Source organism: Fusarium solani (genome assembly GCF_023522795.1).
Source record: "Fusarium solani strain SB1 chromosome Unknown bctg00000000, whole genome shotgun sequence".
Classification (NCBI taxonomy): domain Eukaryota; kingdom Fungi; phylum Ascomycota; class Sordariomycetes; order Hypocreales; family Nectriaceae; genus Fusarium; species Fusarium solani.
Genome location: NW_027072157.1, coordinates 1,463,926 through 2,534,129, shown reverse-complemented (window position 1 = coordinate 2,534,129; position 1,070,204 = coordinate 1,463,926). Strand labels below are relative to the sequence as shown.

The following is a 1,070,204-nucleotide window of genomic DNA, read 5'->3' as shown; positions in this document are numbered from 1 at the left end:
CGCCGCTGCCACTGTTGCTACTGTCGCAGGGGCCACAACGGGGGCCACCCGCACTGCCGCTACCGGCATCGCTGTCTCTGTCGCCATCGCTGTCCAGAGGGCCAGGCCGGGCCAATCATATGTCGCACCTAGCCACACGTCGCCCTGGAGCCAGGCCCAGCCTGACCCAGCAGAATACCCCGCCCCCTCCATCCACCACCTCTTCCTCTTCTTCGACTCTTGAAACTTCTTCTCGTCGAACTGCCCAGCTCGCTCGACATTTTACTTCTTCTCCATCAAGCGTTTCCGCACCAAAGCAGTACAAGATGGCCTCTCCCTACACCGTCCGCAAGGTTGCGGCTCCCAACACCTTCGAGCACCGCGTCTACATCGAGCAGGATGGCCAGCCCATCTCTCCCTTCCACGATATCCCCCTCTACGCCAACCAGGAGCAGACCATCCTGAACATGGTTGTTGAGATTCCTCGATGGACCAATGCCAAGCTCGAGGTATGTTCCGTCAATTGCTTCTCTACGCCCTCTTGTTGCGCTGTTCGAGCTACCTTGGTAGCTGTCGTGTGCCTGCAAAAAATTACCCCTCCCCCTCGCTTGGGCATCACCGTCTCTCCAAACCGACCCCATGCTGACAATCTGCCCACCAGATCTCCAAGGAGGAGCTCCTCAACCCCATCAAGCAGGACATCAAGAAGGGCAAGCTTCGATACGTCCGAAACTGCTTCCCCCACAAGGGTTACCTCTGGAACTACGGTGCCTTCCCCCAGGTAAGATATGCCAAGTCTGATACGACTCCAATCCAGACCGCTCACACCCATGAATAGACCTGGGAGGACCCCAACTCCATCCACCCCGAGACCAAGGCCAAGGGTGACAACGATCCTCTCGATGTCTGCGAGATCGGCGAGCTCGTCGGCTACACTGGCCAGGTCAAGCAGGTCAAGGTCCTCGGTGTCATGGCCCTTCTCGACGAGGAGGAGACTGACTGGAAGGTCATTGTCATTGACATCAACGACCCTCTTGCTGCCAAGCTGAACGACGTCGAGGACGTCGAGCGACACCTGCCCGGTCTCCTCCGTGCCACCAACGAGTGGTTCCGTATCTACAAGATCCCCGATGGCAAGCCCGAGAACCAGTTTGCCTTCACTGGCGAGTGCAAGAACAAGAGGTGAGCCGGTTCTTGATGTATCTGTCGGCGTCAGTTTCTAACAAATTCCAGCTACGCTCTTGATGTTGTCCGCGAGTGTGCTGAGGCCTGGGACCGCCTCATCACTGGCAAGACTGCCCCCGGTGGCGTCTCTACGTGAGTACCCTCAATATGTTGCTGCCATACTTATACTGACCACCATCCAGCACCAACGTCACTGTCCAGCAGTCTCCTTCCCGCGTTTCTCCTGACCAGCTGCCTCCTCTGCCCCCCAACGAGGAGCTTCCCGCCGAGAAGATTGACAGCTCCATTGACAAGTGGTTCTTCATCAGCGGTGCCTCCGCTTAAGCGCAAAAAGGCGTTCTCATGTAAAAAATACAAATCTATCCGACGCATAAGATTTGAAAAAGTGAAGCATGACAGAAGAATACAAAAAAATATGATCAATTGCCGTTATACTATACAAGACTTGTGATGTCGTGGTCCCATTGGCTCCGTAACATGGACAGGAGTCCTCGCTTCCTCAAAACGCCGTTGATGCATAATTGGTGGTACATTGTAGTTGATATTTAATCGGTCAAATCGGCCGTCTTCTGCAGCTGACGAGAGTGACGGTCTACCTCCTCGACCAATCCCTTGATGTTGATCTTTTGACAGTTGAAGTCGAGCTCCTTGCCATCCTCTGTGCTGGATTAGCCATTGATCGCCCCTGAGCAATCTATATGAATGACGCACTGAACTTGACACGCAGAGAGCTGGGCTCTTTCGAATCTCGGGGCAGGATAGTCGTGGTGATGGTTGTGCCGTTCGCTCGGGCAGTCGGAGGCATAAACGTCAGGAACAGGCGGGCGGGCTTTGCGCAAGCCGAGAACGGGTTGAACTTGGCCGTGACCTCGGTCATGAATTTGGTAATCATCTCGACGACGTGGGGACGCGGCGCGCGTGCAATTGGCAGGACTTGGGGGGATCGAACGTCACTTAAAGAGGTTACTCAACTGGCTGCTTCGTGATGCTGAAATTTCGGTGTTGAGAATGTGGCCCCGGTAGACGCATATCGCCTTGGTGGGGCCGACTCGACAACTGCAACGTCATGATTCTGGGGGGACCACGTTTCGATATGAGACTGAATTAACAACTTTTGCCCACCAAGGACGTTTACTCTTCTTCACCAGCGAATCTGTTTCTTCAAAAGCTCAGCATGTCATTCGAGGGCCTGCAGGAGCGCCTAACGGCTCTGCAGGAGACCACCACCCAGCTCAAGGAGCTCATCGACCGGCTTGCGACCCTCAAGTTCCAGCCTGGCTCCGTGCCCCTGGCCACCGACGAGGAGAACAGCGTCAGCGGGGAGCTCAGCACCGAGATCACGGGTACTCTGCGGGACGGAGAGGAGGAGTATGAGATCCTACATGAAGAGGTGGAGTTTGTTCGCGCGGCCGAGCATGATAGGGCGAGGTTGAGGGAAGGGGTGGAAAAGATTGGAAAGGAGCTTGCGAGGTATGGCTCATGATGGGTGAGAGTCTTGGATATCGCTGACTGACAATCTACAGCTGCCGTCTATCCTTCCGAAAGGCACGACTGTCCGCAAAGCAGAGCCTCTTGCAGGCGCAAAGGCTTGAGCGCGAGCTCATGGTTACTTCATTCTCGCAACCCACTTCAGAAGCCGGCTCCCTACACCCAGACGACGAAAAGCCCTCGGCCGCCATCCGCCCTGCGCGCCAACACCATGCGGTCCAACAGCATCAGTCTTCCAGTCTCTCAGGGGGAGGACCGGGAGGCGGTCGGGGCGAGCGCCAACGTGACCAACGCCCTGCGGCGCACGCACGACATTATCCAGGCGGAGCTGGCGCGCAGCGAGTTTGCGCATCAGACACTTACCGAGTCTTCGGCCGCGCTGAAGGAGCTCAACGAGTCGTACAGCTCGCTGGATACGATGCTGGCCAACTCACGGAGTCTGCTAGGGACGCTGGTGCAGTCACAAAAGTCCGACACCTGGTACCTGCAGACGGCCGTTTACATGCTCCTCACGACGTTTTGCTGGCTTTTCTTCCGGAGGATATTATACGGGCCGCTGTGGTGGCTCGTGTGGCTGCCCCTCCGAGTATTGTTCGGGGTGGGAACCACGGCTGGTGGCGCGGTGATGCGCGCGGGCTCCGGCGCCGTCAAGGTGGAAGAGGTCGGGGACGTAAGTCAGGGGGTCCCCGTGGAGGGTCTGCCCGCGGAGGACCTACCTACTATCCAAGTGGGCACCGAGAAGGAGGCGGAGGTGCTGGAGGAGGTGGACAAGATCCTGAATGTTATCGAGGAAGCGAATGAGCAGGACAATATCACAGAAGAGGGAGACGCTGACAGTGCCCGGAATACCAAGAAGAGAATGTGGGAAGAGCCCGAGGTTGTAGACCAAGAACGGCCTAGAGACGAGCTCTAGGTTTAATAATACTCGCCTTTTCCCAATACAATTAAAGACCTTTTGAATGGTTTACTATTCATTCACTCATACCCGGGAGCCCGCAACAGCATCATGACTCTTTGGCTACTGCAGAGAACGACTCAAGTCGCATCAAGTCTAGCATTCTTATCAGCGAAGCTATTCTAGTATAATATTTCGTATTTGAGCAGTATCTCTGGTCAGTTGCCCAACTCATGCCGTGAGATGACACGATGACGATCCTTCTGGAGCTGTTGCCTGCTGGCCCCGTTCACGGGGCGTCTGAGGCTGGGGGAATCCTTCTGCGTGGAACCTTGGATTGAATACGAAAACAACTGTAGCGTGATTATGGCTGAATGCCTTGGCATGAAAGAGTGATGCTAAGCCGCACATCAAGGATAGGACTCCACTGTGTATACTGGTTCATTGCTCTTTAAAGGAGATGTCCTAGGTGACGTTTTGTGTATAAAACATTTTTTTCTATTCAACGCCCCCTGACCTCTACTGGAGTGATATACCATCGACATCCAAATTTCTATAAAGATCGAAAACTCCACCTCATGGCCCTTTACTCTTTTTGAACCACTCTGGACGAAACGACTCAAAGCGTACCCCCGTCGCCATCATGTGCTTTTGCCTTCCCGCCGGACCAGACGAGAAATCGTCCACTGGCCCCAAGAAGCCCGTCAAGCCTATAACCTTGGAGCTCCCCTTCAACCTGAATCATCGTCTATTTGGTAGTTCAAAGCGCCCTCGAGTCTTTGTGGGCACGCAGAGTGGCGGGGTTGGCGAGATTGCTGGAGGTGTAACTGGAGGTGCGACGGGAGCAGCATCACAGCCATGATGAGAATCGAGGTTCAACCAGAACCTGCGTTTGAGACAAAGCGAGAGACCGACCCTCGTTGAAAGGGGCGTATATGGTTGCATTTAGCGGTTGAAACGCCGTGTGATTCAAAATCAGGTTCGCTGAGGAGCGATCTGGGGGACATCGCTGATCCATGGAAGACCGAGCTTCTTCATCTCAACTGCCAGCTGGAAAAGGTAGTCGAGACTTGGTCAATGTTAGTCATCCGATCTATTCAATAGACGACCCAGAACGGGAATTGTGAACTCACCTCTCACACTGGGTCTTGGCCTTGTGCACATTGTCACCCCATACATAGACACCGTGACGTCGGACGAGGACTGCATATGTATCGGGGTACCTGTCCATGGCCTCCTCGAGGTACTCGGTCAAGTCTTCCTCATGAGGAGTGTTCTCAATCACGGGAATACGGAGGGTATCATGATAACCCAGGTTACCAGTCTTGGTCATTCCACGTCCAAAGCCCTTGATTTGCTCGATGTTGTTGATCTCAAAGACACGGTCCTTTCCAGGACCCTGGGCTTCGAGCAACAGAGTGACAAGTACAGCCCACTGAGAGTGAGTATGGATGCAGCAGCCAGCACCCCGGCGGGTAAAGGCCGCGAGGAACAGAGGAGTGCACTGAGAGGGCTTGTAGCAGGGGGGTGAGCGCAGGTACGTGCGCTGCTTCAACTTGTTATGGTTGGGGTCCTGCTCAGAGATGGCCATGACATAGATGTCGGTGTTCTTCATGAGCTCCTTCTGGACGCCTGAAGGGGCAATGTAGACTAGGTCACTAAGACATTACTGTGAGCATCATTCACAAATGAGGCAATTCCTGTTAGGAATTGAGCTTCAACAAGGCTCGAGGAAGCCATGTCGATAACCCAGCTGAAACAGAGCGTCTTTCCTCACTCGAGAAGAGCAACCAACACATGATTCGCAAGTAGTCCGAGTCAATTGCAGCTGAGCAAACTCTTGCTCGGGACGAGATTAAGGCGGGGTCGCGGGGTAATTTAGATTGTCGGGCTGAAAACATACTCATCTCGAATAGAGCATCCTCCTCCGGTTCCCGTGACCCAGCCGAGGGTCCAGAACTTGGCGCACAGCGAAGGAATCAAGTTGGCCGGGTGGTTGGGGTCCTCAGAAGTGATGAGGGCATCACCAGTCGGACGCTGCTGCTCCGCCGCCTCGTCGTAGAACTCGGGCATTGCGTCTTGAAACGCCGGAACCCAGGCGTGCCGGAGAGGCCTAAGATTGGCCGGGTCTGGAGGATGGTCCGGGGCGTTGCTCCGATCTCAATCGGAGCGGCTGAGGCGGAATACGGAGCCCTGACGGTAGCGGTAGCGGCAGGACGATGGCTTGCGATGCACGGGAGGGAGAATGAGATGATGCCGAGCGGAGAGTAATGCGATGGCAGCAGATGTTGGCGCCGAAATGATGAGAAATGGGCAGTTTGTTCAATCTTAATCGGACGCCGCACCTGCTTTGGGCCTGGGTAAAAGGCCTGCTACTGGCTGAAGAGACCCAGGTTTCCGGGCAGGTGCTGCTGAGTGCTCCGTGCCATTGCCCGTCACCGTCCTTTCGACATGGTGGGTCTCAAGAATAGAATTTTTAACCAATCCGAAGTGGGAAAAACGTACCCTGCCAGAAGTGAGGTCATGGCTGCCCAGGCTAGAGCAACCTTAACAATCAGAAACGACGGCTCGACAACGTTGGACGCTCCCTGGCTGCCACTGGGCAACGTTGGGAGAACCAGAAGCAACCTCAGAAGCCCAAGGATACGCTCCTCGAAGGCTACCCAAGATGCATCTAACAAGGAGCAGAGTTTTCGCATCCAGGTTCATGTGTCGCCGCCCTACGTAATCTACATGGGATCTGCCTTGCTTGGCCTTGATATTTGATGTTGTATTGCGTTGGAGTGGCAAGGAACCAGAGCGACGGTGAGCTATGAATAGGAACGGGACACAAGCGAAATGGTAGGTGGGTTTTACGGAAACGGGGGAGCCGAGGAGCGGTCGAAGGGCGGAAGGAGATTGAACGGATGCCTCAGGTACCAATGACATTGGATTGGACGGATGGATAGACACTGTCTGTCACGCATTGATAGCTGCCGACGGGGATGGCGTTGGAAATCATCTCGGTGCATGAACCCAGGTCCCCAAGGCTCATCTCATCTGAGTGACTCGATCAGGGCGGGCCAGCCAACTGCCATTGACAGGGAGGTTTTCGCTTGCGTGATGACTGGTCATCAACGGGGAAGCAATCCTCAATAGGTAGGCGAAAGGCTGACTGCCTTGGAAGAGGCCTGGGCGTCTCGGACCCTGGACTGGAACCTCTCTTGATAACGGTGGACATTAACCCGTCCACAGCACGGCAAACCAGTGTCACGCCTCCGTCCCTGGATCGGCTGGATCGCTTTCAGCTCGCAGCGCCAGCCCAGGGTATCACAGAGGCCCTGCTCGGCCCCTAATGAGAAGGATATGGGGGGACGGGGGACGCCGGGGAATTTGCTAGCGGGCCTGGGTCTAGGCTCGTATTCATGCGAGGCGACAACAAGAAGACAGGCCAATGGTCAGCTAACCAGACGGCGCTACAGGTCACAGCACAGAGAGCCATCACTCACCCACACAGCTTCCGACACGCGCCGGCAGACGCGCCACCAGCGGCGAGCTGTCGCGGAAAAAGCTTGTGCTGTGCAGGAAACGCATCCATTCATTGTTTGCTATCGAGACGAGGCAGACCACTTGAAGCAGCCAAGAGAGTTTGTTGGGTGGTGACGGCGCGTGGTTGACGACGACGCTTGACTGCATCCTTTGGTCATGGCCGAGCGCCTGCATATGCCAGCAGAATAAATGTCTTGGGGGACTCTGGAACTCTTCTTCTGTCCGGGAATGGCGCAGAACCCCCGAATTCTGTCTCGATGATGGCGCTGAGCAAATGAAAGCATTGCGCCTCTGGAGTGTGTGTGCTGCTGTTTACGTTGGATCTTGAGCATCGCCCGACCAATTTGGATGTCTCAGAGAGATTCCAGCTTCACTCCACCGTCGCCCCCCAGGCCTATTACCGCCTAGCTCGCTGCCACCCCCTGAGACAGGCTCGAGTCCAATCGACGTTGAGAGATCCGACGCTAGCACCGGCAACTAGACGCCGAGCCCAGAAACATCACAACGGGCGAGCGTCATATCAGCGCTGGAAACTTGGGGTTCAGTGGTGGAAGACAGCCCGAGTCCAGACAAAGGGAGCAGGTCTGGCCGCCTGGGCATCCATCCGGATGGCGGCCATCTCGCCCGGGCAACGCAACACGAGCCAGAAAGGAGGCGAAGCTGGGTCATGATGGATGGATGGAGGAGTGGAGGATCATCCATGAGTGGGTCCTCTCCCAACGTCTTCCATATCATACGGCTGGCTTTTGCTCGATCATCGATCAATGGCACAAGACATGTCGAGACAAAAGAGAAAATCAACGCGAGGCAAAGAAAGAAAAAACTGCACACGATCTGCATGGAGCCGGAATTGCAGGGACGAGACGCTCAAGTGGCCGTTTCCCCCGGTCAGGCCATGGCAGCCCGCAGACCAGGGCCGCCAGGGACGGCAAATTAGTGCTGGTCTGCTGGATCATGGCTTGCAAATTTAAAATTGAGGTCGGCGGGCTTCCCCAGACACACCTTGACACATCCCAACACGGTTGATCGGCAGACCATGTCGACAGGACAGAGTTGTACTGTACTGTATGTACTCGGGCTCGATGACCTGGTGGCTACTGTGCCACGATGCACTGCGGACGTGTTGCCAGTGGTTGAATCACGAGAGTGCGTGCCTCCATCCTGGGCAAGGTGGGCAAAAGTTGATATGATACAGACAGGCAGACTGACAACAACAACAAACCATCATGCACGAACACCAAACAGCAGCCCTCCCAGACAGCTCCGCCCCGACGCGGCAAGCGGCTTAATCAGGCCGAATCATGCTGGGCCCCTAGCAATCCACAATCCTGAACCGAGACGACCCAATGGCTGCAATCCTGGCGCCCCCCATGCGAGAACATGGGTTCCATCCCCGATGGACTAGGCCAGCCTTGGCGCGACTGCTTGCCCCTGCTTGCTGCGGCTTTGACCCTGAGCTGTTGTTGACTTTGGCGACATTGATGGTGACTTGTGACTTTTGGGGGGGCTTTCCCCTGGCTCCGAGCATTTCTGGTGGCCTGGGGCCGCGGCCCCTTTGCCGTGGTCTGCCCTTCATAAGGACCTCGCAGACCCCGTCGCGTGCCATTGAGTTTCCCTTCCTCCTCACCTTTGCTGTCAACTCAATCGTCGTTCGTTAGACAACTCGACTCTTCTTCACAACTCTCGCTTGAGACCTATCTCTTGTTTACACTACTAATTCTAATTTCCAAACCCCAACCAATCCATCAAGATGCGTTTCGCCTCCGTCTTCGTCGCCGGCACCCTTGCCGCCATGGCCTCTGCCCAGAGTGCCACTGTTTCGGTCTCCCCCGCCCAGCAGTCCCAGCTGGACTGCCTTGACGCCTGTGATGCCGGTGATGTTAAGTGCCAGTCTTACTGCATCACTGTACGTTTATAGTTTTACATGCTGCCTACAAGCCACTAACACCATTTAGGTCCCATCTCCCAACGAGCAGCAGGTCAACGCCACCAACGAGTGCGTCGCCGGCTGCCCCAAGGGCAAGGGCTCCGAGGCCGACACCCAGAAGTACGCTGCCTGTCTCCAGGATTGTGTTGCCGAGAACTACTGGAAGACTGTTGACGGTACTCCCCGCGAGACCGCCGCCTCTGGCAGCTCCGATGATGAAAACAAGGACTCTAGCAGCAAGGCTGGCTCCAAGGCTACTGCCACTGGCACCGAAGCTGACTCCACTGCCGCCGCCTCTGCTTCTGCCTCCGACTCCGAGTCTGATGCTTCCGAGACCGCTTCCGAGTCTGGTGCCTCTGGCACTGCTTCCGGCACTGCTGCTTCCTCCACCGAGACTGGCAACGCTGCTCCCGCCCTCGTCGGTGGCGTCTCCCTCCTGGGTCTCTTCGCTGCCGTCCTTGCTCTGTAAATTGGACAGCCCTTTGGTGTCTGGTTGATTGGAAGGATGTAATGGGTTTGCTAGAGCGGTAATGATGGTTGGAGTTTGATATCACATGAACATGTTGGCAGCATGAGAGGAGGACCTCCCGGTGGTCGTTTTTTCATGGACAAATTTGGGACACGTTTTGCGTTCACATACAAGCTCAAGACATGGGCATGAATACAATACCACTTTTTGGCGCTCTGCGTCACCTGAGATCATTGATCCCTCCTCGCGAAGTGCATGAAACAGTGAAGTTGTGACTTGTGTGTGGACCCGGTTACATGATTGGTCCACGACTACCGATTGGGACAATGAGGCGTTCACTTCGTGTGTAAGCGAAATGAAGACCTCGCAGAGTGATTGCAGCTGACTTTGCCAGGGAAAGGCTGCGAGGCTGGCCTTGTAATATCGGCCAGAATCCTCATGTAACTTTGGCAATCGAGATGTGTCTCATTTTACTCGCTGCAAGCTCTCAAGCTGCTGTCTGTTGACGTCTCTCCATGTTCATCTTCAATGACACTCGGCCTGCAGATGTACCGGTACCCTTGACGCCACGAAGCCCCTCTTCCAGTTCTCGTCCAGTTCTCGATTCCATTAGGACCGACTAACTCAAAGCAAGTCATCATGATTGCTCCCGCGGATAACTAACGGTTTTCCTTATCACTGATGTCACTGGCGGCATGATGAAGTGCTCGATTCCCAGATAGGCAGTTTAGCCGCTCATGAAACTATTTGCTTTGAATGCGGGAGCGAGTTGAACAAGTCCAACAGCACCAGCGAATCATGCTCGGCGGCAGTGGTTCCATAAAGAAAAGGGTCCTGCCTGTCCTGCATTTCACTAGTTGGCAAGCTTCCGGGATTGTTCCTTTGGACGGCAATAGAATTCCAGAAAGGGCATCTCCCATTGTTCACTGCAGCCTCGGAATTGACGTGCGCGGTGAATAGGCCGGCCTTTTTCAAAACAGTATGATATTACCAATAAAGGACCCGGCCATCTTTCTCGAGCCTTCTACGGGAAATTCACAACCAAACTAAGCTTCCGCGCCGAGGCATCCATTGCCTGAGGTGGAAGTTCCCCGCCCCCAAGAATCGCCGGCAAGGTACCTGCCCTGCCCACGTTCGGCACCCGCACCACGCCGCACCTTCCTGCTTAGCGGGCCACTGTACCCCCCGCCCTGCGCCTGGCCGTGTGTGTGATCCCTGAAATTTAGGGCGGCTCTGAGTGAGCTTCTACGTGTCCTCAAGCTCCATCTCCAACGCCAAACAGCTCTCCACCATTTCTTTGTAAAGACGCCACCTCTTCGTCACCTCCCTCCCGGCTTCTTTTCCTCCAACCTCTTGGAAACTTTTCTCTCCTCGAGCGCTGGGAATCCCCTCATCGAGCGTGGTCTCTGTTGCGATTGTGTCCTATCCTCTCGTCCAATTCCTCTTTTACACGCGCCGCGCGACTGGTGACGTCTGGAACTACCCGTCCTCCACGGAGCTACCTTGTCACCGCTTTCATCATGAAGATTAACGCTGTTGCGGCCCTCTCGGCTGCTCTCCTCGCTGGCAACGTCCACGCTGAGGAGACCAAGCCCGACGAGGCTTCCGCTGCTGTGCCCAAGGTGCCGACTTTCACTGTAGGTCCTCACCAACGCGCTTCCCGAGCTTTTGACAACCATCAGAGCTCTCATAAGCATGTGCTGCGATCAATTGGAAGCTGACACTCTGTCCCGTAGCCCACCACCATCAAGGCCGACTTCCTTGAGCAGTTCACCGACGACTGGGACCAGCGATGGAAGCCCTCTCACGCGAAGAAGGACACGGCCGGCTCCGACAAGGAGGGTGAGGAATGGGCCTACGTCGGCGAGTGGTCCGTCGAGGAGCCCGTCGTCTACAAGGGAATGGAGGGCGATAAGGGTCTCGTTGTCAAGAACCCCGCTGCTCACCATGCCATCTCGGCCAAGTTCCCCAAGAAGATTGACAACAAGGGCAAGACCCTCGTTGTCCAGTACGAGGTCAAGCTCCAGAGTAAGATTCACCCGTGAATCCCAGCCTTGGATGGTCGCGGCGTGCTAACATGTCCTTTAGACGGCCTCGAGTGCGGTGGTGCCTACATGAAGCTCCTCCGAGACAACAAGGCTCTTCACCAGGAGGAGTTCGCCAACACCACTCCTTACGTGATCATGTTTGGTCCTGATAAGTGCGGCCACACCAACAAGGTCCACTTCATCTTCAACCACAAGAACCCCAAGACTGGCGAGTACGAGGAGAAGCACCTCAGCTCTCCTCCCACCGCCAAGATCGTAAAGACGACCGAGCTCTACACTCTGATCGTCCACCCCAACAACACCTACGTCATCAAGCAGAACAACGAGGAGGTCAAGACTGGCAGCCTTCTTGAGGACTTCCTCCCCGCCGTCAACCCTCCCGCCGAGATTGACGACCCCAAGGACACTAAGCCCGATGACTGGGTTGACCAGGCCCGCATCCCCGACCCCGAGGCCAAGAAGCCTGAGGACTGGGACGAGGAGGCTCCTTACGAGATTGTTGACGAGGATGCCACCAAGCCTGATGACTGGCTTGAGGAGGAGGCCATCACCATCCCCGACCCTGAGGCTGAGAAGCCCGAGGACTGGGATGATGAGGAGGATGGTGACTGGATCGCCCCCACCGTTCCCAACCCCAAGTGTGGTGATGTCTCTGGCTGCGGTCCCTGGACCAAGCCCCTGAAGCGCAACCCCGACTACAAGGGCAAGTGGACTGCGCCCTACGTCGAGAACCCTGCCTACAAGGGAACCTGGGCTCCCCGCAAGATCAAGAACCCCGACTACTATGAGGACAAGACCCCTGCCAACTTTGAGCCTATGGGAGCTGTAAGTTTTCTTGGGTAACTACGATGTCGCAGCAACTAACTGGTGATAGATTGGCTTCGAGATCTGGACCATGCAGAACGACATTCTCTTCGACAACATCTACATTGGCCACTCTGTTGAGGACGCCAACAAGCTCGCCGAGGAGACCTTCGGCCTCAAGCACCCCGTCGAGAAGGCTCTGTTCGAGGCTGAGAAGCCCAAGCAGGACAAGGACCCCAAGTCTCCTAACGACCTCAAGTTCCTTGATGACCCCGTCTTCTACGTCAAGGAGAAGCTCGACCTCTTCCTTGCCATCGCTGCCAATGACCCCATCCAGGCTGTCAAGTTTGTTCCCGAGGTCGCCGGTGGCATCGCCGCCATCTTCGTTGTCTCTGTTGCCTTCCTCGCCGCTCTGGTGAACCTTGGCACCTCGTCTCCCGCTGTTCAGAAGACTGCTGAGAAGGCGAAGGACAAGGCTAAGGAGGTCAAGGACAAGGCCGCTGAGGCTACGACCACTGGCGCTGAGAAGGCCAAGGGTGAGGCTAGCAAGCGTACCACTCGCAGCCAGTCGTAAGGGACAGTTGATAGATCTTGGCGGACAGGTGTTGATTTGCGAAGTCAATGACATCTAAAAACAAGCAAAAGAAATGTGCTACAGAAAAGAGATGATAGGAATGCGTAAGAGGGAGTGTCAGTTTTGATCAGTTACCTGATTTCACATGCATCAAGGGAGCAACAGCAGTATCAATTTGTTGATACCTTGTTGAAGCTACTTCACTTATACCTGACCCACCGCTTGTCATTACTGATAAGCTTGGGCCATGACGAAAGGAATTTGAAAGCACGGCGCAGGCATTTGATTTTATCGTTTTGAATGGTGTTTAGCCAGGTTCTGTCTGCCTTGGTTGATAGTTTGAGGTAGTCGAGTCAGTCTCAGCTTATTGACCCAGATAGGCAAGAATTTGAGAACAACCTTGTCTATACGTATAGTGGCTCATCGGCGCCTTCTAGGGCCATGTGATGTCTTTGCCGCGATAACGTTTTCTTTTTTAACTCGCGATACTGTAGTTCTTGACAGGCGGTTGCCCTTCGTGGAGACGAAGCGAACAGCTTGATGAGGCAGGTTGTTGGAGATAGTTGGATTACCCGATTAGGCAGGCAAAGGGAGACGGGAGGAGTTGAGGCTGTCCGCACTAGTTCGGTGTTCTCACAACCGGCTCCAGAAAGTCCCAACCTCGGCCATTGAGAGGACAAGAGACGGAGGACGAAGGCCGGGTGAGGCAAGAACGGGGATCCATCGGCATAGACGGCAACTGGCGGCATCGGCACAGAGATCGGGGCGCAGGACGGCAACCTTGATATTACCCCACACTCTGCAGCCGTTGTTTTGGAGCTGGAGGGGGAAGGAAGCCCTGGAGAGAGCTTATCACACATGGTAGGTACGCCCCCCACATTGACGGCGTCGCCTCCGCACCGGCACAGCTACCGGTGCACACCTATCCAGTATAAAAGGTGTCGAGAACCCATGACCTGTGCATTCTTTCGATCCATCTGAGCTGCAGGTTGATTCCTCGTGGATTGAAGAGTCCAATTGCTATTCCTCTTCTCCCCCTTGCCCCTCCATCTCTTGCTCCCTCACTTACACACAACCTACCTCCCTCCCTGTCGCCATCATGCGTCGCCTCATCTCCCGCGGCATGACCGCCTCCAGCCGCTCTTCTCCGGCTGCCTCGTCTCGATCCTCCCTCCTCGCCTCCTCCAGAATGACCTCCAACGGTCCCTCGTCGGTCGCTGCCCGGCGGATACACGCCACGGCCAAGCAGCTCCAGCCCGCCACTGCCGCCCTGGCCTCGACCGCCACGAGCTATCCCACCACACACGAGAAGCTCGATGCCGTCGACACCCCATACTTCATTAACAATGAATTCGTCTCCTCCAAGACTGACAAGTTCATTGAGCTGCACGACCCGGCCACCAACAACCTCGTCACCCGCGTCCCCCAGATGACCGACGAGGAGATGAAGGCGGCCGTCGCCAGCGCCGAGAAGGCCTTTGAGTCTTGGAAGAACACCACCGTCATCTCGCGCCAGCAGATCATGTTCCGCTTCGTCCAGCTCATCCGCGAGAACTGGGACCGCCTCGCCGCCAGCATCACCCTCGAGCAGGGCAAGACCTTTGCCGATGCCAAGGGTGATGTCCTCCGCGGTCTCCAGGTCGCTGAGGCTGCCATCGCCGCCCCCGAGCTGCTCAAGGGCGAGGTCCTCGAGGTGTCCAAGGACATGGAGACTCGAACCTACCGTGAGCCTCTGGGTGTTACGGCTGCTATCTGCCCCTTCAGTGAGTACATAGTTCCTACACTGCCACTGGCCTCTTGCTAACATGTATAGACTTCCCTGCCATGATTCCTCTTTGGTGTATCCCCATTGCCACCATCACTGGCAACACACTTATTCTTAAGCCCTCTGAGCGCGACCCTGGTGCCGCCATGATCCTTGCCGAGCTTGTCCAGAAGGCTGGCTTCCCCGAGGGTGTCGTCAACATCATCCACGGCGCCCACCGCACCGTTGACTTTATCCTCGATGAGCCCGCCATCAAGGCTGTCAGCTTCGTTGGTGGCAACAAGGCCGGAGAGTACATCTTCAGCCGCGGTTCCGCCAACGGCAAGCGTGTCCAGGCCAACCTGGGTGCCAAGAACCACGCCGCTGTCCTTCCTGATGCCAACAAGAACCACTTCATCAACAGCGTTGTTGGCGCCGCTTTTGGTGCTGCCGGCCAGCGCTGCATGGCTCTGAGCACCCTCGTCATGGTTGGTGAGACCAAGGAGTGGCTCAGTGAGGTCGCCGAGCGAGCTAGGGAGCTCAACGTCAACGGTGGCTTCGAGCAGGGTGCCGACCTCGGTCCCGTCATCTCTCCTCAGAGCAAGGAGCGCATTGAGAGCCTCATTGCCTCTGCCGAGAAGGAGGGTGCCACTATCCTCCTCGACGGCCGTGGCTTCAAGCCCAGCAAGTACCCCAACGGAAACTGGGTCGGCCCTACCATCATCTCCAACGTCACCCCTGACATGACCTGCTACAAGGAGGAGATCTTTGGTCCCGTCCTCGTGTGCCTCAACGTCGACACCATCGACGATGCTATTGATCTGATCAACAAGAACGAGTACGGCAACGGCACTGCCATCTTCACCCGATCTGGCGCTACTGGCGAGACCTTCCGCAAGCGCATCGAGGCTGGCCAGGTGGGTATCAACGTGCCTATCCCTGTCCCTCTGCCCATGTTCTCCTTCACCGGTAACAAGAAGAGTATTGCTGGTGGCGGTGCCAACACCTTCTACGGCCGACCTGGTATCAACTTCTACACTCAGCTCAAGACGGTGACTGCTCTGTGGCAGAGTGCTGATGCTGTGGCTAAGAAGGCCGATGTGGCCATGCCTACTCACCAATAAAAGGGGAGCATGATGGAATTGAATGATATTGAAATTAAGCGATGGGTTCAAAAGCAGGAGAAGGAGAATGAATGAATGAATGAGTGGCGGAAGTAAGGACTATAATTACTAGTCACAAACGGGGGCGCAAAGCAGGCCTCATTTTGGTTTCAAGTTGAGCCATTGAGAATATCAAAACGACTGCCAGTTTCTCGGCACATTCACATATCAGTCCTCACATTACTCGTGCACTCATCCAACATTGTATCTTGTCGTATCCTTCTCGCCTGAAGCAAGCATGGGTTCCTGCATCTCCGCACACTTGTTGCATGCACGGTTGCAACGCGGGAAGCTTAACCAGGATGGAATGCAACGCAAGCAACCAAACAAGAAGCGCACAGATGAAGCACAGGCTTCCCCCCATGCTCTTAGCCTTTGCCTGATCAAGAGTCCGTGGCGTGGGCAAGTCGACTAGCGTTTGGTCAAGTGCCGATAAACCCCCAAACTTCAAACAGAACAAAGACGAGGTTGACGGCGTTTAACGCCTCATTCACAGGGGTCATGACATCCATGGCTGGGATGATTCTTCCCATTGATGTGAATACGGGAAGTGGCATTGGATGGAATTCACTTTGGATCCAAAGGGCTTTTATAGCTTCTAGACTTCCTCGCTCTTGCTCTTGCTCGCTCTTCCCTCTTTCTCTTGCGTCGCCAGCCAAGTCACGAGATACAGGACCAACTACCGTATTCAGGGGAAGAGCATGAAGCACAGAATCCTCCACCTTCGCCCCATCAAAGCGTGGCTCAAGCGAAAAAGCAAGGCCTTCTCTCGACCATGTCGCAGATATCAACAACGCAAGTCGGGACGCAAGAGCCGTGATTCCATCCGCATCGCGGCCAGCGAGCCCATTATCGACGACAAAGCCTGGCACTCGCCAAAGTCTCGCCATGATAGCTTCGATGGCTCGTCTTCTTCTTTCACGCAGACTCTTGTCCCGTCCAACGACTCTCGTCCTGTCTCTTCATCAGAGAATACCAGCTGCCTGGATGGCACTCGAGGACCCCCTCCACCCATGCAAGATACTCAGCCAGATCGATCTTCTACTCTCTCCTTTCCTAGGTTTCCTAGGAAGTATAAGCAACTACGTAGCTCACCACACCTCTCTCTTCCCGAGAGCAGCAACCAAAGCCGGAACCCTCGCGGGTCCTCTCTCGCAAGCGACAACCAACCGAATCACCCTCAAGATCTCTCCCCCGTCGCGACCAACGGTCAGCCAGGGAATTCCCATGCCCCATCTTGCAGATCACAAGCTGGGGTAGATGGACTTGTTAATCTTCCGTATTCACTTTTCCTCCAAATATTCTGCCTTGTCCCTCCACACGAAATTGTCCGGTCTCGACGGGTCTCAAAGACACTACGAAACACCCTCACAAGCCAAGCCCTCTGCATGAGCTTGATTCTTGACTTCTTTCCCCGGGCACGAGAAGCAAGGATTCTTCAGGGTTTGGCCACGGGAGAGAATCGTTCAGAGATAGGGGACAATGACCTCGACACCACGGATTGGGCCACCGTCTTCGCACGGTTGGCGCGTCGTTACTGGCATCTCAGCAAGGGGAAGCCGTGGAGACGAAGCGAGATCGTTATAAGAAAGGATCTCCAGGTTTCTCACGGTGTGAAGCCTTGGAACAGATTCATGCATGGGCGCAATCTGACCGCCGACTTCCATCACTGGGATCCTTTCTGGACTTATGCCCCCAACCAGGGCTTGATCATCTACCCTGCTCCGAGTTCGAAAAGCCTGGATGTGTTGGATTTCCGGGCTAGGGATATTGAAACGGGTGATGAATGTGTAGTGCCCTTTCAACTCTCTGGTGGATCTCTCATTCAGGTCCATGTCAGTCATAGCGTTCTGCTGTTCGCCTTTGTGGTGAAGTCAGATTCAGGATGTCGCTTCTTCATCGAGGCGTTTGATATCATCATGAAACAACCAGCACTGCCACAGCTAAGCAGCAAGGCTAACAACAACCTTCGAGACGAACGGCTTTCCCAGCAGACCTTCTCATCAAGAGGCCCATCTCAGTTGTTCAGCATGGACAGGCCCTTAGGCCATGAGGGCCGTTTCTTTTGCACCCATAACAGCACACACTTTGCCCTGTACAAATGGATTCCGACTACGGATCTAGCTTTCACTACTGTTGATCCTTTAGAGGAGTTGATCGTCTGGGACATTGGTTCCCCAGGGCCAGGCCCGCGTCCAGAACATAGTGAGCCGCGACGCATATTGACACACCCAACAAGCACCCTCCAGCACTTGGGGCTGTCGCAGAATTTTGCCCCCCGTCTACGGAGCCTGGAACTCGACAATATCACCCAGGATAACCACACTGGCTCGGCCTGTGGCCATGTCTACCTTGTCGAAGACGACCATGACTTACTTGCAGGCCCCCATGCAGGCCCATCCTCGGGAGTTGGGCACTGTGTTCAGTCAACCGGTATCCCTTTATCGGATATTGGCCCGACGTGGAAAGAAATGTGTCTGGGCAAGGCTCCTCCTGTCAGAGGCGACTTACCTTTCTTTGACGCTCACTACTTCCATCAGTCTCAAAATACGACGCCAGGTCTGGCGAGGTGGCAGAGGATACAGAGAGGGCATACTCCGTTTCATTATTCATGCTCAAGTAGGCCCCAGTGTTGGCGCCATGAAAGCTTCCCCTACGTCACCGTGTCCCAAGCTCACGACACGGCCGCGGGCGTACGTTTCAAGGCCCTCCAGTTCTTTCGCCGCCAAGACATCACTGTCTCTTTTCCGCCCGGCATCTATCCTCATCACACAGATAAGTGGGAGGGGAATCTACTCAGGGAGCACCCATTGGGGAATGAGCAGTTATCATTCTTCTTGGGCAGGTTTGACAGCTTAACGGCCAAGGGCCGCATTTATGGTGATGAGCGATGGCTGGTGGGTGAGGACACAGACGGCCATATTAACGTACTGTGGTTTTAGAGCAGGAGTGGAGGTGTCATGTGGCACATACGACAGGGCATGTAGGCATTGAGAGAACACGTCCAAATGACAACAGGTCCAGGTGGCAACACCACGGGTCATGGGTAACATGGATGACAGTCAAGACAACGACTCAGTCGACAAGGACAAGTTAGATGGGCATCACAAATAAAATGAATTGCATAGGAGCAGCTACTAGCTATCTCACATGTCGTTGGTTCAGTAGCATCATCCCCCTTTTTTAGACAGCAGACAGATAATACCGTCCTTGCCTTGACCCCCCTCCTCTTCTATCTTCCATACAGATGGTCCCTCTTTAAATGTGCCCCCTTCTCTTCCCCCTTCTCTTCCCCCTTCTCTTTCTAGGTTTTAGGAGTGGCGATTAGCCAATCCCCCCTTTTTTCCTTCGCCGAGGCCAGCCCAAGCTCAGTAGGCAGGGCGAGGAATTTCGGTATCAAAGACGAAAACAACAAAATGAAAACTCCGTGCTCCCGGATATACAAACAAGATGATGTCGCCATCGAGGGGATTCTCTTCCCTCGAGTTGGAGGGGGGTCAACTATCGCTGGTCCTTGAATCGGGGGTGAGGTAGGTGCAAATGGTCGCGTGGGCTCCAGCTGCTCATGTCTATAAACTCATTATCGCCCTCTGGGCTTACTGCGTTGGGAGTTGCATAAATCCGTCATAGTACTCGTCAAGCCATCGAGCAGCTTCGACACCAGAGTCGTCCACGCCCGAGTCCCATCTGCCAAGAGAGCCAACGTAGCCATCAGGGCGCACGTTGACAATGGCCACCTCGCCAGGTCCAAGGCTGCCGAGCCACTTGTTGGTGCACAGCGAGCCACGGGTGTCCTGGTCCGGAATGTCGTCGAGATAGAAGGTCCATCGGCTGTCCTGCAGGAGAGGGGGAGGTCCGAGATCTCGATTTCTGTCTTGGGCATGGTTGCTGGGTTATGGTTAGCACGGTGGGTAGTCAAACTGAAAATGAGGGTGACTCACTGATGAGAGCAAATGTGAAGAGGTGGCTGACGACGGTGTATCGCTCTGGCCGGTAGTAGATATCCTCGGGGGCAGAGTTCCGCGGTTGGTTGGCATAAGACGCACTAGCCGCGGCAGATAGCCTGCTGATGAAAGAGTCGGTGCCAGCAATGGCTCGGCAGAAGGTCTCGAGGAAAGGACCCGACTGCTGGACATCCCACATCAGGAGGTAGATGCGGAACTGACCCAACATGGGAATGTCAAGCTGGATATCGACAGGATTGGAATCGATGTAACGAGTCACCTTAGCAGGGGGCAAAAGGCAACCAGGCTTGACATCTCCCATGACAAACTGGTTGTTGCCCACTCCAGGTCGGTTGATGGCATTTTCACCGTACTCGGCACCGATACCAGAGATGAATCGGACGTTGGTCCTGAAGTTCTCGGCAAGGGCAATGGCGTCTCCACCGGCGATCTGGTTAGCGTGCTCATAGTCAAAGTTGACCAGATCCAATGCGATCTTGCGACGCTCTTCCTCATAACTCTCAAGCAGGACCGGCTTGGCCAGGCCGCGAACCGCCAAGTTCAGCTTCCAAGACAGGTTCCATGAGTCGTGCATTGAGGTGTTCATACCCTGCGCCGACTTGGGGGAGTGCGTGTGACTGGCATCACCAGCAAGGAATGCCCTGAGGTGGCCGTCGCTGAACCGGCTGGCGACTCGCTGACCGACCTGGTAGCGACCAAACCATTCAATGTACTTCCACTCCAACTGGAAGGGCGCCATGATCTGCTTGGCACGCTTCATGATGAATTCCTGGCCCAGGTCGCGACGATCAAATTTGGCGCCTGCCTTGAGCTCGATGTAAAATCGAGTCATGTTCCTCTCTCGGGGAACAATGAGAATTGATCCATGCTCCTGCGAGTAGACGAGGGTCTTGGACCAGATATCGGGGAAATCCGTAATCAACTCTCCATCCAGGACACCCCAGATGGCGGCCTGGGACATACCAACAGCCTTGACATCCGGGATGCTCTTGCGAACCTTGGAGTGCGCGCCGTCGCCTATGACAAGTCAGTTTTCATGCCATCGTGGCAAGACGCATCATCACTCACAGCCGACCAGGAATTGGGTCAGGACAGATCGCTTATCCTGGGTGACGTTGGTGCGACAATTGACCTGAAGGGGTCCCGATGCGTTGTCGGAGACATTGTACGACTCGAAAGCCATGTTTCGGCGAACCTCCTTGCCACGCTTCTTCATGTCTTCGAGGAAGAGACCTTCAACCATGCCCTGGTGAACAAGAAGAATGTAGGGGTCGAGGACATCGATAATAGGCGGGTAGTGAACTTCACGGCCGAGTCGGTGAAGGGGCTCGTCCGCTGTACTGCGCCAGAAAGAAATGTCAAAGACACGGACACCACGTTGTAGCAAGGTGTCCGATAATCGCATCTGTCGGAAGGTCTCGATCGTCTTTGGTTGCAAGCCATCGGCTCTGTTTACACAAGTCAATTGGGAATTTTCTGGGGTGGTTACCCAGCAAAGCCGGGTCAAGAATGGAGCATTACCTTCCCACAGGTGTCTGGTCTGCTCGATCATCGACAACCTCAACGTTGATGCCAAATCTGGTCAGGTTGGCGGCCAGCATCAGGCCGGCGGGACCTGCGCCGACAATGCATACTTGGCATTCTAGAGGGGGCTCAGGCAGGCTTCGAAGAAGGGCGAGAGGGTCCTGGGTCGGGGGAGGCGAGCCTTCCTGGCGCGCGCGGCTGAATGGGTCGTCCATTGGTGTCATTGGTGTATCAGGCTGAATAACGCCGGGAACCATTATATGGTGGAAGATGTCAGGAAGATGACAAGATCATGGACGACCTCTGTCAGATCTGGCGGTGGACAGAGTGCCGTCCCGAAGCGGTTGCGACAGGCACAGGCGGCGGGCGAACGGGTGGGCGAAAGGGTAGAGGATACTGCAGGAAGTAGGCTGGCGAGAAGTTTGTGGGAGGTCGCGGTGAGGGGGTCTGCGAGGCGATGCCCGGTGAGGTGATATCCTCCGAGATGGTCCGTCCACGCGGTCGACAAGTGCCGTATCACTCTTCGGGGACTTGTCCAAGCTCCCCGCTGTCGTTTGAGGGATCCTCGCAACCAGGGTTCGATGCGGATTTGGGAGGGGTCGATATCAGAATCAAAGAATCGACAATGTCGGAAGGAGACTTGTTGGATTCGGTGGGAGGGGAGCGCAGGACTAATTGGATATATGATAGAATAGATCGACGAGTTGGAGAGTGGAGGATGGATGGGGCTGTCGAGCGTCGCGGGGCAAGGTGACGATTGGACGAGCTGTAACTGGCTGACAAGCTACGGGCTGATGGGCACGCAGGCGCAAAGAGGACCACGACAAACGACGGCGAGACAACGGCGAGACAACGGCGACGGCGAGACAACGGCGACGGCGACGACGGGGCCGAGGGCGAGGACGACGGAGCACGGAGGGGGACACCGAGGTGAGGAAGAAGAGAAGAAGAAGAGAGGGGAGAGAGGACTAAGTATGAAGCTATTCCGACCCCAAAAGGCAGATATAGGTCAGGTAGGGAAGACCAACCGACGAACGGGCGCGCAGGCAGACAGGGCAGGTGCCGGAGAGTCGGGGATGGTGGGAAGTAGCGACCGGGGGCTACGAGACGAGGGAGGGGGGTGTACGGTTCTGTCGTAGGTATAGGTAGGCTGTACCGTTGCTGTACCCGGGCACTTGCTTGTTCGGGGCAAGAAGGAAGGGGGATCAGTGAAAAGGACGAACAGGGTCAGGCAGGAAGGACCAGCCAAGGACCAAAGATCAAGGGCAAAGGGCAAAGGGCAGGTGAAAGTCGGGTCACAATTGCCTTCAGAAAAAAAAATGGCATGACACGATTGTCGCCAGCGCCCAGCAGGCGGAGGCGGGTCGGGGGCATGCGCCGCAAGACCTGATGAGGAGACAGAAATGGGCTGATTTCGCGGGAGATTTTGCTGGCGCGCTCCCACACGGTCCACTCAGCCGACACGGTTGACACGGTCCACTGGGTCTGGGTAGCTTCCAGGGCCCTTCCTGGGACCCTGCCCGCGCAGTAGCGGCCTTGACTTTGACTCTTTTTTCTCTTGGCTTGGGTCCCCTCAAGAGTCCTCGAAAGTCCACGAGGGGTCCACACCCGCCTGTGCAGCACCGGCTCCGCCAGATGATGGGCCGATCTGATTGGTCGCCGAATGACAAATGTTCCTTGCGGCTGGGTCGACCCCAGAGGGCAGCCCGCTAAGATGAAGCAAAGAATGGAGTTTGTTGTTGGAGAAGCAGCAGCAGCAAGACAAGAAAAAAGAAAGATGCCCGCATTTTTTGATTCAAGAGATGCCTCAAGCGCCCCGTCTCCATCGAGTGCGGAAATAAGCATCTGTAGCCAAGATCAATTGACAAGTCCAGAAGCCGCCGGGGAGATGCTGACAGCTTCTACGAATGGACCTATGATACAGACAGCATGAGGGGAAAGAAGCAACATGATCCAAAGATCCGCCTAGAACACTCGCCCACACTATGCGCCCAGACCAGACCAATCCTCCTCATTCATCACCACATGCAAACAGTACGTACTGTCACCACCACCATCTTCACAACCCAAGACAAAAAAGACGTTGAACCCGTGCCGAGCTTGCGCCGTTGCTGGGCGAATCCACTCATGCACCTGCTAGTTCCGATGAAAACGTGCGTGCGTGTGTGTGTGACTGACTGCTCCGGTACTGGGGGCCAGCTACTTTCTGGGCTGTAGGTTGTATTTCGTGCAACGTCCTGTCCGCATATGCTAACCTGTTCTGCCCTTTTGGTATATGGTGCAGTGAGCTGGACAAGGCCAGCACCTGAGCGATGGAGGGTCAGGGTCTGAAGTGGCCTCATGTAGAGTTCCTCCGCCTGCCCTCTCTCGCGCTCACAACTCTTTCAAGTCGATAGTCGTCATGGCCAGGACAGGCTATGTACGGTACGTACGTACGTGGACTGGACTGGTTGCGAGGCAGTCATCAGATGGAGCCATCCATGGCCCAGTATGGGTGAGGCGGACCCAGCCCATCTCCCACACCGGTTTCCCCGGTCGTTCCCACGACGTTTCGCCAGATAGATGACGGGTTTGGCCAGCACACAGATGGCTCGGCAGACGGACGTGCTCCAGCTGAGATGGCAGGCGTGGGGATTCGGGGACTCGGAACAAATCTGCAACGGAGCCAACATCATATGCTCTCGTGTCCGCACTAACTCGACTCGTAGGGCTCTCGGTCCATGATCCAGATGGGATCTGGCAGTAGTTCATTCAAGCTGACACGGCCAGGTCTTGGCTTCCGCCGTAGTTCATGTTTATTGCCATGCTGATAGTCGGGGATTTCTCGCAGCGTCAACCATGGATGCTGTTGTATCCAATCTGCGGCTCATGGCTTATTACGGGACACCAACAGCAACACCGCCTTGCCAGATGATAACGCTCAGGTTCTGCTTCCTTCTTCAGTCATCTCCCGTCATCCAGCCGTTGGACCCCAGTCCTAGTCCCGCAGATGCGGTCTATGTAACTAACTACTTACTGCCCTGGGAGCAGTCCCAACTGTCAAATTGACAATGGTAATATGGGTCCCTCGCCACGACATGCAGCGAACGATGATCATCTCATGATGGTCCGGCAGGCTGGATCCCCTGCGAGACCCTGAACCCGTCCGCAGTCGATTATGTTCCGTTACCGCTACCGCTGCCGCTGCCGCCGCCGTTTATGGCAATGTGCTTTGCTGTCTCGAGCTGACGCCGCAGTAAGCGAGCACATCTTGCGCCTGGTTGCTGGACTCTCTCTCGTCTATGGTATATACACACACGCCTGTTGGTCCGTCAATTGATCGAATCACCAAGCACAACCCATGCCTGACCATCACTCGAGCCTGGCAACATTTCATATGCACCGGCACCTTGTCGGACTCGGGGATTCGCTCGCCCAGACGCAATGCCAACGGCCAACAGCCATCACCAACACCACCAAACGCATCCCCAACCACATCTAGAGCCTGCTATGCATGTGGATGTACCCAGGTACCAACCGTCGGTCCCGGAGACGATACGATGCACGGGCCTGCCTCTCGTGCCGTTTCATATTGGATCCTGAGCCTCACCCCGGAGACAAGCAGAAACGGACTCGGACTTTGACGCCCAAGCTCCTGCGCACGCCCTCTCTCTTACATGGGAGGTTCGTAAGGCGAAGCAAGCTCCGTGTCCTCTTGTCGGACCTTTTTTACACCGAAGATAGAGCCAGTGCCTGGCCTGGTCCCTTGCCATTCCTTTGCAGCCCCGCCTCGAATACCCGTTGTCCAATTCGAAATCCCTTGACTCGGGTCGATTGTGGCAGCACCATCATCAGATCCTTGCGATTATCTCTATCACCGGCTAAAAGAATTTTTCATAAAGAATTTTACTTTCTTTTCTTTTGGTTGCTGGGATCACAATCGATATCTGAGCGTCGTACGGTCTGTTAGTCATGAAAGTTATGCAACCCACATCCGCTATGGACTTGTTGGACACGATGAACTCTCAACTCCCCGCTCTTTGGCTTCTCCCTTGCCTCGTCCCTCTTACTATGGAGCTTGTTTGGCTAGACAGATGCCCGGCATGCCGAGGCTTTCTTGCTTCAGCCCGCCACGTTTGGCCAGCTAACCTTCTCCTAGCAGCGTCTGCATCATTCATCATGCCCCGACAACGGCCTAGACGCCAGGGACCAGCACTGCGCTCTCGGTCGTATCATTTATGCCCCTCTTAAGATGATGATCGTCCTCATAAGCGGCGTCCACATCCTCAATCACCTGTCTACCCCTAAAGTTGTTCATATACGACTGCGCCTTGGCTCTCAGTGGAATGGCATACCAATCCGGCAGCATACGAAGAGCGGCCAGAATCATGCCGAATCCCGGGATAACAACGTAGCCGCTGCGTCCTGTGAGGACCTGCTTGACTACGGCGTCAGCCACAGTCCCAGGCTCGAGCTGCGGCATGAGAAAGTCCGTCTTTTGGTCATAGCCAGTAAAGAGAGCGGTCTTGGTGTGGCCCGGGTGGACTATCACCGTCCGGACCTTGGGGGCGTTGTATCTCGTAGTCAGCTCGGCCGTCAAGCCTTCATGGAGAGCCAATGAGGCGGCCTTGGAAGCTCCATAATCAACCATGTTGGGAATCGTCAGCCAGGCGGCGTACGATGCCACAGTGACAATCATGCCATGGTTGTTGGCGACCATATCGGGGACAAACGTTCTGGCCGTCCAAAACGGTGCAAGCGAGTTGACGTCGAAAGTGAAGCGGACGTCGCCCGGCTCAGCTTCCAATACCGTCTTGCCCCGGGCCACGCCGGCGTTGTTGATGACGACAGTCGGGTGTCCGACCTGAGCCCTGACCTTTTCGGCCACGGCTTCCACGTTTTCGGGCGAGCGAAGGTCGCATTGAAAGTGGTGCACGTTGGCCGCTGCTCGCGTTAAAGTTAGCATCATTCACTTCACTCTTTGCTCTGCACCTCCGGACCGGGGTCCGAAGGATGGAGATGGAGGCGGGAGAACGGACAGACGGCGAAGGACATGGGCTGGACATCCAGCACCACGACCGTTATGCCCCGCTCATCGAGCAGCTTGACCATATGGCCTCCGATGCCTCCGGCACCGCCAGTTACCAGCACAATCTCTCGAGTCCAATCATACTTGTCGTTGACCCAATTATTTCGAGCCTTTTCCGACGCCCAATCGCTGGCCCAGCGGACGAGGGCGACGCAGAAGAGCGTCCCGAGATGTCGGGAGGCGGGATGGAGTTTGGCGAGGTCTTGGCCCGACTTTGTGAAGCGAGCGAGCAGCACAAGTGGGAACAAGAGGGCCGGGTTTAGCACGGTACGACGGAAGAGGCGGAGGACGACATCGGCACAGAAGCCCTCGCGTGGAATCAGACCTTGATGCATCGGCATGACGGCGGTGATGCTCGGTGGGGCCGGATGGACGTGTAAGTGATGGACGGTATCGCCGGCTCGCGAGGTAGAGAGCCGAGTTCTCAAGGAAATTAGAGTGCGAAGCCACGGAATCAACGGACGGGTGATGGTCTCATTTTTAACAAACATGACAGCTCTCACATCTCGAGCTCGCAGCTCCTACTTTCACTTCATTGGAGCCTCGGCACGCTATCCCATGATAGCGTCCGTGAGAGTTTACTACAAATTGGGCAAGCTGTTTGCGAGGGGGTGGAGAATCAAAGCTGCGTTGGGAAAGCCATTCGCCAACTTTTCAGCATAGTGCTCTAGCCGAGACACGGCCAGCGAATGTTTGCCTGTCGAGGGCCAAGAGGGCAGATCCGCGATGTTGCAGTGAGTGCATCACTTACACGGACCGAGACGGACAGCCTCGGTGAGGCATGGTCGACCCCGCAATGGACCGCCGTTGGAGGATGGGAGCGGGTTGTGAGAGGCTGGTTGGTTTGGCGAAGTGGTGACCTGCATTGGCTAGCCGAGTTCTGTTGGTTGGCGGCGTAGATGGGATAGGCTATTTCAACAGCTATCATTGAGGTTGGAATGTCTTGGGCAGCGGTGGACGGGCTTGATCAAGTAGGAGCTCCGTCTTAAGGGCGGCCAGATATTTAACGACGGTCAATATTTACAGGATTGTGACCATTATGCCCACCAACCCCCCAGCATATGCCATCAACCCCAGATTGGCGATCGACGCCCCAGAGTCCTTGTCCCCCGCCTCAACCTCTGTCGCATCTCCTGGGGCAAACAGCACGCCGACCTCGTTGGCCGTCTCTGCGTCAACATCTTCATATGGAAGCAGCTCATTGGACAAGTCGTCGCAAGAGGGGCGATCGTCATCCTCTTGGATCGAATTGGTGACGGAAATAGGGACGTCGAAAATGGTATAGTAGTCGTCGCCGTTGAGTCTAAAATTTTGCCGGATGGAGATCTATATAAGTCAGCATCATGTAAGTTGGGGCAGAACACCATTCAAATACATTATAAATGCCCCGGTCGCTCTCGTCATCCTCTGGCTTGCCGTCGCCCACCAAACAATCGGGCCAGACCCAGTTGACGTGTTTCACGGTGCTGTCGGGTTCCTGCGCCATGATTTCGCCGAGGCTCGCGTTGTTGGCGCTAGCCGTGCCATTCGAGATGGTAAAGTTGCGTCCCGTGGTGTAACTGTAGAGAAACATCTCTATGCTGAAAATCTGGCTGGGGGCATCTTCTTCGTATGGTGGCAGCGGCAACTTGCCGTTAGCCGTCACATCGATGGAGACATGTAGCGTGTCTTGAGGGTATTAGCAGAGCATTGGTGTTGAGCGCATGGCAACCTACCACCTCCCAAAGGAGTGTCTGGTTGAGGGGCATTTAGCACAACGAAGCCAGGGGTGAAGATTTGGCCGTTGGAAATGGTAAAGTTGCCCGCCAGCGACTGTCCAGCCAGGAACAGCAGCGGCACGAGCAGTCGTGATACTGTCATGATGGCAGATGTGCACAGAGAAAGTGTGAAACCGGGGAGAGAGTCACTTAAGGAATCATGATGGAATTAATTGCCTATATCTACAACTTGAAACCGGAAATGACGTCCGTCAAATCTCTCCAGACAGGTGTGTCCATACCCTGGACAGACGTTTTTGGAGGGGTCCATTCTGGGCAAAAGAGAGAAGCGAGATGACACGGATATTCAGCCGGTTAATCATGAGTGTATTCTTTCAATGCCTCAAGATGCTCTATCAGTGTCAGAAAGAAGTCTAGAAGCAAATATAGAGTCGGTGTAGAATATTCCGCGGCATGTCTCATCTTGCGCCTGTCAAAAAGCAAGTCCATTCTCTCAGATCCATGTCTGTCTCATCTGAAGTCTGAAAGTCGAGCCCTGGGCAGGGATCAGGTGGCGGCCCGACAACATTTTGTGAATTAACTCGAACGGAGGCAGGGACTAGCTTGCATAAGAGAGACTTTGACAAGCACACATCGGATGCAATAATTCCGGGGCCCAATCTCTGCAGACGCGAAGCAACCCTTGAAACCACGTTCTAGAGATGGTTCATGTCATGTCAAACCATGCGAGTTTGACAGGTCAGGTTACTTTGGTCGCATATATGTGTCCTCGATATAGCTGAGTTGAACATCCAATCCATATGGCAACACTCTTGAAGGATCCATAACGTTAAGGAAAAGAAAAAAACATGGCGATCCAGATCCCACAAACTCGCATCGATCGGTTGTGGCGGTAGAAGGACTCCACTCACCCACACAGCGGAAAGAAATCAAGTGGAGATGGGCATTTTCCTTGCCCTTCCATTTTCTCTCTTGGCGGGACAGGAACAGGAAGAGAGAGCCACTTTCGTCGTTACCGACGGCGCCCTCCGACGGCCGAGTGAGGCGCCCGCTTCCTTGTGTTCTAGCCCCAGGGCCCCGAAGCGTGGCTTTTGGCTCGCCGCAGGACAGACGTTGGAAATCAGGCTGCGTGCATCTTGTGGAGCTTTTTCTAGACAAACACCATTGAATCCTATGAATCTCGACTCGGGAAATTGTCTCTTACTGGTCCTTGTTACGTTGTTCAAGTGGCAAGCGCTGCGAGTTCGCCTATCGGGGCTTTTGATAACCTCCATCTCCATATTGGATTGGCTTATCAAATCAACCCCGCCAACCAATCCACCAACACAACTCTGCTTGCTCATCACATCACATCAACCACGCCATTCATCAAGGGTTCCCTACAAGCTACCAATTGCGCCTTCTTTACTGCTTAGCTAGCCGGCACCATGCTGACTCCGCGGCTACCCAGCCTTATCTCCCGGCATGGCCCTTCCATGTGGCGCTGCTCCGGCCCCGGGGCTCGGCCGGTCCATGCCCAGCGCCGCCTCATGAGCGCGGCCGCGTCACTGGCTGGCGTACGAGAGCTGCTCAAGGTCACGGATGAAGTTGCCGACGCTGTTGCCAGTAACAAGCCTGTTGTGGCTCTCGAGTCAACCATCTACACCCACGGGGCGTTGGGCAATGACCTGGCCCGTGAGCACTCGGAGCTCGTCCGCAGCCATGGAGGTATCCCGGCTATTATTGCCATTGTTGATGGAGTGCCCAAAGTCGGTGCCTCTCCAGAGGAGATTGTTCAGATGATTGAGAGTGGAAGTGCTGTCAAGGCATCCAGAAGAGATATCGCCTACCTCACGGGAATGGTAAGAGGGAGTCTGTTTTTGTGAATGATGATAGTTCGGCTATAATCGCCGATTATCAGAGGATTTCTTTGCTTTCATACACCCAGCAATTATCGCACATGACTAACCCGGGTTATCTAGGGACTCACGGGACGTAAGATTCATGGAGGAACTACCATCGCCGGAACTATGCTGCTAGCAAGGCTCGCTGGTATCCGAGTCTTTGGCACTGGTGGCCTGGGTGGTGTCCATCGTGGTGGACAGGACTCGATGGACATCTCTGCTGATCTCACCGAGCTGGGCCGAACCCGGGTTGCCGTCATTAGCAGTGGCTGCAAGGGTTTCCTCGACATCCCGAGGACTCTCGAGTTCCTTGAGACTCAGGGTGCATATGTGTCGACCTTTGCCGACGGTAGGTCTGGCAATATTGACTTTCCTGCATTCTGGGCTCGGGACAGCGGTGTCAAGAGCCCTTCTGTCGTCTACACCGAGAAGGAGGCCGCTGCCATCATCCTGGCCCAGGAGAAGCTCGGCATCGAGTCGGGTCTGCTCTTTGCGAACCCGATCCCTGAGAAGTTCGGTATCCCGGCCCCCAAGATGCAGGACTACATCGAGCAGGCTGTCAGGGAGGCCAACGAGAAGGGCTTCACTGGAAGCGCCAACACGCCGTACATCCTGGGCAGGCTGAAGCAGCTCACGGGGGAGAAGGCGGTCATCGCCAACAAGGAACTAGTGACATCCAACATCACCCGAGCCACCAATGTCGCAGTCGAGCTGTCGAAGCTCATGTCTCCCGGGTCCGAGCCCGTGAAGACTCTGTAAGTTGCGGCGATGATTGCATGGTCTGGGGATAACGTAACTCTAATTGTAGCAGTAGCAATCCATCACCCGCTGCTCTACCTGCTGCTCCCTCTCAGCCCCAGGAACCTGATGTCGCTGCGGATAGCAAGGCCGATATCCTTGTCGCCGGGTCCGTAGCCATTGACCTGAGCTGTGACTACTCCTCCCCCAAGTCAGGCGATGCCTCGCCTGTCCTCCATACCTCGAATCCATCCACCATCAGCCAGTCCATCGGAGGAGTCGGCCACAACGTCGCGCTTGCTGCACACTCCGTGAGCAAGCATGCCCGAGTTAGACTCTGCAGCATGATCGGCGACGATGTGTAAGTAAAAGTCGGAAAGACGACCCTCGCATAAATGCTGATGCAAAATCCAGCGCTGGAAAGACTGTCCTAAACGGACTCAAGGCCTCGGGTCTGGATACTACTTACATCCGACAGCTTGGGCACGAGTATCACGGTTCCAACAGGACAGCCCAATACGTCGCCGTAAACGACGCCAACAAGAACCTGGTCATGGCCATGGCCGACATGGGCATTTTCACACACCACTCGTTTCCAGAGTATTGGAAATCCGCCGTCCGAGGCACCAAGCCCAAGTGGTTGGTGGTCGATGGCAACTGGAGCGAAAAGGACATCCGGGCTTGGCTAAAGGCAGGCCAAGATCAAGGCTGCAAGGTAGCCTTCGAGCCCGTGTCGACAGCAAAGTCGATGAACCTCTTCTGCCGCCAGAAGGGTCACCCGAAGCTTCGAGTCTTCCCAAAGCCCACCGTTGATATTGCTTCACCAAACAGCTACGAGTTGGAGGCCATGTATACTGCGGCTCGTGACAATGGCTACTTTGACTCTCCAGAATGGTTCGACGTTATCGATGCGTTCGGAATGAGGGGAGCTCGGGATCGCTTCGTCAGAGCTACCTCGGCAGAGTTGACAGATGCAGGAGTCCCCGTTCAGTCTGTTCAACTCCTCCCCTACATCCCAACTATCGTGACAAAACTTGGACCTCAGGGCGTTCTTCTGACCACTATTCTTGGCCGTGACGACCCTCGACTGAAGGACCCCGACTCTGAAGAGTACATTCTTGCTCGAGCGACAAGTGATCATCCAAGCGTTGGCGGTCTATACATGAGGCAGTTTTCAGCCGCTGAGAGGGTCAAGAAGATCGTGTCCGTCAACGGAGTCGGCGACACATTCTTCGGCGTTTTGATATCTGGTTTGGCGCAGGGTGGCAAGGTTGAGAATCTGATTGACGTGGCCCAGGCGGGCTCTGTTCTCACACTCAAGTCTCCAGAGTCTGTGAGTCCCGACTTGCACCGGCTGGAGAAGGTTTTGGCGCAGGCGGCAGCGCTATGATTGGGACGTTTGAAGTGGAATTGAAAAGGGAATGGGAAATATATAAGAATACCCTAGGCATCAGCACAACTATATCAAGTTCATTGACGTTCATGAAGTTCATGGATTCGCACATTTCCAGGGTTAGGGTTGTTGTCAGCCTCTCCGCATCACTTACACGTGATTGGTCAACTTTCACCTCTCACACTAGTAAGACGAGCCTATCACGGCCCGTCGCTCATGCAAGGCTGTGAGGACCCTCTAAAAAAATTCCACGCCCATCGACATTTCGCCCAAGCCAGAACCTCCAGACTTCTCACCCGTCGCGAGACTCAGCAGCAACAATGGCGCCGCCACAAGACGAAGACATGCAGGACCTCACGTCCTCTGAGAGCGAGGATCATTTCGACTCGGAAGATGAGGTTCCGAAGCAAAAACCGACCGTCGCCCTCTACGACAAGGACTCGGACGAGGAGGAGCTGGAGCGATTGGTCCTAGGCAACAAGGCGAGCTTCCGGGCGCAATTGTTCAAGGATGACTGGCTTTTCGACTCCAGCAAGGAGGCAGAGGGAAAGGAGCTTGAACTCGTCGGGCAGGACACTGCTGGGCTGGAGGATGTCGACGATGCGGATCTTTTCATGCTTGACACAGGCTCTGGGCCAGCTGCAGGCGCTGAAGTCACCAAGTCTACGAAGCCTGTAGATGGCAATGCCCCCGCCTGGGAAGACAGCGACGACGAACGATTGGTCATCTCTCTCGCCGGAGCCACGCGCCTACGAAAGTTGCGATTAACGGAGGCCGAAGACCTCGTCAGCGGAACCGAGTACAGCAGAAGATTGCGACAGCAGTACCTCCGACTGAACCCAGCGCCGGCATGGGCCCGCGAAGCAGATGGACGACCTAGCAAGAGGAGACGACGGTCCTCTGCCGCTTCCGACTCTTCAGATGCCGATAGCGATTCCGACTCTGAGATTTCCGCTCAGCCCCTCGAGAAGTTTCTCCGCGACGTCAACCGCCTGGCTGGAGCTGGATCGACAAAGAAGCGACGACTACGACCCGAAGTTATCGACATCCAGAGGACGAGAGAGATTCCAGACCAGCACAAGGCCCCTGTTACCTGCCTCTCCTTCCACCCCGAGTACCCAGTTCTCCTGTCGTCAAGCACAGCATCTGTTCTGTACCTTCACCACATCGCACCCTCTGCGCATCCCACGCCTAATCCCCAGTTGATGTCGGTACAAGTCAAGCAGGTTGACGTGCGAAGGGCCGAGTTCATGTATCCCAAGGGCGACAGGGTGTTTTTCGCTGGACGACGGAAATACTTCCACCACTGGGACCTGCAGTCGGGCACGGTGCAAAAGACGACGCAGATTCTCGGCCACCGACTGGAGCACAAGACCATGGAACGATTCAAGCTCAGCCCTTGCGGTAGATATATGGCGATTGTGGCTTCTACCAAGAAGGGCGGCGGTATCATCAACGTCATCAGCACGACATCAATGCAGTGGATTGCCGCTGCCAGACTCTCAAGTGTCAACGGCATTGCTGATTTTGCTTGGTGGAGCACTGGAGACGGAATGACCATCCTGGGCAAGGACGGGCAGGTTGGCGAGTACAGCATGGAATCCCGTTCTTTCGTGGGTGTCTGGAACGACGAGGGCTGTGTTGGCGGTATCGTCTTGGCTCTCGGTGGCCACCAAGGCCCAACTAGTCTGGGCGAGGATCGCTGGGTTGCCATCGGTTCCAACAGCGGTATCACAAACATCTACGACCGAGCCGAACTCATTGTGCCCAACGCAGAGGAGCTTACCATCAAGGAGCGACCGACACCCGCCCGAGTCTTTGAGCAGCTCGTCACCCCCATCACACACATCGCCTTCTCCCCCGACGGCCAGCTCATGGCTTTCGGAAGCCAGCACAAGAAGGATGCGCTGCGACTTGTGCATCTGCCGAGCTGCACAGTCTACCGTAACTGGCCCACGGAACAGACACCCCTTGGTAGAATCTCAGCGGTTGCTTTTGGGCGACAGAGTGATTTGCTGGCGGTTGGAAACGACACGGGTAAAATTCGATTGTGGGAGATTAGGAGTTAGGTACATAATGAGCATGAGAACGGCGTATGACTATTGGCAGCTTCTTTTTTTCATGTGATTTTGTCCATCTCCAGGAACTTCATCTCCCTCAACAAACAGGAATCGTATCCTATTTAATCATCCAAACATGTGCTTCAGCAATGCTCTAAGCGGGTCGCCCTTGGGGAGTTTGTTCTGTGGGTAAAAGGAATCGGTCTCCGCCGTGTATTTGACCAAGGCACGTTTGTCCTCGAAGAACTTGACGTCGTCGGGCTTGTTCTTGCTCTTTAGAAACTGTCCGATATTGACGTTCACATTCTTGATCTCCTGGCACAAGTCAAGATCGGTTCCCTTCTGTCTGGTCTGAGGTTGGCATACCTTGCGACACTTTGTCTTGCTGCCAAGTTCGCCAGAGAGTCCGAGGTCAACGCAGAGACACTGTAAATCCTTCACGCTCTCCTTTTGAACATCACCGTTCTGCTGGCTGATGAGGTCGGCCTTGTCCTTAGGGTCAGAGGGCGCCGTGGCAGTAACGGTCAGGCCGGCGGGCCCTTTGGCACCCTCGCTCGTTGCGTCCATTTTAGCCAAACGGAGCATGGCCGTCGCGAATCTTCTGAGTTGATACATTTTCCAGATGCTTAGCTGGGTATAGATGCGTCTTCAGAAGGGGATGAGTCCTGGGATCTAAGTTGAGGAAACGAAGTTGGGAGAAGGGTGAGCAAGAAGGAACCAAGAAAGAGCCAACAACGGAGTCACTCTGGGCACGGCGTAGTGAATGAGCAGACCGGCGATGAGGCTTGAATTGTTTGCTTTCGTAGGCACGAATGTTGCTATCTAGTGAGCATGCAACTCGCCATAGAGCGCCTGGCGGCATGCCCCCCCAGATGCAAGATGCCGCTTGCATTGGCAATTAGGCAGGCACCCTTAAATCGTGGGACTTGTTTTGGCTGAGATTCTTCAATATGGACTAGCAACATCAAGGCGGATCAGGCTGGCCATACACAGCTATTGCTTGTTATGTCACCGCCCGTCTCAACCCTCAGGTTGTTGCACAGCAGCGTACAACAATCATGAGTACCCTGAATGGCTGGAAGACTCGTAACAGAGAAAGACGAGTGTTGAGTTATCCCTGGAAGTACCATGTCGTTGTAAGGAGGAATGGGATACCGTTTTAAGGGTGGCTCCTCCATATGGCTCACTTTGGTATGGCAATCTTTGTTCAGAATCAATCAGTTTGCATTTACCATGTTATTAGGATGGGAGTGATTCTGAGATATACCGTGAATGTATGCCTTCGCGAAACAATTGTTTGTCAAAGCCTCAGCTCCATGTATTTTGTTCTCATCAAAGGGGGATGACTAGGGGCGTTATGGCTGATAGACTCGTCAGAGTCACACGAATACCCAAACACACGACACCATTCACCTATGCCGCATTCGGCCAGAGAATAGGGCTCCAGGGGCGTTGTTGGAGTGGTGGGTTAGATACAGCAACCTCAACTCCAGAGTTCTGAGCCGCTGGCTGTCATGATTCGCAATATCGGGACCACTCTCAACAGTTGATCGGCTTCCGTAGCTCAGTTGGTTAGAGCGTCGTACTAATACTTCAGTTTACACTGTAATATCGGTGATGCGAAGGTCTCAGGTTCAAGCCCTGGCGGGAGCAATCCCATTGGCCGTCGACTGTTATTTTTTGCTCTTTGATGCTCTTTGCATCTCTCTTTTTACTCTCAATACCAGATATCGCGAGTTTTCCGTGGTGTTTCTATTTCGGGAGTGGGTTACCCAAATAGGCAAGTTTTGGTTTCGAGGCCCGGGAAGGAGGCCATGGCCGCGACTTCCTGGCCCTGACTATTCCAGCTCCTAGCTCGCCTGCCGGGAGCTTAGCCCAACGTCAAGGACCCAAGGACTCCCTGTTGTTTGTCGCTAACTAGTGTACTTTGGGGGTCTTAGGCGCCCTTCGCTTGCGCTCCGCAATTGATTCGCATTTGCTCATGCAAGTCAGTCATGTTGTTTGATGCCTTATTAATTACCTGCAGTGACGTGGATCTTCAGAACGTGGCACCAAGCAAGCCGAGTTTCGACGCCGGTTGGAATCCGGGGTCATGAGTGGGCTTCTCTGCTGCATGGGGCCTCAATCCGAAAACTCCTCTTTGGACTTCCTTCGTCTTGGACTTGGCCACGACAGCTTGGGTGTGGTTGTTGTTGTTGTCGTTGTTGCCTCAATGCCACGTTGACGACGGATGGAGGTGCAGCGTTTTGAGGAGAGCATGATAGTTCACGGGACCTATCATGCCGATACAATTCCGTGTGGCCGCTACCGAATCCCGATTCATGATCATTTTCGGGCTGTGCCGGTCAGATGGTTCCCGGCAAAGCCGCTTGCAGTCTATAGAGTTACGGGGTGGTGATTCTACATGGGTTGCAATTCTATGTTGCTTGGATTTACAGTCACGGACTTATCCTGCCGTGGGTGGATAGAGTTAACCTATATGGCAGGTAGGCAGTGCCCATTAATCAGGGTTTTTCCAAAGGACGTCCCTAGGTTGGTTCCGAAAAGTCAGACAACTATACCGGGAATGAACGGACATAGTTATGTCGGCGTAGCGGGTGATTGAGCACGGCCGGCGGGTGCCGGCCATCATCGGGACAAGTCCTGGCCGTGACCGCTAACGAAGCATGTCTGCTCCAGACGGATGAAAGCCGGGGAAGACTTTGATGGGGTTGCCGGTCCCGGTGCATCGGAGACAACTTGTGCACGGGTTCATGTACAGTATGTGAGGGAATGGAGACAGCCGTTGAAGCGGGGGACAACTGAACAAGTAGAGAATGCGAGGCAGTATCCGAGTAAGGAAGAGTGGTGCGATCTCATGAGACAGAAGAGGAAGATGCGGGATGATGGGTGCCGTATTGGTGTAGGGTATGTAGATGGATGATAAGCTGGCATGTGCAGCCGGAGAGAATCGGGTGGATGGAAACATGGGTTGGTAAACAGGCACTGACCTCGGATGTATGATGCTCATCGAGTCGAAGAGTTTCTCGTTGTGGTATGTGTCGGTTCTGGCGATTGTCGAGGCACGGGAGTTGGATGTCGGATCAACGGGGCAGGGATGGAAGACCAGGGTTGAGTTGAGCTGGATTGGCCGGGCTATGGTTAAAGAGGACCTCAGAAACAAGACAAAGACTCGAGGAATCACATTTGACAGAAGAGGAAGAGTCTCAGCCCTGCAATGCGGTGCAACGCAATGTGTGTAAAATGGCACCCCGTACCAAAAGAATGGAGAAGCCTGGCAAGCCCGCGCAAGCATGATCCGACTTTGGGAAGTTGGATGAGCAACAGACCTGGACCAATGGCTGGGACAATTCGCAGTGGGCAGATGGTGACGTCTGGATCCTGGACTCAAGGATCCCATCGCTAACCGGGTGCCAACCCACGCAGGCTCATGCGAGAGCTTTCAGAATTTAAAGGTTTTTCTTTTGTACCAGAGCAGCGGCCAACCGCCAAATTGCGCCTTGCAGCGTGGGCAAGTCAATGCATTACAGGGAGCGCGGGATGTGCCCGCGGGGCGTGGGTGACGGGTTGGCCAGACCTTCTGTCTCGAACTCGTTGTACAATTGAGGCACGGCTTGGCTGAGATTATGTTGTTTTCCAATCTCGTCCACTCGCTGCTGCTTCTGCAAGACTGTAGTATCGAGAGGAATGGGGTGGTGCAGCCTGTAGGGGTCTAAGGCTCAAAGGCTCGAGTTTGGTTGGCCAGCTCTGATCGGGCTACTCATTGGCGAGCCAAAATGAGCGAACAAGAATCAAGACAATAAAAACCAAAAAAGATCAGACATGATGCCACCGGGATGCAGCCAACCAATCCATCGGACTCAGGAAAAGAAACTTCCAAGAGGCTGGCTGACCTCGAACTCACCATGGATCCAGGTCGGTCAGATGCTCGGGATCCATCATCAATCACCGCCAGGTATCACAATCCCACTCCCGTGATCGTCAAGACCTGGTATGCGAGTAACCTGTGGCGTGGATTGTGACCGGGAGCAGGGATCAATCCCCCGATCGCCCTCTTTTACTCGTCCCAGATGCCGAGACCTGAGAGCAAGACGAGATGAAGAGAGGGGTTCGTCTGTATTAGCGAGAACGGGAACATAGGACATCAACAGGAGAAAAGACCCTGAAGGGTCCTGCTTCAGCTGTTTCCATGGAGACTTCCACTCAGCTGAGGAAGCTAGAAAACCAAAGATGGAGAAGAATACAGTTGGATTCTGGATTCTGATCTGAGGCGAGCAGGAAGCTCGAGCCTGAGACTGAACCTGGAGTTGGGAATCCTAGGAGTTAAGTTTTCAAGACAAGTTGAACCCGCCCATATCGGACGATGAGCCAGGGCGTTGAAGGAAGGGGAAGGAGGCAGGTGGCGCCCGAGCTTGTGCCTGCCTCCACCAGGCAGAGCAGACACGGGCAGGTACAGGCACGGACTTGGACCAACGTTGGACTTTCCATTTTGCTTTTTGGGGGATGCCATGCCGCCTGGAGATGGGTGACCAACCCCCAATATCCGCTGAACCCACAGAGGGTTACGGGCGCTGGCCGAGCATGTGTGATGGCCAAGGACTGACGGCAGGTGCGCACGGCCTGATTTCAGTCATCCATGGAACTGAAGATATCTACCTATCCACCAAAGATACTCGCCTCAGGCAGCATCTCAGGTACGGCTGGCGTAGCCAGGAACCGGCCGAAGCTGAGAGATTGACGACAATGCACGAAAAAGGCCGACATCAGACCACACCCTCCCCCGTCACGAACTCGACGGGCTTCAACCCGGCCGGAAGGCATGGGTCACGCCCTCACGGTCAGCGCGGCGTGGCATGATGCACAACCCTGCCTACGAAGAACCCACGGAGGCTTTGAAGGAGTCCACAGGGACCACCCCCCTCCCCCTCCACGCCGGCGCGTCCCGGCACAGCAAAAGGTTGGATCATGACAAGATTGACAGTCCACTTTGGCCCAGAGGCACACGGGCAAGATGCTCGGGTCCTGCCAATCTGACCCGGGGGGAAATCGATCCATCCAGTCATTGGCAGCGGCATCAATTGGTGCATGAGCACTGCTTTACCGGGCACGGCCAAGCCAAGGCAATGAGCCACCAGCGGCTCCAGCAGTGCTTAGGCGAGAAGCAAGCAATGAGCCATGAATGGGGCGCGCACGCAAGCAAGCACGCAGGTCAGAAGCATGCGATGCGATAAACCTCTTTAAAAGTGACCCGCCGCACTTCATGCGCCCCTCCCCTCAGGTTCCAGTCTCTTCCCTCTTGCTCGCCAGTGAGAACTCGCTCTTTTCCATTTCGAGATCCTTCAAGCTCCAGCGGTTCACTCTAGCTCGCTCACTTGCAGGCCGACCGCCTTCAGGACCAGCCACGACCTTTTCTTGCCCTTCAACGTCCATCGCATTAGATCGGGGGAAACTACTGCGCGCCCAGCACATCACCCACCAACTGCACTGCGCTGCGCTGCACAATCTTGGGAAAGCCTCTCCGGCCATTGATCCATTAATAACCTCCCGTTATCTGGAACCGAGCTTGACCGACCGAGCCCTTTTTTTCCCTGCTGTCGAGATTTTTGCGACTCCGCCCAGGTCTCAGTCGATCACTCAACTAGTCGCAACTGGCATCCCCGCCTCCGCCTCCGCTTGTTCATTGCTTTTCCTGCCTCTTTTTTACTCTTCCAGCCTCGCGATTTGAATCTTTTTTCTCATTCTCTTCTCTTAAACTCGCCCTCTGTCGCCAATTGAACTCTTCCACCTTCGGCCTCGTTCTCCAGAACCTCCAATCGTGTCTGCGCCGTCCTCGATGAACCCTTCGTGTCATTGAGGACCGAAACCTCAACCTTCACTTTTACACCCGCGCACCTTTCCAATCGATCACGGAGAAAAAGTTAGGAAACGAGTCTGCCCGTGAAATCGACCCAAGATGCCGCTCCGACGGCCGAGTACCTCGGGAGACGGTCACTCCGTCGCATCTTCGTCGCCTTCATTTTCTTTAGCGGGTACCAAGCGCCGCTTCCCGCTCCTAGGCCGGAAAAAGACCCGAAATTCGGACCTCCCCCGGCCGTCGTCTGTCGTATTGCCTTCAACTTCATCTTCTCAGAAGCTCGCCAACGTCAAGCCCGGCCTCCGAGTACACGTCCAGGTCAAGTTTGAGAGCCCAATCGGCACCGAGCACGTACGCGACTATGAGGCCTCACCTCAGCTGAAGGCCTCGGATCGCATCTGCCAAGCGCTGCTCTCGCGCCTTCAGCATTGCTCTGCAGAGCTTATCACACGCCACGATTCTACCGCTCTCGATCCACTCCGCAAGCCCCATCGTGATGTCAAGCCACTGCGCTATCGCATCACATACCGCGTGGAACGCGATGGCCTCATTCTTGTAGAAAAGTCGCTACGCTCTTTTCAGGAGTACGAGCTGACCCATGACGACGCTCGCGAAGTTGTCAATGCTACCGACCGCATTGTTGGCTTGTTTTTGGTGCGCCACGACCCCGGCTTCCGGTGGTCTGACGCTGCCGATCCCGAGCCGGCCAACGCCGAGTCCGAAACTGTCCGGCCGTGCACCGGCCGGCCGCAATCCACCGCCTGCATTCCCCGATCCCGGTTCGCCAACGACACTCAATCTTTCGAACTCGTCTCGGGCTATGCAATTGAGCTCTTTTTGCGCAGTCGCTGTGCCACCCGCTACCCAGAGAACCGGAATGCCTCTATCAAGATTGATAGTCGCCAGCCTTCCCCCCTGACCCTCCTTCTCGGAGAGGAGCTGATGACTCGTGTCTCCAACCTCGTAATTGACCCTGTCGACTCTTGTAAGCGCAAATTCGATAAGCGCCACAAGACTTGCAATGGGTTCGAGGGTAGCGGTGGCTGCACCCACATTGAGGATGGAGCCGTCGATATCATGGTCAAGGTTCGCAACAACCTTGGCCCTGATTACACATACTTTTCCCATCGCATCCAAACAAGCAAGGTCTTGTTCAATGATCCTCAGGGTCGTGACTTTGACGAGTTCGCCAACCAGGTCAAGGCCAAGCTGGAGAAGGCTCGCGATATGACTGACAAGTCTATGCGTTCTCTGGATGACCTCACCCTCACTATCCGTGAACTCCGTGGAAAGAATTGGTCCGTTCACGAACCTCTTGTTGTTCGGCTTGATCACTCCGTCACTTATTGCCGTCAAACCATTGAGGCTGTCATGGAACGCCTTCAGACTGGCATCAGCAACGTGCTGGAGCACCATGAGGATGCGCTCGCCACCATGACCGTTCACAAGCGAGGCCACCTCATCTACGATGGCTTCCTTGACGGTGCTGGTGGGGATGATAGCATTCCTCTGGAGAAGTTTGCCTCTCCTGACTTGGAGAGAAAGGCCCTCGAGGCTCACCTGAAGGAGCGCATCCGTTCCGATATCACGATGCTGTGCAAGGACACTTGTGCCATTGACTGTCCCGACACGCTACCAAACCTGCGTCTCAAGTCAAGAGGTGCTGCTGCCTCCTCCATCGGAGCGGCATCGTCGATTGTACCCCCTCCATCAATTGGAGCCACATCGTCAGTTGCGCCCACCCCCTCGCTGACCGCTTCTGCCTCACTCCCCCGACCCGAGTCTGAGGTTTCCATGTCGGGATCTCTGGGTAGCTCCCGTTCCGAGCATACGCTGTCAAAGAAGATTGGCCAGACGAACTTGAGAGATAGCCCCCAGGCTCCTCCCTCGCCTGCAGCTCCTTCGCCTGACCTGCGCCGAGTACCATCTGGTCTCGAGATGGCCAAGAAGAACGGTTACATGGCCGACTTCATCGCAGACGACGAGAACCAGTCCGAACCCCCGTCTACTCCGAGCTTGGTGGATACTGATAGCATCAGCCCCCGAGACAGTATCGTTGTAACCCCCAAGTCCTCGCGTGCTTTGGCCCAGGACCAGTCCAACGAGGGACTTCGAATCATCGACGACGGACGTAGGATCATCTACCAAGAGCAGTCCGACATGGACGCCATTGCTAGCGGAGTGGTCCAATTCCATCGTCCTATCAACGACGACGACGAGCCCATCCAGCTCACAAAAGAGCCTCCGATCGAGACCCCGGAAAGAAGAGCGGCTCGCCGATCTCTTGATACTCGCATGCCCGACCTCTCTGGCGGCTTGGACTCTCCTTTGGCTGAGCCCAAGAAGGATGACGCCCCTGTCTCCCCAGCCGCCCAGAAGGAAGAAGAGCCTGAGAAGCCTGCACCTGTGCCTGAGACCCAAGAGGCCAAAGCGGCCGAAGAGAAGCTTCCAACTGAGGGTGTCTTGGAACACTCGTGCACGCCGGCCTCGCCTGTGGTCGAAGAGCTCAAGCCTGAGGAACCTGCTCCCAAGCAGACGGAAACACCTGTTGAGGCACCTAAGGCAGCTGAGCCTGATGCCAAGATCGAGGCCGCTCCTGAGAAGGAGTCTGTTAACTTGGTGGTACCTCAGGTTGCCGAACCTGCCGAACCTACCGAAGCTCCTGCTTTGGCTGCCCAAAAGAATGAGACACCTCATACTTCGCAAGATGAGCAGTGGGAGATGGTCGATGCTCGCGATGCTCCGTCAGACCCTCAGGCCATTGTGCCTCACACAAGATCTGAGACGAGCTTCGGGACTACCCCTCCAGCCAGCCTTCGTGGAGACGCTGAGACAGCTGAGGCCACTGCGCCCGCTGTCCCTGTCGTAGCCGCTGAGAAGACCGAGGCGGATGAGAAGGAGACACAACTGGCCAACGAGTCTGAAGTGCAAACTCCAAAGGCCACCCCGGTCGCTCTTGAGGTTACGGAAAGCGACGACGCCTCGAAGAAGCCTCAGGAAGAGACTGTTCTCAACGACTTCCCCAAGCCTCCTTCTACTCACTCTCAGGTTGAAAAGCCTCAATCTAAGGAGCCGACCGAGCCAGTTGCAGAGACTTCCACTGTTGATGCACCCAAGCAGGAGCCTTCGGAGGAGCCCGCTCAGGAGAAGGTCGTCGAGTCCAAGGAAACTGTAGTTCCTGAGGAATCCAAGGAACTGTCTCACAAGGCTGAAGAGGCCTTGCCTGAGACGGTCCGAGGATCCAGCGACTCCGGCATCTCTATGGAGGAGCAGGCCAAGGAGACAGCCAAGGAGGACAAGGTTCAAACGCCTGCCGTTGCCGAAAGCGCCGAGGCGGAACCTTCGCCTTCGGTGCAGGAACCCCTTGCTGTGCCTGCTGCCGAGCAAGTCTCTGAGAAGCCATCTGAGACTGATGCTCCCAAGCTCGAAATCACTGAGTCTCCTGAAGTCGCCCAGGAAGTGAATGCGGTTGCAAGTGAGCAGCCCAAGCCTGTGGACGACGATGAAGCTTCGTCTATCCCTGCCACACCTACTGAGATGCTTGCAACTCCCCTCGAGACAGTTCTCGAGGAAATCCCTGACTCAGCCGTCACTGATGGGTCAGAGTCCCCCAACCTGGAGCCCTCGTCTGCTCTCCACGACGGACGTGCTGAGCTGCCACGCATCGCCTCGGCTCCTCTCAACGCGCTCCCCACACCTGACTACTTCAGAACGCCACCTGTGTCCGAGAAGGACCAAGGACCAGCCCCTCCTTCGATTGATAACTCCAATCTTCCCCTGGTACTTGCTCGTCCTCGTCCCCGTACCAACACTCTCCCTTCGCGCCGTTACTCAACCGCGTTGACCCTCGATATCGAGGCCGAACCTTTCCACCGCGACGGTGATGAATCCCCCACTGGCGAGCCTCCCAAGAGCGCCAGCGGTGTGTGGCACAAGGATTCGAGCCACCGCCGCCAGCCCTCAGCTGGCTCAGTTGGCTTTGTCGGGCTACAGGATCAGCGACGCCTACACAGCGTCGGCCTCCGTAGCGCCCTGATGCCCTACCGCTGGCAAGGAATGCAGCAGCGTGGACAGGGTGTCTGGGAGGGACGACCCAGCACCTCGCACAGCCAGGTTTAGATTCGATCTCTTGGATGATGCGTGGATATTGATTTCAGCCATTCGTTAGACTTTATTTCAAGACATGAATGAGATGAGGAAAAGAAGGATAGGATAGGACGGGACAGGACAGGACAGGACAGGATTGGACTGGATAGGATAGGATAGGATATATGGACACATAGAGAGTAAAGGGAGCAAGTTGCCGGCTTGGGCACCAAGGTGACAGCCTGGCGATGGCGTTTGGGCCGACTATTGATTTTACGCACGTATTCGTAGCACTTAGAGTCGAAGCATGACATTTTGCAGAGGATACCATATCAGGCAAATTATAACGACGGATGCACATTTAACACGAGTCTCTCGCATTGATCTATATGATTGAGCTCAACTAATGGCCTCGAGTATCTACCAAGGAATGGTGCCCTTATCATCCGTAAACGTGCCTGTCTTGCCATCCGCTCCAAGAGTCGCAGCTTGGCAAATGCTGACGGCTCCAAGGCTGGGGTCGTCGGCTCCCTGGAATCCATTCAAAGTGGTTCCGCAGTGGTGCCCTGGGCAGACAATGTTGATCTTCCACTGCGAATTGTCCTCATATCTGATAGCGTAGTGAAGGGCCAGCATGTTCAAGGCCGACTTGCTGTACGTGTAGACGCCATAGTCAGGCTTGTGAAGGTCAGACGCCGGGTCGGCCTTTCGGGCCAGGCTGCCAAGGGCGGAGGTGACAAAGACGACGCGGCGCGTCTTGCTCGAGCGCTCGAGGAGCGGGAGCAGGGCGTCTGTGACGAGACCGGTACCAATGACGTTGGTGTCAAAGACGGTCTGCATGCGACTGCGGGGAGAAACGTTCAAGCTGAGGCCCGAGATGGCGCTGTTGTTGATGAGAACATCAAGACGGCCGTAGGTGTCTTGGATGGATTTGGCTGCAGCAGCGATGCTCTCGTCTGAGGTGATGTCGAGGACGAGGGGGAGACACTGAGGCCTTGGGCCTGGAAGGAGGAGGCGGCCTCTTGCACGGCGTCTGGGCGGCGGCCGGAGAGAATGACGTGGTAGTCTGGATGCTCAGCCGTGAGCTTCTTGACAACCTCGAGACCGATGCCTTGGTTGGCGCCGGTGACGAGGACGATGGTAGTTTCGGGGGTGAGGGTGTTGGAAGACATGGTTGTGTGTTGATTGAGGTTCTGTGCTGGTGTGATCTGATATGTTCAATTCATCGAGGAATAAAGCCCTTCTTTATACCATCGAGAATAGCGGATATCTGATTTGAGTAACTCATTCTGAAGACATGTCGTCGCCTTTGAGATGCTATCTCCGATGTTGGCTGCTCATGAATCCTAAGTCCGTGATTGGACTAGGGCATCAAGGCCACTCTGAGATTGATTACCCTTTTGGGAAACCACTCAGACCAAGTCTTGATGACAAAATCCTCTGAATATTGAGTCATGGTGATCAAAAGTGAATACTTGGAGTCTCGAGGAACCAATTGCGTGACTTGGATGGAGCCCGCGCGCCCCGAGGTGTTGGGGCTGATGATGAAACTGCAGTTCAGCCTATATATCAGTTGGGCCAGCCCTGTATGGCTTATGTGAGCAGAACTGCTGTGTCCAGCTTCATTCACTGAGCAGTCGAATAGATAAAGGCCCCAGAAAGTAATGAGTCTGGGCTCACACAAGCTCGGCGTCACCTGCTTCGACCAAGTGCTTGGCGCTGGACCATCTGAGGATGAGAATGTCACCATTCTCTGCAGGAAGAGTAACGTCGGCATCGGTGCCTTCACCGTGGACATCCCCATCCTTGAGCATGCGGATGAAGACGGCAGTGTCCAGGTCAGGCGAGTCAATCATGCTAATGTTGCCGGCTGTGTCGTTGAGGTTTTGCAGTTGCTGCGGGAACGATGCCAGGAAGGACGAGAGATAGTGGTTGTGCAGCAGAGCCTGGTGCCTTGTTGCGTAGGCCACCTCGGTTGGAGAGAGCCTCTCCCTGAGTTCCTGGCTTGAGAGGTAGTGGAGGGTGTGCTTGTCGATCTTGAAGGAGACAGTCAACTGCGTGTTCTGGCCGATGAGCCTGTGTAACTGACCTTTGCTATGCGGGCTCGCAGATAGCTCCTGACGAGGAACTTGTGCCTCTCCAACTCTGTCTGAATGACGATGAGGGCAAAGTTTGTCTTGGGGTCCATGTCACCCGTCATGTCCTCGACCTTTTCGATCTGAGACTTGATGCGGGCATTGACGCGCTCAAACAGGCCGTCAGTGGGCCATCTGAAGAAAACCAGTCAGTACGAGTACTCGAGAATAGTGATCATTCATTTCTACTCACTCGAGCAGCTCTGGCGCTGAGCGCTCAGCGACCCAGAGACGCGTCAAGGCCTGCAGGTCGCGCGTCTCACTTGGGACACCGTGGGAGACGGGGTCAACCTGGCGGAGAATGTCGTCGATATCCATCACGTGATGGCTACTGGTGAAGCAATAAAAGAGGTCCAAAGTGTGTGAGCTAGCGCAAGCTGCAGTATTTCGCTGTAAAGCGGTTTTGAAGTACAGGTGGTGGTGGGGTTGGTTGGTGATGTTTGAGAAGCACAGTTTCTGTGGGAGCGGGGCGAAAGTCCCCGCCGTCGCTCACCTTGACTCTGCCTCCGTCTCATCAACGAACAACAACATGTCATGGATGTCAAGGGAGGTTCTTATCAAATATTCAGCGCCAGTATTTAGAGGAATGAATGCATGGTTTTATTTCATGTACTACAAGGCTGCACCATTGACACAAAGTCATTGGCGTAGCTCAATCCTCACCCTTCTTGTAGTCTTCTCAGACCATGCACTCTCTATCCTTCAACTTACAAGTACCTACATCTGGCGGGACTGGTAATAATTATATCACCCTACCACGCAGGTATTCAAGACTGTGGAAGTTCTATATATCCGTCTCTGTCGTCTATCGCCTCGTTTTCTCTCTCGCCGTCCTTCATCCCGCTCTTGCTCTTGCTCTTGGACACTGCCGTCAGGACGAGCAATGCCATGAAGCATCTATTCTTTTGTTCATACATTTCCGCCTAGGTATACAGGACCCTATGATTTTGGTTGGCAGTAACTAACCTAGTCACCATGAATAAATCATTGGACCTTCTTGAGAGGCTTGTGAGCCTCCTTTTGAGCAGCCTGGTAACCATTGACTCGCGCATAAACCCACTTGAGGCATGAGGACGAGACGGTAACCAACCCAGCAGAAAAGGTGAACAACAGCACACGCTGCTCCGTAGATAGAAGCTCAAACAGAGGGTATGGGTACCTATGCCAGGTCAGTATCATCATATCTCATTATTGGACCGCACAAGGGCTTACCATCCGTTGTGGCTGAAGCAGAGCTCGACCCAGTACCAGTAAGCAAATGCGATAACCGTGCTGATTGCCATAATGGTGTAGGCCGGGATGGTCCACGGCGGGCTCAGAAGAATCAGATCAAGTGTCAAAAAGACAGCTGGCGCAAGGTGGAAGCCCATATCCGGTAACATGTCCAGAACAAAGCCGTCGGCGATGAGGAGATTGGGGTCGATGAACCTGATGCCCCAGTAGAGAATAGAAATGACAACCTCTAGAGGCGTAGCAAGGACGGCCACGGCATTCTTGGCCTGGAAAAGCGCATGGCTCAGAGTGAGGTCGGCCAAGACTCCAAGGGCAAAGGCAATGAGGGAGGCAGTGAGACCGATGATGGTGAGAAACTGGAAATGCCAGCCATATGATACGGAAAGAGGGGTCTCCCACACGGTCAGGAAGTGGAAGTTGTAGCTAAACGAGGCCAAACCAAGAACGTGAAGAAGAAGTGAGACGGAACGGGAGGGCGATGTGAGTCGCTGAAGAGGGTGTGCTGCCATTGTGTTTAGATGGAGGGGGATGGCTGTTTTTAGTCCAAGTCTAGGGGCGAGCGCCGAAATAACAAACTTGATTGAAGAAATTAGATAAAAGGTGTCCTTCTCTATTTACAGACGACATGAGATCAGGATCCAAGTGGTTTGACCCGTCCCCGGAGTCTCGGACCTGGCGTGAACCCGTTCATGACCTCAATGTGGACCTCGGCCTGCAAGGAAGCAAGCCTGAGTAAGCTCGCGTTGGTGGGTTACAGTGTGAAGTTGGAGCACCAGCCACAATTCAAGGTCGCGCCACATGAGGCTGACTTTTTTGCCTGGACGACGATCCTGCGACGATCCAGTCGCGACACTCAAGTACAACGACAACAGGCAACAAGACTTGATACTCGTGTCGACTTTCGATACCATTTTGAATCAAAGCTTGGACCTTGAAGGCGACACTCAAAATGGCAGCGGATGACGACGACAATCGCTCTCAGAAGCGCAGTCACTCCGAGTTTCGCGACGATGCATCAGGTACGTCCATCCGTCGCGTTCCCGTCACCAAGCTAACCGGCTCTCAGACAGCTCCTCCGACGATGACATGGGCCCTCAGCTGCCTTCGGAAGCCCCAAAGAAGAAGCGACGAGTCCTCCCCCACGAAAAGCTCTACGTCGCCGCCCTGCCCAAGTCTACGCGATACTCCAAGTCCCTGATGCACAAGGAGCAGATCCTCTTTGCGACATGGACGCCCCTGACCGAATTCCTCATCACATCCTCTGTGGACGGCGTCGTCAAGTTTTGGAAGAAGATCGCCCAGGGTATCGAGTTCGTCAAGGAGTTCAAGGCGCACAATGGCGAGATCGTGTCGGTTTCCGTGAGCAAGGATGGACGGAGCTTTGCGACTGCTGGCGCCGACGAGACGGTCAAGATCTTTGATGTGATCACATTTGACCTCCTGTCCATGATTTCACTCAACTATACACCGAACTGCGTCTGCTGGGTTCACTCCAAGGGCGCCTCCTTGCCGTTGCTAGCCGTTTCCGAACAAGCGAAGCCCCTGATACACATCTACGACGGAAGAGGAGAAAAGGAGGAGGCCATTCACACCATTAAGGGTCTGCATAGGAAGCCAGTCCATCTCATGACGTTTAATGAGCAATACGACTGCGTCGTTTCCGCCGACGAAGGTGGAATGCTGGAGTACTGGCGGCCGAGTGGTAATTATGAAAAGCCTGAAGGGGTCTTTGAGTACAAGAGCTCGACCAACCTGTTTGATTTCAAAAAGGCCAAGTCGGTACCTTCATGCCTCTCCATATCTCCCAACGGCAAATATCTCGCAACATTTTCCTTGCCGGACCGAAAAATTCGCATCTTCGACTTTGCGACGGCCAAACTGCATCGAGAGTACGACGAATCTCTTCAAGCCATCGAGGAGATGCACCGAGCGGGCACGGGAGCAAACAAGCTGGATAACGTCGAGTTTGGCCGAAGAACTGCCCATGAGAGGGACATTGAGTCGCAAACGCTCAAGTACAAGTCCAATGTCATCTTTGACGAGTCGGGCAACTTTATCATCTATGGTTCGATGCTGGGGATCAAGGTTCTCAACACATATACCAACCAAGTGGTCAAGGTGTACGGCAAGGACGAAAACTTCCGTGCCGTTAACCTAGCCATCTACCAAGGTCAACCTCAGAAGAAGGGGGTTACAACTGTGGAGATGGGTGCTTCCAGCAACCCGCTGCTCCAGGAGTCTGAGACCCGAGATCCAATCCTGGTGGCAACGGGTGTTGGCAAGGTCCGATTCTACATGTTCAACAACGAAGAAGATGTTTCCAAGTCAACGCGAGACGTTCAGAACGAGCGACCCACGATGCTGGGCCAGAAGAAGGACTCACAGGTGAAAAAGGCCGAGACGGGCACAGGAGCTGTGATCCATACCACGTACGGAGACATTCACATCCGGCTGTTCCCCGACGCAGCACCAAAGACGGTCGAAAACTTTGTCACACATTGCAAGAGCGGCTACTACAACAGCACCATCTTCCACCGCGTCATCCGCAAGTTCATGATCCAGGGCGGAGACCCGTTGGGCGACGGAACGGGAGGCGAGAGTATCTGGGGACGCGAGTTTGAGGACGAGTTTAGCAGCCTGAAGCACGACAAGCCGTACACGGTGAGCATGGCCAATGCAGGACCCAACACCAACGCCAGTCAGTTTTTCATCACGACAGAAAAGACGGTAAGCCCTCCTCTGCTGCTCTCAGTCTAACAAGAGAACGTATGACTAACTTGTAACGTAGCCCTGGCTGGACGGCAAGCACACCATCTTTGGGCGCGCGACACAAGGATTTGATGTTATCCACAAGATTGAGAATGTGCGGACGCACAAGGAGAAGCCGGAGGAGGATATCAAGGTTCTCAACATTGACATTATATAGAACAATGACACAAGGCGCTGATTAGCGGATGAGGGCGTGTCTGCTCAAGTGTAATATGCGTGGTCCTGAACGTGCACAGCTGGGCAGTTTCTCCAAGCAGTTTCTCCAACTTAGCCTTAGTGCTCCCTTGCACCTGCTCTAGTGGTACATTTTACCATAGTGCCTTCCTCTTCTTCAATAGGTTCCTGCCAGAAGAGCTGCGTCACATGTCAAACAGCGTCTTTCCCGTTTCCCTTTCACATTGACGCATGCCTTGGCTTATATACTGCATACCGGAACCACCAGACATCGAACTCTCACTACAGTGGTTGATCACAACCACACATCTTCCGTAGTATAGTGGTCAGTATGCAAGCTTGTCACGCTTGAGACCCGGGTTCAATTCCCGGCGGGAGAGAGTCCAGCCACCTGTGATACACAGGAACTTTCTTTTTGCCTTTTACCTTCCGAGACAGGACGTTGTGGTGGTGTGTTTCCTCAACTTGCCTGCCCAGAGCATGAGGCGACAACACCAGCAAATACCAGCCCAAATGACGTAACCGGCCAATGAGGACAATACAGGCAGGGGCGTGTTCCAGGGGTTTGTTCTCAGGGCGTAGGAGTGGGGGCATGGAAAGTCAAAATCGCGGCTGCAAGGGACATGTCGAGCCCTTTGGAAGACGAGAGATTGACATGCTTGACATGGACGACATGGCTGGAGGACGTGGCATTGACAATGGAAGCGGCGCATGGAAAGAAGGAAGCAAGCAGGTTCAGCTTTGGCGAAACAATAGAATCGGAGTTCCCTAGCGCAACAAGCGCTGGAAAGGTGGCGGTTAACTAACTTAGTTTTTTTTTTTTGTACTGTACCGTAAGGTTGTCTGCCCTTTTTTCAACTCCCGCGAAGAAGGATGGATGGAGGAGTGACTCAAGCCAATTACTTCAGAGGGTGTAGAGGCAGGGGAGAGAGAGAAAAAAAACCGTCGCAACAATGAGGGTACCTGATCTGCCACCAGGCCCACGCGTGCAATCGATGTACTCCCCTTGGATCGACTGCTAGAACCGGCGCGGGAATGGCGGGGGCAACAGGCGGCTCCTCCAATCATGCGGGGCAGTTTGGCAACCATGGAGTGACTTCTTTCGAGTTTTTGGAGCAAGCAGTGAGTGTGACACACCGACGCCGGCGCAAAGGGACGGGGTCACCTCAGGGTACGGAAATATAATTGTATACTTTTTTTCCTCTCTCGTTGGTGTACTTTTTCTTCTTTTCCGTCTTCATATCCTATCTCTCTCTATCTTCTCCTCTTGTCTAATTGGACTTGATCTCTACCATTGACTTGTGTCTCCCGTCTTCTACCCCGCCATCACAGTCACCATGTCTGTACGTCTACTCTCCCAAGCTCCCTGCTCCCTTTGTTCCTTTGGCGGGGTGACTCACGAGTAGCGCAGCAGTTCTTCATCCAGAACAAGAATGTCGGCAACCAAGCCGAGTCCGAGGATTGGAGAAGTGAGTAATACCTCCTGGCAATCTATATTCGCCTCGGCGACCTCTAGGTCTGCCGGCGCGCTTCATCTCGATCAGTGCTGACCAGCTCTTAGTCCGCGGCTACAACCCTCTGACTCCCCCGATCTGCTCCAGCACGAGATCCCCCAGACCGCCGAGTCCAAGAAGACAGTGCTCGAGGGCCGCAACGAGACCGTCGCCGTCGTCAATGGCACCGACGAGAAGCAGCGCCTGCTCGTCGTCATCGGCCCATGCTCCATCCACGACCCCGAGGCCGCCCTCGCCTACTGCGACCTCCTCCTCAAGGAGAAGGAGAAGCACAAGGATGAGCTCCTCATCGTCATGCGATCCTACCTCGAGAAGCCCCGCACCACCGTCGGCTGGAAGGGTCTGATCAACGACCCCGACATTGACGGCAGCTTCAAGATCAACAAGGGCCTGCGAGTCTCGAGACAGCTCTTTGTCGACCTCACCTCCAAGGGCATGCCCATTGCCAGCGAGATGCTGGATACCATCTCTCCTCAGTTCCTCGCCGATCTGCTGTCAGTGGGTGCCATTGGCGCCCGTACCACCGAGAGCCAGCTTCACCGTGAGCTTGCCAGTGGTCTCAGTTTCCCCGTCGGCTTCAAGAACGGCACTGATGGCTCGTTGAATGTGGCCATTGACGCCATTGGCGCTGCCGAGCACCCCCATCACTTCCTTTCCGTCACCAAGCCCGGTGTCGTCGCCATTGTCGGCACTGAGGGCAACCATGACTGCTTCGTTATCCTCCGAGGTGGTTCCAAGGGCACAAACTACGACGCCGAGAGCATCGCCGCTGCCAAGGAGGCGCTGGCCAAGAAGGGTGTGCGACAGCGACTTATGGTCGACTGCAGCCACGGCAACTCTCTCAAGAACCACAAGAACCAGCCCAAGGTGGCCGCCGATATCGCCAGCCAGATCTCCAAGGGTGAGGACGCTATCATGGGTGTCATGATTGAGAGCAACGTCAACGAGGGTAAGTTACCAACTAGTCGCACCGTTCGAATGCAAACTAACAGAGTTAGGCAACCAAAAAGTTCCTGCCGAGGGCAAGTCTGGTCTCAAGTACGGCGTGAGCATCACGGATGCTTGCATCAACTGGGAGGACACGGTCACAACGCTAGAGACTCTGGCACAGGCTGTCAAGGACCGCCGCAAGCTCGCCGGCGTCAACGGCGCCTAAGCTGTAGGAGTTTGGAGAGTAGGGTGCGCCGAACTTGGCGACGAGGAAGATGGTCATGGTCGTCACTGGATGTTTCAACAATGAGTCCTGGGCCTGGGATTGGGACTGCATCTTGTCGCAATAGGTCGCGCATTTCGTTTCGAGGCTTGGAGTTTATAAGGGTGTTGATTTTCGGGATAGATAAAAGCATCAAACATGGTATGATGACTGAGGGCGCATTCAACAAAAGAAGGCGCCTACGCTGCGCCCCGTGTTTGACCGAGCAAGAGAGAATGGAAGCAATCAAAAGCATTGAATGATATGAAACGAGGCTGTTGATGGTGATGGTGTCTGTGTCTGCCTCGCTAGTTCCCGTTACTGGGGCGCGCGAGCGACATCGCATACTGTTTGTGCTCAGTCACGCACACTGTACGACCAATGCTCATGTTTGTGAGGTTACACGCCACACCAAGCTCCACTATCCACACTGTGCTATCTGAGCTTCCAACTGGCGTTTTTTGAGCAAGCCCAATCCAACTGATAAATCCGTCATCTCGACCCTTCACCCACTCAAGCCCAAAATCGCTCATCGCGATCGCCCAATCCTAATCACCATCTCGCGATCCCTCTCGAAGTCCATCATTACTCTCACTCCTCCATCTTCGATCATCGCTCCTGAAGCCATCAACGGGTTCATCGACAAAAGGAGACGCGGTTCCTGTGTCTGGCGCGATTATGGCACGCGACTATTCACCCGCCGAGTCTCCCCTGTCCTCCATGGACGAGTCGGAGCCTTACGAGGAGGACGGCCATGAGCTGTACGAGACGAATTTGCGACCCTCCAAGCGCCAACGGGTCGATGCTGGCTCTACAACATCCTCTGCCGTCGTCCCCGACGCCGAGCCCGAGACTGTACCTGAGCCCGATCCCCTTGAGGGCATGTCTGACGTTTCATCCGACACATCGGGCGATATTCCCAGCTCTCCGATCAATGCGCGTCTCGATGAGGAGGACTTCCAGGACCAAGTGACCGTTTGCGACTGGGACGGTTGCCCGGCTGGTGACCAGGGCAACATGGACAAGCTGGTCGAGCACATCCACAACTCGCACATTGAGAACCGGCAAAAGAAGTATACATGCGAATGGAGAAGCTGCAACAGGAAGGGTCTCCCCCATGCCAGCGGCTATGCCCTCAAGGCACACATGCGCAGCCACACAAGAGAGAAGCCCTTCTACTGCTACTTGCCAGGTACGGCGCACCTTGACTGGCGATACGCGATAGCTTATACTGATGATTTCTTAGAGTGCGATAGGTCTTTCACTCGGTCAGATGCATTGGCAAAGCATATGAGGACAGTCCACGAGACCGAGGCTCTTCGTCCCTCTGATCCCGTCCCCAAGTCGATGCAGTCGGGGCCCCAGGGCAAGGGAGGCAAGCTCAAGATCATCATCAAGACCAACCAGCAATCGCAAGGCGCACACGACGACATGGACGATGCCGCCAACGGCGACGACCACACCTCGGAGTACTTTACGCCCCTGACCGAGGACATATTCGCTGCCGAGGAGCTCGCCTACCCAGTCGACAAGCTGTACCGAAAGTGCTACTGGGAGGCCAAGTGGGCTGAAGAGGTGGGTGAGTCGCTGAAGAAGGAGTGCAAGGAGTGGGAGGATGTCTACTATAAGGAGTGGCTCGAGAAGGAGGTGCTCCTCGCGCAGGTGATTAAGAGTGAGGTGAACTGGCATGAGCGGCGACAGGCTATCCTCACTGGAGCTGCCGATGTACACATCCCCGGCACTGTGGAGAGCGTCGAGGGAGAGCGGGCAAACGGCGCACAAGGAGAAGTTGTGGCATCCACCAACGGGACAAAGGCGGCAGGTGTTGCTGCATGATTGGGGCTTTTAATGGCGTTTTTGTTCTTTCTCTTTTTCCACTCGGGGCATCGCAACTGGGAGCCAGCCACGTCTCCGATACGGTCGGTGACCTTGTATTATTATATCTAAACGGATGTGGAGTTGATGGAGTTGGCTACGTGACTCTTGGGGAGAGCTCCAGCAGCAGCATAGGTCGTCAGATGTTCGGGACCGTACAATGAAATCATGATTCAGCTTATACAAATAGGATGTGTTGTTACAGGGCCTTCTTCTTGGCTCGATACGACTGCGAGTTCTTGAAGGGGAACCCGCTCGTGCTCTGGTCAAACTTGTGGTAGCGGCTGATCATGGCCTTGTCGCTGGCAAACATGATGCAGTACAGCGCAAAGGTGGCAAAGATGGCGCTGCCAACGCAGCCTAGTAGGTATCCCGTCTCGCGAGTCCAGGCAAACCAGCCGTAGCAGTAGAAGGCGGCCGAGGCGTGGTGTAGCATGGATATGAGGACGGCGGCTGAGGCGTAGGGCGAGGGGGTCGTTCCGTCGGAGGATGCCTCTGAAGATAGTGGTTAGTGAGGTCGTCGAGGGACTTGGTGGGAGGGTTGGGGTACCATCTGAGGAGGCATCGAGAGGGAGGGCGCCAGAGAGGACGACGACAATGAGGCCCAGGGCGAGGAGGGCGAAGCCGAGGGAGCGGGCAAAGTACGTCTCGAGGGCTGCACACATTAGCACCCATTCCTCACACAGCTTGAGAGTATCTCACGAGTTGGTTCGCCGCCCCCAGAGCGAAGGATGGAGCCGACAAAGGACGGCCACACGATGAGCGGGAACGCCTGGGTGCTCAGCCAGGCGAGGTTCCCGAAGCTGTATGTCGCGATGGCCTATGGTGCGTGTCAGCAAGTTGAATGAATGACGCTTATGGGTAGGGATCGTACACTCATTGTGACGAATTGATGTCTTTGATAGATCAAATATCAAATAAGAATCTGCGAAAAGACCTAGTTGGTGGTTTAGAAGCTATAGCTGAAGCTGAAGCTCAAGATGGTTCCATCATGGGAAGCTGTCCTTTGACATGGGGGAGATCCTCCCCCATCGACGTCACCACGGCGCATTCAGCGACCGACCCGCTTACGAACGGCCCATTTCCCGATCCGTCCGTTGTCACATTTTCCGCCCTTTGCCACGCACGGGACGAGGCCGATCTCGCATCTCTAGTCCCGCAGGCACAGGCGACAAAAAAACCATTGCAAATCCTCACATTTTCATTGCCCACTCTTCTCAAGAACGGAGCCTTCCAGTCCCAAGGTAGTACGCTCTGCAGCCTGCCTGCCTGTATCGGGATTTCCGAGGAGTTACTAAAACAGCCCTTGGTCTAGGCCAGACGCCGCCCGTCTATCGTCCTGCACTTCTTATCTTGCCCTGCCCGTTGACTCACGGAGTTGTTTCTTTCTCTTGTCCGTCACAATCTTTCCAATCATAACGTCTTGATTTGCACTGGAAGATTTGCAGAGGTTTATTTATTTGTCAGCCGCCTTTGCGCCGAGGGTCCGTCCCCAGTAAAAAAAACTAAGGTCAACAACTCCCCGGCTTCCACTTGGGCGCATCCGCCACTCAACTCTATACCAAACAACTTCCTGATACTCCTGTGTTGTCGTCGCCGCCGTCCTCCCTCCCTCTCTATATCGCGATTCAACACCAGGCGCCATGAGTGCCATTCTCTCCGCCGACGACCTCAACGACTTCATCTCCCCCGGTGTCGCGTGCATCAAACCCATCGAGACCCTCCCCGCCGCCCCGCCCCCGCAATCGCAGTCCCTCGAGACTGAGGTCATCCTCGACGGCCAGCAACCCGCCGCCAATCCCAACGCACCCGCCCAGATCTCTCTCACAGATTGCCTTGCATGCTCTGGCTGCGTAACATCCGCCGAGGCTGTGCTCGTGAGTCTTCAGAGCCATGCCGAGGTCCTCACCACACTTGATGCGGCACCGGCCTTGAGGGTCGTCACCGACGATAGTGGCCGGTTCAGGGTCGAGGGCTTGGAGAATGAGAACGCGAAGCTCTTTGTGGCTAGTGTGAGCCCTCAGACAAGGGCCAACCTTGCCGCAGCCTGCGGCGGGAGCGTCTCAGAGAAGGATGTCGGACACATGCTGAGCAATCTGCTGCGTGGGCCAGACGGTATTGCCAACGGCGGGCAATGGAAGAACGGCTTCACATGGGTGGTCGACACCAATGTCGCGAGAGAGGCTACCCTTGTGCTCGGTGCCGAAGAAGTCCTCGACCCGGCGCGGGCTGGTATGGCCACGCCTGCGAAGCCCATCCTGGCATCCTCATGCCCCGGCTGGGTTTGCTATGCCGAGAAAACACACCCCCATGTCCTCCCACATCTCTCAAAAGTCAAGTCACCGCAGGCTTTGATGGGCACCATTCTCAAGACAACCCTAAGCCGAACACTCGATATCGCCCCCAGCCGCATCTGGCACCTGGCTGTTATGCCATGCTTTGATAAGAAACTTGAAGCCAGTCGAGAAGAGTTGACGGAGGAGGTCTGGGCAGGAGGCGAATCTCGTGGTCGAGGAGTCCGGGATGTTGACTGCGTCATCACGAGCAAGGAGATTCTCATGCTTGCAGAGTCAAGGGGACTCAATTTCTTCGATGTACCCAAGACGGCACCGCCCAGTCCGACTCTGACGCCGTTCCCCGATCCCAAAATCCACGACTTCCTCTTCCCGCGTCGACGGTCGAGAAACCCACCGCACGAGGCCGGTACTTCGGGGGGCTTGTTGCACCACATCCTTCAAAGCCGAGCAGCGCAGACGCCAGGCGCAGAGATTGTTCACACCCGCGGTCGCAATGTGGACGTTGCCGAGTACTCTGTGGTTGTGAATGGCGAGCCAGTCTTCCGTGCCGCCAGATATTATGGCTTCAGAAATATTCAGAACCTTGTTAGGCGCCTGAAGCCAGCCAGGCCGTCCCGAATGCCTGGCGGAAAGCCCTTTGGGAGCGCTCGCAAGCCGGCAGGAAAGGCGGCATCTCTCGAGCACAGTTATGTCGAGGTCATGGCATGCCCTGGAGGCTGTACCAACGGTGGCGGTCAGATCAAGGTTGACGACCCCGTCGTTATGGAACGAAGGAATTATTCCGGAAAGCCAGGTCCGCAGGAGCAAAAGGACTGGCTAGCCGAAGTTGACGAGGCCTACTTCTCGGGAGAAGAGGCCGGCCTCGAGGTTGGCGAGGAAACATTCGAGCATGTCGTTGGCGGCATCTCCCACTCATACATAAATGATACCCTGGCGCATTGGGCGGAGATCACAGGCATAGGACTTGATAGACTGGCATTCACGAGCTATCGTGAGGTGATTAGCGATGTTGGTAAAGACACAGCCACAGATACCGAGAGGGTGGTACAGCTGGCGGGAAAGATTGGAGGCGGATGGTAAAGCTAGTCGATAGAAATAATCAACTGCCCTAGCCTCCTCTTCGAGCGAAGCCAAACCCTCCCCGTCCACTTCCGTCTGGTCCTCTTGGCGTTCGGATGGGAGCCTGCTGCTGCGGCTGCTCATCCTGGGGTGTCTGGTTCCTCCTAGGCGACGGCTGGTCGGGCTGTCGCCTTTGGTTGTTGGGTTCGGGTTTCGGGGTGTAGTTTGGATCGTACAGCTCGCGGCCGGAACCTGACATGTTCTGCCTCCTCGGGGCGTCAAACGAGCGGCTGTCGTACTGGCGATTCTCATACTGGCGGTTCTCGCTATTCCTATATCCACCTCTTCCCCTGCCCCGACCACGGCCACTGAAGTGCCCATCCGACCGCGGTGGGGTAACTGTGCCCGGAGATGAGGCTCCTGACGACGGGTTCGACTCGCCAAAGATCTTGGCTCGGGCCTCCTCGTACCGCCGCTGCTTCTCCTCTCGGTCTCGCTTTTGCTTGGCACGAATCTCTTCTGGGCTCATGGGCACCTCCTTCTTGGCCTCCTCGTTGTCGTCGTCGACCGTCAGCTGGGACATGCCAGTCACGGGATCCCGCTTGGCGATGACGGGCTTCCGGCTGAGCACCTTGACCTGGGGCTTGAAGGGGGTTGTGAGGGGGACGCCTGAGTTGGAGTTGGCCTCTACGTAGTGAAAGGTTTGGGGGGTGTCCCTGTCGCAAAGAGCGTCAGCAAAGAACCGGGCTAGCTTGTCAATCGCAACGCTGAGGGGACGTACGCAGACTCCCACAGCTTCCGATTTTGCTCAGCGTGCTGAGCAAGGCGCTCGGCCTTGGTGAGAGGAGCCTGGGGCGCCGATTGCTCAGGCTCGTTCACGGCCTTGTCGGCCTGGGCCTCCCAGTCGTCTTCCCAAGCATCGGGAACAGGCGCCTTGTTCTTGGACATGGTCAATTCAGGAGGGCTTTCCAAATGGTGACTGCGGTGATCTAGATATGTCAAGGCCTTCGTCTCCGTTTGTGTCTTGAAATCTGGTCCGGGATCGCAGGGTTGAGCATGGGGTGAAGCAAGAGCGTTTGGGTGGTTGTTGTTGGGAAGAAAATAGGCTGAATGGAGGCCCAAAAGCTGGGAGGAAACTCACGACGTATGGGGGACCTACGTTTTTTTCTTGCCTGTGCAGGAGAGCAGTGCAGCGCTTCAAGGAAGGAGGCCCGCTCAGGATTACGCCAACCTGGGGAAACGCGAGGGACCTGGGCGCAACCCGCCGAACGGCGACATGACCGCCTGCCGCGCTTGTATCTCCGAAGTCGCTTCTGTCAAGCCCAGATCTTTAGCTGGGCAGTTCAGGTCAGTTTGGGCTGGTCCTAGGTGGGCAGGTATGGAAGTTGCGGGGTGGCTGCTGGTTGGTGGGGCAGGCGAAGGGAAGCTCAGCCTTTGAGATGAGACGCAAGCATCAGCTGAATCACCACCTCTCCTCTCTTTCTGTTGATACGTCGTCTTCTGCCGCAAGTCTCAAACCATCGCTATTATTTCCAGTTGTGCCTCACATAATCTGTTGCTCTTCTTATTTCCCATTATTCCCCCTACCATATCCATCGCAAGAGTTCCGTTGTTATTTCAACATGGCTGGTGGTCCACGTCTCTCGCCCATGATCCAACGTGAAATGGCTGATCGAGCTGCCAATACCAGTGCCAGAAGAGTAGCCGAGGAGTATGAGGCAGCTAGACTAAGACTTACAGACCAGACCTTCAATATGCGTAAGTGCTGGAGATGTTGGGTTCTCATCATCAGTCGCTCGGGCTGACAACACTATAGTGAGCTACCCAGACCCGCTCGCCCCTCGGAAGCAGTCAACCACGTATCCCCCGGGGGTAACACCTGAGATGGAAAAGAAGTGGCTTCAGGTCATCGAGCAGTCCAAGAAATGAGTTGTAACTCTCAACATAACTTTCAGTCTGACGAGGAACGGTCAGTATCAGGGCTAGAGGGGTTCAGTAATGGGAACGTGGTTCTACACGGAGACTATGGGCATTGATGGGACCCAAAGAATTTTATAAGATCAGTGCCATGGTGGCCCGGGGATAAACTCTACTGGCGGTTGTTAGGATAGCTGGCATTGTGGATTGCTGCCTCAACTTGGAGTGACCTACACGTCGACTTGGAGGTGAAGTCGTCACAAAGATTCCAACCCCTGCATCGCCTAGTCTAGCTAGATATGCAGGTTGTGAATTCCAGTCGCATATGTCAAAGGCTCGTATTCATATATGTACCAATATGGAATTGCAAGAAACCCCCGTATCCAATCCCCAGTCAAGAGGGACATACACAGTAACCTCGAAGAAGCTCTATCAACTCGGTCGATATCGTGTAAAATTCAAGTCTTTTGCTGGAAGAATTTGTCACACTTCTACTCGGATTTCAGCCTTCTTACCCCAAGTTCTGTGGTCATGGTAACTCTTAATCAACAACACTATGAGCCACAAAGCAATACAAGCATTCTTGTTGTGGGAAACCCGGAAAATATACTGGTTCATCGAGTCTCCTTGATATTCTTGAATATTAAGAATACGCTCTCAAGAGGCAAATCATCTACCTGGTCGTGTCCTCCTGGAATCAAGGGATAACTCCATCACGCGCATACTACTGCAAACTGGAGTTGGTTCCTGCGTGGATGCAAGGCATATGAAAACTGGCACTGCCGACCATAGCCCCCTTCCGTGAACGATGGTGTCAGCTTAGCTGTAAGCTGATGTCGGTATGGCCGTAGTATCGATCAACGAGACCCGAGGTTACCACTCAGGCGCTGTGATCTTCCAGGCATGCTCCTCGCCCATCCATCCGAGATGCAAGATATCCGAGCAGGGGGGATAAGAAGAAATGACTTGCGGGCGGCATCACACCTGGCCGGGTACAGGTCTGTATTCGAAGGTGTCTGGTCCGGGGTGTCACAGCTGGGGTGCAGCCCAATGAATCCGTAGCAAGTTGACAGACATGCGGAGGTGCTGCAGAGGCAGGGAGTCGATCAGGTCGCGGGGTGACCATCCCATCGGGACCGAGCTCTTGATGGGATTTGCGAATGGACGATGGCCATTTGGCTGTGTTGCCCGAGGGGTGGCTTGGTCCGTCCACTCCTGTCGTGATTGTCAGTGATTCCAGTACAACATATGATCTCAAGGCAACCGAGACAAGGTCAATGGAGATGAACGGATTACAAGGTGTATATAGTCATTAGCAGTGTGTAAATATCATTGTTTCAAGGCTGCCTGCATAACTAGGCGTTCTAATACCAGCTAGTCTCGATGCAGCGTTTCCCGCAGTTTGCCATCCAGTCATGTTGAGGGGGTCAAAACACACAGGACAGATTCAACCACGGTTTACTAATTAATGAATGTATGTATGTGTTTTTGCAGTAATACGTATGTAGCATTCTCGAATGACATTAGCGAAATGTTGAGACCGGGGATAGTGGCAAGACCCATGTTGCAGTCGACCCTGTCGGCCAAAGGGATGGAAACGGTAACCGACTCGTGTCGATCTCGGCTAGCCATGACACATTTTGGCAGACACAGATATCGGGCTTGACGTTCCAAAAAGGATCACACACATCAGCCTAGTAGCCCGGGGGCCTGGGGACGCAACCGGGTATTTGGAATTGGAGCACAACATGTGAGGGTGAGAGTGTGTCCCCGTGTGTGTGCGATGGTGACAGCGGCGGAACTGGTTCCCCAAGTGATGGCCAATGGTTCAAGGTCGAGCTCTCATGCTGGGCAGGGAGGGTCATGTTTGTGGCGATTGCTGGGATTCCCCAGCTTCCATGTGAGCAATCAAGCAACGTCCAGCATACCAAGAGAGGGCTGGACCTCTCTCAAACATGACGGGTCGCGGGAGTCGCCCCGAGCCGAAGGAGCGTGGCTCGATAGAGTGGCCCGCGTGATCATGAAGATGGATGAGGAGAAGCAATGAGTGAATGGCCTAGGAGACGCACATGTCGTCTTATTTTATTGTCGTGCCGTGGGCCAGAGAGAGAGGTGCAGATATCGGTCTGGTCTTGGCACCGACGGACGTGTCTCGGGCTTCATGACTGGCAAAGACGTCATCCGTCAGGTCGACTGAACCCCTCCAGGGCCTGTATTGCTGGGAAGCAATACTCCATAGGAACTCCAGGAACGTTCACCGTCGTCTCATCTTGAGTGGAATCGAGCTAGCTGCTGGACAAGTACGCACCAATCCAGCACGTACATTCTGCCAAGAGTGAGGTGCGGCGCCGGAAGCGTTTGTAGCTGATGATGGTGAGGGCTCAAGTGAGGGGAGCATGCAATCAGAAGCTTGGAGATCTCTTGTTGAACCCCGCCGAATCAAGTAAAAATGGAAAACAAGCCCCACCAAGATTGCACCAAACGACCACCTACCAGACCGGCCAAGATCGCCTCCCGCCAGCTTGAGCCTGAAGCCTGAGCTGCGCGGCGGGCGGGCAATACGCACTGTGGCCGGTCTCTTGTAGTAATCCGCAGCGTGTGCCTATCACGACCGACGGGACCTGATCCCAGACCAGCTGGAGCTGCTTCGACTCGCATCTTCCAGAATGAACCTGGACACCGCTGTTCTGTTCTGTTCCATCCCGTCAGCAAAGGTCAGCACTGAAACTCAGCTCAAGCCCATCCTTCCCGTATGCCGTGCAGACCTCCCGCTCGATGGCAGAGGATCCGATAGATACATCATATACCTGCCACCAGCCCTTTAAAGCACTCTCGCCCACGCTAACATTGCGAGTCTCATGGCGCCATCATTTCATCGAGAGGCGGGGTTGGGAGCGGGCCTGGTCCTGTTTGTTGTTGGTGCTGAGGCTTGCGCGGATGGCGCCGAGCCAGCTTCGACGCCATCTTGTAAACTGCAATGCAGAAACAGCCTGAAAATACCAAAGTCGAGAAGCCATAAGGCAGATGCAAGCAGAACAAGGCTGTAAGCCTGAAAACGCCTAGAACAGAAGGTGATGTAAGCAGCCCAGACTATCCTGACCTCAAAAAAAAGCTTGGATGAAAAGTGAGGTACCCAAGTGAGGAAGCAGGTGAGGACAAACCTCTAATAAGCTTCCCATCAGCATCAGGCAAACATCAACAATGCACAAACTCCACCTCTGATAAGCTCGCTGTTTGAATCCTAGCCCCGACTGTCCTGTCCTGAGCTGTCGAGGTACAGTATCAGGAAGCAGGAGCCTCGGTCGGGATAACGTTAGGTCTGTTGCAGCGGCATCCATATCCATTCTTCATTGGGTTCTGCTGGGAATCCATCCATCCATCAATCAATCGCAGCTCCGTTGCATCGCACTGTACGGGCGCCTCTAAACTCCCCCAGCCCACACCCTTACTCACTTCGCCCCAAAGACGTCTAATTATCATATCCATCACTTCTCTCTGCCTGCCCGCGCCATCCTAATCTTTCCTCTCTCAACATTAAACCATCGCATTCCCTGCTCACCACGAGGGCCCTCGTCTCTCATCACGCCCTCGTCCTGCTCTCAACCCACGCAGCTATTCCGGGGCCAGCGACGCCCAACCCCGACGACATTCGGCGACTCACCTTGCTCACACTACCTACCTCGCCCCTCTCCTCCTCCTCCGCCGCCGCCGCAACAAGTCGGCCCTGTTTCTAAGCCGCGGCAGCTTCCCCCATCCCAGCTATTTGCCGCCATGTCAGGCACTGAGAGCGCAGCTTCAAACCAAGGAGGCTTTGACCTCCTACGAAGGGCCACCCAGGCCATGATGTCAAGGTTCGTGCTTGCTTTCATTCTCCATGTCCAATTACAGTTTTGCACCCTTCCCTTCCGCCCTCTCTCCAAATCTCTTGCCCATTTTCTGCATATCCGTTGGGATCTCGTTGCGGTCCCAAGCTGGGGTCCTACTCCCGACATCGAATATCCCGGCTTGATCCCAGGGCAGTTAGCAAGCCCCTCACCAGGCCCAGGCGTCTTGGAGCTCGATGGTGGCAACGATGACGGGCCCTTCAGCACTCGAGCCCAGCGGCTTCAGCAGCGCCTCCTCGAGTCAGCCTCCTGTTCCGGCTAGTTCCAGTGGCCCCCTGGTCCTCGACACCGCCTGCCATGGAACCCACCATGGAAACCCTCCCGGAGCTCTCGCTCAAGCCCTGCGCTCGATCAAGCATCAATCCCACGCCATGACAGCGCCCTGAACATCTGCAAGTTGCTGAGCTCAGCCCGCACCGCTGCAGGCACTCTAGAAGGTCCAGGCACTGGAGGTCGCCGGCCGTAGGGCGTTGGCGGACTTGCGGCTAGGGCATGGGGTGCTACGGATCGTCCGCCAGTGGACCACCAGAGCTCTCAAATTCCTGACGGGGCCCGTCGGCAGCACCCTTGGGCAGCACAGCAAGTCTCTATCCCTGGATAAGAGAGCAGGAGTTGGCGGTTTCGATGCAAGGTCGCAGACTCCAATCAAGGCCTTGTCAAACCCTCAACTTTGCCATCGCAGTGGAACCAAGCAGTCACCGTCGTCTCGGAGCCGTTGGGTTCCAAAACCTGACTTGGCTCCGGCTCCAAAGAATGGCCCCGGCGGCATTCCCACATGCAAGAGACAGCTCCTCTGCTTCTGGCTCTGTCGCAAGGTCTGACTCGCCTCCTCCGTGATTGGGTCCAGTCGGCCGGCCTTGGAGTCAGTCAGTCCCTGCGTTTCCATCCCATCGCCTCCGACCCCGCCATCAGCTCTTGCTCCCACGTCCGCTCCGTGCCTCCCACGCAAGATACATACATACATACAAGCAACCAAGTCCTGCTCCCCTCGGTCAGACAAGCCTCTGGACATGCCCACCCCCGGCTGCATATCGAGCTTTCTTTTCCGGAGCGAGGTGAAAAATTGATCTCGTCATCCCCCTTTCCCTCGACTCCCGTCGACATCCATCGAGGTCCCAAGCCTCCACTTGTCCCCTCGCTCGCGCTTCGTCTTACACGGCCGCTCTCGGCAAGGCCTCGCATTTTTATTACTGCTGGTCCTGGCGCGCTGCCCGCATCCACACCAGAGCGAACACACCACTGGCCCTCTTGACCTTGAAAGGCCTTTTTCGATCCCGTGTTTTTCTCGTCATAGTCGCATCGTCAGAGCCCACCACTGCCGCTATTGCTCGTCGCCGCCGCCTGTTCCCTCACGACCTTTTGCCCTGTTTCCCCTCTAGTCGACGCGCTTGGCAGCCGTCATGAACTAGTGTTCCCACTTTGCCCTTCCCCGCGCTGCTGCATCGGCGCAAAAGCATTTATTCACTCACTGGAAATCTCTTACAAAATGCATGGGGTTAACCAAACCACCAGGTCCGCGGCCGCTGACGAGGATGGCGCCGATCACATCGGTTTCGATACTCCTCGATCTGGTGTAGCTACTCCTCAACCCGATCTACAGGACAAACGCTTGCCCGGCATCATGAGCTACTTCGGCCAGGTTCGTCAACGCCCTTCTAGTACAACCAGTCACAGTCTGTCTTCGTCCAAGCCCAATCGTTCTTCCCAGAGCGCTGTCACTCTAGACCGAAGGCAAAGCCAGCCCACTCCACCAACCGACCTGCAGTTGCAGGCGCACACCGAAAGCTCTTCTCGCGAGTGTGCCTCTTTGGCTTCAGATCGTTTGCTTCTTCACCATGAGCCTCTCGGTCTCGAGCCAAGAAGCAAGGAGCGGGATGAGCCCAAACTTTCCAACCCCTACCCATCCCCACCCACTTCTCAGCCCTCATCTTCTGGGGGCTCTATTTCCCAGGATATGATTTTTGCAGCCCCAGATTCAGGGGCCGACGGCAAAGCCGCTGCCGCTGCAAAGTCTTTAACACAGTCGCAAACCAAGAAATCTGCAGCATCCCTCTTCATCACTACCCATTACCAACCCTCCAATGACCCATTGCCCCCCAAGCTCGACTCCAACCACGCAGCACCTCTCAAGGACTCTGATCCTCCCTCACATCCTGAAGCACGTTCCACCCCGAGTGCTCGCCCTGCAGCCCCCGGCAAGTGGTACTCTCTTGATGGACTCAAGGAGCTAACTCGTATGACGTTCAAGAGCGGCCCCTCAACTCCTACTCGAGCAATGTCGGCTGCTCGACCGTCCGGTTCCGATAGCAGGGCCCTCTCCTCCGGGAGGACCAGCCACGATGGCGCTGAAGTCAGCGGCACTCAGACTCCCAGGAGCTCAGGCGGTACACAGGCGCCGGCTGCCAAGGGAAAGCTGACTATCAAGATCAACGAGGCTCGGGGACTTAGAAAGAGCCGAGATCCTTACGTCGTGGTCGTTTTTCAGCGCAGTGAACTCATCTCAAGCGGCCCCAGGCACACTGAAGAAGATGACAACCTCAGTGTCGCCACACCCGGCATGGGTGGAATTCCCATCCAGCGACAGGGCAGCGATTCTGGCCGCGCAATGGCTATCCCCATGAGAAGCCGCCAGAGCAGCAACACCAGCATCAGTGACTACAACACTTTCCGGAATCGGTCGGCCCGGCTTTCCTTCACGAACCCCAAATGGGACGCTGAAGCAGAATTGTAAGTTGCTAACCAAGTCAGGTACTAGAGTCATGATACTGACCAGCCATAGCGATGTCGTGACCTCCGAAATGCTGGTTGACATTTCCGTATATGACCATGCCGCCTCGGGTGAGGAGTTTCTCGGCCATGTCGATTTCCAGGCCAGCAGAGACCCCGATGCAGTTGTCCAAGGATGGTTCCAGCTCCAAGGTCATGCCGATACAATGGCAGAGAATGCACCCACTGGCGAGATCTACGTCCAGGCCGTCTATCACAGAGCCGAGAAGAAGCACTTTGGCCCAACCGACTTTGATATTCTCAAGTTGATTGGCAAGGGCACTTTCGGCCAGGTTTATCAAGTGCGAAAGAAGGATACGCAACGCATCTACGCCATGAAGGTTCTCCAGAAGAAGGTTATCGTGCAGAAGAAGGAAGTCGCCCACACCGTCGGAGAGCGTAACATTCTCGTTCGAACAGCCATGTCTGACTCACCATTCATCGTCGGTCTCAAGTTCTCTTTCCAGACGCCCTCAGAACTTTACCTTGTTACCGACTACATGTCTGGAGGAGAATTGTTCTGGCATCTCCAAAAGGAGGGACGATTCGACGAGAAGCGCGCTAAATTCTACATTGCCGAGTTGATCTTGGCCATTCAACACCTCCACAACAATGACATTGTGTATCGGGACCTGAAGCCCGAGAACATCCTCCTGGACGCCAACGGACACATTGCTCTGTGCGATTTCGGTCTGTCCAAGGCCAACCTTACCAAGAATGACACGACCAACACGTTCTGCGGCACAACCGAGTACCTTGCGCCAGAAGTTCTCCTCGACGAGTCTGGCTATACCAAGATGGTGGACTTCTGGTCGCTTGGTGTCTTGGTGTTTGAGATGTGCTGCGGCTGGAGTCCTTTCTACGCCGAAGACACGCAGCAGATGTATAAGAATATTGCTTTCGGCAAGGTGCGGTTCCCCCGAGACACCCTCTCGCAAGAGGGCCGGAACTTTGTCAAGGGACTATTGAACCGTAACCCCAAGCACCGACTGGGCGCTACTGACGACGCAGAGGAGTTGAAGAGGCACTCCTTCTTTGGTGACATTGACTGGACGCTGCTTTCTAAGAAACTCATCACTCCTCCGTTCAAGCCCAAGTTGAAGTCTGAGACCGACGTGTCGTACTTTGACCCCGAGTTCACGACTGCGCTGGATCAGAACGGATCTCTCAACGAGCGTGCGGCGGCACTGGCCAGGGGCTACGCGGCTTCGACTCCCCTCTCTCCCTCGGTGCAAGCCAACTTCCAGGGCTTCACTTTTGTGGACGAAAGCGCGCTGGACGATCACATGCGAGACCGAGCTCGAATGGACGACGAAGATATGGATGACGCTCACGGGCACCACGATAACGACGACTGGGACAACCTGGACGACATCGACCTCAGAAAGGCGAACCGGATGAGCGGCATTGTGAAGACTTCTGCTCACGATGAGCACATGGTGGGAGGCTCACACTTTGACGTATAACCGGGGCAGGTATTTGCATTTTACACCCAGATCAGCTTCACGGCGTTTCGACGATGATTAGGGGGGATTCTATCCGTGTCATAAGAAGAAACAAAAAGTAATATTTCGCAAGCCAAAAAACCCAACCCAACCCAAACCAGACCCGCTGCCATTCTGTTTGCATGTGGGCCATGGATGATTAATTGTGGAATTATTTGCATCGAGGTCGGATGGTATTGCATTGCATTGGTCATCGATCGTGCTGAACAGGATTCATGGCGTTTTATGGTTGTGCAAACAAACAAAACAAAGGGGGGTGAGAAAGAGGTTTCCCCCTCGAGTGTGTGCCTCAACTGGAAGGGCCATAAGCAGTAATGAATGAGAATGCCAAAGAAAATGACGGGTTGCCGGGAACCCTAGAAGGGATCTAGTGCACCCATTTGAGTTTTACTGAGCTCTGTTTGTGCCTGAAATAGTCTAGTGATGATGTAGTCATGGTGGTTTGTGTGAGTGTGTGACGGATGACGTTGCTTGCCACCAGGCGATGGTTGACGCGAGTTGTGGATTATCAAGACACTTGATAGTACATGCTGTAAGAGCTTCGTCTCTTTAGGAATGCCGCCAAGTCAAGATGTCAGAAATCAATGTCGATATCAGAAAGCACTGGTGACGTAGATGACTAGATCAACAGCTCTGCAGTGTTATCTATGACATGTCTGAGCGGATGACGTTGAGCCAATGTTGGGCCCAAGGGCAGACGCCATCATCAATTCTCCAAGGTTAGCCAAAGGATCACTCTCACTAGGATTCGGGCATTTTGATGGTATCAGTTGCTTGTGCTTCATTTGGCATTCGCATTTCGCAATGAGTTCCTACAGGCAACCAAGAGGTTGGATTTTAGGAAAAAGTACACAGGATTATAATCCCCATTCCACTGCTTCTCGCAGCCCAACTCTCCTCCAAGGCTGAGTTGTTGTCAACCTCTCCCTCTTTTTCTATCCCCATCTAGCGGCGCCTCGGGCGGCGGGAAGTGGCCCGAGGTGCCAAGTCCGGGTCAGCTAGGTATCCTCGCGAGGAAAGGCGCTTAGTGGTGAGCCTCATCCTCCTCCTCAGCCTCGAGCCAGTCGGCGACCTCGGGGGTGCCAGAGGCGGTCTGGGCAGTGGTGTCCTGGCCCTCAATCTCGACGGCCATGCTCTCGTACTCCTTCAGGCTGCCAGCAAGGTCGGTCTCCTCAGGGAGGAGGGGGTCTTGGGGGCGTTGAAGGTTTGGACCTGGCCCTCAGAGTCGGCCTCCTTGACGGCGGGGATCTTGTAGGCCTTGAGCTCCTTGAGGTAGAGCTCCTGGACGAAGTCGGCTGTTGGAGAGGGGTGTCAAGTCAGCAATTGAGCAACCATCGGACGAATTCAAGCGTTTCTGGGGCGCATTGGGCGCTGGGACTGCGAATGGAGATGGTGGACATTATCCCGACTATGATCGTGGAGGCTTTGGCGACGTCGGAGCTCGGGTGGAGCGCAGCTTCGGCTATAGGACAGATCCGACCGACGACGATGAATCGACACAGGGCGAGAAGGAGTCGGAAATCGCAACGGCGGGGGATCAAGGCATCGACAGGGACGGCATCTTACCTCTCCGAGAGACGGTGGGAGCAATGAAGCCCCTCATCTGGACGGCATTGGGTCGGGCGACTCGAGAAACGGCCGCAACGGCGGAGCGAGCGCGCTATAAAAGAAGTTCTCGTCAGCGCTCCTCGCTCTCGGGCAGACTTGGTGTAGAGAATTCGAGGGATCAATCGCTTACCGAAACCCGGGACAGTTGGCTGAGCATTTTGGATGGCTGGTCGTGGCTCAATTGGGTACTCCGGGGAGATGGGGGAATTGAGGGTTTTGGGGAAAAATCGTGAGAGTGCAGGCAAGGCAGGCGCTCGTCCCCCCGGCTAGAGCGGTTCGGCCTTGCTATCGCGGGCTTGGTGCCTCAGGCCACACGCACGGTTGCCCGGAGCTTTACGGGTGGTTGACGTCACGTGATGTTAGAGGGGAACGATTGGCCAGATCTGGACCCAGATTGGCGATCTTGCTGCACAGCTTTCGGCTGCTGGGAATAAGCTTGCTTGATCCAACATCGACGACTTATACTGAGCTTCTTTTTGCCTATATGTGTTTTATTCTCTTACAATGCTTCTCTAATGCATCCCACAATGCTCACATCACGGCTTCAGAATTCTTCCCCATCAACTACTGCATCAATTGTGGCGAGTGCCCCCCACATAACCCTCATGACTTCATCGTCCGATACCCTCTCACGCCATGAGCCATGATGATTCGACATGGATCTATGAGAGGATCCCATTCCATGGTCCTATGTTCATATGGGAAAGCCAAGCTATCGATCAAGAGTCTTTTGATCTACCAAAAAGAAATACACAAAAAGAGAATGATGCAGGAGCCGATCTGTTCTATCCGCCATTTTCGGCTCATATTCCCGGCCTTCCCGTGGTATCACATCTTTGAGCTCCCAAATTCATTCAACGCCCAACCATTCATGGCATTCACCCTCCAAGCTTATCGCTGCTCCTCCTGGGACATTTGCGGAGAGATTGACTTAACGCGAGCCGTCCTCCTCATGCCGCCAACAAAGATGCTACCAGTGTATAGCAGGGCCGCGATGCCAGCAATGACCGAGTAGGCAATGATATATCCCTTGGAGGAGCTTGCAAGCTGCAAGCCCAGGCCTCCGTTGATGATACCGAGGATCATGAGGATTCGGCCGAACCAGATATGGACGTGGCTGATGATTCCTCGCTTGCCATGGCTTCTAAAGTATCGGTGATGGGCAAATCCAAGAATGGGCTGGAGACCCATCAGCGCAACAACGATTGTGCCCATCTTGGTGTGTGTTTGCTTCCACCACTATACGTCGCACGTTAGCATGGGGTCAGGATGCGAGTGCATTCAAAAGGTTGACTTACATAGCCCCCGTCGCGGGCATAGACGTAACCAAGACCGAAGCCGGCCCACATACCCAGGAAGGCGATGGATTGCCAGCCGGCGTGGACCAACCAGTTTCCAATGATGGGCATCAGAACAGCTCCCAGGGGGTATGCAGCAAGGAAGACGATGGACATGATGATGCCGTGAGCCCTCAGCACGGTCTTGCTCGGGCCAGAGGACTCAGATACAACACCAGAGTTAGAATCGGAGCCGGAGCCGGAGCCGGAGCCAGAGCCAGAGCCAGAGCCAGTCTTGGAGTCGGAATCGGAATTCGAGTCGGAATCGTCACTGCTAGAAGTGAAAGGGTTGCTATCAGAGCTCACGGATGCCTGAGCAAAGTTGACAGAGAAGCTGCTATGCTCGTCGTGCTCGCTGATCCTCTCCGAGACACTGGTCGAGTCTAGGGAGTCGCCATTCTTCCAGGCCGCGATCCACGAGTTGGATCCCTTAAAGTCGAGGCTATCGCAGTCGCCGCACCGAATGTTGGCAATCAGCTTGCCGCCAGAGACGCCAGAGCCAGCGAGGAGTTCAACTCCTGTCCGCCTTGTGTATTGGGGCATGGCATGGCCGGTGCCAGTCCGTGTGCTGAGAGTCACGTTGCCGTCGCCGTTCTGGTAGACGAGGAACATCTCGGCGCCTGACATGCCGGAACCGATACCGAGGCCGGCCCATTGGACGCTGCTGGGAGCTTCCATCTGGAAGTAGATGTTGCCAGAGCCCGAACTGGCGGACGCCTCTGGGACGCCCCAGCGGAAACAGACGTCTCCATCGTTGGGGCAGAAGGCTGAGGTGACGGCTGATGTGCCACGGACGTCTAGAAAAAGGCCGTGTTAGTCGGGGGATACATGATGGCATTGAGAGCTACTCACACAAGGCCGCCGTGGAAGCTAATAGTGTGCCAACTGTCGACTTCATGCTGGATCGAGATCTCTGGTGGATTCTGATTGTGAGAAATAGTCAAGATGGAATAACCCACAAGGAGGGCACGTCGATGGTCATATATGTGTATGCGCACAGATGGGGGGCGCCTCTTGTAACACGGTCAGGCCCATCTCGAAACGGTGATGGGTTGCGTGCGCTACGTGGTAGCCGCGGACTGCAAGCCACGCCCGGCACCAGAGACATACCGTCCACTGCCTTACGAATCCCATGCGCGTTAGAGGCTCGGCAGATGAGCTCTAATTGGGGTAGTTCCGTCATCAAATGGAAGGGGGACGATCAAAGAGAAGCGCCAAGCAGGGGGCGTGCATTGGCAAGACACGGTCTAATGGTCAAAGACGATGGGCACGGCACAGCACAGCATGAGCTCGACTGTGATGCTGTCGTCAGCTTCGGCTCCGCCCTTTGATGCCCAGCCCAGACCGTCTCTCCTCTGGGACCAGCGCGCAAATAGGGTTTCATAACACTACCACGCTATCATGGGCTCAAACCGTTGCTGCGGATTCGGCAACTCGGCGAGGGTGTTGGAGATGAGATGGTCAAGCCGTTTGGCCAGGTCTATGCGATTGGCTCGAATAAGCCACTTTGAAGGGAAAACTGTGTGTTGAAGCCGCCGTTATTGGCCCCTCGTTGGAAAAGGTGCTGACACTATGAGGAATACCACAGCAGTCGGCCAGCGAGGTCCGGTTACTACGTACAGTCTGCTTCGTGGTTCTGGGTGCGTGAGGAAGGGCGGCCGACCCCTACCGCGATAGCGTCGGTAGATCGAGCTTAAATCAACACAGCCCACCCGGGAATGGGACCCATTGGTATCGAGGCCAGGGAATGCCAGACCCGAAGATGCCTCTGCTGGAAAATCATGTCCCGATAGAGACAGCCTTCTTGCTGCTGCTTGTTCCCCCGGCGGAGGGTTTCATGCTCCCGGCGGGCCATCCCACATGTTCTATCCCACGTGGTGGCCGAGACCTCAATCTACGAAGGTTTGCGGCCGAGATGATGAACTTGGCGAAGCTTTCCCTTGCACTGTCTGCTTCGGGCGCACAAGCCAGTCCTTCGTATCGCCTTATGAGCTGGGGCATCAGGGCATGTCACTGGCCCGTTGGACGTCAAAGTCGCATGGGGAAGAGGCCTCCACAAAGTGAAGACGGCACGTCCAATTGCAGAGCCTGAATTTGCAAAATAGACCAGCGCCAAGGTCTAGAACTCGAGACGAGTACGTCAGCCAGGGCTTCCCTTCTTCCCCAGACCAGACAAGGGTTACGACAAGAAGGGGTAAAACAACAAAACTCTATGGAAATTAGCGATACGCAAGGTCCATTCAACGAGCTCTGTGCACAAGAGAGGATCCCGGTCTTGGCGTATTCATGCTTAATTCCTCCCTATGATTTGACTCTTGATGATTCATTCATGACTGAGCAGTCGATCACCACGTCGCCAAGACTGAAATCTTGAAGCTGCGGCATGCAGGTATCGACGCCTCGCGCTTGGGGGATTGCGTGGCCCTCCTTCTCGGCGCCCGGGGGGAAACTCTAGTTGCAGATATCTCAGACAAGCATTGGAATCTGCAGAAGAAAAAAGAGGGCATCATGATAGTGTCAGGATCCTGTTTTCATCCAATCCTTTCTTTCCGATTCGGTATAGATAGGGAGATTGAGGAAAGTTAACCTTTTGTTGGACGCGAATACGTGCCATGCGGGCTATCAAACATCAACACACAACACTCAGACCCATGACATCTACACAAGAGAATCAATGGACCTCGGTCGGCAATTGTCCAGTAACTGACCGGCTCCGTAAAGTCCGCAGCAGATGCCGGCGCTAGCAATCACTGAGCCTCTCGGCTAGATTGGTTGCACTATACGACAGCATAGAGACAGACAGACAGACAGCTGTCTCATCCCTGTGCCGGATGTCGTGACCCGATTATGTGAGAGTCTGTTTGCCCAACTCTTCACCCTTCCCCTGTCATGTCCATCATGATGCTGCATCGCTTCGCTCAAGCCGCATTTCTCTCACCATCTGCCAGCTCAGCCTCTGCTTACGTTGTACTCGCACAGCTGGATCCTCTCTCTCGCATTACCAATCTGGCAAGGACCAGTCGTCTCACTCACTGCTGGCACATGCATCATCGTCACTCGCTGCGAAATGTGATGCTACACGGAGACGCGACATTCCGTGCAACATTCAAAGAGTCTATTGTACTGTAATATCTCTAGCCGGCTCCAGGCCGTTCATTGTCAGACAGCCATCTCTAGCTGTGCGTGGATCTAAGAGCTCAAGAAAGAAAAAAGACGAAAGGCAAAAAAAGACACGCCGCTCGCAAATACGCCAAACTGCTCCATTGGCCCAACCTTATACTCCTCGTCCCCTATGTTCTACTGCTCGATTCTCGCTAACCACAACTCTCAGGTCTGAGCAAAGGCTGCGAACGCATCGTTGTTCAGCAAGCTCGACGATGCCACAAAGCTGAACCCGCCAAAGAGGTCATCCTTAGGGGCGCTCCGGGGCCAGGCATCCTTGTTGGTCATTGTCGGGCTGATGGATAGCTCCGTGAACTCGGGGGCGAAGTTCTCGGCCAGCTCGGGGTCCGTGATCATGGGTTGGATCGGCGGCTCAAGCTCCCGGGCCGCTAGCTTCTTCCAGTCGAGCTTGCGGAAGAATCGATGCTTCTTCATGGTCTGAAGGTCCTTGGGCATCACCGCGCCGAGTCGCTTCTTGGGGTCCTTGCGAAGAAGGCGGGTGAGAAGGTCCTTGGCATCTGGGCTCAAGAAGTATGGAAGCACTAGCTTCTGCTTGACGATGTTGTCCTGGATCTTAGCATGGTTCTGTCCACGGAACGGCGGGTTTCCAGTCATCAGGTCGTATCCGAGCGCGCCAAACGACCACCAGTCGACCGCCTTGCCGTACTTCTTGCCCAACACAACCTCAGGGGCCATGTACTCGACCGTCCCGAGCATCGAGTTGCAGCTCTCGTTCTGGTCGACAGCCACCTTGGACAACCCAAAGTCGGTGAGGAGCAGGTGACCATCCGCATCCAGGAGGCAGTTCTCCGGCTTGAGATCACGGTAGACGACGCCCAGGTCATTGTGGAGGTGCGAAATGGCCAGGAGCATCTCTGCCATGTAAAACGACGCCACATCCTCCGAAAACATCTTCTCCGTGTTCAGGTGGGTAAAGAGTTCGCCGCCCTGTCCATACTCCAGAATCAAATACAGTTGTTCCTGATCCTGGAAGGCATAGAACAACTTGACGACAAAAGGGTGCCTGTTGACCGACTCAAGAATCTGTCGCTCGGTCTTGGTCTGCTCAACCAGCTTCTTGTGAACCACCAGTGAGGCCTTCTTGAACTGCTTCTGCGCGTAGAGCCGTCCAGTCGCGCGCTGCTTGACGAGGAGGACGGTGCCGTAGGTACCCTTCCCAAGGCACCGAAGCTGCTCAAAATCCTCCGACGTCATCTTGCGGTTGGGGTTGAGACCACCCTCAAGGGTTTCAAAGTATCCACTACGTCCGCGGACACTCTCGCTAACAAAGTCGTTTTCGAGGTTGACTTCGTAACTAACGGAGCCCTCCGAGCCCTCGCTACCGGCCTCGCTACGGACATCCTCTCGGCTCTGGGTGCGGCTGATGATTTGCTTTCGAAATTCCAGGCCTTGCTGACTTCCGGCGCGGCTCATGGAGTGGCAGGGAGAGCCGCCGTCAAGGCTCAGAGGCTCCATCTGCAGGCGCAACTTGGCGATGCCTGACATGGCAGGGGAGGATGTGGCGCGAATGGTAGGGCTGCAGTTGGCGCTGACGACATCGTTGATGAGGGTTCGTCCGCCATGGTTCTTGCGCCTTGGAGTCTCGTTGTGTCCATGGTCGGAGTCCTCGTCGCCAGAGGCGACAGGTGTAGCCTGGAAGCCGCGGACGGTGGTGACCGCGGTGGGCGCCTGGCTTATCATGATGGGAAAGATGCGAAGTGGTAAAAGGTCTCGAGGGTTCGGAACGACACGGTTGTCCTCTGACCACCACTACACACGAGCACTCGTCCTCTGTCAGTCAGGGACAAGTGCGAAGGGTTGCGAATTTCAGGCGAATCCGCGTCGACGCTCCGGATCTGCGCGGGGCTGGGATTCGAAGTGACGCTCGATCTCGTAGAAGCTCGACGATACACGCATCTGGTAGCGGAAGAAGGAAGTACGGAAGACGGCGGGCTTTGCTATATGCATTTGGCAGTGGTCGAGGGCTGGAGGAAGTGGAAACAAGGTATCTTGTTCACCAAAATGGTGTAAAGAGGAAGAGGAAGGGAGTCTGGCGAGACAAAGGACGGGCCGAGAATTAAAATGGAAAAATTGGAAAAAAGTTGGTGGCCCTGGACTGCCCGATCCATTCAGGCGGCACACCCGCTGCGGCATCCGACGCTACAGGGCACCTGGCCGGCTTTTTTCAGGCGGGCTTGGACTGGCTGCAGGCCCGTGGACGCCCAAAATGTGTCCTGCAGCATTTGGAGCCACCAATACCAACCCGGTCCGCTACACCACGCCACGACAAGAGTCCAGGCCACGGGCTGGCGGCCCCTGTCGCGCTGCCCATTTGGAACGCGGGGAGGAATTAAAGGGCCCAGGCTAACAAGCGGCTGCCAGTAACCATGTCGTACCTCGTACGTAAAAATAGCCCCTGAAGCCAGGGGGAGAGAGGCGCCGAAGGTGGCTGCTGGAATCTAGAAACCCAATATTAAAACAAACCTACGTGTCATGGACCAACAGGAGCGACATCAAGATTAACCTTCATCATATGATGCCCCTTTTCTGGCTTCTCGTGGCTGACTGCCTAGCACCGCCTTTTTGTCCGTCCCTCAGGCAAACAAGCTCTGCCTCTGCACACGCCGCCTCCCTCTCGCCCCTCTCGCCCCGTAAATACCTCTCGCCAACGAAGAAGGCTCCATCCACTGCTGACCGCACGCATTAAGCGAGCCCCGACAATCTGGAGACCTGACATCACCAATAACCTGACAGGCTTGGAGCATGCGGCGATCAAGCGGGCAGCAACGGTCGGGTTCCGATTTACAGGGGGTCTCTTTGCGCTAGAGTCTCCAAGGAGCGCTAAACCCCAAACAACCTGCCTCTTTGAACTTTGAACACGCGCTGTCGTCGGCCGCCGGCGAAACAAAGCGCCGTCCAGACGTGAAGCTCTGGAAATTTCACGTCCGCCAATGTCGCGTAGGCAGCTCCAGCCAGCAACCCGTCATCGACAAGAAAATTACAGGCGTCACCAACGTCGCAACTGAGTGATTCAGCCTCCAGACTCATCTAATCTGATTCATTCGTTTACACATTCACTGAGAGATCCTATTCGTCAGTTCTTCATCTTCCGGCAAGATGATGCATCCATCGCGGCAGGCGTATGTGGAGGACGCCGAACCGAACCAAGGCATCGCCTTAGAGGATCTCCCCGATGATCACGACTACGACCTTCACATGGGAGGGACCGGTGTCGCACCCGAAAAGGCTTCTGCCATTCTCAACCAGTTCAATCGAAAGCGACTCGCCGCCACGATCGCTGTACCAACCGACGATGGACGAGTTCGCGCGAAGCTCAGAGAGATGGGGGAACCCATGACTCTCTTTGGAGAAGGACCTGTCGACCGCCGAGACCGATTGCGCGAGCTTCTCACGATCCAGGCCGAGATGGATGGCTTGGAGAGTGGTGACATCACCATGGAGGACGCCGCAGACGAAGCGCAAGAGGAACAGGAGGAAGAATTCTACTCAAGAGGTGGCCCGGAGCTTCTCAAGGCCCGAATCAAGCTGGCCGAGTACTCCCTGCCCCGAGCAAAGAAGAGGGTGCAGTTCCAAAAAGCCGAGGCGACTATACCCCTACGAACCCATGTCAAGTTTCGAAAACAGATCAAGGAAAGGTTGCAAGCTTTTGAGCTTCAGGGCAGTCAGACAGTTGGAGAACGACACGTCAGTATGACCAGGATATCACCAAATGGAGAGATGGTTGCTGTGGGCAACTGGGGTGGGCAGGTCAAGTTGGTTGAGATACCAACCTTGACAGAAAAGATGACCTTCCGTGGTCATACCAACAAAATCAGCGGCCTATCTTGGTTCCCGGGCGCCACTCTTCCAGAAAACAACATTTCTCCCGATACAGTCAACCTGGCATCAGGCGGTGCTGAGGGCCTCGTTCATCTCTGGTCACTGAACCAGGACACGCCCCTGTCAACTCTTCAGGGTCATTCGCAGCGAGTTTGTCGCATCGAGTTCCATCCTTCTGGCCGTTATCTAGCTTCCGCATCTGAGGATACTTCGTGGAGGCTTTGGGACGTGGAGACAACGGCCGAGGTTCTCCTCCAGGAGGGTCACTCGAGAGGTGTTTATGCTGTCAGTTTCAACACGGATGGATCGTTACTGGCAAGCGCCGGTCTGGACAGCATTGGAAGAATCTGGGATCTGCGAACCGGGCGCACAATCATGATTCTAGATGGTCACCTCGATGGCCACATCAAACCCATTCACGCTCTTGACTGGAGCTCCGACGGACACCGGGTCTTGTCGGGATCCGCTGATGGCTGGATCAAGTGCTGGGATGTCCGAAAGGTGCAGCGGACTGGTGGAATTGGTGCGCACACCAGCGCTGTGTCTGATATGCGCTGGTACAAGGGCCTTGATGATCCGTTGGACGGAATACCCCCTGGTGTTGATGACAAGGGTGCCCAGCTCCCCAAAAAGTCAAGTACATTCTTTGTTTCGAGTGGTTTCGACAAAAATGTCAAGATCTTCTCGGCTGATGACTGGACACTGGTGCAGACGCTCAGTGGGCATACGGGACCGGTTGCCAGTGTAGATTACAGCAGAGACGGCAAATGGATTGTTAGCGGAGGACATGACCGCACGGTCAAGCTCTGGGGCCGCAACGACGGTGAGGGCATCTAATGAGGTGGGTGGATAGATCTGGGTAAAACGGACTGCGCTTTTGATACCCCAAAATTTTACTGCTTCTTTCGGTAGCAAACAACTGAGCTGGGCTGCCTGATGATTGTTTTCTCGGGTGGTTGCATTGACGAGATTTATGCTTCCAAAAAGGGAACTTTTCATCCGAAGCAAACAGAAGAATTATCCAGATTGATTCACTTTATCGTTCCCTCAATAGGTGGAGTTGCATTGAATCTTCCCTTTTGGTAGTGCCACACCCCCCACCGGATCATGTGACGCCACCCTGTGCGATTTAGGTAGTTTGCTTTAGTTTGCCGTGCCCCTGCCGCCAACCTCGTTGCCAAAGTCAGGTTTCTTTGACTTCTATACCTCGACACTTTTTTCTGTTGATCACCATCTTCGCCTCTACTCTCAGAACAGTCGGGACTTCTCTACGAACCAACATCGTCGCTCTTTCCCGAGCATCGCGAATCCAAGCTCTCTGCTACAGCCATGGCGAGCATCGATCGCTACCGACCTCCCAGGGAAGGCTATCAGCCTCCGAGCCTGCCCGCAAACCCTCGACCGGAACGCGATTCCAGATCACGATCTCCCCGACGACGCGATGCGGTCCCCCCGGCAGTTCCTACTCCTCCCCAGCACTCGACACGAACATCTCCCCCGAGACCCCAGCGGCGCCGGAGCCAGGCGTCGCCGGCGCAGTCTGGCGCACAAACACCAAGAGCCGGCCCCAACCAATGGTCTTTCACCTCCAACGAGGTGCGAAGCACGCCCAGCATCATCGAAGGCCTCGCGCCGGCCGAGGAGAGGATGCGCAGAGCCAAGGGAGTCAACTTTATCTACCAAGCTGGAGTCATGCTTGACCTGCCTCAGATAACACTCTGGGTGGCCGGCGTCTTCTTCCATCGGTTCTACATGCGCTGCCAGATGCTCCCAGAGAAGGGCGGCATACATCACTACGTAAGTCATTTCAACCCTCAGCCCCTCCCGGTGTCACAGACACCATGGCAATGTGCCCCTCGATCTTTCATGCAGCTCACCGTAACACGTCACTGACACTTCTCCACCAGAACATCGCTGCCACAGCTCTCTTCTTGGCAAACAAGGTCGAGGAGAACTGTCGGAAAACAAAGGACATCATCATCGCGGTTGCCAAGGTCGCGCAGAAGAACGCCAAGCTCATCATCGACGAGCAGAGCAAGGAGTACTGGCGATGGCGAGACAGCATCCTGACGTACGAGGAGGTCATGCTGGAACAGCTGACATTCGACCTGATGATCGACAACCCTTACCAGCACCTGTTCAAGCTTCTGGGCAAGCTCGAGATCGTACACAACAAGCATCTGCGACAGGCCGCCTGGGCGTTCTGCAACGATGCCTGTTTGACGGCTATCCCACTCTTGATCGAGGCGCGAGACGTCGCCATCAGCGCAATCTTCTTCGCCAGCGTGCACACGAACCAGCAGATCGACGATATTGACGGCGAACCCTGGTGGAAGCACTTGAAGGGCGATGAGGATCGGTGCTCCAAGGCTATTGAGGTGATGCGTGAGTTTTACACGGAGAATCCGCTTAGAAAGCAGAACCCGTCGCTGCCATCCCCAGCCTTTCACCTTGAGAACACCCGACGACGAGGCGATACCCTCCTGAGCCAGCCCGACACACTGTCGTCGACAACAGGTACCCCGATGGAGGGCGACCGGGCGAGTCGAAGCCCTGGCGCCGCTTCCAGAGTCAACGGCGTCAGCAAGGATGGCCGAGAAGGAGGATCACAGTCCAAGTCGGACGAGAACGACTATGCACGATCACCCCTAAAACGGAGAGAGCCCGACGACGGCGAACCCAAGAACGAAAGGGCAGAGAAGCGAGCCAGGCACTCTGAGGATGAAGAGGGCGAGTTGGTCGAGGAGTGAGACGGCGAGGCACTGGCTTTGTATTAGTATGAGACCAAGAGGCGTTCCGGTCTTTTCCAGTTAGTTGCAAATCTGTGTCTATTTGAGGGGGGTAATCGGTATTTTGCAAGGCATCGTCTGAAGGGTATGGACAGTACGGCACAAGGGAGGGCGCTCCCAGGGTTTGGCGTTTGGATGCAGTTGGTAGACGCACCAGCGACGCAGGTATTTTCTGATGATCATTCAAGGCACCATAGATGAAATTGCTAAAAGACGGTTCTGAGAGCCGCGAATATAAACGTTTTACGATCTATGTTGGTATTCCCGCTCTTTCAGCGTATGAACATGGGACACATGTTTGCCGAGTGAGCATCGTGCCTTTTTGACCTCCACTCTTGCATGTTCAACACGGTCGGTGAAGCTATCGTGCCCATACTACCCACCCCGACTTGTGGTGTTTCAACAACACCTGCGTTCATGACCCGAGACATAGGTACCTCAATCATGCAGAATTCGTTGATTGTCTCGGCAACTCGTTCCTGAATATTCGTAATCCAGAACGGGAAATCATCATACTTTCTACCGGCATGAACGCAACCTTGATGCATGTATTACGCTCCCTCCTCTGTACCCATTCGCATGTTTGCAAATCAGAGCCTCAAAATGGCGGTGATTCCAATGCCAATCTCCCACCAGCCCTTTCTAGTTACCCAAACCCACTTGACAGCGGGTCGCTGCTACCTTCCAGCCTCACCGCAATCTCAAAAAGCAGAGCCTCAGGCCGCACCGCCAAAATTCTGCCAATCAGCCCTCCTCACCGCCCAGCAGGCAACGACTATATAATCTCGCCCTCCCTCTCACAATTTTATCTTCTTTTTCTTTTCTCCTTAGCTCTCTTTGCCTTTTGGCTTAGATCAAGTGTAGTATCTGTTCTTTTCAGTTTAATCTCTGAAAGGTCTCTAAGGAGACCAATCGTGATTATTCCTATTTTTGGCAGCAGGGCGGCTTCCTCTGTGCTTGCACATGATCCCGCCCACAGTGTCCCTGGTATTACACTGCCTCCAGGTGACGCGAATTTCACACTCGTTGAGCTCAGTTTTCATTGCTTTCTCAGGCTTGCCTGGGTGGTGAAGAAGACTCGTAAACGTGGAGAAGTCCACTGCTTGTTGAATTATTGATCCTGCGTTCGATGTCTGCTATACCTTGGAGTGAGTTGCGAAAGTGCCGCGGTTGTGTCGTAGGATTTGGCAGCACCGCTATTCCATTTTTCTCTTCGAACTCTCCAGCCAGTGTCATTTCGACATGGATTTCATCAACATCCATCTTGTGCCAGTGAAGACACGACTTTCCAGTGAACGGCCGCCATCGACGTGACGGCCATCTCTAGGGTAGCCCACACATCATTGACTTCTCGCGGATGATGTCTTTCACCAAGTATTGCTCTACTATCCAGTCGCATCACCATCTCTCGTACTATTTCTTCTCGTGTGCTTTTCACTCGTGTTATCGACTCTTCCCTGTGTGCAGGTCGCTCGCTTCCTGGCAAGCATGTAGGGTGGCATGTCTGCTCCTGCTCTGCATTCTCACTCCGCTCGTTGAAGCTTGATGTGGAAGCAGTGATTTGTACCTTCCCCTAGCAAAACCAGCTAGTCACGGGTAACAGTCGTGAATCATGCAAGCTTGCACCCAAATACTGCGCCAATTTGTCTCCAAACCCTACAAATAAACACTCGTTCCCTCTCGTGTGCCTTTGCCATCATTCAGGAAGCTTTGTCCTCCGGTGTCGTGCAAATGGTGCCTAAAGTGGGTTAGCGCCGACCTCTCAGAAGCTCCTCCAAAAAGTCCATCTCGGCAGCCCTCTGTGAATGTCGAAACAGCTTCACCCGACACTCAACCACGATCACCACCGCCTCCTGCCGCCAATTTCACACGAGCGCATACATTTGATTTAGACGTCCGCCTGAAACCGAACATACTCCCACATAGGCCCTCTGAAGGCATACCCCGCCCCGTCGACACCATGGCTACTCTCGGCGGATACCTAAACAGTAAATCACCACCACAGAGCTCTGAGGACCCGATAACAGCTGACACGCACTATAGAGAAGGTCCTGATCGTCACAGCCGACTCGAGAATCCTCGTCGGAACCCTAGCAGCCTGCGACAACACAACAAACTTGGTGCGTGCCTTACCCCTCCTCTACTGCAGCCTCCGCTTACCGATCCCTCCCAGGTCTTGAACAATGCGATAGAGCGCATTATCCGAACACCCGACGACCCGGAACCCTCAGCCCAAGTACCCCTGGGCCTATACCTCGTGCGTGGCGACAATGTCTGCTCCATCGGCCTGGTGGACGAGGCGCTCGACGATAGCATCAACTGGACAGAAGTCAAGGGCTCAGCGATCGGAGGCATAAAACACATTTAGAGCATCAGTCAACACAGAAGAGGGGACATCTACACTGCATTATTATTCCCACGTGTTTCTTTTCTAGGGTACGGCATCCATGGCGGGAAGACTGGAGTCACCTGTCTCGTGAAATTGGCAGGATCTGGCGTTCGAGTACAAGGAGTTTAGACAATTCATTCTGGCCTTGAAGACGGCCACTTCGATTCATATACTTGGATTCATCGACTATACAGAGCCGGCACAGGACCAGCGAGTGCCGGGCCATCCTAGCCAAAGATCCTCTGCATCAGCACCTCCTTGAAGATATAGTGGCCAGGAGAGTCAATCACACGGTTGACGCGGTTGCCCCTGCGCACGCTCAACCAAAACATGTCGTCACCTGGAACCTGGTCGAGGGTCTGAATATGAGGGTCTTCGTCTGGGTTCGCCGAGAGGGCGACAGCAGCCTCGGCCGGCTTCACCCTGAGCCTGCGGTCAACGACATGCATGCCGCGCGTCCACTGACCGCTGGTCTCGACACGGATATCCTCTAGCTTCTCAGGCGTCTTCCACCTGGGGTCATCCCGGGTCAACATGTACCAGACAGTCAAGGGATCGTGCAAAGAAAGACCAGGCTCATTGCCATCTCCCTCCATGTCTTCGATCTTTTGGAATGCACCAGTGACAAAATGGGACACCCACTGGGCAAGGGGGCTTCCAGCATCGATGTGGGCCTTGGCGTTTTCGATGAAATAGTTCTTGTGAATGAGATGAGGAGTTGTGATGTCAAGTGGGCAGAGTGTCAGTTTGAGCTGCCGAGAGAGCTTGGCCGGGTAAGGAGGCAGTGTCGAGAGCTCCTGGGGCACCGCCGGCATCGTGAAGCGTGGGTTGAACGACGTCAAGGCGTATACCCGGGCGGCTGCCACAGCATCCGCGTAGCAGTTAAACTCGGCGACAGGAGTTACATTACCTTCGCACTCCACGGCTCCACCCATGACCACAAGCTCCTTCACGCGGAGGAATGTCTCAGGGTCCTCTGCAGCTGCCATGGCCACATTGGTCAGAGGTCCAACAGCCAAGATCGAGATGGTGTCAACGGGGTTCTCCTTAAGCAGACGAAGGATCTCCTTGTGGGCTGGAGCCTTGGAAGGGGTGAAGAAGGGAGAGTAGTCTTGAGCACCCGCTGCACCCTCCTTGAAGAGCTCCCTCCAAGTCTCCGCAGGAGAGAGGTCAGGATGAGCCTCATGGACGTTATGCAAGCCATCGGCGCCGTCTAAGCCAACCCTGTTAGTGCGATCGAACAGAGCCAGCAAGGATCAGTTGGAGCTCACGGAAGTAGTCTGCCATAAGCTCCTCGTCGCAGAGAGCATGTTCCGGACCGACAGCGACAATAGGTTTGCTCGCCTTCATGGCTTCGTAGCCTTCAGCCCTGCCAGAGGACTTTCTCCACTCGAGTTCCTTTCCAAGAACATGGAAGAGAGACACAACGTTTCGGAGGCAGCTACCATAGTATTAGTCGGGCACTGTGGAAATCAAGTCAAGCTGTGGGATCACCTTTGGAGAGGAACATTGCCGTATGTGACGGATACCATGAGAACCTCAAGCTCTTCGGGACTGGCACTTAGAGCCAGAAGCAGAGCCAGGATGTCATCGACACCTTGAGCTTGTTAGAGGATAATGGAAAGAGAGAAGTTGGCTCCATACCCGGGTCTGTATCGATAATGATCTTTTGCTTAGGAGCCATTCTGATAGTTGTGAGACTGAGTGATTTCTAGAATTCGGCAAAAAGTTCAGTGTTGTAGGTAATAACGGTCCTCAGAGTGAGGCGAGAGACGGTGAAAGTAAGGCGGAGAGATATGCGCAAATTCCAAAAGGGAAGGAGCGGTGGGATCGAATAAGAATATCCAAAAGAGCCAAGCCAACTAAACCAAAAAGATAAGGAAAGCTACTTGAAGCTAATGGTTGATAGAGATGAAGCAACTTGATTCACTTGTTTTGCTCGCGGCTTTACATGGAGCTTGCTTGGGGTTTCCCCTCCTTGTCAGTTTTGGGCAGGTGGGGTGACAACTGCTGAGATAAGCCTGGAGGGTCCAGTTCTCAGTTCGTGAGACATGTCGATCTCCGGCTGTAGAGCTAGTTTTGTCTGCTACGTGATGTGAGGTTGGGAGCGACGTTCTGAGGAAGCTCTACACGAGCACCTGTCATCCCGTCAGCAGCCCGAGAGGTCATACAGTTCCAAGGCGTCACGGAGCTTGTGAGACCTGTGCAACTTGGGTGGTCTTGGCTCTAGGAGTGAGCTCACCAGGGCATCCAATCGGGTGCCGCAGAAGCTTGCGTATTGTTCGCTGAGTAACACAAACTCGACCACCTCATGCGGACGTGACCATCACATTGTCATTTGGGTTTACTGGAGGACTCGCTGCATCTCCCGCTAGAGCAGGTGCTGTAGCGCCATAGCCAGGGTGCCGGAAATGCCCCAAAATTCCATTCTCCGGGGGTCTTCCTCCTGGCCGGCCTCCCCTGAGCGCCCCTGGCTTCGTGTTGTCGTCAATAAGTCCACCTGTCCATTTGCTCCAGTTGCTCAAAAAGCAGTCGAGATCTCAACGGCAGGAGGCGGAATTACTTCGTCCTCCTCTCATCATCATAACCTTCTCCTCACCAAACCCTACCCTCTTATTTCCATCCACCAACACTCATTTGCCCCACGACTCAGCTTCATCTGAACATCAACTATCGAAAGCCTCGCAGTGAAATTGCCTGCGCCTGTCCTCAATCAAACCGACACGTGTACCACTTCACCCATCTTTGGCTGTCGAGGTACCTCTCCCTCCGACCGTCCCCACTCGATATTCCCAACTGTGAGGGCCCCTAAGAAGCCCCCGCCGCTGCGCTACCTTCAGAGCGAACTGCCCGTCACATCCCCTGCAGCTCGGGGCCATTTCAGTCAATCCCGCGACCCTTCCTCGCCTCAGGTTGCGCAGAAACGACTGGCTGGCTGACTTCAAGCCACCTGGTGTCTTCTTCTCGTTTTGCGCCAAGCTCTTGACTTGTTCTCTCGACCGACTTCCGACCACTCTCCCCCTTTCTCCTTCTTCTTCATCGTCGACTCTTTTCTCTTCCTTTTCATCCGTCATCTCCCACGCCGTCGACGCTTACCCTGCGTGGGCATCCGATTTGCCGTTGAAGACAATCTGGCCTCATGATTGCGACAGCTTAGCGGTCCCTCTACCTCTAAGTGCAACTCCAATTCGCGCCTGCGCATAGGCTCTCGTCCTTGCTCCCCAATCTTGAACCATCAACCTCTGCATCAGTCTTTGGTTTTTCTTCTCGGTCGTTGACCAATTCGCTCGTCACTCTTACGCTCCTGCGTCCCGCCCTTCCCGCTCATCCCCTGAACCCCAAGCTCGAACTCGAACTCGATCCCTCCCTCGTCCGAAGCTCGAGTCAAACCCGAATCGCCAAGAATCACATTTCTACCCATCACCAATTTACAATGTCTGACGATATGAGTATGCTCTACACAATTGCCGGCTATATTGCCATCTTTGGCGTCGGCTATGTGGCCTACCACTACTCCTCGCAGAAGCACCAGGCCAAGGCTGCTCCTGTGAGACCGGCCAAGACCCAGCAGGCTGAGCCTCGCAAGGAGGATAGGAAGAAGAAGCAGCGCATGGAAACCTTTGCTTCGGAGGCTCAGGAAGCCTCTAAGAAGGCATCCAAGGCCAAGGAAGAGGCTAAAGCACCCGACACAAGTGCCTGGCTGAGCAATTCCAACGACAAGGATGAAGCCGATAACCGCGAATTCGCCAGACAACTTGCCAAGGCCAAGGAGGGCACCAAGTTTGCGGCCAAGGCGGACTCTGGCAAGCAGCGAGAGAAGTCTGTCAAGCAGTCCCGCGCCAACAAGATGGCTGGTGCGACCGAGGACAAGGAATCGGCGCCTTCTTCTACCACCGGTGCCGACGCCGATGACGACCAGTCTCCCGTCACCTCGCCCGAGGTTGGCCCCGCCGTTGCTGTTGCCGGCGACGTCTCCGACATGCTGGAGGCCGCCCCGGCCCGCCCCAGCATCCTGCGTCTGACCGATACCGAGGAGAAGAAGAAGAACAAGAAGGCTCCCAAGGCCGCCGCCCCTGTTGAGACCAAGAAGCAGCGTCAGAACCGCAAGAAGGCCGAGGCCGCCAAGGCTGCTCGTGAGGAGGCCGAGAAGGAGCGCAAGGTCCTCGAGGAGAAGCAGCGCCGTACTGCTCGCGTTGCTGAGGGCCGTGCTGCTAAGGATGGTTCTCAGTTCATGGCTGCTCAGGCTGCCAAGTCTGTCTGGAAGGAGGGTGCCCCCAAGGCCCCCGAAGCTCCCAAGACGAACGGTTTCCACCAGCCTCTCGACACCTATGAGCAAGCCCCTGCCAACGCCGTCAACGCCCCCAAGCCTGCTGGTGGCAACTGGACCGAGTCCCTCCCCTCGGAGGAGGAGCAGATTGAGATGCTCAAGGACAATGACGACGAGTGGAGCACTGTCAAGACCAAGTCGAAGAAGGCTTCCAAGAAGGCGCCCTCGGTTGAATCCAGCGACGAGCCCTCTGCTCGTCCCGCCGCTCAGCCCCAGCAGCCCATTGGCAACAAGGCTTCCAAGCCCACCCAGTCCTTTGGATCGTTCTCGGCTCTGACCAACAAGAACGACATTGCCGATGAGGAGGAAGAGGAGGAGGAGGAGTGGGATGTTTGAGGTTAACAGACACCCTCTCTCTAACGGCATCCTCGCCCAATTCTGTACACAACGTGTCTCGGAACACGTTTATTTCTCTTTCCTTTTCACTGTTTTCTAGTTGGCAACTTTCCTTTCTTCAGTTTTTTTCCCCTTCCTGCGAAAAATTGGATCCTCAGACGATGTCCCAGACAGACATTGTCAGGACCATGGTCGGGTGCGGTAGCACAAGCGTTTGTGGTTGGGAGTTCAGGTTTCATGGTCGAGATTTATTCTATCGAAGCGAGACACCACGTCGAAGATAACGAATCCGATGGAATACATCACGGACACAGTTCACATCTACGGTCTAAAAGCGAGAGGCACATGCCAGCCGTGGGATCGAGGGAAGCCTACGGTCGAGATATAGGCTGAAAGGGGGACACGAGGAAGCTGGGTCATGCATGTATGTATTGGTAGCTCATAAGCACGCGACAATGATCGCCAAGAGGAAGAGCACAAAATGAGTGATAATTAGCTGCGAATCAAGTATTGAAATGATGTCCTGTGTTGCTGTCTGAGTGATGTGCAGAATGAGGGGATAGGCTGGGCTTGGTTAGGACTCGAAAGACCAACTGCCTACCTCGGCCATGGAATTTGAACGTCCTGCTTGGAGCTGGCGGTCAAGGCAAGGATAAGGTTTGTGTACACGTCTTGGAGGCAGGGCACGGGCAAGGGCAAGGGCTCGCAAGGGGTGTATTACTGTAATTATGTATGTAGCAATGGCTGGAGGAGGCCAAGCTCGGATAGAGGCAGCTGTGGCGTGAGGAATGCAGAAGCCACGGCGTTTCTGGAGGGGGTTTTGAGGCTTACACGAACTGAGGAGGCGGTTAATAGGCAAGTGCAGGGCGGGTTAGGGAAGTTGCGGTATGATGAGATGGATGACGGGAGAGTCATGGATTCATCATGGGTGCCCAGGGAGGTCAATTGGGGGTGGCATGCAACAACCCCAGAAGCGAGGAAACGATTGGATCTTGGCGAAGGCCGATATCGATTTGCCAGTTGTCTTGTCTCGTCAAAAGTTGCTGTGGTTTGATATCTGCGGAGAGTTCATGGGTGAGATCCATAGCTCGGACTCCATCATGACGCCCCGGCTTGACCGTCTGGCTCACATGCATGAGACTACATACAGTCAAGAGTGGCGGGAGGGAAAAAAGAGCTCAGATGCAGACTAACTTTCATGATGAACGAGAAGCGGCGCCGCTGCTGGAGCCTCTCGAAAAAGAGGAGGCCCTTGCATGGTGGTGGTGGAGCGAATAGGATGAGGTGATGCGGGCTCATGTATGCATGCCATGCTCTGGCGATGCGACGGAGACGAGGAGGGTTGGGGAGACACGCACCGCACACGTCGGCTGGGCAGCTTGGCCGCGCCAAGCCGGATGATGAGGGAACGAGTTGGACCGAGAGAGGGAGTGGATTGGTGTGTTTCCGGAGCTGGTATCCAATAGGCGTATAGCAGACACGGCACCGAAGGCCGAGCCGGGGATTACGGGATGCGGGACGCCGGTGGGCGGGATGGGTAACTATGGATCGCGGGTGACGAAAGACAAGAGGCAAACCGGAATGAACGGTACTGCAAAAAAGTATGAGATCGGCAGAGCCGGGGAGGGGGGCACCATGATTACGGAGACAAAGATCTGATCTTGAAAGATTTTAGATCGAAGCGGGAAAGGCAAAGAAAAAAGACAATTGGGATGCGCGGTGAAGAGCCAAAGACGTCACCAGGCGGATGGAGGCTGGAAGAGGCGGCGGCAGAGTTTGGTGCCTCGTGTTGGACAGCCGGCTAACAAACATTAAACTTACCGCCGTATCGACAGCACATGGCGAGGAGGGTTTACGAGAGGTTGTAAGGGTACGAATCCATGGTCGGTTTTTCGCTTGCTTCATGCGTACGATAGATTTCAATGCAACGTTGAGGTTGGGTGCGCAATGACAATTTTTTTGTTGTGTTGCATCTTTTGAAAGCTGAGACTTGGATGAGACGGCCATTGATGGACAATGACGGCAACTATCGAGTTGATGGTCTGATTCGGGCCTGTAAGCCATTAGTCTGGTCCTAGGAGGGAAGGTCTAGGTATCTAAATATGGAATATCAAACATAAAGGATTGTAGACACAAATAATTGTCTATTGCAAGCCTAACAATATCGTCAACTGTTTGACTTATTCCAACGTGCTCCCTCCAAATGACGCGTGTTTCCTGACCCTCATGCGGGTTTGCAAGAGTCTCAGAAGGTCTAGGCCACCCGCGGCACCCGACCCCACCCAGCGACCAAGGCGACGGCGGGGGGGTTACAGTAGCTGGACGCTAGGTACCTGGGTTATTGGTGGACTGGCACCCTTGTTGGAAGGTCCCTGGCGTCCATGCTTCCCCCTCCCCTCCCCTCCCCCGTCAAGAGGATGGAAGGAGGATCCATGGGGTCATGGATATGCAGACGAGAGTTGATGATACGCCTCGCCATTGCCTTTTTGGTGGGAATCCTCTTTGTCGGGGCTTGCGTGTCTTGAGCCGGTTGAGTTTGGCATACCACCGTGACATTGCAGATAAATGAATTGACTGCGTCGACTTCTTGTCATTCCACATTGTCTACCGACTATTGCAACTTGGTTTCCCAGGTACGGTCGGGCCCTCGCCCTGAATGCATCGTGGACAAGCCCGCAGATAGGTCGGGGCCTGTCGAAGCCAACCTCTCGAGTGCTACAGTAGCGCGCTGCAACTCCAACCGCACAGCTAGGTTTGCTTGCAGAAGTAGCAGCAGCAGCTCGCTTTACTCGCCCAGCCTGCGCTATTTGTCTTGACTGACGGGTTGTCTGCCTCTGTGATTCGCGTCGCCGCAGCAGCGCATCGCATCGCAGAAGCGGCACCATTTCATCACCGCCACCTCCTCCGCTCCATTCGGCAACGGAGCTACGTATATAACGACGGGTCAGACCCTTGTCCGCATCCTGACACCGACGACACACGACGACCGACGGCCATCAAATCTCCCATGGTTGCCCATCAATTGCGGCCGACCGCGCAGCACAAATCAATCGACTCTCAGCCTAGCCAGACCATCAGCTCTACCCTGACCGTTCGGTGCTCAGTGCCACCAAAAAGCCCCCTCCTCCGTCCCGTTTTTCCCACCTCTCACTCGGCTAGTGCCTGCCGCACCTGGCTGTGAAACGTCGCCGCCCCTTTATTACCGCCCAGGAACGGTACGAGACACGTTCATCAGTTATTGCACTACCCATCTGCTGCTGGGTCTCTCCAATCTCCCCACACGAGGAAGACGGGCCTACGCAGTGATACTGCATTCCGAACCGAGGACGAAAGGGGTATACCAAGACCCAAGGTAGAAGGGAAAACGGCAGCTTTTCTATTCAATCCTTACGGACTGGACTGAACCCTCCTCCTTCTTACTCCTCTTTCGGTTTCAGCCCATCCTTCGTTTATCCCCATTGCGGACCGTTCTGGCCACTGCTGGCGTTGGCCCAAACTCCCACTTTGAACTTGCAGAGGCGCCACGCCTCGTCCACCGAAACAAGACCATTTCATTTACACTCATCAATCCCCGGTTTCCGCCTCTTTTACCTACTCCTCCGGGTTCCCTCAGTCTGCCTGCCTGCCTGCCTACGTTAGGTGGTTTCCACAGTTGCGCACACCCCAGCCCGCACCACGACAATCAATCTGCGCTCTGCTGGTCTGGGCCCCTTTCTCGTTCCATATCTCTCTCTCATGTTTGTGTGCCTTGTGGTGTAAAGACGACGCAGCCATCCTTTTTTATTGCGCCTTTTCTTTTTCCCATCTACTTCGTGTCGTTTCAATTATTACGAGACCCAAGTCAAACAACTCATTTATGCCGGGTTCCCCCGATAAAGGCGACGACCGACGACCACCATGTCTCTCCCCGTCGCAATCCAATCCGCCGTCTTCTACATCCTCGCCTGCACACCATGCGCCCAGGTACGGCATCGACAAAAAGCACGCGAGCAGGCCAAGAAGGAGCGCCAGGAAAAGGCGAGACAAGAGCTCGAGGGCGAGCAACCGACAGCCTACCAGCATCCTCAACCGTTCAACACCAACCCTTACTGGCAGGAGGAGATTAGTATGGGACCCAGCTTACCCAAGAAGTCGGCCAGCAAGAACTCGAGCCAGCGCGGTCTCACCAGCTCTGGAGGCGACACCAGTGTTGTCAGTATATCCGAACAGACGAATCCCGTATTAAGTCGGACAAATGTGGGCGCCAGCACATCAGTCATCGCAGAGGATGAGGAGCTGTCAGACGACTGGAACCGAAGGCGAGGTTACCAACGCGAGGACGAGGAGCTATGGGGACAATGGTCAGGCCAAAAGTTGATGGATGCCATTTCCAAGGCGCGCGACTCTGCTGGAAGGTTGATCGAGTCCACCCTCGGTCTCGAGAAGGAGGTGACAGAGCAGCAACGCCACGACTTTTACTTCCCCAAGAACCCTCCCATCAACGAGTACCACCCACCCGTCGTCAGCAGCAAGATCCCCTCGCGTAACGCCCACCAATGGATGCTGCAGCCACCACCCCCGGCCAAGATCATGGAGGGCAAGGTTCCCGTGAGCCGCGCAGGTAGCTCAGGAAGCAAGTCAAGCGGCAGGACTCTGATCGGCGAAGATGTTCAGCTCGGTCGCCTGGTTCAGGAGAAGCTTGTTATGGAGAAGCTTAAGAGGGAGAACACCAACCCCACCGAAACCGAACTCATCGAATCCCTCTTCCTCACTCGAACGAACCGATCCCTCAGCATCCACCGCACACGAAGCCTCTCGTTCGACGCATCCGACGACTCGCTGGATAACGGATTCGCAAAGAGGCGGTCACGACTACGACCCGTCATCGCTCCACCTGGACTCGATTCTTCGGACGATTCAGACTCTGACGCCCCGATTCCCTTTTCGCAAAGCGCCATGAGCTTGAGCACACGCCGCGCGCCTTCGTCCGCTGGCCACGCCGCCCAACGGCCAAAGCTTGAGACCATCATGAGCACAAGGTCGGCAAACAACAGTCGACTAGCCTCGAAGCGATCCAAGCGACAGAGGTCGACTCGATCAAAGAGGCTCTCGGGAGCCGCGTCCCCCGTCGGCGACGACAGCGACTAGAGTTGACTAGTAGTCTGCAACTGAATCAACCCTCCAAGCCACGGTTCCAAAGCCATGGCAACCCCCCACACGACTTTCTTCAACACCGTCTCTCCCTGCTGGGCAATGATCCCTGGCATTCCCTCACCCTCAGACACAATGTCTCACATTATTCCGTCTCCTTTCTTCCTCACCCCCTCTGATTTTCTCTGCACGTTTTTCCTTTTGGATTAGGCCTCTGTTGATATTGTTTCTTTCCTCTTTTTTGTCTATAAGCATTTTCTATGGGAATGGTCTGGAGTGGGAATAGGTCGCATAGCAAACAGGCGTTGGTATGGGCCATGCTTCTTTTTTGATTCTTCTTGCAAAAAAAGGGAGGCGATACATGGTTTTAATCGCCAACGGCGCAATCATCAATCAACTTGACCCCTCGCGTCTGATAGTACCGAGGGCATTCCTCAGCACCCTTTTTTATAGCTGAGATGTTGAAAAAAATAACAAAATTGGATTCAAACCTCAAGGTGTCCTGTCTTCGCTGTGACCGTGATGCATGCAAACCCCTGATTACGATGTCATTATCGTTTTGATAATGTCGGCTTCCTTTTTTGGGTATTAACCGCCATGATGCTCCTCGTCTCCTGAACGCCGTTCACGTAGTGTTTTTCGTCGTTTTCCAAGTCCTAGTCCCGTCCTTCACAGGTGCATGCCTCCCTCGTCATCATCCGTCTCTAGGTTCCTCATTCTTTCCTCCAGTGCTCTTTGTAGCTGCTCGTCGCTCAGGCTGCCACCCTCAGGCCGGCCCGCCTCACGGTCCATATGAATCTCGCCGTTCCGAATCGTGCCTGTTTGAAAAGTGCCGTCGCTCCACGCCTCGTGACGGCTCTCAGCTGGTGCTGAGGTTGCGGCAGCGGTCTCGCTGGGCTGTGTATCTCCGTTGACCTCGACGCTGGCTTTTTCGCCGTCGCCCTCCCCTCGTGAAGCTACCTCGTCACGGCTCTGGAACTCTGTCCAGCTAATACCGCGGTCCTCGACCTCTGCGCGGATGAGGGCGATGCGCTCTGCCATACGGTCGATGACCACCTCGTTCTCCTTGATAGCGTCTATGCAGTCCTGGTCGGGCTCTTGGGCGGCGGCAGGGGTCGACGAGTCGGAGAGCGCAGTGGCGGTGCCTTCAGCAAAGGGCTTGAGCTGGTCGTTGGAGTATTCCAGGTGTGCGATCGAGTTGCGTATCTCGAGGACCTTGAGGTGGAGCATCCCGACTGAGAGGTCCTTGAGGGCGGCGGCGAAGCGCTCGGGAGCGATGGGGCGTGTATCGGCGGAGGTTGACATGATGGCGACTGTTATGCCTCGAGAGGAATCGACAAGCTTAGATGTCAGGTGGAAGCTAGATATTGGAAGCTCCAAGTTAAAGATCCAAAGAGAACCGCGGGGCAGCTTAATCATGGTGGGGGTTTGCCAGGCTTCCGTGTGTCGGTACGTACCCCTCCGTCCCGGGCGATCCCTGCCGGTCCGTCCGTCGAATTGTTCGTCCAAAATCCTCGGCCTCATGGATCCCAAAATTAATTCATGCACTAAAACCCCCCCATCATACCATCATTGCTCCTCCCCCGCGTCTGGCTCTTCTGGCCTCCCTCTTTCCTGAGCCACCGGCTCCCGTGAGCGCATTCTGCGCATCAATCTCTTCACAATGAGCCTCTTTGCCTGCTCCAATTCCTCCCGAGTCCTGCTGAGGTCCGCCCTCCGCGGCGTGGCCTCCAAGGCTTCGTCTTCAGCACCGCAGCCGTTTGCGCCCACAAGATGGATATCTGGATGTGCGTCCCGGAGTCGACAGGGCCTGTGTCTTTCTTCTTCGGATGCTAGGAGTCACAATGCGGCTTTTGTGACACAATATCCCTCCTACGAGACCCGACGAACGCTCTTCTCCGACAGGACGATCCGGAAATATGAGGACCTACCAAAGGACTACAGAGACCAGGTCGGCCTGCCGTTTAGGAACATAGATCTCAAAGATGGAGAGGTGCTCGGGGTCTTTGGAAAGGGCATCAATGCCAAGAGGGCCAACCATCTCCTTCGCATCCTCCATGGCCGCCGAGTCGCCGGCACCCTCGACGACCCGGCCTTTGCTATCCACACGGCATCGTTTACCAAGGACCAAATCGAAAAGGCGCTGAAATATCTGCGAAAGTCGGTTCCCGTGGATGAAGTGATCAATGCAGGTCTGCGGGCCGAGGACGAGCTTGCGCAGTTGGAACAAGAGATGGAGGCTGCAGAGAACGAGAAGCTTGCAAAGGAAGCCGCCAAGAAGGAAGAGGCCAAGGCTCCTGCTTCGTCTTATACGCCTGACCCCGTCTACGGCCACAGCAAGTTTGACGAGATACGAGCGCGAAACGTCGCCAAGCGCAAGGCACAGGAGGCTGCCGAGGAGGAGGAGCGGAAGGCGGCCGAAGCTAGGGGAGAAGTGGCTTCTGGTCCTCTCGCTAAAGTCGGCGAGAAGAAGGAGCACCAGATCACGAACCCCCGCATCGCCGAGTACCACCGAAAGGCCCAATCCGACCTGGAGGCGCCCCCGGAGCTCAAGGCCTGGGAGCGCATCCTGCCCTCTGCCACCGTTGTTGCTCTCGTCATTGGTTTCCTTGCTGCCGTCGCCACAGTCTATGAGGAGCCCGACGCCAGATACCGCGTGTTCCCTGACATCTCGACAGCTCATGCGACACTGGGTGCCATAATTGCGATCAACGTGCTTGTCTGGGCCGGCTGGAAGTTCCCCCTCTCTGGTCCATGTTCAACAAATACATGATCTTTGTTGTGGCAACCGTCAAGCCCGTGACTATGTTCACATCGCCCTTCTCCCACCAGAAGCTCAGCCATCTGTTCATCAACATGGCCCCTCTTTGGCTCATCGGCAGCCTCGTTCATGACGAAGTCGGCCGTGCCAATTTCCTGGCCCTCTACCTGGGCTGCGGTGCCGTTGGCTTCCTTGGTAGCTTGGTGACATATACGCTCCGCGGCTGGTTGAGCATCACGTCACTGGGCGCCTCGGGTGCCACTCTGGGCCTGTGCTCAGCATACTTCTGGGAGCACCGCGATGACGGTTTCAGATTCTTTGGTCTTCCAGAAAACGGTGTGCACGGAATCGTGTTCCTGGCTCTCCTATTCGTGCCTCAACTTGCGGCCTTTGGTAAGACGGCCAAGTTCAAGGTTGACATTGCGTCGCATATCGTTGGCATGTTTGCGGGTATTTTGGGCATCGAATACCTCAACCGCTCTGGGGAGAAGCGCGAGCGCAAGGTGATTGACATGTCTTCTGGACAAGGTCAGACTGCAACCCCGTCGCAGTAAAAAGGGGAATGTTTCTCGGATGGCCGAGTGGACGGGGTGAAAGTAGACGGAGAGGTGTTTGAACCAATGTATTATACAGACCTTTTGGTATACCCTAGAATTACGTGTACGACTGGAATAACGCACTACTCTGACGAAGATACTTCACAGAAGATAATGATCTGGTAACATCTTGTAACTTTCCCTGGGCTGTCACTTTACATGGCGCGAAGTTGGCGCGTAGTACGCGCGCCTATCGCGCTAGATCTCGCGTGGGGCCTGCAAGAGATTCACGGTGGGGACTGTGGGGCCGAGGGAAGTTTAGACCCCGGACGATGATGCCAGAGTGTGGCGCGTCTCTCTGGCAACCAAGACATGACCGGATCACCATGGTCGACGCTTGCCGAGAATTGCGGGCTGGAGACGGTGTTTGTAGGCATGGGTTATTGTTGACAGGATGGTTTCATGCTGTCAAGGAGTCGGTGTGGGCCATTAGTGTATGGGCCTGCCTTGTTGGTTTGCTGGGTCGGTTGTTTATGCACTTCATCAAGTCTGTTTGCTTCTCGTGGGTAGTGGCAGTCTCTTTGTCGTAGCTTGACCTGATATCAGTGAGCTGGAGTAGATATACACTCGAGGAGTTAATGAGGTTTCCTTCGACTCTTGCATAGACTCAAAGGTTGCGTCGGGTTACTCTGGTTACTGAGGGGTGTAGAGTTTCAACGGTGGGCCAACTGTGGTAACGGATGCGCAGTACAACTTTTCCAGGCAATCCGTTTTTCGGCAAGCGCCCATGCGTGAATGTGCCTCTCGTTTAGATTAACGGGGAAAAGCACAATTTCCGAAATGAGGTTGAGGAGATCAAGCAAGTGATTTGCCTAGAAACTAATGCAGCTTGCTCTGGTGATCAGGCACGTGATGTTGGACAACTCCTTGTTCTGGAGCCAACAGAACTTGAAGAAGGTGGTACAAGCACCTGCAATGTGAGATGAAGAGACCGGCTAGATGCATCCATATTAAACGATGAAAGGCTTTACATACGCATAATAGTAACTAAAGAACAAGGGAATTTCCTCGACTGAACTGACTGGTTGTGGTGTGAAGGCTTGGGTGACGTGTCAAAGGATAATGACTGGCTTTGTGGGATGGAAAATGGGGATGATGGGAAGACGAGACGAGCCAATTAGGGGTGCTTGTGTCAGACAGAAGTACCAGCCACGCTGCATGCAGCAGATGTGAATCATGGCCATGCCAGTCTCTCGGTAGGGAGGGACGGGATGGGCGTTTGCTAGACTCGGCGGTGTCCTCATGTTGCATGAGTGAATGTGTGGAATTTGGACGAATTTACGCCGGCCAGGCTAACTAGGCGAGCACTGCGGGATTAATTGCTGATACACAAAGATGGCGCAAAGTGGTAATAGACAGTTTTTGTCATCTGGTTCTTTCATCCGTAACTCGATGCGGGTCGTGTGCCTGCATCATGTCCCAGGCTTGTCAACCTCGATGTATCTGAATACTTGGCGGCTCAGCGCAAATCTGCCTAACTACAGTCAGCACAACTGTGGCATTGACGAGCATCAGCTCACGCACCGCCGAATCTCACTGTTGGCTGGCTGGCCCTCTTTCCTGACCACAACAAGGCCACACGACGTAAACATCAACAAACCAACCAGAACCGGTCTCCAGCCACATTCACCATTCATACCCCCGGACCAAAGAGCCGGCCCACCTAAACCCGCCGGTTCCTTTTCCCAGGGGCGGCCCAACTTTAACATCCCCACCACCACCAGAAACCTGAAAGTCTTTGCCGCGATCCTGCGCAGGCTCTGGCTCCTTGGGCGCTGTGGCTGGTGGGTAGCGAAAACGCTAATCAACACACTCCATCTTTTGCTCGCTCCCAGGGCCCCGGGCTGTTTTCCCTACCGTACCTTGCTTGTTGCTGGTTCCCATTCGACTGGTCAAGGCCCTGCAGACGCTGCTACAAGCTACTCCCCCGAACCCGCTCTGCCGATCTGGAGCCGCCTCCGTTTAACTCGGTTCTCAGTCATTACCTTTACTTTCCCCCGAGATTTGCCTCTTCTCTTTCCCTCTCTCTCTTCTCTTCCAACTTTTGAAACAACACTCGCTCCTATTGTTCCCTTTGCTACGCAGGGATTCTGCACAACAACCCGTTGAACCCATTTTCTTTATTCCCCCGGTTCCCGCTCTAAAGACTCGACTGTTCAGCTCAGTTCAACCAGCACAAAGGCACACATACCCACGACCCTCCTGCGACTTTTCCTTTTTGCGCCATGAGGTAGAGTTGGAGCAAGCACGCACCTCCCTCGCGCCTTCTCCTTTAAACCTCGGCCTCGCCCACGCTCCTCGTTTTCTCACTTCTACACAATTCTCACAAGGAGCATCTCGGCTCGCCATGAGCACCTCAAGCCCGTTAACAGCCCTTTCCGACTCGGAGCAGTCGACCCTCTCGTCGCCGCTCTCAAACCTCTCAAAAACGCCATCCCTGCCTTCCTCGCCCGATATGCCCGTCGACCCGGCCAAGCGCTATCCCTCACCGACGTCCACCACAGTCTCAGGCATTCAGTCTCCCGTCAAGCTAGGCGAGCCCATCTTCGACCACGAGATCGTCAACAAAGCTCTCGATGACTCGGCCGACGGCCCTCCGCCTGCCAAGAAGCGCCGAATTTCGCCCCGAAAGAGCGCACCACCGAGTACCTGGATCTGATGAAGCCCGACGAGGAGTTTACGCCTGAGGACAGTCGCCAAATGGAGAGGCTAGTGACTGCGCTGCGCAAGAAGAAGAAGATTGTTGTCATTGCTGGCGCTGGTATTTCTGTTTCTGCTGGGATTCCCGACTTCCGTTCCGCCACGGGATTGTTCGCTACCGCCAAAAGCCAGCATAAACTCGCAGGATCTGGCAAGCACCTTTTCGATGCGTCAGTCTACAAGCACGATGCGACCACGCGGTCTTTTCACAAGATGGTCCGGGAAATGGCCCAGATGACGCAGAGCGCGAAGCCCACCCCTTTCACCACCTACTAGCGTCATTGGCCCAGGAAGGCCGTCTACTGCGCCTTTATTCCCAAAACATTGACTGTATCGACACGTCGATGAAACCTCTGGCAACAAATATTCCTCTCAACCCCAAAGGTCCATGGCCGGCTACGATCCAGCTGCACGGCAGCCTCGAAAAGATGGTCTGCACCAAGTGTGGCCAACTCCAACCCTTCGATGGCAGTGTTTTCGATGGTGCAGAGGCCCCACTTTGCGGCGCCTGTGTGGTTGATGACCAGGTTCGAACTGCTCATGCTGGAAAGCGAAGCCACGGTATCGGCAGACTACGACCACGATTTGTGCTCTACAATGAGTTTAACCCGGATGAGGAGGCTATCGGAAACGTGTCTAGCGCCGACCTCAAGGCACGACCTGATGCTGTCTTGGTCGTTGGTACAACATTGAAGATTCCCGGAACCCGCAGACTTGTCAAGGAAATGTGCCAGGTCGCCCGAGGTCGTCGAGATGGCATCACTGCTTGGATTAACCTGGACAGTGAACCGAAGGGCGTTGATTTGAAGAACTGCTGGGACATCGTGGTACGGTCTAAGTGCGACAACGTTGCTCGGCTAGCCGCCCTTCCCCCTGGGATTGTCCTGTTGGAGATGACTATGAGGTCTCTCAGGAAGAGCATCGCGAGAGCCAGGAGCGCCGCAGCAAGACAACATTCGCAGTCAACATTCCTGTGAATCGCGATATTGAGACAGAGCTTTCGGGAAAGCCGAAGCAGTTCGAGCAGGTGCAAGGAATTCCGACACCCAACGCAAGCCCCAAGATCTCAGCGGCCAAGAAGCCTGCAAAGACGAAGCAGAGCAAAATTTCATTCACCGGCAAAGCATCAACGAACGACAAGCCGAACAAGGTCACCAAGTCTCGCGGTCGCAAGCCGGGCAGGCGACCCCTCCCAGCCGATCCACCCAAGAAATCAGCCATGCAAAGCTTCAAGGCGGTCAAAAATGTCGCAGCTCAGGCAAAGACGACAAAAACTGGACCGAACGGGCCGTCGAAACGGGATGTCCCGGTCAAGGAAATGCCTGATGCCACCACCCTCCCCCCTCTGCGCCCCGCGCGCAGGGTATCTCAGGAAAACTTTCTCTACAAGCACGAGTCGAGCGAGAGGGCGGACGATTCTAGCTCTGGTCCTCCTTCGTCTCCCACCATGGCGCCATCGAGACGGGCACCCGATACCATCTCTCCCAAGTCAGTTCCTGCGAGTCTGCGCAGACTTATTGATTAATTTTTCACCCCTTGTTTTTATGGAAAACAAAAAGGAACGGAGCAATGTCTTTTTTTTTGTTCCTTGAACAATAGAATAGGGCCCTACATATGGCTCACGTCATGTAACGTGGATTCTTTGGCATTGGTGGCGTATGGGGGGATCGGTCGGTTCGGTTGGTTGCAGATTATGAAGCACGCACGCTGCCACGGCTTGGAGCGAGCGGCTCGGGAGGCGGCGCATCTTATGTATTACTAGGAGATACATCATTCATCACGCGGCTGGTTATTTGTTTTGTTTTGTTTTGTTACGATCAAGGCCATGGAAAACCACGCCCGGTTCGGCCTGGGGGGAATAGAGGCGTTGGGGATCTGTCTATGCCATGAGCAAGACTCGGCAGACAGGGGTCATCATTTTAAGCCAAATACATAATAACTGTATCATACAATTCATAACATGAATGAACCTCAATGAGCAATCGAAACGATGGATCCATGCCAAGTGAGACTCGCTGAAAGTATTTGTTCGCAACTAACGACTAGAAATCGTATTCCTGGGTATCATCATCATCATGTGTCGTAGGTAGGTATCCTTCAGCGCCATGCCCTCCTTCGCAGCCAAAGATGTCATCCTCGTCTCGCGACAATCCAGTTCGTTCCAGATCCACCTGCTGCCTTCCAACCACCTAATGCAAACATCATGGGTATCCCAATCACTGGATGTACACCTCGAGGGCGTCCATGTCCTCAATATCGGCCTCCTCCATCGTGACGTGCTCCTCGAGGCGGTCGCCGTCCCACCACAGGCCGACCTGCTTGCTCGGATCGACCTTGCGCTGGGCACGGAAGCAGGTGATGAGCGTCTCGACCGTCGTCTCGGGTCGTATCGTTAGGCCGAGGTCCTCGAGGTCCCGCGACTTGAGTATCACCTTGAGTTTGATGTCGTCGGTCGGCTCCTCCTCTTGGTCCTCGTCCTCCTCAGAGATGTCGCCAGCTTCGCGCCTCCGTCGGAGCTCCTCGTTGCGCTCCATCTCCTGGAAGAGTTCGGGCGTCCATGCCTCCACGTGCACGAGGGAACGGTTGTCCTCGAAACCTTCTGACCCCTGACCCTCTGCGATGACGCGCCCGTCGCCCTGGGGCCTAATGCCTAGGCTGAGGAGGGTCGATGTGTTGTAAATCTTCTTCTTGCGCCACGTCAAAATCACGTCGTCAACGGGGATGGACACGCCCGACTTGTTCTGGTAGCTTGACCAAGTCTCACGGCTGAGGCGGAAAGGCTTGTCAAAGAGGTACTTTAGCTTGAGCGGCCTGGTGCCCGGGACCTGGCTCGTTATGAGAATGTCGACAAATTCCTTCTTTGGCTTGCCGTCCAGGCCCGTCTGGAGCAGTGCTTGATCCCTGTCGCGCCGCTCCTTGGCCTTGCGGACGTACTCTGCAAATTCGTCGTCCTCAGGGGGTGGCGACGGCTCCTTTGGAGATGCCTTTGAAGAGGTGCGGTCCACGAGTTCCACGATGCTGGCACTGCGACGGGACGCCGGTACGGAGGTGGGCTTGAGAGAGACATCATCCGAATCAGAGTCGGAATCTATCGAGATGACATTGGTAGGCGCCGGCGCGGGTTGAACCATCTTTGGCGCTCGACTCGGGGTGCTCGGTTTCCTCTGAAAGGGAGTTGGCGATGCGTCCCGGAATGGTTCGTCGTCGTCTTCGTCGAGTTCCAGGGCTGGTATGGGTTTCTTGGAGGAAGAGCTGGAGCTGAGCCTTGATCGCTTCGAGGGTGGAGGGGTTACAAGTTCACTGCGAGGTTGTCAGTTGAAGCGCGCGATATTGCAGATAGCATTTCTAACCTTGCGCGATCACTTGTCTCCTGAGTAGCAGGCGGGTGTTCAGAAATCTGGCTGCTCCTTGGTCGAGCAGGCGAAGACTGAGAACCAGCAGCAACTTCGGGACTAATGTCATCACTGACAACGGGCTCGTCCTGATTCACAACCTCCTCCGACCCCTCCCGGGGGCGCTTCTCCCGCGCAGCCTCCCTAGTGCGACGCTCGACGTCCATCTGGTGTTTCTGATGCCTCTTGAGGCGCCTCTCGCGGTCCGCGGCGACGATGGGCGCCATCTCCTTTGAGCGCCGGAATAGGGACAGCCCATCGTCGTCGCTCTCCTTGACCTCCTCCTCCTTCTCGTCAGGCTGCGTAGGCGTGGGCTTGGGCGCGGCGAGGCGGCGCAGCGCGGTGGGCTTGAAGGGGAGCTTCTTCTTGACTATTGGCGGCGACGCCGCGCCTTTGTCCTCCATGATGGCCGACGGGAGTTGAGTGTTGGGTCAGTCTAGTGGTTGATTGGTAGTAGGTAGCAGTAGCAAAAACAGGCCCTGGGCTCTCTTCTTATAGTGCATCAGGTACGTTGGTCGGGTTATTGTCTGTTTCTTTGTGTGATGGCACAAACACGGATAGTAGCACTTTACGCGCCTTGGAGTGGCGTAGGTCCCCGTCGACGGGCGGGATTGTTTGTGAGGTTGGCCAGGAGCCCAAAGAAAATAGCGAGCGGGGGACCCGCTGAAATACCCCTCCAGGCGCCTTCGCCCTCTGTAACGGGGCGTTAGGGGACCTCACGGCGGGAGAGGGTGCGCCACAGTGCGAGAAGGCGGCGCACTCTCAACAACCTTAACAGCACGACGAGGCATCAATTCTTTGGTGTGGTTCCTCCAAAACCAAACTCCACCAAGACTATCAACCACAACATCCATCATCTCCAACCGACACTCGACACCATGGAGAACGGCAACATCTCGCAGGGCGAGGGCAAGGACCCTTCCAGCTTCCTGGGTGACATCATCGGCAACCCCGTCACTGTCAAGCTCAACTCGGGCGTCGTCTACAAGGGTGAGTGTCTGGTGCATCGCATCGACGTCCACACATGTCTAGGGCATAGCTGACGAGCAGAATAGGCGAGCTCCAGTCGGTGGATGGATACATGAACATTGCTTTGGAAAAGACCACCGAGTTTGTCAACGGACAGAAGCGCAGAGAGTACGGTGACGCTTTTGTTAGAGGAAACAACGGTGAGTATTCATTCTCTAGCCCTCATTTAGGCCACCAAGCTGACGAGACCTGCAGTTATGTACATTTCGGCAGACTCATGAACGCTTAATTCATAATGAAAACCTGATTGATCCTCATCCAAAAGCGATGTGCCTGTTCCCATTCAAGAACGCACAGCTCCCTCCAGACGTGTGGTCCATGCAAAGAACGTGCACCCATGGACCTCAATCTCACCCTTCTCATTGAAAGTCCCATCGCCTTCCTTAACGATCTTGTCAAACTTCTCTCTGAAAACTCGCCTCTCCTCCCCTTCACGGATCGCATTCCAGCTAAGCGTGTTCACCCGGTCCCAAAGAGCCTCCGGAGTCAGCCACACCGACCACTTGATCTTTTGAGTTTCAATAGGCGTTGTGAAGAATGGCGACTCTGCTTGAGCCTGGCGCTCAAACACCTTCTTCCAGAGCAAGTGCCGGAAGCGCGGCTCCTTGTCAGCCTTTTCGTTGAAGTTGAGCTCGCTCAGCTCGTGCTCCCACTGAGTGGACGGGGGCCAGCTCTCCGGGCGGTTGTCTTGAAGATGCTGTCAGTTCGGAGGAACTCCCGCCGGGGAGCAAGAGATATCTTACAGTCTTCGGCATTCCAGATCAGACCGAGCTTGGTGCCGGGCTTGAGGACCCGGTGAATATCTTCGAGAGCTTCTTCCTTTGCGAACCTGGGGCATGTTTAGAGCATCCACATGGGTGTCTGTTGCTGCTATCTTACCAGTGAAATGCCTATGATGATATTAGTTCGACTCTGGCTAACCCTCAAGGCATAGCTAGGAAACCCCCAACGATATATAGGTAGCTTACCTGAGCCACGATACACCCGTCCGCCCACGCATCCTCCACATCCTTCATCTCGGCTGCCGTCCCGCCTCGGACGTCCACATTGGGGAGCTTCTTTGCCGCCAGGTTGTCCCGCATAGAGTCGAGAGGCTCTACAGCCACAATCTCGTACCCCTCGGGCCTCGCAGCCAGCAGCTCGGTGAACTTGCCGGTACCGGCCGCGAGGTCAAGGACCTTGCTACCAGATTTACCCTTGAGCCCCAGGTGCCCAAGGAGACTACTGACAGACTCTGGAGGGTAAGAGGGCCGGTGCGTGTCATAAGACTGCGCATCGTTGAAGCCCTTGGTAGCAACATCATTAACAACCTGGGAAGCCATTTTGTGGAGATTTCTGTCTACAAATCACGCAATTTCAGTTTTAGTTTCTATTGGTCACTCTTCTGTTTGTCTGTAAAGGACTCAGTACGTTAGAGAAGAGTGAAGAAGGAAAGAAGAAGAGGAACGACGTTGAACGGGGTCGTCGTCGCCTTTTATACCCTGAGCAGGTCGTTCGCTTCCCCGCGATGCGGACCCCTCGCCAAGGGGCGGCCTGAATGGTGCAATGGCACTTAGATCTGGTCTCCGACTGTGTCATCAGATCCGGAGCCTGAAACGGCCCGACGGATTTGCAGCGGACGACGATCCTTTGAGGGCAAGAGATCTCAAGGCTTGAGCCATTCTCAGTTCTACAATATCAAGTGAGGAGACGCATCAAGAAGAACCAAGCATAGATTTGCTAACTTGTTGATGATCTGGAAAGCAGCCGCTTCTCTGACCTCAGCGCCTTTTGCAATTTTGTCCGGCCTGGGCTTGCTCTGTTAGGGGCAGGCTGATGTTCGACCTGCTGGTGAAGCCTGTCGGTCTGGTAACATGTAACATCTGGTGCGCGCTCTGCTATGTCCGGCCTGAATCCCGTCGGGAGGGCTACTCTTCCCCGCGTCGCTCTAGTCACACCATGCCGAAAGCTCGCCTGCTCCGTGACGCTGAGTGCCAATTCAGACATTGAGTGATCCAGCTCTGAGCCGACAGCAGATACTTGACTTAAGGACCAAGTCGTTGGCGTCTGTGCGGGAGTGCCAAAAGGATCTCGGAGACTCGTCGATGTCGAAGTGTCGCTCCTTCGCCAGTTTCTTTGGCGCCCTGAGCAAAGATTCTGATAGGGTGGCGTAGATATGGACTGAACTTGCTCAGCCTGGCCCAGCTGTGTATGGTGGTTGAAGGGCTCGAGGGGTGAAATAGTGTCGTCTTGTTGGGGTAGATGAGTCGGGATACTCTGAGACTCGATACTCGGATTGGAACATGTTTTACCAAGTTCAATCATCCTGCCCTTCCCCTTTGACATCTCCACTCGATGGCCGACGAGCGTGGCCCCTGGGGCCTTATGGCTGGACTCGGGGGTATCAGGGCGCGAGATCCAGATACCTTCCACCTGCACACCGTTCTGAATAGCACGAATGCCAAAGGGGATCTCGGGAGGTCGCAGATTCTCGATGCCGCAGTGTGACATGAGAGAAACCCGAGCACGCTTCTCCTCGTCGATGATTTCCAGGCGGCGCATAGCGCGGTTCGTCCACCAAAGCTTGATGAGGCCGAGGGCAAAGACAAGGACGATACAGCAGCCGAGGACCTGGAGTGGAAGTTGACGGTTAGCGACAGTTCTTGGAGTGGTTTGCCAACAAAGGGGCGGCATGGTACTTGCAAAGGTCATTTCTTGCCAAAGCTCCCAGTCGACAAAGAAGACACTCATGATGATGCAGTAAGAGAAGGACCGTTGAGAAAGAGCGTGAAAGAAAGAAAGATCGAATATTGTTTTCAAGACATCGAGTGGTGGTGGTTCCAAAATGGTGACAATCAGGTTCAAAAAAGCGACAGCGAAGGACATCCGGGTGCCTGACAGAAGGACAAGGGAGGCCTAAGGTAACGAAGAGATGAGCTCCTGGGGTAGATGGAGCGTCGTTTAGGGATGAGCACGTGGTATCTCGATCGCCTTGAGCATGGAAGAGAAGGAACTACGGGAGAGACGAGGCAGGTATGCCGAAGTTGGCAGGACGGGCCTCTCGTTCTTCCCCCGCGCAGTGTCACTGCAAAGCTACGGGCAATGGATCATGGCGGACGGACATGTTCGTGGACTGGCCGAACCGGTTTGTGGCTGATCAAACAGAAACGTATGCGGTCGACGATGAATATAAACAGAGGAACCTCGCTTGGCTGTTGGCGGCACATGCTGAATACGAGACGAAGGCGCAAACCTGCATACGGGGAGGGATCTGATATTAAATCCAATGGCACCGTTGGATCGGGTTGAGGACCAGGACAGGGAGTGCGGGAACTAGCAAGTTTGCTTGTTTAGTTGGAAACAGGAGGTTTCCGAGACAGGGAGTATATATGCGTTTGGATATTGGGTTTATTGATTGGTCTTGCATAGTCGTGTTGCTGTTGACTGCCTTGACCACCTACTCAGGCAATATTGATAGATGCATGGATGTATACTACATGTGCTAAACAGACTATTTCCAAGACTTGATTAAATAAAGATAGCGATTAGGATGAAAGTAGGTGGTATTATACTAGATAGAGAACCACCATAGTTCGCTTCGCCCTGAACACGGGCCAATGCCCATCCATTGAAACATGTTTCGGGTGTTGGCATATGTACAGAGAGACAGTCGCAAAGTCACAACAGCACGAAGCGAAAAGCAATCAAGTCCATGCCGTGCACCTGATGAGTCCCGTCAGTGGCCGGAAACTCACATCGGCCGACGTTGCTGCTCTGAGCAAACAAGCCCCGATGCAAGAACGGATCGGGGGCCGCGGGTCGGACCCTGTGAGGCGAGTCGATGGACGGATGGAGGTTGGGATCGATCCACCGGCTCGGATAGACCGGACTTTTCTTCTTTCGACGGAACATTTCTTCTTTTTTCAAGGTGATTAGACCACCCCATGTTGATCTAGCCCATCTTTCTCTCCAAGTCGTCATCGACAAGTATGCCAAGGATATTCGGACCCAGCGTTGATGATGGCCCAATACGGCACAGATGCGGCGCCGGATTAATTGAGGGGTGACGAAAGAATGGAGGGCACAGTCGGGGCATCGGTGTCGATCAGATGCCGTCGAGGGACGGCCGCCCCGAGGCTTGACCAGACAGAGACTGCATAGACTTTCCAAGCTTGGCAGGTTTGGGGGTAAATCAAGTCCCTGAACCTGGGACCTGGCCCTAGGTCGATCTGCTGCGCTGGCGATGGATCCGTGGACGCTGATGCTCGGCTGACATGCGTTTTCTGGGCCATGGCTGTGCAAATGCTTGTCGAAGCTTTTTTACTCTGTTTGTGCTTGGTGCTGCCGCTCTTGTTGCCGCCGTCTCCTGATTTGTTGGCGTATTTCCTCCCTACATGCGCAATCGGTCCATTCTGCCTCTTGACTCGATACAGCCAGGCTATTCTGCATCGTTTCACACCCTCAGCAGAGACAAGTGCCACATCTGATTCCTCTCGTCTCGGTTTCTTCTTGTCCGTGCTCCCGTCCCCGTCCCCGGTCCCAGGGCAGGTCAAACTCGAATCAATTAAACGTGCCCCGACCCTCCCGTGCTCCTTGTCTTTACTCTTGTTCCTGTTCCTGTTCCTGCCCCCGTTCATCTTCCGTCTCGTTCGTCGTCTCCTTCCCACTTGGACTCGGCGTATTCTTATTCTTGTCCCGCCTCCGACTCCCTTTATTTTAAGCTTTTATCCTCCTCCAAACTCAACCTTTTGTAAACAACAAAAGCAAGCAAAAAAAACATCTCTTTCCAGCAGAGATCATCTATCCATCCATCCATCAACCATGCCTATCCGTAACCCCTTCGCCCGCCGCCCCGGCAGCATCGTCGTCCAGGATGAGAACCAGCGCCCTGATACCGCCCCCGGCTTTGAAAAGGTCGACACTGTCGGTTCCAAGGCTACCTCGGTCCTCAGCATCCGGAATACCAAGAACCACGACACCGGCGAGTACAAGATGAGTGGTATGTCTTGACTGCCCGCCGCCCGATCATTCATCATGCCCCTCACCGCAGAGAGGGGGACTGAGACAGGCGGCGCAATCCGGCTTTCAGTCACAAGACCAAGTTGGCTAATTCAAGTCTCGCGCAACAGTTGTCAATGACAGTGGCGTCTATCTTCCTGTAAGCCGCCGATATTTCACTCACTTTTTCTCACCAGCTAAGCTGACCGCGCATAGCCATCCCCGACCGAGGAGAAAGGACAGTGGCCGCGCAAGTACCTCTCAACCCGCAACTCGACAGACACCCGCAGCAGCTTCGGCGATATTGAGCACTTCTCCATCTCCCGAGAGTCTTTCGATTCCTACCGCAGATCATTTGTGCGTGCTCTCCTCTCGTCCCTTCCCTGTTCCTTGTCTCGGGCACGGTCGCCCCCAATTGACCCTCGGTCCATTGCGCGACCGTTGCCGCTTGGCATTCACCCCAACCCCAACGTACGACTGAACTGAACTGAACTGACCCGATGGACATTAGGACATTTCCGCGCGATCACCAGTGCCCAACCCAGACTTCCCCCCTCGCCAGAGTCTCGATTCTGCCCGCCTTCCTCGTCTCCCCAGATCGGCAGTCGAGCGATCTTTCCATCAACCGCCCACCGCCGAGGAGCGCTTCGAAGATGTTGGTCTAGACGACCACAAGCAGTCTCAGGCCCAGCCTCAAAAGCGCAGCTTCTTTTCCAAATTCTCCGAGTCCCGCGAAAAGGACGCCTCGACCCAACCCACCGTTTCCCGCTTCCTCATGCACGGCCGCAAGAGAGCTCAGAGCGGCCAGGGCTCAGAGCTCGGCTCCATGGACAACACAAACGCGCCGCCCAAGGTGACGGTCTCGTCCGAAGGCCAGGAGATGAAATGAGAAGAGAACCACGACCAAAGTTTCGCCCTTGTATGAATGTATTAGAGATACCTGGAGTTTTCGTTTTCTTTACCCCGGCGTTCACGGTAACCGGGTCAGGATCAGGGTCAGGCTAGAAACGCATTCGTTACGGATCCATTGGGTACAACTCGGTTAGAGACCCGAGGACTCTCGCTCTGTTTGACTGGAAGGGGCTATTTGCGACTGATGCGGCATTATGAACTGCCCAAGATGAATGGTATGTGGTAAGGGCTATGTCCCAAAGAGAAGGAGGAAAATATGAGCCACTTAATGGTAATGACAAGATTTATGCTCTGCAAAGCATCTGCGGTTATGCGTTTCTGTGATTTCTAGAGTGTTGTCAGAGTCATTGACTTGCAGCTGAACCATATCCGGTATCAGCAGACCTGGACTAAAGTCTATTGGTTTCGCCAACAAGACTAAACACCAAGCACGAGTGCAGCTGACAGCCTCATTCTCGTACCTGACAGCATCTCGCATCAATCTCGTTACAAAACAAGAGCAGATCCGATTCAAACCGCGGCTGCTAACCGCGGCCGATGACGGAGAGATAGAGAGCCCATTACCCACCCTCCAGCAGATGTCAAATTCGCCCACTGCTAATGGCGTGCTGTAATCGTTGGATAAGAGCCCCGCTCATGCTCCTCGGAGGGCGCGCGGTGAGCCAATGTCGAATTTGCGAGTCATCGTCACGAATTGTCGGGGGGACAAAAGGCTTCCTTTTCCTCTTCTCTTCTTAAACCTTTAAAAGCAGCCTCTTTCCCCCGTCTATTGAACTCATTTGAGGCGGCGTATCTTGTCAAGTCAAGTACAGCTTCTTCTTCTTTTACACCACAAAGGTTGCCCCTCACCTCCACACCCACTCACTCGCGTCGGCCAACAATCGGCTGCATCGGCTGCTTGTTCACTTGAACTTTGCAGAAGAAGAGAGACAAGTGTCTCAAAAACAAAAGAAAGAAGAAAGGAATAAGGAGGAAAGAAAGGCAAAGATGGCTCCTGAAAAGACTGCCAACGGCACAAACTCCGTCCCCGCTCCGGACGGCACCGCCGACGCCCGGGCCCGGCTCGAGAGCTCCGTCGCCGGACTGTCGCTCTCCTCCCGCGCCGTCCATGCCGACGACGGAATTCAGGCTCACCGGGCTGTCGCACCGGCGATGCATGTCAGCACAACCTTCCGTTACAGTGATGACCCGGAGCAGCTCAAGTCCTGGGATAACATCGACGTGAGTGCTCTCACCTTGACGATCCTTGATCTTGTTGGTGTCCTTGGTCGACAAGTCCACTCAAGACCAAAGGTCAAAACCTTGTCGTTGAGACAACAATCATAGAGTCCAACAGCCAATGCTGACTCACGCAGCCCAATGCTCCCCTAGACTCTCACGTCTACTCCCGGGCCACCGGCCCCAACACAACCCGTCTCGAGGCCGTCCTCACCTCGCTGCTCGGTGCTCCCACCATTACTTACTCTTCGGGCCTCTCGGCCTTTCACGCCATGCTCGTGCACCTCAACCCGAAGCGCATCGCTATCGGCGACGGCTACCACGGTTGCCATGGTGTCATTCGCATCCTCAACCGCCTCACAGGTCTTCAGCAGCTGCCTCTTGACTGCCCCGTTGAGGACCTCCAGCCCGGCGACGTCATCCATGTTGAGACACCTCTCAACCCGACCGGCGAGGCTCGCAACCTGGCTGCCTATGCTGAAAAGGCCAAGAAGGCTGGTGCCTATCTCACTGTCGATGCGACCTTTGCGCCGCCGCCCCTGCAGGACCCCTTCAAGTATGATGTTGATGTAGTGATGCACAGCGGCACAAAGTACTTTGGCGGTCACTCAGATCTGCTGTGCGGTACCCTGTCCGTCAACCCTAAGCACAAGGACTGGACCAGGGCCCTCATCGAGGATCGTCTTATTCTCGGTTCTGTCATGGGTAGCCTGGAGGGTTGGTTGGGTATTCGCTCTCTGCGTACTCTCGAGTTGCGAGTCCTCCGCCAGAGCGAGACGGCAACCGCACTGGTGGCTTGGCTCGCTGAGCAGAAGAAGGACGCTTCATCCGCAGTGGGCACCCTCGTGGAACGCATCCAGCACGCGAGTCTTCAGCCTGAGGCGGCCGTTGAAGGCAGCTGGCTGCGGGAGCAGATGCCCAACGGCTACGGCCCCGTCTTCTCCCTGTACTTGAGCGATGGTGAGGTTGCCAAGCGTCTCCCCAACAAGCTGCGGCTATTCCATCACGCTACCAGCCTGGGTGGCGTCGAGAGTCTGATCGAGTGGCGAGCCATGACAGATCCCAACGTTGACAAGCGACTGTTGCGGGTTAGCATCGGTGTCGAGGGTCTGGAGGACCTGAAGCAGGATCTTCTCCAAGGCCTGGAAGCCCTGAGGAAGGAAAGGGGAGGCCAGTAGAGGAAGCAAAGTATGGATGGGCCAGGTTACTAGAGCGGTTCAGAGACGTTAGAAACGAAATGAGATATCAGCCCAGACACGGATGGAGAAAGAATTGATCTTTGAATAACAAAAGGAAAAAAGAAAAAAGACCAATGACAAAGATCCCCCTCTAATCTATGATGGAAGCCGACAGAACGAGTGGCCGGAGAATGAAGCGAATGTAGAAAAAGGGTCAGGAATTCTCGAGAACTGAGAACTCGCGACAAGAGGAGAAGAAGAGAGAAAGAAAAAGACCCAAGAAATCTATACCAACAAAAAGCCAGGCCAGAAAAAAACACTCAAGACACTGGTCTTCCAAGCGAGTGTGAAGCAGCTTTTCCCCAAGAATAAACGCCGAAACCCATGGTTATCCGTAAACCCCCAAGTCCATCACGGCCCCAAAGTGAAAAGTGGGAAGCGAGAGAAGAGAAGAAGAAGAAGAAGAGAAGAGAGAAGAGAGAAGAAGAAGAAGAAGAAGAAGAAGAAGAAGAAGAAGAAGAAGAGAAAGAAGAGGAATCGTAAATCTTGACAGAAGAAATGCGCCATACCCGTGTATCTGGTTTTTTTTGGTTCTTGGTGCTTTGATGTGAAGTGAAGTAACGTTAGGAGTGAATCGTTAAGTGGGTGTGTGACGATCACTCGGGAGGAGGGAGCCAGAGGCCATGCCAGCTGCTCAGAGGCTTGTACTTGACTTTCCGTCTGTGGTTCGTGTTAGTGCTGATCTGTAATATCCCGTGCTGGGAACATACCGAGAGCTGTCTGTGCTTGCAAATGCCCCTATCCCGCGCAGGTCTTGGTCTTCAGACTGGTGGTAGTCAGTCTGACGGTAGTCGACGGTGCGGTAATCCATGGTCCGGGGTGCCGGGTCTCGGGATGAGGAGGGAGCGCCGTTGTCATAGGGTCGGTAAGGTACCGAGTTTCTTGAAGGGGGAGCCAGGTAGTCGTTTGTCGTAGCGTGCATCTGATAGTAATCTCCAGTTCGGGATGTAAAGGTTGCAGAGTCGCTGATGGCAGGAGAAGTTGTGGGAGTCGTAAAGTCCGAAGCGGCGTCCATGGCCACGGTGGGTTCCTGAGGGTGCTGCTGAAACTGCTGCTGCCCGAGCCACTGGTTGACCATGTTTTGCCGTCTATCGTACGCATTCGGGCTTATCCTTCTCCTTGACGAGGTCTGGTCTGGTGGTGATGATACTACAGAGGCCCGCTGGAAGCTCGAGTCCCAGCTGCCCCGGACTGCCTCATCGCTCCACTGCCGGGAGCTCTCCGAAGAGCGGTGGTAGTTGTTGTAGTCTTGTCGGCGATCCATGACTGCCGTCAAGGAATGGGTTATCTGATTGGGCGATGTAGGCGAGAGTTCACTGGTTAAGTGCTGATGATTGCTCTGATGATCTGGGAGTTGCTGGTAGTGAGTTGTCGCAGATGATATACGAAACAATGTGTAGTTGTAAACACACGATGACACGAATGATGATGCATCTTCAACACCACGTCTGGGATCGTCATATTTATCAAGTCCATGGCTGCAAGCAAGTTTCTCTGTCCCTGGCATGTTTAGTGACGGTATCCATTCGCACCCGCTCCCTGTCCAAGCTCGCGCCCCATCAGCGCCTGTGGCTGAAGCTACTATTCCCTGCGGGGATTCCGGGAGGCCTTTGACGCGGCCAATCAGAGGCCTGGGCCTGGCAAGAAAGTGTGGCCGTGCTATGCTCTGCGATGTAGCGACTGGGATCGACCCCGGCACCATGCCGAGGCGCCTGTCAGCTGCGTTTCCAGAATAGGCATAGAAGAATGATTTTTTTGGTTGCGAGAAGCGACAGGGCAAGGGTCTGGTGAAGGGTCATTCCCCGCAGGCCGCCCATCAGAACCTACCGAGACGTCTGAGACGACAAGAGATGGTCCGCAGCATATGCGTTTGAACCGCTTGTATCATAGGGCAGACCAATAGGAGATTAATTATCGCCCGCCATCGTCTTAATCGAGCATCGCTTAAGCAAATGCTTGGCTTCTATTCCACTATTCCATGCCAAGCCTAGTCTGAGGGAGCCCATCGATTCACCATGTAGATCACCCTCATGATGCGGATGGGATGAAAATTTTTGACTAGACGCCGGCTTTCTCGGAGGCCAAGTTCCTCACGAGAACTAGACTTGAGTAAATCGGGCATGTTGCGAAAGTAGAGGCTTTGGAATCAGATCGTGCTACTAAGCATGACGGTATCTTATCCATCCGATATAAGACACTCTCTGTCTCACCATAAGCTGAGCGTGATGGGTGCCCATAAAGTTTCAGAGGCAAAACATCTTTTGACTCTATGAACTATGTCCTGGGCAAACAATCACGCGCTGTGACATCCCACGACCTGCCATCCATTCATACTGTCTCCAGATCTTGATGCCCGTATGCAAGAGGGAACTCCACACCGCGCAAAATGAGTCCCAAACAAGCGCCCCTGACGGGAACCAACATTAGCCCAGCCATCCCGAGCACCAAACACCAGCCACGGCGCGGCAGATCGAAGCCAATTCACCAGACACCACGATCGCCTAACGTCCCAATAATCTGCCTTGCAAGGTGTGGCTTAAGCGCGGATGCCCCACCTGCCGATCGCACTGGGAGCCGAGCTAGCCGGGGTCGGTTTGTGCCATTTTTGGGCCGTCGCGCCTCAATTACTCGCCAATCTGGTAGGGGTGGCAGGTGGGTTCCGTGGCGCCTCCCTGTGCCACAGGGCAATGCGCGTCTCAGCCCAGTGCACGGGCCTGATTCGGAGCCCTCCTGAACGTGGAAACATTGTTTCCCTGGTCACGTTTAATTGAAAGTATTATCAGACAAACACTCAAATAGCAATTAAATCAACAGTCGTTTTTCTCTGATAATAGGCTTCTACTAAGGGATATTCTACTAAGATAATAAAGAAGGAGTAAGTATACTAGAATTATTTTCAGGGAGCTTCTTTAGGTGCCCGGTGTGTTAAAAAATACAGAAACATCACAGCGGACAATGCAGCCAAAACAGTCCCATGTATTTTTGGTCCCACAGGGAAGCCACTTTTTCGCGCTTGACAGCACAGACCCAGGGGAGGCCCCCGCCACCTCTTCTCGTCTGACTGGTCAGGACAGACGCCGTGCATAAGCGCAAGCAGGTACAAGCGACGTGCATGCGGCTCCACTTACCTGACACATCCGCAGCCAACATGGCGCATCCCTTTTCACTCAACCTCTTTTGATCTCCCCTCCACTACACCACGCTCGAGGCTCAACTTGCATCTCCAACAACAGCCTCCCTCCCTCTCCTCCCATACCGACGCCTCAGGGAGGAGCATGCGCGGGCTACACATTCTCGTGTGTGGGTCCTCCGGCTGCCGCAACTCTTGCTAGATGCCCCAATGGTCCGACTCTCCCTCTTCCGCCTGCCCACCAAGCTCCGGCGAAGGGTCAGGCGCAACCGCATGGCGACTCTCATCGCCCTCGTCGTCCTCGTAGGCCTCCTGGTCTTTCCCTTCTACTCGGCATACTGCATCTACAAGCCTCCGCGCTTCCTCATCGGCTGGCTGCGCAGGAAATATCCCGACGTTCTATTCGAGGAGACGACCGACCAAAAGATCATTGCCCTATCCATCGACGATGCGCCCTCCGCACACACGGACGAGATTATGCAGGTTCTGCAGGAGAATGATGCACACGCCACTTTCTTTGTCATAGGGTCCCAGGTCGAGGGTCGCAAGGATAAACTGGTCAAGCTGGTCAAGAATGGCCACGAGCTGGGCAACCATGCCATGCACGATGAGCCCTCGAGGTCACTCAGCAATGAGCAGCTACTGAAGGAGGTTCACATGGTCAAGGAGATGCTGACAGAGGCGTACGCGGCCAATGGAAAGATCCTCGACAACAACTACTTCCGTCCAGGCTCGGGCCTATTCAACTGGCGAATGCGCGATGTGCTGGGAAACCAGGGCTTCCGCATAACACTGGGGAGTGTTTATCCACACGACCCCCAGATTCCTTACCCAGACACCAACGCCAAACACATCTTGAGCATGGCTCATCCAGGTGCTATTATCATCTGCCACGATCGAAGGTCGTGGACATTGCCCATGCTGCGTATCGTTCTTCCCGAGCTTAAGCGGCAGGGGTACAAGATTGTCACCATCACAGAGCTCGTGAAATCTGTGTCGTCACAGGACCTGAGACAGTGAGATGTTGTCTGCTGAGAGGCGTATCTGACCTTGAATAAAGCATAATGATGTGGAGATTTGGTATATAGAAGGCTGTACAGAAGATTGCGGCGATATGCATGGAACACCCGGAGTTGTTAATGGAGGAGGCAGCATTTCATGGATTCTGTTTGTATTTGGACAATGGGATTGTGGCGTACTCAAAGAATAATCTCTAATGACCCATCTTGTTGGACAAGTTTAGCAATCTTGTATCTGGGGGATGTCAGCCTAGAGTTTGTTAGCACATCTATATCAAGATTGGATGAGGAACAACACAAACGTAAACTCCAATGTGCCCGTGACAGTTGCACGGCACCCATCAATATACCTCCTAACTAGACCTGCCAAGTCTTCATCAGGTCCTGCAATCTGAAGTAGTCTTTCTGCTGCCTCATCAAACTCCTTCACTGCCGTCCTCATCCTTTGCTCCAGTTGTGACACGATCTCATCCAGGCTTACCCCCGGCTCAACGAGCGCCGAAACAGCATTAATGACACAGTCAGTTCGCAGTTCCTTCTTGAGAGATAGCATATCGTTCAAGAGGCTGAGGAGGATGCACGCCTGTAGCCACATTCGGCCGATCTCGGGCGCCGAGGCCAGAGCTGCCGGCAACGGCTCATCTGTGGCATACGGGACGAGACTGCAGAGCATTGTGCCACCAACGGTAGCCAACCGCAGGTCCATATAGGAATTGAAATCGGGGATTCGACGTTCCAAGCGAAGCTTTTGCTCAGCTGCACACGCGGTGACGAAGGCCCGGATCTCGTAGTGTAAGCGGCGACGTTGGTCGACCGGTGCTGTCTCGCAGAAGCGTGACCCAAACTCTTGAAACACGCGGTTGATGGGATCGTCCTCATACGCTGGCTCTTCAACATGCGTATTCGTCCCATCAATTGCCAAAGCCCTCCGAATCATATCAAGCGTCTGATATCTCCATCGTTCAGCCCGAGCAAAGTCGGCAGCCAGATTCCCCTCGTTGGCATCCACGGCGTCGTCCCAGCAAACCAGCCAAGCCGTGTACAGCGCCAGGGCCTCGAGCTGTGTCTTGCGAGCCTGAGGGTACCAGAAAGCTGTCAGACGGGCGATGCCGTCCCGCTTCCGGCTGGCGACGAGCGGGTACGTCACTGCCATGTGGTCAATGGCGTTGTCGACAATGGGCGCAATGGGCGCGTGGTGGCGGTTGAGATGGGCACGCGGCCATGAGCGGAAGACGGCTTTGAGGTCTGGTATTCTGAGGGTCTGGCCGCGGAGGGCGGCCACTATGGCTGCTTGGCTGAGGCGGCTTGCCTTCATTGTGAGAACTGCAAGCTGGCTTGTCGAGGTGGTTTGGAGGAGGGAAATGGGTCGTATTCCAGCCCTACATGTAAGATGTCCAAGATCACGAATCACACCAAGAACGATGAGGAATTGCAAGTCAGGTTGAGTTCAATATTCTACGCCCTCGAGTTACAATCATCTCTATCCAAGAGAGCGGTTTATCCCGTAAACTCTGATCAGGCTCTTGACAACAATTGCGCCTCGTTCTCGAAGGAGACGAGAACACCATCCATCATTCCCCAACAGCACCGCCCGGGTTGTCGGGACCCATTCCTCTGTTCAAGCCCCTAGTCTCAAATAAACTCGTTTCAAATTTTCCATGGTAAAAAAAAAAGTCTAAACGGAAAAGGAGGCGTCTTCTTTTTCGAAGAATCCAAACGCCGTGGCTGACAAAAAAAATCCACAGGTTTGAATTCCAGTCCATGATCCTTTTTTTTTTCTCGACAACGGGGTGACGACGACGACGACGACTAGTTGAAACCGCTTAATAGCACCAGCCTCATATTGGTTTAATTTGAGTGCCGGTTTCTAGTAAACGAGACGTGTTTCCGATCCTGCAGTGTTCCTTGCGGGATGACAAGGGGGGTTAAGGGAGGGCGGACGAAGGATCTATTTGCAGATGCACCGCATAACATCTCCTGAGTGATAGGCCGTTTCAAGGTGTTTCATGGCACAAATGCATGCAGGTTGGCACAGTAATCAATGAATGGATGGATGGGCAATCCTGCACAATTCGGGAATCGGCAATGAGAGAAAGTAAAGTCAAGTGAAATGAAATGCTGCCGTGTATGGCGTGAGAGAGAGCGGTACTGTATCCACATCATAAGATACACAATCATAAACAAGTCGGTCGATCAAAAAATCGATCAAAAAAGAAAAAAGGTATTCCCATTCCCATTCCCGTTTCAACGCCCATCGCCGACTCCAGCCAGGGAATAGTGCCTAGCCAAGCGTCGGTCACAATCAATGGTATTCCATCCATCGTTCCCAATCCTTCCCTTCCCTTCCTTTCCTTTCCTCCAAAAGCCAACACATCAAAGGCAGACCAGACATAAAAAAAAGGAAATTTTTCAAGGGAGAGAGTAAATGTCGCTGTATACAGCGCCCGAGTTATGTACCTTGCTCATCCATTCACCGTCGTCCTGCCCAGGACTTTTTGTTGTTGCGCCCCGCACCCTCTTCGTGGTCGTAAGATGTCTATCAAATATGTACAGCCGAATAGAGAAACCGGCATGCCGGTGGTGAATCATGGGTTGTCTAGATCCATAGGGGTGTTGTTGGCTTGGCGTGTGACACCTCTGGGAAGAAGCTGGACAGGAGACTTTGGACATCGCCCAGGTAGTCTTCGGCGGTAAATTTGCGGAGGCCATTGGACTTGATGTATTTCAAATCCTCCTCGTCGTCCTTGCTGTTTGATGTCTTGGCGCTGTACTCCTCGGCGAGCTCAGTCACCTGCGCTAGCTCTTGACCGAACGGGTGTGAGTCCTTGAGAGGAGTTCGCTGCTGGAAGGAGGGCGGAGGAGCAGGGGCGGCCACTGGGGCGGGTGCGGGCTTTGCTGCAGGCTTCTGGGTCTGGCCGGCAGAGGCGTAAGAGGCTGATGAGGCTCGGGTCGAGGTGGAGGATGATCGTGAGAAGGTGAAGCTGGCCTTTGTCGAAACGGAGTGCTCAGAATCCTTGGACATGCGCGAGACGGATCGTTGACGGGCAATGGCCTCGTATGAGTTCTGCTTGGTGTGAGAGGGCGATCGCTTGGGGATGGCGGGAGCTTCAGCGATCTTGGGCAGCGTCACGATGGGCTTGTTGTCTGAGACCATGAAGTAGGTTGACAGGTGGTTCGGCTCGGGGCCAGGGCAATCCTCCACGGGTGAGACATCAGGGCTTGTCGGCGGTGTCGATTCGGCAGTCGAGGGCGCCTCGGAGTTGGAGTCTTCAGATCGGAGAGAAGACTTGCTGCGGAGGGCTTGCGGGATGTCGGGGGCGTTGTAGGAGAGCATGTTGGTGGTGTGAATGAGCTGGATGGGACCAGAGATCTTGTGGCGCAGAATCGGGAGGTGGTGTCGGTCGCGGGCCGAGTTGCTGCGCTGGGGTGACTTGGTCATGTCGGCAAGATCATGATGCCCGCTGAGCTTGTTCTTGCGGGTGGTGAAGGCGCGAGAGAGCGACATTTTGAAAAATTTCGACTATTATTCCTCGAGTTGTTTTGTCTGTTGCGAAATTTGGCGGTTTGGCGGGCTATATGCAACTTAGAAGTGCTGGTGGTGAGGCGAGTTGCATCCAATGATGAATTAATTTTGAGGTGTCTTGTGATGGAGGGATGCTTGAGCGTCGTTGCACTGACTCAAGACAGCAGAGACAAGCTACAATTTTTGCAGTAATCTTTGCCAGCAGGTGCCAGTTGAGTGAGGTTTGCGAAAGAGTCGTGCGAGGGTTATTTGGTTTGGTTTGTTGGATATGTAGTGAGACAAGGAGTCCAGTCCTTGAGCGTAAGAGTTCCAACTTCTAGAGCAGGATTGCGACGTCTAGTTGCGGGTTTCCGAAAAGGGAGAGTGGTTTAGCTTTTACACTGTCTTTGCAGTGATAGCAGCTGGTTTGCACTGGTTGTAAATGAACGTTCAACGTCGAAACGGTGTGTATCGGTCGGTATCCGGGAGGTTCGATCGATCCTGCGACGGGGATATACCGAGCACTGAAAAAAGGTGGGCGAAGCAGTCGTCCAATGGGAGTGATAATGAGAGAATGATATAAATCAAGCGCACTGAGAGGCGGACACGACCGGAGAGAGTGGCGATCGTGAATCGGCGGACGCTTTCAAAAGAATCGAAGATACAAACGAGGCCTTTCGACGCAGCAAGGAGAGGCGATGCGTTTGGAGGATGGAAGGGAGAGAGGAAAAGAGAGGATCGAGGATCGAGTGTGGACGCGGGGACGGGGGGACGAAACAAAAGATATGGATCCTTTGCACCATTTCCTTTTTCAGTGTCGACGGAGGTGACTGCTCAGTGCTCAGTCGACTCAAGGCTTGACTCTCTCTCCCAACTTGCAACGGCCAGGCCGCCCCTTGGAGGCTTTTATCCAGGGGCCCCTGTCCCTGTCCCCTGCCCGCATGCGAGCCCTCGTTGGCCGAAGGGCTTCCCACCCATGCCGGCGCCCCTGGCTAAGGCTCCGAGAAAGCAACACATCCTGGCTGCGCGCCAACGTGGGTTTTCCAAGGCGAGTGGAACAGATGCAGGCCCCTGTCCAATGGCATGTTATCTCTCGTACCCTCCCTGGTCTTCGCTCCACTGAAGTGGCTTTCCGCCGGCTCCTCTTTCTCCTCCTCCTAGGGCGAGAGGGAGAAAAGCCCGCGGCCGGCGCCAACAGAAAACCAGCTGATGTCTCTTCCCAGCTGTGAATGGCAAGATTGGTGGCCCGACTGGATTATTCAGTGCAGGGACGGTATCTCTTTGTTTCTTTGTGCCACCCTCGGCAATGCGTCAGCTGTAAATCGTTGCAAAACAATGCATGTGTGTGTGTGTGTGTGTGTGTATCTAGAATCTATTGCCGTGGTAGACGCGCTTCAACTTACACACTCAAAGACGGAAGCACAAAGGACATGCACTGCACCATGCGGCCCATCGTGGTCCCACCGCGTCTTTTTCGTCCTTCTTTCCAATTTTCTTCTTTTTGCCTCCCTCGTTGGGCTTTGCTTTGTCCCCCTCTCGCCATTTTGGGTCCGGTCCGTCCTCCCTAGGTTGGCTTTGTGCTGGGTTGTGCTGTGCAGATGCGGCCTTTTGTTCAACCCTCCCCTCCATCAACAACAGTCACGTTTTTTCGATGTTGGGGACGCGACTCCCCCACCAGGAACCCTACTCTCCCATTCACCGTTCAATACAACCCTCCAGCATCACGCACCAACTCTTGCACACAATCCATCCCACCACTCACTGACTTGCACCGACCCGCGCGCTACGCCAACCCAACCAGTCGCCAACGTTGGAGCGGGCCTGAAGAAGGAACAAGAGTCCATCTACCGAGTCACATCCGTTGGCCCAAAATCACCAGGGATGGATGCAACCTGCAAGCACTCAACTGCAGTCGACGCCCAACTCTCTTTGACAGCTTGGCTCACCGGACGCAAGATGCACTGTACTGTAGGTTGACGCGGACGGGCGGTGATGAGTTGTCCTTGCTCTAGCCCAGCTGGCCAGCGCACAACCCTATGATACGCACCCGCAAACGTTCTGTCTTTCCATGGGCTGCGTCCTGATTTCTGCTTCCAGCGACCCACTAGCTGGCTTCTGGCCTGATCAAGCCCGCAACTCAATTACTGGCTAGAGATTTGAGCATGCCATCCCATCGTCTCCGGATGGGATGAACCGTCTGGGCTGTGTGCGCGGGCGCGTCTCCCGCCACGAAGCCACGCCGCGCCCCGATCATCTAGGATACCCCGTTCATTAAGGAACCTGGGTCCATTAGAACTCGCACCCAAGAACCAAGCAAGACGAACCGTGACATGGCCTCGTCAGGGAGAGATTGAGGCGTCCCTCAGGGCCGTCACGGCACAGGGCCTCTCCAGGCCGTGGTTGGCCCCTTCTCCAGCTGCTCGTCCACGTTCTCTCCACACTCGCTCAAGGCCCAGGTTCGCCGCCATCGGGGTCATGGCTGATCCCGCTCGAGAAACAGCCGTCCCTCGCTCATTGGATCCTTGTCTCGACGCCTCGAGCGCCCTTACCGTCCCTCCTGTTTCAGGCCCCTGGACACGTCCCCTTGTGCCTGCGCAAGCGGGCCCGGCTAGGCGACAGCTGGAGACCTGGGAAGCGATCCGGACGTGACGAGATGCAAGAACACGACTAAAGAGCCTGATAGACCAGTTCATCATCACTCATCACTCATTAGACCTTGACGCCAACGCCTGCGCACTACTCGATGAACAACACAAGGTCACATTACAGTTCCTCTCAAACCCCTGCTGAGCGCCCGTCTCCTTTGGGCAGGGATGCCTTAATATGAGAGGAGACATCAGCCGGAGGAGGCCCCTGCTCATCCAGCTCATGGTATTTTTGGGTTGGACGATCCTCCGCCGTCGATTAACGAACGTCAAGAAGGGTCACAGCTTCAACCGCCAAATTCAGTGAGTGTCCTGGAACCCATCATGCACCACCGTCATCCCAGCACGGCCATGCCATGCAGGTACCAGACCTTGGTACAAGCTCTCTCACTCTCATGATCTTGTGATGCAGCGCACAAGGACTCATTTGCAAGGCAAATTAAACCACCTACTTTTGATAGTACAAGTGTCTGTGAGCGTACGATGCGTTGCGCCAAGTGCCACCGGCCTATTTTGTGCGCCTTTGACGCAATCGGGCCCGATCTTTAATGAGCCGACCCATCACAAGAGCATCATGATCAATTGCTCAATCACGGCACGGAACATTCAGTTTGGCACGGCTTCTCAGTCTTGTGTGCATAGGTTCACTTGATTCAGCCTTGTCCTGCAGGGGCAAATCCTATGCTATGCGCTTCGCCCCGTTGACCCAAAACGGGCTGTGATGTTTGAGGATGTTGCTTTTCCGTTCCCGTTCCTAATCTATCGTCCACGTTGTATTCGTCCAGTCCTCCCGCTGTGAAACAGTCCTTGTACGCCGGTGTGTTTCCTCCAAGCTCGTTGTTTATGGGAACCCCCAATTGAGCAAGACATGGCTTCGATATGGGCCAGAGACATTGCCCACTAGGGTCGCCATAGGGGTCGAGTGAGACATGATTCCAATCCAGATCGGGGATATCGGTTTCTTCTCTTCCTGATTCACCTCTTCGGCATGGCCGGATTCTCGATTAATCCTCATCCATCGAATCATCATCCTCCTTCTCATCTCCCTCATCGTCGCTCGAGCTGTCATTGTCCTTGTTCACACCAACCAGGCGGTCCTCAGACTTGCCGCTCTGCTCCGGTACCCGCTGGGCAAAGGCCTTGCGCACCGACGCGTTGGTGCTGGTATCCCACACGTGCATTGTGCCCTTGCTGCCGGCGACGGCGAGACGGAACGCAACCTCCGGATCGGGAGCGAACGTGGTGGAAAAGACCTTTCCGACGTCGAGGTTGCGCGAGACCACGACCGACGGCCCAGTCGGCTGGATGTTCCACAGCTTGACTGTCTTGTCGGTCGAGCCGGTGGCCATGTACCCGGGGACCACGGGGTTGATGTCGAACGACGACACCGACTCGTCGTGGGCCTGCAGCGTCCAGACCGCCTTGGTGTGCGTCGGGTCGGACGGCGCATTTCGGATGTCGTGGTAGTGGATGACACCGTTCTCAGTCGAGACGAAGAAGAAGTTGGGGTCGTGGGGATCCCACCGCACGTTCTCGACGTCGCTCTCGACTCCCCATCGGGGTGCCTTTGCGTCCGGCGCGCGCATGTCGGCCGCCACCACGGTACGATCGTAGCTACCGCTCAGCAAAACGGTCGCCTCGGTCGCGTGCCACGCCAGGGAGCACACCTTGTCAGTGTGGTAGGTGTACGACTTGGCGCACTTTGTCGTGTTGAGATCCCACAGCTTAACCGTCTTGTCAGCCGAGGCAGAGGCCAACAGGTTGCGGTGCTGTCGGTTGGCCGCCAGCGAGAGGACCGCATCGACGTGGAACTGGTCATTGGCCTTCTTGGACTTCTTCTTCTTCTTCTTGAGCTTCTTCTCCTCCTCGGGGTTGCCCCCCTGGCCGAGGATGGCGTTGGGGTACATGCAATCGATGGTGTCGAGGTCCCAGATCTCGATATCCGGGTCCATGGTACCGACCGCCACAAAGTTGCCCGTCGCATCCTTCTCCGCGTCGGGCTTGTTGACGGGCATGTCAAACCACTCGACGCACAGTGGAATGGCGGGGAGCATGATGTCGTGGTGCACGTAGAGGTTGTCGGCGGCATCCTCGTAGACATAGACCTCGAGGTGAGCCATCTCATCTTCCACCTTGGCCGACACAATCAGGTTGTCCGTCGCCAGGACCTGGAGGTCTTCCCGGTCCTCTTCCTCGTCCAGCTTGTCGGCGTCGATTGTGATGTAGGGATCCTCCTTATTCGACTCGTAGTAGGCAAGCGACTTGATGTTGCCAAACATGCTCATGCCCTCGCCTTGGCCGGGCTTATCTTCGTCGTCGTCGTCGTCGTCATAGTGTTCCAGGTCATACTCCTTCAAGTCATCGTCGTTAATGTCAATCCTAGACGTATCTGTTAGTCTGCCGTAACATCAGCCGTCTCTCGAGCTACATACTTTGTCTTCTCGGCCGGCTTATCGTCATCGTCCTTCATGTCTGCATCCTCCTCCTTCTCCTTGGCACCATCTTTGGCAGCACTCTCCTGCGCCTCCTCCAGGTCCTCTTGGGCGTCGTCGAGCTGGAGCTTTGCGAGCTCCGCTATCCGCTCAAACTCGGCCTCGTCGAGTGTGTACTTCTTGGGGAAGGGCGCAGCAAAGCCCCTAGGGACCCATTGCGAGGCTGTGATCATGGACGACATCTTGACTGTCGGGGTATCTCTGATGGTCTTGATGAAGCCCAGTTGCGGTGCAAAGGTGGGCGCTCCAGATAAATTTCCTCCAAAAATTTCTTGGTGGGGTTTATCGATAAGGATTTTGCAAATCCGCTTGGGCTCCTCCATAGAGGTCAAATATCTACTTACCAAGGAGCCCGGCAGTTGCTGAAATTCATTAACTGCTGCCTGGATGGGCTCGCGAGCTCAGCTTATTTGTTACTTACTTTAATTTAAGATCACTCGGTAATGTCAACGATCTTCAACTTCTGAGCATACGACTTAAGATGTGTCTTTTCACTGTCGTCCGGATCTCAGTGCCAAAGTGCTGTATGAGATTTCGCCGCTCAGTGGGAAACAACATTAATCAAATATCTTAATCATCTCATGAAAGTACCATAATCGCCTATATTGCCCAAGCACGACTATCTATACTGGCCATCCCCCATCCAAGTTGGATATCCCGACTCTGGCGTGCAAGTACAGGGTATTTAGATCGCATTTCCTAGTTGTAGTCATTTCGACCAACCAAGCAACTGATCATTATAAACTGTACGCTCGCTTGACTAAAGTCGTAAGAACAGACATTTAATTGTACATAAAGATATGGAATACTGATATTCATGGAGGAAGGAAACTCAATTCATCCGCTCTCTGAGTTGTCACAGTGCACGTGACCTCTGTCTTATCTTATCACCACCCAGGCAGCTTGATTGTTTTCTGGTTACGAGATTCGTCTTCTAGACTGTCCGGTCAACAACGCAAACTTCACCACCGCTAAAATGGCCGACGATCGAGAATACGACGGATACAATCCCAATCCAAAGAGGCGCCGGCTGGATTCCGCGCGCCCAAACCCGCATCAAAGGTTTCAAAATGGATCGTCGCGCGGCTCAACCCCTCGAGCGCAGTCGCGGTACGCGCCTACACCTCCTCGGGAGCCTGAAGGACCAGCGCCAACCGAAGAAGACTCGTTAGTACTGGATCGCGACTGGTACGGAGGTGATGAATTTGGAGGCCACACGTTTGGAGATGATACCCATAACCCCTTTGGCTCTTATGAATCAACATGGGAGACACAACGACAGGAATCAGTACAGCACGAAAAGATGTCGAGCCGGTTCGACGCCCGACGGGAACAGAGACAGCGGGAAAATGATGCGTGGGAGACGAATCGAATGCTCCAGTCAGGTGTTGCGCAACGACGAGACGTGGCAGCCGATTTCGACGACGACGAGACAACCCGAGTCCATTTGCTGGTGCATGATCTGCGACCGCCATTCTTGGACGGCAGGACGATTTTCACCAAGCAGCTTGAACCAATCCCTGCGGTAAAGGACCCCCAGAGTCACATGGCTGTATTCAGTCGAAAGGGCAGCAAGGTAGTCAAGGAAGCACGGCAGCAACGAGAGCGACAGCGACAGGCCAAGGAAGCTACAAGCATGACCGGCACGACACTAGGAAACATCATGGGGGCAAAGGACGAGGATGGCGACTCTGCGTTACCAGTACCGGCTGAGGATGATGTCGACCACAGTGAGCGCAAGGGCAACAAGTTCAGCGAGCACATGAAGAAATCAGACGGCGCAAGTAACTTCAGCCAGAGCAAGACATTACGGGAGCAGCGGGAATACCTTCCTGCCTTTGCAGTTCGCGAGGATCTCCTTCGCGTCATTAGGGAGAATCAGGTGGTCATCTGCGTGGGTGAAACGGGTTCGGGCAAGACGACACAGTTGACCCAGTTTCTCCACGAGGACGGATACGGAAGCACTGGCATGATCGGATGCACACAACCACGTCGAGTTGCGGCAATGAGTGTGGCGAAACGAGTGGCTGAAGAGATGGAGGTGAAGCTCGGAAGCACCGTCGGTTACGCGATTCGTTTCGAAGACTGCACCAGCAAGGAGACGGTCATCAAGTACATGACAGACGGTGTCCTTCTTCGAGAGTCCCTCAATGAGCCCGACCTGGACAGGTACTCGTGTGTCATCATGGACGAGGCGCACGAGCGTGCGCTGAACACGGATATCCTGATGGGTCTGTTTAAGAAGATTCTCCAACGGCGTCGCGATTTGAAGCTCATTGTCACCTCTGCCACAATGAACTCGAAGCGTTTCTCGGACTTTTTCGGGGTGCCCCCGAGTTTATCATCCCCGGTCGAACGTTCCCCGTCGATGTAATGTTTCATCGGTCTCCGGTGGAGGATTACGTCGACCAAGCTGTCCACCAGGTACTATCGATTCACGTCTCCATGGGCCCTGGTGACATCTTAGTTTTTATGACGGGTCAGGAAGATATTGAAATTACCTGCGAGCTGATTCAGAAACGACTGGATGCGCTCAATGATCCGCCTAAGCTCAGCATCCTGCCCATTTACAGTCAGATGCCAGCAGATCTCCAGGCCAAGATTTTCGACAAGGCTGCACCCGGTGTGCGCAAGTGTATCGTTGCCACCAACATTGCTGAGACAAGTCTGACGGTTGATGGTATCAAGTACGTGGTGGATGCTGGATACTCCAAGATGAAAGTCTACAACCCTAAGATTGGCATGGATACCCTCCAGATCACACCAATCTCGCAGGCGAATGCCTCGCAGCGTTCGGGTCGTGCTGGTCGAACTGGGCCTGGAAAGGCGTTCCGACTATTCACGGAGAAGGAGTTCAAGGAAGACCTCTACTTGCAAACGATTCCTGAAATCCAGCGCACCAACCTTGCCAACACAGTCCTGATGCTCAAGTCACTAGGTGTCAAAGACCTCTTGGACTTTGACTTTATGGATCCTCCCCCCAGGATACTATCACGACCTCGATGTTTGATCTCTGGGCCCTCGGGGCCTTGGACAACCTTGGCGAGCTCACAGAACTAGGGAGGAAGATGAGCGCTTTCCCTATGGATCCATCTCTGTCCAAGCTGCTTATTACGGCAGAAGAGTATGGCTGCAGTGAGGAGATGATCACGATCGTGTCCATGCTCTCAGTCCCCAACGTCTTCTACCGACCCAAGGAGAGACAGGATGAGGCTGATGCTGCCCGTGAAAAGTTTTGGGTGCACGAGTCTGATCATTTGACGTACCTCCAAGTGTACACGAATTGGAAGGCCAATGGTTATTCAGATGGCTGGTGTGTCAAGCACTTTTTGCACCCCAAGTCGTTGAGGCGAGCCAAGGAGATTCGCGAACAGCTCTTGGATATCATTCGAATGCAGAAGATGGAACTGACGAGCTGCGGGATGGACTGGGATATTGTCCGGAAGTGCATCTGCTCCGGATACTATCATCAGGCCGCCAAGTACAAGGGTTCGGGGGAGTATATCAACCTACGGACGAACCTTGGAGTACAGCTACATCCTACCAGTGCCCTCTACGCCGGACACCCGCCCGATTACGTCGTGTATCACGAGTTGATCCTCACCTCCAAGGTTTATGTGTCAACGGTTACGGCGGTGGACCCGCACTGGCTGGCTGATCTGGGCGGCGTCTTTTACTCGGTCAAAGAGAAGGGATACTCGGTGAGGGAGAAGCGAATCACCGAGGTCGAGTTCAACCGGAAGATGGAGATTGAGGCCAAGATGGCTGATGATAAGCGCAAAGAGGAGGACCGGAAGCACGCAGAGGAGGAGCGGTCTCAGAAGAAGAAGAAGAAGATTGGCTCAGACGGGAAGAAGTTTGTGACGCAAGGAGCTGTGAAGAAACCCGTCATCAAGAGGCGGGGGAGAGGGTTCTAGCGATGGGTATCATACAGCATTATAATATAATTGAAAATGAGCCAGCGTTCTGGATTAGGCAAACTTGGTGTGCCTTGGTATTGGTTTGTTTCTCCTAAGTAATGCACTGGTTGTTTCCAGTGCTCATTTCTCGTAGGATGGTGTTGTTTCCGCTTTTAGGTATTGCGTCTTGTTTCCTCAGCGTGTAACGTCAAAACTGTCTTCTCCCTCCACAATTTCCCGGTCTTCTTTTACAACCTTGGTCACTCTGGCGTGTCTGGGCCCATAATCCACATCCTTGAGGAACTTGGTCAGGATATCCTCGGCAGCCTGAGCCTCGCCCTCGACCTGTTCGGGGAGTTAGTGCTACCGCAAATAATCGAACGCAGTGTCTAGAATCACCGTGTTATCCCGCGTGTTTCGGCACCACCCTGTGACCCCATACTCTCGAGCCTTCTTCCGCGTAAAGTATCTGCTCTTGGTTAGATATGTCCGCTCTCGGAACATCTCAGCGGAACAGAGCTTCGTACCGGAAGCCGACACCTGGTGACGTCAGTTGAGAGCTCTGGAATGACCCGGGACAAACATGCCTTGGACAGTTCCGTGAACGACAAAGTATACCTTGAGGCATGTCAGTGATGGGCCTGTACAGCTGAGAATGAGATTGCATACCCGCTTCGTCATGGTTGCGGTTTGATGGATAAGGCAAGTCGTCACGTTTGATAGGAGCTGCAAGTGTAGAGAGATGTAGGGATGGAGGGGGCAGGTGTGTTACACAGCGCAACTACGTGCATTAAAACGATCCTGCATAAATGATAGCTACACTTTGTAAGAGATCTAGACCTAGACTTGCTGTGCCTTTTAATGTCATCCAACCTCGCTCAACCCAAGGCAAGTTTGTCTTAGACACTGGAGCGGGTAATTTGCGGGTCCCTCGATAAGATAAGGTTTTGGCTAGTTGATGTCACCAGCCGAATGCCACCCAGAGCAGATCAATCCATCCCCAGCTCCTTTGAACCACGAACAAACAAACCATTCACACACACCCTCGCAAGCAAGCCGGTAGCCGTCCATGGACACTGCACCGACTGCAGAAGCGGCGCCGGAGCCGATACGGTTCCGCGCCGGCAAGAAACGAAAGGCTTACCGCCAGCGCACCGAGGACCAAGATCAAGACTCTGCAGACACTCCAAAGTCTCCCGCCAGCGCGATCGCTACGGCACCCGAGGACACGGCAACGCAGAAATATACAGATGAAGATGACGGAGATGCCTCTGTCGCCGCGGCGCTTCGGCTGCGAAACGCGCGGAGAGGACGACTTGGCGGCGTCGCCTTTCGCAACTCTAACCGACCTGACGACGAGATCAACGACGAGCGCGCTCTCGTGCCCCGAGAATCAGACGAGGCCTCACACGACGCCGTGCTAAACAGCGTCGCGAATCGATTCACCCACCAGACCGGAATGCTGGCCGACCTCAACGACAAGCACATGTACGTCTGACCCCTCGGGCACCGCGCCTCCCACCACGCACAACTAATCATTCAAGGATGGAGTACATAGAATCCCGGCTGTCTAATCGCGCGAGTGGGAACACATCCCAGAGCAAATCATCCTCCGCACCTAGATCCGACGCCGCGCCGCATGCAACATCCGTGCCACCAAAGGAGAACAGCGGCCGCGAGGTCATGCAGGGCCACCTGATGGAGATTGACCTCGGCGACGACGTGCGGGACCGCAACGTGGCCAGGACGGAGCGCATGACGCAGGGCGGCGCCGCGCAAGAAGAGGTTCCGCAGGGGCGCCGCGCAAAGAAACCCAGGCTTGGGAGGGACGGCAAGCCGTGGCGCCCGCGAAACCGTCGTGGCAGCGACGCCATAAAGCGAGACCAGCTCGTCGAAGAAGTCCTCCGTGAAACTCGGTGTACGTTGATATTCCCTGAACTCATACATGAAAGATGGTCTAACAATCCACCAGTGGACGTGTACGAAATGCCCGATCAGGCCAACAAGGCCTCCGAAGTTGAACAGGACGGTGCGGCCGATGACCGACTGGCCGAAGAGTTCCGCCAACAGTTCCTTGAGGACGTGGCTCAGAGACAATTGCGGAAGAAGAAGCCCACCAACCAACCTGCACGACCTGGGTCCGAGGATGTCCTCAAGGGGCCCAAGCTGGGTGGCAGTCGCAATGTTCGGGCACAAATGAGGGATCTATTACTCAAGAAGGAGAAGGAAGGCAAGAAGTAAAGTCAATGGGGCGTTCTCATCCTTGCTCTACAGGTGTTTTCGGTTTGTCATATGGGTACACGCATTGGGTTGGCTTGGCTTGGGTATCACGTACACATTATCATGCATCAATAGAATATATACGACTGTTCACAACTTGATTCGACACAGGGCCTTTAATGATTCGAGTTCCCTTGTTCGTATTGACTACCTAGTCTGTAATGATCGATGTTATATCCTTCTGTCGACCCAGAAACCTAACCAATGGGTGAATCATGGAGATATTTCCAATATCCATCCATGTTCCCCAAGTTGAAACCAAAAACTCCTTTACCCAACCCATTGTAGCAAAAAAAAGAAATATCCCGAGAGGGCAGAAGCAGCGCCCTATATAAAAAGGAATGGAAAGTCATTTGGCACAGGCGGTGCCAGGGGAGACCATGATTCGCCGTCTTGATCATGTGCAGGTCCATCTGCTCCCGTCATATGCCCTAACGCCGCATCAATGTGAAAGAAGCCTCATGAATCCCCTAAATGGTAACTTAATGAAGAGCAAGAAGAAGAAGAAGAAAAAGAAAAAGAAATAGTGATTCTCAAGGAATCACTCATCTAATGTCGAGCTGGAAAGGCTTGAACCGTCCGCCGATTGTAGCGCAGCGGGGACACTTCCTTCGTGCTCCATGCTCGGCCATGAGCACCTCAACGCAAGTCGGGCAGAGGCCGCAGATACACTCAGTGCATGCATATGAGTCCTTGAGCAGGGAGAAGCCCTGACAAGCGGCACAATAAATCTGAATGTTCTGGGCCGAGTATGTCGGTGAAGAATCGGGAAGCCCCCGGGACCCAATGTGAAAGTTTTCGCCGCTCTCACCACTCTCAACAGATGGGAATGGCTCTACAGCATCTTGGCCATAAGATGGAGGTGTGAGAGCCTGTTGGAGAGGTGAGGCTTGGTAGTTGCCAGGTTGGAATTGCGTTTGGTGGGAAAATGGCGGCAAAGATGCCCTGTGCATTGAGACCGGAGACTGTGGGACCTGTTGAGTGGTTAGTAACGCTATCAGGCAGGGTAAATTGGGGTCTGGACATACAGGAGTTCGATCTTCATCAATATCTCCAGCAGCAGAAGCAGCCTGATCAGCTGCGTCGATGAGATCTTCCCATCTTTTCCCGAAATCTGTAGAGGGTTCGACAGAAATGGCTTTTCTATCATTCCCTGGTCTGTATCGCTCTTCATTCTGGATTCTCCGCAGCCAATCAGTTGCGGAGCCTCTCGAATTCTTCTTTTTATGGTGAGCCTCCCTTCCTCGCTTTGTTACTGACTGTTTGCGGGGACGGCTAGGACCAAGGGGGCGTTGGAGGGGTGGAAGGGTTGATGATCTCCCGGGAGGTGAGTTTGCGAGGATAGATGGAAGAAAGTCGCGCTGTCTGTTGGACTTGGCAGAGGAATAAGGGTCGCTGGTGATATCGTGATTCGAGAGGTTGAGAGGCGGCAATTCAATTGACGTTCGCGGCCTTCGCCGAGCATCCATATCTGAATAATATTCCTGTTCATCATTAGCCCTGGTCGCCGATGCCTCTGTTATCGATAGGCGGCGGGGTAGCTCAACTTACACTATCGAAATCCATGTCCCGCTCACTCTTGACGCCATGCAGCTCAGCCAGGGCGGCTGCTGCACTGGCAGTGCCAAGCATAGGACCAGACGGAGGTCCAGCACCGCTGAGGTCCTCCACACGGCGGGGAGTTCCTGGGTTGCTAGACTCGTCGCGGTGATAATTGTGTCGCTCGTGAAAGCCTTGAAGGTGGTCAACGGGCGGGGGCAAGCCGGGCTGAGAGTGGGACAAACCCTGAGCTGTTGGAGCTGAGGTCTGATCGGGATGGCGACGCTCCGACGGTGGGGTATTGATCATTAGTAGGAAGCTCTCTTCGGTCGCCGGAAGCTTGGAAATGTAGTGTTCGGGGTGTGCTCGACGGATATGTTCCTGCATTGAACGATATCTCTTTTCCTATATTTGGGTATTCAAGGTCAGATGAGGGACGTTCCCGAGAAACATGAGACGCTCTCCAGCTCAGTACACTGGCGAGGTAGGGTGGTGAGACATGACGAAAAGGTCGGGCGGGTGCAGGTTCGGGAGACCAAGCCCAGACGCAGGGACAGAGAAAAGGAAAGCCAGACGTGGGAAACTTACCCCGATACACCTCTTGCGACAGCTGGAGCCATCTTGATTTCGAAGGGGGCAGACCACTTCATTGTTAGAGTCTGTAATTGAGAAAGAGGACGTTAAGGAAGATCGAGGCGGCATCTTGACCCCACCATGCGCAATGGCTTGCTGGCGGGGGTTGTGTAGCGATAAGATGCTGACGATGAAGCTGTATTTGTAGATGCGATAATTTCAATTGACGGTAATGAAGCTGTAAAAGCTAGGGACATTTCAAGGCGCAGCTCGTTAAAAGCGAGATGAGCTGCCCTTGAGCATGAGCAAGCTTGCTACAGGAACCGTTTCGGAATCGGTCCAATTATGCGGCGGTAGTGGCGTATGCGATTGCGAGGGTCGAGCGAAGTTGCGATTGATACGTCGTTGAAGCTAAGCAATGGAATCGATTCGAGTTAAAATGCTGTAAAACGTTGTTGAAGCGTCGAGAATCGACGAGGACAGCAAAAAGTTCGAGAGAAGACGGGTGATCCGTCGAGAGGAGGGTGGGTGAATAGCAAGGAAGAGGGTACGGAGGGGAAGGAGGAGAGGTAAGGTAGGTAAAGTATGGAGTGGGAAAGGAAAGAGGATCGGAGGATGGAGCTTTAGAAGGTAGAAAAAAAAGACGGAAGGTGGGAGGCAAAAGATGCTTTTGGGTAAAGCGTGTGAGAACAGGTGAGTAATAAGAGCGAACAAGAAGGCAAGAGCAAAGGAAGGAGTGAGTGCAAGAGGCAGACAAAGGGTGTGTGTCGGCGAGTGTGTGGTGTGTGGTGCCGAGCTGAGCTCTACTCTCTTACACAAGCAAGAGCAAGAGCTTTTCGGTGCTCCAGACGTTTCACTCGCTCGTCCACACTCACACACCAGACACAAAGATCACTCACGGACCAGATGACCGAGCTTGGAGTGAGAAACACACAGACGGACCCCGACCGAGGGAAAGGGAAAAAATTACATCCAGCAAGAGAGAAAAAAAATCTTGCGGGAGGGCGTGTGGGCAACGGATCCAGGCCGGTACCGAAGTGTGCTTCCGCACAACAACAATAACTACAGGCGATAAAACCTCGACGACCTCGACAAGGGCACCACAACCACAGCCTGAGCCTGAGCGAGCTCTCCCATGCCTTCTTCAACTACCAGACCTCCGCCTCCACCACTGGCGATCTCAGCTGCCTCGAACGACTTATCGCCCGGGACCAATGGCGTCAGGACGTAGCTCCGGGGGTGCGGGTACGGGAGCTGTCTAGCAGTCTTCTAGGCCCATGCGAGAAGCAAAAAACCTCTGCCACTCTTTCCCTGCCCTCTGTCTGGCTGCAGGCTGGGCGCCAGAATGGGACGGAGTTTGACGGACTGGGACTTGACTGGGGCAGGCAAGCTTTCAATCTTGCAATCCTCGAGGCCTTTGAGAAGTTGCTGCAGCAGGGTCCGGAAGAGCCTGCTTCGTCCAGTAGCAGAGCGCAACACCAAAGCAGGTATCAGCAAGCATCAGCAGCTCGAGAAGGGCATGGCCCAAGCGCCTGCGCGGGCAAATCAATTGGCTCCCATTGCAATGACTCGGGAGGGGTGGTGGCAGCAGTGGAGAGGGGGGTGGCTGGCGGTGGAGCTTCCTGTCTGGACGGATGGAGGTTGAGAAGCAGAGCAGACGTCCCTTGGCTGTTTATGTCCAGACGTTGCTGCCCTGTAAAAGGTGCTGCAGGCCCCGAGAAGCTCCCCCAAGAGCCAGGAAGCAGGGGAGCAAGCTCCATTCGAGGTGGAGCTGGTCCCTTGTTCAGGTTTGTTCAAGGTCCCCTTCTCTTGGTCCATTGCCAGAGCTTGCTTGCAAGAGATGCGATCGGTGGAGGCAGAGCTAACCACCACAGCACAGTACCAAGGCAAAAGTCTCGAGCCAGTCAATCAGCAGCTGAACTGGGTCGCAGATCACGTCCCCCTGCGATACCAATGCCAGAATCGATACCTACACCCGGCCGGCCGGCCTCGTCGACACCATCGGCTTGCGACAGGTACCTAGCATGTCGCAAGAAAAGGCCCGGCGCCTCCAAGGTTGGCCATGTCTGGAGAACGGCCAGGGTCGGCGGGGCCGAAACCCAAGGTCAACTGCCACTCACAGATCCTGTCCCTAAGCCAACTCCGGACGTGGTTATCACATGTACACGACGAGTACCTCTGCATGACTCTCGCCACGAACTGGTCCACGGGACCATAGCTACACAATGCTGTTGGAAGCTGGAGCTCAAGCCCTGGGCGACTAGACTTGAGCTGGAATCTCAGAGGCCGATGTGGCGTTTGGAATGCGACGGTTCACAGCTGTGGACATGGAGAGATTCGACGTGAGAGTCGTTGCCCCCCACAAGTAGAAGAATATTGAATCATGTCCTGCTTTAAGGGGTATGCATCTCCTTTTTTTCTTTCGAGAAAGGGGATGATGGAATTTTCTTTTTCGATTTGGTGGTGGAGGGTAGCTGGCGAGAGGGGGCAAGCTTCGAGAAGCTCTATTCATTGGAGAAGAGCTGATGCGCAGCAGAGCGATTTGGGGCACGAGTCTTGCCCACAGCCCATCCTGGAGCCCTTGTCACCACAGTCTCGGGTCTTGTGAGACGGTGACATCACCGGCCAGGGGAGCGGGCAGCTCCTCGCCCTACGAGTACGGAACCGGCATTGCTGAAGGTGCAGGACGGGCGTGCGCAGAGTCAGACAAGTGAAGGGTCCTCCCCTCGCTTCCATTATTATTCGACTCGGGCAAAGCTGCAAAGCGCTACACCCTTCTCATCGGGTCGTTCGCCTCCTAGGAAGGCGGTGAGCTGATGTCCGAAACGTCCAAAATCATGTGGCGATAGAGTGGACAAGAATTTACTCCTGTCCATCACGTCAAATCTGTCGCTTGACTCGAGCGAGGCAGCCAGCCAGCTGCAGGTCCGGTTGAAAGCGCACGAACGAGCTTGAGGGACGCCGGTGACAAGGCATGGCATGCTGCTAGGGGAGTCGCCTGGGACAAAGGGACCGGGAATGGCAGCGAGCGTCGCAAGACTCGAAGGATGAAGCGCACACATCCAACCCAAGACCGCGGAACCGAGGTCGCGCCCACGATAAGTCCGGCTTTATTTTCGAGGCCCTCAGGGCGGTGACCCCGCGCCGCAACCACCGGCCACTGCGAATCTCACCCCAGCGGCAATCGTCGACGGTACCTCAGATGCTCAAATCCATGACGGACATGTTCACTATCGCGCCCTCGCTCTCGACTTCGGAGGTACCTTCCGGGCCTGGAACCGTAAGCCTGGCACAGTCAGCGAGCAACTGCTGAAGCTCGCCGACAGCTCAGGGCTGATGTGCTTCCTGGCAGAGTCACAAACCGGGTACGGAAGCTCCCAGCTGCCAGAGAAGGGGTGGGAATATCCAGTGGGAGAGGTGGGAGTGCGTGTGGGGGCTAATTGGGGTGGAGATGGATGAAGGGCACTGGGCGAGCAACAAATAACGACTGGCGGCAACGTCTTTTTTTTTCTTTTCTCCAGGGTAGCCAGCTTTTTGGCTATCCTGAGCTTCCCTTTCAGATGGATGAGCAACGTCTTGAGTCTCGAAACTATACATATCAGGTCTGCCAATCTTCAGAATTGGACTCAGATACCTGTCGAGAGCTTCCCCGCGTGGCCCACGCCGCTTCCCAGGAAACAACCGGGTTAGCCCTTCGACTTGGACTGCGTTGGCGAAGAGAGGGAATAAAAAGGCTCGTTGTCGGGTCGCAATCCATAGGCGGGCGGAGCTTGGGGCAACTTGGGTTCGATCCCATGACCACCAAAAAAACAAAAACCTTGGACGGACATCCATGCTCGAAAGAGGGCAGAGTCAATAGGCTGCTTCCTGTTCGCGCCTTCGAGACCCAAATCTCCACCTCTTGCTTGGCTCTACTGGATGGTTACCATGCTATTGCCGCGATAGCCACGTTGTGTCCGTGGTTCCAGAACCCTTGAAGGCATGGGTGTGCCCATTGAACAATTTCCAGTTAGTCAACTTTGAGCTCAACTGGCCGTCTTGTAAGACAATGGAGCACGGAACACCGGTCGTCCATGACTGAAAAGCCATGGGTTTGGCGAGACGAGGTTTCTCACTTTCCTTGTTCCCTCACCGAGGATTATCAATCTTACCAGCATAAGGTTGAAAACGACATTCTCTTCCCTCAATCATCAAGTCTGGACATCATCATGTTCCTTATCGATCTGAGCAGCTACGAGACTCGGCCGAATTCAATAACCCACCACCAATCACTCGAGCGTCGAAATCGTGGAAATAATCATCCGCTACCCTTACCACTTGAGCATGTTATCAGAAAAGAAGCGGATGCCACCATCATTTTATGCGACCGACCGACACATAGCCCAGCACCAAGCTCGCGTCGGTCGCTCATCACTCCACCGATAAGCACTGCAGAAACGTGAGTGGGCATACAACAGCGTCCGCTGTCAAACCGACATGTTGGAACGGAGGAATGTGACTTTGCGGATTTGTGCCACTCGTCTCATCGGCCATCTCCTTCTGCTACCTTTTCTACACAGACTAACTGGTGTGTTCCATGACCTGGACCACACCAGACGATCCAATGCAACTATCAGATGATGGTCGAGCCTGGTCTCTGTCGGGTTGTCTTGGAAGTCTAGACCTCCAACGACGAGCCAGGCCAATCGGCGCTGATCTCCAAGCAGACGATCCAAATGGCTTCTCTGAGAGGTCCATTTTGCGACCCCGAAACCACACGCAACGACAACGATTTTGCCGTATCCTAGTTAATATCGGCATGTTCGCATGTTTTGGAAAACCAATGACCTTGCAGGTGATTTGAAAGCTTCCGATCGACACAGAGCCACCAACACAAGCTTCTTGGAAGCTTCCAAGATGCAGATCACCAACCCCAGCAGATTGTCGGCTGGAGCATCTCGTCATGAAAACTCGGTCAATATATCTGCTTAGTGGCGTTTCTCCCCACAATCGACGTCAAACTGTTGAACCGTGCGGTCCAGGGGTCATTGCTATTCTTCTTGCGCTCGCCTGGGATGTCTGATTGGAGACTAGGAATCGGACCCCCTAAGCCCTTTGGTATAGGGCTGATAGATGATTGCGCCGAGAGGCGTATGAGTTGATCGGACAGTAGACTCATTGTCGCCTGCCACGGCAATGGTCACCTGGTGGAATGCCTCACTGTGCTACATTTATTGCCAGCAGGGTTATCACACTCGTTGCGCCGACTTCGCACGATTAAATCAAGGACCAAGGCACTCGTGCAACTCAACCATGTAGACTTGGGTGGAAACGGAGTATATGTAACTCCTTAGTCCCATGTGGCCAGGGCAAGCTACCCACAAGGAGGTCTCACAAAGCTGCTCTGAATAACCCGGCACCCGTTGCTCGTCCTGAACCCGACTTCGCGTCTGGCATCCAGTTGTTAAGGAACTTTATGAACCCATATGACGGTATAACCAACTTGGGACTGGGTCAGGTTGCTCAACAAAAATTCATATGTGATGCATCAAAGGCAAGTCCCGGTCTCTAAGTCAGGATCCGCAGCCTCGACCTAGGGTATCATCCATCTGTCCATTCCATCTTGTCACTCCATGTACCCAGCCGTCCCCGTTATACACCCCGCCATATCATGCATGCTGGCTTCCTCCCTTGGGGCCGTATCACAGTCACATGTGAGACTTGATCCATGTAACACTCCAGTCCTAGGAGTTCGTTTTCAATGTCCAAAATCTCCAAAACCACACCACCATTTTAGTCATTTACTTGAGTTGCTTGAGGATTTCTGTCAGGAAGTCCTCAAAACTTAGTGTGATGTATCCGTCGCGGTCGTCGTCGTACTTCTTAAACACATCCGTCATGCGCTTCAGAGAGATGCAGCTCTGGACAAAGAGATCAAAGCTCATGACACCCTCGTTGCGCTTGTCGTATGTGTTGAAAAGCAGTTCCACGAACTGGGGACTGAGTCGATATCGAAATGCGACGAGGGCGTTGTTGAATTCGGACAGGGAGATATTGCCGCTGTGATCGGCGTCGAAACGATCGAACAGGGTTCGCCATGAGGCCAAGAAGGACCATAGACCGCAGAACTCCTCAAAACCAATAGTGCCACTCCGGTCCGAGTCGAACATTCGGATCATCATGCGAACGGTGTGGGGGTCGAAGGCGGTCCAGTCACCGTTGACTAGCGCGGCGGAGAGCTCCCTTTCAGAGAGATGACCAGTCCCTGGATAAGGGTCAGCAGGTTGCTGGTAAAGCTGCCCCCTTGCAGGAAGGGCATCAACAGACGATACTCACCATCCTTGTCTACGGCGCGGAATAGGGGCAAAAGTGAAGGGTCGGAACCAGAGCCATCAAGGGCGGGTGAAGGGGGAGGTCGCGAATTGAGGGTAGGACGGCTGTGAGGCTGAGGCGGTCTCGCGCCAGGGTTTGGAGGCGGCGACATGTGACCGTAGCCATGCTGCTGGCCTATCGAATGAGATCGAGAGTCTCGGTGAACTGGCAAGGGCTTATCATATCGAGGCTGCTGCTGGTGATACTGCTGTGGAGGGGGTTGTTGCGGGGCAGGAGTCCTCGACTGGCCGGGTTTCTGCAAATACAAGGTCAATATGATGTGCTTTCTCCCTCGATGGCTGACCCATCAGCATGGGAGAGCAGGCGAAACGTACGGGGTCTGGCTCGGCAAATCTGTACGAGGCGCGTGGTTAGCACTGGTATCGTGACGTTGACTTGGGCGCATCGCAGAACCACCGTTGGTTGGCGCGGGGGAATGAGGGGCAACTCACCTGGGGAGAGCATCCTCATCGAAGGGACGGTTGTAAGCCATAGTGATTTGTGTGATCCAAGAGTCTCGTTGTCCTGGAGAAGAGTTGGATCGGTAGGAGGACCTTTTAAGGGAGGAGGAGAGCAAGTAGGACGTCGAGTATGACGGGGGTTTTTGAGGTCGGGCTGAGGTGGTGGTGCGCGGCTGAAGAGTGCCGCTGGGCTGGGCTTGGACTGGACTGAGCGTCACAAATGGCTGCGTGCCTTTTTTGCGCTTGGTTCTCGGTAAGGCCCAGGGGGGAGTATGAGCGCGGGGCAGTGTTGTCTTGTCGGTGGAGCGTCGAAGTGAGCAAGTGTGGCTGAGCGTGGGAATTTATGGGCGACGACGAGAGAGCGAGAGCGAGGGTCGGAGAAGCGGCTCCCACAGTAGGAGTTTTATCTGACGGACCAGGTTTGGCGATCACACGCGAGTAGCGGATGGTTCAAGCGTGACGGAAGCCTGGTGACGTCGGTTTCTGAGAGGTGGAAGATGTGTGTGTGTGTATGGTTGTAGGTGAATGGGACAAGTGGTGTTTGTATTAGAAAAGGATTTTTTCTTTTTTTCAAGAGATCAAAGGGAAGGCACGCGGACAACTTGGCCAATTTGCAAGGGAAGCAAGGACCTGCTGCGTAGAGCCTGACATGCCCTTGCACCTTCCCCTGCTCAAGCTGATGGTTCTGGAGACAGGATTACGTCGTCGGGCTCGCATCCAATTCAGGCTGAGGAACGAGGAAGCCTGACTGCGCTGCGAGGACCTCTCATGGCTGGGCTTGGCTTGTCTTGGCTTGGCCCCTAGGCAGGCCGATATCCGTCCTTACGGTACGTAGTCCCCTGAAGCGCCCCGTGGAACGCCCTGTAGGGATGGATGGAGGCGCCAGACGCTGGATGGACGATTCCATGGAGCGCTTCCATCTGCAAGTCAGCGTCTGCCCATCTCCAGGTGCAGTAACTAATCTGTCAGTGACGCCGGGCGCCCATGAGCCACTGCAGAGGATGGCCTCAGCCACCCGGAGCACAGCATCCATCTAATCTCGGTGGAGGCGCGGAGCGGGCAGCGGCCATCTATCGTGGTCCAGGTCCACCGTCTTTACACATGGACTGGATCCATCCGTGCATGGGATGGGAATGGATGGATTTCAATCTCTTGCCGGCCCGCCTTCTGGATCATCTGCGGCTGCGGCTTCCCGCGTATAGGGCCCTTGACATCCATTGGATGCTTGCCTCTTACTGGCCCATCCGTAGGTCACCTCATCGCATTGGATCGATGGGACAAGGCATTCCCGTTCCCATCCATCCCTCTAATCCATTCATCTAATCCATCCATGCTTGCCCCTGTCCTGAGAGTCACAACTACCGAGCAACCTATTATCACGGGCTGTTATAGCACTTACTCACTTACACCTTGCCTTAGACTACCTAGAGCGGCTTAAGGGACCCGTCTAGCCCACTGTTCCATTCCGTCTTGCACAACCGACCAAGTACGCACCTCTCAAGTCTCGGCAATGTGCTCAACACCATTATTAATACACCTTGATTCCAGTCCTCGACCTCAACCTCAGCCATGACCGTCCAGAACGCCCAAGACACTTCCGAGTTCTGGTTATACGGATACGGGTGCGCCTCAGCTCTCTATGATGTGGCTACACAGCCGTCGCATCCAAATATTGATTCCCAATACTGACGCAGCCCTCTCCGTGATTTATAGGAGCCTCATCTGGAAGCCTCCGCCACACTTCGGTAACTAACTCACCCGATGTCTCAACCCTTGTCACCAGTTCGCTGACGCCCGCCTTCTAAGATCGGAGAATCCCTGGATGGGTCAACGGCTATGTCCGACGTTTCTGGCAGGTCTGAATACCCTCAATTGGCTGACCACCTCGAGTTCGTCCAGCTGACTCCCTCACAGGCCAGGCATGACTCCAACACTTGACGGATAAGACAACGGTTCTTACTAACAGTATCCTTCAGTCAGGATCACCGAGGCACACCCGAGGCTCCCGGCCGTGTTGTCACTCTTATCGAGAGGTCTTACTGGGAACAGTTAAAGGATAGAGACGGTCACGCATCTGCACCGGAGCGCGTCTGGGGTGTCGCCTACCGAATCATTCCCGAAAAGGTCGCCGAGGTCAAGGAATATCTTGACATCCGCGAGATCAATGGTTACTCTATCCACTACGCCCCCTTCCACCCCGCCGACGGCTCTCCACCGATTAACACCCTCGTCTACATCGGCACTCCGGAGAACGACCAGTTCGTCGGCCCTCAGGATCCCCAGGAGCTTGCCGAGCACATTGCCCGCAGCCAAGGTCCCAGCGGCCCCAACATTGACTATCTCCTGAACCTCGAGGAAGCCCTCAACGAATTGGCTCCGGACAGCGGTGATGTTCACATCCACGACCTCGCTCGCCGTGTCAGGGAGCTCCAGAGCAGCGGCAAAATCGCACACCTGAACCCTACGCCGACCACCCATCAGCAAAAGCACAGCACTGAAGAGGCGGAAGAGATTGAAGATCCAAGCCCCTGAGAGAAAGGCATGTCGCTTGAATAGACTGTATCCTGGTATAGCATAGACAAACAGACACGTATAGAAGGTCCTACCTGGCTGGTCAATACAGGGTTAGACACAACAACAAGGCATTCCACAACCTCAATTACACCATGGAGTGAATGCCTTGTCCACACTCGCAGTACGAGAATGTAGTGCTCGGTGAGACCTATGATTCAGAATCAACTTCCACTGATAGCCAAGGTCATGCTCATATAACCAGTTCAGCTATGCAAAAGTTTGACAAGAGGGACTTCACGAGACAAAAGGGAAAGAATCCAAATAGCACTAGGTTGCATTTGCCCGCCCAACAAGGCAATCTCCATTGTCTTCCCGCACAAAGTCATTAATAAAACGGCCGTGTCAAGATGGCAACCCCAAATGCCATGCCTTTTACCATGTCTCAACCCAAGTGCCCGGGTATAATTCTGCGTCCAGCGTGCTCACCGATGCCTAATCATCCAGTCATACAAAGGATTCGCAAAGCCCAGGTGCCGAAACTCGTCGAAATCATTGACCCTCGCCATGTCTCTCCTACCCCCTGAACGGCCTCCGTGGCCCAGTCCTGATGCGCCTCTAGCTACAGTCGACTAATAGCCTCGTCCGCCCTGGGGAGGTTGCTGGGGCTGAGGAGGGAGCTGCTGCTGAGATGGGTCGGGGTATCCAAACTGCGGCGCCACGAATCCTGTAAAGAAATTAGCCTTGGGCAGCCTGGAGCCGTCATCACTGAAGCATACCTTGGGGAGGCGTGCCGTAAGCCTGCTGCTGCTGCGGCGGAGGGTAACCACGGCCATACGGCATCGGAGCGTACATGTTCGGGGGTGGGACTTGGTAGCCGGGTCCAGGGGGAGCCATGCCGTACGGCATAGGCCCTCCGAAGCCTCGTCCAAAGCCGCCGCCGCCGCCTCTACCGAATCCGCCTCGGGGGCCGTTGTCGGATGCCTTGTCAACTCGAATCGTTCGTCCGTCAAACCTAGTACATGTTAGACCTCACTGCTAACAGGCGATCGACCACAGCGAATCTGCCATCGGAAAGAGGAAATAGAGTGACTCGTACTCGACGTTGTTCATGGTGGCGATGGCTTTCTGGGCGTCTCCCTCCTGGGTGTATCGCACAAATCCAAAGCCGCGGCTGCGGCCGGTATCGCGGTCCTTGACCACAACCTTTCCGTGTCCATTGTTAGAAGCCGCTTCGTACTCTAGCGAGCACTCGCACCAGAGCCACAAGAGAATGCAGAACCAGGAGTGCCTTGCCAGCGGGAGAAGAAAGGAACGGAGTCACATACAGCTTCCTCGACGGGGCCAAACTCCTCGAACTTCTGACGAAGAGTAGCCTCCTCAGTGTGCCATGCTAGGCCACTTATCTTGGGTCAGCACAATGCGATAACCGCTCACATGGTGATTTGACAAACCCGATGAAAAGCTTCGACATGATGGATATCGTGGGGTCTTGAGTCTGTCCAAGTGTTAGTTGTGGTTCAAAGAACGGCAACGGTTCGGTTCTCAGGCATTCGGCGGTTCATCAGCAAGGCGTCGCAAGACCGTGAGGCTGAGAATCAGAGTTGCGCATCTTCGTCTTTATCAAAGAGAGGTAGATAGCTAGACAGACTCTGCCGTCACGGCCATGGAAAAGGACATGTTGCTGGCAAACCACGCGTGGCCTCGACTGGAAGCGCGCGCTTACATTCGCAGGCGGCGCAATCGCAATCACAGTCGCAGACAGGGCAGAAGGATAGGAAGCTGCGGAGAGCGAGAGGACATACCTATATTGCCTCAAGCAGGTATGAATACTGACAGCTCTGTCAAAGGCGCACTCGATCTTGCACCGGAGCAGCTGGACTCGTGCGCTAATTATCGAGATAGCTGACAGGTAAACGTGGACGGATTTGAAGTTCAGGGAGAAAGATGAGAGTGGAGCTCCAAAGACGGGAAGATGGTGCGGACGCAGTAGCTTAGACGACAGGACAGACAAAAGGACGAGAGGGGTCTTTGAGGGCGCGGGCGGAGCGTGACCGTGGAGGTTATGTATGCACCCTGCAGCGAGGCAAGGTTAGGCACGTTGTATCTGTAGTCCGGATCGGTACCGGCGTTGAATGACGATGCCGGCCAGGGGTATCTTGTCGTCTGCCTGTCTCTAGACTCAACTCTGGGCTGGGCTTGGATTAGTTGGTCTTGGTCTTAGCAGGCGAGCCCAATGTCAAGCAGCACATGCAGATGGATGGCGCTCACTCGCTCGCTCGCTTCATTTCCGCCATCCTTTATAGCTCAGGTCCAGTCTCCTCCTCCCGTCGATCTTCCGGTGGGCTCATCCGTGGAGGCAGTGCTGGGTGAACCGTCACCGCGACAGGCCGGGGTGCCATGGGCATGGGCCATGGATGGACGTTTCGTCGTCTGCGTCTGGCACTGGCAGGGACCCAGGGCCCTTCTTCCAAACAAGCTTTAGGCGGAAGAAGCAAGCACGCACGGCAAGCACAGGGGGAACGCAATGCCCACCAACCTCACCGTGGCGAGGGGGGCAGACACTGGCGTCCAAGGGCATGAGAGGACGCTCATGCGGGTCTGTGATGACGACGGCCCCCCTCCACATCCTGGCAGCAGCCTCTCCACGCAAAAGCCAAGCACCGCGGCTAGCTCAAATAGCTCTGTGCCCCTAGGCCAAGCATAACTGCCCGATGATCTTGCCCCTTCTCATCATTCTACGCCAATTCCATTCGTTGCTCGCATAGCCCCCTCAACCCACATGCCCCAGCATCCCGGTCCTTGCTCCTTGCGCTTTTGGTAGGTAGCTTATATCGGGACAAGACACCGGCCTGCGCCATGGACAATGTGAATGAGAGACATTGGAAACCTGCCACATGCAGCCAATTGGCCGCAATCCATCCAAGAATTGATACCCAAGACCTGCTTGTTGCAACGACGAATCTCCCCCTCATGCTGCCCTATGCCGCAAAGATGCCACGCACCCCGTGCCTGACCTTGAGCGTGCCGCCCTGTTCGTATGCTGGTGCTCCTTTCACCATCTTGTTTCGAGCCCCGCTTCGCCAGAGACCTATCTCAAACACGTGCTACCCCTCTTCCACCTGGTGGTGGAGGGCATTGATTCAGGGGCGGCGGCACCGTCCAACAAGCCGAGACGGGGAATAAATAGAACGACACGTCTGCGAACCATCGTTGCCATCGATTGTTCCGTTTTGTAGATCGTTCGAGAAGCCGGGAAGGCCGCAGCAGGAGGGAGGGGAGATCGAGGCAAGGGTATGCTGCAAGTATGGGCCATGCTTGAATAAACCAGCAGTATCCGGACTCTGGAATTGTATTGCGTCCCGACATCTTTCGACGACGTGGAAACCATCAGCTTGGCGGTAAACCGAATGCAAGCCACCCCCGAGCCCCGATGACTCCGACTCGTAACCATCGCATGAAACACGCGTGTGCCAAGGGGTAGTCTCGCGCTCCTTCGTATTGTGCTTTCTGGAGACGGGATGGAAAGATGGGGCCTCACAACCCACCGCAGTCCCCGCGATTCCGCATTGCCCACCGCTCCGGTTTGGTGTCTTGTCGCGGAAATCTGCAAAGAACCAAGTTCAGGACGAATTAGAGACTCGTAAGCGAAATCCGTGTCAACGGTTGTGCTGGCAGATGCAGCGCGTTGAAACGCCAGATTAAGCGTTGATGCGATGCTACCTTGGCAGCGCCTTAGCCGGTTGATCTGGCCCCCTACTCGACGCCAAGACAAATACCCGTGTCGGTCCATCTCCATCTCAGGGACCATTCATCGCTTGGCCCAACGGAGATTGAAACTTTACGCATTGTCGGCTGATTCGAGTTGAAACCGATGGCATGGGTATTCTTCCATGCCAGGTATTCATGCCGAGTATACGAAACGCATGCCTGGGAGAATTGCAGGTGAAACATGACTTGCGACAGGGCATTCAATCGCAACCATGCGGAACCTGCTGTCGGTGAGGATCCTGAAAAGCGAAGGACTCGTAAAGAGACGCAACATGCCCGCAATTTCCAACTTGCGACAAAGGTGCCAGCCACCTGGGTAGAAAGAAAGGAAGGCGAAAAACTTGTTTCTTGATGTTTGAGGCGATTGATGATGCTTCGATGCAATTCAATCGAAACTTTAGCCGTCAGTCAGGTACAGTCAGTGGGGACAGGAGAGCGTCTAAAGGGAAGGTGCACCTCCCTGTCACGTCCTTCTGTATTTTCTCAGGACAGCCTTCCATTGGCAGATAGGCATCCAAGTAATGAGGAAAGAGGTGCTCTCGAATTCAAGACCGATAAACGGTCTTTCCTGCCTTTTTGCCTACCTACCTAGGAGCAGTCCTGCCCAGGTTTCTCTTTTCTATCCCTAGCGATGCAAGCGGTAGCAAGAGCAACCTTGCACCATGACAGCTGCTCAGGTCGCTCAAGATTTGTGATGAGCAACTCTCACGATGCACTCCTGATCCTTTTTTCTGGGTATTCCCCAAAGGCCTTTGATTTATGTATCCTCGATCCCCTCCTTTTTTGACTGAGACGACCTGAATGAGTTATCATCGAGACCGCGGCCATCCAAGTGCATGGCATGAAGACCAACACAGCACCGCCAGGGGCTTTGCGCAAAATGTCCCAGAGGCCGGCTCCGATGAATTTGGTCCTGTTCGTTCTTGGCTGAATCAAACATCGCCCCAAGATGCGGCCGTCAATCACCAAGATAGTTTCAACCAAGATCTCGATCGCAGTCGCTCGTTAGGTTGGCGTCCTTATAATCTTCCCATTGCACCCATCCCTTTGCATAATCGCCAACAAAGAGAACGGCGCTTTGATCGAGACCAGCCGATTGCCAGAAGTCCCGAAAGATTTGACAATGACATCTATTCAACAGGGGATACGAAGAATCCGTGGCGATGGGGTCTGATAAGGAAAACAGAAAGAGACATCGGTCACCAGAGCGTCAACAATCCCCCAACTTCACTTCCGGTGACTTTGCTTTTGAAAGACGGCCTAGGCACAAAACCCGACCTGATCGTTATGATTCGAGGAAACGAGATGACGGAAGAGCGCGAGCAGCTAAAGGCGAAGCGAAAGGGGCGAGAAAACAGACTCGGGCAAAGAAATCTCGACTTCGTTCGAGCCGAGACGTCATGGACAACTTTACATCAAGTTTTCTCGGAACCTCTAGGATCACTGTATGCCATATCTATTAACAGGGAACGCAAACTGGGAACGACGCTAACGTGCCATATCTTAGTTGGATCCTGAGCTTCGAGCCGGTATGTCCTCGAATGTTCGAAGTTCTGCCGATGCTGGAAGAGAACGTGTGTAGCTCTGCCCGTGTTGGATCTCCTTTACTTACTATGATGCAGTTGGAGACCTCAGGTTCAACGAAATGCGTTTCTTGGAGAAGCCAGAAGAGCCGGCAAAGGGACATAGTGCCAGGAATAGTAAAGAGATCCGACAAGAAGGGAATAGGAACGGCTTCGAGAGGCATCTCGTGCATCCCTCGAGCTCCCGCCAATCAACCCCAGCTCTGAGCACCATAACTTCAAGGAGCGTGGGAAGTAGGAGACTAGCAACTCAACCGCAAGAGGCAAGGCCCACATCACAGAACAGCTCGTGGGAATCTGGATATCGCGGCATCAGTTCCGAGAGTTGCCATGGCTCCATGCCAGGCAAAAGCTCATCTCTACCTCAACGGGGCCGCTCAGGATCGGCAAACCAGGCAGTGTCTGTCCGGGGCTCTAAAACACCTGAACGTGTGCCCGAAGAGCTCATTAATACAGGAGTTTTTAGCGGCACAGAATTTCTGTCTCGACTTGGGCATAGCCGAAAACAGCCATCCACTGTCCCTAACCCCAATGACCACACGTCAGATCCTGCCGAGATCTCAAAATCGTATCCACACAGGCGCGCATCATACGAAGACAGAGGAGTGATGGTTAGCCCTGGGATTGAGAGATCAGAAAGACCAAACCAACCGCCCCCAGTGACAGCGGATCACAGTCACCAAAGTACAGCAGCTGGGACATCACTGTCAACAAATCCTTTGACTTCGGAACAGCAATCAAAGGATCCTTCGATGCTTAGCGGAGACCCCGATCGAGTTGGAGCTGACAACCTAAATACATCCGAGACATCCCACTGTCTTGACTCAGGGGATCAGGCAACAGATGGCAAAGGACATCAGGCCCCTACTTGTCCAGTTCCTACACAAGCTGACAAAGTTTCAAACTTTGAAAAACGCCCCGAGTCCATTTCTGAAACATTAGAAGGAGGTCATCACTATATCCGCAGCGCCAACCGAGGCCTTGACCTTGGCATTGGCCCGGATTCAAGTCTCTGGAAAGACCATCCTTCCGTTCAACCCTTGCCACAGCGACTTTCGACACCTCAGTCTTGGGAACATGCCACGGGGCATCCAAGGCACTATGGCTGGCAGAGGTACCAAGACACACCAGCACCTCTATCAGATTTTGGCACCCGGTACCCAGAATCTCTCCATCATAGGGTTTCCACCCTCACGCCTATCCCAACACCGCATCTAGCCAGGCCGGGGCCCCTGACCTATGAACAAGACGAATTCCTCCCCAATGAGAAAGGCCCCGGAGTGTTCCGACAATATAATGAAGAAGAAACCATGATGGAGTTCATCGAAAGAATCGAAAATGAGGTAATGGAGAGATGGGATGGACCACAAGATCCCTATGGGGTCGCTATGGGTGGTGATAATTTCGAGGCCAGTGAGATAACAAGGCCAGTTTCGAGGAATTCGCAACCCCCTCTCCGGCAAAGGGAGCCCAGTGGTCAAGGACGTCAGGGCTCGTTTGTGCACTGGGATAATCCTCTTAATGCACCAAGGCGTTTCTTGGGAAGGACTGCCACGGACGAAGACTGCGCAGAAGCAGAAGCCGAAATGCTTTCATTTTGGAGGCCAAACCGGTTCTAGGGCTAGAATCATGAACTCGACACTTTGAGAGGCGATACATGTATAGAGGTGGCTAACTGACTCTCCTTATTCAGGCTCCTGGTCCTTCCATTTCGTCCGCAAGCCCTCGACATCGATACCGCATCGCTCTGCCTTGGCGATGACGGCGTTGGCTTTCCCCACAACAGGAACATCGATCATCTTACCATCAAGCGTCCATGCACCTCTTCCGGAGGTAGAGGCCTTTGCATCAGCAATTGACACCCTAACAGCCCACTCGACTTCCTGCTGGTCAGGAGCAAACATGCGCTGAGCCACTTCGACCTGAGTGGGATGAATGCATTGCTTGCCGTTGAAGCCCATGGCCTTGCCTCCAGCGCATTCCTCCTCGAGTGTTCCTGAGACCTTGTTCTCCCTTGTAGGATGTGCAGACAAGATCAATGGCGCTTGGGAGCTCAGCAGCGCGGGCAGCAGTGACAATGGCGGACCTGGCGTATAGGAATTCGGTCAAAGAGGGTGTTCGGGTTATGGACAAATCAAGGGCAAAGTCCTCAGCGGCAAAGATGAAGCCGCTCAAGTAAGGGGACGCTTTGCAGATTTCGGAGAGATTCATGACGGAGCGTGCCGACTCAATGAGGGCGAGGATCTTGATGGGATTCTCTGCATCGGGTGCGTGACGCTCCGGGGCAACGTGTCGGAGAACGTCGGTTACAAAGGTCAAATCAGCAGCCGAGTTGACCTTGGGAACCACGACAGCATCAACATGGCGGAGAGGGGCGAGGGCAGTCAGGTCGGACAGTGCGAATGGAGTGGACACAGCATTTATTCGGATGGCAAGCTCTGAAATTCCGGAGGGCCGGGCGTCGAGGCCTGAGATGTGGTCCCTCAGCTGGTTCCGGGCAGTGTCTTTGAGGGAGGGGGTAACGGAGTCTTCCAAGTCATATGTGACGTTATCTGAGTGCATGCCTAGGGACTTTGTGAGCATCTTTTGAGATGAGCCTGGAACTAGAGAGGATAGTCAGTGACAGTTTCAAAGAATTGAAGGGTTCAAAAGTAAAGTACCATATAGCAATGAGCGGCGGATGATGGAAGCAGATCGCGCGGCCATGGTGACGGTCTTTTTGGGGCCTCTGATTAGGATGTGATTTGGAAGGTCGTTTCCCAGTGATGGGCTACAAAGCCTGGATAGATTATATGCGTCGGCGTTGGGCTGTTTATAACAACTACTACTCAGCGTCAAACACCAAGACGCCGAAGAGGAGAAGGTTGAATGCCGACTCGGATACGGCTTATACGCCGAAGCTGGACCCGCACGAGCTCATGACGTCCGCCCGCCGGCAGTTCATCAAGGGCCGAGGGTACCTGGGTGCTTCCCGTTGTGGAATTATGCCGTGTTCGACCGCCTTCCGCAACGGGCCGTGTCAGACAGGGGTTCCCGACCATCATCCCTTTACTAAGGACCAACCGTTGCGCGGCTCAAGGCCACAGCTTACGGGGGATGAACAGGTAGCTTCAACTCAACCACTTTAATCGCTACCCACGACACACACGCATCGAGAGACGAACGAGCCCGAATCGCCTCGCGCATACGAAGCGCTCTCTTCTCCCGTCGCCGAATTTCGCACAGAACAATCGTTGAAACATGGATGCCACGCAACCGCAGCCCGCGGCGGGCTCTCTCAGCTGGCGCCTCAGCGCGCATCCCATCACGCTCCTGACGTTTCTCGCTTTCCGGATAGGTGAGTGTTTCTCTGGCGACAGCTTTCAAAGGCGCAATCGCTAACCATGCTCAAACGCAGCGAGCATCCTGGTCTACTTTCTAGGTGGTCTCTTGTTGACAGATAGCATGTGCGTCTACACCAAGTCCCTACAAACCTGCAAAGACACTGACACCTCTCAGGATCATGATCTTCATCATCACCATCCTCCTCCTCGCCGCCGACTTCTACTACATCAAGAACATTGCGGGCCGCCGCCTCGTCGGTCTCCGGTGGTGGAACGAGGTCGACCCCCAGACGGGAGACTCGCAGTGGGTGTTTGAGAGCAGCGAGCCCGGCACAAAGGTGGTCAACGCCACCGACAGCCGCTTCTTCTGGCTCGCCCTGTACCTGCAGCCCATGCTCTGGGTCATCATGGCCATCCTGGCGCTTGTGTCGCTGTCCTTTATGTGGCTGCCGCTCGTCAGTACGTTTGATCCTCCCTATCGAAGCTCCGGATAGCTTCACCTTGTCCCAGAATTATCCTGCTAACTCTCCCTCTAGTCATCGCTCTTGTCCTTACCATCATGAACACCCTCGCCTTCTCCCGCTGCGACAAGTTCAGCAACGCCTCCAACCTCGCCGGCAGCGCCTTTGGCACCAGCAACCTGGCAGGCAGCATCGCGAGCAACATGGTTAGCAACTGGTTCTCGCGCAGCTGATCAGATATCAGCACACGCTGGGAGCCCCCAAGGCAACCTTCTTCTATTTTTAACCTTTCAATGGGGGTGCTCAGAAGAAGACGGGAGATGTGTTTTGTTGTCCAGGAGCAGGGTCATTGGGCCATCCAATTTGTAGAGTAAGGGAATGAGGTGTCATCAATATCGGGTTGCGGTTTTACGGGCAAGATTTCTATGGTTTCGGCGCCTAGGGATAGGCAAAATATGTACGACTATACAATCAATTATTCATTACTTCCATATTCTGTATGAGAAAGCCTATAGACGTTTTGAAAGGAACAAGTCTGAATGCCACTATTTGATAGGTAGGCTAGACGAAATTAGTGAATCCAAAGTGTGTAATATTACCCTCATAACTCGAGTCCATACTTCTTAACGCTACATCAATATACATCCAAACGAGCTGATAGATTTTTTTACCCTTCATCATCTCGCAGAACATCCATGGTATTTCTCCAAACACATAACCAGCTAGCCATGCAGGGGCACCTCGGCCAAGCGGGCGAGGTACGTGTGGCAACGCTACGACGACGACGACGACGAACGAATCAAGCAGGGTACACGAATGGCCGACCCGACAAGCGATAGTGAAGGGAATGATAAAAGTGACGATCCAGAACTCCAAGCCCAATGACGCGCAGAAACATGATGCCCCTCGACTTCTCTGGTCGACAGGCAACAAACGGCCTTGCCCAGGCGAAGCAAAGCGAAGCGGCACTACCGTCTTGCAGCACGCTCGATCTCGTCGTCCAGCTCTCGTTCCTCTTCCTCCAGCCTGCGAATCTCCTCGGCCGTCATGCCATCCTCAACCAGGTGAGCCACATTGGATGACATGCCCTGGGGCGTAGGGGCGTTGCGGGAACCCGTGGATGTGCGAGGGAGGTTGTTCGGTGTAGGAGTTCCGCGGGCCGTCTGCTCCTCGTGATCGTGGCTGATGTTCTGGAGTGCGACGGGCTGAACTTGGTTCTCATCCGAGTAGGGGGAGTTGGGTGAATCGGTAGCACGGCCGTGAGTCTCCTTGTCCACAGTGTACGCTTGCTGAGAGGTGTAGTCCTCGCCGAGCTGCTTGCTGCGACGACGTCGGCGAAGGAGGAAGAAGGCCAATGCACCAATGATCAAGAGACCACCAATGACAGCACCCACAGCAATACCTGCCTTTGCACCAGTGGATAGTCCACCTCCACCTCCACCAGAGCTCGAGGCAGAATCTGTCGCTGAAGCAGAGGAGGTAGCTGTCGCCGCGGTTGTCGTCTCGAGGGATACCTCGCTACTAGCCGAGGCTACTATTTTCTCCTGCAACGTTGTGTCGGTTTGGGATTTGTTACTGACACTGAAGTAGAGCGAACGAGTGTTGCCAGTAAACTTTTTGTCTTCGGACTCCCAGTCAACCAGAATCTCCATGGTCTTGTCAAAGTACCCCTTCAGGATGGCTTCATCGAGCAAGAGTGTAAGTTGATCGTCGGTGACTTGAAGAAATATAAATTAGCAAATAAAAACACACATGATAGCATAGTCAAAGCAACACACCTTTCTGAAACCCCTTGGTTAATTCAGGGTTGTCATCCCCCGACTTGTAAGCGGCATTGGCAATTTTATTGCCACCTGAGCCGGTTGTTTGCCAGTAAATGTTCTTCAGAACGATGTCGTTGGTGCTGTACTTGATGGCGGCGGTGCCTTCACTCATGTAATAGACGGGAACGTAGTTATTGCCCCTGGGGAATTCGACGTATGTTGTCGACTGGCCACCGCCACTGCCCCCTAAGCCGCCGTCTTGATCCTGTCCTGAATTGGTCCCCGGCATGCCCTCCTTGTCTGTCTTGGTAGTCTCTGTTGCAGCAGCTGCTGTGCCAGTGGTCGCAGTTCCGCTTTCTTGGCCGGGCGCTCCCCCCAAGTTATCACCTGAATCACCACCACTGGGCTCTTCAGCCAATTCTTTGGCGTCATCCTTGATACGGGTCTCTGTCACTGCCTCCATCTTGAGTCTGTTGTCGATCAAGTCGAGCGAATGTCGAGTTTCGAAACGGCTATCCTTCTAATGTGAAAACTCTTTCACACAGTTTGACGGCTCGGCCTTGTCGCCCAAAGAATCGTACGCTCCGCTCGCTTAAAAGCCCAACACGCCTCGGCCAGGGATGAGGCTCAACTCCAGGATTCGTCGTCGTGATCGTGAACTCGTTCTCGTGGTGGTTTATTGGTGTTACTGCAGGTCCAGAGGATGGGACTGTTAGTCCCAGGGGACAGCGAAATGGAAGATCACCACGGATGGGAGAATTGGTGTTTGTCGGTGATCGATGTAAGACGAAAAAGGCGAAGGAGAGGAAACAAAGACAAGAAAGAGTGAGAGTGAGAGCGAGCGAGGGCCTTACGGGCTGGGATGGGATGGACTGTGCTTGGTTGTGCTTGACTGGGCTGACTGGGGTGCCGGGGCCAATGTGACCTTGCTGCGGCAAGCCAGGCTGGCTGGGCTGGCTGGGCTGGCTGGGCTACTGGGCTGGGCTTGCACCACACTCCATCCCTCCTTCCCCCGAAGCAACCATCCAGATAGAGGTCAAGCGTGAGGTGGCCCAGCCCAGGCAAGCCCAGGCGTCTTCAGCCCGGCAAGTAAGACCCTGTACGAGGCACCACCGCGGAATGTACAACCAGGTACCTCGGGGCAAGGGTACAGTACCACCAACAGGCCGTCAAGCCGATTACAGCAATCACGGCGACTCACCAGCAACGGACACCAGACAATGGTGGGTTCCTAGTTGCATGTCGCTCATCAACGGGAGCAAAGCAACGGGCAGCTACAGCATGGCATGTATCCGCCGTCTGTCTAATGCATCAACTCTGAAACGCAGATGGGTTTGCAACATGTCGTGTCAATGCTACGCGGTCAAGATATCTGGCCAACGCAATGCCCGATTCACAACGAGGCTTTGGGTCATCTCTCACCGTCTCATCAAGATGCGGAAAAAACACAGCCCATCCCTCAGCTGAGATGCAAAATAAGCCCAGCAAGAAGGCTTGGGGGGTTGCGCGGACCCTGGAGGGAGGACCAGAGCCCTTGGATTCTTGAACCACAAGTACCGGAGTGTATCGGTAAGCACTAGGCGCTGAATGAGCCTGTTCTCGGATGACTGACGAGGAATGGGAATGAAAAGGATCCATGGATTTTTGTTGGATCTGACATGGAAGTGGAGAAAAACCTGTGAGAGTGAGCGGGAATTATCAAATGTGCAAACATGTAACACCTGCAGCCATGCGCATCTTTTTTTCTGACGAGCGTTTTATCTAGACAGTGTGTGCAGATGAACGTTTTGAAAGAAGCCATCCATTGGATCTGTCAATAAAAACAACCATCAAACTGATCAACCATCTGAACCTTTAATACGCCCAAGTTACTTAAAGGTACCTCCCCCAATATTACGGCAAGACAACCCTTAGCTGGAGAGGGAAAGAGTGGGGAGGGGCGGTGCAAGCCCCGGTCGGCGACTGCCTTCCACAAAAAGGGATTCTGCCCTATGAAACGCCCGCGCTGGAGCACCCCACCCGTACCCCAGCCCAATTGGATCCCCGGTGCGGCTGACAGGAAAGGCTTGAAAGTAATCCCAGGGGGGGTCCACCTCGAGTACAGTACGGGCGTCCGCTAGATTGCTCAATGGTCGGCGCGTCGTCTTACACTTATTGGCGCTAAGCCCCGTCAGCTCTTCCGCTGATGCTGATGAGAGAACTGGTTTGGTTCGGTTCTGTCGGTCGGGGTATTTAATGAATTGATTCCAATACGGCATCAAGTATCGACGACTGATCCAGTCTCGTGGCCTTTCGATCTCCTCCTTGCCTGTTGTTGCCGTGGTGGTGCGGTAAATGAACATCCATACCTAGAATATCCCATCTCCGCTGATCAGGCTTGACGCCTCAGACATGATGGTCGCAGGATCAGAGAGGGATGGGATGGATCCAACAGCATGCGTCTGCGGTTTTTGTTTTTCGCCGCCCCCGAGTTGTCCGTGTGTACTGTAGATCCATCATCCGTCGTCTAACGACAATAGACGGAGGGAGGCTAGGAGGACAGTGCCAGTCCTCGTCTCCCGCTGTCAGCGTCGTCTTCGAGAAGAAAATGGAGCCACCATCAGAGAGGCCAACCCATTCAAGTGTGAAACTGCTGGTAATATCCCATCCCTATCGCCTTGGCTAGCGAATCGCCTACCATCCTTGCTTCCATCCCTCCCCCTCAACCAATCCAACAAGCCGTGGCATGTGCAAAGCCTCACTCGGGCAACAGAGTTTTCCTCCTCTTCCCTCTCGGCTATGCTGTTGCACTTTTGTACACTCAGCCGCTCTTTTGGAAACACCTCTTTTTCTTGCGTTACCTTGCACTGTCGGCTCCTCGCTTCAACGCCCTCTTTCGCCACCGACCGTTGTCGTACGACGGCCCCTCCGCAGTGTAGATCTAGCCCCTCCCCTCGAGCCTCGTTGTTCCCTTGCCAATGCCATGGATCAAGGCCCGTAGGACACGTGTATTGTGCTACTTGTCGTGTAACGAACTGGTGAACAAAGGAGGATCAAACGTGCCCAGTGACATCCATGCCTACCTATGCTTAATATAGATCCGCCAGACCCGACCACAAAACAAAGACTGCCATCCACATCACACAATCTTCCCCATGATTGGTCAACGTCTTCCCCGTCGAACCTTTTATATGTGATGGTGGGTATGATATATCTTCTCTGTCTTGTACTGCTTGCTGCTTTGTTCATCTGCTCGTTGCTCATACCACATAGATATGAGACTAATGCCAGGCCCGTTTTGCTCCAAGGATCGCGACAGCATCCAAAAATAAGCTACGCCTCCGAACAAACTTGAAAAGGCTGGCCGGGAATCTAACATCCATCCCCTTCCTCACCCATCAACCAAGAAACGCCTTCGGATAGGTGCAGATTGCCTCATCCCGTCATCCTGATTGTCACCCGCTCATGTCGCCCATAAAAGAACTCCAGTCTGGCAGGTTTACGCAAATGTCATCGAAATCTCCTTCTCCTTGCCAAAGTCGTCATCATCCGGGTCATTCCAGGGGTCTCGTATGGTCATGGTTGGCAGCGTGTGAGAAGACTTGATCTCTGGCCGGTTCGGTGTCTCCTCCTTTGGTGGGACTGTTGTCGATCGTGGAGGATCGTCAAACGACGTATCAAACGTCATCTGGACCTCGTCCTCATCCCGGGCCGAGCCGTATGCATTGCCATGTCCCGAGCCAAATCCTCCACCATATGCTGCGCCATAGTCTGGCGGCGATGCTTGTCTGGTGTAACTCGGCGTGTAACTACGCGAGTGCTCCTGTGATACCCCAGCTTCGCGCGAGTCCCGAGTTGCAGTCAGGTCGTCTCGAGAACTGTTGGCAGCCGCCGGGGACGATGGAATCGATGCCATATCCAACTTCATAGGAGGCAGCGTTGACTTGATCTCCCTCACTTGGATCTCCTCTGAGTTGCCCCCACGTGCATCTTTGGCAATCTCTGCCCTGATTGCATCAATATCAAACAGCACGCCCTGGTTGGCGTCCCCATCCTTAGTGCTAGCCTCGCCCTTAGCCTCGCCCCTGCCTTTCGTGTCGTCGTAAATCTCCCAGTCTTGCTTGTCCGCGTTCTTTCGTCGCCCAAAGAAGCTGAACCGCCCGCTCTTCTTCGACTTTCCCTCCTTTTCTAGCTCTCTTCGCGCCTCTTCGATCTCGTTGATAAGCTCCCTCTGTCGCTCGGCGTGATTGTCCGGATCCGGGTCCTCAATTTCGACAAACTCCTCGCTCTCGACAGACCATCCGCACCTCATAAGCAGGGTTGGCATCTGTTGTCGATAGTCCATATGGCCCACCACGAGATCCGTCACATCCATGTTCTCAATCCAGGGCATGTCCTCGATCGGAGCCAGACCTGCAATTCGACGGATGCCTCCGCTCGTCAGTCGGAACAAGTATCCCAGGATCCAGTCGTTGCGGTTGAAGGCGTTGACAAACCGCCCAGAAACCACCGTCTTGGCTCGGATATACTCGTCCTTATTCACAACGATAGGCGAGCCAAACATGTAGACGTTTTGGACTATACCAACCGCGCCCTTCTTAGATAGTTCCTGCAGGCAAGAAAAGACAACTCGAGCTCCGATGGAGAATCCGACGAGCGTGATTGGGCGAGTTCCCAGGTTACGCTCGAGCAAGGAATCTGCCAGAATCTTACCAGCAGAGGTGGCTCGATCTAGAGAAACTGCCCATGGGTTATCGATGAGATATGAAAGTTTGGTAAGGATTATCGGAAGCTGGAGTGCCGACATGAGAGCGGCCAGAATGGTGGCACCTAGAATTTGTTGGATACTCTGAGTGAGAGCCTATTGCGCGTTAGACAAGCTTGTCCATTTACAGTAGGTTATAGAACTTACCTCGGTAGCCAGGATATTAATGGTATCTCCCATACTTCGAAGCATCTCGGGTTCGAACAGGACTGAATAAAGGTCTCCCATGACAGGGTCCACTGTACTGAAAGGCAACCGGACGTCATCCACCTTGCCCGTCAGCCACCCTGAAACGGTCACGATAAGGTTGACACGTTTGTTGTTGTGAAGCGGCCGGTACTCAAACGTCCTAACTGCACCAGTTCTTCGGCCGGCCGCCCTGCCACCGATGATACTTCCTGTCGTCGCTGCACCCGATGTGATGATGGCTGCACCACCAACACCGCCCAGGAAACCACTCGTGCCCGTCACTCCGATGGCCGTCAGACCAGTAGCTAAACCAGCACCGATGACGGGTGCCAGCAGTCCAGCCGAGAGGCCAATTACCAAACCACCACCCACGGTAGCCAGACCCATCATAACGTAACGTCGAGTCAATGCCCTCTTTCTGCGGGCCTCTGTATGCTCGTCCTCGTTCCAATTCTCCTTTTCGGCGGCTTGCTGCATTTCCAATGCTTCTGTGACCTTCTTCTCGAACCGACAGATGTCAAGCCACGAGATATCAAGGCTCTGACCGACCCGCTCCAGCAGAACCCTTGAGCGTGCGTCGTAGACCGAATCCGCGATTAGAATCAGAAACAGATCGCAGAGGACGGTCCAACGGAGGTCAATATCGATTTTAGCAGTTGTTGGAAGCTGCGAGGGAGTCTTGACATCGGGAAGTTCCTCGACGTCAGGGGCCTCATAAGGTGGAGGGGCTTCTGTCGGCGTCTCGTCTCCCGAGAACAGCGACGGCGTGCCAGGCGTCGAGGTGCCTCCTGAGGCGCTGTCGGCCATGGGATTCGCCACTCTCGCGTTGGTGTTGAGTGCCGGCGATAGGTCCTGGGGCATGACTCCATGATCAGCGAGCTGCTCGATCATGACCTGCTCGGCCTCGTTGATTTCCATATGAGCGTAGAGTCGGAGCATCATCTTTTGTCCCCACATCATCATGGCTTCAGATGCGAGGCTCACTTCTTTTTTCGTCTTCCTGGTTGTCTCTAGGGTTTCTGCCTCCTTCACCATCTTGACAATCTCCAGACGTACCAAGCCGACGTATGCGACTCTCTGTCCCTCCGTGAGAAGATCCTTGGTTGCTTGCATTTGGGAGATGGCATCACGCCCCTCATCGTCGTCAACCATGCTCGTTCCATTGGTCGGCCTGAAGAGATACTGTGTATTGTCGTCCATGCTCGTTGCCGACTCGGCATCGTCATCTACGAGGACACGGGTATAGCCCTTGCCGGCACCTCCAAGTCCTGCGTAGCCATATTTCTCATCCTCCTCGGGGTCGTATTCTTTGGCAATCAACTTGTTGTCGTCATTATACATATCATATCTGGCATATGACGGCATTTCCTGCCATCCATCATCCTCGTTCTCCTTTTCCTCGACCTTTGTAGAAATGTGCTGGTGGGAAAACTCGGATACGCCTTCTCGGTGGCTAGCATTGCTGGTCCCGCGGCCCCGAGCGGCTGTGGGAGATGGAGGATTCGATTTCGACTCGGTGGCATGAGATGGCTGATCTTTGTCGACCGGTACTTCAACATTCGCAGGCTTTTTCGAGGGTTCGGTCGCCTCAGGCTGTGGTTCGGCGGGCTCCTTCAATTTGGAGTCGCTGGTGGATGCCGTGTTTGGCTCAGGGGATTTTGTTTGTACCACAGGCTTGGACTCGACCGGCGCAGGCGGTTCCTGTGGAGAAGACGGTTTCGAGGCTGGTTCTTCGATAGGTGTAGGCTGTTGAGAGCGGGCATCCTTGAAGTCGTCATCGTCATTATCGACTGGCTTCGTGGCCTCGGGAACGGCGGTGGTCGGAGTCTTGACTGCTTTCTCCTCAGGAGCCTTCGGTTGTTCACCGCCTACAGCATTTGTGGCCGGGCTTCCCTTCTCTTCTGTGGTCGGCTCGACAGGTGCATCGTTCTTGGGAGTGGGATAACGCCTAATGGGGAGGCCAAAGTCATCCACTTCGACGGCCGGTGTAGTCATGATGTCTCGACGGTCGGCGGGTCCTAGCACTATTCGGGGTGACGTGTGGCGTCTGTGGTTCGAATGGGACTCTCTTTGGGGCAGAGACAGATCGTTGAGAAGCCGACACAGGATCTGAGAAGGATCGGATATCGGGAGAATCGAAAGGGCCGCGGTCTGTCACCATTCGACCCAGAGGACTTGCTGTAGTCTGAAGACGGACCCTGGCCCTCGCGGTAGCTGCGAGACAGAGGACTCTCGTCAGGGTTGGGGGCCGATTGGCGAGTAAAGTAGGATGATGTAGGTGGTGAATCGACCAGATAGACCACCCCCCGATGTCAGGGATTGAGCAGACTTGCTGTAAGAAAGAAGGGCGAACTTATGAACCCTCGTCCCTCTCTCAGAAACCTCCTATATTGGCGGGACTCCAAGAAGGATGACTTGACATTAGGTGGGGTGGGCCCATCGGATGGCTGAGTCGACGGCGGGTGGTCCTGGCGGATGGTAGCGGCTGGCGGGACTTCCAGTGGCTGCTTAGTGGACGTTTCGTGAGTTTGCAGTGGGGGGCGAGCATGTGTCTAGGATGGATCCATGGATGGCATGATGGGTCTCCCGTCACTTCAGTTCACGACTCCATGCCATCACTTGCAAGCCCCGGCCAATTTCGCACTCACATGCCTCACGCGACCCTTGATGTCTTTTTCATTAAATGCCCTAGGTAATGAGTCTTTGCCGAGAGCCGTCTTAGTATCTTGGTCGTTTTGTGTGGGCACTAAGCTCTAGCTGTTGGCGTATGAGATAATCTCGACTTCCATTTTAGGATTACACGCTCGTGACAAAATCTAGATCCTTTTGATTACGCCCCTTGGCCTTGTCTTCGCCTGTGCTATATTCCTCGGGTATCTGTACCATCGAATACTCCTCCTAGTAGGCCAATATGAACACGTTCTTCGCTTGTGATGCGCCCCTCCATCAACATTCCTGTCTTGGAATCCTGCCACGACCGATCCTTCACTCCATGCCTCAACTCTCCGCTTCCCCTGTGGCCTCGACAGGCTCAGCCTTGGCCTCTCCTTGGTCGGCCGTTGAAGCGGCAGCTTTGTTCTTCCGCCGTCTCTTTCTCTTGGCAGGGGCTTCTTGTGTGTCCTCCTTCTTCTCGGATCCTGCTGGTTTTCGCGACTGTCCCTCTTGCTTCTTCTTGGACTTCTGGACTGACAATGGGTTCGGTCCCTTGGTGCCGTAACTCTTCTTCTTTTTCTTCTTTTGCTCCTCTGCTGAAAGAGCCTCTCCATCGCCGGCCTGAACCTTGTCCTTTTCATCGTCTGAATCCCCGTCTTCTCGCTTTCGCTTGCCCAGAGCATTCTTGAGCTCGGCCCGGAACTTGCTCCTCTCTTCACGGGCTCGGACCTGGACACTCTCGTCGGCCATTGGCTCCAGAATCATGACGCTTCGCTTGATGTAGATCAGAGGGACACCTCTGATACCCCGTAGCATTCTTCGCACATCCTGATCCTGGCTGGCAACCACATAGCGGTGCTTGTTCTGGTTCGTGTTCTTGGGGTCGACAACGGATCGAAGGCATTCCTGCGTGCTCAACGGTTCGGGGTACTCGTCGGGATGGTGACCACATCGTCTTCGCTCCAGAGTTTTGGCTAGATCAATGGCTGCGCTCACACCGGGTTCGTTCTTCTTGGCATAGAGTTTTCGAATCTCGCACTGCGTAATCACTGGGTTTGTTAGTACTCGTTCGGGACTCGCTTTGCTGGCAGACGTACTGGGCTTAACCTTTCCGTGGACCGTTCTCGACAATGCTGGCTCAAGGTCCATCTTGAAGCGAGAAGAGTCTTGCACCATCTCGGCATCGACTGAATTTGGTAAGCTTCATCTTCTTAGGCGCAAGTCGCGACAACTCACCGAGGACCTGGTACGGCTCGCGGAAACCAAAAGTCATGGAGAATTGCTCCATGAGCTTCCGGTACTGCTTCGACCTTTTGCCTCTCATTTTGGATACGCGATTGGCGGAATAGGGCACAAGGTAGGTGACTGAGGTTCAACAAGCTGGATGCGACGGCGTTGAAGACGAGCAACAGAAAATAAATTTCTTATCAGTTCGGCCGGCCAATCTGCGGCACGTGCGATAAGAGGCGGGTCCATCCATGGTTGCTCCTCTCCTGCATGCCCCGCTATCCCACTAACACCCACGGTTCGCCATGATCATGTCAAGCTGCAGCTCTCTTCTGGTTTGCATACCTCTGCTATATCTTGATCTTAGTATACTTCTTTCTATGTAATTTAAATCCGACTGAAGCATCATTCATTATAAGTACTATCCGATCCCGTATTGCGCCCGTTCAATTATCTGTATACCCTGTAGTTGGAGCATCATTCCACATGACATGACACTCTCCCAAGTCTACTGCAAGTCCCTGTAGAGCGTCTCAGTTGTCCAGCAAAGAGACTATTGACGTCAAATCTCGTTTTTTACGCAGAGGGCTGCGACAACGCTGATATCGTCGAGTTTTCCTACTCATGTTAGTCGGGCTGTCTTCGACAAAGCAAACTGCGCCAGTACTCACCACCCTCACTCGCCAAGCCTTCCTCGATCGCATGCTCCATGAATGGACTTTCGGCGAAAGGATCCACGGCAATCTCCTTTGCAGCAGCCATAAGATCTTGCGCCGCTATCCTCATCCCTCCATTGCGACCACCAGTGCGATCACCCTGGTGGGCCTCTGCGTGCTCTCCAGACTCCCATTCCCTCACACTCTTGAGTATCCTTGTTACAATCTCATGCTCCCAAAGATTGTCGATTACCCCGTCGCTCATCGCAAGCACAATGTCGCCAACTTCTAGGTCGACCTTGTCCATAACCGCATTGCCGGTGGGCGTGTCGGGGCTGTTGGTCCCCAGCTGCCGCGGGCAGTCGAACCAGTGCCACTGCTCCACCGTCTTGTAAATCACCCTCTCGGCACTTGGCCGGAGGACCATGACTTTGCAGTCGCCGACATTAGTTACGTAGAGAACAGGCGATGTTTGCGCCTCGTCGTCTGGGCAGGTTTTGAAGTGCAACTGCGCGCCACAGGCCGTTGTTGTACCTAAGCAGTCGTGCGACGTTGTCGCCTCGAGGGTCTGTTCGTACGCGGTCTGTAGACTGGCAACGGGGTCAGGTTCTTGGGGAGGCTCCGATGAGAGACAGCGGATGCGCTGCTCCTCGATAGCGGCCGACCAGAAATGAAGAATCAGTCTTGACCAGAGTCTGCACCGAGGTCAGTAAAAGTTATGATAACCTCGGAAGTTGTCCGGCAATGTACCCAGCATGCCCCCTCGGACGGGTCGCCCAGGCTCCCACACCGTCGTTGGCACAGATGAAATAATCGTCGGCGTAGACAGCATCGTCGCCGTTTGTCTTGCCTCTGATGAGCTCTCCGTTGACGAAGGCGCGACGGTCGCGGCTCTGGTGATGCGTACTCAGAGGATCTGTGAAGGACGTAGACGGAGGGGAGAGAAATGGCGGGGGGAACGGGCGGGGCGTTCGTTTGGCGAACAGGCCGATGCCAGTTTCGAATCGAAAGGGCAAGACGGGAGGGTTATGTGAAAGCGGTGTCGCTGCGGAAGCGAACCACCTCTCGCGACATGGTCGCCATGTCGTCGTGTGTGCCAGGCGTCGCACCGTGAGCGATGGTAGGAAGGTTGTCGGGAGGGCCGCCAGAGTTGAAGACGGTGGACTGGGCATTCCAGCTGTGAAAGCCAGGCGCAGCCCCGTGGAGTTGCTGGCCGCAACCTGTGATGGGATTGCTGCTTTGCTCTCTGCAAGAGAGATGACCACAGATAGGTAGCGATCCGAGGAGTGGTCTGGGCGACCGACTTGCGAGATACCAGGCAAGGTAGCTGAGATCACAGACAAGGACACGTGATAAGCCCGATACCGCACCGCACCAGAAAAAGGGCGTCATCCAGAAGAGAGACAACTTTTGAGTCAGGGCGACCAATGGCTCAGAAACACTAGCAACATGCTGCCCTCTCCCGCTAGAAACCGAGCCCCTTGTTGACCCCAACCGAGAAAGGGACGGCTAAGCCGAGGGGCTCATGGTAAAAATTTCCCCTATATCGCTCCCTGAGGGGGGACGGGCTCCTCTGTGGCCTGCGGTCGACCTGCTGCTTTTGTAAGAAGCTGTCCTCGAAAAGTTGAGCTTCGGGGATCGTCCGTGAGGGTGCAGCGCCCAATCAGAGCGGCACATGACGTCGCCTCTCGCCCAACCTAGAGCTACCCCATATTCTCAACAGCTGAGAAACAGTTGAGGGAGATGATTATCTGGGGAAGCTGGACAACCGGTAGAGCCAAGAAGCCTCTATGATGTCAATGATGGATGTATTTTGCAGCCATGGTGGAGAGGGTCTCATGTAGCAATGTGCCACTGTTCTGATCTTGCGTGACCCAAAGTGACAGTCCTGCAGCGGTCAAAGACAAAAACCACAACGAACAAGCCGTATCAAATGGAAGTACCCTGGAGTCTGGATTTGGAGGCACCACGTGTTGTCGCCAACCGCAGAAGGTGAGTATCTACACGTCATGAAACGCCAACTTTGAAGATCACAAATAAGGTGTGTCTGTGTGGAAGAGTGCCGCACCTTGTTTGAACCAGATCCGGAGGATCGAGCATTGGATCCAATGCCAAGAATGGAGGATGCTCGACCACAAGGCGCCCTAATGATATTGGCGTCCTCCACTCCCTTGAGCAAGCCATCAACATCGACGATGAAATGAAGACCGCCAGATGACGCATTTTATTGGGACTTCTATCATCACGTCTTATCTTAGTCCTTGATAGTTCCCATGGGAGGGTCCCATAACTGCGCACTACAGCCCATAGTTCCATGCGCTTCAACGGTAGGCAGGAAAATATTGGGGGCACATGCAGACGGATAAATTCTTCTACCACAAATTAACAATGCTGCTGAGAGAGTTTTCGTACTGAGCATGATACTGAAGCGAAAACTTTAAGAATTGGGGTGTTAGTTTTGTTGCATCGTATTATTGACGAATATTCGTATAAGTCCAGGCGAGCACACATATTTTTCTGCCATACTACATAGTAATGCCCTGGTTCAAATGAACGAGAACTATCGCTGAACTTGGCCCCTGGGAGCAACTACAAGACATGACGTAAGGGGTTGGGATAAATGGTGATATTCAACTGGAGCCAGGAGGCCCATTTCCCAATTTGGTGCCATCTTGAAATTCTCTCTACCTTGCACCAGTAGCGCCGGGTGACCCGATCATGCCGACCTCCGTGCAGACGTGATCCCAGCAAGCATGAGCGCCTGTCTGTATCATATACGTAGCACGTACAGTATGGTTGAACCAGAGGGTGAGTGAGTTGTCGGCTCTCAAATGCCTGACGATCAAACAAGGTGGAACCTGGCTGATGACACGGGGGGGTTGCCGGCTTGTACCGTAGCACGCAGAGACTTTGAAAGTGTTGCCGATTACAATCAAGACTGACGAGTTCCCCATTGTTTGACGCGCAAGCTCTTGGCCTTTGATGTTAACCGCCCAGTGAGCGTATACGCCAGGGCTGTCGTGATTGGAACTCTGGGCGGATCGTTGGCGGCTGAGTGAGCATGCATGGTTAAGGGGAAGCCGATGTTGCCGGGTGGGTTGGCGATTAATCTTGCCCTGACATGTTTGTGTGGGAAGTAGAGCACCAAGATGTGGTGATCTTGGATGCATTTCTACGCCGCATGATGCATGACACGCCCGTCAGACTCAGGGTGAACAACAACGCGGAGTACACCAAGGGTTCCCTCCGGTCATGCCGCATGTACTGGCTGGACTGCGTATCCTGCCTTTGCCAAGTGGTGAGAGTACGCACAGCCTCCACAATTTGGAATCCGGGACAGAGTTACTTTCCTCTGACTTTGAATCGTCGTCTTGACCTTCTCCAGGTTTGTTTCTGTGTGAGAGGACCCCTGGTTTGTTTCCATGGAAGCCCTTGCGCAGGCTAGGATGTGGGATTGGCGGCCGCTCGTGGTCCAGACCACCCCAGTAGAAGTGACGACGTGGAACGTGAAAATCTATCTGTTGAAGAGCTTGGAGATAGTGCCTATGCTTGCACAGTTGGGTATCCAGTCGATAGGTGAGGAGAAAGCCGCCAAGCACACCTCATTTCAAAGTCTAGTATTCGTGGAATTGCCAAGGTAGATCCAATATCCTGACGCAAGACGAGAAACGCATTCTGACAAAAAGGCTGCTCGACGGTGTGCCAAGCTTTACATGACCCGTAACTAGAGCGGATATAGAAGCACTATTAGAGCCCGCTTTTTCGCCTTGCAGGACCCCTTGTCGCGCTGAGTGGACGTTCTAGCGGCATTCAGGCGCCTCGAGACGCACTTACAGACAGCGGGATGGTGGAGCAGCGTCACCGAGAGACATGATGTTGAGGCTTGGCAGAGGACACCACTGAGCAATACGAGAGCCGGCTTCCACCCCGGCTCGGCGCGGTTTCGACCAGCGCGGCAGTGAGCCAGCGAGCCCAGTGAAGCGGACTCGACGGTAGCAGCGCGAAACATGCGACACAACTGATGACGAACCGGAGTGGCTGGCTCTAGATCGCTGAAGCTCGAGCGTGGGGACGGCGGTAGTAGCATTGAACGACCGACAGCCCCGACGATTGGGAACTGGCGCCAGTGACGGCGAATCCATGCCATCGTGGGAGGGACTCCACCTCATGACCGGGGGGGCCTCTTGGGACCCCAGCCACTGCTGGCCAGCATTCTCGTTTTCCCGTTCTGGGCGATGATGAAGACGACGGCCTCAGTGGAGCGGCGGCAACGACTGCAGCGGCAGGGTAACCAACCTACAGCCGGCAACTCTGTGAGACAGACAAGAGCGAGAGCGAAAGGCTTTTGCCATTCACCATCTTCTGCTGTGCCGTGCCATGGCTTGGCTTCTGGTGTATCGCGTGCTTGGCCAGGGAAAAGCCGTCTCGAAAAGCGTCATGAAACCTGGAATAGCTGGCGCCAAGATGCGCAGACGCGCGCCGTCTTCTCATGTTGCACCACGCACGTCTGGATCTTGTTTGGATCATGGATAACTGGGGCCAGTGCTGGGATGGTTGGGTGGCATCTCTCTAACAATCGAATCGCATACAGGAAAACAGCCCGCTTATACATGAGATTTCTCTGTCGTCCACCCAGTCGCCTCTATCGTTCGGAGAGGGAAGGCACACACCCGATCTCGTACCTGCTCTGCGTTTCCGTGACTATTTTCGTTTCATGAGAGGCGTATTTGACACGACGACCAAAAAAGTATTTAGAGAAACAATGATCCTCCCTGGTGATTCTCCCACACATGTAACATCTCCTCCCTCTTCCGGCCTCGTTCTGTTGTTTCCTTTGTGAACCTCTTAGTTGTTGTCTGCTTCTGGCCCGGCCCCTGCTTTCACCATCCTTTGTCGCATCCAGCCAGTCTGTCACTCGACTCACCGACATTACTATTGCCCACTCGGTCAAAAGAGGGTCATTCTTAGTGAGGGCGTTCGGTTCTGGACGTGCACTTAGACTTCTCGCCCAGCCCGCGGCCGCTCGTCGGTGACGTATGCTATATTAGTCGACCAACATTTTGGCCCGTCACCACTCAAAGGCAGACCATCCCATCGACGGACGGAGCAAGCAAGCAAGAAAGACGCACGCAGCTGGACTGGACCCTCCTCCCGCTCGCTCCGCGCGTCTCGTGCTCCAGCTCGCAAGATTTAAAAGAGGGACCCCCGCGCCGGCCGAGCATCGCGACATAGAAAACCTTGGTTTGGGACAACCCTCCTTCTTTCACCTTCCAAGAAAAACCTCTGGCTCTGGGTCTTGCCAGCCTCCTCCAACAGATTTAAGCTACGGGAGCCCGCAGCTCCGGAGGACGCACGCACGCACGCACCGACGCACCGCGACGACGTATTCCCACCCCCACTACCACCGACCCGACGACGATCCTCCAAGCCCGACGCCGGCCACCTCGTCCCGCGTATTCAGTGATTATATTAACCGGCTGCAGCAGAGCCAAGCCCTGTGTCGCCTGTCTTGCCGTGTATCGCAGTCGCTCTCGCCTGTCCATTGCGTCCCGACTGCCAGATTGCGACCTGGATGTCCTGTTACCCTTGGCACGGCTAAGAACTGACATGCCAGTCGTCCGACGCATCCGCCAGAGCACCACCTTTTGATGGATACAGACCGGCGCCGAGCCCCAAAGGGAGTCTAGAGTCTCAACGTACAATAACGTTAACCGTCCACCCACGTCCCAAGAACGCAAGGGCTGCTTGGCCTCTCTTTACTTTTTTTGTCTGTCGGTTTCGGTTTCGCCCTGACTTGGCCGATCTTCGAGGATAAGCAATAATTAACTATCAAAGACACTTGTCCATCCGTGTACGACAACACACATCGTCATCATCGTGGCTGGCGCAACCCCTTCATCTCTCGGCGTTCCCCTTGCTCTGGGCATCCCTTGCGCGCAGCCGGGTCAATTGGCTGTCTCTCCCTTCCCGCCGAGCGAGCGAGGATTAACTGCCTCGATTTTCATTTCCTGTCTCACAGATCTGCCCCGGTTGAACCGGCCGCTTCGTCAACATGGGTCGAAATCGAGGTGCGTATTCGTGCATTCGTAAAAGAATCCCATTCCAGCTCAGGCCCTGTCCGCCCGCCAGGGCTGCCTCTTCGCATGCGCCATCAGCAGATGGTGGACGTGCGCACCGAGACCAGAGAGCGTCCACCCGGTGGCACTAGCGGTCCCTGCCCGGCGCCCACTGGACGGGCAGTTGACGCTCCCCGCCGCCGCCTGCGACACCCGCCGCAGGGGGAAGTCGGGTCTTCTGGGCGTGCGTCGTTCTCGCTACGGCGGGGGAACACACAAGTCCCACGGGCTGGGCCAAGTTCCACTGGCGCCGGCCCAAAATTTCCTGGGCTAGCATATTCAGGGTACTACTGGCAGCCCGTTCAGCAGGGTCCCTGAGCCCAAGGGACACCCGACCCGGCCGGACTCCATTCTCCCTCCCTCTGGTCTCGCCCCCCGGGAAGCCATATTATCTCACCTCATCCCGTCCTGGTGCTAACCTGTTGGTTGAATATCTAGTCCTTTCTTTTATGTCCCAGTTCTCTGCGGGCACAAAGACACCACCTCCTTCGTCCTCTCCCCCTCCGGCTCGCCGTACGGACACCGCAAGACCACATCTGTCAACGAGCCCTTTCCCGATCACAGAGTCAGTAACGACATCTCTCGACCAACTACACCGCCGTCACGACCAGATTATGGCACGCCTGTGAGCGGTTCACCCATTGATACGCCCCCTCGTCGACGCAGTTCATCACGACCCCCGTCTATGGTCCTGGCACACCAACCGCCCATCATGGATATCACAGAGGACACGATTCCGGAGCTTCAGCCCATCTTTTCCTTCCTCAACAGCCACTCCAACAAGCTGTACCAGGAAGGATATTTCCTCAAGCTCGACGACCAGAATACACGTATGCTTGATCTTGCACACCCTCTTGTCCCCTCCCCCACAGAGCCCCTACCGCCAAGCCCCCTCCACTTGAGGCTGCCCATTCACACGTGCATTTCAGGCTAACTAGTTGGCAGAGGGCCGCCCGAACCCTGATAGAACCTGGACCGAATGCTTTGCCCAGCTCGTGGGAACCGTCCTGTCACTATGGGACGCCGCTGAGCTCGATGCCGCCGGGGAGGATGGCGAGGTCCTGCCCAAGTTTATCAACTTGACAGATGCGTCTATTAAGATGGTAATTGGCCTCGTCCCTTGACGCATGTGGATTGTCACTTGCGGAAGACTAACACGACTGCAACAGATCGAATCTTTGCCCACGAGATCTAGCGATGAACAGCCCCTACAGAACATTCTGAGCATCTCAACAGCCGGAAGGAACCGCTATCTTCTTCACTTCAACTCGCGCCATTCACTGCTACAATGGACTGCTGGAATCCGGCTCGCCATGTTTGAGCATTCCACAATGCAAGAGGCCTATACTGGTGCTCTCATTGCTGGCAAGGGCAAAACACTTAACAATATTGGTGTCATCATGGAGAGGTCGCGGTTCAAGACCGAAGAATGGGTTAGGGTCCGTTTTGGTGCCGGTGTTCCTTGGAGAAGATGCTGGTGTGTCATCACACCGCCCGACGAGAAGGAGTACGCAAAGCTCCAGAAGGAGATGAAGAAGAGGTCGCCATATGACCGTTCTCCAGTCCCAACTCTGAAGGGAGATATCAAGTTTTACGACCAACGCAAGGACGGCAAGAAGCAAAAGAAGGCTCAGCCGATTGCGACAATCACGGACGCTTACTCGGCATATGCCATCTATCCTCAAGCCAAGTCACTGATCGAGGCTTCGACGCTGCTCAAGATTGAGGGCAACATCGCTATCCACACCGACCCACCTTCGTCTACCGAAGGCTTCGTCTTCATCATGCCCGAGACTCACCCAGCCGTCACTGGCTTCGAGATGTTGCTGCGGTTCCTCTTCCCCACCTGGGATACCTTTGGTCTGTACGGTCGTCCGGGAAGCTCGTTGCCAGCGTTCTCGACTCCCGATCTCTGATGTTTGCTATGCCCAAGAGCTCACGTTACGGTTATCTCGAAAACCTCGACGTCTCCAACCTGATTCTCGAAGATGGTAGCTCTAACTGGGGCGAGAGAGAGTGGAGAAAGAAGCTGAAGGAAGCGACGGGGACAAGGATGAATGCCATGGACGATGCCCCGGCTACTCGATCCCGAAGTAACAGTCGGAAGAGCGTCAGGCTGAGCTTTGGAGACGGTGCGAAACAGAGAATCGGGTTCCAAGACCAGCAAGGTCCTACCAGGTCCTCGCGCTCATTCTCACTGACTGAGCGCACGCGAACGGATTCTGCACCTGCCGACCCATCACGGGTGGCCTTTGGCCAAGGTGGTCACGGCCGCAACTCCTCTGACCCCAACCATCTGGCCGGTCCTCCTCCTCCTCGTCATGATTTCAATGGCAACAGCCCATATTCTGGTTCGCCCCAGCGTGGCCCAACCCCTGTGGGCGGCCAATATCAAAACCAGGCGCCTGCTGAGCTCGGCAATGGTTATGAAAACAACCGGGGTGCTTCAGGCTCTCCACCTTTGAGAGATTTGGATGGCATGCGAAAGATGCATACTCCGGAGCCCGTTTCGCGACCCCCGGCTTTCAACCATGGGCCCCAGGCCCGGCCCGTCAGCAAAGCATACCACTCTCCTGAGCTTCGACGGGCTAACAGCAGGCTTTCTAGCTCCACGCTTGCCCAGCTTGCTACGGCTGGAGGCCTGGGCGGACCAAATGATTCGAATCCTTCTCCACGAGAAGGCGAGGTGGACGCTGCGAGATCTGGACCATCGGTACCTCAATCACACGCCAACTCCGTAGGGATATCTGCTAACGACAACCGCTCGCGTGAAGCTTTAAGTCCGCCAAACCAGGATCCCTCCTCCAACAACCTCCCACCACCGCTCAATCTCCAAAAACAGCGATCTCGATCCCCGCTAGCCCAGTCCCCCTACGGACCTCCAAGCCCTTATGCGCGTGGGCCGAACTCCCGACCTGGAACCTCGGACGGTAAGCGGTCTCCCATGCCCCCAGGTATGGGCCCTCCACGCTCCCCTCATCCGCAAAACCCCAACCGTCGACCTGACATGGGACCCGATGGACGGCGACCTTCAGACCCTCGCCGCCCTGGACCTGGACCTGATGGACGGCGACCCTCCGACCCTCGTCGTCCCGGACCTGACGGACGGAGGCCTTCTGACCCCCGAGGTCCCGGACCCGACGGCCGGAGACCCTCAGATCCCCGGGCCCGTGGTAACGGACCCCCACCGCCAGGCCATGGCCCACCACCTCCTGGTCCTTACGGCAATTTTCGGCCAGGCCCCGGCCGATCTCCTGGGCCCCCTGGACCTCCTGGACCCCCGGGACCCCCTGGGCCACATGGACCTCCCATGCAGATGGCCCATCGAAAGCCTGTGCCCGAGAGAGCGCCGACTTTCGAAGCGCCAACCTTTGAAGAACCCAAGGCGTCAACCATGTCGACTAGCAGCGTCGTGACAGCCAACGAAATTATCGACCACTATGTATCTGACCAAGGCCGCCGACCTGTGGGCACCCCAACCTCTGACAGAAGGCCGCCCCCACCTCAACGACAGGGCAGCAACAGGAGCGGCCAGAGCAGCCATTACGACGACAGCTCTTCTGTGAACAGCATCGACTACGCCAGCACCCACAAGTCTACTGAAACCAAGAAGTCTGTGGAGCGACCTCGCGCTGGAGTTCTCAAGACAGTCGGTGGCAGTGACGAGCCTGAAATGCCACGAGATGCCGGCTATGACATCCCAGAGATCAACTTTGGGCCGACCATTAACTACGGCGCCACGCAACAGCACAACAGAACACCAAGTGCTCTGACTCCTGGATCAGACCCGGCTCAAAGGCCTTATTCCCCTGCGGACCAACGGCCAACACCGCCAGCGCACAAGTCATCTGGATCCTATGGATCCCAGGGATCTCATGGACGCAAGGATTCCGAAGACATGAAGCGAACGATGGCATGGCAGCCAGGTGCATCGGCCGCACCGTCCACCTCCCAAGGCCTCAGTGCTGAGCAGTTTGTACAACAGAGAGCGGCCCATGCTCGCAGCGCCTCTAGCAACACGCTTAGTGGAGGTCGACCTACTACGCCCGGCGGATCAATGAAGCGCACCAGTTCTTACGACATGCTTCAGGGCCTCCAAGGTGGCCCAGGTCGGCATTCACGAAGTAGTTCAGCTGAATTGCTCTCCCGTCCCGGGTCACGCGGTGCGAACTCGGCTCTCAATTTTGTCAGCTCGGGAGATGCACCCAGTCATCTCAGCGCTCGCGAACAGGAGCAGGTTGCTCGTCTGACGGGGGCACCATTGATCAGTGTGCCTGGGCATCAACGGCAGGGATCCCAAGGTTCCGCCATGCTGGGACACCAGCGACAAGCCTCCTCTGGCTCAGGCTTGGTCGCTGCCATCGAAGCCAGAGAACGGGAGAAGCAGCAGATGAAGCAGGGGATGAGCAGCCAGGCGGTACAGCATGCGATCAACCAGCGACAGCAACAACAGGCTGCCATGGCATACCAACAACAGGTAACTCAGCAGCACCAGCAACAGCTGGCTCAACAACAGATGGCGCAACAGCAGATGGCCCAGCAACAAATGATGCAGCAGCAAATGGCTCAACAGCAAGCAGCATACCAGCAACAAGCCTATCAGCAGCAGCAGCAGCAGATGGGCGGCGCCTACAGCACCATGGGTCGAGGAGGCGGAGGGGGGGCGGTCAGTATGGCGCTGGGGGAATGCCGTATGGCGGACCCCAGCAGGCGGGAGGTTACGGACAACCAGCCAGTTTCTCACGGCCGCTCCGGACACCGCAGCAGGTTGACCCCCGGTTCGTGCCGCCACAGGGTCAGTACGGCCCGGCGCCCGGATCTCAACAGGCACCGCGCAATGTCCACCCACAGTACCAGGGGCAGGCATTTTAAGTTATGAATGGTGGAGCGAAATTGACAAGATGGGATCTCTAGCTAGATACAGTATGCGAATGTTTATGGAGAATAACATGAGCATGGGAAGACTATATGGAGCAGGCACTGATACATGCATACACGGGCGTTTGGAGGATGTAAGAGTAGAGCGAATGATTTGACGACAATGGTCGAGAAGCAGCCTTGCATATCATGGTGGGCATGGGAAGCATCTGCATTTATTTAGGAAAAGCAATAAACAAGATAGATGCATGTTGAATCTGGCATATCTTATTTCGAATACTGGCGTTGTCTGTCTGTGTTGGTAAAGTCGAGCGAAAGCATCAAGATGGACTGGCTGAGTTCAAGTAAGATGTGTTTCCCAGGCCGGGCAATTGAGTTCTCAACGTTAGTTACGGCGTTGAGCGAGTGGTTGTTAGAGGCTGGCTTGTCACGGATGAAGCCATCGACCAAAGTCCCTGGTGGCCTCTCGATCGGTGGAGATTGTGGGGCCTGGGCGAACCTGAGACTCCCTGGCAGGCGACGGTGTCCAGTGACTTTTTCTATCCAGGCCGACTCTGAAGGCGAGTCTCGAGGCTAGGCATTGTCAATGGCGGCTGACCGTCGACGTAGGCTGGGGCTTCTCCCGTAGGCTGTGGCGATGCGCGTGACTTGGACGCGCCCTAGGTTTCTTTTCGCGGATTCGCGTGAATTCGGGAGAAGCAAAGAGAAGAGAACGTGACGTGACCCTGTTGACAAAGGCTGGTTTCTGTGTAATCAGATGAGCTTGGTTGCTGAGGCATCCATCAAGCAGGGGTCTTTCGTTGGTGATCACGGCACCTCGATTCACTTCCCCGCCGCTGAGGAATTGCTTTGTAGGCGGTTCATGGCGCCAAAAGTCGCTAAAGAGGCGGCCCCCAGGAGACATCAGAGGGTGCCTAATTGACCTGTGAAGGGCCTGAAGCGCTGGCCAGGTGAAATGGGATCCATGGATCGATAGGTTCCCTCCATGCCTGGGTTGTTAGTTCTCTCACCCTCATTCACTGAGAGATCGGCCCTAGCCAACCAGGGCCAGCAAAGGAAGTCCCGTTGTTAGACTGTCGTGACGTCCCTCGTCCCTTCCTTCGGTGCTTGTGGTTTCTTTTTCCATCCCGCTCCCCTCTCTTGGCTCTCGATTCCTCCAGACATCTCTGCCTCTTTTTTGTTTTCTTTCTTACTTACTCTTCTTCCTCGCACAAGACAACTCCGACGCGACCGAACAGGGATAAACCGCAGCTTCCCCCAACTTGTCCCACGTACAGAAAGCGATCGATCCTGCCTGCGCCCAAAACATCCCGCCTTGAACGTTTGCGCCTGCGGCCGCCGCGCAACTCTCTTCCACGATCTCACCCGTTGCACCGTCGCAGCCTTCGATAACTTCCAAAACGGCAATCTGGCATTGCTTCGCGGCGTAGGCTGCTCGGGTCGCTCCCAATGGACGGCGACGAGCCCACGCAAGGTATGTTCCCCCTCCGGCTCGATCCAACTCTTGTCCAGGCTGACCTAGGCTCCCAACAGCAACCCAGAATGTCCTCGACCCGCGCCGAGTCGGGAAGCAGAATTCGGGCTTCTCAGACGAAGACATCTCCGACATAATATGCGTACTCTACCCCCATTCCGACTCGGCCCGCCTCGAGCTGCAGCGTCTGGTCCAGGAGGACTCTCCTCACATCATCGGTAAGGACGAGGCGGACGGTGTCGAACCGGACTACGACTTTGAGGACCAGGCCGGCCGCTTTCTCGCCAACCCGACGAATACCGGCAGCCATGCCATCATCCTGCGTCTCTCAGCCCGGCTCAACAACCCTGCGGCCGGCTTCGTCTTTGGTCGCAACCCAGGGCGCTGCGATATTGTCTTCAAGCACGACCCGCTCAAGAGAGTCAGCAACATTCATTTTCGCATCTATGTGAACGAGTATGGCTCGGTCATGATCGAGGATCAATCTACCAACGGTACTTGGGCCGATGGCAACCTGCTGACCGCCCATGCCAACGCGAACGCCAGAGGAAACACTAATCCTCCCCTGACAAAATGGGTCTTGACCTCTGGCTCCATCATCAAAGTCTACCTTCACCAAGAGGCTAGGGACCTTACCTTCCGTGTCCGCATTCCGCGCCGTGACAATGAGTACGATCAGGCTTATACCGACAAAGTCGAAGCTTTCTTCGTGCGCCATCAGTTGAAGCACCAGACCGAAACCATCACTCCCGGGCCCGGCGGGCACGTTGACCTCTTCAAGGATCCCGTCCAGGCTCGATTTAAGAGAGAAGGGACTGGCGAGATCACGCAAGCCAACTCGCGATCACCACGCAACAGGAGAGAGACTCAACGGGAGTGGACGGGCTCTGGAAAGTACAATCGAACCGGATCAATCGGAAAGGGAGCGTTTGCTGTGGTTCACAAGGTGACTTCCAAATACGACGGTCTGCCCTATGCGGCCAAGGAGCTTGAGAAGCGCCGCTTCATCAAGAACGGCGTGTTGGACCAAAAGGTTGAGAATGAGATGAAGATTATGCAGCGGGTACAACATGTGAGTTCTCAAGGCTGCTCTCATACCCTACTGAAACTGACCGCGAGTTTGTAGCCCAACATCGTTCGCTATATAGAGCACTTTGAGTGGGATGACCGGTTGCTCATCATCATCATGGAATACGTTCCAGGGGGCGATCTGGGCAAACTCATCTCGGACCAGGGAGCTTTGACCGAAGGTGTTGTTCGGATCATGTCAGCACAACTATTGAGCGCTTTGGGATACTTGCATGCCAACAACATCACTCATCGAGATGTCAAGCCCGACAACATTCTCATCAACTCGCTGAACCCTATCGATCTCAAACTTACCGACTTTGGTCTGTCAAAAATGGTGGACAGCGAGCAGACCTTCTTGCGAACGTTCTGCGGAACGCTGCTGTATTGTGCGCCAGAGGTGTACACCGAGTACGAGGAGTATGACGACGACGGAGTGCGTAGTCGAGGTAAGAGGATGCGGCGCGCACCCCGCCAGAGATACAGCCACGCGGTTGACATTTGGTCGCTGGGCGGCGTGCTATTCTATACTTTGACAGGCTCGCCTCCTTATCCCGTCAAGAGCGGGATCAGCTATTCCGAGCTGTTACACAAGATCATGACGACCCGACTGAACATTACGCCTCTGCAGCGAAACGACGTTTCAGAAAACGCCATCGAGTTTCTTTGCAGGATGCTTCAGAGACGGCCCGAGCACCGTGCAACGGTCAAGGAGCTGGAGAACCATCCGTGGTCCACTGGCATAGAGTCGGTAATCAGCGCGTCACAATCGTTTGATGAGATCTCAGAGGATGAGGATATGCTTGGAAACTTTTCTCAGCTTCAGCAGCGTCACTTCGAGGAAGACAGAATCAGCGACTCTATGGGCGAGGAATCAGAAAAGGAGAACTTCAGCGGGCGACCAGAGACACAACAACCGAGACTATTTGGTGAAGTAGGCATCTCTGCGATTGGTAGCTCAGGAGTTATCCCGGAAGACTTGCTCAACCTGCAAGCGAGCAACCTCAGCGGAGGGCAAACCGAAATCCTAGGCAAGGATGTGGACGAAGCCTATCAGTCAGACGATTCTGCCACGCCAAGGAGGAGGAACCGCCGAACTCATCGTCAGACCAACATTTCTATCGCCCAGAACCAGTCGGATGATCAGCTGCAGAGTCTGGTGGAAGACGTAGCTTCTCAGAGCTTGGGTGGCAATGACTCCGTCGTGCAGAACCTTGCACCCTCGAACTACTCTCTGCAGTCGGCAGAATTTAACACCAGCAAACGCAAGCCCCCTTCACAGGACACGAGCGATGAGTTCGACAGCACACCCGTGGGAAAGCCCACCATGAAGAGACTCAAGTCAGAGAACAATATCGAGAACCTGGCAAATGAGAATTTGGAGGAGTACAAACTGCTGGCTCAGGTGCCGCAGATCGAAAGACTGGGCTCAGGACGACAACTCGACGGCCCCTACAACAAGCAGGGCTTCTGGGAGCAAGACAAGGTGACTTGGCATTTCAACTACCCGGAAATGACTCACCTTCAATACAACGCCTTTCAGAAGGCTGCTGTTGAGAGGAGCGAGGAGTTTGCGCCAGGAAAGACTCCTCTCTGGGGTCTGGCTATGAAATACTTTCCTCCTGTTCCACGGACAGGAGGACGAGCTACACTAGGCCGGTCAAACTCGCGGATGCCTCTGACTTTTGAGAATCAGGGCACGACCGATGACCCGATGGAGTTTCCACCGACTGCGGCTCCCGTTGACAACTCTCAGATCCCCGACACCCTTCCTGTGCACAACCCAATCATTGTGCCAGTTCCGGAAGAGGAGCCCAACAGACAAGCCGTCGGGATGTTCGAGTCCCACCCTCAGTCATGTCTCCCCATCTCCTTTCCTGTCACTGACACGTTGGTGTCATTCGGGCGTGGACCGGCGAATACTGAGGTGTTTGAGGACAAGTTGGACGCACGAGTACCCAAGTACGCACTGAAACTGCTACTTTGGAGGGACGGAGATGGCTTTGACCCTGCAAAGGACCCTGCCAAGGTACCCCCTCCGTGGCTTCGAAATGGAGGAGACCCGAACTCGTACTGCTTCTACATCTCGACGAAGGCCTCGGTTGGAATTCACATCAATGGCTACTTGCTTGCTTCGTCTGATGCTAAGAACCACAGCGGACCAGCACACCACTGGGCTCGAGTCTACAACGGGGACTCGATAGCAATTTGGGGCTCAGACGGCAACGGCAAGCAAACCACGCTCGTCTTTCGGTGCTTCTGGGGTGCTTCTGCCCAAGAACGTGGAGAAGATAAGTCGCCCAGGCTGGCCTCTGCAGCCCTTGCCCAGAAGCTGGACGCTGCTTGCCAGAAGGCAGAGAAGCGCATCAAGGACGTGGCTGAGAGAAAGAAGAGGGGCGAGCAGATTAAGGCGGATTGGGAGGAACGTCTAATTCACGTGGAACGGGAGCGTGAACGCAGTCGAGCATTCCAGGCGAAGCGACTGGAGGCGATTGAATATCTTACCACGGTCTCAAGACAGACGCCGCTTTCGCGAATGGCTTCACCAGCAAGCGCGCCCCCGACGAGCTACGTATTCGGGGCGCCAATGTCTCGCCTATCTCCAGACAAGGAGAACACCATGCCCGTGCCATGAAGAATGGAGGAACTACGAAATTGACCCCAGGAGCTACTTCGTCGTCGGGCTCTTGGCACATTACAAAAAAGCAAGCGCGTCATTCGGGAACATAGGAGGAGCAACGGGCTGTGTTTGTGGGATTAGCATTATGGAAGGGTAATCGGGCACGGCCTCGGTAGGCGAAGACAAGAATCATGATTGCTGTTATACTTGAGTGGTATTTGGAATCGCCTTTGGGCTCATGGGCTCATCTCTAACGGATGACGGACGGCAACTCGGCATGGATGGGCCAGGGACTTGCTTTGTGGGGGTGTACATGGGTTAAGACAGAAGAACAACATAAATAGAAAATGAAATATGATGCAAATGGGTTTGTGTCTGTTGTGTGATGGTGAACAAGCGGTTGTTATCACGGCACTTGAGGTGTTCTCATGAGATAAGGGTATTTGTAACGAGTCACGAGTGACACCTAGTAGATGATTTGACAGAATATTTATCTCATCAGGCTCTCTTGACTACTGGAAGAGCTAGTCTAGGTGATAGACGATGAAAACTAATCATACAGCAATGGCCGCTCACGGCATTAATAGTAATAGTACAGTGTCATGACCTCATTCATTCCCTAGGTTCATCATGTCCGTCCAGAGATCAACTCTCACCCTTCCAACATATATCATTCATAAGTCCCTTCCAAAAAAGTCAAGTATTCGTCATCACGTCTCTTGTCGAGACGGGTGCCTCTGTAGCAGGGCTTCAGGGCGTGTGTGTAGGTTGTAACATCGCTGAGAATGGAACCTGGTTGAGTGCCACCAGGCCTTAGGCAGAATCGCTGTCCGAGGCAGGGTGAAGCACGAGCCTGCCGTCGGTGGCAATGTTCTCGTCGGTGTCTTCGTCCGAGGTGCTAAAGTCTCTGTCGGAGCCATCCTCATCGTCGTCCGTCTCGATGGAGGAGGCGTCGGAGAGGGTGTGGTACTCTGTTGAGTTGTCTGTTAGCAACGGAAAGATGATACAAGTGTGTATCTCGGTGAACTTACCAAGAAGATCATTCGCGCAATCAGAGGAGATCTCGCAGAAGGAACCTGCCTCCTCAACAATGGGGACGGGGTTGAACCCGTTGTTCCAGTAGAACTCGTCCGGCTTGCCAGGGGAACTGGGAGGGTTGCTCTGCTTGGCTGACTTCTCAGAGCAGCCGTCAGGGGCGCTGTAAAAGGAGAATCCAGGGAACCGGCGCTTGCGGGGCGTATAGTAAGGGTTGCTTCCGGCATCGTCTGCAGCCGGAGTGTAGAAGTCTCCATCAGCAAAGGCAGTGTTGACGTTCGTGTAAGACTGAGGCCCTGGGCAGGGTGTCCCATACCCGTCGGCAGACTTGTAAGCGCTGAATTCTTCCTGGTAGTCTCCAGCAGTCTCATTGAAGTCGTGGCCAGAGTGGTGGCGGCCAAAGGGACTAGCCCGACTTCCATGGGTAGTCGACGCCTTGTTCTTGGACTTGTTGAAGAAGGAACCGAAGCCGCCGCCCGAGGGGAGGAAGGATGGCAATGAAGTAGTAGACTCCAAGTACTCCTCATAGTGATTGTGAGTGTCCTTGGACTCGTCGGTAGTGTAGTTAAAGGGGCTTCGGAACCGACTCTCGTCTGCAAACTTGGTCTCGTCGGGAGATCTGGGGTTAGAATAGAAACCACGGTCTTCGGATCGATTAAAGTCTCTGCTGAATGCGCCCTGAGAGTATCCTTTAGAAGGAGTCGTCGTTCTGAAGCTTTCAGGGGTTCGGAAACCGGACCCTGGACTCCTCATCGAAGACCGACCACGATGAGGGTGAAGGTAGTCACGGGTATCCTTGTACTTTTCGCGGGAGTTGTCTAAACCAGACTTCTGGCGAGAGATAAGAGGCGAGCTGGGAGGTTGAGAATATCTCTTGTTGTTCAGAGAGGTGTCAGCTTCAGCCTCAGAAGCCTCGGTGTCTGTTGGTAGAGTCGTTCGAATGTCGACAGAGTCCTTGAATCGAACAGTTTTGCTGCCAGACGACTTAGACGAGGTCGGGATAGAGTCACCGGATCTATCGGACTCGATGGACGCCTCTCGGGGTCGAGCATGCTCGAAAGGCTGTTCCTTTGCCCGTCCGGGGCGCTCCAAGGGAGATCTCTCTTTGGACAAACGATGCGAGGGTCTACCGCGCTCACGCGCATGTGCTTCTTCGAATGGAGTGGGAGTTTGTCCTCGAGAATGATGTCCTGGCGCGAGATCTTCGATGTAAGGTGCTCGATATTTGGTAGGCTTCTCGGGTCGGGGAATAGACTCGGCATCTATCTGTCCAGAAGAGCGACGCTGAGCTCTGCGGCTAGCAGATCCAGTGACACGAGTAGAATAATCCGGGGACAGCGGGGAGACATCTCGATGGTTCGGACGAGCGTCGTTAGGACTAAGGGGCCTAGAGCGTCTGTCACGAGGTTCTCTGTACCGAGCTTCCTGATGTTGAGAAGAAGCCTCTCTCTTGGGAGCTGGAGATTCGTGAATCTGGTCCCCGTCGCGGTGTTTCTTGTCCGTTGTGCCGTAGCGTCGAGGAGAGGGGGCTCTTCTATGCGGAACTGCAGACTTGAGAAACTGCTCTCTAACACGAGACGGCCCACGGGTGCTCGCACACTGAGGGACCATGGAGTCGACTTCGTCATCAGGATCGGATTCGAGAGGTGTCCACTGCGTCCTTTTATCTGGAGAGCCCTTCAATAATATTGTTAGTGAGGAGTTCCAAAGTTGTCGTGTAGAAACTCACAGTGCCAAGGACAGACATCTCGACAAGGCCAATGTCGCCTTGGACCTCCATCCGGCAGTTGCCGCAATAGTTTCGCAGGATGGGCTCGCCTGGGAGGATGGGATGCTCCCTGTGAAACTCTCTAGATCGCGCAGAGCCGCAGCAGAAGCAAAAATGATAGTCCTCGGCCACCCCTCGCTTGACCATCATGTCCTGGCATTTCGCACAGACACTGAGCTTTCGTACTCCAACCGGAGGGTAGGGATACTTCTTATGGAACCTTTCAGAGCGAGAGACGCCGCAATAATGGCAGAAGTGAAATTTGTCACCGCGCTCCGGGCTCTGCTCTTCCTGGCTCTGTAGTTCTTGCTGAATGGATCTCTGGGTGATTCGAGTTTCACCGAGAGCGTTTTCGGAGGGAAACTGTGGTGAGTTGAGCCTAATTAGAGGAGAGCCGGGAGTGGTAGATGTCGACGGGAGTCTGGCATGCATCGTGGCTTTGCCCGATATGGCCTTGTTCAGTGTCGAGTTGAGCTTGTCTTGGAGAGAACGAAGGTCTTGACGTAAAAAATGATTGGCCGGCTGCTTTGAGAGATCCGTCATCTTTCCGTCGATGCGCTTCTGAATGCGTTGCAGTTCTTTGGCGTAGGGCCCCGAGTCTCCAGCCCAGTCAGAAATGGTGCTTCCATGGCTTCGCTCCTTGGGCTTCTCGATTGGTGACTTGGGACGAGGAGGCGCGGTGGTAGGTTGCGCAATGTCGCTGGTGAGGTACTGGGCCGTCTGGACTGGCACCTGAACAGTCGATGATTGACTTGGTACAAAAGCAACTGGGTTTTGATAGTACACTTGTTGCTGCGGCCGAACGGGCACAGCACCAAAAGGTTGATTAAGATTAGACGCAGAAAAAGCCGAAGCCGAAGCGCGAATAGTACAGTGGTTTCTCGACTCATGAAGGGGTGTGAGAGGCGGGAATGTTGCTGAGGGTCGTACACAAGAAGTAACGACATGCTTGGGCATGGCGTGGACAGATGGCCGGCGAGAGGTCGAGAGAGAGGCCGAGGACCTCTTGGAGTTGGAGAGGGAAGAGGGGGACCTTCGATGGTGGCGATGGTAGTGTCGTCTTTTGGAAAGACTCTTCTTCTCCTTCTTGTTCTTCTCCTTGTCTCTCTTCCTCAGCGAAGGACGTCTCTCGGCGTGGACCTCTTCCTCGTCGTCAGAGGGAGCAGAGCTCTCAGACTGTGAATCCAATTCATCTTCTTCATCGTCTCCAGAGTCGTATTCAATCCTGATGCGACCATTCTTGCCACCAGCTCGTCCGCCAGGCGTAAATGGGAGGCCAAAGGCCGCCGCCAGGAGGTCAACATTCGGACCACGCCGGCCGCGAGCCTTGCTGAAAAGCCCCATAGTTTGGTAATCCAGAAGGAGCACAAGAAGGCGAAACAAGTCGTGGTCTCTGTCTATTCGGTGAAGAAACCAGTCTAGGGGCGGATCGGTTTGAGGTCAAATGAGTGACTGTGGTGGGTGGTAGATGATAGGGGCGAGATGGAGGAATGAGGTTGGAGATGTGAGGTTCAGATTGAAGGTCTTAACGCGCAAGAACCAAGGGAGACGTGTTTAGGACTCTTGGATCTCGTTTACCTGGCTCGAGGGCCCGTTCGCGCGTCGACGTGTCTGAACGGCTGTCGCCAGCTGGCGGAACTGGCAGCTGTCAGTATGCACTGCCACCCACCAACCACTGGTGGTCTTCGGTTTTTCGGAAATCCAAAGACATACCTTGGATGATAGAATGGTTTTGATGATTTTGTCAGTCTCCTTGCTGTACTCGCTGCTCAAGTCTGGAAATAGGGGTCAGTGTCGATCCTCACAGCCGTTTCACTCAACCCAGCCAACTCACCGAATGCTCCCGTAAAGGCGCAGAGACTGACACAATGACTCGTGTGCGATTTTCTTAATGTATCGATCACTTCAAATGCCTTCTGGTCGAATCTTTTGCCGTGACTCGGGAGATCAAAGCTTCGTGACCGCGGAGTCTCAGAGGTGAAAGCTTTGTTGGCCGACTCAAGGCGAAGAAGTGTGACGATGATGAAGATGGTTGCGAGTGTAAAGATGAAGATGAACAGATTGAGTTCAAAGAGATGAAGAGGAGTAAAGATGGCCTCGTAGGCTGTATCGGTTGCGCCTTCTTTCATTTTCCTATCTTGTGCTCTTGCCCGATCCCTTTCACCCTCCGTTTACATCGTATTGTCTTGACAATTCATCACAGCAAACGGCCGCTTTGCCTTTAAGAAACAACGTCCTATTTCATCATACTCTGTCTGCTCCGCCTCTCGCGTTTGAAGACAATGAACTGTAACATCGCAGCAAACGGACGCTTCGGAGCTGGATGCGGTAGGCTGCCATATCGGGAGCCGACTACATCACACCAACACAAAGAAATCCGGCCTCTTCCGCGTCAGCTTCAGTCAAAATAATACAGTGATATACATTTCGAATGCGCTTTTGTCTACATGCATCCCATATGGGCATCCTTTATCCTTTCCCTATGTAATCCCGCGCAAACCTACTCAACTCCATCTAGTCAACCCGGAGAACACGGGCGCCCCTCTTCTTCTGCGACTTCTTCTTCTTCTGGCCACGGTCAAACGCCGCAGCAGCCACGTGGTCACGGCCCACGTTGTCAAGGTCCTTGACCTTGTAGATGCGGATGATCCAGTTCTCGCTGGTGAAGGCCTCCTCCATCGTGTTGAGGACGGGGCCCTGGTCAGGCAACCGGACACCACGCACGCGATCAGCAACCTGGCCAGCGGGGAACAGGTTGGCATAGTTGTAGTACGACATCTTGTACCTAGAATAGCTGTCAATACCAGTCTTCCCCCAAAGCAAGAGCAATACTCACATCAAGCTGTTCTTCATTGTCTCGGTGGCATCGGCATCCACCTTGTACTCGCCACGGGGCGTGAAGAAGTTGCGCTCCTTGACCTCATCAGGCCAGATACCCTCGGCAATACGGACCATCCAGAGGAACTTGTTGATATCATCTCCCGAGTATCCAAGGAGACCACCAAACACAATGAGTACGTAGTCGACCTCGTGCTGGCGCATGATGGGGTAGCTGACCTCCTCACGGGAGCTCATGGCCTTGCCCACCGTCGCGATGTGCGTGTTGTTCCACGTGTTGTTGTCAACCAGAGTAGGGCGGTCCGCCATGCCACCAATCTGGTAGCCGTAGTCCCACCACGACATGATCTTGGCGTCCTCCTTGGTGTTCTGGCGAAGCCACTGGTACGCCTCTCGGTAATCATCAATGATGTGCTGGCTACCATCAGGCATTCGGCTGGCCAAAACGACCGAAGGCGACGAGTAGGCGTTGGAGGTGACCCAGGTGCAGTGAGTCACAAACATGAGCAGGTAGACGGTCATGGCAGCAGTCACAACAATCTTGGAGAGAGTCGTGTAAATGCCAACCTTGGGCTTCTGCGTCGCTCGCAGACCACCCTTGGCAGTCTTAGAGGCGTCACCGGCCTTGGCAACATCCTCGGGGCTGGGGGTCTTGATCTGAAGATAGGTGTCGAGAACCTGAGAGACCGCAATGGCAGCAGCAACACAGACGACGGGAGTCAGCGTCAACATGAGACGGACCATGACACCGGCAAAGTAGCTGGCGAAGAGAGAGTAGACGACAACAAAGACATGCTCATCCCGGAGGTTCTGGAAGCACATGTAAACACCCGCGGGGAAGAGCCAAATGAGGAAGTTGAGATCAAAGAAGAAAGATGGCCAGGCGGTAGGCTGGTGCTCCGAGACGGAGGCAATGATGGGAATGTGAATCTTGGCGTAGCTGGTATCCCACAGAGAGTAGAATCGACCGTTCCAGGGGGCAATGTATCCAAGAGAGGTCAGGCCGACAACGCCGGCGACGCCAACGCCGAATACCGCGAACAAGATAGTGTAAACGAAAGTCTGGAACTGCTTGCCAGAAATGGCAGATCGAACGTACTGGATGAAGCCGATCAACTGAACAAAACCAAAGATGCCTAGAGAAGGATGAGCATTGGAACAGCTGGTGCTCTTGGATGGATCATACCTAGCGCAGGCATATGCTCGCTGGTCTTGACAGGCAAGAAACCCACAAAAGGAATTTGCATGCTAGCCAACGTGCCGAGCGCGTACCACGTTGTGTAGCTGACGTATAGGCGGGTGCTATAACGGCCCATGGCAATCAGAGTGAGGGCGTGCACCGGCAGCAGACATGTGATGAAGGCGTATCCACCCCATGAGGCGACCATGTAGCCGTAGGACAGCGCGCAGAGCGCGCCCCAGAGCATCGAACCCAGCTTGAGAGCCTTGATCCAGAGGAAGAAGGTGAAGACGAGGAGGAAGATGGCAATGGCCTCGTTATCGTAGCTGCCAGCAACAGATCGCGAGATGTAACCGGGGGCGATTCCCATAAAGATGGCAGCAAGAAGACCAGCCGATGGCGAGGTGGTCATCTCGTTGGTGAGAAGATATGACGCGTAGGCAGTCAGGCCCGAGAAGGCAGGGGCGAGAAGAACGCAAATGTTTCGAATGTCGACAGGGACAGTGAGGTAGCGGAGGGCGTGGTAGATGACGCCGCTCGTCACCATGAGACCAGGATAGAGGGTGCCTCCGGTAACCCGCCCGAGAGGATACCATGTCCGGTCGTCGAACCAGTCCCAAAACTTGTAGAATCCATTGGCGACCAAGTATTTCGTCGCTCGGAAGTTGAACCACGGGTCGACTATCATGGGGTTAGCTCGACGGCCTCGACGCCTCGTTAGTATTTGGGGATGGACTAACACTCGTGGATAATGCTTTCAAAACCTGCGCGCAACGAGTTAGCAGCCGATTCTTCATCGAGAGCCTGCACTGGGGAGCTTCTCCCACAGCGCAGAGCGTGTATCATGGGCAGGGGAAAGACGTACGAATCACAGAGAAAAGACGGCTGGAAATGGCAGCGCCGGCAATGAGAAGAAGGATAACGACCCTGAGCAGGGTCCTCGTGTCTTTGCCGGTCACCGCGGAAAGCACATCTTGGTTGTTGGCCGCCATGATGAGCTGCGATTGTCGACGATGGTTGCCCCTTGGAGTTGATGCAACTTGTCGAAGACAGACGAGACGGGGCCGAGATGTTGAAACTCCACTGGGGAAGCAAGAAGGACAGCTTGGAGCTTATGCCAGCTGTGGCCACACACACCACAGGGGAGGAAGGTGGATGGGGCCGTTTGAGGTACGTACCTCTCTTTCCTTTTATGAGGCAGCGCGCGTCCCCCCGTGGCCCCGTCCCCTCCCCTCCACTGCACAGCCGGGGCGCCCGCCGGAGCCGTAGTTTCGCCGGCTCTTCCCCAGGAGCTCAGTTATCCAATGACGACCAGGTCATTCTACGTCAACCTGATGAATCGGCCGAGAGGGGAGTGATGGCATAGCTGCTTGCTTTTCAATTAGTTTGGGGGAGTCCATTGAAGGAGATTTCACCCATTGAAGGTCGAAATGGCAATCGCTGACTGTCTTGGCACCTGCAGCTCATCATGTGCCTGAAATATTGCTCAATTGCTTTCTCTGCCCTTTCCATCATCTCAATGGCAAAGACCAGCTCCAATGCCAGCTTGTCCTCCCTTCACTTCCAGACGATCCAGGTACAGCAAGTTGTAAACCAAGCCATTGACGTTTTGTCGTCTAAAGTTGTTATATTGTACACCCGTACACTTGTGTAGCAGGGACCTAAGGAAACATCTATGCAGGACCGCCACGTATATCCTCAAATCATACACCGAGTCTTGAGTCGAGGCTCGAGGCTCGGATTATGCCTCCGGTGGATTTGTTTCCCTACGGTTGGCCGACCTTTTCGCCCGTGACTTTCCATCTGTTCTTCCGCCTCATCCACTCTTACGCTTTTCCCTTCGCCACGACCCCATCTTAAGGGTTCTCCTTGGCAACCTTCAGCAGCAGCTTCTCGAGGTCGAACTTGGGATCCGCAGGGTCGGTAATCACTGTCCAGAGTTAGCCCGGGGCATCCTCAACGGTCGGGATGCACGAGGTGCAAAATGCCGCCCTCCAATTGCTTCCTAGGGGGGCAGATTGGGCAACGATGCCGGAGCTGACATACCAGAGTCAGCAGCTGATGTAGGGTTCTTCTGCTTCGCAAACTCCGCCTTGGCCTGCTGGATCAACTTCTCCTTCTTCTCGTACTCGTGCTGGGCGTGCTCGGCTCTTTGGGCGGCGGTAATAGCCCGCTGGTGGGTGAAGCCGTAGAAGACGCCCAGGCCGAGGGCGGACCACCGCAAAACCTGGAAATAACTCAATTAGCCTCGTCGTCAAGGCACAGAGCGATTGTGCCGCCCAGATGGTCGCGTTTCCGGCGTTGTCGAGTGCTTGGGGTCGGGACACGGTCGAGCGGGCGGCCGAATCGGCGTGGATAAGGAAGGATAACACGCACGTTCACTCCGGTCGAAGCCATTGGGGAATCGGGTCGCAAAAACTGCGCGATCGAGTGGGAAAGCGAGAGGATCGGTACAGACGATAGTCGTGGGTCGACAATGGCTTGTCAATGGACCCTGTCGGGGGTGGCTCGAGGGAATTAGGTGCGTCGGCTTGAGGTGAAGAATTGAAAAGACGTCGGGAAAAGTCGCAGTTTTTCCAGGTTTCGCTGTAAAACCAAAAAAGCAGCCGCTGGCGGCTGGGAGCTCGGGCGAACGACGGGAGCTGGAGCCAGTGGCAGTGAGCCGGCCGATGGGATCACGTGCCAGGCTGAATCTCAATCTTCCAGGTACGTACCGTTCCATTGGCACTCCCACTGCACTGAGCACTGTCCCTGACTTGTCCCCTGTGCAGGGGCTCCCGGGGTGCAAGTTTGCTGGACGGGCTGTCGCATCCAATTGGACCCCCATTCAGCAGCTACTCAAAGTACTTACCAACTTTGTCCATACACTGCATCATTACTCCAAACAACGCGATCTCAACCACAAAGACGCGCCACGGTACACCGGGATCAACTTGTCATTTTCTCTCGTGTTACTATTAAACCACGTCCGCCCTCGACTTGCGCCTCTGCGCCTCCCATCACCTGCGAATCCCGCCATCCATAGCTTCCCAGAGATCGACCTGTCCCGCGATGGGACCGTGGAACCTCCACCATGCAGCAACGTCGAGATGAAATTCTAGCAAAGAAAGCAAAGCTCGCAGAGCTTAAGCGGCAGAGAGAGCTTCGGGCCAGCCAGGCGACTGCCAGTCGCTCGAGCATAGGCACCCCTAGCGACGTTGGTCCCCTGATCCTCCACCGCCTTGGAATTGGAACCCCTCGTTGACATGTTGTCTCTTCACCGCAGTTGATATCCCCGACTCCCGGAAGAGCAGATAACCGCCGCGAGATTGAATCGCTCATCAACAGCTTGGTGGGCGACAGCAGACCTGGCTCCACCGTCACAGGAGGCGCTGCCTCTCCGGCCCCTCGTGGCAGCCGTCCGAACAGCGTGTTGAGTGCTGGCGAACTCAGCAACGAGACTTCCGAAGTCGCCTCTCCCGGTCATATCCAGCCTCTTGTCCTACCCCCGAACCTCACCACTGTTCCCCTCACCACCGTCTTCGAGTGCCCACCGTCTCCCGTAAAAGAGGTCTTCTCATACAGCAAAGGTGTTCAGACGACCGAGGAATGGACGACCCCAAACAGAACCAGAGCTCAGTCTCTCATTTCAGAAGCCGATGATATACCCGTAGCAACTTCGACGCCCAGCAAGAGGCTGAGCAGGAGAGAACGGGATCGAGAGGAGGAGCTCCGACAGAAGATCAGGGAAGAGGTGGAGGAAGAACTAAGGGCGACAAAGGAGTTCTTGACAGATGGCGTGGTGCCTCCGAGCACGTCGATGAACTATCCTTCAAGGAACCTCACTGCCGAAGAACTCGACGCTGTGGCGCAGTCAGACGAGTTCGTCGACTTCCTGGAAAAGTCTACCAAAGTGATTGAGAGGGCCCTTGATCAAGAGACGTACGATATCCTCACAGACTATGCGCTGCAAGGCCAAGATGTCGAGGACGAAGACGAAGAGACTGGCAACACTGGCGGCCGCGGAAAGCATAGAGTGAAGGAGGTGGCTCAATTCTTTGATGATCGATGGTCCAAGAAGCGCATGATCAGTGGAATCGACTTCTCGCCCAAATTTAGCGAGCTCGTTCTCGCATCTTACACCAAGAACCCAACGGCGCCCCACGAACCTGATGGCTTGGTTCAGGTCTGGAACCTTCACATGCAGGATCGCCCAGAATACGTCTTTACAGCGCAGTCGGATATCCTGACAGCAAAGTTCTCGCCTTACCACAACAACCTCATCATCGGTGGCTCATACAGTGGCCAAGTGTTGCTCTGGGATACAAGAGCAAAGGCGGCACCAGTTCAAAAGACTCCCCTGACTGGATACGGACACGCTCACCCCATCTACTCAGTCGATATCGTTGGTACTCAAAACGCCAACAACATCATTTCTTGCTCAACTGATGGTGTTGTGTGTGGCTGGACCATGGACGTGTTCGCCCAGCCTCAGGAGTTGCTTGAGCTGAAGAACCCCAGCCAGGCCAAGGTGGCTGTCGAAGATGTGAGCCCGACGTGTCTTTCTTTCCCGGATACAGATCCTACATTCTTCCTCGTCGGCAGTGAGGAGGGCACCATCTTCCCCTGCCATCGATACGACCGAGCTGGTGCCAAGGCCGGCGTGGACAAGAAGATCAGCTACAAGGGACACACTGCACCTGTCATGTCGGTCGACTTCCATCCTGCCAGAGGTCCAGTGGATCTGGGTGACTTGGTCATCTCTTCATCACTGGATTGGAGCGTGAAGCTCTGGAAGGTTCGGGCACCTGCAGCAACCTCCACCATTGGCTCTGGGGATGGTACTATCTCGCCCCTGATCGACTTTGTGCGCGAGGATGTCGTCTACGACGCCAAGTGGTCACCTGTCAAGCCCAACATTTTTGCCTTGGTAGACGGTGCCGGCTGGCTCGAGCTCTGGGATATCGCTGTCGAAACCGAGGAACCTGTGTCGCGGATATCACCCAGTGCTCGAAAGGACGGTAGAACCATGCTTTCAAAGAGTCTGAACAAGGTAGCATGGGAGCCCAATGATGGAAAGCGCCTTGCCACTGGTGGTATCGACGGATCCCTCACAGTGTTTGAGGTGGCCAGCGGTCTGGGAGGCAAAGAGGGCTTGAAGAATGAGGACTGGGCAAACGTAAAGAAGCTTGTGAATAGACTTGAAGCCGTAGGGTCGAATGGTGCGTTGATGGATTAAGGACGTGTGTTGGAGTATTGGCAGCATAGTGGGCGCATTTCTTGTGTTCAGGTAGTTGACCAGAGAAGATGATTGTATACCCCGTGAGATTTTATATCCTGTGAGAATTATTGAGCTTGTCTAATCATGCATTCCGAAGCTGATCAGGTCCCGATCACTCAGGTATAGACACCACTCTCCAAGCTTTATTGGACGAAGTCAGCTATTTAACATTCTTGGGGCCTTTATCTAGTAGTCTAGAGGATAGAATTATATCAACTCATACCATGATATTTATTCTTGTATTCGTCTGTTGACAGGCAAACCCCCTGTCATCCTCAGTCGAGATTGGACGTCACGTGCACAAGATCCACCTGAGTGTTTACCAACTTTTCGCTTGAGCCTCAACAACTTTCCTCTCTCTACCTCCTACCTACCCCAAAAACTATCGGAGATGAGACAGGCGCCAGCCGCTCAGCGCCGCTCAGCTGCTGGAGGTTCATCGCCTTCCCGTGTCTAACTGCGTGACCAGACACGTTGAATGGCGATGGCTAGCTGCACTGGTAAGTTGTTTTCCTCTTCTCGCGACACGTTGAACATTTTATGATGGCATTCATTTTTATGAATTCTGCAATTCTGAATGCCAATTTGGCATCCTGTGGACAAACTCTAGCTGAAAATATTCAATCTCTTGCAATTGTTGTCTGGTATATCCTAGATGGCATGCTAATTCATCAACAGATTCCCTTTCCAACTACTCTTAGGTCTCCATGGGCACACCCGCAGGGTAACGGGCACCAGCAGCCTCAAAGTTGTCCACCAGTGGTCGGATAGCCTGCATCTCTTCCTCGGTGAGCTGGAAGTATTGAGTGTTCTCCTTGACTCGGGCGGCTGCGCTGGCTCCTGGGATGGGGATGATGGTAGGAAGGTGGTGACGCTTGCTGAGACCCCTCGCCCAGGCAATTGCCAGCTGGGCTGGGGTGCAGCCCTTCTTCTCGGCGAGAGCCTCGACCTCTTTGACGAGCTTGAGGTTGTGCTGGAAGGCCTCGGGCTGGAAGCGCGGCATGATGGAGACAATGCCCAATTCCTTGAACTCGGAAGCGTCCTTGAACCGACCAGAAAGCATCTATTATAGTAATTAGAACTAGACCTGTTTGCTTGAACCTGGGTCTACTTACACCACGGCCAATAGGCGCATAGGCCAGAACTGGGATGTCGTGCTCGGCACAAGCCTCGGCAACTCCGTTCCTGAGGATATCAATGGAGAACATGCTCAGCTCAACCTCGACGGCAACGATCTTGGTTATCTTGGCAGCTTCGTGGATGGTCTGCGCACTGCACTCGGAGAGGGAGATGCCACCGATCTTACCCGTGTCGATGTACTCCTTCTGGATAACGCTAAAGGTCTCCTCGAGGGGGACGTTTGGGTCTCTCCTCGAGCAGGCAAAGGCGTCAACCTTCTTAGTTCCACCGAGCTGGCTGATGATGTTGTCAAGAGATCGTCGGACGCCCTCGGGTGTACCGTTGGGCTTGTGGTTGTCGAGATCGTGACCGCCCTTGATGACGAGGAAGACCTTGTCGGCATCCTCGGGATACTTGGTGAAGTAGTGCTTGAGCAGAGTCATGGAGTTGTACTCGGGTGTGCCGTAGAACTCGGCGCCGTTCCAGACGTTGCAGCCGTTTTCGAGGGCAGTGCGCATGGCCTCGATGGCCTGGTCCAGAGGGGGAGGAGTAGGACGCCAGGTGAGGCCTGTAGGTTGTCAGTTGAGATGCCATGTGAGTTGAGTACAGTGAGGTCATACCCATGAGGCCATAGCCAAGGGCACCGACTTCCTTTCCAAGAATCTGAGGCATGTTGGACTTGGTATGAATGAGGTGGCTATTGTTTGAAGGTCTTGGAAGTACAAGATGTAGAGGAGATGGTGGAAGTCAGTTTTGAACTGATGCTGCTGCTAAATGATTCTATTCTTCACGATCTAACCATCCATTTTATATTCACTTCGTTAAACCTTCCATCGGTCTTGGGTGTAACTCCATGTGTATCATTGTCGGGTTTACAGCCTCGCCTGGTTAGATAAACCCGTCAAGCTCCACGCCGCGTGCCGGGATCCGCCGGCAAGTTCCGCCTCATGCAAGGAGCATGGAGATAGGAGCAAGGCCAGGTTCTATAAACCCGTAATGGAAATAGTTGATCCCATCTATCAGGGTTGGTTGTCAAAATGTCATCCACTTGTAGAAGTAGGTTGTAATGACGTCCATATGAAGCATGCTAATCAGATTCACCAAAAACCATCACCCTACCCTTACTATTTGAACAAGAAGTAAATAAATCTAATTAACATAAAAAAGTCCGATCATTATTTTCAATTTAGTAAGCTCGTAAATCATTCAATCATTTCCGACCATGGCTGGAATGATATGTGTTGCCGTCCATTTCATACACAAAGTGAGACTGTCCTTGCATCTCCGGGGGCATCGGCTTGCACCCGGCCATCTCTTGTGGTGGGCTCCAGGCTGGATAGCTCGGTGTGGATTCAACCGAATGCACCTTGGTTTCAGCAGATTCATTGCTTGATTTGGCATTTCTTCTTCGACGGATGAGAAAGAAGATTCCCAGGCCAATCACACCCAGTCCGACTACGACGCCGGCGACTGCTCCACCGATGACGGCTCCGGAGGGGGAGGGAGAGGAAGTTGCTTCCTCTGGCTCCTCAGTCGCCTGTGTCTTCTCTTCTTTTGATGGTGTTGCACTAACAGATGGCTGAACCACTCCGCTGGCGTCTTCACCGCACTTCTTGGCAGTGTCCTCGTCAAAGACTCGCACCAGCTTGCTGCTCTTTGACGGGTTGGCCTGCCAAAGCGTAAAGGTTCCTGCGTCGTGGTTCACCATGAGATATGCCGCAGTGAGAAAGTAGCGGCCCAGAGTCGCGGGCTGGTCGGCAACACCATTCATCAAGAGCTCTTTGACGTTGGATTTGGTAACCCGAGCTCCACTGCGATCGATGTCGACAAAGGGCACGATGTATTGGTCGTTTGGCACCCGAATCTGCAGGCCAGAATTAAGGTGGAAGGTGATGTCACCATCGAATCTAAACAAAGTGTTAGCTAACACCCGGTAGTCAAGATTAAGGAACCTACACTTTATCGGCGTCAAAGAGACGAGCTGACCAGTGGAGTCCGTATGAGGTCTCTGTGTGGTTGAACCCGGTGACTTGCTCAAACCTGCCAACATACGCGCCTGGTGCCTCGAGAAGGAGTTGTCTCTGGGGGACGATACAGCACGGCAGCGCAGTGTTGGAAGGGAAGATGCTCTCGTCAGAGCCATCGCGAAAGTTGACCCGAATGTCCGAGACGGTGACCTTCATCCCGGTCCAGCAGCCAGGGGTGCCTGTGTAGTCGTCGTAGACGAGGGGTGCCGTGTAGTTCCTCCCAATCACCTTCTCCTCGTCGTATCCGCCGAGCACAAGGGAACCATCGATGGGTTCCTTTACCCACATCCTGCCCCAGAAGATCGACCACACTCGCGAACTGATCTTTCCGGCAGCCCGGAGAGCGTTGAGGTAGGTCGAGTTGGAACCCAGGCCGAGGGGGTGGAGCAGCGTGTAACCGGCATCCCATTTGAGGCGCGGGATCCCAATGGGAAAGCCCTCCAAGGCAGGTGCTCCCTCGAGCGTGATGTTGTCGGTGCCAGCAAGACTAGTCGACACGAGCCTCTTGATTCCCGCTTCTGAGCCTTGAAAGGTCGCCTCGTCGGTGGCGCCGCCTGCATCCCCTATGTCGCTGGCTTTATTGAAGGACTCGGACTTTTCCTCGTTGAACAGCCCGCCTCTTCGAATCTGGCAGATTCGATCGTTCCAGATGACCGTCTTGTCGCAATAGGACTGGTCATCGTATATATAAGTATTGTTCAACTCACTGTGTAGATCATTATGTTAGCAAGTCTAAAACACGCCTAAGGTTTGGTAAGCCCACATACGCCCAAGGTAAGAGCACAACATTCTGCGTGGGAGATCCAAGTTTTGTCGGGATTCCCTTCATGAAAGACTTCGCAACGTTGGGAAGAACTTGGACATCGCGGATAGGAAGAGACAGGGGCTCCGTATCACAAGATGAAGCGCAACTGGCCGGAACGACCAGCAACAACAACAAATACAGAAACCGACGCATTTCGATTTCTTGCGGGTTTGTAAGGCAAGACAAGAAAGAATCAAACTTACAAAAAAGACGGCCGGGCACCTGAGACGACAAAGGAGCAGGACTTGCCCAACTCAGCGGTGGATCACGGGTGAAGGAAGCGTAGGATCAACAAGGACACAACCAACAGCATAAAGATGTTATGCCATTTCCAAGCTTTTTACGCGCCCGGATCATTGTCCGAAGAGGCAATTTCCAAGCTGTCGGTAACGAGCAATAATTTTGGTACAAGCTTATGTTTCAACAGGGATATATATGCATGCCGCAACCAACAACGCTTAGTGATTCGCCATATCGTGGGCTTTGGGTTACAACAAGCTGAATTCGGGGGCTGTGCACACTGACTCGGCGGCAATTCGCAGGCGCCTCCCTCTCACGTGGATCACCCAGCAGCCGCGACCCCCGTTATCGAGGGCCTTTTTTTAGGCCACCTAGATTCGCGCGCTCCATGCCTACTCCCCCTACTCCATGCTAAAGCGAGACAACATATTCCTAGGGGTCTCTTGTTTCCTGTCGACGAGTTGTCGACTTTCCCTCTTTTCTTGAATCCTTCCACTGCGATCGATCGCATTGGCCACAGCATGATCTCGCTCTCTTCACAACCGTCCTTACCACGCAAGGCGCTGGTCGCCGCTGTTGTCGGGGCGCTGCTGTTCTGGCATATTCTATCTTCATCAGCGTCTTTGTCTACGCCTAGGACGAGCGGCTTGGAGTTTGTGCCTAGCTCATTTAACTGGTCTACTCTGCCGCAATTTCATCCTCCTTCATCAATCAAGCCCTTGCCGACCGAGGCGCCTCACAAATTGCCCCAGGTCCAGGCCAACCAGGGCAAGTTCCAACTCACTTCAACAACAAAGAGCCGCCAAAAAGCCGTCCGTGATGAGTTTCTGCGCAGTTACAGGTCATACAAGCAGTATGCATGGATGAAGGATGAGCTGGCGCCCATCTCCGCCGTGGGAAAGGACACCTTCGGAGGCTGGGCGGCAACCTTGGTTGACTCTCTGGACACCCTTTGGATTATGGACCTTAAGGAGGAATTCAGTGAGGCTGCTCAAGCGGCTGCCACGCTCAACTGGGGCGAAACTCACGATGGCGCCGTCAACTTGTTTGAGACGACGATCCGTCACCTTGGAGGTCTTCTTAGCGCCTACGAACTAAGCGGCGAGGAGGTTCTACTCAAGAAGGCCGTCGAACTCGGCGAGATGCTCTACGTTGCCTTTGACACCCCCAATCGTCTGCCGGGCTTCTGGCTCAACTTTGAAGACGCCCGGACTGGAAAGCAGGTTGCCGGCGTCCACGACCCGTCTGCGTCCCCTAGCTCTCTAGTGATGGAATTCACAAAGCTCTCGCAGCTCACCGGTGATCCCAAGTTTTACGATGCCACAGATCGCGTGACGCAGTTCCTGGTGAGAATCCAGAACGACACGCGCTTACCGGGAATGTGGCCTCTCTGCCTCAACTTTCAGAATGAGCAAGCAAATGATAACACCTTCTCCCTCGGAGCACTAGCCGACTCCCTATATGAGTATCTACCGAAGATGCACGCGCTACTAGGCGGCTTAGATACGAATTACGAGTCTATGTATCGTATAGCCTCTGATACCGTCATCAAGCACCTGCTCTACCGACCTATGCTACCAGAGAAGGACGATATTCTATTCTCTGGTGACGTTCACGTCAACGACGACAAGGCCGAGTTGGTCACCGAGAGTCAGCATCTCACTTGCTTTGCTGGAGGCATGTTTGCATTGGCCGGAAAGCTCCTAAACATCGAGGAGCATGTTAATATTGGAGAGAGACTTGCCCGAGGCTGCGGGTGGGCATACAAGGCATTCCCCACGGGCATGATGCCAGAGATTTTCAATCTCGTGTCCTGCCCGACCCTCGAGCCGTGCGAATATGAAAAGGAACGATGGGTCCCTGAGAAGGAATCTCTCTCCCCAGGCTTTCGGAATGCCCGGGACCCGCGATACATCCTCCGGCCCGAAGCCATCGAGAGCATCTTCATCATGTATCGGATCACGGCCGATCCCCAGTGGCAGGACATGGCGTGGGATATGTTCCAAGCCATCGTCCGCTACACCACCACTCAGCATGCCAATGCGGCCATCGAGGACGTCACTAATACAGAGACTGCCCAAACCGACTCAATGGAGGTAAGTAGAACTCCTTGTTAGTGATTGATTACAATATACTAATACATGGACGCAGAGTTTCTGGCTATCCGAGACCCTCAAGTATTTTTACCTCATCTTCTCACCCCCAGACTTGGTGAACCTAGATGAGTATGTGTTGAATACAGAAGCCCACCCCTTCCGCCGACCATAGTGCGAGAATTGGCAGTTAGAATTACTATGCATAAATAATTAGCGATTGCATCTTGGATACAGGAGGACACGAGACCCGTCTATGACAACGTTAGGCCAGAACATACACACGATAATATCCCACATGCGCATCTTTATCTCAATTGCGACGTCACAGCTACAACCTTATGCTATCATGGACTTAGATCTCAATTAGCATTCCTTCCGCTGCTCCCACTTTCTGTCCACCCTTGATCTCCCTAACCACCGACACACTGGCATCCACCGCTGGTCGATTCATCATCTTCTGCCCCTGTTGTCCACCATCGTTGACCTGACGCTGAGGTACCGCCTTCTGCTTCCTCTTCTTGACCGACTTGCGCGTTTCTGCGGCACGAATCACATCTGGCGGCATTGGCATGACACCCCGTGCTTGGAGCCACCAGTCCGGGAACGTCTCAAGTCCAACCTCTGCGAGACCCTCGGGCGTCGTGGGCATGGCGTGTTTGAATCGGCATGAGAGGCCCCATCTGCACGCGCCGTAGCGGCACCAGTGTCGGCACGGGGATGTCAGAACTAGAGTCGGCGACGTAGTCGTTGTGTGCTCTAGCTCCTGGCTGTTGTTGAGGGGGTTGTGCCGGCTCGAGGCGAGGCCCTGCGCGGGTTTGAGCTTCTTGGGAGCTGGTGGGGCCAATGTAGGCTTCGCCTTGCCCTCAAGCTCGCCGGTTTCCGAAGGCGGCGGAAAAGAGCTAGGTTCCGTCTTGGAAGGACAAGTGGTGGAACCATCGTCGTCGGAGCACAGTTGCTCCTTTTCGTTGTCATCTGAGATAGAGGCAAACTTAAGCTGGTAAGTCCCAGCCTCAGCGTGAAAGGGCCCCAGGTTGATCATGTCCTCCGTCTGCTCTTGGGGCAGATACCGGGGGACTCCGATGACTTCCAGCCATTCGGGGAGCATGTCGGCGGGGATGAGAGGAACAGCTGTTCCGGGACGGACGAGGACCTGGCCGTTGGGCGTGATCTGCTCCAGGCCAGGCCTGATCAGAAAAAAGAGAGGCCTGGGAGTCATAGTTTGGAGAGCCTTTGATGCGGAATGAGTGAATTTGTTTAGCAGACGACAACTCGCAATACTCCTGGGAAGTCTCTGTCTTTATATAACAATACCATAGGAGGACTGTTCTTGGATTGTCAATCTTGTGTGTCTTGTTTCACAGGTACTCACAGTTTGCAATAGACAAACACAAAGTCAGTACACATGCAGTTTCGCGTAGGGTTTGTCCAACTATCGAACCTCCACGCGGATCTTGACATCCAACCCGTCCACGCAGTAGCCCAGCTGTCTGGGCCCGTCCTTGAGTTCCACCTCTCTCTTGACCCATCGCCCTGCCTTGCCTGAGCTATCCTCCGCGGCGTGTGTGTCTATCCCCTTTCGTTCCCTCTCTTCTTCGGCTTCCTCCTCGTCGCTGCTGTCTCCCTCTTGGTCATCGAAGCCGGCCACGGGATCCCACTCGCCAGTCTCCCAGACGAGTCCCATCTTGAGGGGGGACATGTCAAAGAGTTTTCCAGCAACTCCTTTCACAGCGTAGATGTCGTATGATTTGGGAATCTGTGTGACCTTCTCTTCGCCTTTGCCCAAGTGGAAACCAACTGTAACTAACCTAGCTTCAAGAAATGCAGGGTTGACCTCTAACCGGCGGTTGATGGTTGGCTCGCCATACATCTCGCAAAGTTGAGCATAACGAGGATGATGGGCTAAAACTTCCGCCTCTGCATTCTCTGGCACGGCCGCGAGCTGTTTTCCAATCCGAGAGAGGTAAAACATCTCAGCGTTGGTCCGATCAGCAGGCGTAACCTGGCTAAAGTTGAGAGACTTGAGTGAGGCAAGACGGGCCACGGCGAACATGTGAGACTCTTCTGCGGATGAAGCCTTGGCATCGATATCGGCTGCGTCGTAGAATGGGTTGTGTCCAATCCGCAAACCTGTTAGACCTGGAAAGTGCTTGGGTAGCTGGTCCACAAACGTCCATGACTGGATGTTGTTGTAGGAAACGTCGAGATACTGAACAGAGTCGGAGAACATGGGACCTTCAGAGCCTTCTGGTGCGACGGCTGAGATGTTGTTCCCTTTGAGGTGGATGTTGCGGAGGGCCTTGAGAGCTGTGAGAGTGCTGATGTCGGCAAGTGTCGTAAACTCGTTGATTTCAAGGTTGATTGAAGTCAGAGTAGACGCAAGAGTTCCAAAGTTGACAAGAGGAAGGCTAGGAAGGTGGTTTGAACCAGCATCAAGTGCAGCCAGGATGGGACATTTGACGGCGATGTGGCAGACCTCTTCCCAACTCAGCATTGTCTCCTCAAGCGACAACTCCTTGACGCCATCAATCACACCCGTGGTTTGATTGTCCAGAACATCCTGGAAACGGTTTCCACTGGGATCGTGTTAGTGCGTTGTTTGCTGTTTGCGACAGAGCGGGAAAGGGACACACTTGATGCTCAGATGCTGAAGGTTTGGCAGCTCACGACAGATGTCGAGCACAGGGTCAAGCCGCTCAAACAAGTTGCGGCTAAGGTCAAGCTGGGTGATCTTGGGGCACGTCTTGGCTATGGCGCCCTCCTCCTCATCCTTAGCCCTTGGGGTAGCAACCTGCAGGTCCTCAAGGATGACGACGGTGAGCTCGGCCACATTGGCCTGCTTCCTCCGGATCTTCTCGAAGCCGACCTCCTCTGCACGCTTCCCGAAGAAGATGATCTCCTCGGCTGCCCTCCGGCCGTCGGGAAGGGTATACTCGGAGGCGTACTTGTGGTTGACGGCAGCCAGAAAGTGCCGCGGCGGGTCAGCAGGGCGCGAAGGCCGAACAAAGGATGCAGCGGTGGGGGACTTTGATTTGCCTGTGGCCGGGTCGTCAGTCAGCCAGAAGACAATCTAGACCGGTATCTCGTGTTACATGTAAAGTAGCGGACGCCCTTGTGGCATCCGTCGTGTTTGCCCCGGGCCGAGTCGTCCCATTCCACTCCGAGCCAGGTACCCGTGGTGCCCGCGACCTCACCGACGAACCTCACGGTGCAGAGGGCTCCATCGTAGGAGACGCGCTGCCCAATTCGGTGGGAGGATGACATGATAATGGTTATTTAGGGAGATTGATATTGGCTGTTATTGAGTGCGCGACCTGATGATGGTCATGGTTGATGGCGGCCGATCGTTGTTGCGTTGTTGAGAGGAGAGTCCGACTCAGGCAGCAGAATTTGAAGCATTATCCATGCTGTGCCAGAGAGATTTTGGGTGGCCTACAACAACAAATTGCAGCAACAGATTACAACAACACAAAAGGCAGAAATTATCGACAAATACAACTAATGTAAGTTTCCGATTGAAGCAATTTCACGGTTGCACACTTTTTTAAGAAAATGTTTGATTAAAAGAGGTATCTTTGTCGCTGGCAAACACAAAGCAAAAGCAGAGGCCCGCCTCGCTAGACAAAATCAAGACAAGCCAAGACTGTCCAAGACAATAGCGAACGGTAACACTAACACACGCTCACGATAATAATGCATCAATCACAACCGGCTCTTCTTCTCCTTCTCCTTGGCGACAACTCTAACCAGCGCCCTTCCGTTTGTCAGGCACACCTTGCCCCCTGCCACCTGAACGGTGAACCGTACCTCTTCGTACTCGCCCGTCTTCTGCCCCGTCCGCCACACGCTCGTGATGAGCTTGTCCCCGGGAATCACCGGGCTGGCAAACCTCGCCTGGAACTCCCTGAGGTTGGCCGGGTTGCTGCCGCCCAGCTCCTTCAGAATCTCGTGGCAGGCCATGTTCCACGAGTAGAGGCCGTGCATGATGGAGCCCCCAAAGCCCATGCCCGCCCCCGGCTCGGGCGTGGCGTGGAGCGGGTTGTAGTCGCCGTTGAGGCGGTACAGCAGGCCCGACTGCTTGGTTGACTGGTGCTCTAGCACCAAATCGGGCTTCTCGTCTACCGGCGGAGGGAAGCTAACCGTCGGCGGGCCCTTGGGTCCCCCCCAGTTCCCCTGCGCGACATAGAACGAGCTGGTTGTCACCCGTGAGTAGACTTCGCCGTTGCCCGCGTCCACCAAGTCCGACTGCGTCTCGACTACGCTGCCGGGGTGGCCCTTGTCGTAGACCCCAATCACCTTTGTGCGGAACTCGAATCTTTTGCCCTCGGACGACACGGGAAGCCGCTTCAGGAACTCCATCTTGCGTTGTCCGTCGACTACACGGCTTGGGTCAAAGTCTGGCACTCCGGGGATCTTGACGGCTTTCTGGGCTGCGTAAAAGTCCACCACGTCCTGTGTGTCGCCCTTGAAGACTAGAGTTGAGTAAACCATCAGTAATCTAAGTGCATACATCTGAAACCGAGGGTATTATTAGAACTCACGGAGAGCTACGGGGTATGTCGGGAAGACGGTAAAGCTGGGGTGAAGTTCCTGTAGGGCTGCTCAGCAACCTGTCCATGTCGCCTTGAGATTGGAATTGTCAACTCACATAGAGGAACTGAAGCTCATCATCGGTACAGCCAACTGTGTTGGCAAAGAGCAAGACATCTCGTCTCAACCACGAGACTCTCTGAGGAGGATATTGATAACCAACGCCTGGTCCAGACATGATGTATGTATGTATGTTAACTGAAGAGAAGCAACAAGAGGAATGTGTCTGAGCATCTCCCTCCTTTCTCAACGGCCGGAAGGGCCTCGCCTTTTGTCCTACCCCGTCCCAGCGCCCCAAAGGGCTGAACTCGTAAAAAAGCAGCCCATCTCTTGGCAGCGATTCCGGCCTGTGTAATTACACTGGTACGATGGATGCCTCATGGCTTGGTCGCTCGGAGCCGAGGCTCACGGAGCTGTGGAGCACAGCATGACCTTCATTATCAATGGGCGTCAGCCAAGAAAGAGCTCTTTTACGAGCTGCCCTATCCCTTAGGCGACAGCTGCAGCCGCCAGATGCACAGCCAAAAGTCCCTCGCCAACCTCAAAGACAGAGTGTCAAGATGGGATGTGTGCCCAGAACCGGAGACGGAGACGGAGACGGAGGAGAGACAACAACTGATTATCTAGATAATCGCTAACTAAAATAAAAGTGCAACCGAGCGCAACCCACCCTTGCTGCCACCTGCTCTCTTCTGACACATCTCCACCCACCTACCTTATTCTTGCCAGCTCCCCAACGTTAGCTTATCAAAACTCGCCACTAACATCAACACTAGCCAAGCGCCCAGCAACAGAAGCAGCATCGCTCAACCATGTCTTCCTCATCAGCTGAGTGCCAGCACCGCTGTGCCCAGCTCATTTCTTTTGGCATGCTTCTCCAGGACCTCTCTACCCGCACCAACCTTCTCCAGCAGGACCGCCCCTCGTCGGCAGGCCGCCCACAAGCTACCTCGGCTCAACAACCCAAACCTGATGCTTCGTTAGACCAGCCTGGGCAACTCCCCGATAGGACCCTTTGACTCAGCTCAGCCAAACTAGTCAGGGGTCCTCCCGCTTAAAACAGGGGCGAGTGTTCCGGTGTCCGGTGAGCCCTATCCCACTTCATGTCCGACCTCACTCTACAAGTCACAAGACTGACAGGGTGTACTCAAAGAGATCAATTGATGGCTAGCTACATATACGGCATCAGTGCTAGCTGCTGTCGTTTCAAAAACTGTACAAAAGAGTGTAGATCGTCAAATGTTGATGCTCAGCAATGGATAGTTGCGGCATTCTGGTATCGGTTCGCTCAAAATCAATTGGCTCCGCCAACTCTTCCCTTGGCTCTGTCACATTCCTCCAGAAATCGATAGATCCCTTCAAGACCCTCGTAGTCTTCCGAAGGTCCCGCCATGGAGCTAGCCGGAGGTGACATGGTCTCGTATCCCTCGGTCTCAGTCAACCAGGGGTTGTCAGCCATCTCATCCATAAAGGCTTCTCGAACAAAGTCATCGTCGTCCAGGGAAGACACTTGTTCAAAGTCGTAACCCTCCACAGATCGGACCGACATAGTCGGTGACATTGCTGACTTGGTGATGTCGGGAGCAAAGGGAAACTTGAGGGCCATCGGGACGCCAACTTCAGTGTCAAAGTTGGGGTCCTGACCAACAACTCCACGCTGAACCCCAATGTCATCGCATAGTCGCTCAATGGTTTCAGCGTCGACCCCAGGGAATCGGACTCGCAAAGTGTTGTGCTTCTCTAAAAGAACCGGAAGGTCACCTAAAATTGCAAGTCTGCGGAGATCCGCAAATATCGCGGTGAGGTCCTGCAATGCTCGGCCAAAATCAGCAGACAGAACATCGAGGAAACCCTCAGTGTTGAGGGAAGCGCCGGCGATGGCGGCCTCGGCCTTGAAACCGGAGGTCTCAGACGCAAAAGGGATGGCGGCAGCGAGAGGGCTGAGAGCCGTGACGGTGGGGCTGAGCTGGAAGTCGACAAAGGCGCCGGGAGCGGTGTGAGCGATGGAGGAGAACTTTCGCATCGCTTCATCCTCCACGGGTGACACGGCGCGGTACTGACGGTCACCGCGGGATCCGAGGCCGTCGTATCGGAGCTTCTGCCCAGAGAGGAAGAAGGCCCTCATAGCCTGCGAGACATTCTGCACAACCTGGGCCGGAGCGGCCGGGGTATGCGAGAAGTACCGAGCTCCGCCTCCGAGACTGTACCCGCCGGCGGTCCGGGGCATAGCACCTCCGGTCAAGTTCGGACGGAGCGTGCTGGCGAAAGGGGCTCGGCCGGAGAACTGTCCAACACGGCGAGAGGTGTTGGAGACCGGGAGCTGTGATCGGTCGAACCGGGCGGCCTTGGGCTCGGAGCTAACAAATCTCCTAACCACACGGTTGATATTCTGAGCAGCGGAGCTCGAGAACCATCGGGTATGGCGCTTCTGCTGCCGGAGGACAGCGACGGGGTGAATTGGCTGGCGGGCGACTCTGGCGGTCTTGAGTGTAAGATGGTGGAACTCGGACTGTAGCGGCCGCGTCATAAGAACGAGTTTGGTCCGAACCACGTTTGTGGTCTTGGCCACGGCGACTCGGAGGAGCCGCCGGGCCATGGGACCCAACAGCGCCTCTAAGGACGCCATCTTGAGGTTTTGTATCGTTTCCGATCCAACTTGGGGTTGGAGAGTGAGATGTAGAGGGGGGAGGCGAGGCATCCAGCTCGGGAGTTGGGGGGCCCTTTATGCGGCGATAAGATTCGCCACAATCCAGATAACGGAGGATCTCGGCAGCACCGCCACACAGCTGCCGTGGCAGAGATTGCGGGGCACTCTAGACCTAGAGTAGCCTAGCGTACCCGCTCGGTCAGCACCCATATCTTCGCGCTCCAAGAAATTTTTTGATTCTTCTTCTTCTTTAAAACTTCATCCTTCAAGGTCTGGTTTGCGCTCGCGACACGAGTGTGTCGTCGACCCTGCGTGACCATGATCTTCAATTGCCTCTAGGTAAGACCTCTCTCCTCTCCCCCGCGACCTGGACCTTTCTATGATGATTACTTTATACGAACAATCCAAATCATACCAAAACCATGGTGATTAGCAATCTCTAGAATTACACTGAGAAAGCTTTGGATCCCAGCAATGAGGACACCTTGTCAGGAGCTTTTACTGACAGGCTGCAGTTTGTTCAGTTTTTCTTCGGCTCTTTCCCTCGCGTTGCGCGTCCGTCTGACGCGCTCGTTTCTTCTATGATCAAAAGGTTGGTTCTCTTCTACACTTTTGGTCCCTCCCCTCTCCGTGTGATGAACAAAACGACACCAGGGATTCCTCATTCTTAATATACTATGTGGATACTGTTGTATTAGTTTCAGCCTTGTCTGACTGGAGATCACTACGCATCATTGCATTGCTGCCTGTCTGTGTTGACGCAATTGCTAACTCGCGTTGTCAATAGGTAATGCAATCTGTCTCTTCTCTCCCGAGCCTCGCCACTATATGATGAAGATTTGAACGAACGGGCGGACATAACGAGTACTGCTGCCTCCCGCCCTAGAAAAACAAGGACGTACAAATCCTTGTGGCGGGTGTGTGGTGGGACCTCTTGTTGACACTTCGTCACCTGATCGTGGCTCTTTTGGAATTGGATTCTTGTCTCAATGTCTGGCTGAGGAACCCGGCGGCTGACTGTTGAGGATCCAGGTACCTAGAAAAAGAATTCTCTTCTTCTGCTCCATCTCTTTGTATGATGAGTTGTTTTAAAGTATTCACACTGTTTGACTCGCAACCTTCGGGCTTGTCGGGATATGAACACAATATCAACATCTGATTCCATTGGTACGCATCTGCCTCTTCCCATCTTGGAGGCCTGTCACTAACTTGCGTAGATTTTTTACACTTGCACCAAACCATGAACATATGAAGCGACGCTTTACTGACAAGCTCGTCGTAGGTAACTTGCGATGTTGTTGTACTTGTGCTCCGTCCATCACATTATGGTAAGACACCTCTCTTCGTCCTTCCCCTCCCCCTACCTTATGATGACTTCTTACTATCTATTGTTCTATCCCTGAGTTCATCATGATGAACAATCAATTCACCTTGGAGAACTGATCTGGTTTCCATCTCTCCGCTTTCATCTTACAATCAGCATGGGACATGGCTGACCAACATTGACAGGTACATGATATATGATTCATGAAGAGTAGATGAATAAAACAGGAATACCCAATTCATACCTTTTAGTGATTCATTTTGGCATTCGTGTCGGCGTGACGTGCTATGTATCCAAGTCTAAATAACCTGCCTCCCAAGTGTAATACCCATCACAAACACCACAACACCCATCGTGGTTGTCTGCGTTGCCCTGTTCAACCACTGGCGGGTGGTCTGGTCATCACCACTAGTGCTTGACTTGCAGCTTCGCGTTCATGCCCACGATGCATCGGATGAGATCCCAGTCATCGTTGGCGCCCACCCAGTCTGTCACAACAATACCAGTGCTGGCAGAACCAATCTTGAGCTTCTTGGGACCCATGCCATCCTCACCGTGGCGTATGCACAGATACTCAATCACGGATGGGTTGACCTTTTGAGCAATGCGCTCCGGCCAGCACGTGGCATTGAAAAAGTTGCTCGCGCTCAGGAAGTTGACAAAGAACGGCGGGATGGCGGCGCCCTCCTTGTGGCCAGTCATTCCGCTGATGAAAAAGTTTTGCTCAGCGGCACGTTCGAGCTGGCGGCGCGTGTAGTCAATCTTCTTTTCGATGTTGTCGCTCTCGGTGATCTCGTAAAAGTCTTGGACGCGGATGAAACCACCGCCACACTTGCCGTCCTCGCAGTTATCAGGCCAAGCAGCCGCATCGATGCCCCAACCTCGGCCGTCCCAGCACGACTTCTTCATTTCGTTGTCTAGGTTAAATCGGCGGACGATAACGATCCGTCCACGTGCGCGGCCGAGAGTGGGAAGCTTGGGCTCGGTCCACCAACGGTTCTGCTTCTTATCGACATAGCTGGCCTTGAGGTACTTTCCGAGCTGTTCGTCGGTTGCCTTTCCAGTGCCCTCCCGCTTGATGCTCATCAGGATAGTCTCACTGGGGTTCTCGTCAAGAAACTTGTAGATGTCCTCAAGCATGTCCTTGAAGTGCTTCGTTCCAGTCAGGGAGATGGGGAACACGCTATGAACGAGAGCAAGTTCATCATTGTCGGGATTCGCGGAGACACGGATGTCAAGGAAACGAACGCCATTGCGCAGCTGCTCTGGAACGCCAACGGCCTGACATCGAACCGAGGGGAGGGCGGTGTGGCAGGTAGGCGAGTTGTGAGTGCCTGGAATGGAGAGCAGCGGGAGCGGCCATTCATCGTGAAGCTCCTTCATCCAACTGTTGAGACGGGCGGAGGAAAAGATGGCAAGAAAGGCTCCATTCGAAGTGTAGACAACTGTCAGGTCGTGCTTACCGCCATCGAGCTTCTTCATCACAGAAGACTTCTTGGACGGACTCGGAATGTCGACCTCGTACTTGTGGTCCTCATATTTGAAGGTAAGGCGAACGACCTCTTTGTGCTTATCGGCGGATCGAATGTTGGTGTCTTTGGTCTTGAAGGGTTCGATCTTCACAGACGCCTTTTCCTTGTGGATCGCATCGCCTTTGGCATGGGTTTGGCGGGAGCTGAAGTCGGTGGCATTGATGAAGCCAGTGACTTTGCTGGTCACGTTTGAGAGGATGTTTCCCGTCGAGACACGTTCGCCCTCGAAGCGTTCCACCTCGACAAGCTCAATTGGGTTGATGGTGAGATTTCGAATGTTAAGATTCGCCATATTTGCTATTGTCGCAGGATAAATCGTAGTTGAGACGGAGGGCGCGAAGACTCAAGGGGGCTAACGACGGCCAGGCCGAGAAGAAGTTGAGGAGATCGACAATCGGCAAAGAAGTTGATCTCCCAATGTTGAGGTGAGCTCAGGAGTAAGGGCAGGCTGGGAGGAGGGGCAGGGGCAGAAAGCGGCTCCTGGCGCAGGGACGAGGGTCAAAACCATGGATGAGGTGGGGAGCTGCCCAAGCAGAGATCAGCGCGCGGGGTCAATTGGACATTCGAAGCTCAGGGCGGGGACAGCGTGGCAGGGCAAAGCGGCCAAGACGTGGCGAGAGGTGCAGAAGCAGCTGAAAAACGACCCGAGAGGGCTGAGGCTTCTGCTCTCCCCCACCAGTCCGTCCGTAGCAATTGTACTGTATGGCATCCATGTCCGTGGATGTCGGCGCTAGGGTGACCAAAGAACCCTGCATCCAGCCAGCAGTATCCCACGGTTCCAGCACGCGCCCTCGACCGAAAGGGAGCCTCGAGGTGCTCCTTCCTAAGTGTACCAAGAGGTAGACGGCCACCTGGCAGATTTGGGTTCTTCAACGGTGTCAATGACGTGCTCAGGTCGAGCAGGTGGAGGATGAGAGGGGGATTGCCAGATCCATGATCAATGCAGGTACCGTAAAAGCTCCAATAAAACCCGAGTATTCAAGGGCAAGTCCCGTTGAGTAAGTTCCTGTCATGTATTGAAGGTTCTCGAAAGTGGCATCCCACCAACATGGAACCAGCCCCGATGGACTGGACTGGCTTGGGCTGGCTGATCCCGATCCTCTGAACTGGGATCGCGATGGAGGAACCGAGGGACAGGACGGCCGTGCGCTTCTGGGGGAGACCCGGGAGCTACCATTCCATTGGTAGGAGACGGGCGCAGAATAAGGGGTGTGGTGATGTTTGACTGTGCGAGGAGGAAGGAAACGCAGACGCCATAGCGTAGTAGGCGCGATGACGGCGGGTATGGCGTTGAGGAGCACCCAGTTATTGACCGAGATACGACTGAGGGCGCTAAGCGAAAAGGCTAATTCTTTGAGATATGGCACGAATAGAATAGGGAGAATCTGGAAAAGGCCAATATTAGCAACGGTTCCAAAAGAAGTGCAAGGGGGGACAGTACTGGAAAGACATGGTGAGTGGTCCAAGGTTGGAGATCGTAGTATGGAGAATGGCGACACTCGAATTTGCAACCTTGAAATTTGCGACGTTTTGTAGATGTAGAAGAGAAGAAAAAAGTTGTTTCATTCGTCAATTCATCATAGTTTGATTCCTGCCTCGTCTGTAAACGACTCGTTTCCTGTCCGATGGATGCCCCTTCCTCCCTTCCTTGTGCCACATGCCAGCCTCCAAGCTGCACTTGCCTAAACTCCAAAAGTCACCAGTTCTGGGTCATCCCGGCTCCCATCTTCATCCCCAACCCCAAATGCCAACCATCACAAGGCCCAATTTTCTTGTATCTTGCTCGCTCCAACTTTGGTATCAAAGCCCAAAGACTCAATCCAAAACGCTCTCGGAATTGACCACGCTCCGTAACAGATCCAGAAACGATTTTTTTTGCCTGAAGAGAATAAGGAAATAATGAAAAACACGTTGCATCATCCCTCCCCAATTAATCGCCAGAGGAGTGGCGGATAGGATGGGCGAGTGGGATGAAGAGTGTGAGTGTCGTCTTCGACACCCAGAGAAAGGAATTCCAAGCTCTAAAGGTAGTGAAACTACCATATCCAAGACACAGTACCTTTGCTCACTCGCTGGCTCGGCGTCGCTTTGCAGCTGATGCCTCCTCCTCATCTTCTTCTCGGGGTCGTCGGAGTGGTGCTTCAGCTCGGCGTCGAAGAAGCTCGCCGACGACCTCACGGCTACCGACAACATTGCCAGTGCCTTCAACGACAATACCAGCATCAACCTCGATCTTGAGAGGCCGAGGGCAACCTGACTCGTCGATCATGGGGATTCCGCATCTCCCAGAGCTACCCTCGTTCAAAGCCTGAACAACAGCTCTAGAGATGGCATTGGCTTGCTCCGCAGGTGTTGCCGTCAGGCACACAATGTTGTTGCTGCGTGATATGTTGACTGCAGTGTTGATTCGCAGGCAGATGGGTGAGCTATCTTCGGAAACCTCATCTTGATCATCGGCCACAGCACCAGGGTGAAGGGTAGCATAAGGGGCTTGCTGCTGCTGGGACTGGATGTTGTGGATCATGCTGGCAAGCCCTTGTCGTGCCTGGATAGCACGGGCTGTAAGAGCAGTGAGGTCGGGTACTCTTCGAGGAGTGTATGCGGGAGGAGGGGAGTTGTCCTTGGGAACGGTGGTCTGAGAGTCCTGGGGCTGAGTGGTGTTGTTTGGGGCATCCATGATGTTGGAAAAGGTGTTGATGTGAAAGGGGGAGATGGAGATGGGGTTGGAGTTTGTGACTTTAATATCTGGGGTGAGACAGAGATATATGTGAATCACTGTCAAGAGATGGTGTCAAGGGTGGAGGGGTGAGTGTGTTCCTGAATCAGATGTGACAGGATTGTGACGACAGCGAGGTCATATATAGAAGTTTTTCAACGATGTGATCGCCGTTGATTCCAACGGGTAACAAGGAGTGGACCTGGACACAATAGGAAAGGATAGATGGGGTAGTAATGGTCGAGAGCTTTGCGCCACCCACAGTGGGCTTGTCTCTGGCGCGTAAGGTACGTGGTGGTGGAGGAAAGGAGGCGATTCTAGATGTAGCTAGAGAACAAGAAAGGTTCAAGTTTAGGGCGGGAAGGATATCTACATATAGACCCGGAGGTGAAGAAGCAGGAAAAGAGAAAAGGGGAAGCTATCCCCACGTCGAGCGTGGGTAGTCAATACAAGACAATACTACCCACCCAGGTGCGGAGATGGGTAGTCAATACCTGATTCACTTATTGATTGTGCATCCGTGGAGCCGCCATGGGCATTCTCTTTTTTTCACAATCAGCAACAAACAGGGATCTGAAAAAGAAAAACAGTAGTCTACCCGTCCGGGTGTGTGTATGTGTGTGGGCGTGGGTGCGTTTGTCTTGCTGCCGCCATGACATGCATGGACCTTGCAAGCCATCATTTCCCGGCTGGGCTGGCCGGGGAGTGGTGGATGGGATACCGCGACCACAATGGGCAAAGAAGAATGACCGTAGATGGACAAGTCAATGAGGCGAATGAATCGATTTAGACACACCTTGGTCTCGACAGGTTGCTCAATCAGGCTCGGCACGCCCGCTGTGCTGGGGCGTGACTGAGTCGTCAACACACTATGGATGGATGGTTGCCCACGCCATGGCATGGACTTCTGGGTCGGCCGAGTTTAACGGGTCGGCGCTTGCTGCGGCAAGGACGGACTTTAGACTTGCTCTTGTGAGCATCTCTCGCTGCTCTACCATGTATCCTGCTCGCCTCAGGGTACAAGCACTCCCCCTCCACCACGCGGCTTGAAACCAACGCGAGGGCCACCCATTGAATACCATCTCCGTGGAATGGGATGAGCTCTAGTACCGGATAGGGCAAGGTTAGTCGCAGGCGAAAAGCACCACAAGTAGCATTGTGATTTTCTGTGGATCAGCTATTCATGCCACGGCGTTTGCAGGGCAGCCGGGCAGCCGGGCAGGCAGCCGGCTCATTGAATTCGTCTTTTGGGCGTTCCGTCTTTGTTGGGTGCCTGAGTGCTACCTATTCAAACTGCCGGCCGCAGTCTCCACTGCAATGTTCCTTCAATGAGGCGAAACAGCGAGGGTTCTGGCTGGAGACATTGGATCAAAGCATACAACGTCCCGTGCATTAGTGTCGTCATCTCTCGCGTGCATCGTCGGGACGCCGTCATATAGCCTTTGATAAACGGATGGGAGGTAGGCAAGGGGTTCGGAGAATCAACAAGAGCCAAATCACGCACGCCAAGGCAGACGAGGACTCGTCCAAAGCAGAAAGGATCTATCAGAAAAGGGAAAGAAAAGAGGGTGATCATCACTTTCCACGCTGTGATCAGCATTGTCACCAATCTGAGACAGGAGTGACTCATTCCCGGCAGGAATAACGTGTGCCTTTGCCTTGGCTGGGGTGGAGGGATGCCTCAAGTCTATTGTCTAAACGGACCGGCGAGACGTCGGCGGGTGTGGGTTGCGGACACGGAAGGAGGAGCAGGGCGTGGTTGGCAGGTGGGAAGGTGGGGCGCGGCTTGACGGGGCTTGACGGGGCTTGCAGCTTCCTATTGTCCCCACGGCGCGCTTGCTATTGTTGTCCGACAGCCCCTGCCAGCCCGCAGTCCCGACCGGCCGGGCTGAATAGGCGCACGGGCACCTGCCGTCTATTGAGCTTCAGATTAGGTTTAGCGCCCGCGCCCCGGACCCGCTTTCACGGGGCGCTCGAGTGAGCCTGCCGCAACCATCTCACCTCTTGCTCTTGGAAACCTCGACTCTCACTCTCCATCTCCATCTCCCTCCCTCACACTCCTCCCACTTCCCGAGCCAAGGAAGAAAAGGACTTCCACCAACACAGTGTCACGGCTCCATCTTCAGGCCGCAGCTGAAGGACAGCGCACACCTATTTTCCCTCTGTCCTCTCCGTGCGGGGGCGTCGGCCAACTACATGACTTCACGACAAACACATGAACGAGAGCGACGCCATCTGCCTCCTTGGTCACCCGCGTCACCCGTTGGCGCAACAGCTCACGCTTCGTCACACCCTCTGCGGCCTCTCCCCCTTCCCTCTCCAGCCAAGCCACTCGTCACGTATGCCACGGCGGACAACTTCGCCTGTTGTTGACACACGAATGAATATCACTCCACCAAGGAAGGGCCCAAGATGCAAGTGCACATGGCGCCCTCGCCCAGCCCTTGGGTGGTGTGCGGCTTCACCTCTGGCATCCGTCCCCTCCTACAGATCCAAGCCAAGCGACCTCCCGGCCGCACCGACTGCCAAACCATCTCCTCGGTTCTGTTGTTTGTCCAAGCTAGGACCGTCCTTGGTCCCCATTTCGCCCCCTTTTTCGCCTTTTTCACCTCCTCTGCCTACATTGCCCAGTTTTCGGATACCAGCGCAGTGACTACGCTATAATGGCGTGCCGGGATGATCCTCTGCTCATCCGGTCTGTTGGGTTTGGGTGGACAAAGCCAGGTGGTGGCCAGTGCTACCGTGAATTACTCCGAACCTCGCTCACGGTCGTGATAGTGTACTGTTCAGAAGAGAGAACAGACCAACAGTGTCTGACAACTCAGAAGTTGAGTAGCTTGGCCAGCTAAGCATCGTCATTTTTCACTTCATCTCCATCCGACGGGCATCGGATGGGGTAATAACACGGGTATTTCGCATTCAGCCCACACACAAAAGTTTAGAAACCTGGGGCCTTGTCCTACATCCTTACATAGGCTTTCGTCAGCAAGTGCCGATGCCTGTTTGGAGATTGGCTGTCCATCTGCGGCTGGCCTTGATGGCTTGACTCTTGTTTCAAGCAGAGGGTACCCACCTCCATGATGAGACTTCCTTGGTATCGCTGCTACGTCTTGTCCTATTCATCTCACACCAGGTTCACTATCTATGTGTTTCATCCTACCCTGTTGGGTAGCTTTGGTACACGCCCCCCCTCTTCACAAGTTGTTGGGAGAAATGCACAATGGAGATTTCTGACGAGAAGATGGATCACACGGGAACAGCCTTGAGAAGAACAACAATCAGCTGGACGCAGCGGCTGGCGTCATGAGCTGAATCAACTTTCAGAAGAGGGAGCAGCCAGAGTGAACTCCCCAAATCAGACGACCAAGGGGCTTCTCGCCCGGGAATGTGCGCTGATAATTATCCCATGGTTCCTATTCGCTTAGCTATCCTCTCACAGTTTTAAGTTGTGGCTGTTCTCCATCATCCCAAACTACTACGTAGTAGGTTAGGGATAGCCTACTGACAGCATCGATCCTGCCCACCGGCTCAGGTGGCAGACCATGTCGAAGCCTGCTCCCAGGTATACCAATAGTCCAAAGCGGTCCGCAAGCGCCAACCGCACCCTCGGTTACCAGGTCAAGAGTGCTCCTTCTGGTTCTCGCTATGAACCCCTGGCTTGCTCTCCGGCATGAGCTGATACCCATGGATTTCGTGGGTTATTTGGTTCTGACACATAGTTCTCTTAAGGTATGATGCTATGCTGACCTTTACGACCTTTGACAAGTTCACGCTGTCGGTTCAACTTGTGAAATTCCGGATCATGCCTCTACCTCCCTTGTCTATGCACCTCGTGCCAGCCCTACCACCTATGGCCTTTGAGAGCTACCAAGGAAACAGCTCTATGCCAAGGCGCCGGCGTTGTCTTGGGTGCAACCAGGATGGACGACTGGGAAAGGCTCTCCGATTCTCCGGCTGAGTGGGCTGCAGAAGGGACTCTGCGGGTGTGGCACTCACCGACCTCGCACCCAACCTACACAACGCCTTAACGTTTGTTCATCCTCGTGGTATACGGGGCCGCAACTGTACGGACGACAACTTCCCGTCCCCCGAAAACGCGGCCACGGGCTCTATTACCGGCACTTGATCCTACGCTCGCAACCCTCCATGGATGCAACTCGATCATCCTAGGACAAGAACTAGTCCCTCTTTAGGAAGGGAGGAAGCATCGTTCTTTGTGCCGCGTGGATGCCAATGTGTATTGATGCCTGAATACATAGATCGGTCACGGAGAAATGCGTAATATGACGGAAGGAAAGATTTGCTTCCCATTAGCGCAAGCAGCTAAGAAGGTGGTTATTGAGAGCAATTTTTGACTCAGAGAACTCACAAACTGCCTTGCCAGCTTGTTTTCTTGACTCGAACACAGGAAGTACGCCCATGATATGATACCAGCCTTTGTCTCACTAGATCATCAACGGCAGGACGAAACGCAGGGTCATGAGACAGAACTTGAGAGATAGGCTATTACGACGTTGAACATGACATCGAACACCATGCGGCAGACCAGACTCCTGCATGAGATAAGTTCCGAAACTGGCGCCCTCACCTCCATCCACCAAGTGCTGGAACAGCTCGCTTAACGAACCTTTGGCACAAGTGGTCCAGAACGAACGGCAGTGACATGGCAGATCATTACTGGATCCTATCCGAGTAGGCTTCTCTCTATGGGCGAGCGTTTATTCGCTTGCGCAAAGACGCGGCTGGGCCTCATCGACAGCCTCACATGATTCACCTCCTCAAGCAGACTTCCCTAGTCTCGGCCAGATTCTCTTGGCCTTTTTTGTCGCTCCAACGCATGGCTATCTTCTCTCAAACTCGATAACCGTTCGATTCTTCCCGCTCGCTCGCTCGCTGCTCAAGATGAAAACGGACAGACAATAACCGTCAAACGTGATCAAGATGGGGTCGAAGAGTCCAGACCCGGCGGCATGCCATCCGGAATAGGATGTGACGAACTGGACAATTCCTCACAGTAAAAACCGCTTGAAGGCTCCAGGAAGACAATGGCTGTATCTCTCATCTTCATCTTGATTCGCCTGTTTGGATCCAGGGGCAATTCCACTTTCCCCATAGCCCGCCATGAGGCTACTTTATGCTCAGAGTTTCTCGTCTCCCCGTTTCTGGTGTCCTGTATGCCGCCTCCCTGAGCCACGCCGAACCACGGCCCGTCTGTGGCTAGTAACTCCGAGGAATTCTGGCGTTGAGCATCAAGCTTGACTGGAGCTCAAGGGTCCCGCTCCCTTGCTTGAGTGAGACATGCTGGTCATCAGGGGGTAAACTTGTGCGGCAGAGAGTCAATATAGACGGACCCTGTGCCGGGAGTAATGTGATGGAATACCGAAGGGTCACGGGCGACTTTCAAAGGTGACATGCCGGCCTCCGGGCTCCGCTCTGCCGAACTGGCCTCGCGCTTCGCGTTTCATCTCGAATGTTAATATTTGACAAGAGACAAAGATCTCTTTCTTCTACTTGGCGTTATCCAACCATCCATCTATGGCCTGTCCTTGTATTGTCCTATCTAGCTTGGACCAGGATTGGCCATCACAAGCGAGTCCTTGTTAGTTGTTACACAACGCAGGGAGCTATGGAGATGAATATGACATCACATTTGAACCATTGCCAAAGTCAAAAAAGCAGAACTGTTGCTGCCTATCCGGATGCTTCCGTCCTGACAAAGGGTCCAGAGGCCTTCTAGAACTCAACCTTGAGAGGTATTTGTAACGCCAACTGCCGAGTCCGGCCATCTTGAAGTTGCCGTAGAGGGGGTCGAATAACGGTGTGCCGACTATGTGATAACGGTTTGAATTGCCGGTCATGTATGTGTGAGAAGTGAGACGTCCCCGAACGGGTTCCCGTGAGGTTCCCGTGTGTAAGATTGCCGGCGGCATCAACACAGCCGGGTATCAGTCAGACAGATAGCAGCAAGGTTCATCATGTCCGTTTGTGGCCATGAGCCTCATGACAATGATTATCGCTCCGTTGTCGGCCGTCGTTGACATCACATGTTCGATTTGCTTCACATGGAACTTCACAAGGATCAAGACAATCAAGAATGACCGTGAACTTGGTTTCTTTCATTTCATGGTTCTGGCTGCCATCTACTACCGCAGCCACAGGACGCATCTAATTGTCGCCCTATCTTTTCATGCCTAACCCAAGATCGAGAATGTCAATCCATCCACCGCCATATCTCAGCTCTCGCCCGCTTACTGCAAAAGCTCGGCTAGAGATCCAGGAAAGAAAAGATGTTGAAGTTCTTTTGTTTCCCCGTCAAGCGCCACGTTCATAAGTATGTGTCGTGTCTCTTTTTGTCATCCCCTTGTCGTCAGGGTATCGTCGTAATGCAAGTCTTTGACTTTTTGCTTCGCCTCACAAATGCAGGTTTGCCCTAAAATGTCTTTGTTGAAAGACGCCCACTCCATGCCTGGTATATCGCGAAAGAAATTTCCCGCAGCCGTGGAACCAAAATAATGGTTTTTTTGGAAAAACAGAACAAAACAGAAGCCGGAAACCGCCCGCCCTCCCTTCCGGTGGGAGATACAAAGGTTTCGTTGAGAACCGTACGCCGCCTTGAGTTGCCAAATCAAATGGACTGATTAAACATCTAGGATGAATATATGCAGAGAGCTGTTGAATACTCTCTTTCCTTCACGAAACTTCGCGAGGTAGATGGCTTAGAACTTGAGCTCCTTGGGCTGCTCCCAGCTGAAGCTCTGGTTGGTACCGAAGTGACCGTTCTTGGCCGTCTGGAGGTAGATGGGCTGGTCCAGGTTGAGCTCCCGGACGATGACACCAGGTCGGAGGTCGAAGTTGTCCCGGATGATCTGGACAAGCTCCTCAGAGGTCTTCTCGGAGGTGCCGTAGGAGTCGACGTAGATGGAGAGGGGCTCAGCGACACCAATGGCGTAAGAGAGCTGGACAAGGGCACGTCGGCAGAGGCCAGCGTTGACCAGAGACTTGGCGATCCATCGGCCAACGTAGGCGGCAGATCGGTCGACCTTGGAGAAGTCCTTGCCGGAGAAGGCACCACCACCGTGGGCACCCCAGCCACCGTAGGTGTCGACAATGATCTTGCGGCCGGTCAGACCAGCATCACCCTGGGGACCACCAATAATGAAGAGGCCAGAGGGTTGAATCTGAAAAAGACTTGTTAATATCAAATGGCTCACTGACTAGGGGTGATCAAGAACTCACGTGGTAGATGGTGTTGTCATCAAGGTACTTGGCGGGGATGACCTGCTTGATGATCTTCTCCTTGATCTCCTTTCGGAGAGCCTCGGTGGTGATATCGGGAGAGTGCTGGGCAGAGACGACGACGGTGTGGACGCGCTGGGGAACGACAGCGCCGTTGTCGTGGCGGTACTCGATGGTGACCTGGGTCTTGGTGTCGGGTCGGAGCCAGGGGAGGGAGCCGTCGCGGCGGGCAGCGGACATGGCAGCGTTGAGCTTGTGGGCGAAGAGGAGGGTCAGGGGGAAGAGCTCAGGGGTCTCGTCGGTGGCATAGCCGAACATGATACCCTGGTCACCGGCACCGAGCTTCTCAAGGGCCTCATCGTAGTGAAGACCCTGGGCGATATCGGGGGACTGCTGCTCAATGGCGACGAGCAGGTTGCAGGTCTTGTAGTCGAAGCCCTTCTCGGAGTCATCGTAGCCGATGTCCTTGATGGCCTCACGGACGACCTTCTGGTAGTCGAGCTTGGCCTTGGTGGTGATCTCGCCAAAGACCATGATCATGCCGGTCTTGGTGGCAGTCTCGCAAGCAACCTTGGAGAGGGGGTCCTCCCGCAGGCAGGCATCGAGAATGGCGTCCGAAACCTGATCAGCGATCTTGTCGGGGTGGCCCTCGCCGACAGACTCGGACTGGATGAATGTTAGCAGCGGGGTCGAGGAGGGGAACAATTGATGCATGAAGCCTCGGTTTAAGACCGTGGTGGGAATGCCGATGAAGGCCGGGCTCGGGGTCGCAATCTCGGGGGTGGGCGAGACGAGGAGGGACCTACTGTGAAGAGGAAAGATCCCTCGTTGTAGTGCTTCCAGCTGGAAAGCTCGGCGTGGACGCCGTTGGTGCCGTTGGTAGCAGACATTATGTGAGATGAAAGGGAGAGGAGGATGAGAGGTGACGGAAAAGCTGTGCCGCGCGGGGAAGTCTAACTGTGATGACCGGGAGAACGGAGTCACTGGAGACAGATTGTTAGATATACATCGATAATGAAGCAATTGGGACGAAGACGTACCACGGAGAGTAGACGCTGGAGAGCCGAGGGAGGATTGAAGAAGTGGAAGAGGATGTAGAAGGAAGAGAAGAAAAAAGAATCGAGCGGGAGGTGAAGGAAAGAAAAGGCGGGAGGGAGGGGGATGTGCGAATACGTCGAGCAAGTGGGGGGTGGGAATTTGGATCGAGTCGGGCACTTTTGGACTCAGGCAGCTTATGTCACTTTGCACGGGAATCAAGGGGCAGTGAGACCTTGACGTCGTGCGAATGAGTCGAATCAATTGACGAGCTACTATGTACATATCTGGCCCCTACCTACGCAGAGCAATGCCTAATGCTACATGCGAGGGGCTGGTTCAATGGATTGGCTTGGCTTGGCTTTCTTGTTGGAGCAGGGGACGAGAGGCGGGGATGTCGAAAGAAAAAAAAAAGTTGTTGACCGGCCGTCGGTCGCGGCAGTTTGTTGATCTACAGGGCCAGATATTAAGAGAGTACATGCGTCCACTATGGAGAGCTAGCGTGGAGACCATGTACACATGCTATCGGCAGCGGTAGCCGTCATGGAGGGGTAGCAGAACAAACTTGGAGGGGGAGGTTCTTGATTGTCTCGGACGCCGAAATTTGCAGCAGAATTGCGCCATCGACTTGCCGCCCGCCGTTCCTTGAACCCAGCCCAACGAGAGGGCACGGAACGCCTTCTATCCCCGCTAAAGTACGCTGGGTTCCTGGGACTGATAGAACCTCAATGACTGGCTGCCCCCGGGGGCACATGGGCTGCCGTGCCGAACCAGTCGGCCTCGATTCCTCCTCCATGACCACCCTGGCCAGTACCCTGACCGCCTTCCATACACGTGCGCCGACGTCCGAAGAGCGCAATCGGGCGGAGAAGCACGAGGGAGGTTAATCAAGATGAGCCATGGACATGGACATGGACGGGGACGTGGAGCCATCATGATGGCCGTTTAGCCTGGGCATGATGGGGCGGGGCAGACACTGAAAGTCAGCGAGGGACCGGAGAGTAAAAAAAAAATTGCCCGCCATAATGCCCGGGACAGGGTGCGAAAAAAAAAATCTATCCCAGCTCTTTTTTTCACACAACCCCACCTTGCCCGACGACGTCAAAGTTTGACCACCTTCACTCCCGTCGTCGTCACCGTCAACTGGCATTACTGTATTCTGTGTAGCACTCGCTGACGCCCAACCGAGCCGGGAACTGCCTGTAGCCACTACCTAGACCTTGCGCCTCTGCACGTCCTTGACACAGTCCCCGGTCTCGCTTTCATCCAAGGACTGGACCCTTATCAGGCGGGGCAGCTTAGATAGCTCGGGGTACCCAACGGGGAAGCTAGAGGTGATCGCAGAAGCTCCCCTGTCGACTTGACAAAAACACCAACCCCCCATCATCAACAATCCCCGACTTCATTCAATATGAGCAAGTTCGGCGCCATGGTCATGGGCCCCGCGGGCGCGGGAAAGGTACGTTGGGCGCGAAACGAAACCCTTTCTTCTCCCTGTTGTCATCATCATCATCAGCCTTGACTCACTCGAGTCTTGCATCATCATGCCCGATATGCGGTCTTCAATTGCGTGCTTGCCATTCCCCCAACGTCCCCTGGCTAACCGGCTGTCGCCTGCAGTCCACCTTTTGCGCCGCCCTCATCACTCATCTCCAGCTCAACCGCCGGTCCGCCTTTTATGTCAACCTCGACCCTGCTGCCGAGACGTTTGAGCATCAGCCCGACCTTGACATCAAGGAGCTCATATCCCTCAAGGATGCCATGGAGGAGGTCGGCCTGGGGCCCAATGGCGGCCTCATCTACTGCTTCGAGTTCCTCATGGAGAATCTCGACTGGCTGACCGAGGCTCTCGACTCTCTAACTGAGGAATATCTAATCATCTTCGACATGCCAGGCCAGATCGAGCTCTACACACATGTCCCCATCTTACCTGCATTGGTCAAGTTTCTGTCGCAGCCTGGCGCCCTCGATATCCGCATGGCCGCCGTCTACCTCCTCGAGGCTACCTTTGTCGTTGACCGCGCCAAGTTCTTCTCCGGTACGCTCAGCGCCATGAGTGCTATGCTGATGCTTGAGGTGCCTCACATCAACCTTCTATCCAAGATGGACCTCGTCAAGGGTCAGGTCAAGAAGAAGGATCTAAAGCGCTTCCTCACTCCTGACGTGGCCCTCCTTGATGACGACCCCATCGAGCGTACGCGTCGCATCACAGAGGGACCCGAAGGCGAGGACGATACCTCAAGGCCGCCAGATGAGAAGGATCAAGTCATGAAGGGCGCCAGCTTCCGCCGTCTAAACCGTGCCGTGGCCGGTTTGATCGAGAGCTTCAGCATGATCAACTATCTCAAGCTGGACGTGACCAACGAGGACAGTGTAGCAGCTATTCTGAGTTTTATTGACGACTGTATTCAGTTCCACGAGGCCCAGGATCCCAAGGAACCGAACGACGAGGAGTTTGAGGATCAGGATTAACAGACAGATAGTGACTACGAGGAAAAAAGGGCACATTCAGGGACATGGGATATCAAAGTTTGCATGGGATCTTGATAGTATTGCATAGCGCTGGCGTTATTTGCGTCGTTTAGTACGAGACCGAACTGAATAAAGGCATGGTCGTCCATGGTCTCAACTCTCGCCGAGACAATCCGGCTTTCCGTCTCTTTCTGCCAAAATATAGGTAATTATGTAGGTAGTCTCCTTCGTGTGCATATCTTTCGTGCGTCGTTCCGAGTTTTCCTATCGTGCGTCCTTCTCAGGGTATCCAAATAGTTGTTGCTGTTCTCGGCAGGACGCAATCATCGCTGGTGGTTTGGTTTGGTTGTTGCTGTGGCCCGGTCATAAAAAATCATTCCTTGTCGCATCATCATCTCGACCTCGCTCCCGATTTCGTTCCGCCCGAACCCGCCATGCCCTGCTGGGCCTCGTACTTGTTGTACTCCTCCAGCCAGACGTCCTTGATAACCGCCAGGTATCCCGCCACCTTTCCTCCCGCGATGGCCATGTCCTTGGCGCTCTCAAAGACGCCACGCTCCCACACCCAGGCGGCGATGGCGAAGAGGATGGCCCAGGTCGCGATTCGCATGGCCAGCCGCGTCCACCACATGAGCAGGCGACGGACCCAGTTGAGGATGATGAGAAAGGTGGCGAGGACGAGAAGGGAGGCGATGACGCCGACAAGACCCTGGTTCTCGGCCATGGCCGTCATGAGGCGGTCGAAGAGTGGCTCGATGATGGGGGCCGCTGTATCGAGGAGGTTCTGCGCCTGAACGAGGACGTTGCGCAGGAGGATCTGGATGGGCGCTCGCGGGTGGAGGACGTGTTTGTTGATCGAGTCGACAAGATCCGGCGGCAGGAGCGCCGAGAGGAGACTGGTTGCCAGCGTCGGCGATTCCATGGCTGCGACGACGACAACGCCTTTTCGCGATGTCTTCTTGTTTTGGTCTTTTATGCAGCCGGAGTAGACCAGCGCCGTTGTAGATGGGCGGGACAAAGCTAGTATCCCTGGGGTTTTGGAGAAGGTTTGGTAGGATTTGATGCGTGGCTTTTTATTAGCGGTGTAGCGGTGCAGGGTAACTTCCGCCTTCTTGGCCAGGTGAATGGTGAAAGGCAGCGCACCATCACGTCAACGGGATCGGAGAAAATAATGGTGACATTGAATGCTAAAGTAAATAGGCAGTTCTTTCTATATAAGCTATCTGCTCGTGTGAATGTATATACCCGATCGTGATGGACGGGAAGATGCATTCGCTCTTTACCGCTTGACATGTGACAAACCGACCCTGGCTAACACAGAATTCATCGACCAACCTGTAGCCGCTCACCCAGTGAAGGGAAGCGAGACTAGGGTTGCTTGTGTGGTAGGTATAATTACACATTCAATTCGATATAAGGCACGAGCATGTAGTTTGGTATACTATTAAGTTTATATACTCCTTGGCACGCCTTTGGACATGGTCACTCTCTGGTACAAAAAGAAACAAGATGCCCAGATCAAACAAAGAAAAAGAAAAGGTGCCAAAATCAGCAAAAAAAGAATTTGTAGGAGATGAGGGACAAGGGATTTGAACCCTTAACCTTCAGGAAATTCCAGTGTACTGGAATCTGACTAATGAGGGAATTAGAATGTTGAATTTTGAGTTGATGACTTGTAATGACTTACCGCGCTACCGTTGCGCCAGCCCCCCGTTAGTGAACGTATCGGTCCTTAATAACATACAAGAGCCATCCTAGGAGCGACGCATTTCTCTCCGCTTGAGAAGACATGGTCGATCCTTGACAATAGATAGACTACAAGACAGCAGCTCTGTTATCGTTAACCCGTTTCGGATTTAATAACTAGGTAGTAGGCGGCCTGTTGTGTGCGTCGTGCGAACAACTGCTATTGTTTAAGTCGGTGACTGATGAAAGGTACCTCATGCTCGAGATCTCTGTGTTTGCGCAACACCATTAACGTTGCTGGGGCTTGGCTGCTCTTTGTCCCAACCCAAACCCGCCCTCTAGCAGCTAGAATAACCGGTGCTGATGAGAACTTACCAACAATACATCAATTGACTCGACAAACAGTGGATTCCCCCCTCTGGCGGATAATTAATTGTCACCGTCACCACACACAAACAACGACAAAGCACAACTGCATGCAACAACTCAAGTAAAGATGATTCGCTAGACTGAAGGGTATCGAACGCGAACCTGATCTAATCCAAGACAGCTCTCAACTCCGTTTGCTCCAAACTAGAGCACCATATGTAGGTTGTCCGCCATGCAAAGCGCCGACCCAGACCTACACCAAAGCCACCCCCCCATCTAACCTTGTCCATCCCAAGTTTGAGGCCGTATCCCTACATCAACAATCCTCTAGCCCTTCTAGTATGCGCCGTGCTGCATCAATCCTCCTCCGGTACATTCGAGCCTCTGAGCTGGCCCTTGATGCTTCCGTCAATCCTAGGACGCATTTGCCGAGGCTGGCCACGAGCCTTTCTACCAGGATCCCATCTTCCTTTGCCAGCCCCTGTACTGCAGAAGACCTTCCGCTGCTCTGCCCACTGCCCGTGCCCCCCAAATTAGTTGCTCCGTTCATAAGCGTCTCCGAGATTTGCTTCAGTTCTGGATCCGGAGACCCGCCAGGGGTACTGTCCGTCGGCGTCAAGACCCCGGTAGTAGCCTTGGACTTGTTGACAAGAGGGAAGCTCCTATTGGTCCCTGTCGACTCGAACGATGAAACAGACGGTCGATGATTAGACGAAGCGACTACACTATTAGTCGGTCGGTGAACCACCGTGTTGCGTCGACCATGAGGTTGATGGAAGTCAACAGAGTTATTCCTGGAGCTGTGGGTGCTATTGTGCGGAAACTGGAAGCCCCCGAACGTGGTACGCTTGGAAGTAGGAGGTCCATCCGAGTCTTCAGGCGTTTCCAGAATAGTCTCAGTCGTATCGTCAATTGTCGAAGTGCGGCTTGCGCGTCCCTCGGTTGCCGTCGCAAAGGTATCGAATGAAGATATCGTGTCGATGCTTGTCCTTCGGTCAAGGTCAGGCAAAGGACCCCGTGTGGTCTCCACCGAATCTTCTGAGCTCACGCTGCCCCAGCTCCCTCGTCGTCCTAGTCGCTGCTGGCTGATGGTCCCCATTGCTGAGTGAAGAAAGAAGTGCTCATAATCGAATGCATCCTCGCGATCCTCGTGCGAGACAGGGTGCTGCAAGGTATCGTGGTATAGGGATTCGCCGCTCTCGCTCTCATAGTCCACAAACTCGCCCTCTTCGTCCTCTTGTTCGCCTTGAGGATAGTTTTGTAGATCGCCTTCCACATCCTCGTCCACATTGTCCGGCACGTTATCCGGCGCACTATCCGGCACATTGTCCTGCGGACTGTATTGCAGATCGGGCTGTACTTCCTCATCCTCTTCTGCTCGTACTTCCTCCAGGTTGCCTTCCCAGTCCTCGCCCTTATTATCGACCTCATCAACGCCATTCGACTTTGGCTCGTCCTTGAAGACACGTTCAGGATCTGGTACAGGCGTCGTTCTTTCCTCAACTTGCGCTTCCTCAAGATTAGCTTCGGGAGTGTCCTCATATTTGACACTTGGCGCCTTTTCTTCCGGTTTGTTGACTTCTTCTACCTCCTGATTAGGCGTGTCCTTGGCATCCGCGTCGTTGTTAGCCGGATCAGTGTTCCAAGGAGCCTGCCAGGGCACTGTCTCAGGTCCAGCACCCTTGACCCTCCGAGGCTCAAGGAATCCTTGGTCCCACCTCGCGTGAGTAAATGGGCTGGGTGTCCGGAGGCTCTGTAGACTGCGGCGTTTTAGACTATCGGCTCGTGCTTGTTCTTTCAGACTCGAGATTTTGCCTCTCAGATCCTTCATCTGATCTTTCAAGTCGCGAACTTGCGCAACTGACGCTGATCGGGTTATATCCTTGTCAACAAATGAGCCGAACGTTGGGCTTTGCATGTTGAAACTTTGAACGCTTTCCCGATGCCTGTTGCCATTGAAACCATCTTCATCCTCGCTCGGGGCTTCCAGTGTCGTATCCAGAGCATATAGAGGAGTTTTGTACGTTGAACCGCCATATCCCCCCAGTGCATCAGCGCTTCTGGACGAAGTCAAAGGTTGGCGGTAGCCTCCTGCAGCTCCCAAGGCACTAGCAGATCGCTGAGGGTATCCAGAGCCGCCAAAGTCGTCTTGTAAACTGATGTCACTTTGCATTCTCGAGTGACCCATTCCTAAAGGATCGGTGGAGTCTTGGAGGGATGTCGCAGGTCGGACGATCGGCGGAGATGGCGTTGAGCCGTCAGACATGGGAGAGTAGTAAAGCGAGCTTCTCGCTCTCGATAGGTTTCCTTCCATTGTCTATAATATCATTAGCACAGCCTCCTAATCTCCAAGGCGCAGACCCTACTGTTAATCTTTGCTTCGCGTTGGCTAGGATCTGCTCTGCTCTATCACTAAGAGAGCTGGTGGAATACCGCTCCTCGCCGACCGCCTGTGTACGGGGAACACGAGCGGTCCTGGGCTCCGGCGCAGGGGTTCCCTCGACATATGAGGAAGCCATGCTCTCCTCATCGTCGCCCTGGAAATTAATATCGTCAACACTGACGGAATCGTCAAAGTCGGCAAAGGGGGCACCGTGGCCTTGAGATGTGACTGTGGAGTTGGATTCGAGCGATGACCTTCTTTCGCGCGACAAGATTTGCGACCTCGTCTTGATGCGCGACACGCCCATTGTGGACGAAGGTGGCATAGTCATGGTAGGGTCATCGTCGGACAGGTGTGATGAAGGGCGGCGCTGTCCCCTTCCAACAACGCTCTCAACCTCGGTCACCTCGCCGATATCCGACAGCATAGTTCCATTTCCGTAGATGATAGGTGTTGAGGGGGTCATGTTCATGGGCCCGGCGACAAAGGGGTTTTGCGATGGAGGGAGGTGATAGCGCATGTCGTTTGTTCGGCCATTGTTCCACATCAAAATGGGAGACTGGGAGCGATCATCGAGGGACTCATCGCAATCGTAATCGGGCAAGATCATATCGGGGTTCGTCAGAGTAGGCGATCCAGGCACCGGCCCGTAATTCAGGGACGAGCCAGAGCCTGATTTTCCATGGCGGACATCGCGACCGTGAGCTTGCATGGCCTGCGTTGCCATTGTGGTTCGACGTTATATCTCGAATAAGGGGCTGGACCAGATAACTCCTTTGTTGAATGTTTTGATCGGTGAGAGTTTTATCTCTGTAGGCGCGTCGATCAAGCCGTCGGGAGGGATTCAGGACACGGTGCCAAGTCAGAACTGGACAGCCGGCCTCAAGTCGGCGACGCACGCAGGTTGACTTGCAGAAGGCTTTGTTCTCTTTTTGCTTGTCGGCAGCTGGGCGCTTCCGTGATTCGATAGTATTGGAGGTGTTGTCTTGGGTGACGTCCGGTTAGTCGATAGATGGCACCGTGGCGCAAAAGCTAGAAGCGGCGGCGGGTGGAAGTCAGGATGTCGATCTGACAAAGAAAAGAAGCATGAGGTGATGGGGAGCGAGCGACAGGTGAGTAGAGACGAAAGAAAGAAGCAGCGCGGAGCAAGAGACTGGATCGAAGAAGGCGTTCTAGTAACGAAGGATGCAGTCAGCGAGAGGCCAATTTGGCATGTCTAAGAACAGGCTTGAAAAGCCAAGGGGAGGAAGATGGATGTCGAAGTAGCAAAAAACTGGAGATGTGATGGTGATGTACGGTACGGTACGTCCGTGAGGGTAGGTAGGTACGTACCAATTGGCAACTCCCGGCATGGAGCTTTCAGCTCGGACGGGCAAGCGATTATGCAGCTTCAATCCAATGGATGGATCCCTTCTTCCCCCGCGCGCGCGTGTGTGTCTGCGTCAAAGACAAGGCCTAAGGACCTCTCAGATGGATGGCTTGCTTTCGCAAGAGGTAGGCGAGAGAAGCGCTGGCTTTAGCCGAGACTCGAGAAAAAGCTTCGATGGCGCTGGTCAGGGGTGGTGCAACGGGAACGGGAACTGATGAGGAAAAGCTGGCTGTGGAATGGATGGAATGAAGCCTCAGATTGCGGCGGCGTCAAGCCCCCTCCAGGGACTAACGGATGGAACGTTGGGGGACTTCTAATTAGGGGACCTTCAGCGTGGAATTGAAATGGATCGCAGGTCCCGTAGCCCATGTGAAACGGGAAACACGGGGGAGCCCGCTTTGTTTCGCTGCTTCTTTCGAGACCAGACGGATGGATGGACACCTGGCTCTTGTTAGCGCGTCCCTTTGGCCTTGATTGGTGGCTTTTGTTATGTGGAATTGAAACAGAAGTAATATTAATGAGGTCGCAGTGGGAAATCAAGCACGAGTTTTCGCGTCGGAAGCCTTATGAGGACTCGCGATGGGTGCTACTCTGAGATCTGCTCCGTGCGACACACATTGCACCTAATCTATCATCACAAGAAAAAGGGATGGCCGCCCTAGATGCGAACCGAGTCCGATAATAGAACCATTATCCGTCGTCACCAAAGAGGTAGGTACAGTAGCCGCTGGCCCTTTTTCCAATTGGGTATGCTCCGGTACCATGGATGGCTGGTAGCATATGGAGATGTTGCACCAGTTAATTTCCATTCCATCATGGACAAGGATCATGGGCCAAGCACCAAGGACGCAAGGACGCGTGGGAGAAAGGGGTTCCCCATCGTTCCCGACGGTTCACCGCTCTCCTGGGACGACACTGGACGAAAATGGACCACCGAGGTTCGAGGCATGTGTCTGTCTACCCTTTTTGATGGTTGTTGATGGTTCTCATGGACTTGAGATGGTTGTGGTGAAGATGTACCGTTCAGTAGCCGACTCGGGCTCTTAGCGTCACGACAGACCCAGTGCGACAGGGTGAATATTTCGCTCCCAACACCAAGTGATGAGATGCGCAGGGCGAAATGTGCCAACGTGGCACGCTCTCACCTTTTCAATCTCATCACCATTGTCCAATCCCCCGTATTCCAGATGCAGCCTCAACTGCAACTCTGCGGGGCCAATGACTGCCGAACTGGGTCATGATGGTGGGCGGCGAATATTGGAGGAGTCCAGATGAGACAACTCGTCGTGTTTGACGAACCGCTGAGAGTCAATGGGAGTCGGCTTGGCTTTTCGAAGCTGCAACTGTCATTTATCAGTTTGAAATGTAATACAAACACAGGTATTATCGGGATAAGCTATCTCGATAACGCTTCGAGCATGGGACCTGTCAGCGATCATGAGATCTCATAGATGGATTGTCATGGCGAATTGCTCATGAGTCGAGTAATTAAAACCCAACTGCGATTTTGCCATGTCTCACTGGTATTTTCAGAATTTCTTCATGGCTAATCGCAAGATTCCCTCCATGAGCTCGGTTGTCTCACTGGCTGTACATGATACTGAGGCAGGGCGTCATCACAGCGGCCGCATCTCAACCCATTGATTGTGTTGAACAAAGTCTCATGTCGTACCATTCTCCCAACTTTTCTGATTTATCCCATATCTAGTGTGACTCCCGAATAAATAAAAGCATTTTCCTTTGTTTTTGTTATCTCAAAGTTTCAAGTCCCAAAACATTCTACTTTTCCATGGTCTAACCCAAAGCAATCGCAGGTATCATCTCTCAAAGCTCCTCCAATCGTGAATTTCAAGCATCCAGAGACGATATCTAGTCGTCAGCAAAGGCCTCGGCTCGGGCCTCGATGTTCTTCTTGTCCGACTCATCCTTGGAGGGTCGGTTGGCGATGAGGCGCTAGCCGGTCAGCATCCATATGGTTATGGGGGATCACCATGTCTTACCACCAGGTTTCTCAACAGAATAGCAATAGTGACCTTTCCAACGGAGGGCACATAGATCGAGGCCTTCTCCTTGATGGCGGGGCCGTCAAAGTTCCTATACGAGGAAAAGTTGATGCAAACAGCACCATCACGAATGAGCTCGGTAGGGACCTTGAAAGACTCGACGGGGACACCGCCGATAACGACGTCGCTCAGAGGAAGGCAGTCCTTCAATCCCCAGCCCTCCTTGTCCTCGACCTGGTGGCGGGGCTTCTTGATACCCTGTCCTCGGGTGAAGAGTTGAACGCCAGTGACATCCACAGAGTAAACGGTAGCACCGTCGTTGGCGAGAAGAGCGGCAAGGGGACGGCCGTTGACCTCTGATCGGTTGATGACGGTGATGGTCTTTCCGAAAAGTCGGTTGCCCGAGGCCAGGATGGGGTTGTAGATCTGCAGGTACTCGAGGATCTTGACAACGGCAAGAGGAGTGCAGGGGAGAATCGACTTCTTGCGGTTCTCGGGGGCATCTAGGAATCGAATGTTGTGGTACATGTTGTGAATGTGCTTGTGTCGAAGACCCTCAACGTCCTTGCCGAGCTCGACAGTCTCCTGGACGTACTTGTCGTGGGTAGGGTTCTGGGGGAAGATGGGGTAGTAGACGATCATGCCGTCGATGCTCTCGTCATCGTTGGCCTTCATGATCTCCTCCTCGAGGAGCTCCTTGTCAACCGTTCGGAGGTCGAACTTGAAGCCGCTATGCTATACATCAGCGCCAAGCCCAGGGGCATCACCCGACAGACAGGCGACAGTCCGCAGGAAAATCTCACTTCTCTTCACACGTCTTCTTGGACCACTCGGCGTACTTGACGGCGGCGGGATCACCATTGGCGAGGAACGCAGCAAGCGTAGGCTCGCCGGGGTTGGAACCTTGAACCTTGGCCAGCGTCTCCTTGACCTCGGTGAGGAGTCCCTTGGCGATGGTGTCGGCGGTGATGACCTTACAGGTCTTGGGAACTTCAGGGGCAGCCATTGCGACTAAGTGAGTCTCAGAAATGGTATTATATCTAGAGGTAAGTGTCAGTTTGAATCTTGAGGACAAGACGCCTCTCACTCACGATGCGTCACACTGAAGAACCCCACTGTTCTCGTTGAGAGCTGGTTGTTACGCTTCTGACGAGGAGCCTACGTCAGTGCGACGCACGTGATGAGGGGAAAGAGACCAAGAGATCAGCAAAGAGTCTCATACCTTGGGGACACGGCTTGGATCAGTTACTCCAAAGATGGAAAATTGAAGAAGAGAGAAACAATAATTCTCGGACCCCACCAAGAGAGAGTCCGATCATGGAGGGGCATTTCGAGGAATTATCGCAGAAAAAATTCAGACCCCTCCTTCCCTCCACTCAGAGCCCGAGTTGCCCCTCTTACCGTCTCCGGTTTAGCGCCGAGAGGCATCGCCGCAAGTGAAGCTTTCTAGGTGCTTCAAGTTTCCATGATCATTTCAACCATGCATCATGTCTTTGCTTCTTGAAGGAGAATCTCGACTGAGGAAGACTGGAAAGACACTGCACTCGCCAAGCTATCTAGGGCGAGCAACATGGATTCGCCGCGAGTCAAGCGAAATTTTGGACTATTCGAGCCTCATTCCTTTGAAGATTACGAGGCCTAAGCAACGCGCCAAGCGTCCTGCGACAAACACAGGGCCAGCTTCATCGACGCTCCATTGCTTCCAGAACCGACAGGAATTCCCAAGGGACCAGAAAGGGAATTTGGGTTTTTGGCGCTCAACCGTGAACCAGTTTCAAGTTTGAAGGTGGCAGCCTATCGCAGCATTTTGCCGAGTCGTCGTATGCTTTTTGGTGGATGTTTGGGTTTGGCTAGTCGCCAGACAAAAGTCTTGTCAGGTCTTGAGCATTCCACGCAGCCAGGGAAACTGAATTGACTAGATTGAAGAAGCGAGTGCTTCTCTTGATGGCTTGCTAACTGGGAGGTTCAGCCTTTTTCTCTCACAGTTCCAAGACGCGCTAGGCACGTGGTTTGGCGCAACAGGGACCTCTGCGCCCGTCCAGGGGCAGCGATTGCCGGCCAACGAACTCTCCTTAACCATTGAGCTTTCCGCCAAAGGTCAGATTCAACGATCCGATTACCGGGGATCGATGATAACTCTCCCGCCTGTCCGGGATCCAACTCTGTTTGACACAACGACACCACCTTTCGACGGCCGCAACGAGATAGGACTATTGGCTAGCGCCTTGTCGCCCTTTATCGCCTCCTACCTATATATTGCCCCTACCCCGCCACAGTTTACTCCGCGGAGATTCACAAACCATCTTTTTAACACCACCACGGCCTTATCTCTCAACTGTTGGACACTAGCCATACATCGGCCAGACACCGTCGCAGCGCCCCCAGGATCGCGCCAGCCTGGTTCTTATCACCGTCTTTCGTTGCCCGTTACCGCGTTACGTCAGGACCCTGGACCAATGGTAGCATGATTATTTGTCTCTGCACGATCTGCTTATCATAGATGGGGAGCTTGAGCCGCACCTAGTGGTGTCGGTCAGGCCAGTACCGTCGGCATATGGCCGCCTCATAGCCTGCTTGTGGTGCAGGCCTTATCTTTGCCATGCCCACGCAGGAACGAATCCTTGGAATTGCACCTCTTGAGACGCGGGACCTGGAAGTTGCATAATCATCATTTGCAGGGAAGCTTCATATGTGGATTGACCCTATTCTGAGGAGTGATCCCCTATCGTTACTGGACCAGGGTTTCAAAAGACAGCTCGCTCGCTGTATAAGGGTAACCAGATAGTCTGTTGAAAAACTAGACTACACAAGCTTCAGCAACCGATAGGCGTCACTCCTAACCAGCTGTACACGGGTTCTAGGTGGCCGCTGCAGAGGCTAGTCCCTTGTCCGGCTCAGGGGACAGTTGTTGTAGCCCCGGAGGCTCTGTCACTCCCACCAAGACGGCCCGCTCTAACCCCCGTCGTCACTCCCGTCGTTATCGGATCAGCACGGAACCGTGGGCAGGAATCTGGTTCAAGCATCTCCGGGCTCCGGAGCATCACGTCTGTTCTCACCTGTGCCCTCGGTGAAACTTCACAAACACAGATAGAGGCGCATTATCGACTTGAAACTTGCAGGACATTCATAGGAGATCCGGAGATGCAATTTCCTAGATTGCCCTACATTTTGGTTCTTGAAGAGGACTGAATTGTTCTTGTATATATGTGCTGGGTATCATCCTTCTTAAACAAGATCAACAGGCTCGACACCAGCAAACAACAACACAGTCGCCATAGACTCTCGATCCTCCCTCTACTATTCGATCGCTTCCACAAGAGTCAACGAGATATCTTGAGGTCTCTTTGAGTTCAACGACAAGCCCGTTCATCATGGGTTTTCAAATCGCCCATATGTGGAAGGCCCCTGAGGTCAACCCCATCAGCCGGAAAGCTCGAAGTGTGCCAGTACTCAACCCCGTCAACATCTATGGCCGTGTTTTCTTCTTCTCCTGGATGGGTTTCATGCTCGCTTTCTGGGCATGGTGAGTTATTTGAACGGGACTTGCTTGACTGTGGTGTATTGACTTGACTCTAGGTACACGTTCCCTCCCCTCTTGACTGTCACTATCAAGAAGGACCTCCACCTTACGCCTGCTCAAATCGCCAACTCCAACATCGTCTCGCTATCGGCTACGTTCTTCCTCCGATTCATTACGGGACCACTATGCGATCAGTTTGGACCACGACGAGTTTTTGCTTACTTGATCCTTCTCGGTTGCTTCCCTATCGGCCTTGCACCCCTTGTCAAGAACGCAACTGGCCTCTACATCTCTCGATTCTTTATCGGTATTCTGGGCGCAACCTTTGTGCCTTGCCAGGTTTGGTGCACCGGTTTCTTCGACAAGAACGTTGTCGGCACCGCGAATGCTTTGGCTGGTGGATGGGGAAATGCTGGTGGTGGAATGTAAGCCAACCCTATACCTTCACAAGACAACGATGGCAGAACATGAAATACTAACTGGGAATCTAGCACCTATTTCATCATGCCTGCCGTCTTCGACTCTTTGGTTGCTCACCAAGGCCTGACCCCCTCCAAGGCTTGGAGAGTGACGTTCATTGTTCCTCTGATCTGCTTGATTGTCTGCGGTGTGGGCATGCTCCTGCTGTGCCCCGACAGTCCCATGGGAGACTGGGACGACCAGGCCCAGCAGATCCGCAAGAACATGGAAGCACATGGTGTTTCTACTTCTGGCGATGTTACACCAGTGGGTACACCGGATCGCTCAGGATCGGACGAGGAGAACAGCCCTGGCTGCGAAAAGGACGTCAAGGTTGGTGACCACGAGCATTCGATTACACGCAACGAGGCCATGGAGATTGCGCAGGGCGAGATTGTGGTCAAGCCCAGCCTCAAGGAGGCGCTTCCCGTTCTTTACTCTCCCCAGACCTTCTTTCACGTTGCTACCTACGCTTGCTCCTTCGGCGGCGAGCTTGCCATCAATGCTGTGCTGAGCGCGTACCTGAAGAAGAACTTCCCGCACCTGGATCAGACCAAGGCGAGCAACTACGCTGCCATCTTTGGATTCCTCAACTTTGTCAACCGACCCCTCGGTGGTGTGATTGCCGATATCCTGTACAACAAGTTTGGACGTAACCTTTGGCTCAAGAAGGGATGGATCACGGTTTGCGGTCTGTTGACCGGCGCTCTGCTCATCCTCATCGGCCGAGTGAACCCGGCCGAGTCCAACGGCGGCACCGTGGGCACCTTTGTCGGCCTCATCGTGCTCATGTCGGTCTTCCACGAGGCGGGCAACGGAGCCAACTTTGCGCTTGTGCCGCACGTCCACCCCTTCGCCAACGGTATCCTGTCCGGACTCACGGGCGGCGGCGGCAACCTCGGCGGCGTCATCTTTGCCATCATCTTCCGCTTCATGAACCAGGGCAAGGACTTTGCGATGGGCTTCTGGGTCATTGGCATCATTCACATTGCGCTCAACCTTGCGGTGTGCTGGATCCCTCCCCTGCCCAAGGGACAGGTTGGCGGTCACTGATATGGAGTTGTGGGTATAGACACAGTACCTGTTAGGGTCTCTAGGGTGTTTAATGGACGAGGTGCCACGAGATGCGCCAAGATAGAAAAATGGGCAGATGGAGCTGGAGTATGGGTTATGGTTATGGCTAGGATATCCTGTCGCATCCGACGACAAAGTTAGTGTTTTACTGTCGAAAGCTATTCAACATGGAACTTTCCATCTCGCTGCCCACCCCTTGTCATTTCAATATAATTACTCCCTCGATCCTAGGGACACACGTGCAGAAGCAACTACTGACCGACGATCTCACTCGACTTCAAGGTTTCCTTGACAGCTCGTCATTCATTGACGTGACAGCCGCCGATCGAGTCTTGTTGTCGGTCGCCGAGACAATGACGTGCAGAATGAGACAAGATGAGGTGCCCCTGCCGATCAAGCACGCGCCCAAGGGGGGGCGTGCACAAAGCGCGGCGAATTTTCCAGGTTTTGTTTGTCTCTTTTCATTTCAAGGGCAGAAGAACGCTGTGAAACCCGACGACGAATCTGAGACTTTTTGCGTACGCAATCGTATGTGTCTTTGTTCTCGACATTTCACCGCAGGATTAGACAATTTGATCACCACCCTTGAGCTTGTTCAACCACCCATTACATCAAGCCAAGGGCATAGGGAGCCCGGTTTCTTTAGTGCTTGCCCGCTGAACAAGGGATAAACGCTCCAAAGCAAAAAAAGTGGTGACAGGTGAAGATCCTTGCCGATTCTTGGTGTGAAACTCGTACAACGTAGAGTCCTCATCAAAATATCCAAACTCTAACCAACGACTGAGGTATACACTAGGCACAGCTATATCCCTTGCTAATTTCACAACCGAGGCAAGTTATTAATCACAGCATAAAGTTTGAAGCTTATTCAACTGTCCATCTCTCGGTACGAGGTGCTGCGACTCTGGATCATCATTCAGTTGGCGGGAAATCCTGGGAAACGGGAGCATTCCAGTGCGCGGCGGGACGGCCGCAAGCCCACGCTGCGGCGCCACTCCCGGGCACGATGAAACGGGCATCGCAAATGCTGGGGCATTCCATTCCAGTGTGGGGTCTCATCTTGAGTCGTGGCGCTGGGTGTTGGCGTTGCTCGATTGCGGCTTCGGAAAGGATTCTTTGACAGATGACTGGTACGGTTGCGTGACAAGGGAATGCTGGGTAGAGGCTGGATGGGAGCAGGATCTTAGACTGGTTATTGTCAGCCTGACAATAGATGAGATTAGATGTCAGCTAGAAGTTGCTTTCGATAGATCAAGTCTAACAAATTCACAAAGACAACATCATGACCAATTGTTTCGAAGAAATCCTTCGGCAAATCTTTCAGCCATGTAACAAGAAACAACCTGTAGATAATGGGCATATTAAGTTTAAGAACATCAGTGACATTTCATTATGGCATTACCACTAAGTAAACACACAAAGCTGGGTCATATGTCTATTAGACGTAGCAGCAAGGAAACACGCGGCAGCTACATCAGAAAGGGCTTGATCAAGACAAATAACCCAAGTGGGTTTTAAAAAGTTTTTTCCTCAAATACATTAACAATCCAGAATACCTTCCAAGCTCGGGAATTACCAAATCAACGTATGTGCGCAAAAAAGGCCGGATACCCAGACTGCTCCATACCAGAAGTAACAAGAAACCCTCTAAATGCAGTCATGCCGTCATGACACCACGTAGAAACCAAAATATGATGCTGGTACGCGGTTTTGCTTCGCTTACAGAGCGAAAGCGGCCATGACGAGACCGGCGACAACGGCGACGGGAGCGCCGAAGCGGGCAGCACCGGAGACGGGAACGGGGGTGGGGGTGCCAGCAGCAGGGGGAGCAGCAGGCTGGGAGGGGTAGACGGGAGGAACGGGGTTGCTCTGAGCAGGGGGGTTGGAAGGGTGGGTGTAGACGGGAGGAGCAGCAGGGCCAGTGGCAGTGGCAGTACCGTTGCAGGGGACAGAGGCGGTCTTGACGATGGGGACGAAGGTGGTGGCAGGCTCGGTGGTGTTGCAAGGGACGGTCAGGGTCTTCTCAACGGCGACGACGGTGGTGTGGGCACCGGGAGCGCTGTAGACCTGGGAGACGGAGACAGTCTTGGAGCCGTAGTGGGCGGTGAGGGTAGCGGTGCCATCATCGCCGTAGACGGGGGCCTCGTAGGTGGGCTCGGCGGCCTTGGTGGGCTTCTCGGAAGCGGGCTTGTCGGAGCCGGCAATCTTGAAGGGGTTGGAGTACTGGAAGACAGCAGGGTTGCTCTCCAGCTTGATGACGAGACCGTAGACGTTCTTGTCACCGAGGGAAGCATCGACAGCCCAGTTGTAAGCCTCAGCGTCGTTGGAGACACCAGCTGGTTGGTTGTCAGTTATTTGCTTTCTGATTGGCGCGCGCGTTGCTACTCACTGGCAATGTCCTTGATGGGGACCTGGGTGTTCTGGGAGTCACCACCGATCAGGGAGATGGTGACGAGCTGGCCGGCGTACTTGGCGGGAGCGTCCCAGGTGATCTGGAAGCTCTGGCCGGCGGCAACGGACTGCCAAGCCTCGGGCTTGAAGATGGGGTCGAAGTCGGCGGTCTGGGCGAAAGCCTTGGCAGCGAAAGCCAGGAAGGCGGCAGCGGAGATGGTGAACTGCATTTTGGCGGTTGTTGATTTAGAAATTACTGTATATAAAAACAGGGAAAGACTGGGGTGGGAAGGGAGTTGGAGGGAGCACAAGGCAACCGAGAGTGTTGGTGAAAAGAATGTGGTAGGCTAAAAGCCGAAAAGAGTGACTGGTTGGTATGTGCTGGATGGTTGGGAGGGAGAAAGAAGAGAAGGAAAATCGAGAATGAAGCCGGGGGTTTTTAGAGATAAATGCCGGAGGAGGCTCGAGGGGGTGAGCGGTCGTGAGGGCGTGGGGCCTGAGGCACGAGGCACGAGGCGTGTGGTACGTACCCCCGAGACAATTTCCAGGTTGGGCGAACCCTTGACGGACCATTGACGCCAAGGACGACGCTAAAGCAGGTACCAGGACGCCGCAGATGCTGCCCTGTCCTGCCCCTGGTCTTGTTCCCTGTGCCTGTGCCTGGCTGTGTGTGTGTGTGCCTGCGTCGGCGCTTGCAGCTCCTGCGACCTTCTCACCAGGGCTTGGTACGTACCCGACCGCTTCTCTTCCTCCTCCACACACAGCCTGCGGGACGGTTGGTCGGTGAAGGCGCGTGTTCAACGGCTAACGAAGCTAGCCCAGGGGGCAGCAAAAGTCGGCGCAGGGCATTGAATCTCGCATCCAGGGCAGGCAGCAGCTAATTGGCAGCAGTGTTAGTTCATGTCCTCATCCCCCTGAGCGCTGCTCCCCATGCCCTTGCGCCAGTTAGAGTCACCAACCGGCAAGTCGCTTTCGCTCTCGATTCTCGCGCCAACGAACCTCGTCGACAGCCATCCATCCAATCTGCCGGGCAATTCGGGCCAGACCGATCACAGTTAGGTCCCCCCTCGTCGGCTAGGGGGAGCACACGCAGAGTTTTGGAGGAGCAGGAACCTGGGAACCTCAGTCTCGCAGCGGGCCCAGACTGAGATCGGGCCACGAGCCCGAATGCTCTCTGGTTCTATTATGGGACCCCCCCTGCAAGCCCTTCTTCGAATACCGTCTAGCAGCAGAGGGCAATTTAACTTGGGTGGGCGAGGGTCTGGCGATTGGCCGCACGCGGGGGGCGCAGAGTCGGCGACCCCCGCTTGGCATCCCATCCCATCCAGTCTCCGTCAAACTGATTGCACCGAATCCATGTCCCATGGATGGCGCGCCTGTCGAGACCTTCTTCTCTCAGGATTCAGGCTCTTTAGGGGAGAAGGTAGGCCGTTTACCCGCTGGAGACGCTATCGAGATGCTGCCGTCTAGACCTTGGGTCTGGGCCTCGGCCTCACAGCGCAGTGTTTAATGTTGCATGGTTTAATATGCTTATGCGATATGCCGCTCGTAAAATGCGAGCCCGGGGCATAGAAACAAAAGTCGCAGATTGATTGAACCGAAGGGAAGAGAGTCATCCGTTCATTGACGGACGCTTCCATGGAAGATCCCGACAGGTCATGAAACGCTCGAGCCAAAAGTCCAGGGCGATGCAACTCCCCAGGCCAATCGCCTGCCAGCAGCTTACATACAAACCCGGCTCGACCTCTTCCCTGCTCACTTGCCGTATGTGGGAGTCGCCGAGAGAATCAGCGGGCAGCAAGGCAAGCTCACAAAGTCTGTTGCTTCGACCAACGTTGTATAGATTCGTGTTGTACTACGTCAACTCGATTGACAGCACAACGCACCGGGTGCCCGCCCTCCTGGAGCAAACAAACAGGCCCCGTCACACACAGGCGGCTGCAGACAAATTTGACAGCCAGTTCGAGGCCTTCACCTTCTTTCTCCAGAAACGCCTCTAATAGGGCCTCGCCCAGCCGCTGTGGCTCGTAGGGCTGCTTACTGTCCTTCTTAGCACCGACCCCAGCCGGCTGGGCAGCCGGCCGCCCAGAGTCGCCGCTTCGCTTGGACTTGGACGGGGTGCCATTTCGAATAGGCGAGGCGGCGCCGTGACGGCTACAAGGCCGGTATTCTCTCGCAGCGGGGGCAATCTTGCAATAGTAAAGGGGTAATGCCCGAGAGGAGCAAAACGCAAATCGGAAAGTTTGGAGTGCGATCATGGGGTACTATGGCACCATCTGGACACTGCGACTCTGTAGAGTTGTATGGGGTTGGCTGCTCAGCCTGACTTGACAAGAGGGTGTATTCAAGGTCAGAGGGCACACGACCAACATTCTTGTTGGCTTAGAATGTTTGGACTTCTGACCAACAGGCCCATAGTCACTCTATCTGAAATCGCTGACAAGCTGCACCGCCTTGCAGAACATAACCGACATTCGAGTTTCACACTGTCAAGACGCGGCCAACAGGCAATTCGCATGGAACACAGCAAGCATCCATATCGAAGCCAGTAATCCCCTCATGGCCAGTGCTCCTTCGCCCCCCAAGCAGGGCATGGATCAGATGGAGCACCTCATCTGCGGCGCTCTCCCATCCCCTGACGAGGACCCTAGATCCTTCCGCTTACCTGTGGCAAGCCGACAAAGACGCCTTCAGCCTTTCCTTTCTTTACCGCCCTTCCTCCACCAATGACACCGGCAGCATCGTCCGCATCTAATCTGCGAAATCTGCTGCTGCAATTAGGACATCTCTGACGCGACCTGCCTTGCCTTGCTTGCCCTGCCTGGTTGAATGCGGCACAATGACGCGCCCCCCCATGTGTTCGTCGATCAGGGCAAAAGCCACCCGAGCCAGTGGGCGGCCATTATTCGCCAGCATTGTCTCGGTCGCTTTACAAGGAAGGGCGAATAGGAGGGCCAAGACCCTGTATGCTGTCATCTCGGGGCATGAAAGTGCAATTCCTCAAACCTGTCCTGTGATGCTTCTCCGCAAGTAGGCCGGGAGGTTAATTCAGGAAATTCGCCAATTAAACGTTAATGCCCGAGCCGGTCGCCATCCAACGGTCCTCTCTGCCACAAACGGCTCGTCCCCTAAACAGCCACAGCTGAGCCGTAGCGCTGGGTAGGTGTAGACTACACCAGCCCGGCGGCGTCTGGAACGCGCCTATTGTGACTTGCTAGTCGCGAGTAGGCTTCAGCTCCGAGTACGCCACTGTTATGCTTGATGGCGATAGTTGGAATTGCCTAGTAGTCTGGAAGCCTCCTGAGTGGCCCGTCCTCGAAACATCCTGAGCGAATGGTGAGGGATTTTGGCCAAGAGCTGTCAGACGGCGATGAAGTCGATTTGCGCCATCTAGCCAAGGCCCGTTCTCGGTATGTGGTAAAGGCCGGAATGGACCAGACGAACGGTCGGAACGTCGACCAGGATCTCTCCTTCACTCGGAGACAGAGCACGACTCAAGCCCAGTTCCGAAGAGTGTCTCACCTCGACCTCGTCCACGGGCCGACCACGAAAAAGGATGAGTGAGAGCAGACAAGGGATGTCTCGACTGACAACAGACGACTTCAGTCAAAACAGGGAGAATGGGTTTGGTTCTAAGAAAAGAACACACAAGCACAAGGAGCAGAAACAAAAGCAAAACATGGTACGGTCTCGACGATTTGGCCACTGGTTTCAACCGGCAGAGAGGAAAAAGGGCAACCATTGCCCACATGCAGAAACAGCCCACAACTGAGAAACACAGCACAACAAGGGAACGCCACTGTCTGTCCTCTTTCTTTCCTCAGAGCCACATGGCGCGCGGCACGCGATCAATAGCCTGGATTGTATTGACTGTGCAACTCGGGGGCATTCGGTATCCCCCTATTGACCATTGGCCTTCAGAGTTGAATTTTTCACGGGGTAAACTTCCCGGTCGCGCCGTTGCTGCAAAAATAGATAGTTTGATTGCCTAACCTTCCCCCATCACAGACAGACCTGATCTGAGGCCCGGCAGCTGTGAAAGGGGGGGCGGCTGACCGGGAGAAGAACCAGTAGACGACGCACGGAATGCCGCAAACCGAGCGCCATGGCTGAACTACCGACCGCCTGCATGGTGCGAGCTGCCCATCTGAGAGACAGGGCGGCAATTGTGGTAATTAAGGAAGCTTCTTTCTACGATGGAAGCACAGTCATTGTACCAGGCTAGGGGCACGCAGGAGGAGCTGAAAGTAATCAATCTTTTGTCCAACTCCATTATAGGAGTCGCAAGAAAAACTAGGACTGTCGGTCGGTCGTTTGATGACTCGTCTCTCAGCTGTTCTGGCCGCAGCCAATGGTTTCGCTAGTCAACTCCCGTGTCACAGCGGAGATGAGTAGCCTGGCGCCAGGCTCAAAGAACGAATCTCTGCATGAAAATTGCAAGGCCAATGAATTTGGCCGTTCCGCTTCCCCAACCTCTGGTAGTTTCCGGATCTTCAGGAGTGGCTTGCGCGGGCACCGACCAATCACGTTCTTCTCTTAGAGGTCGCAGATTCAGCTCCTCAGCCTCGTGCCCCACATTGGTTCTTTGACTCCGGCTATCAGCCTCGTCCAGACGACCTCCCACCCTCTGGGGCCTGGAACTACCTAAATTCAACGAGGCTGGACTGCCATTCGCGATGGCTTCCGACGACGAGCGTTCAGGCGATTCGCCCCGCGGCAAACGTCGCAAGACCCATGGCGATTCATCTCCACCTTACGCGCCTCGACGCGACGGCGAGGACGTCGATGCGAGCCGTTCGCCTTCTGCCCACCAGGGGATACGAAAGCTCTCGATCCGTGAGCATCGCCGAAATAGCAGGACTATGAGTCCAAGTCCCGGTGATGACGGCGCCGATCGAAAATACTATGATGAGCAGAGCCGTCGCACCTCGAGATCAAGATCACGGTCAAGATCGCGGTCCAGGTCGACCACTCGTTCCGACTCCCGCATGCGCTCGCGCCTTTCCTCGCCCTCAGTCTCCCGATCACGATCACCCCGCTCCTCACGCTCACGCTCTCGATCTCAATCATCTTCCACACGCTCCCGAACGGACTCGCTCTCACCTCGAGCTCCGCAACCGACTCCTCCTCCCGAACCCTTCAAGCCCAACTACCGCGCCCGCCTCGTCCTCCACGGCCACACCAAGCCCATCTCGCAGGTCCGGATATCCCCCAACGGGCGCTTCATCGCTTCTGCGTCTGCAGACGCCACCGTCAAGATCTGGGATGCCGCGACGGGCGCGCACATGGATACACTGTTTGGTCACATGGCTGGTGTGAGCTGTCTCGCATGGACTCCTGATAGCAACACCATTGCGAGCGGCTCAGACGACAAGGCTATTCGTCTTTGGGATCGTGTCACAGGTCGTCCGAAGACTACTGCCCGAAAGACGGAAGCTGGCCAGGAGATGGCGCCTCTGAAGGGTCATCATAATTATATCCATTGTCTGGCTTTCTCGCCAAAGGGCAACATTCTTGCCAGCGGGTCCTACGATGAGGCTGTTTTTCTATGGGATGTGAGAGCAGGTAGGCTCATGCGTAGTTTGCCTGCGCATAGTGATCCCGTTAGTGGTATTGACTTTTGTTGCGACGGAACGCTGGTCGTGAGTTGCTCAACAGACGGTTTGATGTAAGAACACCCTCTCGTGTGATGAGTTTCACTTGCTAATATGTGTGTATAGTCGTGTTTGGGATACATCAACAGGCCAATGCCTCCGTACACTTGTTCACGAAGACAACCCAGCCGTAACCAACGTCTGTTTCTCCCCCAATGGCCGCTTCGTCCTGGCTTTTAACCTCGACAACTGCATTCGCCTGTGGGACTATGTTGCCGGTAGCGTCAAGAAGACGTACCAAGGCCACCTTAATGAAAAGTTTGCTGTCGGTGGCTGTTTTGGTGTCTTGGACGGTGCCCCTTTTATCGCCTCGGCCAGTGAGGATGGGAGCATCGTGCTCTGGGACGTGGTATCCAAGAATGTTCTGCAGAGAGTTGAGGGCCACGCGGGCGTGTGCTTTTGGGTGGATGTTCATGAAGAGACGATGGTCAGCGGGGGCCAGGACAACACAGTCAGGGTGTATCGACACATCAGAGATTCTCCTGTGACCAATGGGACAACAGTCAAAGAGGACCAAAGCTCAAGGGACGAGCTGCCGATGAAGCAAGAAGATGTCGACATGGCCGAGGCTTAGACCATCACACCCCGTATGGATAGCGAAGGCGTTTAATGAATCTATCATGCGATGGACCAAGATGTCCAAACATTTTCTGTGCCTGTCCTAGATTGATCTTTACATCTTACACGTGTTTCCTTCGCACTGCTGGCTCCTCACGAATGTGAGATCCTAGACCTGAGGCTCGAGCCTTGCAATAAAGCCTCATCTCTGCTGCCATGAGACACTTGTCTCCACCGTTTTCAGGCACAATCCAAAAAATCCAGCACGCCATTCGTTGTTCCCCGAAAGCAAGATAACCATGAGTCCCCTCCCCTGAATACCAGAATCCTCAATCTGCCCTGCCGCGCACCAGTCCAGTTCATTCGCCTCAATACACCAAGGTTGGAGAGGCTCAGTCAAAGTCAACCTCGACGTTTTGCGCGCCAACTCGTACTCCATCGTGGTAGACTGCGAAGTCGACAGTCCCATCTTCGCATGCCATCTCGACGGTATATTTCAGCTCGTGGTAGACTTCTCCGATGGGATTGGTATACTTTGGGAGCGACTCGAGATGGACATGTCTGTTCCATTTGATCTGGCACATCCGTTCAACGGTGTGGTCGTTTCTCGAGGGAGCTGGATAGGACGCGGAGCAGTATATGTCCTCCGTAACATAGCCCACGGATTCCGAGAAGAGGTGGTAAAAAGAATGCCGGACTGGACGCCTGCTGGTAATGTCATCACCCTGTGAAACATGTCAGTGAGAAGTCCGGTCGTGCCTTGTTTTATCGGTCACCTCTTTCAAGAACCACGTCATTTGGTTCCTGGCCTTGTACTTGCGTTCCTTATCGCACCAGTACTTGTCGGTCTGTAGGTGCTTGAGGTCATCGAAGGGTGAGTTGTGGCTGATGCCGTAACTCATGCGGGCAATCCTTGCCTCGACCTTTACACTACTGTCTGCAGAAAAGTTCTGCTTGGAAAGCTCGTGAACGACAGCGCCACGGCAGATGGCGGTCCATCTAAGGTTGTTAGCCAAGTCATTCCTTGGTTTGGATAGTACCACTCACGGTTTGCTGCCCTGAGCCTGCAGGACTGACGATTCAAACTCGGCCTGCAGCCGGTCAAAAAGATATCGGCAACGACCGAAACCGCCGACGAGAACGATGTGCTATACGGGTTAGTCCAGACTTCTTGGGGAATGCGTGAAGAACTGACTTTTGGGTGCTGAGAGTACTTTCTTTCGATGGCATCATACTGGCGGCGCACCAACGACACAATCTTGTCGACAATGGGAGAAAAGACGGACAGGATCTCGTCCCTAGGAGATTCTGTTAGCCTTTTTGATATGTAGAGAGTGTGAACATACGAGGTGAGCTCAAATGCACGACGGCGTTTGAGCTTCCGGGGAGTGTCATTGCAGGCGTCTGGCAGTTCGACCAGCCAACTTCTTTGCTGGTTCGCAAACTGCGGCTTGATGCCGTGCTCCCACCCGTCATTGAGGAATCTCTTTTCCGCTGCTTTGCTGACCTGATCCCAAGCTCCTCTGGGGACCTTGGACTTGATGAGGTTGAGGAAGTTTTCGTCGAGAAAGACCCCTCCGCACAGGGCTCCTGTTCGTAGTTAGCAAGCCAACTCTATCGTGAGATTTTGGTCGCTTGCCATCTCCCTCGACACACTCCTTGACGATGAATGGCTCTGTCGATTGGATCTTGTAGCTGATGAGGTCCTTATTCATCTTAGTTAGGGTGACCTAAAGCCATGCTTGGTGTTGGTGGGTGTAAACTTACGACTGTTCCGCCTCCAGCATCGCAGACAATGATGGTATCATCTGACTAGTCATGGATGTCAGTGCGGCTTACCCCAAGTGAGATATAGATGGAATACCTTGATGGTCGATCTCTTTGAAAGGTCCTGGATCGTAGCCAAAGCCGCTGCTTCAGGCTCCGAAACGAAACGAAGCGTGGTAGCGCCGCATGATCGGGCATCAAGGATGCCAGAGAGGCCTGCAGCTTGCTTCATGTGCCTCTGGGCGTAGGGGGGCCAGATGGCTGGCAAAGTGATGACGGCATGGAACTTGGACTTGTTCAGCAGCTCGGCGCCGATGCTGCGCTTGATGGACTCGATGCCATGGTTCCAGAGCTTCCGGAGAAAGCAAGTAATGATCTCGACAGGCTGCTTGCCTGTCGCTTCCTGCAGTCGACGAGCGTTGGCGAGCGGCTCAGATGTCGCGATATCGGCTGGAATATCACATCTTTTGAGCAGGAGGAGCTTGAACCACTTCAAGGCGTCGTTGTCGGCAGGGATGGAGTATCCCCAGGTGGCATCATTATTGCTGTTGTACCACAGCTGAGTTGGCGCCTTCTCTTTGTCTGAGCAGTGGTTTAGCTCGGCCTCCCAGCTTGTCACGATCGCAATGTTATTTGGTTCTCGTGAGTATGCCCAGGCGACACCCGAGTATCTGAGCAAACAAGTGTCAGCACACCCCTGCTGATGTGTTGTGAGTAAACCTACGTCGTCCCGAAATCGATGCCAATGATGATGGCATCCTCTGTTGGTTGATCCGCTGCCATCTTTGGTCGTAGCCAAGATCAGTCGATGTGGTTGGTTGGTAGGTCGGTAGGTAGGTTGGTTGGTAAGTTGGTAAGTTGGTAAGTAGTTGTCCAACTTTCCAATGTTGGAGGAAAAGAGATGGAGAGTGAACTGGGAGAAGCGGGAGCAAGGGTTTTTACCTGATACATGGAGAGGGTGAATACAAAGTTGGAAGTGGTGAGTGCCCTTAAGGACATGCATGCACCCGTCGGTCAGTGAATCACTGCCACCTGCCTGCTCAACGGATCGAGTCACTTGGGTATGCAAGTAGCCTTAGAATTCCTTTCATGTTTTCCACCTTCTCCACTGACTTTCTCTCCTTCTCTAACCTCTCTCCTGCACTCACACTCCACACACTCAACACCATCTCAGCCGTGTGCCGTCACCCGTCATCCCCTGTCCGAACACCAAAGAAGGTCTTTAGATCTTTCAGGCTTTCACCAGCAAAGCATCTTACATCTTCTTTGACTCAGCAGCCCTGAAAGATAATTTGCCCTAGGGACGCGCGTTCATCGGATCTGCGCGAGTTCATGCATCGCCTTTGACGCTGTTGGCCATGAGCTCCAAACCGCAGTGCCACGACACGGGTGGCTCCTATCCACCCGAGCCTACATCTGGTCCTTTTGATGTTATAAAGGAACAACTCGAAAACATAAAGGACAGCGACACCACCAGTACTGCAGCCTCCCCATCTCATCACGCTCAGCTGGACCTGGCAACCGGCAGCAACAACCACGAGCACGAACCTCAAGATCAAGAGTGGTCTGACGACTGGACCGTGGAAAACATTTTGCACACTCAGCAAGAGAGGCACCAAGAAATCCTACAGGAAATCCGTGCCGCAAACGCAGAGGACAGGATTGTTTTGAACGAGGCGATGGGGCAAAACATATCTACGAATCTCGGCGAGGGGTTCCAGCACATCATGGAGTTCCTCACAAACTGGGCGAAACAGTTCACTCAGCATCATCTCGTGAACAAAGTTGCCACGCTTGAGGAGCAGCTGAACCTGGCAAACCAAACAAACCAGCAACTTGGCGAGGAGTTCAAGGAGATGCGTAGCAAATACAGAGTCACTCGCACCAAACTCGACAAGGCTCTCTGCGAGAGAGACGAGCAAAGACGTCTCGCGGATGGAGGAGCCCTTGCAGACTCTACCAAATCAACAGACGATGCTGTTGTGGATAAGTGGAAGATTCTCAGTTACAACATTCGCACATTGGCCCATTCTTTGGCAAAGAGTCCTCCATCTCAGCGTCTTGATCAGATCGCTGTCGCTCGGCTGACTTGGATCTCACAGTCATACCGAAAAGAGATTCAAGACCGAGACTATCGAGAGTCCCTTCTCGAAGGCTATCTGTGGGTAATGGTCAATGACAAAGTATTTGACGCTGGTACTCGTCTCTGGGGTGGCCCTGGAATGGCCGACCTCAAGACTATCCAGAACAATATCATCAGCAAGTGACACCCATCTTGGACTTTCTTAAAATATGAGCTAATCTTGGCAGATCTCCTCAGCCCAGAAGACGCTCAGAAGCACCGTCAGATTTGCCAACAAGCTGCGAGATGGCTTGCTCAAGGATCAGGCATTCTCAATCAGCTCTGGGGCTGTGAGTCAGGAGGCGCGAGAGCCCTTGCCAACATCGAAACCAAACGCCTGATGCCATTCCTCTCGGCCCAAAACTCCAACTCTGATAGGGCACAGAAGGTCAGCGATGAAATCAGGGTCATTGTCGAGTGTGCCGTCGAGCTGGACCAGATATTCATGTGTTCCAAGGCACTCTTCCAGATTCATTGGAAAGACCATGGTCAGGACCATTCAAAGCGTCAGCGATATAACTCAAGCATCATGGAGGCAGTTGGCTACGAAACCGAGCTGTCCTCGGAGAGCATTGTCAAAATGGTTATTTCGCCCTTCCTCTACAAGGCTGGAAACGCAGACGGCCAGAACTACGAATCCTCGATGCTGCTCATCAAGGCTGATGTGGTCTGCGATTAGTTAGACCTTACGGAAACGAATGGCGGAGAGGAAGTTGAGGACAAGTTGCTAAACCATGGGATGGATTCTGAGATTGGGAGACATTGATGTTTTCAGAGCCCGGATAAATGGGTTTACGATATGTGCTGGCTCTGGGCCAACGATTGATCATCTCTGCTAGTGGGATCAGATAGCGAGAACAGACAGGCAGCATCAACTCAGGTCGTGTATGTATATGTATTGCTCTCCCATGTTCTACTGTGATATCCTCATAAGGGAGGCCTTCAGAAAATATGACAACCTGAGTGCTTGCCCCGGCTAGAAGAGGCGTTTAAGAGTATCCCACGATAACATAAAAAGACTAGTAGAGAGAAACCATCACGAGAAGCTGAAGCCAAAGTTTCAACAGATCAATTGCTTTTCATTTGAACAATAACTAAAAAGAAATTACATATTAAACCGTCCCATCAGGGGACACGGAATCCGCATGGATATATGTATGCTCTTCTCCAGTCGCAATAGCAACTACTTTCGTACAAAGCCACACACCTATATCACTCTTCCCCTTTCCCTTCTCGAATTAGGTATTAAAGTGAAGACCTCCCTCCCTTAAAACTCCGACTCCCATGAAGCTGTTACAAAGGAAAAAGAAACGTGTCTTGTCATCAAGTAGGGGGGGTTTTAGTAATTCAGGCCGAGACCGAGCTTGAGGGATGCCCCTATCCCGCTCGACTGGTTGTCGGTCTTGGTGTCGTCTTGGTACTTGGAAGGGGAGCCGCAGGTGAGATCGAACCAGACGTCTTCGACTGTCGAGTCGATCTCGCGGATGTCTTTGTAGACGGGTAGGCCGTAGACGGCACAGCGGGGAGCGCCGCTGCCGTTGTGGTAGAAGCGGTAGGCCTCGCAGCCGCGGGTGGATGGTAGGTCAAGCTGAAGGATTTGTTAGCACTTGGTACGGAATCCAGAGAGATAGAGACTTACCTTGCAGAACTGGTAGCAGCCTTCGAGGGTAACGGGCATGCCGTAGCTGTCTTCGCTAAACTCGGCGAGGAAGTTCATTCCCGTAGCCTTACCATTGACGCCACAATAGGCAGTGTTGCTCTTGGGAGCACCGTTCTCAGCATCATCCTCGCAGATGGTTTCTGTGGGGGCGCTCGATGTGGTGGCGGTGGTGTTGAGGTAGGACGACGAGATGGGGACCATTGAGGTGTCGATGATGCATGGCTCGGTGGCCGAGGACTCGATTGAAGTCGTGGCTGTCAAGAAAGGCGTCACGGGGAGTGTTGTTAGCTCAATCGAAGTAGATGCTGAGTCAAAGGTAGTCGAGACAGAGGCAGAGCTACCCTGCGAGGTCGAAGCTTCAGGAGTGAAGGTCGGGTCGACAGCAGACGACGAATCGCTTGAAGAGACGGGGAGCACAGGAGGAATTGTCGAGTTGCTAGGAGGGGAAGGAAGTGGATAAGCATCAGAAGACTCGCTTGGGAAGACCGGCTTGGTGTAAATCGGGGGCGAGTAAACAGGCGTATTAACAGGCTTCGTGGTGACAGGCTTTGAGTAGACGGGAGTCTCAATCGGCTTGGTGTAGACCGGAGGGGTCATTGAAGAGTTTCCAGAAGCGACAGGATCAGAGTAAGCAGGTCTGGTGTTGACGGGTGTGTAAACGGGACCCTCGTTGGTAGACGAGCTGCTGGAAAGAACAGACCCGGGGTAAGCTGGCTTGGTGTTGACTGGGGGAGTGTAGATGGGATCTTCGCTGGTGGAAGAGTTTCCAGGAATGATGGGCTCCGAGTAAGCTGGCTTAGTGTAGGCGGGAGGTGTATACACTGACGGATCAACAGGAGTGGTAAACACAGGAGAGACTGTGGAAGAGTTGCCAGGGACCACGGGATTCGAGTAGACGGGCTTGGTGTTGGCGGGTGGTGTGTAAACAGGAGCCTCGCCGGTAGAGGAGTTACCAGAAGTCACAGGATGAGGGTACACCGGCTTGGTATAAACGGGAGGTGTGTAAACAGTCGGGTCAGCAGACTTGGTAGAGACCGTCGAAGAGTTGCCAGGAACCGGAGTCTCGGGGTACACCGGCTTAGTGTAGACAGGAGGCGTGTACACGGAGGGATCGGCAGACTTTGTGTAGATGGGAGGAGTAGCCGACGAGTTGCCAGGGATCACAGGTTTGGTGTAAGCTGGCTTGGTGTAGACCGGTGGGGTATAGACAGTGGGCACGATGCTTGAGTTGCCAGACGGGTCGGGATAAGAAGGCTTAGTATAAACCGGGGGCAGGATGGTAGAGTTGCCAGAACCAGAAGGGCGTGGGTAGACGGGCTTTGTATACACAGGCTTGGTGTAAGCCGGAGTCTCGATCGAAGAGTTGCTGTGTCCAGGCTCAGGGTACACGGGCTTGACATAGGCTGGCTTGGTGTAAACGGGAGCATCAGACTTGTAGCCGCTGGGAGTGTTGTAGATGGCAGACTGGTAACCACTCGCGGAGATGTGTTTGTCAACGGGCGTAGTGTACATAGGAGCAGCGATGGTCGAGTTCATGTAAGGGAAATCATCCGAGCAAGACTCAGTCTCATCAGGGTCTTCGGCATCCTTTGTCTTGGGTGGGAGATAGGTCGCGTTGATGGGATGGTAAGGAGAGCCAGTGTTATACTCGCCGCCGCGGTTGGTGGTCTCAGCAATCGGGTACGCAGCATTGGTCTCCTTGTCGTATGATAGCGTAGAGACATACTTGCCGCCAGGCAGGTAAACAGTGCCGTTGCGGGTGACAGTCTGGGTGCAGTCACGGCAGATGGTGTAAGACATGTTTGACGAGGCAGTGACGGTGACAGTCAGGTCGAGAGTCGTAGTTGAGACGTAGACACCGCCGGTAGGGCACTCAATATCCGACTTGAGAGTCTTGGAGTTGACGGTCGAAGTGGATGTGTTCTTGGGAGCAGCATATTGGGAGTCGGTCTTGGTGTATGTGTCAGGAGAGGCGTACTTGGCGCCAGGAGTTTGGACGTCGGGCTGGCTGTAGGCGTTTGCATAGTAGGGAGCCTGAGAATCAGATCGAGCAGCCATTCTTGCTGTAGAGCCCTGCGATCCTTGATCATCTCGTCGAAGCTGTATCATTGTCAGAACATGTCAATCCTTAAATCTGCAAAGCCCATACCTTGTGGAACCAAGTACCCCGTGGAGCGGCCTCGACAGCCGTAGCCAAAAGGCCAGCGGCGCCGATGAATGTGGGCAGAAGCATGCTGCAGACTGTGTATCAAGATGAAAATAGGAAAAGAGCAGCCAGTGAGAGGGTGAGGCTGTTGTGAGAGTGTAAGAGAAGATGCTGAGTCTGGTGGTGAGAGTTGCATCTTTGGGACGCATCCCACGGCCTTTAAGTACGACTTCATCTTGTCGAGGGCTGCTGCCCAAGGAGTCAATTACCAATCAAAAGGGACGAATATTGAAGACTTCAAAGGGTGGTATATTGAAGAGGGAGCGTCGGGAGCCCTTACAAGGGGTCGTCGTGGGGCTGTTGATCCGTTCAAGGGAGTTGACACCGCAATCGCACACACAATGGACACAAAGGGAGACAAAAGCAATGTTTGCCCAGATCCGACGAGGAGACCAGAGACATTTTCGGGTTTTTATTGAACACCAGGTCCCTATCGATTGAACGCGACTGACACTATAATTCGTCAATCGAGACACAGACGACGCGACGGGACGGGACACGAGAGTTGAAGCCTTGTGGGTGTGGGTTTGTTCTATTGCTGATAGATTCAATCGCCCTTTGGTTTCATCCCGCCCACCTCGCGCAAATGACAATCAAGATATGATAGGGACAGTGTGAGTGTGTGTGAGTGTGTAATTCGCCCTAGAATACAGGTTCGCACAGCTCAACCAAGTCAATTGGCCTGACCTGTGGCTGTGTGATAGGTGATCCTCCTGTCGGGATGGATAATGCAGATGTGCTGGAATGGGTATCAAGAGGGTCACGCAATCGCCGTCGTGCCCTTTGTAAAAGTAAAAAAACGAGAAACCATATGCTGATGCCGGAAAAAAAAAAAAAACAAGCAACCGTCAAACAACCAATCCGCCGTCCGTGATGCAATCGTGTCTGCCAAGGTCCTGGTCCTGTCCTGTACTGTAAAGCAACGTCTGTCTCGTCCTTCCTTGCTGGCCTCGGTCCCGCCATCCATGTGCGAGATGCCGCGGCGATCCCAAGCCAAAGTCCCCCATGCTTCAACTTCAAGTCTCGTTCTCGACCAATCAATCTTCCCAAATCGTCTCCAGATCGAGATCCCCTCTCCGCTCCGCTCCGCATACACTCCAACGCTTCCGTTTATCTCTGGACCCAAATCCCATTGTGCGTCCCCGGGGCTGCCCATCTTTCCCCTTTGAGTCCGACGAGTCGTTACCCTCGGCGGCATCCGCGGCAGCCTTGAGCTGCGCAATTCGCTCGGCTTCCAACGCAGCTTCTTCGGCATCAGGCGTGTCAGGAATAGTCTCCAGGCTAGAAATGCTGGGGCTTCGTGACCTGGTTGAAGTTGGGGTTGAAGGGACTGATGAGTAAGTGGTTCCGTAGCTCCCCGAGAGAGCATCGTAGCTCCGGTACGACGAAGTAGATGAGATTGATGAGGATGGAGTTGGAGGAAAGGTTGCCAGGGAGCCGGTGCTGGATGATGCAATGGTTCTCAGAGGGGACGATGGCCGACGCAGTCGAGCAGGAGTGCTTGATGAGAAGCCCAGAATGGGGGAGCTGCTTCGCCTCTCCCCGTGTCTCCGCTCGGGCTCCAGCACAGATGTTCGAACGGGAGAAATTGGCGGAAAGGCCTCATCGGCAGGCTTCCGCGGGATTCGGACGCGGCTCGGAGATCCTGAGGGACTGGTTTGGCGGCGCTGGGGCGAATAGAGAATATGGCCCGAGCCGTTGACTCCGGGCATGGATTGAGTACGAGACATTGGGGGCGCCAGGCTGGTGGTGGAGCGGGATCGAGAATGAGCACCAGAGAGGGGAGAGGTAGTGCGTGGGCGGTATGGGATGAAGGCGGTGGTGGACCACGAGGGTGAAGCTGGCGATGTTGGACTAGGGTCGGTGCTGCGTCTCAGGTTTGGCGGCTTTCGAGGCAGGTCAATGTTGAGGGTCGAGACGGAGTTTGGATTAGGAATCCGCAGAGCGGGAGCGGTTGGGGGAACCACAGGAGACGAGGAGACAAGAGCAGGTCGGAACTCCTCCATCCGCTCCGTCTCAGGAACAGGCTCCATGTCGAGATTGGTAATCGGTGGATGGAGGCACGGATGGAACTTGGGGCCAACCGCTGTCGTCAGGGCGTCAACGGTGGCATGTGTCGGTCGAAGCTTGATCGGTGTGTGGGCGACAGGCGATGGCCAGGCGCTTCGAGGATTTCGGCAGGGGAAGCGATGATCGGATGTGGTTCTGGGAAGCTATGCCGACGGCAAGAGTCGGTTGCTTGGAGCTATCTCTAGGCGGTGCAGCTCTCGCAGATCCGAGCCAAGAACAAGCCGCCTCAAAAGCACAAGCTCGCGGGATTGATGAAAGTCGCTGCAGAGGCGGGGTTGGCCAAGGTTGGAAGGTTCAGAATCGGGCTGGAAATGGCGGTTCTCGATGTGCGGAGAGGTGGAAGAGAGCTGTAGAGGGCGGACGATGAAGGAACCCGTGAGGAGCGGCGAACAAGGTCCAAGGACGAAGAGTCGAGAGAGTCGGCGAGAAAAGAGGTGGTGGTGGCGGAAGAAGGGATGGGAGGAAGGTGGTAGAAAGAGGAGAAAGGGAGCAAGATAAGCGGCGTTTAGGTCGTGAGGCGTTAAAAGAAAGGTGATGGGAGATTTCAAGAGGACGACGGGAGCTGAGCTGAGGGAGGACGCTGTGAGTGTGTGAGTGACAAGCACGAGTGACACTGGGCGCGTGTGACGGTCAAGGGTGGAAGGTACCTTGGGTGGAGTGGAGGGGGGCCACCCACCGATGGAGCAGACCTGGGGGAACGTGCGACAAGCCCGCTAGGGGCCCTTTAGCGGCGGCGGAGGTTGACGGCCAGTGGGTAACTCCTCTGTCAGGGCGGTGTCCCTCCTGTACCTGTGGATATGTAGCATGGCTGCTAGAGGCGGCGGCGGCAAAAACGCGACAGACCCGGCTCTAAAACAAAACAACAAAACCGCCGGCGCCACTCGCAAGCTACATACCATTCCAGACGGGCAGGCTGCGTCCTTCCATCGTTGGAACGGGAGAACAAGACGAGAACATGTCTGGTGCCAACGGTGAATTCTCTGTTTGTTGGTGCTCAGATTAACATGCGGGGGCCTCGATCGTCGTCCAGGCATTGACGCATTCCGTTCCCCCTCATCAACAACAAAACAATAACCCTCTCGAGATCCACGGCAACGTGCTACGTCGTCTTGCGCCCTTGATTCAGTGCCCATCTCTCTAGCCAGGCAACTAGTAAACATGGCGATGTGCATGCAACAGCCTAGGGGAGATCTTCAGGAGCTACATGTCCAATAGTGGCCCCGGACCACAGGTTCCGTCCCATCGTCAACGCCGCCCTTCCAGAACATGTCCGTCCCTACAATTCCCAATCCCCGGGTCAACTCCGTGTGTCGGTGCCGGCCGCTGTAGGCCATTCGCCTCTGTGGCCAGTGTCTTTCTTGCTCCGAGATTCATAGTCCAGACTCATCCTCCCTTTCTTCTTCTCGCTCCCAATTCTCCGGGATCCCCTGGGCTCACCATTGCCGAATGCCCGGGTCTCTAGGGCCCTCGTGGACCCCTTCACGGGGGAGACCGAAGAGCTCGAGCCTTGTCTGGGCTTTTGCGTTTTTTGCGAGTGAGGCGCCAAGAGGAGCAACAAATCTGTGAAAAGGCCGCAAATGGCTCAGCCCGCGGCGGCCTTTGACTGACTCTTATGCAGCAGCAAAAGGGGAGCATGAACCGAGCATGCATCCATGCATGCATAGATAGTACCTGAGTAAGCCATCCTTCGTCATGCACGACCAATTCCTTTCATCCACCCATCACATGCTGCACCTGCGTTGCGTTGCGCTTAGCCCGCCATTGAATGAATCGCAAAGCCAGTGGCCACCAATCTGCTCCCTCTCACCGTCCGAGTCAGTCAAGTGTCGCTCGCCGCTCAGTGGCCCGTCAGTTTAAACGCTTGACGCCCTCTCCTCTGACTGGTCCAGTCGGTCACTCTTCGCGCGCAGGGATGCGCCCAGGCTTCAAGACAAGCCTGTGAACGGAGAAACGGGGATGGGCCCAGCTCATTGGGCAGCGCCCATCTCGACGGCACAGGGGGGCAAGGGTCGAGTCTCCATCATGACGTCTCGCTCTGGTTACAGGTTTCCAGGTTGCCCAGCATGAGCATCTCGTATTATTCCTTTTTGCTGTTTTGTTGTTATTGCCGCCTGGCATGAGCTGCACAAGATTGAACCAGCAACCATATCCTCCAACTCGATTGGATCTCTCTCAGCGAGCAAAACAACCAAACTATCCCTTCGCAGCTGAACCCCGGATTTTCTAAACCTCGGTCTTTTGCCAAGGACCCTGCACTACTGCACGACAGGACGGCCAGTTCCATTTTTAGATGCCGCCAGCAAAGAGGCTCTGGCCGCATCCCGCGTCCCCCTCGAATTTACCCTCTAACATTATCAAGGACCAAAAACGAGGTCATTTGATACCTATAAGCTGTCATGGCGCCGAGTTCCCTCTTATCTGCAAACCTAGACGTTTAACATAAATCATCGGCCGATTAAACCCTCACCGTTCAAACACCGCCAAAAAGTGACACGAGATTTCGTCCCTTTCTCTTACGAGCCATCTACGCGTGATGTCCTTGGCAATGCCGCCTGCAGAACCATATCCTGACGATTAATTCCATCAACCAGCTTCCTTCTTGACTCTCGATCCCACTCACAATCGCCTTCTCCGGGGAATTTCAGGGGTCTCGCTTAATGCCGACTCACGCATCACGGCGCATCCCTCCAGACACGTCACTGTCTATGTCATGATCTAGTCGAATTAAGCTCATCCAATAACTGACCAGCAATTCTCAAGGCAACCCTTGTTTTGGTGGCCGGAAATAGGCCATCCTAGATCACACGGCTTCACATCTCACACACTGTTAGCCCATGGCTTGACCTAGCCAAGATAGATCTTGCGCAGCTACATATACTCTAAAGTCTATGCGCCTTCCATCACACAAGACAGATTCTATCTGCCTCACCATGAAATAGCCACCCTCTTCTCGAAACCCAACTCTCCGAATTCGCTCCGCGTACTCAATCTAACTCGCATTTAATTCCCGCGCCCAGCAGTGTCCGTCACGCCCTTCTCTCCAGTAGTCCCCGGAAGAGGTGCATCCCCCAGAACCTCGTCCAATTTGCCATGGTCCTTGGCTTCTTGTACGGCTTCCACTTGCGCAACAAGACGTGACTCTCCCTTCTTTGTCTTCCATGCTGGGGGTGCTCCCTTCTTGAACAGCTCTTCCACTTCTTCGATTGTCTTTCCGCATGTCTCGGGGTATCTGTTTCGCCAATTGGTGAGCTGGTCGAATTGCTGAATAGGCATAAAGCCACGGTCTAGCACTCACGTAAAGTAGGCCTGGACAGCCGATCCGATACACAAAACACCAAAGATGATGAAGATTTTGTACTGGATGTTCTTGAATCCCGGGGGAGTGAACCTGAGTAGTCATAAGCGGGATTTCGTGTACACAGTTGTCACTCGTTCCACTTACATTCCAAGAGCAAAGTTGAAGAGCCAGTTGGCCTCGGCTGCCATGGCCATACCCGTCGCTCGAGTGCCTGTAGACCAAACTTCGGCTGCGTAAATCCACGCCACAGGAGCCAGGGTGAGTGCGTAGACAATGATCAAGAGATAGCTAAATGCGATGACGGTATAGGCCGGGGAGCCAGTGACTCTCATCACCACATTGGCGTTGCCTTCAACACCTCCGGGAACGGGCACTGAGTAGGCACCGAGCATCGCAGCAACGATGAAGTGACACACCGCCATGCCGATCGAGCCCCAAACCAGAAGTGTGCGTCGTCCAGTCTTGTCGATGAATGGGAACATGATCGATGTGAACAGGATAAAGAGAGCATACTGGACACCCGAGGCGATGAGGTTGATGTTGTCCTGAAGATTGGCCATCTGGAAGACGTACGTCATGTAATCTGGAGTTCCAGGTTAGCTTATGAACAATAGGTTTTCTTTCAAAGTGCTGGTGATAGGAGCTGATCGGGGCGAGCCGGCGCGGATAGTGCAGGTGGGGCCGGACTCCACTCCACCACACGGAGGTCGAAGCGGGGCCAAATCAGGCCGGGTCCGATCACGATGTGGTATCCAGACCATGAAACATGAAAAACACCACAACTCCTTCAAATCTTGATCGTTTTCACTGATTTAGAGATTAGCATGATAAAAACTCACAGACTATCACGTTGGCTCCACTCATCTGTTGCCAGGCTTGAACAGAAAGTCCAGCCATTGTTCTCTTCCACATTCCGTTCTTAAAGAACTTGCGCCAACCTCCGCCGGCTTCACGCTCAGCAGCCAAGGTCTCGGAGATTTCCCGCCATTCGGCAATGACTAGGGCATCATTTCTGTCTCCTCTGGCTTGAATGTCTGCTAGAGTCTGGATGGCGTCCTCCTCGCGGCCAACCTTGGCCAGCCAACGGGGAGAACGAGGGAGGAAGGGAAGGCCGATCATGAGGACAACACAGGGAATAAACTGGGTCCCCCATGCAGTTCTGAAAGAAGCAGTTCCTGGGATGAAACCGCAGCCGTAGCCAATGAAGTACCTGGGGGTATGAAGTCAGTTGTTGTCCTCACTGAAGGGGGCTGAACTTACATGATCAGAATTCCCCACTCAATAGCCAGCTGCTGGATGATGATGATACGTCCACGACGTTCCTATAATTCGTGAGTACATGAAGTCCAAGTTCAAACCTGACAGACATACTCTCTTGGCAATTTCGGCCAGGTACACAGGGACCTGAGAAGAAGTGATACCAACGCAGACACCGTTAAGGAAGCGACCAGCCACAAGCATACCAAATCCGTTGACGGCGACCTGGAGTGCTGTCCCCACGAGCCACCAGAGACAGGCAAACATAATACTAGAGGTTTCCTGTTAGAAATGGGTCAGAGGTTATGCATGAGGTGACGTTATACCTGTCACGACGACCCCATTTGTCAGAGATAGGGCCGGCAATCAAACTGCCAAACACAGATCCAGCGGCAAGAGCAGATCCAATTGCTCCTTGTCTGACACCGCTAGGGTTGTCAAAGTACTCGATGTACTGGGGTCGAATGACGAGTGCAGCAATGGACGAGATATCGAAACCGAAGAGCATGCCACCGACTGTGGCCACGAGGGCCACAAAGTAAGTATTGGCTGTAAACAGAGACATCAGTGAGCGCCCAATGACATAAATCGCTGTGGTAGAACTTACTAATCTTTGGAAGTTTCGCCATTGTCAACCAGTTCACTATACACAAGATTGACCGCCTTGGCGAGGTTGAATGAAGGCATCGGTTCGAGAGAAGAGCAGCGTCGGAGGCGCTCCGGATTTATGCTTCAAGCCGTGGTCCCTGTCTGGGGACTACAGTACAGCATTTCATCAAGATGCCCATGGTTCCCCAGGTCATCAGGTCGTGTTGACCCGCTCATGATGGGCCATAGAGGCTCGGCACTAGTGATTCGTCTTGATACGCTCTGGGCCCGCCGAGACTCAATATGTTTGGAGCCCGATCAAGATCGATCAGCCTTGGTGAGGAGTTCGCTGAGCTAGCGTTCCGAGGCAGATGGAGGGATCAGCTGTCAGCACCGGCTTTTCATAGGCGCGCAAGAAGAGGCCCCCTTGGCTTTTTCTTGTCATAGAAGTACTGATCTCATAGTCAGCATGTTTGAAGATCAGGAATTTGTGCCGAGCTTGAGGCGTGTGATAGCTCCTCCTGGGAGACGTGGATAACTGACTGGTGTTAGTCGTCACAACGCTGATCATGTTGAGGCTCTTGGCGTCAAGAAGCAAGATGTTGGCTCTTGGAAACATTCGGGCCGACTTGGGCACAAGCGATTGGTGCGGATTTGGTAACGGATGGGCAAAGGTGACAGGGTAGATGTGAAGCTCACATAACGGCATCATGCGGGGGAGACTCAATGTATGGAGGATCGGTGCACCAGCCCTAGGAGGGAAATCGTGGACTGACAGCGAAGCTCCTGAGTGGACGGCCAAGAGGCCAGGGTCGCAATCTTTTTCGAGGGTGGGTAGGTTAACAAGAATAAGCTTGCTCACGGGTGAGAGGACCGAGGGTCTAGAAGTTGTTTTCAAGTCATGAGAAGGGTGTGAAGGTCATGATCTCGGCGGGCCGTGCTTCTGTCTATGCTTTCCATCCCTAGTGTGGTAGCTTATTTTCTGGATCTCGTATGAGCATCCCCCGCGATTGCTAATCTATCGTAGATCATTTGCCAGGTTCTTAATTACCAGAACCTCGAAGCGGCCGAGCAGAAGAACATGTCCTCCCTACATCAAGGACTAGGTTGCCAGTCCCGGTGCCATCATTCTCACCCCCTAGGTTGCGTGGTATCAACTGTCGCCCATCTGAATCATTCGGCAGCCTGCATGTCTTGGCCCAACAGGGCTCAAAAGTGCTCTCTTTGCCCTACACGGCAGAAGCCCTCTTGGCCTTTGTCTTGTCGTACGAGCTGCGTGGGGCTCTTGGGGTTATGCCTATTGCCTGGGAGGGCAATAGTAATAGATGAGGCGCATAAAGAGGATGTGATCATGTGTCGAATTAGTTATGACTCAAGACTACTGTTATGAGTGTTTGTAGGAGAATTCTAGGTCAAGATCTGCTCGGCCAATTTGTATTCTACCTGATATTTTCCCGAGAAACACCTATGTTATAGTAATGGGATATAACTTTAACGTTGTAGAGCTCGGATAGTAGGCGAAATCGATGCCCTACTCAGGTAGCGCTATCTACGAATACCGGCAGACTGTAAATCTCCAAGATAGGCGGCCAACAGCTCGCTCGGTTATCACCCAGTTGGCACAGGAACTAAGTTAGAGGGCGAACCTGTCTTGTGGTGGTCGATTACCCTACGCTGTGGTTCCAAGACAAGGCCCCATACACATCCTAGTCATCACTCACTCTCCCTTGAATAAGACACTGAGACAACAGAAGGATTCGCTGATACGGCGAACGAACGGTCAAAAAGAGAAGTGGGAATGGAGTTCTGGTCATTCCGGTCATGTGAGTTATCTGGTTATTATCATCACAACAGCTGAGCATAAACAACATCTGTATTCGAGTCATAAATAAGCATATCTGATTTCAGCTCCGACATACAGGCGAACAGCTCAAGCACTCAGGTGCACACTCCCTGCTTTTGCCGCCAGCCTTGAGCTGCATGGAAGCATCCCAGATGGCTCGAGCCTGTTGGCCATCTACTGGCTTCATCGCCTATTGGAGGCTTTCAAAATCTCCCGTGCCGAGGGAGGGGGGTCAGGCACATGGCATCCTTCTCTCCTCCAACAATGCAGCGGATGTAACCCAACCAACGTCCATCGCCATGCGATCTGCCCAGCCATGGACGCAGGTGCAGACGCACGCGCAAAACACCATCGCATGAAAATTCGGGTGCTGCGGTGAACCTTATACCAACATCGCCCTCGCTATTAGTTTCGTTTTAGCTCATTTATGTCCTGCTGAGGGCTTCAGGCGGAGGAAGTTGATCAGGTCCAAAAGACATAGGCAAAAGCTGCACGCATTGAATGAGTTCATGTTCAAAAGGCAAGGAAAGGACCACACAACTGACCTGACCAAGCTTCACGACGATAAAGTCCTCATTCTTGTCAAACATGATGATTGGCGTCTCCAATGTGCAAAACTCTCGAATACTACATCGCCCAGACAACTCACCTTGTCAGCAAACCTGCCTCACTTTTTACTGGCCCCGCCTCGCCTCTCACACCCCCGACGATGGGACTCACAACTGCCTGCACATGCCGCAGGGGCTCGCCGGAGGCGCAATGTCGGTGGCGACGGCGATGGCCCGGAACCCGCGATGGCCGCCCGTCACGGCGGTGCCCAGGGCGACGCGCTCGGCACACGTCCCCACGGGGTATGACGCATTCTCCACGTTTGCGCCGTCGATGAACTGGCCCTCGCTCGAGAGCACCGTGGCCCCGACCCGGAACCGGCTGTACGGGCAGTAAGCCGTCGCCTTGGCTGCCGTCGCGCGCTGGCAGAGCTCCGAGAACTCGTTCGGCGTGATGCCGTGTTGCTCACAGATCTCGGCGATCCTGGCGGCGTCGCCTTTGGAAATAGTCTCTGGAGTCTCCATTGCAATTGACTTTTCTACGCTGTTGTTGAAAGGGAGTGATCGAAGGGAGAAGGGAGGGGTAGTTATGTGTTACCTTGCTGAGATGAGATAGGCCGGGCCACGTACCTATACAAGGAAGGTGCCGTGTCCCGCGGTGCGGGCCGCCCTTTATCAATGACATCCATCATCTCCGCATCGGGCGCCTCCGTGGCTGCGGGGCTGAAGCGCCGAGACGACGGACCCTCGGCCGCTTACCTCCTATCACCCCTCGGCAGTTGGTTACTGCACATGATCATGAACAAAGTCAGCATCTTTCAGTCCTGCAAAATCCATATGCATTATTAGATGGTATCTCGTATCCTGTGGCCTCCTTGTTTATTGCTATCATGACCATCATGCACCCACGCTTTTCCTCCCCAGTAGCCAATCTCATTACAAATGCCTATGTACAAAAACTCCAAACTCGTCGCTCGCTCATGTAGATCTGCCCAGCTACCTATAAGAGACTGGTGCTCGAGCAAACGATAGAATATGTCCTCGTTCCATTTACCTTTCCTTCCCTTTGTTTCACCTCCTCTTCCTCAACATGGCTCAATCTTATCTCAACTCGTCCCCCTGTCATGTCAGAAGGCGCTGTTGGACTTGAACCCCTAATAAAATCCGTCAACACCGCCCAGTCTGCTTGACGTTGAGCTGACTGTTGGTGTTGACTGGGCTGAGCCGCTTGTGTCGCTCGGCGTGGCCGGTTCCACCACCTGGCTTCGAATCGATGTTATCCATTCATGCTGCAAGAGTTCAACCGCCGACGATCGGTTTCGAGGATCCCGCGCAAAGCATCTCTTCAAGAAGTCGATTCCTTGCGGGCTGAGCTGGTCAGGGGGCGGGAGCTGAGGTGGGTTGCCTTGGGCAATGTTGTACATGATAGCCCATTCGTTGTCGAGCTGTGCCCACGGCCTTCTGCCAGTCGCCATCTCTAGGATAACGCAGCCAAGGGACCAGATATCGACTGCCCCAGGCTTACCGGGATTTTCGCCCTTGATCACCTCTGGTGACATGTACATGGGTGTACCAGTCATAGACCTGTTTGGCATCGATGCTTGCCGGTCCGCAAGCGTGCGGCCTTGACGAGCAATCACCTTGGCTGCGCCAAAATCCACATACTTGATGATACCATTGTGGTCGAGGAGGATATCTTTTCAACGGTTAGCCTTCTCCGCTCTGGTGACAAGTCAAGATGCAAAACTTACTTTCAGGCTTGATGTCTCGATGGGCAATGCCGCTCTCGTGCAGATAGACAAGACCCTCGAGCAACTGAAGAGCATACACCATAATAACCTGCTCGTCTTCGATTCGACCATGTTCCAAGAGGTTGGCCAAAGATCCCCCTGAGCAAAACTCCATAAAGATGTACACCCTATCTCGGTGGACTTCAATGCCGTAGTAAGACACCACGTTCGGGTGGTCCAGGACCTCGAGCACGCCCATCTCTTCCCTGATCGCCTCGGCGATTGTCGGGATGAGCTTGGGATCCTGCAGTCGAATCTCCTTGACCGCCATCAAGTGGCCTGTGTCGAGGTTCATCGCGGCGTAGACGTTGCCAAACGTTCCGCCTCCCACAAACTGACCTTGCTGCCAGCGCATAGTGACGTTGGTTGCAGACGACGAGAGATATGCCAGCGATCGGTCGACTTCGTTGTTACCTTCCAGTACTCGTCCGACTCCCTGTCTCTCAGCCACCTTCTCCCGTCGGTACTCGTCCACTCTCTCCAACTCTTCCATGCGCTGCTCTGTGATGCAGCGGGAAGCCTCCTCGTCGTTCAACATCCTATTCTTGTCAAGCTTCCTAAATTGCCCCACCAGCGCTTCGATTCGCTCCTTTTCGGCTTGGGCCGCAAGGTTCGATCTGGCGCCCATGATGTCGAAGTGCGAGATAAGCAACGACATGCACCCTGCAACCTTGGAACGAAGCTTGGCGTACTCATCCTCCCCAAGTGCCAAGATGTGACGTCCTCGCGTCATGCCCATTGCGAATTCGAGCGCAAGGACAGCCCAGCGAAACGTCTTTCGATCCGACGCGATGCAGTCATCGCAGATGAAGCTCACCCAGTCCAGTGCGAGCTTGGTCAGCTTGAGATTGTTCATCTGCCGTCTGTTGCTGTCCATGTAGAGCAACGATCGTTGACCAAATTCTGTAGCAAACACAAAACATGTCTGAATCAATTCCTGGCAGTCTTTGCCTCGGGCTTGCTTCCTGATGATCTCAACACTGTCCATGAAAGTGTTTGAAAGCTTGTATGCCACCCTCCTCAGCTCGGTCAGCCGTGTGTTGACTTTGTGAATGTTGGACCTCGACTCTTGCACAAGGTCAACATGCATATCCACTGCATCGAGGAACGCCCTTCGAGCATTGTGCAGTGTTTGGGGGCTAGAAGCACAAAGCCGAATGTGACCTCGCTTCAAGTCGATGTTCTGATCTCGCAATGGCACAGGGATTGTTTCGCCGAACCAGTTGAGCGGATCTTCAGGTCGAAGAATGAGTAGGTATTGCTCCCCGAGCTCGTCAGGGAACTGATCCTGGGAAGTTATGGCCATCATAACCTGAACGTCCTCGAGCCTCTCCCGTAGGTGAGGGGATGCAATGACATATGTGTTGTCCTGCTCAAAAACTCCAGTGTCCACCTGGAAGTGTGCAGAGGCAACCAGTTGATCGTAAAATTTCTGCATTGTCTCTGGGGTAAACGAGATGCTGTAATCCGACGCATGCTCGTAGTTGTCACTCAACATTCGGCTGAATCGTTGAAGCATTCGTTGACGAACTCGAACCGAATCAAGGCAAGCCTTGTAACGCTTGCTCATCTCTGTTGCGCTCTCCTTGGGCTTCGCCTGCAACTCCTTCTCGAAAGTCTGACTCAGTCTGTTCAAAGCCTTGAAAGTCAACGAACTGAACTGCTCCGCCACTTCGATGTGACCACGCTGCAGATGGCTGCCGATTTCGTTGGCAAAGTCCCATTCTTGGAATAGTAGTTCCGCTTCCTTAAACGTGTTTTTGTTGCCGCTCAGTTTCCAGTTCAGCATCTTGAAATAATACTTCAGTGCTTCCAGTACAACTTGGTCGAAAGACTCGTCGATGCAAGGGGGCAAGTCCCATCCTGGCTCTGGGTTCGCGATGGAGGTGCATTCCAGCTTGATTCGAATGGCGAACTTGAGCAGAAGTTGGAACTGAGATATCATCTGGTTTTGCATCAAGGGGTTTTGCTGGGCAGATTCCTTAACTCTCCGAGCATAGGCTAAACGTGTTCGAGTAATCTCTTCGATAAGGCGGGAAGGGAAGCTGATAAGTGTGAGGAGTTCCTCGAGATACGGTGGAAGATGCCGCTTGCGGAAAGGGGCGGAATTCCTGATGAGCGTGCCCTTGGCTTTGTTGATAACAGTTGATATAGGCACGAGCATACCCTTCTCGTCATCGTCATTGTAGAGAGATTGAAGTCCGTCCTCCTTCATGAGCCTGTCCAGGAATGAAGTCTCGTCGTTGCTGATGCCGTTGACAGCGGGAGACCTTTGCTTGGTCCGTGTAAAGTCCAAATCATCGTTGCCCACCCATTTCTTCAGAATAGAGAGCTCGGTGTTGATCATTTCGTTTGTGTTGTACCACGAGATGATTGCTTCGTGCGCTTCCTTGAAAGCCGGGGAATCTGCCGCCTTGTGTTCTGCTGCGAGCGCAGACCAGGAAGGATACAGGTTCTCGCACTTCTCAATCTTCTTCACCATGTCCTTGACTTGCTCATATGGTGGTTTTCCAACCTCACTCTCTCCTTTGACTTCAAAGTTGATAATCTCTTCCAGCGTGCGGTCCAAGGTAGTTCGAGCTTCCTCAAGCATACGTCTCTGGACAGGGACATGTCTTCCGCAGACCTTGGAACGAATGCCTAGCCATAGCTCGGTTTTGTGAGCGGATTTGCCGGCCTGCTGGTCGGCTGAGCCAATCAACCGTTTCTTCTCTTGCCGTACGACGTCTCCTGTCAAGACAGCCTCCAGCATACCATGCCACTCGAGCCTCTCGCGGTTTTCTGGGTCTTTTAGGTCTTCGTCTGTGGGTTGGAGGTTGTCATTCCCATAAAACATGATGGTTTCTTGATCAAAACGATCATCGTATGGGCCCTCTGATGACGGAGTCTCCCCTTCCGAATCCGAATCGTTCCCGTTCATGCTCGAATACGATGTAAAGTATCCACCGCTGTAGTCTTGCCGGAGTTTCTGGACATATGCTCGCTCCTGGGCGCGAAATCTGCTCTCGGTCTTTAGCGGGCGTGTCTTGGATGACGATCGGATGGACTCGGTGAAGGATGGGGTTGCTTGTGGATGGCCTGGTTTTCTCGACGTTGCCGGATTATATGTGCTCGAGGGCGTCCTCGCAGGACCCAGCGGCCGCTGTGGCCAACTGCCGTTGGCATATCCGGCGCCATCATCACCGGTGCTGCCTCGCTGTGACTTGGGGTTTCCGTTGATGACGGTCCCAGCATGCAGTGAGGTCAACGACCCGGTGTGGCCCGATGATTCTGTGTACCGGGACAGTGTGCTCAGCTCGTCTTGACGCTCTGTCCCATGGGGGTCGCCATTGGATTCATTCGCACCGTCATGTCGGTGGCTGTTGATCTTGTCGCAGTGCTCGTCTTCGGTGCCCGAGAACCGTACCCCTCGCGGTGATAACTCGGTCATCCTAGTGCCTTTGTCTGGGCCAGCACCCAGGTGGAGGTGGAAACCGAGAGCCCCTCAACGCGGAGTGTGGACTCGATGGCAGAAGAGGAAAAGGAGTCGTGGATGGCGATAAGGGCCAGCATGTGGAAAAGTGCGCTTCTTCTCGAGATGCCGGGCGGACGGTTTATGATGGATCGAGGATGGCCATGGGGTGTTGAAGCTCGGGGGAGCTTCCTTTGCGTTGCAGGCAAATCGAGATGAATCGCATGGAGGAGTGGCGACGGAGTGGGCTCCATCAGGCTCGCTCAGCAGAGAAGCGCGCGCAACCAAGGCAAATTTACGCCTCATTCGCGCTTGTGATTGGCCTCTCCGCGTGGCTCGTGCGGCTAAGACCGGGTTTAGCTGTGGCTGGTGGTACCACCTCATGAGAGTGTTGCACGAGCTCCTTGTGGCTGCTTGCTCCTTTCCATGCTATCATGGATGGATGGCATTGGATTGAGTCTTGAAAACGTGGGAAACCGTCAATGTGCATCAATACGGTTGTGTGTCAAGCGGGCCTTGTTCGACGGGTAAACATTCACCTGCCAAGGGTAAAATGGGCCAGTACAGTAATGCGACCGATAATACCACGTGCCGCATTCCTTTTCTTCAGACTCCCAATTTGACTATCACTAAACATTGTGAAATGTTTTGGGTACCTATCCATTCGATGACATGTGAAGGCGCCCATTCCTTGGGTCCGGTTGGACGGATTGATTACCCTTCCATACAACCTGGTTGATGTCCCTGTCCTTCTGGTGGGTGCATGTCACATTGATGTTGTGGCACCTCGCTTGACACATGGCAATGGCAATCATCGATGTTGGCTCAACCGGACTCTTAGGCCGGGAATATCGATTATTACTGCACCTGATAACAAGTCTAGATAAAGCTACCTAAGCCCTGGGCTCCCCATGAGCCACTTGTCACTATCGGTCAGTTACCTCGAGTTACCCTAAACATGTGGGTAGTCCCAGTCGAAATAGTGACATGTATCATATTGACCATGCTATGACACACCAATAAGTACTGAGATAACAAATAATAATGGGAGAATTCACAGAGTATGCCCCGAGGGTTTCATCCGCGTGGGTGTTCACCACCAGTCTGTAGTTACATGACTGCAATGTGGTTATACCAGCCATGAGTTAAACTGCAGGGGACTCAAAGGAGATGGTTGCCTCCACAGCAAGATGCAGCTCACCGAATGAGAGTAAATATGTGAATAGCTATAACGGTTGGATAATTCCTGCTACCGTGGTACTCCCGAGAAATAGTTCTGACAGTCTAGCTCTGGACATCGTGCTGAGACTTACAAAGCAAACTGGTTTAGAGCTGGAGGGCTATGGTGGCCTTCTTCAACCACGTACATTTCGTAGCACCCTAAACACCATCTCCAAGAGTGCTTGGTGACGGACTGGCCCTCAGCAGGGATGGCCCACGCTCCGGTGCGACTTCCAACAGCTGCTGGATCCAGTCGGGAACCTTGGGAACTCGTAGCGGACGCAGTCAAATGAGGGGATCCGATAATTGCCCTGTTCCTGAATAGGACGGGTTATCTAGAATAAACGAGGATGTGTGTTGATGTAACTGACGGGGCATCCACGGGTTCTTCTCCCCGAGGGAGGTAGGTACTGTGCTCCATCTGTAGGTATAACTGGATGTTGAAGGTCCTTACTTGCACCTTCAACCAGCTTCCCCACTCAAGACCACACCAAACTCCTGCCTGCAGAAAACCTCCCATTACACTCTTGGCTAATACGTCACTTGAGGACACAGACTCCACTGCAAGCTCACCAAGCGTTGCTGGTCAACCGGTATAATAGAGACAACAAACCGAAAGTCGGTCTAATTCGTACCGGGGGTAATCCGAGGTTCATTCACACATCCAGAACTTTTGCACCCAACATCCATGTGATCAGGTAGACTGCAGCGACGACAACCACCAACCTGGTTGCTGGCACGAAGCGAACGTGTGACGAGTCATCCTGCAGTCTTGCAGATATTATCCAATGTCGGTCTGCAAAGTGTAGCAATAGCAGAATCGCAACTTGCCGATATAGCCTCGTGCGACTTACTAACGAAGAGCAAACAATACCGATTGGGATGGCGCCTCAAGCCTGCATGAACAGAATTGCACGAGGGGCGACCAAAAAGTCCGAGCGAAACACGATGGACTCGCATATTAACGCGCAGGCAACTGGCCTCGAGTCAGTTGCAGAGCACATGGGCACTTCTGTCCGTCCCTCCAGGAGCCTCCAAGCCGGCAGGCCGAAGCACCCGGCACGCTGCGCTGCGTTGCGCTGCGCGGGATAAGACCACCTGGGTGGTTCGGTCAGAAGCCCTCCAGACACCGACCGTCGTGTAGCAGATGAAGCGCGAAACTCAGGGAACTGTAATTTGTACACTAATGGCTTAGATGAAACTCTGGACAGCGCTTTGACCTGATGCCGCTGGCCCGATCCGGTAAGGAGAGGGAAGACAAACAAAGGATTTTGGAGACAGTCGGTGGCTCGGATCCCTTCTCCTTGGGGCACCTGTTTCTGGGCAGATACGACCAGGTCGACTGCTGGCCCCTTCTCACCCAAGTCCGTGAGCCCTCGAGTATCGATTTGTCTGCAAGTGACGGTGTTTAGAGTTGAACGTTTGATCTTTTCCACGTGGCGACTGCATTTTTGGCATCGAATAGTGGCTGGTGAGGGCCACGCTAGGTGGGTATGGGGACGGCTTCTGCCTCTGATCGACATGGCACGGCTGTGGCTGGCGACATGGGCGCATTCCATCAGTCCAGGATATCCTCTACTCGCGTGATTCAATCTCCCCGATCCCTTCTCTGAGCCCGGTGGGGAGCCTGGCATGATATGAGCATCGGTTGGAAGTTTGTTCCCCTTCGTTTCTGCTAGACCACCTCAAGCGCCCGGCCATGGACAAGTCGTCGAGGTACTTCCAGGGTTTGTAGCCATGCCGTGGAGGCTTACGGCCGTGGCGGCTCCGTTGCGAACACCACGCGGCCTGGAAAGCCAATTCGCGCTTGGGTAGCACCAGCACCAGCAAAAGCCGAGCTGTGTCCACACTGACACGCTTCCAGCAAGGGTTGAATGGAATTGGAAGCTTCTGTCGACCTCAACGGAGCTTCGCTTCGATCATGGTTGCTCCTAAACTAGTACGCGACGCCGTCGGACATGTCCTGCCTTGATGAGGGCCAATAGTTCAGCGTTAGATTGACTGAGGCGTTGTTTGGCCCAGATGCACCAAAACCTCACGTCATGATCTCGAATCCACAGTCAGCATCTCTTTGGTTATCTCGAGCTGAACAAAGGAAGATTGCGATCCATTTTTACCAACAAGTCCCGGGATGAATCTGCTTCTCGATGAGCAAAGCCTCAGCGATATCGAACAAGGGAGTGCCCTGCAGATGTTGGCATTCAGCTTTGATCACTAATATGCATTGTTTGCCATCACGCCTGAGCTGAAGATCTTCATGGCCCTTGGCGCACCTTGAGGCGCTCCAGGAGGGTATCCTGATTCATGAGGCTACTCGGTCGTTGGTTCCAATAGACCTCTTGGCATGCGGTCAATCTCATCGAGATGATATGAAATCGGCGCAAAGGGACCGTATCCTGGTCATCGCGGATACTCGCGAGGTCCTGGTGGATAACCATGTTGCTGCCATGGCCAATGCTCGTGTATTAGTTGGTCATTGCACCTCAATCAACATGTCTGAGGGAATAGAAACCGCTTTGTGACCGGACTAGCAGGTCAAAGCTGTCAAGGCTAACCGGCTCCATGGCAAGCGTCGTTCTCGTTGCCTTCCATGGCCTGATTAGCCGAGTAAAACGTGGTTGGTGCATTTGGTGAACCAGTACTCCGTACTGCATGCTGCTCCGCTTGATCAAAGGTCAATCAATGTTTGCATCAACCCACACTAGAATTCTGCTGGTGTGCATGGAAGTCATCGAGGTTTTTCTTTTTGCAGCTCTCTAGCGATGCAGGTAAAACGGTACCCGTAGTGTGCCGTGGCGATGGAACCTTGCACCCTGTCGTGTGCGGGGCATCTTGCTAGGCCGTTCCTGAGCTTTGAGCCCGGAATATCAAGCTTGACGAGGGAACCTGGGTGCGAGGCTGCGCAGTCTCGAATCCAGGACAGGGTGTGCTGAGGTGAATGAGGCCGTGGAGCCCTCTTGCGTTGGTGACAGAGGAGGAGAGGATGGTTCTGCCTGGACTGGGGCATCCGAACAGGCCCATGAGTGCAGTTGGCTGGTGGGTTGATGAGGAGACGAAAGCTTTGGTGATGCCGAAAGCAAGAAACCAGACCATGCCAAAAAGATGCCGCCGGGCGTGGGGTCGGGAGGCCAAACCCTGGCTAGGGCTGACCAGTCTGATGTACGAGACGCAGAAGGAGAACCATGTACTGTAGGTACCCGAAGGTTCGCCTCGCTGGCTGTCACAGCTTGGTGGAGAGCCAGAGGTTCACCCCGGATTTGGGCTGGATTTGACATGTCAAGCAACCGAATGCCTCTTGATGTTTGGCCAGCCTCTGCTAGGCGATCACACCGAGGGTTTCGAGCCAGTGGAGCCAATGGGCAGTGTCACCGTCTGGTAGTCCGCGAGCGTGCGTGGCAACCAGGGATGCTGGCGGCCCAGGGCATGGGCGGTTTGTTGATCGGCGTGCTTGGGCCGTAACTTGATACCAACACCAACAGCCGACCAAGATAGATCACGGGGCGGGAGTTGGTGGGCAGCAGGGACAAGGTGAGGACCAAGATGCAGCACAACGAGACGAGACCTGAAGATTGAAGATTAGAGGAAAATGAGAGACCAGATGTTTGCCCCCGAAGGAAGCTACCAAGGTACCCGAATGGATATTCTGTGCTGCATCCTAGCGTGCAGAACTGCAGCAGCACTCACCCAGGCCAGGGCTGATTTGCAAGGGCGGTACGATGCAGGAAAGCCAAAGCGACGGATGGATGAAAGCGGAGGTGGAGATGGGATGCTGCATGGAGGTGGAGGCGGGAGTGAAAAAGTGGAAAGCAAGGCACCACCTTTGCTTCCAATGTCCTTCCTCAAAACTTCGCCGTTGACAGGGACAAGGAGCGAGAAGCAAGGACCAAGGCACAGAAAAAGGGAGGCTATGGATGAGTGGACAGTGAACACTCGCTCATGCCAGCTCTAGCTCCTGCTCCTGCTTCGGCTTCCTAATAAGACGCACTGATCTCAGCGAGCAACTGGAAGGGCCCCTCCGACTGGCTTGACTCCATCTAATGGAGGAAGGAGAAGGCACCGTGCCACGGCATCCGCAGCTTCAAATTTGAGAGCCGCCAAGACAGTCCACCACCATCTCCACCGCCAACGCCCACCCAACAGATGCAAGGTCTCGATGGGCGGACTGCCTGCTGGCTGCGTACGCTTCAGTAGGTAGTTCCGTCATCAGCAACTTTTGCCAACCTGCGACGCTAGCGACCCCTGCAACCTCTTGTCTGAAAAGGTTGCTGAGGCCCTTCCCTTGGTCTGGGTTCTGGGTGCTGGGTGCTTGGGGCATCATCGTGCCCTGCACACATGGATGGGTGGCAGAATGTGGTGAGCTCGGTTGCACTCACGGATCTCCTAGTCAGGTATGCCAGGCCATTGAGTGCTCAGTGTGCGTGGTATCCCCTTGCCCAGAGGTCGGCATCCGAAGCCGGTGCTATGCTGTGCAGTGCTGTGTGCAGTGCTGTGCTGGCACTGCAAGCTCTCGCGGGCCTGAGATAGGTCCTCTGCAAGCAATTTGCATGTGTCCGGCATTTGGGACTTCAGTACTACTGTACCTATCGAGATCCCAAGGTAAGGATTCGCTCGCCACGACGACCATTGGCTGTTGAAGAATTTGAGACTCCCCCTTTCCCACCCCCTGGTTTACAAGTTGAATACCTAGGATAACGCCCATGAATCCATTCCAATCGAGCGTCAAGATGCCGGCGCGTCGGCAGGGAAGTCATCCGTGGCTCCCGACCCGCCCGCCTACACAAGACGGGCCAAGTTCCGGCCGCCAGAAATTCGTTCACGAAAGCGCAAACGTTGAACATCCAAGGATCCATCGCCAGGGCCACTCCGCCGTGGCGCTGACCCCAATAGTACTGGCGGCCGATGGAAGACTGGGAGAAGGAGGGCAGATACAGTATCATGGCCGGCCCTCAGGGTGCGGGAAGGAATCCCACCCCACAGAGTTTGTGCAACTCCCACTGTTGACGCCATTGAGACGCCATCCCAGCGGGCGGCGGTTCGGGCACCGGAGGTACGCGGCATTCTTTTTTTCCCTCTTGACGGCCGCCGTTTGTTGACGTCGAGGGGCATTGAGGCGGAAGTCGGAATGCCCTCTTGGATTAATCCGGCTTGCCGGGCTTGTACAAACCCCTGGAGGAGCAGAAACATAGGCAGAGCAACCCTTCTGTCCGTGGACGTTGCGGATGGATGGCTGATCGAAACAGCAGCGTACAGGGATGCAACAGAGAATGGAAGTCGAGACTGGAGCTGATGGTGCGTGCCCTGGCGTCTACTGAATCGCTCGCAGCGTCTGCTCGACTCGCCCTGCACAACCCATCGAGGCCGGCGTCCAACAGCCAGAGCTCAGCGACTGCACCGCACAGGACCGCGCTGCACAGCGCTGCACGACACTGCGCTTCTGCTGCTCCATCCATGGCTGCACTGCACCTCACTGATTGAAGGGTACGTCGGCTCCCGGTACCACCGCTGCGAGCTGGCCCGTGAGTGCTACCTACTGCAACCCCGTGGTTCGAGATTTGGAGCCCTTGAGCAGGCCTAAATTTCCCCCCACCAGCTCCAAAGTGACGAACCCGCTCCACTCGCCGTCACAGACCCGGACCTGGCTGGAACTCGACACGACATGGCACACGGACAGATCAGACCCTGGGCCGGGCAGAATGTCTGGTCTGTCCTGTCCTTTCCTGTCTGTACTAGCTGCTTTCCTCTGGCATCCCCGTCCGTCTCTCTCTGAAGCAAAGGCGTCATTGCTCCCCGACCCAGACACGGGACATGGCACGGTCTCATCGGCGCCGTGTCTTAAGGGACCCTCTGTCCCCGTCCCGATCCCCCATCCACAACCATCGCCAGTCCTCACAGGCTTTACATCCATTGGATCCAATCTAATCCAACCCATCCCACCCCCTTCCTCGATCCCTTTGCGCCTGTCCAGTCCTTCCTTTATTTAAGATTTCCCTGATAAAGCAAGCCAACCCGACCTCTGACCTACGTCAAAGCTTGGAGCCCACCATCTCAGTCTCAACTCTGCTGCAGTCCGAGGCCTGTTATAAACGCCACCACCTCATCTTTACCCATTGTCCCATTTGATACCGATTCTCAACGACATCAATTCGTTGCAACACCTAGGAGACAGCACAACCTTGGGAAGCACTTGGTGGCTGTTGTCGGCGTTTTAAAATACTCGTCTCGCGCAATACCGCGACCAATTCCTCCGGGTTCTTCCTACAGGCGTAAAGCTAAATCTCCGTCCTCCGGTATGACTGCACTTCCCCTTTAGAAAGCCATACACTTTTTTCTGGCAATTCCGTTCTAATTTTGCCTCGCAGTAAAGTGTTTTCTCTGTCACCATGTGCGACTTCACCAAGAACTACTACATTTACACGTCCTGCACGGATCCTGGCACCCATTTCTGCAAGACGTCGACCGATGGCAGTCGAAAGCATGCTTGCCCAAAAGGCCCCCATGAGCGCTACATTGTGCTACCTGAGAGCTGCCCGTTGTGTTGCGGCTGAAGCAGGCTGGCTGGCTTCTTCCATCTACTTCACAAAGATTGAACCCGCCCGTCGAGAAGACCGTGCTATCGACTCTGGTCGATAGGCTCAAGGACACGAATGTGCTTCTTTGAGCTCTAAGGCACTCGGACCGGGATTTCAACATGAAAATGCTGTCATTGTCAGCTTGAGCGGCGGGCCCCTTGACGGCAGGCAAGAGAATGTGCTGAGGAACTGCCCTCTCAATAATGGCTGGGTATCGTGCTCCCCAGACAAGGCCTCCCATGATCGAATACCAGTGGCAACCCGGATGCCGCCAACAAAGCTAAGCAGCAATAACTTAATAATGGACGAGGTGTTCGAAAGGGAGAGCCATGACAAGGCAGACCTAGATTGGGTATTGCCTCTGGGAGTTGGCTTTGAAAGTTTAGACTTGTGCTTTTGCCTGGAAGGCCCGTATTCAGCAGGATCTGGAAATTGTATACTATTCTGGCGTATTGGGTTATTTGGGAAAGAAAGGGATATATGGGATATCATTGTACTTGTTCTGAACGACCTAGGTCGGGGGGCTTCTTCAAATGGCCAACGCCATGGAATAACAGGGCAGGCGCGACTCTATGGTGTTAAAAAATATTGGAAAATGATATGAGTTTAAAGTGTCATGTAGGCTACTGTGGATGGCCAATTGTCATTTTTGGAGTGCAGAAGGGGTTTGCAACCACTTCGATTGTGTCGAGTGAACTAGTGTGAACAGATATGTCAGCATGCTGGGGACGTCTGGCTGGCAGATGTGATGAGGTTGGTAGAGACTGGTATGTCAGTCAGCTATGGCGCTTCCCACGGGCATCATATCATGGCAACACTTTTTGATATTGAGGAACAGGGCTGTTCCTGGCCCGTGGTCTCTTTTGGCTGCATCTGGGATAACATGAGCGTCCATCATGAGACGGGATGGAACTGTACTGTTGGTTAGCCCCAGAGCCCCTCCCACCCTTTCCAGTTTCTGACAGCTCGCTAGACAAGCCTCCCCCACCCCTTTGCCGCAGAGGCACGTTGACGACCGAGACAAGAGGTAAGAAGTGGGAAAGATCAGAGGACGGACATGACCGGGCATAAGTTTCAGACTGCGGGGAGCGAGGGGCGGGAAGGGGGAGAAATAAGCGCGACGGACGTCTTGGCGAACTGGGTATCATGATCCGAGGGTGCCGCGCGGGAGGCTGAGGATGTGCCCTCGGATAAGGCGACCTAGACCCTGCTGGGATAGATGCAGATAGGGATAAGGGGGAAAAGAGACCCAAAAAGGCGACAGGAAGCAAGGCAGGGCTTTTTCACTCTGCATTGCAGGAGAGGCAATCCTGGAAAGCCAGATCTTGCCAGATATATCCCTGCAGCCACCGTCTCAGGAGAGCCAATGTTTCGGGGTCGCTTAGACTTCAGATGAAGTCGTCCCGTGCCGTCACTTTCTTGGCCCGTTTTCCCTCGTTTTTTTTTCTGACCTGACGGTGCCCCCTCACTCCCACCCCCTGTGGCACCCGTTTCTTTGGCTGGGAACTGGGCGCGGAATCAAGGCTTGCGCGCCGTGTTAGTGCCACGCCCGTGCAGATGGGGGGAGCTGGAGCCACGTACCGGGCTATCTACCTTATCCTCGCATACGCAACGTTATATCTGTAGGTATGTGACGGGTAAGACAGGGCGGGCAGGCGTTGAATTGACTCGTCAGTTTGTATTATTGGCAACCTGCGAGTAAATTGCTGCGAGACCACAGGGCGACCCAAGCTGAAAAATGCCGGCGGGGGGTGAAGCTACGTGCCGAGCCGCAAAGGACAACGACTCTACTTAGACGAAACACGCCGTCCGTTGTCTGTGGGTTGAGTACCTGAAAACATTGTGCAGTCTGCCAAATTGGAACGTGCTCAGAGTAATCTCGTTGGTCAATTCAGAGGCCGCACGTCATTTATTTCTGGAACACGGCCCAAAAAGTCACTCGGGACGAAGACGCCAGCCTGCCTGTGGTGGGGACGGATGGGCTTTTTTGTCTTTAAAGCTGAGACGAGACCTAGGTATTACGAGGGCCCGCAGTCCAGGAACGAGGCTCAACGTCCACTCGTTTAATAGAAGCTTTGCAGGATCTTGCATAAGGAGGAATACACCCCCTTTTTTGCCATTGCTTGATTCAGAGTGCGGTGGATAAGCTCAGCATATCAGATTGTGCAATATTCAAGATTCGGCATCTCTGCAGCCCTGCCCTCGTAGATGCAACGGGTATCGTATCTAGTAATCAGATCTACATAGATTGTCTGAGCTTTATGAGATGCGCTCTGAACCTCGTGTCAATGGTGAAAATAACCTTGTCCTTGACATGTGAGGAGCGCATGGGATGTGCGTGGTCCAGCAGCGGCCCGAGCCTCGGGAGAGAGGATGGCGCGACTCGGCCGAGACGCGTGTGAGAAGCGGGGCCGACCCCAGATTCTCTGCTTGTTTTTTCGAGACCCACCCCGAGCCGAGGCACGCACGCGGCTCCGTTTACGTAGCCGGGGTTGGGACGAACTCCATCTCAACTCAGCTGAACTTCCTCCGCATTCATTCATACTTCATATATCGCGTTCCTTTTTGGCATCTTTTCGCGTGTCTCGTCTTGTTGTTTCTCCCCCCTTTAATCAATCACATATATAGTCTGTTATTGTGAGACCTAACCAGCCACAATGTCTGTTCCCGAGTCAACCTACCTCAGCCCGGTCTGGAGAGATGGGATCTTTGGTGAGTTCCCGCCCCGTGGTGCTCATGTGAAACCGTCCAAGTTTCTTATGCTGACTGTCTCATAGATGGTCGCGTTGTCTTTGTGACTGGCGGGGCCGGCAGCATCTGCAGCATGCAGACGCGAGCGTTGGTCCGGCTGGGCGCGAATGCATGCATCATAGGGCGAAACGTCGAGAAGACCGAGGCGGCAGCCAGAGACATTGAGACTGTGAGGCCAGGGGCAAAGGTGATTGGAATTGGAGGCTGCGATGTTCGAAAGGTGAGATTGGCCCAACATCTGGGTTGGCTTGAGTACTGACGGTCCTACCTTAGGTCGAGAGTCTGCAAGCTGCTGCAGAGCGATGCGTAAAGGAACTTGGGGGCATTGATTTGGTCATGTAAGGCTTCGTCTTTGAATCAAGATCTTTGCTGCTAACAGAGACAGTGCTGGAGCGGCGGGCAACTTTATTGCGCCGATAGAAGGCATGAGCTCCAACGCGTTCAAGTCGGTCATGGATATTGATGTCTTGGGCACTTTCAACACGATCAAGGCCACGATGCCTCACCTACTGCGCAGCTCAAACCCTCGAATTATTTACGTTTCAGCGACATTCCACTACACAGGAATGCCGCTCCAGGCGCATGTCTCAGCAGCCAAAGCATCCATCGACTCGCTCATGGCATCGGTGGCCCTGGAATACGGACCACGAGGAGTGACGAGCAACGTGATTGCGCCGGGAGGTATCGAAGGCACCGAAGGCCTGGCGCGACTGGGCAGCGAGGAGGTACCCGAGCGCAAACAGTACCTCAAGGGAATTCCTTCTGGCCGACTTGGAACGGTGCGGGATATTGCTGACGCGACCGTGTTCCTCTTCAGCGAAGCCGGGAGCTACGTTAACGGACAAGTTCTGGCGGTGGACGGCGCAGCGTGGAGGCGTCAGGGCGCCATCAGCGTTGGAATCGACGTGAACATGGAGTATCCAGACTACCTGCTCAAGGGCGAGTTTTCACAGAAGTTGAGGGATCCGCGAAAGAATGGCAAGGCGAAGCTGTGAGGTTGGATTGATGATATATACAGGACGCGCAATTGATGTGCAAGGTGATTTTGATATGGGAAGATGGAAGATGGAAGATGGATAGAGAGAAGTCATGTTTTGATAGAAGAGCAGAGGCTGTTTGGCTTATCAGCAAGACTAGGATGAGGTAGACGGAGATGCGGAGATGTTTGTATCGCACGATAGATAAGATCTGGTATGCACTCTACTCGATTCTGACATCTCCGGTGATGCATGAGCTGATGCCGTTTTTGGGAGGATCACCACCGGCTATTCGGCACCAAACCCTCAAGGATGGGGGAAGATGGTGAGCCCCATTTTTGAAAGAAGCAGCAGATATTTTTTCATACAGCATCCGGACTCAAGTTGACTCACATGTTTTACTAGCTATTGATGAGGTGAATGGGGCGGAGGAGCAGCCGGGCCTTGCACCGATAAAGTATCCCGAGGAATCCGGCCTGCAAGACGGCATCGATGATCAAATGCAACCGCGAGCCGGCCGATGTCCAATCACCTCCGAGCCGATGTCCGTTGGGATGCCAAGAAGATCAGTGCCGGGGCCGAACAGGCTGCGCAAGCCACTCATTGAGGGGAGAGCTTGTGAGCTTGCGAGCTTGATTAAGGCCATGATACAGAGAAGAGAGAGGCAATAACTTTGATCGTCAGCCGTTAGCTTTCTCTGCAGAAACTCTGCAGCCTCTACATCCAACCAATCAGTCCAATTGAACAAAAGAACCAGGCATTATTGAGCAATGGGGAAAAACGATGGAGTCTGAGCTCCTTCAGCGGGGTCTGACTCCATCCGCATCCCACCCAAAAAGACCACAAGCTTTCCCCTTCCCGTGGAATTGGATCATCGTGACTCTACTGCTACTCGCCCGATTAGGAAGCTGGCCCTGCCAAGGGCATGCTCGACCATCCATTCGCGAGTTGCCCCCCCATCCTTGAAGCAGCAAACACGGCAAGTTCAAGCCGAGGGCGGGGGGGCAAGATCTTCCCACTATCCCTCCATCACAAATAAGGCTAAAGATAATGTTATCTTTGATCTCGCGCCATTACTTTTCTCGATCTGTTTTCTCTCTTTCTTTCTCTTCTTTTCTTGTTTGTCTATTCTTGTTGGCGAGTGCGGCTCCAGTCTCTTCTTGCTGGCATTGTCTGGTCTGCCGTCCCTCTTCTCTGATACCCCCGTGTGTGTATAGCTTCAATCGACATCCACATCAACTACAGCTCGCAATGCTTACAAACATTCTCCCCCTCCTCCTCTCCATCCCCTCCCTCGCCGTGGCTGAGGATGTTCTGGGTATCTATGTCTTCCACCGTCATGGCGACCGCACTGCCAAGGCCTGGAAGCCCGTCAATCTAACTGCCCTCGGCGCTGATGAGGTCCACTCCTCGGGCGAGTGGTACCGTGACACTTATGTCGACAACGATGCTTCGCGCAAGATCAAAGGTCTCAGCGCTGATACTGCCGTCCTCTCCCAGCTCGACGTGACCGCCCCTGTGGACGCCGTGTTGCAGAACTCGGCTCTTGTCTTCCTCCAGGGCCTTTACCCTCCCCTCAAGCAGACCGAGACTCTCGCTAACGGCACCAAGGTTGAGGCTCCCCTCAGCGGATACCAGTCTATCCCCGTCAACTCTGTTGCCAACGCTGCCAGTGCCAAGGGCTCTGAGAACAGCGCATGGCTCCAGGGAAACAGCGGTTGCACCAACGCCGAGGTCAGCTCAAATGCCTACTTGTCCTCCACCGAGTATAAGGCATCGTATCAAGGCTCTCTTGATTTCTATAAAGACCTCCTTCCCATAATTAACGGCACTTACGGGGAGGCTAATGCTACCTTCAAGAACGCCTACTCAAGTATGTCAAGCAGCTCTTGGTGAAAGTACATGAATGCTGATACGTCCAGTCTTTGACCTCATCAATGTTGCTCGCATTCACAACTCCAGCATCCCATCTGACAACCTTCTCAACAAACCTACTCTTGACAGGCTCTACAATCTCGCTTCTGTTCACGAGTGGAACCTTGCCTACAACAAAACTGATGCCTCTCGTGCTGTGGCCGGAGCTGTCCTCGCCGGCCAGATCCTCGAGTCTCTGGAGCCCCTGGCCAACGGTCAACCAGGACACCCCAAGTTCAACATTCAGTTCGGCGCCTACGGTACCTTTATGGCCTTCTTCGGATCTGCGGGTCTTGACAAGGCATCCTCGGACTTTCTGGGTATCTGCGACTACGCCTCCTCCATGGCTATCGAGCTCGTTACCAACGCCACCAAGCCCACCGTCGACGACGTCAAGGTGCGCTTCTACTTTGCCAACGGTACTGCGGCCGAGAACACCCCCAGGCTGTTCCCTCTCTTCGGTCAGAAGGAAGAGACACTGTCTTGGAAGGACTTCAAGACCGGCATGTCCAAGTTTGCCATCGAAGACGACGCGGAATGGTGCAAGCTGTGCGGAAACTCCGACGGCACCTGCTCCGGCAACGGTACCTCTACTTCTAGCTCTGATTCTGATTCTGATTCTGGCTCTGGCAACGGTATTTCAAAGGCTGTTGCTGGTGTTATTGGCGCTCTGGTCACCTTGGCCGTCATCCTGGGTATTGAGCTGCTTGTTATGCTGCTTGGTGGTCTGCGCCTGGTCAAAAAGTCGACTCTTGCTGCTGCTCGCTCGGCCAATGGCGGTGTCAAGGCATGAGGAGTTGGATGATAAAGCTTCAAGGTTGGGCGCTTAGAATGAACATTGATAGGCTTGCATCGATAGGCTTGCATTGACTGTTTGATTGAGATATCGTAACTGACGAGCAAAAAAAAAAAAAAAAAGTGACAAAGACAACTTGAGTCGGTGAACCATGCTTTCTCCAACGCTCATGATGAAAACTGAAATCTTCAAGCCCAGTCAAGAACCCCCAAACCTCACGAGAGGTACTAAACATTACTATGAAATGACATCCAGGCCACGCGGCCATAATTAGTTTGTCCATCTAGCATCTAACCCCTTTTCTAATAATGTGGAACAAGCAGCAGGGTTGTGTCGTGCATTCTCTTCACCGAAGACCGGTCAGAGCAAGAAGATCGTGGCGATAGTAAAAGGCTCGAACGCGTTTCCCGTAAACGTCTGTAAAAACATCAGCACTGCTCCAACTGTTGTCGTTACTATTCAACTCACACATGGGAACGCTTAGAAGGCAGACTCCAACTTGAATAGAGGCGATGGATATCATTGTACGTTCGATACCGCCGTCGTTGATCCAGTTGTAGGCGAAAAACGTCAAGACGAAGCTGAAAAAGTTCTTGAAGATGATCATGATGGTAAACCCTTCAATCGTAAGATCGCCTGGCAGAGTTAGTAAGATGGACCCAGCAATGGCAACCATGAACCTACGATAAGCATCGACAATGTATAGAGAGCTTGCCACGGCACCAATCACCATGCCGGCAACCTCGAAGCCAAAGAAGACCAAGGGCACATGGTAGGTGTACCGGCCCTCCAGCACTTTGCCAGCTGTTAGGCCAAACCCATACAGTCCAATACCACCGATAATCATCATGGGGATCACCAGCAGAATGCGAAACTCGGGCTCGTAAACGCCCTTGTTGAGCTTGGTCAGATATTTGACACTCGAGTCAGCAAGCAGGCCCGCCAAGATGAAGCCAGCGAGGGCACCGATGAATGCACCCGTGTAGGTATATCCGGCCATGACCTCACCCCAGTAGTAGGGAGGCCCAATGAAGATCGCTGCCACGATGACTCCAATGAAGACGGTCCAGCCAATCATGGTTCCCTGAATCAGGCAACCCCAGATGAAGGCGGGATGGGTCAGCAGAGGAAACGGCCGTAACAACAGAACCCAATATCGGTCATTTGTTTTTCGGCCGTCGAATAGCGAGATTGACTGAATAAACGTCTTCTTCGGAGTGTTGATATCGCCGATGGGTTGAAGGGCGTTTGACCTGGGAAAGGCGACAAATCCCGTACGGCCCACCTCGCTCCTAGGTCGCTCTTCGATAGGCGACGAGTCAGGTTGTGGCTCAGACGCCGATGCCTCGTGTTTGTGTTCGCTGATTTCCGATGGCCCAGTCTCAGGCTCGACAACCGTGTCGGTATTCAAGTTCGCTGCTCGACGATACGCTGTCTCGGGGCAGAACAAGAACACGGCGGGTAAGGTAGCCGCGAGGAAGATGGCAACAAAGTAGAATGTCCAATCCCAGCCCAATGCCTCTGTGATCTTTCCAACAACGATAGGAGTGAAGAAGGCACCGCCAAAGACGGCTAGGTTGGTAAAGGCCATGCGAACACCTCGTTGGTGGACAAAGTATAGATCACCAACAGCCGCATTGAGCAGACTCTCAAAAGGAGCGCATCCGACACCCTGGATAATTCTGGCACCGATGAAGCTGCCATAATTGGTACCGACAGAACCGGCCCAGGCGCTCGAAGCGATGAGGATGCATATTCCGACGAGGAAGAGGTGGCGTTTCCCCCAGATACGACCGGACGGAACGAAGAAGATGGCACCCGCGCCGCAACCCAGCAGAAAGTATCCAGTCAGCAGGGCGACCTTGGTGAAGTCCTTTGAGAAATCAAGCGCAATCGTGATGGTATTGGCGGCGAGGATGGGACCAAGGGCGGTAGCAAGAATGCCGGCGAAGCAGAGCAGGAAGGTGATGAGGTCGCGTCGCCATAGTGGCCAGTTTAGCGGATCGTTCGGATCATCGGATGGTTGAGGAATCTGGGGTTTGCGTCAGTGCTATGACCACCTGTAGACCGGCGAGAATACATGACGCGTACTAGAATGATGGGTTCCTTCCCACTCCTATCGAACTTGAGGTTTTCAAGATGTTCGTTGGCGGCTTGGGGCTGAGAAGGGTCGTCGAAGTACCGGGTCGTACCTTTGCGGTGTCAGCGTGTCATGATCGATCGATATGTTGGGGGCAGAGCCTGGCGAGTGGCCAAGCACCGCGCACATCATGGGGAATCGGGATGATCATCAAAACATACCAGGAACATGCTCGACACCCGGAGCCTCAAGGATCCCCAATGCCATCTTAGCAAGGACGTGAGCTTCGATCGAGCTCGATGAAGTGAGTGGAGCACAGCAAAGGCACCCACCCGACAGCTAGGGCATGGCACGCTGCGTGCCAAGAGCAAGCTGCGACCACACAAGACAAAGAGTTTGTCTTCCTCGCCGTGTTCTCCGGCGGCACAAGGTGATGATACAGACAGGCAGGGCTGGTTCACCTCTTCCAGAAACGGGCGTCGGTGCTTGGGAATGGGATCCGTGCAAAGAATGGGTGGAGATGGAAGACCCTCCTTTTCCGTTCTGTGAATTTGACTTGCCCAAGAGGGTTAAGCCGGAGTGGAACAACTGCTAAAGCCGGGTGCCGGTAGTGGGGGAGGTCCTATTTACCCACATCCACACATTCAACCATCCAATCAAGGCCGAATAGTCGATCACAGACAACCTTCTTTCACGATTCATGTTTCCCATGGCGTTGGGCTAATGATGGTGTTCTGCCCAGTTGGATAAGATCATATTGATGCTTCAGTCAACCCTGTATAACATCATCTTTGGCCTGGAGCGTACGTCATATCGTCTCATGCATTCGTCGTTACTACTTCCGAATCTGGAGTTATCTGCCCTCGGCCCAATCAGGTCCTTACCTCAGCATCACACCTCTTTTAGCAGCAGCAGATCAGGAAAACTGGCAGCTGCTCCCTGGACCAATGCAAGGTGTTACAAGTAAACTTACACGGACGGGGACGGGCTGGCAGTGGCACCAACACCAAGGGGAAGGTGCCTCGGTAACGCAAGGTACATACCTACCTCGCGTGGGTAGGTAGGGCGCGGAAGGAAGGTGTTACTGCCGTGGGTGGTATGGATGTATGGCACTTGCATGAAAAGGCGTTGAGGCGTGTTCTGGGCCTCGTCCCCTAAGACAGAGCCCGAGGGGGAGGGTCCATTGGTGGATGGTGTTCGCCGCAGAAATTGAGGGCCTGAGACACCGTTTCTCCCTCTCACCAGTCGCAAGCGTTACTTGTCAAGTTGTCGAGTCACTTTGAATGACGAGAAGCGTCGTTTCGGCATGATGACGACTCTATGATGACCTTTGTTACTTCTTTTGCTCTGCTCTCAGTTCATTCTCGTCCCTCACTGGACCCAGCAGAACCTTAGCGACTCCATCGACCCTCTTTGGTGCCGGCCGTCAAACCCTTGCCCGCCGTTGCTCGACTCTTGTCAGGGAGCCCTCGGGTGCGCCTTTAGATCCCCCATCTTGCGACATTAGTTTTAGACCTAGCGGGACCCTGGTCCTGGGGGCCCTTCATCCCCCTCGCTGGAGTCGCCGATTCCTGGTCGCATCGCGTTGCTTGTTCGGAGACTTCTTCAGCCACGGCCGACGTCTCAGCCATGGAAACGGCTCTGGGGAATTCTAGTGGTCCACAGCTAGCGGTTGCCAACCAGCAACAACCCGGAAAAGCTGAGTGTCTCGTTGCCTCCGTTCGTGCGTCATGCGCACACTTTCCAGGGACCAGCCGGCTGAACTTCCCCCCAGGAACATTAGAGTGCCGAGCCCACAAACATGTTCAGCGGACGTTGCTAGCGCTGTGCTACCTTGATGCTTGAATATGACCTATCACCAACTGCTCCAGGTTGCTATCATGTTCCGTTACTCCTTGCAAGCAACCAGCGGTCACCCTTCGAAAACTCCGAAATCGAGCAGGGGCATGGATGGGCTGTCCCATCAGCCAACGTTGCGCCCTTTTGGCATTGATACCTAAGCATACGTTACTGCTACCGATACTACCTGCTGTAGGAACAAGGACGGACGACTGCGACGCTACCGCCGACGTGCAACACCCAAGTGGCGCTCCTCCTAGCCTAACCTTCGGAAGATGTGGGGGTTAAAAACGTCCGGAAACAACTCCTCCCACGAGGCCAAGGACGGGATCCAGCAATTGGGTGCCAGCGTCCAGCCAGGCTTCCCCCTGCTCAAACCATCTTGAAAGCGCCCGTACGGCAAGGCTATTGGATACTGGACCAGAAAATCCTACCAAGGATCGTGATCTACACAAACACCTTGTTCAGCTGAGATGAGTGTGAAAGATGACAATCCACACCCTCACGGCACACAATGGTTGGCGGACCTCCCGGACGTTGGCCCTGTGCCCCCGGTTCCCTGCATATTGCGGCTCTGGCTTTTTAGTCAACCTCCAACCTTTCTTCTTCTATTCTTTCAGCCGAGAATGACATGCCGATCGTGGCTAAATCAGGCCCTGGCTGAACTCAGCCTTATTTGCAACGGACAAACGCTCTGAGGATTCGCTGCGCTACACACAAGATTGTCTGGTGCACATGGCTTGGCCCGCGGACCACCACAGCGGGGGTGACCCGAGCTTATGATATGCAGCTACAGTTCCCGGTCCTATGAGAAGTGATATCATGGTATCCCGGTCCATTTTCGAGCAGTCAGTCGAGGTGGTGAATAAGCCACTCAACCGAATTTTAAGCTGAAGGAGACCGCCACAGGATCGGGTTTGGGGAATGCCCATAGGCGGTCAGATGCTAATTAGCAATGGTTGTTTGGCGAAATGCCATTGTTCTGTGGGACTGTGCTCGACTGTGCCACAGCGCCATGCACGCAAGGTTCTGCCACAACTACTGACGGTTGCATCGACATTCGTCACTTGCTGACTTGCATCGTGTGGGTGTCGAGCTCAAATTAGACAATTGTCGTGGGTAGGGAACGCAGCGGTCGACTCGATTGAGACGCAGAAATGACGCTGCCATGGGTCCCCTCCGGGCGCCACGACGGCAGTTCCAGCAATGACCGGGTCGGGTCAGGTCAGGCACAGGCACAGGCACATGATTGATGAAGAAAAAGTTGCTTGTTGCTTCCCAGGGCCGGCGCGCGCTAACGATGTGGGCATGGAGAAGGCCGATCGCGAGGCGCTACCGCCGCCACGACACACTTGCAGCGAGAGAGGCACCGGCACAAGCAAGGGTTGAAGAGAGAAGAAAAAAAGGAAAAAAAAAAGAAAAAAAAAAAGGAGGGCAATCAAGCAAGGCCGAAGCGGGCGTGGTGACCGTCTCCCCCACACGATGGATGCCTCCCAGCAGAACGGTTTGTGTCCTCACAGGCTCCGGCCGGTCGGTGCGGATGGTGGACGGGGTTGGACGATCACGCAGAGAGCGGGCACCCGGCAGTGGCAACGACGGCGTTGACGCCAGAGGGAGTGTGCATCAGATGATGAAGCGCGAGTTGTTAAACGTTCTCTGTCGCGTGTTTGGTCGATTTAGACGTTTGGTGTGTATGCGCGCGTATCGATCGGGGTGTGGGTGGGCTCTGGATCTGGCAAGCTGTCATGAGAGGAACCGAACCCCCAAGGTCGGAGGGGAGAGGGAGCTCGATCCCGGCCCGTGGTGAGATCCGGCGATGACGTCCAGCGGGCACGGATGCTACCTCAGGGACGCCAGTGACGATGCCTTCCCCGGGGGCGGCCCAAGCTTGACGGTGCGTCTACGGCTGAGGTCACGGCACGGTGCTGGGCAGTGCAGCGCATCAACACCACCCTCGAAAGTGGAAGCGGAAGCGCAGCGCAACAGAGCAGAACAGGCAATGAGAGCTGTGCGGCGGTGGTGCGGTGCGGTGCGGCGCGGCGCCGAGGTGCACCGTGTATCAGTCAAGCGCCGCCGGGGCTTGATGCGTTGCGTGCGTTGTGTTGCCCTGCGTGGGCTCACTCTCACCACGGAGCTCGGCCAGGACGGTTTGATTTTCCTGTATACCCTCCACTTCCCTGGGCTCCCACCACCTGGTGGCTGCTCGGACGGGGTCCTTTGGCAGCTCTGACGGATTGCCAACCGCTTCTAGCTGGGGGAGCTCAGGAGCTTCGACTTCTGTCGAGTCTTGTATTTGTTCCCCTCGTCTCTCGTCGGAGGCGGACTTGGCTCCGGTCGAATTCAGTTCACATCCTGCCAGTCCCCATTTGCGAATCTTTTCCGCGCCCTCGCTCGTCTCCGCGTGCTGAAAAACTCTCTCCCCAAAGATGTCTCGCCATATCCCAACACCAAGGCCTCTCTAGCCGCCCCGTGGTTGTTACTCGTCCATCGTTCCCCTGCCCTGCGAGCCAAAGCAACGCCCGGCCGCCTTTGCATCCCATCCCGCGAACGTCTGCAAGCCGTTTTTCTTCGTCGAGAAGCGCTTGCTTTGCTTCACTTCACGTACCCCATTTAACGCCCCCCCTAGTCTGGTCCTGTCCTGTCGTCTCCTTCTCCTGCTGGCCGCCCGCCTCAGCTCCCTTGTGCGTGCATTCTTGTTGTCCTGCCCCTCCTATTTTATTCTCACCCTCGCCTGGCCTGTCCGCTTGCGAAGCGTCGCACATCGCCGCTCCCTGGACGGGGCCACCTGAGCTCAACGCTCAACCACCTTTTCTTTCGCCTCGGGGCGCCCTGCCCAATGGAGCCTACCGATTACATCTGGGAATTACAGTCATCTTAGAGAGCTTTTTAGAGCTGCTGTTTTCCCAATTCCTCTCTCGTCGCACTCACATGTGAGCATACGGTCAGAAAGCTGCCCCTTCCATCCCACTATGGACGCTGGGCCACCATCATCCAGCAACGTCTCACCCGGGCCTGGGCCGCAAACCAGTCGGAAAGAACGCGGCGCCATTGCAGCTCAGGTACGTTGAAGATTTGCCCATCTCTGAGCATCTGGTTCATCCATTCATTCTACCCGTCTCTTGATGGATGTCTTTGTTCTGTTCCCTGTTGAAGATCCTGGCTACCGGTCCCCTCATCCATGGGGCCATCGCAGGGCAGGACAGGATCCCCCCAGTGTTGTCCCCTTCTGCTCTCCATGGATGCCAACAACTCCCATCTGCCCCTGCACCGCCTGTCTTTGCTCCATCCGCTAGAGATGTACATCTCCATCAAGCCGATCCGAGCTGTAGCTGATGTGCCTCCAGGCCTGTGAGACGTGCCGCAACCGAAAGCAGAGATGTGATGAACAGAGGCCAAAATGTGGTACGTGTCAGAGATTCAAGCTTGACTGCCGATACCGAGAACCTCAACCCACAAAGTATGTCTCATGAAAAAGAGCCTGGCAAAGCGGCATGGGAGCTGAGCATGGCCATTCCACGGTGATGCCGTTGTTTTCTCGGCCGCCGTCCACCACTGGCTGCTCAAGTGTGCTAAACTCTGCATGTAGGAAGGACAAGACCTTGGTTGAGATCCTAGACCGCCTCAAAACTGTCGAGTCCAAGATAGACAACTTGGGTCTCAGAGAAACCACGACTCCTCCCCTCTTTAGCACTTCGCAGCCGGCAACCGCCTATCCCGCGAGCACGCCGCTTCTGGTGGACCCCGAAACCCAAGATCCTCTTCCGGGGGCATCTCTCCCCTCAACGAGCCCGACGCCTTCCCACCAAGGGGGAGGTTATCGCTATGACTCTTCAGTGTCCAGGATGCTGGAGTGGCCTGTCATGCGCCAGATGTTCGAGAGCCTCGGCCAAAAGCCCCCATCGCCGCTGGGCGAGCACGATATTCCCGCGCTCCCAAGGGGGCTCCGTGACTCAAGCATCGCTCTCCCCTCAGAGGGCCTTCAACCAGTGGGCCTTCCAGGCAACGCCAGCCTTCAGGTGCCTCTGCAGCTCACGGGCTCTCCGTCAGCTCTCAACCTCAGCCCTCCCAGTGTCGACTGGGAGACGATGCAACGTCTCAGCAAGGGCTACTTTGATGTCATCAACTTTCTCCACCCCATCATGGACCGGCAATGGTTCAACTCCAACACACTCACATCCATCCTCAACAATGGGTTTCAGGAAGGAGCCATCTCGTCGCTTGTACTACTCGTCCTTGCCCTCGGAGAGGTGGCGCTCACGACTTCTGAAGTTCCGATATCTGCGTACAAACAACGTCCATCGGGGATCAAGGGGGGACTATTGATCGGCCGCCTGGCCTCGGATACTTTAACGAAGCAAGAAAACGAATGGGATTCGCACTTAGCGAGGTCAGCCTGGAGAATATTCAGATGTTTGCACTGGCGGCTCTGTACCACCAGAGCTGCGGACAGGCCCTGGTAAGTGCTGAGCTGATACTCGACCGGACTGGATAATGTTATGCTAACTTGTTCTACAGGAGTGTTGGAGGATGACAGTGTACGCATCCTTGGCTTGCCAGGCTTTGATAACAAGGTATGAACCCCCATTCAAAAGCAGGTCGGTGCACACTAGGACATACTAACAGACACATAGCAAACCCAACGAGCTTCATGGCCCTCGAGCAGATTTGATTAAGCGGATATTTTGGCATTGCTCCATCATGGAAACGTATGAAGACTAGTTGCGTTCGGACGTTCTCTGCTGATGGCCCATACAGGTGTTTTCATATGGAGTTTGGGCTGCCCCTGACTGGACTGGAGAAGCTGGACGATGGCATCGGCCTCCCAGACTTTAGCGGGCCTATCACCGACGACGACTATATTGGCAACCAGGCAACTCACTTTCAGGAACACTTTGCATCGCAGATTGTCTTGCGGAGGCTTTCTGCGAGTTTCCACTCGACTCTCAGCAAGGGTTAGTGACCAGGAGGTCTAGCTGTGGCTAGTATCTCTTTCAGGATACGCCTCAACCCCGTGATAGTGGCCAGCGATGCTAACACGTCTCAGCATTTGGTATGAGCTCGGCTCTTCCTCTGCCTGGTTTTGGGTCTTTTACAGGGTCGTCTAGTAGCGGTAGCCCAGCCCTGATGAAGCAACTCGACGCACAACTTGACCAATGGCGGGGTATGCTCCCAGGCCACCTTCGATGGCAAGACAGCTTGAATCAGTCGATGGGTTTCTCGGACCCCTCGCACGATGCCTTCGGCGCTGTCTACACCGGTCAACCTCTGCAGAGCACGTACATGTTTACCCCTGACCTCGACGCACCCCCTGCGAGCTACCCATACGCCGCCGATATCCAGGTGGCACTCCTCCGAACCCGATATTACTACAACAAGTATCTCATCTACCGACCATGCGTGTTCAAAGCTCTTCACTACCCAGAGAGCTTGACGCGCGAAGACGCCGAAGGTGCGGCAGAGTGTCTCAAGGCGTCGCTCAAGTGGCCGATTGCCCTGTCACCGCCGTGCACCAACAAGAGGCTGGTGCCAACCGCCTTCTTCTGGTCACAGAACCTGTTTGGCATTCTCATCCTTCTGCATCTATCGCAGCAGCACCCGATGCTGCTACGAATTCGGTCGTCGCTTTGCGGGCAACGCTTCGACGTGGAAGCTACCGAGAGTGTGAACGCATATCTAGATTGGCTACGCGACATGAAGAAGATAGACTCGACGGCGAACTGGTGCTGGAATATCATTCGCTTGATCTACCGACTGGACGACTGAGGAGGAGGATATGATCTAGAGGCTGCAACAGTGGAGGCAGCGACGGGTTGAAGACTAATGGATTTCTGCGCTTGACATGGCGGGTTTCGGCGAAGCGTGGCATGATTTTTTTCAGCCTTGGAGACCAAGCGTCATCTTTGGGTGCTCAAAAGTTTGTTTGAGACAGTTGAAAGATTATAGAGGCGTTTGGGCGAAGCCATGTTGATCATGTCAAGGGGGGACAGGCTCTGAAAGAATCTAGTATTGATACCCAACCTCCACACGCCCACTCACCTACTGCCTTTGATTTTCGCGCCATGGGTAGGAAGGCATCCTTGACACGCGCTCTCTCTTCATTTCCCTCGTCTCAACATTGTCTTAGCTGCTGCCGATCAAACCGGTCACGTTGGCTCAGGGTCGAGTCTGGATGGCAATATGAGCGGACAAGGCTGGTTCCAAGAGGCTGGCTGATGCGAGCCAATACACTCCCTGGGACCGATTTATGGGCAGCGAACCGATCACGATAAGATTTGGGGTCGATGAAGATCGCTGATTGTAGCAAGCTCATTGGCCGACGCGGCCCAGGCAAGACACGCAAAGACACGAGACGACGATGAGGGGGGCAGGCGACCAGGAGGTGAGAGGTTAAGAGTACGTGTCTGGGTTATCAATGACTGGACCAACAATTGAATGGGTGATGCTTGGGATACGAGCCCCTATCCCTGAACCGTACGTTAGGGAGGAACAGTCATTCGCCAGAGGGTTGAGAATGTCGGGCTCGGGCACGGAAGGGAACGGAATGGGGAATGGGTTGACAGGCGACACACACAGTCCAAGCATGGGTCGATGTACACTATATAATGCACTGTGACTGGGATTGTACAGTAAATGAAGGTAGTCTTGTCAAAATCTGGCACAATTTCGTTTTTTAAATGTTCAAGTAAAAATCACTGGCCTCAAAGTCATCCGTAGACCTACCCGTCCCGAGACACCTTTGTCGGCCGGCTCCCCGAGGAGCCACGCCCGGGTCCGTTAGCGGCAGCGGGCGGCGTCCAGCTTTCAAGCCGGGAGCTTGCTTGCTAGCTCTCCAGGTTAACTTAGTTGGTGGAATAACAATACGGGCGTAGGGCTAAGCAGCCACTACGTAACAGCACTTGCATTCGAAACATTACTACGTACGTCCCGTTCCCACGTCATTTAAAGCCCCCGTTTTGTTTCCTCGCATTTCCCTCGTGGCGCCCGAAAACGGCGAAACCGACGGCACGGGCCGGGGGGCCAGGTGGGGGATCCAATCCTCTCTCGGCCGTTTGAGCGTGGGATTTTATTGTCCGGCGGCGGAGGCGGAGGCGGAGGCGGCGCCTCCGGTACCTAGTTGACATGAGGCGCATCAGTGGGGTTTAAAAAAATTCCCATTCATCATTCGGCTCGGCCGATAGGATTTTTTTTTGGGTGAAACATGGTGTCAGAAACTGACCATTTTGGGGTGCTAATAACTAAAAGCTCCGGGCAGTAATTTGGACCTCGGACCCGGGTTTCTCTTGCAGGAACCCATCATCTCGGCTTCACCGCGAAAAAGCAACAGAGACCACCACCCCGTCACACAATGGATCCCATCTGCATGTATCAAGCTATCGGGCACACAGTTGAAGCTCTCACAGAGATATCATGCCCTTACAACGCCACCGCTGCTTCGCGTGGAGCGGTCGGGCCGCGGCTTGTGTGCGGCGTAGTATCATTTGTGCAGCAGCACCAATGGACAACTCGAAACTACCATGCACGAGAAATTGAGTGATAAAGACTTGATTATCAATCATTCAACACCGACGCATTTTCTTCTGCATCAATATTTACCCAAACGGGCTCAATCAGCGTCATCATTAATTAAATCAAACGGCTGGCATTCACGAAGTAAGTAGTTGCTTGGCGCTACGTACTGAGGGGACCTCTAACAAGGATCGTGATATTTTCTAACTCGTCTATCTGATCCCTCCCCGTGTCTCTAAACACGGACCATCATATCTTTCATGACGAGACAAGCTTAATCAAGCTCATGCCTCGACGAGTTGTCAATTTCCTTTTCGTACCCGCCAAACCAAATCAAATCAACCAGTTCGCACATCCCATAAAACCATTCCATGCACAATCAACAAACAATTCGCATACCCTCGTGTCCCACTTCCACCCTACACCCTCTCACAAACCTCCATCCCAGTCCATCCATTCATTACCAAAACTGGTACTCTTGCTTCCCGTCTCTGGTACTGCCAATCGTGCCATAGGCCTGGCCTCCAGTCGTCCGGAAACCCTGTGAGGCGCTGTTTGACTCGCCGATATGGTCCATTTTTGTCACCATTCTCAACGCGGGCTCGCAGAGAGCCGACAAAACACCATCCTCCATGAGCTTTTCGACCGTCCAACGCGTTCTTTCCCCAAACACCAGGCCCAAGTTTTCCTCAAAGAGTTCCTCTGCCCGTGTAGACGAAATGTGAGCCTCGAACCACTGTGTAGGTGATCCCTTTCCAGGTGGCGTCGTGGGAACTGTTTGACCTCGGAATTTGGTCTTGTGCTTGTTTGACGCGTTTGGAAACTTCTTGACTATACGGGTCATTGTGATTGTCAAGCAGCTGCGGCCCTTGGGCCCATTTCGATACTTTGCGAGGTGCCGAATGTTGATTCTCTCAATTTGCCATCCAAGCCTAGCATCCTGGTCGGCCTCGATCTCGATCTCGCCTGTGTCCTTTGTCCTTTATAAGAGTTAGTCTAATGGTCAGATTTTCTGAACAAGGCTCACACGACTCACGAGATACTCATTGAGTGAACCAATGACCTTGCAAAGAGCTTGAAGGCTTCAGGTACCGCCTCCATGTCCATCCGGCTAATCGCAAACTTGACGTCCCAGGCCCGTCTGGCGCAGTGAACATACAGATGAGACAGCTCCTGAGTTGCGGGGAGGCATTCATACTCAAAGGTATCGGCGTCCACCTTGACCACAAGGGAAGTCGCCCCGTCGTGAGATTTGCACACGATTTCATAGTAGACCTGTATTTCGCTGAGCATCCATGAAGTCTTACCAGCAGTCAGCTGCGAAAGCAGATCAGCTTCCGCTCCATTGGTCGTGAGAATCGTGTAGAAGCCAACGGTGCCCTGACTCTCATGTTCGTTGCTGTTGAGTCTTTCCAACACTGATTCCGACGGCCAAGCAGGGCCTTGCCCAATGTTGACCAAGGATGGCGGCTGATTCTTGAAGCACACCCTGCCAAACTTTGCTTCTAGGCGAATCAGACCAGGCGTGATTTGTAGAATCCTTACCAGTTCCTGAAGTTTTCCTTCTGTCTTTGCAACCACTTCGATGCCTTCCATGAAATCTGGAGTCACCGGGTCCATCCCTGGGACAGCTCGCGTGGCACTGGCCTGTAGGCCGGTATCTCTCGAAACTGTCGCCAGCCCCAGGCCCATTCCTCTAGATGGACCATCATTTTGGGATGGAGGCTCATTTTTCACTAAGGGCTGAGATCCCATGGCGTTGACAAGAGTGTGATTCTCCTTCTCTGACCCTGCTGGCTTGGAAATCGATGGGACAGTCGGAACTCGAACGTTTGGACCAAAAGGAGCCTCCTTGTTTTGCCCTTCCGCAGTTTTCTTCTTCGAAGCAATACTGGCCCAGGTAGGACGGGAGGCCGCTTTTTGCCTCATGGTCTGGAAGAATTCTTTGGTAGCGTCTCCCTGCTTTCCAAATACCACGCCGGAACTGTGACCCGCCGCCGACTTTTTTTCCTTCCCGGACTGAGAGTTTTGCTTGTACCTGTCCATGGAATCCATTAAGGCAGGTGTGTGGACATGACAGTCGAGATAGTCCATCAAACTCTCTCCTGGCGGCAGTGTTTTCTGTTTCTCACATGCGTTGCTGCCACCTTGATTCGGGCCAGTCTCCACCGCGAGGGTAAAGGGGTCAACAGGAGCAAACATCCCATGGAATTCCTTGGCAGGTGACTCCGAATCCAATAGATTTGGGATAGAATCGTCCCCGGGCCTCAGCTTTGGTGTCCGAGCACCAACGGGCTGACGAGAGGGAACCGGTTCTTCAAGATTGAGCAGTTCCAAGTGTTGTGTCTCGATGTTTTTGGGAGTTTGTTCGAGACCAGCTTGAAGATCTTCTGATCCCAGGTCAAGAAGAGCACCACCAGCGAGCGTCATGACCGAGGCAGTCGTATCAGGGGTAGTATCATGCTGAACTTCATTTCCCTCTGAAAGGCCGGGGATCAGTTCCAGACTCCCTTTAGCGTAATTAAGCTCGATGCCGTCGATCCAATTTGCCACTGAAGTTTCGGTTGGAAGTGGTGACCTTGAGCCCTGCCAGGAATCGCCACGTAATTCTGAGAAGAGGATTCCCTCCAACCCAGTCTCTTTCTGTACTTTGTTCTTGCCGGCCGCGGAACCGAGTATCTTGGGCTCGTCTCCTTCGTTCTCGATGTTAATGAGTCGCTTGGAGATTCTGTTTGTTTCTTTGGTTGTCTTGGCAGTATGCAGAGAGAGTTGTGTGGTTTTCTTGAGCACCTGCTGCTGTCGACGGGTCTGATGGATACTCCGAATCTCTGTTGAAGCTGAAGCATTGGGGCGTTTGTTCGTGTACTCATAGTGAGCAAATGGACTGAATCCGAGCTTTGGGTCTTTGGCTAATTTGTGCTCCAAGGGGTACACAGTCGGGTCGAGACTCAAGCGGCCCCTGGCATCTGCTGTTACAACTCTCAAAGATGCGGCTCCTTCAATCAGCTTGCGCTCTTGATCAGCTCCGAAAGTGATGGTGGGGTCCATGTATGTCAAGTTCGAAAGGCCGGTATGCGTTAGACACCGGTATGAAACTCGAAATGGGCGTGCTGCTTCTGCGAGGATCAGATGCGATTCCTTGGTGAAGGGGGCATCCTGAGGTTGTTAGAAATCCTGTCCGAGATAGGAAGAAGCCGAGAATTACCATGAAGCTCAGGAGCGTGTCAAGCTTCCGTATCACTGTTTCCAGGGACTGTGCATCGCTTTCGGTTCCAATATAGGCCAGAGTCTCGGTGCAGTTGTATGTCACCTGAAGATTCCCAGGCTCTTCAAGCTTCCGCAAACTGGCCTTGGAGTCCAAGGCCGGCCATAAGATGTCGAACTTGGCAGTCAAATCTGAGATGGTAGCCCCTTCAACACCTTCGAGGCCTCTCCATATTGTTTTGTGGGGGAGTTCTTGGATGTGTTGAGGGAATCGGAAGGTGTCGTATTTTCCCACGCTGGCCTCCAATCCCTCAGAGTACACTGGCCATGAAACAATGTGAGGCTTGTCTGTCAGGACCTCGACGTCTGGCTGAACCTTGGATCCCCCAATGTCAAGCTCATCCTCTTGATCAGCGTCTTGGTCAATGGCACCGGCTTCTTCTTCGAGTAGCTGTTCCAAACGAGACTGCATCCATCGGAGTATCTCGGCTTGGTATTCGACATAGGCGATGACCTTGAACCACGGTACTTGGGGGTCATAGAGAATCTCGAGAACTTTCTGCACAGCAATGTATTAGAGCCAAAACGTCTACTCTTCACGCTCAACTTACCGAGGGGCCCAGAGAATCTTGCAGATCTGTCATGACCAAGGAGACTCCTTCAGGTAACAACGGAGGGTTGCATGAGACGTAAAATTCGATAAAGCTTGCCATGGTTACTGTTGCATCCTTGATTGGAATGCCGATCCTAGGTGGGTTTCTCAAGCAGTAGTGTTAGTACGTTCGCAACTGTTGAGAATTGAGAACCGCGTAGATCAACACACCTTAGTAAACAGGAAAGATACGGGAGACAGTCGTTTGCCACATATGAAATCAAATGTTACAAGAAATCTAAAAGCCAGTGGTAAATAGCATGTCCTTCCTCCTTGTCGCAGCGCTACCTGGGATGCGGCGTGGTCAATGAGTTCGAGAAGGTATCCGACCGAGCGACCCGCGGCCGCTTTCGCGTTAAGGCAGCACGAGGATCCTGGTCTCGCGAATAGTGTAAAACCGGCAAGGATAATTGACTGTGTGATGTTCAAGGTTGTGGTATCGCGGCCGCTTGTTCGCGAGTTAAGGCCTGAAGGTCTTGTCGATAAGATCGAGGCGGGGGGGGGTCGCGAGGCCGGCAGAGCCACCGGTACGGGGGTAAGAAGGCAATCAGAAGAAAAGAACTAATCTCGGAGGAGGGTCGAGAAAACTAGAGAACGTGCCGTAAGACTTAATACGCCGCGATGTAAAGAACTCGGTGGAAAGCAGTCCTTTTTGCTGATGGGCTTGGGTTCGTGATGGGAGGTGTTTAGGAGAAAGCAGAGATTTCTCACAACGACAAGATCAGAAATGAAAGAAGGAGGGGTACCTGACTAGGCGGTTAGAAAGAAGGAAGGTGCATTAAATTCTTCTCCTATGCACCTTCCCGTGGGCAGTTGTTGGCAAGTGACAAACACTGGTAGACCGTGCGGCATCGGCCCTTACAACTGTGACTTGAGGAGCTATGGCAGTGAATCACGAACCGATAAAGAAATAAAGATAAGGTAGGCATCTCATAGAAGCTAGCATAACAGGGAAATCTCATCTCTTCTAAGTATTATTATTACTATGGTTTTGATAAAGTTCCTATGGACTGGGTGTGTTGGGTCATTGGGAGTTGATGAGCTGGTCTTAACTTGTGAACGGGCTCGCGAGCATTCTTGCAAACAAAGAAGGACAACCACCTTTGACATGCATGGATCCAAAAGCAATGCGTGCCCAAATAATTTATTCATTGGCTGCTTGGGTATCCGTCGTCTTCCCAAGGACAAGAAAAGCTGGCCCAACCCCTTGCCTTTGCCTTGGGTTGTCCCTCTCATCAGCCGCCTCTAAGAAAATCCCCAGGTTCCATTCTTTTTCTATTTTTCCCGAGTCCGTTTCCCTCAAAGTAGGGCAATATCCGAATTCAACGAGCCACCTGAGCTGAGCAGAGTGGCACCAAACTTCCAGTGCCAGAGAGGCACGCCCAACGCCAGTAGCGCCTATCCCTGCCGACCCCAAGGCCCCAAGGGCAAGTCGTGGTGAGACTGGGGAGAAAAACAAAGCCATATCCAGTAGGTAAATGTCCAGCCCATCTATCTGAAGTGAAGAAAGAAACAAACAGCAACAACAAGGTATACAATGAGTGGTATCAAGGCAGCAGTGGTCGTGACAGTGTTCGTAGACGTGAAATCGAGGAGCTGTTGATGAAACATCAAGAGGAGAGAGGGTAACTGGAGTAAGCAGCAGGACGAGATGGGTGCTGACAGAGTCTCGGGGTGGTCGGGTTCAGTTGGAGGTCAAGTGAGACCTCTCTTTGTTCGACCTGATCCGAGTATTGAGTGAAACGAGAGGCTGGTGGCCCCTCACGACATGCGCGGGGCTGAATTCATTGCGCGCCTTTGACGTTCTCCTTGACGTTCAACGCCCACTTTAGCTTGGCGAGTGCCTCTCTGGACTGCTCTAATAGGCGCTCTTGCTCATCCTCTCGCTTCCTTGCGTTGGTCTTGATGTCCTTGAGCGCGTCCTCTTGAGCCTTCTTGTACTCTTCAAACTTGCGGGCGATTTCTTCCTTTTCATGTCGAAGCTGCTTGATGTTGCTGTCTTGTTGGTCGCAGAGGTCCTTCAGTGTCTGTATCTTGTCGTCGTCTTTCCGTCGCTCTTCGTTTAGTTGATCGATCTCGGTCTTCATTTTGGAAACGGCCCGCTTCACCTCGTCGCCTTGATCCCGCCAGTGTGAAGAGATGGCATTGTATCGGCCTTCCATCAGCTGCGCATAATTTGTTGCCTCTTCGACCTGGACTGTCGTCTCCTTCCTTGTCTTCTCCATTTCGTCCTTCCAGTTCCTTTCCCGCTCTAGGGCGCTGACCGTCTTTTTCTTTTCGAGGTCGACGGTGGCTGTTAGCGATTCGACCTGGCGTTCCTTGCGGGCTAGCAGAGTCTTTGTGACGTTGGCTTCGAGGAGCCGGCTCTCATAGTCGCTGACGATGCGCTCCATCTTGTCCTCAACCAACTTTGCGGCCTGCTTGGCCTCGTCGGCTTTCAGGCGCTCGATCTGGATATCTCGCTTGAGGGATTCATTGTCGCTGACGAGCTTGTTGATAACACGCCCAGTCTTGCCCAAACCCGCCTTGCCAATCGTCGAGTCCCATTGACCGTCCGCGTGTTCGGGTCCGTCTGACATTGTGGAATGATCTGGTTCTGGGGTAGGTTCTACCACTCGAGGCGCGCCTGTGCTCCAGCGAGAGGGTGTCGTTGATGTGTTGTTTGGATCGGCCTTGGCCTTGATGGGTGTCTGGGCGTGGTGGTTCGGCTCGGGGTTGTTGGACATGGCGCTGGCGGTGCTGTTGACGCTACTCGAAAAGGCGCTGTGCTTGCTGTCGGGGCTTGACTCGGAGCCCTCGAAGCTGGGTACGCTCCGGATAGTGCTCGACCTGGCGACTGCCGGCTTGTAGGTCGCAGGGCTCCGGCCTTTCATGCTGTTGATGGAGCCGGTGGAGGCAGGCGTCAAGGTCTTTTCCTTCTCGGCGGGAGCATGTAGTTCGGTGAATCTGGCGGCGAGAGAGGCGGCGGCTGGAGAGAGTGGGTGAGATTAGCGCAAGTTTTTTTTTCGACGGCCGACATTCATGCGGAGGAGTGGAAAGAGTTTTTGCGGGAGTTAAGTGAGTGAGTGAGGCTGAGGGCTGAGGGTGAGAAGACATTGGACGGGCAGGACGGGACGGAGGGAATGCAGATGCGCCCCGTCAAGATGTGGGGAGCTGTTTCAAAGATGGGGCAGCATCAAGAGATGCAGCTGAATATTCGTAGATAGGTAGACTCTATCTGAGCATCCTCTGTGCGCTATGCGTACATACGTACCGTTGACAGCGTCCTTGTGAATGGAAAATTCCTTTTTGTGCAGGCGATTCCGCATTGCACCGGGACAAGAGGCGGAAGGGGGGTGCCTGTTGTTGATGTTGATGTTTGTTGTTGTTGGGTAAAGTTGCGAAAAAGGGAGGAGGAGGATTGGACGAGAAAGCAAGCAAGCTTCTCCCCGGCGTCAGCGTCGACCAGTGCAGCACAATAGATTAATCGGCAAGTAAACACACGCACAGCCTTCGCCTCTTTTTTTTCTTTGTTTTTTTTTTTCTCAAGGGAGGGAGGGATGGCTGGGCTTATGCCTGGGCTGTTAGTTCGGGCCTCTGGCTGGGTTACGCTGACTGGCGTTGGCGTTCAATCTTGGGTTGGCTCCCGCTCGCTGAGGTGGCTCTCCCGCTGGTCCCCCGTTCTGCCGTCACCGCCGCCCGCCGTTGGAAGGACGCCGCGTTGAATGGATCGACGGGTAAGTGGAGGATGGTCCGTATCCAATCCCGCAATAAAACTGGTCTGGTTTGACGGACACTCGCTCCGGGGGGCCCGCTCACGGCTCTTTTTGACTACTGTTTAATGGGAGGTCCGGGTCGTAGAGATTGATCGGCCAGGTTTTGTCAGTGGACGGAAATCGAGAGATGAAGCAGAAGAAGCAAATATGCGTATGCCGTTCTAACTGCGACCAGGGATGGAAGATGAAAGAAGAGAATGTAAGATTTGAGCATGAGCATGAGCATGAGCAGCACGAATAGAATAGCTAATCAATCCCGCCCTGGGGCCGATGGACGTCACGGACCTTCAGGTTGAAACTCTAGACGCTGATGCCACAGCAACATGAGATTCCGGGGCATGACGGGATTTCCCAAAACACGCAACCCATGTTTACGACCTGAATGGAACCCTTGGGAAAAGCGCCCGTGAAGGCCCAGGATGCTCCGGTGAGCCTGCAGGGGGGTCCCGGCCTGGAGGGCATGGCCCGGCTCGGCCGCCAAGGCCTTGTATCACAGTCAAGCAAGAAGAATCTCATCTCTCATGCGCTTTCAGATAGGAATTCCAGGAATGCCCAGTTGAGGCTGAACCGTCACCAAGAGATAGGCTTGAATTCGCCAGGGAAGCGGCACGACGATAATGGACCCTTCTGTCGAGGCTTCAACCCGCCACTCATCATGACCTTCATTCCTGTTCTCGTCAACGTCCCAACGCCTGATCCCTAAATTGCATTTCTTGGAGCCTAGGCTGCTAATACGCATCACATTACGACGAGCTGTCAGCCTTGCTGAACTCCATTCTGAACGCCAAGGCTTTATTCAGACGTCTCGTATGCATTATCTCTTTGTTATCTCTGCTCGCTTCATCCCCAGCGAGGCCTTGAGAACCATTCATTCAGCCATCTGCTTCTGAGAATAGAAACGTCACGCCAATTATGACAACTAGGCTTCATAGCCCGTCAATTCTTCCACCGTTATTTGCTCAAACTCATCTCATCCATGTCGTGATACACATCAATATCCCTGATCTGTGCTCGCATCCATTCACATCCATCACGTATCCGTGCTCGGCTTGCATCGAAAGATGCTCGCCCCTGGTTCAATTCTTTTTGCAGCCACTTGATACAATAATCATACAGCCCGACAGTGAGGTATCTGGCTGTTCCCTGTCCATCATCTCTAGACCCAGCCTATGTTATGTGTGTGCAGCATCGCAACATTGCCCCTTAAAACGCCTCCCAATGAATGCCCTTGTTTTCGGGCCAGTTTTCGACGGCCCGCCCTCTTTGTTTATAGTTGATGTGTATCCATCCGTATGGGCGTTCCGAAAGCGAGCCGTGTGTCACCACCAGCCGCTCATCATGACCACCCAACTCCGTCGTCTGTAGCCTTTACATTTTAATACAATCCGAAAGCATCATTCGCGGCTGCCTTGCACTTTCGTCGCCAAATTTCCCCATCTTACGCCATGGCTGTTTCAGGCCAGAGGGCTTCAAGCTGCGATGGCTGGTGCTGTCGCCTGCCCAGCATTATCGCCAGCAGCCTCCCGTCCTGCCTCCATGAAAGCAGGCCGATACTTGGACAGATACTTGCCCGCCATAGGCCTCGCCTCCTCGACTAGAAACAAGTCAGCACATATCACTAAATGGGAGACAAATTCAACTTACACTCGGTCCAAATATCTTGCACCGTATCCAGAGCAATCTCCTTGACAGGTGGCCGCATCATGACCAAGTAGAGCAGGCTTGTTAGGGCCAACTGCACAATGCTGGGATCGCGACACATGTGCTTCACCCGAGATAGAATATTCCGGTTCAGCTCCGGAATCTCGCTCAGGAATCGCGTGAGCACCTTGTCCTGGGCGTTCAGATATGGCAAGAACCCATCAATCAGCCGCAGGCAGCACTTTTCGTAGTGCAGCAGTCGATCACCACCTGTCTTCTGCTGTAGCTTGTCGTTGTACCACTCTTCACACAGCCACGAAACTGCCACGTCGATGTGTTTTCGGAAGTCCTCCATCACGTAGGCATAGAGCACATCGCGGATGTTACTGCTGAGGGATTGCGGTGCTGATGGGTCACCCTCGTCCTTCACAGATACTCCCTCGAGGCCAGCCACTGACCGTGTTGCCAGTCGTGCCAGTATCGTCATCCACGAGTCTCGGTTTCCAGAGCTGGCAGCTAGCCTACTGAAGCCAGCCTTGCTCTTCTTTGAGGGGTCCTCTAAAGATTTCATCATCTCAATCACCCGCGTCACAGTCCCGTTACCCGCTGTTAGAGCCGTTTCCGGTGTCAATGCCTGGGGTTGGTGAAGGTGGAACGACTTCAAAGCAAGGCTGTCCTCTAGACCTGATGACGCATCGTGAACAGGAGCGCTATCTAGCTTGTTGAGGATCTGTTCTGTATCCTCAGCCTGGTAAAAGTCGGGCTCGTAGTCGTCGTCATCCTCATCCACACCCAGCGGGGCGGTATTGGGGTTCAGTTCAGGAGCTGGAGCACTGGCAAGGGCGTCTAGACGTCCACGGATACCATCAACCGCCTTGGCCAACACTTGCTGATCGATACTCGCAAGCGTCGTGACTGCGATCTTGGCCACCATTGGTGCAGGGACCTGGAAGATGTCAAAGTTCCTTAGAGCGTCATTATCGATCAATGTGAACACATCTGCCAGGCTGTGCGTGCCAGGACCCAGCGGGGGCACTTGGATTTGGGCGGGAGTCAGCCGTTGTCGTTTAGCATCATATCCGTCATGGTGCTGTGCTGCGAGAGGCCGTTTCCTTCCCGAGTCGTCGGATATCTCAGCCATGGTGCGCATCATACGCTCTACGTGCTGCTGAATCCTGGGCGTCATGGGGTTGTGAGGATCTCGCTTCATCAGGTGGATCAAGAGCAGTCGACTTGTCTTCTCCATCGATTTCATCATGACGCGAGTTTTGGGTGTGAGGGGTGAGTTTGCGAGCTTGAGGGGGTTGAAGTTGAGAAGAGCATTGACAACTCGATTCGAGGTTGCCGGGCGCGTTCTCACGAGAATAGACAAACAATTGAGCGTCGCATCTACGACCAATGCATCACTACCGATCGCAAGGAGTCAGCTGCCGAGACCGGAGTCTGTGTTACCATCACTCTCACCTGCTCTCTTGAAGCACTATAAGCATTCGGTCCAGGAGCCCTGATGCTTCTGCCTCCAAATTCCGGGGGTCGAGGGACTGGTGGCCCGGGGGGACTTTGTCCAAGGAGACGTCGAGAGTGCCACCATACTGGTATTATGCGTTAGCGATATCCTGTGCGAACCAGTCTCTAGAAGTCATACTCTGAGCTCAGCACCAGAAGCGACACTCTGCGCCAAAACCACACGTTGCGCAAACTTGATGCAGCAGATCCTCACGGAAGGGGCTGCATTGTCCCATATCCGTAAAATCTTCTGCTTGATTGCCACCATTCTCTGCCACGTAATCGTATCGTAGCTGTTATTTATGCTGCATCGCAAACATTAGTCTCAACCTGTGCAAGGTTAGGGAGTGCGGACGTACATCCACCTCAACGCTAGCGGATAGATGCTGGCGGCGCACTGGATCACGCTCCGGATGACTTGGGGGTCTTCTCGATCATTCTCGATCATCGATTCTAGTGTCGCCAATACGTAGGGCTGCATCGTCTCCTTCTCTCCGTTCGGCAGGGCTGGCGTCGCAAAGGCCTCGGCGAGGAATTCGGCGCCCCATCGTCGAAGTTCGATCGCCGCGTTCGGTCCAATGATGGGGAGGATTCCTCTGACGATGCTTGGATAGTATTTGACGTCTCCTAGGACGAGCTTTCGGGCATCGTTGAGCTGCCGGATCTGGTCCGACACTGACAGATTCGCTGCCATGGTTGTTTACTGAATGTCTTCGATCGGCAAGGATGGTAGCAGGGAGAGAACCAAAGGTCTAGCTATGACTGGACGAAGAGGATACCATGAGTTGGAGAGGAGCGGGCGATGGCAGCAGCGGCGGTAGCTGTGAGGATGGCAATGCGGCTCTTGGAGGGTGGTCGCGCGACTAGGCTGCTGAGCTTGCCAGTTGTGTACTTTTTGGCATCCTCCGCATCAAAGGCCCAGCATCAGCAAAGACGGAAACAGAGGTCCAGTATCGAATATCCGGTGTCGCAAGGCTTTTGATTCGAGGCGCATCAGCTTCCCGGGCGTGCGCTGCGCGTCGTCGTCTTTGTGACAAAGGGCGAACAATTTATGTAGAAGCTGGGCTCCAAGTTTTGGCGACGACGCGGGAAGTAAAGAAGACGGGACGTGGAACAGACCCTTGCAACGCACGCTTTAGCTCCACCAGAGGAAAGGTACCTCAGACGTCACGACAGGCGTGCCTCCAGCCGAGGTTCAGCCGCAAAGATCTTCCACTGAAGTGACTCTGGCGCATCGACACCCATTTGAAGTGCCGACTGATAATCCAGCAATTGTCAAATTGTCCGGCTTCTACTTTCTCTGCTCTTGATTTATTGTCGTGCTAATATTTGCCATCTCCAAAATGCCTCCCAGGTTCGTTCATCTAGGTTCTACATTATTGTGCATAGTGGACTGATCAGGACCTCCGAACCAGCCCGCAATCGACATACTACGATCGCCGCCTGCGACAAGGCCCTGCCCTCGTTCGAGCCCGACGACCTTATCTTTTCAAGAACGCCGTCACCGGTCTTGGCCTCTTGACCGTTGTCGGAACCATCTGTACGACGAGCCGCCTCCATGTTACCGCCACGCGCTTACACTGCCTAGATTACTATACCCTCAACGCCGTTGGCCAGGACAACTTCGAAGATGTCAAGGTCCCTGATGAGCCTCGGAAACCCGCCTCTTCCAAGTAAACTCTACATATGATAGGCCGCACGCCTGGGGAATCATCTCTTAGATCAAGGTTGCAAATCAAAGCATTGGAGAAGTTAAAAGGAGGAAGAACACCAAAGCAGCTATGCCATTCATGCTACCTGCCACACAGAACGCCTGTTATAACCCCATAACCTTCCTGTACAACACGTTGGCGAACTCTTCTGCGCAACATGTATGAATAAACGACCACCATTGTACAATAGTTCTTGAAGCCCGCGAGTCCTCGCCCGCTGCAACCAAGATTCTGCCCCTCTCCAACCGTCATCAAAAGAACCGCGCTGTCCACCGTAGACACACCCAATGCTCTAACCATGTTCGAGTCCAGACAGAAAAAGGAAAATCGAATACATCCGAGCTTCGGCCGATTGTTTTCCATGGGTATCACAAAACGAGTACAAAAGCAATATACTCCATCCTTTCCTAACAAGTCCTATAATAGGGATGAGCTGAAATGCACCAGTCTGCGCAATCAATTGCTCAAGCTGCGGCTGCTTTCGACCCTCGGCTTACACTCGAGAGGCTGCCAACCCGTTTCATTGGGTTATGAGCTGAGTTGATCATTGTCCGTGTCAACTCAGGGATTCTGACAACCGGTTTGGCAACGAAGGTGAGTGTTGCTTAGGATGGGTGGCGTTCAGGTTGGACTTGATATCCGCTGCGGCCGGAATCTGGCCCTGCGGTACTGCGCGACTGGCCGCATTCTCCACTTGTCCCTCAACCGCTGCCACTGGTGTTGGATACATCTTGTGGGCTAGGTGGTTTGGGTTGGCCCAAGGCGTCTCCCGGAGGAATTGCTCACCCGCTGGGCCAAGGCGATCGAATGGCGGCGTATAGTACTCTTCGCGTCGCTGTGGTGGTGGCTTTTGCCGGGCTCGTTTGGCTCGCTTACACAAGTCAGCTCAGCGGTCTCGGAGAGTTGACCTGACTTTGTCAACATACCTCAATGGCAGCCAGGTCATCATCAAGTTCCGAGGGAGACGCTCCCGCCATTTCTGGCCCTGCAGGGAATCCTTCATACTTGGCTATGCTGGCCAGAGTCGAAACCTCGGTGTTGTAGGCGATGGCATTCCGTACTCGCTGGGCAGGATCCTTAGGGAAGAGCAGGCCGCAATCTTGCAGGCTATGTGCACTTCGCCTTGCTGTTTGAATATCGTACCACTCCTGGTTGAGAGCTTCTAGCGTCTTTTCTCGCTTCTCTCGTACCGCCTGATAGTATTGACCCCAAACTTGAGCTCGCTGAGCAACTGCGCGCCTCTCATGTGCCTTGACGCGATATTCGAGCTCATTATTGATCTCTCGAAGCTTCTGCTCCAACCGGTCATCCAGACACTGCTTCATGTTAAGGTACTCGGGATGTGTTGGGACGCTGGCGATCAGGGACTGCTCCTCTTCCTCGAGTCGTTGAAGCCGGTCCTTGTACAGTCTGGATGGCGTCAGCGCAATCTACCAAAGGTGATAAACCGAGGCCTACCTGTCTCTGAATACCCCAAACATCTCCTCGATATGTGTCCAATCTTTAAACGCGGCGTGTTTTCGCTCCACTATCGTTGGGTGAGTATGGTCAACCGAGTTGGGAGTGTTGGCCGGGCGATCCTTACTCTCTTCATCGTGCGCAGTAGCTGCATCAACCTCTTCGTCCGCATCAGCCTCCAGCTCCTCTCCATGTTGCTCTACGTCAGTCCCCCGAGCACTATCGCGGGCCCCGTCATGGCTGCCATTGTCTGTGTCATGATCGGCTTCCGCAGCGGCTGCCGCTTTGCGTTTTGATCCGCGCGTGCCCTTCTTTGTCGCGCGAGTTGTACGCTCTACCGCTCCATCCTCGCGAGCTATGGACTTCTTTCGTGGAGAGACGTCTACCTCTTCAGCAGGAGTTTGTGTGCCGCTGCTCTCGTTGGCTGGAGTTGGTTCATCTTCGTGCATGACTGTATCCTCGGCTTGCTGGGGAGTCTCTGTATCAGCCACTGGGACCGAGCTGGTCCGCTTCCTAAGTGGCTGCTCAGTTTCTGACTGATCGGCGGCTGGTGAGCGCTTTCGCTTGCGGTCTTGGGAGTCATTCTTATGGTCATCTTCCAACGCCGCGTCGTGCTTTGTCGCAGGTTTCGATGGGGATTCTATTCCGATTGTTGGAGAGCCTATAGAGGCATCGTCCCCCATGGTGGATTCGTCGTCGTGATGGTCGTCTAGGTTGGCGGTTCTTCGGAGCTTGCTCGGGGTGTGTTCAAAGACTTGGCCCTCATTGAATTGGTCTACAACGACGTCCCTCTGTCGCTGGTGCCTCGGGGTGTCGTAGAGCCGCTCAGTCTCTGCCTCAGTATCGTTGCCGTCCGAGGTGTGGGCATCGGAGAGGACGCTGTCAGAATCGGAGGTGGCATGAGGCTTCTTCTTGGGGGTCGGCCTAGTGCTATCTTCGTCGTCATTGTCAAGATGCATGTGTTCAATGTCCTCGTCGTTGTCGTCCTTGGTGTCAACCTCGCTGAGGGGACTGGAGATGTTGCTGTCCTCATGATCAACAACCCCAACTGCAGGTGAGGAGAGGGGCGGGGGCGCGGTAGCGGTCGCCGCCATGGTTGTTGAAAGACGCGATGACGTGTCTATGGCCTTGCTCAATGGAGAGAGTAGGTAGGCTTGCAGTATCGGGTGCAGAAGAGTGGTGGTGGTGATCGGCAGGTAGGTCGGAGCAGCGCGACCGTGGAGACGAGTGATGAGGAACGGCAGCTGGGTGATTGGGGATCGGGTGTCGTGAAGGGTGGACTTGAAGAGGCAAAGCCGAGCTAAAGCGAAGCTGATTGAAACAGCCTTTGTCCTGCTGCGGCATGGAAGACGCGAGAGGTGCTGACAAGGCCAAGGGCTTCCGGTGACGGACAGTTGAGTTGAGAGGAGGGGACAGAGAGAGGACGGAGATGGACGGTGGACGGTGCCGGTTTGCGCTGGGGGGCCAGGGCCTGCGCCAGTCGCCAGAGGAAAACCGAGAGCGGGCTGAGAATGACGGGGCAAAAGCGGTCTTCCACGGCAGAAACTGGCCTCGGGGGGTGTGCCATGATGGAGCACCCGGTTCAGGCCAATGACGCATTGTTCCGGCCAGCAAGGCTTCCGGCGCACTCCAAATCCACGCCCACCCAGAGGTTCATGTGGACCCTCTGGAGCTGGACTTTTTCTGTGCCTTTTTCCAGTCGCGATCCAGAGGCTGGCACTTTTTTTTGCAGCAGGTTAGCGAGTTGGCCGATTCTGTCAGAGAACAAGTCTCCGAAACCATGGCTAAAGGGTGAGTTCTTCTGCCATTGCTCTTCTCGTGTATACAATGGAAAATCCTGACTGAAGCAGCACAAAGGGCTTGACGGCCTCTTCCAAGGCTGTGGACCCCACACTCGACGCTCTGTTTGCGGCCAGCGTAAGTTTTGCGACATTGTTGTCTTCTCTGCCCTCCTGGCTAATCAATTATAGGCCGGTCCTACCAAGGCTCCCGCCAAGTCCAGATACTCGGCATTGTTGGAACAGAAGCCCCGAGAAGCACCCCAACCAAAGGTGGTCTTGGAGGAGGAGAACGGTGAAGAAGACGAGGACGACGACGAAGTGCTCTCGGAAATCAGTGAGGAGCTGAGCTATGGGGAGGATGATGAGGATGAGAACGAGGATGAGCAAGACTCCGAGGCTTCAGAGCAGGAGGACAGCGAAGGGGATGAGGACGACGCAGAGAGTGCAGACGAGCCCATGACAGATGCGCCAGCCGAACTCGACGCCATCATCGATGCCGCCGAAGGCAAAGAAAAGAAGGACCGGAAACGAAAGCGCAAGAATGATAATGACGATCTCGAGGGCAACTACTTGAGCAAGGTTGCTGCAGAAGAGGAGGCTGAGCGTGCGGGCAAGCGACAGAAGAACGATGCCTCAAAAGAAGCCGGTGAGAAGGGTGAGGCTGAGGACGACGACGCCAGCGGCGATGAGAGCGATATCCCAGTCCACGAGACGCTTGCCAAGGAAGACAAGTCCTCGGATCTGGAAAAGGCAGCTCGGACAGTCTTCCTTGCCAACGTTTCCACCGAAGCTATATCCTCCAAGACGGCCAAGAAGACGCTCATGGCCCATCTCTCTTCCATCTTGGAAAAGGATGCATCTCCACCACAGACCATTGAGTCCATTCGCTTCCGCTCTGTCGCATTCGCAGGCGGCTCTCTGCCAAAGCGCGCGGCCTACATCACCAAGTCGCTGATGGACGCCACAACCAAGTCGGCTAATGCCTATGTCGTGTACTCGACTATCGCGGCTGCCCGGGAGGCCGTCGCAAAGCTCAATGGCACCCAGGTGCTTGACCGACACCTGAGGGTGGACAGTGTTGCTCACCCCAGTCCCACAGACCACCGCCGATGCGTGTTTGTTGGCAACTTGGGATTCGTTGATGACGAGACTATCCTGGCCACCAACGCCGATGGAGATACTACACAGAAGAAGCGAAACAAGGCTCCGTCCGATGTTGAGGAGGGCCTATGGCGCACCTTTAGCACTCAGGGCAAGGTCGAGAATGTCCGAGTTGTCCGAGACTCCAAGACTCGCGTGGGCAAGGGCATCGCCTATGTGCAGTTTTATGTAAGTCTCCGCAAAGTTTGCCACTCACACGGATGAAACAAGGGCTAACAGGATTTGTAGGACGCCAATGATGTCGAGGCCGCCCTGCTCCTTGATGACAAGAAGTTCCCGCCCATGCTCCCCCGCAAGCTGCGTGTTACTCGAGCCAAGGATCCTCGCAAGACGGCCCTCGCTCAGGAGCGAGCCAAGGCCAAGGCTGTGGCCACCAACGGTGCACCCAAGAGCATGAAGTACAAGCCCAAGGCGACACCTGAGGAGCAGTCCATGGCTGGCCGCACAAGCAAGCTCCTCGGCCGCTCCGCCGCCATCCAGCAGCGTCACGGAAAGCGTCCCTCAAAGGGCTCTTCCGAAGAGGTTCCGAACCCCCTTAACGAGATCAAGACTCCAGAGCAGGTCATCTTTGAAGGCCGACGTGCCACATCCAGGGACGCTCTGCCCAAGGACCTCAAGTTTGGCAAGAAGGGCAAGAACAAGAGCAAGCCCAAGGCCAAGGGAGGCAAGCCGCAAAATCGAAGCGCCAGGAGAGCTGCCGAATGGAAGAAGAAGAGCTGATGCTGGTTCTCGACAGCGGATGACGCATGGATGGGGTAGTTGGTGAGAAGCGGCCGTGTGGGCTTTGAGTGCGAAAAGCGGATGTTTGAGAAGGGCCCCGCGCCCGCACGGGGATCGGAAAAGTTGTGCTGTGAATTTTGGCCACAGCCGTAAAGGTTGCTTAGATGAGATAGAAGTACATATTCCTCAAGCTCACGAGTTCAGTTCGGATATTGAGCAAGTTTGCTTTTTTAATGCTACGATTCTGGGCATCTTTTTTTATTGCATTGTAACCCAAATGCTTGCTGACATGCTTTCCTCAACTGAAATGTTGTATATCACTAACAGCACTTTCGTACATGGCTGAGCAAACAGCATCCGAGCAACTTTGTGGCTGATAGTATAATACCGCAAACCAACCGTATTAACTCTGCACAACCACATGTCACACCAATCAAGTCAAGAGATACTCCAATTTACTCTCATTAAAGAAGAAACAGATATCATCAATTTTACTTGCCTGCTTTATCAGAAATAAGTGCCAACTTGCGTCAAGGGATAACCTCGTCTATTAGGACCTGGCTCCAAGAGAAAAAGACCACGTGCTAGCGGGATACCCTGAGCCAAACTTTAGCGTCTGGTGGTAAACACATCCTTCCTCCTCCATGTGCCACCCAACAACAAATATCGGGAATCTTAATCAACATAATCCACAGCTCTCTTCTCTGTACATTGCATCGCCATAGGCGCGAGCCCTGGCAAGACCATCGCTTCAACACGCCTCGAAAGAAGTCGAAAGAGGTTATACAAGTCAGTCTCAAGATGTGACTGTTTAGTACTCGACCTCCTCCTCGGGCTCGAATGAGTCGGCAGCAACCTCCTCGTAATCCTTCTCCAGAGCAGCGAGATCCTCACGGGCCTCGGTGAACTCGCCTTCCTCCATACCCTCGCCGACGTACCAGTGGACGAAGGCACGCTTGCTGTGCATGAGGTCGAACTTGTAGTCAAGACGCGACCAGGCCTCGGCGATGGCAGTGGTGTTGGAAAGCATGGAAACGGATCGCTTGACGGAAGCAAGACCACCATCCTCGGGAGCGGCGGGAACAGCCATGGGCTTCTGGTAGTTGATGCCGAGCTTGAAACCAGTAGGGCACCACTCGACAAGGTTGAATGAGGCCTTAGCCTTGAGGGCAGCAATGGCAGCGTTGCAGTCGCGGGGAACGACATCGCCACGGTACAGGAGAGCGACGGCCATGTACTTGCCGTTTCGGGGGTCGCAAACCACCATCTGGTTGTTGGGCTCGAAGCCTGGGAAACGTCAGCACAATTGGAGTCTATGACCGAGTTGCGATCATCACTTACACTGGAAGGTAAGGTCGTGGACCTTGAAGCTCTCGTGCTCGCTCTTGGCAGAGGAAATGACAGGAGCGTAGCTGATGAGGGGGTAGTGAATTCGAGGGTAAGGAACCAGGTTGGTCTGGAACTCGTTGAGATCGACGTTGAGAGCACCGTCGAATCGGAGAGACGAGGTGATGGAGCTGACAACCTGGGCGATCAGGCGGTTCAGGTGCTCGTACGAAGGACGGGGGATATCGAGGTTGCGACGGCAGATGTCGTAGACGGCCTCATTGTCCACGAGGAACGTGCAGTCAGAGTTCTCAATGGTGCTGTGAGTCGACAGAACGGCGTTGTAGGGCTCAACAACGGCGGTCGAGGTTCGGGGAGCAGGGTAGACGGCGAACTCGAGCTTAGACTTCTTGCCGTACTCGGTAGAGAGGCGCTCGAGGAGGAGAGCACCGAAACCGGAGCCGGTACCACCGCCGAAGGAGTGGAAGATAAGGAAACCCTGGAGAGAGTGGCAGTTGTCTGGGTCGTTCGATTTAGCAGGGGTTCCAAGGGGTGAGGCGCGCAGCCTCAGGGTTTGCGAAACTCACCAGCCACACGGCGAATGCGGTCCATGACATTGTCGACCATCTCCTTGCCAATGGTGTAGTGGCCACGAGCATAGTTGTTGGCAGCATCTTCCTTGCCGCTGATCAACAGCTCGGGGTGGAAGAGCTGGCGATAACCACCAGTTCGGATCTCGTCAATGGGAGAGGGGTCGAGATCGACAAAGATGGAGCGAGGAACATGCTTGCCGCTGCTCGTCTCAGTGAAGAAGGTCTCGAAGGAGCCCCCCTCACCAACATCGCCAGCATTGGGGTCGGGACGACCATCGGGGCCGAGGCCGTGCTCGAGGAGGTAGCTATTCAAGATATCGGTCAGCTTCGGGGCCGGGGGTCGGGGGTCGGACGATGGCAACGGTAGCGGTGATGGTGGACGTACAGCTCCCAAGCAGAGTTACCGAGCTGGGTACCAGCCTGGCCCAGGTGGAGGTGAAGAATCTAGATCACGGAGCATCAGCATCAGCATCGCGAGCTTCGTTTTTGGTAGTGGTCTCGGTGGACGATAGGGGTCCCAGCCAGAGGACACCAAGTGGAACAGCCGACGCCATGCCGGGAGCGGGAAGCTGCTGCTGGCAGCTGAGCTCGCTGGCTGGGAGCGGTCTCACGGCGACAACATATGGATGCAATGCAACTTACCTCGCCCTTCATTGTGTATGAACGAAGCTAAGGGAGCTACGACCAGAGGTGGAGTTGGGGGAATGGGAGAGAGATATACGCGCGCAGCGCTTGAGGAAGAGAAGGGGAAGGGGGAGACGGGGGCGTGGTGATGATTTTCCGGCGGGTGTTTGGGGATGGAGGTTCTGTAGGTGTAGGTGAGTGGGTGCCCGCAGGAGGTGGGCATTGGCGGGGTCGACAACAAACAAACCATGGGCCGCGCGCGCCAAAAAAGCAGCTCCAGCGTCTCAGGTTATCCCACGGGGTACCTCTGGCGCCAGCCAATTCCCGCGCAGCCACCAGGTACCCCCGTGGTGCCTCACCGCCAATTGAAAGCGCAGCATGGGGACCCCTGGCGGGCGAGGGAACTGCAACTTTGCCTTGCCAGGGGCGGCTCGTGTGGTGTGCGAGCAGAGGTGCTAACATGCTACCAACGGCCTCTCTGCCCCGGCAAATGTTGCTGATGCGAATGGCTGATGGTGGCTCGAGCTGCTCCATAGGTATCCGTACCTAGCTACTGCACAGATCGGTAAGCTGTGCTGAGTTGCCCCGTGCTCCTGGAGGCGACAGAATGACCCTTGATCCACCGTGTCGTGGCACCTGTCAAAGATGCTCCAGGGCAACCTTTAACGGGCAACATGACGTGATGTTCCCATCTAGGTGTCTTTAAAGGCTGACAAGATTCAATTGACTTTATTGGGTTTCAAAACGGTTGCCTATTCCTAGGTAAGCTTGAGAATAGCATTCATCAAGTTGTCAGAAGCTTAAACCTTGACTACACTAACAGCTCCGGTAGCGGACACTACGGAGTATATACGAGGCTAATCTCAACGATAAGGACAAAGGATTGCTTCAGAGACAAGCCTCATATGTTGACTCTCCCACGCCAAGCATCCCAATTCATGCAAAAGGCCATCCATGGATCCGTTTAGATGCTGCCTAGATACGCGAACCTTGAGATCAGAGATGCCTCAAGATTCATGCACCTGACGACCCCAAGGCTTCCATCCAGGAACCGTCCCTATGCGTCTGGGTCGCGCGCGATTGTCCAGTCAAATCCGCAGCTGCTCTGTTGCCTTGCTGCAACCTCTACATGACTGCAAACCAATCGCGACCTAGCAGTGGGTGTGTTCTCGGGCAAGGAGCTGGAGGCAGCCACATTCTGGAAGGAATGTTGGATGAGGCCGTCTTCAATGGATCGACATTGGCAGTCTCTATGTGGTTGGGTCTCGTAATGACTCTTGACACCCAGGGCTTCATCGGTGATCAAGTCTGGGATCCTCGATGAATCCATGAGTATTTCAAGGTTATTGATACACTAGAAATACAGTGAGCACCGTATGACGGTTCGTGCTTTCTCATCCAGATGTCATCATCCTGCCCAATACCGCAGATATTAAATTGAGAGAAAGTCAAAAAGATGAGAATTAATTGTTTTTAACCTATGCCTTTTCCCGTGTAGCCTAGCCGCTCAATCCCTCCAGCATTTGTAGGTAATTACTCAAAACAAATGGTCCTCAGCAACACGCTGGGACCGTGCAAAGTGGTATCATATGGAGGTATAGTAGGCCGTTTCCCGTCTAATTCATGATCCCTCACCCTCCTCCTCTTCTTCAGTTTTAGGCACCAGCCGTTCACTGCTGTCGGTTCTGATCCTGGTTCTGGTTCTGGTTCTGGTCCTGGTTCGACTCGCTTTGCTCTAGCTCTTCAATGCGGCGCTGGATCGCCGCCTTTTGGACTTGCAATGCTCTGAGCTCCTCATCCCTCGTCGTCAAATCATCGCTCAGGCGACTGTCATTGTCCGTCACGCTGGTCGAATCTGTCGCAGCCTCGTATGCAGGGGGTGGCTCTCCGTGGCGGTTCCTGTCTCTCCTGTGGTGTCCGTTGGCCGCAGCATAAAAATCGTCTCCCAATCCGCCAGTGCCATGTCTGGCACGCATAACGTCGAGCTCGTGTGCCCGCTTCTTCTCTGATCGAACCCGGTCTCTGCGGACGAGGAAGTAGGCGATCGCTCCGATAACAAATAGCACAAACACCGCGACACCAACTCCAATACCAATTCGTGCAGCCAGAGACAAGGTCTTAGCTGGCCGGTGAGGGCCAATGTCATCCTCGTCTTTAAGTCCCAATGCATCTTTGTCTCCGTCTTTGAAAAGGGCCCGAATTGTGTAGACAGCAATTGTTGCGCTGTATAGCGTGGTTGTTGAATCAGACAGAACATCGTATGAACGTGCAGTGTGGTTGTATGTGATGGGAACCGCCACCACCGTGGGCACTAATCGCTTGCACAAGTTGCCGTCCAAGGAATATGCCCTACATTGATCAGCGCGATTCATCCTACATCTACTGGAGGACTTACGATGAACAACAAACAGCTGTGGTGGTTGCATCGTCATGGGCCTCATCGGTATCTACGCGTAGCTCTGCCGTCGTCCACCCGTGAGGACATGTAGCTGGGCTGAAAACACCAGTGCGACCATCCGTGAACATGCCGTCAGGGTAACAGGATAGTGACTTGGCCCCAGGGATAGGTTCCAGGTCGAGCCACGCAACAGGACCTGTGGCGCCAGGCTCTGGCACTCTCTCTGCATCATAGGTCCATGTACAGCTGATTGGCACGGTCCAGGGAGTAGTCATTGGAGGAAATGTCTGGTAATCGTCGAGGTCATCGTCGGTTGGCGAGGGTGCCAGCACTGGAGATGTCGGGGTCGGTGTCTGGTTGGAAAGAGATACGGTTGACGAGGGAGCAGCTGATGACGAAGACGGGTCACTCGAATCGGTGCCGGAGAGAGTCAACGACTCTGCATCCTCGAGGGACGACATGATATCAAGCGGCCACGATGGATCCCCAAGCTTGTAAGAATCTGGGCCGCCAGGCCGATTCAACTACAAGCTGCACAGGCCGTGCTTTGCTTGCAGTTTACTCGGCGGTTCGGCAACAATCGCCAATCTCGTCCATCCGGGGCCTGCGGTCGATTGCTATGCTGGATGCCGCAGCGCGTGGAGCTGGCTCGTGGTGTTGGGAAGGCGACGGGCAGCGCAGAGTCGCGGCGGAGGGGCTCACGAGGCTTCACGTCAGGGCGAATGCGCAGGCGATGACAAGGTCGAGGACGGCGTCTCTGGCGAGTTGGAAGGCCATCCGGGCGGAGGATGGCAGAATATGAAGTAGGCGGATGGAATGGGGATGGACGAGGAGACAAGGAAGCAGAGCAGGGACAAGAAGGACAAGACACGACAAGAGAAGCTAAGGAACGAAAAGAGCCGGACAAGAAGAGAACTGGTCCATGCCAGCAGCGAGACGACAGGTAGCGTTGGTGTTCCCCCTTCTGAGGCCTTTGAAGTCTTGGCGAAATCTTATCACGGGTGGATGCCGAGAAACGCCAAGCCCAGCATTGCACCGATACATTGTCCACGTTGACCGCTGCGAGTCTGGGCATTTGCCGCTTGCCTGTCGTCTTGGTCGCAGCTCCGTCGGAGCATGGAGGTTTTGCTCCCACATCACGGATCCCGGCTGCGCTGCGGTACAGGTAGCTACGGCTCTGTAGTGGCGAGGGCGGCCGTCTACTCACCATCGTCAATGCACCATATATATGGACAGAGATGGTCGACGCGATGCGATGCGCTGCGCTGCGAGAAAACGCCGAGCTCTGCTCATTTTGGGGCGCCCATGACCAATCTGCCCAGGCGGGCGCTGGCCAATGCTCGTAGCGGCCGGCCAGCAAAAGCCGAGCCTTTTGGCCCCAGTGCCATGGTCTTGGCTGATGAGTCGCGGGTTTCTGGGCGACTCGGGGCCTTTGACGAGGGGGAAATGAAGCCGGCTTCGCTGTGCCGAATATGCGGTCTTGGAAGTCTTGGGAGTCTTGGAAATCATGCCCACTGAGAGCCACAGCAGAGCGACCTCGCATGCGACGACGGCATTGCAGCGAAACCGGGGACTCGGCGACGACCCATCACTTTGTCTTTCGTCATCCTGGTGATTCAAAATGGGTTCATCACCCCATCTCCGGGGAACAGGCAGTTGTAGGATCTCAAGAAGCGCAACTCGGCACAGGCAGAGAGGTCAGCGCCGAGCAAACCACAACACGGGCGAGGTTGCACCGCCCAGTGTAGGACGAGGACACAAAAGAGAGGCGAGAGTGGACGGTAGCAAGAAGATGACAGGAGGGGATGCGAGCCGGTTGTCTTGGCTGGGCTTGCTCGCTTCTTTATTCCAACCAACAGAGAAAGAGAAGGAAAAGACAAAAGAAGCGGGCAAGGGGAACAAAGTTGCTCGGTAGCCCGGTTGGCTGATGTCTTGCGGTGGATGGGCAAACTGTCTGAGTTGACGGCAGGCCGATAAGGTTATGGTGGTACCAGGGTACTTGGCGCGAATAGGGTCATTCAGGTCAAAATGCGGTGCTGGTCTTGGTACGCATCCCACCCGCAAACTTGCGCCGTGTATCCGGACCCATACAGCATTGGCAAAGCAAATTCACAACTCTTGCCCCTCTCCCTTTGCTTCTTTCTAAGGTTGAAACGTGGATGGGCTCATGGATCATAGAGGTCAAGTCTTGGACGTCTTGGGTCGCGGGCATGCAACGTAAGGTCGCGCCGTTCCGGCACCGAAAACCGGACAGGGATGTATCGGAGCTCGGGCCACCTGCATTCCCCACACATATGATGCAAGCCTTCAGCGAAACCGGAACCTCGGCGTACCCTTTTTCCGGCTTCCATTCTCAAGAATTCGCTTCCCCGGTTTTTGAAATCACACAGGTCATCTCAAGGTCACATGACATGAGGGGTGAAGGGCACGAAAACCCTACTGCCAGAATTTTGGCTCCAATTCGTACCCTGCTGCCCCCAAGCGACTCAACAACCGCCTTCAAAGTCGACTCCATCCCGGCCCATCCATATTCGCTCTTCGGTAGATCAGCGAATTCAATCAACACAACACCGCGATCATGGCTGACGAATACGTACGTGTGCCCTCGATTCCTCTCCCTCTCGTCAACCGCCGCGCCGCCGCCGTCGCGCTCACCCGCCACCGCTCGCCGACAATGCAAAACGGATATGGAATTTGACTGACTTGTGCCTGGTTGATAGAACGCTGAGGAGGCCGCCGAGCTCAAGAAGAAGAGAGCCTTCCGAAAGTTCTCCTACCGAGGAATCGACCTTGACCAGTATGTTGATACCACGACCCTGCGCTCCCCCGCTCGACCATGGAAATGACTGCATCTTTGGATAAAGGGCAAGGGACCTGCACAGAACGACTCATGCTGATATCTGCTCCCTCCCAACAGGCTCCTCGACCTCTCCTCCGACCAGCTCCGCGATGTTGTCCACGCTCGCGCCCGCCGCAGGATCAACCGTGGCCTGAAGCGCCGCCCCATGGGCCTCATCAAGAAGCTCCGAAAGGCCAAGCAGGAGGCCAAGCCCAACGAGAAGCCCGACCTCGTCAAGACCCACCTCCGAGACATGATTGTCGTCCCCGAGATGATTGGTAGCGTTATTGGTATCTACTCCGGCAAGGAGTTCAACCAGGTCGAGATCAAGCCTGAGATGGTTGGTCACTACCTGGCTGAGTTCTCCATCTCATAGTACGTTTCCCGATCACTTGTGCAAAATCGCAAACGCTGACCCTCCCCCAGCAAGCCTGTCAAGCACGGTAGGCCCGGTATTGGTGCCACGCACTCTTCTCGTTTCATTCCCCTCAAGTAAGAAGGTTGCGGTGCGGTCTTGGGTGGTTTCTGCATTCACGGACATTTATGGGCGAAAAGGACTGGTTCTGGTAGATGGGCAACGCATCTATCAAAGTTGCTGATGACAATGGGTACCACGAAAGTACAATAAAGGAGCATTGTCCGCTTGATGACTACCCTTGACTATCGCTGATGTTTCATAATCTGGTGACGCTTGTCTCATTCTGTCTTTCCGTGGTTTTCCTTGGTCGTCTGCCAAACTTGCTGCCCATCTCGTGAACATTCAAATTCGAACTCAGGTTACATCACACATCACCTCAGATACCCCAACCCCCAACGTCTCCGAGACGGACGGGACCACCAAATCCATCGTCAGGGCCGAACCATCTACCTACCCTCCGAAGTCTCTGTCCGAAGCGCTGGCCCCTCGTCTGGGGTTGTTGTTGGCATTGTGAGGCATTCTGTTGCTGGTCTTCATGAGGCTGTTGCTGGTCTGCTTGAGGTTGTTGCTGGTGTTCCTCAGCAGGTTGTTGCTGGTCTTCTGGGGGTTGCTGCTGGTCGTGTGCAGGTTGTTGGTGGTGGTCAGCTGGGGGTTGCTGCTGGTCTTGTACGAGATGTTGCTGACTCTCTTGGGGTTGCTGTTGTGGGGGATTTCGCTGTTGGGGATTCACATGTGTGTCTCGCCGTTGATTCTCAGATCTCTTGTGTGTCCACTTTGTGCCACACACAAGACAGGGAGGGTGCCTTTTCTTGTAGTTGATGAGGATCTGCTCGCCCGCACTGACAGGCCTGAGGAGCCTGACGGACATGTAGTTCGGGTCATCAGATTCGACCCAAGCCTTTGCATTGGCGCATCTACCACAGGCATGGTTGATGTGTGATGCGATTTTGCAGATGTGGACTCTACTCCCGCCCGTGTCTGCGAAGGCATATGTCTTGACAAAGCCCTCCAGTTGCTGGCGCTGGCTCTCTGACAAGCCTGCCCGAGTGCTCAGCCCGCGCAGGCCGGCAAATGCATCTTGGAGCTCATCACGAGTTGGTCCGTCCAACGTGGTCCATGCAAGGGCAGTTCTTTGATTACGTCGCCAATACCAACGAGGTTTTTCGCAGGAAAATAGCGGGGTCTCATGGATAATCCGACGGCCTGCAGCCATGTTGAGATGTGCACAAACGCCGCGCCGTGGGTCAGGGTTGTCGATGGCGTTGCGGACCTCGACGGCATCCAAGTTCTCTTGCGGGGGTTCTTCCACGGCGGTGGCTGTGGATTTGGAAGTGGCACCTGAGTCTGTTGTCAGCTCTGTGAACATGCCAAGGTATCATATGCAATGCTTCCACATGTATAGCTAAACTGTCTTGCTCCGAGGGGTGCAAGAAAGCAGGTAGGCACACATTCAAACAGGGCAAGTCTCTGGATCGATAACGTACCTGAACCGAGAGTGTTTTCTGGAGCTAGGGGTACCGGCTGTATGCTTGGGGGACTCCCTGATCCATGTCGTGAAGAAGTTCCTGCATCACTATGAGCTGAAAGTCCAATAATTGACCTACAGTGCTATCCCAGTTCCAGGATGAAGAGTGTACAACATACCATGAGCATCCCTTGGCGAGGAAGAACGTGCAAGATGGAACGCATCCGTTAGATCACGGCTTGGAGGGTTGTTCATGTCTCCCGCAGGGTCACTAGACTCCAAAGGACGGAACAATCCGTGCTCTGCCGTTTGAGAAGCCTCCGGTTGCGACTGTGGAGAGGAAGCTGGATCTCTGTGAGCAAGACGTCGAGCACAAAGGGTTCGCATGTGGGCAGCATACCAGGAACGCTGGCTCTATCATGAGATCCATCACCGAGGTCGGTCAACGAGGTAAGCCTATCAACGTCAGCGTCGTAGAGAGAACCCGAAACCAGGGGGTCATACTGTGTTCTCTTTTCAGCTGCCATGATTGATTCTGTGGGACTTGAGTGGACAGTAAATGCTCGGTGGGCGGTTGAGTGAGTAGTGATTCTCTTAATGAATAACTAGTGATGTGGACGATGAACGACTGATGGAATCCAAGATGTTGAGTGTTGAAGAGGAGAAAGGGAGAAGATTTCGCTCTGGGAAGAAGAGGCCATGACTATAGCCAGGTGCATGTCGTAGCTGCCATCCCTTAGATCCAAGTTAGCTGGCTCAGGAGCCAACGTGATCTCAAGCGGACGGAAGGCATCATCGTACGGGAGTAGGTTCGACCGCAGTCATCAGTATTGGAATCATCGAGGACACTTGCCGTCTGAAATGGAGGAAGGAGCAACAACGTCGACACACGACAAATAAGTAGTTGCGAAGTGAGCAGTTGTTCCTGACTGAATGAGAACTGAATTCATGTGTGCCGGTCCACGTTCTAATGTACATCCCCTCATTCCTGCTTCTGGGCGGCCAGCTTCTTCGCTTTCCGCTCCTCCTCCTCGAGGTGCTTTTGTCGGAAGTGCTCGACAACGTAGTCCATGTTGGCAAGATGGCCAGCCTGGTTGTTTCGGGGAGAGTAGGACTGAATGGCCCTGCCTCTTTTGTTAGCAATTGTTGAATGTGACTTCTCTCCTCCCTGTTGCTCGTCGTCGAAGAGTAGGGGCAGGAGGGGATGACGAACTCGGGGTATGTGACATCGACGAATCGGTGCTTGTTTCCGCCGTTCTCAAAGAGGTTTCGGTCGAAGCCAGCCTGTTCCATGGCCTTGGTGTGTAGAGCGTTGATCTCCTCCCAGTCCTTGGCGCGCGACTGGTACTTGTCGATGAGGCTGAGGAAGACAGACTTGTCACCTTCCTTGGGGACGAACTGGTAGATGAGAACGGTGCCGAAGAAGGCGCCGACGGTGAGGAGAGATCCGGTCTAGAAGTGCAGGTCAGGTCAGCATGTGAGATTGCCATTGGCCCCATCCGGGAAGCGCGCGGGAACTGTGGACGACGTGATGGCGGCGTTGCGGGTGTTTTGACGTACGCTGAACGACTCGTTGACCTCGGCGGGCTTGTGGTGGCCGTGGGCCTCGGAAGCGTAGGTCCGCGCTGTCCGCTGCAGCTGTCGGGCCACGCAGGCTGCCCTCTGTCGTGCGGCGAACATGTTGGGCGGGATGGAAGGCGTTCAATTGAGCGATTGATCGTGTGTTCCTCGTGGGAAGAAGCCGCATCCAAATCCACCGGATGAGGTTGTCGCCGGTCCGCGGGTTCATCCCGGTTACGTAAGACAGCTGCACAGCCGTTGGCCAATCATGTCTCGGAAGTTGGTAATTTAGCTGTTTAGCACCAAGATGGGTCAAGAATCAACAACGTCGAGGTAAACAGACATCAAGGAAGTTGCACTATTTTCTATCGCGGTAATTACATGGAATGAACGGGCTTCAGTAGAGGTGATTCCTCTTTCACACATAGAAGCCTATGGTTTGCAGCTCAGTACCTGATGAACCTGGCCCTACCAGTCCACACAATGCTCTTACAAGCTCTTCAGTGAGCGCTAGCTTCAACGTCTTGTTCCATCAACACCCAGGGAAATCAAAACTGTATTTCTATCGATACTGACTATCTCCGAGAAAGTTGCGACTCATCAATTCAAGCTAGCTCGTTGCTTCACTTCATACGTCACAATCCGCCGACGACGATGGCTGACTTGAGCAGCCCACTCCTTTCCGTCCTACCCGAGTTGGGCCTGTCCAAAAACCAGGTTATAACTGAAGTTTCTCCTCTTGATTAGTCCACAATACGGGCGCCTTTATCTCCTCAAATTTCGGATCGTCTCGATGGGTCGTGACGTATTCATCAAGCCAATCTCCTTGGCTTCAGCCAAGTGGCTGAGGTGAGCCAGGTGGTGTAAAAACACCGAGGTGGATTCATATTTGGGCGTGGATGAGATAATTCTTTTTCTCGATGAGATATTATGGCCTTTTATATGGATTTAAAAGGCCATGGGCCGGCAGAATGGCCATAGACCGTCGGGTCCAAGGACACATCTCAAGCATCATGGCAAAAACGGTATTCATCACTGGTGCGAATTCTGGTGTTGGTTTGGCTGCAGCCAAGCTGTTTCTCTCGAAAGGCTGGAACGTTGCAGCTACAGCCCGAGATACGTCTTCCCCAGCCCTCCAAGCGTTGGACGAGGGATCGGGATCTCTCCTTGTCCAGTACCTTGATTTGTCCAAGGCCCAGACCTTTGGGCCAGCCATCGCGGGAGCTACCGGAAAGTTTGGCCAGATCGACGTCCTTGTCAACAATGCAGGATACGGCCAATACGGCGTCTTGGAGCAACTGGACATTGATGCCATCCGGGACAACTTTGAAGTCAACGTTTTCGGTATGGTGCTGTTACAATCCGCATCATGGCGGAGGGCTGCATGCTGACGAGTGAATAGGGACCATGGGCCTCATCAAGGAATTCATCCCTCACATGCGCGCGACAAGTCAGGTAGACTCACCTTCCCGTATCATCTATGTTGGGTCAGGCGGAGGGCATTTTGGGCTGCCACTCATCGGACCCTATGGAGCCAGCAAAGCAGCCATGAACATTTTCATGGAGTCGCTGGTGTACGAGATGGAGGGTGTGAACCCCCCTATCTGGGTGAAGCTGGTCTGTCCACATGGCGGCATCAGCGAGACCAACTTTGGGCAGACGTCGATGCAGATGGCAGGATTGGACAAGATGACGCCAGAGATCAAGGAGAGATACGGCGCCTTTGTCGAGAGGACGCTCCAGCGGTTCGGCGCCATGCGGGGCCAGAGCATGGCGGCGTCGGAGGCTGCCATGACGATTTGGACGGCGGCTACGGAGGATTCGACAAAGCTGAGATACTTTGTTGGGCCTCGCGACGGGGGAAGAACCTCGAGCGCAGGATGCAGGGTGGTGAGGCTGGGGAGGACGCTGACGAGGTGGACAAGAGATACATGGATGGGATGAGAGGCACGTTTCTGTGAAACGTGATCGAGATGGTGCCCTCTGGAACGGAGAGTATATTCAGCCGACCACAATTGGTATCATTGCCGATCCTGTTTGAGGGCGCGCATATTGTATGTACATTTTCAGCGCCCAGCCGGCGTCCCCTGTCTCACATCATCCCGTTTGTTTGACGGTCAGCAAGGGACAGACATGTATGATTCAGCTCGGTGATGAGATGGATAGGCAGACAGTTGCCAGCGTTTGGCCAGAGATAAGCCGCCCCGATGATCGAGCCGTGGCGTGAGAAGTGGTACAGAGAGACTTGATTGTGATGAAGCCGTTGCCAAACAAAGCGGGAAGCCGTCAAAGCTCCGGGCAAGCCCAATTGACCCTGACCCAGTCGGAGGTGTTCCCCGCGATTAGAGCTCGGGTGATAGAGGAACAGAGGGGCTTGGAGAGACGGGCCGGGACGCGTGTCGTCATGAGCGTGTCTACATTCGATCCAACACCATCCATAACTACTGTACTGTACCTGGGCGCCGGACATACCGTGCCCTGGGGCTGGCTTATCTCGTCGCTGTGCCTCCCCTCAAAGCAGCGGCAGCCAGCGCCTCATCGGGCCTAATGGCAATGGCATGCCCCAGTGAGAGTCCTTGCAGGAGGTCCATAGCCTCAAGGTAAATTCCGTCCAGTGCTAGAGCGAGGTACTTTTTAACCCTTTTCGCGGCTGGCGTAATGCGGGGAAGGTTCCAATGGTCACAAATGCATCATCTTGGCATCCCACACATTCTCTCTTTCGCACGCCTTTGAACAACAACAAACACCTCGACCGATCAAATCACATTCTCCGTGACAGGACAGCCTTAGGTTAGCCACTCCCGCCGCGCCTACTGTACAGTGCCGTATGGTACATGCCTACAGTAGCAGTGAGGCCAGCAAATTCGCTGGCCCTCTCACACCCACTTATTCCCATGCCTACCGGCCGCTTGTCCGTGTTGGTGATTCTCTGCCTCATCTTGGCTCCTTGTGCTCTTCTTCCCCCTGGCTCCAAGCCCAGGTGAAACGGTCAGATGATGGCTTTGTGTGGTGACACACGCTCCCTCCCAAGGCGTCTCGACTCCCCTTTTTTTTACCCTTTGAAAAGGTAATTTACCTGGGTTGACACTGTACTGTTGGTAGTCTCTTTCAGACTGCTCTGCGTCATGTAGCAGTCACTTGTACGTGCGTTTCTTTGCCCCCAAACAGTCCTGAACCTTGACTTGTCTGCGGGACATTAAAAGGAACGGCAAAGCCCCCTTGGCTTGAGGAAGTCGCCTCTTTATTTGCGCCTTGGTCAGATAAGGCTGTTGTTCTTCTTTCTATCCATCCATACATGCCTGGCAAACGCATATAAGCCTCTCACATCGACAACGATTGCCACTGCGCCCCAGGATGCTTACGTTGTCACTGCAGCGAGGCCTCTTTCTATCTGTGCTACAAAACAACTAAACAATCAGGAGTTCAACACTTTTTGAAGCCCAGCTTCTACTACTATTTACCTATCCCTCACTGCCTACCTACCTAGCCTCTTCTCCCCCATCTCTACCTTCTCCACTACCATCCCTCCTCTCCACGACACCACACCTAGGCACCAGACTACACATCTACTACCTTCAACATGTGTCATACCGTAATCGCTCAGCGGATGTGCAAGGTCTGCCACCGTAGCCTCGGCGAGACGGTCATCGACTTCACCCGCTGCGCTCGTAAATGCTCGAGCCCCTTCTACTGCCTCACACCCGAACCTCAGATGGAGCTATGTAACGTCTGTACCGCGACAGCGACCCTTTCTACACCGGTACTCGCACAGCAGGCCATCGAGGACACGTCCACAGCCGCAGCCGTCGCCGCTGCTGCTGCTGCTGCCTCGGCCGGCACGAGTCTCTACGAGAGTCCCTTCGCCAAGGCGGCGACGTATCCTGGCCCAGCAGTCACTCGTCATACTGCTGCCCATTGAGTTTTGGACGCGCCAAGATGCAATGGGTCGGGTCTGCGTGTAAGAGAGGCAAAGGGAAATTGAAATGACGAAACGAACGAGCATGTAAATTGGACATACCAAGGGAAATTCAACCTGGAAAGGGAAAGGGAACAAAGGCGCAAGAGGACAATGACAATATGGGAATCAATGGATGCTTTGCTTTACCTGTAGTGTCACCCAAAGACACTTGATGACACGAGGTCCCGGCGAGGACCGCTCTACTGGTACAAAGACCACTGGAATTGGTCGTGATAGGTACCCAGAGCCAAGAGATGATGGTCTCAAGGGGGACACGGTCGTTGCAAGTACAGTACATAGTTGGCAAATTGAATTGCGATGAGAAAAGAAGAAAAGAAAATGCAAAGATCAACCTGATTCCTTGTAATTGATGGAAGAACTAATGCCATTAAGCGGGCGGTCAAGCTGGTTGACCCGCCGTAAATCCAGCAGCCAACACTTTTTTTCGGCGAGACGTTCTCCTCTGGCGTGTGCTCCAGCTGCTAGTAACGCTACGGACGCACGCATCATGTGCATTTGCTTCACCTTGTTTTCGCTCAGGGCACCCAGCTCAGCTCTACACGGCCATGTGTGTTCCAGACAATCAACGCTGAACAACAACCAACGCGACTCAAAACGTGCGCGAGCAACCTCCCGGGCACTCATACGCGGCCCGACTGTCGTACAGCCTTCGTCCTCATGACTCGGAGAGGGCTGCTGTAGTTACTTGTCTACAGTGGCGGGGAGGACCAGAGCCGCCTGCGGAGAGACAACCTCAGCTCGGTCAAGGATTCATGGATGGACGGGATGCAGTACCAAAGCGGATTCCGCCGCGAATCTCGGAGAGGGAAAAGGCGGGAAATAAACATTTCGGTCAATGACAAGAGCAAAAGCCTGTGGCCACTACGGTACGGACACAATCGCCCATGACATGAGCACTTGCCCGTCCATGGTTCACGGACCAGGAACTGGTATAACTACCTGCCCAAGCCGACCTCGTGTGGATTTTTGAATCCTACATCTTCACTCTCTTATCCTCTGGGAATACCTTCATTAACGACCTCTCCTGTGGCTCTTAAATCCCTGGTTGGGAACCCTATGGTCACGCGAGTCATGATGGCTTCAACACGATTGGCCAAGCCCTCGGTCGAGGCTGCTCAATCTTCATGCCTCAACCAGTGCTCTTCAGCAGAACTTGTGTATCCTGGAATTCCCTCTCACTCCCTCGATATGACCTCGCTCTACGGAGTCGTTCAGCAGGGGAACAAGATCGATGCCGTGGCCCTAGGGGATGTCTGGGCGTTCCACATTCAGGGCATCGACGAAGTTGTGGGCTACATGAAGGACGACGTCCAACGAGACATGATATGGGATGAGAACTTTACCATGAACCAAGACACACGGACTATCCTTCTCAACCCGAAGATTCAGGCGGTAGAGAGCATTGCGACTGCATGTTGCAGAGTCTTCTCGAACCTATGTCTCCTGAACCGCGGGCGGTTCAACAACTGCATTGACCGTTGGCTCGCTAAGGATGTGCCACGGCGAGAATTCCAACCTCTACATGTTGCCGATAGCACACGGCAAGATCTCGCCATTCCCCTACCTATCCGAGGGCTGTTCGGGGTTGTCACGGTGGGAGTCCACCTCAACGTCTACACCGTCAAGCAGGTGGACGGCAGGGAGAGCATCGACCGCATTTGGGTCTCGCATCGGGCCAAGGGTGTTAATGTTAGCTACTCGGGTATGCTGGATCAGGTTGTCGCAGGCGGCATGGATCCAACTGATCGAGTATCGGGAGTCTTGTCCCCGTGCGTCACCCTGAAACGAGAGGCACGGGAAGAGGCGGGCTTGTATATCGACCTCAACACCAGAGAGGTCTTTGTGGGTCAAGAGGATGGCACTACGAGGCTGGTTGGCTCGGTTGAACAGGCTCCTGCCATCACCTTCTATGACTGCAAGGACCATAATGCAGGTCTCATGAACGAAGGTCATCTGGAGCCTGGAGTTCGCTTCGTGTACGATCTCAGAGTCGACACAAGCTTTCAGCCGCACGCCGAGGAGCGTGGTATTGAAAGGTTTGAGGCTCTTTCGGTGGACGAGGTCAAGCAGAGCCTCCATTCTCTAAAATGGAAACCTAACTGTGGGCTGGTCATGGTTGACTTTATGGTCCGCAAGGGGCTTGTCTCGGAGGCAGACGACGCCAGACTGGGAGACATCATGACAGGACTACGACGGCCACTCCCATTCAAGTTCGCACAAGATGAATTTCGGGTTTTAGACGGTTGGTAGGGGTTATCAAAATGGCGTTTTGGGTGGCCTCTTTGGATATAACGGTTTGGGGGATACAGAAAATGCTTAGAGCAAAAGTCTCGGTTGTATTCATGGCCACGCATTTTGGCTAGGCCCGGTAAGAGGTAAAGATAATGATAAGGTGCCTTCTCTTGATACATTCCTACACAACGTTGCTTGCCTCCTCTGCGATTCTTCCCAGGTCAGCCATGCCATGAACCTCAAGCTCCTTGCCATGGACCTTGATTGGGGCCGAAGGCAGAAGCGTGAAGCAGACACGAGCCACCTCAGTGCCCGAGTTCTTCCAGGCATGGTTGGTCCCCCTCTGAATGATGATATCGCCTCTCCGGAAGGTTCTGGTGGCGCCGTTGTCGAGGACACAGTCAACCTCACCCTCAATGACAACGCCATAGTCGATGCTAGCGGTTCGGTGCATGACGGCCGGGAAGCCGAGCCAGAAGTCGACGACTCGGAGGGTGGATCCGGACTCCGGGGCGAGATCCTTCTCATAAGGGTGCTCCCAATAAGCCTTGAGGTCGTTTCCGCTGTTGAGGTCATGGGAGTTGTCCGGGTGGATGTACGATGAGTGGATAGAGAAGCCGCCGCTGCGCTGCTCCTCGACCTCGAGGGGAACGGATTCGTCCCAGATAGCGTTTCCCTCGGCATCGTGGGTGGTGATGTATCGCTTGACGGGAGGGAGGGGCTTAGGCTGAGAAGACATTGTGAAGCGGTTGTTGTTGGTTCTGAACTTGGGCGTAGTGTGTTCTGTGTGAGATGCTTGGTTTTTGTAACTTGTTGGTTTATTGCGGCTCTTGTGGGTTTATTTCTGGTTCTTACATCTCTGTATTCGTAGAAGAACACTTGCTCTTTATAGTTGTCCAGAATCCCATCTCGAGGAACTACATTCTACCAATGTGAAGTCATGGTGACATGAACAGCCAACCAATAGGACGTCAAATTGGGCGGTGGATGTCAATGGACGGACCAATTGCGCTCTTTCGTTTCCTCCATTTGTTACATTAGTCAACATCAAATCCTCCGCCCAAGGTCCATCATCTGAAGCCATCGCGAGCATTACACATCACCAAGTTCCGTGGAGTTTGCACGGGACTTTGGTGGTGTTTCGAGATTGGGTAAGCATGTGCATCACTAAGCGAGAAGGGGGCAGGGGTATCCACAGACTGATCCCGCGTCTGTTTCCGGATTCGGATGAGGTGCCTGCCCGTTCCGGGGTTCCATCGTGTTTCAGCAGGTACGTACCGTACCGGGGCCCCTCGCTAAACGTCCCATTTTACCTTCACGCCAAGGGAGGGGGGAAAATTGGCAAGGCTGAAACTGCGATGTGCCAAGGAAATGAGGAATTGTGTAGGGCCATCAAGGGTTTCGTTTGTCAGGCTCGGCAAGCCCGTGGAGACCTTGATGACTTGTTGTTCCTCGTGATAAAAGAGGCATGGGGTGCTGGTCAAACTGTCAGCCTGTCCTGTCACCGCAAGTTGATCAAGCAAGATAACCCGGCAGAGTGAGTCCCTGGACTGGCTGGCCTAGTCTGCCTTGTTGCTAAGTGGGCGCATGAGACTATCGACGAGGCTTTCCGGTAACGTCCAACCAGGCCGGTCAAGACCCTAGATAAGTGTGAACAGTCGAGATGGCAAATAGGATACGTATTTGGTCGCCTCGAGGTGACAAGGAGTTCCAACAGATGCCGGAAAATGCTTCAAGATGTGATTATCGTAAAGTGGGAGGAAGTGCTGAGCTTGTTCATAGGGCTTGTCTGTCGCTTCAACGATTTACCAGGTTCATAACTCCACCAACGTACGACCAGCATTGTACCTTATTCAGCCGCTGGAATACAACAAGCCCAATGCTGACGACTGCCAATACAGGTAAAACCACAACGTTTGAGAATCACCGAGAAATTAATACCGACATGTCCGTGAATAACGTCAAGCCCACGGATCACCATCAGTTGTAGGGTAGATGCACTTTATCCAGCCCCACATAAAATGGGCAAGTGAATGTGGAATTCAGATGCACCTTCCCCCGGTTCAATGTCCATGGATAAGATCCATGCATCGGCTCTCCACAGCCCCCATTCCAAGTCCACATCACTTGAATCCTTCATCGCCCACTCAAGTCCTTCGCCTGCATCAATTTCATGCGGTCAACCAGCCAACCCGTGGATGGCTGCCGTGGACAAGCTGCCGACGCCCGCCCACCATCAAATTTCCCCTCGCCCCTGCCCTGCCAGTTCCGCCTCTCCAAGCTACACTGGGGCGGGAAAGTCCGCCCTACGGTTTCATCAGGGCCCAAATCGACTCAGACGCCATCGGGTCAACTGTGCCCCGAGCCGCCAGGCAGTGTCAGCTTTTAGCGGCGGACCGGCTCAAGGAGCTTTGCGATTTTGGGCTCCTTGCCCATGCCTTTGGGATATGAGCAATCAGCCAGCAATCCCTCGCCCGTGAATGCATGGTTTTGCTGTCTCGGACGGCGGGCCACTGTCGTCCACACGTTGTCTCGGCAGCGCTCGTGTTGTCCACCTAGAGTCTTCAGCGGTGAAGATGCTGACCAAAGTACAACGGTGAGGCTGCTTGGGCCGCACATAGCAGTTTAGCAGCGAAAACCAACACTGGGAGGAGCAACAAGGTCGGCTACCCGCACCACGAATCCATGCCCTGGAGCTGTGCTACTTGACCGATAAAATCCGTGCTGCCTCGATTAGGTACGATCAGCAAAATCACTGCAGCCGGGCGACAACAAATGAACAGGGGACGCCTGTTAGTCTGTGAGTCGACATCAAGTGCAAGGAGAACGGGAGGCTGCGCTGCCTCGCTGCGAGGATATGGATCAGAGCAAACGGCGCGCTATGCAAACCCTCGTAAACGGGAACCAATGTCGGTCCTGGGCTGAGAAACAATCTGCTGCCGCTGGTAGACCGAGCATGATGGTGGAGAGACGGAATATGAGGGGTGGGCGGCCGACAAAGTAAGCAGCGACCAATCGCTCACCCGCATCAGAGACGGCCTCCTCAAGCAATATTAGCTATTATTGACATTGATTTGATTGTAGGGGAAGCGCATGGACAATGTTTTGACTCCAAACGCACGGGAACAGTTGCATCACAGGGTCGAAAATTTGCACACGGATACACTCTCGTCACTGACCAGAGCAGCGACGTGAAATGCTTGACTGACACGATACGACACGACACAGTACCGGAAAAGTGAGCAACATGGAGGGCATCCAAAAATGGCACCCTTCAAATCGATCGTTGGCGGCCCCCTTGAGCTCGTTCCAGAACGCAGCCTCATGCGCCTCCTCAAGAGAACAAGCCCAAGCAACGGGCAGCGGCAAAGACCTGGCCTGGGCCATACTCGAGGATGGCGCAGCCCTCCAGGAACAGCAGGCATATCTTTACGTACTGCCCACCTGCCGATGTCCGCTACTCCGCTGCATCACTTGGCATGTCCAACATGATCGAGGTCTTGGTCGCCGAGGGGTACCTCGCTGGGCTGAGCCCTGGAGGGTGTCGGTGCTCGTCAAATGAGAGATACAGTCAGCAAGCCCCATCGCCGAACAGCGGAGTTGTCAACAGCTCCACCGGATGCTGCTCTCTCCGTTGACGATACTTCGTTTGCAAGAGACCATGGAGGCTCAGATGAGATGGCTAAGGTACACAATGTCAACGGCAAGCATCGCCATGACCGTATTGCATCGGCAGAAGGTACTTTCCCCGCCATGAGTCTATCTCCATTGTCTAATAGTGGAACAGCAACGTTGAGATTCGCAGAACCATGTGAGCTGGTTGAGCTGTTTTTTTTCTGGGTCGACTCTCGCAGAGGCCCGGGAGACGGTGGTCTATTCTCAGTCCAGAGCTCCAATGAGGACGGCTGGCTTTTCAGCTCTAGACGCTAAGGCTGCTGGCGCCAATAAATGTCACCCAGCAGCGCCACTCTGCTAGGATTAGAGCAGGGCTAGCAGGGGCTGAGGCGCCCAATTCGAACACCCACGAGTCCCCTGTGGCCATTGAACCTTCCGCTAGGCTGGTCCGGGGTCCCTGTATCACTCTGGCACCACATGTACTGGGCTGGGCTGCACTCAAGGCGCCGCGCCGCCTACGGAGGGCTGCTCATGTACGAAGGGCCCGGCAACCTTCCTAGGCAGAGTCAGAGAGAGACAAGCCAAAGAGAGAGAAACAAAACCCCCGTTGATCCCTGCTCTGCCGCACCTCTGGTTTCTGGAATCTGCACATCTCGCTCACCTGCTTGTCGTGACCCTCTGCCAAAGCGTCCCGCTTGAATCAGTGTCGGACAGCTTCAACATATCGCGGAGGAAGGGACTCACTCACACCAAGGATCGGCGGACCCCTATTCACTGCTGTCAGCCCGACGACAATAATTGCAATTGCTGAGTGAGAGGAACTCGGAAGAGAGGGAGGAAAGCTTCACCCAACACATCGCCAACTCGAAACCCAAACCGGAGCTTGGAGAAGCTATACAGGTTCAGCGCAATGTATCGCTCCGCTGCCCTTTTGGCTCTGGGAGCCCTTGGCTCACCTGCCACCGCCGCCTGGCTCAAGCCGGCTGCCGATTCCACGCTCGATGCTCCAGTACAGACGGGCCACCTGGGCCCAGATGCTGGCGAGGACCACCAGATGGCCATTGGATGGTCGCCTGTCCCTACCAACGCGCCCAGACTCGCTGGTGCCATGGATATGCGCTTCGCTCTGGGCAAGCGAGCTGAGTTGTCCCAGACCTGCGGTTGGGGTTCACTAGGAAGTGAGTTGACACCATTCAAAACCAACTGAGTTCTATTCGAAGGCGACTAGACCAGCGTCTATGTATGGAGCGCTGGCGAGATATCCAAGCGCTTCACCTCGAATGAGATACACCAGAGCGTCTAACCCAGTCACCTAGACCAAGTTATTAACATATCATTTTCGCAGACTCCTTCACCTGCGTTTCTAGTGACGCTTCTTGCGCTTCTGATGCCGGATACGTTGGCTGCTGTGAGACTGGACGATCTTGCAACGCGATCAAGACAAAGTGTATCGACTATGAGGCTTCTTCGGCTGGTGATTGCGACATCCTCGACGACTTCCAGACCATGTGCTGGTACGTTTGATTCATATGCTTGGCAATTCGGCCAAGGTACTACCACTTTGTATGGCTCTTTGCTAACTAACACGAACAGTGGCTCCTCTGCATTCCCCGCCTGCTATACCCTGACTGGAACGAGCAAGGGCGAGTCGTTTACAGTCCTAGCCTGCTCTGTCACCTCGGGCACTGGAAGCCTGTTCTTCTCGGACCCCTTGGCTACCACCAACAGCGATAATGAGTCTACCGCGACCGACGACGAATCGAGCACCACCGACGACGCGAGCGATTCTACTGCGTCTGGTACCGCTACTGGAACTGACACCTCGGACGTTACTGTCACGGTCGACCCATCTCCCTCGCAGACCACGGACGGAGGCGACAGCGGTGGCGGCACCAATGTCGGTGCTATTGCTGGTGGCACTGTCGGTGGTGTTGCCGCTCTTGGTCTTGTTGGTCTCGCTGGCTTCCTTCTGTTCCGTCGCCGCAACAAGAAGACGACTCCCGGAACGACTCCTCCCTCCAACGGCACCCCTCCCGTGGCTCCCGCTATGGCCCAGACTCAGAACCCCCAGAACCCTCAAAGCCCCGGCCCCAGCTTTGTCCCTTCATCGCCGTCCAACGCTGCCTACCCATCAGGTGTGCCCTCCAACTTCCAGCCCGGCTACCAACAGCCCTACGACCCCAATGCGGCTGCCGCCTACGGCCAGCAGGCTTACTCTCCTCCCCCTCAAAACTATGGTGGCTACGCCCAATCGCAGCAGGGCTTCCAGAACCAGTATCCCCAGCAGCAAGGTTATGGCCAGCAGGGCCAGTACCCCGCTCAGTACGGTGCCGGTGGTTACCAGCCTGCCCAGTCCACTTCGCCTCCTCCTGGTGGCATCACACCCAGCCCCGGTCCCAAGGAGGGCGAGCCTGGTTTCGCTGGACACAACACACATTCCCCTGCGCCCCAGCAGCATGAGGCTCAGGAGCTGCCTGCCGTCAATCCCATCGGTAACGAGAACAACCGCGCTGAGCTTGGTTAGGAGCCTCGCCACTGGTATCATGGGAGCGAAGAGGGTTTCTTTTTACGTCAAGAGGTGGAATTTCAAAGGTGACTGATAAGAGTTGGTTGCCTTTCTGGGAAGACGAGGGAATGGAACATGAAGGCAAGACAAGCTGAATGGATTGCATGGTTATTAATTGCATGAATTTGTATTATACCTCGTTTCTAGCGCGGTCGTATCTGGGGTTGTTTAGTTCATGAGGACCCAATATTATAATGCCCAATATCCCAGTCAATATCCCATCCAATATCCCGGATCGTCAATCTATCTCGCAACCAACCAACAACCAACAACTATAACCAACAATCATAGACTTGTCATTTTTCATCCCATGTCGTTTTCATCCAATCTCTCTTTGCCTCAGAGCCTCATGCGGGTCTATGCTTCGCCACTATCCAACTGCTCCCCAACAGCCTGCTTCCACCACTGCTCCCAGTCGAGAACCTTGCGGCCGAGCCTCGCTTCCTCGGCGGCAAACACCATAGCATGGCTTCGTAGAACCTCGTCGAGAGTGCAGCCGATAAACTCGTCCTGAGCCCGAGGTGCCCCCCAACCGTGGTTCTTGACGCGATCGCATGCCATGACAAATTGGCGCGTGAGGCCCAAGTCACCGCCGCCATGGCCGTGGTCCTCGATGCCCGGGCGGTATGTGTGCGTCTTGCCCGTGTTGAAGTCCTCGACGACGATCTTGGCTGAGTCGGCGTAGATCTCGCCGTGCTCCCCGTAGATGTTGGAGTAGCGCTGGCAGATCTTTTTGGTCTGGGCGACCATGTGGAAGGTTGCCATCTTGGCTGGCTTGTTGGACTCTGGCCATGTGATGGTGACGACCTGGTCGTCGCAGACATCGTTGTCAGACTCAAAGACGCATCGGCCGAACCAGTTGCGGGACTTGACCTCTGACTCAGGGGTCGACTTGTCGTAGTCGTCCTTGAGGGCTTGGGTCAGGACCTCCTCCTTGGCTATCTGGGAGGGGTAGTCCTCGATGTCGTGGACGACGACGCTGATAGGCCATCTCGTGTTGCCCGCTCCTAGGCCGTTGAGCTTGGGGCCGAGGTAGATGTTCTTGGCTGAGAACTTGCAGCCCTCGTCTCCCAGGGGGCACTTTGTGCAGTTGGTGGCATCTCCCGCGGCCTTGGGCTTGCGGCTCTTCTTGAAGAATTGGAGGCTGCCAGATGAAGAGACGGTTTCAGGGAGGTGAGGTTCTCCTTGTCCTGCCTTCTCAGGGGAGCAAAGCAGCCATAGTAGAAGGTCGATGTCATGACAACTCTTGGTTAGCAGCGAGGGCGCCGTAGTCTTCTCGCTGCGCCAGTTGCCCCTGACATACGAGTGTGTAAAGTGCCACCAGCCCACGGGCTCGGTGTGGACGACGCTCAAGACGTCGCCAATAACGCGCTCCTCGAGGAGCAGTCTGCGCAGCATCATGTTGTGCGGGCTATATCGCAAGACGTGACCGATAGAGAAGACCTTGGAAGCCCGAGAGGGACGAAGAGCCTTGTACATGTCAAGGCAGTCCTGAAGAGAACAGGCAAGGGGCTTCTCGCACATGATGTGCAGCCCAAGGGGTGCCAAGCCGACAACGACTTCGCGATGCATCTCGTCCAAGACACAGACAAAGGCCCCGTCCACACCCTCAGGGACGTTCTCCTCACCTGCAGCAGCCCTCCTCCGCCGGTCCTGCTCATACCCGAGAAAGTCTCGCCAGTCCAGGAACGACTGGCCCTCCCCGGGGTCACCGTCACCCCAGATGTGGCGGCGGCCGAGGGTTTCTCGCTTGAACTTGAGGGGCTCTGCGACAGCGGCGACGACACCGTTGGTGACGCTGTCGATGGCCTCTGCGTAGTTGCGGCCTCGCGAGCCGGCGCCGATGATAAGGAAGCGAGGAGGGGTATCCGACATGTCGGGCTTTGGGGGAGGTATGACACGGAATGAAGACTGCTCTGGGACGGTCTCTTGCTTTTCGGATGTTGTAAGCTTGGAGATCATTTTCTTTATTGAAGCCATTGTAAATGAGAATGTAGATTCGTAGATGGTTTGTGAGTCGAGTATGCCGTTTAATATAAGTTGAGGTTGTTGAGTTTAAACGTCTGCCTTGTGAGTGAGAATGGACTTATGCAAGCCTCTGACACCTGACTTTTTGATAGTTGTATCTAGGCAACAGTCGCAGGCAGACAAAATACGTTCGATAGTGATAATTGGGACATGCAATCTGCAATGGCTTGCTTCATAAACGGTCGTATCTCTCGAGTTGAGCTGTCAACAACATCCGGCAGTTGGTGAGATGGCATCAAACAAGCCAATGAGGGGTCGCGAATTAGAATACGCAACGTTCCAGCGCGTTGGTTTGACGCTGGATCACGGGGGTTGGAAGCGGATGCAGTCGCTGTTAGTGGGCTCTGCTATGCTCCACTGCTGCAAGCTCATCCACTACTAGCGACTGAAGCCTTGGAGGTTACATGCAACCGTCCACATCCAGAAGAAGAGAAGAGAAAACCTCGAATTATGGCCACGGTAGAAGGTCAGGCTGATAACCAGCCCAAGAGCGCCAGCGATGATCCCCTCGTCTGGATCGACTGTGAGGTACGTTTCGAGTTCAACGTTGCACTCGGTGGCTGCAGATGAACTGCCGCCAGTGGTGAATTTCATGCTCACATGCCTCACTTAGATGACGGGTCTCGACCAGGACAATGATGAGATCCTCGAGATCTACTGCATAATCACCACGGGCAACCTCGAGATCCTTGACGAGGAGGGCTTCCACGCAGTCGTCCACTGGCCGCAGTCCCGCCTGGACCAGATGGATGACTGGTGCACAAAGACCCACGCCGACTCTGGCCTCACCGCCGCGGTCCTGGCCTCGACCACGACGCCGGAGGAGGCGGCCTCGGCGCTGCACGAGTACGTGACGAGGTTCATCCCGGAGCGCCGCCGGGGCCTGCTGGCGGGCAACAGCGTGCACTGTGACCGGGCGTTCCTCCGCCGGGAGCCCTACGGCCGTGTGATGAAGCACCTGCACCACCGGATCCTCGACGTGAGCTCCATCAAGGAGGCGGCGAGGCGGTGGTGCGCAAAGAGGATCGTCAACAAGGTGCCCAACAAGAAGGGCCGGCACAAGGCCAGGGACGACATCCTGGAGAGCATCGAGGAGGCGAGATACTACCGGGAGGTCATTTTCCGACCGACGTTTGGTGCGGCCCCGGCTGGTAAGAACAAGGGGGCCAAGGCTGCGCATTCCTAGGCGAGATAGGTGGGTATATTATTGAGTATCCGTTCTTTTCATGTTCTGGAGCTGGTGCGGTGAGCATGGGAGCTGTCGTGCCAAGCTCATGAGCTAGCCGAGGAGCTCAATGAGGGACATGACATGACACAAGGTGTAGGTCATGAATTGGCTGCAGCTAGCTTGATGCCATTGATCTATAGTTTCCGTACATGGACTGCTCAATATAATTTACTCACAAAAGTCTTGGAACAAGGAGGACAAGTGGACAAGCTATGGCTCCCATCATGAGAGCTCTTCGCGCTAGGAGCCCCTCAACGAACTCCGTCTACTTCACTGTACCGCACTGTACACTACACACAATCAATGCGAACAGCACAGTACCAATTGTGCCGCCCCTCCATTAGCGCAAGTGATATCATCCCCTCCAAACCCCACCACCACCAACAAACAGCTTTCCCCAAGATTGGAAGCTCCTCTCCTCCCTCCCCGCCGCTTCTTGCCCAAAGAAAGGTTGTCCGTCGTCGGGTGGGTTCTGTCTCAGTCTCACCACCTTTTCCTCTCTTCATTCCTCTTTCTCAACAATCAACAAACCTTCCCTTTCTTTCTTCCTGTACCCTCGTATCCTACAGCCATGAGCGTCCAGACCGTCGAGTTCACACCCTTTCAGGACCAGAAGCCCGGAACGTACGTTGTCCCTCTCTATCTTCTCAACCCCGCCACCCACACCCATTGAGCGAGCTCCGACCTTCTCCATCCCACACCGTTTACTCCCGAGAGCTGCTCGAGGCTTGTTGTTTATCCTCGAGATTTGCCCTCGCTTGCTCGGTTCATTAGAATCTGTACTGACCTGCAATCCTCGCAGCTCTGGGCTTCGCAAGAAGGTCGTCGTCTTCCAGAAGCCGCACTACAGCGAGTCCTTCATCACCAGCATCCTGCTGTCCATCCCCGAGGGAGTTGAGGGTATGCTATGCCGGGACCCGAGAAACGTCCTCCACCGCGGACGACACGAGCCATGATCTGATCCATGTGATAGGTTCTTTCCTCGTCATTGGTGGCGATGGCCGATACTGGAACCCCGAGGTTATCCAACTGATTGCCAAGATTGGTGCCGCCTACGGCGTCAAGAAGCTCGTCATCGGCCAGAACGGCATTCTCTCCACTCCTGCTGCCAGTCATGTCATTCGCCTTCGCAAGGCTACCGGAGGTATCCTCCTGACTGCTAGCCACAACCCTGGTGGTAGGTTTCAATGCCAGATTCTCCCTCTCTCTACATCTCCCTCTAACAATTACAAGGTCCCGAGAACGATTTCGGTATCAAGTACAACCTCTCCAATGGCGGTCCTGCCCCCGAGTCCGTCACCAACAAGATCTACGAGGCCTCCAAGACCTTGACATCCTACAAGATCGCTTCGATCCCCGACATCGACATTTCTACCGTCGGTACCCAGACTTATGGCGACCTCGAGGTCGAGATCATCGACAGCACGGCCGACTATGTTGCTATGCTCAAGGACATCTTCGACTTTGACCTGATCAAGAAGTTCTTCTCTACCCATCCCGACTTCAAGATCCTCTTCGATGGCCTCCACGGTGTCACTGGCCCCTACGGCAAGGCTATCTTTGAGCAGGAACTCGGCCTGTCCGACTCGACCCAGAACTGTGTGCCCAGCCCCGACTTTGGTGGTGGCCACCCCGACCCTAACCTCACCTATGCCCACTCCCTCGTCGAGGTTGTTGACAAGAACAACATCCCCTTCGGTGCCGCTTCCGACGGTGATGGCGACCGAAACATGATCTACGGCGCCAACGCCTTTGTTTCTCCTGGCGACTCTCTGGCCATCATCGCCCACTATGCTCACCTTATCCCCTACTTCAAGAAGAACGGCGTCAACGGCCTTGCTCGTTCCATGCCTACCAGCGGTGCCGTTGATCTCGTTGCCAAGGCCCAGGGCCTCAACAGCTACGAGGTGCCTACCGGCTGGAAGTTCTTCTGCGCTCTCTTTGATGCCAAGAAGCTTTCTATCTGCGGTGAGGAGAGTTTTGGAACTGGTAGTGACCACATCCGCGAGAAGGATGGTCTGTGGGCTGTCATTGCTTGGCTCAACATCATTGCCGGTGTCGGTGTCGAGAACCCCGATGTCACTCCCTCGATCAAGGAGATCCAGAAGGAGTTCTGGACCAAGTATGGACGTACCTTCTTCACCCGTTACGACTATGAGAATGTCGACTCGGATGGCGCCAACAAGGTTGTTGGTGAGCTGAGCAAGCTCGTTGCTGACCCCAACTTTGTCGGCAGCACGATTGAGGGTGAGTGAGATCCTGATGCTAACTTTCTGACTGTTCCCCATAACTAATACCCCCAGGCCGCACCGTCACCAAGGCTGGCAACTTCTCCTACACGGACCTCGATGGCTCCGTGGCCTCCAACCAGGGCCTGTATGCCGGTTTCTCCTCTGGTAGCCGAATTGTTGTCCGACTTTCAGGCACTGGCTCCTCGGGAGCCACAATCCGTCTGTACATCGAGCAGCACACTAGCGACCCCTCGAAATACGAACTGGATGCTCAGGACTTCCTGAAGGAGGAGGTCAAGTTCGCCACGGAGCTGCTCAAGTTCAAGGAGCATGTTGGCCGTGACGAGCCCGATGTCAAGACCTAAACGAGAAGCGCGAGAGCTGGTTATCTAGCTGCTGGACGAAAGAGATGGAAGCAAAGTAAAAGATAATTCTGAGATTCTGAAATTGTTATTCGCACGCATGCATATATATGACAAATTGAGCGTTCTTGAGACAAACCAACTGGGATGAAAACAGAGGGTGTGCTGAGAACCAAGGAATACGGCAGCTCAAACTGACAGACATCACGACATGAAGGGGGAAAAAAGAAGAAACAATTCTCAATATCGAAAAACACGAGACGTGCCCTTCCAACTGACCAAGGAGAAAAGTGAAGCCCTGCTGGCTATCGTACAATCTTATCCCGTGACTCTTGATCGACAAAAGTGAAGTAGGTCGTTGCTCGTAAAAACCGTCAAACCGTTGCTGAAATAAATACTCGTTGGGCGCCGTCGCTAAAAAGATGAATCGAAATCAAACGCTGTAGATGAGAGAGAATAGAAGAAATAAAGAGGAATGAAGAAGAAAAGTAGAAGAAGAGAAAGAAGACAAAAATACAAGAGGTAGATGGTTGGTGTGTCAATCTTGGACGTAGCAAGAGGCGAATTATCCTCTTAGGTCTTGGTTGGTGATTCTGTTGCTGTTGTTGTGCTCATGTCGGTCGACGGGGCAAATAGTTCCTTGAATCGTTTCGTTGCTAAGACAAAGTGTGAGATATTGTTTGACTGCTAAACGGGTCAAACCTACCCTCTTCGCTGACGAAGCAAATCTCAAAGGCACCAGCAGCGCCTCGTCGCTGATTTTGTTGCCGATACTCCTGGCAAAAGACGTAGAGCTGGACGTCGGCGAGCCGTACCTTTGTCTTGCTGACCCGCTTGATCCATTTCGGCGAAGCAGACTGGTGAGTGACTGCGAGGGTTAGCCATCCAATAGATTTAGCAGATGAAGCCGGGGTTGGACATACTGAATGCCGTCCACACGGGACATTGGCGGAGTTCGCCGTCCCAGACAGCAGCGTGGAGACGGAGGCCCTTTGTCATTGTATCCTCGTAGACGATGAGGGAGTGCATAAAACCGTCATCGACAATTCGACTGTAATGGTTAGTTTTTTTAATAGGAAAAAACTATGCTTTGGAGCTTACGCTTGAAACAACTTGCGCTCACCCCGTAGGATGAGGTCCTCTGTGGCAACTTGAACAGTAAGACTGTTGCGCGTCTTGAATGACACAAAACAGCAGTACATGAGGACAAGCTCTATGTCAAGTTAGCTGCTGAGACAACTCAAGCCCCATTATGAAAAGGGAGACATACCTTCCCAGGTCATGCAGCATAAGTTTGCCCACAGCTTGGCGCAACCCTCATTCGGGCTCCACCGCCAGAACTGTAAGCTGCTTCCATCACGTTCAACGCACAGTTCATGTGCGCCGCGGAGTGAGAACCAGGGGCTTCCCATGTGGTAGATCCGTAGGAGAAAGTAGGGGCACCTATCTCGGGTGCTTTGATAGACGATCAAGGTTATTTGTCGTTCATTAAACGGGCTGTTCGTGTAAGTGGATTGTCGCGTATAAGCGGAGGTCTGATCTTACCGCATAAATAGAACCCTTGCATCGCTAGGCATCCTGATTTGATTCCAGGGAAGATGTGGACCGTATGACTTGGACCTGGATATAGTTAGTTGGAGCAGATCACGTTATGAGTTACATGGAGAACTCACGAATGCTGGTGCTTGAGTGCAGTTCGGGAAGGCAAAGGTAGAGAAAAGATTTGCTCGGCCCAGTGTACGCTCTACGACCTCGTTAGAGATGTGCCTATTATCAAGGCGGTCAACGTAAACTGACCGAAGTGAGGTTCGAGTCGTCTAGTATGACATCGGGACGAATCGAGGGGTTTAGGCGGATAGGAGGGGGGCTTCTCATGATTAGCATCATGTCTATGTTGGGAACGTCTACACTTACGGATGCCTCTGGCCTCTCGCAGTTGCATGATCTGCAACCGAACACTTTCCATGGAGTTGAAGTCAAAGTTTGGTGACCTTACGGGTGTCAGTGAATGGGATTCACAAGCGTTGGGCGACGTTAGAGCCAACCTGGTTAGCAGCTCACGCAACAATGTCAAGAAATGGTTGTAGAGGATGAAGCGTTGGGGTAGTGAGAGACCTCCCGCTTCTTGGGTCATGGAATGGTACATCTTTCGCCAACGGTTCTCCTTGGTGAGAGTCCTGTCCTCATAGTGTGTAGTGATGTCTCGCAGGGATCGTGACAGACAGGGAAGGATGATTTCCAGATAATCGAGCACGACAGGGACGCGGGAGAAATGGGTCTGGGAGTACTCGGCGAGTTCACGGAGCAGTTGGGCCGAGATCCTGATCTCCTCGGTAGTGACAACCAGATGGGCGTGAGGGGCTTCGGGGAGAGAATTGCGAAGCCCTACGAGATGAAATGCAACCTTGTCTGCCCGTTGTGCCTCGAGCAGACAGCCTTGAAGTAGATGCAGCCCAAGCTGGCCGCTTGGGACCATTTCCATGTTGGTAGGAGAGAGGGAAAGCGAGTCCATGGTCGATTAGGGATTATTTCATCCTATGAGGATGAGTTGAGTATTAGAGTGAATGGTGTATATGGCGGTTTTCCTGTTTCCTCCCAGTGCTGCCCTTGTGGCCTCCTGATACTGATGAGGAATAATCGATCGAGGTACCAAATGCGGTGAGGAGGAGGTGCTCGCCGGCGGGGAAGTTGTCGTGGGGGTCGGGGAGCGAAGTAACTCTGAGTAGATGGAGGGTGCTGAGAGATGGATGAATATCGATGGTTTGTTGGATATCCTATTTCTAGATAGGAACCAAGGATTAAGTCAAGGGTAGAGAAAAGAAGACGTGTAAATAATAATAGGGCAGGATAGGATAGGAGATGAGGGGACGGCCGATGCAGGTCGTCAACAAACGTGTGATGCGAGCCGGGCAATCTGTTCAACACCATCCAGAGGGTGCACCCGCACCAGTCTACCCATACCCATGGCCTTCCCTGACGTGGTCGGTGCACGGTTCTTATCGTGCTCCATGAGTGAGCCCATCAGGTCGATGCACGTAATGTCGGGAGGCTCTTTGGGGATTCGTCTTGTCCTCCAACTAAACAAGGGTCTTGACCACCTGATGATCAGATCCCGCATTTCCCGAGGACGAGCTCTGCGGGACATCAACTTTGAGGTTCCATCAACACCAGCAGCACGCAAACACATTGGGGGGCAATTGCGCAGTGTGTATGGCCGAACTGAGCTGGGGGAATTGGCGCGCCTCGTCGAGTCAACTTCTCAGGCGTTGCCACGATAGCAAGCGTCTCTCGACATGACGCCAGACCAATGCATGAGGAGCTCGGGGCCGGCGACTGGGCTAGATCGGGGAGTGGGTGGGCACTGGCGCTGGGGAGACAATGGAAATGGGTGAAGGATGACCATTCTTCGAGGCCACCGTCCACTCAGGGTCGAGGTGCGACGTGTTGCGACGGCGGCGACTCTGGTGGTGCATCCGCGGCAGGTGGACTTTGTGTGGAGAAATCTGATGATGATGGAGATCGCAAAGGCCCTCGACGACCTCAAAGCGCCTTCAAAGCGCTTGGGAACAGCGTCTGTGCTGGGGTGCAGGTCCTCGCCTCGTGCGCTTCTCAACGCCCAAACTCCACTCCATCCTGGGTGGTCGTCGGCTCAACGGCGCCCTCGTGCTCAAGCTCGAGCCTTGCTCAAGGGGCCATCCTGGCCATGAGGCTCGGCCGGCCACGACATGATGCCACTCTCGCCGCGCTCTGCCGTGGGGTTGCACATCCATGACAGCCGAGTCATGACAGCCTTCATGTCATGTGTGAGGTATAAGAGGCCGAGGGGGGCAGCTCACTTGTCTCTTCTCACTCCTTGTCCCTTGGCCGGGTCGCAACCCTCTGCGCCCTGCGACTGGTTGCTTCACTCGATACGACAACGTGGTTCCTCTGGATGATGCTGACGAGAAGCATAGTTGTATTGGGTTTCGGAACGTGATGGAGGTGATGAGATCTCGGCCCAGCCAAGCGTGTTTCGAAACCTCGCTTCGTCGACAGTGGGGGGACAGAAGTGTCGCTTTGTATATGCGAAAACCCTCGACTATCGGTACCTGAAGAGTCAACAAGTTGAACATTGTTCCAAGGCACTGAAATACGATAAAATTATGGCAAAATATGGTATAAGCAAAAGAACATATAGATTACATATGTCTATCAAATTATATCTCCCAATTGGCAATTATTGTTGCAAATCGGTATAAATGTTGGATAGTCTGAGTATCGTAGGTAAGCGACTAAGCTGGATACCGAGGGATACCCTGACCTCCGCGTTGTCAGTAGCAGCGCCTTCCTCATCTGCTCATCTCAACACCACCAGCAAGCCACCACTAGCCACACATCAGCCACATATCACTGGCCTCAATTGACCCGTCACTTGAGTCTCACCATCAGCGCCAGCCTCACATTCATCACCAGGTCAACAACACACATCGCATCTACATACATCATGCATAGTCTCACTTCCATCTCATACAGTGCCTAATGGGTTCGCAAATCGCGTTGGCTGTCATGTATTTTGCACATCAAATATTTCGTGTTGCTGAAGCTCCCATGCTTTGTACAAGCATCTTATTCCTCATTGATGACCCGAGCTCATCATCAGATGCTCATGATCATGGGCGTTCGAGTGGGAGCATGCAGCTCGACCAGCCGCCCTCTAGACCTTAATAACGCGTCGAACGACCATATCCCTTTGAGTTTCCGGTAACAAAAAGAAAAAGCAAAGCACCCATCCTGTGCCATCATACAACACCGCCGAGACCAAAATACAAGGAAAGAGAAGGACATCAAGTGCGAGCATATCCGATGCGACTCTGAATGCGGTGACTATTCCCAGTCACATTGCGTTCATCAGCGCTTGGTGCCTCTCAGTGTGGTGCCTCTGCCTAGGAGGACTCCTCCTCTTCCTGGTCGGCCTGCACAATAATTAGCCACGAAGTCATCCAAGTCTGCGGTCACACGTACGTTGTAAGCTTGCTTCTCATCTTCGTATCGCTTCTTGTCGGCAGCAGCCTTGGCCTCATAGGGGGCACGCTGCTTCTCGTTCAGGGCCTTCCATCGCTCACCGAGGAGCTTGCCGACCTGGCCGAAAGAGATGCCAGGGTTCTCCTCACGAACGTTCTCACGCTGCTCGTTGGCGAAGAACATGTAGGCAGAGAGACCACGCTTGGGGGCATTGGGGTCTGGACAAATTAGTTATTGTCCCTTAAGAGTCTTGATCGTAGGCGACACTATTGGGTTATGCGCCGACACAGAGAGTGTATACGGCAGCTGCCAATGACGGCACCGGATCAGACAGATCGGGGTTGAATCAGGACTTACCCTTCTTGCCTCGCTTCTTCTCAACCTTTCCACGCTTGCCAGCAGCAGCCTTAGGCATCTTGGATATGTTCTATGATGAAGTGTGAGTCAAACTTGCTCAAGACTTGGAATGCGCGAAGGTGAAGTGATGGATGAAGTGCGCTGGGGAGAGAGCCGAAAGAACCAACGCGGTTGACGCGATGCAAACGACGAGGGGTAGCTCGAGCTAAGCTCGGGCAATAGGTGGTTTGAGGAGATGGTGGATGAGGCGCAAATGCAATTGCGTTCCTCGTCGCGTGAAAATCCGTGTTTGGTGCAAAGAAAAAGCTGAATCCAGGGAAGGCGCGTACCTTGGAAATGAATTTGGGAACGAGAAAGTGGTGGTGATGTCGTGAACTGTGATGCGCTTCGGTCAGCTATGGTTGCTTAGACGGGCGCGCAAAAGGCGAAGGTGAAGATGATGCAACGCGAGCGACGAAGCAGCGCGCAACTCCCAAGATGATCAGGTTTTTCAACAAAGATAAAAACGAGATCAGAGAGTTGACGCGACGCAATTCGCACGAGCAGATGCGGCAAAGAATAAGAGAATGGGTATGTGGTGCTAGTTCTGGTGATGCGCGTCGCAGAGAAAGGTACTCACCACAAAGACGTGTCGAGCGTGGACGAGTAGGTATAGAGAGACGCGGGTATGAGGGAGGATTTTGGGTGAAAGATTGTATGGGAGAGGAGAGAGGGAGGGAAAATGTATGGGGAGGCCAAGGCAGCCTTTTTACTATGGGGAGCTGATTGTGCGTGGGGAGGGAACGCGGCCTGCCCAGCTACCACACTTGGACGGACTGTTATGCTGGGCACTGGCAACAACTGGGTGCGGTGCTTGCTTCTTAGACGAGACCCCCCTTCCTTCCCTTCCCTTCGGACCCTTCCTGCCCTTTGACGAAAAAATGGGTGCGCGCGCGCACTCTGGGCTGCGGTGCCTCGAGCTTGCTTGCCTGGTGCTGGCCTGGTGCTGGTGCTAGTAGGAGGTACTGTCGCAGCAGAGCAGCCTGTACCAAGTACCTGCCGCACCTGCCTGCCCTCTTCCCCCCTTGGCCCTTCCTTGGTGCTGGGGGAGAGCGACCAGGACTCAAACCGAGCCCGGACATCCAAGCTCCTCAGAAGCACCTGCCTTTGGCCACTCACCAGCCCGCAAGCCTGTGGTCCTGCTGCTATTATTGCGTGGTACTGTACAGGTACAAGCCGCACGCAGCCCGCCGCGCCGAGGTACAGTACAAGGGCCTTGTACCGCGACACCTGCTGCGCAATCCGCACCGTATACCTGGACCCAAGACCTTTTTTTGGGGGGGCCGACGGGACTTCGACTGGGACTCGCAAGCCCCTCTGCCTTTGACCATGAGTGATCACCCTTGTTGTTGACCACACTCTGTGCCTCTCCCCTCCACTCTCCTTCTCCGACTCTCTCTGCTCACGCTGTCTCCGTCTCCCTGCCCGGCCGCCGCTCAGTCTCGTCCTTGCCCAGTCAACGAGCTCAGTCCAGCGGGTTCTCTGGGTGATACCGTACCCGTGCCCTGCCGCCGCCCTCATCCGTTGTCTCCCTCCACCACTTCCCAGTCCCTCCACCTCCACCTCCCTGAGGCCGCTATCCTTCATCAATCAATCTCGGGCTTCCAGTCGCGCTCGACATGGACGCTACTGACACCCTCCTCCCTGTCTGCGCGCCATTTGTTTCTTTGCTCTCGTTACTTGTGCCACACCATTGCCTGCTGCGTACAACATTGCCATTACGGACCGTGACTGTAGACTACATTACCTTACCTCCATACCTGGCTGGACTAGGAGTGAGCTCCTGCGCCAGCGGCAGAGGAACTTTAACCCGCGTGCTCAACCCGCAGCGGACTGGCGTACCAGGCGCTGACGTTCCCCGACTCCATCCAACGCCATCTCGGGCTGTCTGTCTGTCACCTTGCCCAAGCGCGTCTTCCTCGTGTCTCGCCCATCGGTCCTTGTCTTGGGTAGACTTGATACTGGCTGGCTCCTTGTTAGTCGTTTGGCTCCAGCCCAGCCGCCTCTGCTCTGGGACTCGACTCAAAACGTCGACGCTCCTTCTTTTGCTAAGAAAACACCCGTCAGCAGGGCAGATTGTCGCCCACAAAAAGTGGCTCTCTGAAAAGTGATACCTTGCCGTACTCGGAGGGAGGCTGGCTCATGATTGAGAGACGGTGGTGGATGCTCATTGTGTTGCTAATTCAAAGTTTGGCGCTGCGACGGCGGAGCACCCTCACCTCACCACCACGAATATCACTGTTGCACCCTGGCATCGGAGCATGCTAAGACTGGGGAAAGTATCCGATCTTGTTCACGACAAAGAATCCGTGCCGGGCAACCGGGCGACCAAATGCGACCACCCGCTTTCGGGTTCGTCTCTGTTCCCAGCTCTGCCGTTTGGTAGACGGGCAGGCAGATGAACGTTGTCTCTGGAAACCCCAGCGCTATCCTGTGCCCAAGACAATCTCGGGCTATGTTTTACCTCACTCTCCAACTCTCACACCCCCGCGCTGCGCTGCGCTGCGCTGCGATACGCCGAGGCTACTGCCTCAAGCATACCGTATGTGCACACTTGGCGATGACACTACCTAGAGACATTTGTATCACTTGCACAACCTCCGATGGCCAGCAGAGATGATATTGATACAATGGGCGTAACAAGCTGGCCCTTGCCTGCTCTGGACGACATCATCTCGCCTCTTGTTACGGCTTTCGGCGCCCATGGTTCTTCTGACTATGCTCTCACGCCAGCCGATTTTGCCTACGCACGATCAACTCTGGGTCGCCTCCGTGACTGTCTCCCATCAGTTCTAGACCATTGGGATTTTTCCCCCGGCGCCTTATGGATTATGCTTCCTGTTGATAACTGGAGCAACGATGGACCAGGCGGGGTACTTTGATCATGCATGACGGAGAAGTACCGTCATACGAATTTTCAATGTACAGGTACAAGCCGGCGCGTACCCTCCTCACATGGATTGGATGCTCGCCTCCTCACAGCGATCCCCTTCATACCGGCCTCAACGCAACGACACCTCCCTGTGCCGCCTTGCCTTGAAGGGGAGAAGGCAGAGTCCAACCATCATCACAATAGGCGCTCTAACCTACAGCACGTTTTCATGGTTCCCCGAAGCGAGCTTGAGAGGCACCATTTGGTTTGAGACCATACCCCAGCCAACCGCTGAAAGCCTGGCCCTCGTTTCCCATGCCACTCTTCCAGAGTCAGTGTGCAAGGACACAATACGGTCCTAGCTTCCGGCGCGGAAGGCTGGTATTGTGTGCCATCGAGTGTATCACCGCAGTTCGGGGTCGTCGACTGGCATTCCTTCTTCAAGCGAGTTCTGCGGAGAACAAGAACGAAGATCATACGCAGGAGGTGCATCATCGGTCATTGCCCCTCGATGCCATGCACATCAGTGCTCTCAGAAAAACACGGCCAAGACAGGCGACAAGAAATGGCAGATGACGAGGGATACCTCATAACACATACATTGTCTGCGGGCGCAGCGGGTACCACGAGTCGTGCGAAAAGGCCTTGGTGGGCTACCGCGCGCCGGGCGTGGTGGAGGTAATGGGCGTGGTAGGAGGAACTCCTAGCCTCCAAGGCAAGGTGCAGCCGGAGCAAAGAGACAAGCAAGCAAATTGGCCGGCGAGGGCGGGTTTGCCGGGCTTGTCTGGGCTGTGCGCGCCATTTGGTCGCGCCGGGCCAAAACAAGGTGCAGAGGCACGCCGTAAGTGGCCCACGAGAGAGGTACCAGCAGAGACTTCCAGCGGGTACGCGACACACCTGTCTTTAGGTGGTCATGTAGTCCTCCTGGCATCTGATACTGTGCTGTACCTGGGCGCCGAGCAGGCTCTGGGCTCGCGCCAGAGCCCAGAAGGGGAGCTGAGCGTCCCCCCGCCCACGCAAACACTCTGCGTTCCTCTCCACTCGCTCTTCTTCCTGCCAGGGCTTGTCTTTCTGCCCCTTTCTATTTCCTGCCACCTGCTTTCTGTCGTGCTCCTTACTTGCTGCTGACCTGAGGGAAATGGCAAAACGCGCAAGGTTCAGCGCGCCTCGATGGCTGCCCAACCCGGGGCTAGTGACGACTCTTGCGGCTTGCCGATCTGGTCTGGTCTGGTCAGGTCTGGTCATTCATTGTTTCCCAGGGAGATTGGGAGAATGATTTCCGCAGCGGATTTTCCGGATCAGAACGCCTCCCCCCAATCACCCCATGATTGATTTTTCCCAACTTCTCGTGCTTCCTTGTCGTTTCTGCTCTGTCATTCTCGTCGACGTCTGAGCTTCTAGTTCCGTGCGTGCCTCGAAATCGCCAAGTCATATCACGTGCATCCACGCGATGGTCATAGCTCCCTACATCTGCTAAGCCCTATCGGGAGTTCCTGGTGGATGGAGACGAGGGAAATCATCTGCTGGGACTGGCGAATTCTTGGGAAATCGAGCAAGGGAAGATGACCAGAAGAGATGGGTCCATGATTCGAAGCCTGACACCTGCATTTGCATGACGAGCTGTTCCAGGCACTGCCGTCGACGCGCATCGCTAGTCGCAAACTCACGGCTCAAGTCGCGTCGTCAGAGTTTTCTTTGAGCACTCGAGAAGCCCCAGCAGATCTTGAGTCTCCATCTCGGGGGTACGTATCTCACTCGAGAGCCGGGTTCTCACCGGGATGCAGACCGGTGCGGAGGCCATTCCCAGTTGTGGATGGAGTAGTCACGATGAACATTCTCGAAAACTGGTTGTCATGTGTGGTATCATTCTTCCATCTCCGGATCAAGAACAACGTCGAGTAGCTCATCATCGCGCGCCCAGTCGATCCCGCTGCCGGCAATTATCCCGCTTGCCACGCCCTTCATTACTCTCCATCTCTGCTTGCTCACCTTGAGCTCTGCCTCGAGTTTCGCTTGCTCTTGCATCATCTTGGTGTTATTCGGCGGAATCCTCTTCTTTTGCTTGGCCTCCTCTGCCAGCTCAAATAGCTCTGCCGTTGATGCCACGTTTTTCCGAGAGGCAAGCAAAGTATCGCTCTGCGTGGAGGTCAATTCGTCCCAAACTCTGCCAGTCTTAGCCGCCTCCTGGGCAACCGCAATGGATGCCTCGTCTCTGCGTTCCACATATGGGAGAAGCTCACTGGTGAATGTCAGCCATGCGTGATTATGCGGGAAAACAGGGGATCAAACCGTTCAACAGGTGCAGCTTCTGTCCCGCCATGAACGGCTTTGAGGATTGGGTTGGCCATGACAACGGCGTCAATCACCTCGTTCCTCAGGACATACTTTGCCCTCGACTCGAGGAGCTCCAACTGCGCCTTGCGTGTTTCTTCTGGTGTGAATGATGATGGTTCATCTGCGGGTATGTGAGCTTATGAGACAGAGTTTTTGCTCGCAGAAACAAACCTGGCTGGTGAGAGCGCTGCGCGTTGATGATTGCAATTTCTAACCGAAGCTCCTGTATTCTGTCGTAGAGAGCAAGAACCTTTTCCTCATCTTCTGATATGGGCAAATGAGACGCTTCATCCTGAACGTTGGCCATGGGCTGATCGATCGAGTCCGCCATGAAAAAGGAAATATCACTGTTCTTCTCTTTGTGTCGATAACCTCAACCAGACAACCGCGTCGTGAAAGCAATGCGCGATAGTGGATGAGAGGTGTGCCAATGTGGCTGTGCAATGCGGCTGAAGACTGTGGCGTATACTACCAATAAGCGCAGGCAGCCGTCACAAGGCACCGGTCACGCTAACATGCACTCCCAAGGACAATCACGGGTGGCTTGGATGTCGGTCTAACTTTCGTCACGCGAATACACACACTTTATGAGAAAGTCAGGCATCCCTAAACACCGGCCTTATCGTGCTAAGCTCCGGTGATTCTGTTCATATATTCCCTGACCCACGTTCTCGCCCTCGCCGGTCGCGCATCGCGGCATCGCTTTCCATGGGAGATGTCTCGGGATGGCTCTCCAGGTGTTGATAGCCCATACGGGCCAGCGGCTGGAGGTCGATATCGCACAGTTCTCCGTGTATGACTCGCCATGTCAGATCCTGTTTCCGATTGCTTGCTAACTTGGCCGCAGCCTCGATGATCTCAAGGCCTGGGTCTCCAGGAACACCTCGATCCCACCTCAGCATATCGTCGCCTTGACCCCTCACGGGCGCACCGTCAAGTTTGCCAACCTGCATGCGGAGGTGTGTAACACGTCCAAAGACAAATCGTCTCTAACTCGCCCAAAGAAAGAAGTCTTCATCTACGACATCCGAATAAGCGCGTCGGGAGCCGCAAACCTGATCGTCCCAATCTCCGCCCCGAAGCCTTACGCTATCACGAGTGCGCCGAACTCGATCGACGACGTACAAGCGATATCATCATGGCAAACCCTGTACCAGGATCGCCGCAACTGGGCGATGCGCCTGGCGGAAGACTGCGGACACATGAATGCGGCTACACACGCACGATACGACGAAATCGACGTCATCATCAAGTGCCTGGATGCCGCGGTAACCAACCTTGAAATCAGCATCAAGCAGATTGAGCCGAAATACACTGACCTGAAGAAATGGGTCACACCCACCTTGGAAGAGCATGGAAACCTGGTGTCGAGATGGGAGCGATGTCTCGAGCTGGCGAAGAATACCCCGATTTCGCCCTTGATGGTCAAATTCATGACTCGACGAGAGGTTAAGAAATCTAGGCCGACCCTGGAAGACCTGATCGAGCTGGATACTGCCAAAAAGGCAGGGAAGCTAGCACCAACCGCTCATCGGAGGTTCAGTGATAAGGCCAAAGAACTCGACAATGCGGCTTCGCGCATGTACCAGGGCTTGGAAGCATTGATTGGCGACTTTGAGAAGTTGATGAGCCGCTCTGCTTTAACTCACAGCGCCGACTCAGCGCAACTCCTCGAGGACATCGAGGCGGTGGTGAAACAGATGGACTCTGACTATCGCACGGCTCTATCATACAGCAATTCGCAACGCGACCTCGCCCAGGCGTCCAAGACAGCCTCTATCCACACTGAGCATATGGTGCCAACATTGAAAATGCGAGCTCAGGAGATGGACGACATGCTTCACTATGCCACCGATGCGCGCAACTCCATCGCCTCCGAGTCAGCCAAGTTTATGCGATACGTCACGGAGATTACATCTCTCCACAGCAATGTCAAGACCCAGATCAACGTGCTCAACCAGTCCGAGGACGACATGACAACATTTGATTACTTGCGTCTGATCCATCAGCTCCCTTTTATGTACGCTGCCTTTGTGGCAGAAGCTGTTCGACGCCGAGAATGGGTCGACAAGGTCAAGACTGATTCTTCGACCCTGGCGAACGAGATGGCGCTTTTTCAAGACGAAGAGTCGAAGCGGCGGCGCAAATGGCAGAAGATGATTGGCAGTATGTATGGGCCAGACCTGGACACGAATGTCATGGGTCTCGAAGTCAACTTGCTGGGAGAAGACATTCCCTGGCCTTCAGTGACAAAGGAGGATCTGTCAGATTTCATTCAGATCCTGCAAGAGCAAGATATTGACCAGGCTGTTCTAGGCGACGTGGTGAAGCTTGTGCAAGATCTTGATCATCCGACAAAGCAGCAGTCCAAGAGACTCAAGGCCTTTAAGAATGGGAGTGTGCATGAGGCGGCTCTTGGAAGGAGCGGGTTGATGATTCGAGGAGATGATGATCTCCTCCGGTCGCTCCAGGACGACAAGGGCAAACTCGAGAACAAGCTCAAGACAGCTGAGAGTCGGGTTCGGCGGTTGGAAGACCTACTACATCGGCAGAGCCAGGCAACCCGTCCGGGAAATCTCTTCCATCCTTCAGGTCCTCCTCAACAACGCGAAAGGGGCAACTCCGGTTCTTCGGTCAGATCAAGTCGGTTCGATGACCGCAGACGATCTTCAGATGGCTTGGATCCATTACTACGCCGTGTCACTCAGTTGGAGAATGAACTACGGGAAGAGAAGCAGCGTTCGACTCGTCTACAACAAGAGCTCGCGGCCCAAGCAACCCAGCATGAGGATGTGAAGAGCCACAATGAAGACTTGAAACGCCGACATGAGGACCTGAACGGCCAGATTCAAGAGGTTAACACCACCAAGAAGGATCTACTCGAAAACATGGAGGCATTCAAGCGCGAGTTTCTGGAAGAAAGGAAGTCTCTGGAGAGCGAGATCAAGGCTCTCAAAGCCCGCCTGGAGGACACTGAGGACGATCTCGAGCATTTCGATGAGTCTAGGCAGCACGAAAAGGCTGGCTATGTTGTCAGAGTGGAAGAGCTTGAGGCCGAGATTGAGCAAATCAACAAGCAACGCCAGGACGATGCTCTCAAGGCTCAGGGCCAAGTCGAATTTCTCAGGAAAGAGACGAGGATCCAGAGGGAGCAGCAGGAGACGTTGGAGCGACAGGTGCAGTCAGCTCAGGAGGAAGCTCGCAATGCCTCAAGAATGTTGGCGACTGCCGAGGAGACCTCGGAAAATCAGTGGCAGGCCTTGACAAAGCTCTATGCGGAGCTTTCTCCCGATGTCGCCATCCCTGACAACTTGGTGGATCTTTCAGACTCTCTCCTTGCTGTAGCGACAGAGATCATTGCCAAGCTGCGCAACTCTGATGCCGACATTGATCTGCTCAAGACTGATGTGGAGCACCTCACAGCAACCGCCAAGGAACTGCGGGAACAGATTTCTGAAAAGGATTCAAGGCTTTCTGAAGACGAAATCACAATTGTCCACCTTCGGGAGAGCCTCTCCAAGGAAGAGGCAAAGGTCTCTGCTCTGGAAAAGGAGCTGGCAGATGGCAGAGAGCAGCTGACTGAGCTGCGTGCTAAACTCAGTGACGGTGAAACTGGCTCGGAAGCCTTGCAAAAGAGGGTCGAGGAAGAGGAGAAGAAGGTGATGACACTGACGGAAGAGGTAGCATCGAAGCAGTCCCAGGTCGGCAGTCTGGAGGAAGAGCTTCACCTGTTCCAGGAGAAGGTTGAAGCCCTCCAGGGCAAGCTGACTACTCTGAACACCCAATATGAGCAACGAGATGAGAAGACAAAGGATCTAACACAGCGACTGTACTCGCAAAACGACCGCATGTGTCGTCTTCTCGAGCGTGTGGGCTTCGCCATTACGCGGAAGGATGGGGAGGTGACGGTTACCAAGATTCCGCGAGCCGAGAGGAACGCCCAGAACCCTAACGACTCATCCGACCCTGGCTCATCTCTACGCCGATCAGGAACGCTGAGCCGTGCCATAGCCGACAGCACGGATCTTGAGCTCCTCTACTGGCTCAGCAACTCGGACATGCAAGCCGAGGGCGAGAAGTACGAGGCATTCATGAACAAGCTTGGTAATTTCGACATGGACCTATTCTCGGAAACCATTTACCGCAGAATTAAAGAAGTGGAACACATGGCACGGAAATGGCAACGAGAGGCACGGGCTTACCGGGAAAAGGCTCACCACTTGCAAAAGGACTCGCACGAAAAGATTGCGTTCAAGCACTTCAAGGAGGGTGATCTCGCCTTGTTCCTACCGACGCGTAACCAGCAGGCAGGAGCATGGGCGGCCTTTAATGTCGGGTTCCCTCACTATTTCCTCCGAGAGCAGGATGCTCATCGACTCCGTCACCGGGAGTGGCTTGTTGCCCGAATCTCGCGGATCCAGGAGCGTGTGGTGGACCTCTCCAAGAGTCTACAACCGAGCAACGAGACGGACTCGATCAACGACGAGGAGAATGACAACCCTTTCCAGCTGTCAGATGGTCTACGGTGGTATCTAATCGATGCCTTCGAGGACAAACCAGGGGCTCCTTCGACCCCGGGCATGGGCAAGTCAACAGTGGCAGCCAACACGGTGGAAGCGACGGCAAACATACATACCCACGCCACGGGCGCCAGGGGTAAGAGCCGTGACAGCGTCGCCAGTATCGAGGGTATCAACAAGACTCTATCCAAGAGTCTCGAGAGCAGACGCAGCAGCACCGGGTCCAGAAAGGCTCTACCGTTCCAGCTTGGAGGTACGACTTTGTTAAAGAACAGCGCCCTGGCCAGTGAAACAAACTCACTCCGAGCTCACCCAACAGACACCCCTTCCGGCGCGAGTCCCACACAAGGAGGGCTTCTCACGGCGACCAATGCCAGCACTGCACACCGGGCAGCAGCAGACGGCCAAGACGCGCAGAGGAACGAACAAGCGGATAACCTTGCCAAGTCGCCCCCGAGCGAGTCATCAGCAAAAGGCGGCGGCGCCCGACCGGACGAGGTACGAAACGTCGACTCCCTTCTAGGACCCTAGGTTGCTGATGGCCACTTGGCAGCCTCGGATTGCGGTGCAGCGGGAGGACTCGATTGAGAGCCAGACGAAGAAGTCGGTTGTATGGGATTCACTGTGGAGTGTGGACTACAACTATGAGGGTGGTGGACGAAAGTAGTCCAGATGTGCGATTGTTTGAGTAGGATTTCACTTGTCACGGTCTGAGCCAAAACTCCTGGGAAGCCTTCATCATGGTGTTATGGAAGGGTGTTTCTACTGGATGCATCAGCGGCACTTTTCCTTTGTCCTATGATATACAGGCGGGACGGTAGATAAGGGCAATGTTTTGTTTGATTTTGACAGCTATCTATGGACGCACCGGTGTGAGAACTGTCTGGGTAATCTCGGATCAACTCTCAATGGTGTCTGGCAACAGTCAATACACAGCATTTGGGCAATCGTGTCAAGTCTGGGAGTTGGGCACAACCAGGCGCAGCTCGCCGCCTGGGCGAAGGCATTCCTTGAGAAAGTGGATGTAGTTGGTGAGTTCGGTGTCAGGATTGTGTTCATTCCCTGGGAATACCAGAAACTCATCATCCTCTTGTTGCGCAACATACTCCTTACTGCCGACCGAGTCGAAGTCGATCAGGTGGGGGACACCGATGAGAACAAGAGCCCTGAGACGAAGGTGCTTACCCATCTTGAAGAACAGGGCCTCGAGTGGTTGGTGCCTGTCTTCAGGGATGCCACGGATGTCTAGACAGAGGCTCTCAAGGTTGCTGAGAAGCGACCATTCGAGGTCAAACAAGGCATATCGATCGCGGCAGTACCTTTCCACAGCAACATGATCGATATCCCCCAACTGTTGAAGGGGGATCAGGGAAGAAAAAGTGCGGCGCGCTATCGAAGACAATAGCTTGTCACCTTTGCGAATCATGAGATGGCGCATGTGCTGGCACTCGAGGAGGGGGTCGTCTGACTTCAGCCGTCTTGTCCACGCCTGAGCGTTGGGGCCGTTCTCTCCGCCAAACAAGTCAACAGAAAAGGGAACATTGTCAAGCAACCTGGTGCTTAGAAGGGGGGTCTCCTCAACGACCTCGGTGAAGTCAACAATCGTGAGCGCCTCGATGGCTGCATCAAGGGACTCGATGTCGTCGCCTTTTGGTGCCTCCGACACACGCTTCTTGATCCCGTCAAGAAGCACCGCTGCCTTATCCAACAGGCGGTCCATATACTCCTCGCCCTTGAAACGATCATAGACGTGGACGCGGTTTGCGAAGTGGTGGTTGATGAGTTCCTCCCTGTCGGCGATGGGGCAGTCAAAGATGCAACTCTTCTCGAGGGGGGCAACGTCGAGCTTTCCACGAAGATAGTTATCCGTTCTCCCGTCCGGTCCTGGGGTGGGCTTCTGGAGTTCCCCTCGAGTGTAGACAATGGTGGAGAAGTATTCGCTGTGCTTTCGGCAGGTCATCTCGTCCTCAATAACTTCGCGTATCCAGCACTTGTCCTTTTGTGTGTCACGCTTCGCAAGGGTGTGAGAGATTGCCGCCCGGTCGACTGGTTCAGTATTGTTGCTTAGTTTGTTGGCCATGTTGGTAGCTGTACTGATCTGTGTGTAGTATGTAGAGTGTTGTTGGTATTGGGGTGGATTGTTGTTCTCGAGGCTGACCACAAAAGCTCGAGTTGGAAGAAGTTTATGCTATACTTATACTAAGTTAAATGCTTGGTCATTTTGCTCTTCATTGTTCTTGCTTTGACGTTTATAGACAAAGGCATGGTGGTGTTCACAACCAGACTTGGAGGGCGTGGGTATAGGGGACTTTTTGCGTCTTTGTCTTTGTTCTAATTCGGGTTACATAATTCAATGAGAACAACAACAAGACCCTCCAAAGTTAGCAGTGATATCTCTTTCAGGTCAATGAGTTTCTGGGCCATCATGGCTTTGAATCAATAACATGGCGTTGTTGGTAGAGTTGCACAGGAATAGACCGCTGACGTCAGCTTCCGGTAAACGTTCCTGACGTCGGTATTGTCGCTTATCGCAACCCTTGTCATGACGCTCGATAAGGCTGAGTCCCTCTCCCAGCGGGCGGCGGCGCCTTTGGACCGCCTCTCTTTATACAAACTCCAACCGCACCCGACGCCCGGAGTGCGAGTCTTCAATGGGGAATCAGCCATGTAGGCTGCCATCTCGTCAATGGCAATGATCTCTCAAACGTCACAGGCGCAGGTGCAAGCGCAGCCTGACGCACCAGACTCGATGCGCGTTCTGCCCACCGAGCTGCTCTACCACATCATCGAGTCCGTCCTACCCTCGAATCCTCGCGCCTTGATACCGCCGTCGCACATCTCGACAAAGACACTCCTCGCCTTGACCCGGGTCTCGCGCGATACGTACCGATTGGCTACTCGGCTTCTGCGAGAGCGATGCCTCTATATTGACACGGACCGCCGCCTGGCCGACCTCTTGCTCTGCGTCCCTCGCTTTGTCCCGAGCCTACCGCCCGTCTTGTCCCTGCGGAATATCACATCTCTCTATCTGGCCCCGTTCGGTGACTCCCTCGATAATCAGCCCACGGCGATCTGGGTGCGGGAGCTCTTTTGCGAGGTCTGCGAGACGCTGAGGAGGCTGGTGGTTCTCATGCCATTCCAGAGCCTAGATCCCCTCGACGACCACCTCAGCATCCGGAGAACCCTCCGCGAGGGGTTTGAGCGGCTGCACAGGCTGCAGGAATTTGTCTGCCTCGGCGACTATCCGGCGTTGAGTGTCCCCGACAGCCCCACGGACGTATGGAGGCTATGGCCCGACCTCGAGCGCCTCACGCTGTTCGGGGCGCCGGTGGACAGCCACTGGCTGTGGTGGGACATTGCGACGCTCCCCAAGCTGCATCATGTCATCCTCGCGCGGTCCCTCAATGTCGAGGCCACCAACATCAAGGACGAGTACTTTCATAAGCTGCCCCGGGACGATGCCAAACTCGACCGGGACATCAAGATCGTGCTGCTGGACGCCGCGTTTGTGTGGAGGGGGGTCAAGACGGATCGCTGGAAGGAGATTGACCCCAAGAAACGCATGGCGGTCGAGCTATATGATGTTCCCACCTCTTTCTACGGTGACGAGATGCCTCGAGAGCTGGTGACGACGTGGGTGAAGCGAGGAGCATTAGATGGAAGCTTGTGGGATTGGCAAGGGACCGTTGTGGAGGAGTCTTGACAAGCAAGTCACGATATAGACACACTCGAGATATAATACTGGGTAGAATCGAGGACAGTCTAGACCTCGAAGGCATTTGCGAATGATTATTCACACCGACGTAAAGCTAGGCTTCCCTGTACAACTTGTATATGGGTCATCCAGCATCGAATGGAGATCTCGTGAATATCTGTAATCTGTGGATGTGTCTGCTGAGTTGTTGGAAACTCGGTGCCTGGTTCCCCACGCTCGGCGAGTTGTGGATCTCGAGACGACCGCCAAGTTCTGGTGATCCGGCAAAACGGCAAAAACAACAGCAGACCAACAGTAATGCAGGCAAATGGAAATGCGCATCTTCGGACTATTATTCCTAGTACGCGGATCAGAGCCCCTCCCCCTCACTCGAGGGCCCCGCGATATCGTAGTCCATCCGCGGGTTTAACGGGAAACGGTGAAGGTCCAGGGTAGCAGATATCCGCGCCTCGCTGGTACGTGTTACGTTTTGGTGGTCAGCAGCAAACAACATTTCCCCCACCGAAGCTTCCGAGGCCTGTTCCCGGGGGAAGGAGAGGGGGCGGGGGATCCACCGAAGCCCCAAAAGGACGCTAGAAATCCTCCACCGGAGCCCCGTGCCCGGGCTGCTCCCCCCTTGCGACCTGCCTGAATAGGGCGACCCTTCAGCGGGTTCGGCCCATTCTTTCGCAGCGGGCTCCGGCTTCGCTTTTTCCAGAAAACCCGCCATCGCCATCGGATTGGAAACCACCTTGCTGCTCCCCCAAAAATACATACGCCCTTTTGCTGCGATTCGACGTTTATCGTCAAACTCCCCCTCCACGCCGCCATTCGGAACTTTTTTCTTTTCTTTTTTTGGCCTTGAGATTTGGATTATCGTTTTGGTTACATCTCTCCACAGCATTCCTCCCATCCCGACTCCTCCTCTCTGGCATCTTCGACCTTGCCATGTCCTCGTTGGCCGTCCCAGACAGCAGCTAGCAGCAGAACACAAAAAAAGGCTCTGAAACTCTATCCGTAACCCAACCCTCCCTCGCATAAAGGAAAAAAAACAGCACCGGGCATGCCCGCGCGCCACAGCCTGCTGTAAAACCGTTTGACCTGTCAGACTTGAGCTTGATTCCCACTTGTTGCTGCTGCTGCTGCTGCTGCTCGACCCTCGAACCCCCCGAGATCCCGATCCTTCCGAGCACCGTTTGAACGGTTCCCGCTCCGCTCCCCGTTGACCATGCCCGACAAGTCGGCGTCGGTCGTCACCTACGCCGCCGGAGCCTCTCTCGCCGCCGCCGCCCTCATCTACGTCTTTGCGCCCAACTTTTCCATCGACCACGATCCCGCGAGCTCAAAGAAGAAGTCCATTGTCGGTCTGCGGAACCAGGCTAATGACTGCTTCATCAACTCGGTCCTCCAGGCCCTCGCCGGCCTCGGGGAGCTGCGCGTCTACCTGATCCGCGAGACGCACCGTCGCCGTATTGAGGATCCCGCCGTCTATGCCAGTCTCGTCCAGCCCGAGGGCAAGCAGATGGCCCAATGGAAGCTACAGGGTCTACAGGAGGGCCTCGTCACCCAGGGATTGAAGGAGATGCTGGATGCGCTTAACGAGCGCCCCATCTATAGGAAGTCCATTTCCCCTTTCCAGTTCGTCAAGGTCCTGGAGGCTGCTTTTAAGCAGAGGATTAGCCGCCAGCAGCAGGACGCGCAGGAGTTCCTGCAGATTGTCGCTGAGCGGCTCAAGGATGAGTATCACTGCGGCCAGCGCGCAAGACTCCACGCTCGAAGAGGTCTCATAGCCAGGCCCAGCACCGTGAGCCTCGACCAGACGTCGAGCAGCCAGGTCAACGGGAATGATAGCGATGGTTCGTCACAGGAGCAGTCGGCCAACAACGACAACGGCGATTCTGCCATTGAACCGTCCACAGAAGCCGAGATTCCCCAGATCAACGGCCAATTACCAATTGAAATAGAAGAGGGCTTCCCCATGGAGGGAAAATACGAGTCCCATCTAGAGTGCCAGACCTGTCGATACAAGACCAAGCCACGAGAGGAAACCTTCTGTACCATCACACTGGCTGTGCCACAGGTCTCGAGCACAACCCTCAACGGGTGCTTTGACGGAATCTTCAAGACCGAGTTTATTGACGACTTCAAGTGCGAGATGTGCCGCCTGCTGCAGACAAGGAACAATCTAAAAGACGAGATTGCCAAGTCGACATCTGACAGCTTCAAGGCGCAGGCCCAGGAAAGCCTCGATAAGCTGCAGTACGCCATTGACACCGACCCCGAGAACCCCCCAGAGGATGTGGAGCTTGGGGATATGCGGTATGCGCCCAAGCGGAGAATCGCAAAGACGACTCGCATGTCAATCTTTCCCAAGATCCTGGCCATTCACCTCTCGCGGTCCATCTATGACGCTGGGCAAATGACGCAGAAGAACTCTGCCAAGGTCTCTTTCCCAGAGCAACTGCCCCTGGGTGGCTTGATGGACCAGAGGAAGTACAAGCTTCTAGGTCTTGTAACCCATCGCGGTGGACATAACAGTGGTCACTACGAAGCCTTCAGGCGGCAAAATCTCCCTGCCCCCTACTCCAACCCAAACACTTTCCAGCCTTCCGAGGTCTACAGCAAGACCCCGACGCCTATTTCTACTCCCGTGATTGGGGCTCGTCCGACACACAGCCCGGCAATCTCGACCCCTGATCTCCTATCGGCATCGTCGGGCGACAGCTCGTCGACGCCGTCCCTGGAGTCAATGGCTGCCCCTCCGAGGAGCGTCCCCTCGGATCTGCGCACCTCGATTAGCCTCCCAGCAATAGGCAAGAAGGACTCTGAGACAGTCAGTCTTCGCTCTGTCGCCGCATCTACCAAGTCGGCGCTCTCCAAGCTCACGTCTCCGAAGCAGACACACGACAGCCCGTCACCTCCAAAGCCAGTGGTTTCGCCGCCTAAACGATCGAGGAGGCGCAAGACGACGGACAAGTGGTGGCGGGTCAACGACGAAAAGGTGCGCGAGGCAAAGACCAGCGAGGTGCTGGGCATGCAGCGGGAGGTGTATCTGCTATTCTACGAGCTCGAGAAGGATTCCTAGTGGGCTTCGGCTCGGAGGCGTCTGATCTCGGGCCGTTGATCATGTGCCACGAAGTGATGGATGTGTATTTGTTACTGTTGATGTTTGCTCTACTCAAAGGGGGCGTGGCCGAGACTTTTTGGTGAAAAGTCGGCCCGTGTTTCATCTTCATGCTTGTTTATTATTTTTCTCTGCATGGGTTGGCGTTGCAAAATGCCGGTGTTTCGATGTGGTTTAGATTCCATTGTTTCTTGATGAAGGATATCAACACTTTTTTTTTTTTGGTGGGAAGACGGGATTGAAGTTGAGCGGGTTTTGTAGATGGTGACGGTCTTTCAGAAGAAGATAGAACGGTACCAGGCGTACCTGCATATGAAAATCAATACAGCGCATCTCTTAGAAATAGTACTTCTATATCTTGTCTCGGGAACTAGAGCATGGGAGCACAGTCCATCGTCGGAGTTATTCTCTTTGCTGGTGTTTACGAGGCTCTGTTTCGGCTGTTCCTCACATCAATACGTAGGTTGTTCAAGCTCAGCCCCAACCCAAACAAGGACATTGTGGGATACCGATATTGGATGCTACCTCACAGCCAAGGGTGGCCTTCTAGAAGACACACCATGTCAGCCCGTTGCAGACTGCAGAACCATTGGCATGTTTCCGAGGGCAGGGTGCTTATAGCCTGCAGATTGTCAACAGCACCTGCCGAGACTCTTGCTCGAGTGATGACCACAGGGAACACAATCAATACCCTTGTCATCATGGCGCATGATGCATGTCATGAACGGCTGTCTCAATACAGCCTTTGTCCAGTTACGGTCGTGGTGTGTACATATTAGGCCAGATAGAGTTTCTTGGCGGTTACGAGAAGAATGGAAAAATTGGCTAAATTCTATTTTGACGAGGGTTCGGTGATCACCTGTGTTGGCTTTGAAACAATATCCTTGTCTGTTTATGTTGGCACTCCTTTTCGCCTTGGATGGACGGGCCGACTATGTTGTGTGATCATGCTAGGTATTTGGTCATATTCTAGAGCAGTCAGTTTGCCTAAATAATAAGAACGGTTGATAGATAGAAACCGGTAGACACCATCACCGATGAAAATAAGGATCTATATAGGGTATACAGAAGTCAATTGAAACATTTCACGATCCAAATCTGCCCTGGAGGGATTCACAAGATTGCGCACCACCCTAGCAGCCAATCATGTCCCCCCTATCCCTTGCACCCGCGGCTGCTGAGTCATCAAAAGGAGTCGAGGCCAACGTCAAGCATGACGACCCAGCCTTAGTCGTTGCTGTCCCAAGCCTGATTTTGTTGCATCTAGCCTCATCGATAATCATCATTTCGCTCCTTTCTTTTCATCTGGATTCTGGAGTCCTCGGATTGAAGCTGGTTGTGTTTTTTCCTTACTCTTCATACTGAAATTGTAGACGCAAAAAACCTACAGCTACGACTTGCCCATTTCAGTGGTCCAGAGTGGGCAAGGGATCAGCACACACGTCTGCATTGACGTTTTCTCACTTGGATCAAGGCATTGACAAAGAAGAAACGTTTCCTTTGCGGTTATGAGAGCTTCATGAGAATAGTAGCCTCATGAGAATGGTGCGGCGCAAAATTGGCATCCCAGCAAGTCACATCGGCTCCCCCTGAGCCTCATCTCATCTCTATACGCCTTCGCTCACATCACCACATTCTAAACTCACCTATTTCCCAAAATGGCTATACTTTCTCGCCGCCTCCGTCGTCGTCTCAAGACTCCCTTCATCCTAACCATCCTCTCCCTCTTCATCATCTACTCCATCCTCCCACATGACTCAGCCATCCGCCTAGCCCTCGTCTTCAACATATCACGCTTCTTCAACCTTTTACGCGGCGCCACGGCAGACCGTGACGCATGGCTCCGAGCACCGGCGCGGTATAGCGTGGATCTGAGCACCGAGGTCGGCTACCTCATCAAGACCGGCTATGGTACCCGCCACCGCGTGCCCGACCAGCTCGCTGCGTTTGCCTCAACCGGCGGCTATCTGGGAAAGGAGGGTCAGAGTTTTCTCGTCGTTGGCGATTGGACCACGGTGAACCAGACGGATGCGGCGCTGATGGGCGTCACTGTGCATGATGCCATCAAGAGAGTCATGGAGACCAAGATCCGAGGCAAGGTTGAGGATTACCCGAGGTTGGTCAAGTACAGGAGCCTCCAGGAAAAGCTCGAGTCAGGAGATGAGGATGAGGCTCTGAGAATTGGCCAGAGCTTCGGCTGGGAGTTGGATGCACTCAAGGTATGTCCGTCCCTTCCGATAGTTGGTTGGCGTTGGCCAAATATGGATACCAAAACTAACCTCATGCAGTTCATCATGGGCATGGAGATGATCTACAAGGAGCTACCCGGCAAGAAGTGGTACATCATCCTGGATGATGATACCTTCTAGTCCGCCCTTCGCTGGAGCTCCTGCTGGGTCATGTCGACTACCGCAAGCCTCAGTACATTGGCAACGCCGTTGGGGACTTCAAGGCTCGCTTTGGGCACGGAGGATCTGGCATTCTCATCTCCGGAGAGGCCATGAGGCGCCTCTTTGAGCACCCGGGCATCGTCCAGGAAGCATACGCCGAGTCCATGACTGAGACGTGGGGTGACCGGCTCGTAGCCACAACGCTCCAGAAGCTGGGGATCTATATCGAGGAGAGCTACAACCATCACTTTAACGGCGAACCGCCGTCAATCACGCGCATCTGGGGCGACCGTTTTTGTTCGCCCCTGGTCTCCTTCCACGGCCTGCGCAAACCCGGCGAGATGCGCCACGTGGGGCAGACGCTCGCCGAGAGGGATCAGCCAGTGCTATGGCGCGACGTATGGGAACTGTTCGGGGGCTCTCCCATGTCGACGCTCGAGGGACGACCGACCGAATTGACGGCCGACCATGTGGGCAAGCCTGACGAGCACACGCGTTCGTGGGGGGATGTGAGGAGTGCAAACGCCTGTCAGACGCGGTGCCAGCAGAGCGGTCGGCGGTGCTTGGCATGGACATACGAGATGGAGAGCGAGAGGTGTCACACGAGCCCTTGGGTTCTGCTGGGGGCGGATGGCGCTACGGCAAAGGCATCGGGGGTGAACTGGCCTGAGGTGAAGCCACTGCTCAGAGCCTGCTCATGATGGGGACGGTGAGCTTCTGTGCAGCTGAGAAAGGGAGGATCCGAGAATTCAGTTCGGCTAGGGGCTCCATCCAGCCCAGCCCAGCTGTCGAATTCGAGTCCGGGACAGAGGGTATGGTTTGGGATGGGCTCCGGTGCATTGTTTTGCAAGGATAGGCGGCTTCGCCTGGCGGTATGGCACGCATGGAGTTCGTCAGACGGTGTATCATATCATGTATCATAGGTTGCCATAGGTTGTCATAGCTTGCCCCTTTAGCGTCGACAGCAAAGCAAAAGCACGGCGTCCCATTGGAACAGCATGCACGGCCGGGCTAGCGACTCAAGAGCCGACCGATTTGGATAACCGGCGTGGAGAGGGACACTGGAACGTGGATCCCCCATCGTACGGAGGGGGAGGCTACGGCGGTAAAGCCTGACCGACGTTCCAGGAATTCGGGAGCTAATCGCAGGCGAGTCACCAAGGCGAGATGGTGAGATGCGCGAAGGGGACGTGGTTGGCCAGACAGTCTACAGCCCCTTGTTGACGGCTTTCGCTCGCTTGCTTCCCGCCGCGTCTGTCAACCGGGATGTTTGCTGATGGTTGTGTGCCAGGATCCATCCATCCGTCCATCCAGCAGCGAGCGAGCGAGTGTGAGGAAGCCATAGTTGGATTGGCGCCGGGTCGGCTGAGTGTGGAGAGGGTCTTCCTTTTGTTTCCATCAGATGGAGGTGTTGAGCTGAGAACTGAATCAGTCGCAGCAGCTGAAGAGGAGCTGCGAGAGTCAGTCAAACTCAGACATGGCTGAAGGCAAACAACGGTCGGCTGTGTCACTCTGACTGAGGCAGTCCAGGACCCGTTTTGGGCCCTTTTTCATCCTGTTTAGGCATCTGCCTCCTGGAGATGGGACATGGCATGGCGAGGTTACACAAGAAAGATGATAAGTACCAGGGGGTGTGTGAGAAATTGGAAGAGAGGGAAGAACCTAGGGAAGGGGAAAAAAAGGTTCCCAAAGGTCGGTCGGTCCAGGGGGGAGATGAGATGAGATTGGGGGGGGAGTGTGGGCAGCGAGGAAATTTGACGGTGGCTTGGCGGGTACCGTTGTACCTTCCATGTACTGTGCTGTGCTTGCTTCCATGGGAAAGGCCCGGTAAAGCACACCTTCTGTAGAGATGGAGATATGGAAATGTGCTGCCCTGTGCTGCCCTGTACAGTAATTATGACGCTAGAATGATGAGCCGAGGATCGGGGATTTTCTGTGACGATCGGTACTGTAGGTTATGGCTGGATGGCTGGTGCTTGCTCGCCCCGTCCGTCAACCTCGCGTGTGCCCAACTGAGATGGATTCCCGTGAGATTGGATCAAATGTGGGTTTGTGAAGGTTTGGGTAGGTTCGCTGTCACCAGCTGGACGGGCTCGGGTAATTGAGTAGGTACATTAGCGTCTTGGGACCTCCCTGGGAGCTAAGGGTTTTAGGGACTCGTTCACTCGTGGGGTCCAGTGGCTTGCGGGGGATGGATGGGACCTGGAAGCAATGGATCCAATGGAGGGAAACAGGGCCCTGGCCTGACAGTTTCCATTTGTCTGGTCGTTGGACAGTAGAGGAACGAGCCCGATGGGCCCGATGCCAGCACGCCCCTTGGAGTTCCCACGTCCACGTCCGCCCATGATTTGATTTGATTTGATTTGCGTATCGTACCCATAGGGAGAAAAGAGGAAACAGAACCTTACCTTTCTTTACTCCATAGGTAGGTACCTGTCATCTGGCCTACCATTACCCGAACCTGGTCGTCTTGTCTTGCGAAGTACATACCCCTAAGGTCAGTCCAAGCGGCCTTTCTGAGTCGTTCCCAGCTCACTCCTGAACCACCACCACCACGACGCACATACGACTTGTCACCGCCAAAGGCACGAATAGACGGACTTGTCGGGAAAAAAGGGGGGTGTGTGTCCTCGATTGTTGGGTGGACGAGCATCGCTGCCCCTTGCTCCCTACGAACCATGAGTGGCACACAATCAAGCACGGGCGTGCGCCCTGCTATCAAAGCTCTTTCTTCTTTCACTCTCTGGTTACTGGGTTTGCCCAGGCTTGTGCTTGTCCAGATGGAGTTTTGATGTTTTACCATGATGCATGCTCTGGGATTTCCTGTCAGACACCCATCTTTCCCTTCCATTTCCTTCCCGGTGCGACAAGAGATTGCAGAAAAAAAAAACGGTCCCTGTTGGACGGGGGACAAAGTGCGATTCCGTCCCGGAGGATGCTGATGCAAGTGGTTAATCCCGTCCATGGATCTGTCCCGGATCCATATCCTATCCAATGCCCACCCCCCAGTCGCACTTGTGCTGAGCCGCGTGCCCTCTTCACAAAAGTCATGGAAGCCAAGGAGTGCTACCTATGCTCGCCAGCTCCATGCCAAGAAAGGTCAATCCATGCTATATCCGCTGTCATGCCTTATGGACAGGGTCACTTGTTGTTTCGCAGAGGGAGCTTGGGTACGGTAGGTACCTGCCTACCGTATCTACCCAGCTCAGGACCAGCTGCCAAAATAATGAGCTACCGTTAGACTTGCCCAAGGGGGTAAAGCCTGGCTGAGGGAGGTTGCTTCCAAGGGACCAGCCTGCAGTTGGATGGAACCGTAGATTCTCATGCCCTGATACAACCAAGACTAAGACCTCCACTGCCACTGCCAGGATGGAAGCTCTGGAAAGCTTGAACGCCTTTACTGCTCGGATTAAAAAAACCCGACCGTTCAATCAGCTTGTTCATGCTGGTCGTTTGTGGTAGGAGCATGAGCAGGATGCGCCGCTAATGCAGCTGCCTTCCAGCAAAAGCCTCTCTGTAGCTCGAGCTGGAGCTTCTATTCTTCCGCGCGGCTGATTGCCCAAAGAGATGGGAGGGAGAAATAAAAAAAATTAATTAAAAAAAACTTATTTTTTTTGTCCCCCAACCTCTTTTGAGCCTCTCGGCCCCGTCTCTCGCAAAACATTAATCCGACTTGTTTCCCATCTTCAAACCTCCTTCTCCCCCCGAGAGCAAGCGAGCGAGCGCAGCGCCCAGGTTGTATTCGGCCTCTTGTCCTGCCTGTCCCCACGATTGGAGACTAATTTTGGCCCCCCGTTCGTCTCCATTTGCCCGTTCCCCCTACCTCTCGCTTTTTTTCTTTCTGCCTAGGCTGGATTCTTCTCACAGGGAGAAAGAAGCTCGCGCGCTTGTTCGTCGAGTATCGATCGTTCCGCATGGCACATCGGCCTACCAAGCCCGGCTGTCCCCACTAGAAACTTACAATTTGCGGCCAACACCACCACCACGGTCACCACTCCCACCACCACTACCACTACCACGCGGCAGCCGGGCAGGGGGTAGAGTGACCTCGATGTTCGACGACGACAGCAAGTCGATCCAATCCATCCCCCATCCCCGTTTGTTCCCGATCTCCTGGAGCCATCCTCTGTCTCCCGTCTCCGATCCCGCTCCCCATTCGTCTGTCGCGGCAGCGCCTTGTCACCTGTTGTTGGCCTTGGCCCAGTCCACCATCACGGCTTTTGCCTCTTGCCTCTGCCGCAGGCGCATCGCAAGCCGTATCGTATCGCGCTCAACACGGTAGCTTGCTTGTACGGGGCCCGCTGCTCTCGGCCCTGGTTCCGGAGACGAGACCCTCTTACACGCCTCTTGTCCCCCTGCTGGTTCCACGCCCTGGGCTGCTATTCACCTTCCCTGCCCAGCACCAGGTCCTCCTCCGTGGCCTAGGGTCGCCTCCCCCAGTCGCCTCTCGTTATTCCTGACTCTTGCCTCGTGGCTCCATAAAAATTTCTAATTAAAAACAACATGGCTCAAGAAGTCCAAGGGCAGAGTCACGGCGACTCTCCCAGCAATCCTCTAGTTTCTGCTCCGACGTCGACATCTCCCTCTCTAGCTCCCATCGCCGCGTCTGCTGCTCCCCCAACCTACGCCGCCAGTTCAGCAACCGCAGCTCAAACTGCTGCAGCCGATACGACCCTCCCGTCCATCGCTGTCGCCATTGCTGGCACCTCTTCCTCAACACCATCGGATAACCCGACCGCCTCGACCGCCTCCGCAGCTCTTCCCTCCGCACCCGTGCCCGCCGCCGACCCCGACTTCCCCGCTGCCTCGTCCGCGCCGGCCTCGGCTGCTGCTGTCTCTGCTGCCCCGTCCGCGGTCCCTCAGCAGAACGGCGACAGCAGGGCCTCCGAGGGTGCATCGACGCCCTCGTCCAATCCGGAAATGTCCAACCAGCACCCAGGAGCTCCCCATGGCCAGCCTGTGAGCTATCCGGGTCCCTCGACGCCGTACGCCACGACGGTTGGCGCGACTACCGCCCAGTATGCTTCTTATCCTGCTGTGACGAGTCAACAACCGGTCGATGCCTATCGACCGAACCCCATGCCCGTTGGGAGCAACATCATGTCACTACCGAGCATGCGTACGATCGATCCGGTCCCCCAACAACCGGGGCCATCCGTGACGAATCCCCAGGGCATGCAGATGAGCATGCCGATGGCGCCTGTGTCGGGAGGTTTGCCATTCTATGGCCACCACGGAATGCCGATGGCTGCGGGCTACGGGATCCCCTCGGACCCCATGTCTCGATACGCGCTCCCGCACGATCCACGACTGTTGGGACATAGGGGGCCAAAAAAGGTGTGTTAGAAGCTCGAAGCTTGACCTTTCAAGAGGTCTTGTGTGAAAATACGGTGAGGAGAGTGAGCTGACGCGGGATTCATCCGTGGTAGGAAATTAAGCGTCGGACCAAGACAGGGTGTTTAACCTGCCGAAAGCGCAGGATCAAGGTAAGCTGTGATTTCATCGTTGTTGAATTCCTCTTGCGGCTCAAGGCTTTGCCCTACGTGACGAGACGAGACGCGGTTTCTTGGGAGGTTGGGCTGGGAGGGGGAAAAGGGAGCAAGATACACATCCAGCGAGCCACGGCTGGTCACAAGCTGACCGAGATGGTTGCATTGTACTGGCGGTTCCTTGCAGATTTGCTCGTTTGCCATGGAGCTACAGCAGAAGCGAGCAAGACTCAAACTCACGTAGCGTCCGTGGTCAATGTTTCTTCCTCCCAGTAGAGCCTCCCTCTGTCCGAGACAATGCGCGCCCCAAGCTCGCCCAGGTTACAAGTTTACCTCGCAAGTAAGCCACTGACGGAGAAACCGTTTGGAGGCCGTTTGCTGAGCTTTGCTGAGCTTGCCATTGGCCGTTTTGTCGTGTCGCGCCTTGTGCGGCGTCTCGCATGCTGCGGCACTGCCAGCCAGCTGCTTGCCCACCTCGCCCTACCTATTTCTCTCTCTGGTGGAGATGTCCACCCCGCCCAACACCAATCTCTAACATATTCTGTGCCAGTGCGACGAGACTCATCCTACCTGCAACAACTGCAAAAAGTCAAAACGCGAGTGTCTCGGCTACGATCCGATCTTTCGACAGCAACCGGGCGGTCAGTCGTCGTCAAATATTCAGCCTGCGCCCTCAAGCCAACGCACTCCACCTGCGATACCGAGCTCCGTGCCCTCGACGATCCCCTCGTCAATCGCGACCAACCCGGGTCTGCCTGCACGAGCGACCAACTCCTACGGTAGTCAGCCGTCTATGCTCCCGAGCTCCTACGCTACTGCACACGCGACCACTGCCAGCCCCAACCCGTCCATCACCTCGCTCAGCTACGAGTCCAGCCTCTCCACCGTCGCGTCTCCTCCCATCAAGTCCGAGTCCGGATACGAATACTCATCCGCAATCGATCCGGCACTGCAAAGCCTAGCTTCATCATCGGCCCAGGACGGCTCAAGACCAGTTGACCAAAAGCCTCTGGACAACAACCTGCATCTCAGAGGTGGCGCCCCCTACTTTTGATTTTCCCCTCGTTCGTCGTTTGCTGCGCTGCTGTGAGAACATCCGCTTACGCATGTTTTCGACAGCCAAGAAAATGAAGATCGATGAGATTATCGACCTCCTGGGCGCAGCCCCACCTACCCAACAGACGGCTCAAACTGAGGAAGTCCTCAATGAGGTGACCAAGGTGTATCATGAGATGTACGCACCCGGGCTGAGCTCCTTCTTTGAGACCGGGTGGTACTACTTTGCGGAGAGTGGAAAGATGTCGTTTCCTCGGGACCCACGCTTGATGGATTTGATGGCGTCCTTTCTCAACATCCTGGAGGCCGTGAGGGCCAACGACCATGCCCAGATGGCGTATTCTGGTATTCTCGAAACACGCATTGTGTGGGAGCTTGCCCGGACCTCGTACCAGTCCCCTGACCAGGCACCTCCTATGGGTGCCATGGCACTACCTCGAGATGGTGACGCGAACGAGGCTAAGAACCGCGTCAAGGTTGTGGAAGCACTCTTGTGTGGTGACTATTTGCTGGCCAACCCCCTTTGCCCGCCTTTGCAGGATGTCGACCCTCACCGGACCCGTCAGTTTGATTTCTGGTACAATCTTGCAGAATTTGTTCGCATACGCGAGAACCCAACACTACAGCCGGCCGTCAAAGCGAGGGACGATGTTCTGACCCGGATGCGTTATCTTCTTGATGGTCGTGAGAATCGAGATGTTCTCTACTCGATTGCTGTTGTCCGAGAACTGTCGCCTCACTTCGACCCTAGTTATGGCAACACAATTCCCGCGCACCTGGACGAGAGCGACCCCAAGAACAGGCTCGCAGTGGCCTCCAAGTTTATTCTGGACGAGTCCAAGTCACAGGAGGCACAACCAACGTGGTGCGGCGGTTCAGCGATATTGCCTACAGATCGTTTGTCAACCCGGGCGTCAACGTTACTCGGAGGACTTAGGCAGCAGCCGAGGCCGCTTGAGCGGTTATACCATGGATACCATTGCCCGAGCTTGATTGTGGACGAGAACCGGTTTCGATATATCACCTTCAGGTTAATTTTCTTATGTTTTAAACAGAGTTGGAGTCGACTCGCCTGTCACTCTTTTCACCCACCTTTCCTATCAAAAGCACCACCTTGTTACTCTGGAGCGGCTATCTCGCTTGTATTCGTTGCATCGTTTGGGAGGCATGGCGAGGGGTTCACATAAAAGTTTCTTTGTCTGACTACTTTTTTTGTTTTGTTTGCTTTGGGCGTTTGTTCCCTACGGGGATGTGGGAGGCACTTTGTCTTTTCTTTATTCCCCCAAAGTTTGGACGGCCTACAGAGTTATTGGCCGAGGCGTTTGCAGATAGTAATGGCCTGGACTGGCTGAGTTGTACAACTAATGCTCCTGCGACATGGCAGAGAGGGAGAAGGAGGCGGCGGTTTTCTTTTTTTTTTTCTCCTTTTTTTTTTTTGTCTTGGGCAGAGAAAAGGCACTGGTAGAGACTGAACATGGAGCGATTTCTGCAAGGAAAGGGATACCACACAGCTTGGAGGAATTCTAGAAGCCACGCAGTGGCAGCCATACCCATGTACGATATGACGGCCGTTTGAGCGTGCAAGGCGAGACAAGGCAGAGCAAAGCAAAGCAAGGCGAGGTGGAGGTGTAAGAGATGCGAAGGAATAGACAAGCGGCCTAGGCCATGTTTCCGGGAGAGCGTTGTCGGTGCAAGACTGCCTGCCTAGTTCGCCTTGCCAGCAATGGTTGGTTGATTAGCTTTGCTTGAGACAGCTCTATTGTCGTGTCGTGCGTAGCCTTGCAACTCTCCGAATGAGCCAAGGATCTGGGATGTTGACACCACCAAGTAGCCAACGGGACAAGGTCAGCCCCACGATCAGTCAGCTTGTCCTGCGAGGAATACGAGCACCTACCTGAAAACCACTAGCTCCGGAGGAGAATAAGATCCTTTGTAAATCAGCAGATGTGACTGTGCGTTATCGGTGAATCATGTCCACCCCTGGCATAGTATATGAGATTCCTTCCGCCTAGAACTGTGGTTGGAAACTCACAACTGACAACCACCATCACTGGTCTCTCCAGGGATAAACTACGTGTCTGTTCAACCAACCTTGACCCGAGTTCCATATTACTTGTCCTAGGTATCCCCGTCCAAGATGGCGGGTCCTACAATACTATCCTCGCCCTCACCACCTAGTGAGGAGGCCGGCACTATCCTCTTGGAGACGGAACGGCTCATCATCCGTCGATACCTCCTCTCCGATGCCTCAGCCATGGCCGAGACAGGCAACGACACCTTGGTTACGGCCAATCTCCGAGCGGGGTTCCCATCGCCATATAAACTATCGGACGCTGAGACCTTTCTCTCCACGGCGTGTAAGCCCGACGGCACGACCTACCCCCATCACAACGGCATCTTTGTAAAGCCCCTCACGGCAGACAATCCATCCCCAGAGCCGCGCTTCATCGGCGCCGTGGGCATCATTGCCAAGGGCGACGTCTACTTTCGGACGTGGGAGCTGGGCTACTGGTTGGGTTCTGCGTCGTGGGGCAAGGGGTACGCGACTGAGGCGATCGGGGCGTTTGTAAGGTGGTGCTTTGATACGTGGCCTGGGCTGAACAGAATCGAGGGGGAGGCATTCGGGCGCAACGAGGCGAGCCAGAGGGTCATGAAGAAGTGCGGGTTTGTTGAGGAGGGGACGAGGAGGGGAGCAGCGGAGAAACTTGGTGTGCTGATGGATGTGGTCAACTTTGGGTTATTAAGGAGTGACCTTGAGGGGGTGAAGGAGTTGGTGAGAGATTCATGATGGGATTGGGGAAGAAGGAAGGAGGTGACTAGGACTAGAGGCACATGGAATTGGTAGGCTTGGTTCGTATGTTGGGTAGTCGTGAGGTTATACATGGAGTATATGTCAAGAAGGCTTGACATAATTGTTGATTCACCTCTTGGGCTATACTCATACTGAATGTGTCGTACATTTTAGTCGACTGACTATCTCATTGTTACTGAAACACGGTTGGTTACTGATTAAAGTCAAACTCGTAATCAACTGCACTATACCTGATCAGACAAGTGCTTGATTGTATTACCCATAGACTATTGGACTTGGTGTTGAGTTGTGGCGATTTCCTAACTGCTCAGTACTGTACCTAGGTAAAGTTATGTGGATGACGCCGTACATGGAGGATGCACTGGGCAGCAAGTCTGCCTCACATTGCAGAAATAGAACAGGCCAGGGAACATTAATATTGCTTCAATTGTATTTGAATGATGTACTATAGATCAATAATAATTTTATTTAATTTTTCCCGAGCTTTGTAGACACATTGCCTTGTCTATCAACTCTCGGCCGAGATGGATTGGACAATTGGTGACGGCGGACGCTCGGGTAATTGTATAAAAACGAACGAGTAATGGTCGGACGTTGATTGGGCAAGCCCCCGCATCAACAATAGTCCGGCCCACCACCAAGAGCAAAGCTCCCAGGTTTCAACAGAGATCCCCGGACCGCGGGAGATGACGGGCACAACCACCAAGGCGAATTCCCCTCCATCAACCAGCCATTGACCTCGAGCCAGAGGTCCTCCTGGGAGACTCTCTTAATCTCGCCTCACTCACGGCCGACCCTCCCTCTCCGCTCCTCTCACAATGGCCTCCCTCAGACTCGCCAGCCGAGGCGCCCAGAGCCTGTGTCGAATGCGGCCCGCTGCCCTCGCCGCTCGCCCCTTCTCGACGACCTCCCTGCGAAAGTACGCCGCTGCCGAGCCCGTCGGCACCAGACTCGTCCCCGTCGATGAGGACTTTGCCAATCCTAGCGATCCCTACGGCCTGTCCCGCCAGCTGCCCGGTGCCACCAGAAAGTCGCGCGAGAACTCGGTCGAGGACCGCAAGGTCCGACACTACACTGTGAACTTTGGTCCTCAGCATCCCGCCGCCCACGGCGTGTTGCGTCTGATTCTCGAGCTCAATGGCGAGGAGATTGTCCGCGCCGACCCCCACGTCGGTCTGCTGCACCGAGGTACCGAGAAGTTGATCGAGTACAAGACATATCTCCAGGCTCTGCCTTACTTTGACCGACTCGACTACGTCTCCATGATGACCAACGAGCAGTGCTTCGCCCTCGCCGTCGAGAAGCTGCTCAACATCGAGATTCCCGAGCGAGCCAAGTTCATCCGAACCCTCTTTGGCGAGCTCACTCGTGTCCTTAACCACCTGATGTCCGTCCTCTCTCACGCCATGGATGTTGGTGCTTTGACGCCTTTCCTGTGGGGTTTCGAGGAGCGTGAGAAGCTCATGGTAGGTCAATGGCGGGCAATTGGTTGAGAATGACAGAAATTGACCATTATCAAGGAATTCTACGAGCGTGTCTCGGGTGCCCGTCTCCACGCCGCCTACGTCCGACCTGGTGGTGTTCACCAGGATATTCCTGTTGGTCTTCTCGACGACATCTACCAGTGGGCCACCCAGTTCGGCGACCGTATCGACGAGACCGAGGAGATGTTGACCGACAACCGTATCTGGATTGAGCGATTGAGGGGTGTCGGTGTCGTTCCCGCCTCCGAGGCGCTGAACCTCTCCTTCACCGGTGTCATGCTCCGAGGTTCCGGCGTGCCGTGGGATATCCGAAAGAGCCAGCCCTACGACGCCTACGACCAGGTCGAGTTCGACGTCCCCGTCGGAACCAACGGAGACTGCTACGACCGATACCTCTGCCGAATGGAGGAGTTCCGACAGTCCCTCCGCATCATCCACCAGTGCCTGAACAAGATGCCCGCCGGCCCCATCCGTGTCGAGGACTACAAGGTCTCGCCTCCTCCCCGATCCGCCATGAAGGAGAACATGGAGGCCCTTATCCACCACTTCCTTCTCTACACCAAGGGTTACGCCGTTCCTCCCGGTGAGACCTACTCCGCTATTGAGGCTCCCAAGGGCGAGATGGGTGTCTACGTCGTCAGCGACGGCAGCGAGCGGCCATACCGATGCCACATCCGAGCCCCCGGTTTCGCTCACCTGGGTGGTTTCGATCACGTTTCCAAGGGTCACTTGCTGGCTGATGCTGTGGCGGTTATTGGTACTATGGATCTGGTGTTTGGTAAGTCACCCTGGCCTTTTGCCGGTAGAATATGCACATGCTAACAACCATCATAGGTGAGGTCGATCGGTAAAGTCGAGTGGAAAAGAAAGAAGATTAGAATGGGTTCCTTTTGTTTGTAATCATAGCTGATAGGGAGACCACGGTAAATACTCCCGCAAATGTCGTGCGCTCGAGCGAGAAGCTATGTAGGTAGAGGTGATGTTGTGCTGTGAGGTATCAATGAAACATGTCAGTTCCAACATTTTTTTTGGCTTTTGACCTGCCCTAGAGTGATTATGTACAAGTCTAATGTTACAGATCAAGAGTACATGCGTTAAGGGGAGTACAGAGGAGTTCTACAGCAGCTTGATGCCGGTGCCTGAAGCCTGCTGCATGAAGAAATTCTTCAGGGGTCCAAAGGAATTGACAGCTCTGAGACCAACGGAGCGCAGCGGAACCAGAGGACCGCTCTCCACAGAGTAGAGCCTGTGAAGCTTGTCGCAAACGCCGAGGATGACGTGGTTGGCAGCATAGCGCTCACTGTTGTACGACTCAAGAGACAGTTGCGTGCCCAAATCCTGACCGTGAGACACAGCGTACTCGATGGTCTTGGCCAGGCTCTGAACATCACCCTGACCCTGGTTCAGGCCCTGGCCAGCGAGGGGGTGGATGGTGTGCGCCGCATCGCCAACGAGGGCAACACGTTCGCCGGTATAAGTGTCGGCATGGCGCAACTTGAGGGGGAAAGATGCGACGGTGCCCTCCTGAACGCCAATGACGGCTTGAGGGATCGACTCGGCATCAATGGTCGTGTGCTCCATGCGCCATGAGAGCTCCTCCGCCTGGCCATCTGCTTGGGTGTGCATGAAGCCAATGTCGACAGGGCTCAGGCGGAAAGCGGCATTGACCATGGCGATAAAGTCCTTAGGGGAGAGGCCCTTGAGAAGGGCAGCCTTCTCTGGCGTGGTAGACCAGACAAGCGAAGCATGGTTGCCAGGAAGGGGCAGCATCGCAACGGGACCTGTGGGCAAGAAACGCTGGTAGGCAATCTTGCTGAACTCGCCGCCCCATCCGTCACCCTCCAACTCAAGAGTTGCCACAACGCCGTGTCTACCATAGTCCCAGCCGCGGCTGTTAATACCAGCAAAAGTACGCACAGGGCTGTTGGCTCCGTCTGCGCCGATGAGAAGACGTGCCGCTAGGGAATGACCACCTGAAAGCTGGACGATCGGCCACTCGCTCAGATCGACCTCTTCAGTCTCCTTGCCCAGATCAATATTCTCCACCTTGGTCTTGTCGAAAATGTCCACCCCGCCAAGCTCATGGAGCCTCTTGAGAAGTCCAGACGTCAGGTTGAGATTCTCGGCCATGTAAGCGATCGTCTTGTCGGCGGCGGAACCCGGAGGCCAGTCGAATTCGATGCGGGCGCCCGTCACTCCATCCCACACCTGCATTTCCTGATAATCCTGGATACGCTCGCGCTTCATGTGCTGCCATGCGCCTATCGTGTCGAGATATCGGGCCGAGGAGGGGGTGAGGGAGCTGCATCGGTTGGAGAATTGGGTGGGAGGGAGCGAGAACGACGAGACCTTGGAGAGATCCTGGGCTTCAACGAGGGCGACTCGCAGGCCGGCGGTGACGGGATTGGCCCCTGTTTGAGTGTTAACAAGATTCTGAATACCAATATAGAAACGTACGAAGAGCTGTGAGGAGACTCAGGCCCGCTGGGCCGCCTCCAACACAGACGACATCGTAAATGTTGTCTTGAGCGGCAGTGGACGCCCGGCGGATCTGGGACTGGTATTGGCGGACACAGCTCCGACAGACAAAGCTGGACTGTCCCAAAACAGACCTTCTGGCTAGCATGATGTGTGAAAAGTCAATTGAGCCCTCAATGCCAGAAGAACGCCGTCGTGAAAGGCAAATCACGACTCACGATGTGGGATGAGACATCGCTTGAAGCTCCCCAGCGAATGTCGTCCCTCAATCGTTCGATAGCTCGCGGGACAAATGCGGCGCATCGTGGCTAGGTGTGGCGGTGCAACCACCGCACGGGTCAAGTGGCAAGGAACGTGCAAGTTCCAGGCTCCAGTTGCCACAGACAACGGCGCTATCAACTTCATCATTGCGTCAAGGGTCTTTGTATCAACAATCTGTCCAGACGAGAGGGAAAAGTCCATCACCCCACCTCGAGCAGGAATTTCTCACGCCGCCTGGGCATCTTTTGCAAGACGCTACTCGCGACTGCGCTGCGACCATTGCGGTTTCAGGTGCTAACCCAGGCGCAAAGTGCAGCTATCTTTGTTGTTGATCCTGCTGCGTGACCTCACCTACACAACGTGGACGGTCTATGATCTGCGGCCATCCCACACTCTTCCATCCTTTGCAACTTGTCCTACCATATCCCAAGCTCCAACAGAGCAGACATCATGGCGGACGTTGAGGATTACCTCGAGGAGGGCTTTGACGCCCACAAAGTCACCATCCCGCGACTACGATCTATTCTCGTCACCCACAACATCGAGTACCCCGCAACAGCAAAGAAGGCACAGCTGGTTGAGCTAGTCGAGGAGCATGTCTTGTCTCAGGCTCCCAAGCTCCGAGCCCAGCGGGCAAGAGCCAAGCGATCTAGCATGGGTATCGTCAATGCCGGTAGCGCCGAAGACACGGGTACCTGGGACGACTATGATCTTGCTCCCCCATCAGTCTCGAAACGGCGATCCAAGTCTCCTCGAAAGGTGTCAAGAGGAATCAAGACTGAGGATGATGTCCCCGCAACCCCCGCCTCTAGGCTTAGGAGCCCGACGAAGCGGAGCACACGATCCGTGAGCCGGGCACTCTCCCATGTCGATGACCACGATGACTATGAGGCTCCTCGCTCGACCCGTCAGACTCGACGAACCGTTACACCTAAGATCAAGGCGGAGCCCGAGGAGGAGGAGACTATCATGCCAGATCCCGATGAGAGCGTCTTCACATACGATAACCCATTCCAGAGTGGGAGCTCACCCGCTCAAAAGACTCCAACCAACCGACGACGCACAACCGGCGGCGGAGACACTATCCGAAGCGTCAAGTCGACTTCGAGGCGACGAACAGATGGTTATTCCGATAATTATGAAGAGCCGCTTGAAGCCCCGACTCCCAAGTATCGCGAGCCAACTCCCAAGTATCGTGAGCCGACTCCTGATCTACTTGAGCCTGGCGAGGAGTTCACTCCCGATGAGCAACTCGAGCTAGAGGAGGCAGCAAGCAGAGGGGAGACTACGATTGAGCCGCGCAAACCTGCTGGTCAGGTCGCTCGAAAGGGTGGCCTTGGCGCGCCCCTGCTGGTCCTCTTCATGGCCCTCTTGGGCGCGTATCTTGCCTGGTATCGACAGGAGAAGATGGCCGTCGGCTACTGTGGGATCGGAGCACCAGCGAAGTCGTTGGTTCCACCAGAGATTCCTGTTCCTGACGCTCTCCTCCCGTACATCGAGCCTCAGTGTGAGCCTTGCCCTCAGCACGCCTACTGCTTCAAGGACTTTTCTGTTCAATGCGAGCATGACTTTATTCTCAAGCCGCACCCCCTGTCCTTCGGTGGCCTAGTTCCTCTCCCACCTACCTGCGAACCTGATGGCGAAAAGGCGCGACGAGTCAAGGCCGTGGCGGACAAGGCCATTGAAGAGCTCAGAGAACGCCGGGCCAAGTACGAGTGCGGAGAGCTTGTTACTGAGGATGGCAAAAAGGAGGAGTCTCCTGCCATCCCCGAGCAGGAACTTAAGAAGACTGTCAGCCGAAAGCGCTCCAAGAGACTCAACGAGGATGAGTTTGATGAGCTCTGGGCTGCTGCCATTGGGGAGGTTACCGCAAGGGAAGAAATCGAGATTGTTGAGACAGCACCGTAAGTTCCATCTCTTTATCCACACGCGTCGACAACCGGCTCCGCGACAACGACGACATTGCCTCAAACCGTTTCTGACCAAAACACTAACCAGATCCACCATTGACCCTACAGACCGCCCGGTTCCCCCGATCTTCCAGAACGACGGCTATCGTCCACGTCTCTCGCTCGCCTTCCGCTCACCTGCGCGCTCAAACGATCGCTCAGACTCAGCCTGGCAAGATATCGACTCACAATTGGACTTTTAGTGACGTCAATCTTGACTGTCTTGTACATACGAGCCCGATATCGCAAGCATGTCGCTACCTCGGCTCAAGTTCCTGCTCTGGTTGACTTGGTTCTGGGAAGACTGGCCAACCAGAAGGAATTGGGTGAGGAAGATATCGATGACCCTTGGTTGTTTCTGCCTAACCTGAGAGATGATATCCTACGCTCCGTGCACTCGCTCTCGGAGCGTGAGCGCATCTGGCAGAGAGTGCGAGCTGTGGTTGAGCAAAACAGCAATGTTCGAACCAGTCAAAGAGAAGGTCGCAGCGGCGAAGTCGGCCGTGCTTGGGAGTGGATTGGCCCTGTCGCAGGCGATGGAGCTAGAAGACGACGAAGTGGGCGTGTGTCACTCGGCCCTGGAGTGGATGAGTCTCCAGCAGCAAAGGCGACTCCGGAACCCAAGAAGTGGGAAGATCCGAGGCCGATCTACTAATAGCTGTTCTCACAGCAGATTCTTCTGACCTGTTTTCACAACAGACAGTCCTTTACCATATTTCTTTTTTATCTATTGGTCTTGATGCGCCGGGCGGATGGGTGGGTGGTTACCTATGCTTTGGATCTTGAATCCGCGGAGCAGATGGCCGGCGTTGAGGATTGCTGGTTTTCTCGAGTGTATAATTACCCATGTACAGACGCACAATAATTTCTTCTTGAACATTCTTGTAAGGTCATTTGGATCTGTGATGCTTGACCTGGTGAAGCTTGGGACGCGCCATGTCGGTTTGTCCACTCAGCGAGCATAACAACCAATTACTAGATGGCATTGCCCGAGATTGACAATTGCTTAGCAATACCAATTGAGTCACTGTCAAACAGAGGAGACGACATCGAGTGTTGATATTTGTTTTGATTTTTCGCTCAACTCGGAAGATAGGATAGGCGATATCGGAGATCCCGACCTTTCCCGAAGAGCAAATTATAGCTCCGACAAACCCAATTGAAACGCAATTGACCCTATCTTGACGTATCTCACAGGCAACAGCTTTCCAGCACTGAAGGAACTAGGGTCTTGATTGATTCGGCTAATGCACAGGTGTTGTTTTATGACACAAAAGGGGTACAAAGGGAAACCGTGGAATCTAGGGATCGAGACTCTAGCGGCGGTTGGTCATCTATTGCTTGGCGGCGACGATCTCTGTAAACTGCGTCAGCATAGTCAATTGGATATCCAGGGCAGATCCACGCACTCTCAACGTCGGCAACGCTCTGCTGGAGGATCTGCTGGAGGACCTTGGGGTTCTCGAGCTCCTTCTGGACCTTGGCGATGACAGACTGAGCGAGCTCCTTCTGTTGTCGCTGCTTGACCTGGCCCTCGTATCGGACCCAGGAGTCAAGGACGCTCTTAGCCTCGGCGGCCAGGGCGGTCTTCTGCTCGAGCTCGAAAGCCTCAGCCTCGAGCTTGGCGGTTTCCTAACACGCAGTACCATCAGTATATATCACCTCGGGGTCCGACGGCCATCTCGGAATTACCTTGGAAACCTCGAACAGGTTCTTGGTGATCTCGACGACGCTGCCCATCTGCTTGACGTCCTCAATGCGGCCCTTGACGGCCTCGGTGTGGTCGGCACGGGCGCTGTTGAGGATGTTCTTGATCTTGTTGTTCTGCGACTCGGCCCACTCCTTGTAGGCAGGGCCACCGTACTTGATCAGACCACCCCAGACGGAGAGCAGGCAGATGGCGATGATGGTCTCCTCGTTCATGACGTAGTACTCGCTGGAGATGCCGTAGATGGAGAGACCGGCGGCGGAGCTCAGGATGGCGGTCTTGCTGAGCAGGCTGTTTCCGGGGAGGGAATCGATGAGACTCTGGGCCTTCTTCTTGGGCTCCTCGGCGGGGACATTGCTGTTGAATCGCACGGCGGCGGCGGAGATGGCAGGGGCGGCTCGGCGGGCGAGGACGGGTCGGAGGAGGGGAGCGCCTGTTTGGGGTCAGAAAGAGTCGTCGCGAAGGCCAATTGGGGCGGGAATTGGGCCGGGATCGAGTATCGAGGGCTCTCAGAACGTACCGACGGCGCTTCGGGCCAAGCGTGACGCCATTGTGAGATGGTTACGTGATGGGGGTATCGTGGGCTTGTCGTTGATCGGGGAGCTGGAAGTGAGGTTGAGGTTTTATCGCGCTAGCTCGGCAACAATCAGATGCACGTGACCTTGAAAATCGGAGGGGATCTGGCACGGCCGGGATTTTGCCGTGGGAGGGTCTTGGCGCCGGGGTCAGCTGTGATTGGGCGAAATTTCAACAGTCAAGTAAAGATTTCTGGACGTTGAACTTTATGATCTTGAATGAATCGAAGTTTGAGACTTGCAACAGAACCAGCGATATTTGGGTCTTTTTTTATTTCTTTCCTTTCTAATCTTATTTTATAGGAGATCCGTCTAAGGTGACGCGATCAAAATGCCCAAGGCCGCTACAGAAGAGCGCTCCAAGCGCAAGCGGTCCTCAACTCAAGAGAAGCCCACCAAGAGACGGAGGTCATCAAGCGCCAGCGATGAGTCCGAGGATCCCAACGCCAAGATCCTGCTCATGGAGCAAGGCATCCTAGAGTCGCGGAAGAACTACAACGACATCACCGTCCTTCTCAGCACCGCCAATGACTTCAAAAAGGGCGAGCCTGAGAGCATGCTGGCGACCGTCGCGCTCTGCCGCATCTTTGTGCGGCTGCTCACCCAGGGTGCTCTCATCTCCAAGAAGAGCCTGTCCGAGAAGGACTTGGTCGTCGTCGGCTGGCTCAAGGAGCAATTCGGCGAGTTTAAGAAGACTCTGCTCGGAATGCTTCGGGATGAGGAGCTGGCCCCGACCGCCCTGACTCTTTGCATGAGGACGCTCAAGGCTGAGGGGCAGTTCATGTATGACAAGGAGGAGTACATTTTCCCTCGGGCATTCCATCGCGACATTATGGAATCACTCCTTATGAGTGAGAATGAGGACGCAAGCAAGATCTATATCGAGGAGTTTGCTGAGCAGTATGACGACATCCGCTACTTTACATTCAGCTCAGTCAAGTACGTGATCTTTACAGCCTCTGGTCAACAGTCTCGACTAACCTTTTATCTAGGTACATTGTGGAGAAGCATTCAGACGATAATGCTTCACCAGAACTCTTTGATCGATGCTTTGCGCTCTTGTCTGCTCTAGATGGCGTCCCAGAGTCCGCTGATGAGCTGGAGGATTACTACGTCCCACGGCCAAAGAAGAAGGCTCATCCTCTTCGAAATGTCACCCAGCACAAGAAGCAAGGCCAAGAGGCATGGCTTGCCATTATGACCCTCGCTGAGGAAAAGGAGCAGCGCAAGCGGATACTCGACATCATCTCGACCGTGATTGCTCCCTGGTTCACAAAGCCCGAGCTGCTCGCCGACTTCCTGACCAACTCTTACGACGTCGGCGGTTCCATGTCCCTCTTGGCCCTTTCAGGTGTCTTTTACTTGATCTCGGAGCGGAATCTGGACTACCCCTCCTTCTACACAAAACTCTACTCCCTTCTGGATCGCGATATTCTTCACTCCAAGCACAGATCACGATTCTTCCGCCTATTGGACACCTTCCTCGCCTCAACCCATCTTCCGGCGGCGCTCGTCGCCAGCTTTATCAAGCGCCTCGCCCGCCTTTCGTTGAATGCGCCCCCCAGCGCCATCGTCTTTGTGACCCCCTGGATCTACAACCTGCTTAAGCGTCACCCGACATGCACATTCATGATTCACCGAGAGGAGAGGGACCCCGAGGTCAAGAAGCACATGAGCGAACATGGCGCTGAGGACCCATTCCTGCCGGAGGAGACGGACCCAATGGAGACGCAGGCGATTGACAGCTGTCTCTGGGAGCTTGTGCAGCTCCAGTCTCATTACCACCCGAACGTTGCCACCATTACCAAGGTCATCTCTGAGCAGTTCACCAAGGTTTCTTACAACATTGAGGATTTCCTCGACCACTCATATGCTACTGTAAGTTGTTGCTACGTGTGAGATTGATGACAAGGCTCTAACTATTGGATAGCTCCTCGAGGCCGAGATAACCAAGAACGTCAGGAAGGCGCCTGTGGTCGAGTTTCATATTCCCAAGAAAGTCTTCCTGCCACATGAGGCCGGTGACGCTGAGCCCGACAGCCTGCTTGTCAAGTTGTGGGACTTTGAGGGGTCGCCCCAGACCACTGAGGTTGCGTGAAGACAGTTAAACGGACTGTAAGGATGGCAAAAGCTAGTTTGTTGCGTATACCCAAGTTAGACTCGCGTGTAATTCTTAGAGATGTGAGGAACATGGCGCAAATGGCAATGTTTTTGGGCATTCCACGAAAAGTTGTCACTCTAGAATGATATGCAATGGATACTTTGTTAGTCTCAGTATGGACACATGTTTCAATGCAGCTGAGCTGCGGCGCTGAAACAAGCCTTGACGTCAAAATGCTGTATTTCCTTGCACAGCATGTGGTATTAGTCGTTGCTGGGGTTGCTGAGTGCTTCTTGACAAGCCTCACGCGACGGCGCAAGTTCTCAAAGCAGGGATACTCTTGCTATCTTAAGTACCTTATCATAGATAAGAGGCAGTGGCGACAAAAAGAAACCATGCTGAGTTGTCGTCTCGGTGGCAACAGAAACACCAAGAGCAAATACTCACCAATCGCGAAACAAGGCAAAAATTGAATCATCAACAGCAGCAAAAAGAAGCAAAAAACTTATCGACGTGGGCCTGATTCGAACAGACGCCTCCGAAGAGAATAGATTTCTAGTCTATCGCATTAGACCACTCTGCCACCACGCCTTTGCTTGTGATAGGTCGTGTGGTGTTGCGGTATATTGCGCTGGCTTGACGGCGCGTGCCGGACATGATACCGAGCTAGTGGTGACAACCGATAGTTGGTGGGGCCGGTGATGTTGTCCACCATGATCATGACAACTCGCTTGCTCCTCTTTGATGTTGCGGTAAAGATGAAAAGAGGAGATTCGGCTAACATGTTGTTTAGCGAGAAACGTCCTCAGCTGGACACATGTCACCGGGAACCCAGCGAGTGAACGTGGTGAGTCTAAGACCAACAGTTGTCATGTGGTAACGCCTTGAAGCCCCAAGTTGGCGAGAGCCGGATATGGCCGATTGACTGGTGAGTGTGGAGCAGACATGTACATCCAGGCTGCAAGGCATGACCGGCATTGCTGTCTTTGAGTCGCATACCAGAAGGCAGGAAAGAAGAGACAAGGAGCTAGGTTCAACACCAGAAACGTTGTCGATCTACAACCATGATGATATTCACTTCTGACATTGACCTCCTTTTTACCTTTCTCTGCAACCCCAACTCTCATCGCCCCCCGCTGCGGGGATTGACCCGACGGTAACTTTGGTGGCCGGTTAGTGGGAACCCAGCTAAAAGTGCCCTGGGCCAATTATTGCTCCAGGCGAGCGCCCCCCTGTAGCTGGCCGATGCAGGCGCCAAACTGTAGGCAGGTAGCCCCGGGTAGCTGACATCATCACTGATCCATGGATTTGCGGCTTGGTGGCACGGCGCAGTCATTCCTACGACTTTTCCACAATCTTCAACGCTTCCTTTTCTTCTCCTTTTCACATAATTCCATAGTGTCCCTGTCTTCAGGAGCACGATATGGCTTCGAACAATCGCTTTAGCAACTTGGCCAACCCAAGCAATACTCAATCGCCTGGCACTCCCACCCAACGGCCGGCTGCCTCTGGCTCCGCCTCCGCCTCCAACTCTACCCCCGATCGACCCAAGCCCAGGAAGAGGAAGGGACACCGAGGTGGCAAGAAGAAGCGCGCTCGCAGAAAGAGTTTTGCTGCGTTTGACGACGATGATGGACGCGACGAGGCTGAGGAGGCTGCCGGGGAGGGTTTCTTCAACCTCCCCAAGGCCAATTTGAGCGGCGCGAGCATTGATAGCGAAGCATTGCTAGATCATCGGTGAGCTTGGCTTGCATGAACAATTGGTTCTATAACATCCCACTAATATGCAACTCAGTGGCCACCACCCTATGCGTCCCAGACGATCATCGACGGTCCCGGCCCCGGTCTCGCCCTTCACAGGTCCAAGTAGCAACCGTCTCCGCTCGATCCCAGCCGTTTCCGCCGAAGAGGAGCATCCAGAACATTCACAGTGGGATGAGTCCGCGCCCTTGCTTGGCGAATCGAGGCTACGACGTTCACAAACCGGTCTATCTGGCTACGGCGCAAGTGATGCGGTATCAAGTCACAGCCGAAGTCGACGACCCTCCAACAAGTCCTCCATGACACGGCTTGGAACTTCATCTGGCGCAAAGGACCGTTACGATATCAACCATCCTCCATCTATGCCGGGCTCTCCCACATTTGGCACCGCCGATCGCATAGAACTCAGTCTAGGGGATGTCATGATACGGGATGAACTCGGCAGCGTCCGTGACGACTCCCCACATCGCTTGATAGGCGAGATTGACGGCCTTTCTGATGTCGGGAGTGTTCTAAGGGATAATCGACCTGAGCTTGGTCGAAGAATGGTAGCCGAAGCTGAGCAGGATGTTTGCTTCCCAGGTCCTGGTATGTCCGAAATAGGAGATGACGAGCCTCAGTCACGAGGTCAGGAGCAGCGCCAGTATCGAACACGCCGTCGTCGCGGTCAGTGGCCCGACTTGTCCATCCTGGAAGAATGGAGTCATATGGAGAAGGAGGACCGGACCGAGGAACGTCGCGTCAAGAAGATCACGGAGCCGCAGCTCATTAATGGACGACTCCGCCCGTTGCGCAAAGGCTGGTTCCAGTCAGATGAGGAAACGCCCTATCGGTTCACTTATTTCAACGAGGAGTTCCAGAGCACGATTCACAGCCAGACAATATCCGAGCTTGTCCAGCCTGGTGGGGGTTTTCGAGAACTCTTCATTCCAGATCCTAGAATTCTCTCTGACGATGAGTCTGATGAGGAGGATTTGGACCCTATCGCTATTCCCACCAAGGCTCGCAATCAGGGCTCGGGGACAGATAGCGAGTCCAAGGCTAATACGCGCCAGCCCTCATTGTCAGCCACCCGCGATACTCTCGAGACCCGGCCTGAAGGAACGACATCACCCTCGAAAGATCCTTTGGCACATGTGGCCTCGAGAAGCGAGTCAGGGCGCGCAACTCCGTCGGGCCGCAAGTCAGCAGAAGAAAGCTTGTTGCACATCTCACAGGACACTACGGCGGGTTCAAAAGACAAGATCATAAGATATGGCGAGCGACCAGTCTGGTGGCTTGATGTTCTCTGTCCCACAGAACCTGAGATGAAGGTCATATCCAAAGCCTTTGGCATCCATCCACTTACTGCAGAAGACATTATGCTGCAGGAGGCTCGCGAAAAGGTTGAGCTCTTCCGGCACTACTACTTTGTCAACTATCGAACGTTTGATCAAGACAACAACAGCGAAAACTTCCTGGAGCCTGTCGATATGTATGTGGTTGTCTTCCGAGAAGGTGTCCTAAGCTTCCACTTCTCCAAGACGCCGCATCCTGCCAACGTTCGTCGACGAATTCGCCAGTTGCGCGACTACTTGATACTATCTTCGGACTGGATCTCGTATGCCATTATCGACGACATCACGGATGTCTTTCAGCCCTTGATACAGAATATCGAGGATGAGGTGGACGAGATTGACGATGCCATCCTCAAGCTACATTCATCCGCCGATAAGCGGTTGAAGGAAGACAACTCGAAGCCAGACGACGCCGTCACAACGTCTGATCCTAATAGTGACATGCTCCGACGTGTAGGTGACTGCAGAAAGAGGGTCATGAGTCTATACCGCTTGCTGGGCAACAAGGCGGACGTTATCAAAGGATTCGCCAAGCGCTGCAATGAGCGGTGGGAGGTTGCGCCTCGGTCCGAGATTGGCCTCTATCTTGGTGATATCCAAGATCACATCATCACCATGACTGCCAATCTTGGCCATTATGAAAAGTGAGTTGTCTACGCATACACGGCCAAAAACGAAGTTGTACTAACACACACAGAATACTCGCTCGATCTCATGGCAACTATCTCGCCCAGATAAACATCCGCATGAACGAGCGCCAGGAACAAACAGCCGACGTGCTCGGAAAACTCACCGTCCTGGGCACAATCGTGCTCCCCATGAACATCATCACCGGTCTGTGGGGCATGAACGTTTGGGTGCCCGGTCAAGAGTATGAAGGCGACCTCACCTGGTTCGTCTGGATCACGGCTGGTCTCCTTTTCTTTGGATTCGCATGCTACATGATAGCCAAGAGGGTATACAACATTGTATAAGGGGCGCTCCAGCATCTAGGAGAGCCGAAGCGAAGGATACACACAAGAGTGCTACTTTCAAGAGTTGGGCACACACGATATAGCGGTTGGCACACAGTACACAGTCTTGCCGCGCTCCCTCTTTTTTTTTTTTTTTTTTTTTTTTTCTATCTGCCTATTGGCATTCTCAACCTGTAGGCCTGGAGTTTATCACGGTACAGCACTTGTTCGTCTGGAAATGGCTGGTTGGTTTAGGGGGCATTGGGGGCTTTGGGGGCGCATCCAGACAGTACATCTGGCGCTGGGTAGTTCGGGTTCCCAATACTTTTCGGTGTGCGGTTTACATGGGAGAGCATACATAAAATTGACATGTCTTTTAGGGCGCGAGCCGTAGCGAAACCCGAGTATCTTGGCTATTGTGATTACCTTCTTGATTGTAGTGTTGAAGATACGCAAAGGAAACCCATCTCTAATATACCCTAGAAGTACTTCACACCAAGTCCAAAAATCGGAAATGAACCGCATCACAGTATCAACGAGCCTTGGCATCGATTAACTGTTTCATGCATGGCTGAATAGATTACGTGGAATAGAAGTTGTCATTCTTGGTCACTACCTAGGTATGTGGCCTTCTTTACCCTACATCACCCCTGAAGCACAGCTGGGATCGCATCTAAACTCGACCATTCGTAGGTATTTCAAATGACACCGGCAATAGAATAATGTTTCATTTTCTTTTCGGTAAATCTCAGTCGCGGGTATCTGTTCAATCCCTATCCCATAACTATTGCGTTCTTGTCGCCTCTCTTACACCATCATGACGACGGCCTTCACAATGGCAACTGGCCTTCAATATACCGCCATGTTACCCTTTTCTCCTTGGCATGACGGAGCTGTGACTACCAGAAGGAACGCCCAGACAAGTGCAACGTCACATCATCTGGCTGCCAGCCCTCACCCTACGACCAGAAACTAGTTAGGGACCATGTTTCCGCCTGGACTATGTAAATCAATGGCCCATATCTGCGCCTGAACGCCTAATACATCCAAATACCCTCCAAGCACATGGTGAGAGACGCCTCTGGCGAGTCTCCAGACTGGCGAAGCACCTTGCGCGAATGTATCTATACATGGAATCATCTCCGCTGGCCAGCAAATGTAGCCCGGAGAGCCAAAATCTGTTGCCTCTCGGCCTCAGGAAGCATGTCGATCTGAGATTGAGGAAGCTCCATGACAGCTCGCATCAGAGCATCAGGATCTTGGGCAGCCGGCGCGGGCGCAGCAGCAGGAGCGCCGTAGGGCTGAGCAGGCGCCTGATATGGCATACTGGCGACTGGAGGAGTGTTACTCGCTCCGGGGTAGCCAGGCATTGGGGCGGGAGGATAGGCAGCAGCCGGTGGAGGTGCTCCGGGCTCGACGACCGACTGAATAGCTTCGGGGGAGACGAGACCCATGAGAAGAAGAGCCTGAAACACTGCATACGCCAACTGTGGTGCTTGCTGGAGAAGCTCGGCAGCTCGCTGAGGTTCGTTGGTCGCGAGGGTCTTCATCTGGGAAAGAATGTCGAGTAGTTGGGGAGGCGGGAGGGTTTCAAGAGTGCGCGAGATAGCATCGGTGCAGGTAACGCCGTGCGGAAGCTCCTTTCCGGCGGGCAGAGGAGGGAGAGTGCTTGGCTGAGAGCTGTAACTGGGGCCGGCGCCATTAGAGCCGTGTGGGTTATAGCCTGAGCCGCCCTGGTGTCGAAGGTTAGAGTATGAACCTGAATAGAACTCGCGTGCGTAGTACCTGGTCCTTGTCTTCATCGGTGCTCTTCTGCTCGTTAGAGAAGTCAACGCGAAGCTTCCTGCCCATGATCTCGTAGTCGTTCAGATTGCGCACAGCTGAGGAGGCCGAGTCTATCAAAGTCGGTTAGAAATGAATGTATGTCGGCGATCGAGGAATCGTACCGGTATCCGGGTAGTCTGCAAAGCCAAAGCCCTTTGGTCGTCCAGTCTCGGAATCGTAGACGAGGCGAAAGCGCTCGACCTTGCCGGCGCTGCTGAAGATTTCGGTGATTTGCTCCTCGGTGAGTCCTGAGGCCTAGTCAGATACAGTATGCCATAAACATAGCTGGCAGCTCCTACCATATGGGATGTTGCCCACAAACACAACGCGAGAGGGTGGCCTCGTCGACATGTTGACTAGATGGCCGGGGAGGCAACAAAGAAGATTATCTCGTATACGAAAAGAGAGATCGCGTGTTTGTCGAGGATGTGTAAGTGTGGCGCAGAGTATGGAAACGAACGAGGAAACTATCTAAACCGGAATAGTTGGTTTAGATGGCGGTTGCAGAGAGATATGGTGATGGTGTAGGAAAGTTGGAAGAGAGTGATGGGTGGAATTTCTCAGCCTTGCGATCTGATTTAGTGGACCTACAGCGGCAGGCTGAACCACAGCTTCCCTCCCTTCCCGTCTGCAGTGCCTGACGCATGCGAAGCTCCAATAGAAACCGGAGATTTTCCGACCCAGTGCCTCAAAGCTCGGGATCAAACCCTTTTAGGATTAGCTCAATTGAAGATACCACGGAAGGGGGACCCTGTTCTGAGGCAGGCAGGCCCCAAGCTAGGCGCGGAAGGACCAAGAGATAGGTACCGTACTAGGTAGTCAGCCGCAGTTGGAAAAAGGTGGCCTTTAAGAAATGTAAGAATAGGAACAACCAAACTCTTTATTCTCGCATTGCTTCGATTCTTCCTCTTTTTGCTGCTCGAGTGTGAGGTGCCGGTCCGCAGCCACTCTCGACGAATGCTGTCTCTCATTCACTGCATTTGATCCTTTTCTTGCCCATCTTCTTGTGGTTGCTCCTGAAGCCTGCTCTCCTTTTCAGCTGCTCTTTAGCGACCCGCGCTGCTGTCGCATTCATACCTACCAACTTATACCCGTCTCGAACCTCGTCGCATCCAGCAAACGACACGCTTCTCCAAAAATGCCTCCCAAGTCGAGGTTCACAAGGCTCGATGCCTTCACCAAGACAGTCGACGAGGCGCGAATTCGAACCACAAGTGGTGGTATTGTCACTATCGTGTCTCTGATCGTCGTCATCTTCCTGGCCTGGGGTGAATGGTCAGAGTATCGCCGGGTCGAGATACACCCTGAGTTGATTGTGGATAGAGGAAGAGGTATGGGATAACGTCTAGGTCCCCGGGGATAGAACCGCGATTGCTTCCCCGTTGCGACTTTAGAACCGCGAGTTGCTGACGTGGATGTGATTTACAGGAGAGCGAATGGAGATCCACCTCAACATCACATTCCCCAAGATGCCCTGCGAGCTCCTGACCCTCGATGTCATGGATGTCTCTGGCGAGCAGCAGCACGGCGTCATGCACGGTGTCAACAAAGTCCGTCTTCAACCCCAGTCCAAGGGCGGCGCCGATATCGACTCCAAGTCCCTCTCCCTCCACGATGATGCTGCCGCCCACCTCGATCCCTCCTACTGCGGTGGCTGCTACGGTGCTCAGCCCCCTGCGAATGCCCGAAAGGCCGGCTGCTGTCAGACTTGTGACGAAGTTCGTGAAGCCTACGCCCAGGCGTCGTGGGCCTTTGGCCGTGGAGAGGGCGTCGAGCAGTGTGAGCGCGAGCACTATGCTGAGAAGCTGGATGCTCAGCGTGAGGAAGGCTGCCGCATTGAGGGTGGCCTGCGCGTGAACAAGGTTATTGGCAACTTCCACTTTGCTCCTGGACGAAGCTTCAGCAGCGGCAACATGCACGTTCACGATCTGAAGAACTACTGGGACGCCCCCAAGGGCAAGGCGCACGACTTCACCCACATCATCCACTCCCTCCGCTTTGGTCCTCAGCTCCCCGACGAAGTCGCTCGCAAGGTCGGCAGCAAGGGAACGCCCTGGACCAACCACCACCAGAACCCTCTTGACGGTACCCGCCAGGATATCAAGGATCCCAACTTCAACTTCATGTACTTTGTAAAGATTGTCCCTACATCGTACCTCCCTCTGGGCTGGGACAGCAAGGGTCTCAAGATCGCCGGCCTTCTGCAGGACGACACGAGCCTCGGAGCCTACGGTTACTCCGAGGATGGCAGTGTCGAGACTCACCAGTACTCTGTCACTAGCCACAAGAGGAGTTTGGCTGGCGGCAACGACGCCGCTGAAGGCCACGCTGAGCGCCAGCATACCAGCGGTGGTATCCCTGGCGTCTTCTTCTCCTATGTAAGTGCCCTATGGCGGTTGTCTTTGACAAGTGAATCGAAACTAACGATGGCTGTAGGATATTTCCCCCATGAAGGTCGTCAACCGCGAGGAGAAGGGCAAGACCTTTAGCGGTTTCCTTGCTGGGCTCTGCGCCATTGTTGGTGGAACTCTGACCGTCGCCGCGGCGGTTGATCGTGGACTGTTCGAGGGTGCCGCGCGTCTCAAGAAGATGCGATCCAAGGACATGTAAGCAGAGAGTATATAGATGCGATGTGGGGACGAGTGAGTATGAGCAAGGTATGACCAGCTATGGTTAGGGACCTGTGTAGCTATTGTAAAAGTCCAATGCTCCGTATGCATTGGTGGGTTAGGCGTTCTGGAATAGTTGGGAATTTTTAAGGAGCATTATCAAATCATGAGAGGAGACGCCATGGACTTGATGGCACATGCATCTTGTTCGGGAACCTTGGTCATGGAACGCCAACTGGGGAGAGAGAAGGGTGAATTATAAGACGGGCTTTCACATGTCTCACGAGGGCGGCTATGTAAAACAGCGTCCGATTGAAGACAGTTTCAAATACGGCGGCGGGTGGGAATTGAGATCTGCAAATCACCGACATCGTACCTGGGAGATTCTGACATCCTCTCTGGGCCAATTGCGCGTACTCGTCCGTATAACCCCTGAAGCAGGGGATCGATCGTTGAAGACGCTGTACATCCTTGAGGTTGGTTGGCGAACCTTGGCTTGTGCCTGGCCTTGTGCGAGCACGGAGATTAGTGACGAGATTGTGAGATTATTGTGCACAAAGTCCTCGTGCCCAGGGACCAATCGAGGACTGAGTCGAGCGGTGCTGTCAGCAGGGGACCATGTCCCTGGATCATGGGCAGTCGAGAAACACCGGCGGGATAAGGACCGGGGTCGGAAGCTGGACAGTGTGACGGGAGGTGTTTCATTGGTAGGTGCCGCTGGAGAAGGCATAACAAAGTGAAGAGGCTCAAAATGAGACTTGAATGCGTCTTGACCACTTGATTCTCTTATAGAGACAATGGCTGTATGATAGATGGATGGGCTGTGTAAGAGGACTCAGGAGAAGTCCAGACAGAGTGTCTGATTGGTCCATCTCGGGTGATCGTTCATTTACGATTGACAGGTGAGGGACGGAACAATGGCTGCTAGCGATCTCTGCGCTCCCTTGCAAAGTATTGTACTACACACTGTCAGGTGGAGGAAGAACTTCAGATGCTGTACAGTACCCTTGGTGGAACGGGTAGATGCAAGATTCGGCCATGACAGTGGTGAAACCGTAGCCACATGTACGGAGTACCTAGCAACCGTTTTGAGGTGTGATCCAATTGTTCCGTCCGCTGTCGGCAACAAAGGGCCGCCTGCGTCATTCCCTGTGCCCTTGCGTCAGGCTCTGTAATACGTGGGCCGTCGTGGCATCCAAGGCCGCACTCCATCTGGCACCAGTGACACGGCGTGGCTTGACCCTTGAGGTAAAAAGAATTATGATTTGCGCCATTCGCTGCGGCTGAAGCAGCAGTTGCAGCGCTCCACGTCAAGGCTCCGATAAAGACGGAAAAGAAAGACGTTTACGCGTGCAATTTGCCTTTGTGGCCCGGGTCGCCGTCTTGGTGGACTAGCGCTGGTCATCAGTTGCTATAAAAAAACTCGTGAGTGAGAGAGAACTGGGGTCGGGCGTGAACTAGTCGTAATCAAGAGGCAGAGGCGGAGGCGGAGGCGCATACAGTACGGAGTATGCTGAGAGGCGAGGCCTGTTGACGAGACCTATGTTTGTGGCTGTTTTCAACTCGGCTGGCATGCAGAACTGGGTCTTGGATGGACCGTCAAAGACAACAAATGAGCCTGGCCAGGCGAGACTGTTGCTACATACGTGCGTGCGTACGTAGCACACAAGGCTAAACGAGATCGGAAGAGTCCAGACGGCCAAGCAATCATTGTCTAGACCTTTGTGCCAGGGGCCGAGAACAGACAGGCAGATAGGAAAGGGTAGGGTAATCCTGGAGAGCTGAAAGGGGGCGATGAAGAGAGGCGAGGTTCAGATACCCGACCCGAGGTGAACCATTGACAACGAGAGCCAGCGCTAAAAGATGTTGTCTGGCAGATGTAGACCGCTCTCGAGGCTGAGTCTGACCGGCAACGGTTTATCAATGGCCAGGTAGTGCATCCATCACCAGGCATATGCCTTCTGACAGTCAGATAATAGGCTTCTCATAGCAAAGATAACAATGGAAGGCCTAGAGCATGTACCCCAGACTGGGAAGTGGCTGCAATAAGACAAGTACTTTACACTGGAGCCATGGAGTCTGTGGAGCCTCAAGCCGGCCGACCCTGGTCTGGTCTCATTGTTTTGCCGTCGTCTTGGGTTGGGGTCTGACAAGTGAGAGAGACACACGCTGGAGGCCTTTGACAAGTCCCCTTTGCTTTTGGACGAGAACAAGGGAGCAAGACAGTTATTGTTGGAGATGGGGGAAGAAGCAGGGGATCAAGTGGTAGAATAAAGAAAACAATGACGGCCGTAGGGTGGTAGAATGTGCAAGACGCATGCAAGGCACCGAAATGAGGCGTCGAGGCCGTTTTTTGCTTGTGCGACCGCGGCTGCTGGTCCTTGAAAAACAGCGAAATTGGATGCAACTGCGAGCAAGAGGTTGCCTTCCCGAGTTGGTAGCCTTGACGGGAGAGCAATAAAATCTCCCTGGGTACGGCTGACTTGAATCCATATTACACTCGAGATCCCCTTTACTGTAGACGGACATGCCTCCGTCTTCAGTTGGACTCGGTCCCCGCCCGTCAATGTAAAGTCGAACCCTGGTGATGGTCCTGGGAGCGGGTGGGACTATTCGAGTCCAAGAGAACGCCTCCTTTCGGTCATGGGGGGTGGTCTAGAGGGCCAGCTTATTAGACTTGCCACGAGGGTCGGCGTTGTGCAGAGCGGGGAGAGAAACATGCAGCGTAATTGTGCAGGTCAAGGGCCTCGTATTTTGGACATGGATTGTCGGTGCATCCCTGCGCCGCCACGCCCTCTGAGAGAATTGGATCTTGTGCAGCCCAGTACTGTGTAGCATGTACAGAACACCTCATCAGCACAGACCCGGTGGAGAGAAGGCATCCACATCAACAACATTGAGAACCTGAGGCGAAGTTGGCGAGATCAAGAGGTCAGTCAGCACTTGGATCCATGGCATGACATGGAGGAGGCAAAGCCCCTTTGATAGTCACTCTCCGGCTGGGCTGGCTGGATGCAGAATACAGCGTAATGCAAGGCCGGCCTAATCAAAATGCCTTGTCCTCTTGGAGTGTTGCACAGCACAACGCCAGAGACCTCCCTCTCCCCATCCGGTATCCCTCCACCCTGGGTCCATCCAAAAGGGACCCGACGGGATCCATCCATGATCCATCACCTCCTCTCCACTCTTTCCACATCGCATCCATCCATCAATCTTCTGCACTGTAACCAAGGTCTAATAAAGCCACCCAGGGCAAGGTAAATTAGTTCCCTGTTCGCGCTTGGGGGCTATTGCTTGGGGGGAAGGACGAGAGAGACACTACCTTAGCTAGGGCCGCAAGTCTATGCTCTCTACAGATACCTCAGACCTTAATCCTACTTCCCGTCTACAAACACCATCCATCCTCCCTACTCTACTACGACTCCCCTGTTCTCGCCGCTTCCTCTTTTCTTTTGAGTCGTCATTCGCATACTTGGCCGCTCGTTCTCTCGGTGTTTTTACCCTCCCCCTCGTTCTAATACTCGTTCGCGCTTCGTCTCATCTTGGCCCCATCAACGAAGGAAGGGCGTCGCCCCGTCACCCCACGAAGACCCGAGACCCGTCAACAACACCGCCGCCGCCGCCGCCGCATAGCATACATACATAGCATAGCACGGCTCCGCGTTGCGCCGTTCACATCTCCGACAATCTCGAACCCCGTCTTCCGCCTGCGTCGCCGATTTCCTCTTGGTCGTAGTGGCCGTCGCTCGTTTCAACTCCGTTCCATCGAGCTTCTCGTGGCACTAATCGCATAGCGCGGCCCGCGCAAAGATCCCTCTTCCGCCGCCGATCACTGCTTGGCTGTCTTTCGCCGTCACCCTCGTCTCGCCGTTCCTGACGTCTGTTCGCCATCATCCATTCTTTGTCGACCCCCAATGTCTGCCGCAGCTTTGTAACGCCTTGTTAATACCGGTGCCCCCCTGCTCATTGACAATCGCTCGGCCTGTTCTCCCGACCATCTCGGATCCTGGTCCTTTCTCGCTGCAACCGAGCGTCAAAGCAACGAAATAATACAGCCAACTCTCCTGCTACACTCTCTGGTTGCTTTCATTTTTGGCGGAACTCTCGAGAGGGACAACCTCAGTTACGCTTCCGCATAGCGCATTCGATTTTCCATAATAGTAATATCTGCATGGGCACCAGACTCTACCGCTAGAGTTGTACTTCAGAGCGACCAACCATGTCGACACGACCGTCCATTTTGGACTTGCGATCCGACTCGCAGCATTCGAATATTTCCACCGTCTCCAAGCCTCTCCGTTCACCTCGCCTTCATGTCGCCGGCGAAATCCCCCCGAGTTGTCCCCGTTGGACGCCTTTGCTATGCAGAGCCGGTTGCTCGCAAGGCAATTACAAGAGAGCGCCAAAGAGGGAAACAGGGTGAGCCGACTTCCTCCCCTCACCGTCGAGAGCCCTTTGATTGTTCAGGGGCGGTCTGAATACTTTCGCTCCATGTCCCAAGATTCGGGGTCTGAGGCTGGTGATCGCCCTGGTTCTAGTTTTGGCCCGAGGACGGACGTAGAGCTGGAGGACGCGTTTAGCGATGATGCCGACCGACCAGTCTCGATGCATCCACGAATGAGCCGCATACCCCCTACTCCAGATGAGGATATACCAGCAGTGCCTGCTCGTGATCCAGCTCGGTCTCGGCCTCTGCTAAACCAGATTGACGAGACAGACCCCTTTTTTGGTGCTAGGAGAGAACGCTCGCCTTCACCGTTGCGCAGTGAAACTCAATCGCAGTCTGATAAGCGAACCGAATCATCACCTTCTCGAAAGGAAGACGCTGCCTCACTATCTTCTCACCGACGACCGAGCGGGTCAATCAGTGGTTCTATCAATGGATCTGTCAGCGGCTCCCCTCACAAGCCGAAGCAGCCTTCGTTCGATGAACTTGGACTCGCGCCTCCTCAAACCATGTTCACGAGGAGATCATCCAGCACTGTTTCTACCCCTTACTACCTACCGATGAAGAGTCAACCGGTAATATGGCTAGCTCATTCCATTCGTTACCTCCACGAAAGCTCTCTTCTGGGAGCGCCGCCTTTAACGGCGGAGTGACTTCCCCGGGCATTGGCTCTTTTCAAAGATCGCCTTCAGTGAGCTCGGAAACGTCTGCTCTCCCCCGACCGTCCTTCAACTTCTCAAGACCTCTCAGCAGGTCTGGTACGCCTGGTATGGAGTCACCTCTGAGACAAGCCTCTTCCGATAGTCAACCCTCATTCATCTTGGCTGATGACACGGCCCATACACCAGTGAGCATGCATAGCGAAGCCTTTCTGGAGCAACAGACCGACGACAAGGGCGCACCATCGTACATTTACTCCAAGTTTTCACTACCCAGAGGCAAGACTATTCAGCGAGTCGAGCCCTCTGAACATCAAACACAAGCCTCTTACCGATGGGAGCAACCCATGGTTCCTCCTAGCAATGTGCAGCGAATCCATGCTGACGCTCCTCCTTCGCCTCCCACCCGCCCATCCAGCTCTTCAGCCAAGATTGTCCCAGAGGATTCCTTGACACCCAGCAGCCCGATGCCAAGACCATCGACAGATCTGAGAAAGGTCTACTCAGAAACAGCGGTGCCCCCAATGCCGCAGGCACCTTCTAGTCCCGAGAGACCTTCAATCGACGACTCCCGATCTTCAGAAGATGCACCCAGGGGTCGAGGCAGGACTCCTGTCTCCACCACAACCAGCGACACCGCTAGCACGATCCGACCACCGCCTACGGCTCGGTCTGCAGCTCCCACCGCTTCAGAAATGTCGGCAGAGGAGCATCTCGCAAAGGGCATAGAATGCCATGAGAACGGGTCCCTGAAGGAGTCGACATATCACCTTCGATACGCAGCCCGACTGAATGATCCTACCGCCATGCTCTTGTATGCGCTTGCCTGTCGTCACGGATGGGGCATGCGGGCGAACCAGAAGGAGGGTGTTGAATGGCTCAGGAAGGCGGCCGAATATGCCAGTGTCGAGATTGCGGATGACGAGGATCAGGTTAAGGAGGGCAAGCATGTCGATGTCATTGAGAGGAGAACTCGAAAGGCGCAATTCGCTCTCAGCATTTACGAACTTGGTGTTAGTCATATGAACGGATGGGGCATAGAGCAGGATAAGTCTCTGGCGCTGAGGTGCTTTGAGATCGCCGGCAGTGAGTTGATATGCCTCAACTGTTGATGAGTTGTTACTAACTGAGAACTAGACTGGGGCGATGTCGATGCACTGGCTGAGGCTGGCTTCTGCTATGCACAGGGCATAGGTTGTAAGAAGAACCTCAAGAAGAGTGCCAAGTTCTATCGTATGGCTGAAGCCAAGGGTATGAGCATGGTTGGAAACAGCTGGTATGTATTTGCTGAGACATACGTCTTATTGTGACCCGTTACTAACTGCCATGCTACAGGATTCACAAAGCCAAGTACGATGATGACGACGACCCAAGCGCACCCAAAAAGGACAAGAAGAAGGCTCGGAGTAAATCTCGAACCCGAACCATGTTTGGACGGAAGTGAGCTCACGAGCCGCTTTATTTGACACGCCTACCACGATAATGATGAGATCTTCGACATACCCATTTCATCGGAGTTTGAGTTGCGCATCGCATTTGGGATTCATGGGTTTTCTGGGAGGAGTATTCTTGTGCTCTATGCACCGACTTAGGCGCAACACTTGACTGATCATACGACATACCACGAGCGCGACGTTGCTCATGGAGAGCAATGATGTGGTTTGGACAAAGGGAGTTATCTTCGCTTCTGTACCGGGCTTGGATTTTGGGATGGGGGGTTTTTAGCGATGATTTAATCCCCAACACGGGCTACGGCTTTCGTGGCCTGGCAGAGGCGATTGCATGGCACCGATTTGCGCATAGCAGATCGGTCGGCTGTTATTATTCTATTCTATTCTTGTAACCTTCTTTGCACATAGAGATAGTGGACATATCTATGGGGTGTAGCTGGAAGCATGCATGGAGCTTGGATGCTTCTTTCGAGAATCATAATGCTAGCCAAACAAACAAGCTGAAGCTGTTCACCTCTAGACGAACATCAATGGTCACCTCTTGGAGATCGAATGAAGACAAGTTCAGTGCTCCAGTTTATAGTGTACCCGGATTGTGTTGTTACATGCCACGCTCTAACCATCTAACTGCCCAAGCATAATCCAGGCGCTTAGGTGTCGACATCCATCTTCGAGTCGTCAAGAGGCACCTCTTCCACGCTAACGTACCGCCCAATCTCGTTCTTAGTAATGACCTTCTCGTTCAGCACAGCTGTCGTACCCTTGGGGAAGGCGTAACTCTGTAGCTTGGGCTCCTTCTCGTTGGGCTTGATGTAGTTTCTCTTCAATGTCGTCTTCTCCTTGGTGATGATGGCCACATCCACGTTGGAACCAGAGCCCAGATCGTTCCAGACACCCGCCAGGATGGCGTCGCTGGCCAGCTTCACCGCCTCCTCCTCGCTGAGGTCGGGCTTCCACTGGGTCTCGAAGACGCTCATGGCGGCCAAGCTACCACTGCCCATGGTGACGTAGGGGAGCTTGTCGGTGCTGCCGTGGGCGTGAACGGTGAAGAGGTGGGTGCCGGTGGGATCGACACCGGCGACGACGAGGTAGGCGCCGATATAGCCCTGGTAGCGGAAGAGGTGCTGCTTCAGGAGGGTCATGCAGGTGACGACGCGGGGCTTGCGGCCGGTGGAGAGGGAGTGCAGCTCGAGCTGGGAGGAGATGAGGGCGGTGGTGAACTCGGTGTCGGCGGCTGTACCAGCACCAGCGCACCAGATCTGAGGGGAGATGTAGTGAAGCTTCTCACAGTTCTTGTCGGCGACGATGGGGCCGGATGTGGCTCGGGTATCGGCTGCGATCTATCGATGGAGGCCATGTCAGTGGGTGATGCTTGTGATGGGGAGCTCTTATCGTCATGACGATAGTCCCGTCCAGAGAATTAAAGCATGCGCCATAAGAGGGACGCAGAAGTACTCACCACCACACCGCCATCGAATATGCATCCAACAATGGTTGTTCCAGTACTGGTGGCCTTTGGCAGAGGAACTCCTCGGGCGTGGAGGGCCGCATTGCGGTTGTAGTTGGAGAAGTCGAAGCCGGGCATCGTGGGTGACGTTGGTTTCCCCGATTCAATATCTCAATTTATGCGTAATTCCAGGCGTTATCGACGGGCACGGTATCGCAGGTTGGGACAGTCGTTCGGGGGTATCTTTGTGGTTGGGACGTGGTTCACAGCGACGAGTTGAGGTTAACAAGGCAGAGCTGATGACGAGGCTAAAAGCTGCCTTCCAGAGGCAGAGGCACGTCGTTGAGCTACCCCAGGGACACGCTCTGATTGGGCTGTGGCGCGCAGGTAGAGGCTGGTAGTTGGCGGTGGCTCGAGCTTCGGCACGTGATGATAAAGCTCCAAAAAGTCACTGCAGACGAGGCGAACTCTTTGAAGCAAGCAGTTGCGAATCTCGTCGTGGAACAATATCTTCGTCCCAATTCACACTCACTTTCTTCTTCTTTGGACATCATCGACAACGCGCCCCAGATTCTGGCTAACCATCCGTCTCGATCCATTGCTTGCTGGGCTCCTGGCGCTTCAGCTGGCCAATCACGATTATTTGCTGGCGTTCGTACTGAGCACGTCCCCTGGCCTACCACCGCCTGCCTAAGCCTTGCGCGAAAGCAAAGCAAAAGCTCCCCCGGTCTTCCCAGCCCACTCCCATGCGAAGGGCAAATTTATTGAACTCTGGGTCCTCTTCTCCAAGTCAAGGCCGGCCACTCTGCTATAGTCATGGCTTTCGGCTTCGGTAACTCTGGAAACTCGATGCTTGGGGGCGCCGGCGGAGCAGGAGGGCTTACTTCAGGTCCTGATTTGGAGACTATCCAGACAGAGGTGAGTTTGCGCTTGTGTTGATGGCATCTTGACGCTGGATTTGTTTTGCTCGCCCATTGAGGTCATGCTAACCACTTGCGCCAAACACAGGATCTAGGCTTTCTTACCATCGCCGGCGACGCCAAAGTTCGTCTGACCTCTGCGTGGTCATCTCTTCCATCTTCAACCGCGTCGCTTCTGAGTGTTGCTTCGCGAAAGGGTCTTGTCGCTGCTGCCGGTCCCGACCAGGTCATCATCGCCACCACCGAATCCGTCCGAAAAGCATTCGAATCAGAAAAGAATGGCGACTCTGACATTCGCGCATTCGAGCCTCAGCTCAAGATTGCGATGCCCATGCGGGTGTCGCAACTCGCCTTTACCGCAGACGAGAACTACCTGATTCTCTCAGCTGAATCTGGTGGTGGATTGGCCGTTTACGAAGTCCAGAGCCTCCTCTCGGGCTCGACAAACTCTGCCTTTGAGCTGTCGACGAATGGCGAGACGCTGCGAGCTATGATCCCGAACCCGACACCCGAGAAGGCTGAGCTGTGTGCCATTGTAACCAACGGCGGCAACTTGCACATGGCGAATCTGAAGGAGCGTCAGATCAGCAACCCTCTTAAGAACCAGGTCAGCTGTATCAGCTGGAGCTCCAAGGGCAAGCAGCTGTGCGCGGGATTGGGTGATGGCACAATAGCTCAGATGACACCGGAAGGTGAAGCTAAGGGGGAGATCCCCAAGCCCCCTAACATGGGCGACTTTCACGGTGAGCGATTTCAAGATATTTAACAAGACCTCAGTAAGGCTAACACCCTGATAGTATCATCTCTTACTTGGCTGGAAAACAACCTCTTCCTGTCTATTCACACATCGAACAACGAGTCTCCACCAACATCCATTTACCACATCATCACGCGCCAACCGCCATCATCTTTCAACTTCCAAAAGCTAACGGATCCCGTTGAGCCCTTTGGTTCAGAAAAGACTCCCCACCACACTATTCTCCGACTCCGGGATTTCCCACCAGCTCTCCAGGACCTTCTCATCGTCTCTTCTACGGCTGCCACTGAGATGGGTGTGTTGAGTCGATCCAAGACCGCTCTGGCTACCGATAAACCGGCCGACTCCATCACTGGTGTTTTCACTACGACTGAGTTCTTGGATGACACCAAGAGACCGACTCTCCCTATGACCGACTCCATGGATGACTCGACACCTGTGGGCGTTGCGCTGGACTTGTCTGGCACGGAAAAGGTCTACAAGCCCATCCCTTCGGATGTCGAGCTGGAGGAATCACCAGGACCCCTTCCTGGATTCTGGGTTCTGACCCATGAGGGTATTCTATGCGCGTGGTGGGTAGTCTACAACGACTCCATCAGGCAAGGCACATCCTATCCTCACCTAACTGCCGTAGAGGGCTCTGCTGCCCCTGCACCAGCTCAGGCGGCTCCAGCGGCAGCAGCATCTTCTGCATCTCCGTTTGGTAACGCCTCCGCCTTCGGCTCATCAGCTGCCGCTCCTGCGTTTGGCTCGTCCTCTCAACTCGGACAGAAGCCTTCGCTTTGGGGTTCAGGAGGCTCCAGCGCCGCAGCCCCCAGTACGGGTGGTGCTGTGTTTGGATCGAGCGGCTTCAGCAACGCAGCACCCTCTTCCGCGCCAGCTTTCGGCAAGCCCAGCGCTATTGGCTTTGGACAGTCGTCACAACTGGGCGCGAAGAGCTCCCCTTGGGCGGCTGCATCAAGTGGAACGGGATCGACTCCTGCTTTTGGACAGTCTGGATTCTCGAGTTTTGCGAATAACAACAACAACACCAGCCCCTTTGGCAAGGCAGCCTCATCTAACCAATCAGGCGCCTCTGGGGGATTTGCTGGTTTCGCCAGCCAAAGCGGCTTCGCTTCCGTTTCTAACAACAACACCAGCAGCAGTGTATTTGGCAGTGGAGACAAGCCGGCAGCAAGCCCTTTTGCCTCTACCTCTAAAACCGAGACAGCTTTCCCATCCAAGCCAGATCAACCTTCCAGCAATCCATTCGGCTCCACTCCTTTCAAGCTACAGAGTTCATTCAAGCCAGATGGATCTGCCAAGGACGATGTTAAACCAAGTGGACAATCCTCCATGTTTGGAAGTGGGTTTGGCTCCGCTCTTAACGACGCTGCTAGCAAACCCACCATTACTACATCCGCGGCGAAGGATGATGATATGGATACTGCTGCTGAGACGCCTCAAGAGACTCCTGCTAAACCCAAAAGCTCGTTATTCCCTACGCCCCAGAGCCCCGAATCTACCACCCCGACAACTACCCCAGCACCATCCAAGTTTGGGTTTCCTACCTCGCCTGCCCCCCAAAGCTCTGTCTTTGGACAGCCCTCCAAGTTTGGTTCGTCGACTCTGTTCAGTACCAAGTCAGAAACCCCAAAGCCCGGTGGCTTGTTTGGATCCTCATCCGCTACGCCTAAGCCTGGAGGTCTATTTGGATCACAGCAAAACACGCCCAAGGCAAGCATATTTGGAACTCCACAAACGGCGGCCAAGACGACTGGATATACAGGAATTTTCGGACAAAAGTCAGTCCCTGATGCGGACACACCAAAGGTCAAAGTGGAACAAGACGCTCCCCTGCCTCCTGATACCACGAGCAGGACTGCCTTTCCTCTCGGCGATTCGTCTTCTTCATCAGCTACTTCTGCTGCTCCTTCTAATCCATTCGCAGTGGCGACAGCTCCTGCTAAACCCGAAGCAGCTCCTTTACCGCCAGACTTCCTGTCGACGAAGAAGACGAGCAAGCCTGCAGACTCAACAGACGCCCCACTGCCGCCCGACTTTGTCAATGTGTCCAAGCCCTCAGAAAAGTCGACGGCTGCACTAAGTGCCCCCTTGCCACCAGACTTTACCAAGCCAGCAAAGAAGCCCGCCGCGGAACCAAACGATGCTCCGTTGCCTCCCGATTTTGTTGCTCCCAAGGCCCCCTCAAAGGAGCCTTCCTTTGTGCCCTCGGTTCCCGAGTCAACTGAGGATGAGAGTGATCTGGAGGATGAGGATGAGGATGACGACGATGGCTCGGAAGGTAGTGGTATCGACGTTGCCAAAGATCTGAGCCCAAGCGTCAGTGGCCTAACCCCCACGCCTGGCTTCACCCCTCAAAGCTCGTTTGGTGGTCTGGGCGGACCTGCTCTTGGTAGCAGCAGGGCCAACCAAGAATCATCCCGGCCCCTGTTTGGCGAAATCAGCCGCAATGCTCCCTTGTTCCCACGCCCAACTGCGACCAGCCCCAGGTCCCCTAGCCCGGTTCGGAGTGCTATACCAAACCGAGTGATGAGGTCGGAAGCTATGAGGTCAGTGAGCGCTCCCGGAATGGCATCGCAAATCCTTGGACCCAGACAGTCTCAGATGGGGGCTTCTATCACGAGTAGGGATACCAGCGCGCCAGAGGATCCGTTCATGGTCCAGCACCGGAAGTTGAAGGCGAAACAAGAGGCAGCGGAAACCCAGCCACTTGTAGATGAGGAGGATGACGAAGTGCAGAAGATTCTCGCATCCGAGGTTGAGGGCAGCTTGACGCTAGATGAATTCGTTGCTCACTCCAACGTTGCACCTCCCGCCAAGGAGAGTATCCCAAGCCAAGTCGAGGCAGTCTATCGAGATATCAACTCGATGATTGACACGCTCGGCCTCAACGCGCGCACTGTCAAGTCATTCATCAAGGGTCACACTGAGGAATGCAAGCAAGGTGGACGAACCAAGGATGACCTCGAGGATCCCGATGATTGGGTTCTTTGCGAGATTGATGAGCTTGGGGAAGTTCTGGACAACGAGCTGTACCCGGATCTTGAGGATGGTCGTGTTCGTGACTTGGAAGCTAAGCTCGACGCATGCCACGAACTGACAAGAGATATGCACCGCCTACGGGCTAAGCAGGAAGATCTCAAGAAGATCCTCATGATCAGGACGGACCCTGACCAGGCCGAAGTGACACGGTCTATGCCACTGAGTGCGGAGCAAGCAACACAGCAGAATGAACTCAGACGGGAGTTTGCCAAGTTCTCGAAGCTTGTTGCCGAGGCGGAAGAATCGCTGACGCTGCTCAAGACACGAATTGCATCAGTCTCGAGCGCTTCAGGCAAGGGCAAGACGAGCGTGCCAACGGTGGACGCCGTGATCCGTACCATTACCAAGATGACGGCCATGGTTGAGAAGCGAAGTGGAGACATTGACGTCCTAGAGAACCAGCTGCGCAAGGTCCATCTGGGCGGTTCGAGCCGAGAGGGATCCCCAATGACACCTCAGGCAAGGAAGAGCATTATGTTCTCTCCCGATTCGACGCCTGCGCGAACTCTTCGGCACAGCTTCGCGGGCAGCGTTTCCTTGGGTGCGTCGGTGCGGGCCACTCCCCCTCGCAAGAAGCTCAGTGGTTTCAGCCGCGAAGAGAAGGGCGATCTGATGGAGAAGAGGGCGCGCAGACAGGCAGTTCTCCAGAAGCTGAAGGGGAGCGTCGAGAAGAGAGGCGTCAATGTATGGAACATGGAGGATATTGAATAATGGCAAGAAGACTGGGACATGGGTAGAGAGAAGTTGAGGATGAATAGCACATGAAACAAACGAAATAACCAAGCAACTGTAGTTTAGAGCTTAGATAGTGTATCAATTGGTCGGGAGAAGCACTCAGCTAATGTATTCTTTGGATTCTGAACTTTTCCTGGGTTAATCAAGTTGTTGGAGATGAGAAAATGAGAGTGGTTTGAGGTTATCAAAATGATGTGAAGTTTTTATTAATTCCTTCTTTCCTATTGCTTGGCCCAAAAAACACCTGACTCCATGGGTATTCATCCCCAGACATTAATTAAGATACATGATGCGTATGAAGCCGAATTGTCGACTCAAGAGGTAGTGGCAGTGGTAGAGGGAGCAGATCGAGGGACGGCAGGCTTGGACTCGACAGCCGGGGTCTCGGTGGGCATGGTGCGAGGGATAGCAGCCGTAGGCGTAGAAGGAACCCGGCAGTGGTCCTTGTTCTTGTGCTCGGGGTGAGTTCGAGGAGTGTAGCTGAGTTTTGTTAGTATTGCGAGTGTTTTGATTGGAGCTGAGGCGGGGGTGAATTACTTGACGAAGGAGAGCATCTTGAAGGTTGTAGAGGGTTGGTTGTGGTTTTGGTTTTGGTCGTGTAGTTGATTGAGGCTTTGAGAGTCTTGATTGTCAAGGCTGATTGATTGCTTTGATGGTGATGATGGATTAAACAAACAGATCGACACCAAGAGGGAACTGGACAGGCATTATATAGTTTTAGAATCTGGCAGAAATCTCCAAGGCCGGACCGGTTACGTTCTGGTGACTCCAAGGGAGCCTCTACGTGTGACCGGCATCATCTAGGTAGTACTCTGCTGGGACAGGGATGGGCTACTGGAAAGCTGGGCACGGGACTGACGTCGTCCGGGTTGCCCGGACAGGGAAGCGATGGGGGAATCTCTGCTCTGCAGCGGGGGATCAGAGTGCGCGTGACGCCTTCTGCTGCGCAGTTGCTCGTCCGTGAGATCCTTGCCCGAGAGGGAGAGCGAGTCGCAGCCCAGGGGTCTAGGTCGCGGAGAATGCTGGGGGTGTGGGCATGTGCTGATCTGAACCTGGGCTACGAGGCCGGCCCGGTGAGCGGCGAGCTGGACAACGGAGGAACCGCACCGCAATTGTGGCCGTGTAAGCGAGAGGCTCTGCTTCTTGCTTTCCCAGGGATCTCTATGGTTTTCCTTGTTTAGAGGCGAGGCCGAAGTCGCAGGTCTTGATGAGAGCAAACACAACACCTGCCAAGTATGAATCATGACACTTATCATGGTTTGCATTGATAATTCAATTCTGCGATTGATTGATTGCACTTTTTCCATCCCACACACTCCACATGATTTGACATCTGCCCCTCGACTCACGCTCGTCTTGTAAATCGGCCCATTCTTTTTTTTTGCTTTCAAAACTCCGGTCGTCCTCTGGTGGGGCTCTCCTGCGCCGGTCCGCTTTCACATTTCAATGGAACAGCCACCGAAGCTTAGGCCAGGTCACCGGTCGGCGGTCTCGGGGTGGGGCCATCTCTGCGCCGTGCTGCAGTGGGTCCTTTTTTTCCTGCTCCTGCCTTTCTAAAGTTTTATGTGGGGAACTTGTTCACCTTGGTTTCCAGCTGCTCACCTTGATTTTTTTCACCGCTCACCGAGGAGGGGCACCCTTCAAAAAATTGTTTGGTTCTGGTTCTCTACCAGCCATCGCCCTTCACTCCAACCTGTCTGTACCTATATCCAACCCGCGCGAGCGCATAGTGATTTCAAGATGCATCCCACACAGCAGGCTGCGTGGAGGAGGGCTCCCGATGCGGAGGAAACTGCGCGCCGCCAGGTAACGTCAATTGATACCTCTTAAAGTTGTTGTCGTTCTAACTTTTCCATGCGCCAGACCGTCGGCATCAACAAGGAGACGGTGACCAACATCTCTTCGACCGACTACCCCGGACACCACCCCGGCGAAGACGCCGCCTTCGCCATTGAGCGGTTCCGCGAGGGCTTCTCTGTGGGCTTCCACCAGAACGACCAGTTCCTGTCGTCCTTCTCCCTCGTCGGCATCGACGCCTCGCTCGCCAACGCCTTCCGCCGCATCCTCCTCGCCGAGATCCCCACGCTCGCCGTCGAGAACGTCTACATCGAGAACAACACGTCCGTCATCCAGGATGAGGTCCTCGCCCACCGACTCGGCCTCGTCCCCTTCAAGGGCGGCCGGGAGGGCCTCCGCGACTTCCTCAAGTGGTATAAGAAGCCCGAGCCCGGAGAGGACCCCTTCTCGGGCTGCTTCGACTACAACACGGTCCGCCTCGAGCTCAACGTGACGTGCACCGTGAACCCTGACGCCTCACCCACCGAGAACGACCCCCTCAAGGCCTACAACAACGCCCACGTCTACGCCCGCGACATCGTCTTCGTCCCCACGGGGAGGCAGGCCGAGTACTTTAGCGGGGAGGACGCCATCGCCCCGACGAACCCGGACATCCTCATCGCCAAGCTGCGCCCGCGCCAGACCATCAACCTCGCCATGCACATGCACAAGGGCATCGGCGCCGACCACGCCAAGTTCTCCCCCGTCGCGACCGCCTCGTACCGCCTCCTGCCCACCATCACCATCACCAAGCCCATCCTGGGTGCCGACGCCGACAAGTTTGCCAAGTGCTTCCCCCAGGGTGTCATTGGTCTTGAGCGCGTCACCGCTGAGGAGGCTGCGCAGGCTGGTAGCGGCTACGAGGGCCACGAGGGCGAGACCAAGGCCGTGGTGGTGGATGCTATGAAGGACACTGTCAGCCGCGAGGTGCTGCGGCATGAGGAGTTTGAGGGCAAGGTCAAGCTGGGCCGGAGGAGGGATCACTTCATCTTCTCCATCGAGAGCACGGGGCAGTGGGACAGCGACGAGCTCTTCCTCGAGTCTGTCAAGCACCTCAAGCTCAAGTGCAAGAAGCTTGAGCAGCAGGTTGTCAACATGGTGCGGTAGTCAACAGGGCAAGTATGCATGGTTCTTGGGGAGTCTTGATTGTTTAGGTTGTTCTCTATTGCGGCTGTATCATAATCGTCTTGTCTTGTTGCTGTTTTCATCTTTTTCTTGCGGTCTCTACGGTTAGATAAAAAGGAATGATACCATGACCACCTTCTTCATCTTCGCCAGTCATTTCTTCTCCATTTCATCATGACAATCGATGCTCACTCCTTCTATTCTTGGTTGTGTCTGCGTCGTCATAGTCTTTTCTGCATCATCATGTCCAACGCCCGAAAATGCCCAAAAAAAATCCCCAACGCCGTGTCTATCTCCTGACCCCCCGATCAGGAACTCGTCTTGAACTTGAGGAAGAAGTTGAACTCGAGGGGGAATGCGGGATCGGTTACTACAATCTCCTGCCCTTCCTCAAGACCAAGCTCATTGAGTGACTTGCTCAAGTTGGGACGGGTCTGCTCTTCTAGGCCAGGAGGGAACTGCATGTACAGGGTCTTGCTCTCGGCGCGGATGGATGGCTTCTTGAGCTGGGCCTCGGGTCGTACAGCGAACGAGTCGATAAGGTCTTGCAGAGTAGTCTTGGGGTCGACTTCGAGAGGGCGGGCTTGGCGTCCGCAGACGGGGCAGTCATCCTTCTTCTCGTGCTTGAACGTGTAGGTGTAGATGCTGTCGTTTCCCGAGTACATCATATAGTTGGACTCGAATCCCAGACATGGGGCCGAGCCAGTGGCAATCTTGAAGGCCTCGTTACAGCAGGCGGCAGCAATGATGGCATTGGTGGATGCAATGGCCGGGATAATGTTCTTGATGGTACCTTGCGTTAGAGAATACGTCACGCCCGAGATGCCAAACTCTTGGGCGCGGATCAGGGCCTTCTGGAACAACCAGGTGACGTGCTCCGGATCATCCTTGTCGAGCTTGGGGAACGGCTTCTCCTGCTCCCAAGCAATGACATGGGCCCACTCGATGCAGTGCTCGGGCTGTCGCGGGATCGAGGCGATGGTGCAGAGCGGGACAGCTGCACGTGGGGCGTGCATGTCCAGCTGGCACTCGATGCACGAGGTTATGGATGGTATGATGACTCTGGCCTGGCCCTTGAAGCCCTCGGTGCCGCCGTCGATGAGTGGCTTTATCGCATCGGGGTCCTTACCCTCCTCCGCGATGGACACCAGCATGGCGTTGATCCACCGACGCGCCTCGATGCTGTCCAGGCCGCAGATGATGAGCTGGAACTGGTTGTAGAACTCCTCGTCAAAGTCCTGGATGCGGTTGTTGTGCGCCGTGATGGACACGCCCTTGACCCTCTTCTGCACGAACTCGGCGGCCACCTCGGCCTTGTACTTGCCGACATCGGACTTGCGGAAGAGGAACTGTCGGTTCAGGTTGGAGATGTCGATGGTATCTGGAGAGCGCCGTGAGCTGATGGTCATGTCAGTAGCGGTGGAGGGGGTGGCGGACGGACCCATGTCTATTACGTGAATGTTTTTGAATCGCGACATGGCGAGGTTCTTGAGGATTTCACATCCTAGGCCACCAGCGCCGCTGTTGTAGTCAGTACGAGTACGGATCAAAGCTCGGGGGGTTATAGACAGACATGACGCTGGCTGGGTTAGCACGATAGCTCCAGATAGCTCGGGCGGGACGACTTACAGAACCTTGAACTTGTCAAACTGCTCGAGAAACTCGGGACCGGTAGCATCGGGGTCGGTATAGGGGCCTGGATTTCGACGGATGTGGTTGAGATACTTCCTTTGGTTGCGGTCAGCAGGTGATGGATCGTCGACTAGGTAGCTAGCTCCCTTACCATCGTCTCTCTTCAATGTCGGCCACTGAAGCAGGAGCCGCCGCCGCAGCAGGTTCTAGAGTATCGACGCTCATGGCCCAAGGATTCCAATCGGGCTTTCTAAAGATTGAGGGGCAAATGAGGTGTAGGAGGTGTAAGATGGGGGAGATGGTCGAGGTGCACAAGGCAGAACAGATCTGGGGGATCCGTGCGTTCGCGGGGAGCGTCATGATTGCTCCAGGTGGCGCGGTGAGCTTCGGTGAGCGTCGGTGAATGTGGGGTTGAATGTCTCGGGTTGACGGTCTTTACCAGGCAGGAGCGAGAAGGAATGACGGCCATATATAGGAAAAGAGAGAAAAGAGAGGGAAAACATGTTTGTTTATTGTTTTGATTGAATTCTCAACGGATCTATAACTGTATTCCTAAATCTACTGATATGAATAAGTTTTGAGAATTAAACCTGGTACCACAGCCCAGCTCCACGAGGTACCTGCAGTGGAAGCTTCTGTTGTGGCGGCCCGTGGCTGCAGAAGGCTCACACCCCACCAGAGCCTACTGAGGCACCAGCCAGCTTAGTATCACAGTTACCAGCTCCAGCTTGTAAACTTGACTTTGTCAACTTCAGCACTCTATTTGCATTTTAATATTTATCTCCTCACGCAGCATGAGCCATTTCTAAGAACTCATTGAAAGACCTCGGGCATTTGTCGCGTATAATCGATATATGGTTTGCCAACCATCACCATGGACGACCTACTCACCCCCGTCAGCACCACCTATCTCAAACCTCGAAACGAGCCTCAACAGCTCCTCACAGAAGTGAAGCCGATCATTGAGCATAAAAAGGTCACTTCCATCTCGACTCCGGATGAAGCTTTGGACGCTCTCAAGAGCCAGCCAGATTACGACACTCTCGTCGCAGTCCTAAAATTCCTAAATGGCGACAAGCCCGCATCTCACGGCTTCTCATTCCAAACTCCAAACCCGAAGAGCGCCGCCATCGTGCACCTTCTAGTTTCCGAGATTGTACCAAACTACTACACGCTGCTTGTCGAGGGAGCTTCCGAGCACGATGGGTCGTCAGAGGAACCTCATGTTGAGCTCCTGCTACGCTGCCTCCGCAGCTCAACAGGTCTCAACGCGACCATGACTCAGATCAGAGCTCTCATTCAAGAATCACGGCTGGGCGGGAAAGTGGAGAAGCGCAGTGATATTTCTCTCAACCTCGGCATTCTCCTGGATATGCTAGCCTCTCTCCTCCATGGCTTCGAATCGATCCGCGACATATGGGCCTCGTCAGTTAAGCAGCTTACCAATGCGGGTCTTCAGAGAGTTCAGTCGCAGAAACTTGGCTCTCTACTCACAAACGGCCAGATCGTGTCCGTCTCTGCTGAGGCCCTCGAGATTGTCGGGCGCGATCGAGTGCGTAACGAGAGTCAGTGGATAGCCGATGGACTGGAGTATAGCAGATGGATGGGAAACAGCATTGTTTCATGGGTCAAGTCCTCACCCGGGGCCGAAGAGATAACATTCTGCTCTGATCTCTTCCAGAAGTCATTATCCCTTCATCACTCAGGTCAGTTTGTATAGGATGCCTATGTTGATCCCTTTTGCTCATCATGTCCTAGAAACCCTCATCAAGATTGCCATCGATGGACTTCTCCTATCGAAAGGTGTCGCCCCCAGTTCTTTCGTCAACTTGGCCTTCAGCCAGCCACGATCATCCAAGAAAATACTCCATCTTGTTCTCCAGCATATTTCCCAGAAGCATCTGGGCCACCTGGACCTTGGCGATACATCATCCGACGAAAAAGTCTCTGCGGCTGCAAACATAATCAAGCAACTAACCCTAGATGATGAGACGAGAAAGAATATCCTGATAGACTGGTGCGCCTCATCATCGGGTGCTGGGCTTGGCGACGGCATCGGTATCCGCCGTGCTGTAATAGCTGCCCTTTCACAGGACCGAGATGCTATTACTACTGTCTTGGAGAAGTCTCTCGCTCAGTTCGGAGATGAGTTGTACATAAAACATGCGGCAATACTACAGCAGGATGGTAAGATACATCTGTCCAAACCAGTAGAATCTGAAGCACTCACAATTTCCAGTTCACACTCAAATCTTGCTCCTCGCTGCTGGCTACGTGCACAGGCTTTCGCCCATCAAGCTGACTCTGCTCATGCGGGCAGGCTCATACATGACCACTATCTCCAACAGAATCGGCTCAAGCCAAGCCAGGGCGCAGTTCCTCGGTCTAGTTGTTGGAGAATCCCTCTCGGCCCTTATCGACGACAACAAGAAACGACTGGATTTCAAGATGGAAGAGACGGAAACCGAAGAGGCGCAGCAGCTCAAGAGCCTCACAAAGGTCTCTGACGTTATAGGACCCATTGAGCCCATCCTATCAGATCCTACAACAGAAACGTTAACCCAGCCTCGGAAGTCTACCACAAAACCCAAACCTCCCCAGAAGAAACAAAAGCAAAAGAAGAAGCCTCTTATCGCCGAGGTCAAGCCAAAGGCTATCATAGAGGAGGTCGGTTCTTCTGATGAAGAAGATGACGATCTCGCTCCCTATTCCAAAGACTCCGACCCCGAGGATTCCGATGACGATGCTACGCTGGTTGAGCGCAACAGACCGAAGCCTCCCGTCTACATTCGAGACCTCATCACCTTCTTCCGCGACTCAGAATCGTACGACAAGCAGAAGCTCGCCCTGCAAACCGCCCCGGTTCTCATCCGCCGCAAGGCGAACTATGGCACCGAGGTCAGCTACCATGCCGACGAGTTGGCTGGGCTGCTTGTGGGCATACAGGACAAGTTTGAGATGGACGACTTCCAAGATCTGCGACTTCAGGGCATGATTGCATTGGTGGTCTCCCAACCCAAGACCATGGCACCTTGGTTCGCACGCACGTTTTTTGAGGGTGACTACTCCCTTTCTCAGCGAACCTCGATCCTCATTACCATCGGTCTATCGGCGCGTGAACTGGCCGGCTTTGAAGTATCGCAGTACCAGTCAGCTGCTGCCTTCCCATCCAAGCGGCTACCTGAGAAGATGGAACAGCTATACCTCGAGCCCGCCAGTAACAGCAACAACAACGCCCTCCCTGCCTCCCAGCTCAAGGCACTCCCGCCCAATGCCCTTGACAGCATCTCCCAATCCCTAACATCCTCCTTCCTCGCCCCTCTGGCCGCAGAAGCTGCTGACGCCAGCACGGGGCCCGATATCCTAAAGCTGCAGAGCTTCACAGCACGTTACAAGTCCAAGACCAAGTCCAAGGCTCGTGTGCGCGCCATCCCCAACACCACGGCTGCTCTCCTCGCGTCGTCCTTCTTCTCGCCGCTCACGGCTCATTTCCAGGTCGCCCTTCGTTCCGCAAAGCCCATCATCCTCAACCCCGCCCTCCTGGCACTGTATCTGCAGACCCTCGGTATCATCGTCCATGCCGCGGGTCCTTCCACACTTTCGCTTCCTCAGCTGACGGCGGAGTTGTGGGATCTACTTCTCGGCGTAAGGGTACATGTCTTGGGCGATCTCGGTGCTATGAAGGGATGGCTCGTGGCCATGGCTTCACTCTTAGAGGTCAACGGCGGTGACATGCGTCGACTCTGTGAAGCGCAGGGCAGGGAGGTGATGGAGACGAGGGAGTGGGTAGCCATGGTATTCGAGAGAACGAGAGGAGAGGACGGCGGGGAGGAGAATGAGGTCAAGATGTTGGCTGCAGGCGTGTTGATCAAGTTGGGCGAGGCCATTGAGAAGTACCAGGCTTTGTTGATGGGAGACATGATTGGGTTTCAATAGGTAGCCCAAACAAAGAAGCCAGAGGTGGGATGAAGACTATTATTGAGGCATTCTATTCGTGATTAAGATTCATGATCATACGTCATGTCATGCAAGACGGCATCCGTCCCGGATCCAAGGCCCAAAGATGTTTCCAGACTCATCCCGAGTGTGACCAAATTACATCATCTCTCCTACCTATCCTGACTTGATAATGCAAACTGTAGTAGATCAAGGCGTGTCGCCGATAGACTCGACCCTGGTTGTGCTCGCTCGACGAATGGGCAGGCCTGACAGGTATGTATTCGCTTGGTTGAGATGGTCGCTGAGGCTCATGGCCATACGACGAAGTTCCTCCTTGACCTGCTCAGACGACGCCTGACCCTCCATCACCTGGGGCGAAGGCGCAGTGGGAGCAGGTGGAAGGAATGGCCTTTGCTGGAACGAGCGGGTGTAATCGTCTTGAAACGATGGTGGCGGCTCCTGTAGAGGCGACGGTTGGCGGGGGATCTCAGCAATTGTTGTTGGCTGGGGGGTGAATGACTCGGGGTCCGTATCCGCGAATTCACTCAAAGAGTATGGCCTCTCGCTGCCGTTTGTTTGCGGGGGTTGGGATGGTCCTGGTGGCGGTGGCTGCTGGGCTTGGAATAGCGGTTGTGGTTGCTGGAATGACGGTTGGGGATCGTGCCGTTGGGTGTCGTTGAGGGAGAGATCCGCGATGGCATTGGCGTACTCCGAGTCGTCTGATACATAGATGGAGGGTTCCCGGATAGTATTGGGCATCACGTAAAGAGAGGCGTGCTTCTCCAACTCGAACGGGTTCGCTCCGCCCATTTCTGAGCCAGCTATCGAGCCTACGTCCGAGTGTGATGTAGACGGTCGGGGATAATCATTGATAGGGTCTGCCAGACTCATATCGAGATCGATGAGACTCCCTGACGACGCTCGGTTGTTTATTGGTGAAGGAACTGCCAGATCATTAAACTGAGAGGACGGTTGGATTGGCTCAGTGGGTGGGTGAATGAGACGGCTGGTGCTCGGCCCCTGGTCATCATTGAAGGGGAACCTAAACATCTCCGGATTCGCAGAGGCAGGCGGAGCCATTGATGGGAATTTCCAATCTTGAGTCCGCCGATTGTTGTTCAGTTCCGGATCACTAAGTGGCGGCTTGTTGTAAGACACATCGCCAAAGTCATAGTCTGTCGATGCTCTAGGATCCCCCGCCCGGATGGTGTTCATATCAACAAACTCGGAGAGGTTGCTCCCGTCCAAAGACGCGTCAAGATCAATCAGAGATTCCCTCACGCCCTGGGACTGGGACGAGTCATCTCGCAGGGGCAAGTCCGAAGCCGGGGGAGGAGGAGGGGGATAGTCCAGGGAGGGAGGAGGAAAACGACCATAGTACGCTCGGGAGTTGTCCTCATAGTTCGAAATGGTATTCGGATCAAAGAGTTTCTCCAGGGGCGCCTTAACCGAAGGGAGATGTGGCGGAGGACGTCGGCGCGACTTTGGCTTCTGGGTGCGTGACGCATCGTCGTAGCCATCTTGCCTGAGGTCGATATTAGACCCATAGACATCGTAGACCGCTTGGTCATTATCCATCTTAAGGACTTGTTGATCGAATGCAGCGGTCGTACTAAAATTCCACTCATCGTTTTCGTATCCTGTCGGCGCGAAATCCGAGGGCCCTTGGGCTCCTCCTGCAGAGAAGAGAGATTTGCGGTTTCCGCCCTTAGCTTCCCACAACTTGTAACCCTTAACCAGCTGTGCTAGAGTGGATGTCGGGAACATCTCCTGCGTGTTATGTATGTATCGATGATGTTGAACCTCCTCGATTGTTGGGCGCTTCTTGGGATCGTCCTCCAAGCAATACGCCACAAGGTCCTTCAGGCCCGGTGAATATCGATCACCTTCGAGGCGAGGGATATGTTGCTTCAGATAGGAGCCCAGCCTGTTGAAATCCATGCCAGCCGCCACATTAGGCGGCAAGCCCGAGGCAATCTCGTAAACCATGGCACCAAAGGCCCAGATATCTACTTCAGTGCCGTACGAGGCAGCAGGATCAAAGAGCTCGGGGGCCATCCAATGCGGCGTGCCGATGACGGTTGAACGCTTGTCAAACTTGGTCTCGATAACACCGGCAACACCGAAATCGCAGAGCTGAACGTCTCCAACCTCGGTGACGAGAATGTTTGCGCACTTGATATCTCGGTGGATGATGCCCTCCTTGTGTACCCAGTGGACTGCCTCAGCCACCTCGCGCAGGATGGGTATTATCCATTTCTCCTGGAGACCACCGGGTGAGGTTGGCTTCATGAGAGTGGCTACACTGCCTCCAGCGCAGTACTCTGTGATCATCCACATGGACTGGCCTACTGGCAGGGCCTCGATGACATGATTGATGTTCTTTGCGCCCGTGTCGCTCAACAACTTCAGGGCGCTGATCTCCTTGAGCAAGTCGCTGTATGTGTCGGCAAGCTTGGGGTTGGGAATGGCAGTATCACTCTCTTCAATGTCGATAATCTTGACAGCGACCAGTTGGTTTGTCGTTAGAGAAGTGGCCTTGTAGACGCGGCCGAAGCTGCCCTTGCCGATGAGCTCCGATAGGCGGTACTGAGGGGGGTCCTTTCCGGTCTTTGAGCACTGCTCGGTGACGAGCTTTTGCATCTTCTTGGCATCCTCGATGGCCTTTTGCTTGGTGACGGAGAAGTCCGGGCCTCTAACCTGGAGCGACGCCATGTTGATGGGATCTTGGTGCCCGTCTGGGGCTGGGCTGCCTGAGCCGGGGAGAAGACGGACTTGGACTTGGGGCGTTTGGCGGGACTAGAGAGCTTGGGGAAGGACCGTTTGGTTCACGTCATGGTATCCTTAGCCTGATCACGTGTCGCTAAACCGGGCGGCCGTGATCCTTGACCGGAAAACGAGAAGCGAAGATGGGGGTGGTGTTGAAACTGAGGTCGTTGGACATGTTGGAAAGGGGCCACTCGACGCTTGTCGTTCAATGTCTGACACGGTATGCACGAGCCTCATGTCACAGCAGCCGCCATCCTGGTAGCCAATGGGCGGGGGATGTGGCGGTGCAGGACGAGTCAAGGTGGCTAGTGAGTGTGCCAGCACAATAGAAGACAACAAAGACGACGGGACGGGAATTGCCTTCAAAACAACCCCTGGCTCAGATTTTACGTCTTAGTTCCCCTCCATTATCAGTCTGACCTGAATCAAAATCAACCAACTTTTTAAGTTCTTTCGTGCTTTTACCCAATCCATCCACGCCACAGTTGAAACCAACACGCAAGCTAATCCTTCAAGTGCATGAGCCAGCGCAACCAACTATCGAAAGTGCCCTTCTTCGCAGCGCTAGTGCAACCAGCAAAAGTGCAATGAAAAGCAGCGGACTAAAGAAACTTCGCGTCACTTGGAGGCAGTGTGATACCAAGGACACTCTGGGGCGGGCTTGGGCTACGCAAGCGCAACCAAGAGCTTAACCCCAAGGAAGCAAAAAATTAAAGTCAACTTGTTTGGAAGGGCGTTGAAACCCATGCCAGGGGTTAACCTGTGCAAGAACAGATACTACACTTGATCTAAGCCGAATGGCAAAGGAAGCTGAGGAGGAAAGAAGAGAGTGTCAGAGTCGAGGACCATGACGGCTCTTTATACTCGGACACATCGTCTATGAAGCCTTGGATCTGAGGATTGAAGTACAGAACCTGACGATCCCACGTCAATGTCAATCACTCTCGTCGAATCGCTTCAGAATCCTTCCAGGCCGCAGGCAGCTGCCTAGTCAGGGCTGAGACGGGTGATCATCGCTGCCTGGAGTTTCTATTAGAAGACCTGTGGGTGGGGATCGACAAGCGTACAGCACCCAATAAAGACCGGACATTTGAAGACCACGCCGGCCCGGGATCTCGTTCGCCGACGGGTCCCAGGGGTTGGGGATTCGGCCGATAAAGAGGACCCAATAGTCCAGTGCGCGATGGCGCCCGCCGTCAGCTAAACAACTAGAATCGGTCACTTCGCCAAAGAACGATGCCGAGGCTTGCAGATACAGAAGCTGTCCGTGCGCGACCGAGGCAACGCGCCACGGAATGACACTGAAAGAAGTCTGTTTGATCGCGACGTTTATCGAACCTCGAGCTCATCGCTGGACTGACAAACGACATTCTGCAAATGTCTCGGGCTACTGGTCCCCCTTGTTGTCAAGGTGCGCCTTTATTTCCACGGGCTGCGAAACAAGTCGGCGGTCATGGCCACCAACTACGCCCGGGTATAGCCTCTGTTCAGCGCCAAAGCACACCTGCAGCCGCCTTCCCCAGAAGGACAAGGCTTGAAACAGCAGAGAAAGGGGCTTCACTTTGGAGAGCTTCCAATGGCTGGCGGTTTTTTGGTCCCAGCTGAATGGACTTGGCCAACACCAAGCAAACGCCAACCGTTGGTGCCAGCTCGGAATGAGCGAGCCTGCTCTTGGTGGTTACTAATCGAGGCGCGAGGCTTTATCCGTCGATCACTTCTCGGCGGTTTGACTGGTTTCTGCTGGTATGGCCCATCTGACCCATTCCAAGGTGCTGGGTAGTGCGGCCTGAAGACGATATCAGAGTTGGAAGCAATACCGAGACCATCGAAACCACTACGAGCATGACAAATATCGACTCGAATCGTTGAAACACACATCGGCGGTAGGTCCCGACATTGTTCGGGCTGGCGTCATGCATTCATCTCCCTCATCACAAGCAAAAAGCCCTCTACTAAACAAGCTCCTAACGGAAAGCCTCTCCATCTCAGCCATCAACTCCCAAGATCGCGGTCACCTTGGCTAGTCCCGTCAAAGCCCGGCCCCTAGCCTCGACTCCCCGCGACGCCGATCTCATTCCCCACGTCCGTGCCCCCTTTTTCCCTTTGAGATTCACGAGTCAGTACCTGCATCTGCATCGATCCCCCTGGCTGGGAGTGTGCGAGAGAGACTGCTGGACGGTGCGTGGGTGCGTCCTTGATGGTGTCCGTGATAGGCTCGAGTCACACCTCGCCTCGTCATCGGATACTCGGCTTACATCTGGCGCGAACTGTTGGATCGAAGGGCCTCTGAAATGCTACTACCTTACTGTAGCTAGTCCTGCCCGGGAGGTGGGAGGGCGATGAGGGCTGGATCCCACGTTCAGGGTCGTTCAAGTATTACAGTACGTAGTAGATGAGGATCCTCAAAAAGAAGCTTGTTCCGTGTCGAGGCTTGAACCCCCTGGCCTTTTTCGTCTGTATCTATCTTCAGTATCCATCATTCAGTTTCCCATCTCCTTCTTGATGACTGCCGGACTCCATGCAGCCCGAAGCCCAGCAGCATCACCACCATCATCATGGCAACCATAGGTGAAGAGTACTTGAAGGCGCACTCGGAAAGCGAGTCCATCGCGCCTCTGCCTGCCAGCCTCCGCAACGGTCTCATCGCCATCTCCGTCTTTGCTCTGCTCTCCTTCCTCCTCGCCTCAACTCTCTTTCTATACTTGACCTACAAGCTCCTGGCATGGCACATCCAGAAAAAGACTCGCGCCGACAACATCGCGAGAAACATCCCCGACCCTGAGCCCGTGGCCGACTTTACTTATCAGGAGGGGCCGTTTGGGCCTCAGGGGCAGTCTTCGAGGGAAGTACACGGCCAGAGCGCCGAGCGCATCAAGGCTGCCGGAAACAACCCTCCCAACCAGTTCCTCATCCTCGTCTTCAACCTCATCATCGCCGATATGCACCAGGGCGCTGCCTTTCTTCTGAGCGTTACCTGGATCCAGAGAGGCGGCATCTTTATTCACACTCCTACATGCTTTGTTCAAGGTCTCTTTGATTCCAACGGGGACTTGTCATCCAGTTTATTCATTACAGCCATTGCCGTCCACACATATCTCTCTGTCGTCAAAGACTATCGACCACCCCAAAGGATCTTGTATGCAGTCATTGTAGCCATATGGATATTTGTCTACTCGCTAGCCATAATCCCTTTGCTGGCCACAAACAATGGCAGGAATGTCGGAGGTTATTATGTTCGCGCAGGCCCATGGGTAAGTCTCCTATCAAGGAGGTCACTCATCGATTACTACTATACTAATACGATTCAAGTGCTGGATTAACGACGCCTACGAGAATCTTCGACTACTCACTCATTACCTTTTTATTTTCCTTTCTCTCGTCACAACCAGTGTTCTCTACATCGCCATATACATATCGCTTAGACGACAGGCAAAGGAGACCGCAGAAAAAGACGGCTCGAATAACACTCGAGTCAAGTTCAACCACAACCCGGCCTTCCTCGTGTACCCTCTGATCTACGTCATGTGTACTCTTCCTCTCGCCCTTGGCCGTATCGCCACCATGGCTGGCGCCCACGTTCCTATGGGATACTACTGCTTCGCCGGAACCCTCATCGCCAGCAACGGATCCTTTGATTGCCTGCTGTTCGGCACGACCCGACATGCCATTGTTTTCGGTTCCAAAGACGATGTCGATATTGAGGACACGGGCCTCGAGACCTTTGCCTTTATGCGTACCCCTGCCCACCGGTACGGCAACACTATCTGGATCCAAGGCGGAGAGTCCCATTCCGACGGCATGGGCGGAGTTGGAGGATGGTGGCAACGACTGGGGAGCAGGTCTGACAAGGTATCAGGAGCCTTGCGCACCCGGACCCTCAGCCAGGAGTCTCTGAGGAGTGCAGCACGCAATGAGATGGCCATCCAGATGGACGTGGTCACGTCCGTGGCGGTGGAGATTGAGGTGGACAAGGATAGAGATCCGAGATTCCCTGACCCGTCGATGAGCCAGACTCCATCGCTGAGCAGCGGAGAGAAGCATGTCATGAGGAGTTTCTAGGGCAGGCCTTTGTGACTCGCTCAGACCCCATTCATTATTTGATTGAGGGTACCGAGACATGCTGTATATAGACCGAGAACACCTATCCATACATACCTAGATACCCAACATTCTGTATTCTTGGATCATACCATAGCCAAGATCTAGTCTTTTAATCTAAGCATTTCTATCAAGACATCTCTATAAAACAAGTCCTGTGAAGCCTTCTACCACACCACACACTCGTCTGGATAAGCTTACTTGGTGTCACGAAGATCCCTTTAGCCTCTCGACCATCTTGCCATGCACCCCTTTCCACCCATCCTCGCACGAACCTTTGACCACACCCACAAGCAATCTAGAACATGCAATGACGACATCCTCGACGATCTCGCACCTCCCATCTTGTGCCTCCTCGATCTGCCACACCGTCTCCAGTACCATGCCCATCGGACCTCTCATACGGATGAAGACCCCCCTCTCAAGGTTAAAGAACTCTGCAGCGCTGACAACGTCGGAGTCCCAGAGGCCCGCCGGTAGGGCATGCACCCTGTCTGTGATTGAGTAGCACTTGGGCGAGGCGACGACGGGCTGGCCCCCGGGAGGAGGTGCAGGCGCCGGATCCTGGGGCGTCTGCAGAGCCTCGTACTTGATCATGTGAGGGTCGCACTTGATGAAGAACTCGTGGTCGTGCAGCATCTCGACACCCTTGGACGCTGGGATGCCGGCGGGGATGGCTGAGACGTGCCGGATCTGGGCCGTGGTCCGGAACATGTTTTCCTCGAGAAGAAATAAAGAGGCGTCACGGACGTGGCGAAAAGCTCATGTGGCTGCAGCTGTTGGAGGGAGGGCTGGTTATGGTTTTGCGCGGGCGTTTTAATGTGTTGATTGCGGGATGATACTGTAACTGTACCGCTGAGCCAGTGACAGGTTTGGAGTTGGAGGGTAGAGGCTGAAGATGGCGGCGGAGGTGGCGCCCTGGGTTTAAGAGCGAGACATCATAGCGTAGCGCATGGTAGAGTAGCATTTGCCCGGGTTAGAGGCATGGGGATTCCAGTTTCATGGGAGGAGAGATGCAACCCTCATCTCCTCATGTTGCGCCTCGGTGGTGATTAGCTACAGTAGCTGCGGCTGCGGTTACAGCCCGGACGGCTATTGTCTCGTCTTGTCTGAGCGTCCATGCGTTGATGCTTGTCAAGTCGTGACGGCACGGGTCGAACCGCAGTGATTGTTGTGAGGATATCGTGATTTCGCATTCAATATTCGTAAAATAATATTGCCCGTCATATTCTGAAGTAGATACTCCAATGGCTCGTATGAAGGGCATGTGCTCTTCTTTTCCCTTATCATAATGCCCAAGTCTGTTCAGACTTAAAAGTGGTCATTGCTTCGCCAAGGGATTCAACGACGAGCCATGGCTAAAGTATACAACAAATCAAGCAACAAGGCTTGAAAAGACGAGTAAAGTAAAACTAACAATTTTCTTCCATCGAAATCAATGGAAAATGGCGCAATTCCATTCAATTTGCCAAGAATTGTATACACGTTGAAATAATTGCAGTGCAAATGGTTGCCTACGATCGTCAGGGCCGTCATGGCGATCCCTAAGACACCCACGTAGACGTCATGTGACTTCGCGATTCCCACTTTGCCTCCCAGCGCGGTCTCGCGTGTAGCGTTAACCCCCATCCCACTTTGACTGATTCTCGTGCTCCTCGCAAGTCGTCGTGTTTGCCTCTTGGGCGTTGATCCCCATCTCAATCCTTCCCGATTAGGCTGTTCTTAGATTTTTCATGCAGTAATTCAACGCCCCTGGTTTCCGCCGCCTCAAATCACCCTTCACAATGGTTACGTCAACCAAATCCAATCGATCCCGCACACCGAGGAAGCCCGCTTCCAACTTCTCCAAAAAGCCCGTCAAGGCCAACCAGAGCATCCTCAGCTTCTTTAAAAAGGAAGGGAAGCAAGAAACTTCGCTTTTCTTAGGTGCCGCACCGCAAACTGTCGATGATGAAGACATTTACACTGCCGACGACACGGCTCGATACAACGAGGATGAATCGCCCAGCAAGAGAAGGAAGCTAAGCGAAGAACCCGAAAATGGGACAAAGAAGGAGACCGTTATAAAAACTGAGACGGTGGTCACGGTGGATCAACCCTCGTCGCCTCCCAAGGCAGAGAATGGCTCACGGCCAAAGCAACCCAAGCCAAAGATCAAGACCCCTTTCGTGATGGACTCGGATAGCGAGGATGAAGGCGAGGACGAACCCGAAACAAAAACTTCCGACAAGGAAACTGGAAAGACTGGCCAATGTACAAAGCTACCCCCAAATCACGAGGTCCAAATGGACGGTTTTGCTAAGGACGACAACAAGGACGCAGAAAGCAGGACCCCCACGTTGAAACAGGACGACTCGACATACGAACAATTCGACCACCTCCAGGACGTCGCCGATGAAGACTTACTCGAATTAGACGACCTCGAAGGCGAAGAGACACGTGAGATGCGGTTCATGAGGGAGCAAGCCAGGCTCGAGGCTGAAGAAGCCGGGGGCATTGAGCATGAAGACTTTGCAGACGACACCCTCGATGATGGTTCCATGATAGAGAGTTGCCCCATTTGCAACGGGAGTCTGGCCGGCATCTCGACGGATGAAGCAACTCGACATGTCAACTCTTGCCTCGACGGAAACCCAATCCCCCTATCAAACAAGGAGAACCAAGCCCCGAAAAAGCCACCCGAGCCCTCCAAGACGGAGTCGACTGGAGTCGTCAAAAGGTTTGAGCGGGCCGCTATTCCTAGACCTGGTCAAGCCAATCCTTTCAAGATGAATCCCTCAGGCTCCGCACCTAAATCAGCATTTGCAAAGCTCATGTCAAACAATGCTGAGGATTCGGCATGGGCAGAAGCTGCTGCTGCTGAACACTCTTCTCGAGGGAAGCAGGCTTATGAAAGAACGTGTCCCTTTTACAAGATCATGCCAGGCTTCTCCATCTGCGTTGATGCCTTTCGTTATGGCGCTGTCGAGGGTTGCAAGGCGTACTTTTTGAGCCACTTTCACAGCGACCACTACATTGGCCTAACAGCTAAATGGAGACATGGGCCCATATATTGTAGCAAGGTTACCGGTAGTCTGGTCAAGCAACAACTTCGAACGGCAGAGAAGTGGGTTGTCGAGCTCGAGTTTGAGAAGCCTTACGACATTCCTGGAACTGATGGGGCATCAGTCACCATGATACCTGCAAACCACTGCCCAGGGAGCTCCCTGTTCCTCTTTCAGAAGAATATGAAGCATGGAATAGGTAGTCGAGTTCAGCGCATCTTGCATTGTGGAGACTTTCGGGCTTGTCCTGCTCAAGTCCAGCATCCACTCCTCAAACCAGAGATCGTCGACTCCATCTCAGGAAAGGTCAAGCAGCAAAAGATTGACATCTGCTACTTGGACACAACATATCTCAACCCCCGTTACTCGTTCCCGCCCCAAAACGACGTCATCAAAGCCTGTGCCGACCTGTGCGGATCAATGTCGCCTGACCCTGATTGCAAAGATGATGTATGGGACAAAGCCAGTGCCCAGGGAACTCAGGGCGTCAGCAAGTTCTTCAAAGGCCCAAATTCCAGCGAGACTGGGAAAGATGGTGCCAAGAAAGGACCTCGGAAACGGTTGTTGGTAATATGCGGTACCTACTCGATCGGCAAGGAACGCATCTGCATCTCCATCGCCAAGGCATTAAAGTCCAAGATCTTTGCATCACCCGGAAAGATCAAGATATGCAAGCAACTTGGTGACCCAGAGCTGACAGCTCTCCTTACTTCGGACCCCCTCGAGGCACAGGTTCATATGCAGATGCTCATGGAGCTACGCGCCGAGACTCTCCAGGAGTATCTCAACAGCTACAAACCTCACTTCAGTCGCATCGTGGGTTTCCGTCCCAGTGGCTGGAACTTCAGGCCCGCTGGCAAGGCTATCGGGGCGAATACTTCACCTGGAAGCATCCAGACAGAGCAGATCCTTCACGGCAAGGGTTGGCGAACCCGTTTTGGATACAAAGACTTTGTGCCGCAGAGGGGTAGCACCAAGGAAGCCATGTGCTTTGGCGTACCATACTCAGAACACAGCAGTTTCCGGGAGCTGGCTATGTTTGTCATGAGTTTGAGGATTGAAAGGGTGGTCCCAACCGTCAACGTGGGCAGTGAGCAGTCTAGGAAAAGAATGAAGGCTTGGATAGACCGTTGGATGGCAGAGAGGAGAAGGGGAGGCATTGTAGTGCCACTCATTGAGGGCGAAGATAATGGGAAGATATCAGAAAAGGATTTGTGGGATGGTAAATCGGGCAAGGGAGGGGGGGCCTATTGGTAGTGAAATGGTTGTAGGATAGAATCGTGTATAGTAGCCTGTAAAGTAAAGCCTCGTTTGGCCATGTAATGTCTCGTCATGACAGCATCACAAGCACGGAATGGGAAAAGAAGAGCATTTCATTATCCATATCAGGAGCCAACGCCACATGAATCCCCCTTTTGCCACTCCAAGTATCCATGCATATCTCCCTTCTCGAGAATCTATTCCATGACACGTCGCTTTGCTTTCATAATACCCTGCTTACTTGGCCTTTGCCTGCTGAGCCGCAGCTTCTGTAACGTATCTAGTCAGTCTTCGTTCCTCTCCAGTAAAAAATTCAGGGCTACTTACCCCTTCGGGTGGCATCCTCCAGCAGCTGCGTGTCCACCGACGCAGCGGGGAGGTGGACATATCTCACCACGGAACCACGGATGAAGACGTTCTTAACAGAGCTCTAATACAAGGTCAGCAATGTAAAAATTGGTAACAGTAAAGGGGGCGCACCATGTGGGGGTACTTGAGCTCCTCGACAACCTGGATGTCGTCGAGCTTGATGTTGAGGTACTGGTCCACGCTCTTGAGGATGCCCTTGAGCTGGATGTCGTTCTTGAGCTCGACCGTGACCTCGTGGTCGATGAGGGTCTTGAAGAAGCTGGAATCTTTGTGTCAGAACGTGAACTGTTGTGGGGGGTTACGTTGGGAAGGGGGTGAGTGAGTACCTGAAGAAGAGCATCTCGTCGGCGGTAGAGGGTGAGTGAGAGAATGAGCCGGGGTTTCTGAGCCTTGCAGCGCCTTAGTCTCAAGCTTAAATGGAGTATTTGTCCGTGCGCAAGAGGTATAGTGCCTTCTTGATTGATTCACGGACTTTAACGGCGTAAAAGAATGGTTCAGCTGAGGACGTGGGCGATTTAGTTGGTTGGTGGTGCAGGATCTCCATCATGAACGCCTAGGCACACTGTTATGGTCACGTGACTGTATCAAACTCTCAACCACCTCCCATCAGGGCATGTCACTTAGATTGGGCTACAATTCAGATTCGACAGGTAAAAGTGACTTGGTGTTATAAATACAATTCCTATGCTTGGATCTCCTATTGTTAATTCTATCAGGCATTCAGTCTACTTCATATTCACTCTGTAGTTACACAGTCCTTGAACAGGACGAACCATACAACTCCCATCCGCCTTGATACACCTCCCCCGGATGTGGACAAAACATCTCAGGAACACGTCAAATGGCGTTTTCTTTATGCAGCAGCGAGTACCTTGTTTCCCATATGCACGCCCTCGCTTTCCAATACAGCTGAGCCACACAGTAAAAAGCGCTCCCGTGCCCAGTTCATGCGCTACGTTATGTAGTTAAATCAATCGAGATCCATGCCCCTTCCCAACGCCATGCAAAGCCCAGTAAATGGTGGTTTTCACTTTCCTCCTTTCGTGATTTCGTGACATTAATCATGGCGGATTTAGGCCACGTAGCGGTACAGTGATGGCATGCCGTCCTCGTCGGGTCGCTCCAGGTACTCTCTCGCGATGAGATCCTCGATGCGCTTCTTGATGAGGGACACTTCGGGCCGGAACCGGCCAGAGAGCTGAGTGAGAACTTCGCTGACGAGCTGTGAGTGGCTGAGTTCCTTGCGGGACCTGTAGCTGGTTAGTATGTCTATACGCGTGTGGTTCACCATCCCAAATACGTACTTCATGATTCTCACAACCGCCGCGTCAACAATGTGAGCTCTCGTCTGGTTGTTCTTTTCCTCAGTCTTCTTTCTCTCACCCGTGTCCTCAACCTTGGATACTGCGTTGATGATGGGCGCCTTGATTCTGATCGTCTTGCTCTGGAAGGAGGCGTTAAAGGAGAATTTATCAGTGGGCTTCACCGACTTGGACAGGGGCTCCTTGGCCAGGACGCGTGATTTGGGCGCCACAGCGATGGCCGTTAGAGTTCGCATAAGATCCGGAGTCGAGATGTTGGTCTTGGCTTGAATCTCCTCAAAGCTGAGGGACTCGCCCTCGGCCAGGTCGTTGAAGAGTAGTAGAACAACCATGCCAAATGTTGGCACATTGATCTCATATCTTCGCTCTCGAGACAACGGGCCAGACTTGCCAGGGATCGCTGGGAATGTACACTTGACATCGGCACTTCCAGTTGTGCCAATCCAGGTGAGCTTGCGTCCATTGCGGTTGGTAAGGTAGAATTGCTCGAAGCTCGCCTGTAGTCGTTGCACCTCGGGTGGGTATTCGCACGTCACCCGAGAACCCTCGCCAATCTGTGCGGTTCGACCCATAACTTCAGGAGGCCAATAGTTTGTCGTGAGCACGTTAATGTTGAGATCTATGACCTTGGCACCGTCACCAACATTGCGGATGTGGTCTCGGTAGCCGCTGCTAAGATCAGAGGAAGTGGCCAGGTCTCTGAACATGCCCTCAAACTTGCTAGTGAACTGCTGGCCCATTTCTTGCTTCATCCGAGAAATGATTTGTTTTTCCACGTCATGGCTCTCCGACTTTGCGTGGAGAAGTCGTCGTGCCAGGTGTCTCTGGTAATACGTCTGGAACAGGTCCCTATCCTGCAGGTACCGAATCAGAACAATTGCCTTTTCAAGGACGACATCGACCTCAGCCTCCGTCTTGCCCTTGATGCCTCTCTTCAGGTTATCATCGATAAACAACGAGACGTATTCAGAGCACCGAGCAAACATGTTGATAAAGTCGGAGAAGCTCTTGGTCAGGGCGCTCTGGATGATCAAGTCGTTCTGGAAGCACTGCGTCCAGAGAGCATCAAACTTGTCCTTCAGACGCAACACATCATCCACCCACTTGACAGCAGCAGCTGTCTGCTGTGCAGCAGGGTTCAAAGTCTTTGCCTTGTCTCCTTCGCCACCATCCTCGCCTTCACCATGGCCAGTCGAGAAATCGGTGCTCTTGAGGTTTTTCTCAATCTCCAAACCAAGCTCAACCACACGGTGCTGCAAGATTTCTTTAAGTGCCGTTTTCTTGGGGTCGACTCGCGAGATAAGACGGTAAAGGATGGAGAGTTCGTCAATCTTGTCGTTGTCGATCATCCACCTCAACCCGCTCCCTTCCAGCGCGAGGAACTCGGACATGTGGGCGACAATGAGCTCCTGGTCGATGGTTTCCGTAACCTTTGGTAACGTCTCCAACTCAATCGTAGTTCCGCACCGGTCAATTTCCTCGTTTAGTCGCTGCTGCGTGTGTCGAAGCCAGGTGCCGGCATCTGACTCACGCAAAAGCTTCTTGCCTTCCGCGGCATAATACGCTTTGCTGTTGGCGAGGAATCGAGGCTCGAATACGGTGAGGTATAGCTTGTCGTTCTCGCTCTCCTCTTCAGTCTCGTAGAGACAACTAAGCATACGACTGCAGCTTCGAACGAGGTTTCTGTCGATAATATCTCCCTCACGCTCCATATCGATCTGGTCAAGGATGACGGATATCAGGATATCAATGACGGTATCCTTGGTGTTGGAGTTCAGGCAAGAACGTAGGATGTGGTCTCGGAAGAGGGCGATGGTAGTGGCGAAGATGGGTACTCGCTGAGCCTCGAGATGTGAATAGCCTCGATCGAGGTACATGAGAATATCGGCCGTCATGTTCATCGACATGTTGTGATCCTCCCACGTGTCCCGCAGTCCCTTGAGGAACTTTTCTCCCGTTTGACGTCTCTCGTTGACCGACGTCGCCGATGTTCGCTCGACGCCGATGTTGATCAGGCTCGTGGTAACGAGGTCTCGGATCTTGGGGATAACATGATCGGCAAACCACTGCTCTTCGAAAGCCTTGACCCGATCATACAAGGCCTCACCTTTCTTCTTAAGAACAATTTTGTAGGCTGCGCGATAGAGTTCTTCGAAGGACAGTCGACTGCAGTTCTTCTGGTGGATGTCGCGGAGGGCCTCCTTGAGCATGTTCCAGCAAGCCTCAAAGTCGCCTCCTTCGTCGCGTTCGTTCGGCTGTGACGGTGAGGTCAGCATACTTCACCCAAGCACATAACCTCCCCTTGCATAGTTCGAATTCTTGACATGTCCGTGGAAGGGCGCTTTCCAGACTTACACGCACGATGCGACGAGGGGGCCGAATCCGTCCAGCTCGTGCGCCAGATCCGCCTCTTCCGGATATCATGTTGCCGTGCCCAAGATCTCTCGAGATGTCGTCGTCAAGTAACAAATTAATGCAGGCAGAGCGCGTTCGCGTGGCTCGGGTTGGCTTGAACTCAGAGGATAGTGGGGTAACGGTAGAGGGGAGTCGGTCTCGAGGCGGGGATAGAAGGGCCGCTGCGCTACAGGCAAAGAAGCAAGAGAGAGTCAGTTAATGCAACGGAACGAAGGATTCTGACCCCGAGTATCCAGCGGATGGTCCAGGGGGAGAAGAGGAAACTCGGGGCACAGGCATCAGGCGAGCTTCGTGAAGGATGACATGCTCAGGATTGACGAGACGAGGCTGCAATCCAATTTATGGGTGGCCATTCGGTCTCCAGCTGGTCCACGAACTGGGTTACTGAGCGCCCCGAACTTCTTATCGATAAGGTCGCCCAATTAACTTTGGTCCGGGGCAGCATGTGGGCGCTTGCCCGAAGCTCAACCGGTCACGTGGGGGGCTCTCAAGCAAGCAAGCATCGACCTTCCCTTCCAGCACAGGAACGTCACGTGCACCTCCAGCTCCCGAACCTGGATTTTTCCGACCGACTTTCTCGAGGCCGTGTTGCAGCCTCAGCCTCACGCCGAATCACGACGCGCGCGAGACCCAACCTCAACCGACCGACTTTTGAGCATTCACTACTCATCATCTCTTAGCGGCTGAAGCGCATTTTAGACTCATAAGCCGCCAAGATGAAGCTCGTTCGGTAAGCTCAAACCCCCCTTCCATATCATGCGCCGCGCCGCAGTTGGGAGATTATGCTGAGCTTTCTCTTTCAAGCACGAGCTCCTGGGCTAACATGTCACGACCAGATTCCTAATGAAATGCGCCAACGAGACGGTGACAATTGAGTTGAAGAATGGTACGGGAGCAGCATACCCCTCATTCACAAACTCTCGAGCTTAACACTGACCTTGGTACAGGCACCATCGTCCACGGCACCATCTCCTCCGTCTCCCCCCAGATGAACACGGCTCTCCGCAACGTCAAGATGACGATCAAGGGCCAGGACCCCGTCTCCCTCGACACCATGAACATCCGAGGCTCCACCATCCGATACTTTATCCTCCCCGACTCGTTACCCCTCGACACCCTCCTCATCGACGATGCGCCCAAGCCCAAGAACAAGGCCCGCAAGGAGGCCGAGCGGGGCGGTGGCCGAGGGCGCGGCAGGGGTGGCGGCAGAGGACGTGGTCGCGGCCGCGGACGGGGAGGACGACCTTAGAATGGCTACACGGATGGGACCAACGGCCACACGAATGGGACCAATGCTCACACGAATGGGTATACAGACGGAGAGATGAATGGGAGAAGGTCGAGTAGGGCTTGAAGAGATCGGGACCGCGGACGGGGCGCGACAACGTGAGGGGTTTTATCAAACGGTATCGCGACGATATCAACTATTCACCAATGGATTGGCGTTCGGGATGCTTGGCCCTAAAAACTGTATGAATCATCGGCGGGTGGGTATCGCTTGTTTGGTATGGAAAGATATCTGAATACATGCTCTTGCACGCCTCCAACCCAGCATCTCCTTCGCTATACCTGTTCCCCCGCTGGGTTCGCATAGTCTCGCCATATTCGCACGATCTGCAGTTTCTCCCAGCCAGCCTGCTTGCCGCTGGTCCCCACGGTAAGAGTCCGCCACTCGGGTCCGAATCCTTGGATGCGCTGCTTGACCTCCTCAGGCTTGTTCTGGGCACAAAGGAGGATGTAGGCACATCCACGATGGGAGAGAACTTGCGGTAGCCCTTCGATAAGTCTGTCGGTCGTTTCCATGCCGTCTAACCCACCAGCGTACGACAAAGCCAAGAGGTATGAGTCGTCGTCGAAGGAGGGTTTTGCGCTCACAGCCAGATCATCCGCGGCAAACGACTCGGGCCGAGCAGGCATCTCAGGCGTGGGCACATACGGCGGGTTAAAGATGAGAACGTCGACAGAGCCCTCACGCCAGGGAGTGACGAGGTCGCCCATGCACGAGCCCAGGTACAAGCCGTGGGTGTCGGCATTGTCAGACTCGGCCTTGCCAACGGTGCCAACGGTGGCGCGGCACGCAAAGGCATTCATGTCGACGCCCGCCGTGAGGATGTTGCGTGTGCCAAAGAGGGTCTGCGCGTGGGCGTTGACAAAGGCGAGGACGACTCCTGAGCCAGTGCCGACCTCCACCACAAGGGGGGCAGCATCCGGAAAGGCTTGGTTGAGAAATGCAGTCTCTGTTGCGGATGAAAGCGTATCTAGGAGGAGGTAGGAGTCTTCCGCGGGCTCGTAGACCCGCTCGTACGGGACGTGAGAAGTGTCTGGGGTTGGCAACATGGTTTATATGATTGGGGGGTTATGAAATGTAGTTGAGCTTTGAAGCTTCACAAGCTGCACGATGAGAAAAACCATTACGCCGTAAAGTGGGCGCGGCACGTGATGCAGCTGGAGTTCCAGTATCAGAGCTGTCAATGTCAACCGAGAGTAAACCAAACAAGGGAAGAGCAATGAATTGTTGAATTTCAGATGCCTTGGTGGTATGCGATGTCGAAACACGAGGTCGTATCGAGAACATGTATAGGACCTTTTCAGGGCTTCGATCACAATCCAGCTTTGGACACTCTTAACTCAGGTCCTGCTTCAACAAGTCATCTTGACCCTCCATCATCACCCATCCGTTCATCATGACTCGATGAGAATCCTCAAAGAACCACACACTTCATTTCGCAACCCCAATCGTCTCTCCCAGGTCCAACCCCCCACTTGATCCCCCATCCCATACCCTCAACCATCCGGACCAGGTTCCGGTCATACTCGCCGTGGAGATCGCAACGAGGGCAAGGTCGGCTCTTCGTGCGATAGTATTTGGGAGGTTGCTTGGCTGTGCCGTCGCAAAAGGTCGGGCAGTTGTTGAGACCCATGAGTGGCTCGCACGGCTCCGTGACGACGACCCAGATGTGCTTGCAGTCTTTGTGCTCGAAGCAGGTTAGGGTGCACATGTTGATGACTGTTTGAGGTTGGGCGAACTTGAAGGTGGGAGATACCGCACGAGATGTCGGTTGATAAAGAAAGTTGTATTGTTAAGAAAACTTTATTGGGATCAAGGCCTGTGAATCAGTATCCAAGCCCTCGCATACAAACGCCGAGCCAGTGCCTCTCCAAATGCATTCTGATGAGAATCACACCCTAAAAAAACTCCTCGCAATGCTTATGAAACCCGATCCATCAAGCCCCTAAATGAAGATGCTGCCGTGTTATCGCCTCTAAGTGTACCGCTCTCGTCTAGCTCAGCATCGTTACTATCGTCTTCAATTGCTTCCTCGCTGGATGGGACGAGCCGCGAGAGCATGGTTTCCATTCTGCGCATGGCCCTTTCCATGTTTGCGAGCCTCTCCGCCGTTCCCTCTAGGACGTCGGCGTCGGAGAATGACCCTCGAAGCTTCTGTGGGATGCCCGGGAACATGGAATCACGTCGCGACGGACGTCGAACAGTAGGGTCGTTCGGACGGTTATGGTCGAGCTCAGCCGTCGCATTCCGTGTAAACTGTCTTCGAATAAGATGATGCGTCAAGTCGTCGTCGACGGCGATGTCATCGTGCACCGTATCCGGCGGCGGAACCTGGAACACGGCACGCAAATCTCGGTGGACGGTCAACCGCCACTTCTTCCAGAACCGACTCTTGGTCGGCGGTGGAACCTTGACCTCGGTAGGGTCCTCAACAACCCGAGAAGGCCAGAGCAAGCGACGCTCAGCAACGGCTATGAGAATAAGTACCGGGAAGTTGAGGGTTTTGACAGCCGCGACGTGGATCTTGTGGAACCATCGGGGGTTGACGATGAACTTGAGCGGGATGAACAGAAACACTGCGAGGATGTTGAAGGGGGGCTGGTACGCAAAGACGGCGTCGGCCTTGACGCCCTCGAGTGTGAGGACTGCTCGTCGAAAGTTGATCTCTTGCAAGGCATTGGACGAGATGTTGCTGAAGGTGTTAGACAGCATGGACACCAGGATCGTAAGGAACAGTGTGTTGCCCAAGAAAGCAAAGGCCACCATGACACTAGGCCCTAATAGCCAGTGAAACTCGGTCTGGATATATGTTAGACATCTCTATATAGAGTAAACTCGATGGGAAGCGGAATGGGATATACTAACCGATCGCTGAATACCTGTACCGTCAAGCCCAAACCAGATGTAGATCATCCATTTCGAAATGGTCCTGAATATTGTGAGCCCAAGACTTGTCAAGGTATCTGAGCGAGACATACACTATGGGGTGAGCTCCCTCGCCGAGCCAGAGAAGCGACAGCAAGAAGCCGAGGAAACACCAAGCTGACAGTGCTGTCAGAAAGAAGAAATCGGCCACCATCGACCTAAGGGATAAGAAGACCAAGTTGTCGCTGAGTAGGTTGAACGCCAACCGCGGACCAGCACAGGGGCTGCGAGCGCGAGCACGTCGTATGCTTGCTCAATCATGTTTATGTCATCAACACGCCATCCGTAGATGCGCAGGACGAGGTATATCCAATAGATAAGGACAAAAGCGACATCGAGGAATGACCAGAGGTTCTGGGTATACACGTTCCTAAGATACGGTCAGCAAACTCGTGAAAAACCAAGTGGTGATGGGCGTGAACTCACCATCCGTGTGCCAGGATAGTAGCAAACTGATCCAGACCCCATCCAAAAGCAAAGATAGCAAAGGCAACCTCGACGCCATTGTGTAAGCCCTGGCTCCTTAGAATCATGACGCTAAAATAGAGAGCGAGTAACACTGCGAATTGCAGGGACTCGAGGATATTCCGTGTGCGAGGGACAATGAGCCGGTACTGGTTGAGAAGAGGCGACTCGCGAGGTTCGTATATGGATATAGGCTTCAGCTTGTAGTGATCGGGGATAATGTCCCAGAAAGTCGAAGGAGTATAGACGATACGGCCCTCATAGATGGCATTTACAACCTTTTGACAAGTGGCAGAGCTCAAGAAATGCTTGCTCTCAGTCACAATGGCGATCTCAAGGGACGGCAGGGTTTTGTGGTGAACCCAGGTGGTGATGCGCTCCGCCTCGGCGCGGATCTCATCAGGGGCGTTCTGGAAGGGCTCGAAGCCGGCGACGAGGATGTGGGCCAGCAGGAGGAGGCCTTCGTGGCCGCCGTGAGCCTCGCCGAAGCGACGGAGAATGCGTGTCGCGATGAGCTCGCACAGGGTGGCGCGCGTAAAATTGACATTGTGTCTGTTGTTGAGATGAGACTGCTCATCGAGGAACTGAGCACGGTTGACCAGCAGACAGTAGACTATGATAGGTCAGTAAGAGTTGTGAGAATGAGGTTGAGTCTATCTCACTGATAGAAATGTCATTCAGGCCATAGAACTTGTCCACCAGCGGCCTCACAACAGTGACGTTGATCCTCAAGTCCTGCAGCTGCTCCAGGCTCAGATAGTCCTCAACCACACTGATAATGTCGCGGCGGATGCGGTGGATGTTTGTGTACACGGGCAAGTGGCTGTGAGGATCCGTCATGCAGCTGTAGACGGCCTCGGCGTTCTCGACGCCGCCCGTGCTGAGGCGGGTGCCCAGCAGAGGACGCCTCTCGTCCGCTCTCGGGTCGAATCCGGGGTCCGGCAGCGTGATGCGCCGGCGGATGTTGCCAGCCATTGACGCGCCGGCCTAAAGTGGTCAATCAAGTGAGGCGTTGGAGATGGTGAAATCCAGCCGATGATCGCGTCGTCGGGTTGTTGAAGAGATAAGTTTTCAAAAGTCCGAAGGGCCAAGCGAGCGATTAACCTGGCTACCAAGATAAGAAGGCTCAGGCAGTATCTAAGGGTATTTAAGCCTTGGCAAGAAGAGTTAAATCAAGATCAAGATTCAATGCACGCCCAAAGCCTTGAAGAAGAAAAACTATGCAGGAAATGAAATTGAATCCCTTTGGCAACGTGCAACGTCATAAACGCCCAGTGTTTTGGATCTTGAATCTCGCTGATGTCGCACTAGAACTGCGCCACTGATTGGACGAGTTCGCTGGGCCTGGGCGAAAAACGTGGCGAACCTGGATCGGCTCGGGCCAAGTTTCTTATGCATCTTTTGACAGGATCTGATAGAGGCAAATCAGATCAGGCATTAGATAAGGGACCCTGAAGGGAGAATGTGAGGCTTCATTTGTTGGGTTGCAGTCCATCGTTCATTGGAGACTTGGCGTCCACGTGCATGAAATGTGCACAGAACCATGGATAGACACTAACAAGACGACAACCTACAATCACCATCTCTTTCATGCGCATAGATCTAGTTGTGATCTTTATCGACTCTCTAAAACACATGCATACCCTGTCAAAGCACCACCCCGTATTACACATCCCTTCCCTCACAGCTTTGCCTCCTTGCCAGCCCCAGCCTCCTTGGCCAACTCCCAAGCGACCTTTGCCAGCGGTCCCCTGGTCATCGAGTACTGCTTGGCCTTTTCGCTGCTCGCCTGCCTCGCCGCGTACCTCGCCGCGATCCCCTGGCACACGCCCGCCAGCTTCCAGATGCTAAAGGCCATGCCCCATGGCACCTCGGCTCGGGGATCGTACCCGCTCTCCGCCGTGTACCACTCCAGGATCTGCTCCGGCTGCGGCAGGCCCGGCGTTCGTCCAGGGAGGAACTTGGACACGTCGTAGGGTGTGGTTCCCGGGTATTTGGAAGTGTAGAAGTTGGTCAAGAAGTTGCACACGTCGGATAGAGGATGGCCGATCGTGGACATCTCCCAGCTATACCAGACAGTCAGTCAGATGTCACCAAACAACAAGGTAAAAACATACTCTAGAATGCCAATGACTCTCGGCTCCGTCTTGTGAAACACCAGGTTGTCAATCTTGTAGTCGCCATGCACAAGAGTCGCCCGGTCCTTGGGCTGCAGTCGCTCATTCTTAAAGAAGCGCACCGTCTCGTCAAAGTTGGGAAGCCTTCCAACAGCCTCCTTCGTCTCCACGTCCACGGCCTTCTCCTGGCTCCCGCAGATGGTGACCCACGTGTTGATCTGTCGAGGGTAGAACCCCGATGCCCTGCCAAACTTCTCCAGGCCAACCTTTTGATAATCGACAGCGTGGAAGCGCGCGAGCGTCACCACAGCGTCGCGCCACATGGCCTCGCGCTCAGCGGGCTCGACACCCGGCATGGTAAAGTCCTCAAAGATGCGCCCGTCGAGAAACTGCATGATGTAGAACGGGGTGCCGATGACCGAGTCGTCCTCACACAGGCAGTACGTCTTAGGCACTGGAAGGTCAGTGTGCTCAAGTGCGTGCATGATGCGGTATTCACGCTCAACCTTGTGCGCCGTCTTGGAGAGGAGCTTTCCAGGAGGCTTCTTTCGCATCACGAAGCGCTGACCATCGGCGGCCGTGATCTGGTACGTGGGGTTGGATTGGCCAAAGCCGAACTGATTGACGTCACATGGTCAGCATCGCAGCCATTCCCATAGTCGAAAGACGGTCGTGAACTCACCTGCTTCAGATCAATCGGCGTCTTGATAGCTGGCACATTATCCGAGATGTACCTCTCGAGCGCCGCCTCGTCGACGGGTTGCCGTACCCTGCCAGCCATGACCAAGAGTGTTGATTCCTCGTCTCAGTAATGTGGGCTGCTCAGTGATCAAGGGAGCTTCCAGGTCTTGCGAGACACAGATTGTATGTGACAGGAGAAGATTATAAAAGTCTTGACAGCTAAACAAACCCCAAGTCAGTTTGACCGGGGTCGCCAGGTCGCCTTTACATGCTTATGTTGCAGCTGAGGTCCCCGTTCTAGGACATGCCGAGGTCCAAATCTGGGGTCGGTCAGGTTACATACAGTTCATCGCCGCGGGCCATGCCTTGCCCCTCTTCCCCAATCTCTCCACATTGTGTCACATCTCCTCGGCATCTTGCCATGGAGACTAATAAGGGGCCGCATTTTGATCCCGAGCCAATGAACAATCGATTCATCTGGCTGAGATCGGCTGCGCTTATCAAAGACATTCATGGGTGTTGTAGCTAGACAGTGGTAGGTGGACAGGCCAGACACAAACGTCGGTCACCTTAGCCTTCCCATATGTTTGAGGGACAGTCATTCACTTGAGCCGAATACCTAGGTAGATGAGAATCTTGAACACCTGTGAGAATCTGCCAAGTGTTATACCTGTTTTCTTCCAATGTTAATAGAGCCACTTACACATTCACAACAGAGAACAACGAGCCAAGTTAAACAACAAAGTGTAAATCATGTACGCGCTTAGATTTTCAGACACTGTCTCCCTCTGCTACTGGTGATCCGGCATTGAATCATACTCGGCGGCAACTCTAAACTTATACATCCATGGGGCCACAAGGAGCACCAAGTCCATAAACCAGTCCTCATTTCTTCTCTCTTCCCGAAGTATTTAACATGTGACAAAATATTCTTCTTTTTTCTTTTTTCTTTTTTCTCCTTTTTCGCATATTCGGGTTTGTTGTTCTCCTCTCCATCCCGCCCTCGCTTGTCAACTTGTATTGGAATGCCTGCCCACATACATGGGCAATATGCATCAGCAGCCAAGTGACTGACTTCGTTGGTGCCAGACCCACGTTGCACGAGCTGCGAACCATCTTCAAAGAGTTCGACAAAAATAAGAATGAGAGAACCGAAAAAGACAAAGGAGAAAGGCCCGAACGAAATAACAAAGAGGGGGTATCCATCATGTTGAATCGTCCATGCATTCTGTCCATCCGATATTCCTGAGGCCACACCCATCCGAGTACAGGCGTGACATGCTGTTGCCAGTCCAGTGCTGTATTACAATGAAACAAAAAAATCAAGAAAGAGAGCTGCCGGGTCCTGGCATGGCCCCGACAGCTCTGTAAGAGCCGTAAACGAAGGTGTCAAAACTTGAGAAAAAAGACACAGACCCAATATTAACCGAAGACACCCCCGTCCGGTCGACAATAAACCCCCTCGCCCGTCGCCGACCCCCTAGATAGACTCGAGTGGGGAGTTGAAAAGAAGGAACAATCGTGCTGCTGTCGTGACGTCGTAAACCGCTTATAGGTCAACAAAGGAGACTTGGGTGATTTATACATATAGTATACGATCAACCCTCGTCTTCATCTTCGTCGTCCCTTGGGCTCGCTGTGTCCGTCTTAGCTCTCTTGTTCGTCGACGAAGAGTCGGCTGCAGACTTGCGCTTGGTTCCTGCGGATCCAGACGCCTTATCTCCGGCCGCGGAATCATCAGCTTTGCCGTCTCCCTTGCCAGCGTCGCGCTCCATAGCGGCGACTTCTTCTGCTGTGAGAAAGCGACCACCAGGGCCACGCGGACGGCGCATTGCGTGGTTATGTCGCGATTCGTGAAGGTAGGGTTTTCGGCCTTTCGAGGTCAGTCGAAGCTGTTCCTCAAGCTTTTGTCGGGCAACACGCCGCTTGAGAATTCGATGAAACTGCTTGGCATTGACATATAGTGGCGATTCCTCAACGCCGCCTCCAGCCGGCATCTCCGGGGATTGCGGATGTTGCATCTGTGCGGCCGGCATTTGAGGTGGGGCAACGCCCGGTCGCGCGCCGGCGTGGCTCATCATGGTCGACGCGTTGGGAACCCCAGGGCTGGTGACCTGGCTCATTCGGCGGGCGGGAATCTGTGTCATGTTGTTCATGCGAGGGGACTGGCGATTGTCCTTCTTAGCGGTGGCGCCGCCCATACGAGGGGAGCTTTGAGGCATGTTGGGATCTGAGGGCATATAACCATAATTGGAGCCAGACGCGGCAGCGGTCGCAGCCATTGCGGCCGCCTGGATACCGGGCATGCCATAAACTTGCTGCATGCCCTGCTGTGGCACGCCGTATTGTGGTTGATACATGTTGTGTCCTTGAGGCTGGGCCTGGTGCTGCTGCTGGGGGATAATGGGCGACGTCTGCACCGTGTGCTGATTGATGTTGTTTGTGGGCGAAGTGATGTTAGCAGCACCAGAGTTCGCGTAGCCTGAGGTTGTGTTTTGTCCTTGCTGTTGATATTGGCCGTAGTCCATTATCCACTAGCAATCCAGTTTGATTGGCAGGTGTCGAGGATAGGCGTCCTCGTCGCGTTTCAATTCGTTGATGGCGTGTTGGGGTTTAGAGCTGGATTCGACCAAAGATGTAAGACGCGTAACAATTCTGACGTCCAAAATCCGTTCGACAGAGAAGCAAATGACGAATAGTTGCGATGCAATGGGAAACCGAGTTGGAGAGTTGTGGGTTTAAGGTCCAGCTGTTTGGCTTGGGTAGAGTTGGGCTGTCGAGTCAGGAGCCCTCTCTTCAAGATGCTCTAGTCGCGACAGATCTGGGAGAAGGCGTACCCAAGTGATTGGGCATACGTGTGCGAGGTGGCAAGCTGAAATGGGGCAGAAGCGGTCTCTCAGACGGTCAACCACAGCATATGCGAGCTGATGTCGTGGCTGGATACTGCCTGTAGTGGCTGATGCGGCGGTTCACACAGCCACGTGAGAAGTAAGCGATGCCGTTTAGGCAAGAGAACAATATGGCAGCCGAGAAGACGGCAAGGAGCGACGAGAGACAGCACTGGCTGGTCAGTTGCTTTGTCTGGAGAAAACTGTCCAACCATAGGCGTTAGCTACGCTGTATATATGCTAGGCTAGGATGAAGGGGTGGGACGGTGGAAAGAAAAACGGGGGCGGGCAACGGGAGCGGGAAGGGGTGCAAAATGCGCGTCTGGAAAGCCACTCTTGATGCGTTGGCAGCCCAGAGTCCCATGCATGACGGAATATGCAACAGGCGGGCCCACCAGCCCACCCCGGCGTGCTAGGCTGGCCAGGCCTCGAGTTGGAAGCAAGGGCTTTGACTCGAGGCCTCAAAGCAGAGGGAAGCCTGTTACGCCGAGCAGACTGGTGACGGCCATGTCAAGAGACACTGGTACTCTCGACTCCAGCTTCTACCGCTTTTCGTCACGTCCCTGGCCAACCCCATGTCTGATCGTCAGTGACGATGCCGAGACGGATGAGGTTGAATCGGTCCGCTATGGCCATGGGAAGCGACCTGCCTGCCCTTGGGCTGCACTCATCCAGATAAGCGCCGTTGGACTCGCATCGAGGCAAGGCAAGGCGGCGCCCAAGCTGGTTGGTGGCGGAGACTCGATTCCCTTCCGGGACTCTGGATAGCTGCGGCCCTGCGCCTTGCAACAGGGTGCCAGAGCGGGGTATTGGCTGGCCAGAGGAACGGGACGCAAACAAAGGGACGGGTGTGCATATCAAGGCTGAACGACAAGGATATGGGTGAAAGCGAGAACCAGGGGACAATATCTCTTTCAACAACATCATTGACTCTGTGTCACGAAGCGGACACCCGAGTAGGCTGTTTCGTGGGGAAGAGGGGATGATGCTTATGTGGTGGAGTGGAAACCAGAGTGGCATGTCTGGTCGGTGACGTTTGAATCAGGCAGGTCGGCGGCGGGCGAAACGAAAGAGGGCGTGCTCGAATTCCACGCGACCGCCCTTCTGCCAGAACACTGGGGGTAAAAGAACCAAAATGGAAAAACTTGTACGTACAGCAATGGCGTGTAGGAGTGCCTCGCTTGAATTTCAAGCCGTGACAGAGGTGCGGCAGCTGTGATCGCGTTGTCAGCATGAAACGCGGTAGATTATCGGCGACGTCGAGTCTGTGTAAGTGACACCAGAACCATGCAGTGCAGCGCAGTGCAATGGCCAAGGTTGGAGTAAGCCGTGGGCAAGCGGCAGAAATGCGCGCCAGTGAAAATGCCAAAAAGAAAAGACGCGTTTTGGAGACGAGGCAGAGACAATGATGGGTGTGCTGACACGGTTGACTGCCTGCCCCAACTGCGAACGACGCGCTGTCGCGTATGCGCCCAGATGAAGAGGGATGGCCTCAAAGGGAAGTGCTCTGGAAGAGGAGCTTGGGGAATATAGTGAAAAGCAAGCAGAAGCGGCTCTACGTACCTTTTGTGATGCAGGAAACCGACAGATGCACACGAGGCGCGGATGCACGGTTGATGAGCGGGAAACGTATGAAGCTTCGGCGCGCTCAGAGCTTACTCGCACGACCTTGATTCACACAAGGCCAGTTGAGACGAGAGTTGAATCTGGGGTAAATCGGGATCCGCAGGCAGAAGTCGTCAGGTGACGGACAAAGCGGCCAATGGAGAGGATCAAGACGATGCTGGCGACGATGATAGGCCTTGTGGTTGAGATGTTGAAAAGGCGAAGCGAGGTGAGAAAAGCGAGCTGATTTGCTGGTGGTGCGTGGTGGATTTGATTTGGGGTGGGTGGGCTGTCTCGGGCGAGTGACGAGGGCCGGTCGTTTTGTCGCGCGGCAGCGTGAGCCTTGCCAGTAAAGTAATTAATTATCTGACGGGCCACCAGATGACGGACGGCAAGGGCCAGGCTAAAGATGGTCCGAACCGGAAGCGACCGTGACGGCTGAGGAATCGCTTTGTCAGAAAAGGCCAGGGTGCGAGAGATCCCGATGCTAGCTCGCTAAGTAAAGAGACCCGACGCGTCTGGTCAGACTTTCAAAACAATTGTCCGCTGACAGCCGCGTGTATGAGACGAGTGCCCCACGAAGTCGCAACGCTGGCCTTGACTCGGTCGAGTCAAAGAGTAGAGCCGGGTGTGGAGAGGTAAGACAGGATAAGAGGGGGTTGGGAGTTGATTCAGATATGTGAGAGTTTGTGTGGAATGCGTGAATGGGCGAGTGGTGCAGACCAAGAGGGGAGGGTAACGCGGCAACGCGGCAGTTGTTGCGCAGCAGGCCTTTTTGGCTTAGCAGACGTAAGAGACCCAGGACGTTTAAGCGGAGAGCTGAAAAACACCCTTGGAGCTGAAAAGAAACAACCTGAAACGTAGGTAGGTTGGCTGTTGGGTAGGAGTTGGGCGATGGAATTCGCGGCTGAAGAACAGCACGAGTATCGACACCAAGCTATTGATTGAGGTGAGGTGAGGATATCTGTTGTCGATAAGGCGCATGTTAGTCCTATTGGTGAACAAGCTTTTAGAAACTGTAGTATAACTACAGTTTCTGGGCGTCGTGCATTACCGTTTGGGGCGGTTCGGCGCGCGATGAGCGAATGGTAGAAGCTCAAGGCGGGCGGAGGCAGAAGCTTGTCTCTCGGACGGGCCAACTGGAAAGCAAGGGCAGAGCGTTTATCGGTCGCGGTTCACGGGAGCGTTTGCGCGCGCGCGTGGGATCCAATCAAGGCGAGATTGGATGCGATTTGTGAATGGCTGGCCAGTAGACACAATTAAGTGTTTCGAGGCCTGGGACGAATCTGATTGCTTGCTGAGTGGATGAGAAGGAGAGCAGGAAGATTGATTGGCCGTGAAGGAGGAAAGGCCGCGAGAAAGGACGAGGGAAATGCGACGAGATGATTTGAGGGGCGGGCTCCAGACTCTTTGTAGACTTGTGACTGGCGGAAGCAACCTTGGGTGGGGCTCGCATAGGTGGCTGGGGTGTGAGGCCGAAATCTGATTCGAGGGGCATAGCGTGACGCAAGGGCTGAACCTTTGAGTCCTGAGGCAGCAGTCCAGGGGGGTGTGAGGGGAGATTTTTTTGGGCTGGTCTTGGCTCGGCCTCGGGCTCCGGCTGACGGTTTCCCGCACCGTACCGCACCACGGGCAGAGAGCTTTTCACCTTGACCTGTGAATTGCGGCTTTTTGTTGGCCAGCTGCTCGACATCAGTCAATATCAGGTAGTTTTTGGCTCATCTGCAAGCTTCAAGTCATGATAGTCTCGGGCACCGACTTGTCTTCCATTCTATCTCTCTTCCTCCCGGCAGCACTACCCTCGATGGCCCTGGCCCGTGAGCCGTGAGCCGTGATCCGGTGCCCCAAGTATCAGATCTTGGATACATCCCTTTATCTGACGCGCTCCATGTCCTGCCTTCCGTCTCCCTCACGACTGACCCCGCTCTTCGTTCAACTCTTTTTTCCCCTCTGCAATTCTCACCTTGGAATGCAGGACGGGGGGGTGATTACGAAACGCTCAGCAAAAATGGGCCGCTCGCAGGAGCCAAAAAATGATTTTGGGCTTGTCTCGTATTGTCTTGTTTTTTGCCTCGTCCTTTTTAGCTTGCTCAGCCACTCTTGTTTTTCCTCGGTTTCTCAGGCTGGTCCCTGACCGCTTCTCCCAACTTGTTGTCTCCTTGATGCCTCTGCTCCAGCAACAGGCTGCCTGCGTGGGTGTTGCAAAACCGGTGACGACAGAACTTGCAACCAAGCTCGAGCTGCCTTCACCCCCTCCTTCTTGTCGGCCGATCACCGCCCACGATGGATGGTGTGTGGATGAGCTGGCAATCCGGCTCGGGGACTAAAATTAGCCCCAAGACTTTTTTTAACCTTCCGGCGGACGACGGGGGACACAAGGCCGTGTCGCTGAAGCTGCTGGGAAGCTTGGAGTGAGCTTGTTGGAGCTGAAGCTGAAGCTCCAAAGTACCGAAGCTAGAATGAGGTCAGAGGCAGCCTGTCCTGCTCTGGACCACGACAAGCGGTGACTGGGCTGGGCTGGGCTTTGTTGACTCACGGGGCTGGCCGTTACAGTGAGCGTCCTGCCGATGATGGATGTCGACGTGCTGCCGTTCGATGTGACTTGTCTCACATTTTGAGTGTTGGTTCACAGCGCCAACATGGCTCCAGCCTCAGCATCCCCTATCGATACGCTATCGATTTCCACCCCATCAAGGCTGGCTGGGCGGGACTTTGACGACAGATCCTGGACCTGGACTCATTCAGGGTGTTGCTGCTTGCTTGCTTGCTACTGCTGGTGTTGCTGCTGCTCCTGATGCTGGCCTCAGCAGGCTCTCCCAAATCCATTACTTTGCTCCGTCCCGTGTTGCTGTGACTGGGTTGGGCTCCAGCGCCGGAACCGCTCGTGGCGTCGGGTTTCTCTGATCTGGGCTAGCATGGAGTTAGGCGTGAAATCACACACACCCAAGGACCAACTCGGCTCCACGTGACGACGCGAAATTCGCCTCTTTTCGGTCACTTGCACGGCAGCGAAACAGACCAAGCAAGCAGGCTGGGCTGGCGCTGGCAGAGCAAGGTAGCAGCCGCACAGTAGCAGCCACCCAGGGATCGAGAGTATCGATCACCAAGAGACGAATTAGAAATGTCGGTGTGCCGAACCTGAATCCGGCGATCTGGACACCTCCGTCACTGGTCACATCTCATCAGAGACAAATGCAATGCCAGCCTCGTGTGCTTGATTTTGTTTTGGCTTTTTGCCATGGCCTGTGGCTCATTCACGCAGTCAGGCAGGCAGTCACGGTACTGCACAGTACTGTAATGGCAGCTCCACACAACTCGCTCGGATCTGCGAGTGCTGGTTCCGAGTCCGTGTCTGCTGGTTGCTGGTGCCAGCTAACTGCATTGATGCCAGCTTTTTTACAAACCAGACGCCCGAGGAGGGGAGTTGAGTGCCGTGCTGGGACTTGAAGCTGTCGAGGGCAGCAGATATCATGCAGAGGCACCCGACGCTCGCTTCCAATCCCATGGATGGATCCAATGCCACTGCCGTTCGAGCCCTGTCATCAACAACCTATGTACCGACCGTGTCGAGGGGATGGGATGGGGCCTTGGATGCCGGCCGCAGCAGTTCGTACGTGAGCGCTATGAGTCGGTGAGTGGCCGTGGATCCTGGCCCTGTGGATCAAGGTGGCACGGTCGTAGCACCTCGTTGGGATGGATGTGCGGGACGACCTGCCGAAGGGTCCGTGGGCCTCTGATTCTGCCTCTCTGAGGGCCAATTTTCAACGCGTGGACGCGGCGCGTACATTACCTGCTCACTAATGGGTTTTCCGGTCAAGACGGACAATGGCATACGTTGACGCGTCTGTATCAAGGCATACAAGCTCGACTGCACAAGTCAGGTCAGACTGGAGACCAGCCAGCGAGGACGATGGGGGGGTGCTACGTTGGTGCGTTGTCGGTTGTGCCTCTTCTCACGCATCGCATGTAAAGCTGCTGCTTGCTGCTGCTGCTTGCTTCTACCTCCTTCTCCTGCTGTACAGTCATATCTGCTGCCGTTATAGCTCCCCGCCATGTTTCGCACGTCTCGGGTGGTGGGGCTCTACCGCGTGGTGGTGTGTATGCCTGTGTCTTTGGCGTCCTTGGGCCATCGAACATTGCATTCATGGAGGGGGGATGGTCTACGGTCTACGTAGGGAGGTGTTGATGTGGTTGGCCCCATGGGTGTGGATGGGCTTCAGTGTGAATGAGATGAGGATGGGGTTGGGCTGCCAGCTTCTGAAAGGCGGGAGCATCAACGGCATGGCCGCTCAAACACGCCGAGGCTTCAAGGATCGATTGGACAAACAACGCACCCATCTCAATAATCTTCCGATTGGCCATGCCCAAGAGGCTCACACAACTTCTTTCTCTGCTCTCCAAAGCCATGACGCATTCATCTCTGCCGTCCCCTTGCCACATGTGATAGATTACGGTGATGACGGAACACATGCGCCATGCGTTGATGGCATCCCAATCATCCCACATCACAACGCGATGCACGTAGGCGCCCTGTATGATCTACGGGGACGGACAAGTCTAGGCCTGAGGGGGCCCAACGTCGGTCGGTCTGGCCTGGCCACCTCTATTGTATGGGTTGTGCTTGGGCTTGACACGTTGTCGTCTCAACAGATGTATCAGAGTTGCCAGGCAAGGTAATGGATGGATGGATCGCATCAAAGCCCGATGAATTGCATCGAGGGTCAGGTCTGCACCCCTAGAATCGGCCTGTCCGCCTCACCTTGGCTGTGCTGTATGTTGGCGTCGCTGGCTGCAAGCCCTGGATGTGCCATCAGGCAAGCAAAGGTCCGTCTGGCTTGACAGAGATTGCGGGCGTCTTTGCATGGCAGCGGAGGAAAACCTACGAAGCCGTATTCGCGTGCCTCCTCTGTTCCAAAAGTTGTTGACTTTTGTCTCCCACTCATCAGCCCACCTGCGCTGCCAGCCTGGCACCACTTCGAACTGCTTGCTCCCAACATGCACGCGACATTCTCCCTTTCTGACATTGACATCTGCTGCCCAGTAACTTGAGCAGCCTCACCTTTTGCCCGGACGGACGGTCGGTCTCGGGGCTCGTATTGCTCCGTCATCCCTTTCAGCTCCTCGACACGGACGCCCGTCACGGACCTGTTTCCATCATCCTCCTCGTCACTATCACCGCAACACGACTCGTACCCCTAGAGATATCACCTACTATCACACAAGTCACAGCTCGAATTCTAGAGCCCTTCTCCCGTCATACTCGGCGCCCTCGGGACTAGGCCCGGGTCGCACGCGGCCGTCACCATGCCGCTCCGATTCGCCTTGACGAGGGAAGAAACTGCCCAATGCTTTTCCTTGCTGCGCGCTTAACCCGTCCACTCAGGCAGGATATCACGTCCCAGACGCGTCCCAAAACCGCAATTAGCTTTCCCCTGTTCGTGACGAGCCCGCTCCCCTTGCGACGGCCTCTCATTTGTCGCCACAGCTTTGGCTCGAAAACGACCAAGAGAGCTCTCACCCATCCGAGCTTTCGCGGGGCCGCACGCGGCGATCGTCATCTCGGGCCAGGGCGGCTCTAGAGCCTCGGGAGTTCCTTGCTTCTGTCTGTTAGAGCCGAGGCGCGACGCGGTATTTCCGCGTGATATTGATGACGGGCTTTTCTCAATGCTGTGACTGTAATATCACTCTGCCTTGAGACTTCAATTGAGCCCCTGTGACATGTCACCAGCTCGCAATACTATTGTGATTAATCACCGTAATGTCTCGCCACTTGTGAAATACAACTGAAGAGGAGGTTGGTGAGTTGTTTGTTGAGAGGTAATTTCCTGTCTTGGCGTGGATGTAACTCCACGGCTATCGTAAGACTTGAGTGTTTTTCATCCCAAACTCGGTTGGCTTCACTGAAAAACGTCTCGAATGATCGACCAATGGCTTCAGTTAGTGGCGAATTGGCTACTGTATAAACTGTATAAACCAATGACAGAGTTGTGCACTCCGGTTTGGGCGAGGAGGCTGAATATGGTTGAAACTCATTTCGGCTGAGATGCAGGGTAGACAACAACATCACGAACACTGGTCTTCATACTCTTGTCCAAAGTAGCTAGCTAGGGTAATTTTGTTGCTTTTGGCATGCGAGTACGTAGAGTTAAAGAATCTCCTCTGCGCAGATTCGGTCTAGTGTCTAGTGGCATGCTATGTGACTTCAAAGGGTGTGTGTTCACTTACATCGGTGCTCAGGAATCAGTTGTTGTTAATTCAACCATCACATCAAAACATCCTCACCGCAAATGCGATACAGCCACCAATGAGACAAAACACAATAACCAAGAAGCATATTATCACTGGGTGTTGTCGCCAAGTGACGTTCACTGAGCAAACTCAATCCCAACTTAGGTGTTGTGTACTCAAAGCTTGACCAGAGCTGGTGCTTTATTGTCTAGCAAGAGTCAACGTGGGCCAATGGATTCAAACACAGCACGCATAATAAGCTCGAGGTGCTATCATAGACCCGTCCGGACCATATACTTTCCGCCACTCTCATCCACAGCATACACTTAGAGTGCCCTTCACTGGTACTGGTGGACCTGGCTGAACAATACAACGCACCCCAAAATGGACCAAATTGGAAGGTATTCCCGGCATCAAATGTCACAACCAAGGCAACCAACCAAGGTAACTGACCGAGAAATCTGGTCTCATCGGGTCCATGAGCTGTGCTCTGTAGTGAAGATGTCATTGCAGTGACTGAAGCTCGGATTCATGTGGTAGACTGGCGAATGGGAGGAGTGGAAGCAAGGTCAAAGAAGTATCCTGCATCAATTTCCAATTCACTGGACGGATTCTATCTGCAGTTATACATATGCCATGCAGACGGCACTGGAGTTGGAGGTTCGCACTGGCACCATGTCCCGTACTTAACCCAGCACCTGCTCGGCCATGGACACTGGATGGTAACGATGTTAGCCGCGGAGCCGGAACGGAGCCGATATCACCGAATGATGACTTACCACTGCTTCCAGTGTTGTCAGGCTCGACATGCGCCTCCTTGACCTTGCCGTCCTCAACCTTGAGAGCATAGCGTTTACCTCGCATACCACCGAAAATGGCGTACGCATCAAAACCGAGATCTAGAGCCTTGGTAAACTCTCCAGTAGGGTCACCGAGGAACCGAATCTGTGGAATGAGTTAACTCAAAAAAACACATGCCCGTAGTAAGATTCATTTACTCACTCCGGTCTGCTTGGCGGGATCCAGCTGCTCGCTCCAGGCCTTCATACTGCGGAATGAAATCAGCATCGGGCACGCAACGAGGCCGAAATATAATTTGAGCCAGGAAACTCACACGAAGGGGTCGTTGACAGACACGACAAAGACCTGGCCGGCCTCCTTGAGCTTGGGGTGGTTCATGTACGAGGGTACATGCTTGCTGGAGCAGGTGCCGGAGAAGGCGGCGGGGACGCCGACGATGTAGCCGTTGCCCGACTTGAACTCCTCGGCGAGGTTGACCTTGTTTCCGGGCGAGTCCTCGACCAGGACGTCGAGGTCGGGGATCTCCTGGCCGACGCGGACCATAGCTCGAGGGGTCGAGTGGAAGCTGCGTGCGACGGTGGCGGGCCTGGCGAGGGCGGCGCGGCGGAAAGAAGCTCGGAAGGCCATTTTGCGAGGGTCAATTGAAGCTGCTCTAGGGATACGCGAGGTTCCTGGAGGGTGTCGGGTTGCCAATCGTGTCTGGGGGTTGTTTGCGGGGAGGTTGTCGTTGAGGAGCTTGGGGAGCTTGGGACAGCCAGGGCAAGTCCAATGACATCACGGATTTGGGTTCACGATCCACCACGCTAAGAGATACGTACTCCAACCTCACCCTTCAAGGTTCTTGTCTCACTGCTGGCTCTTGCATGTTTTTGTTGAGAGCGGGTAAGTAGTGTAGAAGATTACGCTGATTTATAACTTGTAATTTGTCCCAGTAATGGCAGCATTCTCCAGTATTGACTTGGCTGTGACCATATACTTGCTTCGGGAAGTGAGTTGCGAGTGAACTCGGGAGGCATAGTCTCGAACCTATTGTTGGAGCTGATACTGAAGTCATAAGACGATTACAGTCTGTATATAATGAAATTCAAGCTACTAAATGAATGAAGTGAGTCTTTCTGATCTTTTGATAGACAGCTTCTCTTCGAATGGGGTTCAAGGCCTCGTGATGCTCTTGCCGGGTGTTGGCACCTGCCGATGCAATGTCCACCAGGCAGAACAATCTAGAGCTTTACCCGTTTGCCTGTTGTGGAAAACAAACGCCCAAATTCACCTAATTCGGCTCATTCACGCTTGTCAATAACCCTCAATAGCCCTCAATAGAGATAATGCGCTGGCGTATGCTCCTGCCCCCGACAACTCTCTGCCTTCACACAAACAACTCACCCAACGAGCAACACTTCCCTTCCACCTTCTCTGCCTTTCGCCCACAACTTCCTCTTCCAAGCCTAGGATACTTCGCGACAGAAACTGTGCCTACACTACCACTACGGCACAAGAAACGAGTTCATGTCACTCCCTCGTTGTCAAGGCACCAACTCCCCATCCTAATCACCAAGCAGCCACTCCAATCCTCTCCCCGAAGCACTCGTTCAGTATCGACTATGGCTGCTGATAAGGTGGACTATGTGGCCTGGGGACGCTTACGGGGTTTCTTCGCAACGGAACCGCCTTGGCTCGAGCACATCTACGTTGTGCGTATCGTTGACTTCACTGTTGGTGTTCCCGCAGACGAAGGAGGCACATGTGACGATGGAATTAGCCCTCGACCGGATGAAGAAATCAGAAGCGCCATCTTCATCCAGACCTCCGAGGATTCTTCACTCGCCGGTATCCTCTACGAGACCCATCGCTGGCCAGGCTCCAGCAAATACAGGCTCAGCGTCACTCAATACGCCAACCTGGGGCGCCACACTCACCTGGCCACCGATGCACCCGTCGGCTTCATCTGGAAGAAGGACGCCGAACAGCACCTTCCCGACATTATCAATTCGATCCCAACTCCTGACCCATCCGCCATCCACGCCCCTGGGAGCGTCCCCGATGGCTCAGACCTCCCACCTCAAGACTCGATTGAATAGGTGACACGCGTGATTGAGGCGCTGGGAACCCGGGGCATGCTCATAGACAGGAAGCCCAAGGACTGGTACATTGACGAATCGGGCGTGTTTCACGAGCGTGGCCGCGCGGAAGCGGGTGTTGGAGAGACCATCCACGTCGGGACATCTACGTTGGTTGCGCCGCGGACTGGGCAGAACTGAGGGTTGTCTGGGGACTTGAGGGAATGAGATTTGCACATGTGTAAACATCATGCGATGGAGGCAATACCTGGGGAAATGCGCTGAACATGATACTCGTCAAGAGTCTTTTCTCACCTGGCATGACAACTCCCCGTGTAACTGACCTGATCATCTCGGCAACAAGCATGGAACGCAGCATAATGATATAGAGGTGACGAAACACGATCTATTAGTAGCAGGTATGCTAAGCATCTAAATACAGAAGCAAAGCGTATATCGCACCATGTGCTATAGTTTCACATGCTAGTTTCAGCGACGCTGAGATCAGCATACGTACGCCCTCCCCTATAGAAACAAGGTAGTCAAGCTATTGGCCGAGCAACCCCTGGCCTGTCGCAAGGGGTTGACGGTGAACATGGAAGACTGAGTAGCATCAATGCGTCAACCTCTGGGGCTCAGCCCCGACTTGACACGGAGGAGTTGATCATTCAAGCAGGTTTAGAACCTGGCACCGGAATCAACCGAGGGCAAGGGTGGCAGCCTACATATACCGGGTGCACCACACTGCGTCGGATGAGCCGGCCGTGATGGACCGGGTGCGTCCCCGTTTAACGGTCTTCGTTTCAGAAACCTGTACTTGTAGATGTTGGCTTAAACGGCTCGTCCGGAACCCCAGATGTTGGGGTTGGCAGGGGCAGAACCTGGAAGTAATGGGGAAACCTAATGCTGGGCGGGCGAAGAACATCAGGAACAAGACAAGACAATCACGCTCGCCTCAGCTCAGTCGACTGGATGTGCAAGGCGCCTCCCTGCAGTCGGAGTCGCGATATCGCGTGTTGCACAGTCGCCGGTCGAGAACTGACATGTCTCCCGACAAGGTTGCGCCGCAGACTCGGACGCAATTCTCCCATAGGTCAGACAATATCGAGTCACGCACGCGCAACGCAACGCAACGCATGCACGGCAGTTGGACGGTTTTGTTAGACGTCAACCAAAGAAAGAGAGAGAGAGAGCACAAGCGCAAAAAGCCGCCGGCACGTGGGAAGTGGACTCGACTCGCATACGCAGGCAGGATTAGCATCCCGGGCTCGAATGCGGGTGAAGCCAGAAGTGACAAGCGCTGAGGCGGGTTGGAAATGACGACTCACGCGGAACATTCTCGTCGACGACGGAGGCTAATATGCCGACGAGGAAATACTACTTAGTTGCGTATGTCCAGAGATAAGGATAAGGGACCTAGGCTCGCTTCTCCTTGATGCACAAGGTGGTTCTCATGGACGCCATCTCGTTGTGCATCTGGGCGTTGGGACTAGGACTGCTAGTTCAACACCCGCTTTGACATCTGCTTTCTTTTTCCATCGGGCTCTAGATCCGACAGGCTGAGCAGCGAGCTGAATCCATGCGAGGCGTCTTGTCTTGTCGTGTACTGTACTGCAACTTGACGAGAAGTTGCTGTCGAATCTCCTCATCCTCCCGTTGGCGGCAGAGACGAGGTTGCAGGCTCTCCTAATTAAACGAGAGTGGACGTGATATATCAGGCGGGTGACGTCCATTGTCTGTAATGGTTGTGTGGCACGAAGCCGTCTCTGAGCCATGACTTGTTGATTGGCACAATCCAACGCCCAGTTATCCAAGCAATCCAAGCCATCTCGAGGCCAGTCAAGAGTTGGCGTCGTCTAGGCCCTGGATCGGACTAGCCACCTCGAAAGTGCAGCGTAACCACGCCGGGTCTAGGCAAAACGATCACGATCAGTTGAAGAAAGACGTTGATCTCTGGATGGAGAGTGGCCGAGTGGCACATGGCCTTTTGACAAGCCTGGTCGTGCGCCGAGGTGGTGATGGACACTAGCCCGTGATGTATGGATGGATGCGAAAGTGGCTTGACCCGTCTCCCTGGTGGACGAACTGGGCTTTGGCAGGACCTGGGCAACGCGACGAGGCTTGAGACGAGAATGTGGGGGTTTGTGTTGCATCTTGGTATGGATGGATGATGGGATATGCTCTTCTAGCGGAGACTTTACGTGTGAATGTCACCAACGACCGCTCGCTGGGCATAGGGTCTTTGAGCCTTGAAACGGGCATCTGAAATTGTCGGTGCTTATCTTCAACAGCGACCCCGAGTTGATCTTCAGGGCTCGGTTGCATCGCTCCTTGATGGTGTCGGTTTTGCCCACTTGGCCGATCGACAAGGCCCTCTTCGCAACTGGAATCGCCGCCCGCACGACAGGGAGCCTGGGAACCCGGGCACATACATGGCAAGGGGAGGCCGCATGGCAGGCCGGGGGGACGATGGCCTGCCAAGAGGGCACAGCACGGAACAGGGGGACATGGGATCCTAGAGGGAAAGACACAGAGAGTGATGATGGATGATGCGAGACATGCAGCAAGGGGATTGTATCTAGGTAAATGTACCAAGGTTAATAAGGTGCCGTTGGCGCCTGGAATGTGTTGACTGACAGCCCGGACATGGAAACAAGGTGTCTCTCTACCTAGTCAAATTGCGGCGCAGAAGACGGGAGCTTGGACTGTCCATGGAACAGGGCAGGCCCACGCAAGGAAGATCACTTTGTGACCTGGAAGAAATTTTCTCGATAATGGCCTGAAGTAATGTACCGTACCGTAATAATGGAAGTGGATGCTGGGGAGTTTTTTGATGGATGGAGCTGATCTGATTTTCGAGGCCGTGAGCTCGCTACCCGCATTATGACCTCACTCAGTCACAGCGGTCAGACGGGTCTATAGCACAAGAGATTGGCCATCACGGGAGCAATCTCTGCGGTGAAATTGCAAGAGGACGAGGCAGAGAGAATTGCGCATGCGCGGCGGTTGACGACGACGATACTCGTCCTCAATCGCAGTCAGAACTCGCCGTCACCACCAGCAACAAACCATCCGTCACCAAATCCCCCCTCCTCCGGATAGGACAGGCACCCTTTCACGCGTCTGGGCCGGCTCCAGCCCCTCCATCATCCCACGCACGCGGGCATCCACAGCGACCCGTAACGTGCATAAGCACGGAAGCAGGCACTTTAATACTGGAGCCATGTGCCCTGTGCCTGTGCCTGGGCGAGAAAAAAACTGGCGACGGTCCAATCTGCCCCTGGCTTCGGTGGACAAGGATCTCGGCTTCCCCCCTCTTTCTCTCCCCCCTCCCTCTCCGTTGCCCCTCAAGTGTCCGTTTCTCCCAGGCACAAAAGACAAAAGAGCTGTTTTGGGTCTGCAGCCCGTCCACCAGTGAGGTCCTGCGGCGACCCTCCAGTTGCTGTCGATGGCCCCCTCCCCTGCGTCGTCCCAGACATCCTCTGTTATGTGCCTGGAACAATAGTGAAAAGCCGTTGCCATGCCAGACTATTTCTTATTCGTTTCTGTCAGTCCCCTCAGCTCGGGCACCAAGAAGGCCGCAGCTTTCGAGGCCCAGACGTGAATGTGTGTGAAAGAGAGACGAACGGGCCATGAAGATGACCGTGTTCCGCGTCCGGGAAGAGAACCTCCGTTCAAAGTTTTCTCCCCCTTGTCCTTGGTCTTGAGAAACTCGGAACGGAAGTCTCAACAGAGATCATCGTCGTGATCGACCTCCCAAGGCTCTGGCGGTCAGAGGACGATCAATTCCGCTTGTTCATCCTTCAACCACTCTTCGTTCTGTCAGAGGCTTTTTTGTACTACCCGAGCCGGACACATTGAGACCAAAGGAAGAACTCCCTCCCCGCCGTTGACGTCTCCGTTCCACCCGGGAGGGAGATTGAAAGAGGCGATTTCCAGCCGCGGGGTGAATAAACGAGAGACCATTCTTTTGACTTTTATAAACAGAAAAGGTCTCGGATCGGGAACCGGAAGCGAGGAATTGTTTCGAAAGATGTCAAAGGCATTGACTGATGGTCGTAGTCGATGTAATGCTATGCTATGGATGTTGCTTCAAACGTTAGGTTGGGCTAGGTGATGGGCCGTCGAGGGGACTCTCTGCCCTGTGGGTTCCCGCTGCGAGAGCCCGCCCGCTCTAACGCTGCGGTGCCTCTGGACAGACTCCACCTTCCTCAGGTCCATGGACGGGCAGGTACAGTAGGTTTCGTCTCTGCCCCTGATCCCAGCCGGGGGCACCTAGGACAGTCTTGGCCGTCTTTGTCCTTGTCCCTTATTCAACCCCGGCATCCCTGTTGCCGTGAGCGACTCTTGGCTGATGTCTGTTGTTGTAACCCAAGTGACTGCGGAGCGAGAATGGGCGTTGGCGTTGTCCATGCCCGTCTCTGGCCGTCTAGTGATTGTCGTAGCGGATGGTTATGGTTACAGGGCAGTTGGAGCTGGCTGCAACGCTCAAAGGGTCTCGAATGCTGTCCCAAACCTAAGTACCTGGAGCTACCTCGAAGCTGAATGGAAGCCTCCCGTCTATTGGATCGCCCGCCTCTGCAGCCTAAACATCTGGCCTGGCCACGCTCTTGCATTCCCACCACCACCACCTCGGGGACATCATCAGGTACCGATTCTGTACCTTTTTTTTGCTCTCCTCAGTGTCCGTCCGTCACCCCAACCTGCAACCTGAGAGCATCCATCACATCCATTCCCATCCGTATCGATTCATCCCTCCCTCCCTCTTAGTGTTGCCCCTGACTCCTGCTTTCTTTGCTCTCTTCGTGTTGTCACCCTTGGCCTTGTTCTGCTTCATGCTCGTGCTTCTTCTTCTGCTTCTTCCAAGCGTCGATCGTTTCCCTCTGTCACCCTCCATCGTCCTTTAGACCATCGTCTGTCGTACGTCCTTGGTCACCCTTCTCGTTTCGCTCTCTCTCGATTCCATCCATCCTTCCTTGCTCCCCACACACACAAACCCGCATGACCCTGCAGCTTTGGACGCCCGCTCTCCACCGACCGTCCCACGCGCCGTCTCTCCCTCCTGAAATCCGCGTCTCAGCCGTGCATAAATCTGCCCGATAATACTCCTCAGCCCAGCCTAGGTACCTTGCAGTCCGTGACCTGAGCCGCCGCACGCCAAGTACCTGCCTTGCTCAGGTACCTCTCGCCGCCTCGCCTGTACAATTCCATCACGGCCCCCCCTTACCCTTTTCTACCACCACCACCTGCACCACCACTACCACTACTGCTACCACCAGCACCAACACCACCTACCTCCACCGCTGCCACCTCCACTTTCGTTATCACCATCTGCCCGCCGTCGCTTGTCGTCCTTTTTGCGCTTCCATCCTCCTCGATCGCCTCCTGCGCTCCTTGTGAGAACTCAGGTCCTCGACGTCCGCTGAGCGACACGCAGAGCCGCTCGATTGAGTCGCCATCGCCTGTTGCTATCGCCCCTGCTTGGTCCTTTGCTCTGGCCCTGTCTACCTGCTTCGCCCTCGTCTCGTGTCGACCGCATCCTAGTTGCGCCTGATCCATCGTCATTAGCTTGAAATCGACGCCTGCCACTTTGCTCGAGTACTGTATACACGAAAAGCGCTCGACTATTGCTTCTCTCGAATTTGCAACGCTTTTCGCTTCATCGCAACCAAGTCCGTCCAGACACGACACCATTTACTTCCCATCGCTCGACAACGCCCTTTACCGTTCTCCGCGTTTCTCATTTCGGCTCGCCGCAACCGAGACATCGACATCGACCTCGACCGTCGCCTTTCCAACTGCCTTGGCCGTTGAGACGCCTGAGCTCAACATCGCTGCCGCCATCAGGCGCTGTATGAGGTCAAGAGGCCCGCGAGCCTGATCGCTCTCTCTAGCCGTTGCTCGCCATCAACAACACCATGTCCGTCATGTTGCAGACCCCTTCCCGAGCCTCTACTGCCTCCTCCTCGTCGTTCCAACCTATATCACGCCAAAACACCATGTCTTCCTACGACGGTTCGCGCTCTGCGCGCCAATCCAAGCGCTACTCCATGTCGGCCTTGTACATGTCCATCTCGGCCAACGAAGGTGACCTTCAGATTGAGGATGACCTCGCTAAAGGTGAGCATTATATGCCGTGAAGAATCTCAAGATTAAGAGTAAATGATTAACCACGTTCTCTATAGCGCAAAAAGCACTTCGTGATCTCAAGTCCAAGATCTCATCTCAGTCCAAGAAGAACTTCGTTCTTGAGAAGGATGTGCGATATCTTGATTCGCGAATTGCGCTACTTATCCAGAACCGTATGGCTTTGGAAGAGGTATGGCGAGAATGGTCTCGATGAAGAGAGTTGATTCTAACGATATCTGTAGCAAAATGAAGTCGCGAGCCATCTCGAGGATGCTCTCGAGATGCAGCAAGGTGTCTTTCCCAACGACGACAAGACGCAAAAATACGGCAACCTCTTGTTTCTTCTGCAATCCGAGCCCAGGCACATCGCCCACCTGTGTAGGCTGGTCTCGATGGCGGAGATCGACTCGCTGCTGCAGACGGTCATGTTTACCATCTACGGAAACCAGTACGAAAGCCGCGAAGAGCATCTCCTTCTCACTATGTTCCAGGTACGTCTTGTCAGCCTCATGAATCTTTCAAAGCTCACCTGTTTTCTAGTCTGTCTTGACATACCAATTCGACAACACGCCCGACTATTCCTCCCTCCTCCGCGCCAACACCCCCGTTTCCCGAATGATGACCACATACACTCGAAGAGGACCCGGTCAGAGCTTCCTCAAGTCCGTGCTTGCTGATAGAATCAATGGCTTGATCGAGCTGAGGGACCTGGACCTGGAAATTAACCCGCTCAAGGTGTATGAGCGCATGATTGAGCAGATCGAGGAGGATACCGGCCAACTGCCCCCTCATCTTCCCAAGGGAATTACGGGCGAGCAAGCTGCCGAGAACCCTCAGGTCCAGGCTATCATCGAACCCCGTCTGACGATGCTGACCGAGATTGCTAATGGCTTCTTGACCACCATCATTGAGGGGCTTGAGGAGGCGCCATATGGCATTCGATGGATCTGCAAGCAGATCAGGAGTTTGACCAAGCGCAAATACCCAGATGCTAACGACCAGGTTATTTGCACTCTGATCGGCGGATTCTTCTTCCTGCGCTTCATCAACCCAGCCATCGTCACGCCGAAATCGTACATGCTCATCGATGGAACCCCAGCCGAGCGACCACGACGAACCCTGACCTACATCGCCAAGATGCTCCAGAACCTCGCAAACAAGCCATCCTACGCCAAGGAGCCGTACATGGCCAAGCTTCAGCCGTTTATCCATCAGAACAAGGACAGGATCAACAAGTTCATGCTCGATCTTTGCGAAGTCCAGGACTTTTACGAGAGTCTCGAGATGGACAATTACGTTGCGCTGTCTAAGAAGGACCTCGAGCTCGAGATTACTCTCAACGAAGTGTACGCCATGCACGGATTGATCGACAAGCACCACGACGAACTGTGCAAAGACGAAAGCTCGCATCTCGCCATCATCATGTCCGAGCTGGGAACATCACCAGCCCAAGTGCCGCGCAAGGAGAACAGGGTCATCAACCTCCCTCTGTTCAGCAGATGGGAGACGGCCATCGATGACCTGACAGCAGCCCTGGATATCACGCAGGAGGAAGTGTATTTTATGGAAGCCAAGTCCATCTTTGTGCAGGTTATGCGATCGATTCCTTCCACGAGCAGCGTGGCCCGTCGTCCGCTACGACTCGAGCGCATCGCAGACGCGGCCGCAACAAGCCGCAATGATGCTGTGATGGTTCGAAAGGGTATTCGGGCTATGGAGTTGTTGTCTCAGCTTCAAGAACTGCGCGTCATCGACAAGAGCGATCAGTTTGGACTCCTTCGAGATGAAGTTGAGCAGGAGCTTCAACACCTGGGCTCTCTCAAGGAGGGTGTGCTTACCGAGACGGCGAAGCTGCAGGAGGTGTACAAGACAATCCGAGACCACAACGTCTACCTGAACGGACAGCTCGAGACCTACAAGAGCTACCTGCATAATGTGCGATCGCAGAGTGAGGGCACAAAGAGAAAGCAACAGAAGCAGCAGGTCCTTGGTCCTTACAAGTTCACTCATCAACAACTCGAGAAGGAGGGTGTCATTCAGAAGAGCAATGTTCCCGACAACAGACGGGCCAACATCTACTTCAACTTTACAAGTCCCTTGCCGGGAACCTTTGTTATTTCCTTGCATTACAAGGGTAAGTTTCTTGGTAATTCTGAGCTGAGCAACATACTAATCCAAGTATAGGCCGCAACAGGGGCTTGCTCGAACTGGACCTCAAGCTGGATGACCTGCTTGAGATGCAAAAGGACAACCAGGACGACCTGGACCTTGAATACGTCCAGTTCAACGTGCCAAAGGTGCTGGCTCTGCTCAACAAGCGCTTCGCTCGAAAGAAGGGCTGGTAGACGATCTATGACAACACACACACGACTCTCAGCCGAACATCCATCTCGACGCATATTGATCCATGTACTACGACCACATCAAACGGAGGGGCTTGGCGTTATGGACACTGATACCACGGAATATTCTGTTCTCTTTACCTACTACTACTACTACTACTTTTGGTCAGTAAGCTGACTGGCTGGGAGGATTGTTACCATTGTTTCTTTTGTGCTGTTTTCATTTGTCAGTTTTTCTTCTCGACATGAGCGTCTGTTTCATGTGCTCTTTGTGATTGATTGATGGGTGCGCTGGGGGTTTGCTTCTTTTATATACCGAACGCTTGCTTGCTTCCTTGCTTGTTTCTTGGACGGCGGTATTCTGCTTCGGCTGGTCCGCAGTGGGAGTTTGTATGCGGCGCCTTGATTACCTATGTATGCATGCTGGTAGTTTGTCCACGGGGCGAACTGTTCCGTTGGGACACGAGGAGTGATGGCTCAGACGGAGGGATAGTTGGCACCTAGTCTGGAGCCATGCTCGTAATGAAGGAAGGATTTCAATGTCTGCGATACTGTACATGTCCCAGCTGTGCTAGCTTTGTTAATCTATGTATGTGTATATGTCAATATGATGCTAGTTATGCCAAGTTCCACAATGACTGTTGTGAAGTCAAGTGAAGTGGAGAGTGACCGGGCCGAGTGAGAGACATGGACTGCCAAACTCGTCGTGATGGAGGCTTGTGAATGGTACCAATGTTTGTTTCACCTGCTTGCCACGTCCACGTCCCGGGTAGCGGCCGTGCCAATGAGAACGTGTACCGACTACCTGCCATGCTGGGCTAGATGAGTTGGCAGGTCGGGTCAGAGATGAGCTCTGCTTACGGGCTCTTCTGGAACGTGATTCGCTGGAGGTCGAGGTAGGCCTCAAGAATGAATCACGCCCCGGATGTAAGACGGCAGAGCCGCCTGGAGATTAATTGCTGGCAGATTGGCGAGGGTCAAGTCTGAAAGGAGAGTGAACGAGATGGGTAGGGATGTAGATACAAGTACATTCTTGGTAACTATACATGTGTGATAGCGACAGGAGGTATCTCTCTAGTTCTAATCAATCTGTCTCTCTGATCTCATAAATCATAACCGTGGCCGTCATAATCGTTACAATACCATGTACAAAACCAAACCTTAGATAATGAAAAGCGTTGTCCCAATCTGTTATCGAACCAAAGAAAGTATAAAGTTGCACAAAAGACATCATAGCAAACAATATCATATCATATCAAACACGCTCTCCCCTCTCCATGTCGTTCACCTCATCCCTGGGGGGTTCCCCGCCCCAGGGCCACGTCAACCTCCCACCGCCGGTCCGCAGCCACGGCCACGTGCCGCTACTGCGTCTCAACCGAGCAACGGAGCGGCTGTCCGGGATGTCCGTGTCACGGGTCTTGCGGCGCAGGAGACGGGCGGGTACAGCACCGACGACGGCGAGCTTGCGAAGGAGGAGGCCGAATGAGCGGGTCTGGAGGAGGGTTATGAGTAACATGAATGGGACGCAGACTAAGATCATGGTGAGGGCGAAGCGCCAATCTGTTGCGGGGATGGTGAAGACTGTCATGCCAAACACGGACTGCAAGGTGTTAGTGAGACGATAGAATTTGATGCAAGTGTTTCGGGTAGGAACTTACCGTGACAAAGGTCAGGGGCAGAAAGATCATGCTAATCATGGTCAGGATACGGATATTGTCTCCCTGCTCGATGGCCCTCCGGCTCTCCTTGATGGAGCTTCCACTGAAGAGTTGATCCCTGAGGTTCTCAATCTCCTTGCGGGTGCGGGCGTTCTGCTTGAGTACTTCACCAAGTTCTTGGACGACCTTGTCAAGCTCACGGCGCAAGTTGGCCATGTGCTCGCGATAGGCGGCAGCATCAGCAGTCTCTGGTGACGGATGTGGCCACAGAGTCGCGTGGGTGCCGGCCCAGAAGCTGTCAGTAAAGGTCTCGTAGTAGGCGTCCATCATGGCCCTGATGCTGTTATTAACCACGGCCAGGGTGTTGTACGCCCAAAAGTAGCGTCGAATGTAAGTGAAGTGCTTATCCTCAAAGAGGAGCTTGTCACGTAGCTTGGGGTCAAACATGAACTCGGTCTGTCACTTCCTGTTAGTCGAACCAACTGAGTAGATAGGGGAAGGGAAACTACAGGAGGAGTAATGAGCTTGGTGACCCTCTCGTGAAGGAACTGGTTGCGCGTTCTGGCGTCTCGATATTCTGAAATGAGGAGGTCTAGGAACGCGGACGGTCCGTTGATATACTTCTTGCGCTGATACTCCTCACCTCTAACAGTGTGCGAATTGTCTGGGAAGCTCTGGATAGCAAGCAGATGCCACGGCCCAAAGGTCTCAAACAAGACACCCTCTCTCGTACGCTCCCGGCGTGAGCGCCAAGGGGGCGCCCTGGTGGACTCGCCCCCAAGAGAGAGCCAGCACGGCGCCACACTCGGCAATGTCAATGTGGTCGCCGCTTCGCTTGTCGAAAGGACGCTTGTCGAAGCGCTGCCAGGGAGCAGGCTCCAGCTTTGGGCTGACGACGGTGTAGTACTTGAAGGCGAAGAAGAAAGAGCGCTGACGAAGATTGGCCGTGGTCCGAGGGGTTGGCGGTAGTTCCATAGGTAAAGACATTGGTGAAGAGGGAGAGATAAAGGGTGAGCTGGATGCAGCTGGGGAAGGGGGCCGTTCGTAAGCGCGGTTCATGAACGCATGAGTGCGGCCAGGGTTTGGCTGATCAGTAAGGAGGTACTTCAGCAGCTCAGACATGTCAAAGTGTGAGGACATGGCAACGTGAAGAGCGGCTAGAGCGAGAGGCGTTGGCTCCTGGACGATGCTGCCATTCGTGTCAGTTTCTCTGCCTCATGCTCAAGTATACATGGGATGGATACGTACGTGATACGGCCAACAGACTCACTATTCATGTTGACATCTCGAATAGTATCCCACACAGTTGGCGCATCGACACCATCAGTCGGACTCTCCTCCTGCTCAGTACAATTGTCCTTGACGTCGGACGGGTCCTCGGAATCGCTGTCTGCGCTCAACTTATTCATCTCGAGGTTCCTACAGACCTCGTAGACTTCAAAGGTACACTGATTGTAACACTCGCGCTCATAAGCGGCAAAGTCACGAAAGGGTACAGACAGGTTGATGTCGGCTCGGCGCTTGATGGCTTCGTCGAGGAGAGAGGCCATTTCTGGAGTGAAATCTGTGTCACGAAGATAGCGCAGGAGCACGTCGTCAGACAAGTGCATCTGTTTGAGGGGACTCCTGACTACATTGAGTGCATAGTCCTCGACCTCACGTGTGGTTGCGGTGCCAGTCGAGTCCAGCAGCGGGATGAAGTTGACATCGTCATCCTGCGTGTAGACGGCGCGATGGCTGCCACTTGGAGAGCTCGTAAAGGGGCGAGACTCAGCAGTGAAGGACGGCCGCTCCCTCGTGCTCTCAAAAGTAGAGGCTCGAGGGCGACGATGCAGGGGAGATAGGCGGGCAGAGTCAGTTGCAAAGATGGGACCGCTGTCTGCTCTCAGGGGCGGCGTGAAGGCTCCCTCGATGGTCTCACGCCGGCGAGGGGCGAGGCTGTCCTGAAGGCCGCGGAGAGTGCGGACATATTGGTCATGGAAGAGGTCGGCTGCCCTGACGAAGTCGTCTAGAGCTTGTGGAGTTGGCTGTGTTGGTGTTGCTGTGGTCATTGACACATAAACGTCACTTGGCTAAAGATTATGGATGAATGCCCATATTCAACTTGAACTGAACAGGGCTATGAAGATGTTGGAATCCGTTGATATGGGCGGGAGAGTAGAGCCCTATTTCTACTCCTCCTCATCCCCCTTTCATCTCAGGTTGGGCAGCATGATGCTTCGGAGGACCCCGACGGATCTGCGGCTGAGCCCAGCTCGGTCAACCTCCATGGCTAAAGCAGAAGGGCAAACGAAATCCTTCTGCGCAGTAGGGCGAGAGGATGCACGATTAAGCTGCTTCTAGCGCGACAAGGCAACCGAGCACGCCGACACCTTGTCGCACGTGGGGGGGCAGCACAGCAGAACGGACGCTTGTCTGTAACAGGGCTGTAGGAGGTTTGAGCTTGACTCAGGCGGGAAAGTCGGAGCGCCGAAGAGGATTCGTAGGACTTTGAAGGGGGAGAAGAAGGTTGAGGCTGTACCCGAAGGGCGTTGGTCGATCTCGTCGCTCCGGCTCGGCTCATGACGGCTGAAGACGGTATGACGCTTCTTCCGCGGTCGTGATGGTTGCACAGATGAGCTCTTGTTGGTTGTTGGTTGCGTCGGCATTTGATAGGCGTAGAAAGTTGCTTGAAAATATCACCGAAATTACAGTAGCACACAGGTCAGAGAAAAAACAAGAGATGAGGACGACAAAGAGTCTCTAACTCCTCTCAGTATTCTACCTTTCTTATGCCTAAATTTAGTTAATAGTAATAACAAAATTACTCAAAAAGAAATAAGTTTTCAAAAATCATGTAATAAACTTTGAATATTTTGATAAGTACCCTTAAGAGAGCATGAGCAAATGATGTCCTTTACTGCCAGCTTTCTGTCAAGACCAACCCTTGCACCATGGCATCTGACGAATCCGCCATCACCATCCAGTTCACCACTGTATCAAAGTTGTTTGAAGAGATCTATGCTGGTGGTACCCGAGATGCCCTTGTGGTGCAAAGTATGTTGCTATCTGTCTGATTTGGAGATACCTACCCAGGTAACTAACCAGCCATTCTTATCGCAGATGTCTCCCAGCAAGACTACACTGACATCGACAATGAGCGAGAGCGTCGGAGGCGCAAGTTCCGCCTCAAGCGATACTATTCTGAGCGCCAGATACTCATTGTGACTATTCCGACATTAACCCACGAGCTCCTACACAAGACCCTGTTCGGACACATTTACGCCGCTGTTGATAAGGCGGGAGTGGGATTCGAGTGGTTTCCGATGGGCGCCACGACGTGGCGAGGCCATCCAAATGGAGATGCAGGTGAGGGAGACTCGAGCGGTGGTCAAATAAGTCGCCCAAGTCCTTGTTGGCCGACGCTCGTCATCGAAGCAGGACATTCTTAGTCCCTGGAGAGCCTGAGAAGCGACATGAAGTGGTGGTTCAGCGCATCGGATCATCAAGTCAATATCGTCCTCCTCATCAAGTTGGACTTGAGCTCTGAGGACATCATCATCGAAACGTGGCAAGCTGCGCAGGGCGATACAGCAAGCCTGGAGCCCAGCCGTTCTCAGGTCATCACCATCAGCCGAGGGCTCAACACGGACACGGTTGACAATGTGCCCGGAGGACCATTACGATTAGATTTTGAGCTCCTCTTCCTCAGAGCGCCACGGCAAGGAGAGGGTGATATAGTACTGCCCGTCGATGTACTTCGGCGGCTGGCTGACACGGTCAGGAGAGTACAGAGTAGGCCCTAAAGGCTATCTAACCCCTTTTAAAAATAATACTCTAATAGAATTAATACTGTAGGTAATTTTTATGTATTATCTTACTCCCCTTATTATACCTCAGGAGCAGCCCTTAGAAGAGTGTAAACTAACGCCTCTGCTGGTGTGGTGTGTCTTGATTATTTCTTGACCCGCGTGGGAAGATGAGATGCAGCCATGGTTACGCACGTGATGGATGGGCTTTCGATCGGCATTGAAGGTTGCTTGATAATTCCACCGAAGCGAAGCAGCCTAGATAACTTTGCGACCCAGGTACGTCATCATGGTTCGCCAACACCTCTCAAGGAGCCGGGCGAACCGTGGGGAGGTTCAAAGTGAAGGGGGCGCCATATCGCGGGGGTTTGATTACTCCGCCTGCCATTGAGCGTCAAGAGATTGTCGTTTCAGAGGCAGATAGACTAGCCTAGGCCAACTTCTACTCGTGGGCGTTTGTGCTTGAGCAATCGTCTTACGTACCGGCCTAGTGATACGCCCGTCCTAGCACCTTGAGCCTCACCTCGGATGCATCCTTCCACGTGCCGACTTCGGCTGGCTCTGCTTTGACACCTCCCGCCCTGCATTGAAATCGTCCGTGTGACCTTGACACGATGGCATCAGCACAACTGACAGCTGCATGTCTCGGTCTCTCTGCAAGTTTAACAGGATTCTATGCACGTCGTATCGAAACTCTGATGTCTAGAGTCCCTCATCCGACAGACCTAACGTGTTTTCCGCCTAGCTCCAAGCCTCCAAACCATTGTTCCCCTGATATCATTCCCTTCGTGTCCTCGTAACTCTATTAGACAATCAACAACATCCTCCAACCCGATATGTTAATATCCATCACCGTCAAAGTCCAAATCAGGTGCATGTCTCGACAAATGCCGACGTAGCCAACAGCGAACCAACCATTGCAGGCTGTCCCTAGGACGCCACAGTGACAGGCTTGGCCGCCGGCGCTGCGGGCTTCTCGGTGCCGTCAACCTCCATGGCGTCGTCACCCTGTCCCTCACCTTCACCCTCGGCCTCCTCCTCTTCGAGCTCATCCTCGCTCTCGCCCTCGATGTCGACACTGCCGTCTTCAGACATCTCGTCCTCTTCCTGGGCGGTCTCTGTCTCATTCTCCACACCAGCCATCTCGGAGTCCTCTCCATTCTTGGCCTTGGCCGCAGCCTCAGCCTCGGCGGCCTCCTCTGCGGCCTCCTCTGCACCGTATTCGTCGCCGTCAGCGACAAGATCGGCCTCAGGTTGCTCGGGAGGGAACTCGGCAGGAGCAGAAGCCTCGGAATCCCTGGTCATGTTAGCTTCGGGCATCTTTGATGGACAACTTATTCGACTAACCACTTGATGGCAAAGCGAGTCACTCGGGGCTTCTCTGCCAAAACGTTTCGCCTCACCCGCTCGATGATGGGCTTGGCTGGAGGTTCCGCGTTGAGCTCCTCCGAGTCGTATTCATTGTTGACGTAGTAGCCAACTCGAACAAATTCTCGTCCATCGTAGGCGCAGGTCAGGAGGATGACGGTAACGCCAAGGATGTCGGTCTCGGGGATGCGTGAGGTGTTGGGGGCGTCGGCCTCGAAGATGAACTTGTTAACGCCGACGGGGATGGGACCGACGAGGAGGGAGTCGAGTTCTTGGTCCCATTGATCGCTGCGGGGCGTTAGAAAGAAGCGGTGTGATGAGAACAAAGAAGCTCTAGCTTACGAGGTGGCAGATCCAACGTAGGTGAGCTTCCACTCGAGATCTGTTCTGAATTAGCGACGCGGATTTTGGACAAGGTAGAGGTCAAACGAACCCTTCTCGAGCTGCTCGAGGCACTCGAAAGTGATCTCAAACTCGTACTTGTCGGTGAACTTGGCAGGGTTGTTGTTCACCTTAACGCCCAGGAGCGACACGACAGACATGTTGGCTAGGGAGGAGAGACTGATGGGTGATTGCGATGGGGGGTAAAGCGAAGTCGAAGAATGCGCAATGCGAGAGGCCACGGAAAGCTGTCGAGGACGGTGATGGTGTATGAGAGAGTCTACTTTGGATAAAGCGTATGACAAGAAGCGCAGCAAAAAATAGATGGAGAAAAAGGGGGGAGATAGCGTGGATAGTGTTGGACGATATAGAGCGGCGAGCTAGTGGTTTGGTTTGAAAGAGCAAAGAAAACAAGAGCGGATCGAAAGTGGTTGCGATGGGCGATGGGTGGTCGAGGAAAAAGCCAGGGCAGGCAAGGCAAGAACAATGGGCATGGGCATGGACGGACGCGTTTTCGGGTCGCACCCCGCGTAGAGGGGTTGCATGGACCATGGACGCGAACCTACCTAACCAGACTGGAAGCATCAAGGGAAATTACGAGTCAGCTGAGATGTCATGTGATGTCTTCTATTGCGACTGCTCTTGGTCCTCAGGCCCCACATGCAGAGCTGCCTGCGTGCGGCTCTGTCACCGCCCAGAGCCCACTAGGCCGCTTTCGGTTTCTGCCGCCTCAACTTGCTCAAGGCTCTTCGTTCTTTGTTGAAGCTTTCAGACATTGCAGGCTCTCCTCAAACATCTGCGCTCTAGCCTGAGCCACGACACGACTTTCGACCGTCTTTGCTTACTATACGTGGCGCTTATTCTGCCGCTTTTAGGTTTTTCTCTCCTTATCGCCGAGTCTAGCTTTTGCTCAATCGGGGCGAGTTGGCTCGTCTCTGAGCTTGCCCGTGTTCGCGACAAGTCTCACCACATCTTCAACCACCGCATCAGGGGCTTTACTCCCTTCAATCGGTTCCGTCGCGCTTCTACGATCGACGCAAACGCGATCCCTCTACCGAAAGACGTACATCCAGTTTTTACCTTTTCGTCGCCGACTGCCAGATCGCGAGTAAGAGCCCTTCACGCTTAGCCCCTGTGGCCTTGGAGCAGCGCCCTGCCCATCGACGACGCGCTCGTAGCCGGCGCTCGAGTCGCGACCCCGATCTTTCCCTCCGGTGCTATTCTTGAACCTTACAATATGGCTGCCGAAGGTGCTTCATGGGGCGGAGAGGATGTTGGGGCTCCCCAGGATGATCAAGTTCAGCATAGCGAGGAACAAGTTGATAACTTTGCTCAAGACTCCCTTGTCTCTGGTGATGCAGCGGATAATGGTACAGAAGATGGAGGAGAATATGATCCAGAGTCGGTCACGATTGGCACTCCCGTCCAGGTCCCTGAAAAAGCTGCCTCCGCCACGGCTCAACGTCAGCCTTCCAAGCCAAAGATGTCCGGTGGTTTCATAGTGGAGGCATCTGACGATGACGAGGATGAGGAACCAGCTTCTGATGCTCCCAAGGTGGAATCCGTTCCATCTCAAAACCAGCCGGAGCCTTCTACTGCGTCTCACCAAACCAATATCCCAGCCCCTGCCGCCGTTCCTTCTCCTGCTGCCTCATCCAATGTGACTCCAGCCTTCGGTGGTCTCGATCCAGTTGCCCTGCTCGAAGCTCGTGTCAAGCAGGATCCCCGTGGAGATATGGATGCGTGGCTTAATCTGATTGCCGACCACAGACGCTCCAGCCGACTGGACCAGGCTCGAACTACTTACAATCGGTTTCTAGAAATCTTCCCGCAAGCTGTAAGTTGACAATCCAGACTCTATACGGTGCAGCAGCTGACCCTTTTGAAGGCTGATATCTGGGTCGAATGGATCGAGATGGAGCTTGGACTCGATAACTTTGTCGACGCTGAGCAGCTCTTTGGAAGATGCCTTATGACCGTCCCCAATGTCAAGCTGTGGACCGTCTACCTCAACTACATCCGTCGGCGCAACGACCTAAACAACGATGCGTCTGGGCAAGCTCGAAGGACCATCACACAATCCTACGAGTTTGTTATCGACAACATCGGTGTGGATCGGGATTCGGGCAACATCTGGCAGGATTACGTCCAGTTCGTCAAGAACGGCCCAGGTCAGATTGGTGGCACAGGATGGCAGGATCAGCAAAAGATGGACCAGCTACGCAAGATCTATCAGCGCGCTATTTCAGTGCCCATGCTCACTGTCAACAACCTGTGGAAGGAGTATGACCAGTTTGAGATGGGACTGAACAAGATGACTGTAAGTCTCATTTCATCTGCTTGATGAATGTACTAACCTTGGCCGATAGGGTCGCAAATTCATCCAAGAACGATCACCAGGGTACATGTCAGCCAAGAGTGCCAACATCGCGCTCGACAACATTACACGACACCTCAAGCGCACAAACCTTCCAAGGCTTCCTCCTGCTCCTGGTTTCGACGGCGACCAGGAGTTCCGGGATCAAATCGAGATGTGGAAGAAGTGGATTGCTTGGGAAAAGGATGATCCGCTGGTGCTCAAGGTTGACGAGCCCAAGGTCTTCAACCAGAGGGTTCTCTACTGCTACAAGCAGGCATTGATGGCATCGCGATTCTGGCCGGAGATTTGGGTGGACGCTGCGGAGTGGTGCTTCCAGAACAATGTGCGCGAGAACGACAAGGAGATGGGCACCGAACTGCTTCTGGAGGGCATTAGGGCGAACCCAGAGAGTGTTTTGCTTGCTCTGAAGCATGCTGACCACACCGAAGCCAACTACCCAGCCAAGGAGGGTGACAAGTCGGAATATGCCAAGGCAGTCCGCAAGCCCTACGACGATGTGCTCGAGACCTTGTATGAGATGGGAGACAAGGTCAAGGAGCGGGAGAAGATGGAAGTGACGGCCTTGAAACAGGCAGCGGCGCAAGATCCCGTCCAGGCGTCGATCGAGCAGAACGATGCCGATGATGATGATGACAACAAGCCTAAGAGGTCCCCGATGGAGGAAAGGATCCTCGCCATTCAAAAATCCTACTCGAGCGAGACGCTGCTATTGTCGCGTACCATCTCGTACGTCTGGATTGCCCTTGCTCGAGCTATGCGCCGTATTCAAGGAAAAGGCAACCAGTCGGAGGGCGGTCTGCGCAAGGTCTTTACGGACGCGCGCCAAAAGGGACGACTTACGAGCGATGTGTATGTTGCAGTCGCACTGCTCGAATCAGTTGTCTACAAGGATCCCGTGGGCGCCAAGATCTTTGAGCGCGGTGCTCGCTTGTTCCCCAACGATGAGATTTTCATGATAGAGTACTTGAAGTATCTCCATTCCAAGGACGACACAACCAGTAGGTGGTACATACCCAGCGACCAAGACCAAGACTGACCGTATGACAGATGCCCGGGTCGTATTCGAGACTTGTGTCAACAGGCTTATTTCCAAGCCCGAGACCTTGGCCAAGGCCAAACCCCTGTACGCCTACTTCCACAAGTACGAATCGCAGTACGGAGAGCTATCACAGATCTCCAAGTTGGAGGACCGGATGGCAGAGCTCTTCCCAGAAGACCCCAAGCTTAACTACTTTGTTTCTCGCTTTTCTTCTGACAAGTTTGATCCAATCTCGACCCCTCTCATCATCTCAAAGGCAGTGCAGATGCGGCCCAAGCAGGCCATGCCCGTGGTTGAACAGCCTATCTCGCTCCGAAACAGCCCACTTCCGGCCAGACAGGAGCAGAGCCCCCGACCACAATACGTACGGGCCACTGCATCACCGAAGCGACCTCTGGGTATCGATGACGAGGAGTTGAACCCCCCCAAACGACTTGCTCGGGGAGTGTCACCCCTTAAGGGTGCGGCTGGCCGTCGGCTCGACCAACAACGTCGAAACCAGGCATCGGCACTCCACAGAGACATCACTTTCCTTCTGAACATTCTCCCACCGGCCCAGAGCTTTGACGTGCAGCGCCTCAACCCCTCGGCGTTGGTCAACATTCTGCGAGACACCAGCCTGCCTGATGCTGCCACGTTGAAGGCGACGGGAGGTGGCCAACAGCGCTATAACAACCCGTCTCACGCGCGGCAGTCTTCCGGCGAGTACGGCAACCGGCCGCTGAGCCCCTACGGGAGAGTGTCGTCGACAGCTGGCGGGTACCGGAACTCTCCCTTGCGGCCAGAGAGCGGTGGCGGCTACCAGGCCAATCCCTATCCTCCACCCGAGGCGGGCGGTGCGTCGTCGGCTTGGCAGCAGGCGCCCAGTGGATACGGCGCGCCGCCACCAGGACAGTACGGGTACCGATATTGAGGTCGACGGAGGTCGGATCGTGATGCGCAAACATGATGCCACTAATATTACTGTTGAGTATTTGCCTGGGGCTGCAAAATGGGACTTGGATGACGTTGGAGGATCGGGTCGGTTTGTCTTTTGCCTCGCATGGGTTCGGCGTTCGGAAGGGAGATCGACGACATGCCCAAGCGGTGGCTGTCATGGAGGATATTGCTTGCCAAGATGAAGATGGGTGCAAAGACGGCGAGAAGATGGCGGGCTGGGCTGGGATTCGTTTCATTCATAGCTTTACCAATCACTTGGGATTGTATCAATATAAGTCGTTGGATTAGGTATCGAGCGGTTTGTTGCGCGTGAGTGTGGTGTCTGGTTTCCTCTACTTGCCCGAGTGCTGTATCTGTGCCGTCTTCCCGTTTGATGGCCCGAATATTATTGCCTGCCATTTATCCGTGTTGCAAACGACGTTGCCGCTGCCTTGGTTGGAGCTTGATACCATGACGGATAGCCACAGCTCGACATTGATTGGTCACACAACACGCTTGCCACGCACATGGCCGCGGCTTTTCCCTGTAACCACATAGATTTGTTTTCTATTGCCGGACGTATTGCAGTAACACCTGGTTTCCCAGACACCTAGTTTACAACAATTGCATCCGTTTGACTTGCCAGCACCCCAAACCACGTGTGGCGGGCCCAACATCAAGTGACAGCGTGATGCCCCCTACTGTAACTCGCAAAATTTGGGACAATAGGTCAAGCTGTGACCAAATTAAAACCATACACACCATAATTGAACATCAATTATGCTCTGTGCAGAGTTTTTAATCGATCTGTTTGGTAGATAAGACGCAATCAACCGTGACCTGTCTACGTGGAGCGCCACACCGCGCTGTGCATCCGGTCAACAGTGTCCGCTCCTTCCCTCGTTGGAGGCATTGAATTCCCCCTCCTTCCGTGTGTTCGTTGCCCTTGGTTGCGGGGGTGTTTTTCTGCCTGAGAGAATAGGTTCAAGCGCGGTCGGTTTACAGCGCTTGCCCAACCGGGTTTTCTCTCCTCTTCTTCACCCCTCCACCGCACCTCCTCACCTTCTTCTCCTCTCAACCTCGGAGGAGCTACAGATCCTGCTCATCATCCTAAGGATCTTCATCTCTCTCTTTCCCTCTCGCTCAAGCTCGAGTGCAACCGTGAGTCACAGTCCCCCCCTCTCCCCTCTATATATTCCATCTCTCCCCGCCCTCTCCTCTCCCTTTCCTTCTTCCTCCTTCACCCTCGCACACACCTCTTCTCTTCGCTTGGGTCCTCAGTCAAGCACCTCTAACACTTGTGCAAGCTTCTGCAAGCACAGCTTCCTTCCTCTCATACACCTTCTGTTTCTCCCGCCGGTTGCTGTGATCCTCACATCAGCTAGAACAAACTCTCGTTCCACGACCGCGGTCTGCGCAAGCAAGGCATCCCACCTTCTCGTTGCCGGTAAGTTCCTCTCCTTTGCCTTGTAGCCTTCGCCTGGCCGAGGGCTATAAATCTTGCCTCCCTCCCCCTCTTCCCTCTTCCTCTCTTCCTCCACCAGCCTTCGATCAACCACTCTCCCATCCAGCACTACCATTACCTACCATCACTCATATCCTTGATCTCAGTCGCTGACTTCTTCAGACTCAGTCGCCATCATGTCCGACAGAGGACGTTCCCCTGGCCCCTCCGGGTTGGGTGGCTCTTCTGGCTCTGGGAGACGACCCTCTCAGTCTCCTGGTGGCTCAACCGCCCGCTCTTCTTCCCGTGGCCCTGCAGCTGGATGGGCCCAGGGTCCAGGTTTCGACCCTGCCAAGCCTCAACAGCAACAGGATCAGGGAAACACCCGCATGGAATTGCCGCCTGATGCATACGTGTCCGAGACCAAGAAGGACTTGTTCACGCTGCGAAACGGCAAGTTCAACACCGAAGGCAAGCCCGAACAGATCGAGGTCAACCAGTACCGGATGACCAAGTTTGACTTCAGCAAGAAGATCCATCAGTATGATGTGAGTACCAATCGTTCCATGCCCACTTCTTGCTCATTACTGACAATGACTTCAGGTCTTCATCTCGCCCAACCCTGACAAGCTCGGCCCAGTCATGAAGAAGATTTGGGCCCACGAGGTCACCAAGCGACAGCTTCGCCCCTTCAAGGGCGACAAGTGGCTCTTCGATGGAAAGAAGCTTGCTTGGGGTCCTGCACTTGTTGAGCGTGGAGAGCTTCGGTTCACTGTCGATCTCGACGAGGGCAAAGCCAAGGCCCGCGACGGAGGCAAGTTCCATGTCACGATTCGCAAGACGACCGAGATCCAGGTCACCGCTCTTCAGGGCTACCTCGAGCACAAGATGTCCTTCAACAACAGTGTCCAAGAAGCACTGAACTTCCTGGATCACCTTGTTCGACAGTTCCCGTCTCAGAACCTGCTCGCCATCAAGCGCAACTTTTACGATCCCGCGAGCAAGCAAGTCACGCCCCTTCTCGATGGTACCGTCGTCGAGGTCCACAAGGGAACTTACGCCTCGGTTCGAATGAGCCACAACCTCGCGCAGAGAGGTGTCGGACTCGGTTACAACATTGATGTCGCCAACACTTGCTTCTGGATTGGAAACCAGACGGTCGACAAGTTGATGTGCCACTTCTTGGCCACCTTGGACCGAAAGTTCCAGGGACACACTCCTGCCTCCCTTTGGGAAGTGCTGAAGCCCGTCCGAGACAAGACCGGCCGTTGGGCTTCTTCGGATGCTTTTAAGCAGCTTCGAAAGCTGCGCCGGCTCAAGTTCAAGGTCAAGCACCGAGATCGCCCCAATGTCGACAAGGTCTACACCATCATGGACTTCAGCTTCAACGAGAAGTATGGCGAGCATGGTTGCACGGCGAAGACGCACACTTTCGAGTGCGACGGCAAGGAGGTGTCCGTTTTGGACTACTACCGCAAGAAGTACAACGTCAACCTCAGACTGGCCAACCTCCCACTCATCGATGCTGGCAAGGGAGGAATGATCCCTGTTGAGCTCGCTATCGTCGAGCCAATGCAGCGCTACCCCTTCAAGTTGAACCCTGATCAAACCGCGGCCATGATCAAGATCGCTGTCACCCGTCCTCCCATCCGCAAGAGAGACATCCAGCAGGGCGCAGCTTCGCTCCGCATCGGTGAAGACCCCTTCTTGAAGGAGTATGGCGTCTCGTTTGAACCTCAGTTCTCCAGAACCGAGGCTCGAATTCTCCCTCCCCCGACTGTCAAGTTTGGCACTGGCACGGCCGAGCCCAAGTTTGCCGGTCGTTGGGACCTTCGTGGAAAGAAGTTCTGGAAGCAGAACGCCGCACCCTTGATGAACTGGGGTTTCATTGCTCTCGAACAGCCTGTTACTCTCCCCGTGCTGTCGCAGTTCGCCAACACTTTCAAGAGCACTTTCATCGGCCACGGAGGCAAGGTGCTTAGCGACGCTATCATGCTCAACACTCCAGGAAACTTGCGCTTCGACGCTGCAGCTGCGGTTCAGTGGGCTCATGAGGAGATCACAAAGAAGAAGGGCTACACGCAGCTTTTGTTTGTTGTTGTGTCCAAGAAGAACAGCGGAACCTACGAGCGCCTCAAGAAGTCTGCCGACTGCAGATTCGGCATCCTCACTCAGGTCGTTCTGGGCAGTCATGTCCAAAAGAACAATGGTCAGTATCACTCCAATGTGTGCATGAAGGTCAACGCCAAGCTGGGCGGCGCGACTGCCTGCACTCCTCCCCTTTGGAAGACTCCTACCTTCTTCCCTGAGAACCGCCCGACCATCATGATTGGTGTGGATGTCTCTCACACTGCTCCTGGCGGCACATCTCCCTCTACAGCTGCCATGACTATGTCTGTCGACAAAGATGCCACACGTTACGCTGCACTTGTCGAGACCAACGGCTACCGTGTCGAGATGCTGACGCCCGGCAACATGCGAATGATGTTTGGGTCCCTTCTCGAGCAGTGGAAGATCAACCACCCGGGAAAGCTTCCTGCGCATGTCATGTACTTCAGAGATGGAGTTGGCGAGGGTCAGTTCGCCTACGTGATTGATCAGGAGATAGCAGAGATCAAGAACTTCCTCCGTGAGAAGTTGCCTGCCAAGGCCGCTCTACCCAAGTTCACGGTCATAGTCGCTACCAAGCGACATCACATTCGGTTCTTCCCCCAGAAGGGCGACAAGAACGGCAATCCTCTTCCCGGTACCTTGGTCGAGAAGGAGGTTACTCACCCGTTCATGTTTGACTTCTATCTCAGCTCTCATGTCGCTATTCAAGGCACAGCTCGGCCTGTTCACTACCATGTGATCCTTGACGAGATGGGCATGCCCATCAACGACCTCCAGAAGATGATTTACCAGCAGTGCTACTCGTACGCTCGCTCGACTACTCCGGTTTCCCTACACCCGGCTGTCTACTATGCCCATCTCGCTAGTGCTCGAGCTCGGGCACATGAGAACATCGCCACCAGTGAGGGTTTCCGAGCTGGTCCCAAGGGTCACGAGATGATTCGCGAGAAGGTTGCCCGCGGCATTTCTCTGGGCGGACCTGATCGAGGTGCTGATGCGCCCCCATTGCTGCCTCTTGGTGGCAGAGTCGGAGAGAACGCCATTGATGGTGAGCAGCGACAGCGCAACTTCTTCCGCAGCACCATGTGGTACATCTGATAAATCGACTCGGATAGGTGGCACAGATTCGCGACGGACAGCGTAGGTGATGTGGCGGAAAGGTGATGCTTGTGATGGATAGCACAAGCTGAAGAGGAGCGATCGCTAGGGCGGAGGGTAGGGCATGGACTGCATGCGAGCGATCTGATCACTGGCGCAATATGCGTGAAGAGATCAACAAACTAAAAGGGGCGACCGGTTTGGTGGAAGAGTGGCGGTGGAGGTTGTTTTCATGTTTTCTAAAATAGTTCTGGATCAATATCAGTGATTTGACCCGGCACATGAGATTGTCTCTGTTCTGCTTTAAAGTGAAGTCAATGTGATAATGTCGTGATAAAGGTTGGGAGTATGGAAGCGGAGAGGGATTAGATTAGGGCAATATATGGCTCAGCTATGATGGGCGGCTTGTCACGGTTCAGAGTGATTGGATGAGCTGTTCGCGTTGCTACGTGTCTTGGGCAGTACCTAAGGTATAAGTTTTGGGGTAAGTCATGGATATGTACATACGTATGAGGTTGGGGGATTATGCAGAGTAATTTGTTAATGCCTCGCCTCGCCTCTTAAAGCAGGCCTCGATTTCGGTGGGTAATGAAAAACACTAGAATCGCCCACCCACAATGCAATGAATGTAATCAATGCGCAGCTCTTGATGGAAATATCCGTCCCATCATCTTGCAAAGGAGTAAATCATGATCCAAAGCTACAATTCTCTAGTTTCTCTCCATGAAGTAGTGCAGACATCTCTACCAACCCGTCGGTACCATCTTCGTTAGTCTCCCCCTAACCAAGTTATGCAACTGTGACACCGTCCACACAGTGTCCATCCAAAGGATTCAACGCGTCCAGTACCCTTCGATAGCGAAGCGGCAGGCAAGGGGAGGGTGTGAAGAGGGTCAGGAATGGGGGGTGCTGGTGGTGGGTGGAGTTTTGATGCATCACAAGTCACACACACACGACTGCACGATCCGATCCTGGAGAAGGTGGGCACGGCGTCGACCCTGAAAGGAAGCACAAGAAACAGATTTCTGTACGCCCCCCTGCTTGGCTGTTCCCGTGGGGGTCCAAAGGGGAGGGAGGGGGTGCGGGCACATCCTGGGCGGGCACTAAGGGGGAGGGACGGGACGAGGCAGGGATTCAGTTTGAGGCTCTTTCGTCAGGCCCCATCGTGTGCAACTCTAGATCAACGACATGCCTTGGCCTGGACGAGGGACGTTTGGGAGGAGGGAAATGGGTGGATGGGTTGCTTTCCCCTGCCATGATGAGGTGTCATGTCATACTCTAGTGGACATCCTTTATCTGAGCCATATAAACCTCAGGGGATGGGTAAAAGGGCATGGAGAGAGTTAGCCCTTAGCTGGGGAAGAATTAGAAGGACATGCTCAAGAGTGTTCGACATGGATTAGGGAAGGGCTAGAACGGCATTGCTAAAAGGATTGGTTAGATTTTGCTCAGCCTTCGCCCATGGAATTGCTCAGTCATGAGGTGTCTTCATGGCGACGGCTGATTGGCCAGTCATATATATTGCTTTTTCTTCACCAAGGACATATAGGGTAAACAGGTTAGACTTTTTGTATCCATTCAAGCTGAATCCCCTGCAGGCAGTCATAAAAGAACATAACATACCAGATCAACCCTATCTTAAATATAATAGATAAAATATATGAAAAATACTAGAGGCAACTAAATAGAATATTCAAAGATTTATGATATTATTTATTATTTTTCTCTCTTATTTAGCTCATAGTTAGGCTATTAAGTAAAGAGTCTTCATTGGCTTAACGAAGCGCAGCCGTCCTGGTGTCTCAAGTTTTTTGTCACGACCGCGTGCCATGCAAAGCATGCGCCAGCTCTAATACACGTACACAAAGTTGGGGTTCTCCTTATCCGTTAGGTCATTGAACGCGGTCGCGTTCAGCTCATCAGTCGCGCCGTCACCCGCCACCCGCAGGGCCTCACGTTGCCTCTCCTTGCGCTTGTTCTCCCACATGAACGAATAGCGGAAGACGAAAAAGAGGGCGAGCTCAATGCAGTTGGAGACGAGAAGCGAGCCAATGCCTAGGTGGTAAGAGGGGGCCTGCTCGGACCGGTAGAAAAAGGGGCTGGCGATGTTGCCAATGCAGGCGCCGAACCAGATCATGCCTGACACGATCATCTTCTTAGACTGCCCGCCCGTGTTGGAGGTGATGAGAGAGAGGCAGATGACGAACGAGGCCTGGTAGGAGCCGGTGAGGTAACTTTGAGAGTCGTCAGCGTGGTTTTGGGTGCGATGAGGAACTCAATTGCTACTCACAAGCAGATCAAGCGACCGACGTAGGCATCGGTAGGAGCAAGGAGAAAGCCCAGCGCGCCGGCGATGGTGGGGAGCATAAAGATGGCGCAGACAAGTGTCCGACTGTTGGGCGGCATGTACCTGTTGGCCAGCGCGCCGAGGCCGATCCAAATGATGACGAACACGCCTTGAGGGATGCCCAGGAGGGCAGTGTGAAGCGTGTCAAAGCCGAGGCCCTTGATGACGAGCGTCGAGAAGTTGGAAATGCCGCCGCTAGGGATGTTGGACACGAACCCGAGTAGAGTGAAGAGCCATGTCTTGTAGTCGAGGTAAGCCTCCTTGACCTGGCCCCAATTGATCTTGCGCTGTTCAATGCCCGTCTGATTGCGGCGGAGACGTGCAATCATGATAAGTTTCTCATCGTGACTAAAACCCCAGATGGTTCTGGGAGAATTTGGTAGCATGAACAGCAGGGTAATGGCCCAGGCTGCGCAAAAGGCGCCGACCACGAGGAACTCGTAGCGCCAGGACTGAAGAGCTCCCTTGATGTTGCCGATACCATACCCTATTGAAGCTTGAGTTAACATTGTTGAACAGCAAGACAAGGGGCGGGTACTGACCGATCAAGCCTCCACCCGCGACACCAACACCGTTAAAGGCATACCAAGCTGCGATGCGGCTCGGCTGCTCGGCACGGGTATAGTACATCGAGGTGATGAGCATGAAAGCCGGGTCGGCGATGGCTTCAAAGGCTCCTGACAAGACGCGAAGAGCGAGGAGGCCACCGAAGTTGTGCGCCGCGGCCTGAGCCATGAGGAGAGCCCCCCACATGAAGATGTTGAAGGCCAGGTAGTAGGCTGGCGGACTGCGCTGCATGAGGAGATTGGACGGGATGGCCCAGAGAAGCCAGCCAAAGTAGAAGCTGCTCGAGAGCCACGAGTACTCATCGCCTTGAAGGTTGAGGTCCTCCTTGAGACCGAAGATGGCGGCGTATGAGCTATACAAGACTGGTCAGCCATGAACCCGCGCGTACGACTCAGAGAACTTACAGAGTGGTCTTATCCACGTAGTAAAAGAAGTAGCAGATGCCTAGTAGAGGAATGATCCTCATATCAATCTTCCTCAGGACCCTTTTCTCCTTCTCCGGATCGATGTCGTCATCGGTCGGGTACTGGGCAAGCGCCTCGACGTACATCGCGTGCTGTTGCTTATCGAGATATCCAGGCTTCGCTACAGAGCTCTCGTTAATCTCTCCGACCCCCTCTTCGACTTCATGTTGACCGATGTCGTTGCTTGAAGGTTGCTTATGTGGCTTGGTCGCCAGCGGGGCGGCATCGGCGTCGGTGCCAGCCATGGTGGAGTGCAGAATAAAAGGGACTCGAGATATAAGTCCCCAAGTCTTATAAAATCGGCCAGATCTGCCAGATTCTGCGAGAAACTGGCCAGACAATGGCAGAAGAAGACGAGCGATCGCGGCTTTATAGGTACCCCAAGAGGAGTAGATCGCCTCGCCGATAACGACGCAAGCTGGGCCCTAGAATGGGTCGTGGAAGGGATTTGGTGGAGCATCTCCACACACAGCTCAAGTCCCCTGGAGGGTAGAAACGAACGACTCCCAAGCAGCCCGCCCGACTGAGCAATTTCGCTGATGAATCGAGGGCGGCTCCGAGTTCAAAACGACAACCATTAGCTAATTGAATACAACAAAAGGCGGTGTCCGACCTGCGAGCTGAACCTTCGAGGTGCCGATATCGCTCCTAGGCCCTGTCCTTATCGTGGCCCGTGTCCATCCTGCGAAGCTGGAGTACGACCTCGTCATGATGATCCTTTCCGTGGATCCCAAGGCCGACAATCATGAGTTTCCCGGTCGGTATTTGATCAAGCCCCGAGCGATTCAATCACAGCAATGACTGCTGGGTCCGGAGATCTGCTTGGCGAATCGCTTAGCCATGCCGTCCTCCCTTGAGGTGATCGCATCTAACCGACGCAGATGCCGAGAAATTCCCTCAAATCAGGGATCTTAGCGACGCCGTTATTTCCCACCAATCCGATATTATGGTTGGAAACTTGATACATACCAATGCGCCATGTCGATCTGGGGAAGCTTGTTGACGATCTGGAGATGGTTGGGGGTGCCAGATTGGGGGTGGGTGCTAGCTCGACGCTAATCGCTGCTTCTGAAGTGAAAACAACGGGCCAAGACGCGGAAGACCTAGACTTAGAGGTGATGTAATGCGTATAAGAGCTAGTAGGATCGTCCAAACAGTTGCATCGAAGAACTAAACTGCAGCGAAGCAAAAGCACCGATGGTGTCAGCCAGGGATGAAGTGAGGGACAAAACATGGCAATTGAACCCACTTACAGACAGGCCACGGAGATATGACATGGATTTCCTGTTGAAAAGGCACCAGAGGTCATACCTAAAGGGCAACTAAATGGAGGGCGACCTGGTTCCATCTGTCTTTGAGTCTTGTTGATATCCAAAATTCTGCAGCAGTAGAAGTTAAAGTCTCACTATTGGGTTAATAGTTCTCCTGTGGACGCGTCCGGTCTAATACTGTTTGATCGAGGAAAAGTGAAAGGCGAGGGAAAGAAAACTGCTGGTTCATTAAGGCTACTAGGTGAGAAGGGAAACAACATTGACGCGACAAAATCCGGCCCGTCACTATCCAGTGGTACCAAAATCAAACTCGGGGGAGGCGGGTAGCTATTTGCTTCCAAAGGCAAACCTTCCCCAAGATAAAAACCTGTGATTGTAAGAAGCAGGGGCGGATATGTGTTATCAACGAATAGAGTCCTGATATAGATCACATGTAAATGTTAAATACGGCGTTGGTCGGCGTACAAAGAGAGTCTGGCGCTTGCTGGAGTGACGAGTTCCACCAAGACTGTGAAGAATGCAAATAAAGACAAGACTTTGGCGTCGGATAGGGTTAAGAAAACAACAAGAGTAAATTCAAGCATGAAAGAACCAAGCAAGCAAAGAAATGACAGTCTTCTGCAACGAGCCGAAGCGGGCAGCCTTCCCTGGTCATAGTGGGCTAAACGACCGACAGCTCTGTAACTGACGGGAGTCAATGCCGACAGCTCAAAACTTTTCTCTTTGACCTGCGTGCTGATGGCGAAGGAGCATGAGTAGGGCGTCGGTAAGGCGTAGGTTTATAGGTTGCTGTTGTGGACGACCGAATGACACGAGTGCTGCTAGCCGAATCATCTCTTTCCATGGAAGTCTCTGAAGATCCTTGGCTGGTATGAAAAGGGCGATGGAGCGTGCTGGCGAGTGGATATAGGTAATAAAGAGAGTTGATGGACCCTTAAAACTCTGCACTCGGCCCCCTTCGACTCGCGCGGGCATTTGTATCGGGCGCCATTCAAAGCTTTGCGCCTATCCCTGGCTGAAGCGGGGATGGGAACATTTGACTGAATGATTCAAGACGCTTTGCATGAGCTCAAGTGTACCAAAACTGGGCTCCAAGTCCGGCCAAATCAGCCCTGACATCCTCCATGTTTCGTCGGAGACGGACACAAAGAGACAACAGGTTGATTATGGATTGGGTAACACTCCCGTCGCGAAGAACATAGGTGGAGAACGGATCATCGCGGGCGGGAGTGTCCAGGTAGCGAGCCAATGTGTAAGGGAGCTCGATCGAAGGAAAGGGGGTTTGGTCGGCCTGGGCGTTGCCGTCGTGGTCTCCGCTGCTAGAAACGGTACGGTTAGCCAGATGCCAGCATAGTAGAGATGGATTTGTGCTGGAAGGGGAATGGCCTCGCGATGTATGGATGCTGTGTTCTGGATCGTACCTTGAGACTGACAGCCAAAGGCTCTGCTGGTCTCTGCTATCTTGGGAGCTCATTTTCGAAGCGCTGGATAGGCGTTTCTTGCTTGAAGAATCGTACCGTGCCACGTGAAGAGCTGAACCGTGTTCCAGACGGGGAGGAGCGTTCAACCTGTGCTTAAAGATCGGGAGTCTTGGTGAAGAGCAGTGACATCAAGACATCCCCAGATTCTCCGTTCCCCTTAAGTAGTCCGGAGAAGCTGCAAGAGCTCTCGACTTGCCGGTCGGTAGCCATCCCTTCGCCGTCATCCTGGAGCTATGGAAAACTGACGATGTCTCACACTCCTCATCCTTCGTGGTATTTCAGAGACCAGCATGCAAGGGAGACGAGGGAATTAGCTGGAGGAACGGCGTCGGCTCGTCCCTTAGGTTGCAGTAGCGTGCGGGCTTGGAAAGCGGGAGAGTCGGTCGTGCGTTTAGTCGTCGGCAGACTATGCAATTATGGTTAGTAGATGTCTTGGACAAGAACCAAGAGTCGAGAGACGAGGGGAATGGAAGGACCAGGGTAGATAGAGATAGCTCACCCGAGCTTCAAGAAGTTCATGGCATGAAGCAAAAAGTGACAGATCACCGCATGGACTCGGTGGTCAGACGGACATGGCGTATGCTGGTCTGCAAGCCGCTTCACCGTGATAAGCCCAAACGAGGCGAGGAGAAGGGAGACAGACCAGAAGGATCGGAGTCCGGGTTGAGATGGTTTTTTTTCTTTGATGTGTCTGAGTGCGACGGCCCTCGGCTTGGACGATTGGCTGTGATGAGAGAAGGACAGAGATGCAGGGGCCGATTCTGATTCTTGTTGAGAGAGTAATCGTAATTGCGTTGCCCGAGCTGGGGGCCGGAGGAAGAACACCCCGGACAGAAGTGGATGTGACAACCTACCTACCCCCTCTCTCGCCGGGCCGCTTTTCTCCAGGAAGGCCCCCCGGCAATCACACAAAGGAGGGGGAGGGGGATTCCCACAGCCTTGTCTTGCTTTCGCCCACCTTGTATGGTGTCTTTGGCTTCGCCAAGGACGTTGTACGACGTCAAAATGGCTGGAGAGGCATAGGTGTTTCACTGCCCTCACCAAATACCCGGTTGAGCCAGAAGATAGCCGGTGTCTTGTCTTGGATTGAACAGCGCATTTTACGCATGCGTCGTCAATTTCCCATTAGTGTTCTTGCCTGATATGGCTTGTGGTGGTGAGCACGGGAATAACTTGATGACTCGGTAGCTGCAAGCGGCCAACTCTAACGGAAGCTATCTCGATCATTCCTTCCCGTTTCTACCGGCTTCGTATTACCGGAGCCCCGTGCTGTCGCGCCAGGATCCCCTTGCCCACTCTCTACGGGCCTTGACTTCTGGATTGACTGGGTTTTGTATGCACAAGGCTGGGGGCGTGGTGTTGGACTGATTTTATGCAAACCTACACAATACGTACATGAGGCATGGATAGGTATCCATGCCTCATGTACGTACCTGCAGCCAGCTCAGCGGGGAAATACGCCCCGTCACCTCGAGGCCACCAGGGAGATGTGCTCACCGCCATGGACTCCGCTGGATGCGGCTGAGGAACTGTACTGGAGCCTGTCGTGTCGCACAATTTGTACACTTTACAGTAGGTACTTATACGCAAGCCATAGCCACTGCGCTGATGCTACTGTAGCCATCAACCGAGCCATTTACCATGAATTCCTCAAGTGCCTTGCATAAGAGCTTTGCACTTAACATTAAGGGAGCCTGACGATGATGACGGAGCAAGCCATGTCTCTTTCTAATCATGTTTTCTTTTTTTTTTCTCTCCGTTGCTCCCACACCGTGCCTACCTACCTTTGACGACTCACACCCCCAGGCCCCCCCACCACCACTACTGCGCGTTTCTTTTCTTTTTTTTCATTTCCTTGCTTCCCCGTTGACAGCACCTGGGAGGGGGTCGATATAACACCATCCATGATTGAGTTTCATCAGAGGCTGGGGCATGCTGGCATGCCACACGGGACCCATACAACGGCGCCGCTAAATCGCCGTAGTGTTTCGTACGGCCAAATAATCATCCATTTGACGACATGCCGTCTCGTCGCTTCGACGATGAGGTTTGTTACGGTTTCCCTCCATATCTAGGCTTGGATTCGACAATCAGCCCTCTTGTGAGTTTCGTGTGTCAACATGTGTTGGCTTTGACGCTCTGCCTGGCGGCAGTCCACCCATTTCGTGCTGCGCCAAGGCACACAGCTTCTTGCACGCCGCGACACTGATTGATGGTGCGCCTGTTTCGTCTGGAAACTGGATTAAACTGCGCGAAATCGCCATGCGCATGGTGGTCTGAGCGACCAAAAGGCGTTTGGCGCGGATCGTCGATGATGGAGCCCCTGCATCTGGTGTGTTGAGATGAAATCAGCTTGCCCACCTTGCTTCGCATCCGCTGGGTGAGAGCAGCGGAATGAGAGACGATACTCCAGATGCGACCGAGAAAATTGGCATCGCTTCTTGGTGTGGATCGCCTCTTTGCTTCCCAGGTATTGAGCCAACACTGTTCTGCTCATCCAAGATGCGAAATGCTCTACGTCGAGGCCACCAGCGACGCCAATCACTCTACTGCGCGAGGCACAGTTTGAGAGCCTGTTTAGAGGCAGGTAAAATACGGTGAGCGCCTGTGTCAGCCTCACTTGCGCGATCGTTCTGCCAGCCCGGTTCTCGAGTCATGAAATTCCGTTACACCACCATCCCGCCTTCTCGTGAGGCTCTGCTTGAGGAAATGACTAGATCTCATTGGGTGTGTTCGTCATGTTGACTGTTACGATGGAAGTTTGGACCCTGGCAGTGAGACGAGAGACAACTAGACTTGAGATGGATCGATGGGCTTGCTTTTATGGGCTAGGCGCACCCGACACCAAAAGTATGACGCCTCAAACTCGCTCGATATCGCCTGAGGAAGCGCCTTCTAGCATTGTTTTCTCACCTCAGAGACCAGAGGGAACTATCTGCCCCTGAAATCAGCGCTGAGGCAAGGACGAGGCGACAACGAGTGCAGTGACATGCACTGCGGTGCGCGGAGCAGAGAAAAGGGGGTGTTCTCCTCCCCGTCTCTCCGGCTTGGCTACAATTCATCAGCAGTACGATTGATCACTGTTACCGACGCGGGATGCCGGCCTGGAGCTAAATTAGTGGCCGACAGTGGGCAAAGGCCTCATGCTCGGGGCTGTTTGCGGCTTCTTTAGCCCGTCCTCAGCGCTCCGCATACCCGATGCCGATCGCCGTTTCCGGCGACGGTGTCATCTCTTCACCGAGTCTGTCGCTATGAGCTCGCTTTCAGGTGGTCCAGTACCGTGATGGCCAGGCAAGCTGGTGACGATCTCCGGGGCCGATATCTTCAGCCAGAGCGGTTGTTGGGGGGAGCTCGCAGATTCCCCACAAGCTTTGCGCGTGTCTCATGGTCATTTCTCGACCAAAATGAAGACAGATTTGCTTCTGGAAGAGTATCAATCATCCTGCCCGCCCCGTGGAAAAGGAGTTGGCAAGTACACGGCTCCTGAAGGGACGATTGCTCTCTGCTCCATTGGAAATGGTCTCCCGCCAGAGCTATGCCCCATCTCAGCTGTACTGTGGCTGCACACAAAATACAGCACCTTCCTTGGCAGTTACAAGGAGAGGCTGGCTTTTACAGAGGGTACGGAGTACCAACACTGCCAGTTGCTCGGCGCTGGTTGTTGGCTCACCAGGATGAAATATGAGCGCGTCGATTTGAGCCCGCCATCACCAGTGAGCCTTACGCTGATTTCTGAATCATTCACAACTCCCTCAGCCTCACCTACACGCATGTTGATCGCGTCCTCTTGAAGTTGTTTGCGCGTAACCGTCGAGACGACCCCCACCCATCTTTCTGGTGCCTGGCCCCTCGCCCACCACCGCCCCGAGCAGCTGGAATACCCATCACCTAAAGCACTGAAGCGGAGTTCCGGATCTCCATCCGTCTGCGCTACTCCTGCACGATGCTCGTTTATCTTGCGGATAAGGTTGTTATTGCCGGGTGTGATTCCTCCCCCTTTTCCAGGGGACCGTGTTGTTTCCTCAATCAATCCATGAAAAATTTGCACAGGAGCCCACGTGTTGTTTTGGTCCCTTCCTGGCATACGCATGCGAAGCCCGCGCTGCTGGAAGAGCGGGAGCCAAGGGCCGGAGGCCTGGAAGATGCGCCTGGCGGTCCACACCCCCCTTAACTCTGTCACGGCCCATCCATTTTAGTGGCATCTTAGCTAGCACGCCCTAACCAGTGGAACTTCAAGCTGAAAGTATGGGGCGAAATGGGCCTCGAAGGATGTCCCGGATGATATGTCGTATCAATATCATTGTCAATGTGTAGGCCCAGTTCCCCTGAGACGATGCTGATGACAGTCTTCAAGGTCAAATGGAAAGAGAACCGCGCTTGACCGACACTCTGACGTTGGCAAAGGAGTGGTAGAGCCCAGGTCAAAGGGTGCGCTGTTGTGGCTCGACCTGCCCAAGGTAGGGCGAGCCTGAAGGTGCCGGTGGCTTGGTCGCGAGGACGAGGTAGTGAACTCTTGAGAGAGAACTCGGTCGTCGTTTGTTCCACTCAAGCAAAGATAGCTACCAATGTATGCCTTATTCGAGAATAATTAACTCTAATTTGAGCCATGGCCGGAAGTCGAAGCTATAATCATGCTTCAATGAAGATCGGTCGAGATCAGGGGAGAACGCGCTAGTATCGTCATTGTAAGCAGTGCCTAGCGTACGTCGTCTGCTGGTGTGGCCAGCGGAACACCATTCCGGCAGCGGAGTTAGTGGCGGTTTCAAGTCTCCATATGCAGGCAGATTGCGAGGAGAGAGAAAAGAATGCAATGGATCGACATGGCAGGGAGACTTGGAAAGGACTTGAATACCCCAACAGCTTTCGGGACCAGCAAGGCCCGAGCCGAGAGCGTGATAGAGACCTTGTTGGTGCGTGCACCATGATGCTAGGCTGGACAGTGCACAGCATGGGCTGGTCGGTTGTGAATCCCGTCGGCACCTAGGTGTGTCTTTATTCACGATGGATCCTGGAGTATTCACGGGACCATCTGCGGCAGACGGTCCAATCTCACCACATCTCCAACCCCGAACCATGCTAAGTAAGGGATCTAGACAGAAGCACAGCCTAGTTGTGGCCTATCAAAAGGGAGTTTCAAGGCGGAGTTGCCACTTCAACCCTGGAACAGTTCCGAGCCCGCCCAACACACAAATAGATCGCTCACGAATCACGGCAACAGAAATCATCCCATGTCGGTCAAAATGGCATCGGAGCAGGGTGTCTTGCGCAAGTTACTCCCATGTACAGGGAACAACCTGACCTAATCAAATGCAATAGCCGTATCACCCGATCACGCCGCGATTCTGAGACGCACTGAGGTGGGAACTAGAGGCCAAAGTGCAACGGGCAAAGACAAGGCTGTGAGACAATCAGATCATTGCCAGAAACGAATGGAAGATTCTGGCATGGCGCGGCTTTGCGCTATCACGATTGGTTGAACCTGACTTGGCAGAGTTCTTTTTGCCAAGCGTCATCACAAGTCCACACGCACACACACACACACACACACAATTTGGCCGTGAAAGGGAAACAACGAGTCCAGGGCGATGAGGTTTAATTTCTTTCGGGACGATGTATTGTTCCATAGTGTGCCCATTCTTGACAAGAATAAGGGAAATTGATAGAGAAGGCTGGAGTGATGGGCTTCCGGGACCATCGGCGGCCCTACTTTGGGATACGAGGGTGAGATCTGGGCCAGACTCGTCGTGGACGATTATTGGCTGTCTCTGCGCATCGAGACACTAGAGAAGAGAGTCTTTTCCTTCTACCTGGAATAGATAATCACCTCAGAGGTTGATCAATGTAGAGGCAAGGTCCTGGATGCTATGCTTGTCTGAAAAAAATCCTCTCACCAAACGATTAAGAAGGATCCTCGTGAGCAACTTGTAATACAGGCAATGCGAAATAGGCTACCAAATAGTAAATCTTTAACTAGCTACTCAAGAAGCATCGTGGTGAAGAAAAGGGACAAGCTTCGTTGGATACAGCCTGACAGGGCATCTAGACTCCAAGACCGCCATCTCCCATTATATCAATTGATCGATCCAGCTACTCCCCTAGTGCTCCTACATTCTATTCGTTATTTATTCTACCTCAACTACAAGTTACTCGGCTTGAAGTTGAAAACAATGGCAGTGCTGGAAGGGAGGTTTCATGTTAGTCTTTACCTTATCTCCTTTATCTTATCTACTCTCCTATCTCGGAAACGTTGATGCTGATTGGCCTATCAGAGCTGACAGAGCCTAGCTAATCAGCTACAACGACTTCGAGTGAAAATGGTCCAGGATGGTAACTGAGAATCTACAGGGTTGGAGGGCTGATTGTTTATTATTGAGGGCATAGATGGGGGAGTGTATATGATAGGCAACCAAGACATGTTGCTGGAACAGAAGGGCGGGACTCAGGATGGCGACGACGCCGGGCACGAAGGTCGGAGTAGGGATGAAGGAATGTCGTATTACGTCTTTCCAAGACAAGATTAACAGAATAAACTAAAGATAAGGGGTAAAGATGCTTGAGATATTACAACAGGACCCCTCGGCTTCTGGGGAAGCTGAAGCAGGCGCGAAGACATGCTTAGCAAAATGCGTTCAACCGTTGTAAAATCTCTGACAGAGAATAGGAAAAAGAACAGGAAAAGAGACAAGAGAAGTAGCAGAAAGCTTCTGTAGGGGTAGAACCAAATAGTTTCATAAACCTATGTTTCTGTCACTCGAGGATGAGAACCTCAGCGAGCATCACCCACAAGAATGGATGTTGAAGCAAGGATGAATATTCTCTGGCCATGTACCACAGTGCCATCGGCCAACCCAAGCATTAGGAGCAAGGGCTGGTAGATATAACGGCCTGGAAGAGCCAGTGTAGATTTTTCTCTAAAAAGTTCGTCTTGAAGATCAAGACGGGATCCGATGCTGCAGTTCCCATCGTGATGTCCCCCGAGGAGACCAGACTTCGGCAGCCAACCTCTTGGAGCCACTATAAACGCGTTCGATATTCTGTGGCTCCTCTTGGAGTATTCGGTACGCCGTATGTTTGGAACGCTTGGAGGCCATCACAGGCAGCTTCTGCTCAAGGGGTATCAAGTAAATTCAGGCGTATATCCAGCTCGACAGCGTCTGAGCCTGACAAGATCCAAACCCAGAGCAAACGCGAACGCCGATAACATGATATCACAACGAAGTGATACCTGCGAGAAGGGTCGGTATATCGGAGGTTGAACACCGAAAGCGGGTCATCGTAGGCTCGAAGGTAGCGGTCCATTATCGCCTCGGTCGGTGGAGGTGTCGACGCGTTTGATAGTTCGTCGTAGTAGCTTTGAAAAGTACTGGTCGTCAGTACAAGAGGGACTCCGCAAGGGAAGGCACAAAGGCACAAGACCCGAGATGAAGAACCAAGACTCACCCCGGGATAGACACGCCGAAGGAATTGTTGGGACTCCTTGTTGTTCAATGACGACTGCACAGAGGACTGCTTGGGAAGTCTAACGTCGATGGACGCGATGAAGTCAAAGGCTCTGGCAAAAACAGCATGCATAGGATGAAGCCAGCCTATTAATAGTCCGTCGTTCTGTCAACAAGGAAGAAGCATCCCATCGAGACATGACGATCGTCTCGACCCTAGAAAGCCATGTGGGTGGCTGGGGCGCGTCTTGACAGCTTGACACTTCATGGCGAGGTAAGGAGGGCCCAAGAAAGGACAAGATCGAGAGAGTTGCAGTAGCGTGTCGGCGAGCGAGGGACTAAAGGGACTCAGTAAGGAACAAGGTCCAACTGCAGAGTGACTACTTACCTAGTCGGTTGCTCGAACGAGTAGACGAGATGGAAAAAGAAAAGAGTAGTTGAGAGAAGAGACGACTGGGTAGGTAGGTAGGTACTAAGGTAGGTAGGTTGTTAGGTATGCAGCAAGTGGCAGACGGGATGAGGAAAGAGAAAACAATTGTGTTCATAGGTCTAGCTCCACGCGAGGTGTAGGGACTAGGTAGCCAACGATGACGAGCGCCACAGCGGCCGGAAGGGAGCCGGGGCGCAAAACCCCGGACAATCTCTTGCAGCAGTACAAGGGAGGCTAGTGCCGGGGCCGGTGACTTGTAACAGTATGTCGATGTGCTGGCTTTTCATCAGTTCATGCAGGAGAGGGTCCATCTTGGCTCGTCCAGATGTTCATGGACAAAGCCCGCTCGGATCGACTTCGTTTTGGCCTGCACCCTTGGCTCAAAGCAGAGGCAAGCCTCAAGGGTGCGTTGGACGGGGGAGGGGCTCGGCTCCCCGGGTGGACAAATGCCGGAGGCGAGCCGCCTGAAGAGCCGCATAGTGGAGTTTGAGCGTCTCGGGCGTCTTGGCTGCTATGGCGTCGCTGGTGACCAGAGAAATCACCAGTTACAGCAGACGGCTGACTGTTGTGAAACATGGGGATTGTCGGTGTCAGTCCCGGAGAGGGAACGCTTGCATTCCAGAGGCCGCCCGCTTCCTTGGCTAGGATCCAGTTACAACTGCCATCATGGGGGATTAAGAAACCCCACCTCTAGAGCCGGTGGTCCCTAGTCCTCGCTCGACATTGCCAGGCGGCTCAGCTCCGCGTGGAGTTGCAGCTGAGACATCGACTCATAACCAGCACCATGTTCTCGGAGTCATTACAGAAGCATGGCAATCCGGTGGACCTGCATTTTCGCACGTCACAAAGAGATTGTTCTCCAGCACTCAGCATGTGGTGTCGAGTCTCTTAGACCGTTCTTTGGTGAGATGTTGGTCTGCGAGATACGGGCCCGCGGGTTCGGCCCGCACACATAGTCCGGATCAATCGACAAAGAAGCAAACATGACAAGAGTGGCGAGGCCAGGTGTTACAATTGAGCCACAGGTGCACTTCTCGGTGAAGGAGGGATGTTTGAGAGGGCCTGGTCCCTGTCTGGTTTGTTGGTTTTGGGAGGCTGAGAGGCCTTGGCTGCTCCCTTCTCTCTGCTTCCACGCCCCTTGGAGCAAACCGTGCGACTCGATCTTGCGTCCGACTGGTGGATTCATCTAGCAAATGCAATGAAGGTTGAAAAAGACTTGCCTGCATTTGGCGCCCTCTTCTAATTTCCGCTGGGCTGCCTTGTCGTCCAAACCCACAAGGCAACCTAAGTAGTCACTTTGATGTGACGCAAGTATCTCAATTGAGGGCCTTGTCGTTCATTGCTGGCGCTTGTCACCAACACGGCACGACGCTCCCGTTGGCTGACCTTTGGTTATCGCCCAGTGGTCGGAATAGGGTCTTCAGGGTTGGCACGACCCGAGGTTTGAGCACAGACATCCTATGGCGGAAGCAAGGCTGACGTGCTTCTCAACTGATGCAAACCCTGTGAACTTGCTTTGGTTACCGTCTTGACAGCTCGAGTTTTGTCTAGGAAGCCTTGCCTAAGAGGGTCGCACTCGCGTAGACTGAAGTCACCCTCTGATCCGAAAACGAATAGGCAATAAAGCTTGGACGAGGACAAGGGTCATGACACCGCAAAAAGTGCAATCGCCGATACAATGAGGCTCAAATGGTTGGTTCGCCTGGTTCGCCTTGGTTGCCTTGACTGGACTGAGACACGATCAGTGCGTCGAGGTAACGCGTTTCTGTCCGGTTTACCATTTGTTTGTAAATAAACAATTATCGCTGTTAAAGGTTTCTTTGTAGTTGGCAGGACAGTACTGGTTGGCCTTGAGTCTAAGGGCGAGTGTTTGGCAGTGGAAACTCAAGGACGGAGTACCTCAATCTTCCTGACGAGCAACTCCCTTGAGCACACGCAATGCAGCCACTGGAAGAACTTTTCTTGTCGATAGACACTATCGAAACACCATACCAGGCACGATGTCCACTGTGACACACCTGGAATTGTGCGTATCTTGACGCGTTTCCAGACAACCCGCACTTGCTGATCATTCCCTAACGACTTCACGAACGAAAAACCCTGGACCTAGAGCCTGGAAGTTGTTGGGTGCTTTCATCTCTCAACAACCTGTTCTCGTATAGTTGTCAACTCAACAGATACAGCGGTATGGCACGGATCCATTAGTGATGTGTGCGGAGAGACAGGGAAGAGTATTGGCGAAAGGGCTACCTAGATTTTGAAACGTAGCCCATGCTCTCAGCTCGATTTGGGAGGTATAGAAGGTCAGAGATGGCGAACCTGTCACGAGATGGGCCACGTGAACCCCAATCACTCGTCTCTCTCGCCTGCCGCTTTGAGGAGTGTGGCTCGTGCTTTTATTAAACCAGGGCCAAGCGATGACGAGACTGCAGTTCTGCCTCGAGAGGGTGTGCTGTGCCACATCCGTCTTGAAAATCTTTTTGAGACATACCTGTCATGTTTGATGAACAATGACACGGGATTACGGGTCGATGTGACCTGTTTTGGTGTGCTACATCAATTGTAAGACATGTTCCTGCATGATATAATATTAATTTGCTGCTCATATAAATCGGGCGTGTCAATGAGCTATCATGATGCAGACGGCCCCAGATCCCCGCAAGCCGCCCCTTTCGGACCCGCGACAGCGGGAGGATGGATTGCCGATGAACGGGTCGTTTACCATGCCACCGGGATTGCAGCCGACTCGGCCTCGGAATCTTTCAGACTACTCTTAGCGGGATCTCATCAAGGAGATATGATCATCGCTAAAGCCGTACTACTTCGTAGGGCTGGTAATCTAGTATCTGATGCTTTCGGTACTCTCGCCGGCCCCGAACTTGCTTTACTTGACTCCTAAACGACCACACCTCCTCTGGAAACTCATCATCCACCCCCTTTTTACAGTTTTTTCTTATTGGGGTCCCTGCTGCCTGCAGCGTGTTCCTCATTCGCTATCGTGCATTGGCGTGGCCATTGCTGCGGCCTTAAGGGGCTTACAGAGATATGTACATGAAATTACAGCCTCGCTCTTTTTCTGTATCCTTCACCCTCCAACTTTTAGGACTCACACACAGACGGTTTCCAAAATTAGGCAGGATTAATTTAAGTTGACAGCAGTCAAGGTCAGGTAATCAGGCCGCATGCTCACCAAGGATGGCGGCTTCGCCGAAGTGTGTGTGGATGCTGTAATATCAGATGCTGTGAGATAAGAACAATTGGATTGGATAAAATTGTGACACCATCACACGGACGCGAGATTAGCATCTGAAACATGATGTAGAGAAGTCATGAAGATGATGCAAAGGTTAACGGTTGGGTATTGGTGACAAAATAATAGAGGATGTTCATGCGGGGTAACTGCCTTGAGTGTGGTAATGATATTTTTGTCACGTGAAGATATTCTCGGCGATGTGAGCGAACTTCCTCAAACTAGACAAGCTCCCGCCTTTTGCAACCAAACTCTCTCTTTGACCAAGCGCTCTCTGCGTTCGAACTTGAACTCGAAGGCACAAAGTTCTACCAATTCGTTCTACCACCCCGAAATATTTCTCGGAAAGATGACTTGGCCGGCCTCCTGATGCACCTCCTCTACACTCCTTCCCAGTGTCAGTGAACGCGAACACGCCTCTACACAAGTCACCTCGACCAAAGCAGACCGAGCCTTCCGATATGAGATCGCGGCATTTCGATGCCGCAAGCATCGTCGACATCGCAGAAAATAGAGGTGTACTTCACAGGGCAGCAGGCTGCAGCGGAAAGGTAAAGACCCAAGACAAATATTATAGCTTTGACGAAGCTAACGTTAAACTCAAGCAAGACTCCGTTCCCGTTTTCTATACGAAATCAATGCAAAGACCAATGCGACCTTCCTCTCCCACCCCGACCCTGAGCTTTTTACCACAGACCAACCAAGACACCGGCGAGGACTGCAAACATCAAGCTTCCAGCCTCAGCCTTGATACCCAAGCTGACGGGAGTCGGGCAAGTTGTTCCAGTGCATCCGGACTGGTCACCTTGACCCTGTCCTTGGGAGCCCTGATCCGAACCTCCTTGGTCGGAACCACCCGCGCTGCTCCCACTATCCGTTCCATCACCTCCCTGACCAGCACCGTCTTGGCCAGAACCATCTTGTCCTCCGGTTGCGTCGCTACCAGACTGGCTCCCAGAACCTCCGTTGCTGGAATCACCACCGTTTCCTGAGCTGCTACCGTCGCCCTGGCCTCCTTGAGACCCGCTGCCAGAGTCCTGTCCACCACCGTTTCCTCCAGCGCCTCCGTTTTGATCTCCACCGCCAGGAGTAGGACCCTGACCAGGAGGACAGCCGCCAGGAGGACACGCAGGAGCAGTCCAGTTCTTGCCACCGCTGGGAGGGCTACATCCGTGGCAAGGCTGAGGGATAGGCTTGCTACCGCCACAGTTACCGCCAGGGCACTTTGTGCGATAGGGGCAGTCAACGACATCAGGGGGGCAGTCGTGGAAGACATCGCCGGGCTTGTGTCCTGGGTCACTGGGGACCGGGCCGGGCGTCTGTCCAGGAGCTACAGGAGTAGCAACGTCGCCTGGGAACGGCACAAAGACGACTCTCGCATCGTTCCTCTTGTAGAGGTCATAAACCGGCCAGCCACGAATGGTAGCACCTCCACAGGTTCCCTTGGACTTGTCGGCCGGATCACACCATTGATTGCAGAGCGAGTTGTCCACCTTGGTCACCCGGTAAGGGATCGGCTTTGGCGATAAATCAAGGCGATCGCAAGCACAGGAGTTACCATGGAAGGCGATGATGTTGCCATTGGTCGAGCAAGACGATGTGCATCCGGCCTGACCCAAGTCAAACTGTCGAGGAAACGTTCCAGGCTTGATGGCAACACAGCCCAGATGTTGGAACTCGCCGCCTTTGATGAGACTGGGGTCGGGAGTCGACTGAGCGTAAACGCCAGCGGCGATGAGGCTGGCAAGGAGAAGAGACTTGGCCATCTTGACTAGAATGACAAAGAACAAAGAAAAGAGAAGGAATGATTTGAAGAAAGAGAAAAGAAAGACGGGATGGGGGTTGATTGCTTAAGACAACTTAGTAGTCAGATGAGAGGAGGGTTCTTGTTTGGCGTTTAAGTAGCTCGTGGTGGAATCTTGTTGTCGATATCATTCCTCTTTCTGGCACTCAGGGGAAAACTGGGTTTTTATGGAATGGGGGCTGAACTCTACAATGGTTTCGCCTGGCCTACGACTTCGAGATTCCGACAACGTTCCAGTCAAACGTTAGCAGAGTGGCCGGTTTCAGCCCTCCTCGCAGCAACAGCTGAGACAGAATCCAGGCACGGCTGCGGTACGGACGAATGAGACACCATGAGGAGAGACATGGCACCCGCACTTGACAGAAAGCATCTGGTGGAATGAAACGGATTCGCCGCTCTAGGGCGAGACCACCGGTTGCAAGGTCAAGTGGTTTCACGTCGATCTGCCCTGAAAGGCATCCCGGGGGATCTGGCAACAGCTATAAGCTTAATGCGTCTCTCAGCAGATGTGTCTCGGCTATAGCGGTTGGAATTCCTGCACAAGGGAGCCTCGACATTGTGTCTGGCACGCGACCATCGACCTCCCTTGACAACATCACCCAGAAGCGGGAAGACAAGTCGTAAGGCTCAGACGTGAGGGTTTCTAACGTTTTCATTTGGCGCGACATCCGTGAAGACGCTTAAAGAGATGCCTTGGGCAGCGTATGACTCAAAGCGTCTAGCTGAGAGCCTGAGACATGTTAAGATCTGTAAGCGTTGGCTGTTCACCCACGAAAGCCCCCGCGATGGCTTCACCTCCCGATTCAAGGCATCACAGAAGCCTTGAAATGCAGTGAAGCCAGCCTGTCACATGATGGCCTGATTCGGGAAGACACAGTGGTTCGCCTTGTCTAGCTGCCTTCCCGAATCGGCTTTGTTGCCTTGTCGCGAAAAAGTAAACGGAGACGCGCCAAACAAAGACCAGCCCTGTGACGCACTCTGATCGGACTGCAAAGTCTTCTTGATGCTCTGCTTCCGTGGCGTTGACGAAATTCAAAAACATTGGCCTCTTGCTGATGCTCTCGCGAACCGACAATTCAACAAAAAGAACTATCGATGTTCAACGACGAAGACCCCACCGCGACGCGAACACGATCGAAGACCGAGCGAATATGATAAAATGGGTGTTGGGGGCCGAATACGGTGCTTTCAGCCCAGTCTGTTTTCTGTGAACAAGGCATTGTTGGCATTGTTGTGGGTTGAAGATAAGCACTGAGCACACACAAACGCCATGAACAATTCTCGCACCTGATGAGAAGCCATCAAAGTCCATGTCGTCGGTTCTCCCTTTAAAAGGCTTCTGTGTTGCCACGCTAAGTTCCAGCTCCTGCTGAACTGGCTGAGACATCGCCACTCAAGCTGACAGTTACATTTTAACTGTCCTGTACACTGGGAACACACCGAGATCGTTATCACCAGATACCTTGCAATAACCTGATTTTCCCTCTGTACTCGCCATGGCGGTCTCAGAGCTGGTATTCTGGCAGGTCGGGTTTTCCATTGCCCTGGCCCTTGTGGGTGCCCTTCTTCTGATTTGCAGTTGCTTGCTGGGAGGAAGATATTACAAAGAGGAGGCCGAGAAGAATGTTGAAAAGTTCGCTCTAGTCCTAAAACACCAGGCCGAGCTCTGGAAACAGGAACGCGAGCGACGGGAAAAGGAGTACGAGTTGCGGCTTGAGGAGCAGCGACACAAGAACGCCGCCTTCGAGCAAAACTCGGAAATTCGGGAGGACATGGACGATGTCATGGAGGAGAACAGAGTCCTTCGCAGTCAGAAAGATGAACTCAGCCACCGCAACGAGCAGCTGGAGCAGGAGAGTGCGCGCCTGAGGATGGAGAACGCAGGACTGACGGTGCAGATCGCCCAAGCCAAGTGGCAGGGACAGGAGGTTGAGCTGGGATTTGGGCTTGGGTCTGGGCCAGACTCGGGGTCGGAGCCGGAGACGGTGGTGGACGTGGAGCCGGAGCGACCGCGCAATTTCTTGTCGACGCTGTTCGGCTCGGAGTTACCTCCAGGTTCGACTTTCAGCTTGGAGGAACCTGTCCAGAACGGCCCGGACAGCTCTGGGTCTCACGCTTCGTTCCCGTCGAACTCAGAACCGGGCACTCCTCCGCGCACACAGCTGCCTCTATCGCCTCCTGACAACGGGCAGGATCCACGCAAATCCAACCCGATGGACAGTATGGTAACGATGGGCGGCCTTCTGTCAGGCTCCAAGCAGCGCAACACATGGGCTGCGCATTCGGGATCGTCCGGCCCTTCCCATGAAGAAGACGACAAGTGGAAGCCTGTGTCTCCTGGCCAGCGCCGCACAAGTGTGAGCTGAGGGGATCTACAAGGCAAGTAGAAGATGAGTTCACGGCCTCCTTTCTTTTTCCTTCTTTCCTTTAACCCCCTTCTACACTTTGTCTGGGCCGAGTCAAGCGACCGATCCCCCCTATTCTTGGCCTTTTGCTGGGACACTGGTTTCAGTATAGTTGTAGTGCAACTTGGTAAAGTTATCTGCTTAATAGAAGCCCTTGGGGTCAAATCATTTATCCTCTGGTTGTCATGGCACTGTCTGCAAGTGCTGTAATGTCCATCTCACCCAAGCACAATATAATCCATGTGGTATCTAGCAACAGTCCTGGAATTAAACCCATCCACAACGTTCTCAACATATTAGAAAAATTTGCCCTTGAGCCCTCCCAGTACCACGTTCCTCTTTTGCTTGCTGATAAACTTGTTCACATCATTTGCCCATCCCGCGCTCTGTTCCTGAAGATTCTCCATATTGTCACCCATCATGTTGAGCTTCTCCGTCCTCTCGTTCAGCTGCCTTGTCAGGTAGTCTCCCCATCCTTCTTGGGCATTTGAGCCTGATGCCAAGGGCTCGCCGGTTCTAGCGGCACGTTGCTCAGCGGCAGCTGCATCCAGCATCCGTTGGCTTGGTGGTCGATCAGGGCCGCCAACAAGTAGATCCAGATCTGTCGGAGAAATGTATTGGGTTCCCGAGATCCACTGGAGGTTGGAGATGGTCGGCCGAGGAGGACATTCCAGCTTTGGGTTGATCATAGTATCAGGCGACTGTTGGGGCCCCTTGCCTGTGCCCCAGACGTGAATGACAGCCAATTCGCTGGGCCCCGACCAGGCAAAGATGTCTCCCGTCTGGGTCACGATCGAGGCTGTGCTCCGGCTTACGTCCATCATGGGAAGGTCTGCTCTGCCTATCTCTTTCAGACCGGGTATAGAGAATGCCCTTGCTGTTCTGTCTCCGAACACGCCTACAACGGCAAAACCTTGTAACTCAAGCTCCGCTACGCAGGCCGCGTCGCATAGGATGTTGTCAAACTCCTTGGATGCGCCCTTGGAGTTGGCTGGTCTGAAGATGCGAATCTCGGTTTGTGTCACTGTAAACTGTCAGTAATGAATCGCCATATTAGCTGCTGAGACAAACCTGCTACCACCACGCCATTGACTTGGCGTCCTTCTCTGAGGCCTGCGACTATCGGTCCAGTGGCAAAGGCTGGCTTGCCGGTATCAGCCTCGATGGGACTGAGTGAAATGATCTTGCCGTCAAAGGAGACAACGCCCGCTGGCTGAGCAGTATAGGTTCCATCCTGACCCGGGAGCAGCTTGAAGGTGACGACCTTGCCCAGATTTGTTCCCACAAAGCAGCAAATGCTTGAATATTTGTCCTCATCCAAGGTCATGACGCCAAACTCGATCACGACAGGCCACTCCTTTTGTGGCTCAGAGGCCGAGTGGTGGTGACCCTTCAAGAAAGTAGATCGCTTGTCTTGCTTTGCAAAGTCGGTCATGGGAGCCTGGAAAATGATGGCAGGTCCTCTGAGGTCGATGATTGTCAGAAATCCCAATTCTGAACCCACGGCCACGAAGCCGACGTTGGACACTTGCACAGCCGTGATGGGTCCTGACACCATTTCGTATAGAATGGCGGGCTGAAGTCCTTCCTTGAGGCCCGGTTCAGCCCTCGAACTGATGTCCGTAAGGCCCTTCGGGTTTGGGTCAAGTTGTGGCGGCTTGTCCTGGCCGAAGAAGCGGTTGCCGCCCCAGCGGAAGATGATGGCCTCGCCTGTCCGTGTTCCTACTACAAACTCTCCTGTACTGGGTGCCATGTTCATGCATGTGATGTCGATATCATCAAATCGGTCTAATGCTCGAGCCACGTCCACCTGCAGTTGAGTCCCGTTCTCGATGTCATCGGCATGTCCAGAGTCCCATATTCTGATAGTGCTATCGGCATGGGCAGCCTGGATGATGGTGCGCTCTTCATATCTCTTTCGAGGTCTTTGGGCTTCAGCACCTCCCTTCACCAGCGGCTCTCCTTGGTTGCGCTTCTCAAACATGGATAGCCATCTGGGTCTTTCTAGACACGACACATTGACCTTGGTGACGAATGGATGAACAAAAGAGACAGAGGGGTGGAGTTGATTGGTAGGACTGATTGGGTATCCAGAGGGAAAACTCATGGTGATGAGCTCACCAGATGACAGCAGGGTAATGACGGCAATAGGATCCTGGGCGCCGGCGAAATGGGGCGAGAAGCGAGGGATGAGGAGGAAATCGACAGCCTGGGCACCAGCAGGGAGAGGAAGGGGAGTTTGCCGCTTTCCACGAGTGTAGTTTGCAAGAACTTGCCATGTTGAGGTGGCATAAACTGGCGTCTGTCCAAGATCAATAAAGGTCAGGCCCTTGGGCGATGCGTCAGGCTTTTGTCCACCGGCGATCAGCAGACCACTGTCGTCGCAGTTCTCCTTGCAGCACCAGGCAATCTTGGTGATGGGCTCGTTCAAGGAGGGAGATACGTCAGGTGATGGCTGGTTGACATTGAACTCGGTAAGTGTCCTGGCCATAATGACCTTTTCCTCCTTGGGATCCCAGAAAACCAGACTTCCATCTTCGTGAGCGGTCAAAATGAAGGTTCCTGAGGGATGCCACAAGGCGTGTGTGACCCTGGGCTTTCGGACCGTATCGGCAGCCACGCCGTTGCCGCCCGGAGCACCCGCTGGGAGGACGTATTCGTAGAATTGCACAGCTCGGTTCTGCTTGAACGAGTAGGAGACGGCTCCGTTGGTGTAGGCCAAAAGCAGCTTCCCGACGTCTCGAGGGTGAAGCGACATGGACACCAGGTTGGAGATCTTTGCGCTGGGGTCCTTCTCCTTCCAGAAATTGGGTAGGCGGAAAGATCGAGCCAAGCTTCCTCGATCAAGGTCAAAGGCCATGACGTCGCCATTCTGCAAGCCAATAAAGGCCCAATCCAGCATGGGATCTGTCAGGAGACAGGCAACCTGACCAGCGACGACCATAGCGGCAACTCGGTCGCCCGTATCGAGATCCCAGACTCCCAGCTCATTTTTGGCATCGACACTGACGAGGCGATTCGCGCAGAACTGTAGGATGCGGAAGGAAGTGTTTCGGGGAGGCTGGAGGATCTTTTGGACACGGCGCTGGCCAAAGACGTATATCTTTCCGGGGCCGAACTTGGTCTCGCTGGTTCCGATGGCTAGGAGGGACTGGACGGGCTCGTATGCGTAGCAGCTGGCGAGAGTCAGAGAAGTGTCCGAGAGAAGGGACAACTAGAAACTGGCTGGCGGGGTTGGGCGGGAATGCATGGAGTTTGGCTGGTCACCTTATTTGGGAATTTATCCCGTACCTGGCTTGGTCGTCAGGCAGGAATAGCTCGGGTCTGATGCTCGCGGACAAGTCATTTTGCATGCCCGTCTGCTTGCCTCGCAGGAAAGCCGCCATCTTGAGATGATGCTTGCTCAGCTGGTGTTGTTGAAGTTATCTCTTGTCGCAGAGCTCGAGAGGGAGCTCCCGGGCCCCGAGTGTTTTTAGTGGGGGAGCCTGAGCCAGAGCTTCCGAGCGCCAACGTCATGCATGGTCCGTGCGGGCAAGACAGTGACAAGAGCACTGTATTCACTGTGGCTCCCGTAGCACCTGATATTAATGCCAACAGCCTTTCTCCTATCTCCCAACTTATACATCTCCTACCTCTTGCTTTCAACTATATACCTATTGCGACTTTTTACTTTTTGTTCAGCTCTCAAATACAGCCCGTCACCATCGACAAATCTCCTCTCTTTTTGCTCCACAACGTCCAATCTCTCATCAACCACGGCCCGTGAGTCTTGGCTGCACAGCCCCAAACCCAGACTCGCATTGGAACAAAGCCAGTCAGTGCTCTTCTCCCGTTTTCCCCCAAGACCCTGAAGCGTGATTAACCCCAAGATTCGACCAATGCTGTCGAGCCGAGACGGAACACCGGCAGACCCGGAAGCTTGGCGTGGCCAGATTCTCAAAAAATGTTGAGAATGGCTGTTGCTAGTTCACATGCAGGACACATACATAGTATGTCGACCGTTGCAACTAGCTACCGAGTGGCTTTGGTTAGTCTGTGCGTTTGAGCCGCGCTTTGATAGTGAGTTGCATAGATCTACGGTGGTTTATATCTCACCGCTGGTTGGTTTGGCCAAGTGCAAGTGCAAGTGCAGGTGCCAATGCGAGGATCCATGTCGTTCCTTGATTGCCGATGAACCATGATTGCCGATATGCGTTCTTCAAAGTGTATGTAAATTCATTTGTAGTCTGTGCGGGTTCCTCTTCTCACAACTGAGCGCGTCTCGCTCCTAAGTCTGTGTCCGGCGTTGAGCTATGCCGATGGCGTCGAAGTATTGTGTGGTTTCAATAGTATTTCTCCTTGCCTTAATTAGGCATTATAAAGTCTCGCCAATACTTGAATATAGTTGCACAATGTTTTTAGATATTGCTTGTTGTCTCTGCGGGCGAGTTGCAGAAAACCGCACTCATCAGATGATCAAACTCTAGAAACCCGTGGCCAGCTGTCGACAACTCCAGCATGACAACGATAGTCTATTCACATCGAGGTATGTTCTCTCTTCTCTCGATCTATTCTTGTGTTAGTTTGGAATTATCGGCTGGTATACCCACTCCTTCGCGAGGCGTTCTGGAAAGTGTCTCGTCAACCAGCCGCCAATTCAAAGCTGCAAGTTCTCATCCAACCAAACCTATGCGTCACCCATCCCAAACAATTCTCAAACCCTCATCCATGTCCATGGGATGAACGAAATTACACGCATTAGTGTCCGACACCTGTCGTGCTACGACGTTTAGGCATGGGAGCAGAACCATCCCGTGACAGTCTTGACAACTCAGTAACCTGACAAGAAACAGGGCGGTTCCGTGACAGTTCGAGTAGATTCCATGAGCCATTAATATTCCACGGCAGATTCATACCCTGAACCAAGTCTCAATGCTTGCGGTATCGAGATGGTGGGCTTCAATCGAGACCAAGCGACCCCTCAGGGTCCCCGAGCAGCAAAGCCAATCGTCCACGTGTAACAAAAAGGAGCCTGGAGGATGCATATAAGGCTGTAATGGGTCCCCTACTTGTCCACGTCGGTGCCCAGTCATGTCCAAGTGACGCTTCGCCTCGCCTGCACAGGATAAGATCGTGTTGGGCCCGAAAAGCTGAACGCCGCGGCGGGAGGGAAATGCAAGGCATTCATTCCCGCATAGGTCAGCAAGCCCACCGTCTCTTACCCCTTGGCCAGATCTCGCGGGCTCAGTGTCGTCATTGGGTGTTTGGATACGGGGAGGGGTGTAAAATGACGAGAAGTTACAACGTGTAATCAATCGAGACGACGTGTCGGTTGGGCACCCATCGAGACCATTGACTTGCAGCAACCCGTGCCCCTCACCTGGCCTCTGACGTGGGCCTCTTAAGGAAGCCCTGCGACTCTCTTTGGCTGCAATGGCTCGCTGGGACTCTTCCAATAAGCAGGTCATTCTGCCGGCCGCGAAAACGGCCAGCTGGGCTGCTTTGCTGTCAGTCGGGCTCACATCGAGTACGCAGGTACCTACCACATCGTGGTCACCACGTTGACGACTCAATTCCCGAGCCCTACTCTTTCTGCCCTGGACATAGGTAGTTGACTCGAGGCCCAATTAATTCCAGGGCCAGCATGGCCTAGGCCTAACGAGACTGGGCATCAGGCCCGGTCTGGCAAATTTAACTGTCTCTTTAACTGCTTCTGCCAACCCTCCTATGGATACCGAGCGTAGAATAGCATCGATCGACATTACCATCAACACCATCACACATCCACCCATCCACAATCCTCCTCACATTACATACCTCCCGACATGAGCTACAACCCGATTAGCGAGGTATCCGCGGATCAGTATCGCCACCCGGATCCCAATGCTCGCTACCAGCAATGGCCATCCTCATCCTCATCCTCGGGCTTCTACCCAGACCAGCAACCCTCAGACCCTCGCTCCTACGCCTTCAGCAACCACTACGCCAACCAATCACACTCTGGATCCCAGTTCCCCTACCGCGTAGGAGGAGACTACAATGAGGTGCAGCAGGTAGATGATCACCAGATGTGGCCACCTCAGGAGTACGGCGGTGCATCCTCGTCCTCTGTCGCCACCTCAAGTCCCCCAAACGCCTCAGACGAGGCTTACACCTGGATGGGTTCTGCAGAGAGCAGTGATCGCAATCTGTGCCAATGCGGCAAAGCTTTCCGACGTCCCTCTGATCTTGCGTAAGTTTCAAAGTATTGAAAATCTCTCAGAGGCTAACACGCAACTAGAAAGCACCAAAAGTACCACATCAAGTACTTCTCTTGCCTCTTCTCAGGATGTGACAAGGCATTTGCCACACAGAAGGACCTGACAAGGCACATGAGAACGCACCGCAAGGGCGAGGGCTACCAATGCAAAGTAGAAGGCTGCCGCAAAGCGATGTCTGGGCATGTCTACAGCCGCAAAGACAACTTTGATCGGCACATGAGGACTGCGCATCCAGATCACCCACATATCTGAGAGAGGCGAACAGTGACTCTCCCATGTTGAACGACAGAAGAAATGACACACATGACGTGGCACTGCAGAAGCCCACAGACAGAATATTGTGCCAGACGACATTGAAACGACCGGTACGGCATGAGAAACGCACAAGAAAGCGATAAAAGACACAGGATGTCTTGCAACTGTATTGATTATGGAGGGGGGCGTGTGTTCGGAGTTTATTTGTTTCTCAAATAGAGAGGATGCCGAGGTTTCGCTCATACTTTTTACACTTCTTGTAAAGACTTTTTATTCTCTTTTGCCTTTTAGATGAGATTATGAAGTCACTTGGCAGGCCCGGGGTTTATGGTCCGTTACATTTTCTCTTTTTGAAATTTTCCAAGTTTCTTTCTCATATACATAGTTTGAAAGCCAATATGTTGAAGAACGAACCAGATATTGCGCCTACTCATATGCTCCAACTTTATTTTCATCAGCAGAGGGAAAACAAGTCTCGAGATTGACAAGAAAGGTTATTGAAGGTGAGTGAAGCCATTTCACAACATGTCCGTGTTACCCGAGCCGCATGTTAATACCCAACTGAACAACTTGACCCAGAATTACCACGACGACGAGAGAGTCCTTCATCGATGCTGGATCTTCAATACCAGGTTGGCGACATTCCTTTCTCTTGGACATTGCCTCATTCCATCTTTGATTTAACCCAGTCATTCCAGGTGCCTCATATCCTTCCAGGATACCCTGGCTCTCACGCTCCGCCCCAAACACGGATGTTTCATCACAATCAACAACCAACAATGACGTGGCGTGTTTATGATACTTTACGGCGGTACCATGAGGCGTAGTTCAGAAAGCGCAAGCTGATTACTTGTTCGATCAAAATGTGAGTAATGGCTACCTTTCCCAGACACTATTGCAAGAGTCTTTTTTCAAGTCCTCCAATTCTTTTCAAGAGCGTCGAGTCTCTCCATGAATTAATGTTGGAAGTGCCCGGACCACCCACTTTCTGCAACCCCGCCACGAGGAGGGCACCACGGATCGCAATGCTTACCTGTATTGTACAAGGACACTCCCTCTGTCGGTTACAAAAGAACGCCGCCCTCCTCTCATTTCTCTGGATCTTAATACAACCCCCTCGGCATCAAACGACACCAATTCCCTTTTTAGAATGTCTTCACAAACCTCTTTCGCGATGGAAATGGTACTTGATGATCTTGTATCCGATTTCAGGATGCTACAGGAGGAGCATCGGAAACACGGGGATGTGCCGTTCGAGTATTTCAATCTCTTACGGGGCTCCAAGCGCTCCAAGCCATCCGCTACGGCTTCATCTACTCAAGCAGCTTCTTCAGCGCCAGGAATTTCTCCCGTTTCAACAAATCCTCCGATACCCACAGCTCACAGCTTACTGGCGGCAGTCGGATGTGAGAACCAGGACGGGCCTGATGAGTTTTGGCAGTCCAACAAGAAGCTCTTTGCCAAGAAAATCAGACTAGGTCTACAGAATGGCATCAACATGAATATTACCTGGGCTCAGAGCGAGATGGACCCCCCTTTGCCCAAAATGGGACCTCCATACGGGTGCTGCATCAACATTCCTCCTCTACCGCCGGGTCCTCTTTGGTTCTTTCGGAACACGCCACTCCATCAGGCTCTAGCTCACAAGGACTTCGAAACGGCAGAGTTGATTCTTCAAGCAGGCGCAAACCCGGACATATACAACTTCCACGGCTTGACACCACTTCATGAGGCCCTCTTGGAGGATCGTCAGGATGAAATCTTCTTCTTGCTCAGCCATGGAGCTGACGCAAATGCTCCCACCATTCACGACAAGCTCCGCCTTAGTAATGGGATCAGAGCCGATGGCTCTGAAGGTGTTCTACCTATCCACAGAGCCATATGGGCTGGAAACCTTTCCATGATGCGTTTACTTCTGGAAAATGGGGCAGACTGCTCCTGGCTTACCTCGGATGGATGGAATCTCCTGGATCTTGCTCTACTAGCCGGGAACTCGCGAGTAATGGCCCTTCTAATGTCTCGTGGTCTTCAGCTATCACCGTCGCCAGCAACAATATCGTCATTGCCTGATGAGATAAACTCTTCAAAGAAGCTCCTTGCGGTTTCAACCAGCAGACTGCTCGTCCCGCCACCTGAGCTATATCCAGTGTACTGTCATATCATGTCTCGGGTTGACTACCCACACAGTAACAGTTCAGCGCCTTCAGCAATGATTCTCCAAACAGCCGAGAGTATGATTGAAAGATTCCTCGACTGTCTTCACAGAATGGCCGCATCAAAGAGCTGGGAAGGCCGAGGAAACCTCTGCAATCGCTGCTCCAAGTTTCAGTCACTGCTACGCCACTACTCGATCAAGGACAGCTATAGCCCAAGATTTGATTTCCAAGTTCATGAGAACTGGCAGCAACTGAAAGCGTCTGCGTCCAACGGTTGCCCTCTTTGCAATCTCATGGCAGACACTCTGGACCACGCACGAACGCACATGGGTCCAGGTAAAGGAGAACCGTCCTCATCGGGGGCCAGCGAGGTCCACATAGAAACTGAGACTCAGGAAACCAGTAACGCTATCCTCCTCCGTGTGTCTGATGACATTGAAGTTCAATGCGGACAGTTGTATGAGCGGTTCCGGGTCTCGGAACAAGATGAAGACATCATCTCTAATATCAAAGTTACTCATGACGAGGAGCTTCTCGGAACTGGCTCGGAACAAGCTTTCTTTACAGCAAGAACCTGGCTTGGCAATTGCAGGTGGTCACCGCAACATTCAGTTTGTCAACAATATCCAAAGGACTTGCAGACCGCTGAGAAAGAATACCCGTTGAGATTAGTGCGAGTCGGAGATGGCCTGGATCATATCGCCCTTATCGAAGGCGTGACTGACTCGATGCCATATACTGCGTTATCTTACTGCAGAGAGTCGTCAGACATCGCACCTCAAACGACACAAGCCAATCTTGAGACGCATATGAAAGAGATTCCGCTCGAGAAACTTCCAACTTTTTTCCAAGAGGCGATACTGGCAACCAGAGGCTTAGGAATTGAATACATCTGGATTGAGGCCCTCTGCATTATTCAAGATGACAGCCGAGACTGGAGTTATCATGTTCAAAGAATCCCCGAGATATTCTCACAGGCCGAGTTGACCATCTCCAGCTTGGTTGCAAACAGTACTTCGGATAGACTATTTTGCCCTCGATCTACCCGGTCACTATCTTTAGTGCCCACCGAAGTACGGAGATGCAAGAAGGACCGTGGATATTTCAAGGCTGGCGTCAATCGATGCTATACCTTGTCACGAAGGTGGCTGGTCGAGCGGTCTGTTGCGACGAAGGGCCCGATTCACTCGCAAGTCTGGGCATTCCAGGAGCATCTCTTCAGCCGCAGGATATTACACTTTGGGGACGGGATGCTGCACTGGGAATGTCCTTGTAGGCACGCAACAGAAGCAGATCCTACCCCGACTAGTTCATCGAGGACAAGTGAGTGGCAAGAGGCAAGAGAGGGGGTACTTCAAGGGGGTTTTTCTGGCTTCTCCGCTTTCTGGATGAAGCAGGCCGAGAGATACTCCAAGATGACACTATCCAAACCTTCCGAACGTCTGCCAGCTTTCCTAGGATTCTCTAGATATATGGAGAAGCAGCTCAAAAGCACGTGCCTAGGAGGGATCATGATGGGAGAGAACTTGCTTCAAAATCTCTGTTGGAAGGTCAAGCCATCTGACACGCAAGTTGTTCTTCCCACATGGACGTGGATATCTCAATCAACTGACGTGTCGTTTTGCTTCGCTCCCAGGCCAGAGACGCACCAAGGCATCATCCCGCTCGCAGCATTAGTCTCAACTGACGCCAAGGTCGACGAGAACTCCTTGCAGGTCTCAGGCTCTCTCACGCTCAAGGGATCTCTGTATCCCTCAAGCCTACTCAGGGACTTCTCTATCAATGGAGGCAAGGGACCACTCTCACTACATCCTTTCTGGGACCGCAAAAGCTATGAATCACGAGAGGACTATTACGCCTTCGATTTGCTGGGTTATAGCTGCGAGAAGTATCAAGCATGGAGCAGTTACCTTTTCAGGAAGTCGCACCCTACCAAAATGCTCCTGATGCTGGAACCAGCCGATGAGACTCTCACTCGGTTTCGCCGGCTGGGGCTTGGACTCTTGGCGTGGAATGAATCCTATCCCTCGTATGGATCTACGCCTCTCAGACCAATGTGGATCGATGACGAGACTCGGTTTGAGCATACCATCACTCTTGTCTGAGGTATCATATTATGTCATGTCTTTTCATATAGAACGGGTTCTTACTCTCGGATATCACCGGGTTTGCCTCGCCAAAGGTTAATACTAGAACAATATACCGGCCGCAGAGTAGTTGAGCTAAAGCATGTCGTTGACGTTAAAGTCTATCCCTTCAAAATCAAGAGCAACCGAGTGGTCTCATGTACCCCCTAATACGATCATACCATCTTGGAACATGACTTCTCGTATTTCCCTGAGTGGCAGCTCTTGGTCGACTTCTTCCTCAGATCTGGACTGGCCCTTGATCTTGGATGAAAGAATTTCTAGGGCCGCTACGCAACTTTCGGCTGACTCTTCTACTCGCGAATATGCCCTCAATAACTGAATGGCTTGGTTTCAAGGAGTATTGTCACGCCGCGGCTCAGGTATTGAAGCACTCGGGTCCGTAGGCCTGAACCGCTCAACTAGAAGAGCTGTCGCTGTAGTATATACGACTAGATCATTTGAGTGGCTGGGCTCCTCATATCTTGAGATGGTCTTCTTACACAATACAGCGAACCACCATGCAGGGACTGGGCCCGTCACTGTGTCAAGGTCCAAGTTTTGTTGAAATATGTTGATGGTCTCATGCACAGCTTCAAAGCAGAGAACGAAACACTCTTCTATGAGCTTTTGTGACACACTCTGTTCGGTCCACAGGTATTCTTGAAGATCATTTAGTTTCGCCTGCTTGAGATAGAACTCGGCAACTATTGGTCTGAGAACCAGTGTTCTCGCATAAAGATATCTTTTTGATTCTGTCAGCTCTTGAGAGCACTAACGAGGAAAACCGGGACACCTGCCGCGCTCGCAGCACGATACACTGCCGTTGGAAGAGAAAGTCTTCATCCGTACTTGTGTGTGCGCAGCTGAGTTGCTGAGGTATGGAACGAGCCCACTGCGTTAACCGACTATTTAACTGGAGTATAGAAGTAAGGAAATCGTTTTCTTTTACTTTTCTCTCTTTGGGACTCATGTATAGTTGAAGAAGAGAGCTATTGACGATGCCGTAAAGCTCGAGAGATTTAATAAAGAAGGCAACTTCGGTGGTTCTACCATAAGGGCGAACTGGGGTAGGTTTCGCTTGCGCGTCTAGAAAGTCTTCATCTATCATCACGGGCAGCGGGACAGCATTCTATAGCCAGTCTGCCTTCATGCTAGGGCGTCCGAAGGTCATTGATACGACACTACTATTATGGTAGCACGTTGCATACTCATCGTCCATGCACTTAGAGATAATCATTGCTACTTTGTCCATCTCTGGGTTGTTGCCGGATCGTGACATGGTTGGCTCACGTTCTGTGTGGATAGCCTCAGCCATGAGATCAAGGCTTAGCATCCGCGGAACAGGGACACAGAGGAAGCGGGATGGCAGGGTTACAAGGTAGCTCGGACGGAGAGCAGCAGTAATAAGGAGCTGACCAAGAGTTAACTTACGCAATCCATCCTCGACATAATAGGTCTATCATTATTAGTCTCTCAGTAAACATGAATCCCTAAGTGCCGGTTTACAAAATGTCTCTGGCCACGATATACATGTTAGGGATAAATCGGGGCGTTCTAGTTAACGACGAGGCAAAAAAACATCTCCTAAGTCCCTGGTATATCATTATTTCCTGGCTCTAAGCTCATTAATCCAATGTTATCTAGATTCACACATTCCTTTAAGATTAAGCAAGCTCGCAACATTCAACAAAAGAAAGATAGACAAAAAAAAAAAAAAAAAGCTTTGTCGTTTGTTAATAGTAGTTAGTAGCTTCTTCAAGTTTCGAAGCTAAAGGCAAAAAGAAAACGTCTCCGGTACAGGGAATCGAACCCTGGGCTCCGCGGTTAAGGATCTCTCAACTGAGTTGATGAGAGCGCGAAATGTTAGCCACTACACCATACCGGAATGTAATTGGTTGAAAACAAGGTTTGCAGAGAGTGACCATGAGTTACAGCTTCAGCAACTAGCTAGTGATTTCGAAAAGAACATCCATATTCCAAATCCAATATCCAGGTCCAAATACAAATCCCAAGTGACGGCTCTACCAGAGAAAGTTGAGCTTTCGGATGCCCTTGTTTGGCTTCAGAGGGGGCGATGGATCAGCGATTGCAATGTCCAGGAACGCGCGAATAGAAGTCTCATCAAGAGGAATGATCTTGGTCTTATTGTAATATTTGAACGCAAAGTACGAGATCAGGATGAACGGAATGTTGAAATAGGAAGACACAAAAGACTTGGTAGTCCAGTGACCATGGACAAAGTCCTGCCATTCAGACGTGATGAGGATCAGGATGAACAGGCTGATGCAGGCCCAGCTGAAGTAAGGCCGGAAAGGAGACTTGTATGGCAGCTCGTTGCGGTCTATGCCTTCTATCTTGCAGCCATAGAAGAACCGAAGATAGGTTATCAGAATGACTGTCCAGTTGACCAGGATCGCGATAGACAGGAGATCCTGTAACCAGGTAAAGACCGTAGACGCGCCTTGAGAAATGGTCAAGTATCCCAGAGCCATGAACAGAGTAAAAAGAATGACGGTCACGTATGGAATCTCGAATCGGTTGAGAAGAGTAAAGGCGCGAGGCGCGGGCCTGCTCTTCGCCAGACTAAAGAGGTAGTGGATATAATTCATCATGTCGTAGTTGTCGCAGGACTAAGTTGAAGTTACGGCGATGGCGTTGATGAGATGCGGGATAACCTTGATGCCAGCCAAAGAAGCAGAAATATCAAAGAGAGACGCAGTAGTGCCCTTTGACTTGAGAAGTCGATCATCGTTGGAGGGAACGACCAGGCCAACCAGGAACATGGTCAAGCTGTAGAAGATGAGGATTCGCCAAAGGACTCGCTTGGCAGCCTGGGGGATCACTCTTCGAGCATTCGCAGTCTCCGCGGCTGCTAAGGAGATGTCTTCAATTCCTGAGAAGGCGTAAAGAGCGTTCGTAAAGGTGGTGTAGAATCCCAAGAAGAACCCCAAGAATCGACCGAGTGATCCTTGGATGCCCATGTATTGCACAAATGTGCCTGGGTCTATAGCGAAACTTTGATTAGCATTTGGAGTCATAGACCACGGTGGATAATAACCAACCTTTCCAGTATCTGAATCTAGGAGCGTCACCACTGGGACCGCCACCGGCAATGATAACCGCCATGATGTTGGCGACAAAGACCAGGGCAATTTTGAGCAGGGCGAATCCGAACTCGAGCTCACCAAAAACCCGAACAAACAGGCAGTTTGTGAGGGCCATCAAAAGTCCAAAGATGGTTATCCACTACATATATTACTTAGCAACCACACTTCCAAATCTCAGGAGGAAAACTCGTACCATAGTGTTGTTCACTTCGGCTCAGAATGACATCAGGACGGCAGCAGCAACAATTTCGGTGGGGATAAATATGAGGCCCTTGTAGACCAGGTTCCAGCCATTAGCAAACGACAAGGCCGGGTCGACAAAGACCTCCGCATATCTCACGATGCCTCCGCTCAACGGGACAAGGACCGCCATCTCAACAACAGCGAGGGCAACGCCAGCAGCCGAGAAGCCGATGAGCGTATATCCAAGAAACGCTCTAATCGGTCCGGCCTGAGCAACGGCGCGACCGGGGCCAAGGAACAGTCCAGTTACAATGGCTCCGGCAAGGGCCATCATCTGCAAGTGGCGCGAGTGCAGGCCTTTGTTCATGTCCTTGAGCTCCGACATGTCCAGGGGTGCATTCGCAATGGCGGCTTCCCGAGTGGCCATGGCGCCTGCAGCAACATCTGATGAGTTGCTTCGGGCGTCGTAGGCGACGGCCTTTTCGCCCGCCTCCATCTGGTTGGCCTTGAAGCCATGATCAGGGGAGAAGTCAAAGAGAGAATTTGCGAATGCTAGACAAGATTGATGCTTCCAAGTACAAGTTTGATTCAACGAATAAAACTTGGGATGATCTCTAAAACTCAAAACAGGAGCTTTCCAAGGGGTCAAATACTCAGCAGCCTCCTGGCGAAGTAGTCTGGGGTAATGCCAGGGCTATACGTGACGTCTCCGTGATGCCGACTTTCGCCAGCGATATCTGGACGTCGAATCTGGAAAGAAAAGTGTCGATAGGGACCGACTGAGTCGTGGATACCCCAGGATCTGGATTCCCCCATCTCCGGGGAAGTGGAGGTGGTGGGCTCTCATTCGAGGACGCTCCGCGGGTGCACTATCGAGATAAGCTTAGAGATTTCGGATTTCGATGCCATTGAGACCTCCAAGTCTTGGCCGGCGGCGGCTCCCTGTCACTCCGCGAAGGGTGTTGTCTACACGGCCTGAAAGTGCTGGTAGGGTCACCTTGCTCGGTCCAGCCGCGCCTTGAGGAGCGACCTATTGTCGAGGACCGACGTTTAATTGAGGGTTTTGCGATTACACGAAGATTAGCGATTGGACCACACGTAATGTTTCCATGACTGACTCTTGCTTGTGTAAGGGATAGTTCCGGAGTCTGTAAGTGATAAAGGGGCTGTCTGTTCGAGGTCCTGTGAGTAATCCAAGCAGATTTGGAGCAAAACACCAAAGCCCAACCCAGTTCAAGACTCAGACATCATGGGATCAGTTCAGGAAGACGCAACGTCCAAAAACTTTGTCCTGACGGCGCAGGCCCTTCACAAGGCCTTGCCCAGGATGGGCATGGCCACCAGGGCAATCCACGTCGATAACTTCTCAAGCCCTCATCGTGCCATTGCGCCCCCATGCAAGTCGCAGTCAACTATCGATACCACCGAGACCCTGAACAGTTCGTGCCGATGCAGAATAAGGACGTGAGTTACCGTCTTGATCCTGTTTCTTCGGAGCTCAGCTGGCTGATAGCAGCCGAATGCACCATCCCACTCCCACATCTACTCACGTTACACTGCCCCCAACTCAACCCGCTTCGAGACGGTCTTGCACAATCTCTTTGGAGACGCTGGTGTTGTGACATACTCGAGTGGCCTCGCTTCGTTCCACGCCATCATGACCCTCCTGCCGCCCAAGCGCATCTTTATCGGCGAGGGCTACCACGGCGTTCACCGAAGCATCAAACTCCAGCACCGAGTGACAGGGGTCGAGAAGCTGACTCTGGGGGATTTGGATCAGCTCGGGCGCGTGGATCTTCTGCACATTGAGACGCCACTCAATCCCACTGGGGAAGCTCGCAACCTGGAATATTATGTAGCAAAGCCCGTCAGGCTGGGGCTTACATCTCAGTTGATGCGACCTTTGCACCTCCGTCTCTGCAGGATCCTCTCCAGTATGGTGTCGACACCGTCATGCATAGCGATACCAAGCACATTGAAGGCCATTCTGATATGCTCTGTGGCGTTCTGGCCGTGCATCAAGACCGAAAGGAGTGGGTAGAGACCTTGTATCAGGATCGCAGAGTGATGGGATCAATCGTGGGTAGCTTCGAGGGCTGGCTCGATATCCGATCGCCGCGAACCCTTCACCTTCGTGTGATCAAGCAGTCCCAAACTGCCGAGAAGCTCGTGTCTTGGCTCCACGAGGAGGTCCAGAAGCCCGGCTCTCTAGTCGGGAAGATGATCGACAAGGTACAGCATGCGTCCCTGCAAGAGGCAGACCTCAAGAATGGGTGGCTGCGGAAGCAGATGCCCGGAGGGTTTGGGCCAGTCTTTTCCATCTGGATGAACAATGAAGAGCACGCGCGGAGACTTCCGAGCAGGCTGTACATCTTTCAGCATTGCGACGAGTCTTGGTGGTGTCGAGAGCCTGATGGAGTGGCGTGCCATGAGTGACGAGGGAAGAGACCCCAGGCTGATCCGCGTCAGCTGTGGCGTGGAGGATGTTGAAGATATGAAGGCGGATATACTGCAGGCTTTTGAGTCGCTTCTGCGGGACTTTCATAAGCAAGAGACATCAATTGCATATCGGATAGATGAAATAGACGTATTGGATGCCGAGATTGAAGAGTGATTGCAGCAGAGAGTGAGCCCCGCCCGTGCGGGAGGGAGTGCATGACAACGCTCAGCCTGGTTGGCGCCATTCATCCATATTCGGAAGGTAGTTACTTGCAGGCTTAGGAACACGACAGGCCTCAAAGACCTGCATAGTAAACAAGGACTTTACGGGAAAAGCAATTGGACACTGACTTGCGTAGCCGTGCGGCCAGTGTCAGCAGGCACACTCTCCCATCCCATGTACAGTCTGATGCGTCCGCTACCGAATGTGCATTTCCAGAGACGCAAGTATGCGGGCGCGCGAGAGACCCAGCCACTCGGTGTTGTGCAACCCAACTCGACCTGGAGAACGAAAGCTCGCAGTTCAGCTTGCCAGCCGGCATGGAAGTATGCATGGAACCTTTGTTGCCGGGTCCAGGGGTGCAGCAGATCACACAGTTCCATGAGTCTTCTCGAACGTCAGCGTTGTGCTCCTCAATCTGCAGCATGCGCCCGTCCATACCGCTCTTGAGCTTTGAGCATCCATAGAAGAGCGTGTTATAGCTGAAGCGGCCTGGGAACTCATGCAGGGTGGTCAGAGAAGCGTCTATCCCGTCCTGTGTCCGTCGTCATCCGTTCGTCGGCACCGTGTGATACGAGTCAACCCCTTATCCTGATCCAGGATTAATGCTATCTGTCAAGTTTCGACGCCTCTCTGCCTCGTGCACGGCCCAATGTCACATCGCTCTCTCCGGTTCCGTTGGGGATTGAGTAATCACACGTGCCGAGAGGTAGCATAACTGAAAAAAGGCTGGCAGGGGGTCGAGGAGACGGAAGACGTGAGATTGTACATCTAGATGGCAGTGGGGGTGGGACAACAAGGCAGTACCAAGTTTTTATCTATCAGTAACAGTACGGGGTGTTCTACCATCAGCTTGGAGCTAGGTATTGTTGTGTCCCTATGCACAGTGCAATGTCCGAGTGGTCCGCTCTTCTCTCACCTCTATCCATCGTTGACGGGCGCGAAAGGCACACGTGCTGCATCAGGGGCAGGGAATTTGAGCACAGATCGGCCAGTCCTACAGCTCGCACAGCTCGCAGGATGGACCCCGCGATTCTTGAGGAGGGGTCAAGCGGCCCAGTCGTTCACACTATCCCGTTTCAACGAGCCAGCTAGCCAGCGTATCCCAGTAACGGATCTTTGATGCCTGTCACTCGCGTGGCAGCAGGGTTAGTCCGCTCCATGTGCCGCAGTAGTTTCTCCACATGGATTACACGCTAAGGGGGTTGCTCTCGTTTGAGTCTTGAGCTCCCAGGCGCCTTGATCTGCAACGCGGCGGGAACACTGGCTCATCTGCCCGCCCACTCGACTTGCACCTCTTCCAAGTTACTGTTCCCTCAGCATTGGCTGGCACTGGCGACCTTCGTGTTGAAGAGACCCATGCATCCTGACTCTTACCAGAAGCATTATAAATAGGAGATCGGATTCCCCTCGATGGCAAGCAATCTCGCCTTCCCCAAGCAAATAATTCACCTCCACTCGGTACTCTCTCCTCTTTATCTCTATTATATTACATGATTCCTCCCTGGCCAATTTCCAGGGTTTTCTTCAAGTTCCTTTGAGAGACTGGCTGCCCCCATCTCCCCACTACGGCCCTCAACGAACACATCATGACCAAGTCTTCTGTCGATGCAGTTCATGGCTCAAGCCAATCTACCAATGGAAATCACAGAGAGTACGTCGTGTTCTTGGCAGAGGACGAGACCTTGGGCCTAACACTAATGCGAAACAAGGATCAATCGCAGCCAACAAGACGATCTTTACCAACGCCTAAGCCAAGACAGAGCAGTACCAAGGCCGTCACTCCATCTTTGCGACCCTGCAGAGCCCGTCAACTCCCGGCTGCAAGACCCCCTCCATATAGCACAGCCCACCCGAGAAGCGGTTTCGCTGCGTCCGGCCCCTAGCTTCACTATGCCAAAGGACGCGATCTCGGCCAAGGATCTGGCTGGCATTGGTGCCCAGTTCTCGGCCGAGAGACCGGCCGAGAAGGGATGAAAGCTCCATCCTCGAGTCCTACGTCTTTTTTTAATACACGAATCTCGAAGGTGGAATAGCGCACCTATCTGTCTAGCTGCTTCTTCTTCTTTTCTTTTGCCCTCCGACTCTTCTCTCAACACTGAATGGGTAGCTTAGAGAGCTGTTTTGCCCGAGATCAGTGACTGCTTCTTCGCCAATCCCAACGGGTGCAGGAACTCGGATAAATCAAGATAACATCGCGCCGATAATTGGCCAACCTCGCGGTCCAAATGGCGGTATACTGGGCTGTACGGGAATGTGGCACACTCGTACTCCGACCTGCTTTTACAGAAGCTAAGAATTAATTGTGTCCCCATGGGGCCCCAATCACGTAGGGCGTTGAGAAACCTGGCAGCCTGTAAAAAGAGTCGACGTGGTTGGCCGGGCTTTTTTTTTTCTGCGAGGAAGCCAATCATCTTCTCAAATACCCCAATTTTCCAACTTGACACACATGCACATTTGTGCCACGGTGACTATCCCCCCGACGCGGGCTGCTTCAGTTGCGATAATGGCGAGAGTCTTGTGAGGTAAAAAAAAATATGTTATAAGCCCAGCTTCGCTCTCCTTAGATTCTGCTTATGACATCGACTTCAATTCGAAACGAGATCAGTACGCCCTTCACTAAGCATACCTCTGCTCGTCCTCGTGCCTTTCGCTGCCCTCTTTTCTCTGCACTTGAATACCTACCTACCCTCTGGAGGTACTGGCCGGTACCTGCACTGCAGCTTATCCTTTGCCCGTGTATCCCTCTCTGCCCGAATCTACCGTCGTTATTACCTCCCTAAGCTCCCTAAAAGCTGCCCTTCTACATAGAAACACCCTCTGCTTCACACCTTTCCAACGACAATGTCTACCACTTCATTCAAGGCTGACCACGGCTCGGTCGAGTCCAACGGCCTGGGGCAATCGCACAGCGTGTAAGCCAACTGCTCCACCCTCCCACTTCAATTGAGTGAACCCCCCCCTAACGCGGATTAGCTCTCGGCAGTACGCCAAGATCGCCCCCGTGGAGGCTCCACATCCACAACAGGAAATGGGTAGATCGCACCAAATGCTTCGGTACCTCAATGACACGTGCAGCGAGAGCGGCAGACCTGTCACTGAAACGCTCCAAGACCCCTCCCACGTCCCTGGTGCGCGGTGCCAGATCAGCGTTGACTACCCTCTGTGCTGCGTCCTCCCACACGGCAACAAATCTGCACCTCCGCACAAGACCCTCTTGGTCGGGATCGGAGCCCAGTTTTCTGATCACCAGCAAGGCACGGTCCGCCCCGCCCAGTTGGATCCTGTCGATGTCGCTTCTTAGTCCATGGCATGGAGGTCATGACTGAGTTTTTTACAATTTTCTGTGTTGCCTTTTTCGATCCTTGGTATTTAGCGTCGCTGAGACGTATTTCTGTCCTTACCTCTTTTCTATTTTCCCCTTGTTTGCCGTCATATTTGAAGCATGTGCATTAGTGAGCGACACGTTGCGTCACGTTAGGTAGCTTCAATTATCGAATAACTTCTGGCAATCCAATTAAACCGAAAGACCATGAATGGAAGTGCCACACCGAAAAGCTTCGACGACGCGGTCAGCGACCTTCCATACACCTTCTTTGCAGCAGACTATGTAGGCGCCTTAGCGGCAGCCCGGACCGGCAGCCCAGTGCAGCATCCACTCCGCTCCACTCCACGTCATCCGAACCTGCAAGTATTTGGTTCCCCGTCTCCAATGTGAAGCACCGGAACACGCTCCAAGTCATCCGCTGACAACTTGCCTACTTCCTCGGCTTCCACACCAAACGGAAGCCCCAGATTGACGCCGGGGAAGACTCGTTGCATTCCCGGCGCATGTAATCGCAGCAAGTTTCTGTTGCACAATGAAGACAAGCGCGCCCTTGCGTCTTCCGGCCGCCACGGCCACGAGGTGAGACGGCTGCGCCTGGGCGTCGCTGATTTGCCGTCCCAGCATCCCAGCATCATAGCATTCATCCTTGCCAGACGGCCTGCGGCAATTCTTGCCCTCGCTATGCTAGGTTGAGCCGCAAGTACCTACCTAGGTATTCAGAGAGCGCAGGGTGCCCGGCATTCGTGACGCTTCGACCATCCGGCTCGGTGAAGCCGGTCGGCTCTGGAGCTCCTATGGCACCCAAGGAAAGCGACAATCGCCCTACGGCGCCCAGTAACAATAAGAAGAGGGCGTGCAAGCAGTAACGGAAGTTCCTAGCGATTCGTCGATCTGATTGAAGGCTGTGACCTTGAAGTGGGTTGGCTGTCCGGGGAAGTGTCCGGCGTGCAGGGAGGTTCGAAACGGAAGTGTCCCGGAAGCGATCCAATGTTAAATGTTGAGCGACAGCACACAGAGTTCGTGCAGAGAGCAAAAGCAGGGCGAGGATGCTATCATGGCCTGGTGACCTATGCTGGTTGAGGGCTCTACGGCTGAAGGTGACAGATGAACGCGCCGTCAGAAAGCCAAGTCAACCTTCCCCACAACACTTACGGGGAATTTCCCGTCAAAGCAGAGCACAGGCATTCAGTTGTCTATACTTTATGTAAACCAACTGGCACAGGTGTATCTGTTTGGGCGGCGTGAAACTGCAAGCCCAAGTCTACGCATTATGGTTGCACTGATTTGCAACAACACTGAGCAGACTGGCAAAAAGTGAAACAAGACGCAAAAAAACATACAACAGCGGGGATTCGCTGGTCGTCACCGACCCAACTACTAATCCGCCCCTCACTGGCTTGTCTATGGGAGAGCGGACGGGATCCCGAATTTTCCAGTGGGTGTGGTCGTATGTGCTAGGTTGTAGATGCCGGCCTCCTCATGAAGGACTCACGGGGACACCACGGGGGCTTCCACAGTGTAATGACCTCTTTCTTTAGATGTAGGAGTTGGATTGATCAAACATATACATGGCTGGGAAGCCAACATGCTCATTCCTTTTTAGTACTTGTATCTACCTATTATCTGCAACAATAACTCTCTAAGCACTTATATAGCGGCCCCTGAGAGAGCCACATCACGAAAGAAATCCAGTTAGTCTCCTATCCCTGGAGAATCAGGAGGCAGGATACCGTGTGTCCCCTCAGTACTGCACGGCCAGCAAGCCGTCCGCAACACGGCAGAGTTCCCCATCAAGCTGCTCAACCCATGCTTCACTTCCGACGCACTTCTTGCACCAAAAGACACCATCGGGTCGTACTTTTGCTTGATATCGAGCAACCTCTCATAGTTGGGGCCCCAGAACGCTCGTTGCCAGTCAGGTTCAAGAGCATCAGCCTCGAGAGTAAGGACAGTCAGCAAAACGCGGTATCGTTAAGCTCTGCCATTTTTCCTACCTCGTTAAAGTATGTTCTAGAGCTAGGAGCTAGGCCGCACAGAGCGGCTCCCTTGACGTTTGTCATGCCGTCTAGGCTGCGTTGGCCTGGGTGTATGAAAGAGCGTCCTTCCACGATTCCTTGGCGATGAGGTGGACCACAGTATCTCGCCAGGCAGGGTTCAGGGCGTTATCGACTTCCACTGAGCCGGCGGACACGCTTCCTGCGATGCTTGGGTTGGATACGCCGGCCTGTAGGCGTTAGAAACGTCAATTCTTCGGTGTCGAGAACATACCTTGGAAGCCTCGTCACTGGGACCAATGAGCTCTAGAACCCGCGCGAGCTTCTCAATGTCCTCAGTCAGGGCTGACTCGGAGAGGAGTCTGGACGCAGAGGCGGCACCACCACCACCAGCAGAGCCCTCAGAGGGCAGAGTGTCAAAGACGCTGATCCAGGACGGTGCCCACGCAACCTGCAACGTGGTTTTGGCCTTTTCATTGGCACCATGAAGCAGCTCGAGTAGGGGCTCTGTGGTGACCTCCATGGTAACGTTGGGTTTGTTGTAGAGAAACAAGACGCCGTAAAAGGTGACGGCTGGGGAGGATGGCACGCCCCCAATAGTTTAGTAGCCCTGGAGACCGTGGCGCTTCAGGTCCGGGGGAGGTGCATGCAGCTCAGCCATTAGATCCCACCAAAACGGCGTGCAGTTGGTCTTCTTCTCGACGTTGAGCAGCAGCGTAGTCACTTGTAGCATCTAATGAGCCTTGACAGTCAGCTCAGCGATGACTCCAAAGGTGCCGCCGCCGCCGCCGCGGATGGCCCAGAGGAGATCGGAGTTCTGGCACTCGCTGGCTGTCAGTACTTCGCCATCGGCAGCAACCACTACCGCCGGGTTGATGCTATCGGCTCCCATGCCGAACTCGCTCGTCAGATAGCCGTGGCCACCTCCTATGGCCCAGCCAACAAGTCCAACGTCCTTTTCGAGTGTCAGCAAAGCCATGAGCTCTAATCTACTGCAAGATAGAGGAGGCAAGATATCTATTGACGCTGTTTGTTCCTCCGGCTACTGCCATACCATACTCAGCAGCTGCGTGGAAAATCTCTTCGTCTTGTAGACTAGCGCCGACGGTGAATGGAGTTTTGGGCGGGGATATCTGACAAGTAGACTAGAAGTCTTCATGGAACTCTCCTTGCTTCATGTAATGCGCCCAGATTCTGAAGGAATCGATATTAGCCATGTTCATGTAAGGCAGGATGGTTTGTCTACGCACGAGAGACTCCTATACAAGGCCGTCTTACTGCTGTGGCCGGTGTTCCTCATGCTGACCCTAAGGTTCCGCTTGTTGACGAACTTGAGAGCTGCCTGGACATGGGCGGCTTCGGTGGTATTGACGACATACGGGGGATACACGCCGAGACTGTATCCACGCTCAGCAGCCAAGGGATCTCCGGCTACGCTTGTACCGTTCTCAAAGATTGGGTTGCAGCTGTTGTTGGCTAGCGCTGGCGATGAAGGAGCGCAGTAAAACTAGCTGGACATAGGACACTCCAATTGAAGACCATGCGGTACTGGCGTTTGTCAGGCGGCGAGCGGGAGATGCTATCCAGGCCGAGATGTAGGTAGTGGATGGCATCAAGACAAGCCGTAGTAGAGGTGTGGTCAAGCCCGGATGAGGGCGACTCTGATAAGTCCACTATGAACCTAATGAGCCCATCCATCTCAGTTCCCTGGGGCCTCTGGGCATACAGCCCGCCTCCCCAGAAAAGGATAGGCTCCAGCTCAGACTCGATGAGGGCCGGCCACGCCTCAGAAGCAACGGCTCGCAGGCCACGATGAACAACGACATGTTGTACCCAGCGGTCAAGAAACCGGGGCAGACGTCGCGCCAAGGTGTCGGTTAGGAGATGGCGGCCCAGGGTTGGGGTGAAGAGCAGGAGGGCCACGAGTTGGAGCTGTCTATGCGCATGCGCGTCGAGTTGAAGCTCTCGACAGCTTTGGCCTGCAGGTGGGCCGCGTGCGGGAGATAGAGAGGTGAATTTGCCGAGACCTGGGATGCGAGGCGGCAGGCTGAGATGACGAGGTTCTCAAGTTGCAGGCAAGGGAGACCGAGACCAGCTCGGAGGGCTAGCTGTGTGCCTGTCTGGTCAAGGGCTTCATCTACGTCAGGCACAAAGGATGACAGAGAATAGCGCACGATGGAACTCCGTGTGGTCCAGGTTAACGGGTGATCCGAGCCCCAGCGGCATGTTCAAGGTGAAGACGCCAGAGGCCAGCACTGGGCCCCCTGCCTCTGACGTATGTCGAGACTGGGCGAGCTCCTATGAGATTGTCGGCAGCGGCTCTGACGGGCGAGATCTCGACGTCACAGCCTCTGGTCCGAACCTTCAATGCCGTTCAGACATGATGCAGTTGGAACATGCCGGGCGCGTCTCATCGCACTATTAGCACGTCAATACAGTATGTTCCCAATCTCAATCGACAACTTGAGTTAGTCAATCTATGCTCACCGACCTTAATGTGCCTCCTTTTACCTTCTTGGCACCCGTTGCGTGATTTCTTATGCCGGCGTCGAAGCATTGCAGCGAGAGGAAACCGAATACTCGTATTACGTAGATGGACGGGCGCCTATATCTGTCGAGGGGCGGGTAGTTTAAATACACTTAACAGATCCTAGCTCGCCCCATTAGCCAATACTCGTATTAGATCTCCGCTAGTTGGACAGCCCTATCAGGGCTGGCCCCGGCGTTGAAAAGCAGGGGGGCGTTGTCTGCAGGAACTCGGCACCATGACTCGGAGGAAACTTGCGTAATCAGGGGCAGTTTTTGTCTGAGTTGATTGAGACAGAAATGAAAGATTTCTAAGATTGCGTATACAGTTAGGCTGAATTGCAAATGACACTCGAAATGTGCCTTGTGATTGCGTGTAGACGGGGTTGTGCAGGGGCAACTATCTTGTTACGACCACGAGTCAAGGTCTACGTACGTGGTGCATGTCTGTTTCCATCCCCGGTCAGGTTCATGCATAATGCCGAAAAGCTTAGCTCTCTCTAGTCTCGACGGTTAGAATGAGCCCTATCCTAATACCGGCGGGGTGCTTGATTACTTGTCTTGTGTTGTTTTGTCCTCTGCTCGTCGTCTTTTCACTCTCTCAACATTGAATCACTCTCCACTTGCCTCTTCCCTCTCCCATCTCTGAATCACTGTCGCAACAATCAGCACCATGTCAAAACCATCGGAATATGGCTAGCCGCCTCCCGATAATTCACCCACAAGAGCTACCCAGGATCCCAGAAATCACGAGCTCAGGGTGCAACAAAGGCACGAGAGCCACGGCCCTCCTCCCTACAGCTATTACCCACAAGATCCCGGCGCTCTTGAACAGTTTGACCTGGATTCTGCACTCGGTGCCAGTGTCTCGAGTAAGTGTTTTCCGATCTTTCATCCAAGCTCGTAAGGCGTTTGACTTGGTGCTCATGGCGATTCTTGCAGATGACGGTCGAGTCAAGATGACTCTTAACAAGAGGACGAGCTATATCGCCGACATGATCGCGCCGACACTGCGCCAACAACATGATACTCATCCCAACACGAGCCCTCGACCCCCTCCTCCTCCGCCGAAACCAGGTCTTGGCTGTGGCCAGGGACCCCCGCCCATGAGCATCGTGATCCAGATCGTCGGATCAAGGGGCGATGTGCAGCCGTTTGTGGCTCTGGGCAAGACCCTGTCGTCGTACGGCCATCGCGTCAGAATAGCCACCCATCCGACGTTTGCCAAGTTTGTCCGGGAAAACGACCTCGAGTTCTTCAGCATCGGGGGCGATCCTGCTGAGCTCATGGCCTTTATGGTTAAGAACCCAGGGCTCATGCCTGGAGCCGACGCCGTGAAGACGGGCGAGGTGAGCAAGCGGCGCCGCGGTATCGAGGAGATGATGTTGGGCTGCTGGAGGTCATGCATCGAGGCGGGCGATGGCTTGGAGGCCACCTCTGACGATCAAAGGCCGTTTGTTGCCGACGCCATCATCGCCAACCCGCCCAGCTTTGCCCACATTCACATCGTCGAGAGGCTCGGCATCCCTCTGCACCTCATGTTCACCATGCCATGGTCACCGACGACCGCCTTCCCACACCCATTGGCCAACATCCAGCACTCAGCAACCGACGGGGCTTCATCCAACTACATGTCGTACGCCATGGTCGAGGTCATGACCTGGCAGGGACTCGGAGACGTGGTCAACAGGTTCAGGACAAAGGTGCTCGGGCTAGATCCCATCGCGCTCATGTGGGCACCCGGCTTGCTCGAGCGGCTTCGCGTCCCATACACATACTGCTGGTCCCCAGCCCTGATCCCCAAACCTGGAGACTGGGGTGACAACATCGACATCTCGGGTTTCTTTTCCTGGACCTCGCTTCGTCCTTCACGCCGCCAGCAGACCTGGATGCGTTCCTTCGCGCCGGTCCGCCGCCTGTTTATATCGGCTTCGGTTCCATCGTCGTCGACGACCCCGCCAAGCTCACCAGGACCATCTTCGAGGCAATACGGCTAGCTGGAGTCCGAGCTCTTGTATCCAAAGGCTGGGGCGGCATCGGAGGGGATGATCAAGTGCCTGAGGGAGTCTTCATGCTCGGAAACGTACCCCATGATTGGTTGTTTGGTCGCGTCTCAGCCGTGTGCCACCACGGCGGCGCAGGCACCTGCTCTGCCGGCATCAAGGCCGGTCGTCCAACCGCTGTAGTTCCCTTCTTTGGCGACCAGCCTTTCTGGGGCGCCATGGTGAGCCGAGCCGGCGCTGGTCCCGAGCCGATCCCACACACCGACTTGACAGCTGAGAAGCTCGCTGCGGCGATCCGCTACTGTCTGCTGCCGGAGACACAGGCCAGGGCCCAAGAGCTGGGTGCCAGGATCCGAGAGGAAGCTGGAACGGCCGAAGGCTGTCGGAGCTTCCACCGCCAGCTCCAGAGTCGCAAGATTGTGTGTGATGCCGCCCCAGGGAGATGTGCCGCGTGGAAGGTGAGGAGAACGACTGTCAAGCTGAGTCCCTTTGCTGCAGCAGTTCTTGTCAGAGCTGGAGAGCTAGAGTACTCAGACTTGAAACTGTAAGTGAAAACCTCCCTGCACCTATTGTAACATGTGCTCTCCTTAGCAAGTTACCTCTGACTAACATGAAAACAGATACAGGTCAATTGAATACAGCACTGAGGAACAGCCATGGGATCCCTTCTCGGCTACTACAGCTGCCCTCATAGGAGACATGAGCAGCATCGCCGCCGGAATCGCCACCGTTCCTCATAACGTGATCAAGGGAATCCGAGCGAGCAATAAGAGAGGGAAATCACCATCCCCTGGGCCATCTTCAAATGCCCAGGAACCCCCCAACGCCCCTGGTTCCTCTCAGATGCACGCCTCGCAGCAACTCCAAGTGCCATCGGGTGACAACAATCAGATCGAGCAGCAGGAATCAAGCAGTAGTCATGCTGCCGAAGTCGCCAAGAGAGCAGCCTTACAGGTGGGCGAGGGTGTTGGCGGCATCGTCGGGGCAGCCGTCAAGTCCCCCATGAACTTCAGCCTCGGACTGGCCAAGGGGCTCAAGTACGCGCCACGCCTCTACCACGACGAGCTGATCCGTCAGTCGGACAAGATTGACAGCTTCTCCAGTGGCCTCAAGGTAGCGGGCAAAGAGCTAGCTTTGGGTTTTTATGATGGCGTCGCGGGTCTGGCGGTGCAGCCGTGGAAGGGCGCCGTCAAAGATGGGCCCATTGGGCTCGTCAAGGGCTTTGGAAAGGGCATGGGCGGCCTGATCTTCAAGCCTGCAGCTGGCAAGATTCCTCTCCTCTCCTCTGTTCTTCTTCTGGCTAACTATTTCGTTCCAGGCATCTTTGGTATCGCGGCTTACCCGATGCAAGGCGTTCACGCTCACGTCCGGAGCATGTTCTCAAGCGGCGTGCCTGACTACATTGTTGCGTCGCGCATCCAGCAGGGCGAGGACGACTTCAAAGCCGCGTCAGACCATGAGCGACAGGCCGTGATGGGGAGATGGAGGAGTCTTCAACCGGCTTTGAAGAAGTGGCGTCATCTGAAGGACAAGGACAAGGAGGATGACCTTTACACGTAAAGCAGTGACTGATGGAGATGTATTTAAGAAACGACTTCTCTCTGCCGCTTAACGAAGCGCAGAGCTTGTACCTACTCTTGAGCTTAATTGGCTAACATCAAAAACTGGATAATACAGGTGTTAGGATAGATACTTTTCGTTGATTATTATGATTTAAACTGTGTCCCTAGGGAATAGCAGGGTGTTTGACTATCAATGAACACTACACTTTACGATGGCGTACATCTAGAATCTCTGATTTTAGCAAATTTAATCAAGTATACTGCTCTTCTAAATATCTTGATAGAACATAGTCGAGCCTCTTTTGTGCTCTTACGAGTCCTTGTCTTGCGCAATACGCGCGTTAGCACGCTGAAGGCCACGGCTCAGTCGGCGTCCAGGACCCTCTTGTTCCTCAGACCCGATATACTTTTGTTTTTGCCGTGAGGCGAGAGAGTCAGGAATACGTTGTCTATACACCCCATCAACAAAGCTCCGAGATGCTCTACCTGTTGGTACAGGGTGAGCGCAAACTTCCGATGGAACACTGCCACAAAACGGCGTTACCGTTCACGAGCTCTTGCCTTACAAATCTAGAAATATTTCAGCTTAGCTCAAGAAAAAAAAATAAAACAGTAGTAGTTAGGAACATCAAGAAAGGCTTTTGCGTTGAAACACACGCGTGTTACGAAGATGAGGGTGAGGCTCAGCGGGGAACGGGCCTTTTCTAGTATGCCTTGAGGAAGATAGCGAAAGAGTCTGGAATCTCCGAGAGAACCATGATAGCGAGAGAGTTCGTGTTCTTCTATACGGAAATATCCAAAGTTGTACTTAAAGAGGGTATGATCATTCCGAAGCCAAGAGTTGAGAAGGTCAACATCTCAACCACTACCCCAACACTCCAGGGTTTCTACCTTCTCCTTTTTATGCTAATCCACATATTATTTTTCCCGTCTGGTAAACATTAATCTACTGTAAAATTCTTTCTATATTCCACAAAATCTACGACAGAACCAACTTCTTCCCAAGCGGCCAACCCCACTAGCATCGGCCGCTTCCATCTACATGATCCTCAAGCGGATTATCCTGCTTACTGAGGGAGAGCAACATTCCTCTTGTGCCAAAATATTGCGCTTTAGGTAGAGATTCATTATACAGGAATTCCTTTGGACCATCGATACTCCATGATAATAGATTGTCAACGACTGCACAGCCGTTTAGGTTCACACCCATATCAGACATCCGTGCCTCAGGCCCTGATCAATGGCAGCCCTCACAGCGCAGGTAAAGCAAGTCCCTTCGTCAGCTCTAGCGATTACAGCATGCCTGCCCTCCATCGAGCACCATGCCCTCGCCAGTAGCTCGCAGTCTCCCTCCCCGGTAGCGTCAATGACCAACACCCTCTCACCACCGGGCACAGACTTGAAGGGGTCTGCAATGGCGGCAACATCTACGACGTGATCGAGCCTAAGCATATCGCGCAGGTCGACGAGGTGCGGGCCATCGATGCACCGAGGGGCGGCGACAAAGGCTGGGTTGTATTTCAACTCAAAGAGTGAGGCTATTGGACATTTGTTGATATGAAATGTCAAGATAGCTCTTCTTGGCTCGTCAGCCGCGCCTCTGGGGTAAACTGTCTTTGCTCTTAGGAACTGCAGACCCATGAACTTGGTCTTTGTTGGCGAGTTTCGAGGAGGAATTGCTCCCACCCACTTGACTGGCTCGTCTAAGCCCTGAAGATGCGACATCTCTGCTGGTTCCCTGGGGATTTGGTCAAAAGGCACATGTTTCTCCTGAATCCGCCACCAGCCAGGCCTGACAACTTGGCCATCGTTGGGCAGAACTGGAGGACAAGGTCCAACCCAACCGTTGGCCGCCTTGACACCCTTCATCCCTCCAAAGACACGGCCTAGGGCGTGCTTGGAGCGCCAGTATGATCGTCCATCCAACACAAGTCCAGCAGAGGGATGTGCCGGCTCGCCCATCCGCAGCAGACTTGGAGTAGCGAGTACGAGAGCGGGCATGATGGCGCAGACGTGCCCTGAGCCCGGCAAGACAGTCCCAAATGCCCAGTCCAATAGCTTGTGTGTGCCCATTGCAGATGGAAGAACGGCGGCCCCCCGAGGTTCCAGGAATTCTTGCATCTCGTCTAGACCAGGCCACTCCATGAGCTCTGCGAATCGAACCAACCCTTCAATCTGCTCATCATGAACTAGTTCTTCAAAGTCGTAGTATGGCTCATACTCGGGCCCTGAGACGTTCTTGATGCGTACGCCCTTGATCCATCGACAAGCCATCTCCATCGCTGCCATGACTTGGTTGCTCATGTTGGGAAAGGTGGTTGTAGTTTGCTCGAGGCGTAGCTTTAGTTCGTATGCGACGATCATTTGAAATAACATCTCTAATCTCATTGAGTCGCCAGATAGTCACATCTTCGCGGGAGAGACGACTTCATCATACTCTGGAAAGATATCGACGCGATTCAAGGTGACGAGCAGATCCTGAATCTGATGGTCCATGTCGTACGCAGGAGCCTTAATACGTTGGGTATCGGCCGGGCCGAGAAGTTTTTGCATGTGCTCGAGTGTCGATTGTTCTGTTCTATTCTCCAGCAATACTTTACGCTGTTGTAGTTCGTCCAGCCATTCGACAAGCTGACCGAAGCTGTGGTTGGGAACGACGCCAGTAGTATTGCGAGTACCGTCTCCTTTACTCGTAGGCTGACCATTGCGCTCCCAATTGCTCAAATCTGCTGCAAATCCTTGGACAGTTCGTGTTCCGGGCCATTTCCCCTCGAACTTGCAACTGGCCTGTCATAGCTGAGTGAGTCGACGTGGTGAAATAGCAACGAGGGGGCTCGAGATCAATGTACCTCGCTGTCTTGTTCACTATAGCTGCTTTGCATGTTTCCAATGTCATTATTCATCTCTGTTGTGGCGTACATCAAGGCTGCCTCTGTCAGCGTGGACGCAGGTTTGCCGCAATGGGTCACTCACACCAAGATGGATGAATGGGTTTGACGTACTCCATCTTCTGTTGCTCCTCCTGGGCATGCTCACTGTTGACGCCTTCCCAGCCCAGAGTGGCATTGACGTAATGTTCTTTCTTGACTATGATGATTTGTAGCATGCCTCTGAGGTGGTCTTTGTCGTCGAGTTGCGTTGCTTGACAACATCAGGCTCGTGGTCGTCCTCGGTGGTCAAGTTGCGAAACTGCGGTTTCTGGCTGCTTGGATTCGCCTTAGACTTCTCGCCGCAAGGTTTGTCTACCTCACTCGGTTCTTCTATACTAGAGGTTATCGGCTTGTTCGCGAATCCATCATGGCTTGTCTCCGCTACTCCCTCGATCTTGGAAGGCCCTTCCGCAGTCCAAGGAACAGGGTTGAGCAAGATATAGGCATCTGCATCAGCCAACAAGACAAACAGCAAGTTGATGCATTCGCGGATGCCCCGACTGAGAGACACGAAAGTCTTCTTATCCTTTCTATGCCACCTCGTCGCACTGCTGATTCTCAAGTTCATCGATGGAGGCCCGAGATAACACCCTAGGTCCGGCCTCATATGCCTTCTAGAAAGGGGCATAAGCGGTGCGACGGACTTGACAATGTCGTCGAGAAAGTCAAATGCGCCCTGGGTGAGTCTAGGAACCGTGAGGCGGGGGTCGAGAGGGCCATGATCGTTCGGATCAAGCATGCGTGGGAAACCAAGTCGTCCTCCCCAGTCCTTCAAACGATCTTGCTGTGTCCAGATACCAAGTCTAAAGTCCGAATAGTCAGAGGTAATGGGATCACCGCGGGCGAATCTTGACAGCATATTGTCGCAGTCCCTCCAGGCGTTGGCGAGCGCTGGGGCATTGTTGTCTTGCATCTGCGCTGGAAGCCATTGCTGCTCGAATCTGCGGAGTGCTTCTGTCACGAAGGCGTCATCCTCCGCTGCTTGCGTCTCTGCGGTTTGTGTATCACTCATTGTAACTGTCGAGTTAGGTTTCAGTCGTGATGGTTGGGGTCTTTAAAGAGCCCTTTTGAGGACGGCGAAGGGGGCTGAGCAAGCCAAGTCCGTTGTTGGACGCCACATGGTTGGCCTCGACTGGTCATGATGATCCATGATGAAGCTAGCAGATCGGAGCTAACATTAGGGCCCGCATTTTGAGAGAGCAAGGATGCCTTGTCTTATGTATCCTAATACAAGCCAAGGTGATCTCAGATCTTTACTTAATGAGTCCTTGGCCGCTGAACTTGGCCCAGCTACCAGCGAGGCTAAAGAAGCTCACTTGGGACTTGAATTGAGGCGCAATTGGCACGCGGGTGGAGGAAGAAATGAGACACCAATTCTCCCCTAAAGAGAGTAATAAAAAGAATAAAAAAGGCTCTAAAGTAATACCTGTATTATAATATATCTTTACTTCTTTTATTATATTTCATAGAAATTTATGTATAATAATTATGAGCAGTTAGGTAACTCTCGTTATGTTCTGGTGTCTTTTATTTCTTGACCCCCGTGGTACCCTGATATAAGCCGAGGAAATCTCAGATCCTTACTTGAGTAATGAGTCCTTGGTCATTGAACTTGGCCCAGCTACCAGCGAGGCCAAAGAAGCCCGTTTGGGAATCTTATAAAGACACAATTGGTTCCTTCAGTCTAATAAAAGACACCCACACAATCTTCCTGGCAGGCTATTGACTTGGTAGTCTTTTAAGCAAAGAGTGAAGTAGACATTGGAGACTTCGAACAATACTACTACTACACCCCGTGAAAATGTTTCGTCTAAAGACGACTATATAACATATTTCAGTAACCATGACTACCTTAAGGGCAAAATATAATATGGTCCGTCCTTATACTTAAATAACTCTATAACTACCAGTTAAAGAGACTAGGGGTTAGGTCAGACGCTAAGTGCCGACATTCGGGGTCCGCGGACACCAACCCTGGCTAGCTTTCAATTCAACCACATCCTTGCGCGCTTCGATAGCGGATAGATAAGACAGAACGCGCTGTCCCACCTGAATTTCGCGACGTCTCTCTACCAAGACTCGGCCTTTACACATTCTCGCCGCCAGTTGCACAGCCAATCTTACGACAGCAACGCGAACAACCCACAGAAATGTCACTTTCAGGTACGGGCTCGGGGCCCGCGGGTGTCCCGGGTGTCGCTCGGTCTAGGCCGTACATTGGTCGGCGGGGACAGTTCAAACGTTCGCGGAACGGATGCCTTACATGTCGGTCCCGGAGGAAGAAATGCAACGAGGAGAGACCACGGTGCATAGGTTGCAGGCGGAACTATCTTGAATGCAATTGGCCAGTGGAACAAACCCATCGAACATCATCACCACCAAGCCCACGCCAGCAAGATCCCGGCCAGAGTGATCTTGCTCTTCACAGTCAAGACTTTTTGACTTCTCCTTCTGGTGAGATTGTCTCACGAGCTGCAGAAGCTGAGAAGCCGTTGAAAGAAAGCTTATGGACGATATCCTTTGGATCTTTCACGCATCTCACCCGATCTTGCACACTCACCCCCGAATCCCCTCTCCTGCTTCAACACTACCTCACCACAACCGCAACCATGCTCCCGATGCCGGCCAACGAAAACGCATTCATCACCGAGATTATTCCCGCCGCCTCTGTGGACGACCTACTCATGCATAGCGTCCTAGTCGTTAGTGGAGCACATATGAACTTTGAGGACGATGCCGATGGAGCCGCTCAGAAAGCGACGTTGTGTCACTACAGTAGTCTTATTAGGCTTTTGCGCGTTGAGTTTTCAGAACTACAAGCCTCGGACATTAGGAAACTTGTTCGGTTACTCTTGATTCTGGTCATATTGTGTCACTTTGAGGTTAGTACTAGCCCCTCCCAGCTGTTGGCCCTCCCATGTCAATACCAAGTTCGTCATATAGGCAATCTCAGGGGTTAATGGAGAAGCCCTGTTTCGTCATCTCCGCGCCAGTCGAGAAATAATCCTCAAAATCTTAAAGTACCAGGAGTCGACTCCCTTAGCACACGACCTCACGACGCATTTCGGGCTTGGCCTCGAACTGTACTCGTACCTCGTCGTCACCAATTGTCTAACTCCATATGGTCTCTTGACTGAGCGCACGTTTCCTCTGGATCATTTCATCACTTCACTCGACAGCCTCAGTCATTACCAGACGTTTGGCATCATGTTTGCTGGTCTCCACGGTCTTTTTGAGTTGATACCGCAGGCATCTCTCCTTTTTGGTCAGAGATTGACTGAACAAGAGGCCGGTGTTGATGACCCTTCATCTGGTTGCATAGAGCTGCATGATACGATCCAGAGCCGCCTTCGAGATTGGAACGTCTCACAAGCTACAACTGATAGCTTCCATGACAAAGACTCCATGACACATGTTTCCGAAGCTATACGGCACAGTCTAGAAATCTATCTGCTAGCAGCGATGCAAGGTTCATCCATTCCAAACGCTGAAACCGTCGCCCAGTTTCAGAGCCACGTCGATATCGTCTTTGGCTCGGGCCAAAAGTTGCACCAGTCTCAGTGGACGGCGACTTTAATGTGGCCATTCCTCATCGCTGGCTCTTGCACCACCCAACAAGATCGGCAACAATCACTGTCCCAGACCCTGCGCAACTCAAGATATCGAATGAAGCACAGTATCAGGGCATCGAATTTACTGCAGCGCCTCTGGGATGACCCAGATCCACTGATGTATGGGCCGTATGGGCTGTACCTAGCCATCTCAAAACATGACATCACATTCGGGACTCTATAAGTGTAAGGGATCTTGCTTTCGGTCGGAAGCCGGTTGCGCTGGCGTTGAATTGAGGATACCAGGTCCATGTTTTGGCTACTTTCACGGTGAGAGGAGACGAACTTCAGAACACCAGCATTTTTTATCAAACTCATGATCATATAACACGAAATTACCGAACCTAGGACGCAGATTCCAGAACAGGCCACGGGAAGCAACTAAAAAGAACCAAGCTATCACAGTTGGCCCTGAAGAAAAAGCAAGCGCATAAATCCACCAGAGTCCTCTTCGACAGCTCCTTAAGCCTTCATATCTGCAGTCACCTAGGAAATCATTCATACTTGATCTCGATGGTGTGTTTAGGGTCGTAATGCAGAGCCCAATACCCGTCCCAGATCGACTTGGTGATGGGACCAATCTCCCCGTTGCCCACAGGGTTCCCCTCAAGCTTCGTGATAGGCATGACACCGCCCGCAGTGGTGCACATGAATATCTCATCCGCTTCAAACGCCAAGCTTGTCGGCACGTCGTCGATATGGATGGGAATATTGTTCGCTTCAGCGACATCAAAGACAGTTCGTCGGGTAATACCCTCCAGGACGCCCTTTCTAGCCGTAAAGAGGGCGCCGTCCTTGACGAAGACAATGTTATACCCAGCTCCCTCTGTAATGTTGGCGTCCCCGTCGGTTAGGAAGGGATACTGCGACCCCCTATCTTGGGCCTCAAGGAGGCCCCTGATCAAGTCTCCCCACTGCAGGTTCTTGACCGTAGGGTCAATGGCACCAGGTGGAATACGTCGAACGGTGCGAGCGACGATGGCTTCGCCGCCAATCTGCTGCACCTGAGGGGGCATGATCCAGATGTACGGCATCACCAAGATGTAGATGAAGTTGTTGTCGGGCGTGTCGCTAGATACGGGCTCACGAACAAAGCGGAACCCACGTGTGACGATGAGTTGGACATAGGCATCGCGAATGCCACTCTTTGCAATCAAGTCAAGAGTTGCTTGCTTGATCTCATCCCGCGACATGGGAGGCTTCAGGCGCAGCTTCTTACAGCTCGCCTCAAGGCGGTCCAAGTGGTCCTCGAAACGAAACAGCTTCCCATCCCACACGCCGGGTACGTCGTAGGTGAGGTCGCTATGGAGGAAGCCCTGGTCGAGGATGGGGATTCGGGCCTCGTACAATGGGGAGACCTGGCCCTCAATGAGGGCTGCGCCGTGAGAGAGAGGGTTTTCGGACTGTTCAAGTCTTGTCTGGCGCTCCTGGAAGCCGTCGAAGATCTTCTGCATGGTTGACATTTTAAAGGTGTGAAGGAGGTTGGTGGAAAGGTGTGTATGTAAATGTATAAAAGGGGATGTGTAGACAGGTGCTCAAGAGTTGATGCTGCGTGGTGGTTGAGATTCATAATGTGAGAACAAGACGGACAATATATACTCAAACCTCACAGTCTATAAACCAGCCCGCGATATATCTACGGCGCCCGAGGAGCCCGTGATACTCATTAGTGTCGTCATCTGGGTTGATGAATCTGGTCGACGACCTGGTGTAAGTCTTATCTATCCGCGGTGGGATCTTATCTATGCGCGATCGGTAAGACTGTTCCGAATGCCAACACGCGGTCGTAAAAAAAACTTGAGACTCCAATACGCCCGCGATTAGCGAGGATGGCAAAAAGAGCCAACTTGGCAGCCTAACCATAGGCAAACCAAGGGATGAATAAGAGAAATAAGAGCACAATCACTTTCTGATACCATTAAATTATTTATGATAATTTTCTTAAAATTCTTAGGCCTTAATTTTAGTCTTTTTGCCTAAATAATTAGAGAGGGCTGGTCTAGTGTCTTATGTTTTTTTACTATCGCGTGGCCAGACACTCACTGTCAGCAACAGAGCCTGGCCCAGCAATCACAGCCACAGTGTTCTCACAGATGGCCGGTTCAATTGAGGCGCCCATCGCAAATGCGACGGAACACATTCGTAGCTTGCATATCTACCGACGTAGTTCAGGTTCCGTTGCGGATCCGGGCCAGGCACGTAGCAGCTATATAGAACGGGCCTCTGCCCTACAGAAGCTCTGCCTGCTCTCGTATTCTCCGTCTTCGACGTCCCATCCTGTCCGTTCACGCTCCTGCTTCAAAGACGCTGTTTACCCTCGAAATCGATTCTCGAACCGATTCCCCGCCCGAAATCACACCCGACGCCCAAGAAATACACCCCGTTCTCGCACCGAATCCCAATGGAATCGCAACATGCCCGGCCAGCCCGAGAAGGGAGATGGATACCTAGTCGCCCCGCACGATGCTGTCTGAATCCCTGGATACCTATATCTTAAGATTTCCAATATTAGATCCTACAGCCGACCTTGTTCTCGTGATCAGATCCAAGATCCTGAGATGGGTACTCGTTGCGGCGATTCCGTGCTCGCGGCCGTTCAAACGGCCGTCGACGTGGTGGCGTCCTCATCAGCAACGATGACTCAAAAGTCCTACCAGGCCTACGCGTCCATGCACAAAAAGGTAGGTGCTACTTTTTTTTTGTCTTCCTCCTCTCCCTGCGGGGTCATGGGCAGGAGAACACCACCAAACCGCAAGATGCTGCATGATTGGACTTTTTCTAAAGCGTCGAGCTCGACGGGCGGTAGGTTAAAGACGAGGGATGGAGGCTGGAGCTTGGTAAGCTGTCTGTCGGATGTTTGAGATGACGGACAGGAGGTGTGTGTCCGTCCACTCGAGACGAGCTACCGACGAGTCACCACAACAAGAAAAAAAAATCGACCGAGATCGGCAGCCGTTTTAGATAGCAAAGTGGAAAAAGGACCAACAGGGGGGGTGGGATAAATAGCCTACTCACACGCCGCCTGGCCGATTCCATCCTCCTTGTGAAATCATCGGCCTCCGGGAGCTCCAGGTTGTCGGCGGCGACGGTAGGAAGCCGCGAAGCCGCGGAACCATCAACCGGACGGGACCCAGCATCCGGCATTCCGCCCCACCCCCGACCCGTCCCGGCGCCTTCTTGCAGCTGGGCGGTCCACCCTGCGGCTCTGTGCAGAAGGAGACCCAAGATTTGGAGAGTGATGGAGCGCCCCCCAGCGTGCAACTCTCATTTCCAGTTCCACCTTGACAAACCCAACATTGCCTTGTGAGACCCTTCGGTGCCATGTTCAATCCCTAACGGCGTCAAACAGTGAACTTGCATCCGTAATGAGCAGCCGTCTCTCGACTGAACAACTCCGCGCCATCACCTCTCTTCTCAAGGGACATAAAGAGTCATAGAGGCGTCAGGCGGTTCAAGCGAGCTGTTTTACAAGTCTTCAGGTTCCATCATCGTGTAAACCAAGAAGGGATGCTTCCATCATCCCCTCGGCCTAGACGAAGCCGTGTAGCAGAAGCACCAAAAATGCAGAGCACACTAGCAAGGGCAGGGCTCGCTGGGAACAGCAGTGCCCGATGTTAGCTGCACACTTGTTGGGGAAATCGGGAACCGTCCCAAAATGGATCCGTGCTAGAGTCGAGCAAGTGCCAAGAGACATCAGATGCTCATCATACGTACGTGAAGCCAGCACCTATATCATCCTTACGAAGAGTGCTGTTGACAAGGGTAGGCAATCAATGTGCCTGGTTAGTGGCAAGCTGAACAGCGCGAACGCCCGTCCAGCAGTTCTAGTCCTAGGCTAGAAGTTGACCACAGACCAACTGAAGAGTCCCATGGCCACATCTAAGCATGCCCACCCCTGCCTTGAGGGACGGGAACCTGCGTCGCCCATCTGACCCACTACCAAGGATGACGCCGAGCTAGGGCGCCTCGTTCTCCTTTGGAATAAGCTCCTGCCACACACCGCCTTGGTGTTTTGCCTCTCTCTTGACACGTCGTGTGGTTGTGGAGGCATCTTTCGAACCAGAGTTTTTGATGGCCTGCTAAACAAACGACCAGTTTGACGTGAGCCTGAGCTGTTGGAGAATGCCTGTTCACGGACGAGGGCAAGTGCCATCGCCCCAGTCATTCCCGGGTCTGCCATATTGTCCACCATCTTGTTCTGCTCGTAGCCTCAGAGAGATCTCACTTGGCATCGGTAATGAGGACAATCTTAGCTGCTGGCTTTGGAATGTTGGCCTTTTCCATGCCACCATCACCAAACACATGAGGGGCACGCCATCACCGAGGCGGGGTCTGGGAAATTGGCAACACGATGATGACTGACGTGTCCATCAAGAGATGGCAAGGCTGCCTCAGATCGACCGCGAAGGGGTTGCTGGTTGGCCATGGTGGACCGGCTTACTCTCCCTTGAATAGTGGATGGTGTGTGTGTGTGTGTGCGCGCGCACCTGTCTGGGAGGGTGCCGCTGGTGGCCCAACGCCAGCGAAAAAAAGCAAAGACAAGAAAAAAGGCAGACGGATACAAGGTATAAAATAACCAGCCATGATGGAGGCGAAAGTAGCGCCATCTTGGCCTCCGCAGGAACACTGACTCGCTTGCCGAGATCGCGGGCTGTTTGTCCCAGCGGGAAGGACAGCCTTGGCCTTGTCTTCGATCCCTCGACGCGCCAATCACTTCCCGAGGCCTGGGCCTGGCCTAGCACTCACCCCTGTTGCTTCTCGAAGAATGGATGTTTCGGCTGACGCATTTGCGGGCATTCAGCGTGCTTCAAGTCGGCGTGTGTCGAGAAAAAATATTAATGAGCACACTGACCTCATCGCACCCGCCGGCCAGGCGTCGGTAGGAGACCCCCCGAATGTTACCCATCCCGGGCTCGGCCAGTAAATGTTCTACTGGGTAGGCCGGTAGGCACTGGCCTTTAAGCTTACCCCTGGAGCAGGTCGACTTAGTTCACAGCCAGGCCAGAGAACCTCCAGCTGTCTGCTCCTAGGGTCGATCCCTCTGCCGAGGGTACCCCACGTCGACCGGCGCCGCACGTCAGAGCAGCGCTAAGCAATGCTAAGCAACAGCCCCCAGGATCCGCTCATGGCAGGCAAGCGAGGGCAATTGTTGAGAGATCTCTCTTCCAACAACCCCTTATCCAGCGGCCTCACAGGGGTGTGGGCTTTCGCCCGCTTGGTATCTACCTATCCTGCCTTGGCAGTCTCGTCGTGGATGAGGGTTAGGTGCTCTTGGTCGGCCTCGGTAACAGCGAAAAGTCTACCACCTCAGCCTTCTCCTCCATCTTGCGCGATCCGGACACGCTTTGGCCATGGTTTGTAGAATACTTAGTTAGTGTAGCAGACGCCTCCCAAGTGGCATGCCCCAGGCGGCCGGGTCGCCAAGCAAGAAGCGTAGAAAACAGCCAGCAATGGGGCTCGGAAGCCATCCGCGGCAGCTCGTGCAGATTTTCCATGAAAGAAGCCGTCAGTCCATCCACATCCAAGCTCAGGGAACGCTTAGCGTTGAAACAGTACAGTGGGCGCACACAGTACGGTTATCGTTCCATGAAACCTTCATGCAGTCTGCTGTCCAGCCCATGACATGGTTCCTCAGTCCCTGGGCACGCTTTGTAGCTGGTCAAGAGCTTCACCACAGTCCCTCCACACGAGTGTGGATCGGTATGACGCCCTTGGCTGGGCCCAAGCTCGTTCTGGGGGGCTTGTCCATTTGGCCAGGTGACATGCGTAGTTCGCCAGGCCGCCTTTCCAGAAGACCAGAGGCACAGGCCATTTGAGGACGTCTTTTTTTTCTTTGCAGAGAAAGGGACACAGTGTGAGAGTCAGGAAGATTTACCGGCTTGACTGGGCCACCCAAGTCGCCCTGCATGTGTCCTGGCGGAGCTTGCCCACCAAGCCATCTCATCCAGTCTGACAACGATCTCTTAGCCAGGGCCGAACAATTGATATTGTGTGCCGTATTTACAACGTCCGTCCCAGAAACTCCAGAATTGTGGTCAGCGAGACGACCATGCCTCGTCCCGACGCAGAGTCCGAACCATTGCATGGCTGATTAGGCAAAGATGAGGACCGAGGGAGAAAGACCGCAGTTGAACGAACTGGTCAAAGGCAGTCTGATGGGGAAAGGTGTGCCAGCTTCAAGATATCATGGGCGAGATGAGCCACGATCCTAGAATGTGGCCCGGTGAAAGGGCTGGTCAGATGTCCCATCAGTCCCCTCACCGCGATAAGCTTGGTTGTCATAAAGATGCTCTTGTTCGCCCACACTGTACCCTCGCCGCCGTCTTTGATACCGAGTCTGTCATCATCTTGGTTGAGAGCTGCACAGTTGCACCGCATATTTGCGCCGTTGGGTACAACCAAGACAGGGCCTGGATGCCCTTCTCCTAACCATTCACGACTCTCTAGAACCCGTCAATACACGCTTACAATGCCCTTCTTCGCCAGGTAATTGTTTTCCTTTGCGCGATGCCAATTTGGACAAGATCGCCTCTCAGATCTGTTCAACAGCTCAAACTGCTTCCGTGGCGCAGCCGACTAACGCCAGGCCCGGCTGAAGCTGAAGCTCAAAGCTCAAAGCTCCGGTCGGTGATGCCGTAACGGCCGAGTTGTGGCGGGGCTTCCACGGATGCAGAAGCAGCTTGGCGTTTCGTTTCGTTTCGTGGATAGGTGCTTTTTTTCTCTCATAGGATCTGTTGTTGCATCAATCGTCTCATCTTTCCTCCTCATACTGTCATGACGGTTGGAGTAAGTATCCATGGATCGGTGGAGCTCTAGAGGTGAGCCACAAGCCATCCAGTCGTTGTCTCATGTTGTACAGTAGTCAATGAGACCAAGCACCGTCCCTCATGGCCAAATAAACTGACATGCATGGAATTGGGCCAAAGCCAGGATCGCTGTTGAAGTTACACCCATGTGACTGCAGATGAAAGCTGTCATGCCAAAAGAGCCGCTTCTGGCTGAATCGTGAGCCGCCCCTCCGTGTCGCAAACCCGTCGATACCGTTCGGGGCGCCTTCTGGCGCCCAGCGGTCCCAGCGGCGGAAGGACGTGCAGAGTTGACCAGACATGCGCTGCAGCGATAGCAGTCACCTCAAACCACGGGACTGGGTGCCGTAGCTGGGCCAGCAGATCCACACTGAAAGGTGACCCCCAACTCACATCCTGCTGAAGCTGAAGCCAGCGCGCGACAGCACTGAGGGGAGAAGAGCTGACCGGACGAGGTACTTTGGCATCCACCAAGCATGTTGCGCAAGGTCTTTTGGACCAAAAGGCTCGAAGCCTGGCCTGAGTTGGGGCTACCACATCTAACACGCCCCTCCCCCTTATCACACGCCTACTTGAATACGTATCTCGAGTGTAGGGGGCGTGCTTCGTGGGTAGAGACGAAGGCCACAAGCCACAGCTGTGAGCGGTACGTGATGCTTGAATGCATGGCTCGTGCGTGCTGTTGAATCGGAACTCGTTGCGGAGCCCCTCTTGATGACCTGAAGCCAGTGCACCGATTGCCCACTGCTGCATCTCCAGCGTTACGACGAGGTCCTTGAGGGTTTGGATTTGGCGTGAAAAGAAGCAGTTGACCGGTAGAAACCTTGGAAGCGAGAGTTGGGGTGGAGCGGTACGTTCTGTGGCTGTGCAGTGTCAAAAGCGTTGCAAACCTTGGGCGGACGACATCTGTAAGGCAGCCAGACGACCCACGGAGGGGGGAGCATCGACCCTCGTTTTTTTTTCTCTGTTCTGGACAGCCAAGACCTGGGAGTAGGAGTAATGAAGAAGCTGTGCCGAGCCGTGCCACCCTCTACTGACGTTGATACGCGAGGAATCCAGAGCACCCTGGATGCAAGTAAGTTTAGGTATCGCACAGTCGATTTGGCGCCGGTAGAGAGGAACGCAATTGCATTAGCCTTGGTGTTCCTTCTGACAAGTGACGAGGAAGACTTGCTACCACAACTTTTACCAGCCTGGGAGGTTCCCATGCCCAGGAACACAAAAGATGTGGTGGCTGGCGTTCAATGCCATGACGGATGCCAGTACGTAGCAGAGGTGGTGGAGAGGGAATGAATGGTGATGTCTCTAGGGGCGTGCGACAGCGTTGGGAGCGGGAGCGGGCGTTGGAAATGGGCTAGGCGAAAAGAGTCCATGGCTGTGGCAGTGGGTGAAGAGCCTGCGTTGCCCACCGAGTCCGAGGCTGAGCTTTTTTGAGATGCGCCCATGCCCGCCCGCTGATGGATGACACTCAATGGGTAGCAAGTAGGTAGGAGCCAGCCCCGAGGGATTGGGGCAAGCGGCGGCAAGGGGAGGGACCGTCTGGACTTGTGGGCGGACAGGACTGTCGAGAGGAAAGAGCAGCCCCGAATGGAAATTGGTCGGTGCGGATGTGGAACGGAAGTCCCTCTGTGCCAGGAGGACGAGGGACCCAGGAGAAACGGGGTCGATCACACCTGAAAGCAACTGAAAGCACCTGTTGTTCATACATCATCAATATACGCATCTTTGCTAGGTACCTACCTAGCTACCAACTAGGAGTTGAATGAATGCGCAAGGTCCTGTCTGCAATAGCCCCCGGGCCCGTATCCATCCATCCATCCTTCCTTCCTTCCATTCTTCCATTCTTCCATCCTTGCACTCTTCCACTTTTCCACTCTTCCATCCATTCATGGGGCCCTGGCGCCGACAATACTCCCAACCCATGGCGGGAACCTGAGATCTCCACACCTGGAGGCACCATGTTCCTAATCCACATCATCAGGTACGCAACCGAACAAAATCTTGAAGTGCTTTAACCTGCAGCATGAACAGAGAGGCAGGCGCAGAGATCCACTCCCCTTGGGGCCCTGCCTCGCCTTGCACCAAAAGCGACGCCCGTGCCCTCTTGAGAGCGGTTACAGCATGGACGACTGGTCGTCCCGTTTCCACCGCGCGACCATCTCACAGGGGTCCATTGCACAGTGGGAATTGAACCATCTACACTCCCCCGCTGGCCGGCGCCCGGCATCGATTGGTGCCTCTCCAATCATGCCCGTCTGGTCCAATTGACTGCTTATTGGATGGATCCACCCTGTTTGCCTTATGAGGAAGGGGGTGTGAGGGGAGGGCTCCTTGGGGGGCTCCAGTAAGTGTCCAATGCATCCAAAGCAGGTAGCCCGGTCGAGTCCGGGGCATGTCATGACGGACCATGACCGGCCAGATAATTTCGAGCTCACTTTGCCCATCCTTTTTATCTCCCCTTCATGATCACCGCCTCTCACGCGTGAATATTTAGACTGGAGCCCGCTTCCTTCTTTCATCCGCGTCTTTGCTATAACGGCATACTTTCATTGTTCGCCTCATCCTTCTTCTTTACCTCTTCTTTACCTTCCACTACTTCTTCATCCCTCTGCTTCAATCCGAGTCAGGACCCAGTCCCAAGCGAAGCATTGCGTCGCCTCCAGTCAGCTCAGCTGTGACACCGTCGCGCGCCTCCATCGCCAGCGACACTCGTGTATGGCCCTCAACAAGATCAAGAACTTGCCTTCCCATATACTATACTCCTTCCCCTCCTCGGGCTGGCAATACAGTCTGCTTCCATCTTCAGAGCCAGCTTGTTATTCTCGTTCGTCTCGGTCGTTCGTATCGATCGTTCGCTTCGTTCATTCTCAGAGGCTGCGTCGTCATTGCGTCTGGTTCCGCCTTCGCCATCGTACCAAGGAGGTCCTTGCCCTCTTCCTCTTCTTAATCCCCCTCTTGTGCTTCAGCTTCTCCCCCCACCTCCCTCCTCTCCGACCTACCCACATCGTCCACTCCCATCTACCGCTCCTCGCCCGCTGCCGCCGTCACCACGCCGTCCAGGATCTCCTCCTTCTCTTCCTATCCCTCAACCACCGACTCTCCCACCGCCGCCGACAGGTTGGCTACGACGCTACCTACCACCTCCTTCACTACATTCTCGTGGTCGACACTCCATATTGAAGTCCTTGGACAATCATCGTACAAGCAATATGTCATCTGTCAACGCCCAACAGGGCTCGGCCGCAAGGTAAGTCGTCTCGGTCAATCGGCGATCGTTCGTTCGATGGGTCGTTGAGTCGTGATCAGAATCATACAGATGGCTAACAAGCATGGCACTTGTAGAATGGAAGGAAATGCTCGTCTAGCAGAATCGCGAGACGTGTCGAAGGCCCGGGCGGCTGCGTACTCTCACGACAACGTCTTTGCTCGTATTCACGCCCGCCGCGAAGATCCCGGCGCCGGTATCGGTAGTGATGGTCAAGCTGAGGCAGACCTTGAAGATCTCGAGATATATATGGCAGCATACCAACCGTCAGCTGGTCAGGGCGATGGTACCCAGGTCGATTCGCGGGTTCAGTAGCCTGGTTCGTCAGCTCATTCTCTTGTGTCGGCACATATCGTCCCCGCTAACAACAGCGAGAAATCAGGCCTGTCCCGCCCTCGCAACTGCCGTCCTCATGGCCAAATGCCTTTGTGGTAATAGAGGTAATTGGTGTGTGTCGACTTTGACTTCAACTTCGACTGAATTGGGCCGGTACCCTCTTCGCTTCTCAAACACGGTAGGTCGGTTTTTCTTGCGTTTATTTCTTTCGTGCGCTCCCTTGTCTTTTTCTTGCGGTCTGGATTTGGTATAGCATGTTTGAATCTTTGCCTTCGGGCATCCAAAGGCTCTCGTCTCAGCTTCTAGGCCGAGGTTCCGTTGAGCGGAAGACGAGAGCCAAGACATGACGCGGCATGATGGACGAAGATGATGGCCTAGCATTCTTCATGGCATGATAACGTCTGCATCAAGCATGTGTCCTCGATATCCTAGAGTTCCTTTGTTTTTCTTTTTGTTAAGACCGGGAGGGTTCCTTGGGTTTGATTTCATTGGCATGTTTTGTTTTCAACACCATTTCCTTGCGCCGTCATGGATAGAGATGGTAGAAAGGGGTGGGCGGGATGGAATGGACGGGACGGGCGGGCTGAAGTGGCTCAATGGCCCTCATGGACCAGGGGCCAGACTTAAGGATTCATGAGTTTGCCTTGGTCAAAGCTGGGCAAGAGACCAGTGGCTCTTTATACTCGACGCGAATCGTCATTGACGTCGATTCGTTGTAGCAAAGCCTGCTACATGAGCTTCAAGAGTGTGGGAGGGTATGAACGGTCGCCAAGCGAGATTGGAGAACTCTCATGATGATGGCAGGGCGAGAAAGTCAAGCAGCGAGGGCCTGAGCGTAAATCCTCACGGCGCCAACCTCATAATGAAGTCGTCTCGATGCGATGTCATATCGAATCGAAATGGACAAGGGATGAGATGAATGATGAGGGACAAACTCAACTAAAGGGGAGGGGGCGCTGGGTATTTATCACTCTCTGCCGGTTGTCGCACATGGCCAATCACAGCAGCCTCCCGCCACCCGATGCATCCTCGGCCGGATCCATCAGAGTCAAGCCTCGCGCCAAACTGACGGGTCGATCCTTGAGGATGACCCTTGCCAGCTAATGGTTGGCTCTCGAGTTCTATACGACCTTGCCACGGTCGATTGTCGACGGCCTCGCCATCATACTCTCGCCCTGCTGCCTGTACGGAGTACCTTGGCACCTCTTCAACCCTCAGCGAATGGTGCTCGATTGCGCACATGTCTCCGCCGCATCATGCACAAACCTGTCATCCATGGATTCTTATCCAATGCGGCTGCATGGCTTGATCCAGCCTCAGGCGCCAGGGCTGAACTCATGGATGTCTGACCGGCAGGCTACAACCCCATGTCATTTCTCACAAATTCCCCCTTTTGTCGGATAATTTCTGGTTTATGAAACGCCCGGGTTGGTCAGGGCTTTTGGTTTAAGTATTAATGTTCATGTTGGAATGCGTATATTATGTTATATGACTAGGTATAGATGCTGCACATGATTAGATAGAATAAAAAGATGGATGTAATGGGAGGGATTGTCCATTTCTGCAGCTCGACGTGTCTCATGCTGCAGGCATCCAACGATGGATGATACGTGGTCGGCCGGTCGACCGGGGATGTAGAGACCGCCCCAAGTCGGTAAATGTCACTCTCCACAGATCAACAGGTGGCAATCTACCTCTATCCATGGATGCCCAACGCCAGATCCCAATGGGACAAATATCACATTTTCGATTCCTCAAAGGACTTCCTCCATAATAGCATACACGACCTTTTCTCCCCAATGCCAACGCCCGCTGTCCTAATAGACTCCGCCCTAATAGACTCATGACTCGTTGCCGTTCATTGTGCGTTGCTCATAATCATTCAGTACCAATATCCAACTGGTGCCAGTTGGTTGACTCCCCTCCACCATTCAGCCTTAGGTATGCTTGCTTTAACCATGAACCCGGTATTATGCCTTCCAAGGCCGACACGTCTAGTACTTCCCAGAGCAGGGAAGGTCGTACGCGTGTAACCAGTCGCCTTCACCGACGATGCCATCATGATCAAGGAACAGGCAATGCTGTGTCTGAGTGGCTGAGAGTCGTCAACACCCGGCGCCTGTTTTTCGCAGGGAAAAACATGAAGAGTAGAAAAAACACAAGTCGCTGTGTCCTGTGGAGCTTTTCGACCATGCACCCATGATCTCCCAAGTCCTCACACGCCTTCAAAGAAGACTTAAGGGTTAATGAAACTAAAATCAAGGGATTGGTAGTTCCAGAGGCTGGCCAGCTCTCCAAGCTCCTCGTCCGAGATGTTGGCAAAAACCGCATCCGAGGGAGGCAGTTGACTGTTGGGAAAGTTGGCTGGGTCTTGCACGGGCACTTGCGGCTGCCATTCGATAAAGGGGGCGGGTGCAACATTGGCATCAGCGGCGGCATCACTGCTGGTGCCACTAGGCAATCCGGATAGGGCAGGAACACCAACAGACGAAAGAGCCGTTGCCGGTGTCATGGATGTGGCCATGGTCGTTGTGGGTTGGGGTGCGAAAGAGGCGGAAACGCACTCGTGAGAAACCGTCTGGGGCGACGCCGCAGCCTCGCCGATACGTGCCTTTTTACTCGAAGGGCTCCCCGTCACCATCTTTGGTGTAACGACTGTTCGAGGCAGGCGCTGAACGATACGGTTCAGTATACCAAACGACGTCTTGGCCGACTTGGTCACGGTGCGCAGACGCTGCAGCATGTCATGCGCCTCGTCGATGGCCTTGAAGACATCGTCCCGACGTGGAATAGTATGATACTGATCGTGGAGGACTGCCGAGCAGAGAACAGTCGCCGTATCAAAGATACAGAACAGGACGAAGTGGAACTTGGCGTCGCGGGGGTACACGTGATCAAAAAACCCACGTAGGGACACCATAAGCTCTAGGCAGTAGTTGATACCACCGCTACGGATCTGAAGCTCAGCTTCAGATGAGCGAATGGTGAACGGCCGGGCGAGGAAGACTCGAATTGGGTCGAGCAGCATAGAAAACGCCATGGTCCGGAGGTAGTGTCGATGTAAGACAATCCACGGGCACGATGCATCCAGGGACGTGTCCGGGTTGTGAGCCTGGAAAGGAGCAGGAAAATCTTCAATCCATGCCTCAATCATGCGCTGGTATTCCTGGACATCTGCTGGAGAAACGACATTCTTGGTGAGGCCAAATCGACCAAACAGTTGCCGAATCAGGTTCGACTGCAGCTTCATATATGTCAGGGGTGATAGCGGCGTCCCCTCCAGACCGAGGTCTGGAAGACCGACGTCGCAGTCAGCTCGGTCGATGAGCTTGGGCCTGCCGAGAAGACCTGAGATTTGCCTTGGAGAGATGAGTCCATGTTCAACGAGGGAGAGCAGAAGGAGTTGTCACAACTCCAACTTACCAATCAAATGTGTCCATGACGCACCAGAGTCTCCGTCGCATCTCCAGCTCGAATTCCGGTACTGGATCGGCCTTTGATTCTTGGTGGATGGCTGAGAAAACCCGTCAGCTGGTAACCGGCAAGGCGTGTGGGAACCTCAAGACATACAGAGCTCCTGGGCTTCTCGGATAGCCGAGTTCAGGACATGCCAGCACTCGATAAAACGAGCTTCCGACTTGTACCAGCAACATGACTGGAGGAGCTGCTGGACGCTGCTCAGGTGGCTATAGCCAATGGGGACAGCGCTCCCCAGTTCACGGGCAGCTTCATGATACTGCTCCGTCAGCCTCTGGATGGTATCACCCAGGTCAACTTCGAGTTTCCTCTGCAAGTCGATATCGGTGTACTGCGCAGAGCATGCGCAAACCGTGAGGAGGAGGGAGGTCCACTGGACGCTCAGGGGGCGGTTATCACCGCGGGCAGCCCACCACAGCTGGTATTGCTCCAAAAAAGGAAGGCGGATATATGAGATAGTAGTGGAAATTGGCATTGTTGAGGAAGTTCTGAACAAGGATGTCTGTGGCCGCGTCAGGGGTGGGAGTTCGACTGGAGGTTGCAATGGGGTGCTTACCGGTGTACGGCCTCGGGGGGATAACCTGCAGAGCCCGCTCCAGCTGCGGAAAGATCTTTGGGTCCTTGAAGAACTCTCGGGCTGATGCCTTGATGATCTTGAGGAGGCAAAACGCGTCAGTTGGCAAAGCCCATGCTCCATAGCAAGGGGAGGGGTGCGAACCTCAGCCTGAGACGTGAGGCCAAAGAGCACATGGCCGGGCATATACCCCAAAGCATCGATACCATCGCCATCCAGATCCTCAATGTCAAAATCCTCTGACTCGGTGCTGCCTTCATTATTCAGTCGACGTTTCCTCAGGTTCTCCGAGGCGGCCTTTTCTCCAGCAGGCTGATTGGCATCCTTGAAGCGACATTTGTCGGCAACCTTGCGCTTCTGACAATGGTTGCAAGGCCATTCGCGGTTGCACTGGGTAGGCGGTTAGAACTTGGGAACGAAAGGTGGAGGAGGAATGTGTGTGGGTTTACTTTTTGCTTACGGCGAGCACACTCCGTGCAGGCCGACCGGTAACTGCTCTCCTTTTGGGTTTCGTCTCCCATGACGCATGCGCGAGGCTGGCTGGCTGGCTACAAGTTGATGGTTTGTGTCGATTTGGACGTGAACAGAGCGAGGTTGAGTTTAGAGTAGCCAAGTGACGATGAGGGTGGGCTGATAAGATGCGGAGAAAGCGTCGTAGGAGGAATCAGCGCAAGGAGAACATCTGGCCTGGCACACAAAAAGCGATATGGCCACCAGGGAACTGGGCAGTCAAGGCAAATAAGCTGGTGATGGGGTCAAAGTGGAGAAGTACTAATCGACCGTTGCTAAGATGCATCAGTCCGCCTGCAGATCCATCAGGTGGGTGGCACACGGGAAAGAGATGCATCGTTTTGGGGGTTGCCAATTTCTTGCCGAGGCGAGTCGAGTTGGCCCTTGTTGATTGAGCCTGGGGCTTGGGACGAGCGAGATCCAAGGAGATAAGCGAGGGAGGCAACCAAGCAAGTGAAACTGCACGATGGATGCATCGTGCTCACTCCATTGTGAGAACTTCAGCCCAGTGCATCCATCGCCGTCTCCTCCTCCACCAACTCGTCACCAGCGTTGACGGCTCTTCCCGTCGAGTGAGTCCCGCTTGTCCAGCGCTATCGAGCCAAGCCTCGGAAAACCCAAGGCAGCTCGTTGGTCAGAATTGTTCATCGTAACAACATAAAATTGTTCAGCTTGACAAACGAAGCAAACATTACCGCCTCCAAATGTTGGCCGGGGTTGTGGCAAACCCAGTCAGTTAATTCCGTTGCTTGGCCATCAGACACACAAACCTGAAGCCTGTCCCCTCTGTCGATTCCGGGGAATGGCCCTGACTGAACAAGGACTGAAAGGGTGAAAAAGCCGCGCCTCACACATCCACACATCCATCCAGCTCCAATTCATCATGTCGTTTCGTTGCACAGATCCACCAATGTCTCTCGTTTCTCTCGTTCCGGCGTCTTCAACCCCCAGCCCTGAATGATCCCCCGCTACCGTGGCCAGCGTCGACCGGTCCTGGGCATGCCAATCAAGCACTTCAGCCGCAGCCCATCTTCTCCCTTTCAACCGTCCTCACGGCCGCCGGAGATGCATTGCCCTTGGAAGGATACACGGCGTCTTTCGCACAGTCGATGATCGCTCGGGCTCGCATGGGCTCAAAGATCGGCCAGGCCATCGTTCCAGCTTCTCCTTTCTAGGGTCCTTCTCATCACTACCCGTTTTGCTGCAGCTTTGGACCAGGCGGGGAATGCTATCCACCAACCGTCATGCACGTCTCTGTCGTCCGGTCCTATAGGAGATGTCCCAACAACGCGCCCAGCCATGCTCTCGGACGTCATCATGGTGGAACAGTTCCATGCTCGAACATGGGTGATGTCTGGTCTCGAGGTTCAAGCTAATGCCAAGTAACGACGCGCCGTTGCGGTGGCCTCGGTTGGGAGGCACGCTATCGCACGTGGCTGGATACCTCTGAAGACGGAGGAGTCAGGGTTGTTTCCAGGTGGTGATCCATACTCTCTATCCGTAACCTCGAGGCAAACGCTTGCACAATGCTTTTTTCCGGCACGGGGTTCCAGTTCATCAGGACTCGAGACCTTGTCGAGAAGGATTGCCATTGGGTAACGGGATGCCGCTGTGCCGCAGGCTCGCACAACATTGCGTAGACTCGAGGTCAGGACCTCTGTGCAAGTACAGACTTGCCGCTGTCGCTGTGTAGCGGTTGCTGCGCCTGTAGATTATGTCGCAACATGAAGGGTTTGGTGCAGCACCGTAGCCAGTTCGGCTGGTTCGGCGGCTCCAGCCGGCCCCCCAGAGTCCGTGGATCACTCGCTTCGAAGTTATGAATGGTTGCCCTATCGGAGGCAGGGGCCCTGGAGAGTTTTGCACCCCATCTCCTTGACAATGCAGCCAGGCTGGACTGCTGCAGTTCCTAGGCGCCGTGGTCTCCGACTGTACATGGCGGTCTTACTCTGTCGTCAGCCAGAGGCATAGTACCAGTCAGCCGGACTTGAACGAGGCTCTCTGGCCGCGCAAACATTGGACGTCCAGGTCAAGGTACTGTACGCAAGGAAGTATATGGTACATTTGGATAATTCAAGCTGCCATCCCCCAAGTAAGAGGGCGCATGCAGATGAACGTTTTCGATTGGCGACACGCAGCTTGGGACATACGGGGCGTTTGGTGGAGAATCGAAGCATGTGTTGGGGGCGACGAAGAGAGAGAACAAATAGAAGAGGTGAGAGTTGAAGATCGTTGCCCGAGTCGACTTGACTCGAGTTGGAGATAGAATGAGGCTCCTTCCTTCCCAAGGGACGAGGCTTTGTGGGGAGGAAGGTAGGTAGGCAGGAGGTTGTGGTAGAAAAGGGAAACCACCTCTCTTCAGGTGGTCAGAGGAAAGCGCGGGCTTCCTGTAGTTAAGAACCACAAGGCTCGCAGCAAACGCACCACATCTCGATCTCTCGCAGCCCTCAGCGCTCAGGATCATGACAGAATGGCCCGAAAGAACCCCAGAACCCCGACAAATATCGGGTCAGGCCATAATTTTTGGGAAGCGGGGCGAGCATGCAGCCGGTTCCTCCTGTGTCTCCCTTTGCGAGGCCAGAGGTCTATGGCAAGGCGATCGATGGTCAGCAGAGTGGCCCTGGGCTGGCATTAGATCCAATGTAACCTAACCAATGGATGGCTAACTAGGTCAGTCAAGGGTAGACCAAGACGATCCAAGAGTGAGAGATGGGAAATCGCTCATCTCGAGCAATGGCGGAATCATGAATGGCCTTATTATTTATGTCTTAGTAGACAATGGCACCTTTTGCGAGTCTAGAATCCATCAAATGGCCTGATTTTAGCTAGTTCCCGCGTCCACAGTGTAACCGCCACAGCGCCGGCCTCTCGTGGCATCCACAACGCAAGCCAAATCGACAGCCAAGGGTTCTCAGCTTTGGACTTGCGATGGGCAAAGAGCAAAGAACAGTCTCGAGTGGAACATCCATCTGCGACATCCATCACGCTATTAAGATGGCTGATCTCTCAGCGCTAAAGTTAGCCCCGCGTGCTGTAATAGCAAAGTGACGGCTCATATACATCTCATGCCGGCCCTTGTCACCCGCTCCACGGGCTGCATCTCCAGGCTCTTGTCCTGTCAGAACCAGCCCATTCGTGCATAAGCCTACTTAAGCAGATGCCCGCTTTGTGAAACCCTTTGTCCTCTTAGCTAGGTCGCAAAGAACTTGTCCTGTCAGCTCTCTCTCGTCAGAAGTTTGGAGATAGTGTTGTACTGATCAACATCCTGCATTAGATGAGCATAGTCGGTGAAGGGGTTCCCAGCGATCACCAGTACCAGTACCATTAGTACAACTATTCAACATGCAAATATCCTTTTCCCATCTCTTCAGCACCGCAATCTCATGTTGCCGATCCCAACGGTGCGGCTATCGCCAAGTTGTCAGCGGGGGATATCCCACATGTCCAAGACCCTATGGGTCCAACCATGTTGTTCAAGCAGATATTTCACCCTCTGGCCAATGATTCCAAGCCAAATCAATGTTACTATTCCCCCTGCCGAGTTAGCCACATGGTATAATTTTCCGAACAATCCCCACCACGCTTCTGCCTCTAATGTTGGCGAGCCCACCCTCAACGGTCTGATAGCGACCATCAACACCGCCGATCTCTCAGCAGGCGTGTTGCTAATAGGACTAGGACTAGTCTCCTGCGGTGTTGCGACCGAGGTCCCTTCTTACCCTCCATACTCGAGACCCAACAGGCCGTTTGTCGCTCCCTTTCAGAATCTCCACCCAGGGAACTTCTGTCAGGTCGCTGACTTTCGCTGTCTCCTCCGGCTCAGCATCTGAGTTGTCGTCTTCTGTATCTTCATCTGTGACTTCAAGCACGTCATTGCTTCCCTCATCCGCACCCGCTTTCTCGTAGAGGTCTTCGGTGTATGCCCAGCTTGGAGCATCGAATTTACCGTGAAGCAGGATTATATGCCTTCCTTGTGACCTGGCACGCTTGAACTCCTCTAGAGCAATAGGAGTGATCAGCTGAAGGGTATTTGACTTGGTATCAATACCCCGTAGGAGAACTAGTCCAATGGTCCGGGAGTGTTGGGGATCCAACGCTGCATCGTTGTAGTTGGGTATAAACGGGAGGCCTTCGGGGGTCGTGGAGATGAGCGGCACAGGACCACCGACGTCAACTTCCATGTTACTGGAGCTGACCTCTTCTGATGAGCTTTCTGACGTGAATCCAGAGAAAGCCTTGGCATCTTCAATTTCCACCGCCGCCAATACCAAGCCATTCACTGTGTCTGCCAACAATTCCGGGGGACATTGGTAATCGTAGGATAAAAAGCCTAGGATTCCGCGCGTTGGTGTTGAATACTTAACAAGCAAGGGAGGCTTGCAAGAGAGAGGCAACGGGTTCCATTTTGTTGATGTGGTTGGTTTTGATCCTTCAGGTGAGCTTGTAGCCACTTCTTGGAGATGGAAATACGACATGGTCTGCATCGCTCGCAAATGTGCGGCCGTTCTAGAAGTGAACTCAGACTGCTGCGAGGGAAGTTCTGTGAATGCTGTCTTGGTGGCAGCCCGTAAGGCGTCAACTGTCTCCGAAGGGCCTTCCTCTGACATGTATAACACTTCCTCTGGGTTCGTTCTTTCGATCAGGTCTGATAAAAGATCTAATCCCGTTCCCAGAATCCATCCAGGAGTATTGATGATAAGCGGCAAGTCGGCAAAGTCCTTGCGGTAGGTATCGAATAAGTCCATGGCACATGCCAAGTAGAGGTCTGGGTCGGAAGCAGGGGTGACAGAGGCCATAGAATGACAGCGCCGAATATTAAAAGCGGGAGTATTGGCACCAGGATGTGTGAAAGGTGTACCCAAGTTCGGCCTCGTAACTACAACAAGTGACAGGGTCCCTGCTGGTGCATATTCCGGTTGCCCTGGGTCCAGGTCGAGAACCACAACCCTCTTCGGAGCATGACTTGGGGGCCGGTCGGTTACCAGTCGATTCACAAAGAGTCGAGAAAATGTGGATTTCCCTGACGACTTTGGGCCGCATACCAACGTTGACAGAGATGGCTTTTTGCGACTTGTTGATAGCAAAGAAGCTAGCTTCTTGTTCCATGCGGGAGGGGAGACCAGATCCTGGAGTATACACTTCTTAGGTGCATCTTCCGAGGTACATATCTTGGATATATCTGTCAGTTAGAGCATTTTTAAAGACTGAGTAATAACTCACAATCTGGAAAGTAGCTTCTCTTGAACTCTTCTTCCCTGATCTGTCTCAGGGGGTTCGTTCCACATTCTCCTGAACAGAGGAGAGATGCGACCAAGTTGGCGTAGGCCTCGCGCATTTGGATCTGGATGAAGCTCCAATCTCGTATTCTCCACAGTTCTCAGCACCGGGATCGCATGGCAATGAGGGGCATGAACCCATTCGATTGTCTCTGAAGGACGCAGGGTGGCACCAGCCAAGGTCACTTCACCTTGAACAACGCGGACCCCGAAGCTCCCAATTACCATAAACCGCTGCTGGTATTAGCTTCGGTCTCTCGACACGCGAATAAAGCACACACCTCGCTGTTGGGGAGCCGCAGGTCTATCACGCCCCCAGACTTGGTCCGGTGGTTCTGTTTCGACAGACGAAAAGACGAGTACTGAATCACTCGTTGAGGAGATCCGGTAGATTCAGGGGTCGCAGTGCCCGGAGTATTGCTGGAGAATCGATGAGCGATGTTGGTGATGAACAAAGGTAGATAGTGTACCTTGCCAGCGCAGTGGCTTTGGGATGAGTAGCAGGCGAGTCAGTGACTCGTTGTTGGCGCGAGGGTTTCGAAACACTCTTTTTAGGAGTTGACGAAGATCCATTTTGGCTGTCGCTTCTCTGAAGGGGGCTGAAATAGTTGGTGGTGGTGACGATTGGCTTATCGTCGTCGTTGGCCTCTGGGGTTTTCTGTGTAGCTGGAGGAGTTGAGGCAGCTTCACGACGACGAGCGGCGAGAGCACTTATAGCGCTCATAGCTGAATAGTGTCAGCTCATGTTTAAATAACGAGTGATTACTCAACGGCAAGGTTGACCTACGCTTGGGTGTCTCAACACCATCAATTCTCCGCTTCTTGTGAGATGACATGATGGATATTGTCGGTGCGCAGTATAAAGAGAACTCTCGCCTAATATAATCACTGAAACAGAGACGGTTCTAAAACACAGGTATACATCCCGACATGATTATACGACAAGTTTTGTAATCATCTTGTATTCGCTGGGATACTCGAAAGCCTGTGGCTGGAGGTGGTTGACAGTGAATCAGAGACCAAAAAAGTCTTATCGATAAGCACCAAAATTTTACACGACCTGGTCGCGTCTCCAAGTGGATGCCCCACTAGCGCATCTCTCTCCCAAAATTTCGTCGCCGGCATCATCTTCACCTCGACCAACCTCTCTCTTCTCACCAATTGAACCCTCTTTCGCGAGCATCCTCCCCCAAAACCTCGCCAAAGATGGCGCCCAAGGAACCCTTCAAGATACACTCGCTTAGCAAGCATATCGAGAACACAAAGAAGGGCCTCTCTGCAGAGGCACAGTACAATCGACGTCCTGCCACCCGCGCCGCGGCCATCAAGAAGGAGGCCAAGTCCTTCGAGCCCAACAACATCTTTTCAAACAATGACGACGACGAAGAGGAGGGTTCTAGCGACAGCGACAGCGACAGCAGCGATGGCGAAGATACCCAAGCCGATTTCTTGCGCAAGCTGACCGCTCCCTCTGCCACCAAGAAGCCTGCTTCTACCCCTTCCCGTCGTCGCAGCAAGGATGACGAGATCGCCGATAGCGACGACGAGCGAAATGCGTCGAAGAAGAGCGCAACCGCTACAAAGAAGGCCGCTCCTGTGAAGCCCGAGCCCGAGTCTTCCAGCGATTCCAGCAGTGAATCCGAGTCGGACGAAGCTGAGGACAAGGCAAACGCAAAGACAAACGGCGCCGCCAAGGCCTCAGACACCACATCCAGCTCCTCCGAGTCGGAAAGCGAGAGTGAAAGCGAGGCCGAGGAGGCAAAGCCTGATGCGACCGCCAAGGCAGCCGCCGAGTCTAGCAGCGAGGAGTCCAGCGAGTCTGAGAGCGAGGCCGAACCCGACACCAAGGCCAAGCCTACCGTCAACGGCAAGGCCGCCGCTTCCGCCACCTCTACAAGTTCTAGCGATGCCAGCGATAGTGAGAGCGAAGACGACGACGACGAGCAAGCTGCCAAGCCTGCTAAGAAGGCCGCCGCTCCCGAGTCGGACAGCACCTCCTCTAGCGAAGCCGAGGATTCGGACGACGAGATGGTTGACGAGTCGATGCATATCGAAGACCGCCAGGTCCAGAGTCGGGCCGCCGTTCCCAACTTCATCGCTCCCGACTTTGTCCTCCGAAAAGGCGACGACGGTGCGAGCGGCCAGGACGTTGCCGAGATCTGCACCCAGGCCAACCTTGAGGGCAAGCAGTTCTGGTACTTCACCGTCCCTTCCAACGTTCCCATTTCGGTCGTTCAGAACCTCGAGATCCCCATGAACCAATCGCAGTCGGGTAACAGTGTCTTCTCCCACGACGGCGAGGAGTATGGTGTTTCGTTCGAAAGTATTGCTCCCAAGGGCAACATTCAGATCTTGATTCCCTCGTCCGATGGCGCTCAATACCGTTCCTGTAAGCTCACTGTTCACTGACTCTCGATGCGATTCGATTCCTAACATGTATGGAGCAGCTTCCAAGCAGGTCGACCAAGTCATGCAGGTCAAGAAGATTACACAGCTCGGCGCCAACAGCACTGTTGGGCCTGCTGCCAAGCGCACCCCTCGCGCACAGCCCTCGGGTCTGAAGGCTCGATACCAGCCTATTGGCGTCAACGAACCTATGGGCACCATTGGAGATGATGAGGCTGGAGAGGAGGATGTCGAGATGACCGAGGCTCCCACTCTGTCCACCAAGACACCCAAGAAGGACAAGAAGCGCAAGTCCAAGGAGACGGCTGCACAGGATACCCCAGATGTTTCGACCTCTGCCAAGGCCAAGAAGCAGAAGAAGCGAGGCGAGAGTGTTGCTGAGCCCGCCAGCTCCCTGACCGCCGAGGCGGCGACCCCTGAAGTCAACCGCAAGGGCAAGCGGAAGCACACGGCCTCTGAGGATGACGCTCTTGCTGTTACGGAGCAGCTCAAGGAGGAGTCCAAGTCGGCCATTAACAAGTCCAAGAAGCAAAAGACGGCACGCACCGGCAGCCCCGACCTGGGCTCTGAGCCCGCCTCTGCGGCCGGTAAGAAGCAGACTCCCGTGCTTCCTCCAGTCTTCCCCTCGAGCCAAGTGACGGGCACCCCAACCCCCAAGGCCACTGCTTCTCCCGCAATTGGCACCAGCAAGAAGTCTAAGAAGGCCAAGGCTGAAGCTGTCCTTCCTGCTAGCGCCAGAAAGGAAACTCCTGTCCCTGCCCCTCGCCAGTCTGCCGTACCTATCCCCTCGATTCCTCACTCTTCTCCCACCCGGGCCACCTCACCCAGCCAGGTCAAGGAGGAGAAGCGAGCTAAGAAGCGCAAGGAGAGCAAGAAGGCTGCTGCCACCCCCAACGGCAGAAAGGTGACTCCCGTACCTGCACCGAAGATTGCCTCGGAGTAGCTCTCTGGGTTCAAGAACAGTGCTTGGCAGGGCAATGGCAACGGCAACGGCGCCGGTCAGAAGAGACGATTCTGAGTGTCTTCCTGGTGCAGTTCTGGTACACGACAGACATGGTGTTCACTGGGTCATGAGTGACGGGCACGACTGATGTGCCCTCGTCGTCTAGGTGAGGGCACCGTTCAGGACGTTTGGTGCCACGAACCTACGACGAGCCGAGTTTCCAATCTATGTCTAGCAGTAGTTAGGGGCTGCATTCAGAGTTGGATGCCAACGAGGTGATCGGGCGATTTCTTTCTTATAGGGCATGCTACGATCCCGGAGCTTTGATACCGCGACGAGACCCATGACATTGGTCTCTCGAATTTGGCGGCATGGCGTTGGTGGTGATTTTTTCTTGGTCGCGAGCGGATGGAGCGCATAAAAAGTCGATTTGAGCAGTAAGGAAGAGACGAGAAGGGGATCTCAACGGATAATTCATCTGGCCTGCATCTCGTGGTGGAATTTTTGGTTTGAGGCCATCATCGGAGGGCGAGACTGGGCAGGTAGACGAGGTCGGAGAGAGAGGGTGGGTGTAGATATTACGATGTGTACCAATCAATGTCAGAATACAATCACATAACATAACCTGAAAGGCCCCGTGAACTGTGATATGTTTGCCAGCCAATTCTAATGTTTGTCCCCTTCGTTGCCTGGGTAAGTAGGTGGTCGGTGTTCAGGTCTGAGAGCCGTGATGCCACCCTAGAGGCTCGAAATGACGTTCTCAATCCCAACATTTCAAAGTTGCACTTCATAATAATACCACCTAACATATTCAGGTGATACGTACATTTATTTATACCGTCATCATAATGATATAGACCAGCCTTTTGCCGTCTTAGGCACTTCTTCCCCGATCAACGCATCTCAACATCCCAACCACCAAGACCAACTATCAACATCATCACATCAATGTAACGATCACCACCTCCAAGCCTCACCCGCCACGTCAGTTTCTGACCGGTGGCTCAAACGATGGCGTCCATCCCCCACCCCTCGAAAACGCCATTCCAATTTCCCACTCGACGCAGGTCGCCTAAAGCTTCTCGAACCCCCAAGCCACCCTGCAGGACACAGTTTGGCCCAGCCAACCAACCTGATGACGCTGATAGCAACGTTCGTCTCAAGGTTTCGGCACAGTATGTAATCATAGCTTAAGCTTACAGAGATTGGCGAATCTTCTGAAGGGATGTTGATGGCTGGGGAAAGGTTCTGCAGCAGATGACACTTGGAACCACACACATCTTCACATAGAGTTTCACGGGATCAAGCCGCGCCTGTGTAAGCTTAGTCGGCGGCTCAGCGAGCATCGTCAGCCAAACAGGATAGAGCTAATAGAGATCTACGCCGTAGTTCATGCAGCGATAATCAACGGCGATCGCGGCTGGTTGCGGTATCTCTGAGTGAACTCTGGGGGCTGGTGATCATAGAGACGGGCCTTTATCTCTTCAGAGTTCGGACTCTATGCATAGGTCAAGGAAGAGATAACCTTGTTCGAGGTTCAGTAGACGGTAGACGATGGTGTAACATGCACCTGTGAAGAGTGTCTCCTGTACAACATCACTCCAACCTCGTACTGCATATTCATAGTTGTCACAGATAGAGCAATCACTAGGACAACCGCAAGTACCACCGAGAGACGGGAACCATATCAACCTTTTTTTCTTTCCCTTCAATGACAGCGGATGGCGGAAAGCAAGGCAAGCAAGGTGTATGTCGTGCAGCAGGAAAAGCCGGGAGCATCTCCACCCACGTGGCCGACACGAGGCCAAGTCGACAAAGGGGGAACAAAAAAGGGTTCAAGATGCAACTCTCAAGGGCAACTCGTGTTCTTCTCGACTCGATCCATTATTGGTCGAGGACAGCCCGTCAAAGTAAAAAAAAAAATCACCAGAGAGTCATTTACTGTGATTGAGTCCACTAGCCGAGGCTCGAAAACTTCGCAACTCATCACTTTTTTAAGTCCGTTTGCGGACTTGTCGGAAGAACCGGCGAACGGCATTCGAGGTCGAAAACATCAGGAGATCACCCGGCAATGCCTGCATCTAGCATCGTCCCACACTCGCCGCCGAGACGAGTCTAGAAAAACTCCGTGTGCACGTACATCCCACGCCGACAAGTCCCGGCCGAACAGTACCGAACACGGACGGACCAACGGCCTTTCGCCTCAAAATCTTTGTGAAGAGATTTTTTTTTTATGCTGGTCCGTCTTCGACTGGTAGGTCTCGAACTAGACACTAAAACGAATGAGTGATAAAAAAATCGGCCGAGAGAGAGAAGAGGAAGAAGCAAAGAACAAATCAGCGTGGCTCCAAGTGGGGAATTCGACGCAGGTTTCACAATGATTGCAGCCCGTTGTGGGAACTCGACACGTTCGTCGTTGGCGGCGAAATGTAAATGAAATTTGCGTTTAATTACCCTGGCTCAGGCGAAGGAGACGAGACGAGACAGGCAGCATGGGACTCTCAAGCGTGAGCATCAGCAGCATGAGCATAGCTTCAACCGCGGCTCGCTCGCTTGCTGTAAACCGTTGCACTGACCGCCTCGCCTCTCCTGCGCATCACAAAGCCGGGCTTTCCTTGGAATCCTCGAGTGATCATGCATACATACGTCTTGGTGTTGCTGTCGTAGCTCACGAGGGCACCCGGACTGCAGCTAGACCAACCACCAGTCACCGATGGAACGTCCCGGCAGAGCTCTCAACACCATGTGCGTCCATTGGGCAGCTGGCGTCCTTGATCCATATCTTGGGTGCAGGGAGGGAGGCACCCACCAGGCATTGGTGCAGAGGACGCTCGCTGCAGTCATTGTGCATTTGGCGATGGGTTCACACGTTGGCGGTCTGGAACCTCCTCTCCCCAATGAGAAGCGCCGCGAGCATGACGGTGTCGTCGAAACATGGAAATGCTGGCCGCCAGTGACCGACCGCTCGAACCGGCCAGAGATGGCGGCCTGAACTACTGTATAATTCACTGAACCTGCAACGCACGTCGTTGAATCGAAACGAGGGGCCAAGCTCAAGCGCCGCGCCGTTAGGCTCGACAAATGCCGAGTGTGATATCACGCAAAGACGCGGCGGTGCCAGGTTGACTGCCGTCTATCGAGACTCGAGCAGGGGCTGGCCCTGTCTCCTGATAGCCCATCTCACTCCGTGTCCCCCTTTCACCATTGTCTGCCAGTTAATGAGTGGCAAGGCGGTAATCTCCAAGGAAATCAACCCTATTTCACCGTTGTGCCCAGTCGCGCGATCCCGGGGGATCGGGCTGAAAGGATCAATCCGCCCTTCATCTTATCGTCTCCATGAGATCGTCAGGTCGCCTGAATATGTGAAATGGGGCCAAGAGGACTAGCGCCTCAAAGTGATGGGTGTCTCGTGCGCAGGTAGGGTCCCCTTGGCTGATCCCCTAGGCCAGGACCAGCAAACTGGTTCAAATGCTGCGAAGCCGCGCATCACGACACGTCAAAACGTCTGGCCATGAGCGGTGACGGGCCTCGTTCGTTGGCCGTCGACCTGTTAGAGATTGCAGGAGGAACGTCAGCCTGTCGACCAACGCATCCAATCCGTCATCAAGACCACGCAAGGGACCATGCTCTCTACCAGGTCTCTCTTCGTTCTCTCTCTTTCCAGGGAGCTGGACAAGTTTCGCATCCCTGTCGCGGGAGCCTGGGTGCTGGCCCTCCTCTTAATCTCAGCAACCCCTGGTCTTCCGCTGCTGGCCTTGCAGCTAGCTGTCCGTCCCCCGAATCCCGATGTTAGAGGCGCTCCACCCTCGGATCCCTCGCACTAGATGGAATCCGCGCTTCGCATATGGGAGAGCCTGTCCGCGGCCCATGGCCGGGATACCGAGCGGCCGTCTCAAGAGCCTCCATCCAAACCCCGTGGGAGTCGGGCTCGGAGTGTGCAAAGCACCGGCTGCAAGCCCTACTGTAGGTAGGGCGGACGGAAGCGACGTCACCGTCCGATGAGGATGGGGCTTAAAGGTACTAAAGAGGAGCTAGGTCAGCTAGCCTGCCGCTCTCAATGGCAGAGGCTCAGCGGTCGCTTCTGCTGCTGATGCGAGTGCTGCTGACTGACTCCGCAGAATCAATTCCTCCGCTGCATCCGGACGAGCCGAGGCGATTATCAATGTAGCAATGGCGAGCCCTTGAGCGACGACGAGACCGAGACCGAGCGAGGCTTCAACCCATGGGTGACCGAGGTTTCGTGGGGTTGCTTGCTTGCTACATATCCTGGTTCGTCCGTGTCTCCTGAGTGACGGATTGGCGAGGGCGCGCGGCTACTCGCGTGGGAGAGTGAAGGGACGAGGGTCTGGATGATGCCAAAAAGACCGAACCATCGAACCGTTATAGTACGCGCATCATCCAGCAAGCGACCTCGCTCTGGTCGTATGTGATAAATGTTCATGATTTGCTTTGCAGGGTGAGGAGGCACAGGGCTGAGTCGAGACTCAAGTCGGTCGCTGCTCCAACCGGTTAGGGGTAGGGAACATGGGCACATGATTGATTGGTTTGGCACGATTTGATGCCGTTTCAGCAGACAAGTGGTGATATTGGCCAACACGGTCGACGGGCTGGAAGTTAATGGATGGGTTGCTTGGGGTGAGAGGAGAGCACGCCCGTGGCAGATTGGTCGCAGCTGACTGTGCTACTGTGCTGTTCTGCTGAGAAGAGGCTGGTGATGTTTGATGGTCGAACGCCAACGCCATGCAGGGTGCGCCGCTGCCGACCAGACATGCAGCTAGGATCAGCGATCATCAAGTACCTCTCCCGTCTGCCTCCGCGGACGAGGTACATCAGAGGGCATCATGGAGCCCAGCTTCAGGGCTGTGGTGGTGTTGAGCGACCAGACGTGTGGGTGTGGAGGTCAAAGTGTGAGAGAGCTTGAAAGCCACGGCAGCCACGGAAAGCATTCCACATGTTTGGCTCGAGAAAGACAGAGAGACAAGGTACCTCGACCACAAGTACCGCTAACCTCGCCATTCGCTCACTCGCTCTGTAAATGCGACTTGGTGCGAAAAAAGATGCAGTGGCCCCAGCTCCTCGCGCCGAGAAGCTGATCCTTGTCTCTGCCTCCAATGGCACCGTTGTCCATCTCGGCCTGCGCCTGTGAAACTTTGCCAGTGGAGCTCCCATGCTTGCTTGTTCCCTAGCTCTTCGTCTGGGCCTGGGCGCCATCATCGTCTGCATCATCCACCTAACGGAATGCACCGTAGCTCGGCCGTCAAAGGTCGAACAAGACCCTTCAACAGAAACTCTCCGACCGAGGGGTCCTGTTCAACCTGACGCCAGCGGAGAGGCCGTGCATTGAACAAAGGGCGAGTGATCCAAAGCATGAGATACCAGATGCACAAGTGGAAGCATTGCAGCGTAGAAGCCCTGTCTCGATGGTCACGGGGCCTTGGATCTGATCAACTCTGCAGAAAAGAGAATTGTCATGACCTCAGCGGGTTTTGCCAATGGATGTCGATGGGCATCTCCGCCCAGCTCCGCGTATTGCCCGTATGCCGTATTAGCCCTGCTGGGCAGGGCATTGACTGACTGCCAGCACATGTCGCTTGCCGAGATGCCTGCCCAATGTTCATCAGTCAGGATATGCTGTACCCACAGTCCTCTTGTGATGTTAGATTGAGCCGGGGTGATCGTCATTTTCTTGCGACCCCATCTCATTCTCCAGACCCTGCCTGCTGAGCTCCAAGGCTCGCCTGGCTCCCGTGTGAAGCTGATTGGCGACTTGGTCAGTCAAATCTATGCAGTGCGTGGTTCCAGGTCGCTGTGCCACAGTCATGACGATTCACAATGACCCGACCGCCAAGGCCCCAGAGGCTGTGCAGCCAGCTAAGACAGTAAACTGTCGACCGTTTCTGATGGTGACGTTTATACTGAAATCAGCCACAGTCATGGAGTAATGGAGGAGGCTCATCGAGGACGCCCGAGAAACAATGAGAGGAGCGAAAGGAGTGGGTCGGAGAGACACGGCTGCTTCATCGATGAAAGCGAAAGAAAGGCAATCGCTCGACCCATAGTGCCGGGGGGCTGTCTCGTCTCGTCTTGTCGTCACAGCTGTCCTTTCATCGACTGTCACAGTACGCGCAGCCGGCTGTGTAGTGCAGTTACTGAGCCAAGAGCCAGAGTCTCCAGGGCGCCAGGGCTCCCTAACGGACCCCATGGAATGGGCTGTACTGTAGCAAAACGGTTGAGCTGGCTGTGCTGTGCGAGTGTCCACGTCGGCGAATCCCCCTCCAATCTCACTCTCTCAGCATCGAATCGGCGCTCTCGGGGTCGTGGGTCTTGGCAGGCTCCGACGTGCTGTTCATGGATGTCTGCATGCAGTCGCTGAGAGTGAGCATCATCCACCATGATTCAAACAGGGTTGACATGCCCCCAGGCCTTGCTCGTTTGCGTCGCCGAGGTACCCGCACCCAGACCAAGAAAAAAAAAATGGCATACTGTAGGTTGGTAATGATACCTTTGACGGGCTATAGAGACGCAATTTAGAGTAAAATAAATAAATAAAAATATAAAATAAATAAACTATACTCTAAAGCCTATATATCATCCTAGATTTATCATCATAAGCCTTTTGTGCTATGGTTCCGCGGATTAAAAAGGCAGAGTACTTACGAAGTATGCCATTTTTTCTTGGACCACTAGACCCGTCGTTAACGGCTCTTCAGGTTGCCCGGCAGCCCGCCAAGGATGGATGATGTGCGAGATCGAGGGAAAAGGGTGGGCTGCCTCCCGTCCTCATCCACTCCACATTACGGTGGCCGTGCTTGCCGAACCAGACCAGACAGGAACCACGCCGCTTTCTCATCTGAGCCTTCCGTAATCAATCAATGATTGTTCCAGATGGCCATATCCAATTTCCAGCTTTTGCGGCTGGGGAAAACGTGCGTACGTATCACACACTGCCTCGCCTAGGCGCACACGATGTCGTCGCAATCCAGTCAGCGTTAGTTAGCAAGGGAACCCTCACTCACGCGACATGAGCCGCCAATGGGTCTTGGCGCACACTGCCAGGAAATTACGGTAATACGCCGTCGTTCGGGCTGCCGTAAACCCCGTTCCTCCGCGGTGCCCGGCCGTGTGCTGCCCGCTCTGCTCTGCTCTGCTGTGTCAGCAGCTTCTGGTCTCGTCGGCTCGCGCACACGCGACTTGGTCGAGGCGCGTCGCCTGATTGGCTCCCGGGGCAACCACAGAGCGTCAGAGAAGGCTCACGACGGCGCAAAACAGGCTTAGGCGCCGGCCCCAGTGCAATTTCCAGTCCACCCTGGTCCCCCATCGACAGGGGCCCCGCTGGGGCTTGTTGGCTTGACGGTACCCGGGGCCCTTGTAGCTTTGACTCTGATCCCGCAGCATCCGGCGTCCGCTGCCTGCACGAGTGCCCGAGTGCAAAGAGGAAGAAAAAATCTTGCTGCTGTTGCGGGCCCCTTTGTTGCGAGGCTAATTCCAGTAGCGCCCACTGGACAAGGCCCTGCCGTTTCGTCCCTTCAGTGGGTGCGCGTGTAAGTGGTCAACTGTAGACTTTGGTCGGCACAGCGCTGCGAGCGCTGCAAAGCACCCGGCCGCAGCCCCTGCTGCACCACGCTTCCTGCAACTCGTCATCATTTCTCGATCCCTCTCTCCTCCACTCCTCCACTTGCTCATATTACACCCGTCTCCTCTCCTTCTGTTCCCTTTTCCTCCCTCCCTTTGTTCTCTCGATCCTCGGCTTGGTTTCGTCTTACCTTCGTACCTTGTTAAGCATCCCTCCTCCTCCTTCTCTCCACGGCTTCAGGTACTTAGCCTCACATCTTCCTGTGTGGCGTCCTGTTGCGTGCTATCTCCCTCCCTCCCTTCGCCAGCGCTTCGACAACCATCGCTGCAGACGACCACCCCGACGATTCCGACGGTCGTTGAATGAGTGTTTGTGTGGATTGGTCAACTTGGATATGAGGTAGTTTTTGGGTATTCATATTGGGACACCGACTACGAGTTACGAGATTCTTCCTCGACCAAACCCCCCTGCGCTTCAACAATCACTGTCGCCTATCCGGCCTCGTCGTTACCCCCTCGACCAGCATCACCAACCGACGGTCACAATGAACGACTTTCCCACCCTCTCTGGCAAGCCGAAGCTGCAGCTTCTTTGGCCTGACCATCTTAATTTGCCCTTTATGAACACGGCGGTCCCTCAAAGATACCGCATCGGCCGTCGCCGCACCAAGTCAAAATCCGGACCTGGCAACGAGGAGATCACTGGTCTCAAGACCTCATTCAATGCCTGGGATGGTGTCCGCGATTTCCAGAAGCACAAGTGGGCAACTTCAGATCTTCAATATGTCTTCCTCGTGCTCCTCGCACTTTTCTGCCTCTGGATCGCTCCTCCAGCCCCTGGCGTCAAGCTCTTGGCCGTGGTCGGCGGTGTCTGGCTTGTGCTCATGCCTGCCACTCGCCAGTTCTTCCTCCCGTCGTCAATGATCTGGATTTGGCTTCTGTATTTCTTTTGTAGCCGGTAAGTTTACGCTCCGCAGCTTCTCAGTCTTCTCGCATGCTCATTCCTCCCAGCTTTATCCCCTATGAGGTTCGACCTCACATCTGGGTCCGAGTGCTGCCCGCCCTCGAGAACGTCCTCTATGGCGCCAACCTTTCCAGCATTCTCTCTGCCCACCAACACCCGGTTCTCGATATCCTCGCCTGGGTTCCCTATGGCCTGTGCCATTTCGGTGCTCCTGCCGTCTGCGCGCTGATTCTCTGGATCTTTGGCGCCCCTGGCACCACCCCTGTTTTCGCGCGCACTTTCGGCTGGATGAGCATTCTCGGTGTCACTATCCAGCTCGTCTTCCCCTGCACGCCTCCTTGGTATGAGAACGAGCATGGCCTTGAGCCTGCTGCGTACGGCATGCCCGGATCTCCCGCCGGACTCGCTCGCATTGACGCAATTTTCGGCATTGATCTGTACACAACCAACTTCAGCTCTGCGCCCGTGCCCTTTGGCGCTTTCCCCTCGCTTCATGCTGCCAATGCAGTTCTTGAAGCCCTCTTCATGACTCACTGCTTCCCCCAGTTCCGCACCTACTTCATCCTCTACGCTGGCTGGGTCTGGTGGGCCACTATGTACCTCAGCCACCACTACGCGATCGACCTGGTCTGCGGTGGTCTCATTGCTGCCTCCTTCTTCTACGTGGCAAAGGCGCGATGGTTGCCCCGACACCAGGAGGACAAGATTACCCGCTGGGAGTACGAGTACGTCGAGTACGGCGACCGCAACACGATTACGGACGAGGAATACGGCGAGTACTTCGGCCTTGGCCTGCTGGGACGCCCACGGGCCGACTCTAGCGATGGTTGGACTGTAGCGAGTGCCTCTAGCTACAGCTCCAGCAGCGGAACCTTGAGCCCAACCCTGTCGGAGGAGGCCCTCCCCCACATGCTCATGGATCTGGACGAAAACGGACATTCCTGGGAGGGCCAAAATCGACCCCGCGATGTGGAACTGAGCGAGGTGGTTGTTGGGCGGTAATCGATTCGATTCAGCAACACGGTCTTAATATCTTCTGGACGACTTGATCCCACAACACTTCCACCGTTGATGGGAGTTTACGAACATAATGCCCGAAACCCCAACTTTAATCTTCGACCCTACATATTTTTTCGACAAAATCTTTGGCATTCTACAGCACAGCGACTCGGCGCAACGCGGTGTTTGTTTTACTACGGCAGATGCTGGATTCTGGCGCAGGGCCGTCAGGGCCAGACGGATACTGTAATAATGGGGTTCCAGGGAGCAACTTTGCCCCAAACTTAATGCGTTATACCCTGTCAAGGGACGAACCTGGATCTGAATAGAGTAATGTATACAATGCAGAGGAGGTTAATTCGTGCGTGGGCATGGGAACGACATGCCATGCATCGAGACGCTCGCTAGAGAGAGAGCCTGGAGGCCAGACCAAGGGGGACAAGGTACACACGGCGCCCTCTTGATGGGGATGGGAAAAGGAGGGACTCATTTCTGGCTCGCTGATGGCTGAGCCTCGGACGGTTCTGGAGAATGAAAACCTGTCGGCGCTAGGAGGCGGACGTCTTTTCGGGGAGTGAACAGGAAATGGAATACCAAAGATACCACTCGCTAGACATTAGGAGTTAGAAGGGAATTGACAGACCATTTACTGTCACTTGTTTGTTTGCTTGCTTGTTATGCTTTCTTGACAACTTTCTTTTCGGTGTTGCTAATGGTAACCTTGAACTCAATCTTGGTTACGTTGGAATCATGATGCTGATCATGCCGTGTCTGGTGTACTTGGCAACGGTCAATTCAGCAGCGAGATACTTTATTTCATACGACTGATGTTCAAATCACCATTAACCTTGCAGCACTGAGCCAGTTCAACGACAACAATATGCTGGTTGTTGGAATCTTGGCTCCCATCATGGCCCCCCATGAGACGTCTATCGATCAACCAACGGCCTCTGGAAGTCTGCAACAACAGATGTAGAGTTCATGTTTAATTTTCACGTATCATCCAATGTCGATGGCCCCATAAAACCTTAAAAGTTTGACACTCGGGCTGCTTGAGTTTCATCATATCCGCAACTATCTTGGTCTCATACGTGAAGATGAATCAGCGGCACAGAAACTCTCGCTTCCCGCACGCGAGTCCCCAACAAGTGAGTTACATGGGCACAAAGTCTGCAAAGTGTCATGTTTTCCCCAGTGTTTTTGATTTCGACTTTGGCTGCGTGGTCCCTGGTATCTGCTCCAAAAGCGTCTCGTGGCTGCTGACAAGACAAGAAAGGAGGAAAGAAGACATGTAAGAAAAGGGAACAGAAAAAGAAAAGGTATAACAAGAAAACTTGAGAATTTAAAGAAAAAAGAGAAATGAAACCGTGCTGATTCATCATCATCCTTTCTTCTCCTCAAACGGCGAGCCTGCGCTCCGTTTCAAGACTCCCACTCTTCAAGTCCAGTGACTTCAAGAACAATATCGCTGACATGCTCCTCGTCTTCCCGTGCATCAACAAGTCGTCACTTTGCTCATCAAATCGCCAATATGAACCTGCATTATCTGGTCTTGACTTTGAACCCGTAGGGCCTCTTCCCAACGAAAACTTTCATCCCTCCTTCGGCGAAAAGACACAAATCATGTTAATTTCCGTTGACTTTGAATCCTCCCTCGTAATGTACCAATGGCATGGGCATCTCCCGCATGTCGGTTCTACCTCTTCATGGCAGGTCCGCTCCAGAGGCCCTTGGACGTCTCGATGATGCGGTTCCCGTTATTGCCCGGTTGCAATGCGGATGGGACGTTGGAGGCCCCCGTGTTGCCCATGACCACGTCAGTCTCAGTCTGTGTTCCATAGCCACTGTCCTTAGGCTGGTTGTTGTTGTTGGTCATGGATATGGCGCTGTCGTCTTTTCGAACACCGGGTTGTTGCTGCGGCTGCGGCTGCCGTGCAGCACCGCGGTTGGGCTCCTTGGATCGAGCGCCGTCCATCAGACCATTCTGTGCCTCACGGAGCTTGTTAATGGCGCGAACAGTGTCGATGGCTGCGTGCAAGGTCCGGCGGGCGTTGAAGTTCTTCTTGATGTTGGGCAGCAGGTTCTGGCTCTCGCCCTCGGCATTGATAAAGCCTGCGACGAAAGGATGTTGGAGGGCCTCGTGGGCTGTGATGCGCTTGGTAGCGTCAATGGTCAGGCAGCGCCGAATAAAGTCCTTGGCGTGGCTTGAGACGCCGCGCCAGTACTCGATCGGGGTGAAGCTATAGTCGGCGTTGAGGATGGCCTGCATCTCTTCAAAGTCGGAGTCGCGGTCAAAGGGGGTATAACCGCAGAGAAGGAAGTAGGTAATGACACCCAGCGCCCAAAGATCGACGGGTTTGCCGTGACCCGTCTTCTTGAAGATTTCGGGAGCCATATATCCTGGAGTACCGCAAGTTGTAGTGAGAACGTGAAACTGCTCCTCGTCCATGATTCGCGAAAGACCAAAGTCGGCAATGAGAAGGTCAGCATTGTCCTCTGGGGTGCGGAAGAGCAGGTTCTCGGGCTTGAGATCGCGATGGACAATTCCGTGGTCGTGAAGGTAAGCGACAGCGGAGAGTGTAGCGCGGACGAGGTCGGCGGCATCGGATTCGAAGTACGAGCCCTTTCGGCAGATTCGGTCGAAAAGCTCGCCTCCTAGAGCAAGATCGGTGACGAGGTAGAGGTTGTTCATGGTCTCGAAGTAGTCAACGAGAGTGAGGATGTTCTGGTGGCCCATGGAGACCTTCTTGAGGACGGCAATCTCATTGCGAACCTATATTGCACATTTCGTATAAGCTACTAGGTGTTTCAAGAAAGGAATATTCGACCTCGATGGGCAAGGGGAAGAACCCAACGAAGAGGAGGATACTAAGGCAATGCGCACCATGTGTTCGCGACCAGCCATCAAGCGCTTGTTAATGACCTTGGCGGCATAGTAGCGGCCTGTGTCGATATGGACGCACTCTTTGACGACAGAGTAGGAGCCTGCTCCTAGCGTCTTGCCAACCTTGTATCTACAAGGCTGGACTTGAGGTTGTGGACGAGCGGCGGGGTCCATGCTGAGGTTTGTAATGTGAGGCCCCGTCTAGGAGTGAGGTATAGGGAGAGGTGGAATATCGCAATGCCCCGCAGAGGGTGAACTGAAGAGCGCAAGGCGTGAATATCGTGCGGTGTTGTCGCGAGGGGAGGCGGCGGCGATGGACACTCTTTCCAGAGGAGTGCGTTGCTGAGGGAGGAGAGATGATGAGAAAGAGAGCCGGCCGGCTGAAGAGGGAAGAGTGTCAGCAGCTGAAGACAGATGCTGTCTGGCGGTGGTGGTGGTGGGGAGAGGGAGCGCGGTCGGGCAGTGATCGAGTGGGCGGGATGGATGGATCTAAAGGTGGGGTTGCCTTATTAGCGGAGGAGGGATAGTCAGGCGAGGGAGGGCCCAGCTGAAGAGGATTGGAAAAAGGCTGACGGGGGCCGGTCTAGATGCAAGTCTGGCTTCAGGGAGTTCCATCTGTTTGGTCGAGCCAATGTAGGACGGTCTGTACTGTATGTACAGCAGATTGGCGTGGTCGTAATCGCAGGAATAAAGGCAGGACGAGAGCCTGTCTTGTGGCTACAAAACGGCAACGTTGCCGAACATGGTGCGGCAATCATGGGGGTTTCACCTTTGGACGCATCATATGGTTTCTGGTCCCTTTCAGTTAAAGATCCGATGTACGTATTGGCACCTGATCAAGGCGCTCGCTTCGTCGTCTCGTTTTGTCTCGTCTCATCTCATCCGCTCTATCGGTAGGTATGTGACGCTGTAGCTGTAGATCATATAGGCCCGGTACCAGCATGGTCGACGATTGATAACGGCCGTTAACCGCCCGTATGGAATGTGCAATGCTTGAATTCCTATAGATGCTCCTCTTTTAACCCATCACCGATGCGTATTGTACATGCCGTCTTTACAGTCGCGTGTGTTTTCTTGCCATCAATTGTCTCGTCTCGTCTCGTTTCACCTCATTAAGATTGCCATGACCGCCATGACCACTTGACGACAAGAGCACGACCCCTTCAATATGTACAAGGCCCAGCTGCGAAACGCGGAATCTTTCGATTTCTCCTCTTCGTCTTGGCAACTCTCGACTTGCTTCATGGGCTGTGTTTCATGTTCACCAAGCTATTCAGTCAAGTTGGTGGCCCTCTGCGGTCCTTCTTCTTTTGGGAGAGTTGTTTCTTCATTTTCAACCTTTGGGTGTCCCAGTTCTTCCGACTTCTCCTTGTCAACAGACGGCTCATGACGCACAAGTAATAGAGAGGTTACCTACGAATCTTCGTGCTTCTGCAGCTTTGCCTCGCTCGTCTCGTTGGGAACAACTTGGTCGTAAATAAAGGAAATCTCCTTCAATAATTTTCTCCAGTTCTCTTTGGCATTTGCATCTCTTGACCGGGAGTCCTGAGTGTGAAAGGTAAGGGAGTCGCTCTTTGCCGTGTAGTATTTCGACTCTCGAATGCTACGATGCAACAACTTGGGAAGTGTCGAGAGCAACTCTCTAACTGGATACGCTGTTGTGGCCTTCGTTTCGGTCCTTGTGTCTGTGAGCACGACGGTATTTGGCGAGGACTTTTATGGAGGTGTTGCGCACTTATTGACATGCTGTCCGCCCGGCCCACTAGACCGAGCGTAGGTGGTGTTACCCTTTGGGAGTCGCGATAATTCACTTTCTGAACGGAACCAAGCTCGGGCTTCAGCCAGCGCATCTTGGTCGAGATCAGCGTCAAAAGCCTGGTATCTCTTGAATCTGGGGGCAAAAGGAGGGCTTAGCAGGTGCTGGGGCTGTATCCGCAGCCTGAGAACTGCTGTCAACTGTCGCTGGAGCATCATTCACGCGCGTAGCTTAAAACTCCGACAGAAAGAACCCGAAGAGATTTGCCCAAGTCCAGTTCCTTCTCTAGCCCAGCTGCAGCCTTTTGACCAAGTACATACAACGGTTGGCGAAAGGTTGCTGCTTGCTTTTTGGCTGGCCAAGGTCCTGCTGGGGCCCCCATCCCGTACAAACTGCCGTGTCGGGGGCACTTGACCGCCTTGCCATAAATAGCCTAGCGTTTCCCGCCTGTCGGGGTTGAAGCTTGCGCCCGATCAGCCTCATTCGACCCCGAAGCCCCAGCCTTCTTACTTCTTCCCAGTTTCATCTTCACCTATCGCCAGACTCTGACTGACCTGACGCCAACATCGACGCTTCGCCCGAGGACCAATCTCTGCGGCCACGACAACTCCTTTGTCGCGCCGAGTCCAGGCCAAGCACCTTTCTTTGACTTGATGAGGAACCTCTAGCCCTTATCGCTTTGCTCTCACGTGCCGCATCCTGAGGTGTTCCACACTCGCGAACTCATTCGTCCGGTGCGACACACCCAACTCCGACGTCGCAAGTCGCTACCTGCTCGCTTCCTTGTCGAGCAGTCGGTGTCGTCGCCTGCTTCTTGTCCATCGCGCTCTTGCGACAGTGCCGATCCTCTTTCCGCTCGTTTCTACGCCCGTTTGGCCCGCAACTACTACCTACCTATTCCAGCTCCTGGCACCCCCCGTTCTGACCGCGGCCCAATCTCTCCATCGCGCTTCCACTTGTCATTCTGCGCCAGGCCGTCGCGTGGCGGCCACTTCCACTAACGAGACGAGCCCATTTCCACCGTCTCCAGCTGCACCATCGCCCGTGCCCGCCTTGTTTGTGCGATTGCGGCGCTTGAGAGGCTCTCTTCGTCAATCTGCGCTCTACCACTCATCACTCTTACACCCCCAAGCCCAACTTAATGCCAGAACCCGAGGCGGAAATCCAGGCCACTGCCAATCTCTCCCCTGTCTCTCCGTCGCCCGTTCACTCTGCCACGTCCTTGGCAGTTCCCGCGCTGCAGGAGACGGTCGATACCATCGACGCCATGGTTGCCGCCGCCGCTGCTGCTGCTGATGCCGCCAACGGCACGGCCAGCAGCGCCCCTAACCTCGAGCCTATCTCGGGGGCCGGTGATGACGATATCGTAGATGACGACAGCCTCAACGACCCCTATGGCGAGGACGACACCGAGGCGGCACCCCAGCCTGAGCCTCATCCACAGCAGGAGCTCCCAGACAGCAATGACGACTACGCAAAGACCTTTGATTCCCCGATTGGGCCGGAGGAGGGTGAGGACGGGGACATTCAGCCAGAAGATGTATCATCGATGCCCCGAGAATCCAACCAAGTTTCTCTTTCATCCGATCACTTGACAAGTCGCCCATCAGAAGTCTCACATGCCGTTCCTGAATCATCATCATCAGCCCAGCCAGGCGAGCCCGTGGCAACGGCCATTTCCAACGCTTCGTCCGAAGCCCATCTCGGCGGTGCTACGACGCCGGCCACATCGCAACCCTCCAACCAGCCGGCATCGTCTCCAGCTACAGCCAAGGCGGACTCCAACGCCGCCGGTTCTCCCAGTGCCTCAACTGATATTCAACGGCTTGTCGCCGACCTCACTGCTCCTGCTGAGCCCAGTGCCAGCGCAGATCCATCTACTCTGTCCGCCAAAGGTGAACCGTCCGCTGAACCGGGACCTTCGTCGTCAGCCTTCCCATCATCCGCCTCTCTTCCTCCGAGGCCCCCCCAGTCGCAAGCCGCGCCCCAGTCGTATGCCTCGCAGCACCACCCAGGGGGCATCAATGCCAGTATCCCCTCCAGTGTGGCCGCACCGCCGACCCCCGGTCAACCGTCCACGTACGTGGCTGCTGGGGCGCCGGCCACGGCTCCTGATGCACTGGGCAATTTTGCAACTCCTCCTGGCTCTGGTCTCCACGCGCCTGTTGCCATCACTTCCATGAATGCCCCTCCATACCCGCCTCAGTCCGCCCCCTATACTGCTGATCGAGCTCAAGATGCCGAATACCAACGTCAGTGGGATCAGTTCTTGGCTGATGAGCGACAGTACATGTCGGAGGCCAAGTGGGACCGCTTTCCTGAAGGCTCTCGCATCTTTATTGGTACACGATCCGCGTCTGGCGCGTCCAAAAACGGCGCTCACATATTCTCTACAGGCAACCTCTCGAGCGACAAGGTATCGAAGCGTGACGTCTTTGATCTGTTTCATCGATTCGGAAGGCTTGCCCAGATTTCTCTCAAATCTGCCTATGGGTTTGTGCAATATCACTCGGTAGAGGAAGGACGGAGAGCGATGGAGAACCTGCAGGGAATCGAGATCAAGGGGCGCAGGATCCGTAAGTTGACATCCCTTGGTGATTGAGTGAAGGTGTTCTAACAGATTCAAGATCTCGAAGTATCTCGTGTCCAGGACAAGACCAAAAAGGAGAGAGCCCGAAGCCCGGAGAGGAACCGGGGGCGTGATAGCGGACGCCGAAACGAACGACATGGTCACCAGAACCGGGATGATTACCGGCCAGGCCGCGGTCAGTCACCACGTCGTAATGATTACCAGAGAGACGAGTCCTATGGCCGCGATAGGGGCTTCTATGATGGTGGTAGGGGACGTGGGCGGTCACACTCACCAGGCTACGGCCGCAACGACAAGGACAACTACCGGAGAAGAAGTCCAAGCCCCTATGGGCGACCTCGGCACGAAGGCGAACTCGATCTTCCTAGGCGGTACGGCGCCGATGTGCCAGACGTTCAAATCATTCTCCAGCCAGACGTCAACCGCGACTTTGTCAACTGGGTGGAACAGGCCTTCAAGGCCAAGGGTCTGAGATCCGAGGTCATGTACCTACATCCCAGAATCCCCAAGGATGTCGTTGTTCAGCGACAGGCAGCCGAGGGTGTACATGCAGTGGTGGACCTTGATCTCAGAGCGCAGAACCTCGGAAGGATTCCGGTCCAGGCTTTCGACCGCTCAGCAGGCTCAAGTAACGTTCGGTTTGACCAGTATGTTGACCTGGAGCCTTCTACCGCAGCTGAGGTGATTATACGGGCCAAGGCATCAGGAGGCCAGCCAAGCTACGGCCAGTCATTCGGCGGAAATGGCGGATATAGCAATCCGTACGGTGGACAACCACCTCACCAGCCGCCCACATCCGGGTTCCCAGCTGGTCCACCTCAGAGTCAGTATGGCCAACAGCCTTCTGCAGGTGGTCCCGACATTGCCAGCCTCGTGGGACAGCTTAACCCTGCCGCACTCCAGCAGCTGTTGTCACAGATCCAGCCAGGCGGTCAAAATCCCGTTCACCCTCCAGCAGGAGTCTCTGCCCCCGCCGCGCCGCAGGTTGATATACAGGCAATCTTGGGTAGCTTGGGTGGCAATGCCACTGCCCAGCAACCTCCTCCGAATTCTTACGGGGCACCCTATGGGGCGCAGTCCCCGTCGAACGGAGCACCCCCGAACGGTGATGCGGCAGTCCAAGTACAGAACATCATGGCACAGCTCGCTCGCTACCGACAGTGAAGCTGTAGCACACAAGATGAGGTGGGGACGAGACGGCCTTTAAGGACGTCGGTTAATGCCGTTTACGACACCACATATACGATTCGATTCCCTTAGAGATGGCAGTTTCCTTGTTCTTTCAATTCCCCTTTCTTTCAGTTTATGCATAAACCTTGCCAACTTAGCGGCAGTCCCTGTAAAAGGGGATACAAGATTAGACCTAGTCGACAGTGACTATACGGGTGCGGAGCTTCTTGGTAGCCAAGAGGAGATGGATAGGGGCGTTGGTGGTTGAGAATTATGACTAAAGAGGCGAAAACTCGCTGATACGGGGAGAACAAGGGAGCATAGCAATATGACTTGATGACATTCCAGTTATGATGTGACTGTCGCGGCTCAACAGATGTTAACCTCATTGGCATACAGGTCCGTTTTCGCCTCCACTATATCGAGCTACGCCCACGCTCTTTCAAGACTGGAGATGTATATCAGCCAGAATAGATATCTGTCTGTATACTACCTCGGCTCATAGAGAAGAGGAGGCTATGGGTGCTTTAGGTCAAGGACCAACATTGCCGTGGCATAACTACCACGAGACTTGCATATATCCTTACACATCTATCTTGGTGGAAATCTAGACTATATAGACATGTGAAAACTGAAACAACCCAGACGCCAGGCCAATCCAATCCAACCAATTCCGATATCCTCTCACCAACCAAAGCTCTCATTGTGCCACCACACCTCCCGCCCCTTCATAACCCAAGGCGTGACACTTCTCCGCAACTCGCTCGCCATCGCAGGGGGGCCGCAAACCAAGACGGCGACCTTTTCTCCTTGCCCCTGCCGGAACGTGTCGTCAACAATCTTTTGCAGATCAGGCCTCTTGGGGCTCCGAGCCGATCGAGCGCCCCCTTGTTGCAGGTTGTTCATCTCGACTCCACTGTCGGTGACGCCCATGTCGCCTGTGAGGAAGAGCTGCACCTGGTCATCGTCGAGGAGGGACTTTCCCGTGGGGCTTGACGACGCCCAGGTTGCATCGCCAGGACTTCGGATGGCCCAAATGAGCTGGACGTGAGCTGAGGCGTTCTCAGCCAGAATGGCGTGGTATAGGGGCACCGCAAATGTCGCTCCTACACCACCAGCGACTAGCAAGACACGATTGATTCCTGAGTCGATGAGATCACGGAACGTCTTCCCTATGACGCCGTACGGGCCTTCAATGTTGAGCTCGACCTTACCCGAAGCGCTCCCAGTTGACGAAAAGTGGCTGAGGCGGCCCGTCATCGGTCCAGTACGCGTGCGTGCAACCAGTGTCAACTCATGTGTCTCCTCGTCGGTTGATGCCACCGTGAAGGGGTTGTAGAGAAACTCGAAGAGCAGATGGGGAGCGGAGAGTTGGCCGATGCCCGGGCGAGAAGCTGATGGCATGTTGAGGTAGACGTGAGATCCTGGACGGGCTCGATACTTGGCAATCTTGCTGCTAGGCATAGTGGCCGAGACCTTGACGAGGTTTGTCCCAGGGATGGCTTCGATAACAGCTGGCGCGGTGATGGTGGTTATCTTGCGCGCAGCCAAGTCGACGACAAAGCTGCCAACGGCCAGAGCAACGTAGAACCGGGCAGAGTGCGCGTGGTAGTAGATCAGAGGCGGAATAGAAAACGCGGCCACGAGGTGAGTGACAAAGAAGACGCGATACGAATACTCGCGCACACGAGCCATGGCCGTGCCTGTAAGAGCGTGAAACGCCGTGAAGCCGACAACGCCAGCAAAGACAACCGGGGCGAAGAAGCGCTTGACCCAGATCCCCGACTCGAAGAAGAAGATGTTGTAAAAGATGGCGTGGAGGATGAGCAGGAAGTAGATGATCCGGCCTAGCACGCGGTGGTACCGGTTGAGGTGCTCGTGAGATGAGCGCAAGATAAAGGCAAAGGGGTTGAGCGCCTTGAGGGCCAGGAGATACTGTATGGGCATCTGCGAAGTCGCGATAATGCCGAAGCGCTTCGTTAGGTGAAGATAGTCTATAAATAGTCAGAAACACCTCATCGTTAAGGGCAGCCGGCGAGTTTCAATGTCTTACCCTTGCCCGTCCCCCGAACACAGAGGATCAACATCCACAACGTCCAAGCAACACCAAGAACCCACTCATCCCGCTGTCCCCAACGCGATCCCAAAAAGTACACATCTTCACCTAGCCACCACTGGGCGGCAGACCACTTCCCAATCATCCTGGTGATCCATCTCTGCTGGCGAGCCTTTACCCCTGGCGAGCCGGGCACCTCGCTGTACTGGCTGCGTCGGGCACGGCGCACGCGGGCGATGAGTCGTACCAAGATAGAGACGAGACAAGGTGCAAAGGCCGAGAGGAAGGCGACGTAGGCGTAGTATTCAAGGGCGATGCGGCGCTGGTGCTTCTCCTCATCCGTGAGGTTGACAAACTCGTAAGGCCAACCCATGTTGATGAGAGGAGCGATGTAGTCCACCCCTCTAGACGCAAGACCAGCACTCTCGGACACACAGCCGGTGCAATTGAGCCAGTTCCCACTCGTACAAAGGCCTCGTAAAACACGAGAGATGGGGAAAAGTTGACAGCTCTCCCCGGGAGTCGTCATCGCCGAGGGAGGACACAGCATGCAAATTGCGTCTGTCTGATTGGTCAGCATGACCCCTTGCCCCTGGGAAAGCCACGCTTTTCTGGGGTTATCTAGATCCGAACAATCATGATCTTTCCGGGTTACCTACCCTGCATCCGGGGTCGAGTATTCAAGTAATGTTCAACTTTGAATAATAGCGGCCGTTGATTTCTCGGTTTATCGAAACATAAGAATAGATTTTATTGAGTAGAGATGGGTAATGTCTCTTCGTCTTGTTTTACTCTCAAAACATCCATCACGGGTGATATCGACTGGTCCACCTGACCACTTGGTCATGAACATAACCACACTTCACATCCATCTGATAAGACATGACCATCCACATAGAAGCCAAGTGACACCAACAAAGTAAATTGGCGTCAAGTTGACGCAGCCGTCTCACATTATCCGTCCCAAGTTTCCCGCATGGTCACATCCAAGGCACTCTAAACCTCGCCCATGTACCTGCTGAAAATTGATATCTAGCCTAAATACTGGAAACCTCTCTCTTCGAGGCAAAAACACCCCAATCAGGGCCACAGACTCAAAAGGAAATACCTCCCAGAAACCGTGTTAACACCAGTGCTCCACTAACTATGCCCACCAACCCGTCCATACACTCTTTCTCTATTAAAACATCGCTAGCGAGTACACGCTGCTGCTGCTGCTGTTGTCCGTTTCCCATATCGACATCCGTTGACCAGGTTCAAGAAAGAATCGTACATCGTACACGACACACATCACACAGGGCTGCTGTATGCTAGCCAAACCCTTAGCCCTTGGAGTCGTCGTGGTCGGGCTCGAACTTGGTCTCGCCCAGCATCGGGCCAGGAGACGAGGTCATGGCCGTCTGAGTTGCAGGCTGGGGCTGACTCTGCACAGTTGGACCCGAGGGCCGGTTGGGAGGTTGGGCAGACGGCCGCGTCGCCGCCTGGTTGGCAGTGGCGGCGTGAAGTCTCTGGTCCAGAGCTCGGAGCGCAATGGCCCTCCTCCTCTCAGCCTCGGCGCGGGCACCTCCAGGGGCGTTACGGTGAATCCGCTGGTCGTTTCGGGAGGCATCACCCTGGGAGAAGGGTGTGCACACCCGCATGGCAACCAGTACCAGGAAGATCTGGTCAGCGACCGCAGCCACAAAAGGCTTCACGGGACCGGGGAAAAACTCGGCAAACGCAAACGTCTCGCTCGCATCGCCGCGTTGGGAGGCGGGCTGAGACGACTCGAGGTCGGGGAAGACGGTCTTGTAGAATCGCAGGTAGGTCCAGCTGGTAAGGAAACCAAAGATGGCGAGCCATAGGGCGGCCCTCGTAAGAATAGGAGTAAGAGACAGAAGAAAGACGATGCCGATGTAGACCAGTGGGAATCGGGGCACTCGGAGGGATAGGATGCCGCGGAAGAGAGTCACCGTATGAGCCGGCACGAGCTGGCTAAAGGCGACGAGGAAGGAGATCTGAACAGGGATCGTTCCGGCAATGACAGTTAGACTGGAATATCTCGTTAGCCAAATCTCGCATCGGGTTACCAGCATTGGAGCACACATACGTCCAGCTCTCGTTGCGCGTCAGGGTAAAGAAGAGAACCATGACGCAGAGTGTCAGGAAGTTGGGGATCAAGGACACGAGGGCCAGGAACTTGGCCAGCTCGGCCGAAGACCAGGCCCTCTCCAGATAGCGTCCTCCATGATACAGCGTGACGCCGGCGATACCGAGTGTGAAAACGTTACTCTCAACAAACGTCGACGTAATAAAGGTCCACGGGTAGATGATGGACAGCTGCGGCACCAGCGTCAGGTAGGGGATGACGATGTCGGCGTGGGCGGTCCATTGTCGGTATCGGATCGCGGCGCTGAGGAGGGACTGGCCGAGCAGCGCGATGAGGAGGATGCGCGTTACCGGCGGGATATTTATTCGGGGCGGCATCGCGGTCGAGATATCTGGGTGCGAAGTCTAAGACGGTTCTGGTAGGGAGGTGGTATTGAAGTTGGATGATGTCCAACTCAGCCAAGAAACGTGCCGGGCTCTGGTGATGTTGGTGTATACCAGGGGCCGATCAACCGACGCGTAGAGCCAAGGAAGGCTTATGTCGTAGGCGTTGTCTTGCTTCTACAAGCCTCGTGGTTGGAGTCGGCGCTTGATGAGTGGTTGCCCTCTCTTTCTTTCCCCCTTTGATGCACCGAGTTTCTGGGTCAGGTTGTCTGTCCTCTATGTGCAGCCTCACACAACAAGGCTAAGCCTCGACTCCTGTGGCGCAAATTGTTCGGCATCATGTGGCCTCAGGCAGAAACACCATCCACTTAACCCCTGTTCATCCGTTTCATCACTTGACCAAGTCTGTAATCTCGCACTTCAGAGAGGCCGCCCTCTCGCATTGATCAACAAGCCCGAGAACCGCGCTCACTTCTCTCTTTGGTCCCACATACGAACGCAATTAAAGGGTCCCCTCTTCCAACCTGATCATCTTGGCTATCGCGCTTCTGGACTATTCGAGGAATCTTGGTGTGGAGATCAGAGCTGTCTTAAGACATTCGTGCAACAAGGCTCACGATGATGTGAAACAAGACTCTGCACGGTGATGGGAGTTCGAGATCGCAACCTGGACAACGGGACTCAGAAGACAACATGAGGGGCGACACGTGGAATCACAGCACTGCGCAGCTCGGTAAACTGCAAGGGAGAACATGTCGAGTCATCACATTTGACTGAGTGTTAGCCTTGAACGCCAGGCCTAAAGAATTGCCTGTCGCACAACAGTCAGCAAAGAAAGAAATACCCGTAGGTAGGGAACAAGCTTCTAACGCTTAGCTCCGCAAGCGCCCGCATCCAGCGATAGAGCTACGCTTAGAGTTGGGATCAAGAGATTGCATCGAAAGCTTCGGATGTTTCACCTTGACGATCTTTAGACCGGGCCAGGCATTGACACTAAGCCTGCTGGTTGAAGCAATCGCGTCCATGGAATCCTTACGGAACCCTTATCACGGACTGCAGCAAGGCAGCCACCGGTAGATGCGCGCCCGCAGCAGCCTGTCAGCTATATCCCGCGTATAGCCCTTGATACCACATCTGGTGGGCTGTTCTCAAATTTGGATGGGGAGACCCAGATACCGAAGTCGGTGAAGATTCGGCGGCCTCGGCAGCGGGATGACGGAGGCACTTTGTTAACAAGGCCGGTCTCGAATTTGACCGCTGATTGGTCGGGAGTGTTGAAACCGTCGAACAGCTGTTCCCCTGCCTCAGAGAACATGGAGCGAGTGGGGCCAGCGACTCTGGAATGTCGTGCAGGGCACAGCAAGCAAGCCACATCCTCGACCTGGTGTTGTGCTGTTGAGATTCAGATGAAAAAGGCGCATCTGGCCAGATAGAGATTCACGTTGGCCAAGCACAGCAGTGGGGAGCCATGTCGTGAGTCCCAGAGTGCCAAGAAAGATTGGTGCCTGAGGTGAGGGCGCCGGAGATTTGTGAGGCGCCATGGGCTCAGGTCATTTTGCGTCGGTGGAGGTCCAAGTACCGGCGGGAGATGCACAACGAGAACCTCGGGAATGTGACGGGAGGCTTGCGACATTCAATGTCACGTGACGAACAATCTCGTTGTTCCAGATTGCATTGATCATGATGGGCTTCCCAGGCCCCAGCAGAAGCTTGACGGGAAGCAAACGATATCTCCATGTGGACGGGTACCAACGTGCACCATTATCATCAATCGGCTCGTGACGAACAGTTGACTCTGCTGCATTGTTTCCAACCGCTGAAATCATCACAGAGTCCGTGCATTGACGCACTCGCAAATGACGGGTCCCTGTCGAAGTCAAAAGGTGCGGGTACCCGACGCTCGGAGGTTTGTCATGGGTAGGTTGGGAGGGAATCCTGCAGCATCACGTTGTCAGCTTGTCAGAGCGAGATCATGGGCACGGCCAGTTCAATGTCCTATGTCGTCTCGAGAAGGGCATACTCGGCTCGCTTTCCTGTCGCATTGTCATCCATCTCGCGGACGATTCAAATCATGATGCCAGATTTCGTCCCTATGAAGAGCGCTAGGCATGGTGGCCCAAGGCCCGGACCAGGGCGCCCCGATGGTCCCCAGTTCCACGGTGGGCTCCTTGGCGGCCCCTTTGACCGAACTAGAGTGTTGCCACGTAATGACGAGAAGAGCAAGGCAGGGCTGTCAGCGCGTTGCGACGGTCGATATTTATCGCTGCCGTTACTGTCACGGTGTGACAACCGTTTTCTTGCGCAGGCAGCTCGGAGAGCCGAAACGGGGCAGAACCTGGTTGCACAACAATCATGTTGCGAGGGGTTTGGGACTGTTGCACCAGCCGTAAATCATCAGCTAGCAGCCGTATGTATTGATTGCGATGACGCTGGCAACCTTGGCTCGACAAGCATCAACATCTCGTGGGCAACGATGCTGCCGACCGCACTCATCATCTCTGCCTGGCGGTTACCGGCGTGCCTAGCCTGGTCTTGTGTCCGAGAGGCAGTGAGTTGTGCATGTCATGTCACGCAGAGATGGATGGCTCAGATGTGCGGACGACATTGGGTGTGGCATCCTTGTTCGCGGTGGCATCTGTCCGTCCGGAGCTGTGGGAGCATCCAGGCTGGATGCCGGGGCAGTGTTTTGGTGGGCCTCGATTGATGGTCCGGTTCTTGAATCTCGCCTCCCCGGACCTTGAAGAGTCTACCAGAAAATGGCGCCGGGCGGGAGACTCTTCAGCCGGGTATCTGGTGACCCCTCCGGTTTTCTCGATGCTGCCCGGCTCTCGTCATGACGACACAAGCTTGAATCTGAGCCAGACCGCGTTTCCTCAGCCATCGTGACATTGCACCTCGAATTGGAGTGAACACAACAGGGGGTAAGGGATGGGCGGGGGACGGAACCTGACACATGTCGAAGTACCGGTACTTTCAGACGTGGGCAGCTTAACCCCTGTCGCAGCCGATCTGCATCCGTCTCAGATTTTGGGAAGAAAGGCGAATGCATCAACCCGAGCCTCGAAGGAAGAGTGGGTTGGCGTTTGTTGCGGGCTGACCTGACTAAGGAGGGCGCGGCATGTGATTGGACGCCTGTTAATGAAGCCTTCCAGGTTATGCACCAGCTGGGGGGCCGCCTGTTGGATTTTGACGGAACACCATGGCACCCGTCGGCGAACCGACAGCGGCAGGGGCGTCCATTACCGACCACGCGCGATAATGTCTCGTGCTCGAGGGCAGCGACGACCAAAGGCGAGATGGGAGGGGGATGGATTGTCGGCTCTTGGACCATTGTCTTCGATCGTATCGGAAATTCGACGTCGCCCCCCCTCCTCTCCTGGCCCTGTCACCACCAACAAGGGGTGGGATCTTCAAACCTTGTCCTGCTTGTTAACGCCGCTCTCTAGCGAAGGCATGGAAGCCAACGAATGACTGACCTGGCCCAGTACCTGAGAAAAGTACCGTTTCCCACCTGGAGGAGGGTGGCCCGGCTGCCGCTGCTGGTGCGTCGGCTCCCTGTCCGGGCATGAGCATGAGCACGACACAGGGGGGGTTATTTCAGTTCTTGGGGGTTGCATTCACCATTCAACATGCGCCATGGCCAAAACGGGTTCCAAGACCTTCAAATCCTCACAGCGAACCCCTGCTTGTTCGAGCCTTCAACTCCACAATCCGCAGGTCCACGAGACTCGGCCGACCCATCGATTGGCTGGCCTGCCCCCATCTCCAAGGTAGCGGTACTTGGGCGAGCCCGCCCACAGCAGGCTGTTGGCGCACCCAGCCCTCGCCATCTCGAAAAGGCTCGAGACCGTCTGGCTGGCGTGCACTTCTGTTTTTTCCATCCTTCGACCTGGCGTCCACTAGCGCCAGCCCCATTTCGAGCCAGCCGTGGGTACCTGTAGCCCTGTCTGTACTGGACTGTGGTGTACCTTTTCTGGGCGGCCAACCTGGAAGCTGTTCTGTTCAATGTCCGCCCACTCGCTCGTTCTCGCTCGTCTGTCGCCCTTGATTGCCCTTACCCAGTTTTGCCCGGGCCTGGCCTGTTGCGCGCTGGAGGCTCCCGGCTGTTCATGGATCAGTCCTCATCAACCCCAGTCAGCCCCGTACCTAGCTCCCCGTAAAGGCCCCGTAGCTCCAGCGCGAGCAATGTCGCTACTTGGCGTTTTAAGGGTACCAAGACAGGGTGTCCATCCCATCCTTGCACGCACACACACACGCATCACCCCAACTAATTGAAGCCAGGCCGAGCTAGAGCCAGAGGCAGAAACGGGGAGAGCGAAAGGCGACCGTGGTGGGAGCGGCACCAGCCCAGCCCAGGGAAGCGACAAGGGGCGGTAGGTACGTACCCACTCACCACCACCGCCCCAACTGGAACCTTGAATTTCATCTCTCTTTTGCATCTTCACTCGCCTTTCCCTCATCAACCCGCCAGATTATCGATCAAACACCAAACCGCGTCCGATTTGACCCCTAGGCTTGGCTTCAAAGAGCCCATCGACTCTCGCAAAAGAATCTGTTTCATCTGCCCGGTCGCTGCCCCTCAGCGACGCTGCGCCTGCTGCGGCGCCCCTCGGCATCATGGTCGCTAAGGAATTCGTCGACTCTGACAGAGTCAACTATCTCGTCTGGAGGTTCGTCACTGCTCCGCGTCCCCCGACTCGCATTCGTCCCCCGCCCGCTGCCCGACACCGCGGTTCTCTTCGTGATTGTATTCCCTTGGACTTTTTGCGCTGACCGACGCCTCGCTGCTCCCCTCACAGGTACCTTCTCGAAGGCAGTATGTAGCACTCAGTTCTGCGCGCCTGTGGCGGCATGTTCTAACCCTCACCTCCGCAGATTACCGAGAGACGGCGGCCAAATTCCAAAAGGAGTGGCATGTCAAACAACCTCACAGAGACTTTGCCTTTGCGCGCCACGTCAAGAGCCATGCATTGGTCTCGGTCCTGAACCGCGGCCTCCTGTACCACGCGCTGGAGCGCGAGCATGCACGCAGGGTGGTAAGTGATGATCGGATTTTGTTGCCATTGTCTGCGCTTCATTTGTCCCCCCACCCAAGCAGGCGGGCAGCAGTTTGGTGACAAAGCGAAACGTTTGAAACGGTCACGGGCTGACATTCAGGCTTCGCAGCTGCCTCAGGATGCACCGGCGGAAGCAGCCGAGGCGCTGCAGGTCGGCATCTTTGGACCTCTGGACGCCCACCCACAGTCAAAAATCGACGAGGAGGAAGGAGAGGATGCTGAGGGAGAGGAGGTTGAAGAAGTATCACGGAAACGAGCGCCTCAACAGTTACCGAATGGTTCGCCGGCTAAGCGACAGCGACTAAGCAATGGTTTCGAGCATGGCGCCGATGCATCGGCAGCGGCATCAGCAGCAGCAGGACCTCCAGTGACGACACCCATGGAAGTGGACAACCAACCCGACAATCACGCCTACCCTTCGCCGCTCGAGGGTGAGCAGGCGCCGGAGCCGATTGTGCGTACTGACGGACCCGAGCAGGGCACCCAGGTCGACAAGGTCGAGGAGCTGGCTCCAGAGACGACCTTTATCCGGCTCGTGGATGATGGCCAAACTCACAGCAAGGGCGACGGCCGAGATGCAACGACCCCGTCGCCCCCATCTCCGTCCGGCGCTGAGAATGCTCCCATCATTTTGCAGTGCGAGTGGAACCCCAGAAACCCGTCCATCCTGGCGGCTGCTGGAACGGATGCGCTAGCCCGTGTTTGGACGGTCGCGCGTGCGGGCCCCGTTGAGGCGGGACAGGATCACGTGTCACCCCAAGGCCACACCCTGCTGGACAGTGACGTTCCTCGCGATACGACAGTAACCGCCCTGTCGTGGACTTCAGATGGTGCTGCCATTGCGGTTGCCACAGACTCTAGGAATCAAGCGTCGATCAACGTATGGTCGGCCGAGGGCGCCTTGCTACAGTCGATAGAGCTATCGGAGCCGCCCATTATCAAGCTTTCATGGAACCCCAGCAACACAGCGCTCCTCGCCATCTCACCGGACAAGGGAGGCGCTCTCGTGACGGTGCACTACCCACCCGCAGGAAACTCGCTTTCATATTTCCTGTCTGGTCACGATATTGAGGCTACTCCCCTCGATGCGGTCTGGACGGGTGATCACGAATTTTTGCTTTGCGGTGGCGACCTGATGGTATGCCTACACTGCACCGACACGACAATAGCTCAAGCGAGGAAATTTGAGACCAAGGAGGATGATAGCTTCAGGCAGGTGCTCTTTGATGCACGATCAAGACTGGCAGCTACATCGAGTGATAAGGGCACACTAGATGTAAGAAACCGCAGTATGGTAACTAAAGAAGCAAGTATACTGACTGAAACAGCTCTGGGACGAGAAGGGACAGAGAAGGTCAATATCTGCACACCAAGGAGCCATTACTTCGATGCAATGGCAACCACTTCCTGCAAACCAGCCAGGTGCTGACGACGAGCGGCTGATTGCGACTGGAGGCGACGACTGTGCGATACTGATTTGGAACGCGCGAATGCCCGAGAGTAAGGCCAAGTGCTTCTTGACGATGGATTCACCGATTGTGCGGCTTGCGTTTACGCCTGACGGAGCGTTTATTGCGGGAGCGACATCGACACAGGTATTGATCTGGAAAGTGGGAAGTCACCTTGTTCCCCGAGCCAGCTGGAGCCAGCTGGAGTTCACCAGACCAGGTTGGTTCACCCAGGTTGGCTCAGCCCCAAGGCCAATGCCGAGACAGATGAGGAGGATGAGCACTGTCTTTGTTGGGACGCTGACGGACAAAAGCTGGCTTACGGCTCTAATAGCAGGGTGAGTATCTGTGCGCTGACAGAAGAGGCAACGGCCGTGATGCTAACATATCGATAGCTCGCCATTATCAACTTTCGCAGATAGCGAAATGACTTGGACGGCTAAAGCAATCTAATGGAAGTGCGAGTTTGACATGTACATGGGCATGCATAATAGTAAGATGGGCATTTGGGTCACCAGCATCTGGAGTTTCGCATCGGCGCCGGCATGAATATCTCTTTGGGAGCACGGCAGGATCGGAATCGAATCGAGGGCCGATGATGGATGGATGCATGGGACGACGGCACGGATGATCCTGATGCCTCTTCTGGCTTGGGCATGCATGATTCAGGGCGACAATATGGAAGTTGCAAGGATCGCGAAAGCAACGGCAACGGCAACGACATGGGCATCAGCAACAGCTTTTTTTCTTGTATACCACGACGACGAACAACGAACGACCGGCTGGCTACGGGGTTATCGAACAAGGTCTTTGGTTGGCATACTACACAAGAGATGACTTGGGCACCTGTCTACACACGAACATTCTTGACGAAGGAGCATGGATAGAGGATATAGGAGTACACACGTTGTGGCTTACGTCTTTTGGCCGGTTTCTTTTGTTTCTTGGGTCTGGGGGTCTTTTGGAGGGCAGGTGGACAGTTGTCGATCAATGACGGACGGCTGAAAGAAGAAGGGACTTGGACTCGCGGGCTCGGGGATGAGCTCGCTGTATGGTATTGTTTCGCCTCCCCTCTTGTTTGTTGCCAAGGATTTGCGAAATCTGTACGAGTATATACCACAGCGGGGATGAAATAGCAGGTAAAAAACAAGAATCTACCTAAGTATCTGTACCTATATTTGAGGTTAGTGCGGCTGCGGGTTGAGGAACAGACCAACACAGGCTAGGCAGGCTACTGTAGGGATGATTCTGGTTCCGGAGGCGAACAAATAGCCGGCACGCGTGAGACACGAGGCATACTGCGTGTCTCACCTGCACCTGTATGATTTGCCCGAACGGTTCGAGTGTTGAGGCGCCACCGGACCGGGCGTCAGCTGTGAGGCGGCAGGGCAGGAGAGCCTGGTCTGATGGATGATGAATCGACGATGGCCATGATGGAGGGTTTGGAGGAGTTGGTTATGGAGAGTGAGTTTGTTCTTGTGATGGCTGTCGTGATATGTTTCGAGTGGATCCATCTACATATCATACCTCATCACTGACTCGCGGGACAAGCCGTTGTTGTCTCCCTGCCCGCAAACAAAGGGGGCACCCATCCATTGATCGATTCTTGTGTGCGTGCGGGTGCATCCCCGCATCAAAGCGCGTGTATTGTCTAAATACGTACCTTGAGTCCGTCCTTGTCTTGAACATGTCCGCCGCCCCTTTCGAGTTTCCCCTCAAAGGCGTCCAATTGTAAACAGCCTGGTATGTCCGCTCAGCGGTTAGAGGTGGAAACGTCCCCGCTCAACAACTCTAGAGGGGCGCTGCGGCGGCGGCGGGCCAAAAAGCATGGATTGGAACCCCGGGTTTGCATATAATGCCATGTTCGATAAGAACCTAGAGGGGGAGAGAGAGACATCCCCATGTCGTCGCATCGTTTGTTTGTGTAGGATATCAATCAATTACACCGTGAAACATTTCATACAAAGGAAAGAACTTGTCAATTCTTTACAGACAACATCATTCTTCTACCTCTTTTATTTTTTTTCCCTCTCTCAAGGCAAAGCCTCATTCAACACAGAAACCCTCCCCGCCATGATGGCATCATCACAGCTCCACGGCCTCAACCGCGGCAGACACTCCCCCGAGTGGACGCCCGAGATGCGCGACCGCCAGGCCAGAGGGAAGGATCCCACAAAGGAGGAAGAACAGCCCGAGCCCAGCAAGACGAAAGACTCTGACGCGCTGCAGATAGGAGGACGGCAAGTCTTTCTTCCCAATTCCTGTTGCCCCCATCTGTAGCAGCAAAGTGACTAACTGGGATTTTATCTACTAGCCACTATGAAGAATCTCACTTGGAAAAGGAGCGCAAGGGAGAGGCTCTGAGCGTCCTCGATAATCCAGAGGCCCTTCTAGCCCACGCCCAAGCCAGCGGCGACGTGAGCATCTCCTCTCTTCATATTTCCTCTCACCTAACTGTTGTCTTAGAGCGTCACTGGTCAGCGCGTCCGCTGGCTGCGGCAGCTATGCGGCTACGACGAAGATCGAGACAGACAACCCATCCATCCGATGAGGAGCTCCAAGGGCCAGCAGTATGCGGGTGACCGGGGAGGTCGATAGGAGAAGGGTCTGGATCGGATATGAAAATTCAGACAAACGGGACTTTTTACGCATTCACGATGGAGTTGTCATGCTTTTTACTCACGAGCCCTTATTTTCAAGAGCGGCGGTACACGTTTTATGATTCAAAACAATATCGACATTTGTCATCCACCTTTTCTAAAGCCATCGTTAAAAGATATTCCAAAAAACCTAGGTATGTAGTATCATATCTGTATGTATGTGTGTGTGTGTGTGTGTGTGTGTGTGTGTATGTATAAACAGGGATTTAACTACACGTCTAAGGAGCTTACTCAAGCTCCCATCCCGTATGTTGAAGACTTCGCTTTCCCCCAAAAAGGTTGCTGACACGATAAACAATGCTTGTGCTGACAGTGTATGACCCAACCAGCCCTCAACCAAAAAAGCAGACATAATGGCTGGTTGCCCAAAAAAGACTCCTTGAAAGAACGCCGTCAAAATGCTTTGTATCCTAGAATCGATATTCCCTTTACGTCCCCAGTCTATGCGTATCTCATACTGCGCGTCCTTCCCCAGTTTTGTTGCTGGTTATTCCCCCAGTTTTGCTGGTTATCCAAAGGCGCGTAGTTGTAACTTGGTTGTGTGTGCGGGTTGGCGCCCCGAGCGTACGCAGGCCAGGCGTGCATCTCTGTGGGCTTGGGAGCCTTGCGTCGGCTGATTCTTCGTCGGATGCAGCTGTAGCAGCAGCTGAGGATGGCGATGGCGAGGAGTCCGGCAATCACGCAGCCCACGGGGATCGTGATGTTCTTGTTGTCCTCGAACCATCCCACAATCTCCTTCCATGTCGAGCTGCCCTTGCAGTCTCCATTGTCACACTTGCCGCCGCCCGCGCAAGGAGTGCCGTCGAGGAAGTTTTGATTCCTCTGCGTGCAGACAGACTCTCCCGGATATTGGCACGACAAGAGACAGCTTGATGTGCAAGCCTTCATCTGTTCGCCTTCATCCGTGCTGTTCTGCCACATGGTCCTGCACTGCTGGTCTCGGGATGTGCACTGTCCAGACGCGCACTTGAGTCCGTCGCCGCAGTCAGTACCGTCGTCCTTGTGCTCGTCCTTGGGACAGTTGGCATCCTTGCCCGTACACTTCTCTTCGGGGTCACAAGGTCCCGTGCTGGCACGGCAGACAGTTCCTGAAGATGAAAACTTGCACTGCTTGGTGCAACAATCTTCGTTGGTGTAGTCACATTCGGCCTCACCCTTGAACTTGCACTTGGATCCATCGCAGCAAGGGTTGTCTTTGCAGCTGGCGTCTCCGCCGCAGTCGCAGTCCTCACCCTCCTCGACGATGCCGTTACCACACTGGCTGCCCGTGATGGTCTTGATGCCCTTGTTGTCAGTCAAACACTCCGTCTTGACGTTGCGCTTGAAGCCCGAGCAGATGTTGCCAATGGTGCAAGGCGAAAACTCCTTGATGCTGTCCTTGCTGGAGGGGTTCATGATGTACTGTTCGTTGGCATCGCACGTGCTCTTGCTCAGCGGGCAGCATGATTGCACGTCCGACTTGACCGGGCATGCACTCGAAGTACAGTCGTGAACGGCGCCAAACGTGTGTCCCGTCTCGTGAGCAAACACCTGCCATTCCGATGATGTTCTCACCACGACGTTGGCACCAGCCACCGTCTCATTCCCTGAACCGCTACCACCCGAGTTGTCCGACGCTCCAGAGCGGCACAGCTGACCCAACCACGCGAGACCGACGGCGGATTCAGTGGGACAGGTGCTGAGCAGAGTCCAATAGGCGTTGCCATCCTGATACTGACCACGCCATGCCGAGAAGAGGTTGAGTCGGGCGGCCAAGTTGACACTATCCGAGCACTTCTGGTTCCAGGGAGCTGCCTCAGAGGGGGCAGAGGGGCACCCCTTGTTGCTGATGGTAAGGTTACGGAGACCGAGTGAGATGCTAAATGTGCTCTCATACAGTCGCGAGGCTGTATTAACCATGTTGATAACATTCTCCCTCAGCGCCGTCTGGTTATCGAATTCAGCCGTGTAGCCGCAATCGGTAGCAATTCCCAAGAGAGCGACTTTGCGGGTAGTGGGACAACCGTCAACAGAACCGATGGTGGCCATGAGGTTCACACCAGTGCCATCGTTGCCCGTCGATCCTCCGTCAATGGATTGTCGGCCAAACAGATTTTTGGCAGGAGTAGAGGCAAATGTGTTATAGTCCTGCAGCTCGTGAAAGTCGCCGTTGAAGCCCAGTGAGTCCGAGTCGCAGAGCGCATGCGAAGCCGCGTCGCGCTTTAACTCGTTGGGGTCATAGGACATAATATCAGAGTCCCGCCAGACAACCATGGTCTCGTCGTTGTTCTGCGAATGGGGCAACGCAGGGTCGCCTTCATGTCGAACCTTCTCATAATGGCTGCCAAATTGGATATGGTGGTGGGTGCCATCGAGTCCAAGAGTGCCCTCGAACAGGGGCTTCTCGCCATCGCGGTAGATGGTTATCCGTGCCCAGCCAGCCTGGGTCCATCCCTCTCTCCCAGCACGCTCTACAAACGTATCGCCCTTGAACACCCTGTGGTCGCTGCGCTTGATGGGCTCGACGGATTCGACCTTGCCGTCGGCGTCCAGATAGGTAACCGAGAAGTCATCGTGCAGGATGTCGTGGTTGGGTTCGAGCTTGAGCCGGATCTTTTGCTGTCCGTTATGAAGCGAGAAGTGAAGGTCGAATTTGGAGTCGGAATGGACGCGGTGGGAAGGCGTCTTAATGACGGCGTCGGCGACAAAGGTCACCTGGCTAACGGCATTTCGCTTTACCGAGTACGCTGGCAGGCCAAAGACATCAGCACGCCCGCAGAGGACATCGCGGAGAGAGTTGACATACCTAGCGAGGACTCTATCAAGAGGGCGACGCCAGCAACGGCAGTCGCAAGTGACCTTATTGATACCATGTTTTTCTTTATTCGTCGGACCGTGAGAGGTCCTGTGCTGGAAGAGGCAGCGCGCCGAGTAGAAGCAGTCCTACAGCATACAGGCCATCCAGAGGCAATATGGTCCGGTAGAGTAATGTGGGAAAGCCAGATGTCGGAGCAATAAATGTGAGACGGATGGTCGAGACGTTTCGTTCGCCGCGGTGAGACGGACAGGCCGAAGCTGGGGGACGCTAATAATAAGTCGGACGGGTTGCAACGACACAAACGAAGGAGGAGTGGAGATGTGACGTTGTTGTTGAAGGTCGGAAGTTGCCAGACGAGGCTGATACAAAGGGGACTCTTAAGAAATCGAGGGAAGAAGTCTCAATAAGAGGGGGAAGAAAATAAACAAGATTATTGATTTGACCGAGATTGATCAGCAGGCGTTGGGATAGGACAGGATGACGGGAGATCAGAGGGAAAATCAGAGTGTGGCGGAGGGCCAAGGCTTATCCCTAGAAGGTACAGCACAGTCAAGACTGCCGTAGCCCGGTGATGGCCATGAATGACCCCCAGAGAATATGGAATCCAACCTATGCCAAGAACTTCCAAGGGCTTGGGATGTGGATGCTGGGGACAACCAAGCCCCGCCCCCAGCGAATAGAGGCACAGAGGCCGCGCGGTGCCCTCCTCTGACCTCCTCTGCACGCATAGTAGCGCAGAGCATGGCCCCTTGGCGGGTTTACCAGAACCCGTCATGATCAGAAATGTTGACCGTGAATGGCTTCTTTTCTCCAGCAGCTTGGTAAATATCAACATCCCCTTTATCCCGAGTTGCATTGCATCTCCCTCCCTTGCCTGTATCTTTGTCTGAACCCTTTGTTGTTCACCTTCATAGTTCGCAGGCGGCCTCCAATGACAAGCCGGACCCTCCTCCCTCCGTGCGCCGACGTATCCGAGAGCCTCGACCTCCCCGTGCGTCGTGCGTGCAGCGCCGAGCACTAATAACACTTACAGGCTTGTTTCAACCCAGGGCTCGTATTCCCACGCGCGCGCGCGCGGCTTGCCCCCAAACATGGCAACCCGCAGCCCGCTTCTTGGGTTCTCTATTTTTGACCCCCGGCCTCTCCTCTCAGATCAGCTTGACACGGCGATGGAGTTGGAGATGCAGACAACTCGCCTCGCAGACTCGAGGTTTCTTGCATTTGACGAACCCGCATGAGCTGGACGTTTATCTTTATCACCCAGTAGCATCCCCTCGCCAATTCGTTCAGGCTCAGCTCAGGTCCAGTTTCAGCAACGTCTCGGAAACCGCCCACGCCGATAGGTTACGAAGACGGAGACCCTACCCACATGCGCCCAGCTGCTATTAATATTACTCGGCGCCTATTCACCCACATCAACCTTTTTGTGCTCCTCAACTCGACGGATCCAATGTCGACAATATCTCGTCTTTACCGCTACGACGGTTTATCTCTCTCATCCCTGCTGCTCTCTTCTTACACGACTGGGCGCTCCGTAAGCTGACAGACAAAAAAATCTCCTCCCTCGGCACACAGCCTCAATCAGGTAGATTGCATGTTCGGCGGTCGGTGTGCCGATGAGAACGAGTACCAACTACCTGGTCTTAAGAATAATCACCCCCAAAGTCAATTATTATGTTTATTTTTGTTGGTGTGCAAACAGATTCGTCCGTAAATCAGTATAATCAGGTTACAAACAGACTTTGTGAATCAGCGCCTCAGACTCGCCCGTGAATCATTCTGCTTGGGTGTAAATAACAATCTCTCTCGCTCTCAAAACCTAATCTCTTATCTCGCCATCTCAAGATGGCTTCTCCCATGATCCGGTTCGCCGCTGTCCCAGAGCTGTTCCAAGCCATCGATGCTACTGCTGGAGATGCCCTTGTGGTACAAAGTATGTCGCTCTTTGTGTGATTTGCTGATAACTCGGTAACTAACCATATATCACATATGTTTGCCAGGAAGCTTACGCCAGCATTACCAAGGAGCGAAGCCATCAGGGACGCAGCTTTCGCATCAAGCGATACTACTCTGAGCTCCAGCTCCTCATTGTGACCATCCCAACAGAGGCTCATGAGCTCCTACACTCGCAACTTTACGCATATATTCACTCCGCCGCTATACAGATGGGGCTCGGTCGGGAGTGGGTTTCATTAGGCACCAAGACATGTCGAGCGCAGGGCCATCCAAATGGAGATAGTGGTGAGGGAGACTCGACTGGTGGACCAAGAAACCGCCCAGTAGGTTCTCGTTGGCCAACACTTATCATCGAAGCGGGATATTCTCAGTCCCTGGTGAACCTGAGAGCCGACATGCGCTGGTGGTTCGGCGCTTCAAACCACCAAGTCAAGATTGTCCTCCTCGTCAAGTATGACTCCGGCGCTGGGCATGTCGTCATCGAGAAGTGGCAGGAAGTCAGGTCAACCTCACGCCAGGGTGCGACAACGACACGAGCTGCGGCAAGCCTCACACCCACCCGCAACCAGGTCATCACCGTCAACAGAGGACCCAACTCAACTTCACATACTGTGCTTAGAGGGCCACTACGACTGGAATTCGAGCTTCTCTTCCTCAGAGCACCAGGGCAGGGAGAGGGTGATATCGTGGTTTCTGCCAATGAGATTCAGGATGCGATTGGTCCGATATGGGGATGATGAGCTTACTGGGCGCAAGGAGAGGCATGAAATAATTCCAGTTTGCCGCTCTGTTCCCTGAATGCTATAGTAATCACTGCTCCCCGGAATATCTGCTTACTGTCAGACACTCCGAGGATTATTAATATCGACATCTCTTCTACCGAGACAACTGTCTTCTAGCCGGTGTTGTAGTCATGAGGCTGCCCGCTGCGCCGGCAGATAGTGGACGAAACTATTGCCTGCAATATTGGTAGCCCCGTCGGTCATGACGCCTCTCAAAGCCGCCACTCACTATATCAGAGACCGACCTCTCTCTTTTCCCCCCGTCAGTGGCCGATCTTTCTCATGGTCAGTGACTAACTAGAAAGATGTAGCATCGAACAAGACCATTCACCGCCTAACACGGTAGTCCGTGACGGGGGATAATAGTGAGGCAAACATCCAACATCCATCCCCAGCCTTTTCGCTCGGCTCATCAAGATCCACTCATGACCGTCCGGCCCCACCAAGGACCGTCGGTCTCGCCTGGTCAGCTCCACCACAGCAGAGAAGTTGAGAAGCCGGCTCCAGATAAGGTTGTCATGACCCAGTCATGCCTAGTGTGTGGCAGCTTCTAATCCAGCCCCTTGCAAGCTCTATGCCATGTTGTCCGAGCTCTGGGAGAAGTCGGTCTTGCGTGTGTGGTTGTTGATGCCCTCAGTGTGTCTCAAGAGGGGCTCCGGAACCACGGGCAGATATTCCTCGGCATGGACATCTTTGTGCTTCAGGTAATTACACAGATATTAACTGTGCCTCCTTGTAGGACAACTTTACTACTCCGATTGCCAGAGTTCAAAGCGGCACAGCCATGAGAATCCCTGAATCCTCCCTGGCAAAGACATGAGGACACGTCGTTTGGATCATCATTACCTCTATCAGACTTTCTCATGAGTTAATTCGCAACCCAAGCCTCAGATTGGCCAAGAAGAAGAGTGCCTTGCATATCTTGCTTAACCTTCCAGCCCTGCAACATCACTATACTAAAGTATAACTCGGGATACAGTTCGAAATCACACTCTATTGTACCTAGACTTTTATAAACGCCATCTCCTCCACCAACGCCTGCATATCTCCAACCTCTACCGTCCACGGGGCTTGGGTCCTGCCCGGTGGTACTGGTTCGGCCACTTGACCTCGACACCCAGCTGCTGCGCGGCGCTGAGCACAAAGTCGGGCTCCCGGAGGAACTGCCTGGCCACGAGAACAAAGTCGGCCTGGGGCTTCTCGTCCTCCTGGACGACGGACCGGGCAAAGGCGCCGTCGGCGACGAGGCCCACCGTCGCGATGAGCAGCTCCTTTCCGTCGGCGCGCAGGGCCTCGCGGATCTTGCCCGCCAGGTCCGACTGGAAGGTCTGGTGAACCTTGATCTGCTGGGCCGAGGCGTTGCCGCCGCTGCTCACGTCGAGGACGTCGATGCCGGCGGCCGGGAGCAGCTTAGCCAGGCGGATGCTGCTCTCAATGTCCCATGAGGGCTCGCCGCTCCACTCCATCCACTCGGTGGCCGAGATGCGCAGCCAGAGGGGCATCTCGGAGGGGATCACGGCGCGGACGGCCTCGATGATCTCAAAGAGGAAGCGAGTTCGGTTCTCGAAACTACCACCATACTGGTCTGTTCGTTTCTGTATTACGAGTCAGCTACTCAACGTCCTTTGGCCCAGCAACATGCTATCAGGGGTAAACTTACGTTGGAAATGGGCGAGAGAAAGTTGGTGATCAAGTATCCATGGGCACCGTGAATCTCGATAACATCAAAGCCCGCTTTGACGGCTCTCACAGCAGCATCCTGCCACTTCTGCACCAGCTCCTTGATCTGGTCCACCGTCAACTCATTAGGCGTGGCATGGTCGTCCGCAAAGGGGACCGCACTTGGTCCAACGACATCTTCAGGCCAGCCGCCCACGCTCTCAGGCGCAAGCGTCTTCGTAGCAGTACCGCCGATCCAGGGCGCAAGCGTGCTCGCCTTGCGGCCGGCATGGGCGAGCTGAATAGCCGCCCGCGAGTTCTGGCTGTGGATATAGTCTGTGATGCGCTTGAGGGGGGGGCAATCTGCTCGTCATCCCAGAGGCCAGAGTCGTTGGGGCTGATACGACCTCGGGGCTCGACGCCAGTGGCCTCGACAAAGACGAGGCCGGCACCCTTCAGAGCGAACTGGCCAAGGTGAACAAGGTGCCAGTCGGTCAGCTTTCCATCCTGAGCCGAGTAGGTGCACATAGGAGAGACTCCGAAGCGGTTATGGAGCTCAATGCCACGGACCCGGAGAGGCTTGAAGAGTGTCGGGGCCGAAGCCGGGTCAAGCGGGGTACCAGCCGGGGGCTCCTGGGCCGGGGTGAAGTAAGGAACCCCAACAGCGGGCTTGTTCTCGATGTCTTGGTTCGTCATTGTTGCGGAGTGTGTATGGCTTTGCAGTGCAGGTCCTGTGTTGCTCTGGTTGAGCTGGGGGAGTCGAGTGGGATTTATACAGATCTCGTCCTGCTATCAGGCTTGCCTGGGGTAAATAAGGTAGCCCGATATCGTATGAGAAGGAGCCACCAAGTGGAACACTCTGCGAGAGTCGTGCTAGAACCGGGAATGATACAATTGGGGTAGAAACTGGGAGAATCCACCAAGACAAGAGTGTAAGTGAGAGGTTGATTTGATGTCGATGTTGTATTTCTGCCTGAGGTGCAAACGACCAGGGCTATATATACTGGAAACTATCTCGAGCCATCCACCACGGCAACATCTCGGTGACTTAGCCAGATCCTCAGACAAGACGTTCTCCTCACAAGGCTAGCATCAGTATCTTGCGCATGTAGCACCCCTGGATTTCTAAGCCCAATGACGTGCGAATGGACCCGATCCTCACATTTGCCTCGGAGCCTAGTTGAAACCCCTCATGGTCAACAGGGTCGGCCGCCATCGCTACACCCACAGGATTGGCTCCCGACAGCCACACCGCCGTCTTGTTCCCGGATCGTTGGGTTTGGCGCTGAATAATTCAACGGCTGACAAATATAAAACTCTCAAGTTTCTCGGGGTGTTATTTCCGATCAGGGCTGATACTACGTAGTAGACTGGTCCACAGATTTTTGTTGATTTGGTGGAGAGGAAACAGAGAATTCTACTCCATTCTTCAAGATTGGAGATCCATTGTGGGGGGAGCTTCGGGGCTGAATTCCGGACTGCGCCTGTGTGGGCAGATTCGATGTTAGTTGAGTTGGTAGACCAATGATAGCAAAGAGATCTGTCTCTTGAGTCGTTGACGACCTTTCACGCATCTCAACTCTCATGATAGATGTCATGATGAGGATTTCCATAGGTAGAGCAAAGTTTTTCTCGCACTGTTCCTCGCCACCGTTATCATTGGCGCCACCGCACATGGCTGAACCATGAACGAAGATTCCAGAAGTCGATTCAACTTCTTCACCATGATGAGATGTCGTTGTTTCTTTCGCCTGAGATCAGTCAGCAGTTCCACTTCCCCTGCCCAGCATTAACGAGTGAGATTGCCCCCAAGTCAGCAACTCGGCCGAGTTTGCCGGTCATTGTCCCTGGTCGGGCTCGAATGATTCACTCAAGGCAAAGGCAGCTCCTGTGCACATGCTGACTTGCTGGTTCGGAGGCTGTATGGGCATCAGTCGTGGTCGACCACCATGATGTGGCCATTGATGGTGTCCTCTTCCTAGAAACAGGTTAAGATATGCCTGATTAAGTGATATCCTCTCAAATCATCCACACTAAATAAAGTTGGCTTGCTAATTTACTAAAAGGGCATATCTCAAGTATGCATTATTACTTAAAAGGGACACTCGATAACTCACATTACTTTGAGGGTATCTACATTTGACCCCAAGTCGCTAGTCATCACGGGACCGTTTCTGTAACCAGTATCGTCACCCCCGAAACCTTCCACAGGGCTAGCGGTTGGTGTGGCAGATGCAGGAACAGATCCAATCATCATCAGAGGCTTCAATGGCTGGACGTCATGAAGCCGTCATGGCTGCTACCCCGGATCGGCCCGTCGTCTTGCACCCTTGCGCCTCTCATAAACTCAATATTTAACATCATGGCTTCATCATGGGTCAAAAGAAATTCATTTTGCTCTCTACCATACATGATAGACATAATAGCGCCTTCACATGCGTGACAAATGGTATGAGTCGGCAGGCTATCCAACCTGCTTCTAATGATTACAAGTCAAAACTCCGGATATCGCTCCTTCAAGTCCATCAACCGACATGATGACCAGATCCAGTTCCGTATAAATCCTACAATACATCTTTTCCTAGATCATTCGCCCCTTACGAATCGTAAGTGGGCTTGAAGGTCCATCGCTGGTTCTCGGTGCCCTGGGCAAAGGGAACACCAAGCTCGAAGAGTCGGAGAACGACATCCGAGAAGTCCTTGAAGAAGGCGTCGTTGTCCTTGGCGTACTTCTCGACGAAGGGCTTGAGCTTCTTGTCCTGGACAAGAGCCATATCGGTGGGAAGCATCATCAGGGTCTTGGTGGACTTGTCCTCATACTATTGGGAATTTCAGTCAGCAATTGCATTTTTACATCACCTCGGAGTATAGTCTCACCTGAGCAGGGCCGTTCCACTTCTTCCACTGCCACTTCTCCTCAATGAGAAGACGGAAGTAGTCGTTGGTCAGGACAGTAGGAGAGAAGGTCCAGGGTCCGTCGAAGCCGGATCGGTCAGTGTGGCATCGGCCAAGAGCGTGGGCACCGGAAAGAGCCACGATCTCCTGGTCGTTGAATCCCATGCGGTAGAAGATGTCTCGCAGGTGGTTGGAGCCCTTGGTGGCGTCGGGAAGACGGCCATCGGGAGTGCAAGCAGAGACATCACGGTCGCTGCGGCCAGGTCGGTAGGGGATGACAGGACCCTGCATCTCCTGGATGGCGCAAACACCAGCAAGGATCCAAAGATCAGAGTAGGTGATCCAGGGGAACTTGGCTATAGAACTTCTTAGCATGTTATGCTTCCAACAAGTAGCGAAAGAACTCACCCTTGACAGGCTCAAGGAAGTTACGGGCAGCAATCAGACCAGCATTGGCACCGTGGTCGGACTCGGGGCGAATCGCATGGTAGCACCGTTGCTGCCACCAGTGCCAGTCTCCTTGTCGTAGGTGCCGCTGGCGTGCCAGGCAAGTCGGAGGAGGACGGGAGCGTAGCTGCCATCATCATAGTCATCCTTCTCCTCCAGGCGGTTGGCAATCTCGTTGTAGACCTTCTGGTAGTCGTCCTTGGTAGGGTTGAAGACCTTGGGGGTGGCGGAAGCTCCGTTGGCGTAGAAGTAGTAACCAGCACCACCAGCAACAACGGCACCAGTGAGCCAGATCCAAGCCGAAGAGGACTTCTGGGCAGGCTCAGAGGAGTAGTAGCGGCGGCCGTGCTGACGGAAGACCTGACGAGGAGCAACGGAGAAGCTGCGAGTAGAGGCGCGGGTGGCCGCACGGGCGAACTGTCGGGTAGCGGAGGCCATCTAGAATGCAAAAGAGCTTGTCAGCTTGGGGGAACAGTTATGATTTGGGAGGACAAAGGTTATGGGTAGAATTTGAGCACATGGCGTTATCTTTCCGAGAACAAGAGCAAGCAGAGAGCTCGCTGAGCTACGAATGGAAGGGAAAACGCAATTAGAGATAAGGGCATGCGTACCTTGATTGTGAGCGACGGTGAAATGATAGGACGCTGGAAAGATGCTGCTTCGTACAGAGAGGGAGGGAAGAGGAAGAAGGAGAAGAAGTGAAAGGATAAGATCTGAGACGGGAGATGGAAGGGAATGCCGGGTGTTTTGGGGAGAACCTGGGCCAGGCGCGGGGAGGACGGGCAGGACGGGCACCTGCCGTGTTGATTCACACAGAGTCCAGCTGGAGAGTCCCCGGCGCCGAGTCGCCGACGCGATCCATAGAAGGCCGCAGAAGGAGCTGCCCTGCTCTACTCCTGCCCTGCCCAGGCCGGCGATTAGTGTCGAGGTACCTCGGTACCCTCGCGATACCACCCCAGCACCTGGCCGACAGCTGTCTCGAGACGGTTACGGCGAGCGTCACAGGCTGCTGAAGCTTCACGGCTCCCAGGTACCTCCCCTCCCGATAGAGCAGGTAGAGTACATCCGGGTCCAAGAACCGAACGGGTGCATTGAAATTGATTGCCCGTTATTGGACAATTTCGTGTACTCGGCCCAGTCGCTAACGGACCCGCGGCGGGGGAAAACGCCCTTGTGGAGCTGGTGGATATGGTGGAGATGCTTGGTCATGTTGATTTTCTTTCCTCTTAGAGGCTGGCTGGCGAGAAAGGGTAGAGCTCGCAGGGAGAGGCAGGGATTGCGACGTAGTACAGAGAGGAGCAGCAAAACAAGCGTTATTCCTGACGATGTCCTGAAAGAGGAAGTAGAGGCAGCTGCACACACACAAAGACCCCTTTCGTCGTTGGTCAAGGTGAGCCACGAGGTGGCAGACCATCAGAGTTCAACTAGTCAGGTCTCGAGAAAAATTCTCAGAAACCTAACCCTCCCACCATGACTTCAATCTTGACGCGAGGGGGGACCCTGAGAAAGTCTCACCTCCACGACAAGCCAGACAGGCCAGAAGGGCACACCTAAAAACCCCCCGGCGGCGAAGGCGGAGTGGCACCCGACCCGAACGGACGCCCTCCCGCATGAGCCCTCCTCTCTTCTGCAATGACTCGAGGTGACCATGATATCACGACATTGTCGATTTTTCAGTCTCCAATTGTTTCTTATCACTGCTCCCCCCTCTTGCGATCAAAGATCCCCTCCTCATGGTCCTCACAGATTATCCACCTCTTACCAATGGACAAAGCAATGTGAAGAAAACTCAAATCCTCGCGTTCAGTCTTACATGCTCCATGTGCATGATTTGTCATGCTTGACTCCATACACACCAGGAATGATGGACTCGACCAGTGGGAATCCCTGCCTGGGCCTTTCTGGGGTTGATTCAATTCCAAATTCTGGCATCCTTGCACGACCAGCAATTGTGCCGCCAACTTTCGTCATATCATCTAGTTGAATTTGCCGAGGTCAAGTTCCGAATACTTCAACGGCTCTTATCCATGTTCATCTTTAACCACCAAGTATAGAAGATATCCAGGTCATCCACTCCCCAAGAGCTCGCTCGAGGTCTCTATAGTTTCTACTCTGTCCTCTTCCCCCACTCCTGTCTCCCTCACCTTTCTTCTCCCTCCCACCCCAACCCGCTTAAGCTAGCAGCCAAACAGACATCCCATCGGATGCAGCCGGTACTCGTCGGAACTTCCGAATACCGTTGGCCACTTGCCGACAATCCTCCGCTGGATGCCGGGCACACCCCGCGTTCATCCCGTCGTCAAGAGATCTGTATCTGTCCGTAGCTGCACTCCGCATTTCAGGGATGCATCGACCTGGTAAGCGTCGCCGATGCCTTCTGTTCGGGAACTAGTCCCAGATTCCCACGTGCCGAACCCCTTCTCCACGAGATCTTGTCTTCCAAGCGAGCAAAGTAATCTTGTTCCATGTATTTACTGTGCCTATCCTTATCCATTACCTGTTTCAATCCAGAGCATCCAGCTAGGACCAGGGAGCCGAATAGCTACGTCTTCAGCTATTCGCATCCATCCAAACCCCTCTTGCTATTCGCAGGGGCGCCAATTATAATACAACTCAAGAATACCACACTTGATTATATCCTCCTCTCGATTCTGCGCCTCAAACACCGCTTTTCATCTCCTCCCGTCTTCAAACCCTCATCCTTTCTTTAGTTGAAATCCACGTTGCCTTGAGCATTTGGATCTGGCTCCCCATGGGTTTCGTAGAAGTGAGCGTATCGAGCCTCAGCTTTCTGCTTGCTCGTCTCATCTAGCTCAACTCGAGCGGCACCGTTCTCCTTCAGACCTTCTCCCACGGATAGCTTAGCTACCGAAGATGGTCTATAATGCAATTAGCAAACAAATCACTGCAATGGCATCGGTCGACTACTTACCCGAAGATCTCTCGGTCAACTTGCAGGAATACCTTCATGGCATCCTTGTCACCACGCTCAACAAGATAGGTGAGGTACACTTCTGTGAGCTCCTTCTTGACCGATGGGGAGAGATGGCTTCGCTCTCGAAGCTCGTCAAACACCTGCTTCATCCGCTCTTTGTGCTGTGCCTCTGTCTCCGCGCTTGTGGGCTGTTCCAGCTCAAACTGGAACCATCGGTCCCAAAATAGCCGGCTGTCCGCATACCACTGCACGTTCTTGATGAAGACACCACGGGCTTCTTCCACAGAGCCCTTTGCCTTCCAGAGCAGGAGGGCCCACTCCGCAACCAAGGCGGCCTTGGTGTAGATGTCCACTGTGGGAGCATCAATCTGGTTCTTGTACACTTGAATGGCAGCATCAATCCCGTTCTGGCGTCGCTCGACGTTGGCCCAGGACACGATGACCTCGACACAATCCGGCAACCTGAGGAGAATCGCCTCGTGGATATCGAGAGCGACCTGCACCCTACCAGCGCTCTCTTCGAAGTATGCCCACTGCATCCGGATACCAGGCCTGCTGATGGGCACAAACATGGTTGAGGCGCGCATGTAGATGTTTCGCACCTCCTCTTCCTTTCCTTCTTGGCCAGACATCCATCGAGCGAAACGGAACCAGAACTCGTCGTAGTAAGCGCAGGTGACGAGGCATCGCTCGTACAAGGCGACAATTCGTGAGTAATCACCTTCGGACTCCTCAAAGTCCAAGTACTTGCGCCAGTTTGCCAATTGCGAGTGCTCCAGGGGGGTGACGTGGAAATAAGGGCGTTTATTCTCAGACTCATACGTCCAGCGCTTGGAAACCTCGGTCTGTGTTGCTGTAAACACCTCGTAGTACATGGCGTCGATCTTTGCACGGATATCACGCTCAACCTCCAGCTCGGGCTTTGGCGCGCCATATGCCACAGCTTCCGCCTCAACCTCGGACTTGAACCGCGCCAAGACATCAGCGGGCACAACCTCAGTCATGGGTCGGCTGTGTGACAGCGATCGGAACCGCTCGTAGTACCTTGCATACTGGTGCATCGGGATGCGGATGATCCTCGCGTGAATCGCATAGATTCTGTCATGGGCCTCTTGGCGCTCCTCGTACTCTATGTACTTGTCCCAGAAGGGATGGGCCAGGAAATCGAGGCCGACAGCAGTCGAGCCGCGCTCAAAGAGTCTAGTTGCTTAGGTTAGACAATGTCAATCTTGCGGGAGGGAGAACTCAGGGGGCGGGGGCGGAGAGGATTAATACAGAGGGGAAGATGGTTGTGCAAGTGAGTAGCAAAACCGAGATCAGGTTCTCCCGAGCGGGTGACGTGTAACGCAAGGACGACTTTGAGGTTTAGAACGAGCACGGATGAACATCAACAGAGCCTGGCAGAGAGCGTGAGAGAGCATCCCGGCTTAATGGGGCTACTGCAGGCATATCTCACCATCAGACATCTTGACAGTGAAGTGTGAAGCCCTCGCGGATATGTCGACCGAGACCACACGGGTCAAGCGAAATACTGCGCCGACAGGCAAGTTAAGGGGATGGGGAAGGAAATCATCCAAATGAGACTTACTCTCTGACGAGGTGTGGGTCATGGGTTGTCTCCATCTTGAAGGAGCAGTAATCCGTCCACAAGTCGACAGAATTGGTGATGCTTGCGCATCCTCTCTCATAGACCTAGCTCCGTGTCAGTGATATGCCTGAGGAGCATCCGAGGCACTCACCATCTCAGCAGACTCGGGGCCCGCAATGTTGAACTCCATATCGGCATACTTTTTCCAGTATCCGAACAGGAGAGGGAACTTGAGGAGGAATCTATCGTAGGCATCGCGGAAGGTAGCGAGGGCTTGGGGGCTAGAGTTGCGGTTCAAGCCACCCTCGAGGGTCTCGCAGGCTTTGATGAGGTTTTCCCAGTTCTCGAAGTTATCGGGGTCGGCTTCCTGTGGACATATGTCGGTTAGCCATCAAGATAAAACACCCAAGAGATTATATGTGGTCGAGACTCACCACCTCAGCATTGTGCTTGCGCACAGTCGCGTACTCCTCCTCGGAGCCGCCAAAGTGGCCGAAGTCACTCATGTCGCTCGAACGGCCAAAAATTCCTCTTTTTCGTGTCGCGTGATCTGATTGATGAAGCACACAGAAGGGCGATCGGGTCGAGTTCGCGGGGCGATGTATGGAGCTGAGAAAGTTGGAGACAGGAGATGACGCTCGAGGCTCACGTTCGTCGCGACAGAAAGGTAGGGGCTGGTAGTTCGCGCTGGCCGACGGTCTCTTTTGAGGGAGTACCTGTTCGCAAAGTCACTTGTCAGCTCCAGCTGCACGTGCCTCGGGAAATTGCCGCACAAATTGGGCCGATTTGGGCTAGCGGGGCTCATGCAAGCAGCCAAGTGACTTGGTCAAAAAGTCATTTCGGCTCATCTGCAGCCTCAAAAGGTTCATCCGGCGCAACAATCTGCCGGTTTCCTGGTGACTAAGCAGACGCCGAGAGATTGCAGATATTTCAGTTGCGTGGGGGCCGTAGAGAAGAATCTTTTTTCTTCTATATCCTAAAATGAGCTGGTGATGATTCTCACATAAACATATGATAGGAAGAGAATGAACGCTCTCTTATTAGAGAGCATGATCTCAATTTCGAATCTGAAGCTCGCTTACTGTCGTTTTTTTTGTTGTTTATACGTACCTACTCGCTTCACAATCCATGGCTGTCAATGCGATCCATGCCTTGACAAGATCTGATAGAGAAGAGACTGTTTGTCTTCTGGACTGAGATTTCGCATTAGGAGCAGCTCGACATGTTTCAAGAGGCCAGGATGTCAACTACCGTGTTCATCATGGATCCATTGCTTGCGACTCTTCGCAGGAAGGCATTCGCCGTCTCTGGTTTGCTATTCCTGGATCTTAGATACTGGATCCCGGTCACCAATGTCCACGTCGACTACGAGTTACGCGTCCTCGACCAAATAACTGGAAGCCTGTTAAAAGGGACCAGCCAATGACTCGCATAATGCTTGTATATTCATTTGAGTTAGATTCAAATGCATGAAGACATGGTCTCAGGATGTGCTCTATACTTATCCTTGGCAGTGAGGCTTGTGGACGGGCTTCCATCCACATGCCTCACCTGGGCTGTACTAGAGCTGACCTCCATGTTTTCACCATGATTCTATAATCGTGCCAACACACCGCTCTTCCCATATTCATAGCTTGACGCCATCAAAGTAACTTGATCCTTCAAGTAGTGCACACCTTTTGACTTTTTCATCTTTTAATTATACTCCTGTCATGGCTGAGCTCCTGCCAAATAGCCTCGTCTACACGGTCTTGTGGAGCCACGTCCACTGAGAGTCCAGCCAGGGGCGTGTTTATCGTGGCACCCCAGCTCAGAAACGTCATTCGTAGTGCATGTCTAAGCGCTTCTACCATCCTCAAAGCCCAAACCTCGAAACTTCATCCCAACACCAAGTCAGCGCTTCAAAGCCCAACCTCTCTCTCCTACACGTCTTGAGTATTTTTCCGTTCCAACCGTCGGTCATGGGCCAGCGGAGCCTCTAATGCTGCTTCGCAATCGCTTCCTCGAACACGTCGAACCTTGAGGCTGCCCATCTCATGGTCTCCTCCTCTCCTACAAGATGGAATACTCCTCCGCTACCTGGTCTTCCCAGCCTCCCGCCCCCGAGAAATCATGCGAACTCTATATCCGCGACTACCCTCATCGCTCCATCGCCATTGTATCGTCCTCACACGCCCTAATCCTCCGGTACACAACTTCCACCAGTGAAGCCATCGCCAATGGCTCGCTTACATCCGTCGCCGCGTCTGCGCGACCCCGCGGGAACAACGGGGAGGCTCTCGTTTCCAAGTGCATGGTCGAGTTTGCGCCTGTGTCGAAGCATCTTTTACAAGACTATCGTCGTCTGACCCATCGACCGATCTACGGAACACTTGGCTTGATTGCAGTCAGCGGCGAGGTCTTCATATCTGTCATCACCCACGCAACAAGGGCCGCCATGCTACGGCCCGGCGAGACGGTTGAGCGCATAGGCGGAGTGGCATTCTACTGTCTGAGCAGCGCGGACTACGACGATGTTGTGCCTCTTGAGTCTCTCGAGTCAGAATATTCAGATGCTGCCTCGGTGCAGTCCGGCCCTTACGGCCAGGGCCTCAGCCGAAGAGAGGTGGCTATGGAACATCCTTGTCATGACCTGCGCAACCTACTCAGCAACGGAACCTTTTACTACAGCACAGATTTCGACCTGACCAACCGAGTGCAGGACAGGTATGTCGGTTGGGACTCGCGACTAGCACAACGCTCACATGGATAGGCCTATCAACTCCAACTCGTTTGAAATCGACAACTTCGACGATGCCTTCCTCTGGAACTCGTTCATGATCAGCCCCCTGGTGCAGTTTCGGTCACGACTCATGCCTCAGGAACGGGCAGCTCTTGATTCTTCGCGAATTCTCACTTCTGCAATCAGAGGTTTCTGTAAGACAATGACCATTCCGTTGAGCTCCTCGCCCATAAAGAATGTTAAGTCTGGCATGCCCTCTTTCATGACACTCATCTCGCGCCTGTCTTGTCAAAGAGCCGGAACTCGTTTCAACTCGCGAGGCATTGACGACGACGGGCATGTTGCCAACTTTGTCGAGACCGAGACGACATTCTGGAGTCCGGCGGGAGTCCTGTTCTCGTATGCCCAAGTCCGTGGTTCCGTGCCAGTCTTCTGGGAGCAGGCTGCCGACCTCATCCCAGGACGTCAAAAGATCACAATAACCAGGTCTCCGGATGGTACACAGCCCGCATTCAACAAGCACTTTGAGGAGCTCGAGCAATCATACGGAGCCGTTCATGTCATTAATCTTCTCAGCGAAACCAAGCCAGGCGAGGTTGAGTTGAGCACGCTCTACCATAACGGTATTAGACACTGCCCCCTGAGCCGACCAGGGCCAGATGGCTCATGGGATCGTGCCCTCTTGCGGGAAACAAACTACGATTTCCACGCCGAGACCAAGGGACCTGCCGGGTATGAAGCTGCTAGAGATATCCGCCGCTACATTGAGGATTCGACCGATGGTTTTGCCTACTTCCTTGCAGAGGAGGCGAGCGACCCACGAGAGGACCAAGATGGCTCTGGACATGCACGCATGGTGGTTGTGCTTCAACAGGAGGGTGTTTTCCGAACCAATTGTCTGGATTGCTTGGACCGAACCAACCTCATCCAGACCATGATCTCACAAATGGCTGTCGAAGCCTTCCTGGGACACCGAGGTGAATTCGCAGCCTCTGACTTTTGGATGAGGCACTCCAGTTTATGGGCAGACAATGGTGACTCATTGTCCAAAACGTATGCTGGAACCGGCGCGTTGAAGTCGTCATTTACACGGCATGGAAAGATGTCTCTGTCCGGTGCTGTGGCCGATGTGCGCAAATCTGTTCAGCGCATCTATCACAACAACTTCCTCGACCCTTCTCGACAAATTACCATCGACATGCTCCTGGGTCGTCTCGTTGGACAAGCACCGGTTCACTTGTTTGATCCGATCAGCGACTTTGTGTCTTCCGAGTTGTCGAAGCGAGGCGGCGAATTCACTTCGTACAACGGTATTACAATATGGGTCGGCACGTTTAACCTCAACGGTCGAACAGAAGGCGTCGATCATGACCTCGGTCCTTGGCTATTCCCGGAGTCTATGGGCAACGCCCAGCCAGATATCTATGTGGTCGGCTTCCAGGAAATCGTGGAGCTCAGTCCACAGCAAATCATGAACAGCGACCCATCTCGGAAGAATCTATGGGAGCAAGCTGTCAAGAGCAACCTCAATGATCGACAGAAGCGGTTGGGAGGTGAGAAGTATGTGCTACTACGAAGCGGGCAGCTTGTTGGAGCAGCGCTATGCATCTTTGTAAAGACGCCCAGTTTGGCCAACATTAAGAACGTCGAAGGCAGCGTGAAAAAGACTGGCATGTCTGGCATGGCTGGAAACAAGGGGGCTGTTGCGATTCGCTTCGATTACGCCAACACTCACATCTGCTTCGTCACGGCGCATTTGGCAGCGGGATTTTCAAACTATGAGGATCGCAATCGGGATTATGCAACTATTCATCATGGTCTGCGTTTTCAGAGGAACCGAGGCATCGATGATCACGGTAAGCTTTGCAGAGCCGACAGCCACTTGCTGTATAATGGGAGAGCACATACTAACACGAGTAGATGCCGTTATCTGGCTTGGTGACTTCAATTATCGCATCGGCTTGAGCTTGGAAACTGCAAAGGCTCTAGTCAAGAAGCGTGACTTTGAGGCCCTGTACGAGAACGACCAGCTCAACCTCCAGATGGTGGCTGGCCTGTCGTTTCCATTCTATTCGGAAGCTCGCATTACGTTTCCACCCACGTACAAGTTTGACATTGGGACTGATGATTACGATACTTCGTATGCTTGCTCATGCCTCCTTGTTGACTGATTGCGTTTGTACTAACACGATCTCAGTGAAAAGGCTCGCATTCCCGCTTGGACGGATCGCATTCTAAGAAAGGGTTCTAACCTCAGGCAAATCCTGTACGACTCGGCGCCTCTCAAGTTTTCAGACCACCGACCGGTCCATGCTGCCTTTGAGTGCAGGGTGAGTATCGTGGATGAATCTCTGCGGGAGTCAATCAGCCAAGAACTCTATCAGCGCCGGAAGGCCGAGGTCGGGGACGCTACAGCGCATCTCGGCACGGGCGAAGACAGCGATGATGAAGACCTGATCGGATACGACTCGATAGAGCCGGGACTGCCACCGGCTAGTTCGGACCGCCAGAAGTGGTGGCTCGACAACAGACAGCCTGCTCGTGCGGCAGTGCCTGTCCCCAAGGCCAGGAATGGGCAGACGGTTTCTCTCAACCCCAACCGCCCGTCAAATCCCTTTGGTCAAGCCGAGGAACCGGACTGGATATCAATCCCGAGGTCGTCTTCCAAGGCTTCCTTGTCGAGCATGTCGAGCTCGCCGTTTGAGAAGGTCAACTTGCCTCATGCCATGGCATCAGCCTCGAGCATCCCGCCTAGAAAGCTACCCCCGCCATATGATCCATCGACCTTGCCAGCCAAGGTTGGACGTCTCGCCCTGATGGACGATCATGGACCAGCCAGCAGAGGAGAAACGCCGCCTCCGCCTCCACCCCCGCGGCGGCAGACTGCAGGAGTGGGACAGGGAGGCAGCAATGGCTTTGGACTTAATAGGACACAGACGCAGCCGCTGCCAACGCCCCTTCGACCAACTTCGGCAGCCTCCCACACTTCACATGCCTCGCAGCAGCACGGCAAGAGTGGGAAGCCGGCGCCTCCAGTGGCAAAGAAGCCAGCACATCTGGCGACAATATCTCCCATATCAAGTCCAGTGGGAAGCCACAGCACCATAGACGATGACTTTCGTCCTCCATTGCCCACCAGGGCGGCCACGGCTAGTTTGGTAGCAAGCCCTCATCCGCACGGAGCTGGGGCCGCAACCGTGCGGAAGCCCGTGGCAGGGCCAAAGCCCGGGATGAACGGCTCGAGCCCGAAGCCGTCAACTCCGGTCGGAGCAGTGGGTTTGCCCGGGATGATGGGTGGGGATGTCCGGGGTGGACGCCGAGCGGCACCACCCGTGCATCCGAAACCACACCTGCAGCAGCAGCATCATCATCAGCCGCATCAACAACAGCAGCAGGGGACCATAGACTTGTTGGGCTCGCTGGACGAGGGTCAGGAGGTGGGAGGATGGGAGACTCTGAAGCCGAGTACGAGAGCGTAGCGGGCCAGAGAGGGAGAAAAAGTGGTTTAGCCAAGTTAGATCTCGGGCTGGGTCCGGTGGGTTTGGCGTTTTAGGGTTTCTGCGGGATTGAAGCGTTTGAGTACAGTAGGTGCAGCAACGGGTTACGCAGCTGATGGGTCCTGTAGATTTTCTGCAGCTGGGACTGGGGGTTTTCAATGGGATGGAGCTCATTGACATTGTGTGTGCCCAATGAATATCTTCCGTGTTCGTCCATTATCTCCTCGATATCAGAACTGGCCTAGACTGCCCTTGGTGAAACCTGGTGATGAACAGGGTCGGTCTGTCTCACGACTCGTGAACCACAGCTGCATCATGTGCCTCTGTTCAGCCACAGTTCCCTTTTTTCTCGTCGAGATAGCGGACCAACGTCCAATCTCTCACCGTTAGGTTCGTCCCGCTCGATCGGCCGGTGCGCCACCCGCAAGGTCGGATGATGTACATTTCGGCCTCTGCCGGGTCTCTCTGTCTCGTCTGGTGAAGTACAAGTGGTGTGAGTTCTTATGGCAGTTACCCTGTAGAACAACGGCGGTGACCCCCCCTCCCTATTCATCCCTTGCACCCATGTCGTGCTGGGCTACTTGACCTCATGACCACCTTGGACAAAAGCCTCGTCCCTCCTCCCCCCGCAAGCAAGATCTAACCCTTGACCGAGCCGATGCCGGGCATTGGGTAGATGTTTAAACTCGGTGCATTGTTTGTCTCTGCCTTCTTTTTCTCTCCCTTCTTCCCTCCTTCTTTCAACACGCTTGGATGGATATTTATCATCTTTGCAACGCCTTTGTCCGACATCGATAAAAATCACGTCCTGCAGTTAGCCGCAATCCACCGTTTTACCTTCCGGAAGAGATAAGCTGCCTCTCTAGGCTGCCCTGCAAGGCCAAGGCCAGCTGCCCCCCATCTTCAGCACACGACCACTCCTACCCCCCAAGTCGAACGGCAGAGGTCGATCTCGACGAACGGCTGGTGATCCCCTCTATTACTACCTCGTCGTCAATCATAACCAAATCCCCCCTCCCCAATTCATCGCCCGTCTAAAACGGCCCAGTAAGAAAATAGTCCAATAAACAAAACACAACCATCCATATTCGGATCCGCAACGAGTCCAAAAAAGAACCCAACACCATCAAAAGCCTTTGGTCCGCCCGCCGCCCGCGCCGCGCAAATAGTCGTCGACTAAAAAGCCCGCCCCCCCAGATCGGAGACCGGGGGACCTGGCTTCGCTAGCTTCGCGACGGGTTCTCGCCGTGTGCAATTTCTCTCACAAGAGGTCATTTCTACAAAATCTTGGGGCGCCCCCCAGTTTACCGACTTCTCTCTCCTTTTCCCTCTCTCTCCTGTCTCCTCCATCCGTTGGAGAGCGACTGCCTTGAACTTTTTTGATACCCCGAGCGAGTCTTTTCCCTCTTTCTTTTGCTGCGCGCCATCCAGGATATACCAAGACGAGGAGATACAGGACATAGTACGATTGGGGCGACGCGAGTCATTGAGAGAGACCAAGAGGCGAGACCGAAGTCGAGGCCGTTAAACCGGACACGACCATCCATCGCTGGACGTTTTGAGCGCTACTTTACCAAATACGAATATCTCGAACCAACCGAGTCATCAATCCTTTTATAACACCTCGACTCAAACCACGACTCAAACTACCTACAAGACTACGAGTGAAATCGCTATAAACATCAATCATCAACTACTCGATTCATTATCATCAACATCATCCTCACACCAATAATCCTATCAACAATATCAGTAAAACAACGGGCATTGCTCACAAATACGAAAATAACATGGCTGGCTCACCAGAAACAAACGCCCTTCCTGTCATCAGGAACAACCCCCTCATGCCTCCCGCAAAGCAGGAGCGTATCCATATCTGGCGCACAGAGGTCGCCTCCGCCCTCTCGCTCCCTACGGCCCCGTCTCTCTCCTCGTCCCTCTCTTCATCCTCGGCCGCCACCCCGGATCCCGACCCGGACACATCCTTTGGCATGTCGCCGCCGTCACCAGCCACTTCGAGGTCCCGCAGCCTGTGGAAGCGCATCAGCTGGCGGTTCGGCCCCAAGAGACGCGCTGCTGCGAACGCGGCGGCGGCGGCTGCAGAACTACCTGAAGGCCGCACGGCTATGTACCGTGGGCTCGAGACTAGGGGACCCAGGGGACACGACGATATGGAAGAGGGAGGCATTCTGGAGAGAGATAGCGAAGGGGCCAACGGCTTGAGGGAGAAGCAAGAGAGGTTGATGCGGGCTGCGAGATTACTAGGCCACGGTCCCGAGAGGAACTGAGACATCTACAGCATCACGGTGGATTACGACCTACACACCGTTTTTCTTTGTTCACGAAAGGCCCGGCGCTGGTAATATTTCCTAATAGGCAACCGGGGTCATGTCGACATGTGTCATGATATAGCATTTATTCTTCATTAATCAATGTCCTTGCAGACAACACTAAACACCGAGACCGGTCCTCCACTGCCGGCTCCAACATTGCCATCTTTAGCCATCCCAGAGTCGCCGACTAATCGAGCCGTAGAGAATCGTCCCACCATTGCTGGTTGAATCGAGAACCTGTGCGAGACGATGGCCGGGTGTTTGTGACATGGGTCGAGGCAAGCAAGCTGAGCCGCCAGAATGATTCTTCGTCGGGGCCAGGTCGCAAGAGTCGCGAAACGCTCCGTCGTTCCTCTCGGGCGCCGTGTCAAGTCCGTGAACATGAATGTAGGGGGAATTTTTGGGGGGGTTTGCGGAGCATAGAAACATCAGGAAACAAAACATCTCCACTGTCTCTGCTCCGAGGGGACGTTTAGAAACGAGCCAATAGACATGAAGGGGCAAAAATGATACTCGGGGGGGGGGGGGGAACAACAACGACGTCAAGAGACAAGGAAACGGGTAACATGAGAAAGCCCTTGTTCATGACGATCCATCAAGACAGATATCGGGTATGAGGGACACAAATGTAGTTAGGTAAAAGGTGTGGAAAAGAAGCGACGGACGGATGAATGAAAGGGGGAGAGCTTTGCGATTTATCTGCCAGGTAAAAAAATAACCGTCATGGTGTTTGGCGGTCGATTTCCGAGTCCGACGGACGAACGAGATGAAGATTCCACGCCGTGCACTTTCCCTTGCCTGAACCAGACCCAATGATCCTCCCTCTCCCTCGCCATGAAAAAAAGCAACGCACTGCGCAAAAAAGAAGCCTCGTACTATCATCCAGCCCGCCCAAGACAGGCCCAGCTATCCGTGTGTCCGGGGCAGACAAGAGTAGCCGGGGCGAGAATACATCTCGGTTCCTATATGCCGAGACGCACGTGGTATCGAGGGGGTTTGGAAACAGATTTAAGAGGCGGCAGCGGGCGCAGGCTCCTCGGCCTTGGGCTCCTCAGCCTGCTCGGCGGGCTTGGCAGCCTCGCCCTCCTCCTTCTTGGGGGCGTCGGCACCAGCGGCCTCGCCCTCGGCGCTGTCGGACGAGGTCCAGAGGGTGAGGTTGTCGCGGAGGAGCTGCATGATCAGGGTGCTGTCGCGGTAAGACTCCTCAGACAGCGAGTCGAGCTCGGCAATGGCATCGTCGAAGGCCTGCTTCGCGAGGTGGCAAGCACGGTCGGGCGAGTTCAGGATCTCGTAGTAGAAGACGGAGAAGTTGAGAGCAAGACCCAGGCGGATGGGGTGAGTGGGAGTGAGCTCAGTCTGAGCGACGTCGGTAGCGCTCTGTGGTTGGGCACAATCAGTCAGCGGGGGGCACGAGGGGCCCGGATCTTGCGGCATGTGACGGTGGGGGGACTTAGCCTCACCTTGTAAGCCTCATGGGCAGCAGTAGCAGCACCCTTGCGCTTCTCGCCAGAGGCGAACTCAGCGAGGTAGCGGTGGTAGTCACCCTTCCTGCAGGCGGGGAAAGACCCTGGTCAGCTTCTGGACGCGAAAAATTGCAGTGTTGAGATATCGGAAGAGTCATGCGGGGAGGGGGGCGATGATGAGTGGTGGTTGATCCAGCACCCAAAAAAAAGGCGGGATGCGAGGGGCCTCAGGCCAGAGGCGGGGAAGATAAAAACGCACATCTTGTGGTAGAAGACCTTGGACTCGCCAGTGGCGGCGTTGGGGATGAGGAACTGATCCAAAACGTCGAGGACATCCTGGCAGACCTTCTCGAGCTCGGTCTCGATCTTGTTGCGGTACTCCTTGATGGTGGAGACGTGCTTGTCAGAGCCCTTGGACTCCTCCTTCTGCTCGATCGAGGAGATGATGCGCCACGAGGCACGGCGGGTGCCGACAACGTTCTTGTAGGCAACGCTGAGGAGGTTGCGCTCGTCGACGGTGAGCTCGCCGCCCAGCTTGGCCACCTCCTTCATGTAGGTGACCATCTCATCGTAGCGCTCGGCCTGCTCGCAGAGGCGGGCCAGGAAGGTCTTGCTGCAAAGTGGTAACACGTACGAGGTCAGCGATACGGCGTCTTTCTTTCGGTGGCATCAACTCGTCCCCAGCCGGGCTAGGCGACGAGGGGAGAGCGACGGGAGCGCCTGGGGAGGCGGCAGAGGGCCATCTGGACAAACCTTTCACGCTGCAGCACCAAAAAGTCAGCATCTTGAAACCGTCTTGACTAGGGAGATGGGAGGGGATGGAGATGGCGAGCAGGGGGGCAACCAGCGCCGCCCGAGGCCGCGGTGAAGAACCAGAAAAGGATCGCAAGCTGCATAGCCGATCGCCGCAGGCCAAGGATCGTGGATCGCGGGCTCGGGACGTCGTTGTGTTGACAGCGTCGATGTTTGGGCTCGACTGAGGGGTTGTGCGGGCTGAGGCGAGACCGACCAGGCGGAGAGGGAAAAGGGCACAACGGGAGGCAAGGAGGGGAGGGGAAGCGGATGATACTTACCTCGGTGGTCATGGTGAAAAGATTCGGGGGGTATTATTCGTGAAAAAGAGGAAGCGGTCGTGAGAGAGAAAAAGAGAGGGAGAGGTTGAGTGAGAAGATGGGAAATTTTGGAGGTTTGAGATTTGGGGGGTGCGCAAGTAGAATGAGGAGGGAGGGATGAGGATGGGCTGTGGATGTGGATGTGAGAGTGAGAGGTAGCGGGTGAGAAGAGGGACCTTGCCTGGCTGTGGAGGTGGGACGCAGGTCAGGCGTTGAGAACCGGCGCAGGTAAGGCAGGCATGTGCGAGTTTTAGGTGCGCGTCCCTATTTCGCGCATTGATTTTGGCAGCCCTGCCCGGCACCCTGCGGGGGATTCAGGGCTGCATCCGCTAATTTTTGGGGGGACCGACGCCTGGGCGAGGCGGGGTCCCCTCCAGCGGGCTCTGCGCGCGCAGCCCTCCAGCAAAGGGGTGTTGGTTTATTTTGGCACCCGGTTTTTCCAGACGGCCAAAAACAACTGTTAGCCTGCATCCTTAGTGCCGTCATAACCCAGTCACCGCTCTCATTCATTCACTACAGGGCGGTGATGTCTGCTGGGAGAAAAGGGGAAACAAGGGACGGGCCCCTCTCCCGCTGCAAAATTAACGACGGACTGGACGGGACCTGACGGAGTGCGCTAGGTTTCTTACAGTACTCTTGTTGGATGGATGGCTCAGGTTGCTACGCGGTACGGTGCGGTGCGGTGCGTGGCTTCGGTTCGGTGCGGCCTGCCAGGTGCCAGACGCCAGGTGCCAGAAGTTGGGTGCCAGGTGCCAGCTCAGGTCGGTAGAGCCACGTGAGCGCAAAAAAAGTGACGACGTTTCCATCTAAGTTCCATCTCGTTCACCCCTCTTCCATGGATCAAACAAACAAACGCTGTCGTCGTGCCCGGGCCACCTCAATCCCTCCAGTTCATTTCTCCTGAGGCCCAGCGCGCCCGCCATCACACCCGCCTAGTTGGAGATGCGCACGTGTCTGCCACCTCTCTGCCTCTGCCAGCGCCTACAGGAAATCAAGTCACTCGGACATCGATATGCATTCACCCTGAGGATGCCGCTTCTGATAGAGGTCCTAGGCCAGCCTCATTGGGGCTGAGAACGTGCTTGATGCCTTAGATTGGGTCTTCTGTCCTCTCGCCGCCACACACGACATCTCGCGCCCGCGCGGATGATGAGATATCCTTGGATGGCAGGCCTAGATACGTATCCGCCAATGCAGCCCAACACATGGCAACCTGTACCTACGCTTGGAGGTCCAAACGAAACAAAACCGCCCAGCATCCTTATTTGGCTCATTTACCTGCGAGCGCACGCGACACATGGTGACTGGCCGGGCTGAGCCTCTGGTAGGTATGAACTCATTTCTCGTCGTCGACAGCCTTGTATTAGCCGCCCGCACCAGTGTCTGAGGGCCAACCAGTCAACAACACTGTCCACTTCTGGTCTCGTCGCTTGGACGACTCGTCTTAATGATTGGGAACCACATCGAGACCGAGGTCGTTCGGTCATTGCTCGCAGCTTCAAGTCCAGGCATCGAGATGGGATTCGCTCGCTCACGATGCTAGCCCGCCCTGACAGCGGCTACTAGATATCCGTCCTTATTTTTCTCAAGATTGCTCTGCACTGCACCGCATCAAATCTCGAGATCTGCCCATCTCGCTCTCAATCATCCCTGCTGGCGTGTTTATTGACATTGGATGATTTGATTGCCCTTCCCTTGCCTTGCAACCCCGCCCAGGCCTGGTTGCCTGCCACACGTCTCGCTCGACACATTTGTCCTTGGCCGGGAAAATCCACGAACCTGGATGCGGGAACTGTGCGTTGCTGGACCACTGGCCGACATCCTGGCCTCCCATCGTTTCGCCTGCCTCTGTTCTCGTCCGTTTCAAGAGACTCTGGAGCCAGACTATAGTCGCGCATCTGTCAACTAGTCGCCTTCCATTGGACGCTACTCTCTTTCATCTGGAACGGCCGAGGGTATTCCTCTGGGTTCGCATCTTTTGCCTCTATCCCACCCATGTTGCCTCCGCCTGCCAACAGAACAGAAACGGTTTCGTTTCCTCTCTCTCTGTCCCCACAGACCCATCTGCAATCATCCGGAGCCACGTTCCACGACGGGCGCAGAAACCGGTTTCGCCTCATCCAGCTCAGACGTGTCTCTCTGCTTCTCGCTGCTCATACCCTCCGACTTGCCCCCGTGGCAACCCAAAAGCTCATCTCTCCAAAACACGCCTATTCAAGGCATAACAATGTTCCCGGGTGCTTTTCGGCCATGCCAGGCTAGACGTCGGGACCCTTATCATGGCATGGCCTGGAACTTTGACACAACCCCAGCCCAGCCCAGCTCATGTTCCTTTGGTGGAGCTCTCCGCTCGGTCTAGCCCGCCGGGCGTGGCCGGGGAGTCCAAGTGGGCAGCCAGGCCGAGTTCTGAGTTGGCATTCGGGGACTCGCAGGGTTCCGAACACGGGCCCATGATGCCATCTTCCGACCTACATGTACATGCGAGGCCGTGAGCGTGAGGGCGGTAGGTGCTGGCTCGGGAAAATCCCTCTCCGCCCATCTGGAAAATCTCTATTCTGTGTACCGTGTCTGAGACTGGCTTTGACTGGCCTTTGCAAGTGGACATTCCTAGACAACTTGACGATACCCTTGGGAGTTGAGGTTGTTCAACATAGACCCACTACCAATGGATGAGCTTATCTCGCTCACCGAGTGACAAGGTTTCCATAACCCCCATGCCCTTTCTGAGAGAGATTCATGCGGTGAAAGGAAGCCAGTCGTTAGCATGAACGATGTTGAGGTCTATCTGAGGCTCGTGTAGCCAGGAGTTGTACGATGAGACGCCAGCTGGGGGATGAGGGTGTTTTTCGAGTTCTCTGAAGACCCAGTTGTCAACTCATTCTCTATCCCCTTGATTCGACCCTCCTATTTTTCTCAACCTTGCGGTGTAGACTACCTTTCCCCGCTTGCGAGTCAAGGATGATGGAAAATTCCACTTCAGCCAAGAGTCTCTTGCAGAATATCTGGAAATTCTCCGATTGTCCCGTTGCCCTCCGGTCCTAACAGCACTTGACTACCAACGATAGTTGTATCGTTGTGACAACATCAATTAAGACTATATGATACATGATAGATCAGAGACTTTTTGCATACTATGAATAAACGCCTAGAAACTCCCCCAATAATGACTCAAGAATGCTAGAGCTCCTCCGTATCTGGGCCTTGGTACGGTCCTCTACCCCAGTCCGCAGGATCGCCTCCCGGCGCGCAAAGCCCCAGTCTCCAGAAATAGTCCCGGTGGGCAAAGAGGAGCTGCCACAGCTTGAATCTCGAGGGGAAGCCATCCGCCTGCACCGACTTTTCCGAATCTGCTGGCATGCTTCTGACGTGGAGCAGGCGGCGCAAAGCTGACCAGACAGAATCGTCTGCCCCGGCAATGCATGCTGGATCGTTGTCCCCGACGCAGAGGTGAATGTCGGCCTCGGATGGAGAAAGTTGCAGTTTGGCGATATATATCTCGCCTGCGTGTGACTTGTAGCCCCATTCGCCCAGGGGGAGTAGAGGGACGGGGTCTTCCTTGTGAGTAACCCGTCTGTAGTCGCGTTCTTCAAGATTCTCGCGACCGTCTAGCTGGAAGACCTCGTCTACGAAACGAGCGAGCCCGTCATTCCCAACTCGAGGCTCGCCAAACGTTGTAGCGATCACATCGTCCCAGCCCAGGGACACCTTGAGCTCCAGCGCCGCAAGACAGGCAACGGCACCTCCAAGGCTATGCCCGACGAGTTGAATCGGGTATGATGGATACTGAGTCTTTAACTGCCGAAGCTGCGGGAGGACAAGACGCCTGGCGTTCTTCCAAGAGTCGAGGAAGCCCATGTGTACAGTGCAGTTGGTACACTCATGTTCTGGCTTCTCGGGGGGCTCTTCGTCACCGTCGCCGGGAGCCGGATATGGCACGTACTCTTGAGGCACAGTGCTCAAGTCGACTATGGTGTTTGTGATGCTGTAAGTGCCCCGGAAAGCCACCACGATAGCGGGCTGGCCTGCAGTGTAGGCATCGCTATCTTCTCGCTGCCGCACGCCATGGTCGACAGCTATGTAGCCGCAGCTGTCGCCGAGAAGAGGGCCAGTGTTCCATGTGGTGACGAGGGACAAACTTGGGAAGTCGCTGCAGCGGGACACGCACTCAAAGGGCTTCCTGACGCCAGTGGTGCCGATACAGTAGGAAATGTCGACAAGGCGAGAGAGGCGCTCTAGTGTTGCAAAGAGAGATACTGATATGCTTCTGGGTGTGGCTGTTTGCGAAGTCGCAGTAGGGCCGTGCTGAGGTGGTATCTGAAGGGCGAGGACCAGGGTTGTGATGGTGAGCTGCAAGGCAAAGAGCCTCGTAGAGGCGATAGATTTCAGCCGCATGGTGAATTGAGGTGTATGACGAGTTCAGCCGTAGCAGAGTAAGATGTGGCGCGGCGTTCACTCAGGCATGTGTCGAGAGTCGAGGTTTGGATTCCAAAAGGTAGGTAGTCAAGATTGGATGACGGCGCGTTTCCCAGAGACAGGCCTATTCTCAGCAGAGGCTCGTTGAAAGCTGAGATAGAGGAGAGATGCAGGTCGCCTTTTGTTGGGGAGGGCAAAGCTCGAGGCTGGGCCCCAATGGAATGACGATCTAGATCAAGTGAGGTAACTTTCAAGGTCCAGACGGGACGTTCCAGTGCCAGCGCCAGGCCTCAAGATCCGGCCTCAATTGTCCAAGGTCCCGTGAGGGCGTTGACTCGTTGAGGTCATACGGCAGACGTCGGACAAGAGGTACTTGGCCCGGGGCGGCGAATGCGAGCGGCCGAGGAGGTACCCTCCGTCCCTGGTCCTGACAAACGGAGGAGAGAAGAGTGGTCTGGCGCTGCCTGGGGTGCATGATTTCAGCGGCTGGGAGGTGATTTGGGCTGCTGTGAGTGGCTGGGACGCACCTGCACTACCCCAGATTTCCAGTGGGGACCCACTCTTTCCTAGCGCGTGGACGGCATCTGGAGCTGACAGGACGGTCTCTTCTCTTTCGCTCAACTGTCATTCACACGCTTGTTCTGGTCATTGACAGTGGTTGGTGATGAGGATTTCTCTTGTGAGTTCTATTATTAAGTTGCTGAATCTATCGAGTCTCATACTGAACTGGCCAGTAAGGCTGTTACTGGCGCTTCTTTCTCCCACGTGTTGTTTGTCCCGTCTGTTCCACTCTCATGCTTCCTTCTAACAATCTTACGCGTTGTACAAATGACACCGTCACTCGCCCTCTTGAACAAACATGAGATCACGAGATCTCAACTCTCGGAGCACATCGGCTTAAGACGGCGGTGTCTTCCTCACAGGGTTGAGGCTGGTGAACAATGCCCGATGGTCCGTCGAGTTGCTTGTACAGCTGCCTGATCTCCCGCACTTGAGCGAGATTATGGCACTGCCACCGGCCTCCCATTGTGCAGTTCTATGCCCAGAGTTAGCACTCGATACAGGGTTCAAAGAGACATTACTTACCCGTCAGAGCCATCGCAAACCTTCTCCATCATCCAGAGCTTCTGGTCATCGTCGTCCCACAGGAACTCGACAGCCGTGTTGTCACACGCATACCGCGGAGAGCCCGGGCTGCTGACGACCTTGGACGACGAGTTCTTGTGGCATGGCGTCTTGACCTTGGTATCCTCGTCCTCAAAGTTAAAGTCAAAGGCCGAGAGCGTCTTGCCGCCGTCCTTGGACTGACCCTTGAAGTTGAGGATGTGGTAGGCGTCGGGGAGCACGCACGAGTTGGTCTCGTCGGCTTCTAGAAGAACGAGGCCTGGCGGGACGGTGTAGGCGTGGGCTGCCCAGGTCGTTGGCAGGGCGGATAGGATGAGAAGTCCGAGATGCATGGTTGGTAAGGGAGTTGTATTGGTGGTTATGAAGTATTTGGATGGAGGGGCGGGAGGATCGAGATAGCGGCTCAAGTGAGATGGATGGAATAATACAGCAGAGAGAAAGTTGCGAGTCAAGACGAGGTCAATTATAAGTTTGCCGGACTCGCAATATGGAGACAACGACGTCAGTCTCCCCTAACCTTACCGAACACGCGGCCGTGGAAACACGAAAACCGGGCCATAGTTTACTGGTAAACTCGCGCCGTCAAGCAAATGCCCCTCGCCGATCCCGCTGCAACCGCCAGGAGTAACAGTTCCAGATGTCCACTCGTGAAAGGGACGGGACCGGAGGCGAGGATCCGAGGGAACGACCGGCGATGCAGTCATTGGCCGCCGATCCCGTTTCATGTCGTCGGAGGATTGACGTGTATGTACGTCCATGCGCCAACGACAGTAAACAGCGGATAGATATTCTTGGACTCTCGCGCGAGGTTGTTCCCGTCTTGTGAGACAGGAATAGAAACGTGATTGATAATGCAAGCGGGTTTGCCTGTGTACCGAGGCCTCCTTTCAAGAGTGTTTGGTCATTCCTGGTTTCACTCGAGATTGTAATGGACACTGAACCTTGAGGGCTAGAGTGTAGATCGTAATGTGCGCATGATTCTTGCATTATCCCTTATGCTGGTGGTTCACAGCCACCTTTTTAACGGGAGAGGATGGATGTTTTGGAGATACTGTCACCTCGGGTATTGCGACTGTTTCCTCGTATTCGCCAGGCTTGCCATCTGGGAATAGAGAATGCTGTGGAGAGGACAGGTAGTTCTAGATGCTCGGTTCAACCTGGCATAGGAAGTTTTCCTCAATTAAGCCAGATAGGTATTGACAAATCGTGAAGGTGCCTACAAAGACAATTCATCTCACCACGAATAGGTGTGCTCACCATCAACATCAATAATCTCAAGCAAACTCGACCTTGCCCATCATGAGATACATCCACTGAGATCCACCTCACGAGCTGAGCTGTGGTCCTCTTACTCTGTGGGTCAAAGGCGCTTCTCGACCACGCACAAAACCTCGAACCCTCCAGCACGTGACCCACAAGCGGAAAATAATCCACCCCAGTCTTTCGCACAACCACCAAAACTTTTTTTTCGCGAGATCCCCTCCTTCTTCCCTCCCTTCTCGACAACCACCCTCAGCCTCACTAACCCATCCAGCACAATGGCCGCTGAAGCCCCCGCGAGAACTGGTCTGGCCGTCGGCCTCAACAAGGGCCACGTACGTCGTCTCCCTGTCACAGTCTCACCTCGTGGAGGATCTCTGCTGCTTCGCCACGGATGAGAGAGTGTCGACTTCTCCCCGAAATAGCAGACGATGGACGCTGACATTTTGCGCCTTTTGCGGATCTACAGAAAACCACCCCCCGTGTCGTCAAGCCCCGTGTCTCCCGGACCAAGGGTCACCTGAGCAAGCGCACCGCTTTCGTCCGTGAGGTCGTCAAGGAGGTTGCTGGGTAAGTCACTTTTTCTTTGCGGATATGATGGAAGAGGATTGGGAATGGATGCAAGAGGGGGACAGATGGGAAAGGCATTGCTGCCATTGGGGAAATTTTTCCATTGGGCTCTGTCTACTCTGTCTTGACGATTGGAAATTGGGTCTCTATCTCTGACAACAGTTCGCTAACCACCACCTCACAGTCTTGCCCCCTACGAGCGCCGAGTCATTGAGTTGCTCCGAAACAGCAAGGACAAGCGTGCCCGTAAGCTCGCCAAGAAGAGAGTACGTCGACCCGACACACACAACACCATATCCAAACTAACACATGACAACAGCTCGGTACCTTCGGCCGTGCCAAGAAGAAGGTCGACGAGCTCCAGCGCGTCATCGCCGAGGCTCGCCGCGCGGGTCACTAAATCGTCTAATCTGATTTTTGGGAATCTGGCACCAAAGGGGTTCGCATGGATTGGCGTGGTCACGATTTGATCGATTAAAAAATGAAACGGCTTTGATGCTCCGTGGCAGGGATTTAGCTGCGGCTCACCGGAATACCAATACTCTGAAGACATTTTATGGCGTTATGACAATGCCATGCTCCCTATCTACTGCAACGTGACTGTATGCTTTCTCTTGTGACGCTTTGTTCCATGAGCCCAAATATGTACAACTGTATCGCTGTAACATGGATCAATCCCCAGTAGAATGGCTCGACAATGTCAATGACTGGATAAGAGCAGTCTAGCAGAGACAGTAGAGATACAATACGCTTGGGGTTTCGTCCAACCAAACATAAAAAATAATGTTAACCAACGCCGCCTGTGACCCTTGAATGCATGCCATCAAGACTACTTCTTCCAATAACTCTCAAACACCGTCTATTTCTTTCCCAGCTTCAGCCACTTGGGTATCTTCTTGGCGATCTTGTCTCCCGTTCCTTCGCCAGCCTCAGCTCTTGATGGCCGAGCCACGGCCGGCCCGTCGTCCTTGCTATCTGGAGCCTCCACGGGCTCAGGTATCTTGACTTGCTGTCCCTGTTGTGCAACATTGGCTTTGAGGAAGGGCTGCTTTCGCACAGCTAGAGGTACAGCGTCATCCCACACCAGGTTGATGAGGATGCGTCCCGTCAGCTTGTAGGACTTGATAAGCTCATTGCCGGGATTGGAGTTGTCCTTAATAACAGTCTTGGTCCCTGGTAGAACCAAGTGGAAGGGCTGGCCATCATGAGCCATGACATGTCGGACAGCGTCGTAGAGGAATCGGCCCGTGTCGGCTGGGCCAACCTGCCAGTCACTGCTGGTGTTATCCGGAAAACGGACCTTGACGAGGACGAATTTGATGGCAGCGATCTTGGCTGCTTCGGCCGCGGCCTTGTCCTCGAGTTCTCGATCCGAGAGTAGTCGCCTGTTTCTCGAGTCCTCCTGCAGGCGGGCTTGGTGAAGCTGAGCATGAGCAACAGTGGGAGTAAAGTCGGCCTCGCTGGATGGGGCGAGAGCTGCCGCAGGAGTTGAGCCTGAAGGTGCAAGGAAGACATTCACAGGCTCTAGAGGGTCTCTTTGCTGGGAGGATTCCACATCCATCTTGTCCTCTTCTGCAGGTTTATCGTCTGCGGCGCTGGTTTCCTCTTGCTGGTTACGACTCGAGTCCTGTTCTGGTTCCGGGTTGGGGTCTGCCATGGGAGTGTCTTCGGGCTCCTGGGCTTGTGGCTCTGCTTCCTTCTTTGTCTCTGCTGGTTCCTTTTCATTTTCTGCGGCTCCTGATGCCTCTGGTTCCTGAGCCTCCTCTTCTGTTTCCTTGAAGTACTTGCTTATCTCGGACATGGCATCGAACAAGGTCTGATCCGTCTTCCGATAGGTCAACCTAATAAGAACACTGCCAGAGTTGTATCCAAGCTGCGACAATGTCTTTTGGAAGTCGGCAAACGAAGATAGCTCACGACCCATAATATTGAGAACGGGAATCTCGTAGTATAGTTGTCCGCCACCGCTTCCTGTACCGCTGGATGTCTGGGCGACGCCACGGGCGGTGATGTTGATGTTCTTGCCATTGCTCGCCTTGCCACTCTCGAACTGGCGTAGCACCTTCCAGAGGGTGAGGTCGCTGGGGAACTTCTGGATCAACCGGCCGCCGGGGATTTCGCGACCTTCGGGGGGCGGGACTTGGAGACCGACTTGGATGGCGGAGGGTGTTTTGGATTTCAGGACGAGCTCGAGCTTTGCGCCGGGGATGAGACCAGAGGTGCGGAAGGGGACAGATAGGTCCACCTGCTTTTGGCGGTGCCTGGGAGGAGATATGATTAGTACGGCCTCGAAGGAAAAGTAAAACAAGGGAACTCACTTGACAAGATACTTGTCGCTAGAGAGGCCGAGCTTCCTGCAGGCCTCCTCCAGGACATCGGTCAAGTACGTGCCGGGTGTGACTTTGACCGTCGCCCGCCGCAGGTCGGTGGCTATCACCACGACGTGGGAGGCCATGGTCTAAAGAGAGGCTTGGGCTGAAGAAGAGGTTGATAATAGAGGCCTATGGTTCGAGGTCGAGGACGCGGGGAGAGTTGAGCTTTAGCTGCCAGGCGGTGATGTAAGCAGTTAGGTAGAGAGCAAAGGCCAGAGTAATGGCGGGGTACGTGCAGTCTGGGGGGGAGCACAACCACCTAGGCAGCTGAGCCAGGCAACCACGGGTGATGTATTGGACTATTTCTACCAGGAAGGGTTGAGGGGAGGGTTCGATTTTGTTCGATTTTATGGACAGTTGACTGGAAGCTTCTATCACTACAGTACAGTACATGTGTGTCAATCACTTTGGTGTTGGGGATGCCCGCTGTAACCTCTGCCGCTAGCAGGGAACGGGAACTATCAGTGAGGTTACAGTCATGGATACTGATTGAGTCGCGTATACAAAGGGCATATGCTCGTACTTGACCGACTTAGTAGGCGCAAATTAAGCATACACATATTTTTATATACGTATAAGATACAAAATCAACTTGAATACTCAAACAAGTGCCTAGGTATTCGATCTCCTTCTGGAACTTCAAGTTGTCTTCTCGCTGCGTTAAGTGAGAGGCATTACATAAGCCACAGTTGAGCCTCAGCGCCACACCTCCCAGGCTGCCCCAGCCAACGTGGATTTTCCCGGCCGCGCCAGACGTGTTTGCCTTGCAGCCAGCCAGCCCGCCCAGCCTGGCAAGTGTGTGCAGTACGTACCTTTAGTTACGCCTTGAAGCTCTGGGGGAGCTTCAACCATCTGCTCTCGCAACTCCATCAACTCGACGTCGACGATACAACCGGAACCGCGAAATACGCCAGCACCTGTAATTAGCGACTTTTCAGGCCTGCAGCGTCCCCCGAGGAACTTGTTCTTGCGTTCTCTTTGACAAGACCGTCGTGATTGACGCTGCCTTGTCCTGTTGACTTGTCCGACCTCGCATCTCCCATCTCCCATCCATCATCTACAGCGTCAGAAGCCACCATGGTACGTCGATATCGATTGCTCGAACCTCTATCTGTCCCGTCAAGCTAACCATAATGCTCCCATCAGTCGTCTCCCTTCTCGATAAGTTCGTCCATCTCGCCCGCCCTCGAAAGCTCACCCAACTAACCCTCCCCTCCCAGACGGCGGCGCCTGCGTCGCCATGGTCGGCAAGGACTGTGTCGCCATCGCCTGCGATCTCCGCCTCGGTCTCCAGGCCCTCACCGTCTCCAACAACTTCCCCAAGATCTTCCAGTACGGCGACGTCTTCCTCGGCCTGACCGGCCTGGCCACCGACGTCAACACCGTCAGCGACCTCTTCCGCTACAAGACCAACATGTACCGCCTGCGTGAGGAGCGCGCCATCGCCCCCCGCACCTTTGCCAACCTCGTCTCGTCGTCCCTCTACGAGCGCCGCTTCGGTCCCTACTTTGTCTCTCCCGTCGTCGCCGGCCTCGACCCCAAGACCGGCAAGCCATTCATCTGCGGCTTCGACAGCATCGGCTGCATCGACTTTGCCAAGGACTTTATCGTCTCGGGAACCGCTTCAGAGCAGCTCTTTGGCATGTGTGAGGGTCTCTGGGAGCCTGATATGGTGCGTATCACGATGGGGACATGTTCCTCGACGAACACTGGCCGTATGCCACGAAACAATGCTAACACCGCTTCTTAGGAACCCGATGCCCTCTTCGAGACCATCTCCCAGTCGCTGCTCAACGCCGTTGACCGTGACGCTCTATCCGGTTGGGGCGCACACGTTTACATTATTGAGAAGGACAAGGTCACCAAGCGATTACTAAAGGGCCGACAGGACTAGAGCGGCGTTTTCAGAAAGGAAAGGCCTGGGAATGTAGAGCGGGGGACAGAATGGTGGTTCATGTATCTTGTATGAATAGATACTCGGTCGATACAACCGCTGGGTAATGAGTGCATCAGCACGCCGAGCAAGCAAGCAGCCACTGATCCTCCTGTGCAGGCGTTGCTGTGTTACATGGCCGTGCATGCATCTGGACGAATCGTTGCCTATAATCCGAGTTTACGAATTTCTTTATCAAAGGCCATTACGGCCATCTAGGTCTATCTCAGCTTTTTTGAGCTGTTACCATATGGTACACGCAGATTCTAGTAAACTTCTAGCCTGAGCCAGATCCCCAATCTCTACTGTATCCTTCTCTATTGCTCCTTCTTTTCCTTGAGAGACGTGTCGGTTGTCGTCTGCACAAAGAACTGTCGCTCAACGGCCTTGAGCACTTCATCAAGGAGTCTGGAGATGGTCAGCAACTATTATGAGGCTTGAAGCGGGAGCAGAGATCAACTTACATAACGGGGGCACTGATGATAATGACCGCCTTCCACTCCATCACGTTCAGGGGGAGAATAGAGAACAGTGACTGGAGGAAGGGGACGTAGAGGAGAGCAAAGTGCAGGGCCATGGACAAGGCAATGGCATACACAAGCATCATGTTCTTCCACAGAGGAAGAGTAAGAAGAGACTCGCTCGATGACAGGGCGTTCATGGCGTTGAACATCTCGATGACGACCAGGATCGACAGGGAAACGGTCGACGCGGCCTTGGCCATGTCGTCAGAGAACATCTGGCACCCAATCTCGGGGAAGTCGGCCGAGCAGTGGTGGAAACGAGACAGCTGGCGGAAGGTAATCTGAGGACCCTCGGGGTTATACATGAACCACCAAGCGTAGCCCGCAACCGTGGCGAGACCGACATAGGTGCCGATGATGAGATACCGGCAGAAGAGCCATCCGCCAATCAGGGCTTCGTCTCGCTTGCGAGGTCGGCGCTTCATGATGTCGTTGTCGGGAGGGTTGAAGGACAGGGCCGTGGCGGGAAGACCATCGGTGACCAGGTTAACCCACAGAAGCTGGACGGGAACAAGAGCCTCGGGCATGCCGAGAGCAGCCGTCAGGAAGATGGAAACCACCTCGCCAATGTTGGAAGAGATCAAGTAGCGGATGAACTGCTGGGTGTTGTTGTAGATGGAGCGGCCTTCCTCAATGGCAACCTCGATAGTGGCAAAGTTGCTGTCAGCGAGGACCATGTCGGCAGCCAGCTTAGAGACATCAGTTCCGGAGCCCATGGCAACACCAATATCAGCCTTCTTGAGAGCAGGGGCGTCGTTGACACCATCACCAGTCATAGCAACAACCTCACCCAGGGACTGGAGCAGGTCAACGAGACGCGACTTGTGACCAGGCTCCACACGAGAGAATAGAGATGCCCGCTTAGCTGCCTCAAGCTGCTCATTGGGAGAAAGCTGATCAAACTCGCGGCCAGTGTAGCTCTTTCCAGTGAGGTCCTCGTGTTGGGTGAAGACGCCAATCTGTCGGCAGATACTCTCGGCAGTGTTGCGGTTGTCTCCAGTGATAACAATGACACGAATACCGGCATCCTTGCATCGCTGGATAGCGCGAGGAACCTCCTCTCGAGGAGGATCAAGCATACCAACAAGTCCAAGGAAGGTCATGTTCTGCTCAAGCTGGGCGTACTGTTCGGTGGTTGTAGCGGACTGAAGAAGAGGAGTCTCGGGGACATTGTCGATGCTGGCCAAGGCAATAACTCGGAGGCCATTGTTACCATATCGCACAACCTCGCTCATCAAGCGCTCATAAACCTTCTTGCTAAGAGGTGCCTTGTTGCCACCAGGACCAAGAAGAGTCTGTGTGCAGCGTTCGATGACGGATTCAGGAGCGCCCTTGACCAGTAGCTTCTTCTCGTTGCCGTTGCGAACCAAGACTGACATGCTCTTTCGATCACGGGAGAACTCATACGTAGCAAGCCGGGGCAGGGTCTTTTCGTATACCGAGCTGGCGTAGTGAACGCAGTCCTCAGGGCGAGTATCAGCCGGAGCGCAAGGTCCAATCTTCTCAACCAAAACTCTCAGAGCACCCTCAGTGGGTTCACCAACGCTCGTAAAGGTGGCAGTCCGGGAATCATAGGCAAGCTGAGCATCGTTGCAAATAGCGGCGACCTCGGTCATTTGGCGGAGGGTGGCAGAAGAGTTGTGGAGGTCATGGACAACCTCACCATTCGACTTGATGGCTCCTCGAGGGGCAAAGGTAGTACCCTCAACATCCAACTCGGTAAGATCGCTGCCGTCCTCGTTGAGGTACACAACCTTGCTGACGCTCATCTGGTTAGTGGTCAGAGTACCAGTCTTGTCGGAGCAGATGACGCTGCAGCTTCCCAGGGTCTCGACAGAAGGAAGACTTCGAACCACGGCGTTCTTAGCGGCCATCTTTCTAGTTCCAAGAGCGAGGCAGGTGGTGATGACGACGGCAAGACCCTCAGGAATAGCAGCAACACCAAGAGAAACAGCAATCTTCAAGTAGTAGATGGCGCCCTTGGTCCAGCTTCCGTGGCTGGGGTCCTTGAAGTTGGGGATGTTGATAAGCCAGACCAGAATGCAAATGACGGTAATGACCTTGGCCAGGTTGTCGCCAAAGTCGTTGAGCTTCTGCTTCAAGGGAGTCGGCTCTGAGATCTGAGCAGTGATGCTCTCGTGAATATCTCCGATAGCGGTGTTGGGACCCGTCAAAACAACGACAGCTCTCGCGCGACCAGTGACAACGGTAGTTCCAGAGAACAGCATGTTTGTCTGATCCTGCAAAACAGCCTTTTCGTCTCCGACAACGGTACTGGCGCGCTTTCCGACACTCTCGCTCTCTCCGGTGAGCACAGCCTGATCAACAGCGAAACTATTGCTCTCGATGGCGACAACTCGGCAGTCGGCGGGAATACGGTCGCCAATGGACACGGTGACAATGTCGCCAGGCACCAGCTCGTCGGCCTTGACTCGGGAAACATGACCACCATTTCGCACCACATTGGCCTCGTTGGCCGAGTATTCTTGCAAGGCAGCGATGGCCTTTTCCGCGCTGCTCTCTTGGGAGACTCCGACGACACCATTGAGAATGAGGATAGTGAGAATCTGAGGGTATCAAGCTGGTCAGCGCCATGTCCTGGGCAATATCAGAGATCTTGGTGGAGGACTCACAACTACAGGATCAACGAAGGCGCTCCAACCCTCTTCTTGATCAAAGAGGGCCAAGACGAAGGAGACGGCGGCGGAACCCAATAGAATAATAACAAGCTGATCTTTGAATTGTTCGAGGATAAGCTCCCACAGAGGAGTCGGGGGTTCATCTGGAATAGCTGCACAAAAGTTAGATTACAGTCAAGGCCGGTAGCGGGGCTGTCGCGGGGGGGCCAAGAGGTCAACGTACAGTTGCGCCCATGTTTCTTGCGAAGTTCATCAACTTGCGCGTCGCTCAAACCATTGGTCCGGTCGACGTCAAAGTTGGCGAGGACATCGTCGACAGGGCGGGCGAAGGCGCTCTCCATGGTTGCAGGCAGCGCGCGAGGCGAGCGCACGAGACGAGGCTTCACGGAGATGGGCGAGCAGATGTCTAGCGATTTGCGACAAAGGAGAGAACTCGATGGGGGTTGGGGGACGAGGCTCTAGAGCGAAAGAAGAGGAAAAAGAAGCAGAAAGAAAAGAACCACCGAAGAAGTCTAGTCAAGGAAAAAGAGAGAAAAGACACGAGGCAGTACCGGAGGTAATCACGGGCGTGTCATGGCAATGGATGGAACCTAAGGGTAGATTTGTCACGACGGGAAAGGCAAAGACAAGGCAAGGCGATCGAGAAAGGACCCACGCACGTGGCAACCACCAAGTACCTCACGAATGGAAGAAATGGATGGGGGGAGGAATAGTATTGGGGACAGACAGGATCTGAATCGCGGGCATGTCCATGCCTTTTCCGCTTTCGTCTGCCCCGAAGCTCTTCGCCTGCCAAAAAGTCCAACGTGTTCGTTTGTCCGGCCACGGCCACGGCTTTCGGACAGTCGGCCAGCACAACCCCCCCACACCCCCGGCGGACGCTTTCTGCCTAGCCCGGTCCTCGATGATGGATCGCTCGTCCACTGGAGACCCCTGGAAAGCCACTGAGGTTTCCCCTGGAACCCCCAAAGCCTGGTCCTCGCCTCAGGGGTCCATCAGCGTCCACTTTGCCCCTCTCCGGCCTAGCTCCTCTTTGCACCGCCACGATGCCGAGCCGGCCTGGCTTACACAAAGACACGAGACTTGCGCTCGAGTCGACGTGTGCCAAGTTGAGGATTGCCGGGCAGTCCGTCCTCGCCAATTGATGATGAAGTTGGCGATGGAGAAGAGGGTCAGTGGGGAGGCCAAGAGGAGATGTTGTTTTGCAGCTGCAATCATCAATCGAGTTCCAGAGAGTATCTCCAGTCATCAAGATTCCACATCTTGTTGTAGGTACCTCGAGATAGCACGGCCATTATGCATGTATCCAAATCACTAGTACCTAGGTACCTAGTACGTGCTACTCCTGTCAGTGTCAGCCATGAGCTTGATGAGACATCAACTGGAGTCATGATAACTGCTTTTCAGACCAATGTCCCACCAGAACTTCAAAAATGGCCACTCTTTGTTTTATTTGGTGTATAACTCATAGCCAAATCCTGGTATAGAGGTAACTAGCATCAAATGTTTGCCATATCAACAAGTAAGTTCGAGCATGAACGAAACAACATGGCCCAAGACAACGGACGAGTAACGAGGCAATCCGCCTCATGACGCCAACTGTTTATTTATGCGACCGACGCCTCAAAGCTTCTAGCTATGTTTGCGTGAAACATCATCCTCAGGTACCTCAATGACCTCAAGTTACATACGTTCCAACAATCATGATATCGACCATCCTTCGAGTTTCATCCCCAGCCTCCTCGATTCCCGACACACGGCTCATAAAATCTTGACAATGGATGTCTCGGATCAATTGTCATTTAGGGAAAGGACGCGGTCCGAGTCAAGCACAAGGCTTCTCAGCCGCCTGTTCACATGGCTTGTCCGCCCATGCTCATGTGAAAGCCACTGCAAGCCATGAAGCTATGTTTATTTATTGCCGATTAAGCCTCTATGCAAGATACTCGCCATATTTGCGCTCTCGCACACGACATTGGATGTCGTGACTGCGGTTCTTTGATAACTCAGTAGGCATTTGGCTCTTTTGATACCGTCACCTTGCATCATGCCTTGAAGCATTTGTGATGTCAGATTCAGTACGCCTTCTCGCCTTTCATCTGCAAGGCCATCATAGGTGACGCCTTCGTTTCACCGCTTCGAATCGTGATACTTTGGCTTCTTTGCACCGGCGCTGTGCGAGCCTCAGAGACCTGGAACTTTGGGAGGTGAGTTGCAGCCGTGCCGTCGTCGCTGTGTAAGACATTCTAGCTGCAAAGACTTGACAGTCTCGGGCAACCGAAGGCGCGGTGAAAGATGATCTCGATTTCCGTTCAAAGTCCCTTCCCTGGCTCTTTTTGAAGAGCCCAGAGAAGGGGCGTTTTGGAGAGTTCGGCCTCTTTCCACTTTATCACTTCCTTCCCTTGGCTGGATATCTATCTGCGGTCGCGACTGCTCCTTTGCAGCTCTACCAGATCTTCTTTGCGAGTTTGGGCTTCACCGTGACATTCGCGATCATCTACTTGTTTCTCATCATCCATCACTGCAGCTATGATTTGAGAGCTTGCCTATGCTCGGCCTTGTTGAGCGCTATTTTGGTTTCTTGGGATCGCAACATTGCTCCGTTTCTTGGACTCTGCCGCCTAGTCGCTCTCCAGCATGGCTTCCGCCGATCCTCAGAGCTCGCCCTCTGGTATCACTCCAAATATTGACAGTTCTCAACAGCCTAGTTGGCCAACAACCGGTCTTCCGGTCTTATCACGAGATGAGAGCCCCTGGGAAGAGCTCGGGAAGGCTTTCGACATCGATCTTAGCCCGGATAACATACGCAGCGATGACAGAGACGCATCTGATGATTTGAATAAGCTCAGCATTCGAGATATACCCAAGGAAAGGGCAGCGGACTCGCAGCCGATGCGATGCTCAGCGCCCCCTGGTGATTATGATCACCTCTCCGTGAATCCCCTGCCAAAGCTACCATTCCGCAAATGGGTGAAATCTCTCAAGCGACGAAACAGCCTGAGTGAGGGAGGAGAAACATATACCGGTGATGAGAGATGCAAATATCCCGAGCCTAGCAACCCATTCCGACGTGTCATCCATCGCAGATTCAGGCATCGATTTCCGTCTTCGGGATCCTCCTTGGGCTTCATAACTGCTGTACAGAGCGCCAGTACGAGCCTTATTACCGCGAGCGCTGCAGTACCCTCGCGTCGGCGCCATGGCCGGTCGCGTGCAGAGCGCAGCAGTCGAGCTTCGCTTTCTACTCCTCGAGTTTCTAAGGACGTTGGGCCGTTGGAGAGAGCTGAGGAGGATTTAACCGCAACTCAGCGTGCATTCGAGCGTCGACAGATCTTGGAGGAGCTCATCAGCACAGAGGAGAATTACATTGGCGACATCCGTTTCCTTATGAATGTGAGCCTTGAATTCTTGAAATGACTAGGGCTAGCTGACCATATCAGACCTACGTCAATATGCTTGCTGCTCTTCCTTCCCTGTCTAAGCAGCTACGATCATCGACTAATCGAAATTTGCACTACATTCTTCAGCTACACGACGAAATCTTGGGTGACCTTCACCGCGTGGTCCCCTTCTCCGAGTATTCTCAATTTGACCACCCCGTGCTCAGCAAAAGCGGCCGAAATCGATCACGGGGTTTGGACACGCTCCCTGAGTGTGGTGTCAACCTACAAGCACTCCATAATGTACCTGGGATGCTCACTGACCCCCAGGTTGCGGCGGAAGTTGCCAAGGTTTTCAGCAAAAAGGTACAGATTCCATGACCTTGCTCCATCAGCGCTGAAGTCAGTGTGCTAACTTCACAATGAGACTCACGAATTCTTCATTTATAAAGAGTACGGGGCAAAGTTCGAGATGATGAGAAGAGATATTGCAGCGGCACACGAAGGTTTCCCTGAATGGGAGGTTCACCAAAAAGGGGTCGAGGCTCTAGGCTTCTCCGTTGGATCCCCCAAGGGTCAGGAGGGCGGGTCTAACAAGGCCCTCACCGTTAATGACCTTCTTATCAAGGTATGTCAACCCCCTTTCAATGAGTCCAAGCACCCTGACATTTCGACTTCAGCCTATCCAGAGAATCTGCAGATATCCCCTCCTGTTTGCAGAACTTCTCAAGCACACACCAGTACTTGACTGTCCGAACTCCCACATGGAGGTTGAAACAGCCTTGGCGAGGCTTCGGGAAGCAACAATTGAGATCAACAACTCGGCCACGAACCAAGACATGAAAACGACACTAGAGAAGACTTGGCTATTACAGGATCGTCTGGTTTTCCCCGACAGGGTATGATTCACAGAAATCTATCAAGTGTGGATTCTAATGGTTCGACAGAGGCTTGATGCGGATTCAAAGAATCAGATTCGTGCCTTTGGCCACATCCAGTTGTGCGGCGCACTTCATGTTTGTTGGGAGACTGAGGCCGGAGTCGAGGGCCAGTATATGATCTGCTTGTTGTACAAAGATGTCCTCTGCCTTGCTTCAGGGGAAGTCTGATCGGATATACACAATTTTGGCCTGCATTGATCTACGCAGTGCAAAGGTTGAGGATGTCGACAAAGGAGGAGGTAAGAACCGTTATGGATAAACACAGACTGGCATCTGACATATCTTTTTTTCAGGCTTGCGATGTCACTTGGCTCCATTCTTGGAAGCTGGTCTTTGAAGGTCAGCACGAGTTGTATGAGCTGGTCATGACAGCTTGCAGTCCAAATGAAGAGACTGAATGGCGAGATCGATTACAACAAGGTCGAGATTTAGAGCAATCGGAGAAACCATCAGTGCTATACAGCTTCCTCTCCTTTGACCCGAAGAGCTTGGGTGCCATCTTTAGACGACCAGGTGCGTACTCTTGTCGCTTTGCCGTGGGCTACTAACTCACTCTTGTAGGCACAATGGCTCGGAGTGCTTCTGTCAATCGAGCGACTACCGCCATCCCACATTCAGCACAAGTCCATGTCATTCTAAAAAACACAAGCCTCGTCAAGTCGACAACCAATACCACAGGGCCGGTACCAATTCTTGGCCGCTCACATTCGTTGGTATCATCGAAGCCAAGGATCCCGGTGCTTGCACCGCCCCGAAGCGAAAGAGCTCGGCTTGAGGTTCTCCTAGAGGACGTCTGGAGCCAAAACATCATTCCATTTCCTGACACGATGAGCATCGCCCGTAATGAGCAGCTGATGCGTCGGTCAGCATCGACAATGATGAGAAAGCTAAGCATGGCAAACATGGCCAAGAGATCGGGAAGCATCTCACGCAGAGGAAGTGAAGATGTTGCGAGCGAGGGACTCACCCGACAAACTAGCAAGTCAAGTGCGAGCTCGTTTGGCGTTTTCGATGTGGATGGGAGTTGGCACTCGAATTCTACAAAGTGCTCCACGTTACCTGAGGCTACGGAGATGAACATGGAGGAAAGCCATGTTGCTGACGCCAGATCCTCAATGCAAAAGCTCACGATCTCATCTAGCCCTCGGGATGCAGATTTGGTTGAAGCGACTTCAGACACTATGGGTGACGATTTGAAAAAAGAATCAGCTATACAATCGTCGACGACCAGTTCTCGGAAAGCAGAAGCATCACCCAGTACAAAGGAGAATACACGTCCGCCAGCCAGTATTCCAGTGCGATCCAAAAGCAGTCGGTGGACTAGAGGGAGCACCCAGGACGACAAGAAAGGGCATGGCTTCCGCAGATTTTTCGGGTGAAGCCTTTATTGTAGGGTTTGGCAACGGGGGTTATGAGCCAAAGTTGAAGAATGATGATGGTGATTGGTGGGTGGCGAGACGATTCAATTGGATTATTACCGAGTGTATTGACAGAAGCGGCTCTTCAACGGTTACAATATGTTCAAGAAGCCCAGAGGTTTTATCGAAATGATAGAGCATACACATAGGGCGTGCTACTTGGCATCACATGTGACATGTTGGAGTTGGATGGATCTGGTATTTGGACGACATGATGGGTCTTGAATTAGCTACGGGGAACAGCGACGCGGACAATGACATTGAGGTCTGGGTGACCATGATGTGAGGGTCCAAATATCAGGCACTGGGCTCTGGAGGAGAATGGTGCCATCATCAGGTTGGCATCAGGTTGATACGTAAGCAGGTAGCCAAGGTGAGGTTTGCCAAGGCAACGGAAAGCCGCAGGTAACATACGTACCTGGCGTAGAAAGCGGAAGAAGAAAAGCTGAGGGGGCTTGGGTGAGGGGCCAATGCAGCCAACGCTGAGGGGAGAAATCTCCAGGCTCACGCGGGGCACGCGATGGATCGACGAGGTTGAAATGAGGCGTCTTGTGCTGCACTGTGCGGTACCACGGTGAGAAAGGACCTTGGTGAACCTGAACTTGAAGCTTCCAAGTTGGCTCAAGACAAGGTGACGTACATGGTGGGTTCAGCATGCAGGAACGTCTGAGGAAGGCGGGCAAATTCCAACCAGGCAGGCAGCGGGAAGGCGCGTGATGATTGGCTGTGGGGCAGCTCCTCGCGGCTTTTTGCGGGGACTTTACTCTCTGAGTGCCCCGCGGCTCGGTACGTACCCGCCCACTGTGATGCTCTGGAGCACGGCTATGACGTAGGAAGCTTCCGAATCAGCAAACAGAGGAAGCTACACTCGTCACTGCTCCTCACACCGAGCTTCTTTTTAAGCCATAACATTCTCCCTCATCTTTCTCCTGCTTCTCTCCTTCTCTTCATCATCCTCACGATTTCTACACTCTTCATTACCAACAACAACAATACCCAATCACCACTAGCGATCTCATCCTTCTGTCACGCGACATCCTACCTTTCCAACCACCAAAGCAAACCACACACATCCACTCAATCACAATGGCTCGCGGCGAGACTCAGCAGACCAAGGTCTACCTCAAGGGCAGCAGCGAGGAGTTCCTCATCTTCATTGATGACGTCGAGACCTACAAGAAGTGGAAGACCGACAAGAGCGTGCCTCTGGCGCACTTCATCTCCTCATTCAAGATCTTCCTGACCCATGGGTAAGTCACTGGGAGCAAGCCACCCCCGCTTTCTTACTCTCCCCGGCTCTGTTACTTTCTTGTTGCTCTGGGTGGGCGTGATGGCGAGACACTCCGATTGCTTGGCATACGCTCGCTTGGACCCATTGCTCCTACCCACCATGTTGGAGCTTGTTCTTTTGTTTCCCTCTCTCTGCATTGGATGTTACACCAATTGCCGACACCAATGGATCTTGTGGACTGTTGCTAACAGCACCTTCAGCCAAGGACTGCAGGGAACCTACGACACCGCCTCCAAGGCGGCCCTTGAGAACGAGTTCGGCACTTCTGTTGATGACGAGGTCATCAAGCAAATCCTAGAGAATGGAGAGACCCAGACCTCGGAGGTAAGCACCATCTACTCTCGCCTTATTGCGACAGTGCAGCTAACGCATCACAGATGCCCGAGCGTCAAGGTACCAAGAACGACTCCAAGGGTCCCATGGTTGCCCACTAGAAACGTGAACAGCAGGCGTTCCGGAAACGTAGAGGAAATTATTAGCGGCGATGTATTCGATGACTGGGGCTTGGCTGCGAGAAAGAACCACCGTTCAGAAATGGTTGGTGAAAGGTCGCCGATGGTAGGCGGATATGCATGATGGCGACCATCCTATCAGATCAGCGAGTATCGCTGACGCCCTGAGAGAAGGGGAAGGATTGATGATAGCGTCCCATGAATTAATATACCAGCCCTTTGATTTGATTCGAACAATGACTATGAATACTGGTGATGTTATTGGTGTTGAAATGCAGACGAGGAAATAGCATTAATTTGTGTGACGTGGTTGTCTTATCAGTGCAGCTGCCCGATCGATCGTGGTGCCGTGTCTCGGCTTACATACCGCCTTTGTTGCTCTCCGCCGTACAAGCTTGTACTTGATAACAACTACAAGTGCGGGGTTCATAGGTGTCCATGTTTGTTCACTATCATAACAGGCAAGAATTTTCAAATATTCAAGATGGATTCGCAGGCCAAGTACTTACTCTCCCTCCGGGCCATCCGAGATCGTGCCAAGATTGTTGGGGATGTGGCCAAGTCTGGGAAGCTGAGCCACTTCGATCTCCATGAGGAGAAACTGGACGAGGTCGTCGACTTTGTAGCCTCTGTCATCAAGGTTGTGACCCAATGTTCCCTCCAGAGCAAAGACTAACATATTCTCTCAGCGTGACTTTGGTCCTGACAAGTTCCATACGATTCCCCCTCATGGCCGCTGGCAGCACTTTGAAGTGGGCAATGTGCCGCGCATCACCAGCATCATGGACAAGTGGGAGGAGGAAGGGTGCGATGTGACTGAAAAGACACGTCGTCTCATTGATCTCTTCTTCGTCTCGGTCCTCTTGGATGCCGGAGCGGGTGATGATTGGCGGTACAAGGAGCCCGGATCTGGTCAGGTTTATGAGCGGAGTGAGGGCATCGCCGTGGCTAGCCTCGACATGTTTAACGAGTTGGCTTTCACGACTGACACTACCCCAACGGTCAATGGTGATGTCTGCCGTGCTCTAAATCGACATGTGTACTAATGGCTTATAGGAAATGGTTTGAAGCAGCTTGATACGGATAAACTCGCCCAGGGCTTCCAAGTGTCTGACAGCAACCCCATGCTGGGAGTTGATTCTCGTGCGGCCCTCCTTAGAAGCCTGGGGCAGTCACTCCTCGACCACCCGGATGTATTCGGGGCCGAAGGCCGACCAGGAAATCTCGTTGGTAAGTTTTTTCTTGTCCGATTACCCGATGTCTTACTTACCAATCCTAGATTATCTGGTCAAGACAGCTGGTGAATCCTCTGAGCTTGATATCCTCGTTCTCTGGGATGTTCTCCAGACTCTCCTCATCCCCATTTGGCCCAAGGACCGAACTGTCATTGGCGGGACAGCCATCGGCGATGCATGGCCACTTAGTACCCTCCGAACGGGCGGGCAATCGGATGCCGCCGCAGACAACATTCAGCCCTTCCACAAACTCACCCAGTGGCTCACCTATTCCCTCATGGTTCCATTCCAGCGCGTGCTAGGCTTGCAGTGGATCAATGCCGATTCTCTAACCGCCCTGCCTGAGTACCGCAACGGCGGCCTATTCGTCGACCTGGGCGTGCTGTCACTCAAGAAGGAGACGCTCGACCGCGGCCTGGAGGCGTCGGGTGGGGAGCTGCCGCTCTTTGAGGCAGGAGATGACACCATCGTCGAATGGAGGGCCTTGACTTTGGTGCTGATCGACAAGCTGTACACCAAGATCCAATCTCGCATGGGTGATGGTGTTCAGTTGAGCATGGCGCAGCTGCTCGAGGCTGGCACCTGGAAGTCTGGACGTGAGGTGGCAGCGCAGCGTCGACCAAAGACAAAGTCGAGTCCCATTATCATCAAGAGTGACGGTACCGTCTTTTAGATCAGGGATAATACAAGAAGAGTAGAGTACAGTTTCTAACGTTGGGACTTGTGGTAAACTCCCAAACAACAACTTGATGTTGAGGTCGGTTCTTTGGTTGCCGGGTCCACTGATAGACAAAAAATCCAACTTCCTCCTTCAACTTCTCAAACATCCTCTCATACTCATTTAACCCCCTTTCTTCATGCGTTTCTTGGCTTGTGTTTCCTTTATTCCCGTTCGGGCGTGTCAAGTCGGCACGCCGTCCCCGTAGAGTCGACTCCGATGTGGGTCCCTCAGACCCGGGTCCGACAAGGGGTGTTTCGGAGAGCATCAGCCGCTGCAACCATGGGCAACAGAGCCAAGAAAAAAAATCAAGGCTCCAGGCCGAGGTACTGCGTAGTAGTTTTCCCAAGATTCTGGGTCAGAGGAGTTGGTTTCCAAGACTCAGCCCTTTTTTGTGGTTCATGTGAGGTTTTCTGTTGGTTAGCTCAGGGGAAGGGTCAGGCCGGACCGGCTTGGCTCGACCAGGTTGAAACTCGAGGCGAAACGAGACGAATAAGACGCAAGCGAATATAATGACTGTTTGTTTTATTGTTTATTAGTTTCTATCTATCGGGTTACATCCAGCAAGGGGGTTTCGAGAAGCCTGAAGCAAATCATGCGCCGGGATCATCGAGTCCCGGCGGCCTCTTGCAAGCCGATCAGATTGATCATCATGCCTCGGACCCCTTGCCTCCCGAAGTGCACGCCGTTCACATCCGACACGGCGGCGCAAGAGTTATCCCTTTCCTAGGGCAGCCTAGACCAACTCCTTCACGCTGGTCATACAATATCGTAGAAATGGTAACATGGCGGGTTGAGATCCTCCTAATCAAGATTCATCGGAAATAAGAAAAACATAGACTGGTATTCGTAAAGAAAAAAGCAAATCATTAAATGGAAAAGGAAACGCCGTGGATAGTCAGACGTCGTGATCATGAAGACGACGTGACGTGAGGGTATATACGTGAGACGTGCGAGTGTGTGCGCCTTTTGGGGGCGACGAGTAGTTCTAGAGATTGCGTGAATTCATCTAGATGCTTTGCCCCAGTCTGACTTTTGTCCTATGTAGGTACAGTCTTTTTGTTTTCTCTCTGCCGTGGTAGGATACAGAGAGGACAAGGGGTGCGGGTGAGGTAGAAAATCTGACTATACACGAGATGCGCCGCCGCGCCCACGTTGGGGAAGAGTCCATGGCTTTGCACATATGATCTAGAGCCAGCATGTTAGTGTTGATCCCACTGTATGGAACAGGAGATTGCTTACCTCGCCTTCGCTATATGCCCAAAAGTAGACAACCATGCCGATGAGGTAGTAGATGGCGGCATTTGTGCCCTGGTAGATGAGGGCTGCACACAACGCCGTGAGAGGGAGGAGGGCGAGGCGGAATTCGAGCGAGCGGTGGAGCGCCGAGCCAGCGACGAATCCCAGGGGCCATTCGAGGCCTATCATGAGGAGGCCGAACAGTAGATTTAATATCTGGAGCACGGGAACTGGTCTCACAGCCCCGTCGAGGCTATGTGTGAGGAAATCCCAAAAGATCTTGGGCCAGATGAAGGCCTCGATGGCAGCAGCAATCTGGTCTGGATTGCACATGTGAGTCGAGTTCCGGGGGTGTGTCAAAAGAGTCAACTTACAGGTTGCGGCGCTCAAGATGATGAGACGCGCCCAATGGTTCTTGATGAGTCTACCCATGATGAAGTCGTCGAAGTCCCAATCAAGATTCTCTTTCTCTGTTGTTCCAAGCCTGGCGAGGTTTCCTTGCGGATGGCACTTCCAGACACTTGCTTCTCTTGGTCTAATCGAATTCCACTTCCAACACAGCTGTCGAGAGTCGTCCTCGGTGGTAATAGTACAGACCGGCCAGCGGTGGGAGTCGTAAAATGAAAAAGCGAAAGACAAAGGGGTATTATAAGATGAACGAGAGAAAGGTAAAAAGAAGGGTCCGTCAGGCCAGCAGACAGAAGAATGTTGAGATTACTGGAACCTGGAGAGGAAGAGAGTAGAGTAGAGTAGAGGTGGGTGAGAGGCCGGTATTATGCGAGATTGAGGTTATGTGCGTCTGATAATGGCAGCAACCCCCCCGAAGGGTAGAGGTCGTGCCGAGAGAGTGAGGAGGGTGGAGAGGCGGGTGGTTGAGAGTCTGAGGCGTCGGCGTGTCAGACGATTGCGGATGGTTGTGTAGCCGGCGATGTCGCAGGAGCTGGTTCAGAGATCCACGTTCTAACAATCTGATCTATGATGACAGCGAGCATACGGGCGGCATCTGATAGTGCGGTTTGTATTGGTAGCGTTGCGCAGTCGTCGTTGAGGCAGATGCGAAAGCCCCAAGTTAACTAGACCAAGGCTCGGTTGTCTCAGCGAGGTCGGCTTCTCTGTTGTCCGAAGCTATGGTTGTCGCAAGAGTGCGTAGCGGGTTATGGCGATGACACACACGGCAGTTCTGAGACACTGGAACTGAGGAAGCGATTTCAAGATGGACCAGGGATGGTATGGTATCCAATGTTACCGAGGGGAGGGGACGAGAAGAAGAGGAGGCTTGCTGCATGGCGACCAAGGGCAGTTTTAAGAAAAAGCCAAGAATGGACATCGGGAATGGAGAGAAAATGCACGCAAGCTTGTTCAACCCATTTCACAGGCCAAGCCAATGCAATGCAGCCATCGACTACAAGCATGGGGGTCCCTCGAGCCCCATCGAGCCATGAGCCACGCCATCCTCGAGGCCATTCCGCTCATTCTCACCTCACGGGCAGCAAGCGCCCTGGGCATTGATTGCACGCGGACGGGGCCGGGCCATACAGACACCATCACGGCAGAGACTGGCGGTGCGGAAAGGCGGAGGAGGAGGGTGACTGTGAGGGGGGAACCGTCGGGCAGGGATGCGATGCGGTGCAGTAGCCTTGTCACACGGCAAGGAAGCCCACGATCTTGATGCTAACCCGTCTCCAGGCCCTGTCATTGGCCGCCTCCCAGTCGAGGTTAATCGAAACCTCCATCGACAAGTCTGCCGGTGTGGTGCGGGGGCTGGTGATTGGTGATGACCTCGGCGGCTAGATGCCAGAGCATAGGCCAATGGGCGTGCTTAGCAGCCATGTGGACGAGGAGCACGGCGGGTAGACTGACAAGGATCCGAAGCTAAAGCTCAGAGCCAGAACGTCGAGAACCAAGCTCAACAGCATCGTCGGTCGGCCTTGATCCTGATTGTGCTTGATTTGGTCATCAGAGTATGCCAAAAACTCTTCGCAAGAAATGACTCGCACCTCTCTCCTGCCCTCTGTCGCCTCCTGCTTCTGAGACGCCTCACCATACAGCACCAAGTCTCGTGTGCCCCTCTTGAAGCAGAGGCTGGGACAACCGACGTTGCGGTGTTAAGAGAGAGCGGGAAAGCTCAAGACCCCTGACCCCTGGTCCCCTCTCCCGCCTCCAGCCCACACATCCACCTCCGACCATCCATTCACCACCCATGTCTAGTTAGCTTGTCGACCCTAGTGGTTCTTTTTTTAACTCTGTCGAGGTCCAAAAGACGCACTTTCGCCTTTTGCTTGTCCGAGCCCAGATCCCCCAGCCCAAGAGAAGAAACGAAACTGATCGGCTGCCGGCTGCATGTAGTGTTGGTCCCAGCGGAAGGCATGAATATATGTGTTAGAAGCACGGCCAACACATGGTCCAGCTGCGTCCAAAGCCAGGCGCTTGTCGAAACAGCGCATCCTTTAAAGGCCCTCTAAAAGAACTCCAAGTCTCTGCTTTCAGCGCTTACACGCTGCTCAGTCTGCTTCATCTACCGCTCGGGACCGACATGGCCGGACCCGGCATCGCCACGCATCACCTGACACGGCGCCAGCAGGACACGTTCGCTCAGGCAGGTACACGACGAGATGGTAGGTTTGGAGTTGGGATTGCTGCCCGTCCAGGTCATGCTCAAGCCTGTAGCTCCCATCCTTCACAGCATGGTTTCCCCCATCGTGCAAGCGAATGTCTTGACTCGTTCGATAGTGCGTGATTACCAGAGCTTGAGGCCGACCACCATCTCTGCTCGCCGCATGGCCGTCGTTTCTTGTCCGGCGGCTGCACGCTCGTTGTCATTGGTTCAGCCTCCCGTGACAGGCCCAGCCACATCAACCCCGTCACTCCGCGTTGACCGTTGCCCGGTGGATATCACGACCCTGTCCTTGCAGAACCTGGGCGCCTCGGGCGGGCTTGTTTCTTCCCATCGATCTCGCTGAGGCTGCCTATCCTCGTCGTGAATGGCTGGCCATGCAGGCAATTAACCTCGCAGCCATCTTGCTCCGGAGCTGTGGACCCACATCGCAGCTTCGTCCCCGGCTCCGGGCTTTGGTGACCCGGCTTTTTGGGCGGATGATCGACTGTAAGCGACGTTATCTAAGAAGCGTCAGTCCAAATCAGTCGATGGCCTATTCATCTCGTCACCGCCAACAATCAGTGTGTCTAATTCCAATGTCTTGGCTCCGGTGAATCAGTCCATCTTGGTGGGAATGGTAACCCTACATGATCCCATATCACCCTATCTCGCCCGTCAACTCAACTACTGACGCGGGAGGGACCACTAGTCAGAAAGGAAATGACACGTTCACCATCCGCATCGCCTAGATACTCCTTGATGAAAGCTGGACCGCTTGGGTGAGTGACGTGGACCGTGAGATCTCTGAACCCGGATGTGATTCCGGTCAATATGTTGGCTTGGTCTCTCGATAGCGCCTTTCCATCTATACATTGGCACACCAATTCTCGAAGAGCATCTCGTCGGGCCTCATTGCTGTGTTCTCGGGTAACCGTACACTCTCGCCTGAGTGCATCCAGACAACCACGCAGGTCTCGAGTTGATGAAATTGGGATGATAGGTGGGACAGAATCCGAGAGCATCCTTCCTACCAGTGTTAGAATCATGAGAAAACGTAGTTGAATCACGGATCCTACTCGGCCTGAACTCGAGAGAAAGCCTCCATTGGATTGTCCCCGCATAGCAGAAGCACCACGGCGGTATGCTTTCCTCCACTCATCAGCCATAGTCTCTCCACGCGAGCCCTTCCATCGTGAGTCTGTAGTTCTGGCAACGATAGGAGAGTGACTCTGAAAGTAGCGGGCGGTGTACCCGAGCTGGTGATGGGAAATGTGATATCACAAGCATCCAGCGTCGCCTCTGCTCATCTAGCATCAGTCCTCCTGCATGGCCTGCCGTAGATCACATTAGACGAACCTTTCCAGGGGTGCGACCCAGCCCTGAGTGACGGGACAGTGGATGCCCACTCTTGTCGCTTCCGCAGGGACAAGGTGAACATGATTCGTCGAGTCTTGGAGGGGAATGCAAGGTGTGGGTTGTAGAATCGAGAGTTGGGTGGACGACCCAACACGAGAGTTCGAGGTGCCCGGTAACTTGGTAACTCGCTCCCATTTTGGAAAGAACCATGGAGAGTGCGTGACCCGGACTTACAGAGGGAGAAAGAGCGAGGCTGTGAGAGGCACTTCCCTGGGAGCAGTCACGGCTGGGAAGCTGCCATCAAAGATTCCTAGTCAATGCTGCCTGCCATCTCTCTCAATCTAGGGTAGCTGGGGTATCAAAGGAGCTGGATGTTGGTGCTCAAGCAGACATTACATACCCAACCATCCAATACTAAATATTGAAGCATGTATCCTGAGTTAAACCCCCAATAACATAGGCATGGGTGAGTTTAACTCTTAGGAGCCAAGACAAATTCGCAAAACCGTTGGATTAACAAGATGTGATATCATGTCTGGTCTCAACCATTGTGGGGATTTGGGTGAAGACCAGACGATACTGCACCGTGTGAAGGCAGGTGCCGTGATCTAGGTAGGGCAACCCCCTAATTGGAATCCAGACCAAATTGTAACAACGGCCAACGACTGATGAGAAGAATAGAACACTTCCATCGTTAAATGGTTATTTAAATGAGATCAAGCTGAAGTGTTTAATTCCCAATCTCAAACACTGGGCCAATCGGAGAACTGGAAGCTCGAGTGTACGTACCCCTCACTCGCTCACCCTGGAAGGTCAGTGCGGAACATCACGGCGCCGGATGATACGGCACTGAGCTCGCCTTTGAAGAATGGCCGGTGACGACGTGCTTACCGTTGGCCCGATCACCCAAGAAATGCCATGAACTAGGTCGACCCAATCTCTCGATTGACGCTACATCCTTCGTTGTGCGCCATCGTTGAGACATTACTCGCCTCACAGCTCTCTCAATTGACAGCAACTCATCTCCGGCACCAAGCCCCACCGACTACGAAACAAATTCGGTGCTCGAGCAACTGACAACCCTGGAGCCAAGACATCCAAAGCCCTCTCCGGCCATGGTCCCTCTCCCCCTCTTCAAGCTCGCGGCTCTGCTCGTGAGGCATGTTTCCAAGTATGGCGCGGTACGAGCCTCCCTCCCAAGGCCATGCTCCAAGATCCAGCGCTGACTCCCCGCCAGAATCAAATAAAAGCTCAGGCTCACGACCACCCCCGATTCCGGGCCTTTGCGGCCCGATATGGCCAACATATACATCAATTGAATATGCGCATGTCGGTAGCGCTACTACGAAACCCCGAAGCGGAGCGACGAGCGAAGGAAAAGGCAGAGGCACCGACAGTCAAGACGGAAGAGCAGCAGAAGCGGGACGACGAGCTCAAACTGAAGCAGAGCACGGAGCCATCCGCGAGGAAGATACCATTCCAGAATATCTGGCGGCGCAAATTTCGAGCACTCCCCGAGAATAAGGCGGTCGACCTGTTTGCAGATGTCATTGGAGACGTATTCATCTTGTCGGTGGCCGTTGGCCTCATCGTCTACGAGTCCTGGAAGTCGTCACAGAAGCCCGATGCGAACAAGATGCGGTTAGAGGAACTCGATGAGAAGCTGGAAGAGCTCAAGAAGAGAGAGGAGGAACTTGAAGAAGCCGAGGAGAAGCAGAGGCAACGCTTCGAGAGCTTGGAGGAGGCGTTGCGTGGTCTTAAGGATCCAAAGACAAAACAGCCGCTGCTCCCAAGCCTACAACGACCATGAGACGACGAGCATCTGTCAAATTGAAGCGTATTCTGGCAGGCAAGAGTCATATGCATTGAAGACAATGCGTTGGCTGGGAAATACAGTCACACTGATTTCGAAGAGCTCTTGAACGAGTTGGGGACATCCATGAACGGAGGTTGGATCTGGTCATGCCGGTGTAGGTACCCCTGCCCGTCCTTCCATGGCCTGTAACCTTGTACACTATTACATCCCCTCACTTAAACATAGACAGCCATCACTTACGATGTAAGATAGCCATGCAGGATATCAACTCGAGGACATGCTGAGCACTGGCGACTCATCCAAAGTCATGCATATCAATTGAGCTTGTTGAAGCTGGGTACCTACGGGACCGAGCTTCTAAACCTTAGGCAAGAGGGAATCCGATTGGCGGATAGTAGCATTAGCGGTGTGTGGTGTACTATGATTGGCTAGTAACCACGCACAAGACCCACTGATGGTACCTCGTGGTGGTTGCCAGCGGCAACGGCCCGCTGGGAAAGTACACAAACTTCGCGGTTCTAGGTCGTTGCGGCAACTACATCTCTTCCTGCCTGGAACCACACGCCAACTTGTTCTCTTGCATCTACTAACACAGGTCCTGGCGATATTCATCTCAGCTTCAGCATTGCTTAATGCCTTTGCGTTCTTGCTAGCGAACAGGCGACTCTCCTTTCTCGTCTTGCATGCTGTTGTCGCGAGTCCTGTATGTCCATCCCGTCCAATCTCATCGAGTCCCTGACCGACATTCATCGCTTCGAACATTCCTCCTACGAACAACGCATCCACTGGCCACATGATTATGACAATTAACCCTGGGTTCTAGATCGACTTTCGCGACTCCTCAAGGCGGTTGTTGACCTTGTTATTTGCTGGCATCGCGCTTCCCGTATCGAGTCACTGTCGATCCCCTCAACCTCCGAAACGTGTCAATCGAGTCGCTCTCTCGCCATGGCCCACAGGCTTGCGCCCAGAGGCGGCATCGATCTGGAGGCCTTGTCGCCTAGGGACGCCAACGCCCAACGAGTACCCAAGACGACTGAGATCAAGACCAAGACTGTAGCTCAGCTCAGGGCAGCCAAGGACAAGGAGCACCCACCCCCACCGCCAGCGGAAGTGATCGAGCCCCCCAGCGCAAACGACCCCAATGGCGTGACCTACCAAGTTGGAAAATTGCTTGGCAAGGGTGGTTTTGCTATTTGCTACTATGGAACACACGCCGTGACGAGGCAAAAATTTGCCCTCAAGATTGTCAAGAGCACAATGCCTCCCAAGATGGAGCAAAAGGTATGCGGTGATGGAATATTTGCAATGGTTGGTCCTAATGTGCTATTAGTTCCAAACTGAACTTCAGATCCACTCCAAGATGAAGCACAAGAACGTCGTCCAATTCCTACGAGCCTTTTCGCAGGAAAACTGCACTTATCTGGTCCTGGAATTGTGCCCCAATGGTTCGCTAATGGACATGGTGAAGCGGAGGAAAGGCCTCACGGAGCCTGAAGTCCGTTTCTACTCTGTCCAGATCACCGGCGCAATCAAGTACATGCACAACAAGGGCATCATCCACCGTGACTTGAAGATGGGAAACATCTTTCTCGACTCAAGGATGAACGCCAAGATTGGCGACTTTGGTCTCGCGGCATTGCTGGTGACAGGCAGAGATATGCACACGATTCGACGGACGACGCTCTGTGGAACACCAAACTACATCGCCCCTGAGATTTTGGAGAAGGGGAAGAAGGGCCATGATCACATGGTCGACATCTGGAGCTTGGGAATTATTATGTGAGACAAGTCGGTTCTTCGGAATGAAAAATGCTAACAAGTACAGGTTTGCCATGTTCACCTCCAAGCCGCCGTTTCAATCTTCAACCACGGACGAAATCTACCGCCGAGCCAGGGAGAGGGACTACGAATGGCCCGCTGCGGAGACTTCGCAGAGATTCATCAGCCAAGAAGCTAAGGACCTGGTGGCCACGATGCTCCAGGATGCGGATCGCCGTCCGGACCCCGATGCCATCATCCAACACCCCTTTTTCACATCTGGCTACATGCCTACAGAAGCGGAGATGAGCTCACGGCTAAGGGAGCTCCCACCAGACCGACAAGAATTCTACGCCACGCGGATGAGCAGCTCTCTGCAAGCACAGTCGCTGAGAAACTTCAAGGACATGTGCCTAGAGTGTGGCATAGGCCCCTACGGACCGGATAAGGTTGTCTACTCTCAGATCTGGAAGGAGATGGCTGCAGAGGAGAAGGCTGGTCTTACCCCATTGATTCCGCTCGAGGAGGGAATCTTGTATAGACCATTCGAGGAATGGGTGAGGGAGCAGCAGCTTAGAAAGTCTCGGCTTGCCATGTCCGTGTCTTCGCACGTATCCTCGCAGGCAAGCGTTTCGACCGAGGATCCACTGTCGGGCAGCGGAATGACCAGCGCATCGGCACTCCTTCGTCAACCACCACAGAGCTTTGCCGCACAGCAAAGGTCGCAGCACAGGCCAGCCAGCTCTATGGTACCAAAGCAACGGCCCGCCCCCGAACCCACACTGTCTGCCTCGCAGAGCGTGCGAGCGAGGCCAAGGAGGGAGGGATCGCGAGAGAATGCTTCGAGGGAAGCCATGGAGTCGGCCAGCAAGAGCCTTCGAAGCTCGAGCAGGACAGCCCTGCCCTCAGCTGGCACAACCTCTCGTCGATCTGCAGAGCCCCAGACGTCTGAAAGACCAGCGCTTGAGCGTCGATCAGCTACACCCCTTGCCCCGGCCGCGCCGCCAAAGCGAGACTATACGGAATCTATGCGACCAGCAACTTTGTTCAGCTCTTCTGAGCGGCAAGACCAAATCTCAGGCACAAGACCTGACCTGATTCTGGATCGACTACACCGCCTTCAGACAGAGCTAGAACGGGCCCTCAACTCGAGAACCATGGCAATCATCTCATCGAAGATGGTCGCACCGCCCCATCCTCATGTGGTTGTCAAGTGGGTTGACTACACCAACAAGTTTGGTCTAGGCTACATCTTGAACGATGGTAGCGTCGGATGCATTCTTCGAGATATCCCCACGACAGAAAATGGCAAGGCTGCGCTGCTCCCCCCAGCTGGTGTTTTTATTCGCGGTGCAGAGAGACATATTCTGCGCAGGGAAGACGAAACGTACGAGGACAGAAGCCAGCCTCTCCCGATGACTGAACCCATCAAGTTCTTTGAGAACAACGGAGAGACTGGCCTGTCGGAGGTGATTGTTTCTCCCGAGCAATTCCGCGTGGCTGTGAATGAAGATGGAACGCCTGGCAAGATGCAGCCGGGTAAGGACATCTTCCAACACCGGAAGCGTGAGAGGATCATTCTTTGGAAGAAGTTTGCCAACTACATGATCGCTTATGGACGGGACGATTTTGTGCCGGCTGAAGAGACCGACCCAGTGGGTGCCATATCTCCAGGCCAGAAGGGCACAATGGCTGAGCTGGTGACATTCTACCAACGATTCGGAGACGTTGGGTGCTGGGTCTTCTGCGACGGCCACCTCCAAGTAAGTGATCCCATTGCCCTGAACGAAGCTCAGCAAGATGCTAACATGTCCAGTTCAACTTCCCGGACCACACCAAGATTGTGATCGACGCCACTGGCACCTGGTGCCATTTCTGGCATCTCCCCCAGGATGCTGCAGAGAGACTTGCCAAGACCGGCACCATTGGCGCAGCAGCACTTGACGACCGAGCCATGCTGTCGTATCCCCTCCAGACATTGTTGAACTTCCAAGCCAAGCCGACTGCTCCTCGATCTGGACGGACGACTACCACGCGGAGGCGGCCCGAGATCGCCCCTGATCTGCAGGGCATCCCCGCTGCCAACGATTTCCGACGAAAGATCGTCTTTATCAAAGACGTTGTCAAGGAATGGGTGACAAATGGCGGCCTGGGCAACAGCCAGATGAGCCGGGAGTCTCGTCTTCGATGGGGCGGTTATCGTGAGAACATCAGCTCTCACGTGCCGCAGAAGCACGTATGGGTTACAGTGGGCGCTCGATGGGGCGACCAGCGGATATCGACCTATGTTGACGCCCGAAAGCCTTGGGAGTTGGGCGAGGACGTTGATCCTTCCAAGAAGTGAGACTCATCCAGGGGAGAGGAGAGGGCTAGCGTTTGTGTGTTTCTTTTTGACGCAAGCCATGACGAAGAATGATGCATTTGCATGTAGGGAGTATACAAAGGCGGGTTTGGTTGCTGCTACAGTACAGTACTTGTTGGCGTTGCCGGTACATGTTGTATGGCGTATTCGGAGCAGATAGGGCGAGACGGTGTTTGAGCTTTCAATGTCGCCTTAGCTTTAGAGTCCTAGGCACCTCGGTACGAGGGTAATGATAGGCACGAGCTTTTGATTCGGGACTTTGACCATGCTTACAATGCCTACGGGCCTACCTAGATGTCTGTGTGGGTATAGCACTGGGTGGTGGGTTGTCAGTTTCTCATCCTAGAAGGTATCCAGCAGTGGAGAGTATCTTTCATCTTGACGGAAGTGGAGCTTGTGCGTGTGACATGACAGTCGTTGTTAAGACCGGAGAACTCGGTGCACAACATACAAGAGTCTGTCAACTATTAATATGCCCGTCGGTTTGAAGAGCCCGCAAGTTAGAGGATGTTCTCTCGACACGGCGGACTCCATTCCTGAGCAACAAACACGCCAAAGGCCTAGCTAGTATTTAGTTATAACAAGTCGACTTCTTCGTTGGTAGTCGCTAGCTCGATATTTACATCTTTGAGCCAGGACTACTCTCCTGCGTGTTGTTGCTGTAGAGACCATAGGTCAAAGTTCAGGACTCCTAGCCAAGCTAGTCACGTGGTTTCGTGGTCTAACGGCTATGACTGCGGATTCTGATTCCGCCAGCGAGGGTTCGACTCCCTCCGAGACCTTCCTTTTTGCCCTGCTCACGGAGCCCCTATTTTTCTTTTGACGATCAACTCGCTGGAGGACATACTGGAGTGTACAGCTGACATGTTCATAACAGAAGCATCTGGGCAGTAATTATAAATGTGGTATCGTCATTCAGAACAGTCCAATTACACTATTTACAACAAGCAGCAGCTGGAACAACGAACGCCATACCGTCGCCATGTCCAACTGACTCTATACAAGAAGGCGACCTTGGTCCACTGGTCTGATGTCTCTAAAGGGACACCTCAAAAAACAATAAGCAGAACAGCCCGCCTCAAAAAAGCTACCCCGTATTACATATGCGTCTCTTTGTGCGTGTGCGTTGCGTGTGCATTCCCAGGTTATTCGAATAAACTCCCTTCCTTTTGAATCACCGTAGCCTTGACCCATTCCTTCTCCGTGGCGCCAAACATTCAAGCATCAGAGTAGTAATCCTCACTGTACTGGTGGTGGCCTGGAGGGCTGGTCCAGCTGCCTCCACCGCCTACCACGTTCTCACGGGAACCCCAGTAGCCGCTCTTGGATCGCTTGTCGCGCTCGAACTCGGCCCACCGCTTCATCGTGATCTTACTGCTGTCAAACTCGCCCTCGTATTCGAGACCCGCCTTTTTGGTCTTTTCTCCTGCCGTCTTTCGAGTTTCACCCCATGAGAAGTCGTCAAACTTCCAGAAGGCGTAGCTAGGCAGGACAAAGTTCCAAATCGGTAGCGCGAGGAGGTAGATGAGCATCCAGACAATGTACGACCACGAGTGAGCGGTGACGACAACAAGGAGACCCGGCAGACCGAGAATGAGAGCCAGCAGAACCAGGGGAATGATCTGAGGGGGCGAATTGATGATCGAGGTAATAACTGCGACATGATTAGCTTATGCCCTAACACAACAAGTGCTGAATTTACTTACCAACATAAAAGGTAAACGCAATGGCAGCAGGCAGAACCAGGGTACCGACAAGCTCGACAAAGATGATGAACTGCATCGAGAAACAGAAGGTACCGCACAGATCACGGACCAGGATGAGTTCCATGAGGTTGTGGATTGTCGAGTTGATCCAGCGACGTCGCTGAGACAGGAGAACCATGAACTCATCGGGCACAGTCGTCTTGCACACAGCCTGGGGGATAAAGACCTGTTTTCGCTTGGGGAACGTCCGCAGCATCAGGGTTGTCAGGAAACGATCTTCTCCCAGGAGGTACAGGTTCTTCTCATGAAGAGTCTCGACCACGTTCTCCGAGTAGTGCTCGACAATATCGGGGTTGGCCAGAATGGGGACCCAGTAGTTGTGACCACCCTTGGGGGCCTTGATGCGGTACATGCAGAAACAGCCGGGCAAACAGGTGACACCACCAAAGACGGACTCGAAAGACTTGGCCAGATGATGCGAGACAAAGTACTCAAACACCTGGATCGCCGTCACCCAGCTGTCACGCTTGTTGGCAATCTTGGTTTCGCCGCAGAGACCCATGATTTCAGGATCTTTGACCATAGCAGAGATCATATGCGTCAGACTGTCAGGGAACACCTTGGTATCGGCGTCTACCATCAGAATAATCTCATAGTAGTCCGGTGAGATACCGGTCACCTTCCAGAGGCCGTTGAACATTTCGTACTCGAGTTCCGTCATTCGTTCGTCAAACATAACCTTCTGCAAGAAAGACATGAGGATGATCTGACTGTCTCGCTTTCCTCGGTTGCCAGGCTTCGAGTTACCAGCTTCATCCGGAGTTCCACACTTGACAAGCACCATCATGGGCACGCGCTGCTGTCGGTCGACGGGGATTCTAGAGTTTTTGCCATAATCGTAGAAGCCACAGTAGGCCTTGGCCATGTTGTGTCGCTTGGCTCCGCTAGCAACTGCCACGTAAGAGAATGGCTCAACCATGTCGGGAGGCGTAGAGTGGTCCTTGAGCATGCCCAGGCAGACGTCAGGAGTCGAAACAGCTTCGCCCTTGCCCTTGATGATACCGTCGCAAATAACAACAATAACCTTGTGACTGTTGGGGTAGTCGGTTGTCGCGATCGAGTCTAGAGTAGTTCGAATACCCTCCTCTCCTTCAGAGTAAGCCGTAACCAGGCACATGGTGTGAGCCAAGGGGAAACCAAAGGGCATCCAATCCGAAGGGGGCTGAGGAACAACAGCATCGTGAATGAAGCCGGCGGGTCCGGGGCCTTCGGTAGGGTTGGAGCTGCTGGAGTACGGGTCTGATCGGAGGAAACTGGCGCGGCTGTCATTGCCCTGCTTGAAAATGGATCCAGGTGCGAGCAGTTGGCTCGAAGCAGCCTGGCTGGCCATCGTTGTGGGAATGCGTCGCTGGTTAGCGAGCCTTACATCGGGGCCGCCGACAGTTGAGAATCGAGATGTGGTTGGGAGGAAGGATCCGCGCTTGGTGGTTCGGTCAGATCCGACCACTGTGCTTCCAATGTCACCAGGCAATCTCGCAGGCGCACGGTAAATATCCTCGGACCAGTCTTCAATCTGGCGGTTTCGCTTTCGGCGATCGGAGCTCTGCGATGTCTTGGCTGGCGCGTACTTGCGGCAGATGAACCACTGGAAGATGATGGCCAGCAAGAAGCGGACACCGACGACTGAAAGAATGAGTACCAAGGCGCAGTAGAGGACAATCTTGGAAGCGATGCAGCCAATTGTCTCGGTATCGACTGACCCAACCTTGATGATCTCCTCGAAACACTGCGCATACTTCTTGTCAGTTGACGACTGGAACATTCGGGTTACGTCGCGACCCCGAACAAGCTTGTTGATCTCGGAATCCTTGTCTCGCAGCTGCTCGAAGCGTTCAGGGATCACCACCTGGCTCTTGTTGAACCAATTGAGGAGGTCCAGATCCAGGACGTTTCCAGAGTAAACCATCAGGTTGCGAGAGCTGTTCTTGATATCATCCCAGCTAAAGTAGACGTCCGCGGAGCCGCTCAAGTCGAGGTAGAAAAGATCTCGCGATTTGAGCGTCGTATGGCAACCGTAGCCAAGATAGTACGGAATAGTAAGGTTGGGCTTGGACGAGCCATCCTGGTTAAACGTAGTGCAGGGGAAATACCAAGCCAGGTCGCCGTCGCCGTTGGTCGGGACATCCGAACCATCTGCGAGCGTGATCAAGCCCTTGCACTTGCCATTGACGTTCTGGAACAGAAAACTACCATCCTGTCCACCGTGCTTCTCGGGCAAATCGTAGAGAACGTTGGGGCCCAATCCGTCACCTCGAAGAGGCATGCCTTGAGCAGCAGGGTGGTGGGACTTGGACAGATCATAGGCAACGCCGTGGAAGATCATGTTACCACTATCAACCTTGTTAACGCGTAGCCGCTCCGCGGGAGCGCCGCAGACAGTCGCCGTGAAACCAAAGGTGAGAAAACCAACAATGGCCATGATGCACAAGATAACGCTGATGAGACCCATCTTCTCTCGCCAGGCCCTCTGCTGCGCCCTTGTTGGCATACCGCAGCACTTCATAATGAAGCCGGGAGCCCAGAAGGTCACAATGGCGCAGTAGACGTTCCAAAATGTAGGAGGTCGAAGCTGCTCCTCCACCCGCTTGGTTTGTTGTCTGGAATTACGCTTCGACTTCGACTTCTTCTGGATCTTTCCCGATTTCGAGCGGCTTGGAGCAGGGCGGGAAGAGGCGGCGGCGCTCTTCTCGTGTTCGCCGCTCGCATGTCGTCTCTGTCGAGGAGAGTTATCCGATGCATCCTCGTTGAGATTCGAGCCGGACCGGTCGGTCGACGCCTCGAGGTCCTCGTAGATGGGGTCATTTCCTGTCGACGATGGGAGAACGTTCATGTGCGCAGCATGCTTGTGGTAGTGGTAATTTCGGTGGTCCCTATCAATCCTGTTTCTCTCGGGTCGAATCAAGCTCCTCTTGCGAGATACGGGCTCGTTGTTCCTCGAGGCACGGGCCTCAGGGCTCGATGGCGACAGAGGCATACTCTCTGTATTTGAATTAGGACCGATGGAATCAGCGAAAGAAGAAGCAGATCTCCCACGTTGGTGTTGATTTGTATCTCCTACGGGATGATAGCCACCGGTTTCGATGTCGACGGGACGCGATCGTCGCGAGGGCGAGTTTCGGTAGACATTGCGCTGATCGTATGCGGGACTCGCGCCCGGCCGTTCGGGGAGAGACATGGCCCTGCGAGGAAGGTGTTAGAATGGGTGAACTCTCAAAAATCGTGCGGCGAGAGACGTAACGAGACTGGGCGCTGGGCGCAGGGAGGCTCTGCCCTTGTGTCGGTGAGGGGAAACGAGGCAGATGATATCAGGGAGGAAGGTTGATTTCGATCGACGCAGGAAAGGGGAAATGGAACAAGACAAACAGCTGCCAGATGAAGACGCCAAGAGACAGCAAGTCGACGATCTCGGCAGCAGTACAAGACCAAAACAAAGAAGGGACGGAATAAAGGAAGACTATCTGCTACTCACGGGAAGATTTGTTATGGTTGTTGCGGCAGCCTCAGTACAGGATTGAGTTTGAGTTGGGAAGATCCCTGCACCGGGAGATGGAAGAGTGGGAAGGTTTCTCGGGAGACGGGCACCAGACACGACAGCACCCAAGCGTCGAGGAGGTCGACTTTGTCGTCAGGACTCGACGTGGAGAAGAGAGAGCATTGAACCGAAATGGCAGATTATGGGTATAATGCCCACACTGAGTGAGGGAGACAGGGCGCCGTCGTTTGGAGTAGATGAGTGATGGACAATGGGGCGTGGAGCTGCCCGGGTTGTGCGTTGCTTGCGAGCGAGCGACGGGGACGACGTGGATTTTCGGTTTCGGCTGCGGCCGTGGAGCAGGAGCAGGCAGGGGATGGACGAGTAAGAGAGCCCTTGGCTTGCGTCGTAAAGGCCGAGCGATGATATCAAGACTATGAGCGAGAGTAGGAGCGAGTGTGAAGAGAAAGGACAATAGATTGTTGGAGCAAACAAGGACCGGGCGTCCGAGAGCGAAGGACGACGGACGACGACAGCGACGAGGTTGTCCGGGAGGTGGTGGACGAGAAAGAGTGGGAGAAGAGATCGATCAATCAAGCAAGCAATCAATGGGTCCTTCCTACAGAAGGGATGCATGTCCACCTTCGGAATAGTCAACCAACGGCCTGGGATGTTTTCGCACCCTCCACAGAAGGAAGGCACGGCCAGCAGCGGCCGTTATCCTTGAAGGGGGAGCATGGAGCATGCAAAGCACCAATCAGAAGATGCCCTCACAGAGGCCGCAGAGCGAAAAATCACGACGCTAACTGGAAATAGCCCGAGTCTGTAACCCCGTCCAGCGCCGGAGGGAGCACAAGACCTGGAAAATCGCCTGGAGCGAGGGGCTACAGCATCTTTTGGGTGGGTGCGTGGCATGCGGTTGCCCCGGCAGCTCAATCAAATTCCAAGGAATTTGTGCATGAGCTCGTACCATCCAAGTCGCTCTCATGTTGTTTGCCCCCCCCGGATGCCCTACCAAAGGGGCTAGGCGTGGTCAATGGCGACAGGCTTTTCTGAAAAGAGGAAGCCCTCATTGGTTTTGGAATCATTAGATCGCTGTGCCCAGTACTCGTGCAGTACCTTTTCATCTCTTTTCATCCAGACGGGAGCGAGTGCTATTTTCAGCGCGCCACCGTCAACGTCTGGTCTTGTTGATGTGATGTGATGTGATGGAAACCGGTAGTGCGTGCTTGTCCAGCCATGTTTCCTTCCAGTCCCGACGAGATCAACATGTTCATGACTGATTGCCATCTGCCAAAATCTGTCCTGGCCATGGATGCGAACTGCTTCTCATCATCCGCAGGAACAGGTCGTCGTGCAGAGGACAGGGGTAAACCTGCTGCTCCCATCTCGCTTGTCGACTCCATTCCCTCCTAGCTGCTCCACTTTCCCCTGGTTAACCAGACAAAGTGAGCCAGGACCACCAACCAAGGGACCATGATAGCCCATGTTGATACTTTTCCATCTCCATGTGTCGTTGCATTCCAGCTGCCCTGATGCCTCTCTCCAGCCATGTTCGGATTGAGCGGCGTTGGGGTTGAGCCTGTTATCTTTCTGTTCATGACGTACTCAGTTCTCTGCCGGTAATCCCTTCTCATTTACATGCGAGACCATGGTTCGAGATGGCCAGGGATGCTTCAGGCGGTGGAATGGGGCCGGCCTTCAATCTTATCCACGGAGATGCCGATTGACTCTTGGTTCTCGTTGATCTTGTGGCCAGCTTCTCCCAGCGTGTGCCCAGGGGTTGATCTTGAATGCTGTATTCTCGCCTGTCTCTTACAGGGCCGCCCAATCGCATACCCGCCAATGTCATTTCAAAGGTACGAGACACCAACCCAGTACAGTACACCTCGATGGTGCCACCATCGTTGTGTTAGGGTAGTCATGGATGGCGGCTGCAACCAGTCCATCGTGTTCTTGCAATCAGATAAGCTATTGCACGTAGGGAACTGTTCACAGGCAGTTCAGATTAAGGTATCTGAATAAGATCCGCGGGCTACAGGGGCACAGTGACGAATAATGCCTCCTGCGAATTGTCCGGCCTGCCCGAGGACCGACCGTCTATTCATCAACAGTGAACAGACTACCATACCTCCGGATGAGCCACTTGATTATAGTGATATGACAAACAGAGGGAGAGAGAAAAGGCAGGAAGATGCGACATCGTGGTCCAGGGTAGCTCGAATTTGATATATCATTTGCAACACCTAGGTACACATGGTTGGCGATGAGACAAGATTGAGGAGGTCCGAGCCGCCGGTGCAATTACTACAGGTGTCACACGCCCGGGAATTTTCGATGGGGTGATAGACCGCAAGTTGGTGGTACTCTGAAGGGAGTACTTGAAATATCGGACTTAACACCAAACATGATAGTAACACCGGGCGAGAACCAGAACCTTGTGCCTATACTTTCACACAGTTATAGCAAATATGGGTTACACGCAGCGAGGATATGCAATAAACAAAGAGGCCGTCAGATATAATAAAAGGGCACCTGCAAGACACCACCACATAACAAAGAGCATCGTCCCGCAACTCCAACCAAGACAGATACGAGCCGGATCGCCAGCTAGAAAAACACGTCAGAAATTGGCGGTGACGCCAGCCAAATAAGCACCCACACAGCCTCAATATGGTCACTGCGGCTGCCCACCTCGAAAGCTTAGTTAACAGACGCTGTCAGACCTTTGAATCCCGTGGGGTTCCCCAGTGTTCAGAGAGCATGATCCCAGCAAGAGTGGGACCACATATGATGGGATGACAGAGGCGGATAGAAGTGAGTTAAAACCCCAAGGCAACTTTCTAGCGCAAGTGTGATACAAACCTGGGATCAACCAAGACGGCGCAAGGCGAGAATCAAACAAAACAGGACGGCAGATGCCCCTGATTCAACATGGTAGAAACGCCATTACCAGTTGGGGCAGCGGTTAGTCCGGTGTGGAGACGATCGAGGCGCCGGAGTAGAGTCCGGAGCCTGGTCATGTACAGCGGGGCCGATCGGTCGACGGCCCGCCATGAGCCAAACCACTCGCGCTAGAAGTTCCGTCATCTGTCGCATCACAGAGTCGACTGGTTGTTTCTTTGACCATTTTCCTTCTCCCCTCGCCCAGCGTTGTGTGCTCCACTAGCCCATATTAGCAGAGAGGGACCACTGGGCCAAGTCAATATAGCCGCCCTGCCAGTCTTGCCCAGGTCAACCGTCATCAAGAAATCTCCCTCGTAGCGGAGCAAGCGAGCTCAGAGCCCTGGAGCCCTAAGGAGGGACCCTCGGAATCCGTTAACTCTCCGAGTAGCCTTCCCCAATTCAGCTGGGGGAAGGGTTGGCCATTCGGAACCCTGGCCAGCCGAGCTAATGTACTCGGTAGCCCAAGGCTGAAAATATCCTCAGCCGAAACAATTGATACTTCATGGGGTTTGTGGCGTGGCAGGGACTGTGACGTGTAAAGGCTATCGTCCAGGTGGCTTGACAAGATGGACAGCAAGCTCCCGGATGAAGACAACTCTAACCAGGTGCCTTTACCAAGTGCTTCCTCCAGAGGACGAATTCAACACTCTGGCCTGGAGGGGCAGTTTCAAATTGTTACTTCGCGCCAGAGCCGACGAGAGGCCAACGGCGCGTAGCAACTACAAGGATGAACGCACGAGCTCGCTAAGAGATGCAGGGTCCTTGGGGCTAAAGAGGAGTGGTTGATGACAAGCACTCCGGATTCTGTAGTTTGCCATTAGGCTGTGTAATACGAGGATGGCTGCTTGAAAGCGAGCCGAAAAGTCCGATATGGGCGCTGAAAGAGAATGGAAGCAACGCCAGCACACGTATGCACACCTGAATGGCGTTATTGCTTTTTGTCCTGGGTCGAAAGAGATGCCTATGGCGACTGTTAATTAGCACGGCTGAACGCCAGCAACACAATGCGGGGCCCCCAATAAAGTGAGCCGACAGGTACTCCGTAGGTAGGTATGGTCATCAAAGAGGCGCGGGCTCATCAGACGAGATGAGATGCGACCCGCCGAGGAAGCCGACGAACGACGCCAATTATGGAAACCCCCGAGCAATTCTGTCTTATTATGCGGGCGAGAGTTGGGTGCGCCAAGTCCACTTGGGGTTGCCCATGCGTAGCCTGCTGCCGATTTATTAGATCTGAGACTGGGAAGCCGAAGGTTGTTTGTGGTTACGACAATGGCCACGACATGGCGGTTGCTCAGCCCTGCTCGGCAAGGGGTCTGCTCTTTTTCATGCATGGACTTGCATCTTGACCAGAAGCCTGAATGAAAGTTGGCGGTGTCCCATTCAGCACGGGTAACACTTGTAGTCAAACAGGCTTTGGGGATCGTCAACAAGCGAGAGTTGTCGAGAGATCTAACGCTAGATGGAAGGGAGCTGGTCCTTGTATCGTAGGAGTTTGTCGACGATCACGATGACTGATGTGATGCATTGGTGGTGTAACGTGCCTGTTGCTGTGTTGTGTGTGTGGTCTTGGCTGATCTCTCTAATCCCACATCTGCCGCTGATGGACAAAAGACATGCGGAGCTTCCCGGCTAGAGTTGACACATGCTTCGTTGATAGGGGCTCAGTGTATTGGTACTTGAGGGCAATGACTGGACGCCTAGCTCCTCAAAGCGCTGAAGTGATGGCGGCTGTCTGAAGCAAATGAAACATCGAGGGCTTGGCGCCATGCTGAATGGCGAGCAGGCACGATGTCGTCAACTCTGACGGGCCTCATGAAAGGCGGCCCTGGCGGTCAGGACAAGCACTAGCGCAGCCCAGAAAGCAACTCAGCCAGTTTCTTGCAGAGCGTCCCAGTGGCCTGGACTTGGCCTGGACCCTTGGCTTAATGCGCTAATCCCAGCAGGCCATGACGGGGGCAACGTCCCATCAAGAAGAGTTTGGCCGCCTCTCCAGCCTGAACGAGCTCGCACGTTGTGTGCCGCAGTGGTTGTCGTCGTTTCAGTGCCGTTTCCTCTCCGCCTCTCCATTGAGCTTCTGGAGAAATAAGCGGACCAGTATTGACAGCGCCATTCCCGCACCAAGATTTCGTCATGCCGAGCCCTCTATTATTCTGCCGCCCCTTTGTTTTGACGCGTAGGCTGAAGGGAAAAAGGGGGGGTGGGCACATATGCGTATGCCGCCTGCCCTCTTTGACTTGCTGAAGGGCTCGGATTCGCTTTGTAGCAGATACCTATCACTGTGATGCTGTGAAGAGGGCGAGAATATACTCTCAGTGAGCACAGGCTTGCAGTAGCTGAAGTGAATGATGGCGAAGGACCAGGATCATGACTGTTGGTGGCATTGGGGTCCATTGCAAGGAGAATCTGCCTCGTGGGGTTGGGGCGGTGACTTTGTAGGATCCCTGCCCGCTCCTTCCATTTCGCGAGTTCAGCTCAAGGTCCAGGTAGGAGGAACTCGAGGAGACAGGCAGGTTCCTGGTGATGGACATGAGGCCCCCCCCTGAGTGTCGTCAATTAAACGATTGGACGCGGTGAGGGATATCTATCGAACTACCAGTAATAACTTGGTATCCTGTCACAGACCGTCCATGGGCCGGCGATGATGGAATTGCACCGTAGGTATCCGTAGCTTCTTGCGGAGATTTAAAGCTTCCATTAGTTGACGGAGCTGGAGTCATGGCGGTGCAAGCCCAGTAGCAAACCCCACTAAATCATGCCCATCGTCCTGCACCGTCTGACGCCTGCACGTCTGCAACGGTAAAGTAACCGCATCCCACGGCGGCTTATTGGGTCCTTGGGAAACGAACGGCTCAATAACAGCCTGGGTACCTATAACCGCTGAACCGGGCGTCCAGCGGGTGGCCCCAGGTCCCCTCTCGTCCATTCTTTCAGTGGGCTCCATCCCGTCCTGAGCCATCATCACCACCACCACGGCCTCGATACGGTACGGTGCAGCGCCCAAAAAAGACGTCGGCCGTCACCCAACCACGCCTCGACCCAAGCCCATCCATTAGTTGGAATTTTTTTTCTACTCTCGTCCGACTCCGGGCTTGTCTTGCCTCTCTTCTCTCCTCCTTCACACACCAAGAGAAACTCTTCTATCGAGTATCCCATTCCGTCTCCACGCGGCAACCCTTATTTCAGCCTCCCGTACAGTCCAGTCGTTTTCTTCCGTCTTCAACCACCCCCTGTCGCTCGTTCATATCCATCTCCATCCATCCTCCCAAAGGCAGCTCCCGCCCCCTTGTCCCCGCTGTGTCGCCGCGTTTCGGGTGCCCGACTCCCGACAAACCACCCAAATATCCTCCACCAGCATCCATCGCTGTTAGGCTACTAAAGTGTCACTGGCCACCCTCTCCTCCACGCTCGCTCTTGTCTTTGCTCTCTTGCTGTCCGTCGCCGACCCGAATCTTTGCGCCTTGGACCCCCTGCGACTGATGCTTCGACGACTATTGACACTGCAATAACACCCACCCCGTCTCGACGCCGTAACTCTGGGTGCTCCACCATCGTCAAGCGCTGCTTCGTCGCAAGGCTGTCGAACCACCCCCTTCACCTCGACACTCGTTTTGACGAAAAGCTCTCACCCTCACGCTTGGCTGCCCCGGCACTGCCAAAGCCTCACTCTCACACGCAACCATGGCTGCAGTCACCACCTCACCGCCCCCAACTGCAGCGTCGCCCACTTCCAACTACCAGGACTCGAGGCAAAGCGACGATACACCCCGAAGCCCCGTTCGTGTCCCAAATCTCAACCTCGCCAACGGCCCCCAACTGCGCCAGGCCCCGGTCTCCCCCGTTCGTGTTAATTTTCAGGACGAGAACTGGGCACAGCCCTCGAACGCGGACATCGAACATGCTCAGCGGCAGGCCTCGCGGCTAGAGCTGGCCGACCGCACCCGCCATCCCCTCCCCTCGCCCCCAGATGCCGCTCCTCCACCTCCGCCCCATGGCTTCAGGGCCGAGTTGGAGGACCCCCAGGACTTCTACGATGGTGCTCAGGGAACCCCACGAGCCGACAGGACTCCGGCCCTGCCACTTGATACATCCTTTGCTCGCCAGTCTCAACCCACCGTGTCTAGCCCAACCAGGAGTCCCAATGCCGTGTCGAACCTGTCTCCCACTTACACGGCGAGTCATGAGCGTTACGAGCACAACAAGATAAGTCCTACGGACAGAGTGCGCAACCAAGACCAGTTCCGCAACAGCCGCGAGTCGGATGAAACAGCGAGCACAAACCCGCAGCAAACTTCGATCGAGTCGTCTGCAACAACGAGTGCAAGTTCCCTGTCAGGCATCAACGAGAATGCCGAAGCCCGAACAATAGGTGACTCTCCAGAAAGCTCCATCATTGAAGGAAATCTGCCTGGGAACCAGTCTGTCCCCCAGTTTCAGTACCACCACCAGAAGGATTTTCCGCCTCGTGTATCGAGCGTTCCCAATGAGGAGTCGAGGAGCCATTCCACCCCCGATCTGGCTGAGAGTGCTTCCAACCTTGGACGCCACTTGACACCGAGTTCGAGTAACCTGCGGAGGACTTCGATGCCTCGACCGCAATCATCCTACTCCATCTACTCGGACGGTCGCGGGCGCTCCCCTGGTTTAATGCCGGGTGGCTCGCAGGCACGTAAATCCCCTGATGTAAGGCTGTCAACGTATGCAGAACTGCTCAATGCGCCATATCCCCAGCAAGGCCCGGCGCCCCTGACTCCCGACAACTCGAACCTCCGAACAGTCATTGGCAACAACGCCTCTCTCCTGAGCACACAAAAGACTCTAGACATGTACCGTGCCAATGTCAAGAAGACCAATGACCTGTCGATCCAATACTCGTTTGCCGTCTTCCTGATCTCCACCGCTCAGGAGCAAGGCCTGGATGTCTCGGATCCCAAGATGCGCAAGAACAGTCCGAAACCGCAAAAGGGCCGTGATAGCCCGACTGCTGAGGGCTCCGTCTCGACCCCTTATGAGCTGGTTCGCGAGGCCCGGCAAATCCTCCAGCGCCTGTCTAGCGCTGGTTATCCTTTTGCTCAGTATTATCTGGCTGACGGCTATGCCTCTGGACTCTTCAACAAGGGCAAGGAGGATTACAACTCAGCTTTCCCTCTCTTCGTCCTGGCTGCGAAGCACGGCCATGCCGAATCTGGATATCGAACAGCGCTGTGTTACGAGTTTGGCTGGGGCTGCCGCAAAGATCCGGCCAAGGCTGTGCAGTTCTTACGCTCAGCTGCTTCGAAGCGTCACCCCGGTGCCATGACACGGCTGGGGAAGGCCTGTCTATCCGGCGACCTCGGAGAGAAGAGATATCGAGAGGGTATCAAGTGGATGAAGCTTGCCAGTGAGGCTGCGGACATGCAGTACAATTCGGCGCCCTACCAGCTCGGTTGCTTGTACGAGAACGGCTATGGTGCAGATATCTTCAAGGACGATAACCACGCTGCGGAGCTCTTCACACAGGCTGCGGATTTAGGTCATCCCGAGGCCAACTACCGTCTCGGTGATGCCTATGAGCACGGTTTGCTCAACTGCCCTCGCGATCCTGCACTCAGTGTGCACTTTTACACTGGCGCGGCTGAGCGGGGGCATGCTGGTGCTATGATGGGACTGTGCGCCTGGTACATGGTTGGTGCTCCTCCAATTTTGGAGAAGGACGAGGAGGAGGCCTACGAGTGGGCGCGTCGATCCGCAGATTTGGGTAAGTCATGAAATCGTAGATGGAGTTGCTGCAGTCACTAACAAGGTCCTAGGTTACGTCAAGGCTCAATACGCTGTTGGATACTTTACCGAGATGGGCATTGGATGTCGACGCGACGCCCTGGAAGCCAACGTTTGGTACGTCAAGGCTGCTGATGCCGGAGACGAGCGAGCCAGACAGCGACTGGCGATTATCCAGGCAGCTGTAAGCGGCCAGGGAACCCCGATGGATGTTGCTCCACCACGGAATGGCAAGATACAGAAAAACAACAAGGACGACAAGGACTGTGTGGTGATGTAAAGGGAGGGAAGCCGGACGGAACCGAGCCCGCTCAAAGGGGGCGTGGCCATGCATGATATGGCGGAAACGACTAATTCACAACAAAAACAACTCCGATTCTTGGGAAGCCGGGCTTTACGACACATACCGGCCTATATTTTCTTTCTTTCCTGTCCGTCCTTGCATCAGCAGCAACAAAGGCATGTTCATTCGACGACGACACTGTTACATCTTCTTTTCATACACTGCATCACTGCATCTGGGGGAGCTTTTGTGTAGGGTTGGATTCCAGGAGTTGTCTTTTCTGGCGCAACTTCTTGTCCTCCATTACTCTCCTTGTCTTGTTGGAAATACCGCTTTTAGACTAAAAAAGGGGGAGACCTGGGAATTCTGGATACTTTGAGAGGTGGTATAGCAGGGGATTCTAATCTGATTGGGGGTGAGAGGCTGCTGAGGGGAGCCAGGTGTTGATGGGAGGACCCTGGTGCAACTGGCATTTTCTGCATGGCGTGCGATGATGGGAACGGGAGAGTTTTGACAGGGCGAAGGATGATGCAGCTCTTGCGCTTGGCGTTTATGGGGGGACGCGGCTTGGATATAATCACGACGTAATAATATAGTGCCTGTCATGAATGGGAAAAGATTGGGTGTATGGTTTGGCTGGTGATGCTTGGAGTGAGGTATTATATACTGCATGGGAGAACCGAGGTCCAGGGTGGTGTATGATATCAATGGATGGGTGTAGTTGGAGGTCTGGTGAGTTGAAGGAGTCGTGGTTGCTGGGGTCTCGATCTTGGCTCAAGGATAAATGAACCCTCAGGAGTCTGAACATATGTATATACACATCCTATATATATGGATGAAGCATCATTCAACGCAGCTGCATGATTCTGTACGTGGCTGAAGCTGATAGCCCCCCTCCCCTCCCTGCTAAACTTTCTATGTATTGGCGCTGAAATAGTTGAGACTAAATCCACCTTACAGGAATCGTGATGACTTCCATATGAAGGAGGAGGCTCCCCTGCTGGCTACACTCAACAGTGACCCTATACCCACCTCTCGATTCACCGCCCATGACCCTCCACCCACAAATTGCGGTCTCCAGCAAAGGCCAGCCCCGCGTATTGGTCAGATTTACGACATTGGCCCCAACTTCTAGCGGGCCACGTATAGGGTAAGGCTCAGAGCAAGAGTGTGGAAAAAGTTGGTTCACGTGTAAGTCGATGTGAAACTTGGTTCATGAAAGCCTTGTAAAGTAGGTGCATTCAGCTACACATAGTCTGGCAGTGAAACCGCCACAGTAATCACAATGGTGTGGATTGGCAGACACACGCAGACTGGGCATGTAAGGGGGAGTTCCAAGGAGTAGAGCCGCCAATGCAAATAGTCAGACTATGCCCGAGGATCGAGACCAAGGAACCACACACACAAGAGTTGGTCACGAGACACAAAAAAGACTCAATGTACTCAAAGACCAGGATCCATAGCTTCTACCAAGGGCTTACACCAAGGGCGGCTCTTCTGCCCCTGCCCAGACCAAGCCATCCGAGTTGAGTCTACACCATTACGTAGGTGGGATGATCTTGTTCATTCATCTACTAATACCAAGTCGAAGCTTGGCTGTATTTTCTAAGCATAGAGGCGCCGAGAAAAGCCAGCCGTCATTCAACATAACTCTACGGAACCGCCGTCGCGACAAAGAGCTGAAAAGAGGGGCATGTTATTTATTATGCCACCGTTTCAGGCGCGTCTTTGTGTTTATGTTTCTCAATATGTGCTTTTTTCTCCTCTTGATGTGGGTGAGCCGTCAAGGGCAAGGGAGCGGTCCGTGGTGCACGAGGTGGCTTTCCTGCTGAAGGGCGGGGGAGGGATCCATCTGGCTTGAGGGGTCTCGGAGGGGTTGATAGTCGTAGCGAGTCTATTTATGGCTAAAACTCGGTAGTTTTGCCTCGGTCAAGAGGGAGTGAGTGAAATATTGGACATATTGGAGTGTGTTGCATCATCTTGAGGGAGTGACAACACATCGAGGGAGCTGGTTGTAAGACGAGATTATGCCGTCCAGTTCGTGTGTACGTGTACGCTCACGATGACTCCTCAAGCTGCCAGCGTGGTTCTGATGACGCAATTCTATCGGTGAAGCAAGGACACGACACGATCCCATTCACCTGGATAGTCGACGAATGGATCCATGCCCTCTGCAACATAGGATCAGGCTTAGCCAACCTAGGGCTCCAGTCCGATATCCGCCGTCTTGTTCCAACTTTGGACTGTGAGAAAATGAGTTCGACACACTGTATCGACCTGTCACGGTAGGGGCGACAGGTACTTGATGCACGCACAGGCCATGTTCGGAAGTGGTTGCAGACCCTCCCCACTTATACCCAGCATTTGGTATTCTTCTATTGGCTAAAGTCAAAGTGATGCAGCTTTTCATTAACGCGTCGCACGCGTCTCACACGCGTTTTTCTCAACCTCATGCGCGTCCTTTTCGCGATCTTGAGCGGTAATCGCGCAAAAAAGAGGAGCATGACTGCGCAGAGGAGCCAATGGCATCCAGTAGAGCCCGCATGCGCTGTGCCATGCGTGAGCGATGACTTGCAGAGTAGAGGCATGACCGCGACGCTCTTTCCTTTTGCAATGAGAAGACCTAGAGCGAGCGACCTGCAGGTTGGCGGGCGTTGAATGACGAGGGGAACACTCGCCATGTGAATCGAGGCACAACCAAGCTTGACATGCTGAAAATGTTCGCCACGCTGAAATTACTCTGCATCATCCATCTCGTAATAAGATGTACTCTTCAGCTCTCGATGAAAGCTACAAGTGCTCACCTTGATGGAGGCGTCACCTTGGACGCTTCCGGCCCGTCTGGTCGGCGAATCACGCGGGCCTTCTTCCGACGTGAAGGGAGTGTGTGGGAGATGATGAGAACGAGATGGGGGGCACCATGACCTCACCGACTCAGTTGTAATGGAGGTCTCAACTAGAGGTCACACGCCGAACACACTTGCGCCGATACAGTATCTGTACCATCCATCTTTGGATCGAGTGACGGTGAGGGAGGTTCGATCAAGGCATGAATTGACGCCGCAGCCGTCCGCCAGTCGCTGTTGTCACTCGGCAGACCCGGTCCCTGCAGCGTATCAACGTGGGAGCGGCCGTAGCTCGTCCGCTTCGCGACGGGACGCTCCCACTCCCACTCCGTAGCCCCGTAGGCGAGTGTTGCGGTAGCATCCAGCTGCGGAACGTGCGTCGGCGGAGAATTCATCATGAACAGCTTGTCGCACACTGGCTGCTCTGTCCGCTCGATCCGTGAGCTGATGTCTTCGATCAGGAAATAATAAATTGGCTGTGCCTCGTTACGTGAGCCTTGAACATTATCGATCCAGGTCCTTTCCCGAGTGGAGGGACAGGCGCAACAGATTGAGACGCTGATAGTGACGGATTAGACGACCCAAGCCGGCGGTCAAGGTCTTAGACTTGAGCATGGGAGTCTGAGATCAGCTAGAAACAAGACGGATGCAGACCTCTCTGCGCTAGTCGCACACAAAAGCCCGTAACTGGTGTGCCTGGCCGTGCTTCAAACCCTTGTCTGCGTGTGATGGTCGCAGGAGTAGCCTGGTTTCTTGAGTCAGTGAGGGGCAGTATCGAGCCCGAAACGGTGCAGTCTTTGCCAGGGAGGGTGGTGGAATAGGCCGAGAAACACTATGAGATGGATGGAGGGATACAAGGCAGAGAGGGATGACGAACACCTCCGTTTCGGCACTTGGGAGAAAGCGGCTTGATCCATCATCGACACCTCGCCTCGTTTGTTATTCCCAACAAAAGATCAAGTGCGGCTGTTTGCTCAGCCGGGCGGTTCGGCTGTTGCTACTACCACCGGCCGGAGCCTGGCGATGGCATCAAGGCCGACCTTCTGGAATATGGCATATCGACAGGTCAGAAAAAGAAAGATACACGGGGAAGGGTAATCTACGATGTATTCCGACCAGGACGAGAAGAGGCGGCAGTAAGTCGTATGATGGTGGATGTCTGCTAGATTTGGTCGTTTCTTTTTCCTTATTTCCACCACGGGTTCCTGACGCTCGCTGGCTTGTGTTGAAGATGAGAAGCGGCGGCGGCCCCAGACACGGGCACAAGCGTCGCATCGCAGCTGCACATAATCGGGCAGAGGGACTCAGATCGGATCTGCATCTGCTTGTCTGGGACCTGCCTGGAGGCCTGGTTCTTTCTTGCATGGTCAGGTAAGGGGGTTCATTAAAGGTTTCGTTTCTTTTCGCCGAGGGAGAAGCAAAGAGGGCGATGGATGACGCAGATGAAGACGTTGAACAAGGCAATAATGCTTGTTAGACATGTAAAGAGGGAGAGGGCACAAAGAGGGAGACAATATGAAGAGGGAGAGCAAGCACTTGTGCTGAGGGCATCAGTGGAGGTGGGTAAGATGGAACTGACGGGAGAGAGTCTAGAAAGCGTCAGGAAAAAGAAAGCAAATCAAAATAACCGGGGCATTTGTCGTGTTGCACCAAAGATGGAGAGACGGGAAATCATGCACACAGGACCTGAAAAAGAAGAAAGGAAAAACAAAAGGCTCTGCTTTGCATTTTGTCTCGCCGGTTGCGGGTATCTCGCTACGAAGAGATGTATCTCACACCCCTGGCCTGTGTGAACAAGATCAAATCCAGGGTCGTAGACTGTCCATGAGAAACTCGATACCCGCAAGCGGCTGTCTTTGGTGCCCATGTCAAGAGCGCTTGTCACTGGGGTACGTACACGAGTACGCCCTCTCGTGGTCCATCCCCTGCAATGATAGATCCCCTGTAAATGGATGGATCCTTAGGCAGGTCATTCATCCACCCCAACGCTCGAGGCACCGACAGCACCATGGACAGAAGCAACCCCGAGCGCTGGACTGGGACTGGACTGGGTCCATCAGACATGTCGGGTCCCAAGGGCAGGGTCGGGCGATCAGGTGGTGCACGGGGTCTCACCCCCGTCGTGCCCGCTAAAACGCCAACGGCCATGGCGGGTTCACGTACGTCGCTGTCTGCACTGTCTCTGGATGGTGCAGCCGCGCACGCTAGGCGTGCAGGTCACTCACTGTGGGCTGCACTGGCGCCTGCCTTGGAGAGCCCGACTGTGCGTACTGTGTACTGTGCCTGCCTTCTGAGGGCCCATCAATCCATATTAGGCCAGTGCATCCCCTGCCCTGCCCCTTCCCATCCCATTCCAATCCCAATCCAATCCCACCTACCTGCACTCGCACTTGCCTGAGGTGACCAACCCCCCGTTCATTCATTCCAATTCCCACCACCACCACCGCATTTCGCCTGCTCTTCACTCCGACAACCAGACACCAACACTTCCCCCTACAACAAACACAAACATACTCTTTCCCTCGAGGGATAACCACGACTCCATTCGCATCGCATTGCATCGCGTCGCATCATCGTCGTCTTCATATCAATCTATACTCCATCCGACGCGCGCGCGCATACTCCAGATCAAGTCGCTACCTCTGTTGGTTTTGCGCGCTGTCGCCTGCTCTATCCTGGTCGCAATCGCACCACTCGCCAACCACCCAGCTCGACTTTATATTAAAAAACACAACAACTCCAGAAGTCGTCGTCTTCCTCACTCCCACCTCTCGAAAGTCAACAATCGCCGCCATGCTCCTCCCGTCCGCTCTGTCGTGCGATGCATCGCACTCGTCGCACTCCTCCCAGCCTCGACTTCAACCCTCTCTCTTCTCTCCTCCCGCCAGCCCCCCGTCGCACGCTCCATTCGCCAACATCATGACAACCTGCCGCTCCCTCCAGTCTCTGCTCGCCAATCCCGCGCCCATCACCACCGACTCACGCGCCATGCCATCGCTCGCTCAACTACCCACGCCGCCGCTTGCCCACGCGCCTCCTCCGCTGAAGTTGCGCCTGCGGTCGCGCGACAATCGCCGTGAGCCGGTCGGACCCAAGAAGATCACCAAGCGCGCTCCGCCGCGTGGCGCCAACAAGAGACGCCGCACCCCCGAGGACGATGCAGACCGCTATGGTTCCGAAAGTGACTCGGCTAGTGAGGCGCCATCGTCGCCATGCCAGCCCGCCGAACCAGTTGCACCCTCAACACCTAAGCGCACGCGCATCGCTCCTGAACAACTTCCTCTTGGTCTCGAGCGCTCCGACTTCCACAGAATGCAGGGCAACAACACCACCGAAACCAACACAGAAAACAACAGCGCCGAAGTTGGAGAAGAAGAGTGGACCGCTGAGGATGATCGCATCCTCATCGAACTCGTACTCGAGAAGCTCAAGCTATCCAAGACTGAATGGCAAGATTGCGCCCGAAACCTCGGCCGCGATCGCCATGCCGTAAACCGTCGCTGGAAGAGTCTAATAATGAACGGCGACGTGGGCCTCAAGACGCGATCTGGTCGCCGGAGCAGGCTACACTCAACCTGGTAATGGCGACCAGGTCTTTGAGATCACGTTCTTGCACCTTCTCTTGTACATCATCTTCCCATCTTTGATTTCCATTTCTCTATCAGCGCAAGTCTCAGCCAACCCATCGCGGTGGCCACGAAGGGAACCCCCTTCACATCAAAAGAACAGGATTTACAGGCATGGACATGGGATGTCCTCGGAGTTTTTGGCTATTATTTATCTGGTTTTGTAATAGTGATATCCTCGCGCACAAGCAACGCGCATCTTCAAGTTTCGTGTTTGATTTTTTGGGATCGAGAATAGGTCGGTCGGTCATTGGACATGGGTTTTTTGCTGCTGGAGAGGTAGCGGTTACTATAGAGGTCGGGGAATCTTCAATGGAGAAATCTATTCATCCAATGTCTAACATGTTTCATGGTCACATTCCATTCACCGCCGATAACCTCAACGGCTGCCCGTCTACCGTCTACCGTCTACCGTCTCCCGTCTCCCGTCTGGCTGATGGGCGACGGCTAAAGTGTAAATTCCCTGTAACCAACCACAGGGCAATGAGAAGCCATAACGGTTCAAAAAGATCCAATACTCTCGAGCTTTCAACGCAATGTGACCCTCGACCCGGGCTTCCGCGTCAAACCTTGTCACCCCCTCCTATATCCCCGTTCCCGTGGTCAAAAGGACGGGAGGTGCACGGTCTGGCTGGAGGCTCCTCTCACCGCTGCTGGTCGCCTTGTGTGTATCTTTTTTTCTCTCTTTTATTTGTGTTATTGCGCTTGGACTTTGGTCAGGGTCTAGCGTTGCGCGGGGGGACGACGGACGGACGGTTCAGTGACGGGCCGGTGCTAGAGGGGAAGTTAGGAGGTTGGTGCGTGACCTTGATGAAATGGAATGGACCCTAGTTTTTTTCAACTGCCTCTAACCTTGATAGTGATAAGGACGAGACACTACGGGTGCAACCGTCAACATCGAGTTCATAATGGTACCCTTTTCATATCATGATAAACTGATTTTGATGCTTCGTGCTCAGTTTCCCTATGTATCTTCTATAAACCATGGGCTCCAAAAAAAAAAAAGTGAGAAAAAAATACCTATAGCAAATCATAACCTTTCCTGTCCATGTCCATTGCCGCCCCTTGTCCCTCGCCTAGCCGTGTATGTTCATTGAGAAAGACAAACCAAACATCCATACAAAGTGCTTCCCCTCCATGCGACGAGCAAGACCCTGTAGCTTTTTCCGATGCAGATGAATTTTTGGAGATGAGACTCGAGGACTCGAACGGACGAGACCGCCTCATCTCGTGTGAAGACGACACTTGGTCATGATAATAAAAGACGGGGAATAGGAACCGTCCAAGGGTCGTGGGATGCGAGTTGATGGAATTTGACACAACCAACCGCTCTGCCACGCTGTGCAGAGAAATGTAAATGCTTCTGACAAGGGTGAATCATGTAGAAATGTGTGAAAGAACATTGAAAATGTGAGACGCAATGCCTCGTCGTCGATGATACTTGCTCAGAAGGGATCCGACGCCTCGTCCTATGGCGGCGTCATCTGCTCCTCCATGAGCATCTTGCGAACCTCGGTCTCGAGGTTCTGCTCGGCCACGGCGGCATCTTCGTCTTCGACGGCGCCTGTGACCTTGTTGGCGAGCTCAATCTTCTTCTGGCAGGCCTTGTAGATGAGCTCTTCGATAGTGTGCGATGCGATGAGTCGGATGATCTCGACGTCGCGCTTCTGACCGAGACGATGGGCGCGGTTCTCGGCCTGGATGTCGTCCTGAGGGTTGTCCGACTGGTCAAAGATGATGACCTTGTTGGCGGCTGTGAGGTTGATGCCCGTGCCGCCGGCTCCAGTGGTGAGGAGGAACACTGGAATCTCGGGGTCATCGTTGAATTCGTCGATGAGCGTCTGGCGGTCAGAGACGTTGGTGTTGCCCATTAGGATGCGGTGCTGGATTCCCTGCAGAGAGAGGACTTCCTGCAGGAGCTCAATGACACGCGAGAACTTGCTAAACACCAAGACCCGATCGCCATTCTCCTGGTACTGTTGGATCAGCTCAAGCAGCTTCTTGACCTTGCCACTATCCATCTCCGTCTCCTCGGGAACATCAAAGCGTCCGAGAAGCTTGGGGTAGTCACGGCACCAGAGGTGTAGCTCAAAGTCGGAAGCGTTCTTGAGCTCTTGAATAAGGTGCTTGATATCGGGCTGGTGTAGCTCATCCTGCGACACATTGTCCATCAGGATCTGAGCCATCTTCTCCACCTTGGCGTCGTCAAAGTGGCGTCTGAATAGGAGAGGGTGAAGCGCAGCCTTGCGAAGCTGGATCCAGACGTTGTTCTGGTCGTTCTGGCGACCGCGAGCCTTCTTAGCACGTTGAGATGGCTCTTGTCGGAACACCTCCTCATACTCGGCATAGACTGCTTTCTGACTCTCGCTCATCTCGCAATAAACGACATTGCAGATCTTGGGGGGCATATCCGACAGGACTTGATCCTTGCGACGCTGGAGAATAAAGGGTTCCAGGATGGTGCGGGCTCGCTTGACACGCTCGCTGTACAGGAAAGCGCCGTTCGAGACGTCCCTGACGGTGACCTTTTGACTAAAGATGTACTGGATATGCTCCATACAGCTGTTGAACATTTCGGGATTGATGAAGTTGAGGAGAGAAGTCATCTCCAAGAGGTTATTTTGAACAGGAGTTCCTAGGAATTGTTAGCAACAGTCAAGTCGATTGAGTGATTGAGTGAGTGAGTGACATACCTGTAAGCAGCATCTTCCATTGCGCCGTGATGCGGCGGAGGTCCTTGTAGATTTTGGTCTCGGGATTCTTCATCTTGTGGCCCTCATCGAAGATGGCGGCGTTGAGTTCGAATGACTGCATGGCCTCGATATCGGCAATGTTGTTGATCTGAGAGTAGGTCGCAAGGACGACGTGGAACGCCTCCGGTTCCTGTTCAATCTCGTAGGCGATCTCAGCTCGTTCGGTCTGAGAGCCTCGATATCCAATCACCGACAGATCAGGAGCGAACCTTTCAAACTCGCCGAGCCAGTTGTTGTATGTGCTAGGAGGAACGACGATGAGATTCGGCCAGGGCCGCTTCCGGCTGGGGTTGTTGTTGTAATCCTCAACGAGGTGGCAGATGAGTGAGATGACCTGGCAGGTCTTGCCCAGGCCCATCTCATCGGCCAGGATACACCCAATGTTGAAGTTGTACAGAAGAGACATCCAGTTGAGACCGACAAGCTGGAATGGCTTCATCTCGCAGTGACCGTCCATGAAGCGAGGCTGACGAGGGATGGGAGGACGAACATACTTGACAGCGCTGAAGCTTGTCGGGGTGGGAGGAAGGTTCTCCTCCGAAGTCTGACGTCGTGCCCGCTTGTCATGACCAAAAGTGTCGACATCCCATGTGTCAACCTGACCCTTGATGGCTTTGGCATCGGCCTCGCACTTGGCAACGACCTGGTCAATTGCGGAAACTGCATCGAGGAAAACCCCAACTGCGTCGACGACGTTGTCACCAATGCTGATCTTCGATGCCTTCCGAGCACCTGGCTTCTTTCCTATGGTTACCCTTCTGGCCTTCTCAAGATCGTCGAATGGTCGCTTCTCAACCATGCACTCGAGCTGAGACTCCTTCATGCCCGTCATGGCCGCCAATTCCTGAATTGTGCTCGTGTTGATGTAGTTTAGCACCTTGTCATCAGCGTCGTCGGTCGGCTCTGGTGAAGCCTCTGCCTGGTATGTATCCTCCTTGTCATCGTCAACGAGGTTGATAACTAGTGGATCGTCGCTCGAGGGAAGCTCAGGTAGAGAAACTTGGGAGGAGGGATCGGGCTGATTTCGTCGACCTTGTATCAATCGTCGTCGAGGTTTCTGAGGGCTTGGGGATGCCGTGCGAGATTGAGAACGGGATGTATCTCGGCTGCTAATAGCAACTGACTGCAGAGCACCCTTGTTGATAAGACGCCTTTTGGGCTTGGGTGCAGGCTTTTGTCGTTCCTGTGCCATTTGTCGTTCCAGGAGAAGGATTGTGTCATCGATATCGTTGTGGCATGCTTTCAGAGCACTTCTGGCCTTTTCTGAGGGCACTCTGTCCCCAAAAACGTCAAAGATTTGACGGAGTCTGCTTCTAACCTGCCTCTCATCCGCCTCAGGGTCGTATGCAAAGGCCGAGATCTGCGCCTTAAACGTCGTCGGCCGAATGTCTCCGCGGGGAGGAGTGAGGTCATCTTCGTCGTCAGAGATGAGGTTGATGGGGTCCATTGCTGGACGCTTGTTGGTCATGGTGGTAGGTGGCCGCTGGGGCGGACGGAATATCGTGCCAACAGGGGCGAGTCGGGTGGTTGCTAGGGGTGTGGACTTCTTGGGTTGTTGAAAAGGCGAGGACGCAGGAACTTCAATGATGCTGCTTGCGGGAGAGGACGATCTCATAGATGCAAGCATGGGCTTTTGAAGAATCTGAGTTGGTTGTGTTGTTTCACGATCGCGAAGAAAGGCGGACGGTGAGCAAGGTATGGTTTCTGCTCCTAGTTCGTCGGCATCGTCAATGAGGATCGTGTTGCGAGCGAGTGACGGCGTTCGTGGTACGGCGTTTGAATGCCGGATTGGTAACGGCGAGGAGCTTCGCGCCATGCTGAATAGTTCCCAAAAGGGAAAAATGACAATAGAGAGAGAATGGGTTGGGTTGTTCGAGGGCGAGGTGAGGCGGGGGCGAGAGAATTGGTTCGTTTTGGGAAGAGAGCGTTTGTTTGAATTAGCGATTATGCCCCAAAGTGGGATGGAAGGCAAAGAACGAGAACAAGAGGGGCCATTTGACGAGAAAGGGAGGAAACGTCAGGGCGGGCACCGTGTTGTCAGTGCTCGTTATTGACAATGGAAACTCCTGCAGTGTCGACGAGCGTGAGAGGGCTCGGTTTCGTTGGTGGCTGACCCCGAGAGAGGGTGGAGATTTTTCGAGCCCGTTTGTTCAAGACGAGACGCGCTTCCGCCACATTACACACCCAACTAGCACACGATCGGCATCGCGAAGTCACGTGCCGTGGAATGGAGGATGGGAGCAGGATGGGACAGAGAGAAGGTCAAGAATCAGTGCCAGATACTGTTATTAATAGCACATATTTGAATTATATCGGACTCTTTGTGAGGACAAAGAATATTTCTTTATTTCAATTCACATCTTGGGCGCTGGCCATCGCCTGGCAAGTGCTTTCACTAAAACCAACTCAGTGCTGGCTTGCACGTGCAGGTGGGACGTGTGAGCCTCAAGCCTCCCGTCTCTTGCTTGGCTCTCACTGAAACTCATCCAGCTCGACTCCGTTCAATCCGATATCCCCCTCCCCAAATCACTTCACATTCATCTGCCATCTCACAAAAATGGCTACCCGACGTATCATTGCGACTGAAAAGACCATCCTCGATAAGGATGACCCTATTGAGGAAAAGTCCGATATTGCTCCTGCTGTGCCAAAGTGAGTACTGTCCTCTGTGTCCTCATCTTCACATTATCCCCATCACAACTCATCCCGCCGCGTCTGGATGAAAACAAAACTAACCAAATCCAACAGGGATGTCATCTACAAGCTCTTGGCCTTTACTATTGGCATGATTGTCCTTCCCATCGGATCCTACTTTCTCACTGTTAATACCATCTTCCGGGGTATGGCTCTCCTCTCATCCGCCAGGTGTCGTCATCATCACGTCTCAGCTAACCATTCACTACCAGGCAACTCATCCTTCGCTGGTGGCTTTGCTGCTGTCATGGCCAATGTCGTGCTGGTTGCATATATCATCGTCGCAATGAAGGAGGAGAACGTCGAGCAGCCAGGTAAACCAAAGCTTGACAGTAAAAAGGATCAATAGTTGGAGCCATGGTCGTTCGCATATTGCCCCTTTACAACTCATTCTGCTCACCCAATGTCACAATCTTTCACCTCCATCACTCGCGGATTTGGCACATTCATAGATATCGGGTCGCCATCAAAATTATTTTCTCTCGTCGCTTCCATGAACCCGTCCGTCTGGACGAGCCATACCTGAGCGACCTCTGCCTGCAGCCACGTGTATATGCTATCTGTACGTTCCAGAGCCTGAGCATGATTAGTCTTGGCCGTGGCGGATAGATCCGTCATCTGCTCTCCCCTCCTCCACTGGATATCCTCAAGGAATGAGTTGCGCAAACTTGAACCCGCCAACGCCTCGTACAGTTTCGTGTGCTTATGTACCATCTCCTCAGCCAGATCCGTTCGTATGCCTTGCTTCCATTCCTCAGTCAAGGTCTTGAAACTCATCAACGCGACCCCGTCCAAATTAGCCCAAAAAGTTGCTGTCCTTGCTCCCCCACACAGACAATCGCAGTTCATCGCACAGAATACTCCGCGTCCACCAGAGAAGTGGAAAGCGGATTGCTTGAAGTCAAGTGCTGCGCTTGGAGCACAGTTGATCTTCAAGATCAAGAAAACGGGTATCAACAAAGGAGAGTAAGAGCATAAGAATGTGCGTATGCGTATGCGCGTGCGTGCACGTGTACATGTACGTGCGGAGGTGTGTATAGTCGTTATTATCGATCGAACCATCGATTTTCTCAAGTGTTTTTGCTGAACCGGCGAGCGAACCAACTCTTACGTTTTTCGCCACCGGCAGACTCAGGCCGTTGCAACTGTTGCGACTGTTGCGTCGATGTTCGCCTTAGAAGCGTGTGTTTCGGTTTCTGAGCCGCAGCTGGTGGCTGTTGTGCTGCAGCAGGTCGCGCCTGTGGAGGCGGCGGTCCTTGTGGTTGTTTCCCGTTTCCATTAGCGCCGGAGCCCGGCCAGGGTCGGGGCTGATACGGTTGCTGTGCCATGTTGGGAGCGGAGCCGTGCTCGTTGAAAGGTTCGCGGCGCTTAGCCGGCATTGTCCGATCGATCGAGCTGTTGTCGCTGCTCGTGGGGTCCGTCTGGTATCCTGCCTGATCCGAGTTGCCGCTGCCCGCTGCAGATGTCACGGTCTCATATGATCGATCCTTGTGAGGCAGAGGGTAAATGTTCTGGTCACGTCCGTGGCTTTGGTACTGTGGCTCCGACTGTAACCTAGACATCCGTTGCCGCGACGGCCCGGTCCCGTAACCGTTGTTGTAAGCCTGCCCATCAAAGTAGCTGCTTCGGGGAGGTCCCGACTCGTAGTGAGAGTTTTCGGGCCTGAGAGACGCAGGTCGACCATAGTAGCTGTCGTGAGGATAACGAGTTTGGTTGGTAAAAGAACTGTTGCGTCGATTCCAATTGGCTTGTGAGTCTGTCTCTGCCATGGTGTTAGTGGTCTGACCTAGTCGGAGGTCGAATCTTGACTCACCCGCTCGATAGAGCGACTTGCGTGAGTAACCACCGTCAATCGCGGCCTCAAAACTTCGAATTGTGTCTAGCGGGCGTTCCCATCTGTTTCGAGTAGGATTTGACTTGTCGGGATCGGCTGTGAGTTTAATGTTAGTCATGTTGGTGCGATGGTGAATGAGGCGACAAACCGATGGCGTTTCCGTATGTATCTTTGTGTTGTACTGAGCGCAGAGGCGCAAAAGTCGACTCGGTCATCATGGCGGCGACAACAGCTGATTCCGTGTTAGTTGACTCCTGATCACCCTCACACGGAGTGAATGGCATGACATACATGGCTCTGCTTCGCTGATAGCCAAGGTGGGGTCGGCTTTGCTGTGTAGACGTTTTGCTTCCTTCTCTGCGTGTGTTTCCTGCAAATCCTTGCTCCCAGAGCTCTTATGCGATCGTTGAGAATGGAAACTGAAGGTTCGATGATCGGCGGGTGGGTTCTGTGAGGTCCGGCGCGGCTGGGACTGGGGCTGGGTCTGGGAGTTTTGATAGTGCAGCTGCTGTTGTTGTTGCTGCTGCTGCTGCTGCTGCTGATATTGCTGGGCCGGATAATTCGACGGCGGTGGGTATTGGCGATACTGGTCCGTGGAGGTCGCCATGGTTGCGGGCGCTTGGGGAGACGACTGTTTTATTTGATATGGTTGCTGGGACTGGATGGATCTCGAAGACGGCCCTTGCGCTTGCGACTAGGGTCTCAGGGCGATAAGTCGAGCGGAGAGACGCAGGCAATCGACCGATGAGATGGAGATTGTGGACAAGAGGTTGCAAGGAGCAAGGAGCAACGCGGTCGGGGAGAGAGGCCGAAACAAAGCCAAACGGCTACTAGCAAGGAAGATGAGGAAGCGTCGTGGGCCTGGGAGATGGATATTTTTGCGAGTGGAGATTTGGGGCCTTGAAGAGTAGCTGGCGTAGGATGACTCTGGAAGAGGTTGGGGTGTGGGAGCGGCAGAGTGGGCTGCTTCCGGCGGAGCTTGGGGGGCTATCAAAGATGAACCTGGTCAGAGACGACAGAGGGTGGATCCGACTCGTGGACAGGCGCCGGCGCCGAGAGAGCTAGGCACGTCTGGGTGTCGCAGTAGGGGTTGCGAGTGGCTCAACAAGCCGCTCCAGATTCCAGCAAGGTAACTCGGTACTCTCTTTGTGAGCTGTGCTGTAGGTACTGTAATACAGCTGCAAGTGTGTTTAGCTCCGGACGCTGGACGACGTGATCATTCGTTGATGCCGTGGTCGGCCGGGATTAGCACCTCTGGGTAGACGCTGTAGGTTGAGCGGCTGGGCAACCAGGTACTGAAATCTCGTCCTTATCGCGGTTGTGAAACAGGCCAATAAACCCGACCGGGATGTGGGCGAAGAGCGACCGTGGATAAGAGTAGACTTCCAGTTGGGTTGCAATGCTGAATTTCTTGTTGCTCTAGCGGCGGCTGCGTGATAGTGATGTGAGATCTGCACCGGAAATGCGCTGCCGTTGCTGTATGTACTCCGTACCTACGGTAGGCAGGTAGACAGCTCGAGGTGGAGGTGGAGGAGGCGGTTCTTTTCTTGGTACTCGCAAGGATGTTTCCTTGTATCTTCCCTTTCCGTCTCTGCTTGTCTTCCCGTAATTCGGTTTGAATATCCTTTTGTCGGCGATGCTGTTTGAAGCCCACCTTTCTTTGGTGATCGTTCTCGAAACAGCACTTCGCAAGTGCTTGCGTCAGACCCGGTCAACCTTTTTTTCTCCTTCTGTCTTTGGCGCTGAGTCCTGACGTCACTATCGACTAGGACGGTCTCCAATCTCGGCCGGCGCGACTAATAACAGGGGGAACTGAGCCGTGCCACGTTCAGTGAGTCGGTCGTCCAGAGTGGCTTGCTGCTCTGGCTGCCTTTGATTGCTGGAACACAGGGGGACGCTCAAACCTGCCAAGGCCTCGTGGGCGTGGATGGTTTTGATGGGTCTGGACTGAGGCGCTGCAACCACTTGCGTGAGTGTGGCGGACGGCGGGGGGCTGGAGATCGGGTTTCGAGTGTTCCGTGGTGCTCGGGGAGGCCAGGCAGGGATGCTTGAGCGAATGTCGTTATCTCGAGATGGGCTGGCGCCACGATAGGATTTGATTGATGGCGGCAGACGTGGTATGGTATTCACCTTCAAGCAAGGTGCCACCGCAATTAAGGGTAATTAGTTGAAAACCTGGAGTATGCCGGTAATGTCGTGTCGTGTCGTGGATAGTAACAAAGCTCTTTGGTCGAGGGGACTGGCCCAATAACGGGTGAGAATGCCTTGCTCGTGGGATTGATTGCTCCGAATCACTCGACCAGGATCCAGAGGAGGTGCAGTATCCGTGCCGATAGATGGATGGATTGGAGAAGGATGACTGACTGACTGACGGCTCGAGCGCGTGAGAGGAAATAATTACAATAACGAAAGACGACGCAGCCGCAGGAATTGAGCGAGAGAGAGGGAAGTCTTCTTCTTTTCCAAACAAAAAATAAGATCACTCGGGGAGTGTGAGGGGAACAGTCGACATATGGATATTTTAAGTGAGGTGATGTGCTGGGTCGGTATGTAAGGTACCTTCCATCCTCGTGTTCTTGCCTTGCTTGTGACTTGGGTTTACGCGGATTCAGTAGCAATCAGCTTCCTGAGCATCCAATATGGGCAACGGATGGACAGTTGAAATGGGTCCTTTGGAGGCGACACATGCGCGTCCAGGGAGGGCTACAGCGAAGCGCAGCGCATTCAGCTAGTAGACGAGCCTCTCGAGATCCATGGATGGCTCCGGCACAGCAGCAGCAGCCAGGCCAGACGAAGAGCGGCCAGGGGAGCGAGCGAACGGAACGAGATTCGGGAGCATCGAGACACACCAGACCATCCATCTGACCATGACGCGTCTTTTCTCCCCCCGCTACTGCGGTGACAGCCACGACGTGCGTCGTTGCCGAACAAGAGCTACGAGGATTCCCACGGGGATCCAATAGAAGGAGGGAATAGCTGCAAAAATGCAACCAGGGCTCGCACCTTGTACCCGGGCCAGTGGACCAGAAGGAAACCTAAAACGAAGAGCCCAGTTGCATCCAAGATAAAGATAGTCTTGTTTGCTCTCGCATCAGTCAGCGCTGATAGCTGCTGCGCCTTGTAGTGGACTGTATGGAGTAGTGGCCGCCCGTCAGCGCCATAAAGTCAACTTTGGCTACCCACGAAAACACCATTGCTACCGACCATCCAACTCTGCCCATGGCACTCTCGGGGGCTGGAAAAAATGTTTAAAAAAATCGACCCTCGTCTAGAGAAAAACAACACGGCAAGGGCTTCCTTCTCGGCAGGTCTAGTCTCTGTCTGCCACGTCCTCGGCTCCATGCTCATGCATCAAATCGTGCGTTGGGTTGGGTTGGTTGCTGCAGTCTCACGCCTTGCCCTGCCGCGGCGGTCTTCCGTACAGCACGCGCGCGCGTTAAGTGGTGCAAGTAGAGCCCGGTGGTCGGTCAAGTCAGGGCAGAGACCGTCGGTTCAGGGCTGGTCCAGCTGGAGGCAGCTAATCAAGGTCCGCTAAAGGGACAATTCCTCAACAGAGGTCATCTTGACGTTGACTTTGACCGCGGGGGCTGATCGGTTGCCTCGCCCCTGTTTTTATCTCGTGTTGGGTGGCTCCCACACACCATCTTTTCTCGCAACCTCTCGTACCTCTTCCTTCGTGTGAGAGGACAAGACGGGCCCTTCAGGCGCCTCCTCCCGCTGGATGCACTGCGCTGCGCTGCACAGGAAAGATGAAACTCGGAGAGGAGCTCAGCCACGATGAGGGCCACAGTCGAATCTCGATGCTCCCTCGATCGGCCCTTTCTCCAACACTGCACCACCTCCTCTCAGGCGCTGAGGCCCTACGAGCGGGAGAGGCCCTGGTTAATAAGGCACCTTGGCGAGATCTTGGCCTCTTGGCCGTCCCATCACTATTGCCCTTGTCCCATCAATGCACGCACGCATCTTTGGATGGTCTCTGTTCCTTGGAATTGTTGTCTCGACTCGCTCTTTTGCATACGTGAGATGAAGCTGGGCGTCAATGCTGGGTACCAGCCACCCAAGGACCAAACATTGACAAGCTTGTTGCCCAAATACCGCCAATTCGACGGAGTAATGGCTCTCACCTACTTTCCAGAGCTATTCCTCGATCATCGAATTTCCCGTCTGCCAACGTTGAATTGGCTGGTTGCCCCGGTAAGCCCGACGATCAAAGCCCCCGGCCTGCAGGAAGCCCATGTCTTTTCGGACTAGCAAAAGACTTTCCGAACGATCCTCTCTCCCTGCATTTCTCTTGAAGCTCTCCACCCAGATAGCTCCTGTTGCTGGGCTGAGCTGGCTGGCAGGCAATTTTCAGCTGGCCCAGCGCATCTTTGGGTTTAAAACTGCGCGGGTAGAGCTTGGGTGATGGTGTCGAGCTCTCCACCTGCTGAAACACCCTTACCACGAGGGCGGGACTGGATAAGTGCCTCCAATGTTCACTGCCGGTGTCCAAGGCCGAGACATTGGTTCGTTGATTCAACCGGATGAACTCAAATGGCCACATGGAATCCAGCAACACCCGGGTCTTCCGGCTGGCTGCAGTGTAATGCGGCGTCACCCATGCAGAGAGAGGCATGAGCAGGAGGAAGACGACATGGGATAGATGCCTCCATGTGAGACGACACGGCTTTGCCTCGCCTAGCCTCCCCAAGCTGCATGCTGCATGGCTTGCCAGCCAACTTTTTCTTGTTCAGAGCCGAGCCGTCTGAGCAGACGTCGAGCAACGGCGGTGACTTCTCAGATCATGGTGGCCCAAGCGAACCCTCATTTCACGCCCTATTACACATCTCGAACATGTCTGCTGGTTTGATTAACCTTGCCCATTACCAAGTCTACAGTACTTGGATCTCTTCAAGGCACCGGCGGCAAAGGTAGCCCTGGAGCCATGCTCGGTAGCACGAATAAACTTGGTTACTGTCGCAGTGGGAAAGCCACAACAGGACTAGTATGGCCCTAGAAGATGAAGAGAATGGTGTTATCAGACCATTTATTGCCCTGGTGCCACTGTGCCTTGGTCGACTCGGGACCTGAAAGTTTACTAGCGGCAGAAATATGCCGTGAGCTTGTTCGTCCTGAATGGGTGCCTATCAAGCAAGATACGAGATAACATTTTGGTCTGTTGACCTTGTGAACCGCGTTTCCCCGTCTTGATACCTTGCGATGTTTTGTAAATATCGTTGATTTCTGGCTGAGCATTGGCTGTTCCTAGGAAACCTAGTCTCTCCAACCCTCGGTCTCGAAGCAGCTCAAGAGGGACAACTACTCTGACTTGACCCAGACCCCCCAGTTATTGGATTATTGAGCAAATCCCAAGCTTGGTGTCTCTTGAAGGGTCTTGTAGTAGCTGCTGCGGTGCATTTTAGTCCATGACTCTTGGTTGTCGGAACTTGTGAGCCAGCTCCCCCAGGGGTTAACCGGCTTCGGGTCAAGAGCCAAGAGCCAAGAGTCAAGATCCATGTGATAATTAACTTGCATATATCACTTTGACTAGACTCCTCCTGGATGATCTAGTATATAAAGCCATCTTAAACACTGGATGCTGTTGGTGAGTAGATCCTCAATATCTTATCAGTTCAACCCTCCAACACCAAGTTCCCCACGGGGTTGCGACAACATTGTAGACATGCACCTACTTTCAAGCCACCTGTGGACTTTAAGATCATCTCACCTGATACCTTGAATCTGGATGGAAGGAACTTGGAGGTATCGGGGCGGCGTACAAGTTGTTCCCCGTTTGACTTGGTACAACTTCCATCTTTGGTAGCCATGATGCCGCACACAAAGAGGGAGCCGGATAGAAACCGGGTCATTGAGACCGCTGACGTTTTAGACGCAATAGCTGAAGTAACTAGATATGACGGCAGCTATGAAAGCCCCTGGGAGTTTATAGAGCTGAAATAGTCAATGGCCTCTATCGTATGCCCATCGATCAAGTATAAGAGATGCATCCATGATGTGGCTTTGTAGTCCCATGCTGAAGAAGGCAATTGGATTCTGTTTCTAGAAACTAACCTTACCTACCCAAATCGTGATCATCAACATTAATTGTGGGTGTTGACTGGTCTTGTGTTTGATAACTAGCCCTGTGTTACCATCCTGCCTGGGAAGTCTATCGCCAACTTGCGTTGGCAACAAGGGCACATGATCCAACAGAGGCGCAGTATGTGGTCACCAACCTCGTCACGTTCTCCTTTGGACCAGACATAAAGACGACAAAGAGGGAAGCATCATGTTTGTGCGATATGTGTGTACCTAGTTGCAATATCACGAGCTCCGCCACGGTTACCTAGACAACCTGAATATTGAACGAGTATTGCGGAAGCGTTTTGTGCGTTAGGCTACAAGGCGTATTACGAAACATGGGGTTTGTTGAGCAGTTGACCACTGCCAAGATGACGCAAGTCGGAGGGCATCATGGCAAGACTATCACACACCAATGGAACATATGGAGCACATAGAGGCAACCCGAAGCAAACACCCGGTCTGGATCGCCGTCAATAGGTAGGTAGTGGCCGTGTGTGGTTCAAAAGACATTCCGATTCATCATAAGACGCCGACCATGGCTCAAAATCTCCCATACGAGTCAAATCACAATCCAGCATTCAGGGACGCTTGTGCTGCCGTAATAATAGCCCTGAACCTGGCATTCATCGATGAATCGCTTGTACCCTAGTCACTCGCCGCTGCCGCCGCCGAAGTTCCGGTCTCGAATCCCATCCATAAAACAGTGTTCCATCGCTGGTCCTCTGTGGACTTGCCCTGGTCGAGATCGATTTCGCCAACCGCTGCATGAATGGGTGGGGGAATAAGAAATATCATCAAACGAGAAGCTCAGGTGTACAGAGCCTTCGGGGTTGGGATTTGACGTCTTTTTGAATTCAATGCCTCAAAGCAAGGCAATTTGCTTTATCCTTGCCTCGACCAATGCAGCCAAATGAGAACCGCCCTCACTACCAACTCCAGCCCGAAGCCCTTTTTTTATATCGAAGATGGGTACAGCATGACGCGAACAGAAGCACCGAAGGACTTGGTGGGGAGAGGGGAGGTGAACTTGGCGCGGACGACGCCGGAGTTGCCTGGTGTAGAGAGTTAGCCAGCGTTCGTCGTGACAAGTCGAAATGGATTTACCGTGTGGCCGGGTGACCTTGCCCCAGATGACACGGATCTTGGTGCCCCGGATCTCCTTCTGGCCCCGGTAGACGAAAGCGACCTTCTTGCCAAGGTAGAAGCTGGATAGATGGTCAGTATCCAAGCTGACTCGAGAACCCCTCTCCCCTCATGAAGCAACATACTTGGCGCCCTGGGTGTCGTCAACACCCTCAATCTTGATCAGGCTGGTGGCAGGGCGGGTAGTGTGACGAGAGCGCTGGTAGCTCAGGTGACGTCCCCTATACCATCATCGTCAGTCCAAAATTCCATCGTATCGGTGTAGTGCCGTGGCTTCGCTAAATTTCGATATCGGAATTTCGAGATCGGTGTGCTCGGCGGTTCGAGCACGGAATCTCATCTCGCGCGTGCCAGCAGGCGGATGAAGGAGTACTCACTTGACGTATACTATAGAGCGAGTTAGCAAAGTCCCAAGACAATATTCAATTCCCAGATTTCAGAGCCGCATCGGCTCCTCGTGGGCGGGCGGGAAAGACTCACGTCGGTGACCGGCTTCCGAAGGCATCGTGACTGTGTTCTGGCTTCCGCAACCTGGGGGTTAGTAGGGAATTGTCTTAACAAAAAGACCGTTCCGTGTTGCTGGTGCGCGTCGTTGGTGATCTTGTGGTCGGGCTGAGGAGGAGTGGATGCGATGTGGTGTGCGCCGTCCCTCGCCCGAAAACTTTGTGCCCTTGGGTCACGTGTGGGCTTAGGGTTGGAATTTGTGCCAGCCGCATGAATTTTTGGAAACGCCACAGTTGGGGAGCAGCCATACTTGATGTCAGCCACAACCCCAAACTGACGGCCCCGCGCGCCGCTGAGGGCCGGATGAGGCTGTCTCCGGCTTAACGCCGTAGCTGGCCTGCACCACGTCCGTCCGGCGTCCGACTGCCGAGCGGAGCTGCCCCATCCGCCTGGGCGGTTGAACCTGCTGGATAAATGCGGCCTCGCTGGGTAATTATCCCGAGCGTGGAGAGCTATGATGTTGACAAATCAAGAATACCTTGGGGGAATATCTTGAAATGGGTTCATGAACCATGCTCATGCTGCCTTGATATCAATACGTGGCCATTGTGCTTTTAGGCTAGAACTTTATGAAATACGAGCTCGTTGAGAGTCTACGGTGAATATCATACCAGCAATGGACAATCTCAGGCAAGTCTGTAGTTAATTGATTTGATGCCATCATCTTGCCAACGTACAGGCTCAGCAAATCCGCTTCTATGGAGGCACAAAGTTCCCAACTACCGTAAAAGGAAATTCCCTCAATTCGTTGAATGCTGGACCCTGATCAAGCGGTTTGTCTTGAACGACTATGGAGTAGTGTCTGCCTTTTCCGCCCCAATAGCTTCTTCGTGAAGATCAAGCCGACACCGGGGAGGGGAGGGGTTGGTGCGGATAGCACAACACGATCCTGGGCCGAGTCGGACATCAAAGTCCGACGGATTGGGCGATTCATTCACGTCTCGAGAACCTGAAAGACGGAGAGGGAAGTGTGCCTTTATGTGCCTATCAGATAGCCAGGCCCCGCGCCGTCCCAGGGTCTCATCCATGGCAGAGGTTGGGGTTGTTGAGACGTCGCCGCCAGCCAGACGGTGCGCCAAGGTAGGGATCAGGGGCGGCGGTGGGCCTCGACGGGCAAGTCGAACCGCTGCGTGTCACTCCGAGGACCCCTTGTACAAGACTCGGTACCTATGGAGAGAAGCATCCATGAGAGACCGCGGTTGGGCCGCCGAGGCAGATGCTCATATGCAGATATACCGACACCGAGGCCAACGGTTTGTTTGGGCTCTGTTCCAGCGGCGGAGGTGGCCGTTCCAAGAGTGGGCGCAACCTCCAAAGACTCAGATGCGTCTCAGGCTGGCAAATAGCGAGACAGGGACAGTCCAGGATCGGCCGTCCCGTCCAACGGAAGACTGTCCGCTGGGCAACGGCAACAATACCGACCAAAACGAACAAGAGAGAGACAGCTTGATAATCGACCCCCAGTGCGACTTGGGGTGGACCAGGACTGTTCCGCGTTGGGGTGAACTGCGCGCCAGACACCTCTTGGGCGGTGGCGGGCGGCCTATGCCCCTCTCACCCTCGCTCGCCGAAGCGCAGGACTCGGTGAGGGATCGATGTCCGGGCAAGCCGGGCTGGCTGACAAAGAAGTTGGATGGATGCAGTGATGTTTAGTTGCAAAAGCAACCTGCTTCGTAATGCTCACGGCACACAGCACATTGCACAAGTACCTACCAACATATGCCGCCTTGGACAATCACGAGAGGAAAAGAGGAGATGGGGAGGGAAGGAGGAGGAGGAGAGCTGATGATACATGTTCATGATGGCAATGGATGAGATGAGACAAGCTCCTGGCTTGAAGATGTGGAAACACCATACGTCAACTCCACGACATCCAGTAAGACCTCGAGATGGGTCCATGCCATCCATTCGTTGCCCCCAAACCCCCGGAGACCCTTCGACCGCCTGCATGCCCGTGACTGACCAGCAAGGGGGACGATGGAGGTACTGTGCCGTTTTGAAATATCCGTCCGGTCAGAACAGGCAGAAAAGAAATACGCAAACAAAAAAAATATGGATGCGAGGATCCGGGAATCAAGTCACCGAGCCAGCGCTGGGCCTGTATCTTTAAACTTGGCGCTTGGACGGGCGTGGGATTTGGATTTTTTCGGAGCGGGAGGGGGAGGTATGGACATGGGGCGGGCATCACGGCCTTACCGCATGGAGCCAGGTCAAGCACCTCGAAGGGGAGCTTCAGCCAGTGTGACAGTCCGTCCAGTGGGTGCCGGTACCTAAGGTACCTGCCCAGCAGCGACCAGGACAGGACAGCCCCAGGCCTTACCCACCCACCTTAGGGACTGCATCATAGCCCCGTCGCTCACGCAGCCATTAGCTCCCCGTCTCTGCATGCTCGTCATAAAACCTTCCAGGCCTGCTGCCCGCAAACCTCAGCGTCACCTCTTCCTCAGATCCTCCTCTGCTGTCCTCCGAGTCTCCCTCCATCTGCGACTACTCGGCTTGGTCCTCCGTGGTCCATTTCACCCGACTTTTTCTCCTCTTGCTTCTCGTGTTGCTTCCCCTCCCTCAATCCCTCAACATTCCCAACCGCAATCATGGATCCGTAGGTGCTATCTAAACCCCCACCATGATTCTAGCTTGCTCCCTCGCCAGCAGCAGCTCGCCCTTGGGTGCGAGTTTGCGCCCTCGGTCCTTCGGCCGTGTCGGAACAGTATCGCTGACTACGTTTTTTCTCTCAGGTGCATGGAGCTCAAGCAAAACACCACCATCGTCGTCCTCGGCGCTTCTGGTGATCTTGCGAAAAAGAAGACGGTGGGGAGCTCTCCCATTCTCGCCCCTCATTTGTGCCTTGCGCTAACATGCTTGTCTTTGCTTCATGATAGTACCCTGCGCTCTTCGGTCTGGTAAGCTGCACTTTTGGATTCTCGGTAAGATGATTCCTTTGCTAACATTGTCCCCAGTACCGAAACCAGTTCCTCCCTCAAGATGTCAAGATCGTCGGATATGCCCGCACCAAGATGGACCACGAGGAGTACATTCGCCGTATCAAGTCATACATGAAGACCCCCACAAAGGAGTCTGAGCAACAACTCGAGGAGTTCTGCGAACTCTGCACCTATGTCTCCGGTCAGTACGACAAGGATGAGTCGTTCCAGGTTCTCGAGCAGCATCTCCAGGACATCGAGAAGGGCCGAACCGAGACCCATCGACTCTTCTACATGGCCCTGCCTCCCAGTGTCTTCACCATTGTTTCGCAGCACCTGAAGAAGGTGTGCTACCCCACGAAGGGCATTGCGCGCGTTATTGTATGTGATTCTCCCTCTCCGCCTGTATGCAGCTCGTTGATATCTTGGGTTAGGTTGAGAAGCCCTTTGGCAAGGATCTTGCCAGCTCCCGCGAGCTTCAAAAGTCCCTGGAGCCTGACTGGAACGAGCAAGAACTGTTCCGAATTGACCACTACCTGGGCAAGGAAATGGTCAAGAACATCCTGATCCTCCGATTTGGTAACTCATTCCTGGGCGCTACCTGGAACCGCCACCACATCGACAACGTCCAGATTTCCTTCAAGGAGCCCTTCGGCACCGAGGGCCGTGGCGGCTACTTTGACGAGTTCGGCATCATTCGCGATGTCATGCAGAACCATCTTCTCCAGGTCCTTACTCTCCTGGCCATGGAGCGACCCATCTCCTTCAACGCTGAGGATATCCGTGACGAAAAGGTCCGCGTCCTCCGTGCCATCCCCGCCATTGAGCCCAAGAACGTCATCATTGGCCAGTACGGCAAGTCCCTCGACGGCAGCAAGCCCGCCTACCGCGAGGATGACACTGTCCCCAAGGACTCTCGATGCCCTACCTTCTGCGCCATGGTTGCGTACATCAAGAACGAGCGATGGGACGGTGTCCCCTTCATCATCAAGGCCGGCAAGGCGCTCAACGAGCAAAAGACAGAGATTCGAATTCAGTTCAAGGACGTCACCTCGGGTATCTTTAAGGACATTCCCCGAAACGAGCTTGTCATGCGCATCCAGCCCAACGAGAGTGTCTACATCAAGATGAACTCCAAGCTTCCTGGTCTGAGCATGCAGACCGTTGTTACCGAGCTCGATCTGACCTACCGCCGACGATTCTCTGACCTCAAGATCCCTGAGGCCTACGAGTCTCTTGTGCTCGACTGCCTGAAGGGCGACCAGTCCAACTTTGTCCGTGACGACGAGCTCGATGCCAGTTGGCGAGTCTTCACTCCTCTCCTCCACTACCTGGACGAGAACAAGGAGATTATCCCCATGGAGTATCCCTATGGTAGGTGACATGCATAGCCAGCATTGGAACGCAACTCACAATTCACTCTAGGATCTCGCGGCCCTGCTGTCCTCGACGACTTCACGGCCTCCTATGGCTACAAGTTCAGTGACGCTGCCGGTTACCAGTGGCCCACGACCACTGCCACCCCCAACAAGTTGTAAGTGATGGACCAGCATCCTGTATGCTCGATCCAAGTTGAAGGCAAGAAATCAATTGGACTAATTTGGCTCGTAGTTAATGACGCCTCCCGTGCGACAAGAGTCGCGACCGTCTTCGGACTATGATATCCCGAGCCTTAAAAGGCAAGCAAAAACCAACGGATGATGATCTCTATAAAATTGGCGAGAACGGGAGGGGTTCTGGCGAGATAATGGACACATGCTTGTTGGGTTTATTAGATGCAACTACGTGGGGCTTGGCTCAGGCTTTGCGTTATGAAAGGGTAGATTAAAGAAGATTTCCAATCTCATCCTTGAACCGACAGTACAGTGCAGTACAAGCAGGCGAGATCTCGACTATCAGGCATCATGCAATTCTTACGTATCTCGGCGGGGGAGGTTTCCAGAAGTTAGAGATAATCTGGACCCTGAACGCCACAACCGTCACCAAAAGGAATCGAGTGATAGAGTGAATGTGCCCGCCGTGGAGTGACTTTGACGGCGATAACGTGCATAACCCTTGTTGGCGCACGTTATGCACGGTTTGTACAGGTGGCACTTGTGCTCGCCTCAAATTATGCACGGTCTCCATCTCACATGACCTGGCCTGTTACCCCAGCGCCCTCCGTCTTTTGGTCAGTCAGGCAAGGCGTGGTAACCGGGGAAAATCGAGAGGCTGCCCTGCGCATCAATCACAGTCCTTCACCATATCCTTCTTTCATCACCCTTCTCGATCGCGTCGTCTCCTACTCGAACGCCCTCTCGCTTGAACCCCTCAAGACCATCGCGAATATTGAAATATCGACCTTTTCTTGACGACTCCTGAATCGCGTTACGCTCGCTTCCTAAATCGACGACTTTTTCGCCGCGCCTCGCCTCTTGACCCTCTCGCGAGACTGCCTAACCCGACGAGCAACCAGCGAAGAGGACAGCGACACATCACCTCAACACCTAGAGCCTCTAATTGATACGAATATCCCTCGCGCGCAGAGTTCGCTGCTCGGTGCAGACGATTGCGACTGTCATGCAGCACCGGGATCGCCGATAAAGAGATCCCGCCTGCCTCTCATGCCACATTGGAGCAGATAAACGACACGACGAGAAAGATTTGCTACACCATCTAGAGACACCGAGCTTTTTTCAGTCTGGCTCGGGGAGCACCTGGACCAGGGACGAGATAGTGGATGCCGGGCGTCATCAGCATGGAGAATGGCGGCCCGAATGGCGCGCGCTCTAACCACGACATAGATTCAACGCTCAATGGCGTGAACGGCGCGGGCGCTGACGGACATCAAAATGCCTTGGACAAGGGAAAGGCCGTATCTGGTGGCGATGCCAGCGGTGCCATGGTCAATGGGAACGCCGCCAGCGGTCCTCTGGTGAACGGCTCTCGACCAAATGCGCCGGCATCAGACCAAGCCCCGAGAATGAACGACCTCCCCGACGAGATCGTCCACATTACCCAGGGATACATCTCTCTGTCGACATTTCTCACACGACTAGCGCAATCCACGCACAACAACCTCGAAGATCAGATCACCAAAATGGCCAAGATGCCCCTTCCTGTAGCCGCCATGAACGGGAACTCTTCAATACCGAATAACGACATGGACGACGTGTCGAACGAGAACATTATTAAGAAGAAGTCGATCTTGGACTTTGCATACAAGGAGCATCAAAGATGGGTCAAGGCCCTCGTCATCACGGAATGGAGCCGTAAGGCAGAGATGGTCAGCAAACTGATTGACCTGAGAGCCCACATCATGAAGCAGCAGGTTCTCACCGACACAGCCTTTGACACTATGGTTAATGTCAAGAGGGACTTGACATTTGCGAGAATGCCAAGCCCTGATTTGAAAACAGCCCTCCAGGTTCTGTCAACAGGGAAGGCTGCCTGGATGCCTGATGTAAGTGCCGTCCTTGGTACCTAGGGAAGATTACAAACTGACCTGATGACCAGCTTCAATACATTGAACCACCGCCTTTGACCTTGCAGGAGCAGTCCCAGTGGATGAGTGATGTCAACACCCTGCTATCACTCAGACTGAACCTGGAAGACTTTGACAAGATCCCGTACCACTTCAGGAACTACGATATCAAGTCAGGACGAGTCACCTTTAAAGTTCCTGGCGAATTTGAGGTCGATCTCACAATCGCGGATGAGGATTTCGAGAAGCAGTTTTGGTTCATCGACCTGAGGTTCACCTTCAAGCCATCAGCAGCAGCGATTCCCGAATCCCTTAAGGACTACTTGGAGAGGCATGTGAACGGAGTTCTTAGCACAGAGGGGTTGCTAGGCTGCTATCAGTTCTTGCATGAGTTGGTGCTCACTCACAAGCTCAACGAACTAAGACGCCAAGCCAACCAATTGAGCAAAGGCTCCTGGACCGGCACTCTCAAGGTTGAGCCACTCAACCGGGCCTTGGCAATTCAGTACTGGACGTCTCGGGCACCGCCAACTAGCCCCAAGAGCTGGGTGCTGGTTGCTGTCAACAGTGGCCGAAAGGCAAATGGCGAGGCAAATCCCAAGTCATCGAGTTTCCTGCAAGCAAAGTGGTACCGGGACAACAAGGAAGTCAAGGATGTGGAGGTACCTTTCGATGCCAACAATCTATCGGCGGAGGCACTTTTGAAGACAGTTATCGGCCTTCACATTGATTTCCTCCTCAGCAGCATCCACGACAAGCTCATGGCGACACCTCGTTTCCGCAACCGCGAAGCTGCCATGGTTCTGCGCAGCTCTCAGGAAGACCCAGCTGCATCCTCCCTGTCCATGCAGGTTGGATACAAGGACAGCATCTCGCTACTGATCGAGCCGACGACTGGTGTCTTTGCTGTGAAGCCACATTCAAAGTTCATTTATCAGCACGAGCTTCAACTCAACAACGGGAAGAGTCCTGCAGACGATGGCGTGGCATGCCTGGAAAATGTGCGGTGCGCGATCATGGAAGAAGAGCTCAACCGCCGAGGAAGCACAATGGGATGGAGCGTTAAGAAGTGCCCACTCAACAACGAGGAGTTGAGGTCTGCTACCAAGAACCGCGAATGGACAAAGACGATCTGGCTCCAGAGAGCTGGATGGAGGCCTACATGGTTCATCATGGTCGTACTGAGTCTAAGCGGTGATGAATGGTGGCTGCTTGAAGTGTGAGTTGAACTTGAGCTGCGTCAAATAGAACCTTGCTAACACGGACAACAGGGACCGCAACACTCCTGGGCCAGTGGTGAAACTAACAGCAAAGCTTCCGTTCAACAAGGGCTATCCTAGCCTCCACAACACTTTCTGGAACAACATGACGGTATTTGCCACGGGCATGATCGCCCAGGCAATAGACATGCGCGAGCTCCACAAGCAACAGATCAAGTTCAAGCCCAACGAGACCAAGAGCTGGTCTCTCCCGCGACAAGTTCGGCTTCCCTCGATCGAGATTGCCCTCTCGGGCATTTTCCCCTCGATGGTGTTTGACAGCTCCGAGAAGGAGAGCAGCAAAGCCTCGAGCAATAGGGACTTGGAGCAACTAGGACTCGCCTCGATTACACAGCCTGCGACTGGACTGAAGCTCTCAACAATAGAACCGTGGGCGAATGACATTGTGTCGATCAGTTTCAAGGGAGCGCAGCTCCCTGAGGCAGAAGACACAGCTTCAGAGGGTGCCAACCCCCAGGATGCCAAGTCAGATGCTCCCTTGGTGTGTATATCGGACGCCATCATCAAGGTCCGCAGACCGGCCAAGTTCACCTCGATCAAGGGTGCTCTGGTTGGTCAAGATGTCTCGTACAACCTTCTCAAGGGCGAGTTTCGGTTGCGGATGCGCCACAGTCTTGGGCAATCGATACTGGAGAGTTTGAAGTCGCGAGTCAAGGCTGTCGATCGCTTTGTCAGCTTCGTTGAGTCTATGGATAAGGCTAAGGGGTCTATCCAGAGCGAAACAGTGAGCCTTCAAGAGGTCGTGTTCTCTTACAGGGACCAGACCAATAACTCGCTCAATGACACTACAGCGACAGGGCGCAGATGGAGGGTGGCGCTTAATCTGTCCAAGGATGTTATCGACATCAAGATGGAGAAGGGCAACCCTCATCTTCGAGTGGTCGACCTGATGCAGAACCTCGTTAACAGTGATGGCGGAATCGAGGCTCTCATGGCCTGGCTGCCTACGTCGCTACCAGCCTTGGAGGCTATTCAGAAGACGGAAGAACTCTGGGCAGATATCAAGGCCCGGAACCAGGGACGATTCCAGTTCTCGATGAACTCGCTCGAGTGGATGACACTCGATTACTTTATCTCTGGGCCAGGACCAATGCAGCGCCGAGTTGCATTCGAGGGCCGGATCAAGAGTCGTCGAGGCGAGCCTTGGTGGCACATATGGCGTGTGCCCGTGGCCAACGACACATCGGTGCCCAATGACGATCTCACCACGGCTCTCAAGCACGTGTGGGAGGGCAAAGGTGATGACTGGACCGGTCTGGTGACGAGCGCGGTAGGCGGACCGAGCAGGGGTGTCGTGGGCATCTTGAAGGCCATCGACGACGCCATCCGGCCGATGACGAGCCAGGGCAACTCGGAGGTGGTTGTCCTGGAGTAGAAGAACAAGGATAAGAAGAGAACGGTGTCTATAGCGCTGGGTGATGGGTTTTTACACTCTGGACATTTGGGGGGAGGGTTTAGAACAGCGGCGAAAAAGGATCAAACAAAGCGGGTGGTTGTGTTTTTGTGATAACTTAATGATACCTCCAAATGAAACCAATGGAATGTTACTTGCATGGGCTGCGTTACGTGTTGGGTAGACTTGGGCATGGTTTTGATGGTTTTCTTGGGGATCATAAGCAAGAGGAAGAAGGTGGATAATCAAGACTTGATGGAGGACAAGGCTAGAAACGTTCGATCTTGGTGGTTCAAACATGTTCTACCTGTGCTGTCACCTGGCTTGGTGTGGTGACCCCTGACTAGAGCATTCATCTCGATGGTCCCTACAATCCGATTTTCTGAAGCCTTTGCATGTACGTCCACATGGGCGACACTGCTGTACAGTCCAGTTTTGTCCTTCTATTCATCTATAATAATATACAGCTTTGCCTACCTAAGCCAACTCTTCTCATCATAGCAGCCCCTTTTTATAATACTAGTTGTTTTCATCTCAGACAATACACGCCCCGCTCACTTCAAGTGCCGCACGGGAATCTTCTCGATAGGGACAACGGCGAAATCCTGCAGCTCGTTTAGGTACTCGAGCCCGGTGTTTTCGAGCCCGGACTTGGTCGAGATGGCGGCGTCATAGCCGGCGCGGAGACTGGCGATGGCGCCGATGCGGCTGTATGAGCCTCCCGCGACGGCGAGGCGGCCTTCAAAGTGGCTGTCGAGCTCCTTGTGCGCCTGGCGGAGGAGGTCCTGGTGGCCGACGTTGTGCTGCGGGATGCAGTCCTTGGCGAAGCCTGCCACAGCGTGGTATGGTGCGTCGCGGGGGATGCCGAGATGGCGCTCGAGGAGATTGCGGGCTTGGACGATGGCCTCGTCCTCTGAAGGGATCTTGACGCCGGGTTCGTCGTAGTAGTGGCCACCCATGAGGACGAAGAGCTTGGTGCCGGCGGGCTCGTCGGCGGAGCGGACTTGGACGTCCGAGTCGAAGAAGACGCCGAGGGCGTGCTCCGGGTTCGTCTCGGGGGCCACCGTGTTGGGAATGAGGTAGCCCAGGCCTGGGGGCTTGAGGTTCTCCTGGGGGAACCAGAGGTTGACCCTCATGATGGAGACTGAGTGAGTGTTTGAGAAGGCCTGGAGCTTGTCAGGGGCGAGACGAGCCGTGTCCTGGCTCGAGAGGGTTGAGATGACTCTGTCGAACCTCTGAGGCTGCTCACTGGATTTGGAGGTGGCGATCTAAGTGGTGTTCTATGTCAGCACGTTCTCCTGGCTTGGGATACAAGTCTTGTTACCTCGATCTTCTTGTTCTCCTCATCATAAGTCAGACTCTTCGCATACTCGCCCATCTTGATAGTGACATTTGGCTGGCTCCGCAGGGCGTCAGCCATGGCTCGAGGCAGCGTCTCCATTCCCGACTCGCCAAAGTCGATTAGAGCGTTCTTTGGACTCAGCGCCAGCTTTTGAATCTCCTTGTCCTTGCCCAACGCCTCGAGGATCTTCTCTTCGGGCATGGGCATGGGACGCGCGTGCAGGCCCGGGTTCGGCAGGTACCAGCCCCAGTAGATGCGGTCGAGGACGGAACGAGCGCTCAGCTTGTTGATGTCGCCGCCGTAGATGCCGTGCATCATGGCCGAAGCCAAGGTACCGACCGCCTTGCGGCTGTTTGTGATCTTGTAGAGCCACTCGGCGACCGAGTAGTCCTCGGTGGGGAGCTGCCGCCGGCGAAACGTGTTGAGGGCGAGGGCGAGGCCTGCGCCGAAGTTCTGGAGGAAGAGGGGCTCGCGGATGTAGTCGGCGAACGTGGCGAAGGGTGGCATGGCGACTAGGTGGTCGGGGTAGTAGATGTATCGCGGCTTGGAACCCGGCGAGCTGATCTTGAGGCCGAGATCGAGAGCCTGGCAAGGACGTTAGCAGAGCAATGGCGTGCTAGGGAGCTTCAAGATGCGCACAAGATCGTAGAGAACGAGGTCATCGTATCGGAAGGTGTTTCCAGCCAGCGAGGTCAGAGATCGTGCGCCGCGTTCGAACAAGACAACGCCCTGTTTGCCCCCAACGTTGACAGGCACTCTATCCGTCTTGATCCATCCTCCAAGGCGGTCGCTAGACTCGTACAATGTGATGTTGGCGGTCGAGGGGAGTTTCTTTGCGAGGTAGTAAGCAGCGGAGAGACCGGTCAAGCCGCCTCCGAGGACAGCAATGTCGGCGTCCTTGGGCTCTGTGGTGTAGGCCCGTCGGCCGCTGATGCTTCGGAGATGGTGACGGCGTCGAGCGGCGGCGATGGCGTAGAGGCTGCGATGGCAACAGCCATTGAGGCGGTGGGAGGCGGCGCCGGAGCTCAGGAGAGCAGCCGGGAGGGATCCTGCACGGCAGAGACTCATGACGAGGGCTCAATTGGTCATGGCCAAGGTGTTGGTCCCGTCACGAGATGGTGGAGTGTTGCGAGCTTACAGTGGGATGGGGTTTTTTGGCGGGGAGGCAGGCAGTTGAAGCTAGGTCCCGGCGGCATGAGCCGGTATTCATCCGTGCGTTGTTGACATCACAATATGGAGATGATATATTCGGATTAATATAGATTAACATAGATCGGATGATAGACATGGTTCATTTCATCTCAAGTGGTTCATGCACGTTAATCATGAGAATAGACAAAACTCCGAGGCATGGCCATGGGCCCTTGTTTGCATTCTTCCCCCTCGCGCATCTGCTTTGAAGCATCTCCATGATGCGCGACCTTTGGCCGTCATTCTCTGGCCTCTATGTACCTATATAGGAATAAACAAGATATGGCCCTGCCTCATGCTCATGGCAAATTCGCAAAAGAAACCAAACTCCAAACTCCCTTCCATGCTCTTGCCACCCCGGCCAACGACATTAGAAAGCAGACCGTAGTAGTACATATCCTTCATTCACCATATCGTCTCGTCCTCCTCTGTTCATCAGCCGTTGTTCTGCTGGTCCCAGTCCTGGGACTGAACCTTTAACCCTGGGTATCTTGTGATCTGATCGGCTTGTCGATCATCTCATCCCTCCAAACCACCCTTTTTTGTTTTCATCTAACCAATGATGTCGGTATCCTCCTTAGGGTCCTCCTCAGCCTTGATTAGCTCCTCGCCAGCTTGATCGTCCACAAACTTCCTCTCGCTGACGTGCTCCTCCTTGCCGTCTGCAGTCCAGACCTTATCCTTGAATCCTCCCTGCTGACCCTCCTCGTGCGCAAAGGCGCAGTGAGGGTTCAGGCAAGGGTTGAACTTGCATTTTGTCTTGACGTGCGTGAACTTGCAGTTGGCCGTTGTGCAGTCAGCTCCGTTGCGGCACAGAGGCATCGATGGGTGCTTGAACGGGCATCGCGGGTTCTGGCAGTTGGGGAAGAACTTGCAATCCTGCTCGCTCTGGTGCGCGAGACGAGCGGCTGGTGAGGGGTGTCGAGCAACGCATTTTCGGTTCTTGCACGCGGCTCCGAAGGTGCAAATGTCGTTGACGTCGACCGAGACACCGTGGGGCGCTGCCGGTGACTGATGGGCAAACTTGCAGTCCTTGTTGGTGCAGTTCAGGTTGTACTTGCACACAGTGTCGTCGGGGTTCGGGGGCTCGCGCTTCTCTCCAGACATGTCCACATCCTCACCCTCACCCTCGCCCTCAGGCTTGTTGCTGCCTTGCCTGTCGTGATGGTGGTTCTGGCCCCTGCGGAAGTTGCCCCTGTTCGAGTTCTGTCCTCGCTCGAAGCCACCCTTTCCTCCTCGACGATGTTGCCCGAATGCGCCTGGGTTTCCACCGTTGGCCATGATTTGTTGCGAGAGCTGGAACATCACCTGGTTCTGCTGCTCAAGCATGGCCACGAGCTCCATCGCGTTGGGCCCGTTGGGCGCGTTGCCCTGCATCATCCACTGACCCTGGGGTCCGCCAGCGGCCATGGCGTTCAAGCCTGCTTGGAGGTTGGCGGCGCGGTTGTTGTTGTTACGGCCCATACCACCTCGGCCTGTCCTGGGACCGGTCGGGGGGTTGCGGCCGTGGGTGTTGATGCGTTCACCGCCCGTCTGGCCTCTAACACGATGAAGAGCGGCGTCGCCAGTACGGTCCATAGCCTTGTTAATCTGGCCAAACATGCGCTTATCCCGTCCACCTCGTTGGTTTCCGTTTCGCATTGAGCGGGGGCCGGTTGGTCTAAGAAGAGTCAGTACATCTAACGTCAGGCGCGAGGAAATAAGGGGAACATACGCATTCAACTCTGATACATCTCCGGCATTCATGTCGGTATCCATGTCGCCGGTACCTGCGCCTTCTTGGGAAGCGTCAGGCATTGAGCTACCGCCGTTGGCTGGAGAGCTTAGGGCATCGATCTGTTGGAATAGCCACTGGGAGAAGTCGCGAGTGCTGGGGTCGTCGGGTCCAAGGTTCAGGAGATCGCCGGAAAGCTCAGAGGCGATCTCGTCCTGGGTCTTTCCGTTGACCAGCATCAGGATGATGTACTCGGCCAGGGCGGAATCATCAGCGCCACCGGTTCCCCACCCAACCTCGACGAGCTTGGGCTGGATAGCGGCATTGAGAGCCTCCGCCAGGGGCGTGTTGAGGCTGACTTCGACAGGCATATTGGGTGAATGCGCCGTCACGGGAGGGGAGTAGGGGATTGTGAAAGGCGGGTGCGGGTGCGGGTGGCGGGTAGTTTCGCCGCAGAGTCTAATCGAGACTTGGGCAGTCTTTGAGCGACGCGTTTTTTTCGATGGGCTTTGACAATTCGCGTCGCGTAAAAGGGAAACGGGTCGCAAGGCTACAGAATATGCGTGGGCGCTTGCGCAAAGTTGTGTTTGTCGAGTTGGTGATGCTGCGTCGTCACACCGAGCGGCGATGAAGCAGGCTTTGAGGTTGGTTTGTGTTGGAGTTGGCAAAAGCTCTGCCAGAGTGACGGAGAAGTCGTCGGGAAATGGGTCTGTATGTCACGTGATGTGTCGATCAGTCATTGTTTACCTTGTCGAGTAGGTAGCCGTTTGGTTGGTAATAAACGTTTTATGGTAGAGGGAAAAGCCACAGAATCAAGCCCTTTGATTCGACTATCTCAAAGGTTTCTTTTACAATTGATAATTTCTATCCAACAAAGCCCAACCAGCTCAAAGATGTGTTTGTCAGTGAACAGGCACACACCTGTGATGTTGCCACCACAGACCAGAAGATTCGGTGAGCAACGAATAGCTGTCGGAGTTGTGATTAGTCAGGAATGTGGCTCATATTTCCTTTTCAAGCCTCCTAAATCCTGTACGTACTTTTATGCAGCCTCAACACAACGCGAGCTAGCGACAGGAGGCTGCCGTGAAGCTATTTATGGCATCCATTGATCTTTTAATCAAAGAGCGCTTTGCTCTCTCACAAGATCAAGTCCCAAGAGGGCATCCCGAGATGGCGTTCCTTTGTCCCACCCTCTTTCCATCTCCCCCGCAACTTTTCCAGATTGATGCTCGAACCAAGGGACCTGGGCCTACCTTTCATGTTCCAGTGCGGGGGACGGTCAACAGCATCCATGGGTGTTTACATGTTACATTTCTCCTCCTCCTTGCAATCCATCATGCTGCCATCCATCTTGTTTGTCTGTCTAGGGCTGCATTCTCCTCATTTACCAGACGACCAATATCCATGAGGCCAGTGGCTCCATCTGGGTGCATGCAGCAAGATTGGGGGGCGGGGACTGGGAGAAGCCACCGAGACAACGACTCTGAGCTGCAGCAAGATACAATGGAACGTACCAAGTCGGTTCCTTGCTGCGAAGAGACGATGCAATGAAGTCGTCCCGACCAGTCTTTTGAAGCATCCGAATGCCAAGTGTAAAAGTAACGTGAGAAATCGCCTGGAAACTGCACAGCCGAAACACGTCGAGAGACATCACGTCCAATGAATGTCATCAGCACCAGCATAGCAGATGCAGTCCAACGCCAGCCTCGTCCTCGTTGAGTCCAGCCGCTGCGAGTCGCCGACGGGCGCTGACGCCGCTGACTTTGGCGCCGCGGCTCAGCCCATTTTTGGCGCTGTCTGGGCCTCTTTTCCACTGAGCAAAGGTAGGTCGGGTCTCGTCTCAGCTCATCTCCCGTCCGTCGTACATCTACCTCAAGCACGGCTGTCGCAAATATAGCAATGGGCGCACACATCGGCCTCTAGGATTCGTCTGGTCTCTCTATCTGCCGCAAGCCTCTTCACGTCCAAGCTATTTTCCGGCATCACGGGTCACTGCGAGGTCCTGGCTGGTCCTGTCAATCCCCGCCCCTTCCTTGTCTCCAGTGAATCCTACCTCTACGTCCAATCTCAGCTCAGACGACGCCGTCATCTGTCATCGAAATCAACAGCAGCAACAGGCATCATCACTTGATACTCTACTATCCATTACTACCAAAAGTTCTCTATTTTCCATCTGGAAAACGGCAATCGCAACCTCTCGGGTGGTCGTGTAACGTTGCGGCTGTGCCACATGGTCGCCCCGGGACATCGCAGCCTGGCCGTCCATCACATCACAATCTGCCACCAAATCAGGCTCGGCACGATTGCTTCACGCTTATGCCCTTGCTCTGCTCTGCAAGGTGCCGGGGAGAAACTAGCGCCAATCCCTCTGCCCTGTTGCCCTGTTGCCCTCCTGCAAACGCCCATAGAAACGAGTGACAAGCCTCTCCCGCGTCTCCAGGCCAGGGGCCCCTAGCGGAGGATCGACGTCCCTATTTAACTGACGTCCCCGTATTCCTTTGGACGGCACTCGGCACTTAAATCTCACCTACCGGTCTTGGTTCTTATATCTCTGCGACCACCTCTGCGACCATCTCTTGGATAGCATAGCATCTTGTATTCTGCATCCTTTATTGTCTTTCGCGATGTGGTCCAAGGCCCTCGTTGCCGTGGCGGCCCTCGCCCTCACCCCCGTCAACGCCATATGGCCCATCCCTAGAGAAATCTCCACGGGAGAGAAAGCTCTCTTCATTGACCAAAGCATCGAGATCACCTACAATGGGGACTTTGTACGCTGGACTTCTCCTCTCCTTGGACTTGTTGCGCAGCCGGACACTAAGACCATGTTTGACGAGCAGATGCCCTACACTTACCAGTACTCCCCAGCCGCTGGCTCGGACTTTAGCAGCAAGCAGATCGTCCAGGCCGGTGTCTCACGCGCCCTACAGGCCATATTCAAGGACAACTTTGTTCCCTGGAAGCTCCGTCCGCGCAACTCTGACTTTGAACCTGCCCTGAATGACAAGAAGTGGGTCAAGTCGCTCGAGATCACCCAGACTGAGGAAGACGACAAGGCCACCTTCAAGCCGCTGGCCGGCGAGGTCGACGAGTCCTACTCGCTCACCCTCTCTGAGAACGGCGAGGCTGTCATCAAGGCTAAGTCTTCCACTGGTTGCCTGCACGGCCTCGAGACCTTTGTCCAGCTCTTCTTCAAGCACAGCTCTGGCACCTCTTGGTACACTCCACACGCCCCCGTCACCATCAAGGATGAGCCCGTCTATCCCCATCGAGGCATCCTTCTCGATACCGCCCGCTGCTTCTTCGAGGTTGAGCACATCAAGCGCACCATTGACGCCATGGCCTGGAACAAGCTGAACCGTCTGCACCTCCATATCACGGATTCGCAATCCTGGCCCCTCGAGATCCCTGCTCTGCCCAAGCTGGCCGAGGAGGGTGCTTACCGCAAGGGTCTTTCCTACTCGCCCAAGGATATTGCTGACATTTACGAGTACGGTATTCACCGTGGAGTCGAGGTGGTCATGGAGATTGACATGCCCGGTCACATCGGCGTCGTCGAGCTAGCCTACAAGGACCTCATTGTTGCGTACAACGAGAAGCCCTACCAGTGGTGGTGCAAGCAGCCTCCTTGCGGCGCATTCCGCATGAACAGCAGCGATGTGTACGACTTCCTCGACACACTGTTTGGTGATCTCTTCCCCGCATCTCGCCCTACACGGCCTACTTCCACACTGGTGGAGATGAGCTTAACCACAACGACTCGATGCTCGACCCGGGCGTTCGATCCAACGAGACCGAAGTACTGGCTCCTCTGCTGCAAAAGTTCCTCGACTACGCGCACGGAAAGGTCCGTGACGCTGGCCTCACACCCCTGGTGTGGGAGGAGATGATCACTGAGTGGAACATGACCCTAGGCAAAGATGTAGTTGTTCAGTCCTGGCTGGGCGGCACCGCTGTCAAGGACCTGGTTGCGGCTGGCCACAAGGTCATTGACAGCGACTACAACTTCTGGGTAAGTTAACTCGAGATAACAGAAGGTATGATTTACTGACAATATCCAACAGTATCTCGACTGCGGCCGAGGCCAGTGGCTCAACTTTGACAACGGCCAGTCCTTCCAAACATTCTACCCCTTTAACGACTGGTGCGGCCCCAGCAAGAACTGGCGCCTCATCTACTCGCACGACCCCCGAGCAGGCCTGTCTGAGGAGGAAGCCAAGCTCGTGCTCGGCGGCGAGGTAGCGGTTTGGTCCGAGACCATTGACAGCGTCAACCTCGACTCCCTGGTGTGGCCACGTGCAGGCGCTGCAGGCGAGGTGCTCTGGTCGGGCCGTACCGACGCCTCTGGCAAGAACCGGACACAGTATGATGCCGCACCACGGCTGGCCGAGATGCGCGAGCGCATGGTTGCCCGTGGTGTAGGTGCTTCGCCGGTGCAGATGCCATTCTGCACACAGGGCGGCCCGGAGGAGTGTGCTTATTTCGAGCCCTAGATGCGGTGACGAGAGATTTTGTACATACCAGTTTTATTCTATTTCAACAGATTCAGCATTTTTACGCTTCAATCACGCGAATAGGCTACCTGGAATTTGACGACTATAAGTATTGGTGTATAACATATCTATATGTAGTGATCCGGAGCGGGGCCGGAGCGTCGATACGGAGCGGGGTCCGCGGCGCCGAATCTTGTGGGGTAAGTCCGGGGCGATGTTGCACCGGTCGTCTCTTATGGACGGGCTACCGGGATCATACAAGTTCCCGGACGTCGTAGGGTTACAATGCTAACATGTGACAAGGGACCTACCTCACATCTAGGGGCGCGTTATGCATCCTGATTTGGGTCCTCTAGTTCGCTTGGCATCGGGATGTCTCTCTTTCGTAATGGGTGGAATGGGATTGGGAGGAGGACAAGTTTCCGCATCGGGCATCCTGATCGTGGGCTCGGCATTCAGCCACAGGAACAGGTTCACGTGCTATTGTTTGTTTGCTGTGAGTCTTAAGCTGCGAAAGAAGACGCTGGGCAGGTTGTTGGCTAACCATCACGTTAGTTCTTACTGTGATATAAACAGTAGATGATAACAATACAGCCCACAACGACTACACTTTGGACAAGATCAATCAATGCCATCAAATCCCATTCTAACCTCAAGGTAGAGAAGCCGTTTACCCCGCCATCTGATCTGATCTCAAACCCTACCGCACACCCATGGCCATATGCATCCCCAACCGGGTCCCCTCCCCCTCAGCCAAAAAGCGCCTCGGCAAAAGCCAGCCTTTTCCCCCGCAACTTGGTGTCCATAGCCAAGAACATCTGAAAAAAGTGACGTCTTTGCTCAATGTCTATTTGCAGCGTTTGCGGTGACTCGGTTCATCTCGACGTATCCGATGGAGGGCGGCGTCTCGTTTGGATAGGCTGGGGCAGCTGCAGATCCTGTTACACTGCTTTTTACTCTTCCCCGGATTATTGAGGTCAGGTTAATGATATTTATGTACAGGCCTGGTTCCCGCGATCTATTTTTGCTTTCGTCCTTTTCTCAAAGCTTGTTATACATCAACTGGCTCTTGGCTTAATTAAGCTGTCATCTTGTTCTTAAGCGACCTTATCAAGTAACATCATATCATCATGGGCCTGGTTGAAGCCTTTCTAGAGCAGGCCTCCTTCAAGGCCATCTTACTCATCGCTGTCGCCTTCTATACCATCTACTACATTGGATGTCGCATCGACGAGCACATACGGATCCGTCGTCTCGGGCGCTATGGACCGTATCTCAGAACTTACGCTCCATGGGGTGAGTGAATCTCTCTACACGTTTATCTCTCCTAACCTCTCCTCCCAGGCCTAGACCGCATGGTCAAGTTCGTCTACGCGACGGCGAAGCACCGAAACATGGAGGTCTGGCGTGACACCATCTTTGGCGCTCACAACTCATGGACCGTCGAGTCGAGGTTCCTGGGTGTTCGCACCATCTTTACTGCCGACCCTGCAAACGTCAAGGCTATCCTCGCGACGCAGTTCGGCGACTACGGCAAGGGTGAACCCTTTCATCGCGAGTGGAGCGACTTTCTAGGTGACAGTATCTTCACCACTGACGGCGCCAAGTGGCATGCCAGCCGGCATCTCATCCGGCCGCAGTTCACCAGGGACCGCGTGAGCGACCTGCACTGCTTCGAGTCACATGTTCAGACGCTCTTCAAAGCCATTGCCAACGGAGGGCCGCTACTAGGTGAGACCCAGATTGTAGACATGGATAGTGTGGATGGAAAGGTGCTGGATATCAGTGATCTCTTCTTTCGCTTCACCCTTGATGTGACGACCGAGTTTCTCCTAGGTTCAGACATCAAGTCTCTGACGTAAGTACACAATCATCAAGTACAACACCCAAGCACTGACACATGCAGAAACCCGAGGCAAGAGTTCGCAGAGGCCTTCAACGAGATACAGCACATCCAAAACATCGTCGCCCGCACCGGCAAGCTCCGCCACTTCTACCCCAAGCCCCGCTTCTGGCACTGTCTCGGCGTCGTCGACAACTTCATCAACAAGTACATTGACCGGGCGCTGCGCCTGAGCCCCGAGGAGCTCGCCTCCAAGTCCAAGGACGACCACGGGTACACGTTTCTGCACGCCCTGGCCGGCTTCACGCGAGACCGCAAGGTTCTCCGTGATCAGATCATCGCTGTGCTACTTGCTGGTCGTGATACTACCGCTTCGACTTTGTCGTGGGCTCTCTATGAGCTTGGTCGTTATCCTCATGCTGTCGCCAAGCTGCGTGCTGAGATCCTGTCTACCGTGGGCCCGAACGAGACTCCGACGTATGAGCATCTTAAGAACATGCCCTACCTCAAATCAATCCTCAACGAGACTCTCCGTCTTTATCCATCCGTTCCTTTCAACGTCCGTATAGCTCTCAAAGACACGACCCTCCCTCGAGGCGGTGGCCCTGACGGCTCCGAACCCCTCCCCGTCCTCAAAGACTCACCGGTGGCATACTCGACGCTCGTAATGCAGCGCCGCTCAGATCTGTATCCCCCCGTGTCGGAGAAGTTTGCCGATCCTCAGATATTCAGCCCGGAACGGTGGGCGCACTGGTTCCCCAAGCCTCACGACTACATCCCCTTCAACGCGGGCCCGCGCATCTGCATCGGCCAGCAGTTCGCCCTGACCGAGATGAGCTACACCCTCTGCCGCATGTTTCAGAGGTACGAGCGCGTCGTGAGCTACATGAAGGAAGTCGATGGTGGAAAGCCGCTGCTCAAGGCGGATATTGTGCTGTCGCCGGGGCAGGGTGTCAAGGTGGCGTTCTGGGAGGCGGCTCGCGCGTGAGGTTCGAATTCATCGGGTTGATTCTTGGCATGATTCAGAGCGAGAGCATTTTGGGAAGCTTCAGTTTTTTTTTTTTTTTCATCATGTAAAATTGCTAAATGCGTCGCCACTGTTCGCCCCTATTCAATATTGAGCTCAATAACTCCCCCAACACATTTCCACTCATCTCTCACCAAGCCCATTCTACTTTCTTCCAAAGCTATCTTTCACGGCCTTGCCGAATCTCTCGATAGCCTTGTTCATGTTCTCGGGTGTCGCTGAGGCGTAGGTAGCTCGGAAGTACAGTCCAGGGGGCGGCTTATCCTTCTCGGTCAGGAACCAAGAGCCTCTGGCGACGAGGACACCGCTCTCGATACATGAGTTGAAGATTTCCTCCTCGATATCTATGATGCTGCGTTCTCCGGCTTGAGGGTGCCTAGTGTGATCGACCTTTAACCACATCTGCATGTCCTGTTAGTCGAGTGTCGCTCGAAGTGAGTGTACGTGTATTCAGGGGCACTTACAAACATGCCAGCCGCAGGAGGAGTCCAGCTCACGAGGTCACTCGGAAGATGGTCCTCGCAAGCAGCAAGCAGAGCATTTCGCCTCTTAGTATACTCCAGCCGCAAGTTCATCAACCACCGCAGATAGCCCTCATGTCCCCACGTCTCGTCCAGCAGCTTATACAAAATAACCTGGGAGAAACCGCTAGGTCCTTGGCTGGCGACCTCTGCGTGCCGGACGTATCGCTCAACGATCTGCGCCGACGCCGTGATCCATCCGAGTCGTGATCCTGGCACAAGAACCTTGGAGAATGAGTCCATGCGCATGACACGCCCGTCGACGTCGATGCTCAGCAGCGAGGGGATGAGCGATGAGACAAACTCCTCGACAGTCTTGGGCGGTGGCACGTCGGGCTGGTCGCGTCCCGTGTACGGCTGCATCTGAAGGAAGTAGTACGGCTCGTCCTCAATGATGTATAGGTCGTGCTTTTGCGCCACGGCATAGATGGCTTTTCGTCGTTCTGTTCCCTGAGTCGCTCCTGTAGGGTTCTGTCCCGAAGGAACCGTGTAAAGCAAATGAGGTTTCCGTGCTCCTCGCTCCTTGGCATCCCAGTTAGACAGGAGCTCATCCATGCGCTCAGGAATGAGACCCTCTTCGTCAATGGCAACTCCAAAGGCCTTTACACCCAGGGGTCCAACTGTCTCGAGAGCTGTTGAGAAGCTAAAGTCTTCGGTCAGAATAGAGTCACCTCGGTCCTTGTCGCAGAACATGCGAAGCGCCTCCTCCAAGGCTCCAGTGCTACCGATAGTCTGGCAGACCTGCCAGTCCGCATACGGGGGCTTATACACAATCTCAGTATGCTCCGTCAGGTACCGCATCATCTGAGGGGATCCTGTAGCCTGGCCGTAATTGCATGCAATGGACAGGTCGTAAGTGCCGTCGCGGTCTCTAACGTCGTATTTTCCAATAGTAACCGTCTGTCCCGACTCTTTTGTTTCCTTTTCAGAAAAATTGGGAGCCACGGGCACCTTGAATCCGAGCTCTGCAAAGGGGAATACCTCACTTGAGGGAAGACCGCCACCCAGTGAGATGAGACCGGGCTTCTTCATGTGGCGAGCGGCTTGCTTGAGAGTGCAAGGTCCTCGTATGCTACTCTCGTGACTTAAATGACCTATTATTTGATGTAAGTCATCGCCTCATGGAGGTTTTTAAGTTTATACATACTATCCCATCGCTTAGACTTGGGCAAGCCGGTTGTCTATGATATCGGGATAAGTCTCCCATGTTCAATTCAGTGGCACTCATGGCAACTCACCGGCCCCTTAAACATGTCACTATCCGAAGCAGCCGCAACTCCAGCAACCAGCTTTCCAGCCTTGGCCCGCCTCGCTTTAACCTCGTCAATGGCCGAGAGCTGTTGCGAGTTGTCATAGTGAGCCGGGCGAGCAGCCGGTGCGGCCTCGGCACTCGACAGATGCTGAGACTTGGCGTGGAACAGGCGACTGTAACCAGCTATGGGCCGAAGCCTCGCCGCTCTCGTGGCCAGGAGCATTGCGCCGAGTGTCGAGTCCGGCGGAGGTGATAAGTACCTAGTTGAAGCGAAGGGCGGGGGTCGTGTAGCGTATAAGTGGAGAGGATCTTGTCACGTCTAGGTAGATATTTGACCAAGTATTAAAGAAACCAAATATCGTCTTCAATGCCTAACGAGTTGAGTTGTTGTAGACGGTCAGTCAAGGTCACCTACAAAGATAGCGTCCTACAAAGAGGGTCGTCTTAATAATCGTTCATCTGCCGGACCCGGACGCACCTTGATAACAGGCCGGTGCCGGACGCGACCTCCGACCGCTCTTAGCCGGCTGTATCCTTGTCGATTTCCCCGGCGGTGGGGCCCCCGATCCTCTGGAATTTGCCTACCCTACACCGGGACCACGGACCCGAGCGGGGTTTCAAGGTCACTGGGCTTCACCACGTGGGCAGCTGATGCTTTATCGTTGTTTAATTATTACGTACAACTTCCGTCGACCGCCCGCTCGCTCACATAGTCGAGTTGTCGTTGTGCCGTTGGTTGCGAGAGCCCTTGTCTATCGTCTTGGGATTGGGCGCGCCTTATACCATGTCAAGCTACGCCCCATGACATATGTCACAACTAACGTCCCCATTCCACAACGACAAGAGCCAATGTCCGACAAGGAGAGCTTTCCCCGCAGAATACAACGATCCACCCGGAAGCACCGAGCTGTCCGGCATCGCACAGAGAGATAACGAGAACTGGTGGAGATATGAGGACATGCAGGTGGATGGATACTCACTACTGTTCCAAAGATACTGAGACTTGCGAAATCCTATGTTGGATTGTCTCTGTGAGGGGTGGCTAGTTTAGTCGCTGCTCATATCTCATCAAGCCCTATGTTTTTCCCTTTGCCCAAATTTTTGCCAGTTTCTGACCTACATGAAGTATCAGATGAAACTCGTGATGAGTGTATGCACGAAAACAAGAACAAAGAAAACCCCGCTTTACATGGCTATGTAGTTGTGAGAGCCTGGAGCGACTCGACCCGTCTCTCTCACAGAAGCACACATTGAATACGGAGACAAATGACACTGGCAAACATGGCCAGACACGTCGCCCACGATACATGAACCAGTAGGATGTAATCGGCACTTGCCCCAGTGCATTTCCCCAGGACAGCCCCTAGAGATACGCAGGCTGCGAAGATAAAGGGCTGGTAGGGGTCTAGAAACCGTCGTCTGTGAAGGAATGAGGCAATCGAACAACCATAAACGAGACAAGCTGTCAACGCCAACCACTGTGATGGCTGAGCAAGAACATTGACCCGTGCTGCTTGCGGCCAGGCCTGGCAATATCGACGTTAGTGATATGGCACTTTTGGGAACGAATAGACATGTCTGGCTCATGTCCCATGACTTGAGTCAAGTTGCCAGGGTAGCCATAACCATGTCATTCCCCAGCGCAACTCACTATATAGGTTGGGTGGAACTGCCGCATATAGGCAGACATGATCCAAGAACTGAGAGCCGCCGGCACCAGTTCGACCAACTCGATAACGAGCTGATAGACTGAAACATGCTGGCTGGTCTCTTTGTTGTGGAACGCAGGCTGGTCGTTTGGCTGAATGGTCATGAATTCGGACTTGTTGCGTCAGCTGACGTCGAGCACAAGTGACAGTAGAGAATTGCCAGACAAGATATCTCGATTTGCTTTTTACCGCAGTAAATTGAAAAGTCTCCATCCTCGAGCCGATATAAAACGTTTATATCTTCCAATGCTCGTCCGAGGTTTCGAGTTCGGCTGACTTAATTGCCTCGTAAATACCTCCTAGGATAACACGCCGAGTATTAGTGGCAGGCCTCAATTCGCCTGCCTGCATAGCCCCAGCCGTTTCGTAACTGGAGAAGGGTTAACAGCGTCAATGCAAAAATCTTTCCCGAACAGGCCTTGGTATGACTGAGACACTGTAAACACCATCACTTATCCGCCTCACAGTCGAGGGCCCTGGCGATTCGTTTGATGCATGTGTGCCCAAACCGTCGGCCCGACGGGGTTGAAAATAGACGCCTAGGCGTACTAGGTCTCGACTTTGTTGGTTAACTCATAAGCCAACCATTTCCGCCTCAGCGACGTCAGCCCAGTTGCAACTCAAGCTCAACTGTGCCTGTCCCAAACGAGCCTCGACAGCCTCATAATAGCCACATACCTACGTTAGGTACTGACATCGTCCGGGCCCAATTGCCTTGCTATGCGTGTCCAACTCACTCATACCTCTGGTCCGCAGGCCATGAGTGGCGGTCTCAGGTGCTTTCCACCCAGTCAATCCGGTGATGCTGTTGCTTGGAGCCATGTTGAGAGGTCTGCCGTCTCGTTTCAAAAAACGGTTAGATAGACTCGCCAGAACTCGCCGGTCAGCCTCCAACCAAGGTATAAGACGCCTAAGGCCCTTATCAGCGGCCTGAACTTTGCCACACAAGGAGCTCATCAGTCTCGTCTGGACCGACATGTCGATATAGGCATGCCGACAACGGTTCCCTGTTCGCTCTCTTCGCCAACCTCTCCCACGCTTCGGACCACTTGACACAATGCCAGCTCTGACCGAAAGGATGGGCCGTGGCCTTTGGAATACCTTGCAGCGTGTGTCTGTGATTCTCCCTGCCGGGATATTCTTGGGTTCTGCAATCGCCCTGAGTCTACCCCGGCACAACGATCTCAATGCCGTGTGAGTAAACGCAAGCTTTATGGTGACTCCTAGAACTGACCGTGTTAGCACCGTGATACTCCTGTTGGTCTCCGGAGCAGTCTCTATGCTCCTGTACAGGAATACGTTTCAACAGTGAGCGTGGTCTCCGGGCTAGAGTTGGAGTTTGGAGCTGACTAGGTCCCGTGCAGAGTTCGACTCGGTCGTGTTGTTCCTGTGGCTGCCTTCGCCTCCGTCGCTTCTCGTTCGCCGTCCCTAATTAAGTCTCTGTCGTTTGCGGATGTGGCAATCTCGTGCATTCAGTTCACCGCATGGTGTGTGGTAATCATCGCATCTGCAGTTGCCATGAGAAGACCAAATGCGATCCCTCAAGCCCGGCAAACTGAAGACATTGCCAATGAGGAGGTGGACTCCATGGTCCCAGGTGCAAGGTCACAGCCGGGCACTCCCGAGTCGAGCGTCGGTGATCCTCATGAAGCGAAATCAGGCTTTGATCCCCTCCTATTTGAGCACATGGAAGGACAGAAGTTGCAGCCTCCTGAATCCGCAAGCGGCGAGGCCTCGACTCTCGCACTCTCCCCGGATTCCAGACTTGATCCGGCGTGGATCTTTGAGATTCTTGGATGGGTCCAAACCGTCCGTCAGGCGAACTCTGGTAAAGAAGATGAGACGACAATCCGTCTTCAAGTATAAGTTGAACAGGGTCAGCCCAAGTGGGATGGTGTGTCTGAGGGATGTCACACCACGGCCAGTCTTGAGCTCCAGCTCAGCATCAGGACGAGTTGCGCAAGTGAGAGCGACTCTAGTGCTTTTAGGATTCTTTGGCCCACAATCTGCCCGCCATCGGACATCTTGGATATTTTGTGATGGCATATCATGTGTGGTTGACTGTGTCATCTTTGCGCTTCGCTTGATCCCTTCCTTCTTCTCCACGTTAGACTATCACGGCTCGAAGCTTGAACTTGGAATACGGTTTCGGGGTGGCCTCCGTCATTGTGTGCAGCAACATACCTGGAAAGGAGTATGCACGGAAAAGGCATATTGGCTTTCTCCTATTGTTCCCACTGCTTCGTTTTTGAACCAAAAGTTACCAGATGAATGGGAGACTGGCCCGCCAGAGGAACCGCATTTGTTCCATTTGAACATTTCGTTTTGTTGCGTTTTTAATCTTGCAAGATCTTTGGAGGACGACAAAAAAGGCAGCACAGGAGGGAGTTTCTCATTGTATCCGCAGATGTGGGAGATGAAGGACGGTCATTAATAAGAGACGGACAGGTATCTTTGGGATAGACGAGCTAATGTAGCAATATAACTGTTGATTGATGACGAATAATCTCGATGATGAGAAAGCAAAGTTTGATGCCACGATGCAGTGATGAATCTAGAATTTTGACATACACGGAGTAGAGTTTGATGTGTTTTTGTTTTGTCAGGAGCAACCTAGATGGATTGATTGATTGACCAGGATAAGAAGGAAGGAACTGACACCCAGGAACAAGGTGCAAGGATCAAGCCAAGCGACTTATGTAATCCACCGGAGACATATCACCACCAATGAGGCTGTACAATGACAGCACCCCCAGGAGCTGCTGGCCCGCGACACTGAGATAACCTACTAACCTCCATCCATACCTACGGAACCTCCCTCGTATCCTTTCCCGCGCAAACCTCAAGCCAATGGCCCCGGGAGACTATTCTCGAGCCAGCGTACAGGGTCATGTTTGAGCCCCTGCTGCTGCACGACATTTCAAATCGAAGCGCTGCGCCCTTCAAGCGTTGCGCATCTACACCCAGCTGAGGAGCTAGCTGCCGCCATGTATTGGCCCATTGGAACTCCACGTATCCATGCTACCAGCAGCAGTCGAGCTCCCGCTTTCAAGCTAGTCGTCTCCAATGATGGCCTCACGAGCCCTTCCGAGTCCAGCTTGACCGCTTCACCCGGCCTTGCCAGCGCCCAGCCCCGCGGCCACACCCTCGATGATCTCGATTCCCTCCCCCCGCCGACGCCAGTAACGCCTGTGACACCGGGAGTCCGACCTGTCGAGCACGACGATTACACGACGAGCCGACCGCAGCCGTCTCTGGAAGGCGCCGATGCCGACGGGATACCAATAAAAGACCCTATTCTGGCCCTTCGCGTCTCTCGCTCCGGGCACTTGTTTGCCGTCATCACAACCACCTCCATCACTATCTGGCAGACAAAGGTGCGACCGCGAGGGCATATTTTCTCTAAGCCGGCATGACTGACTCATGTAGCCCGCTGTTATTCTCGCTGTCGTCGTGCGATCCGATTATTCCCTCGAAACATACGGCAAGAATGTCGACCTCTTGCTCCGACCCGACTCGGCCATTCTCGTCATACACACCGACCAGGGCTACCTCATCACCTACTCTCTAGCTACCGATTCTGATTCGCGCGTATACAAACCTCATTTCGCAAACTACCATAATGTTCAGCGACGAAGACAGAGCCTCATCGGAGGCCTCGCTGGGCTGCCTCCTGAGCAGATCTTATGGGGCGCTGGCGAAGGACCAGGGGTCCGCGACCTGAGCGTCCGCTTTAGGATGGTTATCAAGGTCGATGCTGGCATCGAAAGTGCACTGGCCCTCGACGATGAGTTGGTGGTAGCCACGAGAAAACCAGCCGCAGTCCAATGCATTCGCTGGACACCCGATAGTACCGGAAGCCAGACGAGGACCGAGATCATCAGCCGGATGGGTTGGGTTGAGAAGAAGGCCACTATTGTCGAGATGACGCATGATCGCCCTATGAATCTGCTCACCTGGATCACTAGCAGCGGGCGAGCTTATGCTGTTCAGCGCTACAATCACCACGGGGACTCTAATCAGGCAGACGACGTGGATGCTAAACGGTTGTTCAAAGGCCACTGTTTTCATGTCCCGAAAGGTCATCATGACCGTGCTGTTGCAGCCGTCATAAACGCACGGTTTTCGCTCATTGCCGTGGGATGTTGCGATGGCACAGTGCAAGTCTATTCTGTCCGGGACTATTCTGGCAACATTCCTCACTCGCATACCCACAAGATCCCTGTATCACCATCTTCCTCGGGCCCGTTTACCAGCTTGAGTTACTCCCCCGATGGTTACTGCCTGTTCGCAGGTTTCAAAAAGGGATGGTCAACCTGGAGCATGTTTGGCAAGCTTGGAAGCCATAGCTTCAGCTCAGAAGAGACTGCGTCTCGAGCCAACGGAGAAGAGTGGCTCTCTGGAGTTTCTGGAGCCACATGGGTAGGGGGAGGCTCCGAGATTCTAATGATAGGTCACCGGCATGAAGCCATCTGGTCACTCGAGATGGCCAAGAATGCCGTCACCGGGTGCTACAATGAGGCCAACGTTTTCCGGACAGTACTACAGACGCCGTCAAGCGTCATGGTCTACAGAGGTTACGACGTGCCGGATCTTACTAGTATCTCAGCCGAGCCCTTCCTGTGGCATACAGCAAAAATCCCTGCAACTTATCTCCTGAACCAGTGGCCAATCCGACAAACCGTCATCTCGTCGGATGGTCGATACGTTGCCGTGGCCGGTCGTCGTGGACTTGCTCATTACAGCGTCAACAGTGGCCGATGGAAGACGTTTGCCAACGAGGCGATGGAGAACGAGTTTCAGGTCAGAGGAGGCATGTGTTGGCATCAACACATCCTCGTGGCCGCAGTTGAGGCTAACAGAACATTTGAACTGCGGCTTTTCTCGAGAGAGACGGGACTCGATTCGTCTCAAATTCTTCATAAGCAAACAATCCCGGCTCCGGTGGTGCTCGTGACCACCTCTGGAGAGGACTCACTCCTCGTCTACACATACGAGAACCTATTATACCACTTTATCTTCACACCCCATAGTGGTTCGGTACGACTCATTCAAGTGGGTCAGATTGCCTTCCATGGCATTGTTAGATCCCCAGCTCGAGTCCGAGGCCTGAGCTGGATACTACCGGATACCCAGTTGACAGACGGGGATCCTTCCCAAGACGTGGCAGTGGCGTCGGTGATTTTCCTGGTTGACGGGAAGCTCGTGCTGCTGCGGCCCTCATTAAACGACGAGGGCCAGTTGAAGTATGACATGCGGGTGATTGCACAGAATGTGGAATACCATGCCAGCATGCGAGACCAACCGCTGCGAAACGCCAATCGCCAGCTGGAGGACACTCCTCCGCGGAATGGGCCGTCAGTTCTGCGGGATTCTCTCTGGGTGTTTGATGGGATGGAGCTCAAGGCCTGGCCGAACATTAACGATGTGCTTGAAGCAGCAGGGGACAACAACAGGGAGCCGCCGACTCCAGTGTCGGTACCCGTTGATTTTTATCCGCTTTCGGTTCTTCTCGAGAAGGGCATCGTGCTAGGAGTGGAGTCAGATCTAGTCCAGCGTCGTGATGTGAACTTTTCCTATTTCCACTTCACAATCAGGGTATGTTTAACCGTTCACTATTGCTGAGTCACAGCTAATCATTCACAGACACATCTCGTACTCCCGGACCTGCTTCGCTTCTACCTTCGCCAAAGTAGATCAGTTGAGGCGGCACATCTTGCTCAGCAGTACCAAGAACTCGAGTACTTTGCACACGGCCTCGAGATTCTACTACATCGCGTGTTGGACGAAGAGGTGGACACATCGCCGAAGCCTGCGGACGCTGTCCTACCTCGTGTACTATCACTCCTGTCGTCCTTCAAAGAGTATCTTGACATTGTGCTACAGTGCACACGCAAGACCGAAGTGCGGCAGTGGAAGACGCTCTTTGCGTACCTCCCTCCAGCGCAGGAACTCTTCGAAGAATCCCTTCAGAGGGGCTCGCTGAAGACGGCTGGAGGATATCTCATTGTGTTACATACATTGGACGAACTGGGTTCGTCAACCGAACAATCTGTGCGACTATTGTCTCGGGCGATGCGGGAGGGAGACTGGGAACTATGCAAGGAGCTCGCCCGGTTTTTGGCAGCCATGGACGAGACGGGTGAGACGTTGCAAGAGGCCATGAGGATGGTGGAGGTGGTGCTACGACAAGATTCGGGCCAGGACAGCATAGGAAGTCGGCTACAGATTCCATCGGCACGGACAGTGAACGGTGGAGGCAGCGGAATGACGAGTGGCGATGAGGACGGCACCTCAGAGTCGGATAGACGCTCAGCCAGCGACGGAGGCAGTATTGCTTCAACGATCAGCGCGCCGTAGATGATGGAACGGCCTTTGGATTATATTTCGGGAATGTTTTTCAGCCATGGGAGTTTGTCATGTTGGGAGCAGGCTGGGTAGGTTTGTATCTGGGAGGTTAGGCATGACTTGCATATCGCGATATGTGATGTTACTACTGCCACTGCTTTGAGTAGATGCTACAAAAGAGGTAGATGGGTTATTTATAGATGACGATTCTACTTAGGTATTTGAGAAATGCCTTCTTTGGTGTCGTGCTTGTAAGTGGTGATGATTCTATGGTGTTGAGGTACGTACCCCTCCCAGTCACGTTACCTTACCTTTCCGTCAAGGTTAAGTCTCGGGGGTGAAGCAGAGCAACCCCACCAAGCCCAGACCCAGACCACGAGCGACGACGGTGACCCAGCCCCAGCCAAAGTCAAAACCAGCAGGGAATAGATAACGCCTCTTGATCTTGCTTTGACTTGCCTACGACGCCTCTCGTTTGCCCTTGTTTTTGTCGTCGCCGCATACATCGCCTTGCGCCCTCTGCCCGCCGAATCTTGCCCACGCCTCCGACGTCCCAGCCTGTTCTGTTGTTTCGCTCGCCGCCGAGCGATGGTCGCTCGTTTTTGGGCCTCCTTTGATCAACCTCCTCTCTCTTCTGCTCTTCCTCTCTAGAGCCCAACATGATGGATGACTACGTTAGCGAGTCCGATAGCGACTACACGAGCTATTGGCGAGACTGGGTGAGTGATGGGACAGGATAGTCAATGGCCGTCGTTACCGATTGTGCGGTCTCACGCGCTTCCTCGACGCCGCTAGCCGTGATCCTCGGCGACAAAGGATATGTTTGATGGAAGAAATGTCGTCGAGGATGGCGGGGTCGGGGGAAATACACGACGCACGGCTTCTTTTTCTTTGATCCACGGGCTAACCAGGATGTTGTTTGTGCGCAGTTCATCTCTTCGAGGGGCAACGAGTACTTTTGCGAAATCGACGAAGACTACCTCACCGACAGGTTCAACTTGACGGGCCTTAACACGGAAGTCCAGTATTACCAGTATGCCTTGGATCTCGTCACCGATGTCTTTGATCTCGAGTGCGACGATGAGATGCGCGAGGCCATCGAGAAGTCGGCGAGGCACCTCTACGGCCTCGTGCATGCCCGGTACATTGTCACTACAAGAGGCTTGACAAAAATGGTACTACATACCCAACGACCTTTATATAAGACCGACTGCTGACATTTAAAACAGCTCGACAAGTATAAGAAGGCCGAGTTTGGAAAGTGTCCTCGCGTCATGTGCCACTCGCACCCTCTACTCCCCATGGGTCTCTCGGACGTGTCCAACCTCAAACCAGTCAAGCTCTACTGCGCGCGTTGCGAGGATATCTACAACCCCAAGTCGTCGCGCCACGCCGCTATCGACGGCGCCTACTTTGGGACCTCGTTCCACAACATCCTCTTCCAGGTCTACCCGGCCCTCATCCCCACCAAGAGCGTCGTCCGCTACGTCCCCCGCGTCTACGGCTTCAAGGTCCACGCCTCGGCCGCCCTGATCCGCTGGCAGAGCGTCAAGCGCGACGACATGCGCCGCCGCCTCCGCAAGCTCGAGATCGACACGGGGTTCCGTGATGAGATGGAAGAGGAAGAAGATGAGGATGAGGATGTCGAGTTTGAAGGCATAGATGGCCGGATGGCTGTTGTGGAAGGCCTATAGGAGCGACCGCGCACCGCGGGGTACCTCAGACGCACTTAGCAGGAAGACGAGAAGTAGTACTCAGACGACTCTGAGGCCATGGATGCTCGCATGACCCTCATGTGGCGCCTCTAGGAACGATGGTGCCTACTGAGGGCCAGGAGGAGAAGGCAACGCATGGCAAGCCGGAATATAGCACGTCTCGCAGCGAGGGCTTGTCTCAAGCGTCTGCTGGCGGTAGTGGGCCGCAGCGCAAGACGAGCCAGGCTGGCGTAAGAGAGCCTCGTCCACTTTCCTCCCCCCGACATCCGCGTGGACAGATCTCCTTACTCAAGACTCTTCGGTTCCGTCTTGTTATGCTGTTGGTTGGTTCTGGATCGGCGTTTAGTGGCAAGACATGGGGGGCTGGGCTGGGCTGGCTGGTATAAACCAGAGTACGACATAGGTTTTTGAATTATAGCTGTTAAATAAGAAGCGATGTTGATTTCTTCAGCCTGTTTTATAACTTGTTTCATAGCATTGAGGTTTAATGCTGCTATGTCTTTATTAGTGTGTTATTTTGATCTTGTGAACGACGGAGACGCCACTGAAAAACAAGAATAACTTGTTTCCATATTGAGACCATTTCAACCCAACTCTTTCAGGGGATAGGGGTACAAGCATAGTCGTTGTTCAGGGGTTACAACACAAACAAACACAATGTATATCAACACAAGTCTCGAATTGATTAATCGGTCATTTCATTGTTCGTATCATGCCTGTCGTACCAAAAAGCAAAAGATTCTAAACTACCCAAAGCTTATCGCTTTCCGTACCACACACCCAATACACACATACACACAAGAGTTTGTTTGCCCCTGAATCTAATAAAGATTTCCACTTTTTGCCCCTTTATCCTAGGGAGGGAAAAGTCAACCGTACGTAGATATACCCTGGAATGAATCACACATGCGCACGACGCTCATGGTATAAACCTCCATGCAATAAAGAAAAAAGTTCGCATGCTCTAGACATATGCCCCTTTACACGCGGTTGTCGAGAGGCTCAGGGAACCTGTTCTCTGGCCGGCCTCTGTCATCCATTTGCTGCAGCTCAACGTCCTGGAAGTTCTGGCTGGGTCGAGGCTCGTCTGCTGATTCATCGCGAGGGCGCACATTGCGCTGTGCGAGAGCAGACGTCATGGGGTATGAAGTATCAGCCGAGACACCCTGAGTCGGCCGTCGGGATGGCATAGCCAGCTCCTCGTCAGTTCCAGCATAGCCCAGACGACCAACGCCAGCCCAGAAGGCGCGCTCGTCGCTACGGGGACCCCAGGCCCAACCTGCACCGGCTCGGATGGGGAGATGGTAGTAGCGGAAAGCAAAGATGGAGGCGATCAGTCCCATAAGATAACCGAAGAGGATATCGAAGCCGTGGTGACGGCGATCGTGCCAACGCGAACCAGCAATGAAGATGGAAACGGCAAAGGGCACAAGTCCCAAGACGAGGAGGTAGACGGGAGGAGCAGCGGCTTGGCGGCGCAGGGATTGGACCTTGGCGTTGTGCTGACCGGCATTGTCAGCAAAGGGGGAGCCCTTGGTTGGCGAAGTGGAGGCAGAGCCGTCGTCGAAACCGCGGCCGCGAGTCGGCTCGAAGGGGTCGATTTCGGGGCGAACAAGGCGCGAGGGGAAGGCGGCGTGTGAAGCAGCCCCAGAAGCTCCAGCGGCAGAAGCAGCTGAGGGCATTACGAAGGGGACGGTGACGGAGAACTTGCTGGCGAGGAAGAGTGAGGCGTAGATGAGACCACCAGCGGAGGTGGAGGCGTGGCCGCTGGGATATGAGCGGAAGCCGTCGTTGAGCTTGTATTCGTCCTTCTGCTGGCAAATACCGGCATCTACGAGCTGGCCGGTCATGCTGCCCCAGCTAAAGCCACCGACAATGTGATTCTTGAGGTTGTCCCAGTCCGGCTCGCAGCGGGCAAGCATATCGGGGCGGGGCTTTCCAAAGAGGTTCTTCATGGTGCTGGTGAAGAACCATGACAGAGTGAGGGAGAGGACGAGACCCAACAGACCAACATGAAGCTCCCAGAGCTTGCGCTGCCAGATGAGGGCGGCGGGCGTGCCCTTGGGGACGGTCGGACCGGGGACGAAGATCAAGGAGACGACGGCGACGATGACGATGGGGACGCCGATGGCGAGGGTGAAGAGGAGGTAGGCGGGGACGAGTTCATGTTCCTCGAATGGGTAGCTGTTGCACCATGTTAGCCTTGGATGTGAGATGTTGACAGTGTAGGTCGAGGACTCACGAGATGCTAGGGTCAACAAGAGAAAAGGGCCGCTTGGCTGGTGATAGACGGTCGAAGACACCACCGATTCCAGCAAAGACCAAGCAAACGATCCAGTCGAAGAGATATGAAAAGATGAGCCTTAACGGGAGGCGACGGCCTCTGAAGCTCTGCGAGATGTTCCCTATACCCGTGTCTGCCATCTTGACGTACGAGTGCATGGTTGAGAAGAAGAAGGAGATCGGATCGGAGAGGGGGGGGCGTGTTAAGGTTATTTGAAAGCTTGGACTTCTCGTTGTTGCTTCTTTCGCTTCACACCGTCTTGGCCTCGTCACACGCACTCCCCGTGTCTATCGGCCCTCAGGGCAATTAACGTCTCCAACGGTGCGTCTGGACTGGTCTGGGGGGTGTGCGATAGTAGGGCGTTTGGGAGCTGGCTGCTGCCAGGGGTAGAGAGTATCGGGGACGGGGACGGGGACGGGAAACGGAGTACGGGGTTCTCGGCGGCCGATCTACCAAACTCAGAGTGTCGCGCGCGTGCTGTCGCCTCGCGGGTCGGGGATCAGTCTCTCTTTTCAGGTCTTCGTTTTCGCGGTCGCTGCAGCGGGAGCCAGTCGGTGGAGGGATTGGAAACTTGGGGAAGTTAAGGATGGGGCTGCAATTGGGCGGTTACGTGGACTTGGGACCGGGGGGTCTGTCAGACAGAGAGAAAAGGTACATGGCTCAGGCTCGGACTAAGGATGCCAAGAAAAAGGGAGGCAGGGTCTTATGCTTGGCTTTTTTGTACGAGGGACTACATTTTTGCCTTGTGTAAACTCATGTTTCATATTATTGGATATTATCCTCTTTTTCTTTATTTAAACACCCCTTTTCTCCTCGAGTTGTCCCTCTTTTGTTTGAACATGCGCGCGCTTGTGTCGTCAAAAGGTCTCGCATGAGGTCAGGCCCTCCCAAGTACCGCTCTTGCCGGGGGAGGCTATGACGCTGTGGTGTGGAGCACCAACCAAGCGCTATGGGTGGCGCAACTCAGCCTTTATTGGGGAACTGATCGCGTGGTGCAGCCCCTGCCGGGCTAGGTCAGGTAGGCCCGGTACAACTCTCCCAGTGCTGTCAGTGCTATTTTTTACTGAGGCAGAGCCCGTTTTGGCACCTGAACGACGCCTCAGCACGCGCCAGCAATCACTAGCACTAGTCCAGCTCACCTCATCCATTATGTTAGGTAGCTTTGCGATGACAGGAGAAATCGCGATGCTCGTCGGCCTCACTCTCGTCCAACATTGAGACCATCGAGGAATGGATTGGCAATGCCAGCGATGATATTTTACCGCACGTGTCCTAGCCCATCACACTCCCCAGCCCGAGGTGCACTGCAGGCGCTTGTAGCTCACCCCCGTCACCAGCGCCCCATTATCCCAGGAAGAGCAACAATCTGCCACAGAACCATGGAAAACTACTCAATGCTGACTGACGTTACTCGTCTCTGCCGTGCCGATCCGTCATCTCCGTCTCTCTCACTCTAATGCCAAGATGCCCAAGATCTGCGCTCATCTCTCAGTTCCCAGGGCTTCTGAGTCCGAGATGCTTCATCCAGTGATGTGCCGGAAATGACTAATAACCTTAATTTTGCTGCCCGCCGAGGCTACGTCAGCGACACCCAATTCAGACATCCATCCATCCATCTTGCGCCAGCGGCTATCCTCTACGAGGCAGCAAATCATAAACATCTATAGTAACCTCGCGACTACTCAGCTCGAGAAGGCTCTGCCTCGTCTACGCCACGATATCCTCTGTCAGCCTTTTTCGCTCCCATCAGCCGACTATCTGTGTCTCTCTTCAGGTTGTCAGGGGTTGTTAATGGGCTGTGGAGAGGTAAGCGTTACGTGGCCTGGCGAGGCTGTGCAAACCATCCATCTCAAAGGGTTTTTCGGTGCATGCTCGCCCCTACCCCGTCAGCGTCTTCTGTCATTCGCTACCTCGTGTGCCGATTTTTAATTGCCAATGCGGAGTACGGATACAGCCAGGCCCGCTATGCTGATGGTTTTTTATGTGTGGAGCGATGCTGATACTTAACGAGGACCTCGACGGCAAAGGCGGCATCTGCTCGAATCATGAAGCTCTCCTTAGCCAACTATTCGTCCTTTCGTAAGGATAAAACGGCACATGTGCAATTTCTTGGTACTATCTGATGCGTTGGTGCATGATGGTTTGGGGTTCAGAAACCCTCGAGTGTTGTTTCAGTCCAACAAGCCCACACCCCTGACTAGCACAAGCTCCTTGCCCTGATTGCTCACCGACGCTGGTCCTTGACTGCTGAAACGCTGTAACCACGGTGAAAAGGTCTTTGTCGTGTCAGGGGTCGGCATGAATTCGGTTTTGCTGTTCGAATACCTGCCGACAATATCGCAAATACGACTTTTGGACTCGGTTGATCTGCCGTCTTCAGCCCAATTGGGTTGACTTGAATGGATATCTTTCGAGGCACAGCCAAGGCTGCTATCGTATCTCTTCCTATACTCTCCCTCTCATAATTATTTATCCCGTTTTATCTGTTTCTACTCTTAAACCTCGGGGTTCACACAAGACATCACACAGCCTGGCCTTGCGGACTGCTCAGCCAACATACTGCGATACTCCGAGGCCCTTCTCTCGGAGGCTCTGCGAGGAGCTCAGCCTCAACATCTTGAATCAAGTCGGTTCTAAATTTGTGTGTTTCAGTCGCAATAATCCTCTTGTTGAATGGAAGCGTGCAACAAGGCGGAGACGACCCATCCTACCTTGAGACCACAAATGTCCTCGTTGGAGGTGAACACTGACATCAGCCAAATCATATACCCCAAGCATGATCTTCGTTCTAGTTTTAATAGACTCAACATACGTACATCTTCAAATCTCAGCAGCTCTTGCCTTCGCGATAGGAAGAGTAAGAGATGTCCTTCGGGAGACCATGAACCCCTCAAAAGGGCCTTCAGACCCTCACTCAACTAGAAACACCTCGATTTGAATCACAGGGCAGTGCTCGTCTCGGAAACACCATCCTGTCACCCCGTGTGATAGCATCCCCATGACAGCTTAACTCACCCCAGGTATATGGCCACAAGCCGTGCAATGACTTGCGCACCTATGCCAGTATCTCATCGTTGTACCGTCAATAGTATCAAATGGAGAGGTCTGGCATGCTCATTCATCAAACGCACATTGCGCCTTCGTCTATAATGTCACATATGGTACAATGCAGCGTCATAATATACAAAGCACCGGCGCTCATCTCCTCCACATCTCTGCGTGTGCTCTGCTCTCTCTTGCTCGCCTCGCCGCTCTGCGCCTCTCTGGTGCTTATACTCAGTTGGCCTTGTCGCGTCGCTTGCCGTGGTTTCGAGGTCGAGGTACCACAACCCACTTGTTGATGTTGTGCTTGCGTCTGGTCTTGTAACCACTCTTGGTCTATAGGGCCGTGTCAGTAACGCATGAAACGTCTCGCTGTCAGATGGTGGTCTTACCGGTACACCCCAAGGGCTGACGGGATGACGGTTACCCTTGGATTTACCTCGACCACCTCCGTGAGGATGATCGACTGCACATATGTTAGCCCCTGTGCCACAATCGGTGATCCATGTTCCTTACCTTTGTTCATGGCAACACCACGAACCGTGGGGCGGATGTTCAGCCATCGGCTTCGTCCAGCCTTACCCAGCTGTCGGTAGTGGTGGTGGATGTTGCTGGCAACACCAATGGTCGCACAGGCATCCTTGCTGACCCGGCGCACTTCGCCACTCTGGAGCCGGACCTCGACGTACTTGCCAGTCATGACCCTGGTTCCATCATCCTTTGTCTCTTCGTTCTTGTTGACGACGACGGCTGATGTTCCAGCACTGCGGCAGAAGACAGCACCCCGCTTGGCGGCTGAGCCAACGGCGAAGACGGTGGTACCAACTGGAATCATGTGCATAGGGAGACAGTTGCCACGGAAGGCTGTCTTGGCTGCGAGAATACCAGGATCGATGATACCGCCCATGCTGTCGAGGAGGTCCTGAGGGATACCGGCGCGGTAGCTGTGAACAATGTCTCCAGATCTCAGACCTTCAGCGGCGAGGATATAAGTGTGGCGTTTAGTGGCCTGCTCAGTCACAAGAGCAATGTGCGCACTTCGTCCAGGGTCATACTCGATGCGCTCCACCAAATGAGGTCCTGGCCGGTTCCGGATGAAGTCGACCGTTCTTATTCTCCTCTTAGCACCGCCACCACGATGTCGTACGGTGATTCTTCCAGACACATTTCGTCCACCCTTGGACTGGCCCTTCTTGGGGAAAGTTAATGGCAGAAAAGGACGTCCCTTCCAGAGATGGTCGTTGATTGGCCGCTTCAAATGTCGCACACCAGGTGTTCGGGGTTTATAGGTCCGTAGAATAGCAGACTGGCCGGTAGGTCGCTCCGCAGCATCGGTAGTGGCGGCCGCGGTGGTCTCGTTTGAGCGCTTGATAGTCGCATAAGATCGAGGTAGGGACCGATTGAGGGCCAGGCGCAGAGCGCTCTGCCTCGCAGCGGCGAGGGAAAGGCCGGATTGAAGCATCTTCAGTCTCGGTCTAACAGATTATTAGAAAATCCAAATAATATGACCCCATTGACGCCGAGTTGAGTGGTTTGTGAGGGGTGGCTTTGAGTTTTGCTCGGCGGAGAAAGGGAACTAGCTACCTTGAATTGGGTGATGGAGCTCGTTCAAAGAGCAGCCCGGAGGCATTGGCTAACGAAAAGACTCTCCCGAACGGCCAATGTCCCTCAGAGCAATGTCGAGACGAGATTGGGGCACACGGGCAGACGTCAGGCTCACCAGGTGCGGTTGTCTGTCGTCTAACTGGCAAGGTCCAGACATGGAAATTTCTTCGGATCACCAACAACTTTGATCCGAGGGCTGTCGTCTGTCTCCGGCCGACGTGCACCGCCACTACTCGCAAGACGTGTCTGTGGCGTCGACCTCGCGACTAGCCACCATGGCCTGTGCGCACCGCGAGGAGGCTCCTGCCAATGACAGAAGAGTTGCCCGGCGGTTACCACAGAGACATGTCGCTAGCCCCAGCAGGCACGTCCGTTTTCTGGTGCTCCGCGCCGCGCCCGGGGCAGTCGCGCTATTCTTTCTTGCTCAACCAGCCTCCAGCCCGCCTAATAAAATCAAGGCCGCTTCCTGTCCGTCGCTTGTGGTTTGTATCTGTCCATATCCATCCGTCTCTACAACTCTTTTCGTTTCGCATCACCCTGGCCTGTTGTTCCTTCTTCTTTCTCCCAGTCTGCCACGCAGTTAACATTCACGGCCTCCGCCCATCAATCAAACCAGTCCTCATCGCCCTTTCCCATCTACATATTGGGCACCAGCAAGCAAATTCCTCGCGCGTCTATCGACCTACGTCTCGTCTCGTCCTTGAAAAGCCTTGACCTATCCCTTTGCATCCAGTGCAAGGTGTGGGTCCTTGGCCTTGGAGCAACCAGCAACCAGCAACGCAACGCGACTAGCAGGTACGTACCTACCCACGCATCGCGCCTGCCCGCGCGAAGGTGGCCCACTTCCCTGGCTGCTCCGCTCCCGTCCGCTCCAAAACAACATCATCCTTCACATCCAACCTTCCTTTGTCTTTTTCAACATAAACATCTCCCCTCGCCCGTTTGTTTTTGCACCCTCCTTGCATCATCTTTGCTTGACCATACAAGCCTTGCGTCGCGGCTCGACTCACACATCTCACAGCTTGCATCAGCCCTACACCCATATCTGCCATCACACCGGGCAGACCATTCCTTTCACGGTGCTGCATCGGCCATTCATAGAGGAAGGTCAGTGGCCGAATTCCTCTTCTGACTCGACTGTCTCAGTAACTGGACGCCTGTTTCCATATTTACTGTCGACAATTCAGCCATCTTTTTCTTCACGTTCTCTTGTCGACGCGTCAAACTGACAGCTTTTCACAGCACCCACTTCTGCTATTATTTCATCAGTCAACAACAGCTAGACCTTCAAGATGCCTCCGGTATGTGGTGGAACGCGACCAGAAGGGTCTGGTCTGTCTTCAATGCTTCTAACCCAACTTCCTCAGCAGAGTCGTGTTGCCCGTACGCGCCTCGCCGGCACCGAGAACGACGAGAACAGTGGTACGACGCGTCTTACACGGGCGCAGGCCGCCGCTCTCAAAGTCGATGAGCTAGCCAATGCCTCCAAGGGCACTCTTCAAACGAAAAAGTCCACAATTAACGGTGCTGGCACCACCAACACACGGAAACGCGCCGCATTAGGCGATGTCAGCAATGTTGGAAAGGCAGATGGTGTTGCTGGAAAGAAGGCCAAGGCGGGGTTGGTCTCCAAGGCTGCTCAGCCTACCGGTATCGAGAAGAAGACCTCGCGACCCACTCGAACTGCTCTTAACTCCAAGCCTACCAACGGCAAGACGGAGCGATCTGGTCATGGTACTATCAAGGCTGCTGCGAAGCCCAAGGCCCCCGCCACAAAGCCCAAGGTTCCCGTCGACGAGAACAAGCAGCCTTCAGTTCCCGAGCGTGAGAGATCAGAGACGCCCCAAGAGCCTGAGGTCGTTAAGGCCGAGCCTGTTGCTCAGGCTGAGCCCGAGGTCAAGGATGGGCCGGTGTACCCTCCTGGTGTCAAGGACTTGGACAGTGAGGATCTTGAGGACCCTCTGATGGTTGCCGAGTACGCCAGCGAAATTTTCGAGTACCTGAGAGACCTCGAGGTCAAGTCCATCCCCAACCCTGATTACATGGACCACCAAGACGACCTCGAATGGAAGACGCGTGGTATCTTAGTCGACTGGCTCGTCGAAGTCCACACCCGCTTCCACCTTCTTCCCGAAACTCTCTTCCTGGCTGTCAACATCATCGACCGCTTCCTGTCCGCCAAGGTTGTCCAGCTTGACCGTCTTCAGCTTGTCGGAATCACGGCCATGTTCATTGCCTCCAAATACGAGGAGGTTCTTTCCCCCCACGTCGAGAACTTTAAGCGCATCGCGGACGATGGTTTTAGCGAGGCTGAGATTCTGAGCGCCGAGCGATTTGTTCTGAGCACCCTCAACTATGACCTCAGCTACCCCAACCCAATGAACTTCCTGCGACGAGTCTCGAAGGCGGACAACTATGACATCCAATCTCGCACCATCGGCAAGTACCTCATGGAGATCAGCCTTCTGGACCACCGATTCATGCGTTACCGACCAAGCCACGTTGCCGCCGGTGCTATGTACCTGGCGCGACTGCTCCTTGACCGTGGTGAATGGGTACGTAAACAAACATTGACCCACCCTGATGCATGCAGTTGAGATTAACTCCTTTCCAGGACGAGACCCTTTCATACTACGCTGGCTACACGGAGGACGAGATTGAGCCTGTCGTCAACCTCATGGTTGACTACCTTGCTCGTCCCGTCGTCCACGAAGCATTCTTTAAAAAGTATGCTAGCAAGAAGTTCTTGAAGTGTATGTCTCCTTCATATATCCTCCCCCATGAAACTTACTGACATGCCCTTGCAGCGTCCATCCTCTCTCGCCAATGGGCCAAGAAGAACGCTGTTCTCTTCGGCATCGACGACATTGAGCTGACCCTTGATCAAATATCATGAACATGCTCCACACTTGGCAACCTCGATCGCCCCCCTCCCCCTCGGGCAACCTGGAAGTTAGGATACACGCCTCTGTCTGGATTATGTCTCATGGGCGGCTTATGACGTTAATACACACCCAACACCCGCTTGGTCACGGGCCATCACGATACCTCGACACCTACCAATGGGGCGATGAGGGGCGCTGAAGAGCTCCTACTGCCTCTGGATTCACATTCTCGCTGTCTGCTACATGGGCAGCATTGCATTTTTCGATTGTCTGGTTATTGAACACTGCTGTTGTAAGGAATTCGGCTTCATACATGGCGCACGGAGTCACGGGCGAAGGAAGTTCAGGGCATGATTTGGCAGGTTGGAGTTGGGCTACGCCTTCTTATGGCATCTGGCCTGGAGTAATGGAAGCTATCTGTCCGCGACTGGACCGTTGACGAGCTGAGCTGAGCTGCGCTACGCTTTGCGCCTGGTGGTTGGAGGAAGATTGTCTTGTCAATGGCTCAACTGTGGGACGTCTCTGGATGGCTCTCGTTGCATCTTGGCTGTTTGTTGTCTTGGGAAGTACCCGTGAATGAAAATTGTACATATACCATGACCGAAAGACGGAAGAGCCGACACAGTCGGAATGAAGTTTACATTTGAGCGATACCTTGCTCTATTACGAAGAATGTTTTGACTCGTGCTGGCCGCTTCAGGCAAAGTGAGGATGTTGTGGGGTCTAGACTTGAGGTTCAATGAAGTGGTTGCCGTTGGATACACCAAAATACGCACGTCCGTCATGTAAACATCACACGTCAAGGCTTCCCAATGCCGTGCAAGCCCCACCTAATTATGGCCTGTTTCGGGTACTGGCCTGTGCGACGGGCACCACCCACAAGCGGAATGACTGCCAGCCAGTAGCTCTGGGCCAACTCCAACCACAGTTCTACGGCATCCTGCATACAACAGAGCTTCTAAGACATCATACCCGAACATGTCTGCGGGGCCGATGAATTAATTCCGTTCGGATAGACGTTGCTCCCGTATATTTGACAACAATCCAGTGCAATCTACAGGCTAAACGCGAAACCCAGCTTAGCTCAGAAAGCCAGTGGTTGACCTGGTCCTCCAAGATGGCGCCTGTCCTCCGGGCCAGGCAGAGTCTGTCCAAGGACAAGTTTTCCAGTTACTTTGGTAACCTCCGGAGTCAGCCATACAACGACCCGAACAGCTCGCGAGGCGCGAGTGCAAACAGGTGCGTTGCCAGATGGATGACTTTGCGCTAGGCTCCCTTTCCTTTGTGTATCTGCTGACGTCGATGGTAGTCTACGGTGTATCGCGTGGAATCCGCTCGGAACACTGGTGGCTACAGGGTCGTCAGAAAGGGTCCTGAGAGTGTGTGAGTTGGCCAAATTGATGCTTTTTGCCCAGACCCAGGGTCAGGATCAAGACTAACTGATGCAGGGAACCCTGAGAAGCCTCATGTCAAGTTCTCAACAGAGCTCAAAGGCCACTCAGCCTCTATCGAAAAGGTTGCTTTCAACCCGACCAAGGATGCAGAGCTGTGCAGCGTGAGCAGCGACGGCGTGGTCAAGTTCTGGGATGTGCGGACAAAGGCGTGCTTCAACGAAGTAAAGGGTCTTGGAGATGCATTCACGCTTGTCTGGGCTCCTGACGGACAGACGCTCCTAGTTGGAAACAAGGTCTGTGCAAGACATTTGAGCAAGCTGCAGCGGATACTAATAATGCTATCAGGCCGACACCATCTATGTCTTGTCTCCTACTCAAGCTACGCCCATCAGCTCCCACCAGCAACATGTGCAAACCAACCAGATTGCCTTCTGCTGGAGCGGTGAGAAGATATTCGCGACGACAGCAGAGGGACGTATCCGAGTCCTCTCGTATCCAGGTTTCGAGCCCATTCTCCATACCAACCATGGAGATGAGTCTGAGGAATTCCAGCTCAATGGGCACACGTCGTCATGTTTGACAGCTGAGTTGCAGCCGACAGGACGTTATCTTGCCACCGGTGGCTCGGATTCGACCATTGCGCTGTGGGATACGACGGATTGGATCTGTCAGAGGACTATCACGAGGATGGTTGGGCCGGTTCGAAGCCTCAGTAGGTCTATCCTGTTAACGCCGAACGTCGCATCTATCTAACCAGTCGACTCTTAGGTTTCACGTTTGACGGCAGCTTCGTGGTAGGAGGAAGTGACGAAGGTAAGAAGCATTTACCAGTTGAAAACGCGGAGGACGAGGACACATGCTAACGTTGCACGATCGACGCAGGTTCTGGCCTCGAAATCTCTCACGTTGAAACTGGGGAGCACGTCCACACTTTCAAGACGGCAGGGGCTTGCCCCGTGGTGGCTTGGGCACCGACGCGATATTGCCTTGCTTACAGCGATCTGGGGATTCTCCGGATTGTGGGGGTTGACGTTGACAGGAAATAAGGAGCCTGTGCTCTTGCTTCTCGAGGCTGATTCAAATACATCTGAGTCAGATTCCTAGGGGCCACGAACTTGTCGATCTCGGGAGTGTCACGGCTGAAGCAAACATGGCGGCGTCGTGCGAAGCCGACGGTGTATGTCTTTTTGAGGTGAATACTCGAAACAGAGCTGAGCTGGGTCTCATTCATGACTGGTCAATACAGGCACTTTTCTGGTGTCAGACGGGGTAAAGGGACACCGAGCGACGGCATTGGAGGGTGAGCAGTATGTGCATCGCCGCCTTGAAAGCGAGATAAACGAGAAATCAGCCGCTCTCCTCTGGTTGATGTCCGAATTGTTCAAAACGGTTATGATGAGCTTACTCTCATATATTTCCTACCTTGTACGCGTGAGACAGCTTAGAGTGAATGCCAGAGAGTTATTGGCCGTGACGTTGATATTGGGTACTCTGGAATGTGCCTATAATTAGATGATGGCGCCGCCTCAAACAATTGGCATTCTGCCTCTCGACGGGAAATTAACAAGGCGGAATTCATGCTCGACCCATATCTCCAGTCATGTTGGGTCATTATGAAGCTGCTGTAGGGTGGTTTTCCCATCTGTCAAGGTGGCCTCTTTGAGGGGGACAAGGCCATGTTACTGGAATAGGCAAGATGGGCTTTACTCGACCTGGAAGAGGCAGTGCAAGAATAATGATTGGTAGATGGGCACTCTCACTCCAGCAACGAGTTTGCAGGGTTGGTAGTGATCCATGAGGGGGGAGGATCGTGATCATGTCCGAGCTGAAGGTGAACACATGAGGACGTTGACCGCATTTCTCTTCATTCCAAGTTTTTTTTTTATTCTATAGTAGAGAAAAATAAACAAGAGAGGGGAAAGCATGCAAGGCCTTGTGATTTGAGCAATGTTTGTTGTGGCCTCGAACCTGCGGCCATGTAAAAATTAACAAACAATAATCAACAACGAGCACATATCATGACGACAACAAAGGGCTACCTAGTCGAGCAGCAAAATAAGTAACGATGAGGGGTTTTCGTTTAACGGGCGGAATTAATTGTAGGTGGTATAAAGGACGCGTCAACAAGGCTGAGTGCCTGATGTGAGTTGTAGTAGACGAGATGCCGGGCTTCCGGCAAGTCGGAGTCTACCAAGGACCCGTTAAGCATAACCTAGACACGACGTCTGTTATGTCGCGTTTCAGTGCGAGGAAGCAGAACAGTATGACGATTATTACTTGATTAAACTGGTAAGAAAACTCGTCGCTGTGTTCTGTCTCAGACAGCCTCGGCAGTGACCTTCTTGTACCGGGTCCTCGTCACGGCGCAAGTTCTCGAGCAGCCATTGGCGTCATTTGGCTAGGTCAAAGGTTAATTGAAGCTGCGAGTCGGCCGCCCGGTTGCATCCCTGGGCGCCGCTAGCTAGCTGGGAGCTTCGGAAGCAAGCGACGCGTGTGGCTATGCTGGGGAGATGTAGGGTATGTATGGGATCGTACTCGGGATGATTGATTGATAACTTGGATGTATGCGCGGGTAGAGATGAATAAAATTCGGATGCCGTATTGTTGAGTGCTAAGAACCGTGCACTTGACTTATTCAAGGCATTGTTGAGGGGGGATGGTGCCGCTGTAAACGGTGTACTTTTCATCTGCACTGGCCATGGGTGATTAATAATTGCTTCATCCCACTCCATACAACCTGCTCATCCCCTCAGAGCACAGGAGAGTAGCCCGTCAAAAGGACCCCTAGACCCCTGCAGGTGCTGCGATAGCCTTCCGGTAGGGCTGCTCGAGCCCAAATCCCGTCGACAGCAGCAGTACCAGGCCAGGCAGCCAGCGCATCGCGGCACCGCACCCTCTGAAAAGGCCCCCCTCATCACACATGGATCCATGAATCCCCACTGAGAAATCATACTCTACTCCGCTAGCTACAGTTGGGGTTAACCGGCTTTTAGTTATCAGCTCCACATGCGACTTCAGTCTCAAGTTTGGTCGCATTGTTTCGTCTGTTCCCCCCATTCCTTTTAAACATTCATACTCCGTGATCCGCATCGCCGGTCTTTCTCGGCTTCCCCCATTTCAACCTGTCCCCTCCCCGTCCGGCCGAGCCTGAACCACATCCGACTCTTTTCTCGCCGTCTTCGCTTTTCCCGACCTCCTCCGGAAGGAGCGGGACCCTCGTCGTGCACGCCCTGCGACTCCCGTCCCCGTCTCCCGTCGAGTCCTCCTCCTGGCCACCCGCCCCCACGGGCCTTGCAAGGCTTCTCCTTCATAGCCCCTCCACCATCCGCCGCCCCTCGAGTCCCGTCTGTTGAAGGAAGCCTACCCATCGTCATGACGGATTCGCCCGACAACGGCACCGGCACTGGCACTGGCGCCGGCCAGAAGCGTCCCCGGAGCCCCAACACTGACCAAGACGACACCGCGCCTACCCGAGAGCCCGTCCCCGACAACTCGAGCGTCCCCAAGCCAAAGCGATTGGCATGCATGATATGCCGGAAGCGCAAGCTCAAGTGCGACGGCGTCCGTCCCAGCTGCAGCACTTGTTCTCGTCTCGGACACGCCTGCGCCTACGATGAGCAGAGGAGAAAGAGCGGTCCCAAGCGCGGCTATGTCAAGGCCCTCGAGGAGCGACTGAGTGAGCCCTTCTCCCGTCCTGATGTCGACTTGTTCACCCGCTGACCTGCCGCGATCTGTAGAGCAAGTCGAGACGCTGCTCAAGACCCAAGAGCCGCCCACCAATGTGCCAAAGACACTGAACGTCCCCATGCCCGCGCCGCCTCAGACGACGTCGCCCGCTAACCTCAACATTCCGAATGCGACCATGGGCTTGACGGGTGATCGCGATATGGATCGATGGAACTTTAATGGAGAGTCGCCGCAGACAGGCGCCATCGAGGACTTCAACTTTAATGCCAGCATGAACATGGGCGGCATGAACAATGTCGGCGGTACCTTTACCTGGGAGATGATCGGTCTGGGCCTCGAGGAGCCTCTGCCGCCTCAGGAGACGATTGACGAGCTTCACCAGATCTACTTTGAAAAGGTTCACCCATCTATCCCCATGATCCACAAGTACCGATACCTCGCCGCCATGAACCTGTACGTTGACCGTTGCGTTGCCCCTCCCCAACACGTTGAGGCTTACTGACCTTGCATGTGCAGCGCGCCGAACCAGCGCCCACCCGTTTGTCTGCGGTATGCCATGTGGACCCTGGCATGCACCATCACAGACAAGTATGCAGATCTGAAAGATCTGTTCTACCGGAGAGCACGCAAGTATGTCGAGGCGGATTACGTCAAGGGCTACGGAGAGCACATGATCTCGATCGCTCATTGCCAGACGCATATCCTCCTGTCATCGTATGAGATGAAGATGATGTATTTTCCCCGAGCCTGGGTGAATACGGGATCTGCTATTCGCCTCGCTCAGATGTAGGTAACGACTGCTCTTGATATCGTTGAGATGTGCTAAGAAATGATAGGACTGGTCTTCATAGACTAGACGGCACTGGCCTCGATGTCAAGCAATGTCTTGCACCCCCGAAAGATTGGACCGAGAGAGAGGAGCGTCGTCGAACATTTTGGATGGCATTTTGCCAAGATCGATATGCCAGTATCGGCACCGGCTGGCCCATGACAATCGATGAGCGCGACATCATGACCAACCTCCCCTCGTCAGAAGAGGCCTTCAACATGAGCAGGCCCGAGCAGACACAGTCGTTGAGCGAATGCACCAGTCCGATGGGAGCGGGTAAACTGTCCCCTTATGGAGGCATCGTGCTCATGGCCTGCTTGTTCGGACGAAACTTGGTACATCTGCATCGTCCCGATGTTGACGATCTCGATCACGACCTCAACGGCCCATTCTGGAAGCGCCATCGCCAGATGGACAACATCCTTCTCAACACATCCCTCTGTCTACCCCCTCAACTCAAACTCCCTTCGGGCTTGTCGAACCCCAATATTGTCTTTACAAACATGAGTATCCACACTTCGACCATCTGCCTGCACCAAGCCGCCATCTTCAAGGCGGAAAAGAACAAGCTTCCTGCGTCGGTTAGCGCAGAGAGCAAGGTTCGATGTATTACAGCGGCAAACGAAATTGCCAGCATCATGCGAATGATTTCTCACATGGACCTCTCAACAGTGAGTTTGGACGACCATGGGCTTTGTTATGGAGACTAACGAGTTAGGTGAACCCCTTTATCTCCTTCTGCCTCTACGTGTCGGCACGAGTGTTTGTGCAGTACCTCAAGAGCAGACCCGATGATAGCCAGACGGCCGACTCGCTCCGATTCCTCCTTTCAGCCATGAATGCGCTGAAACGGCGGAACCCCCTGACTGAATCGTTCCTCGTCCAGCTCGACGTCGATTTAGAGGCCCTTGCTTTGAGGATCCCCAAGCTCAAGACTGCGTTCCCACGCACCAGCGATAGCGTAGGTTGAAATCTAGTGTGATAGAGGACGACTTGCTAACACTTAGTAGCCCTCGGCGAAGAATCCGGGATCCCCCAGTGTGCCTAGGTGCGACAACCCCGAAGGTGTTCAGGGCATTCTCGCGTATCGCAATGAATGCCACTTCATGAAGATGGCCGGCGACGATGGAAATCCAGCAGCAGCCCCCGAAATCGTGGAACCCAACGTTGGTGGAGATGGGCAGAACATGGGGACAGCTGGCGATGGGAGCTTCAGTGGCCAGACATGGATTTCATCTGATCAACAGTTACCCATTCTCACGCCAAGCTCCGGAGCAACCTTTGACAAGAACGGGACTGGAAGCGGACCAATGTCAGGCTTTGGGGATCTTGGAGGAGACGGCCAGGACGCATCAGGATCGCCAGATGGAGTACAATCGAACCGACCGACACCGAACTCGAGCACAGGATCTGACCAACGAGGCCACTTGGCTCCCGGACAGATGAACGGATCGAACCCCAACTCTTTCAACACGAGCCCGATATCACCGAACCAGACAATGATGAACACTGGCGTACTTGACGGAAACACACAAGGATTCTTTGCAGACCCGTCTGGCTTCACGATACCGGCTGGTCTAGATCAGAACGGAGCGTTTACGATGCCAGACGGATGGGATATTCAAGGACAGACCGGGGTACCGCAAGTGGGCGAGGGCGTTTTAAGGGCTTTGATGAACATGGGACCAATGGATGCCATGGATTTGGGATCATGGGAAACGAGAAACAACTGAAAGGGGCTGAGCGACTCTTATAAGAGGCTCAATGACAGGGCTTTATGGAGCCCAGTAATGAAAATAAAGAGAAGGAAAGTGATGGAACCCGACAAGGGGCACAACAGGGCAGGCGTTTTTCACGGGGGAGGCGAATATGTTGACCATCTTTGTACGATATGGGTTGGGACTCTCAATGAATGGATGGGTAGGTGGGCGGGACGAGTGCATTAAGCAACTGGAGAAATACCCGGGCTCTAACGACAATGAGACATCACTACTTGTACTTGGGGAATTGGCGATGATGTTCTGGAGTGAGGCGAGGAGAGCAGTTAACGCCGTCTGTCGAGTGAAGCCATCGTCACGCCCGTCCTCACAATGCGACTGGGCTCGTCTCGAAGCATCAACTCGAGCCACGCCCGGTTAGCTCAATCGGTAGAGCGTGAGACTCTTAATATTTCAAAACGAGTACGCGATCTCAAGGTTGCGGGTTCGACCCCCGCATCGGGCTGTTCCTATGATTCGATTGCGAGCAAAATTGCGAGGCTTTCTTTTTTGCCTCTTTTTCATCCTTTTTGATGTTTTTATGTGTCAGTTGGTAAAAGTGGATCTACCTTGGTGTTGATGCTAGGTGCGTGGCCCGTGCGCTGGGTTGCCGCCTTGTCACACCTGCCCATTTGTGACATGCGGCTGAAAAAAAATGTCACCCAACGACCAAAACAAAGCCCCTCTTTCTTACGCCAACTTTTGAGAGAGAGATTGATTGTTAAAGCAGCAACGTAAAAATAAAAATAAAAAAAACGAACGAACAAACTCCGAAACACCCCTGCCCTTTTTTTTGTCCCCATCGCACCTGAAAATACCGGCCCCACATGGCCGCGCCTTCAGCTCCGGGTCCCGGCTCCGGGCCGTTCGCGCCCGCCGTTGCGCAGTATCACCGGGTCGCCCTCGGCATTGGACTCGATGGGTATGTTGCGCCGGATCTTGATGAGGCGTATCGACTGCACGCTGCACAGAGCGGTGCTGCAGTCACGGCACCGGTTCCGCATCATGCGCCGGGTCAGTTTGGTATACTCGCGCCGACGGCGGTGCCTGTGCCGGTCGTGGAGACGCAGCAAATACAGGGCGTCTTTGGTGCACAACCGCCGCCTCCGCCGCAGCCGGTTGAGAGGTCAAATGGGCAGTTAAGCAGCAAGATTGTGGTTGATCCTCCGGACTTGGAGGCTTGGCGGGACAAGCTGTTTAACGTTGACGAAATGATTGTCCTCACTCATGAACAGTAGCTCTTCCACTTGCCCTGGGATGCTTTTTCTATGAGAGCACGCTGCTGATGCTTTTGCAGGTTTGAGACATACTTTCCCCATGTGGACAATGTCTACTCGCACCGCTCGACGCAGCGTTATAAGAGGAAACCCTTTGTATCGCACTATTGGGACTGTCGCATGAAGGGCAGGCCCCCGGGTACGCCCAAGTCGGATGACCCCAACAAGAAGAAGCGCAAGCGCAACGCCCGCGAGCGCGATTTATGTGATGTAAAGATAAAAATCACCGAGTATCTGCCGGGTGCGCAGCTGCAGCTTGAACCTTCGGACCAGGGGCAGTCTGGGCCCGCAATACTCGGCGGGTTTGCAGGTGTTGCTGGCCAACAGCGGTTCTGGACGGTTCAAAGGGTCAATGGTAATGGCGGTAATGGAAAGGGGGATGGTGTTGCTGGTCCTCATAAGCACACGTTGGAGAAGAGTGATGAGATAAAGAAGAATAGCGTGCAGCGGTACTTGGCTAAGCAAGAGAGGGAGACCAAAAAGGCCCAGGTGAGGCGTGGATACTTTACTTTGGTCACTTGAAGAGGTTGCTGACTATATACAAGAAGCCTCTGAGTAGAAAAACCACGGGTGCCGCACTGCTAACAGCCAGGAAACACGCCAAGGAGAACGCTCTGAAGCTATATGGGGCATGCTTCTGGTAGCTCACCGTTCCCTGCAACTACTTAACTGTACTAACACCCCCCCAGTCCTTTCTCTCAGCGCGTCTGGATAGCCCTCGAGGCAAAGGGCATGGCCTACCAGTACTGCGAGACGGACCCCTTTCGACGTCCGGCTCCGGCACACCTCCTCGAGGCGAACCCTCATAGTTGTGTGCCTGCGATAAGACAGGGTGAATGGACTTGCGCAGAGAGCGGTGTGATCCTAGAATATGTACGTCGTCAGCTCTTGAGAAGGGATACTATGTCTAACACTCTGGTAGCTTGAGGATCTAGGCCAGGGCATGCCTCTACTTCCCACCGATCCGCAGTCAAAGGCTACTTGCCGACTATGGATAGACCATGTAAACATGTCTCCCACGTCTAACGAGCAATGGAACCTGACCAAGGCTTAGATCAATAACCGCATAGTACCACCCTTGTTCACTCTCCTTCAAACACAGGAAATAGCCCTACAACACGACACCTCTGCACGACTCCAAACCAGCATCGATAACCTCATCCAGGCCGCCGACGAGCAGGTATGTTCTCTACTCTGTTATATACAACACAAGACATGAAAAGCTTACACAGACTCCCAGGGCCCCTTCTTCCTCGGTTCAAACCTCAGTCTCGTCGATATCCATCTTGCCCCCTTTGCTCTCCGCCTCCCTCGTATCCTCACTTCCCTACGCGGCTGGTCGCCTCCTCCGCCTGGGTCGCGCTGGGCAAGGTGGTTGGATGCCATCGAGGCCGACGAGAGTATAAGCGCAACAACGAGTGATCATGAGTTGTATACCGACACTGTTGATTTACTAGTCCGGAGGAATGAACTGGGCGGGTAAAGGGGAAAGAAGAGGTTGAATGGCATTGGAATGAGAACCTCAACGTGAGGGAGGATTATAAGCAATAACATTACTTTTAGTGATGAGTACAATAATAATAATCGAAACTACACAATGCCCGAAATATCAAATCATCATGTTTATAGGGTATCCGTTTCTTGTGTATAGATTACAAAAAAAGGCCCGTCGGGGGCTCATAATACAAACAGTGATCTATCCGCCCATCCTATATCGTCAATCCAAAACAACATATGCAATTATGTAGCCCCATCGGGTATAGAAGGGTCGCTCCTTTGTGAGCCCCTTTTCCTCCTCCTGATCTCATCCCACTTCTCCTCAATAGTAACCAGCTCACCAGTGAGCCGCGCCTTGACCCTGCCCTCGCCCAACTCCTCGAGCGTCTTTGACTCGAGGTACTTTTTGCCGTCGTACTCGACCCAGCGTTGCGAGTTGGGTAGATATGCCCACGAAAAGATGGCTCCGACCGCCGCCACTGACCCGAATAGGAGGAAGATGAGGCCTTGCCGAGTGTCGGCGTCGTATGACTGGTTGATGCCATATACCACGAGCACTGCTACGAGACTGCCGAGCTTTCCCGCTGCCGCTGAGATACCGTGGCACATACATCGATAACAGGTTGGAAAGATCTCGGCGGGAATCATAAACGTCAGCGTGTTCGCGCCTAGAAACACCCCTTGTTAGCGTGAATCAGACCAGGTTTCAGGTGCCCAACTCACCAAAGTTGAACATAAAGTGGCAGATGGCCACAAACACCACTGTAGCAGGTGCACCATCCTTCTGATGGACACCATAGTAGACACAGCCGGTAACTACAAAGAAACCGGCCAGGACGAGAAACGAGGCCGTGAGCCACTGTCGCCGGGGGATCCGACTCGAAAACAAGACAAAGCAAGCACTTCCAGCGATAGACGCAAGCGACACGGTCAGCAGATATTGCTTAGTCTGCTCGATCAGCACGTCGTAGATGGTGTTGCAGGGGTGTGTCGCGTCGGTCGACCAAACCGGAAGTCCGTCGATGGCCCATTGTGGCACTGTAGAGTTGCCCCCTTGGAGGGACGAGTTCCAACACTCGAGTCTGTCGTCGATCGGCGTCGGTTTTGTTGTCGCCCACATTGTCGACAGCGTTCCCCTATTATCAAGGCTCATTCCATAAAATGATACATCCAAGAAAAACCATGTTGCCGCTGTTCCAAGGAGGTAGGCCCAGTTGCCATCCCGGATAAAGTAGTTGTGCATGTCCTCCTTAGAAAACTGGATGGGCATGGCCTGCTGCGAGGTGCTCGTGAGATGCATATTATTAGGCGGCGCGTTTGTTCGGTAAGAAGGTGCCGTGTGATTCCCGTTGGGCGGGTTCATCTGGTATGTCGTCGATGGCGGAGGGTGGTTGAGCTGGCTCATCGGGAACGAGCCGTTCATCGGGGGCGCCCGTTGATACCGCCGCCGGGGAAGGCCTCGGTTCCACCTCCCTGAGGTGCTCCGTAAATCCTCTGTGTGTTCATTAGAGCAATTGCTGGTTTGTTCCGGACCTCGAGACTGTAGATGCCGCAGTCGAATAGGAAGAAACGGAAGATGATGGCCAACAACGCAGGCACCGCGCCGGAACCAATGACAATGCGCCAGATGCCGTCCAAGGCCTTCTTGCACTCCTCTTCGTGCAGTCTATCGAGACCACAGCGCATTCCTTGAAGGTCATGGCTCCTTTGGAAGCCAAGAAGCACAAAGAGGCCAACCAACTGGGCCAGGGCCTGGCCGATCGGCTGCATCATGAAAACCGAAGACAACATGGTAGCTCGAGATTGAGTGCTGGACCATTCCGATGTAATTACTGCGCTGAGGGGATATTCGGCTCCGATTCCTGTCATGTTTGTTAGCATCCCATCCTTGGTGATGTCGTCGAGCTTTGGTTGATTTGGGTGACGCACCAATCCCCATGACAAAGCGCCACCAGATAAAGAGACCCAAGAAAGAGAGATCATTGTAGCCGTGACTGCTAGTAGCTACACCGATCGTAGAAACAATTACAAGAACTAGTTCGATGCCGTAGAGGCGGGTTCGACCATACCGGTCCGCGAGGTAGCCGAAGAGTAGTTGGCCGATGACGGAGCCAAGGAGAGTAAAGAAGTTGATGAGAAGTCCGGACCACTCTGGACCATTGGGCCAGTAGACAAATGCGATGGAAGCGAGAATGACGTTTGTGGAAAAGAGGTTATATCTGCAAGAGCGTTAGGGGTGACTGTTAAATCCAAAGTAGGTGATGAAGGGGTGCAGAAGCATGTAGATGTCGGTAATGGATGCAGTGGGAGAGCGAGCTTACGAATCTGTTAAAAAGCCCGATGCGCAAACGCCCCAAATGCGAAAGTTCCATGCGTTCAAGTCGAGCTCGTAGCGCAGTTGTTGACGATCCTATTTCCAGGAAGTGCTCATTAGCCGGGAGGTCTGGGTTTTCATGACAGGGGATCCATAGGCGATGGTCACCGAGAGCGGACTTGACAGCAAAGATGGGCACTCAATGCGACAAAGCATTGGCTGAACTTACTTGGGCATCTTGTGAAGGCAATGCAGAGCTGTCGGAACCTAGGAAACCGCGGTTCTGGCGCATAGAATATCTGGAGAAGAGAGGCATGGCTTGCGACGGGATAGCGACGCGTCGCAGGAGCTCCAAGGAGGACGAATGAATGGCCTGAGCTGCGCCGCGAATTCAAATGAGGCAGACTCAGCTGGAGCTGGCAGCCACGAGGCCGAGAAATCGGACAGAAGTTGGCGGACAAGAAATGCCCAGAACAAGAGACAGAGCGACAGAGATTCTCATGGCCGTGCTTCGTTCAGCAGTGATGGAATGGAAGAGATATGTTACTGCCAGGTTGAAGCAGGCTGCGCAGCATGGTGTGGGAGGGCATCGCAGGACTGTGCGGCAGTTGCGTGAGGACTGTGCGCCAAGCAAACACCGCAATGGATGGCGCCGTACGAAAAAAGCAGCTGGTTCCTTTAGCTGACCCTTGGCTCGACTTGGCTGCGCTTGGCTGAGTCCTTCGATACCCTTGCTCGAATTTGGTCGGAGCTTGGCTGTTGCGGGCAGGAAATGACAGGTGAAGTAAACCGAACAGGGCGTCCAGGGTGTCGTCTCCGGGGGAGCGGCTTGGGGTGGTTGACCTTTGAAAAAAAGGTTGAATCGAGTCGAGTCAAGTCAAGTCGAGTCGAGCAGATTAGAATCCGGCCAGGGCGGAACGACCGCTGCAGTGTTGGGTCGGTTCCCCGTCCTCGTCCCCTTGTCGGCTGGTCCTCGTCGTCCGTGTCGGCAGGAAATTGTGAGACTTGCCTGTGACTTGAGCACTCAAGAAACCGGGGAGGGTATTGTTGCCCGAGTCTGGAGCGATTGTGGCTTGCAGTTCTTGCAGGGAATCGACCGTTCAGCCCGTTGAGAAAATTCCCTAGACAGACAGCGGGATGGGGGCTAATAATGCGTGCTGCGTGCTCCGGGGGAGAGGCGTGCTAATGAGACAGTGCCAATATCTCGGCGAGGGCACGTGGTGTTGAAGCTTGGTTGTCATGAACGGAGACGTGGGGGGAGAGGTTACATAAGCGCACGAGGCGTCTAGGCCCAAGACATGGCACTTTACAACTGGGGATGTACAATTCTGCAATCTGGAGAAGTTGTACCACCCACACTGTTTTTAAGACTGGTTAATAAATGTCATGATTGCCTATTGAAGAAGTAAAGACTTTGCATTTGCAGAGTAAGGCGCGCAATTGTAGAATCTTATGTAACAGCTTTTTGGTGAACCCACCTGTGTAAGTCAGTGCTAGCTGACTATGCGCCAACACTACCTATCTCCTAGTCAGACTCCTTTGCCCAGAGTTTCTGAAATTAACGGGAGCAACTATCGAAACTCTTGGGTCTCTACCGTATTGGGCTAGGCGCTCCCAAGACCGAACGATGGAATCCCAGATCGACGTGATCCGTCGAGATCCAAGTGGATGGATGGATGGCAACCTTGAGTCTGAGTCTTGTGCTTGGGTATCAAAGGTGTTCAAGGTACTTGGCCCAATCCCGGGTCGCCTTCCCTGTTCCTTCGCTCCTTCCTTGGGATGCTCGGTACCTACTCAGTACAGGCGCCTTCCATTTATTTGCTTTTCTTTACTTAGTCGTCCATAACCATCCATCATCGAAAGATGCTACCCTCCCCTTCCTCCTCGATGATTCCATCCCCAACTTTCACTCGATTCACACCAGAGACAAGGCTCGCTGCACCAATGGCATTACTCGGATAGAGGATGGTGCTGGACCCAACCATTCCTGAACCAGGAGGTGTTCGAGGCTCCAATGGAAATTACTTACAGCGCAGCACTGTCGGCTGTACGTACCACATACATAGAAACGTGGGTGACACAGCAGTTGGATCCATCCACGGCTCCGAACACGCGCTTTCATCTTTACTCTTTTTGTCGCGCCCCAGCGGAACACGTCGTCGCCATGTCAAGTGACTTTGGGAGTAAACATCGACTCTCCCCTGTCTACAACACGCGATGTGATGCAAGTGCTGGCGAAAACGGTGAGCCGGCTGTCCAGACAGTCGGGAATTGTCAGCGGAACAGCGACCCGACAGCCTAGTGCGCTCCAAAGCGAGGTCCCCAAGTCCCTTGAGCGAAGCAAAAGCAAGCAAGAAGGGTAACAGGAAGAAAAAAAAACGAGGCCCCGCGAACAAGAGCCCCACGGGACCAGGATCGCTTAGTGTGAGCAAGCCAAGATTCTTCCAACCAAAGGCCACCAAAGACCAAGATGGCTCCAGAAAGACGGGGCCCCAAAACGGCTCCAAGACGGATGCACCCCTTGCACCCAGCCCATCAGGATGCCGCATCGACCCCCGTGCGCGATGCTCCCGTCGTCAGTGGACCACCAATCGACGACAAGCTTCTGTCCATGTGGCGCTGGCCCTTGGCTCTCCGTTGCCGAACTATGATTCTCCCCGTCTCCGGACGACGACCTCTGTCGATGCGCTTCTCTCTGTTGGCAAACAACTGGCCCTCCTGCGGCTTTGCGACGGGCAGCGTGCGGCGTGCCTGTCTGTGTGTGGCTAGCCTTGTGGTCTTGGCTGCCGACGACGTGGGACCCAACTCTCGGGACAGAGCGAGACGGAAGAGCCCCTCGTCGACCGTGGAAACCGACCGCGTCTGTCTGCCTCCCAACGATTTGCGATGGATGATGCTGGCCCGCAGCTGGTCTAGGAACAAACGAAAGACTTCTTCTAGGATCTGACCTTGGACTCTCTGCGCTGGAACTGCTACAGTACTCTACTCTGGATTCTAGCTGTTGCATCTCCGGTTTGGGCTGGCTGCTCCGACTGCGCCCACGCCTACAGTACCCATCTCTACGTCAGGTGTCGTTCTGCGCCGTGCAGCTCCCAACTCTGCCTCGTCTGTAAAGTTGGAGACCATCAGCACGTTGCGCCGTCCCAAGTCTGCGATCTGCCTGCCTGTGTGTCTGCGCATACGTGACTGAGACTCGGTCCAAGTCCATCTGTCTGTCACCGGCCGTATCGGAGGGGTAGGTTAATGCACCAGCAGCATCCGAGCTACCCATGCCGTCAAGTGCCTGAGTCCGCCCTTGCTTGTATGAGTGTATGCGGTGCCTCTACGTATATCGACTTGTTGAGAGTCTGTTACTTGCGCCAGCCTGGGCATCCACGAGCCCAGCCTCAGCAGCAGCAGCCAAGAGCACGCCTAATCGCTCTTCCTTCTTATTCACACAAGCTTCTACCACACGCACACATTCTCACTCACACACTCAACTCTTTCCCGTCACCGAGAGCTCGAGAGCCAAGAAGTAGTACGGCATCAATCTGGACAAGACGTTCTTGGGGCTGGTAACTGGGATCTTCGAGACGGCGCCGGCAGAGACCACTCGCACCTTCTTTGCCGTTGTGACCGTGTCATGACATGTCCCCACAGCTCGGTCAGTCTGATCGCCCTCGACTGCCACCAGCGACAGCATGTCGTCCTCGGGCTCATCCTTCACATCTTCGTCGCTCGGCCGCCCACCAACATACGGACGAACCTACGTCAGTCCCGTTGACTCGACGTGGACCCCGACCTCCGGCATATCGACCATTTCCGCTCCGACCACCGAGGGGTCGACCACTGAAACCTCGGCGCTTGATCTGGGGCCTCCGGGCTTCCAGGCAACGATGTACGCTCCCACGAAGCCCGACGATGCCTCTGCCTCTGCCGCTGCATGACGCTGACTTCGGCCTTGCAGAATACTCTTTCAAGATACACCGGACGAGCGAGTCGTCTACCTAGGGCCATGGGAGGTGGTGGGATCTGAGCAACGTCGTGTGCTCTGGCAGGGAAGCTACCAGAACGAGCTTCTCGAGCATTTCCGTGCGTCTCGTCGTCGGCTCTGTGCCAATTCATTGTCAGCTAACTCGTCGCATCGCAGTGCCTTCAGACACACCTTCAGACATCCATCCTCATACCCTCCACTCGCGTCATCGCCCGTATTATGACCCCGCGGACATGGAGCGATACATTACGTTTCAGGAGCCCCATCGAGTTCGATACACAACGGATGAGGGCGTGTGCATCCACGACCAATTCATCAAGATCAGATACGAATTCACGACAATCGAGAGCTCGATCCAATTTCAGGGCGACTTGCGCCGGAAGGACCTGGTTGACTTTTATGACGTCGACGTTGTCTGGACCAATGTGCATGGTCGCACGGATAGCTTTGGGAAAGTAAAGGGCATCGGAGCTATCCAGAGGCTCAAGCTGTGGAGAGATCGCTATACGACATTCCACTCGCTCAGCGTGTGGGCGAACAAGACGGATGGGCAATACCGTGAATACGATATCCACTGCTTCGACGGTGAGATTCGAGGACGGGATGACAGGGCAAAGCAGCTTCGACTAAATGCCTCTGGTCGGCGTCACAACACGGGTGATGATCATCATTCGCATCGGCGCTTCTCCCTGGCGCATCGCATGCGACCTCGAACCAGAACGAGCGATTCGTCGGAGCCAAGGTCGATGCAGCCGACGCTGGACATACGATACTTGGCCATCCAGTTTACCGAGCGTCAAGGTGATTAATCGTATCTCGAGGGGGCATTGGTTGCGATCCTCGAGGTTCCAAACCGGTTTCGAAGCATCAGCTAACGGTCAGCCCAGCATATCGACGATTCCTCGAGACGTGGCTCTATTGCCACAGTTCGGACCGCGAATTCAATGGGATCCCATTTCCGCCGAACCACTTTGAGTTGCCCTCACCGCAGATTTTGCCGGGACATTCTCCCGATTTACCGCTATCTGGTTGGCAGAACCACACTCTAGACTCGGTGCCCGAACCCTCGGATGCGGCCGAAGCTACGCCTTGAGGCTTGGTACGGGCAGTATCAAAGTGTCAAGTGCCAGATGCAGCAGCGGTAGCCAACCAGTTGCACCACTAGGCCGAACCACATGCCTACGGCGCAGCATGCGGGTGGGGTGACAACCGTTTGCAGGGTCCCAAAAAGCGATAGATCGCAGTTTCGCTTGACCCAAGGACCTGAAAGTGCCGGGGACGGAGTGATTTTCGGCGGTCGTGGGGGGTCATGTCAGGTTGGCTGACGGCAGAGACAGCGGCTTTGCTAGCATGGACTGGGAGCGGCGCGGCGGCGGACAGCCGTTTGCATATGCCACATGTTGTCCTCCGTGGGCAGACTGCTCGGGCGTACTCAAGCCCCACCCCGAGCCTACAAACCCCGCGATACCTAGTATCAGACCACGGCCCTTGTGTCGTCATTGCAAAGGGTAAGGCAAGCCCAGACAGGAGGGGGACAGCCCAGCCATGAGGGGGGGTCATAAAACAGAAGCTCCCTTGGCTCGTTGCGGTGCTCCCCTCTCGACATACATCCACTGGCCTTTTTCAGCTTGATATTGTCGTCATGAAGGTTATCCTCGCCATCAATGCCGGGTCCAGCTCGGTCAAAATCTCAGTCTACACGTCGGAGAAGGGCGCGGTGCCCCGCGAGATCGCAGAAGCTCAGATCAGCGGCCTCACTGCCCCACCAGCACAGCTCACTTACAAACGTCTGGGCGAAAAGGTCATCAAGGCCAAAGAGGTCGGCGATGCTGTCAAGAACCAGGAGGACGCCTTCGATCTGCTTCTCGATACCTTCGTCGACGATACAGAGCTGAAGGAGATCTCGTCCAAGAAGGACATTGCAATTGCCAGCCATCGCATCGTCCACGGCGGCGACTACGACTGCTCCCAGATCATCACCTCAGACACGTATCACCACCTCGAAGAACTTAGCGACCTCGCGCCGCTTCACAATGGTGTCGCCCTGAGCATTGTCGATACATGCATCAAGGCGCTCCCCGAAACCGTCAATGTCGCCTGCTTCGACTCACAGTTCCACACAACTATACCACCCCACATCTACACATATCCCATTAACCCCAAGATCGCAAAGAGCAATCGCCTGCGGAAGTATGGCTTCCACGGCATCAGCTACGCCTTCATTACGCGATCGGTAGCCGAATACCTCAACAAGGACGTCGGCGAGCTCAACATGATCGCACTCCATCTGGGCAGCGGTGCCAGTGCCTGCGCCATCAAGGGAGGCAAGAGCTGGGATACGAGCATGGGACTGACGCCTCTGGCCGGCCTCCCAGGTGCGACCCGAAGCGGCAGTGTTGATCCAAGGTGAGACAGCCCAGCCAGGCACCCCAGCCCCACCGGATGAAGCGGAATCCTACATTCATCAGATCATCCAAGAGATCCGGACCCGATGAGGGTTCCCTTCTAAATAAAGTCCCTTGCATGCTAACCCCTTGTCAACCTTACAGTCTTGTCTTCCACTACGCCAGCGATGTGGGGAAGCTGTCCCCTGCCTCCACCAAACACCTTCACATCTCGCGCGCGGAGGAGATTCTCAACAAGGAGAGCGGATGGAAATCCATGACGGGCACCACCAACTTTGGCGTTGTTGCCGAGTCGGATGACCCCACCCACCGCCTCGCTTTTGACATCTTTGTTGACCGCGTCTCGGCTTTTATTGGATCCTACTTTGTCTCTCTGGAAGGCCGCGTTGATGCTCTCGTCTTTGCCGGTGGCATTGGCGAGCACAGCGCCAAGCTCCGGGCTGCCGTGGTTGAGCGAGTCGCTTGTCTAGGTTTTGCGATTGATGGGACTCGTAACCAGGAGCCCCTCAAGGACGTGGTCCAGGAGCTTGGCAGCCCCGACGCCTCTCAACGGGTGCTTGTCTGCCAGACGGACGAGCAACTTGAGATGGCCAGACTATGCGCAGAAAAGGAAGACCTGTGGTAACTAACTAACTACAGTAATGACGACGCCCGCTTGACGCGGGTATGATGTGACATGGCTGGAGTAATGATGACGGAAACGAACGGAGCAACTCTAGCGATTGAATGAATGATAGACTTGGGAATAGATGAATAAACGAAAATTAGAAAATGACTAGACGAATGCAGGTAGTAAATGACAAGGGTCGAAAGACCCGGATTCATATCAGGATGAATACAAAGTTGCATGTGGTTGTGACAAGGGAATTGGTAGGTTGGTTGAGAGTGTCCATCCACTGTCACAACCACAACCTTTGGAGATAAGCAACCGAGCAACTCTATTCTCACGCCATAAGCAAATCAAGTCACTCAGCTCGGGCCACTCGAATCACCGCATTGGTATAAACTGTAATGAAGAGCAAAGTGGTATCAATTGCGCACAGCTCGGGCGTTCCCCCCTCTAACTCTGCATTGCGCCGAATCAGCGCCCTGATCGACAACTCGAGAGTGAATATACAGGTATGTGAATAATCCAGTCCAATCCAACAATGGCCGTCTAGTCACGGCGCCCAGCAGCCGTGTGCTGTACCGCTGTCAATCCTTTGTCAATCCTTTTTGCGCCCCCTCTCCAAGCCCGAGCCCCGGAGATGCCCGAAACGGCTCTCGACCTTGAGGCCGCTGCCGCCCCTCCCCTCCTCGTATACGTTGCTAAGAGACAACAGAAAAAATCATATCATCAACCAAAAAAAAAAAACCTGTCAACGCCGTGCGTTTGTTTTCCGCCCCCCGAACTTCGAGGCTCCAATGGAGCGCTTCCTGTCGTTTATCTAATCCGTAGTAGTGTGGGAGAATAACCATGCCGTGACGCCATGTCGTGTACTTGCGACACTGTCCATGTCCCTGAGAACCTTTTTTAAAAAAAAAATATCAAAAAGAAATCACCGTGATAAAACGCCGTTATCCGTTCGGGTTGTTCCTCGTGTACTCATATACAAACCCGCAGGTTGAAACATGTCCGAGTGGGTTTGAAAAAAAAAATACGCCCTTTGTGTGGGGGGCCGTTCATAAAATAGTGTCGAGAATTTTTGCGTTGAAGAGGATGAAGAGCGGTGGCGGGGTGTGGGTGCTGGTGTTGGTGTTGGTTGGTGGTGTTTGGGCGTGCGTGCGTGCGAGATTGGAAACGATTAGGATTATCAATAGAGCATATGTGACGGTGGTGGTTTGAAAGATGTCAAGGATGCCAGGGCGACAGACATTCAAACACCAGCGCCCTCTTGGCAGGCCACCGCCATGGCCAGAGCATCAAGACCGCTTGGTGTTCTGTCAGCAACAGGGCGGCCGAGAAGCGAGAGGTTGCGGCCTCGAACGTCCCAAGATCCACTGCCAACACTCGGTGAGGCCAGTGGGGTCGAGGGAAGAGGATAAGGGTCGGCGTCGCGACGGCTTCTAGAATCCCGGGACGAAGACGCGCGGCTCGCGGAAGGGCGTCCCGAGGTCGAATTGCGTCGTCCATCGGCCAGAGAAGCCCGGTGACCACGTTGAGAGCCCGAGGACCGGCTCTTGTCCTTGTAGTGAGTCTCGAGGTGCTGCTTCATGTTGTCGGCGCGGGTGAACTTCTTCTGGCAGCCCGCAAAGGTGCATTGGACAGCCTTCTCGGCGGTGTGGATCTTGGAATGGCGCGAGGCGTGGCCAGAGGTGGTGAATGTCTTTTCGCATCCGTGAGTGTCGCGGTAGCGGCAGGGGTACCGCTTCCCGGGTCGCTCGGGTATGGGCGACGACCGAGGCTGGCTAACCATCTCAGCGTCGTAGGAGGCCGAGCGGCTGCTGTCGGCGTAGGCAGCCTGCTTGGGGTCGAGGCTGTAGTCATGAGGAATAGTATACACAGATTGGTGTCGCGAGTAGTAGTCGACGCTGGGGGTCAGAGGCGACACTGGATCATTGCTCATCTGAGAGTCATAGGAGTCGGAGCGCAGCAGCTCAGGCGTGTTGGGTGAGGAAGCGTTGCTGCCAGGGGTGGGGTACGACTGAGCGAGGACATAGCTGGAGTGGAAGCTGACGGGTCGCGGTTGTTGAGGAGCAGCGCTCTCATCGTTGAGGAGGGATACGACCCGGCCGGCGGAATTGACAGCGTGCATTGTCATGAGAGGCAGCGGCTCAGGCTGAACGATTTTGAAGGTTCACGTTGAATTGGGATCCAAAGCAATTGCAGATCAGATCAAAGCGTCTCACGGATACGTAGTACACCAAAAGGTGCCTGGAATCGGTGACAGCGAGGGTGGTGGAGTCGTCCGGGAGCCGAAGCGGAGCTAAAGGGCGGGATGTCTAGCCACGGAGCTTGTCTAGACTCGAGAGGCCGAGGGGGCAACGATGCGATGGATGGCCTCCGCTTTTTTCAGGACACGGGACCGATTGATTTATCGCGGGTGTTTGTTTGCGCCTGAAAGACGACAGGGGTTTGTTCGGAGGCGTTATTGGCGTAAGGTAGGGATGAGAGACGAGCTGAAGGTGGAGATGGAGGCGGCGCTGGTGATAGCGGTGACGGCTCTGCAGGTTCTGGTGGGGAGAGCAAGGAGAGCGTCGGATGTCGAAATCATGAAGCGATGAGACGCGTAAATGTCGGTGGTGTGAGAAGCTGTCGCGGTGGTGTTGTAGTTGGTCGCTGTGTTGTTGTCAACGGCGGCGAGCCGAGAAGTGGTGAGAGGGGACAAGACGAGGCGAGACGGATGTGTCGAGGCGTCGAAGGTGTAAGAGCTCCCAGTAAGCCAAGCCAGGCACAGAAGAAGGCAGCCAAAGAGGACGAATGGCTTTGCTTGTTTGTATATAGGTATGTTACAGCGAAGGACTGATCAAGAAGACTTGATTCAAGAAGCAATATCAGTCAGCCAGAGGGGAGGAACCTTGTTGAAGATAGATAGCAAGAGGAGAAGAGGAGTAAGAAGTCAAACATCAAGCGAAACGAGGCTGGACGGATGGCTGGAGCTTTAAGTTTATAACCTGCACGAAGCGGAGAGAGGAGCAGTCAGTCACAGTGAGCGAGAGGTGAGTGGGAAGCAACGGGAACATGGGGAGTGAGCACAGCAAGCACAGACAGACAGCAATGGTTTGGTCGGTACACGCCTCCTCAGACCTGAGTCCTCAGATGGGGAGTGGAGAGGTGGGGATGAAAAGAAGGGATAGAGGGGATGGGATAGGGTGAAGGCCAGCATGGGAATTTTGCGCAACCCCATCGATCGATGGGATCGAGAAAAACTCGAGTGAGCGCAGAGAGAGGCCGCAGTTACGATGTACAGCGCAGCCTGTGGTCGGGCCCGGGGCATGCACTGTAGGTCCGTAGCTGGGGCATGAGCCACGGGGATGGGTCCGTCCCTGACCCATAGCAGTGGCGTGCGGTTTCCAAGAAGGAAACCTAAGGTCAGTCCGGGTCTTGGGAGGGGGTGGGGGTGTGGCGCATGGCGTGCCTCTAGCCCGACGCAGCACGGTAGGTACGTACACTTGAGATGCTTGAGGCTTTGAGTGCTAGCACAACTCACAAGTCACATCTCAGTCTCTCCAAAGAGGCACCTGCCCTGAGGGTCATCAGTAAGCTCCCGCTCCCCCTCACCACGCCCATCGGCCATCAGCGAGTGCTGCCAGACGGTTTTGGCCGGGGTTGCATAACAAAAGCAGAGCATCCAAGTGGGCCGGAAACTGGTGGTGTGGGGTCGCTTGCCCAGGGACAAGGGGGACAAGACTCATGGGTGATGGGCCACCAAGAAAATGTGAGTGACAGGGATTTCGGAAAGCGGGGCTTGTTCTGAGATGCTGCCAGGGTCGTGGCACAGAAGGTGCCAGGGCGCGCCAGGCTTACCTTGCGCTTGCCAACCTTGCCAGGGCAGGGCAAGGCAAGGCAAGGCAAGCAGGGGGCCCGGGAAAGGGCAAGCAGAAGAAAGAAGGAAAAAAGAAGGGCAGGGGCTTTTGATTGACTGACTACCCAACGCAAGCCATCGCCATCACAACCGGGGCGCTAGACCTAAAGGAGCACCTTCTCTCAAATAACGGCCTTGCGACTGTCGACTCCATCCTTCACGCGAATGAGTCCGGCAATGTCGATCACTCACTCTTCGCGACTTCAACTTCTCCGCATGGCAATGGATCCATGGCAAGGCCTGCCCTGGCCTGCCTGGTCGATGTGTGTAACACACACACGCACACTCGACCAGCTGCACAACCCAACGCGCGCGCCGCAATTGTTGCTGACCCTGGATGTCCATCATCCCCTCAACCCATGGCATCGCAATGGCTTTGACAACGCTCCGCCCTACCAGCAGCCGCCTCCATCCCGCCCTTATCAAACACGTTGTACGCTCTGCAACTCGGGCGAGATTTGCTTACTCGGCCGCATCTAGTCTGCCGCGGCGCAACGACGGTTGTAATCTCAACACCAGACCCGTTGGCCAACACCCACAGCGCAGCTGATAAGGTACATACGTACATACAGAGAACCTCTCCCACGGAACGGTACTCCGGATCCTGGACCCTGATTTCCTAACCATAATCTCGATCCCCGGTGCCTTCAGCGTCACCATGACGGATAGTGGGATAAAAGAAGCTAGTACGGGAGGTACCCAGGACCCCGAGACCCTGTACACCTAGAATCGCACCATGGTGACGTCAAGCTCAGAGCAGCAAGTCGTCAGCTAGACGTTCGAGACTGTGCGTTCGTCAAAGGTTGAGAACCGCGCTTACGGCAAACTGTCCAATCTTCAGCTATTCTCGCGACTCCATGTTCAGGTACTGTCGACCCCGACTACTGTATCTCTGGGTTCGAGACGGTGCCAGTCGCTTAACGCCAGACGAGAAAACATAGGGCTAGGGAGCACAACATAAACTCTCTTCCGTTGCTCATGCAGGGCAATCCCGTCACCTCCAGGATCTCGGTGAGCGTTGGGGAGGACCCTGCACATCCCCAATTGAAACCCCAATGTCTCCTATTGTTCCAGCTAACGCTGAATGGCTTCCTCGAGGCGGGGGAATAACATGGCTGTGAGGCTCTCTTGGGGAGACGCAAAGGGAAGGCAGCAAGGGAAGCCAAGGCGATCACAGAACAATACGAAATGTTTCCCCCTCTCTTCGCCTACGATGGGCTTATGCAGCGCCAATGGCGATGCCAACACGGCCAAACATGCGCAGGACATGAGAGGGGCACAGCGTTGAGCAAAGAGCTCCGTCATTCTGACAGCGCCCTGGACTGCGATGTTGGAAGGCATCCATCCATCCATACTGTCAAGTCAGTCAAGTCAAGGACCTCGGGCGTGTCTTCCTAGCCTTGGCCCTGGGGAACGTACCCCCGTCGCAATCCACTCGGGCCTATCCTTGTCTCAACCCATGGCCCGTCGCCGGTTGCGGGCGCCGAGAGGAGCAAGTGGGCCAGCGTGCGGTTGGACCGGGGCAGCTCACAAACACCCTACATCTCGTTTGGCCTAGCTTCTCTTCGCCAGCAGCAAAATCTCGGCGAGTGGAGGCGGACGGAGGCGGACGACAGTCCCCTGGGCGCTAACGTTTCCAGGGTCGTTCCCCAAGGGTCCCCATCAGGGCAGGGGATGAGCTTTGGCCAATAATCGGGCAGATCGAGAAAAATGCGATCAAGGGCGCGAAAATGTGGAAGAGCTGTGGAGCAGGGCCAATGCCAACTCTTGCACCTGCTTCTGACCGGCATCACCAGCCCCATCGCCCGGCTTTACGCAGTCCAGTTCAGACCAGGGGAGTGTCCAGCCATTGTCCAAAGATGATCGACTTGCAACGGACAGAAACTTGGACGTTTGAGACAACACCGCCCGTTCCCCTTGGTTAGGGGTGGTGGCAGTAAGCCATGACAGTGCTGCTTTCAAGAAGTTCCACCACTATGACAACCAGCTTACTGAATTTCCGCGTGCGCCAGTCATCAGAATGGCGTGCCTTGGACGTCTCGCCAAAGCTGTTAAAGACGCCGAGGACCAATGACAAACTTCCGGGGGGCCTCCGGAGGGTCGGCTCAGAAACTCTATCTGCAGAGCTCCGTACGCCTGCCCATGTTGGCTTCGGCGCGGAGGAGACCCCCGGGCCCGAAGGGCGTCGCAGATGGCTGCCACCAAACCCTTTTATCTCCCAGAAACGGTCACTAGGTTTTCTCGTCTAAAGCTGCTCCCACCAAGAGCGCTGTCGACATTCAGAAGTTGGCTGCATCCAATGACACGAAACCATGGTCATTTGCAATTTGGCGGGATGGGCTTTTGCTCTCTTCCCGTTCAAGGGCCCATCCATCCTCGGACCCTGGGCTTGCTTTTTTTTCTCTACACCCCTCCCATTGCGTCAAATTGACTTTCTCTTGCAACCTGCGTCTGCCAGGGTTCAAGGTGATGGCGGATGCGGCTGCGGCTGCAGACGCAGACCTCGTGCACTCAAGAGGCATCATGGTGACCATTTCAGTAAACGCGGGTCTGATCTGGTCTCCTCCCAACAATCTCTCGGTCGTTTTGCTCCGGATTGCCAGCCAGGTTCCACGAGATTCCCGCTGAACCCTGAGGCGGGCATTCAGGGTCCCCCCACCAAGCATACCATGGTGAAGGGACCGTGGGATAGTGTCTGGTGTGCAGATACCTCTAGCCGTCGACGTCATCAAATCTCGCGCATGGCTGGTGTTGGATGCGGCACTCTGTCGGCCATATCCTCATGTTCAAGGCCGTCTCTGGGGTCCCCATGAAGGCCATCGTCGCGGGGTGTCTATGTACCTCTAGAGTCTCAACCCTTAGGCCTTTGCAACTGATCGTCCCGAGAATGCGGCAAGGAATGAGGCTGCACAGGGTCCTTCCAGATCTGGGAGCGGGTAATGAGCTATCGGTTTCCAAATATGTGAACTCTCCGAGCGCGTGCCATGGCGGGTTAATAGCAGCCAAGCGAGTGTGGTTTCCCCGGAGAGCTTCTGCCATAGTTCGTCCTACTGTGCTGTCTAGTCGCCAGGGCACCCGAATCTGGGACAGTGGTACAAAACCTGGCATTAGAGATGCAAGATCATAAGGCCCGGGGTGCAAGTCTTCGGCGCGACCGTTCCTCGCAAGATTGGCCTCTCTGAGCCATGGCCGCCCCAGCGGGGGACATAAAACACGAGACTAAGGGAGGTGAGGGCACAGCCAATTCAGTCTCGTGTATTTTGTCCCCCGCTAGCCGCCCTGCCTTGGAAACACCGTCTCGAACGGCTTGGGAACAATTCTTGGTTTCTCCTTCTGCACGGCCACGAAGGCGTTTCAAAACTGGGTCGCTGGGCAGAGTGACCAACACGACGGGACTGGATTCCAGGAGCATGGGCGTGCGCAGACTGACGGACAGCAGCCGATCTGAAGTCCGGCAAGAAGAAAAAAAACGCAGACGGCCAATGCTCTACGTCAAGTTCCTTGGATGAACAAGAACGCCAGCCAGGGTCCTCTATACCGGTCAGCGGGGCCGAATGCTGGCGGCAACGGGAAGGGCATCGGAGGGTATTAAGGGTGATCGAGGCATCGAAAGGGATCGAGTCAACGAAGTTCAGTTCAGATCTCAACTTTGGCGGGGAATCGGCTAGTTTTGGGCTCTTTGGGTTGTCCCGCCCTGGCAGGCCAGCCTCATCGGTCCCACCCGTGTGGCTCGTGAGGGTCCCGCAGCCCGGCCTGAGGCTGGGGCTGCGAGGAAGGGTGAGGCAAGGAGGGAGGCGAAAGGTCAAGCAAGGGTTTTGGGGCTCCAGGTGGGAAGGGGAGTGGGAGGGAGTGAAGGCATCGTAGGGCTCGGAGGAGAGGGCCCGGAAGTACACGCAGTTACCAAGGGGAGGGGACCCGCCTAGCCTGGCCTCCCAGAAGCCGGCGATCATTACGGATCAAGGATGCTCAAGCGACCTCGAACAAGAAAGACATGACCTACACATGGCACACATGGCAAACAGGGACTACATCATCACCACCAACAACCAAACCACACGCCTCAGTAGTGGGGGAGAGGAGGGGCAACATCCCTCGACGGTGAGTGATGATGCGATGGATGCCTCTGTCGCTTCATCTCGCCTCCCCCCTCCTCGACACATGTTCCAAGACCTCCCTCTTCCTTTTAGCATAGATTGTCAGGCACCGGAAATCCAGCCGCGCGCCAAACCAGTCGCCCGGCGCCCGGAGCGGGTGGGCATCAAACCCGGGCGAGTCGGTGCCGTGTCGGTTTTCTTGTGTGCCTTTTGGATGAGACAAAACACCATGTGGTGTATCGCGGCGTTCAGGGACAAGAGAGAGCAGTTGTCTCCTAGGCAACTGACTATTCTTTTTTCTCATCACCGCCTTTCTACTCGGATGCTCTGAGTCGAGAACTCGAGCCAGATCGGTCCCTTTTGACATGATGTCATACGTCATTGGCTCCCTGCCCCCTGACATCTCCAGGGAATGGGCTTCGCCAAATCTCGCTACGCACGTATTCTTTTTCTTTTTTGATTTACCTCCACCAAGTCTTTCAGGTCCCGGCCTCGTGGGCGTGTGGGCTATTGCTGTTGAAGAAGCTGCAGGTGAACTGTCACTGTCACTAAGACCCTCCATGGCCGGTCTTTTGGGTACAGTCCAGAAATCGAGTCAGTTGGTCTTGGTCTTGGTCCCCGGGATCTTTGCTCCGCTACTTCGACTACTGTTCCATCCTTCATCGACGATTCCTTTTCATTCTTCAACACTCTCGGAATATGTCTACCGATCTCACCTACGCTACAGTGAGGTCCTAGCTTGAGCGCTGTGTTCCCCTGACTGATGACAACCCTAGATGGCGCGACGACGTCATAGCGTCTTGTCTATTCTGTTTTATTTTTGATTGCTTTTTCGTCCCGCAGCTGCGAGCTCTTAGCTCAGCCTTCGCTCCTTGTCTTCGTCTGTTGGCGGCGTCGTTTTGGCTTGATTGAGCAACGTCATGTAGGGGACATGTCATGCGTCTTTGTCTACTGGCTTCTCTCCATGGAGACCAAAATACCGCGCGCATGACTGGCGGCTGTTTTGATGTGAGGTTGTCGATCTCGGGGCAGAGGACCCTTTTCTTTTCCATCGGCCTTGTCGCGATACAGTACAGTACAGCATCCCCGCAAGCGTCCCCAATCTCCCCTTTCCCACAATCCACGGCCCAGGGGACCAGAAGCAACCCTCCATTGCAAAATCTGACCATGTCACATGGCGATGGGAGAATGGCAGATGGGTCCAATGGTCGAGCTGGGGGTTGAGATATGGGATTGCTCGTCCCGTTCCCGCTGAGAGTGTGCCTTGCCATGGATATCCTTGCTCTCTCGGGCTTGTCATCTGGATGAAGTGGCTCATCCACCAGGACGGCTCCTGTCTCGTGTTCGCAGACAACAGCATTCTACGCATCTCGATGCCCTGAAACAGCTGTCTTCTGGCGGTGAGGCACACTAAGCATCTCATGTCACAGGCACCACCCTTGCTCGGACGATGGATGAATGGGGTGCAATGGGCAAGCATGTATGGATGCAGATTATCCATGGACCAGGAACAAACAGACGGACGGCATGATCCAACAAGCTGGGATTCACGACAGAGATCTGCCAACTGCCTACCTACCCTGGACGAACCCTAGAATACACTGCAACCAGCAATGCCACCGTCTCGCATACCGTCGTGCCGCGGAATCTAGGGACTCTGTGCCTAGCGCAGCTGGCAACACAATGCGATGCACCTCTCGTGATCAAAAGGGCGCTTGATGAATCCTTCTTCTAGGAGTGAGAGAAGAGGAACCAATATCCTGCGGCCATGTCTGTCTGACAGGTCACGTTCGCGAAACAGTTGTCGATCTGCGTCGATCGATCGAGATTGGTGAAATTCTTTTTCCCATTCTTTTGTCTATCGGTTTCGGCGCAACACCCCGGGCGCAGCAACCTGCAGGATTGCCAACCTCTTGCTGCGCCGTTTCGTCGAACCGGAGGAACAGAACCAAGTTTTCCATGCTCCCGGGGATTGCAGTACGAGGCTCACATTTCTGCTCAGCATTCCAGGCTCAGGGTCGCTCTTTGGTGCGATAACTCGATGATCGAATTTGAACTACCTAACCGGGAGTAAACAGTTGATTTCTCCGCCCTTGGAGATCGCAGATCGTCCCCCGAAACGCCTTGTTCGCCGACAGTTCCCCGCCGCATGCCTGCTTCTCTCTGGCTTGATTTGAGGCCCCTTTGCTCGGTGTAGCTGTATTATCGTGCCCATAGCATACGGCGTGGCGTTACTGTACATGGAGTACAGTGCAGGTAGTACAACCCTGTGCTGCACCGCCTCTCTCTAGTACAGTACTGTATTCCAAGAAACCATGATCCATGGATGACAGTCCGATACGTCATCATTATGATGCCAATGTTGGTATCTGTCTGATGGGGATTTTGCACATTCCCATGCGAGCCCCTCCCCGTCTACCACAGAGTTACATCAATCCCATCCTTGCCTGTTTTTTTCCTGATTAATTCCGGAAACCTCATGACTTGCGCGCCGGCGGAGGGCCCATCTTGCTGGCCCCCGTGTCGACCCGCTTGGAGGCCGGTAGGTCCGGCACCTTGAAACCACCACCGCTCGGCGCCCCGCCGACCTGGGTAAAGGTTCCGCCCTTGAACCACCGGTCCTCCTCGGCCTTGCGCTTCTTGCTGAGCTCGGCCTGCATCTTGGGATCCACGAGCTCCAGTCCTTGCACAGGCGTAAAGGCGAGCGATGACGCTGTGCCGGCCGCCGAGCCGACTGTGCTTCCTACGCCCGAGGCGCGCAGACCGCGACCGCGCAGGTCGATGCTGGAAGCCTGGCCAAAGCCGCCAATGGACGAGGCCGCGCCTCCCACGGTACTGTTTCCTCCCCAGCCCTTGTTCTTGGCGCTGAGCTTTGCGCGTGTGCGCTGGTCGACCTGGATGCCTCGGATGCGCCCATCGTTGGCCGACCCGATCATGCCCATACCGACCGTCGTCTCACCGGTACCATATCCAACTTCCTTCTCTTCCTTGCCAAAGGCCATGCGGTTCTGGGCCTTGCGCAGATCTGTCATGGCAAGTGCCTCCTTTGCCTTGCGGGCGCGTCGTCCACCTCGCTTGCGAGCTGGCTTGTCATCCGGTACAGGAAGTGCACGCTGGCCCTTGTTGGGCGGTGGTTCTGTAAGCTTTTCTAGACGCTCGAGGCATGCCGACTTGAGTTCCTCTCCCGTAGACCCGTCAGGACTTGAGTGGATGCGATCTACTCGAGCGGCCAGCACCAGCTTGGCTGAAACGATCCTCATGGCCTGCTTCCTTAGGTCGTTGGGGATACCGCGAATCATTTCCGAGTTGAAAAGATAGCCCTGCTGACGGATACCAATGTTCGTAGCCAGACCGGCCTGCTTCTTTTTGGAACCCCATGAAGCGATGTTGCATGCCGGCGTCTTGGATAGACCTGTCAATCCACCTGCGGCATTGAGAAGCTGTGCTGCTGTGAGGGAGCCGATGAGGGCCGTTAGGTTGGGCGCAAAGATATTCATGCGTGACTGGACATATTCTGTCAAGGTTTGTTTGGCTTTGTTAAGAGCAATGACCATCTCGCAGGCCTTGAAGACGCGCTGCAGCTCCTCCGGGGTCATCTCGTGGCCCTTTGATGTGGTGGCCTCCACGGTCACAATCATGAGCGATGGCCCATCGAGAACTGACTTGAGGGTTATGCCAAGGGGGTTGTCGGTCGAAGTCTGGAGGGCCTTGATGCTCTCCGAGTCCATGGGGCCGTTGCCCAGGATGGCCACCACCTTGGCATACTCGAGGGGCGTCGTGACCAGTCGTTCCAGCTCGGGGAATCGAGTCGAGTAGTGATCGCGAATAAACTTGTGAACCAGCACCACCTCGCCGTCGATCTGGGTGGAGAGGCTGTTTGACTGGGTCAGGAGGTGATACTCGGGGTGGTCCTCAATGTTGCCGAGGCTTGTGCTCTGGGTAGCAGCTTGCGATCGATAATGTGCGATTTTCTGTAGGGTCCGAGGCAACACGTCAGGGCTGTTCGTCAAAATAACCGATGTAAACGAATCGTCCATCTTCAAGACGCAGCCGTTGTTGAACTGGCCGCGGGGAGTGGTACTAACCTCGAGGATTGGCTCCAGGGTCTGCATCAGGCTGGCGACGCTGCGGACGTCCTTGACGGCGCCTAGCTGCATCTTTTCGACCTTTACCTTTGTCGCCTCGGCGTCGTCTCTATCGTTGGATGGCTCGTTTTCGGATCCCTCGTCGTCCTTGGTCGCGGCGTCGCCGTCGACGTCCATAGCGTCGCGATCGCCATTTGCCTCTTCGTCCTTGACGAGGCCATCGTTCTCAAACTCTTCGGCCTCATCTCCGGAGCTGCCGAAATCGTTGAGCAAGTCTTCTGCGACGGTCGACATGATGGCGGCGCGATACAGTTGGACGATGCGGATGGATTGGGGTGATTGTCGCGACAAAGAGTCAGGTCGTGGAGCTGCGCTGTGAGTTGATGAGTTGTGGCTGGCTATAAATATTTGCCTGAATTAGGCTTCGAGGCTGCAGACGCCACAACTAAATGGTCCGTGCACAGCTGCCTTTTGGCCCCTCAGCCACAGTTCATTTTTTGAGCCTTGCTCCATGTCGCGTCGTTGTCGTCTTCACTTGAATCATCCATCACGCTCTTTTCTTATTCTCTGCTTGATTCTATCTCGCGCCGACTGCATCGTGTGACCCTTCTCAGCAGCTCACAACAGATACGCGTTGCCTACGATGGAGTCATCAAGAGGACCCCCGAGGGTCAAGAACAAGGCGGCCGCGCCTGTCCAGATCAGCGCCGAGCAGCTCCTCCGAGAAGCTGTCGACCGACAAGAAGTCGGGATCCAGGCGCCGACCCAGCGGTTCGCCGATCTGGAAGAGCTTCACGAGTTCCAAGGCAGGAAACGCAAGGAGTTTGAGGACTATGTGCGGCGCAATCGACTCAACCTCAACAACTGGATGCGATATGCGCAGTGGGAGCTCGAGCAGAAGGAGTTTGCGCGCGCGCGCTCCATCTTTGAGCGCGCCCTTGACGCCCACCCCAACAATGTCCAGCTCTGGACCCGATACGTCGAGGCCGAGATGAAGTCGAGGAACATCAACCATGCCCGGAACCTGCTCGACCGCGCCGTGTCGCGGCTGCCGCGAGTCGACAAGCTCTGGTACAAGTACGTCTACATGGAGGAGATGCTGGGAAACGTCCCCGGAACACGCCAGGTCTTTGATCGCTGGATGCAGTGGCGGCCGGACGAGGCGGCGTGGAGCGCATACATCAAGCTGGAGAAGCGGTACGGCGAGTTCGACCGGGCGCGCGAGATCTTCAAGATCTTCACCATTGTCCATCCCGAGCCCCGGAACTGGATCAAGTGGGCCAAGTTTGAGGAGGAGTTTGGCACCAGCGACCAGGTGCGCGAGGTGTTTGGAGAGGCGGTCGAGTCACTGGGCGACGAGTTCGTTGATGAGAAGCTATTCATTGCGTATGCTCGATTTGAGGCCAAGCTGAAGGAGTACGAGCGCGCTCGTGCGATTTACAAGTATGCCCTCGACCGCCTACCACGGTCCAAGTCGGCAATCCTCCACAAGGCATACACAACTTTTGAGAAGCAATTTGGCGACCAGGACGGCGTGGAAGATGTCGTCTTGTCAAAGAGGAGGGTGCACTACGAGGAGCTCATCAAGGAGAACCCCAAGAATTACGACGCTTGGTTCGACTACGCAAAATTGGAGGAGTCTTCGCAGGACGTGGACCGGATCCGGGATGTTTACGAAAGGGCCGTGGCTCAAGTGCCACCGACGCAGGAGAAGCGACACTGGAGACGATACATTTACCTATGGATCTTTTACGCCATATGGGAAGAGATGGAAGGCCAAGATATCGAGCGGACGCGGCAGATCTACAAGACCTGTCTGAAGTTGATCCCGCACAAGAAGTTCACATTTGCCAAGATATGGCTACTGGCGGCGCAGTTTGAGATCCGACAGGGCGAGCTCACGGCGGCGAGGAAGCTGCTTGGCAACGCCATCGGCATGTGCCCCAAGGACAAGATCTTTGACGGCTACGTGGACCTGGAGCGCAAGCTGTTCGAGTTTGTGAGATGCCGCACGCTGTATGAGAAGCACATCGAGTACAACCCGGCCAACTGCCAGACATGGATCAAGTTTGCCGAGCTGGAGCGTGGCCTGGATGACTTGGACCGCACGCGCGCCATCTTTGAGCTCGCGGTGCAGCAGCCGCAGCTGGACATGCCGGAGCTGCTGTGGAAGGCGTACATCGATTTTGAGGAGGAGGAGGGCGAGTACGAGCGCACAAGAGAGCTGTACGAACGACTGCTGGAGAAGACGGACCATGTCAAGGTTTGGATCAGCTACGCGCACTTTGAGATCAACATCCCCGAAGACGAAGAGGAAGAGGGCGACGAGGAGCAGCCCGTCAGCGAAGAGGCCAAGGCGAGGGCTCGCAAGGTGTTTGAGCGTGCGCACAAGAGCATGCGCGAGCAGGACCTCAAGGAAGAACGCGTATCGCTCCTCAACGCCTGGCTATCTTTTGAGCGAACGCACGGATCGACCGAGGACATCGAGGCTGTACAGAAACAGATGCCTCGCAAGACGAAGCGCCGGAGGAAGCTCGACGACGACTCGTGGGAGGAGTACATCGACTATGTGTTCCCTGCCGACGACCAGCAGGCGGCCAACCTCTCGAATATCATGGCCATGGCGCAAAAGTGGAAGCAGCAGCAGTCAGGAGAGGGCGCATAAAACGGACCAGACGACACTACATACTGGGCTGCTGGCGTTGTGGAGGAGGATACTCAAGGCGGTTATGGGCCTTTTTTTGTCAATATACCAAATTTCTGACCGACACTTGACCGTCATTTTCATCCCGTCTCTAAGTTCTATGCCCTTTCAACAAAAAGAAAGTTAACCTGCAGCTTTCATCCCACATGATCAATCCTTCCAAACGGTTGCTTTTGAGGCTGAATCGTCAGCGCTTCCAACGACGTCAGGGCGTTGGGAAGTGGATACGCCGACATGACGTCATGGCGCCCATGACATAGCTTGGTGGCTCCAGGGGTGAAAGAACAAGATCCAAGTCCAAGGACACGGCATGGCATGGATGGGACCCCATCTTTCTCCCCTTCGATTGGGCGTGTTTCTCTGTGGGTGACCACCAAGTGCAGGGGCTGCCCTGACTTGGCTCGGTGAGGACGAAATTCCTCAGTTCCATCGTCTGTTTCAGCCCGAGCCCTCGCATCACAACCGTCTTTGTTTGTGTCTCTACTACACACAGCCAACATGGTTGATGACGACGCCCGTCTCACAGCACACACGCACGCACACACATACGCAAAACATGGCAGAGATAATATCATTGTAAAGAAAGGGTCGTAATAAGTCGTGATTCGTTACCTTGTTCTAGCAAGATCCAACTCTTCATTCAATATCCCACCTCATGTCATATCCAGAACAAAATCAAGAATAGAGAAAATCCAAATCGTAAACCTCGAGGGTTATCTTACCTCTCTCTCCCCGCTGACTCGTTCATATCCGTGCCCATTCCCGTTTCCCGCCAAGTCTGCCCAATCGTCGTGTATCGATCTGCAGGCCCCCATCCATCTCGCAAGCCGTGCTTCCCGAGCCTGGCTTTTCTCTGCTCTCACCCGTCATCATCGTGCATGCCATCACCACACACGCGCATACCACCCTCCTCCTCCTCCTGGCTCTTACTTCCCGTCCTCTTCCCGTCCGAAACGTTGTTCCAGATCGTGCTCCACTCATCGTCCCATCGTGAGATCGCCCCGAGCAAGGTAAAACCAGTTCGTCCTTGCCAGCTGCATCACGACGTGCCGCTCTGCCGGGAAGCTTGGCCTGCTTTGGTGCAGGTGGATGGGTTCACACCTGTTCCTGCGAGTATCGAGCCACTTGCTCAGTGTCGGCGATGGTCTAGTGTAATCATGCTTATTAGTCTCTCTTCTGAATACACCCATGGAAACGTATCTGAAAATGATTAGGGAGAAAGCACATGCATGGCATGTGCTCCATCTATCTGGTGCGGTGCAGGGGGGTTAAAGCAGCAAAAGAAACAAGCCGCGCAGCGCAGTAAGCCACATCATCACGAGGTCTTTTCTTCTTTCAGAATCTTTGCCTTTCATTCGTCCTCCTCTTTATCCAACAGTGTTGCCGTGTGTCGTGCTCAAGACTCTCAAGAGCTAAATCGTCGTGTCATCATAATTCATGAGCTTCCGTGTCCCCAACACATTTCGTGAAATGAGTGTAGTGGGACATTCTCGAACAGGCACATCAAGACACTAGCCTCGACAGATGCGCCGTATCCAAGTTCAAGAGTGCTTGCCGCCCTGGGTCTCAGTTTGAAGGGGCTGGCAACGGGGCACCGCCATAGGGGTCTCTCCTGTAGGAATCTGTCCCATACGGGCTTGCCGGATGGGCATTCCCTCTGTAAGGATCACCCCCATAGACTCGATGATCATACTCTTCATCCTCCGTGTCCGAGTCATACCCGTCACTTCGTCCTCGAGATGATGGTGCCCAGCTGTCTGCCCTCCTCTGCCCGCCAACGCTCTGTGCTCGCATGCGTCTCTGCACACGTTTTTCGTGGCGGCGGGCCTTCTCTTGCTTGAACTCCTTGCACTCGTGTGTCAAGTGCTTGACTTCCTTCATCTCTGAGATGGCACCCTTGATTCCCAGGGCGGCAATTCCCACTGATGCGGCATCTTGCATGATTGCCTTGGTCTTAAGCTTCTTCGCTTCACTCTCGCTGAGGCGTCCCTCGTTGACTGCCTTGCGTCTTGCCTTCCTCTTCTCCATACTCGAATAGACCTCGTGCGCTGCATGGATGGTGGCCACGGCTGCAAGGCCCGTGGTGACAAGTTGCTTACCTCTCATCTTTTTAGCCCTCCTCTCGTCTTCATCCGAGTCGCCCAAATCGGACTCGGATGAAGAATAATCAGATCGGCCGCCTCGTCGGCGTTCTCTTGGCTTGCTCCGGTGGGAGCGGTCATCCTCGTAGTAGTCTCGGTTGCTGCCATATCGGCGGTCGTCCTCCGACATGTCGTCCGAGTATCGGCGAGATCGATGTCCGCCGCGGTCGCTGAATTCATCTTGCTCCCGACGGCGGTAGTCATCGACAGCGGCAGCGCCGGCACCGGCACCGGCTCCGAGACCGAGCTTGGCTAGGCTGTTACGGGCCTTGTCGACAACGCTGCGGCTTCGGCTGCGGTGACGGCGACGATCTGGGGAAGGACTGTAGGATTCACTCCTTCCCCGGCGGCTGCGGCTCCTGGATCGCGAACGGTCGAAAGCCTTCTTGGCGCCGAGTGCACCCAGACCAGCAGTTGCAAGAGCCGCAAGACCGCTTGCTCCACCACCGCCGCCGCTTCGAGACTTGGATCGAGCGCGAGAACGAGAGCGGCTGCGGCCTGTCTTGCGGTCCTCCTCAATGTCGTTCCTTGAACCTCGGAGCAGGCGGTTGCCGACCAAACCGCCAATCACCGACTCTGCCAGGCCGAGCTTTCCTCCCTTATCATCGGTCGCTGTATCAACGGCAGCGGCGCCAGCAGCTGCGGTGAGAATGCGCTTCGTCTTCTCGCCCTTCCAACCACCAGGTTCCTTGGCAACGCGGAAGGCTTCAGTGGCACCGGCGAGAAGCGAGGCCATGGCAGCCTTTTGGATCTTGTTGGTACCGCCACTATGGCCACCATGAGAACGAGATCGCTCGCTAGAAGGACTGCCTCCTCGACGGCTTCTAGTGTCGGATCGGTGGTCATCTCCACCTCCGCCAGTAAGGGCCTTGACGGCAGCGCCGAGGCCAGTGGCAGCAATGGCGTTCTCGAGGAAATTCTTGTGGCCCTTCTTCTCCTTGGGGCCAATGTCGTCGTCTGAGTAGTAATCGTTGTAGTAACCGTCGCGGCCATGATGAAGGATCATGTTGGCCTTTTGGTCCTTCTTGGCCTGCTGTTTGTTGTAGAACTGTGCGCCCTGGTAGGCGGCCAGAGCACCAACTCCGGCGAGGGCAGCAGTAGAGAGGGCGTTGCGCTGAACCTCGGTACCGTCTTCCTTGGCCTCTCGGCGGTCGTAGAGCTCCTTACCGGTGACAGCGAGAGCGGCGCCGGCAACGGCGGCAATGATCTTTTCGTTCTTGGACATGCCCTTGGACTTGTGCTTGCGGTCATCATCGTCATAGTAGGAGCTGGTGGGGCCGCGACGGGAGCGTCGGTCATAGTCGCGGTCGTAGCGGGGATCATATCCGCGACGATACTCGTACTCCTCCTCATAATAGTCAGGACCGGCGGATCTAGCACGGCGGATGTCGCGGCCGCTGGGAGGGGAAATCGCGGCGAACCTCTTCTACTGACAAATCGCTGTCCTCTCGAGCACGGGGGACGAGCTCGCGAGTAGAGTGCGACTTTGAGTTGAAGGAGTCTCGGGGATCGAGATAGCGGGGGTCATCTCGGCGTTCCTCTCGCACGTAACGGCGAGAGTAGTCCCGATCATACGGGTCGTAGTTTGCCATGGGGGAAATCTGCGTGGTTTCTGTTTGCTTCCAAGTGAGAAGCGGGTATATGCTGTAGCGTTGTGTGTCAAGCTGAAGATTGCTTTATGCCTGTCTAGTAGAGAACAAAAGGCAAATTGGGTATTGTGTATGTTTGTGAGTCAAGTTGATGATGCAAGAAGGAAGAAGGGGAAGGGGAAGGGGAGGGGAAGGGGAAGGGGAGGGGAGGGGAGAGGCAGATGATGAAAAGAAAAGAAGAGATGCAGGAGCAACCGACCAGCCACAGCTTGCAAAACAGGGTCCTTTGTGAAGTGGACAACAGGGGTGAAGGAAGGAAGGGATGGAAAGATGGAAGGAACGGGAACAAGAGAGGGAAAGTGGGTAGAGGGCGGCGAACCTGCTTGGCTCTGATGGCAGGTGCAGTGAAAGTGCAGGTGGTCAGTGGTGTGTGCCCGTGTTGTGCGCGTTTGCGTGAGTGTGTGTGGTGGATGGGCATCAACGAAAAGTGGAAGGCAGCAATGGAAGCACTGCCTTCCCTGCCTGGTGACCACCTAACCTAACGTGAGCGCAGAAGCCGTAACCGTAGCCGTCACTTTACTAGGCTCGGGCGCTACGCTACGCTTCTCTCTACGACGTACGACGTCGAGAGGTACAAACGCTGAAGCTGCTGCTGCAAGACAGGGCGAGTAGCGGGGCAAGACCAACGACGTAATGATGAGGGGTCCTTAGTAAGGTGGGCACAGCGCTGACGCTATCCGACAGGGGTCAGTACCCACCAGAGCCAATGCCCAGCCTCCCGAACGGCAGTCGAGTCTCCGGGGGAATCTGGGCATCAAGCACAGCCCACAGTTCAACGACAGCTGCGCCACAGCTCTTAAGCATCTCCATTAACTGGAATATAAACTAACGACGTCGGTAACCCCGAACAGAATATTCTTTACGAACAACTATCCACCAAAAAAACGACATCGTGATATTCTTTGCATGCTAGTCAGGCTACTAGTTCGCACGATATTTCCTTCCAGCCCAAACATGGTCGGAGCCCTCCGTGTCTCTCCTCCGAGCCGGGTGTCCCCTGTGAGATCGGGCAAGGCTCTAGTGGGCACAGTCCCGAGTGAGGCTCTTGACACATCCCCCTTCGTCATCGGCCAGGGGCTTGTTCTTCCTCCGGATCTCGCTTCAGCAACGATCATCTCGGTACTGTACTATACATCAAGGTGAGGCTCAGAAACGGGCCCGTGTCGTCTCGACTGGCACATGGACCATCCCTTGCTTCTCTCCCGCACAACACGAACCGCCACTTGATGAGTTGTCACTTCAAAACAGTAAAGAACGTGTGTCCAAAGAGTGGCCAATTCATTCAATGCCTGCCTGGCAGGTGGCTAATCCGATCCATCCATCCATGCTCGTGTCTCAGCATGTGACGCAAGTCCGCTGACTGAAGTTCATGACCGCCTGCCCTACCAAGCCACACATCTAATTCGCCTCAGCCACGCCGTTTCTCCAGACCACCAACCGCCTGTACCCCAGGATATCGGTTTCAACTCGTCGACTAGCTTTCTGTAATGACGCGCTATGAAGACTGTTTCAAAGTTTCTTGTCCTAGGAAAATGCCTAGGGTGTTTCTGTGCATTCTGCCTTGCTCTGGTTGCGATAGACTTTGGCACTTTGAGAACTAGGTTGCCGTTGCGAACCAGCACATGCATGCAAACCTCAGAATGGCAAACATACAACGGGAGGCATGTTTCTTTTATTGACGTTAGATGTCGACTGGCATATTGTGGAGATTCTAAATATTCCAGTTCAGTCAAGTTCCAACACGTTTCTAGGCCTTGTATCATATTCGTCATCGATGCAAGAAGAACGCAGATACTGGTCAGAGTACACTTTCCTGGCCTTGGAACTTCTTGGCGCACATATCAGAGGCAACCAAACGAGGGTCCAGTGGCAAGATCCGAGACAGTGAGCAGCACTTGTAAGCCTGTCAGCGAACTAAGCTGAACTATATCAAATGCCACTTGCGCTTGAAGAAGAAATATAATCTCTATGGATCAAGTTGAAAAGTAGGCAGACTGAGAGGCTGATTTGACCAACGCATCCAGCATCCAGGCTTTGCTCTTTGTCTTTCTACCTTGATAATGACCCCTTTTCATTACAGGATATAGTAGTTTAGTAGAAACTACTTGGTGAGTCAACTTCAAACACCGACGAATGACTTCCATCATCCAAAGCAGCTGGGCCTAAGCTTAAGCAATGCAAATATTTTAATCAAGATCAAAGCAACACATAACAGGTGTAGTTTCTAAGCCCATCGTTCCTCTATCTTGTATCCGTACAAAACCTCGCATCAATATATTCATTTTCTACCCCCTTTTAATGGGTAGTTCGGGAAAGCCTAAACCCAACATTTCTTTGAGACAGTTTCCAGTAGGAATAGTCACCGTATGAATACTCCATGACAAGATCGCGATGACTTCGAGGGCACATCACTCCTCAGGTCGATTGCCTCCTGTGGCCCTGGACAGTTCTCCAGCGTGCTGGGTCTCGTCAGGCTGGACACCATAGTCTGTAGGATCCGCCTCTTCGTCCACCTTCTCTAGCTGGTCGCCATCAACTAGGGCATACTTGCTCTTTCTTCGGATGCGAGAGCCGTATCTGTAGAAAACAAAGGGAATGAGTGCCAGCAACGTTGCTACTCCTCCAATGAGTGAGCCGCCTCCTCCAACGCCAAGAGCAGAAAACATCTGGTTCGTGAACAAGGGGGCTGCAGCGCTACCAGCCGATCTAGTCACGGTGTTGGCGGCGATGACGGAGGCTGCATAGTCGGTGTATGTGTCTGTGAGGTAGTTGATGATGGCGACATAGACGAGCATCAGGGAGGTAGACAGGAATGTCCCGGCTAGGGTCGGCACGATCCACGGAACTTGGCTTTTTGAAGTTAGTTTTTGACATAGCTTGAGTGAGGGTAAAGCCTTACTTGTATTGCGCTGACCACGCGAGCCAGAACATGGTGATAGGAAATCCAACTCCTCCAAACATGGCCATCAGAAGCCGGTCCTCGGGCAGCAGCTTCTTCCCGGAAGCATCGTTGCTCCTCCTCCGCTCACTGTCGACAAAGATGACAATTGCACCAAGGACGGCGCCCACGATCTGTCCGATCAGGGGTAGCTGCGAAACCCCTGCGTTCCATCCCCGCATCTCACGGAACACGATAGGGTAGATGCTGAAGAGCATGAACTGTAGTGTAAAGACTATACAGGCGTAGACGGAGCAAAGTAGTGAAATCAGGTCGAACATGAGAATCCACGGTCGTGTTAGAGCCATCTTGTACAGCTGGTGTAGCTTGGGCTTGTTCTCTTCTCCCTCAGTTTGGGCGCCAGTGATGCCGGACCGCCGCGCACGCTGAGACTTTTGCGCGAGGATAGTCGGACTGTGAGTCTCTGGGATGAGAAACATAAGAGCCATGGTTGGGGCGCCGAGCCAGAGGGCAGAGTACACACCCCATCTCCAGTCTCTCTCAAGTTGTACAAACCCTGAGATGACAGAGCCGAGAGAGGGTCCAACCCAGGATGCGAGACTAAATATGGCTGTCGCGTTGCCTCGCTCGATAGGATCCCATAAATCGACTAGAACACCGGGGGTTGTGCTCAGGGGCGCCGAGATGAAGGTGCCAGCTAGAAATCTCCCAACCAGCAGCCCACCAAAGCCAGGTGGAAAGGCGCAGAGAAAGGTAAAGGCCATGTAGGCGGCAAAGGTAATATAAAAGATCCATCGACGACCATAGAACTCGGACAGCGGCGCAAAGATGAAGGGACCTGCGCAGAAGCCCAGGAGGAAGAGAGTCGTGGTGAGGGCGGCGGCAACCTCAGAGACATTGAACTCATCCACAACAGAGTCAAGGCTGGCTGCAAATATGCTCGAAGAAAAGTTGCCGTTCAAGGCGAGGAGGACGGCAATCGAGGTAATGATCCATCGCCGCGTGCGGGACCAGTTCCGTGGGTTCTCGGCGTCTCCTGACTTGAAGTCGACGTAGCCCCGTTCGTTGACGTAAAGAGACTCCTGCTTCTGATTGCCGACATCAGGCTTCAGGGCCAGAGAAGACAAGGCACGTTGCAGCGAATGCATTTTAAATTTTTCGATGTAGATGAATTGGGATGTCTTGAGGTGTTGCTGTCCGGCATGTCTGGTTCTCTGGTGAGGGAGACGTCAACTCGTATATATATCTATAATGAGGCAATGGCTGCCTCTCACGTATAATTATGATGAAAACATTTCCTCGCCATCTAGTTCAACCAGGCGATATCGTCCTCTCCCATGCATTCACGACCATGCTTGGTAGGAGTTGACGTCAAGTGCTCCATGGAGTAGTATTCCTATATGCCCGACTTGGAAAAGGCCTTGATCTCTCCTCCACTATCTGACTCTCTCCGGAGGTCAGCTCCGTAGCTGGATCCATCCCAGGACGGAGCTGAGCCCCGGGTGCCTGCCATGTTGGTCATTTTGATGTAAAAGATGATGCTAGAACGCTCGTTTGCCATTTTCTATCCTGATTGACTGTCTCGCTGGCAGAAAACCAGCGTTAATACGGATATTTCGTTGACAGGATTATATTATACATTATTTTAAGCCATTAAAGGTCAAAGCCAAGAGTTCTTCCAAAGTTCCAGTCCAATTGCTGCGGTGTGTCAGTCAAGGCTGTTTGGTAGCAGATGAGTTGATCGTCAGAGGGAGCATGCGATACAACCTTGTATTAAGATCTTCACACTAGGACCCACGTGGCCATGGCACGGAGTCGAAGAGCGGTGGCGAGTCAAGCGCGGCATATTAGGGTTTTAATTTGAGTCTTGTTTCCAGTTACCAATTGTAGGAGTGAGAGTGGTGGCGGAGTGGCCACTTCAACCGGGCTACATACAACCCCATTTTCATTGTCTACTATTGCTCAGGCAATGGAGTATATAGAAGTTTTACTGTCAATTCTCAACAAGTTGCTGTATTATTTCAGTGTTCTTGTCGGACTAAACAGCAGTAGAACTGAAAACCCAGGTTTCCACGCTGACCACCATGCATATCCTACAAACATTCTGACAAACGCTCTCGTTTTGCTCAATTCTACAATCATTAACATTTGTGCATTAGCTCTATTCGTGACAGGAGCACGCCGTCCGCCGGGCCACCGCTGAAATCTCTTCTCTTCAAGGGGCGATTGACGTAATGGCTAGATCATCGACGCTGCAAGTCTTGCCCTGACATTTCCACTTATGAAGCCCGGGGTCTTTACCGGACGTTAAAGTCCTAAAAGGCCCCAGCGGTTGATGCCCAGCCAGTGACTGGTCGATGGTGACGATCTCAACAGTATCTTCACTTGGGCTTCAGGTTGGACGTCGACCTACCTTCTTGATTCTAGAGCACGCATGTCACGTTTCAGGCTCTTCATCTCGATTGAATCACGATTAGTTATTCATAGATACTATCTCATCTGCATCCAATGTCAAATGAGATCCCTCTACCTAGGGTGGCCTGCTGTTAGGCCCCAAGTCTCCAGTCAACACACTCGACGTCGGAGCACCTACGTAACTGCACCTTCCAACATGAGACCAAAAAGACAATAGCAAAAAGGGAGAGCAAGAGCAAAAAACATACAACAGCGGGGATTCGCTGGTCGTCACCGACCCAACTACTAATCCGCCCCTCACCGGCTTATCTATGGGAGAGCGGACGGGATCCCGAGTTCTCCAGTGGGTATGGTCGTATGTGAAAGGAGACCAAGCATATTCTGATCATAAGGTCACGATTCACCTGTTCAAAGTTGCGAATACATTCCTCGCATCAATTTGCATCTCCTCCTGGCGATCGCCTCCCAAATAGTATCAACATGTCAATTTCTCTTCTCAGTCCTCCATGAGCGGGCCAAATCCACTCATTGGCTCGTCCTCCTTGTAGTTGTAGAAATTCTGCTCCACCTGGTCAAGCTGGACATTGTGCTCCTCAAAGTATGATATAATCTTGTCCTTGACTGAGCTGTAGTTCTCGATATCCTTGAACTCAAGGATCGTCCCATCATCATCCTCGTCCGTCGCATTGTAGAAAGGCGCCGACACCGGCAGAAACAACCCCATTGCCACAATAGGCCAAGGGGGTTCGGAGCTGTTTTAGAGGCTGCGTCCCTGGCAAAGGTGAGGAGGCCTCTGGAGAGAGATTTGATCGAGAGATAGATTGTGCTTTCTCCCAGCCAAAGTATTCCTGTCGGGAGGAAGAAGAGGGAACCTGTGTCCTGGTTAACTGGGATCAAGTCGAAGGGATGCTGTCCTTACCTTCACCTCTCTCTATGTAGCTGTCCGGGACTGATTTGAGTTGGGCGAAACATTTGAACACCGGCTGGTCGGCTGGGGCCGGCGTCTTGTCTACATGCACGATTACCTTTTTACTTTGCGGAGCCAGTTGTTCGTTCAGTATGGCCTCGATGGTCTTGAGGACAGGCGTTTGTCCTTCAGGGGCCTTTGGAAGAGGTTTCCCAGGCTCTGAGCAAGGCCAGTGGAGTCGAATGATCTTGGGATACTTCTTGGTGACGCTAGAGGCACCGACGGCTGCCGTTGGAACCACTATCATTGTGAACGGGCCGTCTTCGGTTCTTCTGGCGACGGTGATGGCTTGTTCTACCGTGGATGAGCACGGGTTTCAACTTGGTACTATGGGAAGCAATATGCTCACCGATATGTCGAATGGGTACGATAAAAGTATCCGAGTGGCCATCTTTAACTCTAGAAAGTCGGACAGCTCCGCTGCCAGGCCCCTCTTTCCCAGCTACAACTTCAAAGGTGCCCTCTCCTTCAAACGGGGAGATGAAGTCGGCTTTGACGGCGCTGGACGGGACAGCCTCGGATTCGAGCTCGGGAAAGTCGTTGACATCCAGGCCTTGGTAGTACTGGTGCGTCCATTCGTGCTTTGCCTCGGTGCTCATTATGCGGCTACGGCGTCTATTCGATGCAGCCAATGCCCCCCCAGAAGCCTTCTTTGCCTTGTGGGGACTTGAGAGTCGCCGTGGACGTGCAGACTTGGCCTTGGGCGCTGAGGGCACCTCAGGGTTGGACTCGCGCCCGGATCTTGTGGTAGGCATATTGAAAACACGGGTTTCGAGTTCCGTAGAAGTGATTTGATTGCGCTCCTTGGAAGATGAATGTTTCTGTCAATGGTTGAATGTATAAGTGAAGCGGGTGAGGTTCAACTTATAAAGTACCATTGGTGTTTGCGCAGTCATCATCATCGTAGTAGTGCCCCGCATTCAATGACGTAGAAGGCCAACACGAGGTAACAATCCAGCCACTCAACCTTGCCATTGCCCAGGTATTTCTACTTGGCTATCCTGTCATCTCTAGGTGATGGGATGCGTATACAACCCTTGCTGCGGAGCAAAACAAACATCAAGGTACCTAGTGCTGGCGTCGCGCAAACGGTCATTATATGTGGGCTAGGGTGTGGTGACAGCTTGGTACTAATCTTCTAGTTTACATGGTTAATGCTGGATTATTTCAGCAGCAATACTACTATCTTTTGTGAATCCTAGCCCCCAAACCAATGCTAGTCAATAAAAAGACTATCTCCCGTATTCAACAATTCACCGATGCCTTGGACCGGATCGAGATTGCCATCGTCATTGCCATCATGGTCAGTGTATTTCCCAATTGGGCCGAGAGCTACCCTAGGCCAAAACTGCCGGCCGACCAGCCCAGCCCACCTCGCCCAACTCAACCCCGCAAGCATGATGGATTGCCCCTCATGATGGCATGAACCACATCCTCCACTTCACGCTTCATTTTCCCCTGAAAATCTCAACGGTCGATGGATGCTAAAGTCAAGTAACACAACTCTCGCTCAGCTTATAAATCGTCAAGACACCCACAACAGACAATCACGACTCAAAGAACATCTTGCCAAGACCAAAATTCACTTCATGTGCCCTTGTGACCTCCTTCCCCAAGCATTCCATCTAATCTCGCCCTGCATTAGCTAGCCCTAACAAAAGCATCGTGAAACCTAGCCAACCAACTCAGGACCCTCCTGCACAACTAACCGAGAGCCCAACCAGTTTATCAACCTTTTATTATTTTTTCTTGTGTGTGTTTTTGAAAACTATAGTACAGTGTGCAAATCCCTCGTGTAGCAAAGTTTGGAGAGTCCCATCTAACATCAAAATCCATGGCGGGGAAAAAAAGTCCAAAACAAAAATGACCACAGACCAAAGACCGGAAGACCAAAAACCAAACCACCTTTGTAACCCCTTCCGAATGCAGTTGAGAAATCCCTGTGCTGTGCTGTGCTGTGCTTTGCTGTGGCTGAATACCATGCATGCATTTGCTTTTCTGCCCTCACTTGTCTTGTCTTTTTCTTTCTCTCCCCTGTTCCGAAGACGCCCTAGATCCCTTCCTTGGCTTCCCTGCCACCCGTAACACTCAACCCGTGGTAACAGCTGACCAGACCTGCCAGCTTCAGCCCCCTTGCGTTCTTGGTCGCTCTCTGGAGCACCTCACGCAACTGTCAAAAGACCTGTGAGCCCGAGCTCAAAGGCTCCACTGCACATCTTTCCAACCTGTCGCCGACAGCTTTCGCAGTTCCGTCCTCGCCAAAAGACCTCCCTCTGGAAACCAATAGACTGGGCCTTAAACCCATCACATCGTCACCCCGATCCCCATTACCAGTCCGCCTTAGTTGTCCATCCTTGATTCATGGGACAGGGTATAGAAGAATTTTTGCTGATCGTGTTTGCATCGTCCCTCCGCTCTTTTCACCCCCTTTCCACTTCGTCAGACTCCCGGGATGTTGACATTCGACGCGAAGTCAACGCTTTCATACCCATGCCTTGTCAGATTCAAGCCGGCTTGAAAGCATCGCAACGCTCCCGCTCCGTCGTGCTCAAAACAACCATTGCAAAGTCGTTAATCCTCGAGATTTTCATACATTCGTCCTGACGAAAGAAAGATCTGCGAACCAAGAAATGTGACCGCAACTGATACAACGCCATCGCTCATGACGTTTTTTGGTGGCCAATTCTCAACTTGGCCCTTATCATAAACATGTTTCGAATTCTGGGACGCGTAAAATCATATCGACCCAGATATAGGGCATGGCAACATCTCACTCTCGTCTACGCCTCAAGATGCGAGACATAGATCCACCACTTGACCAAGCCTCACCGCCGTAAGGACCCCCTCCATTTCTGGAAGGGCCCGTTTACGACTGCGCCGTCTGAGCTTGCTCGGCATGCACGCCGTTCGTGAGGGGCGCGGCAGCCTCGACCTGGCCATTTTGCAACGGTGTCGAGGCCTCAGCCTTGCTTGTCGGCGAGACATCGCCATCGAGACCGGCCAGAGGGATAGTGCCTGAGGGAGAAAAGTCGGGCACCTCGGCCGAGAGCTGGCTCACGCCGTTGGTGTTTATAGCTCCGTTGACGCCCTGTGCCGCTTGTGTGTTGTCAACAAAGTGTTGGAACGACGGGTCGTGGGCGTTCACGGGGTAGCCATGCTGGCCATAAGGCAGACCGTGGAAGCCATTGAAATGGCCGTTGGCATAGTTATAAGATCGGTTCTTGAAAGTCAAGTGCATGGGGCCGTCATTGCGAGCCAGCTCGTCTCGGTCCTCCATGGGCAGGACAAACTTCTGCCAATCCTCCCGGCGACGCAGTCGCTCGCAGTCATCCTCGCCGACAACGTAGTCAACATCGACCGAATCCTCGCATACAGCACGGATGAGGTTCATATCGGCCGAGAGATCCCGCATGCGCTTGAATGCAGTGATGAAATGCAGCGGCACAAAGCCCTGGGAGTCCATGCGCTGTCGCAGGTACATATCCTTGCAAAGGTTCTCAATAGAGAAGTAATACTCGATTTGGCTCTTGAGCATCGGCATCACCATGTTGTCCCAGTAAGGATGAGGCTGCAAAGGCATACCGGCCATCGGCGCCATCGAGTAGTCGTACGCCGCGAACTGAGCCTGCACGGCAGGCATGCGAGAGCTGCCGTTGGGCAGAGACAAGCGGTGGTAGTTACCCGCTCCGTTGCGGCCTCCGCGGCCTCGCTGAGTTGGCGGCGCAAACATGCCGCCGTGCGAGCCCTGTCGCAGAGGGGGGCTGTAGTGACCCTGAGCTCGACCAGCGCCAGCGCCTTGGCCGTGGAATCCTGAAGTGGCCGAAGCCGAATGTTGGTGCTGGCTTTGGCCATTGCCATGAGCACCACGCCCGCGGTAGCCACCTCGACCCCTCTCACCACGGCCCTCAGGGCGATCGCGAGGAGTCTGAGTAGTATCCTGAGGAACCAAGTTAGACTATTTGCTCTTCTCACGCTCAATAAGCTCAACTTACACTAGACTGAGCGGCAGAATCCTTGGCCTTGTCGGCACCAGCATTTGCCGAGGCCTTCTTCTGGCCGTTGGCGGCATCGAGTGATCCTCGCTTGGCTGCAGCGGGTTGGGATGTAGTACCATTGGGTCCATCTCGAGGCTTGGCGTCGTTGGATTTATTCACAGGAGCAGACGATGCCTTATCTGTGACACCGTTTGTAGTAGCTCGGGTAGAAGTATCGCGACCGCTTCGGGCTCCTCCACGGGGTTTGGAGCCACGCATTTGAGGCAACTGAGTCTCAAAGCTGACTGTGGGGACGTAGTCATAAGTCACCCACTTCTGCCGGGGCTTGGCCTGGCTGTCGTTCTCCTGAGCATCCTTGTCGGAGCGATCCGATCGGTCAGATGCCTTGTCGACAGTCTTCTTCTTGTCCTCCTTAATAGCAGTGATGGCGGTCTCGGGAGTAGGCCAGTGAGTTGAATCCTGCACAGATGGGGGCACTTCGGCCTTGCCTTCTTTGTCCGATATCCGCGAACCTCGAGGGCCGTTTCGCTCGGGTCGGCTGACGCTGGCAGCCTTCTGCTGCGGCTTGACGCCATTTGTATAGGGAGCAGGAGTAGACTCCTCAGCCTTGGCCACTGACTTATCGTCGTCCTTCTGGGCGGGTGTGCCATTTACCGCAGCTTCAGCGGGAGTGGGCGCGGGCTTAGCCTTTGCCAGCTGAGCTTCCTTGCGCTGATGCCAGATGTTGACGCTGGGGATAGGCGCCTCGGCAAGTTCAACCTTTGGCGGCTCGGGAGCCGCTTCCTGCTCCTTATCTGCCGCCTGCTCGCTGGGCTGCTTCTCAGCAGCCTTGCTCTTCTTGCCCCTCCGAGCCTTTCGCGAGTCCTGCTCTTCGGTGGAACGGGTGGTGTTGCTCGATGACCTTGGCGCCTTTTCATTTCGTCGCCATGGCCGATCTAACCTTCCAGCATCGTCGTCACGCCTCGACTCGGGCCGCCTTTCTTGTGTGGACTCGGATCGGGCATCGCTCTCAGAGCTGGGAACGCTTTCGAGGTCCTGCTTCTCGGAAGCAACTGCACGGGGCTCGAGGCTTTCGGTGGCCTCCGAGACCTCGGCGGTGGTGGCCTGCTCGGGGACAGGCGTGGCCGTCTTCAGGTCCGACACGGGGACAGCGGCAGGCGCCTGGGTGTCCTGAGCAGGAGCGACAGCGTTTGTAGGAGCGCTGGTATTCGAGACGGGGGCCGCGCCCTGTCCCTTCGCAGCTTGTGCGTAAGAAAAAGTCGAAGGAGTGGCCATCTCGTTGGACTCAACGATCGCTGAGGGAGTCATGTCAAGGTGAGCCGTAGAGCACAGGCTGACGGTCTTCTGACAGGACGGTAAATGGTGAGCCGGAGGTGCCTTTTCACCTAGGGCCACCAACTGAGGCAAATGATGTCTTCGGGAAAAGAAGCCCGAAGATGTCTCTACCCCCTCCGCACACGGAGAGAGGCGCAGAGCACCCAATGTGCAAGGTAGTCGCTATTCGGAGACCCCCAACTAATGAGGGTGTCGACAGTCGTAGGATCTGCGCAAAGAGTCGAAAATCGCGGAGAAGGATTCGAGCGGGAGGTGGTGGTTAAAGTGAGAGGGGGGATGTCCGCTGAGCCGAGGGCTTTGGGTTAAAAAGAAAAAAAGAGTCGGATTGTGCGTCAACGTCGGGTACGAATCGAGGCAGAGATTCCAAACGGAAGGAGTGGAACGGCTCTGCTACGTCAGAAAGCGTCTGCTCGATCGGAAAAGTGCTACCTGGGGTAAGCAGGCGGCGAAATTTCGACGAAGGGAGGACGGGGAAAGAGAGAGGTCAAGCCGGCCAGGGTATCGAGGCAGCAACTTGAAGCGCTCTGCTCTGCTCTGCTCTGCTGTGCTTCAGATGAGAACGGCAGGCAGCACGGATTGAGGTGGCGAGTCGTTTTGCAGGGGACGGGACCGGGAGGCCTGAACCGTGAAACCAGAGCCGGAGTGTCAGGCGTTGCTTGATGCTTCTTGTCGAGGGAGACGGGGAGAAGCGGCGCAAAGCCTAGACAGGGTAACGGAAGAGGTTATAGCAATCGAGGCAACTGCAAATGCAAAGTTCAAGGTGAAGCGGGGGAGGGGTAAAGGGAAAGAAGAAACCAGGAGGAGGAGTCTGTCAACGGCAGCAGCAATTCTGCAGGAATTGGGCTGGCGAAGGGGAGTTGTGGTTGAAGGAAGGGTAAACGGTACGGGGAGAGAGGGCACAGCACGGGACCAGGGAAAGTGAAAATGAAGGTCGGAGGTTATTTTTTGCGTTGTGTGAACAATTAAATTTTTTTTTCTGCGTTTTTCCCCTCTCTACCCAGATCCGCACCGCAACAGACAATCAGTCCAGCGCCAGCGACGGCGCCGCGGGAGGTACCAGCGCCTTGTACCGCGACTAACTGATCGAGCAGGTACCTGCCGTACCGGCGCGCCGAGCGGGAATCCTTGGAGCAGGCGCAGGCGCAGGAGATGGGGATGGATGGAAGGATGGATGGAGGGGGGAGGGGACTTCTTTCTCCCACTCAACTCTTACACAGAACGCCGAGGAGCGGATACGGGCAGAGCAAGACCCAGACGAGAGTAGCACTGCTTTTTTTTTTCTCTTCCGCCTCATTTTTCTTTCCTCTTGAACGTTCTATAGGCTCTTTTGTGACTCCTCTGAGGCCAGACATGGTCAATGTTGAAACCCCATGATCCCGGCCCAAGTCAAGCAAGTCATTCACTGAATCGGCGACCCGACCTTGGTCTGTTGCGGCTGCCGCCGCTGAGGGCACAGCACCGCGGCCTCGGGCGGCGCTGACTCGGGGGTCGCCCAGCTGCTGGAGTGGAGGCGTCCTCCAGTGGGATTCAGGGCAATTCACCTACAGCTCGTCATGGCCCAGCGCCGAACCGACCAGTAGCGGACTCCACCCCTGGAGGACCCCGTCCGTCATGGGAAACCCGAGACCCCGGACGGCCGTGATGGGGTGGAGATGCGCGAATATAAATCGGCTCTGGCCGCCAGCCCCAGGGCATGCCGACCTGCTAGACTCCATCCAATGTCACTGTTACCCTTGCGCGGTTTTGCTTTGTCGTGCGGCCGGTTCTTGTGTGATTACGCTCAACCTGATTGACCGGCTGCGTTCTTGGGCCATTCACACGCGCGCGGGGGGAAACATTACAGTACAGATATGGTGTGCAGGCGTCACGGCCCTGTCATGGCCTGGCCGCAAGTTGACGAGACAGCTCCATGGATGATACCTAACCTAGGCTCCCAGGCAGCTGCTCGCTGACCGGGGCTGCTCGTGTGTGTAGTGCAAGCAATCAAATTCACATGGAGGCACAGTTCCCAGGGCGGCGGAACATATCATCTCTCCGAGGAGGCCTGGTCCTTGCCCGGGGAGAAGAGCCTGGGCGGGTAGGTAGGTTAGGACCTTGGAGGTCGACGCATTCCTCCAGCCTTGATGAGTCGTATCCATCCATGTGATGTGATATGTTGCTGCCCAGCAGAGCACAGAGCTTTTGTTCATGATACCCATCTGCCTTACTCTCCAGGTGAACAAGACCATGTCTGCTCAACATTAGGTAACAGAGTAACTGTCCTGGGTCGTCACCTCGCCAAGCAAATGGCCAAAAAGCGATCCCGGGTCCTCAGGAAGTTGTCGACGTGGGCTGTGAAATGCACCTCCTCATGTGCCCCGGAAAGAGGACACAACATGCATTTGCAGTGAGACAATAACCACAACGGCAGATACGGCCGAAAATCCAATCCCGCAGATTATGCCGTAGGCCGATAGGTGTAGCTGTTGAACAATTTGTCCGACAGAGTACGACTCTTGAGCATCAGCAATTGTTGTAGACAGCATGACTGGACCGAACATCCCTCGGCACTTTCATATCGCGTCTCCCAAGACAAAGCCTGCCTCTACCCGTTGGGGACGTCGCACAAGGCGGCGGGACGGGACGGCATTTAAAGATGGACTGACAGCCGAAGCGCCCATCAGTTCCCGAGTCCGCCATGTGCATTGCATTCGGTGGGAAGAACAGTTCCGGTCCAGAGGGGAAAGACAAACGAGAAAGCCATGACGGGCATGTTTTTTATTCCATCGATCACTTCCATCCGATGCGAGATGGCCGGGGCCCCTTGCAAGCCGAGGCCGCTCAGCCGGTGGACGCCCATTGGATGCGAGCCTGAGAAACTGCCTGTTTGGGGCTAGATCCTCCAGGCGACCGGATGTACTGAAGGAACTTGGGATGAATCGCGTTGAAGATTCCCGGATATCGGAGTTGGCGTGAAACCCCGAAGAATACTTGCAAACATGATTCATGAGGGTTTGAGTAACTCGAGATTTGTCGCCTCTCTTTGATCAAAAACTGCACATGCTTACGTGGTCTGTTCACCATCACACAGGCTAAACGCTCAAGAAGCACAAACATGCGAGGTTCAAGCATGATTCATTTGTCTATCCTATCACAGGTGCCTACTTTATCCCCTCCGTGGATACCAACGTTGAACCTACCTCTCCAGCAGATCTAGATCTCCCCTCTCATCCCCAAAAGATCATGTTAGAACAGACTCAGCAGAGAAATGAGCAATAACTACAATATGGCGTTTCTCACCCACATTGAAGGACACATACTCCCCATACTGGCCTGTTTGAGAGGAGTGACATATGGCTCATCTACTGGAGAACGTGAACTACTATTTTGCAACGGCTCTCCCACTTGATATAAACACCATCCCAAAAGCCAAAACTCATGAACCAAAGGGATAGACACCCCAAAACAATCTATTCTGACCATCATTATCTTGACAAAATTTTCACCCGTTTTCGATACAGCCCAACGCAAACACCTATTATACAGAAAAACAGGTACTCTCATAAGAGGATTACAAGCAGTTTTATGTGGCTTGAGCAAACAAAAAAGACTGCTCTGGTAGAACCATAATACTCTCACCGTGAGCCCACTTAACCAGACATCCAAGATGCCGCTTGTCTTGTACCATACGAGGCCGCTAGGCGAAGACCAGTACCTCCCATGGGGAAGTAGCTGATAAGATACCAGAGAAGACATGCGATCTGGATGATGGCCGAAAAGAGGGTCAGGATGGTGCTGTGAAGCTGATAAAGATAGTCAGTAAATACGAGGGAGCTCATCTGACAAACATCCCACTCACCTTCAAGGCAAACACAAGGGTCAGGATGATAGAACCAAAGTAGGCTGCAGTAAACGGCAACCGGGGAGTTGAGAGAAGATGGTAGACATAGGCCATAGGTCCCATAACCGCCGCAAACGATGCCAAAAACATCAGCGATCCAACCGACCACCTGTGCAACTGCGAGTCAGCTTCAACATGGACTTTCAGGTTCCTCCATCTTGACTCTACGACATCATGACATCGGCAATCACAGTCACGGCATTGGGCTGGCCTCACACCATACGAGAACCCATGACTGTGATCGGCAAGGGGAGGGGAGAAGAGGGGGGATGGGGCGGCGAATGAAGTGCACTTTGGAAAGGACAGAGATAGCATCTCGACTTACAAGGTGACAAACTTGCGGGGGTTAAACAGCGGGAAGAGAGTAAAGGTGAAGCACACAAAGAAGCATGCCAGGGCAGCAAGGTTGCAAGCCCCAAAGATCAGTAACCGATCCCATCGACTAACTGCCAGTCGGGTTAGTGTCTTGTAACCACGAGGCATGTCATCCGCATCACATGCATGATCTAAGGCATGGCTCAGATGCAATGCGCGTGTCCCGCTGCAGGGGTGCCGGAGGGCGATGGGTTGAGGGCCATCAGGTTGACTCACGAACAAACCAGCCTTCCTCCTCTTCGCGTCGACTGGGCGCAGGCAGAGGCGCACCGGCGCTCTCGGTGGTGGGGAGCCTCACGTAGCCACGGCCGCCTTGGAAGGGGTTGAGGCTCTGGAGAGAAGAGAGCAGACCGCTCTGCTGGGACGTGTTTACGGGTTCATCGCGACGGCTCCAGCCGAGGGAGTTGATGGAGTCTCGGAAAGAATTCGAAGCCATGGCGCCGGGAACCAGGGGGGCGGATTTGCAAGGGACGGGCTCGATAGCGACGGGGCGGGTACGGAACGGCAACGTCGATCGTGCGGCGCAGGTTCGAGCTCAGGTTCGTGATCGTGATGGAGGGTGGGAGAAGCGCAAGGTGCGCGACAATGGCGGCTTCGTATTAGACTGATAACAGTTGATACAGTTGCAGAGACCAAGGTCCACTTCCTTGGAGCTGTGGTATTTTGGTCATGGTCAGTCGACAAACGTCCATGATATACGGGCGATCCGGAACGGATGAGCAAAACGGCTGCCTACCTGGTCCCAACACCTAGTCTTTGGCTGACGAAGCCGTGTGCGCAAGGCGGCGATGTGATGGAAAGGCTACGAGTCCCTGGGGGGCTGAGTGGAAGGGGGGTTACAGGCGACCGCGCGTACCGCTCGAAAAGGCCGATATGGGCGCGAACCAACGCGAGTTGTCAAGCGACAGCAGCAATGGGCGACAAGCAATAGGCGGCAAGCGGAGCGTTTTGCGCGAGGTCGACAGAGGGACAGAAGGGGGTGAAGCTTGGGACGAGACTTGAAGTTGGTTCTTGGAGGCGGTAGTGGTAGTGGAGGGCGGCACTAGGCCGAGAAGTCGATGGGTTGGGGTTGGTGTGGTCCCTTCCCTGAATTCCACCCATTCCGGAGCCTTGCCATGTAGTGCGTCGGGGTCATATGATTGGCCGGCTTTAAACGGGGCTATCTTGGGGTAGGCTCCGAGTTTCTTGCACGGCCCTTGCACGGCCCGTCCATCAACCAAGCGTTGAGAGCCCCCCAGGCCATGACACCCACCGGGAGGGGACGGGATGGATCATGCATGACAGAGAGAGAGGCATATGGCCTAAAAGAGGGGGAAAGCTTCAGAGCCAGAGCCTGGTCCTGATGCGAGAGAGCCTTGCAGCAAAAGAGTGGAGAGGGAGAGCCTGAGACGGTTGCTGGTGGTTTCAGACACCCAAGGCTGTCTCTCATAGGCGCGGGACCGACCCATCCATGGATGCTGGCCATGTTGCGCAACGAACGACGCGCAGCAACTTGCAACAGTCAACTCTGGCAGCATCGTCATCATATTGGAGACGACGATAAGGGTAGCCCGAGCGGGAGAGGAGCGGACAGCGGACGGACGGACGGGGTCCAGCGAGCTACCTTCCCATGCGAGCCCGAGGAGCGGACCGCAGCGCTATCCGTAGGGAACTAACACGAAGGACAGCCTCGACTGACACCCTCCATGATGAGAACTACAGAAAGGCAGAGGTAGCCTGGCGCCCAGCCTCTCCCTCCAGTTTCAGAATCAAGTGGGAGAGGCTGACAGAGTTGAGTCTTACACCGATCAAGAGTCTTGAGAGCCGTTCGCCTTGATTTGATTCTGCAACGAGTCCTGAGTGGCAGTGTCTTCGCCTGGGGGCGCGTGGCCAGGGATGGGGGAAGCTTCCAGCGCATGACCGAGAACGAGACAGAGGAAGCTCAGGGAGGGGTTACGATTCCATGTAGCAATTCCCGATGAGCCCCAAGAGTCTAGCAGCAGGTTGGCCTTGGTGTCTTAAATCCCGAGTCACGTTCAGCCTGGCGCCCACCCACACACACATCCATTCTCACCCACACCCTCCCTGGGAGTCGTCCGTCTCATGGGAGCCCGTGTAAACCGCCAGAGGGAGCAGAGAGTCGCGGCCACCATTACCGCCAACTTTCCAGCTCCAGGACCAACTCCAGGCCCAACAGAATTACCACTGCGAGGGACCAGTGACCACCGCCTCCAAGGTCCATCACACTTGGGTCCGGAATACCTGGGACCAGGCAGGTCAGGAGACGACGGGGAGCCGTACAGATGACTTGACGAGGCATGGCTAGTATTTTTAGCCAGCTGCGGCGAGTATAAAACGGACGACGCTGGTGCCCGTTTGGCATGCGGGCCAAGAGCCGAAGCCAGATCTCATCTTGCAGCTGTGACAGACAGGCGTATCTCTACCTGGCCTCTTGCAGCCGCGAGCGATAACATCATCATCACGGACGGAGAAGACATCGATCGACCTGCAAAGGAGTAAGCAAGCCGCAGAGGAGACGAGCACCAGGAGAGAGACGTGCAAGAGCGAGGCTAAGAACAGAGAAGAATAAGACAACCTAATCAACCTACTTTACCATTTCCGAATACGCACTGCCTAACTTTGATCGTCGTTCGAGTGAGAGAAGAGACCCCCTTACGTGGTTAAAGTGTCCTCCCCTCAGCCTTCAAACACGACGCTCGAGCGTTGGACCCTTGACCATCACCACCTACACCAACACAACACCTACACCTACACTTACACCACCCTCTCTCTCCTTCTCCCTCTCTTCGAGTCGCTCCCCCATACCACCACCATCTCGCGCTATCAATACCTCCCCTCATCTCTAGGCCCCCTCCAACCGCGTCGCGCGGCGCCAGGATCGCAATAAAACGTCAGACCGCCTGAGGTGCTCTGGATCAGCAATCACAGACAGACGCCCATCTTGTCCTATCCCATCCCATCCCTCTGTCGGGTGTTTACCATCTCAACCACCACCCTACCTAACCCACCAACGGCCCTGGTCTGGACCTCACCTCTGGACACGGGAAACCTGAACGTTTCGTTTTGTTTCGTCTGTGCGGTCGAATAAATAGCGACGCTTCCCGGCAGAACGCACGACGTTTGCTCTTGGACTTTTACCCGACGCATCTGCTTCTGCTTCCGTCTCTGGCTCTGTCTGCGCCGCCTCACCTAATCTCAAGGGCGGACCAATATCACATCACGGACCTGAACCCTGCATCTCTTGGTGCCCCGCCATCTAGCGACATCATACCCAGGTCCCAACTACATAGGACGCAACCCAGGACAGGTACCTGCCTCTCGACGACGCTGTTGAGGCATCAGGACAGCTCTTACAGGCGCCATATTCTTCTCATCATCTCATCCATCGCGTCTCGACTCAGCAGCAGCCTGCCTGCACCTTGATCGTCATCATCCTCGTCTTCTATTCTCGGTCGTGCAACCCCGCTATCTAGGTCGTCCCCGTCTACGCATCCGAACCAAAGCGACTGTTTCCATGCCGCCTGCGCATCTCGGTGCCCTTGGAACTCGTGGTGAGTGAGATATCTCCTCCGTCTTCTCCGTCTCGTCGGCCTGCATCCCGCCGTTCCATCTGCAGTGTGCAGCTGGATCCATCTTCTCCTCTCCTCCCGCCCTCTAGTCGCATTTGCCCAGATAATCCCCGACCAACCGTTCATCGTCAAGGCACGAATCGCATTTGGACCTTGGTGCCTGCCCAAGCAAGCACGCATCATACCTACTTCCTTTTCCCTACCTACCCGTCTACCCCCCCTCCACTCACTCCTTCTCTTTTGGTTTTACCTCTGTCATTTTCCCAACTCCATCACCAACCTTCTGTCCACTATCGTCATCAGCAACAATAACCTCATCGTTTCTGTCACTTATCTCTTAAAACCCCGAGCTCCTTGTCTGCAAACCGCTTTGTTGGCTGCACGGCACAAACCTAGATCCCGTTGCTGCCTCCCAACGCGGGCTTCTATTAACATTCGGGGACCACCACCAACCCACACTCTCACACCCTCACCCCCAAAAGAGCATCATTCTCACACATCCCATTCTCACTCCGTCGCTGACTGGTCACCTCACCATTCCAAGAACAGCTACTGCTACTACTACAACCCTGAACACACGGTTGACACCGCCTGCCTTGTCTGCGCTCTCGGCTGCCCTCGATACGACTCAGCCAGAGAGTCCCTCGACCGCTGCTCCGACCGCCGTCCCCGCGCCGACAGCTGCTGCAAAGGACAGCGTCTCCAGATTGCTACTAATAGCACTGGACTGGGGCTAGCACCCGCCAGAAGTATTGTGGACATTTTCGCCCGTGCGTTACGAAGTACCCCAAAGCCCAAGCGGCCAAGCCAACACCTTCTTCGGTACCTTGGCTCGAGGTACCAACACGCACCCAGTTACTACGCCTCAAGCCCTCCTCGCAGCCCCCAGCCCACTGAGTGGGTGGACGCTTGAGGCCCTGTGCTGCGCTGTCCCGCCATTTCATCCCCCTCCGACCCCGACAGCTCCCTCCGACTCCGACTCACGACAACTCGCCCACAATCTTTCTGTGCTTCCCTTCCCACGTCCTCCGACGTCGCATTCCGTCGTCGCCGTCGCTTTCGCCTTCTTTTTGACCTTTTTTACCTTTGAACTGCTTCGACCTCTGTGTCCTTTCATGGACTGCGGCCTCTAGACACTCCTACCAGTTTCACTCTGATACTCTTCTGCCTGTGAGGTGAGTCAGGACTCGCACGTCTGAACCCCCGGCCTCCCGCCCGCCACTCTCCTTGCTGCGACCTCCGCGGCAGCGGGCATTCCATCTGTCCACTTCCCTTCGCCGAGCCACCGAACCGGCCTCCTTCACCTTCTCCCCGCTTTGCGCTCCGCGCTGCCTTTGCCAGATGCTGACTCGAGTCTTTGAGTAGGCCTGTTTCAACCCTTCGCATTTACTCCCAGCTGTCGCCCTTAACCGAACCGGCGCACGCCCACAATATTTCACCCACTTCCCCCCTCCTCAAGCTAGGGCACAACATCCGATTCTACAACAGCGACACATCCAAAGGCAACACTATTGCCGTTGCCCACGATGGCCCAGCACGGCTTCAATCAATTTGGGAACAACCCCAACGGGGGTAGCATCGACCCTAACGACCTCGCCATGTCGGGCGGCTACTCTCCCTCCTTCAACAACAACTTCAACTCAAACTCGGGCAGCGGTGCCAACGGCTACTCGAGCGGTTCCGCCTTGTTTGGCGATGACGAACTTCTTGATGGCCTCACCGGCCCTCCCGATAACCAGCCTGGAATGTCTGGCCAAGGCCAAGACTTTTCAGGACTCAACATGGGCTTCTCTCAGAGTGCCTTTTCCCACCGCAACTCCGGAATGGATCAGTCGCACATGAACGGCTACTCAAATACCCCCGACGGAGATCCCATTCAAAGCCCCTTCAACACAGGCTTCACCCAGTACCGCCAAATGCAAGGTCACTCCCTGGGCACCTCTCTACACTCGCCCTTGTCCTACTCGGGATCCCCTCTGACTGGCGACATGAACGCTGACGCCAATGACCCCAACTACCTGAATGCCAAGGCCAGGGCCCGGATGAGCCAGCAAATGCAGCGAAAGACATCCAACAGCCGCAGCCCCATGTCTCCGATGACCCCCAAGACCGCCACTCTCCACGGCATGACAATCGGATCGCAAGAGTCGCCAGGTTTCGGAGGTCAGGCCATGAAGTCGCCCAATGGCCAGTGGATCAACACCCCAACTGGAAGCATTCCGGCCTCCTACAACTCCGGCTTCTCCTCTCCCATGCAGCCGGGCATGAACCAGATCAATGAGGTCATGATGAAGGGCGGAACCTCGATGCCCGCCAAGCTCGGTGTGGCTCCCAACGCAGTCTCGTCGCAAGAGATGAAGAGGAAACGACGCCGAGAGTCTCACAACCTCGTGGAGCGTCGCCGACGAGACAACATCAATGAGAGGATACAGGACCTCAGCAGACTGGTTCCCACACACCGTCTTGAGGATGAGAAGATCCGAAAGCTCATCCAGAATGGCACTCCCCTTTCACCCACGCTCACCGGCATTTCCAGCCCAACTCAAGCTACTTCGGGGCTCGCTGGACCGGGCGCACGGAGGGCCACTGGAAGCACGGCTGGTAATATCACAACGGGCCTGCCCATCGAGGAGAAGGACAAGGGCCCCAACAAGGGTGACATCCTCAACGGCGCCGTCAGCTGGACCCGAGATCTTATGTGGATGCTTCATCTCAAGCTTCAACAGCAGGAGGAGATGATGAACACAATCGCCGAGCTTGGCGGTCATTTCCCTTTCGAGTTGACCGAGGATGAGCGACGTATGCAGACTGAACTGATGGATGCCATCTCCAAGAGTGAGAATGGTACCTTTTCCTACTCGCGGACAGCGGGATCTGGTCTGCGTGTGCCTCATCACACTGATTACCGAGGCGAGTCTCTCACTGGCTTGGGTGGAGGTGTCGACCCCGTGAGCCTCAGCCCAGACGACAACGCCGACCTGAACGACACCAACCAATTCTGGCATGACCCTGATGACAACGGCAGCGGTCAAGCCTCGATTAACTTCAAGGAGGAGGATGAGTACGACATGGATCTTACGCAGTAGATGGCAGGACGGATGAGTTGAATACGTTTGATCCATTGTCTTGCTCGGTCCTCAAGGACTCGTTATCTTGGCTCAGAGTGCAAGAGACCAAGAAGGTGGTCTGTCCCTTTTGGCTTTACATCATGGCTTTCGGCGTTTGAGAATTATCATCATCACTGTCATCATTTTTACCCTGGCATCTCGCACTCTCTCAAAGCTGGGTTTCGCGTGGCGAACCTCGCTTCAAGGATATGCGACATTCTCTTGGTGTTTGGGCAGTGGGATTGTTTCTGGGTTACTTGTTGGTGCGTTTCTCACTCTTTGAGGAGCAGCCTCGGCGTGTCAAGGCGTGGGCTAAGGTATATAGGCTTATACAGCGCAGGGGCATATCTGGATCGTGTTTCTAGTTGTGCTTGTGGGGTTAGTTGCTTACTGGGTTATGTGTTTTATGGGTTGTGTTTTAGTTTAGGGGTTCTGTTCATTTCTTTTCTGTCGCGATACCTTAGGGGATGGTTTCCTGGACCAGTTCCAGGATGGGTGGTGAAGGGGAGGCAACGCAAGGCCCGTCATGTCTTTGGGTTAGGAATCTTCACTTCTCTCTACTCCTATCTTTTCTTCTGCTTCATCTACTTGCGATTTAATGCGCCATTTGTGGTTCTCCCTCCAGGATCTGCTGAGAGGCGATGGGAAAGTAAGGCCTGGTACTCGTCTGAGCGAGCTTTTTGGATGGGAGAATACTTGGCACCTCTGGGTTACTGTACTTTCGCAGTACTATACTTGTTTTATTGCTCTTTATGCCTAGATACCACAAGCGAGATACCTATCATTATATACCTACGTCCCATTCGTGGCTGCCGCCAAATGACAAATTACGCTGGTCATATCACCAGTGACGGGTGCAGAGGAGATGCTCGCTCATGGCCGTGAGGGTGTTCCAGACCAGCTTGCGCTTCATGTCCTCCTGCAGAGCTATGCGCTCGAGGGCGCAACGGCCATCGAAATACTTGCACATGACTTGCCAGCTGTTTGCCAGCTTCTCGTCATTGAAACGGCGCGCAATAGCAGAAAGGTAGCGCGACTCTTTGCCGGTGGCCTTTTTGGCATCAAGGATGATGTGCGGTGTGAGGCCAGCAAGATGAGGGTGGTCGTTGACTGAGGGGTGAGCCGTGACGATAGGCACGACCTTTCGGGCGTGGGCAGTAGCCTTTTCTGCAGCATCCCGCTGGGCCTTGGAGGCGATACGCTCGAGCCGGGCTTTCTCGGCGGCCTGCTCGGCGACGGTGGGGACATGGGAGCCGTCGGTTCCGGAGTGGTCTTCGGAAGACTCGGAGGTGCGGGGCGCCCCTGGAGCGGCAGTGGAGGAGCCGGATTTAGAATCGATATCGGCGGCGGCGCGGATCTCCTCAGCCTCCATCTCGTACTCAACCTCATAGAGGATCTCTGGCCAGACTACGACGTAGGCAAAGGTGCAGAGCTGGGTGACCCAGCCACGGCGCATGAGCCAGGCCAGCATGAGGAGGTAGGTGGGCCGGTGGGCCTTGCTGGGGGAGAACTGTTTATAAGGACGAGGGGTTTGGGAGAGCTCAGCGAGGAAATTGGGGAGGGGCGGAGCAAGAGGGAATGCTCGCTGCCACTCGAGGGTGTCGAGAGAGAGGCGGGAGAGATCACAATTTGGGGAGAGGATGTACTGGTCCTTGGCGTGTAGAGGGGGGATAGCAATGGCTCGACGCCAGAATATAAAGTGTTGTGCATATTTACGAACTTGGCCCAAAGTGAGGATGTTGCTCTGGCCGACTTGATAGAAACTGCCAACCAGTGTAAGAGGTGAGAACGAGTTTAGGGATGGGTGAACACTCACGATTGTGTAGGCTTGGATAACCGCACAAACTCGACTACGGAAGCCGTTGTCGGATCTGGGTCGGCCTGAAGCTCAGAAATGATCTTTTTCTCGTCATCAGTAAGTAATAGGGCAAAATTGCGGTCTAGGAAACCGGGTTCCTCGAGGGCATCCTGGCTGATAAAGGTATTTGCTGTGGTGAGCCATAGGCCGCGCTGTGTCCCTTCTTCGCCTTGGGGAAGATCATCGATGTAGAATGGGATAGGGATCTGAACTGAAGGGGTGAGGGCACCAGCTGCAGTGTCCAGATGGAGAGCTGCGATCTTGTTCTGCGATACTGCCTCATAGATGTCGTGCATGGCAGCAGCTAGAGATGAGCTCTGTATGATTTCCCTCCATAACACACTCATCTTTTTCCCTAGAAGCCATGTTAATTCACATATGTTTGGGGTTGAGGCCATGGCAGACTTACGCTCTTCCCGTGCCTTATCCTTGGCAACGAGAATTCGCTTTGATTCCTTCCAGACGAACTCGCTATGCTGCTGGCTATACTTAAAAACCTTGCTGACTTTTTTGATGATGTGGTCGTAGAGGGTCTCAACAACATCTTTGACCTCATTACTGCTGGGGTTGAGGATAAAGACGAGGTTAAACATGGTCATGGAACTGCGCTTCTCATCGTCCTTGTCCTTGCCCTCCTCCTTCTTAACCTCCTTCTCCTCAACAGGCTGCTCTGGTGCTTTTCCAGGAGCCAAGGGGTCAATTTCGTGAGGGCCAGCAGGGTCATCGGTATAGATGGAGAGCTTCTTGGACCGAGCCGTCTTCTTGGGCTTCTTCCACTTTCCATTCTCAGGGACGTGGATGGGATAGGAGACGCAGTAGAGGGGATCCAGGGACAGCTGGAAGAGGCGCTTGTGATAGGGGCGAGCGGGTGTCAAGATGCCAGCGAGATCACGGGCGGGGAAGCCAGCAACGCGCTCCCAGGGTACAATCTGGGTGCCAGACTCGGTGACAAAGTGGTCATCCGGGTTGCGGGCCTGCTTGGGCAGAGAGGCGTCGTCGTCGGCGACGTCCTGGTAGCCCTGCTGGGAGAGGCGCTCGAGGATGATGTCCTCGAGCTCAGCGCCGGGGGCGGGGCCGGATCCAGAGACGGGCTGGACATGGGCAGGGTAGTGGAAGACAAAGGCCGGGCCGTCGCGGGAGCGGTTGACGACGAGGGCGACGGCGAGAAAGTTGTCGCTGGTGACGCTGGGCACGGCCATGGCTGGCGCGGTCACATGATAGGGCCCAATGGATTGGACACAGTATACCGCTGGTCTAGAGGGGCAGGGCTGATAAGAACAAAAACATGTGCCGTCTGCCTTTGTTTGCGATGCTGTATACTGACTGGGCAGGCCCCCTCAAATCTCATGAGGTTGGTCGCGATGGCTCGTCCAATGATGGCTCCTGTGGAGATTGAGATGAGTGAGATTGAGACCTGAGCCTCAAGAGCGCCACTCTCGTGAGGGTGGGGGGAGGCTAGAATGTGGCGTCATGGGTTAGTCGAGTCGAGACATGGCATTCCTTTCTTTGGAGGGGCCCAGATCAGTCAGTGCACACAAAAGTCAGTGCGCACTTGCATCCGTAGGGCCAACAGAGGGTCCTTTGATCCTAGCGGCAGGCGGTCAAGGGGAAAAAGTACGAGATCTTTTCGAGTCTTGATCCTCTCGCTGGACTGATCGTCTGGCGGGGGGCGTCTTGTTGTCACGCACAGAGTTTTAGGGAGCACGATAGCGAGACAATCAGTGAGGTGCCCAGGTAAAGTCGGTGTGTAGAATAGGCAATCGACAATCAAAAAAAGTTAGATTGGTAGGCGTGTCATTTTCCTCAGCCAATTTCTTTGTGCCGTGACTTTTTCTAATAAGGGGCAATGCTTGCTCTCGTCAGTGGCAAGGGATTGCGAGTAATTGGATATTTCTGACAGCTGAAGAAGCCCAACAGAATCGTTCCCAACACAATTTGTTTTCCTCGGTCCATACTGGATATTCGTCGTCTTACAGGCCGGGGTCGCGAGGTGCAGGTGCACCGTCGTTAATTTCACTCAGAAGAGGGCCCAGCTCGTAAATCAGGGTCCATTTACCACCTAGACGGCATGCGCATGAGTGCCCGCGCATACGAATCCATACGCGCAAAATACAGGTGTCCTCTTAAAAGGCAGCCACTAATCGAATCGAGGGCATGTGATTGTGGGCAGGAGGCCAAGAAGTAGGTAGGCAGACACAGGCAGGCACTAATTGAAGGAGCCATTGGAGTCGAGTCCATCAAGTCAAGAATCAAACCCCTATTAATGCCCGTTTATCCATCCCATTTCCACCCATTCCCTCCATCTTCATCCCCGGCTATTTTTATCCATCAGACGTCGTCCCCCACGGGAGAGAGCGCAATAAGACCATCTCTTCTCTTTTCCTCCATCAACTGAGGGTTGCAAAACATCAACCGACGTGTGCCTTGGCAAGGAGAGTTTCAAGTAGTACAACAACCTGCCTGCCTACGCACCAGAAGGATACGAGAAACTTGACTCTTGCAACAGCAGCGGCACAACGTTCAACAACGTCCAACCTAACAAAGGGTCCCTCCCAAGTGACACGCGACCTCTGACCCATCCATCTAACTACGTTGGATAAAAATTTGCCAGATCCGAAATCCGACTTGTGGCGGACCGGCCTCTCCTCTCCTTCTTCACATGGTCCAGGCCGCCCATTTCACTGGCCCACCCGCTCTCTTCTTCGCCCACAAAACCACCGCCCGTTTTCCCTGTTCCCGATCCCGTTTCGCGCTTTCGTCCATCTCCCGACTGGAAGGGTAACAGGTCGTGTGCTTCTCCCTAACTTCATCCCGCGCCCCCCGTTCACCTTCCGCCGTCTCCATCTCCATCTCGGCCTCCGCCATCGCCGTCGTTGTCATCATCGCATATCGACATCCGCATCTCGGCCCTCACCGAATTCTCCGCTTCCCGGCCGCTGCCACCCCTCCCGTTCTCCCCCTCCCCTCCCTCCAGCTCCGTTGTCGAGTCTTGGTTTCCCTCCGGCGCCCCCTTTCTCCACCATCTGTCACCACCGTCGCCGGCCGTCCTGTCCTGGTCTTGTCCCGTCCCCGGATCCCGCCCCTGAACTGAAGCCCCTGGACATCCATATGCCAACGACCTGAGCAACTCTCATCATCAGAGTATCAATTCTCATCGCCTCTAACCTCCCCTTCATCTCGATCGTTACTTCTGGTCGCATCGTCATCTCGCGACCTGTTGTTGCTTAGCTTCATCTCTTTTCTTCTCGCTCGTCGACGCTTGTCTCTGCTCTCGCGTGACCATGACGGCCTCACCGCCCAACGTCGAGTTTGGCCATGTGCCTTTCCTTGACCTGGCCTACGACAATAATGACTCTGATAACTCGGCACGAAAACTCATCCTGACCCTCATGCCCGACTGGGCAAGCGAGGACTCCAACGTTGACTTTGTGCGCTTCACTGACGGCATCACAAACACCCTGCTCAAGGCTGTCAACCGCCGTCCCGGACTGTCTAAGCTCGACGTTGACAAGGACTCCATCCTGCTCCGCGCCTACGGTCATGGGACTGCCATCCTCATCGACCGTGAGCGCGAGGCTGAGAACCATGAGCTGCTCATGAGGCACGGCCTCGCCACGCAGCTGCTCGCCCGCTTCAAGAATGGCATGCTGTACCGCTACCTCCTGGGCACAGTTGCCCGTGCCCAGGACCTCAGTGACCCTCTCATCCTGACTGCCATTGCCCGACGCCTTGCCCAGTGGCATGCCACGGTGCCTTGCCTGCCAGACCCCAACCACGCCCGCGATGACAGGCACGTCAACGGCACCGCCAACACCAACGGAGCCTCCAACGGCCAAGTCAACGGCAACAGCAACGGCCTTGGCCATGTTAACGGCCACGTAAACGGCAACGGAACCAAGGCCCGGCAGGACATGATTGACAACGCCGCTCCGGGGAAGCCCCCGCCCAACATGTGGACGATCATGCAAAAGTGGATCTTTGCCCTGCCGACCGACACGGATGCTCAGCGCGAGAGGCAAGCCTTGCTTCAGCAGGAGCTGGAGGGCATGATCAAGAAGTTGAGCCAACGGCCTGGCCTTGGCAAGAACGGGGTATGTTGCGAAGCGCCTGATCCCAGGGGTTAACAGATTGGCTAATTAAAGCGAAAAATGCAGCTCGTCTTTGCGCATTGCGATTTGCTATGCGCAAACGTCATCATCCACCGAGACGGGGATGCGGCGCCTACTGTCGACTTTATCGACTATGAGTATGCCACTCCTTCGCCCGCAGCCTTTGATGTGGCCAACCACTTTGCCGAGTGGGCCGGATATGACTGTGACTACTCGGCAGTGCCCAGACAAGACCAGCGGCTAGCATTTGTGAAGGAGTACATCAAGACGTACTTTTCCTTGACCGGCGAGGACGTCGACGAGGAGGCTGAGGTGCGCAAGCTCATGGACGAGGTCGACGCATACCGAGGAGTGCCGGGCTTCTACTGGGGCATCTGGTCCCAGATCCAGTCTGTCATTTCCAAGATTGACTTTGATTACGCTCAGTATGCCGAGCTCCGGTTGAGTGAGTACTGGGCGTACAAGGCGGAGGATGACGGCAGCCGGAAGGCTGCGGGTGAAGAGATGCCACTAAGGGAGAAGACGTGGTGGAGCAACAACGAATAAGACGATGGACGAGGACTCGCGAGAGACGACGTGGTCGCGAGATGACCACAGGGACCGAGCAAGTGATGGAAATTCGCTACTGTAATTCAGTAAGCGAGAGGGTAATAGAGCGGTCAATATGTGTGACAGGGTGGGCGAGCGGGAGTGTGGAAACAGGATACAATGGGAAACGGTTACAGGGAGGGCGTTTTTTCCTTTTACTCGGTTCGGGTTTCTCATTTCTTCAGCAGGCGACCTCGTTGTTCCCTTTCTTATCAACCCTTTCCTCACCTCCTCCGCCTCATACCTCCCTCCCTCCACGCCTTCGTCCCCGGTGTGGTGACAAGCAACAGCCCTACCACCCCTTCTGCCCTTGTTTGGTCTGGGTCAGTTCTTTTTTCGTTTCTTTTCTTTTCTGTTCTTGTTTGCGTCTATTGGGTCATGATGATACAAAAAAAGAAAGCTCAACAGCAGGTTATGGAATGGCACACTGAGGGGGAAAGCCATTCAACATGAGCTACAGCTACGACATGCAAACATGCGGGCATGCCATGAACGAGTTGTCTTGTCTACGCAAACACCGAGTACCATGGAAAGAAAGTAGACTCGGGTATATAAACTACCTATTATCCCTAATACATATTGATTTGATTGCCGAGACGAGGGGAGTCAAGTGGATTTGATGGTGGCCGGTTGACGAGCTGAAAGCACGACAAGTCGCCTGACGAGTGCCAGCTTGCTGCATGGCTACTACATAGGTTCCTCTGGTTGCATGGATTCATCAACCACAGCAGAATTGGCCAACCACGACCTGTATCACTCTCAATTGCAAGCAAGAGAAGCAAGCAGCCTGCGTCCATCACACCCACACGACCAACCGGGGCTTGGTCCGAGGTTGGCTAGAGCTTCTACAGAAGGACGTGTCTGTGGCTTGTGGGAGGGCGAGGGACGTGGCTGGCTCGGTCCGTAGGTTGGTGTTGCATCAAGCTGGGGCACCCGGCCGACGTAATGCAGCCCGCCGGGCTGGGAAGACGGGACCATTCATCTTCCTGTTTGGGGATGGGCGATGCAGGATTTTCCTCTTCTCCCTTGCTTCCTCTGAATCGTGGTGGTCATCGAGATTGCGCTGTTTGCTCCGAAGAGAATCGGGATATTATAGCCAAAGACACGTACATGGTTTACGCATGTACTGATGTAGGTGCTAGATGCTAGATGCAGGCAGTGTTGCGCAAGGGCTGGCCTCTTTAGCCTCGCACCTCGAACAAAACGAGATGAGGAAGGGTCGACCGGGATTTCGGTGGCTTTCGACCGCGCGGTGAAGAAGCGGGGATGGCCAAAGCGCAACGGTTCTGAGGCAGGTGCCAGGGCCGGCGGAGTGCAGGGCCACGAGGGTAGCGGCTGCCCACTACGTGCTCTATCAAGGGTTCCGTCGCTCCCGCCCCTCCCATTGGCTGAGGGCGCCGGTTTCAAACTCTCTGTTCCAGCAGGGAAGGAGCACGGTCCTTTTTCGTCCCCATCCACGCTCCTTCCATCCCAAGTCCAAGCTCGGTGGCCCCCTCCCGTTCTGACAACCTCCATCCAAGCTCCATATTGATCCATGAGCATGGGAGAGAACGACCAGGGCAGGGAAGGGTTACCTTTTCCCTCACCTCCAGCTCCTTCCCGGGCTCAACCATGGACTTGGGTTTGATTGTCCCGGCGGCTGGTACAGTATCTCTTTCACTCTTTTTGCCTCATCTCGGCAAAAACCACACCCCCCAGGATCCCATTATCCCATACATAATCCAACCAAATTTCCGCTGATCTCGCAACGTCGCAGCCGATCATCCACATGCAGGGAAAGACCGTGTCGTTGGAAGACGGATACAGACAGAAGCACGCTACGAGCTCCAAGTTGCAGTAGCGCCCATGGCAGGGGCAAGCAAGGCGAGACAAGGCAAGACAGGACATGACCTGGTGCTGGTGCTGGTGGCACCGGTCAGACGCCGCCGTTGCTGCTGGCGCGGCCCTTTGCTGTCACTGTTCACGCGCTGTTGCTCCGGCTTCTGAATCTGGGTTTGCTTAGACGCGTCTGCAGTGACAGACCAGACTAGATGACCCCGAAGGTTTCGGCCGGAACTTTTCGAGTCCTCTTTTTCCTTCTGATCCCACCACATTGTCCCAGCCGCCAGCCAACTAACTAACCTCTCTCCCTTCCCTTGAGGACAATCCAATCTTACGCCCAGAGGTCATTGCCGGCTCCTTGCCAAAGGGTTCCATCTCTTACCGCCAGACCGGGCCCCACTGGAAAAACCCTCAGCAAGTCGAGAGAGAGATTGAGGGCCGAGCGCGTGCTGAAGCTGTCCACGTTGCGGCGAGACATGGCGGCGAGACTTGACAGGCAGGAAGGGAAAAAGAAGCAATATCAAACACCGGCCCAGCAGCACGCACTAGGGACCAACAATACACCGGGAAAAGAAACATGAACCCCAAGCCACGGCAACGGCTCGAGCTACCACCAGCCCAGCACCACCACGCTCCGCCTTGTCGGTCCAGTTACCGTTCCTGCAGGCTCTAAAAAGGCGACCCAGGCAAATGTAGCAGACGAGACGGCACGGCGGTGCCAAACGGCGCTCAGCTCTCACCCTCCTCCCGGCTACCTTGGCCACCTTCCGTGACAGGGTTACGGCCGAGACGGGGCTAATACCCCGACGAGGCTACCATGACAGGGTCTCTTGTGACGGAGCCTGCGGGCGAGGGGGCTTGCTAGCTGGGCAAGCAGGGCGAACGGGACGAACAGCTCGCGCAGGCAGGGTTGCTGTTGGTGCAGTGCAGTGCTCCATGGATGGTTGCTGGAATCGTGCTCATGCCTGACTTGACTGGACTGGACTCGTGGCTCTGACCAGGACCCGGTTGGTGGGTGGCTCCCCGCTGTCTGTCATTGGGATTAAGGCCCTTGGAGACCTCGACAGAGGATGACATGGCTTGGGATCCGCACTGCCTGTGAACGCAGTCAGCGGCGGGCAACATACTGTGTCAACGTCGGCCAAGAAACACGGCCTGTCTCTTTCTTATGCTATGCTCACCCTGCCCTGGCTGCCCTGCCGCCGATGGCCGATGGATGGATGGCCAGACAGACGAGGACAGACAGGACAGGACAGGACAGCTCCTGCGCGCGAATCCAATGCCAATGCCAATGTGCTGTACCCTGCGGTCCCCTTGCAACTCTGCGGTTTATACCTGGTCGGACGGGGGCCTCCAGACGGATCCAGGCCCAGAGACCGCACCGCATCGTTGTCGGCACTATCTCCAAATCTGCCGCGACGGGGGAGCACTGCCCCACCTTGCTCACTCTTTGCCCTCACTCCCTCGCTGATTCTCTCACACATGGCCGGGGCCACGGGGGGCCCAGCACAATGTCGTGCGCTCGTGCCCTCTGATAAATCTTGGCTCGTTCATTCGCCTTGATTTTTAGCATCTCCACGAGAGAGAGCCTCCGGATTCAATCCTGATATTGCTCGTCCGGGGGGCCGTCGATTCGAGTCGATTCTTCCTCACTCACCCTCGCAGTGCTGTGCTGGCCAGTACAGTACTGACCTGTCTGTACTTGCAGTACATACACCTCCTCCTCCCGTCTCCTTGATCGGCCGACGGCTGCCCGCCTTCTGTTGTGTACCAGACCGGCGACAAATGGCTACTGGCAGACTCTCGCAGTAACCAGCCAGCGAACTCGTCGCCGAACGAAGGGGGAAACGAAACGACACGACCAGCCATGCTCACCAGTTCAGGACAACCCAACAGGACAGCATTGAAAAGTCGAGTCGGGACGAGATGAGATGATCTGGTCCAGAGATGAGCCGGGATGACTGCACTCCGCGGGGCCTATCCGACCCGGAGTCCCATCTTGATCTTGCCGCCGCCCATCGCCAGCAGCCTCAGGTCGATCTTGACGCCGGTCCGAGGTCAGTCGCACCAACTTCAGCACACCAAGGTCAAAATGTCACTCTCAATGCCGCTCTCGAGGTCGACATGCTGCGGCACAAACTTCGCGCTCTCGAGACTATTGTCGAACGTCACGGTGTGTTTCGTCCCGCCTCCCTGTGCCTAGCTGTCTACCTGTCTACCTGTCTACCTACCTACCTATCTACCGTCAGCATTGGCGCTTTTCCTCGGCATCTCCTCTCCTGCTCCGGCAAATCCTTTGGCGCATATCCTAATCATGGTTTCTCCGCGTAGGCATCGCGTCACGCATTCCCTGTCTCTCTGAAGCTGAAGAGGCGCGGGCGCTCCAGTATCGTTGCGAGTGTCTCGAGGCCGCCTGCATACAACAAAGTGAGTTGGCAACTGGAGTTTGGTTCTCGAGCCCTCGTTCGAGGCTAGTTCCGAGTGCGGGTGAGACTAACAGCATAGACATGGACGTCGCTAGTATCTTGACAAACTCACCGCCAGTCCCTTTGCCACCTGGATACCCTTCATGGCTTGAACATCACTTTACACACAATGACCGAGTAACTCACACCTCGGTTTCGCAAGGCTCTGCATCAGCCCTCGACAGGTTGAAGCCAGCGCCGTTTAAATGCTGGCACGATCAGTGCATACACTATGTCTACGGCTTCTCAACTCAGCAGGACCGTGACAACCATCTTCGACTCCACTCAAACACAACTCTGGGCGACTCGGAACTGTTTAGAAAGCCTGGGGGCTCTTTGCAACCCAACGAGCGACGACCAGAGAACAGCAGTGTCCCCTTGCCGCGGGACCGATTACCACCTATTCAACCACCGACGACTCTCGTAACGACTAACCTACCTCCTCTTCCCTTTCCAACCCCTTCTACGGCTTCGACAAGGAGAGAATCTGGCCTGGGCTTCACATTTCCGGATCCTAAACCTACATTACCGCGAACCGGCGGGGAATCCGTTCCTGACCCTCAGCTGCCTCCGTTGAAACGAGCTCGTGTTGGACATCATCGCCTACAATCAATTGGGGAACTTAACCTTTTACGGAACAACGAACCTTGTCTACGATGCCGAGCTTCCAATAGCCAAGTAGGTTCTCTTGACTACTTTGCTAGTTTTGCAAGCTCATGTCATCTCTAGTGCGACGCGAACCACCCCTGCTCACGGTGCGTGGGAGCGCCATCATCCGAATCAGAGGCACACTGGCGTGTTCTGGGCTGTTACCGAGGGCCGGTCACTTCACTGACCGATGTTCTACTCCAAGGTATGGGGTTCCTGGACGAGGCAAAATTATCTGTTTTTGACTGGTCACTTGCAGGTTCTTTTGCTTGGACGCAGCCTCAAACGCCTATAACACCATCTAATCCACGACGAGGGAGCATCAACGACCTTATTCTAGCTCAGAATCCGACTCTGGTTACGGCACCAAGAACTGTTTCTTGGAGATTTGACTTTCAGGATACGTTTTGGTGGCAGGATGGCGAGTTGGACCTGGACGAACGTCCTACACGAGCCATACAACCGAATATCCATGATCCAACATCCATGCCTCCCGTTTTGCGCCTCATCGAATCCAGTTCAAGTTTCCGCGGGGCTGCCTTCGATCTTCTCGAGCTCCTGGCGATCAGCGGTCAACTCTCTACGTCGCGAGAGGAGGAAAAGGTGAAGCACTCGGCACTCTTTCGGGCAAAACAGCTACTTCGAGAAGTCTTGTTCTACGATGCATCCCAACCGAACCCAACTATCCAGGGAGACAACCTTCCTCCCCGACCTCCGATCGAAAGTGGTCCTTCTGCGGAACGAAATCAGCTTCTCAGGGAATGCACGCGACGCTTTCTGGTCTCGTTTGACTTTGCTACCTCAAACCCGGCAGCCATGGGCATAAAACAATGGCTTGGAGTTTTCATCTCGCTTTGCATATTCAGCGCCGTGGAGAGAATCTTGGTTGATATTGCGCGCTCCTCTAAAGTTAACGGTCAAAGACCAGCAGAGCCCTCTGATGAAGTTGCTCGAACTGTTTACCAGGTTCTAGTATCGCTATTCTCGAACTCGAGCGATGCCTTATCGAGCAACGCGAAGCTGGAAGAACCACTCATCCACCACATAGCACGTGTTGTTCGCCGCGAAACCTGGCTGCCAAAGCACATCTTCTCGAGTTTCGACTTTCTCCTCAAGCTTGGAACCGGCGAAGTTCCGAGATATGGGTTCAACGGATTTGTTATGCCAGCCAGACGATACTCGGGGCCTTCAGGATCTGGTCTTTTACCCCGGCCCAACTGGAGCCCCCGTCCAGACAAGTCTTCCCAACCTCGACGCCGTTTATAGGCCCCTCAGGCTCGGGCCTACACTACGTACCGCTTGGTTCGAGACCGGAGTTGCATCCTCCGGGGCAGTTTGTGCCGCCAGTTGAAGTGCCAGGGCGAACACGCAGACACACAGTAGGGGACGATATATCACCAACTACCGAATCGCGACGACCGTCTGGAGAGCCAATATCACCGTCGAGGCTCAGGTCCTCTTCTCGTCGAACATCTTTGCGGCGCGTGTACTGCGACAAATGTAACGAGCATCCAGACGGTTTCCGAGGCGATCACGAGCTTCGACGGCACATGGACGCCAAACATTCGGCCACGGTCAAGCGATGGGTTTGCAGAGAACCCAAGAACCCTATACCTTCTTCACCGCAGCCAATCATTCCCTTGTCGCGTTGCAAAGCATGTCTGGCACAAAAGCGCTACGGCGCGTACTACAACGCGGCAGCGCATCTTCGTCGTGCCCACTTTCGACCGCATCGAGTTGGTAAAGCTAGTGGTGATTGGCCATCCATGAGCGTCTTGAAGGACTGGATGCGCGAAGTACGCCAATCTGTCGACGTTACCGAGGAGCATATATCTAGTGGGGAGGATGACATGGAAGAGTTCCAGACCCCCATTGACTATAGAGACTCTGTCTCCCAACGGGCATCACTCGCCCCTGAAGCGCCGCTACAGACGGCCGCAGTTTTAGGACCACGCGTCTCGACGTCTGTTGAACCATCGATGCCGATCGAACGAGCCAGCCCGTCTCGCCGACCTACCGAAAACCGGACCAAGTGTCCTCATCCAGACTGTGGGCGCGAGTTTCGTGATCTCGCCTCCCACATGCTCACGCATCAGGAGGAACGACCCGAGAAGTGCCCTATCGTAACATGCGAATACCATACAAAGGGATTTGCGCGCAAGTACGACAAGAACCGGCATGCCCTGACGCACTACCGCGGTTCGATGGTCTGCCCCTTCTGCCCTGGTGTCGGAAGCCCCTTCGAAAAGGTCTTTACGCGCGCCGACGTCTTCAAACGACACCTGACTGCTGCTCATCAAGTTGACCAGACGGGTCACAGCAGTGGTCATCGATTACCCAGCGGCGAGGATCCGGCCGGGACGAAAGCGAGGTGTTCGATTTGCAAGATTGGCTTCGGAACGGCACAAGACTTTTATGAGCATCTTGACGACTGTGTCTTGAGCGTCATTGTGCCATCTTCCAGTACATCAGGTCAGCAGGGTCGACCGCAGTCACGACAACAATAAAAGTATCAAATACGAAAATCAAGTTACAGACTAAAAAAAAGGCAACCCGTTGAGGAATAGAGAGGCACCGCGATCAAGGCCACGGTTTTGGCCACCTACTCTTTTTGAGGAAACGGGACAGTCAGTGAACGGAGTGGACGACGATTTTACCTTTTTTTTTTTGTTTTATTTGTTTATACACACACACACACATGAGGATCATAAAGACAAAGTGCCTGGCGCACCGAACAACGGGATTTGGATTCTAGATACCATGGAAACTTTGGCCAACAACGGCCGCTCTTGATTACTTCTTCTTTTTCTTCAGTTGTAAGATTATTTTACATATGTATATCCATCCATAGTTGGGCATTGAGTGTGTTTGAATTTAACGAATCAAGGCTCTTTCAGAGCATATCACTTGAACATCACTGGAACCAAAGCAAGAGACGACATGTGTAATTTCAGTTTTGATGTATTAACTCGACGTCAACCATAGTATCTATACTCGTGGTATCTTTTTCAACCCTAACACCACCTGCAACGTACTACTAACATGTATGTCAAGCCCTTTGTGGGCAGAAAAGGAAAAACAAGGAAACAATGTTAATCGCAATCAACGCCAATGCCATGCTAAAGACCACTCGCTACCCCAAATATGCGTATATGTATGTGTGAGATTTGATGTTTTGTGGAGGATGAATGGTATCACTAGAGGGAAGAGGAGAGGATTTATTTGGAGCTGGAGTCCTCAGAAGGCAGAGCCGTCTTCTCGTTGATGGACTCATCGACCATGAGGGAGTTGTCGCGACGGCCAAGGTTCTTGGGGGCGGAACGCTTGAAGAACTCGTGGATCTCGGGGGAGAACTCGCCATCGTCGGGCATCTCAGCACCCTCAGTGTCCTTGGGACCACGGTTGGCCTGAACAAGCTCCCACTCAGCGCGCATGTCAGCGATCTTGGCACGCCAGTCGGCCTCAGGGTCGTAGGGCTTGGCAAGACCACGCATGCGCTCCCAGAGGGACAGGTGGGCGGGGTTGACGGCGACACCATGGTACTCGCTCTCCTTGCCCTCGATGATGTAGTGCCAGCGGCGCTCCTGCTCCTTGAGGTCGAGGCCGGTGGTGTCGGGGAGGAAGAGCCAGGTGAGGAGCATACCAGCGAGACCGAACCAGGGGACGACGTAGAACTTGGTCTGGTCATCGATGTAGTTGTAAAGGACCGAGGCGAGGAGGGCACCAGACTTGCCGATGCAGGCGGAGAAGCCGTGGGCGGTGGCACGGATGGGAGTGGGGAAAACCTCACCGGCGACGAGGAAGGTGACCGAGTTGGGGCCGAACTGGTTGAAGAAGGACGAGATGAAGTACATGGCCTGGAAGCCGTGGATACCGGCAGGGCTCGTGTAGTAATCGTACTTGAAGGCGGGGATGACGAACATGAGGAAGCACATGAGGAAGCCAACCTGCTGCATGTTCTTGCGGCCGTACATCTTGTTGTCAATGAGGAGCGAAGCAAGGTAGTATCCGCACATGGAGACAGTGATGTTGACCAGGTTCCAGGTCCAGGTGGTGAAGATGGTGTGGTTGGAGCCAGAGATGACGTTGATGAACTGAGACTGGAAGAGCTTGTTGCCGTAGAAGAAGACATCGTTGCAGAACCAAGTGCCGGCAGTGGCAAAGAGACGGCCACCGAAGTGAGTGAAACAGTATCGGAGGGCGTTCAGGTCGTAGCCGGTAACGTTGGATCGCTTCTTAGCCTCTGCGAGCTGCTTGGAGGCGTTGGGCATGCGGTAGGTACGGTAGTAGAGAAGCCAGAGAGTGCCGATGGCAGGGAAGGCGAAGGAGAGACGGAAGGTGTACTGAGCAGCAGAGGTCGTGTAAGGGGGCGAGCTCTGGCCCTTGTTGAAGATGGCGAGGAGGACAATGAGGACGACCTGGTTGACGAATTGACCCCAGCCCTGCATCAGGAAGGCGGTGGTGACACGGCGGCCACGGTGCAGACGATCCTCACGAGTAGAGAGCTTGCCGTCGGTGGAGGCACCCTCGAGAGACGATGTAGCAGTGATGGGATACTCGCCACCGACACCGAAACCGTAGAAGAAGAGAGACCAGGCGTAGCAGATGACCCAGCCCTGAAGGGTGAGACCCCAGCTGGCAGTGAGCATGAGAAGACCGATGAACATGATGGCAGCATCCTGGATGAGACCCCAGCGTCGGCCGACCCAATCACCCATGACCTGTAAGAGGGTTAGTATTAATGGGAAGTGTAAATATGAGTGAGTTTGGGTGACTTACACCAACAACAGCCTGGCCAACCATGATACCGATAATCTCGAGGTAGGTGACACTGGCAATCCAGTTGTGAGAGCACTCGGTGGCCTTTTCCTTGTTCCAGCACTGAGGCCAGGCAGCCTTGAAGAGAGGCTCAAGGTTGCCAATGGAGAAGAGGACGTAACCCTCGAGACCGAGACCAGCACCGGGAATGACTGCATGGCGGAAATACCAAGAGAGAGGAGAGAGAGGATCCTCCTTGAACATGCTCCAGGCGGATCTGGCCTCCTCGCTGGCAGCTTGCTTGTCAATCTTGTGGACGAAGCTCATGCGCTGGGACAGAGGCAGATCAGCCCAGTAGACACCGTCCTCATTGTATGAGTCGTCAGGACGGGTAACATGGCTAAAGATGCGGCGCTCATCGGCGGTAGCATAAGCAATGGGCTCGTCCGGGTCGTCGCTGTCTGGAGGACCGTGGGGCACGGGAATCTCGCCAGGGATGGTGGCGGCTTCGTGACGGGCGTGAACCATTTTGGTAAAAGGCTTGATGTGCCTGTGATTGAGTGTGCAGGCGGTTGGCGAAGCTCAATGAGAGTGATCTCTTGGCAGTGGTGGGTTGTGGCTGTTTATATACGAATGTATAAGTGAGAGGTGTTGGAGTCCGAAAACGGAAACACCAAAAGAGGAAGTGTGTGAGAGGCGAATTGGAAGAAGCAATTCACGGCGGATCAAGGTCAAATCAAGGACTCGATGCCTCTGCTGATCATGTCTTGTGCTCTGGAGAAGAAGCGAGAAACAAGTCGTGAATTGGGGCGAGGACGGGCAGTATTTGAAGCAGAACCATGGGCGGCGTCGAGTGCGCCTGGAGCATGGAGATGCTCCAGACGTCGGTCAAACATAGTGAGAGAGTGTGAGCCAGTAAGAATGCGTAAATTAACCTCGTGGGAGAACGTGTGGACGAAAGTCGATCTCTGGGGTCGAAAGCTTGGGGGTGAGAAGATGGAAAGGAAGGGGGGGCGTGTGGGAAGACTCCAGTGTTTCCATGGCCGTGGCCGCGCACATCGCCGCCTCGCCTTCAGGGACCGACTTGAAGCTTGGACGGCGGGAGGAAAAGCGGATCTGACTAAAAGAGAGCGGAAGAAAAAAAAAAAAAAAAAGACGAGCCAGGGATGATGGAGGGACGGACGTGGGTTGCTGCACGAGAGTGACAGAAAAAAGAGAGACACAGAGTGGGATGGATGGTTGGTGTTGAGAAGGTGATTTGATGGACAGGAAGGGATTGGCGGATGGGTCCTTCCCACCCTGGTCCCTCGCTCCTCCCTCCATCGAACGCCGAGAGATCCAGGCTAGATCCTGACAGGACAAGACAGCCCACGGCAATGAGCGACGTGATTGATGGGCGATGAGAGTCCCAAAAAGACAGACCGAGGAGCGGGATGATGGAAACCTTCACGGGAAGAAGATGCCGTGTTTCTCTTTTCATGTCAGATCCTAACGTTATTATCCACCACGGGCAGTTGCCTCGGTCTGCAGGTACGTAACTACCTAGAGTTTAGAGAGTCATGACGACCAAAAGGCAAGAGGCTGCTGCGAAAGTACAAGTAATGACGTCGGAGCTGTTAAGCCACCAGCACGTGTGGCTACGGGGATGGCTAACAGGCTGGAAGTCTTGGCGTCCAGGCCGGGCAATTGGGCACGCGACTGCGAGACTCGGGTAGGACGGCACATCTCGACAGTCAAGACCCGCAGGAACCATTCGGCCGACTCCGTTTCCTGGAAGATCATTGCTCGAAAAACATCCCATGGGCATTGAGATCCGTCGCCCACAGACCAAGGGGACCCTCTTTACTGCTCGAGGTAACCATTCGGATGCCGAGTCTGCATTGAAATGGCAAGACGCTCACACACCATCACGGCCCGTCTCCCTCTGGTTTTTGTTTCATCCATACATACATAAACCTTCCATTTTCCCTCTCTTTTCCTTTTCCCACCTTCGGTGTCCTAATCCAGACACCGGGGACACGCACACGCACAGGAACGCCCATGATCTCTTGCATCGAGGCCAATGCACCCCATTTTCTCGGATCTTCGGGATCGCGATTTCTCGCGTCACCCACGGCTGCCCTCTGGTCAACGACGGTTTTTGCCCAGAACGCCAAGGTCGACCACCGCCATCTCCCGTCTCGGCGCCTCTAGGAGCCGCAACGCCCCCTCTCTTGCTTGCACTGCATTGGCTGGTCCAGGGGGAAGAATTTTTGGCTGAAGAGGAAAAAAAACGGGGGTTCCCTCTGCAAGGCTTCTTCCTGGTGGATCCTTCATGCACGTGCTGCAACGACATTTGGCCCAAAGCGGAAACTTGTCGTGTGACACTTTCCTCGCCCGAGACCTCGACTTAACGACACGAGGACCCTGCGACGACGGCACCACACTTTTTTTCGTCTCTCACACACACACAACCCAATTCTTGGTGCTAAATTGCTACTCTAAATCAGCTGCGTAGTAGATCTTGCCCTAACGTGATCAATGGCTCATCCTGAAGCAACCGTTGTAGAAAAGCTTGTCCTCACCGTCAAGTCCGCCTCACGATGCCCTCCCCCGTCTCGTGAACGGTCAACCTCCGTGTCCCACTCGTACAGCTCATCTAGACACGGCAATACAAGTAATCCCGCAGTGCTTGCCCGCCTACAGATGCCTACCCTGTAAAACCCATTACGTACCCGTCGCCGATGCAAGCCTCACAAGCCTCGCACTCACACGCAAGACGCGCCATGCGACACGCGCGGAATTGACTCGCATCAAGGACAGTATTCAGCTTGATCATGCTTGAGCTCGGTGTCCATTTCTGTCAATTGTCTTTGTTGGTCGCAACACACAGAAATTCACGTCAGATAATACACACACCACCAGCGAGCGGGTAAGGACTCTGTGGCCTTGGATATCAGCCAACCAGCCCATTCATCCAAGGTTCCCCCCCGCTGCTACTTCAACTCATGGGATCCCCCAGCTGGATGCTCGTTTGCTTATCCCCTCACTCCCTCTCGCGAATCAACCTTTGAGACCATCAAAAGGTCCCCCCCTCTCCTCTCCTCCCCGCCCCAACGGCGGACCCTGCTGCTTTGGAATAACCATAACACCATGCATGCTCCATCCAGCGAATGAAGCCTGCCTGCTTCTCTCCACACTTGCTTGTCCTGCTGCTGCCAGCCTCTCTCTCCACCCGGGGTTTGAGTCGAAATTTAGTCACCATCACCCACCTCCTTCAAGTCCGGCCCGGTTCGACAGCAAGACGCCTCGCAGCCACAGCAGCAACAGTGACATTGGATGCGTGGATATTTTTTTTTCGTCCCTCGGCTCTTGAGCTCGCTTGCTACGCTACCTACAGTAGCTTGTTAGTCTATCGCCAAGTCTAGGCTTATACATGGCTTGCCAGTTGCTACTACCACCAACTTGGCTAGTCTCGTCTCTGCTCTGACCTCTCTCTCGGCCGATCTCGTACGTCCGCTCCAACAAGAAGATCCATGTCAATTTCTCTCGACATGTTCTGTTTGATAATCCATCCCATATACAGTACTACTCTCTTCCAACATGTCCTTGTTTCGTCAGCATCAGACTCGACCCCCTCCCCTCGCCGGCCTCGCCCGACCGGATCCTTCCGGCTACACTCTTCTCCTCCACATCCAGATTTAGAGATAGATTGGCTCAGGTTTATGCTTACACAACACCAGCCAAACATGCGTCGTGTCTCTGTATCAGGCTCACTTAGGTTACGACACCCGGTAGGGATCATGCATCGAGGTTTGTATCTTGCTTGTTTGGAATCTCTAGTACAACACAACATGTAATCCATCGCATGTACCTTGGGCAGAGCGAGGCGGCCCAACGAGACGTGAATGAGTAGTAACAGCAGTTACACAGCAACGAACAAGGTCGCCGTCAAGGAAACCCTGACGTTGTGCTGATCCGCCACTCCCTCCTCGTCACTCTGAGCCACCATCGCCATCAAAAGACCCATCAAACCCCTACCACGACAACTCCCATATTCCTTGCAATCACACTTGATGAGACATATCTGTGTCCCAATGACGTGCCTTTTTTCTTCTTTTTTTTTGTCCCTTTTTTGTTTTGTGAGTTTGATTGTCCAAGTCTTCTGCCCATGCATCCATCATCTTCAACTCTCCCCAGCAATGACGAGACAACAAAAGTCAAGAAACTCCAATGCCCTTCCCTTTACCGCCGGATGCAATCACTCACTCTTTGAATGTCTTGTGCGAGTTCAGTCTGTTCGCCTGCATCCATGCCCTTGCTCTCTCATCTCATCTTCTCCTCTCGCTTCCCCGCACAATTTCGTGCGCTTAAATGAGACAGCCTCCATGTCCATCCGTCCACTCAGCTCTTCTTCAACTTGGCTCAGTTGTCTCCGCTCAAACGCCACGCTGCATTTCGTAGATACAAAGGAAATTTCAAGAAATAATGGGCAACAACAACAGAAACATCCGTCATCTTCCATGCCAAAATACTGCAACATGCCCCGTTTCTAACATGTTACAGCTGCTGCGTCGCCTTGCCTTGCCCGACCTTGCTGAGAGATCGTCATCTCCCAGCCGGCCTTGGTGTCGCCTCATCGTCTTCACCGCCGTCGCCATCCACCCGCGTCGTCGTCAACGGCCGGGGTGTAGCGTCCACGCTGTCAGCCCCGTCCTTGTCACTTCCGTCTGTCTCCCCTTCCTTCTTGGATCCCCCCTCAGGTGGTGTCTGTGCTGTCGCTTCTGGCGCAAGCACTCCACCGTCGAGTAGTCCCATCTCCATCTCCTTGGATGGCGTCGTCACAACTTGTGTCACAGCCTCGGGAGTGCTCTCTGATCCCATCGTCAAGCTGTCGTGGCTATTTGCCCGCATCATCTCGATCCCTAGCTTTGAACTGGGGAGGTTTGTCTTTCCCAGGATCTGCTGGCTGTTGCGTGCGAGCGACTTCTCCCTTCCGCTCCCGAGTTCCTCGTCCTCATCATCGGCGGACTCGGTACCATCTAGCGCTCTTTGCTCCGATCCGTCCCTCTTTCCCTTAAGCTTATCGCTAGCTCGTGGTCGGTGCTCCATTTGTGCCGGTGCTGACTGCTGCGCTAGAAGTTGGGGCATTGCCTTCCTCGATACCTCAATCATGTCGCCATCCGTTGTGATGTTCAGACCCCCTTCGTCCCAGTCGTTCGTTGCCTTGCGACTGATGACGACTGGCACTTCGTCTGTCGTCACTGATTCCGAGTCGCCAAACAGGGACGAGCTGATCGAATCTTCACGGCTCGACATCATCGCTGTCCCAAGGCGTCCCGCGAAGATGGATGAGCCCGACGTCGGGCTGTCCTCTACACGCGCATTGGCTTTCCTGATCCCCATGGGCACCGGTCGGACCATGCCAAGAGATGAACCTTGTCCCGGGGATTCAGGTCGCCATTGGCATAACCCTCGAAGCACTTCCGTCAGCTTCGATGAGCTGATGGGCTTCTCAATCAGTGAGTCAAAGTAGTGAGGCGCCTGAAGCTCCTTGAGATATGCCGTGATGGCAACGATTGGCGTGTGTGAGTTGGCATTCTTTGTCTCCCGGATCATCCGTGCTACGTCGGCTCCGTTAATCTGTGGCAACTGATACTCGAGGAAGATCACATCGAACTTGATCTCGCTCATCGAGTAACGGACTGCCTCGGACCCGTTTGGTACGGATATGGTTCGGCATCGTAGCTTCTCCAGTAGCTTCTCCATGACCATACGTGACACTGGATGATCCTCGCAGATCAAGACATCCAATGGCCGGAAGGTAGGTCCAGCATCAAAAGCAATCTGAGATAGTCGCCTTGAGCTCTGTCTGCGTCGCTGTACCCTAAGCAGGGCGTTGTGCTTCTCGCCTTCATTGTCTGACGAAGACGGAGACATGTCGAACACCTGGCTTCTGCGATTGCGATGATGATGCAAAATGTCTGTCGCAACGGGACTGCCGTCTTGGGATTGTGAGCCCACTGTAAGTGACCTCGATCGTCCTGCCGACGAATTGCTTGACTGTCGTGGTGTTGAGATGGACTTCTGGGGCGATAGGGATAGGGGAGGTGGTGCCGTTCCACGGCCCTTGGCAGGGGACGAGGTTGTTGCTGCAACAGTGGTGGCAGCCTTCTGCAAGCTCGGAGGCACCTTAGGAACCTCAAATGCCGAGCTGGCCTGCAGAGATGCGGCTGTCGATTGGTGAGAGAGGCTTGAGGAGTTGCTTGACGCCTTTCGTCGTCCATCCGTCCCTTGTCCAGCCACAAATGAGACGAGCAAGGGAGATGATGGCTGAGAGGCCCGGCTTGGAGAGGCGTTTGTGAAGCCAGATGGCGACTGTGCTCGGGTTGTCGCCTTGGCATTGGAAATGGTCCTCGAAATAGGGTTCGACATCACGGGGCTGCCTTCGAGTGAAGGTGCAGGAGATATCACGCTGCTTGCAGCTCCGGGGCTAACGGAGGTTTGCTTGCTCTGTGCGGCGAGAGCTTCGGCTCGCAGCTTTTGGATGACATCCTTGTTGGCCTTCTCTAGCACAGGAAGATTCTTGAATGAAAATGATCCAAAGTCGTCCATCGCTACTGGTTCACTCAGGCGCCTCGACTTGAGGTCGCGTACATGAGGAGGGATGTGCAGCGGCATGAGCTTCCGACTGATCGAGTTGACCTGCGACCGAACTCGTGACAATGCGTCATGAGGGCGCTCAGCATACTCGGAGCCGGCAGTTGAAGATGGTGGTGATGTCTGGTCCTCCATCTCCTCCGCAAAAGACTGCAAGACTGCACCTCTGGCATCAAAGTACTCCGTATCCTCAGGGTTCTCTGGCTGAGGCACAAACTGAGCCTCATCCTCAAGGAGCGTGTCCCAGTTCACTTCATCGAACCAGGGATGCTTCCGGATTTCTTCACCACCAGACTGAAACTTGTCCTCGCGATTAGAGCCCAACCGCTGGTGGGGTTCCATACACAACAGCTTGTTGATAAGATCCTTGGCCTCCTCAGACACCAGCTCACACTCGTCCTCGTCTGGCCATTGAATCTTTCGCGCCAGGATGTTCTCAAAGACTTCCTCAGCCTCGCTAGCATGGAAGGGGGGAAACCGTAGAGAAACTCAAAGAGAATACAACCAACAGACCACCAATCACTAGTTTCGTCCTGCTTGTCACCTTTGATGGTTTCAGGGGCCAGGTAGTCTGGCGTGCCCACGAAGCGTCGGTTGGTATCTTCGGGGTTGAATAAGGCCATTGGAGGGGGCATCATGTTGGATGGTGGAAGGGAATTCCTGGTATGGCTGTCCATGCTGATTCTGGCATTTACGCTCGGTGGCAAATCCGGTGATCCTTGGGCAATGACTTCCTCATCCAGAGGTGATTTTATGCTGTTGGGCTGAGAGGCGGTCTCGGAATCGTTCAAGGAGAAGTTGGTAACCATGTGTGCGAGTGTCTCGCTGCCGCCACTATCACTTCGATGGGTGCCCGACACTCGACGTGGCTCCTGGGTGAGGTTGAAATAGGACGGCTGCCCTAAACTGCCAACTTCTGGTGTCATCTGGGGTGTTGCGCTGGGCGAATGAGCAGGCCCATGCAAGTCAAGCGAAGTAGATCGTGAGGATGCAATAGACGTAGATCGAGCAAAGGGCCCCTGCTTCAGCAAGTCTGGTGTCCCGTCCGAGTTCTCACTATTCAACGCCCGCTTCTGTCGGCCAACCAAACCCATACGAGAAAGGCCAAAGTCTGTGAGCTTGAGGTGGCCCTTCTGGTCAATGAGGAGGTTATCGGGCTTCAAGTCACGATGGATAATGCCGCGACTATGGAGGTGCTCGACACCCAAGACCACCTCGCCCAGATATTTCTTCACCCATTCTTCAGGGAGCCCGCCAAGAACTTTGATGAGTGAGGCGCAGTCGCCGCCATTCAAATATTCCATCACAAGATAGAGATAGTCCTTGCTTGAGAATGTCCAGTAGAGCTTGGCAACAAAGTCACTCTCTCCTTGCCACATCATGATGGCACGCTCGGCTTTGACGTTGCCGACCTGGTTCTTGGCAACCATGTCGGCCTTCTTGAGAACCTTGATTGCAAAGTACTCCCCTGTAGACTTCTTCTTGGAAAGGTAGACGCTGCCGAAAGCGCCCTTGCTGATGGGCTTGATAATCTCAAAGTCCTTGATTGAGGGCTGCGTTGGACGAGGCTGAGGAGGGGCACCGGCGCCCAAACGGGGTGAAGGTGGTGGTTTCATGACAAAGTCAGATATGGCTGCTGAAGACTGTCTTCTGTGATGTCTATGAGGGTGCGTGGCAGGGGAACTGAAATCGCTTCCAGGAAGCATGGGTGAAGCCTCTGGGGATACCATTCCTTCTTGAGACGTGGGGAACCCCGGGCCTTGATCCGCAAGGGGGAAGATGGTTGAGCTGGTCTGGAGGGGGATTCCTGGCGGTGAGGAGACGAAGTGCCAGGTAGAATGAGACTTCTCCGGTGACGTCTCCGTGTGCTTGCAGCACGTCGAAGGTCCCCAAACTCGGAGATGGGGGACTCGGTCCTGGGGGCGTTCCGAGATGCAACCGATGACGACCGGAAACTCCCTTCGCTATCGACAAGTTCGCCTTCTAGGTAAAGAGAGTCTCTGCGTGTGTCTCGCGCCTGAGCCCCTAGGTTGCTTAAGCCACCGAGATGGGACCTTGGGGTAGGGCACTCCTTCGGGCTGCTGGATCTGGTGGACGCAACGAACGAAGTCGGCCGTGAACGATTCTTCCTGTCGGAGATGTCCATCTGACGGAGGGCTGTAGCCAGGGCAGACGGGCTATTCAACGGCTCGGCAAAGTTCTCATTCTCGCGAGGCTCGGATGCAACAGACTGGGGAGGGTTAGACTCAGGGGGTAGAGTCTCGGGTAAAATCTCCTCGTTGTTCTCGACGACGACGTCTTCATCACAAACTTCGCATTGGTCGTACTCTTCTGGGCCCAGTTCTTCTCCCTCCTCTGTGGAATCTGTCAGGTCACCAGCGGCAATACGAGCTGCCTTCCTCAGTGCTTCGTCAATGCAGTCCTGGACGAGACACGCCAGCTCGATTCGAATACGCTCGGCATATTCGATGATCTTCCTGTGGCGAAAGACGGCATCGACCTTGTTTCGAGCGACCTTTTCCGTATCAGCACACAGAAGAGCCAGGCCCTGCTCCTGCTCCAGCGTGTTTGTACTTGGGGATTGCCATTGTAGAACCTGTGATATTCGTGATTCGGACTGCGGCGACTGGGTCCGGAACTCGCCGTTGTTGTGCTGTGTCGAAGATTCCTTGATGGCAGGAGTGCTGATCTCAATGGCAGTATCGCAGAGATCCATGAGGAGCTCGACAATTCGGGCCTGGGGTCGGCGAACGGCGAATGAGCGTGCCCTAGTATGCCCGAGTCCACCAGAACGCTCCCTTGATCGAGGCAAGGAGCTGCCAGGTGACGATTGTGTTGAAGGCGGTGGCCCGATAGGCAGGCCCTTGTACTCGGCAATGGGGAGCGAGGATTGGTCACCAGCCAATGATCGACTCTTGCGAGCCTCCAAGGCGTCGAGGACTTTAACGATAGAGTGTCGATGCTCAGTCAAATTCTCCTGGGCCATCTGTACATCCATCTCAGCTCGATGCTCCTGTAGACAGAGATCGGTATGCTTCTCAAACCACCAACGGGGAATCTGACGCTCGCAAATGCGGCAGAGGACCGGGGGTGGGGGGTCTTGTTGCTCGGGCTCATCAAGGCCACTCTCAGCAAGCTGAGTCAGATAGCTTGCCAAAACCTCAGCCCCAGAGCCTAACGAGTCGACAATGACATTGGGAAGGTCAATCTTGATCTCTCGAGGAGCGATCCAAGGACGCAGCATCCACATAATCTGTGAGGAATTGTCAGTATGCATGATTGGTAGTGCAAGGCCGGGTCCGTCTTACGTGGCTCTCACCACCCGAAACGCTGTCGTAAACCATGATTCCCTGGGCTTCAAGGTCGACAGTTTGTGGTTGCTGGTTCTCGGGGTCATCTTGGAGGTCGTCGATTGTAAGCAGCTTAGAGAGCGGTCCAAGCTGAACGGCAAAACGGACTCGGTGGCTTCGAGAGTCATCCTTCTTCATAGACTCGACAACCTCGGTGAAGACGTTCTTGTTGTCGCTGACTATCAAGTCGGAGATGGGGAGGCCGTTAACGGTCTCGAACTGTGTCCCCACAACGTCGGTCCATGACGGGCTGACCCATTTGATGGTGCCATCGAGATTGAGGTCGACGATGGTGTTTAGGGTCTGCTCGGCGGCTTCACGGAGCTCCTCGCGTTCTTCCCGGATGTCCTGGCTCAAAGATCTCTCCATGGCAGTGGCTTGTTGTGCTCTCAGAGAGGCGACGGCCGGGGGCGCCAGCGAGGCGCCCGACGGAGAGTCCATGGCGTCTCAAAGATGGTAACTGCTCGATTCGTCGGAGGAGGCAGTGTTGGGCGTTTCGTGGTTGTCGTCGGCCGTGGGGTATTCGGCCGGGTGCCCGGCGTGAGGGCAGCTGGTGAGCCAGCAAGAAGCACAAGTGGGGAGAGACTCGGGGTCTGGCAAGGGCGCCAGAACTACAGACCCGCGAGACTCGAAGACATGACTGAGGGCCGGCAGCGAGGAGGAACTCGGGCTGACGCTGTGGAAAGGCTTTTGGCCTGGGCCGTGGGAAAATCGATCGAGCTCGCTGGTGACAGTCTTTGAAGCGTCTGGAGCCGAGGAGAGTCTTGTGTGCGTAGAATGGGGACCCGAGAACGAGCGACGACCAAACGGACGACGTGGGTACCTTGCTCGGGCACAGGCAGGACGAATTGGCCTCGTTACTCGACGGGACGAGGATGGGGATCGTTCGGGATGGACTTGTCGACTATGGTGGAATCCGCACGAGTCGGTTCGAGTATTTGTTTGTCCGAGACGCTCAAGAGCCTGGGTCAAAGTCGCCGTTTAAGCCTTCGAAGGGGGAGAGAGACAAAGTTCAGACCAAGGCGCCTCACGATGCTCGCGTTCCTTCCTCTCATGATACAATAAGCGGGGAAGGAAGGCGCATAAGCCAATCACCGCCCACCACCACCGGGGGGCTAGCTCCTAGTTGTGCTGAGCTGCAGTGTTGCGGGCACCTTGTTGCAGCGCTTGCCCAGGCTGTGTAAGATGCGTGCTTTGTCACTTATCGTTCCAGGCCATGGATCCGTTAGCACTGCACCCAAGGAATCTCCATCAGCCAGTTGAGAATTTTTTTTTATTTTTTTTTTCGGTCGCTATTTTCGCCAACGCTGGTTTCTGCGGCAGTGTTTCTCCATTGTGTCAACGTTTCAGACATCAAGAGAATGGGCCCAGGACACGACAGGCAGGACCCCGATTTTTACCCAACCCCCTCCCCCTTCCCCTTCCCATGTTTGTTTTTGTCTTTTCTGTTATTAACCTCAACACTTGCTCGCAACCCTGAGGATTCTTCTTGATTCTATCATCCAATGCAAGAGAGGTTCCATCAGAGGAGAAAGGACAGCGCAGATGGACGAGGAATTGCTTCACCCCCCACGTGCCTCACGCACTGTAAGAGGACTCCTTTGTCCGTGACGATCGAGATTCCATGCCCAAATGGTCCACGCCTAGACTCCCTAACCCGTGGATGGAACCATCTCATGTGCAATGTGCCACAGCATACAGTACAGTACATTACATACACCACGGGAAGGAAGCGCAGCCACGATCTGCTCCGTCAAAGGACCTGACAGGAAAAGGTTTTGCCATCAGGTGCCTCGTCGGGGCTGCAGGACGGAAACACGAGGGAGTGCAAAAAACTGATGATCCCTTCTGGTTTCTCCCCCTCTCCGCCTTCTGTGGCCGCATCTGCACTCTCCCCCACCAATCGATGACCCAATGGCACCAATACTGCAACAGTCTCACCCTACTTGGTGCTTGTACCTTGGGGCGGCTGCTGCTGCTGCTGCTGCTGGGTCTGGGTAGATAACCAAGCTACAGCAATCCTCAACCCCCAAGTTTACCCTCCGTCGCCGACCGCCTCCAATGACCGTTGCCCCGAACTTGGGGCCATGGGTTGAGCCACCGGCCGACGAGCGGGCGTCTCGCGGAGACGGCCCGGACATGGCGAGACAGGCATCTTTCGTCAAGCCGCATTTGATTTATCCCTAGCTCGCTGCCGGTGGCTTTTGGGTGTGCTGGAGGTAGGTAATGGAGATTCCGTGATACTCTAATGCTAGCGAGCTCCAAATGAGTTCTTCATGCCATAACGACGTCAACCTTCAGCTACCAATTAGAACAAGACATTGAACCCGCTCATCAGCCGGGTCCCTCTTCTCTCATGCAATTCCCATTGCCCCCCTCGCATTGAAACCCCCTCTATGTCTGGTGTTGCTTGCCTCATTGCTTGCTTTTGGCCTCCGCGGGTTCTTGCTGCCTCCCTCCCTTCCATCTACGCGTGGTGGTGCAATGGATGTGCCAGGTTCCAGGTGCCGGTCAATACAACGCAACGCAACCATGGGTAGGTATTGTTTTGTTTCCCCCCTCCCCCTCCTCCCCAAGTGGTTGCTGCATAAGTTGTTTATGCCGTCTCCGTCTCCGTCTCCGTCCCCGTTCCCGGTCGAACGACTGGTTGGCCTGACCTGTCTTGTTATTGGGTACCTACATAGTACCTCTTGAGATCACGGACATGGATGGCTTCGTGAGTCACGCTGTTATTCCTCTCCAGACTCACCGCCGTCTTGCCTTTGGTCGTGCTTCTCCCCTCTGGTGGTCACCAGCTGCTCAGACTCCCGATCTGGACTATACGCTCGGATCAGAGTGATGGGTTTACTGCAGCAATGAGCTGATCTTGGTGCTGTTTTCCCCTCCCGCCCCCAGACTTTGACTGTTTCTTGACTGGCTTGCTTACTCAGGCGCGCACTTGTCTAGCCCTCCCGCCTGTCGCCTGTCCCCCTGACCAGCCCAGATGCGCAACCATCACCAACATTGCACCACTCTCCACCATCTCCCATCTATCCCAGGCCGCGCTCGGGACCTTGGGGCCCGTCTCCAGGGTTGCAGGGTAGCAGAGAGAGTCCCTTGCCTTGCCTTTGGTCTGTTGTACCTTGCCCACCTTGACTTCCATGCATCCATCCACATCAACTGCCGGTCGTCTCCAAACAATGCGCCTCATCACCGGCTTTCTGAAGGGATTGCCTCCGTCACATGCCCTGCAGCTCTGGCCACTTCCGACTATAACGCCCGTCTCTTATGGCGCCCCCAATGACGCCCGTCTGCACCCTGTAGCGAATCGACGCCTCGTTGCGGTCAGCCATTCCATTCCCTCCCACCATCCGCTCGAGACATTCATGCAGCAATGATGACAAAAGAGAGAACCGCTCTGTCCGTCTCCCGGGTAGCTCAGTCATGATCCATGTCATTCCAGATCACGTCCACTCTGTTCTGGTGTTTGGAAACAAGCTCTTGCTTGCATGTGGCATGACAACAGACGATTGAGGTGATGATATTGTTCATGTTGTTCGTATTGATTTACCGGTCCAGCCATTGCTCCTCCTGTGCCTCAAGAATCTTTCCCTTCTCCATCCACAGCTCCTCGAGCCATGCCGCCAGGTCCTCGTCCTTTGCCGGCAGCGACTCAATGGGGAAACGTCGAACATGCACGTGGAACTTGTACCCACCCTGTTCGCTGAGTCCTGGTGTGCTCAACGTCTCCCACATGGAGGGCGCCCTCTGGAAGGTCCCTTGATGCTGATAAGCAATGGTCAAGTCGTAGACGGCCTTGACGTGTGGCGCCTGTCGGAGGTGCTGGACCGTAGCAATGAAGCCCTTGGTGCGTGGGTAGAGCAGATTCCTGGGCTGCCGCCGATTTGCCAGTCTGCAAAAGTCGATCGACTCCTGGTACTTGGCTGGAGTGAAGCGGGTGCCCTCGCTGAAACTGATCAGCCCTGGGTTATGGAGTTAGTTTCATCTACGACGATCGACAAGCCGCCTCTCGATTCGATGGGCTTACATGTCGGAAAGGCCTTTTGGACCATGTCGGAAAAGACGTGATCAAGCTCGCTCTTGTCTCGGAGCCAGTTGCGGCTCACCAGCGGCATGCCCATGGCCCAGAGGCCCCATCCAAGAAAGGGAACAAAGCGCAGCTGAGCCTTGGCAAAGTAGCGACACCGGCCAAGCATGCCTGCCTTCATGGCCAGGGCCTGGATAAGATAGAAGTCGGACCAGGCGACATGGTTGGACACAACAATGGCTGACTCTCCGCGAGGTAGGGCATCACCAGAGATTGAAATGTGCGCTCCGTTGCCGCGCGTGAAGATGAGCTGTATCCATGCCCAGACAGACCGGGCAACCTGGGACGAGGCGTCGTAGACGAGTCGAGGGGAGAAGAGTTTCAGCGGCAGCAAAAGTGACAGAACGGTATCGGCCAAGAAGAGATACAGAACCCATGGGGCTGTCAGGACGATGCCTCGCATGTGGTTGCGTAAAGTACTGCTGCTTTGGGCCATTACAGCAATCCAGCCGGAGCCTTCTATTCACGCATCGTCGTGGGAAGAATCATTGATTGTAGTGTAGTGACTCGACGGCGCCTCAATCTTTTAGAGGTTCTACTTGTCTTGCAAGTGCAAATGGATGACGACATTCATTCCCGATGAAGCCGTCTCGCGGAGTGTATCATTGGCCGGTTGATGGCCTCAGCTGAAGGGCGAGACGTCTCTCTGATTGACATTGTCACTGACAGGCACATGTCAACTCAACACGCGATACAGCCTCAGACCTGTCTCATCTGTGTCTTGTACAGCAGTCGACTGTCTTATCTTGACAGCCCAGGTCGAGGCGGCAACGTCACAACACGTTCCTGAAGCCCCCCTGGCGCAGCGTCCCCATAAATACCCGGAGGCGAGTGAGGCCTACCCTATTGCCCAGGAATTCGGCAACGAGGCTTGTAGGCAGGTATGGCTTTTTGGAACCCTGTTTCTTGAACCCGATGCATTTCTTTCGACGCCCAGTGATTCTTCGGTGAAACCCATGATTAGTTTCTGTGAAGGCGGATGCCAATCTCTGTTTTCCGCATCAGGCTTAGACGTGATAGAGAAGTACAAGTTGCACCTGTCGGAGTTTAAGGGCGGAGAATGCGGGGATTTGCATTGATCATCTGAGACGAGCCACAGAACTCGCTCAATCCTTACAACTTGAACAACATTATTGTAAACTGCTTGTGAAGGGACCGACCTGTGCGATGCAGTGTCCCTTTATCCCGTCTACATCCATCTGATAAGCACATTTGGCTGGTTGTGCACCGTCATCAACGCCTCAGGCACCCCCATCTCAGCCAACTCCGGCTTACCTTGGGCGGAAGCTCCTCCTTGGCGAATCAGACTCGACCTTACTAAGCCATCGACGGCCTCCCCATTCCCAAGCGCCTGCCTGAGGTTCTAGAACCCCCGACACAATCATCGGTTCTCCCGAGCAACCAGCATCTTTCTCAAATCATTGCATCAACCCAGCCATATACCATTGAACCATCGCTTCCAGTACCTTGCACCTGTCAACTCTTGCAGCACATACTTCAGGGTTGTCTTCTTAGCTTCCTCCGCACCGGGCTGTGCCCTCGGGGCATATCGCATTTCGGGAATTGGAATTAGTCACCAGTGACGACACAGTCAGTATCTCCGGCTCTGACCATAGATGACCAAGCCACGGCTCTTTCGTCAGCCGCTGGCTTCCATCAGCTCTTCAAAACTGACCAATTCCTCAGCCATCTCAAAGGATTACGAGTCTCGTCACTCAGACGTGACCAAGCATGGCGACCTTCAACTCCCATCTTGGAGTAACGGAGCGTGACCTTTCCTCATCATTGTCACCGGAGCGAGCGGCCCCGAGCTCAGAGGATGACAGGACTGGGGGCTCTACTCTAGATCCAGAATTTTACAAGAACCTTGCCGACAAGAGGACAACGCGTGGTAAGCATCTGAGTGATTTCATCTGACGTGATCCTTCCCGAGTCTAATAGCACGCGGTCTCAGAGGGGAACCCGCCCAAGAAGCGTGGACCTAAGCCGAATAGTAAACCTGCTCTCACAAGACGCCAAGAACTAAACAGGCAGGCTCAGCGGTATGTTGACCGAGCTCAGTGTAAAACCCTCACCTGACTTTGTATCTCACCTTTTAGAACTCACCGAGAGAGAAAGAGCTCTACATCAAGGCACTAGAAGATGAAGTGCTCAGGCTCAAAGAGGTCTTTAGCAACGTGTCTCTGGACCGAGAGAGACTAGCCGACGAGAACAAGCGTCTGCGGGACCTCTTGACCCAGGCCGGACTTCACTATGGCAGCCCATACGCTGCAGGGAGCTCTACGAGCCAAGGCCCTGGTTCGTCTACTCCCCTGACCTCGCGGTCAACTGCACCGTCAGTTTCTTCACCGATCCAGCTACCTTTGGCTGTCAACCAAGGCAACACGTCTGGCCAGCAACAGCATGACACGCATCACACCCTAAATCGGGGAGGTGCTGACATGGAGCAGGCAGGCATTGATTTCGTTTTAACGTACGATAAGTCCTCTTCGAAGACTTCCCAATGATACTCCCGTATGAACCCATGCGAGTTTCGTGTGCTTTGGCAAGTCACGATATAAGACCAGCTGGCTAACTGTCTGTAGCCTCGAGAGACCTTGCATGACACATATCCAGTACATGGTCGAGAGATCCGCCGAGCATGACGGAGAACCATGTGGCCATGCACTTATGGCATCGTGCCCCCGGCCCGTCCCCAGACTCGATGCTTGGCTGTCCATTTGGGAAAACTCACGTTCCGTTAGGCAGCGAGCTAAACCAAAAGACATGGGAGGTGCCGAGGGCCGACCTTGCAACTCTACTAAATCTCAGCAAGAGCTTGGATCTAGATGGTGAAGTGACTCCCATCATGGCGTGGGTTATGGTCATGTCCCACCCCAAGGTGATGGAGCTCTCGGCGGAGGACTTTCGGAAGCTCGGAGAGGAGCTTGTCCGAAAGGTGAGGTGCTACGGGTAAGTCGATTCTAGTGTGGTGACTCTTTGGAAGATGCTGACCCGATGGTATAGTTTTGGAGCCGTGATGGAGGAGTTTGAAGTGCGAGATGCTATGGATAGTGTGCTCGGAGGTAAGGACACGGTGATGTGCGGATAGATGTGTTGGTTGGTTGTTGATAATCGGGTTATACTCTTGATATGTTTTATGGCGGTGCTAAGGTGCGGTGATACCATGTTAATTTGTCTGAGGATGGGATGAGATGCAGGAGATTGGTGTTCAAAGATATATATACTCGACTCTTCTGATGCTATTCTCGAAGCCAACTGTGGCTTGACGTGGCTGAAGCGCACACAACGCGGGGCTTGTGATATTTTTTTCGTGCCCCACACTGAAGGCCCTCCACCCCACCACAAATTCATCGTCAAAGTCCAAATTCAAGCATCGCCTCGAACCGAGCGACCCAACTCCCCTCCCCCACCCTCCGTTCTCGACCTCCATCGAAAATAATCATTCAAGATGGGCGACTCTCTCGACTACGTCAAGATCTGCGAAAGCTGCCCCCCGGCGACGGATGGGGTCCCTCGGTCACCACCGAGACCACCCTCAACGGCGTGCCCTATGCGCCCTTCTCCAAGGGTGACAAGCTGGGCCGCATGGCTGACTGGACTGCCGAGGGCAAGGACCGTGAGCGTGGTGGACGAGCGCAGTACAACAGGAACTATAGAGGTAGGCTATTATCCTCAGTCTTGGATGGAACCGTGGTTTATATGTCATACAGATCAGCAAGTTTACGGCTCCAGCCACGCCGTCACCTTCAATGCTCCTCCCGCCGAGGACGAATCCACCTTCTCCGTCGTCAGCAACGTCCGAGACTCGACCAAGACAAGATACGGCCGCGGTGCCGTCTTCACCCGTGGCCGTGGCCGTGGACAAGGCCAGGCCGGCGGCGCCCGAGGCGGACGGACCCAGTTCCAGAGGACCGGCGCCGGTGGCCGACAGGGATACGGCGGCTACGACCGTGGCGGCCGGTCCAACACTGGCGCTCGTGGTCGCCGCTTCGGCTGGAAGGACTATGACAAGCCTGCTCGCAACCGCGATGCCAGCATCAACGTCAAGGCCGAGTGGAAGCTGCTTGAGGAGATTGACTTTAACCGCCTGGCCAAGCTGAACCTCGACACCGACGACGGCGAGGATATCGACGACTACGGTTTCCTCTACTACTACGACCGCTCCTACGACAAGCAACCCGTCAAGGGTGCCGAGAGGAAGCTCACCCCCATCGACCGAGCCGCCTACAACGTCACCACCTCTTCCGATCCCGTTATCCAGGAGCTCGCCGAGAAGGACGAGGCCACCATCTTTGCCACCGACAGCATCCTCTCCATGCTCATGTGCGCGACCCGCTCCGTGTACCCCTGGGATATTGTCATTTCTCGACACGGCAACAAGGTCTTCCTGGACAAGCGCGATAATGCCGCTCTCGACATGGTGACGGTCAACGAGAACGCCATCGACGCTCCCCTGGATGCCGCCGACGGCAGCAAGGACACCATCAACCAGCCCAACGCCCTCGCCGAGGAGGCCACCTACATCAACCACAACTTTGCCAACCAGGTCGTCCACGAGAGCGACTCGTCCAAGGTCACCATGGCCCACGCCAACCCCTTCTACAACTCCTCCGAGGACACCGACCCCCCTGCCAGCAAGGCCTACAAGTACAGGCGGTTTGACCTGTCGACCAACGAGGAGGAGCCCGTCCACCTGATCGTGCGAACCGAGGTGGACGCGGTGCAGAAGAACGCCATCAGCGGCGACGACCAGCTCGTCAGCATCCACGCCCTCAACGAGTTCGACAGCAAGGCCCAGGGCAGCGGCGGCGCCCTCGACTGGCGCAGCAAGCTCGTGACCCAGCGCGGTGCCGTCGTGGCTACCGAGATGAAGAACAACAGCTGCAAGCTCGCCCGATGGACGGTGCAGAGCATCCTGGCCAAGGCCGACTTTATGAAGCTTGGGTATGTTACTCTGGCCCTTTTCTTGAAACACCCTTTACTGACATTGATGACAGTTTCGTCTCTCGTCTGAACCCCCGCTCCAACGACAAGCACGTCGTCCTGGGCGTTGTCGGCTGGAAGCCCCGCGACTTTGCCAACCAGATGAACCTGTCCCTCAACAACGGTTGGGGTATCGTGCGCACCATTGTCGACATGTGCCTGAGCAGCCCCGATCAGGAGGCCAAGTTCGTCCTGGTCAAGGACCCCAACAAGTCCATCCTCCGCCTGTACGAGGTGCCTACCGGCAGCTTCGACGAGGACGACGAGGAAGAGGTGGAGGAGCCTCAGGGCGACGACGAGTAAGGGGGAGAGAAGGCGAAACCGTGGAGTTGGGTTTGTGGGTTATTGCTTCATGACAACGATGATGATCATGGCCGGGATGGAACTGGGAACCAAAAGGAATGAGATTGCAGCTAGTCCCCATGCTCTTAATGATTTGAAGCAGCGGATGCCATCTCCATCATGTCCTGTATAAGGTTTTCTTTTTTTGGGCTGCAGTTGCAGCGCGGTATCAAAAGAATACGTGATTTTACTTTTTACGTGACGACATTTGCTGGTGTAGCATGTGAGTTGGTTGAAATTGAGTCTATTCGAGTGAGGGTTAAGGTTGACTCTTGGAGACCCAATCAGAGACAGAGGGATGGAAAGTAAACTAGAGAGGTAGAATACATGTGATAATGCTGATAATCAGCTGCCTTGACCGAGAGTATCCTGGTCTGAGGTATCCTGCCCTCAAAGTCGTTATTAGCAACCCATCCAATCGATTCCGTCCTTCCTAGTTTGGCGACACTCATAGAAAGTGCCTCGAGAAGCCAGTATCATGGCCATCGTCCTCACTCCCCTCGAGTGTATGAACCAAAGGCAGGCGATAGGCTAGATGGTTCGTGACGGGCTGGTCCGCGCCCTGGCCTTGAGATAATGCCACCCCGGATTAATGGAGGTCAAAATAGTCCTCGTATCGCCGTGGAGGTCCTGCTGGCTCGTGCTGCAGAGCGTAAGGGGACATGAAAAATGGCATGCTCATGTCAGGGCTCATGTCAGGCAAGACTCTTGGAGTAGAGCGTACCCGACTGGGGGACTGTGGAAACGATGCTGGGGCCACAGCTATAGAAACAAGAGCATAGTTGGAGAGGTCCGGGTAATACAGGCCAGATCCCGAGGCAGGCGTGTATGGGGAGCCATGTGGTTGCCAGCTGCTGGACGAAGTCTGGTGCGAGGGCATCGGAAGGTTGGCCGTGGGCTGCTGCTGGTCATGATACGTAGGCTGGTTGACAGGATACGCCGAGGAAGCAACGCCATTCTGGGAAGACTGCATTTGATCATACTGGTGTCCAGTTTGGGGCTGGTCAAACATGTCGTTCCACGAGTTTGGGTTCTGGGAAAATGTCAGTTGAGAACGTCGTATGCAAGTCAAGGTATCTCTGCAAGTACCTCAGCAGTTGCGGGACCGGAGCCATGGTAGGCAGAAGAACCCTGATGATCCTGTTGATGTTGGCCCGGAGGTTGACTGAAAGCATTGTTCCATGAGGACGGGTCCTGATGCGTTGTTAGTTGAATAGATCCTGAATACAAGTCAAGGTGCCACTGCAAGTACCTCGCTGCTTGCGAGAGCAACGCCGTGATAACTGGAAGAACCATTAAGATACGCTCGGTGTTGACCTGGTGGTTGGCTGAATTGATAATTCCAATTATTTTCTGTCTCTGTCTAGATGTTGGTTAGTTGAATGCCACACGAAGACTGGACGCATCTCTGGCAGTACCTGTTCGATAGCAGACGAAACATGAGGCTGGATATGGGCGTATCCATTGTTCCCTTGGTAGTCCCTAATGATGACAGGCCCGCCACGCTCACCCCGAGGAGTGTGATCAAACCTCTCTCCAATACTGGATCTTTCGGGGGTAGAGGGTGTGGAGTTCGATGGTGATGCCGTGTCGCGAGGAGTAACTCCCCCGAACTGTCCTCTCTCTTGAGACAGTGGCGCTGCTGAGGTTCCCACCGAGACAGCTGCCGAAGAACTGGCGAATCTAGATCTCGCTCTGGAGGCCCTGTTCTTCAACGGTCGGCCACTCTTGTTGTGCTGATTCCAATCAACACGGTCGGCATCGAGTTGGTGACGACGATCCAGTCGCCCGGCGTCAAAGCACTCTTGGCAAATGGAAAGACCACAATCGCGACACTGCTGAAGAGTTCCTCGGCTGCCACGCTGGCAGAAGTCGCACTTGGCCATGGCGGTCGTGGTCGAGGTCCAAGTAGCATGCAGCATAGGAGATACCAACTCCCCCCACTCTGGATCCGAGGGGCCATCAGTGGGAGCTTCTACGGTGTGCGACGATTGTCGGTCGAGCTCCATGTCCATGATGATTGTGTCAGCAGGAGAGTTGACGACCTCGGGAGTGTCCTCCCCCATGGTTGGTGAGGGAGCCATGAGTAGCGAGAGGCGATCAATAGAGATGTTGACAACGGAGAGAAGAGAATAGAATGAATCTGGGACGGTAGAAACACCAAAGTATGGTGGGAGAGAAATAGGATAGAAGAAGAAGAGCCTGATAGGCGTAGCAAATTTGGAAAGGGCGATGGGGCAAGAGGCTGCCTACCGGTAGAAGCGATGAAGTGGAGGAGGGAAAGAGGAGACACTCGATCCTCACGGGAGAAGAAAGCGACCGGAAGCGATAAACAGGCCCCCTTGCGGGAGACTGTATGTGAGAGAAACCACTACTGAAAACGCAAGGCAGTCAGCGCAGGTGAATGGAAGCAAGCGGGGAGTATTGTGATTAGGTGACGGGGGTTTGGGTGATTCAATGACTGGGCTGTGAACGTAGGAGAGAGGGAGGGAGCGACGAAGAGAAATACCAACGAGACCCGGCACTCAAGAAACCCCTCGGTTGGTGTCGGAGGGACGAGGGGGTGCTCGTTCAAAAGAGAGCACCTGTTTAGAGGACAGTACACCCAAGAGACAACGCCCAGATTCTTCCACGGTTTAATGAAAAGACAAACTGAACCCGTGGCGTAAATGAGATTCCACGTATCTAGGTGTAGGTGTCGCGACCCTGAGGCTGGGAGAAGAGGCCGAGTGGATTGAATCTTGATTGAATTTGAGTACATGAGAGGTATAGAGATACATCCAAAGTTGGCACGATGTGGTGGATTGCCAGTGTTCGTACCCGTTATTGCGGCCATCTTGAGCGCAAATGCCTGGATTCGGGATTATACTGATCTTGATTCATCTTGATTCTCGTGCCTGTTGGATGGAGAGTCTGTGTTGAGGCTCAGGGTAGTCACGTGACAACACCACCCTTCTTCCCCAACACGGAATACAAGAGAAAGAGTGAGGATCTACCTAACCAGGTCAATGCCTTGAAACATGTATTGTGTACCTGGGTGACTTAATTGTGCGCATGTCCCAGCAAAAATTCAGCCCAAGGTGTCGGCGTTTTTAAGTCATTCACTTTGCAGCATCTGTGCAACCTTTCGCCATAAACCAATCATTGGCTGACCTCGAACCTTGCATCTCCCCCCGGGCCTCATCATCAACCTGACGAATAGGGGCTCTGGGGAGAAAGATCGGCTAACAAGGGGGGAGGGAAAATGGGTTGGGGTAGTCTAGTGGGCTGTTCGGTAAGAACGGCACGGTCAGCCCGACTCTCTCTCAGGATTTTTACTCTTTTGCTGAAGTTACACGCCTGACGAGAGAGGCAAAGAGATTCGTCATGGGCCAGCCAAGCTTTCTATACTGGACCAGCTGGTCGACTGTGGCTGTGAATGTGGAACAGCGGCGTCATGACAAAAAGTTAGGAATGTGTCAGAGGCTGCATATTCCAATGCACTTGGCAGCGTGCATGAGTACCTAGGTAGAGTATCCGGTTTTTCGTAATAATAGCGAAAAAGAATTGTCCGTTTCTGCACTCCTGTTCTGAGAGTGTGGTATCCAGAATCGACAGGAATATCATCATCATGCCAACTGAGACCCAAGCCACAGCATTCTCCTCCCTCCTGCCGTCTTACCCATCATGGGTCACAGCCCCGCTAGAGCATCAGCTCCGGATTGGCCGATGCTGGCTCCAGGCCCCGTCATCGGGGGGAGCTTCCCTCTCCGGGGTCTGGGTGTGGCCGGATTTATCTCCGCTCGATGAGTGGCCAATGCCTTCCTTCTTTTGCGCAAGCTGAGGTTTGCCCGTGACCTCGATTCGAAGCTTTTTAGATCCGGCTACGCGCCCTTGCTTTCTTTTCTTACGCCTCTTCTTGTGCTCTTTGTACTTATCGCTTCTTTGCGCATCAGCATCGCGACAATCTCGCTCCTCCCTCTGGCGCATTCAGCTCATCTATCTTTACCTCGTATAGTAAATCGCATCCATCATGTCTGCCCAAGAATACTATGGCGGCGGCGGTGGTGGTGGCGGTGGTTATCCTCAACAGCCCAATCCCGTAAGCGGCCGAACGACAAACACAAACCATCGAGTCGCATCACACTGACTTCTTCCCTCGCAGTCCTACGGTCCCCCGCAAGGCCAGTACGGTCCTCCCCAGGGCCAGTATGGTCCCCCTCAAGGTCAATATTATGGCCCGCCCCAGGGCCAGCCTCCCATGCAGTATCAGCAAGCACCTCCTCCCCAGCAGCAAGGCGGTGGGAAGGGCGGCGGCAATTGCTTGACAGCCTGTCTCGCGGCGCTCTGCTGTTGCTGCGTGTGCGAAGAAGGCTGTGAATGCTGGTGAGTTGTACCCGTGGGTTTGCAGTAACAGCGCGCAGGCTGCCCAACTGTGTGTGCTGTGCGGCTGCGCCTCAACCCCATTGCCCCAACGCATAGGCCTCGCTGACCCTTGTCGCCATCGTCTAGTTTCGAATGTTGCGATTGTCTCTTTTAAACACAACCTGCCCACGAGTACAAGTCAAACCAATTGCCCAAGGACTTGCTATTATACGATGCCAATAACTCCATTTTACGTACACAACATGCGCGACTCGTCTTGGAAATGCCGTCACGAATACCCGCTTTACTTCTTGGTATATACCTTTTGCGACAATGGTGGATTGGATGGTGAAGAGAAGGGAGGAGAGAACCACGGGGGATATGCAAGATGCGACACACAATCAATCCTTGCTTGGTTAATGAAACTAGGAGTCAATCCTGAGAAACGTATCCATCACTGTAGAGCTTATGGAAGCAAGCTCATTTAAATACCAATTGTTCAGTTCATACCTGTCCGTTACCTTGCGACCAAGGTTCATTCACTGCATCTGAACTTGCCATGAGAAGACTGCTCTGGAAAATGCGTTTTGCATGAGAACTAATTTGCTTGCTTATTTTTACCATGTCATCACCACATGCTTTTCCCTCTCCTGAATGTTCTCCCATTGTGTTTGATGACTGCTATACCGCCCACACCACAAATTTACTGGTCAAGCTGCACGTAGTTGGCGGGGAAGAGACCTGCCTGTCCACCATAGTGTCCGAACCACCAGTCCTCGTCGGGGAACTCCAGGTTGGTAATAGTGGCGTCCTCGGGGAAGCTCAGCTCTATTGATAGTGTTAGCTTGTGTCAAAAGTAAAGAATAAGACCACATACCGTTATCTTCCGCGGCCTCGTAATCATACAGCGCAGTGGCCGTGGGTCCGGCGGCAGCCGGAGCCGCAGCAGGCGCCGGAGGCTCGGGCTCGGGCTCAGCCGCGGGGGCGGGGGAGGAGGTGGTGCGGCAGCAGCCGGCTCGTCATCTTCAACCACCTCGACGTAATTGCTCGGGAAGAGACCGTTCTCGCCTCGAGAGTTGGTACCCATCCACCAATCATCATCTACCATCTCAATGTTTGTCACATACTCTCCCTCAACCAGATCGATTTCGTTGTCCTCGGCCTTCTCGTAGTCGTACTGGATCACAGCGCGGTAACCGCCCTGAGCCTCCTCAGCGGGCTGTGCAGGGGCCACAGGAGCAGGAGCGGGAGCACGAACGGGCTCAGGCTCAGGCTCGGGTTCTGGTGAGGGCTCCCGCTCCAATGCGTGCGCGGCAGCCACAGCGCCGGCGCCGGCTACAGCCCCAACGGCAATGCCACCTGCTACACCGCCAGCAATCCGGGCCGTGGAAGAAACCTCCTTGTCACTGGCCAGATCCTCCTCCTTGGGCACATCGATCTGGCTGGGAGGGATAGGTGGAGGCGCACGTTGCTCAGGAGGAGTTCCAACGGGAGGCACTGGTCCACGGCTGACAGGAACAGCGACACGAGGAGGCGAGGGAGATCGTTCTCGCTCAGCAGCTGTCTGATACGCCGAAGGATCCTCTCGCTCGTCTTCTTGCTCGTCTGCAGGAGCAGGTCGGCTGGGCAGACCTGGAAGGGCAAAGCCGCCAGATGGTCGAGAGTTATCGGGGATAGGTGGCGGCGCGGCCTCTTCCTCTGCAGCACGATGCACGGGAGGAGTGCCAGCGCTGATAGGAGCCGTGTCCTTGAATCGATCTCGCAGAGCAGACACACCGCCTGAAGGAGATCCTGGCCCCTCCTCGCCTTGGTCCTCACCAGTGTTGTCCTGGCTCACTTGTCCAGGGATGCCTCGGCCGTAGTCTCCAGTCTGGACGGGGGCCCAGCTCTTTCCACTGTAGCCGCTCTTCCACTCGCTTCCACTCTTTTGAGGCTGGACGGGTGGTGTGCCGGTGGCGGCAGCGGTTACGCTGGCGACATCAGTTCCCCTCTCCTTGGCCTTTCGCTCGGCCCAAAGCTGAGCGGGGGTCTTGCCTCCTTGGTCCGCAAATGTACGGCTGGCAGCACCGACGGGGGCAGCCTTGGGAGCGGCGGGTGCTCCGAAGCCCAGGCCACCAGGTGCGGGAGCCTTGGTTCCCGAGAAGCTCGAGGCACCTCCGAACTTGTTGGCGACCTTGGGCTTGGGAAGCGATGTGAGACGCTCAGACTGGGCAGGCTGAGAAAAGGCAGTCATGCGCTCAGAGACCGGCCGCGACTCTTGTTCCTCGGCCTCTGCATCTCCAGCAGCAGGCTTTTGTGCCTTGGCTCGGATGGCGGCAATGTCAACCTTTCCAATGGGCTCATAGGCTCCCTTCACAGGAGTCGGGCGGTTGTCCTCCTGCTTTTGAGCCTGGGCACGAATAGCGGCGATATCGACCTTGCCAATCGGTTGGTAACCGCCCTTGACCACATCGGCGGGAGCCTCATTCCTCTTCACGGGGGCGTCGCCACTAGTCGTTGCTGTAGGCTGCTGGCTGAGGTGGGCCATGTTGACCTTGGTGGGCTTATAAGCCGACTCGACCTTCTCAAGCTGAGTCCTGGTGACAGGGGGAGCATCAGCGCCCCAGCCATCGGCATCGACGTTCTCCTCCTTCCTGGACCGAGCAGCGACGAGGGGGTTGACACGGCTCGATGTAGTTGGGGTGAAGACGGGCTTCGACTTGACGGGCGGGGGAGCAACGGCACGAGGGGCACCAGAGCTTCCTGCCGAGTACTTGGCGCCGGATGCATCGGCCACCTTTTGCATGATTGAGTCGATTTCGAGATCGCTCTCGGAGCGAGCTGTGATCTGGACGTGGTATCCGTGGAGGACCTTGGAGACGGCGGCCAGGTGGCTGGTGAAGTAGCCCTTAGTTCGTTCGGGGACGCCTCCTCCACACCAGGCGATCAGGATGCTCTTGGGTAGACCGCTGTTAGGGTCCTTGACCTTGGCGAATGCGAACTGGATGCGACCCTCGCTGAAGTCCTCAATCAGATCAGCGAGCTCACCGTCTGTAGTTGTGTTAGCGAATGGGGGCTCGGGGAGGTGTCAGTGAAGTGTGCCGTACCGCCGGTGCCTTGGACCTTGAGGATGCTCTCCTTGGCGCCGCTGTCCTGGAAGGCATTCAGGAGAGGGGCTTGGACGGAGAACAGGGCCCAGTGAGCATAGGTGGGAGAATCGGATGATGGCGGGGGTCCGTTGACGACGCCATTGTAGCTGCTCTTTATGGACGGGCCATTTATCGAGAGGTTTAAGGAAGCCATGGTTGTGAGAGTTGAGGGTTAGGTGATGAGAGAAGGTTGAAGCCGCGAGCTGACGGACGAGTTTGGATGACGGGGGTTGGGGGTGACGTTGACACCGTTGCTGCGGCGAGCAACTCCACACGGCGAGAGCTGGACAAAGCGGGCGGGAAAGAGGCGGTGGAATTCCGGACACGGAGCAACCGGAGATGGAGGATGAAGCTTCAAGGAAGAGCGCCCCTAGATACCTGAAGTCATACAGCGGTGGGGGAATCGCTGAAGGTATGCCAGGAGTCGGGACAGAGTTTCGAAGCTGGAACTGGAACTCGGTGGGAGAGAGTCACTCAGAGAGGAGTGGGTTACTGCCAACTCGTGGAGTGCAGCGTGTGGCTGATGATGTAGGTAGCTCCATCTGCCAGGTTCCTTTTGGCGCCCAACAGCTGGACAGCTGGTGGAGGGGCTTGGCCGAGTACAGGGCAGGTACCTACGCGGTGAGCTGAGGGGGCACACGGTCGCTAAGATGGCAGAAAGGGCTAATTTGACAGCCTAATTATAAGTAAACCAGAGGATAAATAAGATAAACAAAAGCATAATCACTTTCTAATGTTATGAAATTACTTATTATGATTTTCTTAAAATACTTAGGCCTTAAACCTAGCCTTTTTGCCATACTAATTAGAGAGTGTTGATTTGGTATCCCATGTTTTTTGACAAACGGGGGGTATGCACGTAAGCGGGACGTACGGTCTCATGCATCTAACCGGGTCCGATCTCTGGACCGGCACTCGGTCGGTCGCAGGGGAAGACGGCCAGCCAAACGAAATGACGCAAGTGCAGCATGAGAATTCGCACCTCTTCTGCTGGGTGAGGAATTGCCCCTCGGCGCCACTCGAGTCGGTACCCCGCCAAAATTCTACAGTACAAACCCGCCGTGCCTGCCTGCCCTTTTGACGTCGCTTGACTCGGGCGTGGATCGACGCCAAAACTCCAACTTCCAACCACATTCCGTCCAATTTTCCTTATCAGATCTAAACCCTGATACACCATCTAATTCCATAGTCCTCAACCGCCGCCATGTCCACCATCACCGAAGTCACCAGCATCCCTCAGTGGGAGCAGCTGCTCGCCTCCGTCCCCCCACTACTCTAGTTATCGTCTCGTTCCACGCTCCTTGGGCCGCGCCCTGCGCCCAGATGGCTACCGTCCTGTCGACACTCGCCTCCGAATATCCCGTCACCGAGCCTCCTGCCACAAAGTGGGTGTCTATCAATGCCGAGGAGCTGAGCGACCTCAGCGAGACCTACGATGTTACCGCCGTCCCATTCCTCGTCCTGCTGAGAAACGGTCAGGTCGTCGAGACTGTTAGCGGCAGCAGCGCCGTCAAGGTCCGAACCGCCATCGAGACGCAGGCGAAGCAGTCGGGAGAGGGCGCAGCGGCTGCTGATGCCCCCAACGGTATGGATGTCGACAACAACGCCGCTGCAGAGGAGGAGGATCCCGAAAAGAAGAAGGAGGAGCTCTTTAAGCGTCTTGGCGACCTTGTCAAGGCCGCGCCCGTGATGCTCTTCATGAAGGGCACTCCCAGTTCGCCTCAATGCGGCTTTTCGCGCCAGATGGTTGGTCTTTTGCGCGACAACTCAGTCAAGTACGGTTTCTTCAACATCCTGGCCGACGACGAGGTTCGACAGGGACTCAAGGAGTTTGCCGACTGGCCAACGTACCCCCAGCTCTGGATCGATGGTGAACTCGTCGGCGGATTGGACATTGTAAGTCACTCGCACAAAGTCTCCTGCGTGGCCAAACTAACAGCTCTACAGGTCAAGGAAGAGATTGGCAACGACCCCGAGTTTCTCGGCAAGTACAGCGTGAGCACCACCGCTGGCGCAGCGGCCTGAAAATGGAACATATTGCGAGAACACTTGTGCGCATCTTATTTCCACGACGTGAATGTGGCCCTCGCGAGTCTGCCGGATACTGTGCTGCTGAGGTATGAGTAGAATCTCTTCTCTTACAAGTGAGAGGTTCCGGCGGTAAGATATCATCAGGCCCTACGATGACGAAGTGATGGCATGTGAGAATGATGCGAAACTATGCATTCAAGGGACAATGGGAAGGGTTGTCAAGCCAAGGTGGAAGGATAATCATGGGGATTATGTGACCCCGGAACATTACTGGGCGCATGTTTCTTCGGCCAGCCGTGTAAATCTTCCTTTGGATGGTATCAAGTCGTGTCCAAAGGCTTCACGGGTCGTCGCGTTGGGCAGGGAGGGTTGAGTTGGTCATGACGGAGCCGATATTAACCGTTGTTTTGGCCCAAGTATCCGGAATAGTTATGAAAGCAAGGAGAGGATGAGCTAATGAGATATCTTTTGAGTCAGCAGCAGCGACATAAAAGCATAATCTTGTTCATGTTGCTTGATGCGCCCGTCCGTGTTGAAGCTGTGGAATGGCAATGATCGACCTGGGGCCGTGTGGAGTGACAAGCGCTGACAAATCCCGGTGATAATCGACGCCCGTCCTCCGAAATCCGTTTCTCTCTTGGTTTTAGGGCGATGGAGCTTTTAGGAATGACTCACAGCGAGAGGAGCTAGCGAGTGAGGAGTGGTCGGGCTTGTCTAGGATCCGACGGGTGCCAGCTGTTGATGGTCTTGGTGGTTCCCTTTGCAGGCATTGTGAGTATGGCTCACCCAAGCCCATGCATGGCATGGCGTTCGCTTGCAGAGCACAACGCCCTTCAACAGGTGTCGTTGTGATTCCATCTAGACTCGACCTCAACCTCGACCTCGACCTCGACCTGAGCAAAGAGTCTGTTGGTACCTGATACCTTGGCGAGATGTAACTTGTGATTCTGAAAGCCATGACTGATCAAGCAAGCAAGCAACCGAAGCAAGCCACGTCGGTCTATTCGGCCGAGTTGGAGCAATTCATAGCACCACCTGTCGAGTTAAACCCTGAAGACGTCGTCGCAGGCACCGCGAGGCATACGTAGGCTTATAAGTTCCCATGCCAAGCCGGTGTTCACGGCCTGACCTCGACGGATGACGGCGGGATTCCCGTCCGATTCCCGGTCAAGGCCTGGAAGCCACCGAAAGAAACTTGGCTTCAGCAAGGGTTCGACAAGGAGAGTTTCCCGCTTCTGCTGCCCTCAGGGAGCCAATGTAACCAGGATCTATGCGGCAGCCCCCCTTTGGCGTATCAACCCCACCATTGGGGATGCGTGAGGATGCTACTCGATACACGCGTAGCCTCTACTGTAGGGGTGCTAACATGATCCAGCTAAAAAATGTTGCCTCCGCTCTAGCCCGTCGCATTTAATAAGGCTGACGCTGACGTCCTTGACAAGATCCGAGAATCCTTTGCGCCTCTTGGGCTATTTCTTGTTTGCCCCTCCTTCTCTTTGAAGAAGCTCAAGCTCACGCTCATGTGAAAAAGAGGGAAAGAACAGGGGACGATCGGAAGCAACGACCCCTCCTTACCCTCCTCCATCCATCCATACCTTATCCTTTTTGATCCATCGACCATCTTGTCTCTTTGGTGGTTGGGCTCTCTGACTGCTTTCGCTTCGCTTCGTCATCCCTCAGACCGGCGCTCCCACAACGTTTTCGATATTTTTGCTGAGTGAGCGAGCGACCATCCATCCATCCATCCATCGCAAACCGACCTTTTCCGCCTCGTACAGTAGCTGCTTTTGCGTTCTCTTCGCCTTCGCGCCTATCGCCTCGCCCTTTTCTTCACCCGCCCGAGTCGGTCGATGCCGCGGCGTCTGTAGCTCTTCTCGCTGCCTCTAGCACACGCCCGCGACACCGAGCTCACCCATCCCATTGTTCGACCAATCTCCAGAACTGCCCGCCCATCGGCGATTCGCGCTGCGCTGCGTTCTGCTGCGGACCAGGAGGAGGGCTGTACTGTACACGCTACCTGTACTGTAGTTGTAAGGGCGCGCGGACATCTCGGAGCAGACAGACGCCACTCATCTCTTCCCCGGGCCATTGGAGGCGAAGCGGCTGCCTGGTTGTGACTCGGCATTAGGCGCTTGTGTCCCAATCCCCGACCCATCAGAAGGCCGCCGTGCTTGCAACCGACTCCCGGACCGGTACCTTGAAGGTGTTGCGCCCTATTGACTTCCTGCACGGAGGTCCGGTGCTCTCTAAGCCGGAAGCCCGGAGCTTCAATATATTCATGCCGGTTCCCTGAAGCTGGTCAGCTTCATTCTCGACCTGTTTCCTGCCTTAACGCCGGATCTCACCACCTCATCTGTCGAGATATACCATCTCGCTTCCTTTCTCCACAATGACCCCAACACCCCCCTCGACCAACTCCTCCCAGGGAGGTCGCTCTCCCGAGGAACAGTTCCGCGTTGTGAGGAAGAGGAATCGTGTACCTCTTAGCTGTTATCCTTGCAGGACACGCAAGTATGTTGTCCCTCATGAGTCTGTTGTGCACATGCTAACCTTGCTGACAGATTGTAAGCCCAAGCCAGAGATGACCACGTCAAGTCTTACTAACAATTTTGGCAGAAAATGTGACAGAAATCATCCTTGCAGTAACTGTACCAAGCGTGAAGGCATGGGAACAACATCATGTTCCTATGCGACGCCAGTTACTCGCAAGAAGAATCAAAGTCAAGGAGACTCAAGTCCAGATGACATGCAGAATCGTATTGACCGTTTAGAAGGCCTAGTTCTCTCTCTAATGCACGGAGGCGCCAATGTAGATGCTGCATCTGCCGCCGCTGCAGCGGCGACATCACGATCTGTCACGGACAGCGCATCCTCTGCCAAGGTCGGTCGGGGAGACGAGGCCGTCATGGCCGAAGACGACGAGAATAGCGACGAAGAAGAAGGACTGGCGACATCCTTGGGCTTCTTAAAGGTGGACACAGATAAGGGGAAGTCATTATACGTCGGGCAACAACACTGGCACACCATCCTCGCAGACATTTCCGAGGTGAAAAACTACTTCAACTCCCATAAAAAGGAGCTGGAGTCTAGTTATGAGCGAGTCAAGCAGTCAAAACCCATGGCTGCGCGCGAAGGACCAACGCTCCTACTGGGAGCCGTTCCAGCATCAGAGATGGAGATTCGTGCTGAACTACCACCCAAGTCAGCCGTCTTGGCGCTGTGCGACCGATACTTCAATTCTATGGACAACGCCGTCAACATCATCCACGAGCCAACGTTCAAGGAGCAGATGTTGAGGCACTGGCAGGATCCTTCCAAGACGCCAATCATGTGGCTCGGATTGCTCTACTCGGTTCTCTGCCTCGCCATGCTAAGTTTTCACAAAGTTGGCGACGAGCCGCCGGAGTGGAAGGGCCGGACGCTCGAGTTGGCAGCTGAATACCGGCTACGGACTGTACAATGTCTGATCAAGTCGGACTACACCAAGCCTGTCGAGTACACAGTCGAGACCATGATTCTCTACGTCTTTGGGGAGTATTCCTCTCGCTGGGATGCTGACCTGGGCTTGTGGTTGATTGTGTCGTTGATCACTCGAATTGCCTTCCGCATGGGCTATCATCGAGATGCAAAGTGGTTCCCGTCTGTGTCTCCTTTCCAAGCTGTAAGTTTCTCCTCTTTAACATTGGCAACTTGGCGTTCTTTGACTAACAGTTTGCTAGGAAATGAGGCGGCGGACATGGGCACTCGTTCGAATGTCCGATGTTGTCTTCTCACACCAGGTCTCCTTGCCCAGCATGATCTATGAGCATGACTGCGATACGCAGTTGCCCAATAACATCCGTGACGAGGAATTTGGCCCGGACACGAAACAACTACCGCCATCACGACCATCGACAGAACCGACCCCTATCGCCTACATGATTGCCAAGTCACGGCTATGTAACGAGCTGGGAAACATCCTTCAGGCTACGAATCAAGTGGGCAAGCATGTCCCATACGATGAGATCATTCGTTTCGACGCGAAGCTGCGGCAGATCATGCACGAACTACCGCCACACCTAAAACTAACCACACTGGAGGGCTCTCATGACCCAGTGACACTAATAATCGCGAGGTTCAACGTGGATATTCTTTATCAGAAGATTCTTTGTCTGCTCCACCGAAAATACCTTCCGCGGGCCAGGCAAAGCGCGAGATACGCCCACTCTCGAAGGGCCGCCATCGAGGCCTCCTTGACAGCTCTAGATCATCTTGCGGTCCTGTACCGCGAGTCGCAGTCCCGTGGAAGGCTGCGGTCAGTTAGTTGGTTCGTCAAGTCGATTGCTACCAAGGACTTCACACTTCCCGCGATGCTCGTCATCTTGGACTTGCACTTTGACAACATGGCAGCACAGTCTGGGACGCCACAAGATAACGAGGGAGCTTCCATGTGGAACTCAGAGCAGCGTTCTAGGATGATCGGAAGCTTGGAAACAGCAAAAGAAATCTGGAAGACGCTTGCGGATACGTCTATGGAAGCATTCAAGGCAAGCAAGATCATCGAGATCATGTTGGCCAAGATAAAGGATCCCTCGACGTGCGGCACTGAGCAGCCCATCATGCAATCAGAGCCGATGGCGGGCTTGACTGCGAGCATCGGCGCCGATACGTCACCGGCTATTGCCCCGGGTCTTATATCCCCCAACACTCTACCTGACTTCAATACCGGAATCAACCCCTTCTCGACACCAAACCAGGCCCCGTTCATGGGCATGGACTTTGGTATGACTGCCCCCGAGGGCATTGATTTCCAGACCGATGGGTTTGGCGCCGCAGCCCCAGCTTCTCCGTTTTCTTCCATGTTTGCCAACATGGGGACGGGGCAAACGACTTCTGGGATTGATATGGCTGCCAACTTTGACTGGGTAAGTTGAGCTTGTTATCAGTCCCCTACACAGATGTAACTAACCAGTGCAGAATGCCTTCGAGAACTACACGCAGATGGCCAACTGGGGAGCAGATCAGAGCTTCCAAATATACGGTGCAACAGGGGATCAATCGTCCCCTGAACAGTCCTCCTCGACAGGCGGGCGTAGTGGTAGCGCTTCTCAAGGACATGGAGGGGGTGGAGGTAGAGGGGGAGGGGATTTGAACATGCAATGATAGAGCGAGGATTCTTGTATAGTAATTGGGACTCGCACCTCATGTTGTGTATGTGTATGACCTGCCGCTGGACAAAGGAATAAAAAAGCAAACACTCCATTTCTAAACAAGATATTTTGCACCACATATGATTGATTAAATGCTGCCTCCCGTTGTCAATGGCTTGATGCAGCTGGAGTTGTCTAATGCCTGCTTACGTCATGCAGGAAGCCGTGTGGAGGGTGGGTCCTTCCTCAGAAACGAAGCTTTTCAAAGGTTTGCCGCCATCAAGCATCATCACACATCAGCGCGCGCCTTCTTCTCCTGCATCCCAAACACCAACACATCCATTCCATTGACACATAATCACCGTCGCCCTTTAATGTGCCCATCGCAAACTAATGGAGTGCAGAGATAGAGGAGGCATTTTCTATGCAACTCCGGCTATTTCTCCATTTCATTAGACTGCAACGAACGTATCTCCTTAGTTGCTACGCGCCGCCCCTCTGACAAGTGTTAACTGCCGCTCTCACATGCTTGAGGTTTTCCCAAGCCATTTTTTCCTTCTTCTGTTCTCCGCCATCCTGTTTCTTTCGTCTGGAGCTTCTGGATAGAAATGTCTTCTGGGTTGGAAAACATCGGGGCCAATCCCTTAGATGTGACGCTCACTCAAACAGCCTCAGGCGTCGATCACACCAACCGCGCGGATGTTGACATGACTGACCAACCCGACAATGAGGATTCCGACGCCTCCAGTTACGATCCTGCAGCTGCTCTATTCGACAAGATCACCCAGTCCAGTGGTACTTCTGGCAACAAGCGCAAATCACCCGGCTCCAAGGATCCCACCCAGCCCGACAACGTGAAGAGGGTAAGGCTTCAGGAAGACGGACCAGGCCATTCGAGAGAGCTCCCAAACTCTACGACGGACCGGGCAAAGCAGCTTCCAGCTGGGATATGGCAGCATATCTTCACTCTTGTTTCACCCAAGACTCTGGGCCGTTTGTTGTCTGTCAACAAACTTTTCCATACTTTTCTCAGTCCATCTTCCTCCACAGCTCCCCTTGCGCATCGCAATGATTTGCCCTCTGCTCTCCCACACTTGAAGCCTGAAGCAATATGGCAAGCCTCGAGACGCTTGTTTTGCCCTCGTATGCCTGCTCCGTTGAAAGGCAAGTCAGAGCTGCACATGTGGCGTCTCATCTGCTCTACAGCGTGCCAGTTTTGTGGTTCAAAGGGCGATTTGCAATCTTTTGATGCAGCCGATGAGTGGCATCGCGGGCCAGGCGCCAAGGGCGTCTCCCCGATTTTTCCGTTTTCTGTCTGTACCTGTGGAACTTGCTTAGTGAAGAGAAGCACAAAGGTCAGTCTTTCCCGTATCATGGCATGCTTCTATCTAACAGTCTTGATAGGAACTCGACGTCCTCCTGTCTTCGACAACCCCCTCACTTCTGCTTCCAGCTCTTCCTCCGATATTCGTGACTGACCAATTACACGTTCTACGTCCTCGTGTCATGCAAACTGGAGTTCTCCCCCGAACACGCAGGTGACAAAGTTCTATTGGTCAGAACACATTAATCAGATCAAGAATGAGTTTGAACAGGTCAAAGTATTGGGTTCCGCAGCCACTGAAGAATGGGTCAAGGGCTTAGAGATTCGGGGCAAGCAGGCTTTGGCCGACGCCTCGCGCTGGGAGAAGTGGGAGCTGGCTGGAGGGCTCAACCAGGTGCGAGTGCCTCTGAGTGCTACAAAGCCTGATCCTCCCAAAGCAGAGAACCTAGTACCAGTTGCATTTTCACCCAAGCCTCTTCCTGGCCATCATCTATCCAACTTGACTCGCGGTTATGAGGAGCGCCAAGACAAAGCTTCCAACCCGACCGAAATACCCAGCCTCGCAGGGAAGTCGGACGCACCCCTTCAACAACCTCGTCCCCTGGGACAACAGAAAAGAACCAAGGAAGAGGTGGCTCAGCTCAAGGCGCAGAGACGTGCCGACATTGAACGCCGTGCGATGCTTCTTGATCCTCCGCTAACTGCCAGTGTTCTGGCCCATATTCCGTCCTTCCAGGCAGCTCTACAGCTCATCACACCACTCGATGATAACGCATGGGAACTACTGAAGCCGCGTCTTCTTGCTCAACGATCAGATGCCGAAGTCAGAGAGAAGGAGAACACCGCGAATGCTCGGGCACTCCAAGACAAGCTCGTGACACAAAATGGAAGCAAGCCTGCCAGAGAACCGAGGGAAGTCCCTGACCAGGAGTGGGACGACATCCAGGGACCTGTGAGGGCTCGCATATCAGCATATGCGGACGAAATCATCAAGGGGTGGAACAATGGTGAGAAGGTTAAGAGGAAGAACACCCCGCAGTTTGCGGCAGACGTTCTGCTCTACGTTCGCAAGAGGTTCTATGCCGAAGTTGCCAAGGATACAGCTGCGGCTGTTGCTGCAGGAAAGGAGCCGATCGTAGAGCCGCCAGAAGGGCCATGGACCCAGAAGCTGACGCTGGAGAACATGAAGTGGGTATTCGACATGAAGGTCAAGCCGCGCACTGAGCAATTTCGAAAGGAGCTATTCCTTTGCAACGGCTGCAGCCCCAGCGGCAACCTCAAGTTCTTTGGTTTCGAGGGTGTGATCCAGCATTACGCAGCCAAACACACCGGTGTCCTTAGTCTGGGCAATGTTGTCGTGCATTGGAGGGCGGAATGGCCAGCGGTGCCTCCATTCAGTCCTGATCCACGAGCCATAGAGCTTGGTCAGTACGGGAAGTCTTCATCGCACTCGCTCCCGCAGACAGGTGCCACGGCCCAACAAGGATTTGCTGGCTATCAACCAGCTCCGCCAGCGGGATATGGTCCCCCTGGCTACAGCGCACCGTTCCCAGCACCTCCGCTTCATTACAGCTCTGGTCCGCCTGTCACTGTGCCACCAGCAGACTATGGCGGTGTTGGGCCTCATGCTTATGGAGCACCCTACTCGTCTGCGGCCTATCCGGACAGTATGACATATTCTTCCTATCCTCCACAGCTCTCTTCGGGGGCGGCATATGGCTCCCATGGCCAAACAAATGCCTACGTCGAACCACGCACATCGGGGGCCGGTTCGTATGACTACGGGTCATACCCCAACCTCCAAGGCGCCTTTGATTCTGGACGAGAAAAGGTTCCGTATAAGACACGACTTAATGCCATGGCGAAGATTGCTAAGGATACTTGGTTCAAACTGGGGGGTGTGAAGAAGCTACACCCCTCCATCAAGGTCTCTACAGTTATTCATCGTATAGCCAAGAAGTTCCAGAAAGATTACGATGAAGCAGCATCTCTATCAATGTTCGCAGAGGCATTGTCGAGTCACAAGGACATGCGCGCAGTTCGGGTTGCCAACGACATCTCGTGCAAGGCGTGCACCAGCAGGCGCGCATTCACCTTGGTCAACCTGGTCACGCATTTCATGAATCAGCACGTTGAAGGCCCTGAAGCTCAGGGACTGGCACCCATGGACTGGCGAGTGGACATGCTCTCGCTTCCAAACGAAGCCTGCTTGGCCAAGGTGAAGCGTAAGCTACAGAATAACCAAGCCGCGCATGCCGTTGTGGAGGATGCGATTCCATGGGCATTCGAGAAGTCGTTTATAGACAGATTCCTCCAGCAAGGCTCTTCGGAAGAGGAGCTGGAGACCACCCCAGTCGTGAAGCCGGGCGGTAAGCCAGACAAGAATCCAGCTGGGGCATCAGGGGGGCATGGTACACAGCAGCGTCAAACGCACAAAGCTCCCGAGGCCAATGATCGACCTCAACAACAACTCGAGCATCATCCAGGGCCTCAGTCTTCCGCGGAGAAAGCACCAGACACCAGTCAACCCCTACCCCGGACTCAACCCCAGGCACAAGCGTACGACAAGGCCACAGAAGACATACCACATCTTCGGCCTGCCAGCGAAGTTTACGGTGGCCACAAGAAAAGACGTGCTGTTGCGGTTCAGGAGCAACCTACAACTGGCACCTCCGTACAAGAGAGGCCTCGATCTGATCGTCAACTAGCTTCGGAATCTGAATCTGCCAAGCGAACCGAGCGAAGAGAAGTCAAGGTCAAGGCAGAAGATGTGTCAAACAATACACCATCTACATCCGCCCGACCCCGAAACCCGACGCATTGGCGCGATGAGCGCTCGCACGACTATCGCGATGCTCGGGAACAGCGCTATTCTGTCGCTGAGCCATCTGGGCCACGCGATAGGAGCGCTTCAGTTGGAAACCGACCTCAGGAATATCGGCCTCCTATTGACGCTCCGGTGGACGCAGCATCTGGATTCATTGAGGCTCGTAGGGGCAGTAGACAGGATCGGCCTGCCCTCGAGAATCATGGCCATGCGATTGAGGAGGAAGTTGTCTACGTCGACGAATCGGGACGCGAAATAGGCCGAGGGATGAGAGCCCGAGATACCCTGCCTCAGGAGACCAGATACGGCGTACCTGATGGTCGTGTCTTTGAGGATCATCGCTACGCTCCCTCTGGCTGGTATGAGGGCCATGATCCAACACGTTTTCGAACGCGCAGTCCTCTCCCACGATATGGGCAATCTGTACATCACTATGAAGCAGAGCATGCGCCTCATCGCGTCTACTACGACTATCATGACCACCGTGCAACATTAGGCCCCGGGGCCTATGAATACGTCGAGGTCCGAAGTCAATATGGCGACTACTTCATCAGACGACCTGTTCAACACGATGAGAGAGACTTCTACACCTACGACACTCGACCCCCCATGAGGGAGCAGAACGCCTATCCAGCTCCCCGAGCTGCTGAAGGGCACTTGAGCAGCCATTATGCCGCTGATCCTCGAGCATCTGTTGCTCCAGGTCGTGCTGCGGCCAGGCCCGAGTTTGACGACTACGATCCACGATATCCTTCGCCAGGCAAGGAAGAGGATGCGTATGAAGGGAATCAGAGATGATGAGCTTGCTTGTGTGGGGAAATGAATTGCTCAAGGAGGAAAAATGAGGATCACAACCATGTACAATAATCCAGCCACCCTGTATAACTAAACTACCAAATACAACATGACTACCATGATTATTCGGTGTATAAGTGAAGATAATCAAGTTAAAGTGGTAAGTTGATTGTATTCTGAGAGGACGACGAGCCGAATTTGTTTTACATAGATACAAGTAAGTCTTCCTCCTCTTCTTTCTGCTCGCGCCTTGGAAAGTAAGTTGAGTGACAACAAATCCGAATGCCAGCGGTGGTGTACAAAATAGACAACAAAAAGTGTACAAGACTTCTCTCTCTCCTCTCGTTGCTTTGCTCTGGATGGAAAGTCGATCAAGAGCCTTTCAGGTAAACGGCCCAAAGACAGACAGCTGAAGAGGCAGCTGAATGATGAGCCTAGCCCTGCCAAACGAATGATCTTGTCCGTCCCCGATAAGAATTCGCCTCCCAAGTCTATCCGCACATGACGCTTTTTTCTCCTCATTACTGTCATTTCTCTAAGTCGACGCCTTCTCTCTCCAAGGGCATTCTCTCCAGGGGGGACGATCCTTCTACAGCACCTCACCAATAATCTTGGCGGCCTCGCGGTACGTCTGCAGCAGGCGCTCGCACTTCTCGCGCTCCTTCTTGACGCCGTCGTCCTCGTACAGCAGCTCCTCAAAGAGGGACTCCTTGTAGAGCTCGCTGACGAGGCGGTTCTGGACAACGTCCTTGCAGTGGTTGACGAGGAGGTGCATGACGGCCTTGGGGACCTGGTCGGCAATGGACTCCCGCACAATGTTGAAGTAGGAAGAGATGAGAGCCCGGATGAGCTCCGTCTCCATGGCCTCCCGCTCCGTCATGGCCGGTTCCGCGGATTCTCCCTGTCGGTGGGGGTTAGTTTCGTGGGAGAAGAGCAGGCCGTGTATCTGGTCCTTGGAACTCACCATCTGAGACGCCAAGCCGTAGTTCTTGCCTGTCCGGTCAAATTCGTCCTCCAGAGGCTGGGGTGTGGCCGTGGATGGACGGTGGGGGATCTCCTTTTCCCGGCGCACAATAGGGAAGCTGGTCTCGGAGTGCTGGCTAATATGTCGTCCGTTGGACAACGTAGGGCTGGGTAGAGGGCCGGTAGCACCCATGTTGGCACCGTCCTTGCCGAAGAAGTAGTTCAAGAAGGAGTCCCGCGCGCCTCCGAGGCCCTGCTGGTTAAGTCGAGAAGGCGATGCAGACCTGAGACCGTTGAGATTTGACGCGTTCATAGCGGCAGCGATACTGGGGTGGTTTCCGTTCTCGAGGACCGGAGGCGAGAGGCTGCGAGGGGGCTTGGTCACCTTGCTTCGGCTCGACTTGGCCTTCTCGGACTTCTCGTTCGGAGCTGTGACACCGTCCTCGTTCTCGGGGCCATCACCGTCGGCCTCAATCTCCTGCAGGCGTCGTCTTTCCCGACGCTCGCGCTCCTCCTGGATTAACCTTTTCCGTTCACGTTCCTGCTTAGCGGTAACAACATTGCTCATGGCAGCAGCAGCGCCCAAAAAGTTGGGATGGTTGGTGTTGATGTAGGCGCGCTGGATAGAAATGAGAGACTCAACATACGAAGAAGCAGGTCCCAGCCGCTCGCGGAGCAGGTCTGATACCGTCTCGATGAGCTTGGCCTGGAGTCTGGGGTATCGGGAAAGCTCAGTCGAGCCGCAGGTGTGGCAAATCTTGATCAGCTCCTCATAGACAAGCTCCACGCAGCGCTGGCTAGGAATCTCGAGGAGCTTGATCTGAGGCTTCACAAGGAGGTCGAAAGCCATCTCTGGAACAAAAAGACTGGGCCGGGGACCGGTAGAGTTTCGGATGGCCGTCCGGATGTCAAGGGCGGACAGGTTAGAGGTGGGATCGATGGATTCGAGAGAGCTACCGAAGACCGAGTTGAAGATGTAGTAGATGCGGGCACCACCGCAGAGCTCCTTGGTTGAGATCTCGGTAGAGGTTCCATCGATGGAGGAAATGAAAGAGGTGGCGAAGCGAGTCATCTGCTGCAAAATGAGAGAGCCACGGTGCTCCTTTCCGCTAAAGTGCATGTCACCGTAGCTAGCCAGCTCCTGTTGGGTCTGGCCCATGAGGGTGTTGAGGCGGGCCTTGATGTCGGGCAATCGCTCACGAATGTGGCCCATAAGAGTGGTGTTGAGCGTCTTTGCTAGGTAGTGGGTGCCGCAGCGGTTGGAGATGTTGCGGTAGGCAGGGTGGTGCTTGAAGAATTCGGCCTCGGCATGAAGAGCCTCCTCCATGGGCTTGTTTCCTTGGATGTCCTGCTGTGAGCGGTTGACGACACCAATGAATCCCAACTTCAGAGGGTAGACACGACCCGAGAGGATGTCCAGGGCATTGGTGCCGTGGTCCATTAGGTCGACCTTGGTCAGGACACCGATAGTCCTCCGGCCAAGAGGGTCAACATGGCGGGCAAGCTTGAGAGCCTCCGAGTTGACGATATCGACGTTAGCAGGAGAGACGGCAAGAATGATACTGTTGGGCTTGGCGATGTATTCTGAAATTAGGTTTCGGGTCTGCTTCTCGATATCGGTAGGTTGGTCACCGATGGGGACCTGAAGACAAGAATTGTCAGTGGGGCTCGGTGACAGCGCATGAGGGCATCAAGAAAAGTCGGGAAAGGCTTCTCACCTTGGTAAGACCGGGAAGATCAACCAGGGTCAGGTTGAGGACGTAGGGGGAGTAGATCTTGAGGTTAATGGGTTGTCGGTTGATGCCCTTGTTGTTGCCGGCGACACGGGAAGTCTCGTTCTCGATCTCGCGCTTGACGTCGGTGAAGTCGTTGAATCTTCGGTTAGGGATGTGATGGAACTCTGCCCACTCGGAACGGCGGGCAGCGCCGGGAGATCGATAAGGATCGAGAGAGGGATCGGGAGCGCCCTCGTCATCGGGGACGTTGATGAGCTGGAGGATCAGGGGCCGACGGGTGACGATGCCGCTTCCTCGCGGTAGAAAGTCGCGGCCGACAATGTTTTCAAGGACGGAGGATTTGCCCGCGGACTGGGAGCCGACGACAACCTGGATAATACGGGTCAGCCTGGGGCGGCAAGAGTCAATTCGTCGCATTAAAAACGCATACAATCTGAGGAAGGTCCAGTGAATCGCTGCCGATGGTGTTGAAGACTAGATCCTGCAGCTTGTTGACGGTGCTGAGCAGATCCTCGCCGAGGGCAGCCATGGTGACGGAGAGAGAGAGAGGAGACCGAGACAAGCAGACGCAGACGACAGAAGCAGCAAAGACTTGAAGCTGGAGCTGAGATCGTCAGGAGTCCAGCAGGCCAGGACACGACACAACACGGGCGAGAGGCTGTGAGATTGCGCGCGTCGTCGTCGCTATCAATCAATTCCAAGAATTCATGCGGATTGATGCAGGCGTCGAGTCGGGTTCACGTGTATTTGCATAATGGATGGCAACAAAGCGCTACCTCTTTCTACACTAGAGACCTGGGTTAGGCCTGGGTGCCTGGCTCCGAGCTCCACTGGAGCCTGGCTTCCAAGGTTCTCGGCCCGTGAGCACAGGCCTGTTGTCACTGGCCACAGTCAATGCAATTGCAATCCTTGAGGTGCCGTTATGCGAAAACAGCGTTGTATCGGGGCATCACCGTCGCCACAGGTCGGCTGACTTTTCCACTGATTGTGTGTGGTCTGGACGAAAGGCATGTCCACGAAGCTGCCGGATGACCTGGGAGCCTGACAGAAGCCCAATTCAAAAGACATGAGCACATTCGGTAGCCCCGGTGCCCTGCCGGCCACGAAGCCTACACCGTAAGTGAGTTCCCTGCGTTACGTCGGGTGCTATATGCCTGACTAAACTTGTTGTCTGCTAGACCCCAGCGTGGGAGCTTTCCCCTTGACCACGATGGTCGGTAACCTTATCGCGTTATCCCCAGAAGACGAGAAATTGACCAAAAATAGGCGAGTGCAAGACCGTCATGACCAAGTACCTAGCATGCATGAAAAAAGTGCGAGGCGTCAATGAAGACGAATGCCGCGACCTGGCAAAGGCCTACCTCTCGTGCAGAATGGACAGGTGAGAGAGACTGACTCAACTCAATGACGCAACTCGGCGCCGCTGTCGGAACATCGCGGGCTCATGCGTCTGAAACTTCTAGAAACCTCATGGCCAGGGACGAGTTCAAAAACCTAGGCTTTGCAGCACCTCCACCGCCTCCAGCACCAGCAAAGGAGCCAGAAAAGGGCGTCAAGGGCGAGCTGCGGTGGTAACTAATGCTGCCTGTGCTAGTGGCGGACGGCACTGCAAGTGCGCGGCAGCTCTCGCATGTGGAATACATAAAGACATGTGGAATGGCATGAAAGACGACCAACCGGGCAAATGAGAGGCAGACACATCAAAGACAGCGCTGCCCTCACCCCCGCTCAAGCAGCTGTGACAGTAGAGGCAGAAAAAAAAAGAGGCCGAAAAGCAGGCCGTGTTCATGTACGATAAAGAGAATACCTTTGGGCAGAAGAGCTCCCCTTAGCATAACGATATAATGACCTTTATCCCCTTTGATATCCATGAAAGCCTCTTTCACAAGCTCAAAAGATGCCCTTGTTGCTGCTGGTGATCCTCTGACGCAAGCCATCTACCGCAATGGTCCGTTGCCTGGTCAACCCCACAATCGAGCTCGCCCTTGCGATCGCCTGGCCTGGACGGCGGTACAAAAGTGACTCCCTCACTCACACCACAACTACCTAGTCTCCTATAGCGTTCGCCCTCTCTCTCCCTCGCCAGTGCTTACCTCTCTGCCGGACAGAATCCTCTTCTTCTTCAGCATCCCTTAATTCAATACCACGTCTTCCGGCAAAGATGCCAGGCACGGGGAGGTCCACCCCGACCCTGAACAAGTCGCGAAAGGTGACTCCGCCGTCGCCCTCGTATATGACCAATGATCAATTTGGTACGACCAGTTCACTGGGATCTGTGGTGATTTCTGGCTAATCTTGCTTGTATAAAATAGCAAATTATCTAGCAGAGCTTCGATCCCACCGTGTTGCTAGACCTGGAGGTGCACGCCCTCAGCCTGCGGGGGCTCGTCCAGCTCCCGCCACCCGTTCAAGCTTGCACCGTTCAAGCACCGGTCGATTCAGCCCCGACGCCGCCTCCCAGACCGACAGCTTGCCTGGTGTTGAGCGCGTTCCCTCAAAGAACCCCAGCATTGCTGCCGGCAGCGTTACCTCCAAGTATTCCACCGTGAGCCGTGGGTCCTATGCGATATCGCCCTCCAAGCCTCTGAGACCATCCGAGGTCGTCCCCTCAGCCACCTACATTGAGCGAGGCCAAAGATGGATGGAAAAGGAGGAGGCGAGCTCACTGCGCGATGCGATGGAGGAGATGGACATCCGAAAGGGTAACAAGTCGCCCCCCGTGCAGCCTGTGCCAGAGACGCCCGATGACGAAACGCGCATCTACAACGCCGCTCTCGACGAGGCCGCCGAGCTCGTCTGGCAACATCAACACGGCACACCGTCGCCTCGCCCTGACGGCCCTTACCGTTACCGATCACACTTGAGAAAGAATAGCTATGCGCATGCGCGCACCGCTAGCGTCGGGGGCACCAGATCGTTCTCGGGCAGTTCAACCGATAGTGAGGGTAACGCCCCTGGTGGTCGCCCCTCTCTGGAGCACAACCACACAGGGAGTCTTCTTCAAGTCGCAAGAACAAGTCGTACGGTAGCATTGGCCGTTCTGGAAAGTTCTCCGAGCAGCGCCGGCAAGCGAGTCTAAAGAGGAACATCAGCGGCGAGGTCGAGCGACCCTTCTCTGGGGACCAGATCTGGGAGGAACCAGAGTCATCAACCGCAAAGAATGTCACCACGTCGGGTCGCGCATCACCCGAGAAGCTCAGCAACAAGCCCCAGAACCCCCTGAACCGCGTGCGCTTCGAGTCGCCCAAGCAAGACACGGGCAAGGGCAAGGCCCACGACCCCGTTGAGATTTATCGCAATCCCCCAACGCGTTCCCGCAACCCGCTGTACACAAGCAACCCTGCCGGGGAGAATTCTGCCCCTGTTGATGACAGTGTGGAGAGAAAGAATGGCATGGAGGTTCGCAGCCAAGATATCCGTGCGGCCACGAGCATGCGATTGAAGGATCGCAGCCCCAACCTCCCGGAACCCACAGCCGTCAGTGACAGTCCGGGACGGCCCATTGTAAGCTTCGACGCCAATTGGAAAGCCCCGGACGAGTCCACTGATACCAACCCAGACCGGTCGATCCCGGCAGCCCTCGGCAGCAGCACCTCCTCCGCATCCTCCTCCTTCAAACCGGAGGCAAAACCCATGGAGATACCTAGTATCGTTGTGGCGGAGGAAAGTACGTCGATGTCCCGGCCGTCGTCCAACGCGAACATCCCGTCGATCTGCGTAGCTGGGGCAGACGACAGCCCGAGAGGCCCAGTGCCTTCAATCAACGTTCCCAGCATCGCAGTCGACGAAGCTCCAAGCAACAGCCGCAGCAATGGCATCCCCGCCATCGTGACGCCCGATGACCAACCGACCTCGCGCAGTCGTCCGTTGCCGAACCCGGTCTCCAGAGGGGCGCCTCGACATGCCCAGCGGCCCCATGGCCACTGGTCTGCAGCTCCCGGGAGTGCCAGACGAGCAGCTACCATCTGCCATGAGTGTGGTTTTCCCATCGAAGGGCGATTTGTGGCGTTGGCGGGGTCCAACGAGCGATTTCATCCCTACTGCTTCAGCTGCTACTCATGCGGCACCAACCTGCAGGCCATGGAGATCAGCCCAGAGCCTGACCACGTCCGCGAGCAGCGGCTTGACCGCATCCACCGTCGCGCGGCTGGCGAGATCTTGCCAGAGGAACCTGGTGAGACCATGGCAGAGGATGGAGATGAGCGCCTCCGGTTTTTCTGCCACCTAGACTGGCACGAGCTGTTCGCGCCACGCTGCAAGCACTGCAAGACTCCCATCCTGGGAGAGCACATTGTAGCTCTCGGTGCCCACTGGCACTACGGCCACTTCTTCTGCGCTGAATGCGGCGACCCATTCGAGCACGGCATGACGCACATCGAAAAGGACGGGTACGCATGGTGCATCAACTGCCAGACGAAGCGCACCGAGCGACGAGCTCCCAAGTGCAGGAAGTGCAACATCGCCGTCATCGGGCAGTACATCCAGGCCCTCGGCGGCGAGTGGCACGAGCACTGCTTCCGTTGTGCAGAGTGTCAAAACGGCTTCGACGATGGCCAGATCTTCACCAAGCACGTGCCCGAGGGCACCATCGTGCTCTGCACTGGATGCCGAGCAAAGGAACTCAAAGCGTAATGTAATTTGGTCTCGGCGCTTTTGTGTCTAGGCATTGTTTTTGTTGTTGTTTTCACTGGCATTGACTGTTTTATAGTTTAGCACGCGAGTCTTGTAATTTATTTGTTCGTTCGGGAGGGAAAACGGGGTGTAAAGATAACTCGATCGTGTAAATTGCCTAGGTTGTTGGATGTCCGTTCATTCGGTTTGGCAAAGGAGAATTGAGGCGTTGTTTGCGTTGTAATTAGGTTTCGCACAAGTCATTTGATTTGATGGATTCTAGAATGGCAAAAACACACATGGTTTGGTCCGGCATGGTTCAGTTTCCGTCTTGATTTAAGTGTCGTCTTAATACGATCTGTTTCGACTCTGCCTAGTTGTGGTCTGATCTGATCTGATATCAATCGTGAAGCCATTCACACAGGCGCAGTCAGACACCCAGTTCAAGGTAATGGTGCGTATCTTTCGTAAATTATGGGCGAATCTGCTTCCGTATCCCTTTCATCTGATGTACACAAAGCGATGCCAGCCAGTGTTCAAATCCAGCCCGGGAGCCCTTCCTGCGTTGTTTCCTTTGTCTTCCTTCATGCTCCTCCAAGGCTACAGTGAACATCCGCCCACCTGCTCCTGGTGCACCTCGAGCGTGTCGCCGTCTTGCATCTCAAGCTATGGGAAGTACATGGTCAGCACCTCCGATCTCTAAAGTACGGTCTGTCCTCTGCCTGGCAGCAGGTAGGACGAGACATGGGCGGTGGGAAATACATACCGCGTCGGGGGTATCTGTGGGCTGGACACGCGTGCCGTCAAAGAGGAACCGCACCGAGCTGAGGGCCTTGCCCTGTCGCTCGCAAAAGGCGCCCATGAGCTTCTCGAGCTTGGTGGTGCGCTTGATCTTGAAGAAGACCTCGTTGTTGTTGTCGGTGACCTTGATGTTGAGGTGCTCCGTGTTGGCGGGGGCCTCGGCCCGCTCGCCGCCTGGGGTGCCGTTCTCGTTCTCGCCAGACATGGTCGTCGGGATTACAGTGCTGCGCCGGGGATGGGAGTCAGCGCGCGACGGCGGATGGAGGACGTGGCAAGGTATCGGCTTTTACCTGTAGGGTGGATGATGGTGTGTCTGGAGGTGGGGGAAGTAGACGATGGCGTCTCGTTTGCGCAGAGGGTCAGCGCGTAAAAGTGTGGGCAGATGGGGAGAGTGATGTTCAGCCGTTCGTGTGGGAGGTTGAAGAAGAGAAGTAAGAGCGGAGGGTGGGAAGGAGAGGAGAAGAAAAAGGTGGTGTTGGTGGGAGGTGGAAAAGACGACGGGTGCGTGATGAGCCTCGACCGGAGTGAAGGCGACCCAGGCTCCATGTCTATCCCCCAGCGCCTGAGACGCCCATAACCTCAGGTCAGAGGCAGCGCTGAAGGCGCCCCGGGAGGTGGGGAGCGACGCCTCCTATTGGTCCCAGGCCTTCACCGAAGACTGTGGAAACCCGGGCGGACAGACGGCCGGTGCACGGAGGATTGGGATGCCGATAATGGTGCCGGTACCCAGTACAAGTGAAGTGCTGACCTCATCACCTGAAGTTCGGAGATTTATGTTCTGGTTTGGTGAAGAAGGCGAGAGAGACACAGGTACGGGGTACCCATGACATCAGCCTTCTCCAACCTCTTGTCACCTTCTCATGTCTTGCATTGAACTGCCATTATCAGACCTTCATTGACAACTCTACCCAGAGACGAAAGTATTCTAAACACGACCAAAGAACCAATTCTGCCACCGGGTAGATGCCGCAACAACCATAGCCTTCCCATCCCAATTCACACACGAAATATCGCATTGCACACCAAGACAGGCAACAATGGTTTGTCCCGATTCATGCTACTGACGAGCAATCTTCAATCGTACTGACAATTCACAATGAAGGCTCCTAAAGACGACGTTGAGGCTAAGCCTGCCTGTCACCCTCGCGCAGTGAGTCGATACCCTAGACAACCAATTCAATCCCAATTACACAGAACTGACTGTTTGTTGCCCAGTGCGCAATTCAAAGCAAGCATCTCATCTAGGCATAATAACAACGCGGTTGCTAACATGCAGCCAGACTGCCTCACACGCAACGGTTATAACGAGGAAAAGTGCCAAACCGTTATCAGGCAGCTCTACGAGTGCTGCGAAGTATTCTACGAAAGATACGGCGAAGAAGCCTCAACCGTGAGCTGTCCAAAGCCCTATCTGCTCAAGCTCAAGATGAAGCAACTCCGGGAGGAAGGAAAGTGATATGTAGCGCTCGTCTTATGGTGCGTCAACCGGTCTGGGAAACTCTGGCAACTGGTGTGAAAAGCGAACTTCTTCTAGGCGATCGTTGAGCACGCAGGAGGTCTCATGGACCTGAACAAGCATTGAATGTCCTGTTCCGAGACTCTAATACGAATGCCGATGACATTATGATAGAAGAAGAGAAAAAAGAGAGAAAAGATTTTCGAGTGGAGTCGAATATCAAATAATACAGTGTTTTAGAGTTACGAGAAGCACTGTAACACACTGTGCATACGCGCCTCGCGCCTAAACGCGGCAGCGTCTACACCTGCCAACAGCCTGCATCGGATCCAGGCACCAAGGTACGTACCGATGGAGCCAAGCATGGAAAAGCTCCAGGCGCGCCAGTGAAGCAGCAACCAAAACAGACCCAGCATTTCTCTAGTTTTGACCTGAAGCATCAACCAGCGCGAGCTTCTGGAGAAACCCACCGCGATTGCGCCTCCGATTCGACCTTGGCGACCTCGAAAACGCGCGATACCATCTCTTGCACCCGGGTCTGGGTATGCGCTCTTGAACGAGCGCCTTCTGTGACCCCTGCGGCCAACCAAGCCGAGTAGGGTCGACGACTCAAGCTTCTCACCTCGTTGCGTTGCCTCGCTCTCGCCGACGACACGACTATTGATATAGAATCGACATGGAACCCACTCGAGACATCACTATGGACGCACCAGAGATCGAGAGAATCCTATCCTACGAGGCTGGGCCCGAAGTTGAAGAGTTCGCCAACGCCCTCGACGACTGCCTCGCTCCTCCTCTCGAACCCGCGGACAGACGAGAACGAATCCTTGACCTCCCACGACGATACTATGAGAGTGCATTGCGGCGACTGGCACAAGTACGGCCGCGCATGGTGCGCGATGGCGCCCAGGACGATGTTGACATGGACGCGGATGAAGTCGATGCTGCCACCAGCAATCCCGCCTCAGCAGAGCTGATCAAGCGCCTCGAACGGGAGGCACAGACATGGGACCTTTTGCGCCGGCTGCTTCCGCTGAGATATTCAAGTTCTGATGCGAATCAGATGGATTTCGACCAGAGCACGAAGACCCCACGAAAGGACCTACTCCGTGACTTTCTGGCTACAGATCCATCGGCGCGAGAACGACAAGCAGTTATACAATGGCTTCAGACCAACGCCGCTTCTGGTCCCGATATCGATGAGCTTGCTCGCGAACTTCAACAGAACGCCGATAGAGGAGATATCATCGCTCACGGCTGGCTTCACACACGATCTTCCATCAAGCTCAGAAAAAGCGTCACTGCCTGGCCGCATCTGCTCGACCGTCAGTCACCAGCCGTTGCGACATCATTCCTCAATGCGGATGGTTCACCCCTCGTCACCCAACTTGATCCCGATGCTGCGACTCGCCAGGGACGGAAACTTGAGCCACAGGACGAATACTTTGAGCGTGCCATCTGGCTCGGCTGCTTTGAGCACCTCCGCCGTGGATCTAACCTGGAGACTATCCGCGAGTGGTGTCAGGAGAGGACAGAGATGTGGCGGGCTATCTCTACCTCTGCCGTCCTCCTATCTACTGATGATAACCAGCAGCTACCTATTACCAACCCAGCATCCTTAGCTCTGTGGCGACGCATGTGCTTCAGCTTGGCTCGATCAGGCGGCTGTGACGACTATGAGCGTGCAGTATATGGTGTTCTCTCTGGAGATATTGCCAGCGTGGAAAAGGTGGCACTCACTTGGGACGACTTCCTCTTTGCCAACTACAACGCCTTGCTACGCACCCAGTTGGACACGTACGTGCTTGGTTTATGCCCAGCCAGCGTGGCTGCAGGTATGACACAGTCATTCCCTTCGTTTGACGCTGTTCAGTACCACGGCGATCCGGAAACCGTCGACAAGCGCCTCATCCGCTCTCTCGAGTCCAACCCGCAGATCCGCGATGAAGCACACGAACCCAGCAAAGCGCTTCAAGCATCCCTGATTTCGAAGGAGATTGGAAACTACCTGTATGAGCAAGGACTGGTTATCTCGTCCAGCGCAGACCACCATGAATCGAAGCTTTACCGCTCAGAGCCCAATGGCCTTGACTTGAACAGGGACAGGTTCTTCCAGACAACCCAGCACTATGGACTGCGCATCGTAGCGCACGTCTATCTTCTCATCACTCTGCTCGACAAGCTGAGCTCCAGGGATGACTCTCTGGCTCCCTTGTCTTCACCCCCAGACTGCAGACGCTCCCAGGAAAATCTCATCGCCGGCTATGCCCACTACTTGCGCCTGGCTCAGTTGCAAGAATTAATACCCCTTTACTGCTCGATTCTCGAGGAGCCTCGGTCTTACGAGGTGCTCAGCTACAACCTCATCCCTGAAAAGGATACCAAGCAGCGTCTGATGCAGCTCCGGCTCATCAAGAAGGCGGGCATTGATGTGTTCAAGTTTGTCAAGACGCAAGCATGGCTCATGTATGACGACCTTGGCCCACCCAAGAGCACATTCCCAGCCAAGGAGTCCTTCAGCATTATTGCTCCTGGACCGCCTACTTCGCGACGAGGCCGGCCTATCAAGCCGGACTTTTTCGGCGAGGATGAGACCCAGATCGAGGCGACACACGAGAATTTGATTCGCTCCATCGAATGGCTTCTGCTGGTCCAAGAGACGTGGCCCAATGTGTTTTCCATGGGAACCAAGGTCTACAAGTACTTTTTGCGTAAGTCGGATTGATGCTTTCTTAATGATAATGACTGACCGTGTCATAGGAAACCTTCACCTCAACGCTGCTCGCCAGTTGATGAGGAGAGTATCTTTTGCAGATGTCTTGCAAGCCGCCACTGAAGATGATAGCGCGGAAGCAGGCTGGTTCGAGGACACCCCCGATTTCTGGGCTAAACATCTGGACCGGAGAGGTATTCTCGATGTGACCCCTGATCAAGTGGCTTCAGATGCCCGAAAGTTTAGAGAGCTGGAGGCTCTGGTACGAGCTCTTGATAGCCTGGAAACGGTCGCCTCTTTCTCTGAGCTCACGAATGAGTATGTTGAATCTTTCAGATGAGCCTTGAGAATCAAGACTAACAAAACAAGCAGGGAAAGTGTCAAGTCTCGTGAGTTCTGGGCTTCGATTGGGGAGGAAGTCAAGAATTCAAAGGAGATGATGCAGCCACTGCTCAACAACTGGCTCCTCGTGGGCATCGAGGGTGAGTATTGGATCGCATCGGATTGGAAGTGCCCTGTACTAATATCGAAACAGAAGGTGATGAGGAACTCCGGGACCTCCGCAAGGCGTATCTCCCCGAGACGATCCTGGCCTATATCAGCTCGCTGCACTTTGCAGGCACCGGCTTGTCGCGAGACAACCTGCTGGAGTGCATGGAGCTGGCTGCCATCATTGCAGAGCGCAGCTCGGATCTGTCGACAAGCTTCATGGATGCGGGACGTATGAAGGAACTAGTCGAGGCTTTTGCGGCGGTCAGCAAGGCCTTGGCCATCAGCACCGGGGAGAAGAGGGCCACTGGCGCGAGCAGCAAGAAGCTCCGCGAGATGGGATGGTCACGGGATCTGTGGTCGGTGAAACATTGATATCGATTATCAAGGATACGAGACTGTTTCCTTTCTTGAATCACTGCTTATCCGAACTGCTGCGTGGTGGTGGCTTTGGGCGTTGAATGTTGATATCTCTCTTAAAAAGTGTATGGTTGTGGACTGTAACATAACATATCTACGGCATTTGGTCTCGTTTAGAAGACCGGGACGGGAACAACTGACTTAATGAACTATTCCCTGTTTTTGTTTATTGAATTATTTGTTTCTGAGTGAAGCTATTCTGACGTTCATCTTCAACTCAGCCTCCCCCAGATGTGGCGTGCGGCTCTAGCGTCCTCCCCCCCACGTTCCGTCGACGACATCCCATTTGGGCGGCTCCAACTAAGCTCCTCCCCCACTTCCAACCTGCATCTTGCAACTCCAACCAAGTCGTCATCTCTTTACACGCCGCGCCTGTGACTATTAAGCTGCAGGTTTATATATCAGACGTATTCCTTTAACACTCTAGGGATATGGCAAGCTTCACACCCGAGCTCCAAGGAGCAACCCCTCCAGTCCTGCCCCCGAAACCCGGCAGCCATGAGACCAGTCGCATCGCGACACCGACGTCGATAGCCGGCCCTGCACCTTTCGAACCGGGCAGCAACCGCGTGTCCAGCTCTGTGAATGCCGCTCCGGCGTCGATACCGGACCCGGGAGACCAATGGCTTCCTCAGATCCTCCAGGATAAGTCGTACGTCATCATCTGGCTTCCTGTGTGTCGCATCCCGCGCTGACGTGCTTTTGTGTAGAAAACAGGATCTTGCTGAGATACTCGCCAACCCGACACTTCTTAACGCCCTCGCCCACTCACCCGATTCCATCCACCCATCCCTCCTAGCTTCCCACCAAGCGCTTTCATCAGCGCTCAACGAGAACATAGAACTAGCTGGGCAGCTGACTGATATGGAGGCCCGGCTGGCACATCAGCGCGCGTCCACGCAAGCCCAGTTGCTTGCGACGCACGCGCTAGAGAGACAGTGGCGGCAGAAGCAGTCAGACATGGACCACGCGCTGGCACCCTTTTCGCCGGCGGCGTTGTACCAGCAGCTTGGACAGGGGGTGCAGGAGCAGTCGCTCGTGTGCCAGGCCATGGAGGAGAGCTTCCTCGAGGGCGAAGGGGAGGGGGCGCCGGCTACAGAGAGGGAGGTGACGGACTGGGTGAGGAGGTATAGGGAAGCCAAGGTGCAGTCTTATCTGCGGCAGGAGAGGAAACAGAGATGGGATGAGGGACGGGTCGGAGGATGGCGATGAACAAGGGATGGGGTATAGAATAAGTTATTTGCTGGCGAGTACAATGTTCTTGCTTTGGTTGAGTTTGTGTAGTTGCTATATATCGGCTACCTACACGCAAAGATTTACGATTCATGATAGACATCATCCCCTGAAACAATACAATCATCACGCCTTGAAATGTCTTCTATAATGGTCGTTCAGCTAGTACAAAGACTGCCCCTTTTAAAGGACAGGTAAGAATACAGTTGGTTTCTCAATCAACAGCCCCCAACTTTCACGCTAGGTGCTGTAGAAATAAAAATGCCACGCCACAGCCATGAACCGACGCTTGCTCTCTACAACACGGGTATCTCATAAACTCAAAGGCCGCCCAGGTTTTGAATGTCTCTTTTTTTCTTAGAACCGGTGGGACCAAAACGATACAAAAGATGTCTTCCTCTTTTCATTCCCATGGTCCCTCCTCGCTCACAGCGCGCTAAAGGGACTCTTCTTCATGTCTGGGCTACGCGGGCTCATGGGCAGCGCGAACAAGTCATCCTCTTCGTCCCGTGCCTGGAACCTGACTGGCGCCGAGGCGGCGCCAGTGATGTCTCCATGCAGCGCGGCATTGAGGGACATCGGAGCTGCGCGAGTGTTGGAGGCCATGGCTTCGTGGGACGAAACGGCAATGTCGGCGCCCAGCGGGTGGAAGGGCCGGGACTGGCTGATTGGGCTTGTGAAGGTGTTTGCTGCCGAGTGGTTAGCCTTGAGCATACACGTAAAAGAGTGACTTCGAGGTACCGGGTGTGTTGGGCGTCAGGTCTGCAGGCGACGTAGCCAGCTTGAGGCCCTTGAGCTTATCTCCCAGCCGGCCCGTAGGTGACCTAGGGGCTGCAGGGCGGGTGGACGGCTCCGTAGGTAAGGAAGGTGGGCGGATGAAGGTATCGAGGATCCATTTCCGCTCGGCGAGGGCCATCTCGACGCCCACGCCCTCTGCATTATTGCGTAGCTCAGCTGCAACCTCACGGTCTATCGCGGCAAGGCGTTGCCGTGCCCATAATGTGTGCAGCACGCCCCGAGGTCCCGGGTCTGCAGCTAGGCCAGGAGGGAAGATGGCCGGCAGAGGCTTGAGGGTCAAGCTCGGCGCTCCGGGAGGCGTGATGGTGATGGTGGCAGGGACGGTGGCATCTGCGGGAAGGAGGAAGTAGACTCGGCGTCGGCGGGATGAGGTGCTCGAGGCTGATTCTGGATCCGAGTCGGGCTCGGCGGCGGGTAGGTTTGTAGACTTGCCAGGCCATGACACCTGCCAGTAGGTGCTGCTGTTGACAGCATCCGCATCTGCACCAGCACCAGTGTTGGCAGCGGCCGAGGCCGGTTCCGCAGCGGAGACGTCATCGGTGCTCGGAGCGGAGGGAGGGTCGGCGAGATCGGCGGGAGGATCATCGGAGGGAGCGGGGGCATGGACGGCGTCGGGATACCACTCAACCATGAGCACCTTTGTGCCAGCATCACTGAACTCAAACCTGGCCAGATGCTGGGCAGCCGTGGTAGGGACGACGGGGGCCCCGTCGTCAGGCCGAGGAGATTCCGGCTCTAGGTCGGTGGTCATGGTCAGGGTGAGAGATAAGAGAGATGATGGCTTGTTGTCGTTATCGTCACCGTTCCGTTACCCGTCTGGGTGGGATGGCTGTTCGGTGGTGGCACACAAAGAAGACCAGACCTGATCAGAACAGAACAGGACAGACCAGGGCTGAGATGAGGCTCTGCTGACGCGGAGCGTGCAGTGATGGGATGGGCGGGGACCTGAAAGTCTAGGCCTCCAAGCTCAGCTCAGCTCGGCCAAGCTCAGACCGTGGGGATTGATTGCCTGCTGTCCCGTTGTCGCCGTTTCTTGTCGTCGTGGGCTTGTGCTCCCAAGCCCAAGAGCTAGAGGGTCCCGCTCGCTCCTCGTCGGGCCGAGTAGTCTCGATGGTTTGAAACGATAAGCCAAAAGGAAAAGGAAAAAGGACAGGTCAAGTCACGTCCGGCCGGGATAACGAATTGGACGGCACTTGCTCGGTTGAGGAGCGGATGCGAAGCCGGAGGAGGGTGACGACGACGACGCAGACGCTGCAGCAGCAGAGAAGAAGGTGGAGGGGCCGGTATCAGGAACGCGACTACTGATGAAACGAAAAGACAGTGCGTTAAGGACAGCACAAGCAACAACAAGTGAGGGACATTGTCTACATAGTAGATACAAAGTGGAGATGGAGAGGACGGATGATGAGAGCGAGGAGGGGAACGGATGGTGGATTGATGTGATGGATGGAGCCTGGAGCTGGGGAAAGCTAGGATGGGCACTCGTACGCGAGAGATGGAGCTAGAATAGAATTTAGAGTGGGCAGGTACAGTCAGTAGAGTAACTACGCGTCTCCAGTCCCGAATTGGATCCCGGCATCTGCTTGGTCAAGGTCCAATAGAAGAGATACGGCAGCCGGTTACAGAGAGTACAGTACTGTCCTGTATGGGCTGCAAAGCAAATCGTCGATGGATGCCCGGGTCCCGGATACCTCCATCCATCCATCCAATCCATACAAGCTCAGGCTCGGGCTCGGGAGATGATGGGTTCTGTACGGTACTGTACAGTACGTTCGCGGATTGCGCGGGACGAGGGGAGGGGAGGGGAGCGTTTCAAGGACCCGACGAGGAAATGACCCAATCATTTGAGGTCATTCAGTGGACAATACCTAGGGACGATAACGACAAAAAGTCATGAATAGACACGTGGATAACAACATGACGCGACTCCAGAGGCAGTGCTTCGGTATCATCGGAAGAATTTCTCTGTTTGTCGATCGATCGATGTCTTTTTGACCAAGAATGTCATGGTCGTCGAGACTTGCTTTCAAGCACTGCAACGTTGATGCATGCGAGAGTTGGAAAAAAAAAATGTGTTGACGTTATTCGCAGTGGGTGAATGTGATGTAACGGCCCGGCCGTATCTTTCTTTTTTTTATTTTGGGTTTTTTTGGTTTGGCATCCAAGTCAGGATCCGTGTAATAAAAAAAGGGACCGCCCCGGAGCCGGAGTTTGAGCCTGGAAGGCTACGTAATATTACGGCCGGGGAATTTCCAGACATTCATTGCTACTCTACCTACTGTACTGTACCAGCCTGCGTGCGTGTTGGGTGCTAACAGTCAGGAATACGTACCTTGCAGATCACTGTGGAAGGCCACGGGGCTAACGGACTCGGACAATAGAGATGGAGTAGTGGAGTTGTCTGTGTCTTATGTAGATACTGTCTATGTATAATGTAGGCCAGTATCAAGCAGACTACACCATAGAAACAACCAACTCCAACTCCGTTATCTATCACCATCCATCCTATCCTCACTTCCAAGCCCATTCTATTCTACAGTATGATTTCCCCCTTCTGACCAACCAGAGATCCAGAATTTCGGATCGGCGTCGACGAGACATTGGACATTGGCCTGTCGCGGATGGACTCAAGAGCCACCGCAGTAAGGCCGGGGACCACTACGGAGACGCCCCCCCTTCTCTCACCACCAACTCTTCAGCTTTGCCCAAAACCTTTTGCCCCCCGTCAGAAGTCCCCAGTTTTCGGACCTTTCCTTACTCATGTTCAAGGCGGCTTGTTATCAACTTTGTTTCTTTTGTAGCGCTTCGTCTGTTGCTTGTATGGCCCACGTGTAAGTCACTGTAGTGCCGAGAGTGCCTACGGCTTCCAGAAAAGAAACGGGTCTTGGGATCAGGGCCCATGAACCCCTCGTCTCGTCAGTCAGAGACATTGATCGAGCAGAGACGGTGCTAGACTCTGCCTGGTAGGTATTAGCGAGTAGGCGGAAATGGGATCCTCGAGGGACTCGGTTCTTTCTTTAGGGCCAATGTTGCATTCACAAAAGGGATTTGAGATATGGTTCTGTTCCAGTCTCGTCTCGGTTTTGCTTGCTGTATTCAAACAAAGTCAAAGTATCGGCGGATGTGATGTGAGCATCAACCGCACGCCACACTGGCCTGTGTCTGGCACATCACAAAGGGAATATTACATGGTTCGGGCATGCAACACGTCGAGCCCGAGTGGCATGGCATGGCATGGCATTCATGGCATGGTTACGGCTTCGTGCCCGAGAGGCCTGGAAACCTACTCTTTTAGAAGCGCCGCGGGTACGATCCCGCCTCTGTTCCCTGCCCTGCTGGTCCCTCCTCACCTTACACCTTGCACTTGATCCAGCATGACCCCCGTGCGCCATCACGACCTTCTCGGCCGGGCAGGGTTTCGGCCTCACTCGACGGGATGGGGGTCCGGTCCCCATCTTAGCCGGGGAGCCGAGAAGGGGAAGCCAGGTCAGGTCAGGTCAGGTCTGGTACAGTAGATGAGATGATGATGGGGCGGCGGTTCTTGTTTTGTGATAACGACGGGGTCGGGTCAGGGCACCGAATAGAAAACCCGCGTTGGTCTCGTGAGTCGATCCATGTTCCGAGTAAGCATGCGATCGGAGATACTCCATACGGTCGGGTCCCCTCTTTATCCTCATCCCATCCGTTGCCCTCGTCCAGATGTAGCCGTCGTTTTTTCAGATGCGCGCCCTGACCTGCATTGGCTATCCACCACGTAACTACTGTAACTCCAGCATGTATGTCTGGATGTGTGTCTGAGCCCGGAGCAGAGGACCATTCATCGGCCGAGCAGGGGCAGATCGAGCGAGGTTGAGGTCTTCTCCCTGGTGATAGATCATAAACCTACAAAGCTTTTTCTGTTACACCTTTGCTTGGTGCCGGTGCCTGTCCGTCCATCCCCAGAGCCATCATCACTGCCGTGATTGTCGTCATCGCCCAGTGTCATCATCAGTGTCCATCTCCCATCCCATTGTCGGCCTCTTGCTCGGTCAAAGACTCGGCCGGGGCTGCCCGGGTGGCTGTTGGTCCCGAAGGATTTTCTTGTCATTTCACCGCAATCATTTGACTTGCCTTTCTTACTAGTTACTGAACTGTCGGTATTATTCCAACGAGCAGTAAAGAATCGGCTAGACCTTCTTCTCGGCTAAATAAAAATCTTGAGGTGAGAGAGACACCGAGATACGGACGGCCGAGCCGGCCAAGCTCCGGAGGATATCCAGAAAGGAGCAGGAGTCAAAAGGAAGCCAAGAACAAGAACGCTCCAGCCCCAAGCCTCAAAGAGAAGAGCCCCCAGTTCCAGGGGTCCTCTCTATGGAAAGATAACCTGACTCCCCAGAGAGGGCCAGAGCTGGGCTGGGGCGACGGGACACACACACACGCGCGCACACGCACACACCCCAGCTACCGTGCGGCGCCACACCCGGGCCTACTGTGTCATGATGTCCCGGCGCAAGGAAAGCTTCCTGTAAGAGGGATGGGTGCGTGCTTCACTGCTGCTGCAACGTCGTTGATAAGCTTCTGGTGTGCTGTGAATAAACGGGAGAGCGTCGCCCGCGCTGCAGGGCCGGTAGGCTCCGCTGGATGATCAATTCGAATAAGGCCGGCCAATTGGGCCGAGTCCGGCATGGGGTCTCGCACTGTACGGCGCGGCGGGCCATCTACAATCGCGTGGCAGAGCAGCAGGCCCCCGGTGCATTCTGTGCTTGATGAGTGCAGTGGAGGGCACCACCAAAGTCAGGTGGTCACTCAATGTACCCGGGCAGTCCCTTTCCTCGGGGCATATTTCCTTGAAGTTGTGGGGAGATTCGACGAGAAGCGGCTTCATCAGCTGCTCGTCTTTGGGGATCTCGAAGCCGGAGTTTCCTCTCGAGGAATAACGGTCTTCCATGAGGGGACTGTCCCCCCAAATCTTCTCCAGGCCACCCCGTCTCGTCATGGGTGAAAGATGGATCCATGGGATCTATCTCAAGGTCTCAATCCTGTGAGTCTCTCCCCTGGGTCGTCCACCCTCCCCACAGCGACAGCGCCTTTCCCAGGGCCTCTCCACAGTTCGGCCGGTCAAACGCCGCCTGGAGCGAACCAACGTTTGCGCTGCTCGGCCTTGTGGTTTTGTCCGCTGCGGCGCTAGGCCACGCCATGTTCCCCCCATGTCGGTCGGTCCGTCCCCCATCCACGGTTTCTTTTCTTTCTTTCGTTCGTTCGTTTGTCGTCCCAAGGGAAGGGCCCGGCGTCTTTTTGAGGGATCTCCATCCTCCACTTGCACTTTGATCATCGGCTCTGTTGCGGTCTTGCGGAATGTATGTACATCCATCGTAAATACTTGACTGTGCTGTGTTCAGTGTCTGAGTCAACTTGCGGGTGTTTGTCCTAATGCAGGAGAATGAGAGCTTGCTGCTGTCTCTCAATGTCTTGATGTTGTCTGCATGTCTGTGTCTGATTTCTGTTCTGTCTGTTCGCTGACGGAATTATCGCCTGGCTTCCTTCTCTGCCTTCTTGTGGGGACGCTACGCTCACTCCTTCCTTCCACCCTCCACTCACTGAAGAACATGACCCTGGTCTCGCGCCCCTCCACGCCCCCTCCGCGCCTTCCCTTCCCTCCCCCAGATTCGTACCGCATGTACCTCCGTACCCTTGTTAGTACCTGAAAGTCCTCTAGTCGCCCAGCCAGTCATCACTCCCTCTCTCGCTCTTTCCCTTCTTCTTCGCCTTGGCCTTGTACCATCATCCTATCCATCCTTCCCACTCTCCCGTTCCGTTACCTTACCTTACTTCACCCATCCTCATCCCATTCTATCCCCGTCCAATCCAAACCAACTCGAAACACCACGGCTTCGCTTCTCACGATATCGACCGACCGCGACCCGACGTCTTGTTCTTTTCTTTCTTATCCATCCATCTGTCTAAGCGAAGCGCGCGCTCTTGTTCTGTCGATCGTCATCGCCACTCGCGTCAACTTGGCAAGCATCTGACTACATACATACTGCTCCCAGTCCTCGCCAATCCCGATTCTTCCGCCTTGTCTTCTCGTCGCCTGCCTCCTCGCCATGCCGAGCATGCCCTCGTTCGCTGCACAATAGAGACGGACGTCTGTAGCCATCTGGGCTGGCCCGAAGGAGGCTCTCTTCGTCCTGTCTTGCCATAACATACGCACCTACATACACCACAGCATCGTCTGTCGCTCGTTTTTGCCTCAGCACCCGTCATCATGGCCAACCCTCCGCCGCATGCCATGGCGATGGACCCGCCTCACATAACCGAGTTTGCTTCGGAGCGTTATTTCGAGAAGCTTAACCAGCTCAACGCTCAGCAACAACATCAGCATCATCATCATGTACCCCCGACCCACGACTCTCTCGACGCCTCGACCTCTGCTGCGCAGCCCTCAAGATTCATCCTCCCTCTGCGAGATTCAAGAGCTGCCGAAGTCGAGGCTATCCAACCAAACCAGAGACGCGATAACAAGAGTCGATTTCACAAACTCCGTCATAAGGTTTCGATTCTGCATTCCAAATCCACACATGCTGGGTCTTATGCATCCCCTTTCGCTCCTCGTTCCTCGGTCGAGCCACAAAAGAGGTAGCTAATTAGATTCTCGACGCCACCGAACTCTCTTCACATACTGACTTGAATATCCAGTGCCGGCTTTGATCAGCTCTTTCTCGCATTACCAAACGAGTTGCAGATTCAAATCATATCCTCTCTTCCCTTGACCGATGTTCTTAACCTCCGACTTGCCTCTAAATCCTGGCATACTCTCATCACCCTAAACGAAACCACCATCGCCCGATACCACCTCGAACACCACATCCCCGCCTACGCATCTCGCCTCTACCCCGTGACAGATATCAACGAAATCAACTTTCACCATTTGTGCGGCATCTGGCATCGACTACATGTTGCCGCCAAGCTTGCCTTCCTCATTTGCGAATGGGTCACCAAAGATATTTTCCTCCGTCAAACCGAAGCTCAACGACTCGCCTTTGCTCCCCAGCATGAGCGCATGCGCCGACGATTGATACCCCTACTATTTACCATTTTCCACTTTTTCGAAACCTACCGAAAACTGCACCTGGAGCGCCTGGCTGAGAACGGCGGCCAGGGAATGAAGCTGGAGCCCTACACCATCAACCCCATCGAGGCCGAAATCATGAGCATGTACGACGACAAGACGTTATTACGGGTCCACGAAGTATTTCCGCTGGTTATATCCTCGTTTTGCCGACGACTACGACCTCCGACGTACGTGGGAAGGGTCGAGCGATCACTACGTGGTTACATCCGAGAGAAGCCGTCTGATGAAATTCACGCCGCCATATTATGTATTGGTGGACTACGACAAGTGGAGAGGCTGTGGGAGATCAAGGGATACAATTCACGCCGCGGCGCCGTCGACACATGGGTTAACGGCCTGGTCAAGGAGCAGCCCCGGTCAGAAGGCGGATCAAAGGGGAAACGAGGATTGTTCGGGCGCAAGAAGTCTTTGAGTCACGACGCTCGATCTTCGGGTACTGGCCTAAATAGGGTCCGGAGCTCCGGTTCGATGGACGACGCCATGGACATCGACGTCAACTACATCTTCAACACAAGCCTTGCCGCCGGCGCCCCCATGTCACCCCTCAACTCAGAGCAGGCGCAGGCTATGCTCAGCGACCTGCCAGTGCTACAGCAAATATGGCTTCCGACGGCTGAGGCCATCATCCTCCAACGCCGGGTCGTCGACCGACCACAGGACATCAAGCGCAACCAGCAGGTGATGCTTGATTTGATCCAAGAGGACGGAATGGACGACGAGGACGAGTGGTGGTACGGCCGCAGCATCCCCGATTCCGTGCGGCCTCCCATGGGTGTAACCGATGACGATGCGGACTAGAGGGCGTTTGCCCGACCAGACGTGTGTCGACGTTTTCCTTGGCTGATTCTTCTTTGTTTGCTACGGGCGTACTTGGTTGAAAGTACGCAACAACTACTACTACTGGTGCCTGGGTGTATGTGTGTGTCAAGAACGGGATCATGAGCATTTACACGGCGTTTTTGATGGGCAGCGGAGAAAAGGGTTACCGCGTTGTCTCGCGTGACACCGGATAGGAGCACTGGCCAGGGTTTTTATTTTCTTTTTTACACTCATCGTCTCTACGCGAGTCTTTCTTATCTGTTATCTATTTCAACTCATGTCATGTTTGGAGCGAGCTCCGTATTGGATGGACAGGAGATGGGCTTCTTCTGTATGTGGGCGGGTAAAAAGGCAAGGGACGGGGATTACGTTTTGTCGTTGTTTGGCATTCATCTCGAACAGCCTCGCGCGGATAGATATTGCTGGCGTGCAGTGCATTCTTGGTTTCCTTTGTATCTTCCCCCATCCCATTCTGATGATGGATGGCACTGGGAACAAATATCCTTCCTACCTATCATCCCATGCATTTTATATCCAAAGGCATGAGGACCATCAACATCTATCTACCTAGGTACCGACGAGTCAAAAAAGAGAACGGATATAATTATTCTGGGTATCTAAAGTTTTGTGTCGAGTTCCATCTACCTTTCCGTGTCATTCGCTGCATAGGTTGTCATGATATTACATCCATCCATCCATCCATCCCTTGTCGTCAGGTATACTATACTATACTAGCAATAAGAAAGAGATCCCATGTGCCGTTTTAACGCCTTATTATCCATACATCCATCCATCCATCCATGCCAAGGTCAAGATGTGCCTGTCAGACCTCCTTTTTGTGCCGTGTCCGCCCATCATCATATGAAGCAGACGTCCTGTTTCCCCGCTGCGAATTGTATCACATATCGTACCGAACCTGTTGTTTCCTAGAATCTAATTGGACCGAATGTAGAAAGTAACGACAACGCCCTTTCCCCGGATCTTGTGATAGTGTCGGTCTGATATCCGCCTACCTGCCAATGGCGTGGTATATCCGGTCGCGCATGTCGGGCTCAGCAAGCGCAGCCTCGAGCTGGGTATGGTCATCAAACCCAACAGCTGTGCCGGCGTTCATGGAATAGTCCATGTCGAGGTAACTCTGACCGTTAAAGTCCTGGAACTGCGCCATGTTTGGCGCGCCTGGGGACTCATCGGGCTGAGTCTGCGGATGTTGTTGATGTGGCTGCTGCTGTTGGGGGTGTTGGTGTTGAGAGAGAGATGGGCGACCGCTGTAGCCGAGAGCTGCGTTTGTCGGGTGTTGTTGCTGTTGGAACTGTGTCGGAGAGTTTGACCCCATGGTGCGCGAGAAGGGTGCGCCAGTAGCTTGGCCAAAGTGGTTGGCCATCTGTCGTTGCTGCTGCTGCTGCTGCTGCTGTCTTTGTTGGTAATGCTGCTTGTACACAGCCTGGGCTGCCATGTTAGACATGTGAGTTTGTGTTCCGGGCAGACGATTCCGCGACCTGTTGACAGCAGCAGGAGCCATTTGTTGGGTCTGATTGGACTGTTCCGAGCCCATATCTGGAGATTGTTGCGGTTGCGGTGGTGGTTGTTGATTTTGGTCGAACTGATGAAGATTCAAGTTCTGATGTTGTTGCTGCTGCTGCAACTGCTGACGCTGATGAGGCAGAAGCTGTTGTGGTCGATGGTTTACGCCACCTCCAAGCTGGCTGATCTGCCCCTGAGAGTCGAAACTGCTCGAGCCAGACGAAGGCTGCCCGTTGGGTACGATTGTCGGCGAGGCTGACGCCTCCGCGCCGGTTGAGTGAGACTCGGTTCCGCTCAAGACCACATTCTGTCCCATCTCTTCAGAAACTCGGCGACGCTTTGCGTTTTGTGTTCGAGGTGAGTTTCCTGACCTGGACACCGCATCAGGGACCTGAAGAGTATTTGACGTAGCCATGGCCTGTACACTCGTTTGAGGGGTTTGTTGTGAAGGCTTTCGCTTCCTCGAAGCAACAGTGGGAGTGTTTTGGGTACTGATTGGAGTTGGTAGTGGTGGTTGGTCGACATTATTGTCTGCATCTGATGCCACGGTAGGCTCCTGGACAAGAACCGAACCATTGAGCTCTGGGTGCACAGAATTGGTCGTCATGCCGTTTAGGTCTGCACCCGTGTTTCCTACATTGGCGGACGGGTTCGCATCTTGTTGGTTTGATGCTGTTTTGTGAGCAAGAGGGGAATCAACCACAGGGTTTGCAGCCGTGGCATTCGAGGGATCGGCGCCACCATCCTGTGTTCCCGGCTGATGCTTGGGCTTGTTCTTGGATCCCTTTGGGCGCCCTCGTTTCTTTCCGACATGAGGTGTCGTGGGTTGCACTGTTGAGTTGGAATTCGCCTGTGTGACTGCTGTTGTTGCCGCTTGTCCCTGGTCACCCGTGGCGGACGGCTGAGATGCTTGTGGTTCTTGCTCCGCTGGCGTCGACTGCGTAGCCGTGGCGTCGTTCGTCTGGGTAGTTTCCGAGCCAGTAACAACCTTCTTCTTGATCCCCTTGTCCTTCCGGACCTTGCTACTCTTGCTACCCTTTGGTCGCCCCCTGGAGCGCTTAACCGTGACGGGGGCGGCGTTTGCGGCAGAAGAGTTTGCGATAGATGCTGCCCCTGGGGCACCGACTGGGGGGATAGCGGGCGGGGTTTGGGTGACAGCAGCTTTGTCGACACCGTCTAGGTGTGGGAAGATCTCAGAAATCCAGGCAACAAACAAAGAGCCTGGCCCATTTGTTCCAGCGCTTTGTGGGAAGATGCCGTCCGCGGGAGGAGGCGCGCCTGGAATACCACCAAAGTAAGCCAAGGCTTTACACAGCTGATCCACAACTAAGATAGGATGAAGGCTTCTTAGAAGCGTAAGGAGACGAGCCTGCTCAGTCTTGGTATCGTGTGGAGATAGCACAGAAGGACCTGTAGGTGGAGGGTTGATTTCCTGTGCCTGTGGAGGAGGGCTGATCTCCTGGATAGAGGGGCTCGTGGCCTGCGTAGGGGGATTTGAAGCGGGTGTCCTTTCTGCCGGCGCCTTGTCTGTTGGTGCTTTCTCGACAGGCGCCTTTTCAATAGGTACGGCTGGAGCAAGCGGAGGTGGTTGAGGAATCGGCCGAGGAGGCGCTGGAAGCACAGGAGTAGGATAAGGACGGAATCGTACGGGAGGCGCCGGTGCAATAACGTTCGGTCGAGGTCTCTTGGGGTGGCGGTATCCCTGGCTGTTCGCAAGTCGGGCAGCGGCGGCGGTTCCCTCACTTGTGCGCTTCGCAGCAAGGTCTCGCTCCGTCATCTCTGGCCTCGGAACGTCGATCTGCATGACACTAAAGTTTCCTTGTCGTCCGTCGGTTTTGCCCTTGAGCTTGCTTGGGACTGGGTTCCTGATGCGCCCATCATGATATGGACTAAGTCCGGCATTTGGGGTGAGAGTAGGCATGGGAAGTTGCGCTGGTATGACCTGGGGGTTCGTTTCTGGTGGCAGGGAGGTATATTTGAGGTGATATGGATTCATTCGAATATCGAACATTCGCGTACCGTCTTTCAGGCTGCGCATCGACGACGACGCCGCTGCCGTGGTGGTTGACGGCGGAGCAGAGGAGGCATTAGTCGTCGTGGGCTGAGGACCACTGGGCGCTGGAGGACTCGTCGGGGTCGTCGCGGCGGCTGCTATAATATCACCCGAGTTAACCATCCGCCCTTGCCCATATCCGACGGCATCATGGTCATGCCAGCGAGGGAAAACACGTACGCGCCGTCGAGGCCATGGCGATGGCGTCGGGAAGAGTCCGGGTCCCGATGCGCCGAAGAGGCTACGAAGAACATGCCCCAAAGTCGAGCCCGCGACGAGTCGTACAGCTCGAGGGCAAGCGCGCGAGAGTCATGCGACGTCGGAATCGGGCGATCCAATGGCTCACGGGTGGTTGAAGGAGCAGTCGCCTCGAGCAAACCTCGATGTTGGTGGATGACAGTTGAATCCGATCCGTGTTAGTGAGTTGAGTTAGTGGATGGCGGCCAGTGCAGTGCCAGTGGGCAAGGGACCCCCTCCCCGTGACAAGCTCCTTCCTAGCCTCGTACCGCTCCGTGAGGGGTGGGGCTGATCTCCAGAAGTGGAAACCATTGTTGAGGGTGTGGCTTCCTCTTCCTTTTTCTCTGAGGGGAACAGCCACGCGTTCGTCATTTCCTCCAGCCACATGTCATCAGCCACAGCCACCTCATGCCAAGTAAGTTCAACGCTGCTGCTGGTGCCCAGCCAGCATGAATGAGGCTTGAGCTCCTGCTGCTGTTGGAGCTAGACTTGGACTTGGACTTGGACTTGGACATCAGCATCAGCATCCATATCCATTCACGACATAGCCTCGACTGACTCGTCCTCTTTTCTTCGAGTTGCTCATCGATGAGCTCGTGATTTCAATCCTGCCATCAAAGGACACAGCTCTTGGGGCTGATCGAGTCCCTCCCCATCGGCGTCACTCTGACCAACTCCGCAGTCCGCCTTGTTCATATCCTCGACCTGACGTACCCGATCATCCATCCATTCACCGCCCAAGTCCAACGCCATGTCGACAAAGTACGCGCTCTTGTCGCTTCCCCTCGGCGTCTTCGACTCCAGCGATAGAGAGGAAGCCATTTCGTCCCTGCGCGGCACCATCTCCTCCGACAATGGCTCCGTTCTGCCGTTCAGCATCCCCGACTTCAAGATCGGTACCCTCGACGCTCTTGTCCAGCAGGCGGATGACTTGGCCAAGCTCGAGGCTTCGTGCCAAGCTGTCGTGGCCAAGGTTGGCGACTCACTAAAGAACGTCCTCGAGGGTGACGAAGACCGCATCGCTCAGTACAAGATGGTCAACGACAGTAAGATGCGCCTGTGTCTATTCCGCTGGCCCATCGCTAATTATTGCTGGCAGAGCCCACCGATCAGTATCTCGGTACTTTCAGCTGGAATAGGATCCGATACCGAGCTGACAAGTCCCTGGGCGAGCTCATCAGCACCCTCCAGAAGGCAGGCTTGTACTCGCTATTATCTAGCACTCAACCAGCTAACCGATACTCTTAGGAGCTTGCGACCGTTGACAACGACGTGAAAACAAAGTTCAATCAGTATAACTCGGTCAAGACAAATCTCGCGACCCTGCAGCGTCGCCAGACGTGAGTGGACCTGCAGCCTGACTTTCATCTTGCTCTAGCTAATAATTGGCACAATAGTGGTAACCTGTCTACCAAGTCCTTGACCCCTATCGTCGACCCGTCTCTCCTCATTCAGGATTCCGAGTACATCGAGACGCACCTCATCGTCGTGCCGGCCAACTCGAAGAAGGATTTCATCAAGAGTTACGAAACACTAGCCCCCATGGTGGTCCCTCGATCGTCGGTTCAAGTCGCCCAGGACGAGGAATTCGTCCTGTTTGCCGTCGCAACTTTCAAGAAGCACAGCGCCGAGTTCCTGGCAAAGTGTCGAGAGCAGAAGTGGACGCCACGCCAGTACAAGCACGTTCAGGGCGGCCGAGAAGAGGAGCAGCGAGAGCTCGACCGAGTCACCAACGAGGAGCGCAAGGTGTGCGGAGAGGCTCTGCGCATGGGACGCACGGGGTGGAGCGAGAGCGTCATGATCTGGGTTCACGTCCTGACATTGCGCGTCTTTGTTGAGGCTGTTCTCCGCTATGGACTTCCCCTGGATTACGTGACCGCCCTGGTCAAGGTGGGTTACCCGATCTGGAGGTTGCTAACTTTGGCTAACATGAGTTTCAGACGACAACCAAGCTTGCGCCCAAGGTCAAGACGGCGCTGGACTCCAACTACTCATACCTTGGAGGTAACGCATTCGGCAGGGACAAGCGTGGTAAGATCACCAAGGACGACGCTGCGTTGAGCTCGGAGATGGCAGCGGCGGGATTCCAGACCGGAGAGGGCCACGAGTACACGGCGTACGTCTACTACGAAGTCGAGTTTCCTTGATGACGGCAACGACTAGGATGAGAAGGAACGAGAAGAGCACGGGGGGACAATAGAACGAGTCGCATGCATGCAAGAACGCCTGTATTCTACCCTATCATCATGCCCAGGAGTGACGACAATTGTGGTCGCCATGGCAGTAATATCCGATCTATATTTTGAAATGCAAAAAGCACGACCGCTCGCTAGGGATCTAGTGCTTGGTGAGGTAGCCTTGCTCGTTGAGCCAGTCAACAATCTGGGCGACACACTCCTCGACCGACTTCTCGTGGGTCTTGATGGTGATTTCGGGGTTCTCGGGGGCCTCGTAAGGCGCAGAGATACCAGTGAACTCCTTGATCTCACCGGCGCGAGCCTTCTTGTAGAGACCCTTAGGGTCACGCTGCTCAGCGACCTCGAGAGGCACGTCGACGTAGACCTCGACAAAGGGAATGGCCTCGTCGCCGCCCTGGGTGGCCTGGGCGTGCAGCTCACGGGCGACCTGACGATCGGCCTTGTAGGGGGAGATGAAGGAGGTGATGGCGATGGTGGAGGCGTCAGCGAAGAGCTTGGCGACCTCGGAGATGCGGCGGATGTTCTCGTTGCGGTCGGCCTCGGAGAAGCCAAGGTCCTTGTTGAGGCCGAAGCGGACGTTGTCACCGTCGAGACGGTAGGCGGCGACGCCCAGGTGGAGGAGGTGCTGCTCGAGGGCGGTGGCGACAGTGGACTTGCCCGAGGCAGAGAGACCGGTCAGCCAGATGGTGAGACCTCGCTGGCCGCGGAGCTGGTTGCGCTCACGACGGGAGAGAGAAGGGTGCCAGGTGATGTTGCTGGAGGATGTTAATCTCAATTGAAGTTGGTGATGGCGGGGTAATGGAGAGTTTTTGGAGGGGCAAGTAAACAAAACTCTGAGATGAGCAGGGGACGGGGGAATCACTTACGTAGCCATTGTGAATGTAGGGAATTGAGGGTATAGAACGACAAGCAGAAGAAGATGAAGACGAAGAGGAATGAAATTGACAAGGAGAAGAATGGAGAGAAGGACGGGAGTGTTTGTTTCAGAGGAAAGAGATGGAGACTTGACTTGTACTTGAGAAAATTATCTCCAACAGTTCCGATGCCGGCTTTATTCTTTCCCTACTAACACCTCCCACCAAGGATCTACGCGTCGTCTTGCGTCGGACAATAAAACTCGTACGGCGACTACGCAATGTCGTGATCGGGCCATCGGTCCCCCGTTGCGCATCGTCGGCGAGCGTCCAACCTATGAGAGAGCGGGCTTCAGGATGGCGTCTTCGATGGCTCGCATGGCATTTTCACTCCTCCCACGCTTATTGCGTACAAGCTCCAGCGCGCGACGGGCCCTGAGTGGCTGCGCGGGGGGCTCTCGTCCATGGACGGCTTGTCCCTTATTCCACGCGCCCGGAACTCGGCCCCGCAGAACGACGTGGAATGGATAGAGGGGCGACTCCCACTTGACGACGGACAAGACAACTGAGAATAAATGGCAAGTTAAAAGTCTCATTTAATAATGTCTCACTCCTCTATGGAGTGGCGACTCGAGAGATCCTTCGCTCTATAATTACAAGACGTATTTGTAAATGTTCCGCCTCTTGCTTCTATCATGGTCGTTCCCTTCCTTGTCCCGGGTTCTAACGTTAGTTGGTATCCATTCATGGCTATAGTATGCGCCATTGTATAATTCCCAATGTCTGTCGCTCGCTCGCTCGCTCAATCGTCATCACATGATCATGTCGCGGTTTCTAACCAATCTTGGGCATCACCTGTATACCTGTCAGTAAATGTCGTGTGTCAAGCAAGAGAATATCATCCACATACCGCAGCGTACTTGGGCGAAACGAACAGTCCCTCGGCCTCGGCCAGGATGGTTGGCTTCTCGCCCGGCTCGGCCAGCAGCTCGATATGGCCCCTGACCCAGGCCTTGCGGCCCTCCACCTTGTATGTCTCTGCTCTCAAGACCAGGAAGCTCCCCGCAGGCGTCGGCTTTCGGTAGTCGACGTTGAGGTTGGCCGTCACGGCGATGTTGTGAGGCAGTGCGCCAAACGAGCATCGTCCTAGACCCTCATCCAGCATCGTAGCCAGGAAGCCACCATGGACGATGCCAGGGTGGCCGCAGAGGTCCTCTCCCACGTATGCCACCGACACGAGCTTCTTTCCCTCGGGTGCGATCCATGCGTACGGCGGCACGGGCATCTTGCCTTCACCGATGAGCGCCCCGCCCGTCAGGCTCCGGCTCCGATACGAACCGGGCATCTTCATGTGTGGTCGCGACTCGGTGAGGTTGGGGTCGGCTCGGAGCTCTGCGACGAGCGGGTGCTTGTTGATGGTCTCCTCCACCATGCGCGCCTCCTCGGCGTCGGCAACGAACCGTCGCAGGCTCTCCTCGTCCGAGTGGAAGCCCATGCCGTTGGAGTGCATCGTGTACCATGTTCCGAAACCTCCAGCCGTGCTAGCTCCCAGGCCGGCCACCAGCATGGCCGCTGCTCTCTTGAATGCGCCTCCAGCTACTGCTGCCGCTGCTGTGATTGACGTGTCCGGTCAGTATCCGTGTGTCGTAGATTTTTTTTTTTGTTTTTGCGCCGTGTAAGTGCCCTGGCAAACTTACCTGGTGTCGCATAACTTCGTGTCTGTTGACCAGCACGAGCGAACCGCCTGGCAGCCTGGCCAGCGAGACGACCGTTGCGAGCAAACTGCTGAGAAAACATGTCGACTTCTTTTTATTTTTTTTTAAATGATTTTCTTTGCCTGTTCTGGCGGTTGCAAAAGGGGAAAATGCGAAAAAGAGCGGCAAAGAATTGCTTCGCCGCCCTCGGCCTTTGATAAGATTTATCGGTCTTCGCCCCTGCCGAGGCGGGTACGGATAAAGGCGCATGACCTCGGCATGCATTTATGCGGTACAGTTCGTTCCTCTTTGTAACGTCGCAAAGAAGGGAAGTGACGCTTGCCCTAAATGGTCACCCGGGGTAAACCAAGGAGAGGCAGGCACGGGCAGGTACCTATCCCGGTCACTCCAGGTCCCAGGTGACGTGGGTTCCGCCCAACCAGATTCGCTGCACGAGCTTGTGAGACCTTGTCTGTAAGAGATGATCATGGCCGCTGACGACATGCGTGCTTGCGTTTGTTTGTCTTTTTTCCCTGTTAATTTGTAACAAGACTTGGAAATGTGATATGTTAAAAAGCATTGAGCTTCCCCTGATTGAGCTGCAAAAGTTTCCCCTCCAATACACTCAACTTTTGCCTACCTGAACACTTCCAATGGTATGAATTGTGTGAATGCGCCGTTTTATCCTAGGAAGTTAGGTATTGACCAAGTGCAGGCTACCGCTGAGACCGTCGATCTGGGCCCTGCCCATCCTCCCAAGGAGGACGCCATTTCTGCCTTTGAGCAGATTCTCCCAGAGCTCAAGAAGAGCCTCGTTCACCTTCGCCATGAGTACTCGAGTGAGTTGATGAGCTTCGCAGTTGAAAACACACTCTGACCGTCTCTAGAGCACGAGACAGAGTACTTTGAAGCCGCCGTGAGTCTAGAGAGTCACAAAACATGAACATAGCTGATTAGACAAGAAACACCTCTCCGATCATGACCTCGCTGGCTTCGGCCCCGACAATTTCGAGTCGGTCCGCGTCGCTACGTCGGCCTACGGCATCCACCTCTTCGGCAAGCTCCGCATCCCCGCCCTGCCCGAAGACGGCCCCGCCTATCTTCACTTCCGCGCCTTCATCGGCGGCGGCGACGAGCCCGCCAAGCTTCACAGCATCCACACCGAAGAGCGCGACGACCCCAACGGCGGCAAGACGTTCCGCGCCATATTCACAAAGGACGATGAGCTCGAGTGGTTTGATACCTGAGAAATGAGAATTGGTCTTGTCTTTGTAGCAGCGTGGGTATGCCACGGCGCATCTGCCTCTTTTTACTCCTGAGCCTGAATCTATAGCTGCTGAATGAAAAATAATCGCCTTGCTTTTGCCATGTCCAACTTTGTATGTGCCTCTTACATGTCCTCCTCTCCCGCCAGGAGTTCGGCGTAATCGTCCACCGACGCGAACATGGGGAGATCCTTGAGCTGCCTGCGTCTCGACTTGGGCTTCTCGCTCTTGGCCTCCTTGACCTCGAATCCGTCCTCGTCCTCGCTGAGCATGGCTCCACCCATTTCGTCGTCGGAGCCCTCAATGTCGACACTCATATCGTCATCGTCCTCACCCATGTCGCTATCCAGAGAAAGAGCCGGCGAAGATCCTGCGTCAGAAGCCATATCCGAGTCGTCCAAGTCGAAACCAACATCCGAGCCCTCGTCATCAGGATCAACACCAGGCTGTGTCGACACCAGGGCCTTCCAGATCTCGTCTTCTTGCTCGTCATTCTCCTCACCATCACCCTCTGCCTGCGCCTTCTTCTTGGTCTCCCTAGACTCCCTGTCAACCTGCTGGAAGTACTCGTGGAAGAAGATATCCTCGGCAGCAACGTCTTCCGCCTTCTTCTTCCAGAACGCGGCAGAGTTGACAGAAGGTGTAGCTGCCGCAGGTCCTCGGCTTCCCAGCCAAATATCGCCAAGATCCTTGGCAGCCCGCAGAGGCTGCATGATGGACACACCCTTGGAAGCGTCGGCTGCCTTGGGGTTGCGGTAGACAAACTTGTCTAGGAATCGGATGAGCGAGTGGCTGTCCAAATCAGGCTTCTGTGCCTTCTCATTTGGTGATACTATAGATGATGCATAGAGTGTGACCGAAGGGTGGTAGTGACCTTGGAGAGGGATCACCTCCCACAAGCAACTCTGATTGGCGTTACTATACTCAGGGTCTCGCTTTCGGCCATCGTACACGGGTCGCTCGCTTCCAGGCTTGTCATCCAAGCTGGACTCCTCTGGCTCATCCAACAAAGTAGAGAGGTCAGGGAATGTCTCTCGCAGGTGACTAACAACATAGAGGAGGCCACATGTGAAGGCAGGCTGGTGCACGCCCGCAATCTGAACCATGCGCTTGGCAAAGGCCTTGACTCGGCGGCTGTCGACGTCGTTCTTGAGCGCACGGAGGAGTAGGTTCAGGTAGAGAGCCTGCTTCGACGAGGTAACCAGTCTTGGGTCCAGAAGAGACTCGTAAAGAGTCTTGTAGAATCTGTCGTTGGCGAGGTTTTTTGAAGATGAGATCTGCTGGATCAGGAGAAGGGCCTGGATGCCTGTGTTGAAGTTGGCCGAGTGGGCAATCTTGAAAAGTGTGTCAAGGTGTGACTCCATGCTGTTGCACTGTTAGCTATATTTCCATGTTACGGGTGTATTAGTTCAGAGGGACGTACGCAGCTTCGTTGCCAACCATGAAGGGGGCTGCACGGTTGACACCAGTCAAAATGGCCGACACAAGCTTATCAGCTGCCTCCGTCTCGGGCTCCGTGGCCACGGGCTTATTGGGCTTGCCACCCCTCTTGCGAGGTCTCCTGGCCAACTTCTTCTTAATCGCTTCCTCATCCTCTGGCTCCTCGGCCGGCTTCGATTCGGTAGGAGGAGCAATGCCCAGGCTTCCGGTCTTGAGGATAACGGTGAAGAGCTCGAAGTAGATGCGCATCAATGTTTCGGCGAGAGCAGGCTCCTTGGTGCCCAAAATGGTCTGGTTGAGAGTGTTGATGGCGTAGTACTTGGATCGGTGGTCCTGGGAAGGATGGAGAAGAATCTCCTGTTCGATTGTTCGCACAATGATTGGCTTCATGCCAGGATGGGAGTTCTGCATCTGAAGCAAGAGATATGATGCTCGGGAAGAGATCTTGCGATCTCGATCACCAAGCTTATTAACCAGCAATCGGAGAAGGTTGGCCTCCTGCTCAGGCTTTTCCTTGAGAAGACCATAGACAAAGTCGAGGGCGCGAGTACGGGAATAATCAATCTCATCCGAGCACCAAGACTCAAGCAGTTGAATGATGCGGAAATATGTCTCCTTCAGCCAATCCTCGTAGATCCAAGCAATTAGGTGAGCAGATGTGATCTTGCCGGGCAAAGGCTTGTCGCTGGTCCAAGTCGCCGCAGGAGTTCGCTGCAGAGTGCCGAGCAAGCCAGGCTGAGTTTGAAAGGTACGAAGACGACGATCCGCAGGCAACAGAGTACCGGGACCAAGCAAATCAACAAGCGCACCGATGGCACCAAGGGCTTGACCTCTGCTCTTCTTGGAGGCCAGGCTCATGAGAGCATCGAAGGCTCGGATGTTGTGAATAGGGGATTCTTGGACGGCGAGGGTGAGAGCCGAGACCTTGTCGGTAAGCGTACCCGAAGACATGATTGTTGACAAGAACTTGTGAGAAGACGAGGCAAAGACGCTGGTCCTGTACTTGGCAGCATCCTCCTCCAAAAGCTGCTGTGCATACTGCTTCAAAGCCTCGACAGATCCCTTGAATGAGCTGGGCCCATCAGCGTTCGGTCCTGGCAGCTTCCGCAGCTCGGCGGCATGCCAGTCTGCCCTGGGCTCAAAAGCCTGCGTTACTGTTAGTCGTCAGAGACATCACCAACCTGGCGAGTCAACTTACCAGGTTGCCAACTTTTTTGGGAATGACATCTTTCGTCTCCTCCTCATCCTCTTCGTCCTCCTCGTCCTCGTCCTCGTCCTCGTCCTCATCGCCATCCTCTTCATCATCATCCTCGGCCTCCTCGGCCTCTTCCTCGTCGTCACTTGCTTCGCTCACTTCAACCTCTTCAAAGCCGAGCTGCTTGGAAAACGCGGCGAGCTCATCCTTCAAGCTCTTGTCGACGGCCTTGGAATCCTGGACGAAAGCTTCATCTTCCGAATCAATGTCCTGGATGAGCTCCAGGTCACGCTCATCACCACCCAGAGATTTGATTTCCTCCAGGAGAGTCTTGTTGTCGATCTTGGAGCCCTTCTTGTCGGAGGCTGAACCCTCGGAGTTGCGCTGCCTCTTTTGGTGCTGGTCGCCTGCGGCCTTCGTTGGGGGCTGCTTGCGCTTGTGATCGTTGGAAGTCAGCTTCTTGTCAATTGAAGACGTCAGCTTGTCCAGGCTCTTCTCGTCCAGGCCTGAGCCATTCAGCGAGCGTCTAGGGCCTTTGCCCTTCTTGGAGGGTTTGGCCATGGTGTCAAAGTTGGGTGAAGGTCTGAAAATCTCAGATGGAAATTCTCAGTGAGAATGCGACCAGAGCTCGAACTTTTTTTTTGGCGGTGCAGTTTTTCCAGTCGCGACCCACGTCACTGCGCTTAGCGCGTCTATTCGCGCTAATGCACGCTCCGGCTTCCAGCGGCAGAGCCCCACTGGTCTCCGGTAGACGGAAGCTCTTCCGATCCATCAAGCCTAAATAGCGATTCACCAGTCGCTTCAACCTGGCGATGGTAGCATAGGTTCGCTTTGAGGACGAGGAAGTCTACAAGTCATGATTGCCCCGAGGTTGTTCCGCCTCAGTGGCACTGTCGCTCGCAGAAGCCAACTGAGCCTTCAACTCAGAGCTCTCTCGATCTCGAGCGTAGCCAGAGCTAACCTCCCTCGCTCCACCCTATCGACGACATGGGTGCCCACTGGCGGTATGACAGCCAGTGATGAGGAGTGTCAGTGATTCATCTCTAGCTTGGGGGTGATATCTGAGCTAATTGAGTTGTAGTTGGCCATGGAAAACTCATTCGAGGTGGCTTTCTCCGTCAGGTATGTCCCAGTCTACCTGGCCTATGAAGAGTGACCAGTTACTAATTCTGCCTCATAGGCTCACTCTGGTATCTTTCAACTACTTCCTATGGGTCTTCGCGTTCAGGACAAGATAGAGAAACTACTTGACAAGCATATGCATTCAGTTGGTTTGTGCCCTTGGCTGGTCGAGCCTTGTCAATTGCTCACATGGTTTACTCTCAAGGAGCCTCACGATTATCTCTCTCAACCATCTCTTCAGAAGAGCTATGGAGAAGGAGTGATAGACTGGATCGCGTTGCACCCGAGGTGAGAATATGAGGTTTCATCAAGTCGCGTTGGCTAATTTAGCAAGCTCTTTCGACTCGCCGATCGCAAAGAGGTGCCTCTTATTCTCTCTCCTACACACGAGGAGGAAATCACCACTCTCGTAGCCGGAACTCTCAAGTCATATAAAGACTTGCCCATCCGGCTGTACCAAATTAGTTCGACAGCCTTCATTGCTCTTCAACTTCCCAGCTAACCAAGTTCCAGCCCGAAAGTATCGAGATGAGCGTCGCCCCCGCCACGGTCTGCTACGCTCCCGAGAATTTCTAATGAAGGATCTATACACCTTTGACCTAACAACAGCTGCTGCTATTGAAACATATCGTCTAGTGTCTGCGGCTTACCGTGCCTTCTTCGCAGAGCTCAAGCTGCCGTACCTTGTCGCCGAGGCCAGCTCGGGCGACATGGGAGGTGACCTTAGCCATGAGTACCATCTTCCTAGTGCTGTCGGCGAGGACACAGTTGTAAACTGCGACTCTTGCGGATACACTGCCAACGATGAGGTTGCGACGGCACGAGCGCCCTCTGCGAGCAAAGATGCGGCTGCGATTTCGGCCTCTGATATTCGTGTCTGGCGGGGCATCTCCAAGGACCGAAAGGTTCTTGTCAACGCTTGGTACCCGCAGTCTTCCGAGGCATTCTCGGAGAGTGGTCTGAACCTACATGCGGTCAAGTCGGCGGTTAGCGAACTCGATACCAGCATCGATGACCCTCTCCCATTCTGGAGCGAGGCACTCGAGAGTGGGAAGCCGCATGTTATTAATGTTGTGGATGCCAGACTTGCACCAACGTTTGAAAGCCTTCGGGGACAACTCCCTCTATTGCCCAAGACCCTCGGGTCTCATGAGGTTGAGCATTCCATGGTTGGTGGCGCAGACTCGGCGGAAGCACTGAACCTGGTCCGCATCACTGATGGTGATGGCTGCCCTCGATGTGAGGAGGGGACTCTGAAGATCCATCGTGCCTTGGAGTGTGGTCATACATTCCACCTTGGAACTCGCTACTCGGTACCACTCGACGCATGTGTGTCTCTTCCGCAATCAGAACTCCCCAAGGTTGCCAAAGAAGAAGGCCTCACCCCGGGAAGCCGTGTGCCTGTTCAAATGGGATGCCACGGCGTGGGAGTATCAAGGATCTTTGGCGCCGTGGCTGAGATTCTCGCTGATGAGCGAGGACTGAACTGGCCACGAGCCATTGCCCCGTTCGAGGTGGCCGTCATCCCAACACCCGGACTCGACAAGGAGTCGGTAGAGATTTATGACAATCTCGTGGCTGGAAGCAGCTCACAGCCTGGCCTTGACGTTGTCCTCGATGACAGGAAGCAGTCATTTGGCTGGAAGATGAACGATGCTGACATGGTTGGCTATCCCGTCGTCGTGATCCTTGGCAAGGCATTTAAGAAGGGTGGTCTTTGCGAGGTCCAATGTAGACAACTCTCGGTCAAGGAGAATGTCAAGCTTGAAGAGCTGCCTCGTTTCATCTCTGGTTTGCTAGATCAGCTGTAGCGAGCAGATGATTTATCGCTCATTGTAAAGCTCATGTACAGTATTTCATGTATCAAAACAAATAAAACGAATCAAATCATCTACCTAGTCAACTCGTATTTTTCATATTCTTGCTACACTATTAGTCAAGTATCACGAAGTTGTGAGTGTGGTGGTGAAGGCATCCCCGTTACTAGAATTGGCAACCCCACGTCACAATATTCATGAAGGCGAAAACTGGAGGGGCACCACGACAAGCAACTCACTCTCCTCCTCCGGCGACCACCTACCACGAAATATCCAGCGACGAGGCACCATGTCTGGAAAACAAGAGACAAGTACGTTTTCCTGAGGTATTTGCGATCCCCTGTGGATACCACCGCTGACCTCTGCGCGCACAGTCAACCTCGACACGCTCGAGCCCCAGCAGCTCGCCCAGGTTAAGAAGCAGTTGGACGAGGAGCTCGAGCACCTGACGACGTCCTTCGCCCAGCTTCACGGCGCCCAGAACAAGTTCAAGGAGTGTCTGCGATGCGTGCAGGCCCGAGCTGCCGCCCCCAAAGGTGCGATTTCCTTCCTCCTAGCCGCTGCCTTTCGCGCCACCGCCCATCGCTCGAGCCCCCCGCGATCCGCCAACAAGCATGTAGTCTAACATATTGCAGGGTCCAACTCTGTCCTAGTCCCCTTGACCAACTCGCTATACGTCCGTGGAGAGCTTTCTGATGCCGAGACCGTCCTGGTAGATGTCGGAACTGGCTTCTTGGTGGAAAAGGTGGGTGGCCTAGAGCCCACTATCAGGCCGAATCGCTGACTGACGGCCATGAAGAAACTCAAGTCCGCCGAAAAGTTTTACGAGGGCAAGGTTGAGGAGCTCGGCAACAACTTGAAGGATCTGGAAGTCATTGTACAACGAAAGCAAACCAATGCACGGACGATTGAGGAGGGTATGTCTCACTACTGACAAGTTGTTTGCTCATTGCTAACATGGTGAACTAGTTCTGAGGCAGAAGATCATGGCTGCTCAAGGACAAGGTGATCAACAGCAGGCATGAAGCTCACAACAAGGCTAGCCAATCCTTTGTGACGCAGTAGAAAATAGATAGGATCTCGGGGAACGAGGAGCTCGTGGAGACGACACAGCCAGCAAGGCCAGTCGATGCCTTTTGATGCACGCTACTGCGAAGCGGCACTGGCATCTGCTCTGCTCAAAAGAGCCTGGACCTCCAGGATGACCCGGCAGAAACCTCCGAGCCTCGACTTGAGATCATGGCCCTCATCCGTCCAAATGTTCTCCAATCCTTCACCCCAAACCTTCCGTCCTCCGCTCATGTGGTTGACACTCTCCTCCCAATGAGGCGCGTACAATTCAACACTCCATGTAACCTCGGGTCCTCCTGCTGCGCGAAACCCATTCACAGTCTTGGTGACACTGATCTCAAGCACATACGAACTGTCCTTGTATGGAAATCTCGCCGCAGATTTGACCCGGATCTGTTTGATTTCATCTTCAAGGGCCGCAAGTTTGGCTGTATTGACAGTTGGGACTGCGAGAAGAGCTTCTTTGTTGACATTTGCGGTCAGGCAAACTTTCTGGGCGAGGTCCTTGAAACCAGTTGCAACGTCCACCTTGTCCCAGGCATCGACTCTAAAGTTCCAGTCGTATAACCTACATAGAAAGGCGCGTTAGATCATACGTACGTCTCAGATGTAGAGAACTTACATGTCAGGAGCAACTACCGTCCAGTTCAGACGCCCCCAGGCCTCGGGTCTAGTTGCTCGGACCATGGAAAGCTTCATGTTCTGCCCGGGGATGCAGTTTGCGTTTGCCTTGATTTCCTGGTCCTCAGTGACAACAGTGAACTCGCAGGTTCGCTCAACATCCTTAAGGGCTCTGCAAACATGCTGCTCTGCTTTGACGAGGAACTGGAGAATCTTCTCCGCCCTCTCGGCGTTTGGCAGTCTTGCCAAGGTTAGATATGATTGTTAGATGGAAAGATTTGGTAGATTGCATACCTGGGCTCGAAACTGGCGCCACCACGGACAGAGTACATGTCCATGAGCTTTGTAAAATTGCCAATGCTAACTTCGTCCTCAGATCCTTTCTTCTTCTTTCCGATGGTCAGGTGGCCAAAGTTGATACGAAATGTCATATTCTTGCTGACCCCCATCAAGCCCTCGGCTGAGATTGCCATATCAGAGGCAAGCTGGGGTAGATGGTCATTCATGGACGACATGTTGCTGACCAACGATGGGCTAGGGGAGAGAAAGGCTGGTCGTTTCCCAAGCTCGACTGATATCATGTCACTGATGATAGCGTTGGTTGGTCTTTGGACCAAGAAGCGAACAGAAGCATGTTCATTGGAGAGGCGCATATCTCGAAGGGCCCAGTTGATAGCCCGAAGCGCCTCTTGGAGGCGACCGATGGATTCGCAACGAAGGTCAAGCACGTTGGGCTTCACACGGGTAATGTAGACCCCATACTGCCTGCGAATACCGTCGAGGGCTCCCGGTTCATCCAGTTCCGGGGGGAGCAAATGTTTCCCAGGGATAACATGGGTCAACTTGGTGTCCAGGTCAGTGCTATGTGCCAGAATGGGTTATCATGCTTACCTGGATGAGGTGCTTGTCGGCGGGCGCGGGGCCCAGAAATTCATCATACTCAGCCTGACGGGCTTGATTTCCCCAAGTTTGGAAGATGGACTTGGCAGTGGGCATATGGTCGCCCTTGGTATTTGCGAAAGAATTATGCTTTGTAGTCCTGGGAGCGGGAGCCATGCCCGGCCTGAAGCCTCCTTTTCCCTTTCCGATCTCGCCTGGCATGGTGGCTTCCTTTCGCCAAGTTGAACAATGTCGAATGAGAGAGGTGAGTGGGAAGAAGCGAAGAGAAACCGGTGGGGGGGGCTCAAAGGCTTGTAGTGTTGTTGTTGTGTTGAGTTATGTTGACAGTGAGTACGAGAGAGGGGGAGAAGTCCCCGGGGATAAGGTCGAATCCTTAGGCAAACATTTTCCTAAAATGTTCGTCACTGAATCATTGAAGGTCCGCATGTTTAGGAAGGCAGGCAAGAAAAATAGGGAGGCCCATAGCTCCTTCCTGTTTGCAGTTCAGCGCCTGTGTAGGCAGGTTCGCATCCATGCCCCCCGCGTCGTGTCAATGGCCGGGTACCTGCAGCTTCCCGTCTTGGGTCTTGAATCCTTGAACGAGAACAGCTCAAGAGAGTGCAAACATTGAAAAAGCAACAAAATTTCATGTTAAAAACTACTATGTGCAATCAAATACCATCGTTTGTCTGTTCCGGGGGAGCTCGAGGTCAGGGGTAACACTGCGTTCGCACAAACCGGGGCCTTGTGCAACCTCCCACGACTTCCACCTTCCACAACCACAACCACAACCACAATGGCATTTATCATGCAAAGAATCGAACAAAAACCAAGCAACAAACACCTCAACCTTCAGTCCTTCTCTCAAGAACCCAGCCTTCGTCCCCAGGCATTCTCACGTCCTCAAAGAAAGGAATTGGCAGTTTCTCACGAGTGCCCTCACACGACACTCCTCGATCGATCCATGATATCGCCCTAGGGCAACTTTGTCGACTAGTTGACCTGTACATCGTTAGCTGCTCGACTCAAAAGTCGGGGGGTGGTCGAGTCATGATGACGGGGCCATCATCGTTGTCATCCCAGTCCTTTCGCCACACGTTGGAAGGCTTCCAGACCTCCTGACGAGCCAGGAGAAGGGCAGTAAGATCAACGCTGGCCGGTGCCTCGGGCGTATTGTGGACATGGCTCACCTTGACAATGTTTCCAGCATTGAGCGAGTCCCGGAAAGAAGGCTGCTTGCGGATGGTTCGGTTGGGAAGTGCTTCGGCAGGAAGACCAAGATGGGTCGAGATCTTCTTTGCACCATAGTTGATGGCAATGGGCACGTACTTGTTGGCCATGTTCTTGGCAGTGTTCAGAACCGTGGGGCCAAGCTTCTGCACGCCGGTCTTGATGAAGTCAATGATGCCCTCGGTCTCGCCACTGTTGTTGTGCGTGACCTGCAGGCGGTCCAGCTTCTCGCGGGGAAGGGTCATCAAGGCCTGGAGCGCCGTGTCTGCCATCAAGGCGCGCTTGAGGAGAATCCGGGTCGCCTCTTCGTTGGGGCTGACGCTGTCTGACATGGACTCGCTGCGGAGCAGTCCCCCCAGCGATCCGACAACACCTGAAAGGGCACCACTGGCCACTTTACCAACAATGGGGACCGCAGCCTTGCCCACGTTGCTGATGACAGATCCAAACCAGCCCCAGCCTCCCTCTGCGTCGGCGAGCGGGCGGGTTGGTCCATACATAGCCTGGACAAAGGCAGCTTCGGCACCACCAGCCTCATGGATCGAAATGCCAAGGTCGCGGCGCTCGGGAAGCAGTGTGCTTTCCTGGCCCTGGCGAGTGGTACCAGTGGTGGCCCTTTCCAGTCGGTGAGAGGCAATGTCCAGAGCACACTCTGTGAGGCCTGGGGTAAGCACAGGAGCCAAGGCATCAACGTTGAGAGCACTGGTCGACCAGATATCCTTCATCTTCTTGATGACTTCCTCATGCTCAGGGGACTCGTTGGCCGACAGGATCGCCTCAAGGGCTGCTTCGGCAACCAATGCCCGAGCAGCAATGGTATCATCATCACCAGGCATTCCAGCCATGCCACTCTCAGACTGCATACTCTCTCTGGTGAGTTTCCCGAGGAAATGCCCAGCTGCCATGCCGGCGAGCGAACCCATGGGCCCAAGCAGAGAGGAGGCGATGGGAAGAACTGCAGAGCCCACTCCCGCTACTGTCCTGAGGATCTGCATGAACTCGGCTTGGTCACCAGAGGGAACACTGCTTCGGCTCTGGCCACTGATCGCTCCCCCGTTCAAGTCCTTGCCGGAGCTGATGTTGTCGAAGCCACTGCTGTTGAAGCCAGTGCTGGCGAAGCCGTTGTTGTTGAAGCCGTTGTTGTTGAAGCCATTGCCGTTCGATCCAGCACTGGCATAGCCGCCCTTGCCGAGGCCGCTGGCGAGGCTGCCGTTCAGACCCGTGCCCGAGGAAGAGTTGCCGTTGGCCTGGCAGTCAATCGACTTGATATTGGCAGCAGTTCCGAACGCTTGCTGACCGATGTTGAACAGGGCAATGAAGGCATCATAGTTGTTTCCGTACACACCACCGATGGCGTTGCCCGAGTTGCTCTTCTGGCCACCGCCACCATAGCAGTGTGTGCCGATGCTGGTAAACTGTCCACGAGCCTTGCGCAGGATCGGGGCGCCCGATTGTCCTAGTTGCGAGATTAGAACCAGGTGGGTACATATTCAAGGGGGGACAGGGACCTACCTCCGAAGGTAGAGACTCGATATTCGACCATGTTACCAGGGCTGGCAGCCAAGTCGAAGTTGGTCTTTGCGAACTCCTCGTACATCTGGGCACCCTTCTCATCTTCGCCATCAGCATCCCTGAGGGACTTGTCACCAGGATAGCCAACAACGCCGAGGACGATGCCCTGGCCTGAAGGGGGCGTCTTGGTGAAGTTGAAGGTGCGGAGGTTTCCAGTGAATGGGCGGTCGACCTGGATGAAAGCAACGTCGCGGCTTCGGTTGTTGGGCGACTCGATCCACTCAGCCGTGGAGATGACATTGAGGCCATACCGAGCCTGGACAGCCGAGGTCTTGACAGAGTCACGGCCGTTGTAGCCGATGTAGCACTTGATCTGGTCGGCGGGACCATATCGGTATCCATGGTCGTAGACGACGTGTCCGGCAGTGACAAGAAGATCCGGGCGGATCAGCCAACCGGTGCCGATCATCCAAACGGCGCGGCCGGTGGTTCTGTCATTGAACCTGGACTGGATCTTGACGATGGCTATTGTTGGCTGTCAGCAAAGGTGCGTCATCAAGCGAGGAATGAACTCGACTCAGGGGCACTTACAGCGGTACTTGCCACCCTCTTGGAGATCGCCATGATCAACCAAGACACGCTCGTCCTCTCCGATGATGGATTCGGCGTCCTTGCTTCCATCATCCGGGAGCTTGACCGACTCTGCCGGATGAGACGAGGTGGGAAGATCAAGCTTCCAGGCCGCAGCACGGCTGGGGGAAGCGGTACCAAAGTTGGAAGACATGTTGAAAAGACGAAGGTGAGTTTGAGACTGAAGTGTCTTTGGAAAGTGTTCAGAAGTTGTGTTTGCTTGGGAACTTGTGTTTGTGTTTGTGTTGAGGAAAGGGACAATGTTGCGGAGGGCAGCTCGCCCCTTTATACCTTGCGGTTTCCTCTTGTCCACGCAACGTATTCCCCTTCAACACTCTCTTGTTGATCACCTTTCCCTTCGTCATCCTCCTGTTGGGCCTGTCCAGGCCTCCAGCGCTCAGAAACCGGGCAAAGATGCTCCGACAAGCCTCATACGCACGAGTGATTTTCTCAAAGACAACCCCAGCTCAGCTCGAACCGGCGGCAAACTGTGAATGGCATCACATCAGCTAGCCACTGTTTCCTCATTCTCCTTTTGGCGAGACAGCATAAAAAGCTATTCCGAACAAGGAGATTCTTCCGGCAAAAGTGTCATCATCTGGGCTGAAGGAGGGGGGCTGGCGGCAATTCAACGAGCATCTTTGAAGACCGAGACTCTTGTTCTTGAGCAGCTGACGGGTTCTGAGTAAGACATGGCCAGTTGAAAGTCAATAGTTTCTCGTCGATCTCGTTGAGGTGATTCTTGGTGTATAGGGGTGCCTGCCTCGATGGGCGGCAAAGTGCAGGTGGAGAGACATGAGTTGCTAGTCTGGCTTGTCATGCAGTGAAGGATCGCGAGTCACAGTCATTAAGGCTTCAGCTCGCCAGTGACAGCCCAAAGAGGCCAAGATGGTTGCCGCCTCCACAGTTTTATCCCATCTCAGTGTAAGTAGGTGGTTGAAGAGGGAGATAGATGAAGCGGGAGTGGCACACTTGATGAATCTGTTTGTAATGATAACCAATTCGGATCAACCCCGAGAAGACTCCGTCTCGATTTAGTTACCGGTCACTTGTGATTGATTCAGCCATTGTGCGTATTGAGCGGCAGGCTATAATTACGTTCATGGAGGCATCCAGATACAGCCCCGAGGCGTCAAATAAACTACACCTGGAGCAGCTAAATAACATGAGACCAGGCTGTCACAGGAGTAACCGTCTAAGCCATGGTTGATGTCATATCCATCAACCCGCAGCAACCGATTCTGCAGCAAAAGTTACCCGGTACCTGTTCCAGCTGTATCCCCGTAGCCATGCGTTCTAAGAGATCATGTCTCGAGGCGTGTCTAACCCTACAGCAACGCTGCCTTGTGGCACCGTGGGGGACTTGCTCTTCTCAGCTGCGGCAGGGCAGCCACTCTTAACCTCTTGGGAGGGATATAGACGGGTATCTGCCCTATACGGCCCAGATGGCTGAGACCTGTGGTGGATATAAGCCTGATGCGGGGGACGGGCCGTCATTGGCATTAATGGGGAGATGGGTCTAGAATGGCAATAGTCACGCTTGGCTGCAGGTACGATATGCAGTTCCTGAGATGGCAGCAGATTCAATGAAGCAGGCTCTGGGAGTGACTTTTTGTGCCTTGCATTCAAGTAGCTTTTGATGCGTTGCATAAAGTCTGGCTGCACTGCATGTAAACGGCTTGGGCTTGGCAGAGGCGTTAGAATTGGGTTCAGCTGGCTTTGATGTGGTAATTGTAATTGTATAAGAGCACAAGAAGCATAAACCGATACATAGAGGTTAAGAGACATTGTTAAGCGGAATTCCAAGGACCTAGGATGTGCTTGATGTCTGGATCGAGAAAGGGGAGCAAGTCGGCTGAGGTTATAGACAGCCATTGCATAACTGCAAACCCCCGGTACATGCACATCCCATAGCAACCACCTTCTCTATCTCGTCGCGTCTCCCACGACGCGTAAATCGTCTCGACCACGCTCACCACCAGCAACGACACAAAAATGGCTCCCGTCAGCTCAGCCAAACGTCAATTACCGGGCGCATCCCAAAACGACTTTGAAGATGAACTCGCCGGCGACGAACCCTCGTGGGAATGGATCTACAACACCAGCCCGACGGCCGAGAGGAGCGATGAGCCCCAGAGCGACCGAAAGCGAAGGAAAGTCACGGGGGACAAGATTGTCGGGGCCAAGATTGGCAGGTTCGAGTGTTGGATCGGTGATATCGTCATGCTCAAGGCTGACGGGTCCAATGAGGCCTGGGTCGCCTTGATCTGTGAGTTTGTCGAGGATGATGGCGAGGGAGAGAAGGCGGCCAACTTTATGTGGTTTTCCAGCGAAAAGGAGATTCGGAATAAGGATAAGAAGCGGTCCGACTACTACTGGGTAATTCTCGACTATATTTTGGTATTGATGACTCTCTAACATGGCCCAGAACGAACTCTACATCTCTCCGTCATGGGATATCAACCCCCTGGCCTCGATTAACGGCAAGGCCAAGGTAACTTCCCTTGACTCCTTCCTCTCCAAGTACCCCCAAGGCCGTATTCCTCGAAACAACCCCGAGTATGGCAAGACGTTTGTCTGCCGGCGAGGCTGCAACACCCGAACGGCTACATACACGGACGAGTTCGTCTGGGAGGAGGTTTACCGCGGCGAGGATGACTTGTTCACCATGATGGACATGATCAAGAACGGCACCAAAGCCACTCGTCGTCGTAGAAAAGCGAGAAGTCCTTCCCCGGCGGATACTACGTATCACCCACCACAGACTCCGACCAAGACGGGACGAGGCTCAACAGTGGCTACGCCAACCTCTCGGAGGAGTCAAATTGAACCCGGCTCCCGTACCAAGAGGTTCGTCAACAAGAAAATGTCCACTTATAACCATCCTTTTTACTGATTGAGAATAGGAGTACAAGCAAGAGACTCGAGTTCACACCGCTGGCAACTCGCAGGCTGTCGCCAAGCCAAGTTGAAAACTCGCCATTTCAAATAGCCCGCTCACGTCTACACGTTTCCTCTGTTCCTACAAGTCTCCCCTGTCGAGAGGGAGAGTTCTCGCTTGTATATTCTCACCTCGAGGCCGCCATCTCAGACGGCACTGGTAACTGCATCTACATCTCGGGCACACCAGGAACAGGTAAGACGGCAACAGTACGTGAGGTCATCTCTCGACTGGAGGAAGCTGTTGGTGCGGATGAGCTCGATGACTTTATCTTTGTCGAGATCAACGGCATGAAGATCACGGATCCTCATCAGTCATATACCCTTCTTTGGGAGGCTCTCAAGGGCCAGCGAGCCAGTCCGGCCCAGTCTCTGGACCTCTTGGAACGAGAGTTCAGCAACCCCAGTCCACGACGTATCCCTTGTGTGGTGCTCATGGACGAGCTTGATCAGCTGGTGACCAAGAACCAGGCTGTCATGTACAACTTTTTCAACTGGCCGACCTTGCGACATAGCCGTCTCATTGTTCTTGCAGTTGCCAACACCATGGATCTGCCAGAGCGAACTCTGAGCAACAAGATCAGCAGTCGTCTAGGTATATCACCTATTTGCTATAGCCTTGGATGCTATTCACTAACATGATCTAGGTCTCACACGAATCACATTCCCCGGTTACAACCACGAGCAACTCATGAAGATTATTCAGTCACGATTAGAAGGAGTCCCCGGAAACATTGTAGACCCCGACGCCATTCAATTTGCTAGTCGCAAGGTTGCTGCAGTCAGCGGTGACGCCCGAAGAGCTCTCGATATCTGCCGTCGGGCAGTCGAGCTTGCTGAGGCAGATGCCCCTGGCGATCCCACTACCCCCAGCAAGCGAGAGCGATTGGCAGAGTCCCAGGGTCAGCCAAGGGGCGTTGGGCGTGTCACTATCGCCACTATTAAAAAGGCCATCAACGAGGCCACCACGAATCCCGTCCAGCAACACCTCCGCAGTCTCCCACTCATGTCCAAACTACTCATGGCCGCTCTCATGATGCGCATCCGAAGAACAGGTCTCGCCGAGACGACGTTTGGCGAGACTCTGGATGAGATACACAGAGCAAGCCTCCGAGCTCCGTCTGCGCTCCCAGGCGTGGCGGCGGTTCTCAACAACGGCCTCAAGGGCACGCAGACAGGGGCTATGCGCCCCATGACCAGGCCTGGCCACATCCACACGGCGGCGCTCGAGCTGGTAGCAGCTGGTCTGATCAACCTCGAGGCGCAGCGCGCGGAGCGGTCGAGTAAGCTACGCCTGTCAATTGCAGACGACGAAGTGAAGATGGCCCTTCGCGATGATGGGGATCTGAAAGCATTGGGTATCGGCGTATAATAGATGTAATAATAGAGCCCAGCAAGGGCGTCCCGTCCCAGGACACACACACATGGTCCTTGTATTAGATGTTCCACCTTTCTCTGCGTCTGTCTGTCTTAATACTTCCTTCGGGCCAGGCTTGGCTTCCAGTCTAGGGGATGTGTCTCCTCTGTCGCAGTCTCATCCTGCTTCCATATTTTGACTATACCTGTTAGTTGTATTCAATAATCTGATGAGTTGTGGCAACTTACTAGTTTTATCGGCCTCACCACAGATCAGACGTAGTCCTGATCTATCAAATGTTGAACTCATGATACCCGCCTCAGCGTCGAGGGAGCCGGGCTGGGCAGTTGTATCGAGTGACTGGAATCTGTGGCCGGTCTTCCAGTCCCAGAAGCTCATTGAGCCATTGTCACCTGTAATTGAACCATTAGCTATTGGGAGGACACATAGAGCTGTGCGCTTGCTGCTCACCTCCTGTGAAAAAGACATTTTGCTCATTGACGCTCATGGTGTTGATGATGGCATTATGACCCTCGAAATTCTGCATGAACGCGCCCTCAGGGCACTTCCACTGCTTGATGCTCCCCGTGCTACCACTAGCAAAGGTAAACTCTGAAGGGTGCGTCGCCAGGGCGCGGACGCCCTTCTTGTGGTGGGTGAGCACACCCATTGTCTTTCCGGCAGCGAGATCCCAGAGGCGAACGGTCGAGTCGAGTGAGCCGGTGATAACCTGGGGGTCAGCCTCCTGGCAGACGAGGTCGGCGACGGTCTGGGTATGGCCTGAGAGGACGTGGATGTTGCTTCGGGTGCGCATATCCCAGACACGGGCGACACCGTCGCGGCCACCCGTTACGAGCACGTCGAGCGTCGGGTGCAGGGCGAGGGTGTAGACGCCGCTGAGGTGGCCGTGGTAGTGACGAATGACCTTGTTTGTCTCGAGATCCCAGCACTTGACCATCTTGTCCTCGCCGCAAGAGAAGAGGTATGGGTGGCGCGGGGACACGGCAAGACCGCGAACGGTGCTGATGTGACCAGTGAGTGTCAACCTCAGAGAGCCCGTGGCTAAGTCCCAGATCTTGATGGTTCGGTCACCAGCGCCGCTGGCAAACCACTTGTTGTTAGGCTCGACGGCCAAGCTGCGCACCCAACCCAGATGACCAGAAATGACCCTCATCAACTTCCACGGCGCGTGCCATTCAGGCTTGGGCTGCTGGAAGGCTGTCGCCCCCCTTGTCGTGAGGCTCATATTCTGCGGTGTGCTCTCCGCCCTAGCTGCCGACGATGCACCACCCTTGGAGCCAGGCGCACCTTCAAGAAGCTTCATGGCTGGCCTTGCTGGCGCGCCGGGCTTGGCGACCTTCTTCCCGGGCTGCTTTGTAGGAAGCTTGGCGGTAATTGATGGCGGGAGCGTCTCGACGTGGGCGTACTCGGCGTGGAAGCGTCTCTTCGTGATGGGGTCCTCGGACGCGTCGTCGGTCTTTTGTCGTTTCGCGGACGGCGGCTCGGGGGCGTGCGCGTGCGCAAAGAGCGTTCTTGATACTGTGGCATTTTGTGCGGCGAGCGCGCTGAGCTGTAGCGCGTCCTGGGGTATCTGAGGTGTCTCCATGTTTTTTTGTCGTGGTGGTTTTTATGTTGAAGAGAATGGAGGATGGAAAAGTTGACGGCAAAAGTTGCGACTGGGAGTTGTCAATGTTGAAAGGCTGGGCAGCCGCGTGTGGCGTTTCAACGCCACAGTTTCTTATGTGTGGCTAACAGCTTGTTGTACGTAAGGTGAGCTACAGCCTATGAATGTGTGTCGACCTCCCCAAGAGCATGATCTCTTCTTTCATGATTTTTCTGTTGAATCATCTTGAATATTGAATCTACTACTATATTCCCCTGTGTCGCATTTATTGCAAAGCCAAAATGGCCAGTGAAGACAAGTTTCCTCTGCACACGGCTGCTCGCGAGGGACAGGGTCAGTATCATGTACATCTGTGCGCCTGTTGGATCAGCGATCTAATATGTACCCGACAGTATCTGTCGCTGAGGGATTGCTCAAGGTTGGTAATATTCCCTATGTACTATATCTCATATACTAACAAATTCAAAAGTCGGACCCGAAACTCTCGCAGCGAAAGGATGACGATGGTCGATATCCCATTCACTGGGCGGCCTCTTCCAACAACTTGGACATTGTCCAGCTTCTGGCCAACCAGCGCAGCTTTGACGCAGACGTTCAGGTTGGTTCACATATAATGACCTGTGCGAGAAAAGTGGCCAAGCTGATTTCAAGAATAGGACGAGAGTGGGTGGTCTCCTCTCATGATCTCAGCCAGTGTCCCCGAGAGTGAGGCTGTTGTGAAGCTCCTCATCGCCAAGGACGCCGACGTCAATCTCAAGAGTAAGACCCCATACTGACATTTCAAGATCCCTAGAAGCTAACACGACCAACAGATGCTGGTGGACAGGTAAAAATCCGTCGCCAGGTGTTGTGATGTGCCATCTGACTGGTCTTGGCCGCAGACTGCCCTTCACTTTGTAGCCTCAAAGAAGAACCTCGACATCGCCCGCATCCTCATCGACAACAGCGCCTCGACACGCTTCCGCGACCGCCGGGGCCAGTATCCCATCCATCGTGCCGCCGCGGTCGGTTCCGTCCCCATGGTCACGCTCCTTCTCAAGAACCGGAGCCCCTGAATCCTACCGACAATGAAGGATACACTCCTCTACACCACGCCGTCGCAGAGGGCCACGGTACGCAGACCATCACGCAGCCTTTACTCTCAACCCCCGCTGACTCAAGTCAAGGAGACACCGCTGTTGCCCTCCTCAAGGAAGGCGCCGACTTCACTATCAAGAACAGCGCAGAAGAGCTGGCTCTGGATCTTGCCCCAGACAAGGAAGTATGTATAATTAGAGAAATGACCCGTCATACAGACGCCCTCCGTCTAACTTTTCAACAGGTACGCAATTATATCTTGCAGGGTGCTGAGCGCGAGGGTATTGAGCTGTCGGGGTAGCTAGGTACCTAGGAATACATAGATGTCAGAAAGAATCGCCAGACATTACAACCACCCGTCGTCTATCCATTCAAGCGCCCAGCAGCTGACTGGCTGCTCATTTCACCGTCCGCTCTACTAGCTCTCTGTACATCTCCTTGACGTCTTGCACGTCGGCTTTGAGCTCCTCGACGAGCTCGCTCTTCTCGCCCAGCATCTCCAACGTTGTCTGGTATCGCGAGTTGAGGTCTTCAACCTCGGCCTCGAGCTGAGTCACTCGCGCCGTCGCACTCTTGCCAGTTTCCAACTCTTTCATCAAGCCAACCATGTCAGATCTCGCCTCATCTCGCTGGCTGCACACTCGAGCCATCTCTTCCTTAGCAGCCACCTTTTCAGCCTCCAGCCGCCTGATCGCAGCGCTCATTCTCTCAACAAGCTGCACCGACGGGCCAGCTCCAACAGTTGATACTGAAATCATGTCTTGGGCCACATTACGAGGAGAGGAAGGGTCACCATCTTCAAGGCCGAAATCCCTCTCTGGTGGGGGAGAGGCCGCTCGTGGCGATTCGCTAGGCGGTTCAAAGGGGGACAGCGGCGGCATCATAGGTCCGCCAGTTGACAGCGCACTCGGCCTGATTGGGGGCTGGCTCGACATTCTTCGACCGAAAAAGAAACCCTCGCCGGCACTATCGGGCTGGCTTCCAGGCGTGGGGACTCGTCGAGGCGCTCTTCCTGGTACAGGCAGGCCGATGAGGTCAGAGCTAAAGGTTCGAGGAACAGAGAGCAGTGGCGAGTCGGGACGGCTCTGAGTCCTGGGGGTAGTAACCTCGTCTGCCCATTGTCGTCGCTCGACTTCGACAGAAATCTCCCTGCTCGCAGCCCGCTGCTGCTTCTCAAGGTCGGCCCGGGCTTGTTCAAGTGCCGTCTCGGTTGTCTTGTGTTGGGTCCTGAGTGTAGCAAGTTGCTCGCGGCATGTCTCCAGCTCCTGTTGAGCGGTCGTGAGGGCAGGGCTGACGTCTTGCAGCTCATCCTCGAGGCGCTTGCATCGGCTGGCCTAATGACATGTCAGACGATGCGCCATGGTTTCAATGGGGTTCAAGGATGTGAGTTTACTTACCGAGTCTCGAGCCTTCTTCCGCATCTCTGACTCTCGCCGTTGCGCCTCATCCCTCTCCTTTTCAAGGTTGGCTGCCTTTGTCAGGAGTGACGCTTCGATGCCTTGCCAGTTCTCGCTGGCCGAGGCATACTGCGACTGGAGGGTCTCAATGTGTCGTATCAACTTGATGTCTCCTCCTGAGCCCGAGGACGCTTCCTCAGCAGCCACTCGCATCGCCTCGAGCTTGCTCTCGGCCGCCCTCAGCTCCAGTTTAAGCTCTTCCTCAACGTTGCGGCCACGTTCAACGGCTCGATCAAGCTTAGCCTGCCAATCTATCTCATCTAGACGCGCCTTCTCGGCCAATGACTCCTTTTCTGCTCGTAATGTTGCAATTGTCTCCTCAAGCTCCGTCTGCCGCTTCTTTTCAGCAGCCAATGCTTTGTTGAGAGCCTCGGTATGAGCGATCTGTGCCTGCTCCGCCTTGTTCTTGGAATCTTGCTCTAGGCGCCTGTAGGCCTCATCCTTAGCCGCCTTCTCCTTCTTCAGTGTGTCAATCTCCTTTTGGAGAGCAGCACTTGCTTTTCGCACTTCCTCTTTTCGTTTCTCTTGCTCCTCCTTGCTGTTAACACGGTTACGTAGCGACTCGGCCTCGGACAAGGCTTTCTCCTTGCCCTTCTTGAGGTCGTTGACTTGCTTCTCGTTTTCTACGATTTGTGACCGCAGCTTTCGGATTGTGTTTCGGTATTTTTGCTCCGAAGTAGAGAGCTTTCGTCCTTCTTCCAACAATAGAGCAATCTTCTCGTCTTTTTCGGCGAGTTTGCGCTCTTCGCTCCCTGCAGGAGCATCATTAGCTGCCTTCTTGGCGGCTTCTGCAGCGTTCTTTGATAGATATTGTATCTTGGCCTGTAGCGAGTCTATTTGTTCAATGTATTCCTGAATCTCCTCTCGATGGGCACTGGCTTGGTTCGCGTCTTGGTCACTTTGCGCAGTCTCCGTCGGGGTTTCTGTGTCGGGCTTCGGTGTCTCGGCGGGTTTCTCGTCATGCTGCTCCTGGATGGCGTGTTCGGGCTGAACTGCAGGCTCATCTGGTACTGGATCGTCTGGTGTATGAATTTCGGGAACGGAGTCGGCAGTGGCCTGCTCAGAGGTAGCTGGCTTCGGAAGTTCTTGGTCCTTTTCGTCCTCCTTCGAGGTGACCGCAGCATCTTCTGCAGGAACGGGAGGAGTTTCGGCAGCGGACGAGGGCTCGGATGGCTGAGGTTGAGGCTCAGCAGCCTTGGGCTCTGGTGTTTCGGGTGGAGGTTTGGTGATCACCGGTTCTGTACTGGCAGGGCGCTCCTTATCCACCGAGCCACGGGCAGTGTCGATCGAGCTTCGGGGGGAGGATTGTGAGGTTCTCGAGGCCATGGCCTTGGCCAGCCTAGCTTGTAGACGATCATTGGCGCGGTTTGGTTTGTGGGCAGGAGCTGTCGTGGAATCAGGAATCAGCGAGTGATCACAGTAACGAGGGCAAACAGGGCACCGCTAGGAGAGAAGAGCAGGAGTAGACAAAGAGAGCAACGTACCAGTGGTGGCAGGCTTGGGGCTCGGTGATGGCTGCGGCACCGTCATTCCCTGCTGCTGATGATACGGCTGTCCCTGGGGATTTTGATGCTCCTCCTCATCAAGCAAGTTATCGAGGCGATTCTCTACACCCTCAAAGGCCGACGAGAGGAAGGCCCCCCATCGCGACCCCTTGCCCGGCGCAGTCATGTTGAAGAAGCGGCCAGTTGCTGTAGCTCGTGGATCGTCAACTGGTTGACGTTGGTGCTGATGGTCACCTCATCGGTCGTGTCTGCTGCGGCGGTAGCGAGCGTCGTGGTCGTATCGAGGCGATCGTGGCTGTCGTCGTGATGGTGGGTAGGCAGAAGCACAAGTAGTGGATGTTGGTGTTGAGGTGTCGTCAGCGTGCGACTGGGGATTGCGTGGGTAGGTAGTGGAGTGAGACCGGCAACGGCAACGTGTAGGGATCTACCTCGTGCTATAAATGGAGGCGCCCTTGCGTCCGCGTCGACTTGAATTATCTAATCGTCCAACTACAAAAAAAGATGGAAAAGTAATGAAAGATTGGCTAGTTTCTTTGTAAATGGAAAACATTTAGGCTGTTGTCCAGAAAGAAGTGTTCGGTGGTTCAGCTGGTAGCTGTCGAGTCCCTCCCTCGGGGCCAAGGTGACACCGTCCCCTGCCTACAATGAATCCATGTGGCTGACCGTCGTGATTCTCTCTCAAGGGAGGACAAGGACGGGCTAATTGCATGAAAATGATTGGTTATTCATCGGTGGTTCATATCGTTGTTATTCATTTATTGCTATTAAAGTCGAACCAACACTTCACTTCTGCCCGCTGCTATCATTGTAGCTCTCAAATCACCACCATCACTCGCTCATACAATCCAAACACAATGGTTCTCAGCCATCCCGCGGCTGTACAATGCATCGATACACTCTAAATCTCACACTACTTCACAAACGGGTATAGGTATACATGTCGCCTAGCAGTCACCTTGTCCCCTGGGCCGTCAGGGGAACAAGTGCCTGCTCAAGCATACATGGACCAAGTACATAGGTATCCATATGTCCATCCATATGCGCAAAATCCAAATTAACCAAGTCAAACACACACATCCTGCAATGCTCCGTTCCAAACCAAACCCAAGAAACCCAGGAAATGCAAAAAGGGAATCTCCATCGCTCTCCCATTGTGATATAATCCTGATGCTAGGCTAGGCTGCCATCCATCATGTTGAGTTGGTCGTCGTGTCGTGATGTACGTAGATAGGTAGGTAAGGGGGTAGGTAATAGGTAGATGGTCGTAGGTAGTAGTCAATCGTGCTTGTCGTAATCAAAAAGGACACTCGGAAACACGCTCGCTCGAAAGGACACTCATGCATCGTTCATCCCTCATCCTGCAATCTTCTTCCACCACGGTGTTCGTGGTGTTGCCTCCACGAATCCCGAGTTGCGTCGGCTGTGGTGACGCTCGTCGCTCCCTTCTGAGCCCTGTAGCCGCCTGTCGCGGTACCGGTCTCGGTCCCTGTCGCGATCTCTATCTCTGTCGCCGCCCCTATCGCGATCTTCTCGCCTTGCCCGCCGTCGACGTTGGTCATCTGTGTCATCTGGCGTCCCGCCTCCGTACTTGGCTCGGTGACGGGCTCGGCGCGCTTCGCGTCGTGCTTGTTCATCGTCCACCGGCTCGGGCTCGGGCTCGGGTTCGGGCGCCGCCTCTTCAACAGGTGTTTCGGGTGGAGGAGGCGCATCCGTGTGATCCTTGACCCAGGACGAAGTTCCTGAATGTGGCCAGGCCGAACCCCGTCTTTCCTCACGACGTCGAGATCTCCGTTGTCCATACTCATCGGCTGACTGCTCGGCGTGCCTGTGGCTTCTTCGACGATACACTTCTTCTTCCTCAGCTACCTCGGCTGCCTCGGGTACCTCAGCAGCACGAGCCGCTCTTCTAGCTTCTCGTCGCCGGCGTCTTTCAGAGTCGTCTTCCGATGCGTAAACTTGGCGCTCACGTCGCCTCTCTCGTCTTGCGGCTCGTCGCATCTCTTCTTCTTCCTGCTCCGCAGCAGCGGCTGCAGCTGCAGCTTCTTGTTCTTTGCGTAGACGTCGACGTTCCGCCCTTCGAGCTTCCCGATCCTCTTCCATTCGCCGCTCTTCTTCGACTCGTCTTTCCTCCTCCTCACGCTGTTGACGAGCAGCTCGCCTCTCAGCCCGACGTGCCTCCCTCTCCTCATGTCTCCGTATTTCATCGTCGTCATCACGTCGACGGTGTCGCTCACGCCGTGCTTCATCCCGAACACGACGTACCTCTTCGTCCCCGCGCTCAGGGTCACCTGCAGCTTCGCGCTCAGCCCGTCTAGCCCTCCGAGCCGCCCGCCTAGCTTCGCGGTCAGCGTCAATCACCACAGCATCCCCATCCATCTTGGCACTGCGCAAGGCCTCATCGTCAGTTGTTGCGTAGGTACTACGGCGACGGAGGGGATCAGGACGCTCGGTTTTGGGTGTCATTAGGCCAGTGAACAGGCTGGAAAAGCCTGAGGGCTTCTTCGCGCTCGAAGCACCTCGCTGGAGAGGTGTGTCTGAAGGACCACCCGACTCGACCATGACCACGTCTTCTTCACGGGCGCGCTTGGATCGTCGGCGACGCTCACGCCTGTCTGCCTCGGCGTCGACCATGACGCCATCATCATCCTCTCGCGATCGTGACTTGTGCGACCTGCGACGTCTGGTGGATTCGTCCGCGACCTTGCTTGCCTCGTCGGGAGGTGGCGATGCAAGGCCACGGGCCCCTGTGGAGTGACGGCGATTGCTCATAACGCTGGGTCTCTTCTCGTACATGGTCGATGAGCGAGTGATTGGCGGCGTACTAAAGAGACCTGTTGTTCGGGACCGTGATGGAGTCTTCTCAACTTTGTCAGAGGATGACCCCTTCGAGGACGACTTCTCTTCACGTCTGGGCTTGCTCGACCTAGACTTGGACGATCTCTCCTTCTCTTCTCTTGGCATCGAGGTCCGCTTCCCCCACGATGTGCCTTCACGGTGGAGCTTAGGTCGTTCCCTTCGGGAATGCTTGATCTCGGGGGGAGGTGTAATCGGCGGATCAGGGACAGGCGGCGGCGGCGGTCCCTCGCCTCGCGTCTTCTTCCGACTCCTCCTAGGCTTCTTCGGCGTCATGTCAACCACTTCAATGACCTCGGGAGCCGCCGCCTCAGGTTCGGGTTCAGGTTCCTTTGGCTCTTCGTCGGCGGCTTCAGGGGCTTCCTCGGCTGCTTCATCGACTTCTCTAGCAGCCTCCTCAGCGACCTCTTCGACGGGCTCTTCTTCAGTGGCTTCCTCCGCAGCAGGGGCTTCTCCCACAGCTTCCACAACAGCTTCTTCTTCCGCGGGTTCTTCACCAGCCTCTCCCTCGGCAGCCTCAGCGGCTTCCTCGTCGGCTTCCTTCTCTTCGGCGTCCGAGTCTTCGTCTGAGTCCTCATCTTCATCCTCGTCTTCATCTTCGTCGTCTTCATCCGAGTCCTCCTCCCCCTTTGCTTCCGCTACCTCTTTCGTCGCCGGTTCTTCCGTCTCTGCTGGTGCTGCTTCTGCAGCTGCTTCTACAACCGCGTCTGCTTCCTCTTCCGCCTCCGCCTCTGATTCATCTTCCGATTCATCCCCAGCGGCTGCGCCAGCTTCTGCCTTCGATTCTGCTTCCGATTCGTCCTCAGTAGCTTCTCCAGCTTCAGCCTCAGCTTCTGGTTCAGCTACTGGTTCAGCTTCTGCTCCAGCTTCCGCTTCCTCTTCTTCCTCTTCCTCTTCCTCCTCTTGTTCTTCTTCTTCTTCCTCTTCCTCCTCAGACTCAGCGTCAGCGGCCTGGGCAGCAGCTTCTGCAGCAGCAGCAGCAGCCGCAGCCTCCTTTGCAGCTAGTTCTTCGGCTCTTTCAGCTGCTCTCTCTTCCAAGACCCTGAACCTCTCTGTATCCTTCCTACCCAGTCTACCCCTTCTGGCCTTCTTTGCATTCAGGGCCTCGAGCTCTGCTGCTTCGGCTTCAGCAACTGCAGTGGCTTCGGCCGAAGCGGCTTCCCTCGAAGCGGCTTCTTCTGCTGCAGCGGCCTCGGCGGCGGCAGCCTCTTCAGCTTCAGCAGCCTCCCTTGCTGCGGCCTCCTCAGCTTCAGCGGCAGCAGCCGCCTCGGCTTCGGCAGCAGCAGCAGCTTCCTCCGCACGCTTGGCTGCATTCGCAGTAAGGAGGTCAAATCTTTCGGTATCCTTGCGGCCAAGTCTACCCTTTTTCTCCTTTTTCCTTCTCAATTTTGCAAGCTCAGCCTCTTCTTCAGCGATTGCCGCAGCTTCTGCTTCCGCTTTAGCAGCGGCTTCGGCTGCTTCCGCAGCAGCTGCTGCCTCTGCCTCTGCGTCGGCTTCGGCTGCCTCTTCTGCAACATCTCCAGCTTCCCCAGCTGCCTCTTCATCCTCTTCAGCCGCCTCTTCGGCCGGTTCCTCATCCACCTCTCCCTCCTCCTCAGCTTCTTCAGCTTCGGCTTCAGCAGCAGCAGCGGCGGCGGCGGCAGCTTCCTCTGCACGCTTGGCTGCATTCGCAGTAAGGAGGTCAAATCTTTCGGTATCCTTGCGGCCAAGTCTACCCTTTTTCTCCTTTTTCCTTATCAATTTTGCAAGCTCAGCCTCTTCTTCAGCAATCGCCGCAGCTTCTGCCTCAGCTCTTGCAGCCGCTTCTTCAGCCTCAGCAGCTTCAGCTGCAGCCGCAGCCGCTTCATCTTCAGCTTCATCTTCCCCGGCCTCCTCGGCTGCTTCCTCGGCCGCTTCCTCAACCTCCTCCTCAGCCTCTTCGACATCCTCGCCTTCTTCTTCAGCTTCTTCAGCCGCCTCCTCTGGTTCCTCGATAGCTTCTCCAGCTTCAGCTTCGGCAACGGCAGCAGCAGCTTCGGCCTCCTTTGCAGCTTGTTCCTCCGCGCGCTTGGCGATATTTTCAGTCAGGAGGTCAAACCGTTCAGTGTCCTTACGGCCTAGTCTGCCCTTCTTTTCCTTTTTCCTTGTCAGCTTTGCGAGCTCGGCTTCTTCCTCTTCAGCGATGGCCGCAGCTTCTGCTTCTGCAGCCTCCCTGGCAGCTTGTTCCTCAGCTTCCTTTGCATCTGCTTCAGCTGCTTCGACGTCCTCCTCGGCTTCCTCCTCTTCAACTTCCTCAGCAGCTTCCTCAGGGGCTTCCTCAGGAGCTTCCTCGGCGGCGTCTTCGGCCACCTCTTCGGCAGCTTCCTCGGCGTCCTCCTCAGCTTCAGCCTCAGCTTCAGCCTCAGCCTCAGCCTCAGCAGCAGCAGCAGCAGCAGCTTCCTCAGCCTCCTTTGCGGCTTGTTCTTCAGCGCGGATAGCGGCGTTTTCGGCCAGGATGGCGAATCTTTCAGTATCCTTACGGCCCAGCTTGCCCTTTTTCACCTTCTTCTTAGTTAAAGCTGCGAGCTCGGCTTCTTCTTCAGCGATTGCGGCAGCCTTTGCTTCAGCCTCCGCAGCGGCAGCAGCAGCGGCTTCCGCTTCCTCAGCCTCTTTCGCAGCGGCTTCTTCAGCTTCGGCGGCGGCGGCTGCAGCTTCTTCAGCTTCCATAGCTGCAGCTTCCTCGGCCTCCTTTGCAGCTTGCTCTTCGGCGCGCGCAGTGGCGTTTTCAGTCAAGATGTTGAACCTTTCTGTATCCTTGCGACCTAGCTTGCCCTTTTTCGCCTTCTTCTTAGTTAAAGCTGCGAGCTCGGCTTCTTCTTCAGCGATTGCGGCAGCCTTTGCTTCAGCCTCCGCAGCGGCAGCAGCTTCTGCTTCGGCAGCGGCAGCAGCAGCTTCGGCATCTTCTTCTTCGGGCTCGGGCTCGGGCTCGGGCTCAGCAGCATCGTCGTCGGCTTCTGGTTCCGCCTCTTCCTCGGCCACTCCCTCAGGATCAGCATCTTCCCCAGCATCTTCCTCTTCCCCTTCTTCAGCATCCACAAACTCATCGTCATCGTCTTCTTCTTCTGCTGCTGGGGCTGCTTCTTCCGCTGCGGCAGCTTCAGCTTCAGCGGCAGCAGCAGCTTCTTCTGCCTCCTTCGCTGCTTGAGCTTCAGCTCGCTTTTCTGCATTATCGGTTAAGAGGTTAAAGCGTTCGGTATCCTTGCGGCCCAACTTTCCCTTCTTGGCCTTTTTCTTTACTAATGCAGCAAGCTCTGCTTCCTCTTCCGCGATGAGGGCATTCGCTTCAGCTTCAGCAGCCTCTCTTGCGGCAGCCTTCTCTGCAGCTGCGGCTGCGGCCTCCTCTGCGGCCGGGTCCTCTACCTCTTCAGCTGGGGCATCTGCAGGCTCGGCTTCAGCCTCCTCATCCGGTATCTCTTCGGGCTCAGGCTCAGCTTCGGGGGCTTCTTCGGCGTCATCAGGGGCTGGCTCCTCAGCGTCACCGGCAGCGGCAGCTTCCTCGGCCTCCCTAGCAGCCTGCTCTTCAGCACGCTTTGCTGCATTCTCGGTCAAGTGCTTGAAGCGTTCTGTGTCTTTTCTGCCAAGCTTGCCTCGCCTTTCCCATTTTGCTGACAGGTTTGCGAGTTCTTCGTCTTCCGCGGCAGCAATTGCAGCAGCTTCAGCAGCCGCAGCCGCAGCCTCTTCGGCTTCTCTGGCTGCTTGCTCTTCAGCTTCTCTAGCTGCTGCCTCTTCAGCCTCCTTTGCAGCTTGCTCTTCGGCACGCTTCGTGATATTCTCGGTAAGGACGTTATACCTCTCCGTATCTTTCCTCCCTAATTTGCCTTTCCGAGCTTTCTTTGCCTCTAGTTTCGCAAGCTCATCTTCTTCTTCAGCAGCAATTACAGCAGCTTCGGCTTCGGCAGCTTCTCTTGCAGCAGCTTCTTCGGCGGCAGCAGCTTCTTCGGCGGCGGCGGCGGCAGCTTCCTCGGCAGCAGTTTCATCAGCAACCTCATCGGCAGCTTCTTCTGTAGGAGCCTCCCCCTCAGCAGCCTCTTCTTCACCGGCCTCTTCTTCAACAGGCTCGTCTTCAGCAGGGGCTTCCTCTTCAGCAGCTTCAGCGGCAGCAGCCTCCTCTGCTTCTCTGGCAGCTTGCTCTTCGGCACGCTTGGCGATATTCTCAGTGAGAAGAGCATGCCTTTCAGTATCTTTCTTCCCTAGTTTTCCCTTCCGAGCTTTCTTTGCCTCCAGTTTCGCAAGTTCGTCTTCTTCAGCAGCAGCAATGGCAGCAGCTTCAGCCTCAGCGGCTTCTCTCGCGGCAGCTTCTTCGGCGGCGGCAGCTTCGGCAGCGGCAGCTTCAGCAGCAGCGGTTTCTTCGGCCTCCTTAGCTGCTTGCTCCTCGGCTTCTCGGGCTGCTTGCTCTTCGGCGCGCTTGGCGATGTTGTCGGTGAGGAGGACAAAGCGTTCAGTATCCTTCCTCCCTAGTTTCCCTTTTCGAGCCTTCTTCGCCTCGAGCGCCGCAAGCTCTGCTTCCTCTTCGGCAGCAATAGCAGCAGCCTCGGCCTCAGCGGCTTCTTTAGCAGCTTGCTCCTCAGCTTGTTTTGCCGCCTCTTCGGTTTCGTCGACATCTGGGATTGGTTCTTCAGGGGATTCTTCTGTCGGCTCTTCAGGGGTGTCCTCTACTGGCTCTTCCGTCTCCAGAGCTGGTTCTTCAGCTTCCTCAGCCTCCTCAGCTGGAGCGTCTTCTTCCTCCGGAGCAGCTTCCTCGGCCGCTGGGTCCCCGGCAGCGGTTTCAGCTTCACGAGCTGCTTGTTCCTCCGCTCGTTTTGCAGCATTCTCGGTTAGAACAGCGAAGCGTTCAGTATCCTTTCGCCCTAGCTTACCCTTCCTAGCCTTCTTAGCTGAAAGGGTAGCTAATTCTTCTTCCTCAGCGGCGATTGCAGCTTCTTCAGCTTCTCTGGCTGCTTGCGCTTCGGCTTCTCTGGCTGCTTCCTCTTCAGCTGCAGCAGCTGCTGCGGCTTCGGCCTCCGCAGCGGCAGCTTCTTCAGCTTCTTTGGCAGCTTGCTCTTCAGCGGCCTTGGCCTCCCTAGCAGCCTTGTTCTCTGTGAGCAGTGTAAAGCGTGCTGTGTCCTTTTTCCCAAGTTTGCCTTTCCTCTCCCTTTTGGCTTCCAGTGAAGCCAACTCCTCTTCTTCCTGTGCAATCACGGCAGCTTCTTCGGCCTCGGCAGCCTCTTTTGCAGCAGCTTCGGCGGCGGCAGCAGCCTCTGCCTCGGCAGCTTCAGCGGCAGCGGCTTCGGCAGCTGCAGCGGCTTCGGCAGCCTCTGCTTCTGCAGCTTCTTCGGCCGCTTGCTTCTCGGCCGCCTCTTCGGCTCGTTTGGCAGCGTTTTCAGTAAGGGTCCTGAAACGCTCGGTATCCTTTTTGCCCAGCTTGCCTTTCCTGGCCTTCTTTGCCTCCAGGTCTGCTAGCTCTTGCTCTTCTGCCGCAATCGCAGCAGCGGCTTCGGCTTCGGCAGCTTCGAGAGCTGCAGCCTCCTCAGCAGCGGCAGCATCTTCTGGCTCAGCATCTTCTGGGGCAGGGGCTTCGTCTGGTTCCGGCTCTGCAGCCTCCTCTTCCTCTGGCTCTTCCTCTGGCTCTGGCTCTGGAGGCTCTTCTGGGAGTGGCTCCGCAGCTTCTTCCGCCTCATCGACCTCGGCGGCAGCTACAGCTTCTTCTGCTTCCCTGGCAGCTTGATCTTCAGCTGCCTTTTCAGCCCTTTGATTCGCGTTCTCGGTAAGAAGATTGAATCGTTCGGTATCCTTTTTCCCTAGCTTCCCCTTCTTAGCTTTCTTTGCGGCTAAAGCAGCTAGCTCGGCTTCTTCTTGAGCAATTTCCTCTGCTTCAGCTTCTGCAGCCTCTGCGGCGGCGGCCTCTTCTGCAGCGGCAGCTTCTGCAGCAGCAGCCTCGGCCGCGGCAGCCTCTTCAGCTTCGGCGAGCGCTGCAGCCTCTTCTGCAGCCTTCTCTGCCCGTTGAGCAGCATTTTCAGTAAGGATATTGAATCTTTCAGTATCCTTCTTTGTAAGCTTGCCCTTCCTTTCCTTCTTAGCTGTCAGGGCAGCAAGCTCTGCTTCCTCTGCAGCAATCGCAGCAGCTTCAGCTTCAGCGGCTTCTTGAGCAGCGGCTTCTTCTGCAGCGGCAGCTTCAGCGGCAGCAGCTTCTTCGGCCTCTTTAGCTGCTTGCTCCTCAGCTTCTCGGGCCGCTTGCTCTTCAGCCTCTGCAGCGGCTTGTGCAGCGGCTTGTGCAGCGGCTTCTTCCTCCGCCGCCTTTTCCGCCCGTTTGGCCGCCTTTTCAGTGAGAGCGTTGAACCGGTCTGTATCCTTCTTGCCAAGTTTGCCCCTCCTATCTTTCTTAGCTATCAAGGCAGCCAACTCAGCTTCCTCCTCTGCTGCCTCTGCTGCCTCCCGAGCTGCAGCCTCCGCTGCTTCAGCTGCTTCCTGAGCAGCGGCTTCATCAGCTTCAGCAGCAGCAGTGTCGTCGGGCTCCTCGACTGGGGGTTCCTCGGCAGGCGGCTCTTCGGCGGGAGGTTCTTCGGGTGCCTCTTCGGGGGGTGGTTCTTCGGCTTCGGGCTCAGCTGCTGCACCATCGTCGGCTTCCTGAGCAGCTTGTGCTTCGGCAGCTTCCTGGGCTCGTTTTTCCGCATTCTCGGTCAAGACAGTAAATCGTTCGGTATCCTTCTTGCCCAGTTTGCCTTTCTTAGCCTTCTTAGCAGCCAATGCAGCCAATTCAGCTTCTTCTTCAGCAATAACAGCCGCCTCAGCTTCACGGGCAGCCACTGCTTCAGCCTCTGCTGCCTCTGCTGCCTCCGCTGCAGCTGCCTCTTCTGCCTCCTGTGCTGCTTGCTCCTCGGCAGCGGCGGCAGCGGCAGCCTCCTCGGCTTCTCTGGCAGCTTGTCGTTGTGCAGCGTTCTCTGTGAGAATGTTGAACCTCTCCGTATCCTTCTTAGTGAGTTTACCCTTCTTTGCCTTCTTAGCAGCAAGCGCTGCGAGCTCTGCCTCCTCCTCTGCAATAGCAGCAGCCTCAGCCTCTTTCGCAGCGGCAGCTTCGGCTTCTGCTGCAGCGGCAGCTGCTTCTTCTGCCTCCTTTGCTGCTTGCTCCTCAGCGGCAGCAGCGGCGGCAGCCTCCTCAGCTTCCTTAGCAGCTTGTCGTTGTGCAGCATTCTCTGTGAGAATATTGAACCTCTCGGTATCCTTCTTGGTGAGTTTGCCCTTCTTAGCCTTCTTTGCAGTAAGGGCAGCAAGCTCTGCCTCTTCTTCTGCGATTGCTGCCGCCTCTGCCTCCCTTGCTGCTGCGGCTTCAGCATCTGCAGCTTCCTGTGCAGCCGTATCTTCGGCCTCGGGAGCTTCTCCGGATGCTTCCTCGGGGGCTTCCTCGAATGCTTCCTCGGGAGCTTCTTCAGGGGCTTCTTCGACTGGTTCCTCGGGGGGTTCCTCAGCAGCCGCCTCCGCCGCAGCAGCTTGCTCTGCGGCAGCCTCTTCTGCCTCCTTTGCTGCTTGTTCAGCGCGTTCGAGAGCCCGCTGTGTAAGGTAATTGAAACGCTCGGTGTCTTTCTTTGTCAGCTTGCCATTGCGCTTGACTTTCTTCGTGGTCAAATCGGCAAGTTCCTGCTCCTCTGCTGCGATGGCGGCAGCCTCGGCTTCCTTAGCAGCAGCCTCTTCGGCTTCCCGGGCGGCTTGCTCCTCAGCCTCACGAGCTGCGGCCTCTTCAGCTTCCTTGGCTGCCTGGGCTTCTGCTTCTTGCGCGGCAGCCTCCTCAGCTTCTTTGGCAGCTTTGGCCTGAGCACGTTTGACGGAATTGCCAACCAAGGTGGTGAACCGGACAGTGTCGCTCTTGCTCAGCTTTCCCTTCTTCGCCTTCTTGGCTTTGAGAGCGTCCAGTTCCTCCTCTTCCTTGGCAGCTTCTTCCGCCTCGGCCTCTGCTGCTGCTTGTGCGGCAGCTTCTGCCTGTGCTGCTTCTTGCGCTGCGGCTTCTACCTCTGCCGCTGCTTGAGCGGCTGCTTCTGCCTCTGCTTCTGCCTCTGCTGCCGCTGCTGCCTCTGCCGCGGCGGCAGCTTCGGCGGCGGCAGCTTCGGCGACAGCAGCTTCTTCGGCCTCTGCCGCAGCCTGCTCCTCAGCTTTAGCGGCAGCTTGCTCATCTGCTCGCTTGGCGGCGTTTTCCCAAAGGGCATTAAGCCGTTCTTGTTCCCTTTTAAGGAGCTTTCCTCCTCGCTTCTCCTTCTTAACCATGAGCATTTCCATTTCCTCCTCTTCCTTGGCGATCTCGGCGGCAGCAGCAGCGGCAGCCTCTGCTTCTGCAGCTGCTTGAGCAGCCGCTTCGGCCTCCGCTGCTTCTTGGGCGGCTGCTTCCTCTGCTGCTGCTGCGGCCGCAGCCTCAGCTTCCTGAGCTGCTTGTTCCTCAGCCTCACGGGCTGCTTGAGCTTCAGCTCTCCTGGCGACATTCCCTTCGAGTAGCGTAAGTCGTTCCTGTTCCTTCTTGAGCAGCTTGCCTCGCTTCTTCTTTTTCGAAAGTAGGGTTGCAATTTCTTGTTCGTCACGAGCTGCGTCTGCTGCTTCTACTTCTCGTAGAGCGACAGCCTCGGCCTCGGCTGCTGCTGCTGCCGCTGCTGCTTCTTCCGCGGCGGCTGCCTCTGCTGCAGCGGCTGCTTCTGCTGCAGCGGCTGCTTCTGCTTCCTTCGCAGCTTGTTCTTCGGCTTCGCGTGTTGCTTTAGCTACGGCTCTGTTGGCAGCGTTCGCTTCCAGGACGACCAAGCGTTCTCGGTCGGCCTTGAGAAGTCGCCCTCCCCTCTTCGCCTTCTTCTCCAGGAGAGCAGCAATCTCCTCCTCCTCGAGAGCCGCCTCAATCTCTTCGGGGTTTTGCTGTGGTACTTCGGGTTCTCCTGCTTGGTCCTCGTGTTCAGTAAACTTCATAGAGGGGGGCGTTGGCGCTGGAGGAGGTAGGTCAGTCAAGGCGCCCATCCGATGTTCAGACTTCTTCGTTTTGGATGATCTCCAATCCCAGTCGTCGTGTTTCTGGTTGATGACCTTGCTTCCCTTGCCTCTCTCCACATCGTCATATTGGACAATCTCACCGTTAGGTTCATCTAGATAATCATGTGGGTTAGGCTTCTTTACGAGTGACCCCCAGAAACCATCATCAGGGTCCTCGGCGGCGGGTGTCCTAAAAGCAAAGGGATCGACAGTTGGGGCCTTCTTTTTCCTGCCGAAACCCCAGGATTCGAGGAAGCCGCCTTCACTCTCCACGGCCTCGACCGGGTCCGGAACCGGGGGTGGAATATCGTCACCGAGCTGGATTAGATCACCGGCCTTCTTCTTTAACTTCTTACCTGTCCCCCATAAGTCCCAGCCATCGTCCGCTGTCTTGACCGGCTCAGCTGCACACCATTAGTCACCGTAAAGCGCGCACATCCAATTGAACTCATTTGCTTACCCTTCTTTGTCAAACCCCAGCTTGACCAACCATCCACAGCCGATTTCTCCTCCACGGGTTTCGACTTCCCTGAGCCGAACGTTGCCCAAAAGTCATCCCCTTCATTCTTGTCCTCGAACGAAGGGGGGTCTGGCGCTGGCGCCGGCACTCCACCAGGCTTCTTACTTGACCAACCACCACCCCATAAATCATCTTGGAGATCTGGTGGTGGTTCGGGGTGTGACGATCCAGCGTCTTCGAGTATGCCCTTCTTTTTTGCCCGGTCCTTTTTGGATATTCCCCACGTATCCCAGATGTCCTTCTTCTCGGGGGCAGCAGATTCAGAGGCCATATGAACCTCTTCCAGGCCATTGCCCTTTTTCTTGGAGCCGCTCCAGCCCCAACCATCACCGGACTTGACCTCTTCTTCAGGTTCCGCACCCCAAAGGGGACTCTTTTTCTTCTCCTTTTTGGCGCCAAATCCCCAAGGATCCTCCTTTTCTTGCTTACCACCCTCGGGGGGCCCTTCCAGGCCTTTCGATTTACCCCAGGGGTTTTCGTCGTCCTTGCCATCGCCCGCGATATCATTTCCTCCTCCTCCTCCAGACCAGTCCCAACCCGTCCCCCCGTCCCCCCGTCCCCCCCGTCCCCCCCGTGTTCCATTTCGTTCCCCATTGATCAAACCCCTTCCCTTCTGGAGGCTTCAAGCCTAGGTCCAGTTTGTCGTCCCCCAATTTGATATCCTGGAATGAATCGGTACCGAAATCGTTCGTCGAGATGGCAGGCAGCCCGTTGTTCCCATCACCATCACCACCGCCGGCACCACCTGCAGCATCGCCGCCGTTGGCTCCGCCATCACCTCCACCATTGTCATCTTGCTGACCATTGCCGGCCGGTGGCGCGGAAGGCGGGGGCGGTGGAGGGGCTTGCGCTGCTTTGCCCTTCTTCTTCTTGGCCGTTTGGTAGAAGCCTTCTTGAGAATTGAAGTCGATGAGGAGATCGGATGCGGGGTCGTTCAGAATGTTGTCTTGGGGTCGACGGGGTTCTCGTGGAGCGTCAGAGGGAGGGAGAGGGAAGGCATCGAGCCATTTTGGGATACGTCTGCGAGCGAATTTATCGGCGCGATTGGCATCCATGGTGCTTTCGGTGGCAACGGATGAGTCGCAGGTCTTAGGTATTCGTCGAGACCATCGTGGGGAGCAACTTGGGATCGTTAGAGGTCTCGCGACGGACTCGGTTCGATGTGATGACGTAGAAAGGTCCTAGGATGACATGAGGTTAGATGAGACAGACTTTCAGGAGGTTACAGTTCCGGAGCAGATAGCTCTGCCAGGAATGTGTGGCGCCGGTTCCCCTCATGCTTCGGGCCGTCGATCAAGGGACCGGCCGTTATGCGCCACCCATAAGGCTCTTTAAGCTTTCTCCGTGCGAAATGATTCCAAGTGACAGCAGTAATGTGAACTGGAACCGACATAGGTAAAGGCGCCCTTACCTGTTTACAAGACCTCTCGATGAGCCAAGCGCGGGCAATGAGACTCAAGCGCAGACGCAAGGAGGTCTCATCCCACGCATTCGGCGAAGGCCGGGTCGTTGGCCAGCCATCTCTGCTTCCTATCCAGGTTTCTGTGAACGCCAAAACATCGGCCGCGGCCATTGTGAGGGATGGAGCTCGTGCGAAGACGGAGCGACGTCACAAACATGGAAGCTGCGCGTTGGAGTGTGCGAATGGGAGGCGGAGAGGTATCGAATAGAGAGCCAGCACACAAGAGCAATATGGTGCTGGAGCTGAGGTTCGATGCCAAAGATGTCGTCGCCGGCGGTAGAAGATTTTCGTGTAAGTCGCGGAGGAAACGTTTGGGGCGACTAAATTCGGTGCGAGGGAGACAAGGTCGTCGATTGTTTGGGTATATCGAATGCGACGTCGTGCAGAGAAGGGGTATCGTGGTGTGAATTTACCCGGAGTTGTCGAAGAATGGTCGACGCGGTGCAGCGAAATGACACCTCGGGAAAAGTAGTGCGATGGGTCGGATTCAAAGGAGCGTTGTCAAAAAGATAGCTCCCAGGGTAATTATCAATATCCTGGGCGACAGACGACTACACTTAACGCAGCCGCCGTCGCTTTTACCAACCCCCCAGTCGTCGGATCGCCTTGTCTCGACTATCGGTAACGGACGGGGTCGATTCCCTGCTTGCTGGGTAAGCTTCAACTCATAAGACCTCTGGCCACGCTGGGCAGGGTCAGTTCTCCCGGGGTGATATCTCTCAAAAAACGCAATGCGAAAAATGAGAGAAGGGGAGGGGATTCAAAGGGAGTGAGTGAGTGAGTTGCAGTGTAAGGGCAGGTTGTGGTACCTTTGGGCAAGGCCGAAAAAATGACCCAAGACAAGCGGTAGTGCCGCGGGCCAATGACGCCGGCGTTGCTTGTTTGGATCGTCGGGCAGGCGAATGCTCAGATGTTGTACTTTGGGGGTATGTCCAGCGCAATGCAACAAGGGGACTGGCTGGTAAGTGGCAGAATCGACAGGGCGGCGCCCCATTAACAAGCGTCAAGCGTCAAGCGAAAAGGCGGGCAGCGTGGGCGTGGGCGAGCAAGGGGAAGGGAAGGGATCCTTTTGCGCAGCCAAGGCCTCTTCTGTTGTCCCTAGGACTAGATTTGTTGCGACGTCCGTCTTGCGCGCAGTGGCTCTGCTTGTCAAGCTGGGCCTTGCTGGGTTAACTGCTGGCTGGCTCCGTGTTCTAGTCCGTAATAAACACGCCGCCACCGGGAAGAAACGTGGAAGACCCTAGTCAGTCTAGAAGGACAAGGTGAGATGAGATTGAGATAAGGTGAGGTGCAGTAGAATGACTGAAGTCTAGAAGTCGTCGATGGGAGGTGGATAGGAAAAGTGTGAAGGCGGTTTGAGCCCCTTTCCTTTCGTTGGCTCTTTCCTCCTTCCAGTTGTCTTTCCTCAGCATGTGGCAACACCCATCACCTCAGGCAGGAGGAGAGAGAAATGAGATGGGCAGCTTTTTCGGAGAAGGGCGAATAGAGGACGGCAGTAGGTCCCATCCATACAGATTCAGCGGATTGGACGTCGTTTGAGGTACCTTGCTCTATACCCGGGACTATATGGGCCGACAAGTACATCAATAACGATGATGCAGTGTTGGATAGGGGATCGGAAATCTGGGGATAGTAAGAGTCATTCCTCGAGTCCACAGAAGCCATGGAATCCATGGAGGTCATGGATCCTTGGTTTCCCGTCGTCAACGGACATTGGCCGCATCCTCGCAAGCCGGCAACCATTATCACCAGACCCATGATATTCGAAAACGCCCTCCGTACAGGGCTCTACACACCCACTCGCTTTAACCATACATAACGTCGTGTACCACCATTAAGAGAAAATCTTTTCGGGTCTGGGCGTCGTCCACAGTCACTTCCTCCTCGGCCCCGAGCACAGGCGACGTCAAGCCGTGCAGTCGAAAAAATCACGATGCACTTTCTGTCGCCGCTGCAACACCACCACCACACACACACACACACACACACACACACACCTCTCCCTCATGTATGAATGCACGATCCACTCGATTCAGGCCAGCCAACCAAAGCAAGGCCCGTTGATACCTCTGCAGGCCTGCAGGGTCAGGCCGCAGAGCAAACGCGTGGTTGGACCAGATTCCCCTTGATGGACGTGTTCATTGCCTCTGATGGGGCCCAATAACGCGTTGAGCCCATCTCTTTCCCAGCCCCCCAAATCTCACATGTGCATTCCACTAATTAGAGGAGGGGAATCGAGAAAGGGTCCCGTCCGCAAGGTGCCTAAAACAACAGCCCGCCTAGCCTTGAGCGCCCAACAAGCTTCCCGCGACTGGGGTGTCCCCTCGATCTTGGATACCTAGCAACCTGGCTGGCAACGTCTGAAGGCTGCACGTCGAGACCAGGCAGGGAGGTACCCCAAGGGCAATATCGACTCATAGGGCGGACGGGATGTGGTGCATTTGCTCTCTTTCTCTCCGCCTTCTGCGGGCATGAATAACTCTGTCAAATCCGCCTTGGATCGACAAGGAAATGCTACGCATTAGGTTCCGCGACTTGATCCAGACAACCCAAGGGTCCCCTGGGCCCCTCGTTCGATCTCGGTGACATCACGCGGGGCCCAGGCGGTCATTCGGGGGGCCACGAGGTCCAAGATTGCTTTGCCCTAAACTGACCGGAATTCATGGCAAAGCAGGAGCCGACTAATTCGGAACTTTGATGGCAGGAAAAAGGAATTATTTCAACATTTTGCAGGCATTCGATACATAGTATCAGGCTTGGCTCTGTCTCATATTCTTTGATATAGCGAGTGGAAAATGTCAACGGATATCGAATATCGACATTTTGCTACGAAACAAAGCTGTGGCTTTTTGTTCGCCTCGAAGTCTCGGTTAAAGAGGGGTAAGGTCTTTGCACGCACAACTTGTCTTGCTTGCATACCTCCTACAGGTCGAATACCATGTCTGAGGCCCTATCATGACAGACCGATTCCCGTCCCTTGCGGGCTGGCCAGCACTTGCAGAGAGGGTAAGGCAAGTTCAGGTCTGAGACTATTACTACCAAAGACAGACAGACAGAAAGACAGACATCATCCCGTCCCAGTTCCCCACGTCTTTCCTTTTCCCTGTCGGCGAGAAAACCCATTTGTGGAACACGCTGCCCAGCCTAGTTCCCACGACGACCTGCTCGTTGCCGGAAAGGGCCTGCTGTGGAGATCAGGCTTCGCGCGATGGCGCACCTATCGTCACTCCAACAACAAACGAAGCTGTCCACGGCAATAGGCTAACAGCAAGGAGGAGCGGGTAGGGCAGGGCCCGAGGGGGAGGCTAGAGGCGAAGTGGTATGTAGCAGCAACCTACTCTGCGCAAGAGTCATTCATACCTAGCAACACACGTCGAGGAAGCGTGAAAAAGGTGCTGTGGGTATAACCTGATCCGAGGTACCGGGTACCAGCTGAAGCAGGTGTGGGTGCACCGAATCCTGAGGTATTTCCTACGACAAGGACCTATCGCGTCGTGTGCTGTACCGTGGGATGGGGAATTTTGGTGTGTCACTGTGTGTTTACTCTGCGGGTTGCATGCAGGCCCGTCGGGAACTACCCGCAGTTGAAGGGAAGGCAAATGGCCTTCGATCCATGATGGATGGAGCCTTTGGGACGAGCGTCCCCCTCCAAGTCCCTGCACCTTTCCTGCGAGTCCTTAGCTCCGTGCATCATCCCACAGACGTTAGCCCGAATAGGCATCGCCAAACCCTTCACCGCTTCCCGTGCGATGCGCCGGAATCTGGGCTGGTCTGGGTCCAGAAAAGCCCGCAAGTCGCGGGTTGTCTTGTCTGGTCTGTGTGTGAGTGTGCTCTGATCAATGCCGTCTCGTCGTCTCGTCGTCCCTTGGACCTGGATCGACCACAGCGGCAACGACGACGTGGCCACCATCTCATGCGTTGTTTCGTTCTCGTCTCCGCACGAGTGAGGATAAACAGAAAACAGGAGAATCTGATAGAGCCGCTCGCCCGCCCAACGTTGTCAAGGCGGTCAGACCCGAAGATGTAGGCACTCGTCATCGGTGAACCATACAGACATCCATCTGTGCTGCTGCTGCGTATGTAGCAGCACGGTTTGTTTGTTGTGAAGGTTGAGGTGCACTCTTGTTCGCCTCTGTTAAGCGAAGCATCGAGAGTGGACGCGGCAAGACATCCATCCTTCCATGGATGAATGGATGGACGTCTCAATTCCTCGCATGACTCTTATGCCCCTCAATTACAAGGCGGCCGGCAAGGTAGTACTCGCCCCAGGACGCAACTCGGACATCTAGACCATCACGATAAGGCTTCACTGTAAGTGCCAACCGTCTGCGCGTGCCTTCTCTCTCCTCCAGTTCTTGCCTACACTGCCGGCTCCTCCACTGTCCGGCAGTCAGAGCTCCAGCTCAGCCCCCTCAGCTACTGGCGCTGGCACCCAAAAGGAAGCTCGCGTTGGTATGGAGGACGAACACGTCGTCCAAGTTCATGCTGCTCGTCACAGGATGAATGGAGTGATGCCCACCCACCCGGGTCCGTTGGAAAACCACGGCATTGGCTGCTCTCAAAGGCGCGCGTGTTCCTGGCTACCTAACCTGCCCTGTTGACGGGGCCCTTCCCATCCTGGAAGGCTGTCTTTTGTTTTGACCTTCCTTCTTCGCGGCCTAGTTCTGCCGGCAGAGGCATGAGGTTATTCTTAGACCTGCGAGTCGGGCCGTGGTCCCATCTCCCGCCTTTAACCACGGGCTGTCACTGACTCTGCCATGACGACTACCAAAGGCGCCAGATGCAGATACTACTACTACATACATACATACATGCTTCCATATTTGGTCTGCCAATGCAATGCTCCTGCAACGGATAGCCTCGCGCGACTGGGATGTCCAACCAGACAAGCGCAAGGCTGCGAAGTTTTCCACTTGCAGACCGTATCTACCATGGTGCAGAATGCCAGAGGTGACTAGAGAAAGACACGGGCAACGGGGCATTGCTCTGGCCCGTGAAGGTGCAGCAAGTGAAACCAGGGGTCCTCCGTCTTCACGGAGGTGATCGGAAGACGTCCGGCGACGGAAAACGGCATTGCGGCTTCGGAGGGCCGAGTAAGACGGGGCCGCTATTCCCATGCTCAAGGTTTCCCACACTGAGATTCCCCATGGGAATACGCAGTCAGTCTTGATTTCCTGGCTCATTCTTACCCCCGGATGCGTCATAGGCCACCATTCCTCACATCCATCGCACCGTTTCTCCTCCCCGTCTTACCCGTGATAGCGACAGCGGCAGCGTTTGATGCCGTGCTCACCGGGCTCGGTGTTGCCGGGGTTGAAGATTCTCAATTGGAGGCTTTTTGGCTGGATGGTGGCTGACGAAGCATGGAAAAAAACAAAGCAGGCGCCTCAAATTTACGCAACAGCCATTGCCTAATTATCTCCGGGGCCATCATAGCATAGCATCTAATCTCGCCCTCTTTGAGGCCAGATCAAGATATCCATCCATCGCAGATTCGCCATCCATCCATCCCGCGACTCCCGTAGAAACTAGACAAATCACATTCACGTGCCGTAAAGCACCACAAAATTGTTGACAAGGTAGCATCGTGAAAAAAGGGGGATTTCATGGATTAGACAGCATCAATCACTCAATCACTCAATGGATTAATTAGTACAGCATCGCCTCCTTCATCCCCCCGTCCCAAGCTCTCTCAGCCACCCACGCCCCGCCTCTCAACCACGCTGTATCAGCGGTTCCGGTGTATTTTTATCCATCTCCCTTCATCAGCCACCACCGCTACTGCTGCTGCTACTGTACCGTAACCCTTCCCTTCGGTTAGCCGCCAGATCGTGCCCGTTCCCGTCTCTCTGGCCTCGCTTCCCTTGTCTCATCGCGGGTCCCCCAACCAAGAGAGTCAGTCAACCCCAGTCGGTCATCGGGCTCTGCCTCCCCACGGTTCGACGCGCATATTCGAGGACATCAAAGAAGCGCAGGGGTCTTGTCAATCTACGAACCTACCTGCAGCAGCTGGAGCCCGCAATCGTCGGGTCTTGAAGCTTCCGGCTCATGAGGACGAGCGAGGACCAGAGTCGACGACTCACGACACGATCTTTTGTGAGGCGCGGTCACTGCTACCCTTTATTTTCTCCTTCTTGACTGCCGAAGTTCCCTGGTTCACTGCCTCATCTCGTCTGCCGTCATATCTTGCATCTGCAGCAAAGCTGAACAACAACCTGGCCGGCTCTCGTCCATCACCTCCGCGCCCTAACCATCCTTTGCTCTCTTTGGAGGAATAGGCGCCGTCTCTCAGTATCAGGCCGACATTGATAATCATCATGTCCCCCTCTGGATTCTCTGCCAAGATAGAATTATCTCCATTGATACCGTCGTCACTGCCCATGCCACCGGCCTTGAGTTGTCGATGCTAAGAACGTGCTATTAAGACGACTTCGACCACCTTTATATCTTTACTCACGCCCGTACTTATAACTGGCCTGTGTGATCACGAGAACCAAACAACTTCGAAGACTGCAACTCACATCATCATCATCTTCTTCACTACAACTATCCTACAATGCGCAAACAACATCATCTCAGCATTGTCATCCCAGTGCCGGGCAACCTCCCTCCCGGTGCCGTGATAGCAACCATTCAAACATATACCCCCTCATCAGGCATCACACAACTCTGATCAGCTTCGACGAGGTCTCAACAGGCCCCGACGCCATCGCTGATGACCCTTTCTTCGGCCCTTGGGACGAATCCGTCCGCGCCTTCCGCCTCCGTGAGCTCATCACCCTCGCGCCGGGCCTCAACAGGGAGATCGCCTACCAGACCATCTTCCAGGATGTGCCGGAGGGTGTCCGGTCTCGGGCCACTGCCCCGGCCGGCATCGTCGTCCGAGCCGAGTTTGCGGTCCGACAGCGCCGTGCGGCGACGATGCCGATATCTCCAGCCGGGTCCGATAGCACCGCCTCGGGTAGCACGGCCACGGTTGAAGGGGACGAGTATGAGCTGCGCGAGGACATTGTCGTCGAGGCCAACTCACTCTTGATGCCTTTCATCACCGAGGCGCTCGCAACTGTGCACCGCGAGATATGTGAGAAAGTCATGGCCGAGATTGTCAAGAACTACTTCGGCACCGGAGATGCAATGGTCATATAAACGGCCATCATCTCAGACATCAAATTGGAAGGGGCAGGATGGCAAGGAATGGGGTGGATGGAATCTTGGATACCACATGGCGTTGGGCAAAATCATCTTGGGTTTAGAGTGGTCGTTTCGTTTCGTTTCGTTTCGTTTCGTTTCGTTTCATTACTTTCCTTGCATGTAAAGATATCCTAGGGGCACACATAAAGGATTGGGACTGGATTGGGAGGACATTTCATATCTTTACTTGTCATTTTGGATGGACGGGCAGCGGCGGATAACTCCTCGGATGGATGGCCTGTCCCGGGGTCTGACTTCATCTTGTTAATATCGTATGTAATTACATCTTCCCAGCTGCTCTACCGGCTCGGGCTCTCATAATTGATCGATGTGAGCATCTGGTGACTACCTTGTTATGGAGCCTATTAAACATTCATGATATCCAACATCCCTCGCCTCAGTGCACACTCCAGAGTCCCTTTAACCGTAATGCTGCTTTATCCATAGTTGTCTCTATCATGGAAGTCAAGACAAGATCCAAGTTTATGTATCCTCAAAGAAAAGGAGCCCAGTATCACAAACACACTTGTAAACAGTCCACTCACACATCCTCAAAAACAGGAAGCAGAGAAAAAGAAGTAATAAAAGAAACGAGGCAGCTCGTCCATGTTGAAGAAAAACAACAAGCAGACTCAGTTTGGTATCTATGCGCAGTACCGTCTATACCCAACCGCTCCCAGAAATGTTCCACAAGCACACCCACATATCCTACCATGGTGTGGCAAACAAAATCGCCGTCACTGGCGCCCAACCCGTCCCAGTACATTCAAACGTGAATCGCCCTTCAGCAAGGGGCATAGAAGAGGAGAAACAAATCGCTGCTGACAAATGAAAGCCAAGGCCCCTCAAAAGGACGTGGAAGGGCCAAGAAGAAGAAGAAGCAAGGCATCAAACATGGCGAGAGAGATTCTCCCTCGCGTCGCTGGGCTGGCGCTGATTATCGACCGCCGAAATCACTCGCGTATCCCATCTCACCAAAGCCCTGGTTCATTCCTCCTTCACCAAAGCCTGTTCCGGGGCCGCTGACATAGCCACCGTCTTCATTCTCGTCATAGTCGCTAGCATCGAATGATGAACGGCCACTCACATCATCATCCATACCGCCGCTCACATCAGAGCCACCCCAGTTCATCTGTGCCAGAGCTGGATACTGGGCAAGGAGAGCTGCCGGGAGCATTGGGTTGCCACCAGGGTCCATGGGATAAACAGGGGGTTCCATGCCCATGTTGGATGCAACCACCATGTTTTGAGCAATGTTCTGTTGCATACGCTGCTCTTGCCAAAGTCGTTGCCGCTCCATCATTTCCTCATCCAGTAGAGGCTTGATGCAGATGCGGCCCGCCTCAGATCGGAAATGCCGGCCAAGAGCATCCGCACGGGCGAACCTCCTGCCGCAACCCCATTGGCCTCCAACCTTGAGATCACCCTTGCATACAAACTTCTTCTCGCCCGAGTGCAGACTCTCGTGTCGCTTGCGATCGTGCTGTCGGGCAAAAGCTTTGCCGCAGACGGTACACACAAACGGTCGCTCATCAGTGTGTGTTCGCAAGTGGGAGCGCAGGTTATAGGCGCGAGTGAATCGCTTGGGGCAGAGAGTGCACTGGAATGTGGCAGGATGCTTTTGAACGCGCTTGGCCGCGCCACTGTCCTGGTTGTTCTGGTACTCGGGGTCGGCCAGGCGCAGTGCAATAACATTATTGGGAACTGCCGAAGTCGACTGCCTTCTCCGAGAAGGGGACGTGCCGGCTTGTCTGTCGAGGGGCGACAATGACCTAGAGTCTGACCGCGAAGACAAATCAGAGCCCAATGATGGAGAAAGACTAGCGGCATTGCCAGGGCGATTGAGCATCATGCCGCCGGGGTGGAATGGGTCCGTAACCGCACGAGGACGAGATCTGGGGCGGCCTATGAAGAGTTAGATAGCTCACTTGTAACAGCGAATTGGATACATACCTCGGTCTGGAGGAGTCAAAGAGTCCTGATCCATACGCGATTTGGGCGTATCAAAGCCGCCTTGCTTCATGTTATTAGGAGCAAAGTCAATATTGATAGCAGGAGGTGCCATCTGCGACGACAAATCATGGCCTGGCGCTTGGAGGCTTGGGAAGGCCTCGACAGCCCCTTGGAGTTCGGGGTATGTGGTTGGAGCACCGTATGCGTTGGTAGGATGTGCCAGACCAAAAGCAGGCTGGTTAAGGTCGGGCATCTGCTGTGGGACAATGCGAGGACTAATCGCAGGACTATGCGACGGGCTTCTGCCCTGGTGCCCAGGGCTGCCAACCTGGGGGTCTGAAATACTGAAGTTCCCAATTCCCAGTACTTCTTGGTAAAGGCTGCCGTCCGAGGGGCGATGAGCAGGTGAATGCCCACCTACGCCGGTGTCAAAGTCATCGGCGCTGACGAGATTCGGCGACGGCGCGACGGACGAAACATCCGAGTACTCGGAGGGGGTGCGGCGGTGGCCCTGGAACTGAGGCTGGCTCCAATCGGCCATCTGGTTCGGGAGTAAAGCGTCCGCGGGGCCAAGAGACGCATGTCGCGAGTGGCTAGGCGAGGAGAACTGATGCTGGTTGAAGGCGGGCGACTGGTGGGCCGAACCAGGCTGTTGACCGTCCGGCTGGAAGAGGTGAGGAGGGGTCGGGGAGTGGTGGCCCTGCGGGGATGCCATATTGTTCATATCGCTAGGGTTGAGCGTGGCCTGGTCGAACAAGGGGGCGTTGAATTGGTCGCCCTGACCACTGGTAGTCGGGAAAAGAGAAAGTCGTCGTTGAGGTTAGGCGACAAGTATGCGGTCTGCGCCTGGTTGTTGAAGGGTAGCGAAGTGTCGGAGCCGGTTGGCTGCTGGCCAAAAGAGGCGGTGTTATTGGGGTCGAGAACGGCGGGGTCGGAGAGGTTGGCCTGAGCAAATGAAGTCTGCTGCTGCTGCGCAGGAGGCGGGAAAGATGGCGATTGCTGAGGGCTCAAGAAACCCGAGTTGTTGAAGGAATCATAGGATGGCTGAGCGGACTGTTCCAGAGTGAGGCCAAGGCCGACGGATGTGTCGTTTGACTGATAAGGCGTCGGCGAGGGGGAGTGGGATTGGTTTATATGAGGCTGTTGATGACCGGCCGACGGCGACCGGCCGCGCTGAGGTTGTTGATCCATGATGTTGCCGAGTTTAGAAGCAGACGAAGCAGACGAGGCAGACTCCGAGTCAGCCTTCAGGCACCGTGGCGATGCCGGGGGCTGTGCGCTCACAGGGTGATGCAATGAGCGGGGGACCGTCCTATCACGGCAGCCGGACGCGTGGAGGGGGTAGCGAGGCGCGCAGTGGAGCGGGATGTTTCAAGGTGAGAAATGCGACGTCGGTAGTAGGATCGCAAGCGCTGTGTGATGATGATGAAGGACGGAGACAGCAGCGCTCGATCTTGTCGAGCTGGGTGCGCCGTGGACGAGGACGAGATGATGATGGTGGAGGTGAGTTATTAGGCTGCGGGTGCAGTGCGGGCGGCGGGCAGCACAACTCAGCAATGCAAGCGAAACGGCAGCAGGGCGGTAAAATTAAGGTAGCAGCTGGAGCAGCGAGTAAGGTCATGCACCTTGGTATTTGTGAGACTCTTCTCAGACGGGAGAGCTGGGCGGCTACCTACCGCCACTGGAACGGACGCTTGGAGGGGGACACTCTGTGGCTGGTCCACAGTCTTCTTGGGTCCAGAATTCCCGTGGAAGGCCAGCCAGCAACCCAAGACGGCGAGAAGCGGGGCGTGCCCACAGGCGTCTAATGCGTAACAGCGAAAAACCCCCCGATATGCGATGGTCAGAGCCTGGGAGCGAAAAGCAAGTGGTGCGGCGAGCGAGCGAGGCTGTGCAAGCCCTGGAAGAGACACGTCGAGCAAATGGGGCCGACCCCAAGCCAGAGCGACTGGGTACCTGAGCCTGAGCAAAGACAAGGCAAGGCGGTGGTGCGAGACAAGTTCCCGACGAGACAACAACGGCCTGGAGCTAGTTGCTGTGACAGGAAATCTTGCTAATTTTAACAGTGTCCGGGGGTGTCTGGGATCTTTTGATAGTCGGTTAAGTTAGCTTGAGGATGACGATGTTGTTGAACCACTGTTGAGTAATATTAGTGATGGTGGAGATGGGAAGAAGAAGAAAGAAGAGAGATGAGGGGGGATGGTGGTGAAGAAACACGGGAGATGCAGGGGAATATTCGGGTTGAAAAGAAAGAGGAACTGAGAATGAGGCAAACGGTGAGGCAATGGAAGGTGAGGCAAGAGCAAAAGGAACAGCAAAGGGCAGGTGCAACAGACGTCGGCAATTACCTACCCAGGTAAAGATGTTGATGCCTGTCTGTGCCGCTGTCAATCGCATGTGCCCAGTCTCGGTCTCGTCTTTGCTTAGATCTCTCTTTCTTCGGCATTCATTCATTCATTCTCACGTTTGATATCATCCCGTTTACAATAACGATACTGCAGGCCGTTGCAGATACGTTGTGATGTGTGTGATGTGATGTGCCCCAAAGTCCTTTTTCCCAGCACCCGTCACTGCTTCACATCACCAAGTACAAACACGTCCTCTGCAGAGGGATTGGACCAGCTTCGAAGAAAGGCGGCAAGTGACAGACGGACGGGCAAGACTGGATCCAATCGAGAATGGGGTCTGTGGGTCGTGATCCCGTGGCCCCGTGGCTTGCTTCCCCAGTCGGGATTGGCGGCTCTGCTTTCTCCAGTTCATCATATCAGCACTAGAGGTACCTTTGCGCAAGAAGCTCAATGCGCTGGAGCAATGAAATCGAGGTCAAGCCACAAGCAGTTGTGTCCTTGGGAGAGGCTAGTAGAGAGTTTCACTGAGCGGGCGAGGCTCGCTGCGCTGTACGCATCCATGTGAAGGTTAATCGTATCTGCAGGGGTCCGAGCATTCAGGTTATCATCCATGGATGTCCAAGACGACCACAACAGTCGGGTCGGGTCAGTCAATAGCTCCATACCTACCGGGCTGTCAAGACGGCCCGAGTAGCGTGTTATCACCGATGTGGATGCTCCTGGTTCACTAGAGCTCCAGCCTTTCATCACTACGGAGTATTAATGTCAATCATGTCTCTCCTCACATCATCTCGGGTGCGCGCTTGTTGTCAAATCAGCACATGGTCCAGGCCAGGCAGGGCCCGAGAAATGAAATGGGCCTTGTCACTCTCCACTCGTCCAAACAACCGAGCATTTCGAAGAGTGATGCTCGCCTCGAGTGAAGTAGAGTAGTCTCTGTGTTTCAAACCGAGGACTTAGCCGCAGCCAGCACATCTCACACTCGGCCCCCAAGGACAGCAGCGCCCATCCATCCATCTTTAGACGCGATAACGCTCCAGATCCGGCGTGTCCTGCCCCACAGAGCGTCTCTCTCGTCCATGCCACCGCGTCTAAGTAGGTTGCTGCGTGCGTAGGTACGGTACATACATACATGGCAATCCTTCCGAAGACAAGCATTGCAGCCAAGGGGCAACAAGAATAGATTTACGCTCGCTCCCCTGGATCGTCACCCCAAACCCTGTCAACACTGCCACCACGAACATGTGCGGGCACAGAAAAGAGGAGGAGGAGGAGGTTGGTCGGTGGGGAAGCATCTAAAACAAGATCATCAAAGATTCCAGCGGGCATGAGACGAAATTGAACCACAAGTCACTCACGTTTCAGTTCATTATTCGCGCAAATTGTTCCCAGCAGTCAGTCACTCTATCTCCAACTTACACCGCCCCAGCCTTACACGCGGCCCACGATCCGTAAACTTCCCCACAATCCAAGGCTGTGCTGCTCGTGCTGGATGAGTTGAGTGCTTGCGTGACCGGGGGGTCACACACAGAGAGAGCGATGAGCGAAACAATGGGCATGAAAAAAAGGTGATGTGCTTCAAAGCATGACATCAGTTTCAGCCAACTACGACCCTCGATGACAGCGCACATCTCCCCAAAATGATCCTCGCAAGGCATATTCGACCTCTTGGTGACGCGGTCCGGTCCGGGTTCAAAGAAGCTTAACGACGTCCCCTTGCCGAAATAGGCAGGAAATTCACATGCGAGATTGGACCATCCAGAGACTACGGGCAAACGAGGTGATACGGAGCGCCTACATAAGAATTACGTGTTCTTGGGAGGCACTGTGCAACAAGGGACAGCAAGGGTTGGTCTGCGTGAAGGGCCCGTTTGTCACTATTTCGAGTCCTCGCTGAGGCCCTCGGGTTCTCTTTTCCTGTTCTCCTCAATGCATAGAAGCAAGGAACTTGTGTAAATTTTGATTGTATTACCACTGGAAATTATCCATCATCTACCAAATTCTTCTATGTATCCGTCATGAGTTGGGATTGTCCGGCCCCAAACGCCTCCAAAAACAGCAACAAACTGCATAATTCCACAAAGCTCCACCTCGGGGCCTTCCAGAACGCCGGTTCCCAGTGGTATCATATGTAACAGCTCTTTAAATGTACAGACATCTTTTAATGCTCTTCTCTCAACAAAAGAAATGGCTTTTGGTACAAGGTCGTGTTTGACTTTCAAGGTTATTTCCTCGTCGTCGAGTCGTTTAGTTTTCGCTCCCTATTAGATGACATCGGCTCGTTCGTATCCAGCAGGCTTAAGGGCAGGCCTGGGAACCTCTCGGTCCTTGAACTCGCTGACAAAGGGGTTCGGATCTTCGGATTGGTTGAGGTTACCGAGCGTGTGGTTGACACCTCGGTGGACGGCTTCGTCAGCCCTGATGTAAAGGATCAGGTCCTTCATCGTGCGGTGCTCCTTAGGCATTTGCCAGTACTAGCCACAAACTGAGTCAGCAGGGTTTCATTTCAAGACCTGTGTAAGAGTTGTTGGTGTTGCTCACCTGGACAGCAATGTCGGGAATGCCAAACTTGGGGTCGTTCCACTTGGGCAAGTTACCGTCCTCAATCTCCTTGATGCAGCGGGTGTAGGTATGGACGGCCTCCTCCTCGAGATATCCGACAAAACGGTGGACAATCTTGGGAGAGATGAGGTACGAGACGAAAAGACTGTTGAAGAAGACGCCCTGGGCTCCAATGATCATCATCTTCATGAACCAGCCAGGCTCGCACATCTTCATGAATGTCAGGAGGTGCATCCGCTCGTTGTAGCTCTCCTCGAGGAGCGTCTCGATCCAACCGTTGTCTCGCTTCATGCGTCGAAGGCTTCCGAGGTGGCGCAACATGCCGCCGACCATGCCTGGAACTCCGGCGATGCTCTCCAAGAAGATGAAACGCACCAACTTGGGCTTGTCAGCCTGCGTTTTCTTCGGATCAGGGGAGGGAGGTGATACATACCCATTGCGCCTCGGTAAGAGGCTTCTGTGCCACAACAGAAGTTGTTGGGTGCTTCTTGTCAACTTGTTGTTCACGATCCATGCCCGTGGCCTTGTCCATGCACCACCGGGCAAGGCGCACAATCTTCCAGGCCACCCAGTCACCTTTGGTTCGGGGCTCTCGGTGGGCAGGTACGACAGCAGCCATCTCTTCGTATGTCTGGGCGTGGTGAGGCCATGCTGGCTTGGTCTTTTGGATATGGGCAGTCTCCTTCACGGGGAAGAAGTCGCGGAGTTGGGTGGCGGGTGTTGACGAGAAGAGTCGATGTTGTTGGCTCGCTGCGCAGCCGACTCTAAGGACAGCCGGGCATCCAAGAAGGGAGGAAGAAGATGATGCAGTACGGACGAAGCTTAGAGCTGCTGCCTTTCCAAGCTGTGCAGCTTGTCTCGAGGCGTTTGCGTGCTGGATCTGAGTCGAAAGCATTGGGATGGACAAGACTTGCAAGGTCTTGGATGTAGAAGAAGGTATAGCAAAGAGGTGGTAGAGACCAGTGATGATATTGTTTGATACAGGACACAGCATGCAAAAGCCTTCTGCCTGACAAGGCATGACAGGACCTTATATATTCGCAGATAGATAACAGCCATCGGGGAGGTTGCCCCGGAGGATGGGCATCATTCCCATCCATACCCCCAGGGTCCATGGCAAAGCAGAGTCGGAGTTCCCTCGCGAGGGAGCAGGTATGAGCAGGATGCCTGTGCACCCAGCTGGGTGTTGCTTACAATAGACGATACGAAAGCCACGAAGACAGACCGGAAGGCTCAAGGTCCATGTGTTCAAGGTGAGCGGCGTGTGCGGCGTCGCGGTATCTTTGCCGCAAAAATCGGGCCAACGCTGGGCTTTGTCATAGTGATGACGGCCCGCAGTGGTTCAGACAAGCGCTGAGAGGCGCTAGCAAAGCTCTTTCAAGACCCAAATCGAGAACGCGGCCATGTGTGTGGATGGGATACACAAGGTTCACCGGCGGCCGTCTTGGAGTTGCTGGATACCACGTGAGAGAGTTCCATCGGGAGGACTCGGAAGATGGGGCTCTGCTCTCTGGATGACTACAGTATTACCTCTCGCGGAGACTAAACCACCTCAAGGCAAGGCGAGGTACATGGCCTGTAGGCGTAATCTCTGCGGTTGCGCAGGTTTCTATCAATTTTTACTGATGCTCATTCCCGCATTCCCTGATGTCGGGGACCCCAAGCTCAGCTTCACCAGTCGGAAGGCGTCGATATCTATTCAGCTTGACCTCGCGCTCGCGCTTTGGCCTAAAAACCGCGAACGAGATCCATCCCGGCGGGTTTTTGATTGGTGACTCGGTGAATTGTTGACGGGAATATGGGCCTCAGTTCGGGGACAAACGTGGGCAATCGGCGACGAAAAGGCATCTTTTTTACTTAGACGCACGCCTCTATGAACCACGTGCCACAGAGTCAGGGATCCAAATTTGGGGATGAGCCTAATTATTTTCTGCGTAGCATTGGCAGGGCTGGAATTTGAAATCATTATGCCTCCTTTATCTGTGAAAATCTGCGTCATCATGTGATGGTCAACTCCGAGGAGAACGGAGGACATCAGCCACTTGCAAGATTTTACAACGAACCTACATGCAGTTGATGTCCGTTATGAAGGCGTGTTTTATTGGGATTTTAGCTCATAAGTGAGAGAATAAGAAGTTTCTCAGACGGGAGCATGATGAAATTGCTGACTTTGTCTGCGCCTTGAGTTTAATGAGGCGACTAACACTGATTATCAACATTAATGGGTTTCATGCTTAATCTGTACTCTCTACACAATTAAAGTGTAACCAAGATACAAGCCTGAGAAGGTGTCCATGATGAAAGCCAAAGAATTCATAAATCAAGGCTTGCATTCATCCAAATCATGTTCAAATGATCCATCATCCCCGTCAATCCCAGCCCTGAACTTGTCAGACGCGGGTGGCTTCCGGGTAGGGATGCCACAAATGCAGCCCCACGAGACATGATGGATGCCAAGACCCGAGCCCAGATTTCGAGGTATTTATTAAGAGATCACCAAGTTTAATATGAGTCACATGAGCGTATGGATACCTCGGACAGGCAGTCAGAGCCCCCCCTACCGTGTAAATAGGCAACTCGGGTTCCCAGGTATGAATTCAACCATGGACCAGCGTTGGCGGGTAAAGTCTTCGAGTCTGAGCCAACCTGAAGAACAAGGGAAATATCGGAATAGCAGGAACAAACATCGATGCAACCCCCAACTTTTTAGGAGCAGCCATGATTGACGTCAAGATCTAATCGTATTAACGTTTCCGCGCCATGGCCGAGGAAAAGAAAGCGTCTAAAAAAAAGTTGAGAAAAAAAAAAAATCAAGTTCCCCCAAAAGTTGCCCCTCCTTCTGCCCCTCCATCCCCCCGTCACTCCTGCAATGAGTGCCTGTTTGGGTCCAAGTCTTTGTGCCCGACCACTACGAGTCGATGTACCGTGAGCAAAAGTTAGTTTTCTTTGATACTATTCATTATCGTTCAAGGTATCAACTATTGCTGTCCATATAATATACAATATTAAATAAGGCAAAACTTTCCTATTAGTCTTTTCCCTGCCCAACTTATTCATTCTTCCTGCGACCCAGATCCATCCTCGACCCGTTTTCGACCGACTCGCGACCGGCATCAAACACCCACCCACACACACACGCACATAAGGCGCACACAAAACTTTCCTCCTTGACACACCTCGCACGCCTCAAAACATCTTCGACAACCGCCTTCTTTCTACCACCAGAAAAGAAAACACTTGACATCATGCCTCCTAAGAAGTGGGGTAAGTAGCCCCTCCAAGCACTGGGACATCTAGATTTATCGTGTCTTATCGCGAGATGGGCTTTGCGGGGTCGTAGACTCGATCCCTGCCTCGAAATCGTGAAGGACCTCTTGGCTAACAGAAGTTTTCATAGACGACGAGGAGAGCGACGATAGCTCCTCCTCCAGCTCTCTCCAGGCTACCGGTGCCGGTGCTGCTCGCCGCAAGTTTGACGATGAGGAAGACGATAGCGATGTAAGTCTCGACATGGTGCCCCGCGCTCTCTGGCGCTTTGCAAGACTGACCCAACCCTCTTCACCAGGTCCTCGATTCGTGGGATGCCGCCGAAGACTCCGAGGTAGAGCGCGAGAAGGAGCGCAAGGCCGCCGAGGCCAAGGCCAAGGCTGCTGAAGCTGCCGCCGCCGCCAAGAAGCCCAAGGGCCAGCGTATTGCTGAGCACCAGGCCGACCGAGCCAAGCAGAAGGCCGACGCCGCCAACGTTCAGGTGATCGAGGAGACCGAGGCCGAGAAGCGTGAGCGACTCCGACGTACCGAGCAGGAGGCCGATCTCGCCCACGCCGCCGACATGTTTGGAGATATCGGAATCAGTGCTGGTCGGGCCAAGACTCGAACTGCTGCCGTCGTCGTCGACTCCAGCGACCCTACCAATACTATCGACATCTCCAAGCTGCCCCTTTTCCAGCCCAAGACCAAGGCTCAGTTCGAAAACCTCCGCACAATTCTCGGCCCCATCCTTTCGGCCAACGCAAAGAACGCCCAGTACAGCCTCTTCCTCCAGGACTTCACCAAGGCCCTCGCCAAGGAGATGCCCAGCGAGCAGATCAAGAAGCTTGCTAGTTCTATCACCGCCCTGGGCAACGAGAAGATGAGGGAGGAGAAGGCTGCCGACAAGGGCGGCAAGAAGACCAAGGCTGCCAAGACCAAGACGTCCCTGGTTACTGGCCGTGCTAACGTTGCGGACACTAGCCATTACGATGAAGATGGCGACTTTGGAGAGTGAGTATCTGGATCCCCATGTGAGGAACTCGACCAAGCTGACCCTGCTCTAGTGATGACTTCATGTGAAGCGGTTCTTGACGAAATAATGAGGGGAGCTCCCATCTCGCGCCCCAGTCCGTGGCTCCAACTCCGGGCTGCGCATTCCTGGCCCTGCCCAGCGAGCCTGTCTCTACACTTGCCGTGGTGTAGTTACGGTGTGCCGTTGGAGCCTACGTCTGTCTACATGCCGGCGTTTCATGGCTTCGCCTCGAATCTGTTCCGGGTGCTCGGATAGGACAGGGGCAGCAGGGTGAGGGTGGCGCAAGAAGAGGGTAGCAAAAGGCGGTCGTTTAATGGGCGGACGCGAGGGCGTCGGGATATTTTGGAATGAAAGCGAACACGCTCGGAGACTGGCACTTGTCCTCACAGCAGACGAGTCCGTTGCATGGACTCCATTAGATGGGAGTGGTGTGTACGGTGACTCGAGTCCGGGCTGCCCTGGTCTAGAATAAGTTTAAAGACAAGAGCTAGAGGATAGTTGTGCATTACATCACACCTGAACATCTTGAACTTCATATAGAACTCGTACATTATCATGTCTGTTCGTATACAATTGCCTGGCTAAGCTGCTTTCGTTGTTATGTGATATACCAACGTACCAGCATGGCAGGGGTATCTCATCAACCGCCCATGACCTTCTCCCCAGCACGATTAGGGAGAGTAGAATCGTGGGTGTGTATTCATTCCTGTCATTCATTGCAACAGACCAGCAACGCCGAAAAATTCCCAGGCCTGTCCATTGTAGGACCCCAAACGCCGACCGTTGTCTTTCCTATACATGCGTCGTCATCCATCCCGATAAACCACCCACTTTAAGATATACAGCATCGCACATGTATCAATCGTCGACGCAATGCTCCGTAAATTGGAAAAATGATAATGGCAAAAAAGAGTAGAGTGAGTGAGCCAGTGATGCAAAGGCTCAGACCACGTTGCCCGCCATGCCCATGAAGAGTGCGTGCACAGCAAGGGACAGGGTCCAGAAGCCAACCTTCTTGAACCGCCGTACGCGGCTCTGCTGGTTCTCGACGTCCCTGGCAAAAGCATCGTAGGTCTCGGCTGACATGTCGTTCATGAGGCCGCAGTCAAAGATGGACCAGCTGCCATCAAAGTCGCTGGCGCGCTTGACGATGCGGCAGTTGATGGGGATGTAGGTCTTCTTTGCGTTGATGTAGGCAACGATGGGCCGGACGAGGGCCTGGTTCACGTACGACATGTCCTTGGTGAAGAGAGGCACTGCGGCTTTGACGTCGTTCAGGTGGATGCGAAGATCCATAATCAAGTAACGGCGCTCGTCCTCGCCTGCCTGTGATTCCTCGGTCGCGATATCGCCATGGATATCACCGGCTGAATCTGAGAGATGGCCCCTTGTGAGGAGAGCAGGGCCCTGCTCTTGAATGTTGCGCATAAAACGGTGGCGGTTTGAGATGACAACCTCCTCCAGCTGGTCGTAAAAGTCTGTCATGACCTTGGTGATGCTCTCATCAGTGTCCGCTGGGAACATGACATCGGCGACAATGTCGACATTTCCCTCGTAGATCCAGCCAAAAGGTCCCTCAACTCCACGGTTAAGGTGGTCGATCTTCAAGCCATCGATTCGGAGCCTGCTGAACTTCTTCCACGCCTTGGGATCACCAAAGCCAAGTGTAGCGTCCGGATCGCCGTTGCCGCTGGGAATGACACCATGGACCTGTCGCGGGTGGATCGTGAATAGGGAGCCATCGAAAGATCCCGACATGTGGTTTGCTGAGAGGAAGTCGTAGAAGAGCCACTGCTTCCGGAGCTGAGGCAGCTCGCATGAAAAGATGCTGACCGAGAAGGGTCTGAAGCCACCTGGTTGGTGGACGGTAAGCAGAAGATCCTCCATCTTGAACTTTTCAATCTCAAAATCTCCCGGTTGGTGCTTGTGACGGTAGGACAAGGGGTCAAGCTCCTCTATCGGCCAGGTCACTGACGTACGGTCAATGACACCCCGCACACCCTTGATCTCAACATCCTTTAATAGGCCTTTGCCGTTCCACCAGTTTAAGAAGGAGAGCGTGACGTTGACGGTCGAAAACGTCACGTCGAATTGGGTGTAGTTCCCGTCGTCCTCTTCGTCCTCGGACTCAGACACCTTCTCTAGATTGGCTTGTCGACCAGCCGCCGCCTCAGCAGCAGCGTCTGATGAACCCTTGCTCACGGATGAGACGCTGCCCTGACCAGGGCGTCGAGAAACAAACACATTTCGGAACGAGATGACGCCATCGCGCCATTTGGGAACAATGGCGGACTCGAAGACAACGGTGACACCGGCAGACTGTGTGAGATAATCGCCTACCCATCGAGCCAATGTTTCTGCAGCCTGTTAGTGATCGTTAGGCCTCCCACGATAGGATTATCCATACCTTGAGCAAAGACGGTGTTGATAGAGAGGATGATGAGAGAGAAAAAGGTTGTTGTTCCCAAGAATCCAGACAAGATGGCCAAACAAGAACCATGAAACAAATGCTCCCCATTCATCGATGTTCCATGGCCTCATGCTTCTAATAGACACCCACTTCAACCGGACCTTGAGGCGCTCCCAAAAGCCATTAGCAGCCTCAAGCAACTCCTCCTTGGTAGGCCGGTGGGGCATCCTCGGAAGATGTAGATATGACATATAGGATGCGATTGACTCGGAGTCCGAGGCAGAAGCATCTTGCTTCGGTTGGTCGGGGGATTGTTTCGAAGCATCTTTGGCCGTTTCGTTTAGTGTGGAAGCCTTGACCTTCTGTAGGTCTTGGGTAGTCTTGGATTGTCTGGTGGGGGAGACTGCGATTTCCTTGCCACAAGAACACCTCGACGCATTGCCATCACTGCTCCCACTGTAGAATCTATGCTGCCATGGCCTTGCTGGCCATGTCGGTGTGCATTTTGCATTGTGAATAGCAATGCGAGGGGTCAGCGGGGTGTTTATGCGATCGGCGCAAGGGTTCCGAAGCGGCAAAGGATGGCGCCAGGCACATGTCGGGGCATTGGTCGCATTATTGTATGCGATTCGACCGAAGGGTTGCCATTCTCGCTGGCTGTGAGCGGAACGAAAACTCGATGGCGCGAGGGAGGTCGGTGATAGTGGCCATCTCGGACCAGATTCTGCAGAGGCACGCAGAGCTGCGGGTATGGGTATGGAGCAGCATGTGGCTGGAGAAGAGTTGATGGAGATCCCAAAACAGCGGCCGATCCGAAACGAGGGAAAGCCCTTAGCCATCATTCCAACACATTGTGCCTGCCTCGAGGACAATCAGGGCACGGGGAACGTGGACGGGACAAGGCAAGACGGAGGTGAAAGGGTTTGGTTGGAGTGAGAGTGAGAGATCGAGGTTGCAACGGAAGATGGAGTCGGTGTTAGCAACCTCTGATTCCGTCACACCCAGGCGAGTGCCCTCTTGAGAGTGTGCTAACTAATGCACCTTGATTTTTGGGCAGCCGAAAGTCACTCCATGACGCGCCCTCCAGGTTGGAGTCGCCGAGCCAATCGATAAGCCGCGATAAGCCACACAAATTTTTGATCGGTGTGGTTCGAAAGTCCAACGGCGTCCCCACCAAATCCTCAATACCCTTTCGACGAGCTCGACTTGAAGATTTTCGTGCGATCCCGATATTGAAGAATATTTCTAGGAGCCGAAAGTGTGTGCTGGATTCCGTCTCGATTCTTCACCGCAAGATATTCTTCGAGTTCTGCCCAAAATGCCTGCGCCCACAGCGTTGAAGAAGGCCGAGGATGCCCCGCTCGCCACAGATATTCCTCTTCCAGTCGCAGGTAGGAAAAATTTCACAGAGTCGAGAAAATCGCAGAGGCCAGGGTCTGACATCTAGCTAGAAAATGACGAAGAGTTTCTATTAGACGCTCCCGACGCTCTCCCCGCTGATGCGAATGCCGTCGTGCCTGTGGAGGACAATGAGGATGGAATGGCTATCGATGAGGAGGGACGCCCTCGATTTGCGCCGGCCAGAGACATTGTGAGATTGCCTCTTTACCGTTCATGTTGAGAGAACATGCCTCTAACCTTCCCAGGACCCCATCACCAGAGTCGAGACTCGCAAGGTCCCTATCCCTCCTCACCGAATGACACCTCTAAAACAGGCCTGGACCTCCATCTACCCGCCCCTCGTCGAGCATCTGAAGCTCCAGTGCCGAATGAACATTAAGCGAAAGACGGTCGAGTTGAGGACGTCGAAGCATACCACCGACTCGGGAGCGCTGCAAAAGGGAGAAGACTTTGTCAAGGCCTTTACGCTGGGCTTTGACGTGGACGACGCCATCGCGCTGCTACGACTTGACGACCTTTACATCGAGACATTCGAGATCAAGGACGTGCGAACGATGCACGGCGACAGCCAGGCTCGCGCTATCGGTCGGATTGCTGGCAAGGACGGAAAGACAAAGTTTGCCATCGAGAACGCGAGCCGGACCCGAATCGTGCTGGCCGACTCCAAGATTCACATTCTCGGCGGGTTCAAGAACATCCACCTCGCCCGTGAGTCGGTCGTCAGCCTGATTCTCGGAAAGCCACCTGGCAAGGTGTACGGCAATCTCCGAACGGTCGCGGCGAGGATGAAGGAGCGCTTCTAGACGAAGCTAACGATAGACTTGGGTTGCTACATACGGCGTTTCGGGTGGGCAGCATTATGATATTGGGTTATGTCGGACAGGGGTTACGGACTCGAAGCACAGCACAGCAAAGCAAGGCAAAGCGAGAGGCTGGCATGGCATGGCATGTCGATAACGATCGAGTTTGAGATGAATCTGATTTGATGTTTCGTGGATACCCACATGGAAGGATGCAGTGAGGCAGCAGAAAGGCGCGCGCGTACTCTTACACTACCTTGACTTCCATGCTCTACGTGCCGACATACGGACGGATGCACACGGGCCCGCGACGCATGATTGTGCCGGACGAGACGTTGTCAGTTCATGTTTGATACTCAGCAGTAATACCGCTTTCAAATATCAACCCATGTTGTCGGCCTGCACGCATCCAGACATAGACGCCCACACAAACACGAGGGGGGGTGGAGGGCTCGGGTCTCTTGTTGGCTGCAGCTCCTCATGAGAGCTGATAGGCACGGACTCGCATCACTCCATTCACATCCATGTCTATCAGAACATGAAAAACATCGACCGACTTTCGAGCCCTGACCGACAATTTGAGGATGGCGGCTTTCTGTTGGAGCTTGTCTTGTAGACGAAGGAGATGCGGAAGCACTGCATGGCATGGTTGGGCCTGGCAGATGGGATGGATGGTGCCTGCGCTCGCCATGCAGCCTCCCGGGACTGCGGAGGCGCGCCTCGTCGCACCTACACCTTGTTGACTTTGGCTTCCGATCGGGACGGGCATTGTCCAACCGGAAGCCGTCCTTGAGCCGGCACGGAGAGGCCTGGGCAACGATGCGGCGGACGACGGGCAAGGCGAAGCCCGCGCGTGCCCGCGGCGCCGGGAATCAACGGGAGGAGGAGGGCTGATGGCTGGCATCTTGCTGTTGGCGAGCGAGGCAAAGGCACGGCGGAACGACGGGATGTAGGTAATCGACTACGTGCTACGTGGGGATGCATGGCGAGAGTGGACATGATCCAACTTGGGAGCCATGACGGATATTATCCTGCGGCAGATTGGGCTAGGTAGGCTAGCTAAGAGCAGTAGTAATCAAATCTCATGAAGTGACAGATGGATTCTCCTCTCGGTCTCAGTGCGGCGCTGCGTCGGCCGGCAGCATGGCATGTAATGGAGGCACCGTGTGTCTGAGGCGGGAAAAAGAGGTGATTTCCATGTCCAAACAACGGTACCGCAGCGATATGCTCATGATGATCCATGCTGTCCCCCTCGAGCCAGGACCCTGTCAACGTCGGCTATCCATCTCCCAGAGGTGAGCCGCGAACCATTGGCCGAGTAGCAGCCTTCGCGAGGCGGGATGAGGATAATTTTAGCGGGGTACCCTGATCTGGGCGATGTGAAGCCATCCACCTCAGTTTTCCATTTTTTTTGCCTTGCCTCTCAAGTCGGTCGGTGGACCAACCAGGGGGCACCCCTCCACTTCACCTCTAACCATGCACCTCTCAAGGGCCCCAGTGTGAGATTGTGAGATCATTTTCACACCTCCACGGCCGTCCATCGAACCTATTGCCCCACCTTGCTTGGTGAGAGGTGTTGTCTGGACGTGCCGTCCACCACCAGCCTGCGTGCGTGCGTACGCCATGGACGGGCATGGCATGGCATGGAGGGAGGTGGATGGGGGCTACGTACGGTACCTTCCTAACAGCTTTCGTGTCGACTGTTTACTGGGCTCGACTGCCTTCCTCATGCTTCCAATTCCTTCATAAAACACCCTGCCCTCCCCTCCATCTTTGCTTTCTCCCTTCTCTCTTCCTCCTCTTCATTCCTCTTCTTCACATCCATCTCACATACAGACCAGAGTACCTCTTGACGTGGTTCTGGGCTTCATTGCGTCTTGAACAAAAAACCTTCTCTCCACCAAGGTGAGCTTCATTTGACTACCCACTGTTCGCTTGCTGTTGCCCCTCCTATCCTCCAGCTCCCTTGAGCTCTGTTGCTGTTGTTCCCCTCACTGGACCCCTCCATCCAGTCCACCCCTCCATTCCACCCCTCCCTCACCGATTGGAACCCCCCACCAAACGGGAGCTGGCTGGCTTGGTTGTGATGAGCAACACCAAAGACTGTTGAGGCATATTCCAACCACTCGTCATTTTCACACGGGCCGTTTCTCGTTTGGTGCCGCTCACCAGAAAGCTCCGCCTACCAGAGAGCTTATAATTTCTCCCTCTTCCCTCGCACTCTTCTCTCTTTCCTCTCCTTCCACCTCACAACACGACAGCAGCCGAGCTACCCACCCATTGAACTGCCAGCTAATACATCAGCCCATCCAGAACATCACATCATCAACATGGCCATCACCAAGGTCTTCGCCCGCTCCGTCTACGACTCCCGTGGCAACCCCACCGTCGAGGTTGACGTCGTTACCGAGACCGGCCTCCACCGGGCCATCGTTCCCTCCGGTGCCTCTACCGGTACGTCCCGATTCTCCTCGGCTTCACATAACTGTCTCGCTAAGTTTCCGTAATATAGGCCAGCACGAGGCTTGCGAGCTCCGAGATGGCGACAAGTCCAAGTGGGGCGGCAAGGGTGTCACCAAGGCCGTCGAGAACGTCAACACCGTCATTGCTCCCGCTCTGATTGAGAAGAACATTGATGTCAAGGACCAGTCCGCTGTCGATGCCTTCCTCAACGAGCTCGATGGTACCCCCAACAAGACCAAGCTCGGTGCCAACGCCATCCTCGGTGTCTCTCTGGCCGTTGCCAAGGCCGGTGCTGCTGAGAAGGTGTGTTTCAATTGGATTCTCTCTGCCGTGTTTCGTTCACATGCTGATCTCTCCTGCAGGGCGTTCCTCTGTACGCTCACGTTTCCGACCTTGCCGGAACCAAGAAGCCCTATGTCCTCCCCGTTCCCTTCATGAACGTCCTCAACGGCGGGTAAGTGTCAATTGGCTCGATGCCTAGTGCTGTTAGCTAACCTTTATGTCAGTTCCCACGCTGGTGGCCGTCTCGCCTTCCAGGAGTTCATGATTGTCCCCACGTAAGTGCCGCTGCTGAGTGATACAACCCAAGCCTTGCTAACGCGGCCTTAGTGACGCTCCCTCTTCACCGAGGCCCTGCGCCAGGGTGCTGAGGTCTACCAGGCCCTCAAGGGTCTGGCCAAGAAGCGATACGGCCAGTCCGCCGGCAACGTCGGTGACGAGGGTGGTGTCGCCCCCGATATCCAGACTGCCGAGGAGGCTCTCGAGCTCATCACCGATGCCATTGAGCAGGTCGGCTACACTGGCCAGATCAAGATCGCCATGGACGTTGCCTCCAGCGAGTTCTACAAGGTGGAGGAGAAGAAGTACGATCTTGACTTCAAGAACCCCGAGAGCGACCCCACCAAGTGGCTCACCTACGAGGAGCTCGCCAACCTCTACGCTGAGCTCAGCAAGAAGTACCCCATCGTCTCCATCGAGGACCCCTTCGCCGAGGACGACTGGGAGGCCTGGAGCTACTTCTCCAAGACCCAGGACATCCAGATTGTCGGTGATGATCTGACTGTCACCAACCCTCTCCGCATCAAGAAGGCTATTGAGCTCAAGTCTTGCAACGCCCTCCTCCTCAAGGTCAACCAGATCGGTACCCTGACCGAGTCCATCCAGGCCGCCAAGGACTCCTACGCCGACGGCTGGGGTGTCATGGTTTCCCACCGATCCGGTGAGACTGAGGATGTCACCATTGCTGACATTGCTGTCGGTCTCCGTGCCGGTGAGATCAAGACCGGTGCCCCTGCCCGATCTGAGCGTCTCGCCAAGCTCAACCAGATCCTCCGAATTGAGGAGGAGCTCGGTGAGGGCGCCATCTACGCCGGTGCCAACTTCCGCACCTCTGTCAACCTGTAAATGGAGAGGCAGATGTGCACCTAAAAGCCTTGGGATGATGATGATGCCTTTGAGTCCTTCGCCAGGAGCGCATGGGACCAGATACCAGGTCGGCAAAATTGAAGTAATATAGGCTAAAAAAACCGTAAAATAAGGTTCAACAATAAAGACATTGATTGAAGTTCAAACATTGGGCGTCTTGTTTCTTGTGATGATTTCTGGTGATCGCCTGAGAATTGGGTTCTTGAATTGGGCTTCTCTGAGTGAAAGTGACGTTGGGCTGAGCAGGGAATGTACGTACCTTTACTGTGGCTGCCATTGGATCTGCAGAAGAGGTAGGGCTGTTGAGCCACACGTGGCGGTTTCCCAGGCAACGCTGTCTTTGGCACATTACGATAACAGATAACATCAACACCGCCAAGTGGGATTGTTAGAGATTCACTTTATCCATAACAACATCGCCGATTTTGAGAGCCGCCCATCCAAAAGCGAACCTCATCTGAGGAAATACTAACCCATCATGTCGGCTTCAGAAGATCTTATCGATTTTAACCTAATTGAAGGGCAAAAGGAGAACATTCAGTCCTTGCCTGGCGGTCGTTCAGCAAAGAAACTGGCTCAACTCTACTCACCCTCACCCCTTCACAAACTCTCGACACCAACACCTTCCGACACACGCAATGTGCACGACTGCATCCGAGCCGAATTCGAGGCCGAGGTTGAGAACCTCGCCGAGTCGGACGACCCCCTCGACGTCTTCGAGCGCTACGTTCGATGGACCCTAGACGCCTACCCCTCGGCGCAAGCAACACCACAGTCACAGCTTCACACTCTTCTTGAGCGTGCAACAAAGGCCTTCATTGGCTCAGCGCAGTACAAGAACGACCCTAGATACCTCAAGCTCTGGGTTCACTACATCCACTTTTTCTCTGATGCCCCGCGCGAGACATACATGTTCCTGTCCCGACACGGTATCGGAGAGTCCCTTGCTCTCTTCTACGAAGAGTACGCGGCGTGGCTCGAGGGTGCCGGACGATGGGCTCAGGCTGAAGAGGTATACAAGCTGGGTATCGAGCGCGAGGCCCGGCCGGTTCAGCGACTCTTGCGCAAGTTCAAGGAGTTTGAGGAGCGAGTTGCCCAGCAGCCAGACGTCATGGACGAGCCCTCATCGCCAGCTCTGCCCACTGTCCGACCAGCCCTTGCCGCCAAGGTCGATCCATTCGCAGCTGCGCGGGCAGCAGACCCCCAAGCCCCTCGGCCAACAAGCGGTGGAGGATCGAAGCCTAATAAGTCCAAGCTAGCCATCTTCTCGGATGCTGATGCAAAGCCATCTGCCATGTCCACAAGAGCGGCTGGCTCTAAGGGCTGGGATACCATTGGTTCGCTCGCGGATCGTAAGAAGGAGAACGCTGTGGAGGTCAAGCCCTGGGCTGGCGAGACTCTCCAAGCAGGGGGAAGAAGAGCGCTGCTCCCAAGATGTCGATCTTTAGGGATCCGGTAAGTTCCTCTCTCTTTCCTTAAACCGCCCAAAATATTGATAGCCATAGAACTAATAAATGGTTTATTCGGTGTTGGTTCAATAGTCTCTTTCACAAATACAGAATATTGTTGTTGTTCCTTCACAACATCAAATCTCAGTTCACCCCCATACGGGCAAAAAGGAGCGCGTGTTTGTTGACCTTGCTGCAATTTACCCAACTCCAGAAGAGCTTGGCACCGAGCTAAGCTTCGAGGAGATCATGGCTGCTAATCGAGGCTGGCTTGATCACAGCTGGGAGGAGGAGTCTGTTGACGAGAATCTGGTCCCTGAGCCTATTGCTCCTCTTGTTGAGATTGAAGAAATCAGTAAGGGAGTTGGGGAGAAACTGGTGATTCACCAGGATCCTGCCGACAAGCTGATGATCCACCAGGATTCTGCTGACAGGCTGATGATCCATAAAGATCCTCCTGCTGGCAAGCTAGTCATTCATCAAGACCGTTCTGACAAGCTGGTGATTCATAAAGACACTGTGCAGTATGATGAGAACGGTAGGGCCATGGAGCAGCCTCGAGGACCACGAGGGGGCAAGAAGAAGAAGGTGATTGAAGTCAACGAGACTCAGATCAGTAAGTGTTCTCACATCAGCCTCCCTTTTCATCATCTAACCATTCAACAGTCAAGGCAAAGCTTGATTCCCCGTCAAGGCCCAAGCTAAAGAAGAAGAACACCTCGGAGCCCACCATGACGATCCATACCAAAGCTGCCACTGATGAGATCTACGATATTTTCAATGCCCCCCTGAAGCCTGCCGGCCAGGATGATGAAGAGAGCGCCTACGATGATGATGATTACGAGAGTGACGACAACTACACGACTGACGTGGAGAGCACTGGGACAACTAGGCAGATCGAGCCCAGTGAAGCCGGTGACGATGAGACGTCCGATGCGAAGAGCGTCAGCGAGTGGTCTGACTTTTCAACAAGAAGACACATTCCCAACCTTAATGAGGATGGGGACGAGGACGAGGAGGAGCGTGACGGCGAACGCAACGACACCCAGGTCTCTGATCTCATCGATACAAGTGCACCAGTGACAGAGCAAGAACCATCTGAGGCTTTCGACACCTCTGATCGACAGGACCGAACTGAGGATGCCGAGGAAGGAGAAGATGTTGAGGAGCTCGAGACACCAGTGACAGAAGAGTTCCCTCCCATGACACGGACGAGCTTCATCCCTATCCCCCCTGAAGACTACGAGCCACCAACTCGGCCGTATAGGGACCCGGCTGAGGTGGCCAACAACCGATTGCCGTTTATGACACCCATCACAGAGAGGACCGAGGCATCTCTTGACGTGACGGTGGAACGCAACGAGTACAAGACGCCTTGCAAGAAGGACAACTCGATGTTGGTGGATGATGAGGAGGGCTCAGACCTTGAGCCCCTGAGCAGCCCACTGCGCGAGATAGTGCACGAGGCTCGCCCTGCTCCCAAGATGTCGGCTCCTCTGGCTCCCAAGTCCATTGGGCCTTTGGGAAAGTCGATTCCCTCGAAGCCCCTTCCTCTCAAGGGTCCCATCATCAAGGATATCCAGTGCAATCCTGTCGATGAATCTATCCGGGCCGAAATCATCACCAAGATGCTGCCGCCGTTGAGCGCCTACTCTGGATTCTACGATCACCGACAGGAGAAGTACGAAAGAGGCAACGAAATTCGCAAGTTTGCCAAGGCCCTCGCTAAAGCCAACAAGTCTGGCGATAGGACTGGACCTATTACCAGCCCAGTCGTGATCGAGTTCCCCGATACTCACGCTACGTACACGGTCAAGAAGGAACTCGGGGCTGGAGCTTTCGCACCTGTCTACCTGGTAGAGAACTCGGCTCCTGAAGGTGACGAGAATGATGAGAATGCCATTCCCACGATGGGCAAGGGCGCTTTTGCTGTCAACCACCGCAACGAGGTTGAAGCACTCAAGATGGAGACGCCGCCTTCACCATGGGAGTTCCATATTATGCGTCTAGCTCACACTCGCCTGGGCCCCCAGCACCGTGCCTCGGCCTCTATGTCGTACGCACATGAGATGCATCTATACCAAGACGAGGGATTCCTCTTCCTGCCATATCACCCTCATGGTACACTGCTCGATGTGGTCAACTTCTTTCGAGCTGAGCCTTCTGCCGTTATGGACGAGCAGTTGGCCATGTTCTTCACCATCGAGCTCCTCCGAACGGTAGAGGCTCTCCACTCCAAGAGTCTTTTGCATGGCGATCTCAAGGCCGACAACTGTCTTTTGCGTCTGGATGCTCTCATGAGCGAGGAGCCTCTATCAAGCCAGTGGAAGGCTGATGGCAGCGGCGGTTGGTCTTCGCGGGGTGTAGTCCTCATCGACTTTGGACGAGGCATCGACATGCGTGCTTTCGTGCCTGACGTTGAGTTCATCGCCGACTGGAAGACGAGCGCTCAAGACTGCGCCGAGATGCGAGAGGGCCGTCCATGGACATGGCAGATTGACTACCACGGTCTCGCTGGCATCATCCACACTCTGCTCTTTGGCAAGTACATCGAGACGATGCGCTGCGACCAGGGCGGGCTGGGCAAGTCTGGCAGGCGGTACAAGGTTCGCGAGAGCCTCAAGCGATACTGGCAGACGGATCTCTGGTCCGACTGCTTCGAGCTTCTGCTCAACCCCGGTGCAGCTGCCGAGGCGGGAGGCGAGGAGGGCAGCAAGATGCCTGTTCTCAAGTCGATGAAGAGCGTGAGGGAGCGCATGGAGAAGTGGCTAGAGGCCAACTGCGAGAGGGGCGTCGGGCTGAAGAGTTTGATGGGGAAGCTGGAGGCTTCGTTTTCCAAGAACCGCAAGTAGATGTTGGCTTGTGTGTGACTTTGTCTTCTTACGATTCACGGCCTGGCGTTGGATCATGTTGTGTCTGGCGTCCTCTAGGATTAAAGCTGGAGCGAGGAGGGGAGCATTGGTGGTTCTAGACCTTTGGCTTGAGTTTTGCTTGGGAGTTTTGTACGCATGATGAGAATACCCGTTTATTTGCAAATGCATTGTTATGAGTATATTACATTGTTTTGATAATCATGGTGATTTGTTTATGAGTGCAAATAGGTTCTTGCCATCTGCCCACTTGAAGCCATTCTGGTGATTCATAATATCAAGCCTCAAGACAGCAGACGTCAGGGCGATGTATGCCTTACCTTTCTGTTAGTTATCCAACCTGATAATAGTATGACAGTGGCAGCAGGGTCTTGTTTTACCTTTTCATTAATGTGTTCACATTTCCAATCGCCTTATCTATGCCCACTCGTCAGGATAAAACAGTAACCATCAAAACAGCCAAGCGCCGTGAGGTGAGTTCAGGTAAGAGATAGTACAGTGTATTACATTATGATACAAGTGTCTACTTGTATGTCTGTATAGCTTCATCCATATCTATAACCGTCCTAGTCAACCACCAGTACACATTCCTTTACTCGCTCTCATCGGACTCGTCCTTCTTCTTCTTTGCCCCCTTCTTCCCCCTCGTCCCCTTCTTCGCATCCTTGACGGCCTTGCGATCGACCTGATCCTGTATCTTATTCCTCTCTGCCTCCCCCTTTGCCTGCAACTCCTCCTCCAGCTGCTTAAACTCTTCGCTCTCGGCGTCCATGCCCACGAGCGACTCGAGGAGCTTGATCTCGTCGGCCCAGACCTTCTTATCCTCAACGGGCTTACCGTCGGACCCTGGCCGGTCGATGGGCGTCTCGAGCACCATGGGCATGCCGGCGAAGGGGGCGTGGTTCATTATGCTGTGGAAGGCCCGGAGTCCGAGGAAGCCGGTGCCGATGTTGGCGTGGAGGTCACGGTTGGAGTCGAAGGGGGCTTTGCTGTCGTTGACTGGAAGTTGTTAGTTGGTTCCAGGAGAAAGGGGCAAGGGGACGCTTACGGTGGAAAGCCTTGAGGTACTTGTGGCCGACGATATTGTTGAAAGAGTCGATAGTCTTCTTGAAAGCTTCGGGCGTCCGCAAGTCATGCCCAGCAGCGAAGGCATGGCAGGTATCGATACAGACGCCCACTCGCTCTTTGTCCTCGACCAAGGCGATAATGTCTCTCAAATCCTCCCAGGTCGACCCAATGACATTGCCGCTCCCCGCCATGTTCTCAAGAACAGTTACAACCGTCTTGGTGGCCTTGTGAGACTTGTTCAGCTGTGTCGCAATCCGCCCAATCGCAGCAGCTCTACTGTCGCCGCCCGTCGACCCGGGATGGAAGTTGTACAGCCGAATGCCCAGCTGCTCGCATCGGTTGAGGTCATCGAGGAAGCTGGTGTACGCCTGGTTGGCCTTTTCCTCGTCGGCTTGTGCCAGGTTGACCAGATACGAGCCGTGAGGGAGGGCGTGCTCGGCGGCGCTGTAGCCGTGGTGCTTGCATTGCGAGATGAATTGGCTCTTGGCTGAGGGGTCGAGGGGAGGGTTGGTCCATTTGCGCTGCGACTTGAGGAAGAGGGCGAAGGCGTTGGCGCCGATGTGGATGGCGTTGGTGACAGAGTTTTGTACACCTATGGACGATATTTGATCAGCGTGTGAATCGAGCAGAAACAGAGTCAGATTGCGAACCTCCTGCGGCACTGACGTGAGCACCAATGTGCATAGCAGGCTTGAGTGAAGAGACAGCCGTCCGGTCCGCGAGTGGCGTAGAGTCTTCCTCCTTCTTGGTCCTGCGCTTCTTGGTCACCTTTGCCGCCGGCGCCGGCGCGTCAATTTCTGGTTCCGGCTCGGCCTTTCGCTTGGTCGCAGCCTTGGAGATGGCCCCCTTTGTCTTCTCGATCGCCTTGCCCGCGGCCGCGACGGCCTTGGTCACCTTGGGCATCTCGTCGTCGTTGTCGTCTTCGTTGTAGCTGACTGCCTGCCTTTTGCGCAGAGATGTACGAGCCATTGTAGGCTACAAGGTCGTCACAGTCTCAGAGAAAGACTCTGAGCGGTTTTTCAACGCTGATGAAGCAATTGATCAAGTTTTGTTTTTCGAGGTTGATGGAAAGGGCAATCTGCAGTGCTCATACTGTGTGACGCGATTGACGCGATGCCTCCTGAATTACCAAGCACGAAATCATGTGACCTCACATCCAATTGTAAGACTCGTGTTGAACTTCAAGAGTATCAATTTCTATCGTATTCCTAGCCCATTCAAGATCCAAAAGAAACCATGATGAAGCCTCGCCTTTCGTACAAAAACGCCTAATTCAGCACATATGAAATACGGGAACAGTCAGTCCCACGTCCAGAATCCAAGCCTCCATTTTCCTTCCTTACCTATCCCAGCATCAGACATATAAAACCGCCGTTCAGACAAGTACACCATGAAACTTAGGCAAAAATCTCCATCTCAGCCTTTCGATCGGGAGAAAACTGATCCTTATATGCCTCCCACAGCTTCTCAACCTCTCGAATGTAACGCTCGTGAAGCTCATCAATATCCTCCTGTGCCGGCTGAGGTCCATGAGGCCTCTCGACCCGGAGCGGGCGCCCAATGACAATATTGACCGGTCGTCGATACGGCATGAGTCCAACATCATAGTTGAGCACGCCTCGTCCGTGGAGAGCTGGCACGGTGAACTTGAAGACCTTGAGGAAGATCATCTGCATCTGGTGCACAATCGGATGCGTCTTGGGGCTGAGCTGGTCGTAAAGATCATTCTCACCGAATCCAATGACGGGGACAAGGTCAGCTCCTGTGCGAAGCGCCATCTTGACAAAGCCCTTTCGCCCCTTAAGAATCAGACGAAGAGTCCCCGGCTGAGCTTCGAGCGACTCTCGGGCACCTCCCACGACAATAGTAACCGCACGTCCTTGGCCGTCGTTATTAGGGCCACCCTTGGTCAACATGTTCCAGATCGACTCCTTGGAAACAGACTGTAGACCCATCCACAGAATCCAATCACGGTTGAAGGGAAGGCGGAAGTTGGAATCGAGAGTAAGGAGAGTGTTGGTAATGCCAGGGAACAGCTCTCTGAACCCAAGGGCATTGGTAGCAAAAGCTCCCCACGCCCCATGAGAAATAATGCCATGGGGGTGGTAGCCAAAGATGTATTTCCTGTCGGCAGGCAGGTCAAACGTCTTGTGCAGCTTCATGGGAAAGTATCCAGTAAAGAGCTTCCACAGTCGCAGGCTGCGGAACCATTCGGAGCGGTACGACAGACGCCCATTGCTTGCTGCTGTCGACAGAGTGAGGTGGATGAGGTATGGAACAAGAATAGGCCATGTCAAAGGGTTGGCGCAGATCAGCCAGAAGATTGACACCAAGAGGATGATGGACATGCAGTGGAAGAGCACTGCTGCCGTCTGTAATCGCCGTGCCATTGGCACGCGCAGGGGAGCAAATCGAATTCCCCAGTGCGCCAGCTCGCCCGCTCACGTTGCTGCGACTCAGCGATGATGGGCAACTTTGGATAAGACCAGTCTTCGTCATATCTGGTATCCTTCTCGTCCTTCCCGCTAGCGACGGCGGCGTAGCTCTTGGTTGCCCCATTGGATGGAGAAAGTGTCACGTCGTCGAAATCGCCGTTGCTGGTGGATATGGTCGACTGAAGGTCGCCACCGTCCTCCATCTCGGGTCTTGCTAGGTTCCCCTATTGCCGACTAGTCAGTCCAAGCACTCCAGCTGTCGTGTTGCAGGTGGCGCATACGTTATCTGCGGTGGCATCTTCCTCCCGGGTTTCCGGTTGCTCCGGCTCGGTCGGTTCGTTTGACTCTGGGTTGGGAATGGTTGTAACCTTCTTGTTCGTCTCGGACGGCTGCGCGCCTGTAGAGCCGTTAGCGTCTCGATTTCGTATATCCAATGGTCAATTCAAAGGCATGGCGTTGAGGCTCATGTTCGATGCTAGCTTGCAGACGCCTTGGGCCTATGATACCATTTGCTCCATCCGCCTGCAGTTGGACGAGCGCATGGCTCACAGAGATCACCTCGTACGCGGGACAATCGCAAACTCACCATTCTCGATAGAAATACCGCCGTCGACCTCGGGACTCGCCATGATGTCTGTTGCCTGCGCGTCGAGATAGATGGTTTCTTAGGTGGGGGGGTCAAGGTCCTAGATAAAGTCGGTGCGGACTGCGTCAAAAACACAGCACGGCCACGTCACGGCAACGAAAGCGACGAGAGAAGATGAAAGCAAAGTCAATGTCCAGATGCAGCGACAATGGCACGAGCATCAGGCGCCATTATACCACGGTTTGGATGGATGAAGGTGGGCCAGGCAGTTGGTTTCATGGATGCTTCATCCGTCAAACATGCCGAATACGCACAGCTTCCTTCTGGACGATGACGTCGCACTCGTGGGCTTCGACACGTGAAGTCAGAAGCTAAGGTTCCATCCCCATCCGGCATGGTACGTTACTCTACGGTACGGGTTCCGCTGCCCTCGCCTTGTATACAGTGTCGTTGGTCCGTGTCAACCCAGCCATTTCCTCCAGCCTCGGTACAGGCTCGATTCATTCACTCGTGTCACTCACTCTTCAACACAAACAGAAGCACCTGCAAAGAAGTGAACCTATTAGAACATTATAGACAACATCGGACCGAGCCTGCCATGCATGCCGAGAACCTCTTATCTCAGCTCTCCCTCCCGGACCCTGCCAGGGGACCCATCCATTCCCTTAGCCCCTGATTCGACCCTGTTATACCATCCCGCCTTTGTATCCATGGGGTCAGCCAACGGCTTGGTGGATTCTCTATATACAAAGCATCATGACTTTGCACACCTTTCTCCTACCGTCCCAGTTGGGTGCAGCCACGAGGCACACTATCTGAGAGCAATCAATAACTTCAACAGCAACAACAACAACAACAATGCATGTATGGTACAGTAACAATACGACAACCAGTTCATAAACATCCCAAGTCCTTTCTTTTGAAGTGGAGGCCCCTACCGTCCACTGAACCAAATTCCCAAAACCTATAACGCCTCCCTGAGCACCATGCCGAATAATCTCAAGGGTGGAAAACGAAGGTCTTCTTAGTATGCCCTGCAACAAGGAAAAAAAGATGCGTCAACGCTTTGAAGTCACCTCACGCTACGCCTTGACCGCCGCTGCTGCTGCCGCCGCGTCGCGTGTCTCCATCTGTTGCTTCAAGTCTGCCACCACATGATCCAGAGTAGTAACCTTATCCGTCAGAGTCTTGACCCTTTCCTCCAGTGTTTGGATATAAGCCCAGACACTAGGGTCGCTCTGTGCGAACATGTTGCTCTCGTTGGTGGGCGCGGCGCCGCTCCCGCTCCGGGTGTGGGAGAAGCCGGCGGAGCCGGGCGCGGCAAATTCAGGATGCGACAGCCCGGGAAGCTTGGGTCGAGGCTGCGTGCTGTGAGGTGATTGTAGGTCCGATGTCCGGCGTCCAAACTGCTGTTGTTGAAGCTGCTGCGTCAAGCTGGGCGAGCGCTGCCGCACCAGGTTGTTGCCATCGTGACCTTGAACTCCGGGGCTCAAAGGCTTGGGGCTCTCTGTAATCCCCGTCTGTGAATACATGTTTGCGTTGGCTGCCGTAACAGGCAACGGCGAGATGTTGGTGCTGGCTGTATGGGCGGCCAAATTGTTGGCCACGTTCTGTGAGGCATTGGAGCCCGCTTGGTTTTGCTGCTGGCTCACGTTCGGAGGGAAAAGCCCTCCCGAGCCCGGTCGCGCGCCAGGCGGCGGGTAAGTCCGGGCATGCGCACCATAGCCGTCACCTTGAGCTCCAGCGACGTGCTGGGTCGTGATGCTAGGCAGACTTTGTCGCCTCAGTTCATCATCCTCTGCATTATCGTAAGCGAGGCCAGACATGGCCGACTCATCAGCTTCGGCAATGCTGTTCTCCAGATCATTATCATCAACAAAGCTGCCCATGCTTGACCGTCGTCCAGCACAACCACCAGCACCCTTGGAGTGACGAGCCAGAGCATCACCACGAGCAAACTTGCGGTCACACTTGGGACAGACGTGAGGCTTCTCACCCGTATGCAGCTTCCCGTGGCGCTTTAAGTCATGAAGCCGGCGAAACCGCATCTGACACTCGGTACAAACGTACGGTTTCTCCTGGCTGTGTGTCAAGAGGTGACTTTTGAGGTTGTGGTGGCGCGTAAACTCGGTGTTGCAGTATGGGCATTTATGCTTCTTGGAAGCGGATGACGTGGGTGATGTCTGGCCCTGCCCCGGCATGGGGAAGCTCATTCCTCTAGCAGGAGTTTCCGCCAAGTTACCCGTGGCCTGGAGCGACCCTGGATATGATAACGAGCCTGGTTGGTGTCTCTCTTCTTGGCCAACAACCTGTTGCGACGACTGTTGGTGATGTTGCTCAAGCTTGGGTGCGTCAACGTCCATTGGAGTGGGACTTTCAGTCACTGGAACACCGACAACACTAGCAGCGCTCTGCGGACTTGTCGCACTACGCTCTTCAACCTGACTAGTCGCGTTTTGCGCCAGCGACACGGGATTTGGAGCCTTTGGAGAAGCATCCATGGCCGCTGTTGGCGCAGCCGGGGGCGCGTCAACAGGGCGGCTCATGGCTTGAACAGCACCGGACATTAGGGAAGCGAGAGCCTTGTGGCTAGGGTTGTCGCTCGTCGGGGCAGGAATTCGAGACCCGTCGTCGTGATCGGTGCCTTCGCGTCGCCGGCGCTCGTCCTCGAGAGCAGCTGCGGCTGTCAAGGGCGTCGGGGAGATGCTGGACGCGAGGGCCAGCCGAGCCGACTTTGTCGGGGAGCCAAGGGCCAAAAGGCCCTGGGACTGGAGGGCGAGGGATCGCGGCGATGCAGGAGAAGGTGAGCGAGGCCGCTTGAGCAACCTGACTGCGTCGTCTGAAGGGATGACGGCGGGAGGGGTCGCTTCTGAGCGCGTTGCGGGCGGGGCGTCGGTCGCGGTGAAGGCGGAGGCGTCCGAGGCCATAGACGCAGCTGCTAGCCGTAGAATTGACAAACTTGAAAAAGGATGGAATGCAGCATGCAGTCAGTTTCGAGATTCAAAGACGCCAAAGCCTTTGGTCAAAGGCACATGTCGGGGCGTGATAGATGGATGTGTGGCTGGAGACGTGGCGAGAGCTGATATTTTTTCCCCAGGCAGGAAGGCAGAGGAGGCGAGTGAGGAGCGGGTGGGCGATGCGCTGTGGGCAGTGAGTGGCTCAGGCGACGAGGCAAGAGGCGGAATTGAGGCTCGAATCCGGCAGTACGTAGCGTGCAGGAGCAACGGTTTAAAGCATGGAGACAGCGGGAAAAGGACAGAGGCGCAGAGGTACCCGTGATGGCGGTCGATGATAATGACGGTGTCGCGCCGAAAGAGTTGTGCAAGGTAGAGGTAGGTAAGTAAAGAGGTAAGGGTAGGTAGGTAAGTAAGTGAACGAGGCGGCCGGAGAGATGGGCTGCGAGGCAACGACGACGGGCGATAGAGAGGGCGAGTCAGAGTGGGCAAGTGGGCGAGAGGGGACGTGATTGGCCGGCCTGGGTGGACGGGTTGAGTGAGTGGGGTACGTAAGAGGGAAAGAGCAAGTGTGTGTGGGCGTGTGTCAGTGGATTGTTGACAGCTGCCGGGCTGGTTCCTTCAGAGAGAGGGCTTGGCTTTCAGGTGGGATCGTGCAGCGCTGAACCTGGAAACCTGGTCGGCGGGTACGTACCGCGTCCCGTGAACTGGACTGAAGTGGAAATGGAACTGGACGATGTGAAAAAAGGCACGCGTGAAACCTGGCTTTGGATCGCGGGCGACAGAAGAAACAAGCTACTAGGAAGACACACGCAAACCAAACACCAGTGAGCACGTACGTAGTAGACGTGGTGAGAGAAGAGGAAAAAGGGAAACGCGCGCTTGGTTGGGGACAAGGCCATGGCCCAAAAAAAAGCCGAACAGCGCGAAAGCGGACAGGAGTGGGCGGTACTGATACGTTTTTGGGATGAGCGGCGGGCTGGAAACGTGCTGGGGAAGGCTCTAAAGTGACTTCGTTTCATGGTACTTGGAACGGATGTATCTCTTCCCCTGGTAGGTAGGAAACATTGGGTCAGCCACCCGGCCAAACATGCTGCCAACCAAAGCCCGAAGGGTCCGATTGTGTAGATTCGCGTGCATCTCACAATCACGATCAAGCGATCATCGACCATGGTTTACTAGCCAGACCTCTTCCTTCCGCCTGTTCATCTCCTCCAAGGCTGGGCTGCTCGGCGTGATCCCGGCTTCTTCAGACCATGGGCGTCCAGGTTACGACAGCTCTCTGTCCTCTGATAGGGCACATTGCGCGAGCAAAAGGTGAGAGCGGGAGACGGGAGGAGAGCAAGCAATGATCCATCCCGACACAAGAGATGACGACAGACTGCTGCTGTCAGAGCCTCTGGCCATCCCATGCCATCCCATGCACCTCGGCCAAGGTACATGTCCTCCAGGTATCTCGTCGGAAGGCCCACTGCTTCTCCAAGGTCGACAAGGCAAACCGGTTCCACAGACGAGGCGGCATGTCACTGCCCTATCGCAAGTTGATAGGGCCATGACAGAAAAAGAAGAGAAACAAGAAACCTTCAAGAAGCATAAGGCTTCTCCGTCACCCACTTGCTGATGACTGGATCTTGCAGAGTTTCAGTCTTGGGAAGACTCAAGAACTCGTCGTCAACCCAAAAGGTTCGCATCTCCCTGTCGTCAAGAGTCGAGACAACTCGGCATGGTTGAATCGACAATCCCCGATCTATCGAACGGCTAGCTAGCAAGTACTAACGGATATGTACAGCGTCATGCTCAGCTCCCGAGCTGAAGGCTCTCTCCTCCAGGGCCGGGCGCAGCTAGGCTCACCCAATCCTTGCTTGGCTTCCCTCAGGTGAGCCAGCAAGTGGCGGTGCACCAAGGCAAAGCCCCCGAAATGGAGCCCGGGCCTCAAACCCATGGATGGGATGGACGATGCGATGTGGGCTGGCGGCTCACTCAAGCCCGACTGTGGCACCCCTGTGGTTCTGTGGTTCAGGTGTGTGAGAGCCTGGCCAGTCTTGTGACTCGCTGGATCCCTTTGGGTTTATTGGTGTGGCTGATCCTAGCTGCTCACCATCCCAGCCCCCTGCTCCGCCACGCCTGGTTGTTTCTTGTTGTTCTGCTGTTTGCTCTCTCTCCCTCCTTTTCCTGTGCTCCCCAGTCCCCATCAAGCTCGTGTTGAGTGAGGACCGACCCATAAAGATGCAAAAAACCTGCAAGAATGAAACCTTTTTAGGGACCGGATGCTTGAGTGATGCGCCACAGCGCGCCACGTTCAGGTCGGCTCCGTCAGCAAAGAAGCCACGGGGGCCCAACAAACAGCCGCGGCACCCTCAAGATCCATCGCCGTCTTGTCCGATAACACTTGGCTTCCCTTGTCTCGCCCATCACTACTCACTGACTGACAAATACCTTGCAGGTAGGTATGGACAGTATTACGGTACGGTCAGCTTCGGTCGCGTCTTCAGTCAGAATCGAGCGAATGGCTGAGCCCAAGCCGCTGACGACCTGTTCCGATGTGGTTTTAGCTATCCAATAGTACCCGCGTGCCTTGGAAGGCCGCAGGCGGATGCTCTGATCTGCAACGTCCTTCAATGTGAGAGGCTCTAGCGTCTAGATTCACCGTCAGCGTCACAGTGATCACATCAACCCAGCCCACTCGTTGCTGTGGCTGTGAGACAACCAGGTTGCTTCACCCACGAAGAGCTCCGGACTTGCTTGTTCTGCCGCTGTTGCTGAATCGTGAGCATTGGGAACTATGAAGCTTCAAGCCAGACGTTTGTCTTGACATGGTGATGGATCTCAATATACCCCGGTTAACTGTGCGTATAAACGCCGTTATCTCCATGATCTACCTATGGCCTCAAGCGGGAGGACCTGAACGCGGTGCCCTAAGCCTGCAGGCCATCAACTTCTTCAACCTCGGACCGGTTCCGCTGATCACCGATTCGGCTGGGCATCGTCTTTTGGCAGGTTTGGCGAATATCATTGGCCATTCTGTCTCTCGGCGATCCCCCATCCTGTCACTTCTCATCATTATCCGTGTCGTCAGGCTGAGAGCTATTTGCTTCTATCGGCCCCGGCTCACCGTTATTCTAGCCGCCCGATCACGCCAGCCAGGAAATGGCGATAGAGAAAACCTGGGGCTGATTGGCCGCTGTTAATGTCCACTTCAGCTGGGAAGGGGTCTGGGGGAAAGCCTTCAACTGCGTGAGTGCAGTCGTGGCGTTCTTGGTGGAAGCTGCGGAGTGTTGGGTCCTGTTGAAAGCCACAGCCGATCGAGTTCAAGCTGTGGATGGATCCATGGATGTCTTCAACAAGCTATCTCTTGTCTCGCTTCTGCAGTTGTCAACCTCGAAAGGTGCGCCGCACTCGCAAGACGTTACATCATGTGGGAACTGTCAAATCACAAGACTCCGTTGAAGATGTCGCATTCTATTTCCATATCCTCCTGGCCAATCGGGCTTTTGGTTGTCCAGCTGTCATCTCAGCTTTCAGCTGTCATAAGAACAGCCGATCGGACACGTCCGCATTATGTGACTGCTGTTCACACCTAGCAATTGGTGACATTCTTGGGCATTGTTTATTGGTGTGTTGTAGTCGGCGCCTCGGCTTGGTAATATCCGCAGTTATTGTCTTGGGAACGCCGTCCGAGTCCACCATCTTCAAGCCTGCTGGCCACAACCATTAGCCTCGTTCTAGAATCTGTTAGCGGATATGATGTCGCGTGACACGGCAATGGAAGACATTCAAGCCTCACATCCTTGTCGACGCGGAAGTTATGGCGTACGAAATTCATGCCATGCCACACGGTCTAGCCCTTGAGCTTCATTCCCCAGAGGTCGAGATGAACCAAGGCGGGGCCAAGCTCTATGCTCAGTGTCTACATGTGCTTGCCTATTCTGCTAGCATTCCAACTCATGTCATCGACTCATTCGTTCTCTTATGCCCTTCGCGCCTAGCTTCCGCTACATGATATGATGCTATCGTGGGTGTAGAGGTTCATGCTGGCCTTTAGGTGCCCAGGTAGGTTGCTCGAATGCCAGAGCAATATCAACATCCATTTCGTCCCCGGGGAATGCCCAATTTTACGTTCCTCCATGTTCGCGCTGTCCTCTTGCCTGTCTCCTCGCGGTGGTGTCGAGCACATCCTTCACGTGAATGTTTGGTGTATCAACAGGACATTTGATGCCAACATGTTACACCGCGGCTTCGGTCCGTCGCCCAGGCTCGACGATCCGACCACATAGCAGAATTCCAGGCGACAATGAGTCGTCTCCTCGCACAGGAGTGTCAGTGCAGAATGCTCGACTGTACACATAAGTCTGAATGATCTAGGCATTGTGCTGTGGGAGTCTAGGGTAACTGATCGTCTTGACGTGGACGAAGACGGACGGATGATGGCCCACCAGGAAGCTTATACTTTATTACAGTTAATTGCTCTGTGTAGAATGGGTTGGTTTTGTGTGTTATTCTGCTACCATATGGCATCTTTTGGAACCAGTTTGCATTGAGTAGAGGATGTTGAGGACAACTCCATGAAGGCATCCACACATCCTACCTACCCTGGACCACATAGGCAGCTAGTTAGTGATGATTACTACTTGTCGACAACACTACGATATGTTAGGCAAGTGAACCGAAGAGACGGAATCAGCCCAATGCATGCCTATCCAACGGGAAGACATCGTGGACATACCATATCGTAGAGTCGGGCCAGTGCCTGGAAGCTAAACGTGACTGTCGAAATGTTGACTGGAATGCAGACTTGTGTCATGTAAACCACGTTCTACGTATTTTTACCAGTCAGATGTGATACTATCAATGGCGTGTGGATTCACCATTGCCGGCATACTACGAAACAGAGACATGGTTAGAAGCCGACGTGGTACCTATGGAAGAGCCGGTACTTGGTGGCAAGCTGGCGATGGATTCATTTTTAGAACCGCATGCAGAAGCAATCATCCTTGTCGCACAAAATTACATGCAAGATCCCTCGTACTCGATGTGACCGCCTTTCTGACCCCCAATGACTCGACTTGTCGACAGATAAGCATATTGTTTCAATTCGGCATATCGTCTTCGGCCCGGTAGGTTAAACGTGTTTGTGACAGAGAGAGGACAGCTCCAGTGGAAAGAAGGGGGGGCATTGTTCTCAAGGTGGAGGAGACCCTGCAATTCGGCCAGAGTCAAGGCCGTGAAACAACAACAGGGGGAGTATCGGGCTGTGGCACAACATCCCGTCAATAGTACGTACGCATTGCGTCCAGTACGTCCAGATGGAAACTACAATCCCGCAACAAGCGCGGATCGAACATTATTTGCTGGGTATCGGGTGACGCATTTGGCCAGCCGAGCAGCCGAGATCTTGTAAGCATCGCAATTACATGCTGCGCAACACTCGAGTCATGGCGAGTTGATTGGTCACCTGTTTCATGCCGATGTGGGCGGCACGAGGCAGAAAAAGTCATCCAACACGGCTGAGGGAGATTATCACAATTATATTCACCGAAAGCCTCACGGGTCAAGCTGCGTGGCGGTTGTTTGAAGGATCGGCCCACGCGGCACGAGACCCATGGAAAGAAACGAAACAAGGACATCAAACTGGGGTACGAAAGAAATTGTCCACTGGCACAAGTCACAACCTGGGGGGGCCGATGAAATTAGGTGCTGACGTGTGCTGCAGTGGCCGCCACATGGGGCCAAAGGCAGCGGAAGGATGGAAGCCCAGCCAGGCTGATGCAATGCGGGAGGATGACGACCGAAGGATCATGTCGACAGACGGTGTAAGTTAGAAGGATGACCCGAGCATGGAGGAGTGAGAGGAGAAGAGGGGCAGAACATCTGTCAGGCCGGACCAACAGAGTGCTCGCTTGTGAAAAGGAAGTTTCAGACTCAACGAAAGTAAACAAGCGAAAAAGAAAAAGCGACATTTACCTGTGGAGTTCATCCGTCTGCCTTTGTCGCTGACAGGTCTCGGCGTGTGCCGGCTCTTTGTCTCCTTGAACCTGGAACCTTGACAGGGGCTGATGCTGTTGGTTTCGGGTTGGGGAAGAATCACTAGACAAAAGACCATGACTGCAACAATCCATTATTTGTTGTGTTGGATTACCGAGTTGTCAAGCGAAGATGAAGATGGCACCTTGATCTTGCGAGTGAGTGACATGGCAGTTTTGAATGAGGCCGAGGCTGACTTGGCACATGTTGGGGAGGGGTTGCTGCATTGCCATTGCATGGACGGGCATTGCCGATCTGATTTTGATATTCAGGGATGAATGCAACCAGTTGTTTCCGGCAACGAGCGCGAGCCTGCGGCACGGCGCATTCGCATCCATCTGATCATGGAAGAGCGAAAATAGGAGGGCAAACCGCAATCTTCCACATGAATGTCTGCTGGACTTTTGCCTTGGTTAAGAGAGAGGACGTTGTTATGCTCATGACGTACGAATCAACCAATCAGTCGACGGTGGCAGACCTGGCCACGAGGCCGACCCAGAGAGATGGGCAATGATATTAAGTTAATTTATGAATGCTGGCAAATGGCAACTCTTATCCGGACCCTGAGCATCATGCCTTGACGCTGGGGGTTGTTAATCGAGATGAGGCTTGATCTGCTGGCATTGTTCCGCCTGCCATGATTGGGTTTGCCGCGACTACGGCTTTGATTGGCCTCATCGGCCTGATCTGATCAAACGTCCAACGGCCAGCCAAAGGGGTCGTTTGGCAAGGGCAGGCAGCCAGGAGCTAGTGCCAGGTACCCGAAGGTCAAACTGCGAGCATGATTCCGCCACGAGCGGCACAGAACCGATGGAAGCTGTGAGCCCGGCTTCCCCTGTAAGATACGTACCGGTTTACCCGCCTTCTTGCGCGTGTGGCGGATGGTGATCCATGGATGACCCACTGGAAAATGGACTGACCCCTTCAGGCAGGTGCCTGGTTCAGAAGCAAATGGCGCTCCATCAACTTACGAGATGGGTTTCGAATATTCGCGATGGCTTCGATTTTGCGCATCTCGCCCACGAGATAAACAGTCGAGAAGCAACCAAACTGCGACAGTCCGTGGCCCTGCTGCCGGGAATTGACAGCTTGATCTGCTCACTACCATAGACACAAAAATAGCTCACCGACTGGTTAGCGTCCCGTTCAAGGAAAAGCCCGAGCCAAGGCCAAGACGCGCCAGCTGAGAGAAAACCTGGTCGAAGCCAAGCGTTGGCCAACAGGTTGTTGACGACGCGAAAAAGGGGGCTGGTGGTTGGAGAGAGACCGTTGCTGTGGGAGTGGCGGTTCTGTCCTCCCAGGCGTAGCTAGGGCGGTCGGTGCCAAAAAAGCTTGGCTCCTATTTTCGCATGGAGCAGGCTACTTGTTGATCCCGAGCCAAGATGCCCAGGAGACGGGGATCTGCCCATCCTAATTTATGCCATGACGACGACGGTGGTGGTGGACATACGGTTGGGTGAATGGCGATGCTAGCAAACAGGTCAACAGCTGCAACCAGCGACGGACCAAGAGGCCGAAAGTGACAGACGGATGAGGGCCCGCGTCTCATTGCGAAACGACAGGACGTCGATCTCATTCTGGGGGACCCATTCAGGATCCGCAGCATTGGTGGCCAGTGTGTCGTCCTTCTTGCGAGTTGCATTAGCAGCTGGACTGGAGGTCTGGGCTGGCTTTCTTTTGTGTGCAGGGGTGCTGATGGCGTGGTTTATTTTAGTCGGTAGGCGCTGGTTCAGGTGTGAGTGGCCAGGTGCCTCTTGCCCACCGCGGCTGCGTGTGCATGTGCGTGTGTGCAATCTGTGTGCATTGTGCCTGGTGCCTGAGAATCTTTGTCCAACACCGGCCAGGGTTGCTAGCTGATGGCGGGGCATCCGATGGGTCAACACAAGGGGGGCCCGGGCTGAACGAGAGCCAACAAGGGGCACGAGAATGGGACAGTGTCGGTCGAACCCACTGAAACGATAGAGTTAATTTCCCGTCCTGAGAGAGCAGACCAGGCATTGGGCTTCTGTATCGAGTAGCGGCCCCCTGGACTGTGGCCGGTCCTCCCCTGGGAATTTCCCGGCGTGCCCTGGACGTGGGCAGCGGTCACCCCTGAATTGGGCGGATCACCCAGATTTGGCAAGGCTCGGAGTGAGCATCTTGCTTCTGGAACTTGCGCTAGTCCTGTAGGAGAAGTAGCATGTGTCTCTCCTTCTCCTCCTGGTGCATGTCTCGGTGTCTGATACGTGATGAAGCCCCCGGTTGCGTCTTGGTCTCGAGGGCACCCTGTGCGCGTTCGCACCAAGGCCCGGAGCTGGTGCTGGGTCTGCCAATCTCTCCAAACGCTCCCGTCCTGTTCCTCGCCCCCCGTTCTCCTACGTAGTCTCCTCCTCAGGTTCCTACCTTAGCTAGCTTCCCCCTTCCAAGCGCAGAGTCACCCCAGTCCCAGTCCTGGTCCCCAGTCAAGACGCTCGGCCTTCCTCTCTTTCTATCCCCTTTCGTCTCCGCCGCCCCAGGCGCTTTGTTCCTTTTGCTTTCATCGTGCTGCTCCTTCCTTGCCAACTGAGAGTTTCATCTTTCTTCCACTCTCTCCCACGCTCATTTATTTTGTTATTTTGGTTCCTCACTACATTCGCTTCTATAGCTGTCGCTCGCTACGATTTGGGGACCGGACTTTGCCTTCCACAAACACAACCCATTAGAAAAACAGGTTAGTAGATGTGCGGAACGACATTGAGAGCGGAAGGGGGAACACGGAAACCGGAGAAGAGCTGGCAGACGAGAGATGAAGGGAGAGACAAGAGACAGGAGACGAACCATGGAAACCACCACCAACATGATCGAGACGAGGAGGAACAGAAATCGACCAATATCACAAGGAGCCTGCGATTGGGTTGATGTGGCATTGCGAGGAGAGTCATGGAGTCAAGAATCGCTCGAGGGGGAAACGAAAAGTGTTGATCTGCGTCGTCGACGGCAACGGAAACGACGACGTGGACAGGCTTGGCGACACGACGAAAACGAATCAACATGAACAAACGATGTCGACAACCGATTCATATCCTGCGACCTCTCCTCTCTCTTCGTCTCTTACATCGTCTAGCTTGGACAGTAGTCCAAAACCATACTGCAGTGGCAGCCGTTGAAGGTCTAAAGCTAACCGCAAACCTTGTATAGATATTATAGTTGGATCGCCACAGCGCCACAGACCGTTACGATGAAGAACCTCATCACTTACACGCTCGCCGCGACATTGGCCGCTGGCGCCACTGCTCACCAGCACCAGCACGTCCACAACCGTCGCCATGCCGGTTCCAAGGTCCAGAAGCGCGGTGCCAACGTTGTCACCGAGTACGTCGTTGCTGCCACTGAGACCGTCTACGAGCTCGCCGGAAAGAAGCTTGGTCACGATGAGGCCAAGGCCGGTCTCGATGGCGGCAACCTGATCATCGTTGGCGAATCCAACCCCACCTACCAGCCTCCCCCTCCTGCCGAGACCACTCAGCCCGAGCCCCAGAAGCAGAAGGCTGAGATTGGCGCTCAGTTCTACCAGTCCAAGGAGGTCACCTCTGCCCCTGCTGCGGCTGCTCCCACCACTGTTGCCGAGGTTGTCTCCTCGGTTGCTGCTGAGAAGCCCAAGGCCAAGACTCCCTCCAACTCCAACTCTGGCTCCTCCTATGGCGGCAGCAGCGGTGGCTCGGGTGTTAGCAAGAAGTTCGAGAGCGGCAAGGTTCCCTGCAGCACCTTCCCCTCGGAGTATGGTGCTGAGGCTCTCGACTGGCTCAAGCTGGGTGGCTGGTCTGGTATTCAGTACGTTCCCGACTTCACCCTGGACTCGTTGACCATCACCACGATCCACACTGCTATCAAGGGCGACAAGTGCAAGAAGGGTGCCATGTGCTCTTATGCCTGCCCTGCTGGATACCAGAAGACTCAGTGGCCCAAGGCCCAGGGCTCCACCAAGGAGTCCGTTGGTGGTCTTTACTGCAACGATGAGGGCTTCCTTGAGCTTACCCGCGACGGCTACGACACCCTCTGCGAGCCCGGTGTTGGCGGTGTCTCCATCCAGAACGACTGCGACGAGGACATCGTTACCTGCCGAACCGATTACCCCGGAACTGAGAACATGGTCATTCCCGCCCTTGCCTCTGCTGGTGGCAGCGTCAACATCTGCAACCCTGAGCAGGACAAGTACTACATCTGGAACGGCTCTGGCACCTCGGCTCAGTACTACGTTAACAAGAAGGGATACAGCGTCGAGGACGCTTGTGTCTGGGACAGCCCCAAGGGCAAGGACGCCGGTAACTGGGCTCCCGTTGTCCTCGGTGTTGGCCAGGCCGCCGACGGCATCACCTACATCTCCATCTTCCAGAACCTTCCCACAAGCGATGCTCCGCTTGACTTCAACATCGAGATCACTGGAGACGTCAACTCCGAGTGCTCGTACGTCAACGGCAAGTGGACTGGCGGTGCCAGCGGCTGCACTGTAAGTTGATATGACATTGATCTGATGGAATGCACGCTAACGAATTGATAGACTGGCATGAAGTCTGGTGGCAAGGCCATTGTCCGATACTTTTAGTTAAAAAGTCGCAAGATTTTTGAGTAGGATGTGCGTTGTTATTTTTTGGACCTTCTTGTGAATATTCTGAGCGGCAGAGCTTGGGACCCTTCGGCCGCAGGCCACGGACGAGGACAAGCAGCGGGGCACAAGTTGAATCTGCCGACCTGTACCGCGGCTGAAAAGAGCGGGATTCCTCCCTTTGTTTGTCAAGCTGGGGCTAGATTTCTTGTGGATATGGACTTGGATGACTCGAAAGGGATTGAAGAACGTTTCGACGGCTGATCTAGGTGCCAGTCTCTTTTCTCTGTGTCTTTTTCCCAGCAGTATTTTTTCCCTCGCTTTTCTTTGTCGGCACGTACTCCATATATGCATTTTTGTCGTTTTCTCATACATGCTTGACAAGATTCCCCCATGCACAGACACGTTGTATGGATGGCGACGGATGGATGCAACCGACGACTGCGAATTATCAATCACGCATTGGGAGGAGCCCGTGGCGTTTTTGTTTACTCTCCCCCGGGGAGAGGGCGGCGCGAGAATCTCTTTTCGGAGGATGAACAAAGAATGAAAGAAAGAAGGAATCGTTCGGGGTCGGCGTCGACGGGTCCAGCAATAGGCGCTCATCTAGGCTTGTCCATGTAATGTCTGTGAACCTTGTACTGTATAGTGTCTTGAATCTGGTAATTCTGTTTTTACTCTGCTGGTCTCGGTGATGGTGATGGTGATCTTGCTCATGCTCGCTGTATGCTTGTGTTTGGTCTTGTAGTCGGTCTCCGGTGGTGGTTCATCGGGGACGGAGGTGACCCGCCCCGGACGCCGAATGGAAGGTGCGAGTCAATCCGGGTTGAGCTGACTGGCTTCAGGTTCCCCAGACGCCACGGCCTGACGGGCGCAGGTTCAGCACGAACCATGGATGGTGCTGTAGCTAATAAGCGCTTAGCTCTCTTCCCTCGAACCTGTGACCTTTTATCGGAGTCAAGTTCCCTGTCGGCCAATCCCCGCATTCGGTGCTGCTTCTGATGTGCTCTTGCATGCGTCATTAGTCGGATGGAGGGAAGCTTGGGGAAGTCTTGAGGCGACAGCGGTAAGCTTCCCTGTATCTCTCTGCATGTCTTGTGTGTACTGATTCTCAAAGCAAGGACGGCAATGGCCTCTGTGATCGGTGTTTGAATGCCGACACTAGGTTGATCTTGGGAGAATGCCGAGGAGGAGGGAGGGGATAGATTGTGATAAGAGTTGCTTCTCCTCACACCCAATGATAAGAGTCAACCAACGTCAATTGCGCCTATTTCAACCTCGACTTCCCGGCTAAAGTCTATGCAATTGACTCTCCTCCAGAGACATTCATGCGATGCCGTCTGGTGGCGCATCGTGATCCCGTCCCGCCTTCGTCATCGACTGCATGACCACACCCTTCACCCCGAGCTGCTTTAAATCCAGACAAGCCCTGCCCGCTTTCAGCTTTTTAAGCTTGTTTTCTCCAGGATTGACATTATCTGCCAATTCTCGACCGTACACAGGCGTCCGGAACAATGTCGCTGAACCGCGTCCAGAGCATCGAGACGCTCTCGGTCCCGCCGGGCCACCACCACGAGGGCCGCGATAGGAGGGCGAGCGATGCGAGTCTGAGGGTTCGCCGGTTGACGTTTAATCCTGTGCCGCAGGACTACGAGACTGCGTCTTTGAGACCGGACGATCAGCATGCGGAGACGGTCGGAGCATTCGAGGTTCCTGAGTGGAAGCGGTTGCGTATGTTGTCCAACGTGATCATTTGAACGGTTAATCGGTGCTGATTGTATCACACAGTTCAGATTGCTGCTGCGGTTATACACTGCCTCTTTGCAGCAGGAATAGGCTAGTATACACCCTCTTGCTCTTTAGAATGGTCAATTGACAGACTATCAGTCTTTGGCTACGCTGCGATCAAGCCCGTTCTCAAGCTCGAGGGCGCATATTCCGACATTTGCAAGCTCAGCCACTATGGAGACCACCAAAGCCTCAACAGCGATACAAATGCCCTTGTCGACGATCCTCATGACACATGCGTCGAGATCCGGCTGAACCTCATGTTCACCGTCGCCGCCGTCGGCACCAACGTTGCTGCTCTTCCCGTTGGTGCCATCCTCGATCATTTTGGCCCCCGCGTGTGTGGCCTTCTGGGATGTTTCTTCCTCGCAGTGGGCGCATTACTCATGGCGAATGCTAAACAACTCCCGTTTGATGCGTTGCTCCCAGGATATCTCTTCCTGGCTCTCGGAGGCCCGTTCACATATATCTCGTCCTTCCAGCTATCCAATGCGTTTCCTCGGCACTCGGGTCTTATCTTGGCACTCATGACGGGTGCCTTTGACTCCTCGAGCGCATTGTTTCTCATGTATAGGCTTATATACAACGCCACCAACGGCGGCTTCACTCTACATCGTTTCTTCCTCGTTTACTTGGTTGTCCCAGCTGTCATATTTGTCAGCCAACTGCTTCTCATGCCTGCGCAATCTTACAAGACCGTCGGCGAACTCGTTGGCCAGGCTGCTGAGGCAGACGAGGACTCACTCAACGACGAAGACATGGGCACGCAGATTGCAGATGATCAAGTCGACGAGCACACAGCGCTACTCCGTGAGGAGCGGCGTGAGGAGAGAGAGAGGCACAAGGCAGTGGTGCACGATATTGAGAACCTCCTCGGCTCGGCAACTGGAGACCGTCAAGTCGAAGCCAAGGAGAGGCAGCATGTTGCGTCTGGCGTCTGGGGCGTACTGCACGACCGCACCGTCCTTGAGCAGATTCGGTCGCCCTGGTTCATACTGATTTGTCTCTTCACTGTGGTGCAGATGACTCGCATCAACTTCTTTGTCGCGACGATTCGTCCGCAGTACGAAGCTATTTTCGGCGACCATGAACGTGCCGTAAGGATCAATACCTTCTTTGACGTTGCTCTTCCAGTGGGTGGACTCGTCTCGATCCCTTTTATCGGCACGGCTCTCGACCATGTTAGCACCGTTCTTGTCCTAGCGACGCTTGTCACTTGCGGCACACTCATAGGAATTCTCGGCGTGATACCATCCGACTGGGCAGCATACTCTGGCGTCGTCCTCTTCGTCCTGTACCGTCCCTTCTACTACACTGCCGTATCGGACTATAGCGCCAAGGTGTTTGGCTTCCGTACCTTTGGCACAGTGTACGGCCTCATAATCTGTCTGTCCGGTCTCTTGAACTTTTCCCAGTCGGGCCTCGACGTCTTGTTTCACGAGACTTTCAACGGGAACCCCGTACCCGTGGATATTATGCTTCTGCTCTTGGGACTTGTCATTGGCGCTTCTCTCGTGGCATTTGTGGCGATACAGCTGCGAAACATGAATCTCAAGGACAGGGCCCGGATCTCGCAATGATCGTGCCGAGGTAGTGAAAACGGGTGACCCCTGAGCATCTATGATTCGAATATACCCGTTGTGCGGCTGAGTTATGCGATTATGAGTTTCTATGACGTTTGGTGCTTGGTATATATTGAGTTGATGTGATTTAAATGATCAAATTATTTAAAATGTCTACCTATATTCACATTGTTAGAAAATCCAATGTTGAGCAGCCGTGCTACTATGCTTACCTGGCAAATGTCGGCGATAGTAGAGAGCTAGATCATAGTTCCTTTTTTGACCTTTCACTTGTTAGTGACAAAGTTGTAGTAATCAACTGGCTCAACGCACTCTTGAGAATAACAAGAGCCGTAATATCTACGAACATAGAGAATAAAAAAGACTCTGGATATTACGGAGAATACGGAAGATGCATAAAGTACGGGCAATACGGAGAAAAGGGCATGCAGATAACAGGGGATACGGCAGATACGGAAGACAAGACACACAGAGACTACGGAGACTACGGAGACTACGGAGACTACGGAGACTACGGAGGATACGGAGGATACGGAAGAGACGAAGGAAAGGTATACGGAGAATACAGAGACAGCGGAGGACACGAGGAATACGGAGAGAAGGGTACGGAGAATACGGGAAATTTCTCAACGTCTATCACCATGTTGCTACTTTAAACTGAAGCCACTCTATCGTGTATAATAATGTCGTTTGTCTCATCAGAATGTGAGATACAAATGACTATCTACTTCCAGATCAACTCAAGATCTGAATGTGTCATAACAAGTACCAATATTTACATGCTAATAGAAGTGAAATGCGTGAAAGGGCTGCTGGCGTAGAGGTTGGGATAGGTTTATATACAATGTCCAAAGGGTGTACCCAACAAGTCCAATGATCAACAGTCCTTTTCAAGCCCGCTGAGGGAGAATATCTTGAGTCTCTGTGTGTGTTTATTCATACTTGGCCGCAGGAGTACGGAAGGGCTCCTCGCCACAGTACTGGCCCCAGCCGTCAAGCTGAGCAGAAGCCCACTTGATGATCTTGCTGAAGCCCTTGTCCTCATCCTCGGCCGTGCAGTAGTACTTGCTATCCGAGGCGCTGAGCTTGCCCTTCTTCTCCACCGAGGGGGGTACTCGATCTGGAGGACGGGCTTGCCGGCGTCGATATAGGTCTGGAAGTCCTCGCAAAAGGGCCAGCTCTCTTCGTTGGGGTTGCTGTCGCCGCGGCAGGACTCGAGCACGGCAAAGTCAAGGATCGAGACGAGGTCCTCGGCGATCTCGGGGGCGTTCTTCTGGCCGACGAGGAGGGGCTGGCCGTCCTTGGTCTTGATCGAGTGGGCGTACTTTGCGAGGTTCTTGAGGTAGTTGGTGTAGTCAGAAGACTTGAGCTTGAAGCCCGTGGGGTCCTCGTCATCTTGTTGCCAGGCGTCGACGTTATCCGGATCGACTGCATCGCAGCCGATCTTGGCAGCAATATCTAGTCGTGCCTTTTGGAGCTCGAGAACACGCGAGTCCCGGATGTCGAGATACCATTCTTCGTCGTCGTAGGGGTAGGACAGGGAGTGGCCGATGACCTCCTTGGGGAACTTGCTCTTGTCGTCATCCCAATCCTGAAGGGCTCCGGCGTTGAAGTAGCAAATAACGAATTTGCCAGCGCTCTGTTAGGCCGTCGGGTCAGTACATGGCTTATCCACACCAATATGTTGCAGTAAGTCTGCTTACCTTGAGCATGGGGATCATGTTGGGGAACTCCTGGGCGTGGCCCATGTCGATATCCCAGACCTTGGCCTTGGTCGGGATCAAGTCTGCAGCACTATCATGCTTGATGGGGTGATGAATACAGATCTCCCACTGCACGCCTGGCTTGAAGTCGGCGAGCCCAGTAGCCTTCACCGTCGCGGCAGGCTTGGCTTGTGCGGTCTTGACAGCGTCAGCAGCAGGACATTCGCCTCTACGACGAGCGCTTACGGAACCGCCAAGGGCGAGGGTGGTGATAGCAATACGGCTGAAGGCCACCATGGTTGCGGATAAGGGATAAGAAAGGGCGTCAAGGAGGTGGACAGTATAGAGGTAGTAGTTGTTCATAGAACAACGACGAGATAGTAGTTGAAGCTTGGAACAACTCTTAAGGGAGGCGGGAACGTGATGGGGATTCCAAGGTTGACTCTTGGTCTGATGATCAATTCAACTACCCAACTAGTTCCTGGGCTCCGTCTTCATTATATCGACTTCAAAAGGATTGTTATGAGCCCCTTTGGCGAACAAGTTGATCCTGTCAATGCTTGCCCTAGCTCATCCAACATGTAAGCCGTGTAAGACGCCTAGACGATTTTGGAATGGTCACCTCTGTTGGGATGAAACATTAGCAAGGGTCTATGGTCAAGCACTCGTCCTGCGTAATGCCATGTACATAACGTACGGACCTGTCCGCAGCAGTTGACCCCAGCAGCTGGGCATGATCGATGGGATCATAGACCTGGGAGAGGGAGCCGACCTCCCGCAACTCGGAGACTTTGTCAGTCTCGGAACCGACCTAGTACCGTGGGATTCAGAGAACCACGAGGATGAGGTTTCGCACCATCTGTATAGGGCATAGTACTCGGGTGATGATGACCTTCTCAAATCCTTCTCGTTTCCCCAAAGCGGGCGGTGCAAGCTCCAGGTGGATCCATGATTCTGCTTTATGTGAGGCGTTACAACGGCACGTTTTTGATTGACAGGGACCGAGGCCCACTCTAGCCCTATAGGACCAACTTGTCAGAGAGGACGGACCCAAGGGCATGGATCAAGTCATCCTCACTTCTAAAGTTCCATAGCTGTCCCCACAGCGGCTTCTCGCGCCCTGCGGACTTCATCTCGTCTCTCCTCGTTTTCCTCCTTGAGGCGTTCCTCAACTTCATCTCTAATGGCACCTAGATCAGGTGGTATGGTCTGAAACTGGACGCTCGGTGCTGCCTGCACAAAGCGGAGCTGCTCTGTAATGTGTTGAACAATCTCTGTCAACCGTTTCTGGGAATTGCGATTTTGTCGTGGCTCTCCAAGAATCTGCTCCAGTGTCGGGAAAAGCGTGTCTTGCCTAAAGTGGTCACGCCATGGAGCATGCTCTGGTAAGATGGAGCTGATCTTGTCATCGCAGTTGGTAGCAATACTAGTCTCGTAAGTCCATGCCCTGGCCACGTTCCGAGGAGTGTATCCACCACCGCCGAAGAGGATCATGGGGATGCGCATCTCCTTGCAGAATTTGACACAGGCACCGTGGCCTTGGACTTGAAGGTTGAAGCGACCAAGGCGATCACCCGCTAGAGAGTCGGCACCACATTGCAAGGCAATGGCTCCAGGGCGGAACTTCTCCACAATCTTGCCGATGACAGTGTTGAACAGGTTATCATACTGCTCATCCGTGATACCGTCCATCAATGGTACGTTGAAAGCGTGATGAGCGCCTGGGTTGTGTTCACTCTTGGGACCGTTGTCGTCGAGAGCTCCAGTGCCCGGGAAGAAGTTCTGCGGGTCATACTTGTGGAAGGACACGGTCATGACACGGTCAGTTGAGAAGAAAGCCTCCTCGACGCCGTCGCCATGGTGTACATCAATGTCGATGTATAGGACCCGGGGGTAATAACGTAAGAGCTGGAGGACAGCCAGCACAATGTCGTTGATGTAGCAGAAGCCAGAAGCCTCAGACTTCTTGGCGTGATGCAGTCCACCGCCCCAGGAAATAGCAATGTCGGACTGCCCACTGCAGATCTTCCTGGCAGCATCTAGGGAGCCACCAGCTGAGAGGGAACAGTAATTGAATAGACCGTCAAAGAGTGGACAGTCAGAGCCGCCCAGGTTGAACTTCAGGTCAATACCCTGGTTCTCAAGGTCGCGAGGTACCGGCTCAGGCAGGACTGTGCCGAGAAAGTCGAGGTAATCTGTCGAGTGAAAGTCGGCCAGCTCCTCGTATGTGGCTGCTCGGGCGATGTAATTATCCATGGCGAATGACATGCCGTAAGAATAGATGAGGCTCTTGGACAGCGTCAGACGCCAGGGCTTCATGGGATGTGTGACTCCAAAGTGGTGACTCTCAATATCTGGGTTGCAGTGGAACGACACCTTGTAGCCCTTTGGCCGGGTGATGCCTGATTCTTCGGCGAGGCGTTTGCACTTGTTGTAGAACTTGGCGTTGTCCATCTCGCTCGCCAGCCCGAGGGGCGTGTACTCCTCAACGACGGTGTTGTCACGGTCCTCATCTGGAATATGGGGCAGGTAGTTGGGTTTGGGAACCCGGTATCTGTAAGAGTCTATATCCATGATGGCGAAAATGAAGGCTGCGTTGTCGATATCTCAGATGCTCTTGCGTGGCGCGACGGGGTTGTTGGGTGAATGAGTAAGCAGGTCCGCGACACCCGCGCTTCCGGCTCCTGCCCAACTGGGCGATAGAAGATGAGATACTGTAAGCTGTTTTGAAATGTGTGAGCGGGAGATGATCTCTCAAAAGGCGATGCTCTGCGAAAATCTGTTGTAAAGTTTGGGGGGAGGTTGGTGTATTTGGTAAGTTGGCTCGCCTCAAATGCTGAGACTCGAAAATGGGAAAGAGTGTGCAGGATGGCGACGGCTGGATCTGGCCTTCGACAGAAAGTAGAGTCAGGTACCTTGAGGGGAAACCACAGAGGAGAAGTAGCGATTCCGGTACATGAGAGACTTTGAAATACTTTCTTTGGTCTGAAATCGTCAGGAACCAACCTGCAGCTTCTCCCATCTTTAGCGTGCATTGGATAAGTCTAAGCCTGATTAGGGCTAGCGACTCCAAGTCAATGCTTAGCTGTGGCGTCGAAAAGTGGCGCGCCGAGGCTGGCTGATCAACGTCACAGGTCCCCGGCTCGACTTTTCTTCCGCAGGCTGTTCTCCAAAACCTAACCTTCATCGCGCCTCCACTGATCGCGACACCGCTCGCAGAGAACCTTAACCATCAAAGACACGTTCGTGGTCACTGTTCGCCATCTACCGGAGTATCGCGATTGCAAGAGCACACCCGCATCAACTCCCTGGAGAACAAGACTTCGTTCGTGCACCAAAGCAGGAGCCAGCGGGTACCGAGGTGAGCCGAGCCGAGTCATTCATGTCGATTTGCTCTCAGCGCCTTCTCTGAATCAAAGCGAGCCTATCACTGTGTTGCGCGTTGCTCGTGACAACCACTCCCTCCCCCTGCTCCTCGCTCCGTCTGCCGTCTGGCGTTGACCCCTCTGGGACCACTTCTTTCTCCGGTCCCTGCTTGCCCTTGTCTCGCCTGACCAACCATCAAAGGCCTGCCTGTTCGTTCTGTTTCTTTGCCTGCATCTCTCCTCGTGCTACATCGCTTTGGCACATCGCATGGGGTCTTTGAGGCTTCGACGTCATCGCTTTCTTCCAACAGCTTTTGTTGCGGGGCTCCCCCATCGTTAACAATCATGCCTAGAGACGACTTGTCGATCGACTTCGTCAAGAGGATGCCTCAAGCCGAGCCCCTCGATCCCGGCTTGATCCTCGACGACTGGATCAATCGTGTCCAGAACCTCCCCGAAGAGATTCGTTTCATCCAGGAGGAGATCGCCGACAAGGACCGCCAGTACAATGAATGCATCCGCGTCATCGAGGACCGCGACGGGAAGATACAGAAATGGATCAAGACGAACGGGAGCCATGAGCCCAACCCTAAGGAGGAACTCCTTCGCGCCCAAGTCCGCGAGAACTATGCACGAGCCGATCAACTATCGCAAGAGAAGATCGCCCTACACCAGAAGATGCAACTCATAATGGACAAGCACCTTCGAAGTTTGGATGCGCAGATCAAGCTCCTCTACGACCGAGCCGAACCCGGCTTTACCGATCCCGACGAAGTGCCCTCGCTGCTTCGACCCAGCGCCGCGAACCACACAGCTCCTTCGATCCGCGCCATCAACCCTGCGAGCCACATGGCGGCGACTGGCCCTGCCACTCCTCTTACCGCTGCGCAGACGTCGTCCAACCCCACGCTTGCCCGACTCCCGAACCATCCCAACGTACGACACGCACAAGCTCAACAGCATGCCGCATCTGCGCCCGCTACCCCAGCTGCCAGCATGATATTGAACAGACAAAGAGAAGGCTCGGCAGGACCTGCAACGAAGCGCGGCCCCAGGATTAACCCTTCGTTGGGAAGTATACCAGTCACATCAAGCGGGCTAGCAAGACATTCTTCATTAGGACCGGGGACCCCGAAGGGCGGTGCTGCTGGTGGACCTGCTGCTCTTGCTAGAGCTGGTAGTGCAGGCCCGAGGGCTAGTTCGGTCAAGTCCACAGGAACAGCGAGTGCTCGTCGGGGCACACCTACGGCGGGTGGCCGAAAGAAGATTGCCAACAAATCATCACTGTCCCGGGTTAAGAAGGCGTCGAGCAGGAATTCACCTGCGCCGACTGTTGATAGCGAGTTGTCCGATGTTGATAGTGGGAGTGGGGATGACGAGGATGGCGCTGATGGTCGATCGAGGGGGACGCCTGTTATCGATGGTAAGGACGGAGATGGAGACGAAGTACTGGGCGACGCGGACGATGATGACGAGGAGGGTGGCGACGACAAAAAGTATTGCCTGTGCCATAACGTGAGCTATGGTGACATGGTTGCTTGTGACAACGACAACTGTCCCTACGAATGGTTTCACTGGTCCTGCGTTGGACTGAAGAGTGAGCCTAACGGGACTTGGTACTGTCCAGTGTGTACCGAAAAGTTCCAGAAGAAGAGCAAGTAGGCGGCGCGGCGCGACCACTGGGAAAGGTGAGGATGGAGAAAATGATTGGGTGCTTGAATTGTCCTGGCTGGCGTTGTCTTGGGAAAATTGGATGCCTCGGCTTTGGCGTTTCGGAGACGGTTATACCCCCAACATTGATTCGAGTAGCACGACTCTTGAACTGGGATATGAATAGACACATGCTTCACTCTTAGGCTCGGCGAACCAACCTTGTTGAGATGTTGAATTTGATTTGCTCTATGAAGGCCCAAGAACACACTCGACGACGCCACGCCTTACGCCCTCTGTTTCCTCTCTGAGTTGATCTACCTGAGCCCCCTTCTCTCGAGCTTTGTCGACGAAGTCGTCGAGCGAGCCACCAACGCCAAAGTACAACCGCTTGGCAGCAACAAATGCGCCAGCTTGGCTGCCAGCAGTACCACGCTCCTTCTCGAGGATGACAAAAATAGTCTCGAGGAACGCTTGAAGTGCGAAGGGAGAGTAGATTGTTTCCGCACCAAGGATAAGTGTACTGCTGGGCTGGGCATTTCCTGTGGGCAGAGCGTAGAGTAGGTCCACAAACTCCTGTGACCAGGCTCCTGAGATGAAGGATAGAGATACATTCGACTCGAGGAGAGACTGCTGGAATGCCGCTAGGACTTCAGGGCCTAACTCAACTTCGCCTTCGATGGAGAAGGCTTCTTGGAGAGCTGGTAGCTGTGTGTTGTTGAGTGCCCAGGAGAGGATAAAGTTGGGAAGGGTGACGAGTTGGAGGACTGAGGGGTTGTAGTCTGCCAGAATGAGAGACAGTGGCTTCTTCTCTGACTTGGAAGCCATGGCCCATTGGAAGAGGGCTAGTGATGGCAAGGCAGTGCCGCATCCCAGCTGTGTAGTATCGTTAGTGATCATGTACTTCGCTTCTCAACTCAGACATACCTCCATCACCCGCAAGGGCATTTGCTCCAACGTCGAGATGGCATTCTTTGCCGCCAGGACCTTTACGAGATCGACACTGCTTTCCCAGCTCTTGAAGCCGCCCTCATAGACGCCCGTCTTCACATCATGGTTACCCAACCCCTCCGACTGCGCACCTGCGACATCCTCCTCCTCAGCCATCAGCTGCACTCTGACATCCCACAGCTCTCTCCGCGGCAGCTGGATCGTAGTTCCATCGTCTAGCGTTACGTCTAGTAAGCTGTAGGCGATCTTGGAAGGCAGCTGGGCCAGCAGGTCAGCGAGCTGGTGGTGAGTCGGCGGAAGTTGAGGTTTTCCCGGGACTGGAAATGCGCTTGCAGCCGGAGCCGGGGCTGGCTTGGGGGCAACGGGTGCCGTCTCATTATCTGAGATGTCGTCGCCGGCGAAGCCAAAGGAAAAAGACATGATGGGCGTCGTCCGTGGTTGAAATTTGAGGGTTGCTTCACTTGAAGCCGTTTGACAAACAGGAAAAGTCGTGAGTGTGTGCACTGTGCAGTGGGGCAGAAAAAATGGCGTTTGGACATACCGGGCACTGTGCTTGAGAATCTCGTCAACGCTGCCATCTTTACCGTCCCTGCAATTCTCGACTGGTTATTTGAAGGCCAACAACGCCCTTAAGCAACTTCCAAATATAATTCTCTAAGGTCAATTCGTGTATCTGATTTCCCCTACATACACAGAAACCCGAGCCATAATGCGTCCGTCAGTCTTGAGGCTAGCATCTGCCGCCAACACCCAGCGTGGGCTGAGGCCGAATCCAATGGCCCTGCTTCCTCCCATCCACCTCTACCGCCGGCTCCTCCGTGCCCACCGCAAGCATCTACCGGCTGAGATGAGGATTCTTGGAGACGAGTATATCAAGGCTGAGTTTAGGGCGCACCGGAAGGTGGACAACCCAGCCCATCTGGTAAACCAACACATTATTAAGCTTGGAATATATTGGGCACCTTGACTAATGCTCTTATAGATTGGCTTTTTGACAGAGTGGCAGCTGTATGCCCAAAAGATTGAGGGTGACTCTTGGGTGGGCGATAAGCTGGATGAGCAGAAGCTCGCAAAGATGAGTGGTAAGTCTCGTGATATATCTTCAACGATTTGATGCTAACCGTGACCTATAGATGAGCAAATACACCAGCTGTACGAGTTGATGCAGGCGATTCAGGCCAGGTCCAAGGAGGGTGGCGAGTCAGATTCATAGACATCTATTGCATTATATCCAAACTGGACAAGAACCATTGTACATCTATTAACCTTCTAGCATCCATGTCTTCTATCTTAGTGTATCATCCATCTATTTACCCTCCAACGCCTCCGCAATCCAGGTCGCCTGGATGGCGCTGACCTTCTTTGCATAATTCTTGTTGGTATATACGTGCTCGAGGAACATGATGGCCTCTTTCTTCTGACCGTGCAGCACACTCGCGGGATGGATGGCGACAACATGTTTACCGTGAACGGTGACGAAGCTGCCATCTGGTGCTAACATTGCCGTCTTCAAAGCAAACCCCCGAAGGAAGCACTTGAGCACCTGCTCAGCCCGCTCTGGAGAAATGGGGACAAAGGGTTGAGGGTCCTGTGGAGGAGCTTCGTCCAGAAGTTTCTCCCTGAGGCACATGCCACGGAGTTGCCTCCGAATGTTCAAGGCCTGTCTCATGTTGCGCATATTGATCTTTCGTTGTTTGCACCAGTTCACCCTGTCCGCGTTCTCAGCCGTGTACTGTTGCATCGTTGTGAGATACGTGATGATGTCACCCTCGCGGCGCTGAAGCTCTTTCCTCGACGCCTCGACCTCCTCCTGAGCTTCTTCGGATTGCACACTTAGGAAGATGTCTTCTCCGGAGGTGATGCAGGATATTATGTCGATAGCCTCGGTAACGCAGTCAAACTCGGGCTTTGCAGCAGCGAGAAGGACCGCACCCATTGGCGCTGAAATAGGAAAACGGGCCATGGTTTCACCAACACTCGTGATGGTTCCATCGTCGTTCAACGCTCCGAGGAAGTGCAGATGAACCAAGGCCTTCTCGATGGCCTCGGTTTCCGGGGGGTCCATGAGAGGAAAAGCAAGAACATCCTGGATACCCCGTGCTTTCATGGTCAACACGGCCCCAAGCACATCGTTTCGAAGAATCTCAGGGAGGTCCGACTCTTGAAGCGACTTGAATGCCTCTTCTGTATACAATCGGAAAGACTTTCCTGGACCTTCACGGCCTGCTCGACCAGTTCGCTGCACAGCAGATGATTTAGATATCGGCTTGGCGAGAAGAGATTCCATGCCGAGTCGTGCTCGATACTGCTTCACCTTGGCCTTGCCGCAATCCACCACATATCTGACTCCAGGCACAGTAACCGAGGTCTCGGCAATATTTGTCGCCAGAACAATCTTTCGAGTGAAGGAAGCTTTGACGGGCAAGAAAGCCTCGCGTTGAGCATCCATGGACAGCTGGCCGTAGAGAGGAAATACCTTGACCTTGGGGACATTGGAAGCCAATGTGCCCGCGTATTCCTCGATCAGTTTCTGGGCCGACTCGATCTCTTCTTGTCCCGTCAAGAAAGCCAGGATATCTCCGGGGAGTTGCTCCTGCAGATGTATCTTGAACACGGTCTTGAGAAGAGCGTCCTGAAGGTCGGCCACCGGTCGTGGCTCGTGGGTGACCTCAACGGGGTACTGTCGTCCTTTGATCTTGAGAACCTGGAGAGGATTTGTGTCCTGGATCTTGGGTCGTATATCCTTGAAGAACTCTTGAATCCCCTCCACATCCGCTGTTGCACTCATGATGACCACCTTCAGAGGAATACCGCCGCGGCCGGATAGGTCTCCAGAAAGAATTTGCTTTAGAAATCCGACGAGAAGATCGACATCCAGACTCCGCTCGTGGATTTCATCAACAACAATGGCGCTGTAGCTCCGAAGATTAGGGTCGCGCAGAAGTTCCTGGAGCAACATTCCTTCCGTCAGGAACTTGATCCTGGAGCCTTTCGGAACCTGATGATCGAATCGAACCGAATAACCCACCAGGCCGTCTGGCCTTCCTTTCCCAAGAGGCGTGCCGGCTTCTTGGGATACTCGATGGGCCAAAGTAGTTGCAGCGACTCGTCGAGGTTGCGTGATGGCAATCATTCCTCCCACCGAGATTTCGTCGTTGGAGCCAGGGAGCTTGACCCTCTGACGTCTGCACCAGGACTCCTGGTAGAGGAACTGAGGAACCTGGGTACTTTTACCCGAACCTGTCTCACCAACTAGTACAAGCACATCGCTGCCTGATTTCCGCAGGGCTTTTTGAATCTCCTCGCGGTACTGCCAGATAGGAAGCTCTTTGCGTGTCTTGAGCAGCTTTGGATCTTCCCGGCTTCGAAACTTGTCATTGTTGCGCTCTTTGAAATGTTTCTTAGGCTTGGAAAATTTGTCGTCCTTGGTGTCAGCGGATTCGGTGTTGCTTGTTGTCTTGGGAGTTGAATCTTCTGGTGTTGAGGTTGAAGTTGAAGTTGGAGGTGTGATCTTGGCTGGCTTTGGGGCTGGCGCTGTGAGATATCCTTCCAGAGAAATAGCCTTTCCTCCTATCGTGACAGCATTTGGATCAGTCTTGGTCTTTCTCCTCTTGGATGGGCGCGTAGAAGTGGTTTCTGATGCCATTTTTGCTAGGTGTTGGTGTGTCCTCGGAGTACACTTGGTGTTTGTCTTTGAGTTGGGAAATTTTTAGTTGGGCTTTATGAGAGACCCTGGTACAGTGCCAAGTCAGCCGCACTGTGCACCTCACCACCACAAGGCCGTCGTCTCGACGGATATGTACACTTACAAGGAATGGAGAGCTTTCTATATTTTGGCAGAAAACTGACTCGATGTTGTTGATAGATCTAAGAATTTAAAGGATCCCCAGTTCTGTATTATTTGCGCAGTATGGTGTACAAAAATGAGCTTTCTTATGTGTTGCCTCGATCTGCCCAGTCTGTTCATGGCTTCAGTAAACGGATAATCCCATGCGCCTCATTTATTCGTCAAAGTACAAAACACATGCTCTCTAAATCGTATTGTAACTTGAAGACTGCCAATACCTGGCCGAAAAAGCCTCCGGGAACTTTCCATTTACCCTCCTCCTTCAGTCTCGTTCCATTGGAATGATTGCCAGTGGAACTTGGCGAGGCGGTTGGCAAAGCAGACGCCAGCCTTGAGATAGGTCAAAGCCCAAGATCCTTCGGTTTAATTGCAAATTCGTTCTTACAGTTGGCCAGAGTCTGTTTTCTTTTTGTCTGAACGTATGCCAAAGTGCACGTCTTGACTGTATCAACTCTGTAGTCGTCCAATAGCCCAGATAAAACCCACCACAATGGGCACATTAAGTCGAGTCGTGCCCGTCCTCTGCGGCTCTAAAAACCATTTCTATCGTGAGCATTATTGGTAGCCCCTTACTTGATGCGGGCCAGGCGCTCTCTGTTCATCCTCGTGGCGTCATCAACAGCATCGCTCTATTTGGGAGGTTAGATCTGGTTTCGTGAGTGACGTGAGAGAGAAATCCACTTGCCTTGTTCATAATACGATCGATCTGCTTGTTCTGCGCGTCAACCTCCTTGCCAATGGCTCTGCCAACCATGTTCATCATCGACACTTGGCCTTCCAGCTCGGTAATGCCATCGTCGATCTGGTCTTCAAGCTCGTCTGCACCCTCCTCGTCGTCGAGGTTGAACTTTCCATAATCCTTCTTGCGGGCTGCCCCTCGTGCTCGGCCCGCAGTGCCCATATCCCTGAAGTTGGACTCCATGCGCTGGTTGGCTTGGAAACCGTCACGACGGGTGGCTTCTCGGGCGTCTCGCTCAGCCCGGTGACGTGACATGACCTCCTCATCGGCCTTCAACTGGCGCTGCTTGGATGTGAATGGGTTGCTGACATGGACAGCAAACATGCTTCCGTTCAAAGTCTTGAGCTCTGCAGCGCGGTCCTGGGCGATCTTGTTCTGGTTGGCGGCGAGATCGAGATGCTTCTCGGTGTTGTTCAATCGTTCACCCTGAGCACCAAGACGAGCTAGTGTAGCGCGACCGACCTCGTTCGCCTGTCGAGCCATCTGGACTGAGCGGTTGACGGAAGAAGCACTCTCCTGCTGAAGTTGCCGCTTCTCTTGCAGGATAGCCTGGTACTCTGCCTCTTCCTGTTCCTCGGCGGTCAACTGGCGCTCCTCTCCATAGCCACCATATGAACCACCGTCTGCTCCTGACTGCCCATAAGCTCCGCCCTGGCCAGGCGTCTGCTTCTGAGCCTGGCGCTCCTGGGCACCGGCGAACAGAGCGTCGCGGTTGTCATCAGGCTCGCTGGGACCAAATCCGCCATAGCCACCAGGGCCTCTAGCACCGGCGGCTGGGGCAGGACTGTTGTATCGGTTCTGGCTGGGCGCATCGCCATATCGGTTTCCGCCGTAACCACCACCAGATCCGTATCGATCCGCACCGTAGCCGCTCGGGGGTTGCGAGGGGGGACCTCCGGGTCCGGGCGAAGGAGCACCGTAGGGGTTGGCAGCCTGAGGGGCAGGGCTAGGGCCGCCGGGGCCACCAAGGCCTGCGCGAGCTTGTTGATAAGGAGTCATATTGGCATATTTCGCTTCGTCGGCGTAGGGATCTTTGCCTCCTTGCTTGGCGTAGGGGTTGGAAGAGTTGGAGGAAACAGACTGAGACGACTTCTTGCGACTAAAGAGGGCATGGCGGTTGGCGTCGTCGCCATCATCGCCCTTCTTTCCAAAGCCGAACTTCTTCATGGCGGGGTGGTGAGAAACGGGCGGGTATGGATCGTGATTGATATGTTGGTCGTAAGAGATAGGGTCGTTGAAAAGGAGAAATCAAAAGGACAGTGAAGAGCTGAAAGGAGGAGATGGATGGCAGCGCTACCTTATGAGAGGACGACTGACCGATGGACGGGAGAGCGGACCCTGGCCTGGCGGGCGGTGTCCCCTCCTCCACTCGGGCTGGTACAAATCGGCCTTCCTGGGTTCCAGGTTGTCATGCATGTACTTGTTAGCGGCGCGGCCTTTCGTTTCGGGGATGGATCAGGCGCCAGTCAGGCGTCCCAGGCCTGCAGTGACGGGATTCAGCATGCCAGCAGGCTCCAAGTTACAGGCCGGCCTGGCACCTTAGTAGGCGCCCAACAAGCGCCCGAAGGCGAAATGGAAGCCACCGTTAAACTGGAACCTAGATGGACCCTTCAATTCCGGCCCCCTGGTCCTACAGCCGCAACCTGGAACCCCTCCATGCAGTTTATGGATCCTTAATTCCATGCGGGCACTCGTCTTTTCGTGGCTTTTCTAAGAATGTTTAGACCTCCTGGCAAGGAACTTGCCCTCGAGATTCTAGATTGATATTCTGCACACTAGTCGACGTGATTCAGGCTTGCGAGTGGCCGCCCAGAGAGGGTGGCTCAGCGCTTTCACTGCGTCAGCCAGTGGCGGCGCCCACGTATGCCAGTCAGCTTGAGGGTGGTATTTTTATCGCTGCTCTGGCCCAGTCAGGCTGACAGGAAAGGACTTTGGATTCAGCTCGGGTAAGCCATTTTGATTTATTGGATGGCTTGATGAAAAGTGAAAACCCGAGCCGAGTTGTTCCCAACTTGGAGTTTGGAGTTTGGAGTTGGTATGAGACAGTGCTCATGTTCCGACACAGTTTCACCTATGGAGGGGGTGGATATGCATTCCTCTGCGTGAGGTTGATGAACGCATAGATTTTAGAATAGAGGTGGATATTGGAGAGAGAAAGTGAAGCTGTTCAAATTGCTACTTCGTTGTATCCCACGAAGCCAGTCTGAGTACCTTCCTAGCCTTCCTAGATTTCAGACGAAAGGTACTTTGGAGAATCGAAGTGTATTGCGGGGGAGTCAACTTATGCAGGAGCCCGGGCTGCAGAAATACCACCAGTAAGCTCAGAATGAGCTCAAGATGAATCTTCTACCACGGATACTCCCAAGCATTTGTGCAACTTGAAAACCATTATACCAATCGAACAACACTCAATGGCCTGAATTGCAAACTCTATTAACGAAATGATATCACGTGCCCGCACTGCGAAAATGGAAGGAGTTTAATCGCACCCAGCTCCAGTCAGCCCACTGAGTGGGGGGTTGCCTCAGTCGCTCGGCAGTGGCTGAACCCACTGAGGGCCCCGCCGGAGACCCACCCGGGAGCCTTCTGAGAGTTCCCAGTGATGAAGGACCATTGAGGCAATCACGGCACCCCAGGTTCTTGCGAAGCTCCCGTGATTGGCTGCCTGGCCGATGCGTCACCTCTGACTCGCTTCCTTCCGACTCGGCCAGCTGGGAAACACGATCTAGAATTTCCTACATTAACACGCAAGGTCGCGGTGTAACCTTTGGATATTGTTTTCGAATTCGACACTTAACACCGTGACATTGCTTGAGCTGCACCTTCCAATCTCTTTAGCATTCACAGTCGGCGTCATGCCTTCCTTCTGACCTGGCAACTGACTGACCACGTCCCTCCAACATTCTTTGGAGTCGTGATCAACGCATCCATCACGGCCGCCTCCTCACACATCGTTATATCTCCTAAGGAGTCAACAAGATGATAGTCCGAATACAGCACAACCTCTATTCTCACGTCATTGGATATCTCGCCCTGCAGTTATTACTCTTACAGCGTACCTCAATATCAATATCTTGAACTTATCTGCCCCCCTTCTCACTCAACCCCTGAGCCTCATCTACCCACTCCGTCGTGGCCATGGCCTCCGTGTTCACTTACGATCCGGACCCTCCGAGGGTCTCATCCCCCTGGCTGCTCCCAAACGATCCTGGGAAGGACGACAATGAGAATAGTCTTGGATCAACGACCCCTGGCTCAACTCAGGACGTTCAGCCAGGCTTGTTGTCGGAGTATGGGGTCACTAAACTTGAAGCAGAGCCCCAAGAAGGGCCAACTGAGTATAAGCTTCACTTGCTTCTTCGACCTCGAAGGGTATTCAAGAACATGAGCACAGCTGGCCAGTCCCGCAACCCTCGGCCCGCGAAGCCATCGACACCATCTCCAGCTGCCTCAAGCCAGCCCCGGCAGGAGAGGCTTCAACATCTGACAACTCAACTTCTATGGAGACTGCAGCAGTCCTCTCCGTATCATGCGTCGAGTTCCAAGGAACTGGCCCTTCCAAGGCTACCAGATGACAATGTCGACCTCACCGCTCCCGTCAAGCTGAACAGCCTCATCCCAGGGCTTGAGGAATCAAGGGGTGCCCTGTACGAAATTGGCGTTGCTGATGATGGTACACTCATTGGACTTACGAAAGACGAGATGGACGAAAGCATCACAACCCTGAGAGTCATGGCCGCGAGCTTGGGATGCTCTGTTGAGGTTGTCCGCATGGTCATTGTAGGAGATTGCGAATGGGACGAGTCAGCAGAGCTGGTTGACAACTCCGCAACTGAGCCTGCCACTGTCACCCGAAGTGGCAAGTTGTGGGTTGCCGAGGCACTTGTCATGCCAAACTTTGGTTTTGTTGATGGGGATGACTCTTCGACTTCCCAGTCAGGGAGGTCAACAGGGGAGGCCCTTACTGTCCCCAGCCGCGGCAGCTCAACTACACCTCAGTTAAGGGTCACATTCACCGGTCCCACGACATCTGGAAAATCAAGCTTGTTGGGCACGCTATCAACCGGGACTCTCGATAACGGCCGTGGAAAGAGCCGTCTCAGCTTGCTCAAGCATCGGCATGAAGTTGTCTCTGGATTGACCAGCTCCATAGCACAGGAGCTTATCGGGTACAAGGACCATTCCATCCTAAACTATGCTCATGGGAATATTGAGTCGTGGGTCGATATTCACGACTGCTCCGAGAATGGTCGCCTTGTCTTTGTTTCTGATTCGGCCGGCCATCCAAGGTATCGTCGCATTGTCCTTCGCGGTCTCATGAACTGGGCGCCCCATTGGATCATTCTCTGCCTTGCTGCGGATGACACAGAGTCGGCTTCCAAGGGCCCTGGCGCGACGTCGTCGGCGCAAGATGTCCTTGGAGCTGCTGCAGCGGGTGTTGACCTAGTCAAAGCCCATCTGACCCTGTCTCTCAAACTTGGTGTTCCCATGGCCGTTGTTATCACCAAGATGGACCTTGCTTCCAAACCAAGCCTGGCGAGGACCATGAATAAGGTTCTAACTGCCATCAAGGAGGCTGGGCGTGTGCCCAAGATCTTGCCGCCCGACCAAAAGCAGCACCAAGAGTTGGAGAGCGTCCCCGAAGGAGATCACAACAAGGTCAAGGAGGTGTTGAGAGGTATCTCGGAGAGTGGAAAACACACTGAGATCATTCCCATTGTGCTTACAAGCGCAGTCAAGGGAAGCGGCATTGGTCTCATGCATGCTCTACTGGAAAACCTGCCTCTGCCGCCTGCTCCTACGGCTCGTGACTTTGTTGGCATGGTGTTAAACCCAGAGCAGCCCAAGTGTCTCTTCCACATCGACGACACCTTCACGCTCCCGGCTTCTTACAGCGTGTTGACAGGAAGCTCTGGAAAACAACCCGAGCCAGGCATTGTGGTCTCTGGGCACCTTCGATTTGGCCGACTCTCTGTTGGAGACAAGATCGTCATTGGACCGTTCCCATCTGAAGAGGACGACCCCCGTGGCTCAACTCCAGAGGATAGGCCATCGCCTGGTAGCTATGGACTATCAATATCGCACCCATCTTCGGCAGAGTTGGCACGCATCGCCATGAAGAATGCCGTTTCCGCTTCAGCTATCGCTGGAGAGTGGCATGATGCACAAATTGTGAGCATCCGCAACCTTCGGTTGCCAGTTTTGACCCTTGAGGCCGGACAAGCTGGATCGATTGGGCTTGTGATCCATTCATTGTCAAATGGGCACCTAAACGGCAACTCTGGGTCTTGCTCACCGGCTGAGGTTCCTCGCATCCGCCGCGGCATGATTCTAGCAATCCCTTCCAAGCACATGGCAGACACTGGGCTGAAGCTTCAAGCGGCAAGCGGATTCACAGCAGTCTTCGGTGACCCAGACGCTCGGATGTTGGCCGTTGGCTCGTTTGTGAACATCTACATTGCGAGCGTTAGGACGGTTGCACGTATCCGTCGAGTCACTCGCCAGGATGAAGACTGGGAAGCTGGCAACGTGGCCACAGACGACATGGAGGACATTTTCAACCTCAACGAAGATGTCGAACCCGAGAATAACAAGGCAGAGTCTGACCAGTCGACGAGTGGTACCGAGGTTGCTTTGGAACTGTTGAATCACCGAGAATGGATCGAGATGGGGTCGCGTGTGATACTGATGGAAGGTGGATCTCAGGATAAATCTGGGCTTGAGGGTTTTGTGGGAAAGGTTGTCGAGATCATTGATTAAGTTCTTGAGCGGAATTGTTTAGTTAGTGTTGTTGTTCTCAGCGTTTGTATTCTAGTATATTTGTCTTTTGTTTAGCTGCTAACACGCAATGTCATTTGTTCGACGGAGAATGGTCTAGAATCGTTCGCTTAAAATGTTTCTCATTATAACTCCTAAGACGCCATGTATATGCTTAACTCCATAATGAACCGCCCTAGGCTCGGACCAAACCATAGAATAATGTCCATGTCAAGACGAAGCCGGAGATGCCGTTGAACATGCCACTGATCCAAAAGTCAAAGAAGCCGCGGTAGAAGCGAGATGGGTCGAGGGGAGCGTGGCCCTTGGGGATGGACTCGGGGGCGACCTTGAGGAAGTAGAAGAGGAGAGTGGTGATGAAGGAGAAGACGAAGTAGATGAGGAAGCCGTAGTATGATTCGAGGCCAAGGATGCCAGCACTGACGCCGAAAAGGGAGGCAGTGAGACTGTGGAGGTTGGAGAGGGCCTGTAGGGAAGGAGTTAGCAAGATGAATCCCGAATTATGTCATGGGAAGCTTAGGTAAAGCGACAGGAGGTGAAAACGCACCTTGGAGTTGTGGATCACAGACTCGGGGACGATGGGGTTGATCTGGAGCTCGCGTTCGGACGGCATTGTCGCGGATGTAGATGGGACAAGGCGAGTTGGTTTTCGTGAGTCGCACAGAAAGGGCGATTGTGTCGGTCGTCTTGGACGTATGCGAGGCTGTGGCTGAATGGAGGCAAGGCTGATGCAGTCGGTCACTCTGCGTCTCAGATGAAGCTATCCAACGCGCTGGAGCTTGGTTGCTTGACTGATTGATGACAGCGTGTCGGTCCGACCGTGTCTCCGAGATCCGGGGTGGAGCTTCCATTTGGAATCAATGCACGGACAGGCCAACCCCGGAGTTGCACGGAGTGGAGTACGTACCGGAAAGAACCCCTCCACGGAAAGCTGCGATGATCCAGTTTCTCGGCGGGGTCCCTTCGAATGCCTGTTTGGACTTAAGAAGTCTTGATATCTCGCTGTATTTCTCGGATCAGTCTGTCAACTCGTCCACCGAGATATACAAAACGACAATGGAACACTCTTTTGAGCCTCTCAAGAACGACCTGCTGCTTCGCGCAGCATGGGGTGGGTTGCCTGCGTGAACCCGGCGCACGCCGACCATGGGAGAGCTTGTGCTGAGAATTGTCGTGTTGCGAACTAGGCCAGACCGTTGAGCGCCCGCCCATGTGGGTGATGAGACAAGGTGAGAGAGAGATGCACTGCCGCCGTTGAATTGGGCATGTTTGGAGTTTGACTGACTCAATTGGGCGCAGCCGGCCGTTACCTCCCCGAGTATCACGAGGCCAAGGGCAACCGGGACTTCTTCGAGTGCTGTCGCGACCCCGAGGTTGCTACCACGATTACACTGCAGCCTGTCCAGCGCTACGCCGGCCTCATCGATGCGGCCATCATCTTCTCCGACATCCTCGTAATCCCCCAGGCCATGGGCATGGTGGTCGAGATGGTCGACAAGAAGGGCCCGCACTTCCCGAGCCCGCTCAAGACCCCCGACGACGAGCAGTACGGCCAGGTTCTCGCCAAGAATGTTGATGTTGCTGCCGAGCTCGACTATGTGTACAAGGCCGTCACACTGACGCGCCAGAGGCTCCAGGGACAGGTGCCGCTGATCGGCTTCTGCGGTGCTCCTTGGACTCTGTTCTGCTACATGGTCGAGGGCGGTGGCACTAAGCTGTTTGCGCAGGTCAAGACGTGGATCTACAGATACCCCGAGGAGTCGAAGAAGCTGCTGGCAAAGATTGCTGATATCTGCGTGGATCACTTGGCCCTGCAGGTCAAGGCTGGCGCTCAGGTAAGAGAACTGATGTTATTTACTAGTATATCTTCGTGCTGCTAACCCAGATGCTGTACAGTTGGTCATGGTGTTTGACTCATGGGCGGGAGAGCTTGGCCCTGCATCCTACCGTCAGTTCTCGGAGCCTTACCTCAAGCGCATTGCGGAGAAGCTGCCCGAGAAGCTCAAGGCCCTCGGTCTGGACAAGGTGCCCATGACTGTGTTCCCCAAGGGTGCGTGGTATGCGCTCGACTCGGCGTGCAACCTGGGCTACAACGTGGTGGGAATGGACTGGCTGCACGACCCCAAGGAGGCTGTCAAGATCCGAGGAGACCGCAACATTGTGTTCCAGGGCAACGCCGACCCCGGAGTTCTGTACGGCACCAAGGAGGGCATCACGACGGCCGTGCAGGAGATGGTTGATGGGTTCTGGGTTGGCAACAAGGGCTGGATCGCCAACCTCGGTCATGGTATGTTTTCCGTTCGGCCTTGAACATGAGAGTTGGAGCTGACAGGACTAACTAGGAATCACCCCTGGCGTGAACCCCGACAACCTCAAGCACTTCTTTGAGGAGGTTCATCGTCTGACCAAGAAGAACTGATTAGGTAGCAAGGGAGCCCTAACTGTGTCAGGAATATGGCGCGATATCGAAGCACCATGAAATCTCGCGTCATGAGTCGCATCATGAGTGAGTCCTCGGACGCCAAAGGGTCATGTAAGCGGATGTATCAATGATCAAATCACCAAGAGGAAGCAAAAAAGGGATAGACCAAAAAACACATGTAATATAGCAGAAAATGGCGATCATGATATTAAAAAAGAAAAAAATTCATCTCTTTCCAATTCATCGCAACCCGCAGATGGGTATCTTAGCTTTTCCTCCCGTCAACTTTATTCATTCATGCCTGTCCTGTCCTGTCCGTTCGTCCGTACTCATAAATGGCCTGACCATGTATTATCCCCATTGTCAAAGGCGCCTAGAACACCGAGCTCGAAAATGATTACGCCCTCCCAAAAACCCCTCTCATGCGAGAGAGATGCCCACAGAATAAATAATTCAAAATGTGTGTGGTGGTGGTGAAAAAAGGGGGCGTTTTCTAAGCCTTCTTGCCAAAGAGCCAGTTCTTGCCCTTTTGGGCGAGGGACTCGGTGGCGGGAGCAGGCTTGGCGGGCTCGTCCTCCTCGGCGATGGCCTCCTCGTTGCTTGGTCGGCGAGTCAGCTCCTCCTCAGTGTCCTTGAAGACGTTGCCAGCACCGCCGCGGCCAGAGTGCTGAGCACCAGCAGAAGGGCGTCGAGGGACGCTTTGTATTCAGTTAGTATATGCTGTTAAAATCGTGCGGGGTGGAGAGAACTTACGCCTCAACGTCCTGGCGCTTGCGAGTCTCGCGGGGGTCGTCGTTCTTGGCCATGTTGCCAGTACCGCCACGACCAGTGGTCACAACAGAGCCCCTGAGGACAGGAGTCTGGAGATCGGCGGGGTTCGTCTTGGGAGTGTGAGCAGTGTCGGCCATGTTGCCGGCACCACCACGTCCGTGAGAGGCGATCATTGTGATGAATAGAGGTGATGAGAAAGATGTGGTGGTGATGGGTAGGTGGTCTACAGCTGAGATGTGTGCTGTAGGTGGTTTCTATTCAGGGACTCGAGTGCTGAGTGTTCAGGGGTAGAGGCCACTGAGGGGTTGTAAGAGGGGTTGTATGTGAACAACGAAATTGTTGAGTCAAAGCAAGAGACAAGAAAGTGTTCTTGGGTGAAGATGGAGTGTAGAGTGTGAGCTGAGTGAGACCGAAACCGAAGAGGACGGTCAAGCCTTTTAACGCAATGCCAAGTCTTGGTGATGTCGTTATTTTTTGCAATTTTTTTCGGTCCTGGGCTTTTCTAGGATGTTCCCATGATCAACCAGAAAAAAAATAGAACCAGGCAAGGCCCCAGCAGTGTCTCCTGCTACTGCGGGCTTTTACCCACCGCCCAGTCAGTGTGTGTGCCATGGAGCTTCTACGTGCGGTCTAGCGAGTCTAGGCCAACTCCGAAACTGGGCACCCGTCCCGTGGAAGTGTTCGACACAGTTGCCCGATTTTTCAGCATTTTCGCCTTGATTATTGAGCTTATTCACGACATTGATTATTAACTTGCCACAGCCTCGTCTTTCTTTTTCTCTCTCTTTCGCACTTTTGCTCGTCTTCAGCTGGCTGTTGCCCGGAATGAGAAGAAAAAAAGTCTCTTGAGGCTCCTTCTAGGCGACAAGTCGATGGCAAGTATATGCATGTACCCGGCGCCAAGGGCTTGGTTTGTGCCACCGGCCCCAGGCCTAAAAGGCCGCGCTGGCACGCCCGCCAGTCGTTGGGATCTGGGTACGTAATGGTTTTTCATGTCCTCGTGGTGCCCCAGACTCTTGGCGCGGTACCCAAGGGTACGAAGTCCATACAAGCTTTTTGAGGGGACCTGCCAGAGCCAGAGCCAGAGCCTGCCTGAGCGTCAGTCGCTTCAGCTGGGTCTTGAGTGATGAGGGGTTGGTGGTCACTTGATCGATTCAGAGTCACCCGTCCGTCAGATATCACCGCCTCCTCATCTCCCTCCGCTGCTAGCTCTCAGGGGGACCTTGTGAAATTGGCCAATAACGCCGGCTGGTATGCCAAGCTGGTTGCCCTCTTGGGGAGCTGAGCTGTTTTGTCGTCCTTTTCCCCTCCGGAATGAGTACCGCAAAGGGCAATTCAGGGCATCTAGCTCTCTCCTCTTTACGCCCACATGAGCAGCAGCAGCAGTAGCAGCTTCATTTTCCAGCCCAACGAAACTACAGCCATGGAATGCATCACGTTTACCAAGTTTTAATTGCTCGCCAAGACTCAATGCCAAGAACCCCCCAGCTTCGCCTTCGCCGGGCTCCGAAATCCCATCCGAATCCCAGCGGCGCTCGCTCCCGCTCTTGCGGCGTCCCTCGCGTCCGATTTACTTTTGCCTGTCCGGGGCGGTTTCTGTCCTGGTGGCCCGGGCAATCGATGGCCTAATCTGCTGCCGTGCCTCCCGTCAGCCTCATCACCGCCATCTCTGACTCTAATGAGTTGCTCACATGCTAAACCCCGACACCCCGATCACGGTGGCTCATGACCATGGCTGACATGACAGACCCTGCTTGCCCTTAGCTTGCTATGACGTTGCATCCCAGGACCCCTGGTTCCCGACAATTCGATTGCCTTTTGCTGCTTTTCAACGCCTCGTCGATCCTCTTCTCCTCAAGAAACTTTGCCGTCACACACTCTTTCTCAGTAAAGTTAATTCGTGGGCGCTTCCTTGCTCACCTCGTTGCGAGACCATGAAGACGAAACCTCGAGGAATGGTAGATATACCCATCAATTAACTACCTAACCAACTCCAACGCCGGCATTTCTGCCTTGCAATTCACCAAACAGACCCCAATCTACTCAGGGCCGAACCAACTATTTAGAACATCTTCTAACAAGATGTCATCGTGCGATACTGCACACACGACTGTCGTTTGGCCACCTCCTTGGCAGCCTTTGCTCGAGGCCGGGACGCACTCGCACCTGCCCGTTCCTCCGATCAACAAGCTATCCTAAGTCGTCGTTTCTCATGCCCCTCATCGGCCAACCTTGTCGCCGAAAGGGGTGCCAATAGCTCACATCATACTCCTTCTCTTCAATATCGACTCCAGACGCTGATACCTAATCGTAGTCGTCGTCTCCTCCATCGCCGCCCTTGACATTGGTGTCCTTGCGAATGGGAATCTTGATTCCTTGGGCCGCAAATGTCTTGCTCAGTGACGTGCTCTCGCACACACCGGGGAACTTCTTGGCCGAATACACATTGAAGACTTCGCTGAAGCACGAGGATAGTATCGGTGCCCGACCCTGATTGACATTGGATCCTGGCCCACCTTGTCCACCGGGCCGTCCAACATTCACAAACGAGAATCTCAGCCTAGAATTTTCATGTCAGCATATTTGGATCGCATGCCGTATCTGGTTGCATTTCTTACCTGAAGGGCCCTTCTGTCCGCACACTTAGATCCTGGAGGACGAACCAAATGCCCAGTCGTTCCTCGGTGTCGCAGAGGCGGAATGCGCTCGCAGCCAGGCTGCCAATCAGATTTCTCGTGAACATCCCTTGAGGTTGGCCTCCCACAACCGCCATACGGGTGAGCGCATTCGGCTCCTGCCCGTAGCCGTTGCGGAATGGCGCCATGTTTGCTTGACCTGGGGGAGGTGGAACAGGAGCATCGTTACCATAGCCGCCGCTGTGTCGCGGGAAGTACTGCTGGGGTGGTCCGTATGAACCGCTGGAGGGGTATGACGGGGCTATTCTTGTGTTAGCAGGTCCCGTTGACGCGGGCATTTGTTCTGGGCGAACCCACCTTGCCCATAGCCTTGCTGAACCGGGTAGTCCTGCACGTAGCCCATGCCCTGCGATTGACCATATCCCGAGTCACGACTAGGAGGAAGTCCTTGTTGTTGGTATGAAGGGGTACCCGGATCGGAATTGACGAGAGTCGAGTAGGAGTAGGTGTTTGAAGACGAGATGGAACCAGTTCCCGTCGATGATCGGACAAGATTGACTTCTTGTGTGCCATCCTCGTTCCAGAGGTCGACAGACAGCACAAACATGGTGTGATCAATGTCACTGCGCACATACTGTTAGCTGGACACAACAGGAGCCGAGAGCTTTCCAAAACACATACTTGTAGTCGACCTCCTTCCCTGTCGCGGGGTCAATGATGACAAGACGAACACATGGCGGTGGTGTAATGGGTCGACGATCCTGTGTCAGGTTGTTAGTCAAGAGAATGGGGGTCGAGCTAGGTGAAGCAGGCTCACCTTATCACCGAAACCGCACATACGCGCACGCCGAGGTTGCTGTACTACATCGAGACTATACAAGAGTGTTAGCGGAAGAGGTCCGTACAAGGAGGCCGGTTTTGGATCCCAACGAACCTGTACTTTCGGCCCGACCCTTCTTCAACTTTGGAGAATGATGTGGCCATCGACTGAGAGTGTGCATGTTGATCGGTTGGAGAAGGTCCCGCAGGGGGTGGGGGAGCTTCGTCGGCTCGAGGAGGGGCGTGTTGCTGCTGGTGAGGGTGCGGAAGCGGGTGTTGGCTTGGGTGAGCAGGCTGCTGGTATGAAGCTGGAGGTGGAGGGTATGGCGGGAGCTGGGCTTGGTGATGGGGTGGCTGGTGTGGAGGAAGCGGCTGGTGATGTGGAGGCTGATGCTGGTGCTGGTGCGGATGTCCGTGATGCGGGTGCTGTTGGTGTTGAGGAGGAGGGAGAGTCGAGGGATGGTGATGCTGAGTCGGAGGCGGCAGCGACGGCGGGGGATGGTGTTGTTGGTAGCCGTGCATGGGGGGAGCGTTGGACGAGTAGACCGGGGCGGCGCCGCCTGGTACGGGCATCCGCTGCGACATGTCGGACGGGTGGTATGCTGAGTTCATGCTGGTCGGTATGGGCGAGGAGAAGGCTGCCGAGAGGTGCAGCTAACAAGCTCCGAGTATATATATACGCAAGGTAGGTATGTGGTAGAGTAACTGCTGTGATGCTGTGCGCGAGGGGCGGGATGGAAGATGTGCGGTCGGAGGATTCGAGAGGAGGAGTTGGAGCTGGCTGGCGGACAAGGAAGAGATGAAAGGATGGATGGATGGACGGGGAGGGGATATAAGAGCAGAGAGCTCCGATGCTCCTCCCTCCAAAGTGCGAACAGCCAAGAAATCGAAGCAGAACAACAAGAAACCTATGGCCCAAAGACGCGAAGCCACCAGGAGAGGCCGACGATATGTAGGTATGTCGTCGTCGCGCGGGCGGCGGCAGGTGGAGAACCAGAGGCCCGGCTGAAGGTAAAGTTGGAGTGATGGGAGCTCGCAAGTGGCGCGGGCCGGGAGCGCTAAAAGTCTCGTCTCCCCTGCCGGTCGGTACCTTTGGCCCAGGGCTGGGCTTCAAGTGCGGCAGCCCAGTTCCACTGGAGAAGCAAAGCCTAACTGCAGGGCAGGGTCCGAGAAAAACTCACGTCCAAGCCCAGACTACCAGAAATCGACACAAGGTTAGAGACCAGTCCGACAACCAGGTTAGAGGGAAGCCGGAGCCAAGGAGATGGCGAGGCTAAGATCGGAGCTGAAAAAGTCAACTTGTTCTTTGGGACGGGACCGGACAGGACAGGAAAAGACACTGGGCCAGAGCTGGGCAGAGCCTCGAGAAGAAGGTTCTGTCGCCGTGTGGTCTCGGGGTTTAACAAGGACGCGAGAGGGCGGGTACTCTAGTGTATTGTCCAAAAAGGAATATCATGTAATGAATGGGAAATGGGCAATGGGGAAATGGGAGGGCGGCGACAGGCAATTATCGCACAGGAAAAGAAAGGTTGCATCCTGTAAAAGAAAGCAAGCGACATGATACAGTACAGCTCGTGCGCACGCACCGGCACACGCACGGCAAGCACACACCACCCCCGAGCAAAGAGACCAATTGAAGAGATGCGAGTCACCGGCCCCCTCCATAGAGCCCATAGAGAGTGCTACCCCAGCAGCTCGCCATGTTCGAGTTTGTCTCTGGTCCATGTCTAAGTCATTTCGCTGTGATGTGATGACGGGAGCCTTGTTCAATGTCTGAGTTGGCACCTCGCTGCGACATGGCATCCATTTCACACTCATTGCGGAGAAGAGCCCATCTTCAACGGCCCTTTCATTTCAGACGCCTTTGTCTGGGCCCTTCGTGTATGTATGAAGGCATGTATGTCTTTGTGTGGGCTACCTATTGACGATACTCGGGCACCCCCATCCACAATGGATCCCCTTTGTCTCTGCCTGCAACCCAAGCCGCAGCCGATCGACCTCGATCCCGACACCCGCGAATTGTCAACGGATCAAGAAACCAACCACCTTCCGCCAGGAATCGGCGCGGCGTAAGCAAGGACAAAGCCAAACCTCAGGTTGTGCCACCCGAGAGTGCCTCCTCAACAACATGGGCCAATTGAGTCGTGGTTGTACAGCAGATTGTTGTTGTCTGGTGCAGTGTGGCATCCATACAGCATTGTGCCCTCTTTTCGCATTTGATCCCGATACAGCACTGCAGTACTTCCCTTGCAGTTCCTCTTGAACTGCTGGGTAGTTGACCACTCAAATGCGTGTTACTTGCTCGCCATCCCATTGGCGGCCCTTCTGATGCCGATAGCGTGGTGGTTTTGGCGGTACCTGGACGGCTCCTGGGTGGTAACCCCCAATTAGGACGCTCCGGCGAGCGATGCTGGCGCCACACACAGCATGCATGCCCCGCCATCATGTTGGACAGCCCCGCAATCGGAGTCATTAAAGTCACCACAGAATAAATTCCCCCACTACGAGTGAGTCGACGACTTGCGGCTACGACTTGACAAGAACAGAGGGGAACAAACGTCAAAACCTTCAATCTCGAAGCCATGGATCTCGTCAACAGGTTGGTCAGGCCCGATACTGCTCTGGGCTCTGGACGGCTCGAGCAATGCCTCCCAGAACCGCTATCATCGACCTGCAGACGCTGATGTTGAATCCCCTCCAGTCTCGAAGGCCGCCTTCTCTTTGCCGTGCCCAAGAGTGAGTCTACTTTTTACACTACCCAAAGGTGCTCTAGAACTCTGCTGACTGACCTGTATCTAGAGGGCCGGCTCAATTCAGCCACACTCAACCTCCTTGAGGGTGCCGATATCCAGTTCCGTCGCGAGAACCGCCTCGACATCGCTCTCGTCAAGAACCTCCCAATTGCCCTTATCTTCCTCCCCGCTGCCGATATCCCCACCTTTGTCGGTGAAGGCCGAGTCGACCTGGGCATCACCGGATGGGACCAGGTCCAGGAGCACGATGCCTCAGTCCGCGCCTACAACCACATGCGACGCAGTTCGGTCGACCTCTCCAACACCGACGACAAGGTGGCCGGCTCCGACATGGTTATGGAGCTGGGCTTTGGAAGCTGCAAGCTCCAGGTCCAGGTGCCCGAGAAGGGCCAGTACAAGACCCCCCAGGATCTCATTGGCAAGACGATTGGCACCAGCTTCGTCAGTCTCGCCGCCGATTACTTCCTGAAGCTTGAGCAGGGTGACGATACCGAGGGTGGCATCTCTCCTCGCAAGATGCGCACCAAGATTGTCGAGCTCAGTGGCAGTGTCGAGGCTGCCTGTGCCCTTGGTGTCGCCGAGGGTATTGTTGATCTTGTTGGTAAGTGATGGTATATATCCGTCACGCGAGGTACCTTGTTGCTAACAAACCTTTTCAGAGTCCGGAGAGACCATGCGAGCTGCTGGTCTCAAGGCCATTGACACCGTCGTCGATTCCACTGCTGTTCTCATCAAGTCGAAATCACCCTCCAACCCCGAGCTCATCGACCTCATCACTTCGCGCATCAGAGGCGTCATCACTGCGCAGCGTTATGTGCTCTGCCAGTACAACGTCGAGCGAAGCCGATTGATCGAGGCGACCAAGGTCACCCCCGGCAAGCGCTCAGCAACCGTCACTGCTCTCGATGAGGAGGGCTGGGTTGCTGTGAGTTCCATGGTTGAGAGCAAGAAGATTGCTCTGGTCATGGACGAGTTGACCCGAATCGGAGCCCAGGACATCCTGGTGCTCGACATTCACAACGCGCGCTAGAGTATCCATTGGATGGTTGGCGTTGGGGTAGAGGTATAGGCGGATTTGATCAACGGCGCTGGGATAAAGGGCAAATTGAATAGGTATATACAGACAAAAGAAGGAAGTGAGTAGGGGAGATGGCGGTTGGTAACAAGCAGGTTGCATCTACCGTCGATATAATGAGATATCCCATTTGAACTTCATTTCTTGAACCGAAACCGAAACCGAAGAGGAACGCATGCGTAACTGGATACGAAGGATCGGCAGTGCATACCTGCGTCGTGAGGCGTCTCATCGTGGGACGCCTCATCGAGGGGCAGTGATCGCGTGGCTCTGCGAAGCTGTTGAGATGATAATGCAAGGGTATTGCTCAGAGTCGTGGCGGAGCAAGTCGTCGCAATCTCAGCTGCGCAGTATCAACCATTAGACACTGGCAGCTTGAATGCTTCTTTTTGGGCTTCCATGAGGCTTCCCCAAGACTTCTCCCTCTAGCCAGGCCAGGTTCAGGGATCGATCGGGAGTGTCGGGAATCTTTGGTGTGTGGGCTTTGGGCGCTCCTCCAACCACGCGATGACCTCACCAGGGCTGGAAAAGGTACGTAAGTGACGAGCCCCCGGGAGCCACAACCGCCTCATCATCCGTTCCTTTGTCTTGTATTTTATCAAGGGACGGCCATTCCTCCTTGAGTTGACTACTCAATCTACATACAACACACTCGTCGATATTTCTGCTATTTTCAATCCATCATCATGGTCAAGATAGGTCCGCCGCGAGATGCCAATTCTGGCGAGCAGCCATCAACTCTCTACTCAGTGGGTCCCCCGTTGAGACATCAACTTCACTTGAGGTCATCGTACAGACAAGGAAAAAGAGACGTTTGAATGCAGACCTCACGATGATGAGTTAACGGAGATTTTATGGGCTGGCTTGCTAACATGGATCCCAGCTCATCATGACACCCATCAACATCACGGTATTCCTTCTGTCGCTGTTCCTGGTCGATCTCCGCTATACCCAGGGCCGCATCAACCGTTATGGCGACGGCGACAACGGTAGTGGTCGGAGCTCTCGGTGGATGCCCCGGTGGTTCACCCAGCCGTATCAGCACATTGGGCACACTGATCACGATGCCCACGGCAGCTGGCACTATCACAGCAAGCAGAAGAAGCTGATGAAGATGGAGGCCGACGAGGCCTTTCAGATGCGGAGCACCGTGCTCGTGCTGCTGGCCGTCATGGTGGCCCTGGGCACGAGCGCGGCCTGGTATCTCACAAGCCGACTATATCACGGCGTCGTTTCCCTGGCGGCGGCCTCTTCGGACAACATGACCATGCCGCAGCCGGGGTTGTCAACATGACGCAGCTCGGAGATGGGCCGGATGGGTGATTTGACTCTGAAGGGCAGGAATGGCCTCAGATCCTCCTCCACTCGATGCAACCATGTCGTACAATCTCACACCTGCAGGAGATTTGGCATTCTCCCTTTTCGCTTTAATTACTGCCCTGGGCGATCATCTCGGCGATCAGGATTGTCTCACATTGAGAGCAACGACGACGGCATCATCATGGTCGGGATCGCTCCCCCACCAACAATAGCAGCAAGGACACAAAGTTGGTCTATTCTCTCATGTCACGGCTGCTCTTACCGATCAAGCGTCGATCAAAAAAGCGGCATCATGTTGGCTCACGGGACGCGGGACAAATTCTCAGGGGTCTCGGTGGGTCGTTATCCGTGTTTCGGATCCTAGGCGAGTCAGTCGAGAAAGCATGGGATGTTTGAATGAAGTGATGATGATGATAATGTATTTTTGGCCCTGGAAGGGTTCAAGGGTTAAAAAATGACAGCTCTTGTTAAATCATCAAGTTGTCAATGGATGCCGAGCGCTTAAGCTCGGCGAGAAGTGAATAATACACACCAAAAATGCAGACAGGAAATAATGTAAAACAACAACGCCTCATGCTCGTAGCTATCCATATTCCAAGCCGACCTGCCAGAGATCCAAATTGGCAAGCCCGAGAAGCACATAACACCCCATTAAACCCTAGAAACCGTTGTTCTCGAAAGAAGCCATCGTCAAGCAATCATCCATATCATCTTGTTCCCATAAAACCCGTCAAAAGTGTAGAGATCCGATGCGCTCCTCAACGCTGCCCCAGTAGACGATGGGTCTGGGCTCGAGGAGGCTCAGCTCGCTGCCAAAGCTCCTGCGCTCCTCCTCCATGTTCACCAGAGATGGCTGGCGGAGGATGATGTTGTTGATTGTGGCGGCAGAGGCCGAGAGCGTGGTGCTCGTCGACGAGTAAGAGTCTCGCGTGGCTGTTGACGCAGAGGAGCTGCGGCGGAGAGAGCTGCGAAGACGCGAGGGGGAGAAGCGAGAGGCAATGGTTTCGAAGCGGGAGTTGTGAGCCATGTTGATTGTGTGAGATGTTTTCTGGGAGTATGTGGTGTGATGTGGTGTGTTGTTGTGGAAGAGGCGTAGTGTTTGTGTGTGATTATTTCGGCGTTGAAGATAGCAGCACTTCGCTGATTAATGAGTTCACGTCTCAAGGTGGATGGATATAAATGACAACTTGTCCAGCAGTTGTCGTTGAGTCTTTTCAAAGAGCGAACGAGTCAAAGACAGAACGGAGAGGCGCAGCCTGTCGTGTAATCTGTCTTGGTCTCTGGTGTGTATGTGCGTACACAAGTAAAAACGAGTGAGTTTTGTCTTTGTGAGAATACAAAGAAGCAAGCAACGACAACGACAACGAAACAAAAGCGACAGAACAGAATGGCAGCAGCTGCCGCCCTCTTTATTCTTTAATATTAATAGTACCAGCACAGACGACAAAGACTGAAGCATGAACAAGACAAACCCTTTGCGTCAGGGCTCGACAGGGGGCCATGGAATGTGGGCGCACGGGTTGTTTCAAGCTGGTCTCTGCGACCCCGGCTCCAGCAGCTGAAACACTCGCATCATGGACCCAACCTCCATCTTCAGGAACGCAAGACCTGTTGCTGCAGGATCGGGGGCAGGGGGCAAGGATCCTCGTCTCGCTCTGGCTGTCGCAGGCAACGGTTGATCAGACGGACAAAGACTCAGGTGGAGATTCCACACAGACAATCCATTCTCGACGGAGTTGCACCTGACTACCCGTCCAGGCAATGACTGACAGATAGACAGACGCTATATTACTTTCTCTTACTGTACAGTACACCCACATGCGCCTCTATTTTGATCGACCCAAAACAATAGTCCCCTTCCTCTTACACACCCCTTTTTTAACAAACCTGTAACGCCGTGCCTGCTGTGGCTATGCCTTTGACACATTGTCCCTGAAATGCCTCCGTCCTTGCCTGTTTCATTCAAAGTAAAACTTCCTGACTACATAGCCGAACCTCATGCTCGCTCATCCCCCGTTCCGTCTCCATGCCATGGATCCTAGCGTGATCCCCGGTTCTCTGCTCGACGGACTGTCGCTCTACGCAGCATGCTGTCGCCCCAGACTGATCCGTCTAGCATTCCCGAGACTTGTGGGGGGTTGTTGTGTTGGCTCTCACGTGCCGATGGCATCGAAGCCGGTGCTGGTGCTGCCGGTTGGTCGTGAGGATCATCCTCCTCAATCTCAAAGCTAAACGCTGTGGGTTGAGCTGTTGGAGCAGTCGGCGATGGCGGCGCCGCTCTGGGGAAGCTGAGAGGGTGACTCCATGACATGTCGTGTAATGATAGATCCACAGATCCCAGCCAGTTGCGCGGCTCCCCTGCGTCAACGCTTGACCTGCGCGACCCTGGCGACAGGGGAGAACGTGGTGCTCTTCCAGCTCCCTCATCATCGCTCAAGTCATTCTCGACCAGAATCTCGGGAATATCCAGTCGCGGAATTGCTGTCATGCGTGCTGAGTGCTTACGCTGCATGTGTTTCTTGAACTGCCTTGAATAGTACCTGGGGCACTGTTAGCTCTTCGATCTGCCTGGAGACTGATCCATCACACTTACAGAGTATCAAAGAAGCCCAAAACTACACCTCGTCGGACCTGATCGTCTACACGTTGAAGTCGTGCCCGACGTCGCAAGAATTCTTCCAGCCTAGAAAACGTTAGCATGTATAATTCGACGAATGAGCATAGTCTCTCTCACCTCAAGCTCTTATTGTCGCTAATGATGTTGTAATGAGCCAGTATCATAAGTACGCTTGTGAACGAAATGCCACGGTCTGGATCTGCAGTCACCAGAACTTCCTCGTAAAACGTCTTGAACTGGCGGCGCTTATGGCGAATCTTTTCGACATCTAGACGCGCTAGGCGCTGGTTGAGCTTGTCCAGGTCAATTCCACTGAACGCACTCGTTGTTGCGATGGATGAGTGGTGCGTCAGTTTTGTTTCATTGCGGATATCTTCAAGGATTGAGCCAACGCTGTCCTCGGGATCGTAGATGCGCATTTGAAAGACTCCAGAGAGCTCGCCCAGTAAGCGAGGGAAAGCCGCCTTCGTGATGTATCCCGTACCCGCCGGGTCGACGCTGCGCCATGCCTCCTTGAATCGCCGGATTTCGTCTCGGTCAACCGCCGACATACCGCTCGAGCGCTGGTACACGTAACTGAAACTCTCATAGATGAGAGACACAAAGAGGTTGACAAAGATATACATGCTGACAATGTTCCAGAGGATGAAGAGAATTCTGGCCCATGATTTGCTGCCACAGTCGCTGTCAAAGAATCTATCCTCGTCAACGCAGAGTGGCGGCTCAATGTTGGCGTAGTCTTCCATAACTTGGTTCCATCCCTCACCGAGACTCATCCTGAAGAGCAGGATCAAGGCTTTGGGCACGGTTCGGAAGTTGATGTTGTTGGTTCCGTCTTCGCCAAACCGCGTCAGACTGAAAGCTTGGGTCATTGCAATCGCAAAGACGAGGAAGAACACAAGCCAGGTCGCCAGCAGGTTACCAATCACAGTCAAACTAGCCGCCGCTGTCTTGAACAGCTGGTCGAGGGCATCGTTGCGAGGGATCAGGAGCAAGACAATTGCGACCAAGAACACCTTATGCAGCTGGACGTAAGCTTCAACTCTGGTGTCTGAGATGAGGAGCGCAAGAGTCGAAACGAAGGCTCCAAACACAATCATCAGAGAATATAGATCCCAAGAGCTTCGGCGGAATCGGGCCCACCCCAGTCCAATGATACGGATTGTGATGTTGGCCGTGTATGCGAGAATGAAGGCAAAGAAGACAAAGTCACGAGCTCTCGTCCACCACTCGGGCTCCGAGGCGAACTCTGATACCAGCACGATCAAGTGTAGGACGAGGGTGATTGTGATGGTCTGATACCACTTGCCCTTCTTCTCAATAGCTCTCTTGTGGCACCACTTCTTCCAGCTCGCCTCCGAGTCATCATATGAACTCTTAGATGGCGAGATCTGCCGCAAGATCTTTCGCAACTCAAGCCAGGATCGTTGATCAGCCGTCAAGTAAGCCACGCCTGTCTGCTCCGTGTAATTACGCATGAAGACGGAGATGAACAGCGTAAGCACGAAGACAGTTGCCAACAGGTTGAACACCATGAAGAAAATGGCATTGCCCTGTGAGGCCAGCTGCTGAGGCTGGTTGTTCAGACCAGTGATCGCCTGGGCCGCAAAGGATACATCCGTCCATCCCTCCTGGCTGACAATTTGGAAGAGGATAAACAGCGATGAGCCAAAGTCGTCAAAGTTGAAGAAAGGGTTTGCAGCAACTCGGGGGGCGAGCATTTCCCATTCATCGCTGAACGGCGCGCTTGCGTACTCGCCATAACAATCGGCCATGGTCTCGATTCCATCGCCGTCATCGTTACAGGTCACCAAGAGGCCGTTGAACAGGTTGAGTCCGTAGATGGCGAACGGGATAAGCAGGGACAGAGACACAGCGGCAGCCTATCAGTGTGTCAGTACATCCATCACGATAAACACTCTCCTACAAGTTATGAGACTTACACCTAGAATTTTCCACCAGCCAACAATAATGAGATCGTGGAAAGTGTTTCGGGCACTGTTACTGACGTTCAAGAGCCGAAGTGCTCGGAGAGCTTTGAATGCTCCGATGGCTCTGGAAATTGCGCCGTCGTTGATGAGTAGTGTGACGACGTTGATCCAGAGAGTGATCAGCACCACGGCGTCCATAAATCCCCAGGAGCTACGCAGGTATGCGTTTGGTGTCCATAGCAGCCCATCCGCAATGATCTTGATAGCAGCTTCAACGGTGAAGACAATAGCAAATGCCATGTCTGTCCAAATGTACCAATTCCTGAAGCTGAAAGCGTGCTGTTCTTGGTACTCCTTCTGATAAAGGGGAGTAGTGACACATGCCAGGACCACCATTGCCACGATCGCTGCGTAGATGAATATGGTGAAAGTGTACCATAGAAAGGTATCAGGCACAACTCCATCTATGCGCTCAGGGCCTCGAGCAGGTCCAACAACTCGTTGGCAAAGGCGGCGCAGGCGGTTTGTGGGCGCGAACAAGTAGAGAGAGGTGTTGTAGCTGGGATACTTGGCAAGGTACTCCCGCTGAGCTCTCCTTCGAGTCATCGTGGCAGACATGGCTTGTTCAGCCATCTGTCGAGGGTCTGACGTTTCGTTCTCGCCATCAAAACGCAGGTTTGAGTAGAATGGATTCGGTTCATCGTTGGTGAACAGTCTCTTTACCTTTGTCCAGATGGCGGAGAGACGCCCCGGCTTGATTTCGCCACCCAACAAAGTCGTAGCGCTTCTTATGGGGCCCGTTTGAGCTCGGGCTCGCTGAGGATTCATCTGATCGTCCAGAAATTCGCGGACCACGGCATCTTTGAGGAGCATTTCCACGGTCGCCGGCCCATAATCAAGGGGATCTTTGTTCCTGCGCGATCTTGAAAACCCAAAGATAGTAGAAAGTGCCAAGTTACTGGACGAAGTGCCAAGGTCTCTCCTTTGAAGGAAGGCCTTGACCTGTTGTAGGCGCTTCTCATCCTCAGACACATCAAAGTTTTCCTGGATGACAGCAATGAACATGTTGACGAGAATGAAGAATGCAACGATGAACCAGCCGACGAGTAGGATAGCCCCGATCCATGAGGTGTTCTTCCATCTTGTGTAGGAAGTGACTGTGTAGAGAATCTCCGTCCAGTTTTCACTCGTCAAGACTTGGTACATGCCCAAGAAGGAGTTGAACATGGTGTAGAACGAAATGCGATTCAGGTCGCCATCTTCGTAAACGGGAATTTCGCCTCTGAACAGCTGGGCAGCGAAGATTGCGACCAAGAACGTCATAAGGAAGACAAAGAACATGAGGTTGCCGATACCGGCTGCGTTGCCCAGAACGAGCAAAATGAGCTCTCGAGTTACGGGGATGACCATGACGATCCGGTAGACCCGCAGGATTTGGAAAACCGTTAGCCAAGCGTACGCTCTTGTATGACGAATGGGTGGGATCAAAATGATGGAGGTAATAATTGCAAGGCCAAGGTCGAAGAGATTGCGCCAGCTTTTGTGAAAGTAATTCCAATCAGCTGCGAAGCGAATGATCATCTCGATATCGAGGAATATGGTGACAGCGATTTCAGCGTTGTTGATAAAGCGTTCTCTGTTTCTTGACATGTCCGCACTGCGGCAGGCTTGACATATCAATCCAAAAGTAATGATGAGAATCCAGATTGCCCGTGTTTTGTCGTACATGCGCTGCAGTGAAGATGTGCGCCGAAGTCTTTCGTCAGAACGAGACTGTCCAGATGGCTCTCGATCAACTGTAAAGGCGCTCGCCTTGCTCTCTTCACGAATGACCTGAAAGGAAGAGGTGATAACAGCAATTAACAGGTTTGTAAGCCAAAGCATCATGATCATGATGCCCGCGCCGAAGAACAGAGCAGCTTGAAAGTAATCCGAGCCCATGGTGTAATACATGAGATCAGAGAAGGTGTTGGCGCTCATGATAACAAAGACAAGTTCCAGGGAGTTGAAGATATTGTCAAAGTTGACTGTGCCGTTGAACGGGTTGCTTTGCTGAAGACATATAGAGCCACGAGGACATAGAAACCCTTTGCCCTCATTGGTCCCGTTCATGAGATCTGTTAACGACTCGGATTGATTGAACTTTTGCCACGGCCAAGGTTCACCAGTTCTGTTGTCTAGGAAGCCACCGCAGAAAGTTTCTTCGTTGGTATACGAAGCCGTCAGGTTGGTAGGGTCGAGGGGGTCAATCCAGACGCACTGGCGGCTCAAGCTTGCCTTGAAACTCTGCACTCCAATGATAGCAAAGAGCAGCCAAAAGAAGGTGAGCAGAAACGCCACGCGAACAAGTAGCGGTGTTGCTTTCTTGAGACTTTTAAGGATGATCTAGGGAACATGAGCTTTACTCCAGCCTTTGGGACCAACAAGTTACTTACAGCAGTGCCATTTGTCAGGGCCAATAGTCTCAAGATTCGGAGACAACTGAGCATTCTGAAAGCGTAGAGGTTGTGCTTAGTCTCAAGACCAGTAATACTTAAGAAAAAAGTAATCCAATACGAGACAACAGCAACAAAGTCGAATCGGTTGAAGGAATGACGAAGAAACGCTCGGCGAGCGAGTTGTTGCCGTTGCTGGTCCTCCAGAGTCTGGGGCAAAGATTGCGGCCCCTGCATGAAGGTTGTAAAGGATCGTGAAATTGCAGAAGGTTCAAAATGGAGTTGTGATGTCTTCTTGACCGACTTCTGTCGCTCGGGCTGAAAGACAGCACGATACTGGTCTGCAATAGCTGCCCTGACTCCGCGTTTACGATCAATCGTGCTGTACTCGGCGGCGTTTAGAACAAAACCAGACACGATGATACGTGAAATGATCTCGAGGGTGAAGATGATGAATAGCGCGAGCATGGCCCAGTCGATACCATGCTTGCCCCATCTATCTGGACGTCCATTCCCGTCGGCGAATACGTCCGGAGCAGCTTCAACGGCAAGCAGGATAGCCTGCAGAACGATCAAGAGCAGCAGGAAAGGTTCGGTAAATGGGTTAACCAAAAGATCACAGAGTCGAAGTCTCAAAGGATTATCCGGCGAGAAAATCCCCAATGACTTTCCCTTGAGAGGATTGGGAGGTGGCTGCCTCGGGAGGTCTGCCGCAGCGGCTTCAGATACATCGAAGTGAGAATTACTCGACTTCTCACTCGGAGAACGATGTAGTTGTGGCTGGTATGAGGTGTCGACAAGCATTGAAGTCGCAGTATCTCGGTGACTATTGCGTTCGAGTCCATTGGGGGACCGTGAGCGATGCCTCGAGGCTCGGTGATCAATCACTTCACTTTCTCCACTGATGTTGACAACTCGCTGTGACATCGCGCGAACAATAGATCCAGCGCGCGACAGAGCTCCCGATGTGGACGGAGATCTAGACCGCCGGTATTCGTTTGGGTTCAAAGAAGCGCCATAGCTTCGGTGTCGAGGAGATCCAAAGCTGGCGCTCAGCTCCTGCCCAAGGCTTCTTGTATCCCGACCCCGTGCCGGGCTGTTCTCGATGCTCGACACTGTCTGGAAGCTATCCCGTGGTCTTTCATCGAAGTTATTGGCGGACAAAGAGCCAGATATGGGTTCGGCACCAGAGGTAAGAGGAATTCGGTCAGACTCGGCGTACTCAGCGCTCGGCGCATCTTCGACGTATGGAGCGGGAGGGTAGGTGCGAACTGGAGTAGATGGTATTATCGGCGCGGATGGTGCATGGTCATCCATCCCCGGAGGGAGAGCGGCCTGTAAGGCCATCGGGTCAATCGGCGACGCTGGACTAACATCATCGTCGAATCGATCGTAGGGCTGATCCCAATAGGTCGAGATGCCGGGCAAGTTGCCTGCCGTTTGACCAGTGTTGGGAGAAGCAGACAGGCCTCGGTGCTGGCCCGAGAGCCCAGCACCCTGAGGGGGGTGGTTATCGTGATGAGATCCATCTAAATTCTGCAAAGGAATCGACTGGCGGCGTGCAGGACGACCGTCCTGATCCCAAGAGTGTGAAGACATGGACCTGGTTCAGTAGATAAGGAACGGGGAGCGAACGAAAGCCTACTGACCGCCAGCGCGGCCCAATGTCAGGAAAAGAAAAGCTCGTAGGTAGGTTCGCCAAGATGAAGCATTGTAGATGCTTCTTGAGCTTGAAAAGGCGTTTAGCACTTCGTATTCATGGGAGTTCTAAAGAGGGAGCCAGCCATCGAGATCTCCCAGGAGTCCTTGAATGCTGGGGTTCTGGATGCGACAGTGCTTCTAAGCATTCGCACTATACGCGACAGCTGTTTCATCGCTGGGACCTACCTAAATGCCACGTTGCTTATTTTAGATCAGGGTCCTGTCACAGTGCGACAACTTGCATCTCCCCTGGAAGCTGCAGCGTCAGCTCTCATTCCGCGCTATTGGATGACTGGCGTTCTGTGGCATGTGCCTGTGGCTGACTGCGGCACACTGCGCCACGCTGCAGCCTTCTCGCGACCTCGAAACTCCTTGAAGCGCCCGGACACGACTTTAACTATCCGTGACGCGACTGTTCATCATTTATCCACCCATCGATAGCAACACTTCACCAACATGCCGTCGCGCAAGCGCTCGTTCCGAGCCGTCGATGACGACGATGGTGAGACGGAGCCTTCATTACTGCAGCGCATCCGCAACATGTGGCAGTTCGCGAACTTGTGCCAGTGGATTTATATCTTTGGCAAGGCTGCCAAAATCTCCGAATCTCTCGACATCGAGGTACTACTCTGAATCAGCTCCTTCACACGGGGCGCATGCTTACCTGCTGTCTCTTTCTACAGGAAATCGAGACGGAATGTCTGAAGCCGAATTCGACCGTCCTCGCAGACATCGCCCTGGCGCTCCTAAAACTCGTTTCGTCGCATCGCGGTTTAACGTACGTTCCCACGACTTGACGCAAGACTTCGACCCGCTGATGACAACTCAAAGACACGAGATCTTGGATGATCAAACTCGGAAGCAGTTCCTCTCCAAATCGCCCGGGTACAACCCCTTCGGCGACGATGAAACACCGATCAAGTTCAACGATTTCGACATCTTCACAAAGGTACACCTCAGTGCTTACCTAATGTCACCCACACATACAGAAGCTGACGACTGTGCATCTGACAGATTCGAGTTTTACAACAATTGACTGAATGGATCATGATTCACCCAGAGCGCATTCGAGACAAGATGGAAGAGCAGAAAGATGCCGAGCAGACCAGTTGGGTAAGCATGCACCAATCACATGAGATGAAACAGTGACGAGTTGCTAATATTCGGAAGCGCATCGAGCCGTACGGATGGGATGCTGAGGACCGAACCTACTTCGTACTCGATGACAACCGGGTGTATCGGCTTACAGAACCACCACCTGTGACAACCCCCAAACCGAAAAAGACCAAGACATGGCGTGGGGGCCGTCGCGCAAGCAAACGACGGCGCACGACCTTGAGCATTGACGATGATAACCCCGATACGGAAACCGAGACGAAGGACGACGAGAAACAAGAAGACGATGGGCTTGGTGGGATGAAGTGGGAATGCCTGGCAGTCACACTCGACGACGTACGATCCATCTTGGACGGTTTCCGCAAAACACGCGACGAGAATGAAAAGATACTCCGGAACCAACTGGAAGAGCATCTTGTCCCCATCTTGGAAAAGCAGGAGCAATCGCGCAAGCGAAGAGAGCTGCAACGAGAGCGCGAATTGGCCAACCTCGCCAAGATGGCCAATGCAAAGCGGTCGAGCCGAATTGCTGGAAAGATTGAGCAGCAGAAGCAAGAAGAGAAGGCTCGAGAAGAGGAACGGCAGCGCAGAGAAGCAGAATCGGCAAAACGGCGCGAAGAACGGTCACATTTCAAACTGGAGAAAGAGCGGGACAACAGAATGGTTTCCAGAGAACAGCGGTTACGGGAGCGCGAAGCCCGACGTCTCCAGCACGAAGAAGAGCTTGCGCAACTCTCCGAAGACAGCAAGAATTTGTCCAGTGGGAGCGGACGTGTTTCTGAGCGACGGCTTCAGGCGGAGATTGAGAGGAACAAACAAGCTCTTAAAGACCTGGAGGAAGAGGAGGAAGACTGGGTATTTGACTGTATATGCGGTCTCTATGGCCAGGTCGACGATGGATCGCACAGCGTGGCATGCGAAAAATGCAATGTCTGGCAACACAGCAAGTGCCTGGGGATTCGGGAAGCAGATGCTGATCGACCCGAATTCCAGTTCATCTGCGCCTCTTGCACCCGCCGAGAACAAGAGGGCAACCGCCCTAGACCGACGATCAAACTGAAAGTCAATCGTCCGGCAAGCTCAGGCGAACAACCTCAGTCACCTCACCCCACGGCTCAAGACGCATCGCCTACACCTGGCAGAGCGTTCCCCACAGCTTCCAGCACCGAGGATGGGAAGCAGCGTTACACATCGAACGGCGCCGCCGAACATGGCTTGTCACTTGTGACTTCAACTCCCAACCCCTCCCATGGTCCTAGCGTGAATGGCGCTGCTTCTTCCGACCTTTCGCTGGACGTCCGTTCAGGGCCAAGCAAGGGAGTGCCTGGGCTTGTCCATACACCCAAAACCACTTCTGTGATCCCGGCACCCGTCAAGCTGGATGCAGTGCGACCCTCTCCGGCGGACAGTCCACCGGGCAACGCGGTCACATCGACTCCCATGACGACTGTCAAGACGCCGAGCCCATCCAACGGCATCCAGGGCCTGCAGGGAAACAAGACGATTGAGTCGGCATTGAGTACGCCTCAGATCAGCCGGGATAAATACCGTGCGGCTCACGAGCAAAATGGGACTCTACCTTCGGAAGCGGGATACTCTCCAATTAAACATTCACCACCACGCCTGGTAGATTCAGCCAGCTCGAGCAAGTTCAGCGTCTCAACACCAATACTACCACCGGTGGTACTGTCCCCGTCACCCCAGCGCCAGGTCTTGACTCCTCCAACCAAATCGTCAGAGCCACCAAGGCCTCTAGAAGGCCGGTGAAACTCCCGATGCAGGGGCTTGGGACTGTAGGGCTTAGGCCATCAGCAACGCCACCTGACTTTACTCCGGAGGCTCTTTGGCACCCCCTTCGGGAATGATTTACGAGCTCTTCTCAGGATCAACCACTGATGCTTGGCTCCGCATCATGAATGCAGGATATTAGCCTGCTCTTGACAGACTAGCATGCCAGAGTCCGGTAATCACTTATCGCAGGTTTCAATAGGCCAACCAGCGCGTCACAACACAATACTTCCCCTCACTTCTAGACTCCGGCAACCTTCCCAGTCAATTAAGGTGGGCAAGCCGCAAGTGTCAAGTGAACAGCCAACAGTGTGTGTGGCTGACAGCCCCTGCCACAACACACGGAAAGCGATGCGCCCATGGGGCCGGATCTAAGTGCAGCGGATAAGAACAAATGGCCCGAGCTCCCAAGCACGATGCGTCAGAGAGATTTTAGAAACAGGACAGAAGAGTCCGCGCGGAAGAGAAGGTTGCCAAGACAGGACTAACAGGCTAGGTAGGGTGCAACAAGGTTGGATCAGGGCGGGCGAGTGTTGGTTGTGAGGTTGGTCGGTCGGTAGGTTGGTAGCCACACCAAACGGATCTTACCAGCCAGCAAAGCTGCGAGTCGCCGTCGAGCGGTACCAATGTTGAAAAGACTGAGCAAACACGGACTGCAAGATCCACTCAATTCGGCAGGCTGGGCGGCCGATGACGAAATCACGAAAGACAGGCAGGCCAAACGACATATGTCAAAATCTCTGAGCACTTGACGTGCTTTTTACCTCTCAAAAGTGTCAAGACTTGGGCTGACATGGCAAACCAGTGCAACGTTTGGAGTTGAGATGATGGAGGGTGGGGAGACAAGGGGGTGATGGGATGAGAATGTCAAAGGAATGCGCCACGGCTGAACTAGCGCATGCCCAATAAGGCGGTGCAGGGCAGCACAATCGAAAGCCTGGTTCCGTTTCTATTGAAGGCAATGCGGCTGGACGCCTCGCGGCTCAGTGCTTGAACTGCGTTTACTCTTTTGACGTGGCCCGGGCTTTGGAGGGTGGAGGGCTCGGCCAACGACACATGAGATGCAGCTTGGAGAAGGGACGTCCTCTTTCGTAACGGTCCGCATGGTGGTCTGTTTCCCAGGGCAATGTTCTGACCTGCAGTCTCTTTGATCCCAAATGCGGCAGGAAGTTGCTTGTCTATTTGTGGGCGTGGGCATGGCCTTGCGGACAAGTTCAGAACGTCCAAATGTCCCGGAACCGATACAAAACCCCATGTGGGAGTTGAAAGAAACTCAACAAAGACTTGACACCTATCAACTATATCATCTAAAGTGAGACCAACTTAGTTACTGTCAAAACATCAGAAAGAGTCTCTCCATCCACCGTGCGCTTTGCAACGTCCTTCTACACTTGACATCTTCCTCTCATCTTGACCACCAACAACTGTCCAATATCATTTCGGTACCCTAGTCTTGCCTTCGATCCGAGGCGGAAGTCGCAGAGTAACAGCGTCCTTTGCGATATGCCACAGTCGGCACCACCATCGCCGCCTCAATCTTCAGACGGCTTCCTTCAACCAGTAACCTTCATGAGTCCAGCCAGGATCACTTCGCACCCGCAAGGTGCCATGAGCCCTGAACAGGGTTTCGTCGGCTACCCGTACCCCTCTCGATATTCTACTCCCATTCGTGAGGAGGATCTTTCGGTCACGGTCTATGAACCACCATCCATCTACTCTCACAAGAGCGACATCTCCTTCGTAAGTACTCGTCATATTCCCGAGAACAAGTTTAAATATACTGACCATAATCATAGACGGGTTATGCAGGTGGGCACAACCACACTAGCCATCCGTACGGGCCTTTGCCTGATGAGGCTGGTTATAATGTGAGTTGTCGCAACAACTTGGATGTGACAGTCCCCTCTAACCAGTGCCTACAGGCCCATGTCCCGTATACACCTGAAGCATCTCCCCCTACCCCGTGCCCTACTGGCGATTCGATCACCACCCGCAGTGGGTTGAGCATTCCCAAGAAGTCTTATCCGATGGGCAGATCGCAGGCCGTTAAGACCGGCCGCATCCAGAAGAGAAGCAAGGTCGACAAAGTTAAGAATGCCTCCAGCATCCTCTCGAAACCCCTGTCCGAAATCGCCAAAGACCTCCCCCATGTCCCAGTGGCCGATATTGCAACCTTCGTTGCCCGCTCCACCGAGGAGAGACTGTCGGAAACTTCACGCAACAAGAAGCCTGGTCAGATCAAGCGCCCTATGAATGCATTCATGCTGTACCGAAAAGCCTATCAAGATGTAGCCAAGACCCAGTGCGTCCAGAACAATCACCAGCACGTCTCCAAGGTCTGCGGCGCAGGCTGGCCTTTGGAGCCTCCTCAGGTGAGACAGATGTTCGATCAATGGGCCAAGGTCGAGCGGATCAACCACCAGCAGGCACACCCTGGGTACAAGTTCACTCCCTCTAAGCCGCGAAAGACCAGACGTGATGAGGATGACGTCGACGGGTTCTCTGATAACGACTCGGACTACGGCGGAGCGCGAAAGTCCAGAACTCGGCATGTGTCCCGCCTGAGCGAGACCCCTTCGATCAGCTACGATACCGTCGGCAACGTTGCGGATGAACCCTCCATGGCGGCCTACCATGGCATGCACGCTTATCCCACTCCTGGGCAAACCCACGCCCTTCCCTATGGAACTGCTGAGCCAAACCCCTACGATCTGAACATGCGTCAGTATGGCGGATTGGGTCCTGCCCACGGCATGGTGAGCCGAACCCCTTCTCCGGGCAACGATTACGCTCTCCACGGCCTGGATGAGTTCGCTGGCAGCTACTACACTCCTCCCGAGCCCGTCTTTGAGAGCGCTGGGCCCCCGCCCATGTTTGGAGAAGCCGGCTACGACATGTACAACGGGCTTCCTGGAGAAGCTTCGTTCGGTCATGACAACTGGGTCCCCCACATGGCAGCCGCCGAACAAGACATCGGCTTCATGATGGCGGGCTACGAGGATACCACTGCGCAGGATGCCTATCTGAGAGGCAAACAAGAGGACTGGAAGGTCGAGGAGATCGATGATTCCAGCCAGTTCGAGCACTGGATCACGCAGACCGAGCAAGGTCTTTTGTAAATGGGTTTTGATTGTTGATACCTCTGATTCGTGATTTACCAATAGTTTTTGGAGCTTGGGGGGTTCTGGACATGATACAGCATTGGGAGCGGGCTGTTTTAGACGGCGTTGACGATCGCGTGTATTTAAAAGAATAAAACCAGGCCCGTTAGCCTACCTGAAATTAAATATAGTACAGACCCAACATGGCGAATGAATGAATCCCTTTGTTGTGTAGGTTAGGTCGTGAGATCCATTGCTTGGAGCACCCAAGTTGGTTGGTTTCATGCTTAGTCATGATCCATGTCATCTCAACTCTCATGTCGCACTGGAGCTTGTGAGAACTGCGACTTGTCCCCAAGACGTCCGCATTGATCGCAAACCAAGCTCCCCAACTTCAACGCAAAATGACCTGGATCTCCCGAACAGTGACCGTGGCTGGTATTGTGCTTCTAGCGCACGCGTATGTCTTTGTTCACCCTGTTGCAACCGCGGAAAGCTAACAATTTCCTCCTAGGTGTTACTCCGCGCAAGAGCACTCCGCCATCTCGTCAACGACAGCGCAGCACGGCCTTCCGCAACAGCTCGCGACGAGCTCGCTCCCGATTGATATCTCCATAGAAGCTTTGGTGGCAACACTGGTGGTTGTCCTTGGGCTGGTCCTGGGCTCCCCGAAGCTCCGTCCGGTCAAGTGGCACGAGTGGGCTGGAAAGATTGAGCGCGAGGGAGAGGCTGGCTTCCGGACGGGCAGCGGCGAGGTGGAGAAGGATTACCGTGGGAACCCATTCAGCGTGCTCGAGACACGCCCTGGATTCGTGGATATTCGCAAGCAGCGACGCGAGTTTGCAAGCTGGGTCAAGGCCGAGCAGAAGTAAAGGCGGGAGCTTGGGGCATGATAGCATACAACCATATGCCTCAGTTCGGATGTAATCATGACATCTCTATTTCCGGCGTTTCCTAGAGCTTTGTAGCGCTCCTCTTGAGGCGTTATTGAATCATTCGCGAGTCTTCCGCTTTTGCCCCTATGTGCTCTAACGTGATGAACTACGACTACTCTCCTTGCAAGATGGCAAATCCTGACTTGTGAACACTGCTAGCCGCATCAAGGGAGTTCTAGGGCAGTACAATTAGACTAACTACCTAAGTATTCGAGTTGGTATCCAAGCAATTGACGAGCTATCTATGCAGTGAGTGGCATGGATATCTTGGGTCTCAGAACCACACATCGCGCCTTCCTCTTTTGCCGGACAAGGCCACCCCTTCCTAAGCTAATGGAAGGCCCAGGCCAGCGGGAAGGTACGCAACTACCTACCTAGGTAGGTAGGTAGGTCTCTTAGGAAAAGAAGGAGCACACGTCTGGCATATAGAGAGAAACCAATTCCTCTTTTCCTCACCAGCCACTTCAAACCTGGAAGTTCCATGATTGAACCCCCCCAAAGGCCCGTCTCTTGAGCTGGGTCTACTATCATCATGCCCGAGTGCGAGCATCGAGCTCCTCTGGTTCGAGCCATCGCGGCCGACGTGGGAGAGCCAGCCGAGCACGTACTTCCGCCCGAGGTGCCAGCTCGAACTCGTCTTCCAGAGCCACAACGACGTGGCAGCAGACTCCATCGAGACGTTCAATAGCTAGTCGACGAACACCAGGTTCTTCGTCCCAAACACATTTTTCACCCCGCCACAATCTTGGGTCTGCTGCCCATGCAGCCCCTTCCTCGGATACTTTGCCATCTCTTCCCAGTGAGGATAACACCCAAGCCCGAAGCAGCAGCGAGCCGATACAGCATGAAATTGTCATGGCTATTGATATGAAGAACAGTTCGACAATGGGGTGTGCCTACTTTTCAACAACAGATGGTGTCCTTCATCTTTCGGAGGATATCTCCATGGCGACGCTGGACGTTGCGGAGCAGTTCCTTTTCCACGTTGAACCTACCACAGTCCTCATATCGGTGAGAGCCCCCGAGGACTTCCAGCAATATGTCGAGAAAGCGACCATCCCTGCAGGTATGCCACTCGTAAAGCACCAGTTAGTTCCTGGTCTATTCGGCTACGTTAACTTTGTTGGCTACTAGATGCTTCTGGGGGAATCATCTTTCGCGGTTTACAGTCTTCTGAGTTCTCTCCTGAATCTGCCAGGGATAGGCTCATTAGTCTCCAGTCCGATTCACTGTCACCCACCGGTATCATATTCTCTACAAGCGCAAGTGACGACCTCTCAGGGACGATTGCAGGGCTTGGCCAGCCAGAGGCGCCTGTATTTAGATCCCTACGTTGCGGAGGTTGTCTTAACATGAGCAACCAAGTCTCAGTTAGTTTTGTGCCACCCTCATGGCTTAGGTTGACGGCTGATGCTTGACAGATTGGGTGCGCTGGGGCCGTTCTTGGTGATCTCCAACGTCGCAGATCTGTTGGTTTTCTCCCTGATGGGCAGGTTTCAGGAGTACTATTTCGGGTCCGTGATGCCCGCATGTTCTCACTGTCGTCCTATATGTTTGTCAGCGCCGATGCCCTCCTTGCTCTTCAAATTGTTCAGACCGAACTCCACCCCAATAGCCAGGCTTGGGGACCAAATCTCAGCAAAAGTAGCTCAAAGGAAAGCCTCTCTGTGTATGGGCTTTTCTATAACTTGGCTTGCACCCCTCAAGGTCGAACACAGTTGCGTCAACTATTCCTACGCCCTATTCTGGACTTGGGCTTGATTCGGGAGAGACAGAGAACCCTCTCCGTATTACTACAGCCAAACAACGCCGAAATGATGGCACACATGACCTCTATCCTACGAAAGATTCAAAACTTGCGGCCAGCTTTAACCCTTTTGAGGAAGGGTATCGAGTTTCTATCAGCAGGCCAATCTTTTAACAAAGGCGTATGGGCAACAATCCAACATTTCACGGCCCAGGGTCTGGCATTGAGGGAAGTACTGGGAAACCTCAACGGCGGCACGGAGCTTGCTTTAATTAGAAAGGTGGGAAAGTCGCGAATATGGCTGCAGTGACGAGAATGAACGCTGACGACTTTCCATGCAGCTCGTTGACAGTCTTCACCCAGCCGTCCTGGTGGCGGTTGGAGACATGATCGACAAGACAATCGACTTTCAACAAACAAAGATCCGTCAGCGATCTTCTGTCAAACAGGGAGCAGATCTTCAGCTGGATGAGCTCAAGAGAAGTTATGCTGGACTAGACAATATCTTACTCGAGACAAAGGATCGAATGAAAGCCGACATACCGGAGTGGGCGCACAGCCATGTTAATTCGTGTCTCTTCTTGCCTCAGCTTGGTTTTGTCACTTCAGTTGAATTAGACCCTGTGACCGGTAGCTCAATGTATGGAGGAGAGGGAACGCCTGAGGGGGGTGGGAAAAGGTGTTTACGGGCGAAATGGGCGCATGCTACAAGAACACGCATATGTGTGAGCTTGATCAAGAGTACGGGGATTTGCATGGTCAACTTGCAGGTAAGCGGCTGAAATTGCGATAAAGATATGGACTAACATGGAGTAGACCGAGAGGTTGATGTTATCCACGACCTTGCTAACAGGATTCTTGAGCATGAGGAAATCTTGATTCCGGCCTCAGATATGTGTGGCGAGTTTGATGCTATTCACGCACTCGCTTTAGGCGCTGAGAAGTACAACTGGCGAGCGCCCACCGTGGTCGATGACAATGTGATTCACATCAAGGGTGGCCGACATCCCTTGCAAGAGCTTGTTGTCCCAGCTTTTGTACCAAACGACTGCCATCTTGCTTCAGGGCCGGTTGATCAGGCACACCTCGAGGAGGATTCATCCCGCGCCTTGATCTTAACGGGGCCGAACCACTCGGGCAAGAGTGTGTATCTCAAGCAGGTGGCAATCATTGTCTACCTTGCTCATATTGGCAGCTTTGTTCCAGCATCTCAGGCCACCATTGGCCTCACGGACAAGATCCTGACCTGCATATCACCGAGAGAGAGCATGTCTGGCGGCGAGAGCGCATTCGCCAGGGACATGAAGCAAGCTGCATTATCGACAAGAACTTCGACATCGAGAAGCCTGGTGTTGGTGGACGAATTTGGCAAGGGAACTAACGGTGACGATGGCTCCGGCTTGCTGGCTGCACTACTAGACCACTTCCTATTGCTGAACCAGGACTGCCCACGTCTGCTAGTTGCGACGCATTTTCACGAGATCTTTGAGGGAGGCTACCTTTCTCGCCATGAAGGGGGATTCCGTCTGGCGCACATGGACGTGAGAGTGGTCTGGGATGCAGCCCAGACAGAAGATCAAGTGACGTACCTCTTTACCCTCGCGTTCGGTCACAATACCTCGAGTTTTGGCGGCAGGTGTGCAGCGTTGAATGGGGTGCCCAGTGCAGTTGTCGAGCGCGCTGAAAGTATTGCCCAACTTCTTGCACGAAACGAAGACCTTGGGGAACTCTGTACTCGGTTGTCTCGGGCAGAAGAAGAGCAGTTGGAGAAGGCAGAAACAGCCGCACGACTCTTTCTGAGTGAATCATTTGAGAGGGATGAGGCTGGCCAGGACAATAATGGGCAAGAGGGCCGTCGTTCCATGAAGCAACTGTTGTACGACATGCTTTCAATGGGGGAATGATCAAGCTAGCACCCTTGAACGTGGCTGCAAACATTGAGAAATCTTGAAAGACTGATAGACTGCTTTAGTTTGCCCAGGGCCCTCTCTGCCCGGTGGTGGAATCTGATGTTCATGACGTCTTTTTGGCGGCAATCTTAGGAACTAGCTGAGCGATGGCTTTCACAAGAAGCTGATGCTCGACGGCGTGCATCCGTGTCTCAAGATCCTCAAGGGTATCAGACTTTGAGCAAGGAACCTCTTGGGTCAAGATGGGCTCTCCCATATCAACCTCAGCAATCACATAATGCACCATGATGCCTGTGACCCCTCTTTCGAGAGTACCAGCCTGGCAGTCAGCATAGGCTCGCTCGATTGCATTGGATCCATTGTATCGGCCTGTGATGAGTTCATGTGAGTATCAGTCAAGGGGAGGTGACAAGGTTGGAGGGCGCATACCAGGAAGAGCCCTATGATGAGTTTATGTGAATATCAGTCCAAGACGGGTAACGAGAAGGGTTATAGGACTTACGGGTGTAGGTTTATAACCGGAATACCAGCGGCCTCAAGGGGAGTGAGGAAGGATTGCGCAAAGACATGCATCCATCCAGCAAGGACTACCATATCAGGCTTCTCCTCAATAACCTTGGCGGCCAGGTCGGCGTCGTAGCGGGAGCGAGCCTCCTTGATGCGGGCAGCATCCTTCTCCCCCTTTGCTTGATAGCCGTGAGCGACAAGGTTGAAGTACTCAGACGGGACGCCCGCCTTCTCGGCGCGCTGAAGTGAGTATGCCGTCTTTCTGTTGACGATGAGCTTGGAGACACGCGTGTTGGGGATGCGGCCGTCTGCACAAGCGTCCAAGATTGCCTGAAAGTTCGAGCCATTGCCAGAGGCCATGACAAGAAGTTGGGTTTGAGACATGATGAGTGAGTTGCCAATGATCTTCTCTCTCGAGTTGATGTTGTTCTTTCGAAATGTGAGCGACAGGAGTGAGCGAATTCCTCGTCGTGGGCGTTGTTTAAGTTTTTCCTTTTGCGAGTGAGTTTCCTACCCCGCGACTTTTTTTTCGTCGAGACCTCTTCGTGGTGCAGATTCTCAGTGGAGTGGAGCGGGTGCTTATTCCGCAGGATCCCGTTCACCCGCTGTAAGAGAGGATCCAATGGGCGTCAGTTGTGTTACACTCAACAAGCAATTCAATCTCACATGTAGTGATTGATTCTGTGCAGTTTCGTCATTGTATCCAAGCCCAGAATAAATTGCTTCGCTTGGACTACACGGGAAGTTGGTCTACCTATATACAAATGGCTCAAAACTTGAGCAGTCGTCGTTCTTCCAATGCGTCCGTCAATCGTCCTGTCCAAGTAAAATCGTTAAAAACCGAAGTGAATAACACGCCCCAAACTCCGGATTGCATCGACCGAGAGCGTTAATGATATGCGTCGTGACGAGGGAGCTATTCCTCATCGTCTTCGTGAGGGGCTCGTTGCCGAGAGACGAATGTTGTTCCCTCGTGCTGGATTTGGTCTCACAGATGAGCAAGATGCCCGTTGTGTGTTTGATGACCATGCGAAGAGTAGGCCATCGCATGACCGAGACTTAGCAGCACGAGTATAGCCAAATGGATGCTAAAACATCTATGGCAACAAGCTTTTGGACAATTGAGTCCAAATGACTGGTCACAACGACCATGCGCTGTCGTAATATTTGCATCCTGGCCCATTAAGCCAACACATTGAGCATGGCAATGGCCGCGCCAATGCCTGCGAGCCACGACTCGAGGTTGTTGGACGAAGCAGCATTCCCATAGTCGCCACAGTCGCTCTTCTCGAGTTTCCCGCAGGCACGAGAGCTCAGGCTTGAGCACACCTCAGTTGCCGATGGGCCCAGGGCCTGTCCACCGCCCTCAACTGTAGTACCTCCGCCGCCGGGCACAACAATGGTCACGCCATATTGACCACCATCCTCGAGGTAACTGACACATCTGTCGTAGTTCTCTTCGCAAGCGTCGACGGCTGAAGTGCAAGAACCATCATTCGAGAATGTCGTCGCGGCGTACGGGAAGGCAAAGTAGGAGTTCGGGACGTAGGACACGGGAGCGGTTGCGTCGCCAGTAGGCGCCTCGGATGGGGCCGTTCCAGTACACACTGCGCTGGAATCGAGGTCAGTCAGTCCTGTGCTCGCTTGTTTGTTTGTTCCAGACCTAGATATCTGTACTTACCCAGAGGGACAACAAGCTGGTTGATCATCGGCGTCGAGAGCACACGTCTGTCCGTTCTGGCAGCAGATGTCGCTGAAACGCTGGCCGAGCTCCTCCGAGCATCGGAATGTATTGGCAGGGCAGGAGTCGTCTCGCCTGAAGATTAAGGACGCAGCTGGGATATATGTCGCTATTGTTGCTGGCGGCGCTGTCGCTGTTGCCAAGTGCAGGGCGGATGTTGAACCTGCAACGAGGCCGAGCCACATCCAACTCCGACTCAACATGATGGTGGTGGTGGAAGTGAGATGGGATGGTTCAACTTTGAGATTGGCTCGCTTGGGAAGGACGACAGATAGCGGGCGCTCGACGGGATGGGCTGGGAGGTTCTCCGTTCTACTGCAGGTGGTTCAATCATGCAAGAGATGGAAGGGTTCCAGTCAGTCTCTTTCGTTTTTTTTTCTTCTCTCTGTTCCCTAGCGGACGACCGGGCTCCCGGTAGGGGATCTGGGATGATGTCGGTGGGGTATCCTCAAGATGCTTGTCCCATCCTGTCGTAAATGCAAGGTTATGCACACCGCAGGTCACCATTTTTGGCTCTGGCAACACGGCTCGACTGAGCGTCGGGCTGAGAGCCGGGGCAGGGAGAGAGCGTGGAATGATGTCATTGGTGGTTGACACAGTTGCTGAGCAACCCCGCGTCCACCTCCAACCATGCGACGACTCCACAGTGGGAGCTAGGAACTGGCCCGTCAGGGCCATGCCAGGTACGGCTTTAATGAAGGCAAGGCTTCAAATCGATATGAAAAGAGGGACTGGCTTGGATCTTGGCACAAGGGTCTGAATTACACTCACTATGTAGATATGCATATTCCGACCTCGGCTTCTTAGAATCCTCGCACATGACCAAGGATCTGCCGCAAGCGATCCAGCGCCTTCGTCTCTGGTGGCGGACCAGGGACTTCAGGATCACGAGCCTTCAACTGCTCAATCTCTCTTCGAGCCTCAGCTGCCAAGGGCTCCAGATCCCCCCAGACGTGATCCGTGTAACCCGTCAGTACGTTACCCCACAGCTGAAGCCAGTTGCTTCTCGCTTCAGCGCTGTCTGTGGTTCCGAGGTGGAGTTGCATCTCGGCCTCTGCCAGCGGTCCTGGCTCTGTCAAGAAATCGGGGTTGAAGTTGAGCAGGTCGTCCCAGCGGGGGCCAGAAGAAGATGAGTTTGCGGGGAATAATGCTTCTCGAAGCTTGGCAGCAGCTCCTGGTGTTAAAGCGTCATCTTCAGCTTCGGGGTCTTCGGCACCTAGGAGAACAGCGTCAAGCTCATCGGATGGACCGTCAAGGAGACTGACAACGGCTGCACCGTCTAACCTTTCCTGCTGGGCCACTGCCGCACCTCTTGAGGAGAATGTGTCATGCAATTTCTGGTGTTGGAGGTGGTAAGGATGGTCCAGGTCCTCAACTTCCAGTGTTGAGTCGGCGCTGACAAAGTCGTTGAACGCTTGCGCCGAAGCCGTGGAATCGGAATGTGCCTGTGAGCGCAACGACTCGCCCGGAGCCGCCGAGCGCAATCTGTGTGACGATGCTTCCCCTGCGCCTGATGAAACTCTGTCGATACTGCTGGTACCCGAGCTGCCCTTTCCCGCAGGTTGCTGGCCAGTCAAATCTGGCCCTGTGCCAAAGGCATTAAGGGCGAGCCTTCCAGAAGCCTGAATGCGGTCGACCATAGAACTAGACCCCTCTCCTTCTGCGGCCTTTCCCTTGCCCTTGGGGTTGTTGGATGCCCCAGTGTCCTTGGGTGGGAAGTTCCCCGGGTGTTGCTGATCTTGGCTCATGCTTTGCGGTTCAGGTGAGGTTATAGATGACTGGATATTCAGTTGATGTGAATGGAAACCTGAATAAAAAGATGCGACATTGGGTGATTGCGGGAGTGGGCGATGTTGGCATAAAATGGATTGGCTTGTATCCAAGTTCCTGTGATTTTAGGCAGTTCAGATGGAGGGTTTGGAGGATGGGTGTGTATGTATGTCATTGATTGGAGGCACATGGATATGAGGTCGTTCCGGAGCACATGTCAGGCCGGTCCGGACGGACGAGCGGGTGCGGATCGGACTTGGACCTTGGCATCGGATGCGACCGAGGAAACATCCATGTATGCCCTCGTGGGCACTCTCCAAAACCAGCAGCTGCTACCTGGGTCAAGGACAAAAAAGAGTCACCAATACAAACTCAATAGCTTATCCTCCCCTAAAGATTGTCAATCAAACATATTAGGAATACATAAAAGAGCTCTAAAATATCACTATTATTGCAATATATCTTGAAATTATATTATATTTTAGCTAAATTTACCTATGACGCCTGAGATGGAAGTCAGCAACCTCCTTCTTGATATTCTGTTGTCTCGTTGATTTCTTGATGTGCCTGCTAGCTTCCAGCTTATCGACGAGTCTCGCCTACCCTGAACAAGTCCAAAATGTCGAGGTTCCACTGTTTCCGGCGCCAGAGCCCAAATGAGGCCACGCCATGTCAGATCAAGGTGAGGCGACGTAGACCTGAAAGCTCAGGTGAACAGAGGGAACCCCCGTCATGACACTGGGTTGTTGAGAAGCGCTCGAGAGCATTCCCCCACTTTCAGGGTCGTCAGGGACGCTGGAAACAAGCTTGAACGTAACGATCTACCTTGCTGTTCCGCCTCACTTCACCACAGGAACAACGCATGCGTGGGGAGCAATGAGAAGCTTGGCTGGGTATGCCGGGCCAGCACAGAGCTGCAAGCTCACAGGTACGGCAGAAATAAACGATAGCTTGGGCTCACAGTTGTAAACATTGGGCAACAAGGCAGACAATACCGTACAGCCAAGTCGTCACCTCGCCGGACTCAGTCGAGGTTAAGTCATCGATTTGGTGGTGGCGCCGGGGCCCTGGACCTGTTAAAGGCGAGCACAGCACTGGAAGCTCCCTGTAACTGTGGCTCATCTCTCAGCTTGAAGCTCCTCATTGTGGCTCACGCCCGCACCCAACCCACCCATCCCGATCCCATCCACCATCCATCACCTGTCCCGTCCCCTCCAGTGCAAGCCAGCCCAGGCCAAACCAACTTAGCCAAACCAGGCCAGGCCAACCCAAAACCAAAAGCGAACCAAACTGCAAGACCTTGGGTTCTGCTGCGTCACTTCCTCCATATCCCCTCCTCACCAAAGAACTCCATCTTCTGCTTGTGGCATCTGCTCCTCAGCTCCCAGCCGTTTGACCTCGCCGTTACAAGCCTTTAACGGCAGTGACTGTACTTAGCCACAGCCAGCGCAGCTCAGCACAGACTCGAGCCTTGCTCCCTCCACTCGCTGTCTCCTCCCCTCACCTCCCGTCCGTCGCTCGTCCGCCGCCTCTGCTTCTGCTGTCGTCTGCCGCGCCCACACCAACCCACCTCCTCCACCACCACCACTGCCTGCTCCTGTTACCACCACCACCTTCAGCCTCCAGCCTCGGACGCCTGCCGACCTGTCGACATCATCCTCCGTCGTCCTCCCCCGACCGAACCCCGATCAACCCCCCCGCCACTTGACGAAATATCTTTTGGACGACGGCATTCCCACGGCGGCGATATCTAGCTGGACCCCACTCCGGCGCCGACAAAAAGACGATATCGAAAACGACACCACCGCCCATCCATCATCCGCCCACCGCAAGACCTGGCGTGTGCCACCACAGCTTGCATCCATCCATCTCCCTTCGCATCGCCCGCGCCAGGAGCTCCCATCATATCCAAATTACCGGTTGCGGTTCATCTTCACCTCCTCCCTGGCCCGCCATTCCCACAGCTCTCTCGGTTCTTACCTTGCCCTCCCTCGATCTTCGTCCGCAACCCCTCCTAATCCCCGCCCTCGCTGCTCACCAAAATGGTTGATAGCGAAGCGAACTCGCCCACGTGGAAGTTCACGCAGTACGTAGTCTTCTTTCTAGCCTTTACCCGCGTTCCGCGCCCGTGTTTATTAATGCTGAGCTCTCGCTTGCAGGTGCTTTGGTGACAAGGGCGATGTTGAAGACATCACCGAAGGTATGTCATCTCCTTGCTCCCCACAATCCTGCCCTCGACCTTGACGTGCTGACCGCTGTTCCCCCTGCTCCAGCTGATATCATCTCGACGGTTGAGTTCGACCATACCGGAAATTATCTCGCTACGGGCGACAAGGGAGGTAGAGTGGTGCTCTTCGAACGCAACGAGACGGTATGTCACCATCCATTAGTCGACGCACTTGCGAGCCTCCAGCGCTTGGTGTTGCGCATCCTCTTGCCGTCGCTAACTCTCGACGCAGAAAAAAACCTGCGAGTACAAATTCCACACCGAGTTTCAGTCGCACGAACCCGAATTCGACTATTTGAAGTCCCTAGAGATTGAAGAGAAGATCAACAAGATTAAGTGGTGCCGGCGACAAAATGCTTCCCACTACTTGCTGTCCACCAACGACAAGACGATCAAGCTGTGGAAAGTCTTTGAGAAGTCGCTCAAGGTTGTCGCCGAGAACAACCTCTCTCACGATGTCACGCCTGGTAGTCTGGCGGGAGGAGGCGGCGCTCCCAGGCCGCTTCCTGCCCACCGGTTCAGGGATGCTGCCGACCTCAAGCTTCCTCGCCTCACACATCACGATACGGTTGTTGCCGCCGTGCCACGCCGAACATACGCCAACGCACACGCCTACCACATCAACAGCATCTCGGTGAACAGCGATGGAGAGACGTTCATCAGCAGCGACGATTTGCGTATCAACCTGTGGAACCTTAACATCCAGGAGCAGAGCTTCAACATTGTTGATATCAAGCCAGCAAACATGGAGGAGCTCACCGAAGTCATCACGGCTGCCGAGTTTCACCCCATGAGCTGCAACTGGTTCATGTATGCTAGCTCAAAGGGCACTATCAAGCTCGCCGACATGCGGCAGAGTGCTCTGTGCGACCAGCACGCGAAGTGTTTGTGGCCCCCATCTGTGACATCTGCATCTGCGACCCGGCGATGTGCTGACTCTTAGCCCTAGTATTCGAGCAAGAGGAAGACCCTTCATCACGCTCATTCTTCTCCGAAATCATCTCTTCCATCTCCGATGTGCGATTCTCGTACGATGGCCGATACATCCTGTCCCGCGACTACCTCACCGTCAAGATCTGGGACATCAACATGGAGCGGCAGCCAGTCAAGACGATACCGATTCACGAGCATCTTCGCCCACGGTTGTGTGACACCTACGAGAATGACAGCATATTCGACAAGTTCGAGGTGGTCTTCTCAGGAGATGCCAAGAATGTCATGACGGGCAGCTACAACAATAACTTCATGATCTATCCTTCAGACCCTGACAAGGAAGTCGAGGTTGTCCTCCAGGCGGATAAGTCGGCTTTCAAGGCTAAGAAGGTTGGAGTGCCTACACCCATCAATTCATCGACAAGCCCGACTGCGACCAACGGAAAGAAGGGCGGCTCCAGGGCGGGTAGCCCAGGCGGTCAAGGTCAGCGGATGCGTAAGGAGACAGACGCGGACCAGATCGATTTCAACAAGAAGATTCTGCACATGAGCTGGCATCCGTTTGAGGACAGTATTGCGATTGCAGCTACGAACAATGTGAGTACATGGGTTGAGATACAGACCGGAGAGGACGAACGGTGACTAACACGGTGGCACAGCTCTTTGTCTTCTCGGCACTCTAGACCATGACAACGGCGTTCATCTCGCAAGGGCAATTAAGTGAGGAAGTTGGCGTGGCGGGGGAGCGGAAGACAAAGTAGTAAGGATATGGGCGCCTCCGCCACCTTCGTGATGGGACTGACCTAGTTCTGCTTGGGCACGACATGGCATCTCGTCGATTCAGGGCAGGGTGATACGGATCAATGCAGCCTACTATACTTAGAAGCTAAAGCACAGCGCCAGCACTGCTTGGAGCGAAGCCACGCGCAAAGAACGCTGAAGAGGCCCCTTGGATGTGGCCCTAAAGCGGAGGATGCAGAGATGTAGGCAAATGAACCTACTGAGAGCATGGCATGGGGCAGATGGACGTGGGAAGAGCCACTTGGGATGGAGGTGAACGAATGCATGGGTGCATGGGTCGGCGTTTGGTCGCCAGGTGTAGCAGAAAGCGCAAAGAGATCATTTGAGAATCAAAGAAATGCCACTCAAAGTTGAAATAGAGGAGCATTGTCATGTCATGAGGAGCATCAAGGGATAATACGAGCTGGACGGTGCTTGATGTAATACTCAGGTACCCCGGGAGTGTGTCTGTTGTAAGCTTATTCTTGAAAGCAGGTTCCTGTGTGATTATCGGGGCGATGGGACTGATGCTGGACCAATCCTGGATCTGCGCCTTGGACACGAGTCCTGGCCATCAACCAGCTCCGGAGGCTCGGGAACTGTCAGCTTCCAAGAATGCGCCAAAGAGCCGTCCCTGGCACTATTCATAGAGTTAGACTAGGGCGAGACGCGCTAGCGAGTACAGGGTACAGAGATACCCCTGCCAGCGCCCTCAAATCGACGAGTGGTGTGGTACCGATACCTGGAGGCTGACACCCCCCATGCCATCTTCCCGTACGGCTTTCTTGCATGAAGACACAAGGGCAACATCGACAATCGACTGAGTCTCTCCCTGCCTGCAGCCAACACCCCCGAAGGAAACCCGATCTGTACTTTTATCTGCCCCCCTCCCGATGCCAATGGACCAGAAAACGAGCCTCATGTCTTCACACATTCTTCGCAAGAGGACGCCCGACATGACGGCCCTCCAAGGCTCGAGCCGTCGCGGCACCGCCTCGCGCGAGCCCAGCGACTCAGAGAAGGCGTCAGCGTCGTCGGTCGCCCATCGCTTTGCCAGTATGATGGCCAGCGAGGTTGGCCCGTCGTTGCTGACGGTTGCTGTGATGCTGTGTCTGATCTTTGGAGGTTGTTGCTCCAACGTATGCCCATCCCGTCCCTGTCTGGCCAGCTCATCATGCAGCCTTCACTGTTGAACCCCTGCCTCCCTTAACACACCAGAAACTGACCTACATCTTATTCTTTCTAGGTTTATGCGCTCGAGGCAATTGTCAAGTGAGTTGTAAAAGGTTAATATGAGAAACTATTGCTGACCTGATGTAGTTTTGAACCTTCAAGTGGTACGAGCATTTCCGCACAACCTCATATTGTCTCAGACGAGAAGTGACTGCAATGTCTACTTTGCTGACACATTTTACTTAGGGACACTATTGACTTTTGTCCAATTCATCTTTGTCGCCGTGACAGGGTTTATCGCTCAGTTTGATAAGAGCAGTCGTTTCTTCATTGCGCCCAACAAGGTCCCCTTGAGCCGCTGGATGGTCAATATTGTGCTGTTCTTCACCATCAACGTCCTCAACAACCATGCATTCAGCTATGATATTTCGGTGCCAGTCCACATCATCCTCAGGTCTGGCGGTAGTATCACAACCATGGCTGCGGGCTATCTCTATGGCAAGAGATACTCACGCACGCAGGTCGTCGCTGTCGTCTTGTTGACATTGGGTGTCATCCTGGCTGCTTGGTCGGATGCTCAAGCCAAGGTGAGCATCTTCAACATCCATTCACTTACCCCTTACTCTCCTAACATTATCTGATTTTAGGGAAAGGGAGTGGAAGAGAGTTCCGGACGCCCAGCTTTCAGCACTGGCCTCGTGATCCTCTTCGTCGCCCAGGTGCTCTCGGCCATCATGGGCCTTTACACGGAGGCGACCTATGCCAAGTATGGCCCGCAATGGAGAGAGAACCTTTTCTACTCTCACGCCCTTTCTTTGCCTCTGTTCCTGCCCTTTGCTCCCTCGATGGCCCGCACCTTTGCACATCTCATGTCAAGCACTCCGATGCAACTGCCCAGCCTCCTGAGCATTGCCACCACGTCGTTCCCAGTTCCCAGTCAGGTTTTCTACCTCATCACCAATGTCTTGACTCAGTATGCCTGTATTCGCGGAGTCAACCTACTGGCAGCAGTCTCCACCGCCCTAACTGTTACCATCGTCCTCAACATCCGGAAGCTTGTGAGTCTCCTCCTGAGCATCTGGCTCTTCGGCAACACGCTTGCCCCGGGCACACTGGTTGGTGCCATCATCGTTTTCAGTGCTGGCGGGCTTTACTCTGTGGGCTCACGAAAGAAGCCGGAGGTGGAAAAGACGCCCCAGGAGCGCCCAGAAAAGGCGAGTTGAGTAACTTGCACCAGTGTATTTGTATATCTGCATTGCGAATCACCGTTAGGGTGTAGATGTGGTGTTTTTTGGCTCAATAGAAGAATGTTAGAGCAAGGTAGATGATTCGAGAGGTGATAGGGAAGTGGGATAGATAGAGTATCTATGACATTATGATACCCATTAGATTGGAACAAAAGATACCATAACATGCATGTCTCGTTATGCTAACAGTCAGCACAACAAGATGGGGTTAGTTTACACTGTACCCAAAACAAGAGTGATGATAGGGTCGGGCTTAAGATAGCAATCCTTGGCCCGGTTTTAAAGAATACTCCGGAGGCTGAAGATCACCCATTTCCCCCAACCTTGCACTCTTCGGTTGGGGAATGGGTATTTTCGAGGCCCCCAACGCCGTTCAAGTTCAGCTGCAGTATGCGGGGCTAGAGATTTGTGATCCTTCTGATACGAAAGTCGAAGTATGGACGATGCCATTCGAGCGCTTATCGGGACCGTCCCCGACATCTAACCCGAACGCCGGAAGGCTTGATCAGGACATTGGGCAACATGGTAGGGTAATTCCATCTTGGTGCATGAGGCATGATGCATTGGTGTTACTAAAGCACATGTTCTGCAGGTATATGAGGAGAGCGTTGAGCAGCCGACAACACGTTTATTCATCACCTTTCTCTTCACTTCCAGTCTAGAAACATCTGACCTGACCCAGCATGTCTCATCCACAAACCACCTTTCGCCAGACAACCTTCAAGGGGGACTCGGTCCTCTCAAGGAGACGAAAGACTGTTTCTCGTACCACGGTCCACGCCCAGCTGGAGCAATTGCGGTCAACTGGCCGATATGATTGCTTCAAGCTCAAGTGGCATCCTATCTACGCAGACAAGTCCATGTGGCCGGTGCCTTTTCATCTCTTCTGGGATAGCGATATTGCCAAATGGATCGAAGGGGCCTGCTATTTTCTCGCTGACGACTATGACGCCGAGATTGACAAGACAATCCGTGAGCTTGTGCAGATGATCAGAGGAGCTCAGCAGGAAGACGGTTACTTGAACGTTCATTATACCGTAGTCGAGCCTGATAAGCGATGGTCTAACCTCAGAGACATGCATGAGCTGTAAGTTGTTGAGCAACATCTCCCTCCATGCTTACTCCTTACTGAAGGCAATAGGTACAACGCTGGTCACCTCATTGAGGCCGCTGTCGCCCACGAAGGTTACTATCACAACAACCTACTCATCGAGCCAATTGAAAAGTATGTGGCCCACATTCGGAAGCGATTTGGCCCTGGTGAGGGCCAGTTAAGGGGATACCCCGGCCACCCTGAGATTGAACTTGCTCTGTTTCGTCTCTACAAAGCAACTGAGAGTACCGACGCCTTTGAGTTGGCACAGTACTTTTTGACAGAGCGGGGAAATCCAACGGGACAGGATGGCAAGCATTATTATGACTGGGAAATGGAGAAGCGAGGAGAGATCTCATGGCAACGACCTGATGCTTACCCTGAGCATGGCACACTTTGGTACTGCCAGGCGGACTCTCCAATCGTGGAGCAAAAGACCATTGAGGGACATGCTGTCCGGGCTAACTACCTGCTCACTGCTGTTGCCGATATGCTTTACCTCTCGAAAGAGGACGGCCGGCCCATCCCTAATGCAGAAGGCTGGTCTGAAGCCCTGCACAGGCTCTGGGACAACATGGCCGACAAGAAGATGTACATGACAGGAGGCGTCGGCGCCATCAAGCAATGGGAAGGATTCGGCATCGACTATTTTCTCCCTCAAGGAACAGATGAGGGCGGCTGCTACAACGAGACTTGCGTTTCCATCGCCGTCATGATGCTGGCCGAGCGGATCTTGCATCTTGACCTCGACGCCCACTATGCCGACATCATGGAGTTATGCCTGTACAACACTGTCCTGACTGCAATGAGCCTTGACGGAAAGGCTTTTACGTACGTCAATCAGCTGGCTAGTACCGAAGCCGACAAGAGCGTGCGTGAAGAGTGGTTCTGGTGCGCTTGCTGCCCCCCTAATCTGACCAGGCTCTTCGGTAGTCTGGGCGGTTACCTGTGGGATTACGGCCACGAAGCGGATAACGTCTTCGTCAACGTACACTTGTACACTGGTGCTGAGCTTACCTTCGATGCCAATGGGTTGCCTGTGACACTCCAGCAAATGTCTAACTGGCCATGGGAGGGCAAGGTAGACTTTCAGCTCTCAGCTCCATCTTCTCTGCGAGTCGTCATAAGACTACGTCTCCCAGCATGGTCAAAGGGGGTGTATGTCTTGACCCCATCTCCACAGCCAGGCACAGTGAAGGTCGAGAAGGGGTACATCTGCCTGGACCCTGCCTATGTTTCTGAGAACCCTTCATTCTCTCTTCAAGTTCTCGGCTTCGAGCCTCGATACCTCTCTCCTCACCCATACACGAATCAGCGAACGCTGACACTCGCTCGTGGGCCAATTGTGTACTGTGTCGAAGATGCCGACAATCCATGGGAGACAAACCACTTCAAGGATGTCTTTCTCCGAACAGACTCGAAAGTGGCTGAGAAGATGGTGACCGATGAAAAGACTGGAGAAGAGTACGTGTCTTTGCAGAGCAAATGCTGGAAGCAATCTATTTCCACTCATGCTTCCCTCAAAGTTGATGGAGACTCTGCCGCACCACGGGACCTGGTGTTTGTTCCTTACTATCTCAGGGCCAATAGGGGAGGAAAGGGACAGATGAGGGTTGGGTTGATGAATGGGGGTATCGAGTCAGGTGTTATCTTCCCTGAGAGACTGTAGCAACATGTGCAGAGTGACTTGATAACCGGGCATTGAGGCTTGAGATTGAATACAAATGCGTCTGGGATGCATATGGAACGCATGTCGAAGTATTATTTGTTGACTTTATGCCACCCAAAATAGGGATTAAAGTTTCATACTGAAAGCCTCAGTAAGTTTAACAGTAAAGGCTTCAAACCCAAAGCCTGGGGGCTCAATGCGCTCAAATCCATAAGGCTTTGTGCTTCATCATCGATAGGCATGATGCGTACATCTCGGCCCGTGAATGAGCAATGACAGTAGTCTCAACGGAAGTTTCAACAATAACTTGTCAAATTATTTGTGAAGTAGGTGGCCACTGGGTATCTATCTATTCATGACTCCAAGGTATCTGTCCTTCATAACTCGGTTTGCCGTACACTGATGAGGAACCCACATGGTATCCTATCTTCGACGGCGAATATACCCTTTCTGCAAATTAATAATGAAAGACGGCCCTGTGGTTGGAACGTGATGAGCATGAGATTAGAGTGGCGGCCAGAGGTTAACCATCTTGGCAGTCCTCGAGACGACATTCTGAGCGGAGATCAGATGTCTATGACTACGTTCTCCCTAAACAACATTTCATCTGGGCGATTGGGTACGTATTAGGAAACTTGGGTCTTCCCTTAAATCTCGTGATCATCTTTGACTCAACTTAGTAGCCTTGTCTCGCTTCGAGTCAGAGCATAGTTCGCATGAGAGATCTGGTTACCCAGGCCTTGGGCCCTGCCTTATTCCGGGTCAGGTTCCCCGGAGTACCCCCATGGTAACCAGCAGCCGGATTCTGAATCAGTCGAGAGACCTAGAGGCTGTGCGATGATGTAGTCTCCCGTCCGGGATAGTCCTGGTTCCCGGATGAGACCCCGTATTACCGAACTGTCGACCACGGCAGCACTAATAACGTTGTTTTGGAAGACTAGAAGGATTTCCGACAACGTGTCGCATGTCCTAGGGAGGGCGTGGGACCATGTGATCGTTTAGCACGCTCGAGCCCGGCATATCGAGGGTTCGTGTGTAACGCGTGACATACCCGGGAGCCCTGTCATTGCTGGCGAGTTTGGGCCTCATTTTGGAAGAAGCGGAAGAGTTACACTACCTCCTGACCTATGTGGTAACCATTGTCCAGTCGGAGTAAAAGCCCTGTTCCGTATTGTAGCTACTGAGAGTGAGGCTTTCGTTGGGTGCCTCGGAAGCTGAATGCTGTGATTGCAGGCGAATTGCCCGAGTAAACAGTGTTCTACCAACTCGTTGACTTGAGGTAATGCTGATTCAACAATGCCGACCCATAAACGAATAAGAGTAAGGACGCGTGTGAGAACCAAAGACGAAATATTGTAAACAAAATATCTACGATAATGGATGTAGAGACCTCCAACCGTTGAGCGCCACCTCCTTGGGCTGCAAAGTACAATAAGTCTCTCCAGTACCGAAGCACATGCCTCAAAAGGCCTAGTGCGCTGGAGCTCCCAGCCCCACCCGCGGCGGGCATTGCACCGACGCCCTCAGACCCTGTCCCTCATCCACATCCCGCCTTGTTCTGGGTGTGTCACACCGTCATACCTTGTCTCACTGCCTTACTTCTTACTTGCACGCCTCCTCAAAGACCTCCTCTTTCGTGCCGTCCCGCCTCTGTCAATCAAACCCGGACTGTTCAAGGAGTATTTATTCTCTTTCGCGAGACAATTCATGCGCCAAAAGTGCTCCATTTCCTATCAATAAGCTTGGATTTGATCAGTGTACAAGATCATTATGCCTGGTACGTAGCTCCTCTGCCCCTCCTCAACACTACTACACTCGATGCTTTGGTCTCCCTTCGACTCAAACTCGCAGCAATTGACAGCTGTTCTGACCAAATAATTGCTCCAGGCAACGCCATTTTTGAAGAGAGCGAATCCGCAGCTCTCGACGTACGAACTCGCGAGTCGGATGAAGAAGGCGAGGAGGCCCGGGACTCTGGAGCGACCGGCCATGGCGCCTCCGACGAGCAAGCAGCGTCCGACGCTGGTTCCCACCCCGACCACAGTGACGACGATCTCGAAGATGGAATGTTGTTGCGGGACCTTCCAAAGAGAACAACCTTCTACGATCCCGTCGCTGAGCGTCAGATGAGCCAGACAGACGCGAAGTTCTTTTATCACCGAAACAAGGCCGATCTGCGAAGTGGCGGTGGTGCTGGCCACCAGTCGATACCTCAGAGTCCCTTTCTGGCCTCGAGCTCTCGCCCTGCGACCGAGTATGGCGCAGATTCTATGGTTCTAGACTCCAATGGCCGTCGCGTTGATTCCTTTGCGCCTGGATTGGAGATGCCAGGCCCCGCTATCGACCCTGCAGCGATCACACAGTCGCCCACAAGGATTGAGCCCCATCCTGCGTCTTATCCTCCTAGCCACCCTTCAGTGCCTCCTACTAGAGCTGGAACTATCGCGCAGGAACCACGAGTAGGCGACGGCCCTGCTGCTGGGTTGCCTGCTGGAGGTCTCTTCGACACTGAACCCCACATCACTGCTGAGCTCAGTGCCATTTCCAAGAACATCCAAAGGATTTTGGATCTTCGACGCAAATACATTGCGCTTTCGCTGCAAGGGCCGGAAGACAACCCAAAAGATGATCCTGAATGGGACATTTATCCTCCCCCACCTGAGCCTGCATGGCAGCAACGTTCGCACCATCAAGCTGGTGCTGCAGAGCATATTCCTGGTCGAGAGAACGCAGGATTGAATGGCAACAAAGAGGCACCCGATGGTCAATCACGGCCAGAGACTCGGGAGACCAAGCGACCAGTGCGAAAGCGGAGGCCGGGCGAAGACATCGGCGAGGACTTTGATATTGCCGATTTGCTACCCCTTCCCAGCAACGACGGGCGCACATACAAGCTGGATGATAGTGGAGTCTACCAGGTGTTTGAGCGCGATGCTGATGAGCCTTCAATCCGAGTTCCTACAATCAGGGAGTTTTACATGGACCTGGACGACATCTTGGATGTCTCCTCCGATGGACCCAGCAAGAGTTTCGCATTCAGACGTCTCCAGTATCTTGAAGGCAAGTTCAACCTCTATGTCCTTCTCAACGAGTATCAAGAAACCGCGGACAGCAAGAAGGTGCCCCATCGAGATTTTTACAATGTTCGAAAGGTTGATACTCACGTTCACCACTCGGCATGCATGAATCAGAAGCATCTGTTGCGCTTCATCAAGAGTAAGATGAAGAAGTTTCCCAACGAGGTGGTTCTGTTCCGTGATGGAAAGCACCTCACCCTGGCCGAGGTCTTTGCCAGTATCAACTTGACCGCCTATGACCTCAGCATCGACACTCTTGATATGCACGTAAGTTTAGCGTTATCCGGATCCAGCTGTTTCGAGATACGCGGCTGACTTTCACAGGCTCATACCGATTCATTCCATCGGTTTGACAAGTTCAACCTCAAGTATAACCCTATCGGCGAGTCTCGTCTCCGTACCATCTTTCTCAAGACGGACAATTTTATTCACGGCCGCTACTTGGCCGAGATCACCAAGGAGGTCATTTCTGACCTTGAGTCGAGCAAGTACCAGATGGTTGAGTGGCGAATCTCAATCTATGGCAAGTCCATTGACGAGTGGGACAAGCTCGCTGCTTGGGTAGTTGACAACAAGCTCTTCTCGCACAACGTTCGCTGGTTGATCCAGATCCCCCGTCTCTACGACGTCTACAAAGCTAGTGGCTTGATGGAGACGTTTGAGCAGGTGGTTAAGAACGTTTTCCAGCCCCTTTTTGAGGTTACTAAGGACCCTTCAAGCCACCCAAAGCTACACATCTTCCTCCAAAGGGTGATTGGCTTTGATAGCGTCAACGACGAGAGCAAGGTTGAACGACGCCTCTTCAAAAAGTTCCCTGTGCCCAAGGTCTGGGACACTAAGCAGAACCCGCCCTACAGCTATTGGATCTACTACCTCTACTCTAACCTGGTATCTCTGAACTACTGGCGCAAGAAGCGTGGCTTCAATACTCTTGTCCTACGGCCACATTGTGGAGAGGCTGGCGACAGTGAGCATCTGGCTGTTGCCGCCCTTTGCTGTCACAGCATCAGTCACGGATTGCTCCTTCGTAAGGTACCTCTTTTACAGTACATGTTTTATCTGGAACAGATTGGCATCGCCATGTCGCCGCTCAGTAACAATGCTTTGTTCTTGGCATATGAACGGAACCCTTTCCACCAGTATTTCAAGCGAGGCTTGAACGTGTCACTTTCTACGGATGATCCTTTGCAGTTTGCCTTCACAAAGGAGCCTCTCATTGAGGAATATGCAGTGGCTGCGCAGATCTACAAGCTGAGTCCCGTCGACATGTGCGAGCTGGCGAAGAACTCGGTCAAGCAGAGTGGCTACGAGTTGTCTGTCAAGGAGCAGTGGCTGGGACCAGGCTGTGACAAGCCGGGCCGAGAAGGAAACACCATGGTCAAGACAAATGTTCCTGACCGGCGTGAAGAGTTCCGGCACTTCACACTGATGCAGGAGAGGGAGGTGTAAGTTACAACCTTGGTCTCTTGATGCTCTTCCTGGCGCTAACCCTTTACCTCACAGGCTAGCAAAATATGTCCACTACAATGCTAACAGCGAGCTCTCGGCCCAACCTGGTGGCACTGATAGTAAGATGTCAGAGTCAGCAGTGTACATGGCTGGGCAGTCTACCGGCGCGGGTCTTCCCTTTGGCGATGAGCCCTCGAATGTGGAAGCGTCCCCGTCGGCAAGCTATCATGCCGCAACCGTAGGATCACCTACTGGATTATCGACTGGCCGAGACCAGACCTGGACCAGCGATGCCATGGCAGATCTTCACCTGTCGGGAAGCGATCCGAGGATGTTCCCAGGAATCTTCACACGAGGACATCGCACTGGTAGCCTCCGTAACTTGGGCCAAGCTGCTGAAGGCCGGACGACATCTGACGATGTTTTTGGGCCCGATACATCCTGATTGGATATCACTAGGCAGCGAAATGCCTTGCGCAAGGCACACTGGATAGGTTCGTAGAGTCATGTGAGTTTGGTATAGGTTGGGTTGACACAGCGGGACTATATAGACAGTAACGTTTTCAAGACTCTGATCAAATAGGTACGGTTGGGAACTGTAGAATGGGTCTTTTCTTGGTTAATCGGCCCCCAGGCCTGGCTTTCGAAACCGATAGTCTTTCAGCTCTCATGGATGCATAGGTGAAGTATGTGCGTAGAAGATGAGTACACCACAGGTGGGTTTGTGCTCTAGACGTTTTGTACCTCAGCGAGATGGGCTTTTGAGGTGCTGGGCTGTGCTAGAGAGTGGCTCCGGGATTTTGGACGGTATATGAAGTTTGAAGAACATCGCTCATCGTGATTGACCCAATGGTGACTTCTGCTTCAACCACGATATTGAACAGTGGTGCAAATGCCTTGTTGCTTACTGCAAGTTGCGTAGTGGGGAACTTGGAATACCTGCAAACAGATGCATATGCAGTTGTGTAAGGTTCTGCTCCTTGCTCATCCGCGACAGCCGGATAAACTTATCTGAGCAACCTGGTACTCCATATGTCTATTTTCTTGGCCACGGCACTTATTTCGGTTGCCTTGCGTGACGTTAGGTGCCTAGAACGCAGCGCAGGTGAGCAAGTAGGCCGGTGAGATGGCGGCGATGTTGACGAAAGCATGTGGCTGAGGCATGCTGTGTACAAATCCATCTTCTGGAAAGGGCCTATGGAAGGGAGCTGACGTTGGACCTGCTTGCGGGGGATCCAGTGGAGTTCCAGGGTTCGACCTTGGATGGAAGCCCAACCACCTCGTCACCGAAGCAATGGAGAAAATGCTGCCAAAGTAAGGGGTGACGCAAAATCCGCACCGTGATAATAGCGAATTAGGTATATCACTGTGTGCGCAAACGGCGTCAATTCGACACCAACTTAACCACGCTGGCGCTATGCCTAAACAGGTAGGCACCTACCTAACAACTTGTCCAGGAGGCTCAGGTTCTCGAACTTGGTAGGGGGAAGGTGCGTCGGGTCGGTCCATACCTACCTAGCCGTTGCTCGCTCCTCAGACAAACGACGCACTGCGTCACTTCGCATCGCATCGCATCGCATCGTTCCGCTTCTACTCGTCCCCCTCTCCCCTTCGCCCTGCTCGTTAGCAAATTCCCAGCGGATTCCTTCTCGAAGCACATCCGCCCGCGGTGCAGCTTACTGAGCCGACTCACGACTCTCCGACATGGGGTTTCTGGGGGTGTACCGGGCCGTCTACGACTACGCGCCTCAGGCTGAGGGCGAGCTCGCAATCAACGACGGCGATCTGCTCTACGTCCTCGACAAGAATGGAGACGATGGCTGGTGGAAGGCAAAGAAGAAGGCCGGCGCTGACGATGAGGACGAGCCGACAGGCCTCGTGCCTAACAACTATGTTGAACAGGTGAGTTGGCCTTGACTGGACCTCATATTCATGTGCCTTCACGATGATACTGATCTCCTTTTCTTCCTTCCCCAAAGGCCAAACCTGTAGAGCATGCCCGCGCCCTTTACGATTATACGCGTCAGACCGACGAGGAGCTCTCATTTCCCGAAGACGCTCAGCTCGAGGTGTACGATACGTCAGACCCCGACTGGATCCTCACCGGCCTCGACGGCGAATATGGCTTCGTTCCGTCTAATTACATCGAGATCGGTGGCTCTGAAGAACCTCCAGCACCGTCGTTGCCTCCCGCCCCCCCAGCTCTACCTTCGAGGCCGCAACCTGCTCCAGCCCCCGAGCCCGAGCCCGAGACGGCATCTCCGGACCTACCGAGCAGCGCTGCACCCGCTCTTGCGGGTCCTGCTGCTGCTCTCGCGGGTGTTATGCATGCCCGTGCAGCCTCTCAACAGTCTGCAGCCCCCCCGAAACCTCCTCGCGCTTCCGTTACGTTCAGCGAGCCCCCAGAATCCGACGACGAGCCTATCCGATCCCCTGCTCTCCCTGCTCGACCGCGCGCGCCTGCTTCGCCGTCTCCGACATATGAGCATCCGGTTTCTCCAGTTAATATGCACTTCCACCAAGATCCTAATCGACGTCAGGATGTCGAGCGCACCCCTGGCGGTTTCCACCTGTACAATATCAATGAGATGATCTCAATTATGGGCAAGAAAAAGAAGATGCCTACCACTCTGGGAATTAACCTCCTGACTGGAGTGATTTTGGTTGCACCCGAGCATGCTTCAGATGGACCTTCACAGGAGTGGACTGCGGACCGGATGACGCATTATTCACGGGAGGGGAAGCATGTCTTCATGGAGCTCGTCCGCCCAAGCAAGAGCGTCGATTTCCACGCAGGAGCCAAGGACACTGCCGAGGAAATTGTTAGCGCATTGGGTGAGTTGGCTGGAGCTGTACGTGCCGAAGGACTCCGGGAGGTGATCATGGCGGGCACGCAGGGCAGCAGTGGTGGTGGCCAAAAGAAGGGTCAGGTTCTCTACGACTTCATGGCCCAAGGAGACGATGAGGTAACTGTCGCCGTAGGCGATGAGGTTATTATCCTTGACAACACCAAGAGCGAAGAGTGGTGGCAAGTTCGCCGACTGAAGAACGGCAAAGAAGGCGTCGTCCCAAGCAGCTACATCGAAATTACCGGTACTATCTCGTCATCATCCGCCGGCATCAACTCTGCCAAGTCGCTCGTCGAGCAAAATCGCCTCGAAGAAATTCGATTGACTAAGGAGGCCATCAAGGCGAGCAAAGAACCTCAGCAGGTAGGACCGGGAATGCCTCTTCCCAAACGAGGTAGTAGCCTCATGGCGAGAGAGAATGGTAGTAATTCGGGACAACAGCGGAGCCGTCGAGAAAATGGACGAAGCGATGGCAGCAGCCAGCCACGGTCCAAGCCTAGTGAGTGTCCTCTCTGCCGCCCCTTTGCCCGCCCTTATTTGCGCACTATGGATTCCATCAAATACTGACTCTAGACCTCCTAGAACCAGACTCGTCCAAGGTGCGGACCTGGACAGATCGATCCCGATCCTTCAGCGTTGAAGCCCAGTTCCTGGGCCTTAAGGACGGCAAGATTCACCTACACAAGATGAACGGTGTCAAGATTGCTGTTCCCATCAGCAAGATGTCTCGTGAAGACCTCGAGTACGTTGAAAACTTGACAGGTATCTCTTTGGAAGACGATAAGCCACTGGCAGATGTCAAGCGAGCTAGGACCGCCGAGAAGAAGTCCTCCGAGTCTAGCACCACAGCCGGTGTGACCATCGAGAAGAACAAGTCCGACTACGACTGGTTCCAGTTTTTCTTGTCCTGCGAGGTTGCGGTAGGATTGTGTGAGCGCTACGCTCAGGCATTCATCAAGGATTCAATGGATGAGAGCGTTTTGTCCGATGTCGATGCAAGCACCCTCCGAGCTCTTGGCCTCCGCGAAGGCGATATTATCAAGGTCATGCGCCACTTGGACTCCAAGTATGGCCGTACGCGTGGCGGGAAGAGAGGTGTTAGTTTTGCGGAGGGAGATGGCGAAGGTGCTTCTGGGGGTTTGTTCTCTGGACCTGGTGGTGCACTACGAAACAATACTCGCAAGGGTCGACCTGCGCCGGCGGTTCAGACAAGCGATGTCGTCGATGCTAGCGCTTTCTCCAAGTCAGACGGCTCCAAGGCTGCTGACGAGGATGCGAAGTCGCCAGTACAGACTAGCCCAGCGAACAAGAGCCCCGAACCTCGCCAGGCGGCTTCTTCAGGATTTGACGATGATGCTTGGGACGTCAAGCCCAGCAAGCAACAGCCACCACCGCAATCACAGCCGCAACCGCCAGTCGAGTCCGCGCCGAAGCCTGCCCCGGAACCATCGCCAGCCTCGCCTCCTCCAACCCAGGCTTTGACGGGATCCATGAAGGAGTTGTCGCTCTTGTCAGCACCGCTTGAGCCTACAAAGACTGAGCCCACCCCTCCAGCCCCCAAGGTCGAAGTTGCTCCTGAGCAAACAGCAGCGTCGGTGCCTACGACGCAACCCCTCGGCGGCGCCACCCCGTCCTTCTTCACGTCAGTCGCGCAAGCACGACAACGTCCTGCTCCACCACAGGCATCAGTGAACCAGGCATCCCTTGTGCCTCCACCACCTCAAAGGCCTCTGTCGGCTCCGCAAACAGCTCAACCAAGCGGATTTGCTCCCCCACCGATGGTACCCCAGATGACGGGTGCGTTGCAGGGGCAGGTGGCCCTCCCTGGCCAGAGCCTGAATGAGATAACCCAAGCTCGTCTGCAGCAGCAATACACTGCTCAGATGCAGCCTGCCATGACCGGATTCCCCGGACCACAGGGCCCTCAGCCCATGATGCCCTTCCCTACCGGTGCCGGCCAATTCATGCAGCCAATGATGACCGGAATGCAGGCGCCAAACCAATTCCAACCGATGCAGCCTCAGCCCACAGGCTTCCAGCCATCGTTTTCGGCCACACAGTCTATGTACGGAGCCCCTCCTGGAGGCATCAACAGCTACCTGCCACCGGCCCTCGAGCCCCAGCGAACGGGTATGCCTGGTCTGCCACCCCAGGTTACTGGTATGGGCGGTATGAACAACACGATGAACAACACGATGACCCCCCAACCCCTGGTGCCGCAGCAGACCGGCCCACCACCCCCAGTCCGCTTTGGTGTATCAAATGAGCCCAAGAAGCTTGCTCCTCAGCCAACCGGACGAAGAGCAAACTTGGCACAAGCGAGTAAGTTATATCCTTGGCTGGCTCTAATCTCTGCTAACATCACCTGTAGCCCCCCAGAACCCGTTCGGATTCTGATCTCGTGCAAGCCTATACATAGCATCTAGTTGTTGGCGGCGCGTTATTGGTCATGGTTGGCGATTGCTTTGGACATGTTTCTTCACATCTTGTATGCATATCTAGTCTTTGTCAGGCAACCCTACTAGAAGTTGTGTGTATGACGATGGTAATACTAAATCAATGACCGGCTCAGAGCAGCCTGACTCGGTCTCTTCTAATTATACTAATCTATATGTCTAAGCAATGCTGTGAACGAATGTAAAGGCGCGAGTCTGCTGGCAAAGCGACTGGCGCCCCACGAAAGATTCGGTGCATGATCGTGTCGAGGACGACCAGATGCACCTCCCTCCACCCCTTGACTTTCACAACGCAATTCATAGTAGACAGGGATAGAAAACAGCACCTGGCTCTAGAACTGAACATGCATATCCTTGAAGAAAGGACAATACAGCTCATGGCATTTAACCAAGTGCCAACGATGTAGGTAGATCAGTAAGCAACCCCGCAACTCGATTGACCATGCCAAGCAATCAAAGCACCATGCCTTCAGGAATCTAAGCGACCAAGCAAAGAGAGTAACCAGAAACGCGCGTGATTGCAACAAGACTAGGCGACCTATGAAGATTGGAATCACCGTGGAGGACAAACTCAAGCCTTGCGACGTCGTCCACCAGCAAGTTTGGCCGCTCCCGTTCCTACAGAAGAAAGATCGATCTCGGCCTCAGTCACTGGGGCGTCTGGGGTTTTGTCCTGCGAGTCTGATGAGGGCTCGAATCGCTTGCGAACAGCCCGGATCATCATGAAGAACCAGTAGAAATTGAGACTGTTGAGCGTGATGTTACTGGCGAGGTATGCCGCACCCAGCCACATAGGCACCGTTGAGTCCTCGTGTGCGAATGCCATGACTGGTGTTGTGAGCGCCTCGACGTTGGGGTGCGTGTTAATGCCGGCCCACACGTCTTTGAAGACACTGAAGGACATATACGTTCCGTACACAAGCCGGCAGGTGAAAAAGGTGAAGAGGAGCATGAGGCCGTTGTAGAGCTGAGCGCGTGTGCCCGTCATGCCCACCTTGTCCATGAACCAGTGAACGTTGAGGAAGGGGGTTGACAATTCCCAGAGAATGAACACGCAGGCATAGTAGTTGAGGAATGGGCGCTGAAGTGAATTCTGGTTAGTACAGAAGGCAAAGAACACAGGAAGTTTTGAAAGACATACAAAGCCCAGAGAGTACACCAGCAGGGCAGCGATAGCATGCGCCAGCGTTCCCAGTCCAAAGACATCGAGATTAAGACTGGTTACGACCAAGTCCCAAAGGAAGTAGCCGGCTGCAAGGGCCTGGATGAAGCCAGCGGCACCAGTATAACCCCAAATTCGCTCCTCCCAAGTCATGTTCTTGATCTCGTTATCGGTGAACATGACCCAAATAGCAAGGCCGTTGATGAGGCAGCTCTGTACCATGGAAACAACGTGGGCATCCCAGTTCAGTCGTCGCTTTCGCGGGAGCTTCGAGTAGTGCTCCGGGGCCAGCAAATTCGATATCCATGGCGAAATTGGCCAGAAGACGACCGAGTATAGAAGAGCAGCAGCCAGAACCTCGTGAATATGGAGCGGTAGCGAGGGGAGATCGAGCAAGTCAGCCCAGGGCTGTGCTTTCTCGGCGAGCCAAGGTACGGGTGGGAGGAAGAACGGGTCTTTCATGGTGAGGTTTGGTCGCAATCGGGGGCGCAGAAGCGGTCGCGGTTAGAGTTGCAAGGTGTAGGTCGAGGAAAGAGGGAAAGCCTGGGATAAAGAGAGAAAAAGGCAGACAATGCGACGAGGCAATGCGCCTCAGGGAACAAAATGGGCAGCCTGCCTGTATAAAAAGATCAAGGTCACGTCTGTTGGGGAACCTCACGTGGGAAAGGCACGGGTACAGGTGTGTGCCGCAAGCCATCACGGAGCTTATTTCAGTATTCGTACCTTTCCCCAACCGTTCTGGGCATTAGCGGCCGTTCCTCTAGTCCTCAATAGGCTTGAACTACGCAATGTATCAATGTTGGGGAAGCAGCTCCAGCCTTAGGTAATCAGGGGACCTACCTGATATGGCAGTATGTCAACCGTCTTCCTTACCACCCCACCAGCTCCTGTCAGCCAGCTGCCAGCTGCCACCTCACTCGTTAAGAGCACCAGATACAATCACGACGGACGCAACACACATTCGCTACACTAGTTCATCGACTCCCCGTGGCTAAACGGACCTGGCACGCATATATCGGACAGAGATCGACTCCACGTGGCCGCGTCGTTCGGCTTCCTGATCCGCCCACTCTTGCAGGCCACCCGAGCTCGTCTCAGTTCTACGATCATACCCCTTTGGTCATCATGGCTGAGGCGCTGCGAGACCTGCTCGCTCCCGACCAGCAGGCTGACCCTGGCGCATTGGAGTATCTGACGTACCTTGCAGAACAGCAGTCTGACTTCTTGCAAACCTCCGAGCCTCAGGTCCTTTCCCAGACGTCCCACTCACTCCTCCTGGCTGTCCAGGCGCTTTCGAAACGGTCACATAAACCCGTCGTCGAGTCGGCAGCCAGCCATGCCACGTTACGGCAGTCGCTGCCAACACTGGCCCAGCGAGCTTCCGATCTTGTCCAAGCAGTACCTCGCCTTGATGCGCAGGCAGAGCACTTCTCGTCCGCCTTTGGAAAGGCGAGCGAGAGCAAGTTGCTGGCTCGAAGAAAACAGGCCCTGCTACTCCTTCGAAACTCGGAGCGCCTCGTCGATGTGATGGAGATGCCCCTGCTTCTTTCATCTGCTGTCTCGGCCACCCCTGTCAACCATTCGTCCACTCTCGAGCTCTATGCCCACGTCCGTCGCCTGGCATCCCTCTACCCAGATTCACCCCTCGTCACATCAGTCCTGGAGGAGGCGGACGCTGCCATTCGACAGATGGCAGCTGATCTCGTTGGCACGTTGAAGGCACCCAATCTGAAGCTGGCTGCCGCTGTTAGAACGATCGGCTGGCTGAAGCGCATCGTTCCAGACCTGGTTACGGACACACCGACTGAGGATGCCCTCCCTGCCGTTTTCTTGGTCTGTCGCTTGGCCACACTTTTGACGACACTGGAAGCGTTGGAACCCCTTAGAGATCTTGCCGACGAGGAACGCCTTCGGCAGGACAAGTCATGGTCTGGTGGGCAACAGACCGAGCGCTATCTTAAACGGTTCATTGAGATCTTCCGTGAGCATAGCTTCAGCATAGTCTCTGTCTTCAAGAGCATAAGCTCGAGCTTTGCTCCACCAGCTGAGCACGATGCCGACCCCTTGCGATTGTTGCCGTCGCCAATGGCCACATTTCCCCTACACCTCGTTGAGATGCTCGTCGAGACTCTGCGCATTTATCTGCCCACAGTCAAAGACCAGACGTCAAGAGAGAGCATTTTGACGCAGGTCCTCTACTGTGCGGGTAGTCTCGGCAGGCTGGGGGCTGATTTCGGGATGCTTCTCGCCTCCATTGGCGTCGATGAGTGGGTTGAGCTGGTCAAGCGACATCGCCTTCTTGCTGGGCGCCTTGAATCAGTCATAGGCGACTATCGAGGCAGTCATGCTAGCGTCGCGAGTTGAGATGGTCTTTTGGGCCAACCTCTGAATGCAATCCACACGTGCCCGATGCAACAAAGTGGGGCGAAGTCACGAAACGGGGTCTGACACTTTTGGTCCGATTTCATCCTGTCACGTCACTCAATCAGTTCCCCGACATGTGGCCGGAGTCTGCGACTAGCCATGGGCCTCACAATTGCCAGTTCCCCAGCGCAGCACAATGATGCCGTTGCATCCCCACCAATGACTGAGCAACGGGCCTCACGGCCAGCAAACTCAGGTATGCCTTCCAACGAGGGCCAATGGCGACCGGCACACCCGGCGCTCATCGGCCTCGATCTGTCTGGTCGCTTTTTTCCCTAACATGACCACCCAGCTCGCCATTTTGTTTCCGGCCTCGGCTCCGGAGTTGCCTCTGCGGTCATTCTTCAGCCTCTAGACTTACTAAAGACCCGGGTTCAGCAGTCTGGAGGCTCATCACTCACCGCCACGCTACGTGACATCAGGCAGTCTTCAAGCCTGGTGCAGTCTCTCTGGAGAGGCACTGTTCCATCTGCCCTGCGAACGGGCTTTGGCTCAGCCCTTTACTTCACTTCACTTAATGCTATTCGCCAGCACGCCCAGCGGACGGGCATCCTGGGACGTCGGCTCCAGACTCAGGGTGGCTCCTCCGTCCTGCCCTCACTCACCAACTCTGGCAACCTCGTATCAGGCGCCATTGCGAGGACATTTGCTGGATTTGTATTGATGCCTTTGACCGTCATCAAGGTTCGGTTCGAATCTAGCCTCTACTCGTATCCGTCCCTCGCATCTGCAGCCCTCGATATCCGGCGGACAGATGGGTGGCGTGGTTTCTTTTCAGGATTTGGCGCCACAGCACTCCGAGATGCACCTTACGCTGGGATGTATGTGCTTTTTTACGAGATGCTGAAGTCACAGCTGGGCTCTCTGGCAGCAAAGCCTCGGGCTTCGTCTGGTGACGGCCCGACCAAGATGCAGGCCACTCTTGCTAGTTCTGTCAACTTCACCTCAGCCATGCTCGCCGGCGGAGCATGCTCGGTTGTTTCCAATCCCTTCGATGCAGTTAAGACACGAATCCAGTTGCAGCCACAGGAGTATAGGAACATTTGGCATGCTTGGTATAGAATGGTGACGCAAGAAGGCGTTCGTTCACTTTGGGATGGTCTTGCACTGCGTATGAGCCGAAAGGCGATGAGTTCGGCGTTGGCGTGGACTGTCTATGAGGAATTGATTCGCCGGGCCAGGTGAATTGGTATTTGTACAACAACTGTAACAACAACTCATCTCATATATAAAATAGATGGCTAGCGCTCAGGAACTGCATATACAAAAAAAAAACAAGCTTCACACCTCATACCCAATCCGACCTTTCCGGTTTAAGCCGGGCGTGCCCCAGCCAAATACATCAAGAGCGACGGCGACTTGCTTCTGCGACGCTCCTTCTTGTCACTCTTTTTCCGCACCCACTCAAACTCCGGGTCGTCTCTGCCATGCTTCTTCTCCTCGATCATCAGCATCTTGCCGCGTTTCTGGCGGATGTACTTGGTGTGCTTCCACAGCTGATCTTGTTCCCACTCGGGCACCCAACGCTTGATCAAGACGTACTCGGGATCCTTGAGGTAATGTTAGTTCGAGATCTGGCATACACTGGGATGGGCAAGGGACAAGGGATACGTACGTCATCGAGATCAAACTCAACCCCGTAGGCTCGCAATGACTCGATCGACAGATGTCGACGAGCCATGCGAGTGTAGGTCGGTCGGGGGCCTTGGGCGACGGCCATAGGGGCAGCCTGGTTGGTGTGGACAACGTGGTTGGGGTGGGTGATGGGACCGACGAGTCCAGTATGAGGGACAGGAGCGCCATGAGGGACATGGCTAATCTGACCCATGTTGGGAACCATCCCATGATGTGGTAGGGGACGATAGGGTGGCTGGGGCGAAGGTTCCTTCTTGATCTTTTCCTTCTTCATGATGGCGTCTATTGCCTCATCGTCGAGCCCAGACTTGACGAGATCTTCCCGCAGTCGCTTCTGATACTCTTTCTCCTTGGCCTCCTTCTCAGCCTTTTCCTTGGCGATGCGTTCCTTCTCTTCTCGCTTGTACCTCTCAACGGCTTCGGCTGCCTCTCGTTCCCTCTGGTCCTTGAGTTTCTTCTCATCCATGGCGCGCTGTAGCTCCTTTCTCTTGTACTCCTCAACTGCGTCGTTAGCCTCCTTCTCGCGGCGGTCGCTCTCCGCCTTGGCGGCATCCTTTGCTCGGAGTCGCTTCAGATCAATCGCCTTCATGATGCGTTCCTCCTCTGCTTCTCGGGCTTCCTTTTCCTTCATCGCGTCCAACTCACGTCTGGACTGCTTTAACTCTTCCTCTTTGCGGTATTTCTCCACGACGCGACGCTCATCATCGTCGCGGGCATTGGCAAGTTGGACTTTCTCAAGCTGTTTGCGAGATTGCTCAGCCTCCCATTCCTCACGATAGCCCTTGACAAGTCGTTGCTCATCCTTCTCACGTTCGCTTGCAAGGCGCGTCTTTTCCAGCTCTTTGCGGGATCGTTCGGCCTCCCATGCCTCTCGGTGGCCCTTGATCAATTGCTGCTCATCTCTCTCTCGAGCGCTGGCAAGACGTATTTTCTCCAGTTCCTTGCGAGACTGTTCAGCCTCCCACTCCTCGCGGTAGCCTTTGACCATTCTCTGTTCATCCTTCTCGCGGGCACTAGCGAGGCGCATATCCTCGAGCTCCTTGCGGGCTCGCTCTACTTCCCATTCCTTCTGCGCCACGTATGATGAGGAACCCGATCGAGACCGAGAGTGCGAGCGACGCCGACGGGAAGATCGTCGCACAACCTGCTTTCGGCGATCGTCGTCATCGTCGTCAGATGAGAAGTCGTTGTAGATTCGGTTGTTGATGATGACGGGAGCTGGTAGTGGAGGGCTACTGGTGCGACGGTCACGGGACCGGGAGCGCTCACGGGACTTGGATCGGGATATGACAGTGGTGAGGCGATCAGGTCCGAGGCGACTAGGGCCGGCAGGTGCATCGTAGTAGCTGTGAGGGCGCTGCCCACCCGAGACATAGCGGACACCACCTGGTGATGGGCCGCGTCGACGGACGTGGATGTCGTAGTCTTCGTCGTCGGAGTCAGTGTAACTGTAGCTGCTTCTACTCATTGTTCCAGGCAGCCAACACCAAGAGTGAAGTGAAGTGGGTGAGAGGTAGATAAGCAAGCAGATGAGAGGACTAAGGCGACGATGTCTCTGTGTTTGGAAAGCGACTTGTTGCTTTGGTGAAGAGCTTGGGATGAGACTTTCAAGGTATGGCAAGAGTAGAAATACGAGGAAGGATAACAAGAGGAGGGGAGGAGAAGAGTAAAGAAGTAAGTAGGAGGGCGTAAGCAGACAACCGACACAGGGCGTCCTCCGTCGCGGCATGGGACCGTGGTAGGGCTGGACATACGAAGGCGGGGCTGAAACTCAGGTGGGGGCTGAAATCCGGCTTGAACGCATGGTCCCTGGCCCTCGAAGAAGTGCGAGATGCAAAAAGGCGCAGCGCTAGTCGATCAAATGTCTTTTAGCTTATCGAGCATGGTTGGGCCGAGGGAACGATCTGGATGTTCATAGCGGACGATGAAACCGGCGGTGAGCAAGACTGAAGTGAAGTCAACAAGCTTCAGAGAATGACCACGATTGCTTAATTCATGAGATGATTAGAGAAACTATGTACATGTCGAAGGCCGCTGAGGGAGCTGGAAGCTGGAGGCCGAGTGTAACAAGCATGAAGTCATTGTGGTCATTGTGATGAGAGGAGCATTGGGGGCCAAATCTGCATAGTCGCATTGGCTGCCTGTCGTGCGTCTTGCATATTGCACAGCCATCCAGGTGATTCCGAGTGAAGGGGAGGCCGTCCAAGAAAGCCACACTGCAAAACCACCCTGGTCGAGGTGGTCACGTCGGTATCAAGTGGGCTCAGAGCGTGCGGCGCAGCGGTAGGGCTGGGGACGCAAGAGTCATGGCGGCACCGAGAAGGTGGGCGGCAATTGAAACAGTTTTTTCTGCATTTGAAGGCGTCGGCGGCTCGGCACCCAGCGTGACTCGACGTGGAGAAGCAGCGGCTAGGACAGAACCAAGAAGTAGCCAAGAGGCAGCCAAGGTAGGTATGGAACACCCAAACCTGTGGCGAGCATCCTGGCGCTTAAGTTATTTGGCGCGGAGCATCTGCTCGATGTGCTCGCGGCTGTTCTTATGTGTTGTCTCCAGATACAGCAAGCGTTGGCTCAGCCTGTCCACCTCACTCTCCAGACCTTGTGTCTGACCCTCAAGCTTCTGTCGTAGGGAGTCTACAGGAAGCGAAACGAACCTAGCAGGCGCAAACAAACACCACCGACGTTAGGCCACGGAAAAATGCTGGTGCGGGGTTGGGAATGGATGATGGGTGATATCGCGGGGGTTTGGGGCAGGGTACATACATTTTCCCGACACCTTCGTAGACAACGGCGTCCTCAGGCAAGCTGGCCATCTCGCTCAGAGTCAGCTTAACGAGGCGCTGCTCTCGCTGTTTAGCAGTCATCTGGGTACGGGCCAGGCCGATCTGTTGCTGAGCTGCAATAGCCTGGCTCTCGATCTCCCGCACCAGCTGTTCGAGCATTAGCAAACAGTTGGCACTGGAGGCTGACTCACGGTCTGGAGAAGGACGGCATTGCGTAGAAGAAGGGAAGGGAATGCATACCTTTTGCAGTGCCTCATTTGGGATAGACATCGTGAGTTATGGAGCGCCCGCGAAGTGAATGGGCGTTAGTTGACCCGTCTTGTTGATAATGGCAGAGGGCGTAATGGTTAAGGGAAGGGCGGTGGGAGAAGTGGGTAAATGCATACTTGAGAGTGAGGCAATGCTTAAAGCGAGGGATAATATTAAAGAAAAGAAATTTTTTGATTAAGGTATTATATATAAGTTATTTATTAAATTAAGCTATATATATAATAGCTCTAAGATTAATTAAATATTTAAAATAATATATTATTAAAATACTTTTTATTTATATAAATTAAAATATATATATTATATATTAAATAAATTAAATTAAATAAAATATATTTAAAATATTTTATTTATTATTAAATTTAATATTAAGCTTTTATAATAATATTTTTAAATTTATAAAATTTAAATATTTTTTATTTTTTTTATAGTACTTAAAATAAAAATAAAAATATTTTAATAAATATTTTAATAATTTTAATAATAAAAGTTTTATACTTAAAGCCTAAGGACTTAATAAGCTTAAATTAATAAGATTTATTTATATAATTATTAATAATATAAATATTATATTAAAATTATAAGATAATAAGCCCTAATAACTAAATTAAAATAAAATTATAATTAAAAAATAAGTTTTTATTATATATATAACTTTTATAATAATTATATAAGTCCTAAGGGGAAATAAACTAATTATATTAATTTATATTTATAAAGAGAATATTAATATTATCTTAATTAAGATATAAATTATATTTAGTAATATTCTTAAATATATTAAATATAACTAAATTATATTAATAACTAAGGTAATTAATATATAAGAAGGTATTAAGAAAAGTATTTTATATACTTAAGGGGATTCTCTTAATTACTTTCCTAAGTATACTAATTAAGGTAACTATATAAGTAATTACTAGTAATTATAAAATAATTATTATAATTACTTAGCTTCCCTAGGTAATTATATTTCAATTAATAAGTAAATAATAAGGCTCTCTATCTTATATAATAAGCTATTTACTAGGTTATAATATAATATCTCCCTTTTATTAATCTTATTCTTAAGGCCTATAAAGCTAATTACCTAAAATTCTCTTAGTTTATTAAAACCTTTTTTTTAATTATTCTTATTAATATTAATAATATAATTAAAGTAAAATCTCTTTTTACCTTATATTATTATTATTTATTTAAATTTATTATAGAAATAAGTTTTAAAGTTATACCTTATTTATATTATACCTAAAAGTAATTATAATATAAGATACTTAAGGATATATCTCGCTATTCTAAGTATATTTATTAAAGTTATACTTATAATAGCTCTAAGGTATTAATTTCTATTAGTAAGTATAATTTAGCTTAATATTTTTTTTTCTTATTAACTTATTTAATTATATCTCGCCTTATAATAGAAAAGTATTATCTTAAGCTTAAAGAAGAGAGAGCTAAGAAAGAGCTAATTACCTTATAATAATAAGTAAATAAATAGCTTTCTCGCCTAATATATCTATATCGCTAAAAAAAAAAAATTTATAAGCGAGGTATAGAGATAATATATTAAGGTCTAAACTTATTAAATAAGTTAAATAAGACTAAGAGGGTAAAATTAGAGGCTATAATAGCTATATAGCTTATAGGTGCTATAGATAATATTAATTAAAATATTATTTTTATTTCTTTTCTTAATATTATTAATAAAAGTCCCTTAAAAGGCATTATATATTAATAAGATACTTTAATAATTCTTATATATTTTCTAAGTCTAAGTAATCTTTATATTTAATAAAATATATTATTTTATTATTAATTTTATTTATATTAAAAATAACTTTTATAATATATTCTTTTAGTTTATTAATTTTTATATTAGGCTTATTACTTATCTTAACTTAAATAATACTTTATATTAATTTAAGTAATAAAATATTAAAAATTAAATAGAGCTTAACCTTAGGTAATAAATCTAATTGATAATTATATTTTAAGATTTTTTATTTAATTTTATAAGGTTTAATATATTTATAATTAAGTTTTTTATTTTATTATATTATTTTAATATTTTTTATTATAAAATAAATTATATTTCCCTCTAAGAAAATTAATCTCTTAATTTTTTTCTTATTAATATAAGTTATTATTTAATTCTTAATAAATTTAAGTTTTATTTATATTTCTTTATATAAATTTTTTAACTAATTATTAATAAGGATTACTTTTAGGTTAATAATAATATCTCGAGATTATTAATAAGTATTTAAGGTAAATCTAAAATTAATATAAGCTAATATAATCTTTATATTTTTATTAAGTATTATATTATAAGCTAACTAAGTAGCTAATAGCTTCTTAATTTAATTAACTTATTTATAATTAATATACTATTAAAGGTATTATTTTAATATTTAATTTATATATTTAATTTAATTATTTATTTCTTTATAATATATTATAAAAAGTTTATAATTAATTCCTAAGTATTTTATAAGACTTTATTAGAATTTTAAAGTAAATAATAGTCCTTAATTTATAATAATCTTAAGTAATATATTATATATCTTAGTGATATAAAAATAAAAGAAATAAGAAAATTTTATAAGTCTATTTATAATAATAAGAGTATTATTATAAAAGTTTCTAATAATTAGTTTTTTTAATAAGGGTAATTTAATAATAAAGTCTATAATAATAAAGTCTTATAGTTATTATAAAACTAAGAGTAATTATAGCTTTTTATATAATTTATAATATTATATCTTAGTTTTTATATAAAAGTTATATTAATTAATAATTATTAAAATAATTTTCTTTATATTAAAAAAGGTATAAGTTATTTTAATTTATTTTAGGGTTTTATTAATTCCTTAATATCTATATAGCTAGTAATTATAGATTTTATATATAAGACTATATTATAATTTATTTAAAACTTATTATTTATTGGTTTTTTAATTATCTCAGAGTTATTTATTATACTCTTAGATTTATTATAATAATAAATTATTTTATTTTATTATATAAATAGCTTTATTATTTTTCTTATTTACTAAGTTATTTTATAATATTTTTTATATTAATATTATTCTTAGACTTTATTCCACTTAAAATAGAAATTAAAGTATCTTAGTTAATATCTTAATAATTTTAATAATAAAGGCTCTATGCCTAAAGCCTAAGGTCTTAATAGGCTTAAATCAATAAGGTTTATCTATATAATTATTAATAGCTTTAATAACGCGCTAAAACTAGCTCTATTTATAATAAATAAGTTATATCTTAACTAGCTAAAGAGGTTAAAATCCCCTTTATATAGTAGCTCTCCTCTCTAATATTAACCTTTCGATTATCCTTATAATTCTTAACTACTTGAAGAGGCTAAAATCTTAAAGGATTATACTTCTATTATCCTTATTAGAGGAGGTTTAACTATAACTAATAATAACTAACTAGTTAATTAATCTATAACTAGCTAACTAATTAATAATATATTAATAATAAGATTATAATAGCTACTTTCTATAAAGACCTTTAATTAAATAATTAAAGTAATATAGCTAATGCCTATTAGTATAACTTCTAATATAACTAAGATAACCTTACTAAGGCGGTCTATAAGCTTTATAAGGGCGCTAAAAGTACTTATAATAGGCTATAAGAGATAATATTATATAAAGCTATTTAAAGTATTATAATAGGTATATGGCTTATTAAATAAAAGGTTTAAGTTAAACTCGTGATTTTTATTTATAACTTTTTTTTTCTTTTACTTAGCCTTTTTTTACTTAGTTATAATATAAATAATTAATTTAATTTTATTAAAAAAAAGCTTTTTTTATTTAAAGCCCTTAAAAAGAAACTAAAGAAATATAAGTATTTCGCCTAAAAAGAAATTAATTTCCTTAATAGCTTAAGAGATAATAATAATATATATCTATATAAGGCATAACTTATAATTCTTATTATTAATATTAATACCTTTTATAATATTAAATAAGAAGATTAAAGAAGTCTTATTTATATTATATAGGGTTATCTTATTAATACTCTTTCTTATATATAATAAAAGGTATATATAATAATATAATATTATATCTTATTACTTAGTTTTTATAATTAAAATTATTTATTATAACTTCTTTAAAATTAGCTTATTTAATTAGTATTAAAAGTAATTATTACTTTTATTTTATTAATATTATTAAGGTTATTATTATTAGCTCTATAGGTTAATTATATCTAAGTATAGTAATTATATATTTTAATAAGGTAATTATAATTCCCTTTACTTAATCTAATTCTTATAATAATTCCTATTTATATAAATTAATAAGGTATATCTAATAAGCCTTTAGAGGTTTAATAGGCTTATAGAATTACTTCTTTATAATATTACTAATTATATAATTACTTTTTACTTATTATTTTACTAAGTAAGTAGCCTAATAAGATATTATAACCTCTCTTAGCTAAAATCTTATTTTATTATATCTTTATTATATTATCTTAAATATCTTAGTAATATAAATAGCTATCTAACAGTTATTATTTTAACTAATTATATTTAGGTATTTTTTATCTTTAAGAAATTACTAAGGATTCTTTAGCTTATAATATTTTTCCTAGATATCTCTAATCTTCTTATAATACTTATTTACTTTATATCCTTTATTATAATAATAATAATATTTAATATTATAGAGGTCCTACTAAGTAGCCCTTAATTCTATAGGGCCTAGGTTTATATTATATAAGGTTTTTCCTCGCGGAAATTAATATCCTTTATAATTATCTTCTTATTATTAATATTAATTTAAGAAGTAAGAGTTAAAATTTATTCCCCTTCCCTTATTTTATTTTAATAGCTTCTCTTAATATCTTATATATTATTATTTATTAATCTTAATAGCTATAGTAATATAATTATTAAGGTTATTAGGCCTATTAGCCTTATAAAGTTTATTCTTAATCTTAGGCTTTAATTCTTTATCGAAGATTTCTATAAGAGATTTATCCTTAAATTTTATCTTAGAGGTAAATTATCCAAAATAAGTTATATAAGTAATATATAATTTATTTTAAGTAAGCTTAAATAATTATATAATAGCTTATTATTTTTTATTAATAAATCTAAATATATCTTTAATTATAATTTTAAAGTTTTCTTAATTTAAAAAAATATTAATAATATCTTAATCTTAATTAACTTTTTTATTTAATAAAAAGTCTTTTATAATAAGTTTTATTTATATTATAATAATACTTTCTAAGAGCTATCTTATAAATAAGGCCTATACCTTATTATTAAATAATTTATTTAAAAAGAATATATAATACCCTTTATAATAAATAATAAATAAAATAATATTCTTAGTATTCTTATTAAAAGGTATTAGCTTAAGGGGTTTAATAGCTTTATTAATATCCCTTATAGGCATAGCTAATAGGGGTATTACTTATTATAATAATTACTAAGTAACTTAGGCCTAGAATTAATTTATAAGAGCTTATAGCTATTAAGCCTTAATAATTATCTTAGTAATACTTAGAAATATATTATAAATTAATAATTAATGAATAAAAGTATTATATAATATATTAATAATAATAAAATATTATTTAAAGTAATATAAGTAATCCTTTAAATAAGAGCTATTAATATATAATAACTATATAAGTCTTAAGGGGAAATAAATTAATTATATTAATTTATATTTATAAAGGGGATATTAATATTATCTTAAATATAATATAAGTTATATCTAGTAATATACTTAACCTAGAAATTATAATCTTAAAGTATAATATATAGCTATTAACTTTAATACCTACTAAGGAAGAGATTAAACCTTTTACCCCTTAGGTCTTAAGAACCATAAAGACTATACTTAAAGCGAAATCTTAATCTAAATATTTAAAAAGATAAATTAAAAGGTATTATAATAGCTCCTTAGAGTTAATTATAGAAGCTATAAAGTATTTCAAAAAGGTAATATAGGGAAATATATATAAGATTATATTATTAAGGGATAAAATTAAAAACCTTTGAGAGGTAAATAAGATACTAAGTTAATATTAAAGAGTAAAAAAGATTAAATTATAAAAAAGAAAAATAATAATAATATAAAAAAGAAAGTAAATAATTAATTAAATAGATATAAATATATAAGTAGTAATAAAATTATTAAAAAGTAATAATTAAAAAAATATATATAATAAGCTATAAGAAATAATATTATATAAAGGTATTTAAAGTATTATAATAAGTATATAACTTATTAAATAAAAGGTGTAAATTAAACTTATAATTTTTAATTATAACCTTTTTCTCTTATTTAACTTCTTTTTACTTAGTTATAATATAAACAATTAATTTAATAGTATTAAAAAGAAGCTTTTTTTATTAAAGGCCTTTATAAAAAAGCTAAAAGAATATAAATATCTTATTTAGAAAGAAATTAATTTAATTAAATGTATCTAATTAAATATATAATATATATATCTTAGCTTATATAGATATATAAATAATAATAATTTTAATAATAATTTTAATAAAATGAATTAAAAATATATATATTAATATTTACATATTAAAGGTATTATATAAGATTTAATATAAGAAAATGTAATATTTATTCATATCTTAATATTCTTAGCTAATATTTAATATAATATTAAAAATATAAAGAAATTACTATTAAGAAAGGTAATATAATAAATAAAGAGCTTAAATTTAAAAAGAAAAAAAGAAATATATTTAAAAGGTTTATATTAAAAATAAAGTAAAGAATAAATACTATTAAATTAATTAAAGAATAGAGAGATATAGAATTAAGAGCTATTAATATAATTCTTTCTTTTATTATACATTATCTTTTTTATTATTTGTTTTTCTTTATACTAAAAATATTAATATTTATATTGATTTCAATAATTAATATTATTATTTTAGAAATTAAGAATATCTTAAGTCTTATCTTTAAGAATAAATAAATAAAAACTAATACTTATATAGATAAAAAAAACTCAAAATAGCTAATATAAGTAAGAAATGAATTTAATATTAAAAATAAATAAATAATATACTTAAATTTATTTAAAAAATATAAGTAAATTTATTATAAAAGCATAGATATATAAAAACCCTTAGCCCTATAAAAGCTTTTTTAATTTTTTACTTTATATTATATTAATAACTTAAAGTTAGATAAGTAAAATTATATCTAATTAATTATTAATAAACTTAAATCCTTATTACTAAAATTAAGTATATTAATAATCATTTTTTATATAACTGATTTATTATTCTTTAAGTTAATATAAATTATAATAATATTTTTAAATATTAAAATTAAAAGTATATATAATATAAGAAAAATTAATACCTTTATAATTAATATAAATAGAATTAATATTATATAAGATAATGTTAATGAAAGTAATATTATTATTATAATTAATACTAAGATACTAATTTTTAAACCTTTTTTAATAATATAAATAATAACCTTAATTAAAAAGAATTTAATATTATTATAAATATAGTTCAATTTAATTATAAATTAAAGCTTAAAAATATAAAACTTTTTATATTTTCTTAAAAAAAGAAACAAATATTTATTTCTTAATATACCTTTATATATTATTAGAGGTATATTTTACTATTAATCTTAAAAGAAAATTAATAACTTAGTAAATACTTATAGTTTTTTATTTATAATAATATAAAAGTTAAATTATTCAAATAAAACTTATATTAATTAAAATATAATAAGGTTATTAAGGGATTTATTATAAAAAGATCTAATTATTATTAAAATTACTATTAAAATTATTATTCTTTATATATGTATATAAACTAAGATATATATATTATAAATTTAATTAAATAAATTTAATTAATTAAACCTATAGATATATATTTACCGCTAAGTCTAATATTAATATTTTTTAGGTTTAAACTCTAATATTAACTCTAAGAATTAATCCCTCTAAATAAACCTATAATATTAATAACCTATATTTCTTAATATAATTATACTTATAGCTATATAGCTAGATCTTAGCTAATTAATTTTTTTAATTTTCTTATTTAATATTATAAAAGGTATTAATATTAGTAATAAGGGTTATAAGCTATGCTTTATATTAGTTATTATCTGATAAGTCCTTAAGGAACTTAATATTTCTATTAATTAGATTTTTTTATTTAGCTTTTTTTAAGAGCTATTAATAAAAAAAGGGTTTTTTTAATAAAATTAAACCTTTTCTTAATATTATAATTAAGAATTATAAGTATAATTTATATTAATTAATTAAGTTCTATACCTAACTTAATACTCTAAAAGGCTTTATTTAATAATATTTTTTATAGCTTATTATACGTATTTTTTATGCCTTTATAAAGCATATAAATTACTTATATAAAGTTATTTTAATTATATTAAAAGTTATATTAATAAGTATTAATTATATTATTTTAATTATTTAATTAAAGGTTTTTATAAAAAGTAATTATTATAATCTTATTATTAATATATTATTAATTAATAAATTATTATTAATTATAATTAAATTTCTTTTAATAAGAATAATAAAAATAATTTGAATTTCTTTAAGTAATTAAGAATTATAAAGATAATTAAAAGGTTAATATTAGAGGGGGGCTATTATATAAAGGGGATTTTAATTACTTTAGCCAATTAAGATATAAGCTATTTATTATAAATAGAGCTAATTTTAGTAGATTATTAAAGCTATTAATAATTATATAGATAAACCTTATTAACTTAAGCCTTTTAAGACCTTAGGCTTTAGGTATAGAGCTTTTATTATTAAAATTATTAAGATATTAATTAATATATTTTAATCCCTATTTTAAGTAATATAATATAATAAAATGATAATAATTATTTATATTATTATTACTTTAATTATTATATTAAAAAAAGTTGATTATTTTAACATAAATATAATTACACTTTATAATTAATTAATTATAAAAAGATACTGAATAAATAATAAATATAAAAAGCTTATAAAAAAGATTAATAAGTTAAGTAATAGATTTAATTATTATTATAAGAAACTTAATAGCTAAGTAATTAAATTATTAAATATTAAAATATAAAGAACTTAATTTATAATTTTAATAGATTATTAATAAAATTAATATTAACATTTTAAAGATTAATATAATTAAAGTTAAAAAGTAATTTATAGCTAAATAGCTAGTTATAATTATTAATAAATTAAAATTAATTTATATCTTAAAGGACTTAATAAATAAGTATATAAAATCAGTAATATAAAACCTAGTTACTTATAATAATATCAGTACTTATAGAAGTATTATAAAAGCTTTTTCTTTTAGCTAATTACTTACTAAGTTTACTAATAAGTGCCTTATTCAAATTACTAAGTAAATTAATATATCTATTAAATATAAAAATAAAAACATTAATTTAGACTAAGATTATTTTAATAAGAAACAAAATAAAAATAAAAATAAATTGAAGGAATAAAAAAGAAAGATAAAAGGGATAAATAATTAAGAGTCCCTAGAAAAGGGATAAAAAGAATTTTAGAGCTGAAGATATACTTGGAATATATTTATAAAAGTCTTATATTATTAATTATAAGAAAGAAAAATAAAAGAAATATAGACTTAGATTTTATTAAGATACTATAGCATTTAGGGACTTAAGTAATTATTATATGCCTTAGTAGTAAAGGTCCTTTATATAATAAATCTACCTCTATAATTATTAGATTTAGTAATGAATAAATAATAAATTAACTTGGATTAAATTACTTCTTATATATCTTTTTTATATTATAACTTATATTTATTTTTATCATTCAGTTATTAGAATTTGATATTTCCTCTTTGCTTTTATAATAGCTAGCCTTATTAATTATATATTATAGGAGAGGTAATTTAATATATTATAAATAAAAGAGTTCATTAGGGTCTTTTAGTCGCTGTAATTTATTTAAATAAAGTGAAAGGAAAAATAAAAAAATAAGAACTAATAAAAATAAGGAATAATAAAAATACAAATATAAATAATTATTTTAAAAGTATTTATTAATAATATATATATCTTTATTTAACTAATAATTTAATTACTTAAAAGTCTTAAAAAGGATTATAAATAATTATTATAATATATTTATAAGATTTTTAATAAAAATATCTTTATTATAAATAACTATACTTAGCTATAAGCTATTAGGTTTAGTAGCCAGCTATATATAAATAGAAAATGAATATAATAAATTAAATAATTTAAAATAAAGTTATATGATAAATTATAAATTTATTAAAATATTATATAATTAATATATGTAATAAATAATTATCTTAAAAAGAGTTTAAAGTACTTATAGTTAGATAATATATGAGTTTAAAACTCTAAGAGAGCTAAATTAAAAGTTAACTTATAATTATTAAATAAATTATAAAAAGAACCTTAATATAATAATTTATATATTAAAAAGTATTTTCTAATATATTAAATAAAAAAAAATATATCATGAAATAATTACTTATTATTATTTTTTTTACTTATAAAACTAAATTAAAAACGGGTTTTAAAAACTAAAGATTTCTTCTAAATAAGAAATACTACTTAAAAGATAAAAAGGCTTTAATTATTTATTATAAACTAAAATATTAGCTTTAAATATAAATACCTTTAAGAGGGCTCTAAGCTATTATATAAGAAATATAACTTACTTAATAAAAAAGCATTAAATAAAATAATAAAAGTAATCTTTTCTTAAGGTATTTTTCTAAAAACTTAAGAAAATATAAATATTTAAATATAAATATATTAATTACTTATAGAGATAAAATTTATTTTTAATATCTTTATTAAAAAAGGTTTAATTATAATGAATTAATAATATATTTATAATATAATTGTAATAATTATATTTTATAAAAACTTTTAAGTAAAGAATTAAAATAAGATAATTAATACTTATTAATATAACTTTTAATATAACATTTAATATAATTAAAATAACTTTATTAAGGTAATTTATAAGCTTTATAAAGGTATAAAAAATACTTATAAAAAGTTATAAGAAATAATATTAAAATAAGCTATTTAAATAATTAAATATAAAGATTAAATAAATTAATTAGCTAAGATTTAGCTATATAGCTAGCTATAAATATAATATTAAGAAATCAAAGTTATTAATATAATAGGTTTACTTAGAGAAATTAATTTCTAGAGTTAACATTAGAGTTTTATAAACCTAAAAAGTATTAATACTAGGCTTAGTAGTAAATAAAAGTTTGTAGGTTTAATGAATTTAATTTATCTAATTAAATATAATATATATATATATTAGCTTATATAAATATATAAATAGTAAGAATTTTAATAATAAATTTAATTATAAATAAAGATTAATATAATTAATATAAAGCTTATAAAGAAGCTAAGGCTGAAGTTTATTATATATTATACTATTTTTTATTTTTAAGTCTTTTAGAAATACTTAAAATTATATATAAAATACTTACTAATATATTTATTTATTAATTTCTATAAAAGTCCTTAAAAGGTCTAAGAAGTACTTATGAGATTAAAATTAAAATATAAGAATTATAACATTATTATAGTTAATTACTTAATAAAATAAAAAAGTATTATTTTAAATTATAAAGCTAATAAATAATATTATATTATTATACTTAGAATAAATCTTAATTTTTTTACTTAAGAGCTTATATAGATACTATACTAACTTAAAAGTAAGGTATATAAAGTATTAACAGACTTTAGATTTAATTAAAAACAAGTTTTATTAAATAAGTATTATAAATAATTTCTATAAGTATATAAAAAGTTATTTAATTTATTAAGATATTTAAATATTAAGGTATAAGTTATATAATTAATTATAATTATTATATTTATTATTATATTTATTATAAAAGATTTCTTAGATTTTATTTTAAGACTATTAAATAATATAAATAGTATTAATAAATATTATAATATAATCTTAATAATTATATATAAGATAATTAAATATATAATATTTAAATTAATTATAAACCAACTTAAAGCTATAAAACTTATAGCTTTATTATATAAATTTATAAAAACTTATTTTACTATATTAAAAGATATTATTTATTATTATAATAAACTTAGTATAAATAAATTCTTAGTAAATTTTATAAGAAAATATCTTAAACCTTTAAAAAGATATATTAAACCTTAAAAAAGATATAATAAACCTTAAAAGAAATATCTTAAGATATACTTAAGAAATAAGCTTAATTACTAAGTAAATTTATTAATAAATATTATATTTATATATAATAATAATAAATATTGAATTATTAAGATCTTATAAATATAAGTATTTTTTAATCATTACTTAAAAAATATTAAATATATATCTATAAAGATTAAACCTAATATCTAAGGTATTCTAAAATATTTAGAGATCTTAAAATAAATTAAATAAAAGATATAAAAATATTAATAAAAGGCTTTAAAGTTATAAGTTAAATATTATAATATACGATATATTTCTTAAGAATATTAAGAGAAATAAACTATTAATATATTAATAAAATATTAAAGATTTAAATACTTAAAATTAATACTTAGATTTATTAAAATTCAGATTCTTAAAATATATAATAAAAAATCTTATAATATTAAATTTCTTAAAACTTATTAATATATATATAATATCCTTTATATATTATTAGTATAATTATAAAATAATAAAGAGATAGTATAAAAAATAATATAATACTTAAGAGAATATATAGAAAATATAAGAATTAAAGTATCTTAATTAATATCTTAGTAATTTTATTAATAAAAGCTTTATACCTAAAGCCTAAGGTCTTAATAGGCTTAAATTAATAAGGTTTATTTATATAATTATTAATAACTTTAATAATATACTAAAATTAGCTCTATTTATCATAAATAGCTTATATCTTAATTAGCTAAAATAATTAAAATTTAACCCCTTTATATAATAATTCCTCTCTAATATTAACCTTTTAATTATCCTTATAATTCTTAATTACTTAAAGAGATTAAAACTATTATTATTATCCTTATAAAAAAAGAATAATTATAACTAATAATAACTATGATTAATTAATTAATTAATTAATAAGTAATTAATTACTTAATAATATATAAATAAGATTATAATAGCTTTTTATAAAAACCTCTAATTAATATTAAAATAATATAATTAATATATATTAATATATCTTTTTATATAACTAAGATAATCATATTAAAGAGATTTATAAGCTTTATAAAGGTATTAAAAATACTTATAATAATCTATAAGAAATAATATTATATAAAGTTATTTAAAGTATTATAATAAAAATATAGCTTATTAAATAAAAGGTTTAAATTAAATTTATAACTCTTAATTATAACTTTTTTCTTTTTTTATTGAGCTTTATTTTTATTTAATTATAATATAAATAATTAATTTAGTTTTATTAAAAAAAAGCTTTTTTTATTAAAAAGCCTTTAAAAAAAAACTAAAAAAATATTAATATTTTACTTTAAAAAAATTAGTTTTCTTAATAATACAAGAAATAATAATAATAATATATATATAAGGCATAACTTATAACTCTTTTTAATAATACTAATACCTTTTATTATATTAAATAAAAAGACTAAAGAAGTCTTATAGCTAGCTAGGATCTACCTAGCTAAGATCTAGCTATATAGTTATAAGTATAATTATATAAAGACATAGAGGTTATTAATATTACAAGTTTTAAAGGGATTAATTCTCAGAGTTAGTATTAGAATTTAAACTTAAAAAATATTAGCGCTAAGGCTTAATATTAGACTTGAGAATAAATAGAAGTCTATAAGTTTAATTAATTAAATCTATTTAGTTAAATATATAATATATATATCTTAGCTTATATAAATATATAAATAATAATACTTTTAATAATAGTTTTAATAATAAATATATATATAATATAAATATCTTAATAAAGCTTAATAATATATTAAGAATAAAACTTATTATTAAGCTTTAAATTTTAAAATTAATATGAAAATTAAAATTATATTATATAAAAAGATATATATAAAAAAATAAATATAATTAATTTAATAAAAAGTTATTAATAATAATATAAATTATTAATTATAAAAAAATATTATTATAAAATAAAATAAAATAAAAAGAATAAATATACTTATAATATGTGTTTTTTTATAAGTTTTAATAAATTAAAATAAAAAGGTTTATAAATATTATTATTAATTAAAATTATATATTATTATTATTAAGTAATAAAAAAATCTAATTATATATAATATAATATAATATATATATATAACTTAATTAAATAGAAAAGTAATAAATAAAATTATTTAAAATCTAATTTTAATTATAAGGCTATAATTCTTAAATAAGTTAAGGCTAATTAATTAGCTAAACCTTAGGCTTAGGGTTATATAACTCTATGTTAGTATAATATCTTCTAGGTAAGGTCTCTTAAAGGACTTAAAAAATCAAAGTTATTACCACCTAGTAAATAGCTTATTACGTGAGATAAGGAGCCTTATTATTTACTTATTAATTAACATATAATTACCTAGGGGAAGCTAAGTAATTATAATAATTACTTTATAATTATTAATAATTACTTATATAATTACCCTAATTAATATACTTAGGAAAATAATTAAAAAAATCCCCCTAAGTATATAAAATATTTTCCTTAGTACCTTCTTATATATTAATTACCTTAGTTATTAATATAACTTAGTTATATTTAATACCTTTAAAAGAAATAAAGCTAATTCCTTTAAAAGCCCTTATAATGTATCTTTTTATTATAATAGCCTTATATATTATATAAAAGGCTAAATAAGACTTAGTCTTTAAAATATAAGTTATAAAACATTTAATTAAATATTATATTTCTTAATTATAAGCTTTTTTAAATAATCTAAAATATATAATATTAAATACTTCAAGTAAATAAAAAAAATAAACTAATATATAAAATTAGATAATTTTATATATATTTATAATATTTCTTAAAATAAATAAATGAATAATATAAATATATTAATTAATATATAACTAATTAATTAATTAGTTATATATTAATTAATATATTTAAATTATTTAAGGCTAATCTTATTATTAATGTAATTATTTAAATTATTATACTTACTTAATTACTTAAGAAATTATTTTCGTAGTATTAATTAATAAAGTAACATTAGCTTATATTAATAATAACTAATTAAATTACTTAGCCTTTAATATTAATTACTTAAATAACTATAATCTATTTTTAATTTCTTAGCTATATTTATTTTAGCTTTAAATACCTTTCTAAGTATATAATAATTATTATACTTATAATTATATTTATTATAGTTAATAATCTTAATATTAAATTTATTTTTTATTAAGTAAATACATTTAAGATAATTAATATTATAATTAAAAAGTCTAATATTAATATACTTTAAGTTATTTTTAATTATTTCTCTTAAGGTTTTAATTAATTATTTTAATAATATCTTAATTATTAATAAGTTTTTAATTTCTACTATTAGGTAAAAGTCTCTATTAATTATATTCTAAAAGTTTATTAGTTTAAAAAGATTAAGAATAAAATTTATAAGTATATTACTTTTATAGTTTTAAATATCATTCATATACTACCTTAAATAAATTTAACTATCTTTTATATTATAATTATAAGAAATATCTATTCTTAGAGTATTTTTCTTAATTATATTATTAATAGAATATATATTTTTCTTTTAAAAATAAAAAGCCTTACTACTCCTTTTTAATTTATATATTTTAGCGAGGTATTTATAAATAATTAAAATATAAGTAGTTTTATCTTTCTTTATAATAACTATATAGGCGTTTCTAATAACTCTAATAAAAGATAAGACTTTTTTTTAAAGATCTCTCTTTAAATAATTATATTATATCGAAATTAAAAAGAAATGCTTAGGTTAAGTAAATTAACTATTACCTTATATTTATATAAAATCTAATTCTTATTATTATATATGATATTAATTAATTAATAATATTAGCTATAATAATAAAATAAGCTTTAGTCTTTATTCTTTATATAATTCTTAGAAAAGTATAAGTAAAAGTAATAAATTATATAATATTAATACTCTTATTAATTCTATTATATATTTTTAACTCTTAATTATTTTAAATTATTTTTTTTATTATATTTTATAGATTATTTCCTATTAGTTATAAGTATTAATGCTTTTATATTATAAGATACTTAATAGGTTTTAGCTTTTTTAGTATTTTTAAAAAGATAAGAAATTTAAAATAAATTAATATTTTTTCTTTAAAGTAAATATTAAAATTAAGTTTATTTATTACGTTAAGACTTTAATTATTATTAAAGGCAAAACTAATAGAAATTCTAGGCTTTAATTTTATTATTAAGTCGATTTCTTTATTATAAATTTTAATTTTAATATAATAAAATATATTTTTATTACTTTTTTTAAGTCTTTTTTTACTTTGAAAATTATCTTTTATATATTATATTCTTTTAAGTTCATCTTAATTTTTATACTTATAACTTTAATATTATTTATCTTAGTTAGTACTTTAATATAATTCATAGCTTAAATTAAGTTTTCTTTTAATTAAGTCTTTTTTACTTTTAGCTCTTTTTCTCCTAAGGTAAAGTCTCCTTTTATTATTTTAATTTTACCTCTAAAAGCCCTTCTTCATAGTAGTCTTTTAAGGATCCTTAGTTATCTTTATATCTCTAATTACTTTATTAATTTTCTATCTTTTAGTATAAATTTAAGTTATGTAATTGCTATAATTAAAGCTAGTTACTATATATATTATTATTCATTTCTCGCGGCCTTTAATAATATATTAAGTGATTCTAGTCCTTATAACCTTAATTTTATAAATAATTATTACTTTATAATATTAAATATTTTAAATAAAAAATTTTTTTTTGATAATATAAGTATATTTTATATTAATTTAAGAATTTTTTCTATTAGTTTAACTTTTTTTAAAGTATAAGGCTTTTAGTTTTTTATATATAGTCTATTTTTTAGTATTAATTATATTAATACATTTTAACCTCCTCTTAACTTTATCTAATAACTTATAGAGTTAATATAATTTAAGGTATAAGTTAATATTTAAATAAATAATTTCAGGTTAAGAGCTGTTCTTATAACTTTAGATATATTAAATACTTCTATAGAGGAAATTTTAGAATAATTATTTACCTTTAAATATCTTTAATATTAAAATAAGCATAGTTTAAGTATATTAGCGCTTCTTAGAGTTTTGTATTAAATTTAATTTTTATTATATTAAGAAAAGTATAAATAAATATAATATAATTTTATTTTTCTTTATTATGTAATAATCTTTATTATTATATTAATATATTAACTTTAATAAGTTTTTATATATTTTCCTTAAGAAATATAACTTTTTATATATTATTTCTTTTAATATAAGATTAAATTAAGATTATCTATAAATAGGTGTTAATAAAAATAATAATACGCTTTTAATAAAAGATTTTAATTCAAAAGTCTTTTAATTTACTTTTTAATTATATATTTAATTAGAAGAGGCTAATATCTATAAGGTTAAGACTAATATTATTATTTCTCTTACTTTCTTATTATTCTTACCTTATACATATTATGTTTATTTAAATTAGTCTTTATATACATAAAGTTAATTATTCTTATATAGGTATTACTACCTAAGGCGATTTAATTAGAGCTAGCTATAGCGAGTAATACCTTTTATATAATATTCCTAAGTAAGGTAATATTATGATTACTATTATATATATAATATATTATAATTTAAGTAATTATAGTATTTCAAATATTAAGTATATTATTTATATATAAGGTTTATTTTATTTTTATTATTACTTAAAATTATTAAATTATAGTAATATTAATAATAATAATACTAAGTATTATATCCTCTCTAGAGGACTTAATATCTATAATTAAGGTAATAAGTTTTATATCAGATATAAAAAGGCTAACTAAGGTTATATTATAATTAGGTTTACTTATAGGCTAGCGGGTTTTATGCTTTTTACTTTAAATTTATAGCTTTACTTAAGTAACTTAAATATATACTTAGTAATTAAGGAATATTAATAAGTGTTTATTTCTTATTTTATTTTATGTAAATTTAAGATATACTTAATTATATTATAAGATTTTTATACTTTTAACCATATTTAATTTATTCCCTTTAATTAAAATTAAGCTATATAACCCTTAGAATTTAGATATAATAAATCTATAATAAAGATTATATATATAATTATTAGATTACGATTTTATTATACCTCTAATTACTTATATAATAAATAAGTGTTAGGCTAGTTTTATTGCCATATTATTAGGTTTAGTAAGAAATAAAAAGCTAATATATCTTTAATAATAAGATATTTAATATTAAGGGTATTAAGATTATAGATTTATATTGGGTTTAATAATCTTAATTAGTATAAGGTTTTTTTATTTCCTCAGAGCTAATAATATTATTAATTGCGTAGATTTCTATATTTTTCTAAAAAAAACTTTTAAATTTAATAATTTTATTCTTAATTTTAACAGCCTAAGGGTTATATTTATTAATAAAGTATAAACTAAGAGTTTATTATTTAATAATAAAGCTCTTTTAATTATATCTTTTCTTATAAGTTTTTAAAATATTTCTTAAGCTATTTTAATAAAATAAAGGATTATAATATTTGAATAATATAATAATAATTTAACAATAAGTATTATAGCTCTATAAAAGGTATTAAATTTCTTTATAATTTATTAAGAAAGCTTAATAAGATCCTTAAGTATTATTAACTTAATAAGAATGTATTTTAATATTAAATATTATGTTTTATAAGAGAAAGACTTATATTTATTATAAGTAATTAAAATCTATTTTAATAAGCTTTACTTTAATTAGAGCTTTTATAATTATTTAATATAATTTTTACTTAAAAAAGTATTACCTAAATAAGCTTAGAGTTATTATAAGGATAATTAAATTTATTTAGCTTAATAGAAGAAATATAAATATAATAAATATTTTAATAAAATAAAGTTAAGGCTTTTTTTGAATATTTTAGCTATTTTTAATATAAAATATATAAAATAAAGGATAAATTAAGTTTAAAGAAGTATTAAATACTATTAACTATTATAAATCTCTTAGCTCTAATAAGAAGTTTATATATTACTAAAAGTAAAAACGAAAGAAGTAATTCTAATAACTAAAGAGTTAAAATAAATATAAATTATATTATAAATTATTATTAAAATTATTATTAAAGTTATTATTAATTATATATTTATATAAGCTAAGATATATATATTATATATTTAACTAGATAAGTTTAATTAATTAAACTTATAGACTTTGATCTATTATTAACTCTAGCACTAATACTTTTTACATTTATAGAACTCTAATATTAACTCTAAGAACTAATCCCTCTAAGTAAACCTATAATACTAATAACCTTTATTTCCTAATATTATGCTTATAGCTATATAGCTAGATCCTAGCTAATTATAAGACTTCTTTAATCTTCTTATTTAATATTATAAAAGGTATTAATATTAATAATAAGGGTTATAAGCTATGCTTTATATTAGTTATTATCTTATAAGTCCTCGAGGAATATAATATCTCTATTAATAAGATTTTCTTATTTCTTTAGCTTCTTTTTAAGAGTATTTTATAAAAAAAGTTTTTTTTTAATAAAATTAAATCTTTTATTAATATTATAATTAAATAAAAAGAGGCTAAGAAAAAAAAATATTATAATTAAAGATTATAAGTTTAATTTATATTAATTAGCTAAGTTTTATATTTAACTTAATACTCTAAAAGGCTTTATTTAATATTATTTTTTATAGTTTATTATAAGTATTTTTAATACCTTTATAAAGCTTATAGATTACCTTAATAAAATTATCTTAGTTATATTAAAAGTTATATTAATAAGTATTAGTTATATTACTTTAATTATTTAATTTAAGGTCTTTATAAAAAGCTACTATAATTTTATTATTAATATACTATTAATTAATTAATTAATTAGTTATTATTAGTTATATTTAAACCTCTTTTAATAAGGATAATAAAAATATAATCTTTTAAGATTTTAGCCTCTTTAAGTAATTAAGAATTATAAGGATAATTAAAAGCTTAATATTAGAGGAGAAAGCTATTATATAAAATAGATTTTAATCTCTTTAGTTAATTAAGATATAATTTATTTATTATAAATAGAGTTAATTTTAACGTATTAAGAGCTTAGGCTTTAGGCATAGAGCCTTTATTATTAAAATTATTAAGATATTAACTAAGATATTTTAATCCTTATTTTAAGTAAAATAAAGTCTAAGAATAATATTATTATATTAATTATATTTTAATATAATATAATATAAATATTTACTTTTTATAAATAAATCTTAATAAGGTTTCTTATATATATTACTTAAAGTATATAACTAAAAATCTCTAAGTCTCTTATATTATTAATAACTTATTAAATCTTTTTCCTTTGTATAAAAAGAAAAATAATTATTTAAAAAATTATTAATTATTCTTTTCTTTAATACATTATTTAAATATCTTGAAACTATATTTCTTCTCTTATAAAGAATATATTAAATAATACTTACTAATTTAGTTATTTATATTAATTTTAACTAAATTAATTATATATTCAATAATATATTATATACTTAGTAAAATTATATTTATTACCTTTTAGATTCCCTTTTATATAGTATTAATAATAAGGTATTCTATTAAATACTTTATATTTAAATATTTGACCTTATATTTAACTAAGAGTTATTATTATTCTTTTATCTTTAATAAATATATTTCTTTATTTTTATTTTTATTATTGTATTAATAAATATTCTCTTATATAATAGAGCCAAGTTAAGTTTCCTTAAAAAACTTAATTAAATTAGTATTATTACCTTTATTAACATCTATATACGTATTTTTACTTAGCTATTATATAAGATAGGTAATAAACTTAATAAATATAAAAATATACTTATAATTAATATATAGGCTAAGAGTAGTAATTATATAACTATTAATACTTTTATCATTTTATATCTTTATATAAAGTAAGTCCTTATTAATAATAACTTAAGTCTTATTTATCTTACTTCTTATATTAATTAATATTTTTATCTTTAAGGCTATGTAAATCTCTTATTAACCCCTAGTAATTATAAGTATACTTATCTTATTAGTAATAATATTACATAAAAAAAATAATACGAATAATTTATTAATTACTACTTAAAAATAAATATAAAAAACCTAAAATAATTAATAGTACTAGTTACTATGTTATTTAGAATAATCCTTAAGTTATGCTAAGGTTTTTTTAATTTATTATTACGGTTTTAATTATTATTTTTCTTAGTCTTTCTCCTTATAATAGTATATTTTGCCTAGTTTTAGCTGAAGTTATTAATTTCTTATATATATATTATAATACATATATTACAGTCTTTTTAATTTATTTAATAATAGAATCTACCTAAATTACTATCTAAGGATTATATAACAAAAATATTTTTATATATTAAAATAATAAGATATTATTTATATTACTTTTATTATTATATTAATAAGGTTATTCCCTAATATAATATTATATAAAGTTATGATTTAGTTATTAATTAATTCACTAACTAAATATCTAAGCTTAGTTATAACTAAAAAGTAATTAATTTTCTATTCTTAGTCTAATTAAATTACTTTAACACTTTAATTAGAGAAAATCAATCCAATTAATTTATGTAGCTTTTTTAAGTAAGACTTTTTAGTCTAATTAAAAGTAATTAAAAAGTTATACTTTTATTTAATATATAACTTGCGTTTTATACAAATTATTAAAGGGAAAGTACTTACTTATTTTTTAGCTTTTATAATAATATGAGTTATATAATTAAGAAATTATTAATATAACCTAGAATAATTGCTTAATTTATCTTATATTCCTACTAAAATTTTATGATTAACCCTAACCGTAAAAGAATTATTAAAAACTTTACTCTTTAACAGCTAGAATAAGAGACTTTATAATAACTTGTTAGAAAAAATCACTTGATTATGTTTGAGCTCTTTTATTAAGGCTAATTATATAATACAGAGATAGATAATATAAAGTAAGCTAATTATTTAACTTACCGTATATTTTTAGACAACTTTAATAGCTAACCTTAACCCTAGAAGACTTATTTAATATTTTATCTTTTAAAAGCTAAAATTAGAGACTTTAAAATGATGTATTTAAAAATAATTAGGTAATATTCTTTAGCTTAGTTAGTAAGGCTAATTACTTAATAAAAAAATTGTTAGTATAAAATAGATTATGTATTTAACGTATCTTATATATATATAATATTTTAATATTTAATTTTAAGCCTAGAGGATTTAAGTAAAAATAATAATCTTAGAATACTCTAATTAGGCCCTTTAGAGTATAGATATTTTTAAAGGGCTTTATCTTAGTTGAAAAAACCTATTATAAAGTAAAAAAAAAAGTAAAATATAATATTTTTCTAAAGTAATATATATTAATTAATAATAAAAATAATTAAATGTAATTACTTTTTTAAAAAAGGATAAGATTTTTAATTTAATATTCTTTTTTCCTTTTTTATTTTTTAGGGTCTAGGCCTATAAATAAAGAAAAATGCGAGCTATATATTACATATACTAAAGATATTTAAAATATATACCTAGAAAATACAATTAGGCTATTTTCTAAGATAACTATATACCTACCTTATATAAGTATAGATTTGTATATTAATAAGTTATAAATTAATCTTAAATTACTTATTATATAATTATAGAGGGTTATTAGATTAATTTCTATTATAATTACACTTATTATTGACTAAACAGGTTTTTAATACTTTCTTATTTTATTTTTCTTATTTCTAATTTATTTTAAATTATACTGATAAGAAAAAAGCCCCTTTATATTAATAAATTACTTATAATAATTTTAGTTCAAAGCGCCAATTAGACCCTTGATAGTATTGTACTTAATAGGATTACTTATTATAGCTTTAATTTGCCTACCTTATATCTTTATGTAATAAAATAATAGTATAGAAAACACTTAAGAGTATATTATATAATATATATTCTTTTTATAATTCTTATATATTTATTAACCTAGCCATAAATTACTATAAATACTTTTCTTAAGTACCTCTAATTAAAGGGTTTAGAGTATTTTATTTTTAAAAAATTACTTAGTTTAAGAATACTTTGCTTATTATATATAATTATATAATATAAGAAGCATATATAAAGACGTCTTAATTTATATTATATAATATAAATTTTATTAAATTTTACTATACTTGTTAAGGTAGCTAGCTATATATAAATTAAAATAACTTTATATAAAACCTTTAATTAGAGCCTTTAAAGTATTTTAGTTTTAAAGATTATTTATCTTTAATATAACTTACTTATCTTATATATATATATAATATAAATACTATATATATAAAGTATATATCTTATTATATATAATATATTTTTTCTTTATTTATAAGGATTTATTAAGGATTTTTATAAATACATTAAGTATTATTAAAATTACTCTTAAAATTACGATTATTTATATATTTATATAAGCTAAGATATATATATTATATATTCCATTAGATAGGTTTAATTTATTAAACCTATAGACTTTAATTTACCGCTAAGTTTTAATCTAATACTAAGCCTTAGCGCTAATACTTTTTAGGTTTATAGAACTCTAATGCTAACTCTAAGAATTAAACCCTCTAAAACTTATAATATTAATATGCTCTATTTCTTAATATTATGCCTATAGCTATATAGCTAGATCTTAGCTAGCTATAAGACTTTTTTAATTTTTTTTATTTAATATTATAAAAAGTATTAATATTAATAATAAGAGTTATAAGCTATGTCTTATATAAGTATATATTATTATTATTATTTAAGTTATTAAGGAAATGAATTTCTTTTTAAGTAAAATACTTATATCTATTTCTTAAGCTTTTTTTTAATAAAATGAAATTAATTATCTATATTATAATTAAATAAAAAAAGACTAAAAAAAAAAAAAAAAGAAGGTTATGATTAAAAATTATAAGTTTAATTTAAACCTTTTATTTAATAGGCTATATATTTATTATAATATTTTAAATAACTTTATATAATATTATTACTTATAGCTTATTATATATATTTTTTATACCCCTATAAAGCTTATAAACCTTTTTAATAAGATTATCTTAATTATATAAAAAAGTATATTAATAAATATTAATTATATTATTTTAATTTATTTATTAAAGATAAAAAGCAATTATTATAATTTTATTAATATATTATTAATAAATTATAATTATTATTCATTATAATTAAATCTCTTTTTATAAAAATAATAAAAATAATTTTAATCTCTTTAAGTAATTAAGAATTATAAAAATAATTAAAAGGTTAATATTAAAAGACAGATAGTATATAAAGAAGACTTTAATTACTTTAGCTAATTAAGATATAAGCTATTTATTATAAATATAGCTAATTTTAATATATTATTAAAGCTATTAATAATTATATAAAAAAACCTTATTAATTTAAGTTTATTAAGACTTTAGGCTTTAAGTATAAAGCTTTTATTATTAAAGTTACTAAGATATTTATTAAAATATTTTAACCCTTATTTTAAGTAATATAAAATAATTACATAATTATTCTTAGACTTTATTTTACCTAAAATAAGGGTTAAAGTATCTTAGTTAATATCTTAATAATTTTAATAATAAAAGCTTTATACTTAAAGACTAAGGTCTTAATAGGCTTAAATTAATAAGGTTTATCTATATAATTATTAATAGCTTTAATAATATATAAAAATTAGCTTTATTTATAATAAATAAGTTATATTTTAATTAGCTAAAGAGGTTAAAATTTAACCCCTTTATATAATAGCTCTCCTCTCTAATATTAACCTTTGAATTATTTTTATAATTCTTAATTACTTAAAGAGGCTAAAATTAATTTTATTCTTTTTATTAAAAGAAATTTAATTATAACTAATAATAACTAATTAATTAATAATATATGAATAATATAATTATAATAGCTATTTTTTATAGAGATTTTTAATTAAATAATTAAAGTAATATAATTAATACTTATTAATATAACTTTTAATATAATTAAGATAATGATATTAAGGTAATTTATAAGCTTTATAAAGGTATTAAAAATATTTATAATAAGTTATAAAAAATAATATTAAATAAAGCCCTCTAAAGTATTAAGTTAAATATAAAGCTTAGCTAATTAATATAAATTAAACTTATAATCTTTATTTATAATATTTTTTTTAATCTCTTTTTATTTAATTATAATATTAATAAAAGGTTTAATTTTATTAAAAAAAAGCTTTTTTTATTAAAGGCTCTTAAAAAAAAGCTAAAAGAAAAGAAAGATCTTATTAGCGGAGATATTATATTCCTTAAGGACTTATAAGATAATAACTAATTTAAAATATAGCTTATAACCCTTATTAGTAATATTAATACCTTTTATAATATTAAATAAAAAGATTAAAGAAATCTTATAGCTAGCTATAATTTAGCTATATAGCTATAGGCATAATTATATTAGGAAATATAGGTTATTAGTATTATAGGTTTACTTAGAGGGATTAGTTCTTAGAGTTAATATTAGAGTTTAAACCTAAAAAGTATTAGCGCTAGACTTAGTAATAGATAGAGGTCTATAAGTTTTATTAATTAAACTTATTTAGTTAAATATATAATATATATATCTTAGCTTATATAAATATATAAATAATAGTAATTTTAATAGTAATTTTAATAATAAAGTAATAAAATAATAAATAAATTAAAATTAATAATTTTAGAAAACTTTACTTTAATTACTTAAATAATCTTAATATAAAAACTAGTATAATTAAATAAATTTAATAAATAAAATAATATAAAAAGGAATATATTATATAAGTAGTATAATATAGGAATTATAATTAATATAAGAAATATAAGAAATATAATATAAATATTTTTTTTAAACTTAATACCTTTAAGTAAGATTTTTTTTATATTATTACTATATTTAAGAATAATATTAATTTGTAATAATTAAGTTATAAGGGCTAGGATTAATTAACTATTAATTATAAATATATAAGAAAATTATAAGAAAGATTATTTATTATTATAGGCATAAAATATATATTTTAATTTATTTAATTTACCTCTCTTTATAAATATATTAAATATATTGAAAAAATTAAAAAATTAATAATATAAATATTTTTTAAGGATAATATATATAATAAATAATATTAAAAATATAATTAAGATAATAAATATTATTTTTAAATACTATTTTTAAGTTACTCTTAGAAATTACTTTAGATATATTTAAAAAATACTTATTTTTTATTATATTATTTTAGGTTGTATTAAATAAGGGTTATAAGTATTAACAGATTTATTAAAAACTATATAGAATTTTTTATTACTTATTTAAATAAATATTTTATTTATTTCTTTAAATTAATAAATATTAATTATTTTTACAAATATTAAGGAGCTTTATTTAATTAAAAATAGTATCTATTTAAATATAAAGAAATTACTTTAAGGTAGGTATTAAGAGTTAATTATAAATATATAAGCTAATATAATCTTTTTTAATTTATTAAACCTTGTAAAATATTTATCTTCTAGTAAATATATAAAGAAATAAGCTTAAGGTTATATATATTAACTATCTTATATTTTAATTTAAAATTAAAAGAAATATTAAATAAGATAATTCTTAAATAAGTATTATATTCATTTAAAGCTTAAGGAAAAAGTCCTTAAGCATTAAATTTTAGCTATTAATTTCAAATTAAGGCATAATAGTAATACTTTAAAAACTTTATTTAAAAAGCTTTTAGAATTATATTTATTTATCATAAGATAATTATTAAAAAAAAGAGCCTTATTAATAAATATATATAGAATATAAAATTAAAAAAAGCCTTATAAGAAGATTATAATAAGATAACAGCTACTAGAATAATTTAATTAATATATAACTTATTTATTATAAGTACAGCTAGTTTTAATATATTATTAAAGCTATTAATAATTTTATAAAAAGTTTATTAGTTATTACTTAGTAATTATATAGCTATTACGTAAAATATATAAAAGAAATTAAAATTAAATTAAAATATAAAACTTTAAGTAAAAAAAAAACTAATTAAGTTTTTGAAAACTTAAAGCTTAAATTTTATTTTATACTTGTTCTGTATATTATTAATATAATATATATAGCTTTAATATATATAAAAGTAATAAAAAAAGTTATTTTAAATTTAATTTTCATTAAAGCGATCTTAGAGACTAAAATCTTTAAAGGGGAGGTAATTATAAGGATATAATTCTTTAATAAGTTAAGGCTAGTATAATTAGAGAGTATTTCTTAAGAAATAAGTTAGTTATATTAATTTATATTAATAAAGGATTAAGTTATATACTTTAAGCTAAAAAATATAACTTATATCTAATAATATATTTAAGAGTATTAAGTATAACTAAGTTATATTAATAATTAACATAATATATATATATAAAAGTATATTAAGTATATTTTATATATATAAGGTTTACTTTAAGATTAAGTCTTTAAATAATTAATTTAAGGTAAGATTATAAAGATTAAACTTTAGTCTTATTAGTCTTAGCATTATAAAACTAAATAGTTTTTCTTTTAGTCTTATCTTAAGAATTATTATATTAGGCTTCCTTACTTCTATCTCATTATAGGTATAATATAAAGCTCTGCCTTTATTTATCTTATTTTTAAGGCTATTTCTTATAGCTAAGCCTATTAATAAGTAACTTTAATATATAATTATTTCTTGTATTAATATAATATTAAGTTAAATATATATAAATATTTCTTTATATAAACTTTCTAAGATAAATAATCTTTTAGCTTATATTAATGCTTTTAATTTTAAAATTAGATCTTATACTTAATATTTTTGTTAAGGCTTTTTATTTTTATATAAAATAATCTCTAATTATTTAAATTATTATTTTAATTATATAAGTATAAAGTTTATATATAATAAGGCTAATATAACCTCTCTTTATATATCTTTTTTTTTATTAGCCTTACTTTATATTTCCAGCTAATATCTAGTAATATTAAAAAATATTTAAAACTATAAGCATTTAGAAAATATAAAGACTAAGGTAAAGGTTACTTTAGAGGTAGCTACCTGGGGGGTTAGGTAAATAAGTTATATACTCTTTTATTTAGTATAAAGGGGGTATTATAACATATAATTATATTATTATTATAGCCGCCTTATATAACTTAATTATTATATTTCTGTATTAATTAAAGTCGAATTTTAATAAAAATATAATTAATAAAGAGTATTTATTTAATTAATTAATTTTAATATTTTAAGCTTTCTTAAAGTTATTCTTATATTAATATATATATAAATATAATACTTAGTCTTAGGCCCCCAATTATAGTATAAGAATTATTATTTTAGCTTTTATAATATATGCCTTAACCCTCGTAGTATCTAAGTAATTATTAAGTATATAATTATAGCTAAATTTACCTTAATCTTCTTAGTATAATAAATCCTCTTCTTAATTATTATTTTTAAATATATAATCCCCTATTCTAGCTATTAAAATAGCTGAAATACATCCTTTAATTTATATATTTATAATAAGCTTAATATTATTTTAATATTCTTTTTTAGTACTAAGTAAAAGTAGTATTAAGTCTCTTAATAATACTAAGAGTATATCTCTAAGGATATGATTTAGCTAATCTTATAAGGCTATTACCTCTTATAAGGCTATAGCTTTATTAAGGTTAATTATATAATTAGCGGCCTTAAGAATAGCTTTAAGAATATATTAGCTATAAATTTAATAAGAGAAGTAGTATTTTTCCTTAGTAGCTTTAATCTAAAGGCGCTAATAATTTTCTAAGATTTTTATTTTATTTCATTTA

General features: G+C 53.2%; 339 protein-coding genes across 339 annotated transcripts in view; 167 read left to right on the top strand and 172 right to left on the bottom strand.

Annotated features, from left to right (window-relative positions):
- MRS44_000807 (uncharacterized protein) overlaps positions 1–223 on the top strand; it is a gene marked incomplete at both ends in the record, with an annotated part of 734 nt that extends 511 nt beyond the window's left edge. The window contains one exon of the mRNA XM_065624201.1: positions 1–223. This exon is cut by the window's left edge and continues 72 nt beyond it. Coding sequence (XP_065479907.1) covers positions 1–223 — 223 coding nt within the window.
- Positions 224–305: 82 nt separating this feature from the next.
- MRS44_000806 (uncharacterized protein) lies at positions 306–1,488 on the top strand (the record flags this gene model as incomplete). Its single annotated transcript, XM_046278210.1, has 5 exons — positions 306–488; positions 641–760; positions 818–1,161; positions 1,213–1,296; positions 1,347–1,488. 5 exons carry the CDS (start codon positions 306–308, stop codon positions 1,486–1,488), a joined length of 873 nt encoding a protein of 290 aa, XP_046138700.1.
- Positions 1,489–1,709: 221 nt separating this feature from the next.
- MRS44_000805 (mitochondrial 54S ribosomal protein mL53) lies at positions 1,710–2,056 on the bottom strand (the record flags this gene model as incomplete). The annotated part of the gene is made up of 2 exons (XM_046274989.2): positions 1,710–1,822; positions 1,876–2,056. The coding sequence occupies 2 exons, from the start codon at positions 2,054–2,056 to the stop codon at positions 1,710–1,712; spliced, it is 294 nt and encodes a 97-aa protein (XP_046138699.1).
- Positions 2,057–2,338: 282 nt separating this feature from the next.
- MRS44_000804 (uncharacterized protein) lies at positions 2,339–3,565 on the top strand (the record flags this gene model as incomplete). The annotated part of the gene is made up of 3 exons (XM_065624200.1): positions 2,339–2,634; positions 2,688–3,322; positions 3,381–3,565. The coding sequence occupies 3 exons, from the start codon at positions 2,339–2,341 to the stop codon at positions 3,563–3,565; spliced, it is 1,116 nt and encodes a 371-aa protein (XP_065479906.1).
- Positions 3,566–4,190: 625 nt separating this feature from the next.
- On the top strand, positions 4,191–4,409 carry MRS44_000803 (uncharacterized protein; the record flags this gene model as incomplete). The annotated part of the gene is made up of 1 exon (XM_065624199.1): positions 4,191–4,409. One exon carries the CDS (start codon positions 4,191–4,193, stop codon positions 4,407–4,409), a length of 219 nt encoding a protein of 72 aa, XP_065479905.1.
- Positions 4,410–4,522: 113 nt separating this feature from the next.
- Positions 4,523–5,620, bottom strand: MRS44_000802 (uncharacterized protein; the record flags this gene model as incomplete). The annotated part of the gene is made up of 3 exons (XM_046267516.2): positions 4,523–4,616; positions 4,681–5,205; positions 5,451–5,620. The coding sequence occupies 3 exons, from the start codon at positions 5,618–5,620 to the stop codon at positions 4,523–4,525; spliced, it is 789 nt and encodes a 262-aa protein (XP_046138697.1).
- Positions 5,621–8,825: 3,205 nt separating this feature from the next.
- On the top strand, positions 8,826–9,471 carry MRS44_000801 (uncharacterized protein; the record flags this gene model as incomplete). The annotated part of the gene is made up of 2 exons (XM_046280685.2): positions 8,826–8,981; positions 9,031–9,471. 2 exons carry the CDS (start codon positions 8,826–8,828, stop codon positions 9,469–9,471), a joined length of 597 nt encoding a protein of 198 aa, XP_046138696.2.
- Positions 9,472–10,991: 1,520 nt separating this feature from the next.
- Positions 10,992–12,897, top strand: MRS44_000800 (uncharacterized protein; the record flags this gene model as incomplete). Its single annotated transcript, XM_046270446.2, has 4 exons — positions 10,992–11,108; positions 11,208–11,499; positions 11,560–12,344; positions 12,394–12,897. 4 exons carry the CDS (start codon positions 10,992–10,994, stop codon positions 12,895–12,897), a joined length of 1,698 nt encoding a protein of 565 aa, XP_046138695.2.
- A 1,099-nt stretch (positions 12,898–13,996) lies between these two features.
- MRS44_000799 (uncharacterized protein) lies at positions 13,997–15,765 on the top strand (the record flags this gene model as incomplete). The annotated part of the gene is made up of 2 exons (XM_046278209.2): positions 13,997–14,660; positions 14,711–15,765. The coding sequence occupies 2 exons, from the start codon at positions 13,997–13,999 to the stop codon at positions 15,763–15,765; spliced, it is 1,719 nt and encodes a 572-aa protein (XP_046138694.2).
- Positions 15,766–16,505: 740 nt separating this feature from the next.
- MRS44_000798 (uncharacterized protein) lies at positions 16,506–18,746 on the top strand (the record flags this gene model as incomplete). Its single annotated transcript, XM_046274987.2, has 1 exon — positions 16,506–18,746. One exon carries the CDS (start codon positions 16,506–16,508, stop codon positions 18,744–18,746), a length of 2,241 nt encoding a protein of 746 aa, XP_046138693.2.
- A 654-nt stretch (positions 18,747–19,400) lies between these two features.
- On the bottom strand, positions 19,401–21,550 carry MRS44_000797 (uncharacterized protein; the record flags this gene model as incomplete). The annotated part of the gene is made up of 4 exons (XM_065624197.1): positions 19,401–19,678; positions 19,746–20,786; positions 20,838–21,217; positions 21,291–21,550. The coding sequence occupies 4 exons, from the start codon at positions 21,548–21,550 to the stop codon at positions 19,401–19,403; spliced, it is 1,959 nt and encodes a 652-aa protein (XP_065479904.1).
- Positions 21,551–25,467: 3,917 nt separating this feature from the next.
- MRS44_000796 (uncharacterized protein) lies at positions 25,468–26,702 on the bottom strand (the record flags this gene model as incomplete). The annotated part of the gene is made up of 2 exons (XM_065624196.1): positions 25,468–26,219; positions 26,312–26,702. The coding sequence occupies 2 exons, from the start codon at positions 26,700–26,702 to the stop codon at positions 25,468–25,470; spliced, it is 1,143 nt and encodes a 380-aa protein (XP_065479903.1).
- Positions 26,703–27,381: 679 nt separating this feature from the next.
- Positions 27,382–28,221, bottom strand: MRS44_000795 (uncharacterized protein; the record flags this gene model as incomplete). Its single annotated transcript, XM_046278208.2, has 3 exons — positions 27,382–27,687; positions 27,737–28,029; positions 28,077–28,221. The coding sequence occupies 3 exons, from the start codon at positions 28,219–28,221 to the stop codon at positions 27,382–27,384; spliced, it is 744 nt and encodes a 247-aa protein (XP_046138690.2).
- Positions 28,222–29,506: 1,285 nt separating this feature from the next.
- Positions 29,507–32,090, top strand: MRS44_000794 (uncharacterized protein; the record flags this gene model as incomplete). Its single annotated transcript, XM_046272013.2, has 4 exons — positions 29,507–29,920; positions 30,041–30,717; positions 30,774–31,061; positions 31,115–32,090. 4 exons carry the CDS (start codon positions 29,507–29,509, stop codon positions 32,088–32,090), a joined length of 2,355 nt encoding a protein of 784 aa, XP_046138689.2.
- Positions 32,091–32,413: 323 nt separating this feature from the next.
- MRS44_000793 (uncharacterized protein) lies at positions 32,414–34,162 on the top strand (the record flags this gene model as incomplete). The annotated part of the gene is made up of 1 exon (XM_065624195.1): positions 32,414–34,162. One exon carries the CDS (start codon positions 32,414–32,416, stop codon positions 34,160–34,162), a length of 1,749 nt encoding a protein of 582 aa, XP_065479902.1.
- A 117-nt stretch (positions 34,163–34,279) lies between these two features.
- MRS44_000792 (uncharacterized protein) lies at positions 34,280–34,768 on the bottom strand (the record flags this gene model as incomplete). Its single annotated transcript, XM_046267515.2, has 1 exon — positions 34,280–34,768. One exon carries the CDS (start codon positions 34,766–34,768, stop codon positions 34,280–34,282), a length of 489 nt encoding a protein of 162 aa, XP_046138688.1.
- A 5,338-nt stretch (positions 34,769–40,106) lies between these two features.
- On the top strand, positions 40,107–44,126 carry MRS44_000791 (uncharacterized protein; the record flags this gene model as incomplete). The annotated part of the gene is made up of 1 exon (XM_065624194.1): positions 40,107–44,126. The coding sequence occupies one exon, from the start codon at positions 40,107–40,109 to the stop codon at positions 44,124–44,126; it is 4,020 nt and encodes a 1,339-aa protein (XP_065479901.1).
- Positions 44,127–44,513: 387 nt separating this feature from the next.
- Positions 44,514–45,265, bottom strand: MRS44_000790 (uncharacterized protein; the record flags this gene model as incomplete). Its single annotated transcript, XM_065624193.1, has 2 exons — positions 44,514–45,028; positions 45,082–45,265. The coding sequence occupies 2 exons, from the start codon at positions 45,263–45,265 to the stop codon at positions 44,514–44,516; spliced, it is 699 nt and encodes a 232-aa protein (XP_065479900.1).
- A 504-nt stretch (positions 45,266–45,769) lies between these two features.
- Positions 45,770–46,546, bottom strand: MRS44_000789 (uncharacterized protein; the record flags this gene model as incomplete). Its single annotated transcript, XM_046267512.2, has 3 exons — positions 45,770–46,129; positions 46,183–46,363; positions 46,422–46,546. The coding sequence occupies 3 exons, from the start codon at positions 46,544–46,546 to the stop codon at positions 45,770–45,772; spliced, it is 666 nt and encodes a 221-aa protein (XP_046138684.1).
- Positions 46,547–47,212: 666 nt separating this feature from the next.
- Positions 47,213–47,970, bottom strand: MRS44_000788 (uncharacterized protein; the record flags this gene model as incomplete). The annotated part of the gene is made up of 2 exons (XM_046272527.2): positions 47,213–47,387; positions 47,441–47,970. 2 exons carry the CDS (start codon positions 47,968–47,970, stop codon positions 47,213–47,215), a joined length of 705 nt encoding a protein of 234 aa, XP_046138683.2.
- Positions 47,971–48,410: 440 nt separating this feature from the next.
- MRS44_000787 (uncharacterized protein) lies at positions 48,411–50,387 on the top strand (the record flags this gene model as incomplete). Its single annotated transcript, XM_065624191.1, has 3 exons — positions 48,411–48,480; positions 48,528–50,188; positions 50,250–50,387. The coding sequence occupies 3 exons, from the start codon at positions 48,411–48,413 to the stop codon at positions 50,385–50,387; spliced, it is 1,869 nt and encodes a 622-aa protein (XP_065479899.1).
- A 1,450-nt stretch (positions 50,388–51,837) lies between these two features.
- On the top strand, positions 51,838–53,074 carry MRS44_000786 (uncharacterized protein; the record flags this gene model as incomplete). Its single annotated transcript, XM_065624190.1, has 3 exons — positions 51,838–51,920; positions 51,966–52,867; positions 52,917–53,074. 3 exons carry the CDS (start codon positions 51,838–51,840, stop codon positions 53,072–53,074), a joined length of 1,143 nt encoding a protein of 380 aa, XP_065479898.1.
- Positions 53,075–53,788: 714 nt separating this feature from the next.
- On the top strand, positions 53,789–54,946 carry MRS44_000785 (uncharacterized protein; the record flags this gene model as incomplete). Its single annotated transcript, XM_046272526.2, has 2 exons — positions 53,789–54,302; positions 54,357–54,946. 2 exons carry the CDS (start codon positions 53,789–53,791, stop codon positions 54,944–54,946), a joined length of 1,104 nt encoding a protein of 367 aa, XP_046138680.1.
- A 238-nt stretch (positions 54,947–55,184) lies between these two features.
- On the bottom strand, positions 55,185–55,865 carry MRS44_000784 (uncharacterized protein; the record flags this gene model as incomplete). Its single annotated transcript, XM_046267511.2, has 4 exons — positions 55,185–55,480; positions 55,536–55,640; positions 55,688–55,805; positions 55,860–55,865. 4 exons carry the CDS (start codon positions 55,863–55,865, stop codon positions 55,185–55,187), a joined length of 525 nt encoding a protein of 174 aa, XP_046138679.1.
- Positions 55,866–56,628: 763 nt separating this feature from the next.
- MRS44_000783 (uncharacterized protein) lies at positions 56,629–58,362 on the top strand (the record flags this gene model as incomplete). Its single annotated transcript, XM_046267509.2, has 1 exon — positions 56,629–58,362. One exon carries the CDS (start codon positions 56,629–56,631, stop codon positions 58,360–58,362), a length of 1,734 nt encoding a protein of 577 aa, XP_046138678.1.
- A 28-nt stretch (positions 58,363–58,390) lies between these two features.
- MRS44_000782 (uncharacterized protein) lies at positions 58,391–59,289 on the bottom strand (the record flags this gene model as incomplete). Its single annotated transcript, XM_046267510.2, has 2 exons — positions 58,391–59,057; positions 59,123–59,289. 2 exons carry the CDS (start codon positions 59,287–59,289, stop codon positions 58,391–58,393), a joined length of 834 nt encoding a protein of 277 aa, XP_046138677.1.
- Positions 59,290–59,963: 674 nt separating this feature from the next.
- On the top strand, positions 59,964–60,270 carry MRS44_000781 (uncharacterized protein; the record flags this gene model as incomplete). Its single annotated transcript, XM_046274985.2, has 2 exons — positions 59,964–60,099; positions 60,158–60,270. The coding sequence occupies 2 exons, from the start codon at positions 59,964–59,966 to the stop codon at positions 60,268–60,270; spliced, it is 249 nt and encodes an 82-aa protein (XP_046138676.1).
- Positions 60,271–64,029: 3,759 nt separating this feature from the next.
- MRS44_000780 (uncharacterized protein) lies at positions 64,030–64,404 on the top strand (the record flags this gene model as incomplete). The annotated part of the gene is made up of 1 exon (XM_065624189.1): positions 64,030–64,404. One exon carries the CDS (start codon positions 64,030–64,032, stop codon positions 64,402–64,404), a length of 375 nt encoding a protein of 124 aa, XP_065479897.1.
- Positions 64,405–64,917: 513 nt separating this feature from the next.
- MRS44_000779 (uncharacterized protein) lies at positions 64,918–65,394 on the top strand (the record flags this gene model as incomplete). Its single annotated transcript, XM_065624187.1, has 1 exon — positions 64,918–65,394. One exon carries the CDS (start codon positions 64,918–64,920, stop codon positions 65,392–65,394), a length of 477 nt encoding a protein of 158 aa, XP_065479896.1.
- A 234-nt stretch (positions 65,395–65,628) lies between these two features.
- Positions 65,629–68,374, top strand: MRS44_000778 (uncharacterized protein; the record flags this gene model as incomplete). The annotated part of the gene is made up of 2 exons (XM_046267508.2): positions 65,629–66,869; positions 66,922–68,374. 2 exons carry the CDS (start codon positions 65,629–65,631, stop codon positions 68,372–68,374), a joined length of 2,694 nt encoding a protein of 897 aa, XP_046138675.1.
- Positions 68,375–69,437: 1,063 nt separating this feature from the next.
- MRS44_000777 (uncharacterized protein) lies at positions 69,438–70,178 on the bottom strand (the record flags this gene model as incomplete). Its single annotated transcript, XM_065624186.1, has 4 exons — positions 69,438–69,557; positions 69,626–69,708; positions 69,980–70,073; positions 70,152–70,178. The coding sequence occupies 4 exons, from the start codon at positions 70,176–70,178 to the stop codon at positions 69,438–69,440; spliced, it is 324 nt and encodes a 107-aa protein (XP_065479895.1).
- A 734-nt stretch (positions 70,179–70,912) lies between these two features.
- Positions 70,913–72,256, bottom strand: MRS44_000776 (uncharacterized protein; the record flags this gene model as incomplete). Its single annotated transcript, XM_046267507.2, has 3 exons — positions 70,913–71,260; positions 71,320–72,155; positions 72,211–72,256. The coding sequence occupies 3 exons, from the start codon at positions 72,254–72,256 to the stop codon at positions 70,913–70,915; spliced, it is 1,230 nt and encodes a 409-aa protein (XP_046138673.2).
- Positions 72,257–74,685: 2,429 nt separating this feature from the next.
- Positions 74,686–76,221, bottom strand: MRS44_000775 (uncharacterized protein; the record flags this gene model as incomplete). The annotated part of the gene is made up of 1 exon (XM_046267506.2): positions 74,686–76,221. The coding sequence occupies one exon, from the start codon at positions 76,219–76,221 to the stop codon at positions 74,686–74,688; it is 1,536 nt and encodes a 511-aa protein (XP_046138672.1).
- Positions 76,222–77,637: 1,416 nt separating this feature from the next.
- MRS44_000774 (uncharacterized protein) lies at positions 77,638–79,197 on the top strand (the record flags this gene model as incomplete). The annotated part of the gene is made up of 1 exon (XM_046267505.2): positions 77,638–79,197. The coding sequence occupies one exon, from the start codon at positions 77,638–77,640 to the stop codon at positions 79,195–79,197; it is 1,560 nt and encodes a 519-aa protein (XP_046138671.1).
- A 492-nt stretch (positions 79,198–79,689) lies between these two features.
- On the top strand, positions 79,690–81,110 carry MRS44_000773 (uncharacterized protein; the record flags this gene model as incomplete). The annotated part of the gene is made up of 2 exons (XM_046274983.2): positions 79,690–80,157; positions 80,268–81,110. 2 exons carry the CDS (start codon positions 79,690–79,692, stop codon positions 81,108–81,110), a joined length of 1,311 nt encoding a protein of 436 aa, XP_046138670.1.
- Positions 81,111–83,109: 1,999 nt separating this feature from the next.
- MRS44_000772 (uncharacterized protein) lies at positions 83,110–83,517 on the top strand (the record flags this gene model as incomplete). The annotated part of the gene is made up of 1 exon (XM_065624185.1): positions 83,110–83,517. The coding sequence occupies one exon, from the start codon at positions 83,110–83,112 to the stop codon at positions 83,515–83,517; it is 408 nt and encodes a 135-aa protein (XP_065479894.1).
- Positions 83,518–83,765: 248 nt separating this feature from the next.
- On the bottom strand, positions 83,766–85,222 carry MRS44_000771 (uncharacterized protein; the record flags this gene model as incomplete). Its single annotated transcript, XM_046267504.2, has 4 exons — positions 83,766–84,751; positions 84,810–84,979; positions 85,033–85,135; positions 85,183–85,222. 4 exons carry the CDS (start codon positions 85,220–85,222, stop codon positions 83,766–83,768), a joined length of 1,299 nt encoding a protein of 432 aa, XP_046138668.2.
- Positions 85,223–86,971: 1,749 nt separating this feature from the next.
- On the top strand, positions 86,972–88,201 carry MRS44_000770 (uncharacterized protein; the record flags this gene model as incomplete). Its single annotated transcript, XM_046273450.1, has 1 exon — positions 86,972–88,201. The coding sequence occupies one exon, from the start codon at positions 86,972–86,974 to the stop codon at positions 88,199–88,201; it is 1,230 nt and encodes a 409-aa protein (XP_046138667.1).
- A 3,897-nt stretch (positions 88,202–92,098) lies between these two features.
- On the top strand, positions 92,099–93,328 carry MRS44_000769 (uncharacterized protein; the record flags this gene model as incomplete). The annotated part of the gene is made up of 1 exon (XM_046267502.2): positions 92,099–93,328. One exon carries the CDS (start codon positions 92,099–92,101, stop codon positions 93,326–93,328), a length of 1,230 nt encoding a protein of 409 aa, XP_046138666.1.
- A 672-nt stretch (positions 93,329–94,000) lies between these two features.
- Positions 94,001–94,636, bottom strand: MRS44_000768 (uncharacterized protein; the record flags this gene model as incomplete). The annotated part of the gene is made up of 1 exon (XM_046267503.2): positions 94,001–94,636. One exon carries the CDS (start codon positions 94,634–94,636, stop codon positions 94,001–94,003), a length of 636 nt encoding a protein of 211 aa, XP_046138665.2.
- A 358-nt stretch (positions 94,637–94,994) lies between these two features.
- MRS44_000767 (uncharacterized protein) lies at positions 94,995–96,104 on the top strand (the record flags this gene model as incomplete). The annotated part of the gene is made up of 1 exon (XM_046280683.2): positions 94,995–96,104. The coding sequence occupies one exon, from the start codon at positions 94,995–94,997 to the stop codon at positions 96,102–96,104; it is 1,110 nt and encodes a 369-aa protein (XP_046138664.2).
- Positions 96,105–96,136: 32 nt separating this feature from the next.
- On the top strand, positions 96,137–96,646 carry MRS44_000766 (uncharacterized protein; the record flags this gene model as incomplete). Its single annotated transcript, XM_065624184.1, has 1 exon — positions 96,137–96,646. One exon carries the CDS (start codon positions 96,137–96,139, stop codon positions 96,644–96,646), a length of 510 nt encoding a protein of 169 aa, XP_065479893.1.
- A 2,389-nt stretch (positions 96,647–99,035) lies between these two features.
- On the top strand, positions 99,036–100,913 carry MRS44_000765 (uncharacterized protein; the record flags this gene model as incomplete). Its single annotated transcript, XM_065624183.1, has 4 exons — positions 99,036–99,333; positions 99,402–99,604; positions 99,679–100,215; positions 100,302–100,913. 4 exons carry the CDS (start codon positions 99,036–99,038, stop codon positions 100,911–100,913), a joined length of 1,650 nt encoding a protein of 549 aa, XP_065479892.1.
- A 691-nt stretch (positions 100,914–101,604) lies between these two features.
- MRS44_000764 (uncharacterized protein) lies at positions 101,605–103,184 on the bottom strand (the record flags this gene model as incomplete). Its single annotated transcript, XM_046274982.2, has 2 exons — positions 101,605–102,688; positions 102,739–103,184. 2 exons carry the CDS (start codon positions 103,182–103,184, stop codon positions 101,605–101,607), a joined length of 1,530 nt encoding a protein of 509 aa, XP_046138661.2.
- A 474-nt stretch (positions 103,185–103,658) lies between these two features.
- Positions 103,659–104,030, top strand: MRS44_000763 (uncharacterized protein; the record flags this gene model as incomplete). The annotated part of the gene is made up of 3 exons (XM_046283833.2): positions 103,659–103,770; positions 103,836–103,949; positions 104,005–104,030. The coding sequence occupies 3 exons, from the start codon at positions 103,659–103,661 to the stop codon at positions 104,028–104,030; spliced, it is 252 nt and encodes an 83-aa protein (XP_046138660.1).
- Positions 104,031–104,092: 62 nt separating this feature from the next.
- On the bottom strand, positions 104,093–106,539 carry MRS44_000762 (uncharacterized protein; the record flags this gene model as incomplete). Its single annotated transcript, XM_046273449.2, has 5 exons — positions 104,093–104,496; positions 104,553–104,638; positions 104,689–104,699; positions 104,778–105,144; positions 105,569–106,539. 5 exons carry the CDS (start codon positions 106,537–106,539, stop codon positions 104,093–104,095), a joined length of 1,839 nt encoding a protein of 612 aa, XP_046138659.2.
- A 2,070-nt stretch (positions 106,540–108,609) lies between these two features.
- Positions 108,610–109,675, top strand: MRS44_000761 (uncharacterized protein; the record flags this gene model as incomplete). The annotated part of the gene is made up of 4 exons (XM_065624182.1): positions 108,610–108,787; positions 108,918–108,946; positions 109,003–109,257; positions 109,298–109,675. 4 exons carry the CDS (start codon positions 108,610–108,612, stop codon positions 109,673–109,675), a joined length of 840 nt encoding a protein of 279 aa, XP_065479891.1.
- Positions 109,676–110,685: 1,010 nt separating this feature from the next.
- Positions 110,686–112,094, top strand: MRS44_000760 (uncharacterized protein; the record flags this gene model as incomplete). Its single annotated transcript, XM_046278207.2, has 2 exons — positions 110,686–110,919; positions 111,054–112,094. 2 exons carry the CDS (start codon positions 110,686–110,688, stop codon positions 112,092–112,094), a joined length of 1,275 nt encoding a protein of 424 aa, XP_046138656.2.
- A 656-nt stretch (positions 112,095–112,750) lies between these two features.
- MRS44_000759 (uncharacterized protein) lies at positions 112,751–113,418 on the bottom strand (the record flags this gene model as incomplete). The annotated part of the gene is made up of 2 exons (XM_046273447.2): positions 112,751–112,814; positions 112,865–113,418. The coding sequence occupies 2 exons, from the start codon at positions 113,416–113,418 to the stop codon at positions 112,751–112,753; spliced, it is 618 nt and encodes a 205-aa protein (XP_046138655.2).
- Positions 113,419–115,494: 2,076 nt separating this feature from the next.
- On the top strand, positions 115,495–116,304 carry MRS44_000758 (uncharacterized protein; the record flags this gene model as incomplete). Its single annotated transcript, XM_046274981.2, has 1 exon — positions 115,495–116,304. The coding sequence occupies one exon, from the start codon at positions 115,495–115,497 to the stop codon at positions 116,302–116,304; it is 810 nt and encodes a 269-aa protein (XP_046138654.1).
- Positions 116,305–116,577: 273 nt separating this feature from the next.
- MRS44_000757 (uncharacterized protein) lies at positions 116,578–117,618 on the bottom strand (the record flags this gene model as incomplete). The annotated part of the gene is made up of 1 exon (XM_046267498.2): positions 116,578–117,618. The coding sequence occupies one exon, from the start codon at positions 117,616–117,618 to the stop codon at positions 116,578–116,580; it is 1,041 nt and encodes a 346-aa protein (XP_046138653.2).
- Positions 117,619–118,899: 1,281 nt separating this feature from the next.
- On the bottom strand, positions 118,900–119,808 carry MRS44_000756 (uncharacterized protein; the record flags this gene model as incomplete). The annotated part of the gene is made up of 1 exon (XM_046267497.2): positions 118,900–119,808. The coding sequence occupies one exon, from the start codon at positions 119,806–119,808 to the stop codon at positions 118,900–118,902; it is 909 nt and encodes a 302-aa protein (XP_046138652.2).
- Positions 119,809–123,454: 3,646 nt separating this feature from the next.
- MRS44_000755 (uncharacterized protein) lies at positions 123,455–125,124 on the bottom strand (the record flags this gene model as incomplete). Its single annotated transcript, XM_046270457.2, has 2 exons — positions 123,455–124,829; positions 124,883–125,124. The coding sequence occupies 2 exons, from the start codon at positions 125,122–125,124 to the stop codon at positions 123,455–123,457; spliced, it is 1,617 nt and encodes a 538-aa protein (XP_046138651.2).
- A 794-nt stretch (positions 125,125–125,918) lies between these two features.
- MRS44_000754 (uncharacterized protein) lies at positions 125,919–128,859 on the top strand (the record flags this gene model as incomplete). Its single annotated transcript, XM_065624180.1, has 3 exons — positions 125,919–127,173; positions 127,248–127,946; positions 128,003–128,859. The coding sequence occupies 3 exons, from the start codon at positions 125,919–125,921 to the stop codon at positions 128,857–128,859; spliced, it is 2,811 nt and encodes a 936-aa protein (XP_065479890.1).
- A 177-nt stretch (positions 128,860–129,036) lies between these two features.
- Positions 129,037–129,522, bottom strand: MRS44_000753 (uncharacterized protein; the record flags this gene model as incomplete). Its single annotated transcript, XM_065624179.1, has 4 exons — positions 129,037–129,186; positions 129,369–129,381; positions 129,425–129,459; positions 129,511–129,522. The coding sequence occupies 4 exons, from the start codon at positions 129,520–129,522 to the stop codon at positions 129,037–129,039; spliced, it is 210 nt and encodes a 69-aa protein (XP_065479889.1).
- Positions 129,523–129,910: 388 nt separating this feature from the next.
- Positions 129,911–131,082, top strand: MRS44_000752 (uncharacterized protein; the record flags this gene model as incomplete). Its single annotated transcript, XM_046274980.2, has 3 exons — positions 129,911–130,329; positions 130,386–130,759; positions 130,814–131,082. The coding sequence occupies 3 exons, from the start codon at positions 129,911–129,913 to the stop codon at positions 131,080–131,082; spliced, it is 1,062 nt and encodes a 353-aa protein (XP_046138649.1).
- Positions 131,083–131,666: 584 nt separating this feature from the next.
- MRS44_000751 (uncharacterized protein) lies at positions 131,667–133,362 on the bottom strand (the record flags this gene model as incomplete). The annotated part of the gene is made up of 4 exons (XM_046267492.2): positions 131,667–132,095; positions 132,150–132,605; positions 132,673–133,065; positions 133,249–133,362. The coding sequence occupies 4 exons, from the start codon at positions 133,360–133,362 to the stop codon at positions 131,667–131,669; spliced, it is 1,392 nt and encodes a 463-aa protein (XP_046138648.1).
- Positions 133,363–139,013: 5,651 nt separating this feature from the next.
- On the bottom strand, positions 139,014–140,077 carry MRS44_000750 (uncharacterized protein; the record flags this gene model as incomplete). Its single annotated transcript, XM_046267493.2, has 4 exons — positions 139,014–139,477; positions 139,549–139,840; positions 139,920–139,938; positions 140,037–140,077. The coding sequence occupies 4 exons, from the start codon at positions 140,075–140,077 to the stop codon at positions 139,014–139,016; spliced, it is 816 nt and encodes a 271-aa protein (XP_046138646.1).
- A 1,537-nt stretch (positions 140,078–141,614) lies between these two features.
- Positions 141,615–142,577, top strand: MRS44_000749 (uncharacterized protein; the record flags this gene model as incomplete). Its single annotated transcript, XM_046280682.2, has 2 exons — positions 141,615–141,667; positions 142,022–142,577. The coding sequence occupies 2 exons, from the start codon at positions 141,615–141,617 to the stop codon at positions 142,575–142,577; spliced, it is 609 nt and encodes a 202-aa protein (XP_046138645.1).
- Positions 142,578–143,188: 611 nt separating this feature from the next.
- MRS44_000748 (uncharacterized protein) lies at positions 143,189–144,030 on the bottom strand (the record flags this gene model as incomplete). Its single annotated transcript, XM_065624177.1, has 5 exons — positions 143,189–143,283; positions 143,336–143,571; positions 143,656–143,797; positions 143,839–143,957; positions 144,011–144,030. 5 exons carry the CDS (start codon positions 144,028–144,030, stop codon positions 143,189–143,191), a joined length of 612 nt encoding a protein of 203 aa, XP_065479888.1.
- Positions 144,031–147,490: 3,460 nt separating this feature from the next.
- Positions 147,491–149,529, top strand: MRS44_000747 (uncharacterized protein; the record flags this gene model as incomplete). Its single annotated transcript, XM_065624176.1, has 3 exons — positions 147,491–147,772; positions 147,835–147,901; positions 147,950–149,529. 3 exons carry the CDS (start codon positions 147,491–147,493, stop codon positions 149,527–149,529), a joined length of 1,929 nt encoding a protein of 642 aa, XP_065479887.1.
- Positions 149,530–149,595: 66 nt separating this feature from the next.
- MRS44_000746 (uncharacterized protein) lies at positions 149,596–150,616 on the bottom strand (the record flags this gene model as incomplete). Its single annotated transcript, XM_065624175.1, has 3 exons — positions 149,596–149,923; positions 149,997–150,513; positions 150,571–150,616. The coding sequence occupies 3 exons, from the start codon at positions 150,614–150,616 to the stop codon at positions 149,596–149,598; spliced, it is 891 nt and encodes a 296-aa protein (XP_065479886.1).
- Positions 150,617–151,150: 534 nt separating this feature from the next.
- MRS44_000745 (uncharacterized protein) lies at positions 151,151–151,927 on the top strand (the record flags this gene model as incomplete). Its single annotated transcript, XM_046274979.2, has 4 exons — positions 151,151–151,247; positions 151,308–151,356; positions 151,409–151,692; positions 151,770–151,927. 4 exons carry the CDS (start codon positions 151,151–151,153, stop codon positions 151,925–151,927), a joined length of 588 nt encoding a protein of 195 aa, XP_046138641.1.
- A 735-nt stretch (positions 151,928–152,662) lies between these two features.
- On the bottom strand, positions 152,663–153,920 carry MRS44_000744 (uncharacterized protein; the record flags this gene model as incomplete). The annotated part of the gene is made up of 2 exons (XM_046267490.2): positions 152,663–153,411; positions 153,473–153,920. The coding sequence occupies 2 exons, from the start codon at positions 153,918–153,920 to the stop codon at positions 152,663–152,665; spliced, it is 1,197 nt and encodes a 398-aa protein (XP_046138640.2).
- Positions 153,921–156,935: 3,015 nt separating this feature from the next.
- On the bottom strand, positions 156,936–160,385 carry MRS44_000743 (uncharacterized protein; the record flags this gene model as incomplete). The annotated part of the gene is made up of 2 exons (XM_046267489.2): positions 156,936–158,297; positions 158,349–160,385. The coding sequence occupies 2 exons, from the start codon at positions 160,383–160,385 to the stop codon at positions 156,936–156,938; spliced, it is 3,399 nt and encodes a 1,132-aa protein (XP_046138639.2).
- Positions 160,386–161,387: 1,002 nt separating this feature from the next.
- MRS44_000742 (uncharacterized protein) lies at positions 161,388–162,366 on the bottom strand (the record flags this gene model as incomplete). Its single annotated transcript, XM_046274978.2, has 3 exons — positions 161,388–162,091; positions 162,140–162,229; positions 162,279–162,366. The coding sequence occupies 3 exons, from the start codon at positions 162,364–162,366 to the stop codon at positions 161,388–161,390; spliced, it is 882 nt and encodes a 293-aa protein (XP_046138638.1).
- A 530-nt stretch (positions 162,367–162,896) lies between these two features.
- Positions 162,897–164,097, bottom strand: MRS44_000741 (uncharacterized protein; the record flags this gene model as incomplete). The annotated part of the gene is made up of 2 exons (XM_046267488.2): positions 162,897–163,620; positions 163,676–164,097. 2 exons carry the CDS (start codon positions 164,095–164,097, stop codon positions 162,897–162,899), a joined length of 1,146 nt encoding a protein of 381 aa, XP_046138637.2.
- Positions 164,098–168,977: 4,880 nt separating this feature from the next.
- Positions 168,978–170,957, top strand: MRS44_000740 (uncharacterized protein; the record flags this gene model as incomplete). The annotated part of the gene is made up of 5 exons (XM_046280681.2): positions 168,978–168,993; positions 169,055–169,225; positions 169,500–169,871; positions 169,987–170,144; positions 170,211–170,957. 5 exons carry the CDS (start codon positions 168,978–168,980, stop codon positions 170,955–170,957), a joined length of 1,464 nt encoding a protein of 487 aa, XP_046138635.2.
- An 8-nt stretch (positions 170,958–170,965) lies between these two features.
- Positions 170,966–173,913, top strand: MRS44_000739 (uncharacterized protein; the record flags this gene model as incomplete). The annotated part of the gene is made up of 2 exons (XM_065624174.1): positions 170,966–173,707; positions 173,752–173,913. The coding sequence occupies 2 exons, from the start codon at positions 170,966–170,968 to the stop codon at positions 173,911–173,913; spliced, it is 2,904 nt and encodes a 967-aa protein (XP_065479885.1).
- Positions 173,914–175,368: 1,455 nt separating this feature from the next.
- Positions 175,369–179,096, top strand: MRS44_000738 (uncharacterized protein; the record flags this gene model as incomplete). Its single annotated transcript, XM_065624173.1, has 3 exons — positions 175,369–175,393; positions 175,453–176,465; positions 176,520–179,096. The coding sequence occupies 3 exons, from the start codon at positions 175,369–175,371 to the stop codon at positions 179,094–179,096; spliced, it is 3,615 nt and encodes a 1,204-aa protein (XP_065479884.1).
- Positions 179,097–179,894: 798 nt separating this feature from the next.
- On the bottom strand, positions 179,895–184,013 carry MRS44_000737 (uncharacterized protein; the record flags this gene model as incomplete). Its single annotated transcript, XM_065624172.1, has 6 exons — positions 179,895–180,064; positions 180,113–181,793; positions 181,846–183,277; positions 183,446–183,522; positions 183,598–183,659; positions 183,719–184,013. 6 exons carry the CDS (start codon positions 184,011–184,013, stop codon positions 179,895–179,897), a joined length of 3,717 nt encoding a protein of 1,238 aa, XP_065479883.1.
- A 385-nt stretch (positions 184,014–184,398) lies between these two features.
- MRS44_000736 (uncharacterized protein) lies at positions 184,399–186,894 on the bottom strand (the record flags this gene model as incomplete). The annotated part of the gene is made up of 5 exons (XM_065624171.1): positions 184,399–184,669; positions 184,721–185,858; positions 185,909–186,583; positions 186,643–186,711; positions 186,768–186,894. 5 exons carry the CDS (start codon positions 186,892–186,894, stop codon positions 184,399–184,401), a joined length of 2,280 nt encoding a protein of 759 aa, XP_065479882.1.
- An 864-nt stretch (positions 186,895–187,758) lies between these two features.
- Positions 187,759–188,299, bottom strand: MRS44_000735 (uncharacterized protein; the record flags this gene model as incomplete). The annotated part of the gene is made up of 3 exons (XM_046280679.1): positions 187,759–187,832; positions 187,949–188,129; positions 188,279–188,299. 3 exons carry the CDS (start codon positions 188,297–188,299, stop codon positions 187,759–187,761), a joined length of 276 nt encoding a protein of 91 aa, XP_046138630.1.
- Positions 188,300–188,975: 676 nt separating this feature from the next.
- On the top strand, positions 188,976–191,120 carry MRS44_000734 (uncharacterized protein; the record flags this gene model as incomplete). The annotated part of the gene is made up of 2 exons (XM_046274976.2): positions 188,976–189,098; positions 189,168–191,120. The coding sequence occupies 2 exons, from the start codon at positions 188,976–188,978 to the stop codon at positions 191,118–191,120; spliced, it is 2,076 nt and encodes a 691-aa protein (XP_046138629.1).
- Positions 191,121–191,859: 739 nt separating this feature from the next.
- On the bottom strand, positions 191,860–195,266 carry MRS44_000733 (uncharacterized protein; the record flags this gene model as incomplete). Its single annotated transcript, XM_046272525.2, has 6 exons — positions 191,860–192,225; positions 192,278–192,849; positions 192,902–192,978; positions 193,541–194,188; positions 194,238–195,014; positions 195,076–195,266. The coding sequence occupies 6 exons, from the start codon at positions 195,264–195,266 to the stop codon at positions 191,860–191,862; spliced, it is 2,631 nt and encodes an 876-aa protein (XP_046138628.2).
- A 608-nt stretch (positions 195,267–195,874) lies between these two features.
- On the top strand, positions 195,875–197,621 carry MRS44_000732 (uncharacterized protein; the record flags this gene model as incomplete). Its single annotated transcript, XM_046267483.2, has 2 exons — positions 195,875–197,449; positions 197,505–197,621. 2 exons carry the CDS (start codon positions 195,875–195,877, stop codon positions 197,619–197,621), a joined length of 1,692 nt encoding a protein of 563 aa, XP_046138626.2.
- A 180-nt stretch (positions 197,622–197,801) lies between these two features.
- Positions 197,802–198,665, bottom strand: MRS44_000731 (uncharacterized protein; the record flags this gene model as incomplete). Its single annotated transcript, XM_046267485.2, has 1 exon — positions 197,802–198,665. The coding sequence occupies one exon, from the start codon at positions 198,663–198,665 to the stop codon at positions 197,802–197,804; it is 864 nt and encodes a 287-aa protein (XP_046138625.2).
- Positions 198,666–198,878: 213 nt separating this feature from the next.
- On the bottom strand, positions 198,879–200,710 carry MRS44_000730 (uncharacterized protein; the record flags this gene model as incomplete). The annotated part of the gene is made up of 3 exons (XM_046267484.2): positions 198,879–200,022; positions 200,080–200,482; positions 200,539–200,710. The coding sequence occupies 3 exons, from the start codon at positions 200,708–200,710 to the stop codon at positions 198,879–198,881; spliced, it is 1,719 nt and encodes a 572-aa protein (XP_046138624.2).
- A 438-nt stretch (positions 200,711–201,148) lies between these two features.
- Positions 201,149–202,214, bottom strand: MRS44_000729 (uncharacterized protein; the record flags this gene model as incomplete). Its single annotated transcript, XM_046283832.2, has 3 exons — positions 201,149–201,918; positions 201,988–202,036; positions 202,095–202,214. 3 exons carry the CDS (start codon positions 202,212–202,214, stop codon positions 201,149–201,151), a joined length of 939 nt encoding a protein of 312 aa, XP_046138623.1.
- A 1,116-nt stretch (positions 202,215–203,330) lies between these two features.
- Positions 203,331–204,662, bottom strand: MRS44_000728 (uncharacterized protein; the record flags this gene model as incomplete). Its single annotated transcript, XM_046273445.1, has 1 exon — positions 203,331–204,662. The coding sequence occupies one exon, from the start codon at positions 204,660–204,662 to the stop codon at positions 203,331–203,333; it is 1,332 nt and encodes a 443-aa protein (XP_046138622.1).
- A 1,753-nt stretch (positions 204,663–206,415) lies between these two features.
- On the bottom strand, positions 206,416–207,831 carry MRS44_000727 (uncharacterized protein; the record flags this gene model as incomplete). Its single annotated transcript, XM_046274975.2, has 1 exon — positions 206,416–207,831. The coding sequence occupies one exon, from the start codon at positions 207,829–207,831 to the stop codon at positions 206,416–206,418; it is 1,416 nt and encodes a 471-aa protein (XP_046138621.2).
- Positions 207,832–209,604: 1,773 nt separating this feature from the next.
- On the bottom strand, positions 209,605–210,216 carry MRS44_000726 (uncharacterized protein; the record flags this gene model as incomplete). Its single annotated transcript, XM_046274974.2, has 1 exon — positions 209,605–210,216. One exon carries the CDS (start codon positions 210,214–210,216, stop codon positions 209,605–209,607), a length of 612 nt encoding a protein of 203 aa, XP_046138620.1.
- A 2,451-nt stretch (positions 210,217–212,667) lies between these two features.
- On the top strand, positions 212,668–212,919 carry MRS44_000725 (uncharacterized protein; the record flags this gene model as incomplete). The annotated part of the gene is made up of 1 exon (XM_065624169.1): positions 212,668–212,919. The coding sequence occupies one exon, from the start codon at positions 212,668–212,670 to the stop codon at positions 212,917–212,919; it is 252 nt and encodes an 83-aa protein (XP_065479881.1).
- A 4,052-nt stretch (positions 212,920–216,971) lies between these two features.
- Positions 216,972–218,381, bottom strand: MRS44_000724 (uncharacterized protein; the record flags this gene model as incomplete). Its single annotated transcript, XM_046270508.2, has 3 exons — positions 216,972–217,433; positions 217,492–218,157; positions 218,298–218,381. 3 exons carry the CDS (start codon positions 218,379–218,381, stop codon positions 216,972–216,974), a joined length of 1,212 nt encoding a protein of 403 aa, XP_046138619.2.
- Positions 218,382–219,937: 1,556 nt separating this feature from the next.
- Positions 219,938–220,998, top strand: MRS44_000723 (uncharacterized protein; the record flags this gene model as incomplete). Its single annotated transcript, XM_046267481.2, has 2 exons — positions 219,938–219,985; positions 220,147–220,998. The coding sequence occupies 2 exons, from the start codon at positions 219,938–219,940 to the stop codon at positions 220,996–220,998; spliced, it is 900 nt and encodes a 299-aa protein (XP_046138618.1).
- Positions 220,999–221,389: 391 nt separating this feature from the next.
- Positions 221,390–221,920, bottom strand: MRS44_000722 (uncharacterized protein; the record flags this gene model as incomplete). The annotated part of the gene is made up of 1 exon (XM_046267482.2): positions 221,390–221,920. One exon carries the CDS (start codon positions 221,918–221,920, stop codon positions 221,390–221,392), a length of 531 nt encoding a protein of 176 aa, XP_046138617.2.
- Positions 221,921–223,369: 1,449 nt separating this feature from the next.
- Positions 223,370–226,163, bottom strand: MRS44_000721 (uncharacterized protein; the record flags this gene model as incomplete). The annotated part of the gene is made up of 2 exons (XM_046267480.2): positions 223,370–225,370; positions 225,420–226,163. The coding sequence occupies 2 exons, from the start codon at positions 226,161–226,163 to the stop codon at positions 223,370–223,372; spliced, it is 2,745 nt and encodes a 914-aa protein (XP_046138616.2).
- A 2,511-nt stretch (positions 226,164–228,674) lies between these two features.
- On the bottom strand, positions 228,675–229,814 carry MRS44_000720 (uncharacterized protein; the record flags this gene model as incomplete). Its single annotated transcript, XM_046267479.2, has 3 exons — positions 228,675–228,758; positions 228,806–229,538; positions 229,612–229,814. 3 exons carry the CDS (start codon positions 229,812–229,814, stop codon positions 228,675–228,677), a joined length of 1,020 nt encoding a protein of 339 aa, XP_046138615.1.
- Positions 229,815–232,179: 2,365 nt separating this feature from the next.
- Positions 232,180–233,840, top strand: MRS44_000719 (uncharacterized protein; the record flags this gene model as incomplete). The annotated part of the gene is made up of 3 exons (XM_046267478.2): positions 232,180–232,331; positions 232,385–232,753; positions 232,820–233,840. 3 exons carry the CDS (start codon positions 232,180–232,182, stop codon positions 233,838–233,840), a joined length of 1,542 nt encoding a protein of 513 aa, XP_046138614.1.
- Positions 233,841–235,580: 1,740 nt separating this feature from the next.
- On the bottom strand, positions 235,581–236,482 carry MRS44_000718 (uncharacterized protein; the record flags this gene model as incomplete). Its single annotated transcript, XM_046274973.2, has 2 exons — positions 235,581–236,197; positions 236,251–236,482. 2 exons carry the CDS (start codon positions 236,480–236,482, stop codon positions 235,581–235,583), a joined length of 849 nt encoding a protein of 282 aa, XP_046138613.1.
- Positions 236,483–240,928: 4,446 nt separating this feature from the next.
- MRS44_000717 (uncharacterized protein) lies at positions 240,929–242,480 on the top strand (the record flags this gene model as incomplete). Its single annotated transcript, XM_046274972.2, has 2 exons — positions 240,929–241,920; positions 241,973–242,480. The coding sequence occupies 2 exons, from the start codon at positions 240,929–240,931 to the stop codon at positions 242,478–242,480; spliced, it is 1,500 nt and encodes a 499-aa protein (XP_046138612.1).
- Positions 242,481–242,856: 376 nt separating this feature from the next.
- Positions 242,857–245,014, bottom strand: MRS44_000716 (uncharacterized protein; the record flags this gene model as incomplete). The annotated part of the gene is made up of 9 exons (XM_065624168.1): positions 242,857–243,189; positions 243,241–243,463; positions 243,512–243,612; positions 243,660–243,762; positions 243,811–244,054; positions 244,129–244,159; positions 244,232–244,276; positions 244,329–244,902; positions 244,956–245,014. 9 exons carry the CDS (start codon positions 245,012–245,014, stop codon positions 242,857–242,859), a joined length of 1,713 nt encoding a protein of 570 aa, XP_065479880.1.
- Positions 245,015–245,589: 575 nt separating this feature from the next.
- MRS44_000715 (uncharacterized protein) lies at positions 245,590–247,032 on the top strand (the record flags this gene model as incomplete). Its single annotated transcript, XM_046280678.2, has 2 exons — positions 245,590–246,494; positions 246,552–247,032. The coding sequence occupies 2 exons, from the start codon at positions 245,590–245,592 to the stop codon at positions 247,030–247,032; spliced, it is 1,386 nt and encodes a 461-aa protein (XP_046138610.2).
- A 660-nt stretch (positions 247,033–247,692) lies between these two features.
- On the bottom strand, positions 247,693–250,246 carry MRS44_000714 (uncharacterized protein; the record flags this gene model as incomplete). The annotated part of the gene is made up of 3 exons (XM_065624167.1): positions 247,693–247,941; positions 247,993–250,113; positions 250,163–250,246. The coding sequence occupies 3 exons, from the start codon at positions 250,244–250,246 to the stop codon at positions 247,693–247,695; spliced, it is 2,454 nt and encodes an 817-aa protein (XP_065479879.1).
- A 1,010-nt stretch (positions 250,247–251,256) lies between these two features.
- On the bottom strand, positions 251,257–253,216 carry MRS44_000713 (uncharacterized protein; the record flags this gene model as incomplete). The annotated part of the gene is made up of 3 exons (XM_046267477.2): positions 251,257–252,432; positions 252,526–252,869; positions 253,186–253,216. The coding sequence occupies 3 exons, from the start codon at positions 253,214–253,216 to the stop codon at positions 251,257–251,259; spliced, it is 1,551 nt and encodes a 516-aa protein (XP_046138609.2).
- A 2,073-nt stretch (positions 253,217–255,289) lies between these two features.
- MRS44_000712 (uncharacterized protein) lies at positions 255,290–257,473 on the bottom strand (the record flags this gene model as incomplete). The annotated part of the gene is made up of 8 exons (XM_046267476.2): positions 255,290–255,518; positions 255,585–255,677; positions 255,732–256,170; positions 256,427–256,797; positions 256,848–256,909; positions 256,959–257,115; positions 257,171–257,393; positions 257,452–257,473. The coding sequence occupies 8 exons, from the start codon at positions 257,471–257,473 to the stop codon at positions 255,290–255,292; spliced, it is 1,596 nt and encodes a 531-aa protein (XP_046138608.2).
- A 2,227-nt stretch (positions 257,474–259,700) lies between these two features.
- Positions 259,701–260,348, bottom strand: MRS44_000711 (uncharacterized protein; the record flags this gene model as incomplete). Its single annotated transcript, XM_046274971.2, has 3 exons — positions 259,701–259,763; positions 259,821–259,902; positions 259,996–260,348. The coding sequence occupies 3 exons, from the start codon at positions 260,346–260,348 to the stop codon at positions 259,701–259,703; spliced, it is 498 nt and encodes a 165-aa protein (XP_046138607.2).
- A 629-nt stretch (positions 260,349–260,977) lies between these two features.
- MRS44_000710 (uncharacterized protein) lies at positions 260,978–265,043 on the bottom strand (the record flags this gene model as incomplete). The annotated part of the gene is made up of 2 exons (XM_046270499.2): positions 260,978–261,519; positions 261,575–265,043. The coding sequence occupies 2 exons, from the start codon at positions 265,041–265,043 to the stop codon at positions 260,978–260,980; spliced, it is 4,011 nt and encodes a 1,336-aa protein (XP_046138606.1).
- Positions 265,044–269,152: 4,109 nt separating this feature from the next.
- Positions 269,153–269,560, bottom strand: MRS44_000709 (uncharacterized protein; the record flags this gene model as incomplete). The annotated part of the gene is made up of 1 exon (XM_065624166.1): positions 269,153–269,560. One exon carries the CDS (start codon positions 269,558–269,560, stop codon positions 269,153–269,155), a length of 408 nt encoding a protein of 135 aa, XP_065479878.1.
- Positions 269,561–275,511: 5,951 nt separating this feature from the next.
- On the top strand, positions 275,512–276,600 carry MRS44_000708 (uncharacterized protein; the record flags this gene model as incomplete). Its single annotated transcript, XM_046267474.2, has 4 exons — positions 275,512–275,566; positions 275,632–275,825; positions 275,879–275,943; positions 275,991–276,600. The coding sequence occupies 4 exons, from the start codon at positions 275,512–275,514 to the stop codon at positions 276,598–276,600; spliced, it is 924 nt and encodes a 307-aa protein (XP_046138603.1).
- Positions 276,601–277,833: 1,233 nt separating this feature from the next.
- On the top strand, positions 277,834–279,289 carry MRS44_000707 (uncharacterized protein; the record flags this gene model as incomplete). Its single annotated transcript, XM_046280677.2, has 2 exons — positions 277,834–278,455; positions 278,505–279,289. 2 exons carry the CDS (start codon positions 277,834–277,836, stop codon positions 279,287–279,289), a joined length of 1,407 nt encoding a protein of 468 aa, XP_046138602.1.
- A 349-nt stretch (positions 279,290–279,638) lies between these two features.
- On the bottom strand, positions 279,639–281,639 carry MRS44_000706 (uncharacterized protein; the record flags this gene model as incomplete). Its single annotated transcript, XM_065624165.1, has 4 exons — positions 279,639–279,709; positions 279,761–281,324; positions 281,384–281,484; positions 281,594–281,639. 4 exons carry the CDS (start codon positions 281,637–281,639, stop codon positions 279,639–279,641), a joined length of 1,782 nt encoding a protein of 593 aa, XP_065479877.1.
- A 3,631-nt stretch (positions 281,640–285,270) lies between these two features.
- On the bottom strand, positions 285,271–285,973 carry MRS44_000705 (uncharacterized protein; the record flags this gene model as incomplete). The annotated part of the gene is made up of 2 exons (XM_065624164.1): positions 285,271–285,563; positions 285,817–285,973. 2 exons carry the CDS (start codon positions 285,971–285,973, stop codon positions 285,271–285,273), a joined length of 450 nt encoding a protein of 149 aa, XP_065479876.1.
- A 635-nt stretch (positions 285,974–286,608) lies between these two features.
- MRS44_000704 (uncharacterized protein) lies at positions 286,609–288,974 on the top strand (the record flags this gene model as incomplete). The annotated part of the gene is made up of 7 exons (XM_065624163.1): positions 286,609–286,613; positions 286,798–287,458; positions 287,595–287,667; positions 287,727–287,782; positions 287,835–287,917; positions 287,967–288,163; positions 288,256–288,974. The coding sequence occupies 7 exons, from the start codon at positions 286,609–286,611 to the stop codon at positions 288,972–288,974; spliced, it is 1,794 nt and encodes a 597-aa protein (XP_065479875.1).
- A 2,203-nt stretch (positions 288,975–291,177) lies between these two features.
- On the bottom strand, positions 291,178–294,565 carry MRS44_000703 (uncharacterized protein; the record flags this gene model as incomplete). Its single annotated transcript, XM_046282582.2, has 4 exons — positions 291,178–291,697; positions 291,754–293,873; positions 293,923–294,480; positions 294,533–294,565. 4 exons carry the CDS (start codon positions 294,563–294,565, stop codon positions 291,178–291,180), a joined length of 3,231 nt encoding a protein of 1,076 aa, XP_046138598.2.
- Positions 294,566–296,357: 1,792 nt separating this feature from the next.
- On the bottom strand, positions 296,358–297,881 carry MRS44_000702 (uncharacterized protein; the record flags this gene model as incomplete). The annotated part of the gene is made up of 2 exons (XM_046267472.2): positions 296,358–297,541; positions 297,827–297,881. 2 exons carry the CDS (start codon positions 297,879–297,881, stop codon positions 296,358–296,360), a joined length of 1,239 nt encoding a protein of 412 aa, XP_046138597.1.
- A 1,916-nt stretch (positions 297,882–299,797) lies between these two features.
- On the bottom strand, positions 299,798–302,169 carry MRS44_000701 (uncharacterized protein; the record flags this gene model as incomplete). The annotated part of the gene is made up of 5 exons (XM_046270517.2): positions 299,798–299,922; positions 299,973–301,375; positions 301,434–301,561; positions 301,615–301,780; positions 301,835–302,169. 5 exons carry the CDS (start codon positions 302,167–302,169, stop codon positions 299,798–299,800), a joined length of 2,157 nt encoding a protein of 718 aa, XP_046138596.2.
- A 649-nt stretch (positions 302,170–302,818) lies between these two features.
- Positions 302,819–303,152, top strand: MRS44_000700 (uncharacterized protein; the record flags this gene model as incomplete). The annotated part of the gene is made up of 3 exons (XM_046267471.2): positions 302,819–302,829; positions 302,891–303,015; positions 303,064–303,152. The coding sequence occupies 3 exons, from the start codon at positions 302,819–302,821 to the stop codon at positions 303,150–303,152; spliced, it is 225 nt and encodes a 74-aa protein (XP_046138595.1).
- A 591-nt stretch (positions 303,153–303,743) lies between these two features.
- Positions 303,744–306,212, bottom strand: MRS44_000699 (uncharacterized protein; the record flags this gene model as incomplete). Its single annotated transcript, XM_065624162.1, has 4 exons — positions 303,744–304,058; positions 304,114–304,597; positions 304,646–305,925; positions 306,012–306,212. The coding sequence occupies 4 exons, from the start codon at positions 306,210–306,212 to the stop codon at positions 303,744–303,746; spliced, it is 2,280 nt and encodes a 759-aa protein (XP_065479874.1).
- A 213-nt stretch (positions 306,213–306,425) lies between these two features.
- Positions 306,426–308,307, top strand: MRS44_000698 (uncharacterized protein; the record flags this gene model as incomplete). Its single annotated transcript, XM_046280676.2, has 4 exons — positions 306,426–306,436; positions 306,496–306,562; positions 306,616–307,755; positions 307,816–308,307. The coding sequence occupies 4 exons, from the start codon at positions 306,426–306,428 to the stop codon at positions 308,305–308,307; spliced, it is 1,710 nt and encodes a 569-aa protein (XP_046138593.2).
- Positions 308,308–309,118: 811 nt separating this feature from the next.
- On the bottom strand, positions 309,119–310,880 carry MRS44_000697 (uncharacterized protein; the record flags this gene model as incomplete). Its single annotated transcript, XM_046267468.2, has 5 exons — positions 309,119–309,594; positions 309,649–310,152; positions 310,221–310,531; positions 310,612–310,670; positions 310,869–310,880. 5 exons carry the CDS (start codon positions 310,878–310,880, stop codon positions 309,119–309,121), a joined length of 1,362 nt encoding a protein of 453 aa, XP_046138592.1.
- Positions 310,881–312,520: 1,640 nt separating this feature from the next.
- MRS44_000696 (uncharacterized protein) lies at positions 312,521–314,855 on the bottom strand (the record flags this gene model as incomplete). The annotated part of the gene is made up of 4 exons (XM_065624161.1): positions 312,521–313,199; positions 313,246–313,772; positions 313,811–314,762; positions 314,800–314,855. 4 exons carry the CDS (start codon positions 314,853–314,855, stop codon positions 312,521–312,523), a joined length of 2,214 nt encoding a protein of 737 aa, XP_065479873.1.
- Positions 314,856–315,826: 971 nt separating this feature from the next.
- MRS44_000695 (40S ribosomal protein uS19) lies at positions 315,827–316,583 on the top strand (the record flags this gene model as incomplete). Its single annotated transcript, XM_046283831.2, has 4 exons — positions 315,827–315,841; positions 315,969–316,045; positions 316,166–316,462; positions 316,514–316,583. The coding sequence occupies 4 exons, from the start codon at positions 315,827–315,829 to the stop codon at positions 316,581–316,583; spliced, it is 459 nt and encodes a 152-aa protein (XP_046138590.1).
- A 298-nt stretch (positions 316,584–316,881) lies between these two features.
- On the bottom strand, positions 316,882–318,497 carry MRS44_000694 (uncharacterized protein; the record flags this gene model as incomplete). Its single annotated transcript, XM_065624160.1, has 3 exons — positions 316,882–317,843; positions 318,150–318,314; positions 318,371–318,497. The coding sequence occupies 3 exons, from the start codon at positions 318,495–318,497 to the stop codon at positions 316,882–316,884; spliced, it is 1,254 nt and encodes a 417-aa protein (XP_065479872.1).
- Positions 318,498–318,952: 455 nt separating this feature from the next.
- MRS44_000693 (uncharacterized protein) lies at positions 318,953–319,650 on the bottom strand (the record flags this gene model as incomplete). Its single annotated transcript, XM_046273443.1, has 3 exons — positions 318,953–319,094; positions 319,184–319,422; positions 319,531–319,650. 3 exons carry the CDS (start codon positions 319,648–319,650, stop codon positions 318,953–318,955), a joined length of 501 nt encoding a protein of 166 aa, XP_046138588.1.
- Positions 319,651–320,543: 893 nt separating this feature from the next.
- Positions 320,544–321,474, top strand: MRS44_000692 (uncharacterized protein; the record flags this gene model as incomplete). The annotated part of the gene is made up of 2 exons (XM_046280675.2): positions 320,544–320,874; positions 320,933–321,474. The coding sequence occupies 2 exons, from the start codon at positions 320,544–320,546 to the stop codon at positions 321,472–321,474; spliced, it is 873 nt and encodes a 290-aa protein (XP_046138587.2).
- A 1,636-nt stretch (positions 321,475–323,110) lies between these two features.
- Positions 323,111–323,449, top strand: MRS44_000691 (uncharacterized protein; the record flags this gene model as incomplete). Its single annotated transcript, XM_046267467.2, has 1 exon — positions 323,111–323,449. The coding sequence occupies one exon, from the start codon at positions 323,111–323,113 to the stop codon at positions 323,447–323,449; it is 339 nt and encodes a 112-aa protein (XP_046138586.1).
- Positions 323,450–324,583: 1,134 nt separating this feature from the next.
- Positions 324,584–325,759, top strand: MRS44_000690 (uncharacterized protein; the record flags this gene model as incomplete). The annotated part of the gene is made up of 1 exon (XM_046274970.2): positions 324,584–325,759. The coding sequence occupies one exon, from the start codon at positions 324,584–324,586 to the stop codon at positions 325,757–325,759; it is 1,176 nt and encodes a 391-aa protein (XP_046138585.2).
- Positions 325,760–325,922: 163 nt separating this feature from the next.
- Positions 325,923–326,480, bottom strand: MRS44_000689 (uncharacterized protein; the record flags this gene model as incomplete). Its single annotated transcript, XM_046274969.2, has 1 exon — positions 325,923–326,480. One exon carries the CDS (start codon positions 326,478–326,480, stop codon positions 325,923–325,925), a length of 558 nt encoding a protein of 185 aa, XP_046138584.2.
- Positions 326,481–328,988: 2,508 nt separating this feature from the next.
- Positions 328,989–329,671, top strand: MRS44_000688 (uncharacterized protein; the record flags this gene model as incomplete). The annotated part of the gene is made up of 2 exons (XM_065624158.1): positions 328,989–329,174; positions 329,282–329,671. 2 exons carry the CDS (start codon positions 328,989–328,991, stop codon positions 329,669–329,671), a joined length of 576 nt encoding a protein of 191 aa, XP_065479871.1.
- Positions 329,672–330,266: 595 nt separating this feature from the next.
- Positions 330,267–331,880, top strand: MRS44_000687 (uncharacterized protein; the record flags this gene model as incomplete). The annotated part of the gene is made up of 3 exons (XM_046267465.2): positions 330,267–330,534; positions 330,702–330,870; positions 330,950–331,880. The coding sequence occupies 3 exons, from the start codon at positions 330,267–330,269 to the stop codon at positions 331,878–331,880; spliced, it is 1,368 nt and encodes a 455-aa protein (XP_046138582.2).
- Positions 331,881–332,279: 399 nt separating this feature from the next.
- Positions 332,280–333,902, bottom strand: MRS44_000686 (uncharacterized protein; the record flags this gene model as incomplete). The annotated part of the gene is made up of 1 exon (XM_046274968.2): positions 332,280–333,902. One exon carries the CDS (start codon positions 333,900–333,902, stop codon positions 332,280–332,282), a length of 1,623 nt encoding a protein of 540 aa, XP_046138581.2.
- A 498-nt stretch (positions 333,903–334,400) lies between these two features.
- On the top strand, positions 334,401–335,136 carry MRS44_000685 (uncharacterized protein; the record flags this gene model as incomplete). Its single annotated transcript, XM_065624157.1, has 2 exons — positions 334,401–334,478; positions 334,564–335,136. The coding sequence occupies 2 exons, from the start codon at positions 334,401–334,403 to the stop codon at positions 335,134–335,136; spliced, it is 651 nt and encodes a 216-aa protein (XP_065479870.1).
- A 613-nt stretch (positions 335,137–335,749) lies between these two features.
- On the top strand, positions 335,750–337,774 carry MRS44_000684 (uncharacterized protein; the record flags this gene model as incomplete). Its single annotated transcript, XM_046273441.2, has 5 exons — positions 335,750–335,802; positions 335,981–336,078; positions 336,152–336,355; positions 336,412–337,425; positions 337,482–337,774. The coding sequence occupies 5 exons, from the start codon at positions 335,750–335,752 to the stop codon at positions 337,772–337,774; spliced, it is 1,662 nt and encodes a 553-aa protein (XP_046138580.2).
- A 570-nt stretch (positions 337,775–338,344) lies between these two features.
- MRS44_000683 (uncharacterized protein) lies at positions 338,345–340,283 on the bottom strand (the record flags this gene model as incomplete). The annotated part of the gene is made up of 10 exons (XM_065624156.1): positions 338,345–338,427; positions 338,478–338,639; positions 338,695–338,822; positions 338,873–338,984; positions 339,042–339,268; positions 339,317–339,391; positions 339,445–339,515; positions 339,569–339,588; positions 339,686–339,762; positions 339,817–340,283. The coding sequence occupies 10 exons, from the start codon at positions 340,281–340,283 to the stop codon at positions 338,345–338,347; spliced, it is 1,422 nt and encodes a 473-aa protein (XP_065479869.1).
- Positions 340,284–342,693: 2,410 nt separating this feature from the next.
- MRS44_000682 (uncharacterized protein) lies at positions 342,694–343,187 on the bottom strand (the record flags this gene model as incomplete). Its single annotated transcript, XM_046280673.1, has 3 exons — positions 342,694–342,723; positions 342,773–342,990; positions 343,130–343,187. 3 exons carry the CDS (start codon positions 343,185–343,187, stop codon positions 342,694–342,696), a joined length of 306 nt encoding a protein of 101 aa, XP_046138578.1.
- Positions 343,188–345,798: 2,611 nt separating this feature from the next.
- Positions 345,799–346,633, top strand: MRS44_000681 (uncharacterized protein; the record flags this gene model as incomplete). The annotated part of the gene is made up of 3 exons (XM_065624155.1): positions 345,799–346,041; positions 346,097–346,371; positions 346,453–346,633. The coding sequence occupies 3 exons, from the start codon at positions 345,799–345,801 to the stop codon at positions 346,631–346,633; spliced, it is 699 nt and encodes a 232-aa protein (XP_065479868.1).
- A 1,270-nt stretch (positions 346,634–347,903) lies between these two features.
- On the bottom strand, positions 347,904–348,681 carry MRS44_000680 (uncharacterized protein; the record flags this gene model as incomplete). The annotated part of the gene is made up of 3 exons (XM_046280672.2): positions 347,904–348,279; positions 348,330–348,495; positions 348,546–348,681. 3 exons carry the CDS (start codon positions 348,679–348,681, stop codon positions 347,904–347,906), a joined length of 678 nt encoding a protein of 225 aa, XP_046138576.2.
- A 418-nt stretch (positions 348,682–349,099) lies between these two features.
- On the top strand, positions 349,100–353,561 carry MRS44_000679 (uncharacterized protein; the record flags this gene model as incomplete). Its single annotated transcript, XM_065624153.1, has 4 exons — positions 349,100–349,167; positions 349,222–349,333; positions 349,379–353,392; positions 353,448–353,561. 4 exons carry the CDS (start codon positions 349,100–349,102, stop codon positions 353,559–353,561), a joined length of 4,308 nt encoding a protein of 1,435 aa, XP_065479867.1.
- A 285-nt stretch (positions 353,562–353,846) lies between these two features.
- Positions 353,847–354,974, bottom strand: MRS44_000678 (uncharacterized protein; the record flags this gene model as incomplete). Its single annotated transcript, XM_046280671.2, has 1 exon — positions 353,847–354,974. The coding sequence occupies one exon, from the start codon at positions 354,972–354,974 to the stop codon at positions 353,847–353,849; it is 1,128 nt and encodes a 375-aa protein (XP_046138575.2).
- Positions 354,975–355,586: 612 nt separating this feature from the next.
- Positions 355,587–356,597, top strand: MRS44_000677 (uncharacterized protein; the record flags this gene model as incomplete). The annotated part of the gene is made up of 1 exon (XM_046274967.2): positions 355,587–356,597. One exon carries the CDS (start codon positions 355,587–355,589, stop codon positions 356,595–356,597), a length of 1,011 nt encoding a protein of 336 aa, XP_046138574.2.
- A 1,219-nt stretch (positions 356,598–357,816) lies between these two features.
- MRS44_000676 (uncharacterized protein) lies at positions 357,817–359,673 on the top strand (the record flags this gene model as incomplete). The annotated part of the gene is made up of 1 exon (XM_046267463.2): positions 357,817–359,673. One exon carries the CDS (start codon positions 357,817–357,819, stop codon positions 359,671–359,673), a length of 1,857 nt encoding a protein of 618 aa, XP_046138572.1.
- A 1,697-nt stretch (positions 359,674–361,370) lies between these two features.
- Positions 361,371–362,772, top strand: MRS44_000675 (uncharacterized protein; the record flags this gene model as incomplete). The annotated part of the gene is made up of 3 exons (XM_065624152.1): positions 361,371–361,935; positions 362,082–362,597; positions 362,636–362,772. 3 exons carry the CDS (start codon positions 361,371–361,373, stop codon positions 362,770–362,772), a joined length of 1,218 nt encoding a protein of 405 aa, XP_065479866.1.
- A 3,833-nt stretch (positions 362,773–366,605) lies between these two features.
- On the top strand, positions 366,606–369,640 carry MRS44_000674 (uncharacterized protein; the record flags this gene model as incomplete). The annotated part of the gene is made up of 4 exons (XM_065624151.1): positions 366,606–367,439; positions 368,142–368,625; positions 368,711–369,544; positions 369,585–369,640. The coding sequence occupies 4 exons, from the start codon at positions 366,606–366,608 to the stop codon at positions 369,638–369,640; spliced, it is 2,208 nt and encodes a 735-aa protein (XP_065479865.1).
- A 1,144-nt stretch (positions 369,641–370,784) lies between these two features.
- On the top strand, positions 370,785–371,435 carry MRS44_000673 (uncharacterized protein; the record flags this gene model as incomplete). The annotated part of the gene is made up of 1 exon (XM_046274965.2): positions 370,785–371,435. The coding sequence occupies one exon, from the start codon at positions 370,785–370,787 to the stop codon at positions 371,433–371,435; it is 651 nt and encodes a 216-aa protein (XP_046138569.2).
- Positions 371,436–372,277: 842 nt separating this feature from the next.
- MRS44_000672 (uncharacterized protein) lies at positions 372,278–373,794 on the top strand (the record flags this gene model as incomplete). Its single annotated transcript, XM_046280670.2, has 3 exons — positions 372,278–372,925; positions 372,980–373,721; positions 373,778–373,794. The coding sequence occupies 3 exons, from the start codon at positions 372,278–372,280 to the stop codon at positions 373,792–373,794; spliced, it is 1,407 nt and encodes a 468-aa protein (XP_046138568.1).
- A 265-nt stretch (positions 373,795–374,059) lies between these two features.
- MRS44_000671 (uncharacterized protein) lies at positions 374,060–375,569 on the bottom strand (the record flags this gene model as incomplete). The annotated part of the gene is made up of 2 exons (XM_046270536.2): positions 374,060–375,354; positions 375,401–375,569. The coding sequence occupies 2 exons, from the start codon at positions 375,567–375,569 to the stop codon at positions 374,060–374,062; spliced, it is 1,464 nt and encodes a 487-aa protein (XP_046138567.2).
- A 563-nt stretch (positions 375,570–376,132) lies between these two features.
- Positions 376,133–378,286, top strand: MRS44_000670 (uncharacterized protein; the record flags this gene model as incomplete). Its single annotated transcript, XM_046267461.2, has 2 exons — positions 376,133–377,586; positions 377,701–378,286. 2 exons carry the CDS (start codon positions 376,133–376,135, stop codon positions 378,284–378,286), a joined length of 2,040 nt encoding a protein of 679 aa, XP_046138566.2.
- Positions 378,287–378,965: 679 nt separating this feature from the next.
- On the bottom strand, positions 378,966–379,890 carry MRS44_000669 (uncharacterized protein; the record flags this gene model as incomplete). Its single annotated transcript, XM_046278205.1, has 4 exons — positions 378,966–378,988; positions 379,041–379,263; positions 379,324–379,772; positions 379,860–379,890. The coding sequence occupies 4 exons, from the start codon at positions 379,888–379,890 to the stop codon at positions 378,966–378,968; spliced, it is 726 nt and encodes a 241-aa protein (XP_046138565.1).
- A 355-nt stretch (positions 379,891–380,245) lies between these two features.
- On the top strand, positions 380,246–382,012 carry MRS44_000668 (uncharacterized protein; the record flags this gene model as incomplete). Its single annotated transcript, XM_046274964.2, has 3 exons — positions 380,246–380,853; positions 380,907–381,792; positions 381,845–382,012. 3 exons carry the CDS (start codon positions 380,246–380,248, stop codon positions 382,010–382,012), a joined length of 1,662 nt encoding a protein of 553 aa, XP_046138564.2.
- A 1,426-nt stretch (positions 382,013–383,438) lies between these two features.
- On the top strand, positions 383,439–386,087 carry MRS44_000667 (uncharacterized protein; the record flags this gene model as incomplete). The annotated part of the gene is made up of 3 exons (XM_046267460.2): positions 383,439–383,752; positions 383,811–385,757; positions 385,811–386,087. 3 exons carry the CDS (start codon positions 383,439–383,441, stop codon positions 386,085–386,087), a joined length of 2,538 nt encoding a protein of 845 aa, XP_046138563.1.
- Positions 386,088–387,202: 1,115 nt separating this feature from the next.
- Positions 387,203–388,241, bottom strand: MRS44_000666 (uncharacterized protein; the record flags this gene model as incomplete). Its single annotated transcript, XM_046280669.1, has 4 exons — positions 387,203–387,799; positions 387,852–387,961; positions 388,013–388,138; positions 388,190–388,241. 4 exons carry the CDS (start codon positions 388,239–388,241, stop codon positions 387,203–387,205), a joined length of 885 nt encoding a protein of 294 aa, XP_046138562.1.
- Positions 388,242–389,028: 787 nt separating this feature from the next.
- MRS44_000665 (uncharacterized protein) lies at positions 389,029–390,500 on the top strand (the record flags this gene model as incomplete). Its single annotated transcript, XM_046267459.2, has 3 exons — positions 389,029–389,221; positions 389,319–390,268; positions 390,327–390,500. 3 exons carry the CDS (start codon positions 389,029–389,031, stop codon positions 390,498–390,500), a joined length of 1,317 nt encoding a protein of 438 aa, XP_046138561.1.
- A 4,361-nt stretch (positions 390,501–394,861) lies between these two features.
- On the top strand, positions 394,862–397,049 carry MRS44_000664 (uncharacterized protein; the record flags this gene model as incomplete). The annotated part of the gene is made up of 4 exons (XM_065624149.1): positions 394,862–395,521; positions 395,563–396,691; positions 396,743–396,881; positions 396,941–397,049. The coding sequence occupies 4 exons, from the start codon at positions 394,862–394,864 to the stop codon at positions 397,047–397,049; spliced, it is 2,037 nt and encodes a 678-aa protein (XP_065479864.1).
- A 657-nt stretch (positions 397,050–397,706) lies between these two features.
- On the bottom strand, positions 397,707–398,641 carry MRS44_000663 (uncharacterized protein; the record flags this gene model as incomplete). Its single annotated transcript, XM_046270491.1, has 2 exons — positions 397,707–398,396; positions 398,516–398,641. 2 exons carry the CDS (start codon positions 398,639–398,641, stop codon positions 397,707–397,709), a joined length of 816 nt encoding a protein of 271 aa, XP_046138559.1.
- Positions 398,642–398,932: 291 nt separating this feature from the next.
- MRS44_000662 (uncharacterized protein) lies at positions 398,933–403,936 on the top strand (the record flags this gene model as incomplete). The annotated part of the gene is made up of 4 exons (XM_065624148.1): positions 398,933–399,154; positions 399,299–399,421; positions 399,512–400,166; positions 400,221–403,936. The coding sequence occupies 4 exons, from the start codon at positions 398,933–398,935 to the stop codon at positions 403,934–403,936; spliced, it is 4,716 nt and encodes a 1,571-aa protein (XP_065479863.1).
- Positions 403,937–405,700: 1,764 nt separating this feature from the next.
- On the top strand, positions 405,701–406,903 carry MRS44_000661 (uncharacterized protein; the record flags this gene model as incomplete). The annotated part of the gene is made up of 2 exons (XM_046280667.1): positions 405,701–405,766; positions 405,824–406,903. 2 exons carry the CDS (start codon positions 405,701–405,703, stop codon positions 406,901–406,903), a joined length of 1,146 nt encoding a protein of 381 aa, XP_046138556.1.
- Positions 406,904–407,229: 326 nt separating this feature from the next.
- MRS44_000660 (uncharacterized protein) lies at positions 407,230–408,913 on the bottom strand (the record flags this gene model as incomplete). Its single annotated transcript, XM_065624147.1, has 3 exons — positions 407,230–408,442; positions 408,551–408,649; positions 408,705–408,913. The coding sequence occupies 3 exons, from the start codon at positions 408,911–408,913 to the stop codon at positions 407,230–407,232; spliced, it is 1,521 nt and encodes a 506-aa protein (XP_065479862.1).
- A 514-nt stretch (positions 408,914–409,427) lies between these two features.
- Positions 409,428–412,489, top strand: MRS44_000659 (uncharacterized protein; the record flags this gene model as incomplete). Its single annotated transcript, XM_046278204.1, has 3 exons — positions 409,428–410,259; positions 410,312–410,740; positions 410,793–412,489. The coding sequence occupies 3 exons, from the start codon at positions 409,428–409,430 to the stop codon at positions 412,487–412,489; spliced, it is 2,958 nt and encodes a 985-aa protein (XP_046138554.1).
- A 210-nt stretch (positions 412,490–412,699) lies between these two features.
- On the bottom strand, positions 412,700–415,207 carry MRS44_000658 (uncharacterized protein; the record flags this gene model as incomplete). Its single annotated transcript, XM_046267458.2, has 1 exon — positions 412,700–415,207. One exon carries the CDS (start codon positions 415,205–415,207, stop codon positions 412,700–412,702), a length of 2,508 nt encoding a protein of 835 aa, XP_046138553.1.
- A 2,609-nt stretch (positions 415,208–417,816) lies between these two features.
- Positions 417,817–419,320, top strand: MRS44_000657 (uncharacterized protein; the record flags this gene model as incomplete). The annotated part of the gene is made up of 2 exons (XM_046267457.2): positions 417,817–418,512; positions 418,571–419,320. 2 exons carry the CDS (start codon positions 417,817–417,819, stop codon positions 419,318–419,320), a joined length of 1,446 nt encoding a protein of 481 aa, XP_046138552.1.
- Positions 419,321–419,566: 246 nt separating this feature from the next.
- On the bottom strand, positions 419,567–420,073 carry MRS44_000656 (uncharacterized protein; the record flags this gene model as incomplete). The annotated part of the gene is made up of 1 exon (XM_046267456.2): positions 419,567–420,073. One exon carries the CDS (start codon positions 420,071–420,073, stop codon positions 419,567–419,569), a length of 507 nt encoding a protein of 168 aa, XP_046138551.1.
- A 1,070-nt stretch (positions 420,074–421,143) lies between these two features.
- On the top strand, positions 421,144–423,660 carry MRS44_000655 (uncharacterized protein; the record flags this gene model as incomplete). The annotated part of the gene is made up of 1 exon (XM_046280666.2): positions 421,144–423,660. One exon carries the CDS (start codon positions 421,144–421,146, stop codon positions 423,658–423,660), a length of 2,517 nt encoding a protein of 838 aa, XP_046138550.2.
- A 240-nt stretch (positions 423,661–423,900) lies between these two features.
- Positions 423,901–424,372, bottom strand: MRS44_000654 (uncharacterized protein; the record flags this gene model as incomplete). Its single annotated transcript, XM_046267455.2, has 4 exons — positions 423,901–423,932; positions 423,991–424,093; positions 424,144–424,291; positions 424,359–424,372. 4 exons carry the CDS (start codon positions 424,370–424,372, stop codon positions 423,901–423,903), a joined length of 297 nt encoding a protein of 98 aa, XP_046138549.1.
- A 732-nt stretch (positions 424,373–425,104) lies between these two features.
- Positions 425,105–428,048, bottom strand: MRS44_000653 (uncharacterized protein; the record flags this gene model as incomplete). The annotated part of the gene is made up of 4 exons (XM_065624146.1): positions 425,105–425,282; positions 425,337–427,609; positions 427,710–427,935; positions 427,993–428,048. The coding sequence occupies 4 exons, from the start codon at positions 428,046–428,048 to the stop codon at positions 425,105–425,107; spliced, it is 2,733 nt and encodes a 910-aa protein (XP_065479861.1).
- Positions 428,049–428,485: 437 nt separating this feature from the next.
- On the top strand, positions 428,486–429,018 carry MRS44_000652 (uncharacterized protein; the record flags this gene model as incomplete). The annotated part of the gene is made up of 3 exons (XM_046267454.2): positions 428,486–428,499; positions 428,606–428,655; positions 428,717–429,018. 3 exons carry the CDS (start codon positions 428,486–428,488, stop codon positions 429,016–429,018), a joined length of 366 nt encoding a protein of 121 aa, XP_046138547.2.
- Positions 429,019–429,332: 314 nt separating this feature from the next.
- MRS44_000651 (uncharacterized protein) lies at positions 429,333–430,106 on the bottom strand (the record flags this gene model as incomplete). Its single annotated transcript, XM_046267453.2, has 1 exon — positions 429,333–430,106. The coding sequence occupies one exon, from the start codon at positions 430,104–430,106 to the stop codon at positions 429,333–429,335; it is 774 nt and encodes a 257-aa protein (XP_046138546.1).
- Positions 430,107–430,977: 871 nt separating this feature from the next.
- Positions 430,978–433,422, bottom strand: MRS44_000650 (uncharacterized protein; the record flags this gene model as incomplete). Its single annotated transcript, XM_065624145.1, has 6 exons — positions 430,978–431,856; positions 431,923–431,986; positions 432,036–432,099; positions 432,141–432,352; positions 432,409–433,060; positions 433,110–433,422. The coding sequence occupies 6 exons, from the start codon at positions 433,420–433,422 to the stop codon at positions 430,978–430,980; spliced, it is 2,184 nt and encodes a 727-aa protein (XP_065479860.1).
- A 706-nt stretch (positions 433,423–434,128) lies between these two features.
- On the bottom strand, positions 434,129–435,345 carry MRS44_000649 (uncharacterized protein; the record flags this gene model as incomplete). Its single annotated transcript, XM_065624143.1, has 3 exons — positions 434,129–434,513; positions 434,565–435,181; positions 435,247–435,345. 3 exons carry the CDS (start codon positions 435,343–435,345, stop codon positions 434,129–434,131), a joined length of 1,101 nt encoding a protein of 366 aa, XP_065479859.1.
- A 1,498-nt stretch (positions 435,346–436,843) lies between these two features.
- On the bottom strand, positions 436,844–437,773 carry MRS44_000648 (uncharacterized protein; the record flags this gene model as incomplete). Its single annotated transcript, XM_046280665.2, has 1 exon — positions 436,844–437,773. The coding sequence occupies one exon, from the start codon at positions 437,771–437,773 to the stop codon at positions 436,844–436,846; it is 930 nt and encodes a 309-aa protein (XP_046138544.2).
- Positions 437,774–438,264: 491 nt separating this feature from the next.
- On the top strand, positions 438,265–438,901 carry MRS44_000647 (uncharacterized protein; the record flags this gene model as incomplete). The annotated part of the gene is made up of 2 exons (XM_065624142.1): positions 438,265–438,312; positions 438,485–438,901. The coding sequence occupies 2 exons, from the start codon at positions 438,265–438,267 to the stop codon at positions 438,899–438,901; spliced, it is 465 nt and encodes a 154-aa protein (XP_065479858.1).
- Positions 438,902–440,948: 2,047 nt separating this feature from the next.
- On the bottom strand, positions 440,949–441,431 carry MRS44_000646 (uncharacterized protein; the record flags this gene model as incomplete). Its single annotated transcript, XM_065624141.1, has 1 exon — positions 440,949–441,431. The coding sequence occupies one exon, from the start codon at positions 441,429–441,431 to the stop codon at positions 440,949–440,951; it is 483 nt and encodes a 160-aa protein (XP_065479857.1).
- A 5,221-nt stretch (positions 441,432–446,652) lies between these two features.
- On the bottom strand, positions 446,653–447,394 carry MRS44_000645 (uncharacterized protein; the record flags this gene model as incomplete). The annotated part of the gene is made up of 4 exons (XM_046283829.2): positions 446,653–446,681; positions 446,746–446,911; positions 446,969–447,014; positions 447,081–447,394. 4 exons carry the CDS (start codon positions 447,392–447,394, stop codon positions 446,653–446,655), a joined length of 555 nt encoding a protein of 184 aa, XP_046138543.1.
- Positions 447,395–448,092: 698 nt separating this feature from the next.
- Positions 448,093–448,845, top strand: MRS44_000644 (uncharacterized protein; the record flags this gene model as incomplete). Its single annotated transcript, XM_046280664.2, has 1 exon — positions 448,093–448,845. The coding sequence occupies one exon, from the start codon at positions 448,093–448,095 to the stop codon at positions 448,843–448,845; it is 753 nt and encodes a 250-aa protein (XP_046138542.2).
- A 5,897-nt stretch (positions 448,846–454,742) lies between these two features.
- On the top strand, positions 454,743–457,298 carry MRS44_000643 (uncharacterized protein; the record flags this gene model as incomplete). Its single annotated transcript, XM_046278202.2, has 5 exons — positions 454,743–454,944; positions 455,010–455,143; positions 455,196–455,444; positions 455,494–457,087; positions 457,138–457,298. 5 exons carry the CDS (start codon positions 454,743–454,745, stop codon positions 457,296–457,298), a joined length of 2,340 nt encoding a protein of 779 aa, XP_046138541.2.
- A 1,252-nt stretch (positions 457,299–458,550) lies between these two features.
- MRS44_000642 (uncharacterized protein) lies at positions 458,551–461,007 on the bottom strand (the record flags this gene model as incomplete). The annotated part of the gene is made up of 5 exons (XM_065624140.1): positions 458,551–458,898; positions 458,957–459,412; positions 459,466–459,628; positions 459,690–460,145; positions 460,205–461,007. 5 exons carry the CDS (start codon positions 461,005–461,007, stop codon positions 458,551–458,553), a joined length of 2,226 nt encoding a protein of 741 aa, XP_065479856.1.
- An 882-nt stretch (positions 461,008–461,889) lies between these two features.
- Positions 461,890–462,741, top strand: MRS44_000641 (uncharacterized protein; the record flags this gene model as incomplete). The annotated part of the gene is made up of 3 exons (XM_065624139.1): positions 461,890–461,992; positions 462,044–462,304; positions 462,446–462,741. 3 exons carry the CDS (start codon positions 461,890–461,892, stop codon positions 462,739–462,741), a joined length of 660 nt encoding a protein of 219 aa, XP_065479855.1.
- Positions 462,742–463,674: 933 nt separating this feature from the next.
- On the bottom strand, positions 463,675–464,654 carry MRS44_000640 (uncharacterized protein; the record flags this gene model as incomplete). Its single annotated transcript, XM_046267452.2, has 4 exons — positions 463,675–464,041; positions 464,092–464,400; positions 464,455–464,494; positions 464,546–464,654. 4 exons carry the CDS (start codon positions 464,652–464,654, stop codon positions 463,675–463,677), a joined length of 825 nt encoding a protein of 274 aa, XP_046138538.1.
- A 1,076-nt stretch (positions 464,655–465,730) lies between these two features.
- MRS44_000639 (uncharacterized protein) lies at positions 465,731–468,825 on the top strand (the record flags this gene model as incomplete). The annotated part of the gene is made up of 4 exons (XM_046273439.1): positions 465,731–466,330; positions 466,382–466,813; positions 466,863–467,871; positions 467,921–468,825. 4 exons carry the CDS (start codon positions 465,731–465,733, stop codon positions 468,823–468,825), a joined length of 2,946 nt encoding a protein of 981 aa, XP_046138537.1.
- A 1,646-nt stretch (positions 468,826–470,471) lies between these two features.
- On the top strand, positions 470,472–473,484 carry MRS44_000638 (uncharacterized protein; the record flags this gene model as incomplete). The annotated part of the gene is made up of 2 exons (XM_046282581.2): positions 470,472–470,822; positions 470,878–473,484. 2 exons carry the CDS (start codon positions 470,472–470,474, stop codon positions 473,482–473,484), a joined length of 2,958 nt encoding a protein of 985 aa, XP_046138536.1.
- Positions 473,485–475,259: 1,775 nt separating this feature from the next.
- Positions 475,260–477,107, bottom strand: MRS44_000637 (uncharacterized protein; the record flags this gene model as incomplete). Its single annotated transcript, XM_046270483.2, has 5 exons — positions 475,260–475,278; positions 475,347–475,718; positions 475,775–476,318; positions 476,374–476,750; positions 476,803–477,107. 5 exons carry the CDS (start codon positions 477,105–477,107, stop codon positions 475,260–475,262), a joined length of 1,617 nt encoding a protein of 538 aa, XP_046138535.2.
- A 2,095-nt stretch (positions 477,108–479,202) lies between these two features.
- MRS44_000636 (uncharacterized protein) lies at positions 479,203–479,607 on the bottom strand (the record flags this gene model as incomplete). Its single annotated transcript, XM_065624138.1, has 1 exon — positions 479,203–479,607. One exon carries the CDS (start codon positions 479,605–479,607, stop codon positions 479,203–479,205), a length of 405 nt encoding a protein of 134 aa, XP_065479854.1.
- An 11,812-nt stretch (positions 479,608–491,419) lies between these two features.
- On the bottom strand, positions 491,420–492,499 carry MRS44_000635 (uncharacterized protein; the record flags this gene model as incomplete). The annotated part of the gene is made up of 1 exon (XM_046267448.2): positions 491,420–492,499. One exon carries the CDS (start codon positions 492,497–492,499, stop codon positions 491,420–491,422), a length of 1,080 nt encoding a protein of 359 aa, XP_046138534.2.
- A 1,534-nt stretch (positions 492,500–494,033) lies between these two features.
- Positions 494,034–494,903, top strand: MRS44_000634 (uncharacterized protein; the record flags this gene model as incomplete). Its single annotated transcript, XM_046267449.2, has 1 exon — positions 494,034–494,903. One exon carries the CDS (start codon positions 494,034–494,036, stop codon positions 494,901–494,903), a length of 870 nt encoding a protein of 289 aa, XP_046138533.2.
- A 335-nt stretch (positions 494,904–495,238) lies between these two features.
- Positions 495,239–498,328, bottom strand: MRS44_000633 (uncharacterized protein; the record flags this gene model as incomplete). Its single annotated transcript, XM_065624137.1, has 3 exons — positions 495,239–495,966; positions 496,014–498,118; positions 498,234–498,328. The coding sequence occupies 3 exons, from the start codon at positions 498,326–498,328 to the stop codon at positions 495,239–495,241; spliced, it is 2,928 nt and encodes a 975-aa protein (XP_065479853.1).
- Positions 498,329–500,746: 2,418 nt separating this feature from the next.
- Positions 500,747–501,433, top strand: MRS44_000632 (uncharacterized protein; the record flags this gene model as incomplete). The annotated part of the gene is made up of 2 exons (XM_046267447.2): positions 500,747–501,153; positions 501,202–501,433. The coding sequence occupies 2 exons, from the start codon at positions 500,747–500,749 to the stop codon at positions 501,431–501,433; spliced, it is 639 nt and encodes a 212-aa protein (XP_046138531.1).
- Positions 501,434–502,586: 1,153 nt separating this feature from the next.
- MRS44_000631 (uncharacterized protein) lies at positions 502,587–505,697 on the top strand (the record flags this gene model as incomplete). The annotated part of the gene is made up of 1 exon (XM_046267446.2): positions 502,587–505,697. One exon carries the CDS (start codon positions 502,587–502,589, stop codon positions 505,695–505,697), a length of 3,111 nt encoding a protein of 1,036 aa, XP_046138530.2.
- A 2,045-nt stretch (positions 505,698–507,742) lies between these two features.
- Positions 507,743–509,024, bottom strand: MRS44_000630 (uncharacterized protein; the record flags this gene model as incomplete). Its single annotated transcript, XM_065624136.1, has 4 exons — positions 507,743–508,304; positions 508,353–508,725; positions 508,784–508,967; positions 509,022–509,024. The coding sequence occupies 4 exons, from the start codon at positions 509,022–509,024 to the stop codon at positions 507,743–507,745; spliced, it is 1,122 nt and encodes a 373-aa protein (XP_065479852.1).
- An 18-nt stretch (positions 509,025–509,042) lies between these two features.
- Positions 509,043–509,507, bottom strand: MRS44_000629 (uncharacterized protein; the record flags this gene model as incomplete). The annotated part of the gene is made up of 1 exon (XM_065624135.1): positions 509,043–509,507. The coding sequence occupies one exon, from the start codon at positions 509,505–509,507 to the stop codon at positions 509,043–509,045; it is 465 nt and encodes a 154-aa protein (XP_065479851.1).
- Positions 509,508–510,260: 753 nt separating this feature from the next.
- MRS44_000628 (uncharacterized protein) lies at positions 510,261–511,625 on the top strand (the record flags this gene model as incomplete). Its single annotated transcript, XM_065624134.1, has 4 exons — positions 510,261–510,450; positions 510,619–510,878; positions 510,935–511,311; positions 511,391–511,625. 4 exons carry the CDS (start codon positions 510,261–510,263, stop codon positions 511,623–511,625), a joined length of 1,062 nt encoding a protein of 353 aa, XP_065479850.1.
- Positions 511,626–513,259: 1,634 nt separating this feature from the next.
- On the top strand, positions 513,260–513,647 carry MRS44_000627 (uncharacterized protein; the record flags this gene model as incomplete). The annotated part of the gene is made up of 2 exons (XM_065624133.1): positions 513,260–513,324; positions 513,383–513,647. 2 exons carry the CDS (start codon positions 513,260–513,262, stop codon positions 513,645–513,647), a joined length of 330 nt encoding a protein of 109 aa, XP_065479849.1.
- An 867-nt stretch (positions 513,648–514,514) lies between these two features.
- On the top strand, positions 514,515–514,974 carry MRS44_000626 (uncharacterized protein; the record flags this gene model as incomplete). Its single annotated transcript, XM_065624132.1, has 2 exons — positions 514,515–514,585; positions 514,647–514,974. 2 exons carry the CDS (start codon positions 514,515–514,517, stop codon positions 514,972–514,974), a joined length of 399 nt encoding a protein of 132 aa, XP_065479848.1.
- A 2,089-nt stretch (positions 514,975–517,063) lies between these two features.
- MRS44_000625 (uncharacterized protein) lies at positions 517,064–517,515 on the bottom strand (the record flags this gene model as incomplete). The annotated part of the gene is made up of 2 exons (XM_065624131.1): positions 517,064–517,222; positions 517,267–517,515. The coding sequence occupies 2 exons, from the start codon at positions 517,513–517,515 to the stop codon at positions 517,064–517,066; spliced, it is 408 nt and encodes a 135-aa protein (XP_065479847.1).
- A 210-nt stretch (positions 517,516–517,725) lies between these two features.
- Positions 517,726–519,218, bottom strand: MRS44_000624 (uncharacterized protein; the record flags this gene model as incomplete). The annotated part of the gene is made up of 5 exons (XM_065624130.1): positions 517,726–517,981; positions 518,052–518,125; positions 518,299–518,474; positions 518,519–519,019; positions 519,167–519,218. The coding sequence occupies 5 exons, from the start codon at positions 519,216–519,218 to the stop codon at positions 517,726–517,728; spliced, it is 1,059 nt and encodes a 352-aa protein (XP_065479846.1).
- Positions 519,219–520,210: 992 nt separating this feature from the next.
- Positions 520,211–523,081, top strand: MRS44_000623 (uncharacterized protein; the record flags this gene model as incomplete). Its single annotated transcript, XM_065624129.1, has 3 exons — positions 520,211–521,357; positions 521,402–522,065; positions 522,142–523,081. 3 exons carry the CDS (start codon positions 520,211–520,213, stop codon positions 523,079–523,081), a joined length of 2,751 nt encoding a protein of 916 aa, XP_065479845.1.
- A 1,202-nt stretch (positions 523,082–524,283) lies between these two features.
- MRS44_000622 (uncharacterized protein) lies at positions 524,284–525,447 on the bottom strand (the record flags this gene model as incomplete). Its single annotated transcript, XM_065624128.1, has 1 exon — positions 524,284–525,447. The coding sequence occupies one exon, from the start codon at positions 525,445–525,447 to the stop codon at positions 524,284–524,286; it is 1,164 nt and encodes a 387-aa protein (XP_065479844.1).
- Positions 525,448–525,486: 39 nt separating this feature from the next.
- Positions 525,487–527,025, bottom strand: MRS44_000621 (uncharacterized protein; the record flags this gene model as incomplete). Its single annotated transcript, XM_065624127.1, has 3 exons — positions 525,487–525,865; positions 526,086–526,170; positions 526,350–527,025. 3 exons carry the CDS (start codon positions 527,023–527,025, stop codon positions 525,487–525,489), a joined length of 1,140 nt encoding a protein of 379 aa, XP_065479843.1.
- A 1,597-nt stretch (positions 527,026–528,622) lies between these two features.
- MRS44_000620 (uncharacterized protein) lies at positions 528,623–529,808 on the top strand (the record flags this gene model as incomplete). The annotated part of the gene is made up of 2 exons (XM_046267445.2): positions 528,623–528,895; positions 528,957–529,808. The coding sequence occupies 2 exons, from the start codon at positions 528,623–528,625 to the stop codon at positions 529,806–529,808; spliced, it is 1,125 nt and encodes a 374-aa protein (XP_046138524.2).
- Positions 529,809–530,118: 310 nt separating this feature from the next.
- On the bottom strand, positions 530,119–531,078 carry MRS44_000619 (uncharacterized protein; the record flags this gene model as incomplete). The annotated part of the gene is made up of 1 exon (XM_046267444.2): positions 530,119–531,078. The coding sequence occupies one exon, from the start codon at positions 531,076–531,078 to the stop codon at positions 530,119–530,121; it is 960 nt and encodes a 319-aa protein (XP_046138523.2).
- Positions 531,079–539,639: 8,561 nt separating this feature from the next.
- Positions 539,640–540,010, top strand: MRS44_000618 (uncharacterized protein; the record flags this gene model as incomplete). The annotated part of the gene is made up of 2 exons (XM_046280663.1): positions 539,640–539,677; positions 539,773–540,010. 2 exons carry the CDS (start codon positions 539,640–539,642, stop codon positions 540,008–540,010), a joined length of 276 nt encoding a protein of 91 aa, XP_046138521.1.
- Positions 540,011–542,267: 2,257 nt separating this feature from the next.
- MRS44_000617 (uncharacterized protein) lies at positions 542,268–544,603 on the bottom strand (the record flags this gene model as incomplete). Its single annotated transcript, XM_065624126.1, has 6 exons — positions 542,268–543,390; positions 543,455–543,545; positions 543,602–543,839; positions 543,922–544,161; positions 544,227–544,472; positions 544,532–544,603. The coding sequence occupies 6 exons, from the start codon at positions 544,601–544,603 to the stop codon at positions 542,268–542,270; spliced, it is 2,010 nt and encodes a 669-aa protein (XP_065479842.1).
- A 3,666-nt stretch (positions 544,604–548,269) lies between these two features.
- On the bottom strand, positions 548,270–550,701 carry MRS44_000616 (uncharacterized protein; the record flags this gene model as incomplete). The annotated part of the gene is made up of 5 exons (XM_065624125.1): positions 548,270–549,768; positions 549,810–549,930; positions 550,147–550,285; positions 550,336–550,591; positions 550,653–550,701. The coding sequence occupies 5 exons, from the start codon at positions 550,699–550,701 to the stop codon at positions 548,270–548,272; spliced, it is 2,064 nt and encodes a 687-aa protein (XP_065479841.1).
- A 370-nt stretch (positions 550,702–551,071) lies between these two features.
- On the top strand, positions 551,072–553,214 carry MRS44_000615 (uncharacterized protein; the record flags this gene model as incomplete). The annotated part of the gene is made up of 2 exons (XM_046280662.1): positions 551,072–552,254; positions 552,313–553,214. 2 exons carry the CDS (start codon positions 551,072–551,074, stop codon positions 553,212–553,214), a joined length of 2,085 nt encoding a protein of 694 aa, XP_046138518.1.
- A 2,522-nt stretch (positions 553,215–555,736) lies between these two features.
- On the top strand, positions 555,737–556,206 carry MRS44_000614 (uncharacterized protein; the record flags this gene model as incomplete). Its single annotated transcript, XM_065624124.1, has 2 exons — positions 555,737–555,877; positions 555,922–556,206. 2 exons carry the CDS (start codon positions 555,737–555,739, stop codon positions 556,204–556,206), a joined length of 426 nt encoding a protein of 141 aa, XP_065479840.1.
- A 5,125-nt stretch (positions 556,207–561,331) lies between these two features.
- MRS44_000613 (uncharacterized protein) lies at positions 561,332–562,752 on the top strand (the record flags this gene model as incomplete). Its single annotated transcript, XM_065624123.1, has 2 exons — positions 561,332–561,744; positions 561,798–562,752. 2 exons carry the CDS (start codon positions 561,332–561,334, stop codon positions 562,750–562,752), a joined length of 1,368 nt encoding a protein of 455 aa, XP_065479839.1.
- A 1,693-nt stretch (positions 562,753–564,445) lies between these two features.
- On the bottom strand, positions 564,446–565,807 carry MRS44_000612 (uncharacterized protein; the record flags this gene model as incomplete). Its single annotated transcript, XM_046267440.2, has 2 exons — positions 564,446–565,522; positions 565,634–565,807. 2 exons carry the CDS (start codon positions 565,805–565,807, stop codon positions 564,446–564,448), a joined length of 1,251 nt encoding a protein of 416 aa, XP_046138516.1.
- Positions 565,808–568,530: 2,723 nt separating this feature from the next.
- MRS44_000611 (uncharacterized protein) lies at positions 568,531–571,143 on the top strand (the record flags this gene model as incomplete). Its single annotated transcript, XM_046270519.2, has 2 exons — positions 568,531–569,965; positions 570,017–571,143. 2 exons carry the CDS (start codon positions 568,531–568,533, stop codon positions 571,141–571,143), a joined length of 2,562 nt encoding a protein of 853 aa, XP_046138514.2.
- Positions 571,144–571,833: 690 nt separating this feature from the next.
- MRS44_000610 (uncharacterized protein) lies at positions 571,834–573,578 on the bottom strand (the record flags this gene model as incomplete). Its single annotated transcript, XM_046278200.1, has 2 exons — positions 571,834–573,143; positions 573,203–573,578. The coding sequence occupies 2 exons, from the start codon at positions 573,576–573,578 to the stop codon at positions 571,834–571,836; spliced, it is 1,686 nt and encodes a 561-aa protein (XP_046138513.1).
- Positions 573,579–574,527: 949 nt separating this feature from the next.
- On the bottom strand, positions 574,528–575,671 carry MRS44_000609 (uncharacterized protein; the record flags this gene model as incomplete). Its single annotated transcript, XM_046280661.1, has 2 exons — positions 574,528–575,236; positions 575,295–575,671. 2 exons carry the CDS (start codon positions 575,669–575,671, stop codon positions 574,528–574,530), a joined length of 1,086 nt encoding a protein of 361 aa, XP_046138512.1.
- A 3,635-nt stretch (positions 575,672–579,306) lies between these two features.
- Positions 579,307–582,604, top strand: MRS44_000608 (uncharacterized protein; the record flags this gene model as incomplete). Its single annotated transcript, XM_065624122.1, has 8 exons — positions 579,307–579,547; positions 580,191–580,347; positions 580,477–580,493; positions 580,553–580,713; positions 580,844–582,010; positions 582,063–582,329; positions 582,374–582,520; positions 582,578–582,604. 8 exons carry the CDS (start codon positions 579,307–579,309, stop codon positions 582,602–582,604), a joined length of 2,184 nt encoding a protein of 727 aa, XP_065479838.1.
- Positions 582,605–584,258: 1,654 nt separating this feature from the next.
- Positions 584,259–584,780, top strand: MRS44_000607 (uncharacterized protein; the record flags this gene model as incomplete). Its single annotated transcript, XM_065624121.1, has 3 exons — positions 584,259–584,458; positions 584,497–584,599; positions 584,649–584,780. The coding sequence occupies 3 exons, from the start codon at positions 584,259–584,261 to the stop codon at positions 584,778–584,780; spliced, it is 435 nt and encodes a 144-aa protein (XP_065479837.1).
- A 503-nt stretch (positions 584,781–585,283) lies between these two features.
- MRS44_000606 (uncharacterized protein) lies at positions 585,284–587,694 on the bottom strand (the record flags this gene model as incomplete). Its single annotated transcript, XM_046267439.2, has 2 exons — positions 585,284–587,568; positions 587,628–587,694. 2 exons carry the CDS (start codon positions 587,692–587,694, stop codon positions 585,284–585,286), a joined length of 2,352 nt encoding a protein of 783 aa, XP_046138508.1.
- A 1,790-nt stretch (positions 587,695–589,484) lies between these two features.
- MRS44_000605 (uncharacterized protein) lies at positions 589,485–590,332 on the top strand (the record flags this gene model as incomplete). Its single annotated transcript, XM_065624120.1, has 2 exons — positions 589,485–589,565; positions 589,640–590,332. 2 exons carry the CDS (start codon positions 589,485–589,487, stop codon positions 590,330–590,332), a joined length of 774 nt encoding a protein of 257 aa, XP_065479836.1.
- Positions 590,333–591,432: 1,100 nt separating this feature from the next.
- On the bottom strand, positions 591,433–592,732 carry MRS44_000604 (uncharacterized protein; the record flags this gene model as incomplete). The annotated part of the gene is made up of 3 exons (XM_065624119.1): positions 591,433–591,972; positions 592,038–592,399; positions 592,444–592,732. 3 exons carry the CDS (start codon positions 592,730–592,732, stop codon positions 591,433–591,435), a joined length of 1,191 nt encoding a protein of 396 aa, XP_065479835.1.
- A 662-nt stretch (positions 592,733–593,394) lies between these two features.
- Positions 593,395–596,587, bottom strand: MRS44_000603 (uncharacterized protein; the record flags this gene model as incomplete). The annotated part of the gene is made up of 8 exons (XM_065624118.1): positions 593,395–593,787; positions 593,933–594,014; positions 594,154–594,249; positions 594,638–594,855; positions 594,914–595,287; positions 595,402–595,816; positions 595,990–596,173; positions 596,529–596,587. 8 exons carry the CDS (start codon positions 596,585–596,587, stop codon positions 593,395–593,397), a joined length of 1,821 nt encoding a protein of 606 aa, XP_065479834.1.
- Positions 596,588–598,085: 1,498 nt separating this feature from the next.
- On the bottom strand, positions 598,086–600,407 carry MRS44_000602 (uncharacterized protein; the record flags this gene model as incomplete). Its single annotated transcript, XM_046279896.2, has 5 exons — positions 598,086–598,257; positions 598,311–599,513; positions 599,902–600,005; positions 600,053–600,268; positions 600,336–600,407. 5 exons carry the CDS (start codon positions 600,405–600,407, stop codon positions 598,086–598,088), a joined length of 1,767 nt encoding a protein of 588 aa, XP_046139150.2.
- Positions 600,408–601,960: 1,553 nt separating this feature from the next.
- Positions 601,961–606,102, top strand: MRS44_000601 (uncharacterized protein; the record flags this gene model as incomplete). The annotated part of the gene is made up of 4 exons (XM_046267702.2): positions 601,961–602,607; positions 602,654–604,479; positions 604,544–604,763; positions 604,821–606,102. The coding sequence occupies 4 exons, from the start codon at positions 601,961–601,963 to the stop codon at positions 606,100–606,102; spliced, it is 3,975 nt and encodes a 1,324-aa protein (XP_046139151.1).
- Positions 606,103–607,910: 1,808 nt separating this feature from the next.
- On the top strand, positions 607,911–608,408 carry MRS44_000600 (uncharacterized protein; the record flags this gene model as incomplete). Its single annotated transcript, XM_046280722.1, has 1 exon — positions 607,911–608,408. One exon carries the CDS (start codon positions 607,911–607,913, stop codon positions 608,406–608,408), a length of 498 nt encoding a protein of 165 aa, XP_046139152.1.
- A 1,053-nt stretch (positions 608,409–609,461) lies between these two features.
- On the bottom strand, positions 609,462–611,001 carry MRS44_000599 (uncharacterized protein; the record flags this gene model as incomplete). The annotated part of the gene is made up of 5 exons (XM_046272539.2): positions 609,462–609,830; positions 609,914–610,001; positions 610,176–610,529; positions 610,670–610,677; positions 610,990–611,001. The coding sequence occupies 5 exons, from the start codon at positions 610,999–611,001 to the stop codon at positions 609,462–609,464; spliced, it is 831 nt and encodes a 276-aa protein (XP_046139154.1).
- A 3,204-nt stretch (positions 611,002–614,205) lies between these two features.
- On the bottom strand, positions 614,206–615,420 carry MRS44_000598 (uncharacterized protein; the record flags this gene model as incomplete). Its single annotated transcript, XM_046267704.2, has 1 exon — positions 614,206–615,420. One exon carries the CDS (start codon positions 615,418–615,420, stop codon positions 614,206–614,208), a length of 1,215 nt encoding a protein of 404 aa, XP_046139155.1.
- Positions 615,421–616,338: 918 nt separating this feature from the next.
- MRS44_000597 (uncharacterized protein) lies at positions 616,339–616,898 on the bottom strand (the record flags this gene model as incomplete). Its single annotated transcript, XM_046267705.2, has 2 exons — positions 616,339–616,477; positions 616,528–616,898. 2 exons carry the CDS (start codon positions 616,896–616,898, stop codon positions 616,339–616,341), a joined length of 510 nt encoding a protein of 169 aa, XP_046139156.1.
- A 1,206-nt stretch (positions 616,899–618,104) lies between these two features.
- Positions 618,105–618,796, top strand: MRS44_000596 (60S ribosomal protein eL36; the record flags this gene model as incomplete). Its single annotated transcript, XM_046275103.2, has 4 exons — positions 618,105–618,161; positions 618,296–618,396; positions 618,581–618,662; positions 618,716–618,796. 4 exons carry the CDS (start codon positions 618,105–618,107, stop codon positions 618,794–618,796), a joined length of 321 nt encoding a protein of 106 aa, XP_046139157.1.
- A 459-nt stretch (positions 618,797–619,255) lies between these two features.
- MRS44_000595 (uncharacterized protein) lies at positions 619,256–620,851 on the bottom strand (the record flags this gene model as incomplete). Its single annotated transcript, XM_046270447.1, has 2 exons — positions 619,256–620,657; positions 620,715–620,851. 2 exons carry the CDS (start codon positions 620,849–620,851, stop codon positions 619,256–619,258), a joined length of 1,539 nt encoding a protein of 512 aa, XP_046139158.1.
- A 1,157-nt stretch (positions 620,852–622,008) lies between these two features.
- Positions 622,009–622,662, top strand: MRS44_000594 (uncharacterized protein; the record flags this gene model as incomplete). Its single annotated transcript, XM_046267707.2, has 2 exons — positions 622,009–622,440; positions 622,519–622,662. 2 exons carry the CDS (start codon positions 622,009–622,011, stop codon positions 622,660–622,662), a joined length of 576 nt encoding a protein of 191 aa, XP_046139159.1.
- A 356-nt stretch (positions 622,663–623,018) lies between these two features.
- On the bottom strand, positions 623,019–626,205 carry MRS44_000593 (uncharacterized protein; the record flags this gene model as incomplete). Its single annotated transcript, XM_046273480.1, has 4 exons — positions 623,019–623,109; positions 623,166–625,792; positions 625,859–626,016; positions 626,088–626,205. 4 exons carry the CDS (start codon positions 626,203–626,205, stop codon positions 623,019–623,021), a joined length of 2,994 nt encoding a protein of 997 aa, XP_046139160.1.
- A 2,296-nt stretch (positions 626,206–628,501) lies between these two features.
- Positions 628,502–631,564, top strand: MRS44_000592 (uncharacterized protein; the record flags this gene model as incomplete). The annotated part of the gene is made up of 8 exons (XM_065624116.1): positions 628,502–629,257; positions 629,305–629,610; positions 629,672–629,872; positions 629,925–630,143; positions 630,192–630,295; positions 630,393–630,424; positions 630,558–630,698; positions 630,747–631,564. The coding sequence occupies 8 exons, from the start codon at positions 628,502–628,504 to the stop codon at positions 631,562–631,564; spliced, it is 2,577 nt and encodes an 858-aa protein (XP_065479833.1).
- Positions 631,565–632,689: 1,125 nt separating this feature from the next.
- On the top strand, positions 632,690–633,328 carry MRS44_000591 (uncharacterized protein; the record flags this gene model as incomplete). The annotated part of the gene is made up of 3 exons (XM_065624115.1): positions 632,690–632,853; positions 633,086–633,218; positions 633,272–633,328. 3 exons carry the CDS (start codon positions 632,690–632,692, stop codon positions 633,326–633,328), a joined length of 354 nt encoding a protein of 117 aa, XP_065479832.1.
- A 502-nt stretch (positions 633,329–633,830) lies between these two features.
- On the top strand, positions 633,831–635,254 carry MRS44_000590 (uncharacterized protein; the record flags this gene model as incomplete). The annotated part of the gene is made up of 4 exons (XM_046267709.2): positions 633,831–633,986; positions 634,036–634,354; positions 634,403–634,576; positions 634,626–635,254. 4 exons carry the CDS (start codon positions 633,831–633,833, stop codon positions 635,252–635,254), a joined length of 1,278 nt encoding a protein of 425 aa, XP_046139164.1.
- A 1,170-nt stretch (positions 635,255–636,424) lies between these two features.
- Positions 636,425–636,970, bottom strand: MRS44_000589 (uncharacterized protein; the record flags this gene model as incomplete). The annotated part of the gene is made up of 3 exons (XM_046267708.2): positions 636,425–636,487; positions 636,542–636,858; positions 636,913–636,970. 3 exons carry the CDS (start codon positions 636,968–636,970, stop codon positions 636,425–636,427), a joined length of 438 nt encoding a protein of 145 aa, XP_046139165.1.
- Positions 636,971–640,698: 3,728 nt separating this feature from the next.
- Positions 640,699–642,300, top strand: MRS44_000588 (uncharacterized protein; the record flags this gene model as incomplete). Its single annotated transcript, XM_065624114.1, has 3 exons — positions 640,699–640,705; positions 641,418–641,455; positions 641,506–642,300. The coding sequence occupies 3 exons, from the start codon at positions 640,699–640,701 to the stop codon at positions 642,298–642,300; spliced, it is 840 nt and encodes a 279-aa protein (XP_065479831.1).
- Positions 642,301–643,254: 954 nt separating this feature from the next.
- Positions 643,255–646,411, top strand: MRS44_000587 (uncharacterized protein; the record flags this gene model as incomplete). The annotated part of the gene is made up of 4 exons (XM_046270529.1): positions 643,255–643,590; positions 643,640–644,088; positions 644,135–645,830; positions 645,884–646,411. 4 exons carry the CDS (start codon positions 643,255–643,257, stop codon positions 646,409–646,411), a joined length of 3,009 nt encoding a protein of 1,002 aa, XP_046139169.1.
- A 1,235-nt stretch (positions 646,412–647,646) lies between these two features.
- Positions 647,647–651,370, bottom strand: MRS44_000586 (uncharacterized protein; the record flags this gene model as incomplete). Its single annotated transcript, XM_046275107.2, has 2 exons — positions 647,647–648,083; positions 648,136–651,370. The coding sequence occupies 2 exons, from the start codon at positions 651,368–651,370 to the stop codon at positions 647,647–647,649; spliced, it is 3,672 nt and encodes a 1,223-aa protein (XP_046139170.1).
- A 6,924-nt stretch (positions 651,371–658,294) lies between these two features.
- Positions 658,295–661,788, top strand: MRS44_000585 (uncharacterized protein; the record flags this gene model as incomplete). Its single annotated transcript, XM_046267711.2, has 3 exons — positions 658,295–660,350; positions 660,403–660,646; positions 661,614–661,788. The coding sequence occupies 3 exons, from the start codon at positions 658,295–658,297 to the stop codon at positions 661,786–661,788; spliced, it is 2,475 nt and encodes an 824-aa protein (XP_046139171.2).
- Positions 661,789–665,507: 3,719 nt separating this feature from the next.
- MRS44_000584 (uncharacterized protein) lies at positions 665,508–667,081 on the top strand (the record flags this gene model as incomplete). Its single annotated transcript, XM_046275108.2, has 2 exons — positions 665,508–665,658; positions 666,243–667,081. 2 exons carry the CDS (start codon positions 665,508–665,510, stop codon positions 667,079–667,081), a joined length of 990 nt encoding a protein of 329 aa, XP_046139173.2.
- Positions 667,082–668,594: 1,513 nt separating this feature from the next.
- Positions 668,595–671,694, bottom strand: MRS44_000583 (uncharacterized protein; the record flags this gene model as incomplete). The annotated part of the gene is made up of 2 exons (XM_046275109.2): positions 668,595–669,760; positions 669,819–671,694. The coding sequence occupies 2 exons, from the start codon at positions 671,692–671,694 to the stop codon at positions 668,595–668,597; spliced, it is 3,042 nt and encodes a 1,013-aa protein (XP_046139174.1).
- A 741-nt stretch (positions 671,695–672,435) lies between these two features.
- Positions 672,436–672,921, top strand: MRS44_000582 (uncharacterized protein; the record flags this gene model as incomplete). Its single annotated transcript, XM_065624113.1, has 3 exons — positions 672,436–672,530; positions 672,627–672,718; positions 672,785–672,921. 3 exons carry the CDS (start codon positions 672,436–672,438, stop codon positions 672,919–672,921), a joined length of 324 nt encoding a protein of 107 aa, XP_065479830.1.
- Positions 672,922–673,642: 721 nt separating this feature from the next.
- Positions 673,643–675,013, bottom strand: MRS44_000581 (uncharacterized protein; the record flags this gene model as incomplete). The annotated part of the gene is made up of 3 exons (XM_065624112.1): positions 673,643–674,502; positions 674,555–674,638; positions 674,698–675,013. The coding sequence occupies 3 exons, from the start codon at positions 675,011–675,013 to the stop codon at positions 673,643–673,645; spliced, it is 1,260 nt and encodes a 419-aa protein (XP_065479829.1).
- A 6,410-nt stretch (positions 675,014–681,423) lies between these two features.
- Positions 681,424–682,117, bottom strand: MRS44_000580 (60S ribosomal protein eL33; the record flags this gene model as incomplete). Its single annotated transcript, XM_046280724.1, has 5 exons — positions 681,424–681,521; positions 681,574–681,674; positions 681,738–681,833; positions 681,990–681,999; positions 682,093–682,117. 5 exons carry the CDS (start codon positions 682,115–682,117, stop codon positions 681,424–681,426), a joined length of 330 nt encoding a protein of 109 aa, XP_046139177.1.
- Positions 682,118–684,707: 2,590 nt separating this feature from the next.
- Positions 684,708–686,575, top strand: MRS44_000579 (uncharacterized protein; the record flags this gene model as incomplete). The annotated part of the gene is made up of 6 exons (XM_046275112.2): positions 684,708–684,715; positions 684,852–684,924; positions 684,996–685,016; positions 685,074–685,418; positions 685,472–686,411; positions 686,463–686,575. The coding sequence occupies 6 exons, from the start codon at positions 684,708–684,710 to the stop codon at positions 686,573–686,575; spliced, it is 1,500 nt and encodes a 499-aa protein (XP_046139179.1).
- Positions 686,576–687,774: 1,199 nt separating this feature from the next.
- On the top strand, positions 687,775–691,155 carry MRS44_000578 (uncharacterized protein; the record flags this gene model as incomplete). Its single annotated transcript, XM_046278232.2, has 3 exons — positions 687,775–688,479; positions 688,533–689,719; positions 689,772–691,155. 3 exons carry the CDS (start codon positions 687,775–687,777, stop codon positions 691,153–691,155), a joined length of 3,276 nt encoding a protein of 1,091 aa, XP_046139180.2.
- Positions 691,156–691,727: 572 nt separating this feature from the next.
- On the bottom strand, positions 691,728–693,583 carry MRS44_000577 (uncharacterized protein; the record flags this gene model as incomplete). The annotated part of the gene is made up of 3 exons (XM_046270547.1): positions 691,728–692,441; positions 692,498–693,100; positions 693,155–693,583. The coding sequence occupies 3 exons, from the start codon at positions 693,581–693,583 to the stop codon at positions 691,728–691,730; spliced, it is 1,746 nt and encodes a 581-aa protein (XP_046139181.1).
- A 675-nt stretch (positions 693,584–694,258) lies between these two features.
- MRS44_000576 (uncharacterized protein) lies at positions 694,259–695,791 on the bottom strand (the record flags this gene model as incomplete). Its single annotated transcript, XM_046275113.2, has 2 exons — positions 694,259–695,366; positions 695,421–695,791. The coding sequence occupies 2 exons, from the start codon at positions 695,789–695,791 to the stop codon at positions 694,259–694,261; spliced, it is 1,479 nt and encodes a 492-aa protein (XP_046139182.1).
- A 2,256-nt stretch (positions 695,792–698,047) lies between these two features.
- Positions 698,048–699,913, top strand: MRS44_000575 (uncharacterized protein; the record flags this gene model as incomplete). The annotated part of the gene is made up of 3 exons (XM_065624110.1): positions 698,048–699,107; positions 699,161–699,432; positions 699,485–699,913. The coding sequence occupies 3 exons, from the start codon at positions 698,048–698,050 to the stop codon at positions 699,911–699,913; spliced, it is 1,761 nt and encodes a 586-aa protein (XP_065479828.1).
- Positions 699,914–701,043: 1,130 nt separating this feature from the next.
- MRS44_000574 (uncharacterized protein) lies at positions 701,044–702,744 on the top strand (the record flags this gene model as incomplete). The annotated part of the gene is made up of 3 exons (XM_046267713.2): positions 701,044–701,209; positions 701,258–701,771; positions 701,820–702,744. 3 exons carry the CDS (start codon positions 701,044–701,046, stop codon positions 702,742–702,744), a joined length of 1,605 nt encoding a protein of 534 aa, XP_046139185.1.
- A 183-nt stretch (positions 702,745–702,927) lies between these two features.
- MRS44_000573 (uncharacterized protein) lies at positions 702,928–704,779 on the bottom strand (the record flags this gene model as incomplete). The annotated part of the gene is made up of 4 exons (XM_065624109.1): positions 702,928–703,194; positions 703,248–704,398; positions 704,452–704,485; positions 704,543–704,779. The coding sequence occupies 4 exons, from the start codon at positions 704,777–704,779 to the stop codon at positions 702,928–702,930; spliced, it is 1,689 nt and encodes a 562-aa protein (XP_065479827.1).
- A 2,543-nt stretch (positions 704,780–707,322) lies between these two features.
- MRS44_000572 (uncharacterized protein) lies at positions 707,323–708,131 on the top strand (the record flags this gene model as incomplete). The annotated part of the gene is made up of 3 exons (XM_046280725.1): positions 707,323–707,459; positions 707,508–707,573; positions 707,630–708,131. 3 exons carry the CDS (start codon positions 707,323–707,325, stop codon positions 708,129–708,131), a joined length of 705 nt encoding a protein of 234 aa, XP_046139188.1.
- A 1,121-nt stretch (positions 708,132–709,252) lies between these two features.
- On the top strand, positions 709,253–712,625 carry MRS44_000571 (uncharacterized protein; the record flags this gene model as incomplete). Its single annotated transcript, XM_046279333.2, has 3 exons — positions 709,253–709,642; positions 709,695–711,863; positions 711,912–712,625. 3 exons carry the CDS (start codon positions 709,253–709,255, stop codon positions 712,623–712,625), a joined length of 3,273 nt encoding a protein of 1,090 aa, XP_046139189.1.
- Positions 712,626–713,272: 647 nt separating this feature from the next.
- Positions 713,273–714,307, top strand: MRS44_000570 (uncharacterized protein; the record flags this gene model as incomplete). Its single annotated transcript, XM_046267716.2, has 3 exons — positions 713,273–713,332; positions 713,543–713,788; positions 713,843–714,307. 3 exons carry the CDS (start codon positions 713,273–713,275, stop codon positions 714,305–714,307), a joined length of 771 nt encoding a protein of 256 aa, XP_046139190.1.
- A 1,001-nt stretch (positions 714,308–715,308) lies between these two features.
- On the bottom strand, positions 715,309–716,770 carry MRS44_000569 (uncharacterized protein; the record flags this gene model as incomplete). Its single annotated transcript, XM_046270285.2, has 2 exons — positions 715,309–716,512; positions 716,571–716,770. 2 exons carry the CDS (start codon positions 716,768–716,770, stop codon positions 715,309–715,311), a joined length of 1,404 nt encoding a protein of 467 aa, XP_046139191.2.
- A 3,118-nt stretch (positions 716,771–719,888) lies between these two features.
- MRS44_000568 (mitochondrial 54S ribosomal protein uL2m) lies at positions 719,889–721,116 on the bottom strand (the record flags this gene model as incomplete). Its single annotated transcript, XM_046267717.2, has 3 exons — positions 719,889–719,990; positions 720,047–720,120; positions 720,171–721,116. 3 exons carry the CDS (start codon positions 721,114–721,116, stop codon positions 719,889–719,891), a joined length of 1,122 nt encoding a protein of 373 aa, XP_046139192.1.
- Positions 721,117–722,551: 1,435 nt separating this feature from the next.
- Positions 722,552–724,155, top strand: MRS44_000567 (uncharacterized protein; the record flags this gene model as incomplete). Its single annotated transcript, XM_046270471.2, has 3 exons — positions 722,552–723,814; positions 723,874–724,012; positions 724,067–724,155. 3 exons carry the CDS (start codon positions 722,552–722,554, stop codon positions 724,153–724,155), a joined length of 1,491 nt encoding a protein of 496 aa, XP_046139193.2.
- A 1,106-nt stretch (positions 724,156–725,261) lies between these two features.
- Positions 725,262–726,401, top strand: MRS44_000566 (uncharacterized protein; the record flags this gene model as incomplete). The annotated part of the gene is made up of 5 exons (XM_046275115.2): positions 725,262–725,383; positions 725,454–725,527; positions 725,593–725,831; positions 725,884–726,250; positions 726,307–726,401. 5 exons carry the CDS (start codon positions 725,262–725,264, stop codon positions 726,399–726,401), a joined length of 897 nt encoding a protein of 298 aa, XP_046139194.2.
- Positions 726,402–728,910: 2,509 nt separating this feature from the next.
- Positions 728,911–731,787, top strand: MRS44_000565 (uncharacterized protein; the record flags this gene model as incomplete). Its single annotated transcript, XM_065624108.1, has 6 exons — positions 728,911–729,214; positions 729,276–729,678; positions 729,742–730,011; positions 730,077–730,725; positions 730,773–731,015; positions 731,065–731,787. The coding sequence occupies 6 exons, from the start codon at positions 728,911–728,913 to the stop codon at positions 731,785–731,787; spliced, it is 2,592 nt and encodes an 863-aa protein (XP_065479826.1).
- An 851-nt stretch (positions 731,788–732,638) lies between these two features.
- Positions 732,639–734,571, top strand: MRS44_000564 (uncharacterized protein; the record flags this gene model as incomplete). The annotated part of the gene is made up of 7 exons (XM_046283855.2): positions 732,639–733,045; positions 733,109–733,577; positions 733,634–733,728; positions 733,778–733,961; positions 734,011–734,091; positions 734,143–734,268; positions 734,329–734,571. 7 exons carry the CDS (start codon positions 732,639–732,641, stop codon positions 734,569–734,571), a joined length of 1,605 nt encoding a protein of 534 aa, XP_046139196.2.
- Positions 734,572–734,828: 257 nt separating this feature from the next.
- Positions 734,829–735,990, bottom strand: MRS44_000563 (uncharacterized protein; the record flags this gene model as incomplete). The annotated part of the gene is made up of 2 exons (XM_065624107.1): positions 734,829–735,253; positions 735,309–735,990. The coding sequence occupies 2 exons, from the start codon at positions 735,988–735,990 to the stop codon at positions 734,829–734,831; spliced, it is 1,107 nt and encodes a 368-aa protein (XP_065479825.1).
- Positions 735,991–736,004: 14 nt separating this feature from the next.
- On the bottom strand, positions 736,005–737,215 carry MRS44_000562 (uncharacterized protein; the record flags this gene model as incomplete). Its single annotated transcript, XM_046278233.2, has 4 exons — positions 736,005–736,447; positions 736,515–736,804; positions 736,907–736,995; positions 737,129–737,215. The coding sequence occupies 4 exons, from the start codon at positions 737,213–737,215 to the stop codon at positions 736,005–736,007; spliced, it is 909 nt and encodes a 302-aa protein (XP_046139197.2).
- Positions 737,216–739,369: 2,154 nt separating this feature from the next.
- Positions 739,370–740,089, top strand: MRS44_000561 (uncharacterized protein; the record flags this gene model as incomplete). The annotated part of the gene is made up of 2 exons (XM_065624106.1): positions 739,370–739,759; positions 739,898–740,089. The coding sequence occupies 2 exons, from the start codon at positions 739,370–739,372 to the stop codon at positions 740,087–740,089; spliced, it is 582 nt and encodes a 193-aa protein (XP_065479824.1).
- Positions 740,090–740,579: 490 nt separating this feature from the next.
- MRS44_000560 (uncharacterized protein) lies at positions 740,580–741,965 on the top strand (the record flags this gene model as incomplete). The annotated part of the gene is made up of 4 exons (XM_065624105.1): positions 740,580–740,776; positions 740,846–740,970; positions 741,029–741,673; positions 741,760–741,965. The coding sequence occupies 4 exons, from the start codon at positions 740,580–740,582 to the stop codon at positions 741,963–741,965; spliced, it is 1,173 nt and encodes a 390-aa protein (XP_065479823.1).
- Positions 741,966–742,514: 549 nt separating this feature from the next.
- MRS44_000559 (uncharacterized protein) lies at positions 742,515–743,902 on the top strand (the record flags this gene model as incomplete). Its single annotated transcript, XM_065624103.1, has 2 exons — positions 742,515–743,278; positions 743,341–743,902. The coding sequence occupies 2 exons, from the start codon at positions 742,515–742,517 to the stop codon at positions 743,900–743,902; spliced, it is 1,326 nt and encodes a 441-aa protein (XP_065479822.1).
- A 1,231-nt stretch (positions 743,903–745,133) lies between these two features.
- Positions 745,134–746,012, bottom strand: MRS44_000558 (uncharacterized protein; the record flags this gene model as incomplete). Its single annotated transcript, XM_046278234.2, has 1 exon — positions 745,134–746,012. The coding sequence occupies one exon, from the start codon at positions 746,010–746,012 to the stop codon at positions 745,134–745,136; it is 879 nt and encodes a 292-aa protein (XP_046139199.2).
- An 8,341-nt stretch (positions 746,013–754,353) lies between these two features.
- On the bottom strand, positions 754,354–756,255 carry MRS44_000557 (uncharacterized protein; the record flags this gene model as incomplete). Its single annotated transcript, XM_065624102.1, has 1 exon — positions 754,354–756,255. One exon carries the CDS (start codon positions 756,253–756,255, stop codon positions 754,354–754,356), a length of 1,902 nt encoding a protein of 633 aa, XP_065479821.1.
- A 349-nt stretch (positions 756,256–756,604) lies between these two features.
- Positions 756,605–758,626, top strand: MRS44_000556 (uncharacterized protein; the record flags this gene model as incomplete). The annotated part of the gene is made up of 1 exon (XM_046267722.2): positions 756,605–758,626. The coding sequence occupies one exon, from the start codon at positions 756,605–756,607 to the stop codon at positions 758,624–758,626; it is 2,022 nt and encodes a 673-aa protein (XP_046139203.1).
- Positions 758,627–760,231: 1,605 nt separating this feature from the next.
- MRS44_000555 (uncharacterized protein) lies at positions 760,232–762,398 on the bottom strand (the record flags this gene model as incomplete). The annotated part of the gene is made up of 2 exons (XM_065624101.1): positions 760,232–762,179; positions 762,241–762,398. The coding sequence occupies 2 exons, from the start codon at positions 762,396–762,398 to the stop codon at positions 760,232–760,234; spliced, it is 2,106 nt and encodes a 701-aa protein (XP_065479820.1).
- Positions 762,399–764,863: 2,465 nt separating this feature from the next.
- Positions 764,864–766,502, bottom strand: MRS44_000554 (uncharacterized protein; the record flags this gene model as incomplete). Its single annotated transcript, XM_046282601.2, has 2 exons — positions 764,864–765,305; positions 765,355–766,502. The coding sequence occupies 2 exons, from the start codon at positions 766,500–766,502 to the stop codon at positions 764,864–764,866; spliced, it is 1,590 nt and encodes a 529-aa protein (XP_046139206.1).
- A 1,763-nt stretch (positions 766,503–768,265) lies between these two features.
- MRS44_000553 (uncharacterized protein) lies at positions 768,266–768,493 on the bottom strand (the record flags this gene model as incomplete). The annotated part of the gene is made up of 1 exon (XM_065624100.1): positions 768,266–768,493. The coding sequence occupies one exon, from the start codon at positions 768,491–768,493 to the stop codon at positions 768,266–768,268; it is 228 nt and encodes a 75-aa protein (XP_065479819.1).
- A 169-nt stretch (positions 768,494–768,662) lies between these two features.
- MRS44_000552 (uncharacterized protein) lies at positions 768,663–769,491 on the bottom strand (the record flags this gene model as incomplete). The annotated part of the gene is made up of 2 exons (XM_065624099.1): positions 768,663–769,030; positions 769,086–769,491. The coding sequence occupies 2 exons, from the start codon at positions 769,489–769,491 to the stop codon at positions 768,663–768,665; spliced, it is 774 nt and encodes a 257-aa protein (XP_065479818.1).
- Positions 769,492–771,602: 2,111 nt separating this feature from the next.
- MRS44_000551 (uncharacterized protein) lies at positions 771,603–774,039 on the bottom strand (the record flags this gene model as incomplete). The annotated part of the gene is made up of 2 exons (XM_046278235.2): positions 771,603–772,673; positions 772,729–774,039. 2 exons carry the CDS (start codon positions 774,037–774,039, stop codon positions 771,603–771,605), a joined length of 2,382 nt encoding a protein of 793 aa, XP_046139208.1.
- A 3,656-nt stretch (positions 774,040–777,695) lies between these two features.
- MRS44_000550 (uncharacterized protein) lies at positions 777,696–778,757 on the bottom strand (the record flags this gene model as incomplete). Its single annotated transcript, XM_065624098.1, has 4 exons — positions 777,696–777,848; positions 777,905–778,055; positions 778,272–778,452; positions 778,538–778,757. The coding sequence occupies 4 exons, from the start codon at positions 778,755–778,757 to the stop codon at positions 777,696–777,698; spliced, it is 705 nt and encodes a 234-aa protein (XP_065479817.1).
- A 4,659-nt stretch (positions 778,758–783,416) lies between these two features.
- Positions 783,417–784,976, top strand: MRS44_000549 (uncharacterized protein; the record flags this gene model as incomplete). The annotated part of the gene is made up of 1 exon (XM_046267725.2): positions 783,417–784,976. The coding sequence occupies one exon, from the start codon at positions 783,417–783,419 to the stop codon at positions 784,974–784,976; it is 1,560 nt and encodes a 519-aa protein (XP_046139210.1).
- Positions 784,977–785,838: 862 nt separating this feature from the next.
- MRS44_000548 (uncharacterized protein) lies at positions 785,839–788,054 on the bottom strand (the record flags this gene model as incomplete). Its single annotated transcript, XM_046283856.2, has 3 exons — positions 785,839–786,760; positions 786,814–787,210; positions 787,265–788,054. The coding sequence occupies 3 exons, from the start codon at positions 788,052–788,054 to the stop codon at positions 785,839–785,841; spliced, it is 2,109 nt and encodes a 702-aa protein (XP_046139211.1).
- Positions 788,055–790,136: 2,082 nt separating this feature from the next.
- Positions 790,137–791,510, top strand: MRS44_000547 (uncharacterized protein; the record flags this gene model as incomplete). The annotated part of the gene is made up of 2 exons (XM_065624097.1): positions 790,137–790,946; positions 791,010–791,510. 2 exons carry the CDS (start codon positions 790,137–790,139, stop codon positions 791,508–791,510), a joined length of 1,311 nt encoding a protein of 436 aa, XP_065479816.1.
- Positions 791,511–795,320: 3,810 nt separating this feature from the next.
- MRS44_000546 (uncharacterized protein) lies at positions 795,321–798,993 on the top strand (the record flags this gene model as incomplete). The annotated part of the gene is made up of 5 exons (XM_065624096.1): positions 795,321–795,546; positions 795,879–796,516; positions 796,568–796,691; positions 796,746–797,684; positions 797,753–798,993. 5 exons carry the CDS (start codon positions 795,321–795,323, stop codon positions 798,991–798,993), a joined length of 3,168 nt encoding a protein of 1,055 aa, XP_065479815.1.
- A 711-nt stretch (positions 798,994–799,704) lies between these two features.
- Positions 799,705–801,772, bottom strand: MRS44_000545 (uncharacterized protein; the record flags this gene model as incomplete). The annotated part of the gene is made up of 2 exons (XM_046278237.1): positions 799,705–801,207; positions 801,266–801,772. 2 exons carry the CDS (start codon positions 801,770–801,772, stop codon positions 799,705–799,707), a joined length of 2,010 nt encoding a protein of 669 aa, XP_046139214.1.
- A 4,059-nt stretch (positions 801,773–805,831) lies between these two features.
- MRS44_000544 (uncharacterized protein) lies at positions 805,832–811,674 on the bottom strand (the record flags this gene model as incomplete). Its single annotated transcript, XM_065624095.1, has 4 exons — positions 805,832–808,340; positions 808,397–809,566; positions 809,611–811,136; positions 811,192–811,674. 4 exons carry the CDS (start codon positions 811,672–811,674, stop codon positions 805,832–805,834), a joined length of 5,688 nt encoding a protein of 1,895 aa, XP_065479814.1.
- Positions 811,675–814,779: 3,105 nt separating this feature from the next.
- On the bottom strand, positions 814,780–815,756 carry MRS44_000543 (uncharacterized protein; the record flags this gene model as incomplete). The annotated part of the gene is made up of 2 exons (XM_046267728.2): positions 814,780–815,195; positions 815,261–815,756. The coding sequence occupies 2 exons, from the start codon at positions 815,754–815,756 to the stop codon at positions 814,780–814,782; spliced, it is 912 nt and encodes a 303-aa protein (XP_046139217.1).
- Positions 815,757–817,051: 1,295 nt separating this feature from the next.
- On the top strand, positions 817,052–820,609 carry MRS44_000542 (uncharacterized protein; the record flags this gene model as incomplete). Its single annotated transcript, XM_065624094.1, has 8 exons — positions 817,052–817,211; positions 817,355–817,362; positions 817,420–817,793; positions 817,937–818,272; positions 818,327–818,385; positions 818,799–818,981; positions 819,034–820,267; positions 820,321–820,609. 8 exons carry the CDS (start codon positions 817,052–817,054, stop codon positions 820,607–820,609), a joined length of 2,643 nt encoding a protein of 880 aa, XP_065479813.1.
- Positions 820,610–821,237: 628 nt separating this feature from the next.
- MRS44_000541 (uncharacterized protein) lies at positions 821,238–822,714 on the bottom strand (the record flags this gene model as incomplete). The annotated part of the gene is made up of 4 exons (XM_046280726.1): positions 821,238–821,681; positions 821,738–821,842; positions 821,901–822,011; positions 822,067–822,714. The coding sequence occupies 4 exons, from the start codon at positions 822,712–822,714 to the stop codon at positions 821,238–821,240; spliced, it is 1,308 nt and encodes a 435-aa protein (XP_046139220.1).
- Positions 822,715–824,660: 1,946 nt separating this feature from the next.
- Positions 824,661–825,017, top strand: MRS44_000540 (uncharacterized protein; the record flags this gene model as incomplete). Its single annotated transcript, XM_046275116.2, has 2 exons — positions 824,661–824,729; positions 824,793–825,017. 2 exons carry the CDS (start codon positions 824,661–824,663, stop codon positions 825,015–825,017), a joined length of 294 nt encoding a protein of 97 aa, XP_046139221.2.
- Positions 825,018–825,695: 678 nt separating this feature from the next.
- MRS44_000539 (uncharacterized protein) lies at positions 825,696–828,274 on the bottom strand (the record flags this gene model as incomplete). The annotated part of the gene is made up of 3 exons (XM_065624092.1): positions 825,696–825,818; positions 825,870–828,022; positions 828,079–828,274. The coding sequence occupies 3 exons, from the start codon at positions 828,272–828,274 to the stop codon at positions 825,696–825,698; spliced, it is 2,472 nt and encodes an 823-aa protein (XP_065479812.1).
- A 1,169-nt stretch (positions 828,275–829,443) lies between these two features.
- On the top strand, positions 829,444–830,145 carry MRS44_000538 (uncharacterized protein; the record flags this gene model as incomplete). The annotated part of the gene is made up of 2 exons (XM_046280727.2): positions 829,444–830,016; positions 830,068–830,145. The coding sequence occupies 2 exons, from the start codon at positions 829,444–829,446 to the stop codon at positions 830,143–830,145; spliced, it is 651 nt and encodes a 216-aa protein (XP_046139223.2).
- Positions 830,146–832,540: 2,395 nt separating this feature from the next.
- Positions 832,541–840,229, top strand: MRS44_000537 (uncharacterized protein; the record flags this gene model as incomplete). Its single annotated transcript, XM_065624091.1, has 7 exons — positions 832,541–832,662; positions 832,795–833,812; positions 833,871–835,055; positions 835,108–835,261; positions 835,500–835,514; positions 835,950–836,593; positions 836,855–840,229. 7 exons carry the CDS (start codon positions 832,541–832,543, stop codon positions 840,227–840,229), a joined length of 6,513 nt encoding a protein of 2,170 aa, XP_065479811.1.
- Positions 840,230–840,815: 586 nt separating this feature from the next.
- Positions 840,816–843,454, bottom strand: MRS44_000536 (uncharacterized protein; the record flags this gene model as incomplete). Its single annotated transcript, XM_065624090.1, has 3 exons — positions 840,816–842,831; positions 842,908–843,294; positions 843,356–843,454. 3 exons carry the CDS (start codon positions 843,452–843,454, stop codon positions 840,816–840,818), a joined length of 2,502 nt encoding a protein of 833 aa, XP_065479810.1.
- A 537-nt stretch (positions 843,455–843,991) lies between these two features.
- MRS44_000535 (uncharacterized protein) lies at positions 843,992–844,500 on the top strand (the record flags this gene model as incomplete). Its single annotated transcript, XM_046275118.2, has 4 exons — positions 843,992–844,041; positions 844,104–844,138; positions 844,192–844,306; positions 844,389–844,500. 4 exons carry the CDS (start codon positions 843,992–843,994, stop codon positions 844,498–844,500), a joined length of 312 nt encoding a protein of 103 aa, XP_046139227.1.
- Positions 844,501–844,794: 294 nt separating this feature from the next.
- MRS44_000534 (uncharacterized protein) lies at positions 844,795–847,557 on the top strand (the record flags this gene model as incomplete). The annotated part of the gene is made up of 4 exons (XM_065624089.1): positions 844,795–844,873; positions 844,986–845,177; positions 845,238–845,945; positions 845,996–847,557. 4 exons carry the CDS (start codon positions 844,795–844,797, stop codon positions 847,555–847,557), a joined length of 2,541 nt encoding a protein of 846 aa, XP_065479809.1.
- A 579-nt stretch (positions 847,558–848,136) lies between these two features.
- MRS44_000533 (uncharacterized protein) lies at positions 848,137–848,542 on the bottom strand (the record flags this gene model as incomplete). Its single annotated transcript, XM_046275120.2, has 2 exons — positions 848,137–848,202; positions 848,303–848,542. The coding sequence occupies 2 exons, from the start codon at positions 848,540–848,542 to the stop codon at positions 848,137–848,139; spliced, it is 306 nt and encodes a 101-aa protein (XP_046139229.1).
- An 891-nt stretch (positions 848,543–849,433) lies between these two features.
- MRS44_000532 (uncharacterized protein) lies at positions 849,434–854,627 on the top strand (the record flags this gene model as incomplete). Its single annotated transcript, XM_065624088.1, has 9 exons — positions 849,434–849,487; positions 849,670–849,813; positions 850,111–850,388; positions 850,463–852,504; positions 852,554–852,824; positions 852,879–852,988; positions 853,042–853,354; positions 853,843–854,067; positions 854,126–854,627. 9 exons carry the CDS (start codon positions 849,434–849,436, stop codon positions 854,625–854,627), a joined length of 3,939 nt encoding a protein of 1,312 aa, XP_065479808.1.
- Positions 854,628–855,074: 447 nt separating this feature from the next.
- Positions 855,075–856,197, bottom strand: MRS44_000531 (uncharacterized protein; the record flags this gene model as incomplete). The annotated part of the gene is made up of 2 exons (XM_046267733.2): positions 855,075–855,337; positions 855,390–856,197. 2 exons carry the CDS (start codon positions 856,195–856,197, stop codon positions 855,075–855,077), a joined length of 1,071 nt encoding a protein of 356 aa, XP_046139233.1.
- A 3,722-nt stretch (positions 856,198–859,919) lies between these two features.
- On the bottom strand, positions 859,920–860,373 carry MRS44_000530 (uncharacterized protein; the record flags this gene model as incomplete). Its single annotated transcript, XM_065624087.1, has 2 exons — positions 859,920–860,182; positions 860,241–860,373. 2 exons carry the CDS (start codon positions 860,371–860,373, stop codon positions 859,920–859,922), a joined length of 396 nt encoding a protein of 131 aa, XP_065479807.1.
- A 1,317-nt stretch (positions 860,374–861,690) lies between these two features.
- Positions 861,691–863,355, top strand: MRS44_000529 (uncharacterized protein; the record flags this gene model as incomplete). Its single annotated transcript, XM_046273482.1, has 2 exons — positions 861,691–862,061; positions 862,122–863,355. 2 exons carry the CDS (start codon positions 861,691–861,693, stop codon positions 863,353–863,355), a joined length of 1,605 nt encoding a protein of 534 aa, XP_046139234.1.
- Positions 863,356–864,385: 1,030 nt separating this feature from the next.
- Positions 864,386–867,149, bottom strand: MRS44_000528 (uncharacterized protein; the record flags this gene model as incomplete). The annotated part of the gene is made up of 2 exons (XM_065624086.1): positions 864,386–867,081; positions 867,134–867,149. The coding sequence occupies 2 exons, from the start codon at positions 867,147–867,149 to the stop codon at positions 864,386–864,388; spliced, it is 2,712 nt and encodes a 903-aa protein (XP_065479806.1).
- Positions 867,150–867,941: 792 nt separating this feature from the next.
- On the top strand, positions 867,942–869,337 carry MRS44_000527 (uncharacterized protein; the record flags this gene model as incomplete). Its single annotated transcript, XM_065624085.1, has 4 exons — positions 867,942–868,310; positions 868,439–868,530; positions 868,588–869,080; positions 869,131–869,337. The coding sequence occupies 4 exons, from the start codon at positions 867,942–867,944 to the stop codon at positions 869,335–869,337; spliced, it is 1,161 nt and encodes a 386-aa protein (XP_065479805.1).
- Positions 869,338–869,527: 190 nt separating this feature from the next.
- On the bottom strand, positions 869,528–870,262 carry MRS44_000526 (uncharacterized protein; the record flags this gene model as incomplete). The annotated part of the gene is made up of 2 exons (XM_046267734.2): positions 869,528–870,143; positions 870,255–870,262. The coding sequence occupies 2 exons, from the start codon at positions 870,260–870,262 to the stop codon at positions 869,528–869,530; spliced, it is 624 nt and encodes a 207-aa protein (XP_046139237.1).
- A 315-nt stretch (positions 870,263–870,577) lies between these two features.
- Positions 870,578–872,039, bottom strand: MRS44_000525 (uncharacterized protein; the record flags this gene model as incomplete). Its single annotated transcript, XM_065624084.1, has 4 exons — positions 870,578–870,807; positions 871,082–871,097; positions 871,153–871,853; positions 871,940–872,039. The coding sequence occupies 4 exons, from the start codon at positions 872,037–872,039 to the stop codon at positions 870,578–870,580; spliced, it is 1,047 nt and encodes a 348-aa protein (XP_065479804.1).
- A 550-nt stretch (positions 872,040–872,589) lies between these two features.
- MRS44_000524 (uncharacterized protein) lies at positions 872,590–873,183 on the top strand (the record flags this gene model as incomplete). Its single annotated transcript, XM_046267735.2, has 4 exons — positions 872,590–872,592; positions 872,652–872,775; positions 872,824–872,852; positions 872,899–873,183. 4 exons carry the CDS (start codon positions 872,590–872,592, stop codon positions 873,181–873,183), a joined length of 441 nt encoding a protein of 146 aa, XP_046139239.1.
- Positions 873,184–873,326: 143 nt separating this feature from the next.
- MRS44_000523 (uncharacterized protein) lies at positions 873,327–876,397 on the bottom strand (the record flags this gene model as incomplete). The annotated part of the gene is made up of 3 exons (XM_046280729.1): positions 873,327–874,566; positions 874,625–875,787; positions 875,840–876,397. 3 exons carry the CDS (start codon positions 876,395–876,397, stop codon positions 873,327–873,329), a joined length of 2,961 nt encoding a protein of 986 aa, XP_046139240.1.
- Positions 876,398–876,692: 295 nt separating this feature from the next.
- On the top strand, positions 876,693–879,800 carry MRS44_000522 (uncharacterized protein; the record flags this gene model as incomplete). Its single annotated transcript, XM_065624083.1, has 9 exons — positions 876,693–876,864; positions 876,918–876,958; positions 877,017–877,107; positions 877,457–878,749; positions 878,895–879,086; positions 879,150–879,311; positions 879,411–879,520; positions 879,575–879,692; positions 879,745–879,800. The coding sequence occupies 9 exons, from the start codon at positions 876,693–876,695 to the stop codon at positions 879,798–879,800; spliced, it is 2,235 nt and encodes a 744-aa protein (XP_065479803.1).
- A 121-nt stretch (positions 879,801–879,921) lies between these two features.
- MRS44_000521 (uncharacterized protein) lies at positions 879,922–881,568 on the bottom strand (the record flags this gene model as incomplete). Its single annotated transcript, XM_046270490.1, has 4 exons — positions 879,922–880,414; positions 880,469–880,708; positions 880,762–881,309; positions 881,359–881,568. 4 exons carry the CDS (start codon positions 881,566–881,568, stop codon positions 879,922–879,924), a joined length of 1,491 nt encoding a protein of 496 aa, XP_046139243.1.
- An 803-nt stretch (positions 881,569–882,371) lies between these two features.
- Positions 882,372–884,872, bottom strand: MRS44_000520 (uncharacterized protein; the record flags this gene model as incomplete). Its single annotated transcript, XM_046282602.1, has 3 exons — positions 882,372–884,032; positions 884,089–884,613; positions 884,680–884,872. The coding sequence occupies 3 exons, from the start codon at positions 884,870–884,872 to the stop codon at positions 882,372–882,374; spliced, it is 2,379 nt and encodes a 792-aa protein (XP_046139244.1).
- A 1,841-nt stretch (positions 884,873–886,713) lies between these two features.
- Positions 886,714–889,030, top strand: MRS44_000519 (uncharacterized protein; the record flags this gene model as incomplete). The annotated part of the gene is made up of 4 exons (XM_046278238.1): positions 886,714–887,097; positions 887,147–887,568; positions 887,625–888,253; positions 888,306–889,030. 4 exons carry the CDS (start codon positions 886,714–886,716, stop codon positions 889,028–889,030), a joined length of 2,160 nt encoding a protein of 719 aa, XP_046139245.1.
- A 98-nt stretch (positions 889,031–889,128) lies between these two features.
- Positions 889,129–890,621, bottom strand: MRS44_000518 (uncharacterized protein; the record flags this gene model as incomplete). The annotated part of the gene is made up of 3 exons (XM_046267736.2): positions 889,129–889,214; positions 889,264–889,428; positions 889,487–890,621. 3 exons carry the CDS (start codon positions 890,619–890,621, stop codon positions 889,129–889,131), a joined length of 1,386 nt encoding a protein of 461 aa, XP_046139246.1.
- Positions 890,622–890,920: 299 nt separating this feature from the next.
- Positions 890,921–892,017, top strand: MRS44_000517 (uncharacterized protein; the record flags this gene model as incomplete). Its single annotated transcript, XM_065624082.1, has 8 exons — positions 890,921–890,972; positions 891,032–891,057; positions 891,109–891,237; positions 891,296–891,398; positions 891,452–891,465; positions 891,521–891,643; positions 891,688–891,900; positions 891,961–892,017. 8 exons carry the CDS (start codon positions 890,921–890,923, stop codon positions 892,015–892,017), a joined length of 717 nt encoding a protein of 238 aa, XP_065479802.1.
- Positions 892,018–892,114: 97 nt separating this feature from the next.
- On the bottom strand, positions 892,115–894,844 carry MRS44_000516 (uncharacterized protein; the record flags this gene model as incomplete). The annotated part of the gene is made up of 3 exons (XM_046267737.2): positions 892,115–893,050; positions 893,114–894,558; positions 894,658–894,844. 3 exons carry the CDS (start codon positions 894,842–894,844, stop codon positions 892,115–892,117), a joined length of 2,568 nt encoding a protein of 855 aa, XP_046139248.1.
- Positions 894,845–896,031: 1,187 nt separating this feature from the next.
- Positions 896,032–908,097, bottom strand: MRS44_000515 (uncharacterized protein; the record flags this gene model as incomplete). The annotated part of the gene is made up of 4 exons (XM_065624081.1): positions 896,032–899,192; positions 899,247–906,926; positions 906,983–907,558; positions 907,722–908,097. 4 exons carry the CDS (start codon positions 908,095–908,097, stop codon positions 896,032–896,034), a joined length of 11,793 nt encoding a protein of 3,930 aa, XP_065479801.1.
- Positions 908,098–914,821: 6,724 nt separating this feature from the next.
- MRS44_000514 (uncharacterized protein) lies at positions 914,822–915,650 on the top strand (the record flags this gene model as incomplete). Its single annotated transcript, XM_046273483.2, has 2 exons — positions 914,822–914,871; positions 915,182–915,650. The coding sequence occupies 2 exons, from the start codon at positions 914,822–914,824 to the stop codon at positions 915,648–915,650; spliced, it is 519 nt and encodes a 172-aa protein (XP_046139250.2).
- Positions 915,651–916,632: 982 nt separating this feature from the next.
- On the bottom strand, positions 916,633–918,839 carry MRS44_000513 (uncharacterized protein; the record flags this gene model as incomplete). Its single annotated transcript, XM_065624080.1, has 3 exons — positions 916,633–917,600; positions 917,649–918,393; positions 918,432–918,839. 3 exons carry the CDS (start codon positions 918,837–918,839, stop codon positions 916,633–916,635), a joined length of 2,121 nt encoding a protein of 706 aa, XP_065479800.1.
- A 3,421-nt stretch (positions 918,840–922,260) lies between these two features.
- Positions 922,261–923,453, bottom strand: MRS44_000512 (uncharacterized protein; the record flags this gene model as incomplete). Its single annotated transcript, XM_046275128.2, has 3 exons — positions 922,261–922,470; positions 922,538–922,936; positions 922,992–923,453. The coding sequence occupies 3 exons, from the start codon at positions 923,451–923,453 to the stop codon at positions 922,261–922,263; spliced, it is 1,071 nt and encodes a 356-aa protein (XP_046139253.2).
- Positions 923,454–925,803: 2,350 nt separating this feature from the next.
- On the top strand, positions 925,804–926,822 carry MRS44_000511 (uncharacterized protein; the record flags this gene model as incomplete). The annotated part of the gene is made up of 3 exons (XM_065624079.1): positions 925,804–925,822; positions 925,944–926,056; positions 926,124–926,822. The coding sequence occupies 3 exons, from the start codon at positions 925,804–925,806 to the stop codon at positions 926,820–926,822; spliced, it is 831 nt and encodes a 276-aa protein (XP_065479799.1).
- Positions 926,823–927,782: 960 nt separating this feature from the next.
- Positions 927,783–930,089, bottom strand: MRS44_000510 (uncharacterized protein; the record flags this gene model as incomplete). Its single annotated transcript, XM_065624078.1, has 2 exons — positions 927,783–929,204; positions 929,412–930,089. 2 exons carry the CDS (start codon positions 930,087–930,089, stop codon positions 927,783–927,785), a joined length of 2,100 nt encoding a protein of 699 aa, XP_065479798.1.
- Positions 930,090–930,568: 479 nt separating this feature from the next.
- On the top strand, positions 930,569–931,454 carry MRS44_000509 (uncharacterized protein; the record flags this gene model as incomplete). Its single annotated transcript, XM_046267740.2, has 3 exons — positions 930,569–930,641; positions 930,702–930,841; positions 930,897–931,454. 3 exons carry the CDS (start codon positions 930,569–930,571, stop codon positions 931,452–931,454), a joined length of 771 nt encoding a protein of 256 aa, XP_046139256.1.
- Positions 931,455–933,781: 2,327 nt separating this feature from the next.
- On the top strand, positions 933,782–935,318 carry MRS44_000508 (uncharacterized protein; the record flags this gene model as incomplete). Its single annotated transcript, XM_065624077.1, has 5 exons — positions 933,782–933,905; positions 933,964–934,217; positions 934,277–934,368; positions 934,421–934,463; positions 934,575–935,318. 5 exons carry the CDS (start codon positions 933,782–933,784, stop codon positions 935,316–935,318), a joined length of 1,257 nt encoding a protein of 418 aa, XP_065479797.1.
- A 499-nt stretch (positions 935,319–935,817) lies between these two features.
- Positions 935,818–939,639, top strand: MRS44_000507 (uncharacterized protein; the record flags this gene model as incomplete). Its single annotated transcript, XM_065624076.1, has 4 exons — positions 935,818–936,676; positions 936,721–936,794; positions 936,899–937,403; positions 937,454–939,639. 4 exons carry the CDS (start codon positions 935,818–935,820, stop codon positions 939,637–939,639), a joined length of 3,624 nt encoding a protein of 1,207 aa, XP_065479796.1.
- A 610-nt stretch (positions 939,640–940,249) lies between these two features.
- On the bottom strand, positions 940,250–941,694 carry MRS44_000506 (uncharacterized protein; the record flags this gene model as incomplete). Its single annotated transcript, XM_046275131.2, has 3 exons — positions 940,250–940,656; positions 940,706–941,317; positions 941,376–941,694. The coding sequence occupies 3 exons, from the start codon at positions 941,692–941,694 to the stop codon at positions 940,250–940,252; spliced, it is 1,338 nt and encodes a 445-aa protein (XP_046139259.2).
- A 428-nt stretch (positions 941,695–942,122) lies between these two features.
- MRS44_000505 (uncharacterized protein) lies at positions 942,123–943,789 on the bottom strand (the record flags this gene model as incomplete). Its single annotated transcript, XM_065624075.1, has 4 exons — positions 942,123–943,087; positions 943,171–943,384; positions 943,442–943,557; positions 943,747–943,789. The coding sequence occupies 4 exons, from the start codon at positions 943,787–943,789 to the stop codon at positions 942,123–942,125; spliced, it is 1,338 nt and encodes a 445-aa protein (XP_065479795.1).
- A 1,039-nt stretch (positions 943,790–944,828) lies between these two features.
- MRS44_000504 (uncharacterized protein) lies at positions 944,829–946,673 on the bottom strand (the record flags this gene model as incomplete). Its single annotated transcript, XM_046267743.2, has 1 exon — positions 944,829–946,673. One exon carries the CDS (start codon positions 946,671–946,673, stop codon positions 944,829–944,831), a length of 1,845 nt encoding a protein of 614 aa, XP_046139261.1.
- Positions 946,674–955,917: 9,244 nt separating this feature from the next.
- Positions 955,918–957,282, top strand: MRS44_000503 (uncharacterized protein; the record flags this gene model as incomplete). The annotated part of the gene is made up of 2 exons (XM_046270538.1): positions 955,918–957,186; positions 957,238–957,282. The coding sequence occupies 2 exons, from the start codon at positions 955,918–955,920 to the stop codon at positions 957,280–957,282; spliced, it is 1,314 nt and encodes a 437-aa protein (XP_046139263.1).
- A 1,514-nt stretch (positions 957,283–958,796) lies between these two features.
- Positions 958,797–960,650, top strand: MRS44_000502 (uncharacterized protein; the record flags this gene model as incomplete). The annotated part of the gene is made up of 2 exons (XM_065624074.1): positions 958,797–959,013; positions 959,170–960,650. 2 exons carry the CDS (start codon positions 958,797–958,799, stop codon positions 960,648–960,650), a joined length of 1,698 nt encoding a protein of 565 aa, XP_065479794.1.
- Positions 960,651–961,585: 935 nt separating this feature from the next.
- MRS44_000501 (uncharacterized protein) lies at positions 961,586–962,653 on the bottom strand (the record flags this gene model as incomplete). Its single annotated transcript, XM_065624073.1, has 3 exons — positions 961,586–961,721; positions 961,769–962,292; positions 962,357–962,653. The coding sequence occupies 3 exons, from the start codon at positions 962,651–962,653 to the stop codon at positions 961,586–961,588; spliced, it is 957 nt and encodes a 318-aa protein (XP_065479793.1).
- A 783-nt stretch (positions 962,654–963,436) lies between these two features.
- On the bottom strand, positions 963,437–964,930 carry MRS44_000500 (uncharacterized protein; the record flags this gene model as incomplete). Its single annotated transcript, XM_046273485.1, has 1 exon — positions 963,437–964,930. The coding sequence occupies one exon, from the start codon at positions 964,928–964,930 to the stop codon at positions 963,437–963,439; it is 1,494 nt and encodes a 497-aa protein (XP_046139267.1).
- A 1,136-nt stretch (positions 964,931–966,066) lies between these two features.
- MRS44_000499 (uncharacterized protein) lies at positions 966,067–967,383 on the top strand (the record flags this gene model as incomplete). The annotated part of the gene is made up of 1 exon (XM_046280732.1): positions 966,067–967,383. The coding sequence occupies one exon, from the start codon at positions 966,067–966,069 to the stop codon at positions 967,381–967,383; it is 1,317 nt and encodes a 438-aa protein (XP_046139268.1).
- A 237-nt stretch (positions 967,384–967,620) lies between these two features.
- MRS44_000498 (uncharacterized protein) lies at positions 967,621–968,742 on the bottom strand (the record flags this gene model as incomplete). The annotated part of the gene is made up of 2 exons (XM_046267747.2): positions 967,621–968,247; positions 968,299–968,742. 2 exons carry the CDS (start codon positions 968,740–968,742, stop codon positions 967,621–967,623), a joined length of 1,071 nt encoding a protein of 356 aa, XP_046139269.1.
- Positions 968,743–969,031: 289 nt separating this feature from the next.
- On the top strand, positions 969,032–969,535 carry MRS44_000497 (uncharacterized protein; the record flags this gene model as incomplete). Its single annotated transcript, XM_046267746.2, has 3 exons — positions 969,032–969,244; positions 969,305–969,404; positions 969,456–969,535. 3 exons carry the CDS (start codon positions 969,032–969,034, stop codon positions 969,533–969,535), a joined length of 393 nt encoding a protein of 130 aa, XP_046139270.1.
- A 93-nt stretch (positions 969,536–969,628) lies between these two features.
- Positions 969,629–971,968, bottom strand: MRS44_000496 (uncharacterized protein; the record flags this gene model as incomplete). The annotated part of the gene is made up of 1 exon (XM_046267748.2): positions 969,629–971,968. The coding sequence occupies one exon, from the start codon at positions 971,966–971,968 to the stop codon at positions 969,629–969,631; it is 2,340 nt and encodes a 779-aa protein (XP_046139271.2).
- A 799-nt stretch (positions 971,969–972,767) lies between these two features.
- Positions 972,768–974,075, bottom strand: MRS44_000495 (uncharacterized protein; the record flags this gene model as incomplete). The annotated part of the gene is made up of 1 exon (XM_046267749.2): positions 972,768–974,075. The coding sequence occupies one exon, from the start codon at positions 974,073–974,075 to the stop codon at positions 972,768–972,770; it is 1,308 nt and encodes a 435-aa protein (XP_046139272.1).
- A 1,971-nt stretch (positions 974,076–976,046) lies between these two features.
- On the top strand, positions 976,047–978,668 carry MRS44_000494 (uncharacterized protein; the record flags this gene model as incomplete). The annotated part of the gene is made up of 1 exon (XM_046275133.2): positions 976,047–978,668. One exon carries the CDS (start codon positions 976,047–976,049, stop codon positions 978,666–978,668), a length of 2,622 nt encoding a protein of 873 aa, XP_046139273.1.
- A 193-nt stretch (positions 978,669–978,861) lies between these two features.
- On the bottom strand, positions 978,862–979,299 carry MRS44_000493 (uncharacterized protein; the record flags this gene model as incomplete). The annotated part of the gene is made up of 2 exons (XM_046275134.2): positions 978,862–979,152; positions 979,234–979,299. The coding sequence occupies 2 exons, from the start codon at positions 979,297–979,299 to the stop codon at positions 978,862–978,864; spliced, it is 357 nt and encodes a 118-aa protein (XP_046139274.1).
- Positions 979,300–979,742: 443 nt separating this feature from the next.
- MRS44_000492 (uncharacterized protein) lies at positions 979,743–981,105 on the top strand (the record flags this gene model as incomplete). Its single annotated transcript, XM_065624071.1, has 4 exons — positions 979,743–979,797; positions 979,986–980,521; positions 980,583–980,973; positions 981,029–981,105. 4 exons carry the CDS (start codon positions 979,743–979,745, stop codon positions 981,103–981,105), a joined length of 1,059 nt encoding a protein of 352 aa, XP_065479792.1.
- A 496-nt stretch (positions 981,106–981,601) lies between these two features.
- On the bottom strand, positions 981,602–982,052 carry MRS44_000491 (uncharacterized protein; the record flags this gene model as incomplete). The annotated part of the gene is made up of 2 exons (XM_046275136.2): positions 981,602–981,806; positions 981,862–982,052. The coding sequence occupies 2 exons, from the start codon at positions 982,050–982,052 to the stop codon at positions 981,602–981,604; spliced, it is 396 nt and encodes a 131-aa protein (XP_046139276.1).
- Positions 982,053–984,183: 2,131 nt separating this feature from the next.
- MRS44_000490 (uncharacterized protein) lies at positions 984,184–985,946 on the bottom strand (the record flags this gene model as incomplete). Its single annotated transcript, XM_046267750.2, has 6 exons — positions 984,184–984,439; positions 984,498–984,816; positions 984,873–985,138; positions 985,197–985,276; positions 985,333–985,387; positions 985,450–985,946. The coding sequence occupies 6 exons, from the start codon at positions 985,944–985,946 to the stop codon at positions 984,184–984,186; spliced, it is 1,473 nt and encodes a 490-aa protein (XP_046139277.2).
- A 1,338-nt stretch (positions 985,947–987,284) lies between these two features.
- Positions 987,285–989,117, top strand: MRS44_000489 (uncharacterized protein; the record flags this gene model as incomplete). Its single annotated transcript, XM_065624070.1, has 4 exons — positions 987,285–987,403; positions 988,036–988,070; positions 988,134–988,688; positions 988,747–989,117. 4 exons carry the CDS (start codon positions 987,285–987,287, stop codon positions 989,115–989,117), a joined length of 1,080 nt encoding a protein of 359 aa, XP_065479791.1.
- Positions 989,118–989,848: 731 nt separating this feature from the next.
- On the top strand, positions 989,849–990,456 carry MRS44_000488 (uncharacterized protein; the record flags this gene model as incomplete). Its single annotated transcript, XM_046267751.2, has 2 exons — positions 989,849–989,911; positions 990,046–990,456. 2 exons carry the CDS (start codon positions 989,849–989,851, stop codon positions 990,454–990,456), a joined length of 474 nt encoding a protein of 157 aa, XP_046139279.1.
- A 756-nt stretch (positions 990,457–991,212) lies between these two features.
- Positions 991,213–991,509, bottom strand: MRS44_000487 (uncharacterized protein; the record flags this gene model as incomplete). The annotated part of the gene is made up of 1 exon (XM_065624069.1): positions 991,213–991,509. One exon carries the CDS (start codon positions 991,507–991,509, stop codon positions 991,213–991,215), a length of 297 nt encoding a protein of 98 aa, XP_065479790.1.
- Positions 991,510–992,520: 1,011 nt separating this feature from the next.
- On the bottom strand, positions 992,521–999,064 carry MRS44_000486 (uncharacterized protein; the record flags this gene model as incomplete). Its single annotated transcript, XM_046272543.2, has 5 exons — positions 992,521–993,022; positions 993,076–993,165; positions 993,217–994,982; positions 995,043–997,415; positions 997,466–999,064. The coding sequence occupies 5 exons, from the start codon at positions 999,062–999,064 to the stop codon at positions 992,521–992,523; spliced, it is 6,330 nt and encodes a 2,109-aa protein (XP_046139280.1).
- Positions 999,065–999,622: 558 nt separating this feature from the next.
- Positions 999,623–1,002,049, top strand: MRS44_000485 (uncharacterized protein; the record flags this gene model as incomplete). Its single annotated transcript, XM_046267752.2, has 5 exons — positions 999,623–999,787; positions 999,850–999,944; positions 999,998–1,000,115; positions 1,000,181–1,000,279; positions 1,000,337–1,002,049. The coding sequence occupies 5 exons, from the start codon at positions 999,623–999,625 to the stop codon at positions 1,002,047–1,002,049; spliced, it is 2,190 nt and encodes a 729-aa protein (XP_046139281.1).
- Positions 1,002,050–1,003,573: 1,524 nt separating this feature from the next.
- Positions 1,003,574–1,005,189, top strand: MRS44_000484 (uncharacterized protein; the record flags this gene model as incomplete). The annotated part of the gene is made up of 3 exons (XM_046273486.1): positions 1,003,574–1,003,810; positions 1,003,867–1,003,938; positions 1,003,993–1,005,189. The coding sequence occupies 3 exons, from the start codon at positions 1,003,574–1,003,576 to the stop codon at positions 1,005,187–1,005,189; spliced, it is 1,506 nt and encodes a 501-aa protein (XP_046139282.1).
- Positions 1,005,190–1,005,575: 386 nt separating this feature from the next.
- On the top strand, positions 1,005,576–1,006,043 carry MRS44_000483 (uncharacterized protein; the record flags this gene model as incomplete). The annotated part of the gene is made up of 2 exons (XM_046275138.2): positions 1,005,576–1,005,631; positions 1,005,686–1,006,043. 2 exons carry the CDS (start codon positions 1,005,576–1,005,578, stop codon positions 1,006,041–1,006,043), a joined length of 414 nt encoding a protein of 137 aa, XP_046139283.1.
- Positions 1,006,044–1,006,638: 595 nt separating this feature from the next.
- Positions 1,006,639–1,009,757, top strand: MRS44_000482 (uncharacterized protein; the record flags this gene model as incomplete). The annotated part of the gene is made up of 6 exons (XM_065624068.1): positions 1,006,639–1,006,762; positions 1,006,813–1,007,172; positions 1,007,241–1,007,476; positions 1,007,528–1,008,133; positions 1,008,195–1,008,522; positions 1,008,670–1,009,757. 6 exons carry the CDS (start codon positions 1,006,639–1,006,641, stop codon positions 1,009,755–1,009,757), a joined length of 2,742 nt encoding a protein of 913 aa, XP_065479789.1.
- A 109-nt stretch (positions 1,009,758–1,009,866) lies between these two features.
- MRS44_000481 (uncharacterized protein) lies at positions 1,009,867–1,010,654 on the bottom strand (the record flags this gene model as incomplete). The annotated part of the gene is made up of 3 exons (XM_046267755.2): positions 1,009,867–1,010,132; positions 1,010,193–1,010,203; positions 1,010,266–1,010,654. 3 exons carry the CDS (start codon positions 1,010,652–1,010,654, stop codon positions 1,009,867–1,009,869), a joined length of 666 nt encoding a protein of 221 aa, XP_046139285.1.
- Positions 1,010,655–1,011,452: 798 nt separating this feature from the next.
- On the bottom strand, positions 1,011,453–1,012,214 carry MRS44_000480 (uncharacterized protein; the record flags this gene model as incomplete). The annotated part of the gene is made up of 2 exons (XM_046267754.2): positions 1,011,453–1,011,882; positions 1,011,952–1,012,214. The coding sequence occupies 2 exons, from the start codon at positions 1,012,212–1,012,214 to the stop codon at positions 1,011,453–1,011,455; spliced, it is 693 nt and encodes a 230-aa protein (XP_046139286.1).
- Positions 1,012,215–1,012,814: 600 nt separating this feature from the next.
- Positions 1,012,815–1,013,759, bottom strand: MRS44_000479 (uncharacterized protein; the record flags this gene model as incomplete). Its single annotated transcript, XM_046267753.2, has 1 exon — positions 1,012,815–1,013,759. One exon carries the CDS (start codon positions 1,013,757–1,013,759, stop codon positions 1,012,815–1,012,817), a length of 945 nt encoding a protein of 314 aa, XP_046139287.1.
- Positions 1,013,760–1,014,676: 917 nt separating this feature from the next.
- On the top strand, positions 1,014,677–1,017,624 carry MRS44_000478 (uncharacterized protein; the record flags this gene model as incomplete). Its single annotated transcript, XM_065624066.1, has 6 exons — positions 1,014,677–1,014,709; positions 1,015,225–1,015,867; positions 1,015,941–1,016,152; positions 1,016,241–1,016,892; positions 1,016,958–1,017,538; positions 1,017,601–1,017,624. 6 exons carry the CDS (start codon positions 1,014,677–1,014,679, stop codon positions 1,017,622–1,017,624), a joined length of 2,145 nt encoding a protein of 714 aa, XP_065479788.1.
- A 990-nt stretch (positions 1,017,625–1,018,614) lies between these two features.
- On the top strand, positions 1,018,615–1,020,117 carry MRS44_000477 (uncharacterized protein; the record flags this gene model as incomplete). The annotated part of the gene is made up of 5 exons (XM_065624065.1): positions 1,018,615–1,018,860; positions 1,018,968–1,018,993; positions 1,019,042–1,019,058; positions 1,019,141–1,019,481; positions 1,019,542–1,020,117. The coding sequence occupies 5 exons, from the start codon at positions 1,018,615–1,018,617 to the stop codon at positions 1,020,115–1,020,117; spliced, it is 1,206 nt and encodes a 401-aa protein (XP_065479787.1).
- Positions 1,020,118–1,020,824: 707 nt separating this feature from the next.
- Positions 1,020,825–1,022,903, top strand: MRS44_000476 (uncharacterized protein; the record flags this gene model as incomplete). The annotated part of the gene is made up of 2 exons (XM_046275139.2): positions 1,020,825–1,021,228; positions 1,021,283–1,022,903. The coding sequence occupies 2 exons, from the start codon at positions 1,020,825–1,020,827 to the stop codon at positions 1,022,901–1,022,903; spliced, it is 2,025 nt and encodes a 674-aa protein (XP_046139289.1).
- A 1,770-nt stretch (positions 1,022,904–1,024,673) lies between these two features.
- Positions 1,024,674–1,027,874, top strand: MRS44_000475 (uncharacterized protein; the record flags this gene model as incomplete). Its single annotated transcript, XM_065624064.1, has 4 exons — positions 1,024,674–1,024,680; positions 1,024,791–1,026,247; positions 1,026,305–1,027,425; positions 1,027,484–1,027,874. 4 exons carry the CDS (start codon positions 1,024,674–1,024,676, stop codon positions 1,027,872–1,027,874), a joined length of 2,976 nt encoding a protein of 991 aa, XP_065479786.1.
- A 1,259-nt stretch (positions 1,027,875–1,029,133) lies between these two features.
- On the top strand, positions 1,029,134–1,032,675 carry MRS44_000474 (uncharacterized protein; the record flags this gene model as incomplete). The annotated part of the gene is made up of 4 exons (XM_065624063.1): positions 1,029,134–1,029,331; positions 1,029,409–1,030,777; positions 1,030,852–1,032,600; positions 1,032,650–1,032,675. The coding sequence occupies 4 exons, from the start codon at positions 1,029,134–1,029,136 to the stop codon at positions 1,032,673–1,032,675; spliced, it is 3,342 nt and encodes a 1,113-aa protein (XP_065479785.1).
- Positions 1,032,676–1,033,305: 630 nt separating this feature from the next.
- On the bottom strand, positions 1,033,306–1,034,358 carry MRS44_000473 (uncharacterized protein; the record flags this gene model as incomplete). Its single annotated transcript, XM_065624062.1, has 1 exon — positions 1,033,306–1,034,358. The coding sequence occupies one exon, from the start codon at positions 1,034,356–1,034,358 to the stop codon at positions 1,033,306–1,033,308; it is 1,053 nt and encodes a 350-aa protein (XP_065479784.1).
- Positions 1,034,359–1,035,021: 663 nt separating this feature from the next.
- Positions 1,035,022–1,036,260, top strand: MRS44_000472 (uncharacterized protein; the record flags this gene model as incomplete). The annotated part of the gene is made up of 1 exon (XM_065624061.1): positions 1,035,022–1,036,260. The coding sequence occupies one exon, from the start codon at positions 1,035,022–1,035,024 to the stop codon at positions 1,036,258–1,036,260; it is 1,239 nt and encodes a 412-aa protein (XP_065479783.1).
- A 159-nt stretch (positions 1,036,261–1,036,419) lies between these two features.
- Positions 1,036,420–1,037,505, top strand: MRS44_000471 (uncharacterized protein; the record flags this gene model as incomplete). Its single annotated transcript, XM_046279897.2, has 2 exons — positions 1,036,420–1,036,516; positions 1,036,613–1,037,505. The coding sequence occupies 2 exons, from the start codon at positions 1,036,420–1,036,422 to the stop codon at positions 1,037,503–1,037,505; spliced, it is 990 nt and encodes a 329-aa protein (XP_046139294.2).
- A 128-nt stretch (positions 1,037,506–1,037,633) lies between these two features.
- Positions 1,037,634–1,039,423, bottom strand: MRS44_000470 (uncharacterized protein; the record flags this gene model as incomplete). Its single annotated transcript, XM_046275142.2, has 2 exons — positions 1,037,634–1,037,870; positions 1,037,936–1,039,423. The coding sequence occupies 2 exons, from the start codon at positions 1,039,421–1,039,423 to the stop codon at positions 1,037,634–1,037,636; spliced, it is 1,725 nt and encodes a 574-aa protein (XP_046139295.2).
- A 795-nt stretch (positions 1,039,424–1,040,218) lies between these two features.
- On the bottom strand, positions 1,040,219–1,041,008 carry MRS44_000469 (uncharacterized protein; the record flags this gene model as incomplete). The annotated part of the gene is made up of 3 exons (XM_065624059.1): positions 1,040,219–1,040,423; positions 1,040,719–1,040,885; positions 1,040,979–1,041,008. The coding sequence occupies 3 exons, from the start codon at positions 1,041,006–1,041,008 to the stop codon at positions 1,040,219–1,040,221; spliced, it is 402 nt and encodes a 133-aa protein (XP_065479782.1).
- Between the last annotated feature and the right edge of the window lie 29,196 nt (positions 1,041,009–1,070,204).